Source organism: Lissotriton vulgaris, chromosome 1_1, assembly GCF_964263255.1.
Source record: "Lissotriton vulgaris chromosome 1_1, aLisVul1.2, whole genome shotgun sequence".
Taxonomy (NCBI): Eukaryota; Metazoa; Chordata; class Amphibia; order Caudata; family Salamandridae; genus Lissotriton; species Lissotriton vulgaris.
In genome coordinates, this window is record NC_141685.1 from 1,185,348,295 (window position 1) to 1,186,501,727 (window position 1,153,433).

Here is a 1,153,433-nt window from a genome sequence, read left to right on the forward strand (position 1 = left end):
CTGGCTATATGAAAATCAGTCTGTCCCTGGCCCAGTGCATCATGGGAACAGGGCAGACTAAACTACCAAGCCAATTCTTCACCAGAAAGGAGACAAGCTACCGGGGACCGGTTTCTGGCATTTCAGCCGTCTTCGGCCCGGCTTGCTTGAATCCTGATGGTGCAGTGAGAAAGGGACTCATGTCTGAGTATACCCTGCCACACCTATAGTGGCCAAAAACGATTCAGAAAAGGGGGTGGTGATGAACAGAGTGTCTGAATTAAGCAGACCACTCTTACCCAGTCCAAAGATCAGGGCTTGATCCATCAACGTTATTTATCTCACCGCACCATCCCAGCTCAGAACCTGGCTATATGCAAATCAGTCTGTCCCTGGCCCAGTGCATCATGGGAACAGGGCAGACTAAACTACCAAGCCAATTCTTCACCAGAAAGGAGACAAACTACCGGGGACCGGTTTCTGGCATTTCAGCCGTCTTCGGCCCGGCTTGCTTGAATCCTGATGGTGCAGTGAGAAAGGGACTCATGTCTGAGTATACCCTGCCACACCTATAGTGGCCAAAAACGATTCAGAAAAGGGGGTGGTGATGAACAGAGTGTCTGAATTAAGCAGACCACTCTTACCCAGTCCAAAGATCAGGGCTCTGAGAAGGAGCCTTGAAAACACCCTGCCAGTATTCACCACCACCGCCCCGGGATCGTCATTTCCAAGCCGCGCTCTGATTGGTCACAGCAATGAGGATTTCCCCCAGCAACGCGGAGGTTCATCAGGTGGAGTTACGTTGCGTCTGGAGAGGCGCGAGGCATCCCCTAGCAACCGGGTTCTCTCTTGCTCGTCATCGAGGAAAGGAGCTGCCTGAACCTGAGGCCGAGGCGCGTTCCATCGGCAAAAGTGGCTTCACCAGAGATCAGCGCAGACTGCAAAGCCCCCTTCACATCCTAAGGTAACCGGTAACCGGAGTTCGCACAGGGGGGGAGATTATGATCACACACGCTACCGGCGGGCCTGCCTTCTCTTTACAGGTCGCCCTGTTGCTACTTATGTGTCAGTGGTGTAACGAAACTTGAGGGGGCCCCCCTGCAAAGTACCTGTAGGGGGCTCCCTCTGACCACACAGGAGCTTGGGGAGCCCCGCATCGCGGCGGCTGTGTGGGGCCTTTGTTACACCACTGGGGGGAGATTCATATCCAAGACTTCTGGACTTTAGCCCAATAGCTAACATCTGGTTGGCAGCCCTCGCAGTTATTCATTGTCGCCCTCTCTATTTCTTGGGTCACGTTGGGTCACGTTGGCACCTCTCCTGCAATGCCTCAGGTTCAGGCAGCTCCTTTCCTCGACTCCTCATGACGCTGAAAGCCAGCTCCTGTCTGTGCAATGCCACATGGGAGGTGGCAAACAGTGCTTCCCGGGTCTGCCAGGTGTGTAATTTCCATTTTCAGCCTACGCTTAACCCTTTGCCTCCCCGCCCCGTGGCCTCTTCACTGGTCCACGCCGGTTTGATTAATGCTAGGTCATTGGTCAAACATGCAGCAGACATTTTTGAGCTGCTGAGTGATAATCAGCTGGATCTCCTTTTCATAACGGAAACCTGGCTCAATGATACCTGCGCCCCCTCTGTTGAACTGGCCACTCCACGCGGTTTTAAAATTGTTAGATCTGATCGCCCTCTAGGTAGAGGTGGTGGGATAGCAGTTGTCTTTAGAGAACAGTGGACCTTTTCTTACGACTCCCAACAACAATTGCCTGAAGCCGAGATGCTCCACTTTTCCCTAATCTTCAACGCCCATTCTTCCATAGGCGGCACGCTGGTCTACCGCCCTCCAGGCCACGTTGGTAACTTTGTGCAGGTCTTAGAAGAATTAATAGTCCCTCGGATTTTATGCCATTCCCGGTATCTTCTCCTAGGGGACTTTAATATCCATGTTGATAGCCCGGACCTACCAGAGGCAGCTCGCCTTGCAGAAGCTCTTTCTATGGCCCAGCTAAGGCAATGGGTAGCTGCTCCAACCCATCTAGGAGGTCATATTCTTGATCTGGTATGCTCTAATTTTGATATCACTATGACTCATCCTGAGCCAGTAACCTGGTCGGACCATAAGCTTATCAGATTCTCTTGGCCCCTGCTAACTGCTGCTGTGATCCACCCCCAAACTGCCCATACACAGAAGATTAATCTTAACACCCTCTCTGAGGGTCTTGCTGCTTCTCGTCCTTCGCTACCTTCTGATATCGAGGCTGCAGCCAACGCATTTAACTCATGGGTGGAATGCGCAACCGCTGCATCTATCATAGTAGCCGGGTCTGCAGACTCCGTTCTACTCCCTCCAAACCCTGGTTTTCCAATGCCCTCCGCGACCTCAAATCAGACTGTAAAAAGCTGGAGAGGCTGTGGAGACAAGCCTATCTTCCCGAGGCAAAAAAGGATCTGCGGGCTGCACAAAAAAAGTATTATGCAGCCATCAGATCGGCCAAACGCAGCTACTATGCAGGATGCATTAATAAAGCAAACAACAATAGTAAGGAAATCTTTACGATTGTAAAAAGTTTTGTGTCCCCCTGTGCATCACAACCTCTGTTACCTGCTTCGAAGGAATGGTGCGAAGAACTATCTGAGTTTTTTATTGAAAAAATTGCTAAAATTCAGGAGGACCTGCAAAATGTTTGTAATGGCCCCACATCGTCTCTAATCACTTTGCTTCCTTCAATGCCTCCACGTACTGAGCAACTGGCTACATTTACTCCCCAACTAAAATCTGACATCACTTCTATTGTGGCTGCTCTAAAATCAGGATCTCCCTCTGACCCCTGCCCGGCTAGAGTATTTGCGGGTTTAGCGGAAACATTGGGAAATGAGGTTACTCAGCTGATCAACCTTTCGCTCCTTACAGCTACTGTCCCCGCTTGCTGGAAGCAAGCCAAATTGCTCCCATTGCTAAAAAAAAATGGATTAGATCCGGCCACGCCGTCTAATTACCGGCCTATATCCCTGCTCCCAGCTCTCACAAAGATTTGTGAAAAGACTGTCTTTAAGCAGCTGGATAAATTTGTTGAGTCAACAGAGGCCCTACATCCAGCTCAATCCGGATTCCGGGCCTCCTATAGTACCGAGACGGCCTTGGTCGAAATCTCAGAAGCTATTCGGGAGTGTCTTGACGGAGGTGGCAGAGCGGCTCTGATTTTATTAGACCTCTCTGCTGCCTTCGATACGGTGCCTCACTCCCTATTACTCGCCAGATTAGCCGATATTGGTGTCACTGGCCCTGCATTTGACTGGCTGACCTCTTTTTTAAATAACCGTACTCAACAGATTTGGCTGCCTCCATTTGCCTCCACCCCTAAACAACTTTCCACAGGTGTTCCCCAGGGGTCCATTTTAAGCCCCTTACTTTTTAATATCTATCTCACCCCGTTGATTTACCTCGCTGAACAACTAGGGGCAAAAATTATGGCGTACGCCGACGACACGCAGCTTTTGTTTACTTGGCCTAAAGATAATTTAGATACGTCGGATGCCCAGCTTTGTTTGTCCTCTGTTTTTCAATGGCTAGCACACGCACAATTAAAATGCAATGAAAGTAAATCTGAGGTTCTGCTGTACGGCTCTTTTCCTGAGGATTTTAGTGAGCGTCTCTGGCCGGCTGACCTCCCCCCTCCAAAAGCCACATCTGGCCCAGTGAAAAACTTAGGAGTCTGGTTTGGTAAGAACCTTAAGTTCGAGGACCATATAAAGAAACTTACGGGGGTTTGTTTTGCCACCCTAAAAACCTTACGTAGGTTTTTTCCTTTTCTACCAAAAGAAGCAAAAGAGACAGTCATTCGCGCCTTAGTTCTCTCTAGGTTAGACTACTCGAACGGACTGTTCTGTGGATTGCCGGCATATCTGATTCACCGCCTTCAGGTCATTCAGAACGCCGCCGCCAGACTCTTGTTTAACGCACCTAGGCGCTCCAGTGCCCGTCCCCTGCTTTGTGCTCTCCACTGGCTTCCGGTCGCCCACAGGATTTTGTTTAAAATTCTAGTGTTGGCCTACCGAGCCATTTATCATACTGGCACCGCCAAAACTAACCTACACGAAGGAATGAAAGAAGTTGCCGAATGGATGAAACAAAGCCGTCTGAAACTTAACTCAGACAAAACAGAAGTCCTCATCTTAGGTACATCCCCCTCTGCATGGGACGACTCCTGGTGGCCGGAAGCCCTCGGAAAAGCACCCATCCCGACAGACCACGCACGGAACCTAGGCGTCATCCTGGATTCGTCACTCTCAATGAACAGACAAGTCAGCGCCGTATCCTCTTCCTGCTTCAACATTCTTCGCATGCTCAGAAAAACATTTCGCTGGATCCCCTCCGATACTAGGAAAACAGTCACCCACGCTCTGGTCACGAGCCGACTGGACTACGGAAACACCCTCTACGCGGGTACTACCGCAAAACTCCAGAAGAAACTCCAACGAATCCAAAACGCCTCAGCCAGGCTCATATTAGACCTCCCACGCAACGAACACATCTCTGGTCACCTTAAAGACCTCCACTGGCTACCCGTCAACAAGAGGATCACTTTCCGACTGCTTACCCACGCACACAAATCACTCTACGACATCGGACCAGACTGCCTCAACTCACGACTATCCTTCTACACCCCCTCCCGCCAACTACGTTCTTCCAACCAAGCCCTCGCCATTGTACCTCGCATCAACAAGACCACCATGGGAGGCAGATCCTTTTCATACCTGGCTGCTAAAACATGGAACTCACTCCCCGCTTACCTTCGCCTTACCCAGAACCACCTAGCGTTCAGAAAGCAACTTAAAACGTGGATATTTGACAAGTAATCATCCTCCCCTTCCTAAGCGCCTTGAAACCCTCTGGGTATGTAGTGCGCTATACAAATCCTATGACTTGACTTGACTTGACTATCTGAGAAAAAGGTTCTGTTTGTATGTCCCAAATCGCCCTCTGCGATCGGCCAACATGTGCCAGATGTCCGTCCCCAAATTTAAATATTGCAGACTTGGCGGCCAATCAATCTCAGTAAAAGCAGCAAAGTCCTGGAATGCCCTTCCCCTCCAGTTAAAAACTGCATCGTCTCTCAGTGCTTTTAAGAAAGGACTAAAAACTCACCTTTTTAATATTAAAGTCTAATTTTTCTTGTTATGTTCCTTAATATTTGTCCTCTCCCAGTCTGCTCCGCCTTTACCGCGCCAGGATACTATATTTTAGTAACAGAGCGCGCTATAAAAGCCTTTAATAATAATAATAATAGTGCTGCTTCTTGCCTACTTTGGTGGGTCTTACAAGTGTGTTTGCAGCAGTGCGCTGGGTACTTCAGTCAGATTCCTGGCACGCCCTCGGGTCACTGTTGTACCACTCACTGCTGAAACCAGTACGGCTTGTTTTATAAGGAATCTATTCCTTGTTATATGCCCAGTATTATCTGTACAGAACATGCCCTCAGTCCTACAGCCAGTCAGCTTTCCTCTCCTTGTAACACCAAGACAGGGGATGCTGTCTCTTGAAACAGAGCTGTGCAAAGGAGGTGGGCTCCAGTTCGCCATTGCTCTTCTGCTCCCATTCCCTCGTTCTCTAAAGACAGAGGGATTCTCTTTCTCACCTGATTTCTCGGCCTGTTGGCACTTTCCATCCTGTGTATTAGTGCAGAGATTGAGGGTTGGAATGGGCTTTCAGTGGATTCATGAGTCTGAAACCTGACAGCAATTCATGTTAGAATTATTCCCATCACCTTGTTGGTTGTTGCGGCTGACTCCGTAAATGCAGCGGCTATGCCCAGTTGTGGGTACCACGCTCAATTGTCATAGGAACCAAGCTATACCTCACTAATGAAACCTAAGTACGTTCTGCTGACCCTATCTCTAGTTACACATTAGTTGCCCCAACTAATCCATTGAAGTATAATAAGAAGGTGTTTTACAGTTGTGATATATGGGAAAATGCTACTTTGGGTAATTCTGTGACTGGATGCGACTTCATGATTTTCTTAAGCACACAATGCTAGTTATCTTGATTTAGACCACGCCCCTACTCGGATAGACCACACCCCTTTAAGACATTTGCCACGCCCCTTTAGAGCACCCCCTGTTTTTTTCCCACTTAAAGCCCTGGTTAGAGCTATTGGCATTTGTGAAAGTTAGAGCTATTGGCGTTTTAAATGACAACAGTTTTTACTAATGTATCTTGACTTGCAAGCATTTAATACTTCTGTTTCGTAACCTGATCAATGAAAGCAATTTTATAGAAGATGCATGTAGGTGTGCTATGACGACCTTGAACAGATAAGCCTTTTCCCTGACTGCTTCTACAGACTAAGAAAAAAGCTTACATCAGCACAACGATTAACCAGAGAGTTTTATTTTATCTTGAAGCGCCGTAGGCCAAGGACACGGCGCGCCTATACAGGACAGGGACCACGCTCCTTCTGACTCCTCCATCTGGGCGGCGCTGGTGCCTGCGGCTGGTGGGGCCGATCGGGGCTGGCGTAGGGGAGCGCTGCCGCTGGAGGGTGAATACAGTACCTACCAGGGCAGATGTAGTGCTGTGTCTGGCGCAGAAGCCCGATTGAGAGATATCAAGACAATTTGAGGCTTCGACAAATTCGGATAGATGTTTGTTATTTTGCTTTTCCAAAAGATTGCTCTGAAGGGGGAGCAGAGAAATGGGGCAATAGTTGGATACATCATCCATAGGAACCTTAATATTTTTCCGGATAGGAATGATCTGCGCTGCTTTCCATTCTATTTTGAGGGGTCGGCTGCATACTTTGGGAAGATTCAGCGCTCTATTGTCCCTTCAGACAATGTGTTCACAGAGGGGGTGATTGGGGGTTTTAAACTGAATCACTGTGGATTACTCGCTTACTTTCTGAAGTGCCCTCTGTGGTGCTTCGACACCCCAACCATCCATGTTATTTCCCCCCGTCCAGGCCCAGAACTGGATGCCTGACCCTAAGATGGCTGCCTTTGCCACCATGCAGTGCTTAGAGCAGAAAGAGGAATGCTTTGAAATCTTTGATGGCCATCTTGAGTTGGGCAACCCCCCTTTTGGTGTTTCCTCTTCCTCTATTAGAAACAAAAGAGGTATTCCCTCATGATTCAATACTGCTTCTCCCATGTACCTTTCTACCTGCTTCTAGCCTTGTCGGGTATCTACCGTTGATCCTGATTAGACCTCACTCCTATTGGTTTTATTCTCATTGATTTCCGGAATTTGCGCACCCCTCTTATTCTACCTCTTTGCGCCATCACTACCCTAGTGGCCCCTTTTTCTGTCCACCACACCACGTCTTCACCTCATCACCTTATCATGGCTTCTAGTCAAATTAAATCTGGAATCAATTGCTTCAAAGTAATGTATCCCCCTTATATGTCCAAAGCACAAGCTAAACGGTTCAAGCATAACATCATTGAACAATTTCCAGATTCCCTCTTTGTTGACCAATTCCATAATGGGCGCCTAGGGAAGATTAAAAATGACTTCATTTTCTTCACTAATGACATCCCTTCCTGGTCCTCCAGCTTCTTCAAATCCTTCAACGTCTCCTCCTCCTCTTCTTTCCCGCATGGGAAGCGGTTAAAAATTTCTCCCTCCACTCGCTTTAATGGCTATCTCACCATTACACTTTATAACAATGGCACTGTCATGATCCAAGCTTCTGACTCCTGTCCCTCTCAATTTGACCACATCTTCCACTCCCTTCGTCCCACCCCTGCAACTACTATCTCTCTAGATTCTTCCTCTTCTTCTTCTAGCTTGTCTACATTCTCCCTTTTTCCCCCCCTTGACTCCCACACATTCCTACAGACCGCTCTCCCGGGAGTCGCAGGTCGACCCTCTATCCCCCCTTCTCTCGTTCCCTCCCCTCCCATTCTGTCACCTTCCCAACTGGACCTCCCCCTTACCTCATCTGCCCTACTTCACCTCTACATCCTCATCTTACCCCACTTCACCTCTACATCCTGCATCTCCTCATTATTCCACTGCCTTCTCCCACCCCCTAACTCCCCTATACCTTCCCATTTCCCCCTATTTAATCCACCTTTCTTACAATCTGAACTACCGATCAATTCGCCTTACCCTCCCCCTTGCCTCTTCACCTCACCCCTCTCCGCTCTTCCCTTTTCCTCGTACCCTCAATTCTGTTCTTACATCTCCCATCTCTCTTCAACCTTCTCTCCCTCCTCCCATGCCTCACATCCCTGCCTCCCCTATTGGTAATCCCATCATCTTCCCTCCCACTGATCTCACACCTCCGATCTCTCCACATCTTACATTCCCCCCTATGCTTCACAACCCTGTTTCCCCTCTTGGTGATTCCTCCCTCTTCCCTCCCTTTGACTTCACAGTCCCTCACTCGTCCCACAACTTTCATTTTGTTCGACCCCCCCACTCTGCCTGGTGCCTTTACCCCTACATTCACCTTTCATTACCCATGATACCTGGCCTGCACCCTCTCTCTTCTCCCCAATCCTGTGGCCTCCCTTTGACTTCCCTCCCTCCTCTACTTGTTCAGCCCCTTCTCCTCTCATCTCACCGTATCCATGGCCTTCCATAACCCCACTCCTTACCCCCTCCTCCTCCAGCCATCCATTTCTACTACTCAACTTTCTCCTCCTATGTATGATCTCTATTCTTCACCTCTGCTCAATACCAGTAAAAATATCACAGTAACTCAATTCACTCCTTTCTATCACCTTCTTTCCCCCCTCAGACCCTTGCATCACATCTCTCTCTCCAGTCCCCCACAGCCCACTGTCCTCCTTCGCCTACTCCACTTCCTCCCCTACCTTCGACCCTTGCACCCCAACACTCTCCCCGGTCCCCCACTTCCTCCTGTCCTACTTCGCCTAGGCCACTCTCTCCCTTAACCATTGAGCCACCCTTCACTCCTTGTTCAGCATACCTCTCTCTGGAAACTAAACTTGATTCTCTCATCTCTTCCATTTCCCAGCTTGAAGTGTCCATTTCACTCTTATGTGCTAAGATATCCCCCTCCCCGAATAACCTCCAGAGGAGTTCCTTGCTCCAGCGCCCCAATAGAACCAACCACCATCTGTCCTCCACAGACATCACCAACCTATTGGCTACCTACAAGACCATCAATGTCAATTCCCCTCCACTCGCCTCTCCTAACAACTCTACTCAATTTGCCATTCAGACCATCTCTTCTGTCAGAACTCACCAGCCTCCCACTCAAGGGGCACCCTCATTCAAGAATCTAATCCTTATCCCCCTCATCAGTCCAGACACTCACATCACCAAAACAGTTGCGTCAGAGCTACACTGTATGCTCCATAACTGCAGATCTGCAACCAAACACAAACTGGAAATCTCTGACACTATCACTCACCTCAATCTCGACATGCTCTTTCTCATTGAGACCTGGTTTAATGACTCCTCTCATACTTCATTTGATCTTATGTTACCTACTGACTACTCTACCCTCAGAAACGACAGAACAGGCAAGATCGGGGGGGGGGGGGTGTTGCAATTATCTACAGAAACGCCCTCCAAATCAAAGCCTTTCCCACCACCCTCTTTCGCACCTTTGAATGCCTTTCCCTAGAACTCCAAGTTCATCATGGCTCTCCCTTCAGGTTCCATACCATCTACCACCCGCCTGGTAATTGCTCTTCCTACATGGAGGAATTCATCGACTTCATTAGTGACCAATATTCACAAAGCGAAAAGCAGATTTCCATAAGTTATTTCAATCTCCACTGGGGCTCTGTGGAAGACTCGGCTGCCAACAAGCTTGCAACCTTTCTCTCAGCTAACGATCTTGCCCAACACTGCTCAGAAATTACACACGCCAAGGGCTCAATTCTGGACCTTGTGATATCCAAATTAGACCCAATTACCACTGCTTCACCCATCCGTGTTGACTGGTCTGACCATTTCCTCATTCCCTTCTGTTTTCACCTCTCTCACATTTTAACTCTCGGCCAACCTAAAAGAGCCTCTATGTGGTTCCGCAACACAAAAAATTTGATCTTGAGACTCTGTGATTCTGCTATGCGTTCACTTCCTAGTCTAGACCCCAATACGGATGTCAACGATCTCACTCCCCATTGCCTCTCAATCCTTGCAGTCAAAATCGACAAGGTTGCTCGTAGCGCATAGAATCAGGAGTGAAATGGCCACTCCTGATTCTATGCGCTACGAGGCCTCCGGGTAGTATAGCCGCTATACAAATATTCTTTCTTTCTTTCTTTCTAAACAGAGACACAGCTGCAACATTGGCTAGAGAACTTAAAATGAAGAATTACCACTGGGAACAGAGCCATGGCTGCAGCACCACTTAGAAGACTTAGAATGAGGAATTACCATGGGGATCAGAGAAGCAGACGAAGCACAGTCTAGAGGACTTAGAATGAGGAATTACTGATGAGACCAAATAAGTAGGTTGCAGCACTATTTAGAGGACTCAGAATGAGAAATATCTACAGAAGCAGCTAGCAGCACTGTCTAGATGATATAGTGTGGGGGGCGTGGCCAAGATGGCGGGCTAGGTGGACGTGGTTAACCTCGGCTCCCCGGCCCAAGCCCTGATTTCACCTTTTTACAGCAGTGGTGACCTCCAGCACGGGCAATTTTCCGCTCCTGCAGAGCGGGCAGGTCATCGCCAGCGACGAGACCGGCCCCCGGCCCGGACCGGCGGGGTGAGAGAAGAGACGGCCGCTCCGGCCCGGAACGGGAGACGGCCGCCATTGAGGCGGGCCCCGAGGGCTGAGCGGGTTGGTGAGAGCGGCGGATCGGCCTGCACTCCGCAGTCGAGGCGGTGGACGCGAGGAGCTGCCGGCCCTGGCCGATAACCGGAATAGAGAGAACCCCCTGGAGCGGTGAGGAGCAACGGCTGCCCGATTCCCGGCTGGCGGGCTGATTCACCCGAGGCCCCGGCTCCGGGCCTGGGCGGCCGCGACTTGGCTTCACCGGCTGTGGCACCGGGGGTTCTGCAGGTGGCACAGCCACATTTACTCCTCACCCCGCGGAGCCTGACCGGCCGCTGGTTGGGGCCGTGCAATCCTCCTGGGACGCCGGCGACAACGAGGAGCGGTGGCCACCCGACACCCCACCGGCGGGCTATCCAAATCGAGGACCTGGCTTTGGGCCTAGGCGGACACAGCGGACCCCGGCAGTTGGGTGCGGCAGCGACGCTGGGCAGATCCGGAGGGGGCCCGCCAAGCGCAACGCGGACTCCAGGAGAGGAGGGGGTTCCCCACACGGCACCCGGTGACTCCACAATAGCGAGGCCAGGTCTACGCCAGGACAGGAGGTGAGATTGCGCGCTCCTGAGGGAAGCGCAACGCTGGTATCCAGAAGAGGCTGGGACTGCACGCCAAACTAGGGGACCGGTGGTTTTGGCAGAGCGTCGCGCCATTACCCTTGGAGGCCGGCCTGCGGCCTATGCTGCTGGACACGAGCTGAGTGGGGCCCCTGCTACCTAGCGAGCCAGAGTTTTGGCGGCAAGCAGAAGCTCCAAACCTGGGGGCAACGGCTGCGTAGACCAGACCTCTGAGGCAAAACGAGAGAGACAGACCCCCCGGAGCGAGGGGAACGAGGCCCGGCGCCTGCACACTTCCTTTGCTGCTAGGGGAGCCTAGGAGTGCAAGAGGGCCCATATCGAAGTGAGGGCTGGGCCGCATATCTCGGGGGACGGGGAGATCGAGTCCCAAAGGAGGAGTAGGAGACATTCATCGGGGCCGGACCGAGCGTGCAGAGCTTGTTAGAGGCGGGCGACGGTGAACCCCGCGGACAGGACCCAGATCGGAGGTCACAGCCGGGGAGGTCTGAAGGCTGCAGTGGTGCCACCGGGGGGACCGAGTAGCTCGCGGGTGGGTGAGAGCAGGCCCACTCCTGAGCCCGCGCGCGGCGCGGTTCCGCCCTAGGGGGCAAAATGGCCAACACGAATCGCAGGACTAACCGCACCATCACAGATATGCTCAACAAACCTACTACCAAGACGGGAAGACTCAGACGCCCCCCTCCACCCCGGCTGACACGGGGACGCAGCACCAGGAAGAGCACGAAGCTCCCATCACACGCACCTTTTTGGAAACGCTATTCAATACCCTCAGGGAAGACTTCCAGGCTCTCAGGCAAGACATCGCCGGAGAACAACGGGAACTCCGTCGAGACCTGGATGGTCTAGATGAAAGGGTGGCAGCGGTGGAAGAGACCGGTCACGCACGCAGTGAAGAACTAGTGCACCTGCAGCAGGAAGTCCTTCGTCTTCAGGAGCAACAGGTCGGCCTGCAGGCGCACGCTGAAGACCTGGAGAACCGCTCTCGGAGAAATAATATACGGGTCAGGAATGTACCACAGAGTGCCGAAGGGAACAGTGTCACTGGATACCTGCAGGACCTTTTCCGGGAGGTGCTAGGTGAAGCGGATGACTTCCCCATACGCATAGACTGTGCTCATAGGGTGGGCCTGCCGCGACGGGCCCCGGCCCCACCACCAGACATCCTAGCTTATCTCCCTGACTTTCCGTTGAAGGAGCGGATCCTCCAGGAGGCTCGGCGGAAGCAACCTCTGCAATCTCGAGGAGTGAACGTGGCATTGTTTCAGGACCCGTCGGCTATCACGCTGCAGAAGAGACGCGAATTTAAGGTCGTGACAGCTTTCTTGCGCGAGAAAGAGGTACCGTATTCCTGGGGCCATCCATTCCGGATCATTTTCAAATGGCAGGGGAAACCGCACCAACTCCGCTCTCTCAGAGACACCTGCGCCCTCTTGAACATCGACCTGCCAGACCTCTCAGACACGGAGGATGGATTGCCCCACGGTTCTCAGGACAGAGCGGCGCAGCGCAACCAGGACGACTGGCATAGGGTTGGCCGGCGGCGCAGGCGTGGAGCACGCCTAAAGCCAGACCCCGAGACTATACCCCAGGAGCAGGCAGCGGCTGTCCAGGAAGTGGTGCGAGATACCACTGTTGCCCCGTGAGCAGTATGTTAGAGGTCGCTCACCACACATTGCCTTAACGTGGGGAGGGACGGGGGGCCGGGGAGAAGCCGCCACTGTCACGTTTCCTACGAAGACCCTTCTACGGACCGGTGTTGCCCACCAGGACCGGGACTATGGTTTGTTCTTTTGGGTTCCAGGTTTGGATTCTGTTGGGGGGGGTGAAGAGGAGGGTGGATGGACACGGGCGGGATGGGTTTGGTGGGGCTTGCTAGTTGGGGTTAGGGTGGGTTTGTTCTTTGGAGGGAGGGGAGGGGGGAAGGGGGGGGCCTTTTTTTCCGCAGACACTGAGAGCCTTCACTGACCTTTTATCTCTCAGGCCACTAGCACGCACTGAACACGAGCGCGCCCACACTCCGCATCTGGAATGATGCCTCCACTGACTATTCTTTCCCTAAATGTCAGGGGACTTAATAGCCCCAACAAGCGCAGGGCGATCCTCTCCTTTCTAGAGCGCTCGCAGGCCGACATCTGCCTCCTACAGGAGACACACTTGCTGTCCAAGGACCATCACAGGCTTTGGTCCCGCGCCTTCCCTGAGCAGCTTTTCTCATCCGCGTCCAAGAAAGTAGCTGGAGTGGCCATACTGGTAGCGCGATCTTTTAAGGGGCGAGTGCTGCAGAAGGAGGCAGAAGGGAAAGGCAGGCTACTAATCCACCGCTTCCTTGTGGCAGGGCAGACACTACTCATAGGCTCCATGTAAGCCCCTAATGAAGGACAGGAAAGATACTTGCACTCTGGGCTTGAAGCGGCCACAGCCAACACGCACCAACACCTATTACTGGGGAGGGACTTAAACCTAGTGTTCCACAATGTCACCGATCGCTCCAACCAGAGGGTGGGCCAGGTGGGGGCATTATCGACAGAGGGCCACGCACATCTTGCAAACCTGGGTCTTATTGATCTGTGGAGACACTTTCATCCCCACGACACAGCCTACACGCACTACTAGGCAGCCCATAAGTCTTATGCGCGACTAGATTACCTGCTTTTCTCCGCCCAATTGGCAACGCGCGCGCAAGAGGTGGAGATCCATCCCACCTCGCTCTCGGATCACTCCCCGATCTCGGCATCCTTTCTAGTACCCGATTCACCCAGCCCGCAACGTCACTGGCGCCTGCGCGACGGCTTGCTGCAGAACCCCTCCTCAGTGGAGAAGATCAAGGCAGCCATCGGCCAATTCCTCACACATAATGCTAACGGAGACACCTCCAAAGCTACCCAATGGGCAACACTAAAAGCGGTCCTCCGAGGCGAGTTTATTTCCCTGGCGATAGCCAACAATAGGGAGCGCGCAGAAAAGGGTGGACCTCACACAGCGCTTAAAGGAACTTGAGCAACTGCATCAATGCACCGGGGCGGCCAGGGCGTGGCGCCAGCTCTGCACGGAGCGGAAGATGCTTGCCGCTCTTGATCAGGATGTCGCGGAATTCGCAGCAATACGCCTGAAACATGCCTACTACACAGGTGGGGACCGCTGCGGGAGACTGTTAGCGTGTAAGCTGCGGGAACAGTGGCAGCAACGGCGTATTCACGCCATCCGAACCACTCGAGGTGATACGCTCACCGAGGACGCTGCCATAGCGGCGTCATTCGGGTCCTTTTATGCCGACTTGTATGAGGCAGACAGGCTGGACGTGGGATGCGGTAGCAATTACCTCGATGGAACAGTTCTCCCATCGCTGACCAAAGCGCAGTCTCAGTTCCTCGACAGGCCCATTGGTCTGGAAGAGGTCATTTCCGCAATTTCCCGCCTCAAGCTGGGGAAATCCCCGGGCCCAGACGGATTCTCAGCAGCCTTTTATAAGACATTCTGCCAGCAAGTGGCCCCCCTACTGCGAGACCTCTTCAATACCTTTGATCAGGTCGGGTCTATCCCCCCGGACCTTCTGGAGGCGGCGATATCGGTGATACCCAAGGCCGGTAGGGACCCCACTCAGTGCGGATCCTACTGACCAATATCTCTATTGACCGTGGACCTCAAGCTATATACGGGTATCATCGCGAGCCGGTTGGCGCCGTACATGCAACAACTAGTCGAACCCGACCAGGCCGGCTTCATCCCCCAGCGGCAAACGAGTGACAACACCAGGCAGTCCTCCATCTTATTGAGGCCGGCTCGCGCACGAGGCCGGAATGTATGCTTTTCACTATTGATGCCGAGAAGGCATTCGATCGGGTGCACTGGCCCTACCTTGACCAGGCGCTCCAGAGATTCGGTCTAGGGGAGACTACCCGAAATCGGATATTTAATTGCTATAGACAGCCCACCGCGACGGTACGGGTTAATGGCCACACCTCACCGCATTTCCCGATAGGAAGGGGGACCAGGTAGGGTTGCCCACTCTCCCCTCTCCTGTTTGCGCGCTACATGGAGCCACTGGCGCAGAGGGTCAGGCATCACCAACGCATTAAGGGCATCCCCTTTGGGGGAGACACGCACAAGATCAGCCTGTATGCTGACGACATCCTGCTCTCCCTGATGGACCCTATGCAATCTCTGCGGGCACTCCTGGTCGAACTGCACTCCTTTGCGCAGGCCTCGGGCTTTAAAATTAACGTGGGGAAGTCGGTGGCCCTGAATGTGTCCTTGCCCCCCGACGTGTTAGCGGATGCCAAAGCTGAGTTTGATCTGCAGTGGTCCGGTTCCACAGTCCCCTATCTGGGGGTCCTACTGGCAACGACGGTGCGGGGTAAGGTAGAAGCCAACTACGCCAAATTGAGCGCGCAAATTAGTGAGACGCTGCGGAAGTGGAATCGCCTCACACTTTCCTGGCTCGGACATGTCGCAGCGGTCAAGATGACCCTTCTACCGCAAGTTCTGTACATCTTTCAGACCCTGCCTCTACGCCCACCGACGGGTTGGCACCAGAAGACACAAGCGGATTTAGCGCGCTATGTCTGGAACGGACGCCGCCCCCGCTTTAAGCAGCGGATAGCGACTCGTCACCCTGCACATGGAGGCGTGGGTATGCCGGACCTCACCCTGTACTTTCAGGCGGCACAGCTGCGTACTTTAGTGGAATGGTACCAACTTGAGTCTAGTAAACACTGGCTCTTTCAGGACCAAGCGGTCGCTGGTCGACCTCTCCAAGGTGTACCCTTTCTGCCGCGGCGCCACAGGCCCCCTAACCTCTATGCATCCTATATCACGAGCACAGTGATGAAAGTCTGGGATCAAGTGGCTGTCCAGAGAGAACTCACTTCGTTTCCCTCCCCGTTGACGCCCATATTCGGGAATCCCGACTTTACTCCGGGCCTAGACCCGCAGCTTTTTAAAACATGGAGGTCCACTCCCTGTAGAGAGGTGGGGCACATATTCAATCTGGAAGGCATCCTCTCCTTTCAGAAAGTGAAAGAGGAATATGGGATACAGACTCCCATACTTACAGGTCCGGCATTGGGTCCTTCAACCCTCCGTTTGGCAAGGGGCGCGGCGTTTCCGCACGCCATATGAGAAATGGCTCCTCACGCGCACGTCCGAGAAGAAACTACTCACCGATCTGTACCAACACCTACTTCTCCCTCACATATACACCTACCACCCGGGGAAAGCTAGGTGGGAGGAAGACCTGGGGAGGCAGCTCAAGTGGAAGGAGTGGGAAGGGATTTATCATAGAGCCAGACACTCGGCCTGCCACACCGGCCTCACGGAAACCCTGACTAAAGTAGCCATGTATTGGTACCATACCCCAGCGCGTATCCATCGTTGGGATCCCAAGGCAAGTGATCGATGTTGGAGGGGGTGTGGGGAACGGGGTACACTCGAACACCTGCTATGGAGCTGTGAGAGGCTGTGACAATACTGGGACACCATCCTAGACCTCGTGGATGCGCACTTAGACACCCAGCTCCCTAGGTTCCCTGCTTATGTACTTCTTGGCTTACCGAATGCACTAATGTATCCCTTGAAATCCATGAGAGGGAGGTTGATTGCCATAGCTCTGGGAGCCGCGGTACAGAACATTGTGGCATGCTGGAGAGACCCACAGCCCCCCGTACACCTGGGCTGGCTACATAGACTTTGGACAATTTTGGGGATGGAGAAGCTGTCCCTAATGGCGGCGGGGCGGAGCGAGGAGTTTGCAGACATCTGGCGGCCGTTCTTGAATTTCCTCACCGGGGAATTTCGGGAGCTGAGCTGCACCAGATACCTGCGACTGTTGCATCTCGCAGACACTCCGCTCCCTGAGCCTAAGACCAAGACCCGCAGTCGTAAAGCTCAGTGTGGAATGGTTCAGGAACGGTCCTTTTTGGATGGCTAGGCTAGATGGGGTTTGACGTGGATTACTCAGCGGACAAGAAGGGGGGCGGGGGGTGGGGGAAGGGGAGGGTCGTTTGGGGTTGTTTGGGATTTGGTTTTGTTGCATAGATCATTTCAGCTTCCGACATGCTACACTGCTTTTCGACGCAGCCGGCCCATCTGGGTTGTAGGCGGCTTGCCGTGTTTAATGAGCCCTTACTGTTAACTATGCCCACTATGATCTCACTTAAGCATTGTAATTGTGTGGCCGGTGCCTCCACAAGCACGGGTCGGTATACTTTTTTTGCTCTGAATAAACAGATTTAATACTAGATGATATAGTGTGAGGAATTACCACTGGGGAAAGGGACACAGATGCAGCAGTTCCTAGAGTACTAAGAAGGAGGAAGTACCACTGTGACCAGAGAAGCAGCTTCAGCACCTTTTAGAGGACTTAGAATGAAGAATTACCACGGTGAACAGAGAACACAGCTGCAGCACTGCCTACAGGACTTAGAATGGGGGCATTACTGACAGGACCAGGGAAGCAGCTAGCAGCAATGTCTCGTGGAATAAGAATGAGGAATTACCACTGGGATCAGAAAAGCAGATGAAGCACTGTCTGAAGGACTTAGAATGAGGAAATATTGATAAGGCCAAAGAAGCAGGTGGGAGTGCTGTTTAGAGGACTTAGAATGAGGAATTGCCACTGGGACCAGAGAAGCAGCTAGCAGCACTGTCTAGAGGCCAACGAATGATGAATTACCACTGGGAACAGAGACACAGCTGCAGCACTGCCTACAGGACTTAGAATGGGGGCATTACTGACAGGACCAGGGAAGCAGCTAGCAGCAATGTCTCGTGGAATAAGAATGAGGAATTACCACTGGGATCAGAAAAGCAGATGAAGCACTGTCTGAAGGACTTAGAATGAGGAACTATTGATAAGGCCAAAGAAGCAGGTGGGAGTGCTGTTTAGAGGACTTAGAATGAGGAATTGCCACTGAGACCAGAGAAGCAGCTAGCAGCACTGTCTAGAGGCCAACGAATGATGAATTGCCACTGGGAACAGAGACACAGCTGCAGCACTGCCTAGTGGGCCTAGAATGTGGGAGTTACTGATGGGACCAGAGAAGCAGTTAGCAGCAATGTCTAGAGAACTAATAATGAGGAATTACCACTGAGAGAAGGGAATCAGCTGCAGCACTCTCTAGAGTACTTAGAATGGGGGCGTTAATGATGGGACCAGAGAAGCAGCTAACATCACTCTCTGGATGGCATAGAATGAGGAATCACTGACAAGACAAAAGAAGTAGTTAGCAGCACTGTCTAGAGGAGTTTGAAAGGAGATGTACCAGCTGGACCAGAGAAGCAGCGGCTGCACTGCCTAGAGAACTTAGAATGAGGAATTACTGACGACACCCTGGAAGCAGCTAGGAGTGCTGTCCAGAAGACTTACCACAGATCCAGAGTAACAGCTAACAGCACTGCCTTAGGACTTAGAATGGGGAGCTCCTGATGGAACCAGGAAAGCAGCTGGCAAAACTGTCTAGGGGACAAATAATGAGGAATTACCAATGTAAACAGAGCCACCGCTGCAGCACTGTATAGAGGACTTAGAATGAGGAATTATTACTGGGAACAGAGAAACAGCAGCTGCACTGCCTAGAAGACTTAGAATTGGGGAGTTACTACTGGGACCAGAGAAGTAGCTGAAACACTGTCTAGTGGAATTAGAATGAGGAATTACCGATGGGACAAGGGAAGCAGTTAGCAGCACTGTCTAGATGACTGAGAGTGAGAAATTACCACTGGGAACGGAGACACAGCTTCAGCCCTGCATAGAGGACTAAGAATGTAGGGGTTACTCACTGGACAAGAAAAGCAGATAGCAACACTCTGTAGAGGACTACAAATGAAAAATTACCACTTGGAACAGAGAGTCAGCTGCAGCACTGCCTAGAGAACTAAGAATGGGGGAGTTACTTACAGGACCAGACAAGCAGCTAGCAGCACTGCCTAGAGGACTAGGAATGAGAAATTACCACTTTAACCAGAGACAGAGCTTCAGCACTGCCTACAGGACTTAGAATGTGGGCATTACAGACTGGAGCAAAGAAGCAGCTAGTATCACTGTGTAGTGAGGAGGGACGCAAGGCTCTTAAGCAAGTGTCTTTATTATCAAGTAAAACACAACACACTGCCGTCAGCTTGTCAACCTGGAAGCCCGGGTCACTGTGTCAACATTCCACAGCGAGCGCCCGGCAGTCCAGGGGAATGTACCAACATGGGATCAGAGGGAGGGGGGAAAACAGGGAACAGGGGAAAGGGTAAATCATTAGCTCCAGTTACAACACATCATCCCCCTTAAGGGAAAGAACAGGAAAAGGAACTAGGTATCTAGCCTATGGTGATTAGAGTGCTATGACTCTGGTGTATGTGTCTATCTCATTATGTACTGTTTGTGCCACTGAGGAGAGGTTCTAAATCTGTCACTCCTTCTGTCTCGTCTGATGGTTTCACTGAGGTCCTTACCTCCTGCTCTTCTCACTACTGTTCTACATTCTCGCCCTTCTGCTGGAACCACTCGATCATGACTCCATAGTCTCCCATCTTCCACGACCACGGAGTTTCTATTTTGCCGCTGGATGTTCTTGGAGGGATAGAACTTGTTGCCGCCTCTCCATAGTCTCTCGGGTTTCTTTACATAGACTCCTTGTCCTTCCTGAAATTCTCTCTCCTTCACTCCCCACTTCTTGTCATACCATTCCTTGTATTTCTGTTGATTGTCTTCAATTCTCCTCTTGACCTCTTTGTGCTCGATCTCCGTTGTTTGTTTTCTCCCCATCCAACCTGGTGTGAGTTTGGGGCCCGCTTTTCTTCCCCTCAACAACTCAAAGGGCGTGCATCCTGTGGTGGACTTAGGCGTGGTGTGGTATGCCCACAACATGTCCCTTATGGCTTCCTCTATGTTCTCCCCTGCCCGGTTGGCCAACTGTATGCACTCCTTCAGCATTCGGTTGACTCTCTCCACCTTGCTGTTTGCTTTAGGACAATACAGTGGTGTGCGAATGTGGGTCACTGAACAGTCTTTAAGGAAGTCCTTCATCTCTTCCGAGACCAGTTGCACGCCATTGTCGGTCACCAGTGTTGAGGGTATACCTTCTAGTGTGAACACCTCTTTCAGGAAATCTACTATCACCTTGGTGCTCACGCTGTGGACAGTTTTGCAGGTTATCCAGCTTGAGAAGTAGTCTACTAGGACCAATAAGTACCAGTCTTGGGGTCCTTTGCCATGGATGGGACCTGCTATATCAAAGCCTAACTTGCTCCACGGCTCCTCCGGTACTTCAACTGGTGACAGCGGTGCTCTTCTCGTGATCTTGGTTTTGTCACTCAGAGCGGACGCGTAGCAATCACGTACCTTGTCCTCCATTTCTCTGTCCATTGTAGGAAACCAGTAGTCTGCACGAAGTCTGGCTTTGCACAAGCTTCTTCCTAGATGTCCCTCGTGCGCCAGTTCCACTACTTTGTTTCTTAAGGCTTCTGGAGGGACTAATTTCCCTGACTTCAGAATGAAATCACCTTCCACCGATAGCTCCTCCCTCACATTCCAATATGGCTGGATCTCTGTCTCCATGTCTTTGCGTTTCTTGGGCCATCCGGATAGTATATGCCTCCTCACCTTTTTCAATACTTCGTCGAGTTCCATCTGTGTTTCCCATGACACCTTTTCCACTGCTCCTAGACGCACCTCCAGGATTGAGCTACCCTTCACCTCTTCTTCCTCTTCTCCTTCTGCGGGTGCTCTCGATAGGAAGTCTGCAACTCTATTTTGTTGCCCAGGTATGTAGGACACTCGGAAGTTATAGGCTTGTAGACCCACTGCCCATTTTGCTATCCTTGGCGTCATGCTTTCCATGTCCTTCTTGGTGAACAGGGAAACCAAAGGTTTGTGGTCCGTCTGTACTTCAAACGGAATTCCCCAAATGAAAAATTTGTAGTGACAAATGGCCCAATAGACAGCTAGTGCCTCCTTCTCTATGGTTGAGTAATTTTTTTCAGACAGTGTGAGTGTTCTTGATGCGAAGGCTATCACGTTTATCTTGCTGCCTTCTCTCTGCGCCAGAGTTGCCCCGATGCCTCTGTTGCTTGCATCTGTGGAGATGATGGTTGCACCGTTAGGATCAAACTTCCCTATAAACGGAGCCTCAATGATTGCCTTCTTTATGCATTTCATGGACATTTCTTGTTCCTTTCCCCACTCAAAAACACTGTCCTTCTTTATCAGGTCTCTTAGCGGCTGCGACACCATAGCAAAATCCTTAATAAATTTGGCCATATATTCCGCAAGGCGTAGGAACGAAAGTATGTCCTCTTTACTCTTGGGAGCGGGAGCATCCTCCACTGCCTTCACTAAGTCATGTTTTGGCTTGATGCCGTCCTCAGATAGGGTGTGTCCCAGGTAGTCCACCGAACTTACTCCCAGTTTGCATTTGGAGGGTTTAGTGGTGAAGCCTACCTCTTTCAGCTTTTCCAAGACCCTTCTAGCCATTTCATTGTGTTCTTCTTCGCAACCTCCAAAGATAAGTATATCATCTTGAAAACAGATGGTGTTCCTACAGTTTTTTAACACATGTTGCATGACTCTTTGGAAAGCAGCAGCTGCTTATGCCAAACCAAATGGCATTCTCTGAAACTTGAAATTTCCAAATGGGGTTGTGAACGCTGTCAGTAGTTGGAAATCCGGATGCAGCTTGATTTGATAATAGGCTGAAGATAGGTCCAGCACACTGAAATACTTGGCCCCCCTTATGGTGCTTAGCATCTCCCCTATTCTGGGAAGAGGAAACCTGTCCACAAGGATATTCGCATTCAGGTCCCTCAGGTCCACACAGAGTCTTATGCTGTTCCCTTTATCTTTGGCCATGATGACAATCGGGGCTAGCCAAGCTGAACTCTCAATTTCTGTAATGACCCCCTCACTGACTAGTCTCTGAAGTTCCTGCTGGAGGGGCTCCCTCATGCGCAATGGTATAGACCTAGTCTTGTGCACCACTGGTACAGGTCCCTCCTTCAACACTATCTTGTGCATGTAGTTCTTAAATACACCCAATCTATCACTGAACACTTCTTTGAACTCTTTGGTGAGATCCTCTGATATTCCTACAGGTTCAATTAACAACACCTGCTCTCTGTTGTTTGGATCAAGAGTGATCCCCAACTGCTTCTGATGTTTCCAGCTCAATAGGGTCGATCCTCTCGTGGACACATACACCTTTCCTACTGTGTGTCTATCCTTAAATGAGATTTTCATAGTCACCATGCCCTCAAGGGGGATTTTCCCTTCATTGTAACCCTTGAGACTGATGTCTGGTGGCAACAATTTTACAGGATGGTTGGCGAATTTATCATCAAACACTTTCTTGTCTACTAAAGTATATGGGGAGCATGAATCTGCATACATGCTAAACCTGACACCATCTAGTAAGACATCACATTTAGGGTAAACATCATCACTGTTATCTTCCTCCTCCCCCACTTGAAAAACATAAGACTTTTCCCTTTCCTCTTCCTGGTGTGACTCCTCAATAACATGCACTGCCTTTCCCGGGGCCTTACACACCTTAGAATAATGCCCCCACCTGTTGCACTTTCTGCACTGTACATTCCTTGCCGGACATTTCCAGCTATTGGCCAAGTGATTGGGACTACCACATTTATAACACACAGAGGAACTTGGCTTGCTGCGATTGACCTCTTTACTCTTGTCCCCTACTTTACAAACTGTTTCACTCTCTGTACTAGATTTGCCTTCAGCCCTCTCTCTGTTTGTCCCCTCTGGTGCTTTCATTTCCCTCATGCAACGTGCCGTGTGTTCTAGTCCTTTGGCTATGTTTATTGCTTCCTCAAGATTTGGGTTCTTGGTAAGTAACTCCTCTTGTGTCTTAGTGTCATTGGTGCACCTCACCAGTTGGTCTCTTATTAAAGAGTCTGTGAGTTGACCAAACTCGCATGTGGCTGACAACCCTCTCAACACTGCTATATAATTGCTCACTTTCTCCTCCCTCTTCTGCGCTCTCTTGAAGAACTTATGCCTTTCCATCACCACATTTATTTTCTCCTTAAAGTGAGCCGCTAATTCCCTCAGCGTGCTTTCATAAACGTTGACACCCTCCTCCACCACCTCATCCTCATCCTCGATCAATCTCCCTGTAACATCTTCGTATATTTTCCTCCCATGTGTGCCTAAATTGTGTAGCAATATATGGTGTTTGCGTATGTTAGTGTAGTTGCTACCCCCAATGGCAATTAAGTAAGATTTGAAGATGCCTTCCCACCTTCTCCAGGGAATAACTGGTTCTCCTAACTCATTGAGAAAGGGTGGAGGTTGGCTCATTCCTGCTCCTGCCATTGCCATAAAACTCCTGAGAACACTATAGGTCTATATTTATCTAATGGATGCCCAAAATGTCACCCGAAGCAAGATTACCCTCTGCCCCTAGCTGCAGTGGTTCTAATCTGAGAGATTACTCTTGTAAATACCATGAAACTTCACCTTTTCCAACTTTGTCACTTAATACTTGTAAATATAGGAAAATATCATTATCCCAGTGTTCGTGCAGTCCCCTTTCTACTTCTACAGGTTGAAGTTAGTTTGTTCCAATAGAACTGCTTGCTTTCCCACAAACTGGCGGGAACTTCCTGTGGGGAGAATTCCTCTCAGAGCAGTTCCTGTCAGGATAATGTCGACTTCAGGCGGAGCAGAGGCCTCCGGACGTGCACTTTAAGAAAAACAACCTCTTCCGACCCTTCTGCCCCGCTGAGCTAGAGCCCACACAGAAGCCAGAAGCGTACAACCACCACGGAGTCGCCGATTATTTCTTCAGGATGACTGACGGTGAGCGCGCTGCTTTCAGTTAAAGTTCAGTCAGAGCTCCGTCGGTAGAGCGCGCAGGGAGCTGGGTTCGGGAGAAGCCTCGCCGTTGGGTCAGAGCGCCTGTGACTGAACGCGCAGGGGCTTCGTGCCAGATGAGTGGTTAATGCACGACACACAGTGCCTCACCTCAGGAGAACGAAGGGATATTACGCTGACTGCCCCTTATCCTTTGACACTGTTAGAATGATCGAGCCGCCCTGATCGCGCTGACTGGGTTGCAGCGCATTTCCGCCCTCAAAACATCTTTGGTGCTAGCGGCTTAAACTCCTTTCCTCCACTCTATTAGAATACCCCAGTCGAAGCTGATGACACGATGCCCGACCCGGCACCCGAGTATAAGAGATGGCACCCCGACCCCTCACAGCTTTAACTCCGCTCCTGCACTCATGTTAAGCATGCCTTAGTCGAAACAAATCAAGCGATGCCCGACCAGGCACCCGAGCGAGTCGTCAACTTCCCAAGTGATGTTTATTTATTGTAATTAGTCTATGGCCCGAATTGCCGATGTCGCCGTTTCACCTACTTGTATGCTTCCACAGCTTTAATGTCAGCCCGTCTTGGTATCTCGCTCCTGTCTGTGATTTTCTCTCCGGCTCCGTATAATTTATTTTTCCCTCATTGACAAGCACTCAATGAATACCAGGGAAACGGCAGTCACTGTCCCTGGCCCAGTTTCCTCCTCCTCGTCGCCAGGAAATGTAGTGAGGAGGGACGCAAGGCTCTTAAGCAAGTGTCTTTATTATCAAGTAAAACACAACACACTGCCGTCAGCTTGTCAACCTGGAAGCCCGGGTCACTGTGTCAACATTCCACAGCGAGCGCCCGGCAGTCCAGGGGAATGTACCAACATGGGATCAGAGGGAGGGGGGAAAACAGGGAACAGGGGAAAGGGTAAATCATTAGCTCCAGTTACAACACACTGCTTAAAGATCTGATATTGAGAATTCCCACTGGGAGCAGAGACGCAGCTGCAGCACTGTCTGGAGGAGTTATAATGAGGAATTTCCATGGGGTTCTTAGAAAAAGCTAATAACACTATCTAGAGGACTTGGAATGAGTAATTACAGACAAGGCGGTAAAAAAGGGGGTGATGATGGACGGAGCATCTGAACCAATCAAACACTCACACTCAGTCAACAGATCTGGGTTTAATCCATCACCGTTCTTTAGCCCACTCTGCCACCCCAGTTCAGACATTTTGTACCGCACTGTTCAACATAAGTTGGCAGGGTATGCTCAGACGTGAGTCCCTTGCTCACTTTGCCACTGGATTCAAGCAAGCCTAGCTGAAGACGGCTGTAATGCCAGAAACCGGTCCTAGGAAGCTTGAATCCGGTCCAGGGAAGGAATGGCTTGGCAGTTCGGGCTGGACTGTTCCCATGAGTCACAGGGTCAGACTGACTTGCATATGGCCATGTCTGAACTGGGGTGGCAGAGTGGGCTAAAGAACGGTGATGGATGAAACCCAGATCTGTTGACTGGGTGTGAGTGTTTGATTGGTTCAGATGCTCCGTCCATTACCACTCCCTGTTGTACCGCAATTACAGACAAGACCAGAGAAGCAGTTTCCAGCACTGCGTAAAATACTAAGAATGAAGGAATTACCAACGTGACCACAGAAGACGCTAGCAGCACTGTCTACAGGACTTGGAGTGAGAAATTACAGAGAGGTCCAGAGTAGCAGATAGCATCACTGCCTAAGGACTTAGAATGGCAGAGTTCCTGATGGAAGCAGAAAAGCAGCTGACAAAACTGTCTAGGGGACAAATAATGAAGAATTACCAATGTGAACAGAGACACAGCGGCAGCACTGCCTAGAGGACCTAGAATTAGGGAGCTACTGATGGGACCTGTGAAGCAGCTGACCTGTGTAGCAGAATTTGAATGAGGAATTACCGAAGGGAGCAGAGAAGCAGCTAGGCCACTGTTGGAAGCTGGAGTCGCAGTCACGCACCACTGTCACAAATGCGCGACCCGTGACTCCTTACTCAACGTTAGGCCAAGTAAGGACACCGTTTGAGATAGCCCTGCTTACCCCCTTAGTAGCTTGGCACGAGCAGCCAGGCCTATTGCCAAGGCACAAGTGTACAGTATGTTCAACCACACCCATAGCAGCCCACTGGCGACACCACAAATGGACTTGAGTTTGATAAAAACGAGTATAACATTTATATAAAAAGATATACAATCAGACCACACAAAATAAAAGCCAAAATACAATAAAGGGTAATATTTGTTCAGGCTGGCTGGTAAGTTCAAATCCCAACCACCACTTTCAAAATGCTATGCTGGTCGCGATGCTAGAATCACACACGTTGCAATGGACAAACAATAGTGTGCTGCGTAATAATACAATCCTGTGCTGGGAAAAGGAGAAATAATACAATGCGTAACGATACACCCCGGTACCTTGCAATGGGAGAAATAATGCAATGCGTACCGCTACAAACATGTACTGCGCAATGAAGGAATAATGCAATGCCTCACACCCCAATCACGTACTTTGCAATGAAGAAATAATGCAATGCCTACCGCTACAATCATGTACTTTGCAATTGAGGAATAATGCAATGTGTAGCTTCAATCATGTACATTGCAATGAAGTAATAATGCAATGCTGGCCGCTACAATCCCTTACTTTGCAAATAATGCAATGCATAGCGCTACAATTGTGTACTTCATTATGCAGATATAATGTCAGGTGTCCTAAGAAAGTCTGGCAGTTCTTTAGCAGCAATATTGGCAATGTGTATTACAATGTGTATTACAACAGTCAGCCGCTTCGATAACAGTTGCCCCCAAACCTATCAACAATGGCGTAAAGTACAGTTTCTCACTCTGGCCCCAGTACTGCCACTCTTTTGGTTCCCAATCTGAGCTGAAGCAAAGACTCACGTCACCAGAAGGACTAAGAGGCCGAGAGAGTGTCGCTCCAAGCCCACACCTCGCCCAGGCAGTGATCCACATTTCTTGGGGGCGCGACCTCACTCTTCTCTCCTCCTTCAATGAACTTGGCCTTCCGTGCAGAACTTTCTCAATGGGCCTCAGCGGCTCTGCCTGGCAGCTCAGCTCCTCCGGGCTGCAGGTCCGGGCCGCGACAGTTAGGAATGTCTCAGGCTGCCTCTGGCCTTACGTACTCCACGCCTCTGAAATTACGTTACTCCGGGTGCACTTTCACCTCAGCACCCGCCAGGTCTCCTCTGGCACGAAGCCACACACACAACGCTGATGGGACTTCACGTCGACTCCGAGTGCACGTTCACCAGGCACTCCTTCCTGCGGTCTCAGTTGGAACCAAGACACGCACACCGCGCTGCAGAGACTCACTTTCTTCCGGTGCACACGATGATCAACCGATCACCTCCACAGTCCCAGGTTGCACCAAAGCACGCACACTGCTTCACTGAGACTTACTCCAACTCTGGTGCCCCGATATCCAGGCGCTCTTCACCAACGCCTTCGGCCGCACCCCAACACGCTCACTGTGTCTGAGCCTCACTTCTCCTCCTGTGCATTCTATGACCAGGTGCTCTTCCCCAGCACTTCCGGTGCACCCCAACACGCACCCTGCGCGTCCGAGACTCACTCCGATGCACGCGTTGACCAGGCGCTCTTCGCCAATGCCTCCTGTGCACCATGACAGGCACCCTGCGCGTCCGAGACTCTCTTCACCTCCAAAGCACCTGCTGACCAGGCGCTCTTCACCAGCGCCGGCGGTGCACCACGACACGCTCCCTGCGGGTCCGAGTCTCACTTCACCTCCTATGTGCAAGCTGACCAGGCGCTCTTCACCAACGCCTTCGGTGCACCCCTACACACACCCAGCGCGTCCGAGACTCACTTCACCTTCAATACACAAGGTAACCAGGTGCTCTTCACCAACGCCTCCTCTGCACCACGACACGCACCCAGCGCGTCTGAGTCTCACTTCTCCTTCGTGTGTCCAAGATCGCAGGGCACACCTTCCGAGGGTCTCAAGCTGCCACAACACGCGCCCATAGCGTCGCTTGAAACGTCTCCGGTCATCTTTTATGTTCCTGTGTTTACAAACATGAAGCCAGCTCACCTCGGGCCCTTGAGGTAACAAGACACAGCACAAAGCACAGTCTTCTTCAAGCAGGGGTACCCCGCGCACGAAGCACAGTCCCAACAGCCTCTCCTTTGGTTAAAACAGCAAACTGCAGACCATCCCCGGATCACAAAGCAAGGGTCGGTCCTTCCCTGCAGTCTCATCAGTTGTTCCTTCCTTAGCAGACCTTCCTCTTGACCACGAAATGGGTCCAAGCCTTTTCAGTCTCAATCCATTTCTATTCCAACGTTCAGGGGTTTCAGCTCTCATTCATAGTTATACCGCTAAATGTCTATGAAGTTTGTTGTGCTCAGGGGTCCCTGACCCCTGCCTAAATCAGTTCTAGATCTCTCCCTCCCAGTATTACCTTTCTCCTTTTGATACTGGGGGTCTGGATCCTTAATCACTCAGCAGGAGATGGGTCAGTTGTTTTATAGCCGCAACCCAGGCCTCTTCACCTCCCGGGATTTCTCCTTGCATACTCTCCAGATGCAGGTCAGCTTGGTGCCATCTCCACCCCTCACTTCTCAGATCCAGACAGTCAATCCACATTCAGCAGAGACATACAGAAATGCTTAAAGCACAAAACTCAGCCACTTTATAAAAGAGTGGTTTCTGAACACACAATGATAAAACCACCTTCATAGAAAGATGTGTTATGACACTGTGAGTTCATACATACTAAACTTCACCTCTCCATTTTAAACTTCAGAGAAACTAGGCTAACAAACCCAATACCCAGCCTCCCTCATTCTGTCCTATGGGCAGGATGGCCTTTCACCAGTGAAAAATGAAATGGACTGTTTTTTACTGTCAGGACATAACACACACCTCAGTATATGTCCTGCCTTTTACCTACACTGCACCCTGCCCAGGGGTTACCCGGGACCTACCACTGGGTTGCCCACTGTGTATGCAAAAGTGAAAGTAAGGCCTGACAAGTGGTTGCACTTGTCAGAACAACATGCTTACTTAGCAAACTGCGCACATGCCCTACACTGCAGGCCTGAGTTACCTTCTCCGCGCCCCTTTGCATTACTAGCCCTGGCACACACAGTGCACATCACTAGGGACTTTACTAGTAAGGCAAACAAACCAATGATGGCCAACCAATTACCATTACACTTTACACAGGGAACCTTTGCACTTTGACACTGATTAGCAGTGGCAAAGTACCACAAGCATCTAAATTGGGAACTCTATATTAGGAATTGGTCTACGGGGAAAGCAAAAAGTTTTAGGGAACTTTACCCAAAAAGGCCAAGTCCTACAAGCACTGTCTAGAGTACTAAGAATGAGCAATTACCACTGTGACCAGGGAAGCAGCTGCAGCACTGCCTATAGGAATTAGAATGGGCTAGTTAGCGATGGGACCAGAGAAGCAGCTAGCAGCACTGTCTAGAGGCCTGAGAATGAGGAATTACCACTGGAAACAAAGATACACCTGCAGCACTGCCTAGAGGGCTTAGAATGGATGTGTTACTAATGGGACCAGAGAAGCAGCTAGCTGCAGTGCCTAGAGGACTCATGGGACCAGAGAAGCAGCTGAAGCACTGTCTAGTGGAATTAGAATGAGGAATTTCTGACAAGGGAAGCAGTTAGCAGCACTGTCTAGAGGCCTAAGAGTGAGGAATTACCACTGGGAACAGAGAGACACTGCTGGATCACTTCATAGATTACTTAAAATGGGTCTGTTACTAAAGGGACCAGAGAATCAGCTATCAGCACTGCCTAGAGGACTAAGAATGAGGATTTACCACTGTGAGATCAAATTTGATGGGTCAGGTGCACAGCCTTATTTCTCCAATGCCTTCTTTTGCCAATGTACTGTGATATATTCACAAATTTTCAGGTGCTCTGCAGGTGGCGTACTCCGTCCGTGGGCGTCTCAAGTATAATTAAGTACGTGCTTCTAATGGTGCATTAGTTGCATCCCTGTAGGCACACTCATGCTCCTCTGTGAGAAATGAGGATTCCACACTAGTTCATGATGAAAAGTACTTCATTTTTTATTTTTTATTTCACGTAATTTCTTTGAATTTCTTTTTTTCATTCAAGATTATAAACGTGTGCAAAGAGGCATTACTGAAACAACCTCCAATGCATTTCGGGCATATAAAACGCCCTTCGTCAGGGAGAAATACTGGGGAATAAACAAAAAAACATAATATATTCTCATGCTGTCAACATCAACAATGTAATATATATGCCCATGTCCTTTTGGTGTTCTATGGTGCTCAACACACGCTTCAAAAGATAAAAAACTGGTGGTGTGTCATGTGCTGTAGATCCGTGACTCTACGGTGTCACCTTATAACCTTAATGCCCGTATGGTAATAAGTGAAACAGTCAAAAACACTCAAAAAGGAACTTACATGCCGTCTGTTGGCGGCAAACTAACAATCTGTGATAAAAATGATACACAAAGACGGATGAGTCCAATGATATCCAGCATATTAATCCTCGTATGTTAACCAAACTCCTACATCCCTGGTCTGTAGCCAAACTAACCTGCAGATGCCAACGTCCAAACTTGCAGCTCAACAAACATCCTGAGTGGTTTCTCAAGAATCGGCACGCCAAGCGCGTTTCCGTGTATACCACTGATCGCATTCTAATTGGTTAACGGTCCGATCATGTGACAAGAAACAGACAACAGACTATCCGACGCTAGATAACTATTCAGTCACTTTTACATGTCTCAATCCTTCGTAAAGATGCCCAAAGTAATGTTAGTGGTTTAAAGAGCAAAATGTAATATAGAGCAAAATGTAATAATCCGAGACTAACAGGCAATCCGGGACTAAAAATTAATGAAAAAATTATAACGTGAATTGAACCCTGTCCAATGCAGTGGTGATGTGTGTATGGGCACAGTGTGCTACCGAGCATTCATGAAGATCATAGCCTAGGTATAGTACATGTATGTTGAAACATTAAAAAGCAACAATAAATAAATAAATAAATAAATAAACAACAGGGGTCACATTAGTGACCAAGGAACACTCAATCCTTTCATGTTAAGTCGTTACAAATAGCAAGACAGTTCAATACGATCATTGAGACCGTTTGGTTTAAGTGAAGACAATTTTTGGATCCATACGTTTTCTCTCTGTAAAAGATACTTCGTATTGTCCCTTCCTTCCTTCTTCTCCACACATTCCAAAATCAAAAACTTTAATTGCGATACATTGTGATGTTCTTCACTGAAATGTGCAGCGATGGCGGACTTCATGTTCTTCGTGCGAATGTTGGACTTGTGCTCTGTCATTCTTATTTTGATTCTCCTCTCGGTCTTTCCGACATACACCTTTCCACAAGGACATTTAAGTAGATATATGACATTTGCCGTATCACATGTGGCTGTTACCTTAAGTTTTATTTCATGGCCCCTCATTGGATGGTTGATCGTGTTGCCCTTGATGATATTATTGCAACTTCCACAGTTTAAACAAGCTCTTGTTCCTTTGTACACTTCGACCACCGGTGGTTTTCGTTTCAGTATTTCTCCTATGTTTTGGCCTCATGTGTAAGCAAACAGGGGTGGTTTTGCGAAAGCAGTATTAAAATCTGGTTCCATATTGAGTATCTCCCAATGTCTCATGATAATCTTTCTGAATTTGTCACTCAAAGTTGAATATTTCGATACTGCCACAATTCTTGTCTCTTCCTTAGTTTTCCTAGTTTTCAGTAGATCTTTTCCCTCGATCTTCTCCACACGTTTTCTGGATTCTTCAATAATTTTTTCTGGATACCCTCTGTTTAAGAATCTCATTTCCATCTCTTTGATTCTGATTTCAGCTTTTGTGTCATCTGATGTGATTCTTTTGACTCTGGTCATTTGGGGAAAGGGGAGGTGTTGATTTAAACTTGTTTGGTGAAAGCTTGAGAAGTGCAGCATATTATTCCTATCCGTGGGCTTTCTGTATATGTCAGTTTCAATTGCTGTTTCTGTTAGTGAAACCTCTACATCCAGGAATGTGACATGTTTATCTGATATGTCCCGGGTTAATTGTATGCGTTCCTCCGTGTTATTGAGTTCAACTAACGCTGCTTCCAGTTTCTCTTTCGTATTCTTCCAGATAATGAAAATGTTATCAATGTATCTAACAATAAGTTTTAGATTATTGCGCCATTCAGTCTTCGTTAACATGTTCAATTCCTCATATTCTTTCATGAAGATATTTGCGTATGTCGGAGCCGCCAAATTTCCCATGGCAGTTCCTACCAATTGAGGAATTGAACATCTTAACGAAGACCGAATTGCGCAATAATCTAAAACGTATTGTTAGATACATTGATGACATTTTCATTATCTGGAATAATACGAAAGAGATAGAGGAGCATGAGTGTGCCTACAGGGATGCAACTAATGCACCATTAGAAGCACGTACTTGATTTACCACTGTGACCAGAGACAAAGCTGCAGCACTGCCTAGAGGACTTAGAATGTGGGAGTTACTAACTGGACCAGAGAAGTAGTAGCACTGTGTAGAGCACTAAGAATGAGGAATTATCACTGGGAGCAGAGGCGCAGCTGCACCACCGCCTGGATGACTTAGAATGAGGACTTACCACTGGGAACTTAGAAGCAACTGATAGCACTATCTAGAGGGCTTAGAATGAGGAATCACAGATGAGACCCAAAAAGTACCTAGCAGAACTGCCTAGAGGTCTTAGAATGAGGGAGTTACTGACAGAACCAGGAAATAGCTAGCAGCATGTGGATTCAGCTGCACCACTGTCTGGAGGACTTCTAATGTGGAATTACCAGTGGGACAAGAGAAGCAGCTGAAACACTGTCTAGAGAACTTAGAATGAGAAATTACTGATGAGACCAAAGAAGGTGGTAGCAGCACTGTCCAAAGACTCAGAGTGAGGAATTACCAACTGCACCAGAAAAGCAGCTAGCAGCACCTTCTAGAGAACTAAGAGTGAGGAATTTCCCTTAGGAGCTGAGACACAGCTGCAGCCCTGCCTAGAGGACTTAGAATGGACGTGTTACTGACCGGACCAGAAAAGTACCTAACAGCTCTGTGTAGAGGAGTAAGAATAAGGAATTACCACTGGGAGCAAAGAAGCAACTGCAGCGCTGTCTGGATAACTTAGAATGAGGATTTACCACTGGGACCACATAAGCAGCTAATAGCAATGAGGAATTGCGGACGGGACCAGAGAAGCAGCGAGTAGCACTGCCTAGAGTACTAAGAATGAGGAATTGCCACTGGTACCAGAGAAGCAGATGCATTACTGCCTAGATGAATTAGAATGGGGGAGTAACTGACGGTACCAGAGAAGCTGCTAGCAGCACTGTCTAGAGGACTAAGAATGAGGAATTTCCACTGGGAACAGAGATACAGCTGCAGCACTTCCTAGAGGACTTTTAATGTGGAAATTAAACAGGAGCATTGACATAGTGACAGAACTGTTTAGAGAACTTAGAACGAAGAATTACTGATGAGATCTGAGCAGCAGCTGTCACTCCTGTCTAACTGACTTAAAATGAAGAATTACTGGCGGGACCAAAGTAGCAGCTAGCAGCACTGCCTAGGGGTCTTAGAATGGGGCAGTTACTGATGGGACCAGAAAAGCAGCTGGCAGCACTGTCTAGAGGGCTAATAATCAGGAATTACCTATGTAAACAGAGACACAGCTGCAGCACCGGCTAGAGGACTTAGAATGAAGAATTACCACTGGTAACAGAGACACAGATGCAGCATTGCTTAGAGGACTTAGAATGAGGAATTACCATGGGGACCACAGAAACAAATGAAGCACAGTATAGAGGACTTAGAATGAGGAATTCCAGATGAAACCAAAGAAGCAGCTAGCAGCACTATTTAGAGGACTCAGAATGAGGAATAATGACAGGAACACAGAAGCAGCTAGCAGCACTGTCTAGAGGACAAAGTGTGAGGAATTGTGACTGGGAGCAGAGACACAGCTGCATCACTGTCTGGGGGACTTGGAATGAGGAATTTCCCCTGGTAGAACTGTGTGGGACTGGGTCGACCAGTCTCGAAGATTTGCACACTAGTTTCTTGAAACTCAATTGTTTCTTCACAATGTTATCCGTGAATTAATGGGATAGTTCACACTATTGTATTTTCATGGTGTTTATTCCATTTGTAATTTCATCATTACTTCATGATAAATTTAATTGCAAATCTTTTCTCATCACTTTGCAGGCAAGAAATATTTTTTACAACACCCAATGCATTTTGGGTCGTAAATGCGACCCTTCATCAGGCGGCTAAAAAGGAAAGATACAAGGCCAGTTCAATCACTACAATCAAATGCTTCTTGAATGTTCATCAAGTTTAAATCATAAACATTCCTGTAAAAATCATATATCCTGGTTTATAACAATGCATATGTTCGTGATACATACAGTCCATCAATCATTATGCAAGGTACATCATATTGCAGCCATGAAGACACATGTTGGAATGAAAACAATCTATGTATTGGGAGTTATGCATACAGTCAGTCGATCGTTGTTATGTGCAAAGTACATTTTGTAATAGCCATAAGGACGAGTACTGGAATAATCAATGGTTGGGGAGTTATACTATTGTTGCCAATAAAGCATTTCGTACTGTGGCGAATGTGGTTCCTACATGGAGCGTTAATGCAAGCACATTATATCTGAGTTATCGCATAATTCAAAACAAGTATTAACGCGTGATCTTGTCTCAGGCAAGTTAACGCTGTTACATATTGCTTATAGGATGCACCGTCATTAGGTGCGCTAACAGTGTACTCATGGGAATTATGTGATGAGATTTGTCCGTTCTGTTTGCATTAGTTCGTTACAGCGTTGCCGCTTGTCGTGCTGTTTAGCATTTCCTGGTTGGGAATTGTGGGAAAACATAAGAGCCAGAGTGTATTAAACTAACATTGACCATGTGATATGAGTATGCGGCTTCGACTCAAGTCTATGCCACGTGATTTTTTATTTTTATTTTTTTTTAAACTCATTTTTATTGACATTTCGTTATTTGAACAATACAGATCTTATGGGTAAGCGTATAGGCACGTACATGTAGGACAGTATACAAAAAAGTATAACCATGGTGAAAAGTGGATTATTACTGTAGAGTCCATTCATCTGTATCGCTGAAGAGTTGGGGGGGGTGGAACTCGGGGATGGAGCATGTAGGCGCAGAGCGTGGGCAAATAGGAAGAAAATGGGGTCGGGTGACTTATGGGTCAATGAACCGTGCTACCATATGTTAGGGTCGCTAGAGGGTGGGGGCTCTGTGTCAGGTTGTGCACGGGGACCAATCGGCATAGGGGCTGGGTGTCAGATTGCAACTCGTGGGCCGTCCAGGCATGTTAGTAGTGGATGTCCGGGGACTCTGGTCTTGCATGTGTGGGGGGGAGAGGGGGGGTGTTGGTGGGGGCAGGCGTAGGGGTGTCTCGGTCGTCATCGCGCCTCAGCTGTCTAAAGCGATGGAGTAGCATAGCCCATTCCATGGAAATAGGGTGTTTACGGGATCCCTTAGCCTCCTCCTCGCGCAGTGCGTCTTCCTCAGCCGCTACCCATTTACACACCGCTCCCACCAAGCTTCCATAGGGGGGCCCGTAGGTGACCGCCAGTGCATGGATATACATCTTTTGGTCAGTAATAACACTAGAGAGATGAAACGCTTGTGCGCTGTAAGCTGCTTCTGTATTTTGAAGATGCCCAGTGCGCTAGTTTCCCAGGTGGCAAGGGTCGTTAGCCCCGTAAGGTCTCTCAGTGCACTGTGCACTGCCTGCCACAGGGAGTGGAGGTCTGGGCAGCTCCAGAACATGTGGCGGAAGTCTACATCCGGGGAGTGGCACCTGGGACAGAGGAATTGAGTGTCGGGATAGAATTTCTGCAAACGTGCCGGTGTCAGATACGCCCTATGAAGTATGTTATATTGTATGTTTTTAAAACGGGCGTTCCTGGACGTCCGTTTTGGGGCCTCGAGCACCTTGACCCATTCCGAGTCGTGCAGTGGACGTCCGATGTCATCTTCCCACGTGGCACGCAGGGACACCAGGGGCGTATATGCGAGTTCGCGTAGCGCCTTGTATAACCAGGTGACTAAGTGTCGTCCCACTCCCATGTGTAGGATAGCGTGTATAACCGGATGCGTGTCTGGTTCCCCGGCGTGGAGATTGTGGTGGTGGCGAAAGCCCACAAGGAGCTGGTGGTACCGTAGGAACTGACCCGGGTAAAGATCATATTCGGCCACTAGTCGATGAAATGGTTTAAGCTGTCCCTCTTCAAAGAACGACTCCATATCTGTAATCCCGCACTCCGTCCATGCAGCTAGCATGGAGGCCTGGAAGTAGGATTCTAGTCTGGGCCAGTCGACCAATGGAAGTAAAGGGGAATATGGGGGTGCCCTGGGAGACATCCGGTGGACCTGGAGCATGCATCGACGCACCACTGTAACCTGCAGAGGGTATGTACGTCGTGGTTTGGTGCCCGGGAGAAGGAGACGGATGATTTCCGGTGTGGGGATCCTACCTGTTGTGGTACAAGATTCTTGTGTGTGTCAGTCCGCCATCCAGTAAGATAACCATTGAAGTTGTGCCGCGAGGAAGTAAGACTCAAAGGAAGGGGCGCCGAGGCCCCCCTGGGTGGTAGGGAGCTGGAGGGTCTTCATAGCTATTCTTTGTCTGCCCGATCCCCAAATGAGCGTACCAAGGATGGAGTTGAGGTCCGGGAAGAAAGACCTGGGTGGAATCGCTGGCAGGTTTGTAAAGTGATATAAGAGCTGGGGGAGCATTATCATTTTGGCGACTCAAGTCTATGCCACGTGATATGTGTAACCTATCAGAAGACGGGATGCTAAATCCGATGCTCTGCTATGTAAAAACATGCTGATAAGTACTATAAGTGGTTCACGCATTGTAAGATCGTATACATTTGAAATGGATTGGTAAAATCAAATCAGGAAAACTATAATAAAGAATGAGGTCCGATTTTTTAATCTGGGGAACTGAAATACAGATGAGGTCCGAATTTTAAATGGACGGTGCAAAGAAATATCCAGAGTGAAGTGGCAGTAATGGTCTTTGTGAGAAGTTGACCTGGTATATGATGTCCACTTTTCTAGTGGGCACCCTGTATCAGTCCAAACAACCTTTATGGTGATGGTTGTAAAGTCAACCTTATAGACCAGCTATCCTAGTGGTAGCATGGACGAAGCAGTCTTAGGCTAAAACTTCAGAGAGCATGTGAAGCCAGCTGTTTTACCAATAATAATCCCTTGAATATCAAATGAGAGGACACCACACAAGGTATATATCAAATATATATGTATTTATTACTAACACAACCCCTCTGCACTCTTTATGAGGTCAGAGTTTGAGATACATTACAAGTTACTCTATAGCATACTATAAGTTGCACAAATACAATTCTGCCCTAGGGGCCTCCCGAACCATATACTAAGTAAGTGGTATAAGAACCACTTCAGGAAAGGTGAATATTCCTAGGGCCTAGAGAATCGCTGGGGCTACACTGGACAACCAAAGGTTAGGAAGTAGGAGTCCCACAGGATGCGTGTGTCAGATTTTGCTCCATAGGATCCGGTTGTAGTATATAATGGTCCACCTCCCAAGGTCTCAAACACTCTAGATGTAATACACAGAGTATTTGAGCCATTAGGCAAGGGAAAAAGAAAAGGGAGGGAAAGGGAAGGGACAGCAGGGAAAGGGAGTAAACCTGTAACGACAAAACATACACTTAGAAACAGTCCATATACATCAGGCTACTCTCAAATGGTCTCACTAAAGGATCATTTGTACCTGCACAATAAAGGAAACAAACTTCTGTTGAAATCCTCCTCATTCACCACCAGCCTTGACTGAGTTGTGCCTAAATGAAACATAAACAATACTCAAGTTTCACACAGAAAAACATATGGCCTTCACATGGGTAATATCATAAACAACCATTCCGCCTACCATGACAATAGTGTGAGGATTGCGTTGCAATAATGGGTTCTGATGATGGAAATCAAATAACGACAACAAAAGCCAAGTATTCCTTATATGAGGCAAGGAAAAAAAAGGTAACTGAAATGGCGCCCAGGCCTTACAGATACGGTAGTGTGTAGGGAGCAAGAACCACAACACTCCGCTCTGTTGAGGAGTAGGAACAAGAGTACTTGTGAGGTAAACAGTAATTAAGCCAGAGGAAAGAACCACAGTACACAGGAAACTCAGGCACTAGTATTACTCCTCATTAGTCACCGTGTATTTAAGAAAAAGAAATACCACACGGTAGCGCGTAGTTGTGACCACTACCGCGCTCCGTTGGTAATCCGCCTGTACAGAGTTTGTCCCACAAAGCAAAAACACCAAATACCCCTAGAAGAATGAGCTCTCTTCTAAAACGGGATTGAAACGGTAACGCGTAGCCTAAAACTACTGCGCTCCGCTTCTGAAGTCACACTCAAGGGAATTGCTCCTTTTCGTACGGCAACGCGGCTGAAGGCAACGCGCTCCGCGAAAGATGAATCAAATAATAAGTTCCCGCTCCTACCTCGGGTCGGGAAACAAAAACAATGGCTTCTCCAATACTCCGAAGCCTGGAGTCAAAAGCGACGTGAAGGGGTGCTCCTCTGCCAGCCGGCAAGGAACAAGAATGCTACGAATTAGACGCAACAGGAAGCATGTCAGGATTGCAGTTATCACCTCCCCTACTGCAGGGGAGTCTGGGAGTTGTAGTTTTCTGGGCATGTCACTCCTTCACAGTGCGTGAATATGAGCTGGTTCACACAGCAGTGTAGGCGCATGACCTGGATCCTGACAGCGTGTGCAGTGTCTAAACACACACGCGAGTTACTATAGAGTTATAATGGGAACGTAAAAGTTACAAAGTAGTAGATTTCGGACACTTCTGGATGGACTACGGGAAAGCCCTGTTAAACTAGGACACTTGTGCGGGAGCACCGGAGTACTCAAGTTACCTCACCAGGGAAGCCATGGTGAAGCTTGTCTCTGCAGCCACGAGGACCAGGAGGTGTTGATGATGACCAGGAGCTGGAGTCGAACTGTCCCACGATGGATCTAGCTGTTGGCGGTGTCGGTATCCGGATTGGACCCAACAAACTTTGGCAAATGCAATCCACGCAGGATTGGAAGATTGGCTTCTGTTCAGACCAGCAAGGTCTGGGGAGCTTCTCCTTCGCAGGGAAGCTGGAGCAAGCCCGGAGCAACCAGGCAAGCGGTGTAGTTTCACAAAGAAGTCTTCAGAGGGGCCACTAGCCAGCGGGCTAGCAACCGCGAAGACGCATTGAGCTGAAATGCAGGCGCAGGCCCCACGCGGCACTCATGGAGTGTGGAGCAAATGCTGCTCGGGTCTGGGGGTTCTCAAACCCCAATGCACAGCTTCGAGGGTACCTCAGGAACTGCACAGGTAGCAAAAAGCAGGTAGTTCAGGATGTCCAGTCCCACATCTCTCGTGTCCGCCACGGGTCTCAGCTTTGCTGTGACTGTGGGTCGGAGTCAGAGAAGTCTGGAAGTCCAGTTCCTGCGTCGCTAAGTCTTCGGGTTCCGCCGGGAGCATCGACAAAGCAAACTGGCAAGTTACTGATGGTGCCTGTTTGCACAAGGTGGTCACTCCTTGACCACAAGGGAGATTTCTTCAGTCTTCCAGTCGAAATGGAACGTCGAAGGTCCAAGAGTTTGTTTCAGAGTTTCTTTCCAGGATAATCTAATGTCTCTGGACACAGATCCTAACTTTATACCAAACTAAGGGGCTGGATTACCTGCTAGGTCCCTCCTATGGGTGGAACCTGAGAATCGGGTGGTTACACCCCTTTCTCTTTGTCCAGTTTCGTGCCAGAGCTGGGGATGGAGTGCACCAGCAACTGGTTTTAACCGGGCTATGCATGGAGCACCTTGTGTGCCCCAGGCAGTCTCTGGAATAGCATCTTTCCATTGAACCCACCCTGCCCTAATCCACTACAGGCTGTCTGGGCTAGCACCTCCCTCGACAGGAAACCTATTCTCCAGGCCTTCCCATGCCAGAGTTTTCTCGAGCAGCAGGAGGTCAGACTCGTGTCTGTGGCAGCATTATCCATTTTGTGATGCTGAGGCTCTGTTTAACTTTAACCAGGTAGTATTCCAAAGTGTTTGACACCTTACATGACATGTTTTGATAAAGCCAAACCAAAGTTTTAACCGCATTAACCGCGAGGATTGTAATGCACTTAAGAGTATATGGTATGCCTATATCATAGAACAGCTATAAGGACATGGTTCTGAAAGCTGCAGCTAGGCTCAGCCCATGCTAGAGCACCACCTCGCATAAAACCAAGCACTCTGCCTTCAGGATTGTCAAGGCCTGCCATAGGAGTGACTTATAGGTATATATGTGTCTATATATATGGGTAGATATAGGAATACTATATCTAAGCAAGGGGTAATTACTCCACCTTTCCCAAGCTGAGTGATCAGCCTGTGCTGTCAGTTTGGATGGCCAGCCAGGGGTGGCATAATTCATGCTGCAGCCCCTGGTAGGCCTTGGATGCACCTATGCCCTGGGAACCTGTGGTACTCTATACAGAGCTCACAAGATGACCCAATACCCAATTGGATATGTACCTAAAGTACATGGAGTCCATTTTACAGATAGAGCAGATAGCCTGGGGCCCTGAATAGCAGGATCCCAGGCCAACTAGGTCAAAAACTAGCTAAACACTAGGCAAAAAGTTGGGGTAACCATATAGTCAGATATCCACCTTCCTACAGTCTTACAAAAAACATTCACTGCATGTGTCATCGATGTAAATGATCATAATATATACATAATATAAACATAAACACTGAGGGTTGACTTAGAGTTTATATGGGGATTTAGAGTGGAATGAAGCCAATGACATGACCAGTTCTACAGAAAACAGACATATTCAACGCAATCATTCATCCCAAATGGTTGTAGGGAGTTTAATTTTTTGATCCAATGGATTTCCGCTCGCAGGCGTGATTTATGTGGGTCCATGTCACAGCGTTGTTGCACTACTTCTAGTATGGTGAATTTGATTTACGCTATTTGGTGATTTGCCTCCTGCAAATGTACTGCTAGTGTCGACTTCATGTTCTTCATTCTTATGTTGCCTTTGTGCTCCGTCATTCTGATTTTAATTTTCCTTTCCGTTTGGCCTACATATATTTTGCCACATGGACATTTGATCGAATATATAACATTTTTAGTATCGCAGGTACGATAGAAACAACTAATAGAACTGTCAAGAGGCTAATAATGAGAAATTACCTATTGGACCAGTGAAGCAACTAGTGGCACTTCCTAGACTACTAAGAAAGAGGAAGTACCACTGTGAGCAGAGAATCTGCTACAGTACTCCCATGTGGACTTAGACTGGGGAAGCTAGTGGCAGGACCAGAGATGCAGCTAGCAGCACTGTCTGGAGAGCATAGAATGAGGAATTACTGACGAGAAGTTGATAGCGGCGCTGTCTAGAGGAGTTAGAAAGGAGAGTTACCGGTGAGACCAGAGAAGCAGCTGCTGCACTGCCTAGAGGACGTAGAATGAGGAATTACTGACGAGACCCGAGAAGCAGCTACCAGCACTGTTTAGAGGACTTCGAATGAGAAATTACCAACTGGTCCAGAGTTGCAACTAGCAGAATTGCCAAGAGGACTTAGAATGGGGGAGTTCCTGATGGAATCAAAGAGCAGCTGAAGCACTGTCTAGCGGAATTAGAATGAGGAATGACTAATGGGACCAGAGAAGCAGCTAGCAGCACTGCATAGAGGACTAAGAATGAGGAATTACCACTGTGACCTGAGACAAAGCTTCAGCACTGCCTAGAGGACTTACAATGTGGGAGTTACTGACAGGACCACAGAAGAAGATAGCAGCACTGTCTAGAGTACTAAGAATGAGGAAATACCAATTTGACAAGAGAAGCAGCTGCAGAACTGTATAGAGGACTTAGATTGGGGGAGTTAGTGTCAGTCAGTCAGTCACTTAGCTTTATTCGATTTTGATTTGAAAATCATAAAAGCATACAGATAAAAAAAAGACAATTTTAAAATAAAAACAGGGGAACATACATACAGTAATATATCTACAAGTTGTAAGAGGACGTGTGCCCAGCCTGTTAAAACATACCTTAGTTATATCTCACTGTACATAAAATTAAAATATATAGTCTGAGCTAATACGTAAGCTTTTCCCTTTATAATGGGGTCTTCAAAAATTACAATTTTTATACTGTAAATCAAATCTATTGGCGGCAGGAGAGCTTCTACCAGTAAAAGCACGAGGTCCCCTTCCCATCAGATATTTGTGCACTGCCTTTGATCTTGGTAGGGGGATATGTGGGGTACATGGATAAAAATCGTGCAAGTCCCAAATAGAAATGGGGCCATCTCCTTCTTGGGGCGGGGAGGAACGTAGATGGGGGACAATGTTACGATTTCTGAATTTGACTAGAATTAAGTCCCCAGGGATGTCTTTAGGTAGTGACCCTAACCAGCCCATCCTTCTAACGCTCAGGATTCCGCCATTTTGATTGGGTAACAGGGGTCTATTTTTATTTAGCCAAAATATGACCTTATTTAATAGGTCCTGATGTGTTTCGGGTTTCCCTAAAGTAGGTGCAGGTGTTCCTGAGAGAACAAGCACAAAGGGGGCTGCTTCCGGGGGTAAATGTATACATGCTACTCTATTTCGTTCCGCTCTGGCAAAAGTGTGGTTGGTTAACACAGATTTGGAGGCAATTTTATTAGCAGTTGGTGGTTTTGTGTTTGGAGTTTGACCATCTGCTGGGACAAATTTTCTGGTATTGGTTGGCATATGCACAGGCACTTCGGGTGCAATGGGTGGGTTGGAACAATTGGATATTACCGTATTTATAGAAGGTGAAGAGTTTACTTTAATGATTCTCTCTATGGTTGTCAGCCTATCCCCCAGGTTATTAATTTTTTCTACCAAGGGAGCTTTTATAGTTCTTAACATTTGCTCAAACTGAAACAGTAGTGGCAACTGGGATGATGATACTTGGTCATCCAGACTTTCAGCGTTCCCCTTAAAAAAGACAGAGTTAATTGCGGGCGATAAGGGACCAACACACAGATTTAGTACTTTAGGTTGATTTCCATAGTCATTAACCCCGTCAGGCTTCCTTTCAGCGCTTGGCCTCTGGGGCAGTACAGTAGCTTGGATGTTGGCCCCCTTAGATAATAGCGATTGTTCAGGCAGTCTGTCAACGGGGGTGTCGATACTGGAGCATTTTACAAGGGAAGGGGTTACAACTGGAATAAACTTCGTGCCACACAGAGCATTAAATTCCTCCCAGTAAGACAAGATTTGCGGACTATCCGGGATTAATGGGGGAGATTGCAGAGGTTGAGTAGTAACTGGGAGTTGGCGGGAATCATCAGTGTCAATTTCACTCAGGGTAGGCAGTATCATCTTACTCGGGATTAGTTTTTCCATCACCTGCCCCGTGCCCGCTGTTGGATAGATTTATAGTACGCCCCCGTTGCGTACAAGTATGATGAAATTTGAGCAATATTATAGTCTTTAGCTGGCAGATAGAGTGTCCATGGAGAGTCACAGTGTAGTATAGAGTAAATCACAGTATCTTCCCTTGCCAGGATGCCAAGGGAGGTGGCCCGTCCCGTCCTCCTCAGGCCTCTGAGGGCCTTAGAGGGCCCGCCCTTTGCCCGGGCTTAGCCCCGCGCTTTGACCCGCCCGCGTCCCGCGGGACAAAAACAAGGACTGTGTAAATAGGTCAGGTAGGCGGGGCCGGCTGGGGAAGAGTACCAGCTGTTGGTGATGAGAGGGAATGCTGGTACTCGCAGTCCCTGGCTGCCACACCCGCCGAATCCCCACAGGTAATCAAACAGCAAACAGTCCCCGAATGGACAGGGAAATCCTCCGGTCCCCCAGAGCGTCACAGTCCCGTCAAACCTCGAGCCGCGAGTCGGGGGAGTTAGTGACGGGACCAGAGAAGCAATTAACAGCACTGTTTAGAGGACTAAGAATGAGGACTTACCACTGGGAATGGAGACACAGCTGCAGCATTGACTAGAAGATTTACAATGGACTTGTTACTAATGGGACCAGAGAAGCAGCTTGCAGCACTGCATAGAGGACTAAGAATGAGGAATTGCCACTGTGACCTGAGACAAAGCTTCAGCACTGCCCAGGGGACTTAGAATGTGGGAGTTAGTGACGGGACCACAGAAGCAGTTAGTAGCATTGTGTAGAAACCTATGAATGAGGAATTACCACTGGGAATAGAGGCGCAGCTGCATCACTGTCTGGAGAAAGAATGAGGAAATACCACTGGGAAAATAGAAGCAGCTAAGCACTATCTAGAGCAGTGATAATCAAAGCCCCCCTGGTGAATAGCAGCAAGAGCCGCTGAGCACTAATATTCAGAAAGAAAATTCAAATAAACAAGCAAGCATTTATTAACTTGCAGAAAACTGCTTGCCTGTTTATTCAGTTTATTTAATTTTTGTAGACCTCCTTACACAATCCCTGACCCACCCACAACCCCCTACCATTACCATATTGACATCAGTGTGGCCCTCGGTCACACCACAGACTGTACTTTGTGGACCCTGGGAAATGTGTGCGAGTACCCATGATCTAGAGGGCTTAGAATGAGGAATTACAGATGAGATCTGAGAAGCAGCTAGCAGTACTGCCTAGAGGTCTTAGATTGAGGAAGTTACTGACAGGACCAGAGAAGCATCTAGCAACACTGTATAGAGGACTAAGAATGCAGAATTACCACTTGGAACAGACACACAGCTGCAGCACTGCCTAGAGGACGTATAATGTGGGGATCAACAACAGGACTGGAGACACAGCGATAGAACTGTCTAGAGGACTCAGAATGGAAAATACCACTTGGAACAGAGACACAGCTGCAGCACTGCCAAGAGGACATAGGATGAGGATTTACCACTGTGACCAGAAAGCAGCTGCAGAACTGCCTACAGCACTTAGAATGGAGGAATTACTTACGGGACCAGAGAAGCACATAGCAGCACTGCAGAGAGGACTTAAGAGTGAGGACTTACCACTGTGAGCAGAAGTACAGCTGCATCACTGACTAGAGGACTTGGAATGGAGAACCTACTGCCGGGACCAGAGAAGGAGCTAGCAGCAGTGCCTATAGGACTAAGAATGAGGAATTACCACTGTGATCATAGATACAGCTGCAGCACTGCCTATAGGCCTTAGAAGGGGGTAGTTGCTGATGGGACCAGAAAAGCAGCTAGCAGCACTCTCTGGTGGGCTAAGAATGAGAAATGACCACTGGGAACAGAGACACAACTGCAACACTGCCTAGAGGACGTATAATGTTGGAATTTACAACTGGGGATACCGACTGGACCACAGAAGTAGCTGCAGCAGTGCCTAGAGAACTCAGAATGGGAATTTACCAACGAGATGCGAGAAACGGCTAGCAGTACTGTCAAGAGAACTTAGAATGAGGAATTACAAACACGTCCCGAGTAGCAGCTAGAAGCATTGCCTAGGAATTGAGGATGGGGGTGTTCCTGATAGAAAAATACACAAAATGTCTGGGTTTACACTGGAATGACTAACAAAAAGGGACTCAGTTGTTCCTAAAGAAAAAAGAAGAGTGGTCTGGTCAGTGAGGGAAGAAAATTAATAAGAGGGTAGTGCTCAGTGGAGGGCTACCCTGGGCATCCCATTAGTTGGAATTAATGGCCTCACACACTCTTGCGAGTGCCATGCTTCATCATCGGCCGTTGCTCCTCGTTGGACAGGCGGTGCAATGTCCAACAGGCTCACCTCTATGAGAGGCTCTTTATCGGAGATCTTTTTTTCCAACAGCCTGTGGGTGAAGTGCAAGTGAGGGGCCAGGTGGAGGGTGGATAGTGTAGGTGGGTGCGTTAAAATATAGCACGAGGTACCGGAGATCAATTTATTCTGGTGGTTCCCATGCTATATGTTAAAACCAGTGGGTAGCCTATGATCGCCAGAAATTAAGGTTCCGTATCACGATCTAGGACTACAATACGTTCAGTGAGGTCGACATGTTTCTCGCTTTTGCAATTGTGCTGCGATTCTTCAGGACCTAATATAATTTTACATCTATCACAAAGGAAGACCTAGTAAAGTGTCAACCTATAATACATATATTGTCTGTTGTACTACCTGGTTTAGACTGCTCTTGCCTAGAGGAGACAAAAGAAAGAATTACCAAAATAAAGAGACAACAGTTTCCCATTCTTGACCGTGAACACACTGTGGTTGTGTGGAGAAAGTGACTTTGTGGCAGTGACATTCTGTGCACAGTGACCATTTAGTATCAGCTATAATCACATTTACCACATGTCACCTCTTTCACAATTCAAATTAAATTAAAGTTAAAATAAAATTAAAATAAAATTAAAACAGCAGCAGTTTCTTCATGGTGTCTGATTCGCAAACCTACTGTGGGATACTTAGTTACTCACCTAAAGGTCAAGGAGTACAGATGTCAACAGTACCCGGTAGGTGTGACTTCAAGGGGGAGAGCCAATAGGGGTTTAATGGCTATAAAGGAGACAAATGCACGCAATTCCGGTTTGTCAGTGGTCCCTAAAAGCCAAAACAACTCGAAGTTCTAAAAAGGGGGGTGTGTGCCTCATGATTCACACTCATAGTATTGGACATTCCGATATTAAAATACACTTCTCCCTTCATTCATCCATCCGGTATTGTGCAACCTGTATGGTAAAGGCATGCTATAAATGTTGGGGAGCACATCAGTAATGTTTAACCCAGTTCTATTAAGTTAATATATATCAAGTGCTCTCCAAGTCGCATTGTTAATGATTAACTAAGGTTATGGGTTACTAGTGGGAGTGTCCAAAATGCCGCATTTAGAGGTTACACACCAAGTATTAATGTATATGCCTGGGTCACGGATTGCTTGTATCAGCGTGAAAACGCATCCGTGTAGTAATTGTAATGATGCACGGCCCCTTCTATGACTAAGTCTAGAGATTTAGAGGCAGCCGTGCACGTGCGTGGTCAGCACGCCAAGGCAAACACCAAACAAAACAAACCAAACCCACAAGTACCCCGGTGTCGAGGCGGAAGTTTCAATCTCAAAGAGCCCCCAGCAGTTGGGAGTTCGCAAGCGCCGGTTTACTTACTTCTCGAGGCCTTGGTCAGGGCTATTTTGCCTACCCATCGCTACCGGGATCCGGATAGTAACGGGTTCCCGGCTCTCGGCTGATTATATTGAAAGTTAGGGGCGTTACCGAAACGTCTGGTATGTCACGTGGCTAGTAGCGCTAGCGTGGGTGCCATCTTGGAAATAGCAATTGACCAAGATGTATCAACAGACAGGGATGGATAATTGTAAAGGGTGTTTGTATATTTACACTGATAGAGATCATTATATATTGATCAACATGTAATGCAAAAGGCAATGTCAGTGAGTGTCCCTACGTTTATAGGGGCACTTCGTTATTATTGTAGTCTTGTGATGGTTGTTCCGGACTAGAGATTAAGTGGAATCATAAGGAAGTTTGGAAGCAAAAAATGGCAGGACATGGGGTTGTGGTAAAAACCCATTATATTGAAAGTTACCAAAGCGCCTGGTGTGTCGCATGATAAGTAGCGCTAACGTGGGGGCAATCTTGGAAAGGGCAATCGAACATATTGTTTCGATAGACAACGATGGATGAATGTAAAGGGCACATGTATGTTTACATTAATAGAGCTCATTGTGTATTGAACAACGTTTCCAGAAGCGTTGTCAGCAAGTGTCCCTACGCTAGGAGGGGCACATTGTTATAACAGTGGTCAAAATAGTCTGTTAGGGCTTGTTATAGACTAGAAAATGGTGGAGTCATAAGGAAGTCAGGATGCACCATGTAGGGCATGTGAATAGAATAAAAACCCATACCTTGGACATAGAGATAGAGTTTTGCATCAATGAAGTCATAGGCTGCTCCATGGGATGTCCTCATTGAGTCCCTGCTTATCTGAGGATAGCCTGTGTATCCACCGCTGTTCCTTGTGAAATAAATCCTGTTTAGATCTTTTATTAGGGATTTCGAGGATGAGCCACCTTATGGAGTCGGCAGTGTGGTTGTGTTCCAAAAAGTGCCGACACATCTTGGTGTTAGATTTCTTACATCGTAGGTTACTTCGATGTTCCGATATACGAATCTTGACAGGTCGAGTGGTCATGCCCACGTATTGTAATTCACAAGGGCACCTAAGTAAGTAGATGCAATTTGAGGAGTTACAATTGGTATGGTTTACACTGGAATGGCATGGCAAGAAAAAGAGATGGATTTAGGCCCATAAGGAATTAACAATGAGACCAGAGATATAGCTAGTAGCACTGCCTAGAGGACTAAGAATGAGAATGAGGAATTACCCCTGGGACCAGAGACACAGCGGCAGCCCTGCCTAGAGGACCTAGAATGTGGGAGTTTTTGGCAGGAGCAGAGACGCACCTAGCAGCACTGTCTGTAGGACTTAGAATGAGGAATTACCAACAGGTCCAGAGTAGCAGCTAGCAGCACTACCTAATGATTAGAATGGGGGTGTTCCTGATGGAAATAGAAAAGCAGCTATCAAAACTGTCTAGGGGATTAAGAATGGGGAATTAACAATGTAAACAGAGACATAGCTGCAGTACTGTATTGATAAATTTGAATGAGGAATTACCACTGGGAACAGAGACACAGCTGCAGCACTGTATAGAAGACTTAGAATTGGGGAGTTACTGGCGAGACCAAAGAAGCAGCTGAGGCACCGTCTAGTGGATTTAGATGAGGAATTGTCAACGGGCTCAGAGAAGCAGCTAGCAGCACTGTCTAGAGGGCTTAAAATAAGGAATTACTCACAGGACCAAAGAAGAAGCTAGCTGCACTGGCTAGAGTAGTTAGAAATGGGAGTTACCGTCGGGACCAGAGAAGCAGCTGCAGCACTGCATAGAGGACTTAGAATGGAGGAGCTACTGATGGGACCATAGTGGGACCTAGCAGCACTGCAGAGAGGACCAAGAATGAGGAATTACCACTGGGACCAGATTAACAGCTGAAGCACTGACGAGAGGACTTAGAATGGAGGAACTACTGATGTGACTAGAGAAATGAGCTAGCAGCAGTGCCTAGAGGACTGAGAATGAGGAAATACTAGTCTGATCAGAGATACAGCTGCATACTTCCTAGAGGACTGAGAATGGGCGGAGAGTTACTGATGGGACCAGAAAAGCAGCTAGCAGCACTGTCGGAGGGCTAAGAATGAGGAATGACCACTGGGAACAGAGACATAACTGCAGCACTGCTTAGAGGACCTATAATGTGGTAATTTACAATGGAAGTCACCGACGGGACCACAGAATAAGCTAGTAGCCCTTTCTGGAGGGTTTAGATTGAGGAATTACTGACAGGACCAAAGAAGAAGCTAGCAGCACTGTCTAGAGTAGTTAGAAAGGGGAGTTACCAGCGGGACCAGAGAAGTAGCTGCAGCACTGCCTGGAGAACTTAGAATGGGGATTTATCAACAAGACTTGAGAAGCAGCTAGCAGCATTGTCTAGAGGTCCTGGAATGAGGAATTACCGACATGCCCAAAGTAGCAGCTAGCAGCACTGCATAAGGACTTAGAATGTGTTTCTTCCTGATGGAACCAGAAAATCAGCTTACAAAACTGTCTAAGGGACTAAGAATCAGGAATTACCAATTTAAACAGAGACACAGCTGCAGCACTGTATAGAGGATTTAGAACAAGGAATTACCACTGGGAACAGAGACACAGTGGCAGCACTGCCTAGAGGATTTAGAATTGTGGAGTTACTAATAGGACCACAGAAGCAGCTGAAGCACTGTCTAGCGGAATTAGAATGAGGAATTACTGACAGGACCAGAGAAGCAGTTAGCAGCACTGCCTAGAGTACGAAGAATTAGGAGTTACCACTTCAACCAGAGAAGTAGCTGCAGTACTGCCTAGAGGTCTTAAAATGGGGAAGTTACTGATGGGACAGGAGAAGCAGCTAGCAGCACTGCCTAGAGGGCTAAAAATGAGGAACTACCACAGCTGTAGCACTGCCTAGAAGAGTTAGATTGTGGGAGTTACTGATGGGTCCAGAGAGCAGCTAACACCACTGTCTAAAGAACTAACAATGAGGAATTACCACTAGGAGCAGATATTCACCTGCAGCACTGCCTGGAGGAGTTAGAATGAGGAATTACCACTGGGACCATAGAAGCAGCTAATGGCATTGCCTAGAGGACTAAGAATGGAGGAACTACTGAACGGACTAGAGAAGCACCTCGTAGCACTGTTTAGAGTACTAAGAGTGAGTAATTACCACTGTAACCAGAGTAGCAGCTACAGTAGTATCCAGAGGATTTAGAATTAAGAATTACCAATGGGACCAAAGAAGCCGTTAGCAGCACTGCCTAGAGGACTAAAGATGAGGAATTACCACTGTGACGGGAAACACAGTTGCAGAACTTTCTAGAGGTTTTAAAATGGAGGAGCTAGGTCCACAGAAGCAGCTGGCAGGACTGTCTAGAGGGCTTCAAATGAGGAATTACTGACAGTACCAAAGAAGCAGCTAGCTGCACTCTCTAGAGGAGTTAGAAAGGAGATTTACCGTCAGGACCAGTGAATTAGATGCAGCACTGCCTAGAGGACATAGATTGGAAGAGCTATTGATAGGACCAGAGAAGCACCTAGCCGCACTGCCGAGAGGACTAAAAATGAGGAATTGTAACTGTGACCAGAAGTACAGATGCAGGACTGACTAGAGGACTTAGAATGGAGGAACTACTGATGGAACCAGAGAATGAGCTAGCAGGAGTGCCTAGGGGACTGAGAATGAGAAATTACCACTAGAAACAGAGACACAACTGCTGCACTGCTTGGAGGACATATAGTGTGGAAATTTACACTGGGAGTTACCGTCGGGATCACAGAAGGAGCTAGCAGCACTATCTAGAGAGCTTAGATTGAGAAATTAGTAAAAGGACCAAAGAAGCAGCTAGCGGCACTGTCTAGAGTAGTTATAAAGGGGTGTTACAAGCGGGACCAGAGAAGTAGCTGCAGCACTGCCTAGAGAACATAGAAGGGGAATTTATCCCAGAGACTCGAGAAGCAGCTAGCAGCACTGTGTAGAGGACTTAGATTGTGGAATTATTGACAGGTCCTGAGTAGCAGCTAGCAACACTGCCCAAGGACTTAGAATAGGGGTGTTCCTGATGGAACCAGAAAAACAGCTGATAAAACTGTCTAGGGGACTAAGAGTGAGGAGTTACCACTGGTAACAGAGATACAGCTGCAGCACTACCTAGAAGTCTGAGAATTGGGGAGTTACTGATGGGACCTGAGAAGCAGCTGAAACACTGTCTATCAGAATTAGAGTGAGGAATTATGGATGGGGCTAGAGTAGCAGCTAGCATCACTGTCTAGGGGGCTAAGAGTGAGGAATCACCAGTGGGAAAAGAGACACAGATGCAGCACTGCCTAGAGGACTTAGAATGGAGATGTTACCAAAGGGACCCGAGAGGCAGCCAGTAGCACTGCCTAGAAGACCAAGAATGAGGAATCACCACTGTGACCAGAGACACAGCTGCATAAATGCCTAGAGGACTAAGAATGTAGGATTCACACCATTGTGTAGAGGACTAAAAATTAGGAATTACCTCTTGGAACAGAGATGCAGCCGCATCACTGCCTAGAGGTCTTAGGATGAGGAATTACCACTGGGACCAGAGAAGCAGCTGCAGAACTGACTAGAGGACTTGGAATGAGGGAGTTACTGACATGAGCTAATAAGCAGCTAGCAGCACTACCTTAAGGACTAAGAATGAAGAATTACCTCTGTGAGGAGAGACTAAGCTTCAGCACTGCCTAGAGGACTTAGAATGTGGGTATTACTGGCAGGAGCAGAGAAGCAGCTGGCAGCACTGTCTAGAGGGCTTCAAATGAGGAATTACTGACAGTACCAAAGAAGCAGCTAGCTGCACTCTCTAGAGGAGTTAGAAAGGAGATTTACCGTCAGGACCAGTGAATTAGATGCAGCACTGCCTAGAGGACATAGATTGGAAGAGGTATTGATAGGACCAGAGAAGCACCTAGCCGCACTGCCGAGAGGACTAAAAATGAGGAATTGTAACTGTGACCAGAAGTACAGATGCAGGACTGACTAGAGGACTTAGAATGGAGAAACTACTGATGGAACCAGAGAATGAGCTAGCAGGAGTGCCTAGGGGACTGAGAATGAGAAATTACCACTAGAAACAGAGACACAAATGCTGCACTGCTTGGAGGACATATAGTGTGGAAATTTACACTGGGAGTTACCGTCGGGATCACAGAAGCAGCTAGCAGCACTATCTAGAGAGCTTAGATTGAGAAATTAGTGAAAGGACCAAAGAAGCAGCTAGCGGCACTGTCTAGAGTAGTTATAAAGGGGTGTTACAAGCGGGACCAGAGAAGTAGCTGCAGCACTGCCTAGAGAACATAGAAGGGGAATTTATCCCAGAGACTCGAGAAGCAGCTAGCAGCACTGTGTAGAGGACTTAGATTGTGGAATTATTGACAGGTCCTGAGTAGCAGCTAGCAACACTGCCCAAGGACTTAGAATAGGGGTGTTCCTGATGGAACCAGAAAAACAGCTGATAAAACTGTCTAGGGGGCTAAGAGTGAGGAGTTACCACTGGTAACAGAGATACAGCTGCAGCACTACCTAGAAGTCTGAGAATTGGGGAGTTACTGATGGGACCTGAGAAGCAGCTGAAACACTGTCTATCAGAATTAGAGTGAGGAATTATGGATGGGGCTAGAGTAGCAGCTAGCATCACTGTCTAGGGGGCTAAGAGTGAGGAATTACCAGTGGGAAAAGAGACACAGATGCAGCACTGCCTAGAGGACTTAGAATGGAGATGTTACCAAAGGGACCCGAGAGGCAGCCAGTAGCACTGCCTAGAAGACCAAGAATGAGGAATCACCACTGTGACCAGAGACACAGCTGCATAAATGCCTAGAGGACTAAGAATATAGGATTCACACCATTGTGTAGAGGACTAAAAATTAGGAATTACCTTTTGGAACAGAGATGCAGCCGCATCACTGCCTAGAGGTCTTAGGATGAGGAATTACCACTGGGACCAGAGAAGCAGCTGCAGAACTGACTAGAGGACTTGGAATGAGGGAGTTACTGACATGAGCTAATAAGCAGCTAGCAGCACTACCTTAAGGACTAAGAATGAAGAATTACCTCTGTGAGGAGAGACTAAGCTTCAGCACTGCCTAGAGGACTTAGAATGTGGGTATTACTGGCAGGAGCAGAGAAGCAGCTGGCAGCACTGTCTAGAGGGCTTCAAATGAGGAATTACTGACAGTACCAAAGAAGCAGCTAGCTGCACTCTCTAGAGGAGTTAGAAAGGAGATTTACCGTCAGGACCAGTGAATTAGATGCAGCACTGCCTAGAGGACATAGATTGGAAGAGGTATTGATAGGACCAGAGAAGCACCTAGCCGCACTGCCGAGAGGACTAAAAATGAGGAATTGTAACTGTGACCAGAAGTACAGATGCAGGACTGACTAGAGGACTTAGAATGGAGGAACTACTGATGGAACCAGAGAATGAGCTAGCAGGAGTGCCTAGGGGACTGAGAATGAGAAATTACCACTAGAAACAGAGACACAACTGCTGCACTGCTTGGAGGACATATAGTGTGGGAATTTACACTGGGAGTTACCGACGGGATCACAGAAGCAGCTAGCAGCACTATCTAGAGAGCTTTGATTGAGAAATTAGTGAAAGGACCAAAGAAGCAGCTAGCGGCACTGTCTAGAGTAGTTATAAAGGGGTGTTACAAGCGGGACCAGAGAAGTAGCTGCAGCACTGCCTAGAGAACATAGAAGGGGAATTTATCCCAGAGACTCGAGAAGCAGCTAGCAGCACTGTGTAGAGGACTTAGATTGTGGAATTATTGACAGGCCCTGAGTAGCAGCTAGCAACACTGCCCAAGGACTTAGAATAGGGGTGTTCCTGATGGAACCAGAAAAACAGCTGATAAAACTGTCTAGGGGACTACGAGTGAGGAGTTACCACTGGTAACAGAGATACAGCTGCAGCACTACCTAGACGTCTGAGAATTGGGGAGTTACTGATGGGACCTGAGAAGCAGCTGAAACACTGTCTATCAGAATTAGAGTGAGGAATTATGGATGGGGCCAGAGTAGAAGCTAGCATCACTGTCTAGAGGGCTAAGAGTGAGGAATCACCAGTGGGAAAAGAGACACAGATGCAGCACTGCCTAGAGGACTTAGAATGGAGGTGTTACCAAAGGGACCCGAGAGGCAGCCAGTAGCACTGCCTAGAAGACCAAGAATGAGGAATCACCACTGTGACCAGAGACACAGCTGAATAAATGCCTAGAGGACTAAGAATGTAGGATTCACACCATTGTGTAGAGGACTAAAAATTAGGAATTACCTCTTGGAACAGAGATGCAGCCGCATCACTGCCTAGAGGTCTTAGGATGAGGAATTACCACTGGGACCAGAGAAGCAGCTGCAGAACTGACTAGAGGACTTGGAATGAGGGAGTTACTGACATGAGCTAATAAGCAGCTAGCAGCACTACCTTAAGGACTAAGAATGAAGAATTACCTCTGTGAGGAGAGACTAAGCTTCAGCACTGCCTAGAGGACTTAGAATGTGGGTATTACTGGCAGGAGCAGAGAAGCAGCTAGCAGCACTGCCTAGAGGACTAAGAATGGGGATCTAAGGCAGTTGCAGCACTGCCTAGATGACTTAGAATGTGGGACTTACTGTTGAGCCCAGAGAGGCAACTAGCAACACTGTCTAAAGATCTAACAATAGAGAGTTACCACTGGGAGCAGAAGCTCAGCTGCAGCACTATCTGGATGAGTTAGAATGAGGAATTACCACTGGGACCATAGAAGCAGCTAATAAAACTGCCTAGAGGACTTAGAACGGAGGAACTACTGATGGGACCAGAGAAGGAGCTAGCAACAGTGCCTAGAGGACTGAGGATGAGGAATGACAACTGGGCACAGACACACAACTGCAGCACTGCTTAGAGGGCTTATAATATGGGAATTTACAGCCGGAGGTACCTAAGGGACCACAGAAGTAGCTGCAGCAGTGCCTAGAGAACTTAGAATAGGAATTTACCAACGAGATTCGAGAAGCAGCTAGCAGTACTGTCCAGAGGACTTAGAATGAGGAATTACCAACAGGTCCCGAGTAGCAGCTAGAAGCATCATCTAAGAACTTAGAATGGGGGTGCTCCTGATGGAAAAAGACACACAATGGCTGGGTTTAAACTGGAATGGCATGGCAAGCAATGAAACGATGGATTTAGGCCAGATCTCTGTACCAGGGTGAATGTATGACATTGTTCTGCATTCTGCCCAACAATTGTTCTTTTTGCATTTGTCACCCAGACTAGGACGGGTATGCCCAGACGTGGGCCCATTGCTCTCCATGCCACTGGAGTCAAGCTATCCTGGCTGATGTGGGGTGAAACCCCGACACCGATCCAAAGATGTTTGTTTCCAGTCCAGGGAGGATCTGGCCTGGCAGTTCAGGCTAGACTGTTCCCATGAGGCACAGAGTAAAGACTGATTTGCATATGCCTGGGTTCAAACTGGAATGGCTTGGTGAGCAAAAAAACAATGGATATAGGCCCAGATCTCTGAACTGGGGTGAATGTATGACATTGTTCTGCATTCTGTTCATCAGTTGTTCCTTTTGCAGGTATTCCTGATGGAACCAGAAAAGCAGCTGGCAAAACTGTCTAGGGGACTAAGAATGAGGAATTACCTATGTAAACACAGACACAGCTGCAATGCTGTATAGATGACGTAGAATGAGGAATTACCACTGGGGACAAAGACAGAGCTGCAGCACTGTCTAGAGGAGGTAGAAACGGGAGTTACTGGTGGGACCAGAGAAGTAGCTGCCGTACTGCCTAGAGAACTTAGAATGGGAATTTACTGACAAGACTTGAGAAGCATCTAGCAGCACTGTCTAGAGGACTTAGATAAGGAATTACCAACCAGAGTAGCAGCTAGCAGCACTGCCTAAGGACTTAGAATGGGGGTGTTCTTGATGGGACTAGAAACGCAGCTGTCAGAACTGTGCAGAGGATTAAGAATGAGGAATTACCAATGTAAACAAAGACACAGCTTCAGTACTGTATTGAGGAATTAGAATGATTAATTACCACTGGGAAAAGAGACATAGCTGCAGCACTGCTTAGAGGATTTAGAATGAGGAATTACCACTGGGACCAGATAAGCATATGTAGCACTGTCTAGAGTACTTAGAATGAGGAAGTGCCGAAGAGACCAAAGAAGCTGGTAGCAGCACTGTCTAGAGGACTTACAATGAGTAATTATTTATGGGACCAGAGAAGCAGCTAGCAGCACTGTCTAGAGGACAAAGGGTGAGGAATTACCACTGGGAACAGAGTCACAGCTGTAGCACTGCCTCGAGAACTTAGATTGGAGGTGTTACTAACGGGTCCAGAGAAGCAGACAGCAGCACTGCCTAAATTACTATGAGTGATGAAAAAACAGCCGGAACAGAGAAGCAGCTGCAGCACTGACTAGAGGACTTAGAATGGGTTAGTTACTGATGGTACCAGAGAACCAGCTAGCAGGACTGTCTAGAGGATTTAGAATGAGGAATTATCGCTGGGAGGAGAGACACTGCTGCAGTACTGCCTAGATCACTTAGAATGGAGGAGTTACTGTTGGGATCAGAGTGGCAGCCAGCAGCACTTCCTAGAGGTATTAGAATGAGGAATTACCACTGTGTCCAGAGACACAGCTGCAGCACTGCCTAGAGGACTTATTTTGGGGGAGTTACTGATGGGACCAGAGAAGCAGCTAGCAGCACTGTCTAGAAGACTTTTAATCTGACCACTCATGGTAGTCTACCTCTGACTGGATTATCCTTCAAGGTGAAGGTGAAGATTAGGGAACAGCTACAAGACTTTGACTCACGGTTTGATCCCCGGCGGCATGTCAGCCCAGTACCATTTGACTTTGGGAAATAGCTCGCTTAATCTTCCTGTCGGCCCCCAGCGCCTTGAGACCTTTAGGGGTGATTTGGTCGTGCTTTACAAATACTGGGTTATTCCTGAGAGTAGTTCTGTTGTGGATTGGCCGCAGCGCAAGCATACAATACGCCACTACCTTTGCTCAATATGTCCGGCAGAAACGATGTCTGAAGAGAGGTTCCCCAGTCCCTTCCAGCTACGATTCCCACAGCGAAAGTACCACTCACTGTGTGAAAGCGTACCCAGTCGGGAAAGGGTAAGTGGATAAAACAAAAAACAGGCAGTGATGATTCTCTGGGGGTCCCTCTGGGTCTGGTCAATATGTTGCGTAGGATCAGAAAGAGCGTCCCACCTGAGTTAAGAAAGAGCAAAGAATATGGTTACAACCACCCTTTGTAATGATCATCAAAGATATTCCGAAACCCCTATTCCACCACTCACCAGAATCACACACCACCCAGGCCGGGAAGGAACGGGCAAAGGAACCCTGGCCAACAAAACAGCTCTATAAATGAACACAGTCTTAGGAAGCTGGAGGATGGCTAATCCACTCGACACAAGAGTTCCTGGCTGTTGAATACAGTGGGAAAAGAACAAAAACAGCTATGGCTGTTTAGTATCACAAGCCAAGCGCTACCACTGTTCGAGTAATCCTGGGTTTGGATCAAAAAAGGAAGTGGAAATAAATGAGTCACTGTCTCTTTCAGGTTCGCAATCCAGTAAGGGATCACAAAGAAAAACAACGTATCCCAGAACGCATCTCTTGTTAGATGCGTACGAAGTATCTGCAAACACGTCTTTCACAGCAGACGCGTTCGCACACAGTTACTTTCATTCACGAGAAAAGTCCAATAAATGTCAATAGCAAGTGTACCAATAAATCACCGTCCCTATCTAACTATGGTACGAACAAAGGACACACGACTTCCGCAATGGAGGCGAGCCCGCTCTCCACTTGCCAATGTACTTATCGTAAGTCGTCAGGATTCAGGAGACAAGGTTCGGAACAATTTCCACTCTCTGCAAACTTCTTTCTTCCAGCTGAAATCCGGCGGGGATCACCATCCACCATTCCCACAACCTCCGGATTGATTGACAAGCAACTTCCTCTTGGGAGGGAGGTGCTTATATGTAATACGCCCTGTGACTCCGCTAGTCAGTCCCTTAGCATGCTGGTTAGTGTAGTTTTTTCTGCCAGCCCTATATATACTCCCGGGCACACAAAATCGACAGGGCTCTCTAGGATTATACGGCTCCCGCCTCCTTGACCATGAAATCGCTACAAGTACTTATACAAAGAGTTAATGTGTGTTTTCTTGTTCTTTGCAGATTTAAAATCCATGCTGTTCCTCTTCCCAATACCCTTTTCCCTCGCGTGCTCTCCCTTAGCTCCGTGTTAGATTATTCTCAGAGTTGGGGCTAACACGCGGTGGACCCCTTTGTGTATCATTCTGACTTTGAGGAGTTTTATTGAAGGTCCAACAGAATTACGCAACCAAGAATATATACTCTTCCCGATCGGGGTGTTGCACAGAGATGGCTCCCTTAGATGATGTAATGCAAGCATTAGCCCTGGTGCAGCAGGAGTTGATAGCTTCTAAAACAGAAACTGCTGGCCTTAATGAGAGACTAGATAGACAGACCAGAAATCCTTTGACATTACGTCCTTAGCGTCTGAGCTACAGGTGCATGTCCCCCTACCCAATACTGCTAGCTACGCTTAAAAGGTATTCTAGGGACCCGCATAAGATACAAGTGTTCTTGGCCCAAGTCATGTTACATTTCTCCTGTAAACCGGGTTCTTTCCCTAAAAATCACTCCAGGGTTGCTTTTGCTATTTCCTATCTTGCGGGAGATTCGGCCAATTAGGCAGTACCATTAGTAAAGAATCACAATCCGGTATTGTCTGATTGGAACGCCTGTTGGCGGGAGTTCAAAAGGGTTTTGATAGGAGAGCTACCACCTTCAGCGTAGATAAGGAGCTTTTGAAACTTAAGCAGGGAAAGAAAGATTTGGTAATATACTTAACCTCTTTCAATCGATTAGTGGTGAAGACTGCTCGGCCAGAGGAAAAAAGAATGCCTTTATACTATAAAGGGCTTAGAGAAGAAATGAAAGACATTTTGGCCCAGATAGAGCCCCAACCAACTACCTGTATTGATTTGATGAATCTTATGTTGCAATTAGATCAAAGATTAACCGAAAGAGCAGGGGATAAACACAAATATGACAGGACATACGTTAAATACGATAAAGGCTATAGAACAACTTTCTTACCTCCTGAAACTCGTATAGAGGCTATGGAAGTGGGAGCTATTAGGTCTCCTTTTTCTAAGGAGGAAAGAGAAGCCAGACAAGTTAATGGGCAATGTATGTATTGTGGAAGAAAGGGTCACTTTGTGAGAGAATGCCCTACAAAACCAAAAAGGTATACAGTCAAAATATCGAGTTTTTAATATCGAGTTACAATAATATTGAGTTAAAAATATAGAATGGACACAATATCGAATGGACAGAATATAGACTACAAAAATATCAAATAGAATAGCATAAATATCGAATCAAAAAATATAGAATGGACAAAATATCGAATGGACAGAATATAGACAACACAAATATAGAATGACAGAATATAGACAACAAAAATATAGAATGGCCAGAATATAGATAACAAAAATATAGAATGACAGAATATAGACAACACAAATATAGAATGGACAGAATATACACAACAAAAATATCGAATTTGAGGTAAGTAAGTTAATATTAATGTTTTAAAGTATTTTTTATGTTAGTATATGTGTGAAAAGTGTATATTTATTTTATAATTTATTTTAATGAATTAATTGTATGGTATTTAATTTTTGCGTAATATAATTTGGTAGCGGGTTGTGGGTTTATAGGGGAATAGGGTGGGAAGTAATTTAATTATAATTAATTAAATATGTTAAGTTATTTATTGGTATTTATTTAGAATTAATTGTTAATTGATAATTAATTGGTAATTAATTAAAATATAATTGTTCATTATTTTAATTAATTTTTTAATTGATAATTATGTTAATTTTATTAATGTATTTTCTGTAGCGGGTTGTGGGTTTATAGGGGAATAGGGTGGGAAGTAATTTAAATATAATTATTTAAATGTTTAAATGTATTTATTGGTATTTATTTTGAATTAATTGATATTTAAATTTTTAATTGGTAATTAATTAAAATATAATTGGTAATTAATTTTAATTAATTGATTAATTGATAATTATGTAAATTGTATTAATGTATTTTCTGTAGTGGGTTGTGGGTTTATAGGGGAATAGGGTGGGAAGTAATTTAAATATAATTATTTAAATGTTTACATGTATATATTGGTATTTATTTTGAATTAATTGATATTTAAATTTTTAATTGGAAATTCATTAAAATATAATTGGTAATTCATTTTAATTAATTGATTAATTGATAATTATGTAAATTGTATTAATGTATTTTCTGTAGCGGGTTGTGGATTTATAGGGGAATAGGGTGGGAAGTAATTTAATTATAATTAATTACATTTTTAATTATATTTATTGGTATTTATTTGGAATTAATTGATATATACATTTTTAATTGGTAATTAATTAAAATATAATTGGTAATGAATTTTAATTAATAGTTTAATTGTTAATGATGTTAATTTTATTAATTTATTTTCTGTAGCGGGTTGTGGGTTTATAGGGGAATAGGGTGGGAAGTAATTTAATTGTGAATAAATAAATATTGTTATTTATTTATTTGTTTAGTTTTGTTGTAATTTTTAATACATTTTTATTTGTTGATTAATTAATTGTTAATTGGTAAATAATTTGTATTAATAGGTAATTATTTGTAATAAATATTATTTTGTATTTTTAATTGATTAATTATTATATTATATCAAATTGTTAGTATCTTTTAATTAATTTGTATGTGCTATTAATATTTAATTTATTTTTATTCATATATGAAGTATTTACTTTCTATACTGTTGCACTCTCTGGAGTATGAATAGTAATTTTTACCCCTACGCTATCCAAAGCTTTCCCTACTGTTGCACTCTTTGGAGTGGGAATAGTAATTTTTACCCCTACGCTATCCAACGCTTTCCCCACTGTTGCATTCACTGGAGTGGGAATAGTAATTTTTACCCCTACGCTATCCAACACTTTCCCTACTGTTGCACTCTCTGGAGTGGGAATAGTAATTTTAACCCTCCCGCTATCCAACGCTTTCCCTACTGTTGCACTTTATGGAGTGGGAATAGTAATTTTTACCCCTACGCTATCCAATGCTTTCCCTACTGTTGCACTCTTTGGAGTGGGAATAGTAATTTGTACCCCTAGGCTATCCAACGCTTTCCCTACTGTTGCACCCACTGGAGTGGGAATAGTAATTTTTACCACTACGCTATCCAACGCTTTCCCTACTGTTGCACCCACTGGAGTGGGAATAGTAATTTTTACCCCTACGCTATCCAACGCTTTCCCTACTGTTGTACTCACTGGAGTGGGAATAGTAATTTTTATCCCTACGCTATCCAACGCTTTCCCTACTGTTGCATTCTCTGGAGTGGGAATAGTAATTTTTACACTTCCGCTATTGTACGGTAATAATATTGGATATTATTTAATTATATTATGTTACTATATATATATGTTTTAACAAATATGATATCATTTTTTTATATAACTTTCATTAATTATTTAATTATTATAAGTTAATTTAAGTATTTTTAAGTATATTTTAGTAATTCATTTTTAATATTAATTTAATTTAACACTGTTTTTAATAACTATATTTTAGTAAACGATATTTTTTACTCGATATTTTTGTACTTACCTGTTTGTAGATACAAACTCGATATTCTGTCTGTCGATATTTTGTCAACGATATTTTTGATAGTCGATATTATGTCCCTCGATATTATGTCAGTGATCCATTGTTTACATCCTGATGTTCCTTGATTAGGATTGCACCTGAAACTCCACCGTACCACGAGGGAAAGAGCGTCTTTGGCCTGTTCGTTGGTTCCTGTTTTTCCTGAGGTGGGAAGGGAAAACGAGAGAGGAGTGAACCGCTCTCCCGAGGCAGAGTGATTTCCACATGAGGGAACACCGGAACCCCGGAGGGCTTTTATTACTGAAGAGACAGCCTCGGTGGGCTGCTCTCTGTTGAGGTCTCGCCTGAGACAGAGCATGCTATCTCTTCCAGACATTTAGTAAGTGGCTTTTAAAAGTGCCACCAGAGGCTTTTGCTGGCCTCCAGCTTGCGTTCTCAAGCGTGTGCACGTGCACAGCTGCCATTATTGCTGTAATCAGACTCCTCTGCTCGCACTCCCCCCTCCCGTCTCCCTCCCTCTTCGTCAGTTTCATTTGTGTCTTCTATTGCTGTGACTCATGCTCCTCTGCTCGCACTCCCCCTTCCCTTCTCCCCCTCCCTCTTAGTCACTTTCATTTGTGTCTTCTATTGCTGTGAATGCTCCTGCTTCCACCAGGCACACACACCACCAGCCGTCAGTGCACGTTTCCACCAGGCACACTTCCACCAGGCATACACACCACCAGCCATCAGTGCACGCTTCCACCAGGCACACTTCCACCAGACACACACACCACCAGCCGTCAGTGCACGCTTTTCTACCAGGCACACACACCACCAGCTGTCAGTGCACGGTTCCACACCAGGCACACAGACCACCAGCCGTCAGTGCACGCTTCCCCACCAGGCACACACACCTCCAGCCGTCAGTGCACGCTTCTACCAGGCACACACACCACCAGCCATGAGTACAAGCTTTTCCAACAAGCACACACACCACCAGCTGTCAGTGCACGCTTCCACCAGGGACACACACCACCATCCATCAGTGCACGCTTCCACCAGGCATACAGACCACCAGCAGTCAGTGCACGCTTCCACCAGGCACACACACCACCAGCCGTCAGTGCACGCTTTCACCAGGCAAACACACCATCAGCCGTCGGTGCATGCTTCCACCAGGCACACACACTACCAGCCGTCGGTGCACGCTTCCACCAGGCACACACCACCAGCCGTCGGTGCACACTTTCACCAGGCACACACACACCACCAGCCATCAGTGTACGCTTCCACCAGGCACACACACCACCAGCCGTCGGTGCACGCTTCCACCAGGCACACACCACCAGCCGTCGGTGCACACTTTCACCAGGCACACACACACCACCAGCCATCAGTGTACGCTTCCACCAACAACACACACCACCAGCCGTCAGTGCAGCAGGCAGGCTCTTCTCAGAGTTTCTTGGTAAATATGTGTTCGATGCCTGGGAGGGAGTGGGTCGAGTTTCCTTAAACTATGCTGAGTATGCAGGTGCAGTGCATGAACTCCTGTGTGAGTGAGTCATACTGCCTGGGGCTCACTTACTCCACACTTGTAAATTGCGCCTGCACCAGGCTTTTTCTCATTTGCAAAATTCGGCGCATGGGCAGCCCCCACACCCCTGGGAATGACTGCTTCCTACAACCAGAATGGAAACAACATTCAGAGCAATGAAAACAAGTTAATTTGATACAAAGAACTGTTAACAAAAACTATTTCCAGCTATTGTAGATCTAGCAACTTAAACAAAACAGCAACAAAAAACAAACAAGCATTGGCATAACCAATAGGTCTCGCTTTTTGGACCCTATAAGTATTTAGTTATGCAGCAGAAAATCCTTGGTGCAACAACACCAACTGTTGCATGGCAAAACACTTATAAGGTCCCAAATGCGAGACCCATTGGCTATGCCATTGCTTGTTTTGGATATGGTTCTGCTTTGTTTCCTGCACAGAAGACTCAGAAACGAAAGCGGTGTGGCAATTTAGAAGAGCGGGAAGCTCTTCATACTTTGAGATCTGTGTCACGACCACCGAGAGATGTGATGTCCCTCTGAGCAAACCACTCAGAGGCAAGGGGGGTATTACTTACCAAGAATTGTGGTGAGGGGAACAAACCTCCAGGAAGGAAGCATTTGTTCACACAGCACTCTTTGTTTTCTTTTGGGGTTCTATTTTCCTTCAAACCAGTTATATGTTTGTTTCTTACTTTTGATCTGACCTCTCATGGGAGACAACCTCCTACTGGATTAGCGTTCAAAGTGAACATGAGTATTTGGGGAGAGCTACGAGACTCTGATATTTAACAAGGATTATCTTATGTTCACAAGAAGTTTCCTTACAAGACTTACCTAGACTAATGCACATTTCATTTGCTCTGTTTTATGTTGTGTGAGGTATGTATGATTATAGGTTAATCGTATGTCTATCATTATAGGTGGATTGCGGGTATCAGCCGGGAAGGATGGATATGATTCTTTCTGTTTTTACATCTACAGGCTTCAGCAGGCAAAAAGTTACTTAAGGTCTTGACGTATGTTGTGGAGTTCCTGGAAGTTAAGTCTGCCCTGTTTCTTAAGGTATATCTTATGTATAAGCGAGACATACCTGAGAGTGGTACTTATGTACAGAGTTAATGTGTGTTTTCTTGTTCTTTGCAGATTCAAAATCCCTGCTGTTCCTCTTCCCAATACCCTTTTCCCTCGACTGCTCTCACTTCACTCTCAGTTAGGTTATTCTCAGAGTTGGGGCTCACAGGAGGTGGACCTCTTTGTGCATCATTCCGATTCTGAGGAGTTTCATTTGAAGATTGTAACGGCGGGACCAGGTATAGGCAAGAGTCGTGTCTTGGTTTTGCAAGGGTTTATTCGATCATACAAAGTATCAGTACATGTTTTACGAGTTGCTCCTCGTCGGGGTGATCTGCTCCGTTCTCGTCGTGTCTTTCTGAGCACTCCCTCCTCCCTTCTCCTGACGGGGCTCCTCCTTCGTCGAGGCTCCGGAGGCTCCGTGCTGTCCACCCTCGCCGACACCACCAGGGGGAAAACAGAAGAGAGGCTGATGTTAGATGTCAGGAGTGAATACAACCACTGTCACAAGGTAGGGGCCGTGAGAGGGGGAAGACACCCAGTGCAGAGACATACAAGGGGGGGGGGACTTTAACTTAAGGTAACACGGAGGTTAAGTGGTGTGCTGGTAGCCCGGGTATCCACACAGTAGTAGATCACTATCTACGTTAGGCGACTTGTTCTCTTTTTAACCCAGCCCAGGAAACGATTACGCACCTCTATGAGCCGTAGCCCTCCTGGCGTACGGCTGGGCGGATCACGGTGTTGGCCTCCAGGCGGGTCCTCTTCATCCTCTGCTCTCTCAGCTTGACCTCTCGACTGCTCGTAGGTGTCAGATGTTTCCCCTGCAGTCTGCTCCGATCTCCTGTCCGGGGGCGGGGGTTCTTCCTCCTCCGCTAGGCTGACTTCGCTAATCCAGCATCCGCTGCTGTTCCACTCCGACCTCCCGACTACTCGCCCTCCGCTTCTCCACTCGTCCTTGCTGTTCTCCCGTCCTCGGCTTCTCCACTCGTCCTCGCTGTTCTCCCGTCCTCGGCTTCTCAACTCGTCCTCGCTGTTCTCCCGTCCTCGGCTTCTCCACTCGTCCTCGCTGCTTCCCGCCACTCCGCTCTGCTCCTCACTGACCGCTCCTCCGGTGTAATAACACACCTGTTGCTGATCGGATCCGCCTTTTATCCTCGAACCCGACTCCTCCTCCTCCATCATACCTTCGGTCCAGTTAAAGGGCCCGTCCTCCTCGTCGTCGCAGCTGTACTTTTCCTGGCCTGTCCACCTCGAGGAATGCGGGGTCTGTGGAAAAAAGAGGGGGGGGTCATACTTGGTTAGTTCGCGCCCAGGTGCGGGGCGCCCATGCGGGTCCTGGTTACATACCTCCCCCCCAGGACACTTCCGATCGGGAAGTGGGTTACGGGACAAATAGTCGGCCCCAGTGTTGTCCACCCCCTTCTTGTGGCAGACCCTGAAGGAATAAGGCTGCAATGCAAGAAACCAGCGCATGACCCTGGCGTTGGTGGATTTGTTGCGAGCCATCCACAGTAGAGGCGCATGGTCCGTGAATAGCGTGAAGGACCTGCCCTCCAAGTAATAGGCCAGCTTCTCCACTGCCCACCGAATAGCCAGGCACTCCTTCTCCACGGTGGAATATTTAAGTTCTCTCGGAAACAGTTTCCTGCTTACGAACAATATCGGATGGTCCACCCCATCACCACCTTCCTGCGACAGTACTGCACCGATACCGAAATCAGAAGCATCAGTATGCAGTGAAAAGGGGCGTGCGAAGTCCGGCGAATTGAGAATCGGTGCTGAAGTGATCAGCCGCTTCAATGCGGAAAAGGCATCTAACATGACCTGTGTAGGAGTTGTCAAAGCCGTTTGTTTGATCTTGGTCTGCAGGGCGTCTGTGAGAGGGGCTGCCAACTGTGCAAACTGGGGTATAAAATGTCTATAAAAACCAATGAGGCCTAGAAAAGCACGCAGTTCTTTTTTTGTTTTGGGAAACGTAGTCTCTGCTATAGCCCTCACCTTCTCCGTCTGGGGCTCGATTAGGCCGTGACCCAGGACGTATCCAAGATACTTCACTTTGTGGAATGCTATTCGGGATTTCTTAGCATTTATCCTCAAACCTGCGTAGTCGAGGGTCTCCAACACCTGACGTAAGTGTACCAGATGAGACTTCCAGTCGGGGCTGAATACAACGATGTCGTCCAGATAGGCGGACGTAAACTCGTAGAGGTTTTGTAACACATTGTTCATCAGCCTCTGAAAAGTGGCGGGGGCTCCGTGTAATCCAAACGGAAGCACAGTAAACTCGTAATGCCCCTCAGCAGTGGAAAACGCGGTTTTATGGCGGTCCTCTTCCCTCAGTGGGACCTGCCAGTACCCTTTTGTAAGGTCAATCGTGCTGATATATTTAGATTCTCCGAGTTTCTCAATCAGTTCATCAATTCGCGGGATGGGGTAGGCATCGAATGTTGATATTTCGTTTAGGGCGCGAAAGTCCATGCAAAAGCGTCTCGTCCCGTCTGGTTTTGGTATCAGAACTATCGGACTGGACCAGTTACTGTGGGAGGGGCGTATTACTCCGAGTTTCAGCATATCTGCTACCTCGCGTCGGATGTCCTGTCTTCTGGCCTCCGGGATTTGATAGGGGCGGATTTTAACGGTCTTTCCTGGACAGGTTTCAATACGATGCTCCGTCAAGGTGGTTTTCCCAGGAAGGTCGGAAAACACATGATCCTGTTTCATAAGGACTTCCATCAGTTCTTGTTTGTCTTCTTGCCTCAGGTCTTCGTTGATCACGAGTTGGGGTATAGTGCTAGACCCCGGAATAGTATCCTCTTCGACAAGGTGTATCACCGCAGGGGGTTTACCAATCCATTTTTTAAGCAAGTTAATGTGATACACCTGTGTTTTTCGTGCGTTCATCTGTAACCTGTAGCTGGTGTTACCAATCGTATCTACTACTTGGAATGGCCCGCTCCACTCGGCTTTGAACTTTTGCGTAGATGAGGGCATCAACACCAGCGCCCAATCCCCTTTCTCCATCTTTCGCCACTTCTTTCCTTTGTCGTATATACTCTTTTGTTTCACCTGACTTTTCTCCAGGTTGGCGAAGGCCTGGTCTCGTAATTTGCCCAGTTTCGAACGGAGGTTACGTGCATATTCCAAAGTGTTTGCTGTCTCTTCAGGGGTTTCGTTCTCCCATGCTTCTTTGGTCATGTCCAACAGCGTTCTCGGCTGTCTACCATAAAGCAGTTCAAAAGCAGAGAACCCTAGACTGCTTTGTCTCTGTCCTCTAATGACGTATAGGGCAAGGGGGAGGACCTGATCCCACTCGGTGCTGTCGACTTCTAACATTTTTCTCAAGGTGGTCTTCAGTGTGCGATTGTATCGTTCCACCAGTCCATCAGTTTGAGGGTGGTACACAGCGGTGCGTATTTGATGGATATGTAATACTTTACAGACCTCTCCCATGAGACGGGATACGAAGGGGGTCCCTTGGTCCGTTAGGATTTCCTTCGGGAATCCAACTCGAGAAAACAGTTCCAACATTTTGTCTGCGACATTTCTAGTGGTTGTAGAGGACAGGGGGAAGGCCTCTGGAAATCTAGTGGCGTAGTCCACGATCACGAGGACGTATTGGTTTCCTTTTCTTGTTTTCGGGAGAGGTCCAATAAGGTCCATCCCTATCCTTTCGAATGGAACCCCTATGATGGGAAGGGGTTGTAAAGGTACTGCCGGGGGTCGAGTCATGTTTCGTTTTTGGCAAATATCACATTCTTGGCAGTACGTCATCGAATCTTTATATATCCCCGGCCAATAGAAACATTTTAAGAGATTCTGAGTCGTTTTTTCGGCTCCAGTATGTCCGGCTACCAGGTGGGAATGGGAGAAAAAAAGAACCTGTTCCCTGAATGAAACGGGGACCAACAACTGCTCCGGGTCTTCCTCTTTCCCTTTTCGGTACAGTAGTCCGTTCTTGATAAACAGGTGAGGATAACGTATGGGTACCCGTCCCGGGTTTTGGTGCGCGCTTTCCCAGGCATTGAACAACGTGGCATAGTTAGCCTGAGCGAATTGAAAACTGCGGTCCAATGTCCAAGGATCGGAGGATGTCAAAGCTGGTGCCTCTGACTGGGTTCTGTTGTTCCTCCTCAGCCTGTTCGGGTTACCCATGCTCCGTTTAAACATCGTCAAAAAGGCTGCATTATCTGTCCCTATGATCAAATCTTCGGGAAGAGTAGGTAAGACGCCGACTCGTATTCGTGAGGGAGGGCCCTCCTGTGGTATCAAAGGTATTACGGCCTCGGGGTATGGTTTCACGTCCCCGTGGACGCACCTTCTGTACACCTGCTCCTTGGGTATGATCTGTTGGGGATACACATGGTGGGCCTGTACTACTGACTGGCGGCAGCCTGAATCGAGTAGGGCCTGTACATGATTTCCATTAATCCTCATACTTACTCGGTACGCGTTTCCCATTTCCGCTGAATAGAGGACGATCCGGGGCAAGTACCCCACCTCCATGGGCTCCTCGGCCGGTTTTCTCCTGGGACATAGTCTGGCAATGTGTCCCCAGGTCCCGCACTCAAAACACTGAGGCCCACTGTGAGGGAGAGGTTCGTTTCTCCAGGTTCGGGGTTTCGGGGGTTCTGGGAACCTCACAGTTTTTTTTTCGGTTCTGACGATGGCTTTCTGTCTATCGGTATCAGTGGTCAACAGTGGTCTCTGTTGTACTCGGGAGAAGGTGTTGGCCATCTCTACTGCCTGGGTAGTGGTTAGGTCATGGTGCTGTTTCAGCCAGCGTTCTGTAGAAAAGGGCAAAGCTTCTAGGAACTGTTCAAGGTAGATGAGGTCCATGATTTCCTCTTTAGTGCTTTCATTGGGAGTAAGCCATTTGTCCGCGTCCATCTTTAGCCGCACAAAGAAGGGTTTTCGGTGTCTCCCCAGATACTCCTCTTTCTCTCCTGAAACGGAGCCGATAGGCTTCTCGGTCGAGGCCCAGATGATCCAGGATAATCTTTTTGATCTCTGAGTACGGGGTATCTCCCCTCGGGTTCGCTACCTGATAGGCAGCCTGAGCCTCCCCAACCAACAACGGGGCTAGAAAGAACGGCCACTTCACTCCGGGCCAGCCACAGGCTCTGGCGGCCCGCTCGAAGTTCAGTAGAAAGGCGTCCGGGTCTTCGCCTGGTTGATATTTCTGTAAGGAGACACCGCCTATGTTGTGTGGTACATTGCTCACAGTGACGGAGCCTGAGGCAAGGGGGGGATCCAGCGCTCGGGCGGCCACTGCTGTCTTGATTAGCTCTCTGTCAGCTTCTGCAGCCCTTAGCTGCTGCTCAGCCAGCCTCTCTAGTCTTTCCTGCCCTTGCACCAGTGCTTGTACGACACCTTCCATCTTTTCGGTACAGATGGGGTCTATGCCCGCATTCTCCACCACTGTAACGGCGGGACCAGGTATAGGCAAGAGTCGTGTCTTGGTTATGCAAGGGTTTATTCGATCATACAAAGTATCAGTACATGTTTTACGAGTTGCTCCTCGTCGGGGTGATCTGCTCCGTTCTCGTCGTGTCTTTCTGAGCACCCCCTCCTCCCTTCTCCTGACGGGGCTCCTCCTTCGTCGAGGCTCCGGAGGCTCCGTGCTGTCCACCCTCGCCGACACCACCAGGGGAAAACAGAAGAGAGGCTGATGTTAGATGTCAGGATTGAATACAACCACTGTCACAAGGTAGGGGCCGTGAGAGGGGGAAGACACCCAGTGCAGAGACATACAAGGGGGGGAGACTTTAACTTAAGGTAACACGGAGGTTAAGTGGTGTGCTGGTAGCCCGGGTATCCACACAGTAGTAGATCACTATCTACGTTAGGCGACTTGTTCTCTTTTTAACCCAGCCCAGGAAACGATTACGCACCTCTATGAGCCGTACCCCTCCTGGCGTACGGCTGGGCGGATCACGGTGTTGGCCTCCAGGCGGGTCCTCTTCGTCCTCTGCTCTCTCAGCTTGACCTCTCGACTGCTTGTAGGTGTCAGATGTTTCCCGTGCAGTCTGCTCCGATCTCCTGTCCGGGGGCGGGGGTTCTTCCTCCTCCGCTAGGCTGACTTCGCTAATCCAGCGTCCGCTGCTGTTCCACTCCGACCTCCCGACTACTCGCCCTCCGCTTCTCCACTCGTCCTCGCTGTTCTCCGGTCCTCGGCTTCTCCACTCGTCCTCGCTGTTCTCCCGTCCTCGGCTTCTCCACTCGTCCTCGCTGTTCTCCCGTCCTCGGCTTCTCCACTCGTCCTCGCTGCTTCCCGCCACTCCGCTCTGCTCCTCACTGACCGCTCCTCCGGTGTAATAACACACCTGTTGCTGATCGGATCCGCCTTTTATCCTCGAACCCGACTCCTCCTCCTCTATCATACCTTCGGTCCAGTTAAAGGGCCCGTCCTCCTCGTCGTCGCAGCTGTACTTTTCCTGGCCTGTCCACCTCGAGGAATGCGGGGTCTGTGGAAAAAAGAGGGGGGGGTCATACTTGGTTAGTTCGCGCCCAGGTGCGGGGCGCCCATGCGGGTCCTGGTTACAAAGATCCAACAGACGGTACCAGAGAAGCAGCTGGAGCACTGTCTAGAGGATGTGGAATGAGGAATTACCAATGAGGCCAGAGAAGCAGCTATCAGCCCTGTATAGAGGATTTAGAATGAGGAACTACCGACTGGGACAGAGCAGCAGTTGGCAGCACTTTTTCTGGAAGTCTTAAAAAGAGGAATTTCCTTTGGGACCAGAGTGGTAGCTAACAGCATTGTCACGAAGACTTAGAATGAGGGATTACCAACAGGACCAGAGTAGCAGCTAGCAGCACTGTCTAGAGGACTTAGAATGAGGAATTGCAACTGGGACCAAAGAAGCAGCTGCAGCATTGTCTAGGAGACTTAGAAGGAGGAATTATCATCAGGACCAGAGAAGCAGATGTAGCACTGTCCAGAGGACCAAGAGTGAGGAATTACTAACAACCGTAAAAGTAGCTAGCAGCACTGTCTAGAGGACTTAGAATGGGATATTACGGACGGGACCAGACGAACAGCTAGCAACACTGCCAAGAAGACTTAGAAACTGTGAGTTACTGACAGGACCAGAGAAGCAGCTGGCGCACTGTCTAGGGTGCTAAGATTGAAGAATTATCAATGTAAACAGAGACACAATTGAGGCTATCTAGAGGACATAGAATGAGGAATTACTTCTTGGAACATAGGCACAGCTGCAGCACTGCCTTGAGGACTTAGACTGGAGTAGTTACTGATGGTAACAGAGAAGCAGCAAGCAGCATTGCCTAGAGGACTAAGAATGAGTTATTGCCACTATGAATCGAGACGTAGCTGCAGCAGTGCCAAGAGGACTTAGAATGGGAGAGTTACTGACAGGACTAGAGAAGCAGCTAGCAGCACTGTCTGAAGGACTAAGAATGAAGAATTACCACTTAGAACAGAGACAAAGCTGCAGCACTGCCTAGAGAATTTAGAATTTACTGACTGGACTAGAGAAGCATCACGGTCTAAAGATCTAAGAATGAGGAATTACCATTGGGAGTAGAGATACAGGTTCACCTTTGCCTAGAGGACCTTCAATGAGGGGGGTTACTGATGGGAGCAGAGGAGCAGTTAGCAACACTGCGTAGAAGACTAAGAATGAGGAATTGCCACTGGGAACAGAGACACAACTGTAGCATTGCCTAGAGGACTTAGATTGAGGAATTACCACTGGGACCAGGTAAGCAGCTGGAGCACTGTCTAGAGGACTTAGAATGAGGAATTACCAATGAGACCAGAGATGCAGGTAGCAGCACTTTCAAGAAACCTTAGAATAAGGAATTTCCAATGGGACCAGAGAAGCAGCATTGTCTAGAGGACTGAGATTGAGCTATTACCACTAGGAATAGAGACACAGCTGCAGCACTGCTTAGAGCATTTAGAATGGATGTGTTACTTACAAGACAAGAGAAGCAGCTAGTAGCACTGCCTAGAGGACTAAGACTGAAGAATTACCAATGAGACCACAAAAGCAGGTAGCAGCACTGTCTAGAGGACTTAGAATGGCTACTGATGGGAAAAGAGTAGCATCTAGCAGCACTGTCTGGAAGCCTTAGAATGAGGAACTACTGACAGGACCAGAATGGCAGGTAGCACCACTGTATAGAGGACTTAGAATGATGATTTGCGACTGGGACCAGAGAAACAGCTAACAGCACTGTCCAGAGTACTTACATAGAAGGAGTTACTGGTGGTACTACAGAAGCAGCTGCAGCACTGTGTAGAGGACTAAGAATATGGAAATCCTATTGGGAACAGAGACACACTTGCAGCACTGCCTAGAGGACTAAGAATATAGAATTACCACTAGTAACAGAGCCATAGCACTGCCTTGAGGACTTAGAATGGAGGAGTTACTGATGGTACCAGAGAAGCACCACTGTCTAGAGGGCTTAGGGTGAAGAATTACAGACTGGACCAAAGACATAGCTGTCAGCAGAGTCTAGGCGAGCTAGAAAGGGGAGTTACCTTCAGGACCAGAGAAGCAGCTGCATCACTACCTAAAGGATTTAGATTGGGGAATTACCATAGAGGCCAGACAAGTAGCTAGCAGCGCTGTCTAGAGGACTTAAAATGAGGAATTACCGATGGGACCAGAGTAATAGCTAGCAGCACTTCCAAGAGGACTTAAAATGGGGAGTTACTGACGGGATGAGAGAGGCAGTTGGCAGCACTGTCCAGTAGTCCAAGAATGAGGAATTCCCAATGTAAATAAAGACACACTTGCAGCACTGTCTGGAGGACATACAATGAGGAATGACCAATGGGAACAGAGGCTGCTTAGTGGACTTAAAATTAGGAGTCACCACTGGGACCAGGGAAGCAGCTGGAGCACTGTCTAGAGGACTTAGAGTGATTAATTACCAATGTGAACAGATAAGCAGCTAGCAGCACTGTCTAGAGAACTAAGAATGAGGAATTACTACTGGGAACAGAGACACAGCTGCACCACTGCCTAAAGGACTTAGAATGAGCATTCTACTAAGGTGAACAGAGAAGCAGGTCGCAGCACTGCCTAGACTATTATGAATGAGGAATTACCACTATGCTGTTGAACGCACTGTTTCTCTCAAGATCAGTGTCTCTCCAGAGCACTCTGTGCTAAGTTCAATGATTTATTCATAAAATGTGGACAAAGTTCGATTGTGTAATTAAATTCGTTCGAACGGGGTTCTCGTCTGACATCTGCTTGTCTCGGTGTTTGGTCACCGAGACAAGCAGATGTCAGACGAGAACCTCCGTTTACCGTAAAGCTGCATACAAGCAAAGACAATCTATTTTACTTACAGAAAAACAACTGCCCGCCATCAGACATATATCAGATTGAGAACTAATTAAGCGGATATTAGTCAAATAAAGAATGTTGACATAAACGAGCGAGTTCTCCGCTTTCAAAACAAGGCACCGTGAAAGGCTAACAAACACCTCTCAAATTCAGAAGTGTTCTTGCTGATTTTTCCCCGAACAAATATTGTCCAGTGCGCAGACGTCTACTAGCGGCAGTGACGTGAAAGACACTTTTAAAAGTAAAAATCAAGTGCTTTCTTGAAGAATAACAATAAAGGGGAATACTAAATAGAAGCACCGCTATATACCACACTTATTTATGTTGCACATTGTCATGTCTATAATTTGCGAATGACGTTCACCTGACGAAGGCTACTGGCCGAAACACGCGTAGTTCTATTCCACCGCATTGCCTCCTTCAAATTTTCCACCGACTGAATATGTCGTATAGCACTTTTCCTTTTTTTATGTGTTATGTGATTATATTGACGAAGCAGACATTTATATGATACCAAATACATATGTTTTCAGGCCTATAGTCTTCTTTGAACTACTAAAGAAAGACACCAGCAGAAATCCACAGAATGGTCGCACGCTCCATTTTTGTGTGTCAAGTCAGTCTCAGTCAGCTGCAACGTGCAAAGCAAACGCAAGGCTTCCGAGAACAAAACACGCCAGCTTCCAGCTTTTAGCTTGCTATTGCTAAGTGAGCTTTGCTGAGGTCTCCGTGTGCACGTATATTGCATTGTGATTACTTTCTAATTGGGCTCCCAATAAATCTTGCAAACTCAAACATGCTGAGAGCGAATTGTTTATTTTACTGTTGTCATTGATCTTTTTATTCTTGCAGTTAAATACTGAGCTTCAACATTTGGTGGAGAATGCGGACTCATTACAGCTGACTGGCTACACCGACGGAGCACTGGTGATCGGACCCTTCGGCACCCATCCGAGGGCGGGGATTTGAGGTGATAACGTTCTGTTTGTTTATCTCTCCCCGGCCTGGTTGGTTGCTGGAGGGGGTCGGATCCGGTGGATGATCTGTGTGTGGCCTCTCTGTTGTCTTTGGTGTTGTCCTGCTCTTTTCGCTCTTGGCACGCTTGTGTTGTGTTTCTGCTCCTGACTCTTCTTATTCTTGGCTCTCTATGTCTGACGAGGTGTGCCTGTGTCCTGGGGATATTTACAAGGCTTGTTCAGACTCCATGTCTTTCGTGGTTACTTTTCTGATCACTTTCTTCATTCTGCTGTTTCTGGCTCTGATGGTTTATGTGTGTTTTTGTCACCACACGGCCCGGGAGGTAGCTCCCGTCTAGCTCTCTTTCCTTTTCTCCAGCCCTCGGTGCTGTTGACCTTTCTTACGTTCTGTGCCACAGGCGTGTGTTCACCTCTGTCATTGCTGCCTGAAGTCCACTGCCTTTTCTCACATACATTTTTTTTTATCCTATAGGGTCTGGCCTTGGTCCCCTGCGTCCCTGGCTGGCTGGTGATGGCAAGCTTCTGCAGGATTCCTGACCGGCAGTAACTCTTTAGTGATTTCGTGTCAGTGGGCCCTTGGCCAGCCATTGAGGGCGAAGGTCTGCAACCCCCACCCCCGCCGCAGAGAGTCACCGGCAGCTGGGATGCGGGATACCATCGCCAGACCATTCCCATCGGGTGCAGTGGACGTCGGTATGTTCTAACAGACTGGACGAAGCCCGGTGAGTACACTTGGGAGGGGATTTTAACTCTCCGGTATTGGGTTGTAGCAGTTGGCCCCTCATTGTGAGCTGTAGCAGTTTGTGCTCCCCTGTGGGTGGTAGCAGGTAGCTCACCATTTTAGGGCGTGGCCGTTTCGCTCCCCAGATTGGCACATAGTGTTTGTGCCTGTTAAGTATCGCGATACGAGTGGCCAGGTTGGCTACTAGATTTAGTTTCTACTGTGTATTTGTTGATCGTGATTTTATTTGTTCTCATGAGCTCTGGCCTGGGTCCAGCACCATCGCCCACGCGCAGCTGGCCTAATATTTTGGCATTTATGAGGAACGCCCCGGGCGCTCCTGGCTCTTTGGCTGACGCCCGTCGCCCTGCCTGGGTTCCGCCTCCACCCCCCCCCCTGGAGACGTCCACCTAGGGGCCAGAGTGGTTCTAGGTTCGTGCCTAGGGGATATCCTCGGCACGAAGAGGGGGTGTGACGCCTGGTACAACAGTGTTTCTTTTCTCAATCATTATAGGTTTCATTGCATTTTTTTATTGTGTACTTGTGATGTGCTTGGCCTATGTAGTGGCCAAATATTGCTAGGAAGGTGGAGTATTTTTGCCAAGGGCTAGGTTCTAGGTTTCCTTTGCCGGCTTATTCATTCAATCTGTATACTAGAACGTTGCTGAAGGAGATCTGGTAGAAACCTCCATCTCTCACACACCCAGTTACCAACGTTGCCAAATAAGTACTCCCGCCCACAATACCCCCTGGCCTCTGGAAGGGACTGGCTGGAAAGACCGATTAAAGTGCACCTCTCTAAAAATTGAAAATTTGATAGAATTTCTAATATTCCCCTCACTTCTTTGGGACTAAGCACAGCAGACCCACACACATTCTCTGCACAGAAAGTTTTTTCTACAGCGCTGCTGCGTAGGATCCCCGTATTTGTCCTAGATGTTTTATGTGATTGACTGAACTGAACGAAACAATTCACCACTATCGCTCTATTGTTGAATGCCAGCACCCTGTGGCACAGCCTCAGACAGGGTCTGTTTTCCTACCTTACCTGTTTTCACAGGCCGTCAAGGCCCAAATAAACAAACTAGGATCTGGCTTCTTTTCTCCCTTGTGAAAATGCTTTGGTGAATTGGCATACATGACCTGTTGGGGTGATTGATGTATGGCTTTCTTGTTGCCCTCTTGCAAATACTGTGCGTCTGAAATATAAGTGAAGTATTTCTGTCAACCTATTGTGTCACATGTTACTCTATTGAAGTCTATTGAAGGGAGGAGTCTAAGTTGCAGGACACGCTTGAATATGCTATAGATAAATTACAACAATGGAAGCAGTTAATACACACATGTGCAGTAATTGACGTAGCTCACTCTCTGGCCCACTCCATCTCCACAGCCAACACAACAGGCAACTCCACGACAACAGAGGTCCCATCACTTATCATGCCCCTACGAGAGATACCGCCACCACCTGGCAGCGCGCCAAATGATTTAGCAAATGTTTATGTCCCATGGTCAAGGCAAGACATTAGCACCTTCAGCAGAGACTTTCCCCGTTTAAGAGAAGAACCCAGAAGATGGTACGAAGAGCTTAGCAGAATGACAGCATTGGGAGGTCTACTGTGGCGTGACCTCGACACGCTATTTAACATCATCATCCCAAAAGATCTGTGGGAAGATTGTAAAAGAAAGATTGAGTGGCCAGATGTTGAACCAAAGCGGGGGGAAAGGAGGGACGCCAGGCCCAGAAGTAGAGGAGTTATACAAAAAAAGTAGTGGAACACTTGAAGGAGAAGGTACCTGAAGATAGGGTTGATTGGAGCAAAATTACAAGTACCAAACAGGAGAAAGATGAAAGTGTGAATGCATACTTTGACCGCCTCCTGCAAGTATATGGGCAGAACAGTGGGTTGAAAGACCCCATGGGAGATGCAATGCCAGCCCTGGTAACTACATTTGTACAAGGCCTTGCACCACCCATCAGGACACACCTGCAAACTTCTTTTGTCTGCTGGCAGCAGGAGAAAATTGAAAAAGTGCTATCGGCTGCTAAATACTGCGCAGATTTCCAGGATAGCGCGCAGGCGACAGAAAAATTAAAGAAAGAAAAAGTGAGGTTAATGATAGCACAAGAACGGTTTTATAGCAATAACAGAGGTAGGGAAAGGAGCAGGGGGGGGGGGGGCGAGGCGTAGGAAGACAGCAGACCGGTAGGACACCTTCCTTACCCCGCAGATCAACCTCCCTGCCACCGCAAGGAACAGCATGCTTCTATTGCAAGGACCCTAATCATTGAAAGCAGATTGTCCAATATTAAAGAAAAGAAATGAGGACAGTAGGTACAAACAGAACAGCGGGCAAGAGGGCAGACACCAGCACGCCAACTACACTCGGCACACAGAGTACCGAGACAACACGCCACATGAAAATGAGTCCCAGCAGCAATGGGCAGGGGGGGAGGGATGGACTCCAGTAATGAATGACTGGCCCCCACCCCCAGCATCATTCTAGGGATGCCTGAAAGTGGGAAACTGCGTGATAACAGCACCAGCAATAGCAGTAGATCAATCCGGACCATATGTAGAGGGAGAGGTATTGGGCAGGGTTGTTCCATTTCTAATTGACACAGGGGCTCAAAGATCAATGCTGAAGGCACTAAGAACGCCTGAAGCTCCACTTTCTAGGACTACGATAACCGCAGTAGGCATGACTGGCCAACCTATTACAGAATACCTTACTGAGCCACTACAGTTTGTAGTAGGCGCGATAACAGTGCACCACCAATTTATTCTTAGCAGGTTCTGCCCTGTGAATTTGCTGGGGAGAGATCTGTTATGCAAATTACAATGCACCATACACTGCTCACCAACAGGGGTCTTTTTAGAGAGCAAGGCAAACGGTTTAATGATACAAGCCTTTATGAAATGCACTCCTTCCAGCACCGACCTCCAAATACCACTAGAATTACGCAATTGTGTGCCGCCGGAGGTCTGGGCAACAAGTGCCAATGATGTAGGGCGGGTATTGAACTACCCACCGGTACAGATAAAACTGAAGCCAAGGGCAGTTCTCCTAAGAGTGCCACAATACAAGATCTCAAAAGAAGGGGAGGAGGGCATCGCACCAGTAATAAAAGACCTTCTGAAGCAAGGAATTTTAAGAGAGATTCAATACAGTCAATGTAACACCCCTATACTTCCTGTGAAAAAGGGATCCAAGGGCCCGAACGGGGCCCCTGTCTATCGATTCACTCAGGACCTCAGAGAATTGAACAAAATAGTCCTGCCATCTTTCCCAGTTGTCCCAAACCCAGCAACAATATTATCTAATATACCTGTGTCGGCTACCACTTTCACCGTGATGGATCTTAGCTCCGCCTTCTTCACCATCCCCTTGCACCCTGACAGCCAACATTTCTTCTCCTTTAGTTTTAGACAAAAAAGATTTTGTTGGACAAGGCTGGTACAGGGCTATACAGAGTCACCATCCATTTTCACACATGCCTGAAAAACAAATTTAGACTCCCTGGTACTAAAGGAGGGGTCCACACTTATCCAGTATATTGACGATTTGCTATTGGCATCACCTTCAAAGGAGGCTTGTGTAAAGGACACCATCGCTGTCCTATGCCACTTAGCATTAAAGGGATACAAAGTCTCCCCTAAGAAGTTACAGTTTTGCCTCACCTCGGTGAAATACTTAGGCCATGAGTTAACAGAAGGAACAAGAAAACTGTTGCCAGACAGAATCTCGACAATAACACATTTTCCCAGACCCCGCACTCAGAAGGAAGTTAGAGCTTTCTTAGGAGTTGCAGGATATTGTCGTCACTGTTTACCAAACTTCTCTCTCATTGCAAAACCCCTGCAGGCACTGACACACAAAGGCATACCTGACACTGTACCCTGGTCACAAGAATGCGAGGCAGCCTTCAATGCGCTAAAAAGAGAATTGGAAGGAGCACCAGCATTAGGCATACCAGACTATGGAAAAGATTTTCATTTGTTTTGCCACGAGAAGGGGGGGGGGGGTGCTCAATGGGGGTCTTGGCTCAGAAACATGGAGCTTTTTACCGCCCGTGGCATACTATTCTGCCACGTTAGACCCAGTGGCTGCAGGGCTCCCGCCGTGTCTGAAAGCGGTAGCTGCTGCAGCACTCGCCGTGGAACAGTCAGACAACTTAGTGTTAGGACACACACTAGTGCTACATGTGCCCCACGCCGTGGACACACTTCTGACATCCACTAAGACACAGCACCTCACCAATGCACGCCTCACCAGGTATGAGTTGGTACTCCTGACACCACACATTATCATCAAGAGGTGTACCACTTTGAACCCTGCATGCCTGCTACCCACGGAGCATGAGCTGGAGGATTTTGATTCAGATGATTCCTTTCATGATTGTGCCTTGGCCATAGACAGGCATACTAAGATACGCCCAGACCTTAAAGACACATCACTCCCAGATGCTCAAGGAGATCTATTTGTAGATGGGTCATGTTTAAGGGATGACACAGGAGTACTACAAGCATCCTATGCGGTGGGCACAGCAACTAAATTGTTGGAAGGAGGGAGACTGACAGCAGCAAAAAGTGCACAAGCAGCCGAACTTGTGGCACTTACAAGAGCATGTGCATGGGCTGAAGGGAAGAAAGTAAATATATACACGGACAGTCAGTACGCCTTTGGGGTGGTCCACGATTTTGGCCAGTTATGGTCAATGAGGGGGTTCCTTACATCAGCAGGCCATCAAATACAGCATGCACAATTGATTTGTGACCTCCTCCAAGCACTGCTATTACCTTTCAAGGTGGCCATAATAAAATGTGCTGCCCACACTTCATCAAAAGACCCCATCTCCAGAGGCAATGCTTTCATTGACCAAGAAGCAAAGAGAATAGCGCTTACAGGCTGCGAGCGAGCTATGGTACAACTAGTAGGCAACAAGACAGACACAGAAGAGGGTAAGGGTTCACTGCATTTTGATCCAATACGTATTCAGAGGGAGGCCGCTGACAATGAAAGAGAGGAGTGAAAGCAACAGGGGTGCAAACAAACTGAAGAGGGACTATGGGTAGGACCTAATGGCAGGATATGCTTGCCTTCAACCATGCTCCCTTCAATGAGTAGGTTGTTCCATGGACCCTCACACGTGGGGCATGATGGTATGGTCAGGTTATTCTCCCAGTGTTGGTACAACACGAAATTCCGCCAGACAGCAGAAAGGCTGTGCAAGCATTGTGCTGTCTGTGCGCAGTACAACACTGGAAAAGGTATCCCAACTGCGCCTGGCCACTTCCCACCCCCCCATGGACCATTTGAAAGCCTTCAGCTTGATTTTATAGACATGCCCCCCACCCAATCATATAGATTTGTTTTGGTCATCGTTTGTATGTTTAGCAAATGGATAGAGGCCTACCCCACCAAACATTGTGATGCACAGAGCGTGGCCAAGTGTCTACTTAAGGAGCTATTGCCAAGATTTGGGGTACCTTCTCTTCTGGCATCCGACAATGGGCCTGCATTAATTTCCAACGTCATAAAGGGACTGTGCAAAGGATTAGCCATAAAGCAAAAGCTACATTGCGCCTATCACCCGCCGGCAGCAGGGGCTGTCGAACGAAAAAATGGGGTTCTGAAAAATAAAATTGCAAAGATCTGTGCGTCAACTGACCTCTCATGGGTAGATGCGCTGCCTCTAGCGCTTCTAGCAATGAGATGTACACCAGACAGAGTAAGAAAGTTAAGTCCCCACGAAATAGTATTTGGCAGACCCATGCAAATACCAGGCCATATGTCAACAGCCCCCCTGTCAGTAATGGACGACTTATTGTTGTGTTACTGTAAAGAGTTAACCCATGTCTTACGTTACCTTCACTGCCAGGTGCTGACATCCCTTCCAGAGGCCACGACGCCACCAGCCCACAACCTAAAAGCTGGTGACTGGATTTGGGTCAAGGCCCACACACGGAGGAATTGCTTGCAGCCGAGATGGAAGGGGCCAAGACAGGTCATCCTCACGACCGCCACAGCTGTGAAGTGTGATGGCATAGCTTCGTGGATCCACGCGTTACACACGAAGAAAGTAACGGACGGAGAAAGGACGCAACCGATTCAGATATCAGCCGCCGAGCCCAGCAAAGGATACCACCTTCGCTCCCACAGCAAACAGAAACATGACCAAGGAAGTTAATGATCAACGGACTGCTGGCTAAATGCAATGCTCCTGACAAATAGACTTCGATCTGTGTCAATACAAGCCTGCGGACTACGGTCCAGGATACAATTAACCATTTTATGCCCGGGAAAAGACATAACTTCAACTCTGACCCTACTGGTACCGAGGCCCCTATTGCTCAGTGAGCTAATACGATTCATTTTTAATGACATTGCCTTTCCCGCGGGCCAAGAGCAAATTCCTGAGCAAGAGTTAACAGACCTACGTTTTGACATTCTCAATAGTTCCATTTTTGCGATACAGAGTACTGGTTCTAGCATTATTCAAAACCTTGAACACCATCCATTGTGCCGCTTTTGCAACAGAAGTCACTGGTCCTAGACCTGTTCGAGACATTGAAAATTGAGAGAAGAGCAGTGGTTAAATGCTTGACTCTAAGGGCCAGCTAGCAAAGCGACAAGTGGACCAAGAATAAATTTAGAGCCTATTCACAAGCCCGAGTGGACCAAGAATAAATTTAGGGCCTATTCACAAGAAGATTGCATAGCATAGGGAAGGGAAAGATTTGTACAGAGTCATGCAGTCCACTGAGAGACACACATGTAACTGGAGAGCAGTGATTCTTGCAATATTGTTACCAGTTCCAGCGGTTATAGTAACAGCAATTATAATAGCATATTCTGCTGAGCTTTAAATACCACACCTCAATGGAAGGGTGGGGGATGGTAGTGATGGAACTGAGCCAACAAAAACACCAAGAGACTATGAACAAAATATAACAATGAACATTACTGGTGTGGGGGTGGATGTGAATAAAGGGGACCAAGAAGGATTGTGGAATACCTACGAAGGGAACCAATATGTGGAAATGTTGAAACTGTATGTGACAATTTTGAATATATCTGACTGCTATGTCTGCACACACCTGCCCACAGACACCACACATAGTTTAAAGTACAACGTCCTGCCATTATCCAAATATGTAGGCTGTGTCCTTTTGCGAGACATGTTACAAAGTCAACACGGCATGTCTGTGTCAGTATCGATAGGTACACCCTCATCTGAAATACTGACTGTTGATCCCAGCGGTAGCAATGGCTATAGCTATAGCAGAAGGACAACAGACCCCCCTCTCAGACCTAAGAGGATCCCTTTTATGCATATGCAGCCAACTAAGGGAGACTTAGAGACGCTGAAAGGATTTGACAGGGCTTCTAGAAATAAGGAATGGAGGGGCAGGGCAGGTTGGGATGACATAGAAACAGGCCACTTGAAAATACCAAGGTTCAGGGTAGGGGAAGTTCCAGCCCCCTCCTGCATCCTCAAGGAAGAAGTAGTAACACCCAAAAGAGTGCCGGTTCTTTCAAAGGGAGCTACCAGAACATGCACTCTTTCAGAACTGCTGTCCAAAGACAACTGGAAGGAGTGCATCTCATTTGGATGTACCTTCGAGGAGGTCGCTCAAGGAGAGCAGGGCCTATTTGATTGCGAGGACAGGATAAACAAGATAAAAGGCATACCACCCATAAAGGCAGTTCCCCAGATTTACATGGGAATGAGCAACTGTAACCACACAGCTAGACTAACTCGAGTTAGGAGTCGTGACGAGCCGTCACCAGGTCTGGTAGGTTACAAAGGCCTTTTCTTTGTTTGTGGTCCATGGGCATACTTCTACCTGCCCCCTGGATGGTATGGAAGTTGCTACTTAGCATCCATCATCCCACAGATGACCCACTTCACAAAATTAGTGCCAACAGAAAACACAAAGATGACACTGGTGAGGGCCAAGAGACCGGCCGCTTGGGTAGACCACGTGTTAACAGGTGTTGGGGCAATGGTTCCAATACTAGGCAATATCTATACTTCAGAATGGATACATCAGTTGTCCAGGATGATTGAAGATCTAGCGGACTCTACTACTGATGCCTTAGGAAATATAACAGAAGAGCTCACCTTGATGAGGGCTGTCGTAATTCAAAACCGGATTGCTCTCGATATGATTCTGGCCAAGGAGGGAGGAGTCTGTTCCATCCTCCATGAGGCATCTTTCCCAGCATCTTCCCTGGCTCAGAGCCAATGCTGTGTATTTATTCCGAATAACAGTGGGAATATAATAAAAGCCATTAAAAAAATTAAGGATATAAGTGATGAGGCCCACGGGATACACACAGGTAGTCTATGGGAAGAGGTGATGAAAGAGAGTGGGAAGAGGTGATGAAAGAGTGGAGAAGCGTGGCTCAGTGATTAGAGGCGGCAGACCCGGAAGCTGAGATCGGCCGTGGACCAGGGTTCGATTCCCCGCCTCGGCGGGTCTCGGGCTCAAAATTTCACGGAGTCGACAATTCTCGCTCCGGTGCCTATTCGACTCACGGGGTCACACTCTGCGACTCTGGGCAATAGCTTGCTTAATCTCCACTACGGCCCCTCGTGGCGGGATGCCAGGCTTTCACCTTGTGGATACCCGGCCGGGGTATCCCACAGGGGAATACCAGGACGGGTTCCCTAAGCAAGCGCCTTGAGACCCCTGGGTTAAAGCGCGCTATATAAATCGAAGCACACACACACACACACACACAAATGGTTAACAGGCTGGGGATCATGGATACTTGTGGCAGTTATAATAGTGGTAGCAGCCCTTTTGACACTGTGCTTCCTGATAAGAATATGCCCATCTTGTTGTGCAGCAATTTTCAGGTCCTGTGCCAACTGCATATTCAGGAAAGGTGGTTCACCACACCACACTCATAAGGATGAGGATGAGGATGAGGATGAGGGACAGGAGATGATAAAGATGAATGACTTCTGATTAACATATGATTTAGTATCATATTTGGGGATGACGAAGCAGACATTTATATGATACCAAATACATATGTTTTCAGGCCTATAGTCTTCTTTGAACTACTAAAGAAAGTCACCAGCAGTAATCCACAGAATGGTCGGTCGCACGCTTCATTTTTGTGTGTCAAGTCAGTCTCAGTCAGCTGCAACGTGCAAAGCAAACGCAAGGCTTCCGAGAACAAAACACGCCAGCTTCCAGCTTTTAGCTTGCTATTGCTAAACCTCAAATCTCCAGTAAAAGATGTCGGCATGACCTGCCCTAGCTGGTCAAGTACGTGCCAAAATCCACGTACACTAGAAACGCAGATTTCACCTTTAGGGAAAAACCCAAATCTGCTCTTGTAGATGACACGTGGGTAACAATATTAGGGTGTAGGCACACTTCGAGCCTTAAAAGGGTATCACACCATATGTGCACTTCACTGATTGGTCTAGCAGGTCATAGCCTGATCCAGATTACGTATGCTATGATGCCCATCCTGTGAGGGCTTATACCTATAAAATGTCTCTGCACTGTCATACCAATTGGGCACTCAGTGAGCTTTGCTGAGGTCTCATTGTGCACGTATATTGCATTGTGATTACTTTCTAATTGGGCTCCCAATAAATCTTGTAAACTCAAACATGCTGAGAGCGAATTGTTTATTTTACTGTTGTCATTGATCTTTTTATTCTTGCAGTTAAATAATGAGCTTCAACAATATGTGATATATGTAGCTGAATGTATTTTGTCAAATTAATTGGTATTAATGATGAAAAGATATTTAAAAATGATAAATAATATTTACAGCAAATAGAGAAAAAAATATAAATAAAATGGTCTCTGAATTTGGATATATATTTTTGTATCATTCATGAATTATATAAGGTCGCAAAATATTTTGATTTCATGTACCATTAGGGCGGTACAACAATAATTGGTTTGCTATACAGCCTCTTTTCCTAGAGTTACTGTCTGTTCCAGATAAGCAGCTAGCTGAATTGCCTAGAGGTCTTAGAATGAGGAATTACTGACAGAACCACACAAGCAACCAGCAGCACTTTCTAGAGGAGTTAGAGATTCCGGCGGGACCAGAGAAGTAGCTACAGCACTGCCTAGATTACTGAGAATGAGGAATTACTGATGAGATATGAGAAACATCTAGCAGCACTTTATTGAGGACTTAGAATGGGTGAGTTACTGATGGGAGCAGTGAAGCAGCTGACAGCACTATCTTGGGGACTAAGAATGAGGAATTATCAATGTAAACAGAGACACAGCTGCAGCACTGCCCTGAGCACTTAGAATGGAGAAGTTAATGATGGTATCAGAGAGGAATCTTTCAGCACTGCCTAGAGGACTTAGAATGAGGAATTACTGACAGAATCACACAAGCAACCAGCAGCACTTTCTAGAGGAGTTAGAGATTCCGGCGGGACCAGAGAAGTAGCTGCAGCACTGCCTAGATTACTGAGAATGAGGAATTACTGATGAGATATGAGAAACATCTAGCAGCACTTTATTGAGGACTTAGAATGGGTGAGTTACTGATGGGAGCAGTGAAGCAGCTGACAGCACTGTCTTGGGGACTAAGAATGAGGAATTATCAATGTAAACAGAGACACAGCTGCAGCACTGCCCTGGGCACTTAGAATGGAGGTGTTAATGATGGTATCAGAGAAGCATCTTTCAGCACTGCCTAGAGGACTTAGAATGAGGAATTACCATAGGGAACATGGACACAACCGCATCACTGCCTAGAGCACTTGTAATGGAGGAGTTACTGATGGGACCAGAGAAGCAGCTAGCAGCACTGCCTAGAGGATTTAGAGTGGGGAGTACCTGATGTGAGCAGAAAAGTAGCTGGCAGCACTGTCTAGAGGACATAGAATGAGGAATTGCCACTGGGAGCTCAGAAGCAGCTGCAGCACTATCTAGAGGACTTAGAATAAGGATTTACCACTGGGACCACATGAGCAGCTAATAGCAATGAGGAATTGCGACGGGACCAGAGAAGCAGCTAGCAGCACTGTCTAGAGGGCTTAGGGTGAGGAATTACAGACAGGACCAAAGACATAGCTGTCAGCAGAGTCTAGGCGAGCTAGAAAGGGGATTTACCTTCAGGGCCAGAGAAGCAGCTGCATCACTGCCTACAGGACTTAGATTGGAGAATTACAATAGAGGCCAGACAAGTAGCTAGCAGCGCTGTCTAGAAGACTTAGAATGAGTAATAACAGATGGGACCAGAGTAATAGCTAGCAGCACTTCCAAGAGGATTTAAAATGGGGAGTTACTGACGGGACGAGAGAGGCAGTTGGCAGCACTGTCTAGTAGTCCAAGAATGAGGAATTACCCATGTAAACAAAGATACAGCTGCAGCACTGTCCGGAGGACGTGCAATGAGGAATGACCAATGGGAACAGAGGCTGCCTAGTGGACTTAAAATTAGGAGTTACCACTGGGACCAGGGAAGCAGCTGGAGCACTGTCTAGAGGACTTAGAATGATGAATGACCAATATGAACAGATAAGCAGCTAGCAGCACTGTCTAGAGAACTAAGAATGAGGAATTACTACTGGGAACAGAGACACAGCTGCACCACTGCCTAAAGGACTTAGAATGGGCATTCCACTAACGTGAACAGAGAAGCAGGTCGCAGCACTGCCTAGACTACTATGAATGAGGAATTACCACTATGACCAGAGACACAGCTACAGCACTGCGTGGAGGACTTAGAATGAGGAATTACCACTGGCACCAGAGACACAGCTTCACTACTGCTTAGATGACTTAGAATGGGCAATTACCACTGTGACCAGAGAAGCAGCTAGCAGCACAGTCTAGAGGGCTAAGAATTAGGAATTACCACTGGGAGCAGAGAGGCAGCTACAGCACTGTCTAGGGGACTTAGAATGAGGAATTGTCACCTGGACCAGAGAAGCAGATGCAGCACTGTCTAGAGGACTAGGAATGAGGGATCACTACTCGGACCAGGGAAGCAGCTATCATTACTGTCTAGAGTTCTTAGAAAGAGGTCATTAATAATGGGACCAGAGAGGCATTGATAATGGGACCAGAGAGGCAGCTGCAGCACAGTCTATAGAACCAAGAATGATGAATTACCACTGGGAACAGAGAGCAGCTGAAGTTCTGGCTATAGGATTTAGAATGGGGAATTACTACTGGGAACAGAGACACAGCACTGCCTAGAGGACTTAGAATGGAGGAGTTACCAACGGTACCACATAAGCAGCTAGCAGAACTGTCTAGAGGGTTTAGCATGAGGAATCACTGACAGCGCCAACGTAGTAGCTGGCGGCACAGTGTAAGAGAGCTAGAAAGCGGAGTTCCCCCCAGGACCAGAGAAGCCTTAGATTGGCCTTAGATGACTTAGATTGGCCTTAGATGACTTAGATTGGGGATTTATGGACGAGATCCGAGAAGTAGCCAGCAGCACTGTCTAGAGGACTTTGAATGAGGTGATACAGAGGGAAGAGAGTAACCGCTAGCAGCACTGCCAAGAGGACTTAGAATGGGGGAGTTACTGAGGGACCAGAGAAGCAGCTAGCAGCCCTGTCTAGGGGAATAAGTATGAGGAATTACCAATGTAATCAGAAACACAGCTGCAGCACTGTCTAAAGGACAAATAATGAGGAATTACCACTGGGAACAGAGACACAGCTGCAGCACTACCTTGAGCACTTAGAATGGAGGAGATACTGATGGGACCAGAAAAGCCGCTAGCCGCACTGCCTAGATGAGTAAGAATGAGGAATTACCGCTGTGCATAGAGACACAGCTGCAGCACTGCCTAGAGGACTTAGAATCAGGAGTTACTGATGGGACCAGAGAAGCAGCTATCAGCACTATCTGGATTACTAAGAATGAGGAATTGACACTGGGAACAGACAAGATGCTGGACTGCCTAGTGGACTTAAAACGAGTAATTACCACTGGGACAAGGGTAGCAGCTCGAGAACTTTCTAGAGAACATAAAATTAGAAATTACTGATGTGAACAGAGAAACGGCTAGAAGCACTGTCTCGAGAACTAAGAATGATGAATTACCACTGGAAACAGGGACACAGCTGCAGCACTACCTAGAGGACTGAAAATGAGAAATTACCACTGTGACCAGAGACACAGCTGCAGCACTGCATGGAGGACTGAGTACGAGGGATTACCAATGGTAAAAAGACCCAACTGCACTACTGCTGAAAGGACTTACACAATGAGGAATTACCACTGGGAACAGAGACACAGCTGCAGCACTCCTTAACCCCTTCGATGCGTGTGACAAGGTCAGCTCGTCATGGGCGTTACCTGCGCTGTGCGTGTGACGAGTTGACCTTGTCACATAACGCGGGATTTTTAAAATCGCAGCGCTCAGCGGGAAAACCGCTAGTGCGCATGCGGTTAAAGGATTTAGAATGAGGAATTACTGACGGGACCATAAAAGCAGCGAGCAGCACTGCTTAGAGGACGTAGAATAAGGAATTTACACTGGGAACAGAAACACAGCTGCAGCACTGCTTGGAGGACATAGAATGGGGAATTATCAATCGCACCAGAGAAGCAGCTAGTAGCACTGCCCAGAGTACTAAGAATGAGGAATTACCACTGGGAATAGAGACGCAGCACTGCCTAGCAGACGTATAATGTGCGAATTAATGTTGGGAGCAGAGGAACAGCTGCTACACTGCCTAGAGGACTTAGAATGAGGAATTACCACTGGGAACAGAGACATAGATGCAGCACTGCCTAGAAGACTTAGAATGGGGTAGTTACTGATTGAACCAGAGAAGCAGCTGAAGTACTGTCTAGAGGAATTAGAATGAGGAAATACCGACAGGACCAGAGAAGCAGCTAGCAGCACTGTCAAGAGGATTTAGAATGGATGTGTTACTAATGGGACCAGAGAAGCAGCCAAGAGCTCTGATTAGAGGACTGAGAATGGGGAATTACCACTGTGACCAGAGACACAGCTACAGCACTCTCTAGTGGACTTAGAATGAGGAATTACCACTGGGAGCTCAGAAGTAGCTGCAACACTGTCTAGGGGACTTAGAATGAGGAATTGTCGCTGGGACCAGAGAAGTAGATGCCGCACAGTCTACAGGACTAAGAATGAGGAATCACTACTAGGACAAGAGATGCAGCTAGAAGCACTGCCTAGAGGACTTAGAAAGAAAGAATTACTAATGGGACCAGAGAAGCAGCTGCAACACAGTCTATAGAACTAAGAATGAGGAATTACCACTGGGACCAGAGACACAGCTGCAGGACTTTCTATAGGATTCAGAATGGGGACTTACCACTGGGAACAGAGACGCAGCACTGCCTAGTGGACTTAGAATGGCAGAGTTAATGTCTGTTCCAGATAAGCAACTAGCTGTATTGTCTTGAGGGCTTAGAATGAGGAATTACTGACAGAATCACACAAGCAGCCAGTTGCACTTTCTAGAGGAGTTAGAGATTCCGGCGGGACCAGAGAAGTAGCTGCAGCACTGCCTAGATTACTTTGAATGAGGAATTACTAATGAGATATGAGAAACATCTAGCAGCACTTTCTAGAGGACTTAGAATGGGTGAGTTACTTATGGGAGTAGTGAAGCAGCAGTCTTGGGGACTAAGAATGAGGAATTATCAATGTAAACAGAGACACAGCTGCAACACTGCCCTGAGCACTTAGAATGGAGGAGTTAATGATGGTATCAGAGAAGCATCTTTCAGCACTGCCTAGAGGACTTAGAATGAGGAATTACCACAGGCAAGATGGACACAGCTGCATCACTGCCTAGAGCACTTGTAATGGAGGAGTTACTGATGGGACCAGAGAAGCAGCTAGCAGCACTGCCTAGAGGATTTAGAGTGGGGAGTTACTGATGTGAGCAGAGAAGTAGCTGACAGCACTGTCTAGAGGACATAGAATGAGGAATTGCCACTGGGAGCTCAGAAGCAGCTGCAGCACTATCTAGAGGACTTAGAATGAGGAATTGTCACTGGGACCAGATAAACAGATACAGAACTGTCAAGAGGACTAAGAATAAGGAATTACAAAGGTCAACAGTGACACAGATGCAGCACTGTCTAGAGGACATAATATGAGGAATTACTACGGGAGCAGAGACACAGCTGCAGCACTTAATTGAGCACTTAGAATGGAGGAGTTACTGATGGGACCAGAAAAGTGATGGTGCTCTCCAATTTGTAGAGGTGTATTATAATCACAAGCAGTTGGCACCTACATATATTCTCTTATTGTGTTAACATTTGGTTATTAAAATGTGTAATGTAATAACATGGAAAGTGAAGTCATAGAGACATTTTGTGCAACCTGGAGAAAGTAACGTTGTAATTGTAAAGAGGGGTGGGGGTCGCACACTACTCACACACAGAGGAAGTTGCCCCTGAGGATGGCGAAGACAGCGAAGATAGCAAGATCGAAAGATGATGCATCGCAAACACTCTACTACAATGACCAGAGTCCTCAGGGGCAACTTCCGCCAGTGTGTGAGTAGTGTGTGACCCCACCCCTCTTTGTAACGTTGTAATTGTGTTATACATAATGAAGTTTATTGTTCGATTTTACATATTACTAAGGAGAAATGTACTTGCTGACATGTAACTCACTGATTTAAACGTGCACAGTAATAATGTTCATTTATGTGAGAAGGTGGCTTGGTATATGCTGTCCACTAGTAAAAGTGGGCACCTTGTACCAATCCACATGACCCTTATGAAGTATGAGGTCAAAGATAACCTTTATGAAAGCTATCCTAGTGGTAGCTATGGAGAGCAGCCTTCAGGCTTAATCTTGAAGGAATGTAAAGCAGCTTGTTTTACCAGAATGTCACCTCCTGAATGACTAAATGAAGGAGAACCACACAGTGGTTATATAAAAATATGTATTTAATAATATAACACTCTCTACTATCCTCTACACGAGGATAGAACACAAAGCACACAATAAAAGATTAATAGAACAGTTGTAAGTAGGACAATACACAGTGGGCTCCAGGGGGAGACCAAACCATATACTAAAATAGTGGTATAACAGTCACAACTGAGATCAAGACAAGGTCTGGAGCATGTAGATTCGCTGGGACCCCAAGGAACCACCCAAGGTGAGTAGACAGGACCCCGCAGAGGCCGGGTGTAGTGTGAGAACACGACCGCGGGCTCCGTACAATTCTAGGGAAAAGTCACAGTTACACTTTTAAAGTTTAAGGACCCTTCTAGGAGGACTTCGAGCGAACCTTTTGGAATGTAAGAGTTTGAAGAGTCACCCCACCCATGGATACCATAGTACCAGAGTTACCTATCCCAGGGGAGCCGGGTGCATAGGTCTGAAGTGGCATCATAAACTCTTGTTGCTCTCAATGGAAAGCTGTGAAGAAGTACTGCTTCTGTGGAGGTGAAAAGGATTGGGTGGAATACAGGCCTGTTTCTGGAAGGAAGGAACCTGAAAGCAGAGGGGACAGAGTCTGGGTCACTTCAGAGTGACCAGGGGCTCGATAGATGAATGCCCACCGATGTCGGGTGCTTCAGGTGCAAAGAAGGCATGCTTGACTCTGCAGCCACGAGGACCAGGAGGCATCGAGAATGACTGGGAGCTGGAGGTGTGCTGTCCCACGAAGGATGTTGAGTGCTGAGGGGTCGGTATCTGGCGGGAGCACCAACAAGCCTTGGCAAAAGCAACCCACGCTGTAAGATCAAACAGGTTACGGTGTGGACCAGCAAGGTCCAGGGTACTCACCAAGCAATGGGGAGTCAGGGCACATCTGGAGCAACTAGGAAAGCCCAACACCGAATGACCAGGAGTTGCGAGGTGACCTCGAAGCAAGATTGCAAAATACCAGCCCACAGAGCACACGATGCGAAGAGGCCAGAGTTCTTTGGTGCAAATACTGCTCAGAGTCAGCACTACTTGGAGTTTAATGCACAAGCTCGGGAATTGTCAACAAGTATAGGCACTTACAAATGGACGCGGTGCATAGGGGTTCAGGTTACGCAGTTTGGCCTCAAACTCGGTGAGAGGACAAATCAACCTCATGGACTTCCAGGAACCCACCTCCTGTGTTGCTGAAATCTTCATTGTCTGCAGGAGCTCAGGAGCAGCAGACTGGTCAGTTGCGCTTTAGGTGCCCGCGAAGTAAGGGAGTGACTCCTTCACTCCAAGGGAGATTCTTCAGTTGTCTTAAGTGCACCACAGGTCCTGCGCGGAGCCTGTATGGAGCAAAGGCACAAACTAATCTTCGGATGAAAAGGTGGATGGAGTCGAGCTCAGTTGAGGTACAGCTAAGTCCAAGGTGTCCAGACAGTTGAAAATCTGTGTTTTCTTCTTGTAGAATCTTGTCCATGTAAAATCTAAAGTCTTACAGCCAGGTGAGCCCTTTTGTACCCACGGAAGAGGGTTGGACAGATTCAGGGGACCCTCCTAGATGAGGGGTAGGGCAGAGGGGTGGCTGCACCCATGTCCTTTGTCCAGTTTCACCTCAGAGCTGGAGCCAATGGCTCCCAGAATTTGTTTGAGCAGGACTATGCACAGGGATACCACATGTGGCTTAAGTGCAGACTTTCAGGTACTCTCAGAGTGCACCCACCGAGCCACAATACACTAAATCCTGTCTGGGAGGTGGTCACACCTCCCTGTGACAGGATGCCTATTGTGCTGCCTTCCTCTGCTCGAGCTTGACACAGCAGCAGGGGGGCAGAAAGGTGCCTCTGGTCGGCATCATCCATTTTGCGCTGTCCGGGTCGAGAAGGCTGGCACCGATAAGTCCAGTGACCCCATGAAGCTCGCTTCAGAAGGGTGGATTCATACCTCCCACACCAGTTCCTGGTGTGGAGGTATAAATCCAAGGTGTTTGATACCAAACTTGATATGTTTCTATGCAGCCGTTTTCGAGATAGCATTTACCGCAAGGTTATAATGCACCTCTACCTATATGTCTGGCTGAGTCACAGACAACCCGTGAGAATGGTCTCCGAAGGCACCAGAGAGGCTCTGCTCATGCAGGGGCACCCTCTCACATAAAACCCAGCACCCTGCCATCAGGATTGTTAAGGCCTGCTATAGGTGTGACTTATAAGTTTTAAGTGTAGTGACAATTAAATACAGTGAACCCATTTCTAATGTAAGTGGTGCGAGCACCATCTTACACAGGCTGCAGTAGCAGACTTCGAGTTCCATTTTGTATGGCCTCTCATAGGTGGCATAATCCATGCTTCAGCCCATGGGAGGCCTCTGGGATACCCATGCCATGGGTACATGGTGTACCTTATACTAGGGACTTATAAGGGTACCCCAGTATCCAATCTGGAGTGTACCAAAGTACATGTATGTCAATTTAAGGGAGAAAGCAGATAGCGTGGTGTATTGATTAGCAGGAACCCAGTCAGACTAGTCAAAAACAGTGAGCCATCAAGCAAAAAGTAGGGGTAACCATAAGAAGTAGATACTACTTTGTAGTATCTTCATGTTGTGTTATAATGTTGTATGTTAACTTCTTCCTAGCTGCTTAGTCAGTGTGAGTGTTCTGTGTTGAATGTTGGTATGATTGACATGTGTGGAATACTTGGGTGCCTGGTGTGGGTGGTGACAGTTGGTGGATGGGCTAGGCAGCTGGCAGGCATCTCCTGGTTGGGCTGCTGTATTGAATCTACTCTACATTACGATCTACTTCAATAAACCTACTTATCAACATCTTAACAGCATGGACTACATTACAACATTATTTTTGGCGATAAGTTGGAGACTTGCTCACGCTCTACAGCTGGTTTGAGGGAAACTAAAGATGACATTTACAAATAGTCAACATGTTGGGAAGAAGCTTCATAGTCTACAAGCGCAGACAACCCACAAGAAAAAATGCAACACGTCTGGGTCGCAAGAGGCCATGCATACAGCGCAAGTTGTCTTTCAAGAGGTTTCTTTCAAACCTAAGAAGCCACAGGGGAAACACATGAAAATGGAACAGCATGCATTGCAGCCCCACCAGTGTCCAGTACATTGGATAGCCTCAGCCCAAGAGTGCTGTTTTTTGTTTCATCCGGACATATTTACAAGAACTGCTCCTTTAAGGAATGTGAGCAACATCATTTTAGACTTTCTTCATGTCATCTCTGTTAAAAACACTTCACAAGGACATTTGTTATGCAGAAGCAATTTTCTATACATTCACAGTAACCATTTCAACAGCTCATCAAAACTTGTCATTTTGCGAACTACATGAAGCCCTGGTGTGTTTTGGTGTGAAATAAGACACATCAGGTGAAGAGCATCAGCGTTTCTGAGTTTTAAAGGTCAGAGACTTACTATCTGAATGTGGATTCATCTGATTTCAAAGGTCAGATCCTCTATTTTCAAATGTGTGTTCACTGGATTGTGATATTGTCGGATGGACTACTGGTTAATAGTTGCTTCTATTTATGAGACTTCTATTTGGCATATTTTATGTAAATATCACAAAGTCTCACACCGGATACAGCAATTGCCAGTATAACCGGTGGCTCGTGTCTAGCTTCAGAGTCATAGTGTGGGACTTTCACCATGAGCATAGTAAGCTCTCATCATTAAGTTTGGAAAGTTTTTGATGGCGTTGGCTTGGCACGACTTGCTACATTGTGTGCTTTAGCCATGTTTAAAAATGTGCCCTGGTGTTGGCGCATTTATTGGGACATTAGAGGTGAGACATTTTTAGTCGCTTATTGCTTGTTATCACTTGAGTTATCCTTATGACAATGCCAGTTAACCGTTCTTAGTCTGTTTGTGCATCGGAGGCACGAGTCACAGGTAGTGCGCGCACACCTACTTCCATTTTCCTTTTCTACAGAGACTTGCCTTGAGATCTTTGTCGCTGCTGCTGGACGCTTTGCTGCATTAACGCCTTGGGAGCCACTCTGCATGCAGCATCATTACGTGCCGCTATCTTTTAATTTCCTGCCTCTGATGGAGCGAGGTGGCAAAAACCAAATTTTGTGTACCCCTCGTGAAATCAATGTTCCATAACGTTAACTTTTACTAATGGTGTGTAAATTAATCAACCGTAGAATAAGTTGCACACATAAACACACGTGGGTATACTAATTCTGCCTGCATGAAGCAATATAATTAACTAATATGTATTGTAATTGTGATGTGAACTAATGCATAGCTTAAATATAAATAAATGCAGTTTAAAATTGCTTATTGTATACGTTTTTTGTGCCAGAAAGTCGCCGGATATGTGAGTATAAAACTCATTTATGTGGCTTACCTGCTAGGTAATAACTAATGCGTAAACATTAGTATGGTGGGAGGTAAACAGAAGGGCTTTAGTTCCATATTTAACATGAATTTGTGTTTGTTTCTATGATAGTTCCAAAAAGTGGCCTCTGAGGCCTACGGAAATATGGCTGCTCGGGTAAACTGTGAACAAGTGTTAGACTGCGCATGCGCGCCAAAAGCCTGCAAGTGAGAGTGAACTGCCTGTGCTCGGATGGGAGGTTCAAGGCTACCTTGCCCTAGAAGACAGGATGGTTGCCAAAAACATGGACATTCGAATGTTCTGAACGTGGGAATAAACCCTAAAGTTACAAGTCAAGGAAGTGACTAGGCCAGAGACTGTCCTAAACAATGATTCTTTATGAAACTGCTGATTCACTGTGAACATGAAGCTGTAATGATGAGGTAAAGCTCATCCACCCCAAAATTGTCCAATCAGAACCCGAATTGGTGAGGTTTGATACTTTTTAGATAGATTAAGTTAGGAAATTACAGGTAGATTCATCAAGCAGTTTTGCGAGCGCAAACGGTGCGAATCGCAAAATTTGGCCGTTTGCGCCCGCAAAAATGGCATTTGGAATTCATCAGTGGGTCATGAACTCGCAATTTGAAAAATCGCAAATAATTGTGATTTCTCAAATTGCGATCGCATTTAAGGAATCTCAATTAGAGATTCCTTAAATGCTATTCATGAACCTATGAAAAATTGCGAATTCGCTATTTTTTAACGCTATTTACCCCGAAGTCTGACTTCGTGGTAAATAGAGAAAACTTAGAAAAATGCATATTTCTAAGTGGTATGTTACACACACACATGTCCTTTGGACATGTGTGTGCGCAACATTAGTCTACATTAACATTTCAGGGGTGCTACAGGGTGTCCTTTGGACACCCCTGGCACCCTTGAAATCGCATCCTTATTTGCGATTAGCAAATTGCTAATCGCAAATAAGGATTGACTCCCCATTCATTCCTATGGGTCTTTAGGCCCATAGGAATGAATGGGGAGTTATTCCTTATTTGCAATTAGCAATTTGCTAATTGCAAATAAGGAGGCTGTAGGAATCGCAATTTATTTTGCGATTTCTACATGAATCCCGATTTGCAAGTCCTTAATAGAGATTCCTTAATAATCGCTATTAAGGACTCGCAAATCGGGACATTGATGAATCTGTGTGATAGTGTATAAAAACCCCTGATTTTGTGTTGAAGTATCGCTCCTCACGATGTCCTCTCGAAGTGCTGTCGGATTGCAGATCGATTCCTAGATGTAAGAACTCTTTGATTTATTGCTTGTTTTCTTTGCAGGACTAAAGGATAAGAAGAGGGTTTAGTTAGGGATGTTAGAATAGAATGAGTTTGGAATTATCTGTTCTTTGTTAAACTTTACTTAATTCTGAAATAAATGTCTATTACCTAGCTTTTAAAATAAAACGATCATTTGAAATAAAGTTTAAGATTTTTACGGAATAAAGAATTATTAATACCTAAATGTCAGACATACTAAAAGTTTGCTTTAAATAAAATTAGGAGAAATGGAAGATTAAAATCTGGTCTTGTAATTTTTCCTACGCCTGATTTTCATTCTAGCAGATCCATTGCCACTATGGTGGTGTGTCTGAATAAAATTGGTGTTTGATTAAACCATGGTAAATCGTTTAAACTATAAGGTGTAAATAATAACTAGTTAAATAGATTTAGACCCTCCGCCAAATGTTATGGTAGGACTCCTTAGTTTCCTTTTACCAATCCCTGAAGTCGAGCTAAATGAACAAAGAAAGTGTGCAGTGTTATGGGCCCCACTGTAGCAGTATTAGCTTGGTAGCAGAGTTGTGGTTGCTAAGGAAATTAGCTAGGATTATGTATAAAGCACTATATAGAGTTTAAAATGTGCAGAATTATGAACTAACATCTGTTGAGTTCGTATTACATTATATGTAGTTCAGAAAAGGCTTCCAAGTGTTGCGTGAAGCTAGTGCCTCTGTCTGCAGGCAGAGGAAGTGTGGCAAGTAAAGTTGCACAAAGCATTGTTCTGTTTCAAAGAAGTAGTATCGTCGTATACTGCGGTGGTATTGTCCCATATCACTGTTTAGGGACATTAGGTGTGAAAGGATAAATCTATAGTGAGGACCGACTATAAAATCTTAGCCTTCAAGTATTAGGATCATTGCGTATCCTGACTAAAACTTATTGCTGGGAGAGTAGTAGGACTTAACCCGCGCTTGATAGAAGGGTAAAGGAGTTGTGCCTACTTTACTAATGAAAGAGGAATTCTGTGGTGGGCTAGAGGTAAGCGCTGCCTACTGGAAAGACAGAGTTCATGTGTATATGAGTAGGGATTTCTGTATAAATGCGTGTAAATGAAATTGCAATATGTGTTCTGGTGAAACTCTGGGATTGTCTCTAAGGAGGTGAAAAAGATCTCTGTATGTGCTTTCCTGGAGAAACGAGTTTGTTATTGCCTGGTAGAAGGGTAAGGTAGAGGGTAGTGCTACTTGATCGACGAGTCTAAAATTCTGGGGAGATAAGCGTTGTCCACTCCACATATAGAATACTAGAGTGATTGAGAAAATTGTATCACTTTATTAGCAAAACAGGCAAATGCTATTGTGTTCTGTAAGTTACTAACTGATTTTGTAAAATATTTTGTAAATAAGGCTTCTTGAAAAAACCCTGCAAAGGAGGGGTCAGTCGGCGCTGCAGAAGCGGGAGTGCTGGTGACGTCAAAAGTGTCGCGCTGGGATTGGTCCTCATGACTAAGACAGAGTAGGAGCTGGTAGGCTCATCACGAAAAAGCAGGAAAGTGATTGGTTAAGCACTAAGAAGACGTATCTTGTTCTAATTGGTACGCTAGTGTAAACCGTGCTGTGATAGGTTGGTGTTGCAAAACAGCAAACAGGGAAGTACGCGATCTTTTGAAAGACAGAGAAGAGAATTACTGGAAAAATTTCTTACTATTACAAAGAGGAAAAGAAGAAACTGTCATGGTTTAAGAAATTAAAGAATGTATTTGCAAAAGATAAGGAAATTGTGACAAGAGTGGGACAAATACTTCCTCCACCAAAAACGTCCGCTTCTTACATGTTGTCAAAATATGGTTACCATACATGCTTTTGGTTAGAAAATTGGCAATTTTAAGAAATTTGAGAGACAAAATAATGAAGCTTGAGCCAAGACCTAGACCGACTCAATTTGAAGCACTGGTTGATTGGGAAGATGAGATGCATGAGTTGGAAAGCGAGAGGTTGAGCAGGCATATCAGACCAAGAGGTAGAGGTCGAGATTTATGGGGAGAAACACATGCGAGTAGAATGCGTAGATGGAGAAATGGTAATATGTGTGATGGCATGTATCCAGTTAGATTAATGGATGAATATGAGGGTCGGAAATGTACAGAAAAGAAAAAGAATGTAGAGACAGGGAATCAAAGTTATGGTGAAAGTGAACCAGAGGATGCTGTATTAGAAGAAATATTAAATAGGAGACGACCCCCATATCAACCAGGTTCTTTATGGACTACTCCGAATGCTCCAATAGTAGATGAAAGAAATAATGAAACCCCAAGACAATATTCAAGTTTAAAAGCTGTACCAGATAAAGTAGAAACCAGATATATTCCAAGTACTCCACCTGTGGAAGCTAGAATTACAGGTACTCCTGTACAAATAAATGATTCGCACAAAACTGTGCAAAGTAATGAAACCCGAAGTGATGTGCAACCAGATATTTCTGACTAGGAATGTTCTGCACATGAACTGATTCAGAACCTTACTAAAAACATGGAAGGAGTAACTGTCCCTGTAACGATAGGGCCTGTAATACCAGTGTTCGAAAATCAAAGGATAAAAGAGCCAAGCTTGACAATTCCGTTACAATAAATTTTACAGAAAGTAAATGAAAATATTTATCCATATTTATCTGAGATAAGACGAAATATTAATGTGAATGCGCCTGAATTGACTTTTAATCAGAGTCCATCATACAGATATCCGATTGGGGCAGAATCTGATTCTACAACGCCAGAGAAAAGTGTAGATAAAATAGATTTAACGCAAACACCTGTAGGACCATCAGAAAAATAATTGAGTGACTTGATTAAAACTTTAAAATTAAAAGACCAGGAATCAAAAGTGCTAGATGTGGCAAAACTAAAAGTAGATATGGAAGAATTAAGTATTGGAACAGACAGACTAAAAACGTACCAGGATGATGAACTTATGTTTATGTGTAAAAGCATAACATGGAAAGCCAAAACGGTGTATGATCAGTTGGAAGCATTAGCAAGTGAATTAGGAGTGGAATTATCAAAATTTAAATCATTGCAGAAATCATATAGAGTGGATTTTGCAGAAAAAGATATTGAGAACATGAATACTGCTGGGAGATTAGCACAAATAAAAGAATTGATTGTGCTGCTGCGAAAATGGGGAGATGTGAGCAGATGGGGGATTAAGTGGGCAAAGAAGAGAGAAGAAAATAATGATAAATCCACATTAGCTTTTCCGATCAGGGAAAAAGAGACAGTGATAACTGAGTTCCCCATGAGAGAGATACCTGGAGGAGGATATGTACATGTTCCTTGGAGTAGACAAGACATATTGTCATTCACAAATGATTTCCCTAGGTTGAGAGAGAAACCAGTAGAATGGTATTCACAGGTAGACAGATTTGTAAAAGTGTCAAAAGTTTTATGGATCGATTTGGATGGATTGTTTGACATAGTGGTGCCAGCAGATTTATGGACAGAATGTAAAATAGCTGTAGACTGGCCAAGAGAAGAATTTGCTAGAGACAAAGTAACAGGAGCTCCATCACCAGATGTAACGCGGAAGTACGAACAAGTGATAGTATGACTGCAAAAATAAGATACCTCCAAAAGAAACCGATTGGGTAAAAATAGACAGGACCACACAAGAGCCAAAATAATCTGTACATTCATTTTATGAAAGATTGCTGTTAGTCTTTACACAGTTTAGTGGTTATGAGGAACATAGGGCCAGATGTAGGAGCCGAAATACCGGTCGGTAACGGCCGATTTTGGCCGTTACCGACCGGTATTTACAATTTGGCATGTAGGGGCCCGATTATACCGAATCGGTAAATTTACAGAATCGGTAAATTTACCGAATCGGTAAAATACCGAATCAGTATTTTTACCGATTCGGTAATTTTGAGATGTAGGTGGGACTCTTCTGAGTCCCACGGCCTTGCCGAACCGGTATTTTACCACCCAATCCAATTGGGTGGTAAAACACCGATTCCAGGTGTGCATGCACATGTGTGCATGCACACCTATGGCATGTGACAGACAGACATGGCCTTAGGGCATGTCTGTGTGCCACATGCCACACATGCCTGAATTCGGGGTGCTAGAGGGTGTCAAAGTGACACCCCCTGCACCCTTGCAACATTCGGTATTTACCGAATCGGTAAATACCGATTCGGTAATGCCCATTGATTCCTATAGGCTTCAATGCCCATAGGAATCAATGTACATTACCGAATCGGTATTTAACGATTCGGTAAATACCGATTCTTACAGAATCGGTAATTCAATTACCGATTCTATCTACATCTCCCCCCCTTCTATTTTACCGATTCATAAATACCGAATCGGTAAAATTCGGTATTTATGAATCAGTAAAATATACTTACCTACATCTGGCCCTAAATGAGAAGGATATGAGCCACTTCATATACAGATTTGTGTATGGTTTGAGACCAGAAATTTCAGACATGATTAAACACAGCATGATAGAATGGCAGTTGAGCTCAGTGGACAAAGTATTAAGACAGGCGAAATATTGCAGTGAAGAAATTGATGCAAAGCAGAAAAAGCTGAAAGAGAAAGCTATGTGGGCACAAGTAAAGGTAGCGGAACAACAAGTGGCGCAAATGGAAAGTAAGAATGCAGGGAATCAAGGACATTTTAAGGGTTAACCTAAGTTAGTCGGAAATATTGAATTTGCCTAGCTTTTGTAACGGTAAGTTTCAATTCTATTAAGGACACGGAGGCGAGGATTATGCTTTTCTTTCTTCGCATTTATTATAATATTGAAAACACAGCAGCCTTAGAAAAGCTCATAATGTTGAAAAAATGCTTAAATTACAACCATGAAGCATTTTAGTCACATAACCCAAGAAAAAAATGTCTCTGGGACTACAACTCCTATCTTGATAACATAACAGTCTGAACGGAGTCCTTCCTCTATGTCAACAGTCCATAGATAGGGAGTCCCTTCTCCATGTTCTTCCTCTTTCTTCGCGCAAATTACGCCCTCAGTTCATTGGTCTGGTTTGGAACCGTCATTTCCTAACAGAAGAAATAGAACAGCGTAAGCGTTGTAACGGAAAGTACAGGAGCTTACAACCGAAATAAACAATCACAGGACCAATATTCAACCATGAGGAAAACCTTGAAAACCTGGTTACTTACTGCCATACGGGCGGGGTGTCGCTCGACGATATTCCGGGTGGGATAATCCTCGCCTCCGTGTCCTTAATAGAATTGAAACTTACCGTTACAAAAGCTAGGCAAATTTCGATTCTATGGCAGGACCGGAGGCTCAGATTATGCTAGTTTAAAGCTTACTCACCACCAAATTTGCAATATCCACCACCGGCTTAAAGTAAAACCTCTTAAAGGTGGAATCGGAGGACCAGTCCGCGGCCCGCATCAAATCCTCTAAACGAGCTCCCACAGAAAAAGCCTTAGAGGCCATGGCCCCTCTGGCAGAGTGAGCTCCGAAACGTTTGGTATCAATACCTGCCTCTTGCATGACCCAACGCACCCACCTGGCTTTGGTGGGGGAAGAGACCGCATGGTGTGGTTTCCGCAAGGCAATTAACAATTGTCTCTCGCCCGGAGGGCGAATGTCCCAAGTCATATCTTCATAAGCTTTCAGACACTGAACAACACATAGCTTCGGAACATCCACGAAAGCCGGATACAAAATTGTTCTAGAAGCCGACTTTGTGCGGCGACCAATCGTGAAGGTGACACCATCTGGCGAAAACACGCGTGCCGAGACATCCAGAGCACGCACATCCGACACTCTCCGGCAGGACACCAAGCATAGAAGCATAGCCAGTTTCGCCGAGAGTTCCTTGACCGATAGGTACCTGTTAGGTTGCCAGGATAGGAAAAGATTCAAAACCAAATTGACGTCCCAAAGGACAGAGTACCGGGGCTCCGGCGGCAATGCCAACCGGACGCCCCGTAAAAGTCGGCACACAAAGGGGTGTACACCGATCGGAGAACCGTCAACTGGGTGGTGTGCCGCGGAAATAGCCGAACGCACAGCGTTAATGGTGCGGTAGGCAAAGCCACCCACGCCCAATTCCGCCAAATAATTCAACACGGGAACGAGTCCCGCGACCAAGGGATCCAAATTCCATCGAAGACACCCACGAACCCACTTAGACCAAGCGGACTTGTAGCACTTCGACATACTGACAGCCCAGGCCTTGGATAACAGACCTTCAGCTGATCTCGAAAGGCCCGGGAGCGACCAACGTCTCCTGAAAGCCTCCATGCCATGAGGTGGAGAGAGCCCTGAACGATGAGAGGATGCGGATCCCGATCCGGGCTGAGGAGCAGGTGAGGAAACCGGGGGAGTAGGATTGGAGAATCCCAGGAAAGTTCCAGAAGAACTGGAAACCAGACTTGGTATCTCCAGAGCGGCGTCACCAACACCAGCTCCACTTCCTGCCGGCGAACCTGCGCCGCCGTCCGCATCACCATCGAAAAAGGTGGAAACGCAAAGGGCTTCTCCGTGCTCCAGTCCTGGAGAAACGCGTCCGTGGCCTCTGCCAGCGGATCCGGTCTCCAACTGAAGAACCTCGGAAGTTGATGGTCCAAGCGAGACGCAAACAGGTCCACTGAGAAAGGACCCCACAGCCCGTTGAGCCAGCGAAAGACCTGGACATCCAACATCCACAGACTGGAGTCCCGGAGATACCTGGAGTGCCAGTCTGCAACCTGGTTGGCCTGACCCGGCAGGTACTCCGCCGTCACCGATACATGATGGTCTAGACAGTAATCCCAGAACTGCTTTGCCAAATTCGCCAGTGCACGGGACCTCGAGCCCCCTAGGTGGTTCACATACCGACACATTGTCCATTTTCAGTAGGACACACGACTTCACCGAGTCCCTGGTCCAGCAGCGTACTGCGAAGGAACCCGCCAGAAGTTCCAGACAGTTGATATGCAACTTCTGTTCTTCCAAGGACCAAGTGCCGCCTGTTGAAAAATCTCCACAGCGCGCTCCCCAACCGACTCTGCTGGCATCGGATTCGATGACGAGGTCCGGGGAAGACCCGAAAATTGCCCGACCATTCCAGGCCTCCATGTGGGTTAGCCACCACAACATCTCGTCCTTGACCTCTTCCGAGAGGGGAACCATTTGGTCGTATGACACGCCCCTGCGTAGGTGATAAGCCTTGAGGCGCTGGAGGGCCCTGTAGTGCAGAGGACCCGGGAAGATGGCCTGAATTGAGGACGATAGCAGACCCACCACTCTGGCAACTTGTCGTAATGACGTGTGAGACTTTGTAATTGTCTGTCGCAAGACGTGTTTGATCTTGGACAACTTCTGAGACGGAAGACTCAGGGAGGCGTCGACAGAGTCTATGACAAATCCCAAAAATTCTACTTTCTGAGAGGGTACAAGAAACGACTTGTCTCCATTGATGACAAACCCGAGCTCCTGAAGGAGGTCTACAGTCCGGCCCAGATGAGAAAGCAAGCTGTGTGGACATTGCGCCGTCAGCAAAATGTCGTCTAGATAGACGATCAGGCGAATCCCCTGCGCTCGCAAGAATTCCACCACGGGGTGTAACACTTTCGTGAAACACCACGGAGCCGAGGATAGACCGAACGGAAGAGCCGTGAATTCGAACACCTGTTCCCGCCAGAGAAACTGGAGGAAGCGACGGTGAGGAGGATAGATTTGAACCACAAGATAAGCATCCTTGAGATCCAACCGTACCAACCAATCCCGCGAAGGAGGATATCCCGAAGGAGATGAATTCCCTCCATTTTGAAATGATGATAGACCAACCATCCATTGAATTTCTTGAGGTTGATCACTGGACGACGGCCCCCCCGCCGGGTTTGTCCACTAAGAAGAGATTGCTGATGAAGCCTGACGGATGCCGAGTTGATTGGCGAACGGCCCTTTTGCGGAGGAGTTCCGCGACCTCTTCGTCTATCAGCTGGGCATCGGACACTGAAAAAGTAATGGGACGCGGGGCGCACACCTGGAAAGGTTGATCGTAGAATTCGATATGAAACCCGCGGATAGTTTGCAGCACCCAAGCATCCGCTGTAAGATCTACCCACGCCCTCCAAAAGGCCGCTAGTCGGCCGCCAATCTGAACCTGTTCTGCGGGGAAAACACTCACCGTTTGTGCTGGAAGCGTTGGAGCTCCTCCTGAAGCCTCGACCTCCGAAACGCTGCCCTCTTGTAGGGTAGAAGGAGTTGAAATTGGCCGAGGTGTTGTACTGCCCTCGCCCGGAGCCTTGCCCTCTGTTGCCGGCATTCTGCCCGCCATGGCCGGTCGCGCGGCCCCTACCGCGACCGGCCCCTTGGGAGAAACGCTGTTGGAACACGCGTTTGATACTGGTCTGAGCTCTATCAAGGGATGTGAAGGTAGATACGAACTTCCCTAGCTCTTTAATGAACGGTTCTCCGAAGAGACCGCCTTGGGCAACCGCTCCTGCCTCCGAAGAGGCTAAGTCTCCCAACTTAGGGTCTAGCTCAATCAGGAAAGACCTCCGCCGTTCGGTGGAGAGGGCGCAGTTGGCATTGCCTAAAAATACAATCACCCTCTGCGCCCAATTTGACAAGACGTCGGGGTCAATGGCGGATCCAGTAACTTTAGCCTCCTCCGCCATGTCTAGGATCTTAGTAATGGGCCCCACCGCGTCAAGCATCTTGTCCTGATACGACCGCCAGGATCGGTTAATGCCCCTACGCGGGTCCTTCATAAACTTTGCTAAAAACGTCGCCATCTTGGTATCTAAATCCGGTGTCATGGCAACTTTTCCCTCCAAGGTGGGCCTAGGGCATTCCCCATGGAGGCATCCCCTGGCCTCCTGCTCCAGAGGCTTACGCAACCGACTAGCCACGAACTTTGCCACCTTGTCACCCAGGGCCCAGGCTGCGGACCGCGGAGGCATGATCTCATCCGGGTCCAGCATACCTGAGCTGTCCCGCGGTAACTCAGTGGCCGAGCTCGAAGGTCGCCAGGAACGCACCGATTCCTCGTCCCCGTCCGAATCCGGGGAATCCCCCGGAGACGAAGGGGCAGTTCCAGAAGCTACCACCGAGGCGGGGGCCGCAGGCTGGTCAGGTGGGGACTCGGTCGCCTTAGCCAAAAATGCGTCACGCAGGCGCTCAAAGGCACCCTTGTCCACCCCCTGAGCACCCTCCGACAACCCCTCCTTGCAGGGTTTCTTAGGAGCAGGGGGGCCCTCACCTGATGTACCTGGAAGGGCATAAGGGATTCCTGACTGCGCCTGAGCTAACTTGGCGCATTCCTCCACTATGCCCGCAGAGAGACGCTCCTCCATAGGAGCTACCACCTCTGTCACGCAGCGGTAGATGGAGCTGTCTACTGCCTGGTAGAACTCCTCATCCTGCAGATAGGATTGAGAATCACCCCCATAATACTCGTCCTCCATGCTGCACAAAGCCAGCGCAAGGGTTCACACACTACCCAACAGCTTGGGTGTCACAAAGATTAGGGCAGACCGGAGGACTGCAACTGCTTTGGATGCCAGGGACTGACAAAATTGGGTGTACTCACACCCTCAGCGCGCAGACCCACCCCAGGGGGACCAGGTCAGCTGCTTCACAGTGCGCTGCCACACCAGACACAACACGAGTGCAGGCTTGCCAAATCGGCGTCAACGCGGTAGAACACCGCAATATAGACCCCCACCGGGGCGTTCAAATAAGGGGCAAAAGAGTACAGACCCGAGATACGGGCGTTCAATGAGGCAGACTTGAGGGCTCGGCTCCACGGCGGTTGGTCTCCTCAGCGCGGCTCCTCTGTGAGGAGAAACTTGCGCCGGAGACCAACGAGACGCGGCCGCGCCCTCTAGCGGATGATCGCGCACCGCAACAACAACACAGGAAAAGCCGCGAAGGAAGCGAGACGGCGCTTCCGCGACTTGAATGGGGCTCTGCAAAGAGAAAAACACATCAGAGACCCATAGCCCCAATAAATAGAAACAACACAGTGCATAAACACATCAGTAACCCCCTAAACAGCATCAACTGAGAGAGGGAGAAAAAAACACTTAACTGGCTGTGGAAGCAGCGAAGAAAGAGGAAGAACATGGAGAAGGGACTCCCTATCTATGGACTGTTGACATAGAGGAAGGACTCCGTTCAGACTGTTATGTTATCAAGATGGGAGTTGTAGTCCCAGAGACATTTTTTTCTTGGGTTATGTGACTAAAATGCTTCATGGTTGTAATTTAAGCATTTTTTCTACATTATGAGCTTTTCTAAGGCTGCTGTGTTTTCAATATTATAATAAATGCGAAGAAAGAAAAGCATAATCTGAGCCTCAGGTCCTGCCATAGAATTCAAGAAGTTCCCCTATTTTAATTGCGGCAAGTTAGGGCATTGGAAGAAAGAGTGTAAATGTCCGCCAAGAGTTAATGCGGAAAATACTTCATTGAATTCGCAGGTGCAGTTTGAGGTAAATCAACAACAGCAACAACAGCAGATAGCAAATCAGCAAAGTCAAACACCACAACCGCCATTGCCAAACAGTGTAAACCAGCAGAGATACAGTGCAGAGACAGGATTCAGCGGAGGTGAGCAGGTAAAAAGACCGCAAAGAGTGAATGAATGTCCTCAGTATTGTTACAAGAAGAAGGTGGCAGTGAGTTGGATGAAAGTTTATGACGGTGCCTGAGAGAGGAAGAAGAGTGTGTACTTGGAGCCACTCTTGAGGTAGATCAGACTGGTCCATTTGTGAACGGAAAGGTGAATGATGTGGAAATAACTTTCCTAGTGGACACTGGTGCTACCTGTTCTACTGTTAGATCAGTGGAAGTTCAAAATCTTCCTCTCTCGGGAGAGAGCATCCAAGTTGTAGGTGTAGCTAATAGACAGATACAAACTCCTCTGACAGAACCAGTTGCACCCAGAAAGTCAACCACTTTTTGTGTTCAGATTCCAGAACTGTATCCTAGCATGGTGTAGATTTCCACAAGGGTACACTGAGAGACCATTAATTTTTAATCAGCTGCTAAAGAAATCATTAGAAAGTTTGAGCATGCCTAAAGAGTCTGTGTTGGTACAATACATTGATGATCTTTTGATTGTGTCAAAAACAAAGGATTCATGTGTAACTGACACCATAGCATTGCTGAATCATTTGGCAGAAGAGGGACATAAAGTGTCTCCATCAAAATTACAGTTTTGTCAGAAATAAGTACAATATTTAGGACACAAGCTTGCTAAAGGAATCAGACAAGTCACCATAGAAAGAATCAAAATGATACAAGGAATGCAGCCACCTAAACCTCAAAGACAAGGGAGAATGTTCTTTGGAATGATAGGTTAATGTAGACAGTGGATTAGTGGATTTTCATTGATTGCAAAACCATTACAGAGATTGACAAGAGCAGACATCGGAGACCCCATAGTTTTGACCAAAACTGAAATGGAAGCATTTGAACAGCTGAAAACGAAACTGTGTGAAGCACCAGCTTTAGGAATGGCTGATTATGAAAAAGAGTTTGAACTGTATTGCAGTGAGTGAAAAGGATGTGCATTATCAGTGTTGATTCAGAGACATGGAAAAATGAGAAAACCAATTGCATATTTCTCAGCTGTTTTAGAACCTGTTGCGAAAGCTTTACCAGGATGTCTGAAAGCAGTAGCAGCTAGCAGTGTAAGTTTGGAGGAAAGTGAGGGAATTGTGATGGGATTTCCTGTGTGGGTGTATGTACCTCATTCTGTAGAAATTCTCCTCACCAGAGCCAAGACGCAGTCTATGACCAATAGCAGAATGACCCGATATGAGAAAATAATTTTGGGAGCTGAAAATGTGACAATCACCAGATGTGTAAACGTTAATCCTTCCACATTACTACCTGACACTATTGAAGCAGAAGTGAAACGTGAGCTTGAACACAAATGTTTGGATGTTCTTGATTACTGCACAAAACCCAGACCAGATATCAGAGATGAACCTTTACCTGAATCAGATTTTGTGATGTTTGTGGATGGATCATGCCTGAGAACTGAGAGTGGTATTTTAAGTGCTGCTTATGCCGTTTGTACTGTGGCAGAAGAGTTGGAAGCACCTTGTTTGACAGGAATTCATTCTGCTCAAGTAGCGGAGTTGATTGCTTTGATACGAGCATGCGAATTAGGAAAGGAGGTGAAGGTAACCATAGTGACTGACAGTCAATATGGCTACGGAGTTGTTCATGATTATGGACAGCATTGGTCCCAAAGAGGTTATTTAACTTCTGCAGGAACACCTATCCGGAATGCAGAATTTGTAAAAACACTGATAGATGTGATTCATCTACCTGAAGAAATAGCTGTAGTGAAATGTTCAGCGCACAAAAAGAGTGAGGATTACATTACCAGAGGAAATAATTATGTGGATGCAATTGCAAAGCATTGTGCAAAAAAAATCTAATTTCAATCAATCGACAAAAGCTAAAAGAACATGTTCCGAGTCCTTTAATGCTAACCACTGTAGTTGAGACATGGCAGGAAGTTAAACCGATACAGGAAGAGGCAGAAGCAGAGGAAAAAGATGTTTGGATAAAAGCAGGATGCAGACAGAGAGAAGAAGATGAAATTTGGGTTTACAAAGATGAAAGACCTGTAATGCCCGATAGCATGATCTCAGACATGGCCCGAATGTACCATGGTCAGGCCCACATTGGAAGGGATGCCATGATTAGTCTTTTTAGACAAACTTGGTATAACCCCACATTCAGGATGATTGCTGAAAGTCTGTGCCAAAGGTGTTTGGTATGTCAGCAATTCAATCCAAACAGAAGAACTATTGTAAGTTTGGGAACCATAGGACGGGAGGGTGGTCCATTTACAAGGGTTCAGATGGATTTTGTGGAGTTGCCCCCATGCAATAGGCTTAGTTATATCCTTGTGATAATCTGTTTGTTCTCCCGATGGGTGGAAGCTTTCCCCACGAGGAGGAATGATGGGATAACTGTTGCCAAACTGCTTTTACGAGAGATAATACCACGTTTTGGTTTCCCAGTATCAATTGAATCGGATCGCGGACCACATTTTCAAAACGAGCTAATGCAAATGACCTGTGAAGCTCTAGACATTCGCCAGAAGCTGCATTGTGCTTATAGACCTGAGGCTTCAGGGGTAGTGGAGCAGGTGAATGGAACCATTAAGAACAGAATTGCAAAATAGTGTTTGGCAACAGGGCTTAAGTGACCAGACGCCGTGCCGCTTGTCCTGATGACACTGAGAAGCATTCCTGACAGGAAAATTGGACTAAGTCCACATGAGATTTTGATGGGCAGCGTGACGAGGCAGGCATATGTACCTGTTGATAAGTTATTGACAATTAATGATGACATCATACTGGATTACTGCAAAAACCTGTCTGATGTAGTAACTTCTGTGCTCCACCAGGTGGGAACTGAGTCAAATTCCAAAGAAAAAAATCCAGCTCATGATCTAGTCCCTGGAAACTGGGTTCGAGTGAAGGTACATCGCAGGAGAAATTGTTTGGTACCTCGGTGGCAGAAACCACGCCAGGTGATCTTTGTCAGTACTACTGCAGTCAAGTGTGCTGGATTGAAGAGGTGGGTGCATGCAAGCCACACTATTCATGTGCCTGCACCTGAATACCCGTACAACGGTGAAAGTACAACTGACTCTGATTCTGAAGCTGAACCAGAAAGAACTCCAGATATTGAAGATCGACAGGAACGTCGACATCTGGAAGTATCAGAAGCCAGTTCTGCATCTGAAGGTGAAGGTGAAAGGGAGATTGTGGAGATACCAGATTCTGAAGATCGAGAATTGGTAAAGACAGACACCTGCAGAGAAGCAAAAGAAAGAGAAGACAACGTTGTAGAAGAGGAGAAAGCTGGAAATAAATCTGAAAACGCCGAAAGCAGGAACGGAAATCCTGAGACTGGGGAAGAGGAAGTAACTCACGATAAGGATGAGATTCCAAGTACCAGTTATGAAGGTGTTCCTAACAGAGTGACAGAAGAGAAAGCTGAACCTGATGAAGACAAAGACATTGTGAAAATCATAATCAATGATACAGTTGAGGATACTGAAAGTGAAACTGATGACAGTGCAGATGAAACTGCATTAAGAAAAAGTCCAAGGAAAAGAGATTGGAGAGTGGAGCATAACACGGTGGAGCCAAAGACTAAGAAAGTCTGTAATGGAGATAATTGGCCTAAAGAAACTGATTGTTTGAGATTTAAACTAGTGAATAAAGCCAAAGAGCCAGAAGAGCAAGTGAATGAGATCACTAGCCAGAAAGAAACACTAGGAAGGAAAATAGAAATTATTCAAAGGCCAAAAAGAGTAAGACGACCATACCAGAAGTATAAATCACTCGAGTGGGCATACATCATCTGGCCACCCATTGTTGAAGTCATAGCAGTCAAGAAAACCTGTACAACCCAAAGATGATTGGGAAAAGTGTGTAAAGAAGTCAACTTAGAGAAAAGAGATAGGTGCTCAAAGTATATGATAATAAATGAAAATTCTGAAGTCCTGTGAGACGGATATTGTAAATATAGAAAAGGTCAGAGTTGACATAAGGTCGAAGAAAATCTGTTAGAAAAATTAACAATAGTGTAATTTAGAATAGAATTGCCACAAGGTCGAAGAAATTTTGTTATTGAATTGTGTGTTATGGAATTTAAAGGTGACACTAGGTCGAAGAAACTGTGTTAGAGAAAAATGGCCATAAGTAATCACAAAACAAAATGTTCTATTTTTAGAAAATGGTGTAGATGATGTTCCCTAAGTATGGGATTATTGATAATATTATGGATAATTTTAGCTATTGTTATTCCTTTTCAAGATAATTTAACGAAATTAAAGCCAAATGTGAGTTCAAATAAGCCCAGTGAGAAAGTAGAAGTTCATGAGACTCATGTGTATAGACCAGAGATGCATCAGGATAGGTCCATCAGTGACTACACAAAGAATAAGTTTTCAAGGTTATTACTTGAGTATATTAAAACTATGAATGTTGATGATTGCTATGTTTGTGTAAAATTGCCAGCGTCAGTGTCAGAAGGGGTGACTTATCACCACCTTCCTCTTACATATGGTGTAACTTGTAGTGTAATTGCAAGTTTGTTTTATCAGACTGGGAAATTTGAGTATCATTATTCTAATGTGGATGACATTTTTGCTAAACTAAAAATTGATAGTGCATTGAACAAAAAGAAACCTGGAAAAGTAATGGGAGAGTATTTCTTAGAATTAGACAAGTTGACACATGAATACGCTTTTAATAATAATCTGACATGTAAATTGAGAATTGAAGAGAAGACGTTCTTGAATATGGTTGAGGAAAGACGGGTTGCTTATAAACGAAGTGAGAAAACAAAACATTCAAAATCTAAATACTGGACATTTAAAGATGAAAATCTTGATGATAAGATTGTGAATGTGGCTATAAACATAGATACTAAAATGTTAGGGAAATTTTGTATTAGAAGAGACAATACAATGTATGACAATTATTTTGTGGGTGAAAGTCAATGTAAAGAAACCTATAGCATTTTAGGGGGTTGGGGATTTAAAAGAGGAAATGATCCTGTTTTTCCGGTTGTTTATTTTATCTGTGGGTATAAAGCTTACTATAGGTTACCCGACCATTGGTATGGGACCTGTTATGTGGGCTTGGTCTTTCCTAAAATTTTTCATGTAGATAGAGGTACTAATGGAAAGCATGAGATAGGCAAAGTTTTAAGTCAAAAAAGAAGAGAGAGTGTGTTGGAAATAATAGGTGATGTTTTTGGAGCACTGATACCAGCAGTGGGAATTTCGTTTAACGCAAATAGAATCCAAAAATTGTCCACAATAGTTGATCGTTTGTCAACAGACACTGCAGGAGTTTTCCTGATGGTTGATACTGAAATGGCTGCTATGAGAGCTATGGTAATGCAAAATCGACTTGCCCTTGATATAATTTTAGCAAAAGAGGGAGGAGTCTGTGGAATATTGAAAGTGCAACATTGTTGTACTTATATTCCAGATAAAAGTCAAAATATGGAGAAGTATATTACAAATATTACAGATTTACATAAGGAAATTGAACCACTGGAGGTTGAAGGTGTTCTTGAAAAATTAGGTAGACGTTTTACAGCAGTTAAGCATTGGTTCCAGGAGATAGGTAGTTCAATTATAGGTAAAAGTACTAATTCCAATAACAGTCTTAGTGATAGTGATTTTTCTGATAAGATTATGCTGTATATGCAAAGGCAGAAGAGATTTTAGAAAAGCAATAAACAAGACAATTCAGGAACGAAAAGCAAGCGAAAGAGAAAAGAAAGAAATAGAACTGGAAGAAATTAGGGAAAAGATTTTTAAAGAATCAAAGGAGAAAGTTACTAGAGTATAGATTATATTAATATGAAGAATTCAAAACATGTTCTGCAAAATTTTCCAAAATTTTGAGAGATGTTTGGTGATAGGATCACCAGATGAGGGAATTGATGGAGCGAGGTGGCAAAAACAATTTTGTGTACCCCTCGTGAAATCAATGTTCCATAATGTTAACTTTTACTAATGGTGTGTTGTGGTAAATTAATCAATTGTAGAATAAGTTGCACACATAAACACACGTGGGAATACTAATTCTGCCTGCATGAAGCAATATAATTAGCTAATATGTATTGTAATTGTGATGTGAACTAATGCATAGTTTAAATATAAATAAATGCAGTTTAAATATGCTTATTGTATACGTTTTTGTGCCAGAAAGTCGCCGGATATGTGAGTATAAAACGCATTTATGTGGCTTACCTGCTAGGTAATAATTAATGGGGAAACATTAGTATGGTGGGAGGTAAACAGGGCTTTAGTTCCATATTTAACCACTTGGACGCTCATGACGAGCTGAGCTCGTCATGAGCCACGGCGCTCCGGTGCTCATGACGAGCTCAGCTCGTCATGGTCCGTGGAACGCTCAGGTGCGGGGAGAATTCCCCTGCTGTGCTGAGCGTTCCATGGGAGTCAATACACCTGTGACCACCAGAGCGCCGTAGCTCATGACGAGCTGAGCTCGTCATGAGCATGGGGGCGCTGTGCGTGCCTCCCTCCCCCCAGCACAGTAGGGGAATAACCCCCACAGCAAAGGGGCTAACATGAATTTGTGTTTGTTTCTATGATAGTTCCAAAAAGTGGCCTCTGAGGCCTTTGAAAATATGGCTGCTCGGGTAAAGAAGTGAACAAGTGTTGGACTGCGCATGCGCACCAAAAGCCTGCAAGTGAGAGTGAACTGCCTATGCTCGGATGGGAGGTTCAAGGCTACCTTGCCCTAGAAGACAGGATGGTTGCCAAAAACATGGACATTCAAATGTTCTGATCATGGGAATAAACCCTAAAGTTGCAAGTCAAGGAAGTGACTAGGCCAAAGACTGTCCTAAACAATGATTCTTTATGAAACTGCTGATTCACTGTGAACATGATGCTGTAATGATGAGGAAAAGCTCATCCACCCCAAAATTGTCCAATCAGAACCCAAATTGGTGATGTCAGATACTTTTTAGATAGATTAAGTTAGGAAATTAGTGTATAAAAACCCCTGATTTTGTGTTGAAGTATTGCTCCTTACGATTTCCTCTTGAAGTGCTGTCAGATTGCAGATCGAATCCTAGAAGTAAGGACTCTTTGATTTATTGCTTGTTTTCTTTGCAGGACTAAAGGATAAGATGAGGGTTTAGTTAGGGATGTTAGGATAGAATGAGTTTGGAATTATCTGTTCTTTGTTAAACTTTACTTAATTCTGAAATAAATGTCTATTTTCCTAGCTTTTAAAATAAAATGATCATTTTAAAATAAAGTTTAAGATTTTTACGGAATAAAGGGTTAATTCATGGCTAAATGTCAGACATACTAAAAGTTTCCTTTAAATAAAATTAGGAGAAATGGAAGATTAAAAACGGGTCTTGTAATTTTTCCTATGCCTGATTTTCATTCTAGCAGATCCATTGCCACTATGGTGGTGTGTCTGAATAAAATAAATTGTTTAAACTATAAGGTGTAAATAATAACTAGTTAAATAGGTTTAGACACTCCGCCAAATGTTATGGTAGGACTCCTTTGTTTCCTTTCACCAATCCCTGAAGTCGAGTTAAATGAACAAAGAAAGTGTGCAGTGTTTTAGGCCCTACTGGTGAATGAATGCGTGTTCGGAGGTTTCAGGGAAATGGCGATGTCGATTTAGAAAATATTTTTGGAGTCCCGCTGTAGCACCTCCACATAATCTTTGTGACTGGTTTCAGTGTGCCAAGGCTGAAGTGATGTTCGGTGTGCTATCAGCACTATTTGTTGTGACTTCTATTGTTGTCCCTGGATTTGTCAGGTTTTATGTGGGCTGATAAAACCGCCTATTTTCTTCTGTAGACATTTAGGCAAGAGACTTTTGCTGATCATTACGTTTGATGCACTTTTGCTACACAGAGTGTGATGTGCACCTGCCATCTACTGGTAGAAGCTTAAAATAATGGTTAGCGGACTATGCAGTTTTTAATGTTGTTAAAGCTACTGTGTTTGGAGCAATTTCGTTGTTCATAGCATGCTGGTTTTGAAAATGTTTATGTTTTAAAATTGATCTATTCTGATTTTCGCAAATGTATTTAACTATGCCCATTTTTATGTTTAAAGTATTTTATTGAAAGGGTACACAGAACAAAAGGAAAAACATTTAAGCAATGGCATTGTGCTGCAGTCCCGGGAGCCCATCTTCAAGTAAATGCTTCGTGTCCTGCAAGAGCAATAGAGGCTTTGTGGGCTCCTCGTCCATCAACATTACATTCGATAACACCCTGAGGTAGAAGAAAGTGTCCGTGCCCTTCCCTTTTAAAAGAAACAGTTCCCCCCAACTCCCCCCACCCCCCTCTTGTTCCCCAACCTCCTCCCAACACCTCCGAACAGTGTCCTGTCTTAGCAAAACCTACTGTGCTCAGCCCCCCCCACTACTTCCGAACACTATCCAACCCATGATTATTGTGTAGTGAAATCTAGCGGTGGTGTCAATCTCAAGAGCCTCAAGTACCTCGGACAGGTCAGTTCCCTAAATTCGGTAGCCAGCAATGTGTGGAAGGGCTGCCACAACTCCCCAAATTGCTCTACCTCCCCGGCCATCATCAGTGATAGTTTTTCCATACCCAGGACATGCCACAGCCTATGTAACCAGCTCGTGATAGATGGAACAGTGGTGGTCCGCCAATGGATTAGGATATTCTGAACGGCAGAGCCCAGTGCTATTGCAATTTGTGTGCCCCTACGGGATTTCAATGGATACATCAGCCCGTTGGGCAAGCCCAACAGGACATATGCCGGAAAGCGGGGCAACGCTATTTCAAATCGAGTATCAACCTCATCTAGCACCTCCTTCCAATAAAGGCTCAATACTGGGCACTCACACAGGACGTGTGTCAATGTGCCCGGATGCCCACATTCTCGCCAGCAAGTATTTTCGATATGTCTGTCCATCTCGTGTAACCGCTCCGGGGTGTAGTACCAATACGTAGACACCTTAGTGAAAGTTTCAGTAAGCCCTACATGATATGCAGAGTGTCATGCGCGGTATGAAATCTGGTCCCACTCTTTATGGCTCAACGTTCTTCCCAGCTCTCTGTTCCAGTGTTCCCTACCTGGATTATGAAAGTGTGAGGGGGAAGGCTGCAGTAATTTATAAAGATCCATGGTGAGTTTAGCGTCCGAAGAACGCGTCACTAGCCACTTCTCGTACGGCAATAGTTTCCTATCTGCCAGCTCACGTACCTGTGGTGGCAAGGCCCAGTGTCGCACCTGCCAGTAGCGCATCCTATCCGTCTCAGCCAAACCGTACTCCTCCTTAAGCGCTTGGAAAGGGAGAACTCCGTCCGGCCCGTACACATGGAAAAGTGACCTACAACCAGCAGCCCGCCAGTGTGCAAAAGCCCCCTGGGTAACCCCTGGTTTGAAATCCGGGTTGTCTGCAATAGGAGTAAACCAGGAGGGGAATGTGGTAAGCTTGTGTGCCGTGCTAGTAGTGTCCCACACCCTCAGCGGGACCCGTGTTACAAAAGACGCGTAAAGATTCGGAGGGCAGTGAGCCCTGCGCAAAAAGGGCACCTCTTGTAAAGGGCGACCCGCTACAGCCTGATCTTGAAATAACCAATGCTTGTCCGACTCCCATCGGCTCCATTCAACCAGATATCGGAGCTGCGCCGCTTGAAAATACTTGCGTAGGTCTGGGATTCCTAGCCCCCCAGACTCCGGTGCCAGCATGGAGAGAACTCTCCTCATCCGTGGCTTGCGGCCTTGCCAAATAAAACGGGATAGGATCGATTGTGTCTGCTGAAACCAGCCCTTAGGCGGGTGTAGCGGCAGGGCCCGGAATAGGTATAGTATCTGAGGGAGGACAGTCATTTTAACCGCTGCCACTCTCCCTAGCCACGATATCAACCCTTTGCTCCATCTCCCCAATTCCTCTTTAATCTTTCCAGTCAAAGCCGTATAGTTGGCTGTCACCATAGCCTGCAGCGTAGGTGCCAACAGGATGCCCAAATACTGGACTTGGTGTGCCGACCAATGCATGGGGAAGAGGCCCTGCAACTCTCGCCGTGTTGCAGGAGTCAGGGAGATATCCAGTGCTGTCAATTTGCCCATGTTTATTTTGAATCCAGCCACCCGTGAGAAAGCCTCCAATTCACCGATACATGCAGGCAGAGCGCGTCTCGGTTCCTCCAAGGTCAAGATCACATCATCCGCATAGAGGCTGACCGTGTGGACATATCCCCCCATCTTCACACCGGTAGCGTCCGGATTCTGTCGGAGCCTCCATATATAAAGCGAAAAGGAGCGGGGACAGGGGGCAGCCCTGTCTGGTACCGCGCTCAATGCCAAACCTCCGAGAGCCACGGCCATTCACCCGCACCACCGCCGACGGGAACCTGTAACAATTAAAAAACAGGGTTCGATATTTCTCACCTATGCCCATCCTCGTCATAACCCGTTCCAGATAGGGCCAGTGCACGCGATCAAACGCCTTTTCGGCATCCACCGAAAGGAGCATTCTCTCTCCAGGAATCCGGGAGGCCTTCTCCAGAACGTGCACCACTCTCTTGGTGTTGTCCACCGTCTGCCTTCCGGAGACAAAGCCAGCCTGGTCCGGCTCCACCAGGCCCTGCAAGTGAGGCGCTAATCGCGCCGCCAGAATACCCGTGTACAGTTTCAAGTCCACGTTCAAAAGGGAAATCGGGGGGTACGAGCTGCATTGGGTCCGGTCTTTCCCTGGTTTAGGGATAACCGAGATCGAGGCCTGTAGGAGGTCCGGAGGGATTGCCCCCGGCTCGGAGAAGGAATTAAACAATTTGGCTAGTATGGGGGCCAACGTGTCACTGAACGTCCTATAGAAGAGCGCTGTGTAGCCATCCGGGCCTGGGGCCTTCCCATGTTTAAGCCTGGAGATGGCAGCAATCACTTCCTTGACCCGTATCTCCCTTTCGAGATACTCCGTCTGTGATGGTTCTAGGGACGGGAGTGTGACTGAGTCCAGGTAGTCCTCAGACTCCTGATCCCGCAGATCCTCCCCGGGGTATAAGTCCGCATAAAACCGGCGGAAGGCCTCGGCTATCTGGTCGTCCCCCGTGACGAGTCCGCCATTCTCAGTCGCAATTTCCTTCACCCGATGACGTTCATTGGCCACCCTGAGTTTATTCGCCAGTAGGCGACCACACCTGTCCCCCCCGTGTAGTAAGCGTGTTTCAGTCGAAGTGCAGCGTATTCTGCCCTATCCATGTCCAGGGATGACAGGAGCTTTCTCGCTGCCTTCAGCTGTTTCCAAATCCTGGGGGACCCCGTACGGCAGTGCACTTCTTCCAATTCCCTTACTTTTTGGGTGAGCTCGTCCCGCTTCTGCCTCCGGTCCCTGTTTTCCGCCGAGGAGATCGCAATAAATTCCCCTCTGACCACTGCTTTAAGAGCGGCCCATTGCGTCGCCGCCGAGGTATCTGTGTTATCATTATGCGTCTGGAAGTCCCTGATCACCTCCGTAACCCTTTGCACAACAGATTTCTTGTGTAACAGAGCATCCCTGAGGCGCCAGACCCCCCGGGGGGCCCGGTCGACCGGCAGAGAGAAGCTCCCTGAGACCGGCGCGTGATCCGATAGAGCTAAGACCCCCACCTCCGATGTCGTAGCTAAGTCACGTACCGGGCCAGTAACTATGAGGTGATCCAGCCTCGCGTAGGTTTTGTGTGCGTGGGAGTAAAAGGAGTAATCTCGGTCTGTGGGATGCAGGCGGCGCCAAAGGTCATGAAGATCCAGGTCCACCAGTTGGGATTTAACTGCTTGTGACATTTCCCCTGTCTGTGGTGAGCGCTGTGCCGACCTATCTATAGTGGAGTCTGCCACCATATTTAAATCCCCACCCAAAATAATGTGCCTGTCCGGGGATGCTGTTATGTCCACCAATGCCGGCTGAAAGAAGCTATCCTGACGTTCATTCGGGCAGTAAATCGAACCGATGGTAAATGTCAGAGCCCCCAATTTGAATCTGTGCGCTAATAGTCTCCCTTTTTGTTCCGCAAACTTGTGGAGGACCTCCCCTCTAAAGGAGCTCGACACTAAGATCGCCACCCCCGCCGTCTTAGTGCTGGACGAAGAAAAAAGCTGTGTGGGAAATTTGCGGGATCTTAACCTACGGCAGTCTCGTGCAAGCAAATGAGTCTCCTGTAAAAGACAAATGTCAGCTTGTGTGTTCTCTAGTAGGGACAGAATCGCTCTTCTTTTGACAGGGTTATTAAGTCCCTTAACATTAAGGGTCACTACCTTAAGAGTTGCCATCCGGAATCAGGACAGAATGTAACATGCAATGAATCCTGTGTATCGGGGGGGGGCCTATGGGCCTCTACTGCCCGTGACTCCCCATCGGGCCATCGTGAAAAGCTCAAGAACACTGAACGGACTATACTCTCCCCTCCTCCACCCAACTCCTGACCCCCTCTGCCCCCAACTCCCCAACTCCCCCTCCTCCCACTCCCCGTTCGGTCCCCCCCAACTCCCCCCCCCCCCTCCCCACCCCCAGAACCCCCAACTTCTTCCAAAGAATTGTCCCAGCCATGTCCTATCCGGACAAGTCCGTGGTAACCTATCGTAGTGGACGTACAGCCACACCCTTCCCCCCTCTGCCCCGCCCCCCTCAGCCCCTCATGGCTCTAAGCCAGCAAAGACAGAAATGCAAAGTCGTTCTCCCCCCGGAGCAGTCTTACGCTGTTAGTGCGACTCCGTCGTGCACCACTATGTCTCTGGAGGCTTCCTGGATGGCACTCGCCATTTCAGCCCTGATGGTAGGCGAACTCGGACGTTGGGACGCCACTGATGTTCTGCGTCTCGAGACTCTGTGCCAGCCGTCCCCGGTAGTGCGTCTCCTGCGAGGTGTGGTGGAGGCCTCTTCCTCCGCAGTGATCCCCAACACCTCGCACGTGTCCTGTAGGGACCTCAATTGATCTAGCACACCGTTCCAACGGAAAATAAGTCGGAAAGGGTGACCCCAGGAGTACGGCGTTTCATGCTGTTTCAAGAAGTCCGTTGCGATTTTAAACGCCTTCCTTTTTTGGAGGGTGATGATGGACAGATCTTGATACAAGGCCACAGGGTGTCCTCTAAACGTCAGCGAGGGTTTTTTCCTGGCCTCCACCATGATTCTTTCTTTCAGTGGAAAGTCAGGGAGAAACGCGAGGATGTCCGGTGTTGGGCCTGAAGTACGTCTACAAGGCCCCACTCGATGAGCTCTGTCAATTCGCACCGGAAAGTCTGCTGCTTCGCCCAAGATGTCCCTGAAAAGCTCCCTCAGATATTCCGCCACATCTGTCCCCTCCTACGTGGATGGCACACCCCGGACCCTGATGTTATTCTGCCTAGAGCGGTTCTCCAAGTCTTCGTTGTGGGCCTGGAGGCCCATCTGTTGGTCCCTCAAATGCAGCACCTGCTGTTGTAGCTGCGTGATCTCCTCGTCTTGCCTCTGAGCGGAACTTTCCACCGTGACCACTCTCTCGCCAAGGCCGTCGACTTCTCTCCGAATCTCGCGGACTTCCCCGGCCACCTCCTGCTTCAGCGCCTGAAAGTCGTCTCTCAGCGTCCCAAAAAGCGACTCCAGAAAGGACCGAGTGACTGGGGGTTCGCCGCCGCCTGTTTCATTGGAGCCACTCGCTGCGTTCGGGGACGGTTGGCTCCTTTCACCCCTGGTCTGAGACCTGCCAAGCATCTCGGGGAGCCTACGGTCGTTTCGTTTATTGCCTTTCTGACTCGCCATCTTGTCCTCGGGGCCGCCCTGCCAAAAACTGGCACCTCGTCAGCCGGACACCGGGGCAGCGACTCCACTCGCCTCGTCTGGCTAGAAGGACTCCGTCCCGTGTCGCAGGATGCTTCTCTGGGACCCTCCGTGTCCAGGGGGCGACTTCAATGGCTGGCCGCCGTCACTCCCAGCCCCGCCACAACCAGGGCCCGCGCAAATCGGGTCCTCTGGCCTGGCTCGTTCTTCGGCTACTGCCAGAGTTAGCTGCGGTGAGCCGATTATCCACGACGGAGTTCTCAAGGGCTCAACACTTCGCCGTCCGACTCTTCACCATCACCGAAAGCCAAGATGGCACCTCTGAGTGCCCCTGTAAGCTATCTTTCCCCCTCCGGTGAAGGTTCCGGCTATGGGCGTCTCCCCGCCCGGCTCAGGGTCAGTTGCCAGCCGGCTAGAAGCGGACTCCTCCACAGCAGCTTGAGGGTCTCGGTTCCCGTCTCGTCGCTGCAACTCCTTCGCCGCTTATGCGTCCAGTGACCCCGCCCTTCCTGCTCGCAGGCCTCCTATCAGCTAGGCCGCAGCCGCGGCCTCAATTTCGATAGGGATCGGCAGCCAGGGGCGCGTCGTCTCCGCGGGCAGCCCGTCCCTTCTCCGGGTCGCAGGTCCTGTCACGGCACCCAGGCGTGGCACCCGCTGCCCTCTGCTGTACCGCCGCCGACTTCTACGTGCTTCGGGGAAAGAGCTCAGGACAGCCGCAGCTAGGACGCCATTTCTCTTTGCGCCTGGTCTCTGCGTTGCTCAGTGCCCCGGGACGGATTACAGTCACTCCGAGGTCAGATTACGACTCTGATACAGCCCAAACCGTTCCCGCACCGTCCCCACTCGGTTTCACGCCAATGGGGGGGAGAACTAGCTATACAAAAGGCTCAGGGCCCGGGCTGGGTCGGGAGCTCCGGGAGAAAGCGTCTCCTCACTCCGCCATCTTGGCCACGCCCCCCACTATGCCCATTTTTTATGATAGGTGTGTGTAACAAGCCTTACATGTGGGTGGTATGTTTGATGTGTTTTGGCTTGCCTTTTTTAATTTATGTATCCCTTACTTTGGGATGGGAATGGGTTTTAGTCGCATATCCACACTTTATGACACTGTACCCTTATAAGAAGGTTGGGTTAACGGTTTTGTTTCCTTTTCACGCAGGAATGGGTTTTAGCTCTATTTTCTCACTGTAAGCCATGGTACCCTTAAATGAGGGTTGGCTTAAGGGGGTTATTTTGCCTCTTCACAATAGGAATGGGTTTTAGTCCCATGTCCATACGGTAGCCATTTTCCCATTACAAGAGGGTTGGTTAAGGGGTTTTTGTTTCCCTTTCATGCTATGAATGGATTTTTTAGTTCCACTTGTTGCAAGGGTTTTTGTTCCTTGTGTGCGTAAGCCACCATGTGCTGCACATTCGTTTTTGATGTAGTGCTGTTTTTGCTACTTATCTATGTGATTTTGGTCCCTTTGATCCCTTATTTAGGGGTAGGAATTTGGATCCCAAGCCCTTTTTCCACATTTTTACATTGCTTCTCTCCTTTCATGGGGAGTATACACATTGTATTAGAATTTTCTTTTCTTTATTAAAGGAGAAGGATGTTTATTTCGTACATACTATTTCACTTTTCTTTCCTCCTTCTGTAGTCTTTTTTCCTCTTGTGATGTGGTTTCTACCGTACATCCCTGGGTTTTGGACTATTGACTTCTGTTGTACTTTGTTGTCTATAGTTTTTAACGTTTGGTTTCATTATTCTTCTATTTTATAGGAAGGAGACAATGTAGTATCTTCATGTTGTGTTGCAATGTTCTATGTTATCTTGTTCCTAGCTGCTCAGCCAGTGTGAGTGTTCTGTGTGGAATGTTGGTATTATTGACATGTGTGGAATGCTGGGTGCCTGGTGTGAGTGGTGACAGCTGGATGGGCTGAGCAGCTGGCAGGCTGCTCCTAGTGGGGCTGCTGTATTGGATCTATTCTACATTATGATCTACTTCAATAAACCTACTTATCAACATCTTAACAGCGTGGACTACGTTACTACATACTTTCATACACAACCCCCCCAAAAAAGGATATGAAACTAACCTTGACCAGTTGAGTCTTCATTTTCTAAGTGGAAATATCTGGAGAGTCCTTCTGCAGTGGCATGGTTACTCCCAGGTCTATGTTCCACGGTATAGTCCATCCCCGGTAGGGAAATGGACCACCTCAAAAGTTTGGGGTTTTCAACCTTCATCTGTTTAAGCCATAAGAAGGGCTTATGGTCTGTCTGAACAATGATGTGAATGTCAAACAAGTATGGCCGCAACTTCTTCAGAGCCCAAACAATAGCAAATGTTTCCCTCTCAATAGCTGACCAACGTTTTTCTCTGGGGTCAGCCTTCTGCTTATAAAAGCTACTGGCCGATCCTGACCCTCTTCATTCAGTTGTGATAACACAGCCCCTTCCCCCAAGCAGTTTGAACAATGAATTGTTTGGAATAGTCAGGACTTTGCAGAGTGGGAGAAGTGCACAGGGGTGTGGAATTTAATAAAATATCTAGTTGTTCATGGGACAAGTAGCTTCATAAATTTGCTTGTCCTTTAACAAAACCCACTTGTCCCTTTAGTGCCATATAGTTCACTCGTCATAAAAGAGCTTTGGCAATTGCCACTCTGGTTATGTCAGGCTCATAGTATAGACAGATTTGAATACTAGCAAATCCCTTATTTTGCATCCTTTCTGCAAGTCTACATGCTGGGTTTGGAGGTAGCAGTAAGCAATATTTACAGGGTTAGAATGCTCTTTCGAGTCTATGCAAACCTACTAACTCACATATTTTGAGGGCTTTCATCAGCTCTCTTTAATCCTTTCCAATATTGAGAAGGGTAGGAAATGTACTCCTGACAGTAGTAACATTTCTTTGAGGGCTGGGAAAAATGTGGTTCGAAGAAAAGTGAACTTGTAAACATTCAACAGATTTTGGCAGTGGCAAACTACACATTCATAGCTCATGTGAAAGTGCAAATCACAAATATTTCCTAGAGTATGATTTCCTGGCCTACTTAAGGAAATTCGTGTGAATTCATGAAAGATGTAAATCTGCATTAATGCAAGGACATCCATCATTGTGCACTTTTGTGGCTTTCTTTAACAATTGAGCTTTAACCAAGAACTTTTGTTTTAAATAAAATGCTATCTCTATCTATCGGCTGACTTCACTGTGTTTAACAGCATTCTGCTCTTTTACAAGAAGCATATCTGCACAAAAAGTAATTTTGTTCAGTACCAGGAACTACTGTGGCAATGTGGGCTTTTTGAGAACAAAAACAGTTGGCTGTCTAGGAAGAACGTGCTGGCAAACAGCACCACGCTCACCTGATAAGCCGAGATAGAGTAAGGAGCATAGTGCAGGCCAAGTGCGTGAGCAGAAAATTAAAATACACCCCACTTTGAACCAAAGTTCTTATGCTACCAAGCAAGCGATGAAAGCCATTGCAACCCTCTCTAGAAAAGCTCTCGTCTTTCCCATCCAAGCATCTACCCATTCATCTTTTCATTCGCCCACTGATTTCTACCATTTTACCTTTACATTGTCATCCATTCATTCTTTCATCCAATAGCCTTTCACCGTTGTTTTTCCATCCATCCATCCGCCCACCCATATCTAAACCTCCCCAACCATCCCCAAACTTATAGATCCATCTATTGCAGCCACCCACCCATCCTTTTTCTCACCCATCCACCACCCTTTCACTCCTTACATCCACCCTCCTTTTTATTCATCCATCCATTTATCCATCCTTCCGCCCACCCATCCATCCATCCTTTCTTCCTTCCACTCATCCATCTTTTCTCTCACTAATCCATCCACCCTATAACCCATGCATCCACTCGTTCCTTCATCACATCAGTCGTCCATCCACCATACCTGTCACTCATCCATCCTTGAACCTATCCTTTCACTCATTCATTCATCCATCCATCTAGCCAGACACACTTACACTCACTCATCCAACCACCCTTTCACCCACACATCCATCCATCCTTTCACTCAATCACCTGCTCTTTAACATTACTTATCAGCCTTTGTCTGCTGAGTTGTAGACCGAAGAGGCACATTAAGGGCTGCACCCCCACTGTAGCTGCTATAATGGGGGGGGGGGGGGGGGTTGGTGACACATCTTCTCCAATCCTATCCTTCCATCTCCAAATATATCCATCAAACTCATCCATTCCTCCTTCCATTCATTCATCCCTCCCTCCATCCATCCTTTCACTCATACATCCACGCGTTAACCCCATCATCCTCTTTTTAACTCAGATATCCATCCACAGTTGCACTCATCTTCCATCCATTCTTTCACTCACCCATCCATCCATCCATCCTTTCACCCCATCCATCCTCCTTTCAACTCATATATCCAGCCTCCCATTAGCCATCCCACCATCAATCTGTCCTTTTGCTCATCCATCCACCCTTTCAACCCCCTCCATCTACCCTTTCACTCATCAGCCTTTTCACTCCACTATCCACCCAACAATCTATCCATCCATCCATCCGCTTATCCATCCAGAAACCTTTCCACCGAGCCACCAACTTATCCATCCATCCACTCACCTATCCACCTATCCTCCACCCACCCACCTATCCACTTATCCTCCATCAACCCACTTATCCATCCATCCACACACCTATCCACCTATCCTCCATCCACCCACCTATCCACCTATCATCCATCCACCCACCCAACCATCCACCCATCCATCTTCTTTCAGTCGTCAATCCACCATTTCATTCAGCCATCCATCCTTTCACTCATCCATCCTCGTTCACCTCATCCATTCATTTACCCTTGCGTTAATCCTTCTATCCTTCCACTCACCCATTCTTACATCAATCCTTGCATCTATCCATCCACCCTTTAACCCACTCACCCGCCCTTTCACATTAATTAGCCTTTGTCTGTGAACCTGCAGATGAAAGACGCCTATCAAGAACCTCATAGCTGCAGTAGCTGCTACAGCTGTGGGTTTACGGTGCACCCTGGAGAAGGCAAAAAGTGAGATGAAGTGCACGTACAGAAATAGGTGTGGGCCTGAGGCCTGCATGAAAGCCCCATGGGGAAAGTAAGGAGATGTAATGTACGCGCAAGATATGAGAGGCCAAGAGAAGGGGGTCAGGGCTGTCAGAGATGGCGGTGGAGGGGGGTTAGCAGGTATAGGCACCGGGTAAAACATAAGGTGTATAGGAAATACAAAGGGGAGGGGGGGCACGAGCTTCATGAGAAGGGAAAACAAGGTGCTTTACAGTAGTTCCTGGAGGTGAGGATTTAGAGGAGTCTTGGGGCCGTAAGAGGCCCAAAGGTGAAGCACAGAATGAAAGGCAGGGATCACAAGTTCAAGTCAGAGCGGGGGCCAAGAGGCAGAAAAGGTAGTCTCTTACATGCCAATGCTGCGGATGTTCTGGAGCTGCAGAAGCTCTATGTTTGTCTCAGGCACAAAGTAAATGAAAGGACCAGGAGGGGGCCCACAAGCCACACGTGAGCCTGATACTGCTGTGGATGTACATGCTGGGGTCAGAGGTAGCTGCAACTTTGACCTTCGCTCCATCATGTTCTTCTGCTCAGGGGAAACTGAAAGTGCAACCCCCAGCTTTTGCATTCGTCCTTTCAGTGCTAATAAACTGCTCTGAGCGACTTATTAACTGGATGTAAACAACAGAGTTCAACAGCTGTGTATCAAATTACTTTAGGACTTTCTACTTGTCCTTCGGACAAAACAGAAATTAAAACCTCTTGCCCTTGTAGAAAATCTAGATGTCTCAGGCGTCGGGAGATATGAATCCCCACCCCTGAGTGCACATGGCCTGCTTCAGGTCATCAAATGCCTTTTGACAGCTAACTGTCAACTGAACTTTCTTAGGCATTCTTTTTGAGGTTATATCATTCAAAGGGGCCACTATGGATCCATATCCCTTGACAAAACTCCTGCAGTACCCAGTCAGGCCCAAGAAAGCTCTGACCTGAGTCTGGGTAGATGGTGCAACCCATTCCATTGTGGTCTGGAATTTGCTCTGCAAGGGTTGAAGCTGTCCTCCACCCACAAGGTGGCCTTGGCTCACAACCTTACTCTGCCCTATCTGGCACTTAGTGACCCTGATAGTGAGGCCTGCCTATTGCAGGGCCTCCAAAAGATTTCTCAGGTGGACCATGTGATCCTCCCAGGTGGAGCTAAAGACAGCAGAATCATAAAGATAAGCTGCACTATAGGCTTCCAAGCCTGTGTGAACTTTATTCACCAACCTATGAAAAGTGGCAGGTACATTCTTCAGACCAAAGGGCATCACAATAAATTCATAATTCCCACTAGGGGTTGAGAATGCTGTTTTGGGCTTAGCACCTTCAGCTAATCTGATTTGTCAGTAGTCAACTGTGAGATCAAATGTACTTAAAAATGTAGCTGAGGCCAAAGTATCAATAAGTTCGTCTGCCCTGGGAATAGGATGAGCATCAGTCCTAGTGACTGCATTGAGCCCCCTGTAGTCTACACAAAACCTCATCTTTCTCTTACCACCCTGGGTGTGAGGTTTGGGTACTAGGACTACTGGGCTAGCCCAAGGGCTATCTGAGGGTTGAATTACTCCTAATTCCTGCATCTTTTGGACCTCAGTCCTGATGCAGTCCCTGACATGGTCAGGCTATATGTAAATTGTGTTCTTTACAGGTAAGCTCTCCCCTGTGCCCACTTCATGGGTACACCAGGTGGTCTGACTGGGAGTCAGTGAGAAGAGTGTCTGTACTGATTGAGGACTTTCCTGCAATCAGTCTGTTGCTGCTCAGTGAGGCTGCCTGCCAAGGCTACATCATCTACTGAACCATCATCAGGGATCTGTGAGAGGAGGTCAGGGAGTGGGTCACTCTCTTCTTCCTGCCACTCATCAGTAGACATGAGCAAGCCCATGTCTGCCCAGTCAACATATGGCTTGAGCATGTTCACATGGAGCACACTGTGGGGGTTCCTGGGAGTTCCAAGGTCCACCAGGTAGGTAACCTCTTCCTACTGCTCAAGTATGGTATGTGGTCCTCTCCATTTGTCCTAGAAAGCTGCTGGGGCCACAGGCTCCAACACCTTTACCGTCTGTCGTGGCTGGTACACAGTCAGAACAGCCTTTTGGTCATGCCAAGCTTTCTGTAATTCTTGGATAGCCTCAAGGGTTTTGGATGCCTTCTTCATGTACTCAGCCATCCTGGAGCGGATACAAAGTACATAATCCACTATGTCTTGTTTAGGTGGGTTGAGAGGTAACTCCCATCCCTCTTTCACTAGACACAAGGGACCCCTAACTAGATGTCCAAACAGAAGTTCAAAAGGGCTGTAACCAACCCCCTTCTGAGGAACCGCTCTGTAGGCAAAGAGAAGGCAGGGCAACAGGACATTCCATTTTTGCCTAAGCTTTTCTGGGAGGCCCATGATCATGCCCTTCAGGGTTTTGTTGAATCTCTCAACAAACCAATTGCATTGCGGTTGATAGGGTGTGGTGAATTTGTAATTCACTCCACTCTTCTTCCACATTGCAGTTATGTAACTTTGCATCCCTGTCAGTTAAGACCTCCTTAGGGAAACCCACTCTGGAAGAAATTCCCAGGAAGGTGCTTTTTCCCCCACAGGAGCTGTGGTGGTTCTAAGGGGTATTGCTTCTGGATAACAAGTGGCATGCTCCACCACCACTAGTATGAATCTGTGCCCAGATGCAGTTGGAGGATCCATGGGACCAACAATGTCAATCCAACCCTCTCAAAGGGAACCCCTACCACAGGTAGTGATATCAAGGGGGCCTTTGTAGTACCACCTGCCTTATCACTGGCTTGACTGGTGGTACATGAGTGACAAAACTCCTTTGTGACCTCTGACATGTGAGGCCAGTGAAAGTGAGGAGCAAGCCTGTCCCAGGTCTTACTTTGGCCTAATTGTCCTGCTAAAGGTATGTCATGTGTCAGTGTTAGTAGGAAGCCCCTAAACTTCAGGGGTATAACCAACCTCCTGGTAGCACCAGGCTTTATGGTCTCTACCCTCTGAGTAAAGGAGTCCTTCATTCCAGTAGATCCTGTGGGACCCACCGGAACTCCAAACAGCCTCAGCAGCAGCTTGCTGTCTGAGGGGTTCAAGAGAGGGGCAGCTGTGCTGCTCCAGACTCAGTTCTGCCCTGGAAGGCCCCCTGTCTCCAAGAACCCAACCTGACCAGGCTCAAGTTGCTCTGAGACAGTTCCTTAACAGGGACTTGTATCATCTTCCTCAGGGGACTGATCCTCACTCTGAGTCTGAGGGGAAGACACTGCCTTACCCCTACTGCTCCTTCTCTTGGAAAGCACCTGGCCCATTTCTCTAGGATCCAGGGCCTGTTCAGTGAAAGACATGTTTGCCTGTGACCTAGTCACAGCAAACACATCTTCATAGATGCGCAACATTGCTGCATGTGTTTTGAGTTCCACCTCAGTCCAAGCTGAAGTTTCCAAATCATTGCCCAACAAGCATTCTACAGGGAGGTCTGAGCTAACCAGAACCTTCTTAGGGTAAGTTACCCCTCCCCAGCTGAAATTAATAACTGCCAAGGAATAGTCTGTCATGACATTGCCAGCATTGGTCACTTGGTACATCTCACCATGTATGATCTAGTTAGGGCTCACAAGGTCCTTGGTCACTTCCTGTCCATTGATTAATGGCTGTTGTCTGTATTTGCCCAGATTACTGGGGCTGACAAATAGGGAGGCAATACCCATGCCCCCATCACAGACTAACACAGCCTGAGCTGGAGTTCTGACTAGGCCAGAACCCATCTCAGAACCCAGGTTTAACCCTACTACACCCTTGTTCCATGTACCGTGTAGGAAGGTGACTACCTGACTATGGTTACTCCAGATTTTTTGCCTTGTGTTTAGCTGGTTTTCGACTTAGTTGGTCTGGTTCCCTGCTAATCAGGGCCCGAGGCTATCTGCTCTCTCTGTAAAATGGACTCCATGTACCCTAGGTGCATAACTAGATTGGCTTGGGTCACCTTATCAACCCCTGTACAGAGCACTATTGGTGCCCAGGGCATAGGTGCATCCAAGGCCTACCAGGGGCTGCAGCATATCTTTTGCCACCCCTGGCCTGGCTATCTAAAATTGACACAACTGGCTGATCACTCAGCTGGGGCAAGGTGGTGTAATCACCCCTTGCTTAGATATAGTATGCCTATATCTAAACCTATCTGGACACATATATACCTATCAGTCACTCCTATGGCAGGCCTTAACAATCCTGGAGGCAGAGTGCTTGGTTTTATGTGAGATGGTGCTCTAGCATGAGCTGAGCCTGTCTGCAACTGTCGGGACCAATTCCCTAAGCTGTTCCGGGATAATGCCATACCATATACTATTAAGTGCATTATAATCCTCGCGGTTATATAGCAACTTTGGTTTGGCTTTATCAAAACATGTCGTGTAAGGTGTCATACGATTTGGAATACTACCCCCTCGCCAGTCCTGGCAACGGGGGTAGCATTCCACCCCTCTAGAGGGAGACGACATGTTACCTTGCTAAAACGCGGTTGATTTTAAAAGGGCCTCAGATCCACAAAATGGATGCTTCTGCCACAGACACAAGTCTGACCTCCTGCAGCTGAGCGAAACTCAGCCAAGGAGGCCTGGACAAAGGATTTCCTGTCACAGGGAGGTGTCACACCACCCCAGACAGGAGATAGTGGATTGTAGCAGGGAGGTTTGAAAGAAACCAGATACTGCCTGGGGAGCACAAGGCTTCCCCTTGCATAATCCGGCCAAACCTTCCTGGGTCCCACCCATAGGAGGGGACCTAGCAGGTAATCCAGCCCCCTAGATTGGTATAAGAATGGGAGCAGTGCCAACGCACTCAGATTATCCTGATGAAACATAAGAAACGAAACTATGGACCCTTCGACATCCTACTCGACGTAGAAGACTGAAGAATCTCCCTTGTGGTCAAGGAGTGACCACCCTGTGCAATCAGGCACCATCTAGCACCTCGACGTCTACTTTGTTGCAGTTCCTGCCGGAACTCGAGCGACAGAGATCGACGAGATCAAGCTTGCCTGCCTTCTTACAGCCCGATCCACAGTCCCTGCAGAGCTGAGACCCGTGGAGGCGACCGGAAGTGTGGGGCACGCCATCTTGAAAAGACCACGAGACGCTGACCGTGCAGCCCACGAGTGACCCTCAAAGCTGTACACCGGGGTTTGAGAAGCCCCAACCCCGAGCCACTCTTGCACCGAAGCTCACCCCTCCACACTCGATGAGTGCTGCGTGGGGCCCTTCTGCTTTCTTTGGCTCGACGTGTTGGCCTGGTCACTTGCCAGCTGGCTTGTGGCCCCTGTGCCAACGAAAACCTAAATCCGACTTGCGATTCTGGTTGCTCCAGACTTGCACCAGCTCCTCTGAAAAGGAGCACCCGCTCTGACCCTCCTGGTCAGAGTGAGAAGCAATCTTCCAGTCCTGCGTGGATTGTTCTTGCCAAGTGTTGTTGACTCCGATCTTGAAGCCGACAGCGCCGATGGTGAGAGCCTGCGTGGGACAGCTCATGACCCACTCCTGGACGTCGCAGATGCCCCAGAGCCCACGTGGCACTGGAGAGAAGCTCCTCGACAACCACCTGATTGCGCCCAACATTGCCTGGTTCCGTCCTGGTTCCACCCTGGTCACTGCTGAGTGATCCAAACTCTGTCCCCTCTGATTTCAGGTACTTTTCTACTCTGATCCACCCTTGGAACACACCGGACACTTCTCCTTCCCATCACCTGCAGCATCTTCAGCTTCAAGCACCAAGAACCTGCGTGACGAAACCCGACGCCACTTCGACCCTATGCACCCGCTTCCTGTGGGTGAGGTAACTCAGCAACGCCGGTGTTCCCACACTGGTACACACCTTTAGTGCCTGTGTCTAAAGTTTTGTCCTTCTAGGTTCAGCGGAAGTGTCCTTGAACTCTCTTTGTGTAACTTTTACGCACCATTGACTTAACATTGGTGCATGCATGTGCTTTAAGCGCTGCACCCGAATCCCGCAGGCTTTTCCCGACTTCAGCATTGCTTGTCCCGACTGCTCGCAGCGATTCCCTAGGCCCTAGGCCTAACCACTGTTCGATTGGTATCTCTTATACCACTTTCTTAATATATGGTTTGAGTAGCCACCCGCCCTCATCCATAATTGTGCAACTTTGTATGTTATACTGTGCTTTTGATTTAACGCTTGTGCCCCTTTGCTCATAAAGAGTACTGGGGATTATTTTTAGTAATAAACACATATATTTTTATAATATATACTTGTGTGGTGTCCTTTCATTTGATAATACAGGATTGTGATTGGTAAAACAGCTCGCTTAACAAGACCTCTTGAGTTTAGCCTTTAAGGCTGCTTAGTCTATGCTACCATTAAGATAGCTTGTCTATAAGGTTGACTTACAACCAGACACCATAAGGGATTGTTTGGATTGATACAAGGTGGTTCCAGAATTGGAAACATCATATATCAGGCCAACTTCTCACATACCACCACTGCCTTAGGGGCAGTGGTGGTGGTAGGAGGATCCTTGGCTTTGGCACAGTTGGCATCCCTAGGCCAATGTGTCTTTTCCTTACACAGGAAACACCAAGGCTTCTTTCTGCTTTTTCCCTTGTTGGATTGTGACTCACCCTCAGATGCAGGTTTTTGGGGCCCTGAAGAAGACTTCCGGTCTTTTCCCTTCTCCCTAACCTTATCTGCTGGTTTAGCATCAGGCTTCGTTTGGTCACCACCTTTGTTCTGATTTTTCTGCTTCACCATGGTTCTAACCCACCTATCTGCTTTCTTTCTCAATTCTTGGGGAGAAGTCAGATCAGAGTCAACCAAGTACTGATGCAACAACTCGTTTGGGCAATTATTAAGGATCTGCTCCCTCATAATCAAATTGTACAATCCCTTGAAATCATTCACTTTGCTGCCAAGCAACCAGCCTTCCAGAGCCTTAGTAGCACAATCTACAAAGTCTAACCAGTCCCGAGTCTGTGCTCTCTGGGTGTCTCTGAACTTAATCCTGTATTGTTTAGTGGTTAAGCCAAACCCATCAATGAGAGCACTCTTCAAAACTGAATAATGGTCAGCATCCTCTTCTCTAACAGTGAGGAGCTTATCTCTACATTTGTCAGCAAAGGAGAGCCACAATATAGCTGCCCACTGCTCTTAGGGGACCTTCTGTACTTTACATGCCCTATCTAAAGTAGGTCTCCATTTGTGGATGTCATCCCTACCATGGCAGGGAGGGACTATCTTGCTCAGATTCCTATGGTCATAAGTGTATTCCTTAACCCTAGTGACACTGTTGCTGCCACCATGGGACTCTAGTCCCAATCTCTTTATAGCTTTCTGGCGCTCTAAGGTTTCCCTATCTAGTGCCGATAGCTCTTGCTTGAGCCTAAGCTTGACTTTCTCAAGCTCTATAAACTGGCACTGTCTATCATAAGAGTTATCTCTCTTACTGGATTTGGAGATCCCTATAGAAGTTCTTGAATGTTGAGATTCTACAGAGGAAGATCTAGATCTCCTAGGTAAACTCTGTACTCTTCCTGGTGGAGTGAAGAGAGGGCCACTGGGGCCTTCTATCCCATCTCCTGGAAGATCTAAGTTGTCCAGGTTCGAATCATTTTGATACCCCTGGTCAGGGTTTGATTCCAGATCAAAGAAGGTTTCACTTCCTGGCCTTTTTCCAATCCCTGCCCCACCCACTCTATCTACCTCATCAGACCCTGGGGTCTTCCTAAGGTCATCTAGGAGTAACACCTCAGTGAGGCGTTGGGTGTTTGCATTTAGCCCTGTCTTCAGCTTCCTAGAAGCACACATGGCTTTCAAATCCTGAAATGAGAGACCATTGTATCTAGAAGGCAGAGAGTAACTGCCTTCTCTTTTAGAAGACATACTAGTGTTATGTGGGGTGGGCACCTACCTAACCTAGTGGAGACTAAACTCTCTTAGTTTGGAGAAAGGGTGTGCTAGACCCTTAACTTACCCAACCCCAAGTTCAGTAGAACTTTCTTATTCTAATCTTGAAGTATTATATGTGCTTAATACCTTAGTTGTTTTCAGTTAATCACTCAATGAGAGTTATCTGGTAAAACAATAGCAAGCTTGAATCCTCCGAAACTCTTGTTGTTCTCAATGGAAGGCTGTGAAGAAGTTCTGCTGCCGTGAAGGTGAAAAGGGTCCGGTGGAATCCAAGCCTGGATTTTGGAAGGAAGGATCCTGAAAGCAGAGGGGACAGAGTCTGGGACATTTCAGAATGACCAGTGGCTCAACAGACAAATGCCAACCGATGGCGGGTGCTTCAGGTGCAAAGAAGGGATAATTGACTCCGCAGCCACAAGGACCAGGAGACGTTGAGGATGACCAGGATCCGGAGTTGAGCTGTCCCACAAAGGATGTCGAGTGCTGAGGGGTCAGTGTCTGGCGGGAGCACAAACAAGCCTTGGCAAAAGAAACACACACAGAACTGTCAAACAGGTTACGGTGTGGACCAGCAAGGTCCATGGGACTCACCAAGCAATGGGGAGTCAGGGCACGTCTAGAGCAACCAGGAAAACCCAAGAACAATCAAGATGACCCACAGGAGGACCCACAGGCTGATGACCAGGAGTCACGAGGGGATCTTGAGCAAGTTTGCCAAGCACCAGCCCACTGAGCACATGGTGCGAGGAGGGCGGAGTTCTTTGGTGCAAATACTGCTCAGGGTCAGGACTACACACATTCCAATGCACAAGCCTGGGAATCATCAACAAGCATATGCACTTGCAAATGGACGCGGTTCAAAAGGTTTGGGTTACGCAGCCCCCACAAGGGATACTGGCCTCAAACTGGATGAGAGGGCAGATCAACCTCAGGGACCTTCAGGAACCCACCTCCTGTGTTGCTGAAATCTTCAGTGTCCGCAGGAGCTCAGGATCAGCAGACGGGTCAGTTGTGCTTTAGGTGCCTGTGAAGCAGGGGAGTGACCTTTTCACACCAAGGGAGATTCTTTGGTTATCTTAAGTGCACCACAGGTCCTGCATGGAGTCTGCATAGAGCAAAGGCACACACTAAGCTTCAGATGGAAAGGGGGACGAAGTCAAGCCCAGTTGAGGTCCAGCGAAGTCCAAGGTGTCTAGACAGTCGAAGATCAGTGGTTTCTTCTTGTAGACTCTTGTCCACATAAAATCTAAAGTCTTACAGCCAGGTGAGCCCTTTTGTACCCACAGGAGAGGGTTGGACAGATTCAGGGGACCCTCCTAGGGGAGGGGCAGGACAGAGGGGTGGCTACACCCATGTCCTTGGTCCAGTTTCACATCAGAGTAGAAGCCAATGGCTCCCAAAACTGGTTTGAGCTGGACTACGCACAGGGACACCAAATGTGGCTTAAGTGCAGAATTTCAGGCATTCTCAGAGTGCCCCCACCCAGCCCCAATACACTAAATCCTGTCTGGGAGGTGGACACAGCTTCCTGTGACAGATTGCCTATGTGCTGCCTTCCTCTGCTCAAGCTTGGCTCAGTAGCAGGAGGGCAGAAAGGTGTCTCTGGTCGGTAGCATCCATTTTGTGCTGTCCTGGTCGAGAAGGCTGGCACTGATAAGTCCAGCGACCCCACGAAGCTCGCTTCAGAAGGGTGGATTCATACCTCCCACACCAGTTCCTGGTGTGGAGGTATAATTTCAAGGTATTTGATACCAAACTTGATATGTTTCTATGCAGCCGTTTTCGAGATAGCATTTACAGTGAGGTTATAATGCACCTCTACCTATATGTCTGGCTGAGTCACAGACAACCAGAGAGAATGGTCTATGAAGGCTGCAGAGAGGCTGTGCTCATGCAGGGGCACCCTCTCACATAACACCCAGCACCCTGCCTTCAGGATTGTTAAGGCCTGCTATAGGGGTGACTTGTCAGTTTTAACTGTAGTGACAATTAGATATAGTGAACCTATATCTAATGTAAGTGGTGCGAGCACCATCTTACAAGGGCTGCATTAGCGACTTCAAGATCCATTTTTTTATGGTCTCTCATGGGTGGCATAATACATGCTTCAGCTCATGGGAGGCCTCTGGGGTACCCATGCCCTGGGTACACGGTGTACTATATACTAGGGACTTATAAGGGTACCCCAGTATCCAATCTGGAGTGTACCAAAGTACATGTATGTCAATTTAAGGGAGAAAGCAGATAGACTGGGGTCCTGATTAGCAGGATCCCAGTCAGACTAGTCAAAAATAGTGAAACATCAAGCAAAAAGTGGGGGTAACCACAAGAAGCAGATACTACTTTCCCACAATGTATACGTGCGATTAATGTAGATTCATATTGATTCTTACTTTTATTTTTTTAGTTTTTGAATATGCTTATTGCATTTTTGTCATTGTATATCATTACACATATGCAAATGTAAACAATAAGCCATGCTGTAGTGCAGAATATTTGTCACAGATCACTCCAGTTGTTCATACACTTGAAAGGGCACAGTTGCAAAGGATCAAAATAAAAGCAACAGAGTTAAAACAGCATGTCAATTTCATTAATTACAGATGCATTAAAATGGGAAGGAGAAAGAAAGATCTGTTTCCTGATTGCACATCAGAGATTTGTTAAATGCGGAGCACAGGCTATGCCATGGTAGCAGAACTAGAGAAATTGGACACATCAGCAATGCAACACATATCCAAAGCTTCATTTCAAACCAATCAAATGTAAAGAACAATCTAAGGAATACAAAAAAACGAGAGACTGGGTGGTGGCTAACAACAATTTTGTGTGTATGTGTGTTGCTCTTGAGGCAGGTGGGGGGCAGGTATGCACTGCTCCACGTAAGTGGTGAGGTTCGAGTTGCGAGATCCGCTGTGTGCGCGCGCCAGGGGGAGGAAGGGGGGAAAGGGGGGCCCCCTGAGAACGGGGGCGGAGGGGAGGAGGGGAGGGTTAAAAACTCAGCTGGGATTGTGGAAAGAGAGGCACAAGTGTTCATACAATGCCCCCCTGCAGGCACACCTGGTGGTAAGTCGTCAAGGTGCTATCCCAGTCCAGTGCTATGGGGTACATGCAAAGCCCCGCTGTCTCCTCTCTATGCAGCGCCACACTTTCCGCCCTTGCCCAGTTGTCCATAGAATTACGCCAGTGTATCGGTTGGGAGGTGTACTATTTTTCCAACGCCTAGTAATGAGACGTTTCGCTGTGATCAGCCCCAGATCCCAGAATCTCGCCTGGACTTTTGTTTGTTTCGTCCTTTTAAACAAGCCCAACAGGCAAGCTTCCCATGTATAAGGCAAGCTGCCTCCTGTCGCTTTTGCCAAGGTATCTGATACTGCAGTCCAGTAGGTGTGCAGTGAAGGGCATGCCCAGAGGACATGTAGGAATTGTGCGTCCACAAGTCCACATCTGGGACACGCTGATGTATTAAGCCCAAAGTATCGATTGAGCTTATCTGGAGATAGATACGCACAATATAATATTGTATGATCTTGAAGCGTGCATTGCGCGGTATATTTAGTGTCCCAGCTAGTATCTGCACCCATTCTCTGTCAGTCCAGTCCCGGCCTCTGTCAGCTGTCCATTTGTCTCGCAGGCGATGAGGGGAGAACTGTGTGTGTGAGTGCAGCGCTTGAGCGAGCCAATGTACTATGTGAGAGTATGTAGGTATTGAATGAGCAGGTGTGTTGGCGGCTCCTCTGCTAGTGGTCCCCAGGCTTGCGTCAGTGTGTGCAGGAGCTTCGCATGAGTCAGGAATTGCCCAGTTGGTAGCCCTGTGCTGTCCACTAGAGCCGCTCCATCTGCAAACAAGTCGCCTAGACTTTCCAAATCGACGGCCGCCCATCTGCTTAACGCAGGTTCCGTGAGTGCACCGCCCTCCCAGGGTGTACACAGCAGAGGCAGATTGGGTGCATACGGTTTAGTAGCATCAGTAAGTTTCAAACTTCGCATGTAGCACTTCCTCGCCACCGCGAGATGTATCTGGTCAGGGCAGCGGGTCCTAGTTAAGGGATGAAATAATGCGTGTAACTGTGGGACCGTCATAACTGTATCGTCCGAAGCAGTATCTCTCAGATTCTTCCCACTCAGCCAGTAAGTAACCCACTGTAACTGCGCTGCCAGGTAGTAAAGCTCATGATTAGGAACCGACAGTCCACCACTCTCCGTTGCAGCATAAAGGGTTCTCAACGCAACTCTGAGACGTCCCGTATTCCAGATTAATTGCCTGGTTAGAGTTTCCAGTTCACGGAATATGCGAGTAGGGACATATACCGGTAGGTTCGCGTAAAAGTACAGTAACCTAGGTAGAGCAATCATCTTTGCCAGTGTAAGTGGAGTGGTGTGGCTCACTGGTTAGAGGTGGCAGACCCGGGAGCAGAGGACGGCCCGGGACCAGGGTTCAATTCCCGACGCGGCAGGGTCATGGACCAGGGTCAGCGGACTCGATAATTCTCAACTCGCTGCCTACTCTAACCAGGGATCACACTCGGCAACTCTGGGCATTAGCTTGCCTCATCTCCACAACGGCCCCCCACATACGCCGGGGATGCCTGGTTTCACCTTGGAGTTACCCATTAGGGACCATCTCACAGGGAAAGCCAGGAAGGGTTCCCCAGCGGTCTATTGCACAGAGATACTCCTTCGGGAGTCGATTCTAGCGCTTTAGAAACCCACAATTAAATGCGACTGGGGACATTTAACGGAAGAGAGCTCCAAAAGGATACTTGAGTTGTAAGCGACGAGATTGTTCTCGTGAGATTGCCTTCCAACAGGTCAGCGGAGTCACGATAAACCTGAATCCCCAGGTATCAAAAAACTGTTGGATACCAGAGGAGTCGCTCACCCATCATTGCAATCTCGCACTCCGGGGTGTCCGCAGCGAAAGAGTATACACCTGATTTCACTTAATTAACGCGAAGTCCCGACACATCTCCAAAATTGCTAAAAATGTCAGTGAGTGCGTCTGGAAAACGGGTTAGGTCTTTAACATAGATCAGTAGATCATCAGCATACAGTGATACTGAGTGCACCCCGTCAGCCAAGGAGATACCCAAATCTGCGCCAGAAGAACGCAGCTGCGCCGCTAGTGGTTCCATCATAAGTGCAAAAATAAGGGGGGAAAGGGGGCACCCTTGTCTTTTGCCTCGGCGAACACGGACCGGGTCAGAGTAAAATCTGCCTGTGCGCACGCGCACCACGGGATCAGAGTAAAGGAGTTCCCTCAGACCAAATTTTTCCAACACTAGTATGAGGTAGGGCCAATCTACCGAATCAAACGCTTTCTCGAGATCGAGAACCACGCATCCCGAGTGGAGCCACCGGGATACGGCCAGACTTTGCACACGAAATAGCCGTCTGATATTATAAGAGGTGCAGCGGGTGGGCACAAATCCGTTCTGGTCTGCATGTACTAGTGCAGGGACCAGAGGTGCTAATCTCTGGGCCAGTGCAGACGCTAGAATTTTTTTAAATCCGTGTTAAGAAGGGCAAGTGGCCGGTAGGATCCCATGTGTAGCACATCACTGCCTGGCTTCAAGATCGATATTACATTTGCCTCATTCAGGGTCAGAGGGAGGGCAGCACCCTGTATCGCTGCCGCGTACACCGGTAAAAGCTCGGGAATGAGGATGGTAGAGTAGGCCTTATAAAACTCTGCAGGCAGTCCATCTGGGCACGGGGTTTTACCGTTAGAGAGAGAGAATATAACAGTCCGAAGTTCCTCCGCCGTGAGTGGTTCGCCCAGTTCTTCGCACTGCGCAGTGGTGGCCGCCGGTACCGGTAGTTCTGACAGATTCCTGGAGATATCATCTCCAGTGGATCGCAAACGGGAACGGTATAGATTCTCATAATGACCCGTAAAGGCCTCGTGTATAGCCCTCTGTGTGTAGACCACAGAACCTTGAGTGGTGCGGATCGACAATACCGGTAATGTCTGGGTATCTCTCCTTATCAGCCAAGTCAATAACTTGCCAGGTTTATCCCCAGCGTGGTGTGTGCGCGCTGAATGCGCAGCATAGTTTAAGTTCTTCAGTCTATCCAGAAGTTATGCATGCTGCCCACGGGCATCTACTAATCTCGTATCGTCTCCCTCCGCTGCTTTCTGCTCGCCTGCCAGTAGCGCGGATTCCACCCGCGTCAAATCTCTGTCCACCTGGCGTCTCAGTCCCGCCTGCGTGCCTAGACAATGCCCTCATGCGACCACTTTAAATGCATTCCACTCAACTTGTGGGGTGGACGCAATATCAGTGTTATCCTCAAAATATTGTAAAATACGAGCCGAGAGTGATTTCCGGAATGGGGCATCTAATAAGACATCCGGTTGGAGTCGCCACGTGGGGATCGGCCGGTGCCGCCGGTCCCAAGCAAAGTCAAGAGTGTGAGGGTTGTGATCTGAGTGGGTGCGGCCTAAATAGCGGTAGTCGGTGTCTAGTAGCAGTAGGTCACTAGATAACATGAATCTGTCAAGTCGTACATGCAGTGCGTGGGCACCCGAGTAATACGAATAAGTCTTCGTATTGGGATTACGACTGGGGCAGGCGTTGCGGAGATCCCATTGTGTCGCCCAGTCAGCAAATGCTTTCGAAGCACCAAGCATCGTCGCGTTTGGCAGAGGGGGGAGTGTGCGGTCCAGCGTGACATCGAGAACCCAATTATAGTCACCCCCAAGCAAGAGTGGCACACCATGACGCTATAGCTGTCGACAGTCTTGTTAGGAAACGCACTTGATCAGTGTTGGGGGCATAAACAGAGGCTATGACTATGTGTTGCCCATCTAATCTTCCCTGAAGTAGTACATATCTGCCATCTTCATCTATGTTACTGTGTGTGAGAGCAAAGGGGACTCCCGGATGAATCCATATCAGAGCACTGCGTGCTTATGCCGAGAAACCAGTGGCATATAGTTGCCCCCTCCACTGGCGGCGCAGCGTGCGTGTCTCTAGTTCTGTCATGTGCATCTCTTGTAATAGCGCTACCTGTACCTGGTGTCACTTGAGATATGAATATACCTGATAACGGCGCGAGGGGGTATGCATACCTCGACATTGCTCTCCCACCTCCCAGCCCCACCACCCACCCACAGCACCCCGACCAGCAGCCCAACAGATCAGTTTGTCATGAGATGCACAGCGTTTGAACCACACAATCCCACCATCTCGTAAGCACACATCAAAGGGAAGGGAAATAAGCACCAGCCCCATAACCATGGAAAACAGAACCACAATGCCAAAAGGTCGACTGCGAAACATGCCGTCGTCCAAACGCTCTAGTGAGCACTAACTATTCGTAAGTTCAGGGGGTTCACTGAGTTTTTGTATTAATTGCACAAAGGGTTCATGCAGTTAGGGTGAGAGTATACTCCCCCCACCACAGGCAGCCATCGTTGTAGAGCCCACCATCAGCGAGAGTTCTCGGTGTCTGGGGCAGTTAAAGTTAATTCGAACAGGCCAAGAGTCAGGTAAGCGGCAATTGTGTTGGGCGGGTCGTAGGCAGTCACTCACCTCTGGGGGGGTATGTCCGTTCCCCTCATAGAAACCCGGGACTCACCAGTAGCGGGACCGTCCATAGCAGGGCACCAATGATAAGTTTGACACCCAGACCCACAGCATCCGGGTCCAGACCTCGCTGCAGCACTGGCAAAGCACCACCAGCAGCCCCCCTGTCATCTGTTAGTGCTGGAGCTCACAGTCCGCAGATGGATCTTTGTGTCTCCCCAGCTGCCCATTGATAATGAAGCAAAGTCAATGAAGCAGATCAGCTGTCTGTGGCGTATTATCCGGGAGATCCGCCGATATCTGGGAATCTGTGAAGCCATAAAGGTACTCATCATCACTCACCAGACCTTCAGGGTTGGCTCCCGAGGCAGGGACTTAGGTCAATGAGCCACTGATCTCTGCCACCCTACGGAGAGCCTCCTGTTGTTCGTTATGTCGGTGTTCAGGGGTAGGGCCCACATTCGCCTCTGCGCGCGTTGAATTCGCCGTCGAGGGTCTCCTGCGTCGGCGGCGTTGAGGTCCCCTGTCGCGGCGCGCCCTCGGGGGCATCCCACCAGGCTCCCTGTCAATGCCTGAGTCGAGCCAAGCCTCAGCGGCCTCTGGGGTGTTGAAAAAGTGTGTCTTGTCTTGGGCCACTACTCAAAGGCGAGCTGGGAACAGCAATGAATAATTGAGAGATAGGCGGTGGAGCTGTTACTTCACTTCCAAAAATGTGTGTCGCTGACGCTGCACCTGTATCGTGTAGCTCGGAAAGAACATAATTTTTGCATTGTCAACTCTGACTTCCGATAGTTGTCTAACCTCGCGCAGAATGGTGTCTTGATCGCGATAGTTCAATACGCGGATGAGCATGGGCCTCGGGTTTGAGCCCTCAGGGGGAGGTCAGGTTGGCACGCGGTCGGCGCGCTCTATGACAAAGTGCTGCGAGAGTGTACCTTCCGGAAGGATGTCTCTGAGCCACCGTTCCATATGGTCCAGTGCTTCTCTGGACTCCCATCTCTCCGGCAGGCCCACTATGCGGATGTTGTTCCTTCTCTCCCGCCCCTCCGCATCCTCTGCGCGGTCTTCCAGAAACTCCACCCTGTTAAGAAGGTCTTTAACATGTTTGTCCATCTGGGTGATCTTGGAAGAGAGTTCTGTCACTGCAGTCTCCAGGGTTGTCGTCCGCTCAGAGAGTTTTTTGTGGTCAGCTCGGAGGTGCGTCAGGTCTATAGCCACGCTGTCAATTTTAGTCTCTAAGGAGGAGCGGGTCAGTTGCATTGATTCCTCTAGTCTTTCCATTGCCGCCAACATCGTGTCCAGCTTGGAGGCAGTTTGGTCCGCTTCAGTCTGCCTCGACATTTTCCCCTTCACCCTTATGCTGCCAGTTACAGCTCTCGTTTTAGGTCCCACAGACATGGGAGGCTTCGAAGTGATTAGTCAAGGGTGTGTTCCAGAGAATCTCCCTGTGCCGCCCTCAAAGAAAGGCCCGCCGATGGGGCACCGCAGGTGAACTTCAAAGGAGCCCAACTTTAACTGTGGTTCGCGGGAGCCCCTCAGTTATGCCCACGGTGGCGTCAGCCGTTGCAGGAAGGTGCATCTATCTCAAGTCAAATGCGCCAGTTCCTAGGCTCAAGGAGGGGCCAGCGGTATAGTCAGTCTGCGAGCAAATGTCTGGTGCTGGGGTTTAGCGCGGCAAGGGGCGCAGACCAGGCAGAACGATCTTATCCGCAAGGTGCACACCTCGGCGCCGCTGCAGAAAGCTCCTTCGGCGCACTAGTTAGATCAGCTAGTGGATTTCTCTGACTCTCCTCCCTTGTCTTAGCTCATATGGTAGCCCCTCTGTGTAGCCCGCAGCTCCATCCGTATGTGGGTGTGTGTGCACCTCAGTCGTAAGGGGGTTCAAAGCATGCTAGCGCCACAGCTGCGTCACCGCAACACCAGGGTCCACCTCCGCCACCACGGGGCTACAGTGCAGCAGATGCGGTACCCAGATCGTGTCCACGTCCCACTGATAGGGCGGTTCTCCCAAGTGCGTCCGGGTCCAGGGCCGGCCCGTATAATGTAGTGCCCCAAAGGTGCGTCAGCAGCTGAGATAGGCAAGCGACAGGGCGAGGCCCAGAGAGAATTTCAACTTCTTCCCCCTAATTGCGTCACCGTCTATGACACCGGTGCAGGCGGAGGCCCAGGCGTAAATCCACTCGCCCATCAGCCATTCGCAGTTTCTCTCCCAGCCCGAAACACAGGCGGCTCGGGTCTCCGCCGCGGCAGGGGGGACAGCATGGGCACTCACCGCTGGGCGCCAGAATCAGCAGGTCCCTGGTCACTTCACCGCGGGGGTAGCGATCCCCACCGCGCTCCACCTCCGCAGGGCTCAGTAGCTAGGCCGCGTCCCCGGCTTCAGTTGGTCATTCTCGCTTACCGGAAGTAGCCCCAGGTGAGGGCGTCACATCCACGGCTCAGCGGAGCCGTCCAGGGCAAGCGGTCAATTACAGCTCCCACCAGGGAAGAGCGGTGCGCCTCAGATCCCTCCGCCGCAGACGGCAGGCAAAATCCAATGGCCACCACACCAGGTTAAGCCACAGCTGGGGGCCTCCGGTCACGATCTTTTCCACGCTGCAGTCAGCGGGGGGGTCGATGTCACCTCGCCTCCATCGGCTACACTGCCATCCCCCGATGCCGGCACAGGGGGTGTTCCGGTCCCGATGATATCTCCGGGTCACTGTTTTTTTTCCGCAGGGCCCAGTAGGCCAGCAGAGTCCCCGACCTCAGGTGCTTCTTCACGCCGGCCGGAAGCATCTGCTGGCGGGCCGCTCGGGACAGAGTCTGAGCATTTTGTCCGACGCCCGGTGGAGCTGCTCGGTTGAGTTATTGAGGAGATCGCCCCTGGTTCATCCCCTCGGCCGTCACCTACCAAGCCAGACATTGGGCACAGTTTCTCCCCATCTCCCTGTTTCTCCCATCCCTCCCCCTCCCATATGAATTTTCGGTAACTCTGCTCTTTTCTTTGTTTCCTATGTATTGATTGCTCTCAAACAAATGGAACATGTTAGCCTGTAACTCTGATCCTCATGTAAAGCGCTCTGATACCTCCGGGTCTAGCCAGTCCTATATAAAACTCAAATAAATAAATAAATAAAAAGTAGCTTGCAGCACTGTCTAGAGGACTTAGAAAGAGGTGATACCAAAGGGATGAGAGCAGCACTGCCAAGAGGACTTAGAATAGGGGAATCACTGAGGGACCAGAGAAGCAGCTGGCATCACTGTCTCTCACCTTTTTCCACCACAAAATTAAGAGCATCTACGCCAACTTCGACGAAGACAACCAACACACTGAACCCTCACCAACCACCCCCGACACCCGGAAACCAGCGATTGATGACTGGACAGCCCTCGCCACCAAAGACACACTGAAGACAAAGAAGTCAAACCACTCAGGGGCACCCACGGACCCCTGCCCCCACCACATCTTCAACTGAGCCGCTGACACCATCGCACCCATGCTCTGCCACACCATCAACCGCTCCCTGGTGACCGCCTCGTTCCCCGACGACTGGAAACACGCCGAAGTCAACCCCCTTCTGAAGAAACCCTCAGCGGACCCCACCGACCTCAAAAACTACAGACCCATCTCCCTGCTCCCTTTCCCAAAGAAAGTCATCGAGAAAGCCATCAACAGCCAACTCGCCACATTCATTGAAGAACACAACATCCTCGACTCCTCCCAATCCGGCTTCAGAAAAAAACACAGTACGGAAACCGCCCTCCTTGCCGCAACAGACGACATCCGCACCCTACTGGACAAAGGAGAAACAGTAGCCCTCATCCTCCTAGACCTATCAGCGGCGTTCGACACAGTCTCCCACCGCACCCTAATATGCAGACTCTACGACGCAGGAATCCAGGACAAGGCCCTCGACTGGATCTGCTCCTTCCTCTCCGGCAGGACGCAACGGGTCAGACTCCCCCCTTTCCTCTCAGACCCCACACCTACCACCTGCTGAGTCCCCCAGGGCTCCTCCCTCAGCCCGACGCTCTTCAACGTCTACATGGCTCCACTTGCCCCGATCGTCAGAACCTACGGACTCAACATCGTGTCATACGCAGACGACACCCAGCTCATTTCTCCCTATCCAATGAGCCCAACACCGCCAGATGCAACTTTCGAGAAGGCATGGAAGCCGTCGCCAAATGGATGGAAAACAGCTGCCTACAACTAAACACCAACAAAACAGAAGTACTCATCATGGGCCCAAACCCCGATGCCTGGAGCGATACCTGGTGGCCCACCGCCCTCGGAAACCCGCCAACCCCCACAGACCACGCACGCAACCTGGGAATCATCCTGGACTCCGAGCTCAAAATGGACCGCCAGATCAACTCTGTCTCATCTTCCTGCTTCCACACCCTCCGCCTCCTTCGTAAGACCTTCAAATGGATCCCCCTCGAACACCGAAAGACAGTCACTCACGCCCTGGTCACCAGCAGACTCGACTACGGCAACGCACTCTACGCCGGAATAAACAAAACCTCATCCGCAAGCTACAGAACATCCAGAACGCCGCCGCAAGACTGGTCCTCAACCTGCCAAAACACTGCCACATCTCCCAGCACCTGCGCACACTCCACTGGCTCCCTGTCGAGGCGAGAATCATCTTTAGGATGCTCACCCACGCACACAAGGCCCTCCACGGCACGGGACCAGCATACCTGAACAGCCGGCTCAAATTCCACGCACCCCAAAGGACCCTACGATCAACCCAGCTCTCCTACGCCGAGGTCCCCCGCACCAGAAAGACCAGATCGGGAGGCCGCTCCTTCTCCTTCCTCGCGGCCAAAGCATGGAACGCCCTTCCGCTCCACCTCAGACAGACAACATCGCTCCCCATCTTCGCAAGAAACCTCAAAACCTGGCTCTTCGACAGACCCCCTCCTTGATGGAATGGAACCTGCACCCCCCCCACCCCTAGCGCCTTGAGACCCTTACAGGTGAGTATTTGCGCTTTAACAAACTCCTGATTGATTGATTGACTGTCTAGGGGGACTAAAAATGAAGAATTACAAATGTAAACAGAGACACAGCTGCATCACTATTTAGAGGACTTAGAATGAGGAACTACCACTGTGACCAGAGAAGCACCTGCAGCACTGCCTAGAGAACTTAGAATATGCGTGTTACTAACGGGAACAGAGAAGCAGCTAGCACCACTGCCTAGAGTACTATGAGAATGAGAGAGTACGATGGTGCTATCCAATTTGCAGGGGGGCATTATAATCACAAGTAGTTGGCACCTGCATGTATTCTCTTATTGTGCTAACATTTGGTTATTAGAATGTGTAATGTAATAATGTGTAAAGTGAAGTCATAGAGACATTTTGTGCAACATGGAGAAAATAACGATGTAATTGTGTTCTGTTCTACATGATAAAGTTAATGTTCAATATTACTAATAAGAAATGTACTTGCTGACATGTAACGCACTGATTTAAAGTGCAGAATAATAATGTTCATGTATATGTGTGATTAATTAAGATTCATATTGATTCTTATGTTTTTGTAGGCCTCATGTGTATTTTTCCCTGGCTGAACCGTTGTTCGTAACAAGAGAAATACATCTTTGTTAGTTAGAATAACACTTTTTTCAGGAGTTAGGCTTAGGGAGGACAGGATACATTTGAACAAGTGTGGCTGATAATGTGGGACAGTGTTCTTTCAAACTGGAGAAGGCCTGGGAATCAAGGTAATCGAGCCAGAGGCTGGAAGTATTGAAACCTCATGGAACTATACCTGCGAGGAGGTGTCTAGCTGCAAAGGACGATCGTATGATGTGATGATGGGTGTGTCCTGAGATTTTGGGTTAGGCACAGTGCCTGAGATACAGCTGCAGCACAGCTTAAAGGACTTAGAATGAGGAATTATCAACCACACCAGAGAAGCAGCTAGTAGCACTGCCCAGAGAACTGAGAATGAGGAATTACCACTGTGACCAGAGAAGCAACTAGCAGAACTGCCTAAAAGACTTAGAATGCGGAATTACCACTGGGAACAGAGACATAGCTGCAGCACTGCCTAGAAGACTTAAAATGGGGGAGTAACTGATGGGACCAGAGATGCGGATAAAGCACTGTCTAGAGGAATTAGAATGAGGAATTACCGACACGACCAGAGAGGCAGCTAACAGCACTGTCTAGAGGATTTAGAATTAACGTGTTACTAATGGGACCAGAGAAGCAGCTAGCAGCTCTGCCCAGAGAACTAAGAATGAGGAATTACCACTGTGACCAGAGAAACAACGACAGCACTTTCTAGTGGAATTAGAATGTGGGAGTTACTGATAGGACCAGAAAAGATGGTAGCAGCACTGTGTAGATGACTAAAAATGAGGAATTACCATTGAGAGCAGACACAGCTGCAGCACTGTCTGGAGGATTTAGAATAAGGAATTACCACTGGGATCATAGACGCTGATAATTGCACTGCCTAGAGAATTTAGAATGAGGACTTACCAACATGATTAGAGTAGCAGCTGCAGCACTGCCTAGAGGATTTAAGTCAAGTCAAGTCAAGTCAAAGAATTTATATAGCGCACTACATACCCAGAGGGTCTCAAGGCGCTTAGAGAGGGGAGGAGGATTACTTGTCAAATATCCGCGTTTTAAGTTGCTTTCTGAATGCTAGGTGGTTCTGGGTAAGGCGAAGGTAAGCGGGGAGTGAGTTCCATGTTTTAGCAGCCAGGTATGAGAAGGATCTGCCTCCCATGGTGGTCTTGTTGATGCGAGGTACAGTGGCGAGGGCTTGGCTGGAAGAACGTAGTTGGCGGGAGGGGGTGTAGAAGGACAGTCGTGAGTTGAGGCATTCTGGTCCGATGTCGTAGAGTGACTTGTGTGCGTGGGTTAGCAGACGGAAAGTGATTCTCTTATTGACGGGTAGCTAGTGGAGGTCTTTCAGGTGACCAGAGATGTGTTCGTTGCGCGGGAGGTCCAATATGATCCTGGCTGAGGCGTTTTGGATTCGTTGGAGTTTTTTCTGGAGTTTAGCGGTAGTACCTGCGTAGAGGGTGTTTCCGTAGTCCAGTCGGCTCGTGACCAGAGCATGGGTGACTGTTTTCCTTGTTTCGGTGGGGATCCAGCGAAATGTTTTTTTGAGCATGCGAAGAATGTTGAAGCAGATGAGGATACGGCGCTGACTTGTCTGTTCATTGAGAGTGAAGAATCCAGGATGACGCCTAGGTTCCGTGCGTGGTCTGTCAGGATGGGTGCTTTTCCAAGGGCTTCCGGCCACCAAGAGTCGTCCCATGCGGAGGGGGATGTACCTAGGATGAGGACTTCTGTTTTGTCTGAGTTCAGTTTCAGACGGCTTTGTTTCATCCATTCGGCAACTTCTTTCATTCCTTCGTGTAGGTTATTTTTGGCGGTACTGGGGTCATTGGTGAGAGAAAGGATTAGTTGAGTGTCATCCGCGTAAGAGATGATGTTGAGGTTGTGTTGGCGGGCGATGGCCGCGAGGGGGCTCATGTATACGTTGAAGAGGGTGGGGCTGAGTGAGGATCCTTGTGGTACACCACAGATGACTTCAGTAGCCTCGAATATTGGAGTAAGTGACTGGACTAGAGAACCAGCTAGCGGCACTGTCAAGAGGACTAAGAATGAGGAATTACCACTGGGAACAGAGACACGGCTGCTACACTGCCTCGAGGACTTAGAATGGACGTATTACTAACAGGACCAGAAAAGCAGGTAGTAGCACTGTCTAGACTACTAAGAATGAGGAATTACCACTGTGAGCAGAGAAGCAGCTAGTAGCACTGCCCAGACTTCTAAGAATGTAGAATTAACACTGTGAACCGAAAAGGAGCTGCAGCACTGCCTAGAAGACTTACAATGGGGGTGTTAGTGACGGGACCAGAGAAGCAGCTAGCAGCACTGTCTAGAAGCCTAAAAATTAGGAATTACCATTGTGATCAGAGACAAAGCTGCAGGACTGGCTATAGCACTTAAGAATGTGGGGAGTTACTGCCGGGACCAGAGCAGCAGCTTGCAGCAATGTCTGGTGGAATTAGAATGAGGAATTACCACTGGGAACAGAGATACAGCTGCAACACTGCTAGAGAACTTGATATTGTTAAAGAGTTTCTAGATTTGTATTCAAACTTGTATAACAAACCTGATATCTGTGACAATTCGTTAATTGATACCTTTTCGAAAGCCTGTGATTTGCCACCGATTTCCCCCCTCGATAGAACTAAATTGGATCTGCCTATTACTACTGATGAAATTTTGAAAGCCATTCACTCACTTAAAAAGAATAAATCTCCAGGCCCTGATGGTATCCCTGTGGAATTTTATAAAGAATTTCAACCTCATCTTTTACCCTATTTATTCCAGCTTTTCTCCCACTTTAGCTCTTCTGGGACCATTTCCGGCTCTTTTACTGATGCTTTGATTGTTGTGCTACCCAAACCTGATAAAGATCCTACCCTAGTTTCCAATTACCGTCCTATATCTTTAATAAATCAAGATTGTAAATTATATGCTAAAATACTTGCCTCTAGGTTAGCTTCAATACTCCATTCTATTATTCACCCTGATCAATCTGAATTTATGAAAAATAGATATTCCGCTAATAACACTAGAACCCTGTTACATGTATAGAACAAAGTTCTACCCTACTGGAACCTGCTGGGGTCATGGCTTTAGACGCAGAAAAAGCCTTTGATAAAATTAATTGGCAATTCTTATTTCAAACCCTATTGTCATTTAATTTTGGTCCATCTTTTATTCGTATGATTTCTGCGTTATTATGCTCCCACTGCTCGTTTATTTATCAATGGCCAAATTTCTACTCAATTTTCCCTTTTCAGAGGAACTCGGCAGGGCTGTCCCCTTTCACCACTTTTATTTCTGTTAGGCATAGAACCTTTTCTTAATTATATACGTATTTGCAATGCTATTCAAGGTATTACAATTAATGATGTCACTATTAAAATTTTAGCGTATGCAGATGCTGTATTGTTATTTATTAGTAATCCCATTTCATCTGTTCCCTCATTATTAGATATTATAACTAAATATTCTGCTATTTCAGGTTACAAACTTAATGTTAATAAGACAGACTTTTTCCCTTTAAATGTTCTCTGTACGTCTGATATGTTACCTTTATCTGATATTGTTTGGCAAAAAGATAAGCTGAAATATTTGGGTATTTTATTTTCGACCTCCTTATCTTCAACGTTAAAGTTGAACAGTACTTTTACACTTGATTACGTTAAAAATAAAACTTCTAAATGGTCTTCTCTCCATCTTACATGGTGGGGAAGAATGGAATCTATCAAAATGAATATTGCTCCTAAAATATTTTATTCCCTTGCTATGATTCCCACCCAATTTCCATTAAAATTTTATAAAGATGATGATAAATTGTGGTCTACATTTTTATGGCTTCACAAGCCTCCTCGAATTGCTTATAGAAAATTAAAAATCCCTAAATGTAATGCAGGATTTGGCCTTCCTGACTTCTTTTACTATCATAAAGCATTCATATTAAAATAAAGTTCCTTGTGGTTCACTGTTTCTCCTCTAGTTAAACCTCCTATCTGGTTTGACATAGAAAAATCAATTGTTGCTCCTTTTCCATTGCCTTCCTTACTCACAATGTCTCATAAATCTACGGTTGTACATCGTTCATCTATACAACAAATTATCAAGGTTAATTTTTAATGATTTGGATGAGAACTTTGCTTCTCCTTTAAGCTCTAGTATGGATGCATCGTTATGGCATAGTCCTGTTATTAAGCTGAATAGAAATATCAATTTTTGGAATTCATGGGTTAAGGCAGGCATATTTTACCTTAAAGATATATTCTGCGATGATGCTTTTTTTCCTTTTGATAATTTACAGTCACAATTTAAGTTACCTCAGACGGATTTATTTAAATATCAATCTCTATGTAATTCCATTTTAGACTCTTATCCAAATGGTGTTCCTTCTACTGTTACGACTGATTTGATAATTTATTTTCCTGCTGTTTCGTCTTCATCAAACGCTGTATCTATTTTATATAAACGATTTGTTGCTTCATTAGGTACCAACATTAATATAATTTCCTTATTTTGGAACGCTGAACTTTCCATTTATCTGTCTGATGATTCTTGGAAATCTGTTTGGCTTAATAGTATTTCTGGGTGGTTACCGGTATCGCTTTATCAGACCAATGCACATATTTTGTTTAATTCCTTATGGACCCTAATACGCCTCCACCGGGCTAAATTACTCCCATCTGATGTTTGTTGGCACTGTAATTTACATCCTGGATCTTTGCGTCACATGTTATATGATTGCCATATCATTTCAAAGTTTTGGTCTGAAGTCTGGGATGTTTTACTGAAGATTTTACCTATTCACGATGCTCTTTCCTATAAATTGGTGGTTTGTAAATCAATTGTGCTCCTTCATCCCCTTCCAGATTCTGAAGCAAAATTGTTCAATTTCCTAATTTCAGCAGCGTTGAAATCCATTACTTTTTGCTGGAAAGACGCTTCTTCTCTTTCTGTTAATGCCTGGTGGTCTTGGATCATTATCACAAGAAGAGGTGCTCAATTGTCATTACATGGAATCAATCATAACCAGCCTTCTTATCAATCCTTTTGGTCACCTATTGATTCATATTTGTTAATAACGTAATAGTTTTTATTGTTTTTCTTCATCTGTTTATATTCATAATTTGCTGTTTTTCCTTTTCCCTTTATTTGACTATTTTACTTATTATGACTTCATGACCTATTTTGTTATTAATTATCCATTGTATTCATCAATTGATTGTTTTTTATTGATATGTAATATTTTTATGTATTGTCTTTCTTGTTTCTTTCTTGAAAAATTTCAATAAAATTATTTTGAACAAAAAAAAGAAAACTTTGGGCCTACCTGGAATTCAGTCCAAATGCGCTCTGCAGCTAGGCCCCAACTCCCCTTTTCCACCATGGATTTCCTGTAAAACAAATGCAATCAACATTAGACTGTGCCAGCAGTGCTCCCAGGCCCCAAAACCCACCAACAAAAACCTGGAAGCCCCCCAAAGACAGACAAGTGAGCAAAAATGCAAAATCTTTTTCACCATGGATTTGGTCCAAAACACTTGATTCTGATATTAGACCTTCTGAGCTATGCCCCCAGACCCCTGCAGCCACCCGCAAAAAAGCAGAATACCCCCAAACAGGCAAAAAGCAAAAATGGGCCTACCTTCAATTCAGTCCAAATACGCTGTGCAGCTAGGCCCTAACTCCCCTTTCCACGATGCATTTCCTGAAAAACAAATGCAATCAACATTAGACTGTGCCAGCAGTGCTCCCAGACCCCAAAACCCACCCACAAAAACCTGGAAGCCCACCAAAGACAGACAAGTGAGCAAAAACGCAAACACTTTTTCACCATGGATTTGGCCCAAAACACTTGATTCTGATATTAGACCTTCCGAGCTATGCCCCCAGACCCCTGCAGCCACCCGCAAAAAAGCAGAACACCCCCAAACAGGGAATAAGCAAAAATGGGCCTACCTTCAATTCAGTCCAAATACGCTGTGCAGCTAGGCCCTAACTCCCCTTTTCCACCATGGATTTCCCAAAAAACAAATGCAATCAACATTAGACTGTGCCAGCAGTGCTCCCAGACCCCAAAACCCATCCACAAAAACCTGGAAGCCCCCCAAAGACAGACAAGTTAGCAAAAACTCAAAATCTTTTTCACCATGGATTTGGTCCAAAACACTTGATTCCAATATTAGACCTTCCGAGCTATGCCCCCAGAGCCCTGCAGCCACCCGCAAAAAAGCAGAAAATACCCAAACAGGCAAAAAGCAAAAATGGGCCTACCTTCAATTCAGTCCAAATACGCTGTGCAGCTAGGCCCTAACTCCCCTTTTCCACCATGGATTTCCTGAAAAACAAATGCAATCAACATTAGACTGTGCCAGCAGTGCTCCCAGACTCCAAACCCCTCCCACAAAAATCTGGAAGACCCCCAAAGACAGACAAGTGAGCAAAAACGCAAAAACGTATTCACCATGGATTTGGTCCAAAACACTTGATTCCGATATTAGACCTCCGAGCTATGCCCCCAGACCCCTGCAGCCACCCGCAAAAAAGCAGAACACCCCCAAACAGGCAAAAAGCAAAAATGGGCCTACCTTCAATTCAGTCCAAATACGCTGTGCAGCTAGGCCCTAACTCCCCTTTTCCACCATGGATTTCCTGAAAAACAAAAGCAATCAACATTAGACTGTGCCAGCAGTGCTCCCAGACACCAAAACCCACCCACAAAAACCTGGAAGCCCCCAAAGACAGAAAAGTGAGCAAAAACGCAAAAACTTTTTCACCATGGATTTGGTCCAAAACACTTGATTCCGATATTAGACCTTCCGAGCTATGCCCCCAGACCCCTGCAGCCACCCGCGAAAAAAGCAGAACACCCCCAAACAGGCAAAAAGCAAAAATGGGCCTACCTTCAATTCAGTCCAAATACGCTGTGCAGCTAGGCCCTAACTCCCCTTTTCCACCATGGATTTCCTGAAAAACAAATGCAATCAACATTAGACTGTGCCAGCATGGTCCCAGACCCCAAAACCCACCCCCAACAACCTAAAAGCCCTCCAAACAGCACCCCAAAGACAGGCAAGTGATCAAAAGCGTAAAAACTTTTTCTGCTCCGATTTTCTCCAAACCACTTTTTTCCGGTATTAGACCTTCACAGCAATGCCCCAGACGCGTCAACTCACCCGCAAAGAAATAGAACATCCCCACAAGTGCAGAGTCTTTCTTCATTGAGCGCAATCCAGCCATCTGCTTTGAGGGAAATAGGAGCCTGGAGGAGGAGGATAGAGGAGCATGTTCTTGTGAACTTGTGAACATGAGGAATGCAGACTGCGGCACCTTCAAATCAATAAGCAAATAAGTGAAGACAGTCCTGCTGATGGGCTTGTTTTTGTGATTAGGTGATTAAAGTTTTTTTATATAGAATTTGCAAAACAAAGAAAGGCAGACACACAGGAATGAAAATGAATAAGGACGAAAAAGAAAGTTAGTGATTCATTGACTCATTTTCAGGGCTCGGTGTCAGGGAAGAAGAGCTCATCCTCAGACTCTGCGAATTCAGACGGGAGTAGGTCAGTTAACAGAGAAGAACTTCCCTCATCTAAGTTGGTGTTCTTCTCGTCTTCTTCCTGCGTGTATTCTCGTATTTTGTAATCTGGCGGTATGAGGTGCTGATTCATCTTGATCATTTTTAAACTCTCCACATTTTTGGGTGAGAGGCGGGTCCTTTTGGAAGTTACAATGCCACCAGCAGCACTGAAAACACGTTCAGAAGACACGCTTGTGAGTGGGCAAGACAAGTAATTTATAGCCAGGTTGGTGATCTCTGGCCACACATCTATTTTCCCATGCCAATACGCCAATGGGTCATCATGAACATAGACCTCTGTTGAGTCATTCAGATAGTCCTGCACCATCGACTCAAGGTTCTCCAGTGTTTCTCCACTTTGCTCACTTATTTCTGGGACCTTTTGAGAAGCAAACCCAAGCTGAGTTAGCCAATCCTCTTCTTCACACAATGTTACTGTTGTGTCTGGTGCAGATGATACGGTTGCTGGTGTCGTTAACGGCTGAGAGGGAAAATCACTCACTTCTACCACAGCCACAGATGCAGAAGTGGATTTTTCTGACGGATGGCCTGCTGATGGTGATGTACTGCCTTTTCCTTTAATTTCCTGTCGTTCTCTTTCAAACCGACTGGCTGACACAGCTAGCCAATGTTTGTACTTTGTAACATCTGCGTCATCAAAAGGAAAGAATTCTCTGCCTGCCACTGCCTTTTAGTACCGTGGATCCAGAATAGTAGCAGAAATGTAATGCTGTTCTGTGTGGATCTTTAGAAGACGTTCATCGCAAAGTAGGCGCTGTAATAACTTCTCTGCCAACTCAAATGCTTCTTGCTTTCCATCTTTTTGAAACGTAGAAGACACCGCCTTTAGTTGGTGCTCTAGCATGCGCAACAATGGGATAGCTTTTCCCGAATTACAGTCCTCCCTGCTGACTGGACGCATGAAGACCTCAAAAGGACTAAGCATGTCTGTCAGGCTTTTAACTAGCTGCCATTGCTCCACCTGTATCCTCAGGTCAATCATAGGTGTACCCAGTGTAAAGAAATACTGATCGACTACCGCATACTGCTCATACAGACGCTCAAGCATGTAGAAGGTTGAGTTCCAACGTGTTACCAACTCCTGGATGAGTGCTTTCACTGACACTTTACGTTCAAATTGCAGGCACCTCAGCTGCTTCCGGGCCTTAAAAGAATGGTTGAAATGTGTGCACATTCTTCGGCAGGTGGTCAGTAACTCGCACACTGGACTTTCTTCACTCAATAATTTTTTAACAACCAGGTTTATACAGTGCGCCAACACGGCACTCTGAAATAGTTACCCCTATCCATGGCCTTAACTACATTGGCGCCATTATCCATGGAAGCATAACCAATCATGCGTTTTCTTCGGGACAGCCGTTGAAAGACCTTTGTGTTAAACTCATGCAAAATGTTTTCTCCTGTATGATTTTTCTCCATGGCAAACATGGCTAGTGTTGCATGTTTCCGAGCAGCTTTATAAACTTTGTCCGTGTCAACACCTGCGTTTACCTTTGCTTTAACCCCTGAAAAAGAGACCCAGTGTGCAGTGATGCACATGTAATCAACGGCTTGGCAACTGGTCCACATGTCTGTTGTCAGATGTATAGTGTGAACAGCACTCTTCTGCAAAGCTGCCCCAATCACCTCCAGCACATCTTCATGTAGTGCTGGAACCGCAACTCTGGCAAAATAGAACCGGCTAGGAACCTTCCATTTAGGGCAGAGCGTTGCCACTAATTCAAGAAAACCCACCCCTTCCACAAAAGAAAAAGGGAGAAGGTCCAGCGCTAGCATTTTAGCCAGCTTAGTGTTATACAGACGCGCCGTTGGGTGGTTGCGTTCAAATGGCGCATCTGAAAACAACATGCTTCTAATGGTGGGCTGAACCATTTTACGGGATGATGATGACTTCTTTGACCCAGTTACGCTCGGTGATGATGAACTTTTTCACATTGGTGTCTCACTCTCTCCCACACTCTTAGTGTGGCTCATATATCTTGCAGGGCGTGTGCTGCTGACAGGGGTACTGGGTGTAAGTGAAGAAATGTTTGACGTTTCTTCCTCCTCATCATCATCAGATGAAACATCAACGGATACAATTTGTTGACTTGCAATTCGGGCTGCCTGCATCTCCCTTAGGTGCGCATGCCGTTTGACAGTGTGCTGTCTCTCAAGATGACCTCTCTAGCCTCCGTTACCATAGTTGGTACCAAGCTTACCACAACTAACTCGAGCCTTACAAATGGTACAAATGGCTATGTTTTCCCTTGTTGGGCTAACACTAAAGAAGTCCCAAACTGCGGACTTCAAATGTCGGAGGGGGGCGGAGGAGGCGATACTGGGAATGCTAATGCCAGATGAAGTGGAGGATGTGTGTTGCCGAAATTTACTACGTTGTGCACTTACAGGACCACTAATTGAGGAAATGGAGGTCGAGGTGGATGGAGGTACCTTCTGCCGAGAAAATATGGAAGCTGTAGGTGGTGGTGTACTAGTTAACTGCATTGGTGGTGGTCCCATTGACACGTCGCCAACATCACGCTCAGCAGCATTTCGGGATAGGGTAAAAATGTCTGTTTGCTGCATGCCCGCTGAGGCTGGAGTGACGTCTATGATGACTGCGTTGTCATAGTGAGAGTCTTCATCAGCAGGAGTATACGCCACTTCTTGTTCAGCGTCATCATCACACTCCATAACTATGAGACTTTCGGGGACCTTCCTTTTACGCTTAGCTACCTTTGTCAGATCATGGTGTGCCTCACTCTCAGACGGCGCTGGTGGTTCCCAATTTTCATCCATATCATCAGAAAGAAGGGGGCTTGAAGAAGATGTAGGCACCATCCTTGATCTTTTCCTTGCTGGGGATCTGGAAGACAATCAATCATCAGGAGGAGTGGCTTTCTCAAATGATACCTCGGCTTGAATGTCGATTTCCTGATGTGCCCCTACTTCGGGAGGAACAACTATTGTGGGCACTTGTGCCGCTCCATGCACCTCTGCTTGCGCCTCTCCTTGCGCCGCCTCTCCTTCCACATGTACTTGGGCTTGTACTTGCACTTGTGGTTGTTGTTGCGGCTGTGGTTGCTGAACACTCGTCAGATGAGTTACAACAACCTGTGTTGATTGAGGGATGCTGCTACTTTCTTGCGATGAGCCAACATCACTGGTCGATGGTGATTGAACAACTATATTGGCTGCCTCTGCAGCACTCAAGGGCTTGGACCTAAGTTGGCGTGGTGGTGGTGGCACTGAGTCCAATGGAGCGGAGGTGCTGCTCCCAGCTTGGTCCCCAGCAGACCCCGCTGCTGCTGCAGGCGTACTTTTTTTCCCCAAAAAGGCGGCGGTCGACACACCAGTCTCCTTGGTAAGTGGCACCACTTGCTTCTTTTGTTCCTTACTGGCAACTTTCTTGCTAGAGGAGCTACGGGCAACTTTTTTTGGGGCCCTCTTCTTCAGATGTCAGAACAGCAGGCCGCAGTTGCACAAGTTGCAGAGTTGTCTGTGGCCACACTGACTTTGTGCTGCACACACCGCAGCAGGACTTGTTCCTGGCACTGATGAGGAACGATGAGGCTGATGATTCGTCTTTCTGCACCTAAAAGCAAACGAAGCCAGAGGAACATCAGTTAAATAAATGTTGCAAATGTAGCGCTTCAATTAATAGTTTGCAAGTAAGCATTTTTATTATACCCACCCCCCAAAATGGAAAGACCAACAAAATGCACCACTGACAGAGTACCCCTGGGCATAATGGATGAAAGCATGGCAGACTGGGTGCAGACCTATGGCACAACAAAGCACACTGCCTGGCTTCAAAATGGCCCCCACCCAGATGGCCAGGCCCTGCCTGGACCAGGCCTCAAAATGGCCCCCACCCACATAGACAAGCCCCAACACCACCCCAAAAAATCCAAAAACACATAAAAATCACCACAATGCAATGCCATCCATGCCCTCAATGATATTTACATTCAAGACACCCCACAGAAAGACTAGGTCCATGCACCACTGAGTACCACTGGGCATAATGGATGAAAGCATGGCAGACTGGGTGTAGGCCTATGGCACATCAAAGCACACTGCCTGGCTTCAAAATGGCCCCTAGACCCCCACCCACATGGCCAGGCCCTGCCTGTACAAGGCCTCAAAATGGCCCCCACCCACATGGACAGGCCCCAACAACAGCCAGAAAATCGAGAAAACAAACAAAAATCACCACAATCCAATGCTCCCCATGCCCTCCTTGATGTTTACAATAAAGAGACCCCACAGAAAGACTCAGTCCATGCACCACTGAGTACCCCTGGGCAAAAGGCCCCAACAACTGCCAAAAAACCAAAAAACACACAAAAATCACCACAATCCAATGCCATTCATGCCCTCCATGATGTTTACATTCAAGAGACCCCACAGAAAGACTCAGTCCATGCACCACTGAGTACCCCTGGGCAAAAGGCCCCAACAACAGCCAAAAAATCGAAAAACACACAAAATCACCCCAATCCAATGCCATTCATGCCCTCCATGATGTTTACATTCAAGAGACCCCACAGAAAGACTCAGTCCTTGCACCACTGAGTACCCCTGGGCAAAAGGCCCCAACAACAGCCAAAAATCGAAAAACACACAAAAATCACCACAATCCAATGCCATCCATGCCCTCAATGATGTTTACATTCAAAACACCCCACAGAAGGACTAGGCCCATGCACCACTGAGTACCCCTGGGCATAATGGATGAAAGCATGGCAGACTGGGTGCAGGCCTATGGCACAACAAAGCACACTGTCTGGCTTCAAAATGGTCCCTGGACCCCCACCCGCATGGCCAGGCCCTGCCTGGACCAGGCTTAAAAATGGCCCCACCCACATGGACAGGCCACAACAACAGCCAAAAAATCGAAAAACACACAAAAATCACCACAATCCAATGCCATCCATGCCCTCCATGATGTTTACATTAAAGAGACCCCACAGAAAGACTCAGTCCATGCACCACTGAGTACCTCTGGGCAAAAGGCCCCAACAACAGCCAAAAAATCGAAAAACACACAAAAATCACCACAATCTAATGCCATCCATGCCCTCCATGATGTTTACATTAAAAAGACCCCACAGAAAGACTCAGTCCATGCACCACTGAGTACCCCTGGGCAAAAGGCCCCAACAACCGCCAAAAAATTGAAAAACACACAAAAATCACCACAATCCAATGCCATCCATGCCCTCCATGATGTTTACATTGAAGAGACCCCACAGAAAGACTCAGTCCGTGCACCACTGAGTACCCCTGGGAAAAAGGCCCCAACAACAGCCAAAAAATCGAAAAACACACAAAAATCACCACAATCCAATGCCATCTATGCCCTCAATCATGTTGAAATTCAAGACACCCCACAGAAAGACTCGGTCCATGCACCACTGAGTACCCCTGGGCACAATGGATGAAAGCATGGCAGACTGGGTGCAGGCCTATGGCACAACAAAGCACACTGCCTGGCTTCAAAATTGTCCCTAGACCCCCACCCACATGGCCAGGCCCTGCCTGGACCAGGCCTCAAAATGACCCCCACCCACATGGACAGGCCCCAACAACAGCCAAAAAATCAAAAAACACACAATAATCACCACAATCCAATGCCATCAATGCCCTCCATGATGTTTACATTAAAGAGACCCCACAGAAAGACTCAGTCCATGCACCACTGAGTACCTCTGGGCAAAAGGCCCCAACAACAGCCAAAAAATCAAAAAACACACAAAAATCACCACAATCCAATGCCATCCATGCCCTCCATGATGTTTACATTAACAAGACCCCACAGAAAGACTCAGTCCATGCACCACTGAGTACCCCTGGGCAAAAGGCCCCAAAAACCGCCAAAAAATTGAAAAACACACAAAAATCACTACTATCCAATGCCATCCATGCCCTCCATGATGTTTACATTGAACAGACCCCACAGAAAGACTCAGTCCGTGCACCACTGAGTACCCCTGGGAAAAAGGCCCCAACAACAGCCAAAAAATCGAAAAACACACAAAAATCACCACAATCCAATGCCATCTATGCCCTCAATCATGTTGAAATTCAAGACACCCCACAGAAAGACTCGGTCCATGCACCACTGAGTACCCCTGGGCATAATGGATGAAAGCATGGCAGACTGGGTGCAGGCCTATGGCACAACAAAGCACACTGCCTGGCTTCAAAATTGTCCCTAGACCCCCACCCACATGGCCAGGCCCTGCCTGGACCAGGCCTCAAAATGACCCCCACCCACATGGACAGGCCCCAACAACAGCCAAAAAATCGAAAAACACACAAAAATCACCACAATCTAATGCCATCCATGCCCTCCATGATGTTTACATTAAAGGGACCCCACAGAAAGACTCAGTCCATGCACCACTGAGTACCCCTGGGAAAAAGGCCCCAACAACAGCCAAAAAATCGAAAAATACACAAAAATCACCACAATCCAATGCCATCCATGCCCTCCATGATGTTTACATTAAAGAGACCCCACAGAAAGACTCAGTCCATGCACCACTGAGTACCCCTGGGCAAAAGGCCCCAACAACAGCCAAAAAATCGAAAAACACACATAAATCATCACAATCCAATGCCATCCATGCCCTCAATCATGTTGAAATTCAAGACACCCCACAGAAAGACTAGGCCCATGCACTACTGAGCACCCTTGGGCATAATGGATGAAAGCATGGCAGACTGGGTGCAGGCCTATGGCACAACAAAGCACACTGCCTGGCTTCAAAATGGCCCCTAGACCCCCACCCGCATGGCCAGGCCCTGCCTGGACCAGGCCTCAAAATGGCCCCCACCCACATGGACAGGCCCCAACAACAGCCAAAAAATCGAAAAACACACAAAAATCACCACAATCCAATGCCATCCATGCCCTCCATGATGTTTACATTGAAGAGACCCCACAGAAAGACTCAGTCCATGCACCACTGAGTACCCTGGGCAAAAGGCCCCAACTACAGCCAAAAAATCGAAAAACACACAAAAATCACCCCAATCCAATGCCATCCATGCCCCCAAACAAACAACATTAACTTACTTGTGAAATTTCTAATACAAAAGAGATACAAAGAAAGTCAAAAAGGCCTCAAATCCAAATATCCAGCAGCATCCACAAAAAGTAATCCTTCTAGGTCAAGATCCAAATCAAAGTGACCAGGACATGAACAAAGCACTGGGAGGAGCCTGTTGGACAGGAACAGGAAGTTGGAGACTGTGGGGCAGTTTCTTCCTCCCACCCCCCCCCCAAAATGGACTCCTTGCCAAACAAAGAACAGGCAAATGTCAACCTGAGGAGTTATTCTGATAAAAATCATCATTTTCAGAAGGTTTATCCTGCCTGCTGGTGGATTTCTTGTGCATAATTGCAAATTTTGCAATTTCGCGAGTGCGAGATTGTTGCTGCCCGCCGCATGTTTGAGTTCGCAATTGTTTACTCCCGCAATACGTGATCACGAGCCTTTATGACGTACTCGCAATGACAAACTCTCGCTGTGCAAGGTGGTGAGCCACGATAACGTAATTGCGGTCGACAAACTCCCGCGGGATCACGCAGCAAGATCCAAAATGGCGCAGCACAAGCAAACATGGAGAAAAACAACTCTTCAAACGCTTAATGACGGTAAGTGAACGCCGTGCGCCGCATTATTGTATTTGTCAAGCGCGACCAAGCAAAAAAATCTGCTGCGCGCGAATTTGCGAATTGGCAGTAAATTTGAGAGAATTCGCGGATTGCGAATTTGCCAAAAATCCGCAAAGTCCGCGAGCGGAACGGATTTTACGCTCATACTTAGTGCCAACGACAACCAGGAGCTGGATTCGAGCTGTCCCATAAAGGATCTAGTTGACTGCAGCATTGGTATCCGGATTGGACCCAACAAGCCTTGGCAAACGCAACCCACGCAGGAAGGGAAGATTGGCTTTGGTGTAGACTAGCAAGGTCTGGGTAAATTCTCCTTTGCAGGGAATCTGGAGCAAGCCTGGAGCAACCAGGAAAGCAGATTATTGTCAAAGGAAAGTCTTCAGAGGGCTAACTAGCCAGCGGGCTAGCAACCGTGAAGATGCATTGAGTTGAAATGCAGAAGCAGGCCCCATGTGGCAACCGTGGAGTGTGGGGGGCTGAGCTTTAGTGCAAATGGCGCTCAGGTCTGGGGCTTCTCATACCCCAATGCACAACTGCAAGTTACCTCAGGAGTCGATTCTGTTAGCAAAATGCAGGATGTCCAGGGTGTCTGTCCTACGTCTCTCGTGTCTGCCAAGGGTCTCAGCTTTGCTGTGGATGTGGATCGGAGTCAGAGAAGTCTAGAAGTCCAGTTCCTGTGTCGCTGAGTCTTCGGATTCTGGCAGGAGCATCGACAAAGCAGACTGGCAAGTTACTGGTGGTGCCTGTTTGCACAGGGTAGTCACTCCTTGACCACAAGGGAGATGTCTTCAGTCTTCTAGTCGAAATAGAACGCCGAAGGTCCAAGAGTTCTGTATAAAAGTTTCATTCCAGGATAATCTAAAGTCCTGGGGACACAGCTCCTATCTTTATACTGCTTTTAGGGGCTGGATTACCTGCTAGGTCCATCCTATGGGTGGACCTGCGAAGGGGGTGGTTACACCCCTTTCCCTTTATCCAGTTTTGCGCCAGAGTGGGGCTGGAGTGCCCCAGCAACTGGTTTGAATCGGGCTATGCATGGAGCACCTTGTGTGGCCCAGGCAGTGTCTCATAAAGCATTGCTGAATGCAGCCCTCTCTGCCCCAATACACAAAACCCTGTCTGGGGAGGTGCTGGCTGTGGCAGAAGCATCCATTTTGTGATGCTGAGGCTCTGTTTTACTTTAACCGGAGTTAACAGTAACTACATGTCTTCTCCCTCTAGGAGGGTGGAATGCTACCTCCGCCACCAGGACTGGCGGGGGGGGGGGTAGTATTCCAAAGTGTTTGACACCTTACAGGACATGTTTTGATAAAGCCAAACCAAAGTTAGCAATAACCGAGGGGATTATACTGCACTTAAGAGTATATGGTATGGCTATATCATAGATTAGCTATAAGGAGATGGTTATGAAAGCTGCAGAGGGGCTCAGTTCATGCTAGGGCACCCTCTCACATAAAACCAAGCGCTCTGCCTCCAGGATTGTCGAGGCCTACCATAGGAGTGACTTTTAGGTGCATATGTGTCTATATATATGGGTAGATATAGGTATACTATATCTAAGTAAGAAGTGATTACACCACCTTACCCAAGCTGAGTGATCAGCCTGTGGTGTCACGCGGAACGGGCAGCAGTCGACTTTCTAGTGTGCAGATCTGAGCTCATGCGCCTGCAGCTGGGACGGGAGATTCCGTACTCAGCACTGCGAGGGAGGAGAGTGCAGCAGCTGGGACCCGTCCATCTCAATCCGCGCTCATGGGCCAGACTCTGATGCCTTGACTACACCACCTGTACGTCCCAGCCTTCTTCAGTGTCACTTTTTTCTGAGGAGGAGGAGGAGCTACGAGACGAGCTGCGAGCTGCGAGGACGCTGTGAGGACGCGCTGAAAGGTTGCGCTGAAAGGGTGCGCTGGAAGCGGAGCCGAGCCGTGCTGAGCTCACCGGTTATCGGATATTAAGGCTATCAGTCCCTCCTCGGACCCCTTGGACTCCCCCCCCCATTGCTGTTACCGCTGTCACTACCTGACGCGCTGCCGGCTGCCTTTCCTGATGGCTGCTGCTCGGCTGACCGTCCCCCCCACCGCATCACGGCATCGTTGTTTCACCTGTGTTGCGGTTATGGGGCCGGCAGTTTTTGCAGGCTTACGGCTCTCCCCATGCTCTCGGGGGCCGAGCAGAGCTGAGCTGAGCAGACAGGCCGGCAGGCAGGACATTGTTGTGGGGTAGCGAGTGGTGACGGCGCAGAGGAGGTGGAGGTGAGGAGAAGGGGAGCACGTTCTCTGGAAAGGGGCAAAGGGGCTAAGTGGAAAAGAAGCAAAGGGGTAAAGGAGCAAAGGAACACCAGCGACAGGAGCTACAGCAGCTGGGCGGGATGAAGTGAGGTGAGGTGCGGAGAATGCTTCTCAGACTTGTCAGATTTATCACCCACGACTGACCCTGGGAGCTTTATTACGCTGCTCTACACTACTGAGGAAACCCAGTCTGTTGTTGTGTGTACGGAGCCCTATATATATATATTTTTTGAAGCTGGTTAAGGCAAGAAGGGGAGGAGCACCGTGCACTTTGCATGCAACTTTGCTTTGCGTGGGGCTACCAGAAGCGATCGGGCCATCAAGTGGCCTTGTGACTTTGTGTGGGGCTTTGTAACTTTGTCTGGGGCTAACTGGAGCTATAAAGCCATCAAGTCATCAAGCTACTGCTGTATTAGTTGCAGGTTCAAGTTCCCTGCCGGGCCTCATTACACTGGTCATTTACACACAAGGGAGTGGTGGGCCCAGTGGGAGAAGCAATTTTAAAAAACAGTTACAAAACATGTAAAACAAACTACAGGAGAGCGAAAACAGTGGATTGGGGGTCACAGGGGAGGCGCGATTGCCATACTTGAGAGGATACTGGACATTGATCTTGTTTTAATCCTTAGCAAAATTATCACAGCAAGTTGCGTGTGACAAAAAATAAAAAATAAAAACAAAAGCCAATACAGCTAAAAACAAGCAGAGGGCATTATGAGGTCAGGTCGCGTCCGGGGCAATACAATACTTAAAAGAGAAACAAAAAAACGGAAGCGAAAAACCATGATGCTGGAAGAGGAAAGGACTGATCTACCATTAGAAATAAGTCTGGCAACCCGGAAAAACTGCTCCCTCATAGAAATATCAGCAGTTGGAAACATCTCTGGGACAGGAAAGAATGGACAAACATCAATTTTGGAGACAAGCAATAAAATAACAAAAAAGCAGTTTTCTTACCAATCAAAAATGTTTTACAAAATGTTTCTTTTAAAAAAACGTGGGGGACACTCTACTCTCAAACACAAGAGATGTCCCAGGTCTTCAATCACCTCTTCAGCTTTACAATGAAATCAATCATCAATATTGAAGACCTGAAACCAATTTACGAAAGGAAAAGTCCAGACACTAAAAGAAATGCTAGCATAGTAGCTACTAGCCCTTTACAAATAACATCAACACCTCAATATAGCAAAATACGGATAACCTGCAAATCCGCAGGTAGAAAATTAACCGGTAATACAGAGTCAGTCCAAGTACACAAGCAAAATGAGGAAAACAAGATGCCCAATGACACCCAAGGAAAGAAACGTGACATACAAGAGACTAGCTACGATTTGAATGGCGACAGTAGACCAAAATACAGGAAAAACAGAATTGGCAACTGCGCCATAATAAATACACCAATGATCGACAGCCAATTAAGCCCAGGGGAAAAACTGCTGCGCATGAGAACTGACCCTAGCCAAATAAGAAAGGGTGAGGTACAGGAAGACACAGGTTTTAAACTGACACGGCCTAACCCATCATCAAATAAAGAAACACCAAAACATCAACCAGAGTTAAGCAGGGGGGGAGAAAATCAATGAGCCGATCACAGTAAAAAACTCAGTCGAGGATACGGAAGACATAGATATCTCCTCATACCTTGGAACAGAAGAATGGAAAGGTCTTATGGCCGCTTACAGCCATGATATAAGCAGGAATGGGCTTAATATCAAAACTCATGGCAATATAACTGAATATACACAGGATTTACTTGAGGGAGGAAAAATAAATGAAGATCGAAAAGACACGACAATTCCGGCCTGTGTAGAGGACTCACCAAAAAATGCTTGGCCCAGCTTGCTAAACACAATGCAACTATTGGTAGAAGCACTCCACTATCAGTCACATAAGATGGACGTCCAGCTGACTCTTTTAGATACTCTGGCTCTTTTTGTGGTCGATATCGATGGGAAGCTGGGTACACTAAATACACTGCTACAAAATAAGCAGGACCAAGCCCAAAATAAGAATGGGGGATGTGGATGTGGCCCCATTATTGACAAATTGGCCACACTACCATCAATGTTGAGTGACTTATGTACACAAATAAAAAAGCCCTTCCAAAGAAAAGACAGCTATTTGTGTAACAGACAAGCAGATGCTGAAGTGGACAAGCATTCCCTTGATAGCTGTATTGCAAATTCAACTGATAAAACAAAAAGCACAGGAACGCTAATTATTATGAAAAACGAGTGTCTGGGGGCAAAGGATACACAGATTTTCAAAAACCAAAATGAAGAAGCTAAAGATATAAAAACAGCAGAAGATCGACAGCCTGCAGTTTCAATGGAAAACCAGGCTGAGAAGCATCTTAACGCAAAACAAAGGCGGGCGAAAAAACGCAAAGGTAGAAATCAAAAAATAAACCTAACTCGAGAGGGATTCAGTCGTCTCTTCGGGTCAACGTCTCAATCGGACGAATGTGAACCCAATTTCTTAGACGACACTAGTAAAAATGAAGAAGGGGTGCCTAAAAAGGAAACAAATAAAATTATAAAATTAGATGTTCTGCTTCAAAGAGAGACTAATAGATCGTCTCCGTCAACAGTGAATGAAAATAAAATCAAAGAGTCAGCCCAGAACCAGCCAGTAAAGCAGAACTCCATGAATCGATCGATCACTGCCACTGCAATGAACTCTACTGAAACAAATGGAACAAAGCATAGGAGAAAAAGTGCACAGAAAATACAACCGAAAACAACGAAGGGGGAACCTAAAGTATCTGACAAAAATGGATTGGTACCAATCAGACGAACATCAAAATCTATTGACTCAAGAGCAAACCAGAGAAATGATACTAAGACACATGTAAGGGGTGCAGGAATTGAATCAGCATTCCACGACCAGGGAGATGTGAAACCAAAGTCAACCTTAGGAGGGCAACAAACTCTCCGCCAGGAACGATGTGATGATGTAACACTCCTTTCAGATCAATCATTAGTGAGAACCCCGCAAGGACATGAATTTGTACAAGGACGAAATGATGACAACAAAAGCAGCATGGAAACAATAATAGGTGCAACAAATATTATATGGTTTAACCCGGATTACACCTCAAAAGGAAAGCACGATATATTGAATAGAGGCAACATCTTACGGCTGCTAGCTCACATTCCATCCCTAGCAGGTGTGACAACTCAGGACTTGGCTTCTATTGAATTTATAAAAGAAGTCTCAATGAAGGCTGAGAAAAAAAGCAACATGGATAACACCTTTTTTTTTGTTGTAAACTTTGTTTATTAAGTTTTTGACACAAAGAACAACACAAACAGTATAAGGGGTGGTAATGTGGTACAAAGCTAAAACACCTGGGTCATACAACATAAGTAGATCACGACAAGTCAGCATCACTACACAAGGAGGAAAAAATGAGCAGTCATCAGGGGAAATACATTAGATGTCATTCAGGGATAACATTATCTTGCCATTATGCAGTATAGGAGCACCATGCAGCAGCTCATCGCAAGGATGTTCAGAAAACAATAAATTATCTTTTATACATAGAAATGGTGAACAACATTAAGTTGCGCCAGTCAGAAGGTCATATATTCACATGTGCCGCTAATGTTTATAACCTTCAGCCAAACGGTGATATTGCCGCACCTCAGTACAGACATCTCCCATCTGGCCTTCACCTCCAGTCCGAGCCCCGCTCCCATCCAGTTCCTCATCTCCATCTCCCGGAACTAGCAAATATGCAACTAGTGGGCCTCAGATGTCAGCAGGTCTGCTAGGAATCGGAAGTGTTTCATTGAAAATTGCGTGTTGTTCCTGACAGTGAGTCATGTCTGCAAGCCAGTCTTTGAACTTTGGAGCCCTGCCACGTCCCCATCTGCATGCAACGCAGCGCTTTGCGAGAAGCAGAGCAATATCTAAGAATTTCCTGCAGGTCTTAGGAATATGGGTTGAGTGTCCCATGAGCATTAGTAAAGGATCAAGATTTATGGACTCCCCAACCATTGATTCAAGGGCGCCGTGTACCTGTTGCCAGTAGGCATGAACGGGAGGACACTCCCAGGCGAGGTGCAGAAAACCGGCACATTCTGCACGGCAGCGCTCACATCATTAATTATTGGATAATTTGAACTTATATTTTTGGACCGGCGTGAAATACAACCGATGCAGGAACTTGAAGTGGATCATCTTGAGCCTACTGCTGGCCGATATCCGAGCCGTAAGGTTACAGCAGTATAGCCACTGTTCATCAGTGACCTCTGTTGCCAGGTCAGCAGTCCACTGCCTGCTGGCTGCAGCCTCTGGACCCGGACTGCATGTCCTGATGTCGCGATACATGCCCAACACCAGATGTGAACCGTCCTGTGAGCATAACATGAAGTGTAGTGGAGGCAGAACTTCGGGCTCAGTAGGAAAGCCATGCAGAATCTCCTTTATCCCCTGTCGTAACTGTATATAATAGAATCTATCGAGTGGAGAAGGGTTATAAGAGGTAAAAAACAAGTCTGCAGATTTGAACTGGCCATTGGAGAAGAGATCGCCCGAACAGTTGACTCGCAGGCGCCGACAAAGCAACCGAAAGCCATGTTCCTGTAGGAGGTCGAGCTTAGGGTGGTATGCCAGTGGCAACCTAGGAGAATATGATAATGCACTGTCCAGCCTCTTCGCCACACGGCGCCAGGCATCTATAGTGCATGTGACAGAAGTATGAGGCGTTTCGATGGACATCAATGGACAGTGTAGGAGCCCATTGAGGGGGAGGGGGCTCGCGATCCAGTCCTCGACCGCCAATTGAGGCATGAACGGAGTAGGGACCATCCAGTGATATGCGTAATGCGCCTGGGCACATAAATAATAAGCCTCGAAATCGGGTATATCGAAGCCTCCCTTATCGTATGGTTGAATCAGCATTGCCCATCGCAGCCGTGGCTGCCTACCTCCCCAGAACAGACGGCATAGCTCCGACTTTAAAGTTTTAGAGAAAAATGCGCCATGGTAATAATGGATATTGAGAAAAAGACACAGAAATCGGGGCAGCACCACCATTTTGATAAGCGATGCCCTCCCCGCCATGGAGAGGGGGAGGGAGATCCAACGATCTACAGAAGTGGTAAGTTTCGTAATCGCTACATCGTAGTTCAGCCGCAAAGTTTCGTCTTTATCACGTGAGATTTGGATACCCAGGGATCGCAAGTCTGTGCGACACCATTCTAAAGGGAAGTCGAGTGGAAAGTCAGTAACCACATCCGTAAGAGGGTAGAATTGCGACTTAGCCCAGTTGATGCACACTCCAGACATTCTACCGAAGACAACAAATTCCCTAAGCAGGGGATTTAAGTTTCGTGACGGATCTTTAACATAGAGCGTCATGTCGTCCGCATATAACGACACATCAATCTGATGCTGGAGGCAGCGAACCGCACCCTCTCGTTGCAACTGACGAAGCCTGCAGGCCAGCGGCTCAACGGCTATCGCAAATAAGAGAGGGGACAATGAACATCCCTGTCGGGTGCCCTTTGTGATGGCAATGGAGGGAGATAGGCGACCATTAACCAGGACTTTCGCTGTTGGTTGCGTATACAGCAACTGGACCCAGGTGATAAATAATTTAGGGAACCCCATACGCGCCAGGACGGTGAACAAGTATGGCCATTCGACAGAATCGAAGGCCTTAGTGGCATCTAGAAAAAACGCTGCGACTGGAAGATCAGGGTGTACTGTGCGAAGTAGTGAAAATAATGTGCGTAAGTTATGGGAGGTGGAGCGTCCAGGGACAAACCCAGCCTGATCAGGCAACACAATTCGGGTCATCAAAAGAGATAGTCTGGTGGCCAGTACTTTCGCCAGTATTTTACTATCGCAATTCAAGAGTGAAAGTGGGCGATAGGAGACGCAAACACTGGGTTCCTTGCCAGGTTTCAGTAGTGACGTGATAACGACTTCGCACATCGAGCAGGGAAGGACCCCGTCAGCCAGAGATTCCACGAAGACCTCGCGGAGGACAGGGGCCATAATGTCTATATATGTTTTATAGAACTCGGCCGGAATCCCGTCTAGGCCAGGTGCTTTTCCATTTTTGAGGGACATAATAGCATCTCTAATTTCGTCCAATTCAAAAGGGGCGGCCAGGAAGGCCCTATCTCCGTCACTGAGCCAGCAGAGAGCAATATCGCTGAGGAAGTCGTTACGATACATCAGTGGACGCGGTAGTGGTATACAGCGCGTGATAATGAGACATGAAAGCAGTCAATATGTCATCCGAGTCTCGGATTATCTGTCCCTGTCTTCCCACAACCTCTAGAATGGCATTATGATTGTGCAGGGTGCATGTCAACACTGCCAGGGCCTTGCCCGGCCTGTCTCCCTCACAGTATCTTCTCACCTGCCAATGTTTCCCTTTAAACCTGGCCTCTCTGTTCGCCTCCTCCTCGTATCGTGTCAGTTTATCTCTAAACTCTGCGTGTGTGTCAGTGTTGTCCCCCACTACCATCCGAGCCTCCAGGTCCTTCAGCTCGCTATCAAGTGTGCGAATTGTGTTTTGAATGTCACGCAACATCCCAAAACTTTTCGAAATGCAGTATCCACTGATCGTGACCTTGAATGTTTCCCAAATGTGTTCGACCGAGTCTATAGACCCCTTGTTTCAAGGGAAAAAAGCAGCAATCTCTTCGCCAAGTTCATCACAAAACACGGTTTCTAATAGAGCCGTTGGCTGCAACCTCCAGTGTGGTCTAGGGTCATCCCATCCGGGTACCTTTAGGTGTATCAGGAGCGGGCTGTGGTCAGAGTATGTCCTCGGGAGGTGCATCGCATGGAGCACTCCCGCGCTAATCTCTATAGACATAAGAAAGTAGTCAAGCCGTGCCCATGTACCTGTCAGTGATGTGAAATGTGTGCCCTCCTTAAGGGAAGGGTGTAAGTAGCGCCAGCTATCCACCAAATAGCCCTCAGAGATCACCACCAACAGAGCCTCCCTGGACCTAGGCTTGTAATGCATCGCTCCGTCTGCCCTATCCAAATGGGGCGCCAGTGCTAAGTTAAAATCGCCTCCCCATATGATGTGTCGGGACCCTACATCCAGAATTTTACCCCACAATGTAGTAAAAAAAGTTGGCATATCCACATTAGGTGCATAACAATTTGCTAATGTGATGGTGTCGCGGCCTAGGTGTCCCCACACCAGAGCATATCGGCCCTCCGAATCCGACAATTCCCCATACACCTGAAATGGCATGGTTCGTCTAATCAGGATAGCAACCCCTCTCGCATATGTGGAATAAGAGGAAAAAACACAGGTGCCCGCCTATTTGCTTGCGAATTTAATACGTGTTTGCGGAGATAGGTGTGTTTTCTGTAACATGACAATCTGAACGTGACGGTCCAAATATGCAATCACATTCCGATATTTCTTGGCATTATTAAGACTCCTGACATTCCATGACATGCAACTCAATTGTGCAGCAGACCCTGACCCTGCCATAATCCAAATAATAGCATAGTTTTGTAGCATGTCACAGTAGTCTCTGTAGTGACCTCTCTTATCATGCAATGTAGAATACCACAGATTATAAACAGCCATCTTTCCACCCCGTAAAACATAGTACGCACCTGAACAGTACCCATCCCCCCTCCCACCACTGCATCCCAATCATGCCAGTAGCCTCCTGTTCCCGCCTAGCCCCTCCCCCCCACTTCCCACAACTTCCACAACTTTTTTCCATGACTGGGGTATACCCGTAGGGGAAACATCAAAGAGGGCGCACAGCCACTTTTCCCTCCGTCAGCCTCCTGTTCTGTACTACCCTAGGAGGAGGCCACGGCAGAGATAGTGGTCCCTGGAGTACATTACCACTGGATGAGTTCAGCAGTGCCTCGCTGCAGCATGGTGCCTGATCATCGGACACAGTGTTCTCAGGCCCCAGCCTATCCAGACGGAGCCCAAGTGGTGTACTCTGTAGGTGGCGTTCCATTTCAGCTATCCCCATCCACCACCGGTGGGTCATCCTCGTGGTCTGCATTACCGCCCCGACCACCCTTCTGTGCTTTCCGGACCGCTTTCAAGTAGTCATCTGCTTTTTGCGGATTCGTGAAAAAGCGTTGTATTCCTTGATGCGTCACCCGCAGCCTCGCCGGGTACAGCAGTGCATAGTCTATCTGGGCGTCACACAGTTTTTTTTTTATATTTAGAAATTTACGTCTCTCCTCCTGCAGTAGGGGAGTGAAGTCAGGATAGATAGAGAAGGTGAGGCCATTGTAGTTCAGGTTTTGCTTGATTCGGGCTGCCCTCAGCACTATGTCTCTGTCACTGTAGTTTAGTAGACGAGCGATGATAGGCCTGGGCGGTGTTCCGGGCTTAGGGACAGGGGCAAGTGATCTATGCGCCCTCTTGACGATAAATTGAGGTGAGAAGGCATCCTCACCCACAGATGCTTTGAGGAGTTTCTCCACATATAGCTCCATCCTGCCTGTATCTGTGGACTCCGAAATGCCCGTAACGCGGATGTTATTGCGTCTATTTCGGGCTTCCAAATCCTCGTTTTTGGCAGCAATAACCCGCAATAGGTTATCCATGCAGGCTAGTTGAGATGTATGTGAAGCAGTGATGTCATCATTGTCCGATATCCGTTGTTCTGTCGTTGTTATCCGCTCCTCATGCTGGTCTACTTTATGCACAAGGGCGTCCATCCTGGAGGACATCCTGTCCACTTTCTCCACCACAGTGGCGAAACCTTGTCGCATTTCCTGTAGTAAATGGTGCATGTCTAGCTCTTTAGAAGGTGAGGTTACACCAGTATCAGCCGGTCCACTAGGCTCCGGATCAGCCGGCACCGTCTTCGGCCCTTTCTTCGCATTTTCAAAGTTTATTTTCGTTTGGCGATTTTCTGGACGCACCATCGTGCTTTTACGCCTCTCGTTACCCGCCACCTTGGGGTCCAATGATACTATGATGTGTCCTTTCCGGTCGAGTATGGAGTTACAATACCTGCTAGTACTTCATGAAGCAAAGCGCCTCCCCAGGTCCAAGTCTCGTGCCCCCTCGTGCAATGGGACCATCAGCAAATCGAAAGCCACACAGTGCCGTGCTCAGCCAGGACGCAGGCACCGAAGGATTCACTTATATCTAGGTTGTCCCACTGGCCTCTACCTTTAGTAATTATAGGCCTTGCACTAGTGCCTCAGGCACACCGAGCGAAAGCTCCAAATCTCAGTGTCTCACAGCACTCCGTGGTCACTCGCCAACGTAGCGTACAACCCTTTCTCGTCACGTCGTCCCAACGGATCTGACAAGTATAGTAAAGGAAAGAAAATGGCGGTCAATAGTCAGAGGAAGCAGCCACAGCCATTAGCAGGAACTGTATGTCGTCAGATCGCAGAAGTCCGATCAAGACAGAGCAAGCAAGTCAAAGTTTACTTAATGGGTCTTCAGCTATATTTGTATGTTAGTATCCTGACTATATGCAGTCGGCGTTCACAACTATCCACACCTTTAGTCGGTGTTTGCACCCCGGCTCCGGCATGCAGTGCTATGGTCCAGCGAGGCCTCGGTAACGGCGCCTAGCCCCAAGCAGTGCAGTACACTTCAGTCTCTCCCCATGCTATGCATGTATAGATCTACATGTGGTATCCGTGTGCCGCTGCACAATTCAGGCCCCTGCGGCACACCTCAGTGCGCAGTGGAGGAATGTCCAGTTGCACGAGTTGTGAAGCTCAGCGGCAATGATCACGGGTGTTAATGGGCCCTCCGCAGCCCCGCAACACATCTCCTCCCACAGCTCTCCCCTGTACCTGACTGTAAGCGTAGAGCCATTCGAGCCACTGGGTACGCCGCGTCTGGAGGCAGAGGCAGGCCGTCACGTCAATTTGAGGGCTTTGCAGAGGTCTCGTAAAATATCAGCACCGAGTACTTCACCCAGTGCGCACTGAAGGCCAGTTCTCCCACGCTTCCTCGCTGGCAGCAGAAAAGCCTGAGGTAACGGCTCTCTGCGTGTCCTCGCTGTTGGGTCAGTGCAGTGGGCAGCGAGGGGGGGCCTCCGCCGTTGGTTTCCTCTGCAGGTTCCGTGGAGCAGGGCACTCCGCCTCGTGGCGAGCCGCAGACTTTCCTGCCTGCGTCAGTCTGCCCTCAACGTCCCGCCGGATCCAGCAGTTCTCCCGAAGTGGAGTAAAGTTGCCTCAATCACAGGATTGACTGCTCAGACTGCCACCAAAATTGGATCGAGTCTGGAACACCACTAGTCGCACAGGAAAATCAGCTTTTGGGAATGATTAGCACCAAGTTAGGTAGGATAATTGTAGGATGTTTGCTCCAGGGAACAGGAGCCTCGCAGTTAGGCGGCCATTCTGTGTGCGCACCCTCTAGCGCCCCCCATGGATAACACCTTTAGTTGCACAAAACATATTGGCAGAAACTACAACCTTTAAAAATTGGGGAATAACAATTGCCCCCTACGTAAAACCAAAATATCCCGATCTACTAATTCCAGCAGCAATAGATGGGGAACAGAACTCCTCCAATAGGTCTGGATCAACAGTACTTAGAGGAGCCAAAGGGATAGACTGAGTAAGAAGCGTGGAAGATCTCAAAGTTAGGGGCCGCATTTCAGATGGTGTACCATTAGGTTCATTCAACCTAAGATGGATCTCGATAACAATAAATAATCAGTCAAATTGACAACGAAAAACCTCCCGAAAACAAGTAGGCAAAACCAATTTAGAATATGTTCCTGGAACATCAACGGTCTTGCCTCTAAAATATCTGATCCAGAATATGTTAGCTATCTACGATCCTTTGATATTGTGTCCCTGCAAAAAACATGGCAACTAGAGCCTCCGAACCTGCATGGAATTCTACGCTTCTTCACCAGTGTGGAAAGAACAGCAAAATATGGCCATCTACAAGGTGGCCTAGTAACTTACATTTCAACTGCAAGTGTCTATGATATCAAGGAACTAGGATCAATCACTCCAGATCTAAAGATAATAAATGTATCCACCTCTAAACTAGGCAAGAAGGGCACAAATCTTATACTGATCAACGTCTACATACACCCAAAAAGGAAAGGAAAGGTTGTAAAATAACTATGTACACGCCTGGAGGAAATTATAAACGATGCTCCGACAACGGACGTTATGATCACTGGGGACTTCAACCTTAATCTGATGGGAACCTCAACAAATGAGGCAAAACATAGCCTGGAACATACCGCATAGAGAGCCTCCACAAACATCCAAATATTCAAAGTTAGGAGAGGAGGTTTTAGAGAACCTTGAGTACTATAACCTCAGAGCATTAAATGGGAGATTTATCTGAGACACTCCACCAGCGTGTACATTTCATACAACAAGATTTAGCAAAATATTGGATTACACTCTTATGTCACTATCCTTATTCCGTCATGTTGCCTCATTCCAAATAGGGGAAAAAGCTGACAGCAACCACTGTCCTCAGGAATTCATACTTAACATCAGTAAACCTAAATTTGAGCAATCACTGGTACCGAATGATCTAATTTATACCATCAACTACAAAAGGATTAAATATTCGGTAGTCAAGGATGGAGACCTACAAGAAATGGCAAAGCTACACTTTGATGGGAGAATTGGAGCAAGTGAGGTTGAGAAATGGGAGAGTTTTACAACCACCATGGCTGGTTACACTACAACTCCAAAGCTCCAAAATGCACAGAAGGACAGCAATATGACCTCTTTCACAAAAGATCACAAAGTAAAGATAAAACATATAAAAAATATATCTTTCAAACAATGCGCCAACTTAGGCATCTCCCAAGAGATACGGCGAGACACACCCATCTGCAAGAATTAAAGACATCCCTGAAAAAAACAAAATGGGAAGCAAATAGAGCAATGGAGGACAATCTGTGGGCAAAATTATATGCAGACACCAAGCAGAATGACGGGGCAAAATTTTGGAAAATAATCAATTCCTTTATAAACCCTAGGCATGATGGAGTCTCCTCTAATATCTCCAAACAATCATGGGTAAACCATCTTAAAGATCATTTCACACAACACACAATCTACGATTTGGCGACAGAAAATGATGACAACAAATCAATACCACTGTGCGACACTCAATACAAACAAATAGGCCGAATTACGAGCACAGGTGTGACAAAACTACAAAAGATAATCGGGCGCCAAATCAAAAAAGGCAGGAGAGAGGGGGCGCCAGGCCCGAATGGAATCCCTCCCATTCTCTATAAACTGAACGAAAAGGAATGGGCTGAAGCCCTCGAGCCATTGTTTTTGGAAATTAAACATCTTAATGTACTACCTGTCTCTTGGAAGGACTCTATTATTTCCCCAATCTTCAAATCAGGGGACAAATCTCTACCACGCAACTACAGATTGGTTGCCCTTATGGACAACGAGGCAAAGTATTTTGCTGGGATCCTTTTGGAGGAATTGCAGGCCTGGGCCACAGAAAACTATCTAATTCCTGTAAACCAGACTGGTTTTGCTAAATCTGTAGGGACAAAAACAAATATTTTGGCTATGGGTCTGCTAATTGACAAAGCAAAAATAACAAAAATGCCAATCCACTTGCGCTTCATAGATTACAAGGCGGCTTTCGACCATAGCAATCGGAATCTTCTATGGTCAAAATTGAAGAGATGGGGAATACCAAAACCTTTGTTAGACCTGCTGATTAACTTGCACAGCGAAACATGGGTACAGGTGAAGCTGGGCGACGGCTCCCATCTGTCAAGAAGCATCCCAACAAACAAGGGTCTTAAACAAGGATGTGTCCTGGCCCCAACAATTTTTTTAACCTGTTCTTAGGATATATCATTCCGGTGCTTAACAATTGCAACTCTCATGCACCAAAACTAGGAGGTCAAATACTGCCCACGTATAAGCAGACAACTTGGTTTTAATCAGTCATACAAAAATAGGGATGCAAAATCTTGTGGATGCTACAAAAAGATACTCTGATGAGAATCATCTGACAATAAACCTGGAGAAGACCAAAACAATGTCAATCAACAAGAAAGGAAAAACATCACACAGGTGGTTTTGGAATAACATCCGTATAGAAGATACAACAGTGTACAAGTACTTAGGGGTCAAAATTGATAGCAGTGGCCAGTTTATCATCCAAAAAGAAAGCTTCAGAGGAAAAGGCATTGCTATAGCAATCTCGCTAAAAAAACTAAATGGCAGACCACCTCTTCTTCCCCTAGCACAAGTTATATGAGCCAAACTCTTGCCTACAATTACCTACGGTAGCGAAGAACAAAGAGGAAGAGATGCAGCAATTCTGGATAAAGCTGTGACAGCAGCATACAGGATCATCTTCGGCCTGCCAAATTATACCTCCCCGGCTCAACTTAGGCTAGAGTTTGGTGGCCAGAAACAGTCTCTTGCAAGACAGAGGGCGTACATAACCACGTGGGACAAAGTCAGGAAGGCCAAAAAGGGTACCTAAATAGCTTCTTATGGTCAGAACTACAGCGAAACCCGGTCTCGCCAACTGCCAAGTACTTGGAAAAAAGCCTGGCAAAGCTAGGCATACAGGAGCTTTTGAACACCTCTACTAATCATACCACGTTGAAAGGATTGGTAAAGAAAACAACAAAATATCTTTCATGGATTGAAGATAAGGTGACTGTTGCCAAGAGGTCACATGTATGGTTTATTTTAAATTCCTACTCTAAACAGGGTCAACAGAGTTACCTCGAACTGGGGTATTCAAGAACTACAAAATTGAAGTTTTTAAAATTCATGTTGGGCCTGTTACCTTGCATAATCCACCTCCCACATTGGCTGAGGGATAAAGGGGGCTTCTACTGCCGTTTATGTGGCAAGGCAATTGAGGACATGCCACATTTGTTGTTTTCCTGCGACAAATTGCTAGAGGAAAGAAAACGCATGTTGAAATTCCAGTTCAAACAACGAGGAATACGCACTGGAAGGCATGCAGCTCTTGCCTGCTTCGCACCCGACGACCCGCAGTTGAACTGCAGCTTGGTGAAGTTTATGAAGGAGGTGGAGAAAAAGATGCAGAAACTTGACCCTCAACTTAGTTTGTAGTTACTTGATCAAGCTGAACTATATTTAAAATGTTTGTTTAATATTATTAAATCTACGAAGGTTGCGGAAAGAGAATGCTGGAACTCGACCTTCTTTTTTAAGCTCACAAGGAAAATTGAAATCAAGTTAAATTTCATTTGTCAATTTGTATTTAATCCTCATGATTTAAAAAAGGAATTATTACCACAGCACCAAAAACCACGGTGCAGGAGAGACTTACCGGGCATACTCCGCCGCCTCTGGGGTCCACACGCTGTTAGTGCCGCACGCCGCCGTTGCCATCCACCTGCATGGCCACCGGCGGACTACAGCTCCCAGCAGGCCGAGCCGTACACTTCCGGTTTCTGCGCGCCCGGAGGCGCTGAAAACAGAGGAGGCTCCCACTGAGGAGCGGGGGACCACAGCACCAAACACCAGGGTGCAGGAGAGACTTACCGGGCATACTCCGCCGCCGCTGGGGTCCACACGCTGTTAGTGCCACACACCGCCATTGCCATCCACCTGCACGACCACCGGCGGACTACAGCTCCCAGCATGCCGAGCGGTACACTTCCGGTTTCTGCGCGCCCGGAGGCGCTGAAAACAGAGGAGGCTCCCACTGAGGAGCGGGGGACCACAGCACCAAACACCAGGGTGCAGGAGAGACTTACCGGGCATACTCCGCCGCCGCTGGGGTCCACACGCTGTTAGTGCCACACACCGCCATTGCCATCCACCTGCACGACCACCGGCGGACTACAGCTCCCAGCAGGCCGAGCGGTACACTTCCGGTTTCTGCATGCCCGGAGGCGCTGACAACAGAGGAGGCTCCCACTGAGGAGCGGGGGACCACAGCACCAAACACCAGGGTGTAGGAGAGACTTACCGGGCATACTCCACCGCCGCTGGGGTCCACACGCTGTTAGTGCTGCATGCCGCCGTTGCCATCCACCTGCATGGCCACCGGCGGACTACAGCTCCCAGCAGGACGAGCGGTACACATCCGGTTTCTGCGCGCCCGGAGGCACTGACAACAGAGGAGGCTCCCACTGAGGAGCGGGGGACCACAGCACCAAACACCAGGGTGCAAGAGAGACTTACCGGGCATACTCTGCCGCCGCTGGGGTCCACACGCTGTTAGTGCCGCACGCCGCCGTTGCCATCCACCTGCACGGCCACCAGCGAACTACAGCTTCCAGCAGGCCGAGCGGTACACTTCCGGTTTCTGCGTGCCCGGAGGCGCTGAAAAGAGAGGAGGCTCCCTCCGCGTCACGGGACCCACGTGGGACCGCGGCGGGCTAAGCCCGGGCAAAGGGCGGGCCGTCTGTGGCCATCAGGGGTCGAAGGAGGTCGGGTCGGGTGACCCCCCTAACATCCACTCCCTAAAATCCCTAATGGGCAAAAAGAAAAAGGTATGTGCCAACGAGGATGTGGGGACTAAAGCTAAATATCCTAGTAAGTCGGAATCGATTATTTCTTATTTAACCTCTGCTGTGGGGGTTTTGTCCAAAGAGATCGCTAATGCTGAAAAAGAGCTGGGTCTCAACGCTATTGAATCAATTGATCCCACACAAGAGCCCCTGACAGTTAACAGCTGGGCGATTCCTTTGGAGCCAAATGTCGTGATTACTACCCAGGGAGTGATTCCTACCCACACAGATTCTCCAACTCTTCAGGTAGTTTCCCCCGAGCTATTACCCTCCATACCTGCTGCTGCAGTATACAAGCCCCACCCGAAACAGAGGTGAAAGATCACAAATATGGCAGGCAGAAGAAAGTTATCTATGACTAAGACATCTGGAATAGATCCCGGCCTTAAAGAACAAATTGGAAAAATGGTGGAGGATTTATTTATTTCACATCTGGAACCAGCCCTCGTGTCTATAGCCAAAGACATTGTTGACACTTTAAATACATGTGTATCTGGCCTTTTGACCAAATGTGAGTAAATTGATGAAACACTTAAGCAATATAAGGGGACAATGGGGGGTTCCATTCAGCCAGCGGTCTCTATTGCTAATCAGACCATCGATGATACCCCGAAAATTAATTCTAGCTTAGAGGGCTCTAATAGATTGACAGGGACCCCCCATGTGGGGACGGTGGTGGGGGATTGCTCGCCTGGAGTAAATACTAGGCATAGCCAGCTATCGGATATGAATAGGGGTCAACAGCAGCGGGCCGCAACCTGGAACTGCCCCCAGAGGCAGCCCCACTGGTAGCCGTACTGGGGTACCCCCAATTAGGGGAGACACCATTGAAACGACCGCTGATTTAATGACAAAAGCTAGACAGTGGTGCCATCAGTTTAGCACAGGTGGCGAGGAAGTTGTTTGTGCTCTCACCATGGCAAGGAGGGTTCACTGGGTGGGGCACTGCCCTAAGAAAATCCCTGTAGACTGTGTAGTGGTTAACTTTAATAACAGGCATAGTGCTGAAAGGTTACTTTGGGACGGCTCGAACATTGATAATAAGGGGATTAGACCTCTCCCTCTGGGGTTTTTCTATCCCCCAGTCGGTGTCCACAATCACCATCAGCAACCAAAACAGCACTACACTCGTTATACCTCTCTTCCCACTCACAAATCTTTAACATCTTACCAGAGAAGAATGAGTGCGCGGGTGAGATCCACACAAGGGCTGCCAAGGGGAGGGGAGACTGACGCCCTACCAAGATCCACAGTAACATCTACACAATCAGACTCCCTGGTACACCTTTCTCATAGGGATGATATAGAGCTACATAATGCTTCTCACCTCTCTCTCAGATGGATTCAAATGATTGACTGGGAGATGAATCCATGGGTCTTGGAATGGGGATAAGTGACAACATCTATACGTAAAAACAAAATTAAAGAGGAGGCATGGGATAACCTGCAGTCAATTGATGTGCTAAAGGACAGCAGAAAGTTCTGGGCTACCATAAATCAGTCCTTTTTCTCGGAAAAGGACAACTTAGACACAGAATGCGTAATCCCTGATGATGCGTGGCTCAAACACTTTATGAGTATCTATAGTGACAAGGACCACCAAGATTTAAATTCTGGTGGCTCCACCCTGGGTCGCCCCCTACAACCTGTTAAATTCGAATTAGCGGATATAGAAAAGGCCATCCGAGAAACAACGAAACATAATCTTTATATATTGTACGCCACTTTTTGGGCAAAGATTTTAACTAATGTATTTAATGCAGCATCCTTAGTGGGCTTCCTCCCCTCTTGGGCCTCTTCAATAATTGTACCCATATTTAAAAAAGGGAGGAGAGGGGACCCCGCCTGTTACAGACCAATCTCCCTATTGGACTCTGCCGTTAAGATCATGGGCAGAGTTATTTTGCAGAAATTGGGAGACTGGATGTCTGACAGGATGGTGCTCTCGAATCTCCAGTATGGATTTAGGCAACATAGAAGCACCATGGACCAATGTCTGAATCTACATCTTTTGATTAATAAATATACTACAGCTAAAGAGGGTTATTTATACCTCGGGTTCATGGACCTATCTTCAGCATTCGATCTGGTGAACCGCTCCAAACTATGGAACATCCTCCTGGAAATGGGGATAGAGGCACCTTTAGTCTACTTCCTAAGTGACCTCCACCAGAATCTAACAGCAGCAGTTAGGGTTACACAGGAGGGCAGGTGCACGAGCCATTTTACCTCTAGGCGGGGTGTCAGACAAGGCTGTACTCTGGCACCCCTTCTATTTACAATCTACATTACTGGTTTGGAAAAATCCTTGTCTGGGGTTAAGGCAGATATTCCGCGAGCGGGGGGGGATCAGGCATCCCGGTCCTCCTGTACGCAGACGATGCCGTGCTGATTGCCCGGACAGGGGTGGGCCTTCAGAGGCTGCGGGATAACTTCGGCACCTTTATGGAGTCATTAGACCTAAAAGTTAACAGTAGCAAATCCCACGTAATGATTGCGGGGGTCGCAGGAAGATTAGCAAGGTCACCACATTTAGATGCCTGGGTAACCATCTCTCCAGGGTACCGGTGTTTAACTACCTAGGCGTCTTATTTGACGAAAAGGGTAATTGGTTCCCCCAGCAGAAACAGAAGAGTAATGCTGTCATAAGATCTACATCAGCCCTTCTTAGTTTTGCCAAAATGTTGGGAGCTAGACCCATGGAGGCCATGCTTAAAATATATAAGTCTAAATGCTGTGCAATCGCATATTATGGGGCTTTCTATATGGGGATGCGCCTCTGTCAGCAAAATCCAACTTGTGGAAAACAGATTTCTTAGATCCTTGTTGTCGGTTCCACAGTCAACCCCAACTCTTTCTATACATTCTGAATTAGGTGTAGGCTACATTACAGATCAATTAAAAGCAGCCCCCCTGATCTGCTGGTCAAATACGTGGCTTAATGAGGAAATCACCCTTAACCAGCTGATCGGCACCACCTTGACCATTCTCTCTGCTTCCCCCACCCCCAGCGCACTAGTACTTCTTAAAACCATCCCGCCCTTTGAACACAGTGAGATCTTTGGCATTATTGACTCTGCCCGTGAGGACGCGCGAAATTCCACCTACTTGGTTGAAGAACAACTGCTTGCCGGAACCGCTGCACGGGTCCCGCTTCGTTGGGAAGGACCTTGGCATCCACTGATTTGCTTCCACTAGCGAGGTTTGCTGGGTTGTGTGTGGGCCAAAGGCAGGGCTGCGAGTGGCGCTACAGGGACTCCAATTCCCAGGAGTCCCTGCACAGCTGATCGGCACCACCTGGACCGCTCTCCCTGCTTGCCCCGCCCCCAGCGCACTAGTACCTCTTAAAACCATCCCGCCCTTTGAACACAGTGGGATCTTTGGCCTTATTGACTCTGCCTGTGAGGACGCGTGAAATTCCCCCTACTTGGTTGAAGAACAACTGCCTGCCGGACCCGCTGCGCGGGTCCCGCTTCGTTGGGAAGGACCTTGGAATCCACTGATTTGCTTCCACTAGCGAGGTTTGCTGGGGTGTGTGTGGGCCAAAGGCAGGGCTGCGAGTGGCGCTACAGGGACTCCAATTCCCAGGAGTCCCTGCACAGCTGATCGGCACCACCTGGACCGCTCTCCCTGCTTGCCCCGCCCCCAGAGCACTAGTACCTCTTAAAACCATCCCGCCCTTTGAACACAGTGGGATCTTTGGCATTATTGACTCTGCCCGTGAGGACGCGTGAAATTCCACCTACTTGGTTGAAAAACAACTGCTTGCCGGACCCGCTGCGTGGGTCCCGCTTCGTTGGGAAGGTCCTTGGAATCCACTGATTTGCTTCCACTAGCGAGGTTTGCTGGGGTGTGTGTGGGCCTAAGGCAGGGCTGCGAGTGGCGCTACAGGGACTCCAATTCCCAGGAGTCCCTGCACAGCTGATCGGCACCACCTGGACCGCTCTCCCTGCTTGCCCCATCCCCAGCGCACTAGTACCTCTTAAAACCATCCCGCCCTTTGAACACAGTGGGATCTTTGGCATTATTGACTCTGCCCATGAAGACGCGTGAAATTCCACCTACTTGGTTGAAGAACAACGGCTTGCCGGACCCGCTGCACGGGTCCCGCTTCGTTGGGAAGGACCTTGGAATCCACTGATTTGCTTCCACTAGCGAGGTTTGCTGGGGTGTGTGTGGGCCAAAGGCAGGGCTGCGAGTGGCGCTACAGGGACTCCAATTCCCAGGAGTCCCTGCACAGCTGATCGGCACCACCTGGACCGCTCTCCCTGCTTGCCCCGTCCCAGCGCACTAGTACCTCTTAAAACCATCCCGCCCTTTGAACACAGTGGGATCTTTGGCATTATTGACTCTGCCCGTGAGGACGCGTGAAATTCCACCTACTTGGTTGAAGAACAACTGCTTGCCGGACCCGCTGCGCGGGTCCCGCTTCGTTGGGAAGGACCTTGGAATCCACTGATTTGCTTCCACTAGCGAGGTTTGCTGGGGTGTGTGTGGGCCAAAGGCAGGGCTGCAAGTGGCGCTACAGGGAGTCCAATTACCAGGAGTCCCTGCACGGCTGATCGGCACCACCTGGACCGCTCTCCCTGCTTGCCCCGCCCCCAGCGTGCATTTATTAGTCTTAGGTGGCCGCTGCGCGGGAGCACCCGGGCAAAGCCCGGGACAAGGGCGGGGCCATCTGTGGCCGTCAGGGGCTGTAGGAGGCTGGGCTGGGCCCGGTCCTTAACATTTATCTTTAGCGAAAATCGCCCATTTGTTGTCTAAAAGTTTGTTGTAATCTGGGGTGCTCAAAGTGTCTAGGATGCCTACAGACATGTCTAGGTCTCTACCTTCTAGTGTTGGGGTCTCTATTCTTGGTCCCCTTGACAAATATTTCGCAAGGGCGATCAAAGAAATAGATAAAGAACTTTTGTTAGCCGAGAGAGGTGCAGAGCGCCGTCGCTCCATAGAATTACTCAAAAAGAAACCACTGATTACTCCCCAAAACTCACCCATTACTCAAGATCCGGGTAGCACTTGTAGGATGGAAACAGATGCTGAGTTATTTAGCACCGACCATATTCCCCTTATTTTTCAAGACCGCAGTATAACCCCTGTACAATCTGATATCATCATAGATGGTAACCTAAATTGCCCTCCTATGGATTCCAACAGTCTTATAGATTTAAACTCTCCAGTTCTTTTAAATCTTGTCTCGCAACTCCACTCAACTTTTTCCACTCATTCAATTGACATTGTTGCACCTACAGAGACACTTCCACCAGCTACTGTTAGTACAACCAAAGACAACTCTAAGAATCCACGGAGGGCACTTCATTCTCCTCCAAGGAAAAGAAGGAGAAAAGGCGGGGTAAAAAGAAAAGGGGAAAAATCTTTGAGTGTCACATCTCCCCTGGTAGGCCCCAAAACTAAACCATCTGGCCCACCAGTGAGGGATGCCTTAATAGGTACCCAAGCACCACCAATCCCAGGAGAATTAACAACGACTAATAAAGAGTCAATAGAATTGTTTGAACGGCTCCTAAAATCCTATATGCTCCCACTTATAGAGAGAGTTAGAATCCTAGGGGAAAAAATGGACTGCCTATTGTCAGTTGTTTGCCCGAGTACAAATCCTGACCCTGTGAGATCCAAGGATCCGCCCCGATTAAAAGGCCAGTTAAGCACAAAAACACCGAATCTAAGTAGACCACAGAAAGAGAAAGAAAATTTAACTTTTAATATTAAAATTGCACCCCCAATCACTACCATGCCCTCGGCTGTACATGATCCACCTAAAGCGAAGCACATGCCGGCCCCAAAAAAATCGCCCCCTTCCACTAATGTGCCAACTATGATTCCGGGGGCAGCTAAAACCCAAAGAGCTAACTCAAATAATAGGAAAACAGTGGATTTATCCCCAGAGTCTGCTAACTATGTGGTCCTTCTAACAGGTGTCCCAACTATTTCTAAGGGAAATGTTGAATACAATGATAATCTTAAAAATAAAGTTATCTTTTGGTTGCAAAACAACAGACACCTCCCCTCTCATTTAAACGGAGATATAATCTCCGTAAGACGATACAAATGGGTGGGTCCCAGACCGAAAGATATTGAGGGGGATGTTGTGATCGTAAACTTTATGGACCACAGAGTAGTCACATATATTAGCGACTGGTTTCCAGGAAAAAGTGAAGGGGGAGTGTCAACCCGAAACTTGAGTTATTTTTATCCAGAGGCTTTGTTTATACCCCCTATTCACCCCAGAAATCCCAATCCTCTGAATTTGGCCTATTGCACACCACTTACTGGTCCCGCCAAAAACTTAAATAACCATTTTCCCCTTCCTCTACGCCAACGCCCCCCCCAGACTTTTCCCTCCATCTAATATCTTTACAAATCCGACTAATTGTAACGAGTATTGGAACATTCCGTTGTATAACCTATATGAACCCCTCTCGGGGCTGGACTCAAATGAATGACTTGACCTGCCACTTCTTGATACGGAGGCCACACAAGATTGTCGGGGTATTTTTGCTACACTAGACATAGATGATGAAGTACAGAATGTAATGACATGCCAGATTGGGAATGTGGAGCCTGATCTTTTTAGAGGGAATCGAGGCTCAACCTTGGAAGCAGATAAGGCTGAGGTCCAGGTTGTGATGGCATCTCAGGTTGGAAAGGAGGAGTTTGGTACATATAGAGGGATTCAAGGCAGAAGCTTCGAACCTGAGATGGCTGCCTGTGGAGATGGTGAATCTATTAACATCTGTCCCCAACTTAGGAGGGATGATGAACTTCTAGAGGTTATTCTAAGCCAGAGGGAGGGTGACCCCTTACCAACTAGCACGAATGCCCCCAGAGGGGTGACTTTGGCTAATCACCCAATACCTTGAAACTTATTTCGTGGAATCTAGCTGGTCTACGTAGTAAGCTTCAAATCGAGGAGTGGGCAGAGCTGGTGAATAACCAGGAAATCCTTATTTTTCAAGAGACCTGGGCAACTGACCCTATTTTCCACCATGGGTTTCTTAATTTTCACAAACCAGCTCTTAGGACAGGAGTGGGTAGACCGTCAGGGGGTCTATGTGTCTGGTTAAGACAGTCATTGGACTATCATATCAGAGAGGTGCCCACTACAAATCTCGATATCCTTGTGATCAAGCTTTAAAACCCTGGCTCACAGGTGATAGTTATTATAAATGTCTATGCACCGGGAATTCCGGGAGGACGTAGTCCTATTGGTATGTTTAATGATCTTGAACTTATTTTTAACCAAATTGGTAGGGAATCCTTTGTTATTCTGGCAGGCGACCTAAATTGCACCTTTGAGCCATATTTTGGAAGTGAGATGGACTTTCTGGTAGAAGAGGACAAACTTTGGAAGATTCCATCCTTAGAATTATTACCTATTAAGAAAGGGACAGAAGCAGCACTCTACTGGTTGGGGTTCTGCCTTGAATGGGGACTGAGAGCTGTGAATGGGTGAACCCCTTCAGACAAACAAAGGAAACATACTTTTGATAATGGCCATAGGTCGAGTAGGATTGACTACATTCTCATTAGGGCAGAGTGCTGGTCCTCTCTGGTTGATATGCTAGTGGTGGATCGCCCTGAGAGTGACCATAATCCTTTGGCACTCAGCTTAGCTCTTGATAGTAACCACCGGATGGGAGTCTCCCATAAATGTCAAGTCAAGTCAAGTCAAAAACCACTTTATTCGATTTTGTTAAAAATCATAAAAGCATACTACAGTATTTAAAAACAATCCAAATAAGGTAAAAATATTTCATACAGTGCATTACAGTTAAAAACAATAAAACAATCAGATTAAATGAACTCATCAAGTGCAAATAAGCTATCATCTTGTGCAAAAAAGCAGTATATACCACATTCTTCACTGACCCCACTACTGGGTTTGTGATTTCCTCTTCCTAATCCGCACCGAGGCAACGAGGTAATTTGCAACACTAAACATTACCAGAGGTGACTCAAGCATTTGTAAAAACAAAAGAGCAGGTTTTGCCTGCGTAAATGCTTTCGCTTTCAACAACGGTAACAAATACTTTTGCCTAGGTACATGATAAAAAGGGCAGAATAACATAAGGTGCATATTATCTTGTGGGCCACGGCTGATGTATTCTTGGAGAATGATAGAAGAAGGGTACAGTGGTGTAGGGTAGCGGAGGAGCCCGCCACCCTAAGTATAATCTCACGGAGAGTCGTGGAGGTTTCGCTCGCTATGGAGAAAACGACCGACCCTGTTGATATTTGTGGGCTACATGATAATCTTTTTAACTTTTTGAAATCGCTTTTTTTCATTTCTAAAAAAACTGGTAAAAAAACCCGACCATCATTGGGTGGGGGCAAATGGTATAATTGACGGTGTCGCCAAGCCCATACTGACCTTCTTGTAGCACTTAAGTCGCGCGACAGTGTAGCTATACGGAAGGGTAGGCAGGAATATAAAAAGTGCCAGAAAGAGGCCAAATCAGCATGGGACGACAAACACTGGCAGGATCTCTATGAGGCAAGTTTATCCTCTAACCAATCGAGGTTCTGGCATGTTCTTAAGTGGGGGAATTCCTATGAGTCTCAACTCCCCTCTAACCATGTAGCTGAAGAAGGATGGGTTGCATACTTTGGGGCACAGTTTAGCAACTCTGGTCCTCTAGTAGCCCCCGTAGCAAGTATGCGGGTGGCCCCCTTAAGAACTCCGGGCATAGATCCCCTCTTCGTTCGGATGTAGAGCTGGCCCTAAGCCAGACTAAAGGGGGGAAAGCTCCCGGCATAGATTGCATTCCCTCAGATCTTTTTAAATATGATCAAGCAGCCTGGGTCCCCTATATATTGAAAGTTGCCAATGCTGTGGCAGATGGAGCCCCGATACTCGACTCTTGGCAGGGGGCGGAAATCCTTCCAATATTTAAAAAAGGAGATCGCTCCCTGCCAGCAAACTATCATCCGATTAACCTTATTGACTCCATCCAAAAGATCATCTCTCGGATGGTGCTGTTTAAGATCTCAGCATGGATGGACGAAATGTCAATATTATCACCTTTGCAGGCTGGCTTCAGTCCCGGTGTAAGTACAATAGATCAGATTTTGAGATTTCTACTAATCTATTGGAAGGAGGTGATCTTAAGTGGAGGAGTGATGTATGCAGCCTATGTGGACCTAAAGTCCGCCTTCGATTTGGTCCCAAGAGCCAAATTGTGGGAGGCTCTGATACTAATGGGATTGCCGAAGGAACTGCTGGACATTATCATAAGACTTCATGAGAATAATTATGCCCAGGTTCGATGGGGTATGCAGGGCCAAGTCACCAAAAAGTTTCCAGTGACACGGGGAGTCCGTCAAGGATGTGTCCTTGCCCCTACCCTTTTTCTTCTATTCATCAATAGAGTTGTTGCATATTTTTCGGATACTCCGACTGACGCTCCTAGTTTGGGCAGTATGAAGGTTCCACTTCTCATCTTCGCGGATGACACGCTCATACTTTCAAAAACACAAAAGGGGCTACAACTGGCACTTAGCGAATTTGTAGAATTCTGTGATGCCAATGATTTGCAGGACAACACAAGTAAAACCAAGTTTATGGTTTTCACTAAAAACAGACCGAGATCAGGCCAAGTTAGTCTTAATGGCATAAATTTGGAACAGGTAAATGCGATGACTTACCTGGGGGTGCTTCTAGACCGTAGATTAAGATGGACTGCCCAGATGGATGTATTGTCATTAACATTTTCACAGTTGAGTGGGACATTGGTCAAGGAGCAGAGATCCTCCCTAACTAAGAGAGTGAGCCCAGCCCTCAAAATATATAACATCAACATTAGAACGGCCATTGTATACGGAGCAGATCTCTGGGGCTATGTTGACCTGTCCAAACTTGAGAAAATGCAAAATAAGTTTTTACGAAACTTGGTGGGTCTTCCTCAATCGACCCCTATGCTTCCTTTAATGTTGGACCTGGGTTGTTATCCAATAGAGGAATTGGCAAAACTGAGAATTATTCTACTATGAAGGAGAATTTGGGTAACCCCTGAATTGGCAATATTTGCTGTGGGAATAGAAGATCTTAGACGAATAGTGGGTAGTGGTAATCTCCCTTGGTTCAAAGCTGTTAAATCTATCCTGTCAGATATGGATCTTATCCAGCTATGGTGCGACCCTAGGACTAGTGTGTTCCCTTCAAAAAAGGATTTTAAGGACCAATTTTGGGCTGCATATAGAAATAAGTTGATTATGGAACATAGCTCGCTAACCCTTTCTGGTAGGTTTTTAAGCCATAAGGTGGACCCAGTTCTGGAAAGTTACTGGGACGCCATAACAATGAGCATTGATAGAAAACTCTTTCATCAATTTAGAATAGGAACGCTACCTCTGAGATCGTTCACACATAAATGGAGGGGTGGGTTAGGGAATTCATGTCCATGGTGCAAAGATCAGGAGGAAACTGTGGGTCACTTCTTTTTTGTTTGTCCTGCATATGTCGCCCCATGAAAACAAATGGCTAAAACCAATTTGTCGAAAGCTCAACACTAGAGGGGCCAAAGAGGCCCTAAGGTTGTATGGGATGGTAATATCACTCCCTGTGGTCATATCAGTAGCTACATTTTTAGGCTGGTCTTGGTTAATTAGAGTTAGATATCCACAGTGTTAGTCAGATTTTTATTGAATATCCTATGAGTGAAGTCCCATGTACTATGTAAACTATGTATTATGTTGGTTTTTAATGTTTTATTGTGTTTTATTTTGTGATGTCTTTTATGTTCAATTTTACCGAAATAAAGACTTATGAAACTGAACTGAAAAACCAGTGGGGGGTGACCATAGGAAGCAGACCCTACTCTCCTAGAACACCACCCCCCAAACTTAGGGACATTAAACTAACCTTGACCAGTTGAGTCTTCATGTTCTAAGTGGAAATATCTAGAGAGTCCATCCGCATTGGCATGGTCAGTCCCAGGTCTATGTTCCACTGTAAAGTCCATCCCCTGTAGGGAAATGGATCACCTAAGCAGTTTGGGATTTTCACCCTTCATCTGATTTAGCCACAAGAGGGGCTTATGGTCTGTCTGAATTTTGAAGTGAGTAGCAAACAAGTATGGCCTCAGCTTCTTCAGGGCCCAAACCACAGCAAAGGCCTCCCTCTCAATAACTGACCAACGTTTCTCTCTAGGGGTCAGCCTTCTGCTAATAAAAGCTATTGGCTGGTCTTGACCATCTTTATTCAGCTTATTTAGCTTACTGTCCACTGAACTTTCTTTGGCATTTTCTTGGAAGTTAAGTCATTAAGAGGTGTCACAATGGACCTATAGTTCCTAACAAACTTCCTGTAGTATCCAGACAGGCCCAAGAAAGCTCTGACCTGTGTCTGGGTGGTGGGAGCAGTCCAGTCCTTTATGGTCTGGATCTTGCTCTCCAATGGTTGAACCTGACCTCCACCTACAAGGTGGCCCAGGTACACAACCTTACTCTGCCCTATCTGGCACTTGGTAGCCTTGATAGTTAGGCCTGCCTTTTGCAGGGCCTCCAAAACATTCTTCAGGTGGATCAGGTGATCTTCCCAAGTGGAGCTAAAGACAGCAATATCATCAAGATAAGCTGCACAGTAGTCATCCATACCTGAGAGGACTTGGTTCATCAACCTTTGGAATGTGGCAGGTGCATTCTTCAGACCAAAGGGCATTACCACAAATTGATAATGACCTCCTGGGGTTGAAAATGCTGTTTTGGCTTTTGCATCATCAGCTAGTCTGATCTGCCAGTAGGCAGCTGTCAAGTCAAATGTATTCAAAAACATGGCAGAAGCCAATCTGTCAATGAGCTCATTTGCTCTTGGTATTGGGTGGGCATCTGTCCTAGTGACAGCATTGAGACCTCTGTAGTCCACGCAAAACCTCATCTCTCTCTAACCATCTTGGGTGTGAGGTTTAGGCACTAGGACTACAGGACTGGCCCAAGGGCTCTCTGAGGGCTCAATGACTCCCAATTCCAACATCTTTTGGACCTCTGTCCTGATACAGTCCCTGACATGATCAGGTTGCCTGTAAATCTTACCTTTAACAAGCAGACTGTCACCAGTGTCCACCTCATGGGTACACCAGCTATTCTGACTTGGAGTCAGAGAAAACATATGTCTGTAGGTCTGCAGAACGTGTCTGCAGTCCCTCTGCTGCTGATCAGTGAGGCTGCCTGCCAAGGCTACACCATCAATTGATCCATCATCAGGGTTCTGAAAGAGCAGGTCTGGGAGAGGGTCACTCGCTTCCTCCTGTCCTTCATCAGTAGCCATGAGTAAGCCCATGTCAGCCCTGTCAACATATGGTTTCAGTCTGCTGACATGAAGCACCCTGTGGGGGCTCCTGGGAGTTCCAAGATCAACCAAATAGGCTACCTCTCCCTTCTGTTCAACAATAGTGTGGGGTCTAGACCATTTGTCTTGAAGTGCTGCTGGGGCCACTGGCTCCACCACCCACACTTTCTGTCCTGGCTGGTAAATGGAAAGGGGAGACCTCTCAGTCACCCCGAACGTATGGCTGAGTGGCCCGACCGCCCGGGAAACCTTTCCAGGCGGGGGGCGTGTCCCCGGCTGGTATGCCCAAAATGGTGTGGTTAGAGCACGCCCCCGTCTCCTAAAAGGGTTGTCCTAACACCCGCCCGGAAGTCCGTGCACTTTTGGGCGGGAGGGGGATGCCGCCCGCCTCCCCGCTGCAAGATAAAAGGCGCGGGGGTCCAGGCAGGCATCCACTTGTTCACGCGCTCTGAAGGCTGCACTACTCGTCGCTCGTGAGCCCTCAAGGGAACAAGCAGCAGTTTTTTGAACGTGGCAATCGTTGTTCCTTCTTTTTCAGTCGCCGAGGCGCATCTGGGATCCGAGGAGCTGCTGGAAAACAGGCAGAAAGGAAACAGAACTTTGAAGATGCCTGGAAAGAAGAACGGGAAGAGCTCCGAGATGGAACGGATGCTTCGCACATTGGTAAACTAAGTGTCGGCAATGGACAGGAAATTTGGTAAGGTGGACCGATTGGGTCGCAGCTTAGCTGAACTCCAGAAGAAAGTGGAAGCTCAGGCAGGGCCCTCGGGGAGACCTAAAAGGGTTGTGGGGCCTGCTTTGCCACACGTTACACCAGGGGGGAACAAGGCGAAAAAGAAGACAGAGAAGAAGGGCCCTAGCGAGGTCCCGGTCCCAGTAACCCTGATGTCCAGCCCGGTGCCCACACCGGGTGGGGGATTGCCAATCCATGTGATTATCACACCACTGGATGAGGAACAGGTACCCCCGAACTGGCGATGCATCTAGCGGCGGTATTGCCTTGGTTGAAGAAGGGAGCTGGGGGATCCCCGGCGGCGGTAGATCCAGTCGAGGAGGCCCGGCAAATAATCGATCAGCTAAGGCAGGCAAGGGGCTCTGGGGCAGGGAATGTGCCTTCTATCCCTCTGCAGGTGACGAACACGGCCGCCGCCGGGAGCCAGAATAAGGCGTCGGACATGACTGGAGGTGCAACGGAAAATGGTACGAGGTCGCTCCCAATAATGGGGGAGGGCGCTGTGCCGTCGAGGCGGGAATGCCTGGCACAGCATGTTCCGATGGCCACGAAAGAGATGGTGTGGGCGAACAAATACATTAATATGTTTTCATTGTTGACGGACAATCTTGAATTAGAATATGCCAAAACCCAGAAAGATTTGTGGCACCCCAGTGAATGGAGGGCAAAAATGGCAGAATTCAAGGTGGAGGAGTCTATGATGAACTGGATCAGGGCTTTTTCTGTGTTTGTAGCAATTATGGGTGAGCGAACACCAGAATTGTTGGGAGACCTTGCTTGCTACCAGAGCATGATCATGTGCTTCCATGAGAAATATGGAGGGGACACATGGAAAGGGTACGATGTGTTGTTTAGAAAAGCGAAAGAGTTTAATGAATCGCTGACTTGGGATTGTTTGGACACTGTATCTTGGCATGCGCAGTTCACGCCGGGCTCGACGGGAGGAACAGGGTCGAGTGCGAATGGTTTCAGGGCTTTTCAGCAGAAACATCCACAGCCCTTTCGACCAGCCCACGGGGAGAGACTCAGTCTAGATCAGGCGGGAATGGGAATAAGCGAGGGGTATGTTGGGGTTTTAACAAGGGAACGTGTAGTAGGCCGCAGGGAACATGCAGGTTCAGGCATGCCTGCGCAGGTTGTGGTAACACCTCCCAGCCCGAAACGAGCTGCTGATCAAGAGGCAATGTTACCGGGGGAAAAGAGGGTACCAAGGAGGATTGAGACGGTGCCTCGGATGACTAAAAAATCGCCCGTGGATATTTTGGCTTTGACTCCCTGGCTGAACAAATACCCTGATCATGTGTCCGCCGGGATCCTGCAAGATGGCTTTTCGTATGGCTTCAGGATCCCGGCGGGTGATTTTCGGGGGGCCCCCTTATGCAGAAACCAACTGTCCGTTACGCACAACCCGACGGTGGTCGCCACAAAAATTGCAAAAGAGGTGCGCCTGGGGCGGGTTGCAGGACCGCTTGGTGAAATACCAGCGGCCAATTTTGTGTGTTCCCCATTAGGGGTAGTTCCCAAGAAGTGGCCGGGTGAATTCAGGTTCATTCATAATCTATCTGCACCAAAGGGGGCTTCCGTGAATGAGGCAATCAATGCAGGCATTTGCAGCATGAGGTATGCATCGTTCGATGACTCAGTGGTCATGTTGAATCGCCTAGGCCCTGGTGCATTGTTAGCAAAATCGGATATTGAATCCGCATTTAGGTTACTACCGGTGCATCCCCAGGATCAGCACTTGTTGGGTTTCGCATTTTAGGGGAAGTACTACATGGATATGTGCATGCCGATGGGTTGTTCAATTTCTTGTGCCTATTTTGAAATGTTTAGCTCATTCCTGGAGTGGGCATTCTCGAAGGCCTCAGGGCACCAACATGTGATGCATTATCTCGATGATTTCCTGTTTCTCGGCCCGGCGGGCTCTCGGGACTGTGCACGGGCATTGCAGGAATTCTGCGTGCTCATGCTGGGTTTCGGGGTTCCGTTGGCGCCAGGTAAAACAGTGGGTCCAACTACCTCCCTGGAGTTTCTGGGTATTGAACTAGACTGCGTGGAGGGTTGCTTACATCTGCCGGCAGAGAAGATCACCAAATTCAGGGCCTCCTTGCTACAATGTCTTCGAAAACGACAAGGTGACACTGCATCAACTACAGCAAACAGTGGGACAGCTGAATTTTGCACTGAGGGTTATACAGATGGCTCGCCCTTTCTCACGATCCATTGCCCAGGCCATGGTTGGCCTAAAAGAAGGGCACCATCGTACCAGACTGTCGGCAGAGGTTCGCCAGGACATGCTCATTTGGCTGGCATTCCTGGCGGATTTCAATGGACGGGTAGTCTGGAGCAAAGCCCCGGCCTCCTCAGCAGAGTTAGGTTTATGGACCGACTCTGCGGGCAGTGTGGGGTTTGGCGTGATCCTAGGTAACCGATGGTCGGCCCAGAAATGGCCAGCATGGTGGGAAGCAAGTGGCTTGACGAGCAACATTGGTTTCCTAGAGTTATTCCCCATCTGGGTAGCGTTGTCGGCCTAGCCGGAAGAGTTCTGAAACCGCTCAGTGATATTCTGGTCTAATAACATGACTGTGGTGGAGTGCATTAACCAGCAGGCAGCACGCTGCAAGTGGATATTGCGATTGTTGAAGGAAATTGTGTTGAAATGCTTGAAGCTAAATGTACAATTCAGGGCAAACAATGTGCCGGGAGTACTGAATAATGCAGCTGATGTGCTCTCTTGTTTCAAAATGCAGGCATTCAGGGATTGTTTACCCTCAGCGGAGCTAGTCGCAGCGCCATTTCCCGAAGCACTATGGCAAATCGGCGCCCCGGACTACAAAACCTTGTGGCAGCCAGTTTAGTGCCCAGGACAAGGAAAGCTTATGAAGGGGCGTTCCGCTCATACTGCGCTTTTTTGGGCCCAGATTGGGACCATAGATGGGGTCAGGAGGAATCCTTTACCCAATTTTTGGTGGCACTCCATGAGGAGGGCCGGGCAGCGGCAACCGCCAGTCGGTATAAGGCCGCCATATCATTCATGGCTCAGCTCCAAGGGATCAGGGACCCGACGGACTCCTTTATAGTCAGAAAGGCGCTGCGCGGCTGGCGGCGCTAGGAGGGGCGCAAAAGGGATACCAGGCACCCGATAGGATTCGACAGGTTGACCGCCTTACTGGCTACGCTGGGGGAGACGTGCTCCTCACCTAGTGAGGTTGTCCTATTCAGGGCAGCATTTGCACTGGCATTCTATGGGGCCCTGCGGGTAGGCGAACTAGTGGCTGCCAATAAAAGGGATACCGAGAGGGGCCTGAGCAGGGACCACACGCAAGTGAGGGGAGATTCACTGCTGATCACGATTGCCAGGTCAAAGACAGACCAGGAGGCCCTGGGGAGTAGCATTGTGTTACAGCGCGCTCCAGGTAGTCCCTGTTGTCCAGTGAAGCACGTTGAGGCCTACCTAAAGCAAAGGGCGACGACATGGGGGGGGGGCCTTCTGCGGCATGCTGATGGCACCCGTTAACAAAGTTTCAGTTCCAAAGGGTGTTGGCGGTCACGATTGCAGCTGCGGGCTTGAACCCGAGTGATTTTGGAACTCATTCATTCAGGATAGGGGCCGCTACAGAAGCGACGGCCGGAGGTCTGCAGGCAGACAAAGTGAAACAGATGGGCCGATGGTCCTCAGACTGTTTCAAACGTTATGTGCGGTTGCACATGTTGTAATTTGTTTATGAAGCACACTCACGCTTGTTGTCTTTTGTTTGGATTACAGTTTCACGAGCCTGTGACGCAGGGCGGAAATTGGGACCGGCCCAGTATCAGCGAATCACCACTTCAGAAGCGAGAAATGGAATGCGAGTGCTCTGAGTCGTGGGCCACTCATACGTGAGACGGGCCACGGACATGTTCAGGGCAGGTGATGCGATTCACACATCTGAGGAATATGGTTTCAGGGTGACCTTCCATGGGAAGGGCCGTTTGTGTATTGACCGGCTGCAAAGTTTTGTGGAAGAATTGCTAGGGCGGCAGAGGTCACCACCATCAATAATCATAGTGCACATTGGGGGCAATGACTTGGTGAGGTTGGGCAGACGGGCTTCAATAGAACACATACTTTCTGTAGTTAGTTGGTTAGCAAAGACACTCCCAGGGTGCACAATAGCTTGGTCACACATGATTCCGAGTAGGGTGTGGAGGGGTGGGTTGTCCACAACAGCGTTGAACCATTCGATAAAGAGGGTCAACAATAAAATGGAGAAGTTGTTTAGATCTAACCACCTTCAAAGTATACCTCACGGGTGCATCTGGGGGGACCACTGTTATTCAGACGATGGGGTACACCTGTCCAGGGTGGGGAATGACATATTGATAGGAGACATGATAGCTTGACTAGTGGGATTGAGGAGACATGACCTTTAGGAGTTGTGGGGGGGCCAGATAGTCGGTCAACTATCTGGCCTGTGGCGGTCAGGTCATGATCGGTGAGAAGTGATTTCAAGGTCCCTAGTAGGGGCGCCACCCATTATGGATGGGAGCGCCCGGGGGAAGGCGGCCATTGGCCCCTCCCACGGGGTGGGCGGCACCCATTACGGATGGGATCGCCTAGGGGGAGATGGCCATAGGCCCCTCCCAGTGGGAGACAGCTATAAGCCCCTCCCACGAATTTCCCGGGGGCCGGATATCCGCTGCGGCGGAAGAGAGTACGGGGAAAGGGGGGGAGTCCACGCTGTCCTTCTTACGGTTACCCCGCACGGGAACTCGGACGTCCTTAAGATGGCGCCGAGTTGAAGGGGGCCCCCATGACAAGGGAAGTTACGGTTGGCTACGAGGGTAAAGTCCTCTGCGCATGCGCCACTCACACGTGAGGGCGGAAATTGGGTGATAGGGATCTGACACCGGTTAAGACCTTGCCGTTGGCCCCTAAAGATAGGATGTACAAAATTCGTATGCAATGCATGATGTCATGATGTTAGACTCGGTTAGGAAAATCTTTGTATTAGAGATTTGTTAAGGTTAGCCTTGATACCTGTCTTTATCAAGTGTAATGAAAGTTGAATTTTGTACATGATAAATGAAACGTTTTAATTTAACGTTTTACATTTTGTTTCATATTTAGGCTGTTCGGAATTCGGTTTAAACCGAATGTAAACGATAATACCCTACCGATTGAAAATAAGGTGACCTGGTTTAAACCGAGTGTCACTGTTTTTTTTACATATTTCGAGTGTCACTGATTTTTTTTTACATATTTGTTGCTCCGCTTGGCCACTTGAGGGAGCCAAAGGAGCACAAAAAAGAACTATCCTTGAGGAATGTCCTCCCACTGCTGCGGATTTAAGCCAGCAGGGTCGCGGGACAGCAGAGAGAAGCCCATACCCCTCATTCGCTGGACAAAGGCAGCAGAGTGTCTCCTGTCACGCCTCTGTCTGAGAACAGCCCGAGGGGCGCCACCAACAAAAGGAGCTTTCACAGTTCATAAAGGGACACGGACTATCCTGGAACTTGCTTTGTGGAAGCAAACAGCGGGGAAACAATGAGTCACCCCCATTAAATTAGGGGCACCCAATTGGTTAGCAACTGCGTACTGAGCAACCCCTGTAAGTCTCAGTTTTATTTGCACTAGGTTTTGTGGTGTTCCACAGTGGGGTGCTCTGTGGGTAATGTATTCATTGTTAAAGTTGCTAAACTCCCTAATTAGGGTGGGCGCATAATAATTTGATTGCTTTCCTACCAAGAGCAAAGATGAAATACAAGGATGGGGGCGGGAGGGCAGTGTGGGAGGTAACCAGCTTCCAGGGAGGTCAATCCGGCACTCACCTCGAACAATAACAGAGTCACTCCCTCTAAAAAAAAAAGCACAGGCACACATGTATTACCATACAGATCGTATTTTAATTGATGTCATGATTATTTGTCCCCAAACATCTCTGCCCGCATTGAATATCAAGAGGAGAAGACGACTGCTGGTGCTCCAAGACTCAGCAGATAAATACTGCGAGGGAGCTGTTTCACAGGAAAGGTGGCAGGGCATCGTTCAGTGGTGCATTAATTGACCTGCCTTTGCGTTATTATCAATAATAAAATTAACGGAGTTAGTCAGTGAGCAGTAAGGAGGCTGTGTCAGAAGGTCAAGATGATGGCAGGCAGACCCACAACGCCGATGGAGCTCAAAGGGCTGCAGTCTCAAGTGCCAATGTCTTGAGGGCCTTTTCACAAATGAAAGTGTACATGGGAAGGAAAGAGAGAGCGCAAATGACCAAAGATTTACTGAAGAAATATTGTATGGTGTACTACAATAAATTTGACTTGTAAAAGTTTATTTGGACCTCATATACACTGTACATAGACTGGCTATATACCATGCACCAATTAAGAAAGCAAGCAATAATAAAAGCAAAGCGTACCATAAACACCGGTAAAACACCATTTCAGTTGTTTTTTATGGCACGAAAATGAGTAACCACTGAAAAGCACTGTTTTTTCGAGGTATTGAAATCACTGGAAAACACTGAGAAAACACCACCAGAATTTACCAAAAATAGAAACTGAAAACAGGAAAGCCTATTCATATTTTAATAAATACGGCCGGGGGGGTCGCGAGGCCCCCCTGCCTTCCAAAAGTTCAACATTTGTCTGTCTCCTACCATTGGGATTGGTGGTGGAAAGGGTGGCGGGCATCCCAGACCATACAGTCAGCACAGCCTTTTGGTCATGCAAGATTTTTGAAGTTCCTGGCTAGCCTCAAGGTTTTTGGATGCCTTTTATATATACTCAGCCATCTTGGAGCGGAGACCAAGTACATAATCCACAATGTCTTGCTTTGGAGCTTTGAGAGGTAACTCCCATCCTTCTTTCATCAGAAAAAGGGGTCCTCAAAAGGGCTGTAGCCAACCCCCTTCTGTGGAACCTCTCTGTAAGCAAATAAAAGGCAGAACAGTGGGATGTCCCATCTTCGCCTAAGCTTTGCACGTAGACCCTTAATCATGCCCTTTAAGGTCTTGTTGAATCTCTCAACTAGACCATTGCACTATGAATGGTAGGGTGTGGTGAACTTGTAGTTCACTCCACACTCTTTCTACATAGCAGTCAAATATCCAGACATAAGGTTTGCACCTCTGTCTGAGATTACGTCCTTCGGAAATCCCACTCTTGAGAAAACTCCCAGGAGGGCTCTTGCCACAACAGGTGCTGTTGTGGTCCTTAGGGGAATAGCTTCTGGGAATTTGGTGGCATGATCCACTACCACCTGACTAAACCTGTGCCTAGAGGCTGTTTGGTGATCCATTGGTTCAACAATGTCAATCCCTACTCTTTCAAAGGGAACCCCCACCACAGGTAGTGGTATTAGGGGTGCCTTTGGAGTGCCACCTGATTTGCTACTGGCTTGGCAGGTGACACAGGAGCCACAAAACTCCTTTGTATCTTCTGACATGTGGGGCCAGTGAAAGTGAGGGACAAGCCTGTCCCAAGTCTTGTTCTGGCCAAGATGTCCTGCAAGGGGAATATCATGGGCTAATGTGAGAAGGGAGCCCCTGAATGCCAAAGGTATGACCAACCTCCTGGAAGCACCAGGCTTGGGGTCTCTAGCCTCTGAATACAGGAGCCCTTCATCCCAATACACTTTATTGGTTCCATTAGCATTTCCAGCAGCCTCAGCAGCAGCTTGCTGTCTGAGGGGTTCAACTGCGCCTGCCTCAGATCTGCCCTTGAAGGTCCCCCGTCCCATGAAACTCAACCTGATCAGGCTCAAGCTCTTCTAGGACAGTTCCTTCTTGGGTCTCACAATCCGCTTCCTTGGAAGGCTGATCCTCATTCTGAGGCAAGGGGAAGGCACTGCCTTACCCCTACCGCTTTTCCTCCTGGTAGGCAACTGGTCTATAATTTCAGGATCCAGGGCCTGTTCAGTGTTGCAATTTTTGACCTGTGACCTGGTCACAGCAAGGACATGTGCTGATACACCTAACATCTCTGCATGAGTCCTATACTCCACTTCAGGCCAGACTGAATATTCTAGGTCATTGCCAAACAAACATTCTACATGGAGGTCTGAACTAACAACAACCCTTTTGAGGCCAGTTATCCCCCCCCCCCCCCCCCCCCCCCAGGAGAAATTCACAATTGCCATAGCATGGGTGGTAGTGACATTGCTTGCATTGGTCACTAGGTAATTGTCACCTAGCATGACCTGTCCAGGGTCCACAAAGCTGGGTGTCACCATTGTGACACTAGCACATGTGTCCCTGTAGGCTGAGCCACTTTGTTATTAATTATAGTAGTCTGTCTGTACTTGCCCAGGTTACTGGGGCTCAAAGTAGAGGACATAGCCATGTCCACATCACAGACAAGAACTGCTTGAGTTGGTATTCTGACTATGCCAGGATCCATCTCAGTTCCCAGGGTTAACCCTACTATACCCTTCTGTTGAGAACCACCACTTTTAGCTGTACTAGGGAGAACAGTTGCCTTAGGGGCAATGGTGGCTGGAGCTGCCTGCTTTTTGGTGCAATCACTGAGCATGTGAGTGTTAACCTTACAAAAGTTGCACCATGGTTTCTTTGGACCTTCTTTCTTTTTGGATTTCTTGGAACCCCCTCATTAGAAGCTTTTTGGGGACCTGGCGAAGACTTCTGGTCTTTTGCTTTCTCCCCACGCTTTTGGTCTTGCTTCTTCTGATGACCACCTTGGTTCTGTACCTTCTGCTTCACCCTGGTTCTGACCCCTTTGCCTGCCTTCTTACCCAATTCTTGGGGAGAGGTCAAATCAGAGACAATCAGGTGTTGATGCAGCTCTTGTCTCTGGGGTGAAGACATTCTTGCCAGAGCTGAGGCATGGGACCCTACCAAGACATTAGAGAGGTCAGATCCACCGGAGAGTGTCCTTATTCTTCTGTGCTCAGTGTTAGGCCTACTTGGGGGTGTGGTTTGGATTCTTCCATTCTCAGCCCCATGCATGTCTAAGTTAACCTGGTTCAGTACCCTGACTTCTACCTGGTTATCATCCACATCATCATCAGTGACCCCTTGATTTTCATCAATGGGGTCCTCTGTTGAGTGATGGGCTCCCTCTCTACTACCTAGGTTCGCTGGGTTGGATGCCTTTTCAGCATCATACTCCACTAAGGTATCCACCAGGTGGTTAAAGGTTGGTTGGAATCTGTCCTTGTCTCAGTCTTCTGACTGAACACAAACTTCTCAACTTATGAAAAGTGAATTTGTCATATTTAGAAGGGATCCTGGGAGGGTCCACTTCTGGCAGAGGCCCACTAGGCCCTGATTCCAAGGACATTTTCTAGTGAGGTGTGGTGTGTGCACCTACCTACACTAAATGTTATCTACTGGAACCCCTCTAGAGTTGTAGTCAGGGTGTGCTAAGCCCTTTTCTCTGTAACTGCTAAGTTCAGTAGAACTTAAAGTATTATAAGACTTGATTTATATGTACCTATAGGTACCTTAATGTGATCTTTCAAATGATATCTTAAGATTATATGGTAAAACAACAGCAAGCTCTTATACCATCCACTGCACACCAATGTGAGAAGTTAGCCTGGCACATGATGTCCACTATTCTAGTGGGCACCTTGCACCAGACTAATCGACCCTTATTGATGGTGGTTATAAAGTCAACCTTATAGACAAGCTATCCTAGTGGTAGCATGGACCAGCAGTCATAGGCTAAGACTTCAGAGAGCATGTGAAGCAATCTGTTTTACCAATTATATTCCCTTGAATACCAGATGAAAGGACACCACACAAGGTATATATTAAATATATATGTATTTATTTCTAACACAACCCCTCTGCACTCTTTATGAGGTCAGAGGTAAAAGTACATCACAAGTTACTCAATTAGCATACAATAAGTTGCACAAACACAGTTTTGCCCTCGGGCCTCACAAACCACATACTAAGAAAGTGGTATAAGAACCACGTCTGAAACAGTGAGTAGGTCTAGGGCCTGGGGAATCGCTGGGGCTACACTAAACAACCAAAGGTTGGGACGTAGGAGGCCCACGGAAGACACGTGCAGTGTCTAAACACAGTCACAAGTTACCATTGACTTATAATGGGAACGTACAAGTTACAAAGTTACAGTTTTAGGGCACTTACGGATGGACTACGACAAAACCCCTTTAGACTAGGACACTTTGAGAGTAAAGACCCACGGGAGCACCGGAGTACTCGTGTTACCTCACCCAGGGAAGCCGGGTGCATAGGTGTCTTTTAGTGTCGGGTTTTGTCGATGTTTTCTATGGAGATCTGCAAAGAAGTGCTGCAGGGGACCAGAGGAAAAGTGTCTGGGTGGATCCAAGGGTGGATCGAGGAACTGAAGAACCTGAAAGCAGAGGGCACAGAGTCTGGGTCACTAGCCAGTGACCAGGAAGGTACCAGGAAGGAACCAGGCGATGTTGAGATGATTTCAGGTGAAGAGGTGAAGCTTGTCTCTGCAGCCACGAGGACCAGGAGGTGTCGACGATGACCAGGAGCTGGATTTGAGCTGTCCCACAAAGGATCTAGTTGCCTGGAGTGTCAGTATCCGAATTGGACCCAACAAGCTTTGGCAAACGCAACCCACATAGGAAGTGAAGATTGGCTTTGGTGCAGACCAGCAAGATCTGGGTAACTTCTCCTTTGCAGGGAAGCTGGAGCAAGCCTGGAACAACCAGGAAAGCAGTTTAGTTGCAAAGGAAAGTCTTCACAGGGCTAACTAGCCAGCAGGCTAGCAACCGGGAAGATGCGTCGAGCTGAAATGCAGGAGCAGGCCCCACCCGGCACTCGTGGAGTGAGGGGGGCTGAGCTTTGGTGCAAATGGTGCTCATGTCTTGGGCTTCCCATAACTCAATGCACAACTGCGAGTTACCTCAGGAGTCGATGCAGTTAGCAAAATGCAGGATGTCCAGGGTGTCCGGTCCACGTCCCTCGTGTCTGCCATGGGTCTCAGCTTTGATGTGGATGTGGATCGGAGTCAGAGAAGTCTGGAAGTCCAGTTCCTGTGTTGCTGTGTCTTTGGGTTCCAGCAGGAGCATCGACAAAGCAGACCTTCAAGTTACTGGTGGCGCCTGTTTGCACAGGATGGTCACTCCTTGACCACAAGGGAGGTGTCTTCAGTCTTCTAGTCGAAATAGAATGTCGAAAGTCCAAGAGTTCTGTATCAAAAATTCAGTCCAGAATAATCTAAAGTCCTGGGGACACAGTTCCTATCTTTATACTGATTTTAGGGCCTGGATTACCTGATAGGTCCCTCCTATGGGTGGACCTGGGAAGGGGGTGGTTACACCTCTTTCCATTTGTCCAGTTTCGCGCCAGAGCGGGGCTGGAGTGCCCCAGCAACTGGTTTGAACCGGGCTATGCATGGAGCACCTTGTGTGCCCCAGGCAGTATCTCAAAAAGCATTGCTGAATGCAGCACTCCCTGCCCCAATACACAAAACCCTGTCTGGGGAGGTGCTGGCACACCCCTGGACAGGAAACCTATTGTCCAGTACGCCCTTGCTGGAGTTTCCCCCAGCAACAAGATGTCAGACTCGTGTCTGTGGCAGCAGCATCCATTTTGTGATGCTGAGGCTCTGTTTTACTTTAACCGGTGTTAACAGCAACTACATGTCTTAGCAATAACCGCGAGGATTATTATGACCTTAAGAGGTATATGGTATGGCTATATCATAGAACAGCTATAAGGAGATGGTTCTGAAAGCTGCAGAGGGGCTCAGCTCATGGTAGAGCACCCTCTCACATAAAACCAAGCACTCTGCCTCCAGGATTGTCGAGGCCTACCATAGGAGTGACTTATAGGTGCATATGTGTCTATATATATGGGTAGATATAGGTACACTATATCTAGGTAAGGGGTGATTACACCACTATACGCAAGCTGAGTGATCAGCCTGTGGTGTCAGTTTGGATGGCCAGCCAGGGGTGGCATAATACATGCCGCAGCCCTTAATAGGCCTTGGATGCACCTATGCCCTGGATAGCTATGGTACACTATACAGGGGCTCACAAAGGTGACTTAATACCCAATGAGGTATGTACCTAAAGTACATGGTATCAATTTAGAGAGAGAACAGCTGGGCTGTGGGTCTGATTAGCAGGCCCACAGCCACACTAAATTTGAAAAACCAGAAAATCACAGCAAAAAGTGGGGGGGAAGCAGACCCTACTCTCCTACATTTTGTATATTTAAAAAACACATTTTCTAATTGATGACATGATATGTAAATGAGAAAATCTATGTACCCTGTTTTATCACAACTAATGATGAGAGAGATGTTATATTGTGATATGGGAAATGTTTTGTATGGAATAACAGATAGAACAAGTGGATTTGGCCCTTATAATAATAAAAATCCACACTTGTAAAGCGCACAATCACCCATAAGGGTCTCTAGGCGCTGGGGGCCTTCGGGAAGATTAAGCAATCTATTGCCCGGAGGCACATGGTGCTGGGCTAATCTGCCTCCGGTTTCGGGGATCGAACCGTGATCCCCAGATTCCGGAGTCAGTCACCCTAGCTGCGGCGCCACACCTCTTCCAACTTACATTAAAGCTAGTTCAGTGATGAGTCACCGCATAAAGGCAAGTCTAGTGACTGATATATTTGTCATGTCCTGTCTCTAACTCGCATATCTATTGAAGCACTGTGAACAGGAACGCTTCAATCGATTATAACTGTGGCAGAGGGACCACTTTAAGATGTCGGCCTTTATCCAGTGAATCACATGTAACGCGCTAGCGCCACAGCAGTGATGATAAAATATGCGGTCATTTCTTGCGTATCCGAGGGTTTCTAAAGAAAAGGGGTTCATTAATGATATATATAAACCCCCTCATGTTGTCGGCTCACTAATGATTAAGTGTAAGATCGTTGTTAGAAATAGGATTATTAGGTGTCTTCGGGTTGTATAATAGGAACACACTTTAAGATGGCGGATCTGTAGATCCACTAGGTACATCTTTGCGCATGCGCAAGCTTAGGAGGTAGGATTTAAAAGCCCTCTGCTTTTTTGAACAAGGCTTGACGGTGTTATATTCAGACAGAGGAACATCTTGCCCGGGACGGATTTCATGGTGAGCTAATTACGGTTTAATGGACTAACTGTTGACACCATAAGGTTATGGCAGTATGGGTCCTTAACAACTTTATATATAATTAAAATAGGACATGACCTTTAGCGTCTGAGCGTACGCATTGATGAGCACACCGGTAAAGGTGCAGCTATTATGCGTATGACATCGGGTCTTTAGCGAGTGCGGGCTGACCAACTTTTCCCCGCAGGGGACCCTCATAAGAGGGCGGCCCCCTTAGTGCCACAAGATGGCACGCGAGACAGCCGAGGGCCTAGGTCGCCCCTTCCGTGAAGGCGCGTCACTTCCGGCCGGGTGGCGGGTGGGGCAGTAGTATTTAAGGCTCCCCTACTTACTGGCGGCCTCTTTGGTTTCTTCACCCTCTTCGATGTTTGATGTTCCCAGGAGCGCTGCTCAACTCGGTGAGTCCGTGATTCGCACCACCCTCGTGCCCGCTCCCCCCTTCTGGGGGTCGCAGCTGGGCTGGACGGCCTGCTTAGCGGGCCGCTGAGGCTGGGGCATGCCTGCGGGCAAGTTTGCAGGGGCTATCGATAGCCCGTGAATTGACCCCCCTCGTGCCCGCTCCCCCCCGCCTGGGGGTTGCAGCTGGGCCGGGCAGCCTGCTTTGCGGCCCGCTGAGGCTGGGGCATGCCTGCGGGCAAGATTACAGGGGCCACCAGTGATCTGTGAATTTTACCCCCCTCGTGCCCCCTCCCCCCCTTCTGGGGTTCCCAGCGGCCTGCAGCTGCGGGCCGCTGAGGCTGGGGCATACCTGTTGGCAAGCTGGCCGGGGTGTAGGGGTATCTTGTGTGGTCTTTTGCATGGTCCGCTTTGAGCAGCGGGGGGGGCGGCTACCTCCTCTGTGCCGGGTATCCTTTTTTGGAGGGCCTGGGGGGGCAGCTTTGTTGGCCGGAGATCTGCTCTCCCCCTCACAAGGGCGGGTGTTCCCCCGCAGTGCTGGCCTTCCTCTCGGCCCGCTGCCTCGTGTGGGTGTTCCCCAGGCACGCCTGCCTTGGGGGGTCACTGGTTGTTGACCTCTGGCTCCCTGCTGGCCCTCTTTGCATGGCGGAATGCCGCATTGGGCTGGGAGGTAGCGGACGTGCTGCTCCCCTCCTCCCCCTGTTCTGTTGTTCTTGGACAGGCGGGCACCCTTAGTCTGTATCGCTCGGTGCGGTGCCACGCACATGGGGGGCCGCATGGGTCTCCTTCCTCCACTGGACCTTTTGCTGCTTGGGTCCTTGCCTACAGTGCAATGCCCGATGGGTGTCCGGTGGGCCGGAGCGGACGGCGCCTGGTTGGCTTGGCTCGTGTGCGGGCTTGGCCTGGGGGAAATGGCGCCCATTTTCCCGGGATCGAGTGTACCCATAGCAAACGTGCGTGGTTCCAGGCCGCCGGGGACTTCGCAGGATCGTGGTGCCATCTCCCGGCGCAGTTGCAGAAGCTTTCTCATGGCGGCGTCTCTTCAAGGTTTCGCCCTGCGGGCCGTATTAGCCGGTTAGTCCGGCTTGTTTCGCTGTGCGTACTAATCCGGTTTGGGAAATGGCGCCCACACCCAGCGGCCATCTTCCCCCAATGCCCCCTCACACGGTGGTCATGTTGAGCCACGGGGCCTGGTACTCCTGCGTCTCCACCCGGGTCGGGCGCTTGGGGCATTTTCGACGCACTTAGAGGTTCCCGCTCAAGGGTGCCCGACTCGGGGGAGTTCCGTCCTCCTGGCATTCGCGCGCAGATTGTAGGGGGGATCAGCATCGCTAGGGTGCACCTCGTGTCCGCCACGCCTACCGGAAGTTCCCTTTCTCAGAGGTGGCTGGGGGTTCAGCATGCCCTTTGCCTCGCGGTGCTGTAAGTTTGGTGTGTGTTTTCCCATGCGTGTCTATTACTGAACTCGGTAGTTCCCTTGGTGTGAATTTTCGTTTGTAATGCCAGTAACAACCCAATAGACATACTACAATTACTGTGAATAGACATTCATTGGATTTTGTCACCATGTGCGAGGCTTAATTTACGTTGTATGTAAAGACGCTGGGCTAACATGTGTGTATTTACAGGAGGTGTTCCGCGCATTGTGACAATGGAGGACGGGCCAAAGCGAAGCCGGACTGGGGGCTTATGACACAAAAAATGAAGGAACATGTCACGGAGACACAGGGCCAAGCAGAAGGGAAGAAATACGTTGTTAAAATGTTCCTTTTTGTTTCAGGTGTCAGACACAACACCACATGTGGAAAACGAACGGCCGACTTTCCCAGTTGAACAGAGAATAGAATATTGATAACAGGTATAAGGCAGGGTACGGTGACACGGGGGGGAGCAGGGTGTGCGCTGGTCCGCCCGGGGTCTTGGAACCGGCAGAGGTTATGCCAGGAGGAGCATGCACATGCCAAGTTTACCACTAATATTGTCATTTTCCTCCTAGCCCCCTCTCATCCTCGCTCGCAGAGGATCGCCCGCATCGTCCGCATTTATCTCTTTTCATCACATACAACGCCTTTCGATATGTAAGTATGTAGTGGAGTGAGGGCACGTATCCTCATGGGAGAGGGGCGGTTGACAGGTCGCTATTTTGCACTTTTTACCCTGTGGCTGATCCAGCTTTTTATCCTCAGATTGACGTGCCGTGTGCCAACAGAAGTGAGCATGGACAGCCAGGGCTCCCCCCACCCCTTTTCCGGGAGATTTCTCCGGTGGAGGACTCATTGCCGGGTACCTCCCAGGATGCACAGTGGGCAGACTTTATTGAGATGGCCAAGCTTAAAGGCCTAGCATGGGCAAACAGCGTCCTGCATGCCCCTGAGCCAGAAGACTCTGGAATTGTGGGCGATTCGCCCCCGTCCCAACTTCAGCCCAGCGCTGATGCGGCCCCATCCAGACCCAATCGGGTTCACAAGCCCACCGTCAGGGATTTCCCTCAAGACCCTTTGCCGCCACCCAGAAGCAGAACTGTGACGACCCCCGGGAGGTGATATCCCAGGTGGCTGCTCCCCTGCCACCAGTGCCTGCTAACACGAAGGATAGCCTCGCTGCCCAAGGTAATTTTGCAACTAGGGATGACCTGGCCAAAATGATGGACACATTGAACTCTTTCATGGTACGTTTTCAAGCAGGGTCAGTAGTTGCAAGCCCGACACAGGTGGGATCCATTATCAATGATAAAGTAAGTGCTGCACCTGTAGCGTCTAATGTGTGGTCCACAGGTCAGCCAGCTAGTCTGGTCGGGGCGGCGCCGGCGGTGAGCATTCCGGTTGTCAACAGTGATGGGGTGTCGAGTGCGGTGCCTCCTCCGGTCGCTCCTCCTCTGGTGTCCAGCCCGGTCCCGCCCGTAGCTATCAGCTAAAATCAGTCCCGTCCAACCTGTGAACCTAGCACAGTTACATCCATTGTGTGCCATTAAGTACTGGATCCTGAAGAGACAATCACCAGTCCAGCTGGAGAAGAACCAGGACCCAGTGAGAGAGGGAACTCTGAGCCAAGGGCACAAGTTTGTGGGGGTAGGAGTCAAGGGAGGGGTACTGTGGGCCAGCTGAGTGAGACCACTGGGGCTACTCACACCCAGTCCAACATCGTCAAAGTCTTGGGAGCCTATCAGGACTCCCAAGGCGTGATGGCCAGGAACTAACTGAAATCCAGGAGATGAAGTAGCTATGGAAGGCTATACTCCATGGCATGCAGGCCTATGCCACCAACATGGGCTCCCTCGTTGGGGTGCTGCAGGAGATTCACACCTGTGCAGGGCTTTTCCAGCACCTATATCTCTTCCGGTGGTCATACAACATCCGGCCCAGCAACACATCTGCAAAATCCCCTGTCCCCGCAGCTGAGGATCCTCCCGGCACTGCCAAGTGGGGACGTCTAAGCATATTTCCAGGAGGTGCAGATGGCAATACCGCCACCATCCCCAGCAAGAAACCTTGCACATAATTTTCTCCAGTGTGTGTAACACAGTCACTCTGTGGAACATTTCTGGACACACTTACCTTTTTGTTGGGAGTAGTATTTTGGACATTTGACTTCAAACAATTTGGCATTTACAACTATAGTTTCATTCACCATGATTGACTTCTTCACTTTTGGTTTTCGGTGTTTGGTTTTGCACTATGTTTATTTTCTCCTTGTTCACTGCAATAAATACGCTAGTCTGAAACTCATTGCCTGCTGTAGTATATATCACACCTAGCAATGTTTTTTTTACGTAAACTTTATTAGCATTTGTAACAAATAGACATTTGGTTACATTCGGATGTCAAAGTATCCATGTAGCCCCCCCCCACCTTCCCCTCCAAATCATGTACAGCTGTTGAGTATATATGTTCCTTTTTTCTTCCTTATTCTCACATTTGTTTGATCTGCCCACCCAAATTTTGAAGGTACCTAAAACAGACCAAAACAAAGACATTAGGTATCAAACCACACACATAAGACAATTCACAGTCAACTTTTGGAGAACACAGTCCATGACAAAAAGTGAAAGATAAACAAAGCAACACAAACAAAATGACTACGTGTGAAAACCTTCCTAAACAAACACCTGTCAGCTGGATGTTTCAGAGCTTGATCTTCCTAATATTTTACCTTCACATACTCCTCACAAGAGTTGCTGTAACCGTTAAAGTCATGACATTTCAGAAAATACTTAAACTCATGAGAAGTTGCCGAGATTTTGACGCAAGTTAGCTCCTTCCGCTTCACTACTATCATTTAGCATTTCAGGATTCTCACCCAGTGGCACTTCATAGTCTCCATCCTCTGCGATATTGCAGGGCGATGTTGTGGCGCATGCAGCAGACCATGGTGATTTGACAGAGGAGAGGGGGGCTCCCCCAATATTGTCCAGACATCTAAATCTGGCCTTCAGGAACCCACTGGCCGTCTTGGCCTTTCATGGGCCTCATTGAAGCAGGCTTCCCCTGGCATTGTTGGATTCCTCAGTGGTGCCAACATCTATGAACAGTTGGGATGCGCTGAGTCTCCAAGATGGAAGACAGATAAAAGTGCAACAATAAGTTGCACACTTTCTGATAATACTACTTGACATTACCCACACAAAGTTAGGACAGATCATGCTTACCAACAATCAATCAATCAATCAATCCAAAATTTGTAAAGCGCACTACTTACCCATGAGGGTCTCAAGTCGCTAGGAGGGAGGGGGAGCTGCGCTACTGCGTGAAGAGCCAGGTCTTGAGGAGTCTTCTGAAGGTGAATAGGTCTTCGGTCTGCTGTAGGTAGGTAGGTAAGGTTTTCCGGGTCTTGGTGGTGAGGTAGGAGAAGGATCTACCGCCTGAGGTTGTTTGTTGGATGTGGGGGACGGCGGCGAGGGTGAGGCTGACGGAGCGGAGCTGGTGGGTGGGGGTGTGGAAGCTGAGTCTGCTGTTGAGGTAGGCTGGTCCGGCGTTGTGGAGTGCTTTGTGTGCGTGGGTGAGGAGTTTGAAGGTGATCCACTTGTCGATGGGGAGCCAGTATAGGTTTTTCAGGTGGGGTGATGTGGCTGCGGTGAGGGACGTTGACGATCAGTTGGGCGGAGGCATTTTGGATGCGCTGTAGTCGTCGTAGGTGTTTGGCTGGGATCCCGGCGTAGAGTGCGTTGCCGTAGTCCAGTCTGCTGCTGACGAGGGCCTGTGTCACCGATCTTCTTGTTTCGGGTGGAATCCACTTGTAGATCCTGCGGAGCATGCGGAGGGTGTTGTAGCAGGAGGAGGAGGCCGGCTTGAGGAATAAATCTTCCTTCTGTCCACCCAACCACAATGTCTCTAAAAACATCATAGCCTTTGAACGCTCAGTCATGTCCTCTTTGAATATGTTGGAGAAGAAACGTCCTTTCGTTCCTAGTAACATCACGAAAAAACACAGAGAAGCCATTCAAGAACTCAAGACTCAACAGGAAGCAGTCATCAGGCAAGCAGACAAGGGGGGTGCAGTGGTTCTTTGGTCCAAAGACTTGTATCGAACTAAAGGGCGGAATCACGTGTACAATCGGGAATGGTACCGCCGGATCACCCATGATCCAACCGCACAGATCCAGGATGAGATTAGAAGACTTGTCAATACCGCCAAAGAAGCAGGGATCCTTGGACCCAAAGAATCAGAATACCTTGTTAAGCGACACCCACGGACCCCCCATTTGTACTTTCTTCCTAAAGTACATAAGGACCCTCTAATACCTCCGGGACGCCCGATAGTGTCCGGTTGCGATTCAGTGTTCGAACCCATTTCTAAATTCGTGGATGTATTCTTGAAACCCCTTGTGGTGCAGGTGTCATCTTATCTCAGAGATACCATGGATTTTATAAACAAGGTTGAAGGTTTGTCATTTGATTCTACGCGCCAATTGTTAGCCACCATGGATGTGTCATCTTTATACACACAGATTCCCCAGCAAGATGGCCTGGATGTCATGGAATTATATCTGGAGAACCGACCACGTCCACATAGGGTTCCCACTGAACTCATAATTTCGTTTGCAACCTTGGCTTTGAAGAAGAATTTCTTCACCTTTGAGGATGAGATGTTCTTACAAATCAAAGGCTCGGCAATGGGCTGCCCTTTTGCCCCCGAAATGGCAATTCTGTATATGGGCCAATTCGAGGAGAAATACGTTCTGAATAACAACCCCTACAGAGGCCACATTGCACAATGGCTTCGTTTTCTAGACGACGTGTGGTGTGTGTGGAATGGAACGTCGACACAACTTGAAGAATTCCACGTGTGGTTAAACGACAGGAGCCCAGACATAAAATTCAGCCTGACTTACCATGACAAAACCTTACCATTTCTGGATGTGGAGATTTCAGTAAGAGATGACGTACTTGCATGTTTACTCTATCAGAAAAAAACTGACAAGAATAATGCCTTGCATTATAAGAGCTATCACCCGCGCAGTTTAAGGGATAACCTCCCTTACGGACAATATCTCCGGGTCAGACGGAATTGCACCTCTATCCAACAGTTTGAGTTGCATGGACTTGGATTGACTGCAAAATTACAAGAACGAGGATATCCTCATAAGCTTCTAAAACACTCCATGAAGAGAGCGAGATATACACCAAGAGAGCATCTCCTCGAGAAGAGACTTAGACCAGCGACGGAAAGGATGGTATGCGTATTCATGGTCATGCCAAAAATCGTAACGGACTTGTATCACCACTATTGCAATGTATCGAAGTTTCTGTGACAGTCCAGTCTGGGGATCTGTTAAAAAACATCTTTGTATCAGATTGTACAGTGAATCTAGATATATTACGTTGTGGGGATCATGACAACATGTGCTATATATATTTTGTTTGGTGAAAATGTTTCATACTCACTTTTATGCTAATGTTTACTTCATATTGGCTTTGTGAATATGCTCCTGTGCTGGGATGTTTTTAATCAATTTTTGTTTTAATTTTGAGAAATTGTTTGAGTATTATCCTTTCGCTGGGATCATTCTTAATGTCAATTGTGAAATCTCCCAACATGTTAAAACTTTTTTGGTCGATGAATGCCAGCAAACTACAGATACCAGCAGTCCATAGGGATCTGTTCCGTTTTTGACCACACCCCCTGACACTCTGACCCGGTTTTTTTAAATACTCTATGCTCCCTCGGCGCTTCTCCTACAGACTACATGTCATTTGGAGAGAGCGATTGATTCAGGACTAGACCGATTGAATTAAGGCTGGAATAATCCTTTCAAACAAGTGAGTGTCCTGCGCTCAGAGGTTTTCCATTAGCTCCCATATTGCCTTGTGAAAGTGGTATTGATACAAACACGTTTGTTTTGTAGCGAGCTAACTCCTCCGACCGGCCTGAATTGGGTTCAGTGTCCGAGTGCTCCCTGCTCTGCGCGTCTCAGACTCAGGTAGGAATCCTGTCCAGCGCCACATATTTTTGGTGAGCTGGGGGTGGCACATACCTTAGATGCACGCTGACATAAGCATTTCTTCATTTTTTATTCTTCCAGTCCTTCATTTCTGCGCCAATAATGTGAGCTGCCTCCCTATTTGAACGCTCTCCGAAGGCACACGCCCTCAGTTCTGTTCTGCATATACTGCAGGTATGATTTATACATAGTTCAGACCCGGCGCCACTCGAGTGTGACCCAATGACCATCATCCCCCCATTGAGCACTTCTTTATATGTCTTTTAGGGTTGACTGCGAACTACACTATACCTACACTACGGCAACCTTTGTGCCCCCGTGCAGGTAACCATTCTTTGTTTTTCACTGGAGTCTGAGTAGGCTCATTGCAGTACTATGAAGTACTCCTTTGACACCAATTCTGTATTCTCTTGCAGAATCTTTCCCCCAGTCCCTGTCCTGAAGAGAACCTAGAACATCCAGGTTCGAAACGCGTCAACACTACCACCCTGTGGCAACAATAAAGGGTGCCGCTAGGATATAAATTACATCACAATTGTGGACCCTAGTGCTGCAACCCCATAGAAACATCACACCACAGGCTTTTGTAGACAGGCAGGCTTGGTTTTTCGATCTCAAACCCACTTGTCTCTTGGTTTTTTAGTTCCTAGGACTGGTGTTTGTTCTTTGTTCATGTATTTTTTTGCACTGTATATAACTGCAATTCAATTGGACCATTATATATTCTAATGTTTTTTTTGGTGTGTTCAATCAATTCTGCTTAATTCACTGTTGCAAATTCGTAAATGTGTATGTTTGTAGATACTGTATATATGAACCTTTTGATCTGACAGTGGTTCTGTTTGTGCCTGTTTTTCTTAAATAGTGTGTGGAAATTATGTGAAAAAGAAAATAAATTTGTTTGGAATACAAATCCAGTGGTCACACGGTACAGATTGGCTGTGTGATTGGGGAATGGTTTTTTGAATAATCCTGTCCAGCCACCTTGCTCTGTTTTTCCTATTGTTGAGATCCGGGCTGGTCAGAAGTAGGATCCGATACCTTCACTGTTTCACAGACAGGAGGAGGAGAAGGCATTGACCTGTTTGGACATGGAGAGGGAGGAGTCGAGGATGAATCCTAGGTTGTGTGCGTGGTCGGTGGGTGTCGGTGCTGTTCCCAGAGTGGTCGGCCACCAGAAATCATCCCAGGCCGCGGGGTTGGCTCCGAGGATGAGGACCTCCGTCTTGTCCGAGTTCAACTTCAGACGACTGCTCCTCATCCAGTCGGCGATGGCCTTCATTCCGTCGGGGATGTTGGTTTTGGCGGTGTGTGGGTCCTTGGTGAGGGAGAGGATGAGCTGAGTGTCGTCGCCGTAGGTGATGATGTTGAGGTTGTGGTGGTGGGCCACTTGTGCGAGGGGGCCCATGTAGATGTTGAACAGCATCAGGCTGAGGGAGGAGCCCTGGGGGACGCCGCAGATGATGTTGGTGGCTTTGGATTGGAAAAGTTGGCGGACGGACGCTCTGGGATCTACCGGAGAGGAAGGATGTGGTCCAGTCGAGGGCCTTCTCTACATGGAGGTCTGAACTAACAACAACCCTTTTGGGGCCAGTTATCCCCCCCCCCCCCCCCCCCCCAGGAGAAATTCACAATTGCCATAGCATGGGTGGTAGTGACATTGCTTGCATTGGTCACTAGGTAATTGTCACCTAGCATGACCTGTCCAGGGTCCACAAAGCTGGGTGTCACCATTGTGACACTAGCACATGTGTCCCTGTAGGCTGAGCCACTTTGTTATTAATTATAGGAGTCTGTATGTACTTGCCCATGTTACTGGGGCTCAAAGTAGAGGATATAGCCATGTCCACATCACAGACAAGAACTGCTTGAGTTGGTATTCTGACTATGCCAGGATCCATCTCAGTTCCCAGGGTTAACCCTACTATACCCTTCTGTTGAGAACCACCACTTTTAGCTGTACTAGGGAGAACAGTTGCCTTAGGGGCAATGGTGGCTGGAGCTGCCTCCTTTTTGGTGCAATCACTGAGCATGTGAGTGTTAACCTTACAAAAGTTGCACCATGGTTTCTTTGGACCTTCTTTCTTTTTGGATTTCTTGGAACCCCCTCATTAGAAGCTTTTTGGGGACCTGGCGAAGACTTCTGGTCTTTTGCTTTCTCCCCACGCTTTTGGTCTTGCTTCTTCTGATGACCACCTTGGTTCTGTACCTTCTGCTTCACCCTGGTTCTGACCCCTTTGCCTGCCTTCTTACCCAATTCTTGGGGAGAGGTCAAATCAGAGTCAATCAGGTGTTGATGTAGCTCTTGTCTCTGGGGTGAAGACATTCTTGCCAGAGCTGAGGCATGGGACCCTACCAAGACATTAGAGAGGTCAGATCCACCGGAGAGTGTCCTTATTCTTCTGTGCTCAGTGTTAGGCCTACTTGGGGGTGTGGTTTGGATTCTTCCATTCTCAGCCCCATGCATGTCTAAGTTAACCTGGTTCAGTACCCTGACTTCTACCTGGTTATCATCCACATCATCATCAGTGACCCCTTGATTTTCATCAATGGGGTCTTCTGTTGAGTGATGGGCTCCCTCTCTACTACCTAGGTTCGCTGGGTTGGATGCCTTTTCAGCATCATACTCCACTAAGGTATCCACCAGGTGGTTAAAGGTTGGTTGGAATCTGTCCTTGTCTCAGTCTTCTAAACTGAACACAAACTTCTCAACTTATGAAAAGTGAATTTGTCATATTTAGAAGGGATCCTGGTAGGGTCCACTTCTGGCAGAGGCCCACTAGGCCCTGCTTCCAAGGACATTTTCTAGTGAGGTGTGGTGTGTGCACCTACCTACACTAAATGTTATCTACTAGAACCCCTCTAGAGTTGTAGTCAGGGTGTGCTAAGCCCTTTTCTCTATAACTGCTAAGTTCAGTAGAACTTAAAGTATTATAAGACTTGATTTATATGTACCTATAGGTACCTTAATGTGATCTTTCAAATGATATCTTAAGATTATATGGTAAAACAACAGCAAGCTCTTATACCATCCACTGCACACCAATGTGAGAAGTTAGCCTGGCATATGATGTCCACTATTCTAGTGGGCACCTTGCACCAGACTAATCGACCCTTATTGATGGTGGTTATAAAGTCAACCTTATAGACAAGCTATCCTAGTGGTAGCATGGACCAGCAGTCATAGGCTAAGACTTCAGAGAGCATGTGAAGCAATCTGTTTTACCAATTATATTCCCTTGAATACCAGATGAAAGGACACCACACAAGGTATATATTAAATATATATGTATTTATTTCTAACACAACCACTCTGCACTCTTTATGAGGTCAGAGGTAAAAGTACATCACAAGTTACTCAATTAGCATACAATAAGTTGCACAAACACAGTTTTGCCCTCGGGCCTCACAAACCACATACTAAGAAAGTGGTATAAGAACCACGTCTGAAACAGTGAGTAGGTCTAGGGCCTGGGGAATCGCTGGGGCTACACTAAACAACCAAAGGTTGGGACGTAGGAGGCCCACGGAAGACACGTGCAGTGTCTAAACACAGTCACAAGTTACCATTGACTTATAATGGGAACGTACAAGTTACAAAGTTACAGTTTTAGGGCACTTCCGGATGGACTACGACAAAACCCCTTTAGACTAGGACACTTTGAGAGTAAAGACCCACGGGAGCACCGGAGTACTCGTGTTACCTCACCCAGGGAAGCCGGGTGCATAGGTGTCTTTTAGTGTCGGGTTTTGTCGATGTTTTCTATGGAGATCTGCAAAGAAGTGCTGCAGGGGACCAGAGGAAAAGTCTCTGGGTGGATCCAAGGGTGGATCGAGGAACCGAAGAACCTGAAAGCAGAGGGCACAGAGTCTGGGTCACTAGCCAGTGACCAGGAAGGTACCAGGAAGGAACCAGGCGATGTTGAGATGATTTCAGGTGAAGAGGTGAAACTTGTCTCTGCAGCCACGAGGACCAGGAGGTGTCGACGATGACCAGGAGCTGGATTCGAGCTGTCCCACAAAGGATCTAGTTGCCTGGAGTGTCAGTATCCGAATTGGACCCAACAAGCTTTGGCAAACGCAACCCACATAGGAAGTGAAGATTGGCTTTGGTGCAGACCAGCAAGGTCTGGGTAACTTTTCCTTTGCAGGGAAGCTGGAGCAAGCCTGGAACAAAAAGGAAAGCAATTTAGTTGCAAAGGAAAGTCTTCACAGGGCTAACTAGCCAGCAGGCTAGCAACCGGGAAGATGCGTCGAGCTGAAATGCAGGAGCAGGCCCCACCCGGCACTCGTGGAGTGAGGGGGGCTGAGCTTTGGTGCAAATGGTGCTCATGTCTTGGGCTTCCCATAACTCAATGCACAACTGCGAGTTACCTCAGAAGTCGATGCAGTTAGCAAAATGCAGGATGTCCAGGGTGTCCGGTCCACGTCCCTCGTGTCTGCCATGGGTCTCAGCTTTGCTGTGGATGTGGATCGGAGTCAGAGAAGTCTGGAAGTCCAGTTCCTGTGTTGCTGTGTCTTTGGGTTCCAGCAGGAGCATCGACAAAGCAGACCTTCAAGTTACTGGTGGCGCCTGTTTGCACAGGGTGGTCACTCCTTGACCACAAGGGAGGTGTCTTCAGTCTTCTAGTCGAAATAGAATGTCGAAAGTCCAAGAGTTCTGTATCAAAAATTCGGTCCAGGATAATCTAAAGTCCTGGGGACACAGTTCCTATCTTTATACTGATTTTAGGGCCTGGATTACCTGATAGGTCCCTCCTATGGGTGGACCTGGGAAGGGGGTGGTTACACCTCTTTCCATTTGTCCAGTTTCGCGCCAGAGCGGGGCTGGAGTGCCCCAGCAACTGGTTTGAACCGGGCTATGCATGGAGCACCTTGTGTGCCCCAGGCAGTATCTCAAAAAGCATTGCTGAATGCAGCACTCCCTGCCCCAATACACAAAACCCTGTCTGGGGAGGTGCTGGCACACCCCTGGACAGGAAACCTATTGTCCAGTACGCCCTTGCTGGAGTTTCCCCCAGCAACAGGATGTCAGACTCGTGTCTGTGGCAGCAGCATCCATTTTGTGATGCTGAGGCTCTGTTTTACTTTAACCGGTGTTAACAGCAACTACATGTCTTAGCAATAACCGCGAGGATTATTATGACCTTAAGAGGTATATGGTATGGCTATATCATAGAACAGCTATAAGGAGATGGTTCCGAAAGCTGCAGAGGGGCTCAGCTCATGGTAGAGCACCCTCTCACATAAAACCAAGCACTCTGCCTCCAGGATTGTCGAGGCCTACCATAGGAGTGACTTATAGGTGCATATGTGTCTATATATATGGGTAGATATAGGTACACTATATCTAGGTAAGGGGTGATTACACCACTATACCCAAGCTGAGTGATCAGCCTATGGTGTCAGTTTGGATGGCCAGCCAGGGGTGGCATAATACATGCCGCAGCCCTTAGTAGGCCTTGGATGCACCTATGCCCTGGATACCTATGGTACACTATACAGGGGCTCACAAAGGTGACTTAATACCCAATGAGGTATGTACCTAAAGTACATGGTATCAATTTAGAGAGAGAACAGCTGGGCTGTGGGTCTGATTAGCAGGCCCACAGCCACACTAAATTTGAAAAACCAGAAAATCACAGCAAAAAGTGGGGGGGAAGCAGACCCTACTCTCCTACATTTTGTATATTTAAAAAACACATTTTCTAATTGATGACATGATATGTAAATGAGAAAATCTATGTACCCTGTTTTATCACAACTAATGATGAGAGAGATGTTATATTGTGATATGGGAAATGTTTTGTATGGAATAACAGATAGAACAAGTGGATTTGGCCCTTATAATAATAAAAATCCACACTTGTAAAGCGCACAATCACCCATAAGGGTCTCTAGGCGCCTTCGGGAAGATTAAGCAATCTATTGCCCGGAGTCACATGGTGCTGGGCTAATCTGCCTCCGGTTTCGTGGATCGAACCGTGATCCCCAGATTCCGGAGTCAGTCACCCTAGCTGCGGCGCCACACCTCTTCCAACTTACATTAAAGCTAGTTCAGTGATGAGTCACTACATAAAGGCAAGTCTAGTGACTGATATATTTGTCATATCCTGTCTCTAACTCGCATATCTATTGAAGCACTGTGAACAGGAACGCTTCAATCGATTATAACTGTGGCCGAGGGACCACTTTAAGATGTCGGCCTTTATCCAGTGAATCACATGTAACGCGCTAGCGCCACAGCAGTGATGATAAAATATGCGGTCATTTCTTGCGTATCCGAGGGTTTCTAAAGAAAAGGGGTTCATTAATGATATATATAAACCCCCTCATGTTGTCGGCTCACTAATGATTAAGTGTAAGATCGTTGTTAGAAATAGGATTATTAGGTGTCTTCGGGTTGTATAATAGGAACACACTTTAAGATGGCGGATCTGCAGGTCCGCTAGGTACATCTTTGCGCATGCGCAAGCTTAGGAGGTAGGATTTAAAAGCCCTCTGCTTTTTTGAACAAGGCTTGACGGTGTTATATTCAGACAGAGGAACATCTTGCCCGGGACGGATTTCATGGTAAGCTAATTACGGTTTAATGGACTAACTGTTGACACCATAAGGTTATGGCAGTATGGGTCCTTAACAACTTTATATATAATTAAAATAGGACATGACCTTTAGCGTCTGAGCGTACGCATTGATGAGCACACCGGTAAAGGTGCAGCTATTATGCGTATGACATCGGGTCTTTAGCGAGTGCGGGCTGACCAACTTTTCCCCGCAGGGGACCCTCATAAGAGGGCGGCCCCCTTAGTGCCACAAGATGGCACGCGAGACAGCCGAGGGCCTAGGTCGCCCCTTCCGTGAAGGCGCGTCACTTCCGGCCGGGTGGCGGGTGGGGCAGTAGTATTTAAGGCTCCCCTACTTACTGGCGGCCTCTTTGGTTTCTTCACCCTCTTCGATGTTTGATGTGCCCAGGAGCGCTGCTCAACTCGGTGAGTCCGTGATTCGCACCACCCTCGTGCCCGCTCCCCCCTTCTGGGGGTCGCAGCTGGGCTGGACGGCCTGCTTAGCGGGCCGCTGAGGCTGGGGCATGCCTGCGGGCAAGTTTGCAGGGGCTATCGATAGCCCGTGAATTGACCCCCCTCGTGCCCGCTCCCCCCCTTCTGGGGGTTGCAGCTGGGCCGGGCAGCCTGCTTTGCGGCCCGCTGAGGCTGGGGCATGCCTGCGGGCAAGATTACAGGGGCCACCAGTGATCTGTGAATTTTACCCCCCTCGTGCCCCCTCCCCCCCTTCTGGGGTTCCCAGCGGCCTGCAGCTGCGGGCCGCTGAGGCTGGGGCATACGTGTTGGCAAGCTGGCCGGGGTGTAGGGGTATCTTGTGTGGTCTTTTGCATGGTCCGCTTTGAGCAGCGGGGGGGGGCGGCTACCTCCTCTGTGCCGGGTATCCTTTTTTGGAGGGCCTGGGGGGGCAGCTTTGTTGGCCGGAGATCTGCTCTCCCCCTCACAAGGGCGGGTGTTCCCCCGCAGTGCTGGCCTTCCTCTCGGCCCGCTGCCTCATGTGGGTGTTCCCCAGGCACGCCTGCCTTTGGGGGGTCACTGGTTGTTGACCTCTGGCTCCCTGCTGGCCCTCTTTGCATGGCGGAATGCCGCATTGGGCTGGGAGGTAGCGTACGTGCTGCTCCCCTCCCCCCCCTGTTCTGTTGTTCTTGGACAGGCGGGCACCCTTAGTCTGTATCGCTCGGTGCGGTGCCACGCACATGGGGGGCCGCATGGGTCTCCTTCCTCCACTAGACCTTTTGCTGCTTGGGTCCTTGCCTACAGTGCAATGCCCGATGGGTGTCCGGTGGGCCGGAGCGGACGGCGCCTGGTTGGCTTGGCTCGTGTGCGGGCTTGGCCTGGGGGAAATGGCGCCCATTTACCCGGGATCGGGTGTAGCCATAGCAAACGTGCGTGGTTCCAGGCCGCCGGGGACTTCGCAGGATCATGGTGCCATCTCCCGGCGCAGTTGCAGAAGCTTTCTCATGGCGGCGTCTCTTCAAGGTTTCGCCCTGCGGGCCGTATTAGCCGGTTAGTCCGGCTTGTTTCGCTGTGCGTACTAATCCGGTTTGGGAAATGGCGCCCACACCCAGCGGCCATCTTCCCCCAATGCCCCCTCACACGGTGGTCATGTTGAGCCACGGGGCCTGGTACTCCTGCGTCTCCACCCGGGTCGGGCGCTCGGGGCATTTTCGACGCACTTAGAGGTTCCCGCTCAAGGGTGCCCGACTCGGGGGAGTTCCGTCCTCCTGGCATTTGCGCGCAGATTGTAGGGGGGAACAGCATCGCTAGGGTGCACCTCGTGTCCGCCACGCCTACCGGAAGTTCCCTTTTTCAGAGGTGGCTGGGGGTTCAGCATGCCCTTTGCCTCGCGGTGCTGTAAGTTTGGTGTGTGTTTTCCCATGCGTGTCTATTACTGAACTCGGTAGTTCCTTGGTGTGAATTTTCGTTTGTAATGCCAGTAACAACCCAATAGACATACTACAATTACTGTGAATAGACATTCATTGGATTTTGTCACCATGTGCGAGGCTTAATTTACGTTGTATGTAAAGACGCTGGGCTAACATGTGTGTATTTACAGGAGGTGTTCCGCACATTGTGACAATGGAGGACGGGTCAAAGCGAAGCCGGACTGGGGGCTTATGACACAAAAAATGAAGGAACATGTCACGGAGACACAGGGCCAAGCAGAAGGGAAGAAATACGTTGTTAAAATGTTCCTTTTTGTTTCAGGTGTCAGACACAACACCACGTGTGGAAAACGAACGGCCGACTTTCCCAGTTGAACAGAGAATAGAATATTGATAACAGGTATAAGGCAGGGTACGGTGACACGGGGGGGAGCAGGGTGTGCGCTGGTCCGCCCGGGGTCTTGGAACCGGCAGAGGTCATGCCAGGAGGAGCATGCACATGCCAAGTTTACCACTAATATTGTCATTTTCCTCCTAGCCCCCTCTCATCCTCGCTCGCAGAGGATCGCCCGCATCGTCCGCATTTATCTCTTTTCATCACATACAACGCCTTTCGATATGTAAGTATGTAGTGGAGTGAGGGCACGTATCCTCATGGGAGAGGGGCGGTTGACAGGTCGCTATTTTGCACTTTTTACCCTGTGGCTGATCCAGCTTTTTATCCTCAGATTGACGTGCCGTGTGCCAACAGAAGTGAGCATGGACAGCCAGGGCTCCCCCCACCCCTTTTCCGGGAGATTTCTCCGGTGGAGGGCTCATTGCCGGGTACCTCCCAGGATGCACAGTGGGCAGACTTTATTGAGATGGCCAAGCTTAAAGGCCTAGCATGGGCAAACAGCGTCCTGCTTGCCCCTGAGCCAGAAGACTCTGGAATTGTGGGCGATTCACCCCCGTCCCAACTTCAGCCCAGCGCTGATGCGGCCCCATCCAGACCCAATCGGGTTCACAAGCCCACCGTCAGGGATTTCCCTCAAGACCCTTTGCCGCCACCCAGAAGCAGAACTGTGATGACCCCCGGGAGGTGATATCCCAGGTGGCTTCTCCCCTGCCACCAGTGCCTGCTAACACGAAGGATAGCCTCGCTGCCCAAGGTAATTTTGCAACTAGGGATGACCTGGCCAAAATGATGGACACATTGAACTCTTTCATGGTACGTTTTCAAGCAGGGTCAGTAGTTGCAAGCCCGACACAGGTGGGATCCATTATCAATGATAAAGTGAGTGCTGCACCTGTAGCGTCTAATGTGTGGTCCACAGGTCAGCCAGCTAGTCTGGGCGGGGCGGCGCCGGCGGTGAGCATTCCGGTTGTCAACAGTGATGGGGTGTCGAGTGCGGTGCCTCCTCCGGTTGCTCCTCCTCTGGTGTCCAGCCCGGTCCCGCCCGTAGCTATCAGCTAAAATCAGTCCCGTCCAACCTGTGAACCTAGCACAGTTACATCCATTGTGTGCCATTAAGTACTGGATCCTGAAGAGACAATCACCAGTCCAGCTGGAGAAGAACCAGGACCCAGTGAGAGAGGTAACTCTGAGCCAAGGGCACAAGTTTGTGGGGGTAGGAGTCAAGGGAGGGGTACTGTGGGCCAGCTGATTGAGACCACTGGGGCTACTCACACCCAGTCCAACATCGTCAAAGTCTTGGGAGCCTATCAGGACTCCCAAGGCGTGATGGCCAGGAACTAACTGAAATCCAGGAGATGAAGTAGCTATGGAAGGCCATACTCCATGGCATGCAGGCCTATGCCACCAACATGGGCTCCCTCGTTGGGGTGCTGCAGAAGATTCACACCTGTGCAGGGCTTTTCCAGCACCTATATCTCTTCCGGTGGTCATACAACATCCGGCCCAGCAACACATCTGCAAAATCCCCTGTCCCCGCAGCTGAGGATCCTCCCGGCACTGCCAAGTGGGGACGTCTAAGCATATTTCCAGGAGGTGCAGATGGCAATACCGCCACCATCCCCAGCAAGAAACCTTGCACATAATTTTCTCCAGTGTGTGTAACACAGTCACTCTGTGGAACATTTCTGGACACACTTACCTTTTTGTTGGGAGTAGTATTTTGGACATTTGACTTCAAACAATTTGGCATTTACAACTATAGTTTCATTCACCATGATTGACTTCTTCACTTTTGGTTTTCGGTGTTTGGTTTTGCACAATGTTTATTTTCTCCTTGTTCACTGCAATAAATACGCTAGTCTGAAACTCATTGCCTGCTGTAGTATATATCACACCTAGCAATGTTTTTTTTTACGTAAACTTTATTAGCATTTGTAACAAATAGACATTTGGTTACATTCGGATGTCAAAGTATCCATGTAGCCCCCCCCCACCTTCCCCTCCAAATCATGTACAGCTGTTGAGTATATATGTTCCTTTTTTCTTCCTTATTCTCACATTTGTTTGATCTGCCCACCTAAATTTTGAAGGTACCTAAAACAGACCAAAACAAAGACATTAGCTATCAAACCACACACATAAGACAATTCACAGTCAACTTTTGGAGAACACAGTCCATGACAAAAAGTGAAAGATAAACAAAGCAACACAAACAAAATGACTACGTGTGAAAACCTTCCTAAACAAACACCTGTCAGCTGGATGTTTCAGAGCTTGATCTTCCTAATATTTTACCTTCACATACTCCTCATATCCTCACAAGAGTTGCTGTAACCGTTAAAGTCATGACATTTCACAAAATACTTAAACTCATGAGAAGTTGCCGAGATTTTGACGCAAGTTAGCACCTTCCGCTTCACTACTATCATTTAGCATTTCAGGATTCTCACCCAGTGGCACTTCATAGTCTCCATCCTCTGCGATATTGCAGGGCGATGTTGTGGCGCATGCAGCAGACCATGGTGATTTGACAGAGGAGAGGGGGGCTCCCCCAATATTGTCCAGACATCTAAATCTGGCCTTCAGGAACCCACTGGCCGTCTTGGCCTTTCATGGGCCTCATTGAAGCAGGCTTCCCCTGGCATTGTTGGATTCCTCAGTGGTGCCAACATCTATGAACAGTTGGGATGCGCTGAGTCTCCAAGATGGAAGACAGATAAAAGTGCAACAATAAGTTGCACACTTTCTGATTCTACTACCTGACATTACCCACACAAAGTTAGGACAGATCATGCTTACCAACAATCAATCAATCAATCCAAAATTTGTAAAGCGCACTACTTACCCATGAGGGTCTCAAGTCGCTAGGAGGGAGGGGGAGCTGCGCTACTGCGTGAAGAGCCAGGTCTTGAGGAGTCTTCTGAAGGTGAATAGGTCTTCGGTCTGCTGTAGGTAGGTAGGTAAGGTTTTCCGGGTCTTGGTGGTGAGGTAGGAGAAGGATCTACCGCCTGAGGTTGTTTGTTGGATGTGGGGGACGGCGGCGAGGGGGAGGCTGACGGAGCGGAGCTGGTGGGTGGGGGTGTGGAAGCTGAGTCTGCTGTTGAGGTAGGCTGGTCCGGCGTTGTGGAGTGCTTTGTGTGCGTGGGTGAGGAGTTTGAAGGTGATCCACTTGTCGATGGGGAGCCAGTATAGGTTTTTCAGGTGGGGTGATGTGGCTGCGGCGAGGGACGTTGACGATCAGTTGGGCGGAGGCATTTTGGATGCGCTGTAGTCGTCGTAGGTGTTTGGCTGGGATCCCGGCGTAGAGTGCGTTGCCGTAGTCCAGTCTGCTGCTGACGAGGGCCTGTGTCACCGATCTTCTTGTTTCGGGTGGAATCCACTTGTAGATCCTGCGGAGCATGCGGAGGGTGTTGTAGCAGGAGGAGGAGGCCGGCTTGAGGAATAAATCTTCCTTCTGTCCACCCAACCACAATGTCTCTAAAAACATCATAGCCTTTGAACGCTCAGTCATGTCCTCTTTGAATATGTTGGAGAAGAAACGTCCTTTCGTTCCTAGTAACATCACGAAAAAACACAGAGAAGCCATTCAAGAACTCAAGACTCAACAGGAAGCAGTCATCAGGCAAGCAGACAAGGGGGGTGCAGTGGTTCTTTGGTCCAAAGACTTGTATCGAACTAAAGGGCGGAATCACGTGTACAATCGGGAATGGTACCGCCGGATCACCCATGATCCAACCGCACAGATCCAGGATGAGATTAGAAGACTTGTCAATACCGCCAAAGAAGCAGGGATCCTTGGACCCAAAGAATCAGAATACCTTGTTAAGCGACACCCACGGACCCCCCATTTGTACTTTCTTCCTAAAGTACATAAGGACCCTCTAATACCTCCGGGACGCCCGATAGTGTACGGTTGCGATTCAGTGTTCGAACCCATTTCTAAATTCGTGGATGTATTCTTGAAACCCCTTGTGGTGCAGGTGTCATCTTATCTCAGAGATACCATGGATTTTATAAACAAGGTTGAAGGGTTGTCATTTGATTCCACGCGCCAATTGTTAGCCACCATGGATGTGTCATCTTTATACACACAGATTCCCCAGCAAAATGGCCTGGATGTCATGGAATTATATCTGGAGAACCGACCACGTCCACATAGGGTTCCCACTGAACTCATAATTTCGTTTGCAACCTTGGCTTTGAAGAAGAATTTCTTCACCTTTGAGGATGAGATGTTCTTACAAATCAAAGGCTCGGCAATGGGCTGCCCTTTTGCCCCCGAAATGGCAATTCTGTATATGGGCCAATTCGAGGAGAAATACGTTCTGAATAACAACCCCTACAGAGGCCACATTGCACAATGGCTTCGTTTTCTAGACGACGTGTGGTGTGTGTGGAATGGAACGTCGACACAACTTGAAGAATTCCACGTGTGGTTAAACGACAGGAGCCCAGACATAAAATTCAGCCTGACTTACCATGACAAAACCTTACCATTTCTGGATGTGGAGATTTCAGTAAGAGATGACGTACTTGCATGTTCACTCTATCAGAAAAAAACTGACAAGAATAATGCCTTGCATTATAAGAGCTATCACCCGTGCAGTTTAAGGGATAACCTCCCTTACGGACAATATCTCCGGGTCAGACGGAATTGCACCTCTATCCAACAGTTTGAGTTGCATGGACTTGGATTGACTGCAAAATTACAAGAAGGAGGATATCCTCATAAGCTTCTAAAACACTCCATGAAGAGAGCGAGATATACACCAAGAGAGCATCTCCTCGAGAAGAGACTTAGACCAGCGACGGAAAGGATGGTATGCGTATTCATGGTCATGCCAAAAATCGTAACGGACTTGTATCACCACTATTGCAATGTATCGGAGTTTCTGTGACAGTCCAGTCTGGGGATCTGTTAAAAAACATCTTTGTATCAGATTGTACAATGAATCTAGATATATTACGTTGTGGGGATCATGACAACATGTGCTATATATATTTTGTTTGGTGAAAATGTTTCATACTCACTTTTATGCTAATGTTTACTTCATATTGGCTTTGTGAATATGCTCCTGTGCTGGGATGTTTTTAATCAATTTTTGTTTTAATTTTGAGAAATTGTTTGAGTATTATCCTTTCGCTGGGATCATTCTTAATGTCAATTGTGAAATCTCCCAACATGTTAAAACTTTTTTGGTCGATGAATGCCAGCAAACTACAGATACCAGCATTCCATAGGGATCTGTTCCGTTTTTGACCACACCCCCTGACACTCTGACCCGGTTTTTTTAAATACTCTATGCTCCCTCGGCGCTTCTCCTACAGACTACATGTCATTTGGAGAGAGCGATTGATTCAGGACTAGACCGATTGAATTAAGGCTGGAATAATCCTTTCAAACAAGTGAGTGTCCTGCGCTCAGAGGTTTTCCATTAGCTCCCATATTGCCTTGTGAAAGTGGTATTGATACAAACACGTTTGTTTTGTAGCGAGCTAACTCCTCCGACCGGCCTGAATTGGGTTCAGTGTCCGAGTGCTCCCTGCTCTGCGCGTCTCAGACTCAGGTAGGAATCCTGTCCAGCGCCACATATTTTTGGTGAGCTGGGGGTGGCACATACCTTAGATGCACGCTGACATAAGCATTTCTTCATTTTTTATTCTTCCAGTCCTTCATTTCTGCGCCAATAATGTGAGCTGCCTCCCTATTTGAACGCTCTCCGAAGGCACACGCCCTCAGTTCTGTTCTGCATATACTGCAGGTATGATGTATACATAGTTCAGACCCGGCGCCACTCGAGTGTGACCCAATGACCCTCGAGCACTTCTTTATATGTCTTTTAGGGTTGACTGCGAACTACACTATACCTACACTACGGCAACCTTTGTGCCCCCGTGCAGGTAACCATTCTTTGTTTTTCACTGGAGTCTGAGTAGGCTCATTGCAGTACTATGAAGTACTCCTTTGACACCAATTCTGTATTCTCTTGCAGAATCTTTCCCCCAGTCCCTGTCCTGAAGAGAACCTAGAACATCCAGGTTCGAAACGCGTCGACACTACCACCCTATGGCAACAATAAAGGGTGCCGCTAGGATATAAATTACATCACAATTGTGGACCCTAGTGCTGCAACCCCATAGAAACATCACACCACAGGCTTTTGTAGACAGGCAGGCTTGGTTTTTCGATCTCAAACCCACTTGTCTCTTGGTTTTTTAGTTCCTAGGACTGGTGTTTGTTCTTTGTTCATGTATTTTTTTGCACTGTATATAACTGCAATTCAATTGGACCATTATATATTCTAATGTTTTTTTTGGTGTGTTCAATCAATTCTGCTTAATTCACTGTTGCAAATTCGTAAATGTGTATGTTTGTAGATACTGTATATATGAACCTTTTGATCTGACAGTGGTTCTGTTTGTGCCTGTTTTTCTTAAATAGTGTGTGGAAATTATGTGAAAAAGAAAATAAATTTGTTTGGAATACAAATCCAGTGGTCACACGGTACAGATTGGCTGTGTGATTGGGGAATGGTTTTTTGAATAATCCTGTCCAGCCACCTTGCTCTGTTTTTCCTATTGTTGAGATCCGGGCTGGTCAGATGTAGGATCCGATACCTTCACTGTTTCACAGACAGGAGGAGGAGAAGGCATTGACCTGTTTGGACATGGAGAGGGAGGAGTCGAGGATGAATCCTAGGTTGTGTGCGTGGTCGGTGGGTGTCGGTGCTGTTCCCAGAGTGGTCGGCCACCAGAAATCATCCCAGGCCGCAGGGTTGGCTCCGAGGATGAGGACCTCCGTCTTGTCCGAGTTCAACTTCAGACGACTGCTCCTCATCCAGTTGGCGATGGCCTTCATTCCGTCGGGGATGTTGGTTTTGGCGGTGTGTGGGTCCTTGGTGAGGGAGAGGATGAGCTGAGTGTCGTCACCGTAGGTGATGATGTTGAGGTTGTGGTGGTGGGCCACTTGTGCGAGGGGGCCCATGTAGATGTTGAACAGCATCAGGCTGAGGGAGGAGCCCTGGGGGACGCCGCAGATGATGTTGGTGGCTTTGGATTGGAAAAGTTGGCGGACGGACGCTCTGGGATCTACCGGAGAGGAAGGATGTGGTCCAGTCGAGGGCCTTCTCTACATGGAGGTCTGAACTAACAACAACCCTTTTGAGGCCAGTTATCCCCCCCCCCCCCCCCCCTCCCAGGAGAAATTCACAATTGCCATAGCATGGGTGGTAGTGACATTGCTTGCATTGGTCACTAGGTAATTGTCACCTAGCATGACCTGTCCAGGGTCCACAAAGCTGGGTGTCACCATTGTGACACTAGCACATGTGTCCCTGTAGGCTGAGCCACTTTGTTATTATTTATAGGAGTCGGTCTGTACTTGCCCATGTTACTGGGGCTCAAAGTAGAGGACATAGCCATGTCCATATCACAGACAAGAACTGCTTGAGTTGGTATTCTGACTATGCCAGGATCCATCTCAGTTCCCAGGGTTAACCCTACTATACCCTTCTGTTGAGAACCACCACTTTTAGCTGTACTAGGGAGAACAGTTGCCTTAGGGGCAATGGTGGCTGGAGCTGCCTCCTTTTTGGTGCAATCACTGAGCATGTGAGTGTTAACCTTACAAAAGTTGCACCATGGTTTCTTTGGACCTTCTTTCTTTTTGGATTTCTTGGAACCCCCTCATTAGAAGCTTTTTGGGGACCTGGCGAAGACTTCTGGTCTTTTGCTTTCTCCCCACGCTTTTGGTCTTGCTTCTTCTGATGACCACCTTGGTTCTGTACCTTCTGCTTCACCCTGGTTCTGACCCCTTTGCCTGCCTTCTTACCCAATTCTTGGGGAGAGGTCAAATCAGAGTCAATCAGGTGTTGATGTAGCTCTTGTCTCTGGGGTGAAGACATTCTTGCCAGAGCTGAGGCATGGGACCCTACCAAGACATTAGAGAGGTCAGATCCACCGGAGAGTGTCCTTATTCTTCTGTGCTCAGTGTTAGGCCTACTTGGGGGTGTGGTTTGGATTCTTCCATTCTCAGCCCCATGCATGTCTAAGTTAACCTGGTTCAGTACCCTGACTTCTACCTGGTTATCATCCACATCATCATCAGTGACCCCTTGATTTTCATCAATGGGGTCCTCTGTTGAGTGATGGGCTCCCTCTCTACTACCTAGGTTCGCTGGGTTGGATGCCTTTTCAGCATCATACTCCACTAAGGTATCCACCAGGTGGTTAAAGGTTGGTTGGAATCTGTCCTTGTCTCAGTCTTCTGACTGAACACAAACTTCTCAACTTATGAAAAGTGAATTTGTCATATTTAGAAGGGATCCTGGGAGGGTCCACTTCTGGCAGAGGCCCACTAGGCCCTGCTTCCAAGGACATTTTCTAGTGAGGTGTGGTGTGTGCACCTACCTACACTTAATGGTATCTACTAGAACCCCTCTAGAGTTGTAGTCAGGGTGTGCTAAGCCCTTTTCTCTATAACTGATAAGTTCAGTAGAACTTAAAGTATTATAAGACTTGATTTATATGTACCTATAGGTACCTTAATGTGATCTTTCAAATGATATCTTAAGATTATATGGTAAAACAACAGCAAGCTCTTATACCATCCACTGCACACCAATGTGAGAAGTTAGCCTGGCACATGATGTCCACTATTCTAGTGGGCACCTTGCACCAGACTAATCGACCCTTATTGATGGTGGTTATAAAGTCAACCTTATAGACAAGCTATCCTAGTGGTAGCATGGACCAGCAGTCATAGGCTAAGACTTCAGAGAGCATGTGAAGCAATCTGTTTTACCAATTATATTCCCTTGAATACCAGATGAAAGGACACCACACAAGGTATATATTAAATATATATGTATTTATTTCTAACACAACCCCTCTGCACTCTTTATGAGGTCAGAGGTAAAAGTACATCACAAGTTACTCAATTAGCATACAATAAGTTGCACAAACACAGTTTTGCCCTCGGGCCTCACAAACCACATACTAAGAAAGTGGTATAAGAACCACGTCTGAAACAGTGAGTAGGTCTAGGGCCTGGGGAATCGCTGGGGCTACACTAAACAACCAAAGGTTGGGACGTAGGAGGCCCACGGAAGACACGTGCAGTGTCTAAACACAGTCACAAGTTACCATTGACTTATAATGGGAACGTACAAGTTACAAAGTTACAGTTTTAGGGCACTTACGGATGAACTACGACAAAACCCCTTTAGACTAGGACACTTTGAGAGTAAAGACCCACGGGAGCACCGGAGTACTCGTGTTACCTCACCCAGGGAAGCCGGGTGCATAGGTGTCTTTTAGTGTCGGGTTTTGTCGATGTTTTCTATGGAGATCTGCAAAGAAGTGCTGCAGGGGACCAGAGGAAAAGTGTCTGGGTGGATCCAAGGGTGGATCGAGGAACTGAAGAACCTGAAAGCAGAGGGCACAGAGTCTGGGTCACTAGCCAGTGACCAGGAAGGTACCAGGAAGGAACCAGGCGATGTTGAGATGATTTCAGGTGAAGAGGTGAAGCTTGTCTCTGCAGCCACGAGGACCAGGAGGTGTCGACGATGACCAGGAGCTGGATTTGAGCTGTCCCACAAAGGATCTAGTTGCCTGGAGTGTCAGTATCCGAATTGGACCCAACAAGCTTTGGCAAACGCAACCCACATAGGAAGTGAAGATTGGCTTTGGTGCAGACCAGCAAGGTCTGGGTAACTTCTCCTTTGCAGGGAAGCTGGAGCAAGCCTGGAACAACCAGGAAAGCAGTTTAGTTGCAAAGGAAAGTCTTCACAGGGCTAACTAGCCAGCAGGCTAGCAACCGGGAAGATGCGTCGAGCTGAAATGCAGGAGCAGGCCCCACCCGGCACTCGTGGAGTGAGGGGGGCTGAGCTTTGGTGCAAATGGTGCTCATGTCTTGGGCTTCCCATAACTCAATGCACAACTGCGAGTTACCTCAGGAGTCGATGCAGTTAGCAAAATGCAGGATGTCCAGGGTGTCCGGTCCACGTCCCTCGTGTCTGCCATGGGTCTCAGCTTTGCTGTGGATGTGGATCGGAGTCAGAGAAGTCTGGAAGTCCAGTTCCTGTGTTGCTGTGTCTTTGGGTTCCAGCAGGAGCATCGACAAAGCAGACCTTCAAGTTACTGGTGGCGCCTGTTTGCACAGGGTGGTCACTCCTTGACCACAAGGGAGGTGTCTTCAGTCTTCTAGTCGAAATAGAATGTCGAAAGTCCAAGAGTTCTGTATCAAAAATTCGGTCCAGGATAATCTAAAGCCCTGGGGACACAGTTCCTATCTTTATACTGATTTTAGGGCCTGGATTACCTGATAGGTCCCTCCTATGGGTGGACCTGGGAAGGGGGTGGTTACACCTCTTTCCATTTGTCCAGTTTCGCGCCAGAGCGGGGCTGGAGTGCCCCAGCAACTGGTTTGAACCGGGCTATGCATGGAGCACCTTGTGTGCCCCAGGCAGTATCTCAAAAAGCATTGCTGAATGCAGCACTCCCTGCCCCAATACACAAAACCCTGTCTGGGGAGGTGCTGGCACACCCCTGGACAGGAAACCTATTGTCCAGTACGCCCTTGCTGGAGTTTCCCCCAGCAACAGGATGTCAGACTCGTGTCTGTGGCAGCAGCATCCATTTTGTGATGCTGAGGCTCTGTTTTACTTTAACCGGTGTTAACAGCAACTACATGTCTTAGCAATAACCGCGAGGATTATTATGACCTTAAGAGGTATATGGTATGGCTATATCTTAGAACAGCTATAAGGAGATGGTTCCGAAAGCTGCAGAGGGGCTCAGCTCATGGTAGAGCACCCTCTCACATAAAACCAAGCACTCTGCCTCCAGGATTGTCGAGGCCTACCATAGGAGTGACTTATAGGTGCATATGTGTCTATATATATGGGTAGATATAGGTACACTATATCTAGGTAAGGGGTGATTACACCACTATACCCAAGCTGAGTGATCAGCCTGTGGTGTCAGTTTGGATGGCCAGCCAGGGGTGGCATAATACATGCCGCAGCCCTTAGTAGGCCTTGGATGCACCTATGCCCTGGATACCTATGGTACACTATACAGGGGCTCACAAAGGTGACTTAATACCCAATGAGGTATGTACCTAAAGTACATGGTATCAATTTAGAGAGAGAACAGCTGGGCTGTGGGTCTGATTAGCAGGCCCACAGCCACACTAAATTTGAAAAACCAGAAAATCACAGCAAAAAGTGGGGGGGAAGCAGACCCTACTCTCCTACATTTTGTATATTTAAAAAACACATTTTCTAATTGATGACATGATATGTAAATGAGAAAATCTATGTACCCTGTTTTATCACAACTAATGATGAGAGAGATGTTATATTGTGATATGGGAAATGTTTTGTATGGAATAACAGATAGAACAAGTGGATTTGGCCCTTATAATAATAAAAATCCACACTTGTAAAGCGCACAATCACCCATAAGGGTCTCTAGGCGCCTTCGGGAAGATTAAGCAATCTATTGCCCGGAGTCACATGGTGCTGGGCTAATCTGCCTCCGGTTTCGGGGATCGAACCGTGATCCCCAGATTCCGGAGTCAGTCACCCTAGCTGCGGCGCCACACCTCTTCCAACTTACATTAAAGCTACTTCAGTGATGAGTCACTACATAAAGGCAAGTCTAGTGACTGATATATTTGTCATGTCCTGTCTCTGACTCGCATATCTATTGAAGCACTTTGAACAGGAACGCTTCAATCGATTATAACTGTGGCCGAGGGACCACTTTAAGATGTCGGCCTTTATCCAGTGAATCACATGTAACGCGCTAGCGCCACAGCAGTGATGATAAAATATGCGGTCATTTCTTGTGTATCCGAGGGTTTCTAAAGAAAAGGGGTTCATTAATGATATATATAAACCCCCTCATGTTGTCGGCTCACTAATGATTAAGTGTAAGATCATTGTTAGAAATAGGATTATTAGGTGTCTGCGGGTTGTATAATAGGAACACACTTTAAGATGGCGGATCTGCAGGTCCGCTAGGTACATCTTTGCGCATGCGCAAGCTTAGGAGGTAGGATTTAAAAGCCCTCTGCTTTTTTGAACAAGGCTTGACGGTGTTATATTCAGACAGAGGAACATCTTGCCCGGGACGGATTTCATGGTGAGCTAATTACGGTTTAATGGACTAACTGTTGACACCATAAGGTTATGGCAGTATGGGTCCTTAACAACTTTATATATAATTAAAATAGGACATGGCCTTTGGCGTCTGAGCGTACGCATTGATGAGCACACCGGTAAAGGTGCAGCTATTATGCGTATGACATCGGGTCTTTAGCGAGTGCGGGCTGACCAACTTTTCCCCGCAGGGGACCCTCATAAGAGGGCGGCCCCCTTAGTGCCACAAGATGGCACGCGAGACAGCCGAGGGCCTAGGTCGCCCCTTCCGTGAAGGCGCGTCACTTCCGGCCGGGTGGCGGGTGGGGCAGTAGTATTTAAGGCTCCCCTACTTACTGGCGGCCTCTTTGGTTTCTTCACCCTCTTCGATGTTTGATGTGCCCAGGAGCGCTGCTCAACTCGGTGAGTCTGTGATTCGCACCACCCTCGTGCCCGCTCCCCCCTTCTGGGGGTCGCAGCTGGGCTGGACGGCCTGCTTAGCGGGCCGCTGAGGCTGGGGCATGCCTGCGGGCAAGTTTGCAGGGGCTATCGATAGCCCGTGAATTGACCCCCCTCGTGCCCGCTCCCCCCCTTCTGGGGGTTGCAGCTGGGCCGGGCAGCCTGCTTTGCGGCCCGCTGAGGCTGGGGCATGCCTGCGGGCAAGATTACAGGGGCCACCAGTGATCTGTGAATTTTACCCCCCTCGTGCCCCCTCCCCCCCTTCTGGGGTTCCCAGCGGCCTGCAGCTGCGGGCCGCTGAGGCTGGGGCATACCTGTTGGCAAGCTGGCCGGGGTGTAGGGGTATCTTGTGTGGTCTTTTGCATGGTCCGCTTTGAGCAGCGGGGGGGGCGGCTACCTCCTCTGTGCCGGGTATCCTTTTTTGGAGGGCCTGGGGGGGCAGCTTTGTTGGCTGGAGATCTGCTCTCCCCCTCACAAGGGCGGGTGTTCCCCCGCAGTGCTGGCCTTCCTGTCGGCCCGCTGCCTCGTGTGGGTGTTCCCCAGGCACGCCTGCCTTGGGGGGTCACTGGTTGTTGACCTCTGGCTCCCTGCTGGCCCTCTTTGCATGGCGGAATGCCGCATTGGGCTGGGAGGTAGCGGACGTGCTGCTCCCCTCCTCCCCCTGTTCTGTTGTTCTTGGACAGGCGGGCACCCTTAGTCTGTATCGCTTGGTGCGGTGCCACGCACATGGGGGGCCGCATGGGTCTCCTTCCTCCACTGGACCTTTTGCTGCTTGGGTCCTTGCCTACAGTGCAATGCCCGATGGGTGTCCGGTGGGCCGGAGCGGACGGCGCCTGGTTGGCTTGGCTCGTGTGCGGGCTTGGCCTGGGGGAAATGGCGCCCATTTTCCCGGGATCGGGTGTAGCCATAGCAAACGTGCGTGGTTCCAGGCCGCCGGGGACTTCGCAGGATCGTGGCGCCGTCTCCCGGCGCAGTTGCTGAAGCTTTCTCATGGCGGCGTCTCTTCAAGGTTTCGCCCTGCGGGCCGTATTAGCCGGTTAGTCCGGCTTGTTTCGCTGTGCGTACTAATCCGGTTTGGGAAATGGCACCCACACCCAGCGGCCATCTTCCCCCAATGCCCCCTCACACGGTGGTCATGTTGAGCCACGGGGCCTGGTACTCCTACGTCTCCACCCGGGTCGGGCGCTCGGGGCATTTTCGACGCACTTAGAGGTTCCCGCTCAAGGGTGCCCGACTCGGGGGAGTTCCGTCCTCCTGGCATTCGCGCGCAGATTGTAGGGGGGAACAGCATCGCTAGGGTGCACCTCGTGTCCGCCACGCCTACCGGAAGTTCCCTTTCTCAGAGGTGACTGGGGGTTCAGCATGCCCTTTGCCTCGCGGTGCTGTAAGTTTGGTGTGTGTTTTCCCATGCGTGTCTATTACTGAACTCGGTAGTTCCCTTGGTGTCAATTTTCGTTTGTAATGCCAGTAACAACCCAATAGACATACTACAATTACTGTGAATAGACATTCATTGGATTTTGTCACCATGTGCGAGGCTTAATTTACGTTGTATTGGAAAGACGCTGGGCTAACATGTGTGTATTTACAGGAGGTGTTCCGCGCATTGTGACAATGGAGGACGGGCCAAAGCGAAGCCGGACTGGGGGCTTATGACACAAAAAATGAAGGAACATGTCACGGAGACACAGGGCCAAGCAGAAGGGAAGAAATGCGTTGTTAAAATGTTCCTTTTTGTTTCAGGTGTCAGACACAACACCACGTGTGGAAAACGAACGGCCGACTTTCCCAGTTGAACAGAGAATAGAATATTGATAACAGGTATAAGGCAGGGTACGGTGACACGGGGGGGAGCAGGGTGTGCGCTGGTCCGCCCGGGGTCTTGGAACCGGCAGAGGTTATGCCAGGAGGAGCATGCACATGCCAAGTTTACCACTAATATTGTCATTTTCCTCCTAGCCCCCTCTCATCCTCGCTCGCAGAGGATCGCCCGCATCGTCCGCATTTATCTCTTTTCATCACATACAACGCCTTTCGATATGTAAGTATGTAGTGGAGTGAGGGCACGTATCCTCATGGGAGAGGGGCGGTTGACAGGTCGCTATTTTGCACTTTTTACCCTGTGGCTGATCCAGCTTTTTATCCTCAGATTGACGTGCCGTGTGCCAACAGAAGTGAGCATGGACAGCCAGGGCTCCCCCCACCCCTTTTCCGGGAGATTTCTCCGGTGGAGGACTCATTGCCGGGTACCTCCCAGGATGCACAGTGGGCAGACTTTATTGAGATGGCCAAGCTTAAAGGCCTAGCATGGGCAAACAGCGTCCTGCATGCCCCTGAGCCAGAAGACTCTGGAATTGTGGGCGATTCGCCCCCGTCCCAACTTCAGCCCAGCGCTGATGCGGCCCCATCCAGACCCAATCGGGTTCACAAGCCCACCGTCAGGGATTTCCCTCAAGACCCTTTGCCGCCACCCAGAAGCAGAACTGTGACGACCCCCGGGAGGTGATATCCCAGGTGGCTGCTCCCCTGCCACCAGTGCCTGCTAACACGAAGGATAGCCTCGCTGCCCAAGGTAATTTTGCAACTAGGGATGACCTGGCCAAAATGATGGACACATTGAACTCTTTCATGGTACGTTTTCAAGCAGGGTCAGTAGTTGCAAGCCCGACACAGGTGGGATCCATTATCAATGATAAAGTGAGTGCTGCACCTGTAGCGTCTAATGTGTGGTCCACAGGTCAGCCAGCTAGTCTGGGCGGGGCGGCGCCGGCGGTGAGCATTTCGGTTGTCAACAGTGATGAGGTGTCGAGTGCGGTGCCTCCTCCGGTCGCTCCTCCTCTGGTGTCCAGCCCGGTCCCGCCCGTAGCTATCAGCTAAAATCAGTCCCGTCCAACCTGTGAACCTAGCACAGTTACATCCATTGTGTGCCATTAAGTACTGGATCCTGAAGAGACAATCACCAGTCCAGCTGGAGAAGAACCAGGACCCAGTGGGAGAGGGAACTCTGAGCCAAGGGCACAAGTTTGTGGGGGTAGGAGTCAAGGGAGGGGTACTGTGGGCCAGCTGAGTGAGACCACTGGGGCTACTCACACCCAGTCCAACATCGTCAAAGTCTTGGGAGCCTATCAGGACTCCCAAGGCGTGATGGCCAGGAACTAACTGAAATCCAGGAGATGAAGTAGCTATGGAAGGCTATACTCCATGGCATGCAGGCCTATGCCACCAACATGGGCTCCCTCGTTGGGGTGCTGCAGGAGATTCACACCTGTGCAGGGCTTTTCCAGCACCTATATCTCTTCCGGTGGTCATACAACATTCGGCCCAGCAACACATCTGCAAAATTCCCTGTCCCCGCAGCTGAGGATCCTCCCGGCACTGCCAAGTGGGGACGTCTAAGCATATTTCCAGGAGGTGCAGATGGCAATACCGCCACCATCCCCAGCAAGAAACCTTGCACATAATTTTCTCCAGTGTGTGTAACACAGTCACTCTGTGGAACATTTCTGGACACACTTACCTTTTTGTTGGGAGTAGTATTTTGGACATTTGACTTCAAACAATTTGGCATTTACAACTATAGTTTCATTCACCATGATTGACTTCTTCACTTTTGGTTTTCGGTGTTTGGTTTTGCACAATGTTTATTTTCTCCTTGTTCACTGCAATAAATACGCTAGTCTGAAACTCATTGCCTGCTGTAGTATATATCACACCTAGCAATGTTTTTTTTTACGTAAACTTTATTAGCATTTGTAACAAATAGACATTTGGTTACATTCGGATGTCAAAGTATCCATGTAGCCCCCCCCACCTTCCCCTCCAAATCATGTACAGCTGTTGAGTATATATGTTCCTTTTTTCTTCCTTATTCTCACATTTGTTTGATCTGCCCACCTAAATTTTGAAGGTACCTAAAACAGACCAAAACAAAGACATTAGCTATCAAACCACACACATAAGACAATTCACAGTCAACTTTTGGAGAACACAGTCCATGACAAAAAGTGAAAGATAAACAAAGCAACACAAACAAAATGACTACGTGTGAAAACCTTCCTAAACAAACACCTGTCAGCTGGATGTTTCAGAGCTTGATCTTCCTAATATTTTACCTTCACATACTCCTCATATCCTCACAAGAGTTGCTGTAACCGTTAAAGTCATGACATTTCACAAAATACTTAAACTCATGAGAAGTTGCCGAGATTTTGACGCAAGTTAGCTCCTTCCGCTTCACTACTATCATTTAGCATTTCAGGATTCTCACCCAGTGGCACTTCATAGTCTCCATCCTCTGCGATATTGCAGGGCGATGTTGTGGCGCATGCAGCAGACCATGGTGATTTGACAGAGGAGAGGGGGGCTCCCCCAATATTGTCCAGACATCTAAATCTGGCCTTCAGGAACCCACTGGCCGTCTTGGCCTTTCATGGGCCTCATTGAAGCAGGCTTCCCCTGGCATTGTTGGATTCCTCAGTGGTGCCAACATCTATGAACAGTTGGGATGCGCTGAGTCTCCAAGATGGAAGACAGATAAAAGTGCAACAATAAGTTGCACACTTTCTGATTCTACTACCTGACATTACCCACACAAAGTTAGGACAGATCATGCTTACCAACAATCAATCAATCAATCCAAAATTTGTAAAGCGCACTACTTACCCATGAGGGTCTCAAGTCGCTAGGAGGGAGGGGGAGCTGCGCTACTGCGTGAAGAGCCAGGTCTTGAGGAGTCTTCTGAAGGTGAATAGGTCTTCGGTCTGCTGTAGGTAGGTAGGTAAGGTTTTCCGGGTCTTGGTGGTGAGGTAGGAGAAGGATCTACCGCCTGAGGTTGTTTGTTGGATGTGGGGGACGGCGGCAAGGGTGAGGCTGACGGAGCGGAGCTGGTGGGTGGGGGTGTGGAAGCTGAGTCTGCTGTTGAGGTAGGCTGGTCCGGCGTTGTGGAGTGCTTTGTGTGCGTGGGTGAGGAGTTTGAAGGTGATCCACTTGCCGATGGGGAGCCAGTATAGGTTTTTCACGTGGGGTGATGTGGCTGCGGCGAGGGACGTTGACGATCAGTTGGGCGGAGGCATTTTGGATGCGCTGTAGTCGTCGTAGGTGTTTGGCTGGGATCCCGGCGTAGAGTGCGTTGCCGTAGTCCAGTCTGCTGCTGACGAGGGCCTGTGTCACCGATCTTCTTGTTTCGGGTGGAATCCACTTGTAGATCCTGCGGAGCATGCGGAGGGTGTTGTAGCAGGAGGAGGAGGCTGGCTTGAGGAATAAATCTTCCTTCTGCCCACCCAACCACAATGTCTCTAAAAACATCATAGCCTTTGAACGCTCTGTCATGTCCTCTTTGAATTTGTTGGAGAAGAAACGTCCTTTCGTTCCTAGTAACATCACGAAAAAACACAGAGAAGCCATTCAAGAACTCAAGACTCAACAGGAAGCAGTCATCAGGCAAGCAGACAAGGGGGGTGCAGTGGTTCTTTGGTCCAAAGACTTGTATCGAACTAAAGGGCGGAATCACGTGTACAATCGGGAATGGTACCGCCGGATCACCCATGATCCAACCGCACAGATCCAGGATGAGATTAGAAGACTTGTCAATACCGCCAAAGAAGCAGGGATCCTTGGACCCAAAGAATCAGAATACCTTGTTAAGCGACACCCACGGACCCCCCATTTGTACTTTCTTCCTAAAGTACATAAGGACCCTCTAATACCTTCGGGACGCCCGATAGTGTCCGGTTGCGATTCAGTGTTCGAACCCATTTCTAAATTCGTGGATGTATTCTTGAAACCCCTTGTGGTGCAGGTGTCATCTTATCTCAGAGATACCATGGATTTTATAAACAAGGTTGAAGGGTTGTCATTTGATTCCACGCGCCAATTGTTAGCCACCATGGATGTGTCATCTTTATACACACAGATTCCCCAGCAAGATGGCCTGGATGTCATGGAATTATATCTGGAGAACCGACCACGTCCACATAGGGTTCCCACTGAACTCATAATTTTGTTTGCAACCTTGGCTTTGAAGAAGAATTTCTTCACCTTTGAGGATGAGATGTTCTTACAAATCAAAGGCTCGGCAATGGGCTGCCCTTTTGCCCCCGAAATGGCAATTCTGTATATGGGCCAATTCGAGGAGAAATACGTTCTGAATAACAACCCCTACAGAGGCCACATTGCACAATGGCTTCGTTTTCTAGACGACGTGTGGTGTGTGTGGAATGGAACGTCGACACAACTTGAAGAATTCCACGTGTGGTTAAACGACAGTAGCCCAGACATAAAATTCAGCCTGACTTACCATGACAAAACCTTACCATTTCTGGATGTGGAGATTTCAGTAAGAGATGACGTATTTGCATGTTCACTCTATCAGAAAAAAACTGACAAGAATAATGCCTTGCATTATAAGAGCTATCACCCGCGCAGTTTAAGGGATAACCTCCCTTACGGACAATATCTCCGGGTCAGACGGAATTGCACCTCTATCCAACAGTTTGAGTTGCATGGACTTGGATTGACTGCAAAATTACAAGAACGAGGATATCCTCATAAGCTTCTAAAACACTCCATGAAGAGAGCGAGATATACACCAAGAGAGCATCTCCTCGAGAAGAGACTTAGACCAGCGACGGAAAGGATGGTATGCGTGTCCACTTTTGGTCCCCACACCAACCAGCTCCAAAAAAGTATCAAAAAAAGTTGGCACTTGGTCCAGGAAATACTCCCAGAGATAGGTGCACCACACTTTGCCCTAAAAAAGAACAGGAGCATTGGCCAAATGATCACATCCACCCGCCCTTCTCCAAAAAAGGACTCACAAGGTACGATCTTTGGAGCCAATCCAGTCAGGGGACATCGGAAATGTGGGACATGCTCCGTCTGTGACCTAACAATGGAAGGATCTTTGTTCACGGATGGCAACAAATTCTGGCGTCACAATGAACACACGAACTGTAAGACAAAATACACTGTGTACGCTATCCAATGCCCGTGACAAAAACTGTATATTGGCAAAACCACGCAGGAGGTCCGCCAAAGAATCATTCAACACCGTTCACAAATCAATAACAAGAACTTGACTGCTCCTCTTGTCTCCCATTTCTTGGAACAGAAACATTCATGTCAGGATATAAGATGGACTGTCTTGGCAGTTATCAGGGGTGGCAGTGGAGATCCTGACCTTCGCCTTTCTCAAAAAGAGGCGTATCTTATACTGAAGTTTGATACATCCAATTCTGGTTTGAACGAAATGTCCGAAACTGTCAACTTATGAACTTTCCTTTGATATATGACGTTGAGTTTGGCTGTGCTGCATTTTCATAATTTCGTTTGTTCACTCGCTCCGCACTTTTTTCTGCGCTCTTCTAACTCTAAAATACTGCTCCCTTTCCATTGGGCTCCACACGTTTAACACTCTGACTTTAAGCCATGGGGTCAAATATACATACCAAGGGATGGCATATTGACGATGGGCTTCACCAATGGACTGGTACCGTGATCAGCCCTGTGCACAGATTCATGGTCATGCCAAAAATCGTAACAGACTTGTATCACCACTATTGCAATGTATCGGAGTTTCTGTGACAGTCCAGTCTGGGCATCTGTTAAAAAACATCTTTGTATCAGATTGTACAATGAATCTAGATATATTACGTTGTGGGGATCATGACAACATGTGCTATATATATTTTGTTTGGTGAAAATGTTTCATACTCACTTTTATGCTAATGTTTACTTCATATTGGCTTTGTGAATATGCTCCTGTGCTGGGATGTTTTTAATCAATTTTTGTTTTAATTTTGAGAAATTGTTTGAGTATTATCCTTTCGCTGGGATCATTCTTAATGTCAATTGTGAAATCTCCCAACATGTTAAAACTTTTTTGGTCGATGAATGCCAGCAAACTACAGATACCAGCATTCCATAGGGATCTGTTCCGTTTTTGACCACACCCCCTGACACTCTGACCCGGTTTTTTTAAATACTCTATGCTCCCTCGGCGCTTCTCCTACAGACTACATGTCATTTGGAGAGAGCGATTGATTCAGGACTAGACCGATTGAATTAAGGCTGGAATAATCCTTTCAAACAAGTGATTGTCCTGCGCTCAGAGGTTTTCCATTAGCTCCCATATTGCCTTGTGAAAGTGGTATTGATACAAACACGTTTGTTTTGTAGCGAGCTAACTCCTCCGACCGGCCTGAATTGGGTTCAGTGTCCGAGTGCTCCCTGCTCTGCGCGTCTCAGACTCAGGTAGGAATCCTGTCCAGCGCCACATATTTTTGGTGAGCTGGGGGTGGCACATACCTTAGATGCACGCTGACATAAGCATTTCTTCATTTTTTATTCTTCCAGTCCTTCATTTCTGCGCCAATAATGTGAGCTGCCTCCCTATTTGAACGCTCTCCGAAGGCACACGCCCTCAGTTCTGTTCTGCATATACTGCAGGTATGATTTATACATAGTTCAGACCCGGCGCCACTCGAGTGTGACCCAATGACCATCATCCCCCCATTGAGCACTTCTTTATATGTCTTTTAGGGTTGACTGCGAACTACACTATACCTACACTACGGCAACCTTTGTGCCCCCGTGCAGGTAACCATTCTTTGTTTTTCACTGGAGTCTGAGTAGGCTCATTGCAGTACTATGAAGTACTCCTTTGACACCAATTCTGTATTCTCTTGCAGAATCTTTCCCCCAGTCCCTGTTCTGAAGAGAACCTAGAACATCCAGGTTCGAAATGCGTCGACACTACCACCCTGTGGCAACAATAAAGGGTGCCGCTAGGATATAAATTACATCACAATTGTGGACCCTAGTGCTGCAACCCCATAGAAACATCACACCACAGGCTTTTGTAGACAGGCAGCCTTGGTTTTTCGATCTCAAACCCGCTTGTCTCTTGGTTTTTTAGTTCCTAGGACTGGTGTTTGTTCTTTGTTCATGTATTTTTTTGCACTGTATATAACTGCAATTCAATTGGACCATTATATATTCTAATGTTTTTTTTGGTGTGTTCAATCAATTCTGCTTAATTCACTGTTGCAAATTCGTAAATGTGTATGTTTGTAGATACTGTATATATGAACCTTTTGATCTGACAGTGGTTCTGTTTGTGCCTGTTTTTCTTAAATAGTGTGTGGAAATTATGTGAAAAAGAAAATAAATTTGTTTGGAATACAAATCCAGTGGTCACACGGTACAGATTGGCTGTGTGATTGGGGAATGGTTTTTTGAATAATCCTGTCCAGCCACCTTGCTCTGTTTTTCCTATTGTTGAGATCCGGGCTGGTCAGATGTAGGATCCGATACCTTCACTGTTTCACAGACAGGAGGATGAGAAGGCATTGACCTGTTTGGACATGGAGAGGGAGGAGTCGAGGATGAATCCTAGGTTGTGTGCGTGGTCGGTGGGTGTCGGTGCTGTTCCCAGAGTGGTCGGCCACCAGAAATCATCCCAGGCCGCGGGGTTGGCTCCGAGGATGAGGACCTCCGTCTTGTCCGAGTTCAACTTCAGACGACTGCTCCTCATCCAGTCGGCGATGGCCTTCATTCCGTCGGGGATGTTGGTTTTGGCGGTGTGTGGGTCCTTGGTGAGGGAGAGGATGAGCTGAGTGTCGTCGCCGTAGGTGATGATGTTGAGGTTGTGGTGGTGGGCCACTTGTGCGAGGGAGCCCATGTAGATGTTGAACAGCATCAGGCTGAGGGATGAGCCCTGGGGGACGCCGCAGATGATGTTGGTGGCTTTGGATTGGAAAAGTTGGCGGACGGACGCTCTGGGATCTACCGGAGAGGAAGGATGTGGTCCAGTCGAGGGCCTTCTCTTGGATAGCAGCTTCTTGGAGGCGTGTTTTTAGAGTGTGATTGCAGACCATGTCAAAGGCGGCCGATAGGTCCAGGAGGATGAGCGCTGATGTCTCGCCGTTGTCTAGTTGGCGCCTGATGTTGTCTGTGGCGGCGATGAGGGCTGTTTCGGTGCTGTGGTTTCGTCTGAATCCAGATTGGGACGGGTCCAGGATGTTGTTGTCTTCGAGGTGGTGGGTCAGTTGTATGTTGACGATTTTCTCGATGAGCTTCACCGGGAACGGGAGCAGGGAGATGGGCCTGAAGTTCTTGAGGTCATTGGAGTCTGCCTTGGGGTTTTTGAGGAGGGCGTTGATTTTGGCGTTCTTCCAGCTTTGCGGGAATGTCGCTGTTTCGAAGGAGACGTTGATGACCTTCCGTAGTTGGGGTGCGATGGCTGCGTCTGCCTTCGTGAATATGTGGTGTGGGCACAGGTGTGTCTGAGAACCTGAGTGGATGGAGTTCATGACCTTGCGCGTCTCGTCGTCGCTAATGCTGGACCAGGAGGACAGGCGGTTGGCCCTGTGGTTCGGAGTAGGGGTGAAGTCTGGCGAGGTCGGGTTGGTCGTGGTGTTGAAGTTGGCGTTGATGTCAGCGATCTTGCGGTGGGAAGAAGATGGCCAGGGAGTCGCAGAGTTCCTGTGAGGGCGGGATGTCGTTGGCATTGGCGCTGGGGTTGGAGAGTTCTTTAACGATGCAGAAGAGCTCTTTGCTGTCGTGTGCGTTGTTATCCAGTTGGTCTTTGAAGGAGGACCTCTTGGCTGATCTGATGAGGTGGTGGTGTCTGCGGGTGGCGTCCTTGTGGGCTGCGTGGTTGTCCGTTGTACGTTCGTGGAGCCATTTCTTCTCCAGTTTCCGGCATGTACGCTTGGAGGCCAGGAGCTCATCAGTGAACCAGGTGTCGCTCTTGCTGGCGTGGCTGTTGGGGGGTTTCTTCAGAGGGGCGAGGGTGTTGGCACAATCATTGATCCACTGTCTGAGGTTGCGGGCTGTGGCGTCTGGATTGGTGGGATTGGTGGGTGGGTTCTGGGAGAGCGTGGCGATCAGCTGGTCTTCAGTGACTTTCCTCCAGCAGCGGCAAGGCAGGTGTTGGGTGCGGTGGTGCGTGGTTGGTCTTTTGAAGGTGAAGTGGATGCAGTGGGGTTCGGTGGTGTGGTCAAGGTGATGTGGGTGCTTGTGGAGAATACTGTGTCCAGCGTGTGGCCGGCGGCGTGGTTGGGTGTCGTGATGAGTTGTCTGAGACCGAGGTTTGCGAGGTTGTCGATCAGCGTGGTGGAGTTGGCGTTGTTGTTGTTCTCGAGGTGGAAGTTCAGATACCTGAGGAGGATGTAGTCCGTGGAGGCGAGTGCGTTGGTACCGGCGAGGTCGGCGATGGAGTCACTGAACTGGACCCAGGGTCCGGGGGGTCTGTAGATGAGTGTTACTCTGAGGGTGGTGTTGGGGTCGGTGTGGATCCGGAAGTGCATGTGTTCGGCGGTGTTGAGGGTGTTATCTGCGTGGGTGGTGACCTTGAGGGTGGACTTGTGGATGATGGCAATTCCTCCTCCGATGCCGTTGGCGCGGTCTCTGCGGGTGATCTTGTAGCTGTCTGGGATGGCAACGGCGATATCTGGTGCAGAGAAGTCGTTCTGTGGAAAGTGGATATTTTTCGTTACTTATGTCCCATTATACACCCTCTCTTTCACGTCCCGGGCTCATCGTAATGGTAACTAGAAAACTCGGACACATAAACATAAGATTGCGCGCGGTACATTTCTTCCCCTGGCTGCAACCACACATTCTTATGGTCAAGCCGATTCCGAGAAACCGGCTCCTTTTTGCCAAGACACGACACCAGACATCCTGTCACGACCGTTTTTCTGATCTAAGGAACCAGCCTAGGGTTATTTCCCAACACACCGCTTCTGCCATGACTTCTGTATGATTACAACACAGTAACCGAAATTTGCCAGAGGAGAGCTTCTTCCTGTGACCAGAAATTTATAAAATAATGCAGTTGTGATGATTAAAACAGAGACTATTCCCGAGCCTCCTTAGGTGACGGAGCTCTCCCTTAACTCGAGTTACTGAATAAAGATTCCTGAATTCTGATCGCCTCGGACTCTGCTCTTCATGCTTGACCTTATTGATATTATAGAAATTCTGATCAAGGTAAATTACTAAAATATTTACCACAGTAATTTTGGCGCCCGAACAGGCACTTCCCTTTCTCCCCACGCGCCGGTGATGCGGACCCGAACTTGTCTCTCCAGACACTGACGGACTTCAAAGTGCACACTGCAGGGTGTTCCTGCATGAACTCCTTCGTGTCAAGGAGAGGCTGTGACGCGGTCTGACCATCCACACGAGGCGGTGAGGACAACAGCGGAAGTCTCGACACAGAGCCCGAACCTTGTGAAATTGCCCAGTCCGAGGTCTTCAGAACCCCGACAAGTCCATGATCAAGAGCGCGGCACTACAAGTCCAGTGACCGGGTCTTCACGTTTTCTGCACCTCAGTGAGTACTGCTGGGGATGTATCAAGACGGGTTCTGATTTTCAGGATAAGGTTAAGACGGGTCTAGGTTTCTAGAAAACGGTATGTGTGTACTCTGATACGCAGGGTAAATTGAGTTATCAAGGGTAAATTTATTATATGCTGATGCAATGCCTTTACTCTCTAAATTGTGTAAACTGGGTACCCGGAATGGGTTACTGGAACAACCTGTACCAGTCCCCCCGAAGGATACCCCTGGTTACTTCATGTATATGAAATATGGAATTGGTGCCATCCTGCATTTGGATCTTTGGGAAGGTTACACAAAAGATTTAGAAAATGCGATTAGATGGCCAAAGAGTGGCACATGGGACTTAAATTGTATCATGGCAGTTGAAAAGAAATGTTGGGAAAAGAAAGCAAGACCCTCGATGTTAGAGAGCGTTGAAATATGGCGAAAGGAAGCACATCAAAGGGAACAGAAAGAGCAAGGGAAAGTGGAGAAAGCAAAGATAATGTCGGAAGAAAGTAGGATGAGAAAGTTACAGGATCAGAATGATGATATTGATTTTGAACAAAAGAAAAGGGAGGTCTCGGCCTCCGTGACGGGTACATATCCGGTCCTCTCTCAAAAGACAAGGTCCGATGGTAGTCCAGACCCTAACACCCCCACAGCCCCCCCACTTCCTAAGGTTCCTTCCGTGCCCGAAGACTTCATAACCACCTATTTAATGGAATCACCCCCTGCTTATACTAATCAAATAACGGCCAGACTGATTGGATGGATGACGAACCTCCACTCACGACACAGGAAGAAGAACTCGCTCGATCAAGCACCCATTGGGTATCTCAATATTCTATATACGGCCCTGATATAGTCGCTCAAATGTTCTTATCGCTCCCTATGACATCTCAAAGGCTGGCCAGCATATATATGATTCAACACCTCATTACATTGTATGAGGGCACTGGCTACCCGCCCAAAGTGTTACATCCTCTCTTACAAGATTGTCTAGAGGGGAGATGGGTGGCAAGGGGACAAGATTTCCTCAACATTTTCCTGGATCAGAGACAACGCTATGTCCAATACCTTTCTGATGTTTATGACTCAAATGCCCCACAGTGCGACCAAGGTCAATTTCCCCTCCGTGAAGTACATCCCGTTGTAGACTCCGCAGGAAAGTTACAAAAAACATTTGTCTATACTCCCTTAACAAAACTAGAGATATTAGAGATGAAGAAAATGGTCCCTTCTCATGAAAAAGATCCTACGAGATTCTATAGGGAACTCAAGGATATCCTTCAAATGGGCTCCTTTACTTATAAGGATCTCAATATTCTCCTCAAAGTCCTGCTGCCTCAAGGAACATACGACAAACTAAAGGGAAAGGATTGGGAGGTTGAAGGGAAAAAGGTAGTGATGGAGCGGGCTTTCAGAATTATTTCTGAATAGTTTGGGACAAATGAAACTCTCATGATTTTTATTTTTACTAATGAGTGTTGCATGATTTGCACGCTTACTGACTCAACCTAGAATAGTATACACCATCACCAACACGCAGGTTTAATCATTTGTGCTTTTGTCATGTTTGTCATTTTGCTTTAAATAATACATTTACTTTGTCTTTTGTTTAGTTATTTATTAACTGCGGCTGTTTTTAAAAAATAACAGCATGTGCATTCTTTTAAATGTGCTTCTGTTTATGTTTTGTCGTCTCATGTGTCTGTGTTTGTTTATTTGTTCGTATGCAAAACTAGGTAACATAGCTAATGGGTTAATTTTAGCAAAGGGGGTGGGTAACAGAATAATTATCATTTCTCGAATTAATTATTGCATTGTGTTTCCTTCCATACTAGACTCACGCTCACGCTAAAAGGCCTGTGGCCTACTTCTAAAATGGATGTCCGAAAAGCTGTACCAAAGTGGGCCTTGCGCAGCTACGTTGGAATGTGAAAATGTTTTTCTACATTAATTCTTGGAGAAAGGCTTGCAAACAAGGCTGTGTGGAAGCTTAGGACATTTGGTTCAGATTTATTCATGGTCAAGGCTGCACTTGACGTTCGGCAGCGGAAAAGCTAGAGTGGACAAAGGAAATGATATAAACTTTTGTCAAATGTAACCACCTTCGGAAACTGCTAGTGACATTAAATAATGGACAATGCCGCTCTTGAAAGAACGTGACTCTGGCTATGCGAGAGTCGGATGACCGCATTAGGAGACATCCTTTGACCAATAGAATTTTGCCCTGCTCGAATATTTATATTCTTTTAGTTAGTTTTAGATAGGAAAATACTATAAGAATTGCCCTCTTGCTAAGAGCACCGCTCGTTTGTTCCTGTGCTCCAGAGACGCTGCCAGATTTTCCTTTCACGTAAGACTTAGAGACTTTACTTTTTCCTTACAGGTTTTTTTTAACTAAGTTAGGGAAATAGGGAAATAGGCTCTGGAGAAATAAATAATCTAAGTGTTTGAGCATTTAACTCATGCTGATTTTGGTTCGAACTTGCTAAGACTGTTGTGCCTATAATGAATTAATCTGCTACAATAAAATTGCTAATAAAAGAGTTTTCTCGAAAATGCATTTGCTTTAAAATAAAGTTAATAAAATAGACTTTGAAATGACAAGCTGGTCTTGTTTGTTTCCTTGAGTTACCATTAGTTAATCCATTGACTATTTATGTGACTTAATTAAAATGTTTTGCTATGTTAGATTAATTAGATCATAAGATTCAGTAGGTCATAATTCATGTCTCAGTCGAAAATGGGCCTAGTGTTAATTTTATAAATAATGGTGAGTATTGTGGTGTAGAGTTATGCATATGAGACTGAATTTCTTTAGACCCGCTGGATCAAATTCCTGGTAGCAGAGGATGGTTACTATGGTAACATACATGTTACATGGTAATTACATAGGATACATGTTTAACACATGTTAAGTTTTGTCTAAGATGTTATATGTTGTTGTTAGGTCTTTTTCCAGCAGTGTGAAAAGCCTATGTGCCGGCAGAGTAGTGTGACAGGTGAAGTTACACAGTTCATTTGTTCCGTTTCAAATTAGTGGTGCAGAAATATCACTAAGTGTTGTGGTCGTACAACACAAGGTTAGGGATTTAGGTATGACAGTTTGCATGAATAGTGAGGATTGACTATGAAATTGTAACTTTGAGTATAGGGACTTGGAGCCCATTTTAAAACTCACTGTGAAAAGAGTAGTAGGATTTTTCCGAACTCGTGTGAAGGGTGAGATAGCTTTTGTCTATTCTTACTGGCGTAACAGGAATTCTACTGGTTGGTTAAAGTCCTACTGAAGAATTCCTGTATGAATGGATAGGTTTCTCTATTGTATGAAAGCTAAAAAATTGTTTTTGTGAAAATACCGTTGTCTATTTCATGCGAGTGAAATTCTTGAATGCTTGATAAAAACTATCACTTTATTTAGCGAAACGGACAAATGGTTTGTTTTTATGTAGTTATTAACTGAAATTCTTCGAAGAAAATTATTTAAAATGGCGCTGTGAAAATATTTTGTGAAGGAGGGGTCAGTTTACGGAGTGACACTGATACGCGCAGCTGCGCTGCAGCGGCAGTGTACGTCACAGGGTTCGCGCTGTATTTGGTTGACATACGTCACAGCAAGCGCGCTGATTGGTTCATGTGATCAAATTGAGCTGTTAGCTGATTGGTTATTTCTGAAAACTGGTTTCTCATTGGTTGAGCAAGGTGGTGACGTAGCTTAACCTGATTGGCTTGTTGGTGAGTTTCGCGCACGGATTGGTCAGAGCAGCGGAACAACAGAAAAATATTTACGATCTTTTCTAAGTTTTACGATTTGATTTTAAAACATGAGTTATTGGTATAAAGAAGAGAATAAGCCTTCATGGTTTCAGAAAATTAAAAATGTATTTAATCCTGACAAGAAAATTAAAGCGTGTGGTGGAAAATTGCTTCATAAGTATAAAACACCCGCAGCATATATGGAAGGAGAATACAGATATCATACCGTTCTCTGGTTTGAAAATTGGATGCAATACACTAGGGGAGATGGTGTTTTAGCCTGGCCGGAGGATGGGTCATTTAATGTTAAAGTTCTAAGAAACTTAAGAGATAAAATGATGACTCTTTCACCAAGACCCAGACCCACTCAATTTGAAGCCTTAGTTGAATGGGAAATTGAAATGATGGAGCTTGAGCGAGAAAATTGGGGAACACCGAGAAGTTTATATAAAGAAACTCATCAGGATAAAGTACGTCATTGGAGGAAAGGTGACATGCAGAAAGGATTATATCCAGTATTAGAAATGGTTATAGAAACAGGTTACAAGAATTCACAGGAGAAAGGTGAATTTGATCAAGAATTTGATGCAGTTTTAGAGGATATGTTAAACAGTCCTCCGCCGTATCAACCAGGTTGTTCACATTCTACTCCAAGAAGTTTTTCAGGTGTTTCTCCTTCTGCACCTAGGGAAGTTGAGGATTCACCCAGGTTTATGAGATTACCTGATAGAGAAAGGTCAAGAAGTAAAACAAAGTCCCCAAGAGAAAATTCTAATTCAAGAAATAATTTCCTGAAAAATGATAAAAAGACATTGCCTGATATTCCAATTATAACAGATTATTTTAAAGCGAAGGGAGAATTAATTCAACAATTGACAAAAGGCATGGAAGCAGTGACAGTTCCAGTTACAATTGGTCCTGTTGTACCAGTTTTTGACCAAAGTGAGAACAGGCAGTCAATGATAGCGAATCCTTTAAATGCAGAAATTCAGAAAGTGGCTGAAAATTTTTATTCTGAATTAACAGAGCCAAATTTAACTTTAAATCAAGGATTGTCAAATGTCACACCATCAGTTGCAGAATCAGATTCTGGCTCTGTAAATAAAACAGAGTTAATACAAATTCCTGAATCGAGACAGCTTGATGTTGCTAAATTAAAAGCAGATTTAGAGGAATTAATTATTGGCACAATTGGTACTGATTGTTTGAAACAATATCAGGATGATGAACTGCTTTTTATTTGCAAGAGTATTTAGTGGAAAACCAAGAATAAATATGAACAGTTTGAAGAGGTGGCTGCTGAATTGGAAATATATTTAACTCACCAGAAGCAATTACAAAAGCATTACAGAGTGGATTTTTCTGAAAAAGACATAGAAAATCTTAATACTACAGGCAGAATAACTCACATAAAATAATTGATTGTGTTCTTGAAAAGATTAGGTGATTTAAGCAAATGGAGAGTTAAATGGACAAAAAAGAGAGAAGAAGAAAAGAGAGACAGGGGAGAAGTTTATGGTGAACTTCCGATGAGGGAAATAGCTGGTGGGGGTTATGTTCATGTTCCCTGGACAAGACAGGATATATTACTGTTTACGTATGGTTTTCCTAGACTCAGAGAAAAGCCAGTGGAATGGTATCGACAGGTAGACAGGTTTATCAAAGTTTCTAAAGTTCTGTGAATTAGTCTTGATGGTTTCTTTGACATTGTTGTCCCGTCAGATCTTTGGACAGAATGCACAATTTCTGTGGGTTGGCCGAAGGAGGAACCACAACGGCATAGAGTAACAGGTGCTCCTTCAGATACTGTCATAGATTTCTATGACAAAGTAATTGTCTGGCTGAAGGACAAAATTCCTGCAAAAGAAGTAGATTGGGTTAAAGTTGACAGAACTAACCAGGAACCAAAAGAATCAGTTTATTCTTATTATGAAAGATTGCTCCTGGTGTTTAAACAATACAGTGTCTATGAAAAATTAAGTGAGAGTGACATGAGCCACTTCATTTACAGATTTGTTTATGGTTTAAGACCTGAAATAGGGGACATGATTAGGACAGGAATTGTAGGTTGGCAAGCACTTTCAGTTGATGACATCCTGAGAAAGGCACAATATTGCAGTGATGAGCTAGATGCTAAACAAAAGAAACTCAAGGAAAAGGCAATGTGGGCGCAAGTGAAGGTAGCTGAGCAAAAGATAGCAGCTTTAGAAAATAAAAAATTTCAGTAGAACCAGAATCCTGGCAAGTTTAAAGGAAATTTTACAAATAAGCCAACATTTAATATAAACATTGAAGAGTTAAAACAAAAGCTGCCCTGTTTTAATTGCGGGGAAATTGGACACTGGAAGCGAGAGTGTAAAAATCCGCCCAGAAATTTAAAGAATTCATCATTAAATCCACAGATGCAGAGTGAGATAAATCAGCAGCAACAGCAACAGCTTCAGCGACAGTTAAATGAAATAAGTCAGCAGAAACAGCTACAGCGACAATTAGCGAATCAGCAGAACCAATTGATTCAGCAAAACCAAATTCCACAGCCACCTTTGCCAAATTGCATGAATACACAAAGATATAAACCGGAGACAGGTTTCTGCTGAGCTGAACAGGTAAAAAGATCGCAAAATGTGTCAAATGTCTCTCAACAATTTTGGTTAAAGGAAAACGAGAGCAGTGATTCAGAGGATTGCTCATGACAGTGCCTGAGGGGGGAAGAAGAGTGCGTACTTGGAGCCACTCTTGAGGTAGATCAGTCAGGTCCATTTGTAAACGGTAAGGTGAATGACCAAGATATCACTTTTCTTGTGGACATTGGTGCTACCCGTTCTACTGTTAGGTCAGTAGAAATTGAAAATCTTCCTCTCTCGGGTGATTCAATCCAGGTTGTTGGTGTAGCTAATCAGCATATTAAAACAAATCTGACAAAACCTGTAGATGTAGAAATAGGAAATTATAAAGACAAACACAGATTTGTTGTCTGTAACAGCAGTCCTGTTAACCTATTAGGTCAGGATCTGTTGTGTAAAATGAACTGTAAAATTTACTGTTCACCTGAAGGTATTGAGCTTCAAACCTTAGAAGAAGATGGGTTGTAAAAATTGACATTGTTAATAGTTGATGAAGAAAACAAAATGTTTCCTGCTTTTGATAAAAACAATTTACCAGAAGAACTGAAAGAAACAGTGAATCCAAAAATGTGGGATTTGACAGGTGATGAAATGGGTTTAATGAAACATGTAGACCCAGTAAAAATTACTGTAAGGCAGGGAATAGATTTACCAAATGTTCCTAGTACAAAATGAAACCTGAAACAATTGAAGGTGTAATTCCTGTTATTGAAAAATTCATTAAGCAGGGAGTTTTGAAAGAAATTGAAAGCAGCCCATGTAATTCACCGATTATGGGTATTAAAAAGCTAAATGTACAGAATAGTGCAGGACCTGAGAAGGGTTAATAAGATAGTTGTTCCTTGTTGTCCAGTTGTACCAAATCCAGCGGTAATTTTATATCAGATTCCACATGATGCAGAATGGTACACCGTCATTGACCTGTGTAACGCCTTCTTTACAGTTCCATTACATCCAGATAGCCAGCAAATCTTTGCATTTCGGTTCCAGGATCGCATATTAGCATGGTGTCGTATCCCTCAAGGGTATACTGAGAGTCCATCTATCTTTAATCAGTTATTGAAAAAGTCCCTGGAAGATCTAAAGTTGCCTGGAGAGTCAACATTAGTCCAGTATATTGATGACCTTCTGGTTGCAGGAAAAACAAGAGAAAATTGTGTGACTGACACCATTACACTTCTGAATCGTTTGGCAGATGAAGGGCATAAAGTGTCGCCTGCAAAACTACCGTTTTGCAAACAAGAGGTTAAATACCTAGGTCACAGGATTGCAAAAGGAATTAGACAAGTGACAATTGAGAGAATAAAAATGATTCAAGCAATACAGCCACCAACAACTCAGAGACAGATCAGAATGTTTCTTGGAATGGTTGGTTATTGTCGCCAATGGATTTGTGGGTTTTCAGTTATTGCAAATCCTTTACAAAGATTAACAAAAGCAGACATTAAAGACCCGATTGTTTTGACAAAAACAGAATTGGAGGCTTTTGAAAAGCTAAAGAGAAGCCTCTGTGAAGCACCAGCATTGGGTATGCCAGATTACGATAAGGAATTTGAACTGTATTGCAGTGAAAGAGAAGGTTGTGCTTTGTCAGTTCTAATTCAGAAACATGGAAACATGAGAAAACCTATAGCTTACTTTTTCACTGTCCTTGATCCTGTTGCAAAAGCTTTGCCAGGTTGCTTAAAAGGAGTGGCTGTAACAAGTGTGAGTCTTGAGCAAAGTGAAGGAATCATAATGGGGTTTCCTGTAAAGGTATATGTACCTCATTCAGTTGAAACACTTCTTACTAGAAGTAAAACACAGCACCTGTCTAGCAATAGATTAACGAAATATGAGAAAGTTATTCTGGGATCAGATAATGTATCTATTGCAAGGTGTCTGAATCTCAATCCAGCTACACTTTTGCCAGGTAATGTAACTCCTGATGATGATGATGATGTGGAACATGAGTGTCTGGATGTTTTAGAATATTGCACCAAACCCAGGAAGGACATTAAAGATGTACCTTTACCAGAGTCAGATATTGTTTACTTTGTGGATGGCTCTTGTTTAAGAACAGATGAAGGCATTTTGAGAGCAGCATATGCAATCTGCACAGTTTGTGAAATAGCTGAAGGTTCAACTCTTGAAGGAATTCGTTCAGCACAAATCGCAGAATTGGTTGCTTTAATTTGTGCTTGTGAAAGAGCTGCAGGGAAAAAAGTTACCATAGTGACTGACAGTCAGTATGGATATGGAGTGGTCCATGATTATGGACAACTCTGCTCTCAAAGAGGTTATTTAACCTCTGCAGGGACTCCAATCAGAAACGCGAAATTGATCAAAAGAGAAAAAATAGCAGTAGTTAAATGTGGTGCACACAAAAAGGGTCAGGATTACATTTCTAAAGGAAATGATTTTGCAGATGAGACTGCACGTTACTGTGCAAATAACAATCTTTCACTTAATTGGGAGAGGGACAATGAACATGTAATGAACTCTCTCATGCTAATATCTGTGGTAGAAACATGGCAGGGAGTAAAAGATTTACAAGATGTGGCTGATGATGAAGAGAAAAACACATGGCTCAAGGAGGATTGTAGACAGCGAGAGGAAGATGGAATTTGGGTTTACAAAGATAGAAGACTTGTTATGCCTAATTGCATGATTGCTGACATGGCACGGATGTACCATGGACCAGGTCACTTAGCAAGGGACACAATGATCAGACAGTTCAGGGAGACTTGGTATAATCCAAAATTTATGGTTATTGCAGAGTTACTTTGCCAACGTTGTTTGATCTGCCAGCAAATCAATCCAAACAGAAAAACAGTGGTAAGCATGGGAACCATAGGTCGGGAGGATGGTCCTTTTACCAGGTTGCAAATGAATTTCATTGACATGCCACAACACAATAAGCTCAGATATGTTCTTGTAATTGTCTGTTTGTTTTCAAGATGGGTCAAAGCTTTCCCAACTCGTCACAATGATTAAATCATTGTGGCAAAATTGCTTTTAAGGGAGATCATACCTAGATATAGTTTTCCAGTGACTATCGAAAGTGATCGCGGCAGACATTTTGAAAACAGACTAATTGAATTAATTTGTGAAGCATTTGGAATCAAACAGAAACTGCACTGTGCATGTAGACCAGAAGCATCAGGTGTTGTAGAACAGATAAATGGGACAATCAAGAACAGAATTTCAAAAATGTGTCTAGCCACAGGAATAAAGTGGATAGATGCTCTTCCGCTTGTTTTGATGTCTTTGAGAAGTACTCCAGACAAGAAAACAGGCCTTGGCCCTCATGACATTCTTATGGGAAGAGTGATGAGACAGGCTCATATTCCAGTTGGAAAGTTGCTAGCAATAAATGACAGCGCAATTTTTGACTACTGTAAGCAACTCTCTGATGTAGTAACCTTTGTATTCCACCAGGTGGGAACAGATGTGATTTCAAAGGAAAAAGAGCAGGCTCATGATCTTTTGCCAGGAGACTGGGTCAGGACAAAGGTTCATCGGCGAAGGAACTGTTTGGTACCCAGGTGGCAGAAAGCAAGGCAAGTGATTTTAGTCACAACTAATGCTGTCAAGTGCAGGGGCTTGAAAAGGTGGGTGCATGCAAGTCATACCCGTCGTGTACCTGCACCAGATAACCCTGACGAAACTACAGCAGATTCAGATTCAGAGGAAGAAGAAGATCCTGAAAATCCAGATTCTGAAGATCGACAGAGAAGTCGACATCTGGAAAAACCAGAAGCAAATCAAGCATCAAATGAAAAAGAACTAGACATCGTTGTTGTTGATTCAGAAAATGATGAAGATGTTCTAGAGAAAAGAACTGAAAAAGAAACTGTGTCAGAAGGGATTCAAGATCAGGAGAGTATTGAAAAGCAGATTGGAAGCTCTGAAAGCAGGAACGGAAATTCTGAAACTGGGAAGTTAGAAGTAATTCCAGAAGAAGAAGACAAATTGCCAATTACCAGCTACAGAGATGTTGTTCCTAACGGAGTGAAACTGCTGAGTAAAGAAGTTCCTAGATACAGAATTGAAATCTCTGAAACTGATTCGGGTGACAGTGATGAAGAGTCAGAAATAAGAAAATTCAGAAAAAGAGCTTGGAAAGCTGAATGTAATGAAATTGAGCCTAAGAAGAAACTCTTAAGAAAAGGTGATGTCTGGCCTAAAGAAGATTTGAAATTCAAATTGGTTAACAAATCAAAAGAACAGATCAATGAGATAACTAGTCAGAAGGGTGAAGCAGACAAAAAAGGTCATATTGGAAAGAAAATTGAAGTTACAAACAGAAGCCATTGAAGCCTAATCAAAAGTATAAATCTCCAGAGTGGGCCTATTTAATAATCCCACCAATAGTTGAAGTGAGTAGCAGTAGCCAAGAAGATTTGGAAGAAAATAGTGACAATGATTGAGGTTTAGTTGCAGTTAGGGTTGGTTTCATTTTTGGCATAAGGCTGAAGAAATTGTGTTAGGTGTCACAAGGTCGAAGAAATTGTGTTAGCTGAATACTTTTATGGACGCAAGGTCGAAGAAAAGCTGTTAGAGGGTTATTAAAAAAAATTTAAAAGGGGAGGGTGTGTGTGTTACATACTAATTTTGTAAAATTTTAAAAATGTTTTGTTTGAGCAAAAATGCCTAATGCTGATAATTCTAGGTGTACAATTCTTAAAACATGTTGCAAAATGTCTTCTATTTGTGTTATTTTAATTATTTTAGTCTGGTTAGTTTTAGCAGTTATTTTCCCTTTTGGTATAGATAAGGAGCATTATAAAATAAATATGACAAGCAAAGCTGAGTCAAAACAAGCTGATCATGATGTTGTAGGCAAATCTAACAGAATTATTGAGCATAAACCAGATGTCCATCAGGACAGATCAGTGGGAGATGTTTCTACTAATTCATTTTCCAGACTCCTTTCGGAGTATGTTAGAGTCATCGATGTTAAGGATTGTTATGTATGTGTTAAGCTTCCTACTTCTGTTTCTGAAGGGGTCAAGTATAATATGCTTCCCCTTACTTATGGACTAACATGCAGTGTTATATCAAGCTTGTTCTATCAAACTGGTCGCCTGGAATACTACTATTCTGACTTTGACGAGATCTTTGCTAATCTGAAAGTTGTGAACAGTCTTAACAAAGTTAGGCCTGCCAAGCAGATGAGGGAATTTTTCCTGGTAATAAATGAACTAACATACGAGTACGCATACAAGAATAATTTAACTTGCAAAATGAGGGATGAATAAAGATCTTTCCTTGATCAGGTTGAGGAGAGAAGAGCAATTTATAACAGGAATGAAATGCTGAAACAAACTAAATCTAAGTTTTGGCAGATTGAAGATGAGAAACTTAATGTTGAAAACAGATTTGCTGCTATTCATATAGATGAACCAGTTAGTGGAAAGCTTTGTATTAGAAGAGATAATACGCTTTACGACAACTATTTTGTCGGTGCTAGCCAATGTGAGGACACTTACCGAATTATTGGGGGTTGGGGATTTAAAGGTGGCAAGGACCCAATATTCCCACGGATTTATTTTGTTTGTGGAAATAAAGCATATTTCAGTCTTCCTGACCTTTGGTATGGCACATGTTACCTTGGTCTTGTCTTTCCTAAAATTTTCCATGTTGACAGAAATGGAGAAGGATCTTTCGAAATTGGCAAACACCTGAATAGGTTGAAAAGAGAAAGTTTTTCAGAAATCATGGGAGATATGTTTGGTGCAATAATTCCTATGGTGGGAATTACCCTGAATGCAATTAAGATCAGAAAAGTTTCCACAATTGTTGACAGATTGTCCACTGATACTGCAGGTGGTTTCCAGTTGGTCAATACAGAGCTCATTGCTACCAGAAGCATGGTTATGCAAAACCGGCTTGCTTTAGACATCCTTTTAGCAAAAGAGGGAGGAGTCTGTGGGATTTTGCATGTTCAGCATTGCTGTACATATATCCCAGATAAAAGTCAGAACATTGAATCATTAATTAAGAATATTACAGAATTTCATACTGAAATAGAACCCATGGAAGATGACAGTTTTTCTAAACGTTTGGCAAAAAGATTTGGGGCAATCAAGGAATGGTTTGCTGACATTGGCAGTTCAATCATTGGCAAAGTGCTTTACCCTGTTATAGTTATTGTTATAGTGACACTCTTGTTAAAAATCAGTTGCATGATTCACAAAAGAAAGAAGCATGTGAGGGAAAAGAAGAGGATTTATAAACTCAGAAAAGCCCAGGAGAAAGAGATAGAAATGGATGAGTTCCGTAGGGCTCAACATGATAGTTCCAGACAGAGACAGACTGATGAAACAGGAGTTTAGATTTACAAATACTGAGAGAGATCATTACATGTCATTTCTAAAAGTAAAATTTAGTATAAATTTTTGGGTTTTGTTCGGTGATTTTTAAATCACCAGATGAGAGAGTTTATGGAGCGGACTTTCAGAATTATTTCTGAATAGTTCGTGACAAATGAAACTCTCATGATTTTTATTTTTACTAATGAGTGTTGCATGATTTGCACATTTACTGACTCAACCTAGAATAGTATACACCATCACCAACACGCGGTTTAATCATCTGTGCTTTTGTCATGTTTGTCATTTTGCTTTAAATAATACATTTACTTTGTCTTTTGTTTAGTTATTTATTAACTACGGCTGTTTTTAAAAAATAACAGCATGTGCATTCTTTTAAATGTGCTTCTGTTTATGTTTTGTCGTCTCATGTGTCTGTGTTTGTTTATTTGTTCGTATGCAAAACTAGGTAACATAGCTAATGGGTTACTTTTAGCAAAGGGGGTGGGTAACAGAATAATTATCATTTCTCGAATTAATTATTGTCTTGTGTTTCCTTGCATACTAGACTCACGCTCACGCTAAAAGGCCTGTGGCCTACTTCTAAAATGGATGTCCAAAAAGCTTTACCAAAGTGGGCCTTGCACAGCTACTTTGGAATGTGAAAATGTTTTTCGACATTAATTCTTGGAGAAAGGCTTGCAAACAAGGCTGTGTGGAAGCTTAGGACATTTGGTTCAGATTTATTCATGGTCAAGGCTGCACTTGACGTTCGGCAGCGGAAAAGCTAGAGCGGACAAAGGAAATGATATAAACTTTTGTCAAATGTAACCACCTTCGGAAACTGCTAGTGACATTAAATAATGGACAATGCCGCTCTTGAAAGAACGTGACTCTGGCTATGCGAGAGTCGGATGACCGCATCAGGAGACATCCTTTGACCAATAGAATTTTGCCCTGCACGAATATTTGTATTCTTTTAGTTAGTTTTAGATAGGAAAATACTATAAGAATTGCCCCCTTGCTAAGAGCACCGCTCGTTCGTTCCTGTGCTCCAGAGACGCTGCCAGATTTTCCTTTCACGTAAGACTTAGAGACTTTACTTTTTCCTTACAGGTTTTCTTTAGCTAAGTTAGGGAAATAGGCGTTTGAGCATTTAACTCATACTGATTTTGGTTCGAACTTGCTAAGACTGTTTTGCCTATAATTAATTAATCTGCTAAAATAAAATTGCTAATAAAAGAGTTTTTTCGAAAATGCATTTGCTTTAAAATAAAGTTAATAAAATAGATTTTGAAATGACAAGCCGGTCTTGTTTGTTTCCTTGAGTTACCATTAGTTAATCCATTGCCTATTTATGTGACTTAATTAAAATGTTTTGCTATGTTAGATTAATTAGGTCATAAGATTCAGTAGGTCATAATTCATGTCTCAGTCGAAAATGGGCCTAGTGTTAATTTTATAAATAATGGTGAGTATTGTGGTGTAGAGTTGTGCATATGAGACTAAATTTCTTTAGACCCGCTGGATCAGTAGGATGGGCAGCTTTGGAGGCAGAAGAAACTACTTGTGATCCTGGACAGGGCCTGGGACCTTTGGTCCTGGAACTCCCCCGCCTTCTCCCAAAAATACTGTCCCAGTTGTTGGCCACTAAAAAGGAAGATTGGGATGCTATCTCTGCATACAAACCAAAACCAGACGAGGACATAGGGGACTATTATACAAGATTTGAGAAATGTTTTCTTATCAATAGTGGTCTCTCCTCAGGTGGAGACGCCTATAGTCGATTGTTTGTCTCAAAATTTGTAGAGAATGCTTTACCTATATTTAAAAATAGAGTATTAAAGGTTGAAAGCACTTGGCAGGCTAGTTCCCCTTCACAAGCACTCCAGATGCTCCAGTACCATCAAAACAGAATTAGGGACGAACAAGAACAAGAGAAAAGAAGGGCAAAGGATACCAAAATGAAGGTATTGGTAGCACAAACCAATACAATTCCTCAGACCCATAAGCAACATCCAGTACCACAAGAAAGGGCCACCTGTAATTATTGTAAAAAACCTGGCCACTTCGTGCGCGACTGTCCAGTCTTACAACACAATATCGCTACTTGAAAGACACAACCTCACACCTATACCACTCGTCCTTCTGCTCCAACCTCAAGTGTCCCATCTGAAGCTAAAATAGCCACACAACTCTATCAATATCCAGTATCATTCTATCCTGAATTCCTCATGATTTTATGAGACAGCTGGGAGGAAAACGATAGTCGTCCTCTGATCCCGGTCCCGGTCAACCAAAAGGGTCCCTATGTACATGCTAAGCTCTTAGGTAAGGTAACAACATTTCTGATTGACACCGGGGCCAGTAGGATGACAGTACAACACAACGAAGTTCCCAAGGTACCCCTCTCTGGCTCAAATAGTATTTCCTTGGGCCTTTCAGGTACACCAGTCATCAAAAAAGTTTCTGAACCAGTGTCACTCCAGGTTGGCCCTCTTACAGCTTCTACCAATTTGGTACTCACTAAGTCCTGTCCCGAAAATTTACTTGGCATCCAGACATTAAAGGAACTGGGTGCTGTGATATGCTGCTCCCCGGAAGGGGTCCGACTATTCCTCCGAGATTTCAAAGTTCACTACACCACACGAGAATTAGATATCAGATTGAGGGATATTCCTGCTACATTATGGGCCACTGACCCGACTGACGTAGGATTCATGGATATTACACCACACATAGTCACGTTAAAAGAAGGTGTTGTCCTACCTCGTGTCCGCCAATACAAGTTACCTCCAGATGCGGACCAAGCCCTTATTCAGATTATCGAGGACTTGATACAAAAAGGAGTGGTCAGAGAGGTACCTTCCAATATATGTAATTCGCCAGTTCTACCAGTACGCAAGAAAACAGATGATGGCACACCCCCAGTTTACAGACTTGTGGTTGATTTACGTGTGCTTAATAAATGTGTGGTACCACAATAGCCTGTGGTTTCAGACATTAGTACTCTGCTGACAGCTATAGATCCTGATGCAACACATTTCACCGTCATTGATCTTAAGAACGCTTTCTTCAGTATACCCATTCATCCAGACAGTTAATTGATACTTGTATAGCGCACTACTCACCCACAGTCAGCACCTATTTGGATTCTCACTACAAGGTTGTAGTTTCTGTTTCAAAAGAGCTCCTCAAGGGTATACAGAAAGTCCCAGTATCTACAGCCAAGCACTTAAAAGACAGTTGGACGACATTGTTCTGCCCTCCACTACAACATTGTTACAATATGTCGATGACTTACTGATCACCGCACGTTCCGAACAGGAATGCGAACAAGCATCACAAATTGTCCTAATGTTTCTTACACAACATGGCCACAAAGTATTACCCTCTAAATTACAATTGTGTTTACAGCAGGTGGCATACTTAGGACACCTGCTGTCAAAGGAGGGTAGGGCACTCACACCTGAAAGAATCCCACTAATTTTTAACATTCCTGTCCCTAAGACACAGAAAGAAGTCCGTGCCTTTATTGGTCTTACTTCCTATTGTAGGCAGTGGATTCCCCAGTTCGCTTATTTGGCCAAACCCCTGATACAATTAAGAACCTCCGATTTTGCCACCTCTTCTCCATTGCCATGGACACCTGATCATACCTTTGCTTTTGACACTCTTAAACAAGCATTATGTTCTGCACCTGTCCTAGCTACACCAGATTATGCAAAACCTTTTGTCCTCTTCGTCACGGAACGGGAAGGTACAGCCTTATCAGTGCTCACACAAACACAGGCCAATAAACATCGACCCTGTGCTTATTTTTCCAGTACTCTCGACCCTGTTGCACAAGGCTTGCCTGCCTGCTTAAAATCCGTTGCAGCTACGGCTCTGGCAATTCGACAAAGTGACTCCATTGTGCTAGGACAACCTCTTGAAGTCCAGGTCCCACATGCAGTATAATTACTTTTGAATAGGACACAGACACAACATTTGACCATAGCTCGTCTCACAGGTTATGAAGCCACATTATCATCAAACGATGCAATGTTCTCAACCCAGCTACACTGCTGCCCACTGTTCCAGTAGACAACCAAACCCACGACTGCTTAGAGATAGTCGAACTAGTCACAAAACCCCGGTCTGAACTTGTAGATGTACCCTTAAATGCACCAGAACACACACTGTTCGTAGATGGTTCCTGTATGCGCCTTCAAACAGGCGAACTCTCAGCAGCTTATGCTGTCACTACAGAAAATACAGTCTTCCTGGCAGCCAGAATACTCGTACATTCAGCCCAAGCAGCAGAACTCATAGCTCTTACACAAGCATGCGAGTGGTCAATAGGAAAACGGGATAACATCTACACCGATTCGCAATATGCGTTCGGGGTAGTCCACAATTTTGGAATTCTGTGGAAGGAGAGAGGTTTTCTGACCTCCCATTGAACTAAGATACAGCATGGGGATCTCATTCTTCAGTTACTAGATTCAATACACAGGCCTGCAGAAGTAACCATATTGAAATGCAAAGCACACACAAAAATCATGGACTCTGTTACCAGAGGTAATGCTCTGGCGGATGCCACAGCTAAACACGCTGCTCAGGCAGGAACACTGAATACTGAAATTACCATTAAGACTGTTTATCCAGTTATCGATCCTACCAAAGATGTAATAGACGTCCAAAATCAAGCTACAGAGACCGAAAAGAGAAAATGGGAAGAAGAGGGAGGTTCCCACGCAGATCAGGGCTGGATAACAAAGGATAAATGCAAATGGTTTCTCCCTGACATAATGGTTCCTGTAATCATAGAAACTGCCCGCGGTCCTGCGCACCTCGGAGAAAAAGGGATGTTGGATGGTCTAAGTATGGTATGGCATAATAAACATCTGCGCTCAGCGACCAAACAAAAGGTACGCACCTGTATGATTTGCTGTCAGTTCAATCCAGGGAAAAGTGTCTCGGTTGAACAAGGAGGGTTCTTTCCCCCAAAGTACCCCTTTGAAGTCCTCCAAATGGACTACATACAAATGGAAAGATGTCGGGGACATAAGTATGTCCTCGTAGTAGTCTGTACCTTAACCCGATGGACTGAAGCATACCCCATTCCAGATTATGGTGCCCAGATAACAGCTAAAGAAATTGGTGAGGGAATTTTTCCCTCGATACGGGTTGTCGAGTACCTGATATCAGAATTCTGTATTTCCGCTGGAACCGATGCTATTCCTCTAACCCCCTACCTAGATACCTAAGTCTCAAGGACTCATGCATCCAAGAGGGGGGAAAGGGGATTTGGAATGAGAGAGAAACACACCACTTCTGCTTCTTTTTTCTCTTGACTTCGGCTTTTTCTTTCTTCTCTTAGCTATTTCTGGAAGGGAAACAATTATGCTCAAGAAAACTATTCCACAGTCTAAACTTTTCCCCAAATCCTTATTCTACAATATATACCTGTGTGTGCAGAGTGGCTAACTGTTTCTCTAGTACGGATAGTCTTGCATTGACGCTGTCACCAAGGTTTGGAACTTCTACAAGAAATATACAAACAATTACTGTATGCACAACATTGAACCTTTGCTGTGTGTACTTGTGTCTTTTAACAGCCCTAAAGGACTTCTATGTACCTTCTTATCTTTTCCTCTAGGAAAAACCAATGAAACTGCTGAAGTTGACACGAGGACGTCTTCTCTAAAGATGGTAAGTACATTATATATATATAATCACACATACATGAAGAATGGACAGACTCCTCCGGAAAACTTCAGATATGTCTTGATAGTTACGTATCTTTGAGCTTAGTGTACAGTTCAATATTGCTTCATATCTCTTGCTATACCACTAACTCAAATGTCTCTTTCAATCCTTTCTTCAGTTCTAATAGTCTTCACTGAATTTGAAGGAAGGTTCAGCCAAAGTCGCTATCTTATTTCCTGATAACTTTTACTGGAACTCAAATCTTCTCTACAAGAGTCTCTAAATTAACTTACCTCAGAGCGGCAGTGAAATGCGCTGACTTCGTTATACTCACGACAAAATTCCGAAGTTCTAACTCGAAAAGCGCTCGAGATATGGAACACGGGCAAGGAATGCGACCGTTTCCAACAAATTCGTCAGTTGAAGTGCATAGCTCAAATCAACGAGAGCCACGAACACAGCTGAGGAGGAGCGCGCTGCCCCCAACAACTAGAACGCTAATCGCCCTGATTTGGCGGCCATGTTTAATTCCGCCCGCAGCGAATGAGTGATACCTAAACTAACCAAGAGTAGATCTAGCCTTGTGATCGGTGCAAACTACAAACACTAGAACTAAATGAAAGTACTTGACTAACTAATGAACAAATGGACCCGGACCTGACAGGACCCCCCTCCAAAACTCCTCCTTACATCTCACTAGGCTTGTCTGGATGTCTCCTAGGAAATTCCCTCATTAATCTGGGGGCTGTTACGTTTGTCCTTGGTTCCCAAGTTCTATCTTCGGGACCGAAACCCTTCCAATCTATTAGATAGTAAAGCTTCCCATTCCTAAACTTAGAATCAATTATTTTCTTCACTTCAAATTCCTCTTCTGACTGAATAACCACTGGCTTAGGAACCCCTTTCTTTCGCAAATTTGGGGGGTTTTTCCGAACCAAGAAAACATGAAACACTGGATGCACCTTCAAAGTCTTAGGGAGTTGAAGTTGCACACTAACTGGATTTATCATCTTTTCCACCAAAAAGGGGCCAATGTATGTCGGTAAAAATGTTCGATTTCCTTTCATTCTTAAATTTCGTGTGGATAACCAAACCTTTTCTCCTGAATCATAAACGGGACTGGGACGCCTCCTTTTATCTGCCTGTTTCTTAAATGAAGCCTTAGCCTTGATCATATGATCTGTGGCCTGTTTATAAACCTTCTTGAGACTTTGAAAAACTTCCTCTGCAGCTGGTACGTCACTCTCCTGTCTGCCTACATCGGTATTTGGATGTCTACCAGCATTCAAATAAAATGGTGTGTAACCAGTACTTGAATGCAAAGCATTATTGTAGGTAAACTCCGCTGCCCAAATTATGTCTGGCCACTCTCCTTCATTATCCATCAAGAATAGATGCAGAAACTGTTCTAATTCTTGATTCACTCTTTCCGTTTGGCCGTCAGTCTCGGGGTGAAAACTGGAGGACAAACGAGAGTCAATATCCAATCTTTTTAAAAAGGACCTCCAGAAACGAGAAACAAATTGGGGACCCCGATCAGAGATGACCACCTTTGGAATTCCATGCATGCGTACTACATTTTGTGTGAATAATGAAGCTAGTTGTGTAGCATTTGGAAGGGATTTTAGCGGAACAAAATGATTCATCTTGGTAAAATGATCCACAACCACCCAAATTACAGAATAACCTTGGCTGGAAGGTAACTCAACAATGAAATCCATTGACACAGTATGCCAAGGATAAGGAGCTGGGGGTTAAGGATGAAGTAAGCCTTGGGGTGCCATTCTGACGGACTTCCCCTTGAAACATTGTTCACAAGAGGCCACATATCGTTCCACCTGAGCTTCCATGGACGGCCACCAAAAATCTTGTTGTATTAGTTCCAAAGTCTTCTTCACTCCCTTGTGTCCAGCCAACAGATCATCATGAGAATGCTTCATGATCATAGCTTGAATTTCTTCATTTGGAATAAAGAGTTTCCCTCAAAAGTACGGACGGCCATCCCTTACTTCCTTTTCTTCGTCTTGCTGGACCCATTCTTCCATATTAAAAGAAGCCAACACCTGATCCAGTCTTTCTTCTAATTCCGGGAATGAGATTACACAAATGATCCTCTCTTTTGGAATTATCAACTCTTCATTCGACACTGGAATTTCTTCTCTCGATACCAAACGTGATAAAGCATCAGCTTTACCATTGGTGGAGCATGGCTTATAGGTCAGAACAAAATTGTAATCTGCAAAAAATAAAGACCAACGCAATTGTCTAGGAGACAAAGTTCGAGCTGACTTGAGAAATTGTAGATTTCTATGATCTGTGAACACAGTAACTTCATGTCGAGCCCCCAACAGATAATGTCTCCATTCACGAAAAGCGTCCTTCACAGCCAATAACTCTTTGTCTGCAATTGAATAATTTATCTCCGCAGGGGTTAACTAATGGGAGCGATATGCCACTGGGTGAAGTTGTCCATTTGACTTGTCCCTTTGAGACAGAATTCCTCCTATAGCCAAATTTGAAGCATCTGCTTCCACATAAAAAGGTTCCCCTGGATCTGGATGCATCAACACTGGAGCCATGGAAAACGCTTCCTTTAATTCACTAAAGGATCTCTCTGCTTCCTTGGACCAGTCAAACTTGACTCCTTCCTTCAGTAATTGCGTATAAGGGGCCACCTTCTGAGAGAGGTTTTCAATGAAGCGGCAGTAAAAAATGGCGAATCCAATAAAACTTTGAACTTGCTTCACACTTTTTAAAGAGGGCCACTCCCTTATCGTCTTCACCTTGGAATCATCCATGGCCACTCCTTCGGCGGAGAGAACAAATCCTAAAAATTCCACTCGTTCCGAGTTGAAAACACACTTCTCCAGTTTGACAAATAGTTGATGTTCCAAGAGTTTCTTCAGGATCGTTCGAACATGGTGAATATGCTCCTGCATGGATTCCGAAAAAATGAGGATGTCGTCAATATAAACTACTGCATAACGGTCCAAACTTTCCCGAAGAACATTATTAACAAAATGCTGAAAAGCTGCTGGAGCGTTGCAGAGACCGAATGGCATTACTTGATATTCGAAAAGACCCATCCTCGTCCGAAAAGCTGTCTTCCATTTGTGACCTTCGGCAATCCGCACAAGATGATAAGCTCCTCTCAAATCCAACTTTGAAAAAACTTTTGTCCCCTTCACTTGATCCAATAGTTCAGATATGAGTGGCAACGGATATCTATTCTTTTTGGTAACGGAATTCAGGGCCCTGTAGTCGATACATGTTCTTAAACTTCCATCCTTCTTTGGAATAAAAAGGAGTGGGGATGAGACTGGAGACTGTGCCGGGTGGATAAAGCCATTTGCCAAAAATTGATCTAGATAATCCTTTAGATGTTCATTTTCCTTTCCCGAGAGAGCATAAATACGACTACAAGGAAGCGAGGCCCCTGGCTCCAATTCAATCTTGCAATCGTAGTCACGATGTGGGGGAAGTTTGTTTGCTTCCTTCTCATCAAACATCGCAGCCAAATCTGCATATTCTTCGGGAACTTCTTGTGTCTCCAAAACACAAATTGACTTCGCTTGACTAGCTAGAAATAAAGAAGAAGAAACAGGTTCTAACTCTGTCTGAGCATGGTGACAGTGATTCTTGCAATAATTTGAATTCATCCTTATAGTTCTTTTGGACCAATCGATGAGTGGATTATGTTCTGTGTACCAGGGTAGCCCTAAAATGAATTGAAATTGAGGAGCATCGATGAGACTGAATCTCAAATTGCTAACATGTTCTCCAGGACCAGTCAGTCTTATTGTTTCGGTATCATGAACTATTGGACCTGAAGACAAGTTGGTTCCATCAACTGCTCTCACTGCTTCTGGCTTTTCTTTCCTGATGAACTTGATTCCCAGAGATTTAGCAAAACCAATGTCACAAAAATTGCCAGTGGCTCCTGAATCAATCATTACGGAAATCCCGTCAAAATGAGTGGAACGAAATTCGATTACTCCATTAACTATCAAATGCGGTGCCACCGACTGTAGATTTGAAGTTGGCTCTTCTTCTGCTCCCACAAGGGCAACTCCCTTTACTGTTGGAGCCGATCTTTTACCTGCCTCTGTTTTTGGGCTTTTAGGAACAGTCCTTCAAAAAATGACGCGAATCTCCACAATACATACACAATTTGCCATTTCGCCTTCGCTCGCGTTCTTCCTTGGTTAACGGACCTCTCACTGAGCCGATCTGCATAGGTTCTTCATCAGGTGGCGTCTCTTTGGTTCTAGAACCTTCTGACTTGAATCGATCATACCGTGGGGGGTAGGACTTAAAGTCCTTTCTTCGTTCACATCTTCTCTCATTCAACCGCTGATCAATTTGTAAGACCAAATCAATTAATTCAGATAACTCAGTGGGTCGCTTAGGAACTTGAGCCAGGCCATCCTTAAGTTCATCCTTAAGGCCTTGATAAAAAATTGCTGCTCTTTTCGCTTCTGGCCAGTTGGTCTCCACGACAAGCTTGTTGAATTGAGCAAGGTATGCTACCAAATCCCGGTTGCCCTGTCGTAGATCCAACAATTCATTGTCTGTAATCTGAGATATAGTTCTTCGATCAAAAATTCTCAAAAATTCCTTCTTAAACTCTCCAAAATCATATAGTATCGGGTCATTATTATTTACAACTTGTAACGACCAGGCGGCTGCATCTCCACTCTGGTAGGACAACAAAAAGGCCACCTTGGCTTGATCCTCTTTAAATATTACAGGCTCACAAAGAAAATGTAAGGAACATTGTGTGAGGAAAGTCTAAGTCTTTTGTGGATCTCCGCTGAACCTCTCGGGGCTGCTAAAGGAATAGTTGGGGACATTGCATGAATAACCTGAGTGGTCATCTCTGAAGTGGAAGGAGCAGGAGAAAAGGATTGAGACTTAGCTTCCTTATTACCCACTACACTAGCCACTGATAACTCATCTAACCTCTTCCTAAGAAACTGAGTCTCCTGACTTGATCTCCTTACTTCTTCTCTGAGTGTCTTATTATCGGACAAAGCTTCACATAACTGCGACTGAATCCCATCTAAACCACTGCAAGGGTCGTTAAATCTAATCCCTCAGCCATCTTGTTCGAGCGGAATTCTTAATATTGCGGGCACTTCAATCTGTCGAGTACCTGATATCAGAATTCTGTATTTCCGCTGGAACCAATGCTATTCCTCTAACCCCCTACCTAGATACCTAAGTCTCAAGGACTCATGCATCCAAGAGGGGGGAAAGGGGATTTGGAATGAGAGAGAAACACACCACGTCTGCTTCTTTTTTCTCTTGACTTCGTCTTTTTCTTTCTTATCTTAGCTATTTCTGGAAGGGAAACAATTATGCTCAAGAAAACTATTCCACAGTCTAAACTTTTCCCCAAATCCTTATTCTACAATATATACCTGTGTGTGTAGAGTGGCTAACTGTTTCTCTAGTACGGATAGCCTTGCATTGACGCTGTCACCAAGGTTTGGAACTTCTTCAAGAAATATACAAACAATTACTGTATGCACAACATTGAACCTTTGCTGTGTGTACTTGTGTCTTTTACCAGCCCTAAAGGACTTCTTATCTTTTCCTCTTTTCCTCTAGGAAAAAACAATGAAACTGCTGAAGTTGATACGAGGACGTCTTCTCTAAAGATGGTAAGTATATTATATATATATAATCACACATACATGAAGAATTGGCAGACTCCTCCGGAAAACTTCAGATATGTCTTGATAGTTACGTATCTTTGAGCTTAGTGTACAGTTCAATATTGCTTCATATATCTTGCTATACCTCTAACTCAAATGTCTCTTTCAATCCTTTCTTCAGTTCTAAAAGTCTTCACTGAATTTGAAGGAAGGTTCAGCCAAAGTCGCTATCTTATTTCCTGATAACTTTTACTGGAACTCAAATCTTCTCTACAAGAGTCTCTAAATTAACTTACCGCAGAGCGGCAGAGGAATGCACTGACTTTGTTATACTCACGACAAAATTCAGAATTTCTAACTCGAAAAGCTCTCGAGATATGGAACACGGGCAAGGAATGCGACCGTTTCCAACAAATTCGTCAGTTGAAGTGCGTAGCTCAACTCGACGAGAGCCACAAACACAGCTGAGGAGGAGCGCGCTGCCTGCAACAACTAGAACGCTAATCGCCCTGATTTGGCGGCCATGTTGAATTCCGCCCGCAGCGAATGAGTGATACCTAAACTAACCAAGAGTAGATCTAGCCTTGTGATCGGTGCAAACTACAAACACTAGAACTAAATGAAAGTACTTGACTAACTAATGAACAAATGGACCCGGACCTGACACGGGTTGCCAAGAGTCATATACTCTGACAATGGACAGCCGTTCTCCTCCAAACTAATGGAGGCTGTCTCTTTACTGTTAGGATACACCTGGAGATTCTACTGTGTTCGACACCCCCAGGCAGCAGGCCTAGTCGAACGGCATAATCAGACTCTGAAGACCAAATTAGCTAAAATATGTGCTGACAAACAAATAGACTGGTTTACAGCTCTTCCGGTTGCTCTCTTCTACATGCGAATGGTGGCACATTCCTGGACGGGTCTGTCCCCCTTCGAAGTCACATATGGGAGGCCTCCGAATATCTGGGGCGTCCCATCCCCTAGAAAGTTAACTGATATTGATTCTAATGTTCTGACTGATTACCTAGCCTCCTTGATGTCTGCACTACGCTCTTGTCGTTCACAGGTGGCTGCAGCCTTTCCAGACAAAACAACGCCTGAGAAACACGCCATCCAGCCTGGGGACTGGATCCTTGTGAGGAATTTTGACCGTGTCAGTCACCTGGAAAGAAGGTGGACGTCTCCCAAATTGGTGCTACTCACGACGAGAACTGCGGTCAAGGTGGAAGGAAGAAAAGGATGGCTCGACGCTAGCCATTGCAAGAAATTCTTCGGACCAACACCTACTGACATTATCGCTGGTTCCGAAAAAATAGACACTGAGACAACAGACTCTATTTCACCCCTTCCTGAACTTTCCCCTCAAGAAGAATACAGATCGTGGCTGCGATCCCATCAGAAGCAAGCTAGAGACATTGCACCTGATCTCGACCTACTGGCAGCTAATTAAGTACAAGACGTAGTTTTTGGTGAAGCGGTTGCTGGAAGTGTCCGGTCACGTAAGCATAATTGACTTAGACTAGCAGCCAAACATGGAGAATATGTTTAAATGCGTAAAATTATTGCATAACCGGGTTTCGATCTTTTTATCTATGATGATTTTTATTTTTTATATCACGGCTTGCCTAGGTTGGTTCCTTCATCTAGCTTTCCCACCATCTTCCCCTGCGCTTTTGAACGACACAGCTATGCATTCACATGTAGATCTCCCGCCACATCTCGAAAATAGAAGAAAAGAATTTATCAATAAAACATTTATCTCCATGCTCCACCAACACCAAATGGTTATTAACAAAACCAACTGTTGGGTCTGTGGTTTAATGCCACATTCCGTACATGGGGGGATGCCTTTTCTCCCTCTACCTTTTGGCTATGCTGGATCTACCTATGCATTTTCTATGATATTCTCTGCTTCTGTTAGAAACATTCCCGAGACCAAGACCAAGACCACTAGCACATGGAAGGAAATAAAAACAAAGACAGTACGAGCTGTTGAAAAAATGGTGAGCTTCACCACGACATGGGGACGGGCAGATAATAATGAAAATACCAGTTATTCCTTTTTTATCGACACTACCTCCTTCAGGGAAACATTTTCGGTCCAAACGAGACAGACAGAACAGGGAGGATGGGCAGTGCCCCATAAGGGCCTATTCTGTGTAAGAAGAAAGGGCAAGGGTCAGAAAATGGGAAAAAGTGAGTGTAATAAGACATACACCCTACCTGACCTCAATTTCCCAATGATGGTCACTGCCCCCAACACCTATTTCATCTGTGGACCTCACGCACGTACTTGGTTACCCCAAGGCTGGTCGGGGAAATGCTACATTGCATTTCTCCTTCCCCCCACTTACACGGCCCCAGCAGATTATCATCTAAATGACCCCCTGACCGTAATTAAAAGATGGCGAAGGGGGGGCCATAGATGCCGAAGATACAGCGGGACAAGAGGCTGGCGATTTTTTTAAAGGTATCATCCCTTTCTGGGGGCCCATGATCAATAGCCACCACATAAGGCAACTGACTCGTGTAGTCCAAGCAGCCATAAACAAAATGCCTGGTGCATTAAACAATATCACAGCTGAGATGGCTGCCGACAGACTCATGACGTTACAATACCGCATGGTTCTATATATAATATTGGCCGACCATGGTGGCGTATGTGAATTGATCGGGTCCAGCTGTTGTATATACATTCCAGATAATGCACCCTCGTTATATTCCGCTATTTCCCGCCTTCACGTACTTTCCAGAAAAATAGATACAGACACTGATGCCTGGTCCCTGATGGGATGGCTCTGGGGCCTCCTGTCCACTTGGGGATGGAAGGCACTTACAATAATAGGCCTACCTCTAGCTATTCTCTTCACCTGTTGCCTTTGTATCCAGTGTGGCCCAGCACTCTGTAGTTTTTGTATCACTGCCTGTATTCCCAGACCCCAAACTAGAAAGAAAGAGAAGGAAAGGATCATGTTGCAGGAACAAGTGGACAACCTAATGAACATAGAGGTAGATTAAGGAAGACAATTTTAAAGGGTATATTATGGGACAAGGAGGGAATGTGGAAAGTGGATATTTTTCGTTACTTATGTCCCATTATACTCCCTCTCTTTCACGTCCCGGGCTCATCGTAATGGTAACTAGAAAACTCGGACACATAAACATAAGATTGTGCGCGGTACATTTCTTCCCCTGGCTGCAACCACACATTCTTATGGTCAAGCCGATTCCGAGAAACCGGCTCCTGTTTGCCAAGACACGACACCAGACATCCTGTCACGACCGTTTTTTCTTATCTAAGGAACCAGCCTAGGGTTATTTCCCCAACACACCGCTTCTGCCGTGACTTCTGTATGATTACAACACAGTAACTGAAATTTGCCCGCGGAGAGCTTCTTCCTTTTTCCTGTGACCAGAAATTTATAAATTGTTGCACTTATGATGATTAAAACAGAGACTATTCCCGAGCCTCCTTAGGTGACGGAGCTCTCCCTTAACTCGAGTTACTGAATAAAGATTCCTGAATTCTGATCGCCACAGACTCTGCTCTTCATGCTTGACCTTATTGATATTATTGAAATTCTGATCAAGGTAAATTACTAAAATATTTACCACAGTAACACCACGTCTCGGTCAGGAAGGCTACGTCCGGGGCAGTGGCGTCGAGCAGGTCCCAGAGTTCGACGGCGTGTCTGCGTGCGGAGCGGGTGTTGAGAAGTATGCAGCGGAGGTGGTTGGGTCTGATCCTTGATGGTTTGGTGGTTCTGTGCAGGTGAAATTGCAGCTGTGACAGGAGAAGGGGCCGTGGGTGAGTTTCGGGGCATCCTGGATGCAGCGTTGGTCTCGGCCGGTGTTGCGAGCGTGGAGGGAGTCGGCGTCGTAGTTGAGTCTGGGTCTGGTGCGATGGGGTGCGCAGGGTCCAGGGGTCCTGGTGCTGGGCGCGGTCCAGGCGCAGACGGGCGCAGATGGGCTTGCCTCTGGTGCGCCTCCGACGCGCCAGCGGCACGGCCGCGCAGCGTCCTGCATTAAGAAGGGGTGGAGGGAGGGAGGAGCAGCTGGGAGGCGGGAAGCGAATGGGAGAGGAGGGGGGCGGGCCGCAGGGGGCGCAGTGGCAGGAGAGGAATGCGAGGAGCGGGCGGGTAAAAATTAAGGAACAGCACAGATGGAAATTAAATAAAAACCCAGGCAACAGCAACTAGAGAAAATAGAGGCAGCAATAGACTGAGGCAGCGCACAAAGAAGCAGGCAACAGATAGGGGCAATAGTTAACAACGTACAGAGAAGGCCAGGCAACAAATACAGGCAGCAATTAACAATGCAGTGCACAGAGAAGACTGGCAACAAATACAGTACAAGTGCAAGTTAGCAAACAAGAAGCAGGGCACAATGAGACAGGCAGCAGAACAGACCGAATGCTTACCGCCCACCACTGGGCCACCAGGGATGAGGTGCAGGCGGGAGCCTTCGGGTGGAGGAGGGCCTCGAACTCCCAACAGCAGCGAGGGCAAGCAGGCAGAGGGCACAGCACCAGCAGGGAGTGCTGGAGCAGTGGGGGAGCGTCCTGGCCTGGGAACAAGCCAGGCCCTCTCCAGTAGTAGTCATGACATCAGCTGGGGTATGGTGCTGTTCTGCAGTATGAAAGAATCATGGGTCGATTCTAAGAACCGCGCACAGATGTTTGAGATATACAAATCCGGTAGGCAGACAACTTGCACATTGATAGAATGAAAGTACGTCCTCTTACAGCAAACTTGTTCCCTGGCTTGTAGTTGGTGCTAAGGCAAAATGAGTGCCATCAATGACTCAAACAAAATGTGGGAGGCGACCAAATCCATAGAAGTCAACCTTCACAGTAGCTAAATCCTCATGTGTGGGGAACTGGATGTAGCTATCGATGTGTCTCATCATTGCTGAAAGAACGTCTTGTAGTATGGCACTCAACACTGGTTGTGACGTACCACCAAATATAGGCACAGTGTATTGAAAGGAGCCTGTGGCCAGAAAATGCAATTCTGCCATAAGTTTCAGAATTGGTGGGATACATGTGGGATTAGTGTTTTGAGGAAGGAGATCAGGCTCCAACTGATGACATAAATCCAGTATGGTTTGCCTATTCAAATGAAATGTCTCAATGTACCCTTTCTTCCATGGTGTGAAGGTCTGGAAATGGACAGTACACTGGAGGATGTCATCTCTTCCCTCCAGCAAGCTAACTATGTGTGAAGTGAAACCAACTTTGAACATTAGTCACAGTGTCCAGAGTAACATATGTGAAGAGTAAGCCAAAGGTCATGTGACAAAACATAACTGGTTGTGAAAGAAGTACACATTTTTCACATAATAATTTGCTACTGTCCACCATCCACCTATAATTCTCATTGTGGTCTTCGCCTGTGTCTGTAACATAAATGTGCAAATTATACATACAAAAATGTACTATGAGCACCTTAATATTGGATTTTTTTAAATCTGCTCTACTGTCACTGGCAATGTGTAGTGCAAAACTATAACATAGCTTTTGTGCACAGTAAAGCACTACACAGATGTTTGTGTAATGGGAATTACATTGCAATTGAGAAGTACATATGTATGTATGTGGTGGGGGGAGAACATGGCGGCCGCAGGCTAGTGCGGTGCACGCGCTGATCACCTGAGCTCCTCTGGCATGGGGAAGCACTCCTCTCCGCTGTCTGGGACGATCGGGCATTTTTGAGTTCCCGCTGTTTTCACTCTGTTCCCCTTACCTTACTGACTCGGCGCGATGTCTAAAAACGTCCTAAAACCACCCGTCTGACTGCCATCGGTTTAGGATAGCGGAGCTAGGTCGGAGGCTGCCGGCCAGAATTCCCTCGCCAGACCGGGTCCGCTCCGGAGTCATTGGAGGTATTGCTGCCTTGCCCTGCCCCCCGCCCCCCTCTCACGGCACCCACGGATTGAAGCCGCAGGAGCGGGAAACGGGAAACGGGAGTTGCGGAGTGGCGGAGTAGCGGAAGTGTGCAGAGAGGGATTGCCGGATTGTTTTCCCCTCGCCTTGTCAGCCGGCACACCTCACCTCGGATGTGTTTCACTCTGCCCTCCGGCAGCTCTCCGCCCCCCTCGGAGTTCGTGGAGCAGAGCAGCCGTGGAGCTTCGCCGGGGTCGCTCGGCGCGAGGTCTGCTTAGAGGCAGACTTGAATGTGTGGGATCCGGAGGCACAGTGGTTCAGCTGCTACAGAAGCAGTCTGAGCCCACTAGCAAGCCCCAGGTGAGAGCAACACACAATACTTGTGACAGCAGGGCGTCACGGGTGGGGGACTCTCAGCAGTTGGAGGGATCAGGGAAATCAAGTCTTGGCAGCAGCAAGGGCATCTCATTAGGAGTGGCAAGTAACCTTAACGCTGTAGTCAATAATCTAAAGGAAATTAAAAGGGTCAGTCAATCTTTACTACAGCTACCAGAATCCCCCTGTTTAGAGACAGTGTCTCATACAATTGTAGCAATTGACTCCTCTGCCCCCGTTCCAGCCCTGCCTCCCGTCCCTGCTGCAAGCAACCCCCTAAGCGAGCCTGCCCCTTTTAGTCTTCCAGCTTCAACAAAAGAGACAGGGGCAGGGAAAAAGAAAATCAGCCAGAAACCCAAATTGACAGCTACAAAAACGAAAGCCAAAGGGAGGGGAAACAAAAGGATCAGTAAAAACAGCCAAGAAGGGGCTAAGACTCTAGCTTCAACCAACAGCGCGGTGAAAATTACCCCCTCTCTACGCTCTTTTTTTAAAGTCTTGCCTCAAGTTCTGGATCTAAGCCCAGTTAATAATCAGGAAAAGAGCCCTGTCACATCTCTGGGTATTGATATCCCCTCAGTGATTTCATCCCCACTAACGGAAATGGCTGACCCATCACTGTCCGCCCTGTCACAGTCGGTGGTGGTAAACACTCCACGTGATGATGAAGGCGAGGCTCTAAACAGGATACCAACAGGTCCCTCTAAGGCTTCAGGGGAGAGAGATGAGGAAGGGGGGGCTGGTGTTACAACTCATACTACGACCGAGTCGGCATTGGCAGCTTTGGCAGCTTCAATCGCTTCGATGAGAGAAGAAATTCGTAGTGATTTTTTGGTCTCCAAAGCAAACCAAAACGACATTCGCTCATCTTGTGAAACTTTGGAAAGGAAAGTAGATGGCTTGGGTGAAAGAACGGAGGCATTGGAGAACACAGTGGGAGCGGTAAAAGCTAATCTTGAAGCAGCTGTGTTAAAAATTCACAACTTACGCAAGGAGGGAGATGCAATGAAAGAAAGAATGGAAACTTTGTAGAATTTCTCACGCAGAAACAACCTGCGTCTTCTCAAAATACCGGAGGGGAAAGAAGGTGGGGACATCAAGAGTTTTGTTGTAAATCTTTTGAAGGAAGCTTTGGGTCTCGAGGAGACAGTTGAAGTGTTGGAGAAAGACATCCAAAGGATCCATCGTGACCCGTTCCGTCTTAACGCAGGCAGGTCTAAACCTCGGAAAATCCTTGTCAACTTCTTGACTTATACCTTAAAGGAGAAAATTCTTAACACTGCGCTTAAACTTAAAACTACAAAATGTTCTGAATTTCCTTTCGAGATCCGCTCTGATCTATCCAAGGCTACACTAGATAGGCAGTGGGAGTTGGGTCAGAAGATGGATAGTTTTAGAACGGCTGGTGCAACAGTCCAGATGAGATTCCCGGCCTATCTACGCATCATGTATAATAACAAGATGTATAACGTCAGAACGCCATTCGAGGCGGACGAGCTCCTGGAGTCCATTCAGAACCACTCACAGGGCAAATGTTGAGTGAATAGGCCTCCCCCCCCTCGTCTCAGTGTACTTGTTCTTACTCAATATGCTGAGTAACGTAATAACTAAGTAGGTACTCATGAGCTTTTGGGGAGAGGGAGGGGGGAACAATGAACAATGAAGAATGAAGAATAGAGGAAAATAAATATACAAATAACAAGAGGAGGAGGAAAAAAAAAAAAAAAAAGGGGATGCAATAAAATATATATAAAAAAAAATAAAAATAAAAAAAATATATATATATATATATATGGAGAACCAATGCTGATCTCTTTAGAAATCAGCGAGACACATGCTCCGGGCTCAAATGAAGGATTTATTTGGCAATTATGCAGTCGCTTCCTGAAGTTTGTGAAACGCCATGGCAGACGCGTTTCTGGCCCACATTGGCCGTCATCAGTGCCAGTTCCACAAGAAAACAAAATTTCAAGCGCTCCAGAGACCACTTCAATATCAGCAGTCCCTTGGCTCCTCCTCCTCCAGGTGAGTGTAGTAACAGCGTTGCACCTCCCAGGCGCACTGCCTGATGGAACCTGCAGTTCACGAGGTCCCGTATACCAGTGTATGGGACAACAGACTCACTTTCGTGCCCCCAATTGCTTGGCGCTTCCTGCATTCCACCACAGGGTTCCTGGGTATAATGTTCCGGCCATTACCTTCAAATGAGCCCTTATCAGGCAGCGCAATGCCGCCTCCTCTCTCCCCTTCGCGCAGACACACACCAGCTGGTTAGTACCTCTGCTAGGGGGGGCGCCGTGTTGTGCTTCTCACACTCCACCACAGTTTTTGCTGATCCACGGAGCTCCAGAACGAGAGGGCGTGCCCCTTGCCGGTATCAGCAGAGACCCGGCTACACAAGGAGAACCAATGCTGACCTCTTTAGAAATCAGCGAGACACATGCTCCGGGCTCAAATGAAGGATTTATTTGGCAATTATGCAGTCGCTTCCTGAAGTTTGTGAAACGCCATGGCAGACGCGTTTCTGGCCCACATTGGCCGTCATCAGTGCCAGTTCCACAAGAAAACAAAATTTTCAAGCGCTCCAGAGACCACTTCAATATCAGCAGTCCCTTGGCTCCTCCTCCTCCAGGTGAGTGTAGTAACAGCGTTGCACCTCCCAGGCGCACTGCCTGATGGAACCTGCAGTTCATATATATATATATATAAATAAATAAATAAATAATTTTGCACTATTTCATAAACAACCTTTTTCTATAGATAAACAAATGAATAATCTACACTATCTGCAGAATGCGAGTAACAAACCTACAGGGGGAAGGCGGGATGGTGATGGTGATGGTGAGGGTGAATGTGCACGATAATACAATGTTTCTTCACAGATATTCTTAAGGAGTGCAACTCCGTGTTGAGAGTAGAGCTCAGATCAGAGCAAACCGGCCCATCAACTGGCCGGAGTAAGTATGGAGGGGTTCTCCAAAGGGGTGGGGGGGGGGGGGGACAAAAGCAAAAAAATTCAAAATTATCCTCAGAAGCCTGGCCCTTTAAAACAGATTTTTCTTTTTCACTGTCCAACCGCCTTAAATAAAAGAAACAAAGCAATAAACATTAAACCAGGTGGAATGAAAGGGAGAAACGGGAAAGAGAAATGACATTGATATCTTTTTTATCTTGGAACGTGAATGGTCTGCGCGTGCAGGGGAGAAGAGAACGCATTTTTCAATATCTGCGTGACTCCCCGGCGCAGATCATCATTATCCAAGAATCACATCTCTTAAAAAACGAGGCAGACGCAATTTTAAAAAAGCAAAAATGGATTGACGTATTCTTAAGTACTGACCATAATGCAAATATAAGAGGGATTCTCTTAATCTGCAAAAAACCAGCTAACGTGCGGATTCTTGAATTCAGAGAGGACAAATCCGGAAGATGGCTCATAGTTAATCTTTCTATACATGGGCAGAAATACAATTTAGTCGGGTACTATGGTCCTAACTCTGATGACCCATCCTTTCTAGAAACAATAAGGAACGTCTTAATAACCACTTCTGACCCCATAATTTGGACAGGGGACTTTAATGTTATTTTGAATCCGAAACTTGATAAAACCACTAATAGCAGCAGGTACAGTTGTCAACCACCTTCTAAATCTAGACAGTCTCTAAAAGGGATTATGGAGGACCTGGGTTTGGCAGATTTATGGAGAGAGAGAGCCGGCACGAAACCAGGGGTATCTTATCGGAATCTAAAATACAAACACTCTTCACGAATAGATTTTGCCCTGTTTAGCTACTGTCTCCAAAACTCTATAGCTAGTATAAAGTATATACCCTCTCACCTATCCGACCATTCAGCTCTCTCTTTCACCTTAATACTTCAGACTCATAAAAAACATCCCTCCTGGTCATTCGATCGAACTATCCTATTGGTCCCGGAGGAAGTGACATATCTCAACTCCGAAACTGAGATGTTTTTAGATAGCAATTTGCACTCAACCTCCCTTGCCTTAGTATGGGAAACTCTTAAGGCATACCTGAGAGGCTGCATCACCAACAGAGCTTCCTTTAGGAGGAAAAATTATCTATCCAAAATCCAAAACCTAGAACAGGAGCTAGAGATAATTGAACAAAGGCTTAGGGGCACGACTGGCTCACTACAAGATCAAAAAAATATGTCAGACCTCAAAAGTCAGATAGAAGATATCCTACAAGAAAGGGTCTCAAAGAAATGGGAGGCGAGCAAATTGTCCAATTTTGAATTCGGAGAAACTGCAGGTAAGATTCTAGCCTGGAGGGTCAAAGCAGACCAAGCAAAAAGCCACATAAGAGGGATCATGGCAGAGGGGGAAAATCAGCTCAGGTCATCAGATGTAGGAATCAGTACTGCCTTTACGCAGTTTTTTGCCGAAATATATAGGGATGATATTATAGATGACCAACAGGCAAGGAAGACATGGCTAGATAAGATATCTCTTCCACAGTTATCACAAGCGCAAAGTGAGGCATTGGATTCGGACATCTCAGAGGCAGAGGTTAAAAAGGCCGTATCCGCACTAAAACATGGAAAAGCCACAGGTCCTGACGGACTCCCCGGAGAACTGTATAGAGCCTTGGCCGATACAATTGTCCCTACGCTGACGGCCCTTTTTAACAGTATTCTGAAGGACGGTAACGACCCACCTCAATCATGGAGTGAGGCAACTATAGTCTTGATCTTAAAACCTGGAAAAGACCCAACACTATGTGGGTCTTACCGCCCTATATCATTGTTAAATAATGACTACAAAATATATGCCTCTATTTTAGCAGCTAGATTGGGATCAGTAATGGGAGAAATAATCCATCAAGATCAAAAGGGATTCATTAAAGGGTGTCAGCTTTCTGACTTAACATATGATCTAGTGGGGGCAATCGATATCGCCTCAGCCTTTACTATCCCATTGGCAACCCTCACCCTAGACGCAGCTAAAGCTTTTGACAGGGTAAACTGGTCCTATTTAAACGACGTGTTAAAGAGGGTCAACTTAGGGGAGAAAATCTGTCGATCAATAAAACTTATATACAAATCGCCAACAGCACGGCTTCTAATAAATGGCAACCTGTCTGAATCGTTTAAGATCTCTAGAGGCACAAGACAGGGCTGCCCGCTTTCCCCCCTCCTCTTTAACCTATACATAGAACCGTTTGCAGAAGTTCTCAGACGAGATGACTCTATTCCATCTTTTAGGTTCGGGGAGTGGGAAAAGCGAGTAGCCTTGTATGCAGATGACATTTTGGTCTTTACCTCAGACCCGGAGATCGCTCTACCGGCAGTCATCGAGAGAGCCGAAGATTTCGGCCGCATCTCGGGCTATGAGATAAACGCCTCCAAAACAGACATTATGGCATGGAACATACCTGACCCAACGCTAAATACATCAAACTCAATGAGATACTTGGGAATTCGGATAGTGCAAGATATCGCACAAATTGCCCAAGTCAATCTTGAGAGAATTTTTAAGGAAATTAAAAAATCTTTAAAATCTTGGTCTAATCTCCCACTAACTATTCTAGGTAGAGTAAGTTTGCTAAAAATGTCAATTCTTCCCAAGTTCACCTTCTTATTCAACACGATCCCCCTTGCATTTGATAAAATAGCGCTAGAGAAATGCCAGAGAGAGCTTAACTCCTTCGTTTGGGGATACAAGTCAGCAAGAATATCGTGGAAAAAGCTGAGGAGGAGGAGGGAAAAGGGGGGCCTATCCCTACCAGATTTACAATACTATGCGTGGGCATTCCAACTTTCCCATTCGAGAATGCTCTTAAAAGTGCCATCCAATACATCAATAGGCCTCATGTTTATGGCAATGCTGATTGGTGCTGGCTTACCAACTAACGGCTACATGTTCAAGTTTGGAGAACAGAAATACTTCAAGAAAGTTAAATTAAAAACTCTTATGTCCCAAGCGAAGCTATGGTCACATATAAGGAGGAACCTGGGCTTGTCATACTACTCCAACCTTGCGCCCATTTGGGATTCCCCAGGGCTCCCTTCCTGCTGGGATGATCGGCTTACTATTCCGTTGAGAGTAGGAGGGATACTAACATGGGGCGATGTGTTGACAGGTGATTCTCTGAGGCCCTGGGAGGTTTTGCGGGAGCAGCGGGGGATAGAGCTCTCGAGGTTTAAGTATTTACAATTAAATAGTTGGGCTAAGGCAACAAATAGATCTGGGCCTCCTTTAGGGAAGCATAGTTCCACCGAAGAGAAATTGGTAGCGCAACTTGCAGGGGGTAAAGAGGTTTCGAAATGGTACTGGTGCCTGCTAGAAGAGATAGATGGAGATTTCATCCTCCCGGAACAACTATGGGGCTCAGATCTGGGGGCCCAGAGCATCGAAACCTGGCAGAATTCCTGTACCCTATTATATAAGTGTGTCAAACCTGCATGGCTAAGACGCAATCACTTTTTTACAATTCACCGTGCATATTTTACCCCGCTAAAACTTTCTAAATTGATCCCAGGGAAGAAATGCAATAAATGTGGCCATATCGCAGCCTCAGACGTCCACATGTTTAAAGAATGCCCCAACATATTACAATTTTGGAATGAAGTTAAAGCAACTCTAGACTCCATCCTTAATACTTCGATCTCCATCACACTTTCCTTGATTATATTTGGTTGGGACAACAATATAAAGGGCCATGCTAGGACATTTCTGTTCTTCGCCATACTGCTTGCAAGAAGAGAGATATGTAAGGTTTGGATTGAAAATTCAGCACCATCCCATGCAAGCTGGCTGTCGTCTCTCTACGCAACCTCTAAAACTGACATGAGGAGATCAGGCGGTGAGCGTAGTCGTATCTTTTGGGACGTTCTGGTTCGTTGGAGACAATAACCGGGTTTTTTTTTTTTTTTTTTGGTTTTTTTTCCCCCGGTCCTATGATTATGCCTTGAAACTCCAAGAACTAGGCCTCCCCCCAGTCGGCTCAGAATGGCTAGTTCAACTGAATAGAACTTCAAGTTTGGAGTCTTTTTCCACGATACTCTTCGGGCCATCTATTGCCAAATTCCACCTAACACAATACAAGATGCAGAGGAAACTCTGCACCTGGAAAGAGTGGTTGGCAGTTGGAGGCTAAATAAGAGGTGGCCAGGCAAATGAGGATTAAAAAAAAAAAAAAAAAAAAAAAGAGAAGTACATATGTAAACATGTAACACTTCATTTGGAGTGGTGGTGACTCACTTTTACCTGACCTTGCATATTGGACATTCAGAACATGCCGCCGGTGGTGGAAATCGACTGCACGTTGGGCGTTTTCATCCACAGCGGACACAACCATAGTCTAACATTGGTGATTGTGACGGTAGAGGGCCAATGGCTGTGTCTGTATGTGTTGATGAACTCATACTTACTTATTATAGTGCATATTGTGGCCTATAATTATTCAAAGCCTACACATCCTTACCTGTCAAGCACTGTTGTTGAATGATAATGATGAACTCATACGTGGCATACTTTTTTTCTGGTAAACCATCTTATTGATTTCAATGTTCAAAAGAAAAAAATAAATATTTTATGTAGTTTAGATATAGGTATACTATATCTAAGCAAGGGATGATTACACCACCTTGCCCCAGCTGAGTGATCAGCCAGTTGTGTCAGATTGGATAGCCAGCCAGGGGTGGCAAAAGATATGCTGCAGCCCCTGGTAGTCCTTGGATGCACCTATGCCCTGGGTACCTATGGTACACTGTACAGGGGCTGATAAGGTGACCCAATGTCCAATTGGTAATGTACCTAAAGTACATGGTTGTGAATTTAGAGAGAGAACAGCAGGCTGTGGGTCTGAACCTATGCCCTGGGTACCTATAGTACACTGTACATGGGCTGATAGGTTGGCCCAATGTCCAATTGGTAATGTACCTAAAGTACATGGTTGTGAATTTAGAGAGAGAACAGCAGGCTGAGGGTCTGATTATCAGGCCCACAGCCACATTAAGTCGAAAACCAGTGAAGCAAAAAGCAATAAAATGGGGTGACCATAGAAAAGCAGACCCTACTCTCCTACACCATTCTATTGATTTCAATGTTCAAAAGAAAAAAAAGAAATATTTCATGCATGTGCCATACTGAAGTACAAATAAAACATAATGGGTACATAAATGGTACTGAGGCAGCGTTACATACAATAATCACACAAACTGGATTTGCAGGATGTCAATGAAGCGCCTTGGGTGAGGGACTCACTCCCGAGGAAAGTGTACCCTCCTGTGTGGGTACCTGAGTAAAAAGGTAATAGGGGAGAACCAGCTGCTAACTACTTACTTTCTAAAAGTGGTCTTTTTAAACATAGAACATAAAAATCATCTTTACTAAAAGAAGCATTTTCACATTCTGAGCCCAGGCATATTGAACTCTATTTCCCTATTTTGTCCCAGTGGGAAGTTATGCTTCTAAGATGTTACAAGTAAAACGCCCATTCTATCCTATGGGACAGATAGCCTTTCCATAGTGAAAAATGAAATGCACTGTAATTCACTACCGGGATATGCCACACACACCAGTACATGCCCTACCTTTAACCTACACAGCACCCTTCCCACAGGGATACTATGGGCCTACCGTAGGAGTGACTTATATGTAAAAAAAAAAGGGAGGATTGGGGCCTGGCAAGTGGGTGCACTTTCGAGGTCGACATGGCAGTTGCAAACTGTCTACAGACTCTGCAGTGGCAGGTCTGAGATCCCTTTACTGGGCTACTTCTGTGGGTGGCACAATCAGTGCTGCAGGCCCAGTAGTAGCATTTGATTTACAGGCCCAGGCACTCTCAGTGTACTGCACGAGGGACTTACTAATAAATCAAATATTGCAATCATGGAAACACCAGTCCATAACACAATTTACAAAAGGAGCACTTGCACTTTAACACTGAACAGCAGTGAGACATTGGTCAGAGACACTAAACCAGCAACAACATAATCAAAACTGGGAGGTCAGAAAGCCAAAAATATGGGAAACACGCCAAATGATGCTAGGAATACCAGTCCCCTAACTCTATGCCTTTCAGTAAGACTATGGTCCAATATCACTACTACATCACTGCAGGATTGTGGGGGATCAACTACTTGGGCTAAAAGATCCTTCAATTAATCTGTTAACCCCTTATAAAACAAAGAACTGTGCTTGGCTTCATGCCAACCCATCTCTGCTACTAGTCTATTGAAATTGGATATGTACCTCATGATATCTCTGTTACCTTGCCTCAATTTAATAACTCAGTATCCACCAACTGCATGAAAGAGTGGCAATCAAATAATCTTTTTAACTCGATTTCGAAATGACTATCATTAACCAACAAAGGATAACTACGTTCTACAAATGGAATGTACCAGGTGGCTGCAATGCCCCCTAAATGTAATACAAAAACTACCTGTGACGGCTTTGTAGGAAAGCAGTTGCCTTGTACATAAAGTGCAGGTGACATTGGTTGATAAACGTAGAGAATTTCACTTGATCCCTGTGAATCTTTCAGGACAAGCCGACGGAATAGAGGAAGGGGAAGTAACATGTATTATTGGTGCCTCCGAACTCATATCAACTCCTGTGGTAGTGGATGTGGAAAACGTGCCAACAGAAGCCCTTGTGCTGGTCCCTGGTGTTGGATTAGCAGCCCCCCTACTCTGTAATGTGTCAACTCTGTTTAAGGGTCTGAGTTTTGTTTTGTAAGTTACCTGTTGAAATTTAGAACTGATGACCCTTGGCCGATAAACAATTGATGGGCGCTGCCCACGCAGGAGAAGAGAAACACCGAAAAAACCTCATCTCTTCTCAACATGGCACTCTTAAATTGTAGGTCCCTACCAAAACATTCCGTAAAAATTAATTCACTGATTCAGGACTCGAAACTGGACATACTGTTTTTTACGGAGACATGGCTGTCGCCAAACTCTGAACCAGATATTGTTACCGCACTCCCTAGGGGCATCTGTATGCAATCCCAACACAGGCCTCTCGGGAAAGGGGGCAGATTATCGATAATATATAGTGACAAACTCGTCTGCAGAATATCGGAGGGTGGTGTCAACGACTGTGAAAGTATTCACTTTAGTTTACAAATCACCCCAAACAAATCACTATCAGGCCTATTGCTATACCGCCCTCCGGGCAGTCCTGGTCAATTTACAGGATCACTTCTAGAGAACATCATCACCCTAGCCGCGGTTTCACCTAATTTTATCCTACTGGGGGATTTAAATTTTCACTTTAATGACCCAGGTGATAAGGGGGCAATGGATCTTAAGATCGAGCTGAAATCCCTAAAGCTGGACCTAAAAAATAAAGATGCCACCCATATCAAAGGGCATCTTCTCGATCCCATATTCACGAACATCTCACATCTGACATCAATGCCCCCACTCCCGTTACCCTGGTCCGATCACTTTCTGGTCCCATTTGAGTGGCAATTCAACCATGACCATCCACAGGCCATCCACATTCTCTCTAAAGTACCACGTACTTTAGAGAGAATGTGGTCCAAACTCCCCTTTGAAAGTTGGTCCCTCAAATTAGAGCAGACTGCTCCCCTTTCTGATCCTGACCCGGTAGAGGCGGATAAAAACTTCGCAAATTGGCTCAATAGCTCCCTTGATTCCATCCTTCCAAAAAGAATAATGGGAAAGAAGAGTAGGGTCTTTAAAACGCCATGGTACACTCCTGAGCTACGAGAACTAAGGAAAATATGCAAAAAAGCTGAACGTACCTGGAGGAAAGACTGGGCCTCTTACAACAAACTCGAGTACAGAGCAGCTATGAGGACCTACAAATTAGCCCGTAAATCGTCCCAAGCCGCATATTTTGAGGAGAAAATTAGAACTGCCTCTAATTCATCTAGAGAGACATTTAAGATCGTCAAAGACCTCCTTAAGGCACCGAGCCCCCCAATAGTGCAAGAGGCATCGGAAGCTAGGTGTAATCAACTTGCCACCTTCTTTGAATGTAAACTTCAAAATATACTAAAAACTTTGCCGCAGAACGATCAACTCCCGGATCTGGCCCACTCCTCGGCCTTTTCCTCCGGGCCCTGCCTCGACTCATTTGCACCGATTTCAAGTGATGATCTCCAAAAAATTCTGCCCACCGTGAAGAGTGGTTCTCCCAATGACCCGGCTCCTATGTATATTTTGAAACGGGTAACTACCACTATTGCCCCAATAATTACAGATCTTCTTAACGCCTCCTTTACCCAGGGAATTGTCCCGCCTAGCTGGAAACAGGCCACAGTCAAAGCACTCCTAAAAAAACCTGAGCTCGATCCTTCAGAGCTGGCTAACTTCCGACCAATCTCGCTGCTACCGGGTATCAGCAGGTTGGCGGAGAAAATAGCCAATCAGCAGCTTTCCTCCTTTTTAGAAAGTAATAACCTGCTTCGCAACTCCCAAACAGGTTTCCGCCCAAGGCAGGGAACAGAGTCTGCCCTGTTAGCAGTGGTGGAAGAGGCAAGATGTATCTTGGATTCAGGAGGATCAACAATAATGGTCCTCCTGGATCTAAGCGCAGCCTTCGACACGGTGGACCATAAGATCTTAATCCACCGGCTGAGCAGTCTGGGAGTGTCAGGCACAGCGTTGCGATGGCTCACATCTTTTTTAGAGAATCGAACCTTCCAGGTATGTGAAGGTGCAGTACGCTCCAAATTGACCCCCCTCCAGTGTGGGGTCCCACAGGGCTCATCATTGAGCCCCACCTTGTTCAATGCATACATGGCCCCCCTGGAGGATGTGGTAAATCCATTTGGGATTAAAGTAGTCACCTACGCCGACGACACCCAACTAGTCATCTCGCTCTCCCAAGAAAAACATTGAAAATGTTCACTCCTGCCTCTCAGAAATCCATTCTTGGATGAATAGCTCACGTCTCAAACTGAATGGAGCAAAAACAGAGCTCATGCTGCTAGGCCACCATATAACATCTCTACCTAATTCCATCTGGCCTGCCTGTCTGGGGCCCGTACCCACCCCAAAGACTGAATTAAAGAGTCTGGTGGTATGGTTGGAGCAGGATCTGACTTTTAGGACCCAAGCAAAAAAGACAGCAGGCATATGCATGGGGCTACTTCGCTCTGCTAGAAAGATTCTGCCCCTATTGCCAGAGCACTCAAGGAAACTACTCATTCAGGGACTAATCATGTCGAGATTGGACTACAGCAATGCCCTTTTTCTGGCCGCCCCCGAAACCACAATTAATACTCTTCAACAAGTCCAGAACTCGGCAACGAGGCTACTCACTGGCACCTCTTGCAGATTATCAGCCAGACCTGCACTCAGAGTCCTTCACTGGCTACCAATACATGAAAGGATTACATTTAATTCCTTATGTATTGTTCACAAGTCTTTACAGGGGAAGGGACCCCCTATTTTAGGAAATCGTGTCCGCCCATACAAGGCCATTAGATCACTTCGATCCGATCATGGCAATTTGCCATTGTTCAGAGAATGAAGCAGACTCAAACCGGGGGTAGCCGATTCTCAGTGAATGCAGCAACCTTGTGGAACGCCCTTCCGGCCAGGATTCGGAAGGAGCCAAATTACCTGAAATTCCGAAAGCTTCTTAAAACTTTTTTGTTCCCCCAGGACTCTTAGACTCTGGTACTCTTCTCGGGACTCCTTGTTCCATAGCGCTGGGACGCTCTTGGGCAGCCATGCGCTTTACAAACCCATTTTCATTTCATTTCATTTCACCTGCCATGTGGACTAGGTCTGCTAAGATAATATCTCGTGCTTCCTTCCATATTGCTCTGGCAGAAATTTGATGTGGTCTTGGTGTTCTGTCATAATCTCACCATATTTTCTGCAGGAGCTAGAGGATGCTAGATCCCAGCTTCCCTAACGGCCCAGGTAAGGTAACTCAACATTGTCAAAGCCAACGCAGGTCAAAGGGTAAAAGGGAAAAGGAAGAGAAAAGCAAGAATGTCCCACGAAGACTGTGCAGTTGCGCAAGAGTCTATCTAGGCCGTGTAAAACTCCTCCTGAGAAATTCCCCTCTTTTGTCTATCCAAAAGGAAAATGGCAGCTAGTGACTTTTTATATTTTACTGTAGTTAACACAAAGGCAGGCTCAAGGGGGTTGACTAGAAGGTCAAAAATAGAATGAAAGAAAAACAGTCTCAACAAAGATCATGCATTCCTACATGTATTTCATTACTAGTCATAAACCCAAAATCGAAAAGCAAAAATATATAGTGTTAACAGATAGTTGTAGGAAAAACAATGCTAGAATACATATGTGCGAATTTATTGTAGTCTTTAAAAAATGATACATATCATCAACTGTATTTTCTGTACATAAGGTTTTTCATCAGAGACAAGAGTCTTATGCTGAATCCAACAGCAAGATGCAAAATCAGATACGTTTCTAAATGTTCACATAAAACGTATGAGCGAACAGAGCACGTTACCCAGACTGGAACTTGAAGAGCATCGATTCTCGACTATGATTTTTCCCTCTTTTTAGTTGCAGGAATTCCAAATGTCACAGTGCAGGAGTGAATGAGCGTGGATCCGATGCGGGCGATGAAGAGAATTCGAGCACTGCAACCACTAGGAGGACCCAAAAGCAGGTAATGAAACCAACGGCAGGAAGCTGCAGGCAGGGAACAACTTAAGCGCCTGTCATCAGACTAGAGCTTCCAGTCTGTCACCTCTTGTTTGAACTCAAATTTGCCCCGCCCCTGCCACATCCTGAATGCATATCATAGCATGCATGACACCATCATCCTAAATATCCTTTTCTGTCTTCTCCTCTTTTCTGCCTGCCAGCCAGACTTCTCATCCTCCTCACCAAACTATAGAGGGCCTCCTTTCTGAAAGAGCCGGATGCATTTAGGAGCCTTTTTATAGTTTTCACCTGATTACCACCAGATTGATGGTAACTGCATTTCCTAAATGGCCATTTTGCGACTATTCTCAATTAGGAATTCCTTTGTTCATGCGGTTAGCGATTCGCTATTTGGAAAGCCCTATTCATGATTTCCTATTTAGCAATTTCCAAAATGTGATTTCTATTGATAGAAATTGCATTTTGCACCATCACAAATGCCTTTCGTACATACCAAAATGGCATTTTACATTTCCTAATGGCCCAAAATTATGATTTGCACCGTTAGGAAATGCAAAATGCCTTCATACAAATGAGGATAAACTTGCAGAGATTCAGAAAAATGAAAGCATCACACAACCAACAAGTTTCGTAAATGAGCCAAACCCATTCAGAAGTAAAGTGGGGGCTTATAACTCTCCTGCAGAAAGAATGATGCTCATTTGCGTAGCACGTGTTGCATTTATAAATACACTGTTACAAATATACTAATAAAGCATGATGTGGTAGCACACTGTTATTTATAGCCAGGACATTTTCCACTGAAATGACCAATACATCTGCACAGAACTACAGTTTTACTGATAGAACCATATAGCGTACAAATGATGATTTGTGGAAATTGCGTTTTCAGCTAATATTTCTCATTTGTACATTGCCGAGTACAGTTTCTTGATTTGTTTCGATCCTGTCATATGTTTGTTTCCGTCACACTTTAGAATTGGAAAAAACACTTTCAGCTAGATTCATGAACGTAAAATCGGCTCGCAAAGGGACAGATTCTGAGAATCTGGCCCTTTGCGAGCGCAATTTTTGCATTTGGGATTCATCATCCCAAATGCAAAAATCGCTATTATAGAATTCTCAAATTTGCGAGGAATTGCATTTAAGGAATCTCTATTTGAGATTCCTTAAATGCAATTCATGAAACATTTAAAAATTGCGAATTCGCAATTTTGGGCCGCTATTTACCGCGAAGTCAAACCTCGAGGTAAATAGCGGAAACTTAGAAAAATGCACTTAAGTGCATTTTTCTAAGTTGTATGTTACACACACACATGTCCTTGGACATGTGTGTGCGTAACACCAGCATCCAATATCATTTCAGGGGTGCAACAGGGTGTCCTTTGGACACCCCTGCACCCTTGAACTTGCAAACTCAACATGCGAATCGCTAATAGCGATTCGCACATTGATATGTCTTCCCTTTCATTCCTATGGGCCTTTAGGCCCATAGGAATGAATGGGGAGTTATTCCATATTTGCGATTAGCAATTAGCTAATCGCAAATAAGGAAGATGTAGAAATCGCTATAAATTTTGCGATTTCTACATGCATCCCGTTTTGCGAGTCTTTAATAGCGATTCCTTAATAATCGCTATTAAGGACTCGCAAAAGAGGAGCATGATGAATCTGGGGGTTTGTCACATAGTTCACCTTACAAATACCTCACAGTTTGCAATAAGAGAAAGACATGTAAATACTAGTCTCCGGGTAAATTTTTTAAGCAGCAATTATTTAGAAGGCTAGACTGACATTTGACATCTGTCTTTGAGTACATAGCAAATATGAAAAGAAAAAGAATCGTCATCGTTAATTCTCATTCACCCTTTGTTGGTGCTACAGCAGACCCCCCCCCCCCCCCCCCCCCCCCCCCCCCCCCCAGCCCGCGCATCTACTTCAGGCGCCCATATGTAAGGGCATGTCAGGGTTTCGTTTCCTCACTGCTTCTCCCTGCCACTATTACTTAAAATAGAGCAGTTTTCACAACATGAAATCTCCTCTGAGCAGATATACGTTTCCCCTTGCTAAGCAGTTCTCGGCGGCCTACGTTGTTATAGTTTGCATTCTCCCCCACAGCACGTGGTGCCTGAAAGATCATACTCCTGTGAATATTCTGAGCAAATGCCAGCAGCTTCCCTTGCGATTAGACTGCACGGTGCTCCCAACTCTTAAAATCTCACCGTCGGTCACCGCGCTCCCCCTCGAATCTCCTCTGTTGCCTGTAAAGCAGATTACGAAAATATGGAGTTTTGGGGTGCGCATTTGGCGTTCAGGTCTCGCTGGCAGAAAACCGACGAGAAGCTATGCCGGCACAGCATGTCCTTCATCCTGCACCAGGCACTCAGGAACGACTTCTTTGAGAGTTATCTATATCTTTTGGAACGGGAGCCATTAGGTGAGTGCTGCTTTTCTTCAAATATTATATACGCTAGATCATGGGTACTCGCAAACGTTTTCCCGGGCCGCAAAGTTTAGTCTACGGTGTGACCGAGGGCCGCACTGATGCCAGCGGGGGTGTAAAGAGGGAGTAGGGAAAACAAAGTATGTATATCTTGAAGCTGTCTTTTAAAAATGAAGTATTCCTAAAGTTAACGGCCTTGTTATTTCCTTTCCCTAGCTGCAATTGACCTTTACCTAAGCGTTTGCTGTATATTTAAATTATTTCCCCATATTAGTGCTGAGTCGAGTAAGCTGCTTCCCAGGGTGCCGCATGTAAAGCCAGGAGGGCCGCGTGCGGCCACTGGGCCCTACCTTGAGTATCACTTCACTAGATTTTGAACAGGTGCTAGAATTCCATTAATCATTCAGCCTTACCACACTACACTATTCTTTTTATACCTGTAATTTTGAGCATCTAGTATTATGATTTATAATAAAATATACCACGAGCATGCATTCCACTGTAAAAGCTGCGCCAGACTTACTTATTAAACAACAATAGTCACTTCTCACAAGTAATGCAAAACTAACATCACTGCTCTTTTGTACTATTTTGTTTAGGGGTGACCTCTACATCCCAATGCTTGCTGCCTGAGCCAGAAGACTTTGTGATATGAGCTCCTGACCTGTACACACTGCTTCACAAACACGGGTATAAATTATATCAAGGGCAGTCACACGTACACATTGTCATAATCTACAGAGATGTGTCTGATTCACGAACCTGACTTCTGTATAGCAACTCATGCAGCCATAAGATTAAGGTTCAAGTGAAGGTTATTCCTGGAAAAATGCTCTCTAGTGCCAGCTTGTGCTATTGTGTAGGCGCTTAGATTTCACATTTCTGTTCCCCTCACGTCTCTCCCGTTATTAAACCTCCATTCGGGCCCAGTGGCGAAAGGGGGGGGGGGGGGGGGGAGAAAGCACCAACCCGGGACTCAATGTAAGTGTGATAAAGGCCGCTTTATTGGAAGCAGGTGCGTTCTATGCAATAACATCCTTGGCCTGCGCCGCACAATCTAAACCTCATGAATATGTAAATTCCTGCCTCACCCCCACCCCCTCCCCTAACTGATTCCCACAATCCACAAACAGTACAATTAGCATAACGTCAATTTGCCTCTCCCCCTGGCTAAATACTTTATTGTGCTTGACCTACCCCCGATAATCCAAACAGTTCTCCTGCTCTTCCCCCCTATATTAGGAAGAACCGCCCCTACATACAGAATGCACCCCACACCTGCTCCAGCGACATGTGAAAACCCCCCCACCCAATCCATAACTCCCCGTTTGCACCAGCCTCCAACAAACACTGCCCCACTTTCCTGTCACCCCCAAAAACACCCGCAAAGGGGGGCTCCCCCGTAAGTGGTGATGCCTGCCCTCGGGCCCCCCCCTCACCCCCCCCCAAACATGACCCAGGGAGGGTGGGAGGGAATTTTTTTTGTCCAAAACACCACCCCCCGCCCGGCGGCCGAGACACCTCACTTAAAATGGTGTCTCTGCCGCGAGGCCGGGCGGATCCCACAGCCCAGCCCGCCGGAAGCCCAACCAAGCCCCGCCCCCCAGCCCAAACGCTACCAAACTCCACCTGTCCCCCGGGCGGCGCCATCTCACCCCCTTTTCCCCCCTTTCCCCGGCCCCCAAATTTCCCCGGGCGGGGAAGGCCTCCCTTCGGTCGGCCCCCCCCCCAGGACCCCATTGTAAAAACTGTAGCAAATAGTACAGTTGCCCACTTTTTTGTATCTTTTACTTCTTTTAAGGTGTAACGTGGATGTGCTGAAAAGTGTGAGAAGTGCCGTGACAAATGATTGCGAGTCATCACTAAGAGCAGATTAAGCGGGTGTTTAAGCACCGACCCGGGACTCAATGTAAGTGTGATAAAGGCCGCTTTATTGGAAGCAGGTGCGTTCTATGCAATAACATCCTTGGCCTGCGCCGCACAATCTAAACCTCATGAATATGTAATTTCCTGCCTCACCCCCACCCCCTCCCCTAACTGATTCCCACAATCCACAAACAGTACAATTAGCATAACGTCAATTTGCCGCTCCCCCTGGCTAAATACTTTATTGTGCTTGACCTACCCCCGATAATCCAAACAGTTCTCCTGCTCTTCCCCCCTATATTAGGAAGAACCGCCACTCGAGGGACGTGCTAACGGTCCTCGACCCCCCCCTAGGACTCCCCCTCCATTAACCCGGGACATGCCACATGACCCAGTCGGCAGAACCACCCCCCAACTATATGGCGTGCCGCGGACCCCCCCCTCAAGCCCTGTGCTGTCCGGTCCATGTCTTTGAACCGCCACCGGTCCTCCCCCTTAACCACAGGGCCATACCCTCCGTCCCAACGTATAGGGTCATGCTCTCCGTCCCCCCGTATAGGGCCATGCCCTCCGCCACCAGGTATAGGGCCAGGCCCTCCGTCACCATCGTATAGGGCCATGCCCTCCGTCACCATCGTATAGGGCCATGCCCTCCGTCACCAAGGTCTAGGGCCATGCCCTCCGTCACCAACGTATAGCGCCATGCCCTCCGTCACAGACGTACAGGGCCATGCCCTCCGTCACCAAGGTATAGGGGCCATGCCCTTCGACACCACTGTATAGGGACCATGCCCTCCGTCACCAATGCATAGGGCCATGCCCTTCGCCACCAATGAATAGGGCCATGCCCTCCGTCGCCACTGCATAGGGCCATGCCCTCCGTCACCCATGCATAGGGCCATGCCCTCCGTCACTAACTGTATAGGGCCATGCCCTCAGTCGACGTCACCCCCGGGGCGTGCTTCCTGGCCGCGGAATCGAGCTCCCAACAGGTATGCCGCACTAACGGGGCCGTGCCCCCTCTCTGGCGCCCAGGGCCCCCCCTGTCAACCAGCCCCGAGAAGCCGCCCGGCGCCTGCAGGCAGTCTGCCGAAGCCGGCCGTCCCACCAGAGAGAAGCCCTCCGGATGCGTGTCCCACACCTGCGCCCGTCCGCCCGGAAGAAACCCCTGCCGCAGTACCCAACCCCCCCCCCGTCACCTACCCTATCCCGTCGCCACCGACATGGCCGCGGCACCGTTCGGCGTCAGACCCCACCGCGCGTTGCGACACCCTGTCCTCCGGCGGGCGTGCTCCCTGACCACGGAGTCGAGCTCATTACGGAGAATGCCCACACCGACAAAGGACCGTGCTTCCTCTCTGGCACCCAGAAAGAAGTCCTCCACACAGTGCGTCACCCCCAGAGCCTGTCCGCCAGGGAAAAGCCCACTGCAAAGAACGCACCTCTCACCCCCGCGCGACTTGAAGCGCCCGCGGCCCATTGAACGTCAAATTTGTTCGCCGTATCCACCCGTGCGATTTCAGATATCTTGTAAAGTGTTGCACTCTAGGCTTCAACCGTGAAAATTGTCACTTATATAAAGTTTAAGAGCTGGCCTCCTTGTTCCCCACTAATAAAGTGGAAGAACGTACCTCTTACCCACGTGCGACTCGCAACGCCCTCGGCCCATTGAAACGTTAAGTTTTCATTTGCCGTATTCACAAGTGCCCTGCAGATATTTTGCAAGGCCGTTCACCCCAGGACTTCAACAGTGAAAACCGTCCCTTCCAAAAGTCGCACTTGCATCCCTCTTTCATACCAATAAAATGGTGCTACAGAAGACATCAGCGTGGTACTCCGCAATGCCCCTGCGCATAGAAAAGCTGAGCACTATGTAACTTTAAAGAAAGTATGTATATAATGTAGAGCTTGGAATTCTAACACAAAGCGCAAGACCCGTAACCTGGGCCCAGATTTAACATATGGCACTGAAACGAAGGTGCGAAGTGCCACTCCGCCTTGCTCAGTAGCCCACCGTGGAGCACCAAATTTACCAAGGGTTGCCTTCCAATTAGGTCTTCCATGGCACTCGTGCTAAAACAGACTGTACTTGCGCTACAGAAACACAAACCATTTTGTCCCGCTACTAGCCTTCTGCTGTCCCCCTGAAACCAAAGAACTTCCCAACCTATCCACCACTCAAAGGACCTTAATATTTCACACAAGTTTCCCAAACACTACAGATCAATTCCACCAGGTCATCTCTATGCGGCGTTTGTGCGCTGCACCATGCTCGAACCGAAAAAACACAAAAAGGGGGACAGAAGAGGAGAAAAAAACCGTAACAGTGACAAAAAAGGGATGCAGGTACGAAAAGAACCTGCAGGAGTAAAATTCAAAGTGCAGGGAGTGCCCGGTAGTTATGCTAGAGGGATGAAGCGAAATCATAACTATGCAGTCCTGCCATTCGACCCCCTGACATTTTGATAGTGCCAGTCGCCGGCATCCGAGCAAATGTGTGGGCACAGGCACTCTGCTCCATATGTATCAAACAACTTGGCGTTCCCCATGCTGTGAAGCAGTAGTTGCGCCCGCTTGCAAATAAAATTAGCCTTTCAACATGTACGAAAGGCATTGAGGTTGCAATATTAGGAATTACAAAACTGCGATTACCCGACATTCACCATTCAAGGAATGAAAACAGGGTTTTATGATAGATGTCCTTTTGCTTTACTAACTAAGCCCTGAATATGGACCTACTGAAACCCCAGTAAAAGCAGTGCATTAGCTTCCGGTGGAGTACTATATCAAACAAAAACCCGCTGCCTCTCACGCCTGGCTGCATGAAGTAGGATCCGGAGTATATGAGAAACTGTTTCTCACCAATGCTACGTACTCACCAGGCTGCTCCGTGTGGCAGCACATAACAACTCAGACAGCCAGGGCAAATGGGCAAATGCCGGCAGCAGCACCTGTGGTACCGAAACTATGGACGCTCTCAATTCAACCCTGGGAGCTGAGCAAATCCACCAGTGTGTGGAGGTCACGCAAAACTTCCACTGATGACAAGTACCAAGAAATGCAGGGCTGCTAACCACAGACCGTGTACACATTGCAGATGCCAGTAACTCTATCTGTCCGTGACCCATCGCATGAGCTTCACCCTTCCGCTTCCTTTCAATCAATGCTAAGAAGATGCAAGTCTTCCAACAATTTAAAAGCTGCCTCCAACAGGTCACAACTGCCCCGAAAACACAACTGTAGACCACTCCCCATAAGACGCAGACCCCCGACCTATCCCTACCTCATAGTTTGGGACTGCTAACCCTCTGTATATTTGTTCAAATGTGTTAAAAGTACGGGCACGGCACCCCAAACGTGTAGTCGATGTGTGCGACAATAATAGGAAAGACTCATGGGTTCTAGTCACGCGAAAGGCATGTAAGAAGCCGGTAGAAACTATTTTGCCTATTCGAAAGCAGCCCCATTTTACATGTTTTAAAAAACCCACTTTCAATATTGGCTAACTCACCCTTCACGAATGCCCTGAAACTCGCGTGGTCCGAGGGCAAAGAGCACTTTGGAAGAGTCTAATCATGTTTAATGTGTCCCTACATTAACAGGATACAAAAGCTCATTTCAATGTACAGCAGCCGGCCGGTGCATGTTGCGTGGTGGGGTGGGGCGGGGCGGGGGATGCGAAAGACGATGTTACAGGATTCAGTTATTTATTCAATTTCCCCTATTCTATTGACTGTCAACTCGCCTCAACCGCCTCACAGGCGATGCACCGCCATGATCGTGGGCAGTCCCGCAGGGCAGTGGCGCACGCCAGGCCGTGCCCGTGAGGAAAGGCGCGAACTGTGGCCATGTCAGCGTAGCGCCGCTCTCCCGCCTCTGGCAAGTGTCCGTCAAACCCCGGCCCCCACCTGGGCGGGCTGACAGCCCGGCGGCACTGCACTGCACGCCCTGCCACCAACTTGCCCCCCCCCGTGCGCAGCCCTAAACACACCAGCGCTGTGTTATCACACCTGCCCGCAACACTCCCCCACCCACTTTCAGGGATGGAAACCGCCTTTTCCGCCCTCAGAACACACCAAAGTCTTTAAGGGTGCCATCGAACTCCAAACTGGACTATGGGACTGCCACATTGGATGGATACGAAAATTCAGAGCTGCGGGCTGTTCAAAGTGCCGCCACTTGCTCGTGAAATTTGAAAAGGCATTTTTCCTCGTTTGAAAAGGCTGAGCTGACCATCTCGGGTGCTTCTGGCTATTAGAAGTGTTTTTTAAGCGAACGACGAAGGACGAACTGGCACCTTCACAAGTGACGCTCCCCGATCGTGAAGAGCAGGCAGGCCCCTCTGAAATCTGCAGCACCTCGCACCATGAACACCCCCCGAAACGCCTATTCCTCCCCCTCTAACACCACTAAGCAGTCCATACCCCCTGCGTACACTCCCCAACATGTACACCCCCACTAAGAACATCCTTAATACCCGAAGAACAATAACCACATTTCTTGAACCACAACAATATCTGTACAACCATAAACCACATTGGCAAACCGCCAACAATCCCACGAAGGTTCTCTACTCCCCCCCTGCCCCAAAGCAGAGACCCGGCGGCCGTCCGGACCCTTCGGGTAGGGGCAGAAGGGACTCACCTAGTCCCACGTTGTAGCCTGACCGCCCGCACTAGCCAGAACAGGCCCATCCGCTCGGTCGTGTGGAGCCGCAAGCTGCTCTCCGGAGCTCTTCCTACGTCCAGCGAAGTGTCCCGCGCCGAGAAGACCTCGTGTCAAGCAAACTGTCCCCTCGGAAAGACTGCAATGTCCCATTGTACACACGCAACCATGAAGTCCATTCCACTGCAGGCCGCGATGTGTCCCGCGCCGTGAAACTCTCCTTCAAGCCCGAAATGTCCCATCATACCGCCTGCCATGTCCGATCGTATGCTCGATTCATCATGTTGTCCAAAACCAAAATTTTTGTCCAAAACACCACCCCCCGCCCGGCGGCCGAGACACCTCACTTAAAATGGTGTCTCTGCCGCGAGGCCGGGCGGATCCCACAGCCCAGCCCGCCGGAAGCCCAACCAAGCCCCGCCCCCCAGCCCAAACGCTACCAAACTCCACCTGCCCCCCGGGCGGCGCCATCTCACCCCCTTTTCCCCCCTTTCCCCGGCCCCCAAATTTCCCCGGGCGGGGAAGGCCTCCCTTCGGTCGCCCCCCCCCCCCCCCAGGACCCCATTGTAAAAACTGTAGCAAATAGTACAGTTGCCCACTTTTTTGTATCTTTTACTTCTTTTAAGGTGTAACGTGGATGTGCTGAAAAGTGTGAGAAGTGCCGTGACAAATGATTGCGAGTCATCACTAAGAGCAGATTAAGCGGGTGTTTATCACATCTTCCCGGGTTTCCCTCTCCCCGACACAAACCCTGGGAGCTGAAAAGCACAACTACGTAGACCGTCATTGTAGCCCGGACAGCTTATAGTCACTGAAATCTCTAGATGAAACTAAACAGATCCACAGTGGCCACTCTTATTGCTGCCCATAGTCTAGATATGAGTGAGCAGGCTGTGGGTTCGTATGAATGACATGCTTTCGTACCTTTTCATATTTTGGGAAGAAGGTCCGCTTGTTTATTAGTGCTTGCAACGGTGTAATTCACATTTACTCCTCTGTGAATCCTCTGTTAAATTTTGCATACTTTGCGTTCAAAAAGACGCCTTAAGAGATTTAGCTTCACTTTTTGTTTTAACATGGCTATGCCGAATTATGAGTGTGATATCAGTAACTTAAGGACCAGCTCAACTCAACAGCTGGCTCATTAACATGTCATGCGAGAATCGGGTGTGCTTTCACGTATGATCACAACTCTCCCTTGCAGCAGCTATTTACAAAGTTGGACTGACTCCTGGTTAATTGTTGCTTTTTATAACTCACTTAGCACTTGAAAGCCTGCCTCTCACATTTGTACGAAGCAGATGAGGTTATGACACCGAACGTTATAATTGACACCTCATTAAAATTAAATCTCCGCACAAGGTAGCCGTTATGAGCTCATTCTAGATTTAGGGCGCTAGTGCTATCCCACTGCAGGCCCGATTCGATTCTAGGGGGGTGGGCGGTGCAGAAGGGCCAGGCCTACCCAAGCATGAGTCTGACCCACCCAAACATGAGCCTTGGCCCTCACAGTGACGGCGCAAACACCATTACAAAATGGCATCTTTAATTTAAAACGTTACTCCTAAAATTGTTTTCCTTCCTGTTCTTGGAGTAGAGTGATTTGGCCTGGGCTCTTTCTCAAATTCATCCTCAATCACACAACTCCTTTTAGAAAGGTGGGCTGTATCATGCAGGAACAATAGGCGAAGGGGACAAAATAAGTTTGTTTATTCCTATTCACCTTTCCTGACGCTGCAGCTGCATATCAGATAAGGCTGTGCCACAAACTTGACTATCAGAGTAGGTAAGAGAATGTGTTACTATTTGTGTTTATTTTTGATATCTGCACAGGCCCAGCAAAGCACATACTTTGTGTATGCTTCATTTAAACTGTTTAGATCGAGCCTCAACAGCGCTTGCGCTGTCTGAAAGACCTGTTGTATTGTATTTGTTTTAAAATTTTAAGTGGTTTCTGTTGGCTGTTGCTTTTGCCATTAAGAAATGTAGGCTTTTTATTGGTGTTGTTTAGCAACTGTGAACTGTCCCTCCCTTGTGTGCTTGTGGCGATTTCACTTAGTGACTATGTTGTTTGGCCATCACATTGTGTAGCGTGTGATGACCCGTGTTTATCTTTTCTTTCAGTCGATGGGGTCGTGCATCCGTTAACAATGATCCCGATCAGATCGCAACTACAGTGCGACTTGTACATTTTTCTCTCTTTTTTTAATGTTCACTTTGTCTGGCTTTGTTTGCCCATGTTAAAAAAAATCCTGTTTTTTGTTTTCAACTTAAGAACGCTAACAAACATTCCCGGAGCATTTTCTACGTAATAATTTTAAACATTGTGTGTTAGTTCAAAACCTGCAAACTCGCAAACCATTTCTTTTCTGTCTTCTTTGGCTTTGTCCGGGTTTTTTTTGCCTTTTTTATCAGAGGGACGTGCATGTGGTAACAGTTATCCCAAACATCCCGACTGAAGGAAGCCCTGAGCCTTTGTTTGTATTTGGTTTATTTTAATATTATGTATAAGGAGAAATAAAACGTGCACATTTATTTTTAATTAGTTTTAACACAGCGAGGGCCCCTCTTTTGTCTTTATTTTCTGTTTACAGGGACTAGTATCTGTTAACAATTACCCCGGTCGCAACTACATTGCGACTTCTACATTTTTGTTTCCTCTTATGTTTACCTCGTCAGGGTTTGTTTTCCCTTTCCAATTATAGTGATGTTTATTTGTTAAGTTGTTTAAATCGCAATTACAGTTCGACTTTTGCATTTTTTCCTGTAATTTTCTCTCCTGGACCTACCTCTGCTTCCGTGTTGGCCCGTGATTGCTGCTGGGGGTTGGCTCGTCAACTTTGGCCCTTTGTGGAGCTAGGGGAGGGCTCTGTGCCCACGGCTCCTTTTTCTTGCGTTGGCTGCCTGTGGGGTCGCCTTGTGTCTCGGGACTCCGTTTCCCAGGCTCCACTGCGTGGCGCACACCATCCACGTCATAATAAGCGCCCAGAGGTGCTTAAATTCAACCGGCGCCTCCCGCAGCGCTGCCCGGGCCAAGGGCGGGCCCGTCTGCGCCCGTCGGAGCCAGGAGGTGGTTGGGCTGGGTCATACCCTTAACATCTGCACCTGGACTACAAGTAAGTGGAACTTTTGGCTGAGACTCTGGACTAAGGGGACATTAACATCACCTTATTGCAAGTGGGGGGGGGGTACATTGTTGGCCAAATTGCAAGAGGACAAGCCTCCTATTTTAAGTGGGCAGTGAAAGCCTATTATAATCACTATAACAGGAGGGGGTTATGGCCACAAAACGAAAGCTTGGGGGCCAGAAAGTAGGGGGTGGGGTGACAGGTACATTGGATGCCTTTTTGTCCATTTGTCCAGGGCTGAATCGGTGCTCCAGCATGAGATACAGCTCACGGAAAAAAGGCTCTCATTAGGAGCTTACGCGGAACAAAAAAGATCATCCATGGGGCCCTAAGTGTGGCCAAGTCACCTGTGTTACTCGCAAATTCGGCCAGCCACTCAAATGAGACCCATCTGAGCATTCACAAGGAGGTACGGTGGACATGTCCCAGAGCTTACCTCTGGAACTTGGGCCGGAGACTTATCTAGAGAGTTTTTTATCTGTGTATAATCTATTCTGCCCGGAACAAGTAGAAACTTTGCCTTCATTCCGACCTATACTGGGCAGGGACATGGAAGCATTATTGATTATATTTTAGTCTCATGCCCGTTGATTGAATTATTGGGCACATTTTGAGTCACGCATAGTTGTTTGAGTGATCATAATCCCCTTACTCTGATCTTTTGCGTCCAGGCTCTGGAAACCGCTGACATTCATCTCTAATTCCAACATTGCTAGTAAAGATCAAGATCAGAGATTAAAATGGGAGGCAATTACCCCTGAAAACTTCCTTGAAAATCTATATAGAGGGCATTTAGAGGATTTTAGTATATGCTCAAATTTGGATTCTGACCCACTAACAATTTTAGGTGCTTATGACCGCATAATGAAGCAGGTAGTGGACAATTTGACGCTACGTTGCAAAGTAAGGCCCCAAAAATATAAAAATTGGTTTGACCTAGCGTGTGCTAGTGCGCACACTGCACTACTATGTGCCCTGAAGGAACCCATAAGGGATGTAAATATGGTCAAGCAGGCTAGAAGGGCGTATAAATCTGCAATTAAAACAAGAAAAACACAGTTAAAAGAAATGGCTTGGGGTGAACTCAGCCAAGCAAGCGTTTTGTCTAGCAGCACCAGATTCTGGAGAGTGGTTAATAGCCCAATGTTTGATGATTCAACCAACTCTGACAAAGATTGTCTTATCTCTCCAGAAAAGTGGGTTGAACATTTTAGTGGCATATATACCGACGTGAGCCAGGAGCTGCCTATCTTACAATGTAGTGTAGTTCCTATTTTCCCTATAGGCCCTGCGCATTGGAATAACATAAACAGCAGTGTAGACGTAGAAGTGCGGTCTTCCAGGTCTCTACTGACTATGCTAAACTTAATTGGGTTTGTACCAACTAGCTCAGAGGTCACTGGAAACTTTCTTGACTGAATGGGAAGTGATCAGCTTCCCAGGCACAGACAAGAAGGGATTCAGTTTTCCAACAACCGCATAAACATGACAACTTTGCTCCTTAGAATAAGAGTCAATCTCTAGAGTCGTGTGCAACAATAGACAGCTATTTCACTCAGTCAGTTGTGCAGATTACTTTCACCAAGATGCAGAGAATAGAGAGACGGGCGTTTTCAATAAAAGGTATTATTTATTGAACAGTCTTTCTTCTCATGCAAGAGAAATGAATTGCCACAATTTCAAGACTTGTTATTATAAAAAAGCGCGTAAAGTAAAAGGAGGATTGCGAAATAATACTGTAAAAGCATTGATATGGTTTCTTAGCCATATGATAGTTAAAATGAATAAAATATATACATTCATATATACATTTGGCTACCGTACTCAACTGGTGCTTCTAACTACGCCTACCCCAGTGTACCTGACCTAAGCCTAATACGTGGGAGGGAGTATGTAGCAGTTTAAGTTAAGTTGGTTTTGCCAAGGGTTTGCTTCAAGCATTCTCTCTAAGGGTTTAGTCAACACTGTACCTCTGGAATAGAATGTCGGAGGTCTTGTATCTCCTCTCAGGACTCGATATCCCAGTCACTCGCAAGAGTAGGCTGGAAATGCCGGAGCTGGATTTTCTCGGCAGGAGAAAAGACAGCATCTTTCTCAGCGCGTCAAGGAGGAGGAGGGGCAACGTCCGTGGGCTTCTCGCATCTGCTGGTCTCTGCAAGGGACAGCTGTTCAGCTCCTCTATTCATCACCACCGCTGTTGCGTTTGCTTAAGGCAACGTTGGTATTATTTATACCTGGAAGGTGCCTTGTTTGACGTAAGTTTTTGGACATAAGACGTCAATAAAGTTGTCACTAAGAACCGGTCGTTCTTACAGTGCTCATTAGAGTTCTATTACTAATCAAAACATAGCAAGCGGGGCTTTCCCAGGTTGCTGGGGGTTTTATCTGTTGAAAGAACTCGGAGTGTAATCTAGGAATCTAAGATAGTGGCTTCTGCTGTGTCATGTACGTTAATGAGCTGCAGAGACGAGTTTCTGAAATATAGCTGAAATATGGCTCTGATCGTTTATGCCATTATCGGGGCATGGATTGATTATAGCCGTATAGGGGCATAAGGTCACAATATTGATCGGGGTCCTAGATAGAACACGACACCCACTCCACGAATTTATGTCCATCAAATTACTAAAAACTAAAGCAATAAGATGCGTGTGTAATACTTCCCACCCCAAAATACATATGGCATTTGAAATGGCGTATTTGAAATACATGAAAATATAGGTGCTGTACATTTTTAAGCATAGAAATCATTCAAAAATCATAGCATATGTAAATAGTTGAACGATTTTGCGAAAAAATAACACATGAAATATCTCTTTATACAGAAAAGAAGGGCGAGATAATTTCATCACATATAAATGCATTTGCTAAAAAATGTGCTAGAGGCTGAGGTAAAGTTATTTTGTCTCTAGATTTACTAAAAATAGAAGTTCTGGTCTTTATGAATAGTTCTACTTTAAGCAAAGGTATTTGTGCCAGGAAAAAAAAGGTAAATATTTTGAAAAATGTTCAATTAAAAAAAAAATTTCATGGTGAACGGGGGAATAGAGTTCCAACGCTTTCAGTAGTTTTTGTTGATCAAAACTGAAGGCCGAATTCAGAGTTCATGGGAACGCTGTGCGCCGGTATGTTTTTTCCCAAAAATCATTGTTGTTGTTCAGGGGAGAACATTATATCAGACAGGCTCTTAAAGAACAGGTCTACATATTCAGGTGACAGTTCGACCAAGTTCGATAATGCTGTGACTTGGCAGGTGTGAGAATGATTGCTATCATCGATGTTTGGATCAGCAATGCTCACAGAAGGCCATACTTGGGTGATGTTGCTTTCATGTATCGCTTCACTGCCGCCACCTAGTCGTAGCACAGGAGTCTCAACGAATGCCGTCATCAGGATTGGTAGCCGCTGGGGACAACACGATGCGTGAGCCGTTACAGGACTTAGCAAAGTATCGATATCCATTGGTACTGCTGATGGTAGTGCAAGACAGGTGTCTAACACGCATTCTTCTCCGCATAGCATACATCGAAGCACAGGTAAGATGCAGGTCTGCCATATAGGTCTGAATGAAAGAAACCAGGTCATGTTCAGATCTCTCAGCCTGGCCAATCCAAGGACTCTAGTTTTGCGGTCCCGGTAGCGTACTGCTAGGATCGTATCTTCCATCCTTGCCGGTGTCATGTCTGTGTTTTGGCTTGCCATATCGGAGCAGGAGGGTCAAAAATAAAATGCCTGCTACAAGTCCCAAAATTAGGGGTATGCTGCCAAAGACTGAATGGACAAAATTGGGAATGATGCCCAGAATTGCTTTGAATCGTGTTAACAGTCCTGAAAAAATCGTCTTAAATACGCCTGAGATACCTACGGCATCTGACATATTTAGAATTTGGATAAGCATTTCTGTGAAATGCACGGGGCACTTTGTTGATAAAATGTCATGTATCTCCGAAGCTGTCCTTGCAACTTGGAGATCATACGTCTCTTTTGATGACGTTATGGGCACTGTTGTCTGTAAAAGCACAGACTTCATTCTGCTTAAAGTATCAATTCGTATAGAAGAGACATTCAAAGGAGGCCAAATCGGCATCTCGGAATCTCCAGGGCCGTTTGGAAACAATGCTTGCATACAGCAAGTGACCATGGAAGTTACGCTTACGAGATATGCTTTCCCTGGCATCAAGCCACAACAGCTGTGTTCCGTTATTAGAATGTAACACCCATTAGAGAGTTGCTTAAAGAAAGGCTCTATCTGTGTTGCAGGTGTGACATGCTGGTGGCATGAAAGGTTGTTTGAAGTTCCTTCACAGGCCCGTGTAAATTAATACCCTGGCACAAAAGTATCCCACTTAGTGAATGTTTGCAGTTTTCACCACTAAGAAATACATTTTTGTTGCTGTCACTATAGCATGTGTGTGTATATGGTAATTTCCATGCTGACTTAATGTACCCTTTACCCAATCGTTCATACTGGCCAGTCGGTATATAAGCAAGGCAATTTTTAAATCGGAAAGGTGTTATCTGAATTGTGATAATCCCATGTATTATCCATTCAATGACAGGACTTTCTGACATTGTCAATGGTAATCTCTCAAGTTTTTCGATGCTCAGGATTGTATAGTCTGCTCCTTTCTGTGCCAAGCTGATTTGTTTATCAGTAAGGTTAAAGATGGAAAACAATGACGTTGTGTTGATTAAACGCCATGGCACATAGCCTGAACGAAGATTTTGCAGCGTCCAGCCTAGCTGTACAATAGAACGCAATTGCGACTGGCCATGTTGTAACATTAGCAAGTCTTTATTTATTATATCGATGGCAGATGATACAATACTGTCCAGTGAATATATTCTGGAGGACAGAGTCATTAACCCATTGTCCACAACAGAAAGTGATTTTTCCAAATGAATACGGCCAATTTCTCGTATTTTTTCAGCTGTTTCAATTTGTGTTACTTTCCAAGCCTCGTTGTATGCCGCATATATACGTGCCGCTATGAAACGTTTTTGACGCTGTTTGTGTGGTCCCAGAATGAAATCGCGCAAATCAGCACCATCTTTAAGTAAAGATAAGTGTTGCTTAATTTCTGCCAGTGTGGATGATTCTAGCCATTCAAGACACAGCTTCCCTACACTGTATGTTGTAACTATCCCTGGATGTTGTCTCTGGGAGTATCTAGGGTCTGGTCTGGTCATTGTTAACCCCTGTGTTTTATTCAGGAATCTATCTTGACAGTTATTCGTGTCAATGGGCCAGATTAACCACTTTTTCCAATCAGGATGTGTTCCGTTTAGATGTAAAATTTTAGATACGTATATTTCAATATCTGTTGTTGCATTATCAGGTATTGGCTTTGGAATAGACGGTTTGTTAAGGTCTTTAATCTTAGCTAGGCCAAGACAGGTTGTTTGGTGAATTGTGTCATTTAAGAACATTATTTGTTCTGGGATCATGCAGGCTCGAAATAATGCTTCTAGGCCTTGTACCTGCCATTCTTTTGTACCCCAGATGGTTTTTGTTTCAATGTTGTTTTCCAAAAATCAAAACCAAATGTCATCATTTTTTCATAAAATGCTTATGAATATATCAATTTAGTATTTGTCAGCATGGTTTTCGTCCCTGTTTTATCCAACAGTTGTAATAAAACGTTTCTGCATCAATTGTGTTGAACCCTGAGAAGTGCTAGAATTTCTCATAGAATGTTTTAGAACTGCTTTTAGGGGGAGTAGCACAATGTTCCCATTGATTATATTTAAAAACATTTCTACGTTGTGCAGATTTATGTAAGTAATGGTCTCCGTAATGTGAGAAGCAGTACATCTGTTCATAATTAGACAAACCTTGTAAATAATCATGTTCTGTAAATCTAGCTGACAACACTAAATCTGACATCATATTATTTATACTTTCAAAATCCCAATCATCAGAAAATGTACTCGGTTTTACAAAGTCACTTAAGGAAGCCTTGAACTGGTGAGGATATTTCAAGATCTCGACCGGGCCATATGCTTCATAGTCAGTCTTATCCCATACTACCCCGCCGGGTTTTGGAATGGCTGTGACATTTACTGATGATAGTCCTCTTTTCTTCACGTGGGATGATCTGTGTGGTTTCAGGACTAAGTTGATGTTCTGACTTGCTGTGTCCATTGAACTGTATTTTCCCTCAATGAATTTTCCCAAACAAAGTACCACGATGAGCCAAAGCAGGAGGAAAAATATACCTAGCCCAAACCAAAAATCTAACCATGGAGAAATAAGGAAATTTCCTTGAGTTGATGAAAGAGTTCAGTTGTTTTTTCTTTAAAAGTCTTTGTTTCTGGTCTCACTTCAGGGTCGTCGTGATCTTCAGAAAAGGTATCGAAGTTGATGAAGTAGCCAGAGGCAGTTCTGTCAATAGTTGGAATTGTTTTCTCCATTTGTCTTTCGCTAGCACATTCTGATTCCACATCATTGTAGACTGGTGTTTCATGACAAACTGTTTCAATCTGTGTTTCAAGAGGCATAAGTTCCATGGCATTATTGCATAGTCCTTCTCTGTGTACTGCAGGTTTATCAAATGTGATTAGTCTTTCAGTTTGAACCTCTTGGATTGTTGCAAATTTGGGTATTCTGTTGTTTCTCGGGAATCCACTGGGCCTACTGTTGATTATAGGCCACATGCTTGTGGTTTTACCAGGTCGATTGATACAACTCGGTTCTCCTTTTTACCAGCAAGGGGCGGTAGTACTATTTATTTATTATTTATTTATTTATAGAGTTTTGTATAGCGCGGACAAGACCCGTGGGTATCAGAGCGCTTCACATGTGATATAAATTACAGACATTATGAAGGCAATTGTAACAACATATATATATGACGTATAAGACACTAAGATAAGTTGTAAGGGGTAGATTACAGACATTATGGAGGCAATTGTAACAACAGATATATATGACATATAAGACGCTAGGATAGTCTGTAAGGGAGATTATAAGTAAGAGTTCTTTCGCCCATCCAGTTAGTAGTAGGAGGTGGGTGAGGTATGGTTATATAGTATAACAGTGCAAATAACATGTGTAAATAGCATTAAGGAGTAAAGAGTGTTGCCATGTAACCAGGATCCTGGCAATAAAACATAATGAGGTAGAGCGTATATAGTATTATCTGAGAGATTATCGATATCGGGTCATATACGTTTGAGGTAGTAGTAAAGTGTGTGGCCAAGGTTTAAACATGAAATCAGTCAATTGGCAGATAATTGATCTTCAGGAAGTTTAGGTTGAGGCCTTCTCTCTTTGGTGTGGATGTTTCATCACTAATCTGTACGCTACTCTATGAGAGGTATTTGCTCATCAGGTGGTTCTTCAGTTCGCGTTTGAATGTTATCAAATTTTGAATCTTCCTGATGTTCGGAGGTATTGTGTTCCAGACTCTGGGGGCGGCTCCTGAGAACGCTCGGTCGTAAGTCTTTTTCTTCCGGAAAAAGGCTGGCCTCAGTAGCAGTTCGTTGACGCTTCTAGTTGGTCTGTTGCCTCCCGATAGCTTAATTTTCTTGGCCAGGTATCTCGGCGTGTTGCAGTGAACTGCTCGGTGGGTAATACAGGCCATCTTCATTTGGATTCTGGCCTCATAGGGTAGCCAGTTTAGTGTTTTCAGGTGAGGAGATATGTGATCGAATTTCCTCGATCCCGTGATCAGTCTTGCCGCTGCATTGAGACAGGCTTTTAGTGGTGCTGTGGATGTTTTCGGTAGTCCCGCTAACGTGGTGCAACCGTATTCGATCCTTGAAATAACTAGGGATTGTACAGCCAGTTTTAGGTCTGCCTTTGAGATGTACGGTTTCAGTTTTCTTAAATAGTTCAGATGGAAGCGGGCGGTCTTGGCCATTGAGTTTATGTGATCTTTCATGTTCAGATTCTCATCTAGGGTAATTCCCAGTGATTTTGCTGAATTGACTAGGGTCGGGGTGCAGTCCAACGCGGTCACCAGTTTCGTCAATTCCTTTACCTCAGGACGGTTCTTCGTCTGTGAAATTAACAGGAATTCAGTTTTATGGGCATTTAGTTTCAGATGGTTCGTAGTTAACCACTGTAGAGCTCTCTTTAGTGTCTTGTTCATTAGGTCAATGTCAGCAAGGGAGGCGATCTTTATGTATATTTGCGTGTCATCTGCATACATGTGATAGGGTATCTGTGATTCCCTAAGGATCTCCGTGAGGGGTTCAACATACAAGTTGAATAGATCTGGGGATAAGGTTGAGCCTTGTGGGACACCGACGGCAGTAGGACAAGGGGAAGAGGTTGCTTGATTGACCAGGAAACGTTGAGTCCTATTCTGCAGGAAAGATTTAAACCATTTCAGCACATTTCCCGACAAGCCCATCCTTTCTTGTAGCCTGGTCGTCAGCAATTCATGATTTACCTGATCTTGTTCCGTTGATTGCCACGACAGGTACTGCTTTTCTGTAAGAAGGCCCAAATTCCTTCTTCACCGCTTTTTTCTCTCTGACTAGATCCCCAATCTTTGGAATCCAGACAGGTCTTGCTGGGACAGGTGGTGTGTCTTCAGTGGTAGTTGGCTGTTGCTTTAACTTTATGTTGCTTAAGGATTTTCTTGATTCATTCAAGTCCTGTAAAACAGCCAAACGATCTTTGATGTCAAAGTCTTTATTCTTATCTTTTACCACTGAAGCCTGACTATCGAGGTCCTGAACATGCATTCTAGTTCCGAACAATAGTTCGTACGGGCTGAAACCTTTTAGAGAATTTCTTGGCAAATTATTTAGACTAAGTTGGACACTTATTAAATGTTTGACCCACCCATCACCCGAACCTAATACCTTCGCTGTTATAGATTGCTTTATGTCTCGATTTTTTCTTTCCACTACACTGTTCCCCTCAGGGTGTGATGGACAAGAGTATTGCAACCCAATGCCCATACTGGCCATGGCCTCCTTATAAGCTCGAGAGCTGAAAGCGGGACCCTGGTCAGAATGGAACATGGCAATTGCGTATGTGCCGATAAAGACTCGCAGATCTTTTATAACAGTTTTGGCGTCAGCCGAGCGCTGGGGTGACATTTTCAAAGTGAATATAGTCTAAAACAATTAATAGGACGCTGGATTGTATATAGACAGCATCATGCTACCTACATACCAGGCCATGGCATTACTCCGCTTGATTCGCTGCTGCGATCTCTGTCGCAGTCGGGACAGTTCTTTACAAATTTATAGTGGTGCAGGCTCATCCCCGGCCACCAGTACACTGATTGTAATTCAGTCAGAGATTCCTTCATCTGATTGTGCCTTGGACCTTCACCCATGTGTGTGTCTGCTATTAATAACTTTCTCCGATTCGTGTTTGGAATGACCCTATCCCCCACTCCAGGGATTCGAGCAAAAGGAACGGAGTTTGCATCTATTACGTATGCATAATTGAGTGGATAGTTCAGGGGTAGTGCTGCACAGTCGCCTTTTAAGGACGTCTTTACTGCCAGCCTGGTTTCCCCGTCTATGTATTTTTCTGAACGCTTTTTTGTGGCTACGGAAGCCGGTTTAGTTGCTTCCGCTATGGCTGTATTAGCCCAATGAATTCCCTGTAACGTGAACGCCATCACGTTGATGACTCAGAGTGTGTATCACGTGAGTCTTTTGTAGTTCTTTCTGTAAAAGAACTACCTGTTTCCAAAGTATTTTGTGCTTGATTGTGGCACCTGTGTCATCTTTGAAATCATTTTGAACCCAGCTCTGTAACTTATTATTGTAAGAGTTGACGCAAAAATGCGAATCGCACACGATTAGTGTCGGGAATTCACGTTCTGCATTTTCAAGCGCCATCTTTAAAGATCTGATTTCAGCTCTCTGAGCCGAACAGTTTCTTACGGATTCAGTTTTTGTTATTTTCGGTCTGAATTTACCGCACAGCCAGCGACCTTTAACAATCGCGCAGGCTGCATCGTAGGATTTACTTTCTACGTTGTAGTGCTGTACAAATCTGTCTGTATAAATTATACAGGAGTACTGTTGGAGAGGCAGAATTTCGATTGGCAGAGGATATTCTTGTTCATAAGTTAAATCATTCAGTTTTTTCATGTGCGGGGCGAAATAGTATTTCACGTCGTCCGCAGCAAGAGAATTTTCCCACTGTATCCATTTCGGATCCAGTGACACTGTGGGCAGGTTTACTGGGCTGAATAGCGCCTCGAAGGTGGATTCTGCTGTGAGGACAATGATCCTTTTGCCGTGTGCTAGTTCTCGTTCATTCGTAATTGCAGTTTGTACTGCTTTCACAGTATTTTCTGTGAGACTGAATATTTTTTCTCCTTGTGTGTACAAGTGAGATTTGTAAGCTATTGGTACAGTTTTTCATTCATTAGAGGTCAGGTACGTGAATCCGTATCTTCCTGGGATGACTCGGATTACAAGGTCGATTGTGTTGTCACGTGTATCTAATTTTGTTTTTGCTAACACGTCTGTTTGCAATGATCTCAACATTTCTGTGTGTTTTTGAGTCCAGTTGATTGGTTTAAAATCAGGGTTAATTAGTTCGTAGAGAGGTTTAACCCTCTCCGCATAATTTAGAATGTAAGTTCTTCCGAAATTCAGGAAGCCTAGAATCAATTGTAAGTTCTTCAGCGTTTTCGGTGCTTGGAGTACAGTGCACTTCTCTAAGAAGTTGTCCGCTAGGCTTTTTCCTTCACTTGATAATTCGTATCCTAAAAATAAGACTGTCAGATGGGCAATTCGAGACTTTTTAAAGTTGAATTTGTAACCCTCTGCAGCGAAACCAAGTATTATGGTGTTCACCCTTTTCAAGTGAGTATCCAAGTCGTCGTCTGTAAGATAGATGTCATCGACATAAGATAATGCCTCATCATCATATATTTGTAGTAACTCTGTTACTCTGGCTGAGAATAGTCCTGGGCTGTTCTTGAATCCCTGTGGGAGCCTACAGAAAGTTTTCTGAGACCCCATTACTGAGAAGGCTGTCAAGTATCTGCTTTCTGGTGCAATATTTTGACAAAAGAACCCATTAGATATGTATAGTGTCGTTTTATATTTTTTCTGAACTATGTTATTCATTAGTGCAGCACTATGCGAATTCTGTACTGCAAATGTTTTGCAACATGAGTTAAGGTGTCTGTAGTCCAAGACTAGACGATATGAATCGTCCGGTTTGGAGACAGGAAACAAAGGATTGTTCATTTGAGAGGTGCATGTTTCAATCACCCCTTGGTATTCAAGTTGATCTAAAATCTCCCTGACTTGTTTTTTAGCTTCTTGCCTAATTGGATACTGCCTTTGTGCAGTCGGTTGATTTTTTAACTGGATTTTGTGAGGAGGAGAGTCCTCATCCCATCCTAAATGGTTTTTATATAATGCTGGTGCCTGAGCTACTGCCCATTTCCTTGCATATATATATTTAGTGTGAATCGGGATGTGATTCGAGAAGGCAGGCATAATCATTTCTTCGCCACGAGGGCACTCCCTGACAAACTCCGGGGGCCAATCTTTCTCTGCTAACAGGATGTCATAGCCTTTTGAGAGATTATCCCAAAATAGACCCCTTATTTTTCTAGTCTTATCTCCCTCTATACGCAGTGTTATTTCGTATATCTTATGAGGTTCGCTAACTCTGGTGTCGGCAGTTTCTACTTGAATGTATTCATTCGTGTCCACTGTCTCCAGATGACTCATCAGGATCTTGCGAGCTATGCTGATTTCTGCTGCACTGTCTAGCATTGTCTATGCCCACTCCCCGTTTTTCAACTGTGTCCTCAGTATTCTCGGCATGTTCGATTACTCTAATACTGGCTACCTTCTTTCTTGGAAATTGTAACTTTTTACTTTGAGCAGGTTCCTTGTCTTTGGACTTGGTGTGCTCTCCTGGGTCTGACCGTCCTCTTCTTTCCGATTTCTGCGAAAAAGATCGAGAGGGACGTGTATCAATACTTTGATATCTATCAGGCTTCTTCAAGTTATCCCTATTTCTAAGGTTATATCTTTTCTCAGAGGGCTCCCTCTGGGGAGACTGGTGTTCTCGAGTCGGAGTTCTTTCCCTCCGTCGAGGAGACCTTCCTCTGGACTGGAAAACTTTTTCCTTGGGAGTGGATTGTTTATTTCCATCCCAGCTCTTTTTAGGAGTGTTTGAATTATTTTTAATAAATAATTTTTCAGGATTTTTGAGTAGTTGGGGTTTTACTGGTTTTCCACCCAAGCTGTCTCTACCTAATTCTTCATAGCATTTTTCTATAATTCTGGCAAGCTCAATTGGTTGATCTGTTATATCTGTTTCCTTCAACTTCTGGCGGATCACCACAGATGCTGCTTCTCCTTTTATATTGGCTAGTAATATAGCCGAGACCTGCTTGAAGTCTTTCAGTAATTTCATACCAAGAGTTAAAGCAGGTTCTGGACCGTATTCATTTTGAATCTGTTTTAGCACATCTGGTATTACCGCCATGGACGGAACACCATGTGTTTTTGTGTAAATGGAAGCAAAGACTGTACCCCAAGTGTCACAGTCCTCCACATGTGGTGCGACCCCCATTGGAAGGCAGATGATCAGAATTCTGTTTCTCAATAGGGGTAGTATTCGGAAATACTGCCTCTATTTGAGTAATTTTCTGCGCTAACCAGAAAGGAATTTGTTCCCGTTTTATGGGTGTTTTACCAAGACATGATTGTATGTTCTGTGGTGTAATTTTATTTGTGTTCCCCTGATGAGGGGTCAGCTGTGGGACATTAACAGCTGTTTGGACTGTTGCAGTCCGCATTACATATTGGAATAATTGTCTATGTATTTTAATTAATGTTTTTAGCTGTACTAACAGCTCTTCTTTAGACATTTTTTCAATGTCCGGGTGTGGTGTGTAGCTGGCTAGAACCGGCCACGTTGCTCCTGGTCTACCTAGTGGACCGAGCCTGGCAATATGATCGTTGTGTTTTAGGGCGCCTTTAAACCAGACTGAAACCAGAGAAGCAGGCAGTTCTCTTCGGCTGAATAGGGAAACAAAAAATGTTTTCCCGCCGGAAGGACAAGACGAAAGCGCCCCTGGTTTCCACTTCTTTTAAACAGAAAAAGAGCCTTCAGTGGACCCTTCAGTGGTCTCCAGTAACCGGACTGAAACCAGAGAAGCAGGCAGTTCTCTTCGGCCGAATAGGGAAACAATTGTTTTCGCCGGGAGGACAAGACGAAAGCGTCCCTGGTTTCCACTTCTTTTAAACAGAAAAAGACGCTCTTTAACGAGCAGTATTGCCAAGCGCATCACGTTTATCTGCAGGGTGATCGTTCTTGACCCCAGATACACGACAGACAAAAGATAGAGTCTTGATAAAGGTGGCCCAAAACTATTTCAACCACCGAAACGCGTCGATGCACTTTCAAGTACAATTCCTAGACTTGGATACCTGTGTTGATACAATATAAAAACTGTGCACAGCACATGGGTATCACATTGAGTTTGAATGTACACCTAGTACTGTAACAATTGGATGTCGTACTGTTGTCTGTTCCCCCTTTCTGGTATCAATATTGCTGGTCGATTTTGATCTCCATGTATGTCAAAAAACCGTTTTAACAATTTTTCATCCAATTTATTTGTTTTTATTTGTGTACAGTGGCGCTTTTGCCCACTTGTGTTTCTTAATATATTTTGTAATATTAATAAATTGTGTACAATTTTCTTAACTTTATTGTCCTAATTGATTTGTTAATTAAGTTGTTTTATTGAATATCTCATTCAAGGGAACTTCTTCTCAGTAATGGTCGCCTTTAAACCAGAGCAGGTGCTCTTGGTATTTTAATGGGATTTCAAATTCGTCGAAAGGAGCGTACTCTTCCGGTGGATCCTCTATTTTGTAATAGTGGAACTCGTGTGTTGCAGCGTTTGCCGCTGGAAATTTTATCCAAGAATAGAATACCTCTGTCTGCCGATATTCGTGAGCCTCTATCACGAAGACGACTGTGCCACCTTGTGTGGTCAGTCCGTTTTCTATAAGTTTTAACGTTATAGTTTTTCTTATGTTGAACGGGATGATTATTGCACCCGGTTCATTAACACCTGTACCATCGGGACCCTGCTGAGTCGCATTTACTGTGGCATCAGCGGTTCCGTTGTTCCCGCCTTCTGGCATTTTACTGTCAGGAAGGTCTTTTGTTGCAGATCAGGTTTCAAGGAGACAAAGATTAGGTGCACAATATTTTGGAACACTCTATCCTTCAACGTTGAATAAACCAGAAGCTTTACATAGGAATCTCTTCCTACTAAGTTCGGGCGGATTTTAGCTTTTCACCCACTCCAGACGTCTATTGGAGTATTTACGGGAGAAAGGGTCTGTGTGAAAAAGCACGACTGAGTTACTCTAACGTCTTGCGTTAGTTGGCGCCATGTAGTGTAGTTCCTATTTTCCCTATAGGCCCTGCGCATTGGAGTAACATAAACAGCAGTGTAGACGTAGAAGTGCGGTCTTCCAGGTCTCTACTGACTATGCTAAACCTAATTGGGTTTGTACCAACCAGCTCAGAGGTCACTGGAAACTTTCTTGACTGAATGGGAAGTGGTCAGCTTCCCAGGCACAGACCAGAAGGGATTCAGTTTTCCAACAACCGCATAAACATGACAACTTTGCTCCTTAGAATAAGAGTCAATCTCTAGAGTCATGTGAAACAATAGACAGCTATTTCACTCAGTCAGTTGTGCAGATTACTTTCACCAAGATGCAGAGAATAGAGAGACGGGCGTTTTCAATAAAAGGTATTATTTATTGAACAGTCTTTCTTCTCATGCAAGAGAAATGAATTGCCACAATTGCAAGACTTGTTATTATAAAAAAGCGCGTACAGTAAAAGGAGGATTGCGAAATAATACTGTAAAAGCATTGATATGGTTTCTTAGCCATATGATAGTTAAAATGAAAAAATATATACATTCATATATACATTTGGCTGCCATACTCAACTGGTGCTTCTAACTGCGCCTACCCCAGTGTACCTGACCTAAGCCTAATACGTGGGAGGGAGTAAGTAGCAGTTTAAGTTAAGTTGGTTTTGCCAAGGGTTTGCTTCAAGAATTCTCTCTAAGGGTTTAGTCAACACTGTACCTCTGGAATAGAATGTCGGAGGTCTTGTATCTCCTCTCAGGACTCGATATCCCAGTCACTTGCAAGAGTAGGCTGGAAACGCCGGAGCTGGATTTTCTCGGCAGGAGAAAAGACAGCGTCTTTCTCAGCGCGTCAAGGAGGAGGAGGGGCAGCGTCCGTGGGCTTCTCGCATCTGCTGGTCTCTGCAAGGGACAGCTGTTCAGCTCCTCTATTCACCACCACCGCTGTTGCGTTTGCTTAAGGCAACGTTGGTATTATTTATACCTGGAAGGTGCCTTGTTTGACGTAAGTTTTTGGACATAAGACGTCAATAAAGATGTCACTAAGAACCGGTCGTTCTTACAGTGCTCATTAGAGTTCTATTACTAATCAAAACATAGCAAACGGGGCTTTCCCAGGTTGCTGGGGGTTTTATCTGTTGAAAGAACTCGGAGTGTAATCTAGGAATCTAAGATAGTGGCTTCTGCTGTGTCATGTACGTTAATGAGCTGCAGAGATGAGTTTCTGAAATATAGCTGAAATATGGCTCTGATCGTTTATGCCATTATAGGGGTATGGATTGATTATAGCCGTATAGGGGCATAAGGTAAAATATTGATCGGGGTCCTAGATAGAACACGACAACAAGGGGATAACATCCATGCCTTAAACGTGCTATTTACGGAGGAGAAAGCGACTGAGGCCATTAGGGCGACATCAAAAGGTAAAGCGCCAGGCCCAGATGGCGTTCCGGCAGATCTTTATAGGGCAGATCCCATTGTATGGGCGAGAATTTTGACACGTGTTTTTAATGCCGCGACCAAGGTTGGCTTACCCAAGTCCTGGGCCAAAGCTGTTATAATTCCAATTTTTAAAAAGGGCGCAAAAGAGGATCCGGCTTGTTATAGACCGATTTCTCTCCTGGACTCTGAAGCTAAGATAATGGGGAAGGCTGTACTCACCCGTCTAACAGATTGGCTAGACAAAAATAGCATCATATCGGACCTGCAGTATGGGTTTAGGCAGGGAAAGGGCACGACAGGACAATGCCTTAATTTACATCTAGTAATAGGAAAGTACACGGTCGCTAAGCGTGGGGACATCCACTTAGCGTTTATGGATTTATCCACCGCTTTTGACCTTGTAAACAGGCAAAAACTTTGGGCTTCCCTACATTGCATTGGGCTAGAACCAGTTTTGATTTCCTACTTGGCAGCCATCCATGAAAATACAACGGCGGCTGTCCGCTACAATGAGAACTGCAGCCTAACTGAGGCATGGCCAGTCAAGCGAGGAGTGCGACAGGGGTGCATTCTTGCACCCCTGTTGTTTACACTCTACATTAACAAACTGGGTGATGCCCTGATCACTTCCTGTAAGGATGTCCCTAAGGCAGGTTCAAAAATGATCCCGGCATTATTGAACGCAGATTATGCGGTTTTGGTTGCTAGGACGTCGCGGGGGTTACAATCTCTTTTAGACTGTTTTATCGATTTCATGGACTCTTTAGATCTAATTACTAGCCTCAAAAAGTCACACTCTATGACTATCGGAAACGGACGGGCTAAAAAGACCAAATTTTACTGCAAGGGTACTGAACTTACGAAAGTCCCTGCTTTCCCATATCTAGGTGTACTTTTTGATGAAAGACGATCATGGGTTATGCAGCGTGCTCACAAAAAGAATACTTTAGCAAGAGCGACTGGGTCCTTACTAGGATTTGCAAGAAGGACAGGCTCTAAACCGCTCCTGGGCCTCATGAAGATTTATAAGGCTAAGGGTCTCCCGATGGTTACATATGTGAGTGATATATGGGGCTATACTGAGACTGGCGACATACAGACAGCAGAAAACGATTTATTTCGCAATGTGTTATCACTTCCAGCCTCTACTCTAATTTATAATCTTCATGAGGACCTACGTGCCGGATTTATTTCAGATCAGATTGCGGTTGCCCCATTATTATGTTGGTGAAGAATCTAGGCTCAGCTGCCACCTAGTCTGAATCAGTTGATTATCCAGGACTGTGTGTCTTTAGATAGGGGATCTGATATTCCCTGGATCCATTATGTTAAGACACAAATGGACTCATTGGGCTGTCCTGATCTATTTTTAAACCCTAGAGCCCTTGGAAAGGTGGCCATTGGAAATCTGAAGTCAAAGTTCCTGAATAGGATAATGTCAGCAAGGGAGGAAGCGGAACTAGCAAAACCTTCAGTGAGGAGCTTTGTTATGCTGAGTTCAGGTAGAGAGATACAGTCATACCTGACTTACATAAACAAACCCTTTCACTTGTTTATGTTAACAAGGTTTAAGTATAATATGCTCCCCTGGTTGCTGTCATTCCCAAAAGGCTTCTCAAAAGAGGGGTCGTTGGGTCCCTGCCCTTGTGATAATTTTTCAGAGCAGAATACTTTTCACATGGTTTTTTTCTGTGATTTGTATGTACCATTGCTCAGGAATGTTATTTTACCTTTGCTAAGAGGGGTTAACTTTGAGCAAGTTAGGCCTGCACTAGCCTATTTGCAAATGCTCAATTCCTCGGTTGTGTACTTTGGGGCAGCTAGTTATATTACTGGGGCAATTAGGCGAAGAAACAAACGTCAATTATAGCGTAGTTTCTCTTCTTTTTTTAAAAATATTTTATGTAAAATGAGATTTTTAATCTATGCATTTTGGTGTGTGACAAACTTTTAATGTATTTATTTGAATGCCAAGGGTGTTTTATGGTTGGGGGGCGTATGTATTTTAAAATTTGTATACATTAATGTCTGTCGTATTTATAATGTGTAATGTATAAGAGGTAGTTGTGATGTAGGAGTAGAAATTCTTTATTTAGATATAACACAGATATCTTTAAAAGAGGATTACATAGTTCACGTTGTATACAACTCATTAAAAATAAAAACTGCAAGACAGTCAATTAGCCAGCCATGATGAAAATAGGGGTCTTCCGCATCCTCAGCCTCCTAGGTCCATAAAAAACTTATTTTTTTTTAAAGGATAAAAACCAGAAGAAAAAATAGTACAAAAGTTAAAATCTAATATACAGGGAACTTCACCCCGTTTTCTTTACTCTCACTGAATTGGATATCAAACAACTAAAAAACGACCCAATTCTCCTAGGGGTACTACTCATATTTTTTTTGTTTCATCCCCCTAGAAATTTGGGATGTATCGTAAGGATCATTAAGTAATAAAAAGGAAAAAGGAAATAAGAGGGAGGATTTAGCAGGACCTCTTTAACTTAAAATTGCGATATGCTTGCTGGATGAACTTTGTAAGTCTGATATTTAAGTCAGTGTTTTCAGGGTTCAGAGCCACAATGATGGCTTGCCTGCAGGTTCAGGCGCCCAACCTATTCCATTCGGCTTTTAGTTTGCACCTGCGTTGGAGGTTAAAGGCTGGTCAGAGGCAAACCACGTGTAGCAATGTTTCGGCTGTTTTACCACACCCTCTGCAGGTTAGATCTTCCGCTGTCCGTCTCCAGGGAGGTAAATCTTGCAGAAAACGCCAATCACCCATTCTAATGGCTATAAGGGTGCGTTTTAGATACAGTGAATATGTGCAGGAAAAGTAAGCGGCAGGGAGTAGCCGACTGTAAGAATTTACAAGGGCCCAAGAATGGCTGCGTTTTGAGAAGAGCGCTTTGTCTGTGATAAGTGATCTCATTCTTACACATTTTTTTATTGCGATTTTAAACGCTGTCTGACTGGGGTTAAGAGCCCATAGGTCACCTGCTGACATTTGTTGAATGTAGTCCTTAAAAAGGCGACCAAACGTTCCACCTGGATTTTTGTGGGAGATTTCTAGCCAGACTAGAGATTCTAGTGAGCCTGGGTTAGCCTGCCTCAGCTTGTGACACAAGTTTAGGTATGCACCAATATTGAAAACCTCATAGTTTGGTAGCCCCATCTCCAGTCTTATCTGTGCAGCAGATGCAGAAGTTGGCAACTGGAGGACCTTTTTATAGATTTTGGTGGTATGTTGGTTTAGGGCCGTATTCAATTTACCCTTGAATGACTCTATCCCGTATGATAGGGTGGGGCCGATTTTCGCTCTCAGGACTTCCAGGAGGGGCGAAAGAGTTGGACCTGAGAGGTTTTTCGAAAGCTTGGTTAAAGATACTGCAAGAGTCGTGGCTTTAACTGCAATCTCATGGCGCTGTTTTAAAAGGTTGCCCCTTGAATCCAGGTGGACACCAAGATATTTATACGATTGACCTATCGCGAGGCTTATGTTGTTAAAAGTCCACCCACCGCAGACATGTTGTTTCTTCCCAAAGGGGACTACTTGGGTTTTCTTTAGATTGACTTCTAATTGATTCGCTATTGTGTAGCGAAGCAGTGTGTCAAGGAGCCTTTGCAGCCCGACCTTGGTAAGACTGAAAAGAACAAGGTCATCGGCATATAACAGATTACTGAGTGCCGTGCCGCCCACCTTTGGAGGATGACTATTAGTTTCATCCAGGGTCTGTGACAGATCTGCTATAAACAGGTTAAAGAGAAGGGGGGCCAGCACGCATCCCTGTTTTACACCTCTCGTTGTCATAATTTTCCGCGAGAGATGCGTGCCGGACCCTAACTTCACTCGTACCCAGGTACGGGAGTGAAGTTGAATCATGGCCGCCAGTAGTTTGTCAGGGATCCCCCACTTCCTTAGCTTTTCCCATAGAGCCTCCCTAGGAACCCTATCAAATGCTGCTTTGAAATCGACAAAGCAGCATAGCACTGTCCTGGATGTTAAGAGTGCTTTGTCGACGATGGTTGACACTGCTAGGAGATTGGTCATAGTCCTTGAGTTGGCAACGAACCCCGTTTGATTCATCGGAATCCGGTTGTGTTCCGTTGCCCATTGCTTCAGGTCCTCCAAGAGGAGGCCTGCATAGTGCTTAGCCTCAATGTCCAAAAGAGCTATGAGTCTGTAGTTGTTAGGGGCAGCGCGAGATCCTGATTTATAAATTGGATGTATTATTGCACCCCGCCATGAGTCTGGGATGGTTGCGGTTCTCAGGGCGTAGTTGAAAAGGTTTGTTAGAGTTCCTGACCAAAAAGCTACATCAGATTTGAAAAGGTTCTGTGGCAGGCCGTTTGGGCCCGGTGCTCCATCTGATCTTGCTTTAGTAACAACCGTCGCTACTCTTTCTTGGGACACCTGAAGATCCATATTGAGTGAGCTTGACGGCTCAATGGGTGTATTCCGCTGGGTGCTGGCCTCGATCACGGTCTCTCTCAACGGACCACATCCTATAGGTCCTAGATGTTCTGGGGTACTGAAATGGTCTGTGAGGAATGATGCCCATTCAGACTCTTGGATATTTGCTGATCCGAAGCTGGTGGTGCTCGGATTGGTGTGGTTTATTAGGGCCCAGAACTTTCTTGGGTTTTTGCTCTTACTCTCCCACACCAGTGTGCACCAAAATTGATTTTCGTGTTTCTGTTTGTCTTTGAAGGTCGCCAACCTAAATGACTTTTGGGCAGCTTGATAGAGATTTAAACATTCGCTGTTCCCAGGATATTTTGCAAGTGACCGCAGGGCCTTATTCCTGGCTTTCTTAAGTAACTTTGACTGTAATGAAAGTTTAAAATTGTGAGGCTGAGTTGTCCTTCGGGCCTGCTGTATTACTGGAAAACAGTTGGTCAGATGGGAGCACAGCGTTGTCCATATTACGATAGGGGAGGTATCTTGATCGTTTCCGCCTTTTATATGGTCCATGCATACCTGTAGGATAATTGGGCTGATATCATCGCTCCACTTAAGGCGCTTAAGATTTTCCATATATGTTCCCAGACACGCTGAGGGTGCGGGTTTGTGCTTCACTGTGTTTGTGTTAAGGGATATGACCTGGGGCCTGTGGTCGCTTTCAGAACGTGGAAGGATACAGAAGCTGGTCAGACAATGAAGCAGGTCCGCGTTACAGATGGTGTAATCCAGATAAGAGTGTTTGCTACCGTTAGTCCAGGACCAATTCGGGGGGATATCCCCCGAAGACCTGCCATTCATTACCAGGTAGCCGGCGCTGTAGAGTTTCATCACACAGATCTCACCCAGACCGCAATAGGCTTGATTGGTTGGTTTGATTTGTGTCAAGGCCTCAGTAATGGGGAATAAGAAGGGCCCGTCGGTGTCTGCTAAGTCCCCCTGAAATAAGTTGGTATTAAAATCCCCCGTGACAATGCAGTCTGAGTCGGGGTGTTGCGCAGCTATGTCGCTCATTATTTCCGTTAGGCGTGCCAAGTGATCTTTTTTTGTACGTGTTTGGGGTTGATATATACATTAAAAAGAAGAAGTGGGCGCTGTTTTCGCCACAAGTTAATTTTAACCCCGAGTAGCCAGTCTTCCTTGATACTTAATCGTGAGATTGGGCCTTTTAGGTTATTTGATATGTATATTGAAAGGCCACCTTTGGCATGGCCGTAGCGGCTGTCCCTGAGTGCGGGTTTCCATAATTCAATATAGCCAATGACAGGAAATCCTTCTGTAGCCCAGGTTTCCTGTAGGGCTATTACGGCATGTTCGCATAGGAAAGAAAAAGTGTCAGGGTGCGTAATTTTCTGATGAAGGCCGCTAATGTTCCAAGAACATATAAGAAAAATGGGATCAGCTTCTGGAATAGGAGCGGTTGTAGATGGAACTACTGGTGGAATTGGCATTGCTTGGAGTTTGTAGTTATTTACGAATTACTGGCGTCCTAGTCAAGCTATAGCAGTCTGTTCTTCCGGCAGGTTAGAACACGGTGAATTGCAGCTATGAGAAGACCGCGCTGAGCCCAGCGCGGTCAGAGCACTCGGCGTTGGGCGCTCGGCACTTGTCTCGCTCCTCCTCGCCGGCTCTCGCCCAGCTGTGTGCACTCTAATCAGCAAACAGCTCCAGCGTTGAGTACCGGCCGCCGCTGACCTCCGGAAAACCGTTTGGAAGAAGACGAGAAAGCACACCACAAGGAACTTTATCCAGCACAGTGTATCCAAAGACAGATGTCAGAAGCTCCGCTCCATCAAGGCTAGAAGCACAGGACCAGTATCGGAGGTAATCACCGCAGGCAGGGGCAGCCAATCGGAGTCATAGGCAGAGCACCTCACACGGCCACAGCAGCGGCCGCCATCTTGCCTCCACAATTTTTCATTATGCGCTCTGATGCCTCATACATATTGTATAAAATGCAGTAAACCTGCAACACCCATCTGACAGTTGTGGCCACATCATGTCATTGCCTCGCATCTCATTAGCTTGTCTAGACCGCCTGTCTTTTCATCGCGAGGAGAGTGGTCCTTCCTGGTGGAGGAGTCATATCCAAGCTGTCATGTGGCACCACCTGCGGGGCTAAATCGTCGCTTATGCGAGCACTGTCTGCATCTATTCATCAGATCAGAAATCAAAGAACACAACCCCCCCTCAACTCAATTCCCCCTCCCTGGCCCCCCACCATGACCCCACCTCCCTCCTCCCCTCAGACATGTTGCTTTCCCTGACAGCGCACTTGTTGCTCAGTATTTATTCTGCACACTACGTTCGATTCCTATGGCAGTGGTCCATGTCCCACCCGGGAGGATGCACCCACTTTAGTGATCTCCCCACCCACCCTCTCACCCTACGGCCTGCGGCTGTCGTCTCATGTAGCAAAGGGGGACCTCAAAGCTGGAAGGATCAGTCATCATCATCAGTCGGGTGTTTAAGCAGATCTTCCATCGCCACCCAGACTCTCGCCGTGTCCCACAATTTGTCATTGTCAGTTCTCTGAGCTAGTTGGAGCCAGAGGGTCCCCTCGCAGTCCGCCCACTTTATAAAGTGTTGTAGCGAGCGCGCAGCACTGGGGACTGTGACCGACTTCCAATGGCTAGTGATTTCGCGTTTGGCTAGGACTAACCCCAAATCCAGGAACTTACTGGTGGTTTTGTTGCGGGCATTGTGGGGGAACCAGTGTAACAGGCACACCCCTGGAGTATGCTGCAGGTCCCTTTCCATCACCTCTGTCAATTTGGCCAGTACCTCTCCCCAGTACCCCTGAAGCAATGGACAATCCCAGAACATGTGCATAAATGCTGCATTTTCCAGTCTGCATCGCGGGCAGAGACTGTGGGAGCTAAAGAATTCATTAATTTTGTAAGGAGTTAGGTACGCCCGATGAAACACATAGAATTGGATGAGTTGGAATCTCGCGTTTCGGGAACACTTCCATGCCCGTTCCATTAGCATTTCCCAGGGTTTTGCCTTTATAGGCGTTCCCAGGTCAGCCTCCCATTTAGTGCGCAATTCCTCTAGAGGAGCCCTCAAGTCCTGCGTCACTCTTCGATACAAACACGTAACCGCCTTGATCTTACCCGCCGAGGTGACCACATATTGGCAACGGAGGAAGACCTGTGGTTCCTCCAACCCTTTTTTCCAGTGTTTGAGCACAGCTGCCGTCACAGCCGCATGTAGAAGAAAGTCCTGAGCAGGCAGTTCGTGTCTTTCCATGAGATCTTGAAATGGTAGGAGTGTACCATCCTCGTATAGATCCCCAATGGAGGAGATCCCCAGCTCCTCCCATTCATGTAATCGCTGCCAGTCCCCTCCATGAGGCAGTTCCTCACAGAACCACACCGGAATCTCGGACGCATATGCCGGGCTCCCTTTGTTGTGTCGTAGAGCCCTATACCAACATTGCTGCAATACCCAGAACTCTCTGGACACCTCCCTTTCATGCATCGGAATCTGTAACAGAATCTGAATCAAGTGGCGAAGCACTAGGTCCCTGCCTCTCTGATCTACCTCGACTCCCAGTTTCCCCGCCATCCGCTGTGTGAACCATTGGAACTGAGCCGCATGGTAGTAAGCCTCGAAATCAGGAGCTGCAAAGCCCCCTTCTTGTCTTGGACGCATCATAGTAGGCAGTGCCACTCTTTGTCTCCCTGATCCCCATAAGAAGCTCGAAACCATGGAGTTGAGTTGGGCGAAGCACTTCCCAGGTACCCAAAGCGGCAGAGTAACAAAATAATGAAGCAAACGGGGCAGGGTTATCATTTTTAGTAATGCCACTCGTCCCGCAACCGACAAAGGCAGAGACCCCCAGAAGTCAAGGTTACTCTTGATAGTTTGCAGGGCTCGCCCTATGTTACCCTCAAATAAATCAGCTGCCTCATGATGAATTCTAACCCCCAAGTAAGGTAAGCAACTGCCTTCCCATCTTACATCAATCCCCTCAGGAGGATCGCTGCGCCCCCCCACGCATTGGGAACAGACAGGTCTTGGCCCAGGTAACTTAAGTCCTGCGACTCGCCCCAGTCTCTCCAGCAAGTCCCGGGCTCCACGGAGCTCATCAGTAGCATTGGCAAGGAACATCAACAGATCATCGGCTTATAAGGCAATATAGTGCATCTGACCCATCCCCTCTATGCCCCTGTAGTGTCCCCCTGTCGGCGCACGAGCCGCCAGCGGCTCCATTGCCAGGGCGAACAGAAGGGGAGACAGCGGGCAGCCCTGTCTCGTACTCCTGTCCACGTCCCAAGCAGCCGAAATCGCCCCCCGTCCAAACCCTGGCCGTCGAGCGAGAGTAGAGAATCTTCGTCCAGGCCACAAAACCCTTACCCAAGCCAAAGGCCCTCAAAACCCGAAACAGGTACGGCCATTCTAGGCTATCGAAGGCCTTTTCAATGTCTATGGATAGTACACATGCCTCATTGCCTCCTGCTGCCGCCTCATGCATCAGTTGACATAACCTCCGAATATTCAGGGATGAACCCAGACTGGTCCCCGTGCACCAGAGTTGTCATGTGCACCATCAGGCAACTGGCCAAGATACCGCTCAGGATCTTATAGTCAATGTTTAACATGGCCAGGGGCGATACGCTGTTCGATCCCACTCCGGCTTACCAGGTTTAAGGAGCGGTACGATCACTGCCTCCCTCGTCGAGGTGGGCAGGTAGCCTACCTGTTTTGAATGATTATAAAGACACACCAGCTACGGAGCCAGCAGGTCGATGTAAGTGACATAGAACTCCGATGGTAACCCGTCGGTGTCCGGGGTTTTGATCTTGGCCATACGCTTGAGAGCTCCCCGGACCTCACCCAATTCTACCGGTCGGCCCTGGTTCTCCGCCTCTTCTGCTTCAATCTGAGGTTACTCTGTCAAGGAAATCCCCTTCCTCTAGCTCTCTGTGGTCCAGTTTGCTACAATAAAGGGTGGAATAGTATTCCAGGAACTGCGTGTTAATGGCCTGCTGCCGTAGTGGATCGTCCCCCCTCTTCCTGTACTTCGAGAATCGGCGTGCCCCTTTACGCAAGTTTTGTCAACCAAGCTAGGAGCGCTCCTGACTTATCTCGATCTGCGTGCGCCCGTACCATGTAGGCTTTGTAATCAAAGCACCTCAGCCTCTCCACTTGCATTGCCAGCTCGTCCTTTGCCTTCAGTAGCCCTTCCTGAGTGTCCTCCCATCCTGGTCTCTCCCTTTCTTTCTCCATGAGCCGTTGTTCTGCCTGCTGTACCTCACTCAATAGAGTTCTACGAACTCCCACGGCTTCCCCAATGCACCGTCCGCGTATCAATGCCTTGAATGCATCCCACTCAGTGTACAGACTGGAAGAGGTGCCCATGTTGTGCTGGAAATAGTCCTCTATGGCAGTACCTACGGTGGTTCGGAAGTCCTGGTCCTCCAAGACCACCGGCCGGAGACGCCAATTAGGAATCGCAGTTCTAAATCAAACCCAGTTCAGGGCCACCAAGAGGGGGGTGTGAGCAGAGTTTGTCCTAGCCAGATAATCACTCATCGTGATCAATATATGAACATCAGGGGAACACAACACAGCATCCAGCCTGACATGCAACTCATGGACTGCAGAAAAATAAGAGTAGTCACGCTCCCTAGGGTGATGGGTCCTCCAAGTGTCTGTAAGCCCCCAGCTCCGCTGCCAGTCCCGCCTGACGTCTGATATTCTACGAGTAGGGGCGTCAGGGAGTGGTGGGTGGGAACGGTCCAGGTCAATGTCTGTCACACAATTAAAGTCCCCCCAGAAGATCAGGGCCCGTTAGTTCCCCCGCCGATTTCTGTGAGAACTGTGTAAAAAAGGTGGACTGTTCAACATTGGGGGCATATATGCTTTCTAGTGTAATGTCCCGCCCATCAAGTCGCCCCGTGACCACAGTAAACCTGCCCTCTGGGTCAATCACCTGCCTCACACATTGAAATGGTACGCCTGCCCGCACCCAAACCAATGTCCCCCTGGCATAAGCAGAGTAAGAGGTGTGAAACACCTGTCCTCTCCAGCGGCATTGTAATGCTACTCCCTCCGCCTTCGTCAAGTAAGTTTCTTGAAGCAGTGCGATTTGCACTCCCCGTCGATCTAAGTAAGCGTGTATTTTGTGTCGCTGACACATGGTGTGCATCCTCCGTACGTTCCAAGACATAACTTTAAGGCCTATGGAGGTGCCCATGGATCCAACGCATGCACACGCTCGCCTAAACCTCCCCTAGCGACATGTCTGACCCTCCCCCATCCCACCCAATTCTCAAACTTCCCCAACTCCCACACCCCATTATAATAATAATAATATAATAATATAATATAATATAATATAATAATATATATAATATAATAATAAGGGATGCTTATAAAGCGCTTGGTTACGCAGAAGCGTGTCCCCGCGCTACAACTGAAGAACAGTATTAAGGAGTGAGCCCAATTATCTGGAAAACAAGTATGTTTTTAAGTTCTTCCGAAAGCTGGTTTCAGATTGGTCTAGGCGGAGATAAAGAGGCAGGGAGTTCCAGCTTTTCGCTGCCAGATGGCGAAAGGAGCGTCCGCCCATGCGGGCCCTTTTAGCCCTATGAACTTTAAGTAGGCCTCCATTTGAGGAGCGCAAAGCACGTGATGGTGTATACCTGGTCACTAGGTTCTGAAGTGGAATTGGCGTTTTCCTAGCGAGGATGCGGTGACAGGTACAGAGGGCTTTGAATTCCACTCTGCTTTTTACTGGCAGCCAATGGAGGGTTTTAAGAGCGGCCTTGGTGTCTGATCTTTTTGGGATTTTTAGGATGAGACGGGCTGCTGCATTCTGTAATACCTGGAGGCGATTTATAGCCTTACAGGTGGCTCCCAGGTACAACAGGTTGCCGTAGTCTAGGCGTGATGTCACATGGGCATGTACCAGTGTTCTCCGTGCGGACATAGGAAGGAGGTCAAGGACCTTCCGTAGAGTTTTTAAAACGCTAAAGCAGACACCCGCCACTCGGTCTATTTGAGGTCCAAAAGACAGGTCAACATCGAGCCATACGCCGAGGTTTTTGACTCCCTGGCGGGGTATGGGAGCCTCACCCAGGCATGGAGGCCACCACGCCGATGACCACACAGATGGCCTCCCCCCCACAACAAGCACCTCGGTCTTGTTACCGTTTAATTTAAGGCAGTTGGAGGACATCCAGGTTGCAAGATCTTGCATGCAGGCCCTGAAACTGTCCATCGCAAGACCGGGTGCACGCGAGAGGGAGATAACCAGCTGCGTGTCATCGGCGTATGACACAATGTTCAATCCATGACTTACGGCAATTGAAGCCACTGGAGAGACATAGAGATTAAACAAGGTTGGGCTCAGGGACGAACCCTGGGGAACGCCCTGTCCCAAACCTATGTCTCTAGAGTAGTAATCACCCTGGCGGACTTGAAAGCTTCTCCCGGTCAGGAAGGATTGTATCCATTGGAGTGCAGCCTCGGATATTCCTCCGTTATTCAGACACTGCAGCAAGTTGACGTGTGCTACAGTGTTGAATGCTGCACTCAGGTCTAATAGGATGAGGGCCATGGTATGACCCTCATCCGCCCCCTGACGTAGGGTCTCCACCGCTGTTAGGAGTGCAGACTCCGTTGAATGGCGGGGACGGAAGCCGAATTGAGTGTCGTGTAATAAGGCAGCCTTTTCCACGAAGTCCATCAATTGCATATTGACCGTTTTTTCAGCTACTTTGGCCAGATAGGGTAGGAGTGAGATTGGACGGAGGTTCTCAAGTTTCTCAAAACTGATAGTTGGTTTCTTCCTTAGAGGTAGAACCACCGCCCTTTTCCAATCTCTAGGTACTGTCATGGTGCTAAAAGACACATCTAGTAGATGTCTGATGTAGGGTTCCAGTGCCTCCAGACTATCTGCCAGGCGTTTGGGTGTGGTAGGGTCCCGTGGGGAGCCCGACTTCACAGATCTACAGATTTTTAGAAGATCTTCTGGGGGCGGGGTGACAAAGTTGGTCAGTCTGTGTTTATCTCCCCATTCCCTTGGGCTTTCAACAAATTCTGCCCCGGTTATGGGTTGCATTGGGAATGTTGAGTAGATTTTTGTTATTTTTTCTGCAAAAAAGTCTGCGATTTTATCACCCAATTCGGGCGAACAGTCGTCAGGGACAGTGGCTGATTTTCCGCTCGAAAGAGTTTTGTAGAGCGAAAACAGCTCTTTCGCCGAATTACCAGCTTCGCTGATTCTGGACGTATAATATGCTGTTTTAGACTTTCTGATTAGGCCATGGTAGGATCGCCTCTCAGTCAAGTAGGTGATTCTAGTTTCTTTAGAGAAAGTCTTGCGCCATTCTCTTTCGGTTCTCTTCAGTGCGGTTTTCAGAACTCGTAGTTCATCGTTAAACCATGGGGCAGTTTTTTTTTCGCACGCCCCCAGATTTGGCTTTTAGGAGAGGAGCAGTGCAGTCTAGTGCCTCGTTAATGCGTATGCATAGGTTAGCATTGGCTGTATCAGCATCATCCCCTCCGGGGCTCCCCCCTTTAGTCAATGCTTCGCAGAATTTAGACTGGGAGACGGTAGCCCATTTCCGCTTGAGGTGATACAAGACTGTTAGCTGCGGGGGTCTACTTCCGGGAATTCGTATGGTAAAAGGAACTAGATAATGGTCCGACCAGGGAATTGGTATAGGGGCCATTGCTTCTACTTCCCCCCAATTGACAAATATGGGATCCAACAGATGACCCAACTGATGGGTCGGACCGCTAACAATTTGATTCAGTTGGAGGGCTCTTAATGCCTGACTAAAATTCTTACTGACGCTGTCGGAGGGATTATCAAGATGTAAATTCAGGTCAGCAAGTAGCAAAAACTTGTCTCTGCACAGTACGGTCACCATAATGCCTTCACCCAGACGCTCCTCAAACCTGGCTATAGGGCCAGGGGGTCTGTAAATTAGCATGCCCTTTAGCGTACAGGCATGCAAGATCAGGTTCCCATCCAAACCAAACTGCTCATATCTAGAACCGTAACTAGGAGGTAACTTGTGGCTCACGCACCATGCCCCCAGAATCCCCCAGGCCCCCCCTCCTTTGAGAATAACCTGCATAGCCAGCTGGGTCCCCGGCATTCCTGGAAAGTCACAACCTGCCGTGCTGCCCCACATCAAAGCGGCCCCCGGGTCCGGTAAGCGCAACAACCCTTGCAGCATGCGCCCCGCATACCCTTTGCAGCCTCATCACCCAAATATCCCATCAGCTGTCTGTGGGGTGACATTCGGCATCTCCATGTCCAAGAGTCCTTGGGCGCTACCAGATCTTGGGCTCTCTGTTCCGCTCTTCTCTGCGTCGGTATCAATACTCGCCGGGCTGACCACTCCTCGACTGATGGCTGCCACTGCTCGCACAGCACTGTCTTGCTCCTGACGCTGAACCACCGGGGAAGTGGGCCTCCCCCTCAGCGGAGTAGTCATCTGTGGTTCTCTAGGTGAGGCCGCCCGGGAGGTGCGCGCAGCCGCACCACCGCGACCCTCCAACCAGTCCCACGCCGACTGCGGGGTAAGAAAGAAGTGGGTCTCCTCGTCTGCCGTCACCCGCAGACGTGCCGGGAATAGCATGGCGTAGGGGAGGCTGAGATGACGCAGCTTTCTCCTGACAGCCAGAAAGGAGGACCGTTGTTGTTGGACCTCCCTGGTGTAATCCGGGAATATCAGCACCTTACTGTTTCCTATCTGCAAGTTCTGTTGTTCCGAGCCCTCTGCAGGATAAAGTCCCGGTCACATTAGTGTAACAGTCTCGCCACAATTGGCTGTGGTGGAGCTCCAGGTTTAGGCGGGTGAGCCGGGACCCTATGCGCCCACTCCAGCGCATAAAATGGGGAGAGTCCTTCCGGCGCTACCTCCGTTCGCGACCAGTTCTCCAGGAACCGGACCACATCTGCTCCCTCCTCGCGCTCCGGGAACCCCACTATACGGAGATTGTTGCACCGTGAGCGCCCCTCACTGTCCTCCACCCTTATTTCGAGGACTTTGTGTGTTACCTCATTTAAAGGGCTGTTACCGCATCCGGGATGTTCTTCATGGTGGTTTCATGGGCCTTCACTCTCTCCTTGAGTTTCCGATGGTCATCCTTCAGTAGAGTGAGATCTGATCTGATGGCGTCCATCCTTTTCTCAAGTGCCTCCCTTGAGGCCACAATGGCCTGCATTATTTCACCCAGGGCAGGGTCCTCAGGCCGTCCTGGTCTCTGTCTCTCAACATCGCCATCCTCGTCCTCTATGTGCAGCCCTTCTTTTGGACACACGGCCCATTGTAATGGTCAGGTACTGCCAATATTAGCAGCGCCGGGGGAGCCCATAGTCCCACTCCCACCAGCAAGGCACCGCCGTCCCTGGATTGAGGTTCCGTGACAATTGTAAGTGGTGTTTTCGACTCGCCCGAATATGGTCGAGTCTGGCATCTATGAACCGCAAATGACGAGCTTAGTGGGTGTACGCGTTTTCGCTGTGCTAACCTAAGCCGTTTGTCTGTTTCGTGGGTTTCTTTATCTGAACCCACGGGTTCCATTTTAGATACAGCATCCATTTTGTTTCTTGCCCTCAAGTAGCCAGCGAACGGACACTGTCCGCTTCGTGACCCTGGAATTCCCAAACTCTTGCGGAAGACACGTGTTCCTTTGAGGGTGTCTTTATGATGAGGGGGATGACACTGTAAGGCGGATGGCCCCGCTCGAGGCTCATCTTGCCGTGCCGGTCTATTGTCTCAGTTGTGTATTCATTAGGCATGTCTCCTTTGATCCTGCAATCGTGTTTCCTGATACCACCCCCTTTACACTCTTTTCGATCTGTTCGCTATCCTCGTCTTCCTCTGCACCTGTTTCTGACTCTTCCTTGATTCGTTTACAGCCAAACGGAATGCACTAATGGTGGGAAGATGTACTTTTACAGTTGGGAACCGACAAATGCTACTGTAATTATGTTCTGGGCCCTGAATACATGAAAGCGACCCCCTATGAAATTTATTGTGGGAACTAGGTTGTAACCTTTTGTTTGCCATGTTATCTTATGACGAAAAACTGTATAAAAGGAGCGATCCACAGATACAATTTGAAGCAGTCTCCGTGAACCTACATGTTATGTACTTCTCGTGACTTCTGTGTTCCCTGCAGTAAATAAACCTTGAATCTTTGACGCCGAAGGAAGTGTCCCGTGTCTCTGTCATTTGTACGCCGGAACAGGTAACCCACGAAGGTTTCAGGTGTTATCCCTGGCACCGCTGGGTCTTAGAAAAACCCAGTCCTTCAGTTGGCGCCCAACGTGGGGCTGCATCAGTGGTACCGGTCCAAAGCCCGACGATCGTGAGGAACTTCGTGTGAAATCTCCGAGGGAAGGTGCACCCCGCTTCATCGATCCTGTTGTCGAAACAAGTGGCCCGAAGACTTTTCCCGCGAAGATCCCTGCCTCCTGACGGCTGCGACGGACTGCTGCCCTGACTGTAGACCTGTTTTGGCGCCTGGCGTAGACCTTGGTACAGCGAGACGATTGACGGGCCTTCCTGGTGACGCCATTGTTCTTTGAGTTAAGTATTTGTGGGTCGCTCCCAAAATCCTTAGTCTTTGTGGGTGCTTAGTTGTTGCATGGTTCCATTGCATTTGTGGTTCTTCGTATTTTGCTCTTAGTTGTTCTATTTGACGTCTGCAGTCGCCAAAAACCGAGGGTTTTGCACTTTTGCTGGGACATTGTAATCCGATAACCCTTGACGTTTGTGAAACTCGGTTAGTGTGCACGATGCCTGGCCGTAGTACTTTGTTCAGTTGCTTTAGAGGTTGTGGTGCGGATTCCCGACTGGAGGACTCGTGTCCGATACCTCCAGTTGGAACTCCAATTTACGAATTATACAGTTGACATGGTATGGGTCCCATTACATTCAATGATTATTGGATTTGTTATACTAAAAATGACGGTGTCCTTAGTTGGCCACCTCATGGCAGTTTTGAGACCCCGATTTTAGATAATCTTGAAGCTAAATTGTTCCAAAGAAAAGCAAGGCCGGCCATGTTTGATTCCTTTCGGCTGTGGCGTAAAGAAACCAAGCAGAAAGAAATCAAACAGCTTAAACGTAATAAGAGAGAAGGTATCGTTACAACGATGAGAAATGCAGAGCAGTTTCAGCGAGACAAAGAAGAGAAGGAAAAGGACATTTTTGATAGATTACAACGTATGACTGTGGATAAATGTTATCCCGCTTTACCGACGGGTACAGAAAAGAAGGGAGAGGAAGCAGTAGAGGACCCTTTGTTGTCCTATCTATTGAAGTCGCCACCTCTGTATGCACAGGATACCACAGCTCCTGTGGTTCCTCCTGTTCCTCAACCTGCTGTTCCGGCAACTGCTAATCAGCCTGTCGTTAACCCTGCCGTTGCGAATCCTCTTGTTCCCATTCCTCTACCTGCTCCTGTTCCTACTGCTCCACCGTCTATACCTTCTCAAGCTGTTGTCCCCGCTACTTCTGCTCTTGTAGCTACTCCTACTGCTCCTGCTGCTCCTGTCTTTATCCCCCATGTTGTTGCTCCTGTACTTTACTCCTCTTCTCCGTCTGTTCGAAGACACATTCCTAACACTGTTGCTAATCTTTATTCTCCTCTTGGACCGATTCTTGGGTCTGCTGAACCTGATGCTCCCCAAAGACGAAGTCAGCTTCCTGGTGGTAGGGAACGTGACACGCTATATAATATGGCGAAAAATTGGATTAGGTATCCCCTTAAGAATCCTCCACGTATAGTTGTTGACACTTTCTCTCAATTCAATGAGCCGACACAAAGATTCGTGTTTGAAGAAATGTGCAAACTCTTACGGGATGAGATATCAGTTGATGCGGCAGATGATGTACTGGCTGCTCTGACTGAACTTCAGCTTCAGTTTGCGAGTGGTATACTTGTGGGTAGCAATGTTCGACGTGCAGTCGAACAGCTACTATCTTTTCATCCCACCATAATGCCTCGTGCATTGTTTAAGGACGAACATGAAGAATGGATGGCAACGCCTGGTCAGTATCCCATGCGTGAAGTTCCACCAGTGTGGATGCCAGGTGATGCGCAGGCCAATCCTATTATTCTACCACATTTCCAGAGAGTGTGGATACACCTTCCATGGAAACGATCGGAAGTCTTGCAGGTTAAGCAGACTTTGCCCGACCCTCGCAAAAATCCGGCAGGGTACTATAAAGAATTGTCTCAGCTAGTGGATGCTACGATCATGAACCTTGCCGACATCGATATGTTGTTCGGTAATGTCGTACCGCAACCGGTATGGGCGAAAATACGTCATGAAGACCATGCAGCTGAATTAGGTGGAGACTGGGCTGCGCTTACAGCGGCTGATGTACGACAAGTTGGTGGGGCTAAGCCTGAACAGCTCATTACCGATCTTCCTCAGAGAATAATTACCCTTATGAAAACGCTTATGCCAGCTATGAAAGTAAACTGGGACAAATTGTCTGCTTGCAAGCAAAAGAAGGACAAGAGTGTCTCCGATTTCTTTACAAGATTTGAGGAGGCATTCATCGATCATAGTGGTCAAGATATGGGCACTGAGGGAGGCCAGAGATTGTTTGTGGATAAATTTGTATCCAATTTGTTGCCTGACCTTAGCAATAAATTAAGAAATTCAGAAAGTGCGTGGGCTGTTTCTACTTCTGCCCAGATATTGGCTACGGCTCAATATTATGAAAATAGAGAGAAAGAGGAAAAAGATCGTGCAGACAAAAAGACGAAAGAGCTCAAAACGAAAGTTTTGTTGCAGCAAGCATATCCTCCGCGCTCGAATCAAAATGATTCTCAGCAGCGAAATAGATCGCAATCACAGCCTGCTAGGTCACAGTCGCGCAATGACTTTCCTTCGCAGAGATCTACGCTTGGGTACAATCAGTGCGCCTATTGTAGAGGTGAGGGTCATTTGAAATTTGATTGTCCGGTTTTGCGCGATCGAAATAGTGGCAATTCATCTAGAGGAGGCCGTAGTGGGCCTCAACAGGCTTCATGAGGTAGAGGTCGTGGTGTTACTCAGAATCAAAATGAGCGTTCTAATAATTCCTCTGATTCCAATAATTGTTTTGATCAGCGTGGGTCATCATCAGGTAGATCCACACAGTACAATGTGGATGATTATTACATCGATCAGGGTACTGACGACGGTAATTACTAGGACAGCCATAGACAAGGAGAGGGAGTAGTATCAGTTCCGGTTGATCAGAGAGGGCCTTACGGCGCAGTTGCCACCTCGGGCGTAGTTGAGCCTTTTCTGTTGGACACTGGTGCAGCGAAAAGTTCCATCATGCATTCGACACTCCCTGGCGCACCTTTGTCTGGCTTAACAAATGTTTCCGTTGGATTCTCCGGCGCCCCTGTTAGCAATCCGGTTTCTCGCCCTTTGCCCCTCACAATTGGGCCTCGTGAGCTGAAAGCTCCTTTGATTTTGACTACTGGTTGTGGTGAAAATCTTTTGGGCCTGGATTTGCTGAAACGTCTGTATGCGACTTTGTATTGTTCTCCTGCGGGAGTAAAGCTTACATTGGGTGAGAGAGTAATCTCTCCCATGTACTTGTCCATCGATAAGCTCCCACCGGAATTGAGTTCTCTTCCTGCATCTTTGTGGGCAACAGGTCCCAATGACGTGGGCCTGCTTGACATCTCCCCTTATGTTGTTCAACTGAAATCGAAGGTGCGATTACCACGTATTCCCCAGTATCGTATCTCCCTTGATGGTGAACGAGCGTTGTTAGCGATCATCTATGATTTGATTGAGAAAGATGTTATCGAGGAGACTCGGGGAAACGTGTGTAACAGCCCTGTGCTACCCATTCTGAAACGCACTGATCCATCTAAGCCTCCTGTTTATCGTTTTGTCATTGATTTACGGGAGGTGAACAAAATTGTTGTTCCTCAATTCCCCGTGGTGCCTGACATTACGGCTTTACTGACTCTGATTCCAGCATCTGCGTCCTGGTTCTCAGTGAGCGATGTGAAGAATGCTTTCTTTAGCATTCCGATTGCTGAAGAGAGCAGGGACCTTTTCGGTTTCTCTTTAGGTGGCCGCAGCTTTAGGTTTAAACGTGCTCCTCAGGGCTATTGTGAGAGTCCATCGATATATAGCCAAGCCCTTAAAAGTCAACTTGATGCGTTTGTGTTACCGACTGGTGCGGCCTTGATCCAATATGTTGATGACTTATTGGTGGCTGCGGACACACAAGACATTTGCAAAACTGCTACGGTGTCTTTGTTGCAACATCTCTGTGACTTACATCATAAGGTGTCACCTTCTAAACTGCAATATTGTTGCCAAGAAGTAACCTATCTAGGTCACTTATTGTCAAAGGAGGGAAGAAGGTTGACCCCAGAGAGAATTGCAGCGATCGCTCGGATGACTGTGCCAACAACTCAGAGAGATGTGCGTGCCTTTCTAGGTATCACGTCATACTGCAGGCAATGGATTCCAAATTTTTCATTGCTAGCGAAACCATTGGTAGCCCTTACGTGTAAGGATGTTCCAACTCCTTTGCCATGGACGGAAGAGTGTCAGAAAAGTTTTTCTGAACTGCGTGATGCGTTGTGTTCGGCCCCTGTGTTAGGTACTCCTGACTACAGTAAGCCGTTTACACTATACGTTCACGAGAGGGAAGGTTGTGCGTTGAGTGTTTTGACGCAACAATTTGGCGGTAAGCAACGTCCATGTGCATATTTTTCCTCGACCTTGGACCCGGTAGCTAGAGCATTGCTGAGTTGTTTAAGAGCGACAGCGGCAGCTGCGGTGTCTATCCGACAATCTGCAGGATTGGTCATGGATAATATGCTTACGGTGATGGTTCCGCATGCAGTTGACACTCTCTTGAATCGTACGAAAACCCAACACTTGACGAGTGCAAGGTTGTCTGGTTATGAGTTGACGCTCCTGGCAAGTCACATTCAAATAAAGCGCTGCAATGTCCTAAACCCGGCGACTTTGTTGCCAACCAATATGGAATCAGACGAGGTACCACCACACGATTGTTATTTACGAACTGAGGAGGAAACGAAGGGTCGTGTTGACCTGAAAAACACTCCATTGGAAGAACCCGATGGTACTTTGTATGTGGATGGTTCGTGTTTTAAGTTGCCGAATGGTGATGTGACGACTGCGTATGCTGTGGTAACGTTGAGTACGGTTGTGGAAACTGCGAGATTGAACCAGAATTCTGCACAGGTGGCAGAATTAATCGCCTTAACCAGAGCGTGTGTTTTGTCGAAAGGGAAACGGGTGAATGTGTTTACTGACAGCCAGTATGCTTTTGATGTTGCCCATAGTTTTGGACGATTGTGGAGAGAGAGAGGTTTCATGACATCGCATGGTACGAAGATTCAGCATGGACAGCTTGTGAATGATCTTTTAGATGCACTTACATTGCCCAAGCAGGTGGCGATTATTAAATGCAGTGCGCACCGTAAGGTGACGGATGATGTTGGTCGTGGCAACGCGTTTGCTGATGAGATTGCTAAGGAGACTGCGCGAAACCTTACAACTAGAATGTATGTGACGAGTTTGGTAAGGTGGCCTGCAGAAACTGGTATGTGTGAGGATACTATTGAAAGTGTGAAAGCGATTCAGAATGAGGCCACCGAGACTGAAAAAACCAAGTGGAAGGAGAGTACGGGAAAGTTGGATGCGAATGGCTGCTGGATTGATTTGTCGGAGAATAAAAGATGGATGTTGCCGGATGCATATGTGCTAGCTGTTGTGACTATGGCACACGGTTTGTAACACATTAGTGCGAAAGGTATTTGTAAATTGTTGTCCCCCGTATGGAAGAATGATGGGATCGCTAAGTGTGCTGAGAGATTGGTCAAGAATTGTATGATATGTATGATGTACAATCCTGGCAAGGGCACTCCTACACCCCCTGGCCATTTTGCTCCTCCTTCATGTCCCTTTGAAGTAATTCAGTTGGACTTCATCCATATGCAGCGATGCAATAACCTAAAATATGTTTTAGTTGTGGTTTGCGCATTCTCCCGATGGATTGAAGCTTACCCTCTCAAAGACAATACTGCCCTGTCCACAGCGAAAGTCCTACTGAAGGAATACTTTCCTCGGTATGGAATGCCACAGATTGTATGGCCTGATAACGGAAGTGAGTTTGTGGGGAGTGTGATGAAAAGTGTGTGTAAGGGCCTTGGAATTACACAAAAATTCCATAGCGCCAACCATCCCCAGTCAGCAGGTTTGGTTGAAGGGTACAATGGTACTCTCAAACTAAAACTTGCAAAGATTCAGGCTACGACTGGTCTCTCGTGGCCTGACGCTTTGCCTTTGGCTCTTCTGTCAACCAGGGCGACTGTACACTCTCGAGTAGGGCTCAGCCCATATGAGATTGTGTTCGGCCGTCCTGCGAATATTTGGGGGGTCCCTAGACCCAGTGCATTCACTGATCTTGAATATCCAATGCTGATTGATTACCTTCATGATCTGACTGCTAAACTGAGGTTAATTCATCAACAGTTCTTTGAAGCACTACCGGCGCAGACGGAGGGTCCAGGCCATCAGCTCCAACCCGGAGACTGGGTGGTTACGAGGAACTTTGGCCGGAAACGAAACCTTGAGCCGAGGTTCATCGGACCCTTTCAGGTGCTCCTTGCCACGAGAACTGCTGTTCATTTGGAGGGCCGCAAACATTGGGTGCATGCCACCCACACCAAAAAGGTACCAATACCTTTGCCAGTGGACTCGTGGGTGAGGACGGGCATCGCCTCATCTGAAACGGAGGCTTTGCCGAATTTTGTGCCATTCAGTGATGCTCAGCCTGTGGGAGAGACTTCAGTGCAGCCAGACAATACTGTTGAACCTTTGTCATTGGAGAATCCAAGATCTGAACTATTGCCCGACTCTGTTTCATCATCCGACCAATTGTTTGAAGAGCAGACTCGTCCTGGAAGAAGCAGATATTTTCTTCGTTCCAATACTAGAGACTAATAAAGATTATTTTTGCTTTTCCCTTGGAAATCCACGTTACCCCCATTATCACTCTGAACATTTCAAAGTTCTGTTTGAATTTTGAGTTCTTTTCCACATATGTGCGTTTGTTTCCACAGCTAGGAGATTTTGTGTACATTGTTTAATTAAAAGAACCTTACATCCGGGTGGACCGTAGGGCCGTGCGGGTACTTCCTTCTGTTTAGTAGGTCCTAACACTAGGTCGGAGGCCGTAGATTCCTAGGAACTCCTGGGAATTGACTATTGCTACACAGAACAAAGTGCGTCAAGAACGTTGCGGACGGTTTTAGAGGATGGCTTTCTCGAAGCTGTCGGAATTGGAGAAGACTCAATCACAAAGATTCGAATTGCATAGGATTGTACGTACTAAATGCTTTATGTTTCAGGTGTTCCTTCTGTTCCTAACTGTTTCCTCATTATTGGTGGGTGGGGTGTATTATGCGATACAGTCATTATTGCCTTCTGCTTCACCTACCCCTTCTTCTGAACCTAAACCTACTTCCACTGTTTCTCCTCATTCCTTCCACATCTTACCCCAACACGAGCAGGTTAGACGTGCGGAATTTATGAACAATTCCTTCGTTCAGCTCCTTCATCAGCATCAGTTGGTGATGAACACTACCAACTGTTGGGTGTGTGGGTTAATGCCACATACCACCGATAGGGGAATTCCGTACTTGGTCCTTCCTTACAGTTCCCAGGGTTCAGCTCGAGCATTCCAAACAATGTTTCGTAGCGCACTAGATTCTTACCCCCATCGAGAGCCACGCACTGCAGATCATGGTCCTGGCCCGTACCATAAGCCTTTGGCAAGAGCGATTGCCGATTTAGATAGGGATATCTTCGACGCATCGCTTATCCCAGAGGAAGAGGTGCGAGCATACAGAGATCTGAGTGAGGCTGAGTATAGCATGTCAGTGGGTGATCGGCAGCTTAAAAGCTCGTCTCCGATATGGATCGTACCCCATCTCGGTAATTTCTGTCTGAAAGGCATAGGCCGAAGCCCGCGAGCTCAGCTTGGGAGAAGTGCTTGTACCGAAACGTACGTTTTGCCGATGCTCTCCTCCCCGATTCTTTTGACTGCCAAGGGTACTTACTTGGTTTGTTATGACCGCGCATATACATGGTTGCCTCGTGACTTCTCAGGCACATGTTATATTGCGAATTTGTTGCCGCCGACCTTTACTGTTGGGTCGGATTATCACAAGACCAGAGTTGTGAGAGGCGTAATTAGCGAAGAGGACACTGCCGGTCAAGAGGCAGGAGACTTCTTTAAGGGTTTCTTGCCGTTTTGGGGACCTATGATCAATAGTAGGAACCTGAGACAGTTGACTCGAGTGGTGGAATCGACTGCTAATATCACTGCGAGCGCCCTTGGCAACATTACAGCAGAGCTTCAGGCTGACAGGCTTATGACTTTACAAAACTGTATGGTTTTAGACGTTGTTCTTGCAGATATAGGTGGAGTATGTAAGGTGATCCATTCAAGTTGCTGCATTTTCATTCCTGACAACGCTCCAACTGTCTATCAAGCCATCTCGAAGTTGCATAAGATCTCCGAGTCCATACTCGTGGACGTAGGGGATTGGATGCTACTAGGGTGGTTTTGGGGCCTGATGTCGACGTGGGGTTGGAAAATTCTGATGATCATCGGGGTTGTTGTAGCATTTCTGTTCACGTGTTGTCTTTGTGTGCAGTGTGGTCCTGCCTTATGTGGCCTCTGTGCTACGATGTGTATAAGACGGCCACCTGTTACCAAGGAGGCACTGATGGATAGAATAATGTTGCAACAACATCTGGATGGTCTGATGAATATCGAGATTGATTCCGATTATGACTAGTGCTTGCCTACATGAGGGCAAAAGAAGCGTCTGAGGTTCCGTGACAATTGTAAGTGGTGTTTTCGACTCGCCCGAATATGTTCGAGTCTGGTATCTATGAACCGCAAATGACGAGCTTAGTGGGTGTACGCGTTTTCGCTGTGCTAACCTAAGCCGTTTGTCTGTTTCGTGGGTTTCTTTATCTGAACCCACGGGTTCCATTTTAGATACAGCATCCATTTTGTTTCTTGCCCTCAAGTAGCCAGCGAACGGACACTGTCCGCTTCGTGACCCTGGGATTCCCAAACTCTTGCGGAAGACACGTGTTCCTTTGAGGGTGTCTTTATGATGAGGGGGATGACACTGTAAGGCGGATGGCCCCGCTCGAGGCTCATCTTGCAGTGCCGGTCTATTGTCTCAGTTGTGTATTCATTAGGCATGTCTCCTTTGATCCTGCAATCGTGTTTCCTGATACCACCCCCTTTACACTCTTTTCGATCTGTTCGCTATCCTCGTCTTCCTCTGCACCTGTTTCTGACTCTTCCTTGATTCGTTTACAGCCGAACGGAATGCACTAATGGTGGGAAGATGTACTTTTACAGTTGGGAACCGACAAATGCTACTGTAATTATGTTCCGGGCCCTGAATACATGAAAGCGACCCCCTATGAAATTTATTGTGGGAACCAGGTTGTAACCTTTTGTTTGCCATGTTATCTTATGACGAAAAACTGTATAAAAGGAGCGATCCACAGATACAATTTGAAGCAGTCTCCGTGAACCTACATGTTATGTACTTCTCGTGACTTCTGTGTTCCTTGCAGTAAATAAACCTTGAATCTTTGACGCCGAAGGAAGTGTCCCGTGTCTCTGTCATTTGTACGCCGGAACAGGTAACCCACGAAGGTTTCAGGTGTTATCCCTGGCACCGCTGGGTCTTAGAAAAACCCAGTCCTTCAGTATGTCCGCTCCGGGAATCTTAGCCCTAATCTCCACTCCGAACTTGTGCAGGACCGATGTCGTGCGGTGGCGCCCCTCAGAGGAGATTCACGACGTCGGGCTGTCTGGCAATAATTAGGAATTGTCCATGTGGTGCCGCCGTTACCCCGCCTGCTACGAGGTCGCCCAGCATGCCACCCGTCTGAGTCCACCACCAGCGCAGTGTCACCGTGACACACCACCAGTGCTGTAGCAGTCCCATTCTCTCGTAGGTCGCAGGCGTCCCACAGATTCGTCGTCTAGGACCGCCGACCAGTGGATCCCCCAGCCTGGAGTGCCATTCTCTCCCCCATTGCCATAGTCCGCCCACCAGACAGCCCGTGGAAGCTCACCCTCGTTTCTTGCGGCCTTCTACAGCGCCGGTCTCAGTCGCTCTGGTGAGTCCCCTCCGCCGCAGGCAGGCACAGGGTGGACGCGCAGCCACCGCCACAGCGGCAAGAAACAGCACCCCCAGAGTTTTTCATAGAGCCAACCGGCAGTAGGGCCGATGCAGCTTCAAGGCAAGGTGAGGGCCCAGGGCACACCCCACCCGCCACTCCAGGGGAGCCCACAGCAGAGGCCCAGGCTGCAGAGGCAACAAGAACAGCACAGGCAAGGTAGCAGTCCTGGGTCACGTGTTCCGACCCTCCTCTTTAGTTCCGGGCCACTCCACAGTCCGCTCCAGGGCACCACGGCCTGTCGGTCCTTAAATGGCACTCTCCGGGTCAGTCCTAGGGCCTCTGTGACCCAGAACGAGTGGTTTTCAGGGCAGGTGGCAGTTGACTAGCCCGCGCAGACCCCCAAATGGCGCCAATCATGTCCCGGGCGCTGCCATTTTAAGGACAGGCAACCGCGTCGGACCAGCCGGGGTGTTTCTGCCCTCACCCACCGGTGCGCAAAGCCTCCTCACCGCCAGTGTCCAGGGAAGCAGCAACCACCCCTCCGGCTCCGTTAGTAGGGCCGCAACCCCCTCGAGGCTTCTGCCGGTCGCGATCTCCGCCACTCCAGTCAGTCGCCAGATCCTCAGCGCGTGGCCGCCATCTTGTCGTCCGAGGCAGCGGCCTACAGCAAAGGAGGGAATAAACACTCTCCTTTCTCTTAGCGCCCCAGCGCCGTCGGAATCTTAGTTCAGGAGGGGCACCGGTCATTTAGCCATGAAATGTGGTGCCGGGGCCCGAGTTTGATGGCCAGGATCATTTATTTTGGAGGGCAGCCGCGGAGGAGCTCCAGATCCCGCTGCTGCTTACATTGGCGTTCAAGCCACGCCCCCTGCACTCTCCTCCAATGAGAGGCAACCTCAGCACACAATTCACCCACCAGTTCAGGACCTCTCTCCAGCAACTGGTGTACCAACCTGGGATCTAAACCCTCAGGCTGCACCAGGGTTAGAGGTGAGGACTCCCTCCCTCTGTACCCCCTTCCAGAATACTGCACCCTCCCCTCAGGAGTGGTAACTCTAGAAGACAAACCAGTCAGGACACTGTTTACAGTTGTCCTTCCCTCCAGGTCAGACAACACCTGAACCTGGCCTCCCAACCCAGGGATGGAATGCTGTAGCGGAGCACGCGCCTGGTGCGCCAGGTCTTCCCTGGGAGCAGGCATGCCCCCTTGAAGGTGACACATAACTCATGTGTCGTATGACAGTCTGCCTGGCGCATTTCTCCCAACACCTGTCCATCTGACAGTACGTGAAGACCCCCCAGGACAGAAGTGGTGTCTCCGTGGTCACTGCTAGGAGACTCAGCCCTTCTAGCTGGCCCCTCACCCACTGGTCTTTCCACTGGGGACTCTTTCCCCCTCTCACCCCTCAGCCTGGACGTCTGCACCCTCCCTTCAGTAGTGGCACCGCCAGACACCAGAACCACTGGAGCTCTGTTTACAGATGCTCCAGGTTCTCTAGACACTGGGAGGTCCCCCTCAAATGGCCTACCAGTACGGTCTAGGCCCTCAACCTTGTGTTCCCTGAAGGAACAATCCAGGCCCTGAGACTGGGTTTCGGGCACCCTGGGACACGCAGCCCCATACTCACTCCTCCTCCGCAGACACAGGACGTGAGCCCCTACACCCTTCCCACTACACCAGGACCTAGCTGGCCTACTCTGAACCTCTTCCACCATGCAGGTCCGAAAGATACCTAAGCCACTCCTTTTAAGATCACTCCCAAATGCCTCTTCAGATCCTTTAACACGCAGCCAGAGGTTTGCCTCCCGTGCAGGTTCCCTGGATCAGAGAATTCACATCCAATCGTCCAGTGCAATACAACACTCATTCACCAACTCCCCCCAAAACTGGTGAGACAGTTTCTTACTGCCCCTGAATCTCAACCTGTACCCCTAAAACTAGGTACCATCTTCCGGGCTCTGGGAGTGGGACTTCCTGCACTGGACTCCATATTGCTGCCACTACTGGATCCCACCCTTACTGGGGAATCCAGAAAACGAAAACTGCTCTTAGGGGATAATACACCCTCCCAAACTAGTGTCTCCTTGCCAACTAATTGACAACTGCAGGCCAACCCCAACAACCCTTCAAACTCTCTGCTTTCTGTCCTTGGCAAGATACACAACCCATAGTGCAACAAGAGAACACATTTCCAAAAAAGAACACTTTTGAGGAGAAAAAACAAATCAGCAAAAAATAATCCCCAAGGGGGGCGTGGCTTGGCGGGCGAAGATGGCGGTCGCAGCCTTGTAGAGCTCCCGCCGGCCCGGATATAATCTGTTCATTTATCCTGGCCCCCGAGCCCGCAGCTGGTACCTTGTGAGTGGCATCGGTTCAGGAGAGTGTTCTGCTTTCTCCGGTGTCTTGATCCCGCGATTCCATCTCTTCTAGGACCCTGAGGCGACGGCGGCGACATGCGGCCTAGTGACTGGCCGTGAACCGGGAACCTCGATTTTCAGGACGTCGGGTGGCGGTTGCGGGCACGCTGCTGGAGGTGACATCGGCGGCGCGGATTTCGGCCCGGCCTTGCAGCTTCAGTTGCCCACGGATTGCGGAGGTGCCCTGTATTTCTGTGCTGTGCCTTGGGAGGACCCTTGCAGGTGACACGGCGTGGTGAGGCCTGCCCCGCCCTTGTGAAGCCGGGGCCTTGAGTTTCGCGACACCGGGACTGCTCTGGCCTGGAGGCTGCCCCGGTCCCTCTTCCCTTTGAGGACACCAGTGCCGACGTTCCAACCCGGGGCCTAAGGCCTCCTGCGCCCATAGCTGTGGTTTGCTCCTGAGGGTCTGCTGTGAATCGTCGCAGGTGGTGTCCACCCCGCCCAAGGAGAGGACCCGCTGAGCCTGAGAGCGGCCATGACCAGGGCTGGTGGCGGAGGCCCGCCTAAAACATGGCCCTATTGATAAATTTACGGGGCCAAGTAGTGTCTCCGGGGCACCTGGCGGCGGCGGCGGGTCAGGGCCGGACAATGCAACAATCCTTGCTGCCATCACCCAATCCCGGGACATGCTTGATGCTAAAATCGGGGCAGTGGGAGCGGACGTTACGCTGCTACGCCAGGACCTCCGCAATGCAGTGGAACGGATCACTGAGACCGAATCTCGAATCTCAGTGACCGAAACAGACATTGGCGCACTTAAGAAAAGAATGGCGGAGGTGGAGTGCATCCAAAAGACTCTTGCGGCCCGAGTGGAGGATGCCGAAGGGCGCGCGCGGAGGAACAACCTCCGCTTTATTGGTTTTCCGGAGCGGTGTGAGAAGGATGGCATGGAGCGGTTTCTGACCCGATGGCTGGAGAGCTGGCTCCCCGAAGGGGCACTATCCGCGTGCTTCGTGATTGAGCGAGCGCACAGAGCCTTGACTCAGCAGCCGCCGGAGGGTGAGCGTCCTCGGCCTGTTATAGCTCGGCTTTTGAACTACCACGACCGCGATGTCATACTGGGGGAGGCAAGGAACAAGGGTTCGCTCACTTATGAAAACCACAACATTATGATTTTCCCGGACTATACGAAAATGGTGCAGCAGCAGAGACAGTCTTTTGTGGCCGCCAAAGCCAAGTTGCGGGGCCTGAAGCTCCAGTACTCTCTTCTGTACCCGGCTCGCCTGCGGGTGGTGTACCAGTCCCGGACGCATTTCTTTGATACGCCCGAGGAGGTATTTCGTTGAACGGACGAAGCAGTGAGACTCAGGCCGCACGCCCAACCGGGGCTGGACCCGGGCGGTTCCCAGGGATCGTCGCCGGAGCGGACCAACCGCCCAAACCGAAAAGGACGACATCGGAGGTCCAGATCGCGCAAACGGTCAGCCTCCGCTAGTGCAACGCAGATCAGTGGCACGAGGGACTCTGAACATTCCGATGCTGGCAGTTGAACTCTGGTGGGGCCTGGACCCTAGTTCTGTCTGGTAATGTGTTGCCCTACTTTGTGATGGATCGACTGGTGAGACTATTGTATTGGGACTTCGTCCATGCCAGTCTGTATACACCTGAGACACTCTAAGGCTACGGGTGGGAATGCTGTGGGGCTCGGGAGGCGGCTTCTATGGGCCTTAGACCCTCACGAGTTGTGGGAGTTGTTGGGGGGGTGGTGAGTGCGTGATGACCGGGGTGTTGGGATCCTTTGGTATGGCGGGCCCTTGGTCCTCTGTTTTGGACCTGGGTCCCTCCATGCCGCGACAGATACTTCAATGTTCTATGGAGTATAGGGGTGGGGGGAGCGGGGCGAGGGGGGGTGTTGCTCTGTTGTTGATGTTTGGGGGGGTTCGGGCCAGGGGTGGACTGGTGGGTGTTGGGGCTGGGGGGATGGGACCACACGTGTATATTGTTGCTGGATCGAGTGGATGGTGGGGTGCACCGGGGTGGCGCGGAGGGCCTGATGGAGGGGACTGCTTTGATGATGGCTGATCGTACGACTGTGTCTCCTAATAAGGCCATTCGTATTGTAACGTGGAATGTGAGGGGGATACTTGATAAAATCAAACGTGGTGCTGTGTTACGCTGGGGGAAAAGGGAGGCTGTAGATGTGCTGTTGCTTCAGGAGACCCATATGTTGGGCTCCAAGGTCCTTAGCCTCCAGAGATTTGGCTTCCAGCAAGTGTACCATGCAGGCTTCGCGAGGGGCTCGCGAGGGGTGGCTATTTTGGTTCATCGCAGGGTGGCGTATGTGCATGAAAAGCAATGAATCGACCCTCAGGGTCGCTATGTTTTCATTAAGGGGCTGATGGGTGCCGAGCCGGTGGTCTTTGGTAGCGTCTATGCCCCCCCTCCCATGCAGTGGGCCCTGTCTGAGAGACTGTTTGCGTTATGGGATGAAATCCCAGATGTGTTAACTGTGGTTGGGGGCGATTGGAACGAGGTTATGGATGTGGGCTCGGACCGCCAGAGACGGGTGCCTGTTGTTGTGGATCCCTCCCCTGCAGCCGCGCACACTAGGCTGCGTGCAACGGCGGATAGCTTGGGCTGGGTCGATGTGTGGCGCCACTTTCATCCTGCTGCGCGTGAATTCACGTATGTGTCGGCGGTGCATGGTTCCTTCTCGAGACTTGACTACCTCTTTGTGCCTGGTGCCTGTTTGAGCCGTGTGAGGGACGCTGCGATACTCCCCAGAGGTCTGTCTGATCACTCCCCAGTCGTGGCTACTATAGACCTCCCCTCGAAGCGACAGCGGTTTCGTTGGCGGATGTCTTCGTGGCATCTACAGCAGCCCGAGTATGTGCATCACTTGCGTGAAGCGATTGATAACTATTGGCGAGATAACCTTGTGGGTGATGTGGATGCAATGGTGGTGTGGGAGGCGCTGAAGCCCACGATACGGGGCGTTGATATCGCTTGGTGTGCAGCGGCACGGCGGAAGCATCGGGAGGCCATTACGGCCGCTGCCACCCGAGTGGAGGAGTTGGAACAGCGTGGCCGGGATGGGGGTGGCGAGGACGCGGTACGGCAGCTCTTGCAGGCGCAGCAATCCTACGCCTCGGTCCTATATGACGAGGCCAGGCAGGCGTGGCTCGCCACGCGTAGCAGGATTTATCAATGGGGCGACAAGTCCTGTACTATGCTTCACAGGTTGTGTCAGGCGACCATCCAGCCTCTCACTTTGCCGGGTCTCACGGCGGAAGACGGTTCGGTAGTGACGGACCCGGCCATACTTGCCGCTAGCTTTGCCCATTATTATGAGACGCAGTACGCCTTCCGTGATCACCTAGAGACGGAGGAGATTTCCGCTTATCTTGATGACCTGCTGCCGCAGGCCGTCTCCGATGAAGCTAGAACTGCGCTGGACGTCCCGCTCACCGCTGAGGAGCTCGGGGAGGCTCTGGGACAGCTGAATACAGGGAAGGCACCGGGCCCGAGCGGCTACCCGTGCGAATTCTACAAAAAGTTCCACCTCCAGCTAGGGCCTCAGTACAGGCGCGCGCTAGAGGCGGCACGGGCCCAGGGGGAACTACCGCCCGACTGGCGCCATGCCGAGATCGTAGTCTTCCTGAAACCGGGCAGGGCGCCGGACAGGCACGACTCGTACCGACCCATTTCTCTTTTAAATATCGAGGCCAAAATTCTGGCTAAGGCCTTGGCGAACCGACTACTGCCCCTTATTCCTGACCTGGTCCATCCTGACCAGGCCGGATTCATGCCCCGTAGGGCCACTCGCCATAATATTCGGCGGGCGCAGGTGGCGGTTGACGCCATGGGCGCTCAGGATGAGCAGGCGGCGCTCCTACTGGCGGATATAGACAGGGCCTTCGACTCTGTGAGTTGGGCATACCTGTTTACACTATTGGCCCGCCTTAACCTTGGCCCGGTGTTCCTGTCGTACTTGCGACTGCTATACACCAACGTCACGGCCTCAGTCCGAGTGGCCGGGGCCACTTCCGGGCGTTTTCGAATTGGCCGGGGCACTCGGCAGGGTTGCCCATTGTCCCCGTACCTGTTCGCCCTTGCAATGGAACCCCTGGCGTCCCGAGTGCGGGCTGATGCCCTGCTACGCGGGTTTGTCTGGAATGACAACCTGGTGGATAGGATCGCACTCTATGCGGACGATGTCCTTTTCTTTCTCACCGACCTACAGCGCTCGGGTCCCCGGGTTCTGGAGGTCATGCGCGTCTTTGGCGAGATCTCCGGCCTTCGACTCAACCTTCATAAATCGACTCTATGGGTGCTGGGCGGCGGAGTCGTGACTGACCCCTGGGCTGCGGGACTGCGGGTGGCGACGGATGGTCTGAAGTACCTTGGCATATTTCTATCGGAGTCGCGCGTTGTGGCTTGGGGTCGTGGCGTCCTGCCAGTGTGGGAACGGGTCCAGGCCGATGTCAAGACTTGGTCCAGAATGCCACTTACCATCTTTGGAAGATCGGCCATCTTCAAAATGGTGGCGCTTCCGCGTCTGCTATATCAACTTCAGAATTTCCCGTACCCTATCGGCCCGCAGTGGTTTCGTCAGGTCAATTCTGTGCTGGGTCGATTCCTGTGGGCTGGCGGTGCGGCCAGGGTGGCGTTGAGAACGTGCTTCTTATCTACTTATTGTGGTGGCCTGGCCACCTCTGACCTCCTCTCCTACTACCAGGCTTCCCAACTGCTTATTCTCAATGAATGGTGGTACAGTGATAGGGGGGACCCGGCGTATGCCTTGGAACGGTCGCTTATGGGCGACAATACACTCCACACCATTCTGTATTCAGCTCGCCTGCGTCGCGCACTGCCGTCGGTTACCAGAGTGGTCTTTGCTGTGTGGAGGCAGGCCCTACGTCGCATGGGCTGGTGGGGCAAGTTAACGGCCGAGACGTCGCTCTGGCACAATGGTCTGCTCCCGGAACTGGCGGCCTTGGCCGGATTTGAAGGTTGGGAAGCAATAGGTATCACGTTACTAGGCCAAGTCATGTCCGGCACTACCCTTAAATCGTTCGAGGAACTTCGCACAGAGTTCCAGATGCCTAAGTCCCAGTTTTTCCGCTACTTGCAGCTGCGCCATGCCCTCACCCGAGCATTGCTAACCTAGACTCTTTGCCGGAGTTCAGCCCGGTCGAGGCGAAAGTATTTATGGGGGATCTGGGGGACAGAAAGGTTTCCCGGATATACCAGACGCTGGTCATTCATTGCTCCTCTACCCTACACTCTCTTCGGACGGCATGGGAGGTGGACGTTGGCCCTCTTGATGAGGACGATTGGAGGGAGGCGCTAGAATCCCCACGTGGAACTGCCATTGCTGTACGGCTCCGACTCATTCAATTTAAATACTTGCATCGGGCCTACTATACCCGTGAACGATTGTGGAGAGCTGGGTTGATTGCATCCTCGGAATGTTTGCGCTGTGGGGCGGTGCCTGGGTCCCTGATACATACTGTGTGGTCGTGTGGTCGGCTGTCTGGTTTCTGGAGGGGTGTGTGGAGTTGTCTGTCCGAGGTCTTGGGCTGGGACCTTCCCCGCACCCATCGACTGGGACTATTGCACGTCATGGATGGCATAGGTGGGAACGTATATAAGCGCCATCTGCTGCTTTTGGGGCTGGTTGTCGCCAAACGGGACCTGGCCCGAGCGTGGAAGGCGGTGAGGGCCCCCCCCCTGTCTGCGTGGAAAGCTGGGCTGGACTACTTCATGGGCCTGGAAAGGCCGATCTTTGAGGCGAGGGGCTGCCCGCGCAAACACTACAAAATTTGGAAGCGATGGGCCGACTACCGGGGTCTGTCACTGGATCCCCCAGCGGAGCGAGAGGAGGACATTTGATGGCAAAGACATTGTTGGCCCGAGTCTGCGACGCTCCAGTCGCGCTGCACCCGCACCTTTTATTCTATTGCTGTGTGTACACGTGTGGATGGGGGGTGGGGGGGGGAGTTTGGGAGTTGGGGGGGGTCGGGTTGGGGGTAGGGTGGGTTGGGGTTTTTTTTTTCATACTGAGCCTATTCTTAAGACCTACTCGGACATTTGCTACCTATGTGATATATTGTACTGATATCGTAGTGGTGAGCTCCGGTCTTGGGGGTGCCACTTTCTTATTGCTCATTTGCTCAATAAAATTGGTTGTGAAAAAATAAATAATCCCCAAACTTGTGATTATCTAAATGTAGAGTGTGTAGGGCAAACAGTTGTCGCTGTGGTACTGCACAAACGCAAGTCCTATCCTCACTGCTGACCACCAATGTTAGAAATGGGATTTCTGGTTGGCTAGGGCTTGCGCCTAACCCAGGCAGAAACCACCACTCTAGTCAGGGCAAGGGAGTTACACGCTGAAGATAACGTCTGCTCACCCCCTGGGTAGCTTGGCACAAGCAGTTAGGCTTATCTCAGAGGCAATGTGTAAAGCGCTTGTGCAACACACACACACACACACACACGCATACACGTGTTACCATCCTTGTGGGGACTATGTGTGAACACCTGCCTTGTGGGGACTAACCTTTCCCAATGTTTTAAAAATATACCAATAACAGAAAAATGTTAAGAAAAAATTCATTATATAGGATCCTGCTTCAAATCTGCAAATATGTTATTATTTAATCACGTGCACAGAACCATCTTTGTGGTGACTTGAACGTGTGTTACCATCCTTGTGGGGACCTACTCAATAATTATCATTTGTCATTTAATACCTTCTCAAACAAATGGCTAAATGTTATTTTTCAGTGTTTTACCTATATTACATCATAGTTTAGACATATATGAAAAGCTTTGTGTCCTAGAAGCGTCCAGCAAATGGATTTTGATATTCTCAGTAGAAAACTATGGTATATAAAGTCTATGAAAAGGGATTCACAGATATCTAGTGTATTGATGAGTACTCACTAACATTAAGGGATAAGGAAAAGAAAAATAGTTAAAATAATGTAGAGGCCAAAGAGAATGCAATGTGATCAGATGGGAAAGCCAAGTCACACACAGAGCCCAACACACACACACACAGAGCCTAATTCACACACACACACAGAGCCCAACACACACATGCAGAGCCCAACACACACACACAGAGCCCAACACACACACACAGAGCCCAACACACACACACACAGCCCAACGCACACACAGAGCCCAACACACACACACACAGAGCCCAACACACACACAGACGCCCAACATATACACACAGAGCCCATAACACACACACAAAGAGCCCAAAACACACACACACAGAGCCCAATACACACACACACGCAGAGCCCAACACACACACACACGCAGAGCCCAACACACACACACACACACAACCAGCCCAACACACACACACACGGAGCCCAACACACACACACACAGCCCAACACACACACACACACACACACACACAGAGCCCAACACACACACACACAGAGCCCAACACACACACAAACAGAGCCCAACACACACACACACAGAGCCCAACACACACACACACACACACACACACAGAGCCCAACACACACAGAGCCCAATACACACACACAGAGCCCAACACACACACATACAGAGCCCAACACACACACACAGAGCCCAAAACACACACAGAGCCCAAAACACACACACAGAGCCCAACACACACACACACAGAGCCCAACACACACACACACAGAGCCCAAAACACACACACACAGAGCCCAAAACACACACAGAGCCCAAAACACACATAGACAGAGCCCAACACACACACAGACAGAGTCCAACACACACACAGAGATCCCAACACACACACACGCAGAGAGAGCCACACACACAATCGAGCACAACCAGGGAACAGAGGCAAGAAAAGACGAGCACAGCCAGGGAACAGAGGCAAGAAAACTTACCGGCTCTGGGGGGGGGGGGAGTCTCTGTCTGTTGCGGGGCCGGTCTCCCTTCCTCGATGGTCGGCTCCCTCTTCAGAAGCGGCGAATACAAAGAACCAATGCGAACCAATACAAATACACCGATGACTAATGCTTTCTCAAGGGCTGCCCAATATCCCTATCTGTAGGCTTGACAGCTGAGTGCAAGATTACAGGAACGCCGCCCTATTAAAGCCTATTCTGCCATATTTCTGGATGAGGACAAAGCCCGGACACACACAATGGGCAGCTTTTGCAGGCAGGCAGTGCTGCGGGATTTACCTTGGCAGGCTCTCCGCCCAGCTCTCAAGTTGGGAGTGCGGGAAGTAGGCTATCGTAGGAGGGGAGGTTCCTCTGGTCTGCCCGCGGGCTGGAGAAGGAGGAGGGCAGCCTTACCTCGGAGGTTGTTGTCGTCGATGTACGGCGGGGTGGTGGGAAGCACGTTGCCCGAGCTGGCTGCGGACAGCAGCGACGAGCGCTCGTCCACCCCGTCGGCAGCCATGACTGCTGCAGCAGCAGCTGAGCCTGCTCTGTCGAAGGGGGAGGGGCGAGGCAGGACCGGGAGACAGCCTCAGTCTTTAAGGTATTCTCACAAGGGCAGCGAGAGATTTTGGGGGAGGCCTGGCCGGAGGGAGACTCCCTGGACAGCCCTGGTGGAGGAAACCTGAGAAGGATCACACGCTCCGCCCGTGTGTCACAAGGTCATAGAGTGAGACGTAAATACAGAGGGCAGGCGACAGGCATGGATCCCTATCCCTGTTGGCACTGTGTGGTGCCGGTACCTGAACAAGCCGGGCCCGAGGGACAGACACTCAGAGAGCCCCAAGAACAGTGCAAGGGGGAAAGGACCATCATGTTTCTCCGAGGTCAAGCAGAAATGCCTCGGAGAAATGCACTGTCATTTTCGGATTCGGGGCGTGTTTTTCTTTCTCTCCTCTTCCCATTGGCTGGAATGTAAAATTCTAGCCAATGGGAAGAGGAGAGAAATAAACTAAAAAACACACCTCCGAATCCCAAAAAGACGGGGCTTAAATGGAAAGACGCCCCTCTCCTCCAATGGCTGGCCTCCGTTTAGAAAGCCAGCCAATGGAGAAGAGAGACAGGTTCAAGCCCCACTCTGAAAAACATAAGATCTCCCCAGCGAGACTATGCAAGCGCAGCCTACGCATTATGAGACCTAAAAAATTAATGTTCTTGTGTAACGTACCTGGTGCTCATGTAAAGCACTTACGATTGAGTTTGCGCTATATAAACCCGCAAAAAAAATTGTTTATTGCAGCTGCAAGCAATTTTAAATTCTCTATATAATGCTTTTCTTTAAATCAATTAACACTTAAGCCTAAATACGGAAAACCTGTGTTACCCCCAGAGGTTTTACCACCTAAACACACCTTATCTGTAATTAAACAATAACATTTTTAGAGAATTTTACTTTTAATTTTAAGACCTACACATGCAAGCAGTGTTTGCCTTTCTCCTGACACTCGAATATGAATTTTATAGTGCCACACTGACACTTACCCTCGTTAAACAACAATTTCAAAGTGGCTCGCTGGGTGCATATATTTCCATATAAAGGAATATACATAATTATATACAGCATGTCAAAGAAACCGGGTTCCATTTTAATCATGAAGGCCTGAAAGAGATATAGAAAACCCAGAGGTATATTAATTTTAACAATTTTACAAAGTCTATCCTACCTATCCAAGAAGTAACCATTGAAAACAATCTCTTGTGGTCAGTATGAATCTCTGAGAGCAGGGGAAAGTAATTTGCATTAAAAAGGTCTGATAAATATGATGTGATTTTTAGCCCTGAGGTATTTAATTTAGCGCAGGTTTTGAAGTCCTTGGAGGGGAGGTACACTTGACTCTTTCATTGCACAACGTGTCTCATATTGAATCTCTGCTTCGCTGTCAGTTTAAGGATCAGCATCACAATGATTTCCAGACATCTCTTGCCTTCCTCCATTGTAAGATCATTTCATTCATTTCCCTGAGGTGGGGAGGGAGTTCAGCAATAACAACAATATTTCAAGTCCCATCTCTCTGCTTTATCTCGCAGTGTACCATCCCTGCATCACTCCTGCTGAGTGGGATCTTGCGAGTCAGCAGTGCAGTGTGCTGAGGGGCTGTGCTGACAGGTGTTGGTGGGGGATAGAGAATCAAGTACTAGAGAAACTACACTGAACAGTCTTGAAAGAGTACTGTTGACTGTCCGGACGAGATTTAAAGTGCCACGGCTCACGTTCACTTGAGCTGGAAAGCAATCGCCTCCCCATCTGTTAGTCTCCACTGTCGGCGAGTCTCCGTTTATCATGGGGCCATTCCCCAGGCAGAGAACATACAGAGCTCACTTGTGCCGCCTCTCTTCATCTTGGTACAATGTCTAGCCACTTCCTTAATCGCCACTTAAAAAATCTTAGGATTTGAAATCAGTTCAATGCCTGCACACTTTTACTATTGATGGGCATACTTTTTGAAAATACATCACTCAGCCTCCTTTCTCTTGGGTGCTTTGTTTATGTTTAATTCAGTTGTCTTCTTTTGATTTTATTACTTACTTCCACTATTGTAATACTTAAAAGTATTTTGGTCTCCATGCTATGATTGGTTCACTTGTGTCCTTTATTACTTACATTTCTTGCATTCAGCGAAAAATATGTTTTAAATTTAATTTATTCACTTCAAGGGAGTGATTATGTTTTCTTTTTCACTCCGCTCTTTGCTGCCCCCTTTGCTTAACTCCCATAACGCCATTCCCTGTCCTAGTTCTTGTGTTGCTTTTCCTGCCTCAACTTTCCCTTCCTTGCTCCCATGACCCTCTACAACTGTTTTCATGTTTTGCCTAGTCTAATACAGTCAGACATATATCTTAACATGGGAATTTACCCATTTAAAATTGGGTGCCTGTGAATGCGCAACTGGTGCCAAGATATGCATTTGTAATATCTGAACATACCCATTCACTGATGGCCACTGTCAATGCACACACATCATCCTCAGCCATCTTTGAATAGGGTTGTTGCTCGCTCGACCTACATCATTTCTATGCTGCCCAGGCCATGAACCAAACCCGCTCCCAGGGGAAGTCTGTGTTTAAAGGGACCAGGGTTTTTTAAAGGGCCTGACGTATCTCTTCCATTAGGCTGCTCAGCGTTTTATCTTAATCTGTTAAAACTATAAAGGCAGGGGCCCGGAGCCATTCTCAAGAGCCTGGCGCTGGTTCTACTAAATGTCCGCATTCACTTACACTGAGACAGCCTCGTCTTAATCCCAACTCAGGGCTCTTTCTTCCACCTGCCTCTTCTGTCTCTTTATCTTACTCACTGCTGGTTCTTTTTCATCCATACTTTCTCCCTTTCTCCAATATTTCTCTTCCTCCTTCTTTCTCCCTTTGCTTCCTTTCTCAATCTTGTTCTGGGTCAAAATCTGAGGGTTAAACATAAATGCGGGTCACCAAACGTCAGTGCATGCACCTAACCACCGGCACAAATTAAGCAGTGTTTTAATGAACGGACAGCCCACTTCATGCAGATTCTCACAGCACTTCTTATTAAAGGGTATGCAACGTAAGTGATCTGATTGGCTGCTGAATCCCACCATCCATCCCCCGCCCGTTCCACATTCAGCAAGATGATGAATGCTCCCTTTCTTGGATAGCGCTGCTGGGTCCGCGCTTTGTTATAGAAGTAGTACAAACATGCATACCCGAGTGCCCTCCCCAAAATCTGGCACAATAATGATAACAAAATAACAATAGGAACAACAAACGTAATAATAATGACAAATATAACGATAATGGCAATCATAATTGCGATTTAGATAGCGTGCTATGCTTAAAGTTTAACGTGACAATTAAGGTGTGGTGATTGATGCAAAGACATTGAAAGGCAATGCCAACGGGCAAGGACACAATCCCACAGAAAATAACTGTTTTAGCAACCAGGCTAATGTGCTGCATAGCTAAATACATATACGGTCCCAAAGGCGAGACTGATTGCATTGCAAATGCTTGTTTGCCTTTGCCTCCTGTGTTTTTGCTGCATGTTGAACTTCATTTTGCTGGTCTAGATGCTTTGGACACTTTGCCACTGATTTTCAGTGCAAAGTGCAAGTGCTCCCTTTGTAAATTACTGTTATGTATTGGTGTTTCCATGATTGGCAGTTTGATTTAGTTATTATAGTGCACTGTGTCTGCCCAGGGCCTATAAATCAAATGCTGCTGGTGGGCAGCAGCACTGATTGTGCTACCCACAGAAGGAGCCTGTAAAATGTAACTCTGGCCCGTCATTGAAGAGCCTGTGTGTGGGCTGGGAATGCCATGTTGACTTGGCAAGTGCACACACTTGCCAGTCCCTAAACCTTCCCTTTTCTGCATATCAGCCACCCCTAAGATAGGCCCAAGGTACCCCTGTGGGCAGGGTGCATTGTATGTGAAAGGTAGGACATGCCCTGATGTGTGTGGCATGTCCTGATAGTGAAATACTGCCAATTTTGTTTTTCACTATTGCAAGGCTATCTGTTCCCATAGGACAGAATGGGGAGTCTGTTTATAACATCTTATAAACATAACTGACCGTGGAAACCAGATGGAACAGTAACGCTTATTATGCCTGAACTCAGAATGTTAAAGTGCAACTTTTAGTGAGGGTGATTTTCACATTCTGTGTTTGAAAATACCACTTTTTAGACAATAGGTATTTTCTTGACTAACCATCCAGTGTGCCTCTACTAGGTTTGCCTTTTGCATGTCTGGCTTTTGGATGACAGGGGCTGGAGAGGGGCAGCAGCTCCAGAAGTCTGATGAGTCAGGGCTGCGCTTAATAGGCCTGGTCTGCATTTGGAGTGCTGAGAGGAGTAGCACCTGCACAATGAGGGCTCTGCCCCCCTGGGGTGTGTCTGGAGCCAGTGTTTACACTGACAGTGGAGGTTGTTATGCACTTGCAAAGTGCCCCACAAAACTCGTTTTGGCTGGGTACAGAAACTCTCTGCCTTTTTGGGTATAGAAAAAGGGGCCCGACCCCAGACTTTTAGATCACTTCTGAGAAATCAAGAGGAACCTTTGCCAGGGAGAAGTGCCGGATAAGCTGAGGGGGAACACTGCGTCTGTGATGTTTGTTGTCTGGTGTTGACCTGCAGTGTTTATTTGCTGCATAGGAAAGGAGAAAAGGACTTTTCTGTTTGCTTTGCTCACTGCTTGGAGAAGATCTCCAAGGGTTTGAAACTAAGCTTGTCTCCTGTTCTGAAGTCTCAGGGACACAAAGACGTCATCCCTTCTGTCTCTCTGCATCTGGAACTGCTGTTTCAGGTGCTACAGAAGGAAATTGCAACATTGACACCAGCGAGAGATGCCTTTACCTGCACCAAAGCCATGGGCACCGCTCGTGAAGAGAACGGTGCACCGCCACAACTTGCAACATAGGCCTGACGCCTCCTGACACCGGACTGCATCGACTCCGAAGCCGTCATTGAGGCCACTGCTTGCACCGGAGCCGAGGACAATGCTCGTGACATCCACGACGCACCGACCCGACTGGCACCACAGCCCCAACTTCATTTACATCGGTGCTTGATCAACGCGAAGCTGATCCTCGACGTGGGTGACTTCTGAATCCATCAACATCACACCGTCATAAGGAACCGACGCCTCACCGCATTCTGTGACCTCACCTCCCCGACACAGTAAGGAACCAACGTCTCACCTCCCCTGCGCTGCAGTAAAGAACAGAGGCATCACTTCCCCTGGGGTTGTAAGGAACCGACGCCACATGTGCCAACAGAGCATCACCTCCCTGACGCAGTGTACTGTCTTTGCTTTCATCGATTCCAAGGTACTGTTCTTTGTGGGTCTGCTTGACTCCAGATGCGATGCTGTGCACCTCATGGTTGGTGCCGTTCCATGGGATTTTCGACTGTCACAACATCGTAATGACTCCAGGTGGAGTTATTTGTTGCTAGAAGCTTGATTTAAGTGAATAACCTATTTTTCAGGATATTTTTGAAACTGGATTGTGGATTTTTGTCGTTTGGTCCTGTTTTGGTTTAGCTAAAGATTACTTATTTTTCTAAACTGGTGTGGTGTCCATTTGTAGTGTTTTCACTGTCTTACTGTATGTGTTCACAAATGCTTTACACACTGTGTCTGATCGTGCCCAACTACCAAGGAGTTGAGCAAGGGTTATTTTAGGAGTGTATCCCCTTACCCTGACTAGAAGCAGGGGTTCCCTATTTGGACAAAGGTACCTACCTCTGCCAACTAGAGACCTCCATTTCTAACAGAACCATTTCCCCATACCATAAATGATGTGGGAGGTATGATTCCAACTACTGGAAAGTCCCTCTGTTAGGCCCTTAGTACCAGTCTTCCAGACCCAGACAGCAAGCCAGGGCTGCTGCCGGCCAGAGACAAGTTTCTGCCCTCCTGCTGCTCAGCCAAGCTCGGGCAGGGTAAGGTAGAATGATAGGTATCCTGTCACAGGGAGGTGTGACCAGCTCTCAGGCAGGATTTAGTGTATTGGGGCAGAGTGGGAGCACTTGCCAGTGCCACATAGTCTGTGTGCAGGGCACACTTGTTGCCCTCCATGCATAGTCCAGTTCAAACCAGTTCAGGGAGCTGTTGGCTCCTGATCTGGTGTGAAACAAAAGACAGGGAAGTATCCTTCCCATTGTCCAGCTCCTCCATTGGGAGGGACCACTGAATCGTCCCAACCCTTTCCTTAGGGTATTTAAGGGCTTTCCTGTGGGTGGGTCCCTAGATTTATCATAGGACAAGATTAATTTCTGACACTACTTTTTCTTTGACCATCTGGGCTCTCTGGACTTTGCTGGACTTCGCTCTGGGCAGGACTTTGCTATGGGCATCAAGGTTGCAATCGGGAAGACTCCTGCTGCTCCTAATCTCCTCGCCCTGCTCATCTGCTGCAAAGTCTGTGCCTGTGTACCATATAGGAACCTTCCCAGGCCTGTGGGCATCCACGGCACCTGAAAGAAACTCCCTTGAAGTGAAGGAGTCACTTCCTTGCTTCTGCAGGAATCGTAACTAAGCTGAGCGGTCTGCTGATCCTGAGCTCCCACAGACTCCAAAAGGCTGAGGAACACAGGTAGTGGTTCTTCACATCCCTCGAGGCCTTACCTGTCCTCTCACCAAGCTTGAGGCCAATATCCCTCGTCGGAGCCACAGGAACCAATCCCCTGTGCACCCCATTGACTTGCAGTTGTAAAGGCTTGTTGGCTTCCTTCTTCCAAGATCTTCAGGATCCAAGTAGCCCCAACATCAAGCATTTCCACTGACCAAGTTCTTTGTCCTCACCGCAACACTTGCAACCCGGGCCTGCATCTTTGGTGAGCTGCTCGATGTCTTCTCGCGATTCAAGTGCCATCGAACTGTGTGTCCTCTTGGTGGTCATATTCATATTCTTTGAGCTCCCCTGATTGCTCAGGGTCAACCCTGACCCTCCTCCTCGTGGTGAGTCACTGGGATCTTGCTGGTCCCGACGTTCTTTGCTTTCCATGTTGTTTTCAGTTGCCAAGGCTTGTTGGTGCTCCCGACGGACACTGACCCCTCCACTCTTGACATCCGATATGGGACAGCGCATGAACAGTTCTTAGTCTTCCACAGCATTGCCTGGTCCTCAAAGCTACAGCTCCAAGGTCATCGTCAACTCTCCTGCAGCACCCAACATGGGTAGGCATTCGTCTTCTGTGCCTCCTGTTCACTTTCAAGTGGCAAATACTCTGTCCCCTCTGCTTTCAGGTACTTCTCAACTTGAATCCACCTTTGGGTTCCACCGGACACTTTCTCCTTTTCCAGCAGCGGCTTCTTCCTGAAGTCCTCCATTGAGTTTGATGGCGGTTCCCAACACCACCTCACACCTATGCATCCGGCTTCCATTGGGGAGGTATCCTTGTTCCTAAGGTATCGATGGGTAGGGTGACTCTCTAACCTTCTGTCTTCCACAGGGTTTCTTCAGGGTCCACTGGGAAGGGTCCTTCTTCTTAAAAATTGCAAGTGCAACTTACCCATTGACTTGCATTGATTCAAGGCTAGAAGATACCTGTATGTGTTAGTGAGTGTTATATTATAAATATACTGTGTGGTTCTTTTTCACTTAATCTAAGTCAATTAGATCATGTTCTGGTAAATCAAGCTGCTTTACACTCCTTCTTGACTAAGCTTGAAGGCTGTTCTCCACAGCTACCACTTAGAGAGCTTTGTAAGGTTGTCTAAGACCACTAACATCCCCATAAGGGATGTCTGGATTGGCACAGGGTACCCACTTAAATAAGTGTAAACCATTTACCAAGCCAGCTTCTCACATACACTTTTTTAGAGACAGACCTATAGGACCTATAGCCACCAATGATCATGCCATAGTTCTGTTTGAGATGTTACAGATCTGTTTAGAAAACAACTTTTTTCTCTTTGGTAATCAATGATACAAGCAGCTTACTGGTACCGTTATGGGAAGCTGCTTTGCGCCGAGTTATGCCTGTTATGTTCATGTAGTGGTGGGAATCTGAGTACATCTGGTCAGAAAATTACGAGGAACATACACAAACTGTAGTTTTATGGATATGCTACATAGACAACATTTTTCTGATTTGGGGATGGTCCACAGAGATCGTTAGGCACATTCTTTAAAAGGATGGGTGACAACGCTCTTAATCTGAACTTTACAAGTAAAACACACAAAAGTAGAATACATTTTTTGGACGTCATGGTGGAGATCCAAGGTGAGAATATACAGGCCAGACTACACAGAAAGGACACAGCAGGAAACAGTATACTGCATGCCCACAGCCATCATCCTCATAAACTAAAACGGAGTGTCCCCTATGGGGAGCTTCTAAGGGCAAAAAGAAATTGTAGCACAGCAGAAGTGTAGATTTAAAATGAGAGGATATGCAGCCAAAGTCATCAAAACATTCAAAGTGGAAAGATGTGATCTCCCAAAACCCAAACCATAAGGGAAAAAGAAACAAGAAGTAAGGTTTATTACCACCTTTAATTCTAAATCCTCAGCAGTTCAAAACATTGTCAAACAACACTGGCATTTAGTGAGATGTGATATGACCATTGGAAGTACTACTAACGGTTCTTAGTTGAGGCAACTCCTAAGGTTTCACAAATGTGGAAGATGCAAAGCATGAACTCATAGTACCAACATAAAAGTGGTTACATTGCCAATGGGCAGAAAACACAAGATAAGACAATTCCTTAATTGTAATAGTGATTATGTGGTATATGTTTTAGTGTGCATTTGTGGTCTACGTTATGTGGGTTGTACTATTTTTCCAGTCAAAAGGAGAATACTGGAGCATTTAAGTGCTATCAAGAACAAGTATGCAAATTACCCGATAGCTAGACACTGTAATGCGTTTCATGTACAGAGTATTGCTGAAGGTTTAAAGATCTCATTCTCCGGTATTGACAGGGTTCCAGCACTCAAGCGAGGGGGAGACAGAGAAAGCTTGAGGAGATTAGAACAAGAATAGATCTGTGCAGATCATTCGACTGCACAGCAAACAGCCAGGCGACCTCAATCAGGACAAGGAGCGTCAATGGTTTCAAATATGGTACTCCATATTTTATAATGAGTGTTGAAAGGCTATACTAGTGTATGATGAGATGTATAAGATTGTCATGTGGATGATGTCATCAGTGATGTCATTTGAGATGTCATCAGTGATGTCACTGACCATGTCATGAATGATGTAATATGTGACATCATCAGCAGTGGATTGCGGGCGCGCGAGTTATAGTTAGCACAAACAACTGTAACGGAGGAATTTCAATGGTTTTGTACGAGTAAAATGTCCAGCTAACTATAACATCCCTAAAACCTATGGTTTTTTCCAGTGAATTTCTAAGGTTTTTTAAATGCTAATCCCTAACTATAACATATCTGAAACCTATGTTTTTTTCAGTGAATTTCAAAGGTTTTTTAAATGATAATTCCTAACTATATCAGGCCTCAAACCTATGTTTTTTTCAGTGAATTTTAAAGGTTTTTTTAAGTGATAATTTTTAAATGTATTAATTGTTATATTTATTTTATATTTTATATTATATTTATTTTTTTCATATTATTTTAATACATTTTTTAATCTATTTATTTTAGATATCTTATTTTTTAAATTAAATTACACATTTTTTATATATATATATATTTTTTAATTAAAAAAAAATATATATTTTTTTTAAGTATAATATATATTTTTTTTGTGGGGAGTCGCGCACCCAAAGTGCACCCTTCTTGATTACTGCGCGGAACCTGTCCACCATTTTAGGATTGTTGTGTAGGATCCACGTAGGGTGTGCGACAAGTACGACTTTCCCTAAGCGAACGCTATGCAACTGGTACGCGACTTGTGGCGCTTACGCGACATGTACTTATTACATGACAGTGGCGCAGTTCCACGTGACGTCATATGCGTGTTGTGCGCAGTGGGTGCGCGACACCCGCAAAATATTTTAATGTCCAAAAACATAGATATATATTTTTAATATAAATATTAAGAGAAGAGATTATCTGAGCTAATCATACAAATACAATTCTTTAACTTTTAATAAAGTTACATTACTTTCAAATGCAATTTCGGCAAGTCATGTTGGGTGCGTGCTGCCTGTGCGCACGGTCCGGGGACCCCATATGACTTCAAAAAAAGACATTTTATTGGTTCATAACTAAGTATGGGCGGAAAATCCGTTCCGCTCGCGGATTTTGCGGATTTTCGGTAAATTCGCAATCCGCGAGATTCGCGAATTTCCCGCAAAATCCGCAAATCCGTGAGCAGCGGATTTTATGGCTTGCTCGCACTGTTCGCGTGAGTTCGCGGCTTCCCAGTTCAACTTCGCGCCCCGCGAATAAGCGCTAAATTGCAGAAATACGATCTTAGCAAAACTGAAACTACTTACCAGGTTCAAAAGTTCAAGCTCATCATTAGTAGCCATTTCCTGTAGTGCTTCCTGAGGGGCCCCTCCAGAGTTCAGTTGCCTACTTGCAACTATTATGTGACCCTGCTCTGACCCTCAGAATAGTTACACATATGCCACAAAGGTCCTGAATTACAGCTAAGGGAGACAAGCAGGAGCCAGGCTGGAAGTTCAAATCCAGTGACACATTAATCAGCCCCTAATTCATTATTGTCAGTTGGGGCAGGGCAGGTGTTGTAACTAATTTTGCAACAATGAAAGCACTTAGCAAGTGCAAAAGATCACTAATCAGCAAGCACTAAGGAAGCAGGTGCCAGCTAAAAAAATATTCTGTGACACATTAATCAGCCCCAAATTAATTCAGGTCACTTGAGGCAGGGAAGGTGTGCTTTGCTTTGCCACAATAATGTACACTGGACAACCAGAGGGTGCTGTGATGAAACAGAGGGTGGCATGGGTGGGCCAGAGGGTGGCATGAGTAGTCAGAGAGTGGCAGTGGTGACAGAGGGTGGCAGTGATGAAGAAGAGTGTCCCAAACAGGCTGGACACGTAGAAACAACAAGTTCGCAAAACTTGCGACCCGACAGGTAAGTTCGCGTTTGCGAAATTGTACAAAAACCCCCGCGAACTGGCAGAAACCCGCGCGAACACACAAAAAAAAAAAATCCGCAAATTCGCGAGAATTCGCGGATTTTGCGGATTGCGAGTTCGCAAATCCGCAAAATTCGCGAACGCGAGATTCGCAAAATTCGCCCATGCTTATTCATAACACTTCCTATTCTAACTATTGAAGGACCCCACCCATTTCAATCATTCTTTTCAGACTTTCTTGGGAGGAACGTCTCTCTGCTGAGAAGAACCTTTTTGGCAAATTGGACAACTATTATTAGTTACAATGGCTTCAGGACAGCAGTTACCATCTGATTCGGACAAGTCTTCAGATGAGGAATTTATGCCTGAACCTCCACCTCCTGAGAGGTACACCTCAGTGGTGTGGAGGTTTTTTTCTATACCGGAGGGACAGAAGAAAGTCAATGCAGTGAAGATGACATGAAAAATCTGCAAAAGGGTGTTGATTGTATTTTGTTTATTGTTTCAATTAATTAAAATTGTTACAAAAAGAAACTGGTTGGGTTCGATCATAAATAAGCCTGGTCATTTCATTTAACAAGACTGTTAAACATATCTAAAACATAATAATTTCTGAGCCATTCTCATAATTACAGCAATGAAACGTGGGTTAAAACTACTGTTTCTAGTCTTTGACTGAGTCATTGTGTAGTAGTTCTTTCACCTTATGTGCAAATTTCGCTAATCTTGCTAATTCCATTCAGGTCTCCATCTTGAAGAGGAGTTTCATAGCGTCTGTGCAGGTGCGTATCCCATATTTTAAAAAGAGGGGTTTCAGTAGAGTGCTACGTGCATAATACAAGCGATGGCATGAGCAGATCATATGGGTCATGTAAGTAGTAACCGACTCTAGTGTTTTCCAACGCCTGTTGATGTCTTTTATCGGTAATACCATCAATCTCCCAAACAGAATTTGCTTTAACCCCTTAAGTGCTGCGTCGGGGCGTTGGCCGACGGCAGCACTACCTCCCCAGTGCTGATCACGACCATTGGACGTCCATTCAGCACTAGTTCCAATGGACAGCGCAGCACTGGGGAGGGATGTTTACGAGCATCTATGAGGTTAAAATAGATTTGTTCAAGGTGGAGTCAAGGTATGGCTGACTCAGTTTATCATGAAAGGAACTGGCTAGTAGACTGATGTTGCTACTAGAGGACTCTAGTTCCTTCATGTTGCTACTAGAGGACTCTAGTTCCTTCAAAAGGGTGTTGTCAAGAGGTGACCCCATGAAGAAATACTCTTGCGGGACCACAAGTATGATGAAACATCTAAAAACACAGCATCCTGTGAACTTGGCAAGGGAGGAATGTAGAAGATTGATTTAAACCCCTCCATAGCACCTCTGCTGCTGCTATGTCTTCTGAACGTCTGGACATTCGTTCTCAATTTTCCAACGCAAAAATACACTGCATTAAGTGTAATAGATTGCTCTGTTATGGAGAGCAGTCTGTTGATTGGGTTTGTCGAGCACTAGACAATCATCAGTGCTAGATTATTTATTTCTTTTCCCCCTGAAGTTCATTGTTTTGTTCCTCCAGTTGTCCTTTTTTCCTTTTAAAAAAAACCAAAAAAATCAAAAAATCGTTCAAAAAAGTTTAAAAATAAGTTCAGAACTAACTTCTCTAGTTAAAAAAAGAGCTATATTTGTATGATAGTGTGTGAAAGTTTAGATGAATATATGTGTAGTGCATAATTGACTGAAAGAATGCATTTGTGGTGTTTGGTGAATCTATAAGTGCGGAACTATAAGGAAGTGCTGCAGCATGACACTGTAAGCTCTTTAGCTGCAGTGTGCTGTGGTACTTCCGAAGCACAGGGATGCAACATATGTACATAAATATGTTGCAAATCTATGCTTCTCTCTGCACCCCCGCTTAAACTGCAGCCATATGGTGACACAGGCACCCTTGCACCATGGTGCAAGGATATCTGCGTCATGTGCAGTTTGTTTTTGTGCAAGAAGACACACCTTCCTGTACAAAAACAATCAGCGAATGCATTTTTCTCCTTCAATGTTTTCTGTGCAATGTAGCATATATTGAAAGAGAAAATATGAGGAGAAATAAAAAAAATTCTCCTTGTTGTGCCTTGCTATACCAATTGGAGGATGGTGCAGCATTCACAAACATGTCCAGATTTATGATTTCTGATAAATTTGGACATGTTTCTTCTTCTATGAGTGTTCTGTGCAAACACGCACAGCAACACCCATAGAACGCACTTTCAACACAAAGTGGTATGTATGATGAGGTGGTATTTAAATGGAGAAGAAAAAGTACACAGACTGCCTTTTCCTCTCTTTGTAAATATGAAAGAGGGTCTTGTGCTATAAGTATAAATTCATGCATAGTATATAAAGAAATTAATTTATGCTAGGGTTAATGGCTAGTCTAATCGTTAACTATATGAGTAATAAGTAGAGTAATTTCAGTACTGCAAACAGAGAACAAGATAAAATGCATAAGATACATTTATAAGTACATATGTTTTGGCAACCTGATAGGACATGTTTATAGATTAGTAAAAGGAAGGGTTGGGGGCCTGATGTGACATGGGCAAATACATTATAATGTGTTTTAAGTTAAGGAATTTTGTCTGTTTTAATCTTGAATTTCCCTGGGCCGTACTAGTCTACCATATCTCTTTATTGAATACCAAACAGATGTGTTGCAGAGAGATGCTCTGAAGCTGTGTCCTATTTTATACCTGTCTGCAATGCAATTCTCCGGCACTTTTTGCACATATGTGGTGGGTTAGTTGGCCCCCATTGACAGTCAGTTTTCATGTTAACTTTATCCTGTAACTTAAAATGCCCACAGAGTATCTTTTCACAAATATCTACTCCATCCATCTCCCCTTTCTTCACCTGTGTGCAAACACAGGCCATTGTCCATTTTAATACTTAGTTAAACTTACCTTCACAGTAATAGACATAGAAAACGCTACACATTTTATTCTGATTTTGAACTGTGTTTCCATTACCCCAAAAAACATCACAAAAATTAGTTCTATTAATTACTCTTTTCCAATTACTTTTTCATTTCATTAAATGGATTGGTTTATCTAGTGATCAAATTCTGTTTAAAACTAAAATAAATAATTTCCTCTTTAATTCAAAAGCATTTTCAACAATAGATTCAATATGCTTCTTCTTTTTATAAAACAGTGCTCTCTTTTTATATTTCTTCATATCTTTCAGCAAATGATGTACTACTCTATTATAAAACTAGCTGTACCTGGCCGCACGTTGCTGTGGCTCAGTCTGGTTAAATGGAAGAGAAAGAAAAGAGTAAGCGGACATTTCTAATATGTTTAATTTCACAATTCTTGTGGGTATACAATATGTTTTTGTCCATCCTAATATATGTAGACTATTGTCTACATGCGTCCCTTGTATTTGTTGCGCAGCAACCAAATCAATATGGTCTTTTTGGGTTGCAAAGTGAACCAACTCCTCCTTCCTCCCTCCACCCACTACCTGGTCTGCCATCCTGACACCAACTGTCCATCCTAATATATGTAGACTATTATCTCTATGCGTCCTTTCTTAATGTTGCCAAGTGAACCAACTCCTCCCCCCTCCCTCCACCCACTTCCCGGGCTGACGCGCTAATGTTGCAAAGTGAACCAACTCCTCCCCCTTCCCTCCACCCACTTCCCAGTCTGCCATCCTGACTCCAACTGTCCATCCTAATCTACTTAGATTATTGTCTCTATGCGTCCTTTCTTAATGTTGCAAAGTGAACCAACTCCTCCCCCCTCCCTCCACCCACTTCCCGGTCTGCCACCCTGACACCAACTGTCCATCCTAATATATGTAGACTATTGTCTACATGCGTCACTTGTATTTGTTGCGCAGCAAACAAATCAATAGGGTCTGTTCGGCCTTAAGATTAAAAACACACGCGTATTGGACACGCGCGTATTCGAATCCAACTTTGCGTATATATAAACATGCGCTAATGTTGCAAAGTGAACCAACTCCTCCCCCTCCCTCCACCCACTTCCCGGTCAGCCATCCTGACACCAACTGTCTATCCTAATGTATGTAGACTATTGTCTCTATGCGTCCTTTCTTAATGTTGCCAAGTGAACCAACTCTCCCCCCCTCCCTCCACCCACTTCCCGGGCTGACGCGCTAATGTTGCAAAGTGAACCAACTCCTCCCCCCTCCCTCCACCCACTTCCCAGTCAGCCATCCTGACACCAACTGTCCATCCTAATATATGTAGACTATTGTCTCTATGCGTCCTTTCTTAATGTTGCTAAGTGAACCAACTCCTCCCCCCTCCCTCCACCCACTTCCCGGGCTGACGCGCTAATGTTGCAAAGTGAACCAACTCCTCCCCCTTCTGTCCACCCACTTCCCGGTCTGCCATCCTGACTCCCAACTGTCCATCCCAATCTACTTAGACTATTGTCTCTATGCGTCCTTTCTTAATGTTGCAAAGTGAACCAACTCCTCCCCCCTCCCTCCCCCCAATTCCCGGTCTGCCACCCTGACACCAACTGTCCATCCTAATATATGTAGACTATTGTCTATATGCGTCCCTTGTATTTGTTGCGCAGCAACCAAATCAATAGGGTCTGTTCGGCCTTTCGATTAAAAATGCGCGCGTATTGGACACACATGTATTCGAAACCAAGGTTGTGTAAACATGCGCTAATGTTGCAAAGTGAATCAACTCCTCTCCTCTCCCTCCACCCACTTCCTGGTCTGCCATCCTGACACCAACTGTCCATCCTAATATATGTAGACTATTGTCTCTATGCGTCTATTGTAGTTGTTACGCAGCAACCCAATTGATAGGGTCTGTTCGTCCTTTAGATTAAAAACACGTGCGTATTTGACACGCGCCTATTCGAATCCAACGTTGTGTATTTATAAACATGCGCTTATTCGGATCCAACGTTGTGTCAAAATTTCAAATCAATCGGTGAAGTACTTTCGTAGATTTAAGATTTTTATCAAAAGCACATTGACATTTTTATCGCGTATTCGACACGCACGTATTCGAATCCAACGTTGTGTATATAAAAACACGCATGTATTCGAATGCAACGTTGTGTCAAAATTTCAACGCTATCGGTGAAGAACTTTCGGAGATTTGAGATTTTGAACAATTGAACATTTTTTTACGTATTACTTTATATTGATTTTATCTTCTTTTGCCATAAGTTGTATCCTTTAAATGTACATTGCCTTTTTTTCCTTTCCTATTTTTTTTAACTTTTTTCGTGTGTTAGAACTGGGATTTCTGGTTGGCTAGGCTTACGCCAAAGCCAGGCAGAAACCACCATTCTAGTCAGGGCAAGGGAGTCACAGGCCAAGATAACCCCTGCTCACCCGCTTGTTAGCTTGGCACGAGCAGACAGGCTTATCCAGGAGGCAATGTGTAAAGCATGTACGCACGCACACAACAGCAACAACATCCTAGGCACACCACAAAAGGAACTCTACACAAGGTTGTATAAAAATAACTTTTGTATTGTCAAAACACATCAGATAGTAATCACACAATATACATTGTGCCAACTGGCACGGGCAATATTCCCAAGGGATTATTTACACCAGGACAGAGCCACGTGGGACACTGTCAGAATCAGCACTTAGTAAAACTAGCACTTAGAATAACTGTCACACCAAATAACAATTATAGATCACAACCAGTAACCCCTGGTAACAGGTAGGTACACACTACGCAATACTAATAACCATAGGCATAGCCACACATGGACACATAACCTCTCTAGTATAACATACTAGGCAAAGCAAACTTCTAAGCATGAGCACCTTTAGAAGTATAACACAACCATAAAGGCAAAGCGCATTACGCAGCAATCACTTTTAGGCCTAAACAGTATAACTACAGTAGGCAATCTCTCACTAGTCTAAATACATTAGACCCTGCCTCCTAAGAATAAATCACATTTAGGGGCGTAAATCATAGTGAAACACAATTTCACTAACACAAACCTCCACAGGAAAAAACATCTCTAGAGGTATAAGGGTTCCACTTCCAGATCGTTCCGAACTCAACATGATATCCACTGAGTTCAAGACAGATCAGGCAGGGGATATAGGACAGGAAGGGATAGCAGGGACAAAGGATCTGAAAGAATCAAGCAGACAATATTAGCACTCTCATTCCCCCCCCCAATGCTACTCTCATGTGGTCTCGCTAGGAAATAAGTACCTTCAATGCAGATCCTCTGCCAAATCAAAAATGACCAATCAGTACCCAGATCCAAGACAAGTTCAAAGAATATAGTCCTGCACCAAATGACTCCTGATTACTTCATCAGAAGGAATTGTTAAGCAAAATGACCCTTCAAGAATGTCCTCTTGTAAATACAAGTTTATGTTGTTTTTATTTTGAGACACTAAACAGTGTACCATAGGCTTCCACTGTGTAAACAACCAACGCCTTTACAGTAAAACGGTGTCGCGCTCCTCCTCTCAGGGGAATCAACACCCTTCCTCAGAAATGCACCACAGATGTCTTTTTTCCCCCAGCCGCAATCCGCTACGACGGTGGAAGCAGCGCTATTCAAACACCTCACCACAGCCTCTACTGCTGAAGTCACTATTTACTGCATTACTTATTCCGCCCTCTTTGCATCAAGAGGCGGCAAACAAACGTTCGCGGAGTCCGTTAACTTCACGGCTTCGCTTGTTAGGTCTTTAACTAGCTTTGAGAGACAGAGTATTGACTCCTCTCTCCCTACCTGACGGTGACTTGCCAAGAGACTTGCCAAGAGAGAACCTCGGGTCCCGAATGAGCGGATGCTCGCTCCGTAGCACTCCACTGTAACAAACAGTAACAAACAGTCTCCCGGCTTAGACAGCTTCTTCCACCTTCTGACGATTCTCCACAATGATACGAATTACGCACGCGCCAAAATGCGCGCTTCTTCCTTTTAATGACTCCTCCTCCCCCTGAGCTTTCTGGGACTCGTAGTTCCTTTTCTTCCTTCTCGGCAGGCGCATTAGCTAGATCCTGACATAGACAACTCAGAACATGGACTTAGAACACCTCAGGTAACGTGGAACATATGAACACTTTTTCGTTATACTAACATACCAATCCAGAACGAGGAGTAAATGAGGACACGTGCAAGTTTGAAAAGTTTATTTCGAATGCAGTGTTCTCAAGCCCAGTATTTTGGCTAATACAAGCAAACATATTATAAGGAACAAGGTTAGCAGCATAAGTGCCAAGAAATCTTGCGCCGCTGCGAACACATTCCAACGACCCAGTAATCCATGCATCTCTGCAAAGCCATAATCCTCCCATCAGAACAAAGAAATTCATGAGCAACTAAGGGGTTCATAAGTTAGTTATAATCCGCATCGGCAGACACCGTATTGCAGAGACACAAATCCAGGGCCCATTCGAAGTCGCAACTCAGGCAATGGAAGACAGGCTGGACGCATGTAAAGTAGGAAAATCGAAACGATAATCCATAAGCTGCACTCAATGTAGCAAGAGGAAGCGCTCCATAGGCCCGAAGCAGCCCTAGCCGAGACAGCTCGTCTTGTAACACAGGACGTGCATCGATTTTGAAACAAACAAAACAGCAATAGCACGCCAGCAGCAAGAGCCACTAGTAAGGGAAATCCACCGAACAGGCTGGAAAAAATAGAATGGAAGAAAGCTGGAAAAACTCCGAAAATCTTTTGAAAGGAAGTCACCAAGCCACTGCTTACAACTTTAAAAAAAGTGAGCCAGCCCCGATGTAGAGGATGCATTGAAGATTGTGTGAATTAATTCACCAAAATGCTAGGGCAAATCAGTATTTAATAATGCATGCACCTCTGTGCGGGTGTTAGCCATGTGAAGGATAAATGTTTCACTAGCAGATGGGAGGGTAACTTCTTTTTGGGACAATAGAGCTCTTATGCGACTCATCTTATTGAACTCTGCTTTCAAGGTCGGAATCTTAGGCCAGATGGAAACATCAAGTTTTCCAGTCGGGGCTGGATACAGTACATTCTTGCAACAAACCACACGCTCACTGACAGTAACAACATAAGCAATCCCTTTTATTAACCCACAGCAATCTTAATTGTTTAAAAGTAAATAACTCCCATTTGCCAGTAATGTGAATGTGGGAACGATTGCAGGCACCGGGGTACCTTTCAAAATACAGGCTAAATTAGGCTCGTTTTGATTACAGGAGCCATGTAATTGGATATTTCTACACATTAAGGAATGATCCGGTGTTTCAGTGCATTCTTCACCATTCAAATAAACGTCCTTTCCCCCCCTAAGGCATCTATATGTAAAAGGAAGCGACCAAGCTTCATGGAGATAAGAACTTCCAAGAGGCTCGTATCTACCAATTGCAAAGTACTTCACACAGTTCTTAAACTCGAACAAAGGGAACGGGAGAGTTATTAAGCCGTGAATAAGCCACGTTGCAGTATTGGCCTCTGCCACAGAAAACGGTAAAAGATCAAACCTCTCAATGTGTAACATCGAAAAAGAAGCATCTTTCATCGACAGTAAGCGCTGCTTGTCAGTCAAATTAAACGGGGCAAACAATGATGATGTATTCATGTAATGCAATGGCACCTTTCCGGCCTTAAGGGTCTGCAATGTCCATGCAAACTGCATACTAGAACACAATTGATTCTGACCTTGGTACAAAACAGACAATTCATCTTGCACAATATCTACAACACATGACACAATATTGACTAACGTGTAAATGCGGGAAGAGAGTGTGTTAATGCTGTTATCTACAACAGCTAGCACTTTTTCTAAATTAGCTTGATCTATAGCTCTAAGGCGGGTAGCCGCCTCAATCTGGGATGTTTTTCAAATATTTTTATAAACAGCATATATTCATCTTTTAGATCTACCTTTAGCCGGGCCTTTTATGAAATCATTCAGATCAACATCATCAGTCAGCTTAGATAAATGCTGTTTAACTGACGCCAAGGTAGAATGTCTGAGCCAATTCTGACATAATTTGCCTAGAGAATAGGTAGTCACAGAATGGTCACTTTCAAAACTGGGATCTATCCGGACCTGTGTAAAGCCATGAGCTAAACCCAGAAAACTATGCTGGCATGAGTCAGCACTTCTGTGCCAGAGCAATCAGCCTTCGGGATCCAAACTGGATATGTTAAAGGAGGAATTCAATAACAGAGTTTGCAACTCTCTCATGGAAAATTTTGCAGTATTACTCCAACCGGAAAAGTCCTCTAAATCAGGAAATGAAGGAGCATTTAATCTTTTAGAAGTAGCCAATCCAAAGCATATTGTCTGCAAAATAGTAGAATTAAAAAACAACATATGGTTCAGGATGAGGCATGCACGATGCAAAGCCTCAGTGCCGTGCACTTGCCAGCTTTTAGAACCCCAAACTGATTTAAGGTCAATGGTATCCTTCCACAACTCGTAGCCCCCAACAGCTAACTGGTCCAGAAAGGACTTCGAATACAATAATGTAGTATCGGTAAGTCTAACTTTGTATGTGGACTTTTCAGTCATTTAAAAAAAAAATGCATTGGGATTAGACTGATTAAAATCTGTAAAGAAAGTGAACTTTTTCAAAAAGGTAGCAGAACTTCCTAGTATAGGAGCCGGACAGTGTTCCCACTGGGTGTACATTACAGTGAGCCTCCTGGTATTAGCTTTATGCAGGCAGTGATTGCCAAAATGTTGATAACAATACAAATCACCGTAATTAGCAGACTCCAAGTATAAATCTTCAGCATCAAAGGCAGCTTAATATTTCAAATCAGAAAACAATGATTCTATGGCCTGAACATCCCAATCATCAGAACGTATATTTGTTTAACTACATCCCCCATAGACACTCTAAGCACATAAGGGACATTTATAACCTCAGTGGGCCCATGGATTTGAAATCGAACAGCATCCCATACAATCCCATCGAAAAACAGGCCAAGCAGGATTATTAACAAAAGCCAAGTCTCATCTCAATCTGTGTGATGAGGAATGGGGAGCTAATGTTCGATTGATATGTCGAATGCATGTTCTATCCTCGACATAGTGTCCATTGACGAGACGGAAAAAATAAAACACAAAACCAATTGACATAAAAAGGTAAATTGAAAAAAGCACAATCCAAATATAAGTCGAAAGGGGAATCAAAAAATGTTTTTTAAACAGTCTTGCCAGAACAGATATCTTCGAAGGCTTTTTAGACGTGTGGGAAACAGTGTCAAATAAAAATCTGGATTCTGTAGCTAAGCGAGTTTGCAAATCAGGCATCGATAAGTCAGTTGGGTAAGTGTAGTCAGTTTCATCATGTTGAGTACCAGGTAGTATACTCAATAAAGGACTGGAAATAACAGGCATCTTGAGAGAAACATCAGGCACAGGATTGGAAAGCGGGGCCAAAACAGAATTTCTCAAAATCGAAGGACATGAGACCGCCGGTGTCATACTAAGAAGAATCGGCCACTCTGTGTATCTTGACATGGTCAATGGAGATATACCTGTTCTCCTTACGACCTGGAAGTGGTGGTAAAATGACTGTTCTTGTGCCCTTCACAACAAGCACTCGAACCAGAGCTCGATAAGAGAGACCAAATTCTTTCTTGTTTTCGATCTTCTCACGAACCAGTTCTCCAACTTGGGGTAGCCAGCCAACTACCAGGATCTGCAACGCATCATCCGAGGTGGAGGGCAAATGTTCCTTCGCAAGACTGTCTCTTGTCTTTTGTAGATCCTGTAAAACATTGCAATGTTCAATTACGTCAAAGGAGGCAGCTAGAGCCACCGAGTCTAGACAGTCAAGGTCCGGGACATACATCTTGATACCAAAGAGCATCTCGTATGGGGTCCGCCCACCCAGAGACCTTCTAAGGAGATTATTAAGAGCACTCTGCACGCTATTGAGGTGGGCCAGCTACCAAACCACATGACAAGCTCACTGCATGAGTACATGCATACTGACTGAATGATTACAGTATTATGAGGAGAGAGTGGGTGAATTCATAATTGATTGAGTTTTATTTTAGTGAATGGATACTAACTGAGAAATTGTAGGCCTGAAAGACAAGTGTGAAGGTGGGTTCACCACTACATGCATAGTGCAAAGGAGTTTGAAACCGTCCGTGCCTAAATCTTGGCTCACTGCATGAGTACATGTATACTGACTGAATGATTACAGTACTATAAGGAGAGACAGTGGGTGAATTCATAATTCATTGAGTTTTAGTTTAATGAATGGATTAGAACATAGTACTGAAAGAGTCAATTTGCGATTGGAACAGCACTCACAGGGTGTTTGCTGGAGTGTATAAATACTAACTGAGAAAATGTAGGCCTGAAAGACAAGTGTAAAGGTGGTTACACCACTACATGCATAGTGCATTGGAGTTTAAAACAGTCTGTGCCCTAAACCAGGCTCACTGCATAAGTACATGCATACTGACTGAATGATTACAGTATTATAAGGAGAGACAGTGGGTGAATTAATAATTTATTGAGTTTTAGTTTAATGAATGGATTAGTACATGCTACTGAAAAAGTCATTATTGGATAGGAACAGCACTCACAGGCTTATTGCTGGAGTGTAAGGATACTGACTGAGAAATTGTAGGCCTGAAAGACAAGTGTGAAGGTGGTTAGACCAATACATGCATACTGCAGAGGAGTTTGAAACAGTCCGTGCCCTAAATCTTGGCTCACTGCATGAGTACTTGTATACTGACTGAATGATTACAATACTATAAGGAGAGACAGAGGGTGAATTTATAATTAATTGAGTTTTACTTTAGTGAATGGATTAGTACATGGTACTGAAAGAGCACTATGGGATTGCGACAGTACTCACAGGGTGTTTGCTGCAGTGTATGGATACTAACTGAGAAATTGTAGGCCTGAAAGACAAGTGCGAAGGTGGTTAGACCAATACATGCATAGTACAGAGGAGTTTGAAACAGTCCGTGCCCTAAATCCTGTTTCACTGCATGAGTACATGTATACTGACTGAATGATTACAGTACTATAAGGAGAGACAGTGGGTGAATTAATAATTTATTGAGTTTTAGTTTAGTGAATGGATTAGTACATGGTACTGAAAGAGTCACTATGGGATTGCGACAGTACTCACAGGGTGTTTGCTGGAGTGCATGGATACTAACTGGGGAATTGTAGGCCTGAAACACAAGTGTGAAGGTGGTTAGACCACTACATGCATAGTGCAAATGAGTTTGAAACCGTCAGCGACCTAAATCTTGGCTCACTGCATGAGTACATGTATACTGACTGAATGATTACAGTACTATAAGTAGAGACAGTGGGTGAATTCAGAATTCATTGAGTTTTAGTTGAATGAATGTGTTAAAATCAATCAAGGTAGACTGAAGAATGTAGGTTGAACTTTTAATGCAGCACGAAAATACAAGACCAAGCAGAGCAGTGGCAAGGGTTCAACTGACTATCTTAGCACAGTGAAGGACCTAACCAACTCCACTGGAATGTGGAACCTATTTAATCAATAACATGTCTCATGCCATGGCTCATGCAGGAGCTCATGCAGGTGCATGCGACAGGTCTGATAGTTAAAGGAAAACACCATGAATAAATGAGAATGTAACACATCTCCCTATTAACAAAACAAAGATGATGGAATAAAAAAACATAGATAACAATATATACAGAAAAACAAAAATACAACGTTGTGCATGAATTCAAACAGCTGTAAGTTACATATCATCCGTAAACCTTGTAGGAGCTTTAATAATCCTTTTAGAAACTTTAACTCTATGAGCAATGGAATCACTTAGACCATTTTGTATAAACCTTCCTACAACCCTCCTGTCAGAATCATGGGCTTGATGGCATTTAGCCAATCTACAAAAATTCCAAATTCTACCATCTTGTGTCATGGCACTGTTATCAAACACTTTTTATAATTGAATAGGCTCACTGTATTTATCAAACCCTTTTCTCATCAAACCAGGTTTTAGAACTCTAACCCAATCTCCTATATGGAATGTTTGTGTCTTGACTTTCCATTTATTGTCATACCACTTCTTAGTTTTGAGTTGTTTGTTCTCCACACATTTAGCAACATCATCAACACAAACACCATCACCTGTAAAGTGAGAAGATTTTACCTTTAGCCACCATGGTAAAACTTTAGACGCAGGATTCCTTCCCTTAAATAACTTAAAAGGACTTACTTGAGTAGTTGAATGTGGCATAATACGATAATTTCATAACCGTTCTCTCAAAGCACTTACCCAACTCACACCATACTTAACCGAATCCACAATGAAGTTTTTCAGCACCCGATTGAACCTCTCATCCTGTCCATTTTCGTGAGGTTCGTACACAGATGTAAGCCTGTGAACAATATTACACTCTTTAAGAAGGTCTTTCATTTGTAATGAAGTCAACTGCACTCCATTATCAGCTACTAGGCACAATGGACAACCTTCTCTTGAAAATATATCTTTGAAAAAGTTAATGACTGCCTCAGTGGTAGCTTTAGACACAAACTTAACCTCAGGCCACTTAGAGTGGTAATCGATGATAACTAGAGCATAGCGTGATGCTTCAGGCAACATGTGAAAGAGACCTGATATGTCAAATGCTATCTTCTCCCAAGGTTGAGATGGCCATTTCACTACTTTCAAAGGTGGAGTGTGAACTTTAAGCATTCTCTCACTCGAGCAACACTCTGTGCATTCCCTAACAGTTTTATCAATGAACCTATCAACACCTGGCCACCAAAAATAATCTCTCACCAATCTTTTCATTGAAGAAATGCCGGGATGAGTCTTATGTGCAATATTCAAGATAACCTCATACATGCCCTCAGCAGGGATACATTTCCCAGACTTGAAGATAAAACCACTATCCAACTCTAAATCTTCTTGCACATTGTAAAATGGTAACATTTCAGGCCTTACTCTATCCTTCCTAGGCCAACCTTTTTCAACAAATTCTCTTTCCTCTTTCCAACAATCATCTTTCTGTACACATTCTTCCCAAAACAATTCAGAAATCTCTTGAAATTTTTCACTAACAACATCTCCAATAGTTAAAACAAATTACAAATCACACACTGCGCTGACTTCATCTTGTTTACAAGGTAACAGCGATAAGCAATCCGCTGTGACATTTTTTTTCCCAGGTACATATATTGTAACAAAATTATACTCTTGCAATTTAGATGTTAATCTTGCAATTCTAGCTGTAGAATTCCATCCGCCACCTACAGAAAAAATGTTTACCAAAGGTTTATGGTCGGTCCTAAGCGTAAACTTGGTACCCCACACATACAACCTAAAATGCTCTATCGCCCAAACACAAGCAAGAAGTTCTCTTTCGATGACAGCATATTTGCGCTCGCATTCACTGAGAGTCCTTGAAGCAAAAGCAACATTCCACTCATCATCCCCTTTTCTTTGAGAAAGGACACTTCCCAAACCATAAAGACTAGCATCAACTGTTATTATACATTCCTTGTTCATTCGAAATGGCTTAAGTGTGGGAGCATTTATGATGTAATGTTTGATCTCTTCAAATGCACGTTGTTGTACATCTAACCACTCATACTTTTCACCTTGTCTGAGTAATTTTCTTAACGGCTCCATTTTAGTAGCAAAATTGATCACAAATTTGCTGTAATATTCACATAAACCTGCAAACGATAGTAACTGGTCTTTATTCTCAGGTGCTCGGGCCTTGATAATAGCCTCAACATTCGATTTTTTAGGAATCACACCTTCACCAGAAAGAGTATGTCCTAGATACTCTACTGATTCTTTAAAGAGGTTACACTTGTGTGTCTTTAGAGTTAACCCACTTTGTTCTAACCTCGTACACACAATGTGTAAATGTTGCTCATACTCAACAATATTTTTTGAGAACACTAAAATGTCATCCTGGAAACATTTTACAAAATTATCAACATCCCTGAAAATTTGGAACATAATTCTCTGAAAAACAGAGGCAGCGGAAGCGAGTCCAAATGGCATACGTTTATATTGGAATAAACCCTGTGGCGTTATAAACGCTGTGAGTTTCTTGGACTCTTCTGTTAATCTGATCTGATGATAAGCAGACCGAAGATCCAGAGTTGAGAAAATGTGTGCACCATCAAATAAAGAGACTAACTCATTAATATTCGGTAAAGGATGACAGTCAATAACAATATTTATATTCAAAGCTCTTAAATCCACACACACTCTCAACTTTTGATCAGGTTTTCTCACCAAAACTATGGGAGAAACCCATTCCAAGGACTCAATTGGCTCTATGATATCATCTTTTAAAAGTTCATCTAACATGTTTTTAAGTTCCTCTCTAATGTTAATGGGGACACCTCTAAGTTTTTGCACTACAGGTGTATGGTTACTGTGGTGTCTTCCACAAGTATAAATGAGAGAAAATGAAGATAGCTTTCAAGGGTAATTTATTCGCCTCATCCACGAACAGCCAAATGTACAACTGACCAGAATTCACATAACATTCTCGATTCTAAGAATATTAACTAGGAGAAGATCTAAATTCTAAAAGGAAGCAAGAGCTTGCATGCAAAGTATGACATTACACATCTCCCTACTTTACAATAGCAATAAACAAAATAAAAAGAATAAAGAAAAAGAAAATAAATGAAAGAACAACTTAACATGACTAATAGCGAAAACAAGTGAGTTTATACATAATCTTTCATATAAGACGGAGCTCTGCGTAGCCTTTGACTTCTCACACGACCAGCAGTTGGATTGCTAGAACAGCATAGAGGAAGATTAACAGTGCCAGAGGATTCACAGACAGGATCAAAATTATCTTGGAAAACATTCCTTGATCTAACAACAACTACTCGACTTCTATTCCAAATCCTCCCATCTTGTGTCTTAATAGCATTACCAAAAACTTTAATGACAGGTCTAACATTGGTATATTTAGACCAAGATCTTCTTCCAACAGGTGCTTTTATTTTGACGAGATCACCTACTTTAACCTCCTGGAATTGAACACATTTTATTTTATCAAAATACATTTTCCTACAAGCTTGTTTTTCTAATTCCCTCTCCCTCCAAGCACCAACATGATTGTCAAATTGTTAAATTTTAGGCCTGAAACACAAGTGTGAAGGTGGTTAGACCACTATATACATAGTGCAAAGGAGTTTGAAACAGTCTGTGGCCTAAATCTTGGCTCACTGCATGAGTACATGTATACTGACTGAATGATTACAGTACTATAAGGAGAGACAGTGGGTGAATTCATAATTTATTGAGTTTTATTTTAGTGAATGGATTAGTACATGCTACTGAAAGAATCACTATGGGATAGGAACAGCACTCACATGCTTTTTGCTGAGTTACTCTTTAAGACAATCTTGTGTGAGAAATTTCTTAGTGTGCCTAACTTATCACAAAATACTCCTTTAAAGTGATTTATCAGATTACATGCCCTTTCAGAATTGGTTGAATTACATTCAGAAATGTTTCCAACTTATGAAGTTGATTCCATCAAACTTTCATCACATAAAGAAACTTGTTCCTTTGAACGAGGATTCAGAGTAATACCCAATTTCCATTGGTCTAACCATCCCAAAACATTCACTCCTTTTTGTGAAATATATAATTTTATGTTGGTTTTTCTGTGTCTGAAACGCAAAATTATGTGGAAAAAAACAATAAAATCAAACCTATTTTCACTAAAACGTTTAGCATCAATATCAGGCTGTTTGAGATCCACCATAGAAAGACTATTAGATAAAGTTACATTAAAATAGTCAAGTGAAACGATGGTCCAAGGTGAACCTGAATCTACCATCAAACATAAATCAATTTCAAACACTTAATCCATTTTGGGGATTTGAGAACAATATTTGCATGGTAATCTATAATTGAATTGAACACCATGAATAAATGAGAATGTAACAGAATGGATTAGTACATGGTACTGAAAGAGTCACTATGGGATTGGAACAACACTCACAGGGTGTTTGCTGGAGTGTATGGATAATAACTGAGAAATTGTAGGCCTGAAAGACAAGTGTGAAGGTGGTTAGACCACTACATGCATAGTGCATAGGAGTTTAAAACAGTCCGTGCCCTAAACCAGCCTCACTGCATGAGTACATACATACTGACTGAATGATTACAATACTATATGGAGAAACAATGGGTGAATTCATAATTGATTGAGTTTTATTTTAGTGAATGGATTCGTACATATTACTGAAAGAGTGACTATGGGATTGCAAGAGCACTCACAGGCTGATTGCTGGAGTGCATGGATACTAACTGGGGAATTATAGGCCTGAAACGCAAGTGTGAAGAAGGTTAGACTACTACATGCATAGTGCATAGTAGTTTGAAGCAGTCTGTGCCCTAAATCCTAGCTCATTGCATGAGTACATGCATACTGACTGAATGATTACAGTTTTTCTCGTACTCTTCCTCGCCCGCCTTAATAGTTGGCCCCACGTTGTGTCAGGGATCTCCATCTGGAGGTCTAGTTCCCATTTGGCCTTCAGCGTTGTCAGAGGTTTTAGAGGTTCTCGCACCATTCTAGAATAAAGACACGTCACTGCCTTGAATGTGCCGGCTGCCATCATGGTGTATTGACATGCCATGGAAGTGGCGGGCTCTAGTAGTCCCTCTCCCCAGTGTACCTGTATAGCCCTGGTCACAGCAGCGTGCATCAAGTAGTCTCCTCTCGGGAGGTCGAAACGGTCCTGCAAGGTCTGGTATGAGAGTAACGTCCCGTCTTCGTACAGGTCCCACAGCATCTGTAGCCCCGCATCTTCCCATCCCTGCAACTGCGACCTGTCGCCGCCATGAGGGAGTGCCGTCACCATTACCAGCGGTATCTCAGGTGCGTACATACGTCGCACTCCCGCTCTACGCCGTGCACGGTTCAAGCAGAGCCTGAACGTCTGCTCTTCTAGGGACAAGTCTTTGAGGATGAGCTTTTGCTGCAGCGTAATGTACGCGAGCACGTGTCGGGGGGTGCCCCTGTTCCTCTCCTGTTCCGGGCCTCGATACACCCTTGCTACCTCCTGCATGAAGATCTGTAATTGTGCCGCTAGGTAGTAAAGCTCAAAGTCTGGAACCGCCATACTCCTCTCATCCTTAGGTCGGATCAGCGTATCTAGCGCGATCCTGCGTCTGCCCGTGCCCCATAGGAACAATATTAACAATGATCGCAACTGCTGGAAAATAAAACCAGGAATCCACACCGGTAGCGTTCGGAAGTAGTAGAGGAGGCGCAGTAAAACTATCATTTTCACCAAGGAGATATGGCCGGTCACCGATAACGGGAGAGTGGCCCAGAAGGACATGTTCCCTTTCAATGCTCGGATGCAACGGCCTACATTGCCCTCTAGCATATCGGACACCGTATGGTACACATACACCCCAAAATATTTCAAACAGGTGGGTTCCCAGGTGAGCGATGGGCTATCGGCAGGTCGCCTCTCCCCCTGCCTCAATGGGAATAGGCAGGTTTTGGACCAGTTTACTTTTAAGCCTGATAGCTGTCCGAACAGTTCAAGAAGCCTTATCGCCCCTTCCAGCGCCTCATTGGCATCCTCTAGAAATAACAAGAGGTCGTCCGCTTACAGCGAAATGGCTTGCGGTTCTCCTCTATAGACTAAGCCCTTGTAGTAGCCTCCCATTCGCGCCACTGCCGCAAATGGCTCCATCGCCAAAGCAAATAGCAGGGGGGATAACGAACATCCCTGTCTATTGCCACGGCATACCTGGTACTGGTGCGATACGAGAGAGCCTATCCAGACTCGTGCCGTTGCAGATGTGTACAGTACTTTGGTCCAACCTATATAACTATCGCCAAGGCCGAAGTGCTTCATGACCTTGTAAAGGTAACCCCATTCCAAGCTGTCAAACGCCTTTTCAATATCTACTGATATTACCAAGGGCAGTCGAGTCTCAGGCATCGGGTCCCCCATTAATCGTATCAGTCGGCGTATATTGATGGTCGTATTCCGCGTGGGGATGAAGCCGGATTGATCACTATGGATCAGCTCCGTCATGTGCCTCAGCAGTCTAGTAGCTAATATGGTACTCAGGATTTTGTAGTCCGTTGTCAACATGGACAGCGGGCGATAAGAGGCTGACTTTGTCTTCTCTCTCCCTGGCTTCAGTAATGGTATAATCAAGGCTTCCCGCATGGATTGTGGGAGCTTACCTCTAGATTTAGCTTCATTATAAACTACCTGGAGCCGCGGAGCTAATTGTTCCAAATATTTGCTATAAAATTCTATGGGCAATCCGTCCAACCCCGGAGTTTTGTTTAGAGCCATTTGCTTCAGAGCGTTTCCTATTTCCCCCTGCGTAATATCCCTGCCCAGGTCATCTGACTGTTCCTGATCTAACTGTGGCAATGGCAGTCCCTCCAAAAATCCACGCTTTCTGTTTAGCAGGTCACCATGCCGGTCTCGAGTCATTCCTGAATATCCATAGGACATGACAGATTCTACAAGTTTCTTGTGAATACCAAGAATTCTCCAGCCCATACCGCTTAGCATAAAGACAGGTGTTTTGAGCCCTGAAGAAGTCTCATCAAAAGAGACGAAACGCGTTGGCTAGAAAAGAGAAAAAAGAAAAATTCATTGTGATTTGATCATTTGTCTACAAAAAATAAAGGATTGAAAATACACGTCTATCCAGCTCGGTCCTGTTCATTTGATACGGATGTTTCCTATTATCTTAAAGGACATTACTTGTATTTTACAAGAACTACTTTGTTGATGGGTGCTGATTCCAAAGTGTTTGCTGTTTTGTTTAGGACCTTTGTCCTTGAGAGGAACTTATAGGGTTGTGTTCCTAGGTCTCTCAAGCTCCATCATATTATTCTAAGTCACGGACTACGACAGGTGCAGGTACTTTGCTCCAACCCTTCCTCTTTTAGCTTCCTCCAAAAAGGTGTTAATCTCACCTTCACGGCCTTCCATTTTGCTTTCGTAAAGCTTTTCATAGTAAGACCAAAATGTGTCTAAGATCCCCATTTGGGTATTACATATGCGGCCCCCTTCTTCTTCAATTGCCAAAATCGGGTGGCTACACCTGGTTGGGTTAGCCAGCCATGCAAGCATCGTCCCCGCCTTTTCCCCCTCGGCGTGCGCCCTGATCAAATAATTTTTATGGTCGAAGCTCCGGAGTCGCTCCATTTCCACCGCTACTGCTTCCTTGGCCTTACTAACAGCTTCCTGGAGCTCAGGATGATTAGGGCGCGCCAGCTCAGCATTCCGAAATACCTTCTCTGCCTTTTCCTAATCGTCCAACAGTGTTTTATGGGCTCCTGCATATTTCCCAATACAGTGGCCCCTGACCACAACCTTGAAGGCGTTCCATTGCATTCCACCTGGTTGTTGTGGTGCCATCGTTTACCTCGAAGTATTGTGTAATTCGCTCCCCTAGCGCTTCCCTAAACAGAGGGTGGTCTAAGGTGTCCGGGCGTAATTGCCATGTCGGGATTTGCGAGGTCTCAGTCACCCAGTTTAATGTCAGTAAGAGAGGATTATGGTCGGACAGCGTGCGAGTTAAATACTCACCGTTTGCCACAGTGGAGATCAGTAGCGGGGAGCACAAGAACGCGTCTAATCGGACATGGAGGTCGTGCAGGCCAGAGTAATATGAGTAATCCCGCAGGGCAGGGTGTCGCGCTCTCCAGGCATCTACCAGCTCCCAGCTCTCCTGCCATTCGAGCCTGCGCTTCGCTAATCGATGCACTGGCGACGTTCTCAGCGGCGGGTGAGATCTATCTAAAGTAGTGTCCGCTACTGAGTTAAAGTCTCCTCCCACAATTATAGGGCCTGCTAAGTAACTCGCCAGCGCCCCAGAGAGCTTCGTAAAGAAGGCCGATTGGTCAACGTTGGGTGCATATACACTGCAAAGCACTATATCCCTGCCTCTAAGTTTCCCCTCTATGGCCACATATCTTTCCTCTGGGTCTATAACCTGCCTAGTCACCTGGAGAGGAACCCCCGCTCGGATCCAGATCAATGGCCCCCTTGTGATTGCAGAGTATGTGGTGTTGAATAGTTGCCCCCTCCATCTCCTCTGTAGTGCAATGCCCTCTTGTTTCGTTAGGTGTGTTTCCTGTAGCAGCGCAATCTGGACCCCTCTACGAACTTAATAAGCATGCACCTTGTGCCTCCTAGCATAGTGTGTAGGGCCCGCACATTCCAGGTCACACATTTCGTCACTCCAGAGTTAGCCATTGTCCCACAACAATCTGCATTTGGTAGTACAAGTCCTCCTCCAGGCATACGTAGTGGCACCCTCCCCCCAAACCCCGCCTCAAAACAATTGTCGCCCCCCTCCCATAATCTTTGCAGTGAGCCACCCCAACTACTCCCGGTTTCCTCCCCCCAGAACAGGACCTAACTTTGAGAAAGTAGCTCCCATCTAAACTTTAAACAGTGGCTAACTAATCCCCCGCTACCAGCCAACTAAACCGCAGTCTGCACTACGGTGGCCTTATGGGCCTATGGGGCGCTACTCGACCCCGAGGGTGGCTATAACGGACCCATCCCCCGCCTCACAATCCCCCAAAGTCACTCACTGGTACCCCAGCTGCTCCGGTCTTTGCTGCTGCGTCAGGCACTTCTGGTTTCCCCGGTAGTCGCTCACCGAAATGGCTCAGCCATTAGGCCTCAATAATTTGTTCCGAGGTCTGCGGTGTCACCACCGGACCCTTTGCCCCATCAAGTTCTGACAAGTCCGTTTCCGATCCCGTGCGATGATCCTCCGATTCCGACCCTCTGCGTGAGCGGGTGCTCCCCGTACCCGACAGGTCCACCACCGCCTGCAGCGCCGCTATCCTCTCCTCTTCTGTTTGCGATTCTGTCGGTTTCCTTGATCTCTGTCGGCGCTTCCGGATTCTCTGCGATTTCCGCACCGGTTGCTGGCGCTTCGCCTCTTCAGCCCTATATTTCGCCCCGTCCGTTCCAGCCTTGTAAGTGTCCCACCACGCCCAGGCATCTGCTGATGTCATGAAGAAAAGCGCCTTGCCATCCACTTCAACTCTAAGCTTGGCCGGGAAAAGAAGCGAATACTTTATTCCTTCTGCATGTAGTTCTCCTTTGAGCGAAAGGAAGGAGGCTCGTAGTTTCTGAGTCTCATATGTGAAATCAGGGAACAGCGTCACGTTGCTATTGTCCACTTGAAATGGGTCTACATCTCGGGCTCTTTGTAGCAGCCAGTCTCTGTCTTTATAATGCAACAGTTTTATCACCACCGGTCGGGGTGGTTGGCCTGGCCTGGGAGGCCTAGTTGGGACTCGGTGAGCTCTTTCCAGAGTGAAGAAGGATGAAAGGCCCTCCGGCGCTACTTCCGTCCGCACTCAGTGGTCAAGGTATCCCACCATGTCTTCTCCTTCCGTTTTCTCTGGCAGACCCACTAAGCGCACATTATTGCGTCTACTGCGATTTTCAGCGTCCTCCGCTCTTCGTTCCAGAGCTTGTATGCGGTCGAGTGCATCCACCAATTGCCCCTCCATGGACTTATGCTCCGGTATCATTTCTTGCAGGGTGCCCTCCGCGCTTTTGACTCTGTCTTTCAGTTTGTCGTGGTCCGCACGGAGGAGCCCCAGCCCCGACGCCACCTGGGCTATATCCTGTCGCAAAGCGTCTTTCGTAGCCGTTATGGTGTCTAGGATGCGGTTTTGTAATTGTTGCAGATCCGTTGGGCTCTGCGTTGCTCCGTCCGGGACATCAGAACCGGTCGCACCATCCACTCGTCCCTTAGGTTTCCCCATCCCGTACTATTCTCAAGCCAGCAGCGCACTTCTTGTGGCGCTCGTGGGGCTCCGGAAGAATCTCACCGCGCTCGCCTCGAGCGGCACTCGCTAGTAGAAGCGCTCTCCGCGCTCGAGTCCGGTACCCTCTGAGGGTGGGTCGAGAGCCGATCTGATGGCCCTCCGTGGCCCAGCGCTTCGTCGCTGCTGTCGCAGGGGGTGGCAGCTAGTTCGGAGGGGGCACTCCCGTCCAAAATGCGGTTCGTTCCTTGCCCACTTGCTCCTGACTTCAGTGTACCATTCCACCATCTAGTGGTCCGCCTGGTAGGGTAATCGTCAAAGTCCTGTAGTTCTTCCCCACCGAACGTCCTCATAGAGCCTTTGTTCCAGTATCTTTCTGCTCTACCAGTCCCTCTGCAGCATGGGATGGGGCTGTCCTCTGTTTGGGCTGCTTTATAATGCTCTAGAGCCCTGCCGCTAACAGTGCTTGTTCCAGGACCCCCTGGTCAGGGCGGGTGCACACAAGAAGCGCTCCGGTGATCCTCGGCTTCTATGCCTCTTCTTATAGTGTCACACTTGCTGATCAGCAGCCCTCGTATTTTCCCCTGTTACTTTACTTCTCCGGGGTCCGGTAGCAGCGCCAATCGGGTCACCCGTCCAATCCCCCTGCTCCAGCGGAGCCGCCGATCTCAGCGCCGTGCTGGTGTCACTCTTGCCTAGTGAAGGGTGTCTCCCGCCCGCTTACCGCTCTGCTTTCTTCGTTCACCCGTGGTGTCATCGGGCACGCCTTGTACCTTGTTCCGGGGGCTTGTCAGGCGGCGTCTCGGTGGGGCGCCCGCGGTGTCTCCCCTGTCGGCGATTCTCCAGGGCAAGGAGTCCAGCTCGTTCCGGTCCCCCGTAGTCCGCGGGTTCCTTTGTTGCCGATGTTGGGGGCGGCCACCATTTTGACGATCTACTTCTTATCGTCTTTCAGTTACCGGTCGAAGCATTACTCGCCGGCGAAGGTTAGCTCCTCAGTCGCTGTCGGGGAACTTAGTTGTCGGGCTCAGGCGTCCTCCTGCTTATGTGGTGCCCCAGAGGGAGCCGCCGATCCTTTTCCGATTTCGATAAGTTGTTGCCGAGCCCCGTCCGCCATTTTGGGCTAACTCATCGCGGCAGCTTCTGGTCCCAGTGGCAAGGCGCAGAGCCCTCTGAGCGTTGATCTGCACCGCTCCCTGGGTGCCCGTGGCCCTCCGACGTCTGGTGTTGTTGGGGAACGTTCGGAATCAGCGGGTTCCATGCCTCTGTTCAGGATTTCGTTGGGGATCTGGCGCGGAGTTCCGGGCTCATGCAGCCATTTCCCTCAGCGTCCAAGCCCCGCCCCCCCTGCCCTGAAACCTACCTGACCCCTGGGCCTTAAAAACTAGCTCAACAGCCCATTCCCCAAGGCCTAAAGCTCTGCACCCTAACTTACACTCTCCCAAACCCCCAATACCCTGCACTGTCCCTTAAACTCCCCCAACCCCTTCCACTGCCCTAAAACCTAGCCCAACCCCAGCCCCAAAAACGACCCCAACTACCCATTTCCATATGGCCTGACACCCTACACTACCCCGCCCCCCACGCTGTCTCTTAAACTACCGCAACCCCCTCCACTGTCCCAAAACCTACCAACCGCCCTAAAAACGAACCCAACTACCCATTCCCCTCTAACTGCCTTAAGGCCTAAAAGCCTGCACCCTAACTTATACTACCCGACCCTCTGTGCCCTCACTACACTGTCGCCTAAACTAACCAAACCCCTTCCACTGCTTCCACTGCCCTAAAACATACCTGACCTCCTTCCTAAAAATTAACCCAACGTCCCATTCCCCTTCCACTGCCTCAAGGTCTATAACCCTGCACCCTACCTTACACTACCCCAACCTCCCTGCTCCTCCCACTGTGCTTTTAACTTCTCCAACCCCTTCTAGTGCCATGAAACCTATACTGACCCCCTCGCAGCCCTAAAAAAAACAGCCCCACTTTCCTCACCACAGCGTCTTCCTGCTTCAGTCTTCCAGCAGCTAGACCATGCACTACCTTAACCATGCATATGCGTGGTTATGGCACATGTGTTTAAGGCAAGCATGGTAGAGCTTGCATAGTCGGAACACGCGTGCTTTAGACCGCAGTGTTCCGATTGTTTCCCAGAAAACCTGCGTGCTTCCCATGACCTCCATATGCCTGGTCCGGACCGCGGTGATGATTGCGGGATGTCACCCTTGTGCATTGCTCTATCAAGAATAGGGCCTTCACCCTGTGCAATGCTGTGACTTGAAGGGGTTGTTTTCCTGTGTGCACTGTCACAAACCCTGTATGCCAGGAGGGGGACCATGGTGAAGTGAGATGGCTGTTGCCCTGGAGCAGCGTGCCACAATGAGAAGAAGCAAGTCATTACTCATGGAGGAAGAGCAATGATTCACGTACTCAACAATCTAGGAGGGCCCAAGACCTGATGCCGGATTCAAGGAAGCTTACTAAATAGATGTAGGAGCCTGCGAGCGCCTGCCGCCTCTACCATAGCATCCAGTGTTCTGCTCACCACCTGGCCACAGATTGGAGACAGGGCACTCCTACTCTCCACTCCAGCGTAAGCGGGTAAGATTGAATACAGTACCACCAATACATGGTTTGCACTACATGTTTCATTTTTTGTTCCATAAATCTACACTGCGGTCAGCAGAGCTCACAATTTAAATTGAAACATGATTTATCTATTGCAGAGACAATTGTACTCTAAGTCCTCGAATTTTGTCAAGAGGAAGCGACTAAAGGCATTCCTCGATGTCTGTACTGACTACTGCCTTCGATCTACACTGCGGATAGTAGTGCTTGCAATTCATATCAAGTCACGATTGCAGATGATGCAGTCCAGTAGGCAACAGACATTGCTCCCAGTGCGGCTCGCCTGCACCACGCATCATCGCTGGCTGCGCACACACTAAATGCTTCTGATGCCCCTATCTCAGTGCAGCACAACTCATGGACCCTTTATGATACAATGTTTTGTGTATAATTTCACATCTGCTGCCCCTACCAGAGTCTACCACAAGTCATGGACCCTTTATGATGGAGTCTTTTGTGTATGATTTCACATCTGCTGATCCTACCTTAGTGCAGCACAAATCATTGACCCTTTATGATTGAATCTCTGTCTGATCCAATAATTACTGTTGTACTTGTTGCCAGCGCCAACCATTTCCAGAGGGCTGGCTTACACTCATCCCACATGCATCCAGCACAGACGTCACTGGACTTGTGACGCTGGTAATAAAAAGGAGTTGAGCGCACGTGCCCGTACCAAGTTCCACTATCTATCTGTGCCTGTGTTTTTATTATGTATGCAAGGTGCTGCCCCTGAGCCCTACCACATTACATTGTGCTGTGAACAGCGTATGCCACCATGTTACCTCTGGCAGTGGGGAAAACTTTGGTTATGTAACTTTGTCTCCGTCATTGTACAAGTACTTACATAGAGACTGGATCATTAGAGTCCTGCAAGGAGAGTGTATAGTGAATTTATAAGTGCTTAGGGATTGGCATAGTGATTGTATAAGTACCTATGTTGGCGCAGCCTAACCCCGAACACGAGCTTGGCTCTAATTGGCTGCCCTCCATGTGCCAAAAACTGAAACTTGAACTTTGCTACAGCTGCAATACTCCACTGAATGTGCAATAAACATTCATATCCACAAAGATGTGTCATGTCCAACATCTTTCATGTGTGGAACTATGGATGAACGTAGGGTCAGTGATTTCCCATACCTTCCATGTTGGCCATGTTGTGGGACTTGGCTCACAGAGTGACACATTGGCGCTTGCAACCCTGGTGACGGCAGCACTACAACATGGACACCTGCATCAGTTGATTCTTCCTACAGCCCAGGACAAAGCCAAGCCCATAGCTCCAGAGTCATTCTTCACAGCCTCACGCAGGACTGGCATACACCAGGCCAATCCACTCGGCTTACGCTTACAAGGAAGGACAACAACGCTACATGGCCCAGGTTTTCGTTGCATTGATCTGCTGGTCACAGCCTAGTTGTCAGTACGCCACAGCCACTCTCTCACGGCTGGTATACACCCACACTACACCCATCCAGCACAGGCATCACCGGACACATGGCCCTGCCACTTGACACAGTGTTTGCTCCCCTTCCCACACACCTATACATAGAAAAACAACAGGAGCCAACCTCCACCATGCTTAGCCTATCTCTCCATGCCAGCCCAAGGGGATCACCCTATGGTATTAAAAGGGCTCTCACCAATTGGCATGCTAAGTGGCATGCTTCATCATAGAGTACTCATCCAAATAGCAGGTGTATCAGGGTGGGCTCAACCTTGGTAGCCATGAAAGCTCTTTGGTTATTGGGTGGAATCCTAATAGTCTAGGGTATCCTGAGGGTTAATTTTATGTTTAACAGGCACCCTGACGGAGTCAAAAATAGGTGGGGATGCACTAAGGAAACTAGTATCCTCTGTAACCCTGGGTCAACATGTTTTAGCAATCACGCCAATGTCTCACAGGCTATTTGGCTTTCATTAGGACCTCACAAGGATCCCATTAGTATCCTATTTGTTTGCATTCAGTTGTGAAACTTCCATTCACCATACTCATACATACAATACATACTGACCTATTTGGTCACTATGTTAATATTTCTTTAGTAGCGTCTTATTGAGAGCTCGATTAGGGTAGGGAAGCAGGTGGACCTTGTAGTCAAACTTTTATCAAATGTCTCTTGCCAGCTGTGAGCCAATTTGGTTCCTCCTTTCCCCGCATCCAGTGCTTAATTTGAGGTGGTATTTTCCTGTGCTCATAACTGACCCTTAATTGGTTTCCGGTGCTCGCCACCGGCACCTAATTGTCATTTCCATTTCCATACTTATAACAGTCTACCACATGGTGGCGCTGCTCATCTAATTTAGAGATGAGCAGAGCAACAGTCGTTTAGGAATACAATATACATTAAAATAGTGCTAATAACCTGCCTCCCCAGCCATTCCTTTAGCTTTGGGCTCCTGGAATAATCTGAGCGGTCACATTTACATGCAAGAGAGATAGTTAGTAGTTGTTTTGGCAGCGATGACAAGAGCGATGGGTGGTGCAGCTGCAGTGGCCTCCAGGTCAGAACCCAGGCTCTTAATATTTTACAAATTAAGCACTGCCCGCATCCTTGATTCCTATTATACATGGTACAACTTTACAGCCTATTAAATAAAACACAAGAGAGATTTGCCTAGGATCACAGAATTTGGTCAAGCTGGGATTGATCCCAGGTTTTCTGCTTTCACATTGTTCATTTCAGAAATTTGATGGACATATCTTTATTTCTCCTGATTTACATGAAAGGTTAATGCTTTGTCTTTAACGCCAAAAAACTCGGGTAGACCAAACGCCAGAGCAGCGAGGCAGAGAGACTTGAACTGCGGACCGCGGTGATCCACTCCCCACGGGACCGTGTACTATTAATTGATCTATCCTGCCAAAACTATGAATTACCTTAACTGTTTGAAATAATACCACAATACTATGGACTGTGATGAAAACGCCAAACCTAGACGAAATTGAAAGCTAAAACCTAGATTAATTTGGTCTAGCCTTGATAATACACCTATCCTCTGGATTTATTTACTGAGCCTGTGAATTTCGAATCCTTAAACTTGATGGAAACTAAATTCAGCTATTTAGGAAAGCTCACCACGTCCTGATGATGATCTAAAATTGTTTAGATCGAAACGCCGTCGACTCAATCAAGGAAACTCCCCTACCATACTGTATATATTTTTGCGGGGAATACCCTTGTTTGTGACAATTTGTATATAGTTTTACCCTAATTTTTCACTCAGTCACTCTAAGCACTTTGTCACTCGTGTGAGCACCTGAAAAATACATTTGTACTACAAAACATAATAAAGTATACGATATGTATGTTACCCTACAAAAAACTCTCTCCCAGGATTGATTCAAGTAACATAGTCATATCCTACTCTATCAGGACCTTTTGAGGTCACTAGAAACCATTGTTTTTTCTTATTAAAAAAAATTGTCTTTAATTCTTGGCAAATTAAGTTGAAGCATAGGTGGCAGGCAGATGGTGTAATTGTGCACTTTTCACTCTAAATAAGGACTGCCCTGCATAATCCTGCTAGCTCCTCTATGACCCAAATATTTCAGTTTTGTGCAGAAGTATCTAAATCTGTCACACCACAACAAAAAATTATTTCCATACATTTCAAACTGTGTGCTTTATTTACCAGCTCCAATCACTACATGATGAAGAGCTGTTTTCCTTCAAAGGAAGACAAGTTGCATTTTTTTAAGTCTGGAAATATGGGTGAGTTAAATTTTGACAAGTAGTCATGCAGCCAAGGTATGGGTAGTATTGTTTTCTGCCCTACTCACACCTACCTACTGCAGCGATTTTGCAAGGTAGTGTATTAAAACACAATAACACATTTGCTTTTTTTGTTATGATGCTCTTAGGTCTGGGAGACTAGCTTAATTCAGAGTTATGCTATCTATGAAATGAAAGATCATGTGTGCTTACCTGGGGCTGGCTTCTTCAGGATGAGGCCACAGTTAATTGGGGAGTCCACGTCAGGGTTTCTGTACACAAGGAGGTCAATTAGGCCAACTCTGGTGAACCACGTTGGAAGTGTAACATGGTTAGAATATGCAAAGGTCTTATTAGTGGTAATAGTCTACTACAGATTCTGATTATTGGCAATAGTTTGTGGTGTCTCTTGCTGTTCCTACATCTAGTAGCTTTCTATACAAACTTGTCATGATTCCTTCGGAAGTCCAATATTTTCTTGAAATTGCTGGCTGGGACTGGAATTGCATGTGCACTTTTCTTGTGAGTTACCTTTATCACCATTACCATTTTATCCTTGGATACTGTGCAGCTTCCACTTTTTTTTGATGTGGAGCTGATACCTCTTATTTTGAAATTTATAGATCATTCTCGATGTGGTCATTCTGGTGGTACTGATTCCCGGTGAGCCGTCTGGTAAATGTGAGGGTGGTTTAGATACAGTTATGCCAACAATAAGAACATTAGAGATGTCTGTTGCTAATTGAGATGACATTTTGGGGGGCAGTGTTTATTTTGTAAAAACATAAATGCAGAACCCCAAATGTTTTCTTAGGGTCCTATTGCTGAATGCCAAGGTAGCCATAACCTATTTCTTTCACTGCCCTAAAATTGCTTAATCTTGCAGGTTGTTTTTTTCATCCCCTTTTCTGCCTTCGTCATTGTTTTCTTATCTCTCTCTTTTTTTCCCTGTCTGTCTTTCTCTTTTGGTTTGGGTCATGATCTGGTGGCAAAAAGTGAGCCCCAGTCTCCTAAAATTAGTGCAGATGGATAAGGCTGTGTAAGAATACTTCACAATGGAGAGTGGTCTCACTTCCAGAAAGCACAGGCAGCTAAAGCAATCACATCTACATGGAAATGTGTTGCATATGGAATATTATGCCTTGTTGAATAGGCTGGCAGTAGAGTTAGTTTGTTCAGTCCTCGGGTAAAGGATGCTTTACTCCGACAAAAGGCAACATTGCTTTATGTGCAACTTACAAAAGTGTGAATCTTCTGCCTAAATCAGGAGGGTTTGCATGTACACCCGAAATGCCCTCAAATGTACTCATGATAGACCTTTTAAACATATATGTGAGGGCTTAAGCTCTGATGTTACTTCTTGTGATGCCACGTCTTCTGTTGTCAATAGATGTGATGTCATGTGCAATGTCACATGTCCTGATGTCACGTGCCATGATGTCACGCTCGTTGAACTCACTTGCATACTGCCTAACTAGGTTAATCACCCCACTGCTTCTTTTATGCCTTGTAACCTGCATAGAAGTATTAAGGCTTGATGTCGGTTTTTAGGCCTGGGAGAGTTTCATGTTAGTTGAGCCTGCTTAGCAAGTAGTCATCGCAAAAGGAAGGAGTCATTGATGGACTCCAAGTTGAACGAGGTACAACCTGCATCTGATAGAGGTTTTATTTTCCTAACAAGTGGTGTTAAACTCTTGGAAGCTGGAGTATTGGCCTGTGCATACAGAAAGTAGAGATGGAGGTTTGCCTGCTTGTGTCAAATCACGGAGTGAACATGGTGTGGCGATATTCAATTTGAACTGTATTGAGGAATACTCAGGTGAAGAAGACCTAAGCTCCACTGTTATCAATCCATCCACCATCCATTTTAGGGCTCTCAGAGTGAGTCTGGCATTACCAAATACTCCTGTGTCACTTAAAATGTGCTCAGCTTGTACTATGGCAGAACACAGTAATGACAAACAGTGAAGTTTATGCCTAATCCAGTGCTCACCATCCTGCAGACCATGTTTGCTAAATTTAGGGTCACTTATCATGTACACTATGTTATTGGTCGGTTTATGACTACCTATTTTGGTAAATACATTAGATCGTTGCAAAGGCATAACATCCAGGTCCACTGCACAGTGAGGAGTTTGTTGGAAAATTCTTTCCAATGTTCCCATTAAGGGTGGACCACAAGGTGGACTTTGAATGGGGGGGATAAGATGATGGCTAGGATTATTATTTATCCATGGGACAGATTTAGCGTAAGGAACAGTATTGTTCTCAACCCAATTCCTGAAGCCTCCCCACCCAGGCCTGTAGGATCCTTTGCTTTTATTGTTCAGGCAACTGGGTGTTTCTCAAGATACACTGGGGATCGACACCATTCCAATGGCCTTTGGTTTTGAATCTTGCCAGTGTGTTTAGAAGGTTCATCTGTCGCTAGGTGTTTTTTGGTTGTACGCTACTGCAGGCCCGGTTCTAGAGGGTGGGCCGGAAGGGCCAGGCCCATCCAAACATGAGCCTGGCCCACCCAAACATGAGCCTTGGACCGAGGCTTGATGTGAGCCGTTTTTTGCCCCAATCGGTGTTCGGGCTGGCTCTCCTGATCGGAATTTAAGAGGCTGCAGCAGCCTCTGCGCAGCCCAGCACAGATTATCGCGCCCCATTGTCACATATAGAATGACAATGGGCCAAACCCAGCATTCACATCATGCAGTGGGAGCTTCCGCCCTGGCCTTAGGGCACAGGTATTCAAACGGTGCTGCGCGCCTCCCTGGGAGTCCATGACTGCATTCCAAGGGGGGCACAACTGCGCCTTTCACAGGCTGTCTTCTTTTATATGCAGAAGTTAAACAGCATACAAAGTTTGCACCTGTAATCCTGAGTGTTTCCTGGGGCACTGTCAGTGAGTAGGGAGACGGGGCTCAAGGGTAAACACAAAATGCTAATAACGATATAATTTTTTCATTTTCATCATATATAAAAAACGCGCACACACAGTAAATGAAAAAACAAAGCAAATGAAACGATTTTTGGGGAAATATACTCTTCTACATTATAAACCTCCTTTATCTAAAGCAATCACTGCAGATTTCTGTGTGACCAGAGAGTCGCCGATTTGAAACCGGGTTTTCACAGTGGGAAATAGTAACTAGTGTATTTATAGAGCTACACGTTCCATGCCTGTGGTAAAAGTACTCTGCTGACATCAGATAAAGCATATATTAGCTCCTCGGCTGCTTTTATGTGTGTTGCTTCACCAGTTGCATACGGTTCAGCGTCATTAGAGGCCTATTAAAGCCAGGGTCACTGGAATTAGGCAGCAGGAAAGGACCAAATCATGTGGCAGGGTGTACTAAATTATGTGGCATGAAAAGGAAAATTATGTGGGGTTATACAGAACATATTGTAATACATTTGCTTTGTTACATTGTCATTTTTACATTTGGTAAAAACTATCTGGGCATTGGTTTCACCTCATTAAGGCTGGTATAATACCCAAATATAGCAAAAAGCAAAAGAAAGGTGACCAGTCAAGCTTTGCGAAGGGCGTTTCACAGAGAGATGAGAGCACCTTTACTGCAAAAAGGTGGGGGCAGCACTTTGGAGCTCATTATTTCTAAAAGGGAGGAGTTGTGTCCTAATGCCAAGAGCTTCCTACGATGGAACCTAGTTCAGGTCCTCCTGTCAGCTCAACTCAAATCACTTAATAGTCCAGTGCCTACAATAAAAAAATATATATAATAAATTAATATGAACTTGTGTTTTTGTAATGTAAATGGTGCTTATTTAAAGTTTTCCAATGCCCTTGGGCCGGGTCCTCCCTACATAACACCAAAAAAGGGATGGATAACCTGTTTCCAGATTGAAGTGATAGCAATGATTGGTAAATTGTGAAAGAGGCAGAGGAGGTAGAGGGCTACTTAGGGCCTCAGCTTTCATTAGTGCAGAAAGTGCAATTCCATTGAGGCCCAGGAGTGCGAGGGGCTTACAAGAACCAAATTATGGAGAGAACAGTTTTTTTGTCAATTTCTGTTATTGTTTGATGATTTTCCCTATCATATGTTTCACATGTACTGTGGATTATGAGCTACAAAAAAGTATCCATTATATGATCTCAAAAGCTCTGCCTTTGCGCTCAGCCCTGCCTCTCCTGTTTCCCGATCCTTGGAATAAAGTTTTGCAGGGGTTCCCGACTTCAAAACATTTTGCTTTGGGGGGCTCCATGCAAAAAAGCTTGAACACCTCTGTCTTAGGGTATGACAGTGAGACCTCACTCGGGAGATGCTGCTGTCTTGGGCCAGAGTTTTCACTCCTCTTGGAACAGGAAGTGATGGGAGCAATAAACAGGGTTTTGCTCCCTCCCTCCTCGCAGTGGATGGCTGGCCCGACTTCAATTCATGCTGGCCAGGCAAGGCAAACTCACTGCTCTACCAACCTCCCATCTCAAACTCAGAATTGAACCAGAAACCAACCCCGCCTTACCTGTCTCTTTGAGATGTGGCATTTAATGTATAGGCTTTGACAGCAGATGCCCTTGGCAGCGAGTTTCCTGGGCCCTAGTGCCACCACTGTGCAATTTTTAAGTTATCTCAGTCAAAGGAGGCTCACCACAGAAACTGTTATGGTTTTTTTGAGAGACCAAATGTTTGATCATGTACTCCTTCCTTGTTAAAAACATAAAGCCCTTTCAATCAAAACCAGCGAAACTGAAAATGTTTACGCCTGTAGGTTATTTTTTCAGATAGCACACCCATTAACTGCTTCCTGATGGGGTGTATGGATATAACCAGGGCCGCTGGAATTATGCAGCATTGGGAGGGAGCCTGGCTGCTTGCATCCTGGGCAGGAGCCGAGAAGACATGGGGACCGGTAAGCTACATTTAAAAAAAATATATATTATTAAATTAACCCCCGCGTGACCCCCTGTCCCCTCTGCCTCCCCCCGCGAGTCATGCCGGCCGCGATTAACTCAGTGGCCCACCCAAATAAAAATTCCTAGAGCCGGGCCTGCGCTACTGCCGGATTCTGCCGCCCTGGCCTTCAATATGTGACATCAAAGTTCTCACTAATTCTTTTAATTCTTCTAGCTCTTTTGTCAGGGAATCAATTCTTAAACTAAGCTCCCTCAAAGAGGGCTCTTTCTGGGTTTACCGTCCTAATTTGCCAATTCCACTTCACTCAGGGGATGCCAGAGGAGAGTACCTATTGGTGCATGGAATGGAGGGGCCTACTTCAGCAAATACAGTCTCTTTAGATGAGTTAGTAAATACCTGAACGTTGTAGGAGAGGGTGGGGCTCAACACTATGCTTAGGGGGGGGGGGGGCGGGGGTTTCATCTTGAAACTCCTTCTGGCTAGGGGAAGGTATTATGCTTATGGGAGAGTGGAGATCGTCATTATATTTCTTATAGAACTGTGTTATTTTCGGGTGCTTTGCGCCCTCTGGTTTTCAAACATCCCCCAGCATGTTCTCAACCTCTTCTGTTAAATGTTCAGTCTCCATGATAGTGAAGTTGCCGTCAGAACTCCTCCTCATTTTAGGAGTTTTGCCTTTACGAAATGCTGCTTCCGTTGCTTTGCACTTAACCATTCTCACGGAGTGGCCAGGGTCATAACAAAAGTTCAACAAAATCGTTCGCTCCAACAACTCCAACTGTAATGTCAATTGAACACCAAGATGGTAATATTATTGCACAATCCCCTTAATCAATAGCAGAATGTAATTAGCAACTGGTTAGTTCACACTAATGTTACATGCACAATCATAAGCAAACTCCGGAGTGAAAGGGCTCACATTTATTTAAAGTGTGAGGCTCAGGCAAAAATTTCGACAATGTAGCAAAATGCAGCTGCAAAGATTGAAGAGTTGTTTACGAATCCTAGTGTTCTTTCGTTGCTATCACATTCGAGGGACGATGACAAGGGGAAATCATGTATTTATTTAATTTGGCTCTCCACCGTCCCTCGAAATACCACCAACCCCCACCCACTCCACACACGGTCTCACCGCTTTTACTCGGCTGAAATCTTCACTGAAACCTTGTAATGATTTATCGTATGTATGGTACCAAATTACCCCCTCAGATAGGGATTTGTTCAACTCTGACATATAAGAAGATCCCTGTATACAAGTTTGTCTACTTTACGCATTAAAGGTCAATATCTTTAATGTGCGTTTAATAGACAAGGACATAGCTGCTGAACTGTAATAAATTCAGCTTCGTTCCTCTATAGGGTCACAGAACTCCTCCGTGGCTCGCAATACCTTATGAAAGTAGGAAACGTGCAAGGAAAAGGCCGCTCCAGCACGTTTTTTGTAAGTCATGGTTTTGGAGAGGAGCTGATGAATGGCTATGCTGGAGCTTAGAGGAGTGTCGTGTAAAATGAGAACATACCCTTATTTTGGATTTGGCAACTGGTATGTTATTAGATATATTGTAAAGATATTTATGGAATGGGAAGGTCAAACCCGGACGGAGAGGGTCAAGCGGTGACTGGTGAGTAAGGAACACTAAATTAACGTTCTATGCCAGTTGTTGCAGCAGCTTAAATGTGAAGGGGATACAAAGGCGGAGTGTTACCCGAAGCAGCAGCGACGAACGCACGTGGTTTAGTGTCATTAACAGGATCAGAAACTTATTGCTGTGTTTCACCACTTCTATTTTCACCTTTATTTAGTTGAAATACTTAATACAACCAATTTAACAGTTATGGCTCCTTTTCAGTTAGACATCAGCCTTCGGTATGAACAAAACGCGAGTACCAAGATGAAACACAAACAACATTGCATTCGTTGCAATTGGAAATAACCAAATAAAATTGTAGAAAGCCGCTCTGGTGAACAACTTTTCCACAAAAAGACAAACTGAGGAGTATTTGAAAGGGACAGTATTCCAAGTGTTCCACCAAAACCTGGGTAGATACAGCCTTGACATATTTTAATTGGTAATTTTGAAACTGAGATTTGTCGAAGAAGGTTTGGAAGAGCAATCTGAACTTCAAAAATTGGTTTAGTGTTTTCATGAGCCTATTTGAGAGCTAAATGCACACGGCCTCATTTATGAGAAGTGACGCATCGCTGCGTGAAAGCAGCGATGCGTCACTTCTCAGTGAGCCCTCCTTGCGACATGATTGATGCCTCATATTTACTGTATGACGCATCATGTCGCAAGGAGTTACAGGTAAATCAGTATTTCTGACGTATCTGTATGACGCAAAAGTGACGCATTGCTGGAGTGTTTCACAAAAGTGACGCAACTCCAGCAATGTGTGAAGCCCCATGTGAAAGGGCCTGCATTCAGTCTTACGCCTTCTGTGAGCGAGGTGTAGGATATTGACGCATTTGCACCCTTGAAGTGGCGCAGTGAAATCTGGTAGATTTCACTGTGTCACTTCTACGAGACTTACTTACGTGGGAATGCCCACCCTGCATACATTGGGGCAGATTTACAATAACTGGCGCATCTCTGCATATCAGCAGGGTTGCACCAGTTATTGTGCGCCATGCCTCCGCCACCATGGATGTGCTGCATTTACAATGCGTCGCACCATGGGGCAAAAACAGCACAGATACGTGACACATCTGTTCTGTAAAGGCGGCGCATTGCTGGAGTTGCATCGCAAGCGTGGGGGCCCTATTCTTATAATGCGGCATCAATCCTTACGCCTACTTCAAGCCCAAAAGTGACTGAGTGAAATCTTGTATATTTCACTCAGTCACTTTTCGGAGGCGTTCCTGCGCCGGAACGCCCCTCCCCCCCTGCACAGGAACGCCTCCTTCTGGCGTAGGGCTTTACAACGTGACGCATCTCCCAGATGCGTCACATTGTAAATACCCCACAGCATGGCGCATCTTTTGCGCCGACGCTGTGTCACAAAAGTGACGCAACAGCGGTGTAAAAGTGGAGCAAGGGGCTTGTAAAACTGCCCCATTATACCTGACACAGATATAATGTAGCGCAGGGGTGTACAAAGTGACGCATCTGCTTAGATGCGTCACTTTGTAACTAGCGGTACAAAAGGGGGTGGTGATGGACGGAGCATCTGAACTAATCAAACACTCACACCCAGTCAAGAGATTTGGGTTTAATCCATCACCGTTCTTTAGCCCACTCTGCCACCCCAGTTCAGTCATGGCCATATGCAAATCAATCTGACCCTGTGCCTCATGGGAACAGTGTGTATACAAAAAGGTTTTGGGTCCGACAAACTGACCAGCCTGGACCTCAACAGTTGCGAAACAGAAAAACAGTGGCTAGCCAGACTACCTTGATTTACAATTAGAACCCACACAGCCCATGAGTACTGAGTGACCAGGGCATTTGTTTAGCAAAGCATTTATTTTGGTTCAAAATCAAGTTTTCAAAGTTCATAAAAACATGACATCAAAAAAGAAGACACTGTCAAAAACAGTCAAGTTGTGTGCACCATAAATACAAAATATACAGACATGAATACTAAATATTCAGACATTTACAAGACACCAAAGTACAGCTTAGAATCTAATACATACGATCCGAATCAATTGCAATTAAAGAACATAAAGCATGAAAGGACAAAACAAAACCAGTCCTTAGACTAAAACACCAGTGGACAGGCGGAATTAGGGGTGGAAAGCAACTGCCTGCCTGTCACACAAGACCTGTGACTAAATATTCAGTCTGGTTGCACGCAAGGGCGCACACCAGTGGGGTAAGTTGATCCCTAGCTGCACCCTTCTTTCTTGTCACAGGCTGGGGGTCAACGCGTTTCGAACCAACATAATTCAAGGTTCTCCTCAAGACAGGGACTGGGTACAATATTCACTGTGAAAAGAATTTAAAAAGGGAGGTGTCAAACTGATAGTGTCACAATTTAGGGAACCTCTGTCTTATCATAAATACATAAACAAAAAAAGTTACCTGCACCTCGTGCAAAATGGGTTGCAGGGGTGGAGGAAAACTGTGAAGCAGGACAGTTAATCTTTAGAAAGAATGAGAGGAGTGGCTGTCAGGGCGGAAGAATTATAAACTTGGGCACACTCACCGAGTTTGTGTGTAAGTGATGGAGCTCAATTACCTGAATGGAGTTATAAGGTGTCAAAAACACGGGGCGCCCGCCTAGCAGTGCGCTATTCGGAAGTACCAAAATTCACATTCTTTGTATGAGCTGGAGAAAGGAAAGTAATGAAAATCATAAGAGCCCGCATCAACCAGCGAACACCAGTTTGGTGGACAAGGATCGATGCACTGATGGGCGGCGCTTATCCTACCTGCACGCCGTATGACAGAGTGAACGGCTTCGGGTATTCGTTATCGAATGAGGCAGGAATTAATCTGCCGCACGGGGCCGCTGCAAAAGGCAGAAAAAAGGCACATGAAATATTGCCTGAAAAGGCAAATGCTTACTCTGCTGGGGTCGGCTAAGGGTCTCAAAAAAGAAACTTACATGAGCAGTAAGGATTGGATCCGAGCGGCGGCTGAAGGCGTTCAGAGAGTCCTTGACGCGGGCTAAATGCTAGCTCAATGACACCAACGAAAGCGAGAAAGGACACTGCGGGGGTTACAAGGATGCTGGTACTTGGAGTCCGGCCGGTCAGGCTCTTGGATCTGAACCACGATATGTCATGATCCAACACAATCTACGGGCATGACCTCAGTGTGATAAACATTGAGCAATGTGTTTTGTACAGTGGAACATGATTGAAATATTTTAACATTACGTTAGCATTGAGTTTGAACCTTGATTTATCATTATCCAGCACATACTGCGGGCATTACCTCAGTGTGTTAACCATTGAACAATGTATTCTTTACAATGCGACATGATTTACATATTCTGACATTTTGTTTGCGTAAGTTAGAGCTACAGTCTCAAATACATAGATATTTCAACCATTATAAGTAATGTTTGTATGCAGACTGTGACACCGCATCTGTGCACATTTATGGTATCAATTCACAAATCTGGACAGTAGTTTGTCATTGTCCAGTAGAATCTGCTGGCATTGCCTCAGTGTGTAAGACATAGACCAGTGTGTTTTGTACAATAGACAATGATTTAGATATTCTGACATTTCATTTACATAAATCGGATACTAACATTAGCTGCAGTTGCAGATTCATAGATGCATCTACCATTCTAGATAGTATATGTGTGCGAACTGGGACACTGCATCTAGACGCTTACATGGTTTTATATGTACTGAGACATCATCGGAATAATGAACACAAGTAAGACTAACCATCGCCACTGATAAAGGAGAAGCCACTTCCCAAAACCGGAAGTTAGTGGCATGATAGGATTTTTTTACAAAAGTAAGTAGCAAAGTTTTGGCAGTAGAACAGTTCTTAATCATAATACAAGCAGCACGGCTAGAGCTGGACGCAGAAAGATTATAGAATTAGAGATTGCCAAGTTCAGACATTTCGTTCAGGCCGGAGTTTGAAGTATCAAATTTCAGAATGAGATAAGCCTCTTTCTGAGAGAGACGTACATCAGGGTCCCCACTACCACCTCTGATGACCGCAAGCACGGTCCATCTTATATAATTGGCTGAGTGTTTGTATTGTATGAAGTGGGAAACCAAGGGAGCTGTTAGAGTCTTATTATTTATTCTGGATCGATTTTGAATGATTCGTTGACGAACCTCCTCAGTGGTCTTCCCAATGTACACCTTTTTACAAGGACATTGGATGGCGCACACTGTGTTTTTGGTTTTACAGTTCGTGTGTTCGTCGCGTCTCCAAAATTTATTGCCGTCTGTAAAGAGGGACCCCTCCATAGTGAGGTCACAGACTGTGCATATCCCACATTTCCGGTGCCTCTTAACGGGGTTGGACCCGAAGATGGTACTTTCAGTATCTCTTTTAGCAGGAGGCCGTGTCGATGTAATCATCTGGCCGATGCTCCGGCTCTTTTTGAGAGCAAACAGCGGAGCTCCCACGTCTGGTAACACTTCCTCCACCAAGTGCCAACACCTCTTGATGATTTTTTGGAGCTGGTTGGTATGGGGGCCAAACGTGGATACACACACCATCCTTTGGGTTGCGGGTTTAGATCTTTTTTCTAAGAGGAACTCCCTGGGCGTCCATCTTGCTCTTTTCATCGAATGCTTCAACAGCTTGTGAGGATAGCCTCTTTCCTGTAGTTTGTCTGTGAGTGCTTGACCATGGAGATCATACTGCTGGGTAGACGAACAATTTTGTCTAACACGGAGAAATTGTCTGCATGGGAGGTTATCCCGCAGACTCCTGGGATGGTAGCTCCTGTTATGAAGTGCGTTGTTCTTATCAGTTTTCTTTTGATACAGGGAGCACATGAGTCCATCTGTCCTAGCTGACATCTCCACATCAAGGAAAGGTAATGACTTAGAATCATAGCTCAGACTGAATTTGATGTCAGGGCTTTATTGTTCAGCCAGGCGTGAAATTCTTCCAGTAGAGCAGGGGACCCATTCCAGACACACCAGACATCGTCTATATATCTGAGCCATTGCTCAATATGATCTCTATAGGGGTTGTTGGTGTACACATATCTCTCCTCATATTGACCCATGTAGAGGATCGCCATTTCAGGCGCAAAGGGACAGCCCATAGCTGAGCCTTTGTGGATGGGGTCTGGTCTCCAGGTAGAGTTCAATGACATCGAGGCCATCTTGCTGCGGAATCTGCGTATACAAAGAAGATACGTCCATGGTGACAAGCAGTTGAGATTTGGGGTCAAAATTAAGGCCTTCGACCATGTTGATGAAGTCCATAGTGTCTCTCAAGTACGATGGAACTTGGACAACAAGAGGTTTAAGAAATATGTCCACAAATTGAGAGATTGGTTAAAAAACCGAGTCGCACCCCGACACAATGGGGCGTCCCGGGGGTGTTTTGGAGTCTTTGTGCACTTTCGGAAGAATGTAGAGATGAGGAGTTTGTGGATATTTTTTCACCAGGTATTCGGACTCCTTTGGACCTAGTATCCCTGCTTCTTTGGCCCCGTTCACAAGTTTGGTAACCTCATCCAGTGTCTGGGCTGTAGGGTCATGTGTGATCCGGCGATACCAATCTTGATTGTAGACATGGCTTCGTCCCTCAGTTCTATACAGGTCCTTGGACCAGAGGACCACAGCTCCTCCTTTATCTGCAGGCTTTATGATAGCCTCCTGCTGATTCTTCAATCCACATATGGCTTCTCTTTGTTTCTTGGTGACATTCCCAGGTACAAATGGGCGTCTCTTCTCAAGTATGTTCAACGATGACATGACGGAGCACTCAAAAGCGATGATGTTCTTCGAGGTGTTGTGGTTGGGAGGGTAAAATGTTGATTTATTGCGAAGCCCTGAGGCTTCTGTTAGAACCTGATCCGGCGACTTTCTGAAGAACCACCTCAATCTTATTTTTCGAAAGAATTCCATGACCTCCAGTTTCATTTTTGTGAAATCCATAGCTATTCCAGGGACGAAAGAAAGGCCCAGTTCCAAGACTTCTTTTTCAGCTTGAGTTAGATTTTTTTCGGAAATATTGATGATGGCGGTTGATTTTACGACTTGTAATGCTGTTTGCATGTCGCCATCTCCCACTGTGGTTTGAATCATGTCCATTTCTGCTGTTGGCCCTGGCCTAAAAAAGGCCTCTTGGGGGTGTTTCTGTTTTGTTGGTTCCTATTGGATGGGCCATCACCCGCATCAGAATCTTCCATTGACTCGGAAGAGGATGTCTCGGAAAACGTCGTGAATCTTTTCTTTGATCTTCCTTGATTGGTGTTAAGGTATCTAATGGAGTCTGACCTGGTATAAAACTCATCCTTGAGGTATGGGTATACCGTCTCAATGTTGAAGTTTTTTTGATCTTTCTCAAATTTAGTAGTTTTGAAGTTGATAGTGTTGTCCCTAAATATGGTCAATTCTTTATCAATCTTTTCAAGGAGAGTCTTGGCCTCAAGCTCAGTATGATTGTCTTTTATGGCTCGTAGTTGTTCCTCAATTTCCTCTTCCTCTTTCTTTAAGATTCTTTGGGCGGTTTCCACAGTGTGCACCATCAGATCTCTGCTGCACTTTGTGCTAATGAAACTGAATCCTTTACGATACACTGGATCATCTGTAAATATGACAGGTACATTTTTAATCTGGAGCCCCCAAGGTATCGTTCCGGCTCTAAGATTCGCAAGTAGGAAGTGATCATGAAGCTCTGTCCTGACATGTTTTTTGCGAAGTCTGATAAGTTTTTCTGCAAAATTGAGCTGTTTAGCCATGCTGCTTAGTTTAACTGAGGAAAAAAGGGTAGAATCAGAGAGGAGTTTTTGGATGTGATCCTCACTGAAAGACAGGGTGTCTTTTTCCGCCATGTTGAAATTACCAGGCGAAACCGCCTGACTGCAATTAATGCACAGACCAGCCCGAACTGCCAAGCCATGCCTTCCCTGGACCGGAAACAAGCTTCCGAGGACCGGTTTCTGGCATTTCAGCTGTCTTCAGCCCGGCTTGCTTGAATCCAGTGGCAAAGTGAGCAAAGGACTCACGTCGGAGCATACCCTGCCAACTTATGGCGAACAAAGAGATACAAAAGTGGGTGGTGATGGACGGAGCATCTGAACCAATCAAACACTCACACCCAGTCAAGAGAGCTGGGTTTAATCCATCACTGTTCTTTAGCCCACTCTGCCACCCCAGTTCAGTCATGGCCATATGCAAATCAGTCTGACCCTATGCTTGGCAGTTCGGGCTGGACTGTTCCCATAAGGCACAGGGTCAGACTGATTTGCATATGGCCATGTCTGAACTGGCAGAGTGGGCTAAAGAACGGTGATGGATTAAACCCAGATCAGTTGACTGGGGGTGAGTGCTTGTATTGTCAACGCTCCGTCCATCATTTCCTTTGGTTTTACTTTGTAAATAGGGCGCAACAGAAGGCTCGTTTTACGCCACCGATGCTTCACAAAAAGTGATGCAACGGAAGCGCAAAACGGTTGCAAGTCCTCATAAATAAGGTCCACAGTTTGCAATTTTCACAAAAGATGTTCCCAGTATGCGTGATTTATACAGACACAGCATACAGGCCTGAGTGGTATAGGAACAATAATTCGCGCTCAGAGATAGATGCCAGTATGCACATCATTGGTATACACTCATAATAGGCAGTGTGGCGGATGGTGAGTTTGGAATGCGGCGATGCGTAAATGTTGTTGTTGAGTATGATTGAGTGAAGTGTGCCAGGCCACCTGCCAATCAAGGGGTTATGGGGGCTCTCCCTGAGAAACGTTCGAAAAATAGAGGGCAAAATGGTGCATTTTGCAGCAAATGATTGCGAGGAATTTGTTAAAAGCAATATATTACAAATGCTAACTCTGAAGGGGCAGTCTTGAAATATTTACAAACCTGAAAGAGTAAAACGATAGGGCAGCTGTCATTAGAATACATTACAAGGATACTATAAAGAAATCATCAAGCAAAAGCAAAACCAAAGTCACAGTGTGCAAAGTCGCAGTGTGTCACAACTCTGCTCTACGGTAAGTAAACTAAAGCAGATACCAGGGGCACCTATTTTTAGGTCTCGTGTTAGTCAAGACCTTTTTATTTTACTAAAATGGTATGGATAATATACTCACTTACAGCGGCTGTCATCCCTCTTCATTGGTCCGTTATTGTGTAATTCACATGTTCTTCAAACCCCCTCAGCATAGAGCAGTGGGTTCACAAACAGCATATCCACTCACAAAGTTAATTCCTTCAGTGTCTTGGACCACTTTTTGCTACAGGTCTCTTTTCATTCAGAATGACGAGAGCCCAGCAGCTTCCGCAGCAATAACGTTTTGAAAAACCCACAAACAAACCAAACACTGACAAAACCAAAAGGCTGGAAGCCAATACCAGACCTATTGACCTTGCTAATGCTTGTTATTATTTATTGGCTAAAATATAATAAGCAATTAGCTCCAATACCTGTTTGTTACTGCAGTCACTCACGGGTTGTCTATTTTTCTTTGAAACCTCCATTTGTACAATCAGGCAGCAGATCTAAAGAAGTAGGGCCCTCATTTATGAGGCCTTGCGTCAGTTTTGCGCTGCGGATGCGTCACTTTTTGTGACGCATCTGCGGCGTAAAACATGCGCCTTGTTGCGCCATATTTAAAAAGTGACGCATCTAGGTAGATGCGTCACTTTTTAAACCCCTCCGCCACATTATACCTGCGTCAGGTATAATGTATGCAGAGGGGGCGTTCCCCCGCAAAAAGCCTCGTAATAGTGACGCAGTGAAATCTATGAGATTTCACTGCGTCACTTTTAGGATGCGGTTGCGTCAAAATCTTGCGCCTGCCTCACAGCAGGCGCAAGACTGACGCAAGCCCTTTCACATGGGGCTTTCCCCATGTGAAAGGACGCATTGCTGGAGATGCGTCACTTTTGTGACACACTCCAGCAATGCGTCACTTTTGCGCTTACAGATGCGTCAGAAATACTGACGTATCTGTAAGTCCTTGCGACATGATGCGTCATACATTAAATATGACGCATCATTGGTGTCGCAAGGAGTGCGCAGTGAAAAGTGACGCATCGCTGTTTTCACGCAGCGATGCGTCACTTTTCATAAATGAGGGCCTAGGTATACAGGCCTGATCCCTTTCTCCTCAGCAGTGTGAAAGACGGATACACTTCTTTCGTGAATATTATTTAATCAAGTACTTAATCTAGTAAGCATGTCTCTAAAAATATGAAAGCATGTGTCTTTATTTTTCTTAATAGGTCTAATGCGAGAAAAAAACTAGAGTAAAGCTGCAGTGCCATTGTAAAATACAGTCATACAGAGAAAGAAAGAAATGCTATTTGTCCGACTAATTACAACTTACCTTAGAAACTGTCAAACTTTGGCAGCCTACAACATTTATTATAATGCATGCACTGTGCTATAATTTGTTTTATCGTTGTGCGCAATCTCTTGGATGCAATCAGTATAGGTGGACCAGCCAACAAATTACAGAAAGAGCTGAGTCAGAAACAAGTCAGTGGTCTGGCTTGGCTCGAAGAGCACACACACAAGCTGAGTCCTGAAAATGTTTGTCATGTAACTCGCTGAAGAAACATTATGTAATCACGACAAAAAGGGTTTTCAATTTCCTCCATATTTGTTTCCTTACAATTAAAAACTCACCACAACTACAGTTAACAGACCAGGTGAGTTGCATTTTTCAAATTAACAAACAGATTTACTCACCTAAATGAATCCATATCTAATTTTGAACATATTTTTGGAAACGACTAAAACGTTGGTATATTTCTAAATAATGTACTTAAATGTTGTCTGAATGTGAATTTACATTGAAATAACGAAATACTACTGGTGTTTGACAAAATAAGAACAGTTAGTTTAATCAGACTCTTCGGTGAAGAGAACAGTTACTGAGTTGGGGGTCTGAGGGCTTTCTCAAAGTAAAATCAATCTGAGGGCCATTATATACATTTCGTGGAGCATCATAAAACAATTCATAGATCCTTTTTAGGAGGAGGATTGCATGCCTAGACATGTAGTCAAAAGTTTCTCCCACCTGATAACAAATGCAGATGGGTCTCGAGCTTGCGGGGACACAATGAGGAACAGTGGGTAATGTGTCCAGATATCCGGCATGGGGAGCACATGATCACTACTTGTGTGCTGTGCCCTGATTGACTGGGTGTTGCTACCTTATGTGGCATCTATTTTTATGGTGTTTTGGGAACGCACACCCCTCCGGCCATGTGTTCTTTACTTGGGCCAATCTCCCCGGAAAATCTGGTGTTGCTGCCTATCTGTGATATTGATCTGGTTTTTTCCTATCCATGTGCTTGTGCTGCTGGCTTTGTGCCACCCCACCTGTGACTCGGCAATCAGTTGGCTCAGGCCTACATCGCAAAGCATGCCTGACCACGTATTTCTAACTCGGTATTAATGGAAAGGTCATATTAGGTGATTTCGACAACAAGAATGCAATCTCATTTTTATATACAGATGCATCATTGTGTGCATGAACAGCAACTTGTTCATTATTAACATTTCCCACTTCAGTTGAATTTTCAACTACAACATTCACTCCACACTACATGACTGCCACATTATTAGGGGCTTGTCATGGTTCAGTACTAACTGTTACTTCCTCCCTAGTTACTTGCATCCTACCCAATTTGACAACTGTGTGTTTACAGCAGGAAACCCCCATTTGGAGGAAACCATGCAAAAACATTATGAAGAAGAGAATGGGAAGAAATGACGTACACAGACCAGTCAACCACCAAGGGGGCCAGAAAAACTAGTAAGGGTACCGTTTCTGCTCAAGGGCTCCTCCCTCCTTACGCATGTATGTTAATAAATGGTGCAGGGCTTGGACGGCAAGAGTCAGAGTCCTATTGTCCATGGCATTGCCTGGGACAAATGTGCATGAAGGACCCATCGATCTTGGCACACACAAACCCCGCTCTGCTGCGGTCTTTAAGTCCAAGACATATGGATGTTGCATCACCATGAGGCGGATGGCTCTTAGTTCTTCCTTGTTCTCAATAACTACTGCACATCATCTTCAACAATTCCCATCTGGTTATTTGCAACCAGCGGGCGTTCACTTTTGTCTGCACGGTGAAGAAGGGTACATACCTCCAGCTTTTGCGTTTGTGTCAGAAAGCAGTCTAAATTCTTCTGGAATGCCCTTGTACTGGGCCCAGTCAAAATAATCAGCAGTTCTTTTCTCTGAAGCCTAATGCAACAGAGTTTTATTCTTCTGTAGCGGATGTTGGTAAAACTCTGACAGAACTTCTCCAGGATTTACCAGGGTTGGGGATGTATGGTGACAAGGGAGCATAGGCCCCGCCATCCGGAAATGAGCTAGGTGTAGGCAAATTCACAGCATTGCCAGTAGGTATCCATTAGAGTGGAGGGGCCCAATTGCATGTCTGGTTTATGTAGTATTGCGCCACATTTGTCATTTGTGCCAAGTGGAATCTTTCCTTTACCTCTGAAACACAAGGAATACAGTGTAAGTTTCTGTACAGTTAGGGGTTGCCCCTTCACTTCCAACCACATGTATCTTAGAATCCCATATTTCCTGACATGGTTTATCCATGCTGATGTTCAACCCTCCTCTACAAGACTAATTTCCCTTCGTATCATTAAGGTGATTGGTCCAGTATTGGAACTCCATGCCTGGGGTCCATTTGTTGTTTAAGAATACTACCCCACACATGCTAAGGGCCACCTTGGGACCACAGACAGGAGCAGTAGTGAATGTGTTTGTTAATTGGTGCAGTGGCTCTGCTACGTCCATAAATCTCTTTTCTGGAAAGTCTCAAGGCCAAACAGTATCCTCCACAATGGTGCCCCCCCCTGTGCATCCTACCTAGCTCAGTTTGGATCTTGCTAGGTTCAGTGAAAAGGTACAGTGCTGTAGGAGTGGTCTAATAATGGACCACATTCACTACTGCTCTATGGGGTGCGACTCTGTTGGGTTGTATCTTGGCCCTAATCCTACATAGGTACAGGCAGAGTAGGCATTTTGCTTTTTCTGCAGCAATCTGTTGGAACAAATAAAGCGTGTCTGTGCATACTGCATGTGGTATCAGCGAACAGTCAGAACATGCCCTGGCTGATTTCTGGGCGCCCACGTCCATCATGTGCTGATACCATGTGTTGTGTTACAGTGTGCTGTGTTGTGTGTGGGATGCTTGTTGGATTCAGTGTAATTAGAAGTGACATGGGAGAGGCCTCTATGCAAGTGCAGTGAAAATGTCAGGGTGGACTCCAATTACTATTAGGCAGATCTTTGGCAACATATTGATGCTTTAACACCCATAGCAAACAGAAGATATACAATTGTACAATAATACATAACTTATTCAACATTGTAGGTCTTGGGAGGACTTCTAGGGGAGATGACTGTAGTCGTGTGGTGGTCAGAGGTTTCTTTACTTTTGAAACAGTTCAAAAGAATTTGTGGAAAAAGTTTGTGGTCTTTGACTCGCTCACTTGGGTCTTGTTGGTTTTATTTATGGAAATGGTTGCTACAGAGGTGGTGGTGGTGAACTTTGGTGGTTTGAGTGAAGACCTGTTGGATAAGAGCTGTTGTTTGTTGTTTTAGTTAAAAAACATTTGAATGCTTACTTATGTCATCATCAGTCATTCTTGGGGATTCCTGTACCTTTATAGATCTCGCCTACGCAGTGCGCATGCGCTGCATATGAGACCTTTAGCCGATGTACAGCTCTTTTCCAAGCACATACTCGAGCTTGTGGCGGCACACAGCTTGCGGGAGTGCGCAGCGGCGCACCACAAGCACAAGTGTGTTCTTTGAAAAAGAGTAGACTGTGCACACACTAACTCGCGCACGCGGGCGGCCAATGCTTGTTATCAAATGGAGTCTCTTACTGTGCTGCTCCCTGTTCAGTGGCAACATCCATGTCTTCATGCATCTCAGGTTGGCACCTGCGACATAGGCAGGTGTTTAAGTAAAACACCAGGAAAGTCAACCGAGATGTGTTTCTTGAATGGTGACCGTTTCAACTAGGAGGGTAGTTGGGAGCAATCCTGCAATAACGAGAAGAAACATTACAAATGGGATCCTCTCAATGTGGCCATGGTTCCACACTGGCAAACATAATCATCACTGAAGAACAAGATCATCCCTCCCCAATGACCACTGGCCACTGGCCAGGAGAACCTTAATAGCCCAGAAAATAAATCTGTATCCGACACGTACTTTTTACCATTCCAGATTGCAATTCTGTTTCTTGCTGTCTATTGGAACCCACAAATTCCCCAACAAGGCAAACTTTCTGCCCCTTCTGATTCTTACTGATTTAGGGTTCATTCAGTATCCACACTCTACCACATTAAAGCCGATTTTCCTTTTTCTATCCATTTGAGCTCTTCCAGTGCCTTAGTACCAAGTCTCTTTCTCCCGACTAACTGACCCCTGTCTCTCACACATATTTCTTTTATATCTTCGTAGGCCGTCCTACCTTCACACCTTCAAAGCACTACAACCTGTGGAACTTCGTCTTGGTTTGCAGTCATACACAAATATGCCATCACTTACACATACTGCTCCCCAGTTAAACGCATAGTGCTGTTTGCCTCCACAAACTCTATAAATCGAATACAAAATACCAAAGACGAAAGACTGCCCGTACTTCACCTCAAAGGCACATAACTTCAGGTAAAAATACTGTACCTCAATCCAGCCCAGATGGAATGCCCACATAGTCCAGCACGTATTGGGACATTAATACGCACACTCTCCCAAACACCACCAAACGAAACTACTCACAGGAAAAGACACTTTCCCATCCCCACTTGATCCAAGCATGGCACCCGCCTCTGCCTAACACCGCCTGCCCACAGACTGCACGCCAACTCTATGCTGTGCTTTCTTTACAATGCCTTACAGCAAAGCCATTCTAAATATATCACAGCAACACATGACACATTGCATCGGGCCAGTTTGTTTTGACAGCTTTCCATGAGAGTTACATCAATGCTAATAGCTGCCTGCTACTTATGTCGACCGCCCGGGCATTTGGTCTCCTGCCCGCCGCACGTTGTTGATCTTCAAACCGATGTCATTAGCCTGCAATTGTAGCACTTCCGAGTCGAATGGGAGGTAATACCACAGCGTAAGATTACCTCGAATTGGAGCACTGGAATGACTTTAGCCAATCCTAGTACATCGCACAAAATTCCAAAGTGCCGATTGGCTATGGAATCCACACTTGCTTCTGTCTGGGCCTCACTACACCAGTGGGCGGGTGCAGCTTGCCAGGTTGGAGCAAACTGAGCTTGGTTGGTGTGGATCACCTGAGGAGTTAGTCACGACCTGGGCAGTGACGGCTTTGATTTGGCAGTGTTGGCACATGTCGTCCTGCATGGGTGCGAAGGGAGGGCAAGAAGGGTTCAGTGGCGAGTAGAGCTCTAGGGTGATCGATGCTGCTGACCGAGTTCCCCGATTTCTGGTTTTCCTGTTCATACCAGCTCTGTCTTTTCCAGCCTCCTTACTCTCCTGTTGCCTGTGTTTCTATCCAGAGTCTGTCTCCTGCCACCCATTGCCGTTCAGTCTATTTCGTTCTCAGCCGCTCTTAAGAAAGTGCTTAAATATGTGAAATTGATCTTAACTTTTTTACTTTTTAAAAGGTCGTCCTTTCAGTTTACTTTTAAAGCACCACAGCTGTGGAACGTCGTCCCGCAATGTACCAAAGTAGTTAAAGGCACAGAGTACCTATTTTTCCCCTTCCACACAGCCATCAACTGACTACGATCACTGCATCATAGCCAAATTATTAAAATATAAGACTGCAGCCCTTTACCAAATCCGACTGCCAAACTGCCAACATTATATCATAATTATTAGAACGTCAACACACCCAAAGCCGACAAGCGAGACTCCCCACGAATAAATCCATTTATCCACCCCTACTTAAAACGATGATCCAAACACTGACTTCCTCCTTTATCAAACACAAAAACACCGCCAGTCAACCCCAGGTTGTTCGACAACTCTAAGCTCTGTTTTCTTTGTCTTTCCTTTACAGCCAATAAACCCTAAACATATTGTTGTAGGCGGTGATTAATGAGCGGAGACACCTTTAGGTTCAAGGTAGTTTATTAAGCACAACACAACACCAGCGCGCCTGTTTCCTTCCGTCAGCGAAGCCTCACTCACTCGAGGACCGACGGCGCTCACCGTCGAACGTTCAGCCCTGGGCATTCCACTGTGGCGCGGGGGTGCGACCACAGTGAAGTCACAACACATATTACAGAAGAGAATAGGAAATTGTCTATTTTTGGCAAGCATTTTCTTACATACTTGAACACTCTCTTCACTGCTGCTTTGTTTAAAGATCTCTGCGTTTTTTCTCTGCCATCTGGCATGCATGACCTTTCATTGCTGCTATCTCAGTTTCTATGCAGAAACTTCCTCCTAAGTTCGCCTATGTCAGGAGTTTCCTCCCTGGTCATGAATCTCTCATCTTGAAGCAAGTAGTTTCAGAGTTTCCATCCGGTTTGGTGGGGTCTTCTCTGGGATCTTCCTTCCTCTTTTTAAAATTATTTTCTCCATTGCCTGTCTGGGTGTACCAGTTGAACCAAAGTTCACAAATAGCTTCCCGCCTGTTACACTCCTCGCCCTGTCAAACTCTGGATGTAGCTTCCTTCCCTCCTGACCTCGTAGGCTTGATAGTCTTAGGTTTCTCTTCCCTTCCTAGAATGCCTCTGTCTCCTCCCCCGTTAACCCTTCTTTTCCTTGGCCACATTAATGAACACATTGTCCAGCGGTGTGCGCCACCTTATACACTTACATACCTCTTCACTAGTCAGCCTCTGACTGGCCTGCCAGAATCATGGGCAGAGTGTGAATCTAGCTGCCCAGTGCCCATACCAGACAAGAACTCCATACCCTCGCCTATGCCATTCCTCTGAGGCAACAATTAACCACACCTCCAACTTCTTTTTTTAATTTAAAGGTTGAGTTTATTTAAAATAGGTAAACAGCAAAAGAAGAAGGGGGACAATACTATGGTGGGGACACTGTTTACAGATTGGATAATATGAAGATATATTACGAATTACAATTTTGATGGTAGAAATTTGGTGGAAAGAGAGGGAAAGGGAAGGAGGGAAAAAGCAATGCATACATATTAACTGACATTCATGTAGACATTTCATGGTTCTTACTTTAGAATAATAAGCATGGAATTAAACAAGCATTAGCACAGCCAATAGCTCTCGCTTTTGGGATCTTATAAGTATTTAGTTATGCAGCACAATATCCTTGGTGCAACAACATCAACTGTTGCATGGCTAAATGCTTATAAGGTCCCAAAGGCGAGACCTACTGGCTATGCCAATGCTTGTTTTGTTAGGGTTGCTTTTACTTTAATATGTGCTATTTGAGTGGGGCACTGTAAGGTGGCTCCAATCGGGGTAACCCTCTTTTTTAGGTCTCGCCTATGCAGCGCTCATGCGCTGCTTAGGAGAGAGACCTTTAGCCATCGGCACGCTTTGGGGGCAGAAAACGTGAACGCTTTGCCATTGCAAGCAATGGCAACGCGTGCATGTCTGGAGCTTCCCTTGCGGGAGCGCGTGGCGAAATATGGTCGCAATCATCGCGCCTTGCTGCACGTTCCCCCAAAGGGAATCACGTAGTCCCCCTCCCCCTGCTGCTGTGCGAGGCATTTGTTTGTATTTGAAGCAGGTACAGCACTGGCCTTGTTAGCATTAATGCTGTGTGGACTCCCCAGCCTGGTTCCAGAGGTGCTGTACATCAAAAGACAAACAGGAGCAGTGGTTGCCAATATAATGTGCACACAGATGACACGGCTGGGATTAAGCCACTTAAGAAAGCTTAAGGTTACTCAAAGCTTAAATTGCCTTAATGGAGGTTTTGAGCATGTTTCTGCTTGTATACACGATAATATATTTTCTTCAATTAGCCTAATTAGCCTAATTTGTCCAGCAGAAATTTGCAGTTCTTTGACTTAGTTTAATTTCGTACCAGAAGGTGCATGGCTTCATTTCAATACTGCTGTTTGAATATACATGGAAGCACAAATATATGCTATGCATATTTTATTATTAATCTCGATCATCGTTACATGCTGGTGTTCTGGGCTTACCTGCTCATCCCCATAAGTGTTATGAAAGATAACAACCCCACAAGAAGGCCGAGTAGCAATTTCAACAGGACGTCTTTATTACTAATGTCCGATATGTATTTTTGTACAAATCGCACAGATCATAACTGTTTCATTTTAAAAAAGTATCTTCCTTAAGTCTTTGATCTTTTCTGAATATTTCCTGAAGTAAAGGGTGATATTCTGAGATTGCTAAACACTTTCTTGAGATGAAAGACCTTTCGGCAAAAAAAGAGCATGACAATATATCAGTCTGCATGAAAACAAAGAATCCACTCTATTGAGTTGTGCCTGATAACTTGCAAAGTGTAGTTAAAAATTGCCTCTGTGTCAGTTGGGTGCTGGTGCTGCCCAGGCTTGTTAAAGTCAAACTGCCTTGTATCCAAACTTTATTCTTTCCTCAGCATCTGCAAACCTAATTTTGCACCAGACGTTCTTTCGTCCAGAGGAGGGTGGGTGACATCCTGGTTCCGAGGGTATTGAGACTGCTGAACAAATAGCATCTGCTTCCTGCCAACTTATGTTTGTAAGTCAGCACAAAGACACTGGAAGACACAAAGCAAGAACTCAGGTTAGGAGAAGAACGAGGTGGTCGCTGTGCTCAAGGTTGGTCCCCATTTGCAAATCAGATAGCTAAACAAGCATTGGCATAGCCAATAGGTCTCGCCTTTGGGACCTTATAAGTGTTTAGCCATGCAAAACTTGAGGTTGTTGCACCAAGGATATTGTGCTGGATAACTAACCACTTATAAGGTCCCAAAGGCGATACCTATTGGCTATGTCATGCTTGTTTTTCCTTTTTAAACAGTGGGTGTTTATTCATGGGTCACCTTAATTCTTACTTATGGGTCATGGGTTCTCCCCATTCACCATGACAGAAACATGATATTTTTTAAGGGCTGGTGCTCATGAGGATGTGGACGATCTTGGTTATTAAATGAGCATTTTATCAGTGTCTCCAGACTTCCAATATCCTACTAGTGTGGGGGATGTATAAAAGAGGGGGTGTACCGTAATTGGGTGTTGTTGGTGATCGCAACATGTCCTGAGGTCACGTGTATACCACCCCTTGTCCCGGCACTCAGTGTGCTGTGGGACTCTCCCTAATGGCACCAGATGTCTTGGCTAGGCCCTTTTTCTAGGGGGTCTTTTTTTTGCTAGCTTTGGGCTTTTATTTTCACAGGTCTTTTGGGTGTTTCCCTAGGTTCTCATGTCATTTGCTGTCTCTACTGTCATGTACCAGTGGAGGTGGAGTGCTGTCCTGCGGCCCTGTTTCTCATGTGGCAGTGTCCAAGACTGGGCTTATTGCTTCCCTGGACGGTGTGTCTAAGGCCTTGTGTGTTAGCTGATTGCAAGGCCGGATACGGCAGTGAGCATAGTCCGGTCCGGGTGTCCGGCATAGGGAGCGCATGATCACTGTATGTGTGCTGTGCCCTGATTGGCTGGGTGTTCCTAACTCATGTGACATCTATTTTTTGGTGTTTTGGGAATGCGCACCCCTCTGGCCATGTGTTCTTTACTTGGGCCAATCTTCCCGGACCATGTGGTGTTGCTGCCTATCTGTGGTATTGATCTGGGTTTTTCCTATTCATGCCTTTGTGCTGCTGGTTATGTGCCAATCCCCCTGTGACCCAGAAATCAGTTGCCTCAGGCCTACATTACAAAACCTGCCTGACCATGTATTTCTAACTGAGGATTGATGGAGGGGTCATATTATGTGATTTCGACAATAGGGATGCAATCACGTTTTTATATATAGATGTATCATTCTGTGCATGAAAATCGACCTGTTCATTATTAACATTCCCCCACTAGTTGAATGTCCAACTACATCATTAACTCCACATTACATGACCGTCACATTATTAGGGGCTGCCATGCTCCAGTTTAAACTGTTACTTCCTCCCTAGTTACTTGCATACTACCCAATTTGACGTGTTTACAGCAGGTAACCTTCATTTAGAGGAAACCATGCAAAAACATTATCAAGAAGAGAATGGGCAGCAATGACGTACACAGACCAGTCAACCACTGAGGGGGCCAGAAAAATCAGTGAGCATACCATTTCTGTGCAGGTCCCCCGTGAAGCGGGGGCCACGAGCAGTTATGTAGCGGCGGGAGGAGCACAGCTGGTGGCAGTAGCGGGGCTGCTGGTCCTCGTAGTCCCGCTGTAAGCTCCCCAATTGCGGCTGATTGAAGCAAAGGTCCAAGCACCGCTCTGAGCGAGGGACATAACCCCGTGAACAGGCTTTGGGATGTTTGAAAAACTTTGAGGGAAAGGAGGAGGCAGAATATTACTAAATAGGAGAGTGCTTTGTGAGGCCAGAACTAATTGAAATTAGTCTAACCAGAGGTTATGGGCTGTGACAGTTGTTTGCTCGGGTGTACCTCGCCTCCCGACTGACTCGTGCTGACTCTTTGCCACTTGTTGGATCTTGTGCTTTGGAGGTCATTCAGTCCTCGATATCCTGAGTGTGCGTGAAACCTGACTCCCGACACTGGAGGACAGCTTCATTTTGCAACCAAAAGGGGACCTCCATTGGCTGGGTGCTTCTGCTTTTTGGGGCGTCTGCAGTTGGAACCACAAGGCACAAAGGAATTCTGGTCCCGTGCAGGAGGCCTGAGAATGGGGTCCTTTGGATCTGGTAATTGGAACCCGTCCCAATTTGACATGGATGAGGGGACCTAAGTGTCTATTTTTATGCACTAGATGGTTGCTGCCATGCCCCCCTTATCAGACTGCCCTCCCCCTTGGGTGTGGTCAGCAAGCCCCACCCCAAGAGCTCAGCAGCAGAGTGGGATCTAGGTTCCCACAGCAATTCTGAATAGTGAATCTAGTGCGGATTCCGGATCATCAAAACGTGCAGCAACCTTGTGTTTCCCGAATGCAAGTAAAGGCTTGAATACCTAATGTTGTCTTCATTTTGTAAATTAATTTTGAAGTGTACGTGAAGTGGATGTATCGCATTGGGGGTTTTAATGGTATTGCTGATTTGGATTTGCATTTGAGTGAAGGCATTACCCCAGACAGTTACCTGTTTTTGCTGTTGTGGTGGTCCTGGTCCTTGTTGGGCTGAGTTCCCTGTCTATTGCTTTATGTTTGATCAACCACCTGATCTCTATTGAGGTGGTGCAGTAGCTGTCTGATTTCCCTGTGGCTGAGTGAAAGGTGTATTCGGGTTCACCTGGGCTAGGTTTTGAGGGTTGGGTTTTTGCGGGGACTGGCCAGGTTTATTGATCTCTGTTCATGATATGCAAATGGTAGGATTGGTCGGTCATACTGCACATTCGGAGGTAGTCGTAACACTCTTAAAAATACAGATGCACCCAACTTCCGTTATAACTCGGTTGAGACTTTCTGGGGTTTTGCAGTGGATCCCCTTTCAATACTGGTGCTATTTGCATGCTTGAGGCAAAAGCAGCCCCTTGCGGATAGTCTTTTTCAATTTGTGTTGGACCAACTTGGTGTTGTCTGTTTGGGCTTGCTCCTGCTTCTGACACTTCCAAATGGGATGCTGTGTGGGGGGCACATGTGGTTGCCTTCTCCCATCCTCTGCCCAAGGTCCCTTGCCATTTAGTCAGTGGGGAGTCTTCCATGGGATATTTTTCTGTTTGATATATGTGCTGAATTTCCTATGATGGTTACACGCTTGGGTACCGTATCCGGTATCAGGAAGGGGGCTTCAGGTGTGTGGAACACACCATATAGTGTGAGGCAACATTGTCTGTACTACTTCCTTATGTGTGGAGGTGCCATGGTGGTGGTAGAGGCGGAGCCTGGTGATCTCAGACCTTTGTCTTTGTGTGCTCTGGCTGATACTGCCATTGTCCCTATGCACCTTGGCTTTGCTTCCGGCCCAGTCTCGGGGGACCCAATAGGCATGTGCGTGCCACAGTCCCAACTCTCTTCCTCCTTGCATACCCTGCTGGTTATCAAGGTTCTTATTCTTTTGGCTGCTTCAACTAAGCGGTGGTGTTCGTGACATGCCCACTAATGAGCTAATTCGCAAAGTTCAAATAAATGTCCTGTATATTCCAGGACTGCAACAACAAAGGGGATCTGTTTGGCTGGAACTGTCATTGCTTATATGCATGCAATGTGGTAGTGTTTAGCTGACCAAGGCAGGCTTTAGCTCCGCTGTCAGCAAACTAGATGGGCACTTTTAGCTTGTTTGTTAAGTCACGCTCTAATATATTTATCAGAAAAGAGGGGAAATATAATAGCTGTTCCGTTAACTAATTCCCTCTATCTCCAGATTGAGGGGTTCTGTAAATGGATCCTGGTCACTGTACCTGAGAATCCTTGTATGCTTGCAGTGCTTTTTGATAAAGGGAATATCCCTCCCCTCAGGCATGATCTTGTTGCCCCTGTGTCAGGAAATAGTAAGGTGTACTGTTAACAAGCACTGTGACCATGGGTTGTCCCTCCGATCTGCCTGGGAAGGACAGTAGAGGTTATGTGGTTTTGATTGTTTCTTCGGCATCTGACATATATTCCCTATTTTTCCCCTTTGTCTGCTGGGTCCACTCTCACTGTCAGATCCAGGGGGACTGGAGCCATCCTTCTCACTCTTTGCTCCCACTAGTTGTGTCTCTGTCCAGACCAACTATGAATCTCCTCCTCACCGAATGTGTTCACCTGGGCGGGTGGGAATGCACATTCTCCATGCTGCTTACATTCCATGAGCTGAACGTGACAGACAGGGGTCAAAATTTGAGCCGCTCTTGCACTGGACTGGGCAATGTTAGGATGGCCTGGGCCTGCTAGCTTGTTAGCCTTGCATGCCTGGATACAGTAGGGGGCCCTCTGGTTCCCTCAACTAGCAGATTGGTATAACCTAATGTGGGGCTGGCAGGCATCGGAGAGAGCACCTCCATTCCTATATACGTGGTTCTGGGCTAGGATTGTCAGTCTGGCCCTCCTAGAAGATTTCCCATAGTTCTAATAGTGTCTCTCTTCTGGCCTTTTACCCTACATATTTGATCCAAATGTGCGTCCTCTTGTGTTCGATTATGTTAGTGTTTGGGGCCTCTCTCCGGCCAGGGGAACACATGTGCAATAGTTTATGCGTTCTATGCGTGGCAATCCTTTCTATGTTTTTAATCCTGTGTGGGGAATCTAGTTTGCATGTGCTTTAGAGGCTACTCCATGATAAGATGGGGACATTTTTAAGGGAGTGATATCCTCTGGCTTCTATGGATTAAGTGATCTTAAATTCTACTCCGATTGTGGGGAAATAAATATTGTGGATTACTGGTAACAACTACTTTACTATGAGCTCAACGTTATGTACAGCTGCATCAGAATAAACCTGTCACAAACAGAAATAACAATGAATATGAATGTTCATAACCTGAAAGAAAGTTCAATTGTCAGCTCAAACGTGGAATTTAGCAGCAAAATAGCAGACTCTATTTATCTATGGAATAACGATTTTGAGAAATTGCGATCCCTTCATAGGTACGATGAGTAATTGACAAAACACGACATCAAAGACAAACATATAGTTGCAATAATTTACCAGCACCACAACATCACAAGTGCATCAATCAAAAAACAAAACGAAGAGAAACAGAAAAAATGACAGAGAAAAAATGATGACTTTGCCAAAAAAATTAACTAAGCCCACTCCTAGAGCATGCTACTCAATGACGAGGAGAGGCTCTGCGCAGTACACAGGACTAAGCGAGCCCAATAGTCTGTAAATACCAGCTCTGGCACAAATATAACAACAATTTAATGTCGAAAAGAAGAACAACTCGACAACCACTGGCTCTTCTTGGTCAAGCATAAGCTATACCTAATTTTCAAGATCCAAATTTTCCCTAATTTCTGCATTACACCTTATTTCACACCCAGGGGTCATGTGTACCATCTGTGCCATGCCCAGCAGTCCAAGGGAACAACACCTCTTACTTCTTTCAGATACAAACAGTGTTAAGAAACCAGAAGCACTTGAAAAACCCTTTTAGACTAAAAAATAAGATCAATGTGCTGGCCCTGTATCACACCCAGGGCCAACGCGTAACTTCTGTGTCAGTCCCAGAGGTCCAAGCGGTGAGGCCTCGCCCCTGTATCACACCCAGAACAACTGTACTGACTGTACATTGAGACCCAGGCCTGAGGTCACAGATTGACAGGTCACAAGTGAGGCGGTAGGTAGCTGACAGACAAACATATGAAAAGGAAAGCCCACAGATAGGTTGGCCACAATAAAGCACACAGGGCCAGAGGGGTACTGTGTTCCCAAAACACCATAAAGTCAAATGCCACATGAAGCTAGGAACACATAGCTAACCAGAACACAGCACACACAGTATATGCAAAGGTCATGTGCTCCCCATGCCGGACATCTGGATACGTTACCCACTGGCCACAATCTGTCCATGCAAGGTCGAGGCCCACCTGGATTCTTAATCCAATACATACATTTATGGCTCTAAAGCCAGAAGTTCACATTCCTTACCAAAAATGGATCACCAGAGCTATTTTATGTACTCTATAAAAATGCATGTTTGTTAGACCAATTGTAAATTGAGGCAGTACTCAGATCCTATGCCCATGACTGTGCTACCTGCCTCATTGTTTAATTAAACAAATTGTTCCTGTTTTACGAAATGCCTCTTGTCTCTTGTTTTTTCAAGGTATTTTATATTCAAGCAACATTTTGGCAAGCCAGATAGGAGCTGATTGGTACCTCGAACCTGACTACAGGCAAAGGATGAGGTCCCCGCATGGAAGGATTCAAATTTGTGCAACAGGGCGGTGAGCAGACACCCCAATTGATTGGAAGTTCTGCTTAATCCACGGGGCGTAGGTCTGTCCTGAAGAAGGCATCACAGAGAGTACAAGACTACATCAGAACCGTAGTAAAACATGTGGCATGTGGCAAACTATGTAGCAGTGTAAAAAGATAACCTGAGCTCCTGCCACTGACAAAATTCCCACATGTTACCTATTTTATATGTCCTAGCTGAGTAGTCGCAGGTTTCCGCGGAGGCTATCCTGTAGAAGTCATGCCTCAGGAAAGGTGAATATTTATTGTATTTATTGTCGGAGTTGGTACCTGATCTTATTTTCTTATCTAAAAGGATTTCTCAGTGCCACAGGTTTATCAACAATGTTGGTATCTGAAAGAAGTGAGATGTGTTGGTCGCTTGGACCACTAAGCATAATGCAGATGGCACGTTTTTTCCACTGAGCATGACACAACTTGGACCTCTGGGCATGACACAGATGGTATGCATGACCCCTGGGTGTGATATAGGGTGAGATTCGGACATTTAGAAAAAATTATTTCGACCTGTGAGATTAGGTGTAACTTGTGATTGGCCAAGAAGGGCCTGTGGTTGTCGAGGTATTAGCCTTTTTCCTGATGAACTATTGTTAAAATCTTTATCCTGGAGACAATATTGACAGAGTATCAGGCTCACTTAGTACCGTGTACCACGCAGAGCTTTCCCTGGTCACAAGATAGCACGTGCTAGGATTGGGCTAAGAGATTTTTGACAAAGTCACAATTTTTCTTAGTCAGTTTTCTGTTGAGATTTATGTAAGGTATATGCATGATGTTGTGATGCCGTTAATTAGTGCAAATTGTGTTTTGTCTTAAGTATTGTGTTTTCCAATGACCCAATTTTTCATATGAAGGTGCTGCTATTTCTCTCAAACTGCATTTGATGCCAAGAGTCAATATCATTCAGATACTGTTTCTTTGGACAAAATGTATTTTATCTGTTGTTATGAAATGTTCTTGTTGAATTGTTGATGCATCTGTAAATAGCACTGAGCTCATAGTTACCTAATTAGAAGCAGTAACCCTCATGTATATTTTCCCCACAATTTGATCAAAACCAAAGATTCCCTAAAAAAAGCTGAGGCATCTTGTACTCTAAAACTATCAACCTGATCATGGATTCACAGTTAAAACAAATGCAAACCAAGTTCTCCACACAGGCCAAAAAATGTAATAAGGTTTTTAAAGAATGGCACACACACACAGGAAGGCACACATATTTCCCTGGCCAAAGGAGGGAACTTTTGACACTAACTCAAATGAACACAGGAGAACACACATACAACCACTTACATAGGTCAAAAGAAAGACGAGAGAGGGATTATTAGAGATTTGGGTCATCTTAGTGGGATCCCAGATCGAAAGTTCTATACTCCAGATTGCAAACAAGGTGTCAGCAACTCCCCCACCATATGCAGGTATGGAGGTGCTCTTGCCTGCTCTCCCCATCTAGGATACGCCAAACCCCCAGTTGAAGAAGCCGTCTGGCCCCCTACCGAACAATAAACGGTTAGGCCCAGGCATGAGAAACTAAGAGGCCAGCAGGCCCAGGCAGTCCCAGCTAGAGTGGCTGACCTCCGAGCTGGAGAACTGGGTTCATGTCTCAGCAGGGGCGCTCAACATTCTGTAATTTTGGCAAAATCACATAATATCCCTGTGCCTAACAAAAATGAATGTGTCCATGTGTATCGCAACTGGTGGTCGTGAAAAGTGCTCTGACATATTTGGGTCGAGTTTGCACTATATAAAATTCCCCCAAAAAACAACACAGAGTCTGATTTGATGGCTCCCAAAAGTTTTAACCCCCCTTCTGTTGCTCCCAACACATAAAACCTGATCAGCGTGGAGAACATGCACTTCCACCTGTCGAGGTGAACACACATGAGTGACAGAGAGGTTAGTAGCAGTTCTAAACAGTGACACAGCTAGCAGGACTGAGAAAGGGGGCCCGAGTCCTTTGGGATCTGATGACAAGGGTGGAGCAACAGAATTTGCTCAGGTAGCTGATCTAGCGATAGGCAATATCAAAATTCTGCTATGTAGTTTGATTGGAGAGTATACTAACAGTGTTTGCCCAAACTCACATCCCAGCAATTAGACTGACAAATACTGAGCAATATTACTATTTCCAAAGGATAGGCCACCTGGCAGACAGATGCTGGTTAAAAGCATACTATGAACAGAAACCAATGGTCCGGGACCACCATAAAATCCTAATCCTCAAAACCAAGCCCAGGGTGGGGTTAATTGACCACACTACGAGGTGAGGGCAGTCTGATGAGAGGGTGGGGTGGCACCCAGACAAAGGACTTAAAATACAGGCAGCCAGGCCCCCGCATCCAAAGTCAACAGGGACAGGTTCCAATGACCAAGTCAAAAGGTAACCATTCTCGGGCATTCAACCAGGGCCCATGTCTCCTCCATGGTGTGATGTTCCAAAAGTGTCACTAAAGACTAGAAGCCTCCAGCCAAATGGAGGACCCCTTTTAGTGCTGAAACAAAGCTGGCCTCAAGTGACGGGAGCCAGGATTTCTGTACGCCTGGTATAGTGAAGGTCCCATGACCCCCACAGCACATACACAAGAGCCAGTAGTCTAGTCAAGTCAAGTCAAGTTTATTTATTTATGTTTTGGAACTCATAACAGAGGTCCACATAAAATCACCAAACAAATGAAATTTATACAATTTTCAGCAAATTTGGCAAAAAGAAAAAATAATACAGAAAAGGAAACTAATATATGTCTAAAAAACTTTTTAAAAAGTTAAAAATTGTACAACAAAACCTCTCATTTGGCGGATTACAAATAGCATCTAGGAAAGCAGGGGCAGACAAGATACTTAGTCTTAAACAAGTAGGTCTCAACCATTTAAGACGGTGTTGTTTTAAAGCCGGACATACAAATAATAAATGTTTAACATCCTGTTTAGAGTTATTACAAAAATTGCACATTACCGATGAGCCATACCATCTTGACAATAAATTATTTAAAGGAAGTAGATCCTGCCTCAGAAGGAACAAAAAACGACGTACCCCATGGGAAAGATTCCAGGAAACATAAAGTTGAATAATCTTAATTTGATAGGAATTAATAACTGGTAGTGGACCTCTCTTTACAATGAGAGCCTCCCTATCCATTACAAAGCTTAGTTTCCATGAAGCCAGTTTTAAGGTCGATTTTAACTGGTATGCAGATAGAGAAAAAAGAGTCGATTCATCTAATTTCAAGAGATCAACTGCTAATCTAAAATTCTTTATAATTAAGGAGTACTCTTTTAGGGTTCCAAGAAGTTCTTTTTGGATCAAATATCTTAAGGTGCCTGGTTCACCCTTTGCCAAACAGAAAACCCACTGTACTACCCCAACAAGGCCCTGGACCCAAGCACTTCGTACGCCGAATTCCAGCCTAAGAGCCGCTATATTACAGGCGGTATTAACCATGCACAAGTTCCGTAGAATTTTTCCTTCTGTGGTTTTCAGGAAACCCCATTTCCCCACTTCAAGTAATTCTATACCATATAGTAGGGAGTCCGGGACTTTAGCTCTAAAGACCTCCAACAAATAAGCAAAATGTCTCTGGTCAGTAGATCTATAAAGGGTATTTAGGCCCTTCCCATGAGCCATTGCCTTCCGAATGTTATTAGCTATATGGGCCTTGTCACTTAACGTACTAGAAATTATTTTCCCCAGAAAAACATAGGATTGAACCACTTCTAATCCATGACCCCCTATATTCCAGGAAAAACTCCCATATTTTGAGCCAGTAAATTACAAGGTGCACGCACTGGGTCATGTCAGTCAAGTGGCTTGCTAGGTTAGCCATATGTCCCAGAATTGCGAGTTAATCCTAGTCCAATCAATATCCCTAGGCAAAGTTTGGCAAGGGTTGTTGGCCTTGGCCCCAGGTTCCCCACTTTCATATGACCTTGGCAATGTTTTTTTTTTCCTTCAAGTTTTTTGAATTTTCAAATTCTGGTCACTGTGCCATACCCCTCCATAACAGTGACAGGAGCATAACCACTAGTTAGAAATCCTTAGCCACAAGCCAGGAACCGCAGTTCCAAACACACTGAAAAAACATTGACTGAGTGAGAGGGGGGTTGCCTGTGAGAGGGGAGGCCGCAAAGTCTATCAGCTCCAGGTGGGAGTAGAACACAGAATGCGCTCACCCTGTATCAGGCCTAGCAATTAACCAAAGCGGACACCCTAAGGCAGCAAGATCAGGGGTACATGGGGGTTAAAGAACAACTTTACTACACTCTTGCCTCATGAGTGAGATAGCAGATCACACAAGATCTAGGGAAGTGCCCAAAAACCAACAAAAGTAGCCCAAAAATAAGTCTCTAGAGAAATGGTAGAGCAGAGATGTCTGGTGCCACGAGGGAAGGGGTAAGTTGCACACTGCATGCCAAGAACAGAGAAGAATATACACACATGATCTTAGAACACGTTGCAACCACTAACAACACTCAACAGTGACATGTACCCTCCTCACACAGTCCAGTACATGTGTAGGTTAAAAACATCCTGCATTGAAAGCACCCCCATGCACACACCAGGGGAGATAGGGTCTCAGAAACTGGCAGCACCCATAAAATCTTCAATAAAATAATGATACAATCTATCCCTATGATCACAAGACCACTCCATAAACATCTAGCACTAATACAAACACTTAATTTGGTAGGAAGGATCATAAAATTGATTAATTCGCCTGATTGCCCATAAGCCACCTTTAATTTTTAACTACCAAATAGATACCAGAATCGGGGCCACCTGCCGATGTGTCACAAAAACGTTGGCAAGTGAAGTTTGGAGAATACATCCCTGAGGGAAATACAGAAACCCAGAAGAAAATATCAATATACAGAGGGCCACAGACATCTCCCCTGGATCTACACTAAGACCTGCAATGTTCAATTACAAGTTATATATTATTGCACTTTTATGTATCCTCCATCTAGTTTGGGTGCTGCCTTACCTATTTACTGCTAAAGAACCATCTGCCCAAATGGAGTCTGTTCTAAAACTATCACAGCGCTTGCATAGGTATCTCTTGCATGTCACTTATAATAACACTAACCCAAACACTAGCATTTCACATGTACTACACAGCGCCCTTTTACACAGCATGTGGTATCAGCACATGACAGCTGTCGGCTCCACAACATTAGCCAGGTCGTGTTAAGTCTATTCACTGATACCGAATGCAGTATGTGCAGAAAGACTTTACTTTTCCCAAGAGATAGGTCCTGAAAAAAGAAAAATGTCTTCTTCACTAATACCTATGCATAATCAGGGACAAAATACAGCCCAACAAGGTAGAACCCCACAGAGTAGTAATGAATCCGACCCGCTATGAGACCAACCCTCTATACCTGTTCACCAAGCCTAGCAATAGCCAAACAGAGCTAGACACGATGTGTAAAAGGAGCATCAAAGGGGAGGATACTGTTTGGGCCTGAGACTTCACAAAGAAGAGATTCTTGGAGGTAGCAAACCCCCAACTCAATGCACAAATACATCATCTTCTGTCCAAAGGTGACCCACAGTGTTTCTTGAAAAAGAACAATTGATGGACAGAATGCTGCACAATGTCAAACATTCACCCCGGTACAGAGATCAGGGCCTAAATCCATTGTTTTTTTTCATAGAATACCTGGGGCAGTCTTCTTCAACAACAAGTGAACCCTAGAATAGATATGGAGTTCCTGTATAGGGCCGTCCAGCTTCATGATACAAAGGGAAATGGGTCTCATAGGGGAGGGTCAATTGAAAGCATGGACACCCCATCTCAGGAAATCTGTGATACCGAGGTGGGTAGATACACTTGGTTAGAAGGGACGGGGCAACCCCTAATTTTATGAAAACTTACACTGTATTCTTTATGTTTCAGAGGTAAAGAATGCTTCCACTGGGCAACAATGAAAACTGTAGAATTATCCGTACATTAAGGATATGCAACGGGGCACCGCCAAGGTGGTGGATATGTACTGGCAATAGAAGAGTCTGCCTACACTCAGCTCATGCCATGGATGTTCCGTCATAACCATTCACCCTGACCATCGTCATTCCCAGAGCAGAACCATCAGATTTGTACCAGAACCCGCTAATAAAAAAAGACAACCTTTCCGCATTAGGCTTGAGAAAAAAGAACTGCAGATTATTTTGTCTGGGCTCAGTACAAGGATATTCAAAAATAATTCAGACTGTTCTTGGACTCACATGTATTGGTGGGAGGGTCAATACCCTTCTTCATCATGCAGACAAAAGCCAATGCCTGTTGGCTCCCAACAACCAGGTGGGAAATGCTTAAAATTATGACCAGTACTGAGCTTGGCTTAATTTGATCAAGGAAGAACTGAGAGCAGTCTGTTTCATGCTGATGCAGCATTGATAGGTGTTAGACTTAATGACCGTGATGGAGGGAGGGGTGTGTGCCAAGATTTTTGCTGCCAATTTTCATTATTCTCTTGTTTTTTGTGTGGTTCCTCTTATATCCTGAATATTTACCACTGGTATCATATGCTAGGAAATGTAAGGAGGTTGAAGTCCTTGTCATTTAGGAGTGCCAATGTACGCATAATATTCTTAGAGAGAGAGTTCTGGCACTGGGGCTTGGGTCAGATGCTCCAGTGCACTCACAGAGGCATACCTATCATCATTATAGCAACAACTGGGGGATGACCATCCAAAAGGGTTCTTTCTTACATGACCTGCCCAGAAAAATGGTGATGAGCAGCTACCCTATACCCTGATAGTTCTCATCGTCTAAGTGAAAAAACCTGGAAAGGCCATTTGAATTGGCATGGCCAATCCCTGGTCTGTGTTCCAATGTAAAGTCCCTCCCCTTTAGGAAAATTGACCAATTCAACTGTTTGTGGTTGTTCCCTCTCATCTGCACCAGCCATCTGAGAGGCCTGTAGTCAGTTTGAAAATTGAAGTGAGTCCCAAAAAAGCATGGTTTCAGGTTCTTCAGGGACCAAACCACAGCAAAGGCTTCCCTTTCAAAGGCACTCCAATGCTGATCTTTAGAGAAGAGTTGGCTGTTGATATAGGCAACTGGTTGAACCTAGCTCGCATAATTTGTTTGTGACATATCTGCCCCAAGCCCATGTTCAGAAGCATCTGTTCGGACAATGGCCTTCTTTCCAAAGTCAGGTGTCTTCAGGACAGATGCTGAGCACAGAACCTCTTTCAGGGTGTCAAAGGCCTTTTAGCATCCTGTAAGGGGGATGACCTTCTTAGACCTGCTTTTTGGAGATATGTTCTTTGAGTGGGGCAAAAATGGTCCCATATCTCTTTACAACCCCCCTGTAGTACCCAGTCAAGCCAAGGTAGGCCTTGACTTGAGTCTTGGTTGTGGGTGCTTCACACTCCAGAATAGTCCAGATCTTGAGTTGGAGAGGTTGACTTTGCCTCCACCTACGAGGTGGCCCAAGTACACAACAGAACTTTGCCCTCTCTGGCACATACTGGCCTTGATAGTCAGGCCTGCCTGATGCAGGGCCTGTACAACCTCCTTCAGGTGGACCAGGTGATCCTTCCATGAGGAACTAAAATCAGCTACTTCATCTATATATGCTGCACTAAGAACTTAATCTACCAACCTTTGGGAGGTGCATATTTCTTTTTTATCTAAAAGGCATCACAATAAATTGAAAGTGGCCTTCTGGGGTCCAAAACGCTGACCTCTACTTTTGTCTCTGGGTGAGTTCAATCTGCCAGTACCCTGATGTTAAATCAAAAGTACTTAAGAATTTGGCTGCATCCAGCTTGTCTATCAATCCATCCGCTCTGGGATTGGGGTATGTATTAGTTTTAGAGACTAGCTGTCTGCTAGTTCAGGCTGATGCTGCCCACAGACAGCTTCCCAGGGCCTCACAAATGCTATTGACTACAGAGCCCAGCAACGGAGGACTGCCTATAGTGGGCTATCACTGTTACGAGCTACATGCGGACAGATGCCTCCCTTGGGTTTCCAGCCACAGTCTATCAGGGTGATGCACAATCAACGCACAACACTCCTCACCTGGGACTCTTAGGAATGGGCTGAGATGTCAATGGGTTTGCCACAAACAGCCCTCCAGTTTACAGACTTGAATAAGAAAGTTTTATCTGAGTTTCTTTTCATGACACACTTAACTTGCTGTCACCCCTCACTCAGCATACACAATACATCATTATCATTACAGCATGTGGCCACATCACTTGAGGGTGCTATGGATGTGATCGCAACCTGCCCCTGCCTGGATGAACATCAGGGAATCTTATGGTACACCCCCACAACTGAAGTCTGACAGCAATACTTGTATCATAGCACATTGGGCACTGCTCAGCAGGGATGATGGCAGCCTGAGAAGAGTGGATGAGATTTGGTATTTTTGCACACATTTCCAATGACAATTATTTTGTCTGTACAAGCTAGGATTATACAATTTTACTCACACATCATTTTTAGGTGAGCATATGATATGTGTGTATGTTGTCATTTGTGTATAGATGACAATGGAGTACTTTTGAGATATGCTTGATGCTGGCCAAGATCACACAGAGATGAACTTGGAGTGTTGTTATGTCTAGTGGATTGCCCTGTGCTATATGTGGTAAGGCAAGTGGACTTTGAGTGCACAGAAGTGTTGTGTGCCTGTCTCTTGTGCGTGTGCTACAGGAGCCTGTGTTACACCCATGCACTAAATTGACAGACAGGGAGGAGGTGGATGTTGGGATGTGAGGCCTAGCTGCACATGTGGTTTCAAATGTTGATGTTGGATGGGCTGAGCTAGCTAAACAAGGGTAGAGGTGAGAGAGACTTGTGTTTCCATTTTGGAAATGGAGTAGAGACTCTGACGTAATAGGGGCAGTACAAGTAACACTTTTTATGAGAGTGGAAGGGAGGAGTTAAGGTCAAAAGCAGTTCTTGGATAGGATAAGTGAAGTATTCTAATTATTACAATGTGAATCTTTCTAAATGCTGGGGTGTGTGAATCAGAGTGTGGGACCTTGTAAAACTGGTTAAAGCCTGAGCGAGGTATGCTAGGAATAGGTAGATGTGATTGAGGTAGAACCAGCTAAAAAAGGTGAGCGGCTGACAGGATGTAAGAACTGTAGTCTGTGGCACTACGGTGAGAGATGACTGTGATAGCGCAGTATCATTGAGAAAGGTAGTTGTTAATGTGCAAAAGTAAATAGCGGTATGAAGTATGCAACTGAGATGTGGATGTGACAGAGCCATAGTGAAACAAGGTTAAAGTTTTCATTTGAAACAAGGTGTATGTCAAGGGTATAAACCAGTTGTGTAAGTTAGGGTGCCAGATGGGGAGATATGAGGTGTTGGCCAGTAGATGGATGTGGTGTTTGTATCTGTGGATGAACTAGTTTGTCAAGTGACTATTAGTAGTCCTTAAGCAGAGTAGGGTGAGTAAATGGTGAGAGGTGAATGGATGAGGACAGATTAATTGAGCAATGTAAGTGACTGGATGAGAGTTGTCGTAAGATTTTAAGTGTGAATGTCAGAGTTGGAAATGATGCTGCACTTTATGAAAAATTGCTGTCCAAGCCATTAGTGTGGGCAAAAAGGGGATGAGAGGTGTACATTTGACATGATACGTTTAACGTCTGCTGAGGAGGTGATGAGTACAGTACATTGTGTACATAGTATGAATGGGAGAGGTGCTGTGTACATAGTATTGAAGAGTAGTGCTGTGAAAGTAGGTGTGGATGTAAGAGATGCAGCCCCAGAATGAGAATGTGGGAGTCTGGGTGGAAGAGTTAGTGTACAAGGGTGGAGCTTGGAGGCAGAAATGGTTTAAAGGATGGCAGTACCAGAGGGTGATTGTGAAGAGCTTGTGAATGATGGATAGGTTGAGAGGTGAGCATGTACTATGAGGTGGATGTGATAGTGGTCAGACCAGCGTAAGTAGACATTATGCAGGCAAAGAGGTAATGTTGAAATGTACACATGGAGAAGATAGGCGGATGTAAGTATGCAAAAACAGTTAACAGATGAAAGTTTATGGTGTAGTATGTGTTAGCTGCAGCTTGCTCTCTGCCATTGTTTGTTTAAGAAGGATTGTTGACATGGCCTCTAAGAGAACACTGGCAAATGCAAAACCTATTGGCATCACAAGACACGTTCCCTCCATCTAAACTTGCCTTGGCTGAATTAAGTGTGGGCATAACTGCCAAGTTACCCTTTGTACGTAGATTTTGTAACTAATTGCTCAGCCTTCCCCTTGGATACTGTCCTGGGATGGAGATGTTGAGGGTTCATGTTTACTTTCATGAGGCAAAAACATTGAATGGTAGTCCATTGATTGGAGGGCCATAACCCCCCAAGTGAAAACTATAGGATGTGTGTTGGTGGCCCACCTGGGAGTAGACTACTCCTGAAATGCATCCCCACACTTCCCAGTACACTACACACCACACACATGGGTACTCATGGCATTCTGACTTTGAATGTCAGAGGTTTTGGGACACCAAGGAAGAGACACACATTGTGATGATATATCTGGATACACTGGGAAAAAACATTCCACCCTGAACCCAATTACCGCGGCGGCAATTCCGCCGTGGTGCGGGCGTCCTCTTGCGTGAGCGGGGCCGCGTCGGCCAACGGACGGGGGCAGCACTACCAAGGTATTGCTCGCGACGGGCAGTGTCCGACGGCAGCACTTAATGGCTTACAAGAGGAATTATGTGACATTGGAACATTAGATCCAGTTCCAAAAGTGTTTGCACAGCAAATATTTTTGCATAATCTACTCTGGTTTGGCAAGAGTAGCCCTTGCATGGGTCCATACAGGGGCCCCATGTAGCCCATCAGACACTGCCATGGAGCTGTAGGGCAATATGTCTTTGCAGAGTGTCTCCTTGATGTTTTCCAAGATTAGGGGGCAGTGTTTCAGTGCCGAATGTGGACTTCATTCTGCACCTATCCCTCATCCGCACAAGGTGTACCAATATCCCCTGGTTTGAGGATGGCAATGTCAATTGTGTCCAAGAGCCACAGATTAACCGTCACCCAACCAGGTATCTTCTCCAGTGCTCTCAGGGTGCCTACCACAACGGGCTGCACACTGGTCCCCCGAACACTATAGATAATTCCCACGCCCTGAGACTCATGAGTACTTCTACTCTGCAGTACACAATCTGCACATTCTGAATGGAAGTTCAACTCTGCCACCTTTCCAGAAAGCTGGAAACACGTTGAACTCAGCGCCCTTTTGAAGAAACCCACAGCAGACCCCTCGGAACTTAAAAACTACTGACCCATATCCCTCCTCCCATTCCCGGCCAAAGTCATCGAGAAAGTCGTCAACAGCCAGCTCGCCGCCTTCCTTGAATCCAACAACTCCCTTGATCCATCTCAATCCGGATTTCGAGCCAAACACAGCACCGAAACTGCCCTCATTGCAGCTACTGACGACATCCGAACACTACTGGACAACGGTGAAACAGTGGCCCTCATTCTACTCGACCTCTCCGCCGCTTTCGACACAGTCTGCCACAGTACCCTTATACATCGCCTCAGCAACATCGGAATACAAGGAAAAGCCTTGGACTGGATCACCTCATTCCTCGCTGGGAGAACTCAAAGAGTCCGACTTCCCCCATTCAACTCTGAGGCCATCGAAGTCATCTGTGGCGTACCACAAGGATCTTCACTCAGTCCAACCCTCTTCAACGTTTACATGAGTCCACTTGCCTCCATCGCGCGTCAACACAACCTCAACATCATCTCTTACGCCGATGACACCCAGTTAATCCTTTCCCTCACCAAAGACCCTAACACCGCCAAAACCAATCTGCTCGAAGGCATGAAAGAAGTAGCCGAATGGATGAAACATAGCCGCTTAAAACTCAACTCAGACAAAACGGAGGTGCTCATCCTAGGATCTTCCTCCTCTGCTTGGGACGACTCTTGGTGGCCTTCCGCTCTGGGCACAGCACCCACACCCACAGACCATGCACGTAACCTTGGCTTCATCCTAGACTCCTCTCTCTCGATGTCCAGACAAGTCAACGCGGTCTCATCCTCTTGCTTCAACGTACTTCGCATTCTCAAAAAGATCTTTAGTTGGATCCCCCTCGAATCTAGAAAGACTGTCACCCACGCACTGGTCACGAGTCGGCTGGATAATGGTAACACACTATACGCCAGAATCACAGCAAAATTACAGAAAAAACTCCAACGCATCCAAAACGCATCAGCGAGACTCATATTAGACATCCCTCGCCAAGATCACATCACCGGACACCTAAAGGACCTCCACTGGCTTCCCGTCAACAAAAGAATTACATTCCGCCTTCTCACCCACGCACACAAAGCCCTCTACAATCTAGGACCCGAATGCCTCAACACTCGCCTGTCCTTCTACAAACCCACCCGCCAACTAAGATCGTCCAATCAAGCCCTTGCCGCTGTCCCGCGCATCCGAAAATCCACCATGGGTGGCAGATCCTTCTCCTTCCTTGCCGCCAAGACCTGGAACTCACTCCCCACTCACCTCCGCCTTACTCAAAACCACATCTCCTTCAGAAAAGATCTTAAAACCTGGCTATTCGACAAATAATGTACCCCTTCCCCAAGCGCCTTGAGACCCTCTGGGTGAGCAGTGCGCTATACAAATACCTGAACTTGAACTTGAACAGTACAGCCTGAGGAGCTAGACGCTGAATAGTTGTGAATAACATTCCCAGAACATAACCCAATACACATACACATTGGGTATAGTGTGCAGCATCCCCCAGTCCACATATGCTGACTGCATTTTCTGTTTTTGTTGGCCCATGCATTTTGCTCATTACTGAGGGATTCCGTCCCCAAATATTTCACTGACAACTGGGACACAACCACTTCTAGATGAAAGGGGTTCCCTGATCCGTTAAGATCTCTCTGGGGAATCCTACACCTGAAAAGATCGAGATGAGTGCTTTGGCAATGTTCTGAGTGGTGGGTTGTCGCAGAGGAACAGCTTCAGGGAAGCGGGTGGCATAGTCGACCAGGACTAGCGCATACCTACACCCGCTTCTGGAGGGCAACATGGGGCCTATGAAGTCCATCCCTAATCTGCTGAAGGGGACGTTGATGAGGGGTAGCGGTTGAAGAGGCACTCTAGGGGGGCGGTAATGGCTGTTTTTCTGTCAAACAGGGCATGTGCGGCAGTATTGTTTTATCTGTTGATGCACACCCGGCCAATAAAACTTGTCTAGGATGTCTTGTCCCGTTTTTTCACCACCGAAGTGGCCCCCTAATAGGTGGCTATGGGCCAGGAATAGCACTTTGTTGTGAAAAGGGCCGGTGTTATCAACTGGGGGGATTGCTGTGGTCCGCCCTTTCTGCATAACAGGCCTTTCTTTTAAAAAAAATAAGGACCTACTTGTAGTGGGTCTTCATTATCCAGGGCGCGACCCCATGCGTCCTGTAGGATGGGATCTTCTTGTTGGGCGGCGCAGAATTTCCTATCCGTTTCCCAGGGATGGTTGTCCAGCTGTACGGGATAGGCAGTGGTGTGGTTCCTTTTCTCCTCCTTCTTTTGGGCTTTCGACTTATGGTGTTTGGTTGGTGTCTCCCAAGACGGACGGGTCTGGGAGAAAGGTGCTTCTGCCCACCATTTTTCTAGGGAGTCGGTCGTTTCATGGAGGAGGTGGGGCAATCCAATGTAATCGCTACCCAGGATCACTTACTCTGGTAGATTTGGTACCAGACCCACTGTCAGTAAGCTTCCTTGGTCTGTAGGGTGCTGAACATGCACCCTGGCTGTAGGATAACATTTGGTATCGCCATGCACGCACTGTATAGCTACGGTACCAGTCACTGGTCCTACTGTGGTCGGCAGCTCCTGGAGTCGCAGGACGCTCTGTCGGCACCCCATGTCGGCAAGGGCCAGTACCATGTGTCCGTCGATCCATACTGGACAATGGAAGGGAGGAGGGGCTGCTTCGGGGTTGACACAAACGAAGTTCCTGGCCAGTCCCACCTCCATTTGCTCTTCCTTCTGAGAGCATACTCGGGCGATGTGGCCATACCCTCCACAGTGGTAGCAGTGAGGTCCGGGAGGGGTTGGTTTGGGCATGACAAGGTAGGGCAAAAGAGGAACGGGGTCCGGTTTCCTGGCTAGGGAAGGACTTTGTGGCCGGACGTGGCTGGCATGCTGTGATCGGGGAATGTGTTCTTCCTTCGCCTTTTGGTAGTCTTGGGCTCGACTATAGGCGCTGGCAATCTCCACTGTGCTTTCCAGTGTCAGTCGGGCATGTTGCCGTACCCATTTCTGTGTGGAGGGGTGTAGGGAAGCCAAGAACTGCTCTAAGTAAATCTTCGAAAGGATGTCATCCTTTGAGGCTGTGGCAGGCTTCAGCCAGCGGTTAGCCAGGTCTTTGATGCGGAAGGACAGAGCCCGGGGTGTCTCCTGTGCCCCTTCTCGGGCTTGTCTAAGTTGCATCCTGTAGGTCTCATCATCTATCCCCATACGCTCGAGTATACAGGCCTTAATGTCTTTGTACGGTGTTTGACCTTGAATGTTGGCTTGTTGATAGGCCGCCTGCAATTCTCCGGTCAGTAGAGGGCCCAGATAGTGACCCCATTGCTCAGGGGGCCAGGTAGCGGATTGGGCTAGCCGCTCAAAATTCGTGAAGAAGAAGTCCGGGTCTTCTCCTGGGACATACTTCTGTAGGACCACCGAGGGGAGGGAGGCTACCGGTCTTTGTTGTCCCAAGACATCCGTAAGCCTCCCCATAGCCTGGTCTTGCGCAGTGCCTTGGCCCTCAAGGACGTCATGCAATTGGCCCCGATAGTCCTCAGCCGACTTGAGGAATTGTTCCATCAGTCTTCCCAGTTGCTCCTGGGTTTCCGCCAATTTCTTAACCGCGGCCTCCATGCTTCCGGGAGATCCCACTTCTGACACCACCTGGGGGCTTGGGGTTTTGGCAGACCGGAATAACAGGCGTGGAGGCTGGATATAGTGTGCTATGACTTAGCGTAGTTTATTGTTTTACACAGTTAGTGGTTGGAGGGCAAGAATGTAGAGTGGTGAAATGAAGGAAAAGGATCTTTGTTTTGAGTCATCGGGTGTCGGGCAGACGATAATCCGCGTCGTCTGGTATGCAGGACGTCTCTGGGTTGTATCTGTTCGTGGGCTGGTCCCGGTGGTGTCCTCGGAGGTATGAGGAAGAAAAAACAACAGGGTGGTTAGTCCTCGAGCATAGGACCGATTGAGTCCTGTCACCAACATGCGGGGCGTGTGGAGGGTAAAGGGAGCGTGAGGAGCGGGGCGGTAAGGAAAGGGGGATAGGAGATGGGATACGAAGAGCTGGAGGGAAGAGGGTGATAGCGGTGAGGGGTAGGTGCAAAGGTTCTCTATACAACAGTGCTCGTGACGTGATTCGGCTGTAGCGTATATACAGTGATTCGGCTATAAATACAGTGAAGTTTGCAACGTGAGGGGGCACTCTATATACACCTATGTACACCAATATACGAGTCAGCCTGGGGACCAGGAGACAAGATACTCACATGCCCCGCCGCAACTCTCCCGTGAGTTGCGGCCGCTCTCCAGCCACCTCCTGGGGACTCCACCAGTCTTCGGTCCAGACGTCCTCCTCTTCTCCGGTCTTCCGTTCCTCGGTTTCTCCTTCGATCACGCTCCCTCCGATCTCCGGCTCAGGTTCTCCGCACACTGTCTCCTGCCACGAGTCCGCCGCATTGAAAGCTTCTCCCTCGCTTCTGCCGGCTTTTCCGGGTTCTGGCTCTGGTTGGAGGGAGGGACTTCCGGGGTCACGGGAAGGTGCTTCCGGTCTTCCGTTTGCTGCCATAGGTTCCTGTAAGGGAGGACAGAGGGGTGGAGTCCAGGTTGCCAGGGACGCCGTAGGATCGGGTTCTGGGACCCGGGATTGCATGCTATGGCGCCTCGGTGTTGAGGTAGGGGATGATTCCGTTCCACAAGACTACAAGGACCTTTTGTGGCAGCACACCGCCTACGTGACATGCCAGGAAGGATGTGCACGAGCAGAGCCTGGGTCAAGGGCGGGCCCATCTTGCCCGTCATTGCAAGGAAGAGGCAGGGCAGGGCCAACCCCTTTATGCCTAGCTGCTCACATCTTCTTGCTTTTTGGCCCTCCACATTTGAGTTACTGTGTCTTTTCCCCTTTTTTCCATCTGTTGGCCCCAGCCATGGTTTGGGCTTGCATCATCTTGATGGCAAGCAAGTTGGGACTGCTTACTGCCTATTGACTTATTTTATAACACTGTTACACATTGTTGACACTGGCTGTTTGTCATTCTTTTTAAGACCCGGGCCCCACTTTGCTAAACTTGCTATGCTCTTGAGGCAGCCTTCCTTGGGATCCTGTATCTGCTTTTTCTGCTGCTGGTGGGAGATCAATCTAGGCATTCCCTGCTTCGTGCTGCTGGAGAGTGTTTCCCCTTGCCTTGCTTTAAATACTAACTACTTTGAGGGTTTGGCCAAAGCCCTCAGACTGTGCAGGCCATCTGTTGGGTTAGGTGCCCTAATCATTGCTGTTCTGCTTTAATATAGAATTATTTTTTGTTGGAAAAGGTCTAGATTGCTGTTGGTGTCTACCACATTGGGCTGTGCTCCTTGAGGATTGAGGGATGGGAAATAGAAAAGCTATGGAGGGTTCTGGTGGCGGGCAGTGAAGTAGTGTGGCTCACTGGTTAGAGGCGGCAGACCCGAGAGCAGAGGACGGCCCGGGACCAGGGTTCGATTCCCGACGCGGCAGGTTTCTGGACCAGGGTCAGCGGACTCGATAATTCTCTCGCCTCGGTGCCCACTCTGATCAGTGATCACACTCGGCAACTCTGGGCATTAGCTTGCCTCATCTTCACTAACGGCCCCACCAGACCGCCGGGGATGCCTGGTCTCACCCTGGAGATACCCATTAAGGGACCATCTCTCAGGGAAGCCAGGAAGGGTTTCGCAGCGGTCGAAGCGCGGAGGTACCCCTTCTGGAGTGATTCCAGTGCTATATAAGCACACAATTAATTAATTAATTAATTGTTACATTATGGCAGGAACCAATTAATCCAACCAGCTCATCTACGCCTGCCATCCGGCTAGAAAATCTTTATGATACCAAAGGGGATGATGGACGGAGCGTTTAAGCAAATCAAGCACTCACCCCCAGTCAACTGATCTGCGTTTAATCCATCACCATTCTTTAGCTCACTCCACCACCTCAGTTCAGACATGGCCATATGCAAATCAGTCTGACCCTGTGCCTCATGGGAACAGTCCAACCCGAACTGCCTAGCCATGTCTTCCCTGGACCGGAAACAAGCATCCTGGGACCGGTTTTGGATTCATAATCTTCATCGTCCAGGCTATCTTGAATCCAGTGGTAGAGTGAGCAAGGGACCCACTTCTGGGCAAACCCTGCCAACTTAGGGCAAACAAAGCGCTACGAAAGGGGATGATGGACAGAGCGTTTGAGCAAATCAAACACTCACCCCCAGTCAACTGATCTGGGTTTAATTCATCATCATTCTTTAGCTCACTCCACAGTGGTTAACATCCCTAAACTTGGTAAAAGGAAAGACAATGAGGGGGAAGAATCCTAGATCAATAAAGTGGTTCCCCCGGATTTGTCAGGTTAGGTGTTGCCGCTCAGTGATTCGCAATGACATCATAAAGGCTCGAAGATGCACTGTCCCTGCACAACCATATGATTGCATCAAATTCACTTTTAAAAGGATAGATTTGGCGGTAAACTTCCTTGCCCTTAAATACCGAACCTACTCCTCCGATGCCTACTCAATTCAGTTCCAGGGCTTTATACCCCTTGACCAGAGCAGACCACTTTCACCCTTAGCCCTGGGTGGAACATCTAGTGGTTCCAACCTAGACCTTAATGATTGACTCTTGAATGAAGACCCTCAGCACCCTAGGCCACTTTTAATTCTGCCTACCCACGTAGATAACCACCCAAGTGTTGAGGCTCCACAGAAGGAGTTTTACCCAAGGGAGGATGGACCTCTGCTGGAAGCAGGTATGAGCAGTGCCTCTATCAACCTTAGTGGGCTGGAGGATGCTGATTCCTAAACAAACAACAATCTTCAAGTACAACCCAGGCCCCTATTACCTAATGCCATATCAAGACAAATGCTGTATCATCCCTTAGCCTAGATTCCTATCGACAGGTTAGGGTAATATCTTGGAATGTGGCTGGGCTAAACAACAAAATGTCACTCCCTCACTGGAATGAACTAATTGAGGGATGCAACATTTGCATCTTCCAGGAGACCTGGAACTTGGTTCCCCTATTTAAATCAGGCAACGCATGTTACTGTTCACCAGCAATGAAAATAGGGAGAGGGCGCCCAGTAGGGGGGTTGATTATTTGGGTGTGCATTGCTTTGGGTTGTAAGATTACCCTCCATCCAAGTTATAGTTCACATATTCTTGGGATTGGCATCAAGGGACCTATCGGAGGAGATCTCATTGATTTGTTCAATGTTTATGTGAGAGAAGCTGAAGTGGTTATTCCTTCACCCACCCTTACCCTATTGGAAGAGAGCGCAGCTAGATGTTCATCTCACTCAAGAGTAATAGTAGCGGGTGACTTTAATAGCCCTTTTGAACCCTCAAATAAAGAAGAACTGCTAGGTTCTGAGGACCAAGACCTCAAATGGGCTGCCCCCCTTTAAACTTATTTCCAGTTCAAATATGAACACAGACGGCGCTCCAGCTCAACACCCTTAATGCTGAGTTTGGCTTGAGGCAGTAAATGGTAAATGATATAACCCATTCAGACAGGCATTGGGCGAACATGTATAATAGAGTTGGTTGTCCATCACGCATCAATTACATTCTTTTAGATTTGAGGCTCTGGAGAGATCTGGTAGACAAGAGTGTGGAAACAGCAACAGAGAGTGACCATAATCCTCTTCTCCTTAAATATGAACCCCCTATGGGAAGCTTCTTATTATCCTAAGAACAAATCTCCATTGTTCAATACCAGGGAGATTCTCCCCTCTAACAACTGTAGATCCTTAAAATGGCAAAACGTGGTTTTGAATGAAAATAAAATCAAAGGCATACAGCATGACTTGTTAGTCAGCACATTGGAGCTCCCGTTCTTAGTTGCTAGTGAAAACTGAGTAATCGATGTAGCCGTGGCTCACTCAAAAACATTTGACTGACTTAGTTCATACTTCTTTGCTCCTAGGCCAAACTGAAAGCCCAGCAATTCATCAGGAGGAGCTTATTTGTGGTACACAAAGGATTGCAGACACCAGTGACCCCTCTTAGCTTCAGCAATCAAAGCTAAGAATCACATTTTGATTAAAGCTTCTAGGAAGTTCTCTAAGGATACTTTGCGCGCAGCTAAAATGCCATGGGACGAATCCCGTTGGCAAGAACTTAAGTAAGCAAGCATAGCAAAGAATGCTAATTCATTCTGGTACATAGTCACCTGGGGTAGTAACTCAGGAGCCTAACCACATCACCGGTCTGAAACTGTATGACCACTTCAGGAAGCTCTATACAATTTCTGGGGACTCGTCCATAGCGGAGATGGCGGATTTTTTTAGCCAACCTCAGGATGACGAACATTTTGCCTTGGCCAAAATAGAGGCCACAATAGGATGAAAAGTGACGTCCAAAGCGGCAGGCTCAGGTCGCATTCCAGGTGATTTATTTTTAACTGATATTTCAAATTGGATCCGCTATATTTGACTCTTGTCAAATGCAGTAGCTAGCGGCGCCCCAATGCCTGAGTCTTGAAAGGGAGCACAGGTGGTCCCAATTTATAAAAAGGCACCAGAGACAAACCCACAAACAACAGGCCTATTAGCCTGATAGTCACACTACAGAAGGTCTTCTGCAGAGCTGTGCTGCAGAGGATCCAGATATGGGACGACGACTACAGAATCTTATTGCAGTATCAGGCTGGCTTTAGGGCAAAGACAGGGACCATCGAACAGGCATTTCAGCTCTTCCTCCTTTACTGGAAAGTTGTAGTGATTGGCAATTTCAGTCTTTACTTAGCTTTTATCGATCTGAAGACTGCCTTTGATCTGGTCCCCCGGTGCAAGTTATGGTTTGTGCTTGAAGACATGGGCATCCCGCTACCCATCCTTAACCTGGTAGTTCAGTTACACAAAGTGAACTATGCACACAATAGATAGGGTTTCAGGGGCGACTGACCAATCGCATCCCGGTAAGCAGGGGAGTTCGACAAGGTTGCATCCTGGCTCCAACTCTATTCTCCCTCTACATGAATGGAGTAGTTAGTTTCTTGCAAAAAGAACCAGCAGATGTGCCAACTTTGGGGGGTGATAAGGTACCAAGCCTTTTGTTTGCAGATGACACTCTGCTAGTGTCAAAGACCCCAGCACGGTTGCAGCGGTGACTTAACAGATTCCATATCTTCTGCGACATGATGGGATTGGTTATTAACACCTCAAAAAACACATTCATGGCCTTTAACCCCCACAAGTCCTACAAAGACAACCCCTTGGTAGGTGGAACTCCCTTGGAAAAAGTTGGTACCTTTGACTATCTTGGTGACCGACTCTCAGACAAAATGTCGTGGAAGCCTCACCTAACTAAGATGCTGATGGGAAAGGAACACCGCTCATCACACAGCAGACCGATAGCTCCAGCCTCTAAGTCTACGAATCAAAAGCAGTTAGCACAGCTCTGTATGGAGCAGAGCTGTGGGTATTGGAAATGGTTCGCGATCTCTGTAGATCTGAGCATACGTTTTTAAGGGATCTATTGATGCTGCCTCAAAACACCCCACTTCCTCCCCTAAGGCTTGAGATAGGCAGGCGCTCTATTGGTGATATAGTGAGGCTTTTTCCACTGCTCTTTTGGGCTCATATTAGGAAGATCCCAGAGCTCCTACCCTGTGTGGATGCTTTATCTGAGGTTAGCCGGATAGACACAAGTAACAAGGTAGGCTGGATCACAAATGTTGGAATGGAAATGGAAATTGTTGTCTGCACTTGGGCTTCAAACCCACTGGGCCAAGCGGGATCCACCCTGGAAAGAAGAGCTCAAACAACATTATAGGAGGTAAACGTCATTTACAACGCGGTGTTTACACCGCACAACCTTTACCATGCTGCCATTACAACGCAAGTCGTTACTACGACTTGCGCTGGATGGCGCTGTTAGTTAAGGAATGTTGTAATTTTATATTCCAACACCTTCCCTACTGTAACGTGGACTGGTGTTGGAATATAAAATTATAATATTCCTCAATCCGCGCCCTCCAATGCAAGTTGTTGTAATGACTTGCTTTGTAATAACCGCGTTGTAAAGTACTGCGATCTAAAATATCGTGTTGTACTGACATACATCCTTATAGGAAATGGGTAGAACAGCAAGAATCCAGCAAAACAAATTTAGGGAGACTAACTGTAGGATTTTATCTTCACAAACAGACTAGATATTTGGAGCCCTACCTAGACATAATTCAGGCGCCTCGGGACCGGATGTTATACATCCAGTTTAGGTTTGGTACACTCCCCATTTGTGAGGCAACAGCTAACAGGCGTCCATGCAAACCTACATCAAAGGATTGCCCTTGTGTAAGGACCCAGTGGAAAGTATACCCCATGTGCTATTTGCCTGCCAGGTCTACGCTAAGCCGAAGATGAAATGGCTAAACCGATCTGTTGGCAACTGGGCACACAGAACCACCATGTTGCCTTGTGCATCTTAAGAACAGCTCCCAGACCACTCTTTGCTTGTGGAGTGGCTAAGTTTTAAAGTCATGCATGGCTTATAAGAAGGAAGCCCAGATAGGAATGAAATAGCACCCAGCAGGTTGAGGATTATACATAGTTGCCCAAGGCCTCATAGGATAGCAATTGCTGGGTATTGCAAACTGGGTCTATTAGAAGAAACGGCAAAGGTAAAAATGCTATGATGCTCCTTTTCCCTCTCTATATTGTTTTAATGTATGTTTTATTATTCCATTGTTGTATCAGTTGCTTTTAGCTACTGATCTGCTGTATCTCATATTGTCCTTTTTGTTTTAGCACTCTCTCAGTTGCAGGCCAAGGATATCTTTCTCTTGCCAAAATGGTTATGCTCTCCTGCATCTTGTAATTTTCCCATCACCATTGGTGGCTGTGACTTATGCCACCTCCAGAGAGTTGGACACCATGCTGCAAGAGCTGATCTGCAATGGTGGCAGGATAAGTGTAGCTCTGTGGAGGCTGCATCTGCCTGTGTGAAGGGTGTGAATTTTTTTATGGGATGTTATGTGTCAGCCCCGCTGTAATAGCCAGTGTGCTGTTTGGCTGAGAGGCAGTTGCCTGAAGTGGGCATGCTCCCAACATGCAGGGCACAAGAGCTGGCAGGATCATTGCAGCTCCCTGGAGCTTAGCTTGCCTTTGGAACTGACAGCCTGGTTAAAGTTGCTTTTTTGAGCTAAATAGACCTGAGGTTACAGAGGGATGTTATCCTCCACTCTCCGTCTTTTATTCTGCATTTCCTAGTACTTTTCCGTAGAAGCATTCTTGGGAAGGACTGATAACATGGCGAGACACAGGATTGAGCTCAGAGGCCAGGAGCACTTTACCTTTGGCCAGTTGTAGGAAGATCCTGACATTCCAGGGGGCCATTTCTTTGCACATGGCACCCTGATGGCTAAGATCGGACACATGTTGAGAGTTACAGATACTCAATCAACACATGGCCCCCTAACCCATGCCCTGCACATCATGGGTGGAGTTTGGAGACTGGTAACCTTATTTGTTGATGTCTTTGAACACATGAAGAATGACCCATGTCACCTGCTTGCTGGCTATGGGACACTGATATGTTCTGAGCCCTCACAGGCGTGGAGTGGGAAAACAGTAGGCACTACTGTTGTACAGTATCTCGTGATGCTAAACACCAGTCCATTCAATTTGACATCTCGCACAAGGCATGTCTCACCTCAGCTGTCTGACCCTGAAATGTTGTGTCCTGCCCTTTAGGCAAATGATGTAATGCACCTATTTTGTATTTGATACATATGTTCTGGGCATGGCTGTATGCTGCAAACCTATGGTCCAGAGTTACAGATGTACTTAGCCCAGTGAGGGGTTGGTTCAACCTCTTTCCATTGGAGGAGATGCAGAGAGGAATATTCATGCAGATAATGTTTTTAAAGGTTTCCAATGGTTCTAAATGCTCAGCATACACCAGACCATTTGCATGCATTGTTAGGCCACTGCTGTCCCAACACTGCAACACTTGGGCGCAGAAACTCACTAATTGTGTAGAAATGAGGCTACTGTGTAGCGCATGTAGTGGGTTGTGTGTCTCCACAGTATTGCAATAGCTAATCTGTAGGACAACTTGTTACAGGACTTACAAGATGCACAGGAAGAGCCACTGGATGAGTGAAGGACTTGGAAGGGTCAGGGTCATAGACATGTGGTCATGGACCTTTCAGCGGTGGGCCAGACAAGTCTAGATGAGGCACTTGCTCTGTCATGTGAGGAAGACTGGCTGCCTGAACTTTCCTCCTTTGTTCATGTGTAGGGGTGTCTCTTAGAATTTGCATATGCTACAATGTCTACTATTGACAATGGCTATTGTACTAGAGGTCATGGTCTCCTCCCCTTGTGTGGACTGTGAGGTAGGTGGGAGGCTGCCCTAAATCCCCATCATCCCTCTTTGCTCTTCTATCTTGTTGTGGTTATCTTGTTGTACAATTTTGTACCATATGCTCCTGTTGTAGTATGCCTGACTTAATTATGAATGTTTGTTATGCCCATCTGACCAGATCTGCATTGCCTGGTTAATGTAAGGTGATTTACATCCATCCCCATTTGTGCCCAGGACATGATAATGAGCTGATAGTAAAGGATTTGTTTGCATGTTGAAATGTCTTGTCACTCGTGCGCAGGTACATGCATTGAGTCGTATGCCGGCAAACACAATTCCCTGTCTCTTTCTTTTGTATGTAAGAAATTGGCTCAGGTTTGAGACGTGTGTCTTCCTTCACCAAGGTTTTGGATCATGGATCATCCTTTATGTACCTGCAGATTTAAAGCCTGCTCCATGTGGGCTCGTATCACTTTAGACCTTTTTGAGTGCTGTAACTCCAAGTGGAACATTTTGATACCGTGCCCTGACCAGTGTTCCCTTTAATGTTGCTGACGTGCATGCACCTCGGTGCCCCAGAGCGCGCAGTGCCATTTTTGTGGTGCGCACACATATCCCCAAGGGCATTTGTGCCACCACTTTTAAATAGTGAGTGGCGTGAAAAACAGGCATTTCAGGTTGCAGAGGAGGCAGCCTGTCGGATCAAGGAGGGAGCACTTGCTAAATTTCTTTTGTCTTTTAGAGTGTGACTGTGGGGCTCATTGTGTGATTTGTTTAAGTATTCGTGTTAATAGCCGCACCCGTCATGAGCTATGAATAACATGAATACTTTAAACAAACCACACAATCTGCCCTGCAGCCGCACTATATAAAACAAAAGAAATGCAGTACCAAACACAGCACGTGCTTTCAAAATCACCTGAAAGCACACACTGGGTTTGTAGACTTGCTGTATTTTTTCTCTTAATAGAGCTGTGCTGCAGTGTGATTGTGTGCCTTTTTTAAAGTTTTCATTTTAATTGCAGCTCATGACTGGTGTTGCGATTAACATGAAAACATTAACAAAGGCACACAATCACCCCCTAGCTGTGCTCTATTAAGGGAAGAAATGCAGCAAGCCTACAAACATGGCATGTGCTTTCAGGTGAAATATGCTTAACAGTTGAAGCACAAACTATTTGTCTTCGAGCGATGCAGCTTCTGTCATCAGCACTTCTCCTCCCTTTTTCCACAAGAGCAGTTCAAGCATGAATGGCAAAATATCCTAGTTTGCAAATGTTTTCTATAACCTTTCTGGTTCTGTAATATTTGCAGCATACTGTATTATCTGCTGCATAATTTGACAATTTTAAATAATACATTGTTTGTAGCTCAAGTTACTAAAAATGTGACTTGTGTTTCTGCAAAGTGGACGACCCTTTGCAAAGTTTGAGTGATCACCTTTCGCACTGCTGGATTTGTATGTTACACTGGTACTAATAAAGCAAAATCTTTCTAGAGACTGTTAGTATGTGTAAAAATAATAAAGGATTTAAAAATATACTGCATTATGTTGCAGGCTTTTTTTGGCTGCATAATGTAGTAAACACTGATGCATAATTTCAGTGGCCCCAAAGCAGGCATCACATGTTAAAAGTATTTGTGCATGAAGCAGAGAGACTGTGAAGTTTGTGAACTTAGTTTGGCATGCTTGCAAATCCTGCATTGCCAACTCCTGGTGAGTTACAGCTACTCCTGCTGAAACAAGGCCAACAGAGGGACCAATGGGTGAGGCGGCCAGGCCTCAAGGGCAGGGGCGGCTTTAGCACTGGTGGAGTCAGTCAGTCAATTTTCTTTATTCGATTATTTAAAATCATAAAAGAGCAAGCATTTTGCATATCCTAATTACAGTACATTTCATTGAAGCACAGAAACAATTTATCAAATTTGAAACATTCAATCAATATTATAAAACAAATAAGCCACGATGCGACATACATAAATATCTAAAAAGCTAAAAAAAGAAGGGTTTATTAAGCACAATTCATTTAAGAAATGAGGAAGAGAGGAAATTCATTTATCAAAGATAAAGTGCCTGTGCCTTGTGCGGTGCTTATTTTTACGTGCGCCTGCAACCAAAAAACTAGCCACTGAAAAAGCTACATTTACATTGGGGAGGAGCTGCAAGAACAACAGGGCTGGTTTAACCTGGATGAAGCCCTGGTGGCGTAAGATAGGGAGCAGATAACTTTTCCTGAGCTCAGTGTAATGTCCGCAGAACATAATAAAGTGCATCGTATCCTGTGTCGAGAAGTGATCACAGTCGCATGGATCGGCATCCTCGGGTCGCGACCAAGATTTGAAGTTGCCCAGTACAAAATGAATTAAATCGAAGCGAAATCTCGTTAAGAGAAAGCGGTGATAGGAATTTGTGGTAAAGAGGAGATAAGGTTCCATTCCTGGGGCTAAGGAGAGCGTGCAATGTTTCCTTACCATAGTCTTTTTTAACTCTGCTTCTTCCCTTTCCATGGCGTATAAATTTGTCAGGGTGTTTTTAACTAGTTTTATATCGCCATAAGTTATTCCTTCTGGAGAACAAAAAAGCTCCGGACGACCTGCCAGGGTAAGCTGCATTTTAACATATCTCAACCAGGGAATGTGGAGGGCTCTATCCAGGGCTAAGCAATCTTTTAGTATGGTATGATTTAAAGTTAGCTCCTGATTGAGCCATGTTTTTATCCAACCAATCACTGGCGCTAGTTTTAGTAAGTCTGAGATATAGCCCACACCTAGCTCTGTGTGTATTGCAAAGGTCGAAGTTGATTGGGGGACAGAGAGCAAGGATCTCAAAAATTTATTCTCTACGATCTGTATTTTAGCTGGGCTGGTGTATCCCCAGATTACCGAGCCATACTGGGCAACTGACAAACATTTGGAATTGTAAACTTTAATGATGCTTTCCATTGGGCGAGCACCCAGCTTTTTGGCAAAACCCAGCAGCCCTGCGGCCGCTCTAGCGACAGCGCTACTTTTGGCCAAAAGCTGAGGGCCCCAAGTCCCCCTATCGTCAAAAGTGACACCTAAGTATGGGAAGGAGGATACTCTCTTTACCTCCTTTCCTGCACAGGAGAAAGTTAGTGACTTTTTTTTCCTTCCTGCGGGGCCAGCAATCATTACATGTGATTTGTCTGTGTTAATTTTCATGTCCAAAGATGACATGAAAGTCCCGAAGGATGCAAGAAGTTTATTTAGCGCGACTCCGGAGCGTGCCAGGAGGACAGCGTCATCCGCGTACAGGAGTACAGGAATCTTTGTCTCCCCCGCACGCGGAATATCGCTGTGGGCTGTAATCATTACTGCCTCTAGGTCGTTAATATATAAGGTGAAGAGGAGGGGAGCAAGTATACACCCTTGCCTAACCCCCCTCTCCGACTTAAAGTGACACGTGCATCTTCCGTCCTGAGTAACTCTGACCGAGGTCAGAAGGTCCTTATGTAACTCGGCCAGGTATTCGACCAAAGGGGGGTCGACACCCATGGCCAGGAGGATCCGCCACAGCTTTGCCCTGTTGACCAGGTCAAAAGCCGATGACAGATCCATAAAGGCCATGTATAAAGACCCCTCCCTGCCGACAACATACTTATTTAGAATTAATTCTAAATTTAGGCACTGATCTAACGTTCCTCTCTTGGATCTAAAACCATATTGTGCATTAGATAAAATGCCCCTACTTTCTAAAATAAGGGTCAGTCTAGATAATAGGACTCTGCCCATAATCTTTACACTAGAATCAATAAGGGAAATTGGCCTGTAACAGGCCGGGTCTGTCCTCTGACCCTTCTTAAAAATTGGCACTATAGTTGAGTTTGCCCAACTAGAGGGGAAAATAAAATCCCGTGTTGCATTAAAAACATTTGTTAAAATTTTCGAGCTAAAATCGGGGACACTCTTAAAAAAGTCTGCCGGAACCCCATCTGGTCCTGGTGCCTTTTTACAGAGTGTATCGTTGATAGCTTTTTTCACCTCATCCTGAGTAAAAGGGGAGATGGGATTTGGCGCTAAGGAAAGAGGAAGTTCCTGGTCTATACTCGTATCAATGTGACGATAAATGTTACTAAAATGTGTCACCCATTGCTCGTCTGGTATGATACAGTCCGCTCTTTGATGATCTAACCCTACAAAGTATGGGTGATTTATTACTGCCCAAAATTTGGCACTATCTTTCTGTGTCTCAGGCAGTAACAGGTTATTCCATGCTTCATCTTTTATCTCGGATTTCCTCTTTCTAATAGCCAAATTATATTTTTTCCTTAGAGATGCTACCATTACTCTGTTTCTAGGTTTGTTTTTTAAGGCTTTAAGTAGAGTTGAATGAGCCTTAGAGCAATTTGTATCGAACCATTTGGGGCCCATGGTCTTATTGCATTTAGCCTTCACGGTCAGATCTAATTTGACTTGTTGACAAATAGTGCTAAAGGCCTCGACCAGGGTATTACTAGAATTTTTGTTATCTAGACATATGGCGACTTCACCTTCTACCTTGGCTAGTGTATCTTGTAAGAAGGTTATAGGGGTAACTTTGTCCCATTTGAGCCTTCGATTTTGGTCACTCAGCGCAAGGTTTGTTGCACAAGAATTTCCAGAAGTTCTATTACCCAAAGCTCCTGGTGGAGTCCTGTACAACATTGTTTGTTGGTGACCCCCCAATGACTCCCTCCACCACTGATTCGCTCACTATCACCCTTTAACAGTACCCCTCAAGTCTTCATAACCACACTCTCGCTCCAGTGTAGGGTGTCAGAGCACTGTACATCGCACTCCTTACAAATATACAATTAAACATATGTGTGTAAATCTCTGTATAGGAAATGTTACATAAGACAAAGGACTACAAGGTATAGGAGTCACATGACATCCATACTAGTAGGCAGTATAGTTTATTAGTGATTGGTCTGGAGAAACACAAAGTCTGAATTTAATATGTAATACCATGATTGGGGGTTCCCCTTAATAACCGTAATTGATTTCTATTCAAATGAACCCTTTTTGCATCATTAGGATAATCAGACTGGGGAAAAAACATGCCGCTCTTAGATGACAGTTAATAGCTCACTGTTCTGTGTTAGGATTTTGACTTATAAACTGTAAGTAACAAAAGGATCTCACTGACAAAAGCAGTAACCCACTGACCCATTTATATTATGTGCACTTTGTGATCTGGCAGGTACATGTTTTTTGCAGTAGGCAAATTAGCTCTCTGTGCTACCTTTTCATGAGTCAAAACTTCCATTTAACGAAACTCCATCTCTCCAGGAAGAACATTAATCACCAGAGTTATCATGACATTTTTATTGTTGCCTAAAATTGCTGGAGGCCAGGAAGGAGGGAGCAAGTGCTTTTAGAAATATAATATACTTGAAAGCATGACACCCCACCCAAAGTCAATGCCCCGGTGCGATCGCATCACCCTAGAGCCACCCTGCTCAAGGGTTCTGTGACCTTAGTGACAGTCAATGTCACACTAGGGTGTGCTGCTTCATAGGTCTGCCCGCAAAACTCGAGGTGAACTTCAGTATGGCTTGTTGTTGACAGGCCTTCAAGGACAGCCCACAATTGCCGCCGTTAGGGTCCACATGCTTGTGTTAAGACACCAGGGCTTCTAAGGTCTAGCGGGGTCTTCTAAGGTCAAGCAAGGGAATGTGCTCCCTCAGGAGAGTGGTCTGGTGGAGTGGTCATGAAGGCTGAACCTGGTTCTCCACTTCCAAATTGACAGCTCTGAGCATAGTGCCACATCCTCTCCTCCACTGAACACCATACTGCCCCACTGAGAGAAACTTGCACTGCCTTCAGCTACAACCCAATTGTGCCCCACTATAAACACCTGGATGTGACACAATTCAAATTACGCATTAGACGAGAGTAATGTGCGGCCTAATAAAAGCTACAACATCCTGGAAAAAGCAAACTCTCATAGGGAATGCAAGTTTAAGTAAAGCATGTGAAATGTAAGCAGGAACAACATGATCACCTTAATGCTTTTACGCTCATTATTCAGAAATTAGTGAGTGCTTTTGCCAGCGGCAGAGCAGAAGTGGACACTGTCCTTGTCTTCTCTTGGCTAGAAGAAAGAGACAGAGTCCTTTGCCTTCTCTACCCGCCCTGCCCCGAACTGCCATGCACGCCAAGCCTTATCTGTGGGCCTTGGCTATTTCTGCTTTCCTGGGAAGCTGGGGAACAGAATCTATTTAATTAAAGTTGTAGGGGTACTTCGTGCCCTGCTGATCCTTCCCATTTCTACTACTGCATGTGTGGAGCTTTTAGTAAGCAATCAGACTACTTTGATGGTTAATGATCGTTTTGCTACTAGAATGGCTGAGCTAGAGTGCATGATGTGAATGATTGGACAGAGTCACTACAAATGATGTTTTTTTGCTTGGAGCCGGAAAAGAAAGGGAATCTGATGGACATAGTTTGTTTGGCAGTGAGGGGAGAAAACCTGAGAGAACTGCATTTTCATTCTATTGCTGAAGGATCTTTAATTTCCTTCTCTGTGCAGCATGCATAGTATTCTAATGAAAGCTCTACTATTTTTTACTCTTGGGGTCCTGAATCACTTACACTTGGAATTACCATTCCCATTTCCTTTCCCTGAAAACATAATTCTTGACTCCTGAAATGATGTGCCCTCAGCAGCAGCTACTGTGTGACAAGCTTGTTTTTAAAAACACCCCCTACCTCTGCTGGTCACACTTAAACACTTGTGTGCCACTCTGACGACAATCAAGTCCCGGTATCAAGTCACGACCTGTACTGTGCCTCTGGTTCACAAAAGTACACATGTTCAGAGGGCACAGCAGGGGCTAAGAAGGTGACAGTTTTGTCAACAATCTCTGTCCAGGCTGACGTGGGGGCTTAGGAGGGAGTGGGCCCAGCAGTTTGTAAAACTATAATATTCTGTGAAAGAGGCTCAGGTAATATGACTTCTATGCTGGCAGGTGCTGGAAAGAATATAAAAGCTACCAACCGCCAGGGTGTCCAATCTTCTAAGCATGTGTGTGCTTCTGGTAACCAAAAGAGTGGTGTGATTGTGGCAAATCAGCAGGCTAGGCACGCCCCATGGATGACCCATGTGATGGCTGGTACACCCAGAGTAGACTCACAGGAAGGCTGGTTGGGGCATGGCTAATTGATCTCTTAAACTCTAACCTGCCAACTCAGCACTGCTCATGAATATTCTATCTCTGACGCATAGCATTTTAAATTTGAAGATCCAGTTGCATGCTCATATATGTTAGACAATTTTAGCGGGCTGGTGCTGCCTCAATGGCAGTGTGCCTCAATTGCAGTATTGTCAGAGGGGCGCTAGAATGTGTGACTAATGCATTTTAATGTGGTGTTGTGACACTAGCACTAAAATGTGTTAGCCCAATGTCTGATGCAGCCCTACCATAACTCAGGCGTGAAACTGCGAAAAATACAATTATAATAACTAAGGTGTTATAAAAAAAAATCTTCTCAAAGAGAGCATTTGTTAAAGTGCCCATGTTAAACACGGCACCTGTCACTGTCTTTTCACTTTTTTAAGCAAAAGTTTGAAGTGATATTTGAAGCTGCACTCACAAGAGCGGTCTCGTTACTGGCACACATAGCCTTGGTTGCAGCGCACATAGCTCTTACACTGCCTCACACAGAGGAAAAAAATTAGAGGGAACATTGGTCCTGACTGTACAAGTATGTATCCTAGCTCATGCCCGGCAGGCTGGCCTCAGTGAACAGTGGTGGAGGAATGGCACAGGTCCACTGGGGGCATGTAAACCAGGCCTGGCAAAGCATATGGGGCCCCAAAATAGTTTTGTCCCAATATATTTGAGTGAAGTGCACGTGCAAACAGACCTGGGTGCATGCTAGGGATTGTATGTAAAGGATTCATCTGTCTGAGTCCTGCTCTGGATCTGGGCTGGATCCTTCGCTTGTTGTTATTCCTGACACATCCAAAATACCATGATTGTTGTGACTCTCTATGATGACTTGGCTACTTGCTGTGCGGTGAGGGTGAGACAATGGAGAGTGGATGCTTTGGTGGATGCCTGCTTGGACACTGTTGTACTCATCAGGACTCAGGATGTGGGACTGCACAATTGGGCTGATGGGTGAGTGGCAGTGGAGGAGTGGAAGGCCAGGTTGGACTGTATTAGTCAATTTGGTGTTTCGAGTCATGTGATGATCTGCCAACAATTGGTGCATCGGGTTTAGTATGATGTGAGTTTGTAAACGATCTAGACCTTGCTTTTCCATCTGATTGGTTAGATGCATTGTATTGCTACATGGTAGATCGGCCTCATATGTTGACATAATATTCATGTGGGTTTCTTACTAGTTGTTGGCCAATTTCAAGCTATACAGACTAGATAAGGTGCTTCTTGCTGTGACGTTTGAAAAATGGCAAGATGATTATTGTAAATTGTGTGGCACTTCCTGCAATGTGACTTTCTATGACATGAGATCTTGTGGTATTTATATGCTTATCATATATTCAGGTTCTTCCCTTGGAAATGATGAATGTAGGGGTGGCCCTGGTGCCAGTGCATGATTCTGTGGACATACTTTTGTGAGTGCATTGATGTTCTGTTGCTCTGTAATGTTTCGTTGTGTGCTGCGGTGTACTCATCCATTCATTTCAGTATACATACATATATATATTTGTGTATTTTATAAAGCGCGCAGCTACCTCAACGGGGCGTCCCGGCGCTAATATATATATATATATATATGTAGCTAAGGGCGTTCCTGTTCAAAATTAAAACATTTGTTTCCCCCTGTATTTGCCAGTCAGACTGTAGATCCCTCATGATGATATTCCCTCATTTGCCATGCTCAACATGCAATGGAACACTTTCTACTCTATTAACATTCACAGGGTAGCTACGTTAATCTGTAGGGGTAGGTGTCTTACTTACCGGCGGCGATGACCGCGTCGGTTTGGGTTGTAATACTCATCGTAGATGTTTAGTAGAGGGATGACATATGTAATGGACTCCATAGCTGCACAGCAGAGGTTAAAGGAAGCATGTTGTGATGATATTTGTAGTTGAAATACGCCCCTTCTGCCTGCTCTGACGAGGTGGTTGATCCAACTGATTTGGTGTATAGGAAATACGCATCAAATTGGAGTGGTTCTGCGGTCAGAAGTCTCTCCAAACTGTTCTATTTGGTATTACTGAAGGCTTCATGGTCGGAATTTCCAGTCGGAATTGGAGACACCGAGTCGGTAGGTAAGCAATTTGATTTGGGTATCATTATGCAGGGGTCGGAGGGACAGCATCCAAAGCATATTGGATCGAGCCGATCGCCTCCGACAGGACCATGGAGGCACTTCTGACCATTATCGTAACCGCCCCTAATTAGTTTTTAACTAATAATATTTGTTTAATTGTTCATTAATTAAGAAAATGGTGCAATATATTTTTTTTAGGATTTTAGATGTGGGTTGTAGGGCTTTTAGTGGTATGTGGGGGGAAGTAAATTGATTGTAGGTAATTAATAAATAATGTTTTAATTAATAGTAATTATAACATTGATAATTAATTATGTTGAATGTGCAAATAATTTTCTGATAAATGTTATGAGTGTTGTGTGTTTTGTGGGGGTATACTGTGGGAAGGTAATTAGTTATAATTAATGAATGATTAATATCTCATTAATGATACTTATTTTGTTAATAAATATTTATATTAATAGTGTAAATATTTAGCTTTTTAAGGTTAAGTTTTAGGTCTAGGTTATATGTTTTGTGGGGTTATAGGGGTGGGAAGTAACTAAATAAAATGTATGTATTACATATTTTTTTGTTAATAAATAATTTCTAAATCAAATAATTTATTTGTATGAAAGCTATTTTTGTATTTTATTTATAATAACATTTGTAGTTATTTGTGATATGTATTTAACATTGTAATATCTTTTTATTTTAAATATTAAATATACTTGCAGTTTTTTTGCACATATTTCTAGTTTTCTTTATTTAATTTGTTCTTAAAATAATTTAATTTTGTTCAAGCTATTTTGTTTGCTTTTAATGTTGCACTGAGTGGGAATAGGATTTTTTTCCAGTGTGCAATACAACACTTTACCTACCGTTGTCCAAACTGGACAGAAAATACTACATTTAACCCCTCTGCAACCCAACACGTTCCCTTCTGTTGTAGTGACTGGATTAGAAATAGTAAATTGTACCACTCAGTTATCCTACACTTCCCTACTGTTGCACTGACTGGAGTGGGAAAAGTGCGTTGTACCCCTCTGCTATCCAATACTTCCCTACTGTTGTACTTACTGGAGTGAGAATGGTACATATTATCCCTCCACTATCCTACACTTTCCCTACTGTTGTACTGACTGGAGTGAGAATAGTACATTTTAACCCATAGCAATCTAACACTTTCTCTGTTGTTGAATGCATGGAGTCGGAATAGTAAATTGCAACCCTCTGCAATCCAAAACTTTCCCCACTGTTGTCCTTACTGGAAACGGAATAATAAATGTTACCTATCATCAATCCAACACTTTTCCTAGTGTTGCATTTACTGGAGGGAGATGTGTACATTTTACCCAGTTTTATTATCTATAAATTATATGAAGTGGGATTAGTACATTTTTTATATATTTAATATAATAGTTTGCCTAGTTTTGTATAACTTGGAGTGGCATTAGTATATGTACTAAATTGGAACTTTTATATTTATTTTATATTGTTATAATTAACTTCATTATGTTTTTGTTTATTTATTTGTCATTATTAATGTTTTAAAGCTTAAACTAGTTTTACTAAATTGAAGTTTTTGCATTTTATGATTTCATTAGAGAGGCTTGTTTTTTAAAAGATTTTATTTTATTGGTGTGTATATATAGATATATTCACTGAAGAAAACACAGGTTTCAGGGACGTTATAGTTAGGGTGACATTCCACTTACATAAAACCAGAGAAATTTTGCCATTATAGTTAGCTGAGCTAACTATAACTTGCTCCCCCTCAATGCACTGCTGATGATGTCACATATTACATCACTCATGACATGGCCAGTGACATCACTGATGACATCTCAAATGACATCACTGATGACGTACATTCCCTCACAGATGCACTCATGAACCCATACACCCAGGGATTCATCCACTCATACATCCATGCATGCAGGGAGTCACACATACCCTCACCCACTCACACAGACACACAGACACCCATACAGGTAAGCAGACAACTAATCAATAACCCATATAGACACTCCTGTACCTACTCAACAACCCATGCAGCCACTTACACACCAACCTACAGACTGATACATACACTCACACAGATTTGTAACTCCCCCATACATTCACTAAGACACATTTAATCATTCACATATACAGTAAGTCATGCACTCATCAAATCACCCATACACATCCTCATTCACCCACTCATTCTTCAATTCACCTTGGCATATATAACGCTGCCTCTTCTTTGAAAATAAAGTCGCCTTAACAACTTCATAACTTCCGAGTGAGTGCGTGCGTCTTTCATATGCAACCATCACTGCCTGACAGTGGGGTTGTATTTTCAGAAAATTTAAACTGGAGTGGTCCTGCCGGAAAAGACGCACCGTTTGAATGAAAAAGAGCGCCAGCGTCGAACCTTTAGGACTGGTTTGTATTAATATATATATATATATATTCAATGAAAAAACCATTGGTTTTAGGCCATATATAGTTAGGGATTTGCATTTAGAAAACCTTATTTTACTCGCATAAAACCATTGAAATTCCATATATAGTTATAAGCGCTAACTATATATCGCGCACCCGCAATCCACTGCTGATGATGTCACATATTACATCATTCATGACATGGTTAGTGACATCACTGATGACATCACTGATGACATCTCAAATGACATCACTGATGACATCACTGATTACAACATCCAGTGACTGTATGTTTCTGTAAAGTTAAAATATGTTTTACATATTGAAGAATGAGTAGATATATAAGTGTCTGGATGAAGGATTTAGTAGGTGCATGACTGACTGTATGAGTGAGTGATTAAATGTGTCTCACTGAGGGCATGAGTTAGTGACTAAACTGTCTTAATTTGTACATCATTATATCTGTTGTTCTACAAACTGCTGCATATGTTGATCAGTAGCTATATGAGTAACTGTATGGGTTATTGATTGGTTGTCCAAGTATTTGTATGGGAAACTGAGTGTGTGTGTATGGGTGGCTGGGAGGTGTGTGACTCTGTACATAGATGTGTGAGTAGTTGATTCACTATATGTATAGATTCAAAACTGCATGTGGAAACAGCTGTATGGGCGGTTGACTGTGCATGAGTGTATTAGTGAATGAATGGATATCTCAGTGCTACATGTCAAATTAAGTACATATGTAAAACACAGTACATGTGAGAGTTGACATCTATAAATAACTGTGCATAAGAGCTAGTGAATGTGTGAGTGGCTGTATGGATCATTGTGAACATGTATCAGAGATTGTATAAGAGAGTAAAGTAAATATGTGTTAGTATATGTTTGAATAAGTAAGGTGTGTATAACTGTATAGTTGAGAAAATGGAGGTGTGATTGATTTTTGGCATAACTGACTAGGTGTGTGAGTAACTCCATGGATGAGTGACTGTCTGTTTACACTGATTGTATCTAAGGTTATATTAGAGTCTGAAGAGGTTCATGGTATTATCACATGAATGATATCATCAGTGATGTGATCAGTCATGTCAAATGAGATGTTATCAGTGATGTCATCAGTGATGTCATTTGAGATGTCATCAGTGATGTCATCAGTGATGTCACTAACCATGTCATGAATGATGTAATATGTGACATCATCAGCAGTGGATTGCGGGTGCGCGATATATAGTTAGCGCTTATAACTATATATGGAATTTCAATGGTTTTATGCGAGTAAAATAAGGTTTTCTAAATGCAAATCCCTAACTATATATGGCCTAAAACCAATGGTTTTTTCATTGAATTTTCAAGGTTTTGTAAATGCAAATTCCTAACTATATATGGAGTATAACCTATGGTTTTTTCTGTGAATTTCAATGGTTTTTTAATAGCAAACATCAAAAGCTGTCAAATGTCAAGTACGTGATAGGTAAAAACGTTTTCGTGTTTATGCACGCTGATGTGCTTTGAACGCTGCCCCCCCTCCCCACTCCCCTCTTTTCTCTTAGTAGTACTCTCTCTTTGCAGATAGTGAACGGTAGTTAACGCAGACCTTTACCCCTGTTGTAATCCGTCGTACCTGCTTGTCTCTCCATTTGATTGATTATTATCCAAGCATTTACTGTTTTACAATTGGTTCTCTTTGGATCATTCTCTATTTACAAACAAGCACAAAGTCGCAATACTCTGTTTAGTCTTTGCAGATAGTGAAAAATCGTGTAAAAAAATAAAAGTAATCGAGCAAAATCAGTAGACCACTAATTCGATCTCTTTTTAACCTCGGTAAAATACAAACATTAGGAATAACCCTTCATGAGAAATACGAAAATAGTGAAATGAATTGAGCTCCACACCATGAGGGCTGCAAAACAGCTCGACTCCGCCACCCACACCGCCCAAAATAACGGCAAACCCTATGCAAATATTATAAATATACACAACACACCACCAAAGAAACAGAATAAAACATTTTATTAAATAACTATTTACATAACTATTTTATACTTTTTATTGCCCGATCCGGCTAGCTCAATCGATCGAGCATGAAACTCATGCACTGATAACAAGCGTTGAGAGTTTGTAGAATGATGGCTTCAGATTTTCCACATACGGTGTAGTGGCGCGAACTGGCAGGGGGCGTTTGGATTCTACCCCTTCTCCAAATAAGATTTTCATACGTGAATGTTCGTTCATGCTTTTTGTCCCTGAGTTGCTTCCATGTCACTGCCTTACATAAATGGCATAAGTCTTGGTTATTGAGTGCCATACTTCAGAATTCTAAGCAGTTCTTGTAACACTGTTTAAACCTTATTTGCACCTGCTGCAGCTTCACTATTCAAAGTAAGTGGGGTCCATTTGTGGACCTGACTGCATTGGAAAACAATGTGATACGGTGCCTCCCTAAACCACTTGACGGAGGCCCCCGAGGGGCGGTGAGATGGCGCGGACTGAGAAGGGGCGCTTGGCTCCTGCCCCCTCCCCAAGTCGTGTTGCCCTGATGAGGCCTGAGATCGCCCCCGGCATAGGCGGCCGGCTCCCGGGGTCCGGTGGAATTTTTTCCCTTTTGAAGAATCTTTCATTCTGGACCTTGTCCCACAATCCGTTTCACCTGAAGACACGCTGTCGTAGGGCGCCCCTTTACCGTTTTAGTTGCCATTCCGCCCATTTTTGGTACTCTGTGCCTCTTCCGCCATTCAGCTGTTTACCGCTCGCTCTTGCGACTACAACGTCTCGCTCACCATGTAGTTGAGTTGCTCCCGCTCTTAAGATTTGACCGAACTTTTTGGACTGCTGAAAGCGGTGGAATTCCGACCGCTGGTTGGTGGAGACATTTTGACTATATCGTCTGTTTATAAAGCAGTTATCATCTTGACAGAATTGACAAAGAAGTGTACAGACACCAATGCATCAGCATTCTCGGAGATAACATCTTAAGGAACAAAGAAAGACCTGTTCACTCTTGACACCCCAGGTGCTGTGTATATTGCACTATAGTGCTGCATCGAGAAAACGGGCAACCCTATTGATGTGGATTTTTCTTATTGATTATTGTAAAGAAATGGCGACTCCCCCCTTTAGCAGATTAGCTAAATGTTTGCGTAATTTAGGCATAAAAGTTATATTATTGTTGTTGTTGTTGTTATCGTTATAGTTCTGGTTAATTTCAAAAAATGGTTAAATATATTTACAGTTTTTGTTGCGTTCGTTATATTTAAATATTAATAAAGTTTTAAAATGTAACTGTCTTGGAGTACTATATTTTTTTAAAAAATCGGGTGAATGGGGCCTTGAATCGGGTTATTGTCATGTGTGGGCTTTGCAAGTGTACTGCTACAAGATCGGACATTTCAAACTCAAATGCACGTTCTTTTTCTTACCTTTCCGAAGCATGGAGCGCAATAGCAGGCAGAGAAAAGGTGATGCACGTGTTGAACACTGCCTGGCCTGCAAATTGCTGCCAGTGCCCCCCCGCCCGCTCCTGAAAGAGGACACACACACACCGCCGCCCCGAGTACTTCACAAATCTTTAAAAGACCATGCGCTTGTTCAATGGGAAGTGGATAACATGGCTAAGAGCATTTGCTGACTAATGCATGAATATCGCTGACTTTTCAGCGATATTCATGCATTGCGGCCGTTTTTTATCGCATTTGCGATAAACCTTGCTAATAGCAAGGTTTATGTGCGATAAAATTCGCCGAAGTGCGGCGATAATTATTGTCTCTAAACAAGTTAGAGACAAAAATTACCGCTAGTTGTTGGAAATATGCCCCCGGGTTTTTCCTTGCAGGAATCGGGAAGCGAAAGACTAGCACTGAAATCAGTAGTCTCACACCTGAATCGGGAGGGTTGGCATGTCTGGATACTCTACAGCTGGAGCCATAAACTACATCCGCAGGGCTAGGTGATAGCCTAGGTCCGGCCTGGACAATCGGACACAGAGGAAGAGAAGTGTCAGAGGGTGCGGTAGTGAATAGGGTGAAAGGGAGGTGTCGAACGGGCACAGGGTGTGATTCTCAGAGAAGAGCAGCGCAGATGGGGGAAGTATATGGCCCATGCATGAGAGAGAGAGCGGGGGTGACCATTGCGTGGGGGAGATGCGTGCGAGGGTGGGGAGCCATGCTGAGAATCGACGGCGTGCAGAGAGTGGCCCTGGTCAAGGCATCTAAAATGGCTGCCGTGCACGACAAAATTGTGGCATTGGACAAAAACGCAAGATGGCGCAGACAATGTTTATCAATAAGGATTCATTTATAACAAAATATTTACTCGCAGTGACAAAATGGGGTTCAACACTTCCTGATTTCCATCGAATCGAACGTTAACAAACGTCACGCAGCAAAAAAAAAAAAAAAAAAAAGCTCACGCACAGAGCGGTTTTTAGCCATGTTATCCAATGGAAGGTGGATAACATGGCTAAGAGCATTTGCTGGATAATGCATGAATATCGCTGACTTTTCAGCGATATTCATGCATTGTGGCCGATGTGCGGCGATAATTTTTGTCTCTAAACAATTAAAACGAAGCACAAAATGGCGAATTCCCGTTTCGCTACCAGTTTGCGGCCCAGTTCGCGGCCCGTGAAGCGCTTCTACCGTGAAAAATCAATTTTTTTTTATTTTCCCCACGGGACCCTTTAATAACCCCAACAACATTCCTAGGGGGTCAAGAGGGGTATACCTTGCCCCCTTTCAATAAATTCCCCCTTCGTTTTTCACCTCTTCTTCTCTCTCGATCCTACCGAGAGATAAGATGGCGGCCGCTCCGGACTATTTAGAATGTTGACAGACACCGGAGAGCCAATCAGCTTTCTGTTATCCAATGGAAGGTGGATAACATGGCTAAGAGCATTTGCTGGATAATGCATGAATATCGCTGACTTTTCAACGATATTCATGCATTGTGGCCGATGTGCGGCGATAATTTTTGTCTCTAAACAATTAAAACGAAGCACAAAATGGCGAATTCCCGTTTCGCTACCAGTTTGCGGCCCAGTTCGCGGCCCGGGAAACGCTTCTACCGTGAAAAATAATTTTTTTTATTTTCCCCACGGGACCCTTTAATAACCCCAACAACAATCCTAGGGGGTCAAGAGGGGTATACCTTGCCCCCTTTCAATAAATTCCCCCTTCGTTTTTCACCTCTTCTTCTCTCTCGATCCTACCGAGAGATAAGATGGCGGCCGCTCCGGACTATTTAGAATGTTGACAGACACCGGAGAGCCAATCAGCTTTCTGTTATCCAATGGAAGGTGGATAACATGGCTAAGAACATTTGCTGGATAATGCATGAATATCGCTGACTTTTCAACGATATTCATGCATTTTGGCCGATGTGCGGCGATAATTTTTGTCTCTAAACAATTAAAACGAAGCACAAAATGGCGAATTCCCGTTTCGCTACCAGTTTGCGGCCCAGTTCGCGGCCCGGGAAACGCTTCTACCGTGAAAAATAATTTTTTTTTTATTTTCCCCACGGGACCCTTTAATAACCCCAACAACAATCCTAGGGGGTCAAGAGGGGTATACCTTGCACCCTTTCAATAAATTCCCCCTTCGTTTTTCACCTCTTCTCTCTCGATCCTACCGAGAGATAAGATGGCGGCCGCTCCGGACTGTTTAGAATGTTGACAGACACCGGAGAGCCAATCAGCTTTCTGCGCGCAAAGTTCCGTTTCGCGAAAAGTAAGCGGACCGGATCGCTGCCCGGAGCGCTGTTACAGATATATATCTTGTTTTGAACGTTAATTTCTCAAAAACTACTGGAGCACATATATTGAGACCTAGCAAAGGCACATCGGACTAACAGTCCCTACAATTTTGCCAAGTTTCGTGCAAATCCATTCAGCCGTTCGAGCTAAAAGTGAGTCCAACCGCCCTATGGAAAAATGAATGGGAAAAACGCGTTTTGGGACCCCCCTTTTTTCTCAGGCCCCCCTTGACGAAACCCCCCCAAATTTTTAGGGGCTGCTCAGAAACAAAATGTGCCATTATCCTGAAAATTTCAGCCGATTCCGTCCACAAACGCCAAAGTTATTAGGCATAGAATTTTCAGAAATCCCATAGGGAAAAAATCCTAACTATATATACCTACTGGCGATAGCCAGTAGGTAATATATATATATATATATATATATATATATATATATATATATATATATATATATATATATATATATATATATATATATATATATTACCTACTGGCGGTCGCCAGTAGGTATATATAGTTAGGATTTTTTCCCTATGGCATTTCTGAAAATTCTATGTCTAATAACTTTAGTGTTTGTGGACGGAATCGGCTGAAATTTTCAGGAAAATGGCACATTTTGTTTCTGAGCAGCCCCTGAAAATTTGGGGTGGGGTCGTCAAGGGGGGGCCGAGAAAAAAGGGGGTCCCAAAACGCGTTTTTCCCATGTTAATTTCCATAGGGCGGTTGGACTCACTTTTAGGCCAAACGGCTGAATGGATTTTCACGAAACTTGGCAAAATTGTAGGGAATGTTAGCCCGATGTGCCTTTGCTAGGTCTCAATATATGTGCTTCAGTGGATTTTGAGAAATTACCGTTTAAATCAAGATATATATCTGTAACAGCGCTCTGGGCAGCGATCCGGTTAGCGAACTTTTCGCGTATCGGAACTTTGCGAAGCGAAGCTGATTGGCCCTTCGGTGTCTGTCAACATTCTAAACAGTCCGGAGCGGCCGCCATCTTGTCTCTCGGTAGGATCGAGAGACAAGAGGAGGCAAAAACAAAGGGGGTAGTTACCATAAGGGGGCATAGTAGATCCTCGTTGAACCCCTAGGTTTTATGTGGAGGTTTTAAAAGGGCCTAGGAGGGTTAAAAAAAAATATATATATATATATATTTTTTTTGCGTGGTAAGCGCCAAGTTCGCGAACCGGAAAGCGTTCTGGGCAGCGTACTTTAAGGATGAAAGAATGATAGACTTTTCTAATACTGTATGTTAATTATTTGTTGTTTTTGTTCGTTTTTTTATTTATTTATTTATTTTGATTTTAAAAAAAATTATTTATTATTTTCATAGTTTATTAAAACTTCCAGCATTATATCATCTGGTATCTCGTCGAACATGGATGTTTCTGTCTCTTGTAAGGTTTGAATAAATTGTTCGTCAAAAGATTGATCCATAAAATCTTCATCCACATTTTCTTCAGTTACAATGTCTTCGGATGTAATCTCGAAGGAAACATTAGTTTCTTCTTGCTCCCCTTCCATTTTTTTGCTGTAAATTGCCTAAAAAAAAAAATTATATTAGAAGACTTAGGGCACTGTTGGGTTTAAGTTCAGACATGTTGTTCTGTTTTTTTAACAGTGAAGTTAAAGTAAGTAAATTCATAATTATAGCAGAGAAGTTTAAGTCAATCAATAAATGTAACAGAGGAGGTTATCTGTATCTATAACTATAGCAGGGGGTCAGTAAATAATTATCAATAAACATTTTTACAAATTAATTTAAAGTGCCACTTACAAATTATCAAATAACTTTACAGGGAGGTGAAAAGGCTCTTTAAATGTAGTTCAGGAAGTAGCAGTGAAAATGGCTGTGTTTCCTTCTCTTCCTTTATATATATTCAGGTATATAACCAATCAAATGTCAGGTAATAAAAATTGTAAATGAAAGTAAAGTTTTCATTGGTTGTCAATTCCAATATTTTATATGTGTTTTGTGAAGTAATTAACCTCAGGGTATTTAGATAGGTCTACAGGCTAAATGGCTAAATGAAATTTCAATCAAATTTGTGAGAATGAAAGGGATTGTTATGTAGTATGAGGTAATCTATATTTGGTGAGAGTGTCTCTGGTCGTTTTTCTGCTAATTACTTTCCCACCTTTTTTTAGGACCGCTTTCTGGAAAGCGGCCCGGTTAGCGAACCTTAAGCGTCACGGGAGTCCACCATTTTGTGTTTCGGTCGCATTAAGATACAAGATGGAGGGCAAATAATGTTCAGAATGTGTAGAAGGGGGCACGGTAGACTTATCTTGACCCCCTAGGTTTTCTGAGGGTGGCTGACGAGGTTTAAATGTGCGGAAAAAAACATTTTTTTTAAAAATTCCGCGAGGTTAGCTTTCGGTTAGCGAACCGGGGAGCGTATTTTGTGGAAAATTAGCGAAAAAAGTTAGAAAAAAATAATAATTGTGAGTGATTAGATGAAGGGTAGCTCTGAGAAGAGCTTTTGGGTTTATGGTACATTTAGATACTTATAAGTAGGTACCAATGCACATTCTTAAATTCAGAATGAAAATTCTGTTGCCCTCATCTGAGAAGTGAACTCCATCTCCTCTGTAGATATCTTGCATGTAGTAACGCAAGTTATTGTTGTACAGGGAGCCCATTCCATGGTCTCTCATGAAAGCTGAAACAGATTTGTTTACATGCTTCCTCGACTTCTCAATTTGTGGACAAAATTGGTTGGACCACCTCCATTTCTGTCTTTGGCATATATTGGAATATACCAAGGCAGTTTGAGGAAAAAGTGCCATTAATTGCTCAAAGGTGTCCTTTAATAGCATTTCCAGACCTACTCCTGTCAAAGTGCCCAAATCATTACCTCCACAGTGCACAATTAACAGGTCAGGTTTTGGCAAATGCATAAAGGTTTTCACCAATGGTATCAATTGGTGACATTTTAATCCTCTTTGGCCCAACCACTTAATTTCCACATCTTGTAAATTGAGGTTGTGTAAATTTCTGTTCTCGGCATACCTTTGAGCCCAGTGGATGTAACTATGTCCAACAATCCAGACGTTAAACATGGTGGGAGAAGGTTGTGCTGCAGTCAGATGAAGTATGGTAATGAAAGGGCAGTTGAAACAGTAGGAGTTTGTAAAGAAAAAAAACTGTGGATTTCCAATGCTAATGATTCATTAGCAGTGATTGGTGTATTTCCATTTCTGAAAACAGAAAGTTAGGGTGCATGGATGTGTTCTTTGAAAGATGTAATTTGAATGGTCAAGGAAGAAACTTTTAATGAAAGATTGCACTGGATACGCAGGTGCACTGAGAGTTCAGAGTTAAATTGAAACATTGTTGTGTGAATTTGCAAACGTGAGAGGTCTTCCAGGAGGTCGTTGCTATGGAAAAAAGGTAGAGAGGGCAGAGAGGGGAAGGGTTTTGGTTTGAAAAAAGTGAGGGAAGAGTTATGATTGGCTAATATGAGAGATATGTGAAATGAATATCTGTATTTCTGTGCTTTCAATAGCTGCAGCCTCTGGAGTGCATCCTCTTTCTTCTGCTGAAGACAATTTGGTGTATTTCTGAGACTGTTTTCAAAACTCAAAAAGTATTTGCTAAGGTGAGAAAAGATTTATTTATTTTAGATAGAGAATAGTATGAATTAAGGAGAAAATGATGAAGAAAGCAGTGTTTTTAAACTGTGGCTTTGTCTGTAGTGATATAGAAAAAGATTTTGTTACTTAGAGAAATTGTAATTGCATATTCGGTGTAGCATTCTGGAATGCAGTTATACAAGTTATTGTTGTATATGAAGCCCAGTCCATGGTCTCTTATGTAAGCTGAAACAGATATGCTGTTTATAAAAATAGTTTTTGAAATCAATTACATTTCTGCATATGTACTGCTAGAGCTTCATAGGTTGTTTTGGGTCATATTTAAAAGGCATTTGAGTGTCTTTGATGTTATTTTTCCTTTTTAAATGGAAAGCGTTCCTCATGGGGCCCTGAGCAGTTCTTAGCCATGTTATTTAATGGGAAGTGGATAACATGGCTCAGAGCATTTGCTGGACAATGCATGAATATCGCGGACTTTTCAACGATATTCATGCATTGCGGCCGTTTTTTTTGCATTTGCGAGCAGTTCTTCGCCATGTTATCCAATGGGAGGTGGATAACATGGCTAAGAGCATCTGTTGGATAATGCATGAATATCGTTCACTTTTCAGCGATATTTATGCATTGCGGCCGTTTTTTTCGCATTTGCGATAAACCTTGCTAAGGAGAAAATGATGAAGAAAGATGTGTTTTTAAACTGTGGCTTTGTCTGTAGTGGTATAGAAATAGATTTTGTTACTTTGAGAAATTGTAATTGCATATTCGGTGTAGCATTCTGGCATGCAGTAACACAAGTTATTGTTGTATAGGAAGCCCATTCCATGGTCTCTTATGAAAGCTGAAACAGATATGTTGTTTTTAAAAACCATTTTTGAAATTAATTACATTTCTGGATATGTACTGCTAGAGCTTTGGGTCATATTTATAAGGCATTTGAGTGTAATTGATGTTATTTTTTTCCTTTTTAAATGGAAAGCATTCCTCATGGGGCAAGTGTCTTGTAAATACGTTGCCACCTGCGCTAGGCAAATTTAGATTTTGATTATGGGAGTTACATAGCCATGTTAATAATGTCCAAAAAATGGTGCTAGGGCATTCCAGAAAACGCTTTCATGTGTCTCAAGGATATTTTCAGTCATTTCCTCTTGAATGCAGGTATACAATTGCTTTATATGTTGTGTTTAAAAACGATTCTTTTCTATAATGTTATTTTTTCGTTTTTAAATGGGAAGCGTTCCTCATGGGACCATGAGCAGTTCTTAGCCATGTTATCCAATGGGAGGTGGATAACATGGCTAAAAGCATATGCTGGATAATGCATGAATATCGCTGACTTTTCAGCAATATTGATGCATTGCGGCCGCTTCTTATCGCATTTGCGAGCAGTTCTTAGCCATGTTATCTAATGAGAGGTGGATAACATGGCTAAGAGCATTTGCTGGATAATGCATGAATATTGCTGACTTTTCAGCGATATTCATGCATTGCGGCCGTTTTTTATCGCATTTGCGATAAACCTTGCTAATAGCAAGGTTTATCTGCGATAAAAATCGCCGATGTGCGGCGATAATTTTTGTCTCTAAAGAAGTTATCGCTAGTGGTTGGTAATATACCCCCGCGTTTTTGGTTGCAGGAATCGGGAGGCGGGAGAGTAGCACTGAAATCAGTAGTCTGACGCTTGAATCGGGAGGGTTGGTATGTGTGGATTCTCTACAGCTGGGGCCATAAACTACATCCGCAGGGCTAGGTGATAGCCTGGGACCGGCCTAGCATCTAAAATGGCTACCGTGTACGACAAAATTGTGGCATTGTAAAAAAGTCAAGATGGCGCAGACAATGTTTATCAATAAGGATTCATTTATAACGAAATATTTTATCGCACTGACAAAATGGTTGTCAACACTTCCCGATTTCCTTTGAATCGAACGTTAACAAACGTGACGCAGCAAAGAAAAAAAAAAGCTCACACAGAGCCGCTGGAACACATGTATCAACATATATGAGCCTTCTCAGCCACCCTCAGAAAATATAAGGGATTAGGATACGTCTCCCGCACCCCCTTATACTTAGTAATTTAATTAAAACGAAGCACAAAATGGTCTCCCGCACCCCCTTATACCTATTCCCGTTTTGCCAGCAGTTTGCGGCCCAGTTCGGTGTTCGGAAAGCGCTTCTACCGTGAAAAATATATTTTTTTTATTTTCCCCACGGGACCCTTTAAAAACCCCAACAACATTCCTAGGGGGTCAAGAGGGGTATACCTTGCCCCCTTTCATTAAATTCCCCCTTCGTTTTTCACCTCTTCTTCTCTCTCGATCCTACCGAGAGATAAGATGGCGGCCGCTCCGGTCTGTTTAGAATGTTGACAGACACCGGAGAGCCAATCAGCTTTCTGCGCGCAAAGTTCCGTTTCGCAGGTGGAAGCGTATTTATAAGAAACTTGCACCATGAACAACGCTTTCCATTTAAAAAGGAAAAATAACATTATAGACACTCATATGCCTTATAAATATGACCCAAAGTAACCTATAAAGCTCTAGCAGTACATATCCAGAAATGTAATTGATTTCAAAAAATCGTTTATAAACACGGCACATAAATCAATTGTATATCTGCATTCAAGAGGAAATGACTGAAAATGTCCTTGTGATGCAGTGCTGGTGCAAAAGATTTTCTATGTTAAATAATAAGTAGGACGTTAAGTTTTTGATGACTGTTATTCATTTACTGTTTGGTAATAGTGCTTAATAACATTTTTCATTATATTTTTCCACAGATTCAACTGCAGATCTTTTTTAAATTTGAAAAATGCCTACGAAAAATAGAATTCGAAAGGCTAGAAAACGTCAAAGACAGCAGGATGATGTTTTATTGCAGCAGTCCTCTTCCCCAAATACTTATCAAAACACCAAGAAAGCTCCGGGTAAGAGCACAAAATCATTCTTAAAAAGTATTTTTAGAAAAAAAAGTATTTTTCGCCAAAATGTTTCAGTTCAGAAAAAGAAGAGTAATTTAAATGGAAAGGAAAGAGCCATCAAAAATGTTATTGGTAGAGGAAGAGATAACTCTGTGCATGATAGTAGAAGGAAACAACAGTTTAGGGACATTCGACATCGAATGTTCCGTAACAGGATAATAGTTAATTTATTAAGAAATATTAAAAAAGGCCAACAGAAAGCGGCATTTTATAAGAAGAAGAAAAATGTAGAGAAAATTATTGATCATGCTTTTGAAATTAAGCGGAAGTTGTTTATTTTGGTAATCAATAGAATTAGGAAACTAAGCAAGGTAATTTCTGATTTAAAAACAAACAGTAGATGGAAGAGAGTAGTAAATCGTAGTAACTTTTGTGAAGTTTTTTCCGGAGAATGGATGCATAGTTCAAGTTCTGAGGCATTTTTTAATGAGGAGAGTTATTTTCAGGATAATGATTTGGTGTTTGCAGTTGACACCAGTGGTCGAGCTTATGAAGTGAAGGATGGTTGTCCTGTTGAAAAAGAAAAACTTGTGACAACAGAGACAGATGAGGTGTTAGGTCATGAGGTTTTAGGAAGACGTCCTAAGGGTCCTGTGTACATTTGGAAGTGTAGTTCTATTTGCAGTGTGCGACAGGTTTCCATCAATTTGCTTTGTGATTTTATACGGACATTTAATAAGAAAAGTTTGAAGCAGAAAATGAAGTTGTTGCAAAATTTAGATCCTTGCAGAGTGAGACAAATGACAGGTTTGCGTGGTCATTCACTGGCTTGTCTTTCCAGGAGAGTATGCCAGAGTGTTTTTCATCATTTCAGGATGGTAGCAGTGCATCATAATAAAGTGAGAAAATTAGTGAGAATGTTGTATTATGCTAAGAGTCCAGCAATTATGCTTAAACAATTATGTGCTGCTCTTTTGCATGGTTCAGAAATAGATGTGAAGAATATTTGTGAAGAAATTGAGTTTTGTTACTTTAGTAGTAAAGATGAGAATGTTCAAATTGACCCTGAAGTAGAGGGTAATGTTGAAGATAATGTACAGGTTTCCAGTACAGATAATTTTCAGAAGGAAATTGCCACTTTTCAGATGAAATCAAGTGAGAGGCCTAATTTCACTTGTGTATGTTGTCGACGCACTTATTATAAGAATCAGACTAAAGTAGTGGATTTATATGGAAAAAGTGAAAGGGAAAATAATAGTGAATGGAAGGATTTTGCCACATACTTGATGGTAGAAAATTATTTTGATTTAGGATCGGATCAACGTGTGTGTACTTATTGTTGTAATAAATTAAACCAAAACCAGATGCCTGCTAGGGCAGTACATAATAATCTGGAATTGGTTGAGATTCCTTCTGAATTGAAGGATTTAAATACTTATGAATGTATTTTGATTCAAAGTATCCATCCCTTTCAGGCTATTGTAAGAATGGAGCCAAAGACAGGGAAGTTGCCTCCAGCAGATTTACAGCGAGGATTAAAGGGAAGAGTTGTTTATTTGCCTCTAGATTTGAACAAAAACATTAACACAATTGGAATAGAAAAAGTGGAAGAGGAACCTCTGGTTATCTTAGTTAATGGGGTTCCGACAAAGAATAAGAAAATATGGCAAGATTTAGTGGATGTTAGGAAAGTCAAAAAAGCAACAGTGTATTTGAAGACAAATAATAAGTACTATAAGAATGTATATGTTGCAGAAGAGGAAGTAAGTGATGAAGAGGATAGCGATTTGTGTGTTGGCCAAATTGAGAAAGTAGAGGATTCTAAAAGTGAAGAAATATATGAACATTATAGTGTTCATCCTTTGCATTCCAAGGAAGTCATGGGGAATGCTATTGAGTTGTTTCAAATGAAACAAGCTAAAGGGAGTCCCATTAGTGTTTGGGAGGAAAGTTTGGAAGCTCGGTGTTTCCCACAGCTATTTCCAACAGGTCGAGGAGGAAGATATGATGAGCGACCTCATCAAATTCCTGCGTCTGAATACCGGACTTTACGATTGTATGCAGGCGATCCTAGGTTTCGTCAATGCATTCCATATTTGTTTCATCTCCTGTTTGAAAGCGATCTGTCTGGACTGTCATATGCAGTTAACCACATCTTAAAAAGTGGTATACAGATGCGAAATATCTCGGCAAGGGACTTTATGCATAAAGTCAATGTCCAAGACAGTATTTTGGATTCTCACTTAATTAATCTCATGGCGTGTCAGCGTGGTACTAATGAGTACTGGTACCGTCGTCATGGTGATTTAAAATGTATGCTGAGGAACTTAGGAACTCCGACATGGTTCCTCACTCTGAGCTGTGCCGAGTATGGCTGGGAAGACTTACTTGAATTTCTACGGGAGGCAAATGGAAATATTGAAAACATTGGATTCAAGACACCTGGAGAACTGTGTTCTTTGGATCCTGTGAATGTATGCAGGTACTTCAATCATAGATTTGAAGCTATGATGTCTTTCATCACAAATAAGAAGAATCCACCTCTTGGAGAGGTGTTGGATTTCTTCTGGAGAAAGGAGTACCAAGCAAGAGGTGCTCCTCATATACATATGTTGTTGTGGATCAAGGATGCACCTAAATTTGGAACAGATCCGGATGACTTAGTGATGAATTTCATAGAACAGTATTCTACGTGTGCTGTTCCAAATGCAACGGAGAAGAAAAGCCTAAGAGAACAAGTTTTACTTTTCCAAAGCCATCATTGTGGAAAGTACTGTCGTCGTAAATTCAGAAACAAGGACAAGTTCTACACCAAATGTCGTTTCAACTTTCCACGACCGGTGATTTCTAAAGGAAAAGTGAACAGTTTGATGTCTTCACTGCGACATAATGTGACGAGGAAATCACCCAAAAATACATACAATTTGAAAAGGAACGAAGAGTCCAAGTACATCAACGACTACAACCCAGTGATTTTGTCCATGTGGAATGCTAACATGGATATACAGTTTGTGGGTGACAACTGTATGGCTGTGGCTCGGTATGTGACATCTTACATCACCAAAAAAGAAAAGACAGAACTGAAGGATATGTGGGAGGACATTTCCCATGAAAAGAGCCTCAGCAAGAAGTTGTACAGTTTCAGTCTGAAGATGTTGTCGCATCGAGAAATCGGAGCTTTCGAATGTTCTGACCGGTTGTCTTCAGCAAGTCTCTATGCCAAATCCAGGAGTATTGTTTGGGCGAGTCTTGGTCTTGCTGCAACGCGAAATCGGGTTCTAAAACCTGTCCGGGAAATTGAATATTTGGCAGAAAAGGAACCAAACAGTACTGACATTTTGAAGACCAACATGTTGGATACATATTATCCAAATCGAAGCAGTCACCTTGAGAATGTTTGTCTATATGAGGTTCTACAAAATTATATATTCAAGAGGAACATCAAAGAAGATATTGAGAAAGGAGTGTATGCTGTAATTGGAAGTGAGGGATGCCTGGTCAAGCAAAGAAAATGCCAATTAGTAAACCATCGAAAATTGAGTGGCGAATCTTCAGAAACAAAGGAGTTTTTCTATTTAGCACTTTTGCAACTTTTCAAGCCTTGGCGTGCAGAAGAGGAACTGCTTGGAGATTTCCTCTGTTACGAAGACTCTTTCACTGCTGCTAAGGATAGCATAGAATGTCCTGCTTTTCTCAAATATCAAGAAATGCTAACTTTGGAAATTGAGCAGGAAGCAACGATTGCAGCCGAGATTGCCAGAGACAGTTCTCAGGACAGTCAGAGTTCTGTTTCATTGAGTCAAGATCCACTTGGAGGACCTATTATCGAAAATGAAGCTGCCACTGCTATGAATGAAGTGGAAAGAGCCATGGCACATGCTCAGGAGGATTCAGTTAACTTAGAAGACTTGGAAAAACAACTCAATGTTGAGCAGAGGAAAATATATGAAGAAGTTACCAAGCAAATTGAGCATGGATTAAGTCATGAGAAGAAAGAGTGCTCATGTACATCGTTGAAGCCTGTCCGACTGTATGTGAGTGGAGAAGCGGGAACTGGAAAAAGTTTCCTTATTAAAGCAATTTCATGCTATTTGCAGGAAAGGACTGAGTCATCGCTGTCTTGTATTGTCACCGCTCCTACTGGACTTGCAGCACATAACATTAAAGGTATTACTTTGCATCGTCTACTGATGCTGCCGGTGGAGCATGACAACAAATTACAATATCACAAGTTAACTGGGGATGCTTGCTTTGAAGTTTCAAGAGTCTTGAGGAAAATGAAACTACTTATCATTGACGAAGTAAGCATGGTTTCCAATATCATGCTTGCCTTTGTGCATTTGAGAATGCAAGAAGTACTTAAAACTGAATATGATGTGTTATTTGGTGGCAAACACATCATTGTTTTCGGAGATCTTCTGCAGCTGACACCAGTAAAAGGAGAACCTGTGTTCAAAATACTCACGCATGAAGATACCAGGAAGTGCCTAGGGAGCATTGGCAACGTCAATATATGGTTAAACTTCAATTATGCTGAACTGCATGAAAATATGCGTCAGGCAAAAGATGAAGATTACAAGAATATTCTACAAGATATTAGAATTGGAAAAGTGACCGAGCATGGAAAAGAAGCTTTGAATGCACGATTACTTTCAAATTTATATCCCGAACAAGAGATTGTGGCTGAGAATATTTTTCAGAAAATTACTGAGAAGAAATCCGGAATATGTTTGATGCCAACTCTTGCAGAATGTGCCATCTTCAACAACAAAATGTTGAATTTAGAAAAGCAAGAGATTGTGAAACTTGAAGCTATTGACAAAATAGAGCACATGGGATCAACAATTATTTTGTCAGAAAATTTGAAATCAAAATTGGATTCATTAGAGAAGACTATATCTAAAACAGCGGGTTTTGAAAAGACTTTGAATGTGTGTTTAAATTGCCGAATCATTTTGAGAAGAAATTTACATGTTGAAAGAGGTCTGGTAAATGGATCAATGGGTAATGTTGTTGATTTTCAGAAGTACAGAAGTAGAGATGGAATAGAATTTTTAAAAATTAAATTTGATGGCATTGAGGAAGTACAGCTAATTAGTCGTTGTTCTGCTAGGTTTTTGCTTGTTAAAGACTTATATGTTCGCCGTAAACAGTTTCCTGTTTGCTTGGCATATGCGGTAACAATTCATAAATCGCAAGGTTTAAGTGTAGACAGTGCATTGGTGAATATTGGCAGTTCTGTGTTCAAGGAGGGTATGGCATATGTGGCATTGTCACGAGTAAGAACTTTATCAGGATTGTACTTGATTGACTGTGATGTCACAAACATTTGTGCGGATCTAGATTGTGTTAAGGAATACAATAGGTTAAGAAGAGAGTATGCGCCACATTTGCCTCAATATCCTTTGTTTGAGAAACGTGTGGTAGGCCGGAAACGTAGAAATATCAGTAATAGTAGGGAGGTTGTTGCAAAAAGACTAAAAGTTAATGAACCGAAAATTGTTAGCAGAAAGAAAGTGGATTCTGTTGAAGATGTTGTCGGTTTTCAATTTGAAAACAGTTCTGGTGTCAACTGCTATGCAAATGTAGTGGTTAATGTTCTCTTTTCACTAGAGAGTTTAAAAGAACAGATTCTGTTGAATTCAGAACAAATTTTATGCTGTTTATTGAATTCTGTTTTCGAGAAATGTAGCAGTGATCGAACAAAAGTAGAAAGTGTGTCTGAAGTTCGTTATCTGTTAGATGAATGTTCAGGGCAAACAGACTTCTCTGAAAATAATCAGCAAGATTGTCAGGAGTTTTTAATGTATATGCTTGATGTATTGCAAGATGAGGGTGTAGATGTAGATCACCTGTTTGGGCTTTCTTATCAATGGCAGCATGACTGCGAGAATTGTAGGGTATCAAGTACTACAAGTGTAGACTCAGAAAGATTTATATATTTAACTTTGCCAGACAGTAAATCAGTCTCCTTTAATAAGCTAGTAAATGCAGCGGATCACAACATGGAGTGTAGCCAATGTAAATCTGAAATGATGTCAACATTATTTATGCGTAGATATGGACAGTATGTCATTTTAATGATTCAACGATGTAGGCCTGATGGATCAAAATTGTCAACTTTAATAAAAAATGTTGTGGCTTCTCAGCTTTCAATATCAGGAAGGACTTTTGTAACTGTAGCAATTATCTATCACGATGGTCCTTCAACAACATCAGGACATTATACAGCTTATTTAAAGTCTGGAAACGGCTGGTCATTCTGCAATGATTCCGTTGTAACTTTCAAAAAAAAATTGCCGTTTGACCTTAAAAATTCTTACCTGGTGTTTTTAAAACCAAAATTTTAATGAAAGAATCTCGGGATTTTTTGTGAAGAATTGCAAAAGGTTCATGAAGTAGAGGGAATGTAAGTCTGCAATGCTGTCTAGATTATTGGTCCAAAACTTTTAATTATAATGTCAATTTAAAAATCCAACTATATAAACCTGATGCAAGTAAGTCTGCTTCATAGTAAGCAGTATCAGTGTCATAGGAAAAGGAGAACATGAGTGACAAAGAAGGGTAAGATATTAGTAGTCCAGGATTGTGAATATAATCTCAAATGTTTTTTTTTAGAAAGTTGCGAAAATAGAAAATGTCGGGATTTGATTGGAAGAATTACAAGAGTAGCGAATCGCGGCAACATGATTTGGCCTAGTGGAAACATGTGATAGAATGAGAGAACTGTTTTCTTCTATGTAACATATTTTTCGTATCGATGGAGGTTTTATTTCAGAAAGTGGCGGGCTGAAAATATTTATAGCACAACAGAGTGAATGCTGTTCATAGGAGATCCTTCGACGTCATTGAAAGTAAGTTAATTTTAAGGAGTTTTGAAATCAGATTTCTTAGGTTGTATGGGTTTTTTAAACACAGTCATTTTGATTGTGTTTTTTTTCCCCGCTGTTACATGATGAATACGTTCAAGTCACTGATTTAAGTGAAATTTGATACATTCTGAGAACAGCAAAAATAAACCATAAAACATGTATAATTAATGTTCTTCTGTTTGTACTTATGATAGACATTTAGAAATGTGAGGTAGATATGGAAAAACTGAGTCTTCTGTAAGTGTCAATTTTAATGCTTATAGTGCTGTATTTCCGGGTACTGTTTTTTTAAAAAAAAGGAATAGGCCTCACCTCAAAGAAAGCTCTTCAAAGCACACATCTTATTTGCATCCTGAAACTATCATTTAAAATATTAGAGACAATTTTATGATGGCTTTACATCTTTTTTGCGCTGCTATTGCATCACTATTGTGAGACATCAGCAGTGCAAAAGAAGTACCATGTTGAAAAATAGGTCTCAGTTCATCAGCATGAAGATACTGTTTATTTAAAATATATATCTTTAGGATTGTGTAGGGGACGTAGAGAAGCAGAGGCTTCTGTAAATGTCAAAATTGTTGAAAAAGTGTTTCTTCTTGAACCTTTTCCCTTTTCTTTTGTAATTTTTAAATACATGTAGTAATATTTTTGGAAATGTATGTTTTCTCTTTTACAGATTGAAAGTATGAAAAAATATTTAAAAAAGGTAACAAGAATTATAAGGTAAATGTTTTCTACTCTTTTTACCCGCAATGCACTGCTGATGATGTCACTGACACTATCTCTGATTTACTCTCTATAGCTGTCTTTCTTTTTACATTATTCTCTGTTTACTTCCCTTATACTAACTCTTCTTTTTTTTAAAAAAATATTTTTTTGGTTCGCTTCAAGTTCGCGAACCGGTCAGCGAACTTGAAGCGAACCAAAAGAAATAGAGCTTGCTAGAGTGTTAAACATTCTAGCAATTTTATTTGAAAGGGGAGGTAGTTCTGAAAAGAACTTTTTTTAAATGTTTTTGATGTTTTTTAATTTTTTTTTATTTTCTGAACATTTTTTGTTTTTTTTGTATTTTTAGAACAGTTTTATGTTTTTTTTGTGTTTTTCATGGAGGGGAAACAACAAAAAAACAGGCATCGAAAAGGGCTCAACAGGAGCAAAGAAAAAATTACTGCTTGGGTGGGTTAGGGCAGTTATGGTTATCATACACCAAGTTTATTAAGTTTACGCTCATGTTGCCACATGAGAGCATAGCACCACAATGTATGCACGTAAACTTCATGTGCTTGAAGTTTGGCTGTATGTTTGGCACAGTTTCCTGTGCCTCTCTTACAGTCAAATTTATATTAGAAGTTGATTTGGCCACAGGAGTTGTCGGGGGATTATCTTGCAGATCCCTTAACTCTGCCCGGCTGTAATTTAATGGATGCCACCTGACCATATGGCGATGCATAGTATAGTTGCCTATACTATACTTTTTCTCTGTGCCTTGAGATAATCTTTTTTTGCAAATTAGGCAGGTGGCATATTTTGCATTAACTTTCTTCTCCCCTCGAGGAATTGAGAAAAATTGCCAAATGAAACTTGTTTTCCTTCTGGAAACACGGGGCAACTCCGGAATAAATTCAGGTTCATCAGTGTCCTCTTCTTCTAAGTCGTCTTCTTCTTCCTCTCTGTTTGAGATGAATTGAGATGGTGGTCCTCTCTTGTCAGGAGGAGGTTGAGGTGGTGGTGGGGGTCCACCAGCTGAAGCAAAGATAGAAGCCATTGTAATCAAAATGGAAAATGGTCTTTCTCTCACCAAGATGAAAGTCAGAGTGAGGAAAGAAGAAGGGGTTTACGTGATTTTGGAAAAGCAAAAGTTCGGAACCAATGAAAAGTGTTATTTTTAGATCACATGACCTAGTCATACATCATTTGGAAACCAAAAGTGAAATGAACCAATGAAAACTTCGATAAACAATTCACATGACTTGTTCCGCTCACGTTACGCGGTGCGCGCCGCGTCCCGCATCGTTTCCGGTTCGCGGTCCCGAGCATTTTCGGGAGCGCTAAAGCGGCGCGTCATAAGACGCATTCGCGACAATTATACGTCGCGCTTCCGCGACGCGTCACAGTTCCGCTAACGTAAGGTTTACCGGTTCGCGTACTAGATCGCGGCATCAAGATGAGCTAACGGAAAGCTTCCCGGTTCGCTTACCGGAAGCGAAGAAAAAAAAATATTTCAATTAAAATTATCAATAAACATCTGAAATATATTTTGGGTTTTAAAGTAGAATACATTTTACAGCTACAGATGTTAGCTTTTAAAAAAACAATGAAATTCACAGAAAAAACCATAGGTTATAGTCCATATATAGTTAGGAATTTGCATTTACAAAACCTTGAAAATTCAATGAAAAAACCATTGGTTATAGAAGATATATAGTTAGGAATTTGCATTTACAAAACCTTGAAAATTCAATGAAAAAACCATTGGTTATAGAACATATATAGTTAGGAATTTGCATTTACAAAACCTTATTTTACTCGCATAAAACCATTGAAATTCCATATATAGTTAGATGCGCTAACTATATATCGCGCACCCGCAGTCCACTGCTGATGATGTCACATATTACATCATTCATGACATGGTCAGTGACATCACTGATGACATCACTGATGACATTATCCAGTGACTGTATGTTTCTGTAAAGTTAAAATATGTCTTACATATTGAAGAATGAGTGGATGTATAAGTGTCTGGATAAAGGATTTAGTAGGTGCATGACTGACTGTATGAGAGAGTGATTAAATGTGTCTCACTGAGTGCATTGGTTAGTGACTAAACTGTCTGAATGTGTGCATCAGTATGTCTGTTGTTGTATAAGATGCTGCATGTGTTATTCTGTACCTATATGAGTAACTATATGGGTTATTGATTGGTTGCCCAAGTATTTGTATGGGAGAGCGAGTGTGTGTGTGTGGGTGTCTGGGGGGTGTGTGACTCTGTGCATAGATGTGTGAGCAGTGGATTCACTAGATGTATGGGTTCAAAAGTGCATGTGGAAACAGCTGTATGGGCGGTTGACTGTGTGCATGAGTGTATTGGTGAGTGAATGGATATCTCAGTGCTACATGTCAAAGTAAGTACATATGTAAAACACAGTACATGTGAGAGTTGACATATATAAATAACTGTGCATAAGAGCCAGTGAATGTGTGAGTGGCTGTATGGATCATTGTGAACTTGTATCAGGGATTGTATAAGCGAGTAAATATGTGTTAGTATATGTTTGAATAAGTAAAGTTTGTATAACTGTATAGTTGAGGAAATGGAGGTGTGATTGATTCTTTGCATGACTGACTAGGTGTGTGAGTAACTCCATGGATGAGTGACAGTCTGTGAGTGTCTGTTTACACTGATTGTATCTAAGGTTATATTAGAGTCTGAAGAGGTTCATCGTATTATCACATGAATGATGTCATCAGTGATGTGATCAGTAATGTCAAATGAGATGTCATCAGTGATGTCATCAGTGATGTCATTTGAGATGTTGTCAGTGATGTCATTTGAGATGTCATCAGTGATGTCATCAGTGATGTCACTGACCATGTCATGAATGATGTAATATGTGACATCATCAGCAGTGGATTGCGGGTGCGCGATATATAGTTAGCGCATCTAACTATATATGGAATTTCAATGGTTTTATGCGAGTAAAATAAGGTTTTGTAAATGCAAATTCCTAACTATATATGTTCTATAACCAATGGTTTTTTCATTGAATTTTCAAGGTTTTGTAAATGCAAATTCCTAACTATATATCTTCTATAACCAATGTTTTTTTCATTGAATATATATATATATATATTACCTACTGGCGGTCGCCAGTAGGTATATATAGTTAGGATTTTTTCTCTATGGGATTTTTGAAAATTCTATGTCTAATAACTTTGGCGTTTGTGGACGGAATTGGCTGAAATTTTCAGGAAAATGGAAAATTTTGTTTCTGAGCAGCCCCTGACAATTTGGGGGGGCTTCATCAAGGGGGGGCCGAGAAAAAAGGGGGGTCCCAAAACGCGTTTTTCCCATGTTAATTTCCATAGGGCGGTTGGCCTCACTTTTAGCTCGAACGGCTGAATGGATTTGCACGAAACTTGGCAAAATTGTAGGGACTGTTAGCCCGATGTGCCTTTGCTAGGTCTCAATATATGTGCTCCAGTGGATTTTGAGTAATTTAGGTTCAAAAAAAGATATATATCTGGGCGGAGCCTAACCATACATCTGATCTGATTGGCTGTCAGCACTTCATCCAAGAAGTGTTGGCAGCCATCTTGGGACCAATATATATGATAGCACCTCATTAAAAAGCATTGTAGTTAATAGAGGGTTTTAGGACTTTAGTTACATTATAAATCATTTGTTGATGGTACCATACTCGTTTTAGGAATTGTGGTGGGTTCTAAGGTGATTTTACCATGTGAAAAAACCTTCTGCTGTGATATCATGAATATTGTTTGAAAGAAAACTAATATCTCATGATTTTCCCACAGTGGTTTGGAAGGGGATCTATAAGCTAAACTGAAAGCATATTTTCTGTAAATTCACATTATCTTTCTCAGTCATGTGAAAATGAAGTCTGACATTCTCAGTAAAACATGTACATCCAACAAGGACAGAGACTGTCAGTTGATTCCTTTGTGTTCTACTGCAGCCTCCTAGAGTGTTCTAAAGAACAACTAGAGCGCTAACAGTCCTACTTATTACAAAGGTATGGCACACCTGAAGCCATCTTGATTGGAATAAAGTGGTAACTCTTAAAACATTTAATTTAAAAAGAAACAACATGAGGGGGTATATTTTGCCATAGAAAGTATGATTAGTGCTGCAGAATGAAAAATTAGGGCACATTTTGAGTGACTTCTCAAATCCTTTTCTATTTCATTAAAACATTCTGACATGCAGTCTCCCAAAATGGCCACCAGAGACAAAAGAGCCCAAATGTAGCCCAAATATCACCCAGATGTAGCCCAAGTATAGCCCAATGATAGAATGTCCCAGAGTGTTCTAAAGAACAACTAGAGCGCTAACAGTCCTACTTATTACAAAGGTATGGCACACCTGAAGCCATCTTGATTGGAATAAAGTGGTAACTCTTAAAACATTTAATTTAAAAAGAAACAACATGAGGGGGTATATTTTGCCATAGAAAGTATGATTAGTGCTGCAGAATGAAAAATTAGGGCACATTTTGAGTGACTTCTCAAACCCTTTTCTATTTCATTAAAACATTCTGACATGCAGTCTCCCAAAATGGCCACCAGACAAAAGAGCCCAAATGTAGCCCAAATATCACCCAGATGTAGCCCAAGTATAGCCCAATGACAGAATGTCCCAGAGTGTTCTAAAGAACAACTAGAGCGCTAACAGTCCTACTTATTACAAAGGTATGGCACACCTGAAGCCATCTTGATTGGAATAAAGTGGTAACTCTTAAAACATTTAATTTAAAAAGAAACAACATGAGGGGGTATATTTTGCCATAGAAAGTATGATTAGTGCTGCAGAATGAAAAATTAGGGCACATTTTGAGTGACTTCTCAAATCCTTTTCTATTTCATTAAAACATTCTGACATGCAGTCTCCCAAAATGGCCACCAGAGACAAAAGAGCCCAAATGTAGCCCAAATATCACCCAGATGTAGCCCAAGTATAGCCCAATGACAGAATGTCCCAGATTGTTCTAAAGAACAACTAGAGCGCTAACAGTCCTACTTATTACAAAGGTATAGCACACCTGGAGCCATCGTGATGGGAATAAAGTGGTAACTCTTAAAACATTTAATTTAAAAAGGAACAAAATGAGGGGGTATATTATGCAATAGAAGGTATTATTAGTGCTGCAGAAAGAAAAATTAGGGCACATTTTGAGTGACTTTTCAAATCCTCTTCTATTTCATTAAAAAATTCTGACATGCAGTCTCCCAAAATGGCCACCAGAGACAAAAGAGCCCAAATGTAGCCCAAATATCACCCAGATGTAGCCCAAGTATCGCCCAATGACAGAATGTCCCAGAGTGTTCTAAAGAACAACTAGAGCGCTAACAGTCCTACTTATTACAAAGGTATGGCACACCAGAAGCCATCTTGATTGGAATGAAGTGGTAAGTCTGAAAACACTCAATTTAAAAAGGAACAACATGAGGGGGTTAATTTTGCCATAGAAAGTATGATTAGTGCTTCAGAAAGAAAAATTAGGGATCATTTTGAGTGACTTCTCAAATCCTCTTCTATTTCATTTAAAAAATTCTGACATGCAGACTGAAACATGCACTTTGAATACCAGCAGCAGACGTCCCTGGTGAGCAGTAGCTTTACTACAGTGATCTAATGTGCAACTAGAGTGCTAACATTCAGAATTTATGGCAAATGTGTGACACATCTGAATGCCTTCTTGATGGAACCAAAGTAAACAAGCATTGAAAATGCAATAGATCTCGCCCTCGTTTAAGTTAAAGCCATTCTGTTTGTAATGAGGTGGCTTTTTAGCTTTGCTTTTATTAGTGTTTTTTCAACTTTCATGTAAACAACATGCATCTGTATGCACATAAGTATATGTATGCATGCATTTATGTTTGTATTTATATAGATATACAGATGATATATGTATATATATATATTCACTGAAAAAACCATAGGCTATAGACCATATATAGTTAGGAATTAGCATTTACAAAACCTTGAAAATTCACTGAAAAAACCACAGGTTATAGACCATATATAGTTAGGAATTAGCATTTACAAAACCTTGAAAATTCACTGAAAAAACCATAGGTTATAGACCATATATAGTTAGGAATTAGCATTTACAAAACCTTGAAAATTCACTGAAAAAAACATAGGTTATAGACCATATATAGTTAGGAATTCGCATTTACAAAACCTTATTTTACTCACACAAAACCATTGAAATTCCATATATAGTTAGTTGCACTAACTATATATCGCGCACCCGCAATCCACTGCTGATGATGTCACATATTACATCATTCATGACATGGTCAGTGACATCACTGATGACATCACTGGTGACATCTCAAATGACATCACTGATGACATCACTGATGACAACATCCAGTGACTGTATGTTTCTGTAAAGTTAAAATATGTCTTACATATTAAAGAATGAGTGTATGTATAAGTGTCTGGATGAAGGATTTAGTAGGTGCATGACTGACTGTATGAGTGAGTAATTAAATGTGTCTCACTGAGTGCATGGGTTAGTGACTAAACTGTCTTAATTTGTGCATCATTATGTCTGTTGTTCTGTAAACTGTTGCATGTGTTGATAAGTAGCTATATGAGTAACTATATGGGTTATTGATTGGTTGCCCAAGTATTTGTATGGGAGACTGTGTGTGTGTGTGGGTGGCTGGGAGGTGTATGACTCTGTGCATAGATGTGTGAGCAGTTGATTCACTAGATGTATGGTTTCAAAAGTGCATGTGGAAACAGCTGTATGGGCGGTTGACTGTGTGCATGAGTGTATTGGTGAGTGAATGGATATCTCAGTGCTACATGTCAAAGTAAGTACATATGTAAAACACAGTACATGTGAGAGTTGACATATATAAATAACTGTGCATAAGAGCCAGTGAATGTGTGAGTGGCTGTATGGATCATTGTGAACTTGTATCAGGGATTGTATAAAAGAGTAAATATGTGTTAGTATATGTTTGAATAAGTAAAGTTTGTATAACTGTATAGTTGAGGAAATGGAGGTGTGATTGATTCTTTGCATGACTGACTAGGTGTGTGAGTAACTCCATGGATGAGTGACAGTTTGTGAGTGTCTGTTTACACTGATTGTATCTAAGGTTATATTAGAGTCTGAAGAGGTTCATCGTATTATCACATGAATGATATCATCAGTGATGTGATCAGTAATGTCAAATGAGATGTCATCAGTGATGTCATCAGTGATGTCATTTGAGATGTCATCAGTGATGTCATTTGAGATGTCATCAGTGATGTCATTTGAGATGTCATCAGTGATGTCATCAGTGATGTCACTGACCAGGTCATGAATGATGTAATATGTGACATCATCAGCAGTGGATTGCGGGTGCGCGATATATAGTTAGTGCAACTAACTATATATGGAATTTCAATGGTTTTGTGTGAGTAAAATAAGGTTTTGTAAATGCGAATTCCTAACTATATATGGTCTATAACCTATGGTTTTTTCAGTGAATATATATATATATATATATATATATATATATATATATATATATATATATATATATATATATATATATATATATATATATATATTCACTGAAAAAACCATAGGTTTCACACCAGTTATAGTTAGGAATTAGCATTTAAAAAACCAATGAAATTCACAGAAAAAACCATAGGTTATAGTCCATATATAGTTAGGAATTTGCATTTACAAAACCTTGAAAATTCAATGAAAAAACCATTGGTTATAGAAGATATATAGTTAGGAATTTGCATTTACAAAACCTTGAAAATTCAATGAAAAAACCATTGGTTATAGAACATATATAGTTAGGAATTTGCATTTACAAAACCTTATTTTACTCGCATAAAACCATTGAAATTCCATATATAGTTAGATGCGCTAACTATATATCGCGCACCCGCAGTCCACTGCTGATGATGTCACATATTACATCATTCATGACATGGTCAGTGACATCACTGATGACATCACTGATGACATTATCCAGTGACTGTATGTTTCTGTAAAGTTAAAATATGTCTTACATATTGAAGAATGAGTGGATGTATAAGTGTCTGGATAAAGGATTTAGTAGGTGCATGACTGACTGTATGAGAGAGTGATTAAATGTGTCTCACTGAGTGCATTGGTTAGTGACTAAACTGTCTGAATGTGTGCATCAGTATGTCTGTTGTTGTATAAGATGCTGCATGTGTTATTCTGTACCTATATGAGTAACTATATGGGTTATTGATTGGTTGCCCAAGTATTTGTATGGGAGAGCGAGTGTGTGTGTGTGGGTGTCTGGGGGGTGTGTGACTCTGTGCATAGATGTGTGAGCAGTGGATTCACTAGATGTATGGGTTCAAAAGTGCATGTGGAAACAGCTGTATGGGCGGTTGACTGTGTGCATGAGTGTATTGGTGAGTGAATGGATATCTGAGTGCTACATGTCAAAGTAAGTACATATGTAAAACACAGTACATGTGAGAGTTGACATATATAAATAACTGTGCATAAGAGCCAGTGAATGTGTGAGTGGCTGTATGGATCATTGTGAACTTGTATCAGGGATTGTATAAGCGAGTAAATATGTGTTAGTATATGTTTGAATAAGTAAAGTTTGTATAACTGTATAGTTGAGGAAATGGAGGTGTGATTGATTCTTTGCATGACTGACTAGGTGTGTGAGTAACTCCATGGATGAGTGACAGTCTGTGAGTGTCTGTTTACACTGATTGTATCTAAGGTTATATTAGAGTCTGAAGAGGTTCATCGTATTATCACATGAATGATGTCATCAGTGATGTGATCAGTAATGTCAAATGAGATGTCATCAGTGATGTCATCAGTGATGTCATTTGAGATGTTGTCAGTGATGTCATTTGAGATGTCATCAGTGATGTCATCAGTGATGTCACTGACCATGTCATGAATGATGTAATATGTGACATCATCAGCAGTGGATTGCGGGTGCGCGATATATAGTTAGCGCATCTAACTATATATGGAATTTCAATGGTTTTATGCGAGTAAAATAAGGTTTTGTAAATGCAAATTCCTAACTATATATCTTCTATAACCAATGTTTTTTTCATTGAATATATATATATATATATTACCTACTGGCGGTCGCCAGTAGGTATATATAGTTAGGATTTTTTCTCTATGGGATTTTTGAAAATTCTATGTCTAATAACTTTGGCGTTTGTGGACGGAATTGGCTGAAATTTTCAGGAAAATGGAAAATTTTGTTTCTGAGCAGCCCCTGACAATTTGGGGGGGCTTCATCAAGGGGGGGCCGAGAAAAAAGGGGGGTCCCAAAACGCGTTTTTCCCATGTTAATTTCCATAGGGCGGTTGGCCTCACTTTTAGCTCGAACGGCTGAATGGATTTGCACGAAACTTGGCAAAATTGTAGGGACTGTTAGCCCGATGTGCCTTTGCTAGGTCTCAATATATGTGCTCCAGTGGATTTTGAGTAATTTAGGTTCAAAAAAAGATATATATCTGGGCGGAGCCTAACCACACATCTGATCTGATTGGCTGTCAGCACTTCATCCAAGAAGTGTTGGCAGCCATCTTGGGACCAATATATATGATAGCACCTCATTAAAAAGCATTGTAGTTAATAGAGGGTTTTAGGACTTTAGTTACATTATAAATCATTTGTTGATGGTACCATACTCGTTTTAGGAATTGTGGTGGGTTCTAAGGTGATTTTACCATGTGAAAAAACCTTCTGCTGTGATATCATGAATATTGTTTGAAAGAAAACTAATATCTCATGATTTTCCCACAGTGGTTTGGAAGGGGATCTATAAGCTAAACTGAAAGCATATTTTCTGTAAATTCACATTATCTTTCTCAGTCATGTGAAAATGAAGTCTGACATTCTCAGTAAAACATGTACATCCAACAAGGACAGAGACTGTCAGTTGATTCCTTTGTGTTCTACTGCAGCCTCCTAGAGTGTTCTAAAGAACAACTAGAGCGCTAACAGTCCTACTTATTACAAAGGTATGGCACACCTGAAGCCATCTTGATTGGAATAAAGTGGTAACTCTTAAAACATTTAATTTAAAAAGAAACAACATGAGGGGTATATTTTGCCATAGAAAGTATGATTAGTGCTGCAGAATGAAAAATTAGGGCACATTTTGAGTGACTTCTCAAATCCTTTTCTATTTCATTAAAACATTCTGACATGCAGTCTCCCAAAATGGCCACCAGAGACAAAAGAGCCCAAATGTAGCCCAAATATCACCCAGATGTAGCCCAAGTATAGCCCAATGATAGAATGTCCCAGAGTGTTCTAAAGAACAACTAGAGCGCTAACAGTCCTACTTATTACAAAGGTATGGCACACCTGAAGCCATCTTGATTGGAATAAAGTGGTAACTCTTAAAACATTTAATTTAAAAAGAAACAACATGAGGGGGTATATTTTGCCATAGAAAGTATGATTAGTGCTGCAGAATGAAAAATTAGGGCACATTTTGAGTGACTTCTCAAATCCTTTTCTATTTCATTAAAACATTCTGACATGCAGTCTCCCAAAATGGCCACCAGAGACAAAAGAGCCCAAATGTAGCCCAAATATCACCCAGATGTAGCCCAAGTATAGCCCAATGACAGAATGTCCCAGAGTGTTCTAAAGAACAACTAGAGCGCTAACAGTCCTACTTATTACAAAGGTATGGCACACCTGAAGCCATCTTGATTGGAATAAAGTGGTAACTCTTAAAACATTTAATTTAAAAAGAAACAACATGAGGGGGTATATTTTGCCATAGAAAGTATGATTAGTGCTGCAGAATGAAAAATTAGGGCACATTTTGAGTGACTTCTCAAATCCTTTTCTATTTCATTAAAACATTCTGACATGCAGTCTCCCAAAATGGCCACCAGAGACAAAAGAGCCCAAATGTAGCCCAAATATCACCCAGATGTAGCCCAAGTATAGCCCAATGACAGAATGTCCCAGATTGTTCTAAAGAACAACTAGAGCGCTAACAGTCCTACTTATTACAAAGGTATAGCACACCTGGAGCCATCGTGATGGGAATAAAGTGGTAACTCTTAAAACATTTAATTTAAAAAGGAACAAAATGAGGGGGTATATTATGCAATAGAAGGTATTATTAGTGCTGCAGAAAGAAAAATTAGGGCACATTTTGAGTGACTTTTCAAATCCTCTTCTATTTCATTAAAAAATTCTGACATGCAGTCTCCCAAAATGGCCACCAGAGACAAAAGAGTCCAAATGTAGCCCAAATATCACCCAGATGTAGCCCAAGTATAGCCCAATGACAGAATGTCCCAGAGTGTTCTAAAGAACAACTAGAGCGCTAACAGTCCTACTTATTACAAAGGTATGGCACACCAGAAGCCATCTTGATTGGAATGAAGTGGTAAGTCTGAAAACACTCAATTTAAAAAGGAACAACATGAGGGGGTTAATTTTGCCATAGAAAGTATGATTAGTGCTTCAGAAAGAAAAATTAGGGATCATTTTGAGTGACTTCTCAAATCCTCTTCTATTTCATTTAAAAAATTCTGACATGCAGACTGAAACATGCACTTTGAATACCAGCAGCAGACGTCCCTGGTGAGCAGTAGCTTTACTACAGTGATCTAATGTGCAACTAGAGTGCTAACATTCAGAATTTATGGCAAATGTGTGACACATCTGAATGCCTTCTTGATGGAACCAAAGTAAACAAGCATTGAAAATGCAATAGATCTCGCCCTCGTTTAAGTTAAAGCCATTCTGTTTGTAATGAGGTGGCTTTTTAGCTTTGCTTTTATTAGTGTTTTTTCAACTTTCATGTAAACAACATGCATCTGTATGCACATAAGTATATGTATGCATGCATTTATGTTTGTATTTATATAGATATACAGATGATATATGTTTATATATGTATGTATATATATATATTCACTGAAAAAACCATAGGCTATAGACCATATATAGTTAGGAATTAGCATTTACAAAACCTTGAAAATTCACTGAAAAAACCACAGGTTATAGACCATATATAGTTAGGAATTAGCATTTACAAAACCTTGAAAATTCACTGAAAAAACCATAGGTTATAGACCATATATAGTTAGGAATTAGCATTTACAAAACCTTGAAAATTCACTGAAAAAACCATAGGTTATAGACCATATATAGTTAGGAATTCGCATTTACAAAACCTTATTTTACTCACACAAAACCATTGAAATTCCATATATAGTTAGTTGCACTAACTATATATCGCGCACCCGCAATCCACTGCTGATGATGTCACATATTACATCATTCATGACATGGTCAGTGACATCACTGATGACATCACTGGTGACATCTCAAATGACATCACTGATGACATCACTGATGACAACATCCAGTGACTGTATGTTTCTGTAAAGTTAAAATATGTCTTACATATTAAAGAATGAGTGTATGTATAAGTGTCTGGATGAAGGATTTAGTAGGTGCATGACTGACTGTATGAGTGAGTAATTAAATGTGTCTCACTGAGTGCATGGGTTAGTGACTAAACTGTCTTAATTTGTGCATCATTATGTCTGTTGTTCTGTAAACTGTTGCATGTGTTGATAAGTAGCTATATGAGTAACTATATAGGTTATTGATTGGTTGCCCAAGTATTTGTATGGGAGACTGTGTGTGTGTGTGGGTGGCAGGGAGGTGTATGACTCTGTGCATAGATGTGTGAGCAGTTGATTCACTAGATGTATGGTTTCAAAAGTGCATGTGGAAACAGCTGTATGGGCGGTTGACTGTGTGCATGAGTGTATTGGTGAGTGAATGGATATCTCAGTGCTACATGTCAAAGTAAGTACATATGTAAAACACAGTACATGTGAGAGTTGACATATATAAATAACTGTGCATAAGAGCCAGTGAATGTGTGAGTGGCTGTATGGATCATTGTGAACTTGTATCAGGGATTGTATAAAAGAGTAAATATGTGTTAGTATATGTTTGAATAAGTAAAGTTTGTATAACTGTATAGTTGAGGAAATGGAGGTGTGATTGATTCTTTGCATGACTGACTAGGTGTGTGAGTAACTCCATGGATGAGTGACAGTTTGTGAGTGTCTGTTTACACTGATTGTATCTAAGGTTATATTAGAGTCTGAAGAGGTTCATCGTATTATCACATGAATGATATCATCAGTGATGTGATCAGTAATGTCAAATGAGATGTCATCAGTGATGTCATCAGTGATGTCATTTGAGATGTCATCAGTGATGTCATTTGAGATGTCATCAGTGATGTCATTTGAGATGTCATCAGTGATGTCATCAGTGATGTCACTGACCAGGTCATGAATGATGTAATATGTGACATCATCAGCAGTGGATTGCGGGTGCGCGATATATAGTTAGTGCAACTAACTATATATGGAATTTCAATGGTTTTGAGTGAGTAAAATAAGGTTTTGTAAATGCGAATTCCTAACTATATATGGTCTATAACCTATGGTTTTTTCAGTGAATATATATATATATATATATATATATATATATATATATATATATATATATATATATTCACTGAAAAAACCATAGGTTTCACACCAGTTATAGTTAGGAATTAGCATTTAAAAAACCTATTAAATTCACTGAAAAAACCATAGGTTTCACACCAGTTATAGTTAGCTGGAAATTTTACTGATATAAAACCATTGAAATTCCCACGTTATAGTTAGATGGACTCACTATAACTTGCGCGTGCAATGCACTGCTGATGACATCACATATTATATCACTCACGACATGGTCAGTGACATCACTCATGACATCACTGATGACACCATCCAGTGAATGTGTGTCTTTCTGAAAAATAAATATATTTTATATATGTATATGTAAAAGTTGATGGAAGAATAAATGTTTAAATAAGTGTCTAAATGGATGGTTTTTAAAAATTGATTGGTTAACTGGCTTAATAAGACATCATCAGCAGTGCATTGCACGCGCAAGTTATAGTGAGTCCATCTAACTATAACGTGGGAATTTCAATGGTTTTATATCAGTAAAATTTCCAGCTAACTATAACTGGTGTGAAACCTATGGTTTTTTCAGTGAATTTAATAGGTTTTTTAAATGCTAATTCCTAACTATAACTGGTGTGAAACCTATGGTTTTTTCAGTGAATTTCATAGGTTTTTTAAATGCTAATTCCTTTGTATATCGAGTTTCTAACCTTTTTTTTTTTTACAATTTGCTGTTTTTTTTTAAGTATTCATTTTTTTTATATAATTTTTTTCTTTTGCGCTCTGGGTGCGCGCTCCGGGAAGCTTTCAGATAAGCTCTCCGGTAAGCTTTTCCGAGAGCTCATCTGAAAGCGCACCCAGAGCGCAACTGTCGTTCGTGAAAAAAAATATGAATGAAAAGTTAATAATAATGCAAAACATTTCGTACCATACAAATAAAATTAGTTTTTTTTAATAAGGAAAATGATTATGCATTTCTATAAAAGATTGATGACGTCACTTCGGCGCGCAACGTAAGTGCCCTCGGAAGCGCCTACGTTCGCGGCGCATAAACGCACGCAAAAGCGCCTACGATCGCGCCACGTTTGCGCCCCGGAAGCGCCTACGATCGCGCTGCGTAAACGCACCGGAAGTGCTCCGGAGCGCGCAGCGTAAACGCGTCGGGTCATGTGACCCTAAAATAACACTTTTCATTGGTTGCTAACAGTTTTTTTTTACAATGAATGAAATCCCCACCCATTTCCTTCACTTCTTCTTTCACTTTTGTGACTGAAAGACCTGCCTTTTTTGCTGCTCCATATTCCTGGATTAATCATGGCTGCCAGACCATCCAGCAGTGAAGATGACTCCAATGATTTCATTGATGAAGAGCCTCCTCAGCCGAAGGTCAAAGAACATTTCATCTGGAAATTTTTTAAGTTTCCAGCAGACCAGAAGAAGGTGAATGCACCAAAAGTAGAGTGCAGGATCTGCAAACAGGTCCTGTCACGGGGTAACCCCCCAAAAAAATACTCTTTTGGCAACTTCACCATGATTCGCCATGTGGAGAGGAGGCACCCCCAGAATTTTGCCCGGGAAAGTGTCAGGGCTCTGGCACAAGAGGTTCCCAGAGATGGGGCCTCTACATCAACAGGAGGAGCAACTTCTTCTGGAAGAGAACAATCACAGGAGCAGGTAGCAAACATACAACCTGCATTTAACCATGGGGTCGTCAAATGCAGATACTGCAATCAACTCCTCACCTATGGGGAGCAAAGTGTCCTGCTCATGGTTCGAGCATTGGAGAACCATCGCTGCCCTTCCCACCCCTAATTTTTTTCTTTTCTTTTTGCTCCTGTTGAGCAGTTTCCATTCCATGTTTTTGTTCCTGTTCAGTTAAAAGAAGAAAACCAAAAGTTCTTTTCAGAACTACCTCCAATTCTCATCAAAGAGCTATATTCTTAAAAAATGAAGAGTAAGTGAAATATAGTGCATTGATAATTGAAAGGAGAATGAGTAAGAAAGAACAGAAAGGTATGAGAGGTGAAAGGAAGTGAAGTAGGAGGAATGAAAGAAGGTGAGTGTTAGAAAAGAAAGTTATGACACAGTGAATAAACTGGAGGCCTCATTTCTGAAAAGTGACGCATCGCTACGTGAAAACAGCGATGCGTCACTTTTCTGGACGCACTCCTTATGACATTCCAGATATGTCATATTTAATATATGACTAATCAATTCGCAAGGAGTTACAGATATGTCAGTATTTCTGACGTATCTGTAAACACAAAAGTAACGCATTGCAGGAGTGCGTCACAAAAGTGACGCAACTCCAGTAATGTGTCCTTTCACATGGAAAAAGCACCATGTGAAAGGTTTGCTGTGAAGCAGGCGCAAGATTTTGGCGCAACAGCATCCTAAAAGTGACGCACTGCGTCATTATTACCAAGCTTTTTGCAAGGAACACCCCCTCTGCATGCATTATACCTGACACTATTTTTTAAAAAGTGACGCATCTAGGTACATGGGTCACTTTTTAAAACTCTGCGCCACATTGTATCTGCATCAGGTATAATGTATGCAGAGGGGGCAATCCCTCGCAAAAAGCTTGGTAATAACGACGTACTGAAATCTATGAGATTTCTCTGCGTCACTTTTAGGATGCTGTTGCGTCAAAATCTTGCGCCTGCCTCGCGTCACTTTCATGTTTACAGATATGTGAGAAATACTGACGTATCTGTAACTCCTTGCAACATGATTCGTCATACATTAAATATGACACATCTGGAATGTCATAAGGACTGTGGACAGAAAAGTGACGCATCACACCAGCAGTGTAATAAAATGTGCCTCGTTGCACTATATTTAAAGGATGCAACAGCATCCTAAAAGTGACGCAGTGAAATCTCAAACATTTCACTGCGTCGCTATTACAAAGCTTTTTGTGGGGGAACACCCCCTCTGCATGCATTATACCTCACGCAGATATAATGTGGCGCTTGATTTTAAAAAGTGACCCATCTACCTAGATACGTCCCTTTTTAAATATAACGCAACGAGGCACATTTTTTTACACCACTGGTGCGATGCGTCACTTTTCTGTGCGCACTCCTTATGACATTCCAAGTAACGCATTGCTGGAGTGCGTCACAAAAGTGACGCAACTCCAGTAATGTGTCCTTTCAAATGGGGAAAGCAGCATGTGAAAGGTCTTGCCTCAGTCTAACACCTGCTGTAAAGCAGGCACAAGATTTTGATGCAACAGCATCCTAAAACTGACGCAGTGAAATCTCAAAGATTTCACTGCGTCGCTATTACAAAGCTTTTTGCGGGAGAACACCCCCTCTGCATGCATTATACCTGACGCTATTTTTAAAAAGTGACGCATCTAGGTACATGGGTCACTTTTTTAAACTTTGCGCCACATTATATCTGCGTCAGGTATAATGTATGCAAAGGGGGCATTCCCCCGCAAAAAGCTTGGTAATAACAACGTACTGAAATCTATAAGATTTCTCTGCGTCACTTTTAGGATGCTGTTGCGTCAAAATCTTGCACCTGCCTCGCATCACTTTTATGTTTACAGATATGTCAGAAATACTGACGTATCTGTAACTCCTTGCAACATGATTCGTCATACATTAAATATGACACATCTGGAATGTCATAAGGAGTGCGCACAGAAAAGTGACGCATAACACCAGCAGTGTAATAAAATGTGCCTCGTTGCACTATATTTAAAAAGTGACGCATCTAGATAGATGCGTCACTTTTTAAATATTGCATAACAATGCGCATTTTTTTACACCGCTGGTGCGTACCATGCGCTTCCCCCGCGCAAAACGAAAAAAAATTTTTAATGCCCTGCAGGACCCTATTTTAGTCCCTACATCAAACCTAGGGGGTCAGAGGGGGTCTACTCTTCCCCCTTATGGTCATTTGCCCCTTTTTTTTTCAAACCCCTTGTGTCTCGATTTTACCGAGACTGTTTAGAATGTTTACAGACACCCAAGAGCCAATCAGCTTTCTGCGCGCAAGTCGCGTGTCGCGCCTGGAGCGCACTCCGGTGCGCGCACCGGAGAGCGCCTATAGATATATATATTTTTTTGAACCTAAATTACTCAAAATCCACTGCAGCACATATCTTGAGACATAGCAAAGGCACATCGGGCTACCAGTCCCTACAATTTTGCCGAGTTTGGTGTAAATCCATTCAGCCGTTCGGGCTAAAAGTGAAATTGACCGCCCTATGGAAATTAACATGGGGAAAATGCGTTTTGGGACCCCCCTTTTATCTCGGCCCCCGCTTGACGTATCCCCCCCAAACTTTCAGGGAAGGACCGGAGCTCGACGAGGCCATTTTCAGGAAATTTTTTGGCAGATTCGTCAACCGGTGCCAAAGTTATTCCAAATAGAATTTTGAGATTTAACATTGAAAAAAATCCTAACTATAACTACCTACTGGCGACCGCCAGTAGGTAATATATATATATATATATATATATATATATATATATATATATATATTACCTACTGGCGGTCGCCAGTAGGTATATATAGTTAGGATTTTTTCCCTATGGGATTTCTGAAAATTCTATGCCTAATAACTTTTGCGTTTGTGGACGGAATTGGCTGAAATTTTCAGGAAAATGGCACATTTTGTTTCTGAGCAGCCCTTGAAAATTTGGGGGGGTTTTGTGGAGGGGGGGCCGAGAAAAAAGGGGGGTCCCAAAACGCCTTTTTCCCATGTTAATTTCCATAGGGCGGTTGGACTCACTTTTAGCCCGAACGGCTGAATGGATTTTCACGAAAATTGGCAAAATTGTAGGGACTGTTAGCCCGATGTGCCTTTGCTAGGTCTCAATATATGTGCTTCAGTGGATTTTGAGAAATTAACGTTTGAATCAAGATATATATCTGTAACAGCGCTCCGGGCAGCGATCCGGTTAGCGAACCTTTCGCGTATCGGAACTTTGCGATGCGAAGCTGATTGGCCCTCCGGTGTCTGTCAACATTCTAAACAGTCCGGAGCGGCCGCCATCTTGTCTCTCGGTAGGATCGAGAGACAAGAGGAGGCCAAAACAAAGGGGGAAATTACCATAAGGGGGCATAGTAGATCCTCGTTGTCCCCCTAGGTTTTATGTGGAGGTTTTAAAAGGGCCTAGGAGGGTCCAAAAAAAAAAAAAAAAAATTTTTTTTTTGCGTGGTAAGCGCCAAGTTCGCGAACCGGAAAGCGTTCTGGGCAGCGAACTTTATGGATAAAAGAATGAAAGACTTTTCTAATACTGTATGTTAATTGTTTGTTGTTTTTCTTGTTTTTTTTTGTTTTCTTTTTTTAAAGTGTTTTTTTTATTTTGATTCTTTTTCATAATTTATTAAACTTTCTAACATTTCAGTGTCTGAAATGTCATTATTTTCTTGAAATATTGTTTGCAATCTGTGAGGTTGCAAAATGTCCTCATTTGCAAGGAGGACATCTACTGCTTGGACACATTGCAGCAGTTCATTATCCAAGCTTTCATCCATAAATTCCATGTCAATTTGTTCAATTAATTCCTGGCTGCTCTCTTGCAGGTCCATCTCAAAAGAAACTTGCTGCTCGCCTTCCATTTTGCCTGAAATTTGGATTAAAAAAATATATATTAGTAGAGATAGGGCACTGTTGGGATTAATTTTAGATAGGCAGTTTTTATCAGTGAATTTATCTTTTGGCAGTGTATAGTATGAGAGTGGAAATAGGACTATAAAAAAGTGTATGTGATTTAACCAAGACAAGCCTTACTCCATTCATAACTATAACAGAGAAGTCTATCTAAATACATTACTACTACAGAGGGATAGTGTATATCTAGCAGAAAAAGTCTACTATATTAAGTTATAGTGCACAATATATTATATTAAATTATAACTTACCTTCACAAAGAAGTTGAAGTTTTTTGAAGCTATTGAAATAGGAGGTACAACAAGAAGTAGTAGTCAAAATGGCTGTGTTTCCTTCTCTCCCTTTATATATATACAGGTATATAACCAATCAAATGTCAGGTAATAAAAGTAGAAAATGAAAGTAACATTTTCATTGGTTGTCAATTCCAACAATTCAGATGTGTTTTGTGAAGTAATTTACCTCACGGTACTTGGAGAGGTCTACAGGCTAAATGGCTAAATGAAATTTCAATGAAATTTGTGAGAATGGAAGGGATTGTTATGTAGTATGAGCTAATCTATATTTGGTGAGAGTGTCTCTAGTCGTTTTTCTGTAAATTACTTTCCCACCTTTTTTTAGGACCGCTTTCCGGAAAGCGGCCCGGTTAGCGAACCTTAAGCGTCACGGGAGTCCACCATTTTGTGTTTCGGTCGCATTAAGATACAAGATGGAGGGCAAATAATGTTTAGAATGGGTAGAAGGGGTCATGGTAGACTTATCTTGACCCCCTAGGTTTTCTGAGCGTGGCTGAGGAGGCTTATATGTGTGGAAAAAAAACATTTTTTAAAAAAATCCGCGAGGTTAGCTTTCGGTTAGCGAACCGGGTAGCGCTCCGGGGAGCGAATTTTGTGGAAAATTAGTGAAAAAAGTTAGAAAAAAATAATAATTGTGAGTGATCAGATGAAGGGTAGCTCTGAGAAGAGCTTTTGGGTTTATGGTACATTTAGGTACTTATAAGTAGGTACCAATGCACAGTCTTAAATTCAGAATGAAAATTCTGTTGCCCTCATCTGAGAAGTGAACTCCATCTCCTCTGTAGATATCTTGCATGTAGTAACGCAAGTTATTGTTGTACAGAGAGCCCATTCCATGGTCTCTCATGAAAGCTGAAACAGATTTGTTTACATGCTTCCTCGCTTTCTCAATTTGTGGACAAAATTGGTTGGACCACTTCCATTTCTGTCTTTGGCATATATTGGAATATACCAAGGCAGTTTGAGGAAAAAGTGCCATTAATTGCTCAAAGGTGTCCTTTAAAAGCATTTCTAGACCTACCCCTGTCAAAGTGCCCAAATCATTACCTCCACAGTGCACAATTAACAGGTCAGGTTTTGGCAAATGCATAAAGGTTTTCACCAATGGTATCAATTGGTGACATTTTAATCCTCTTTGGCCCAACCACTTAATTTCCACATCTTGTAAATTGAGGTTAGGTAAATTTCTGTTCTCAGCATACCTTTGAGCCCAGTGGATGTAACTATGTCCAACAATCCAGACCTTAAACATGGTGGGAGAAGGTTGTTCTGCAGTCAGATGAAGTGTGGTAATGAAAGGGCAGTTGAAACAGTAGGAGTTTCTAAAGAAAAAAAACTGTGGATTTACAATGCTAATGATTCATTAGCAGTGATTGGTGCATTTCCATTTCTGAAAACAGAAAGTTAGGGTGCATGGATGTGTTCTTTGAAACATGTAATTTGAATGGTCAAGGAAGAAACATTTAATGAAAGATTGCACTTTGATACGCAGGTGCACTGAGAGTTCAGAGTTCAATTGAAAAATTGTTGTGTGAATTTGCAAACATGAGAGGTCTTCCAGGAGGTGGTTGCTATGGAAACAAGGCAGACAGGGTAGAGGGGGGAAGGGTTTTGATTTGAAAAAAGTGAGGGAAGAGGTATGATTGGCTAATATGAGACATATGTGAAATGAATATCTGTATTTCTGTGCTTTCAATAGCTGCAGCCTTTGGAGTGCATCCTTTTTCTTCTGCTGAAGACAATTTGGTGTATTTCTTAGACTGTTTTCAAAACTCAAAAAATATTTGCTAAGGTGAGAAAAGATTTATTTAATTTAGATAGAGAATAGTATGATTTAAGGAGAAAATGATGAAGAAAGCTGTGTTTTTAAAATGTGGTTTTGTCTCTAGTGATATAGTAATAGAATTAGTTTCATAGAGAAATTGTAATTGCATATTTGGTGTAACATTCTGGCATGCAGTAACACAAGTTATTGTGGTACATGGAGCCCATTCCATGGTTTGTTATGTAAGCTGAAACAGATATGTTGTTTTTAAAAACGATTTAAGAAATCAATTACATTTCTGGATATGTACTGCTAGAGCTTCATAGGTTGTTTTGAGCCATATTTATAAGGTATTTGAGTGTCTAAGATGTTATGTTTTCCTTTTAAAATGTAAAGTGTTCCTCATGGGGCAAGTGTTTTGTAAATACGCTCCCACTTGTGCTTGGCAAATTTAGATTTTGATTATGGGAGTTACCTAGCCATGTTAATAGTGTCCCAAAAATGGTGCTAGGGAATTGCAGAAAACACTTTCATGTGTCTCAAGGACATTTTTAGTCATTTCTTCATGAATGCAGGTATACAATTGATTTATATGCTGTGTTTAAAAACGAATTTTGAAATCAATTAAATTTCAGGATATGTACTGTTAGAGCTTCATAGGTTGTTTGGGGTCATATTTAGAAGGCATTTTAGTGTCTTTGATGTTATTTTTCCCTTTTTAAATGGAAAGCGTTCCTCATGGGGCCCTGAGCAGTTCTTAGCCATGTTATTTAATAGGAAGTGGATAACATGGCTAAGAGCATTTGCTGGAAAATGCATGAATATTGCTGACTTTTCTGCGATGTTATGTTTACCTTTTTAAATGGAAAGTGTTCCTCTTGGGGCAAGTGTCTTGTAAATACGCTCCCACTTGCGCTTGGCAAATTTAGATTTTGATTATGGGAGTTACCTAGCCATGTTAATAGTGTCCCAAAAATGGTGCTAGGGCATTCCAGAAAACACTTTCATGTGTCTCAAGGACATTTTTAGTCATTTCTTCATGAATGCAGGTATACAATTGATTTATATGCTGTGTTTAAAAACGAATTTTGAAATCAATTAAATTTCAGGATATGTACTGTTAGAGCTTCATAGGTTGTTTGGGGTCATATTTAAAAGGCATTTTAGTGTCTTTGATGTTATTTTTCCCTTTTTAAATGGAAAGCGTTCCTCATGGGGCCCTGAGCAGTTCTTAGCCATGTTATTTAATAGGAAGTGGATAACATGGCTAAGAGCATTTGCTGGAAAATGCATGAATATCGCTGACTTTTCTGCGATATTCATGCATTGCGGCCGTTTTTTTTCGCATTTGCGAGCAGTTCTTAGCCATGTTATCCAATGGGAGGTGGATAACATGGCTAAGAGCATTTGCTGGATAATGCATGAATATCGTTGACTTTTCAGCGATATACATGCATTGCGGCTGTTTTTAATCGCATTTGTGATAAACAATTACATTTCTTGATATGTACTTTTAGAGCTTCATTGGTTGTTTGGGGCTATATTTAGAAGGCATTTTAGTGTCTTTGATGTTATGTTTACCTTTTTAAATGGAAAGCGTTCCTCTTGGGGCAAGTGTCTTGTAAATACGCTCCCACTTGCGCTTGGCAAATTTAAATTTTGATTATGGGAGTTACCTAGCCATGTTAATAGTGTCTCAAAAATGGTGCTAGGGCATTCCAGAAAACACAATCATGTGTCTCAAGGACATTTTTAGTCATTTCTTCACGAATGCAGGTATACAATTGATTTATATGCTGTGTTTAAAAACGAATTTTGAAATCAATTAAATTTCAGGATATGTACTGTTAGAGCTTCATAGGTTGTTTGGGGTCATATTTAGAAGGCATTTTAGTGTTTTTGATGTTATTTTTCCCTTTTTAAATGGAAAGCGTTCCTCATGGGGCCCTGAGCAGTTCTTAGCCATGTTATTTAATAGGAAGTGGATAACATGGCTAAGAGCATTTGCTGGAAAATGCATGAATATCGCTGATTTTTCTGCGATATTCATGCATTGCGGCCGTTTTTTTTCACATTTGCAAGCACTTCTTAGCCATGTTATCCAATGGGAGGTGGATAACATGGCTAAGGGCATTTGCTTCAAAGGTTGTTTGGGGTTATACACCATTTTTGGGAAATTATTAACATGCCTATCTAACTCCCATAATCAAAATCTAAATTTGCCAACCGCAGGTGGGAGCGTATTTACAATAAATTTGCACCATGAACAACGTAAAATAGCATACTAGACACTCAAATGCCTTATAAATATGACCCAAAACATCTTATGAAGCACTAGTAGTGCATATTTCCAGAAATGTATTGGTTTTCATTTAATGATTTACTTCATTGGTAGGCCTTCACATGTTTTTTTACCTTGGTTTTTTTCAGTGATAATCTTATCTGCAACCATGTGTTGGCCTCACCTCAAATAAACAAAACAGGTGATGGACTGAATGTGGATCAATGACACACATTCACCCCAGTCTAAAGATCTGGGCCTAAACAAATCTTTAGATAGGCTACATCTTATCGTCATCCTGAATTAATGATTTAAAATATTAGGGAGTGATTTATGAGTGTTGTATGCCTGTTTTGTACCATTGAGTGTCATTTTTGTGATGCAGTGCTGGTGGAAAATATTTGGTATGTTAAATAATTAGTACGGCATTAAGTTTTAGATGACTGTTATTCATTTACTGTTTGGTAATAGTGGTTAATAACATTTTATATTATATTTTTCCACAGATTCAACTGCAGATTCTTTCATAGTTTGTAAAATGCCTTCCAAAAGTAGAATAAGAAAGGCTAGAAAACGTCAAAGACAGCAGGATGATGTTTTATTGCAGCAGTCCTCTTCCCCAAATACTTGTCAAAACACCAAGAAAGGTCCGGGTAAGAGCACGAAATCATTCTTAAGAAATATTTGTAGTAAAAAAAGTTTTGCTCAAAAAAATGTTTCAGTTCACAAAAAGAAAAGTAATTTAAATGGAAAGGAGAGACCCATCACAAATGTTACTGGTAGAGGAAGAGATAACTCTGTGCATGATAGTAGAAGGAAACAACAGTTTAGGGACATTCGAAATCGAATGTTCCGTAATAGGATATTAGTTAATTTATTGAAAAATATTAAAAAGAAAGGCCAACAGAAAGCGGCATTTTATAAGAAGAAGAAAAATGTAGAGAAAAGTATTGATCATGCTTTTGAAATTAAGCGAAAGTTGTTTATTTTGGTAATCAATAGAATTAGGAAACTAAGCAAGGTAATTTCTGATTTCAAAACAAAAAGTAGATGGAAGAGAGTAGTAAATCGTACTAACTTTTGTGAAGTTTTTTCCGGAGAATGGATGCATAGTTCAAGTTCTGAGGCATTTTTTAATGAGGAGACTTATTTTCAGGATAATGATTTGGTGCATGCAGTTGACATCAGTGGTCGAGCTTATGAAGTGAAGGATGGTTGTCCAGTTGAAAAAGAACAACTTGTGACAACAGAGACAGAAGAGGCGCTAAGTGATGAGGTTTTAGGAAGACGTCCTAAGGGTCCTGTGTACATTTGGAAGTGTAGTTCTATTTGCAGTGTGCGACAGGTTTCCATCAATTTGCTTTGTGATTTTATACGGACATTTAATAAGAAAAGTTTGAAGCAGAAAATGAAGTTGTTGCAAGATTTAGATCCTTGCAGAGTGAGACAAATGACAGGTTTGCGTGGTCATTCACTGGCTTGTCTTTCCAGGAGAGTATGCCAGAGTGTTTTTCATCATTTCAGGATGCTAGCAGTGCATCATAATAAAGTGAGAAAATTAGTGAGAATGTTGTATTATGCTAAGAGTCCAGCAATTATGCTTAAACAATTATGTGCTGCTCTTTTGCATGGTTCTGAAATAGATGTGAAGAATATTTGTGAAGAAATTGAGTTTTGTTACTTTGGTAGTAAAGATGAGAATGTTCAAATTGACCCTGAAGTAGAGGGTAATGTGGAAGATAATGTACAGGTTTCCAGTACAGATAATTTTCAGAAGGAAATTGCCACGTTTCAGATGAAATCAAGTGAGAGGCCTAATTTCACTTGTGTATGTTGTCGACGCACTTATTATAAGAATCAGACTAAGGTAGTGGATTTTTATGCAAAAAGTTAAAGGGAAAATAATAGTGAATGGAAGGATTTTGCCACATACTTGATGGTAGAAAATTATTTTGATTTGGGATCGGATCAATGTGTGTGTACTTATTGTTGTAATAAATTAAACCAAAACCAGATGCCTGCTAGGGCAGTTCATAATAATCTGGAATTGGTTGAGATTCCTTCTGAATTGAAGGATTTAAATACTTATGAATCTATTTTGATTCAAAGTATCCATCCCTTTCAGGCTATTGTAAGAATGGAGCCAAAGACAGGGAAGTTGCCTCCAGCAGATTTACAGAGAGGATTAAAGGGAAGAGTTGTTTATTTGCCTCTAGATTTGAACAAAAACATTAACACAATTGGAATAGAAAAAGTGGAAGAGGAACCTCTGGTTATCTTGGTTAATGGGGTTCCGACAAAGAATAAGAAAATATGGCAAGATTTAGTGGATGTTAGGAAAGTCAAAAAGGCAACAGTGTATTTGAAGAAAAGTAATAAGTACTATAAGAATGTATATGTTGCAGAAGAGGAAGTAAGTGATGAAGAGGATAGCGATTTGTGTGCTGGCCAAATTGAGAAAGTAGAGGCCTCTAAAAGTGAAGAAATATATGAACATTATAGTGTTCATCCTTTGCATTCCAAGGAAGTCATGGGGAATGCTATTGAGTTGTTTCAAATGAAACAAGCCAAAGGGAGTCCCATTAGTGTTTGGGAGGAAAGTTTGGAAGCTCGGTGTTTCCCACAGCTATTTCCCACAGGTCAAGGAGGAAGATATGATGAGCGACCTCATCAAATTCCTGCGTCTGAATACCGGACTTTACGATTGTATGCAGCAGATCCTAGGTTTCGGCAATGCATTCCCTATTTGTTTCATCTCCTGTTTGAAAGCGATCTGTCTGGACTGTCATATGCAGTGAACCACATCTTAAAAAGTGGTATACAGATGCGAAACATCTCGGCAAGTGACTTTATGCATAAAGTCAATGTCCAAGACAGTATTTTGGATTCTCACCTAATTAATCTCATGGCGTGTCAGCGTGGTACTAATGAGTACTGGTACCGTCGTCATGGTGATTTAAAATGTATGCTGAGGAACTTAGGAACTCCAACATGGTTCCTCACTCTGAGCTGTGCCGAGTATGGCTGGGAAGACTTACTTGAATTTCTACGAGAGGCAAATGGAAATATTGAAAACATTGAATTCAAGACACCTGGAGAACTGTGTTCTTTGGATCCAGTGAATGTATGCAGGTACTTCAATCATAGATTTGAAGCTATGATGTCTTTCATCACAAATAAAAAGAATCCACCTCTTGGAGAGGTGTTGGATTTCTTCTGGAGAAAGGAGTACCAAGCAAGAGGTGCCCCTCATATACATATGTTGTTGTGGATCAAGGATGCACCTAAATTTGGAACAGATCCGGATGACTTAGTGATGAATTTCATCGAACAGTATTCTACGTGTGCTGTTCCAAACGCAACGGAGAAGAAAAGTCTAAGAGAACAAGTTCTACGTTTCCAAAGCCATCGTTGTGGAAAGTACTGTCGTCGTAAATTCAGAAACAAGGACAAGTTCTACACCAAATGTCGTTTCAACTTTCCACGACCGGTGATTTCTAAAGGAAGAGTGAACAGTTTGATGTCTTCGCTGCGACATAATGTGACGAGGAAATCACCCAAGAATACATACAATTTGAAAAGGAACGAAGAGTCCAAGTACATCAATGACTACAACCCAGTGATTTTGTCCATGTGGAATGCTAACATGGATATACAGTTTGTGGCTGACAACTGTATGGCTGTGGCTCGGTATGTGACATCTTACATCACCAAAAAAGAAAAGACCGAACTGAAGGATATGTGGGAGGACATTTCCCATGAAAAGAGCCTCAGCAAGAAGTTGTACAGTTTCAGTCTGAAGATGTTGTCGCATCGAGAAATCGGAGCTTACGAATGTTCTGACCGGTTGTCTTCAGCAAGTCTCTATGCCAAATCCAGGAGTCTCGTTTGGGCGAGTCTTGGTCTTGCTGCAACGCGAAATCGAGTTCTAAAACTTGTCCGGGAAATTGAGTATTTGGCAGAAAAGGAACCAAACAGTACTGACATTTTGAAGACCAACATGTTGGATACATATTATCCAAATCGAAGCAGTCACCTTGAGAATGTTTGTCTATATGAGGTTCTCCAAAATTATACATTCAAGAGGAACATCAAAGAAGATATTGAGAAAGGAGTGTATGCTGTAATTGGAAGTGAGGGATGCCTGGTCAAGCAAAGAAAATGCCAATTAGTAAACGATCGAAAATTGAGTGGTGAATCTCCAGAAAAAAAGGAGTTTTTTTATTTAGCACTTTTGCAACTTTTCAAGCCTTGGCGTGCAGAAGAGGAACTGCTTGGAGATTTCCTCTGTTACGAAGACTCTTTCAATGCAGCCAAGGAGTCCATAGAATGTCCTGCTTTTTCTAAATATCAAGAAATGCTAACTTTGGAAATTGAGCAGGAAGCAACGATTGCAGCTGAGATTGCCAGAGACAGTTCTCAGGACAGTCAGAGTTCTGTTTCATTGAGTCAAGATCCACTTGGAGGACCTATTATCGAAAATGAAGCTGCCACTGCTATGAATGAAGTAGAAAGAGCCATGGCACATGCTCAGGAGGATTCAGTTAACTTAGAAGACTTGGAAAAACAACTCAACGTTGAGCAGAGGAAAATATATGATGAAGTTACCAAGGAAATTGAGCACGGATTAAGTCATGAGAAGAACAAGTGCTCATGTACATCGTTGAAGCCTGTCCGACTGTACGTGAGTGGAGAAGCGGGAACTGGAAAAAGTTTCCTCATTAAAGCAATCTCTTGTTATTTGCAGGAAAGGACTGAGTCATCGCTGTCTTGTGTTGTCACCGCTCCTACTGGACTGGCAGCACATAACATTAAAGGTATTACTTTGCATCGTCTACTGATGCTGCCGGTGGAGCATGACAACAAATTACAATACAACAAGTTATCTGGAGATGCTTGCTGTGAAGTTTCAAGAGTCTTGAGGAAAATGAAACTACTTATCATTGACGAAGTAAGCATGGTTTCCAATGTCATGCTTGCCTTTGTGCATTTGAGAATGCAAGAAGTACTTAAAACTGAATATGATGTGTTATTTGGTGGGAAACACATCATTGTTTTCGGAGATCTTCTGCAGCTGACACCAGTAAAAGGTCAACCTGTGTTCAAAATACTCACGCATGAAGATACCAGGAAGTGCCTAGGGAGCATTGGCAACGTCAATATATGGTTAAACTTCAATTATGCAGAACTGCATCAAAATATGCGTCAGGCAAAGGATGAAGATTACAAGAATATTCTACAAGATATTAGAATTGGAAAAGTGACTGAGCATAGGAAAGAAGCTTTAAATGCACGATTACTGTCAAATTTATATCCCACACAAGAGATTGTGCCTGAGAATATTTTTCAGAAAATTACTGAGAAGAAATCCGGGATATGTCTCATGCCAACTCTTGCAGAATGTGCCATCTTCAACAACAAAATGTTGAATTTAGAAAAGCAAGAGATTGTGAAACTTGAAGCTATCGACAAATTAGAGCATATGGGATCAACAATTATTTTGTCAGACAATTTGAAATCAAAATTGGATTCATTAGAGAAGACTATATCTAAAACAGCGGGTTTTGAAAAGACTTTGAATGTGTGTTTAAATTGCCGAATCATTTTGAGAAGGAATTTACATGTAGAAAGAGGTCTGGTAAATGGATCAATGGGTAATGTTGTTGATTTTGAGAAATACAGAAATAGAGATGGTATAGAATTTTTAAGAATTAAATTTGATGGCATTGAGGAAGTACAGCAAATTGGTCGTTGTTCTGCTAGGTTTTTGCTTGTTAAAGACTTATATGTTCGCCGTAAACAGTTTCCTGTTTGCTTGGCATATGCGGTGACAATCCATAAATCGCAAGGTTTAAGTGTAGACTGTGCATTGGTGAATATTGGCAGTTCTGTGTTCAAGGAGGGTATGGCATATGTGGCATTGTCACGAGTTAGAACTTTATCGGGATTGTACTTGATTGACTGTGATGTCAGAAACATTTGTGCGGATCTAGATTGTGTTAAGGAATACAATAGGTTAAGAAAAGAGTATGCGCCACATTTGCCTCAATATCCTTTGTTTGAGAAACGTGTGGTAGGCCGGAAACGTAGAAATAGCAGTAATAGTAGGGAGGTTGTTGCAAAAAGACTAAAAGTCAATCAACCGAAAATTGTTAGCAGAAAGAAAGTGGATTCTGTTGAAGATGTTGTTGGTTTTCAATTTGAAAACAGTTCTGGTGTCAACTGCTATGCAAATGTAGTGGTTAATGTTCTCTTTTCACTAGAGAGTTTAAAAGAACAGATTCTGTTGAATTCAGAACAAATTTTATGCAGTTTGTTGAATTCTGTTTTCGAGAAATGTAGCACTGATCGAACAAAAGTAGAAAGTGTGTCTGAAGTTCGTTATCTGTTAGATGAATGTTCAGGTCAAACAGACTTCTCTGAAAATAATCAGCAAGATTGTCAGGAGTTTTTAATGTATATGCTTGATATATTGCAAGATGAGGGTGTAAATGTAGATCAACTGTTTGGGCTTTCTTATCAATGGCAGCATGACTGCGAGAATTGTAGGGTATCAAGTACTACTATATATTTAACTTTGCCAGACAGTAAATCAGTCTCCTTTAATAAGCTAGTAAATGCAGCTGATCACAACATGGAGTGTAGCCAATGTAAATCTGAAATGATGTCAGCATTACTTATACGTAGATATGGCCAGTATGTCATTTTAATGATGCAACGATGTAGGCCTGATGGATCAAAATTGTCAACTTTAATAAAAAATTTTGTGGCTTCTCAGCTTTCAATATCAGGAAGGACTTTTGTAACTGTAGCAATTATCTATCACGATGGTCCTTCAACTACTTCAGGACATTATACAGCTTATTTAAAGTCTCGAAACGGCTGGTCATTCTGCAATGATTCCGTTGTAAGTTTCAAAAAAAAATTGCCGTTTGACCTTAAAAATTCTTACCTGGTGTTTTTAAAACCAAAATTTTAAAGAAAGAATCTCGAGATTTCCTATGAAGAATTGGAAAAGGTTCATCAAGTTGAGGGAATGTAAGTCTGCAATGCTGTCTAGATTATTGGTCCAAAACTTTTAATTGTAATGTTATTTTGTAAAATCCGACTATATAAACCTGATGCAAGTAAGTCTGCTTCATAGTAAGCAGTATCAGTGTCATAGGAAAAGGAGAACATGAGTGACAAAGAAGGGTAAGATATTAGTAGTCCAGGATTGTGAAAATTATCTTAAATGTTTTCTTTTTGAAAGTTGCGAATATAGAAAATGACGGGATTTGATTGGAAGAATTACAAGACTTGTGAATAGCTGCATCATGATTTGGCCAAGTGGAAACATGTGGTAGAATGTGAGAAGTCTTTTCTTGTATGTAGCATATTTTTCGAATCGTTGGAGGTTTTCTTTCAGAAAGTGGCGGGCTGACAATATTTATAGCACAACACAGTGGACGCTGTTCATAGGACATCCTTCGACGTCATTGAAAGTAAGTTAATTTTAAGGAGTTTTGAATTCAGATTTCTTATGTTGAATGGGTTTTTTAAACACAATCATTTTTACATCATTCATCACCATGTCATGAATGATGTAATATGTGACATCATCAGCAGTGGATTGCGGGTGCGCGATATATAGTTAGCGCAACTAACTATATATGGAATTTCAATGGTTTTATGCGAGTAAAATAAGGTTTTGTAAATGCAATACCCTAACTATATATGTTCTATAACCTATGGTTTTTTCAGTGAATTTTCAAGGTTTTGTAAATGCAAATTCCTAACTATATATGGTCTATAACCTATGGTTTTTTCTGTGAATATATATATATATATTACCTACTGGCGGTCGCCAGTAGGTAGTTATAGTTAGGATTTTTTTCAGTGTTAAATCTCAAAATTCTATTTGGAATAACTTTGGCACCGGTTGACGAATCATCCTGAAAATTTCCTGAAAATGGCCTCGTCGAGCTCCGGTCCTTCTATGAAAGTTTGGGGGGTATACGTCAAGCGGGGGCCGAGATAAAAGGGGGGTCCCAAAACGCGTTTTCCCCATGTTAATTTCCATAAGGCGGTCAATTTCACTTTTAGCCCGAACGGCTAAATGGATTTACACCAAACTTGGCAAAATTGTAGGGACTGGTAGCCCGATGTGGCTTTGCTATGTCTCAAGATATGTGCTCCAGTGGATTTTGAGTAATTTAGGTTCAAAAAAATATATAGATCTATAGGCGCTCTCCGGTGCGCGCACCGGAGAGCGCTCCAGGCGCGACACGCGACTTGCGCGCAGAAAGCTGATTGGCTCTTGGGTGTCTGTAAACATTCTAAACAGTCTGGAGCGGCCGCCATCTTGTGTCTCGGTAAAATCGAGACACAAGGGGTTTGAAAAAAAAGGGGCAAATGACCATAAGGGGGAAGAGTAGACCCCCTCTGACCCCCTAGGTTTGATGTGGGGGCTAAAATAGGGTCCTGCGGGGCATTACATTTTTTTTTTTTTTCGTTTTGCGCGGGGGAAGCGCATGGTACGCGCACCGGGGAGCGAAGCACGGGGAAAATCCAGGACCATATTTATGAAGGCCTTGCGCTGCCAGTTTTGCGCCGCCTGTGCGTCAATTTTTGTGACGCACCAGCGGTGTAAAAAAATGCGCATTGTTACGCTATATTAAAAAAGTGACGCATCTATCTAGATGCGTCACTTTTTAAATATAGTGCAACGAGGCACATTTTTTTACACTGCTGGTGCGATGCGTCACTTTTCTGTGCGCACTCCTTATGACATTCCAGATGTGTCATATTTAATGTATGATGAATCATGTTGCAAGGAGTTACAGATACGTCAGTATTTCTGATATATCTGTAAACATAAAAGTGACGCGAGGCAGGCGCAAGATTTTGACGCAACAGCATCCTAAAAGTGACGCAGAGAAATCACATAGATTTCAGTACATCGTTATTACCTAGCTTTTTGCGGGGGAATGCCCCCTCTGCATACATTATACCTGACGCAGATATAATGTGGCGCGGAGTTTTAAAAAGTGACCCATGTACCTAGATGCATCACTTTTTAAAAATAGCGTCAGGTATAATGCATGCAGAGGGGGTGTTCCCCCGCAAAAAGCTTTGTAATAGCGACGCAGTGAAATCTTTGAGATTTCACGGCGTCACTTTTAGGATGCTGTTGCGTCAAAATCTTGCGCCTGCTTCACAGCAGGTGTTAGACTGACGCAAGACCTTTCACATGGCGCTTTTTCCATGTGAAAGGACACATTACTGGAGTTGTGTCACTTTTGTGACGCACTCCAGCAATGCGTTACTTTTGTGTTTACAGATACGTCAGAAATACTGACATATCTGTAACTCCTTGCGACATGATTCCTCATACATTAAATATGACATATCTGGAATGTCATAAGGAGTGCGCACAGAAAAGTGATGCATCGCACCAGTGGTGTAAAAAAATGCGCCTCGTTGCGCTATATTTAAAAAGTGACGCATCTAGGTAGATGGGTCACTTTTTAAAATCCTGCGCCACAATATATCTGCGTCAGGTATAATGCATGCAGAGGGGGTGTTCCCCCGCAAAAAGCTTTGTAATAGCGACGCAGTGAAATCTTTGAGATTTCACTGCGTCACTTTTAGGATGCTGTTGCGTCAAAATCTTGCGCCTGCTTCACAGCAGACCTTTCACATGGTGCTTTTTCCATGTGAAAGGACACATTACTGGAGTTGCGTCACTTTTGTGACGCACTCCAGCAATGCGTTACTTTTGTGTTTACAGATACGTCAGAAATACTGACATATCTGTAACTCCTTGCGAATTGATAAGTCATAAATTAAATATGACATATCTGGAATGTCATAAGGAGTGCGCACAGAAAAGTGACGCATCGTACCAGTGGTGTAAAAAAATGCGCCTCGTTGCGCTATATTTAAAAAGTGACGCATCTAGGTAGATGGGTCACTTTTTAAAATCCTGCGCCACATTATATCTGCGTCAGGTATAATGCATGCAGAGGGGGTGTTCCCCCGCAAAAAGCTTTGTAATAGCAACGCAGTGAAATCTTTGAGATTTCAGTGCGTCACTTTTAGGATGCTGTTGCGTCAAAATCTTGCGCCTGCTTCACAGCAGACCTTTCACATGGTGCTTTTTCCATGTGAAAGGACACATTACTGGAGTTGCGTCACTTTTGTGACGCACTCCAGCAATGCGTTACTTTTGTGTTTACAGATCCGTCAGAATTACTGACATATCTGTAACTCCTTGCGAATTGATAAGTCATAAATTAAATATGACATATCTGGAATGTCATAAGGAGTGCGCACAGAAAAGTGACGCATCGTACCAGTGGTGTAAAAAAATGCGCCTCGTTGCGCTATATTTAAAAAGTGACGCATCTAGGTAGATGGGTCACTTTTTAAAATCCTGCGCCACATTATATCTGCATCAGGTATAATGCATGCAGAGGGGGTGTTCCCCCGCAAAAAGCTTTGTAATAGCGATGCAGTGAAATCTTTGAGATTTCAGTGCGTCACTTTTAGGATGCTGTTGCGTCAAAATCTTGCGCCTGCTTCACAGCAGACCTTTCACATGGTGCTTTTTCCATGTGAAAGGACACATTACTGGAGTTGCGTCACTTTTGTGACGCACTCCAGCAATGCGTTACTTTTGTGTTTACAGATACGTCAGAATTACTGACATATCTGTAACTCCTTGCGAATTGATAAGTCATAAATTAAATATGACATATCTGGAATGTCATAAGGAGTGCGCACAGAAAAGTGACGCATCGTACCAGTGGTGTAAAAAAATGCGCCTCGTTGCGCTATATTTAAAAAGTGACGCATCTAGGTAGATGGGTCACTTTTTAAAATCCTGCGCCACATTATATCTGCGTCAGGTATAATGCATGCAGAGGGGGTGTTCCCCCGCAAAAAGCTTTGTAATAGCGACGCAGTGAAATCTTTGAGATTTCAGTGCGTCACTTTTAGGATGCTGTTGCGTCAAAATCTTGCGCCTGCTTCACAGCAGACCTTTCACATGGTGCTTTTTCCATGTGAAAGGACACATTACTGGAGTTGCGTCACTTTTGTGACGCACTCCAGCAATGCGTTACTTTTGTGTTTACAGATACGTCAGAAATACTGACATATCTGTAACTCCTTGCGAATTGATTAGTCATATATTAAATATGACATATCTGGAATGTCATAAGGAGTGCGTCCAGAAAAGTGACGCATCGCTGTTTTCACGTAGCGATGCGTCACTTTTCAGAAATGAGGCCTCCAGTTTATTCACTGTGTCACCTCTACAACCCTTTCTTGCGTCAATACGTCCCTTTTGCATACATTACACCTGACGTAGGATTAATGTGGCACAGGGGTTTACAAAGTGATGTATTTACAAAGAAACACCACTTTGTAAATATGAATAAATAAGGTGCATTTTTTATTGGAATGTTGTGTCACAAAAAGTGATGCTTTGGTGGCGTTAAAGTGACGCTTGGCTTCATAAATGAGGCCTTCTACCTTCAACTACAGCAATGCATCTTTTCTTACCCTTCCACACCCCTCCTTTTCAACATTTTCTTTGAATATCAACATTCCCCATATTCATTCTTCTTCTCATAACTTTCTTTTCTAACACTCACCTTCTTTCAGTCCTCCTACTTCACTTCTTTTTTCCTCTCATACCTTTCTGTTCTTTCTTACTCATTCTCCTTTCAATTATCAATGCACTATATTTCACTTACTCTTCATTTTTTTAAGAATATAGCTCTTTGATGAGAATTGGAGGTAGTTCTGAAAATAACTTTTGGTTTTCTTCTTTTAACTGAACAGGAACAAAAACAGGGAATGGAAACTGCTCAACAGGAGCAAAAAGAACAAAAAAAATTAGGGGTGGAAAGGGCAGCGATGGTTTTCTAATGCTCGAACCATGAGCTGGACACTTTGTTCTCCAAAGGTAAGCAGTTGATTGCAGTATCTGCATCTGAGGACACCATGGTTAAAAGCAGGTTGTATGTTTGGCACCTGCTCCTGCGATTGCCCTCTCCCAGAAGAAGTTGCTCCTCCGGTTGATGTAGAGGCCCCATCTCTGGGAACCTCTTGTGCCAGAGCCCTGACACTTTCCCGGGCAAAATTCTGGGGGTGCCTCCTCTTCACATGTCGGATCATCGTAAAGTTCCCAAAAGAGTACTTTTTTTTGGGGTCACCCCGTGACAGGACCTGTTTGCAGATCCTGCACTCCACTTTTGGTGCATTCACCTTCTTCTGGTCAGCTGGAATCTTAAAAAATTTCCATATGAAATGTTCCTTCACCTTTGGGGTAGGAGGCTCTGCATTGATGAACTCAGGTTCATCCTCACTGCTGGATTCTCTGGCAGCCATGGTAAATCACGAAAGATCCAGGTGCAAAAAACAGGTCTTTCAGTCACAAAAGTGAAAGAAGAAGTGAAGGAAATGGGTGGGGATTTCATTCTTTGTAAAAAAAACTGTTAGCAACCAATGAAAAGTGTTATTTTAGGGTCACATGACCCGATGCGTTTACGCTGCGCGCTCCGGAGCACTTCCGGGTGCGTTTACGCAGCGCGATCGTAGGCGCTTCCGGGGCGCAAACGTGGCGCGATCGTAGGCGCTTCTGGGTGCTTTTACGCGGCGCGAACGTAGGCGCTTCCGAGGGCACTTACGTTGTGCGCCGAAGTGACGTCATCAAACTTTTACAGAAATGCATAATCATTTTCCTTATAAAAAAAACTGATTTTATTTGTATGGTACGAAATGTTTTGCTTATTATTAACTTTTCATTCATATTTTTTTTCACGAACGACAGTAGCGCTCTGGGTGCGCTTTCAGGTGAGCTCACCGGAAAGCTTACCGGAGAGCTTAGCTGAAAGCTTCCCGGAGCGCGCACCCAGAGCGCAAAAGAAAAAAATTATAAAAAAAAAATGAATACTTACAAAAAAACAGCAAATTGTAAAAAAAAAAAAAGGTTAGAAACTCGATATAGAAAGGAATTAGCATTTAAAAAACCAATGAAATTCACTGAAAAAACCATAGGTTTCACACCAGTTATAGTTAGGAATTAGCATTTAAAAAACCTATTAAATTCACTGAAAAAACCATAGGTTTCACACCAGTTATAGTTAGCTGGAAATTTTACTGATATAAAACCATTGAAATTCCCACGTTATAGTTAGTCGGACTCACTATAACTTGCGCGCCTGCAATGCACTGCTGATGACGTCACATATTACATCACTCATGACATGGTCAGTGACATCACTCATGACATCACTGATGACACCATCCAGTGTCCAATTCCTAACTATAACTGGTGTGAAACCTATGGTTTTTTCAGTGAATATATATATATATATATATATATATGCTAATCCCTAACTACATATGGTCTATAACCTATGGTTTTTTCAGTGAATTTTCAAGGTTTTGTAAATGCTAATCCCTAACTATATATGGTCTATAACCTATGGTTTTTTCAGTGAATTTCATTGGTTTTTTAAAAGCTAATATCTATAGCTGTAAAATATATTCTTATTCTAATTCACAAATATATTTTATATATTTTTGTATTATATTTTTTTAATTCAATTTATATTATAGTTTAAATTATATTTTCTTGTTTCACTGCCGGTCCGCGAACCGGTAAACCTTCCATTAGTGCAAGTACCGCGTTAGAAAGCCACATCGTGACGTGTCGCGTAAACGCAACGTATCGCGTTACTACGTAATGCCCCTTATGACGTGCTGCGTTAGCGCACCCGGAAGCGTTCTGGAACGCGAACCAAGGCACGAAACGCAAAGCCCCGGAAACGATCCGAGGCGCGGCGCGGAACGCGTAACGTAAGCATAACAGGTCATGTGACTAGTTCATAAAACTTTTCATTGGTTCATTTTACTTTTAGTTTCCTAATGATGAAACGCTTGATCACATGACGTAAAATAAATACTTTTCATTGGTTTAGAACATTTTTTTTTCCCCAAATGATGAAAGTCCCACCTTTTTTCCTCACTCCAACTTTCATATTTATGAGAGAAAGACCTGTTTTTGCTTGCTTAGACATGGCATTTGTATTAGCTGCAGCTGGTGGATCCCCACCACCTCCACCACCACCAAAGAAGAGAGGACCAACTAGCCAGGTTATCTTCCAACAAGAGGAAGAAGAAGAGGAAGACGAGGAACAGGAACAAGGGACAAGGCGGTTTTTGAAAAAAAATGCGAAGGACGTCCCATGTTAAAGTAAATTTTATCTGGCAATTTTTTTCTTTTCCTCCTCATGAAAAGAAAGTAAATGCCAGGTACGTTACCTGCCTCATCTGCCACGATAAACTCTCCAGAGGGACCGAAAAAAATATAGCTATGGTAATTATACCATGCATCGACACATGGAGAGGTGGCACCCTCTTAATTATAGTGCTGCACAACTTAGAGATTTGGTGGATAACCCCCGACCGGCCAAAACATTCACCAATGACCTAGCAATAACTGAATCAGAGGCAAGGGAAACGGTCCCAAATCTCCAAAAGAACTTTGGGCAGATGAGATTGACATGTGTAGCTTGTGGAAAATTAATTTCATGTGGAGAGAGGAGTATTACTCTAATAAATAGAGCATATGAAAATCATCAATGTCCAAAACGTCCAAGAAAATATATATATTTTTTTGTTGCTCCTGTTGAGCCCTTTGAAGTGAATCATTTTTGTTTCCCCTTCCTCCAAAAAAACACAAAAAAATATAAAACATCAAAAATAATTTAAAAAAAGTTCTTTTCAGAACTACCTTCCCTTTTAAAAAAAATTGCTAGAATGTTTAGCACTCTACCATCCTCTATTTCTTTTGATACGCTTCCCGGTTAGCGTTCCGGTATGCGAACCGGAAGCGAACAAAACATTTTTTTTTTTTTAAAAAGACGAGTAAATAAACAGAGAGTAATGTGAAAAGAAAGACAAATAGAGGGAGTAACACACAGTTACTGTTGAAAGAGGGACTGATAAAAGAAGTGAAAAGAGTAGTATAAATAAGTAATAGAAAAAGAAATGAAGGAAGTAGCAAAGGCAGGAAACTAAGGGTTAAAGAAATGAAGCAGTGGAACTAATAAAACTTAAATCTGATAGACATGTAACGTAAAGAGTACTAAACACTTACCTTATAATTGTCATTACCGTACTGAATTATCATTTTTATACTTTTAATCTGTGTAAGAAAGAACAAAATTTTTTTAATTAATACAAGGTGGTAAACAAAGAGTGAGCATGAGACAAAATGAATACATATTATAAATCACAATTCAAAGTAGAAAATTAATTAAACATATTTAATAGTTTATTTTTGCTGTTATCCGAAAATATCAAATTTCACTGAAAACAGTGAGTTGAAGGTATTCATCATATAACAGCGGGGAAAAAAAAACACAATCAAAATGATTGTGTTTAAAAAACCCAAATAATATAACTAAGCAGAAATAAGAACTCCTCCGAAGTAACTTACTTTCTATGACGTCAAAGGATGTCCTATGAACAGCTTATACTCTGTTGTGCTGTTACTATTTTCTGCCCGCCACTTTCTGAAAGATAAACTCCATTGTTTTAAGAAAACTGAGACATACAAAGCAATTTAAAACAGCACACTAAGTTACAGCAACACCAAGAATCATTATAGTCCAATTACCTACCCTAAATTCTGACTTCAAAAATCAAGTCAAAAGGCAACATTGCTTCATACTCAATTAGTAATGTTTGCTGAAAGACTAGCCTTTTTTAAATTTCAAATAAGCTGTGTAATATCCAGATGTTGTCAAAGGACCAGCATATTATATAATAGCTGCAGTTGCAAATGTTCTTCCTGAAATCGATGACTGTGTAGCCCAAACATTTTTAATTAGACTTAACAACTTTTTTTCATCCAGTTTATGTAGTTCAAATTGTAAAATGACATTTCACCCATGAGTTTCTATAGAAAATATGGACAGCATTGCAGACTTACATTTCCTCTACTCCTTATTTTGATCTGCTGCTTGACTTAGCTTATAAAAACAAACAGTTTTCGCTCTGTACTACAATTATCCACAAGGCCATATAGAGTAGGAGCCATTAGAACCCCTGGAAATTCCTCTAAACAAATCCCAAGCTACCTTTCCTAAAATTTTGATTGTAAGAACACCAGGTAAGAATTTTGAAGGTGGAAAGGCAATCTTTTTTTGAAAGTTAAAACAGAATCATTGCAGAATGACCAACCGTTTCCAGATTTTAAATAAGCTGTATAATGTCCTGAATTAGTTGAAAGACCGTTATGATATATAATTGCAGTAGTTATAAAAGTCCTTCCTGATATTGACAACTGCGAAGCCACAAAATTATGAATTAAAGTTGTCAATTTAGTTCCATCAGGCGTACATCGTTGAAACATTAAAATGACATACTGGCCATAACTTCGTAAAATTAACGTGGACAGCATTCCAGACTTACATTGGCTGCACTCCATGTTTTGATCGGCTGCCTTTACTAGCTTATTGAAGGATACTGATTTACTGTCAGGCAAAGTTAAATATATAAATCTTTCTGACTCTACACTAGTAGTACTTGATAGCCTACAGTTTTCGCAGTCATGCTGCCATAGATATGAAAGGCCAAATAGATAATCTACATCTACACCCTCATCTTGCAATACATCAAGCATATACATTAAAAACTCCTGACAATCCTGCTGAATATTTTCAGAGAATTCTGTTTGACCTGAACATTCGTCTAACAGAAAACGAATTTCAGACACACTTTCTACTCTCGTTCTATCAGCACTACATTTCTCTAACACAGAATTCAATAAACAGCATAAACTTTGTTCTGAATTGATCACAATCTGTTCTTTGAAAGTCTCTAGTGAAAAGAGAACATTAACAACTACATTAGCATAGCAATTGACACCAGAACTATTTTCAAATTTAAAACCAACAACATTTTCAACAGAATTCATTTTATTCCTGCTTACAATTTTTGGATCATCGACTTTTGGTCTTTTTGCTTCAACCTCCCTACTATTACTGATATTTCTTCGTTTCCGGCCTACCACACGTTTCTCAAACAAAGGATATTGATGCAAATGTGGCGCACACTCTCTTCTTAACCTATTGTATTCCTTAACACAATCTAGATCCGCACAAATGTTTGTGACATCACAGTAAATCAAGTACAATCCCGATAAAGTTCTGACTCGTGACAATGCTACATAAGCCATACCCTCTTTGAATACAGAACTGCCAATATTCACTAAAGCAGTGTCTACACTTAAACCTTGCGATTTATGAAGTGTCACCGCATATGCCAAGCAAACAGGAAACTGCTTACGGCGAACATATTAGTCTTTTACAAGCAAAAGTCCTTGCTGTGCAACGACCAATTAGCTGTACTTCCTCAATGCCATCAAATTTAATTTTTAAAAATTCAATTCCATTTCTACTTCTGTATTTCTCAAAATCAACAACATTACCCATTGATCCATTTACCAGACCTCTTTCAACATGTAAATTCCTTCTCAAAATGATTCGGCAATTTAAGCACACATTCAAAGTCTTTTCAAAACCCGCAGTTTTAGATATAGTCTTCTCTAATGAATCCAATTTAGATTTCAAATTCTCAGACAAAATAATTGTTGCTCCCATATGCTCTATTTTGTCAATAGCTTCCAGTTTCACAATCTCTTGTTTTTCTAAATTCAACATTTTGTTGTTGAAGATGGAACATTCTGCAAGAGTTGGCATCAAACATATTCCAGATTTCTTCACAGTAATTTTCTGAAAAATATCCTCTGGCAAAACGTCTTCTTCTGGATATAAATTTGACAGTAAGCGTGCATGTAAAGCTTCTTTACCACGCTCAGTCACTTTCCCGATTCTAACATCTTGCAGAATATTCTTGTAATCTTCGTCCTTCGCCTGACGCATATTTTCACGCAGCTCAGCATAACTGAAGTTTAACCATATGTTAACGTTGCCAATGCTCCCTAGGCACTTCTTGGTATCTTCATGTGTAAGCAGTTTAAACACTGGTTGTCCTTTCACTGGTGTCAGCTGCAGAAGATCACCAAAAACAATGATGTGTTTGCCACCGAATAACACATCATACTCTGTTTTAAGAACTTCCTGCATTCTCAAATGCACAAAAGGAAGCATAACATTGGAAACCATGCTTACTTCGTCAATGATAAGAAGTTTCATCTTCTTCAACACTCTAGATACTTCACAACAAGCATCCCCAGATAATTTGTGATATTGTAATTTGTTATCATGCTCCACTGGCAGCATCAGTAACCGATGCAAAGTAATCCCTTTAATGTTATGAGCTGCCAGTCCAGTTGGAGCGGTCACAACACAAGACAGCGATGACTCAGTCCTTTTCTGCAGATAACATGAAATTGCTTTAATAAGAAAACTTTTTCCAGTTCCTGCTTCTCCACTCACGTATAGTCGGACAGGCGTCAACGACGTACAAGAGCACTCTTTCTTCTCATGACTTAATCCATGCTCAATTTGGTTGGTAACTTCGTCATATATTTTCCTCTGCTCAACATTAAGTTGTCTTTCCAAATCTTCTAAGTTAACCGCATCCTTCTGAGCATGTGCCATGGCTCTTTCCACTTCAATCATGGCAGTGGCAGCTTCATTTTCACTAACTGGTTCTCCTAGTGAATCCTGACTCAATCAAACAGAACTCTGACTGTCCTGAGAACTGTCTCTAGCAATCTCGGCTGCAATTGCTTCCTGCTCAATTTCTGCATTCAACATTTGTAGATATTTTGGAAAAACAGGACCTTCTATGGACTCCTTGGCTACATTGAAAGAGTCTTCGTAACAGAGGAAATCCCCAAGCAGTTCCTCTTCTGCACGCCAAGGCTTGAAAAGTTGCAAAAGAGCTAAATAGAAAAACTCTTTTCTTTCGGGAGATTCGCAATCCAATTTTCGATGATTTATCAATTGACATTTTTTTTGCTTGACCAGACATCCCTCACTTCCAATTACAGCATACACTCCTTTATCAATATCTTCTTTGATGTTCCTCTTGAAAACGTAATTTTGAAGAACATCATACCGACAAGCATTCTCCAGGTGACTGCTTCTATTTGGATAATATGTAGCCAACATGTTGGTCTTCAAAATATCTGTACTGTTTGGCTCCTTCTCTGCCAAATACTCAATTTCCCGTACAGGTTTCAGAACTCGATTACGCGTTGCAGCAAGACCAAGACTCGCCCAAATGATACTCCTAGATTTGGCATAGAGACTTGCTAAAGATAACCGGTCAGAACATTCATACGCTCCGATTTCTCGATGCGACAACATCTTCAGACTGAAACTGTACAACTTCTCACTGAGGCTCTTTTCATGGGAAATATCCTCCCACATATCCTTCAGTTCTGTCTTTTCTTTTTTGGTGATGTAAGACGTCACATACCGAGCCACAGCCATACAGTTGTCAGCCACAAACTGTATATCCATGTTAGCATTCCACATGGACAAAATCACTGGGTTGTAGTCGTTGATGTACTTGGACTCTTAGTTTCTTTTCCAATTGTATGTGTTTTTGGGTGATTTCCTCGTCACATTATGTCGCAGCGAAGACATCAAATTGTTAACTCTTCCTTTTGATATCACCGACCGTGGAAATGGAAAACGACATTTGGTGTAGTACTTGTCCTTGTTTCTGAATTTACGACGACAGTACTTTCCACAACGATGGCTTTGAAACCGTAAAACTTGTTCTTTTAGACTTTTGTCTTCGTTTGTCTTTGGAACAGCGCATGTAGCATACTGTTCTATGAAACTCATCACTAAGTCATCCGGATCTGTTCCAAATTTGGGTGCATCTTTGATCCATAGCAGCATATGTATATGAGGAGCACCTCTTGCTTGATACTCCTTTCTCCATAAGAAATCCAACACCTCTCCAAGAGGTGGATTTTTCTTATTCGTGATGAAAGACATCATAGCTTCAAATCTATGATGAAATTACCTGCATACATTCACTGGATCCAAAGAGCACAGTTCTCTGGGTGTCTTGAATTCAATATTTTCAATGTTTCCATTTACCTCTCGTAGAAATTCAAGTAAGTCTTCCCAGCCATACTCAGCACAGCTGAGAGTGAGGAACCATGTGGGAGTTCCTAAATTCCTCAGCATACATTTTAAGTCACCATGACGGCAGTACCAATACTCATTAGTACCACGCTGACAAGCCATGAGATTAATCAGGTGAGAATCCAAAATACTGTCTTGCACATTGACTTTATCCATAAAGTCCCTTGCCGAGATATTTCGCAGTTGTACACCACTTTTCAAGATGTGGTTCACTGCATAAGACAATCCAGAGAGATCACTTTCAAACAGTAGATGAAATAAATAGGGAATGCATTGACAAAACCTAGGATCTTCTACATACAATCGTAAAGTCCGGTATTCTGAAGCAGGAATTTGAACAGGTCGCTCATCATATCGTGCTCCTCGACCTGTGGGAAATAACTGTGGGAAACATCGAGCTTCCAAACTTTCCTCCCAAACACTAATGGGACTCCCTTTGGCTTGTTTCATTTGAAACAACTCAAAAGCATTCCCCATGACTTCCTTGAAATGCAAAGGATGAACACTATAATGTTCATATATTTCTTCCTTTTTAGAGGCTTCTACTTTCTCAATTTGTCCAGGACACAAATCGCTGTGCTCTTCTTCACTTACTTCCTCTTCTGCAACACATACATTCTTGTAGTACTCATTATTTTTTATCAAATACAATCTTGCCTTTTTGACTTTCCTAACATCCACTAAATCTTGCCAGATTTTCTTACTCTTTGTCGGAACACCATTAACTATGATAACCAGAGGTTCCTCTTCCACTTTCTCTACTCCAATTGTATTAATGTTTTTCTTCAAATCCAAAGGCAAATAAACAACCCTTCCCTTTAATCCTCTCTGTAAATCTGATGGAGGCAACTTCCCTGTCTTTGGCTCCATTCGTACAATAGCCTGAAAGGGATGGACACTTTGAATCAAAATAGATTCATAAGTATTTAAATCCTTCAATTCAGAAGGAATGTCAACTAATTCCAGATTATTATAAACCGCTCTAGCAGGCATCTGGTTTTGGTTTAATTTGTTATAGCAATAAGTACACATACGTTGGTCCGCTCCCAAATCAAAACAATTTTCTACCATCAAGTATGTGGCAAAATCCTTCCATTCACTATTGTTTTCCATATCACTTTTTGCATATAAATCCACTAACTTAGTCTGATTCTTATAATACGTCCGTCGACAACACACACAAGTGAAATTAGGCATCTCACTTGATTTCACCATAAACGTGGAAATTTCCTTGTGAAACTTATCTGTACTGAAAATCTGTACACTGTCTTCCACATTACCTTCTTCTAGTGGTTCAATATCAACATTGTTCTCTTTACCAGCAAAGTAACAGAACTCAATTTCTTGACAAATATTCTTCACATCTACTTCAGAACCATGCAAAAGAGCTCTGCTTAATTGTTTAAGCATAATTGCTGGACTCTTAGCATAATACAACATTCTAACTAATTTCCTCACTTTATTATGATGCACTGCTAGCATCCTGAAATGATGAAATACACTCTGGCATACTCTCCTAGAAAGACAAGCCAGTGAATGACCATGCAAACCTGTCACTTGTCTCACTCTGCAAGGATCTAATTCTTGCAACAACTTTATTTTTTGCTTTACACTTTTCTTATTAAATGTCCGTATAAAATCACAAAGCAAATTGATGGAATCCTGTCGCACACTGCAAATAGAACTACACTTCCAGGTGTACACTGGTCCCTTAGGACGTCTCCCTAAAACCTCATCACTTAACACCTCTTCTGCATCTGCAGACACAAGTATTTCTTTTTCAACCGGACGACCATCTTTTACCTCATATGCTCGACCACTGCTGTCAACTGCATGCTCCAAATCATTGTCCTGAAAATAACTCTCCTCATTAAAAAATGCCTCACTATTTGAACTATGCATCCATTCTCCTAAGAAAACTTCACAAAAATTACTTTGATTAACTTCTCTCTTCCATCTACTATTAGATTTGAAAACATATATTACCTTGTTTAGTTTCCTAATTCTATTAATTACCAAAATAAATAACTTTCGCTTAATTTCGAAAGCCTGATCAATAATTTTCTCTACATTTTTCTTTTTCTTATAAAATGACACTTTCTGTTGACCTTTCTTAAATTGTTTTAGCAAATTGACAATTACCCTATTGCGGAATATTCGCCTACGAATGTCCCTGAATATATTTTCCCTTCTACTGCCATGCACAGAGTTATCTCCTGCTCTAGCACACACTTTTTTGACGGGCCTTTCCTTTCCATTTAAATTGGCTCTCTTTTTCTGGACTAAAACTTGTTCTGTAGTTATACTTTTGTTTCTACAAATGTTTCTAAGGAATGATTTCATTCTCTTACCGGAGCTCTCTTCGTGCGTTGAGGTAATTTTAATGTAGAGGACTGATGCAAGCTTTTAGTAAACTGCTGTCTTTGACGTTTCGTAGCCTTTCGAATTCTATCCTTAGACGGCATTGTCTAATTTCCAAATAATCTGCAGTTGAATCTGTGGTAAAATATAATAAAAAATGTTATTAACCACTATTACAAAACAGTAAATCAATAACAGTAAGAATTAGATTCAACAATGCTATAAAAATGATTCAATAAAATATTTTTAATTTAACTGTGATAGTGATAATATTACAGGGCTTTCATGCAAATGACTGCCCACCCTGCAACGAAAAGCCCACATTAAACTTTGCGCACATTAAATTGTGTACTTACCTGCAATAATCCATATGCCAGTGTTTACGTCCCTCCACCCTGCCCCTCCCCGCCTACCTGCCCCACCGTAACTCCCTCCACGACCCGCGGCTGCTGTTTTGCAACATGGTTCATCTTGTAAATCTCTCCTGCATTATAAAAGTGACGCAACAGCAACACAAAAGAGGCGCACAACCATCATAAATCTTTCCCTAAAACTTTAAGGGACAGATGTAGGTCGGTCGGTATCGGCCGAAAAACGGTATTTTCGGCCGTTACCGACCAGTTTACAAAATTTGTTATGTAGGGGGCAATATATTACAGAATCAGTAAAATTACCGAATCGGTAATTTTACCGATTCGGTAAAATAAAACATCGGTAAATATACCGATTTCAAGCCACCCATATGTAGGTGGAACTCTTCAAAGTGCCAGGAGCCTTTACGAATCGGTATTTTACCATCAAAAACAATTTCACCGATTCTGTAAATGTAGATTTACCTACATGTGGCCTTGGATTTAGGCCCCTACATACCGATTGGCCATTTACCGGTCGGAAACGGCCGAAATCGGCCGTAACCGGTCGGTAAATGGCCTGAAACGACCACCTACATCGGGCCCTAAGTGTGCATGCATTTGATTTCAAAAAAAGTTTTTAAACCTTTTATGTAAAACAATTATACACCTACATTCATGGGGAACTGACTTAAAATGCCCTAATACACATCAAAACGTTTTTTTAACCCCTTCCATGCTAATGACAAGGTCAGCTCGTCATGGGTGTTACCTGCGCTGTGCTTATGACGAGCTGACCTTGTCATGAACAATGGGAATGAAGGATCTGCAGCACAGGAGGGGAAAACCCCCTAGCAGCCAAGGTGTTAAGATACTTGCACCTTTTTTTCAATAACTTTTAACATGGCTATGTAACTCAAACAATCAAAATGAAAATTTTACAGGCACACATAGGGGCGTATTTACAAGGGCCTTGCACCACGGGGAAAGTGACTTCAAATGACCAGACACACATAGGGACGTATTTACAAGGCCCTTGAACCCGGGGGAAGTGACTTGAAATTGCTAAGCACACATAGGAGAGTATTTACAATGCCCGTGCAACACTTATGCATCATTTTCTTTTAACATGGCTATGTAACTCAAACAATCAATCATTCCTATGGGCTTTGAAGCCCATAGGAATGATTAGGCATTACCGATTCGGTATTTACCGAATCGGTTTTTAAAGAATTCACAAGGGTGCAGGGGGTGTCACTTTGACACCCTCTGGCACCCTCAAAACAGGCACAGGTACCATGTGGCAGACATACCTGCCCTAAGGGCAGGTCTGCCTTTCACATGACATAGGTGTGCATGCACACATGTGCATGCACACCGGAATCAGTATTTTACCATGAAGTTGGATTTCATGCTAAAATACCGATTCGTTAAGGCCTTTGGGACTCAGAAGAGTCCCCCCTACATAGGAAATTTACAGAATCTGTAAAATTACCGATTCGGTATTTTACCGAATCGGTAATTTTACTGATTCTGTAAATGTAGATTTACCTACATGTGGCCTTGGATTTAGGCCCCTACATACCGATTGGCCATTTACCGGTCGGAAACGGCCGAAATCGGCCGTAACCGGTTGGTAAATGGCTTGAAAGGACCACCTACATCGGGCCCTAAGTGTGCATGCATTTGATTTCAAAAAAAGTTTTTAAACCTTTTATGTAAAACAATTATACACCTACATTCATGGGGAACTGACTTAAAATGCCCTAATACACATGAAAACGTTTTTTTAAGGTACTTGCACCTTTTTTTCAATAACTTTTTACATGGCTATGTAACTCAAACAATCAAAAACAAAATTTTTCAAGCACACATCGGGGCGTATTTACAAGGGCCTTGCACCACGGGGAAAGTGACTACAAATGACCAGATACACATGGGGACCTATTTACAAGGCCCTTGAACCAGGGGGAGTGACTTGAAATGGCTAAGGACACATAGGAGAGTATTTACAATGCCCGTGCAACACTTATGCATCATTTTTTACATATACACTGTTGAACAGCATGGGGCAATAACAACACAGATGCATCATGCATCTGTTCTGCAAAAGCGAAGCATTGCAGGAATCACATCACAAGTAAATAAATTCTCATATTTTTTTAAAGCATGCCTTTTCCTTAAAAACTATTTTCTGATCATAATTTCAAAAAACACAGCACAGCTCCTATGTACATACACACCTTATCAGTACTAATACTTTACATTAACTACAATTACAATTGGGAAAAGAATGCAACATCGCCTTTGAAAGCATAATGCAAACACTTGACGCAAAACATCATTTTAAATACACAGCTGACTTTCTTATTTACTCAAAAAAGCATACTAGTCTTTATCTAAAACATAGAAATGATAACTCACATTTACAAATTCTTTTTGAATTTCAAAACAGTCTCAGAAACACACCAATTATTCTTTAGCAGAATTAAAGGTATGCACTCCAGAGGCTGGAACCAACAAAGGCACTGAAACGCTGATATTCATCACACATATCTCTCATGTCAACCAATCAAAACTCTTCCCTCACTATTTTCAAATCAACACCCTTCCCCCCTCTGCCCTTTCTGACCTTTTTCCATAGCAACTACCGCCTGCCAGACCTCTCATGTTTACAAGTTCACACAACAATGTTTCAAATGAACTCTGAACTCTCAGTACACCTGCTAATCCACTGCAATCTTTCATAACATCATTTTTTATTAACCATTCAAATTACATCTTTCAAAGAACACATCCATGCACCCTAACTTTCTGTTTTCAGCAATGGAAATACACCAATCACTGCTAATGAATCATTTGCACATAAACTCCACATTTTTTTTTCATTACAAACTTCACTATTTCAACTGCCATTTCATTCCCACACTTCATCTGACTGCAGCGAAAACTCCTCTAGCCATGTTTTCAGTCTGGATTCTTGGACATAGCTACATCCACTGGGCTCACAGGTATGCTGATAACAGAAATTTACACAACCTCAATTTACAAAATGTGGAAGTCAAATGGATTGGCCGAAGAGGATTGAAATGTCACCAATTGATACCATTGGTGAAAACCTTTTTACATTTGCCAAACACTGACCTCATAATAGTGCACTGTGGAGGAAACGATTTGGGCACTTTGACTGGGGTAGGTCTGGAAATGCTCCTAAAAGACACCATTGAGCAATTGAAGACACTTTTTCCTCAAACTGCCTTGGTGTATTCCAATATATGCCAAAGACAAAAATGGAGGTGGTCCAATCAATTTTGTCCACAAATTGAGAAATCGAGGAAGCATGTAAATAAGTCTGTTTCAGCTTACATGAGAGACCATGGAATGGGCTGCATCTACAACAATAACTTGCGTTACTATATGCAAGATATCTACAGAGAAGATGGCGTACATTTCTCAGATGAGGGGAACAGAGTTTTCATACTAAATTTAAGAATGTGTATTGGTTCCTACTTATAAGTATCTAGAACTTACACAGAACCCAAAAGCTCTTTTCAGAGCTACCTTAACTTTATTTACTCTTTTGAAATTTCGAATGTACCTTTTCTCACTAATTTTCACTTATGTTCGCTTTCCGGTTCACTACCCAGTTCGCGTACCGGCAGCTAACCACGCGAAAAATTAAATTTATTTTCTCGACATATATGAGCCTCCTCAGCCACCCTCAGAAAACTTAGGGGTCAGGATACGTCTAAAGTACCCCCTTCTACCCATTCTGAACATTATTTACCCTCCATCTTGTATCTCAATTCTACCGAAACACAAAATGGAGGACTCCCGTAACGCTGCAGGTTCGTGTACCGGGACACGCACTAACAAGCACTCGCTCAAAAAAGGTGGGAAAGTAATTTACAGAAAGACCATTGGAGACACTTTCACCAATTAAACATTAGCTCATACTACATACCAATCCCTACCATTTTTACAAATTTCGTTGGAATACCATTTAGCCATTTAGCATGTAGAACTCTCTAAAATCCCTAGGGTAAATTACTTCAAAAAACACATCGGAAGTGTTGGAATTGACCACCAATTAAAATATTACTTTCAATTTCTACTATTATATCATGACATTTGATTGGTTATGTACCTGAATATATATAAAGAAAGAGAGAGAAACACAGCCATTTTGACTACTACTTCTTAAAGTGCATATCCACTAAATTTCAACTGATAACTTCAAGTTGTATTTAAAAGGTAACATATTATTTAAAAAACTGAAGTATGTTCTGTACTGTAAGCTAATTAGGAAAACATTTTCTGATAGTTATATTCTATCACTCTGTAATACTTATAGAATAAAATAGACTTCTCTGTTTTAGTTATGGATGGAGTTAGACTTGTCTTGTATAATGCAGAATTGACTAAGAGTTCATTTGATAATTTTCTTCATATTTCTACTTCCAGTTTGATACCATACAGTGCCCAACGAAAAAATCACTGTTTAAATAACCAAACTGCCTGTCTGTACTGAAACCCAACAGTGCCCTATCTGTACTGATATATTTTTAAAAAATTCTTTTTTCAGCATACAAAATGGAAGGACAACAGGAAAATAACTTAGAAATTGAAACAGGAACAAAAAACGAGTCGGAAATTGACCATCAATTCTATGACGATTCACTGAACAATGAACTTCTGCAATGTGTGGAAGCAGTAGATTTTCTACTGGAAAATGAAAAAAAAAATGATAATGATTTTTTAGAATTTCTTTTAAATTTTGAGAAAGAATCAGAATAATAAATATTTATTTCAAAATTCAAAAATTGTTTGACACATTATTCATTTTTATATGTATATTGTAAACTAGTAGCAAATTGATTATAACGTGAAATCAGACTTTAAATATACTGTGCAACTTTTTTGTGTTACATACTAAGTTTGCTCATAGTTACTTCCTTTCTTCCACTATATTATCTCCAATGTGTATTTAACATCTCTTTATCATCTCCTGCCTCCATGTTGTTTCGGCTTTCCTGACAGACTATGGTATGAATTCCATATACCACAATAACTTCTGTAACAACATGCAAGATATCTACAAAGGAAACGGCGTTTATTGATTTTTAGACTCTGCATTGGTACCTACATGTTGCTACGTAAATAAAAAAAAACAAAAAAACAACAAAACGAACAATCAATAAACATACAATAAGTTAAAAGTCAATCATTCTTGTTTCCTTATAGGACGCTCCCCAGACCGCTTTCCGGTACGCGTACCGGGTGCACCCCACGAAAAAAAAACGATATATTTTTTTTGCCCCGCGGGGCCCTTTAAAAACCTCCACATCAAACCTAGGGGGTCAGGGAGGATCTACTATGCCCCCTTATGGTCATTTGCCCCTTTGCTTTGGCCTCCTCTTGTCTCTCGATCCTACCGAGAGACAAGATGGCGGCCGCACCGGACTGTTTAGAATGTTGACAGACACCGGAGAGCCAATCAGCTTCGCTTCGCAAAGCTCCGTTACGCGAAAAGTACGCGAACTGGGACGCTGTCACAGATATATCTGTTTTTTAAAACGTTAATTTCTCAAAATCCACTGGAGCACATATATTGAGACCCAGCAAAGGCACATCGGGCTAACAGTCCCTACAATTTTGCCAAGTTTCGTGTAAATCCATTCAGCCGTTTGAGCTAAAAGTGAGGCCAAACGCCCTATGGAAAAATGAATGGGAAAAACGCGTTTTGGGACCCCCCTTTTTTCTCGGCCCCCCCTTGACGAACACCCCAAATTTTCAGTGCCATTTTCCTGAAAATTTCAGCCGATTCCGTCCACAAACGCCAAAGTTATTAGACATAGAATTTTCAAAAGTTCCATAGAGAAAAAATCCTAACTATATATACCTACTGGCGACCGCCAGTAGGTAATATATATATATATATATATATATATATATATATATATATATATATATATATATATATATATATATATATATATATATATATATATATATATATATATATATATATATATATCCACAATTCTAAAGTGCTGTTAAAGAAGATGCGCACTCAGAGGCAGGTTTTCTGAAAATATTGTTTTATTCCCAATCTCACCCATAATATCAGCAGTGAATATGTGAAATTCCTGGACACTGAAGTAAGAGTCAAAAATGGTACCCTAGTTTCGAGCCTACATAGAAAGGAAACTGCGGCCAATAGTCTGCTGCATGCCCTCAGTGCTCATCCAGAACCTTTAAAATGGAGTATACCGTTTGGTGAGTTACTGAGGGCAAGAAGAAATTGCAGTAACCTTGATGGGTTCATTTCAGAACAAGAGACTATGTTATCCAGATTCCGAGAAAGAGGCTACCCTGAGTGGGTTTTGAAAAAGGCAGTCTTAAAAGTTTCTGAAATAGAGAGATCAGATACCCTTAAACCTAAAGATAAGACTGAGAACGAGGATGTAAGTACTAGAATCATTACCACTTACCATCAGGGATCGGATAAAATTTGCAAAATTCTAACAGATAATTGGCCAATCCTTAAAGCAGACAACATCATAGGACCACGCATAGGGAAAGACCACTCATCACCTACAGGAGAGGGAGGAACCCACGGGATATCTTGGTTAGAGGAGACATTAGTGATAACAAAAAACAACACATACAAGGTCTGAAAGGTTGTTACCCCTGTGGTCACTGTCGAGCGTGTAAACAAAGTTATATGGTAAAACAAGTCGATATTCCAGGAAACCCACAACCTAGAAAGATCAAACAGTTTCTTACATGTAATTCTACTTACGTTGTGTATGTCTTGGGATGTCCGTGTCTTAAGAGATACGTGAGGAGCACGATCTGTATGACTAAGAAAAGAGTATAGGAGCACCTCAGAGCTATTACTCATGTAGATGCACGATACCCCATTGCAAGACATTTCCAAGAATGCCATCAATCGAGTACTTCCCTATTGAGATTCTTTGTGGTAGAACAAATAAACATCGGGAGGAGAGCGGGTAATCCGTTGTTGGCATTGAGAAAACGTGAATCTATATGGATTATGGACCTCGAGACGAGATTCCCGGGGAGCCATAATCTTGATGAGGAACTGGCAACACACTTACATGAATAAATGATGAGTGAGAATTGGGCATCGTCATAATGAGACATTGGCATATGTATATAATGATTTCAAATATGTTGTTGGATCCTGGAATTAACTGCATAATATGATCACACAATAATTTTAATGTATGAGGTTTTTAACATTTATTTATATGTTTTTTTCAGGGAAAAGAAAGGGATAATCAATTCACTTTACTGTGCACTTCACTGTTTCCCTCTCCCTTTTCCTTCATGTGGATCGAAGACACCATCGTAGGATAAAATAATTCACTTTTTTATGCACTAGTCTTCGTACTCACTCCGGCATGGGAATAGCTCTACACAAACTTTTGTTAGTGGCTACTAATGACTATTAGACATGATCTTTAAGACGCTCACAGCTAAGTGCTGTTAAGAATTTGCACTTTTTCGTTTAGTCACTTTTTCTTCCTGGAGGTCGGGAGATACTTCTTCAGATTCCACATTGAGGGTCAATTTGCCCGTGGCAGGGGTAGTAATAAGGATCTCCAGGGGCGAGGCCTTATATCAAGAGGTAAAGGTACTCTTTGAACAGACACACCCCGCGCCAGTCATTGTGTATGACTTTCAATATACTCAGGTACAGCACTAGACTGCACAGTAGTTACTCTGGGTACTATACCGAGTGGAATGCAAATACATGTGAATGCTAATGCTTGATTTCCTGCATTAAAAAATGAAAAATAACAGGCTGGTTACAAAAGTTTGGCATTGCCAATAAAGTACTAAAACTGGTAATAGTTATTCAAGATACTTATGACATGAATAAGTTGATTGATAATGGAGGAAATGTGTATATATTCATTTAACAGCAGATATGCATGCACCTTTAAATATGAATTTATGAGCGCAAGCCGTTTGGATACACAGTATCATGTCCTTTTACCACTTAGTAATGGCGGATCATAGAATGCACTAAATCATGTGACCTGTAAGCATTGTAGCCACCCTTTGTTTGTGTTTACTTAAACATGCCGGCAATGTCGGAGCATTTCGTGTGACCAAGACACAAGTTAGTGTCGAAACGCGTAGCGTTATTTGGGAATAAAACAATAATTTCAGCAAACCTGCCTCCGAGTGCACATCCGCTTTAACAGCACTTTTGAATTGTGGATTTAACTTCATGGCTTTGGGTTCGCCGTGTCTGTGCGCCACCTGACTACGGGAGCAAGATCTCAGATGACCCTGATATTGCCTGGATATATGTTTTCCTGTATTTGAGGCTTTGGACGTTTGGGGACATAAGGGAGACTCGAAACACACAAATCTACGGGGCCACCAGCCGCTACACGGCCCCCCCTTTGCAAGGCATTAATCAGCACTTGCTCGAACTGCATCGGATCTGGTTGCCATTCTGACTCCATCAGATGAATGCTGGCAACTGTAGTTGCATATTCGACTGCAGAGGTCCCAGGCTGCCAGGTCAGCTGATCTCCCGCCAATGGGAGTGCCCGAGCATATTCAAAGGAGGGAGAAGGTGACTCCAGAGGTCACACCAGCATCCGAAGAAGGCGACAGAGCCGAAATGCATCATGCTGTAACCTGTGATTAAAAATCTCCCGTTTTGAACCCCGCTGTGTCTGTGGATTACTTGGAGAAGGTGATCGTGTGGCAATATTTTTTCGCGTCAGCCAGGAGCGCGATACACGGACCCGTCCACACAAGTGACCAGGAACGCTGCTGGCAATGTGGCAACAAAGAATCAAGGTATTGATAGTTCCATAGGCCGCCTCAGGAACGGGTCAGGCAAATGGCCGCATCATGCTGTGACTTCACAGGGAGGTGGTTGGATTTCCTCCCACATCCCGGCCCGGTCTGTTTTCCTGTATTTGAGGCTTTGGACGTTTGGGGACATAAGGGAGACTCGAAACACACAAATCTACGGGGCCACCAGCCGCTACACGGCCCCCCCAGGCTGCCAGGTCAGCTGATCTCCGGCCAATGGGAGTGCCCGAGCATATTCAAAGGAGGGAGGAGGTGACTCCAGAGGTTACACCAGCATCCGAAGAAGGCGAGAGAGCCGAAATGCATCATGCTGTAACCTGTGATTAAAAATCTCCCGTTTTGAACCCCGCTGTGTCTGTGGATTACTTGGAGAAGGTGATCGTGTGGATATATATATATATATATATATATATATATATATATTATATATATATATATATATATATATATATATATATATATATATATATATATATATATATATGTATATATATATATATACATATATATATATTCACTGAAAAAACCATAGGTTTGACACCAGTTATAGTTAGCTGGAAATTTTACTGACATAAAACCAATGAAATTCCACGTTATAGTTAGTTGGACTCACTATAACTTGCGCGTGTAATGCACTGCTGATGACATTACATATTACATCACTCATGACATGGTCAGTGACATCCCTTATGATATCACTGATGACAGACCTCCTTTAAGTGTAATGTAACCCTTAAAACACATATTGGAAAAAGAAATTAACATTTTCAACAAAATGGACATACCCATACCAGTTACAACAACCAATTCAGTAATTCCACCATCTATATACACATTCTCTCATTCACCAACAGTTCTATATAGTCACTCATACATATACTCACTCATCATATGTAGTGATACACCTATACATCCTGTTACACACCGACAATCATCCAAAAGTTACTCACACACATATTCACACATGCAAATAAACTATTGAACATCCATTTATTTGCATATAAAACTATACACACTCAACCACCCATACAGTCCTGCACATATGGTGTCTTCTAAACACATACAAAGAGAGAGTTAGTCATTCATGCATCTATGTGATTAGTAATACCCCCATGAAACCATAGAAACACTCATACTGATACTAAAAAAACATCTAAGAACCCAAATACCTACACATGTAGGTACTCATCAACCCATGCAGCCAGTTATTCACAAAGTGAAACACTGATACATATATTTAAATATTCAAACATTACTCGCTAATATATTTATTCACTAAGGTACACTTAATAAGCCAGTTATCCAATCATTTCTTTTTGAAAAAAACATTCATTAAGACAATAATTTAAACATTTATTCTTTCCTCGACCTTTACATATACATATATAAAACATATTTATTTTTTAGAAAGACACACATTCACTGGATGGTGTCATAAGTGATGTCACTGACCATGTCATGAGTGATGTAATATGTAATGTCATCAGCAGTGCATTACACGCGCAAGTTATAGTGAGTCCAACTAACTATAACATGGAATTTCATTGGTTTTATGTCAGTAAAATTTCCAGCTAACTATAACTGGTGTCAAACCTATGGTTTTTTTCAGTGAATTTCATAGGTTTTTCAAATGCTACATCCTAACTATAACGTGTGTAAAACCTATGGTTTTTTCAGTGAATTTTATAGTTTTTTTGAATGCTAGTTCCTAAGTATGTAATCACGTTCGTAACTACATAGTGTCACCGCCTACACGTCCTGAGAAGCGCATGTAAAGTCACGTGACTTGAAAACAAAACTTCCAATTGGTTATTAGTAGTTTCTGTTCTGGAATATACACGAAGCACTCCACCCACTTTCCTCTCAATCTTTTCTACTCTCAAGAGACAACAACGTCGAGCATCTTCCGGAAGTCTTTGCTGAAATGGCTTCCCTACCAGATTCATCTTCCGAATCTGAAGGAAATGAGCGACCACCGTTAAGAAGAAAAAAGGAATCTTTAATTTGGCAATTTTTCACTTATCCTGAAGATCAAAAGAAAGTGAATGCGCCAAAAGTAACCTGCACGATATGCAATTCGGAGCTCTCAAGGGGAAATCCAAATAAAAAATATTCCTTTTCTGCACACACCATGCAGCGGCATGTTAAACAAAGGCATCCTGAGCATTATGCAAAAGCATCGACAAGAGCCCTGGCCACGCTATTACCATCAGAGGTGGCCAGCACATCTTCTGGTGTACGACCTGTATCTCCATCGAGTGCTGAAATGGACTTGAGACCATATCTTGCGAAGGTGCATATGAAATGCAACAAGTGTGGAGAAATTCTTTTATATGGAGAGCAGAGCCTCGTTCTTATTAAACTCAAAATTGACAGTCACAAATGCCCCAAGAAAAGATAAATTTCTTCACTTCATTTTCAAACTATTACATACTGAAAAATGTAGTAGCAACTTTAAGAAATCGAAAGCATTATAACACTTCTTTCCCCCCCCCCCAAAAAAAAAAAAGTTCTTTTCAGAACTAACTCTTTCTACCAAAACGTGCTCCAAGAGCAAATTATGAGATATTTTTTCGCCGCTTTATTTTTGTGCGAGACCGGGTGCGCGCACCCTCCTATCGCGTACAGGACCTGACACTTGCATATGAAGTCATGTGACTTCAAAACAACACTTCCAATTGGTTCTTGGTAGTTTCTATTCTGGAATTTACACGCAGCACTCCACCCACTTCCATCACTTTCTTTTCTACTCTCAAGAGACAACAACGTCGAACATCTTCCCGAAGACTTCGGTACAATGACTACCGTTCCGCATTCATCTTCCGAATCTGATGAAAATGAGCGACCACCTTTGACAAGAAAAACGGAGGCCATGCTATTACCATCGGAAGTAATCAGCATATCTTCCGGTGGACGACCTGTATCTCCATCGAGTGCTAAAATGGACTTGAAACCATGTCTGGCGAAGGTGCACATAAAATGCAACAACTGTGGAGAACTTCTAGTATACGGAGAGCAAAGCTTTACTCTAATTAAACACAAAATTGAGAGTCATAAATGCTGCAAGAAAAGTTAAATTTCTTCACTTTATTTGGATAGTATGACATACTGAAAAATATCATAGCAACTTTAAGAAATCAAATGCATCAAAACACTTGTTTCCAAAAAAAAAAAAAAAAAAAGTTATTTTCAGAACTAACTCTTCCACCAAAACATGCTCGAAGAGCATATTATAAGATGTTTTTTCGCCGCTTTAGTTTAGTGCGAGACCGAGTCCGCGCACCCTTCTATCGCGTACAGGACCTGACACTCCCATGTGAAGTCATGTGACTTCTAAACAACACTTCTAATTGGTTCTTGGTAGTTTCTATTCTGCAATTTACACGCAGCACTCCACCCACTACCATCACTTTCTTTTCTACTCTCAAGAGACAACAACGTCGAACATCTTCCCGAAGACTTCGATACAATGGCTACCGTTCCGCATTCATCTTCCGAATCTGATGAAAATGAGCGACCACCTTTCACAAGAAAAACGGAGGCCACGCTATTACCATCAGAAGTAATCAACACATCTTCCGGTGGACGACCTGTATCTCCATCGAGTGCTGAGATGGACTTGAGACCATATCTGGCGAACGTGCACATGAAATGCACGAACTGTGGAGAACTTCTTGTATACGGAGAGCAAAGCTTTACTCTAATTAAACAAATAATTGAGAGTCATAAATGCTCCAAGAAAAGTTAAATTTCTTCACTTTATTTGGATAGTATGACATACTGAAAAATGTCGTCACAACTTTAAGAAATAAAAAGCATCATAACACTTGTTTCCAAAAAAAAAAAAAAAAAAAAGTTCTTTTCAGAACTAACTCTTTGTACCAAAACAAGCTTGAAGAGCATATTAGCTGATATTTTCTCGCCGCTTTCTTATAGTGCGCGACCGGGTGCGCGCACCCACCTATCGAGTACAGGCGTCGAGACACGCATGTGCAGTCATGTGACTTTAAAACAACCCTTCCAATTGGTTCTGACTAGTTTCTATTCTGCAATTTACATGGAACACTCCACCCACTTCCCTAGAAAACCAGTTTATCGTAAATCTTTTAAAGCCTCCTCTTATGAAATATTCGACATCAATCACATAGCAGAGTACTAAATAGCACTATATACACTCCATCCCTTAATTATAAGAGACTTATTGCTATGTAAAATCAACTTTTGCTCTCCAAGATAATGTAAAATGCTGAGCCTATTACATAATTTTATTACACATATATGTTACTAGTCTCCTTCAAGTACTAACACCGTAGAAAATACCACCAATAGCGGTGATATTTTTTACACCGAGAACGGGCGATTTCTATCGCTTACAGCCCTTACAATTATAAAGTTTTATTTCCTAAGTCTCTGATCGCCAACTGTGCAACGTAAATCCCCTGTGTGTCGCAATAAGGTCCATAAACAAAAACTACAGAGCCAGCATTATAAACATACACAAAACAACAAAACGACAAGAGCCACCATGCTAATATATATCCTCTGAGAATAAATACATATTTCCGTGGCAGCCCATAACACAAATGTGGCGTCCTCTGACTCTGCTCCATTACCAAACACCGTAACTCCCCGCCCCCCTCACTTTTCACTAAACTCCACACTCCACCCCAGCCAAACCCCCTATTACAAACCCCCAACCTACCCTCCCTGCCCAAACCCACCATGAACCTCAAACCGCCCCTAGAAAACTTATAAGACACAGGATTACTAAAACTCAAAGAATACGCAACAGGCACATAATGTAAATAGTACATAAAGACACATATTTTTTCCAAAATACTATTTAAAAACATGTTCTATTTTTAATAAATCTATCATGCATCTGACCCTCTAGAACTGCTTTCAAAACGTGAACTATAAACCTCTACTTTTCATTTTCAAACCATACACTTTCTTCTGACCCTCTAGAACTGCTTTCAAAACATGAACTATAAACCTCTACTTTTCATTTTCAAACCATACACTTTCAATTACATTATTTTTTTTCCACAATTCATGTAATGTTACAAACCTTTTCTAAAATACACCACTCCGTATCATTTATAAGGATTTATTTTCAGTCTTCATCACTGACACTTTCTTCACATACAATAGAAATCACTATAACTTTTTAAACGACAATGCTAACGCGGTAAAAATAACCCTTCATTTACTTTCCTTTAAGAATGCACACTATGTACCCCACGCATGCGTTTCTTAATCTTTGTATTTGGCAGCGAATACCGACCTTGAATCGGAAGACATGAACAAGAGCGCCATTGTCACATTTAAAACTGAACGTTGCATCTGCTCACACACATATCTTTCACTAAGCTAACATTCACAGAAAACAGCATTGATGTAAAAAAAAATTGACCTTGCTTTACAACTCCCTCAAATCACTCCCTTATTTTTTAACGCATCCTCCAGTTAAAAAAAGCTACTTTTATAATAACCACTAAGCAATATATAAGTGACTAGACTCCAAGAAAATGTATCAAGTCATTCTGCTCCTCTCCACTGCATAGCCGGCGACCTAATTCTGTGGAGTTGCTATACAACCAGCGGTGCTGCGCCGTTTCCTGTACCATCTTGGGAAATTCAAAATGGATGTCCCTCCTGCCTTCGCAAACGAGCCGGGCCACTTAGAACTATTTCGCCAGAGGATGCTTGACTACTACGGCATCTTACCACTCTCGACTTTGAATACTTCATATCGATTATCATTTCGATATTCGCATTTCACCTGTGTGCAGCCTGTATTTCATTGCCTGAGCTGTGATTTCACGTGGGCCCTGGATTTATGTCTCTGCAATTTGGTACCTCCTGAACCGAATTACAATCACCTCATGAATCCGTTACTTGATCATGAACAGCTTTGTTACAACGGAGGGTTTATGGCCTTTGCAGCGATACAAGGAGTTCTGGGTCATTGGAATATATTCGCAGCGGCACAAGATTTCCTAACAGAGAGCTACATCGAAAACCCACCGAGCTGCCCAAAGATGGTAAAAGACACTCCAATAATGACAGATCATGAATGCTCCTTTCATCTTCTCAATTGGATGGCTGACATGTTTTCAGATGATAACAATGATTTCATGTTAGAGGCACTTGCTGCATACTTTGCCTACACAATGGACACTTAACTCTTTCCTAACAGCGAGCTACATCGAAAACCCACCAAGCTCCCTCTGATGGTAAAAGACGCTCCGATTATAACAGATCATCAGTACTGCTTTACTCTTTTCCATTGGATAGCTGACATACTTTCCGGAGGGTTTATGGCCTTTGCAGCGATACAAGGAGTTCTGGGTCATTGGAATATATTCGCAGCGGCGCAAGATTTCCTAACAGAGAGCTACATCGAAAACCCACTGAGCTGCCCTATGATGGTAAAAGACGCTCCAATAATGACAGATCATGAATGCTCCTTTCATCTTCTCAATTGGATGGCTGACATGTTTTCAAATAATAAAACTGATTTTCTGTTACAAGCAGAAGCTACCTATTTTCCCTAAACAATGCTTCAATAACTCTCAAACAAGCCATTGACGTCCTCATTTCCTTTTGGTTTTCTATATTCTTCACGTTCTTTTCCATATTTTCTTTTGAAGAACAGACCTATTTGCTTTACTAACAGTGGACATTATAATTTTGTGTTTGTTTGACAGCTGATTCATAAAGTAATGATGTATAACCACTTGCATTTTCATATATCGTTCCCAAACTGAAAGGCCAGAGACCTACATTTAGGTAGGCCACGCATTGTAGGAGTATACCAATGCGATTGTTTTATAAAATCTGCTTTTATTCTTTCTATTAGCACTATGGTAGAAATGTATCTGCTATTTACGATATTGGATTAGCGATCACATTTGTCTGCTCCTGTCTTTTTATTGTCGCAGCTAATATGTTTCACATTAGACTGACGCTTGACCAATAAATAACTATTGAAATCATTCCAATCTTCATTCTATGTGTATTCTGAGGAAAGCAAGCACGAGTGACTGAGGGAAATATACCATATTGTTTCCACGATACCTGAGGAATCAGGATTGTCATGTTCAGTGGTTGCCCGAAACTACACACACCACTGTAGAATACAGTGGGGGTGGTAGTGGTATCATAGAGCTAGCTGGTCTAACAGCTGAATCAGCCTGTGGTGGTTTCCAGAGTATGACTGCACATCAAGCCCTCAGTTTAGGTCATCAAAAATGCACAGGTCCTGAGGGGTCCTAGGAACTACACGACACATGATTTGGCTGCTCTTTATACTCGGGCTCCACCCTGCCATGGCTGGCTCTTGCTGTAAGCCCTCATGATCATGAGACATGTAGTCCCTGCAGCATTGCGCTACCTTCACAATCTAATTCCTGCATACTAAAGAACCAGTTAAAATTAGACAAGCGAGGAAAAGCTATAACCAGATTTTAATGCTAGAACGTAAAAATTGGGAGGATGCAGGCTGGGTAGATGTGTTAGCCGCAGCAAGGGCAATAGATCACTCACTATTCTGGCTGATCATTGCAAATGGCAACAAGTCTAGTAAGCCAGTCCAGGATTACTATCTGGGACCTACTACTTGGTATAATAATTTTGCACACTTCTACGCACCCTCGGGTTCCACATCTAGCCAGTACCTACATATAATTAATGAGCTGATAAATTCTGATGTGATTGACCCACTACATTATAGAAACCAAGCAGGCTATAGTAACCAGGCCCAGATAACATTCCGGGGGACCTTTTTAGACATGATCCAGATGTATGGGCACCGTACATGAATTTACTGTGTAATGCAATAAGCAGTGGACAGCCCAATCCATGCATCATGGAAGGGCTTGGAGATTGTCCCTATATATAAGAAGGGCTGCAGGGACAATCCCGCCAACTACAGGCCCATCAGCTGGATAGATATTACCCAGAAAATATACTCAAAACAGTTCCTGGAAAAGTTAAACAATTGGTTAACAGATAATGTTATACTGTCCCCTTACCAGGCAGGGTTCAGAAAAAGAACTAGCACCATAGACCAGGTGTTCAGGTTGCTAACCATTTCCGGGAAATACACTAAACTAAGATCGGGTAACTTGTATGTGGCCTTTATTGATTTTAAAGCCGCTTTCGACTTCATTCCAAGATATCTGCTGTGGGTAAACCTGTTAAAACAAGGAGTCCCCAAAAACATCTTGGTACAATTGATAAGACTTCATGAAAATAACTTTGCAAAAGTCCACTGGGGACTAGGTGGTGAACTTGCGGAGGAGATCCCGGTGAGAAGAGGAGTGCACCAGGGATGTGTCCTGGCGCCAACCCTGTTCCTCCTTTATATCAACGATATGGTGGACTTCTTACTAAACTCAAATCATGACTCTCCCAAGCTAGGTGGTTCCCACCTATGTGCCCTGATATTTCTGGATGATACTATCTTGCTTTCACAAACCCCTAGGGGATTGCAGAACCTCCTTAATAAGCTTGATGAGTACTGTACAGAAAAAGGACTGGAAATAAACCCCCTAAAAACCAAATACCAGTGTATCAGGCCCCTCAAAAGCTTTAAAAATAATATTACACTAAAGGGTGCAGTAATATAGAGGGTTCACAGATTTGTTTATTTAGGAGTGACCCTAGATTCCAAGCTTTCATGGTGCCACCATATTAGAAAATCAGGGTCAATTTTGATGCAAAACTCAGTGCCCATCCTGAAAAAAACTCCATGCTACTCATTCGAAATCTATTACTCCGGCACTGTCTATGAAGGAAAATATAGCCCATGTCATTTTATTTTGCCCTATCTACATGAAAGCCAGACAGAAATGGATTGCATCGTTGGGAAGGAAAATGAGTGTGAGAAGATATATGGACATGTTAAGTATTTTAAAAACCAACAACACTCAGCTTGTTGTTTTTGGAGTTTTGAGATTCTTACTGGCTGCTCACTATATAAGAATGAAGATGGGTTTGAAATTTTAACCAGGATGTTGTAATAGTGGACTTAAGAATATTAAGCATGTATTCTTTTTGTCACGTAGTTGACCATTTTTAGTGTATATAGTATTTAATAATTTATCTGAAATGCATGCTAAGTAATTCTGGGGAAAACTATTGCGATAACAAAGGATTGCACTTTATATATCTAATTGCACGTTATATTTTATATTTTAACTGCGATCTCACTTTAGACTAGAACTGCGTATTTGCGCAAATGCTATGTTGTACGAATCGGTAACCCAAAATTGTGAATATCACTATAATTGACTCAAAGGAAGTGACGATTAAACGACTTTTCTTGTACATAGAACTCAATGAGCGTGTTCCTTCCTGTACTGATTTGATCGCGTAGTTGCACAAATGTAATGTTTTATAAACTGGTAATCTATATTTGTGAAGATATTATATGAACTGGAAGTATCTGAACACTGTATGATTTTGTTTTTTCTCTTTACGATTCTATGATTAGAATAAAGATGTTTCTGACTGACCTGCATACTAGGGTATAAAGGAATATCAAAGGTTATTCAATTGTATGATATACATAATGTACTATAGGCAAACTAATTTATGCACCATGATACCTCCCGCCTTTGTAACCACCAGCCCATATGGCCTAATACAGTGGTATTAACTGGGATCGCCAAATATCTGAGGGTTTGATTTGTGTCACCATAGTGTTCTTGTGCTATTTTTGATTGAACTGAACTTAGTATTGCACTTATTGTCATTCTCTGTTTTGGGGCTGACCTGGCAGCTTTCTTGGTGGGATTGACAGAGCATTCCTGAAGATAAATACCTCGTGCATTTGATAGAGACTTGTAACTGCAGATTCCTCACCCTTGAATAGATGCTAAAGCAGAAGGCGCTGGCAGTTCAGGTAAGAGTAGTGGGTCAGGGCAGGAGTGGCGAGGGGATTCGACAGACAATGGAATGGAGAAATAAAATAAATAAATAAAACCACTTACCTTGCACACATCCCATGGCCGAGTCTGCAATGCGACGAGTGCAAGGTAAGTAGTTTTCTTTTTTTAATTTTATTTTCCCCAGTCTGTCATCTGTTGACTTCTCTCCCGCCCCACCACTCTTACTTGACCCTAAAGAAGTACATCCCAGGTGGTGGGTCTGTAAGCTGGCTCAAACCAGAGTCCTGCAGTGTCTAGGGGCAAAGAGCCCCTCACACTGCGCCTGGCTATACAACAGTAGTGCTTCTTGAATGTATCGACCTTCGCACATGCAGCCACCTGGCAAATGTCTAGGGCAGGCATCCTATGTGCCAATGCAATAGCATTTGCACTTTTGGCTCTGGTACAGTGAGCCTGCAAGACTTCTAGGACCTGCTTCTAGAAAAATGCATTGCAGGTCTTAATGCAGAGCATGTTTCAGTGAGAGGTAGTCCTCTTCTGCACTGTCTTTCTTTACTCCGGCGAAACAGATAAAGAGCTGATTGTCCACCCGGTGTTCTTTGGTATGAATATCATGGAAACTAAGAAGCCTTTTTCGATCCAACTGATTGAGTCTCTGCTCCTCCTTATAGGGGTGCGTGAAGCAAAGAATGCTGGAACTGTGATGTTCTGACTGACATGAAATTGAGTCCCCAATTTTGGAAGATAGGAGGCTCGAGTCCATAGAACTAACGTGTCCAGGTAGAAAGTGGTGTATGGTGGGTTGATAGAGAGAGCTTAAAAGACAGTCTTGAGGGTAAACAGCTAGAGATAACAGCTCTGCAGAGGTTCGAAGGTTGCACACATGAGGACCCTAAGAATCAAATTCAAATCCCATTGTGGCATCATGAACAGAGAAGAGGGAAAATGTATTGTAAACACTTGAGAAAGTCCACCACTACAGGCGACTTAAACAATGAAGACTGGTATGGCTACTTTATAAAGGGTTAAAGAGTTGACGGATACCCCTAACAGTGCCCACAGCAAGCCCTTTCAGGACTTGAACGAACACAAACAACAACCCTTTGTACAGCTTGGAATAAAGTGGGCCAATCTCCCTGGTGGTAAACCAAGCCACAAACGTTTCCCAAACCTGTCTCAATGGCAGAACATATACAGAATTAGTTGAGGGGCGCCTGGCGGTCACAATCCGATCAACAACCTCAGAGGGAAGATCAAAAGCCCTCAACTGTTGCAGCTCAGTCCCCAATTTGGAGCTGGAACTTGTGCAAGTTTGTATGCAGGACCCTGCCTGAACACTGCAACAAGAGGTTCTCCTGAAGGGGCAGCCTGATCTGAGGACAGATGATCATAGTACGGGATACCAATGTCTCCATGCCAAATTTGGAGCCACTAAGATGACTTAGGTGCACAAAAGTGCTGACATTAGACATCCTGAGCAGTGGCAAAAAGATCAAACAAAGGTGGTCTCCATTGTCCTTGTCCTTGTGTCACCTTCAGATTTAGTTGCCATTAGTGATCTGCGACGTGTCAACGTCTGAGTCCGTCTATCCTGGCAATCAGAGATCCTGCCAGGTTGCATACCGCTACAGTATCTCCTTGTGTTCCAGCCATGTCCAGACGTGCAGGGCCTCCTGTCACAGGGCCCATGACCCCACCCCACCCTGATTGTTACAGTAGCCCATGGATGTTGTGTTGTCCATGAGCACATGCACAAGTTTCCCTTTGATGGCAGGAAAGGAAGCTGTCAATGATAAGTGGATGGTTTGGAGGTCAATTAAAATGATGTGGAGTTACGCCTCTGCCAGAGACCAGAGGCTCTGATCTCCAATTTTCGTAGGTTGCCAGCGCAACCCAGAAGCAATGCATAGGTTATCACTGTTAACTCTGGATGGGGTAGGAAGAGGGGTCTGCCATTGACCAAATGGAAGTCCATCTAGTGTGCTTGACAATCTGGATAAAGGAGTCCATCAGTTCCAGCAATCTCAGAGTCATCCTTACTGAGATCCAGGACCAAAGCTGAAACACTAGAATCATAGACCAAATGCCTGCATCCAGAATGGTCTCTAAGATCTTCAGGACTCCATCTGGTCACAGTCCCGCACTTCAAGAGGGCTAGGGCCGGTGGCCGCTCCTTCAGAGTGCTTGCTGCCAGGCTATGGAACTCTCTTCCTGTCCATATCCGCGCTATTGACGAACTTCTGGTCTTTAGGAAGGCCGTAAAAACCTTCCTTTTTCCTTCGGATTCCTAGAGTTGTTATGGTTGTGTCTTTGGTACTGCTTGTGTCCGGCTTTTTGTCCATTATAGCACCGGGATGCCCCTTTGCTGGGGCAGCTGCGCGCTCTACAAATCCTAAAAAAAAAAAAAAAAAGGGAGCATCTGCAAAGGAGTAAGGTGTAACTTCGGCATGTTGATTGTGAACCTCAACTATGTCAGGATGTTCTCTGTAATCTGGAGGTGGGTGATGAATGCCTGGGACAAGTCACACTCAGCAGCAAACCGTCAAGGTAGGTGAAGACTGGGACCTCTTAAGATGTGCTGTTACCACCGCCATTACTTTCATGAATACCCAAGGGCACTGGTAAGGCCACAGGGGAGCACCGTGAACTGAAAATGCTCCTGACCCACCACAAATGGTAGCTTACGTCTGTGGGCCTGCAGAATAGGGATGTGGAAATAAGCATCCTACAGGTCAAATGCTACAATCCATGGGGGCAGATGTATGTACACCGGGACACGCTATCGAGGAGGCATCTGCTCTCATTAGCAGCCGTTCTTAAAATCAATACTCCCTCTTCCCAAAGTGATGTGACCATCCCAAATCCCATCTGCGAGGGTAGACGTACCCCCAAACCTGTGGGAAAGAGGGAGGCAGTGTAAAATAACCACTCCGCTGAACAACCTCTCCAACCCTGTACTCTTGTTTTATTCGTCAGGATGGGGTAAGATTAAAAACAGTGTGTGGTGCTTGGGTGGATGTGTGAATGGTTCACTGCACCTATATGTGATGATTTCAATGGTTGACCATGTTTCAGTCCATGGGTGTCTCTAAAGATTGGTGGACTTTCATCAGGTCCTTAGTCATAGCGATAACGTGATAGATCGCTTTGGCACATTGGGTAAGTTAATGTCACTTACCCAGCTTCGTCATTATTTCAGGGAATCAACGGGTTTATAGGTTATGGTTCTACCTATAACTTGGGAAAGAAAAAGAAAAAGGGGGAAAGGAAAATCATGTATATTGTTGCTTTATATAGATTTCATATAGTGTTGCCCAATTAGGTGCTTGGATGTGTAATGCTACTTTGCATATGTGTCACAATTTATGTGCTGTACTCATATATTTTCTCGTTACCTATGACAGTGTAGCGTTATTAATCAGGGATCAATATCAAGAAAGCACTCAAGAAGGCATTCAGTTATGTTTGTTGGCATCAAAGGCTTACAAAAGGACGTAATAATTCAGTGAGTTGTGGTCAGTTGGTGAGAAAAAAACAATATGGCTGTTATGTCATATCAAGTTAGTGTAAAGCATATCAATAATTTTACTCCTACTCTACACCACAAGAGCCTGCGTTGAGGATGTGTGATAATTTCTTTGCTCACATTACCTTGGGTTGTTGGTGTAATTTCTTCCTCAGTTACCTCAAGAATGCTGCTTTCATGTCCTTGTGGTAGCTTCTTACTGCGACCCGGAAGTTATCACCTGCGGTCCGGGAGGAAGTACACCTTTATAGTGATGATACGGTATGGAAACTGAAAAAAGACTATTCTAATGCCGTCTCTCAGTTTTTTTCTGCCCACACATCTTTCTGCTTTTCCCCCTCCCCTCTTTCTTAATTCTCCCCTATCCTACTTCCATACCCTCTTTTCCTCACTAAGCTGAGGTAAGATCTTTGACCCTTGTCTCTCTGACCTGACCTCTCCCCGCTATTCTTCTGTAAGCTTCCCCCCCTCGCCCTACAGCCACACCATTTAATTTCTTCCTTTCCCCTTCTCTTTCAACCTCAATTTCCCTTTTTCCCATTTTATTCCGCCCCCTCACAAGTTTCCCCCACCCATCTTTAGTCTCAACTATCACACTTCCTGCCCTTACTATTTGAGCTATATCACACTAATTCTGATATCATTAGTCTTTGATTTTCTTATGTTTTGTTGTTTTCCACTATCCTATTGGCACTTATAGTTTACATTGTTACTAAAGTTTCCTCACCTCTCTTGTATTTATACTCTGGAAGTGCTGTTATCTAATGCTCATCTTGATGTTACCTTGTAAAGCGCTCTGATACCCTAGGGTCCAGCCAGCGCTATATAAAAGCTTTTAAATAAATAAATAATGCCAATTTTGAGATGAAGACAGACTTGAAAATTCTCTAGGGGCGTGAAGGTGTAAATGTGCTTTCATGTGCCCCCTATATTAAGTGCTGTTATAAATTACTGTTAAAAGGGCGAGGTTAGGGACAAAAGGCGAGTCTCAATGTTGCTCTTCATGTGGTAAATGCAAACCTCTATGAAGGGATAAGACAGGTTTACCACGGCAATGTACAGTATTGTGTAAATGCAATGGCATTATCTTCAGTGCCCATTATAATGAAGTTGTCATTGTTCCTGTATTGTCATTCACCCATAATGTACGGGTTAAGAAACGTGTTTACTGGTGATAATTTGTTTCGTGTACACAAGGGTCGCTGTTTTAGCATTCATTGTTCAGTGTTTTAATGACAACCAAGAATTATTGCAATTTAATCCTTTGTCATATGTCCGTAAATGGTATTCCCAATGTTGTTCCTTCTCCAAGAGGATTCTTTCTGCGTTTGGGTCTCCTTTGTTATCTGGAGTTTCAATGACGACCCATTCCATGTCCTTCATGGTGTGGTTCCTGTTCAGAAAATGGTTGCTCATGCGTGTGGTTGATTTTTTACACTTTATGTTACTGCAGTGCTCACAAATTCAATGTTTCAATTTACGACACATGATTTCAATTGGGAAGGGAATGTGATCATGTATATCACATGTGTCGTATTGCAATTTGTGTGCCCTCTGAGTGACCAAACAATATCATCAGTCAACTCTAAAGTGTCGTTTTTTGGGTCAAGCGGCACGCGAACAGTGGCCACAAGGATGGTGTCCTATTATAGCTTGAGACATCCATGGTATCAGGTTAGACTCCCTCTGATTTCGTTTTGGTCTTGTGTGGACTAGGATGTCTCACATGTTCTTTTATTGTCAAATCTAGGTATGGGCCATTGTAGGTTTCCTGACGTGATGAACTTTTTGAACTAATGGAGAAGTATTTTGAATATGAGGGTACCATATAACTCCAAACACATGGGACCTCTATGGGTAGTACATTCGCCCCAGTCTTGCGGGCCTCTATGTGAGCACATTTGAAGAAAATTACATGCTGAATTAAAAAAATCCCTTTGAGACCAAGATCCTTTTCTGGAAAAGTTCAATAGATGATGTTCTTAGGATCTAGGGAGAGAAACCAGAAACCTTACCAGAATTCCATACATGGATCAATTCCAGAGATGACTTTCTCAATCTCACTTACACCACAGATGAGAATACATTGGATTTCCTAGACATTAACATCTACACGGAAAACACAAAATTATCCACCAAGACCTACTATAAACCCACTGGCTTCTTGATATTGAACCCTGATTATTAACTCTTCACGGTCATATGTAACGAGAAATTACATGAGTACAGCACACAAATTGTGTCACATATGCAAGTAGCATTACACATCCAAGCACCTTATTGGGCAACACTATATGAAATCTATATAAAGCAACAATACGCTACGACTACAGTCTTGATAAACTTCCACCGATCTTTAGAGACACCCATGGACTGAAACATGTCGACTACTGAAATCATCATTATATAGGTGCGGTGGACCATTCACACATCCACCATAGCATCACACACTGTTGAATATTACCCCATCCTGACAAATAAAACAATAGTACAGGATAGGTATTTTTTATTCATACCTTTTTTCTGCTAACACTATCGAAATCACGACAGTCAAAGTACCAGATAGTCTCTCTCCAGGTGGAGAAAGGTTGACTGCCTGGAAAACGGGAAGCACAGGCAGAAAAGGACCCAATGATAAAAACCAATCACCTGAAGAAATGTAGGCATCCTGCCTTCGACAGGGTGGCGGAGTGCAAACAAGGGCATGACAAAAAGGATTAGGGGCTGCAGCAACAGGAGTGGCTGAAGACTGAGCTGCATACTGCCCCTGTTGTCCACATGGTCTTTCGGTATAGCACCATGGCCACAAATGGACTGGGAGTATTGCACTGGTTGTATCTGCTGGCAGTATTGGAAACCCATTATTATTATTATAAACGACTTATAAAGCGTCTGGTGACCCAAGGGCATCCCCGCGCTATAAAGATTTGTTATCCAGATGAGGGCGAGGAAAGGAGGGGGATGACGTTATTTAGGGAATAGCCAAGCCAAGGAGGAGTCAAACCTGCTCAGGAAGCTTATGTGGAGGTGAATACATGGCATAGTGAGTATGCTGTGGCCCTGTATCTTGAAAGAATCCCAGGGCCGAGTTGGCATTATCTCCAAAAAAACAGGTACAGTTGAAGGGCATGTCCATGATACTGGCCTGAATATCACCCAAAAAACCAGTGGCCAATATCAAAGAACACCTGTGAATGGCCACACTGGTGCCTATTTTTCTACCAGTAGAGTCTGTGGTATGCAGCCCACAACAGAGGGTAAATTCAGCCACAACTTGACTGTCCTGTAAGGGAATATGACTATCAGTTCTTCAGGTAGAACAGGCAACACCTCGGCCACTAAGTTCCACCAAGCGTGAGTGTAGCATCCTAAAATACAGCTGATATTGACAGAGTGAAGGGCCAAACTTGTAGATGAGAAAACACGCCTTTTAAAAGTCTTGATTCTCTTTGATTCTGTTGGAGGGAGTAGAAGGGAACTAATTCTGGTTGACCTTGCTAGCCAAAGCATGTACCACAAGGATCTCAGGTGTGGGGAGCCTGGTGAGGAAATCTGGGTTAACCGGAGCAGGGCAATGGTGCCTGGCGACCTGCCGATTGATAGTGGGGCCTGAAAAGGGTTTAGCCTAGGTCCCCAAAGGCTTGTCTGTAGGAGTCTTGTTGATAGAAAGTAGGGGATCAGAGCTTATTTGACCAAGCTGAAGCACCTCAGTCATAGCAATGGTCTTATTTTCCTGAGTAGGGAAATGAAGATTAAGGACTTCTCCCACCTGCTACACAACCATTAGAGAGAAGGCGCTTTCCTCTGTGACAAGGCTCAGAGGTGAAACCAATAAAGTACCTAGGGAAGTATCCTCACCACCGGTATCCTGGAAGTCTTCATACCATTTGTCCTCCTAATAAAGTTGGGCAAATTCAACCACGGCATCATATCCACCATTATTTGAAACTGTGCCAAACACTTCATGTAGGACATAAGCTCTCCTGAGAGGCATGGGCACCATATCAGATTCAGATAGGTGGTCAGTAGATTGTGGCTCCAAGAGAGATGCCTGCGATCATGGTTGAGGTGCTGCCATCTCGCCATTTGACAGCAAAATGTGATGGCCGCTGTGGGTTCATTGAACGTGACGAGAAAGGGCCAAGTCTTCTCTGACTTACCCAAACATTTGGACCACAACAATAATCTGTTAAGTAATGGAGCTCAGAAGCACTCCCAGAACCTCCCCTTGGACCTCAACTAGACAAGACGCAGAATCTTGCAGTGATTCTAAACATACAGCTCTGTTTTCTGATCCCAGAGGATCTTGGGGTGTATCAGGGCACAGTCACTGCATGCCTTGGAGTTGTAGTCTGACCCTAAGAACCATAGACATACCGCTTGCTAATCTGTCACAGACCTTTTTCTTTTTGTCATTTGCCACAGGGAATGAACGCTGTAGATGTGGGGGATGACATAGTCCCTTGAACACTTTAGAATTTTCCCACATTTGTTTTGAGAAATTGTCTCATGAGATGAGGGTTTGCTCCGGGTCTGTGGCTGTTAGCACAGATAGAAAGCAACTGATGCCAGCATAAATGAGTGATGCCTAAATGGGGCCTTGCGTGCTCCTTTCAGAGTGGAGTGATATCATTGTGGAGCTGTGTGGCGCTACCTGTCGGGCGCAGGGGTGTTGTTTAAAATGTTCTGGGTACAGCCTGAGGCGTATTCAAAGGGTGAGGAATCTGGAGTTAAAGTCTCTAATAAGAAGCCAAAAATAAAATTCGCACTTCAACAAAAGGTCAGTAATTAGAAATACCCACACATCACCAAATACTTCCCTTAGAGATTTGCCTGTTTAGTGAATTTTAAAGAACATGTATTCATCTTATTACGCATTAAGATTGTATATATTATTAGTATTAGTATTATTAATAGTAGTATAGTAGTACTACTGGTGATATTTGGATTGTTGTTAAAACAACAAAATAATGACTCTGTATTCATCTTTTTCAGTTAAGCTTTATGCCTTGACGAGCCAAGTTATTGATGGCGAGATACAGTTTTATGCCAGATCAAGAAACTTCTATAAGGATGTGCCAGCGACAGAGGAGGGTATGATGGGTGACTTTCTTGAGCTATCAGATACTGATATTGCATCGTCCCGGCAATTTCTAAGAAAGTTTATTGGGGTAAGAAAAAAACATTCTTGTCCTATTGAATTGGTATGTTGGGTGGGCACACATACAGCAGTCGCATTATAAGTTCACTTGAAACTGGACAATGTCTTGCGTGGCATTATAAGATGTTGGTGTTCACAATTCCGTTGTTATCAACAACAGTGAAAGTAACCAGATTTTTGACTCACACAGAGGGGCATATTTACAATAAAGTGGCAAAGTGTGTCATTAAGCCCAAGAAGGCTAACAACACGCTTCGTCACTTTAGAAACACAGGGCTGCACCATATTTACTAGAATATGGTCTAGCCCTGCGCTGGCGCTAAATTTATGTTGTTCACATAGAAAGAACAGGTTTGCGACATAGTGCAAGGGTGCCTGTGTTAACTTCAATGATTGTTTATGTGCAGGAAGGTACCACATAAACAATCTTTAAATGCCATTTTGTAACTTCTATGTGTGCTGCTTAATGCAGCACACATAGAAGTTGCAAAATGGCATTTTTTTCAAAATGATTGTTTATATGCACGAAGGGGGACCTTCCTGCATATAAACAATCATTGTCATTAACACTGACACCCTTGCACTATGTAGCAAACCTGTTGTTTCTCTGTGTGCTGCACACATGGCAACAACAAAAACAAAGAGAAATATAGCATTTATCCTCTTTTCGCCAGTTTAAGACCAGGTTTTTCCTGGTCTTAATTTTGGGGCTGCCTCCTATTTACGTGACTTTTGTAAATAGGGGGCAGCGTCAAAATCAATGGGTGTTGGGGTGGAAAGCTCACTACAACACCCATTGCCTGCTTCTTTCACGCTAAGTGTAGAGTGAAAGGGGCCTTATTTACAAGGCACCATTAAGCCATGTTAAGTGGCTTAACGGTGCCTTGTAAATATGGCGAAGCTCCTATGGCCACCACAATGTCACTTTTAGTGACGGTGTGGTTGCAAAAGGGTCTTGCAAATATGAACCAAAATTCTTTGCGTATCAATAAAAAGTAAGTTACTGAAAGCTTGCAAACATTTTCCTAGGATCAGCAGAAGCTAATACACAATTTACTTTTCCAGAAATGTCAACACTGAGGTACTGGATCTGTTCATGTCCTTTACAATGTGTAAAACTTGCTGACTTTTTTCAGTTCTGTCCTAATTTAGGAAATGTTTAATAAACTGACAGCAATGTCGTGGAAAACAGAGGGGTAATATTTCAAAATTTGCCACTAAGCAAAGTTAGCGTTGCTTAGCGGCAAATTTCTTACCGCTGTGTATCGTCGAAAACTATTGCCTTGGCACTGACATATTTACAGTACGTCGCTACATGGCGATAGGAACAGCTCGCTGTGGCAATTGTTGCAGTAAACAGTAGCGTTGCAGCAATACAAATCTTGCCGCTAATGTTTAAAAAGTAACTGCCTAGCTATTAGCAGCTGGAAAACTCACGCCAGTCAGCGTCACATCACTTTTTCATGTTTCATTGGAAAAATAAAATAACAATTAACAGGAGTAGGGCCCGTTAACCCAGGTGAGATCGGGCGTAGTGTGCATCAAAAACAAAGTCTCAACTGGAGAATACTAGGATAGGACAATTCAAAAACAGTGAAATTAATCCCAATTTGGTGGGGGGGGACAAATGAAGAGAGAAAACAACATACAGGTAGGGTGTGGAAAAACGAGTTATAATTCCGTAAGTAGTTAGGCAGCACTAAAGTACATAATTATACAATGACCATTACACACAGGGTGGGCACTGGGCGTGCTAATGAAGGTGGACGGCACAGTGAGAAGGGTGCGAAAAACAGCGTGAACGGCGAGGTAAGATTAAATAAAGGTGGTCAAAAAAATATGCAGTTTATATACAAAAATGGGGAGTTGGAAAGGGGAGAATGCAGCATGCGTTAGTGGGTTCGAGGCGCCACTGGGGATGCAGTTTGTAAGGAGCGAGATCCATAGAATTGTGAAAAAAGAATTAGAATTAAAGAGATGTGGGCAGGGACTTCCTGATTAATTTGGAAGAGCCAACAAAGTTAAAAAACTAAGCAATAGAATAATAATTACATTCTAGTCAAGGAAATACTCTTATGGCTGCCGGTGCAGTGGGCAGACCAAAGGTGAACTGAGGAACGCATATAGTGACATTCAGGTAATTAATACAACATACTTGTTATGAAGATAACTAGGAAGGTATGACCCAGTATGCTGGCAGTAAATGAGTCAAAGGAGTAAAAAAAACATACTGAAGGTAAAAATACAATAGTTACATTGAATCAATTGATCTGGTGAATAGTTACACGTCAATACATACACCAACCAAGGATTTTACAGTGGGAACAATAAGTTTCAAGAATAGCCAAGATAATGGGCAGAATCATTAGGTGTTGGTGAAAGCGAACAGATGATGAAACCAGGCAACGACCTGAGAGCTAAAGATGGTGGGTCCTAAGGGAATAGGTTACCTAAGGGTGGAAAAGGGGTGCTTTATGTGGCTGTAATTACTGTATTCCATTCATCAAGGGTGTTCAACCCATTCTGTTATGTTATGTTATGTTAAAATAGTCTTAGAGAGCGCACAGCTACTCAAAGAGTGTCCCGGCACTAAGACAGAAAAAACCTAAAAGCACAGAAGAGAAGCGAAAGGAGAAAACAGAAAAGGAAGAAGAGACAGTTAGGTTGTTTACTGAAACAGCCAAGTCTTCAGTTGCATCCGGAAAGTCAACAGATCTGCGGTTTGCCTAAGTGAAAGGGGAAGCTTATTCCAAAGTTCTGACACTTGCACTTGAAAAGAGCGGCCTCCTTTGCGGACCCTGCAATACCTCGGAATGACCATAAGATGTTGCTGGGCGGATCTATGAGATCTGGCCGGTACATAACCAGCGACTCTTCTGCAGATGTACTTTGCTCCGAGGCCATGCAAAGCCATGAAGTCCATAACCATCGCCTTAAAACGAATTCTACTGCGAACGGGCAGCCAGTGCAAGTTTCTGATGTGATGGGAAATCCGGTCTCTAAGCCAAAGACTCAGAATAGCCCGGGCTGCTGCGTTCTGTGCCACCTGCGTTCTCTTTAATAAGTAACCCGGAAGGACCAAACTAATGACCGTTGTCCTGATGATGACCTTCAATAATTAAGGTTGAAACGCCGTCGGCTACCCAGCTTAGAACTCAGGCGCCATTGTGGTCAAACTAATTACTTGACTATTTTTGTATATAAACACTGTATATAAACTGCATATTTTTTTGACCACCTTTATTTAATCTTATCTTGCCATTCACGCTGTTTTTTGCACCCTTGTCACTGCACCGTCCACCCTCACTAGCACGCCCAGTGCCCACCCTGTGTGTAATGGTCATTGTATAATTATGTACTGTAGTGCTGCCTAACTACTTACGGAATTATAACTCGTTTTTCCCCACCCTACCTGTATGTTGTGGTCTCTCTTCATTTCCCCCTCCTCAATTGTGATTAATTTCACTGTTTTTGAATTGTCTTATCCTAGTATTCTCCAGTTCAGATTTTGTTTTTCATGCTACAAATAAGCACAAAAAGCTCACAGAATAAAAAAATTAAAATTAAACTACCTGTAAGCAAAATGGAGCAAGCTGAACACCAGTTTAGAAGGACAAAACAACCCCTCAAACCCCCCTAACACTGGGATGACCAGCCAGAGTCTCAGGGGAAGAGGAAAACAAGATTCAGTCAGGAGGAGAATTAGATCCTGATTGCTGAGGTGTCGGAGAACCAACACAAGCTCTTCATAAGCTCCAGGGTGTCATTGGGAATCAAAGATGCCATATATCAGTCCATTGTGACCAAGGTGAATGCAGTAACAGAAATCAAGAGAATGGGTGACTGACTGTAGGAAGCGCTATCATGATGCCAGGCTTAAGACTAAGCATAGACAGGCAATCAACAGGCAGCACTGCAGACCAGAGGTGGGAGTTAATGCCGCAGGAGCAGCTCGTGCATTGGAGGAACAGGGGTACGCGGTCTGATGCGAGGAGTCAGTGGTTGGAGTCGAGGGACAGGACAGTACTGATTATGACCAGCTACTTCAGCAACAGGGTAAGTAACAGCCAGGGACATGGGGCGTGGGGGTGGGGGAGTAATGTTGCATGCATACATCAACTATGTTTCAGTGCCCACCCACACTGTGTGCAAATCAAATTCCATATACATAGGTACTTGGAGGTACATTCACATGTCCCTTGAGCCGTTGCATCATTAACAAATACATAGAAAGAGACATGTTGGTGCGTAAAAGGGACTTGTAATCCAGCAAAAATGCATATATATAATGACAATTGACCAACCATGTGGCTTCTAACTCTGGGTAATATTCACAAGCAAAGGGGCATATTCACTAAAGAAGTGACAGCAGAGCATGGCGTTAGCCTCCTTGGCCTAAAACCACGCTCTGCCACTTCGGAAACCACAAATGCACCATATTTACAACAATATTAAGCGCCCCTGGGACCTTGCACTGGTCCAAAAATTAGCAGCAGAGTCACAACGCAGGCACCCTTGGACCATAGTGAAAGGGTGTCTGCGTTGAGGGGGAGATTGTCATGTGCAGGAAGGTCTCCCTTCTTGTACATAAACAAACAATGACCTTTTGCTCTACCTATGTGTTCTGCAGAACGCAGCACTCATGGAAACAGCAAAAACAAGGAGAAATTATGAAATTATACCTGATTAGCCTGTTTAAACCCCTGAATTCACAATCCCTAATTTTGTGTTTACTCCCATTTACACTGCCCTTGTAAATAGGAGACATTGTAAAAAAAAGGGTTCTGAGGTGGAACACCCACTGCCAAACCCATTGCCTTCCCCTTCCACGCTCAATAAAGTATGAAATGATGTCTCATATACAAGGCAGTGTTAAGCTACATACAGTGGCTTAATGCTGCATTGTAAATAAGGCGAAATACATGTTGCCACAAGAAAGCCACTCAAAGTGACACTCCTGAGGTGATATGGGCCCAAAAGCCACTGAGCATTGGGTCAGCCCACTTGGCTCAACACAGCCCTCAGCCGATTTCCAAACACAGCACTGCACTGCATATACAAGTATATGGCTAAGTCCTGTGCCATAACATGCACTGCTGATCAATGTAGTTGCCTAGCGCAAAAGTAGGTAGTCATGCACAATGGTGCTAGAGTGTCTGCATTGGGACTAGCCAGCTACATTTATTGCATGTTGTAGGAGAGTAGGGTCTGCTATCCTATGGTCACCCCAATTTTTGCTTTTTGCTTCACTGGTTTTTGACTTAATGAGGCTGTGGGCCTGCTAATCAGACCCCCAGCCTGCTGTTCTCTATCTAAATTCACATACATGTACTATAGGTACATAACCCAATTGGAACTGGACTCCTTGTCAGCCCCTGTACCATGCACTATAGGTGCTCAGGGCATAGGTGCCACCAAGGCCTACCAGGGGCTGCAGCATAGCTTTTGCCACCCCTGGCTGGTTCTTAAATTGACACAACTGGCTGATCACTCAGCTGGGGCAAGTTGGTGTAATCACCTCTTGCTTAGATTTAGTATACCTATATCTAAACTTATATCTGGACACATATAAACCTGCGAGTCACTCCTATGGAAGGCCTTATCAATCCTGGAGGCAGAGTGCGTGGTTTAATGTGAGATGGTGCTCTAGCATGAGCTGAGCCTGTCTGCAGCTGTCGGGAACAACTCCCTAAGCTGTTCCGGGATAATGCCTTACCATATACTATTAAGTGCATTATAATCCATCGCGGTTATATGTTAACTTTGGTTTGGCTTTATCAAAACATGTCGTGTAAGGTGTCATACGGTTTGGAATACTATCCCCTCGACAGTCCTGTCGACGGGGATAGCATTCCACCCCTCTAGAGGGAGAAGACATGTTACTTTACGTGGTTGATTTTAAAAGAGCCTCAGCATCACAAAATGGACGCTTCTGCCACAGACACGAGTCTGACCTCCTGCTGCTGACCGAAACTCAGCTGAGGAGGCCTGGACAAAGGCTTTCCTGTCGCGGGGAGGTGTCACACCACCCCAGACAGGAGATAGTGGATTGTAGCAGGGAGGTTTGAAAGAAACCAGACAGTGTCTGGGGTGCACAAGGCTTCCCCTTGCATAATCCGGTCAAACCGTTTCTGGGGCACACCAGCCCCAGTCCCAGCATGACCCTGGACAAAGGGAAAGGGGAGTAACCACCCCCTTCCTGGGTCCCACCCATAGGAGGGACCTAGCAGGTAATCCAGCCCCCTAGATTGGAATAAGAATGGGAGCAGTGCCAAAGCACTCAGATTATCCTGACTGAAACTTAGGAAATGAAACTCTGGACCCTTCGACATCCTACTCGACGTAGAAGACTGAAGAATCTCCCTTGTGGTCAAGGAGTGACCACCCTGTGCAAACAGGCACAATCCAGCACCTCAATGTTTGCTTTGTTGCAGTTCCCGCTGGAACTCGAGCGACAGAGTTCAACAAGACCAAGCGTGCCTGCCTTCTAACAGCCCGATCCACAGTCCCTGCAGAGCTGAGACCTGTGGAGGCGACCTGAAGCGTGGGGCCTGCCATCTTGGTAAGCTCATGAGACGCTGACTGTGCAGCCCCCGAGTGACCCTCGAAGCTGTGCATTGGGGTTTGAGAAGCTCCAGCCCTGAGCCTCTCTTGCACGGAAGCTCACCCCTCCACACTCACCGAGTGCTGCGTGGGGCCCTTCTGCATCTTTTGGCTCAAGGCTTTGGCCCGGTCACTTGCCCATTGGCTTGTGGCCCCTGTGCCGACAAACCTTGAAAACTAACTTGCGATTCTAATTGCTTCAGACTTGCCCTCGCTTCCCTGAAATGGAGCGCTCCGACCCTCCTGGTCCGAGTGCAACGCCATCTTTGAATCCTGCGTGGGTTGCCCTTGCCAAGGGTTGTTTGCTCCAATCCGGAAGCCGACACCACCGACAGCGAGAACCTGCGTGGGACAGCTTGTGATCCACTCCTGGACATCCTCGGTGCCCCAGAGTCCACGTGGCAGCGGAGAGAAGCAACCCGTTAGCGACCTGAAAGCGCCCGACATTGCCTGGTTTCTTCTGGTTCCACCCTGGTCACTGCTAAGTGACCAAGACTCTGTCCCCTCTGCTTTCAGATCATCTTTATCTTTGATCCACCCTTGGATCACACCGGACACTTCTCGTCTCGGCGCCTGCAGCATCTTCAGCTCCAAGCACCAGCAACCTGCGTGACAAAACCAGACACTACTTCGCACCTGTGCACCCGCTTCCTGTGGGTGAGGTAACTCAGCAACGCCAGTGTTCCCACACTGGTACACACCTCTAGTGTATGTGTCTTAAGTTTCGTCCTTCTAGGTTAAGCTGAAGTATCTTTAAACTATAACTTTATAACTTTTACGCATCATTGACTTTACATTGGTGCATGCCTGTGCTTTAAGCGCTGCACCCGAATCCCGCTGGCTTTTCCCGACTTCAGCATTGCTAGTCCCGACTGCTCCCAGCGATTCCCTAGGCCCTAGGCCTAACCACTGTTCGATTGGTATCTCTTATACCACTTTCTTAATATATGGTTTTAGTGGCCACCCGCCCTCATCCATAATTGTGCAACTTTCATATGTTTAACTGTGCTTTTATTTAAACGCTTGTGCCTCTGCACTCAAAGAGTACAGAGGATTATTTTAGTAATAAATACATATATTTTTATAATATATACTTGTGTGGTGTCCTCTCATTTGATATTACAGGATTGTGATTGGTAAAACAGCTTGCTTAACACGACCTCTTAAGTTAAGCCTTTAAGGCTGCTTAGTCCATGCTACCATTAGGATAGCTTGTCTATAAGGTTGACTTACAACCAGACACCGTAAGGGATTGTTTGGACTGATACAAGGTGGTTCCACATTTGGAAACATCATATATCAGGCCAACTTCTCACACATGTGCATGCCGAAAATCCATGCCTCAAAGTAATGGAGTGAATTAGTCTGAGCACCGCTTCACAGAAGTGGCTGAGCCCTGTGTCGGTGCAAGAAGACCAGAGCTGCGTAACGTTACAGGTTAGTACATACGACTCCAGGTACATACATAATGAAAGTGTGCCTCCTTAACAAGGTTTGACCAATCCACATCAAGTAGGTCAATACTGCCTTGTATATATTGTGAATCATGCTTTTCCGAATTAAACCTAAATTGATGATGGGGCTGTTGCAACAGCACCTTGGAAATATGCCACAAGCAATTGTAAAGGCTTACCTGCTACTTTCATCTTGGCAGCTAAATGAAGTACACATGATCACATCTAAAACAGTTTGAGAGAACCTATTAAAGTAGACTCATCCATGTTGCCCACATCAAAAGCTGCACTGCCATTGAAAATACCTTGTGCCAATGATGTGCTCATTCCAGATTGTAAAACATTATTATACTGGAGTGCCAAGGTGCTGTATACCTTTAAGTAAAAGGGATATGCATGTCAAAGTACAGTGCAAGGCCTCAGCATTATAGGAATATGTACCCTAAAATCACAACATACCTGTTCTGTCTAAAATCCTACAACTACACATTCCCTGTCACGTGCATGGTAAGTGTAGTTTGATAATGACCTCATTCACAATCTGGCAATAATGCATGTCATTTGGCTACATGTTGCCTTTACATTATTCCTCAAAATGCAGTCATCCACATCAAAGTATCTTCTTGTTTTGTTTAGTTTGCAGTATGTCATTGTCATCATGATCCTAGGTTTGGAGGTCCTAGACACATTGACCTGCGTGGAAACTGGCTCTTAGGAAAAGTAAACAGTGACAGTGAATGAATGCATAGCTACGCTATGCATCAATAAATTTAAACTGGAGTCCATGAACTAAGTACGGCAGACAAACAGGAAACAACAACCTACATTTAAAAATACCTCCACGCTAGACTACATCTTCCTGAGCAAGAATCTACTGAAGAGGTGCGAAGAATATAATGTGCTACACACTTCGGCAAGCGATCACCAAGTGATCACCATCCAATATCCATCCTCATCAATATAAGCACCATGATGCATGAGGAACATCTAACTGCTGGTAAAATGCTCCATCTAAACAATGAAACAGCCCGATAAAACTAATTAAATGGGGACCCATAAGTCAAGCTAGATACAGCGAGTCAAAACAGGTTATAAGCACGATTGGCCCTCAGAAAAGTTGGCCAGAAATCATGGCCTCGCTATCTAATGCTCTGATTGCAGGAGGGTAACCCACATATAAAGGCAAACACACTTTAAATGGGCTATCAATCTCATCAACATCAAAGCATTCAGAGAGAGCAAAAAGAGGTGTCATCTGGCAGTCCAGTACAGGATAGAAAAGTGCCCACGGATGAAACATGTTTTAAAACAACTAGAAAACTGAATTAAAAAACTGTCTGTCAGTTGAAACACATCAACACAGAAGAAAAATGGAAACACATCTATGCTCTGCCAGAACCACCCAATAAGAACAGGGAGTTTTGGAGCTAAGTTAATGGTCTAAATCAGAGGTCTTCAAACTACTTTGCTCTGAGCCCCCCTAAGCAAAATATTTTGAATTGGGGCCCCCTCCAAAACTATATGGCAAGGATCTGGGGAGTGGGAGGAGTAGGGATGACCACAGAGGGCGAGGATCATGAGATAATTTCAGGGCTGCGATTCCGTAGCTCAGTATCCACACTAAATGTGGGACTTATAAAAAAGCAACAGCATTAAACAAGAAAATAATTCACCAAAAACACTACTTCACATAATTGGGGTTCTGTGGGCCCAAATGCACTCCACCTGCTGCACCATTGATGGCTGTAGCCCTGAGTAGCAGGCTATCACTTCTTCTTTCACACTTTCCCTGCCTTTTGGCTGACCATCACTTCAAACTTGAAACAAGTCTTGTCTCTTTTGGAAAAAAAATAAGCTACTGCATGCTGCCTCCCATTTTTGTGCCAAGGACCCCATCTGCTCTAACACTAGCAAAGAAAATGAGCCCCCATGTCCACTTTGTATTACAAAACATTCATAATTATGATGCAGTGGGAACCTGGGCAAAAGTGTCACTGCACCAGTTTTACTAAGGATAGCTACTGCCTTGCTGTCGTCTCTGACGTTTGTTAAAGCGAGCTCCCATCTCACACCATTCCTCTCCCTCCCATGTCTCATCATCCATCTCCCTCCCATCTCTGTGTCCCTCTCCCTCTTTGATGCCAAAACCAAGGTGAGGGTCTCCTCTGCCAAAGTGTTTCCCCTCCCTTAGACCATTGTTTAGAAGATCAAGAACACTGGCACAGCAATTATGGCCTGCAACTGCAGCACCAATGAAGCCTACAGTTCTGCGAAGCAGGCTGTCAACTCTGCCCAATAAATAGGGCTATTATTTCTAGGCTAGATGACCAAAGAAGGATTTCTGCTGCTTTGTGTGTAAAACACCATTATCAAAAAGTCTATTTATCCCTCTGCCTCCCTCTCTTGTTGCTTGGGCCATGTTGCGTGCATATATAACTCCGACATGCACACACGCACACACACATGCATGCAAATACTTCATATGTTTTACACTCTTACAGGCACACAGGAAATAACACTTATAAATATATAGCTTTCTCTGAGACACCCATGAGCACAAATATTTTAAATAACCCAGTTGTTTCCTACACAGAAACACCTACCCACAGAAAGAATCTGAACCAAAACCAGAAAAAAGTTATTGTATGATTAATTAAAATTACAACAGAATATCTTTCAACAGTAAAAAGCAAGTAAAATGCAAAGAAAAAACCCCACACGATTTTCCACTGGAATACAGAGGAAAGCAATCCAATCCTCACTCTTTTCAATGGGCTTTAACTGCTGCATGTAACAGAAGACAGCCTGGAAACGTGCTTTTCGGCTTCCAGGCTATCTTTTTTACATGTAATGGCAGACTCATTGCCCCCCCCTGGGAACACATTCACAACCCCCCAGGCCGGGGAGGCCCACAGTTTGAAGACCTCTGGTCTAAATGGTCGAAGCCACATCCATAATGCTCTACCTGCCAACAAATCGGCAGGCAACACAACAAGGCTATATGTCGACCAAGACAACCTGTAGCAAAAACCATGGAGTTAGAAAGAAATTACCCAAAAGAGAATGAGGCAGAGGACCTTGCCCCAACAGAAAAGAAATTCTAACCACCCTCAAGGGAATCAGGAAGGATGGGGCTCCCTGGCCTAATGGAATACCAGGCAGCATCTTCAACGAAGATCAATATTTTTGGGCCCCTCACATGCATAGCATATTTCACCAATGGTACAATACCTCAGTAATTCCAGACTCATGGAAAGGTTCGATCTTGCAGCCCATTTATAAAAGGAGGGGATGCTTCATAGCCGGAGAACTACAGACTGATTGCATTATTGGACGTTGATGGGAAGGCATTTGCAAAAGTGCTCTTGAAAGAGTAGAGGTATGGATAACAAAAAATCTAAATTATACCGCAATACCAGACAGGATTTCAGCCGAACTCATTGACACTGGACAATACCATCACACTATTATATCTGGCAACGAAGGCCACATAAGTTGCCACCCCTCTACTATACGATGTTTTGACGACTACTGTGCGGCCTTCAATGGCATCGACCGCAACATACTGAGGGCAAAACTCGCAAAGTGGCGTATTCCCAGTAAACTCCTCGCAGCTATCATGTCACTTCATACTGGCACTTGGGTCTGCACCAAGCTCACACAGACATGTGCAACTGCCAAGATCCACATGAACAAAGAGATAAAACAGGGTTTTGTGATTGTACCCTGTTATAAATGGAGGTCTCTAGTTGGCAGTGGCTGGCCACAGTCCAAGTAGGGACCCTTCTTCCTAAGTCAGAGTAAGGGGGCTACACCCTTTGATAACCCCTGCTCAAGCCTGTGGTAACGTAGCACGCGCAGTTAGGATTATCTCAGAGGCAGTGTGTAAAGCATTTATGATCATACACAGTAACACAGTGAAGGACACTACAAAGGGACACCACACAAGTAGTTATACAAAATAAGTATCTTTATATATAGACTTAACACAAGACCAATAACGGTAAAAAGCCACAATATTTGAAAATGGGGGTACTCTTGAAAAGCTGGAAAAAGAGCTCAAAGGGTTCAAATAGGGGTTCAGTTCAAAGCAGTGGTCTCTGCGAACCTCTTACTTACAAAGTACCTAGATTTCGTAGCAAAACCAACAAAATGTCGCAAAGGAGCTGTAGCGATTATTTTCCCCACGCTAGGCCGGCGATGCGTTGAATCCTTGCCGCAAGGAAGGATGATGCGCCGGGCTGCGGGTGCGTGCGGGACACAGCGACACATTTCCTCACGCTAGGCCAGCGATGCGTTGAATCCTTGCTGCGAGGGAGGATGATGCGCTAATCCTGTTGCGTGTAAGATCTTGTTGCGATGAAAGCAAATGGCACCCCGCGAGGAAGCGACGATCCGGGTGCGATGTGGGGAAAATGGCGGACGCATGGCGTCCGCGCTGCGATGATCTCGATGCGATGATCCGGGGTCAGCGAGCTTTCGAAAAGCCCGCAAACGTGCAATGTGATGATCTCTGGGGTTAACGAGCACTTTGGGGCCCGCAAGCGTGGGATACCATGATCTTTGGTTTGCGAGCTCTCGGCGGCAGCAGCGTGTGGATTTTTCTTACGCTCATCAGCTGCAACGGCTCGCAAACGGTGTAAGCGACGATTTTCAGCTCTCTCTTCTCTGTAGTAGAACTAGAGGCCCTGAGACTCACAGGGGTCTCACATGCAGATAGAACTCCTCACTGGGAGGAATCAGGAGGCTGCTGGGGGAGTCAGATGTGCCTGTGACTCCAGCAGGAGGCTAGCTCTCTTCTAGCCCTTGGGCGATTGCTTAGCAAAAATTAAAGTCCATCAAAAGTCCTTTTCCCTCTTCTTCCAAGTCCAAGCGGAATTACTGTAGGCTAATCCAAGAAACAGCACACAAGCACAAGGACAGTCCTCTCCTGCAGATTCCTTCAGTAACATGGACAGAGGTTTCTCTTGACATCCAGGAGCAATACCAAACATCAGGGGTTTGGGCACAGATATTTATACCCCAAAAGTCTTTGTTCTCAAAAGTCTCTAGTCACTGGACCCAGCCAGAACCAGTTATGCTCAGGCCTGGAGCACTTTGTTTACCAGGCTGCATCCTTCCTTTCAGAAAGAGGGGGTCTGCCATCAGACACACAGTAGGAGGTGGAGCCAGCATTCACCTTGCCAGGCACAGCCATACTCAGGACAAGGAGCTACCCCTCCCCCAGTACTCAATGCAGATTTCTCTATTCAACTCAGGTCTTAATCAGCCTGCCTTGCACCTCTAAACCCAGACAGCCAATACACATAACAGCAGAGCACACTGGAGGCTTAGGCAAGAAAATATATACTTTCTAAAAGTGGTATTTTCAAACACAGAATATTAAAACCAACTTCACTAAAAGATGCATTTTATTATTCTGAGCTCAGGCATACTACACTTGAATTTCTACCATGTTCCCTGAGTCAGATAGGATTATAAGATGTAATAGCCAGTCTGCCCATTCTAGCCTATGGAGAACAGGTAGCCTTGCAGCAGTGAAAACAAAATGGAGGGTGATTCACTACCAGGACATGCTACACATATCAAGCCATGTCCTACCTTACACACACAATGCACCTACCATAGGGGTGACTGACATGATGCTGAGGGAAGGGTCAGGGGCTGGGAAGTGTGGGCACTTTGCAACCAAGATGGCAGTTATGGACTGCATGCAGACACTGCAGTGGCAGGTCTGAGGTACATTTTACAGCTACTTCTGTGGGTGGCGCAAACCAGCGCTGCAGGCCTACCAGCAGCATTTGGGTTACCAGCCCTGGGCACACACAGGCCACACTACTAGGGACTAACAGGTAAACCAAATAATCCAATCAGGGATTTACCAATTCACAGTCATATTTTCACAGGGAGCATTTGCGCTGTGGCACTGGATGGCAGTGGCACAGCGCCCAGAGCATCTAATACCAGCAAAAACAGAGGAGAAAACAGCGAAAAATGGAAGGGAGACCCACGCCAATGGTGCCAGGTCTACAACACCCACACTGTTTAACTTATACACTGCAGATCTGGGGGAGGCACTTTTAAAAGCCAATATCTATCCGCCCAAACTAGGCCATCTTAGACTTCTGATCATGCAGTATGCGGATGACCTTGTTTTATTGGACCAAACCAAAATAGTCATGAAAAGGGCATTGAAGACATCACATCTTTACAATATGGAAAACAAATTCCAAACCAATGCAACAAAAACTAAGGTGCTGGTCTTTGGCCACAAACCAAAAAAATCAGTACTGGGTTGGCATCTTGGCCCGTTAAGAATTGCTACTGCCAACAAGCATACTTATCTGGGAATACCATTCTCGGACACTGCCAGACCATCACTGCAGCCCAAAGCACTTGAGGCTAAAGCGGCTATGGTTACAAATGCCTTATGTAAATTAAATCATAAGCTTGTAATCCACTCAACGGAGGGCATTCGACGAGTAATGCAAGCAAAGCTAATTCAACGCTGAGCTTTGGCCATCTTGCTTTCCCTGGCCTGTTGACCAACAAATTGGAGCTCCTGCACATCATGGCTTTCGGAAATGTTTTTAAGCTTCCATACTCAACAAGGCGCACACTGATTCGCTTAGAGTTCAATAGTCCAGCAATGGATGTAGAATGAAAAAAAGTAATTGTTAAATTCTATCATCAAGTGTCTAAAGCTGGCCCTGGTACAATCAGGGCAGCATTACAAATAGTTTTCACCAATAACACTAGTCGCTGGGCAAGGTATCTCTTGACGGCCAATGTTAGACGGGACCTGGAGGGTCGGCCGAGGACAAGGGGAGAGGTCTCCGGGGAGAGCCGTCTCCAGCGATCGTACAGACAAGTAACTTCCCCCCCACAGAATAGGCACCACACAAGGATAAGATTTAACGTTCTGTATAAGTAATCTTGAAGTACGGTAGGATGGTACAAGGAGGTCTGGACTCAGGGGTCCCCTCGATTCTAGTCTCTTGGATAGGAAAGGGGTAGCGGGACAGTCTTATTACCAATCTGGTAGTTACGATGAGATGGTGGATAGCTCTCAATCCTCGAGCTCGGCGTTCTTGAAGGACGGGTTGCGGCAGCGCCAGCAGATCCCGGGGTGGTCGAAGGTGGTAACGGTCTGCGGCAGCGCCAGCAGGTCCCGACGAAGATGGTAGTTACAACGGATCGCGGCAGTGCCAGCAGGTCCCAACGAAGATGGTAGTTACAACGGATCGCGGCAGCGCCAGCAGGTCCCAACGAAGACGGTAGATTGCAGAGGTCCGCGGCAGCGCCAGCGGCAGGACGACAGTTCACAAGGTAGGGCTGCGGCAGCGCCAGCAGTCCGTCAAGGATGAGTTCTTCAAGGCGTCTCTCGACTCCAGGATACAACTGCCTTCCTGCTCTGGAGCTGCCCCAGTTATAGGTCTGGCGCCCTTTGATGTCCGGACCCTCGCACTTGGAGGTCGGGAGGTCCGGGATGAGGGAGTCCAGACACCCAGCAGGGGGGTGGAGCCAGCGCCCGGGGAGGCTGGGGGCGATCGGCACCTGGCGGGGGAGAGCCATCGACACTCCTTTCTCCCATTGACTTGCCAAGTGGTCCGTTCACCTCCTGGGTGGATGGTGGTGCCGGGCTGTCGGGGCCTGGCCAGGCCCAGGGTTGGGGTCGAGCTGAGGCCACGCGGCCTCGTGGTGCAGTGTCTAAGATGGCGTCCGGGCCGGGCAAGGGTGCTGACGGTGGCCTGGGCCGGTAATATAGAGATGTCCGGGAGCAGGGGTCCTGTGGGGGACGGTTTGTGAGTTGCTTCTGTGGGTAGAACCTGGAGAGCCGGTGCCCGAGCCCTGTCGTGCGGGGAGGGAGCGAGCCCTTCATGTGGCCTGTCCAACATGCGTCCCCCCCAGCTGAAGGCGAGGAGAGTCACCCATCTTCTTGGGGACTTTCCTCGTCGAGGCGGAAAAAGCGTGACAGGCCATCCGCGTTGGCGTGATCCTGGCCAGGGCGGTGCTCCACAGTGAAGTCCATCCCCTGTAGGGAGATGGACCATCGCAACAGCTTGGGCTTCTCCCCCGCATCTGCATTAACCATTGCAGGGGGCGATGATCTGTTTGCACCCGGAAGTGGGTACCGAAGAGGTAGGGCCGGAGCTTCTTGAGGGCCCACACTACTGCGAAGGCCTCCCTCTCGATGGTGCTCCAGCGCTGTTCCCGGTCCAGTAGGCGTCTGCTGATGAAGGCCACTGGTTGGGCGACTCCCTCGGGGTTCAGTTGGGAGAGGACGGCCCCAATGCCATGGTCGGAGGCATCAGTCTGGACGATGAACTCTCGGCTGTAGTCGGGAGCCTGGAGCACAGGGGCGGTGCACATGGCGGCCTTCAGCTTCTCGAAGGCCGCCTGACAGTCAGGAGTCCAGTTGACTCTTTTCGGCTGGTTCTTGGATGTAAGTGCCGTGAGGGGCCCCACAATGCTGCCATAGTCCTTCACAAACCGCCGGTAGTATCCTGTGAGCCCCAAGAAGGCTCGGACCTCGGTTTGGGTGATGGGTGGTTGCCAGGACTGGATGGCAGCGATCTTGAGCTGGAGGGGGGCCACCAGACCGCTCCCCACTTGGTGTCCGAGGTAGGTCACGGACCCCTGGCCAATCTGGCATTTTCTGGCCTTGATTGTGAGGCTGGCCTGTTGGAGGGCCTGCAGGACCTCTCGGAGGTGGTTGAGGTGGTCTGACCAGTGGCGGCTGTACACTGCGATATCGTCCAGGTAGGCAGCGCTGAAGTCTTCGAGGCCCGCCAATACCTGGTTCACCAGTCGCTGGAAAGTGGCTGGAGCATTTTTCATGCCGAATGGCATCACTTTGAATTGGTAGTGGCCATCCGGGGTGGAGAAAGCGGATCGTTCTTGGGCCCTGGGGGTGAGGCCGATCTGCCAGTAGCCCGCTGTCAGGTCGAAGATGCTGAGGTAGCGGGCAGCCCCCATGCGGTCGACCAGTTCATCTGCTCGGGGAATGGGGTGAGCGTCGGTTCGGGTGACAGCGTTCAGGCCCCGATAGTCGACGCAGAATCGGAGCTCAGGGGTGGTGCCGGGGGCAGCCGCTTTGGGGACCAGTACGACTGGGCTGGCCCAGGGGCTGTCCGAGGGTTTGATGACTCCAAGGGTGAGCATCTTGGAGACTTCTTCTTGGATGCAGGCACGTACCCGATCTGGCACGCGGTACGCCCGATGTCTGATGGGGGGACTGTTCCCCATGTCCACGTCGTGTAGGCACCAGGGGGTGACCCCTGGGGTGAGGGAAAAGAGAGCTGCGAACTGCAGCAGGAGCGCCCGACAGTCTTGGCGCTGCTCTGCGGTCAGGGCATCTGACAGCCGGACCCCGTCTACCCAACCATCCTTTTCACGGGTCCTCAGTAGGTCAGGGAGGGGCTCGGAGTCTTCTTCTGTCCCACTGTCTGTAGCCATCAATAGGCTGAGCTCCGAGCGCACAAAGTGAGGCTTCAGTCTGTTGGCGTGGAGGACCCGGAGGGGGTTCCGGGAAGATTCTATGTCGATGAGATAGGTGACGGGGCTCTTGCGCTCGACCACCTTGAAGGGCCCCGTCCACTTATCTTGCAGGGCACAAGGTTCGGTGGGGGACATCACCCATACTTGCTGGCCAGGTACGAACTCTATGGAGGAGGCGTTCTGATCGTACCATTTCTTCATGTCCTCCTGACAGGCTTAAAGATTGGTTTTGGCGATTTCTCGGAACCGCCTGGTCTGATTGCGGAGGGTCAGGAGGTACTTGTAGACGTCTGGAGGGGTTTTCAGGGGGGCCATCTCCCAACCTTCTTTGAGTAGGCTGAGGGGCCCTCGAACAGGGTGCCCGTACAAGAGCTCGAAGGGGCTGAAGCCGAGGGACTTTTGAGGGACTTCTCGGTAGGCGAAGAGGAGGCACGGGAGAAGCACATCCCACTGGCGGCGGAGGGGCTCTTCTAACCCCATAATCATTCCCTTGAGGGTACGGTTGAACCGCTCAACCAGTCCGTTCCCTAGTGGGTGATAGGGGGTTTTGAATCGGTAGGTGACCCCGCACTGCTGCCAGAGGGATTTCATGTATTTCGAAATGAAGTTCGTGCCTCTGTCGCTGATGACTTCCCGGGGGAAGCCCACTCGGGAGAAGATCCCCATTAAGGCTCGGCCGACCACCGGGGCGGTTACAGTTCGAAGGGGGATGGCCTCGGGATAGCGGGTGGCATGGTCCACCAGTACCAGGATAAAACGATGTCCTTGGGCTGTTCGGGGGTCTAGGGGCCCCACAATGTCTATTCCCACTTTTTCAAACGGGGTGGTAACCACTGGAAAGGGCTGCAGGGGTGCCTTGAGTTTGCGGCCGCTCTTCCCGCTGGCCTGACAAGTGGGACAGGACTGGCAGTGGTTGAGCACGTCATTTCTCATTTTGGGCCAGTAAAAATGGGTCACCAGGCGGTTGTAGGTTTTGTCCTGACCCAGGTGGCCGGCTAGGGGGACATTGTGGGCCAAGTTCAGCAGGAAGTCTCTAAAACGGAGGGGCACCACTAACACTCGACTGGCCCCCAACTCGGCGATTCTTTGTTCACTGTACAACAAATCATTGTCCCAATAGATCCAGTGGGCCCCGGCGGTATCTCCCGCGCTCTGGGCGAGGGCTTGTTGTCGTAGTCCCTCGAGGGAGGGACATGTCTTCTGTTCTTGACGGAATTGCTCCTGTGTGGGTCCCCCTTCTTGACGCCACTGAGCCAGGTCTGGGAGATCCTGGGGCTGAACGAGTTCTTCTTGGGTTTGTTCTGGGGGGTCGACGGTGTCGGTGTCCCCCTCTGGAGCGATCGGGGGAGGAGGTGCTGGCCATTCGGGGTCTTCTGGTCGGGGGATGGTGCGGGCCGCCATGGACCGGGTGGTTACGCATGCCCAGTCCGGCAGGCCCAACATCCCCAGGTGTTCTCTTCTTTCTACAGCGGCCCATGGAGAACTCTCGAGATCGTTCCCCAGGAGACAGTCCACGGGGGCATCATTGCGAACCGTCACCTTCAGCATGCCGGATACTCCTCCCCACTCGAAGGGGACGCAGGCCATCCGACACATGCTCTCTGAATTGTCGGCCGATCGGACGGGGCAGAGAATGTTCGGTATTATTTGCTCGGGGGTCACCAGGTGACAGCGGACGGCCGTCACACTGGCCCCGGTGTCACGTAGGGCTTCGGCCTTGCGCCCATTGATACTCACCCACTGACTATACTTTCTGGTGTTGGCGGGTAGGGGAGCCCGCGGAACCATGTCTCTTCCCCCCAGGCACGCCAGGACCATGGCGGCCGGCTCCCACTCTTGCTGCTCGTGTTCGTACTCTTCCTGGTCCTCGGAGACTTGCTCTTCTCCGAGGGCGGCGGACGCTACCTGGCGTGGCCTCGGAGTCTGGTTCTGTGGACAGTTCGGGTCACTGGCGTAGTGACCGACTCGCTGGCATCGGTGACACGTGACATTGGCTCTGAACCCCGGGCGCATCGGGGGGTTGCCCCTGTTGGCCGGGGGCGGGGTGCTGGTGGCGGGAGCGGCCGGGACGGTGTCTTACCCCCGGCCCTGGCCTCCTCCTCCTCCTCGGGGGCGGTGATGGCCTTGGTTGTTCCTGTTCTGCTCATTCGGGCCACCCCGGCCCACTCGGGTGCTCTCCCATCGGTCAGCCTCGGCGGCGAGCTGCCGTGGATCAGTCATTTTACTGTCGAGGAGGTGCTGCCTGAGCTCGACAAAGCAGTTATTGGAGAGGTGCTCCCACACAACAAGGTTAAAAAGCTGCTCGTAGGTCGTTACGTTGCTCCCCTTTATCCACCCCTCGAGGGCTCGGCTGAAATAGTTCACATATTCCACCCAAGTTGTACCCGGGATTCGGGTGCAGTCGCGGAACCTCTGGCGGTACATTTCGGGTGTCAGCCCATATCGAGTGAGGAGGGCGGCCTTCATGTGATCATAGGACGTCATTTGGTGATCCGGTAGCTGTAACAGGGCATCACGGCCTTCGTTGACGAACCTCCCCCATAGACCGGCTCCCCAGTCGCTTCGATCGATCCGGTGAGAGGACATGGCGATCTCATAGGCCTTGAACCACTGCTGTATGTCGTCGTTTCGGTAGAACTCTCGGACGACATCTTTGGGAATGTGGACCTTTGATTCTGAAGTTCCTGGGGTGCATGGTCGCTCGGGCACCCCCAGGTCCTTGCCCTGCTTACGTAGTTCTATTTCGGCTAGTTTGCGCTCGTGTTCATATGCCAGTCTTTTTTCTTCAAGCTCTCTTTGTCTTTGTTTTTCCTCCCGCTCTTCTCGGAGCCGTAAGTGTTCTAGGTTCAGTTTTTGTTCCGCTAGTTTTAGTTCTCCATCCATTTTGAGCCGTGCCAACTCTAATTCATGCAGTCTGGTTTTCTCTCGCTCTTGGATCTCTTCCCGGGAGAGACCTGCTCTCCTTTCCTCGGGAGGAGCGGGGTCAGTTTCCGGGGCTTCGCTGTGTTGGTCCCGGGGACCAGCGGGGTTTACCTCCGCCCATGCTTCTAGGGCGTGTTTAAAGTCATCTTTTGTGCTCAGACCGGTGGTAGCAATGCCCAGTTCTAGACAAAATTGTTTTAATTCTCGATGGTTGTACTCCTCCAGCTTGTCCATTTGGAATTTCTCTGTCGATCCGCTCTCTTGGGCCGGCATTGTGGTTTAGTCGTGGGGTGAGTTGCTTTCTGTACGATTACGCGTTGGTTCGGATCGCGCCGCTGGCCACCAATGTTAGACGGGACCTCGAGGGTCGGCCGAGGACAAGGGGAGAGGTCTCCGGGGAGGGCCGTCTCCAGCGATCGTACAGACAAGTAACTTCCCCCCCACAGAATAGGCACCACACAAGGATAAGATTTAACGTTCTTTATAAGTAATCTTGAAGTACGGTAGGATGGTACAAGGAGGTCTGGACTCAGGGGTCCCCTCGATTCTAGTCTCTTGGATAGGAAAGGGGTAGCGGGACAGTCTTATTACCAATCTGGTAGTTACGATGAGATGGTGGATAGCTCTCAATCCTCGAGCTCGGCGTTCTCGAAGGACGGGTTGCGGCAGCGCCAGCAATTCCCGGGGTGGTCGAAGGTGGTAACGGTCCGCGGCAGCGCCAGCAGGTCCCGACGAAGATGGTAGTTACAACAGATCGCGGCAGCGCCAGCAGGTCCCAACGAAGATGGTAGTTACAACGGATCGCGGCAGCGCCAGCAGGTCCCAACGAAGACGGTAGATTGCAGAGGGCCGCGGCAGCGCCAGCGGCAGGATGACAGTTCACAAGGTAGGGCTGCGGCAGCGCCAGCAGTCCGTCAAGGATGAGTTCTTCAAGGCGTCTCTCGACTCCAGGATACAACTGCCTTCCTGCTCTGGAGCTGCCCCAGTTATAGGTCTGGTGCCCTTTGATGTCCGGACCCTCGCACTTGGAGGTCGGGAGGTCCAGGATGAGGGAGTCCAGACACCCAGCAGGGGGGTGGAGCCAGCGCCCGGGGAGGCTGGGGGCGATCGGCACCTGGCGGGGGAGAACCATCGACACTCCTTTCTCCCATTGACCTGCCAAGTGGTCCGTTCACCTCCTGGGTGGATGGTGGTGCCGGGCTGTCGGGCCTGGCCAGGCCCAGGGTTGGGGTCGAGCTGAGGCCACGCGGCCTCGTGGTGCAGTGTCTAAGATGGCGGCCGGGCCGGGCAACGGTGCTGACGGTGGCCCGGGCCGGTAATATAGAGATGTCCGGGAGCAGGGGTCCCGTGGGGGACGGTTTGTGAGTTGCTTCTGTGGGTAGAACCTGGAGAGCCGGTGCCCGGGCCCTGTCGTGCGGGGAGGGAGCGAGCCCTTCATGTGGCCTGTTTAACAGCCAACAAGACATTGGGTCTGCCAGCTGATATCCTAAAGGGCATACCACTAACAATGGGCGGTCTAAAAAGCCTGATAAAAAAGCAGGGAAAGATCACTTCAAGGCAACAGGATATCAAACAGATCAGATCTATCTGTGGTGCAGAGGGCCTTGTCCACTCCCATGAAGCTGCCTCATGTCAATCATACCTGAAACAGGATTGGGAAGGCAAAAAAAAAACAACAAAAAAAAAACCTATATTTGAGACCTATGTTTATTCAAAATGGCGTACGATCATGCAAGGAGGCTCTAATGTTCATCTACACCACTGCAGTGATGATGAAGCTTGCCCTATTTGGAAAGTTCTATGCAGTAACCGGAATGGCTCTACGATTAACGCCAGAACTGATAATGATAGCAAACTAATACATGAGCCACAGATCATCAACTGTGGTAGTAACTTTGGCATCATGATTTTGCATTTCACTCACTCGCACTATTATCCATCATTTAACAATGTATAGCTTGCTTTGAGAGGCGCACTGTCCCTCAATTTATCCCACATGCCTATGAACATAAAAATCACATGCATGCCTCTACAACACTTTCCCGCATGCTCTCACACCCTTGCCTCTTAGTCCTATTTCGATGACGTTGCTCCATCTTATTTTTACGGTCTTTCATCGTTCTTTCATGGCTCACATATGTTCCAATCCATCCACCTGCCTATGCACCAAACAATTACCCTTATGCCTGCATGATATCTTATCGCACTTCCACACCCCCATGCTTTTTAGTCTCGCTCATCTTCTCTGCTGCATTTTATTTTCTTTTAGACATTCTTAATTTTTTTTAGACCTTTTAATTAATCAAATGTATTTATTTATGATGTGACATGTATTGTATTTGTAAATGATTTTAGGTAATCATACAATAAAGAATTACTTACTTACAATGCACAGCTATTGATGTCTTTAAACACCCTTCTAGTAACAAATGCACCCAATTACCCTGAGCACAAAAGTATGTGTCATCCATGTGTATGTGTCATCCATGTGCCCATCCCTGTGAGGTCCAAAAAAGGTCTACAATGCAATAATGTCAATCTTAGAAGCCTGCCTCAAAGTCCTATGTCCTACTGATTGCATAATTGTACCATTCTAACCGCACCAAAGTGCAAGGGTGTCTGGATAGAGGGAATTCTATTCACTGAACAGTAAGGTGGTCCTCTCTGCACATTAACATCCATGAATGGTACTGACCTGTGCCAATGTGAGTAGACCATCTTAAAACACATAGCTACTCCTCAGAGTAGAAGAAATCAAGCCCACTTACTTCCCACCTCAACATGGAGATCAAGTGCATGAGTGTCCTCCTCATCATGCCACACTACAAAATAGGTGGCAGTGCAAACATCAATGGGTGGTGCAGTCAAATCTCTGCCTCTAAACCTAGTGACTAACCCATAAGCAAACTTGATTGAGTAGGTTTGACTTATCCAAAATGCAGTGTCAAGAAGCATGAATTATATCAAATCTGCATTACTAAAGTGCATCTACCAGCACCACAACAACTTTTGAACAGATGATGTAACAGGTGCAGCAGGGGCCTGGAAATATACCCCTCGCTGTTGGCATGAAGGGACACTGTCTAGAACTATGATCAACCTAAATGTTACATAAGTGACATTGTAAAATGAATCACAAAGCTGCATGAAATAGGTGTAGCATGTAAGAATAGAGAATGGAAATTGTCATGCACTCTGATTGTCAACTGCTAAAATCCTTGCCCAAAGTGGACATACACATACAACATTATCTGCTGTTTACATTGCAGAGGAAGAAACATCACCTCCTGGTCAGCAGCATGTCCCACTCTTCAGTGATGAAGTTGAAGAAGATCTCCAAACCATCGACCAGGATATTCTCCAAGAGCTGCTCAACTCCATAGGCAGCCCATCTCCGGGAGCAGGGCCATCCAGCAGCCTTGTTGCCTCTCCACCTGTCGCCCAAAACATCCAGCAGGCACCACGTAGCACCACAGCTGTCAACCTGGACCCTGAGGACACACTGTTACATTTCTAACAGAGTGCGGTAGAACTCCAGTGTAAGATGGCTGGTCAGGTACAGGTGGGGTTGGACGGCCTGGTGGCCAAACCGGACGGGATCCGTGGGTGCCTCAGTCCGCTCCATGCTCTACAGCATTCCATGAGCGATATCGCTGGTGTCTTTACTTAGAGACAAGAACAGCTGTCCTGTCGAAGTGCACCAGTGTTGTTGCCAAACAGTTGGGGGAAATGTGTAAGATCATGGAGAATATGGAGGGGAAGTAGGATTCCCACTTGGCTGCTAAGGCTGCCTACCACAGAGACGTTGCTGGAGTCGTATAAGCCCATGAGCTCATCATCACTGCAGTGATGCCTCATTTGTTGGTACAGATGAATGCTTCGCCACCTTCAGAATCCACTTCTTCCCCCCGATGTGCATCTGCCTCCCAGTGCTGCCCGCCAATCCACCATCACCCTTAAGGTAGGCACAGGACATATCAGAGGAGGAAGATGTGGATGAAACATCAGCCATAAGGAGAAGGTAGCATTCATCTGTGTCAAATGGCTAGTTTCTGCTTGACCTTGTGCTCACCATCATGCCTCAGAACATCATCTGTCAATGCCCTCAGATTGAGTTTGCTACATTCACCTTGGACTTTTAATGGACTGTCAATGTGCTATTGATCCCCAATGACTCCACAATCAGCCTCCTGACTGAAGTTTACTAATTCCTCAATATGTCTCTGGACATGTTCCCCCCAAAGGACTTTGCCTGGCCCTCCACTGGCCCTGTAAACAATGTGTGGGTTGTTGTCCAAAGAACTGGGCCAGTCTGTTAACTCCTGAAACTCACTTGTAAATAAAAGCACTAAAGTTAAAATGATGTGTGCTCCCTGTTGCCATTCAAGTATTGATGTGTCAAAAATGCATGAGCAGTTTAGGCAGCACAACTAATCCAGAGGGCATTTGAAAAAGGGATTCTGCTGAGTCTGTGTCTCTGATAGGCAGTGAGAGGACAGGATATGTGTGAATCATCCAATCCTTCAAATCTCAAAGACAACATTTTTGCTGGGAATTTACATTACCCTACGTTCAGGATGGGGATAGGGACTTGGTTCAATATTCAAGTCAGTGTCCTGCCACAAGATGTGGCTTTACCTTGCATTACTAACAAGTCATACTTGGCAGATTAACTCATAGTCAATAGTATGTACAATGGTTGTTGTGATGGGTGTCATTCCATGCCATGCCACATCTCAAAAAAGATCCCTCACCATATTCACAAAGATGATGAAGCATAATGTGTTTTACAACTCCGTCAGTTCCTCATAAGATGCAAATTTAATCAGCAGACTGCCCAATGCAACGTCAGAAGTTAACTTTGCTGGCTTAAATATTATGCATGTTTTCTAATCACAATCAAACAGCTGTATGACAGTAGTTTTTCCAGAAAAGGGGACATCATGCCCATACTTAGACATTCAAAAGATTATTTTGTGAATTCATCTGTTGTATCCAACTTCCAAATCACCAGTTCATCGAATCACTTTAAACATAAGTCACACCACAGAACACAAACAAATAACAATTTGTTCCATATAAAAATACTACCTAAACTGAAAATACTATTAATTACCTATCCTAACATACTCTAAACTAACGTATGCTGATAAAATTATACACTAAACTAACTATGTTACCTAATAATTGTAAGAGGCTGCCTTAGTATATTATGCTCACTTATGCAAGTATTTTAGATAGCGAAGGAGTTAGGCCCATTGGGACATGGAGTAGGCTGGGCCTTATATATATCAATAAACACAAAAATTGCCTAAACCATTCTTGATTTCAAAATATCAACTTCTAGGTCAAACACAAGTTCCTTTGGTTTGAACTACTACTTTTATTTATACCTTTTGAATTTTAGTTCTTTTTTATTCTCTCTTTATCACATTTCTGTATGAAAAGGAACAACTGTACATTCTATATAACATTTGCACCAATATACAACAAAAATTACAAACACTTATTTACATTCCACATAATTACTAAAGAAAATTAAACATCATACATCCTACATGCAAAACTTTGTACAAACAGGCAATGTATATTTATGCCTTTAAATCTAAGTGAATGAACCTATATCCAAAATAAAAGACAGAGTAAAAAAAAGAGCAAAGCCACCAAAAGGTGACCAATTTCAAAAATAGCAAAAGATAGTTTGCACTATCAATGGCGTTACTCGCTTCTTCAGTTGTGCCGAAGCGTTTCAAATCCAGGGAAACCAGTTCCCAGATTCTCAGCAGGGCTTTGTCACTTTTCTGTATAAGATGTAAAAAAACAATAACGTTTTATTTACAAACTTGAAGCTACTTCTCTCTCTTATTTTACACTATTTAGGTATGAAAATCTATTTATATACCTGAGTGAATAGGGCAAACGGAGCCTTCTTGATTTTGGGTGTAGAATCGGGATGCGGTGTCTCTGTCCATATTTTGGGAAGGAAGGTTCGTTTTATTCAATTGGAATGTTGGTTCCCTAAGGGGGAGGAATATTAATGTATCTGTAAGGCTTGTTGTTATGTCACAAAATAAATAATCAAAACACTCTTAGATCGTACCTCTGTTTATACAGTCAAGGTCACTGTTTCGAAAGAGTGGCACCAATCTTTATTTCTGGTCGAAATGTACCAAAATATAAAATCCTATTAGAATCGCTTTTAGTCACAGTCTTGAGTTTCAACCGTTTATGGTAAGCAGCGCGTCTCACGTACCTTTTTAAGTGCTGTGTGAAGCTGACAGTTTTTTAGGGCTCGGCCTACGTCACCACGAAGTGGGGCGGAGCTCCAAGCTCCTATTGTTAAAAAAAAAAAAGTTTCTTTAGGGCTCGGGCCAGAAACATTCCTTAGTGCGCGAGCTTTTTTTATGGCATCTGCCTAGTCATTCGTCTTCGCTGTGCTGTGTTTTTAGTAGCCTTGACGCGATAGGCTATATGTAATTTGCGTCCACCATTTTTGGCATTTTCTGTGCGGTTTCGCGCACGGCAGTCCATTAATTTTAATTAGGAGCTGTCAGGGTGCCCTTCTAATGCAATGCAGATGGTGGGAGCGCGTTCACCATTCTGCATTGCATGTATCGGGCGCGCGTTCGTCTGCAGCGTGTAACTAGATAGCAGCTCTTATAGAAAAGCTATTTGATCAACATGCAAGCTACTGGGTTTAAAAGTTGCATTTAATGCACTCCCTTAGTACCTTGCAGACTGTGTTTCTATGTTGATGAGCACTCTCATCTAAGTCCTTCTGTGCCCCTGGGCTGTAAAATTGTAGTTCTTTTTTTTTTGCCAAATGTCCTGGTTTTTGGTTTTCAAAGTCTGCTCACTCTGCACATTGTTTTTCTGCTGGCCTAAAAGGCAGATGGTAAGCACGTTTGATCCGCAAGTTCATGTGGAGTTTTTTTTAATACCGCTCCACCTTGCGCCTAGAAACTGTTCAGGCTGTGGGGGAGCACTGGAAGCAATGTTGCTAGAAGGACACTACATGATGGGTGCTGAGGCGATGTTTACAGCAGTTTCTTCGCGGGTGTGATCCAAATCGGTCATACAATTGAATGAAAGTAATTATTTTAAGCAAGTCGGGCTTGTAGAGCCGCAAATGGTGCTTGTTTGGACATGCAACACCCAGAAGAAACATGCTAAGTCACGCACATTGGAGGGAAGGAGCGCGCTGTCGGAGGCTGCTCCGGACATCCTACCTGAATGTAGGGGCTGGAGGAAGGCAGGGCCACAACACTAAAGAGGGGAAAGCACACGTCTGCTCTCTAACTTTCAACACGTAACCGCGGTTGTCGCTTAGTGATTTCTACGTGTTTTACTAATGGGCGAGTTGAAGTCTCTCCCCCCCCCCCCCCCCCCATTCCGGGCATTCTCTGTGCAACCGCTAGTTTCATTTTCTGTGCATTAAAGCACCTAAAAGCCACAAGGGCGGTTCAGTGCGGCGCTCTACACATCGGATGTGGTTTTTCTATCGAATATATGCGTGACGGCCCCTGAATGTGTCAGTATCGCCTCCTCCCGTATTTGTCCGCCACCCAATCACTTTCTTTACCGCACTAGCGTGCACCTGGCTCCACGTCAGAAGAGAGGCCCCGCCTTTCCAGTCAGCAGCACTAAGCATGGCAGGACTCACTCCCGGTACGTGCATGCATCTCACTGCCCCGATCTGGAGACAGTGAGCGATGCTGCATGAAGTACTAGGACTGGCTGTCGCCCTTCCGTCCTGTGGGTAGTTTTTGGATCTCCTAAAAGCAGTCTCAGCAGAGAGCTCAAGGACTGAATGAGCATGAACTAATGAGCTTGTCGCTCCCTCTAGCTGCACTTATAGGTGCTCAAAGGGCCGTCGAGGGGCGGGGGTTCTTCACTGGACTCTTTGGGTGGAGTTCTGCACCTTTCCGGAGTACTAAGATCAACCAGGCGCCTCGAGTTGCCATTAGCGTGTGACATACAAAAAAAAAAAAGCACGTAAACTTCATGAACAAAATCATACCGGTTCTGTAAATCACCATCGTAATAGGTGCAAATGCTAGGTGGAGTTAGGGAATGGCACAAAAAAAACGAGTGGGAATGGCACAAAAAAAATGAGTGGGCGTGGTATCTCTCCACCCACCCTTGCGGCTACCTCCGAGTTCCCACGCGCTAAAGTAAACACTGGGCAGTACAACCAAGCAATGACCACCATTTCATGTTCAAGTCCAAAGACAACCACCTCATTTTTTTTACATGAATTCATAACTTTGTTGTACCTGGAGTTTCCTTTTCTCTTTGACTACAAGGGCCTGAATGCAGTGGCGAAAAAACGGGATTAAGTACCGTTTCAGAGTCTATAGTTTCTTTGAAATATTTTTTTTCCTCTATAAACAATTTTTTGTGTGGACTGATATTCCGTAGCTATAGTGTTCACTAGAATAAGACAGCAAATGGGAGGCTGCGGGCAAAAGGGCTCTCATCAAATAGTGTAAATTAAATGTAGGAAAAAACGGAAACCTACAGCCGCTGGCTGTGAGTTTCCTGCACGTGCAGTGAGTGAGTGCAGAGTGACAGTGAGTGCAGAGTGACAGTGAGTGCAGAGTGAGTGCAGAGTGACAGTGAGTGCAGAGTGACAGCAAGTGACAGTGAGTGCAGATTGAGTGCAGAGTGACAGTGAGTGCAGAGTAAGTGCAGAGTGACAGTGAGTGCAGAGTGAGTGCAGAGTGACAGTGAGTGCAGAGTGACAGTGAGTGACAGTGAGTGCAGAGTGACAGTGAGTGCAGAGTGACAGTGAGTGCAGAGTGAGTGCAGAGTGACAGTGAGTGACAGTGAGTGCAGAGTGACAGTTAGTGACATTGAGTGCAGAGTGACAGTGAGTGCAGAGTGACAGCAAGTGACAGTGAGTGCAGAGTAACCGTGAGTGCAGAGTGACAGCAAGTGACAGTGAGTGCAAAGTGACAGCAAGTGACAGTGAGTGCAGAGTGAGTGCAGAGTGACAGTGAGTGCAGAGTGAGTGCAGAGTGACAGTGAGTGCAGAGTGACAGTGAGTGCAGAGTGACAGTGAGTGCAGAGTGACAGCAAGTGACAGTGAGTGCAGAGTGACAGCAAGTGACAGTGAGTGCAGAGTGACAGCAAGTGACAGTGAGTGCAGAGTGACAGCGAGTGACAGTGAGTGCAGAGTGACAGCGAGTGCAGAGTGACAGTGAGTGCAGAGTGAGTGCAGAGTGACAGTGAGTGCAGAGTGAGTGCAGAGTGACAGTGAGTGCAGAGTGACAGTGAGTGCAGTGACAGTGAGTGACAGTGAGTGTAGAGTGACAGTGAGTGCAGAGTGACAGTGAGTGCAGAGTGACAGCAAGTGACAGTGAGTGCAGAGTAACAGTGAGTGCAGAGTGATAGCAAGTGACACTGAGTGCAGAGTGATAGCAAGTGACAGTGAGTGCAGAGTGACAGCAAGTGACAGTGAGAGCAGAGTGACAGCAAGTGACAGTGAGTGCAGAGTGAGTGCAGAGTGACAGTGAGTTCAGACTGACAGTGAGTGCAGAGTGAGTGCAGAGTGACAGTGAGTGCAGAGTGACACTGAGTGCAGAGTGACAGTGAGTACAGAGTGACAGTGAGTGCAGAGTGACAGTGAGTGCAGAGTGACAGTGTGTGCAGAGTGACAATGTGTGCAGAGTGACAGCGAGTGCAGAGTGACAGTGAGTGCAAAGTGACAGTGAGTGTAGAGTGACAGTGAGTGTAGAGTGACAGTGAGTGCAGAGTGAGTGCAGAGTGACATTGAGTGCAGAGTGACATTGAGTGCAGAGTGACAGTGAGTGCAGAGTGACAGTGAGTGCAGAGTGACAGTGAGTGCAGCGTGACAGTGAGTGCAGTGTGACAGTGAGTGCAGAGTGACAGTGTGTGCAGAGTGACAGTGAGTGCAGAGTGACAGTGTGTGCAGAGTGACAGCAAGTGACAGTGAGTGCAGAGTAACAGTGAGTGCAGAGTGACAGCAAGTGACAGTGAGTGCAGAGTGACAGTGAGTGCAGAGTGACAGTGAGTGCAGAGTGACAGCAAGTGACAGTGAGTGCAGAGTGACAGCAAGTGACAGTGAGTGCAGAGTAACAGTGAGTGCAGAGTGACATCAAGTGACAGTGAGTGCAGAGTGACAGTGAGTGCAGAGTGACAGTGAGTGCAGAGTGACAGCAAGTGACAGTGAGTGCAGAGTGACAGCAAGTGACAGTGAGTGCAGAGTGACAGCAAGTGACAGTGAGTGTAGAGTGACAGCGAGTGCAGAGTGACAGCGAGTGACAGTGAGTGCAGAGTGACAGCAAGTGACAGTGAGTGCAGAGTGACAGTGAGTGCAGAGTGACAGCAAGTGACAGTGAGTGCAGAGTGACAGCAAGTGACAGTGAGTGCAGAGTGACAGCGAGTGACAGTGAGTGCAGAGTGACAGCGAGTGCAGAGTGACAGTGAGTGCAGAGTGAGTGCTGTGTGACAGTGAGTGCAGAGTGAGTGCAGAGTGACAGTGAGTGCAGAGTGAGTGCAGAGTGACAGTGAGTGCAGAGTGACAGTGAGTGCAGAGTGACAGTGAGTGACAGTGAGTGTAGAGTGACAGTGAGTGCAGAGTGAGTGCAGAGTGACAGTGAGTGTAGAGTGACAGTGAGTGCAGAGTGAGTGCAGAGTGAGTGCAGAGTGACAGTGAGTGTAGAGTGACAGTGAGTGCAGAGTGAGTGCAGAGTGACAGCGAGTGTAGAGTGACAGTGAGTGCAGAGTGAGTGCAAAGTGACATTGAGTGCAAAGTGACAGTGAGTGCAGAGTGACAGTGAGTGCAGAGTGACAGTGAGTGCAGAGTGACAGTGTGTGCAGAGTGACAGTGTGTGCAGAGTGACAGTGTGTGCAGAGTGACAGTGAGTGCAGAGTGACAGTGAGTGCAGAGTGACAGTGAGTGCAGAGTGACAGTGAGTGCAGAGTGACAGTGAGTGTAGAGTGACAGTGAGTGCAGAGTGAGTGCAGAGTGACATTAAGTGCAGAGTGACATTGAGTGCAGAGTGACAGTGAGTGCAGAGTGACAGTGAGTGCAGCGTGACAGTGAGTGCAGCGTGACAGTGAGTGCAGAGTGACAGTGAGTGCAGAGTGACAGTGAGTGACAGTGAGTCACACACCACCAGCCATCAGTGCACGCATCAATTGTTAACGCATCCACAATTAACTATTGTAGCAATCGCAGTATGGTACACTTTACTTTTAAACATATTCATCTAAAGCACAGCATGCCACCATTAGTAAAATTACAATCCAACCCACATAATTCCACTACACACCACATGCACACACTCCATAACACATGGCGAAAAGACATTGCCATTTACAATGCCATTAGCTCAAACTCAAATAAATCCGAGCCCGATTGCATTTCTAATGCTTGTCTTTTTATGCAAGCCCCTCAATTGAATACTGCTTAGTTCTGACGGCAACTTCTGTAAATGAAGCTGCTCGCGGTTAGCAACCGATTCTTGATGCGGTGCCCTGCTCGTTGTCATACCCAGACGGTTCCTAGAGCGCAACTGTATTTGTTTAACTGTTTGTTCAAAATGCAGAGTGCCTGGATATCAGAAGCATTTGTTATACTGTCAAGTACCACCCCCTCTCCTTTCCTTCTCTTGCCCTGACGAAGGTGCGGCCAGTCCACAGGCCTGGCACCGAAACGCGCGTCGGCGTTGAAACAACTTGCCCTGAACCTATAATCACTAATCCCCGGCCTATGGCTGAGAGGACTGTTCAGGATGTTCTCAGAGCATTATTTCTTAAATCTTATCTGAGTTGAATGAATGAATGAATCTTGTACGAGAATGACTGCTTGTGATTTATGAATGTGTTGAAGTTTGAATGCTGGAAGATTGGTTGTTGATGGGGTGTGTGTTTTTTACCTTGTTATATTGAAATGTTCAAATAAATGATTATGTCTATATGTACTCTAAAAACATGTAGAAAATAAGAATAAAAATGATATATTTTTGATAAATTTGCTCCTGTCTGAATCTAATGTGGCACTGACTCTTTGGTGAGCGCTAAAATGGGTGACTATTGAAAGAAACTGGACTCTATAAGAGCCTATCTTTGATTAAAAACGGGGCAGATCTATCCTTTTCTCTATTTATTTTGACTATTTCCCCCGCAGATCTGCCTCACATCCTACCCGGGGGTCCCCTCACTTTGTGATTTATTGGATGCCCTGCTCGTTGTCATACCCAGACGGTTCCTAGAGCGCAACTGTATTTGTTTAACTGTTTGTTCAAAATGCGCGATCTATTTGCAGTTATTCAAAAGACGGGGAATCAAAAAGGGAACATTACCTTTCTCACCTACTACAAGGCAGCAAAATTTCACTCAACCGCAGCCGCGGCCATCTTAGAAACAGTGGATTTAATTCTTCATGCTGCACTGGGGGATTATGGGACACGTAGTGCCTTCGTGTCACGTTATTACCCAAAATTCATAATGTTCACTGGAACTGCTCATTATATTATATGTGTAGATAAAACGATCTCATAACGTTTACTGAAACTACTCATTATATTGTATGTGTAGATCAAACAATCTCATTATTATTTGTCTTATCGAGCATAGGCATTTATGTAAGGAGCACAGAATTTACTAGTGCCCCTTACTGATTCAACTGAATCAAAAATGCTGAGATTCAATGTGTATCTTTCTGCTATGCGTGGTTAGCCCTCCCGAGGGCATAGGTACCAAGCTATGTATTACAATCGAGATATTTCCGACAAATTGTTAAGTCCTGTCTGTGTGCTGTTAAATTTCAAAATGAGGTATGCTTCTTTTTTCATAAATACTCTGTCTACATCAGCAGGGCGCTTTGCTGGAATCATTGTGAATAAAATGGACCATTTAAAGTCCTTTTCACCATGTGCTTTTTTAACAAAATGTTCGCCCATTAGAGCTGTCATAACTTTCTTTTTGATCCGGGACCTGAGTTGGGTAATCCTCATGTTAATTTGCTGGTTGAACTTTCCTATGTAGATCTTCATACATGGGCATATTATTACATAGACAACATTTTTTGTTTTACAGTTTGAAAAACCCAAATGTTTCCATTTTACACCTAAGTTATTAAACTCATTTCCTTCAATAGTGTTTATGCAAGCCACGCAATTCCCACACTTGTGGTGGCCCTCCACAGGTTTCAAATTCCATTGGGATAGTAAATCCCTTTTTACTTTTGGTCTTGTGACATCTGCTCGGACAATCTGTTGTCCTATACTTTGGTTCTTTTTGTAAGCAAAATAGGTTGTGGAAAAGGACATTCCAGATCCTCAAGGATGTGCCAATTTTTAAGTACCACCTGTCTCATTCTGTGTGTATATGGTCCTTAAGTTGTTACACATATCAGCCTATCTAATTCTTGCTTCTCTTTGACCTGAAGGAGGCATTCACGCGGTGTAAATCGTGCCCTTTTAAATGATTGTTTAAGGAGTTTTTTAGGATACCCTCTCTGCATCATTTCTCCGCAGAAGGTTTGAGCATGTTCTACGTAATCGCTTACTTCCGTGCAGTTTCTCCTAATTCGTACGAGCTGCCAATCTGGAAGATTTGCTTTTAAATTCCTAGGATGGGCACTTCTATGATGCAAAATTGTATTTTTGTCAGTGTCCTTCTTGTAGAAGGACGTTTTCAGCTTCCTTTCAACACATGTTAACTCCACATCCAAGAATGTCATCCTTGTTGTACTATACTCAAGTGAAAATTGTATGTCTTCATGTCTGGCATTAAGCCATTCATGGAATACTAATAACTCAACCTGGCCCCCCTGCCACAGGAGCCAGATGGCGTCAATATAGCGTAGCCATTGATTGATATGATCTTCAAATGGGTTGTTAGTCTCCACAAATCTTTTCTCATATTGGGCCATATAGAGTACTGCCATTTCTGAGGCATAAGGACACCCCATGGCAGTGCCTTTCACCTGCATAAAGAATTGATCATTAAAGGTGAAGTAATTCTTTTTTAGAGCAATTTCAGCCAATTTTAGGATAAATGATGATGGCACTCTATGTGGTCTCTCCCTACTTTCTAGATATAGTTCCATCACCTCCAACGCCTCGTCCTGAGGGATCCGCGTGTAGAGGAATGTAACATCCATCGTCACCATTATTTGGGTTTGTTGGTCAAAAGAGGTTCCTTCTACCTTCGTCAAGAAATCTGTAGTATCTCTTGAATACGATTTCACCTCTTTAAGAAATGGCTTTAAAAAGAAATCTACGTATTTTGAGATAGGCTCGAGGCAAGAATCACAACCCGAGACTATTGGCTGTCCCGGGGGTTCACTGAGGTTTTTATGAAACTTTGGCAAAAGATATAAGACAGGGGTTCTGGGGAATTTTTTTCACTAGAAAATCTTATTCTTTTGGACCCAGAAAACCTCAGTCTTTACCTATTTGAAAGATTTCTGAAATCACTCCTTGTATCTGTTTGATCGGATCTTCTGGCAATTGTTGATACCATGTGCTGTTATTGACCTGTTTCAATCCCTCACTCAAATACATATGGCGGGGCCAAATAACTACTGCCCCGCCTTTGTCGGCTTGTTTTATCACCACTGAAGAATCTTCTTTCAGACTTTTTAGAGCTGCTCGTTGCCTAAGACTGATGTTTTGTTGTACATATTTCTTAGTCTTTTCTAAATTTTTAACAGATGACAACAATACCTGCTCAAATGCATATACTTGTTTGGGAATATTCTGACTGGGAACAAATTTAAATGTATTTTTCATTCCTGTTACCTTGGTATTCATTACTGATGGTTGATTGGCAAAAAAAGCCTTGAGTCTTATTTTTCTACAAAACTCTATTGTTTCCAATTTGAGCTTTGTAAAGTCAGTTTGTTTGCATGGTACAAATTTCAGCCTAAGGTTCAATACAGCTTCCTCATCACTAGAGAGCACCTTTGTGGATAAATTGACTACAGTTGTCGACCCCCCTACGATTTGTGGAAGCGGTTCCGAGTTTTCATCTCCCATGGCGCTTTGTACCTGTTTTTTTGTTGTTGTCCTTTCTCTAAAAAAGAAACCTGTTTCTTAGAGTTATTACTTCTTGTGTCTGACCCGGACAACTCAGAAGAGGACGTTTCTGAGAAGGTGGCGAACCGGTTTCCTGATCTACCTTGATAGTTAGATAGGGCTCTGCGTGAATCTGCCAAAGTGTAATAATCCTCCTTCAGAAAGGGATACACCTGTTCAATGTTAAAAGATTTTGAATCTCTCTCAAATTTGGCACTTTTATCGTTGATCGTGTTGTCCTTGAAGACCTGGATGTCCTTTTCTATTTTCTCTAAAAGTGTCTTAGCCTCAGTGACCGCCTGATTATTTTTAATTGCTTGGGTCAGTTCTTCTATTTTTTCCAATTCCTTGCGACAAAGTCTCTGTGCCGTTTCAATCGTATGGACCATAAGGTCCCGGCTGCATTTGGTGTTAATGTAGCTGAAACCTTTTTTGTACTCAGGGTCTTCAATAAATTTAACAGGAGTATTTTTTACCTGAAGGCCCCAAGGAATGGTGCCTCCCTTGAGGTGTTTCAGGAGAAAATATCCATGGAGCTCTGTCCTGATATCTTTTTATGTAACCTAATTAGTTTATCTGCTTCATTCTGCTGTTTGGCAGAAGAGCTTAGTGTAATTGTCGAGAAAGGAGAAGAAGAAGTTAAGTTATGGATATGACTTTCAATGAAAGATAGTGTATCGTTTTCAGACATAATTTGAAAGGAAAAATTGTCCCTTCACACTTTTACTTTTTCTTATTTGAGCAAAAAAGAAGGCAGGGTAAATCCTGCACCCTTCCAACTCTCGCGAATTACAATACGCACTAAACTTTAGATAGCTAAAGAGTTAGGCCACTTGGGACATGGAGTAGGCTGGGCCTTATATATATATCAAAAAACACAAAAATTGTCTAAACCATTCTTGATTTCAAAATATGAACTTCTAGGTCAAAGACAAGTTCCTTTGGTTTGAACCTGGACTTTTATTTATACCTTTTCAATTTTAGTTCTTTTTTATTCTCTTTTCATCACTTTTCTGTATGAAAAGGAAAAACTGTACATTCTATATAACATTTGCACCAATATACAACAAAATTTACAAACACTTCCTTGAGTCATGACATGTGAGACCTGATTGACTTTAGGACACCATTATATTTCACTATGCATCTGCCTCCTATAGTGGCCTTAAGGCCTCCCACATAGTGAACACAGTGTACATTATACCTAGTAAATGCTCAAAGTAATCAACAATTTCTATCCAGTGTGCCTCCACAAAGACTTAGTCCAGAACTGTTTCTAGAAGCATTCTCCAGTTGTAGCATGAGGGGGAAACACCTGGAAATGATAGGGCCGACAGCACTGACGAAAGATCTGAGAGTGTGTGAGATCACAAAAATATGGACTAAAATCTCTCGATATCAGCCAATAGATAACCGTTAGTTCTTTCGTTTTGGTGTGATTTTAAATGTGTTTTGAATTTGGATATCATAAATATTTGAGTTTTGTGGGGGAAAACCTGATCTTTTACGGTGGTGCTGTGGGGGGAACTTCTTGCGCCGATCAGGCTACGTACTGTGATTTGAGTTGTTGCACTCTGGCATAATCTGTGGGAGGGGGTCACATACTAACTGCTGACTAGCTGATAATAATACCTTCTGCTAAAATATAGTTTTTTCTTTGTTCCTAAAGTGCACTCGTTGTTTTAAAAGCGCTTAGCGCACTTGCCAATCATTTCCTGACTAGTGTGTGGCGTCTTGAGCTGCCATTTTGTGAGGGTCACGGTCAGTTGCTTCTTGACCCTAGCCCATAAATTGACAGCGATGCCATGTATACTGAGCGGATGTGTGCAATGGTCGTGATGCTGGCACCCCTAAGGCAAGCACATCTGTGACCGTCCACGTGCGGTCTGGATCAAGTCCAGTGCCAGCATGCTGCCTGTGAGCTTATCAAATTTGTTCTTCTCTATGTTTCCTCTGAAAATGAATTACTTAATATCAGGAAGCAGTCTAACTCACCCTTGATTCAGAAGCTTTAATGAGCTTGGCTCCTAATAATGTCTGCCCCTCTTGTGGCTTCATTTTGAAAACTGCAACAGTGTCACCGTTGCCTATTTTTAATACTCCCCAGGTAAAGAACCTTTTTTCCAACAACTTCTTGCAGGGAATCTCACTTTCAGCCGCTCTAATTAATTTTTTCTCCCAAACTAAACATTTGTTTGAAATTAGTAGCTATTTATAGGGAATAGTTGTGATCTTTTCCTGACAGAAACATGACTTTCTTACTGCTTCGCACCAGACATAGCCTTATCTATCCTGGCAGGCTTTAGAATTTAACATATCGATAGAAGGGAAAAACATGGCAGGAGAGTGGCAATAGTTTACATAGAGGCCTACCAATCCTCTATATCACAGTCTTCTAACATAGGGAATATTGAGGGCCTGTCTTTTCTAATCACCCCTATTCCCCCCTTCATGGTGGCAGAGCTACAAGTCTATAAACCACGCAACGGGGCGTCGGAATCACTGATTTTGCTTACAGACCTAATTGTCAACTTGTATCACATGCATTAATTTTTTGCTGTTGGGTGACTTTGATTTACATTTTGATGATCGAAATTGTTTGGTGGCAAAACATTTTCTCAAGGGTTTTAACGTTATTCAACATGTCACAGGGCCAACCTATAACATGGGTCACACACTCAACCTTGTTTTTTCACACTCTTTGAATATGCAGATGGGTCCAATTCTTTAACTTGGTCTGATCATTCTACTTCCTTTTAAATTAGTTAGGATCTGCCCTAAGAAACAGCAACTCCAAGTGCAGAAAGTTTTTAGGCTATGGAAGCAAGTATCTGAACCTCTATCAGGCTATTCCACTTGAATTTTCAGGTGCAGTATGTTCTGATTTGACTAATGTCAACAATTGGTTAACTCTAGCACTGGATAGCATCACACATTTAAAAGGGGTATTCAAACGGACATAAACTCCATTGACCCCATGTTCACTGATGCATTAAAAAAGGAGAGGTCAAACTGGGAACTCCTGGAGCTTAGGTGGAGTAAATCGTACAACCTGGTTGCAAAAGTGACTTACAGAAAAGTGTGAAATACTTCACAGAGTGCAGTGCGTAAGGTACATAAAGAGTTAATTTAATCTTTTATTGCCTCAGCCGCGAATAAACTGTAGTGTAGTTCCTATATTCCCAATAGGCTCTGCGCATTGGAATAATATACACTATAGATTTGACATAGGACTGCGGTCAATATGTCTCTATCGAGTATATTAAAGTTAATTGTGTGTGCCGACTAACTCAGAGGTCACTAGAAACTTTCTCGAATAAACAAGAAGGAATTAGTTTCCAACAACCGCATACACATGACAACTTTGTTTCACTAGGACTGGAACAAATATCTTCAGAGCTGTGGAAACAATAGAAAACTGTTTAATTCAGTCAATCGTGCATGCTTCATTTCTACAGAGTTGCACAGAAATAGAGAGACGGGAGTTTCAATAAAAGGGATTATTGAACACTCTTCTTTCTCATGAACTGCTACAATCGTTAGACAGAATGCAAAGTATAATGCGTACAGCGAGAGCAGTAGTATGAAATAATACTGTAATAGCATTGTCTGTTGCTATGACATATATAAAAATACATACTTAAATAACACAGGCTAAAAATACTCAACTGGCGCTTCTAAAATACGCCTACCCCAATGTACCTAACCTAGGTCTAGTACCAGGGAAGGAGTAAGTGCTGCTTAGCATTAGTTTTAGTTCTGCCAAGAATTGCCAAAGGTTTCTCTAGGGTCTAATCAGTTTCATACCTTTAGAATGAAAGAGGTTGGTATCTCTGTCTCAGGACTCGTTTTCCCAACACCCTGCAAGGGGAGTCAGGAACACAGGAGCTGGATTCTTTGCAGGAGGATGACAGCTTCTTTGCCAGTGCATAAGCTGGAGAGTCGGCTTCCTTCTGTACTTGCTGTAGTGAACTGCGTCGGGCAAGTAGATAGTCGAACTGCTCCAAACCACACCGTGCTTTGCTATAGCAAGTGAAGGTATATTTATACCTTGAAGGTGTTTAGGAATGCCAGCTTTGACGTAAAAGTGGGCATATGAACGCCATGGATGAACATCTAAGGAATAGTTATTCATGCATAATAATGAGTTTCTTGGAGAAATCAATATCCAGGCTGCGGGAAGTCCCTTCTGCTTAAGAGTCAGGTGTTCCAAGAAATCGTTGTGACGTAGATGAACGGATGGAAGTAGCCATGCCTGTATTTGGGTAGCATGGGCTATGCCTAAATAAGGACTGGATTTCTATGCCTATATAAGTGCAGCGCAAATTGTACCTATTTAAGGGCATGAAACAGGAAATTCATTCGGAATCTATAATCGAACACAACACCCACTCCACTTTCTTATGTACGACGTTACTAAATTCTAAACATGTTTAAACATATCTAACACATATCTACACATGAAGTGTGAAAACCCACCCGAAAAACACAAAAATGCATTTGAACTGGTTGTACACATAAAAGATGCATTGGTGCTGTACGCATTAAAGCAAAGTTTCATTTGAAGCATATTTTCACATTTTGAATGCTAAATGAATAAATTATGAAAATATACATTTATGAAATGCCCCGTAAATACAGAAGAAAAAAGGCTGACACCATTTCATGTCAGATTACATAAATCTGTTTGTATGTGGACAAGGTCAAATATTGTCTCTTGGAAGTGTTCAAAGAATTCTTGATCTCTATGAATAGTTCTACTTTAAGCAGATTACTTGTGCCAAAAATGAAAAATACAAATTTGGAAGAAAAAAAATTAATCATAGAAAAAAGTTCTTTGATTTGTGAAAATGAAGGTCAAATTCAAAGTCTCTCAGAACACTGTGTGCCAAATTCAAAAGTCAGTGTTAGCGCTTGGAGAAAACATGAAATCTTATAAATCTGTAAAAAAGTAATCTGTCATTGTAGGTGAGAGCTGGATTACCTCGTTTAGAAGATTAACCACACATAGGTGTGAAGCATTGCCTTCAGTATTGGTTGGATGGTACCTGTGCGCCTGAAGTTTCCTCTCGTACCTCAGCAATTTGCCTCTGTGAGATCTCAATGAATGCCGTCATCAGAATTGGTAGCCGATGGGAACAACACTGCGCATGGGCCGTTACCGGGTCCAGCAAAGTATCAACATCCATTGGCATGACTGATAGAAGTGTTAGACAGATGTCTAGCACGCATTCTTCTCCACATAGCAGGCAGCGTAGAACAGGTAAGATGCAATCTTGCCAGATTGGTCTGAATGACAGAAACCATGTGGTAACAAATTCTCGAAACATACGTTCTTAAATACATGTACAATACCGCTCGTATCAGACATGTTTAAGATACGAGTAAACATTTCTGAGAAATGTATAGAGCAGGTTGTAGTTAAGAGGGCATGTATCTCAGCAGAAGTCCTTGCGACTTGCAGATCATAGGTCTCTTTGGCCGAGGTCAGTGGCACAGTTTTTTGCAAAAGAATGGCTTTCATTCTGCTTAAAGTGTCAATTCGTATAGAAGAGATGTTCAGTGAAGGCCATAACGGCGACTCCCTGTCTGTCTTAGTTTTAGGAAACAATACTTGCATACAGCAAGTGACCCTGGCTGACACAGTTACTAGATATGGTATGCCTGGCAACATGCCACAGCAGCTTTGATCGTTCAAAATGAGGTAACTTCCATTTGAAAGTTGTCCAAATATTGGATCAATCACGGCAGCCGGTGAACCTTACAGGTGGCAGGATAAGTTGTTAGAAGAACAATCGCAGGCCCCATGTATGTTTATACCCTGACAATGGAGAGAACCGCTTAGCGTGTGTTTTCACAGTTTGTACCACTAAGAAACACTTCCCTTCCCCCACTCCAACATCTGTGTGTATATGGTAATTCCCAGGATGTCTTGATGTATTCTTTACCCAACCTTTCATATGTGCCTGCTGGTACGTGTTTTAGGCAATACTGAAAATGGAAAATTGTAACAGGCAGAGTGATTGTTCCATCTATAATCCATTCAGTAGCCAGCATTTCTGCTACCGTAAATGGCAATCTTTCCAGTTGTTCAATGTTCAGCACCGTATAGTCTGCTCCTCTTTGTGCCAGTCTGATCTGTTTATCAGTGAGATTGAATTCTGAAAACAGTGAAGTTGTATTGATTAAACGCCAAGACACATATCCTGAACGAAGGTTTTGCAACGTCCAGCCTAATAGCATGATAGAACGTAATTGCGACTGACCATGTTGCAACATGACCAAGTCATGTTCCATGATGTCTATGGCAGGAGACACTATGCTGTCCAATGAATATATCCTGGACGACAGTGTTGTTAACCAATTGTCAACCACAGAGAGAGTTTTCTCTAATTTAATACAATCAATTTCTCGTATTCGTTTTGCAGTCTCTGTTTGTGTAATCTTCCATGCTTCATTAAAAGCAGTATAGATACTGGCAAATATAAAACGTTTATGACACAGTTTTCTTGGTTCTAGCAAGAATTCCCTAAGATCATTGCCATCTTTAAGTAAAGATAAGTGTTGCTTTACATCCTTAAGTGTAGATCTATGTAGCCAATCAAGGCAGAGCTTCCATACACTGTATGTTGTTACTATTCCTGAATGCTGTCTTTGAACATATCTTGGGTCTGACCTATTGAATGTGAAACCCTGTGTTTTGTTCAGGAGTCTATCTTGACAGTTGTTTGTGTCTGTGGGCCAGATCAACCATTTTTTCCAATCTGTTCTGTTGTGAAGCAAACTAGTATGTACGTCGACCTCCACCTCCGATGTGTTATTACTGTCAGGTGTAGGTATGGACGGATTGTTCAGGTCTTTTATCATGGCTAACCCAAGGCAAACCGTCTTTGTTGGACAGTGTCATTCAAAACATAATTTGCTCAGGGATAATGCAGGCTCTAAATAAAGATGCTATACCTTGTACTTGGCAATCTTTTGTACCCCAGACAGTTTTTGTCTCAATGTTGTCTTTCAAAAAGTCGTAACCTAGTTTAGAAACTTGAGCATAAAAGATCTGCAGAATAAATCTGTTTTGTATTGGTCAACATACTTTTCATTCCTGTTTTGTTCACATTTCTAAAGTAAAATGACTCTGGATTGGATACATTGAACCCTGAAAAGTACGGAAATTTCATTGCAAATGTTTTTGAGCTACCCTTTGGTGGCATAGGACAATGTCCCCATTGGTTATATATTAATACATTTCTAGGATTTGCATATTTGTGCAAGAAATGATTACCATAATGATTATAACAATACATATGTCCATAGTCTTATGAACCTTCTAAGTATTCATAATTTGTGAATAATGCAGACATTTCTAAGTCTGACATCATATTATTAATAGTCTCGAAGTCCCAATCCTCAGAAAAGGTACTAGACAAAACAAAGTCACTTAATGAAATCTTGAATGAGTTTGGAATCTTCAACAGTTCCGACGGGCCAAAAATGTCCTATTCAGTCTTGTCCCAAGCATTATTCAAAGATTCTGGTTAAGAATTTCTGGTGAGTGTGACTGACACTGTTCTGTATAGGAACGGCTGTGATGTTCACTGATGACAAGTCTCTCTGTCTATGATGTGATGATTTGTGTGGTTTGAGGAGTAAGTTGATGTTCTTACTTGCTGTGTCCATTTTGATTCATCTTCCATTTATCAGCATACCCAGAGTTATTACCAGAGCTAACCAAAGTAGAAGAAATAGTACACCCAACACAATCCAAAGTTCAATCCATGGTGAAACCAGATAAGTCGTTTCCAGGTGATGAAAAAGGTCTGTTGCTTGTTCTTTGAAAGTTCTTTTTTCTGGCGTTGTTTCAGGATGGCTGGGAACCTCAGAAAATGAATCAAAGTTAATGAAATAGCCAGAGGCAGATCTGTCAATTGTTGGGATTGCATCAGGATTCGTTGAAATCGCTGGAACCACTTGATCACTTGTGACTTCATTGTAGACAGGTGTTTCTTGACGAACTGCTATTTGGGTTTCAAGAAGTACAAGTTCCATGGCTGTGCTGCATAGTCCTTCATTTAAAATGGCAGATTGCATAAAGGTGATGAGTCTCTCAGTTTGAACCTCTTGGATAGTAGCTAGATTAGGGTGTCTGCTACTTGGTCGGAGTCCACTTGGCCTACTGCTTAGTATCGGCCACATGATGTGGTTTGACCAGGTCGATTGACACAAACCTGTTCTCCTTTTTACCAGCAAGGGGCGGCAGTAATACTGTTCTTGATCCATGGATTGCTAGGACAGGTACTGGTTGTCTGTAAGAAGGCCCAAATTCCTTCGTGTCCGTGATCTTTTCTCTGGCTAGATCACCAAGCTTTGGGATCCAGACAGGCCTTGCTGGGACAATCGTATTTTCTTCAGTGGTGGTTGGCTCCAGGAACACTTTGCTTTTTTTCATTCTTATTCCATTTAAGTCCTGTAAAACAGCCAAACGGTCTTTGATATCAAATGTTTTTTGGTCTACCACTGAAGTCTGACAATCGAGGTCCACTACTAACATTCTGGTCCCAAAAAGGACTTCATATGGAGTGATTCCCCCTAGAGAACTTCTTGGAAAATTGTTAGGACTACGTTGGGCACTTATTAGATGTTTGAACCACCCGTCACCCGAGCCTAATACCTTAGCTGTTATAGATTGCTTTATGTCCCATTTTTATTTCTCCACAACTGAATTTCCCTCAGGATGGAATGGACTAGAGTACCGCAATACAAAGCCCAAACTGACCATGGCCTCCTTGTAAGCTCGAGAGCTAAATGAAGGACCCTGGTCCGAATATAGCGTGGCAAGTTCGTATGTGCCGATAAAGACTCGCAAATCTTTTATGACAGTTCGAGCGTCAGCTGAGCGCTGAGGCCATATTCAAATGAACTTTTTATTTTTTTTTACATTTCAAAAACATTTATTGTCTTTATGTATAGCATTACAGTGCAAGGAAGAAAGATATCACAATCCAAGTACAAACATTATTAATAGATGTAGTTCAATTGTACATGCGATTATATATATGAACCAAACTTGTTCCCACCCCTTCATCCTGTAAAGATGCGTGAATCTGAAAAAGAAAAGCAGAACCTTCCAGTCTCTGGCATCACTATCCACATATGCAAATATTAGCGTAGCAATTCGTTATGTCTTGCACAAGGTCACCCCAGACTTTTGGAACTCAGCATTATAAATACATAGCCTACAGCATCTCAACACCCCCTCCTTTTCATGCTAATTCCAGCAAGTAGGAGCCCATCGTTTCCAGCATTACATCAAATAATGCTGCAGTACTTCCTTGTGTTTAATCATGACTCTGATGGATGTTCCCGCAAAGTTTGGGGGCTGACTCCCGGTCTGCCTCCTCCTCTTGAGCTGCCTCCTGTGCATTTAGATACGCGGTGAGCGGGTCCCAAATATTCTTTGGCCGTGACTTGATGGGAAGCATGTCTACGTAGTGCTGCATGTGATCTTGCCATGTGGACATGGTATGAATCCAGTCCTTAAATTTAGGAGCTCGTCCCCACCCCCAACTACATGCCACCTGGCATTTCGCTATCAGTAATCCCATTGCTAGGAACTTTTTTGTGCACTGTTTGGATTCCCTGGATCAAGCCCAGCAGGGCCACAAGAGGGCATGGCTCAATCTGGATACCTAACATGTCCTATATCCCCTGAAACGTTTGTGCCCAGGAGGCCAGCACCTGGGGACAGTCCCACGCCAGGTGGAGGAACCCCGCACCCTCTCTGTCTCATCGTGTACAAGCCTCACTGTCCCGAAGGCGGAACCTATAAAGCCTGGCTGGGGTATGGTGTAGGCGGAGTAAAAACTTAAAATGGATGAGGTGTAGCCTATTGTTACTGTTCACTTCCTCCTTTTGTGCACAGCCAAACTCCCATTGGTCATCGGTCAAAGTAATGTTTAGGTCAGTATCCCACTCTTGCCTAGCATGTATTGAGCCGGGAGACGACAAAGTATGTGCATGCTGATAAAGGAGAGATATGATGTGCTGAGGATTATATGCCTGCAATAAGGCATGCAGTGGGGCTAATATATCTGTTTCAATCGGAAAATCTTGAGTTACAGCCTTCACACTCTGCCGTAGGTGGGTATACATGAATGTGTCCATTGTCGTTGGTTCACAAGTATCAAAAAATTGTTCCTTGGTGTGGAACTGCCCTCCCACATAAAGATCCCCCCAAAAACTGTATTTAAGTGTCTCTAGCATCTTCCGGCAGACCCCTTCATAAGTGACTTGCAATAATGGATTGCGGAGTAGGGGCATCTTGGGGGAGTACAACATGGGTGCTCCCATCCTGCGAGCTATATGTTGCCATGCCATTATGGTACAGTCAACGGTGGACGGGTCGCGTTTTCGCTTCTTTTCTGCCGTGAAGAGATTGCACGCTGTGGGTGTTGGAGCCATATAACCATCCTCCACTGCTAGGTATGGCATAAAGGGTGGTGGGTGAAACCAATGTGTGGCAAAATGTGCTTGTGCGCAGTAGTAATAGAGCTCAAAATTAGGAACATCATACCCTCCCCGATGGTAAGGTAGCATCAAGGTGGTCAAGCTGAGCCTCGCCTGTCTCCCGCCCCATATGAGTCTCACAAGTTGCGAGTTGAGTGTTTTAAAAAAAAAAGCTCAGGGATGATAAGGTATGTTAATGAAGAGATACAATAATTTGGGTAGTATTACCATTTTTATTAAGGAGATCCTCCCTGCCATGGAAAGTGAAAGGTGCAGCCACTTTGTGATGGTATCCGTAAGTTTGTCTACCGCTGTGCCATAATTTAACCGCATGATTCGTATGCCCAGGTATTTTACCTCATCTGTTTCCCAAACCAGAGGATAGTCCAGCTGGTGCTTGGGGAGTATTGTCGGTGAGGGGGAAGATTGCAGATTTAGACCAGTTGATTTGTACCCTAGATATGGCTCAGAATTTAGTTATCTCTCAAAGTATAGGGTTTAGGTTGTCTTGGGGTTTATGTATATATAGCGTCATATCATCTGCATAGAGGGAGATGAGTAGTTGGCGAGACGGGTAGATTAGCGCTCTTTTATTATGGTGTTGCCAAAGCTTAGCGGCAAGGGGCTCAATGGCCAGGGAAAATAGGATGAGTGACAGGGGGCAGCCCTGTCGCATGCCCCTGGATACAGGGAAAGGTGAGGATTTGGTCCCGTTCAGGAGTTCTGAGGCCACCGGGTGAGTATATAATAATTAGATCCGTTGGAGGAAGGCAGCAGGCATCCCCATATAAATCCCAGAGTGCCCAGCAGGTAGTCTCACTCTAGGGAGTCGAACGCCTTGGTTGCATCAAGAAACACAGCTACCGATGAGCACTTCGGGTCAATGTCTTGTAATACCGCAGCCCAGGATTGGAGATTATGCGAAGGGGCCCTGCTCGGAATAAAGCCAGCTTGGTCGGGTAGTGCCAGGCATTGCATTAGTAGGTTGAGCCGGGTCGCCAGGAACTTAGCAAGTATTTTAGTATCGCAATTTAAGAGAGATAGGAGGTGATATGAATCACAGCACTGTAAAGGCTTCCCCGGTTTCTATAAGGATGTTATAAGTGCCTCCTGCATCGTCATAGGCATACCACCCTCCTCCAGTGCTGCATACTATACTTCCTTCAAAATCGGGGCTAACACAGAGACGTAAGTTTTGTAAAATTCTATTGGAAGACCGTCAGACCCCGGGGCCCGTCCAGACCTCATCTGCATGATAGCCTCTGTTATTTCATCAAGTTCCAAATACAGGCTAGGAAATTTCCATTGGGTGTCCCCTAACCAGGCAAGGGCAGTGTCTTCAAAGTAGTCGGGCCAGTCAAGATGGGCACCTCTATGGGAGGAGTACAGGGCACTATAATAGTTTCTAAGCGTACGCAACTGGTCAGGGAGATTTTTATGCACAACGCCCTGTGCGTCCTGCAGTTCCATCACGTAATTGGAAATTCTGAGTGGTTTGAGCGCAGCAGCCAGTGTCTTCCCCGGGTGATCTCCCTCACCATAAACCCTCGCTACATGATGTTTCCCCCCAAATTTACATTCTCTGTCAGCTAGTTCTTCATACTCCGTAAGTTTACATTGCATGGTGGCTTTGATGTCATTCTCTGTGGGATCAGAACTCAGTCTACTTTCCAATTGTTTAAGTTCTCTCTCTAAGGTAGACAAGCTAGTGCGTAGCGACTTAAGTATACCTCCATCCTTAGATATGCACCGGCTCCTAAACGTAACTTTGAATGCTTCCCAAACAGTTGTGATAACTGGGAACAGAGTCTAGGTTGCGGTCAAAAAAATCACGTACGTCCTGTTCTAACTCAGTTTTAAACACCGTGTCTTGAAGGTGCAGCGGGTTGAGGCGCCAGCTATTGTATGGTGAATGGTTGAAGGGGGCATGCAACTCAGCGACGACCAGGGAATGATCAGAGTGAGTACGAGCCAAATGAGTCACACACCCTAACCAGTGTGCCATACCCTTGGATACAAATAAATAGTCTAGTCTGGCCCAAGTTGAATGGAATGCCGAAAAGTGTGTTCCCTCTCGCTGTGTGGGATGCATATGTCTCCAGGAGTCAAGTAAGTAGTTCTCATCAACAATATTACGCAGCTCTCTCTGGGTAGTTGTGTAATGTGCTGGGGATTCTCAGGATCTATCCATGCTCGGGTACAGGGCAGTGTTAAAATCCCCACCCCAGATAATGTAGGTGGAACCTATCTCCTGAATTCTGCTCCATAATTGAAGGAGGGCCTGTGAGTTATCAGTATTGGGTTCATAGTAATTAGCAAAGGTCACATCACAGTGGGATCCGGCCGGACGGGCCCAGGGGCCAGGTATGCTGCCTCTGTAATCTCTTACACCCCCTCTGCTCTTAAAAGCCTACAACCCTCCCCATGTTCTCTACCCCCTGCTATCAGGGCCCGCATTTCTACACTTGGTATCGCGGGGAATATCCCTCCCCATCCGGGGTCGGATGCGTCACATGTTCTACCAACCCCTACTGAGTCACACCTCCGAATACTATACCTAAACACCCGCTCTCTTACTAGACACCAAACCGACATCTTTCTCCTACTCACGGCCCAGAGCCCAGACGTTCTTTTATTATCAGAAACTTGGCTCACTGACGACTCCCTCCCAGATATCCTGGCGGCATTACCCCCAGATTACTATCTGCTGAATGCTAATCTCCCTGGGGGCCGTCCCGGTGGCGGGGTGGCAGCGGTAATACGCAAGAACTTAAAAATCATAGCTACCGCTTCCATGATTCTCCCCGAAGTGGATAACTTGGTCCTCAGCCTGGGAACTGAGGTGGGTGCAGTTACCTTTATAATACTCTACCGCCCCCCCCACCCTATGCCCTCATTCCCCTCATCCCTCACTGAGCAGCTTGCCAATCTCACCACATCCTCCTCTCGTGTCGCCATTTTCGGCGATTTTAACTATTGGTTCAAACACAAGGATGCCGGGCCTCACGCCACTGAGCTATTCGAAGCCCTCTCGAGTTTAAATTTCACACAACTTGTCAAGTCCCCCACCCACAGTGGTGGCCATATTCTCGACCACATCTGGATTCATGGGGTTAAGTCCTCTCGCCCGCTGATCACTCCCTGTGTGTGGTCTGACCACTCCTTGATTGAGACTGTAATCACTTTCGATGGTCAAATCAGGGTCCCCCCGCTGGAGGGCGGCGCCGCCCGCAAGTGGAGGGCTGCTGACTCTTCTAAACTGCTCTCCCATCTGTCAGAGACCCGTCCCTCCTTCCCTATCGATATCTGCATCAATGAGCTAGATGGCAACATCTCTCACTGGCTCACGTCAGCTAGCGGTATCTTTGCCCCATTAACCAAGTTTCCCCGCTCTCGGCATAGTAATTCCCATAAGTGGTTTGACTCCCAACTAAAAACCCAACATCTGGAGCTACGCCAATTGGAGCGTAAGTGGCGGAGAGATTATTGTCCCACAAGTAGAGACACTTATGTGGCCGCACGTAACAAATACAAAAAAACCATCATTGCGGCCAAAACAGCATATGCCTCCAAGAGAATCCTATCAGCCCCTTGTAAATCGAAGGAGATTTTTAAAGTACTCGATGAATTCACCTCTGACTCTAGGACGCTCCTGAACCAGGCTCCTACTCAGGAATCATGCAACGCTCTCAGCACGTTCTTCTTAGAGAAAATTGTCATGATTAAGGACACTATCCCGGTCACCTCCCCTGGCGCTGATTCTGTCTGTCCCCCTCATAATACACTTTCTCTCACACATTTCCCCTCCCTTGACCCAGAATCCCTGGCCACACTGGCCGTTCGTGTCAAGTCTAGCTCACCGGACGACTGCTGTCCACCATCCATACTACGGGACATCTGCCTCATTTTACCTGACTGTATCCTCCCTCTCTTGAATTCTTCTCTCTCCTCTGGCACGGTGCCCAGCTCCTTCAAGGAGGCCGTCCTGGTACCTCTACTGAAGAAGCTTGGAGCCGACCCCGCAGTCCTGGCGAACTACCGGCCTATCTCTCTTCTGCCCTATTTCTCCAAAATTCTGGAAGCCCACGTCACCGCCTGCCTCTCACAGTTCATCGAGAGCTCCAACTTTCTTGAAGCCAACCAGGCCGGCTTCAGACCCGGCCACTCCACGGAGGCAGTGATCTTGGCCGTGTTGGATGCTCTGAGAGACGGCGCGGACAGGGGTACCCCCCAGGCCCTGGTTCTCTTAGATCTGTCAGCCGTGTTCGACACGGTGGACCATGACATCCTCCTCCACCGTGTCGAGCAGGCCGGCATCCAGGGCCTGGCGTTGGCATGGGTCAAATCCTTTCTGACCGGGAGGTCTCAGACAGTCAGTCTGGGCACCTTCAGGGCACCTAGGGAGCGTTCACTCTGCGGGGTCCCCCAGGGCTCCTCTTTATCCCCTCTCCTCTTCAATCTGTATCTTCGACCTCTTCTCTTTTCTCTGAGGCAGTGGGACGTCACCGTCTTTAACTACGCTGACGACCTGCAACTCATCTTTCCTCTTAACTCTTCTTCTGCTATTCCCAATTTTCAGGCGGTTATGTCCCACATTCTTCAGTGGATGAGCCAGAACCAACTCAAACTGAACCCCGGGAAGACGGAGCTCCTTCTCCCTGGTAAGAGTTCCTTCCACTGGGGTCCGCACTTCTGGCCGGCAGAGCTCGGCCCTCCTCCCACCCCTGTGGCCTCGGTGAAGAGTCTCGGGGTCATTATCGACTCCGAGCTATCCCTTAAGCCCCAGATAGGGACGGTGGTCTCCTCCTGCATGTATCAGCTGCGCAGGATCAGGAAGGTGGCTTATCTCCTGACTCCCGAGGCCCTGATTCAAGTCATCATGGCTCTCGTCCTCTCCCACTTGGATTTCTCGAACTCTATCTACCACGGCCTGCCTAAGGCCCTTCTTTTTAGATTACAGATCGTTCAGAACCAAGCGGCGAAATTGGCCTTCGGGATCCCGAAATGGCAATCTGCTAAACCTTTTCTCACCAACCTGCACTGGCTTCCTGTCACTTCGAGGGTAACCATTAAGATCGGCTGCCTCACCTTCAAATCTCTAACTGGTCCCTGCCCTGCCTTCCTGAAATCCCTCATCAGTCCCTATTGCCCTTCACGTAACCTCAGATCTTCTCACCTCCGCCTCCTGGTTGTCCCCTCTTTCAAACGCTGCAGAATCGGAGGTCGGAGATTTGCACATCTGGCCCCCAAATTCCGGAACTCTCTTCCACCCTCGCTTAAAACCTCTAATTCGCTCATCCAATTTTGCAGATCTTTGAAAACATGGCTCTTCCCACAACTGACTAATTTCCCCTGCCTCCCTCAGCACCAGATCAGCGCCAGGAAACCCACGGTGACAGAGCGCTCTATAAGCTCACCTTAACATAACATAACATAACATAACATAACAAAGGAGGCAGAATCTGCCATACGCATCAGCTTCCGATCCACTGGGGACAAATGCAACCCCTCTCTTAACCAATATAATCATTCCCCGGGAATACGTGGAGTACAATGCAAAACTACGGTGTGAGGCCCACCTCGAGGCGAACTGGGGGGTAAGTGTTTCTCTTGCAGCATAGCCACCGTAATACGGTGCCTATCAAAATAACTCAGAATCTGGCACTTCTTCCTAGGGTTGTTTAGACCTCGTATATTCCACGATGCGACAATTATGCTATTCATGTTTTGTGTGCCATCATCCATTGCACCATGCGTGATATGCAGCATAAACCCATATAGTGATGACCCCAACGGACTGGACAACCTGTAATGCAAACAAAAACAAGTATCCCCCTCCACCCACACCAGCTTTCCCAACTTGCCGGTTACAGGATCCCCGACTCCCAATGCCCCAACATAATAGGACTACTTATATGCCCCATAAACGTAGCTTGTCGGGGTTTGCCCTCTCGGGAACACGCTAGGGGCTCACGACCTGCCCATTCCCCTCCATACTCTCACCCACCTACTACACCTCCCGGAGGAGGGAAGTTACTGCGGGACGGAGGTGAGTAGCCGAGCCAGATATCACACCAAATAGAAAATATGTTAATACATCACCAACGTAGTTCAGTTCGCCCTGTCTAAAGCAGTAATGAGAGTTCCAACGAATGTCACTGTCCATTATAAGATTCAGCTGGGGTACGACCCAGGTGACGGCGACCTGTGATCTCTCGCTTCCGATTCAGCGGTAGCCGAGCGGCAGTAGCGGCGGAGGTAATCTTCAGCCTGTTGTGGATTAGTGAAGAAATCCTGCGAGCCATGATGGGTTATCTTCAGCTTCGCCGGGTACAACATGGCATAGGGGATTTGCTCCGACTGCAGTTTCTTCTTGACTGATGCAAACTTTCGCCTGGCGTCTTGTACCATTTGCGTAAAGTTCAGGAAGAAGGACAATGTTGCGTTCTTGTATAGTACCTGCTTCTTTTACCGGGTAAGGCGTAGCAGCATATCTCTGTTGCAGTAGTTTAAATAGCTCGCTATCACTGGGCGCGGCACAGCCCCCGGAGGCGGGCGGGCTGCTTGTGACCTGTGGGCCCTCTCAACTATGAGATGCGTCGAGAAAGCCTCTCTGCCAAAAAGTTCCACAACCAGTCTCTCAATAAAGGTCTCCATGCGCCCCGTGTTCGTGGATTCCACCACGCCAAGAATTAGAACGTTAGTCTTTCGGGAACGCGCTTCCAAGTCCTCATTTTTGTCGGCAATTATCTTTAGTAATCTGTCAATCTGTGACAGTTGGTTTTTGCTTGCTGTGGCGCCATCCTCTAGGTCAGACACTCTAGTCTTTGTCTCTTTGAGGCGCTGTTCATGTTGCCCCAGCTTAGTGACCACTGAGTCCATCAGGGCATTCATCGTATCAATTTTAGCATCAATAGATGTAGAACTCCATTGCATGCCAAGGAGAATCACTTTCCAATCTTCCTCAGGCGGGTCCGCAGCTTCTGTGTCTTCGTGGTCTTCTGAGCGCGACTTAGGGGTCTTGCGCGATTCGAACGGGATTTTAGTCTGTTTGGCATCGGTGCGCCCCATGGTGTCAGCCAGCGAGCAGGACAGTGGAGGGTGGTGCAGTGTCTAGTAGTACCTTTCAATCTTAGTAAAGTGGTAGGAAGGTCAGATTATGGGACTCAGGGGGATGCAGTGCAATGTATACCTATGAGGAAGCCAAAAAAACGTTATCATCAATGACGTGGGTCGTAGCAGCACAATGGGGGCTGTGTGGTATGAAGTAGCGCTTAGGCAGGGCTCAACAGTATTGCAGCCTTCGGCTCCACTTCGCGCGTCTGTCTGGGCATAAAATGACAGCAGGATCCCAATTCCAAGTGCACTGGCGGCCTGCGGTGAGGTAAGGAGGGTGCAGACACAGTCCAGGGGATATACCTACACCACCACACTCTTCACATGTGGTTCTGGTTTGCCACTATGCCGGGATGCACACACGTTTGCTACAGCAGTCTACAGCATTCCCCCCTGCTTATTCAAAATGGCTGCTCCAGACAGTGCACAGGCAGCCCCAGAAACTGCCAGGGCAGGAGGCTAGCAGTATGCCCCCTAATAGGCTGGGGGAGTTGGAGCAAATGGTGGCGGGGTAGGAAACGCCACAGGCAGTACTTGGTGCAGTCGGCAGTTGAAGGCGCCCCTCCGCATCAATATTCAAAATGGCGGCCGTTGCTGACACCTGGTCATTGGCAGCACATCATCCACACATCAGGCCCACCTCTGCGTGACAGTCGCGGGGGAGGGAGCCAGGCAATATCCCAGGGTCAGCGAGGCACAAGAATGTACTCTTTCGTGGCCCCCGAGCACCTCCAGTCTCCGGGCGGCCGCGCGATCCAGTATTGGCGGATCGCAGTGCTCTCTCACCCCGCTGTACAGCCAATACGTCAAACCAGTGGGACCCGGCACAAGCGATTTCCGCACCAGCGCACTCACCACAGGAGCCGCCAGTCTCTGCCAGGCTCCGCCGGCACTTCAAAGCGGCAGCCTCCCTCAGTCAGCAATCTCTCGCTCCTCCGGCCCAGCGGCCCGTACAGCCACAGTGTTTCCCAATCAGACGACCCGCAGCAGGGCACCAGGGACAGCTCAGTGCTCACCGCCTCCAGCAACCGGTCGCTCCCCTGCCGCCACACTCCGAGCATTGTGCACAAATTCAGCACCATTGGCATCAGCAGGGCAGCCTGCTTCACATGGTGAGTTGCAAAGTACTTATTGGTGATGTAGGATCGGTATAATGTATAGTTTCCAGCTCGGCTGGGATGGAGCCTCATAGGCGTGCGGCCATCCTGGTCGTGCGCCACCTAGCGCCCCATCCAAATGAACCGTGTCTTAATATTTGTTGGACCGCATTTGTCCACAGGGACGTCTACGTGTAGAAAGTCTAATGCTGTCATACAATGGTGTCTGTACTGTGTTGGCTATGCTATAGTCAGGAATCTGGTGGCGTTCTGTGCTGCGATCTCTATTGCAGTCATTGCAGTTAATTACAAATGTGTGAATGTGTGCATTCATTCCTGGCCAGCAGTACATCTCCTTTAATTCTAGAATAGTCTTAGAGATCCCATGATGTATCAGACCCTCTACCAGATGTGCTTCGTGAATCAATGCTACGCTGCGTTTCCTGTTTGGAATTACTCTGTCCCCAACTCCAGGGATTCGAGCAAAAGGAAAGCTGTTTGCGTCAATTATATATGAGTATTTGAGTGAAAAGCTTTGAGGTAATGTTCCACCGCTGCCTTTGCATGGCGCATTGACAGCCAGCATTATTTCATTGTCTATTTTTGTTTTTGAACGAGTGATTGCAGCTACGGAACCCATTTGCACAGCTGCCTTCGCCGCTTCATCAGCCAATGAATTCCCTTCAACGTGAAAGCCATCACGTTGATGACTTAGCGTATGTATCAAGTGAGTGTTTTGTAGTCCTTGTCGTAACTGAACTACTTGTTCCCAAAGCAGTTTATGCTTGATTGTGCCATCTTTTGCATCTTTGTAACTGTTTTGAATCCAGTTTTGCAAGTATTCATTGTAAGATTGAACACAATAATACAAATCGCACACAATGAGTGTGGGGAATTCATGATCCGTGTTTTCAAGTGCCATCTTGAATGCTTGTAGTTCAGCTTGCTGAGCTGCACAATCTCCTAGCAATTGAGTTTTTGTGACCATTTGTCGGAATTTTCCATCGCGCCGGGGACCTTTAACGATTGCGCACGCCGCACCATAGGCTTGTTTACCCACCCGTAGAGGGTTGAGCTGATCCGAGAAAGCCTGGCGCAGAGACCCGACACCAGACAACATGACCACCCTCAAGCTCGCCACTCAAAAACATCACCAGCTGATCCACACCACCAAGAAAACCGTATTTAAGGAACAACTAGAAAACAACGCCCACAACAGCAAAGAACTCTTCATCATCGTCAAAGAGCTCTCGAACCCTAGCGCCGGAAACAACGACATCACCTCATCACAAGAACTCTGCAACTCGCTTGCCTCGTTCTTCCACAACAAGATCGCAGACATCCACAACAGTTTCAGCACACAGCCGACGCACTCCACGAATGCACCAACGCCCCCCACCACCACCCTTCGCACCTGGACTCCGGTCAACACCGAAGACATCATCCGCACGATGAACTCCATCCACTCCGGATCACCAACCGACCCCTGCCCTCACCACGTCTTCAACAAGGCCGACTCCATCATCGCACCCCATCTCCGGGACATCATCAATGCCTCCTTCAACACCGCCACCTTCCCAGAGAGTTGGAAGCACGCTGAACTCAGCGCCCTACTAAAGAAACCATCAGCGGACCCCACTGACCTCAAAAACTACCGCCCCATCTTGCTCCTTCCTTTTCCTGCCAAAGTCATCGAGAAGACAGTCAACAGACAGCTGGCCGCCTTCCTCGAGACGAATGGATCCCTCAACCACTCACAGTCCGGATTCCGGGCCAACCACAGCACCGAGACCGCCCTCATCGCAGCCACCGACGACATCCGAGCCCTGCTCGACAATGGGGAAACGGCAGCCCTCATCCTCCTAGACCTCTCCGCGGCGTTCGACATGGTCTGCCACCGCACCCTAGTACACCGCATGCACAACATCGGAATCCAGGAGAAGGCACTGGAGTGGATCATCTCCTTCCTCGCCGGAAGAACCCAAAGAGTCCACCTCCCCCCGTTCAGATCAGAGGCCACCGAAGTCATCTGCGGTGTACCACAAGGATCATCACTCAACCCCACGCTGTTCAATATCTACATGAGCCCCCTTGCGGCCATCGCACGCCAACACAACCTCAACATCATCTCCTACGCCGACAACACCCAGTTAATCCTCTCCCTCACCAACGACCCAGACACCACCAGAACCAACCCACACAAAGGGATGAAAGACGTAGCCGAGTGGATGTCGAACAGCCGCCTGAAACTGAACTCAGATAAGACGGAAGTCCTCATCCTGGGATCATCACCCTCCGCCTGGGACGACTCCTGGTGGCCCCCTGCCCTTGGCAGCGCACCCAAACCAACGGACCACGCACGAAACCTGGGCTTCATCCTGGACTTCTCCCTCTCGATGACCAGACAAGTCAACGCCGTCTCCTCGTCATGCTTCAACATCTACGCATGCTACAGAAGATCTTCCGGTGGATCCCCACCGAAACCAGGAAGACGGTCACCCAGGCCCTCGTCACCAGCCGACTGGACTACAGGAACACCCTTTACGCCGGTACAACTACCAAACTCCAGAAAAGACTCCAGCGCATTCAGAACGCCTCAGCACGACTCATCATGGACATCCCCCGACACAGCCACATCTCCAGACACCTGAGAGACCTGCACTGGCTCCCCGTCAGCAAGAGAATCACGTTCCGACTCCTCACCCACGCACACAAAGCTCTCCACAACCAAGGCCCCAGATACCTCAACGACCGCATGACCTTCTACACTCCCACCCGCCAACTACGATCGACCAGCCACGCCCTCGCCGACGTCCCCCGAATCCGAAGAGCCACAACGGGAGGAAGATCCTTCTCCTACCTGGCTGCCAAGACGTGGAACTCCCTCCCCATCCACCTCCGCCTGACCCAGGACCACCTCTCCTTCAGTAAGCAACTCAAGACCTGGCTGTTCGAGCAGTAGAGGACCCCCCCCCCCCCCCCCAAGCGCCTTGAGACCCTCCGGGTGAGTAGAGCGCTATATAAATGCTTTGATTGATTGATTGATTGATTATAAATCATACATTCATACTGGTCAAGAGGCAGAATTTCAGTAGGCAGAGGACATTCATGTTCGTATTGTAGAAATGCTTGTGCTTTTAAATATGAATTTAAAACATATTCAACATCAGTTGCGGCAAGAGAATTAACCCATTGTATCCATCTTGAATATAAAGCGTTAGCATTTGGAATGCTCGCTTTTGTCACTGCTTCTAAGGCAGGTACAGGAGTTATGACCATAATGCGTTTCCCCTGTGCTAGGGCTCTTTCTTTTGCTACAGCAGTCTGAACCGCTGTCAGAATTATTTCTGTTGAATTGAATTTCATTTCTGATTGTTTGTACAAGTGTGATTTGTAAGCTATTTGTACTTTTTCACCTTCGTTAAAAGTTAAGTACGTGAATCCTCATTGACCAGGAATGACTTGGATCACTAAGTTGCGTACGCTTACGTGTGCTATCAAATGTTTAGTTGCTAACATGTCTGTTTGAAGTGAACGCAACATTTCTGTGTGTTTTTGTGTCCAATTGACTGTTTTAAAATCAGGTTTTATTAATTCGCAGAGAGTTTTAACCCTTTCTGCATAGTTCAGAATGTAAGTTCATCCGAAGTTTAAGAATCCTTGAATCAACTGTAGGTTTTTCAGTGTTTTTGGAGGTTGGAGCAGCACACATTTCTCTAGAAAGTTCGCTGCCAGGCTTTTGCCTTCACTCGATAGTGCGTATCCTAGAAAAAGGACGTTTAAATGGGCAATTCTAGATTTTGTGAAATTGAATTTATAACCATCAGAGGCGAATCCAAGTATAACTGTATTCACTCTGTTCAAGTGCCTATCCAAGTCGTCATCTGTCAGATAGATGTCATCCACATATGATAATGCTTCATCATCATAAGTTTGTAGTAACTCTGTTACCCTTGCTGAAAATAACTGAGGACTATTCTTGAATCATTGAAGTGACGGTGTGTCCCCATAATTGAGAAAGCAGTAAAATTCCTACTTTCTGGTGCAATGTTTTGACAGAAGAAATCGTTAGAAATATCTAATGTGGTTTTATATTTTTTACACACAATGCTATTCATTAATGCTGTACTGTGTGCATTTTGCACAGCAAATGTTTTGCAACAAGAGTTTAGACGTCTGTAATCCAATACTAGACAATATATATTGTCTGGTTTGGAGACAGGAAGCAAAGGAATGTTCATTGAGGTGGTGCGTGTTTCAATCCCCCCCTTGGTATTCAAGTTGATCTAAGATCTCCCTGACCTGTTTTTTTGCTTCTTGCTTAACTGGGTACTGCCTTTGTGCAGTTGGTTGATTTTTTAATTGGATTTTATAGTGAGGCGAGTTCTCATCCCATCCTACATGATTTTTGTATAATGCTGGAGCTCAGGCCACTGCCCATTTTCTGGCATATGTATACTTTAAATGAATTGGAACATGGTTAGAGAAGGCTGGCATAATGATGTCTTCAAACAAATAACAGCAGGGGGGCCCGCTGGTACCATGCACTATTCACTGGGTTCTTTGCCAGAAAACCCTTGCTTGTTAAATAAAGTAATCAAACATTAAATTTGTGTCGTCTATGTGTTTATATGAAATTTTTCAAAAATAAACATGCATATTAATCAGTAACATTCAAAGTATATTTTATGATAAACATAAATACCTGTTTTCAACAGTGCATAACATCAATCAATCTTAATGCTGCATAACATGATAATATGAAACAAAAACGTTATGTTTCAATCTTCGAGGATGTTGCCTGATGCATTTCGGGACAGGAAAGTCCCTTCCTCAGGGACAAACCTACAACAAATATTCCCTCATTATTCTCCATATTAATAGTTCAACGGTGTGATCTATACACACAACAGCTAATAATTGACAGAAGTATAGTATTATAGATGTAATGAACACACCTAAAGACAAAACCCTAGAAAAAAGGAAATGAATTGAAAAGTCACCCAAGTGCAGTGATACGAAAATAAAATACAATGAAAGTTGTATGTGTCAAACTATAAAGTGAAAAACGTGTGACTATAAGCTCCAATTGAATGTAAACGTCATCCACTCACCATTGCAATGAAGATATACACTGAAAAAAAGAATGAAACAGGGACGCTGTAGAAAAAACAACTGGGTTAAACAACTAGAGAAAAAAAGTAGAGGCAAAATGCGGTAGATGCCAAGTAAATAATGAGTCACCTCAATGTTAAAATGAGCCCGTTGTTGCCCTATTACAAAATTTCCTGAATATGTCCAGGTCAAACCTGAAAACAATTGTACACGCTCAGTCAGCTGAGTCGAGTATACAAAACGCAGTGAATTGTGATAGGCATAAACAATGCTACAACTATGGATCAGTGAACTATTCAAAAGAGAAGGGACAATAAGGAAGCAACCAAAATTCTAACAGAATGCCTACGAATACTAGTGGGCTCGCCTGCTTTAAATGACTAGTTGACACGTAGATGCTGGATGGCAAAAAGACGGCAATGTACTCGCCAGCCTAAAGGATGATAAATTACGACAAATGTAATAAACTGCATGAGCCATTTGGCGGTGCCCACTATACAATCGAAAGAACCACAGCCATCGACTTACCAGCTACAAGATTGCAAATGCGCCAAAATAATCCCAATGCGAACTGCAAATAAATGCGGCTAAGGTCAGAACACCAGTACGAGCGCGAATACTTTTAAAAATGGAACAAGCTGTGTGACATCTGTGTCACATGACGGTAATCGAAATAGAGGGTGGACAATATGTAGTTCCAATAAGAGACTACGTAAACCTCAGCCTGGTGGGCTAATGTGATACGTGCTATAGATCAGACAGATGCCATGTATGACACCCGAATAGAGGTTGCTCCATGAGGAGCTGTTACATTCTCAATGGAAACATCCCGATCATATGGTTATAGCACGGAACAATAATCACAGACTCAAGAAACAGGTTCAAAAGGTAGCTACTAAGTAGTAATGACTGCTATGTCCTAAGACCAAGAGAACTAGATATATAGTGAGGAAATCCAGCGGGGCAGATGTCACTGTGAGACCACTAAGGGACCCGCTGAATACATGATCCTTATTAAAAAATCGTGGGATCAAAAGACCATTATGTATTGTCAAGAAAACAAAGAATCAAAGAGAGGAGCCACTCAGAGGCAAGGTACTTAACCAATGAATAACTGTGTGCTCTTCAATAATAATGAAGGAAAGATCAAGAGTACAGCAAACCACCAACGTGACGATAAAATAAAAAAATATTAATAACAAAATAGGTGTATTCCCAAATAAGTATAACATTATAGTTTACTAAACAGTTTACATACATTAATGTTAATCAAGAAACATTAACCTGTAATCCTTAGATATGTCACAATTACAAACAGTTTTGTAAATGTATGATTATACAATAATAATACTTCACAGAAAACAACTCATGTCGAGCCAATCATTGAGCCCTGAGGGCATCATTGTGTTAAGGTGTTTGTTCCAATATATCTCCCTTTGGAGAAGTTTTTTAGTAATGTCTAACCCCTGGTATGTTTTTACAGATTCTATTACCTGAAACCTAAGTTGAGAGATAGTGTGCCTGAACTCTTACCAGTGTTTTGCTAATGGAGATGTAATACTGTGATTTCTGATCTTACTTTTATGTTTGGTTATTCTAATCTTAATTTTTGTTTCTGTTTTCCCGACGTATGCCTTACCACATGGGCACTTAATACAGTATATAACATTTTTTGAATTACAATCGCTTGAATGTTTCAGGCTGATGTTTTTGCCAGTCAGTGGATGTGTGAGATTATTGCCAATGATTACATTGTTACAGTGAATGCAATTGTTGCATTTAGTGGTTCTCTTGTGACCAATACCAGATGCGGTTGATGAAGGAGAAGATAATAATGTCCGTAAATTATGCACTCTTGTGTATGCATACAGGGTTTTTTGGAGAAAATACTGTTAAAGTCGATTTCATGCTCTAGCATTTCCCATCTAGAATTAACTATTTTTTTGACGGTTTTAGAAGCTGTAGAGTAATTAGAGACAAAGACCAGTCTAGCACCATTGTTAGAAACATAGACAATTTTAAAACACAGAGTAATTTAAATTAGGAGTGCACCTTTATCTGTCTCTTCATAATGATGTCTTCGCCATGTGGGCACTCCCTGACAAATTGTGGTGGCCAGTCTTTTTCAGCTAGAAGAACGTCATAGCCAATGTTCCCTCTAAGTTTTTTCCTCTGTGTGCGTCACTGTGAGGTCTCTGTGCGCTCCAGCCACGGCAATGTGCACCAAGAACCTGACTGCATGTGTGGGTGTAGCAACAGGGGTTCTGACACTGGGGTTCCTGCTTGATTGTGCAGATAAATAACCTAAGTACTGAGAGTGAGGAGGCCTGTTTGATGGGGCAGACAGGGCCGGACTGGGAACCCAAAGTAGCCCTGGCAATTTTGCCTGATCGGCTCCCACCCACCATGGATGGGATGGAAGGAGGGGTGGCAAGTGTCAAGCACTACTGCTTAAAACCGGTCCCCCAACTGGTGCTTTTGTTACTGAGGGCCCATATTGCAGCATCATTGCAAAACTGCCCTCAGTAACAAAACTGGCCCCCACTGCTCCAAAACTGAACCCACCGTTCTAGCCTACCAGGCAAACGCCCGATGCCTGCTAAGGCCAGTCCAGCTGGGGGGGTTGTGTCATGTTCAAAATGAGAAAGTGCAGCAAAGCTATGCTAATATATGTTAGGAAACCAATGCAACCGGCCTCCTTCCACAGTGCCAGTAATTTGGTGGTGGATATGTTATTCAGTTATTTGTCTAGAGAAGGGTAGGCGGTGGGATAGAAGAAGGAAAGAGGTTTGTATTTATATAGCGCCTGATACCACTGATGGGGTTTTGAAGGGCTTTTTTTGGCAAGTACCACGCTACTTGGGAACCCATAAGGATTAGCGTTGAATTAGTATAGTGAAATCTTAAAGTAGTTTGAGTGGTGGGTATGTTAGTCAGTTATTTGGATTGAGAAGGGTTGGGAGGGGGTGAAAGGGAATAAGGTTTGCATTTATATAGCACTTGTAACCCTGATGGGGTGTTGATACGCTTTATTGGCGAGTAGCATGCTACCCTGGAACCCATAAAGGATTAGTGGTGAATTAATATAGTTGAATAGGAAATTTGAATGGATGAAGAGGCCGGATTAATGAGGCCCCTACAACTAAATACATTATCTATCTTGTTGTGCATTATATACAGAGTATTAAAAACAAATGGCCTTGGAAAACAGCAGACACAAAAATAATTATTTCATGGTAAATCTTCTAGGGCTGTAACTGAGAAACCCATGGCTTCCTACCATCAGTGTTTTTTCCAGGTGTGGCATTAACAGTTAAAATAGTGGAACACTCACAATGAGGCCCTAAATGTGTGAATGCTATTACAAGCCTCTCTCCTATCCTTTTGCCAACAGCCCACATGTTGAAGCTCCACAGCAAGAGACTGGAAGGAAGCGCCATACCCAGAGATCAATAACACAACTTAGACTAATGTCTCTCTAGTAATTGATGCTTGCTTCCTTTATAGTACGTACTGGGAGGAACATCCTGCCATCCTTCGTCTATGGTGGCAGCATTATGCACCCTTTGTCAAGTGACAAATCAGAAAACCCCCTCCCCCTTAACTTTGAGTTTGGCTTTATAACGAAGGGTTCTTACAATATCGTAAATGCTCATTTTTGTGGAAGCCTAATAACTCTTGCTGTGGTTATCTACTGTCCTCTTCACTTCTTCTGTCCACCAAACCTCCTCCATACACCCTCACCTCACTTCCTTACCTATTCCTCTTCGGAACTCTCTCTCCACTCTCCAAAACCTATACCATCTGTAATGCCCCTGGTAAGTCTACCTCTCCCCTTATCACTCATTTATTTATCCTCCACTTTGCGCCCCCGTCTTCATCCCAGTGTCAAACGCTTAACACAATCCGCTCACCATCCCCACTAAGGCCACTAGGGCTTTATGCTCAAATCTCCGCTTTCTCGTAAATCAACTTTCTTGCTGACAACCATTTTTTCAGACGCCTGCCGTCGACACTGTTCCACCTATTAGCCCGGCTTTTATGATTTCTTCTTGAGTTTCCTCCTCATGATCATCTTTACCCACCTGCTATACGCTTTCAGTGCTTCCTTTAAGGGCCGCCCCTGCCACCCTTCTGGCTCACACCCCACTGTACACTTTTCTTCCACTCTGAGCTACCTTACGTCTTTCCCTACATACCACTGAGCTCATACCCCTCCAATGCCCATTGTCCAGCTCCCCAGCCATAACATGTTAACGTGTCCCTTTATGATCATGCCGCTTAAGAGTTTCTCTACTGTCCCCTCTATTCTATGTTTCTACATCCAAAGCATCACCAACTAAGTCATCCAAAGCGAGTTCCAATGAGGTGACCTAGAACTACAGCTCCCAGAAACCACCGGGCGGTGAAAAGAAATGCCCACTGCGGGGACACAGCTGCCCTAGAGAACAAGCATTGGCATAGTCAATAGGTCTCGCCTTTGGGACCTTATAAGTGTTTACCCATGCAACAGTTGATGTTGTTGCACCAAGGATATTGTACTGCATAACTAAATACTTATAAGGTTCCAAAGGCGAGACCTTTTAGCTATTCCAATGCTTGTTTTATTTTCTGTATTTTACTTAATCTTGCATTCCGTAAGAGTGCTATTTAATTGCAGGGTGTTGCTTTTTTGTATTTTTTCAGTGTAGCAGATTACTCTTCTATAGTTCATACATTAAACAGAGTTCTCCGTGTGCTCATAATAGGCAGCAATTGATAAGTCTGGATTGGAGGCTGATGGTGCTCGTCAGTGGGTTAAACAGGTGTTCAGAATGCGTGGTCATCCAATCCTTGGCCCCTCTGCAAGGCACACAGACAATGGTCACTTATTTTAGTTGCAATTGTGATTCAGTCCAACTGTGTATGATGGAGGTATACAGTTGTTAAAATATTGCATATGGTGAAAGTAAAAGAAATTGCAGTGTTTCCAGGTGAGTGGTTGAGTTGTGTTTGGGGTGGTGAAGTGAAGAAGATGCGAGGGAGTGCCTTTAGTAAAGAGTAAAAAGAAGGTGGTGAAGAGGAAATAGATGGGGAGTAAGAAATGCAGATGAATGAGATGTCGTGGAAAAAGGGCATACACCTCCAACACACAGTGAACAGAACAGAAGAGACTGAGTCATTCTGAAGACCACTACCCCTTCCATAGTCCTCAGTAATGTTTAATTCAGTCTCATAATGTCAGGATTGAAATATTTCAATATTAATTATTGATAACAAAATAATTTCTATTACTAATTTATCTTAAACCAGCCAGAAGTCTTGGCTGGTTTTAGGTGTATGTCAGTCATGTGACGTCCCATACACTTCCCTTGGGTCTCTTTTGCCCTCCTTCCATGTCCCATTCCATTGCTCTCTAGCATTCATCCTCAAAATGTTCCTAAAATAGCCCCTAGGCCTATACGGTCCCAATCCTGTTTGTCATTATTCCAATACACCAGATACGTTTACGCTCTCAGACCTATCATATGAAAGAACAGAAGTGAAGGTTGGCAACTCTAATGTTTTTTGGAAACTTATACAAGACTCAGTACTGTACATGCTGTGCGCACTTCTCTAAAGTGGAAAAGACAGGCTTTATTTTTCCAGTGCAGGCGGGGGTGGGGTGAAAAGGTTCACTGATTTCGTAAGGCACCTCCTATCTTTCATGAGTGCACAACTGCAGCAGCAGCAGCCTAAAGGAGTGGGGAAGGGGGGGGTGGGGTGTGTGCTTTCTGGGTGTGAATTAAAACACTGCCTCAATATGTCAGACCTGCCCTGTGTAGTGCTGCACTGATAAGGACATCTCTGGTATATGGAGTGGCCTTAAATGTCCGTTTCATAACCACCATGAGTCATCGCATTTTACCTCAGCTGCTTGTCATACCAGCTACCTCCCAGCGAATACAAGATTTAAAGGCTGGTGAAACGATCTGAGCATAGACCGTTCAATGTGGCCCAATAAAGTGTTCCACTCTCCAGAAACCCAGTCCGGAAGCTGAAAGACATTGCTTTATCTCTCTCAAATTACAACATGGCGTGCACCTGGTCAAATTTCAATGCACGTACTTCACTGCGCAGAATCAATCGATGATTAAAAGTGGAACAATGCATATTTTTGGGCTGCCTACCAATGTGACGCTGAAAGCTAGCAACCAAAACTGTGCCTGTTTAAAGTGTACAAAGAAAGTTGGTTCACCCTAATGAGGTTCCGTGAGGTTCCGTGACGGTTTCGTGACGACTTGAACCCGTGTTTTTAAGTTCGTCGGAAATACATGAAATTGGTATCAGTGAACCGCAAATGATCCATTTAGTATATCCTAGTGTTTTCGCTACGCTACGAGCAAGAGCACTCCTTTTATTAACACATTTCTGATCTACCCATGGCATCCATCTTAGATCGTGTCCGCCATTTTGTGTTTCCTTGCCCTCACATATGCAATAGCCTCTGATCACTTCATTCACTCCACTTTGATTAAGGACACGTAGCCTTAGCCGGAGATTCACCTCTTACATGACACGTGCACCTTAAACCAGATCACGCTGTAGCTGCATGACTCGACAAAGGCTGCCTCCGCTGCCCGAGGCCAGTCCTGCCAAACTGGTCTTCGTGTCCATTGTACCTGATCATGATTAGGCGGCCGAAGCCGGTAGCCTTGCCCATTTACAACCCACAAACATCCCTTATCCCGCTTTTCTATCTTCCACACCTGGCTCTGTTTCTTTCTTTCTGAATCTTTATTAGGGGGAGGTAACGAACTTTACGATGAGGCGGTCCGGGTCCTGAATACAATATTGACAGGGAATTGTGACAAACTAGTGGGAACCCCTCTCTTCGCAATGTTTGGCCTCAGATATTATCGACGGTTCCTGTGTAACACCAAATATTTATTGTTTTTAGACACAAAGGTTTTGGGAATGTATTACATGTAAAGAATTCGCCCCCAGCATAAAATTTCGTATATAAGGAGCAACCCACTTTGTACAAATCGAACAGGCTCCTGGTTTCTGCCCGTGTGTAGATTCTGTGACTTCTGTGTCCCTGCAGTAATAAACCTTTGGTCTTTGACGCCACCATCGAGAAGCCCGTGTTTCTGTTCATTTGTGCACCAAGGCAGGTGGAACTCCGGGGTCTTCGGGTGTTGTACCCTGACACCTCTGGACGGAACCAAAAAGTCCAGAACTCCAATTGGCGCCCAACGTGGGGCGACGTCATTCGGTACCGGTCCAAAAGCCTGAAGAGTTCGAGAAGCTTCGTGTGAAGATTCCTGAGGGAGGCGCCCCACTTCATCGATCCCGGCATATCGCAAAAGTGGCCCGAAGTTCTCTTCCACGAGGGTTTCCCGTTCAGGACGGCTGCAGTGGGCCGTTGCCTTGACCGTCGCCCTGTCTTGGACCCGAAGTGGTGCAGTCCTTAGTACGGCGAAACGTGACGGGTTTCTCCTTGGTGACGTCTTCAGTGACTCAGTTAAGTATTTAGTGATAGCTAGCTGGTTACTTTTGTGAGGATTGTTAAAAATCCTTGATCGGTTCTTGGTTTGGTTTGGTTTGGTCAGATTATCACTGGTTGTTCTATTTACGATAATCTATTTGGTTTAGTTTTGGGTATCGATACATCAGTTCGTTTGGTAGGCCTAAGTTCTTGGTTCGAGTGCACATATTTGTTCCGTGTTTTGTTTGTTTTTGTGTTCAGGACTGAAAATGGTAAGTCGGAAAATGTTGTCTTGTTTTAGTTGCAACAGTGACTCACGATTGGAGGACTCCTGTCTGGTTCCTCCGATTGGGACTCCCCTATACGATCTATATTGTAAGTATGGCGTGGGTCCTATAGCTTATAATGAGATATGGGTCCGCTATTGTAAGAAGGATGGTGTCCTTAGTTGGCCACTACATGGTAGTTTTGAGCAAGAGATTCTCGACAACTTAGAAGCGAAATTGTTCAAGAAGAAAGCCCGGCCGGCAATGTTTGATTCCTTCCGTTATTGGCGGAAAGAATCCAAACAGAGAGAAATGAAAAGGTTGAAGAAAGAGCAGAAAGAACAAGAAGAGTTAACTCTAGAGCAAGCGACTAAACAGTTGCAAGCTAACGAGTGTGAGAAGGCCATAGATGTAGCCATTAGAGAGCATAACTTAGCGATTGACAAGTGCTATCCCGCCTTGCCATCGAAAATGACTAAGATACTGGAGGACTCCGAAAACGATCCTCTGCTATCTTATCTGTTACGGTCACCTCCACCGTATGCACAAGGTGCTACGGCTCCGCCTGTCCTGAATGTTCAATTGCCGGTTGCTGGACAACCTGGTGCTCCTGTTCTTATCCCTCAGAACGAAGTTCCTATACTTCCTGTGATGAATGTGAATGTTCCTACAGCTCCACCTCTTCCTACACTGCCAGTCCCTATACCTACCTCTGTGCCTACTGCTCCTCAAACTATTTTCCTCGATACTCCTACTGCTTCCTCATCTATTCCTACCTCTACTGCATTCTCTATGTCTGCGAGTGTACTAACTCCACTTTCTGTTCGTCGAAGAATCACTGATTCGGTTACTAATATGCTGTCTCCTATATATAAAACTTTGATTAAGACTCCTACTCCTGACTCTGTACAGAGACGTAGTCAGCTTCCGAGTACTGAGGAACGGGGAGTTTTAGACTCCACGGCTCTCAGATGGATTTCGAAGAGTAGAAGATATAGTACGAGAGATGTGTTAGACACATTTATGCAGTGGGGAGAACCAACGCAGCGATACGTCTTTGATGAGATGTGCTCGTTGTTACGTGAGGAGATAGAAGAAGATGATGTCGAATCAGATTTAGAAGATTTAATTAGGGTTCAAAAGGAGTTTGCTGCTGGAATGATAGTAGGTGAGAAAATAAAACAAGCGATGGAACTCATTTTAAGTTTTAGGAATGATCCATCTCTTCGTTCACCGAGAGATTTAGAAAAAGGTAAAATGAAGCTAAGCCGCCAATATCCTATGAGGGAAGTTCCTCCAATCTGGCGCGAAGCAGTGCCACGTGATGATAATGCTGGTATTGCAGGTGCTCCAGCGCAGTTCCAACGAGTGTGGATACACATTCCATGGAAGCGAGCAGAAGTGTTAGCAGTGAAACAGGCCTTGCCAGATCCGCGTAAGAATCCAGCCGGATATTACAAGGAATTAACACAGACAGTTGAGGCTTGTATAATGAACTTAGCCGACATTGATATGTTGTTTGGAAATGTAGTTCCGCAACCAGTGTGGGCTAAAATTCGTAGAGAGGATCATCAGGCTGCTTTAGGTGGTGATTGGGCAGCTATCACTGCAGCAGATGGTCAACAAATAGGTGGTGCGAAACCTGAACCTTTGATCGCTAATCTGCCAGGTAGAATAATTGATCTAATGAAGACTCTGATGCCAGCATTACGTGTTAATTGGGACAAGTTGTCAGCATGTAGACAGAAGAAAGACGAAAGTGTCTCAGACTTCTTCACGAGGTTCGAAGAGACTTTTGTGGATCATAGTGGTCAGGACATGAGTACAGAAGGAGGACAGAGATTGTTTGTCGATAAATTTGTGCATAATTTGTTACCTGAATTATGCAATAAATTGAAAGACTCAGAAAGTGCGTGGGCTGTATCTACGACAGCGCAAATACTTGCGACTGCGCAGTACTACGAAAACAGAGATAAAGAGGAAAAGGAAAAATCAGAAAAGAAAACGAAAGATTTGAAAACTAAAGTTCTTTTGCAGCAGGCGTATCCGCCTCGCACGAATCAAACTAATGCGCAGCAAAACTCATACCAAAGGGCAGACTATAGTACATCAAGACCTCAATATCAATGGAATCAATGCGCGTACTGCAAGAAAGAGGGTCACTATAAAAATGAATGTCCGATCTTAGCGCAAAATAATGCAGCAGCAGCTCAAAGAGGTCGTGGTGGTTTTGTGCAAAATTCTAGAGGACGAGGACGAGGTGCTATGCCTCCACAAACAAATGATCGTCCCTCCAATCACTTCGATCAGAGGAATGGACAATCTGTTCAGCAAAATAGATCTCAGCAATACCTTGTTGAAGATTATTGTGAAGTAGAAGAGGGTTTTCAACAAAATGGGTACTAGGACAGCCATGGACAGAGAGAGGGAGTAGTATCAGTTCCAGTGGATCAGAGTGGGCCTTATGTCGCAGTAGCAACATCAGGTGTAGTCGAACCGTTTCTGTTGGATACTGGTGCCGCAAAAAGTTCTATCATGCATGCGAAACTCCCTGGCGCACCTTTGTCTGGCTCAACAAATGTTTCCGTAGGATTTTCAGGCGCCCCTGTGTACAACCCGATATCTGGTCCTTTGTCTATTTCTGTTGGACCGTGCCAATTGAAAGCACCCCTGATTTTGACGACAGGTTGTAATGAAAATCTGCTTGGTTTAGATTTGTTAAAACGACTATATGCGACATTGTACTGTTCTCCGGAAGGAGTACAGCTTACACTGGGTAAAAATATCATCTCTCCGATGTACTTGTCAATGGACGCACTCCCGCCGGAGCTACGTTCACTCCCTGATTCTCTTTGGGCGACTGGTCCTAATGATGTAGGTCTCCTAGAAATTCCACCGTATGTAGTAACTTTGAAAGCGAATGTAAAGTTTCCAAGAATTCCCCAGTATAAAATATCGAGCGAAGGTGAGCGTGCACTTTTATTGATCGTGCAAGATTTGATTAAGAAGGGTGTAGTTGAAGAAACTAGAGGAAATGTCTGTAACAGTCCTGTCTTACCGATTCTGAAGCGAACTGACCCTACAAAACCTCCAGTTTATAGGTTTGTCATAGACCTTAGAGAAGTTAATAAGATTGTAATTCCGCAGTTTCCTGTAGTGCCAGACATTACTGCTTTGTTAACATTGATTCCTGCTACAGCTACTTGGTTCTCAGTCATCGACTTGAAGAATGCTTTCTTCAGCATTCCGATAGCCGAAGAAAGTAGGGATATTTTCGGCTTCTGTCTAGGAGGTCGAAGTTTCAGATTTAAACGCGCTCCACAAGGCTATTGTGAAAGTCCATCCATTTATAGTCAAGCTTTAAAAAGTCAGCTAGATTCTTTTGTCCTTCCTCCAGGTTCGGCCCTTGTACAGTACGTAGACGATCTTTTAGTGGCTGCCGATGACAAGGAAACTTGCAAAGCAGCTACAATTTCCCTATTGCATCATTTGTCTAATCTGAATCATAAGGTATCTCCTTCCAAGATGCAATACTGCTGCCAAGAAGTGACCTACCTAGGTCATCTCTTGTCAAAGGAGGGAAGGAAGTTGACCCCAGAAAGAATAAAAGCAATTACGCAGATGAGTGTTCCACGCACACAGAGAGAAGTACGTGCCTTCCTAGGTATTACCTCTTACTGTAGGCAGTGGATTCCAAATTTTTCTCTTTTAGCGAAACCATTGGTAGCTTTGACTGGGAAAAATGTTCCGAGTCCAGTGCCATGGTCTGATGAATGTCAAGAGAGTTTTACTGAATTACGAAAAGCATTGTGTTCAGCTCCTGTATTGGGTACACCTGATTACAGCAAGCCATTCACGCTCTACGTTCACGAAAGAGAAGGTTGCGCGTTGAGTGTTCTGACACAGAAATTTGGTGATAAACAACGCCCTTGTGCGTATTTTTCATCAACATTAGATCCGGTAGCCAGAGCGTTACCTAGTTGTTTGAGGGCTACAGCGGCAGCTGCGGCTTCCATTCGACAATCTGCTGGTTTGGTGATGAATAATATGCTAGTGGTCATGGTTCCTCATGCAGTGGATACACTCATGAACCGAACGAAGACACAACATCTTACTAGTGCGAGATTATCTGGTTACGAGCTGACATTATTAGCGAGTCATATTCAGATCAAAAGATGCAATGTATTGAATCCAGCAACATTGTTGCCGACTGATCAAGAGTCGAGTGATTCTGAGCCACATGACTGTTATTTCAAAACGGAGGAAGAGACAAAAGGACGTATCGATTTAAAAGATACTCCCCTGTCTGACCCAGATGGTACGCTGTATGTGGACGGGTCATGTTTTAAATTGGAGAATGGTGATGTGACTGCTGCTTATGCGGTAACGACTTTGAAGACGATTGTGGAGACTGCAAGAGTGAGTCAGAATTCTGCCCAAGCTGCAGAATTAATAGCTCTAACAAGAGCGTGTGTTTTAGCTAAGGGAAAGAGAGTGAATGTGTTTACAGATAGTCAGTACGCATTTGGCGTGGCCCATAGTTTTGGCCGGTTGTGGAGAGAAAGAGGTTTCATTACGTCCCATGGGACTAAGATCCAACATGGTCAGCTAGTTAACGACTTGTTGGAATCTCTAACCTTGCCGACTGAAGTTGCGATTGTAAAGTGTAGTGCTCATAAGGCAATCACGGATGATGTTGGTCGTGGGAATGCCTTTGCTGATGAAACTGCTAAACAGACAGCTAGAGACACGATGAGTAGAATGTATGTTGCTACGTCTGCAAGATGGATTGCTGAATCTGGAATGTGTGAGGACACTATGGAAAGTGTGAAAGAGATTCAGAAAGAAGCGACTGAGGAAGAGAAACGTGTATGGAGAGAAAGTACGGGCAAATTGGACTCGAATGGATGTTGGATTGATTTGACAGAACAGCAGCGTTGGATGTTGCCTGATGCGTATGTGCTTGCAGTAGTGACGATGGCACATGGAGTTGCACATATAAGTTCTAAAGGGATATTTAAGATGTTAGCTCCGGTCTGGAAGAATGAGGGAATCAGTAAGTGTGCAGAGAGAGTGGTGAAAAACTGCATGGTGTGTTTGATGCATAATCCTGGCAAGGGAACTCCAACTCCAGCTGGACATTTCGCTCCTCCTTCCTGCCCCTTTGAAGTGATTCAGTTAGACTTCATTCACATGGAACGCTGTAACAATTTAAAGTACGTCCTGGTGGTAGTTTGTGCTTTTTCCAGGTGGATAGAAGCATACCCACTAAAGGACAACACTGCCCTATCAACTGCCAAAATTCTTCTCAAGGAATTTTTCCCTAGGTTTGGAATGCCACGGATTGTATGGTCAGATAACGGAAGTGAGTTTATAGGGAAAGTTATGCAGAGTGTGTGTGTTGGTCTAGGATTGAAACAAAAATTCCATAGTGCAAACCATCCCCAGTCTGCTGGTTTAGTCGAGGGTTACAATGGCACTCTGAAGCTTAAGATAGCCAAAATACAAGCATCCACAGGTTTAGCTTGGCCAGACGCACTTCCTTTGGCCTTGTTATCAACGAGAGCAACAGTGCATTCTAGAATAGGGCTTTCTCCATATGAAATTGTGTTTGGCCGTCCGGCAAATATCTGGGGTGTGCCGAGGCCTAAACAGTTCTGCTCCATTGAATATCCTATGTTGATAGACTACCTTTACGACTTGACTGCTAAATTAAGTCTTATTCATCAACAGGTCTTCGATGCTTTGCCAAAACCTCCGGAGAGTCCAGGGCATCAGCTGAAACCCGGCGACCACGTGGTGGTCAGAAATTTTGCGAGGACAAAGAATCTTCAACCTCGCTACATCGGCCCCTTCCAGGTCCTACTTGCTACGAGGACAGCCGTACGTGTCGCTGGCCGTAAGCATTGGATTCACGCCTCCCACGTAAAGCGTGTTCCTTTGCCGCTGCCTTACGACGACTGGGTGAAGAAGGGAATTGGTGCCTCCGAATCTGAAAACACTCCGAAATTTATCCCTTTCAGCGATGCCGATTTGATTACTGACACTTTGAAACCTGACTCTCCCCCTGAAAAGACTCCTTTGAACACTGAACATTTGTCTCCAGCATCAGAAGAAACTTTGCTATCTGCGAACTTAAACTCTGCAACAGCTGCTAGTAACATACTATTTTCCGATCAGACAGTACCAGCGAAGAAAAGATACAACCTTAGAAGCCATAAAAAGGACAAATAAAGCAGGCAACTGCATATTGTGATTTTGATATATTGGACCTTTTGCCTTCAGCCAGGAAGTTTGCTATTGTTTATTGTTTTTTAAAATTGCCTTGCCGTCTGGGTAGCCGTAGGGTCGTGGCTGTGTGCCTAGTTTGAATTTGCAGGGGTCTGACACAAGGTCGATCTTTCTGTTAGTTCTGGGAACTCCCAGGGCTGACAGAGGCATTTTCATCTACGTACACATCATCAGTGGTCGCGAGCGGATTGTAGAAGATGGAGCTTCCTGCGCTGCAACGAGAAAATGTGATTTACGTTCGCAGAAACAGACTTAGTAGAATTCTTCACAGCAAATGTTTCTTGATGCAATGTGCCGTTACATTTTTGATTGTTTTAGCAACATTGGTGGGTGGAATCGTTTTTGGTGTAAATTTGATTCTTGTGCCAGTTTCTACAGTACCTCCCCTTGATCCTGCTATTTCTACTGTTTCTTCTATACACTCATTTCACTCGTTTCCGGAACATGAGCAAGCCAGACGCTCAGAGTTCACCAACAACACTTTTGTACAGCTCTTGCACCAACACCAACTGGTAGTTAACACGACAGACTGCTGGGTGTGTGGCTTGATACCTCACACTATGGATAAAGGTATTCCATATCTGGTTTTGCCTTACAGCTATAATGGATCATTTCAGGCCTTCCAAACCATCTTTGCTTATGCCCTTGAAACCTATCCTCCACGTCCACCGCGTTCCACTAAATATAACTCTGCTCCTTAGTCCAGGGAATTATTGACATGGTCAAAGACGTCAATAATACTCCATCATACCCTAGAGACGAATTGCGAGTATATATAAGTTGGAATACTTCAGAGTATCGCCTTAGTTTAGGAGAAAGCAAGCGTAAAAGCTCAACTCCAATCTGGGTCGTACCTCACCGAGGTCAGGTCTGTTTGCAAGGTAATGGGAGAAATCCGAGAGCTCAGCTAGGGAGGAGTGAGTGCGTAGAGACTTATGTGTTTCCGGCCAACTCTTCCCCTGCCTTTCTTACTGCTAGGGGTACCTATTTCATTTGTCGAGACAGAGCTTATACATGGTTGCCTGCCGACTTCTCAGGATCATGTTATATTGCTCGATTATTGCCTCCGACATACACTGCTTCACCTGATTACCACAGAACAAGAGTAGCGAGAGGTGTCTTCAGCAAGGAAGATACCGCTGGTCAGGAAGCCGGAGACTTCTTCAAAGGCTTCCTTCCGTTCTGGGGACCTATGGCCAATAGTAGAAACATACGTCAACTAACACGGGTAGTTGAATCTACTATTACTGAAACTGCTGGTGCCCTTAGCAATCTGACAGCTGAGCTTCAGGCGGATAGGCTCATGACGTTGCAGAACCGTATGGTTCTAGACGTTATACTTGCAGATCGAGGTGGGGTATGCAGAATGATCCAATCGAGCTGCTGTGTCTTTATTCCTAATAATGCTCCAACAGTCTATGAGGCGATCTCTAAGTTACACAAGATTTCAGACTCCATACATGTAGACAAGGGAAACTGGTCCTTCATGGAGTGGTTTTGGACTCTGATCTCAGCGTGGGGATGGAAGGTTCTAATGGTCATTGGTGTCATCCTAGTACTCCTATTCTCATGTTGTCTGATTATCCAGTGTGGTCCTGCTCTGTGTAGTCTTTGTGCTGCGACTTGTCTCAGAAAACCACCTGCGTTTGGAGAAAAGACACGAGAAAGGATGATGATACAACAACATGTCACTGACCTGATGAGCATAGAACTAGACTCTGACATAAACTGAGTAATTGCCTATGTAAGGGCAAAAGGAGGGTCTGAGGTTCCGTGAGGTTCCGTGACGGTTTCGTGACGACTTGAACCCGTGTTTTTAAGTTCGTCGGAAATACATGAAATTGGTATCAGTGAACCGCAAATGATCCATTTAGTATATCCTAGTGTTTTCGCTACGCTACGAGCAAGAGCACTCCTTTTATTAACACATTTCTGATCTACCCATGGCATCCATCTTAGATCGTGTCCGCCATTTTGTGTTTCCTTGCCCTCACATATGCAATAGCCTCTGATCACTTCATTCACTCCACTTTGATTAAGGACACGTAGCCTTAGCCGGAGATTCACCTCTTACATGACACGTGCACCTTAAACCAGATCACGCTGTAGCTGCATGACTCGACAAAGGCTGCCTCCGCTGCCCGAGGCCAGTCCTGCCAAACTGGTCTTCGTGTCCATTGTACCTGATCATGATTAGGCGGCCGAAGCCGGTAGCCTTGCCCATTTACAACCCACAAACATCCCTTATCCCGCTTTTCTATCTTCCACACCTGGCTCTGTTTCTTTCTTTCTGAATCTTTATTAGGGGGAGGTAACGAACTTTACGATGAGGCGGTCCGGGTCCTGAATACAATATTGACAGGGAATTGTGACGAACTAGTGGGAACCCCTCTCTTCGCAATGTTTGGCCTCAGATATTATCGACGGTTCCTGTGTAACACCAAATATTTATTGTTTTTAGACACAAAGGTTTTGGGAATGTATTACATGTAAAGAATTCGCCCCCAGCATAAAATTTCGTATATAAGGAGCAACCCACTTTGTACAAATCGAACAGGCTCCTGGTTTCTGCCCGTGTGTAGATTCTGTGACTTCTGTGTCCCTGCAGTAATAAACCTTTGGTCTTTGACGCCACCATCGAGAAGCCCGTGTTTCTGTTCATTTGTGCACCAAGGCAGGTGGAACTCCGGGGTCTTCGGGTGTTGTACCCTGACACCTCTGGACGGAACCAAAAAGTCCAGAACTCCACTAAGAATCGAACCATCTTGATTTGGCCACCTTTTATGGGGCTAAATGAAAACAATATGCAAAGATGGTAAAAAAAAACCAATATTTGTTACAGTAACAAAACTCTTCCTTAAGACATTAGTCTAAAATATTCACCCCAGTTTCCTTACTCTCAAAAAAACAATAGCATTCTTTCTATAGCGCTCATATATTTCCGCTTTTCTTTGGAAAAACTGCAAACTCAATTTTCTCTCTGAAGCCAAGCAGTCACAGGTGATCCATTAGAATATGGATGAGAAGCAACAGAGTAGACGTACACATCAGTACAATAAAGCATGCATCACGTAGTGCTGTGTGACAGTGAAACTTTCCATTCAAGGTTAAAAGCTTACCCAGTACCTTATTAGCGGGCTGATTGCGGGCCATTGTGAAAATATTTTTTAATGGGAGCACCGTAATGCACTGCAATTAACATCAATATTTTCACAATTGCCCGCAATCAGCCTGCAGCTGTGCTCCTTTCAGAGAAGAAATGCATCACACGTCGTGCTTTTGGACTTGCTGCATTTCTTCTCTTAAAGGAGCATGGCTGCGGGCTGATTGCGGGCCATTGTGAAAATAGTGATGTTAATTGCAGCATATTACGGTGCTGCAATTACCAAATATTTTCACAATGCCCCATAAACAGCTCCCAGCTGCACTGCATTAAGGAGGAAATACAGCAAGTGCAGGAGCACCACAACCAGGAAATTATTCTTTTCCGTGCAGCGCACGTTATAAAAATGGCGGAGCGAATGATCTTCCGGGATGTGTTGTGGGTGCGCCCTCCACATGAAGCACCTCGCGCTTGGAGTAACAGACGCGCACGCGCGGTCGGCCGCGCACCTTGCTGGGAACACTGGTCATAACCCTTATAAAGTCGCTCCGAAAAGAGTGCTCTCACTTTTCTTGCTATGTCTCCCTCCATCCGGGGTGTTATTTCATATAACCTATGTGGAGAGCTAACCCTGGTATCTGCAGTTTCAACTTGAACGAATTCATTTAAGTCCACTGTCTCCAGATGAGCCTTCAGATTCTGGCGAGCTATGGTGACTTCTGCTGCGCTGTCCAACATTGAGCCTATTCTCTGTTCTTGAGTTGTGTCCTCAAGATCCTCGGCATGTCTGATTTTTAGACCTGCTACCTTCTTTTTGGTGAAGTGAGTTTCTTGTTTTTCTGAACGTGTTGATCATCTTTGGACTTCACACGTTCTTCTTTGTTTCCTGACCGTCCTCTTCTTTCGTATTTCTGTGATGAAGTCTGAAAGGTACAAAAGGAACGTATATCAGTGTCTTGATATCTATCAGGTTTTCTCAAATTGTCCCTATTCCTGAGCTTATACCTCCTTTCAGAAGGCTCCTTTTGAGGAGACCTACCTCTGTATTGAGAACACTTCTCTTTTGAAGTTTGTTTGCTATTTTCCTACTTCTTTTTAAAAAATGTAGGAGTGTTTTTATTAAAGACCTTTTCAGGACTTTCAAACAGTTGTGATTTCACTGGTTTCCCACCTAGACTGTCTCTGCCTAATTCTTCATAGGATTTTTCAAATTTTCTGGCCAGTTCTTGTGGTTGCTCAGTTACATCAAATTCCCTTAATTTTTTTGGATCGCCACTGATGATGCTTCTCCTTTAATAATAGCTAATATTATTGTTGAGACCTGTTTGAAATCTTTCAGTAGTTTCATACCCAAATTTAAAGCAGGCTCTGCCCCGTATTCATTTTGAATCTGTTTCAGGACATCAGGTATTACCGCCATGGACAGTACACCACGTGTTTTAGTGTAGATTGCAGCGAAGACTGTACCCCAAGTGTGGCAGTCCTTCCAGATGTGGTGCAATCCCCATTGGTAAACAGATTGTTAAAATTCTGTGTTTCTAATGAGGGTTAGTATTAGGAAATACTGCTTCGATGTGAGCCATTTTTTGAGCTACCCAGAATGGAATTTGTTCCCTTTTTGCAGGTAACTTACCAATGACTGATTGTAAAGCCTGTGGTGTAATTTTTAGTGTATTCCCCTGGTGAGATGTATGTTGTGGAATCACTATTGCAGGTTGGACTATGAGAGTCCGCATGACATATTGAACTAATTGTCTGTAGATTTTGAATAACTCTTTGTGTTGAGCTAGTAATGCCACATCTGTCATATTATTAATGTCAGGATGTGGTATATAGCCAGCTAAAACTGGCCATGTGGCTCCTGGTCTACCTAGTGGACCGAGCCTGTTAATGTGATTTAAATGTTTTAGGGTGCCTTTAAACCAGAGCTCATGCTCCTGGTATGTGAGTGGAATTTCTATGTCCTCGAAAGGAATGTATTCCTCCGGTGGTTCATCTTCTTTGTAGAAGTGAAACACATGTGTTACTGGATTTGCTTCAGGGAAGACTATCCAAGAATAGAATACCTCTTACTGGTGATATTCATGTGCCTCTATCACAAAAACTGCCCTACCACCTCTCGGTGTTAGGCTATGTTTTATAGGTTTTAAAGTGATGGCTTTCCTTACATTTAGAGGAATGCATATAGCATCCTCGTCGGTTTCTTGGAAACATGTGATGTTAAAAGCTGCATCGGCTGGAAGCTGCAGCTCCACAGGTTTCGGTGTTGTTGCCGGTATTCGACATTTTGTTGACTGAAAATTTGCAGAGCAAGTTTCAAGGAAACAAAGATAAGGTGCACAATATTTTGGAACACTGCATCCTTCAACGTTGAACAAATCAAAAAGCTGATACTTAGGATTTTCGTCCTACTCAGCTATAGAGGATATCATACTTTTATACACTCCAGACGTCTATTGGAGTATTTACGGGAAAAAAGGGTCTCTGAGAAAAGCACAACTGAGTTACTTTAGTATGTAGCGTTAGATTAGTGCCATACCAAACCATTGGGCACCCTGTAGTGTAGTTCCTATATTCCCGAAAGGCTCTGCGCATTGAAATAATATACACTATAGATTTGACATAGGACTGTGGTCAGTATGTCTCTATTGAGTATATTAAACTTTGCCACTGCATTCAAGCAAGCCTGGCTGAAGACGGCTGAAATGCCAGAAACCGGTCCTCGGTAGCTTGTTTCCTGTCCAGGGAAGGCATGGCTTGGCAGTTCGGGCTGGACCGTTCCCATGAGGCACAGGGTCAGACTGATTTGCATATGGCCATGTCCGAACTGGGGTGGCAGAGTGGGCTAAAGAACGGGGATGGATTAAACCCAGATCAGTTGACTTCGGGTGAGTGCTTGTATTGTCAACGCTCCGTCCATCATTTCCTTTGCTTTTACCAAACCGTTGGGCGCCATGTAGTGTAGTTCCTATATTCCCGAAAGGCTCTGCGTATTGAAATATTATACACTATAGATTTGACATAGGACTGTGGTCAGTATGTCTCTATCGAGTATATTAAACTTAATTGTGTGTGCTGATTAACTCAGAGGTCACTTGAAACTTTCTAGAATAAACAAGAAGGGACTAATTTCCGACAACCGCATAAACATGGCAACTTTGTTTCACTAGGACTGGAAAAAATATCTTCAGAGTTGTGGAAACAATAGATAACTATTTTACTCATTCAATGGTGCATGCTTAGTTTCTACAGAGTTACACAGAAATAGAGAGACGGGCATTTCAATAAAAGGGATTTATTGAACAGTCTTTTTTCTCATGCAAGAGAGGTGAACTGCTACAATCGTTAGACAGAATGCAAAGTATAATGCGTACAGCGAGAACAGTAGTATAAAATAATACTGTAATATCATTGTCTGTTGCTATTATATATGTAAAAATACATACATAAATAACACTGGCTAAAAACACTCAACTGGTGCTTCTAAAATACGCCTACCCCAATGTACCTAACCTAGGTCTAGTACCAGGGAAGAAGTATGTGCTGCTTAGCATAAGTTTTAGTTCTGCCAGGAATTGCCAAATGTTTCTCTAGGTTCTAATCAGCTCCATACCTTTAGAATGAAAGAGGTTGGTTTCTCTGTCTCGGGACTCGATTTCCCAACACCCCTCAAGGGAAGTCAGAAACACTGAAGCTGGATTCTCCGCAGGAGGATGGCAGCTTCTTTGTCAGTGAGTCAGCTGGAGAGTCGGCTTCCTTCGGCACTTGCTGTAGCGAGGTGCGTCGGGCAAGTAGGTAGTCAAACTGCACCGAACCACATCGTGCTTTGCTATAGCAAGTGAAGGTTTATTTATACCTTGAAGGTGTTTAGGAATACTGGCTTTGACCTAATGTTGGGCATATTAACCCTTAAGGAATAGTTGTTCATGCATAATAATGAGTTTCTTGGAGAAATCAATATCCAGGCTAAGGGAAGTCCCTTCTACTTAAGAGTCTGGTTTCCCAAGAAATCGTTGTGACGTAGATGAACGGGTGGAAGCAGCCATGCCTGTATTTGGGTAGGAAGGGCTATGCCTAATTAAGGTCTGGATTTTTATGCCTATATATGGGCAATGCAAATTGTACCTATATGAGGGTCTGGAACGGGAAATTCATTCGGATTCTATATTCAAACACAACAAAACCTTGCAAACATTTTAATGTGGTGAACTCCTTTCTGACTCCCACTGGTTCGCAAAACACTATGATTCCATCAGTCATAATGTGTGAAGAACTTGTGGACATCTTTCATCACAAAATCCAAATGATTTACAAAACTTTTCCTTCACAAGAAGTCCCAACTGCCATTGTCAACAGGAACATCCATCTGGAACCCTAATTAGACAAACTTTGATTCCACTTTTCATTTGAACCTCAGGCCAAATCTATGTTTGCCAGCTGTGTCTTGATGTTAAAATCATACTAGAAAATACTAAAGGGGTTCTGCCCACATCACCCTCCCATACCGGAGCAAGGGTCATCAAAGATGAAAAAAGTAGAAAGAAAGGTATTGAGGAATTAATTCAACATTTAATGATAAGACACAAGAAATAATTAGTTATCTTGTTCAGTACACATTAATGTAAACAGGGCTAAATCACAAATTTATACAGACATATAAACGTATCACAAGAAAGTGGCACACAAATAAACCAAAACTAGCACAGACAATTTATACAAACCTAATCTGTACAATACAAACATTATTTACAATACACTTATACCATATATACAATACATATACAACAGTGTACCCAAAGAAAGATAATAAAAACCTTTCTAAACTAATCACTCCCACTTCTGAGTGATATCAAACTAAAAGGAAATCCTCCGAGCACCTGAGATCTAAGTTCTCTCACACACTGTTTTAGCAAGGGGCGTAAGAAAATGAAACAAACACAACTAAAGATCAGGGGACTCCTTCAACACAAGAGTGTCGACGCAGTCGCGGTCATGTTTCAGCCAGTAGACTCTTTTAAGGCATCATCAGGACAGGGGTACTTCCAAACAAAGAATCGATTAACCAGCCACTCCCACACAGGGGGCGAGGCACGAGGAAAGAATACTCTCAAACTGGTTCCCAAACACCTTATGGGCAGCCAAAATGTGCAGTGTCCACTTTTCTAAACAAACGGGAGGATCCAAACTGGTGGCGGGCGTGTAGAGGAACACTATGCAGGGTGGAAGAATTAATACGCTCCTACAGCTACTTCAAATCAGGTCTGAAGTGTTCCGAGCAACGGGAATCCAAAATCCACCGGCAACCGGCATCCAGTTCGCCTGGCTCCTGTTAAAATCAGGCAGGAAGATGATTAATTTGTTCCTGGAGGGGAAATGCAAATCTTTTATCCATTCTCTGGTAACTTCAAAACTTGACTATGCAAAGAACCTGTATCTGGGTTTTCCAGCTTACCTGCTCCACTGCTTAAAGATGATTCAGAATGCAGCAGCCGGTTCATCTTGAAGCTACTTGCCAGTGCCTCAGCCTCTCTGCGCAACCGTAATTGGTTTCCTATTGATAGCTGCATTAAATTTAAATCCCTAACACTCGCCTATAGTGTATATGAACATAAAGGGCCTGTGTATTTGAGGAAAATATTAATTCCCTATCATCATGCGCAAGCAATCCGGTCCAACAAGCAAACATTTTTAATTTTTCTGAGGATCAACAAGACTAAAAGAGGTGGATGCTCCTTTTCCTACCTGACTACCAAATTCTGGAACTCCTTACAGACAACGTTTCAGTTTGCAGCCTTTGAAAAAACCTACTGCAAATTGTTGAAAACATACCTGTTTGAAAAGTAGGCTTCCTGTTACTAATTGCTCAGCACACCTCATAACCGCTAGTGCTGTGACACCTATTGGGAGGCAGTAAAGCGCATTTTACATTTTACTGTACTTTTTTTGTAATAGTCTAGCCAGGTCCAGACACCATGTACAGTGGAGGAGTGTGTGCCTCCTTTGCTTGTTTGGTCCCTATCCCTCCAAATATCTAGCAGGTCATGGTCTGCCATTGTCTCCCTGATATTTGAGGCCACAGCAGAGTTTCTATGCGTGTTCAGTATATACTGCTTGAAATCTCCCCAGATCAGAAAGTGTGGAGATTGTTGTGTGAGGTTGGTTACTTGTAGCAGTGCAACTCTGACTTGTTGTCTTTCTGGATATGCAAGGACAAGCCTAATTTTATAAAGATTGTTGAGTCCTCACACATTCCATGGCACGCATTGTAGAGGGCGACCCTGTGTAACAGATCACCCCAGATCAGAAAGTGTGGATCAGTTTCAAGCGCACCCCCCCATAGCCTGTTTTAAAGATCATATCATCAATGTTTGGCCTAGAACAAGTGACTCTAGTGAACCTAATCTTGGCAAAATGGCCCCAAAGAATAATGTTTAATTAGAACAGTCCCTCAATGAGCATACAAAAAAATAGGATCAGGACTGACAATGCTTTGCCCATCTTTTCGCGAATGTGTGAGCAGTTTGTTGTGTGAGGTGGGTTACTTGTAGCAGTGCAACTCTGACTTGGTGTCTCTCTAGATATGTAAGGACGAATCTAGTTTTATGAAGATTGTCGAGTCCTCACACATTCCATGTCATGAATTGTAAAGGGTGCCCTGTGTAACCCTAATTGCAAAAGACATGTTTTAACAGGGAGTATGTGTGAATGTTGTGGTGTTTCCTAGCAGATGCCTCATCCTGTTACTGCCATCTATATTGCATGTAGATAGCCATCAGGGAATATTGGAACCATTGTAGTATAGTTCCTATATTCCCAATAGGCTCTGCGCATTGGAATAATATATACTGTAGTTTAGACTTAGGACTGAGGTCTACTAGGTCTCTACCGAATATATTAAACTTAATAGTGAGTGCCAGCAAGCTCAGAGGTCACTAGAAACTTTCTCGAATTCACAAGAAGGGATTAGTTTCTGACAAAAGCATGAACATGACAACTTTGTTTCCCAAGAATAAGAAAACAAATCTCTAGACTCGCGGAAACAATAGATAACTATTTTATTCAGTCAATCTTGCATGCTTAGTTTCAACAGAGATGCAGAGAAATAGAGAGACGGGCGTTTTCAATAAAAGTATTTATTGAACAGTCTTCTTTCTCAAGCATTGGAAATGAACTGCTACAATTGTAATACTGGTTATAAAGTACAAGGCATATAATACACACAGTATTATAAAGTAGTACTGTAAAAGCATGATATGGTTTCTGAGCCATAAAAGTGCATAAAATGTATAGAATACATCCAGTAATAAATAATGACTAAAAGTACTCAACTGGTGCTTCTAAAATACGCCTACCCCGGTGTACCTAACCTAAGTCTAGTACGAGGGAAGAAGTAAGTGAGGAGTAGTCTAAGTTTAGTAGTTCTCTGCCAGGAATCTATTCCAAGAATTCTCTAAGAGGTCTAGTCAGCTCCGTGCCTTGGTTTTAGAATGAAGGAGGTCTTGTATCTCTCTCTCAGAACTCGATTTCCCAGATACCTGCAAGGGTAAGCCGGAAACACTGGAGCTGGATTTCTCGGCAAGAGAAAAGACAGCGTCTCTCTCAGTGCGTCAGCTGGAGAGTCGGCTTCCTTCGGCACTTGCTGCTGCAGGGTGTCGGGCAAGTATATAGTCGATCTGCTCCAAACCACCGCGTGTTTGACTGGGCAAACCTGAGCCTATTTATATTTTGAAGGTGCCGAGTTTGACGCATGTTTGGACTTAATATCGTCACTCAAAGGCTAAATTCTTGAAAAACACCAGGAGTTCTTGGAGAACTTAATATTCAATCAGGGGAAAGTTCCTAGCTGCTGAAGGCGGGTTTTTCCAAGAAATTGTTGTTAATTCTCGGAACCTAGTGGAAGTAGTCATGCCGCATTTGGGCTGTGTGGCTTAGACCAAATAGGGTAGTGATTTCCATGCCTATATAAGGATATGATAAAGTATAGGTTTAGGGCGCCATCTTTTCTTTGTCTCCCTCCTGTGCGCCATCTTATCAACTTGTCTTTTTCCTCAGGTACTGTTCCAACTAAATGGAAACAGGCTTTTGTCACCCCGATTCTAAAGAAACCCATGTTGGACCCCCTCAAACTGGAGAATTACCGACCAATCTCTTTGCTCCCGTGGGTCGCGAAGGTTGCCGAGGCCCATGTCAATGGTATTCTGAACATCTACAGAGGGCTAAAATCTTAGATCCCTCCCAGAATGGTTTTCGTGCTGGCCACAGCACTGAGACAGCTTTACTCTCGATAACGAAACATCTGCGGTCCATGCTTGATTCTGGTCAGACTGCGGCACTGGTGTTACTTGACCTCAGTGCCACATTTGATACGGTTTCACACACGATTCTGCTGCAACGTCTGGAAGAGGCTGGTGTCTCTGGCATAGCATTGGATTGGTTTCGGTCTTTTTTAGCCGATCGCTCATTCAGGGTTGCAACCCCACCCTTTGAGTCTAAATCCTACCCGCTCGAACTGGGAGTGCCTCAGTGATCGGCACTGAGCCCCACATTGTTTAATCTTTATGTGCTGGTTTGCCAAGCATTGGGACATGACTATGGTCTCTTATGCTGACGACACGCAGCTGGCGGTGACAATGAGTGGGAGGTCCGACCTTGATGCCCCCAGGTTTCGGGACGGTCTCTTAGCAGTAGCGGGCTGGATGACAGCTAACTGTCTTCAGCTCAATGCTAAGAAGACGGAGGTCCTGATCGTGGGCAAACATAGTAACCTTTGGGGTGAAAAGTGGTGGCCTTCAGAGCTAGGTGTCACTCCAACTCCGGTTTCGGAGGTTAAAAACTTAGGTGTCTGGCTAGACTCTGCCCTCAGCTTCTGCAGCCACATAAAAAAAGTGGCAGCTACTTGTTTCGGGAGGGAAACAACCATTACATCGCAGCTTTTACAACGCACATCTATTACAACGCAACTTTTACAACGCTGGATCCATTACATCGCATGCCTTTACAACGCATGACATTACATAGCAGATGCTATTACAACGCATGCCATTACAACGTAAGTATAGGTAAGTATATTATTTTTTTATATTTTATTTATTATTATTTAATTAATTTAATTAATATTAATTATAAATAAATATATTAATTTATGTTTTTTTATATTATAAATTATATATATTAATTTAAGTAATTTAAAAAATAAGTATGAGTATAGGAGTATATGTTTTGGGGTACTGAGGTATATGTTTTGGGGTGTTTGGGTATTTTTAGGTTTCAGGGTTGGGTTTGGGTTTTGGGGTATAGGGGTATTTTTAGGTTTTAGGGCTCGGTTTGGGTTTTGGGGTACAGGGGTATTTGTAGGTTTCAGGGCTGTGTTTGGGTTTTGGGGTACAGGGGTATTTTTAGGTTTCAGGGCTGGGTTTGGGTTTTGGGGTACAGGGGTATTTTTATGTTTCAGGGCTGGGTTTGGGTTTTGGGGTACAGGGGTATTTTTAGGTTTCAGTTTTTTTTTAAAAACGACTTTAAATAAATTAAATGAATTAAATTAATTATTAAATTAAATTAATTAAATTAAATTAATTAAAATAAATTCATTCCAATTTTAAAATTATATTAATTAAATTAAATTAAATTAATTAAATTATATTAATTACAATTTATAAATTAATTAAATTAAATTAATTAAATCAAATTAATTAAAATTAATTAATTACAATTTTAAAATTAATTAAATTAAATTAATTAAATTAAATTAATTAAATTAAAATAATTACATTTTTAAATTAATTAAATTAAATTGATAGAATTAAATTTATAAAATTAAATAATTAAATTATATTAATTAAATTAACTTAATTACATTTTTTTTAAAAAGATACACTTACCTATACTTACGTTGTAATGGCATGCGTTGTAGTAGCATCTGCTATGTAATGACATGCGTTGTAAAGGCATGCAATGTAATGGATCCAGAGTTGTAAAAATTGCGTTGTAATGGTATGCGATGTATAATTATGCGTTGTAACGCCATACATCCGTTTTGGGATTTTGCGAGGGCTTAGGCCCATCCTCAATTTTTTTGATGCCCCTACTAGGCAGCTGATTATGCAGGCGACTATTTTATCACGGCTTGACTACGCCAGTTCGCTCCTGTTGGGGGCCAATCAGGCGGAAGTTGCCCGGATGCAGCGTGTTCAAAATGCTGCTGCCAGAGCCCTGGTGGGTCTACCGAGGTTCTGCTCCGTGAAAGAAACTATCCGGACGCTACACTGGCTGCCCATAGCGCAACGGATTGACTTTAAGACCTTATGTCTGTCTTTTAAGATCCTCAAATTGTCCTCCCCCCAGATTCTTGAGAATCTTCTCATTCCCTATGTTCCTTCTCGTTCCCTGAGGTCTTTGGGTCAAAACCTGGTTGTGGTCCTGCGGTTCAAGCTCTGCCGAGCCGGAGGACGATCCTTCCGTGTTTTAGCTGCTAAATTATGGAACTCACTTCCATCCCAAATTCGTGCATTGGATGAGTTGCTTGACTTCAGGAGGGCTATTAAAACCCATCTGTTCCCTTCTGTACTTTAGCATTCCGCTTTCCTGCTCTCTGATTCTCTGATGTCTTTTGTGTTATGTCTTTTATGCCTGTCCAAAGTGCCGGGACCCCCCTTTGCTGGGGCAGCTGTGCGCTATAAAAGTGCTGATAACATAACATAACATAACATAACATTATCCCCATTGGTACAATTCTGTGTTTCTAATGAGGTGTACTATCAGGGAATACTGCCTCTATCTGAGTAATTTTGTGAGCTAACCAGAACGGAATTTGTTCCCTCTTTGCAGGTAATTTACCAATGACTGATTGTATAGTCTGTGGTGTAATTTTGTTTGTGTTCCCCTGGTGAGGGGTGTGCTGTGTAATCCTTATAGCAGGTTGGACTGTTAAAGTCCTCATGACATATTGAAACAATTGTCTGTGTATTTTAATTAACTGTTTCAGCTGAGCTAACAGTTCTGGACCTGTCATTCCGTTAATGTCAGGATGAGGTGTATAGCTGCCTAGTAACGGCCATGTAGCTCCTGGTCTACCTAGTGGACCGAGCTTGGTAATGTGATTTTGATGTTGTAGGGCGCCATTAAACCAGAGCTGATGCTCTTGGTAAGTTAGTGCAATTTCAACGTCCTCAAAAGGAACGTATTCCGCTGGAGGTTCCTCTGCTTTGTCGTAGTGGAACTTCTGTGTTACTGGATTTGCTTTTGGAAAAGTAATCCATGAATAGAATACCTCTGTCTGCCGATATTCATGTGCCTCTATTACAAATATAACTTTACCACCTCTCGATGATACCCCATTTTCTATAAGTTTTATAGTTATGGTTTTCCTTATATTTGCAGGGATGATTACAGCTTCATCGTCGTTTTCATTAAACCCTGTAACGTATGAACCCGGTTGGTTCGCATTTACTGCAGCTCCACCGGTTGCGTTGTTGTCGCCGTTAATCAACATTGTTTATTGAAAGTTTGCAGAACAAGTTTCAAGGAAACAAAGATTAGGTTACAATATTTTGGAAGACTGTATGCTTCAACGTTGAATAAACCAAAAACTAATACATAGGATTTTCGTCCTACTCAGTTTGGGCGGATATTATCCTTTTACCCACTCCAGACATCTTTTGGAGTTTTTACGGGAAAAAGGGGTCTGTGTGAAAAGCACGACTGAGTTACTATAGTATCTAGTGTTAAATTATCGCCTTACCAAACGTTGGGCGCCATGTAGTGTAGTTCCTATATTCCCAATAGGCTCTGCGCATTGGAATAATATATCTGTAGTTTAGACGTAGGACTGAGGTCTACTAGGTCTCTACCGAATATATTAAACTTAATAGTGAGTGCCAGCTAGCTCAGAGGTCACTAGAAACTTTCTCGAATTCACAAGAAGGGATTAGTTTCTGACAACCGCATAAACATGACAACTTTGTTTCCCAAGAATAAGAAATCAAATCTCTAGAGTCGCGGAAACAATAGATAACTATTTTACTCAGTCAATCGTGCATGCTTCGTTTCAACAGAGATACAGAGAAATAGAGAGACGGGCGTTTTCAATAAAAGTATTTATTGAACAGTCTTCTTTCTCAAGCATTGGAAATGAACTGCTACAATTGTAATACTGGTTATGAAGTACAAGGCATATAATACACACAGTATTATAAAGTAGTACTGTAACAGCATGATATGGTTCCTGAGCCATAAAAGTGCATAAAATGTGTAGAATACATACAGTAATAAATAATGACTAAAAGTACTCAACTGGTGCTTCTAAAATACGCCTACCCCAGTGTACCTAACCTAAGTCTAGTACAAGGGAAGAAGTAAGTGAGGAGTAGTCTAAGTTTAGTAGTTCTCTGCTAGGAATCTATTCCAAGAATTCTCTAAGAGGTCTAATCAGCTCCGTACCTTGGTTTTAGAATGAAGGAGGTCTTGTAACTCTCTCTCAGAACTCGATTTCCCAGATACCCGCAAGGGTAAGCCGGAAACACTGGAGATGGATTTCTCGGTAAGAGAAAAGACAGCGTCTCTCTCAGTGCGCCAGCTGGAGGGTCGGCTTCCTTCGGCACTTGCTGCTGCAGGGCGTCGGACAAGTAAATAGTCGATCTGCTCCAAACCCTCGCGTGTTTGACTGGGCAAACCTGAGCATATTTATACTTTGAAGGTGCCGAGTTTGACGCATGTTTGGACTTAATATCGTCACTCAAAGTCTAAATTCTTGGAAAATACCAGGAGTCCTTGGAGAACTTAATATTCAAGCAGGTGGAAGTTCCTAGCTGCTGAAGGCGGGTTTTTCCAAGAAATCGTTGTTAATTATCGGAACCTAGTGGAAGTAGCCATGCTGTATTTGGGCTGTGTGGCTTAGACCAAATAGGGGAGTGATTTACATGCTTATATAAGGATATGATAAAGTATACCTATATAAGGGCATGAATCAGGAAAATTACACTAGGGGCCAACTTCAACCTCCCCTCCTATAGTGGCTTCCCAATCCCAGAAAAGCGAACCCTCCCTCTTGCCCCAGAACCCAATACAAACATGAAAACCAACCTATAGGATTTGAAAAGAAAATATAACAGTGGGATTAATCCCTGGGGTAAACCAGAAGAGACTACTGCAAAACCTCAAACCAGGAAGTCGATGGTGTTGGTGGACCAGTTGATAATGCTTGCACTTTTAACCTAGCTGTGCTTTAGTAGGGCGGGACTCCCCTCAAATACCATAAATTACAACAAAACAGTAATATATATTAAGAGGACTCATCCTCAAATCTCAATCAACCCCATTCCAGATGCAGGGGCGAGCAGACAATACCTGAATGATCGTGCACCTACCTACTCTGAGTCATCATGTTACGAGGGAAAGGGTGCCACCAGTGGTATATACCACTGCTTTTATTTAAATTTTGCATTTTTTCGAAGGTAGTTCTCAGAGTTATGCGGCGTCTGAAAAGGATGTTGTGTAACCTGGTGTGTGATCGACATTCAGGCTGGGTATAACATGGCATATGGTATATTAGCTTGGAGTTGCTGCTGCTTCAGTGATCTAAATTTGTGCCTAGTGTCATGGACAGTGAAAGTAAAGTTCGGAAAGAGTGAAAAGTGGCTGCCATCAAACTGCAGGTGACCCTTTGCTTACGTCAGTCAAAGGACTGTGTCACAGCCCCTGAAATTGGGCAGACTGGCCACAATAGGTCAAGAAGGCACTCCTGGCGGCGGCCAACTCATGAATGATCTATGAGCTCTTTCCACTAATGGGAGTCAGGAGAACAATTAATCCTCAAACAGTGTATGCAGCATGTGCACAATGTAATCCTTCATTTTGTCTGTATTGGCGGATTCTGTTTTCCCCAGAATTCTTATGTTGCTCCGAGAGCGCATCTCCAGATCTCGTTTTGCTGCAATAATGTGTAGGACCTTCTCTATATTGTATGTAGTCTCACTCTATGAGGCAAGAATGTTCTCCGTTGTAGAAATGTGTTGCTCCACGTCAGTAATTCTAGTGTCATGTCATCCCAGCTTCTGTGTTAGAGCGTCCATTTGTGCTTTCAAGGAGTCCATTTTGACGTCAACCGACCTTAGACTTCCTACATGGACCTAAGTAATGATTTTATATCATCCTCTTCTCCAGTATCTTGTGAGGAGCCGGAGGCATCCAGAGGGCCACCCTCTACCATAATTGTTTTTTATCCCTTCCTGGCATCAAAGTGAAGCTTCCATTGCCTACTGTCTGGTCTCCCCTTGCTTTAGATTCAGCCGCATGTTAGCAACAGTAACCTCAAGCAAGTCCAGCCACATCCTCTGCCCATCACCCGGCAGGGGGGCCATGAGCAGGCCAGGATGGTCAGTATAGCCCCTAAGTAGACCAGCATTTAACTTCCCTGTTCCCAAGGTGCTAAAAATTCACAGAAATTATGCGGTCAGGTAGTAGAGCAAAGAGGGGACCACGCCGTCATATGCACCTGGCTGGCCTTGTGGGCGCGACCCACATTTGCATAGGCTTCCACCTGATCCCACATTATGTGGCCTGCCACACCCCCTGCCCTCCATGTGGGTGGGTGGGGGACACAAGCAGACCAGCTCAGCACACAGGCTGCATTCAGATGCCCATTGGAGGATAACCAGTCATGTGGCTCAAGCATGCACTGGCACTAATCAGCACGGAGGCAGCCCACTCTGCACACATTTGATCTTCGGCAGCAGTAGCCCCACTAAGGTGCAACCATCTTGCTAGCTGACTCTCTGGCACCCCATTTTTTATTTTGATCATTCTATCCCAAAGTAAACAGTACACATGAACTCAGTGTTACTGAATTTCTGAGCTTTTCCCTAGGGACAAGGATACTGTGGAAGAGTAGGATTGACACTTTAGAAGAAGATATGATAGGGTTAGGATAACAAAGAAAACTGTGTGAATACATTCATTTGAAACAACAAATTTTTTGCATTTTGCACAAGTAGAAACAACAAGCAGAAATAATTTTAGCTTTACGCTTTGTATTGTATAGAAACAATGTTGATCCTTTTGAAAAATCCATTTAGAGCAATGGTGGCCATAGTGTGGGTTGTCATTATCATTCTTCTGATTAGTTTATTATTAGGTCTAAGTTCGCCTGAGGAAGTAGCTGCTGTTAAGTCCAAACCCACGCCTAGCAGGCCAGAATATTTTTTATCTCAAGTTTTTACATACGGATGCTTCAGAGGGGAATTTTACAATTAATGTATTTTTCGGCATACATATGGCATTTTTTTCAGCAAAATCCTTAGTCAGTTGTATTATCACGGTCACTTTGAATATTATTTCTCAAATTATGATTTTGTTTTAAAATTCCTATGTATAAACATTTGGTGAATCCTTATTTTAATGCCAAGTACATGGGTACTGTGTGGTACTTTTTCAGATCCCCAGTTAAGCTTGATACGGCCTGGGCCCATAGACAGAATATAACTTACAAGTTGAGTTAATTCAATGTTATTGATGATTTAGAGGATAGGAGAGAAGAGTTTGATTGATTTGAATGTGAAAGGTTTGAAAACTGATTTAAATGGTGCATGGGGGGGCGTGGCCAAGATGGCGGGGTGAGCGGACGCTTCCTCCCGCAGCTCCTCCAGCCCGACTAGGCTCGAGCCCTTTTCTTCAGCTTTTCTCCCCCCGCTGATGCTCAGCGTGTGAGAGGAGTGTGGCGGAGTACCTGGTGCACCCGTTGAGGTCGCTTTGACCATAATCGCTCCGGCGGAAGCACCTCAAAAGACCGATTGAAGATCGAGGGGCGACGGGGCGCCCGGGAGGCGGAGCAAATCGGAGTGCTGTCCAGGCGCCTCGGCTGGGCCTGGTGCTGAAAGTTGGCGATCCGGGTGGAGACCGTCCCGGCACTCGACGGAGGTCGAAAGAGAGCTACAGGCTGAGGGCCGGCTACACGGAGGACTTTGGGCATGTGCTTTGGCGCCCGGACTTGAGGCGGTGACACCCTGTATGGTGAGAGCCCCGGTCCCGTGAACGGAGGGCGATTGGCTTGAAGCCGGGGACAGATCAGTCGACTCTTCTACGTAACAGTGTGGTGTCGGCTGTGGAACTTTTCAGTTTGCCTGGTTTCTGGGGTGCCCCGGTGGTGTCGCCGGGCTCGGACGCTCTGCTTGGCCCCAACCAGCCGCCATTTTGTCCCCGAGGGGTCGGTGTCGTTGGCCTCCCCCGGAGTCCTTTGCTGGCGGGTTTCTGCGCCCTTCGCCTTTGCACAGCTAACTCCCTGTGGAGCGTACTGACCGGGGCCCCCCCAGTGTAGTTTTCAGCTGTCGTCTCGACTGGGCGCCCACGGCTGGCAGGGCCCGGACTGACCCGCTATTTTGTCGTCTGTGACGCAGCACCCCGGTTCTGCTGGGAGCTCTCCACATCGAGTGCTCGCTGGTGGTTGGACATTTCCCGGGGCGGTTGGGCCTGTGCCTGCTCATAAACTACAGCGCCTGCGATGACTGGAAGAGGTGGTTCGAGGAAGGGGGACCGCACCCTGCCGGATATGCTTGGCAGGGCCCAGCAACTACGGGACAGAGCACAGCCGTCGCCGGGGTCTTCTCGGGCCTCGGCGGACGCGTCTGGGGGAGAACCCCCGGTCACGAGATCCTTCATGGAGGAGCTGTTCAACTCCCTTAAAGAGGACTTCCAGACACTGAAGCGGGAAGTGGCCAGCGAGGTCCGTGAGGTCCGCAGGGAGGTGGAGGGCCTCGGTGAACGGGTTGAGACGGTGGAGACGGCGGCCCAGCGCCGGGACGATGAGATTGTCCACTTACAACAAGACGTTCTCCGTCTCCAGGAGCAGTGTGTTGAGCTCCAGGCCCACTCCGAGGACCTTGAGAACAGGTCACGGAGAAATAACATCCGAGTGCGTGGTGTGCCGTCTGCGGACGAAGGGGCTGACTTAGTGGGCTATCTGCAGGACCTGTTCCGGGAGATCCTGGGGGAAGCCGCAGACTTCCCTATCCGCATTGATAGAGCACACAGAGTTGGTCGACAGCGCCCGTCATCGGCGCCCCCACCGGACATCTTAGCTTTCCTGCCCGACTTCCCGCTGAAGGAGCGCATCATGTCTGAGGCCCGTAGGAAACAGCCCCTGACTTTCCGGGAGCGGCCTGTCGCGCTCTATCAGGACCTGTCCGCCATCACGCTGCAGAAGCGCAGGTCCTTCAGGATTGCCACCGACTTCTTGCGCGAACAGGAGACGCTGTACTCCTGGGGGCATCCCTTCCGCCTGATCTTTCGATGGAACGGAGTGCTGCATCAACTACGCTCCTTGCAAGTCATTTGCGGGGTTCTAGGGCTCACAGCAACGGAGGAGGAAGGAGCCACACCGTCATGGAGGCGATCAGAGAGAAGGGGCCGGCGAAGGTCGGCGAGGAGACGATCGACGGCGATCGCTGGGCGTCCTGACTCCCCTACTATCAGGGCGGACATGGCCGGCGCTTTGAGGGCGGCAGCCAGGGACTTGGCCGACTCCAACGGCGTGGCCTTGACGGCCTAGACTCACTCCGGGGGGAGATGCACTTAGCTTCTTCGATGCCAGGTTTGGGGCTGGGGGGGTTCGGGGGGGAGCGGGTGGAGGTGAGTGGCTGGACGTCCACTTTTTTATTTTCTACGGACTTGCCCGTTTTGGGGCTTGACTGAGACAATGGGGTGTTTGAGTTGGCATTTGGCTAGTTGCCATGGGTGTGTTTTGGGTGGGTTTGGGTGTTGTTCTAGAGTTAGGGAAGTCCTGTCCGATGTTGTCCGTGTCCACGCTTGGCCTACTCTGGCCTGCCCCGCGCTGCCGCCCCGCGCGCCCCACCCGCTGGTTCCTTGCCCGCAACATAGCGTTCCTGATCCCTGGGAGGCATGTCGTCCCTGAAGGTGGTGACCCTTAACGTTAAGGGACTGAATAATCCTGTTAAGCGCAGGGCGATTTTGTCTCTGGTTGAGGGGACACAGGCTGACATCTGCCTTTTGCAGGAGACCCACTTGTTATCCCAAGACTGCCATAGATTGCGCTCTGCTAAGTTCCCCACCCAGTTTTTCTCCTCTGCAGCGACCAAGACCGCGGGGGTGGCCATTCTCATAGCGAGCTCCTTTAAGGGGGAGGTACTGTATAAGTATGCTGAGCAGAAGGGGAGGCTTCTTGCATATCGCCTACGCCTGGGGGGCATAGCGTTCACAGTTGGCTCCGTCTATAGCCCAAATGACCACCAGGAACGCTTCTTGGACTCGGTGCTGGTGGACGTCACTGCCTCTCCCGACCGACATGTCATCTTAGGGGGGGACCTTAATATTGTCTTTGATTCCGTATTGGATAGATCGGCGCAGCGGTCTCCGCAGACGGGAGAACTTTCCCAGGCTGCGAAGGCCCGGATTGCGGACATGGACTTACACGATCTTTGGCGTTCCATGCACCCCACGGATAGGGACTACTCCTACTTTTCGCACGCGCACCGAACCTACGCTCGGCTGGACTATCTCCTGGTTAGTGGGCCGATGCGCGCGGCCGCCACGGCGGCGGACATTGGGGTCCTGACCCTGTCTGACCATGCGCCGGTTGCTGGCGCGTTTGCGTGGCCGGTGTCCTACCCCCCTCGGGGGGTGTGGCGCCTTAGGGACACTCTTTTACACAAAAAGACAGTAGTGAAACGTATTGAGGAGGTCATACAGGATTATCAGACACACAATAGTAATACCGACACTTCCCTAGCGACACAGTGGGCAGCATTGAAGGCGGTTCTCCGGGAGGAGTTCATATCCATCTCCTCTGCCGAAAATAAGGAGCGGCAGCGGAAGAGGGATGAACTGACTGTTCAGGTTCGGGAGCTTGAGCAGGTCCACCGCCGTACGGGGGCTCCGAGGGTGTGGAGGCAGCTGAAGGCTGCAAGGAAACTCCTGTCGGCGCTGGATCTGGATAGAGCGGAATACGCAGCCTTGTGCTTGAAACATGCCTACTACACGGGGGGGACAGATGCGGCAGGCTCCTGGCACATCGGCTCCGGGTCGCGCAACAGCGTAGCGTGGTGAAGGAACTTGTGAGTACGGACGGGGTGGTCGTTTCCGGGGACGCAGAGGTGGCGGAAACTTTCCGCAGCTTCTATGAGGCGCTGTACGCTGAGGAGCCCTCCTCGCCGCGAGACACCGAAGACTATTTGGAGTCGGTGGCCCTTCCGGCGCTGGATCCCGCTCAAGCGGAATATCTGGAGCGGGAAATTCACGTTGAGGAGGTGATTTCCGCTATAGCTCGGTTGAAGCATGGGAAGGCCCCGGGCCCGGACGGATACACGTCCCTGTTCTATAAGACTTTTTGCCCAGTTGTGGCCCCTGTCTTAACTCGACTATTTAATTCCTTCTCCGACCCGGGAGCCATTCCACCGGATCTCCTGAGTGCGACGGTCTCGGTGATCCCGAAGCCCGGGAAGGACCGGGCCTTATGCGGCTCGTATAGACCCATTTTGCTCCTAAATGTTGACCTCAAGCTGTATACGGGGATTCTGGCGTCCAGGCTGGCCCTGCACCTCCCCGGTCTGGTGGAGGCGGACCAGGCTGGCTTTGTACCCGGCAGGCAGACGGTTGACAATACCAAGCGGGTGGCGCATGTCCTAGAGAAGGCCTCGCGGATCCCGGGGGAGCGGATGCTGCTGTCAGTTGATGCGGAGAAGGCCTTTGATAGGGTTCATTGGCCGTATCTCGAGCTGGTTCTCAGGAAACTGGGAATTGGTGATAAGTTCCGCGCTATGGTATTCAACTGCTATAAACATTCTTCAGCGTTGGTGCGAGTCAACGGGTGTAGCTCCCGTGGCTTCGCTATCGAACGCGGCACGAGGCAGGGCTGCCCCCTCTCTCCGCTTCTGTTTGCTCTCTACATGGAGCCGTTTGCCCAAAGGATCCGCCACAATCCGGATGCTATTGGGGTCAAGATGGGCCAGTATGTCCACACGGTTAGCCTCTATGCGGACGATGTCCTGCTGACCCTGGACAACCCTAGGAGGTCCTTACCCGCTTGCATCCAAGAGTTGGATGCCTTTGCACGTGTGGCCGGCTTCAAAATGAATATGAGCAAGTCGGTGGCTTTAGATGTGTCTTTGGCTGCGGACACTAGGAGGGACCTTCAGCGACTCTTCCCCATGCAGTGGTCTTCGTCCCTGGTGCCATACCTAGGGATTCTACTGGCGCCTACATTGCCGGAGATGGTGGCGGCCAATTACACCTCTCTCAGTAAGAAGATCAGGGAGGAGCTTGGCCGCTGGAGTAAGGGCCTGCTGTCCTGGCTGGGACGGATCACGGCGGTTAAGATGACGGTGTTGCCCCAGATATTATATCTTTTTCGTGCCCTGCCTCTCCAGCCTCCAGTGGGCTGGATTCGACAAACGCAGGCCGACATCTCCCGCTTTGTCTGGCAAGGCCGCAAGCCGCGGATGAAGAGGGTCCTCTCCACGCTTGCCCCGGAAGCAGGGGGCCTTGGTATCCCGGACCTCCGTAAGTACTTTCAGGCGGCGCAGCTACGATACCTGGTGGATTGGAGCAGATGGGAGTCCGACAAACATTGGCTTTTTCAAGACCAGGCGGTGGCGGGCCGCACCTTACAGGAGGTTCCATTCTTACGCCGCGCTCACCGCCCCCCCAACCTTTACGCTTCTTTCGTTACGCGGGTCCCCTTGAGGGTGTGGGATGCAGTCTGCGAGGTTCGGGGCTTTACCACCTTCCCTTCACCGTTCACACCCATAGTGGGTAATCCGGACTTCTCCCCGGGGATGGAGCCGGGCGCTTTTTCCCCGTTGGAGGACCCCGGGCTGCAGGGCGCTCTTCCAGGTCTACGGGCCGGAAGGCGTGGTTCCCTTTCAGCAGCTTCGTCAGGAATTCGGCCTGACGGAGCTGGATAGATTACGCTACATGCAGGTTCGGCATTGGGCCCTCCAACCCCAGGTGCGAGACACCGCTGCTCGTCAAATTACACCGTATGAGCGGTGGCTGGTGACCCGAACCTACGATGCTAAATTGATTACTGATCTTTACAAGCATCTACAACCCCCGCCGTTCCACTATTATAACCCGGGGAGGGAGCGATGGCACAGGGAATTAGGTAGGACACTCAGCCACAAGGAATGGGACAAGATTGCACGACACTCTGCGTACCATGCTGGCCTTACGGAGACCTTCACTAAGGTGTCCACGTACTGGTACTACACCCCGGAGAGACTGTATGAGATGCATGGGCACACTGACAGGGGGTGCTGGCGAGGTTGCGGGCAGGTGGGTACCCTCTCACACATTCTTTGGGATTGCCCCGTGCTGACCGCCTATTGGAAGGAGGTTTTGGATGAGGTGGATAAGCACTTTGAAATCGAGCTGCCGCGCTTTCCGGCGTATGTCTTGCTGGGCCTCCCTAATGACCTAATGTACCCACTGAAGTCCCGCAGGGGTAGGCAGATCGCCATTGCGCTGGGGTCTGCGGTCCAGAATATCCTTATCCACTGGCGCACCACCACTGTCCCCTCCATTACGGGTTGGTTGCAAAGACTCTGGCACGTGTTGGGAATGGAGAAGCTGTCGCTCACGGTGGCGGGGGAGATAGACCAATTTGAGGAGCTGTGGCAACCCTTCCTTGCGCTGCTAACCACCGAATTCAGGGAGCTCACCTGCCCGAGGTACCTCAGACTTCTAAGGCTGATGCCACCGGTGAACCCGGCGGAATAGGATGAGCGGGGGGCGGGCTTCTGGGGGGGGGGTGCGGTTTTGGGGCGGGTAGTAATTGTAATGGGCCATTGGACGGGGGAGTTGGGGGGAGTTGGGGAGCTGTTTCTTTCTTCTTGGGGGGGGGTTCTGGGAGGGGTTGGGTTGTGCTTTGTTGGGTTGCTATTTGCTTTCTCTGCTTAGACTTGGGGTGTTGGATATGCGCACAGGGGAGACACAGGTTACATTTTATTTTTCCATTTGTCAATGCTTCTCCTCTGGACCAATGAACTGTTCCTCGTCAACGCTCCTGACGTTACGCCTTTTTTCTTTTATTGTACTGTATGTAACCCTAACCTCCTACTCCCTCCCCCGTGTTTTTTGTCTTAATAAAAATGCTTTAAACCTAAATGGTGCATGGGAAAAGGAAAAGGAATAAGACAGGACACTTTGAATACAGCCCAAGTTGAGCTAAGACTGGCAGCAGCAAGGGAAAGTGTGTTTTACCAGGAACGAGGAAAATGAGTATAATTCTCAAATAATGGGTTTGAGTGAATGTCCTTATAGATTTGAGGTCTTAGGTTACATGGATCAGATATTTGCAGGAAATTACCCTTTTATTCCTGGAGTTTATTATGTGTGTGGAAAGAATGCTTCAAGCGTCCTGCAAATTGAGTAGAATTTGCGATTTCACTTTAGTGTTTCTATAAGGTGTACCATGAAACTCATTTAGATACGCAGGAACTTATACTCCCAGGAAGAGCCAAACTTTGTACTGCTTCACAGATAGTAGGAGATATTTTGGGTGCTATGATACCTTCTGTAGGACCAGTTTTGAAGGATCTGAAGATTTGAAAGGTATGCCACATACACTGACAGAACTTTGTTATATATTCAAAGTGAATTAATAACTATTACGTCTACAGTTTAAAAGAAAAACAGCTTGCTTTAGATATCTTGCTCACAAAAGATGGTGGAGTCTGCAGGATGCTAGCAGTTCAACAATGCTGCTTTTACATCCCCAACAAAGGTAAGGCGGTTAAGAAGTATGTGAGAAATATCACTTGGGTGTTGAACGAATCGAACAAATTGAATGAATTGGTACCTGGAAAGCAAGTGGAATTTTTTTTCTGCAATAGGAAGTTGACTTAGTAGCATTGGTAGTGGTCTTCTAGATGCCATATTAAGGCCTTTTATGATTATTGGTGTTTGTGTGATTTGTTTGTTTGCAATGGTGAAGGGATTCAGAATGATGAAGACAAAGGAGACAAAAGAGGAGAGCAAGGGTGCAAAGAAGAAGAGGTAAGGGGAAGAAGTAGAGTTGGAAGATGACCAATGTAAGATTTATGACGAGTTAAGAGCCTTTGAGAAATCCAAGCGTAGGCATTAGTGGACACCAACAAAGTTGGGATGCAAATACGGGGATGATTTGATGCATTATGTGATGGCTATTCCAGCCATCAGAGAGGGGACTGTTGTGTCAAAAACGATATGCTTATAATTCAGACTAATCGTGTGTTAATGTGTGGCTATTAATGTACACTAAAGCTGCAGTTTATATGACCAAAGGATATGAATTATTTTTAAAGTGCATTTACATAAACAAATGCATTTACTTAAACTTATCTTGAGTGAGAGGAGGCCTTAAATGCCTTTTACTGTTAAATAAATCAATGTCTCTTGCAGAATGTTTTCAAGTTGTCCTTCATGTTACAGGTGCAATATAACGTGTGCTTGTTAGAACAGTAGTTCATTGTTTAATTTTAGAAAATGGTAGTGCAGATAGTACTAATTGACAGCTGGTTGTCATTTATACTGTTCGCGGTAATGAGAAGATGCCTCCTGTGCCAGATTGTTCGGACCGATGATGCATCAAAGGTTGTGCAGCTCTTTGTACCCTTGTTCGCCGATGAGAAAGAGGGGAGTTTAACTATGCAGCTATGTTGGGTCTGTTGCCCAGCTGTATTTGATTGTCATTAGTAGATCGGAGTCCACCTTTCATAAGGGCAGAGAGGTTCTTGACCAGCCTTCCACTAAGCACACTCTTTTCACTGCCTCTAGCACTCTACTCCTGCTGATTGCCCCCACCTTCTGCCTACAACGAATTTCACACAGCAACCAGGGAATCCATTCTTTCAAGTCCCGGCTCATCTCAGCAAGCTTCATCACTTTCACCTTCCAACACTTGAAGGTAATGAGGCCTCCAAGTCCTGGGGAGAACAGCATTCCAGATGTTAGGGCCAAATCAAAAAGAAGTGTTCCAAATAGGGACATACACTATTTGCGAGCTTACTAATTATTCTTTTTTCGCAAATAACCTTATAATACATGGGATTCTGTAATTCCTGTATCAATGCATATCTCACATTTTTCTAATAATTGGGGAGTAGAAAACTCACTCAGTCACCCGTGTTAACTGGACTATTACAGGTTATTACAGTAGAGTTCAGGTCAGGTCACTGAGCTAATTGGAATAGCTATTTCAAGCAACAAAAACTGAAAATTGCTTTTCTTTCTTCCGCTCTATTTCAATAGCTTATAATGAATGACAAGCAGAGAGAATGCTTACATGTTGCCCTCCTTAAAGAGTTAGCAGAACGGCGACTGTCCACATTTTTCTACACATTCTGAGCTACTGCAGCATTAATTATTTTTTTTAAACTGACTTGAGTTGAACTGTTTCTAATATCTGTTTGTAACAAATTTCTAACATGTTTTTTATGTGTTTCAATTCAATTGATCTTTATTTCGGCACTACATGGCCATAAAAGATTTACACAGCAAACACATTTCATTTATGAAATACATGTCAAACCCCATTTTTAAAACAACTGACAAGTATGGCTAGTAAAATCAATACAGTTTTTTTTAAAAAAAGACAAGTATAAAACGTAGTAGCATACCTAGCTAGTGGAACATTTGAACAAGGAGCTGAAAAAATTACCATAAAAATACACACAATCAAACCACTAAACAAATAAAACCAAGTGAACAAGTGGTATACAACTTTATCCTTATAGCTTTAGGCCTTTTTTCCTGCGCAAAAAGTGGGTAGAAAGCAAAAATCTGCTGACACTAAATACTATTGTTCGGGTTGTATCAGATTTGATCATTCTTAGTGCCATCTTGCATGACCTTATTCCCAAAAGATTGCATAAAGGTTTGATCCACTTTCTTCTGGCCGACACATAGACTGGGCAGAAGAAAAGGATGTGCTGGTCATCCTCCTTGAGATTACCCGCGCACATAGTACATATTTCGCTGGTCGTTGGATCATCAACAACATTGCCCCTTCTAGACCAGCGTGTTAGGGTTGAGTTGGTCAAAAGGCTACCATATCTTAGTTTCATAAAAAGGGTTTTCCGGATTCTCCCAAAATTGAGATAAACCTATCTTGGTTAACCACAATCTAACATGTTTTAGCCAAACATTGGAATTCGATACATCCATACCCATTACCTCTTTTATCCCATTCCTATAGTCAAGCAATTCTGGTGTTTGCCAAAGTCTCACCCAGAACATTAGTGGCCGAACAATAGTGTGATGGTCGGTTCTTTTGACGTTTAGGTCCAACTGTAGTGGTACTAAAGGAGTGCCTTTTGGGGCCCTTACAAGGCTTCTCATGAATTTGTTCTCCAAAATTGTAAAAGCATCCTTTGACATTGGCCCCCAAATCTGAGCACCATTAAGAGCTGCCGATTGAACTTTGAATTTAAATAGCTCTAATGCTGGTGACACAGCTTTGCTAATGCTTGCACCCTGCTTCCTTAGGATGGGTATAGTGTTCTGTGTAAATATTAGCTTACTTTTCTCAATTTGGGGCCTCCACGTGAAATTAGAGTCAAGGGTAACCCCCAAGTAGGAAAAGTTTTGGACCGATTCCAATTTTTGTCCGTTTAATGTTAGGTAACCTTTTTGTGGTTTGATAGGGTTTAGGGCCATACATTTAGTTTTTTTGGAATTAATTTCCAAACCTTTCCTGTTACAATAGTCACTAAATGAATGAAGTGGTGCCAGTAGGCCTTTCTTAGTTTGAGAAATTAAGATGGTATCGACCGCGAATAATAACGCGGGTACCCTTTCCCCATTTAATTTTGGGGAGTCATTTTTACAACCCTCTAAGTGTGCAGGAATATCGTTCACAAAAAGGGAAAATAAAGTGGGGGCCGGGACGCAGCCTTGGCGAACACCACACTCAATAGGTATATTCTGGGTTAATTCAATTCCCCATTTGGGCCCCATCTCACTTTGGCAAAATTCTTGGCATGCAGCCCAATTATCTGAACCAACAGGCAGCTGGGTAACCCTGCCATATGGAGGGACCTCCATAAAAGATCTTGTGGCACTAGATCGAAAGCTGCTCTAAGATCTACGAAAGCAAAGTATAAATGTCCCTTTTTAATGTGAACATATTTCCAATAAAGGCAACAAAATCTAAAAACTTGGTCAATGGTGCTCACTTTGTTCCTAAACCCAGCTTGAAACTTAGTGAGGACCGAGTTATCTTCCAACCACAACTTTACACGAATTAAAATATGCCTTGAATAAATTTTCTGGAGAATATCCATTAGGCTAATTGGTCGGTAATTTGAGGGTTCCGACCGATCACCCTTTTTAAAAATTAAAACAATCTCAGCTCCCCGCCAACTTTCTGGAAAATCTACACTACAAGACAGCATATTGCACAAATAATTTATATAAGGTGCCCATACCTTTAGATCATGCTTGTAGAGGTCCCCAGGAATTTTATCTAAGCCAGGTGCTTTACCATTTTTCACTGCATTAATGGCTGCTTCAGTTTCCTCTATTGTAAATTCCAGGTTAGCATTGGAAGGTTTGAACCATGGAGCCTCCTCACTAGTAACGTTAGTGGCTTCATCATATTTTTTATATAAGGTAGTAAAGTGATTAACCCACGTGAGTTCGTCAAGGTAAACATCTTTGACAACTCTCCCTTCGTGGTTCCCATTGGCAACTAACCTCCAGAAGCCTATATTGTCCTTAGCCTTTGCAGCTACCAGCATATCCGCCCAATTATCTTCCTCCCAAGCTTTCCTTGAAACAGCCTGCACCTGTTTATAAACTTTTCTTGCCAACCTAACATCGTCCGGAGATTTAGTTTTAATCGCCAACAAGAGGCTTTCCTTGCACTGCCTGCATGTCTTGCCATACCATGGCTTGCTATGAGACAGATTTTGCAATTTCGGATGGTTCTTTTTTGGCATTTTTGTGACTAGGAGTTTCAGGGTTTTAAAAAGCTCATTGTGAAGTGCAATGAAGCGTCCAGGATTATCAGCCTCAGGTGGGGAATCTATGAAGGCCGAGAATGAACTTGCGAATTGTCGATACATTTCTACAAGGATATCGCCATGCTCCAGTATATGAGACCACTTTAGGGCTTGTCTGTTGTTGCTAACGAAAATCTCGTCACGTAAACCGCTATGTGCAGCAGTTATCTTTGCACTCCCAGCCCCCTTGACCTAGCATGCTTCTAGCTGTAAGTCCAAGGTACGATGATCGCTCTCCATCCTGTCCTTCACCTCTAAGTCGATCATGTGCTGCCAGATAGTCAAAGAAACTATTACAAAATCTAAATTGCTTTTGCAATTGTTCCTGAGGAATGTTGGTTTTTTGGACGTATCCGACGGGAGACGTCCGTTACAAGCCCTAAGACCATGTTCCGCGGACAACTTCACTAATTGAACTGCCAGAACTGAACAATGTACAGGATCATTATTGTCCAACAAGGGAATGTTATTTGCCTGGTCTTCTTCATCAAAAACATCGCTCAGCCCTAGGATTGGTTCATAGTTGCAATTTAAGTCGCCAGCTATAATAACAGCTTCTTTGTCAACTATTCTACTTAAGGAGTCGAGTTTTGCCAAAGTTAATGATTCCTTGGATACTGAAGCGGGTCTATTATAGACATTAATTAAATAGAGTATTTTCCCTTCTCTACTTGTAATTTTTAATGCCAGTATGTCCAACAAGCTTGTGTCTATAACTTCTACCTGGATCCTCAAAGTTACTTTGACCCAGGTGATTAAACCGCCTGATGGCCTTCCCCTTACAGAGGGGATGGCACCAATTCCAAAAGACGTATAGCCTACCCTATGAGGCGTATTGAGTGCCCATGATTCTTGAAGAAGGCAAAAATCACAGGAATCAATGTACTTTGCCCAATCGGGATCCCTCAGGTTCTTTATTACACCAGCTATATTCCATGATATGAATTTCAGGATCTTATCATTACTGCTACTCGTGGGTGGTAGCTCCAAGATTGGGGACCTGATATTTAAAGTGATAGCTCCCATAGATAACTCTCCCATAGAGTTCTGTCCTTCCAGGGGTTCAGTTCGCTCTCCCTGTATGGTGACACTATTTATATACCCTGGTTTATGTGTTGATGGGTCCTGTGGTCCGTCCCAATGGGCACAAGCTGCCACAGCTACTCCTTCGCTGCTAGTAATACTAAGGACTTCTGTAAGTCCTTTCCTATGGTCGTGATTGAGCATAGGACGCAACATACATGGTCTGTCTTTGGTGCTAGTTGTACAACCCACAATTGGCTTCAGTCAATTTACTGCTTCTAAGCAGCTAAATCTGTTAAAAGTTGGTGCCCCTACCCATTGGTTTGGATTGCCCATGACCCTATCACGGATCCCACTCCGAGCATTATAATTGACCCTAGTCCAACTTCCGCCACCTTCAGGACGCGTCCTGGGTGGGTAAAAAAACAAAAGTGGTCTGGTTTCAATTGTGGAGTTCCCTCCTTGAGAGTTCCATGAACATATATGATGCACAGTTCTTGGGTCTTCAAAGTTAACTACCACACAATCACCAGTGGTTGATTTTCTTGAGGGGCCTATCCAAGGGACCCTTCGAACCATTAGGATTTTACTCTTTATGTGAGTAGGCAAGGGCCTATTTTCATTTAGCCAATAAGATAATTTATTTTTGAGTGTCCAAAAGGATTCTTCGTATTAGTTGCCTAGCTCAGGGACCCCTGTCAGGACAATTACATAGGGACTAACATCTGGTGGTAGATTGATATAACCTCCCCTCGGTTTTCTCTCTATTTGATACCCTTTCTGATCCTGCTGGTTGGACTTAATAACATTAGTGCCCTCTACTGTTTTTTTTAACTGTTGCAACAAAACTTACTGAGTTCACCATAGTTGCATTTTTATTGTTCTCACTCATTCCCTGGGTCAAAGGCTGGGGTGTGTTCGTATCTAGTGCTGGTGCTAATAAGGCAGCACCCCCGGTTAGTTTAGATGGTAATCCAACTATACTGAGACTTGCCAGTGTTATAACACTTTTTTCAACCTCTAGTAACTGGTTTTCTATACGTGTCAATCTGGTTTCCAGTGGGGTTAGAAGTTTTTAAAACATTTCCCCCATGTTCTTTAGCAGGATTGCAGTCCCCTCATCAGCCGTCCCTGCTCTATTATCTCCCATCTCGTCTCTAAGTAAAGAATCCTGTGATTCCTCTGGTATATCTAGATTAACAACGATTTGAGCATCATCCTCATCCTGCCCAATCTGTACTGCCTGTGGAACAAACCCTATTTTCTCCCCCTCTTTGTTCGCTATGTCCCTATTCCCCTGTGCTTTTGTAACTTTTACTTTTTTCTAGCGTGAGCAGGAGCAGTCGGGCGTTTCCGTTTCGATATGGCACCCTCCCGCCTCCCACGTAGTTGTCTTGTGTTAGCCTCGTCTTCCTCGACCTCCAACTCTATTGTTTCGTTTGTAATATTGTCCACTGCAACTGGCCCTAAAAGGACTATGGGATCATTAAGCAAATGCGTTGACACTTGTGTAAGGGTAGGTACCTGAGGATGTGAGCTAGGAGTGTGGTGCACGTCTGCTTGTGACACAATAAGAGTAGAACATTCAATGTGTTCTGGGGTTCTAGCAGATGCTATGTGACTCAAGGACGATTTTTTGGCCATCACAGGGTCCTGTGACATTCTTCTGGCCACTGCTAGATCCAGTGACACTCTTTGCTCCATTAAACGTATACCCTGATCTATTACCGAGTTAGCTCTGGTAATAAAGTTGTCAAGGGTACCTGTTAGCTGTCCCCCCCCTTTGCAGCCTTGCTCCTACTTTCACGAGTGGCCATCCTGAAAAACGCGTAATCTATAATAGTACACAGGCACTCGTAATCAATAGTTTAGTATAGAGTACATACAGTTTTTAGTCCCAAGAGAATTTAAACACAAGTGGCGTGGCCCGGTCCGGTCTAGTTCGGTCTGGAACGGGCTAGAACGGGCCCGCCCTTGGCCCGGGCTTCGTCCGGCGCACGCCCGCTCGCGTCCCGCGTACGCGGGTAAGTCAGAGACTAAATAGGAGGAGGTGAAGGTGGAGGCGGGAAGAGGACCAGCTGCGGCAGATCCAAGCTGCACTGCACGCTGGTCCTCGCAGTCCCGCTGGCCGTCTGTTGGTCGGTCTCAAGGCGAGGTTCGGCACTGCCTCAGGTGTAGCAGGTAGAAACAGCACTCCCTCGTTGATGACTGCACGAGCGGCGCCCGCGAAGCGGGGGCCGCAAGAAGTGGAATTAATTACAATAGGAATGCTCCGCGGATAAGGGTCCAGAGATTCACAAACACTCCCTCACCGCACAAAGCAAAATGCACCACAATGTGTTTCATTTTGCACTAGAAGTTTTATTTGTATTCTTCATGTTTGCAAACATGCTTGCTTTTCCATATCTTTCAAACCTGGCTCTTTTCCAATTAACATGATTTCCACACTACTCCGGCAACCTTATTTAACCCACCTGTCCACAGTGCAAGACGCCCCTGGGCATTTGTGCGCTTTACAAATGCACTAATCAAATGAAATGAAATCATATAAAAAAGAGCTATGCAGCAAAGTTTTTAGTGGTTTGTGGGAAAGGTGATGGTGTGACTATGTATTAAATGGATAAAGTACCCTATGTCGAACACAATAGGTATATTCCAAAACACCTCGGAGTTCCATAACCTTACAAAGGAACTCTACCTTAATTTATAATTGGTGGTTAGTGATGCGCTCAGTCGCAGATTATAAAGAAAGACGTCAGAACTCGGCTATTGTAAGTTCTGATGTCACAATGCCTGCTTCCAGAGCAGCAGCCAAGATGAAAGACATTTCAGGTAACGGAGCATAAATGAAGCAGCTGTTGAAAGGAATGTAAACAGAACGTGGCTTTGCATTCTTCTGCTCTATTTTTCTAGCTTATAACGACAGGCAGGGAGAACATGTTTATTTTTTGCACTTCTTAGATAGTTAGAGAAAAGCTCGACTCTCTATGCATGTTTCTATACATTCCGAGGTACTTCAGCTTTTATTTTTTTAAATTGACTTACATTGAACTGTTTCTAATATCTGAGACATTTAAAATGTTTTCAATGTGTTTAATTTGGCATTTGAGGTTTTATTTGTATTCTTTATGTTTAAAAAAACATGCTCACTCTATAATATGATTCAGCTATGCAGCAAGGTTTTAAGTGGTTTGTGAGAAAGGTGATGGTGTAGCCACGTAATATAAGTGATAAAGTACCCATTGGCGTACAAGATAAGGATATTGCAAGTCCCAAAGGAGTTCTATAACTTATAAATGAACTCGGCCTTTGGGCTTGTTCCTCCATATGGTTATGGAACTCCTTTGTGACTTGCAATATCCTTATAATGTATGGCAGGGTACTTTATCCAGAATATAGAAAATGGTATTCTATAATTCTTGTATAAATGCACATCTCTAATTTCTTTGTAATCATTGACTAGTGATGCACTCAGCCGGTGATTATAAAGAAGAGATGTAAGAACTTGACTATTATAAGTTATTACAGTCAAGTTCTGCCATCACAGTATCTGCTGCCGGAGCCAGCAGCTGAGCTGTAAGACAGGTTAGGTCACAGAGCATAATTGAAGCAGCTGTTTAAAGCAACAAAAACAAAAGTTTGCTTTTCTTTCTTCCGCTCTATTTTAATGGCTATAATAGCAAGCAAAAAGAGTATGTTTATTTTTGCAATCCTTTATTAGAGAAAAGCTATTCTTTCTGAACGTTTCTACACATTTCGAGCAACTGCTGATTTAAAAAAAAAATGACTTGTATTGAATTGTGTCTAATATCTGTCTGCAACAAATATTTAACAGGTTTTTGATGTGTTTAATTTTGAAATAGAGGTTTTATTTTTTATTATTTATGTTTGCAAACATGCTTTATATAAAAGAGCTAGGCACCAAGGTTTTAAGTAATTTGTGGTAAAGGTATTTGGCGTGGCCATGCATTATATGGGATAAAGTAACCCCTGGCATACATGATAAGGATACAAGTCACCTTGGTGCTCTATAACCTTAAAAAAAGTAACTCTGCCTCCGGCCTCGTTCCTCTATTTGGTTATGGAACTCCTTGATGGCTTGCAATATCCATGTAAATTACTGTTGTGTAGTTCCTACTAATCCATTGGATCTGCGCATAGTTTGGACAACATTAACTAGGGACTTGGTGCCAAGACTGATTCCGGACAATCCCGCACGATATGTTGGCCCATAAACCAGCTAGCTCACAATGCCACCATAAACCAGTCTAACCTACCAAATGGTTTTCTGGCAACCAGTGAACATGACAACCCTTACCCCTCAGGGATCGTGGAAATAGTACAAAACCTTTTGCTTAGTCACTCGTGCTCACTTATTCTCAGAGAAATATACAGAGAATACACAGTGGGACATTTTCAATAATATTTATTGAACCAAAGTTATTCTTGCATAAAATATATGTGCTGTGATGATTAGTAGAGAGGATCAGATAAACTTGATTAGAAGCACCTAAAGTGTAAATAGTAGATATAGTTCTACCTTGGTACTGAAACAATGCATAAATGCAGGCATATAAAACAAGGCAGTAATCTTGGCTAATCCTACTATGTGAACTCTACTTTAAGTGTGAAGGTGTAGAGTCAAGAATTCCCCTAAGGGACGATCCAAGCCCTTTACCTGTCAGGATGCTCATCTTTTATAACAGAAAGTATCCTTGCGATGTGTGAAGGTTTGTGATGTTATCGATATATGGATGAAGATAGTGATGACATTTTTACGTAGTGCGAAGGGAGACCTTATAAATGATGTTCAGGGTGTGTGACAATGTTGTGCGAAGCTAGATGCGAAAGCAAGTTTAGTTTCAGAGAAACTAATCCAACATTGTTGTGCATGCAAATATGTGTAAAAGGTCACAGCTAAAAACTGTATTTGTGAGGTCAATTTAAGAAATAAGCTGCCTGACTACATGGGCCTAACCCAGTAATATAACACCCACTCCTCATACTCAGGGTTGATATCTAGAAAGCTGTCTAAAAAAGCCAACATACCAGCTGCAGTAGCTGTAGGTAAGAGCGGTGGGGTGGTGGGTCTGGCTGAGGGGTTATTTTGAGGGATGATCACAAGGGAAAATTAAAAATATAATACATTTTACCTCGTGGTCGTCTCTCGAAATACCCCCCACCGCTCTTACCTGCGGCAGCCTCTGCTGCAAAAGGCAATTCAATAGTGTTAAAACTGCTCTTATAATCATCTAAAAGAGGGCTTCTCATTAAAATATATATTGAAAAGTCTTTAAGTCATTCTATCATTTAATATCTCAAGAACTTAGAAATCCATGGTGCCTAGAAAAAGAAAAAGCTGTTTTGGTTCATATTCTTATTTAAAAGAGGCTAACTTGTTCCCACACAGAAAAGTCCAATTGTTTATGCGTTCCGAGTGGTAGACCCAGCATTGCTGTTGCCCACATCAGCAGACGTTCCCAGAGGTGAACCTCGTAGCATATTTATGGAGCAAAGGTGGTTCCATCCGGCTCCCACAGCACCGCTGATGGAGGGGTCGTATCCCACAAGTTTTCTGCAGTGCCGGTGTTCCCATCACTTTGCTGAGTTGTGATAATATTGTGAGAAGCTAGATGTGAAAACAAGTTAGTTTCAGAGAAACTAATCCAACATTGCAGTGCGTGCGAATATTTGCAAAAGATCCCAGCTGAAACTGTTATGTGTGAGTACAATGTAAGAAATAAGCTACTTCGACACATGGGCCTAACTCGAGAATATAATAGTACGTAAAGTGTTACTTTATCCCTTATATAGTTGTCCAAGTTAATGCAGTCCAGCATTATTTGCTAATAGGTTTTGCGCAGTTGTAGAAATTAGGGTACAAACTAAGCTCGATACAACTAAATCCTTACCATCCCTTATTTAGCTACTGCATGTAACTACTTCCAAATTCATCTACATTTAGGTCAGTATGTGCTGATTTAATCTATAACAAAGCGATCTTAATCTCCTTTCTCAACCTCAAGAGGGTGATTATCTTCATGACATTCATCACTATTGCTCCCTAGCTGGAAAATGTCTTCGGCTCCCAAATTCTCTAAAACATGTGCATTTCGAACATATTTGGGAGAGTATCATCTATTTTATGATCTGTGGTAGATGTGCCAATGAGTTAAGTTTGCCAAAGAGATCCTGTATTTATTTTGAGTTTAACAAGCATCTTCTGCCTTTTTTAATAATTTGTTGGACAGGGCCCAGGAAAGGCTTGCACTGGATATGCTCTGGACTGTGGATCAGGGATTGGAAGGGTTAGCAAGAATGTTCTCTTGCCAATATTCGACAATATTGAACTAGTGGACATGATGGAGCCCTTTCTTGAAGAGGCCCAAAACTACCTTGAAGAGGGATTGGATAAAGTTGAAGCTCTCTATTGCTATAACCTGCAAGAATTTACTCCGGTTATGAAAAAGTATGATGTCATCTGGATTCAATGGGTTTCAGGTCAGTGCTGAATTGGTATCTTGCATGTAACATAGCAGTTTCATAAATTCACCACATGTACATTTATGCAGCCATTATATTTCCTCGTTTTATTAGATGTATTTCTTTTGGTAAATAGAAATGCTAAGAAAATGTTTGTGTATTTTCTTCTTCTGTAATCAGTTTAACAATTTTAAACGTAGAGCAGTATTTTATTGTTTTTTTCAGCATGTCATTGCCGTTTCTGATTAACAAAATGTGGCATGTTTAAATCTGTCTAATCCTGACTACGAAGGGGGGGTGTTCTTTCCAAACTTCTATGAAAACTCTTCTCTGCACTGGATAGTAAACAAATCCAAAGACTAGCTTGAGTCTTAGGCATAGCCAGTAAGGTTACCATGTTTGAACATATCTATTGGAATGTCCATATTTCAGAAAAAGAAGGCTAGGGGTATTAAACGATTTGTACCATAAGTTTAGTTTTTGGACTAATTATCATTGTAGAATAATAGATATTAAGAGCATGATTATGAGTTTGGTGGTCCAACAGACCGCTGAACCTGTGGTGGTGGACTCTGGACCGCCAGACTGGTGGTCCGTCAACCGTATTACGAATATGGCAGTGGAACTGCCACAGGATGGCAGCAACTTCTGGGGATCATGGATTTCGTATTGGTGGCGTGGCAGTCAGAGACCCAAATATGCTTGGTGGGGCGGTGTGGCACCCACAAGCATATTAGGAGTTTCCTGACTGCCTCCCTTTCAATGGCGGTGAGCTCACCATTAAAAGTGTGGGGGTTAGTAAACTTATGGGGCCCTATAGGACCATGGATTGGGGCGCTGGCGTGGTGACCCGTTCCAAGACTGCCAAACTCGTAATCAGGCTCTTAGTATCCCATACTTCTTTTGCCTAAGGTTGCATTTATTTCTTCAAAAAGGTTTTTCTTTATTTATAATAGAAAGGCAAAACAACATTCAGCATTGGAACGCACGTCAAATATAATTCCGGAATTCATTCCATTATATTGTAGCATTGCACAGTAGCGGTAACGTCTAAACTGTTTGGTACAATTAAATAAGGGATGTAACATAACATGTGAGAGAAGGTTGGTGATATAGAATAGCAAATGTGCTGATGTTGCTAAGAGGGATAGAAGAGAGAAAGAAGAGGGCGAGAAGAAAAAAAGGAGAGAGAAGAATTGAAGAAAGAATTAGGAAGAGAGACAAGGAATATAGAAAGGAGAAGACAGAGGAGAAGAACAATCAAGGGATAGGGGATAAAAAGTCAGGAATGAAGGAAGGAAAGAGGCTAGGGGGCCCAACTCTACAGAAGCTGTATGCACTCAGGTGTGTAACTGTTCAGTTCTCAATATGGGAGTAAGTAAGTAAGTAAAAAATTTGATTGCACAATTATTTAAAATCATTGCAATATGCACATACAGAAAATGACCTTTTAAGTAAAAAAGATGTATTCAAGTCTGTTAAAAAAGACAATAACATTGATGGGTAGGGTAAAGGGAAGGGAAAGCAGAAAAGACAAGGGAATGTCACTTAGGGGGGGTTAAAATTCAAGCTTGCTCGAATGGTAGAGTCAAGGAGTTAATTTCTGTGATGAATTTTACAAAGCGAATCGCCAACTGTGTTGAGTCCCCCTTCATACATGCCTCGAGCGCTTCTTGACATGTCCTGATGCCTAGAAGAAGCCAAATTGGTCTCAGCCAGAATATTCTTTGCGCCCGAAGGCGATGGCAAATGCACAGAATGTGGATTAGGCTTTCCTCTCCCTGGTTGCAGAAACGGCACTGAGAGGAGGCTTCTTTCTTGTATGCTTGGCCAAACTTGTATGCCTTCAACGGAATTAAGCCGAAACGAAATCTCATTAATTGATGTTTGATATACGGCTTCATTGCTGATGCGAGATAAGATGGTAGTGTTTTCGGGGCATATAGTTTGGCAGCCCAGGTGCCATGAAAAAGCTGGAGAACCTGTTGCATATCCGATTGATTTGATAGAATTTTAGCTTGCTTGGTTAAAAGCTTCGATTTCATTTCATCGGGCAAGGAAGTGGACCATATGTCCCCCGCTTCGAGGGAATTGAGGCAGAATGTCAAATATTTATTCCACGATGTAGTTGGGTTACTAAGCAGGAGCCATATGCAGCTCTTCAGCGTATGGGGGTTAGCTTGTTTCGCTTTCAGACAGTATGAGAAGTATCTTGCACCCATAATCCAGCGCATAGAGGATAAAGAAAATTCTTTCCGGATTTGGGCATGGGAAATCGAGTTAGTCAATCGGAAGACCCGACGATAGCATGATGATTGTGCTCTATCTAGCCAGTTGTTTATTTTGTCTTTGAAAATTATTGCACCAAAGGAGATTGTGGGGAGGAATTTTGCGTTGATCAGTTTTATCAGAGGGACAAAGTCCTGGGAATGCAGAGCTCTCTTCGTTCTCATGAAGGCCCCCTCTAGACTACGAGCCACTGCCTGCATCTCGGTTGTATGCACCGAGCATCTCCCTTTATGATCCATCCAGACGCCCAGATATTTTTATGCGCTGACAGTCTCCAGTGGTTTCCCTTCTATAAACCACATGATCTTTTTTCCATTCGCAGGTGAAATTGCCATCGTTTTGGTTTTACTGACGTTTATTTCTAGCATATTGTTGTTACAATACTGGGCGAGGAAATTGAACAATCTTTGGTGGCCCACCTGGGTTTGATCTAGAAGAATGGTATCGTCTGCGTATTGCAGAATTTGGATTTTACTTTGACCGATTCCTGGGGGGAAGGCTCTTGATCGGGACAACCATTCAGGTAGGTCGGCAAGGTACAGATTGAAAAGTAATGGTGCAAGAGTGCATCCTTGTTTTAGGCCTCTATTTGTAAAAATTTTATTGGAGGTAGACCATTTCGATGTTACTCTGACTTTAACCCAGGTGTCCGTGTGTAGGGCTATTAGTGCATTTAGTAGCGCCCGTGGGATGCCCCATCTTGCCAGTTTTTCCCACAATTTGGTCCGACTAACGCTATCGAAGGCTTTACTGAAATCGATGAATCCCATGTACATTGATTTGCCTTTTGCAGCTAGGGTTGTTTCCATCAGGTGGGCTATGGAAATCAAGTTGTCCTCGATGTGGCAGCCTTTTCGGAAGCCAGTTTGGCTACAATTTTTTTATTTTTTTTTATTTTAGCGATTTCTAAAGCACCTGGTGACCCAAGGGCATCCCCGCGCTATGTGACTTGAAATCCTGTTGAGGGGAAGAAAGGGAGGGGAGAGCAACAGAAGGGTATTATTTAGGGAACAGGTGAGTCTTTAGTTTTTTGCGGAAAATCAGGTAGTTGGGTTCTAGTCTGAGGGAGCGAGGGAGTGCGCTCCAGCCCTTAGCCGCTTGAACGGAGAATTGTCGACCTCCTGTACGGGTTCTTTTGAATCTGGGGGTGCAGACAAGGTTCTCATTCTGAGATCGTAGGGATCTGGTTGCTGTGTAAGGAGTGATCATTTTACTAAGAATCGCTGGACCAGATCCGTTGTAAAGCTTGTGTGTTGTACACATTGCTTTGAATTGCACCCTTTGGTGCACTGGGAGCCAGTGCAGGGCTTTGAGGGCTGGCTTGGCGGATGTTCTGGAAGGGGTGTTGGTAAGCATGCGTGCCGCCGCGTTCTGTGTCCGCTGGAGTTTCGTGATGGTGGATTAGGGGGCTCCCAGATAGACCAGGTTGCTGTAGTCCAGGCGGGATAGCACCAGTCCCTGGATGAGAAGCTTCCTGGAGGTAGGTGGCAATAGGGGCAAGATTTTACGGGTCGTGCGCATGAGCCCGAAGCAGGTGCCCGAGGTTTTAGTTGCTTGAGTTTTCATCGTGAGCTGTGGTTCGAGCCACACCCCGAGTGTCTTGATTTCACGTTTTGGGGGGGGGATTTCTCCGAACACATCGGGCCATAGTGTTGGAGGGATGGTCGTCCATTGCTTTCCAAGTAGCATCACTTCTGTTTTTGTCCCATTCAGTTTTAGTGATGAGTTATTCATCCAATTGTGGATTCCTGTGAGGCAGTTGGTCAGATTTTCTGGGTGGTCAATCAACTGGGACAGGGAGACGACTAGTTGGGTGTCGTCAGCGTAACTCACCATTTTTATGTTAAATGGTGTTATCACGTCCTCAAGGGGGGCCATATAGACATTAAAAAGCGTCGGGCTCAAGGAGGAGCCCTGGGGGACGCCGCTGGTGAGTGGGAGGGTGGATGAATGATGATTATCGTCCCACACTTGGAAAGTGCGCCCTGTAAGAAAGGACTCAATCCATTTTATTGCTGTCCCGGTAAGTCCTGCGTCCGCCAATCTATGCAGGAGGATACGGTGGTTGACCGTGTCAAAGGCAGCGCTTAGATCCAGGAGGATCACTGCCACTGATCCTCCTGAATCCAGTATGCCCCTTGCCTCCTCGATGACTGCGAGGAGTGCAGTGTCTGTTCCCTGGCCCGGGCGAAATCCGGTTTGGGATTGTCGGAGTAGGTTGTTGGTTTCGAGGAACTGGGATAGTTGAGTGTTTACCAGTTTCTCAGTGACTTTGCTGATCCCAGGGAGTAGAGATATTGGTCTGTAGTTAGACAGGTCCGATGGGTCTAGCTGGGTTTTTTTTAAGAGAGCTTTGACCACAGCATTCTTCCAGCTGTCGGGGACAGTTCCATGGGCGAAAGAGCAGTTGATGAGATCCGTGACAGTGGGTACGATTACTGAGGCAACGGTCTTGAGGAACCTGATTGGTGCTGGGTCCAAGGGTGACCCACTTTTCATTTTTGTTAGGGTTCGCTCAACCTCTAGGGGGGTGACTGGTCGGAATGTAGGAAGAGTGGGGCGTCGGTTACTTTCAGTCTGGTCAAGGAGTGTACGGCTTTCTGTGAGGCTGGGGGGATTGGGGGGTGGGAGGGAGACCAGGATGCGGGTGATTTTATCGTTGAAGAAGTTCGCTAGTTCATTGCTTCTATCAACTTTCGGGGTATTGGAGGGGGAGGTGGTGGGGACCTTGATCAGCTCCTTAACGATTAAAAAGGATTCTCGGGCTGAGTTAGATGCTTCTTGTATCCGCGTATCATAGTATGAGGCTTTGGCTGATTTAATGGCCTCTTTATAGAGTTTGACCGTAGACTGGTAGGCTTCTTTATTGGCGTGTTGCCAGTTTTTTCTCCAGAGTCGTTCGGCTTTTTTGCAATTTTTGCGATGTATTCTGAGGTCCGCGGTATACCATGGTGCTGAGCCAGGTTTCCCGTTTTTGTCTTCCCTGTTTCTAAGTGGGAGTATTAGGTCTAGGGAGGAGGTGATCCAGTCCCTGAATCTTCTGTCTGCCGTGGTCGGGTCCTCTGCGTGAGCAGGGATGTATTTTTCAAGGGTCTTAGCCCATTCTTCCGTGGGGAGTCTGGACCAGGTCCTATCCTTGCTATAGGTGGGGGGCATTCGGTTTTTCCTGGAGATACTAGGTAGTTGGAAGGGGACTAGGAAGTGGTGTGTCCAAGGGAGGGGAAGGGCCTCCTTCGCTAGCATCGAGGGAGAGCTGGTAAACACCGGGTCCAATAGATGGCCCTTGATGTGGGTGGTTCCGGAGTTTATTAGGCGGATGTCGAGGGCCGCTAGGTCTTGGATCAGATCATTGGCTACCGAGTCGGCCGGGTCTTCTAGGTGGATATTCAGGTCCCCGACTATCATAAAGTTTGATAGGGAGTAGGCCTGGGTTGTAACTAAGTCTAGAAGAGAGCAGACAAAGGGACCTGGGAGGCCGGGGGGGCGGTAAACAAGAAGTCCTGTAAGTGAAGTGGTTGGGTTAAGTTTAACGGTGAAATGCAGGCTTTCTGCGTCGGTGATCTGCGCGTCGTGGGTATTGCAGTGGAAATGTTCTCGGTGGATGATGGCTACACCGCCACCCCTACCTAGAGGGCGAGGTAGGGACTGAATACAGTAGCCCAGTGGTGTTGCTAGTACCATGTCGGATTGAGAGTGTGGACCGAGCCACGTTTCCGTGAGGAAGAGTATATCTATCTCCTGATCTTCCAGGATATGGGCAATCTGTGTCGCATGTTTCGGAAGTGAGCGACAGTTCAGAGAGGCAAGTTTGAGGGTGGCGGGTTTGATAGGTTTTGTAGGGAGCGTAAGCTGGGCTGGTTTGCATAGGGCGCAGCGAGTGAAAGGTCCATTAGAGTCATGGATGTAATCACAGGAGGGGGGGGGGGTCTAAGGCTTAATAGTTCTCTACGTGAGTAGCTTATATTTGGGTAGGATGTTTCGGGCAGGGGTTCTGGCCCTGGGCCCGGTCGTGCGCGGACGGGCGCAGACGGGCTTGCCTTAGGCGCGCCTTCGGCGCGCAAACGGCGCTCCCGCTGCGCTCGTCCGCTGCGCTGGGGAGGTCGGCACATTTGTGCTGGTTGTAGAGGGCGTGGCCTTGCAGTGGGCGTGGCTACACCTTTGCCGCGCTGGCGGTGAGGGCGTTGCTCGTGTCTGAGGGTCTGGCTGGCGCTAGGAGGCAGCGCTTTAACACAGGTGAGCCTGGATAAGTTTTGTGAATTTAAAAACAGCTAAAGTGAAAGTTTTTAAAAGCAGAGCGTAAGCAGTTACAAAAACCTCCGGCTTTCCGCCTCAGAGGGAGTTCAGGACAATGAGGATTCGTTGCACTATCAAGCGTTTTTGTACTCGTTCGGTTGGTGGGCGTGGCCTTGCAGTGGGCGTGGCTACACCTTTGCCGCGCTGGCGGTGAGGGCGTTGCTCGTGTCTGAGGGTCTGGCTGGCGCTAGGAGGCAGCGCTTTAACACAGGTGAGCCTGGATAAGTTTTGTGAATTTAAAAACAGCTAAAGTGAAAGTTTTTAAAAGCAGAGCGTAAGCAGTTACAAAAACCTCCGGCTTTCCGCCTCAGAGGGAGTTCAGGACAATGAGGATTTGTTGCGCTATCAAGCGTTTTTGTACTCGTTCGGTTGGTTGGTGGGCGTGGCCTCGCAGTGGGCGTGGCTACACCTTTGCCGCGCTGGCGGTGAGGGCGTTGCTCGTGTCTGAGGGTCTGGCTGGCGCTAGGAGGCAGCGCTTTAACACAGGTGAGCCTGGATAAGTTTTGTGAATTTAAAAACAGCTAAAGTGAAAGTTTTTAAAAGCAGAGCGTAAGCAGTTACAAAAACCTCCGGCTTTCCGCCTCAGAGGGAGTTCAGGACAACGAGGATTCGTTGCGCTATCAAGCGTTTTTGTACTCGTTCGGTTGGTGGGCGTGGCCTCGCAGTGGGCGTGGCTACACCTTTGCCGCGCTGGCGGTGAGGGCGTTGCTCGTGTCTGAGGGTCTGGCTGGCGCTAGGAGGCAGCGCTTTAACACAGGTGAGCCTGGATAAGTTTTGTGAATTTAAAAACAGCTAAAGTGAAAGTTTTTAAAAGCAGAGCGTAAGCAGTTACAAAAACCTCCGGCTTTCCGCCTCAGAGGGAGTTCAGGACAATGAGGATTCGTTGCGCTATCAAGCGTTTTTGTACTCGTTCAGTTGGTGGCGTGGCCTCGCAGTGGGCGTGGCTACACCTTTGCCGCGCTGGCGGTGAGGGCGTTGCTCGTGTCTGAGGGTCTGGCTGGCGCTAGGAGGCAGCGCTTTAACACAGGTGAGCCTGAATAAGTTTTGTGAATTTAAAAACAGCTAAAGTTAAAGTTTTTAAAAGCAGAGCGTAAGCAGTTACAAAAACCTCCGGCTTTCCGCCTCAGAGGGAGTTCAGGACAATGAGGATTTGTTGCGCTATCAAGCGTTTTTGTACTCGTTCGGTTGGTTGGTGGGCGTGGCCTCGCAGTGGGCGTGGCTACACCTTTGCCGCGCTGGCGGTGAGGGCGTTGCTCGTGTCTGAGGGTCTGGCTGGCGCTAGGAGGCAGCGCTTTAACACAGGTGAGCCTGGATAAGTTTTGTGAATTTAAAAACAGCTAAAGTGAAAGTTTTTAAAAGCAGAGCGTAAGCAGTTACAAAAACCTCCGGCTTTCCGCCTCAGAGGGAGTTCAGGACAATGAGGATTCGTTGCGCTATCAAGCGTTTTTGTACTCGTTCGGTTGGTGGGCGTGGCCTCGCAGTGGGCGTGGCTACACCTTTGCCGCGCTGGCGGTGAGGGCGTTGCTCGTGTCTGAGGGTCTGGCTGGTGCTAGGAGGCAGCGCTTTAACACAGGTGAGCCTGGATAAGTTTTGTGAATTTAAAAACAGCTAAAGTGAAAGTTTTTAAAAGCAGAGCGTAAGCAGTTACAAAAACCTCCGGCTTTCCGCCTCAGAGGGAGTTCAGGACAATGAGGATTCATTGCGCTATCAAGCGTTTTTGTACTCGTTCGGTTGGTTGGTGGGCGTGGCCTCGCAGTGGGCGTGGCTACACCTTTGCCGCGCTGGCGGTGAGGGCGTTGCTCGTGTCTGAGGGTCTGGCTGGCGCTAGGAGGCAGCGCTTTAACACAGGTGAGCCTGGATAAGTTTTGTGAATTTAAAAACAGCTAAAGTGAAAGTTTTTAAAAGCAGAGCGTAAGCAGTTACAAAAACCTCCGGCTTTCCGCCTCAGAGGGAGTTCAGGACAATGAGGATTCGTTGCGCTATCAAGCGTTTTTGTACTCGTTCGGTTGGTTGGTGGGCGTGGCCTCGCAGTGGGCGTGGCTACACCTTTGCCACGCTGGCGGTGAGGGCGTTGCTCGTGTCTGAGGGTCTGGCTGGCGCTAGGAGGCAGCGCTTTAACACAGGTGTGAGCCTGGATAAGTTTTGTGAATTTAAAAACAGCTAAAGTGAAAGTTTTTAAAAGCAGAGCGTAAGCAGTTACAAAAAACCTCCGGCTTTCCGCCTCAGAGGGAGTTCAGGACAATGAGGATTCGTTGCGCTATCAAGCGTTTTTGTACTCGTTCGGTTGGTGGGCGTGGCCTCGCAGTGGGCGTGGCTACACCTTTGCCGCGCTGGCGGTGAGGGCGTTGCTCGTGTCTGAGGGTCTGGCTGGCGCTAGGAGGCAGCGCTTTAACACAGGTGAGCCTGGATAAGTTTTGTGAATTTAAAAACAGCTAAAGTGAAAGTTTTTAAAAGCAGAGCGTAAGCAGTTACAAAAACCTCCGGCTTTCCGCCTCAGAGGGAGTTCAGGACAATGCGGATTCGTTGCGCTATCAAGCGTTTTTGTACTCGTTCGGTTGGTTGGTGGGCGTGGCCTCGCAGTGGGCGTGGCTACACCTTTGCCGCGCTGGCGGTGAGGGCGTTGCTCGTGTCTGAGGGTCTGGCTGGCGCTAGGAGGCAGCGCTTTAACACAGGTGAGCCTGGATAAGTTTTGTGAATTTAAAAACAGCTAAAGTGAAAGTTTTTAAAAGCAGAGCGTAAGCAGTTACAAAAACCTCCGGCTTTCCGCCTCAGAGGGAGTTCAGGACAATGAGGATTCATTGCGCTATCAAGCGTTTTTGTACTCGTTCGGTTGGTGGGCGTGGCCTCGCAGTGGGCGTGGCTACACCTTTGCCGCGCTGGCGGTGAGGGCGTTGCTCGTGTCTGAGGGTCTGGCTGGCGCTAGGAGGCAGCGCTTTAACACAGGTGAGCCTGGATAAGTTTTGTGAATTTAAAAACAGCTAAAGTGAAAGTTTTTAAAAGCAGAGCGTAAGCAGTTACAAAAACCTCCGGCTTTCCGCCTCAGAGGGAGTTCAGGACAATGAGGATTCGTTGCGCTATCAAGCGTTTTTGTACTCGTTCCGTTGGTTGGTGGGCGTGGCCTCGCAGTGGGCGTGGCTACACCTTTGCCGCGCTGGCGGTGAGGGCGTTGCTCGTGTCTGAGGGTCTGGCTGGCGCTAGGAGGCAGCGCTTTAACACAGGTGAGCCTGGATAAGTTTTGTGAATTTAAAAACAGCTAAAGTGAAAGTTTTTAAAAGCAGAGCGTAAGCAGTTACAAAAAACCTCCGGCTTTCCGCCTCAGAGGGAGTTCAGGACAAATCAAGGGATTACGTTTTTTTTCGTTTCCACCCATTTTGTAAGTTCTTTTAAAAGTACACTTGCGTAAGATTTCCCATCGACATCAAGTAGGGCTATCATCCGATAGTTATCGGGGTTGGAGTGTGAGCCTTTTTTATGGAAGGGTACAAGGAATTATCCTTGCCAGGAGGGCGGGATAGTGTGCCCCAGTATTGCATCCTCAGAGAGAGGGGTCAGTATCGCAACCCATTTTTGTGCGGAGGCTTTGAGTACTTGCGTAGGGATCCCAGTGGGTCCGGGGGCACCACTGGAGCGCATTGTCTTTATGACTCCTACTTTTTCTTCTGTTGTTATCTTGACGGTGGAGGTTGTGCCATCCTCAGTGATGAGCTGATCGAGCGTAGGTTGGGTACTACTGCTGTTATTTGATGTGTACGGTGCTGTGTACAATATTTTAACGTAGTTCTCCCAATCAACGGGGGAGATATTAGCTGCAGTGGGTGGTTTAGTGGCTTTGGATGCCTCATTTACCCAATTCCAAAATTTCCTTTGGTCCTTAGTTTTGATTATCTCAAAGACTGTCGCCCAACGAAGCTCTTCTTCCTGTCTTTTTAGGGCAAATCTGGCCTTCCTGTAATCTTTTCTGGCAGCAGATATGTCACTCTTCAGGGATTTATATTCACTTTCGTTGTTCGCATGCACTCGTTGCAACTTATTTAATTTACTCTTTGTGGAAATTATAAGTTGTTTTTGCTCTAACAAAGTAGTGGGGCCCAAAGGTCCTTCGGAGGGCTATTTGTTAGTTTTAATGCTAATTGGTCTCTGAATTCGCTTAGTCTTGTCTCCCAGGAGGATCCTGTCAAGTAATCAGTGCCATCCAGACGCTGTTCAGAGAGAAGATTGTCAACTTCCGCTTCTATTGCTTCACGATTCCATTCAGACCATCCTAATTTTCTTACATTCTATTTTGATTCCCTTCCAATCAGGGGAGTTGTCGGGCGATGTTGCTGCCTAAGGGCAATCTTGCATACTGGAATGGCATGATCGCTGTCTAAGGATGGTATTATCAGGAGCTGACGTGCCAGGTGGAAGGCAGTAAGAGATATCCATATGCAATGTAAAGTGGCCATACGGGATGAAGATATATGGGTATATGCAGCTGGTTGATCAGAGGCTAACCTTCCGTTAAGAGTGCGCAGGCCGGATCGGTTTAATTTTGTTGCTAATTTTAATCCATTGGCTTCCTTCCGTTGGTATTGGGACTTTATCTCCGGGATTGCCCACTCTTTATTTACTGATGATATTTGAGAGGTTTGGGTGGGGTCAATGTCCATTAGGTTGGAGTTAAAGTCGCCCATTATCAGCCACAGATCCTTTGGGAATAAAGCTTCAAGATTATTTATTATAGGAAGAAAGTTACTTAAAGTAGTCTCCCGACGAATTTTTACAGGATGTAGGTAGACACAGCCGAGGATGATTTTTTGCTTTATTTTTCCCTTAACATGGCTCTTAATCTCAATGCTGAGGAAAATGTAGTCGCCTTCGCCGTTATAAAGTGTCTCTAATTTTGCCACCAATGTGTTCTTTACGGCGATCAGCACGCCTCCAGATGCATGGCCTCCTGCTGTGGATGGAATAGCAAAGGATTCGGCTACAGTGAAATCTTCCCAGATGGTATTCTCCAGGGCCCAGGTCTCTTGAATGGCGAAGATATCGTTTGACTTCCGGAGGTCCGTGGTTAATCGGACCATTTTCTCTTTTGTTAGGCCCCGGATGTTCCAGGAGCAAATATTTAAGCAACAGGCTGTGTCATACTTTGATTCGTTTTCATGCTGAATTGTCTGTGCACTACCTTAAGGCCTTGGAAAGCCAGGACCAGTCTTCGGATTTGTTGGATTTAAATACACATTTACGTGGGTCACCTGCTGTTGTGGATATTACTTGGAGCGGAGTATCAATCCAGGGTGCTGCTTTTGATTCCTGTCTGTGGACGCGTAAAAGAGGGGGTAGCTGTTGTTTGCTCCCTTCCAAATTTAAGTCGGGACTAATGTTGTTGGTCAATAGGAGTTCAGGGGTGTTTTTTAGAAAGGTCGGATAGTTAATGGTGGTATAAAGGCTAGCTTGAATGCCCCATTCGCTCAGTTGCTTTACGTTCTTAGATAGTGTTGCAGCCAGTTCTGGGTTGAAAAAAGTTAGCAAGGTTGACTCATTTTTCTGGCCCATAACAGGATCTATAAAGGCCACTGTTTCAATGTCCGATGAGTGGACACTTTCTAAGCCTGGAAGATGCTGGCATAGCTTTAGAAAATTTCCCCTGTTTAGGATATCCCATTGACCCCGGGATTCATATTCCGGGTATAATAGTACTTTTTTGTGCTGTAACTGTGTGGGTCGAGGCTCTTGGTTATTGGTATTGACTTTGTGCAGTTGTGCCCAGTTGGGGCTACATGTTAAACAATCTGTTTTGGGCTTTTCATTGCCTAGGTGCTCTGGATTTTCTCAATATGGGAATACAAATTCAGAAATTTTGCAAGATCACGTTAATTTTCAAGGTGATTTTATGTATTGGAGATAAACATTTAGTAGGTGTTAGAAATGGGATTTCTGGTTGGCTAAGGCTTTCGCCAAAGCCAGGCAGAAACCACCACTCTAGTCAGGGCAAGGGAGTTACACGCCAAGATAACCCCTGCTCACCCCCTTGGTAGCTTGGCACGAGCAGTCAGGCGTATCCCGGAGGCAATGTGTAAAGCGTTTGCGCAACACACAGCAGCAGCAACACACTAGGCACACCACAAAAAGGAGCTCCACACATGGTTTTATATAAAAATAGCCTTTGTATTACCATAAACACATTAGATCATAATCACACAGATACACTGTGCCAACTGGCACTGGGCAGTATTTACAGGGGATTATATACACATGACAGGGCCAAGTGGGCCACTGTCAGAATCAGCACTTACTAGACATAGCACTCAGTAGAATTAGCACTTAGTAGAAACAGCACTTAGTGGAAATAGCACTTCTAGAACATGGAATAATTGTAGCACAAAATAAAAATTGTAGAACATTACCAGTAACCACTGGTGAAAGGTAGGTACACTCTACACAATACTAATCACCTTAGGCATAGATCACGCAGTGAAACATAAATTTACTAGCATAACCATACCAGATAAGAACAACCTCCTAATCATAAACACATTTAGAGGTATAGGACAGGCATAAAGGCATTGCACATTACGCAAAAACACACATTAGGAAGAACCATGTACCCTAAGTGAGGGCACAACACATAAAAACTGTCCCCAGGCCAACTTGGATTCTCAGGGGCTCAAATACCCTTTGTCCAACAATGTCAGGGCTATCAGCTGCAAATGCAGCAATGCACAGATCGCAGGGCACCACCTAAACGTTGCAGCTGCCCACTAAGTCCTGGGCAGCTGGTGAAATTGAGCTTGGCACCAGCGTGCCTCCTGGCTCTCCTATGGGGCTCCTAAAGAAACAATAGTGCCCCCAAAACAACATGGGAGCCTTGCAGGCTTTAATTCACAACATGCGCAATACATTGGAGCCTCGTGGGCTCTGAACACAACAATGTCCCTGGGTGTGTGGGAGCCTCGTGGGCTCTAACTACCACACTGCCCCCGCAATCGTTGGAGTCCCGCCCTGGGACTCGGAATCCCCAGATGACCAGGCATAGCAGCTGCTGTGCAGCTGTGAGGAAGGGGACGGGCAGCAACTGGGTGAAAATTAGTGGTGGCACCGCGGTGCCTGTGGAACCCCCACTGGGGATCCTAAACAAAAAGTGCCCCTAAGTGGCAGCTGCCCGTAGCAGGGTGGTGCAGCTGTAGACGCCCCCAGGCACTTCAGGCGCCTTGAGGGCCCTGCTCACTTGATCTCCGTTGGCCGTGCAATCGGCCCCTGCAGGCACTCACTGCCTATCCAGTCCCCACTCACCGGGTCTGTCGGGTGCGAGATGAAGCATCCGCTGGACTCACTTGGGTTCTCCTCCGGTCTTGCGGCGTCTGTGGAAGCGGCACACGGGGCTCTTGGGCGGCTGCATGCGGGGCTCTCTCCTCCACACGGGAGCCCCGCCAGCCACCGCAGCACTTTTTCGCGCCACTCGGCACCACGGGCATATACAGGAGCGCATGGTGGGCTCCCGTCTGCTTCCTGCTTTCTCTGCAGCACTTCCGGGACAGGCCACGCCCACGTCACGACGAGGGTTGCCTGACTTCCGGGGTTTCCCGGATGGCGGCGGCGTTTCCCATTGATCTCGGGCTGTGGCGGTGATGCGGGGCAGATGAGGGGAAGGCTCCCTCAGGGATTGTAATATAAAGTGGGGTGGGCACCCGCTAGGGGCAAAAACAATCGGCACAATGTCCCCGGCAGGGTTGGCACCCGCTAGGGATCTCAAATGCCGAGTGGGCTCCCGTGCTAAAATCAGCAACTGCAGGGGAATCCCTACGTTGGGAGTCCCTCGAAAAGGATCGTTCTTCAGCGCTGCACACGCCAGCTCTTTCCCTGCTGCCCAGAGCAAAGCGCTCTTTCTAACACAAGTAAAGCACTCTCCACAATTAAATTAAAGCTCTCCTAGGCGCTTGAAGTCCCAACTGCAGAAAGTGAAGCGCTCCCCAGGGGCATAAAGCGCTTTCATGCACTGCAGTCACCAGATCCAGGGAAAGTCCTTTAGGAAGGCAGGGGGGGGGCAAAGGCTGGCCCCAGGGCCCAGCTCACAGGGCCCTCCAGCAGGGAGGCAGTCCCCAGTGGCGGACCCTCCTGGCGCCCAGCAGCAGCAGCATGCCCCCCTCAAGATAGGATCCAAAGAGAGAACAACTAGCACGGGCTCACAGCCCCTTTTTATACACATATTTCCTTTGTCTGGAGGGTGCAGGGTAGGGGGAAAACCAGGCGCAGCTGGTTCTGGAGCACTTTGTTGTGCTCAGCCCCTCTCCCCATTCAGAGGACAGGCTAGGGACATCAGTCGCACCACAGGGGGCGGAGCAAGCATTGTGTAGGGAAGGCCCAGCCCTATTCAGGTCCCAGGTGCACTCCTCCCTCCCATTTCCCTACTGCATTCAAATGCAAAAGAAAGCTGATCCCTAGGTACATTTTCAAGAACATTCATTCACCGACTGAATACCTTTGCTTACACAGTCTTCCCAGATAACTTTCTTCCCATCTATACGTATGTTAGAGCTAAACTAGAAGGAAGTAAGAACTGACCTCTAGAATTGGCTTGAAAATCAGTCAATCAATCATAGCATTTGTAAAGCGCACTACTTACCCGTGAGGGTCTCAAGGCACTGGGGGGAGGGAAGGAGTGCTGCTACTGCTCGAAGAGCCAGGTCTTGAGGAGTCTTCTGAAGGTCAGCAGGTCTTGGGTCTGCCTTAGGTAGATGGGGAATGTGTTCTAGGTCTTGGTGGCATGGTGGGAGAATGATCTGCCACCGGAGGTCGCTCTTCAGATGCGGGGAACTGTGGCGAAGGTGAGGCAGTGTCGGGGTCAGTGGGGTCGTCGGGTGGGGTCCGGGTGAGGGTGATGGTTACCTGGTCTTAGGTGACTTTGCTGTGGTGTGGCTGAAGGTAGTATGAAAAGGCCTATAACTAGACAATGAAGTCAAAAGGATATATATATCTGTTAACCCATTATAGATAAACTGTCACCAACCACAGAAGTGCATTCTTTTCAATATTTATTATTTATGAAAATATATATTTTTCTTTTTTTCTGGTTATTATAGATATACCTTTTTTAAATACATTTCAGTACATTTCATAATGAATTGATATTTTTTATGAAATTTCTGATTTAAGTCTAAAAAAACACACCAAGTTGAGCATAAAAAGAGGTAAAAAGACATGATTCAGGCAAAGCGGTAGATAACACTACACGCGTTTCGGCTTTGGAGCCTTCATCAGGTAATCCGTCTTTGGCAATAGGTGGCTCATGATATGAGGAAGAGCTGGTTAAAAAGCCTGAATTTCTTCGGAGCTTGTTATTCCAAACGTCATTGTGTGTCAGGGATAAATATAGGTATATAGCAGAAAATTGAGTCCTTCAGCAGCGGACCAAACGTCGTTGTGTTCCGGGGTAAATACAGGTATATAGTAGAAAATTGAGTCCTTCAGCAACGAATAGTGATGAGCCTATTATGCTTCTAAATGATACGAAGGATATATATAAAAGGAAGTTCGACGATGTGATTACCCACATACCTGTATTTACCCCGGACACACAACAACGTTTGGTCCGCTGTCTTTTTCCCTCTTTTTTTATGCTAAACTATGTGTGTTTTTTTAGACTTAAATCAGAAATTTCACAAAATATATCTAGCGTGATAGTTCACAGAAAAATCTGTGACTCCTTAGACACAGAATAAAGAGCGAATGTGGAGTGTATGAGAGTGTATGTATGAGGCACTGGTGAGAGTGATTTAGATGTGTTCTCTGTAAGGTGTTTTTATTATTCAATATGCATTGTTAAATAAATATATGTACTACTTTTTATGAGATATGAATACAATGAATTAAGAGAAAAAGTATAAAAATAATTTTGTAAGAAAAAGTAAAAAAGAATAAATAAAAGGTATAAATACGAAAAAATGTATGTTTGCCATGTTTTGAAGGACTTTCTTGAAAGTAGAAATTATGACATTTGTAAAGTAATTAAGGCCACGAGGGAATTATTCTTTGCTCTATTCCTTTATGTGTGCCCAGCCGTGTATGTGTATGGTCATCTTGTGTTGCCCCTTAGTCCTGGTCCCATGGCCTACATGAGATGTGTGCTCTTGGGTAGTCAAGAGGTGTGCAGTGTGAAGGGTGTGACTTTGTAGGGGGTGTGGATGTGTGGGTGCCCCTGGATTGTGATAGACACACATGTGGCACCCAGGAGTCGTGTGCCTGTTGTTTAATTGTCCTGCCCTGTGGATGGTTATATGCACATGCGTGAGTTGTCTGTTGTGCACTGTGCAGTGTGTTGGTGTGTCCATGCTATTCTGTCTGACTCCCCCTTGTTGTTTTGCTCGCTTATGAGTGTGCAAAGTGTGTGACTTGCGCATCAGTGTTGTGTTTGTTTGATCATCAATGTGTCTTGAGTGTGTTTGTGTAGACTGTATAGCCCTGCTGCTCCACACTGCCATTGTGGTTGTGCTTCTCATACATTGCAGGCACATGGTGCCTTTTATCCTCCTGTATGGCATGGGGTGTGTGGTGTAATGCCATCCCCTATGTGTGCCACTTATGCCTACGCATTGTGGGTCTGCACTCACTCAATTTGTGTATGGTACACCCCTTACATGTCTACTACTGACATGCAGGTCAGTTTACTTTGATGACAGCTGTCCCCTTGGTTTACATGTGTGTGTGTGCCTCCACATCACTTCATTTGTCAGACTGTGCTTTGTGGTGCAGTTCATGGGCCAAAAATGATGTTACACTCTGGACATTGCCCCAATGGTTTATGTGTGATGTTCTTGTACTATTAGTCAGTGAGGATTGTCCATGTTCACTTCAGCTGTGTGTGCTGCCCAGTACTCTGGTCAAGATGGTTGTGCTCTTGTTTCCCTTAGTGGTGCATCTGTTGCTGTTGTGTTGGATGTATGTGTGTTGGCTGTGGTTTTGCTTCACTTCTTGGGTGTGCTGTTGTGTTTGTGCTGTGCTGATTGGTGTTGTGTTTGTTGATGCTGTGTCAGTCATGTCTGTGTGTGACTGCTGTGCTTGTTGTGCACACACTGCTTGTTTTGCATACAGTGCTGTGTGTATGTGGCCTTGGCACTGCCTGATGTGCATCCCCTGATGTCCTGTGGTGTTAATTCATTTTTTATTTCATGTGCATCTGTGGTTGGTTTGATGTGGCAGTGTAGTTCTGTGCTGGTGCACTTCTTGTGTGATTTGTGGTATGTTGTGTTGGTTTTGTTCCTGAGTGATGAGGTTGTGCACTCATGTTTAAGTATGGGCCGAAAATTCGTTCCGCTCGTGGAATTTGCAGATTTGCCGCAAGTTCGCGATCCGCGAATCTCGCAAACTTGCGGAAAAATCTGCGAATTCGCGAGCGGGACACATTTTTTCCAGAATGCACTTATAGGGTTACAGCAGGTGCCCCAGTTGAAGCTAATTTCTTTGTAACCATTTACAAAATGGTTACAAAGAAATGAACTTCAACTTGGGCACCTGCTGTAACGCTGTAAGTGCTTCCTGAGTGGCACCTCGTTTTCTACTTGCAACTATTCTCTGACCCTGCTCTGCCACTCGAAGCAGGGTCAGAGAATAGTTACAAGTATGGCACGAGACTCCTGTCACAAAAATTAAACCTCAACAGAAACACTTACAGATAAATAAAGCAGGTGCCCAAGTTGAAGCTCAAATTCAGTAACGTTTTAATCAGCCCATAACATTAGTGAGCACGGTCAAAGCTGGGCAAGAGTGCTTTAACCCCATCCCTGCCGTCGGAAATTAGCTGTAAAACTCGAGGGAGGTCTTTGCATCCATGAGTTTCTCGAGCGCGATCCCCTTGTAGTTCCTGTGGCCAGGAGGCTGCTTTCTCCTCACTTGCTGCCCTGCTCGCTCTCTGACCCTTTACACAAGAGGCATGTGCACACACATAGAGGCCCCGCACCACACACTAGCAGTATCAAACGTTCTTCCCGCCCTTTCCCATCTATGATGGACAGCTCACTCAAGGGACCTCGGCGCCTTTTGGCGCGGTGGCAAACTTACAGGCGCACATGGTCACTGGGGACAAATCATTTGTCCCTTCACGCAGCTGCAGTGTAAGAAAATCACTATACATTTACCCAACGAGGTAGCACTTACTGATTAGCCAGTACTCCAGTTGAGTAGAGGTATTGCACAAAACGGTAGCATCTTTGTGGATAACTATGCAGGGCAGGATTCATTCTGGCACGAGGCTACTGTCACAAAAATGAAACCTCAACAGGAAGCACTTACAGATATAGCTGGTGCCTGAGTTGAAGTTCAAATTCAGTTACGTTTTTAATCAGCCCAAAACATTAATGAGCAGGGTCGAAGCTGGGCAAGTTTGCTTTAATCCCATATCTGCTGTTGAAAATTAGCTGTAATAATCGAGGGAGGTCTTTGCATCCATGAGTTTCTCGAGCTCGATCCCCTTGTAGTTCCTGTGGCCAGGAGGCTGCTTTCTCCTCACCTGCTTCCCTGCTCGCTCTCTGACCCCTTACACAAGAGGCATGTGCACACGCATAGAAGCCCTGCACCACACACTAGCAGTATCAAACGTTTTTCCTGCCCTTTCCCAACTATGATGGACAGCTCACTCAAGGGACCTCAGCGCCTTTTGGAGCAGTGGCAAACTTACAGGCACACATGGTCACTGGGGACAAATTATCTGGCCCTTTACACAGCTGCAGTGTAGGAAAAGCACTATATGTTTACCCAACGAGGTAGCACTTACTGATTAGCCAGTATAAAGTACTCCATTTAAGTATGGTGCAAATTGTAAAACAATCCACGATTTCGTGGGAAATTCCGCAAATTCGCGGATTTATTTGCGATTTCGCGTGAATACGCGGACCGCATATCTGCAAAATCTCAGGAGGTTGGCACACCATCCCTGGACCACTTCACCAGAGTCATCCGGCCTACGAACAGGTCCAGGGACAAAGTGGCCGGTCTGACTAACTATTACGTGAGCTCATACTGCTGATGAGGTCCATCAACACCCACCTTGTACAAATGGTGGACCTCATGGGCCAGCAAGTGGCGTTACTGAGGGACAGGCCTGCGTCCCAAACAACACCTCCGCCTCCTCTGTTGTGCTGCAGGATGACAGTACACCATCCTCCCCTGGGGCCACAGATAGGGGTGAGTCCTCAGATTCCCCAGCAGCAGGGGCCCCCCCGGCCAAGCGGGCAAGGGGGCGTCCAAAGAAGAGCATGGGAGTCTCTGGTGGCAAAGCACCAGCCAAACACCAGTCACGGAGCCAGCCGTGATAGCAACCCTCTTCCCCACTGCATTGACTGTTTGGACTGTCCTTCCCCACACTGCCTTGTCAATGGCACCTGTCTGTTGGACTGTGTCACCACATCCATGTGGTGTCTACTCTTACATCTCATTTACCATGACTGTCAACTCACTGCTCCATCACCACCTTCATGTAAATCTGCCTGCATCCCTCACATGTCAACTTTGTAAATAAACAACTTATCACACTTAAATTGGTGTAGATTTGTCTTTAGTGTAATATTTCCACTGTTCAAAATGTCCATAATGTATGCCAAAAGATGTACAGTATGTAGGCCTGGAAAATTTCGAGGCACCTAGGGAGACACAACAGAACAATCGTCACTGGTGTGAGTGTGGCATCACAGACATTTCACTACACCAACCATCTAAACAAGTCAACAGGCAGACAACACAATGTGCAACACATGCCAACAAACGGAGTTGCGTTTACATTCACAGGTGTAATATCACTGCCACATTTCCACACACAGGTGACTCCACATGTGCCTGTCTGTACCATCCGCACATAGCCCTTCACGACAACAGCAATCACAGCAGACAATGTACTAGTTGTAGCTAGTCACACACCTTCAAGTGAAATAGCTGGTGATGAGCTGTTGACACATGTCAACTCCTTCCTCCGTTCCACTGTCCTCATCACTGGACTCAGGTCCTTGAGCAGGCAATGGTCTTGGGTCCTCACCATCATCCTGGAGCAGGGGAATCCCCTTGTGAATGGCCATGTTGTGGAGCATACAGCATGCCACAATGATCTTGCAGACCTTCCCAGGCGAGTATGACAGTGCGCCGAATCAAAGGAGAGAGTGAGGACTAGGTAAGCTAGTCCGAATCCCCAGGATTATATGTCAAAATCAAAAAGGACTAGCTATATTAGGGGGGGAAAGACTCAATGAAGTACGCGTGCCGGCAAACCCATTGGTTTGTTCATGAAGCCCTCATCCACCAACCTAGTTGGTGGCATGCTTCATCATCGGGCCCACCACAGTAACACCTAGTGTGCCCAGGGTGTGCTTCGACGCCAGTTTACTGCGGAGCTGGTATGTTCGCTGAGTGTGCAGTGTAGTGAGTGAGAAAGTGAAGGTTAAAAAGCTATACAGTGGGTCCCAGTACCCGAGAGTAAATGAATAAACTTTAATTACTGGGCCCCTGTTAGCTACTAAAAAGGCAAACGGACGTGTTGGAGTACGAATTATGACCTCCTGCGTCCTGTGTGGTCTACATGTTTCAGCCAGGCCTTTTTTAATTTAAAACTGGCTTTTCTCAGGACTAAGTGAGTATGTGAAAAAGGTGCAGATAATTGAAATTACTAAATTATAGTGATTGTGTTATTTCTTTGCTATGTGTCGCACTCCCTAAGGTGCGTTATATGTTAGAGGGGGATTCCCTCTTGCTTTACTACACATAACATATAAGACGTAGGCAGACATACATGGTAGAGTCATATTAGCATGATATGATAATTTACACATCATTAGCCGACTTATAAGGTGGGTGTTCGACCTATATTTGGCTAGGGTTTGGTCATGTCAGAGACATAACCTGCGTGGGTTTTATCTGAAAACCGATTGTAGTGGTGGTCAGCTAAAACAGCGGATATTAGCATGGTGAGGTACAGGTAAGTAAAGTACATTATCCTCACACAGGCTATTTGCTGTAAAAAGCTTCCTTGGGTCACCTGGCAGAGAAAGAGACCCTGAAAGAAGGTTGTGAGAGTATTTGGTTACATTCGACCTGTAGGGAGAAAGATATCAACAGTTTACCCCAGTTGTTGCAGTAGTGCGCTGGATTTACTCACGGAATTGCCGGTCTAGATCCTCCTAGGACCTGTCGTCCTTCTGCGGTGCCGAAATGAGAAGCGGTGGCCTGCCGGTCGTGTTTAAGTAGCCCCGTTTATTGTTTTCACCTGGGTAAGTATGGAAATAGAAGAAGGGATGCGCTCGCGCTAGATGCCTTGTCATTCTGCCGTGGAGCGCATGCCCAAGTGAACAGTGTTTCTCACGCATGCGCATCGCAGTGTCGGAAGGACAAGGAGTGCCAAGTCCGGGTCTGCGCATGCGCACAGACATATTAGAAGTCTATTGCAGGCAAGGCTGAGGGGAGAAGGCTCAGAAGGTAGCGCTGTTTAGCACCAGCAGCAAGAATGGCTTGCTCGAAAAAACTGTGGCATACCAAAAAACATCTATGTGTATACAGCGATTTAAATAGTATGCTGTATACAGAAGTGCCTACATGTAGGCTTGGGCACTGATATTATGCATGAGGGTATGAATAGCTATGCTGGGTTACACTGTGAGAAGAGAAAAAGGAAAGGCAGGTTGGGACACATGGCATGGTGTTCACATTTGTGGGCCTCCGTAGGTATGTCTAGCGGAAGGCTGTACAAGGGTGGATTGCTCAGGGGGTTAGTGAATTCCACGGGATTGAGTCATTCAAGCCCACTGTGTGGGTAGAGAGTCTGTATATCCAGCGTTGTTCTTTCTGGAGGAGGTACTTTCCATTGTTTTCTGTTACATCAGACTGCTCAATGTCAGTCCATGTGAAGTCATTAGGGGTGTGGTTGTGGGACAAGAAATGGTCCGTCAGTTTACTTATGTTCTTGCCACACCGTATGGTGCTCCTGTGTTCTGTCATTCTAGTTCTGACTTTTTGGGTAGTCATCCCTGTGAGAAGTTGGCCCGATATGCAACGTTCGCTATTCTAGCGACCGCTATGTATCGTTCCAACGACCCTTATGGTGTTTGGTTGTAAGTCAACCTATAGACCAGCTATCCTAGTAGCGTGGATACGAGCAGTCTAAGGCTAAAGACTCGAGAGGGCGTGTTAAGCCAGCTGTTTACCACACATGTACCCCTTGAACACCCCGTGAAAGGACACCACACAAGTGTTATGAAAATAAACAGTATATTTATTAAGAATCACAACAGCCCTGTACTCTTTATGAGGACAGGGTACTAAGCACAAACCAAATCTCTTAGGAAAATACTTCAAGTGCACAATTAAAACAAGTGTCCGAGGACACGGAAAGTTTAAGGTCTCGGGCGGACCCGATAAGGCAAGTCGGAAGCGAGGGACTCGGGACCCTAGAGTAAAGAGGCTATGCAGGCACCGAAATGCCGAGTTACCTAGCCACGAGGGCTGCGGCTGCACAAGTCTTACAGGCGTCGGGGTCTTCGCTGACGAGCCAGGAGCCGGAAGAAAAGGAGTTGCTGGCCGGCGACCAGTGATGAGTAGTTCGTAGAGATCCAAGCCTGGATCAGAGATCGTTGACACCTGAAAGCAGAGGGGACCAAGTTCGTACTACTAGCCAGTAGTCAGAGGGTACCAGGAGGGCACCGGTTGGCCGTCACCTCGACTAGGTGAGTGGGCGACGCTAGGCTCTGCAGTCTCACGGACCAGGAGGCGTTGTCGGCGACCACGGTGGAGGTGCGAGCTGTCCCACGAAGGATGATGCTGTCGGCGTCGCTGGGCCCAGGATGGGGCAACAAGCCTTGGCAAATCTCAGGGCCACGTGGAGGCCTAAGATGGCGTCTTGAGTGGACCAGGAGGGTCCGGGGTGCTTCTCGCAAAGATGGAAGCAAGGGCCAGTCTGGAGCAACCAGACCAGCAGAGTGGTTTGTCGGTCGTCGTCAAGGACGGGCACAAGCCCGCGGCTAGTGACCAGACAACGTGCTGAGCGGCGAGCAGAAGGGCCCCACGCAGATCGTGGAGATGCTGGTAGACTGTACTTCGGTGCTGGAGCGGCTCAGGGTCGGGGCTTCTCGGACCCCAGAGCACTCACCAGAGAGTTACCTCGATGGTCGTGCTGGTTTAAGAGCGTGCAGGTTCTGATGATGGCCGGTCCCTCGAGGTCTCGTCGCACCCACAGATCACAGCTGAGCTGATGACGTGGGTAGAGGTCAGAGGTGCCAGGGAAGCCGGTTCTCGTCGAGCTGGGCCGTCGGATCCTTGAGGAAGGACTTGCAGCAAACCGCAGAGTTCTTAGATGGTGCCCGCTGATGCAGGGTGACTACTCCTTAGTCACAAGGGAGAAATCTTGAGAAGAGTCTTGAAGTCCTTTCGTAGAAAGTATTCTTGATTCAAAGATGATCTAATTTGGAAGGGTCCCCGCTCCGGCCTTTATTCTAAAGAAAGGGGTGGGTACATGACTAGGTCCTGCCCTAAGGGTGGGACCAGGAAGGGAGGTAGTTACACCCCTCTCCCCTGCCGGACTTTCCCCAGGCCAGGGCTGGCGCCCCTGGAACTGGTTCTGACCGGCAGATGCGTAGTGAGCACCGGGGTGCCACTCCGCAGTCACCTTCTCGCAAAAGCCCTACCTACCCAGAATACACAAACCCTGTCTGGGACGGTGCGAACACCGCCCTCGACAGGAAACCCTTTGTCCAAGCTCTCCCCGCTGGAAGGACTCCCAGCAGCAGGAGGTCAGACTCGTGTCTGTGGTGGCAGCATCCATTTTGTGGAGCTGAGGCTTTAGTTAACTTTAACCGGGGTTCACAGTTACGTACATGTCGTGTCCCTCTAGAAGGGCGGAATGCTAACCTCGTCGCCAGAATTGGTGAGGGGGCAGCATCCCGATTCGTATGACACCTTACTCGACATGCCTTGATAACGCGACACCGAAGTTACCGAGGGGGTACGCGTTATCATGGAACAGCCATTGGGTCTTGATTCCGCAAGCTGCAACCGGGCTCGGCTCGGGCCAGAACCTTAGTTCACACGAGCCCACGCACTCTGCCTTCAGGATTGTCAAGGCCTGCCATAGGAGTGACTGATAGGAACTCGGGTGTCCATTGTATGGTTAGATATAGAGCTACTATACCTAAAGCAAAGGGTGATTACACGACTTTGCCCCAGCTGTCATGCAGCCAGTTGTGTCAAATTTAGGCGGCCAGCCAGGGGTGGCATAATACATGCTGCAGCCCCTGGCGGCCCTCGGTACACCTATGCCCTGAGTTACAGGGTCTGATAAGGTGGCCCAGTACCAATTGGAAATGTACCTAGGGTACATGGAATCCATTTTAAAGAGAGAGCAGTAGGCCTGGGGTCCTGATTGGCAGGGTCCCAGGCCGACTGTGTCCAAAACCAGCTAAAACACAGGGCAAAAAGTTGGGGGCAATCATATTCAGGATGTACCTTCCTACACAACCCCCCCCCAAACGAAAGGAGATAAGGCTATCCTTGTCCAGGTAAGCCTCTATTACCTAAGTGGCCATATAAGGAAGGACCAGCTCTGGCTTGGTTTCCCCCTGTGTCATGGTCCACTAGGCAACCCCTCACCCTAAGGGTATCTGAGGGTCTCCACCATAGGGAATCTCTGTCTCTGGTGTGTCTTGGGAAAGAAGAAGGCTGATGCTGGGATGGAGTACTGAAGTGAGGCCCCTCTACCTTTGGGCTCAACTTCCTCCAATCACCATTCATCATGTGTGCCTTTCTTTCTTTAGCTGAGATGCACTGAGCTCTCAGGGTCAGCCTCTGACTACCTAACGCTGGAGGCTGAGTCCCTCTGTTTGGCTTACTGGAGGGACAGGTCAGGTCTGGGGTTTTTAGGCCCCATGTTTGGCTGTGCCCAACAGTGTCCAGCTGTGGGAGTTCCCTAACTACTTTTAAGGGGGATCCCTCAGGAGTCTGTTTTATTCTCACTTGGCTAGGTTTACCAGCTTCAGTGATCCTAATCTGCTGATTAAGGGGTTCTTTTGGACAGGGGGCCCTTTGGGGTCCACCACTGGCCTCCCTGATCTCTTCAGCCCTGGGCTGACTGAGGCAGGGTAGAGAGGCGCAGGTTACCTGCTCCAGACTGGGTCCCACCTGGGAAGGGTCCACTGCCATCAGGGGCTCTGCCAGGCTAGGCCTGACCACCTCTGGGGCAGTTCCTTCAACAGGGGTAGAGTCAGTTCCCTGAGGAGGCTGGCTCTCACCTAGTGTCTGGGAGGGGGAAGACTCTTCTTCCTCCTCAATGCTCTCTGTTTGAGTGGAGTGATCCATTGTTTCAGGCTTCACAACCTCACTATCTGTTTGAGTAGAGGCTGAGACCATTTCAACCTTGCCAACCTTTTCAGGAGGGCACTCAGTTTGTGTTTGGGCTGTGACTGTCACAGCCCTCCTATCCTGTTCTGGAAAGTCTGTCTGAGCCTGGGCAGTGGCTACCACTGCCCTTCCAACCTTTTCAGGGAGGAATGGTGCTTGGACTGGGGCTGTAGCTATTACTGCCCCCCTAACCTGTCTGGATAGGCCTATCATTCTGGAGTGAGTTTCTTGCTCCACCTCAGCCCATGCTGAGAGTTCCAGGTCATTCCCCAGTAAGCAATCTACAGGTAGGTTATCTGTCACTGCCACTCTCATGGGCCCTGTGACATTACCCCAACTGAGCTTGACTACTGCCATGGGATGCCTTCTCTTCACTCCATGAATGTCTGTCACCTGATAAGTAAAACCAGGGGTCAGTTGAGCAGAGGGGACCAGATGGTCACTCACCATGGTGAGGCTGGCCCCTGTGTCTCTGAATGCCTCAACTTTCTGACCATTCACTAAAACTTCTTGTCTATACTTTCCCAAAATGTGGGGTCCAGTAGTGAAGTTGGCAAACCCCATGCCAGTCTCACAGACAAGAGTGTGGTCAGGGAACCTGGCTAGGCCATAGTCCTCCTGCTGGCCCAAAGTAATGCCCACCACATTCTTGGGGGCACTCCCACCACCTGGGGGATTACCACTAGTGGTAACAGGAGGTCTGGGAGTGTTACTTGGGGGTATGTTTTCCTTATTGCTATTTTTAGGGCACTTGGCATCACTTTTGTAATGGCCCACCTGTTTACAGGTATGGCAATAAGGTTTCTTCTGTTCTGAAGGAGTGTTCTGGGACCCACCACCCTTGTTGGAGTTTTGGGGCCCTTGGGAAGTCTTCTCTGTGGATTTATCCCCACCCTTCTCTTGAGGCTTGGTTGATTCCTTTTTCTGGTCACCACCCTGGTTTTTAGGCCTAACCCTGGTTCTGACCCATTTGTCTGCCCTCTTACCCAATTCCTGTGGAGAGGTCAGATCAGAGTCTACCAGGTGCTGGTGTAATAACTGGTTCTGACAATTATTTAAGATTTGCTCCCTTATAATTAGATTATACAATCCTTTAAAATCAGTAACCTTACTGCCCAGCAACCAGCCCTCAAAAGCCTTAGTGGCACAATCGACAAAGTCAGACCAATCTTGAGACTGCGTTTTCTGGGTATCCCTGAACAGCACCCTGTACTGCTCAGTGGTTAGGCCGAACCCTTCAACGAGTGTATTTTTCAAGACTTGGTAATCGTTCGCATCCTCCACCCTTGTGGTGAGGAGCTTGTCTCTTCCTTTACCTTCAAAGGAGAGCCACAAGATAGCTGCCCACTGACTCTGGGGAACACCTTGCACAGTGCAGGCCCTCTCCAAAGCAGTAATCCATTTGTGGATGTCGTCCCCTTGTTTAAAGCGGGGCACTATCTTACCAAGGTGTTTCGTATCGAAACTCTTTTCCCTATTGCTAGGTACATTGCTGCCACCAGTGGGGACTACCCCACTTAACTGTTGCTCTCTCGCAAAGGCAAGCCTTTCTTTGGCCAGGGCAAGTTCTTCCCTTTCAATCCTCAGATTAGCTGCCCTTTCCTTAGCTTCGTACACTCTCCTCTGAGGGGACGTCATCCCTCTTTGAGAAGAGTTGTGAGAGCCATTGGTTTGAAGGGATCTGCCAGAGTCTCTTGACAGAGATCGGGCTCGTCCATTCCCAATGTTAAGCTGACCTGATAGTGGCCCCAGGGGTCCCCCAGTACCGCTATCATGTTTGCTTAAGTTGGACCTGCTTAGTCTGACGACTTCTACCTGTCCCTTATCTGCCTCATCCCCAGAGGGATCCTCATCCTCATCATCCTCCACATCTTCGTTCTCAGTTGCGAGGTGGATGAGGTCAGGATCGTCTCTGGTTCCCTCGAGGGGAGGCATGTCTCCTTCTGGATTAGAAGAGCTAAGAAGTTTCTCAGCCCTTCTGGCATCATAAGTCTCCAAGAGACCAATCAGAAAGGACGTTGTGGGGTTAGACCCCTGCTTGATCTTCCTGGAGTGACACAGCTGTCGTAACTCCTTGAAGTTCAGCACAGTATATCCTGAAGGGATGACCTGTGGAGGGTCAACTGACACAAGGGGAGACCCAGAGTTTCCTCCTTTGTCCGACATACTGCTTCTAGTGTGGTGTAAGTGATGCACCTACCTACACTACGTGTTTACCTACTGTTCCCTTGCTAAGAGTTGTAGCCAAGGTGTGCTAAGCCTTGAGGAGCTACAACAGCTGGTTCAGTAGAACTCAGAGTATTCTAAGCTTTAGTTATATGTACTAACAGTACTTATGTGATCTTTCAGCAAGATAGTCTTAGGATACGTGTGGTAAAACAACAGCAAGCTCAAATCCCAACCGCTGCTCACCAATGTGAGAAGTTGGCCCGATATGCAACGTTCGCTATTCTAGCGACCGCTATGTATCGTTCCAACGACCCTTATGGTGTTTGGTTGTAAGTCAACCTATAGACCAGCTATCCTAGTAGCGTGGATACGAGCAGTCTAAGGCTAAAGACTCGAGAGGGCGTGTTAAGCCAGCTGTTTACCACACATGTACCCCTTGAACACCCCGTGAAAGGACACCACACAAGTGTTATGAAAATAAACAGTATATTTATTAAGAATCACAACAGCCCTGTACTCTTTATGAGGACAGGGTACTAAGCACAAACCAAATCTCTTAGGAAAATACTTCAAGTGCACAATTAAAACAAGTGTCCGAGGACACGGAAAGTTTAAGGTCTCGGGCGGACCCGATAAGGCAAGTCGGAAGCGAGGGACTCGGGACCCTAGAGTAAAGAGGCTATGCAGGCACCGAAATGCCGAGTTACCTAGCCACGAGGGCTGCGGCTGCACAAGTCTTACAGGCGTCGGGGTCTTCGCTGACGAGCCAGGAGCCGGAAGAAAAGGAGTTGCTGGCCGGCGACCAGTGATGAGTAGTTCGTAGAGATCCAAGCCTGGATCAGAGATCGTTGACACCTGAAAGCAGAGGGGACCAAGTTCGTACTACTAGCCAGTAGTCAGAGGGTACCAGGAGGGCACCGGTTGGCCGTCACCTCGACTAGGTGAGTGGGCGACGCTAGGCTCTGCAGTCTCACGGACCAGGAGGCGTTGTCGGCGACCACGGTGGAGGTGCGAGCTGTCCCACGAAGAATGATGCTGTCGGCGTCGCTGGGCCCAGGATGGGGCAACAAGCCTTGGCAAGTCTCAGGGCCACGTGGAGGCCTAAGATGGCGTCTTGAGTGGACCAGGAGGGTCCGGGGTGCTTCTCGCAAAGATGGAAGCAAGGGCCAGTCTGGAGCAACCAGACCCGCAGAGTGGTCTGTCGGTCGTCGTCAAGGACGGGCACAAGCCCGCGGCTAGTGACCAGACAACGTGCTGAGCGGCGAGCAGAAGGGCCCCACGCAGATCGTGGAGATGCTGGTAGACTGTACTTCGGTGCTGGAGCGGCTCAGGGTCGGGGCTTCTCGGACCCCAGAGCACTCACCAGAGAGTTACCTCGATGGTCGTGCTGGTTTAAGAGCGTGCAGGTTCTGATGATGGCCGGTCCCTCGAGGTCTCGTCGCACCCACAGATCACAGCTGAGCTGATGACGTGGGTAGAGGTCAGAGGTGCCAGGGAAGCCGGTTCTCGTCGAGCTGGGCCGTCGGATCCTTGAGGAAGGACTTGCAGCAAACCGCAGAGTTCTTAGATGGTGCCCGCTGATGCAGGGTGACTACTCCTTAGTCACAAGGGAGAAATCTTGAGAAGAGTCTTGAAGTCCTTTCGTAGAAAGTATTCTTGATTCAAAGATGATCTAATTTGGAAGGGTCCCCGCTCCGGCCTTTATTCTAAAGAAAGGGGTGGGTACATGACTAGGTCCTGCCCTAAGGGTGGGACCAGGAAGGGAGGTAGTTACACCCCTCTCCCCTGCCGGACTTTCCCCAGGCCAGGGCTGGCGCCCCTGGAACTGGTTCTGACCGGCAGATGCGTAGTGAGCACCGGGGTGCCACTCCGCAGTCACCTTCTCGCAAAAGCCCTACCTACCCAGAATACACAAACCCTGTCTGGGACGGTGCGAACACCGCCCTCGACAGGAAACCCTTTGTCCAAGCTCTCCCCGCTGGAAGGACTCCCAGCAGCAGGAGGTCAGACTCGTGTCTGTGGTGGCAGCATCCATTTTGTGGAGCTGAGGCTTTAGTTAACTTTAACCGGGGTTCACAGTTACCTACATGTCGTGTCCCTCTAGAAGGGCGGAATGCTAACCTCGTCGCCAGAATTGGTGAGGGGGCAGCATCCCGATTCGTATGACACCTTACTCGACATGCCTTGTTAACGCGACACCGAAGTTACCGAGGGGGTACGCGTTATCATGGAACAGCCATTGGGTCTTGATTCCGCAAGCTGCAACCGGGCTCGGCTCGGGCCAGAACCTTAGTTCACACGAGCCCACGCACTCTGCCTTCAGGATTGTCAAGGCCTGCCATAGGAGTGACTGATAGGAACTCGGGTGTCCATTGTATGGTTAGATATAGAGCTACTATACCTAAAGCAAAGGGTGATTACACGACTTTGCCCCAGCTGTCATGCAGCCAGTTGTGTCAAATTTAGGCGGCCAGCCAGGGGTGGCATAATACATGCTGCAGCCCCTGGCGGCCCTGGGTACACCTATGCCCTGAGTTACAGGGTCTGATAAGGTGGCCCAGTACCAATTGGAAATGTACCTAGGGTACATGGAATCCATTTTAAAGAGAGAGCAGTAGGCCTGGGGTCCTGATTGGCAGGGTCCCAGGTCGACTATGTCCAAAACCAGCTAAAACACAGGGCAAAAAGTTGGGGGCAACCATAGTCAGGATGTACCTTCCTACAATCCCGATGTACCGTAGGCCACATCTGCAGGTTATCAGGTATACCAGATTGGATGAGTTGCAGTTTGTGAACTGACGTTGTGTCCATGTTTTGCCCGGTTCCAAATTGAGGGTTTTGGATGATGATGTCAAGTGGCATACGCTACAGTTGTTACATGGCTGGTGGCCTGTGAGTTTCGGTAGGCCCTAGGCGTGGAGGATTGTGTTGTCGGCCGGGGCGGGGTTGGACCTGGGCCTTGTGTTGACAAGCTGATCTTTAAGGTTTTTTGCTCTTTTGTATGCAAACCGTGGTTTTTCCCAGTTTCTAGTGCCTGAGTTAATGATCCTCCAGTTTCTTTGGATAATGTTGGAAACCTGGTTGGATGCAGTATTGTATGTTGTCACACAGGTGAGAGTGGGCTCCTCAGGTGGTTTGACAGTAGTTTCAAGCAGTGCCTCCCTATTTTGGTTTTGTGCTCTTTTACAGGTGGTTCTAATGATCCTGGCGGGGTACCCTCTGTCTTCCAGTTTGTGGACTAGGGCGGCGGATTGTTTCTTGTAGTCCTGGATGTTACTGCAGTTGCGTCTGAGGTGCAACAATTGCCCATAGGGAAGGTTTTCCCGCAGGGGTCTTGGGTGGAAGCTATCAAATCTAAGGAGGGAGTTCCTTGCTGTGGGTTTGTAGAGGTGGTGGTTGTTAAGCCGTCTTGGTCTGCATTGATGTTAAGGTCCAAAAAGGCCAGTTCAGTTGGGCTGCTAGTGCTTGTGAATCGTAAGTAGTTGTCCCGACTGTTGATCCAAAGTAGGAAATTGTCCAACGTCTCCTGGTTGCCTTCCCAGATGATGAAGATATCGTCGATGTAGCGACGCCATGTTTTTATATTGGTTGAGTATGGGTTGGTTGGAGGTTGTATGTGGGTCTGTTCGAAGTGGGCGACATAGAGACCCGCCACACTTGGGGCAAAAACACTGCCCATGGAAGTTCCGTTGGTCTGCAGATAGAATTTGCCCTCATATTCAAAGTAGTTTTCTTTTAGCGCGAGGGTGGCGCAGTCAATGATAAAGCTTCGGGGGGTTTGGTAGTCCCAGGTGTTTTCCATCAGGACATCATGTAGTACTTTCAGTGTGGCGTCTTGTGGCAGGCTGGTGTATAAGCTCTCTATGTCAAGCCCGACAAGGAGTTGAGTTGCCGGGTCGAAGCTTGTGTCCTTACTGATGTGGAAGTGGTGTTTGGTGTCTTTGATGTATGATGGTGTCTTTTGAATCAGGGGGTTGAGAAAGAAATCACAGAATCGTGACAATGGTTCTAGGAGCGATTGGATCCCTGACACGATGGGCCTCCCCGGTGGAGGAGTGACTCCTTTGTGCAGCTTGGGGACTGTGTAGAAGTACTGGGTTCTGGCATTTTCAGTACACAGGTAATCAGCTTCTTGTTTTGAGATTTGCTCTGCATCGCTGGCATTTTTAACCAGGATGTTGATGGTGTTGCGTAGCTCCTCAGTGGGGTCTTTTTTGAGGCATTTGTAATTCCTGGTGTCGCTCCGGAGTCTGTGGCACTCTTTGTCATAGTCCGTTCTGTCCATCAGGACAATGCCACCACCTTTATCCGCAGGCTTGATAATGAGGGATGCGTCATTCTGTAAGCGTTTGATCGTTTCACGTTCTCGGTGGGACAGGTTATTGAAGGTGTTCCTGTGTTGCAGTTTTTCTACATCTGTGTATACTGCCTGTTCAAAGGTAAATATTTCTACTGGAATGCTGTCTGGTGGTGGGATGGAATTGGACTTTAGTCTGAGGCCTGTCTCATTGGGGGTCTCATCGTGATTGTTGCCTGTGTTTTCTTTCTTTTCAAAGAAAGCTTTAAGCTTTACCATCCGCACATAGCCTTTCACGACAACAGCAATCACACCAGACAATGTACTAGTTGTAGCTAGTCACACGCCTTCAAGTGAAATAGCTGGTGATGAGCTGTTGACACATGTCAACTCCTTCCTCCTCTCTACTGTCCTCATCACTGGACTCAGGTCCTTGAGCAGGCAATGGCCTTGGGTCCTCACCATCATCCAGGAGCAGGGGAATCCCCTTGTGAATGGCCATGTTGTGGAGCATACAGCATGCCACAATGATCTTGCAGACCTTCCCAGGCGAGTATGACAGTGCATCTCCAGTCCTGTTAAGGCAGCAGAATCTTGACTTGAGCAGACTAAAAGTCAGTTCAATGACACTAAGGGTCAGCCGGGGTCCTGGGATTCCGTAGTGGGCTTAGCAGCAATGGCTGGCTGGGATATGCAGAGTCACCTATGAATGACAAACTCACATTGCAATGTTGCACAGGTAGAGGGCAGCAGGTCACACACACAGCATGCCATATCACTAGGCATACTCACCCACAATCCAAGCACGCTCTGGAAGCAGATGTGCCATCATCCAGATAACAATGCTCTTCCTCAGGATGTACGAGTCATGGGCTGAGCCGGGGAATCTTGCACATACATGCGATATGGTCATGTCTGCAAGGCACACCACCTGCACATTGATTGAGTGATAATGTTTACGGTTCCTAAAAATTTGCTCACTCGCCTGGGTGCAATCGATGGCACCCACTACATGGGGGATGTGACCAAGGGGATAGAAGTCACCCTTCACACCATCCACTTCTGCACCCCTGGGGAAATGTATGTATCCATATATATAAACATGGTTGCAAGAACATCCCTCAGCACCAGGCTGAACATGGGTTGCGACATCCCGGCAGCGATGGCCACAGTCTCCTGGAAGGAACCAGTTGCAAAAAAATGGAGGGCTGCCATCACTTTGTACGTTGATGTGAATGCTGTTAGGTAGTGGCGATGAGGCTGGAGGTGGGGCTCCAACAGATCACAAAGGGTCTTCAGCGTCGGTCTGTCGAGGCAGAATTTGCAAATGATCGCACCATCCTCCATGTCCTCCAGCAGTGTCAGGTGACGTATGAGATTAGGCCTCTTCCTAGTTGAGATGTAAATGGACACATGTCAAGGACAACCATCATGAGAGGGCCACAGCACATCCTGTTAAGGATGTCACGGAAAAACAAAGACTGCCATGAGAAATGCGTGGCGCACCCAGTTCCATGGGTGGACATTTGAGACACACAGAGGGCACACCACTCCATTTACCATACACAAGTCCCGCAAACAACACATAGGCCAATGTGAATGCACACATACTGAACACCACATTTCACATGTGCATGCCTTGTAGCGTAACATCCACCAATGTGTGTAAAAAGAACATTACTGTCTCATACCCATCTGCTGTACCTGTCACACCTTAATGCATCATGTAAGCTTGGCACACACCAACAACACAATGACCACAGTAGGCAGCAAACTGTCAGTTGTGTGCATGAGCAGATATAAAAGCACAAGTAAGTAACAACACCATACAGTGAGACAAGCCTTGCCAAGGTCAGCACTGACCCACAACACATTGATTGATTACACATTGTTGAGTCCACCTTAACATTTTCAAGCATCTTCAACCATCAAATGCATAAGTGACATGGCAGGGAATACAGACCAATGTATGTCAGACAAAGCCAACCACGGCACATGCGTCCTCCTCTGGATCATATCGAATAATGGCATTGTGTCAACAATGATGTGCCCTTAACCATGTTGCTGCTGTGTATTGATGCAGTGTTCACGATGGACATTGCCATTGCATGTGCCCCAAATCGCGGAAACTACCGCCTGGCCCTGGCGGAGTGACACCAGCACTACCCCCTTCACAAGTGCTATAGCCATTGGCATGGAGACATGGGTAGATGGTGGTGGGCATGCTCTGCCACCAAAATCATGGTAGCTACTGCCTGGCCCTGGCGGTGTGACACCAGCACCACCCCCTTCACAAGTGCGGTAGTCATTGGCATGGAGACATGGGTAGATGGCGGTGGGCATGCTCCGCCACCTAAATCGCGGTAGCTACCGCCTGGCCATGGCGGTGTGACTCCAACACCACCCCCTTCACAAGTGCGGTAGCCATTGTCATGGAGATATGGGTAGATGGCGGTGGGCATGCTCCGCTACCCAAATCGCGGTAGCTACCGCCTGACCCCGGTGGTGTGACACCAGCACCACCCCCTTCACAAGTGCGGGAGCCAATGGCATGGAGACATGGGTAGATGGCGGTGGGTATGCTCCGTCACCCAAATTGCGGTATCTACTGCCTGGCCGCCGTGGTGTGATACCGCCATGGGGCATTGCCTACAGCCAATGGGAGCGATGATTGCAGTGGCATGATGCAGTTTTGAAAATCACGGAAGGCGTGCTCCGCCACCACGGAGGCGGTCATTGGATGCTTTTGAAAGATGCACCATCACAGCAGCACACCCCGGGCCCCTGCGGTGCATCACCGCCATGGAGCATTGCCTACAGCCAATGGGAGCGATGATTGCGGTGGCATGATGCAGTTTTGAAAATCGCGGAAGGCGTGCTCCGCTACCGCAGAGGGGGTCATTGGATGCTTTTCAAAGGTGCACTATCGCAGTAGCACATACCGGGCCCCAGCGGTGCATCACCGCCATGGAGCATGCCCTAGAGTCAATGGGAGCGATGATTGCAGTGGCATGATGCAGTTTTGAAAATCTCAGAAGGCGTGCTCTGGCACCGCGGAGGCGGTCATTGGATGCTTTTGAAAGAGGCAGACCTGGACAACCAATTGTTGCAGCATGGCACCTAAGAAATGACCCCAGGGGGCAATAAATCAGTGGGAGTGAGCCTCACATTTCCACTGCTCACAGAGACTGCTGCCTGGGACCCTCTCCAGCTGCAGCCTCAAGAGACTGCTGCCTGGGACCCTCTCCTGCTGCTGCCTCAAGAGACTGCTGCCTGGGACCCTCTCCTGCTGCTGCCTCAAGTGACTGCTGCCTGGGACCCTCTACTGCTGCTGCCTCAAGTGACTGCTGCCTGGGACCCTCTCCTGCTGCTGCCTCAATAGACTGCTGCCTGGGACCCCTCACCACTCACTTCCACCACAGGTGTTCCATGTCAACAGGGATGGCAAGGACAGAAAGGATCTGTGCCAGTCCATTCACAAGCGAGGAGCTGGAGGTCCTTGTGGGCGAGGTGCTGGCACAGTACCCAAGGCTGTATGGTGGCCCCAATGTAGTGGTAAGTCATCGTAGAGGGAGATGTAGGGCAGGGGGCAGACATGTAGTTGTGCTGCTGCAGGAAATGCCTGAGGGTGTGGGTTGTGTCATACACTGACAAACAGGCTGTCTCCAGGGTGAGGGAGTGTGTGTGTCCCAATGTCACGGTTTTACCTGCCTGCAGTAGTATGCCTGAGTGGAGTGTGTTACATTGTCAGCCATACAGAGCCACATGATGTTGGACATGCAGGTGCCAGGACAGTACTTACTTGGGTGATTGTCTCAGTGTGCCCCTGTTGTCCGACTCACTGTGAACCTAGTGACTATGCCCAGTGCACGCCCTCCAAGATGAAATCACATCACTGCACTTACTGGGGCATTGCTCTTGTTCATTCACACCGAAATGAAGATATGGACCATCTCAGGCCTGTGTAATTGCACATGACCACACTTGTGCTTATGGCTATTTTGTTGGTGAGTCCATATGCCCCGAGGACACACACATTACAAACACATATGTTCACAGGACATGCTCATTGAATGCTGCCCAGTCATGTACACAGTGATTCTACACACAGACACAGGTAGATATGTGATGTATGTAGTGGCCAGACATGCATGGGACAGGAGATGTGTTCAAGCCACTGAGGGGGTTCAGTGCAGTCATCCTGAATGTGTGTGAGATTATCAGGGACCCTGTTCGCCCTCATGAATGCATGCAATCACATCTGTTTGGCCCATGCAGGGTGCCCTTGTGAGGTGTCCCCCAGTTTGGGATGGATGGAGATTACAATTGGGCATGAGTCTGTGTCTTGCTACTGTACTGATAGATGTTGGTACTTGACACTGTGTCACTGATCATTTCCCCTTCTTTTCTCCCATACCTGCAGCTCAAGGTACACCAGCGTAAGGCCGTGTGGAGTGCCATTGCATCAAAGGTGCGAGCCCTGGGGGAATCCAACCGACGATGCACCCACTGCCACAAGAGATGGGACGACATAAGCTGGCTGGCAAAGAACATGGCAGAGATGACATTGGGGCTGCTACCAAGCACTGGGCATTTGGCACGGAGCAACATGACACCACTGATGGGCCGCATATTGGGAGTGACTCATCCTGAGCTGGATGCACGTCTGAAGGAGCGTCGTCAGCAAGGCAGGGGTGAGTATTTGGGGAGGGTGACTTTGGCTGGGAGCGGATGCATGTGTACAGGGCCTGTGGCAGCGGTGGGCCATGTGATGTTCGTGGGTGGTGCTGTGCTTTGTCATGTGAGTGGGTGCTGGGATGAGTGCCAGTGTCATGCATTGTTCCAAAGTGGCCTTACAAAGGTGATCGCCCCTGCTGTGCTTTCCCATAGCCAGATGTGTTAGGATCTACATGTTCATTCAGCATTGGGATAGAGTGGGGAATATTTTAGGGGGTGAACAGCAGTGTCCACTATCTGAGCGTGACATCATGTTTACCTACTTTGCATGCACCATGATCGGTGAGATCCTCACATCAGACTACAAGGTGCCCCAGAGTACCACATGGTGCTTGGTATGGCCAACTTGCCATTGTGGACTGTAATGTCCTAATGGGGATGTGTGCTGTCCCCTCCTGTTCCCTCAAGGTCTGTCAGTGGTCATAAGTGTTGTCCCCACATCATTTCCCTAGGTGTGGGCATGGCAAATTGTGTGTCCGTTACACTTCATGCACGGGCAGGGTGTTGTGCTGTGTGGCCTCAACATGGCTCCGTAATGGCAGAGATTCAGGTTTTCAGGCACTGTTGTGGTCTATGTAGTGTGTTGCTGCAATGTGATAGCAGGGTGTGGTGATCACCATGTTGATTTGGGCATCTCCTGTACTGCATTGATTTGATTGCTTTGTTCTGCTGATGACACAGACACAACCCTGCATCTCTCTCATGCAGAATCACCAGTGGACACGGAGGAACAGGAGCCAGAAACCAGTTGCGGCGAGAGTAGCACTGCAGCTGCACCGGAGGCCAGTGACACAGAGCTCACCAGCGCATCTGAGGGGGACCGAAGTATGCTGGAGGAATCTGTGCCTGAGACACAGAGTACAACATCATCTGATGCCAGCGGTGATGCATCCATGTTGGCACAGGGAATGGGGATTCTGCATCATCGTCTACCATACAGCGGCCAGTGGCCACTCTCCCATCCACTTCCTCTTGTGCTGCCTGTGTCTGTGCCAGTAAGAGGGGATGTTACATTCATACCTGGCACCGCTGAGCCTGCACCTGTCCCCCCTGCTGCCCTCAGTGCTGAGTCTGTAGAGCTCTTGTGCCAGCTTTGTGTGGGCCAGACAGCCCTGCTCAATGCCTTCAGTGACCATGATAAAAAATTAGGCAGGTGGGCATACACTCCGACGTGCGTGGGCTACACCGTACCGTCCAGGCTTTGTCATCCACAGTGACGTCTGCCCTTCAACAAGCACATACTCTCATTTCTGACAACAAAAGCACACAGTGGATTTGCTACGTTTGGTCTGCACATCTGTGAACACTTGTTCCCCTTAGTAATAGTTGCAATACAATGTATTTAGTACACTCTATTGGAGTGCTCTTTGGTATCGTGCTTATCCACCTAGAAGCAACAATCCACGATCTCCTACTCACTCCTGGTGAGACGGAATCTCGTACACAAATTAGAAAAAGTACCAAGCACATCCCTCTCAGTTGCTATTCTCCAAATATCATTTTCGCCATTACAACTCCAAAGACAAATGATTTCACCAACTCCTGTATTCCTCAAGAAGACATGTACAATGTTAAATGTTATTCCAAGTCCATTTATTAACAATTCCTTTCTTTTGCCACACCGTCACAGCAGTGAGATAAATAACGGTGATGGATCAAGCCCTGATCTTTGGACTGGGTAAGAGTGGTCTGCTCAATTCAGACACTCTGTTCATCACCACCCCCTTTTGTAAATCGATTTTGGCCACTATAGGTGTGGCAGGGTATACTCAGACATGAGTCCCTTTCTCACTGCTCCATCAGGATTCAAGCAAGCCGGGCCGAAGAGGCTGAAATGCCAGAAACCGGTCCCCGGTAGCTTGTCTCCTTTCTGGTAAAGAATTGGCTTGGTAGTTTAGTCTGCCCTGTTCCCATGATGCACTGGGCCAGGGACAGACTGATTTGCATATAGCCAGATTCTGAGCTGGGATGGGGCAGTGAGATAAATAACGGTGATGGATCAAGCCCTGATCTTTGGACTGGGTAAGAGTGGTCTGCTCAATTCAGACACTCTGTTCATCACCACCCCCTTTTGTAAATCGATTTTGGCCACTATAGGTGTGGCAGGGTATACTCAGACATGAGTCCCTTTCTCACTGCTCCATCAGGATTCAAGCAAGCCGGGCCGAAGAGGCTGAAATGCCAGAAACCGGTCCCCGGTAGCTTGTCTCCTTTCTGGTAAAGAATTGGCTTGGTAGTTTAGTCTGCCCTGTTCCCATGATGCACTGGGCCAGGGACAGACTGATTTGCATATAGCCAGATTCTGAGCTGGGATGGGGCAGTGAGATAAATAACGGTGATGGATCAAGCCCTGATCTTTGGACTGGGTAAGAGTGGTCTGCTCAATTCAGACACTCTGTTCATCACCACCCCCTTTTGTAAATCGATTTTGGCCACTATAGGTGTGGCAGGGTATACTCAGACATGAGTCCCTTTCTCACTGCTCCATCAGGATTCAAGCAAGCCGGGCCGAAGAGGCTGAAATGCCAGAAACCGGTCCCCGGTAGCTTGTCTCCTTTCTGGTAAAGAATTGGCTTGGTAGTTTAGTCTGCCCTGTTCCCATGATGCACTGGGCCAGGGACAGACTGATTTGCATATAGCCAGATTCTGAGCTGGGATGGGGCAGTGAGATAAATAACGGTGATGGATCAAGCCCTGATCTTTGGACTGGGTAAGAGTGGTCTGCTCAATTCAGACACTCTGTTCATCACCACCCCCTTTTGTAAATCGATTTTGGCCACTATAGGTGTGGCAGGGTATACTCAGACATGAGTCCCTTTCTCACTGCTCCATCAGGATTCAAGCAAGCCGGGCCGAAGAGGCTGAAATGCCAGAAACCGGTCCCCGGTAGCTTGTCTCCTTTCTGGTAAAGAATTGGCTTGGTAGTTTAGTCTGCCCTGTTCCCATGATGCACTGGGCCAGGGACAGACTGATTTGCATATAGCCAGATTCTGAGCTGGGATGGGGCAGTGAGATAAATAACGGTGATGGATCAAGCCCTGATCTTTGGACTGGGTAAGAGTGGTCTGCTCAATTCAGACACTCTGTTCATCACCACCCCCTTTTGTAAATCGATTTTGGCCACTATAGGTGTGGCAGGGTATACTCAGACATGAGTCCCTTTCTCACTGCTCCATCAGGATTCAAGCAAGCCGGGCCGAAGAGGCTGAAATGCCAGAAACCGGTCCCCGGTAGCTTGTCTCCTTTCTGGTAAAGAATTGGCTTGGTAGTTTAGTCTGCCCTGTTCCCATGATGCACTGGGCCAGGGACAGACTGATTTGCATATAGCCAGATTCTGAGCTGGGATGGGGCAGTGAGATAAATAACGGTGATGGATCAAGCCCTGATCTTTGGACTGGGTAAGAGTGGTCTGCTCAATTCAGACACTCTGTTCATCACCACCCCCTTTTGTAAATCGATTTTGGCCACTATAGGTGTGGCAGGGTATACTCAGACATGAGTCCCTTTCTCACTGCTCCATCAGGATTCAAGCAAGCCGAGCCGAAGAGGCTGAAATGCCAGAAACCGGTCCCCGGTAGCTTGTCTCCTTTCTGGTAAAGAATTGGCTTGGTAGTTTAGTCTGCCCTGTTCCCATGATGCACTGGGCCAGGGACAGACTGATTTGCATATAGCCAGATTCTGAGCTGGGATGGGGCAGTGAGATAAATAACGGTGATGGATCAAGCCCTGATCTTTGGACTGGGTAAGAGTGGTCTGCTCAATTCAGACACTCTGTTCATCACCACCCCCTTTTGTAAATCGATTTTGGCCACTATAGGTGTGGCAGGGTATACTCAGACATGAGTCCCTTTCTCACTGCTCCATCAGGATTCAAGCAAGCCGGGCCGAAGAGGCTGAAATGCCAGAAACCGGTCCCCGGTAGCTTGTCTCCTTTCTGGTAAAGAATTGGCTTGGTAGTTTAGTCTGCCCTGTTCCCATGATGCACTGGGCCAGGGACAGACTGATTTGCATATAGCCAGATTCTGAGCTGGGATGGGGCAGTGAGATAAATAACGGTGATGGATCAAGCCCTGATCTTTGGACTGGGTAAGAGTGGTCTGCTCAATTCAGACACTCTGTTCATCACCACCCCCTTTTGTAAATCGATTTTGGCCACTATAGGTGTGGCAGGGTATACTCAGACATGAGTCCCTTTCTCACTGCTCCATCAGGATTCAAGCAAGCCGGGCCGAAGAGGCTGAAATGCCAGAAACCGGTCCCCGGTAGCTTGTCTCCTTTCTGGTAAAGAATTGGCTTGGTAGTTTAGTCTGCCCTGTTCCCATGATGCACTGGGCCAGGGACAGACTGATTTGCATATAGCCAGATTCTGAGCTGGGATGGGGCAGTGAGATAAATAACGGTGATGGATCAAGCCCTGATCTTTGGACTGGGTAAGAGTGGTCTGCTCAATTCAGACACTCTGTTCATCACCACCCCCTTTTGTAAATCGATTTTGGCCACTATAGGTGTGGCAGGGTATACTCAGACATGAGTCCCTTTCTCACTGCTCCATCAGGATTCAAGCAAGCCGGGCCGAAGAGGCTGAAATGCCAGAAACCGGTCCCCGGTAGCTTGTCTCCTTTCTGGTAAAGAATTGGCTTGGTAGTTTAGTCTGCCCTGTTCCCATGATGCACTGGGCCAGGGACAGACTGATTTGCATATAGCCAGATTCTGAGCTGGGATGGGGCAGTGAGATAAATAACGGTGATGGATCAAGCCCTGATCTTTGGACTGGGTAAGAGTGGTCTGCTCAATTCAGACACTCTGTTCATCACCACCCCCTTTTGTAAATCGATTTTGGCCACTATAGGTGTGGCAGGGTATACTCAGACATGAGTCCCTTTCTCACTGCTCCATCAGGATTCAAGCAAGCCGGGCCGAAGAGGCTGAAATGCCAGAAACCGGTCCCCGGTAGCTTGTCTCCTTTCTGGTAAAGAATTGGCTTGGTAGTTTAGTCTGCCCTGTTCCCATGATGCACTGGGCCAGGGACAGACTGATTTGCATATAGCCAGATTCTGAGCTGGGATGGGGCAGTGAGATAAATAACGGTGATGGATCAAGCCCTGATCTTTGGACTGGGTAAGAGTGGTCTGCTCAATTCAGACACTCTGTTCATCACCACCCCCTTTTGTAAATCGATTTTGGCCACTATAGGTGTGGCAGGGTATACTCAGACATGAGTCCCTTTCTCACTGCTCCATCAGGATTCAAGCAAGCCGGGCCGAAGAGGCTGAAATGCCAGAAACCGGTCCCCGGTAGCTTGTCTCCTTTCTGGTAAAGAATTGGCTTGGTAGTTTAGTCTGCCCTGTTCCCATGATGCACTGGGCCAGGGACAGACTGATTTGCATATAGCCAGATTCTGAGCTGGGATGGGGCAGTGAGATAAATAACGGTGATGGATCAAGCCCTGATCTTTGGACTGGGTAAGAGTGGTCTGCTCAATTCAGACACTCTGTTCATCACCACCCCCTTTTGTAAATCGATACGTGGTCAGGCAGCATTCAAATAGAAGCCCGGACAGGCAGCACTTAACACTTTGGGAACAGAAAAGATTTGAGTTCCCTCCGGAACACCATCTCAGAAGTCTCCGTACGGAGTCTGACTGGAAGGGTGTTCCATCCACGGGCAGCCAGGGAGCGGAAACATCTTCCACCCATTCTAGCCCTATTAAACCTGGGGACATGCATCAGACCCGCACCCTGAGACTGCAGAAGCCGAGCAGGTGTGTACGGTGTCAACAGGTTGCGCAATAAGCCAGGGCCCTTCCCCTGAATGATCCTATGGCTGACACAGAGAGCCTTAAACTGGATACGTTCCTTAATGGGGAGCCAATGCAATGCCTCCAAGGCCCTTTTAGAGGAAGCTCTCCGTGGCAACCGCAGCACCAGACGTGCAGCCGCATTCTGGATGTGCTGCAGTCTCCGGAGACACCTAGTATTTGCTCCCAGGTAGAGGACATTCCCATAGTCCAGCCTTGAAGTAACCAGGGCATGGACCAGGGCCCTCCTAGCTGACATGGGGAGCAAATCCAGTGTCTTCCTCAGGCAGCGAAGAATACCAAAACACACCCCAGTGACACGCTGGGTGTGATAATCAAAGGAGATTTTGTCATCCATCCATATGCCAAGGTTCTTAACCTGATCCTTAGGATTGGGTAGGGGGCCCAACGTACGAGGCCACCACGCAGAGGTCCAAACTGACGGGGACTTACCCACAATTAACACCTCGGTTTTGTCCCCATTCAGTCTGAGGCAGTTGCTGGCCATCCATCCCGCCAAATCCTGAAGGCAAGACGCAAAGCTTCTGGCTACGTGCTCAGCTGGCTGTGTCGGGCCACAACCAGTTGAGTATCGTCGGCGTAAGTTACTACCTCTACCCCATACTGTTCAGCTATTAAGGCTACTGGTGCCACATAAAGATTGAACAAGGTGGGGCTGAGGCTAGAACCCTGGGGAACTCCCTGCTTGAGGTCAAAAGCCTCTGACCTGTGAGAGCCCTGCGCGACATAGAAGGTGCAGTCATGAAGGAAGGATTCCAACCAAGTCCAAGCCTTCCCAGTCACTCCACCCCTCCGCAGACACTACAGCAAGGTGTGATGTGCCACAGTGTTGAATGCGGCACTAAGATCAAGAAGAATCAGTGCTGCTGTCTGGCCCTCATCTACATGCTTCCGCAAAGCCTCTGTTGAAAAGAGAAGGGCAGATTCAGTAGAGTGGTAAGTGTGAAAACCCGCCTGGGAGGGGTGTAGTAGCCCATGTGCCTCAATGTGTGCAGAGAGCTGAAGACTAACCAGTTTCTCTGCAATTTTGGAAAAATAAGGGAGGAGAGAAATCGGCCGCAGATTGTTCAGCTGTGTTATACTAATTTGCGGCTTTTTCTTGAGAGGAAGTACCACTGCTTGTTTCCAAATTGTCGGCACCCTGCTGGTGTCAAAGGATAGAGTCAGTAGGTGCTTGACATAAGGAACTAACACGCCAATATTACCTCTCAAGATTTTTGCAGGAGCTGGATCTCTAGGGGAGCCCGATTTCACCCCCTTACCAACCTTAATTAACAACTCCTGTTCTGGAATCTGGAAGGCCCTAAGGCCATCCTTTCCCAAACTTTCCTCCTACAGCTGCCATTAACCACTGGAGCCGACTCTGGCTTCCATGGGAAAAGTGGAGTAAATGTCCTGCACTTTTTTATAAAAATATTCCGCTATCTGGTTGCAGGATTGCACAGAGGAGACCACCTGCTCTCCAACTGATGCCAATGTGGACAATGTTCCCATTAACCCCAGTACAGGGAAGCCATTTCAAATTCCCAAAAAGTGGAAGGGAACCCCTCAAACCTCTTCCACACACACTGTGTCACAGGTCTGCATGACTCCACCTCCACGTGCCACTACACCACCTGTTCCAAACAGCCTTCCAGCTTGCCAAGCCACTGATAGCCCTACATCACCTGGGACTCTGGCTCCCCAGTCAAGTGGGCCTGCTGTCCCCCCACACAACCAGCTCCCAGTCCATCTGACAGCCAAATGTGAGTGGCAGTCCCCCTCTCACACCTGTCTCTCATACAGGTGTGCTAGTCCTGGCCATTGTTTGCCACCTGGGTGTGTTGCTGGCCATGGAAGGGTACAGTCATACACACTCACTGTGCAGCTTCTCATGTCCTGACTCTGCACTTCTCCCTGGCCACTGGCCGTGTCATTCACTGCTGTTCTGTCCTTGCCTGTGCAGCTTCTCATGTCCTGGCTTTGCACTTTGCCATGCCCGCTGGCCTTACTGTTCTGCCCTTGCCTGTGCAGCTTCTCATGTCCTGACTCCTACTTTGCCATGCCCACTGGCATTGTCATTTACTGCTGTTCTGCCCTTGCCTGTGCAGCTTCTCATGTCCTGACTCCGCATTTTACCATGCCCACTGCCTTACTGTTCTGCCCTTGCCTGTGCAGCTTCTCATGCACTGACTCTGCACTTTGCCATGCACACTGTCCTTGTCGTTCACTGCTGCTCTCCCCTTGCCTGTGCAGCCTCTCATGTACTTGGTGTGCCACCTGCCATGGACACTGGCCCTGTTGCTCTGCTGTGTTGGACTCTCCCCTGTGCCATGGACACTGGTCCTGTTCCTCTGCTGTATTGGGCTCTCTCCTGTGCCATGGACACTGGCCCTGTTGCTCTGCTGTGTTGGCCTATTTCCAGTGCAGCCTCTCATGTACTTGGTGTGCCACCTGCCATGGACACTGTCCCTGTTGCTCTGCTGTGTTGGCCTATTTCCAGTACAGCCTCTCATGTACTTGGTGTGCCACCTGTCATGGACACTGGCCCTGTTGCTCTGCTGTGTTGGGCTCTCCCCTGTAATCAAAAAGGGAGAAGTCCCAATGCTTCCCTAAGGAAAAACCTATTTTATATAACCCTTCATAACTCAACGTACCAACAAATTAGCAACCACGTTTAAAAAATAAGAGCAAATATATTAAGGATACAGCAGCCATTATTCAAAAAGTCGAAAATGTACCTTTTAACCCCGACAATCAATTTTTAGTAACTCTTGATATCGAGGCTCTTTATACAAATATACCCAAGGACAGTACGATTGAGATGATAAGAACACTCCTGGGGCAAAGTGATAGAGACCTAAATGCTCAGGAAATATTAATTATTGATTGTGTCACAATAGTTTTGAAAAATAATATATTCACTTTTAACAAAGATCTTTATAAACAAGTAAAGGGCACGAGCATGGGAGCTACCTGTGCTCCTAATCTAGCATGTTTATATGTGGCACAGTTTGCGGAAACCCATATATTTAATCCCATGGCCCCCTTTTTTGAAAATATATTGGAATGGTCCGATATATTGATGAGGTCTTTTTCATCTGGACCGGACCATTGAATACATTAGAGGAATTTATTTCGTGGTTGAACCTAGGTGACTCTAACCTCAGATTTACGGTACACCACGATAATAACCAATTTGAGTTCCTTGATATAATAATTAAACATGACGAAGGAAGACTACAAGTAGAATTATTTATGAAAAGTACAGACAGGAATACCATGCTTCACTACAAGAGTTACCATCCACCTAGTCAGAAAGATAACATCCCTTTTGGGCAGTTTTTAAGGTTAAAACGTAACTGCTCACAAATTAAAGATTTTGAAAAACATGCTACGGTTTTAACTGACAAATTTTTAAGCAGAGGTTATCCAAGGCACATGGTAAAACATGCTTACAAGAGAGCTAAATACTTAAATAGAGACACCCTTTTCCAAAAAAAACCAGAAGCAAGATCAAAAAGAAAAACCTCTAATTTTTGTGACTAATTAAGTACAATTAGTAATAAAGTAAACAACATAGTTAATTGGAACTGGCATCTTGTCATGAATAAAAATAAAGAGAAATTACCTAAACCAATATTTGCCTTCAGGCGCAATCAAACTATTAGAAATAGTTTAGTTCATACGTATAGAGAGGCAACCATAGAAAGTAAACAGAGTATAAACAATGCTCCTCTCCCAACAGGAACTTTCCCATGTGAAAATTGCTCCAACTGCGAGAATGCCCTTAAGGCGAACTGTGTTGAACATAACAATGCGAAACACAGAGTGAAAAAATATATTAACTGTAGGTCTAAAAACTTATTATATTTCATAAAATGCCTGTGCAACCTAGCGTACGTAGGGGAAACATCCCGTGAGATTCGCCTGAGAATCAATGAACATAAATCCGCGATTCAGACAAAGAAAAAAGGTGCACCACTAACAGACCATTGGCAGGAAGCCGGCCACACCATTAATGATCTTTCATGGTGTGGATTAGAAAGCATACAGATGAATAACAGGGGCGGAGACATAGATTTAAAAAGAAAGAAACGCGAACAATTCTTTATGTCCCGATTTAACACAGTCAGAAATGGTCTTAATAATAAAGAAGACTGGGAACGGATCTTGTAAAAACACCCATCATTAACTTAGGTCTGATGACACCATATTCTGGAGAAAGTTCAGAAAACCTTGAATGCCCCCCATAATAATGTAATAAAAGAAGCTGCTTTTAAGGCAAGCATTATGTAGCTGCTTTTAAGGCAAGAATTATGTAAAAAATGTTCTTTATATATCAGGATAAAAGAAAGAATATATAAAAAAAACATTTAAAGGTGCCAGAGAATACGCCCCAATGTATACCTCGGAATCTGATTAACTAACCCAGTACATAGCCATCGTAAGATAACACAGGCATAGTTTGCAAAACGATTAAGAATACATATCAGCTTGAAATTGATGAGCAAACATAGATAGAAATGTAATAAACAAGAGGGCATAACAAACATAATTTAGAGTTTTTTTTATAAATAGAACATACAATAATATTACATTTACTCAAAATTTCGATTAACACACAATTGCATATGTAGAACAACATGAAAATCTCCATCAAATAACTAGGTTGACACCCCTATTGATACATGAAATCACGAAAAACTACCGGGGTAGTCCGTCGTCTCACAAAACATCGCGAGAATTCGCCTGACTCTCGGGTTTACTTCCCACTAGAGCTGGTTATATTTGGTTTAACATAACTCTCAATAAAATTAAGGCAACTAGACCACCTGATATTATGCTTCTTAGTAATGATCGATACTCAACAATGTATGTGTCAAGAATTAATATAGACCTGAATGTGGTCCAAGTTGATAAACTACTTCAGCAACAAACTACTCCAGTAGTTCTAGAATGTTAGTTGCATTCAGAAACACGTCATTCATTTCCGTAATGTTATCCCGTATACCAAATCTCGCAGTATTATAACAAACAGGGAGCCCGCTTAAATATCGTATATAAATACACTGCTGAATGAGAGTTCATTTATCAGGAGAAAACGAGGGACAAGCGGAGCAGGGAGGCCGACAAGATTAGTAAAGTTAAGACTGGCCCCGTGATGCGTGTTTGAAAGTTAGTACTTTTTTTATAGTTTTCGGACGTCAGCTTTTCAATACTTGCTAAAACGTCTCGCGGCTTTAAGGACTTCTAATTCAAGGCTCTCCCCGAGCCTTTGTAGATAACAATATCGTAATATTTGCTAAAAGTCCAGCATGAATATTGAATGTGGAGGAAGATTTTTGAATGCAAAGCAATGTACTTCCCCGAAATGGCAGACCAACAGGGTAATGCCTAAAAGAAGTAGTAACTTAGCGATTCATCACCTTAATGGGCAGTAAACAGCGGTGCATTTTTTAACCAATCGACCAATTGGGTAATTCTTAAATGAAATAGCAACCTAGTGGTCTATTAGACTAATGTTTCAGTTACCAGCGGTACATTTATAAAATGGTAAACCATCAACCCGCGTTTTTGGGTGATAATCCCTTAAACACTTTGATAACACGGCAAAGCGCTTGTATGTGGAACAAGCAGAGGGTAACGTAGGTTATTGATTGTGCCATGATAGCCCTTAAAACAGACCATTAATATTTATGTCACCTGATTTTTAGGTAAGAACAATGAATCGAAATTAAAACAGAACAGCAAACTGAAATCGAATTTGTTGTTGCTCGATCAAACACATATTAATGGACATATATTACATTCCAGAGCCGGTCAATTGTATAAAAAGACCGCCAAAATAGAATTGATGAGGAGGACGGTGCTGGAATTATTGAAGGGATCCAGTCACACAAAGCTCCATAATCCCTGACTTAGGGGTAAGTGTGGTTTATATTTGGAAGATAGTAAATAGATAAAAATACCATACACACGTTCCTAAGGTCCCTTGCATTCTTTTTATACAGTAACCTGCCCATAAAATTCGGTGGCTCCCTTGACCTCGGACATACCACAGAATATAAGAAACTTGAAGGTAATTAAATAATAGGATATAACACCCAGAAAAAGAATGGAAATAGACACAATATTTATAATACTCATTATCTATTCCCACTAAGGAATCTGTGTTGAAATACGAAACCAGTATTGGATCATACCAGAAGGACCCAAGCATAATAAAGTGACTTGGTGAAGAATACCCTCTAATTGATTACAGAGTTGGAATTCATTCCCCATTTTTAATTAACAAGGTATGTGAGCTTACAATATGTAGTAAGCATTCTTCTCAGATATACAGAGGTGGAATTCATTCCCCATTTTTAATTAACAAGGCATGTGAGCTTACAATATATAGTAAGCATTCTTCTCAGATATAATCTCCCAAGAATAAGTATGACCCCCCATTACTCAAAAATCAGAACCTTATGCAAATATAAGTCAAAGTGCATGCAAGTATTGTTTTGACTTACCTGTATTGCAATTATGCCCTAGACAAGTGACAGCCTAATGTTACTAGTTAGAGGAATAAAATGTAAAAAGAATGATATATTATAAGATATATGTATCTAATTGTATGTTTCTCTTTAAATAGAACATTGTCCTGATGAAGGTGTTATCACACAAACCGAAACGCTGCGTCGACAACCTGTATTTTATTTCCTCTTTAAGTGAATTGACACATTTTTAATCTTATTGTATGGCACTGTAATTTTGTATTTATTAATGCATTATATGTAATAAATTGTACAATTTTTATATTGTTTTTTTTTATATTTGCTCTTATTTTTTAAACGTGGTTTCTAATTTGTTGGTACTTTGAGTTATGAAGGGTTATATAAAATAGGTTTTTCTCTTAGGGAAGCATTGGGACTTCTCCCTTTTTGATTACATATCACTCCTTGTCCTAGATTGAACCTGCAAGGAGACCTCCCTTCTTTTTGACAATTGGGCTCTCCCATGTGCCATGGACACTGGCCCTGTTGCTCTGCTGTGTTGGCGTTTTCCCAGTGCAGCCTCTCATGTACTTGGTGTGCCACCTACCATGGACACTGGCCCTGTTGCTCTGCTGTGTTGGGCTCTCCCCTGTGTCATGGACACTGGCCCTGTTGCTCTGCTGTGTTGGACTCTCCACTGTGCAGCCTCTCATGTACTTGATGTGCACCCTGAACTGGACACTGGCCCTGTTGCTCTGCTGTATTGGACTCTCCCCTGTGAAGCCTCTCATGTATCTTGCATATGATCAGCATTGTGTGCCTTTCTCTTGTCTACTGTTGTTCTACTGTCACATTTGTGCAATATGTCAATAAAGACAGTTACTCCTGTGGTGTGTTTTGTCAGTGTCCTTGCTGATTAAAGTTCTTTTGGTGTGTGCATTTGGTTGCCTGTGCACCATGCTCTATGTGTCACTTCAACATTGCCAAGCTCTTTGCCCACATCCCATTTTTTAACAGGGGTGACAGTGTCTTCAGTCCATTCAGACACTGATACTAGTGTTATCTGTGATGGCTCTTTTGCCTGTCATGCAGTTCTCTTTTAAGTGGTTTGCCATTGTTGGCTACATTGTTGCCATGTCAGGTAGGTTGGGGGACACTGCCAGCACAGGGTGTGATTGTTTGCACAGGTTTGCATGCAGGCTGGGCAATGTCGTGATTTATGTGTGTTATTCCTTTATGTGTGCCCAGCTGTGTATGTGTATGGTCATCTTGTGTTGGCCCTTAGTCCTGGTCCCATGGCCTACATGAGGTGTGTGCTCTTGGGTATTCAAGAGGTGTGCAGTGTGTGACTTTGTAGTGGGTGTGGATGTGTGTGTGCCCCTGGATTGTGATAGACACACATGTGTCACCCAGGTGTCGTGTGCCTGTTGTTTAGATTCTCCTGCCCTGTGGATATGGTTATATGCACATGTGTGAGTTGTCTGTTGTGCACTGTGCAGTGTGTTTGTGTGTCCATGCTATTCTGTCTGACTCCCCCTTGTTGTTTTGCTCGCTTATGAGTGTGTAAAGTGTGTGACTTGCGCATCAGTGTTGTGTTTGTTTGATCATCAATGTGTCTTGAGTGTGTTTGTGTAGACTGTGTAGCCCTGCTGCTCCACACTGCCATTGTGTTTGTGTTTCTCATGCATTGCAGGCACATGGTGCCTTTTATCGTCCTGTATGGCATGGGGTGTGTGGTTTAATGCCATCCCCTATGTATGCCACTTATGCCTATGAATTGTGGGTCTGCACTCACTCAATGTGTGTATGGTACACCCCTTACATGTATACTACTGACATGCAGGTCAGTTCACTTTGATGACAGCTGTCCCCTTGGTTTACATGTGTGTGTATGCCTCCACATCACTTCATTTGTCAGACTGTGCTTTGTGGTGCCGTTCATGGGCCAAGAGTGATGTTACACTCTGGACATTGCCCCAATGGTTTATGTGTGATGTTCTTGTACTATTAGTCAGTGAGGATTGTGCATGTTCACTTCAGCTGTGTGTGCTGCCCAGTGCTCTGGTCAAGATGGTTGTGCTCTTGTTTCCTTTAGTGGTGTATCTGTTTTTGTTGTGTTGGATGTATGCGCGTTGGCTGTGGTTTTGCTTCACTTCTTGGGTGTGCTGTTGTGTTTGTGCTGAGCTGATTGGTGTTGTGTGTGTTGATGTTGTGTCAGTCATGTCTGTGTGTGACTGTTGTGCTTGTTGTGCACACACTGCTTGTTGTGCATACAGTGCTGTGTGTATGTGGCCTTGGCACTGGCTGATGTGCATCCCCTGATGTCCTGTGGTGTTAGTTCATTTTTGATTTCATGTGCATCTGTGGTTGGTTTGATGTGGCAGTGTAGTTCTGTGCTGGTGCACTTCTTGTGTGATTTGTGGTATGTTGTGTATGTTTTGTTCCTGAGTGATGAGGTTGTGCACTCCTGTTTAAGTATGGGCCGAAAATTTGTTCCGCTCGCGGAATTTGCGGATTTGCCGCAATTTGGCGATCCGCGAATCTCGCAAAATTGCGGAAAAATCTGCGAATCCGCGAGCGGGCACATTTTTTCCAGCAAGCACTTACAGGGTTACAGCAGGTGCCCAAGTTGAAGCTAATTTCTTTGTAACCATTTACAAAATGGTTACAAAGAAATTAACTTCAACTTGGGCACCTGCTGAAACGCTGTAAGTGCTTCCTGAGTGGCACCTCGTTTCCTACTTGCACCTATTCTCTGAACCTGCTCTGACCCTCGAAGCAGGGTCAGAGAACAGTTACAAGTATGGCACAAGGCTCCTGTCACAAAAATTAAACCTCAACAGGAAGCACTTACAGATAAATAAAGCAGGTGCCCGAGTTAAAGCTCAAATTCAGTAACGTTTTAATCAGCCCATAACATTAGTGAGTACGGTCGAAGCTGGGCAAGTGTGCTTTAACCCCATCCCTGCTGTCGGAAATTAGCTGTAATATTCGAGGGAGGTCTTTGCATCCATGAGTTTCTTGAGCGCGATCCCCTTGTAGTTCCTGTGACCAGGAGGCTGCTTTCTCCTCACTTGCTGCCCTGCTCGCTCTCTGACCCTTTACACAAGAGGCATGTGCACACGCATAGAAGCCCCGCACCACACACTAGCAGTATCAAACGTTTTTCCTGCCCTTTCCCAACTATGATGGACAGCTCACTCAAGGGACCTCGGCGCCTTTTGGAGCAGTGGCAAACTTACAGGCACACATGGTCACTGGGGACAAATCATCTGGCTGCCGATTCCTTTACGCAGCTGCAGTGTAAGGAAAGTACTATACATTTACCCAACGAGGTAGCACTTACCGATTAGCCAGTACTCCAATTGTGTAGAGGTATTGCACAAAACGGTGGCATCTTCGTGGATAACTATGCAGGGCAGGATTCATTCTGGCACGAGGCTCCTGTCACAAAAATGAAACCTCAACAGGAAGAACTTACAGATATAGCTGGTGCCTGAGTTGAAGTTCAAATTCAGTAACGTTTTTAATCAGCCTAAAACATTAGTGAGCAGGGTCAAGGCTCAGCAAGTGTGCTTTAACCCCATATCTGCCGTTGAAAATTAGCTGTAATAATCGAGGGAGGTCTTTGCATCCATGAGTTTCTCGAGCGCGATCCCCTTGTAATTCCTGTGGCCAGGAGGCTGCTTTCTCCTCACCTGCTGCCCTGCTCGCTCTCTGACCCTTTACACAAGAGGCATGTGCACACGCATAGAAGCCCCGCACCACACACTAGCAGTATCAAACGTTTTTCCTGCCCTTTCCCAACTATGATGGACAGCTCACTCAAGGGACCTCGGCGTTTTTTGGAGCAGTGGCAAACTTACAGGCACACGTGGTCACTGGGGACCAATCATCTGGCTGCCGATTCAAGAGAGAATCACGTTCAAAATCATGTGTATGGCACATAAGTCCATCTGGAATGACAGTCCGACTATCCTGCACCCTCTGTTCCATTGTCATCACTCTTGCAGATCGTTAAGATCTAATCAGCGCAATCTGCTTGTAGTACCTAGGGTGAAGCGAGCCCGTATGGGAGGACGTCAGCTCTCCTTCCTGACTGCCAAATGCTTGAACAAATTACCAGACAACATCAGGCATGTAGGTGACCACCTCGCTTTCAGTAAGCAATTGAAGACACTTTTACTCAACTGAGTGTCTTTGGTCAGTACTCTGGTCTTATAGCGCTAGGATGCCTAAGGGTAGCCATGCGCTCTACAAAAGAGTATTCATTCATTCATTCATCTGGCCCTTTACGCAGCTGCAATGTAGGAAAAGCACTATACATTTACTCAACGAGGTAGCACTTACTGATTAGCCAGTAGAAAGTACTCCATTTAAGTATGGTGCAAATCGCAAAACAATCAGCGATTTCTAGGGAAAATCCGCAAATTTGCGGATTTGTTTGCGATTTTGCGTGAATACGCGGACCGCAGATCCGCAAAATTCGCCCATGCTTACTCCTGTTGTGTGTGTGCTCCCATTGCCTTTCCCCAGTTTGGCTGACAGGGTATGTGTGTTTTTGATGGGGTTCTCTGTGTGTTCCTGTGGTGTTTGTGTGTTGTTTTTGTGCAGGCATCTGTTCAGGCATCCCTGTGTGTTCTGTTTTTGGCTACACCGAAAGTGTGTGTTTGTTTGTGTGTGTATGTGCTGGTAAGTATTGGCAGCCTTCAGTGTGTGGGGCACTGGTGTTGTGTGCTCCTTGTTAGCCATTCCTGCAGTGGCTGTATCCCTGGTTCGTTGTTGTGTGTTGCAGGGGGTGGATTTGGCTTGCTTGTTGGTGTGCTTGTTGCTTGTTGCTATGCATGGGGGTGCAGAGGATGGGCACTTGGCCTGTGACTTGATGGGGTGTGTTGATGTGTGGTTGGGGGTGGTGTGGTCTTTCTTAAGTATGGGCGAATTTTGTGAATCAGCGGTTCGCGAATTTGCGCATAATAGCAAAAGAATTTGTGAATTTGCGGATTTCCCCGCAAAATCGCAGATGTTTTTGTGATTTTGCACCACTGCTAGTGTGTGTGGGGGGGCAAACTGGGGGCTTCTATGCGAGTTCACATGCCTCTTGTTTGTATAAAAGGACAGGCACCGATCAGACCAGCAGATCCGGGGAGAAAGAAGCTTGTGGTCACATGAACTGCACAGGGATAGAGCTTGTGAAAGTCAAGGATGCAAAGGCCTCCATCAAGCATCATAGCTAATTTTCGACGGTAGATATGGGGAGAACACACACCTGCCTAGCCTGGACAAAACGCACACTTTTGGAGGGCTGATTAACTTTGCCATCGTGCTCAAGGGTGCCGGTGTCCCTCGAGTGAGCTGTCCATCATAGTGGCTAAAGGGCAGGAAGACGGTGCACACCACTAATGTGTGTGTGGGGGGGGCAAACGGGTGGGCTTCTATGCGAGTTCACATGCCTCTTGTGTGTATAAAAGGACAGGCACCGATCAGAGCAGCAGATCCGGGGAGAAAGAAGCTCGTGGTCACAGGAACTGCACGGAGATAGAGCTTGTGAAAGTGAAGGATGCAAAGGGCTCCAACAAGCATCATAGCTAATTTTCGACGGTAGATATGGGGAAAACACACACCTGCCCAGCCTGGACAAAACGCACGCTTTTGGGGGGCTGATTAACTTTGCCATTGCGTTGAAGGGCGCCGGGGTCCCTCGAGTGAGCTGTCCTTCATAGTAGCTAAAGGGCGCAAAGACGGTGTACACCACTAGTGTGTGTGGGGGGGGCAAACGAGCGGGCTTCTATGCGAGTTCACATGCCTCTTGTGTGTATAAAAGGACAGGCACCGATCAGAGCAGCAGATATGGGGAGAAAGAAGCTCGTGGTCACAGGAACTTGCCGGGGATAGAGCTCATAAAAGTCAAGGATGCAAAGGGCTCCATCAAGCATCATAGCTAATTTTCGACGGTAGATATGGGGAGAACACACACCTGCCCAGCCTGGACAAAACGCACACTTTTGGGGGGCTGATTAACTTTACCATCGCGCCGAAGGGTGCCGGGGTCCTTCGAGTGAGCTGTCCATCATAGTGGCTAAAGGGCGGGAAGACGGTGCACACCACTAGTGTGTGTGTGTGTGGGGGGGCAAACGGGCGGGCTTCTATGTGAGTTCACATGCCTCTTGTGTGTATAAAAGGACAGGCACCGAACAGAGCAGCAGATCCGGGGAGAAAGAAGCTCGTGGTTACAGGAACTGCACGGGGATAGAGCTCGTGAAAGTCCGGGATGCAAAATCCTCCATCAAGCATCATAGCTAATTTTCGAAGGTAGATATGGGGAGAACACACACCTGCCCCGCCTGGACAAAACACATATTTTTGGGAGCTGATTAACTTTGCCATCACGCCGAAGGGTGCCGGGGTCCCTCGAGTGAGCTGTCCATCATAGTGGCTAAAGGGCGGGAAGACGGTACACACCACTAGTGTGTGTGTGGGGAGGCAAACGGGCGGGCTTCTATGCGAGTTCACATGCCTCTTGTGTGTATAAAAGGACAGGCACCGATCAGAGCAGCAGATCCGGGGAGAAAGAAGCTCATGGTCACAGGAACTGCACGGGGATAGAGCTCGTGAAAGTCAAGGATGCAAAGGCCTCCATCAAGCATCATAGCTAATTTTCGACTGTAGATATGGGGAGAACACACACCTGCCCAGCCATGACAAAGCACACATTTTTTATGGGCTGATTAACTTTGCCATCGCGCTGAAGGGTGCCGGGGTCCCTCGAGTGAACGGTCCATCATAGTGGCTAAAGGGCGGGAAGACGGTGCACAACACTAGTGTGTGTGGGGGGGCAAACGGGCGGGCTTCTATGCGAGTTCACATGCCTCTTGTGTGTATAAAAGGACAGGCACCGATCAGAGCAGCAGATCGGGGGAGTAAGAAGCTCGTGGTCACAGGAACTGCACGGGGATAGAGCTCGTGAAAGTCAAGGATGCAAAGGCCTCCATGAAGCATCACAGCTAATTTTCGACGGTAGATATGGGGAGAAAACACCTGCCCAGCCTCGACAGAGTGCACATTTTTTTGGGGCTCATTAACTTTGCCATTGCACTGAAGGGTGCCGGGGTCCCTCGAGTGAGCTGTCCATCATAGTGGCTAAAGGGCGGGAAGACGGTGCACACCACTAGTGTGTGTGGGGGGGTAAACAGGCGGGCTTCTATGCGAGTTCACATGCCTCTTGTGTGTATAAAAGGACAGGCACTGATCAGAACAGCAGATCCGGGGAGAAAGAAGCTCGTGGTCACATGAACTGCACAGGGATAGAGCTCGTGAAAGTCAAGGATGCAAAGGCCTCCATCAAGCATCATAGCTAATTTTCGACGGTAGATATGGGGAGAACACACACCTGTCCAGCCTTGATAAAGCGCACATTTTTTTGGGGCTGATTAACTTTGGCATCGCGCTGAAGGGCGCCGGGGTCCCTCGAGTGAGCTGTCCTTCATAGTGGCTAAAGGGCGGGAAGATGGTGTACACCACTAGTGTGTGTGTGGGGGGGAAAACGGGCGGGCTTCTATGCGAGTTCACATGCCTCTTGTGTGTATAAAAGGACAGGCACCGATCAGAGCAGCAGATCGGGGGAGTAAGAAGCTCGTGGTCACAGGAACTACACGGGGATAGAGCTTGTGAAAGTCAAGAATGCAAAGGCCTCCATCAAGCATCATAGATATTTTCGACAGTAGATATGGGGAGAACACAAACCTGCCCAGCCTCGACAAAACGCAATTTTTTTGGGGGCTGATTAAGGAGTTACTGAATTTGACCTTTGACTCAGGCACCTGCTCTATCTATATCTGTAAGTGCTTCCTGCAGGAGCCTTGTTGTCTACTTGTAACTATTCTCTGACCCTGCTTCAAGGGTCAGAGCAGGGTCAGAGAATAGTTGCAAGTAGGCAAGGAGGCGCCGCTCAGGAAGCACTTACAGGGTTACAGCAGGTGCCCAAGTTGAAGTTAATTTCTTTGTAACCATTTTGTAAATGGTTACAAAGAAATTAGCTTCAACTTGGGCACCTGCTGTAACCCTGTAAGTGCTTCCTGAGCAAAATTAGTCCTGCTCGTGATTTAGTGGATTTTTCCGTGATTTCGCGTGATTCGCAGATCGCGAAATCGCGGAAAATCCGCAAATTCAGGAGCGGAACGAATTTTCTGCTCATACTTAGTCTTTGTGCCTTGCCCATGCCTTGGAGTGGCCCCGCCTTCTCCATTGTGCGCATGTGTTGAACACTGCGGTGACGTGACTGGGACGTTGCTGCAAGTTCGCGGTCGATGTGTGTCCCGGCTGCAGTGGGGTGACTTGGTAGCAGGTCGGTCATGTGAGGGTGCCCTTGTGGATGTGTTGTGCAGCAGGGTGTCTGTAGTGGGATTTGACCCTGTGTCAGCCTGTGTGTTGTGTGTTGTTTTTGTGTAGTTGCGTACCTGCGGCGGCATCCGCAGAAGCCCATTTGATGATAGTGATGTAGCAGGTATAGCACAGGAAACACATGTAGAGCTGGGTACATGGCTGTCATGACCGTGTGGTGTGGACCGGGTCTCTGCTATTGCGCTCCGCTGTTGAGTTTCCGCCGTCTCTGGTTGGACGGTGTCTCCGCTGCGGTGCGTCTGCCTGTTTGGGCCATCCTATTTTTGGAGCGGGCGGACGTCATTCCGCACGGCAGTGAGTCTCCATTGGCTCCTTCCGCCGTGGTGGCGAGAACACTTTGATGGCGGTGCGCGTCGCTCCGCGGTGGATGGGGTTTGACCTATGTTTTCCTATACTAATATGGCGGACGTGTTTCCTGCTGCTCGCGGGCGGAAAAAGGTGTTTTTTCCCACCCCGCCAGCACCGTGGTAGTGCCACCGCCCGACATCCTAATGGACCCCTAAGTGTCTAAAGATCAGTGAGCGTAATCTTATCTGCTGTGCCTTTGTGGAATCATACATGACGCTGTCTCTACTTCATAGTCTGTGCTGCTTATGGATGTCTGCATGCACTGACGCGCTTTGAGCCATCCGGTTCGGAGTCATATGCGTGCAGCCATCTTGTGTTTGTATGCAGCATTCCACATCGGTGTTGGAGCGTGATTCCTGTTTATGTTGCCAACCACGTGTATTTTTTTTTTACATCGTTGGTCAGTCATAGAGGACCTGCCGGTTGATTATGAAAAATCAGGCATCACGAGCATCCAGTGTTCATGCTGGTAAATTCAGGTAATGTGAGGGGTTAACAAAACTAGATGGAGTCGGGGAACAAGATGAGGAAAAGTCAATGTCATTCGGGGTCAGTTTCTTTTAGCTACGTTACATTATATTGGAGGATGACTCCGAGTGTATGTCCTCAATAATAAATTTACACAATTGAGGATCAAGGGTGACAGTCTGTCGAAGCATGGTGAGTTACAACGGATTGTTGATGACAAAAATGTTTATTCATCAGACTATTTTTATGGAGGCATATTGCTGTAGCGTTGTCTGTGAGCCGGAAAGCTTCATCTCTGCTCTATTCTTCAGTATGGAACAGATTATTTTTTTGTGGGCATATCGAAAGAAATTCTACCTTAAATGTCTGTGATCTAAACCTCTACAGTCAAGTTTGTACGCGTAATAGACACAATTTGTGTAGCATTTTTTCTAAAGATGACATAGGTGAAGTGCCTTGTTTTCCTAATTTTGTGTCTGTACTTTTAGGCATGTCTACAATTTGATTCCCTTAGGCAAGGGTGTTTATTGCCTAGTTGTTCTCGGGTGAGAGGTCACTCACCGGCGTGGGGCACAGTTTTACAGTTTCACAGTTAATGGATTTGTATTAGTATTAGTACTATGCTATTTTTTCGTATGTCGTGATGCCACAGTTTTACACGTATCAAAGTATGGGTGGTCCATGAGTTTTATGGGTGGATATCACAGTCAGTTTTATCCCTTACATGAGGGATGGGTTTGGGGCTATGGCAATAGTCCCATCACAGTTGTATCACTTACATCAGGGATGGGGTTGGGTTGAGGTAGGCATATGGGTGTGTTGCTATACACACAGTTTTTATTTTTTACCTTACACAAGGTTGGGTGATGGGATTTTCGCCCATGTACATGTACAAAGATATACCCCTTCAGGTGGTAAGTGACCTCTACATGAGGGTTGGGCCATGGGTTAGTTCCCATACATAATTGTTATTGAGTATAACCCTTACACAGGGTTAGGACATGGGTTTTGACCCTTTTTACATGTTGCGCGCAGTGCAAAGGTACAACCCTACATAGGGAGGGTGCATGTTATGGGTGCTATCCCCATACACAGTTTCCAATGGTCACTGTCCTATACACATGTTAGTTCCCTTGAATTTGGAAGCGGTATCGCGGGGTGCTGCCCTTTACGTTACTCTACATATGTTAGTTGGGTTTGGTGTTGTAGGGTGTTTTACCTTTTTGCGTCACTCTACTTTATGTTACAATTTGTTACACTGCAAAATTTTACAATCGGTTTTCACTACAAATTGTTATAATGTGTTTGGAGGATGGGGGATATTGATACTTATGTATGTTGTATTTTATCCATCCCTTCTTGTTTTTTATTGTTTACTCTTTAGTGATGTTTTGTTATTTGTTGCAACCATGAGTTTAGAACACTACTGATTTATTGTGCATAGTTCTTCTCTTTAAGTTTTGTTATTTTCGTTTTTTATTTAAAGGAAAAGGATAATATTAAATACTCAGTATTACATTTACATGTTGAACAGTCTAGGTCCTCCTAGCTGCTCAGCCAGAGTGTGAGTTGGTTACGGAATGTTGGTGTTACTGTGATGCGTTGACTACCTGGGTGCCTGAGTGGATGAGGGGTGACAGTTAGAGATGCCTAATCCAGCAGTAATTTTATATCAGATACCATGGAACGCAGGATGGCTCAGAGTAATTGATTTATGTCATACGTTTTTCTCTATCCCATTACATTCAGATAGATATTACCTATTTTCATTTAAATTTGAAAATCAAATTTATGTGTGGAATCGTGTTCCTCAAGGGTACACTGAAAGTCCTTAAATTTTTTATCAGATTCTAAAAAAGGGCCTTGAATCATTGGTAAGGACCAGGAATTTAGTTTTGGTCCAATACATAGACGATTTGTTAGTGGCTTCAAAAACACAAAAAGATTGTGTCTTGGATTCTATTGCATTGTTAAATCATCTGGCAGATGGTGGGCACAAAGTGTCACCAGAGAAATTACAGTTTTGTCAAAACAATGTAAAATATTTGGTACATCAACTAGAAAGAGGAACAAGGAGGGTCACACCTGAAAGAATCAGAATAATGAAACAGATGCAGTTACCCCAGATCCAGATGGAAAGTAGAATGTTTCTTGGTGTGGTAGGATACTGTAGGCAGTGGATTGCAGGGTTTTCCGTACTGGCCAAGCCTCTGAAACAGCTAACAAAGAAACGAGTAAAGGATCCTGCAGAGTGGGATGATGAAAGCATGAGAGCTTTTGTAAAATTAAGACAATGCCAGATCATATAAAAGAGTTTGCATTATTTTGTTGTGAGCGATATAATTGTGCCTTGTCAGTATTGACCCAAAGACATGGTTTGATGAGACGTCCAGTGGCGTACTTTTCTGACACCTTGGACACAGTAGCTGCTGCATTACCTTGTTGTTTGAAAGTGGTAGCTGCTACTTTCACAAGTCTTGATCAGAGTGAACAAATTGTGATGAGACATCCTGTATATGTATATGTTCCACATTATATATATATATGTATTATATATATATATATATATATATATATATATATATATATATATATATATATATATATATATATATATATATATTACCTACTGGTGGTCGCCAGTAGGTAGTTATAGTTAGGATTTTTTTCAATGTTAAATCTCAAAATTCTATTTGGAATAACTTTGGAGCCGGTTGACGAATCTGCCTGAAAATTTCCACAAAATGGCCTGGTCGAGCTCCGGTCCTTCCCAGAAAGTTTGGGGGGGATTCGTCAAGTGGGGGCCGAGATAAAAGGGGGGTCCCAAAACGCGTTTTCCCCATGTTAATTTCCATAGGGCGGTCGATTTCACTTTTAGCCCGAACGGATGAATGGATTTCCACCAAACTTGGCAAAATTGTAGGGACTGGTAGCCCGATGTGCCTTTGCTATGTCTCAAGATATGTGCTCCAGTAGAATTTGAGTAATTTAAGTTTTAAAAAATATATATATCTATAGCTGGGCACCGGTGCGCGCACCAGGGAGCGCTCCAGGCGCGACACGCGACTTGCGCGCAGAAAGCTGATTGGCTCTCGGGTGTCTGTAAACATTCGAAACAGTCCAGAGCGGCCGCCATCTTGTGTCTCGGTAAAATCGAGACATAAGAGGTGGCTAAAACAAAGGGGGGAATTGACCATAAGGGGGCAGGGTAGACCCCCCCTGACCCCCTAGGTTTAATGTGGGGGCCATAAAAGGGCCCCGCGGGGTCAAAAAAAATATATATTTTTTTTGATTATCGCGGGGGGCGCGCATGGTACGCGCACCGGGAAGCGCTCCTGGGAGAAAACAGAATGGCAGAATTTTAAAATTTAAGTCATTTTATATAAATGGGAGGTAGTTCTGAAAAGAACTGTTTTTTTATTCTTTTTGTTGTTTTATATTTTTTTTGGGAGTTTTTAAACTTTTTTTGCTTTTTTTGGTTTTTCTGAACATTTTTTGTTTTTTTTGTATTTTTTAAGGAGAGAAACAAAAACCAAGCATTTCAAACGGGCTCAACAGGAGAAAAAAAAAAGGGCAACAAATTAATATTTCCTTTGGCACTTGTGGTTTTCCCAAGCACGATTAATAAGAGTGATGCATTGCTCACCATAGCAAATCATTTGACCACAAAATTTACAAACCATTTTAAAATTTAAAAAGTTGGTTTGTATGATGGAGCATGTCTCCCTAACTTCCAGTCCTGATGGGGTGGGAACAGTAGTTTTGGAGGTGCTGGCAGAAGATTGTACAGGGTTTTTGGCCAGTTCCCTGACCTCTGCCCTAGAATAGTTGTTGGGATGTTTTCTTAGCATATGCCTAATCATTGTGTGGTTGCCGAAGGAGTACTTCTTGTTGGGATTCCCCCTTGACATCTCCTGATGACAGATAAGGCAGGTTGCTTTAGGTGCATTCACTTTTTTTTTGTCACTCGGGATAGAAAAAAATTGCCAAATGATGTGCTCTTTTGGTTTGTATGTTATGTTGTCCTCTGGGACGAATCTACTGTCCTCTTCATCCTCATCTTCCTCCTGTTCTGGATCTGCACCACTGTGAAGTTGAGGAGGTCCTTGTGGTGGTGGTGGTGGTGGTCCAGAAGATCCAGCAGCTGCAGCTAATGTAGCCATTTTCTATAGATAAAAGTAAAGGTCTTCCTCTCTCAAAGCAAAAAGGTAGAATAAGGAAAAAAGGAGGGGGCTTTCCTCATTTTGAAAAAAAAATATCCTGAACCAATGAGAAGTGTTAATTTTAGGTCACATGACTAGGGGTTTTATCATTATGAAACCAAAACTGTTATGAACCAACCAAAAGTGTTATTTTTAGGGCACATGACCCGACGCGCTTACGCTACGCGCCCAGGGGCGTGCCCGGGGGCGTGCCCCGGGTCACGTAGCGTAAGCGCGTCGGTGCGCTTACGTCGTGCGTTTCACGCCTACGCGGCTACGCGATACGTCACGATCATGTTTTCGTTTGCGATATTGGCGCTCACGGGACGCTCCCCGGAGCGCGCCAGGGGGCGCTTTTCAGAAATACGCTTTTCGGGGCGCACTCCGGGGCGCGCTCTGGGAGCGCTCCCCCCAAAAATTAAAAAAAAAAAATGGGATAATTGTAGGGACAGGTAGCCCTATTCTGAAGTGGTTTGTAAAAAAATTAACTTTATAAAAATATGTATTGTGCTACATTGGGCTTAATATATGTTAGAGCCAAAATGTAGCCCAAATGTAGCCCAAAGTAGCCCAATGTAGCCCAAAGATGGCCACCAGAGACCAAAAATTGTAAATGTAGCCCAAATTTCAACTAGATGTAGCCCAACTGTAGCCCAATGACAGAATGTACCAGAGTGTTAAAAAGAACAACTAGAGTGCTAACAGTCTTATTTATAAAGTGAAACTTATAGTTAGGAATTAGCATTAACAAAACCTATGAAATTCACTGAAAAAACCATAGGTTTCACACCAGTTATAGTTAGGAATTAGCATTTAAAAAACCTATGAAATTCACTGAAAAAACCATAGGTTTCACACCGGTTATAGTTAGGAATTAGCATTTAAAAAACCTATTAAATTCACTGAAAAAACCATAGGTTTCACACCAGTTATAGTTAGCTGGAAATTTTACTGATATAAAACCATTGAAATTCCCACGTTATAGTTAGTCGGACTCACTATAACTTGCGCGTGCAATGCACTGCTGATGACATCACATATTACATCACTCATGACATGGTGAGTGACATCACTCATGACATCACTGATGACACCATACTTGTGACACAGTGACAGACCTCCTCTCAGTGTAAAGTAACCCTTGAGACACATATTCAAAAATAGAAACTGAAATTTTAAAAAAATGGACATACCTATATCAGTTACAACAAGCAATTCTGTACTTCCACTATCTATATACACATCCACTCATTCACCAACATTTCTATATAGTCACTCAAACATATACTCACTCATCATATGAAGAGATACACCTATACATCCTGTTACACACCGACATTCATCCAAAAGTTATTCACACACATATTCACACGTGCAAATAAACTATTGAACAACCATTTATTTGAATATAGAGTTATACACACACTTCCACCTTACTTCTATTGAAAATTACACATATTTATTCTCTTAAACAATCACTTATAGAAACACATACTTATTTAAACAGGAACTCTTACAATCTCTTACTCTCACATATACTCACTTATATACATCAATCTTCATATATACTAGATTAAAACATATGTAGTTACTGATAAAGACACTAGTGAGACAGTCATTCACTCACTAACAAACACATATAGACACTCATCCACCCATACAGTCCTGTACATATGCTGTCTTCAAAACACATACAAACAAAGAGTCAGTCACTCATGCATCTATGTGCTAAGTAATACCCCCACCAAACCATATAGACACTCAAACTGATACTAATAAAAATATCAAATAACCCATATACATACGCATGTAGCTACTTATCAACACATGTAGCCACTTCTACACAATGTGAAACACTAATATATGTATTTAAATATTTAAACATAACTCACTAATATTTATTTTTCAGAAAGACACATATTCACTGGATGGTGTCATCAGTGATGTCATGAGTGATGTCACTCACCATGTCATGAGTGATGTAATATGTGATGTCATCAGCAGTGCATTGCACGCGCAAGTTATAGTGAGTCCGACTAACTATAACGTGGGAATTTCAATGGTTTTATATCAGTAAAATTTCCAGCTAACTATAACTGGTGTGAAACCTATGGTTTTTTCAGTGAATATATATATATATATATATATATATATATATATATATTCACAGAAAAAACCATAGGTTTTACACACGTTATAGTTAGGAAGTAGCATTTAAAAAACCTATGAAATTCACTGAAAAAACCATAGGTTTGACACATGTTATAGTTAGCTGGAAATTTTACTGACATAAAACCAATGAAATTCCACGTTATAGTTAGTTGGACTCACTATAACTTGCGCGTGCAATGCCCTGCTGATGACGTCACATATTACATCACTCATGACATGGTCAGTGACATCACTCATGACATCACTGATGACACCATCCAGTAAACATGTGTCTTTCTGAAAAATAAATATTAGTGAGTAATGTTTAAATATTTAAATATATATATTAGTGTTTCACTTTGTGTATAAGTGGCTACATGTGTTGGTAAGTAGCTACATGCGTATGTATATGGGTTATTAGATGTTTCTCTTAGTATCAGTATGAGTGTCTATATGGTTTGGTGGGGGTATTACTTAGCACATAGATGCATGAGTGACTGACTCTCTGTTTGTATGTGTTTTGAAGACAGCATATGTGCAGGACTGTATGGGTGGATGAGTGTGTATATGTGTTTGTTAGTGAGTGAATGACTGTCTCACTAGTGTCTTTATCAGTAACGACATATGTTTTAATCTAATATATGTGAATATTGATGTATATAATGAGTATATGTGAGAGTAAGAGATGATGTATATAAGTGAGTATATGTGAGAGTAAGAGATTGAAAGAGTTCCTGTTTAAATAAGTATGTGTTTCTATAAGTGATTGTTTCAGAGAATAAATATGTGTAATTTTCAATAGAAGTAAGGTGGAAGTGTGTGTATAACTCTATATTCAAATAAATGGATGTTCAATAGTTTATTTGCACGTGTGAGTATGTCTGTGAGTAACTTTTCGATGATTGTCGGTGTGTAACAGGATGTATAGGTGTATCATTTCATATGATGAGTGAGTATATATATGAGTGGATGTGTATATAGATGGTGGAATTACTGAATTACTTGTTGTAACTGATATGGGTATCTGCATTTTTTTTTAAATTTCAGTTTCTATTTTTGAATATGTGTTTCAAGGATTACATTACAGTGAAAGGAGGTCTGTCACTATGTCACAAGGATGGTGTCATCAGTGATGTCACTGACCATGTCATGAGTGATGTAATATGTGACGTCATCAGCAGTGCATTGCACGCGCAAGTTATAGTGAGTCCAACTAACTATAACGAGGAATTTCATTGGTTTTATGTCAGTAAAACTTCCAGCTAACTATAACATGTGTCAAACCTATGGTTTTTTCAGTGAATTTCATAGGTTTTTTAAATGCTACTTCCTAACTATAACGTGTGTAAAACCTATGGTTTTTTCTGTGAATTTCATTGGTTTTTAAAATGCTAATTCAGAAAAATGTCGTGTATGCAACCTATACTTTTGGCAATAAAGTTCTGGCAATATTTTTTTCGAAAACAAGCCGTTTCCTTCACTGTTCAAGTTGCATAGAGACTCCTTGTAAAGCAATACAGAATTCGAAAGTCTGTACCTTGCCTTTTTTTAAACACATTAAAATTTGTCTGTAAATAAAAATAGCCTTACTAAACTTTCGTGCGCGACCCCGTGTGCGCACTCTCGGCAACAGTTGTCAATAAAATGGATATCGCATTTCCAGGCTTTCGTGCGCGACCGAGTGTGCGCACAGGCCTATATATTTCGTAAAAACCTTGTGATTTGAACTTATTGAATTTCTTCATACACCCCTCAAAGAACTTATAGTACGTCAAAGAGACTGTACCTAGACTTCTTTTTTATTCTTATGAAACTTTTCAGTAAATGGAGCCGAATGTCTTTTTAAACTTTCGTGCGTTACCGGATGTACACACCTTGGTATTTTTTTAGAAATATAAAACGTTTCATACTTTAACAATTGTGCGCTTAAATCCAGCTCAGAAGATATACAAAATCATGATGGTAGTTGGTTCAACCCGGACCGTTTATTAGAGGTAGATCGTCCGACCCCACCGGAAGACACCCCTAATAAAAAGGACATATATATAAAATGCGGACTAGCCGCTGTATCGTGCTAGCAAACTATAACATATAAATCGTTAGAAAAAAGAAAAGGAATCGAGCAAAATCAGTAGGCCACTGATGAGATCTTTTTTTGACCTCGCTAAAATAGAAAAATTAGGAACAACCCCTCATGAGAAATATGAAACTAGTGAGAGAAACCGAGCTCGACGCCATGATGGCTGCAAGACAGCTCGGCTCCGCCGCCCACCTCACCCAAAATAACGACAAATATTATAAAGATACACAACACACCAGCAAAGTAACAGGGTAAAACGTTTTATTAAATAACTATTTACATGGCAGCCTACTGCAACATGAAAACAACACTTTCAATTGGTTCTTAATAGTTTCAATTCTGGAATTTACACGCAGCACTCCACCCACTTCCCTCACTATCTTTTCTACTCTCAAGAGACAACAACGTCCTACATCTTTCGGAAGACTTTGGTGAAATGGCTACCGTATCTCATTCATCTTCCGAATCTGACCAAAATGATCGACTACCTTTAATAAGAAAAAATAAATCTTTCATCTGGCAATTTTTCACTTATCCTGAAGATCAAAAGAAAGTGAATGCACCAAAAGTAACCTGCACGATATGTGACTTGGTTCTCTCAAGAAGAAATCCAGCAAAAAAATATTTCTTTTCCATACATACCATGGTGCGGCATGTCAAACAAGTGCACCCTCTGCAATTTGCAGAGGCAACGACAAGAGCCCTGGCCACGCTATTACCATTAGAGGTGGCCAGCACATCTTCTGATCGACGACCTGTATCTCCATGCAGTGCAGGGATGGACTTCAGATATTTAACTATATATGGTCTATAACCTATGGTTTTTTCAGTGTTTTTCTTTGGTTTTTTAATAGCAAATATCAAAAGCTTTTTTGTGGAAAATGACTACAATTAGGTATACATAAGCGGCGTTCATTTATGTTCACCACAGCCATTGTTAAAAGTAAAGTGAAAGTCGCGAAACAGTGGCCACGCCATCTAGTCCCTTTTAGGCCCCATCATGCACGTAAGTAACAGCCATTTTCTGTGTCATGGCCTCTCTGCCCACTGCCAATAGCCTATGATTGTTCAAAATTGGTTCTCTTTGGGTCATTCTCTGTTCACAAATAAGCATAAAGTCGCAATACTCTATTTAGTTTTTGCAGATAGTGAAGGATAGGTAGTGCACACTTTTGTCCCCTTTGTAACCCGTCATGCCTATCTCTGCCCCGTTTGTTGGTAGTTGGTTCAACCCGGACCGTTTATTAGAGGTAGATCGTCCGACTCCACCGGAGGACCCCCCTAATAAAAAGGACATATATATAAAATGCGGACTATCCGCTGTATCGTGCTAGCAAACTATAACATATAAATCGTTAGAAAAAACATGAAACTAGAGAGAGGAACCGAGCTCGACGCCATGATGGCTGCAAGACAGCTCGGCTCCGCCACCCACCCCGCCCAAAATAACGACAAACACTATGCAAATATTATAAATATATACAACACACCAGCAAAGTAACAGGATAAAACGTTTTATTAAATAACTATTTACATGGAACCTACTGCAACATGAAAACAACACTTCTAATTGCTTCTTAGTAGTTTCAATTCTGAAATTGAACACCCAGTACATCCAGAGGTCATGTCCGACAAGTTGTGTGGGGGGATGCCTTGCTAATGCCGCCACCCCCACCACCTTCTGTAGGAAGGACTCTGGATATCCTTGGTCCCTGAGAGGCTTCGATGTCCCTGCCTTGCACGAATGTCATACGTTCTGGATGTTGAGAGCCATACTTCAGGGTCCGACAAGTTGTGTGGGGGGATGCCTTGCTAATGCCGCCACCCCCACCACCTTCTTAGGAAGGACTCTGGATATACTTGGTCCCTGAGAGGCTTCAATGTCCCTGCCTTGCACAAATGTCATAAGTTCTGAATGTTGAGTGCCATACTTCAGGGTCCAAGAAACGCGGACTCGGAGGGGGCGCTTGGCTCCTGCCCCCTCCCCAAGTCTTGTTCCCCTGGTATGGCCTGAGATCGCCCACGACATAGGCGGCTGGCTCCCGGGGTAAGGCGGAACTTCTTGCCTTTTGATGCCTCTTCCATTCTGGACCTTGTCCCACAATCCGTTTGACCCGAAGACACGTCCTGCGGTGCCCTGGTCCAACCATCACATTTACACCGTCTTACCCGCCATCCGGCTGAATTGCACCCACTCTTCCAATACAGCGACAGGCGGCTGCCATGGAGCTCAGGAAATGGAGGTCGGCTCCACAGACTTGGGCCTGGCCTGCAAGGATGGCTCTGGGCAACCCTGGAACTCGGACGCTTGACTGCTAGGGCATGAGCCCCATTCCCAAAAGCGTCCCGTCAGCCTTGAAGATTCTACAAGAGTCACCGAGGCCCCCGACTCCTGCAGTGTTCCGGTGGGGAGCGACTGCCATGATTGCTCGCGGAATGGCCACGACGTAGCCACGAGGTGCTCTCATGCTGACGCCAGCTTCAGTCTGAAACATCCAGAAACACTGTAGACTACCAATTCGATCAGTTCCGGTGGAGCCCCAACGACGTATCGTGTTCTTGCGTAATCCGTCATATGACGCGCCGCGTTAGCGCACCCGGAAGTGCTCCGGTGCGCGAGGCGCGAAGCGCAGCTTCCCGGAAGCAATGCGGAGCGCGTAACGTAAGCAATTACATTTCAGTTGGTTCTCCCTCACAATATTTTCAATGTCACATAAAAGTCACCCATCACCCACTGCCATCTCTGGCTGTTTCCATGGTAACACCTCATTCTGCACCTGGCTGAAGGCACAGGTCAAAAGTTCATATCTCAACGTTCTACAGCAAAGTAACAACACTGTTTTCCCTCCAGAAACACCTGCCAATCCACAGCTCTGTTACATGTCTTTTTTTTTCACACCCAATAGTACTTTTCGTTTAACATAAACATTAACATGCAACGTACTGTTCAATCTCCACTTCTTACAATCAACCAATCATTTTTATTTTTTAAACCACACCCAGCCTCTTCCTTTTTCTTTATTTAGAATTTCAACTTCTAACTACCATTCCACTTCCAGAACCGATCGGAGGACGACTACAAATCCCTTGAAAATGAAGGTCTGGCTAATAGGACACAGTTATATTCACTGGAGTGAAAAATATGCAGTAAGCAGACGAATTTGCAACCTCAGCTTACCAAATGTACACATAACATGGATTTCCAAAAGAGGATTGAAATGTCACCAATTGATTCCATTGGTGAAAACTTTTATGCATCTCCCAGAACCAGACCTTATAATTGTGCACTGTGGTGGAAACGATCTAGGCACAATCACTGGGGTAGGTCTGGAAATGCTTCTAAAAGACACCTTTCGACAATTGATGACACTTTTTCCTCGATCTGCCTTGGTATATTCCAATATATGCCAAAGACAGAAATGGAATTGGTCCAATCACCATTGTGCACAATTTGAGAAAGCAAGGAGACATGTAAATAAATCTGTTTCTGCGTTCCTCAGAGATTATAGCATGGGTTCTATTTACCACAACAACTTGCGATACCACATGCAAGACGTCTATAGGAGAGACGGTGTTCATTTCACGAATGAGGGAAACAGAATCTTCCTCTGCAACATCAGGCTCTGCATCGGTACTTACTTATAAATGCAGAAAACACTTAATTAACACAATGGCTCTTTTCAGAGCCACCTTATATCTAAGCACTCAAACTTCTGATTTATCTCCATTTTCACACTCTTGTAAAAAGGTGTGCGCGACCGAGTGCGCGCACCACGCAACTTTAAAAAATATATATATATATATATATTTTCGCCTTTAACGGCCTTACTGCACACCATGAGAAAACCTACGCAGCAAAACAATCTCTACCTTCTCCCCTTTCCATATTCCAACGCTTTGAAATCAACAATATATTTACTCGCAATGACAAAATGGCGGTCAACACTTCCTGATTTCCTTCGAATCGAACGTTAACAGACGTCACGCAACAAAATTCTGCTCGCGCGCGCAGCCGTTTGGGTGCGCGCACGTGTGCGCGCGTATAGATATATAATTGACTTTAACTTTAATTTCCTCAGCAACTACTGAACGGATTTACACCATTCCAAAAAAAGCGTAATCTGCGAGCCGGACTGTACAGTTTTGCCAAATTTCGTATAAATCCATTCACCCGTTCGACCTGTAGCCGAGTCTAAAGGTCCTATGGAAAATAACATGGGGAAAACACGTTTTGGGACCCCCCTTTTATCTCAGCCCCCACTTGACCAATCCCCCACAAACTTTTAGAGAAGGAGCGCAGCGGACCGAGCCATCTTCTTTGAGAAATTCGCTAAGATTCTTCAACCAGGGCCAAAGTTATTCCAAATAGAATGTTGAGGATTTCCTACGGAAACTAGGTCCTAACTATAACTACCTACTGGCGACCGCCAGTAGGTAATATATATATATATATATATATATATATATATATATATATATATATATATATATATATATATATATATATATATATATATATTCAGTGAAAAAAACATAGGTTATAGACCATATATAGTTAGGGATTTGCATTTACAAAACCTTATTTTACTCGCATAAAACCATTGAAATTCCATATATAGTTAGTTGCGCTAACTATATATCGCGCACCCGCAATCCACTGCTGATGATGTCACATATTACATCATTCATGACATGGTCAGTGACATCACTGATGACATCACTGATGACATCTCAAATGACATCACTGATGACATCACTGATGACATCTCATTTGACATTACTGATCACATCACTGATGATATCATTCATGTGATAATACGATGAACCTCTTCAGAATCTAATATAACCTTAGATACAATCAGTGTAAACAGACACTCACAGACTGTCACTCCTCCATGGAGTTACTCACACACCTAGTCAGTCATGCAAAGAATCAATCACACCTCCATTTCCTCAACTATACAGTTATACAAACTTTACTTATTCAAACATATACTACCACATATTTACTCTCTTATACAATCCCTGATACAAGTTCACAATGATCCATACAGCCACTCACACATTCACTGGCTCTTATGCACAGTTATTTATATATGTCAACTCTCACATGTACTGTGTTTTACATATGTACTTACTTTGACATGTAGCACTGAGATATCCATTCACTCACCAATACACTCATGCACACAGTCAACCGCCCATACAGCTGTTTCCACATGCACTTTTGAAACCATACACCTAGGGAATCAACTGCTCACACATCTATGCACAGAGTCATACACCTCCCAGCCACCCACACACACACTCACTCTCCCATACAAATACCTGGGCTACCAATCAATAACCCATATAGTTACTCATATAGCTACTTATCAACACATGCAGCAGTTTACAGAACAACAGACATAATAATGCACAAATTAAGACAGTTTAGTCACTAACCCATGCACTCAGTGAGACATATTTAATCACTCACTCATACAGTCAGTCATGCACCTACTAAATCCTTCATCCAGACTCTTATACATCCACTCATTCTTCAATATGTAAGACATATTTACACTTTACAGAAACATACAGTCACTGGATGTTGTCATCAGTGATGTCATCAGTGATGTCACTGACCATGTCATGAATGATGTAATATGTGACATCATCAGCAGTGGATTGCGGGTGCGCGATATATAGTTAGCGCAACTAACTATATATGGAATTTCAATGGTTTTATGCGAGTAAAATAAGGTTTTGTAAATGCAAATCCCTAACTATATATGGTCTATAACCTATGGTTTTTTCACTGAATTTTCAAGGTTTTGTAAATGCAAATTCCTAACTATATATGGTCTATAACCTATGGTTTTTTCTGTGAATTTCATTGGTTTTTTAAAAGCTAACATCTGTAACTGTAAAATGTATTCTTCTTTAAATCTTAAAATATATTTTAGATGTTTATTAATAATTTTTTTTAAAATATTTTTTTTCTTCGCTTCCAGTTCGCGAACCGGGAAGCTTTCCGTTAGCTCATCTTGATGCCGCGATCTAGTACGCGAACCGGTAAACGTTACGTTAGCGGAACTGTGACGCGTCGCGGAAGCGCGACGTATCACGTTGTCGCGTAATGCGTCTAATGACGCGCCGCGTTAGCGCTCCCGGAAGTGCTCCGGACCGCGAACCGGAAGCGATCCGAGACGCGGCGCGCACCGCGTAACGTAAGCGGAACAGGTCATGTGACTTGTTTATCATAGTTTTCATTGGTTCATTTCACTTTTGGTTTCCAAATGATGTATGACTAGGTCATGTGACCTAAAAATAACACTTTTCATTGGTTCAGAACTTTTGCTTTTCCCAAATCATGTAAACCCCTCCTTCTTTCCTCACTCTGACTTTCATCTTGGTGAGAGAAAGACCATTTTCCTGGAGTTCAGCAATGGCTTCTATACTTGCTGCAGCTGGTGCACCCCCACCACCACCTCCACCTCCTCATAAGAAGAGAGGACCTCCAAGTCAATTTATCTCCAACAGAGAGGAGGAAGAGGAGGAAGAAGAAGAAGAGGATAGAGATCAACCAGAATTTATCCCGGAGTTGCCCCGTGTTTCTAAGAGGAAAACAAGTTTCATCTGGCAGTTTTTTTCCATCCCTCCAGGGGACAAGAAGGTCAATGCTAAATATGCCACCTGCCTCATCTGTAAATACAGATTGTCTAGAGGCACAGAGAAAAAATATAGTATGGGCAACTATACTATGCATCGCCATATGGCCAGGTGGCATCCCTTAAACTACAGCCGGGCAGAGTTGAGGGACCTACAAGACAATCCCCCGACAACTCCTGTGGCCAGATCTACGTCAACAATGTCTTTGACAGGAAGAGAGGCACAGGAAACTGTGCCAAACATTCAGCCAAACTTTAAACATATGAGGTTTACCTGTATGTATTGTGGTGCTATGCTCTCGTATGGGAACATGAGCGTGAACTTGATTAATATGGTGTTCGAAAACCATAAGTGCCCTAACGCACCCAAGCAGTAATTTCTTTTTTTGCTCCTGTTGAGCCCTTTTCAATACCTGTTTTTTTGTTGTTTCCCCTCCATAAAAAACACAAAAAAACCATAAAACTGTTCTAAAAATACAAAAAAATCAAAAAATGTTCAGAAAAAAAAAAAAAACATAATAAAACAACAAAAACAAAAAAAAAAGTTCTTTTCAGAACTACCTCCCCTTTCAAATAAAATTGCTAGAATGTTTATCACTCTGGCAAGCTCTATTTCTTTTGGTTCGCTTCAAGTTCGCTGACCGGTTCGCGAACTTGAAGCGAACCAAAAAAATATTTTTTAAAAAAAAAGAAGAGTTAGTATAAGGGAAGTAAACAGAGAATAATGTAAAAAGAAAGACAGCTATAGAGAGTAAATCAGAGATAGTGTCAGTGACATCATCAGCAGTGCATTGCGGGTAAAAAGAGTAGAAAACATTTACCTTATAATTCTTGTTACCTTTTTAAAATATTTTTTCATACTTTCAATCTGTAAAAGAGAGAACAAACATTTCCAAAAATATTAAAACATGTATTTAAAAATTAGAAAAGACAAGGGAAAAGGTTCAAGAACAAACAGTTTTTCAACAACTTTGACATTTACAGAAGCCTCTGCTTCTCTACGTCCCCTACACAATCCTAAACATATATATTTTAAACAAACTGTATCTTGATGTTGATGAACTGAGGCCTATTTTGGAACATGGTGCTTCTTTTGCACTGCTAATGTCTCACAATAGTGATGCAATAGCAGCGCAAAAAAGATGTAAAGCCATCATAAAATTGAGTCTAACATTTTAAATGATTGTTTCAGGATGCAAATGGAAAGGGGCGACCACTCGATCCCCCCGAACGTATGGCGGAGTACCACGATCCCCCCGGGAAGCCATCTTGGGCGGGAGGCGAGTCTCGGCTGGTATGCCCGAAGCGGCGTAGCCGGGGCGCGCCTTTTCCCGCCCTGGAGTGGGTTGGCCTAGACACTGACGCGGCTGGCCACGCCCTTGGGGCAGGCCGGGGCGGGTTTACGCCCGCCCTGAAGACGGATAAAAGGAGAAGCAAGACCAGAAGGCATCCTCTTGTTCCTGTGCTCTGAAGCTGCACCTCCTCGCTGCACGTGAGCTCGAGACGGAACGAAGAGCCAATTTTGAGCGTTGTAATCTTTCTTGTTTGTTTTCCAGAGACCCTGTTGGAGAATGCCGAAGAAGGCGGGAAAGCGCATGACTACTGACCAGATGCTGCGCGTGCTTATGAAAGAGATGACCGAGTTAAAGAGGCGAATGGATGAAAACGAGGAAGGGGGACCGAAACGTCCGTTGGCGGGAGCAGCCCCGGGAGGGAAAAACAAGAGGCCCAGGAGAGGGAGAGCTGTGGAAGACATCCCGGGTCCCAGTACCCCGCTAGAGGCACCCACCCCCGTGCCGGAGGGAGGGAATCCGATTCCCGTTGTGGTCACCCCCGTGTCTGGGGACGATATGCTGCCCGAGCTGGCAGCACAATTAGCAGCGTGGTTGGGTAAAGATAGTGAGGGCGCCACGGCTGTCGACGCGCAGGTGCTGATGAAGCAATTGCGTGAGTCACGGGAAGCAGCGAAGGTATCCACGCCGGCTGCGGCAGTAGAGAAGCCACAGGGGACAGGTTCAGTCGCAGAGACACCGTCCGGTTCAGGTAAGCGGCCATTGCCGATTGCGAGGGATGAGTCAGCACCTTCTCGTAGGGAAAGGGTGGGTCAGCATGTTCCTTTGGCTATTAAAGAGAAGATATGGGCGGGGGAATATGTAAACATCTTCTCGTTGCTTACTGATCACTATGAGATGGAGCATGTTAAGGGCCAGAAGGATCTCATGCATCCGAGTGTTTGGCGCGCAAAAATGGCCGCCTTTAAGGTAAATGAAAACATTGGCAATTGGGGAAAAGCGTGGGGGGTTTTTACATCGATCTTGGGGGAACGAAGGCCCGATCTGCTACACGAATTGCCGATTTATCAGTCACGAATCATGGGGTACTCGGTATCACATGAGGGTAATCATTGGTTCTGCTATGATAATCTGTTTAGAAAGGCTAAAGAACATGATAAAGACTTAACTTGGGATTGTTATGATTCTGTGTCATGGTCCAAAATGGAGGAGACTGGTATGTTAAAAGTGCCATTAGTAGGGAGTAACGTTGGCGAATCCTCCCGCCAGTATGCGGGGACGCCCTTTCGATCAGGTGCGGGTACCGACAATTACTCGAGGCCTGCCGGAAATACAGGAAAAAGGGGGGTGTGTTGGAACTTCAACAGGGGAAAATGTACCAGGCCCCAGGGATCGTGCAAATTTAGACACGAATGTAGTGGGTGTGGGCAATCATCCCATCCTGAGTCCACGTGCAGAGCCAAAACGGGTGATAATGGGGGGAGGGGAGGCGCCAAACAGGTCTGACATAGTCCGAGGGGCGCCTTTACCTACCCCGATTGATACTCTGGCAATGATTCCCTGGCTCAGTGACTACCCGGATCGTACTTCTGCTGGGGTGTTGCGGAACGGGTTTTCTTATGGTTTCCGCATCCCAGTGGGGGACTTTCAAGGTGTAGAGAAATGTAAAAATCAGCTGTCGGTCTTGCAGCATACGACCGTGGTACAGGATAAAATCCGGAAGGAGGTTACTCGAGGTCGAGTCGCCGGTCCGTTTACTGTACCCCCGGTTCTTAACTTTGTTTGTTCCCCTTTAGGTGTGGTCCCAAAGAAGGACCCGGGTGAGTTTCGGCTGATACATAATTTATCAGCCCCACGTGGTCTTTCCGTGAACGAAGCGATAGACCCGGAAGTGTGTTCGGTGCGGTACGCATCCTTCGATGAGGCCGTAGCCATTTTGAATCGCCTGGGGCCCGGGGCACTGATGGCAAAATCTGATATCGAGTCAGCGTTCCGGTTGCTCCCGGTACATCCAGCCGATCAGCGGCTCCTAGGTTTCATGTTTCAGGGTCATTATTACATGGATAGGTGTATGCCGATGGGGTGCTCCATATCTTGTGCCTATTTCGAAAAATTCAGTAGTTTTCTACAATGGGTCTTCACAAGGAAGACGGGTTTCCAACATGTGATGCATTACCTTGATGATTTTTTGTTCCTGGGGCCAGCTGGGGATCCGGAATGTGGGCAGGCTTTGGCTCAATTTTGTGTTTTAATGAATCAGTTTGGCGTGCCATTGGCACCAGGTAAGACTGTGGGGCCTTCCACTTGCCTCGAGTTTCTGGGGATCGAGTTAGACTCCGAAGAAGGTTGTTTTCGTTTACCAGCTGAAAAAGTGTCAAAGTTCAGGACATCCCTGCAAATGTGTATAAATGGATCTAAGGTCAAGCTACATCAGTTACAGCAGCTAGTTGGCCAGTTGAATTTTGCCCTGAGGGTTATACCAATGGCCCGCCCCTTTTCTCGTTCGATTGCCCAAGCCATGGTCGGCCTGAAGGAGGGCCATCATCGCACAAGGCTCTCGGCTGAGGTCCGCCAGGACATGCGCATTTGGTTGGCATTTCTGGCGGATTTCAATGGTCGAGTCGTCTGGAACAAGCCAGCCGTGTCCTCTGAGGAGCTGGGGCTGTGGACAGATTCGGCAGGGAGCATAGGTGTTGGTGCTATCTTCGGCACAAGATGGTCGGCACAAAAGTGGCCGACATGGTGGCATGACAGTGGACTGACAAGTAACATTGCTTTCCTGGAACTTTTCCCCATTTTAGTGACCCTGAGAACTTGGCCCGAAGGGTTCAAAGATCACTCTGTGGTATTCTGGTCTGACAATATGACCGTGGTCGAGTGTATCAATAGCCAGGCAGTACGATGCAAAAGGATTTTGAGACTGCTCAAGGAAATTGTTTTACTGTGTATGCAATTGAATGTGTTATTCAAAGCAAGACATGTCCCAGGGGTAATGAACCAGGCAGCTGATGCACTGTCTCGTTTTCGTATGCAGACTTTCTGGGGTTTTCTTCCCACAGCGGACCCGGAGCCGGCACCCTTTCCCGAAGCTCTCTGGTCTCTCGGTGCCCCGAACTTCGTAACCTCGTGGGAGAGAGTTTAGCACCCAGGACGAGGAAGGCATATGAAGGGGCGTTCCGGTCCTATTTAGCCTTTTTGGGGACTGATAGAGAGGAGCTTTGGGTACAGGAGGAGTGGGTGGTAAATTTTCTGATGTCTTTACACCTGGTTGGGAAATCGGTGGCCACGGCTCAGAGGCATCGGGCTGCCATTTCCTTTGTTGCTAGGGCTCATGGGATCCAGGACCCGACAGCGTCTTTCGTAGTACAGAAAGCGCTACGGGGGTGGCAACGCCTTGAGGGTCGCAGAGTAGACGAGAGGCGCCCGATAGGTTTGGATAGGCTGGCCCAGTTATTATCCAGCCTCCCTGCTACATGCTCATCTCAGTTTGAGACAGTGTTATTCCGAGCCGCTTTTACGCTGGCATTCCATGGGGCTATGCGAGTAAGCGAACTAGTGGCAAGGAACAAGCAGGATGTGACAGGAGGTTTGTGCCAAGAGCACGTCCAGATCAGAGGGGAGACAATGACTGTCTCATTTGTCAGGTCCAAGACCGATCAAAGTGGGATGGGTGACTGCGTAATCATACGCAGGATTCCCGGGTCCTCCATGTGCCCGGTAAAATGTTTAGAAGAGTATTTAGCACGAAGGGTGGCATCATGGGGGGGGACCTTGTTAAGACACGCTGACGCCACCCCACTGACGAAGTTTCAGTTTCAGCGGGTGCTTGCGATGTCAATTGCCGCTGCGGGCTTAAACCCGGGCGAGTTTGGGACCCATTCCTTTCGGATAGGGGCGGCTACAGAAGCTACAGCCAGGGGTCTGAATGTGGAACAAGTTAAAAGGGTGGGGCGTTGGTCCTCCAATTGTTATAAAAGGTATGTGCGGTTGCACATGTTGTGAAGCTGTAACGATGTACTCACGCTTCTTGTTTTTCTTTGGTTTCAGTTGCGCAAGCCTACGAGGCGGGGCGGACTTTGCAGTCGACCCAACACCGGGCCAGCGGTCAGATATCACCGGCTGTGAGAAAGGAGGTGTGGGTCGTGGGCCACTCATACGTGAGACGTGCCGCGGACGTATTCAAGGCAGGTGACATGATTCACGTGGCTGGGGAATACGGGTACAGTGTGTCCTTCTACGGAAGAGGCGGTCTCTGTATTGACCAGTTTCAATCATTTTTTGAGGGTTTGCTAGGGCGGACGAGGTCACCGCCGGCTGTAGTCATAGTACATCTTGGGGGTAATGATTTGGTCACCACTGGTAGACGACTTCTTCTTGAGGCAATGCTTTCCACTGTAAGTTGGTTAGCTAGGAGAGTTCCAGGGTGCACAATTGCATGGTCCCATATGATCCCACGAAAAGTGTGGCGGGGGGCTATTTCGGTTCCTGCTTTAAATCATTCTGTTAGAAAGCTTAATAACAAAGTGAGTAGGTTATTCCGTTCCAAGACACTGCATTCTATTTCGCATGGGTGTATTAATGATGACAGTATGTATTTGGGGGATGGTGTGCATTTGTCTCGGGTGGGGAATGAGTTACTCATAGGAGACTTCTTAGCATGGCTAAAACGTTATAACATGACCTTTAGGTAGGAGTTGTGTGGGGGGTCCGGATAGCCGGTCAACTATCCGGCCTGTGGCGGTAAGGTCATGATCGGTGAGCACTAATTGGAAGATCCCTATGAGTGGGCGTCACCCAACACGGATGGGAGCGCTCGGGGGAGGTGGCCATTGGCCCCTCAACGGGGAGGCGGTCCCTTCTAAGGATGGGTCGCCGAAAGAAAAGGAAAGGCGGTCAAGGCCCCTTCCTGGGTAGGAGGGGTTACAGCCCCCTCCTGGGGAATTTCCCGGGGCCAGGACGTCTGCGACGGCAGATGTGGTAAGTTGTGTGGTGTTTGGGGGGGGGTCTACGCTACCTTCTAGATACCTCACACGAGTCCTCGTACGACCTTTAAGTGGCGTCGAGTTTTATTGGGGCCCCCGTCAAGTCAAGGGAAATTGGTAATTTGCACTTGAGGTACGCCTCTGGGCCGCCCCTCACAAGTGAGGGCGATATTTCTGGGTTAGGGATCTTGACACCGGTTACGACCTTGCCGTTGGCCCTTAAACGTTAGGATGTACAATTTCAAGATTTCAAGTAAATGTTTTGTAGGATGTTAGTTCGGCTAGGAGAACCTTTGTATTAGAGAATCTGTTAAGGTTAGCCAAACATCGCAATGTGGTAATGAAATTGTACATAATATGAAACTGTTGATTTAATGTTTTAATTTTGTTTCATATTTTAATAAATACGGCCGGGAGGGTCACTCCCTCCCGTCTTCCAAAAACTTCAGAACTGTTTCCGGTTTCCCATCCTTGGGGATTGTGTTGAGAGGGGGTGGCGGGTATCTCAGCCATATGGAAAGGGGCGACCACTCGGTCCCCCCGAACGTATGGCGGAGTACCACGATCCCCCTGGGAAGCCATCTTGGGCGGGAGGCGAGTCTCGGCTGGTATGCCCGAAGCGGCGTAGCCGGGGCGCGCCTTTTCCCGCCCTGGAGTGGGTTGGCCTAGACACTGACGCGGCTGGCCACGCCCTTCAATCAATCAATCAATCAGTGACACTTATAAAGCGCGCTACATACCCGTGGGGTCTCAAGGCGCTGGGGGGGGGGGGAGCCGCTACTGCTCGAACAGCCAGGTCTTCAGCTTCTTCCTGAAGGAGAGGTGGTCTTGGGTCAGGCGCAGGTCGGTCGGGAGGGAGTTCCAGGTCTTGGCGGCCAGGTGGGAGAAGGACCTTCCTCCTGTAGTCGCTCTTCGGATGCGGGGGACGGCGGCGAGGGCGTGGTTGGCTGATCGGAGGTGGCGTTTGGGAGCGTAGAAGTTGACTCGGCTGTTGAGGTAGCTCGGGCCTTGGTCGTGTAGGGCTTTGTGTGCGTGGGTGAGGAGGCGGAAGGTGATTCTTTTGTTGACGGGGAGCCAGTGAAGGTCTCGCAGATGTCCGGAGATGTGGCTGGTTCGTGGGATGTCGAGGATGAGTCTGGCTGAGGCGTTCTGGATCCGCTGGAGTCTCTTCTGGAGCTTGGCGGTGGTCCCGGCGTAGAGGGCGTTGCCGTAGTCCAGTCGGCTGGTGACGAGGGCCTGGGTGACGGTCTTCCTGGTCTCGGTGGGGATCCACCAGAAGATCTTCCGTAGCATGCGTAGGATGTTGAAGCATGCCGAGGAGACGTTGTTGACTTGCCTGGTCATGGAGAGGGAGGAGTCCAGGATGAAGCCCAGGTTGCGTGCATGGTCCTTCGGTTTGGGTGCGGTGCCCAGGGCGGGAGGCCACCAGGAGTCGTCCCAGGCGGAGGGAGAGGAGCCCAGGATGAGGACCTCCGTCTTGTCCGAGTTCAGTTTCAGGCGGCTGGTCGTCATCCACTCGGCTACCTCTTTCATCCCTTCGTGCAGGTTGGCTCTGGCGGCGGCGGGGTCGTTGGTCAGGGAGAGGATCAGCTGGGTGTCGTCGGCGTAGGAGATTATGCTGAGGTTGTGTTTGCGTACGATGGCCGCGAGGGGGCTCATGTAGACGTTGAAGAGGGTGGGGCTCAGAGATGATCCTTGGGGGACGCCGCAGATGACTTCGGTGGCCTCTGACTTGTACGGTGGTAGGCGGACTCTCTGTGTTCTCCCGTCGAGGAAGGAGGTGATCCACTCCAGCGCCTTGTCCTGGATTCCGACGTTGCTGAGGCGCCGTACTAGGGTGCGGTGGCAGACCGTGTCGAATGCCGCGGAGAGGTCTAGGAGGATGAGGGCCGCTGTTTCTCCATTGTCCATCAGGGCTCGGATGTCGTCGGTGGCGGCGATGAGGGCGGTCTCGGTGCTGTGGTTGGCTCGGAAGCCGGACTGTGAGGGGTCGAGGGATCCGTTCGTCTCGAGGAAAGCGGCCATCTGCTTGTTGACGGTCTTCTCGATGACTTTGGCTGGAAACGGGAGGAGCGAGATGGGGCGGTAATTCTTGAGGTCGGTGGGGTCCGCTGTTGGTTTCTTGAGTAGGGCGCTGAGTTCGGCGTGTTTCCAGCTCTCGGGGAAGATGGTGGTGTCGAGGGATGTGTTGATGATGTCTCGCAGGTGGGGTGCGATGACAGCGTCGGCTTTGTTGAAGACGTGGTGAGGGCAGGGGTCGGTCGGTGATCCGGAGTGGATGGAGTTCATCGTGCGGATGGTGTCTTCGGTGCTGATCGGGGTCCAGGCGCGGAGGGTGGTGGTGGGGGGTGGTTGTTCGGTCATGGTGTGCGTTGGTTGGTTGTTGAAGCTGTTGTGTATGTCCGCGATCTTGTTGTGGAAGTATGAAGCCAGGGAGTTGCAGAGGTATTGCGATGGGGTGATGTCGTTGTTTCCTGCGCTGGGGTTGGAAAGCTCTTTCACGATGTTGAAGAGTTCCTTGCAGTTGTGTGCGTTGTTGTCCAACCGGTCCTTGAATGCTGTTTTCTTGGCGGCGCGGATCAGCTGGTGGTGTTTCCGGGTGGCAAGTTTGAAGGAGGTCCTGTTGTCCGGTGTCGGTTCCCTTCTCCAGACTTTCTCGAGGGCTCGGCAGTTCTTCTTGGAGCTCTTGAGTTCGTCGGTGAACCATGGGGCTTTCTTGCTGCCGGGTCTGCTGGGCGGGGTCCTCAGTGGGGCGAGTTCGTCCGCGCAGTTGCTGATCCACTTCGTGAGGTTGTCGGCGGCCTGGCTGGGGTTCGCTGAGCTGGCAGGAGGGTGCTGGCTCAGGGAGGTGGCGAGCTGGTCTGCTGTGATCTTGTTCCAGCTTCTGCGGGCGGTCTGTTGCTGGTGGTGGTGGGTCGTTGTTTTCTTGAAGGTGAAGTGGACGCAGCTGTGGTCCGTCCATTGAAGCTCTGTGGTGTGGCTGAAGTTGATGTCCTTGCTGGATGAGAAGACAGCGTCGAGTGTGTGTCCGGCGAGGTGGGTGGGGGTGGCCACCAGTTGCTTGAGTCCCAGGTTGGTGAGGTTGTCGAGCAGGGTGCTGGTGTTGCGGTCGTTGTTGTTCTCCAGATGGAAGTTGAGGTCTCCCAGGAGGATGTAGTCAGCGGAGGGGAGGGCATGTGGGCTGACGAAGTCGGCGATGTCCTCGCTGAATTGTGTGCGTGGTCCAGGGGGTCGGTAGATCAGGGTGCCTCTGAGGGTGGTGTTCGGGTTGGTGTGGATCTGGAAATGCAGGTGTTCGGCGGTGGTCAGGGAGTTGTCGGTGCTGGTCGTGAGACGGATGGTGCTCCTGTGGATGATGGCGATGCCTCCTCCCATCTGGTTGGCGTTTCGGTCCCTCCGGACGATCTTGTAGCCCTCTGGGATGGCGATGGCGATGTCGGGAGCTGAAGAGGCGTTCATCCAGGTCTCCGTGAGGAAGGCAACGTCTGGAGCTGTGGTGTCGAGGAGGTTCCAGAGTTCGATGGCAGGGGCAGGCCGGGGCGGGTTTACGCCCGCCCTGAAGACGGATAAAAGGAGAAGCAAGACCAGAAGGCATCCTCTTGTTCCTGTGCTCTGAAGCTGCACCTCCTCGCTGCACGTGAGCTCGAGACGGAACGAAGAGCCAATTTTGACCCACCCACCAGCCCCTGAGGACAGCACGAGGTTTTGAATAAAGTCTGATGGATAACTCTGATTTTGTTTACAGGTTGTGGTTTATTATCGTGATGACTTTTGAGTATGCAATAAAGAATGGTCAATTTGTGTTATGTTTTGCATAATAAAGTAATTCTGCTTTAGTGTTATCAGTGAGCATGCTTTTAATAAAATTTTGGTGCTACTGTCTTTTCATGATTTAGTCATTTAGTAATTTAGTTAGCATTGTCGTATTTATTTTGGTCGGGCGGTAAGGTCATGATCGGTGAGCACTAATTGGAAGATCCCTATGAGTGGGCGTCACCCAACACGGATGGGAGCGCTCGGGGGAGGTGGCCATTGGCCCCTCAACGGGGAGGCGGTCCCTTCTAAGGATGGGTCGCCGAAAGAAAAGGAAAGGCGGTCAAGGCCCCTTCCTGGGTAGGAGGGGTTACAGCCCCCTCCTGGGGAATTTCCCGGGGCCAGGACGTCTGCGACGGCAGATGTGGTAAGTTGTGTGGGGTTTGGGGGGGGGTCTACGCTACCTTCTAGATACCTCACACGAGTCCTCGTACGACCTTTAAGTGGCGTCGAGTTTTATTGGGGCCCCCGTCAAGTCAAGGGAAATTGGTAATTTGCACTTGAGGTACGCCTCTGGGCCGCCCCTCACAAATGAGGGCGATATTTCTGGGTTAGGGATCATTCATGACATGGTCAGTGACATCACTGATGACATCACTGATGACATCTCAAATGACATCACTGATGACATCACTGATGACATCTCATTTGACATTACTGATCACATCACTGATGATATCATTCATGTGATAATACGATGAACCTCTTCAGAATCTAATATAACCTTAGATACAATCAGTGTAAACAGACACTCACAGACTGTCACTCCTCCATGGAGTTACTCACACACCTAGTCAGTCATGCAAAGAATCAATCACACCTCCATTTCCTCAACTATACAGTTATACAAACTTTACTTATTCAAACATATACTACCACATATTTACTCTCTTATACAATCCCTGATACAAGTTCACAATGATCCATACAGCCACTCACACATTCACTGGCTCTTATGCACAGTTATTTATATATGTCAACTCTCACATGTACTGTGTTTTACATATGTACTTACTTTGACATGTAGCACTGAGATATCCATTCACTCACCAATACACTCATGCACACAGTCAACCGCCCATACAGCTGTTTCCACATGCACTTTTGAAACCATACACCTAGGGAATCAACTGCTCACACATCTATGCACAGAGTCATACACCTCCCAGCCACCCACACACACACTCACTCTCCCATACAAATACCTGGGCTACCAATCAATAACCCATATAGTTACTCATATAGCTACTTATCAACACATGCAGCAGTTTACAGAACAACAGACATAATAATGCACAAATTAAGACAGTTTAGTCACTAACCCATGCACTCAGTGAGACATATTTAATCACTCACTCATACAGTCAGTCATGCACCTACTAAATCCTTCATCCAGACTCTTATACATCCACTCATTCTTCAATATGTAAGACATATTTACACTTTACAGAAACATACAGTCACTGGATGTTGTCATCAGTGATGTCATCAGTGATGTCACTGACCATGTCATGAATGATGTAATATGTGACATCATCAGCAGTGGATTGCGGGTGCGCGATATATAGTTAGCGCAACTAACTATATATGGAATTTCAATGGTTTTATGCGAGTAAAATAAGGTTTTGTAAATGCAAATCCCTAACTATATATGGTCTATAACCTATGGTTTTTTCACTGAATTTTCAAGGTTTTGTAAATGCAAATTCCTAACTATATATGGTCTATAACCTATGGTTTTTTCTGTGAATTTCATTGGTTTTTTAAAAGCTAACATCTGTAACTGTAAAATGTATTCTTCTTTAAATCTTAAAATATATTTTAGATGTTTATTAATAATTTTTTTTTAAATATTTTTTTTCTTCGCTTCCAGTTCGCGAACCGGGAAGCTTTCCGTTAGCTCATCTTGATGCCGCGATCTAGTACGCGAACCGGTAAACGTTACGTTAGCGGAACTGTGACGCGTCGCGGAAGCGCGACGTATCACGTTGTCGCGTAATGCGTCTAATGACGCGCCGCGTTAGCGCTCCCGGAAGTGCTCCGGACCGCGAACCGGAAGCGATCCGAGACGCGGCGCGCACCGCGTAACGTAAGCGGAACAGGTCATGTGACTTGTTTATCAAAGTTTTCATTGGTTCATTTCACTTTTGGTTTCCAAATGATGTATGACTAGGTCATGTGACCTAAAAATAACACTTTTCATTGGTTCAGAACTTTTGCTTTTCCCAAATCATGTAAACCCCTCCTTCTTTCCTCACTCTGACTTTCATCTTGGTGAGAGAAAGACCATTTTCCTGGAGTTCAGCAATGGCTTCTATACTTGCTGCAGCTGGTGCACCCCCACCACCACCTCCACCTCCTCATAAGAAGAGAGGACCTCCAAGTCAATTTATCTCCAACAGAGAGGAGGAAGAGGAGGAAGAAGAAGAAGAGGATAGAGATCAACCAGAATTTATCCCGGAGTTGCCCCGTGTTTCTAAGAGGAAAACAAGTTTCATCTGGCAGTTTTTTTCCATCCCTCCAGGGGACAAGAAGGTCAATGCTAAATATGCCACCTGCCTCATCTGTAAATACAGATTGTCTAGAGGCACAGAGAAAAAATATAGTATGGGCAACTATACTATGCATCGCCATATGGCCAGGTGGCATCCCTTAAACTACAGCCGGGCAGAGTTGAGGGACCTACAAGACAATCCCCCGACAACTCCTGTGGCCAGATCTACGTCAACAATGTCTTTGACAGGAAGAGAGGCACAGGAAACTGTGCCAAACATTCAGCCAAACTTTAAACATATGAGGTTTACCTGTATGTATTGTGGTGCTATGCTCTCGTATGGGAACATGAGCGTGAACTTGATTAATATGGTGTTCGAAAACCATAAGTGCCCTAACGCACCCAAGCAGTAATTTTTTTTTTGCTCCTGTTGAGCCCTTTTCAATACCTGTTTTTTTGTTGTTTCCCCTCCATAAAAAACACAAAAAAAACATAAAACTGTTCTAAAAATACAAAAAAATCAAAAAATGTTCAGAAAAAAAAAAAAATAATAAAACAACAAAAACAAAAAAAAAAGTTCTTTTCAGAACTACCTCCCCTTTCAAATAAAATTGCTAGAATGTTTATCACTCTGGCAAGCTCTATTTCTTTTGGTTCACTTCAAGTTCGCTGACCGGTTCGCGAACTTGAAGCGAACCAAAAAAATATTTTTTTTTAAAAAAGAAGAGTTAGTATAAGGGAAGTAAACATAGAATAATGTAAAAAGAAAGACAGCTATAGAGAGTAAATCAGAGATAGTGTCAGTGACATCATCAGCAGTGCATTGCGGGTAAAAAGAGTAGAAAACATTTACCTTATAATTCTTGTTACCTTTTTAAAATATTTTTTCATACTTTCAATCTGTAAAAGAGAGAACAAACATTTCCAAAAATATTAAAACATGTATTTAAAAATTAGAAAAGACAAGGGAAAAGGTTCAAGAACAAACAGTTTTTCAACAACTTTGACATTTACAGAAGCCTCTGCTTCTCTACGTCCCCTACACAATCCTAAACATATATATTTTAAACAAACTGTATCTTGATGTTGATGAACTGAGGCCTATTTTGGAACATGGTGCTTCTTTTGCACTGCTAATGTCTCACAATAGTGATGCAATAGCAGCGCAAAAAAGATGTAAAGCCATCATAAAATTGAGTCTAACATTTTAAATGATTGTTTCAGGATGCAAATAAGATGTGTGCTTTCAAGAGCTTTCTTTGAGGTGAGGCCTATTCATTTTTTTTTTAAAAAAACAGTACCCAGAAGTACAGCTCTGTAAGCATTAACATTGACACTTACAGAAGACTCAGTTTCTCCATATCTACCTCACATTTCTAAATGTATATCATAAGTACAAAAAGCAGAACATTAATTATACATGTTAAATGGTTTATTTTTGCTGTTCTCAGAATGTATCAAATTTCACTTAAATCAGTGACTTGAAGGTATTCATCATGTAACAGCGGGGAAAAAAAAACACAATCAAAATGATTGTGTTTAAAAAACCCATACAACCTAAGAAATCTGAATTCAAAACTCCTTAAAATTAACTTACTTTCCATAACGTCGAAGGATGTCCTATGAACAGCGTCCACTCTGTTGTGCTATAAAATAACATGGCTAAGAACTGCTCAGGGCCCCATGAGGAACGCTTTCCATTTAAAAAGGGAAAAATAACATCAAAGACACTAAAATGCCTTCTAAATATGACCCCAAACAACCTATGAAGCTCTAACAGTACATATCCAGAAATTTAATTGATTTCAAAATTCGTTTTTAAACACAGCATATAAATCAATTGTATACCTGCATTCATGAAGAAATGACTAAAAATGTCCTTGAGACACATGAAAGTGTTTTCTGGAATGTCCTAGCACCATTTTTGGGACACTATTAACATGGCTAGGTAACTCCCATAATCAAAATCTAAATTTGCCAAGCGCAAGTGGGAGCGTATTTACAAGACACTTGCCCCATGAGGAACGCTTTCCATTTAAAAAGGTAAACATAACATCAAAGACACTGAAATGCCTTCTAAATATGACCCCAAACAACCTATGAAGCTCTAACAGTACATATCAAGAAATGTAATTGTTTATCACAAATGCGATTAAAAACGGCCGCAATGCATGAATATCACTGAAAAGTCAACGATATTCATGCATTATCCAGCAAATGCTCTTAGCCATGTAATCCACCTCCCATTGGATAACATGGCTAAGAACTGCTCGCAAATGCGAAAAAAAACGGCCGCAATGCATGAATATCGCAGAAAAGTCAGCGATATTCATGCATTTTCCAGCAAATGCTCTTAGCCATGTTATCCACTTCCCATTAAATAACATGGCTAAGAACTGCTCAGGGCCCCATGAGGAACACTTTCCATTTTAAAAGGAAAACATAACATCAAAGACACTCAAATGCCTTATAAATATGGCTCAAAACAACCTATGAAGCTCTAGCAGTACATATCCAGAAATGTAATTGATTTCTTAAATCGTTTTTAAAAACAACATATCTGTTTCAGCTTACATAACAGACCATGGAATGGGCTCCATGTACCACAATAACTTGTGTTACTGCATGCCAGAATGCTACACCGAATATGCAATTACAATTTCTCAAAGAAACTAATTCTATTAGTATATCACTAGAGACAAAACCACATTTTAAAAACACAGCTTTCTTCATCATTTTCTCCTTAAATCATACTATTCTCTATCTAAATTAAATAAATCTTTTCTCACCTTAGCAAATATTTTTTGAGTTTTGAAAACAGTCTCAGAAATACACCAAATTGTCTTCAGCAGAAGAAAAAGGATGCACTCCAAAGGCTGCAGCTATTGAAAGCACAGAAATACAGATATTCATTTCACATATCTCTCATATTAGCCAATCATACCTCTTCCCTCACTTTTTTCAAATCAAAACCCTTCCCCCCTCTGCCCTCTCTGCCTTGTTTCCATAGCAACCACCTCCTGGAAGACCTCTCATGTTTGCAAATTCACACAACAATGTTTCAATTGAACTCTGAACTCTCAGTGCACCTGCGTATCCAGAGCAATCTTTCATTAAATGTTTCTTCCTTGACCATTCAAATTACATGTTTCAAAGAACACATCCATGCACCCTAACTTTCTGTTTTCAGAAATGGAAATGCACCAATCACTGCTAATGAATCATTAGCATTGGAAATCCACAGTTTTTTTTCTTTAGAAACTCCTACTGTTTCAACTGCCCTTTCATTACCACACTTCATCTGACTGCAGAACAACCTTCTCCCACCATGTTTATGGTCTGGATTGTTGGACATAGTTACATCCACTGGGCTCAAAGGTATGCTGAGAACAGAAATTTACCTAACCTCAATTTACAAGATGTGGAAATTAAGTGGTTGGGCCAAAGAGGATTAAAATGTCACCAATTGATACCATTGGTGAAAACCTTTATGCATTTGCCAAAACCTGACCTGTTAATAGTGCACTGTGGAGGTAATGATTTGGGCACTTTGACATGGGTAGGTCTGGAAATGCTTTTAAAGGACACCTTTGAGCAATTAATGACACTTTTTCCTCAAACTGCCTTGGTATATTCCAATATATGCCAAAGACAGAAATGGAGGTGGTCCAACCAATTTTGTCCACAAATTGAGAAAGCGAGGAAGCATGTAAACAAATCTGTTTCAGCTTACATGAGAGACCATGGAATGGGCTCTCTATACAACAATAACTTGCGTTACTACATGCAAGATATCTACAGAGGAGATGGAGTTCACTTCTCAGATGAGGGCAACAGAATTTTCATTCTGAATTTAAGACTGTGCATTGGTACCTACTTATAAGTACCTAAATGTACCATAAACCCAAAAGCTCTTCTCAGAGCTACCCTACATCTGATCACTCACAATTATTATTTTTCTCTAACTTTTTTCACTAATTTTCCACAAAATTCGCTCCCCGGAGCGCTACCCGGTTCGCTAACCGAAAGCTAACCTCGCGGATTTTTAAAAAAAATGTTTTTTTTCCGCACATATAAGCCTCCTCAGCCACGCTCAGAAAACCTAGGGGGTCAAGATAAGTCTACCATGACCCCTTCTACCCATTCTAAACATTATTTGCCCTCCATCTTGTATCTTAATGCGACTGAAACACAAAATGGTGGACTCCCTTGACGCTTAAGGTTCGCTAACCGGGCCGCTTTCCGGAAAGCGGTCCTAAAAAAAGGTGGGAAAGTAATTTACAGAAAAACGACTAGAGACACTCTCACCAAATATAGATTAGCTCATACTACATAACAATCCCTTTCATTTTCACAAATTTGATTGAAATTCCATTTAGCCATTAAGCCTGTAGACCTCTCTAAGTACCGTGAGGTAAATTACTTCACAAAACACATCTGAAGTGTTGGAATTGACAACCAATGAAAATGTTACTTTCATTTTCAATTTTTTTTTCCTGACATTTGATTGGTTATGTACCTGAATATATATAAAGGAAGAGAAGGAAACACAGCCATTTTGACTACTACTTCCTGAACTACATTTCAAGAGCCTTTTCACCTCCCAGAAAATTAAATTGATAATTTGTAAGTGGCACTTTAAATTAATTTGTAAAAACGTTTTTGATAATTATTTACTGTCCCCCTGCTATAGTTATAGATACAGATAGACTCCTCTGTTATATTTATTAATTGACTTACACTTCTCTGCTATAATTATGAATTAACTTACTTTAAGTTCACTGTTAAAAAAACAGAACTACCTGTCTGAACTTAAACCCAACAGTGCCCTAACTCTTCTAATTTAATTATTTTGTATGCAATTTACAGCAAAAAAATGGAAGGGGAGCAAGAAAAAAGTAATGTTTCCTTCGAGATTACATCCGAAGACATTGTAAATGAAGAAAATGTGGATGAAGATTTTATGGATCAATCTTTTGACGAACAATTTATTCAAACCTTACAAGAGACAGAAACATCCATGTTCGACGAGATACCAGATGATATAATGCTGGAAGTTTTAATGAACTATGAAAATAATAAATAATTTTTTTTTAAATCAAAATAAATAAATAAATAAAAAAACGAACGAACAAAAACAACAAATAATTAACATACAGTATTACAAAAGTCTATCATTCTTTTATCCTTAAAGTTCGCTGCCCAGAACGCTTTCCGGTTCGCGAACTTGGCGCTTACCACGCAAAAAAAAAATTTTTTTTTTTGGACCCTCCTAGGCCCTTTTAAAACCTCCACATAAAACCTAGGGGGTCAACGAGGATCTACTATGCCCCCTTATGGTAATTTCCCCCTTTGTTTTGGCCTCCTCTTGTCTCTCGATCCTACCGAGAGACAAGATGGCGGCCGCTCCGGACTGTTTAGAATGTTGACAGACACCGAAGAGCCAATCAGCTTCGCATCGCAAAGTTCCGATACGCGAAAGGTTCGCTAACCGGATCGCTGCCCGGAGCGCTGTTACAGATATATATCTTGATTTAAACGTTAATTTCTCAAAATCCACTGAAGCACATATATTGAGACCTAGCAAAGGCACATCGGGCTAACAGTCCCTACAATTTTGCAAAGTTTCGTGCAAATCCATTCAGCCGTTCGGGCTAAAAGTGAGTCCAACCGCCCTATGGAAATTAACATGGAAAAAACGCGTTTTGGGACCCCCCTTTTTTCTCGGCCCCCCCTCCACAAAACCCCCCCAAATTTTCAAGTGCTGCACAGAAACAAAATGTGCCATTTTCCAGAAAATTTCAGCCAATTCCGTCCACAAACGCCAAAGTTATTAGGCATAGAATTTTCAGAAATCCCATAGGGAAAAAATCCTAACTATATATACCTACTGGCGACCGCCAGTAGGTAATATATATATATATATATATTCACTGAAAAAACCATAGGTTTCACACCGGTTATAGTTAGGAATTAGCATTTAAAAAACCTATTAAATTCACTGAAAAAACCATAGGTTTCACACCAGTTATAGTTAGCTGGAAATTTTACTGATATAAAACCATTGAAATTCCCACGTTATAGTTAGTCGGACTCACTATAACTTGCGCGTGCAATGCACTGCTGATGACATCACATATTACATCACTCATGACATGGTGAGTGACATCACTCATGACATCACTGATGACACCATCCTTGTGACACAGTGACAGACCTCCTCTCAGTGTAAAGTAACCCTTGAGACACATATTCAAAAATAGAAACTGAAATTTTAAAAAAATGGACATACCTATATCAGTTACAAAAAGCAATTCTGTACTTCCACTATCTATATACACATCCACTCATTCACCAACAGTTCTATATAGTCACTCATACATATACTCACTCATCATATGAAGAGATACACCTATACATCCTGTTACACACCGACATTCATCCAAAAGTTACTCACACACATATTCACACGTGCAAATAAACTATTGAACAACCATTTATTTGAATATAGAGTTATACACACACTTCCACCTTACTTCTATTGAAAATTACACATATTTATTCTCTTAAACAATCACTTATAGAAACACATACTTATTTAAACAGGAACTCTTACAATCTCTTACTCTCACATATACTCACTTATATACATCAATATTCATATATACTAGATTAAAACATATGTAGGTACTGATAAAGACACTAGTGAGACAGTCATTCACTCACTAACAAACACATATAGACACTCATCCACCCATACAGTCCTGTACATATGCTGTCTTCAAAACACATACAAACAAAGAGTCAGTCACTCATGCATCTATGTGCTAAGTAATACCCCCACCAAACCATATAGACACTCAAACTGATACTAATAAAAATATCAAATAACCCATATACATACGCATGTAGCTACTTATCAACACATGTAGCCACTTATACACAAAGTGAAACACTAATATATGTATTTAAATATTTAAACATAACTCACTAATATTTATTTTTCAGAAAGACACATATTCACTGGATGGTGTCATCGGTGATGTCATGAGTGATGTCACTCACCATGTCATGAGTGATGTAATATGTGATGTCATCAGCAGTGCATTGCACGCGCAAGTTATAGTGAGTCCGACTAACTATAACGTGGGAATTTCAATGGTTTTATATCAGTAAAATTTCCAGCTAACTATAACTGGTGTGAAACCTATGGTTTTTTCAGTGAATTTAATAGGTTTTTTAAATGCTAATTCCTAACTATAACCGGTGTGAAACCTATGGTTTTTTCAGTGAATTTCATAGGTTTTTTAAATGCTAATTCCTAACTATAACTGGTGTGAAACCTATGGTTTTTTCAGTGAATTTCATAGGTTTTTTAAATGCTAATTCCTAACTATAACTGGTGTGAAACCTTTGGTTTTTTCAGTGAATTTCATAGGTTTTTTTAATGCTAATTCCTAACTTTTTATACAGACTCATTCCTATGTGTTTTTTAGTGAATTGCTAAAGTATGTTTTTCTAAAAATGAACACTATAATGTATATTGAGATAATATTTTTAATTTAAAATAGTTTTTTTTTTTATATTTCACCCTGGTGCGCTTTCGGTACGCGCACCGGTGCGCGTACCGTCAGCGCACTAACAAAAAAAAATAAAAAAAAATAATGAAGGAGTAACCATAAGGAATGGTAACAGAAAGAGTGGTGTTAAGAGAAAGAGAGCTAAAGGGAGGAACACAGAGAGACTGAGTAATAGATAGTAAGACAGAGAAAAAATGTAAGAGGAAGTAACTGAGAAAAAGAAAAATGAATAAGGGAGCAAAAGAAAGAAGAAATAGGAAGAAGACTAAAGCAGAGGTTAAGGGAGAATGTAAATGGATGTTGAAAGTAAAAAGAAGGACAGTTAAGTATGGGAATGACAGGTAGTGACGGAATCAGAGGAAAAGAATAGCAGTGATGAAGGGAAAGTAAATAGCAGTGAATATAAGTAAAGAGGGGTGAAAGAGGGTACATGTAAGTGAATAAGGGTAACACATGGGGAGTAATAGAGAGAAAGAAGAGAGAGAGTAAAAGAAGGACTGTCACAAAGGGACTAAGTGAACCAGTAAAAAAGGTAAGTGAAGGAGTGTGCATAGGCAGAAGTACTGAAAGAAATTGAATGTGGTAGGAAGTAAACATGGAAGAAAAGAATAAGTGAGGGAAGCAAAGTAAGGAAATAGGTGTGCGGTAGGGTGACAGAAAAATAGTGAAAATAAAACAAAAGGTGATAACAAAAAACATTTTACAAACACACTTACCATATAATCTATGCAAATTTGTATCTGTGAAAGATAAAGGAAAAAACATGTTATAATTACATAAAAATGTATAATAAAATAGAAGAAACAGTTCATGAGGTTTAAAAATCTACAAAAGTTTACTAAGAAATGAAGCAATAGTGAAGGATACAAAAACAGAAAGAAAGTAATGTAGAAAGAAAAAATAAGGAAAAAGAAATAGTTAGAGAACAAATTCCTAAAGGTAAATAAGATACTAAAAGAATGTAAAATATCAAAACAAAATGAGTAAAGATAAGAAAGTAAAAGAAAAATGAGTGAAAAGGAGAGAAGTCAGATTGATAAACTATAAATAAAATAGAGGAATAGAAGATGATTGAGAGTGAGTGAAGTGAAGTCACAGAGTGAAGGGATGAAAGAAATGAAGTTATTATAGAACGATGGATAAAACAGGAGTGAGAGAGTAAGTACAAAGAAAGACAAAATGAAGAACTAACTGAACTACAGTACAATGAGTGTGAAAGAAAAAAAAATGGAGAAAGAGAAAGAGGGTTAGGAAACTAAAGCAGTGGTACTAAGAGAATATGAAAAAGATAAAAAGTGGTGGAAGGAACAGAGGAAATGCAGATAGTTCCTATTAGATTAAGAAGTTGTGAATGAAGTGCAGTAAAGAAACAGCAATGAAAAAAGAGTGTAAATTAGTAAAGAGAGGTAAATAAGGGTGAAAAAGAAAATGAGTGTATAACAATGTGAACACAATATAAATTACACAATGCAAACTACACAATAACTTCTACAATATGTTACATTATTTATTTTTGCTGTTCTCAGAATATATTGAATTCCACTTAAATTAGTGAGTTCAAAGTCTTCATCATATAACAGCAGGAAAAAAAAAACACAATCTAAAAGATTGTGTTTAAAAAAAACCATTCAAACATACATCTCATATATGTACACTAATCTTTGATTCACTTACTTTTCCATGAGGCCAAATAGAAGATAGTGAAGGTCCTTTTGGTGGAAAAAAGTCTGCTGTGCCTTATAAGTTCCATTTCATCAACTTCCTATGAAAAAAGATCTAAAAACATCATACCATACACAATCCTCACGGCCAATTTGTGTCTGATATATCAGTATTTTTTACTTTGAGATCCACTTAAAGTATCTACATGAGATAAATAATTTAAAATATTAGATTAACTAACTAACTAACTAACTTTTATTAACTATTCCCGTCTTCAAAGGCCAATTCCCTTTACTAAAACTTTGGTTTTAAAAACACTAGATAAGAATTTGTAGAGTCATAAGGCAAACGTTGTTTATAAGTTAAATGAGAATCATTGCAGTAACTCCATCCATTTTCAGATTTTAAGTAGCATGTATAATGTCCTGAGGTGGTCGAAGATCCATCATGATAAATAATAGCTTCAGTTGTAAAGGTCCTTCCAGAAATTGATAACTGAGAAGCCACAAAATTTTTGATAGAAGTTGTCAATTTAGTTCCATCAGGTCTACATCGTTGGAAAACTAAAATGATATACTGCCCATACCTTAGTATAAATAATGTGGACAGCATTGTACAGTTACATTGGGTACACACCATATTATGATCTGCTGCTTTAACTAGATTTTTAAAAGACACTGATTTACAGTCTGGTAAAGTCAAATATATAAATCTTTCAGTGTCTATTCTAGTAGTACTTGATAAACTACAATTGTGGCAGTCATGCTGCCATTGATAAGAAAGACTGAAAAGATTATCTACATCTACACCTTCATCTTCCAAAACACCAAACATATACATTAAAAATTCCTGACAATCCTGCTGAATGTTCTGTGAAAATTTATCTTGACCAGAACACAAATCTAAAATATTTCGAATTTCTGTTACACTTTCTATTTGTGCTGTACCACTGCTACATTTCTGAAACACAGAATTCAATAAACCACACAATCTTTGATCCCGATTTTCAACAATCTGTTCTTGTAAACTTTTAAGAAAAAAAACAACATTAACCACTACATTAGCATAGCAGTTGACACCAGAACTATTTTCAAACTGAAATCCAACAACATTTTCTCCACAATTCTTTTTCTTCCTGTTTTCAATTACAGTTTTCTCTACTTTTTGTCTTTTTGCAACTACCTCACTACAATTATCCTCATTTCTTCTTTTTCGGCCTACCACACGTTTTTCAAACAGAGGATATTGAGGCAAATGTGGAGCATACTCTCTTCTTAACCTATTGTATTCTTTAACACAATCTAGATCTGCAGAAATCTTTGTCTCATCACACGCAATCAAGTACAATCCTGATAAAGTTCTGACTCGAGATAATGCCACATATGCCATACCCTCTTTAAACACAGATCTTCCAATGTTCACCAAAGCACTATCTACACTTAAACCTTGAGATTTATGAATTGTCACCGCATACGCCAAACAAACAGGAAACTGTTTTCGGCGAACATATAAGTCTTTTACAAGTAAAAATCTAGCAGAACAACGACTTATTTGTTGTACTTGTTCAATGCCATCAAATTTTATTTTTAAAAATTCAATTCCATCTCTATTTCTGTAATTCACAAAATCAACAACATAACCCATTGCTCCATTTACCAGACCGCTTTCAACATTTAAATTCCTTCTCAAAATGATACGACAATTTAAACACACATTCAGAGTCTTTTCAAAACCAGCTGTTTTTGAAATACTTTTCTCCAATGAATCCAATTTAGTTTTCAAATTTTCTGACAAAACAATTGTTGCACCCATATGCTCTATTTTATCTATTGCTTCCAGTTTCACAATCTCTTCATTTTCTAAGTCTAACATTTTTTGGTTGAAGATGGAACATTCTTGCAGAGTTGGCATCAAACATATCCCAGATTTCTTCTCAGTCATTTTTTTAAAAATATTCTCTGGAAGAATGTTTTCATTTGGATACAAATTTGAAATTAATCGACTATGCAAAGCTTTTTTCCCTTTCTCAGTCACTTTTCCAATTCTTACATCTTGTAGAATATTTTTATAATCTTCATCCTTGGCCTGTCGCATATTTTGAAGCAGTTCAGCATATTTAAAATTTAGCCATATATTAACATTTCCAATGCTTCCAAGGGACTTCCTGGTATCTTCATGCGTGAGCATTTTAAACACTGGTTGTCCTTTTACTGGAGTCAACTGCAATAGATCTCCAAAAACAATAATGTGTTTTCCTCCAAATAACACATCATAGTCTGTTTTAAGAATTTCTTGCATTCTCAAATGCACAAAAGCAAGCATTAGATTTGAGACCATGCTTACTTCATCTATGATAAGAAGTTTCATTTTCTTCAAGACTCTTGAAACTTCAGAACACGCATCTCCAGATAGCTTGTTGTAATGCAATTTATTATCATGTTCAACTGGCAGCATCAATAAACGATGTAGAGTAATCCCTTTAATGTTATGTGCTGCCAGACCAGTTGGAGCAGTTACAACACAAGACAGTGGTGAATCAGTCCTTTTCTGCAGATAACTTGCAACGGCTTTAATTAGAAAACTTTTTCCTGTCCCCGCTTCTCCACTTACGTACAATCGGACAGGGTCAAATAATATACATGAGCACTCTTTTTTCTCATGTCTGAATCCATGTTCAATCTGCTCTGTGACTTCATCATATATCTTTTTCTGCCCAATGTTTAGTTGCTTTACCAAATCTTCAAAGTTAACTCCATCCTCTTGAGCTTGTTCCATAGCTCTTTCCACCTCATCCATGACAGTGGCAGCTTCATTTTGGATAATTGGTCCTCCTAGTGGATCCTGGCTCAATGAAGTAGAACTCTGACTATCTTGAGAACTGTTTCTAGCTATCTCTTCAGCAATTGTAGTTTCTTGCTCCATTTCTTCATTCAACATTTGCAGATAATTTAGAAAAATAGGACATTCTATGGTATCCTTAGTTGCATTAAAAGAGTCTTCATAACAGAGAAAATCTCCAAGTAGTTCCTCTTCTGTACGCCATGGCTTAAAGAGTTGCAAAAGAGCTAAATAGTAAAATTCTCTTTTGTCTGGAACTTCCCAACTCAATTTTCGATGATTAATCAAATGGCCTTTTTTCTGCTTCACTAGACATCCTTCATAGCCAATGAGTGCATATTTTCCATTATTGATATCTTCTGTGATGTTCCTCTTATAACTGTAGTTTTGAAGAACTTCATACAAACATGTGTTCTCAAGGTGAGTACTTCTATTTGGATAGTATGTATCCAACATATTTGTCTTCAAAATATCTGTACTGTTCGGTTCTTTTTCCGCCAAATATTCAATTTCTTGTACAGATTTCAAAACTCGGTTTCGTGTTGCAGCAAGACCAAGACTCACCCAAATGATTGTTCTTGATTTGGCATAGAGACTTGCTGATGATAACCGATCAGAACATTCATATGCTCCAATTTCTCGATGCGACAACATCTTCAGACTGAAACTGTATAATTTCTTGCTTAGACTCTTTTCATGTGAAATGTCCTCCCACATTTCCTTCAATTCTGTCTTTTCTTTTTTCGTGATGTAAGATGTCACATATCGAGCCACAGCAATAGAGTTGTCAGCAACGAACTGAATATCCATGTTAGCATTCCACATGGACAAAATCACTGGGTTGTAATCGTTGATGTACTTAGATTCTTCATTTCTTTTCAAATTATATGTATTTTTGGGAGATTTCCTCGTCACAGTATGTCGTAGAGATGACATCAAATTATTTACTCTTCCCTTAGAAATCACTGGTCGAGGAAATGCAAAACGACATTTCGTGTAGTACTTTTCCTTGTTTTTACATTTTCGACGACAGTACTTTCCACAACGATGAGATTGAAAACGTAAAACTTGTTGCCTTAAATTGTTTTCTTCAGTAGATTTTGGAACAGCACATGTTGAATACTCTTCAATGAAACTCATCACTGTTTCATCTGAATCTGATCCAAATTTGGGTGCATCTTTAATCCACAACAACATATGTATATGAGGAGCACCTCTCGCTTGATATTCCTTCCTCCAAAAGAAATCCAAAATCTCTCCAAGGGGAGGATTTTTTTTGTTGGGAATAAAAGACATCATAGCTTCAAATCTATGATTAAAATATCTGCAAACATTCACTGGATCTAAAGAACACAGTTCTCCTGGTGTTTTCAATTCTATATTTGGTATGTTTTCATTTGCCTCTCGTAGAAATTGAAGTAAATCGTCCCATGCATACTCAGCACAGCTAAGAGTGAGGAACCATGTAGGAGTTCCTAAGTTTCTTAGCATACATTTCAATTCTCCATGACGACGAAACCAATACTCGTTGGTTCCACGTTGACATGCCATGAGATTGATTAGCTGAGATTCCAAAATACTGTCTTGCAGATTAACTTTCTCCATAAAGTCCCTTGCACAAACATTCTGCAAATGAGGTCCACTTTTTAATATATGATTAACTGCATAAGAAAGCCCAGACAAATCACTTTCAAACAGTAGATGAAATAAATATGGAATGCATTGACGAAACCTTGGATCTTCTGCATATAATCTTAGAGTCCGGTATTCAGCTGCAGGAATTTGAACTGGTCGATCATCATATCGTCCACTACAACCTGTTGGAAATACTTGTGGAAAACAACGAGCTTCCAAACTTTCTTCCCATACACTAATGGGACTTCCTTTTGCTGCTTTCATTTGAAACAAGTCAATTGCATTTCCCATTACTTCTTTGGAATGCAAAGGATGAACAGTATAATGTTCATATATTTCTTCAGTTCTAGACACATCACTTTTTCAATTTGACCAACTGAAGAATCACTATCTTCTTCTATAGCTGTTTCCTCTGCTCCAACACTTACATCTTTGTAGTACTCATTGTTTTTGACCAAATACAACGTTGCCTTCTTGACTTTTTTAACATCCACTAAATCTTGCCAAATTTTCTTACTCTTTGTTGGAACCCCATTAACTAGAATAACTAAAGGATCTTCTTCTACTCTTTCTACACCAATTGTATTAATATTTTTCTTTACATCTAGAGGCAAATAAACAACTCTTCCCTTTAATCCTCTCAGTAAATCTGATGGAGGCAATTTCCCTGTCTTAGGCTCCATGCGTACAATAGCCTGAAAAGGATGGACACATTGAATCAAAATAGATTCATAAGTATTTAGATCCATCAATTCAGAAGGAATATCTATCAACTGAAGATTATTATAAACTGCTCTAGCAGGCATTCTATTTTCATTTAATTTTTTCATACAATAATTACAAATACGCTGATCCAAACTCAAATCAAAAGAATTCTCCACCAACAAATAACTTACAAAATCCTCCCATTCACTATTATTTTCCAATTCACTTTTTGCATATAAATCAACTAACCTAGTCTGAATTTTATAATGAGTCCGTCGACAACACACACAAGTTAAATTAGGCCTCTCACTTGATTTCACCTTAAACTTGATAATTTCCTCATCAAACTTTTCAATACTTGAAATTTGTCCATTATCTTCTGCATTACCATCCATTACTATATCTATTTCTACACTGTCCTCTTTGTTCCCAAAATAACAAAACTCAATTTCTTCACAAATAGTCTTCACATCCACTTCAGATCCATGCAAAAGAGCACTATTTAACTGTTTAAGCTTAAGTGCAGGACTTTTTGCATAATACAACTTTCTCACTAATTTCCTTACGTTATTATGATGCACTGCTAACATCCTAAAATGATGAAAAACACTCCGACAAACTTTTCTAGAAAGACAAGCTAGTGAATGCCCTTGCAAACCTGTGCTTTCTCTCACTCTGCAAGGATCTAACTCTTGCAGGATCTTCATTTTTTGTTTGAGACTATTTTTACTATATGTACGTAAGAAATTTCGAAGCAAATCGATTGATTCCTGTCGCACACTACAAATACTACTGCATTTCCATGTGTACACTGGACCCTTAGTACGTCTCCCTAAAACTTCATCAGCTAACACCTCTTCTGCATCTCTAGATACAAGTTTCTCTTTTTCCATCACACAACTATCTTTCACCTCATATGCACGACCACTGGTGTCAACTGCATGCACCAAATCATTTTCCTGAAAGTAACTCTCCTCATTGAAAAAAGGCTCAGAACTTGAACTATGCATCCATTCACCAGAAAATACTTCACAAAAATTACTCCGATTAATAATTCTTTTCCATCTACTGTTCGATTTGAAAACATCAATTGCCTTATTAAGTATCCTAATTCTATTGATTATTAAAATAAATAATTTTTTCTTAACTTCAAAAGCCTGATCAACAATCTTTTCTACACTTCTCTTTTTTTTTTGTAAAAAGCAGCTTTTAGTTTACTTTTCTTATCATTTTTTAGCAAATTTAAAACTACCCTATTGCGAAACATTCGCCTACGAATGTCCCTAAAAACATTTACCCTTCTATTGCTATCCATTCTCTTCTCTCCTGCTCCAATGGAAACATTTTTTGTGGGCTTCTCTTTCCTTTTTAGATTTGTTGACTTTTTCTGTATATTCACATTAGCAATATAATTTTTTTTTCTACGACATATGTTGCGAAGAAAAGACTTAATTGGCTTACCAGAAGCTTTTCTGGTGTTTTTTGAAGTACTTGTTGAAGAGGATTCCATAAACTCTGTTGTTGATGTTCTCCTTTTCCGTATGTTATTTTTGATATTTCTTTGCTTTGAAGGCATTTTTGCTTCCTTTTCAGAAGTTGATTTGAATCTGTTGTTCTGTTAAAAAAACACATGAAAGACCACTATTAGCAAACAACAAAGTAATGTTAAAAAGCAAACAATATATACAATAAATTGCAACATATTTAAGTTTATACAATAGCAACTCATGGCTTTATTTATAAAGGCCTTGCGCCACCAGTGCGTCACTTATTACCCATGTTTAAAGTAATGCACCAGCTGCACATGGCAATCATAAATAAGGGCCAAATGCAAATACCAATCAATTGCACCCAAAAATCGATTTTTGAATAACATGTAAGAAACACTGCGCAGAACATATGTACAACCACTCAATATCATCAAACAAACTCAGGGCCTTATTTATGAAGGCCTTGCGCCACCAGTGCGTCACTTATTACCCATGTTTAAAATGATGCAGTAGCTGCACAAGGCAATCTGGAAAGGGGCGACCATTCGGTCCCCCCGAACGTATGGCGGAGTACCACGATCCCCCCGGGAAGCCATCTTGGGCGGGAGGCGAGTCTCGGCTGGTATGCCCGAAGCGGCGTAGCCGTGGCGCGCTGTTTACCGCCCTGGAGTGGGCTGGCCTAGACACTGACACGGCCGGCCACGCCCTTTGAGGCAGGCAGGGGCGGGTTTACGCCCGCCCTGAAGACGGATAAAAGGAGCAACAAGCCAAGAAAGCATCCTCTTGTTCCTGTGCTCTGAAGCTGCACCTCCTCGCTACACGTGAGCTCGAGACGGAACGAAGAGCCAATTTTGAGCGTGGTAATCTTTCTTTTTTGTCTTACAGATACTCTGTCTAAGAATGCCTAAGAAAGTCGGAAAGCGAGTTACTACCGACCAGATGCTCCGTATGCTCATGAAAGAGGTAGCCGATATAAAGAAGCAGATGGCGGCTAGAGACGGGGAAGGGGGACCGAAACGACCTTTGGCAGGAGCCGCTCCAGGAGGGAAGGGCAAGAGGCCCAGACGGGGGGCAGCTGGGGGAGACATCCCGGTTCCCGATACCCCACTCGAAGGGCCAACTCCGGTGCCGACAGAGGGGAATCCGATTCCCGTGGTGGTCACCCCCGTGTCCGGGGAGGATATGCCGCCCGAGTTGGCAGCACAATTGGCAGCGTGGTTGGGGAAAAATGGCGAGGGCGCCACGGCTGACGACGCACGGGTGTTGATGAAGCAACTGCGTGAAAATAGGGAGGTGGCGAAGGCACCATCGCCAGTTATCACGCCGTCTCCGGCGGGTGGAAAATCGACAGGAGCAGGTCCAGCGGCAGACGCAGCTTCCGGTTCAGGTAAGCGGCCATTGCCGATTGCGAGGGATGAGTCTGCACCCTCACGAAGGGAAAAGTTGGGTCAGCATGTCCCTCTGGCTATTAAGGAAAAGATGTGGGCGGATGAGTATGTAAATATTTTCTCATTGCTTACAGATCATTATGAGATGGAGCATGTTAAGAGCCAAAAGGAGCTCATGCATCCGAGTGTTTGGCGCGCAAAGATGGCCGCCTTTAAGGTTGACGAAAACATTGGCACTTGGGGCAGGGCATGGGGAATTTTTACCTCCATCATGGGTGAACGTAGGCCCGAGTTGCTGTCCGAATTGCCTATTTACCAGTCACGGATCATGGAATATTCTGTATCATATGGGGGCAATCAGTGGTTCTGTTACGATAATATTTTTAGAAAAGCGAAAGAACACGACAAGAACTTGACTTGGGATTGTTACGATTCTGTTTCGTGGTCGAAAATGGAGAGTACTGGTATGTTGAAGTTACCATTGGTAGGGAGTAGCGGGGGTGAGTCCTCACGCCAATATGTTGGGACACCCTTTCGATCAGGTACAGGTAACGACCACCACTCGAGGCCGAACGGCAACACAGGTAAAAAGGGGATTTGTTGGAACTTTAACAGGGGTAAATGTACGAGGCCCCAGGGGTCGTGCAAATTTAGACACGAATGTGGAGGGTGTGGGCAGTCATCCCATCCTGAGTCCATGTGCAGAGCCAAAACGGGTGATAACGGTGGTAGAGGAGGCACCAAACAGGTCTGAAATAGTCCGAGGGGTGCCTTTACCTACTCCGATTGATACCATGGCAATGATTCCTTGGCTCAGCGAATACCCGGATCATGCTTCCGCTGGGGTGTTGCGGAATGGGTTTTCATATGGTTTCCGCATCCCAGTGGGGGAGTTTCAGGGTTTAGCAAAATGTAAAAACCAAATGTCGGTCCTGCAACATACGACCGTGGTACAGGAAAAGATTGGGAAGGAGGTTACTCGAGGTCGAGTCGCCGGTCCATTTGATGAGCCACCGTGTGCTAACTTTGTTTGTTCTCCTTTGGGGGTGGTCCCGAAGAAGGACCCGGGTGAGTTCCGACTGATACATAATTTATCAGCCCCACGTGGTCTTTCCGTGAATGATGCGATAGACCCGGAAGTGTGTTCGGTGCGGTACGCATCTTTCGATGAGGCCGTCGCCATGTTGAATCGCCTAGGGCCCGGGGCGCTGATGGCGAAGTCCGATATTGAGTCAGCGTTCCGGTTGCTCCCGGTACACCCAGACGATCAGCGTCTCCTTGGTTTCATGTTTCAGGGTCACTATTACATGGATAGATGTATGCCGATGGGATGCTCTATATCTTGTGCCTATTTTGAAAAATTCAGTTGTTTTCTGCAATGGGTCTTCACAAAGAGGACGGGTTTTCAACATGTCATGCATTATCTCGATGACTTTTTGTTTCTGGGGGCGGCCGGGGATCCGGAATGTGGACAGGCTTTGAATGAATTTTGTGTCTTAATGAAGCATTTTGGTGTGCCACTGGCACCAGGTAAGACTGTGGGTCCCTCGACCTGCCTCGAGTTCCTGGGAATCGAGCTCGATTCAGGGGAAGGTTGTTTTCGATTACCAAGGGAAAAGGTGTTAAGATTCAGGGCTTTCCTGAAAACGTGTATTAGTGAGTCTAAAGTCAGACTGCATCAATTACAACAATTGGTGGGCCAGCTGAATTTTGCCCTGAGAGTAATGCCGATGGCCCGCCCCTTTTCCCGCTCGATCGCTCAAGCCATGGTCGGACTGAAGGAGGGTCATCATCGCACGAGGCTATCGGCAGAGGTTCGCCAGGACATGCGCATTTGGTTGGCATTTCTGGCGGAGTTCAATGGTCGAATTGTCTGGAATAAACCGGCGGTGTCCTCCGAAGAGCTGGGGCTGTGGACAGATTCGGCTGGGAGCATTGGTTTTGGTGCCATATTCGGCACACAATGGTCGGCTCAAAAATGGCCGTTATGGTGGCATGAGTGTGGGTTGACAAGTAACATTGCCTTTCTTGAACTTTTTCCCATTCTGGTGGCCCTAAAAACTTGGCCTGAGGGATTCAGAGATCACACTGTGGTGTTTTGGTCTGATAACATGACCGTGGTTGAGTGTATCAATAGCCAGGCAGCACGATGCAGATGGATTCTGAGATTGCTCAAAGAAATTGTGTTATTGTGTATGCAATTGAACGTGCTATTTAGGGCAAGACATGTGCCGGGGGTAATGAATCAAGCGGCTGATGCGCTTTCTCGTTTTCGTATGCAGGCCTTCTGGGGTTTTCTGCCCACAGCGGACCCGGTGGCGGCACCCTTTCCCGAAGCTCTCTGGTCTCTCGGTGCCCCGAACTACAGAACCTCGTGGGAGAGAGTTTAGCACCCAGGACAAGGAAGGCATATGAAGGGGCGTTCCGAGCATATTGTGCCTTTTTGGGGACTGCTAGGGGGGAGCTTTGGGGCCAGGAAGAGCTAGTAGTAAAATTTCTGCTGTCTTTACATCAGGCAGGCAAATCAGTGGCTACGGCCCAGAGGCATCGGGCCGCCATTTCCTTCATGGCAAGGGCTCATGGGATCCAGGACCCGACTGCGTCTTTTGTTGTGCAAAAAGCGCTACGTGGGTGGCAACGCCTTGAGGGTCGCAGAGTAGATGAGAGGCACCCGATAGGTTTAGATAGGTTGGCTCTTTTGTTCTCTGTACTTCCCTCAACATGTTCATCCTGGTACGAAACGGGGTTATTCTGAGCCGCTTTTGTGCTAGCATTCCATGGGGCTATGCGGGTAAGCGAACTAGTGGCAAAGAACAAGCAGGATACCTTAGGGGGACTGTGCCGAGAGCACGTTCAGGTCAGGGGGGAGACAATGACTGTCTCGTTTGTCAGGTCCAAGACCGATCAGGGTGCGATTGGGGACTGCATAATCATACGAAGGATTCCCGGGTCTCCCATGTGCCCCGTGGTGTGCGTGGAGGAATATTTAGCACAAAGGGTGGCATCATGGGGGGGGACCTTGTTGAGACACGCTGACGCCACCCCACTGACGAGGTTTCAGTTTCAGCGGGTGCTTGCGATGTCAATTTCGGCCGCGGGCTTGAACCTCGGCGAGTTTGGGACCCATTCCTTTCGGATAGGGGCTGCTACAGAGGCTACAGCCAGGGGTCTGAATGTTGAACAAATAAAACGTGTGGGGCGTTGGTCCTCGAACTGTTATAAGAGGTATGTGCGGTTGCACATGTTGTGAAGCTGTAATGATGTACTCACGCTTCTTGTTTTGTTTGGTTTTCAGTTGCGCAAGCCTACGAGGCGGGGCGGACTGTGCAGTCGACCCAACACCGGGGGGCCAGCGGTCAGACATCACCGGCTGTGAAAAAGGAGGTGTGGGTCGTGGGCCACTCATACGTGAGGCGTGCCGCGGACGTATTCAAAGCAGGTGACATGTTTCACGTGACTGGGGAATACGGGTACAGTGTGTCCTTCTACGGAAAGGGCGGGCTCTGTATTGACCAGTTTCGATCATTTTTTGAGGGTTTGTTAGGGCGGACGAGGTCACCGCCGTCTGTACTCATAGTACATCTTGGGGGCAATGATTTGGTGACCACTGGTAGATGACTTCTTCTTGAGGCAATGCTTTCCACGGTAAGTTGGTTGGCGAGAAGAGTTCCAGGGTGCACAATTGCATGGTCCCATATGATCCCACGGAAAGTGTGGCGGGGGGCTATTTCGGTTTCTGCTCTGAATCATTCAGTAAGGAAAATTAATAATAAAATGAGTAGATTGTTCCGTTCAAGTACACTGCATTCTATTTCGCATGGTTGTATTACAGGGGACAGTATGTATTTGGGGGATGGTGTTCATTTGTCCCGGATGGGGAACGAATTACTCATAGGAGACCTGATAGCTTGGCTAAAGACTTTATGACATGACCTTTAGGCAGGAGTGTTGTGGGGGGTCCGGATAGCCGGTCAACTATCCGGCCTATGGCGGTAAGGTCATGATCGGTGAGCAGTAATTGGAAGATCCCTATGGGTGGGCGTCACCCATTACGGATGGGAGCGCTCGAGGGAGGTGGCCATTGGCCCCTCAACGGGGAGGCGGTCCCTTCTAAGGATGGGCCGCCGAAAGGAAAGGAAAGGCGGTCAAGGCCCCTTCCTGGGTAGGAGGGGCTACAGCCCCCTCCTGGGGAATTTCCCGGGGCCTGGACATCTGCGACGGCAGATGTGGTAAGTTGTGTGGGGTTTGGGAGGGGGTCTACGCTACCTTCTAGATACCTCACACGAGTCCTCGGACGACCTTTAAATGGCGTCGAGTTTATTGGGGCCCCCGTCAAGTCAAGGGAAATTGGTAAATGCACTTGAGGTACACCTCTGTGCGGTCGCCCCTCACAAGTGAGGGGGATATGTCTGGTTTAGGGATCTTGACACCGGTTACGACCTTGCCGTTGGCCCTTAAACGTTAGGATGTACAATTTCAAGTTAAACGTTTTGTAGGATGTTAGTTCGGCTAGGAGAACCTTTGTATTAGAGAATATGTTAAGGTTAGCCAAACATCGCAATGTGGAAATGAAATTGTACATTAATATGAAACTGTTATTTTAATGTTTTAATTTTGTTTCATATTTTTAATAAATACGGCCGGGAGGGTCACTCCCTCCCGTCTTCCAAAAGTTCAGAACCGTTTCCGGTTTCCCATTCTGGGGGATTGTGTTGAGAGGGGGTGGCGGGTATCTCAGCCATATGGAAAGGGGCGACCATTCGGTCCCCCCGAACGTATGGCGGAGTACCACGATCCCCCCGGGAAGCCATCTTGGGCGGGAGGCGAGTCTCGGCTGGTATGCCCGAAGCGGCGTAGCCGGGGCGCGCTGTTTCCCGCCCTGGAGTGGGCTGGCCTAGACACTGACACGGCCGGCCACGCCCTTTGAGGCAGGCAGGGGCGGGTTTACGCCCACCCTGAAGACGGATAAAAGGAGCAACAAGCCAAGAAAGCATCCTCTTGTTCCTGTGCTCTGAAGCTGCACCTCCTCGCTACACGTGAGCTCGAGACGGAACGAAGAGCCAATTTTGACCCACCCACCAGCCCCTGAGGACAGCAAGTGGTTTTGAATAAAGTTTGATGTGGTAACACTAATTTTTTTTTTTTTTGCAGGTTGTGATGACTATCGTGATAACTTTGAATATGCAATAAAGAATGGTCGAATTATAATATGTTTTGCAAATAAAGTAATTATGCACTAGTGTTGACCAGTAATCATGCCTTTTAATAAAGTTGTAAATTGTTACTGTCTTTTAGTAATTTAGTCATTTAGTAATGTAGTTAGAATTGTCGTATTTATTTTGGTCGGGCGGTAAGGTCATGATCGGTGAGCAGTAATTGGAAGATCCCTATGGGTGGGCGTCACCCATTACGGATGGGAGCGCTCGAGGGAGGTGGCCATTGGCCCCTCAACGGGGAGGCGGTCCCTTCTAAGGATGGGCCGCCGAAAGGAAAGGAAAGGCGGTCAAGGCCCCTTCCTGGGTAGGAGGGGCTACAGCCCCCTCCTGGGGAATTTCCCGGGGCCTGGACATCTGCGACGGCAGATGTGGTAAGTTGTGTGGGGTTTGGGAGGGGGTCTACGCTACCTTCTAGATACCTCACACGAGTCCTCGGACGACCTTTAAATGGCGTCGAGTTTATTGGGGCCCCCGTCAAGTCAAGGGAAATTGGTAAATGCACTTGAGGTACACCTCTGTGCGGTCGCCCCTCACAAGTGAGGGGGATATGTCTGGTTTAGGGATCTTGACACCGGTTACGACCTTGCCGTTGGCCCTTAAACGTTAGGATGTACAATTTCAAGTTAAACGTTTTGTAGGATGTTAGTTCGGCTAGGAGAACCTTTGTATTAGAGAATATGTTAAGGTTAGCCAAACATCGCAATGTGGAAATGAAATTGTACATTAATATGAAACTGTTATTTTAATGTTTTAATTTTGTTTCATATTTTTAATAAATACGGCCGGGAGGGTCACTCCCTCCCGTCTTCCAAAAGTTCAGAACCGTTTCCGGTTTCCCATTCTGGGGGATTGTGTTGAGAGGGGGTGGCGGGTATCTCAGCCATAATAAAAAAGGGCCAAATGCAAATACCAATCAATTGCACCCAAAAATCGATTTTTGAATAACATGTAAGAAACACTGCGCAGAACATATGTACAACCACTCAATATCATCAAACAAAGTCAGGGCCTGATTTATAAAGGCCTTGCACCACCAGTGCATCACTTATTACCCATGTTTAAAGTGATGCATCAGCTGCACATGGCAATCATAAATAAGGGCCAAATGCAAATACAAATCAATTGCACCCAAAAATCGATTTTTGAATAACATGTAAGAAACACTGCGCAGAACCTAAGTACAACCACTCAATATCATCAAACAAAGTCAGGGCCTGATTTATAAAGGCCTTGCGCCACCAGTGCGTCACTTATTACCCATGTTTAAAGTGATGCACTAGCTGCAAAAGGTAATCATAAAAAAGGGCCAAATGCAAATACCAATCAATTGCACCCAAAAATCGATTTTTGAATAACATGTAAGAAACACTGCGCAGAACCTAAGTACAACCACTCAATATCATCAAACAAAGTCAGGGCCTGATTGATAAAGGCCTTGCACCACCAGTGCATCACTTATTACCCATGTTTAAAGTGATGCACTAGCTGCACAAGGCAATCATAAAAAAGGGCCAAATGCAAATACCAATCAATTGCACCCAAAAATCGATTTTTGAATAACATGTAAGAAACACTGCGCAGAACCTAAGTACAACCACTCAATATCATCAAACAAAGTCAGGGCCTGATTTATAAAGGCCTTGCGCCACCAGTGCGTCACTTATTACCCATGTTTAAAGTGATGCACTAGCTGCACAAGGCAATCATAAAAAAGGGCCAAATGCAAATACCAATCAATTACACCCAAAAATCGATTTTTGAATAACATGTAAGAAACACTGCGCAGAACCTAAGTACAACCACTCAATATCATCAAACAAAGTCAGGGCCTGATTTATAAAGACCTTGCGCCACCAGTGCGTCACTTATTACCCATGTTTAAAGTGATGCACTAGCTGCAAAAGGTAATCATAAAAAAGAGCCAAATGCAAATACCAATCAATTGCACCCAAAAATCGATTTTTGAATAACATGTAAGAAACACTGCGCAGAACCTAAGTACAACAACTCAATATCATCAAACAAAGTCAGGGCCTGATTTATAAAGGCCTTGCACCACCAGTGCATCACTTATTACCCATGTTTAAAGTGATGCATCAGCTGCACATGGCAATCATAAATAAGGGCCAAATGCAAATACCAATCAATTGCACCCAAAAATCGATTTTTGAATAACATGTAAGAAACACTGCGCAGAACCTAAGTACAACCACTCAATATCATCAAACAAAGTCAGGGCCTGATTTATAAAGGCCTTGCGCCACCAGTGCGTCACTTATTACCCATGTTTAAAGTGATGCACTAGCTGCACAAGGCAATCATAAAAAAGGGCCAAATGCAAATACCAATCAATTACACCCAAAAATCGATTTTTGAATAACATGTAAGAAACACTGCGCAGAACCTAAGTACAACCACTCAATATCATCAAACAAAGTCAGGGCCTGATTTATAAAGACCTTGCGCCACCAGTGCGTCACTTATTACCCATGTTTAAAGTGATGCACTAGCTGCAAAAGGTAATCATAAAAAAGAGCCAAATGCAAATACCAATCAATTGCACCCAAAAATCGATTTTTGAATAACATGTAAGAAACACTGCGCAGAACCTAAGTACAACCACTCAATATCATCAAACAAAGTCAGGGCCTGATTTATAAAGGCCTTGCACCACCAGTGCATCACTTATTACCCATGTTTAAAGTGATGCATCAGCTGCACATGGCAATCATAAATAAGGGCCAAATGCAAATACCAATCAATTGCACCCAAAAATCGATTTTTGAATAACATGTAAGAAACACTGCGCAGAACCTAAGTACAACCACTCAATATCATCAAACAAAGTCAGGGCCTGATTTATAAAGACCTTGCGCCACCAGTGCGTCACTTATTACCCATGTTTAAAGTGATGCACTAGCTGCAAAAGGTAATCATAAAAAAGAGCCAAATGCAAATACCAATCAATTGCACCCAAAAATCGATTTTTGAATAACATGTAAGAAACACTGCGCAGAACCTAAGTACAACCACTCAATATCATCAAACAAAGTCAGGGCCTGATTTATAAAGGCCTTGCACCACCAGTGCATCACTTATTACCCATGTTTAAAGTGATGCATCAGCTGCACATGGCAATCATAAATAAGGGCCAAATGCAAATACCAATCAATTGCACCCAAAAATCGATTTTTGAATAACATGTAAGAAACACTGCGCAGAACCTAAGTACAACCACTCAATATCATCAAACAAAGTCAGGGCCTCATTTATAAAGGCCTTGCCCCACCAGTGCATCACTTATTACCCATGTTTAAAGTGATGCACCACCTGCACAAGGTAATCATAAAAAAGAGCCAAATACAAATACCAATCAATTGCACCCAAAAATCGATTTTTGAATAACATGTAAGAAACACTGCGCAGAACCTAAGTACAACCACTGAATATCATCAAACAAAGTCAAGGCCTGATTTATAAAGGCCTTGCGCCACCAGTGCATCACTTATTACCCATGTTTAAAGTGATGCATCAGCTGCACATGGCATTCATAAATAAGGGCCAAATGCAAATACCAATCAATTGCACCCAAAAATCGATTTTTGAATAACATGTAAGAAACACTGCGCAGAACCTAAGTACAACCACTCAATATCATCAAACAAAGTCAGGGTCTGATTTATAAAGGCCTTGCGCCACCAGTGCATCACTTATTACCCATGTTTAAAGTGATGCATCAGCTGCACGTGGCATTCATAAATAAGGGCCAAATGCAAATACCAATCAATTGCACCCAAAAATCGATTTTTGAATAACATGTAAGAAACACTGCGCAGAACCTATGTACAACCACTCAATATCATCAAACAAAGTCAGGGCCTTATTTATGAAAGCCTTGCGCCACCAGTGCGTCACTTATTACCCATGTTTAAAGTCATGCATCAGCTGCACATGGCAATCATAAATAAGGGCCAAATACATATACCAATCAATTGCACCCAAAAATCGATTTTTGAATAACATGTAAGAAACACTGCGCAGAACCTATGTACAACCACTCAATATCATCAAACAAAGTCAGGGCCTGATTTATAAAGGCCTTGCGCCACCAGTGCGTCACTTATTACCCAAGTTTAAAATGATGCACCAGTTGCATAAGGCAATCAAAAAAAAAGGGCCAAATGCAAATACCAATCAATTGCACCCAAAAATCGAATTTAAAATAACATGTAAGAAACACTGCGCAGAACCTAAGTACAACCACTCAATATCATCAAACAAAGTCAGGGCCTGATTTATAAAGGCCTTGCGCCACCAGTGCGTCACTTATTACCCATGTTTAAAGTGATGCACTAGCTGCACAAGTCAATCATAAAAAAGGGCCAAATGCAAATACCAATCAATTGCACCCAAAAATCGATTTTTGAATAACATGTAAGAAACACTGCACAGAACCTAAGTACAACCACTCAATATCATCAAACAAAGTCAGGGTCTCATTTATAAAGGCCTTGCGCCACCAGTGCATCACTTATTACCCATGTTTAAAGTGATGCATCAGCTGCACATGGCATTCATAAATAAGGGCCAAATGCAAATACCAATCAATTGCACCCAAAAATCGATTTTTGAATAACATGTAAGAAACACTGCGCAGAACCTATGTACAACCACTCAATATCATCAAACAAAGTCAGGGCCTTATTTATGAAAGCCTTGCGCCACCAGTGCGTCACTTATTACCCATGTTTAAAGTCATGCATCAGCTGCACATGGCAATCATAAATAAGGGCCAAATACATATACCAATCAATTGCACCCAAAAATCGATTTTTGAATAACATGTAAGAAACACTGCGCAGAACCTATGTACAACCACTCAATATCATCAAACAAAGTCAGGGCCTGATTTATAAAGGCCTTGCGCCACCAGTGCGTCACTTATTACCCATGTTTAAAGTGATGCACTAGCTGCACAAGTCAATCTTTAAAAAGGGCCAAATGCAAATACCAATCAATTGCACCCAAAAATCGATTTTTGAATAACATGTAAGAAACACTGCGCAGAACCTAAGTACAACCACTCAATATCATCAAACAAAGTCAGGGTCTGATTTATAAAGGCCTTGCGCCACCAGTGCATCACTTATTACCCATGTTTAAAGTGATGCATCAGCTGCACATGGCATTCATAAATAAGGGCCAAATGCAAATACCAATCAATTGCACCCAAAAATCGATTTTTGAATAACATGTAAGAAACACTGCGCAGAACCTATGTACAACCACTCAATATCATAAAACAACGTCAGAGCCTTATTTATGAAAGCCTTGCGCCACCACTGCATCACTTATTACCCATGTTTAAAGTGATGCATCAGCTGCACATGGCAATCATAAAAAAAGGGCAAATAAAAATACCATTCATTTGCACCCAAAATCGATTTTTGAATAACATGTAAGAAACACTGCGCAGGACTTATATACTAACATACAATTTCACTTCTAAAACATAACTATCTGCTTCCAAATATTCTCCATAGAGCAAATAAGTCTCTATCTAAATTAAATAAATCATTACTTACCTTTACAAATGCTTTTGGAGATTGAGAACAGTGTCAGACACACACACCAATTTTTCTTTAGCAGAGCAAAAGGTGTGCTCTCAATACACTGAAACCAAGACTGGCATAGAAAATCTCTATCTTTGTACACATATGCCTTAATTCAACCAATCAAAAGTCTTCCCTCACTATTTTCAAACCAACACCCATCCCCCTCTCAGACCTTTCTATCTGTTACCATAGCAACTCCCTCCTAACTGAACTCTAAGGTTCAAAAGTTTATCTTACAATGTTGCAAATTAACTCAGCAAGGATGTTTGACCTCTCAATACAGCAGCCTATACAGGGTATTTTTGCTTTTGGTGACTTTTTTTAAACCATTCAAATTGCTTCTTTCACACAACATAACCATGCACCCTAACTTTCAGTTTTCAACTATCTGAATCCACCAATCATTGCTTGTGATTCAAGAGCAGAGAAACTCCACAATTATTTTTTTGTAAACTCCTACTGTTCCAACTGCCATTTCATTCCCACACTTCATCTGACTGGACCAGAACCTTCTCACATCATGTACTCTGTTTGGATTATTGGACATAGCTACATCCACTGGGCTCAAAGGTATGCAGCTAGCAGAAATTTTCATAACCTTGATTTATCAAATGTGGAAATCAAGTGGATTGGCCACAGAGGATTAAAATGTCACCAATTGATACCATTGGTGAAAACCTTTTTGCATCTGCCAGAACCTGACCTTATAATTGTGCACTGTGGTGGAAACGATCTAGGCACATTGACTGGGGTAGGTCTGGAAATGCTTTTAAAGGACACCTTTCATCAATTGATGATACTTTTTCCCCACACTGCCTTGGTATATTCCAATATATGCCAAAGACAGAAATGGAACTGGTCCAACCAATTTTGTCCACAATTTGAGAAAGCACGGAAACATGTGAATAAATCTGTTTCTGCTTACATGAGAGACTATGGAATGGGTTCAATATACAATAATAACTTGCGTTACAACATGCAAGACATCTACAGAGGAGATGGAGTGCACTTCTCAGATGAGGGGAATAGAATATTCCTCCTGAATTTAAGAATGTGTATTGGAACCTACTTGTAGGTACCTAAATCAACCACAGAACCCAAAAGCTCTTTTCAGAGCTACCCTACCTCTGATCATTCAAAGCGTTTATTTTTTTCTAACTTTTTTCACTATTTTTCACCAAAGTACGCTTTCGGGTACGCTTAACGGTGCGCGCACCAGGCGCTCCCCCCGTGGAAAATTAAAGAATTTTTTTTTTTTTTACGTTTATGAGCCTCCTAAGCCCCCCTCAGAAAACCTAGAGGGTCAAGAAGTCTCTACCGTGCCCCCTTCTACCCATACCGAACATTGTTTACCCTCCATCTTGTGTCTCGATTGTACCGAAACACAAAATGGAGGACTCCCGTAACGCTGCCGGTGCGCGTAAAGGAGCGCGCACCGGTAAGCGCTCGATAAAAAAAGGTGGGAAAGCAATTTACAAAAAAACCACTGGAGACACTTTCATCAAATATAGAATAGGCCCTACTACATAGCAGTCCCTACCATTTGCCCAAATTTGGTGAAATTCCATTGAGACATTTAGGCTACAGGCCTGTCTAAATATCCTGAGGTAAATTACATGACAAAAACACACTTGTAATGTTAGAATTTACAACCAATTAAAAAGTATCTTTCATTTTCTACGATTATTTCCTGACGTTTGATTGGTTAAGTACAAGAATATATATAAAAGAAGAGAGGGAAACACAGCCATTTTGACTACTGCTTCCAGAAGTACATTTGAAAACAAATATCACTGACAACTTCAACTGATTTCTCTAAGGTAAGTTCTAATTATGGAAGTATATTGTACACTTTAAGTTAATTTCTGAAAAAATATTCTGTTAGTGATATGCTATCCCTCTTTAATAGTTAGAGATAGAGATAGACTTCTCTGTAATAGTTATGGATTGAGTTAGGCTTCTCTGGTATACAGTACCCTAACTCTACTAATATAGTTAATTTGTATGCAATTTTCAGAAAGAAAATGGAAGGAGAAAATCAGGCAAATGATACTTCTATCAAAGTAAAGGTGGAAAAACCAGAAGATCAAAAAAAAGAAGTTGATTTCATGGATGACTCTTTGGATGAACAGTTTATAGAATGTTTGGAAGAAATGGAATCATGTACTTATAATTATGAGGAAATTCCGGACAATATTATGTTAGAAATTTTATTAAATTATGAAAAAGAATCAGAGGAATAAATGTATCTTTAATAATTTCAAATTGTTTCAGACAATATTCATTTTTATATGTAATTCATAAAGTATTACCAAAAATGTTTAAAATATAAAGTGAGACTTATAGTATACTGTTCAACTATTTTTCTGTTACATAGTAAGTTTACTCATAGTTACTACCTTTCTCCCACTATATTATCTCATATGAATATTTTACACCTCATTTTCATAAGGGAGCAGGATAGACTACTCATGATCCCCTAGAAATTCTCAGGGAGTGCTTAAAAGATCTGTTTCTCCTTTCCAGACAGACTATGTTATGAATTCCATATACCACAAAAAATACAATAACAACATGCAAGATGTCTACAAAGAAGATGGTGAACATTAAATTTAAGTCTCTTCATTAGTACCTACATGTAGGTACTTACATAAAATAAAAAAATTAAAAAAAAACAATTAATAAACATACAATTTTTTGAAGTGATTATTTTTCCATAGTACCCTCCTCGATACGCTCCCCCGTGCGCGTACCAGGCGCTTCCCCCGCGAAAATCGAAAAAAAAAAAAAAAGGTGAGACCCCGCGGGGCCCTTTAATGGCCCCCACATCAAACCTAGGGGTACAGGGGGTGTCTACTCTGCCCCCTTATGGTCATTTCCCCCTTTGTTTTGGCCACCTCTCGTGTCTCGATCCTACCGAGACACAAGATGGCGGCCGCTCCGAACTGTTTAGAATGTTTACAGACAACTGAGAGCCAATCAGCTTCCTGCGCGCAAGTCGCGTGTCGCGCCTGGAGCGCTCACCGGTGCGCGCACCGGAGAGCGCCTATAGATATATATATTTTTTTGAACCTAAATTACTCAAAATCCACTGCAGCACATATCTTGAGACATAGCAAAGGCACATCGGGCTACCAGTCCCTTCAATTTTACCAAGTTTGGTGGAAATCCATTCAGCCGTTCGGGCTAAAAGTGAAATCGACCGCCCTATGGAAATTAACATGGGGAAAACGCGTTTTGGGACCCCCCTTTTATCTCGGCCCCCGCTTGACGAATCCCCCCCAAACTTTCAAGGAAGGACCGGAGCTCGACGAGGCCATTTTCAGGAAATTTTCAGGCAGATTCGTCAACCGGCGCCAAATTTTGAGATTTAACATTGAAAAAAATCCTAACTATAACTACCTACTGGCAACCGCCAGTAGGTAATATATATATATATATATATATATATATTACCTACTGGCGGTCGCTAGTAGGTATATATAGTTAGGATTTTTTTCCTATGGGACTTTTGAAAATTCTATGTCTAATAACTTTGGCGTTTGTGGACGGAATGGGCTGAAATTGTCAGGAAAATGGCACATTTTGTTTCTGAGCAGCCCTCGAAAATTTGGGGGGTTTTCGTCAAGGGGGGGCCGAGAAAAAAGGGGGGTCCCAAAACGCGTTTTTCCCATGTTAATTTCCATAGGGCGTTTGGCCTCACTTTTAGCTCGAACGGCAGAATGGATTTGCACGAAACTTGGCAAAATTGTAGGGACTGTTAGCCCGATGTGCCTTTGCTGGGTCTCAATATATGTGCTCCAGTGGATTTTGTGAAATTAACGTTTAGAAAAATTTATATATCTGTGACAGCGTCCTGGATAGCGCTCCAGTTCGCGTACTTTTCGCGTAACGGAGCTTTGCGAAGCGAAGCTGATTGGCTCTCCGGTGTCTGTCAACATTCCAAACAGTCCGTAGCGGCCACCATTTTGTCTCTCGGTAGGATCGAGAGACAAGAGGAGGCCAAAACGAAGGGGGAAATGAAGAAAAGGGTGCAAGGTAGACCCCTTCTGACCCCCTAGGATTGATGAGGGGGATATTAAAGTGCCCCGCGGGTCCCCAAAAAAAAAAAAATTGTTTTTTTTCGTGGGGTGCGCCCGGTTCGCGTACCGGAAAGCGGTCTGGGGAGCGTACTATAAGGAAACAAGAATGATCGACTTTTAACTTATTGTATGTTTATTGATTGTTCGTTTTGTTTTTTTTTTGTTTTTTTTATTTACGTAGCTACATGTAGGTACCAATGCAGAGTCTATAATTTAATAAACGCCGTCTCCTTTGTAAATATCTTGCCTGTTGTTATAGAAGTTATTGTGGTATATGGAATTCATACCATAGTCTGTCTGGAAAGCCGAAACAACATGGTGGCAGGAGATGATAAAGAGATGTTAAATACACATTGGGGATTATATAGTGGGAGAAAGGAAGTAACTATGAACAAAGCTAGTATGTAACACCCAAAAGTTGCACAGTATATTTTAAGTCTGACTTCACGTAATAATACATTTGCTACTAGTTTTCAATATACATATAAAAATAAATAATGTGTCAAACAATTTTTGAATTAAGAAATTAAAATTTATTTTTCATTTTGTTTTTCAAAATTTAAAAGAAAATCTAAAAAATCGTGATCATTTTTTTCTTCATTTTTCAGTAGAAAATCTACTGCATCCACACATTGCAGAAGTTCAGTGTTTATTGAATCGTCATAGAAATCATGGTCAATTTCTGTCTCATTTTGTGTTCCTGCTTCAATTTGCAAGTTATTTTCTTGTTGTCCTTCCATTTTGTATTCTGAAAAATGAATTTTTAAAAAATATATCAGTACAGATAGGGCACTGTTGGGTTTCAGTACAGACAGGCAGTTTGGTTATTAAAACAGTGATTTTTTCGTTGGGCTGTGTATGGTATCAAATTGGAAGTAGAAATATGAAGAAAATTATCAAATAAACTCTTAGTCAATTCTGAATTATACTAGACAAGTCTAACTTCATCCATAACTCAGGGCCGGCGCTAGGCATGGGCAGCGTGGGCTGCCGCTCAGGGCCTCGCACTCAGCCCACCAGCCTGACGCCACGCACTGGTGATGTGTCCTTTTGTTTTCCTGGAGATCTATCATAAAGAAAGGTGTGCCTGCAATTAAGGTCTATTGCAGGGGGCCCCCTCCTTGGGCCTCTCATGGATGGTGTCAAGAGGTATAGGGGAGGGAGAAGGAGACGCTCCCTCAATTGCAAGGAGACCATTCACAGACACTGTGGGGGCCCATTGTCCAGCATTTTGGCGCACCCTCAGTTTTAACTTTTAGACCACAATCAATTTTCACACCTATGAAGGTGTGAGAAATGCGTGTGGAGTAAAAGTTAAAACTGTGGGGTCGTCAAAATGCTGGACAATGGGGCCCCCTCAGTGTCTGTGATTGTTCTCCTTGCAAGGGGCCACTTATGTAAATTGGAGGGGGCCTCGCGCACGTTCCCTTTTAGCCCATGGTCTTGCAAATCCTAGGACTGGCCCTGCCATAACTAAAACAGAGAAGTCTATTTTTTTCTATAAGTATTATAGAGTGATAGAATATAATTGTCAGAAAATGTTTTTCTAATTAGCTTTCAGTACAGAACATACTTCAGTTTTATAAATAATATCTTACCTTTTAAATATAAGTTGAAGTTATCAGTTGATTTTTTGTTATGCACTTCACGAAGTAGTAGTCAAAATGGGTGTGTTTCTCTCTCTTTGTATATATATATTCAGGTACATAACCAATGAAATGTCATGATATAATAGTAGAAATTGAAAGTAATCTTTTAATTGGTTGTCATTTCCAACACTTCCGATATGTTTTGTGAAGTAATTTACCTCAGGGATTTTAGAGAGTTCTACATGCTAAATGGCTAAATGGTATTCCAACAATATTTGTGAAAATGGTAGGGATTGGTATGTAGTATGAGCTAATGTTTAATTGGTGAAAGTGTCTCCAGTTGTTTTTCTGTAAATTACTTTCCCACCTTTTTTGAGCGAGTGCTTGTCAGTGCGTGTCCCGGTACGCGAACTTGCAGCATTACGGGAGTCCTCCATTTTGTGTTTCGGTAGAATTGAGATACAAGATGGAGGGTAAATAATGTTCAGAATGGGTAGATGGGGGTACTTTAGACGTATGCTGTTTCCCTAAGTTTTCTGAGGGTGGCTGAGGAGGCTCATATATGTCGATTAAAAAAAATTGTTTTTTTCCGCGTGGTTAGCTGCCGGTACGCGAACTAGTTAGCGTACCGGGAAGCGAAGATAGGTGAAAATAAGTGAAAAAAGGAACATTCGAAATTTCAAAAGAGTACACTAAGTTAAGGTAGCTCTGAAAAGAGCTTTTGGGTTTTGTGTATGTTCTAGAAACTTATAAGTAGGAACCAATACACATTCTTAAATTTAGTATGAAAACTCAGTTCCCCTCATCTGAGAAGTGCACGCCATCTTCTCTGTAGATATCTTGCATGTAGTAACGGAAGTTATTGTTGTAGATAGCACCCATTCCATGGTCTCTCATGTAAGCTGAAACAGACTTATTTACATGCTTCCTCGATTTCTCAATTTGTGGACAAAATTGATTGGACCATCTCCATTTTTGTCTTTGGCATATATTGGAATATACCAAGGCAGTTTGAGGAAAAAGTGTCATCAAATGCTCAAAGGTGTCCTTTAGGAGCATTTCCAGACCTACCCCAGTCAAAGTGCCCAAATCGTTTCCGCCACAGTGCACTATTATGAGGTCAGGGTTTGGCAAATGTAAAAAGGTTTTCACCAATGGTATCAATTGGTGACATTTCAATCCTCTTCGGCCAATCCATTTTATTTCCACATTTTGTAAATTGAGGTTGTGTAAATTTCTGTTATCAGCATACCTGTGAGCCCAGTGGATGTAGCTATGTCCAAGAATCCAGACTGAAAACATGGCTAGAGGAGTTTTTGGTGCAGTCAGATGAAGTGTGGGAATGAAATGGCAGTTGAAATAGTGAAGTTTGTAATGAAAAAAAACTGTGGAGTTTAAGTGCAAATGATTCATTAGCAGTGATTGGTGTATTTCTATTGCTGAAAACAGAAAGTTAGGGTGCATGGATGTGTTCTTTGAAAGATGTAATTTGAATGGTTAATAAAAAATGATGTTATGAAAGATTTCAGTGGATTAGCAGGTGTACTGAGAGTTCAGAGTTCATTTGAAACATTGTTGTGTGAACTTGTAAACCTGAGAGGTCTGCAGGCGGTATTTGCTATGGAAAAGAGGTAGAAAGGGCAGAGGGGGGAAGGGTGTTGATTTGAAAATAGTGAGGGAAGAGTTTTGATTGGCTGATATGAGAGATATGTGTGATGAATATCAGCGTTTCAGTGCCTTTGTTGGTTCCAGCCTCTGGAGTGCATACCTTGAATTCTGCTAAAGAATAATTGGTGTGTTTCTGAGTCTGTTTTGAATTTCAAAAAGAATTTGTAAAGGTGAGTTATCGTTTATATATTTTAGATAAAGACTAGTATGCTTTTTTGCGTAAATAAGAAAGTTAGCTGTGTATTTAAAATGATGTTTTGCGTCAAGTGTTTTGCATTCTGCTTTCAAAGGATTTTGGATTCTTTTACCAATTGTAATTGTAGATAATGTAAATTATTAGTACTGACAAGGTGTGTATGTACATAGGAGCTGTGCTGTGTTTTCAAATTATGATAGGAAAATCGTTTTTAAGGAAAAGGCATGCTTTAAAAAATTATGAGAAACTATGTACTTGTGATGTGACTCCTGCAATGCGTCTCTTTTGCGGAACAGATATATGATGCTTTTGTGTTGGTATTGTTTCGGTGTATATGTAAAAAATGATGCATAAGTGTTGCACAGGCATTGTAAATACTCTCCTATGTGTGCTTAGCAATTTCAAGTCACTTCCCCCGGGTTCAAGGGCCTTGTGAATACGTCCCCATGTGTGTCTGGTCATTTGAAGTCACTTTCCTCGTAGTGCAAGGTTTCTTGTAAATACGTCCCCATGTGTGCCTGAAAAATTTTCATTTTGATTGTTTGAGTTACATAGCCATGTTAAAAGTTATTGAAAAAAAGGTGCAAGTTCCTTTAAAAAACTTTTTGATGTGTATTAGGGCATCTTAAGTCTGTTCCGCATGAATGTAGGTGTATTATTGTTTTACATAAAAGGTTTAAAAACGTTGTTTGAAATCAAATGCATGCATACTTAGGGCCCGATATAGGTGTTTGTTTCAGGCCATTTACCGACCGGTTACGGCCGATTTCGGTCGTTTCCGACCGGTAAATGGCCAATCGGTATGTAGGGGCCTAAATCCAAGGCCACATGTATATTTTAAATGATGTTTTGCGTCAAGTGTTTGCATTATGCTTTGAAAGGCGATTTTGCATTTTTTTACCAATTGTAATTGTAGTTAATGTAAAGTATTAGTACTGATAAAGTGTGTATGTACATAGGAGCTGTGCTGTGTTTTCAAATTATGACCAGAAGAGTCCTACCTACATATGGGTGGCTTTAAATCGGTATATTTATCGATGTTTTATTTTTCCGAATCGGTAAAATTACCGATTCAGTAATTTTACCGATTCGGTAATATATTGCCCCTTACATGACAAATTTTGTTATCTGGTCGGTAACGGCCGAAAATACCGTTTTTCAGTCGTTACCGACCGACCTACATCTGGCCCTTAAAGTCTTAGAGACAGATTTATGATGGTTGTGCGCCTCTTTTGTGCTGTTGGTGCGTCACTTTTGTAATGCAGGAGAGATTTACAAGAAGCACCATGTTGCAAAACAGCAGCCGCGGGTCGTGGAGGGAGTTACGGTGGGGCAGGCATGCGGGGAGGGTGAGGGGCAGGGTGGAGGGACATAAACACTGGCATATGGATTATTGCAGGTAAGTACACACTTTAATGTGTGTAAAGTTTCATGTGGGCTTTATTTTGCATGGTGGGTAGTCATTTGCATGAAAGCCCTGTAATACTATCACTATCACAGTAAAATTAAAATAAAATTAATGAATCATCTTTATAGCGTTGCTGAATCAAATTCTTACTGTTGATTTACTGTTTGGTATTAGTGGTTAATAGCATTTTTTATTATATTTTACCACAGATTCAACTGCACATTATTGAGAAATTAGACAATGCCATCTAAAGATAGAATCCGAAAGTCTACGAAACGTCAAAGACAGCAGATTACTACATTTTTGCAGCAGTCCTCTACATTTAAATCATCTCAACGCACGAAGAAAACTTCGGGTAAGCGAACGAAATCATTTCTTAGAAACAAAAGTAGAAACAAAAGTATAACTACAGAACATGTTTTAGTGCCGAAAAAGAGAGCCAATTTAAATGGAAAGGAAAGGCCCGTCAAAAAAGTTTCTGCTACAGCTGGAGATAACTTTGTGCATGGCAGTAGAAGGGAAAATGTATTCAGGGACATTCGTAGGCGAATGTTTCGCAACAGGGTAATTGTTAATTTGCTAAAACAATTCAAGAAAGGCCAACAGAAAGCGGCATTTTATAAGAAAAAGAAAAATGTAGAGAAAATTATTGATCAGGCTTTCGAAATTAAGCGAAAGTTATTTATTTTGGTAATTAATAGAATTAGGAAACTAAACAAGGTAATCTATGTTTTCAAATCTAATAGAAGATGGAAGAGAGAAGTAAATCGAACTAATTTTTGTGATGTTTTCTCAGGAGAATGGATGCATGGTTCAAATAGTGAGGCATTTTTTAATGAGGAGAGTTATTTTCAGGACAATGATTTGGTGCATGCAGTTGACACCAGTGGTCGAGCTTATGAGGTGAAAGACGGTCAACCGGTTGAAAAAGAAATACTTGTGTCTGCAGATGCAGAAGAGGCGTTAAGTGATGAGGTTTTAGGGAGACGTCCTAAGGGACCAGTGTACATCTGGAAGTGTAGTTCTATTTGCAGTGTGCGACAGGATTCCATCAATTTGCTTTGTGATTTTATACGGACATTTCATAAGAAAAGTGTAAAGCAAAAAATAAAAGATGTTGCAAGAATTAGATCCTTGCAGAGTGAGACAAGTGACAGGTTTGCGTGGTCATTCACTGGCTTGTCTTTCCAGGAGAGTATGCCAGAGTGTATTTCATCATTTCAGGATGCTAGCAGTGCATCATAATAAAGTGAGGAAATTAGTGAGAATGTTGTATTATGCTAAGAGTCCAGCAATTATGCTTAAACAATTAAGCAGTGCTCTTTTGCATGGTTCTGAAGTAGATGTGAAGAATATTTGTCAAGAAATTGAGTTCTGTTACTTTGCTGGTAAAGAGAACAATGTTGATATTGAACCACTAGAAGAAGGTAATGTGGAAGACAGTGTACAGATTTTCAGTACAGATAAATTTCATAAGGAAATTTCCATGTTTATGGTGAAATCAAGTGAGAGGCCTAATTTCACTTGTGTGTGTTGTCGACGGACTTATTATAAGAATCAGACTAAGTTAGTGGATATATATGCAAAAAGTGATATGGAAAACAATAGTGAATGGAAGGATTTTGCCACATACTTGATGGTAGAAAATTGTTTTGATTTGGGAGCGGACCAACGTATGTGTATTTATTGTTTTAACAAATTAAACCAAAACCAGATGCCTGCTAGAGCGGTTCATAATAATCTGGAATTAGATGACATTCCTTCTGAATTGAAGGATTTAAATACTTATGAATCTATTTTGATTCAAAGTGTTCATCCCTTCCAGGCTATTGTACGAATGGAGCCAAAGACAGGGAAGTTGCCTCCATCAGATTTACAGAGAGGATTAAAGGGAAGGGTTGTTTATTTGCCTTTGGATTTGAAGAAAATCAATAATACAATAGGAGTAGAGAAAGTGGAAGAGGAACCTCTGGTTATCATAGTCAATGGAGTTCCGACAAAGAGTAAGAAAATCTGGCAAGATTTTGTGGATGTTAGGAAAGTCAAAAAGGCAACATTGTATTTGATAAAAAACAATAAGTACTACAAGAATGTATGTGTTGCAGAAGAGGAAGTAAGTGATGAAGAGGACAGCGATTTGTGTCCTGGACAAATTGAGAAAGTAGAAGCCTCTAAAAAGGAAGAAATATATGAACATTATAGTGTTCATCCTTTGCATTCCAAGGAAGTCATGGGGAATGCTATTGAGTTGTTTCAAATGAAACAAGCCAAAGGGAGTCCCATTAGTGTTTGGGAGGAAAGTTTGGAAGCTCGATGTTTTCCACAGTTATTTCCCACAGGTCGAGGAGGACGATATGATGAGCGATCTGTTCAAGTTCCTGCTTCAGAATACCGGACTTTATGATTGTATGCAGAAGATGCTAGGTTTCGACAATGCATTCCCTATTTGTTTCATCTCCTGTTTGAAAGCGATCTGTCAGGACTGTCATATGCAGTGAACCACATCTTGAAAAGTGGTATACAGATGCGAAACATCTCGGCAAGGGACTTTATGGATAAAGTCAATGTCCAAGACAGTATTTTGGATTCTCACCTAATTAATCTCATGGCGTGTCAGCGTGGTACTAATGAGTACTGGTACCATCGTCATGGTGATTTAAAATGTATGCTGAGGAACTTAGGAACTCCGACATGGTTCCTCACTCTCAGCTGTGCCGAGTATGGCTGGGAAGACTTACTTGAATTTCTATGAGAGGCGAATGGAAACTTTGAAAATATTGAATTCAAGACACCCGGAGAACTGTGCTCTTTAGATCCAGTGAATGTATGCAGGTACTTTAATCATAGATTTGAAGCTATGATGTCTTTCATCATGAATAAGAAGAATCCTCCTCTTGGAGAGGTGTTGTATTTTTTCTGGAGAAAGGAGTACCAAGCAAGAGGTGCTCCTCATATACATATGCTGCTATGGATCAAGGATGCACCTAAATTTGGAACAGATCCGGATGACTTAGTGATGAGTTTCATAGAACAGTATTCTACGTGTGCTCTTCCAAACGCAAAAGAGAAGAAAAGCCTAAGAGAACAAGTTCTACGTTTCCAAAGCCATCGTTGTGGAAAGTACTGTCGTCGTAAATTCAGAAACAAGGACAAGTTCTACACCAAATGTCGTTTCAACTTTCCACGACCGGTGATTTCTAAAGGAAGAGTAAACAGTTTGATGTCTTCACTGCGACATAATGTGACGAGGAAATCACCCAAAAACACATACAATTTGAAAAGAAACGAAGAGTCCAAGTACATCAACGACTACAGCCCTGTGATTTTGTCTATGTGGAATGCTAACATGGATATACAGTTTGTGGCTGACAACTGTATGGCTGTGGCTTGGTATGTGACATCTTACATCACCAAAAAAGAAAAGACAGAATTGAAGGATATGTGGGAGGATATTTCCCATGAAAAGAGCCTCAGTAAGAAGTTGTACAGTTTCAGTTTGAAGATGTTGTCGCATCGAGAAATCGGAGCTTACGAATGTTCTGACCGCTTGTCTTCAGCAAGTCTCTATGCCAAATCCAGGAGTATCGTTTGGGCGAGTCTTGGTCTTGCTGCAACGCGAAATCGAGTTCTAAATCCTGTCCGGGAAATTGAGTATTTGGCGGAAAAGGAGCCAAACAGTACCGACATTTTGAAGACCAACATGTTGGATACATATTATCCAAATCGAAGCAGTCACCTGGAGAATGCTTGTCTGTATGATGTTCTTCAAAATTACGTTTTCAAAAGGAACATCAAAGAAGATATCGATAAAGGAGTGTATTCTGTAATTCGAAGTGAAGGATGTCTGGTCAAGCAAAAAAAATGTCAATTGATAAATCATCGAAAATTGGATTGTGAATCTTCCGAAAGAAAAGAGTTTTTCTATTTAGCTCTTTTGCAACTTTTCAAGCCTTGGCGTGCAGAAGAGGAACTGCTTGGGTATTTTCTCTGTTACTAAGACTCCTTCAATGCAGCCAAGGAGTCCATAGAATGTCCTGTTTTTCCCAAATATCTACAAATGTTGAATGCAGAAATTGAGCAGGAAGCAACAATTGCAGCCGAGATTGCTAGAGACAGTTCTCAGGACAGTCAGAGTTCTGTTTCATTGAGTCAGGATCCACTAGGAGAACCAGTTATCGAAAATGAAGCTGCCGCTGCCATGATTGAAGTGGAAAGAGCCATGGCACATGCTCAGAAGGATGCAGTTAACTTAGAAGAATTGGAAAGACAACTCAACGTTGAGCAGAGGAAAATATATGATGAAGTTACCAGCCAAATTGATCATGGATTAAGTCATGAGAAGGAAGAGTGCTCATGTACGTCGTTGAAGCCTGTCCGACTGTACGTGAGTGGAGAAGCAGGAACTGGAAAAAGTTTCCTCATTAAAGCAATTTCATGTTATCTGCAGAAAAGGACTGAATCATCGCTGTCTTGCGTTGTGACCGCTCCAACTGGACTGGCAGCTCATAACATTAAAGGGATTACTTTGCATCGGTTACTGATGCTGCCAGTGGAGCATGATAACAAATTACAATACCACAAGTTATCTGGAGATGCTTGCTGTGAAGTATCTAGAGTCCTGAAGAAGATGAAACTTCTTATCATTGACGAAGTAAGCATGGTTTCAAATGTCATGCTTGCTTTTGTGCATTTGAGAATGCAGGAAGTTCTTAAAACAGAGTATGATGTGTTATTCGGTGGCAAACACATCATTGTTTTTGGTGATCTTCTGCAGCTGACACCAGTGAAAGGACAACCAGTGTTTAAACTGCTTACACATGAAGATACCAAGAAGTGCCTAGGGAGCATTGGCAACGTTAACATATGGTTAAACTTCAGTTATGCTGAGCTGCGTGAAAATATGCGTCAGGCGAAGGACGAAGATTACAAGAATATTCTGCAAGATGTTAGAATCGGGAAAGTGACTGAGCGTGGTAAAGAAGCTTTACATGCACGCTTACTGTCAAATTTATATCCAGAAAAAGACGTTTTGCCAGAGGATATTTTTCAGAAAATTACTGAGAAGAAATCTGGAATATGTTTGATGCCAACTCTTGCAGAATGTTACATCTTCAACAACAAAATGTTGAATTTAGAAAAACAAGACATTGTAAAACTTGAAGCTATTGACAAAATAGAGCATATGGGAGCAACAATTATTTTGTCAGAGAATTTGAAATCTAAATTGGATTCATTAGAGAAGACTATATCTAAAACTGCGGGTTTTGAAAAGACTTTGAATGTATGCTTAAATTGCCGAATCATTTTGAGAAGGAATTTACATGTTGAAAGAGGTCTGGTAAATGGATCAATGGGTAATGTTGTTGATTTTGAGAGATATAGAAGTAGAGATGGAATTGAATTTTTAAAAATTAAATTTGATGGCATTGAGGAAGTACAGCTAATTGGTCGTTGCTCTGCTAGGTTTTTGCTTGTTAAAGACTTATATGTTCGCCGTAAGCAGTTTCCTGTTTGCTTGGCATATGCGGTGACAATCCATAAATCGCAAGGTTTAAGTGTAGACACTGCTTTGGTGAATATTGGCAGTTCTGTGTTCAAGGAGGGTATGGCTTATGTAGCATTGTCACGAGTCAGAACTTTATCAGGATTGTACTTGATTGACTGTGATGTCACAAACATTTGTGCGGATCTAGATTGTGTTAAGGAATACAATAGGTTAAGAAGAGAGTATGCGCCACATTTGCCTCAATATCCTTTGTTTGAGAAACGTGTGGTAGGCCGGAAACGAAGAAATATCAGTAATAGTAGGGAGGTTGATGCAAAAAGACCAAAAGTCGATGAACCCAAAAGTGGAAGCAGCAATAAAATGAATTCTGTTGAAAATGTTGTTGGTTTTAAATTTGAAAATAGTTCTGGTGTCAACTGCTATGCTAATGTAGTTGTTAATGTTCTCTTTTCACTAGAGACTTTCAAAGAACAGATTGTGATCAATTCGGAACAAAGTTTATGCTGTTTGTTGAATTCTGTGTTAGAGAAATGTAGTGCTGATAAAACGAGAGTAGAAAGTGTGTCTGAAATTCGTTTTCTGTTAGACGAATGTTCAGGTCAAACAGAATTCTCTGAAAATATTCAGCAGGATTGTCAGGAGTTTTTAATGTATATGCTTGATGTATTGCAAGATGAAGGTGTAGATGTAGATTATCTGTTTGGCCTTTCTTATCAATGGCAACATGACTGTGAGAACTGTAGGCTATCAAGTACTAATAGTGTAGACTCAGAAAGATTTATATATTTAACTTTGCCTGACAGTAAATCAGTATCCTTCAATAAGCTAGTAAAGGCAGCCGATCAAAATATGGAGTGCAGCCAATGTAAGTCTGGAATGCTGTCCACGTTAATTTTACTAAGTTATGGCCAGTATGTCATTTTAATGTTCCAACGATGTAGGCCTGATGGAACTAAATTGACAACTTTAATTAATAATTTTGTAGCTTCGCAGTTGTCAATATCAGGAAGGACTTTTAAAACTACTGCAATTATATATCATAATGGTCCTTCAACTAATTCAGGACATTATACAGCCTATTTGAAATCTGGAAACGGCTGGTCATTCTGCAATGATTCTGTTTTAACTTTCCAAAAAAGATTGCCTTTCCACCTTCAAAATTCTTACCTGGTGTTCCTACAACCAAAATTTTAGGAAAAAAAGCTTGGGATTTGTTCGGTGGATTTTCAAGATGTTCTAATGGCTCCTACTCTATATGGCCTTGTGGATAATTGTAGTACAGAGCGAAAACTGTTTGTTTTTATAAGCAAAGTCAAGTAACAGATCAAAATAAGGAGTAGAGGAAATGTAAGTCTGCAATGCTGTCCACTTTATTTATGGAAACTTATGGATGAAATGTCATTTTACAATTTCAACTACATAAACTGGAAGAAAATAAGTTGTCCAGTCTAATTAAAAATGTTTTGGCTACATAATCATCGATTTCAGGAAGAACATTTGCAACTGCAGCTATTATATAATATACTGGTCATTTGACAACATCTGGATATTACACAACTTATTTAAAATTTATAAAATGGCTAGTCTTTCAGCAAACATTACTAATTGACTATGAAGCAATGTTGCCTTTTGACTTGTTTTTTGAAGTCAGAATTTAGGGTAGGTAATTGGACTATAATGATTCTAGGTGTTGCTGTAACTTAGTCTGCTGTTTCAAATTGCTTTGTATGTCTCAGTTTTCTTAAAACAATTGAGTTTATCTTTCAGAAAGTGGCGGACAGAAAATAGTAACAGCACAACAGAGTATAAGCTGTTCATAGGATATCCTTTGACGTCATAGAAAGTAAGTTACTTTGGAGGAGTTCTTATTTCTGCTTAGTTATATTATTTGTTTTTTTTAAACACAATCATTTTGATTGTGTTTTTTTTCCCCGCTGTTATATGATGAATACTTTCAACTCACTGTTTTCAGTGAAATTTGATATTTTCTGATAACAGCAAAAATAAACCATTAAATATGTTTAATTAATTTTCTACTTTGAATTGTGATTTCTAATATATATATGGATTGGTGTGGCTCACTGGTTAGAGGTGGCAGACCCGGAAGCAGAGGTCAACCGGGGACCAGGGTTCGATTCCTGACGTGGCAGGGTCTTGGGCCATGGTCAGCGGTCTCGATAATTCTCGCCTCAGTGCCTACTCCAACCATGGGTCCCACTCAGCAATTCTGGGCAATAGCTTGCTTAATCTCTACTAACGGCTCCATCAGCACCGGGGATGCCTGGCTTCACCTTGGGGATGCCCAGGAGGGATCATCTCTCAGGGAAAGCCAGGATGGGTTCCCCAGTGGTATACAGCGCTGGGACGCCTCTTTGCTGGGGCAGCTGTGCGCTTTACAAGTATACCACATTTAACATTTAACATTCATTTTGTCTCATGCTCACACTTTTTTTACCACCTTCTATTAATTAAAATTTTTTTGTTCTTTCTTACACAGATTAAAAGTATAAAAAAGATAATTTAGTACGGTAATGACAATTAAAAGGTAAGTGTTTAGTACTCTTTACGTTACATGTCTATCAGATTTAACTTTTATTAGTTCCACTGCTTCTTTTCTTTAACCCTTAGTTTCCTGTCTTTGCTACTTCCTTCATTTTTTTCTTTTACTTACTTATACTACTCTTTTCACTTCTTCTATCAGTCCCTCTTTCAACAGTAACTGTGTATTACTCCCTCTATTTGTCTTTCTTTTCACATTACTCTCTGTTTATGTCTTTGTCTTTTTTTAAAAAATATTTTTTTAGTTCGCTCCCGGTTCGCGTACCGGAACGCTAACCGGGAAGCGAATCAAAAGAAATAGAGGATGCTAGAGTGCTAAACATTCTAGCAATTTTTAAAAAAAGGGAAGGTAGTTCTGAAAAGAACTTTTTTTTATTCTTTTTGATGTTTTATATTTTTTTTGTGTTTTTTTGGAGGAAGGGGAAACAAAAATGATTCACTTCAAAGGGCTCAACAGGAGCAACCAAAAAAAATTACTTTCTTGGACGGTTTGGATATTGATGATTTTCAGATGATGTATTTATTAAAGTAATACTCATCTCTCCGCATGAAATTAATTTTCCACATGCTAGACATGTAAATCTCATCTGCCCAAAGTTCTTTTGGAGATTTGGGACCGTTTCTCTTGCCGCTGACTCACTTATTGCTAAGTCATTGGTGCATATTTTAGCCGGTCGGGGGTTATCCATCAGATCTCGAAGTTGTGCTTTAGAATAATTAAGAGGGTGCCACCTCTCCATGTGCCGATGCATGGTATGATTACCATAGCTATATTTTTTCTCGGTCCCTCTGGAGAGTTTTTTTTTGCAGATGAGGCAGGTAACGTATCTGGCATTAACTTTCTTTTCATGAGAAGGATGAGAAAAAAATTGCCAGATAAAATTCACTTTGATATGGGACGTTCTTGGCATTTCTTTTAGAAAGCCACTTGTCCCTTGCTCCTGTTCCTCGTCTTCCTCTTCTTCTTCTTCTTCCTGGTTGAAGATGACTTGGCTAGTCGATCCTCTCTTCTTTGGTGGTGGTGGAGGTGGTGGAGATCCACCAGCTGCAGCTAATACAAATGCCATGTCTTAGCAAACAAAAACAGGTCTTTCTCTCATAAAAATGAAAGTCGGGGTGAGGAAAAAAGGTGGGACTTTCATCATTTGAGAAAAGAAAATGTTCTAAACCAATGAAAAGTGTTTATTTTACGTCATATGCTCAAGCGTTCCATCATTAGGAAACTAAAAGTAAAATGAACCAATGAAAAGTTTTATAAACAAGTTACATGACCTGTTATGCTTACGTTACGCGCTGCGCGCTGCGCCCCGGATCGATTCCGAGCCTTTACGTTTCGCGCCTTGGTTCGCGTTCTAGAACGCTTCCGGGTGCGCTAATGCAGAACGTCTTAAGGGACATTACGTAGTAACGCGATATATTGCGTTTACGGGGCGCATCGCGATGTGCCTTTCTAACGCGGTATTTGCACTAACGGAACGTTTACCGTTTCGCGGATCGGCAGCGAAACAAGAAAAAATAATTTAAACTATAATATAAATTGAATTTAAAAAATATAATACAAATATATATAAAATATATTTATGAATTAGAATAAGAACATATGTAACAGCTATAGATATTAGCTTTTAAAAAAACAATGAAATTCACTGAAAAAACCATAGGTTATAGACCATATATAGTTAGGAATTAGCATTTACAAAACCTTGAAAATTCACTGAAAAAACCGTAGGTTATAGACCATATATAGTTAGGGATTAGCATTTACAAAACCTTGAAAATTCACTGAAAAAACCGTAGGTTATAGGCCATATATAGTTAGGGATTTGCATTTACAAAACCTTATTTTACTCGCATAAAACCATTGAAATTCGCATATATAGTTAGTTGCGCTAACTATATATCGCGCACCCGCAATCCACTGCTGATGATGTCACATATTACATCATTCATGACATGGTCAGTGACATCACTGATGACATCACTGATGACATCTCAAATGACATCACTGATGACATCTCAAATGACATCACTGATGACATCAATGATGACATCTTAAATGACATCACTGATGACATCTCATTTGACATCTCATTTGACATTACTGAGTACATCACTAATGACATCATTCATGTGATAATACGATGAACCTCTTCAGACTCTAATATAACCTTAGATACACTCAGTGTAAACAAAAACTCACAGACTGTCACTCATCCATGGAGTTACTCACACACCTAGTCAGTCATGCAAAGAATCAATCACACCTCCATTTCCTCAACTATACAGTTATACACACCTTACTTATTCAAACATATACTAACACATATTTACTCTCTTATACAATCCCTGATACAAGCTCACAATGATCCATACAGCCACTCACACATTCACTGGCTCTTATCCACAGTTATTTATATATGTCAACTCTCACATGTACTGTGTTTTACATATATACTTACTTTGACATGTAGCACTGAGATATCCATTCACTCACCAATACACTCATGCACACAGTCAAGCGCCCATACAGCTGTTTCAACATGCACTTTTGAACCCATACATCTAGTGAATCAACTGCTCACACATCTATGCACAGAGTCATACACTTCCCAGCCACCCACACACACACTCAGTCTCCCATACAAATACTTGGGCAACCAATCAATAACCCATATAGTTACTCATATAGCTACGATCAACACATGCAGCAGTTTACAGAACAACAGACATAATGATGAACAAATTAAGATAGTTTAGTCACTAACCCATGCACTCAGTGAGACACATTTAATCACTCACTCATACAGTCAGTCATGCACCTACTAAATCCTTCATCCAGACACTTATACATCCACTCATTCTTCAATATGTAAGACATATTTTAACTTTACAGAAACAGACAGCCACTGGATGATGTCATCAGTGATGTCACTGACCATGTCATGAATGATGTAATATGTGACATCATCAGCAGTGGATTGCGGGTGCGCGATATATAGTTAGCGCAACTAACTATATATGCGAATTTCAATGGTTTTATGCGAGTAAAATAAGGTTTTGTAAATGCAAATCCCTAACTATATATGGCCTATAACCTACGTTTTTTTCAGTGAATTTTCAAGGTTTTGTAAATGCTAATCCCTAACTATATATGGTCTATAACCTACGGTTTTTTCAGTGAATTTTCAAGGTTTTGTAAATGCTAATTCCTAACTATATATGGTCTATAACCTATGGTTTTTTCAGTGAATATATATATATATGAGAAGAAGTTGCGGCCCATTTACGGTGTCGGCGCTCTGTTATTGGCGCGTGGTGCGTGTTTTCTACGACTGGACCAGTCGTTGAATTATGCTCAGAGTTCCCCCAGGGAAATGAAAACGCACTCTCTCGTCTTGTTAAGTATTACAGCGGTTTATTCATCAACCTTAACCCAACGCGTTTCGCTTCTTGCAAAGCTTGTTCACAGGATGTTGAGCCAGTTTCTAAGTCCTTCTTTTAACACTGTAGCACATGTGACTTCCTGTGTTACAAGTTGGTGCATGCTGGTTGATGTAGTCTCCACTGCATCCTCTACACCAGGATGCTCAATTTGGTGTCCTTATAATTATTAAAAAAAAGGGGGAGAGAGCATATTTTGGTTTGCAGATAATGTTTAGCTCTTTGGTGAGTGCTATTTTCAATGTATCTCTCTAGTGAGATAATTAATTTGGTTGTGTGGCGTCATCCAGTGCAATTTGCAATTTTCATCGTTGTTCTTCTGCAATTTTTTCACAGATTCTTTTTTTATTTTTCCGGTATTTCTGTGCTTTGATTCTTGCCCTCAGGTGGGCAAAATGTCTTGCTGAATTTCGGGGTGCCAATTCTAGTTGTTATTGCATCTTAGTTAAAGGTGTACATAAAGTTCTTCCGTAAGGTTCAGGCCTCTGGGTTCAAGAGTCCTGAAGTTGATGATATGTTTCGACTCTTTTCTTCTCAGGTTTTTCTGGCGGTCACCACCCCTCTCTGTCTGTGGTATCTGTTTTATGGCGCAAAATTTGAGTGATTCCCAGTTGCTGTCATGGAATTGTTCCATGTGTTTCGCCACTGCATTGAAGCGATCTCTGTTGGTCGTGGCCCTTGTGTGCTCCAATATTCTCTTTTTTGCTTCAAAGGTTGTGCTGCCTATATATCTTTTGTGGCACGGACACTCAATTAAGTACACCACGTATGAACTTTTACAGGTAAGGTGCTGGGGTATTGTCCATTTTGTTCCTTTTCTGATTTCTATTTCCTTAGTGGTTTTTGCGATTTTACACACTTTACAGTGTCTGCACGGGAAGAAACCTTTTCGTTGTAGCCAGTCATTCTTTGGCGTCTCCTTGTAATGGCTATTTACTAATTGTTCTCCCAGGTTTCTCGCCCTTCTGTATGTTATATTCGGGTGATCACCTATGATTTGCGCCAGTGTTGAATCAGTTTTCAAAATTGGCCAATGCTTCTGTATAATTTTGGATAGTTTGTTATTTTCGGCACTGTGGGTTGTTATTAGCCGGATTACATCTGTGTTTCCTTGTGGTTCCTTTGCTTTGTGTAAGATTTCTTGGCGGTCCTGTGTGAGTACTCTGCTCAAACTTTGTTCTACCACTTTGGTTGGGTAACCCCTTGCTCTGAATCTCTTGATTGCGTTTCTGCTGTGTCATTGGAATTCATCATTATCCGAACAATTTCGTCTGAAACGTAGAAATTCTCTGTAAGGAATACTCCATTTGAGTTTTTTGTTGTGGAAACTGTCTCAATGGAGAATGGCATTCGTGGCTGTTTGTTTGCGGTGCAAGGTGGTTTGTAGGGTTCCATTTGCGACGTAGATTTCAGTGTCCAAAAATGTCACCCTTTCTGAACTAATTTCCCATGTGAACTTCAAGTTCGTAGTGGTATTGTTTAATTTTTCAAAGTACATTGAGAATTCTTCCGTAGTGCCATCCCAAATTATTAGCAGGTCATCGATAAAACGCAGCCATAAATTGACTTTCTCATGCCATCGATAGTTGGTAGTGTGCCACGCCAGATGTTGTTCGAACCATCCCATGGTCAGGTTGGCGTACTTCGGCGAGAATGAGAAGCCCATGGCACAGCCATTTATTTGTTTGTAGACTTTTTTGTCAAACAGAAAGATGTTTTGGTTCAAACATAAGGAGATCATTTCATTTAACATCTCATTATGGTCTCTGTATTTGATGTTCCATTTGGCGAGATAGAATTTACATGCTTGTGTCCCTACCTGGTGTTCTATGTTAGTGTACAATGACACTACGTCCATTGTGATCAGTTTATAATTAGGCGCCCACGTGACAGTTTCAAGTTTTATGAGTAGGTCTGTCGTGTCCTTTAAGTACGAAGGCAACTTTTTTACTAGATGACATCTCAAATGACATCATTGTTGACATCACTGATGACATCTCAAATGACATCACTGATGACATCACTGATGACATCATCCAGTCACTGTGTGTTTCTGTAAAGTTTAAATATGTTTTACATATTGAAGAATGAGTGGATGTATAAGTGTCCGGATGAAGGATTTAGTAGGTGCGTGACTGACTGTATGAGTGAGTGATTAAATGTTTCTTACTGAATGCATGGGTTAGTGACTAAACTGTCTGAATGTGTGCATCAGTATGTCTGTTGTTGTGTAAGCTGCTGCATGTGTTGATCAGTAGCTATATGAGTGGCTATATGGGTTATTGATTGGTTGCCCAAGTATTTGTATGTGAGGCTGAGTGTGTGTGGGGGTGGCTGGGAGGTGTGTGACTCTGTGCATAGATGTGTGAGCAGTTGATTCACTAGGTGTATGGGTTCAAGAGTGCACATGGAAACAGCTGTATGGGCGGTTGACTGTGTGTATGTGTGTGTTGGTGAGTGAATGGATATCTCAGTGCTACATGTCCAAGTAAGTACATATGTAAAATACAGTGCATATGAGAGTTGACATATATAAATGACTATACATGAGAGCCTGTCAATGCATATTTGACTGTATGGATCAATGTGTACTTGTATCAGTGATTGTAAAAGAGAGTAAGTATGTGTTAGTCTATGCTTGAATAAGTAAGGTTTTGTGTGTATAACTGTATAAATGAGGAAATGGGAGTGTGATTGATTCTTTTCATGACTGACTAGGTGTGTGAGTAACTCCATGGATGAGTGGCAGTGTGTGAGTGTCTGTATAGGTGTATGAGTGCATATGATAGTGTTGTATTGATGAGTGACTGTATGTATGAGTGATTGTATGGGTGAATGAGTGGATGTGTGTGTAGACTTAGGAATCAGTGAGCGCGTATGTAGTAACTGAAATTGGTGTGTCAATGGTTTCAGGAATGGTAGTCTGTATTCAACACTGGATGTTTCAAAGGTTAGATTAGAGTGTGAGGAGGTGCATCATATTATCACATGAATGATGTCATCAGTGATGTCATTTGAGATGTCATCAGTGATGTCATCAGTGATGTCATTTGAGATGTCATCAGTGATGTCATCAGTGATGTCACTGACCATGTCATGAATGATGTAATATGTGACATCATCAGCAGTGGATTGCGGGCGCGCAACTTATTGTGAGTCCAACTAACTATAACGTGGGAATTTCAATGGTTTTGTATGAGTAAAATGTTCAGCTAACTATAACTGGAGTGAAACCTATGTTTTTTTCAGTGAATTTCAAAGGTTATTAAAATGCTAATTCCTAATTATAACGAGTATTAAACCTATGGTTTTTTCAGTGAATTTCAAAGGTTTTTTAAAAGCTAATTCCTTACTTTAACGAGCTTTTAACCTACGATTTTTAAAGTGAATTATCACGTTTTTTTAATAGCTGTTTTTTATAACTATTAATTATTATATTTTTTATAAAATTATTTAAATAATGTATTTTTTTCTAAAATTAATTTTTCAATGTATTTTTCCTGTGTTTTTTTTGTAATCATTTTACCTCTGAGCGCTCAGGGTACGCGCACCCGTAAACGCACCCGTAAACATAGCATAAGCGCTATTCCCGCGTGCAAAAAAATATATAAGTATGTATTTAAAGTAAATAATAATGCAAGACATTCAGTGGCATACTTATAAAAGTAGTATTTTCTATTTTAAATAACGATTTTTTAACTTTAAACGCATTTCCGAAAATATAGCAAAACGTCATTCAGACGCGCCGCGTAAGCGCCCCCGGAAGCGCCTACGTACTTGCCGCGTAAGCACCCCCGGAAGCGCTCCGGAGCGCGTAGCATAAGCGCGTCAAGTCATGTGACCTTAAAATAACACTTTTCATTGGTTGTTAACAGTTTTTTTACAACTAATGAAAACCCCACCCATTTCCTTCACTACCTCTTTCAATTTGGAGAGAGCAAGACCTGTTCCCTGTTTCTCCTCTTGAATTCTTTGAAAAGAATGGCTGGAAGAGCACCAAGCAGCAGTGACTCTGATGAGTTTCTACATGAGGACCCTCCTCAGCCAAAAATTAAGGAGCACTTAATCTGGAAGTTTTTCACCATTCCAGACGGTGAGAAAAAACTCAATGCAGCAAAGGTGGAATGCAAAATATGTCACACAATTCTATCACGTGGTGACCCAAAAAAGAAATACAGTTTTGGCAACGCCACTATGATTCGACATGTACAAAGAAGGCACCCCCAGAACTATGCCGGGGAAAGTGTCAAGGACCTGGCACGCAATCCCCCAAGAGATGGCGGCAGTACCTCGGCTGGAGGACCAACACCTTCTGGAAGTCAAGGTGCAAGATTAATACCTGTTGTGCAGCTAGACTTTGCAGACCTGAAATTTGTGTGCAAGTACTGAGATGAATTACTTTGGTATGGGGAGCAAAGCATAGAATTAATTATTAGGAAGAAAAAGGATCACCGCTGCTCCCCTCATCCCTAATTTTTCCCTTTTTTTGCTCCTGTTGAGCAATTTTGCATTCCCTAGTTTTGTTTTTGTTCTGTAAAAAAAAATATATATAAAAACGTTAAGAAAATTTCCCAAAAAAATTAAAAACTAAAAATGAAGAAAAAAGAGTTCTTTTCAGAACCACCTCCAATTCTCCAAAAAGACCTATATTCCTTATATATTGTGTCGTTCTTTTTTTAAATGAATGTGTACTGCATAATTGTTTGGATGAAATGACTAAATGAAGGGGAGAAAGTGACTCATGGAACAAATGATAGAAGGGGAGTGAGGAAAGGTGAGTTGATGACAGTGAGGAATGCCAGGTGAGTGAGGGTGAGAGAAGGGGGAGTGACAGAGTGAGGGGATGGAGAGAGTGAGGGTAAGACAGAGGGAGTGAGGGAAGGGGAGTGAGGAAGTGAAAGGACAGAGAGAGTGAGAGAATGAGTGAGTGAAGTGGAGTAAGGTGAGTGAGGGAAGGGGAATTACTGAGGGAGCAAAAGATAGAAAGAAGGGAAAGGGGACTGAAGTCGAGTGACTGAGAGCTGGTAAGACCCCCGAGAGGCAAGGAATATCCATTACTCTCTCCCATTTAACACAATCACTTATAATTTCTCTGGATAGGGATGCTGATTGGTTCCTCAAACTGAAAACCAAAAGAGGGCAGGGCGAGCATTGATAAAATCGCTAATAAAATTTAGGTTGAACTCCCTATGGCAGATGTATTGGGAGGTAGAAATTGGGACACCCAGCAGCTTTCTACAAAACCTGTTTTCTTTCTGCTGGATGCAGTGGCTGTTCGCGATCCCCCAGATCTCTGCCCCATACGTAGCTACTGGGACGTATTGCAGTTGACATTTTTTTTAAATGGCTAAAATAGCACCTGTTTTCTTTGGTTGGGGGAGACTGAGGATAGAATTGATGGCCTTAGAGAACTTGCTCGTGGAGTGAGCCAAATGCTCAGTCCACGAGCCGTTCGCAGCAAAGACCATCCCAAGATAGGTAAAAGTGCCAGTGGACTCAATTTGTCATTGTCTACAGATATAGAATTGGCTGGCGCTTTCCTGGCCCGCAAAACATAATAAAAGTTTTTTTAAATTAACATGTAAGTCCAGACAGTCCATGTAATTAACAAAAGTCTTACTAAGATACGCAGGGAGTTTGGTGTGCGGCCTATGAGGACTGCACCATCTGCGTATAATAGTACCGGTAACAATTTACCATTAATTACGGGGACTTCTGGTGTCGACGGTTTCAGGGAATTGCTCAGACCGTTAATATAGATAATAAAAAGCAGGGGTGTCAAAACACACCCCTGTCTGACTCCCCTGCCCACCCCGATAACTCCCGAAACCTCACCCCCTCTGCTGATCCTAATCTGGGCCTTAAGATCTTTGTGGAGATGTGCGAAAAAGTGTACCAAAGGCTCATCCAATACGTAGGCCAATAAAATAGACCAGAGCTTGGACCTATTAACTAAATCAAAAGCAGATGATAGGTCCTTAATGGCCAAATAAACTGGGGAAGATCGGGCGATAGTATATTTACCAATGACCAGATTAAGATTTAAACACTGTTCAATGGTCCCAACCTTACTACGAAAACCCAATTGGCAGGGCTCTAAGATACAGCTTTCTTCTGACCACTTTAATATCCTATTGTATATAACTCTGCCCAATATCTTTAAGGTGTTATCGAGCAGGGAAATGGGTCTATAGTTAATAGGCTCCGATCTGACCCCTTTTTAAAAATTGGGACTATGATGCTCATGGCCCAGGTGCTCGGCAGCGGGGCAAAGGGTAAATTATTAAAAACATTCAAAAGGAGTGGGGCCCAGAACTCAGGTTTCCATTTAATTAGATCTATGGGCAGCCCATAAGGGCCAGGAGCCTTATTACCAAGGCTCTGTTCAATTGCCTCTTCCACCTCTGGCAAGATAATTTGCAGGCTAGATAATTGGCCAGGTTCATACTGATCTGATCCCTGTAAGGGAGTGGCATACATTTTAGAAAAGTGACTATCCCATGACTGGCTTGAAATGGTACAGCTAACAGGTGTTAGAAGCTGACCCATAGTACGCAGATCCCTAACAGCGGACCAACATATATTGCCCTTTTTTATACCGGCTTACTCAGAGAAGGCTTCCCAGCGATTATTGAGGAGGGCACCCTTCCGCTCACTTATCGCTATGTTGTACCTCCTCCTAGCTATTCTCACATCTGCGATGAACCTTTGATTAGAAGTTAAAACCTTGCGTAAGTTCCTATTGGCCTCTGAGCACTCGTGGTTAAACCACCTCAGATATTTTTCTACCTGGCAGATTGGTACTGACAGAAGGGTTTTAATTGCCAAACAAAGTTTGGTAAAATCCTCAATCACCCTTCAATGTGGTTCATCAGTTGATCGTCACGACGTGATTAGGTGCATGTTCCCCTCTGCTAATGTCTGAAACAGTTTGCCACTATCAACACCCCTCCATTTTAATCTTAGATTATCAGTTGAGGGTATTATATCCCTTGCCCCCCATTCATTATTATACACGGGCGGGATGCTAATCTCAAGGCTATTTTAAGGGGATTATGATCCCCATAATCTTTAGCACTAACCTTAGCAGCCAGTAAGCAGTCTGCGAGGCAAGGAGAGACAAAGATGAAATCAATAGTTGAGGAGCAATTCCGTCCTCTAAATGTGGGTGCTTGTTGATTTATAACAGAAGCACCAGATGTGATACCCGCAACGTCCATGACGCTAGTAATGTTATGTTTATATCTAGGACCCTAATTCAATATTCCCAATTTATGCCCTTGTGAGGTTATAATCAATAATATCCTGATAAAGGCATAAGAATCAGATCCATATTCAGTAATAACCCATGCAGTCCAAAGCACAGCATGGCTACTCCCATCAAATCCTAGAAAGCACAACGCGTTCTTTAAACAAACCAAGCCTCCAGCAGCCCGGGAAATCCCCCCCTGCTTTTGTTTTGATTTGAACAAGAACTCCTGAAGTCCAGAAAGAACTGTTAGTTCTTAGTGACGTCTTATGTCCAACCTTACGTTACACCCGGCACCTTCCAGGTATAAAATACCAACAGTTGCCTTAAGAGAACACACGGTGGTTTGGAAAAGAGCGGCCGTCTACTTGCCCGAGAGCCCAGCTGATGCGAGAGCCCACGGAAAGCCGCCCCTCCCGTTTGACGCACTGAGAGAGACGCTGTCTTTTTCTCCAGCCGAGAAAATCCAGCTCCAGTGTTTCCAGCCTACTCTTGGGGGTGGCTGGGATATCGAGTCCTGAGGAAAGAGATACCAGACCTCCCACATTCTATTACCAAGGTACGGAGCTGACTAAACCCTTAAGAGAATTCTTGATGCAGATTCTTGGCAAAGCTATCTTAACCTACTTAACTTAAACTGCTACTTACTTACTCCTTCCCAAGTATTAAGCTTAGGTCAGGTACACTGGGGTAGGCGTAGTTAGAAGCACCAGTTGAGTACGTTAGTCAATGTTTTTATATACGTATATATTTTATCCATTTTAACCCCTTAAGTGCTGCGTCGGGGCGCTGGCCGACGGCAGCACTACCTCCCCAGTGCTGCGCACGACCATTGGACGTCCATTCAGCACTAGTTCCAATGGACAGCGCAGCACTGGGGAGGGATGTGTACAAGCATCTATGAGGTTAAAGTACCATATGGCTAAGAAACCATATCAATGCTTTTACAGTATTATTTCGTAATACTACTTTTACTGTACGCACTTTACTTTATGATAAGTATTGCAATTGTGGCAATTCATTTCTCTTGCATGAGAAAGAAGACTGCTCAATAAATAACACCTTTTATTGAAAACGCCTGTCTCTCTATTTCTCTGCACTCTGGTGAAACTAAGTACGCATGATTGACTGAGTGAAATAGCTGCCTATTGTTTTCACACGACTCTAGAGATACACTCTTATTCTGAGGGAGCAAAGTTGTCATGTTCATGCGGTTGTCAGAAACTGAATCCCTTCTTGTCTGAGTCAGGGAAGTTCACCCCTCACTATTCATTCAAGAAAGTTTCTAGTGACCTCTGAGCTAGCTGGCGCAAACCTGATTTAAGTTTAACATAGTCAGTAGAGACCTAGAAGACCTCAATCCTATGTCTACACTGCATTTATGTTATTCCAATGCGCAGAGCCTATTGGGAAAATAGGAACTACACTACAGTAAGGATGTGTTGGCTCAGGAAAGTATCCAGCTCCACGCTCCTGCGAAGAGCAGGGTCCGCGGGTGGAGTATCTACACCATACAGTTTGGGTGGGAGTTTAGCATTAAAATCTCCTCCTAAGAGGATCCCAATAGCCCCATCTGAACCTTGCTGTCTGTCTAAGTTAGAGATATGGGTAAAAAGCTCAATAAAATTCCTATTAGGAATAGAATAAAAATCATTATTATAAAAATTAATCAAATAAAGAGGGACTCTCCGTTTGTATCTAAATATTTGAATGTTACAGCTATTGGTCGGTATAACCTTGATACTCCCTCCAGAGGCTATACTAATCCCAATAAACAAACCCCCAAGATGCACGCCAAAGTTGGGCTTGGGTGCGATTAAGCTAAAGCAGTCAAAACCTTCTATGTATAATTCATGTGTAGCCCATGTTTCCTGGAGCATTACTACATCTTTGTCAGATATCGTACGCAGCCAGTTCTCATCACCTAGGCTTAACTCTAGACCTGCTACGTTCCAACTCAAGACATTCAAGTCAGGGTCAGCTTTGCTCTTATTGGGGTTTGCACGATGTTAGGCATATCAGTGAGGACTGGTGATACTAGTCCTGTGTAATTTCGCACCTGTTGTGGATGATTAATTGGTACCCGTGTTTGGGTATTATTTGATTGCCGGGCATCCAGCTGCTCCATATGGGTAGCTGATGTAGGACCTGATGTATTCTTTGATATGTTCTCCACACATTCAGAAACACCAACCGACCTAGGTGGTTGTCAATCTTGGGCATTTAGGTTGGAAAGAGCCTGAAACAAGTTACTTCCCAAAGGGAGAACATGAGTATTCGTGGCAGGAGTGTTTTGGAGTTTATAAAAATAACCTAGCGGTAATGCTCTAATGCTGGTATTTAGCGTTAAAAATTGCTCTTGGGCGCTTAGTAATCGACAGACTATTTGAGGTTTACAAAAATTAATAACAATACAATCACCAATGATCATTTTAGGCGAATGGCCAACCCACCCTACTCGTCTGACCATGAGGATTTCATTCATGTCTGAAGCATGGAATCTTTTATGTTAAACCAACCAGTCTACAGATGTATTGCGTAGGTCTACCCCGGACTCCCTCCGATCCCCGGTGAGATAAGGGACGCCAGCTAACACCAGCACATATGGGCAGGCATTTGGGGGTAGACTCAAAACATCATCATTAGGTCTCATACAATTAATTTTGAAGTGGTCAGTAGCAGTTGCGCCCCAGCTTGGGTTAATTACCTCAAGACCAGGAAGGTAACCAGAAGGCGCGTGCCTAGAATAGCTATTACCTGAATTTATGTTATTGACATCAGGGACTCTGGGTATATATTGTGTCATCCTTGCGTCAGGATTGGACTGTAGGGAAAGAAGGTTAATATGATCCTCACATGCACTACATAAATTAATTGCTATGGCATCATTATACACAGCAGATCTTGTTGGTAACGTATCAGGCCTATGGTTTATAGGGGTTGGTACTGTCAGGCTGCCCCTCCCCCCATTATCAGGGGTGCACTTCTCTTTAGTAACACTAAAATTGTCCATGATAGAATCCATCCTTTGAAGCCTTCCCCAGAGTAGGTCAAAGTTCTTATCGATCGCCTCATTAAGTTGAGTCAAAACAGAGTCCAAGATTTTCTCTACAACATTTATGAGCGTGGTTTCCACAATAGTATTAGTATGACTTAAATTCACATGTTGATTTGAAATAATATCAGTCTGCGAGCCCCTAGAGTCCAAATTAACATTAAAAAGGGTAACTGCAGAGTCAACTGGGGGATTGATGGTAACAGGGCACTTAGCTGTTGTAGTTTTCTGAATCCCCCCAGGTCACTTCCGTTTGTTAGTTGATACTTTCACCTTAACATTCCCGCTAGATTTGGTCACCTGCGCTCTAGTGTTAATACGAGGCACTGCTGTAACAGTCGTGACAGGTATGTCCTGGGTAGGAGAGACAGGCTCTAAAAATAATGGATGGCTCACAATATCCTTTTCATTGGGTGCATGAGGTATACAGGCTGGGTTAGAATCGTGCAATGGCATACAAGCTTGTAACAGTGCCGGGTCCAAGGACAGGCGGCGTTCAGTAATCTGGATTTCATGAGCCAACAGGGATTCTGCCCTCAGAATAAAAGCGTCTAAAGTTCCCGCAGCTCCTTTCTTCTTATTCATGATGAGATGGCGACTACACTGACCAAATCTCCAGGAAAGAGATGGGAGATAGGGCAGAGGGAGATTAATTGCAGATCACCAAATAATAATCTCTTTCACAGTACCTTAGTGTTCCTTGGGGCGAATGGCCAGTGCCAGGGCGGTGGCCCAGCCTGACCTCCTCCGGTCTCCGACAGGCACGGGACGGGCCCGCCCTTGGCCTGGGCTTCGCCCGGACAGCACCTGTGTGCATCCCACGCTGCGGGAGGGCCGGGCCAATTAAGAGGGCCTCTGGCGCCCTCCAGCAGCGTCACGAGCCTACGCCTGGCTGGGCCCCCTGGGCAATGTAGGCAGGGCCAAGCCGTTCGCCTCACGGCTGTTCCGGCGATGCGGTAGGAGTTCTTGCTGGCCCACGAGAGGGGGATGGAGCAGGTAGATAAACGATGGCCGTTCCCCACACGGCAGGTTCTGTCTCTATAATAGCACGTTCTGCGCTGCGGGAGGGCCGGGCCGATTGAAAGGGCCTCTGGTGCCCTACAGCAGCATCACAAGCCTGCGCCTCGCAGGGCCCCCTGGGCAATGTAGGCAGGGCCAAGCCGTTCCCCTCACGGCTGTTCCGGAGCTGCCGCAGGAGTTCTTGCTGGCCCACGAGAGCGGAATGGAGCAGGTAGATAAATGATGGCCGTTCCCCTCACGGCAGGTTCTGTCTCTATAATAGCGCGTCCCCAGTCATGGCCATTTTAGAATTTCATGTTGGAGTCTGTATCTGCGTTGTCCTCTCCTGCTCCATCCAGATCTGACAGTGGCAACATGTTGTAGGGTTCATCCTTGCCGCCATCAGGGCCCGAGATGTGCTATGAGCTATTTGTGTGTCTGGTTGAATGGAGCCACCGGCAGAATGTTGTGTTGTGTGGTCATCACATGGGTGACTTATGCCTGGTTTTCTTGTTTACACACACTGTTTGAGTTAAGAAGTTGAGGTTGCACAATGTTGTTGCACTAGTTGGTGTGCAACATGTAGATTTCTTCATCTTCAGTGATGCTTCGCTTGCATATGTTTGTTCTGTTGCTGCCACTGAACTGACCCTACATCTCTCTCTGTCATGCAGCGTCTCCCATGGGCACGGAGGGACAGGGCCAGTGGTGAGGCATCAAGGACAACAGCTGCACAGGAGCACAGGGACACAGATGTGATCAGTGCCTCGGAGGGGGACAGGAGTCTGCTGGAGGAATCACATCCAGAGACACTGTAACCCGGTGGAGTGTAACCCGGTGACTGATAAACAGGGCAGCGACAAGGAAATGGACTGGTGGTCTTTTAATGCTGAAGAGTTACTTAATCCTTCCTCACAGGACGAGCCGTGTTCGTGGCGAATACCATCAGACGAATTGCAAGCAGGCCCCTTTAACTGGCAGTCTGACCTGGATGCAAGGACAGCCCACCGTGACGTCTCCTTCCTTACATTGGATAAAGAGCCGGAACATTGGAAGTCGGCGTGTGACGTCACCGAACCTGGAGTGTGCCGAGGAGAGGAAGACGCGGAGGAGAAACGCCGGGAAGGAGAAGAGGAGAACGCCAAGCCAGGACGAGAAGTAGACGAAGCTGGGGAAGGCGAAGCGCTGCTTGCCGAAGAAGACGAGCCAGGAGGCCAACGAGACCGCGCTGCGCCGTGCCACACTCCCGAGGGAGGAGTGTGGCTACGACAGGTACGGGACAAGTTCTCGAGCTGGGTGGGACGACGGGGCTATCTACCCACAGTAAAAAGAACCTCTTCCTCTTAGTTTCCCTGCACACCCCTTTCCCAGTAAAATTCCTTCCTCACGTCACAGCACTAGAAAGCGGTAAAACCTGAACACTAGAAGGTGTCCCTCACTCCCTGGTACCCCTGGAGTTTAAAAAGTAGAGGACGTGAAAGTAATTGGTCCTTTGCTTTTGTTTATTTGTCTCCCGGTAAACACTGCGAGAGAGGCCGTTGGGAGAAGCGCCATCCAGACCAGAACAGCACTAGAGGAGAGAATTCACCCCCAGCCGGCACCACGGATCCTGCAGAATTTGCCAAAGAGAGACTAACATTTCGTAAAAAGAAGTTGTATCTAAAAATAAAACCCGCTTTACCTAAACCTCGCGTACAGCCCGTTCCTGACCCACCCTTACAAGTGGTGTCAGAAGTGGGATTGCCTGACCCCCAACAGCAATCTCTGATGGATCAAGTAATCCAGCATCTCATTGAAGGACAAGATAATCTGGAATGGGCTATAAAAAACCAAATTACGGTAGCTGATGCCGACCGAGAACTGTTTAAAAACGCTATAAGCGCCCAGATAGCGAGTCTGTAGAAAGTTGCACAGATTCCAGGACTCAGCAACGACCGTAGAGCTGGAAGTCCCCATCCCTCAGGAGTCTCCCTACAAAAATATGTCACTGGGGAGGACCCTGACGCGTTCCTCTCCAATTTCGAGAGAGCAGCCCAAGCATGTGGATGGCCCCCAGAAAAATGGCTGTTTTTCTTAGCTCCCTTGTTATCCGGTGAAGCTCAGGCGGCGTATCAGGTGGCCAACCATGCAGGCAATACACCATATGCAGACATTAAAGAAGTCATACTTGACCACCTAGGGTTAGACCCTGAGGCATACCGCGTTCGATTTAGAAAAGAAAGAGGAGTTACAGGGGAAAATCCTAAAACCCTTTATTTGAGACTGAAGATGGCCGCAGAAAAATGGTTAAAACCAAATCAAAGAAGTAAAGAGGATGTTATAGACAGCATAGTTTTAGAACAATTCATGGAGGCTTTACCCTATGGAACCCAAAGATGGCTACGCCAACACTCCGGCCTAACAGTAGCCCAAGCAATAGAAATGGCCACGAATTATTCTCGAGCCCAACCCAGAACATTTGCTTGGGACTCGGAGAAGAGCAGCAAGCCGATTGCAACACTAAAAGGAGACAAAAAGAAACCGGAGCTACCACCCCCTGTCAGGCAAAAACCGTTGAGGGTGGATAGTGTACAGTTTAAGGGACCCCAGTGTTTCGACTGTGGGGATTGGGGACACATCGCATGGATGTGTCCAAAAAGAAAACCAGCCGAAGAACCAATGGAGGTTGGCTATATCCCCAGAGCTGTCATGTACACCGCTGAGATGGGATCATAGTTCTATGTACGTATCCGAATTAATGATAAATACATAAGGGGTTTGTTGGACTCGGGGTGTCGCCAGTCTGTAATACAGGAGAAGTTAGTTTTGCCTACGCAAATTATTCCCAATGAACAGGTGCACATTAGGTGTGTACATGGTGATGTAAGACCCTATCCTGTAGCACAGTTGGTCATTGAACCTCAAAATAGAACCCCTGTGAAAGTCAAAGTAGGAGTCATATCAACCTTGCCGGAAGATATCATTCTGGGCATTGACAATCCCGACTTTATGTCCATGTTCCGAGAAAAGTTTCCCGCTCATCCCAAATCAGAAGCTGCGTACTTAGCAAAGGAACCCTGGGTACTGGATAGGAATTTTAGGTTCGCACAGGCCAATGACACTACTCTTTTGAATGCCTGGGAAGCTGCTCACTCTACCCAAACCAACACCACCCAAACTTACCCCAGATTCCTCATCCAAAATGATTTACTATACAGGGAAGGTAGGGCCGGAGATGATCCTCAGTTAGTAGTACCGTCAGCTTTCAGGGAACAGATCCTTTATTATGCCCACTCACATCTCACAGCGGGACATTCAGGGACAGAGAAGACTACTCAGAATATAACCAGACATTTCTTTTGGCCTGGCATATACAAAGAGGCAGAGTTGTACTGCAAGAAATGTGCCGTCTGTCAAAAGAAAAATATGACTCGTCCTCAAGCTGTCCCTATGCAACCCATGCCCCTCATAGGAAAACCCTTTGAAAGGGTTGGGATGGACCTGATAGGACCCTTACCCCGGTCCACAAGCGGGAATACATATGCCTTGGTCATAGTGGACTATCATACTAGGTTTCCTGAGGCCTTTGCCTTAAAGGCTCCCACTACGAAGAACATATCAGACAAAATGGTTGAACTGTTTGCGAGAGTAGGATTCCCAAAAGAGATCCTTACTGATCAAGGTACCCCTTTTGTCTCAAAGTTGATGAGGGAAGTATGCAAGATGTTAGACTTACACCAGATAAAAACCTCGGCATATCATCCTGTGAGAAGTTGGTCTGGTATATAATGCTCACTAATTCTAGTGATCACTTTGTACCATGCCAAGCAACCCTTATGATGATGGTTGTAATTCAACCTTGTAGACCAGTTATCCTAGTGGTAACGTGGACAAAGCAGTCTTAGGCTAAACTCTGAAAGGCATGTGAAGCCAGCTGTTATACCATACACAACCCCCTTGAATACCAAATGAAAGGGACACCACACAGATATATATTGAAAATATATATTGATTTATTAACTATTAAAATCCCCTGGACTCTTTATGAGCACAGAAGCACAAGCGTTAAATCACAAGACAGTTTAAAATACACCAAAGTTGCACAATATGGATGAGCCCTAGGGGCCACCTAAACCATATACTAAATAAGTGGTATAAGAGATACCTAAAGGAAAGTGAAGAGGCCTAGGGCCTTGGGAATCGCTGGAGCTATTCGAGACTGGAGTTAACTAAGTCGGGAAAGGCCCACGGGACTCGGGTGCAGTGTTCAAAGTGCACGCACTTCTCAATACAAAGTCTATGGTGCGTAAAAAGCACAAAGTTAGAAAGTTAGGAACCTTCCGAGTGACCTACGGAGCTGAAACTTAAAACACAGGCCCTTGGGATGTGTACCAGTGCAGGAGCACCGGCGGAGCTGAGTTACCTCACCCACAGGAAGCGGGTGCACAGGGTCGAAGATGTGTCGGGTTTCGTCACGCTGGTCGATGGTGCTTGGAGCTAAAGATGCTGCAGGCGGCTCGATGAGAAGAGTTCCGGTGGATCCAAGGGTGGATCTGAAGAGTTGAAGACCTGAAAGCAGAGGGGACAGTGTTCAAAGTCACTAGCCAGTGACTACCGTGGAACCAGAGTGGAACCAGGCAATGTCGGGTGCAAACAGGCGTTGTCGGGTAGCTTCTTTCTGCAGCCACGTGGATACCCGGGGTCGAGGACGTCCAGGAGTCGGTCACGAGCTGTCCCACGTAGGCTTCTCGCTGTTGGCGGTGTCGGCGACCTGATCGGAGCAAACAGGCCTTGGCAAATGCAAGCCACGCAGGAGTTGAAAGATGCTGTTCACTCGGACCAGCAAGGTCAGAGCGAGTGCTCCTTTTCACAGGAGCTTGGGTAGGTCTGGAGCAACCAGACCTGCTGTTTAAATCTTCGGGTTCGTCGCCAAGATGGCCGCTGGCCGCGTGGCTAGTGGCCGGGATGGCGCGTCGAGTGGCACAATGCAAAAGGGCCCCACGCAGATCGTGGAGATGCTGGAGGGCTGATCTTCGGTGCAAGGGCTGCTCGGTGGTGGGGGTTCTCAATCCCCAAAGCACAACGTCGAGGATGCCTCAGAAGCTGCGCAGTCAGCTTGTCGGGTGTCTTTCAAGAGGTCCGGTCCCACGTCGCTCGGTGCCTCCACGGGTCCCTTCTTCGCAGGGACTGTGGATCGGGCTCTGAGAGGTCTGGGAGTCTGGTTCTTGTCGGGCTCTGGGCTCGGTCTCCGGCGGGAGGCGGCGGCAAAGCAGACGTCGAGTCGCTGGTTGGTACCTGTGTTCACAGGGTGGTCACTCCTTGGCCACAAGGGAGATTCTTCTTCAGTCTTCTGTGCAGCAGAATGTCGAAGTCCAGTCTTCTTCTTAGTTTTAAGTTGATTTCGGGATGATCTGCTGTGCAATGGCACTGCTCCCCCTCTTATTCCCAAACTGGGGGTGGATCACCTACTAGGTCCCTCCTCTGGGAGGAACCAGGAAGGGGGGCGGTTACACCCCCTTTCCTTTGTCCAGCTCCGCGCCAGGACTGGGGCTGGAAGGCCCCAGAACCGGTTTGGACTGGCCTATGCACGGGGACACCTTGTGTGCCCCGGGCATGTCTGATTCTTTTCAGCCCTGTCCTACCTAATACACAAAATCCTGTCTGGGGTGGTGCTCGCACCTCCCAAGGCAGGAAACCCTTTGTCCAGGCCACCATCTGCCGAGTTTCGGTCAGCAGCAGGAGGCCAGACTTGTGTCTGTGGTGGCAGCGTCCATTTTGTGAAGCTGAGGCTCTGTTTAACTTTAACCGGGGTTAAGGCTACGCACATGTCGTGTCCCTCTAGAAGGGTGGAATGCTATCCCCGTCGCCAGAATTGGCGAGGGGATAGTATTCCAATTCGTATGACACCTTACTCGACATGTTTTGATAAAGCCAAACCAAAGTTAGCATTTAACCGCGAGGATTATAATGCACTTAAGAGTATATGGTATGGCAATATCCCGGAACAGCTTAGGGAGTTGTTCCCGACAGCTGCAGACAGGCTCAGCTCATGCCAGAGCACCATCTCACATATTTCCAAGCACTCTGCCTCCAGGATTGATGAGGCCTTCCATAGGAGTGGCTGATAGGAACATATGTGTCCAGTTTAGGGTTAGGCACAGACATACTGTACCTAAGTAAGAGGTGGTTACACCGACTTACCCCAGCTGAGTGATCAGCCAGTTGTGTCAAAGATGGAGGCCAGGCCAGGGGTGGCACAATACGTGCTGCAGCCCCTGGTAGGCCTTGGATACACCTATGCCCTGGGCACCTAGGGTGCACTATTACAGGGGCTCATAAGGTGAACCAGTTCCAATTCGTAATGCACCTAAAGTGCATTGGCATCAATTTAGAGAGAGAACAGCAGGCTGTGGGTCTGATTAGCAGGCCCACAGCCACATTAAGTCAGAAACCAGTGAAGCAAAAAGCAAAAATTTGGGGTGACCATAGGATAGCAGACCCTACTCTCCTACATAACCCCCCCCCAAACGCAGGGACATTAGACTAACCTTGACCAGTTGTGTCTTCATGTTCTAAGTGGAAGTACCTGGAGAGACCATCTGCGTTGCCATGGTCAGTCCCTGGGCGGTGCTCCACTGTAAAGTCCATCCCCTGTAGGGAAATGGACCACCTGAGTAGTTTGGGGTTTTCACCCTTCATCTGATTAAGCCATAGGAGGGGCTTATGGTCGGTCTGAATCTTGAAGTGAGTGCCAAATAAGTATGGTCTCAACTTCTTCAGGGCCCACACCACAGCAAAGGCCTCCCTCTCTATAGCTGACCAACGTTTCTCTCTGGGGGTCAGCCTTCTGCTAATGAAAGCAATGGGCTGGTCCTGGCCATCTACATTAAGCTGTGAAAGCACTGCTCCCACTCCCAACTCAGAAGCATCTGTTTGGACAATGAACTCTCTTGAGTAGTCAGGACTCTTCAGGATAGGTGCAGAGCACATGGCCTTCTTCAGGTCATCAAATGCCTTTTGACAGATTTCTGTCCACTGAACCTTTTTGGGCATCTTCTTGGATGTCAGATCATTAAGAGGAGTCACAATGGACCCATAGTTCTTAACAAACTTCCTGTAGTACCCAGTCAGGCCCAAGAAAGCTCTGACCTGAGTCTGGGTAGTTGGAGGGGACCAGTCCTTGATGGTCTGGATCTTACTCTCCAGTGGTTGAACTTGGCCTCCACCTACAAGGTGGCCCAGGTATACAACCTTGCTCTGCCCTATCTGGCACTTTGTTGCCTTGATAGTGAGGCCTGCCTTCTGCAGAGCCTCAAGCACTTCCTTCAGGTGGATCAGGTGATCCTCCCAGGTGGAGCTAAAGACAGCAATATCGTCCAGATAAGCTGCACAAAAGTCATCCAACCCAGTGAGGACTTGGTTCACCAACCTTTGGAAGGTGGCAGGTGCATTTTTCAAACCAAAGGGCATCACCACAAACTGATAATGCCCACTAGGGGTAGAAAATGCTGTCTTGGCTCTAGACTCCTCAGCTAACCTGATTTGCCAGTAGCCAGCTGTCAAGTCAAATGTGCTCAAATATTTGGCAGAAGCCAACTTGTCAATGAGCTCATCTGCCCTTGGAATAGGGTGTGCATCTGTCCTGGTGACAGCATTGAGTCCTCTGTAATCCACACAGAACCTCATCTCTCTCTTGCCATCTTTGGTGTGAGGTTTGGGGACCAGAACCACTGGGCTAGCCCAGGGGCTCTCTGAAGGCTCAATGACACCTAATTCCAGCATCTTTTGCACCTCAGTCTTTATACAGTCCCTGACGTGGTCAGGTTGCCTGTAAATTTTGCTCTTTACAGGAAGACTGTCACCAGTGTCCACCACATGTGTACACCAGTTAGTCTGACTGGGTGTCAATGAGAACATATGCCTGTATGCCTGTAGAACTTGTCTGCAGTCATGTTGCTGATGTTCAGTGAGGCTGCCACCTAAGGCCACACCATCAACTGAGCCATCCTCAGGGTTCTGAGTGAGCAGGTCTGGGAGAGGGTCACTCTCTTCCTCCTGTCCCTCATCTGTAGCCATGAGCAAGCCCATGTCTGCCCTGCTGACATATGCCTTCAATCTGTTCACATGGAGCACCCTGTGGGGGCTCCTGGGAGTTCCTAGGTCCACCAAGTAGGTAACCTCTCCCTTCTTTTCCAGAATTGTATGGGGTCCAGACCATTTGTCTTGGAGTGCTGCTGGGGCCACTGGCTCCAACACCCATACCTTCTGTCCAGGCTGAAACTCAACAAGGACAGCCTTTTGGTCATGCCAAGCTTTTTGTAATTCTTGGCTAGCCTCAAGGTTTTTGGATGCCTTTTCCATGTACTCTGCCATCCTGGAGCGGAGACCAAGTACATAGTCCACTATGTCCTGTTTAGGCTTTTTGAGAGGTAACTCCCATCCTTCCTTCACAAGACACAGGGGTCCTCTTACAGGGTGCCCAAACAACAATTCAAAGGGGCTGAAGCCAACCCCCTTTTGAGGGACCTCTCTGTAAGCGAACAAAAGGCAGGGCAGAAGGATGTCCCATCTTCGCCTGAGCTTTTCAGGTAATCCTTTAATCATGCCCTTTAGGGTCTTGTTAAATCTCTCAACAAGCCCATTGCATTGTGGGTGATAAGGAGTGGTGAACTTGTAGTTTACACCACATTCCTTCCACATAGCTGTCAAATATCCAGACATGAAGTTAGTACCTCTATCGGATATTACCTCCTTAGGAAACCCCACTCTGGAGAAAACTCCAAGTAAGGCCCTGGCCACAACAGGAGCTGTTGTGGTCCTAAGGGGAATTGCCTCTGGGTACCTGGTGGCATGATCCACTACCACCAGTATGAATCTGTGCCCAGATGCTGTAGGGGGATCCATTGGACCAACAATATCAATCCCCACTCTCTCAAAGGGAACCCCCACCACAGGTAGTGGTATCAGGGGGGCCTTTGTTGTTCCACCTGCTTTACCACTGGCTTGGCAGGTTTCACAGGAGCGACAAAACTCCTTGGTGTCTTCAGACATGTGAGGCCAGTGAAAGTGAGGGACAAGCCTGTCCCAAGTCTTGTTCTGGCCTAGGTGTCCTGCTAAAGGAATATCATGGGCCAAGGTGAGTAGGAAGCCCCTAAATTGCAGAGGTATAACCAACCTCCTGGTAGCACCAGGCTTGGGGTCTCTAGCCTCTGAATAAAGGAGTCCATCGTCCCAATATACTTTATGGGCACCTTGAGCATTCCCAGCAGCCTCAGCAGCAGCCTGCTGTCTGAGGGGTTCAAGAGAAGGACAGGTTAACTGAGCCTGCCCCAAGTCTGCCCTAGAAGGTCCCCCTGTCCCCAGAAACTCAACCTGATCAGGTTCAAGTTCTTCAGGGACAGTTCCTTCAGAGGTCTCAAGATCAGTTTCCTGTGAAGCCTGATCCTCACTTGTAGGCAGTTGGGAAGGCGCAGCCTTAACCCTCCTGTTCTTCTTCTTGGGAGGTACTTGGTCCATTGTTCCAGGATCCAAGACCTGAGGTTCAGAGAGGCACTTTTTGGCCTGTGACCTGGTCACAGCAAGGACATGTGATGATATCCCTAACATCTCTGCATGAGTCCTGTACTCAACTTCTGACCATAGAGAGTTCTCCAGGTCATTGCCCAACAAACATTCTACTGGGAGATCAGCACTAACCACAACTTTCTTTAGGCCAGTTACCCCTCCCCAGGAAAAGTTAACAAGTGCCACACTATGCGTAGTAGTGACATTGCTGGCATTGGTCACCAGGTAATCATCGCCTGGCATGTATTGTCCAGGGTCCACAAAGTTAGGTGTCACCATAGTGACACTGGCACATGTGTCCCTGTAAGCTTGAGCCACTTTGTTGTTAATCAAAGGTGTCTGTCTGTATTTGCCCAGGTTACTGGGACTTATGTCAGGGGTCAAATCTATGTCCCCTTCACAAACCAGAACAGCCTGTGTAAGGGTTCTGACTAGGTCAGAATCTCCTTCAGTTCCCAAAGTGATTCCCACTAAACCCTTGGCTTGAGGACCAACACTGCTAACTGTACTAGTGGGTGCAGGTGCCTTAGGGGCTGCAGTGCTGGGGGCTCCACCCTTTTTACACTCACTTGTCCAGTGAGAGGTGTTCTTACAAGTTTTACACCAGGGTTTCTTCTGACCTTCTTTCTTCTTCTTCTTGGAAGTTTGGGACCCACCCTCTGTCTCAGTTTGGGGCCCTGTTGAAGACTTCTGGTCTTTAGCTTTCTGCTCCCCACCCTTCTGGTCTGTTTTCTTCTGGTCACCACCCTGGTTCTGGTTCTGGTTCTTTTGCTTAACTCTGGTTCTTACCCATTTATCTGCCCTCTTTCCCAATTCTTGGGGAGAGGTCAAATCTGAGTCAACCAAATGTTGATGCAACTGCTGGTTCTGACAATTATTTAAAATTTGTTCTCTCATCAGCAAATTGTACAATCCTTCATAGTCTGTAACCTTGCTTCCCAGCAACCATCCCTCCAGAGCCTTAGTGGCACACTCAACAAATTCAGACCAGTCCTGAGTCTGTGTCTTCTGGGTATCTCTGAACATTAACCTGTACTGTTCAGTGGTTAAGCCTAACCCATCAATCAGAGCACTCTTCAGGACCAGGTAGTTTCTAGAATCCCCATCACTAACTGTGAGGAGTCTGTCTCGGCCTCTACCTTCAAAGGAGAGCCACAAGATTGCTGCCCACTGCTCCTGAGGGATCTGCTGTACTCTGCAGGCTCTCTCCATTGCAGTAATCCATTTATGGATGTCATCCCCAGCTTTGTAGGGGGGCACAATCTTACTCAGGTTTCTATTATCAAAAGCCCTGTCTTTATCCTTGTGGATATTGCTGCCACCAGTGGGTTCTATTACCCCACTCTCTCTAGGCTGTCTTGCTCTAGCAAGTTTCTCCTTAGCCAGGGCAACCTCTAACTCTTGCCTCTGGATCCTAAGCTCAGCCTCTCTCATCTTGGCCTCATGTTCCCTTCTCTGAGGGCTAGTCATCTCCTTTCTGGAGTGACCATGAGAGCCTCTAGAGACATGGGAGGTATTGGATTCACCTGAGTGATGCCTTCTCCTCCTATGGCCCTGGTTAAGTCCACCTGGGGGTCTGAATGGGTTGTTACCTGATTCATTCCCAAGTTGACTTAAGTTAGCCTGGTTCAGTCTACTGACCAGCACCTGACTATCTCTGTCATCATCTGACTCACTGCTTTCCACCTCCTCCTCCTCTTCTTCTTCTTCCTCTTCATCTACCTGAGGAGCTCCAGTGGTGGAGGCTTCCTCATCTACTAGGATGATAGGGGTAGGGGTGTCTACAGTGTCATCCTCTGAAGGATGGCCTCCTTCAGCATCCCCTGTGGGGTTTGCTTTAGAGGTCTTTAGAGCCTCAGACTGATCCAAGAGCTCTCTTAGGTGGTCTGTAGTAGGGGAAGGCCCTGTCTTCAGACCCCTTAAGACACAAAGCTGTCTTAATTCCTTAAAGGGAAAAATAGCAAACTGGGATGGTGCCCTTGGAGGGTCACTCTCAACAGGAGTAAGTCCACTGGACCCCTCTGTTCCAGACATTGCTCTAGTGTGGGTGGATGTGTTGCAATCTACCTACACTGGTGTTTACCTACTAAACCTATCTAGTAGTTGTAGCTAGGGTGTGCTACTCCCTTTGCTCTACAACAACTAAGTTCAGTAGAACTTAAGTATACTAGTCTTGTTTTATATGTACCTAGCAGGTACCTGTATGATCTTTCAAATGATAATCTCAAAGATTGTAATGGTAAAACAACAGCAAGCTCAGATCCCAATCCGCTGCTCACCAATGTGAGAAGTTGGTCTGGTATATAATGCTCACTAATTCTAGTGATCACTTTGTACCATGCCAAGCAACCCTTATGATGATGGTTGTAATTCAACCTTGTAGACCAGTTATCCTAGTGGTAACGTGGACAAAGCAGTCTTAGGCTAAACTCTGAAAGGCATGTGAAGCCAGCTGTTATACCATACACAACCCCCTTGAATACCAAATGAAAGGGACACCACACAGATATATATTGAAAATATATATTGATTTATTAACTATTAAAATCCCCTGGACTCTTTATGAGCACAGAAGCACAAGCGTTAAATCACAAGACAGTTTAAAATACACCAAAGTTGCACAATATGGATGAGCCCTAGGGGCCACCTAAACCATATACTAAATAAGTGGTATAAGAGATACCTAAAGGAAAGTGAAGAGGCCTAGGGCCTTGGGAATCGCTGGAGCTATTCGAGACTGGAGTTAACTAAGTCGGGAAAGGCCCACGGGACTCGGGTGCAGTGTTCAAAGTGCACGCACTTCTCAATACAAAGTCTATGGTGCGTAAAAAGCACAAAGTTAGAAAGTTAGGAACCTTCCGAGTGACCTACGGAGCTGAAACTTAAAACACAGGCCCTTGGGATGTGTACCAGTGCAGGAGCACCGGCGGAGCTGAGTTACCTCACCCACAGGAAGCGGGTGCACAGGGTCGAAGATGTGTCGGGTTTCGTCACGCTGGTCGATGGTGCTTGGAGCTAAAGATGCTGCAGGCGGCTCGATGAGAAGAGTTCCGGTGGATCCAAGGGTGGATCTGAAGAGTTGAAGACCTGAAAGCAGAGGGGACAGTGTTCAAAGTCACTAGCCAGTGACTACCGTGGAACCAGAGTGGAACCAGGCGATGTCGGGTGCAAACAGGCGTTGTCGGGTAGCTTCTTTCTGCAGCCACGTGGATACCCGGGGTCGAGGACGTCCAGGAGTCGGTCACGAGCTGTCCCACGTAGGCTTCTCGCTGTTGGCGGTGTCGGCGACCTGATCGGAGCAAACAGGCCTTGGCAAATGCAAGCCACGCAGGAGTTGAAAGATGCTGTTCACTCGGACCAGCAAGGTCAGAGCGAGTGCTCCTTTTCACAGGAGCTTGGGTAGGTCTGGAGCAACCAGACCTGCTGTTTAAATCTTCGGGTTCGTCGCCAAGATGGCCGCTGGCCGCGTGGCTAGTGGCCGGGATGGCGCGTCGAGTGGCACAATGCAAAAGGGCCCCACGCAGATCGTGGAGATGCTGGAGGGCTGATCTTCGGTGCAAGGGCTGCTCGGTGGTGGGGGTTCTCAATCCCCAAAGCACAACGTCGAGGATGCCTCAGAAGCTGCGCAGTCAGCTTGTCGGGTGTCTTTCAAGAGGTCCGGTCCCACGTCGCTCGGTGCCTCCACGGGTCCCTTCTTCGCAGGGACTGTGGATCGGGCTCTGAGAGGTCTGGGAGTCTGGTTCTTGTCGGGCTCTGGGCTCGGTCTCCGGCGGGAGGCGGCGGCAAAGCAGACGTCGAGTCGCTGGTTGGTACCTGTGTTCACAGGGTGGTCACTCCTTGGCCACAAGGGAGATTCTTCTTCAGTCTTCTGTGCAGCAGAATGTCGAAGTCCAGTCTTCTTCTTAGTTTTAAGTTGATTTCGGGATGATCTGCTGTGCAATGGCACTGCTCCCCCTCTTATTCCCAAACTGGGGGTGGATCACCTACTAGGTCCCTCCTCTGGGAGGAACCAGGAAGGGGGGCGGTTACACCCCCTTTCCTTTGTCCAGCTCCGCGCCAGGACTGGGGCTGGAAGGCCCCAGAACCGGTTTGGACTGGCCTATGCACGGGGACACCTTGTGTGCCCCGGGCATGTCTGATTCTTTTCAGCCCTGTCCTACCTAATACACAAAATCCTGTCTGGGGTGGTGCTCGCACCTCCCAAGGCAGGAAACCCTTTGTCCAGGCCACCATCTGCCGAGTTTCGGTCAGCAGCAGGAGGCCAGACTTGTGTCTGTGGTGGCAGCGTCCATTTTGTGAAGCTGAGGCTCTGTTTAACTTTAACCGGGGTTAAGGCTACGCACATGTCGTGTCCCTCTAGAAGGGTGGAATGCTATCCCCGTCGCCAGAATTGGCGAGGGGATAGTATTCCAATTCGTATGACACCTTACTCGACATGTTTTGATAAAGCCAAACCAAAGTTAGCATTTAACCGCGAGGATTATAATGCACTTAAGAGTATATGGTATGGCAATATCCCGGAACAGCTTAGGGAGTTGTTCCCGACAGCTGCAGACAGGCTCAGCTCATGCCAGAGCACCATCTCACATATTTCCAAGCACTCTGCCTCCAGGATTGATGAGGCCTTCCATAGGAGTGGCTGATAGGAACATATGTGTCCAGTTTAGGGTTAGGCACAGACATACTGTACCTAAGTAAGAGGTGGTTACACCGACTTACCCCAGCTGAGTGATCAGCCAGTTGTGTCAAAGATGGAGGCCAGGCCAGGGGTGGCACAATACGTGCTGCAGCCCCTGGTAGGCCTTGGATACACCTATGCCCTGGGCACCTAGGGTGCACTATTACAGGGGCTCATAAGGTGAACCAGTTCCAATTCGTAATGCACCTAAAGTGCATTGGCATCAATTTAGAGAGAGAACAGCAGGCTGTGGGTCTGATTAGCAGGCCCACAGCCACATTAAGTCAGAAACCAGTGAAGCAAAAAGCAAAAATTTGGGGTGACCATAGGATAGCAGACCCTACTCTCCTACACATCCCCAGACGGATGGCCTCGTTGAGAGGTATAACCGCTCACTGAAAACAACCCTGAAAAAGATGCTAACAGTAGAAAGCAAAGATTGGGATAAGGTGTTACCCCTCGCTCTGTATGTGTTGAGGGCTCAAGTACAGAGTAGTTTGGGATGTTCCTCTTTTGAGTTATTGTACGGTAGACAACCTAGGTCTCTACTAGAGATAACCAAAGAAGCCTGGGAACAAGAAGGCTTGGAGGAACAAAGGTCACTATTAGAGTATACTCAACATCTAAAATCCAAGTTGGGTAAACTCCGAGATCTGGCATATTCCCATGTAGAACAAAGCCAACGTAAACAAAAGTACTACTATGACAAAGGGAAAAGGTGGCGAACTCTAGACAAAGGAGACTGGGTATTGGTACTACTTCCTTCGTCTACTCAGAAGTTCAAGAGTGAGTGGTTAGGAACATATCCAGTAATAGAAACGATAGGACACACTACCTACCGAATACAACTAACTCCCTCCAGACGCCAGACCTTTCACAAAAACTTACTGAAGAAATGGATAGGTCCCCCTCCCAAAGCAGCCCACTTTGGTCTGCCTGTAAATAGACACCAAAGTACCCTAGAGCAGTTACCTATCAACCCCGAACTAACGGAACAAGAGAAAGACGATCTACAAAAGACCCTCAGACCTTTTTCTCCTATATTCTCAGATACCCCCGGTCTTACTCATCTGACAGAACACCAAATACAGACAGAGGAAGGAAACATAGTCAAACAAAGACCTTATAGGATTCCAGCCGCTAGGCGAGGGGATGTCAAAAGAGAAGTAGAAGACATGCTCAAGCTAGGAGTTATCAGGCCCTCTCACAGCAACTGGTCATCCCCGATAGTAATGATCCCAAAGCCTGACGGGTCCACTCGTTTTTGTATGGATTTCAGGGCCTTGAATGCCATTTCAGCCTTTGATGCCTATCCTATACCACGGGTTGATGAGTTAGTCGAAAGGATAGGAGAGGCTAAATATATAACAACGCTAGACCTCACTAAAGGTTATTGGCAAGTGCCCCTGAGAGAAGAGGACAGAAAAAAACAGCATTTTCTACAGACGACAGCCTCTTTGAATTCAATGTACTACCATTTGGATTACATGGGGCGCCAGCCACATTTCAAAGATTAATGAACAAAGTCCTCTCTGTACATAACCAGTATTGTTCCGTCTACCTAGACGATATTGTTATCTTTAGTAGGACCTGGGGAGAACATTTGAACCATGTCCAGAATGTCCTACAGGCCCTTGAAAAAGCTGGTTTGCATGTCAATGCAAAAAAATCAAGAGCTGCATTTCCCCGAGTGAAGTATCTAGGTTTTTTACTAGGGGAGGGAGTCATAGCGCCTCAAGAGGAGAAAGTCAAGGCAATTGTGCAGACCCCTTTTCCATCCACCAAAAGAGACCTGAGGGGATTCCTAGGTCTAATAGGATACTAAAGACGCTTTATCGAGAACTTTGCCGCCACGGCCAGTCCCTTGACAGACTTACTAAGTAAAGCATCTAAGCCCTCGCAGCTGAATCATCCAACAAGGGAGGCTAGGGAGGCGTTTGATACACTAAAACGAGCTATCACTACGAATCCAGGGCTGATACCTCCTGATTACAACAAAACATTTTCTTTAGCCACCGATGCCTCTGAGGTAGGAATTGGGGCAGTTTTGTCTCAAGAGGGTGAGGATGGGAATGAACACCCTATACTGTTCCTCAGCCGCAAGTTACACCCGCGGGAAAGGAAATATCCGACTATTGAACGTGAATGCCTAGCTATTAGGTGGGCCGTGGATAAACTTCGGTATTATCTGGAAGGCCGTCCCTTTGTACTCTATACGGACCACGCTCCTTTACAATGGATGCAAAGGAACACCTCACAAAACCCGAGAGTTCTCAGATGGTCCTTGTTTCTTCAGCCATTTTCCTTTGTGATTAAACATCGCAAGGGAAGAGACAATGCTAATGCTGACTTTTTGTATAGGTTGCCTGTTCTCCCCGAACGGGAGAAACAAGGGGGGGAGGAGTGTAACCCGGTGGAGTGTAACCCGGTGACTGATAAACAGGGCAGCGACAAGGAAATGGACTGGTGGTCTTTTAATGCTGAAGAGTTACTTAATCCTTCCTCACAGGACGAGCCGTGTTCGTGGCGAATACCATCAGACGAATTGCAAGCAGGCCCTTTTAACTGGCAGTCCGACCTGGATGCAAGGACAGCCCACCGTGACGTCTCCTTCCTTACATTGGATAAAGAGCCGGAACATTGGAAGTCGGCGTGTGACGTCACCGAACCTGGAGTGTGCCGAGGAGAGGAAGACGCAGAGGAGAAACGCCGGGAAGGAGAAGAGGAGAACGCCAAGCCAGGACGCAAGTAGACGAAGCTGGGGAAGGCGAAGCGCTGCTTGCCGAAGAAGACGAGCCAGGAGGACAACGAGACCGCGCTGCGCCGTGCCACACTACCGAGGGAGGAGTGTGGCTACGACAGGTACGGGACAGGTTCTCGAGCTGGGTGGGACGACGGGGCTATCTACCCGCAGTAAAAAGAACCTCTTCCTCTTAGTTTCCCTGCACACCCCTTTCCCGGTAAAATTCCTTCCTCACGTCACAGCACTAGAAAGCGGTAAAACCTGAACACTAGAAGGTGTCCCTCACTCCCTGGTACCCCTAGGAGTTTAAAAAGTAGAGGACGTGAAAGTAATTGGTCCTTTTCTTTTGTTTATTTGTCTCCCGGTAAACACTGCGAGAGAGGCCGTTGGGAGAAGCGCCATCCAGACCAGAACAGCACTAGGAGAGAGAATTCACCCCCAGCCGGCACCACGGATCCTGCAGAATTTGCCAAAGAGAGACTAACTTTTCGTAAAAAGAAGTTGTATGTAAAAATAAAACCCGCTTTACCTAAACCTCGCGTACAGCCCGTTCCTGACCCACCCTTACAGACACAAATCTCAACGTCATCTGATGCCAGAGGTGACGCATCCATGTTGGCAGGCACTGGGCATGGGGACTCTGCCTCCTCTTCCACCACACAGCGTACAGTGCCGGCCCTCCCAGCCACTTCCTCTAGTGCTGCTGGTGTTTTAACCAGTAAGTAGGGAAGAGTGTCCTTCACCCCAGGCACCACTGTCCCTGCCCTTGTCACCCCTGCTGCCAACACTGCTGAGTTTGTGGACCTTTTGCACCAGCTGTGTGTGGGCCAGACAGCTCTCCTAGACCACGACAAAAAGTTGGCACAGGTGGTTGCTTTCATGGAGGGCATACATTCAGAGGTGGGTGGGCTACACCGGACTGTCCAGTCTTTGTCTTCGGCAGTGACGGCAGTGGTGTTTGCCACTAGCCTGTGCAGCTTCTCATGGACTTACTCTGCACATAGGACAGGCCACTGGTGTTGTAGTTCACTGCTGTTTGTCACTTGCCAATGCAACTTCTCATGTAACTACTCTGCACTTTGTGGGGGCCACTGGCCTTGTCGTTAACTGCTGTTTGCCACTTGCCTGTGCAGCTGCTCATGGACTTACTCTGCACGAAAGGACTGGCCACTGGCCTTGTAGTTCACTGCTGTTTGCCACTTGCCTGTGCAGCTTCTCATGTAACTACTCTGCACTTTGTGATGGCCACTGCTGTTTGCCACTTGCCTATGCAGCTTTCTGATAGCCACTGCTGTTTGTCACTTGCCTATGCAGCTTTTCATGGACTTACTCTGAACAAAGGACTGGCCACTGCTGTTTGCTACTTGCCTGTGCATCTTCTCATGTAACTGCTCTGCACTTTTTGATGGCCACTAGCCTTGTCGTTCATTGCTGTTTGTCACTTGTCTGTGCAGCTTCTCATGTAACTGCTCTGCACTTTTTGATGGCCACTGGCCTTGTCGTTGTTTGCTGTTTGCCACTTGTCTGTGCAGCTTCTCGTGTAACTACTCTGCACTTTGTGATGGCCACTGGCCTTGTTGCTCACTGCTGTTTGCCACTTGCCTGTGCAGCTTCTCATGGACTTATTCTGCACATAGGACTGGCCACTGGCCTTGTCGTTCACTGCTGTTTGCCACTTGCCTGTGCAGCATCTCATGTAACTACTCTGCACTTTGTGATGGTCACTGGCCTTGTCGCTCACTGCTGTTTGCCACTTGCCTGTGCAGCTTCTCATGTAACTACTCTGCACTTTGTGATGGCCACTGGCCTTGTCGTTCACTGCTGTTTGCCACTTGCCTGTGCAACTTTTCATGTAACTACTCTGCACTTTGTGGGGGCCACTGGCCTTGCAGTTCACTGCTGTTTGCCACTTGCCTGTGCAGCTTCTCATGTAACTACTCTGCACTTTGTGATGGCCACTGCTGTTTGCCACTTGCCTATGCAGCTTTCTGATGGCCACTGCTGTTTGTCACTTGCCTATGCAGCTTTTCATGGACTTACTCTGAACAAAGGACTGGCCACTGGCCTTGTCGTTCACTGCTGTTTGCCACTTGCCTGTGCATCGTCTCATGTAACTGCTCTGCACTTTTTGATGGCCACTAGCCTTGTCGTTCATTGCTGTTTGCCACTTGTCTGTGCAGCTTCTCATGTAACTGCTCTGCACTTTTTGATGGCCACTGGCCTTGTCGTTGTTTGCTGTTTGCTGTTTGCCACTTGTCTGTGCAGCTTCTCCTGTAACTACTCTGCACTTTGTGATGGCCACTGGCCTTGTTGCTCACTGCTGTTTGCCACTTGACTGTGCAGCTTCTCATGGACTTATTCTGCACATAGGACTGGCCACTGGCCTTGTCGTTCACTGCTGTTTGCCACTTGCCTGTGCAGCATCTCATGTAACTACTCTGCACTTTGTGATGGTCACTGGCCTTGTCGCTCACTGCTGTTTGCCACTTGCCTGTGCAGCTTCTCATGTAACTACTCTGCACTTTGTGATGGCCACTGGCCTTGTCGTTCACTGCTGTTTGCCACTTGCCTGTGCAGCTTCTCATGGACCTATTCTGCACATAGGACTGGCCACTGGCCTTGTCGTTCACTTCTGTTTGCCACTTGCCTGTGCAGCTTCTCATGTAACTAATCTGCACTTTATGATGCTCACTGACCTTGTCGTTCACTGCTGTTTGCCACTTGCCTGTGCAGTTTCCCATGTAACTACACTGCACGTTGTAATGGCCACTGGCCTTGTAGTTCACTGCTGTTTGACACTTGCCTGTGCAGCTTCTCATGTAACTACTCTGCACTTTGTGATGGCCACTGGCCTTGTCGTTCACTGCTGTTTGCCACTTGCCTGTGTAGCTTCTCATGTGCTTATTCTGCACATAGGACTGGACACTGGCCTTGTCGTTCACTGCTGTTTGCCACTTGCCTATGCAGCTTTTCATGGACTTACTCTGCACAAAGGACTGGCCACTGGCCTTGTCATTCACTGCTGTTTGCCACTTGCCTGTGCAGCTTCTCATGTAACTGCTCTGTACTTTTTGATGTCTACTGACCTTGTCGTTCATTGCTGTTTGCCACTTGCCTGTGCAGCTTCTCATGGACCTATTCTGCACATAGGACTGGCCACTGGCCTTGTAGTTCACTTCTGTTTGCCACTTGCCTGTGCAGCTTCTCATGTAACTAATCTGCACTTTATGATGCTCACTGACCTTGTCGCTCACTGCTGTTTGCCACTTGCCTGTGCAGCTCCTCATGTAACTACTCTGCACTTTGTAATGGCCACTGGCCTTGTCGTTCACTTCTGTTTGCCACTTGCCTGTGCAGCTTCTCATGTAACTAATCTGCACTTTATGATGCTCACTGACCTTGTCGTTGTTTGCTGTTTGCCACTTGTCTGTGCAGCTTCTCGTGTAACTACTCTGCACTTTGGGATGGCCACTGGCCTTGTTGCTCACTGATGTTTGCCACTTGACTGTGCAGCTTCTCATGGACTTATTCTGCACATAGGACTGGCCACTGGCCTTGTCGTTCACTTCTGTTTGCCACTTGCCTGTGCAGCTTCTCATGTAACTAATCTGCACTTTATGATGCTCACTGACCTTGTCGTTCACTGCTGTTTGCCACTTGCCTGTGCAGTTTCCCATGTAACTACACTGCACGTTGTAATGGCCACTGGCCTTGTAGTTCACTGCTGTTTGACACTTGCCTGTGCAGCTTCTCATGTAACTACTCTGCACTTTGTGATGGCCACTGGCCTTGTCGTTCACTGCTGTTTGCCACTTGCCTGTGTAGCTTCTCATGTGCTTATTCTGCACATAGGACTGGACACTGGCCTTGTCGTTCACTGCTGTTTGCCACTTGCTTATGCAGCTTTTCATGGACTTACTCTGCACAAAGGACTGGCCACTGGCCTTGTCATTCACTGCTGTTTGCCACTTGCCTGTGCAGCTTCTCATGTAACTGCTCTGTACTTTTTGATGTCTACTGACCTTGTCGTTCATTGCTGTTTGCCACTTGCCTGTGCAGCTTCTCATGGACCTATTCTGCACATAGGACTGGCCACTGGCCTTGTAGTTCACTTCTGTTTGCCACTTGCCTGTGCAGCTTCTCATGTAACTAATCTGCACTTTATGATGCTCACTGACCTTGTCGCTCACTGCTGTTTGCCACTTGCCTGTGCAGCTCCTCATGTAACTACTCTGCACTTTGTAATGGCCACTGGCCTTGTCGTTCACTTCTGTTTGCCACTTGCCTGTGCAGCTTCTCATGTAACTAATCTGCACTTTATGATGCTCACTGACCTTGTCGCTCACTGCTGTTTGCCACTTGCCTGTGCAGCTCCTCATGTAACTACTCTGCACTTTGTAATGGCCACTGGCCTTGTAGTTCACTGCTGTTTGACACTTGCCTGTGTAGCTTCTCATGTACTTATTCTGCACATAGGACTGGACACTGGCCTGTGTAGCTTCTCATGTGCTTATTCTGCACATAGGACTGGACACTGGACACTGCTGTTTGCCACCTGCCTATGCAGCTTTTCATGGACTTACTCTGCACAAAGGACTGGCCACTGGCCTTGTCATTCACTGCTGTTTGCCACTTGCCTGTGCAGCTTCTCATGTAACTGCTCTGTACTTTTTGATCGCCACTGACCTTGTCGTTCATTGCTGTTTGCCACTTGTCTGTGCAGCTTCTCATGTAACTACTCTGCACTTTGTGACGGCCACTGGCCTTGTCGCTCACTGCTGTTTGCCACTTGCCTGTGCAGCTTCTCGTGGACTTATTCTGCACATAGAACTGGCCACTGGCCTAGTCATTCACTGCTGTTTGCACTTCCCTGTGCAGCTTTTCATGGACTTACTCTGCACAAAGGACTGGCCACTGGCATTGTCGTTCACTGCTGTTTGCCACTTGCCTATGCAGCTTCTCATGGACCTACTCTGAACATAGGACTGGCCACTGACCTTGTAGTTCACTGCTGTTTGCCACTTGCCTGTGCAGCTTCTCATGTAACTACTCTGCACTTTGTGATGGCAACTGGCCTTGTTGCTCACTGCTTTTTGCCACTTCCTTGTGCAGCTTCTCATGTAACTACTCTGCACTTTGTGATGGCCACTGGCCTTGTCGCTCACTGCTGTGTGCCACTTGTCTGTGCATCTTCTTGTGGACTTATTCTGCACATAGGACTGGCCACTGGCCTTGTCATTCACTGCTGTTTGCCACTTCCCTTTGCAGCTTTTCATGGCCTTACTCTGCACAAAGGACTGGCCACTGGCATTGTAGTTCACTGCTGTTTGCCACTTGCCTGTGCAGCTTCTCATGTAACTACTCTGCACTTTGTGATGGCAACTGGCCTTGTTGCTCACTGCTTTTTGCCACTTGCCTGTGCAGCTTCTCATGTAGCTACTCTGCACTTTGTGATGGACACTGGCCTTGTCGCTCACTGCTGTGTGCCACTTGCCTGTGCATCTTCTTGTGGACTTATTCTGCACATAGGACTGGCCACTGGCCTTGTCATTCACTGCTGTTTGCCACTTCCCTTTGCAGCTTTTCATGGCCTTACTCTGCACAAAGGACTGGCCACTGGCATTGTCGTTCACTGCTGTTTGCCACCTGCCTATGCAGCTTCTCATGTAACTACTCTGCACTTTGTGATGGCCACTGGCCTTGCCGTTCACTGCTGTTTGCCACTTGCCTGTGTAGCTTCTCATGTGCTTATTCTGCACATAGGACTGGACACTGGCCTTGTCGTTCACTGCTGTTTGCCACTTGCCTATGCAGCTTTTCATGGACTTACTCTGCACAAAGGACTGGCCACTGGCCTTGTCATTCACTGCTGTTTGCCACTTGCTTGTGCAGCTTCTCTTGTAACTGCTTTGTACTTTGTGATGGCCACTGGCCTTGTCGTTCATTGCTGTTTGCCACTTGCCTATGCAGCTTCTCGTGTAACTACTCTGCACTTTGTGATGGCCACTGGCCTTGTCGTTCACTGCTGTTTGCCACTTGCCTGTGCAGCTTCTCATGGACTTATTCTGCACATAGGACTGGCCACTGGCCTTGTCGTTTACTGCTGTTTGCCACTTGCCTATGCAGCTTCTCGTGGACTTATTCTGCACATAGGACTGGCCACTGGCCTTGTCATTCACTGCTGTTTGCCACTTCCCTGTGCAGCTTTTCATGGCTTTACTCTGCACAAAGGACTGGCCACTGGCATTGTCGTTCACTGCTGTTTGCCACTTGCCTATGCAGCTTCTCATGGACTTACTCTGAACATGGGACTGGCCACTGGCCTTGTAGTTCACTGCTGTTTGCCACTTGCCTGTGCAGCTTCTCATGTAACTACTCTGCACTTTGTGATGGCAACTGGCCTTGTTGCTCACTGCTTTTTGTCACTTGCCTGTGCAGCTTCTCATGTAACTACTCTGCACTTTGTGATGGCCACTGGCCTTATCGCTCACTGCTGTGTGCCACTTGCCTGTGCAGCTTCTCGTGGACTTATTCTGCACATAGGACTGGCCACTGGCCTCGTCATTCACTGCTGTTTGCCACTTCCCTGTGCAGCTTTTCATGGACTTACTCTGCACAAAGGACTGGCCACTGGCATTGTCGTTCACTGCTGTTTGCCACTTGCCTGTGCAGCTTCTCATGGAATTATTCTGCACATAGGACTGGCCACTGGCCTTGTTATTCACTTCTGTTTGCCACTTGCCTGTGCAGCTTCTCATGTAACCACACTGCACATTGTGATGGCCACTGGCCTTGTAGTTCACTGCTGTTTGCCACTTACCTGTGCAGCTTCTCATGGACTTATTCTGCACATAGGACTGACCACTGGCCTTGTCATTCACCGCTGTTTGCTACTTGCCTGTGCAGCTTCTCATGTAACTACACTGCCCTTTGTGCTGGCCACTGGCCTTGCTCTTGTCTAATATTGGTGCCTATCTGTGCAATATGTGAATAAAGACAGTTGCTCCTGTTGTCTGTTTTGTCAGTGTCCTTACTTAATAAATGTTTTTCTGTGTGTATATGGTTTACTGTGCCACATGCTCTGTATGCCACTTCAACATTGCAAATGGCTTGTCTCACTTTTTCTAGTTTCTACAGAGGTGACAGGTACTTCAGTTCTTCCTGACTCTGATACTTGTAGGTGCAATGATGGTGGTTTTAGATGAAATACTGTTGTCATGATCATTCTTTGTTCATGTTCGCTATATTGCACACATGTCAGGATTAGGGGCACTCCCAACATAGAGTGGGAGTCTATCCACAGGATTGCAGGCAGGCTGGCCAGGGTCATCATGTATTTGTGTTCTTACTTTATTTGTGCCCAGCAGTGTAAGTGTATAATCATCTTGTGATGGTCAGTCATCCTAGTCACTTGGCTTGCTTTCAATGTGTGCACTTGGGTGGTCAAGAAGTGTGCAGTGTGAAGGAGTTAATTTGTCGGGGTGTGTATGTATGTGAGCCCCTGCAATGTCAACTACTCACATGTGTCACCCAGGAGTAGAGTGCCTATTTGTGTGATTATTCAGCCCTGCGCTTGTGATTGTGTACACATGTGTGTGTTATATGTTGTGCACCGGGCAGGGTGTTGGTGTATCCTTGCAGTTCTGGCTGACTCCTACTTGTTGTTTTGGGCAATTGTTAGTATGCAGAGTGTGTCACTGTCAACTCTGTGTTGTGTTTTGTTGATCAGCCATGTGTCATGATACTGTTTCTGGTGACTGTGCAGACATGCCCAGCCACACTGACATTGTGGATGTGTTTTCTCAAGCATTGCTGTCACATGGAGCTTTATTGCCTCCAGTATTGCATGTGGTGTGTGGTGTCATACCATCACCATATCTGTGCTTCAGATTGTGAGAAGTTGGCCTGGTATATGATGCTCACTAGTTCTAGTGATCACCTTGTACCATGCCAAGCAACCCTTATGATGATTGGTTGTAAGTCAACCTTATAGTCTCTAATAAAAGAGAGAGGGACCCTCTACCAAAGGGATGGGGTACCAACTGTTGACTTTGTCAAAAAAGTAATTCCCTTTGGCCACACTTATCAACACAACATAAAAAACAACTGACAATGCAGACAAACTAAAGAGCAGTGCAGTAAAAACCCAATTTCTGAAACAGCAAATAAATTACCAGATGTACAAGTTTATTAAAATATCATTAAAAACCAAGTAAAATTAGATATAGTCAAAATCAAGGGAAAACAGACAATAAAGGGAACATACAATATTCACAGTTCATCATATAAGTACCTACAGTTCCAAACGGAGGAGGAATTCAATAAGGTTATATTCAGTAACAATCAGAATAGTCCTTAGCTAGTCATATGAATTCTCTCCCCCAATTCTCAACGCGTTTCGACGGGCAGGTAGAATTGCAGCCGTCTTCTTCAGGAGAGTTTATTAGCTGTATTCCCCAGAGATACTATGGTTCAAAAGAGAAATAGATGTCATCATCGATTTCTAAACTTTTTAAACAAGAAAATTTATACATGAGGATACAATCCATCTGCTACCCAGAACATTGAAAGTCTAAACCACCGCTCAATACAATATAACACCTTACATCGACATTTACATAGTAAACATTACAACACATATATAAATCATATTATTGCAGTTCATCACATTTTCCATAATATACAGTTCATCATGTAATAAATTAAAAACTGTGATCACGACATAGTGTATGTTTTCAGCCACCTTTACGTTTGATCATTAGCCACACATGAGTGGCCAAAGAGCACATTTCTATATATAATTCATTATTAATACTCTCCGTTGCCACATCAGGCACAATTATTAGTGATGGTGATTGCGATTCCAAATTGGCTTAGGTTGTTTATCTCCTGGATTTTATATTTGACCAGGCTAGCCCCCAAGTGCTCGGTTAGTACTGACCTTTAGAATAGGCGAAGAAGAACAGATAGCTTCCGCTTGATATAAAACAGGCAATTTTCTTTTCTGAGCCAAGTATGCGTATAGACTGAAAGAAATGTATAGAGAGTACATCTTAGAAGCCCTCCTTGTTTTCAGATGGCTGATGACTGACAGCGAGCTGGAGTATTCGCTTGCTCACTAAATGGTCGTCTCCTACGCACCTGACGTATCAAACACAGTTGCTAAAGCAATCAGTTACGGCCGCCTATAGAGTTCAATTTTTCAGAAAAACTCTAGAAAATACACACATCCAATACTTACAACTAGTATTTCCTATATGTTCCTCTCATGAGTTCTTTAAGTTTGAACCCAACTCCCATTCTTCATAGGGTTATGCCTCCTAGAATAAAGCGAATATCTCACTATACATTTTCTTACGTAGCAGGACAACATAAAGAAGAGATAGACCAACTATTCTACTTACGAATGAAATCTTGCAGTGTTATGTGCACGCAATAGTTGGGATAAATCGATTAAAACATCCCTCAATTGGGAACTCTGTGGATAAATAGATGGGATATGTTCAGTTCCCATGTTTTATACACATTGGCTGATATGACCTTCCACTGAGCCTCCACTTACTTTAAAATAATGTTAGCGTCAGCTATTAAGTGATGTGGGGCTGCTTTCGTCCTCCCAATAGATCCTAAAATAGAACGGAAGCCTCACTATGCATATTCGTATAGAAAAACATATTTTAAATATGAAAAAAACTGACTGTTCTACTTACACTTTGAGTAATACAGTCTAGTGTGCACGCGGTACTGCCGATGTATAGATAAAAACGTCCCAAAAAATGGAAGCACTATGGAAAGAATAAGATCAGATATTTTCAGTGCCCATGCTGCGTACACGTAGCACGAAAACAAAATAAAGTCGGAATGTTACTCACATAAAATAGTTTTGTCGCCAACTCGTAAATGATATGGGGCTGCTAGAGTCTTCCCATTCAGTGGTGGCTGCTATTCCTACAAAAATTACAAAACGTAGACCCGTCTAAGTATCCGAGTATTTTCACCCAGGGGTTGGTAACACAGCAGGTTTACACCCTACGGGATAACACATACCTCTTCATAAAATCCGGTAAGCTTTCCGCGTGCCTTCTCCATGGAGTACCGACCCTCCGAGAACGCCGTTTAAATACTATATCTCGGTGTCCAAATGCGGAAGTAAAGAAAAGACCGCCTATGACGATCATAGACATCGAAAGAGGCCTGCCGATCGGAGGTCGAAATAGATTACCATAGCTGATCTTTTTTAGGTTATCTAAATTACTCACAGTTGCTTGTTGCAGGCGCAATGGGCCTTTTAAATTTCCAATATTTCCATTAGTGTGTTTAAACGGAAGAAAAAGGAGAATAAAAAGAAAAATAAAAAGGATTGGAATTAATGGACCACGCATGCGCATACCAACGTGGTTTTTCCCTAACGTACGTCTCCATGTATATCTATACGGAATGCTAAGAGCCTTACAATCGATTGTTATAGACATTCCTGCCGAGTTCAGTATATTAAGTACTACAGAAATTAAATAAAATAAAATATAAGGAACAGATCTGTACCAGACCTAAAACTATAGTGGCAGTATCATTAGTGGTAAACAACCACTAATAATCACCCAATCAGCCTGTCCCACTCTTCCCGGGAATTAAGTCCATTTCTTACCGTATCAAAGTAAGAGATGTACCATTGTTCTCTTTGTTTGCGTATATTTGTAATATTCCCTCCTCTCTTTCCTATTTTAACTCGTTCCAAGATAAACCACTTGAATTCGCATTCACCATGATTTTTCTCTAGAAAATGTGAAACAATTGGTGCAGTCAACTTTTTAGTCCTAATGGCAGATCTGTGTTCCTGCAATCTAATCCTAGCTTCTCTCCCTGTTTCTCCCACATAGAAAAGCTCACAAGGACATTTTATTATGTATATTATGTTTTTGCTTTTGCAGTTATTGTGAGTTCTGCATCTAATAGTTTTGTTATTGCATGTGTTTTCAGTGGCTGCCATGCACTGGTCACAGATGTTGCAGCTACCACACCTAGAGGTACCAACAACAGTGGTGTTGTCAAGAGTTCTTTGATTTTCTTTTCCCTCATCTTTGTATGTGTGGACTAGCAGATCTCGTAAGTTTTTATTCTTCTTGAAGGCAAAGAGAGGTTTGGCCAATGCTGTGTCTTCCTCATGGTTAAGAATGTGCCAATGTTTATTGACCACATTCTTGATCTGGTTACTGATGTGGGAAAATTTTGTCGCAAAGACAATTCTGTTAAGAGGGCTTTCTTGGGTGTCAGATTTGTTGATTAAGGCTTCACGATCATAAAATCTGGCCCTCTTCATAGAGTTAGATAAGAGTTTTTTTGGATAGCCTCGATCCCTAAACTTTTTCTTTAAAACTGCAGCATGTTTGTAATAGTCGTTGACATCTGAACAGTTCCTCCTGAGACGGAGGAATTGACTAAAGGGAATACTTTCCCTCTGTGATTTAGGGTGGAAGCTAGTAAAGTGAAGGAGCGTGTTTTTAGCCATAGGCTTTGTGAACAGCTCCACAGCTAGAGAACCTTCCACATTCTTGATAGAGATGTCTAAGAAATCAACCTTAGTCGTACTGTGGGTAGAGGTAAACCTCAGATTGGGGTCACCAAGATTAATCCATAGAAGGAATTCTTCCAGAACCGCAGTGGTACCTTCCCAGATAAAGAAGATGTCGTCGATGTAGCGGTACCAGCCCGCTACATTCTCGAAAAAAGGTGCCAGTTCATTGTAGATGTGTTTACTTTCAAAATTGCCTACATAAAGACAGGCCAGACTAGGGGCACAGGTGGCCCCCATGCTGGTCCCCTTCAACTGTTTAAAATATTCGTTCTTAAACAGAAAAACATTGTTGGTTAGGATTAGGCGGACACAATCCACTAGGAATTCTTTGCTGGCTCCATTTAAATCCTGATCGGACAAAAGTTCTTCGATGACTGTAATTGTGTCATCTTGAGGGATGTTAGTATAAAGAGACTCAATGTCCAGGGTAACTAGACACTGAGTCTCTTCACAAAAGGGCAGTCCCTCAACTAAGGAGATGATGTGTGCGGAATCTCGCACATATGATCTCAGTTCGCATACTAATGGCCTCAGGAAGTGATCCACATATTTACTAATAGGTTCAAGAAGAGAGTTTATACTACTAACGATAGGCCGCATAGGAGGATCCAATTTATGCTTGTGAACCTTAGGTAGGCCATATATAGCTGGGGTTTTGGGTTCAGTGTTGTTTAGAAACTTGAATTCCTCCTCACTAATATGGCCCTCATCTCTAGCATTTGTTAGTAACTGAAGACAAGCCCTGGAGATTCCCAGAAGGCAGGAAGCATTTGTAGGAGCATAATGTTCCTTCACTTCAAGCATCTTTCTGATTCTATTTTCGTAGTCAGTGGTCTCAAAGATAACAACTCCACCGCCTTTATCGGCAGGTTTCACCGTTATCGAGTTGTCATTCTTAAGCTTATCTAATGCCTCCTTCTCCGCCTTCGATATATTGTATGCGGGTACTTTCTTTTCTTTATCAAGAATTTTAAAAACTCCACTCTCTACTACTATCTCGAAGGCTTCGACATTCTTTCCTATCATCCCTACGGTAGGGGTAAAAGTGGATTTGGGCTTAAATCCCGTGATGTTCTCAGTAATTCTACTCTCTCTGTTCTCAAAAAAGCGCTTGATTTTGACTATATCTAATTTTACTTGGTTTTTAATGATATTTTAATAAACTTGTACATCTGGTAATTTATTTGCTGTTTCAGAAATTGGGTTTTTACTGCACTGCTCTTTAGTTTGTCTGCATTGTCAGTCAACCTTATAGACCAGCTATCCTAGTGGTAGCATGGACAAAGCAGTCTTAGGCTAAACTCTGAAAGGCATGTGAAGCAAGCTGTTTTACCATACACAATCCCCTTGAATACCAAATGAAAGGACACCACACAGATATATATTGAAAATATATATATTTATTAACTACAAATATCCCCTATACTCTTTATGAGCACAGAAGCACAAACGTTAAAACAAAACACAGTTTAAAAACACAAAAGTTGCACAATTATGGATGAGGGCGGGTGGCCACTCAAACCATACACTAAGAAAGTGGTATAAGAGATACCAATCAAAAAGGAAGTAGGCCTAGGGCCTTGGGAATCGCTGGAGCTGATCGGGACTAGCAGTGACTAAGTCGGGAAAGGCCCGCGGGACTCGGGTGCAGTGTTTAAAGTGCACGCATTCACCAATGTTAAGTCTATGGCGCGTAAAAAGTTACAAAGTTAGTGTTTTAGGAACCTTCCGAGTGACCTAGAGGGATGAAACTTTAGACACAGACACTAGAGGTGTGTACCAGGGTGGGAACACCAGCGTTGCTGAGTTACCTCACCCACAGGAAGCGGGTGCATAGGTGCGTAGTAGTGTCGGGTTTCGTCACGCAGGTCGATGGTGCTTGGAGCTGAAGATGCTGCAGGCGGCTCGATGTGAAGAGTTCCGGTGGATCCAAGGGTGGATCTGAAGTGGTGAAGACCTGAAAGCAGAGGGGACAATGTTCAAAGTCACTAGCCAGTGACTACCATGGAACCAGATTGGAACCAGGCGATGTTGGGTGCAAACAGGCGATGAGGTGTAGCTTCTCTCAGCAGCCACGTGGACACGAAGGGGTCGAGGACGTCCAGGAGTCGATCACGAGCTGTCCCATAAAGGTTCTAGCTGATGGCAGTGTTGGCAACTTGATCAGAGCAAACAGGCCTTGGCTAATGCAAGCCCCTCAGGAAGTAAAAAAGGCTTATCACTCGGACCAGCAAGGTCAGAGCGGGTGCTCCTTTTTACAGGAGCGAGGACAAGTCTGGAGCAACCAGATCCGCAGTGTAGATTGTAGGTTTCGTCGCCAAGATGGCCGCTGACCACATGGCAAGTGGCCGGGATGGCACGTCGAGTGGCACAATGCAAAAGGGCCCCACGCAGATCGTGGAGGTGCTGGGGGACTGATCTTTGGTACAAAGGCTGCTCGGTTGTGGGGCTTTTCAAACCCTAAAGCACAGCCTTGAGGGTGCCTTGAGTGCTGCGCAGTCAGCTTCTCGGGGGTCTTTCAAGATGTCCGGTCCCACATCTCTCGGTGCCTCCACGGGTCCCTTCTTTGCAGGCACTGTGGATCGGGCTGTGCGAAGTCTGGGAGTCTAAATCTCGTCAGGCTCTGGGCTCGGGCTCCGGCGGGAGGTGGCGGCAAAGCAGACATCAAGTTGCTGGATGGTGCCTGTGTTCACAGGGTGGCCACTCCTAGGCCACAAGGGAGATGCTCTTCAGTCTTCTGTGCAGCAGAATGTCGAAGTCCAGTCGTCTTCTTAGTTACAAGTTGATTAAGGATGATCTGCGGTGCTTTGGCACTGCTCCCACTCTTATTCCCAATCTTAGGGGTGGATCACCTGCTAGGTCCCTCCTCTGGGTGGGACCAGGAAGGGGGGCGGTTACACCCCCTTTCCTTTGTCCAGCTCCTCGCCAGGACTGGGGCTGGAAAGTCCCAGGACCGGTTTGGACTGGCTTATGCACGAGGACACCTTGTGTGCCCCGGGCATGTCTGATTCTATTCAGCCCTGTCCTACCCAATACACAAAATCCTGTCTGGGGTGGTGCTCGCACCTCCCAAGGCAGGAAACCCTTTGTCCAAGCCTCCCTTGCTGGAAGGACTCCCAGCAGCAGGAGGTCAGACTTGTGTCTGTGGTGGCAGGATCCATTTTGTGATGCTGAGGCTCGAGTTTAACTTTAACCGGGGTAAAGGCTATGTACATGTCGTGCCCCTCTAGAAGGGTGGAATGCTATCCCCGTTGACAAAACTGTCGAGGGGATAGTATTCCAAATCGTATGACACCTTACTCGACATGTTTTGATAAAGCCAAACCAAAGTTAGCATATAACCGAGAGGATTATAATGCACTTAAGAGTATATGGTATGGCAATATCCCGGAACAGCTGAGGGAATTGTTCCCGACAGCTGCAGACAGGCTCAACTCATGCTAGAGCACCATCTCACATGTAACCACGCACTCTGCCTCCAGAATTGTTAAGGTCTGCCATAGGAGTGGCTTATAGGTTACCATGTGTCCAGTTAGGTTAGATATAGATATACTATATCTAAGTAAGAGGTGATTACACCAACTTACCCCAGATGAGTGATCAGCCAGTTGTGTGAAATATGGAGGCCAGGCCAGGGGTGGCACAATACATGCTGCAGCCCCTGGTAGGTCTTGGCTACACCTATGCCCTGGGTACCTGTGGTACACTGTTACAGGGGCCTATAAGGTGAACCAGTTCCAACTGTGTTATGCACCTAGGGTACATGGAGTCCATTTTAAGGAGAGAGCAATCAGCCTGGGGCCCTGAATAGCAGTATCCCAGGCCAACTAAGTCGAAAACCAGCTAAACACCAGGCAAGAAGTTTGGGGGTAAACATAGTCAGATATCCACCTTCCTACACAGATGCCTACCCATTGTGAGTCTGCACTCCATCTATTTGTGTATGGTACACTCCTGCCATGACCACTACTGAGATGCACACCACTTCATATTCGTGTCATCTGTCTCCTTGGGTTGCCTGTGCATGTGCCTCCCCCTCACTTCATTTGTAACCCAGTGCTTTGTGGTGCAGATCTGTGCACAGGACCAATGTGCCACTGCGGACAGTATAACAATTGGTTATATGTGAATTTCTTGTACTGTTTTGCAGTCATGGTTGCTCATATGCAGTTCAGCTGTTTGTGCTGTACAATCCTCTGATCATGTTGTTTCCACTTTGGGGTCCCAGTCTTGTGCATCTGTGGGTGTTGGGTTAGCTGTATGTGTTTGCTAAAGGACTACTTAACTTCCTGGGTATGGTGTTGCCTGTGTGCTGTTTTGATTGTTGTTGTGAATGTTCATGGTGTGTCACTCATATCTGTGTTGAACTGGTATGTTTGGTGTGTACACACTGCTTGGTGTGCATGCAGTGGTGTGGGTGTATGTTGCCTTGTCCTTGCCTGGTGTTCATCCCCTGATGTCCTGCTGTGTTTGCAATATGATTTATTGGCATGTGCATCTGCTGTGTGTTTGATGTGGCTGTGTGCAGTGTTTGGGCTATGTTGTCTCTTGCAGATGACAGATGCTCTGTGTGTGGTGTTCTATTTGCATGTCAGTGTGTGTGTTTTGTTGGTGTGGTGTGTTTCATTCAGATGTGTGTTAGCAGTGTGATGTGCCTTACTTGTGTGTCTGTCACATGAATGTAGGTCTATTCTAGTTCCTGTGCTTGTGTTAGGTGCGTCCATGGTATTTTCTCCTCTCATATTTGGGCTGTCTCTTGTCATTCTTGTGCATGTACAGGCATGTGGTACACTGTGACGTCATGTTGACTTGATGGGTGGTGTGGTTCATCCGTCTGTGTATCATTGTAGGCCCATTTCTCCCAGTTTGTGTCCATGATTATTTTGTGATGGTGCACTTCTTGTCTGTGTTGTGCTATGTTGTCTGTGCATTGTTCCTGACTCATGAGGTTGTGCCCTCCTGTTTTTTCTGAGCTCCCATTGCCTTTCCACAGTTCTGCTGCACAGGTCATGTCTGGTCTTGCTGTGCTTCTGTGTGTGTTTTTGTCGTGTTATGTGTTTGGCTGTTGTTTTTGTGCAGACATTGGTTCTGGTATCCCTGTGTGTATGTGTGTGTGTGATGTTTGTGGACACCCCCAGGGAGTGTGATTGTTTGTCTGTTTATTGACTGTACATTATTGATACCCTTCTGTGTGTCTGACATTGGTGCTGTGTGATGCAGGTGTGAGGGGGTATGTGTGAAGATTCCTACTTGTGTTTGACAGTCATGGAGTGTGTCAATGGGCACTGTGTGTTGTGCTGCTGACATACTCCTGTGAAGTAGTTGTATACACATGTGTGGCTGTTCACTGTTTGTCTTCATACCCTTCCTTTCATCCCTGTGCCTGTACATGGGTTGCCTTGCTGTCTCCCTGAGTTGTTGCACTGAGGCGACTTTGGTTTGACTTCACTCACTGTGCCAGCCATGTGTGCTCTGTAAGGCTGAGGGTGTTGTTATATGTTCTTTGTCTTGCATGTGATGTATACATGCTTGGTGGTTAGCTCCTTGGCCTTCCATTTGTGTGCACCTCACTTTAGCTTTCCTAAAAGATTTGCTCCATTGCTGCTGGCATGTGGTCTGTGTATGTGGCTGTGTGTCAGTGTGAGGTATGTCTGTGTGACTTGGCAGGCTGTGTGTCCAGTGGAGTGATTGTTAATTATCTGTGTGTGTGTGTTCATTTTGTGCTTGGACTCAGATTTCTTGCCATGTCTGAGTTAACCTGGCCCTGTTCTTCTGTGCTGTGTGTTCCTCTGCAGCCACTCCTGATGTGGCTGTCTCGCTAGTTGTTTGGTGTGTGGTGCAGGGTGTGGGTTCACCTGGCTTGTTGTTGTGCATGGGGAGCACAGGAGGGGCACATGACATGTCCCTTCATGGGGGGCTAGTGTGCGGAGGGTAGAGGTGTGGCCCTGTGGCCCTATGGCCGTCGCAAGCCCTATGAGACTCCCTCGCCACCGTCTTCCACTGCAAGATCATGACATCCACTACAGCTTCAACTCCCGGATGACCCTAACAGGCCCCAACACGCCGGACCCACCACACCCCACCGACCACGACCCACTGACAACCTGGGCCAATGTGAGCATCAAGGTCACAATCAAGACCATGGGCGCAATCCACTCCGGCTCGCTGTCTGACCCTTTTCCATACCACATCTTCAACAAAGCCGGCAGCTCCATCGCACCCCACCTGCGCAACATCATCAACCTCTCCTTCAAGACAGCAACTTTCCCTGAGAGCTGGAAACACGCCGAGATCAACAACCTACTGAAGAAACCCAAGGCGGAACCGAGCGTACGCAAAAACTTCCAGCCCATCTCCCTGCTTCCGTTCCCAGCTAAAGTAATCAAGAAGATAGTCAACATCCAGCTCACCCACTACCCCGAAGACAACAGCATCCTGGACCCCCCCCCCCAGTTAGGATTCCGCAGCAACCACAGCACCGAGACAGCCCTCATTGCCGCCACAGATGACATCAAGATCCTACTGGACAACGGCGAGACGGTGGCACTCATCCTTCTGGACCTCTCCGCCGCCTTCGACACCGTCTGCCACCGCCCCTATGCACACGTCTCCACGACGCAGGGATCCGAGACAAGGCCCTTGACTGGACTTCCTCCTTCCTCTCCAGCAGAACCCAGAGAGTCAGCCTCCCCCATTCTGATCCGAAGCCTCCGGGATCATCTGCGGCGTCCCGCAGGGATCCTCCCTCAGCCCGATACTGTTCAACGTCTACATGGTGCCCCTGGCACGCATTGCCCGACATCACGACCTCAACATAATCTCCTACGCCGATGACACGCAACTGATCCTCTCCCTCACCAAGGACCCCCTCACCGTCAACTTTAACCTCCACCAGGGAATAAAGGCCGTCGCCGAATGGATGGAGGATAGCCGCCATAAGCTGAACACAGGCAAGACGGAGATCCTCTTCTTCGTCCCAACCCGTCAGCATGGGACGACTCCTGGTGGCCCGCATCACTAGCGACACCACCCACAAACCACACACGCAACCTGGGAGTCATCCTCGACTCGAAACTCACCATGACCAAACAAGTCAGCGCTGTCTCCTCCACCTGCTTCAACACCCTCCGCATGCTCCGCAAAATCTACAGATGGATCCCGACAGACACAAGGAAAACAGTCGCCCAGGCCCTAGTCAGCAGCAGACTCGACTACGCAAACACCCTTTACGCCGACGCCCGACCAAGCTCATCAGCAGACTGAAAAGAATCCAGAATGCCTCTGCACGCCTGATCATCAATGTCCCGCGACCACATCACCCCCCACCTGAGGAACCTGCACTGGCTCCCTTTCGAAAAAAGAATCTCCTTCAAGCTCCTGATCCACGCACACAAGGCACTCCAAAAGACAGGCCCAGCCTACCTCAACAGTCGACTCTCCTTCTATGTACCCAACAGAAAACTTCGCTCCGCAGACCTATCCCTGGTTACTGTCACACGCATCCGTAGAACCACAGCCGGAGGCAGATCCTTCTCCCACCGCGCCGCCAAGACCTGGAACACTCTCACCCTATGACAAAATGAAGACCTTCTAACCTTCAGGAGACAACTCAAGACCTAGCTGTTCGACCAGTAGCAACAGCCCCACCCCCTCTCCCCTCCCTCAGCACCTTGGAACCCTTGCGGGTAGGTAGTGCGCTCTACAAGTAATTTGATTGATTGATTGATTGTGCACTGCCATTCTTGGCCCAGGCCCTGACTTCTGCATTGTGCACATGTTTTCCTGTGTCTTCACTACTGCGGTGACGTGACAGGGGCATTACTTCATGATCGTGGTAGACGGGTGACTAGGATGCGTAGGCGTGCTTTTGTGACAGGTAGGACATGTGTGGGTACACTTGTGGATGTGTTTCCCTTTCCCCACCAGGGTGACTGGTGTGGACAGGAACCCTATATCAGCCCATGAGTTGTGTGTTGTGTGTTGTGGTTGTGTGCGGGATTGTGTTATTGCGTACCTGCGGCGGCGTCTGCAACGGTCCATGAGTTGCTGGTAATGTATCAGGTACAGCACCGGAAAGACGCGTAGAGCTGGATCCATTGCAGTCGGGACTGGGTAGAAGGGACTGGGACTCTGGTTTTGCGCTCCGCTGTCGAGCTTCCACAGTCTCTGTTTGGGCGGTTTCTCCGCTGCGGTGCGACTGGCTGTTTGGGGCATCCTGATTTGTACAGCAGACGGGTCGTCATTCCGCATGGGGTTGAGTCTCCATTGGCTCCCACCGCAGGGGTGGTGGGCACATTTTGATGGCGGTTCACTTTGCACCGCAGCGGATAGGAAATGGGCTATGTTTGGCCATACTAATATGGCGGACGTGAGGACCACTGCTGGGGTGCGGAATAAATCATTTTCCGCCAGCACCGCGGTGGTGCCTCCGCCCACCATACTGATAGACCTCTTGGTTTTTGTGAATACCGGCCTGACCATAGTTCTTTACATATTTGGCCATTGCGAATACTGGCCTGGCTGCGGTCTATATTTACATGTTGAATCAGCATGGATACAGGGCTTGCTGTTATACATTAAGAACCACAGCATTATGGATAATGGTACGGTTGTGTTGCTTTTTAATGCATCAGTGTGGATATGGGCTTGGCTATGGTGCTGTATTTATGTCAAATATGGACATTGTACATAGTTATTTATGCATCAGGGCAACATAAATACTGGACTGGCTACGATACTTTACATTGTGGGCCATTGTGAATATTGGCCTGGATAGGATGGCTTAAGGTGTCGGGAACTGTGGTTACTGCTGACTTTGGTGCTTTATGTATTGTGTCAATGTGTAGACACTGGCACAAACTTAGCATCTGTAGCCCTCTTCCAAGTTTAAAATTTAATCATGAACACACAATCCAAATAGATAACAAAGGGTCCCTTAGAGAGATTTTACCATCCTCTGTTCATGAAAGTCTGGGCCAATGTATTGTTAAGGTTCTGTAAACACAGCATCAAATCTTTATCCAGTTTTTCATCTACCTCTAGCTAGCAACTCTCACAAACAAAAATAAGTTAGATTGCTGACAGATGAATGTTCCCTACTCCGTTGATGCATTCATTGTCATTTGAATGAGTGAAGTGGTGTGGCTCACTGGGTAGAGGCGGCATACCCGTAAGCAGAGGACAGCCCGGGACCAGGGTTCGATTCCGGACGCGGCAGGGTCGTGGACCATGGTCAGCGGGCTCGATAATTCTCGCCTCGGTGCCTACTCCAGTCAGGGACCACACTCTGCAACTCTGGGAATTAGCTTGCCTCATCTTCACAACGGCCCCCCCAGACCGCCGGGGATGCTTGGTCGCACCTTAGAGATACCCATTAGGGACCATCTCTCAGGGTGAGCCAGGACGGGTTCCCCAGCGGTCGAAGCGCGGAGATACTCCTCCGGGAGTCGATTCCTAGCGCTATATATAAAACCCACAATGAGACAAGTACTGTTTGATTTGTGCCAGTAATAAATACTTATTTCCTAAATGTATTTAAGTTGACATTTCATATAGCTCTGCAGGACGAGGAGGTATCAGCTCGCTTTACATCAGACAAACAAACAATTAGAGAGGAACTTTTTTTACGCTAGGCATTATCTGCAGAAAGAAATCAGAGTTCATGAATTAGTGCAGAACCAAAAAGTACTGAGGAAATATAATCTTGATCTCATCTGAGATAACTTAGGCATGTGTTATAATCATATAGTCAGCACTAATGTAATTATTAATACTAACAGGAGTGGGATATTGCATTTTTAAAGTATCCCACAAATAATTATTAGTGCATAGAATGTTATTAATAAAATTATGTAACCCTTATATGTTTTGATATGACTGGAGGGATTATAACGAAATGTCATTTTGTGAGGTTATTAACTAGGATGTGTGCAACTATTATTTGACATTTATATGTATAACACAAATCAATCATGTGTAGGCATAATTCCAATATATAGATACCATCTTGCGACCCTTCATCTCTAAAATTCCATCTTATATCTCAGATACACAAGATATTATCACTAAGGTAGAAAATCTTCCATTCAATGCCTCAAGTCAAACCTTAGTATCAATGGACATAGAGGCTCTATATTCCAATATACCTCAAATTGGAGCCATTGAAGCGGTTAACTGGTTTATGGATATTTTTAACATCGATTGTCCCAGACTGTTTGTCATTGAATGCCTACGCATAGTCCTCACGGAAAATACGTTCGAATTTAAAGGATCCCTTTTTTAACTAACAAAGGAAGTGAGCATGGGGGCTTCCTGTGCGCCGACAGTAGCCAATATTTATATGGCTCTATATGAGAACCATTACATCCATAATGACGTTGCCCCATTCAGTGAGTCTGTGTATCTGAGGTCCAGATACATAGATGATGTCTTCTTTATTTGGACAGCTGACCCTGAAACTGTTATATTCTAGGCACACTGTTTTATGTTATTGAAGCTCTATGTTTGTAAACAATGTTACTAGTGGGTTGGTGTAGTGCTGATGTTAATGGGATTGTGATGTCATTGCATCTGGAATGTTATGATTTCAATGCTGGGAAGTTAACTGTGTACTGAGAGGATTGCTGGCAGATGATGAGGGCCATACCCTGTTTTACGCTTGACAGTACTAGGTAAGTCGAGCCATTAAACCCGCGGTATCCTTAGTTAGACATAGACCGTATGTTCGCATTCCGCAATAGGATGAAACGCGCATGAGATACAGATGGCTAAGATAGATTTATCCATATTTCTTGCCCCGAGTATATGCACAACCGAAATGTATGTAACAATATCAGCATCTATACGTGCAATTCTATACCCTTAAGCACGGAGTGATCTTTCGAATCTGTAACAGTTAGATATTCGAGCGAAATATGTATAGGAGCCATTCTTTTACTCATATATATTTTTTGACCTTATTTACACATTACCTGTATGTATTATCGCTAGCAGTGACACGTATAGGATACAAACAATAGTTATGCCATGTTATCGTATTAGGCAAACAGTGGATATGTAGTAGACATTTTACTTAGAGGGGCTGTTTTAGGATGTGAGTAATTTATATTTTCAACTATAGCCTTGCTGGATAAAAGATTCCAGCCCTTTTGTGTTTGGTAACCGCCCCACGCTGCCCTCGATTCGATCGCCTAAGTACATGGTAGCTGGTAGTTAATAGATACTAATGTTTGCGCTAATGCCTGTAAAGGTATATGTAATATGTATTAGGAATACCTAATTTATAGACCTCTTAGATGTTATAGTTCTTTATTAAAATCATCTTAGTTTTCATCTTATATTGTATTTTATGTCCCTAAAGCTATCGGTTTGGGTATTTGTAGAATTCTCGCCAAACTACACGTGAACACTATTCTGGCCCTCGGTCATCATAAAGCGATCCTATCTTCAGGTAATTATTTTATCTGTAATAAATGTGCCTTCATTTCTGTTCAACATAACAGCAGTACACTATTACTATCCATGTTCTTTACGTTATAGATTGACTGTCTGCATCCTATATTATTCTCTTGGCTGTCTACACAAGAATTACTATATGCACCATGGGGCTCTCCATATATCTTAGAAGCAGTTTCTGCTAATCGTCATCCCATATTTGAAGGTACACGAGAAGTTTTTAATGTAGAGATTTAGTATACTCTAGACATCTTCACCAGTCCTGTAGATATTCAATCGTTAAAGTACATGTTTATTATTATTTCTCTTCCATTAGGACGCCTATCTCCCAAATATTTTACTTTATCTGTGATAATTATCAACTTCTGGTAAGTATCAATAGCGTTTCTGAGATAATCACTATCACTTTATGTAGTCTACTAATGCACTTTATTGTATATGGCTATACTATTCACTATCTTTCTTTCACTCATTAGCCACTAAGCTACGGTTAACCTCTATCAAATAGGTCGGCCTATCTATTCGACATCACATTCCTATGCTTTTCTATCTTCCTGTGGAGTTACTGCCAGTCTGCCGTTCTCCACAATTTTTATCCTCCTCTTATCATACACAGGAATACAAGGCTCTGACGATCTACATGTTTTTAAGCCAGCAATTTCTTCCATCTTGAGGTACCTATGTAAGTACTATGGGGCGTATATGTATACACCGACCTTTAAGACCAGATTCATGAAACAGGGAACTAGGTGGTATCTATGTGCTTTCATTCAAGTAGAGCTTTATAAATTAGGTTACTGTGACTTACATGTATCGCTTCTCTATGTATAGTGTTCATTAACTATTATCAATGAAATTATTTTGACAACATCTGAACATGATTAACTTAAATGTAATATATACCGAAGGGAATATATGTAACAGAGTGTTGGTTCAAGATTTACAAATGAAAGTTTCTATTTCTCTTCTCCTCTGTAGCATATTTGCGGATAGGACTTATTAATCCAAAGTTGTTTTTGATAGGGTCCAAAATCCTTGAGCTAATGTTCATCTCATTCTTTGACGGTGTTGCAATGAATATGCAATGTATATCAATCAGATGTGGCTATAGAAATACCAGACCATAGGACATGTACAAGTTATACTACTATGTTTTTATTTGTATATAAAGTAAATAATACTTGTTTGTATTCAATACCTATAAATGGATTTAAGAAATATATATGCCCACTACAGCAATTTTCCATTGTCTGTATGTTTGACTGTCACCTATGTGTTTTTTTAAATTGTAGTGCCAAAGACGGGTCACCTGATGAAGGCTCCCAAGCCGAAACGCGCGTAGTGTGTTACTTACTGCTTTGCCTGTTTGTTACCTAACGCTTTGCCTCCATAATTTCTTGTCTTATCCTCATTTATGTGTGTGTTATGTAATTTTTAAGAGTTGTACGAGAAATTCCATAGAAATATCAATTTACTATGAAATATATTGGAATGTATCCATAAAATGTATATTTATCCCCCAAAAAAACAACAAAAAAATATATATATTTGAATAATAAAATTGAAAAAACGCACTTATGTAGTTGGTGACAAGTCTGTATGTAGTGGGTTATAAGATATAGATGTATTAAATCTTAAATCAGTAAGCAGCGCTGCCTCGCTGACTCAACTGATGTCTTTCCCCTGAGGCGGAAGCCGGGGGCGCTGTGCTCTGTATTTTAACTATTGCACCTCGCACTTTCGAAATTTGTATTTTACTGTGTTTGTAATCTGATTTTATGAGATTTGCTGCACATGCTAGAATATTTTAAAATTTACTTGTATTTGGCAGATAGTTGATTACTTACTATCACGGGTCCCTGCCCTCTCGAACCGACTCCGAGAGCGCATTGACATTCGGGGCGCTCGGAGAGAAGGGTTCGGCCATCTTGGGTGAGGGAGGGGTAGCGCTGTAGTTGCAGGACGCTTCACGCCCTCCTCACACCGGATATAAGGAGATGGTTTTCCGTCCGCGCAGCGGGCGGGCGCAGCGGGCGCGCCGGCGGCGCGCCGAAGGCGCGCCAAAGGCAAGCCCGTCTGCGCCTGTCCGCGCCAGGACCGGGCCCAGGGCCACGACCCCTGCTCGGCCCATCCTGTACAAACGGAGTACTCTGCTGAGGCTTCGCCCAACCCATACCTCCCGCTGTACTAAATTTGACCTGACACTAACTTCCACGGGCGCCAATGTAAAGTGCTCTCATTGTGATACCATTGTTCCCTTTTACAACTGCATTACCCACACTCAGGTCTCTAAGCAGGTTAAGGAGAAGCACATCACCATGGCCCTAATCAATGCGCGTTCTCTGGGCAAACACTGCCAAGAGATAGCGGACCTCATCATCGACTACAAATTAGATGCCCTGTATATTACGGAAACGTGGATGGACGAGGCATCTGCCCCCGACTTGGTCACGGCAGTTCCACCTGGCTATAATGTTTATAGGCAGGACAGAGAGAGAAACAGAGGCGGTGGCCTGGCTATCATAGTAAGAGACCAATTTGAGGTCCGCATATCCCCTATTCCTGCCATGTCATGCGAAGCTCTACATTTTAATATAAAATTCACACCTTCTTTTAGCTTCAAGGAAGTGCTCCTCTATCGACCTCCCGGGGCTAGAGCAGCGTTCCTAACGAACTTAAGCACCTTAATAGAATCAATAGCCACAGATGAGTCCATTACTGTAATGGGCGATTTTAATTTTTATCTTGAACAAAATAATGATAAAGATACCATCACCCTTACATCAGACTTAGAAACTATAGGTCTTAAGCAATTGGTCACGGCCCCAACCCATCAGGCAGGACATGCGCTAGATGGCATGTTTACGAACGTGGAAGACCTACAGTTGACCGAAATCCTCCCTATGACGTGGACCGACCACTCGGCCATTTTCAGTAGGCTGACCATTAAAGATCCGTTCAGGAAGAAGACCTCCCACCCCAAGCCAGGCACTTTCAAGGCGTGGAAGGACATAAATTACAACAACCTAAATATACTTTTAAATAACACTAAACCTGAACTATCTAACGATCCCTGTACTTCTCCTCACCAATTTCATGAATGGCTGAGTGACGCCACGTCTCAACTGGCACCCACTAAGTCCCACTCAAGAAACAGAAGTACGCCGACTGCTCAGTGGTACACAGAAGAGCTAAAAATACAGAAAGGTACTGGCGACGAACTTATGACAGTGAAAGTAAGAATAAATATAAAGAAGCTCTAGCCACCTATAAAATTATGATCACAGCATCAAAGAAGCGCTTTTTCTCTCTGCACATAGAACAAGCCAAAAATTCCAGCAAACAGCTGTATAACATAGCTAAAACCCTATCGGGTAACACACCAGACTTAAACCCCCCCCCCCATCACAATCACTATGCGATGCCCTGTCTGAGTTCTTCTTCACGAAGGTGAATAATATATACCAAGCTTTCACCTTGGAACCTAATACTAATGCTGCCCCCCCCCTCTCAGACAGTCCTGAGTAATACCATGACGAGTTTCAAACCTTTAACGACCGATCAAACAAAAACCATACTGAGGTCCATTAAATCAGGCTCTCCCTTGGACCCTTGCCCCACATCGGTGTTAGCCATGGTTTCAGACACAATTATTCCCATTATCACTCACGTCTGCAATATAATATTGAGCTCTGGGACTTATCCAGACTCCTTAAAAAACACGTTGATTAAGCCTTTGCTTAAAAAACCAAATCTTGACAGAAAAGATCTGAAAAACTACCGGCCTATAGCAAGTCTCCCTTTTTTAGCCAAAGTGACAGAGAAAACCATGAACCAGCAGCTGTCGGAACACATAGAGAGAAACAATCTGCTTGATGATACCCAGTTTGGGTTCCGTAAATACCATGGAACCGAAACTGCTCTCATCAAAGCAGCGGATGATATTAGACTCATCCGGGACCAAGGAGGGACAGCCTTGCTGGTACTCTTAGACCTCTCTGCAGCATTCGACACGGTTGACCATAAGACCTTGGTCGACCGTGTCGAAAAAATGGGTATCCAGTCCACTGCGAGAAACCTGCTTGCCTCCTTCTTGGCTAATAGAACTCAGGCGGTCACTCTTGGACCATTCCAATCTGCCAAATTGTCGTTACCGTGTGGGGTTCCTCAAGGCTCATCCCTTAGTCCGACACTATTTAACATCTATGTGTCGGACCTTGCTAGTGTCATCAAAGCACATGGGATGAGCCTAACCTCATACGCAGATGCACACAGTTGGTGTTGGCCATTAAGGGTGACGGACAGGAGGTGGCAGAATGGTTCCAAAGAGGCATGACAGCTATCGGTGAGTGGATGGCAGGAAACTGCCTGAAGCTCTATTCCGAGAAAACGGAGGTTGTCATTTTTGGCAATCTCTCGCCATCCTGGCCGACAACTTGGTGGCATCAGCATTTGGCACTCCACCTTGTCCTACCCCCAAGGTGAGAAATCTAGGAGTTACCTTTGACAACCAGCTCAACTGTATGGCTCATGCCAATAAGGTAGCGTCCACGGCCCATTTTAAACTCAGAATGATAAGGAAAATCCTGCCTTTTCTGCCTGACACGGCCGCTAAGACCCTGGTCACGTCATTGGTTTTAAGTACACTGGATTACTGCAACGGACTCTTCCTGAATGCACAATCCAGAGTCACAAAAAAGTTGCAGACGGTACAGAATGCGGCCGCACGCCTGCTGTCCAAAAAAACAAAATTCGCACCCATCTCAGATACTCTGAGGACCTACCACTGGCTGTCTATCCAAAACAGGATAAAGTTTAAAGCTATGTGTACAGTCTATAAGGTAATGCAGGATTAGGGGCCTCGTTTCCTTAAAGATCATCTAATACCTTACAGTCCAGCCAGAAAGCTACGATCCTCATCACTTAATCAATTAGTGGTCCCACGTAGCAGAACAGTCACATGGGGTGACCGCCGCTTCCTAGTTGCGGCCCCCAAAATCTGGAATACCCTACCATACCACGTCAAAGCCAGTCCATCACTCTTACAGTTTAGAAAAAACTTGAAGACGTGGTTATTCAACCAATAATATAGTACACCCACCTTATACCTCACCTCTAAGGAATGACATTACTGCAGTCTAGCGCCGAGACACCCAAGGGTAATCGTTCGCGCTCTATAAGTGTCAGTAAATAAATAAATAAATAAAATAAATATCTATCCATTTAGGTTCATTCTCTAGTTATAGACCTTTTCAAACTAGATCTACTTCTCTACAATAAACTCAGCTGAAACTCTTCAAGTATCCAGGAGTTATTGATATTATAACATAATTTTGGCGACGAGGACTCTACACAGTGGAACCCACGTTCAAGATTCAAAGATTTTTTTTAAAAAAAGTTCAAGATTTCATCCATATTATCTGCTGCAACAATACCTCATGATTATCAAAATTGATTCTATTTCTTCTGTCATCCACTGTCCTCAACAGACAACTCGGCGCTTGACCAGATAAGTTCTTTTACTTTTCTTGGGAAGACTATTTGGCAACTTATTTTCTTTAAATGTAAAATTGTAATGTGGTTGGTTAACACTTTTGGCCCTTTTCTGGTAACGCTATTTTGGGTCTCAGTTTGTGATTTTATCGACTCTTCGTGACTGCTTGGTCAAGCATTAATGCTGGTTGGCACTTTTACGTGACTTTGGCATTTTTGTTCAAGGAAGGTAAAGGCTTCTTGTGGAACAATCTTTTCAAAACTGTATTTGGCAAATGTTATCTTTCGACTAACCTACGCTCCCAAGTGTTTACTTTTGAAATGTCTACCTGACTGTTCATCTTGCGACTCGTGCAGTGTAGATACCTCGCGCTTTCTGCGATGTTCTCTTCTTTGTATTGCGCTTTACCGCGAGAGTAACCAGCAGTCTCGCACATGCGCAAACGGAGTTTCCCTGCATTGTGTTGTACCGCGAGACTCATGAGAGTAACCAGCATTCTCGCACATGCGCATATGGTTCATTTATTTGCCAACCGCTTTCTGCCAACCAGAGTTTTCCCCGCATTGCGTTGTACCGCGAGACTTGTACACGACAGTCTCGCGCATGCGCAAAGGGAACGTTAATTTTGCCAACCACATCGTTGCCAACAACGCACTTTTACAATGTCTCCCTCCATGCTGCCAACCTTTTCTTTTGCTGAGTTTTTGCCAACTATGATGTTATAGTGATTTAACTAGAAAGTTAGTTTCAAAGACATTCAAGGATATTTTTTGTTTTGTTCTATCAACATTCTACATTCTGACTATGGATTGTTTTACTCCTTTTTAACTTTAAGTCTATGAGGTCATAATACTCGAGACTTTTTTCTTCAAGTTTCAACTCCAGAACCTCTCTGTTTCTGAGCCGATTGCTACGCACTCGCAGATCCTCCCATCCTCCCTTTCGATTACCACTAGGAAACGCCCCTAACTTCCGGTTTCCGGGTTGCCGCGGGCGCGTTTGCCGGCTGATTCACGGCCGATCTATTGCTTGTGACCACTGTCGCCGCCGCGGCTGGTGCCGGAGTGGTGCTGAGTTTATTTGGAGCTCAGCGGGAGCTTTCACGGACTGTCGGCTTCCTTGGGAGGCCGCAAGTATTGGAGCCGTGAAAGGTTTTTGCCGAGGGTCTGAGGGAGTGCGGCGCTGCACCTCCAGCGGCTGTCTTGGAGCTGGACGTAGCCCAAGAGTCGAGCCCCAGATCAGCACGAGCTGAAGGAACTGTTGTGGTAGACGTGGTGAGCCCAGGAGAGTGCCCAGAATTGCATCCAGGATAGTGGAATCAGGTGCTTCCATCAAGAAGGGCCAACGTCTGGACCTGTATTGAGAGGGGAGCAGAGAGGAACATATGATATAAAGCTGCTTCTGCAAACTGGCTACATCGATGGAGTAACCAATAGGAGCTTAAATGGGGAGGAGGAGGAAAGAGTGCAGGCTCATAGAAACAGAGGTAAGTGAAGTTATAATTCTTCTTCCCCTCTATACGTATATATAGATCACTACATTCAATAGAGAGGAACGTCAGATCAGGTCTATTATAAACAAACATTGGCCTGTGGTACTGACAGATAACATCTTACAAAATAGGATAGCTGCTAAACCCGTGATCACTTTTAGAAGAAGCAGCACCATGGGCACTAGATTGGATAGAGTATCCCCTGAAATTAAGAAAGTCACTACCTGGATGCCTACTAAGAAAGGCTTCACAAAATGCTCTACGTGCAGAGCGTGCAATTTTGGTTGCAACATGACTTCATATCATACTCCTTTCAAAACTACTTCCAACCCGATAAGAGGCAATTTCAATTGCAAGACTGAATATGCTGTATACGTCCTGACGTGCACCTGTGGACTACGCTACGTGGGTAGCACGAAGCTACAGGTGCACGTCAGGATTTTGCAGCATATTAGGGCCATCCTGCACAGCGATGCAACATATCCTGTTGCCAGACATTTTAAGAAAGTGCATGCCAATAACATCAACTGCCTTTCTTACTATGTAATAGACGCTGTTAACAGAAAGAGGAGAGGGGGCAATAGAGAACGCCAACTCCGGCAATTAGAGACCAAGTATATCTTGGACTTAGATTGCAAATGGCCCAATGGGTTGAACACGACGGAAGACATGCAGAGTTTTCTGTAGTACTAGCTAGATACAGCATGGTCTTAACACGTTGGTTCAAACATTTCAGTCTTGTAAATATATGAACTTGTCCTTGTAAATAGAATATGTATATAGTATGTACATATATAAGTTTCCCTCACTAAGAATTTCTCATTCTCATAAACAATGAAATTTAAATAATTGTTTTTTACATTCAAATGTTTTTGGGATTTTTTAGATATTACTAATACCTGTATTATCCAGGAATTAATAAATATTTATTCTTGTGGGTAATGGTAAATTAGACCCTACAATTACATTTGAATTATTTTGAGAAATTTACACCACTTTTGCACTAGCACTTTACTACTTTGTATGGGATGCACTTCTAAGCACTTTTTTGAAACCTCTCCATTACTATAGACTATGCAATGTGTACAAACTAAAGAAACTGTTTCATAGTTGTACTAACATCTCATAACTGATTATCCTTTATAGGGTGTTTTGATAAAACGGATTTAACCGGTTATTTATTTCCCCTGTATTACTGCTTTTAAATATGGCGATTGAAAAGGGATTTTGCCTTTTGTAAAGAAGATATTTTAAATAACATGAACTGTATTTATTATTTTATAAGTTCAGTGGCACATTTAAACAAATGAAATCCAAGTTATATATTACTTGTATAAATATGTTAAATGGGCCAAATGAAATATGCCTCTTTATCAGCGGTAATATGGATATAATAGAAGAAAGCTGTAATACACAGTATTTTTTCTATGTCTTTACACATGTGGTCTGTGATGCAAACAGTGGGAGGGGCGCTTTGTGCACTTTAAATTGAAATCATGGTGTATTCAAACTGTGACACGTGATCAAGGGCTTACGGGCTTGAAACGCGTTGTGTTGGGTCACTGAATAAAAATACTGCCCACTTGTAAACTCCGGAGGTCTGTGTCTCTTTCCTCGCCTGACTGCCGCTGGGAGAATTCAGGAAGTGGTTTGAGGGTTTCCAGGTATATATATATATATAAATAAATAATAATTAACTAGGGGAAGCATACGTGGAGTGGGGATTGCTGTGCACCAAACAAGTGGTGAAAGTCCTAAGGCAAAGGAAATCCCTCCGTAACCTGTGGGAAGCAGAGAAGAAGAACGCAAAGTAAGGACACAGGAAAAGCAATGGCCCTAGGAAAAACTAAACCACGCAGAGTGTTAAGAAATAGCAAAAAAACTGCAAATAAATCGGGTACAGCGGACGCGACCGGCTCACCCAAAGGCTTGGTTGACGTAAATAATGGGATGGTAACACCAACCGCTGGCAGAACAATATCCATTAGAGCAACCCTCCCCTCAAGCACAACCCCGCAGCCAGCGCCGGCATCTGCCAGGTCAACAGGCGCGAAAGGGGGGTCGCTGGTATCAAAAAACATTAAGGATTTTATTGGCAAACATTTCAAAGGGAAAGAGAGAGCAGAAAAGGAGACAATTTAAATTGAGACCACGCAAACTATCGAGGATCCGGCTGAATCAAGCATTGAGGCCTTGAATCATAATGACTTTAACATCGCTGAGATACCAATGGAACCGCGTTTATCATCTTCGCCAAGGATGTTTCAGTCGATTTGCACCCAGGACGTAGGAGCAGATATGGTGAACGAAGAACGAGTAGACTGTAGTGACTCCTTGGGAGAAGGGAACATTACTGGGGAGGCTCCCTGCCATAAGGGTCATGAAAGTCTAGGGTCCCCAAAAATAGTTGGACTAGATGTATCTGGCATATCTTTATGTAGCCTGGAGGTGACGGGTTCTAACGGCCAATCCATGCTCAAAGTTATGCTAATGCTCCAGAAGACTCTGCAGGGTATTTTAGAGGTTACAGTACTAAACAATGATATTCTAAAAAGACATGGTGATCAATTCAAGGGCATAAATGGGGAATTAGCACAGATTAAAAACTTGATGCCCTCAGTTGTAAGACCTGTAGAAACCCAGGAGGAAAATAAAGTGGCCAGGGGGGAAGAAGTTGAAGAGGAGACTGGCCCCCCAGAGAATGAACCAACAGAATATCTATCCTACCGCCCCATGCTTATAAAGAGGTATGGGGATGAGAGGTATAGAAGGTCTAATATACTAAGGAGAAGGAAAGGGATTAAGGCCCGACCCAGTTGCTACCCCAAAAAGTACCAGGATCATAGGGGGGGGAGGGTAACGCCGGTATATAAGTCAATAGATAAGGTAGCAAGGCAAGGATCTAAAAAGTTAGATTTCGTAGAGAAAGGTGCAAATAGCAGCAGACCTGAAGAACAATTCAGGGGGATAACGAGGAAGGATATGGGAGAGAACAAAAAGGTTATCAGGAGAAATCCCCTAGGGGTAAAAAAGAGTGTAAGAGTAGAGTGTGAGAGGGAGATGGCCCCATGTGCGGAGGGACCCCACCCAAGTAACTGGAAGGGGGCCTAAAAAAGGGGGAGGAGAAGAAGTTAGTAGGCACTTAAGGGGAGTAATGTTAGGAGGGAATCGTCAACATCAGCAGACAGTACCACCCACTGACACTTGGATATTTGTAGAGCCAATAGGACAGGTAAAAGGGGGGAAAAGAATCAAGAAATTAAACCCCTTGAATCGTTCCCAGCTACTATCCTCATTTGGAAAGTGCCCCAGCCTAAGATATGTTAGCACTGATGATCTAAAAGAAGTGGGGTTCACGGTAAACAGTAAGGGGGAGGAAATAACTAAGGTTTTACTCCACTCAGCCCTAATAAAGGATGCTATAGAAAAGGCAGAGACCGAGATGCTACGGGAAGGCATTAGAATACTAAAAAGGAAGGAAGTATTATCGGATAAGTTAGGGAACTCATTCCTTAGAAATCACGCAGCTTTAGGCGAGAGACAAATAAAAATGATCAATCTGGGGAGAGGTATTAAAGACGCCCTAGAAATCACGATAAGACCCAACGACCAAAGGTGGGATATGGAAGATGTACTTGCTGGGAATAGATACAGAGAGCTGGCATATATGAGTGGTGAGGAAGATGGTTTTACGAGTGAGATCGACTAGGAAGTAGGAGCACCGCACAGCCTATCTATAATGACCTGGAACGTAAATGGGTACAATAGAATAGTGGCACAGGAGGATTTTAAAAATATCTTGAGGAAAAACGATATTGTTTGCCTCCAGGAAACTTGGCTGTGTGGCGAAATCCCTGCTACTGTAGGCTTTACTCATTATGTAAAAGCCGCTAAAAGGAACACGGTGGGTAGACCTTCAGGGGGTTTGATGACGTTGATTTCTACAAGGATTGCCAAGGATATTGAACCCCTGGAACTAAAGTGCAACTGGGCACTGGGCAATAGAGTGCGAACAATAAACAATATGTTGGGGGGTGAAAGCATATGCATTATAAATGTATATATTCAGAAAGGGAAAGCAAATGAATATAAGGCAGATTTGGAACGCTTAAAAACTGACCTGGATGAGGTGTGTAACCGATTCCCAAGGGATGTGCTCGTAATATTGGGAGACTTTAACCATAAATTGAACCCTAAAACAATGGACTCTTGGTTGAAGGACTTGTTGGATGCATATAAAATAGAGCGGGCGCAATTTCCCTGCTGCGAGACTTCAACTAAAGATGATGAGCTTGGGCAACTGTTGGGGGTTATGGGATTTGTATGTACCAACGGTAGAAAGAAAGCAGACAGGCCTGCGAAGCGTACCTTTAAGGTAGGGCAACAATTGTGCCCCATAGATTACGTATTCATACAGGCATGGCATTTCCATCTTATTAAACAGTTTGAAATCCTGGGGGTGGAGGGTAGTGACCACTACCCACTGCAGGTTGAACTTCAGGTAAATGGCCCCCCGCAAAGACAAAAAGTGCTATTAGTAGATGTAGAATACCCCAAGCGGTTAACAACACGAATCACCGAGGAATATATACAGAAACTAAGTGCATATCAGCTAACTGTGAATTTGGGTAACCTTGTACCAGAAGAGAGCATAGCCTGGTACGAGGGATTAAGGCAATAAGGCAATTGGTGGAATGCCTCCGGATTAAGTTAAAGTGTAACAACAATAAACCAGTAAACAATGCAACATTACACCCTAATAATTCCAAACACTGGTTTGATGCCGAATGCCGGAAACTAAAGGCCGGTATTAAGAAACAAGAAAGACGCCACAGAGGTAACTACAGTGAGGAAGTGGTATCAGAACTCAAAAAAATAAAGTTAAAATATAAGACAGTTATTAGAGATAAAAAAAGGTGTTTTAAGGACAAATGTTGGGATAATTTGCTCGTGGTATTTGAAGGCAAAAATGTGAAAGGCTTTTGGAGGTTAATGCAGGACTGTATGGGAAAAGCACAAGGGACCATGCAGTGCTCAGTGCCAGAGGACAAGTGGCTGACCTACCTAGAGGAAATTTATGGGAAATGGCCAATGAGGGAGGGAATAATGGTAAATGCTTGGCCAGGAATAAGTGAAGAATTAAAAACCCACTTTTTCCCAGATCGAATTAGAACCATAATATCTAGGTTAAACCTAACACGGGCAGCAGGCCCAGACAACTTGCCAGCTGTCATAATAAAAACAAACATAGAATGGTGGGCAGAGTTCCTTTCAAACATGTTTTTATGGATCCTAAATACAGGTGAATTCCCTGCAAATTGGAAAGGGGCTATTATTAGGCCAATCCACAAAAAAGGTGATGTAAATTCCCCCAAAAATTACCGCTTAATAAACCTTTTGGATATAGGTGAAAAGGTCTTTTCCAAGGTAATCCTAGGGATACTAAAGGAGTGGGTGGAAGACAAACAGATAATACCCCCAGAGCAGGGGGGGTTCAAAGAAGGCCACTCAACGATTGACCATTGTTTTGCTCTGTGGTCCATCGCACGGAAGTCAATTGATCAGAGGAGTAATTTATTCTGCTGTTTCGTTGACTTCCGTGCAGCCTTTGATCTTGTGGACAGGGAACAGCTGTGGTCAACACTAGTAGGGTATGAACTACAGCATGACCTGCTGGTCCTTGTCCAAGCATTACATACAGAAAATTGGGCACACATAATATTGGACACAAATGGAGGACTGACTGGGAGAATCCCTATTGGGAACTGCTTAAGGCAGGGGTACGTCCTAGCCCCCCTGCTGTTCGCCCTGTTTTTAGTTGACCTACCCCAAGTATTAAGAGATGTCAGAGGGGCGAACCCGAAATTGGGAGGAAAGCACATATCGTGCCTCCTTTATGCCGATGATCTAGTAATTATGGATCAAACGGAGAGAGGCCTCCAGAGAAAACTAAATGTGTTTAAAGAATACTGTACGAGTAAAAAATTAGTGGTAAATATGGATAAGACCAAAATTGTATGTTTTGGGAGAAGGAAAGTGAAGTACTCGTGGTATCTTGGTACAATTTTGCTTGAGAGGGTGACCAATTACAGATATTTGGGAATGTGTTTCTCACATAACTTGAAATGGCACACACACCTGTAAGCATTAAAAATAAGGGCATTGGCGTCGGTCAAAGGCCTAAAAAGCTTTATTAACACCTATGGTGAAAGGTCAGATAGACCGGTCTTAAAAGCCTATCAAGCAATGGTCCCCCCACAATTTCTGTATGGAGCCGAGGTTATTTATCTCAGTGGCAAGACCTCCTGGGATAGTGAGGAGGGAAATATATTAAAAAGCTTATTCGCTCTGCCAAAATCCTCTATGGTGCAGGCAGCACGACTGGAGCTGGGAATAACCTCCTGGGCTATAACAGCTTGTATGAGCCTTGTACGCTTCTGGCAGCGGTTGGGAGTAGGGGAAATCGCTAAAATCTCCCAATGGGCTAAGGAGGAAATTACCATTAGTGAGCTCCCCTGGGCAAAAGAGGTGAGAGCCTCAATAAGCAAGGCTTATGGGTTGTTAGATTTGAAGGTATGCTTGCCGCAAGACCCCATAATGTTTGGGAAAAAAGAATTAAAGATTCAAGGGGTCAATATGTCCCGTAGTTATGATCGGGAATACCTTGCTCAAAAGACCTCGGTAGCACACATGAAAGTGGCTTGGGAGAGCAGTCAACACTTCCCCTACGTGGATCGGCTACCCAGCCATAATCTGAGGCGAGAAGTCGTGAAAATGCGAATTGGCATAAACCCAGGCTATGGGAATAACGGGGTTCGAAACCTAATGATAGGATGTAATGGGAAATGCACTTGCACTTTAGGAACCACCTGCGATATTTTACATATTTTATTAGATTGTACAAGATTTTTAGACTTTCGAAAGGAGTTTTTATGTCCGATTTTGAAAAAATATAAGATTACGCACAGAATGCAAGCTGCCACTCTTTTGGTGGAAATGGAGAATTTAGATATAGCCTGTGCGTTGGGGAAATATATGAATAACGTTAAGTTGTTCATCAAATGCGCAGAAGAACAGGTATAGTGCAGCCCTTATCTTTGAATAAAGGTAGAGATATTAAGGGACAACAGTAGTAAAAATTGCATTCTGAAGAAGTTATATATAGGCAACATTTTAGCGATTTTAACAAATAAACGCTATAATACTCCGCTTTAAAAGGAACAAGAGAAGTTAAATCACATGTATCTTGAGGTGTAATTGTGGTTTTAATATTATCATGTTATGCTGCTGCTCTTTCTCTTTGTTGAATATTGTCATGTTTTGCTGCTGTCCTTTTTCTTATCCCGGAATGTGGAATGTACTTTTAAGGTTTTAACAAATCAAATAAAGTTTTGTTTGACTGACAACTCCAGAACATTATTTTTTTTCAAGTCAATTGTGCAACTTTATCTTCTCAAGAAACTAGTGCTGAACACAAGAATTTATTTTAAATACTCTACGGTGATTCGCACACCTCATGGTCAACAAGTTGGGAATTACTACACAAACTACAGTGATTCACACACTACTGTGTTTTGCACACTTACTCTCTGCAAACACTGATTCTCTAAAAAAAATCTTTCTCAAATTGTTTTATATTTGTGGTGTCTGCAATGTCTTCTATACAATCAATTATTGCTCCTCCCTCTTTCCTTGATACTCCTGGCGAGCCCCCGGTGAAGTGCGACATATGGTTTGATGCCCTTGAGACATACTTGGGTGCTTTTGGTGCTTCAAGATATCGTCCGGAAAGGAAGAAATGTCTGCTATTACATTCCCTAGGGTTTGAAGGGAGATCGATTTTTAAGCATTTACCTGATCTACCTGATGGGGGTGAAATCTTAGATGAATATCTTTGCACTGTGACTAAACTTAAAACACGTTTTGATAAGCAACCCAATTTAATTGTATTGAGACATAAGATTTTCAAACATCATTGAGGGCATGGATGGCATTGGATTGTGGTGATTTTTGTGTGTTTTTTGACTTTTTGTGGTGTTGTTGGGGCCTGGCCATGTGGGTGGGGGGAATTTTGAGGCCTGGTACAGGCAGGGCCTGGCCATGTGTTGGGGGTCAAGGGGCCATTTTGAAGCCAGGCAGTGTGCTCAGGCCTGCACCCAGTTTGCCTTGCTTTCATCCATTATGCCCAGGGGTAGGTACTCAGTGGTGCATGGACCTAGTCTTTCTGTGGGGTGTCTTGAATTTAAACATCATTGAGGGCATGGATGGCATTGGATTGTGGTGATTTTTGTGTGTTTTTCGACTTTTTGGGGTGTTGTTGGGGCCTGGCCATGTGGGTAGGGGCCATTTTGAGGCCTGGTACAGGCAGGGCCTCGCCATGTGGTGGGGGTCAAGGGGCCATTTTGAAGCCAGGCAGTGATCTCAGCCCTGCACCTAGTCTGCCTTGCTTTCACCCATTATGTCCAGGGGTAGTCAGTGGTGCATGGACCTAGTCTTTCTGTGGGGTGTCTTGAATTTAAACATCATTGAGGGCATGGATGGCATCGGATTGTGTTGATTTTTGTGTGTTTTTCGACTTTTTGGGGGTGGTGTTAGGGACTGGCCATGTGGGTGGGGGCCATTTTGAGGCCTGGTCCAGGCAGGGCCTGCCCATGTGGCTGGGGGTCAAGAGGCCATTTTGAAGCCAGGCAGGGTGCTCAGGCCTGCACCCAGTTTGCCTTGCTTTCTTCCATTAGGCCCAGGGGTAGTGAGTGGCGCATGGACCAAGTCTTTCTGTGGGGTGTCTTGAATTTAAACATCATTGAGGGCATGGATGGCATTGGATTGTGGTGCTTTTTGTGTGTTTTTTTACTTTTAGGGGGTGATGTTGGGGCCTGGCCATGTGGGTGGGGGCCATTTTGAGGCCTGGTCCAGGCAGGGCCTGGCCATGTGGCTGGGGGTCAAGGGGCCATTTTGAAGCCAGGCAGTGTGCTCAGGCCTGCACCCATTTTGCCTTGCTTTCTTCCATTAGGCCCAGGGGTAGTGAGTAGTGAATGGACCGAGTCTTTCTGTGGGGTGTCTTGAATTTAAACATCATTGAGGGCATGGATGGCATTGGATTGTGGTGATTTTTGTGTGTTTTTGTTGACTTTTTGGGTTGTTTAACTGATGTTCCGCTGGCTTCCGTTGCTTTTAGGTGCACAAGAGAACTACCAGTGCCAGGAAGAAGTCCTGCAGCAGTGTGTGCAGCACAACCTCACGTAACATCACGTGTAGCCACAGACAAGACAACTCTGTAGCTTGTGCAACTACGGCCTGCTGTTATGACATCTGAAGAGGATGGGCCCAAAGAAAGGTGGCCGTAGTGCCTCAGCGAAAAAAGTAGCCAGTGCCACTGCCAGTAAGAAAGAGCAGAAGAAGCAAGTGGCACCACCTACCAAGGAGACTGGTGTACCCACTGACACCTTTTTTGGGAAAAAAAACTATGCCAGCAGCAGCAGCGGTGTCCGCCGGGGACCAAGCTGGAGGCAGCACCTCCGCTTCATTGGGCTCAGTGCCACCACGCCAAGTTAGGTCAAAGACCATGAGTGGTGCTGCGGCAGCCACTTTGATTGTTTAATCACCATCGACCAGTGAAGTTGGCTCATCACAAGAAAGTACCATCCAATCAACGCCGGGTGTAACTCAGCTGACGAGTGTTCAACAACCACAGACCCAACGACAACCTCAGGTGCAACTAGTACAAGCGCAAGTACATGGGCAAGGAGAGGTGCAAGGAGAGGTGCAAGGAGAGGCGCAAGGAGAGGCGAAAGGAGAGGCGCATGGAGAGGCGCATGGAGAGGTGCATGGGGAGGTGCAACTAGAGGTTCATGGAGCGGCACAACTGCCTACAACGCTTGTTCCTCCAGAAGTAGGGGCACATCAGGAAATTGATATTCAAGTGGAGGTACTATCATCCGAGGAAGCCACTCCTCCTGAGGATGATCCATTGTCTTCCAGATCCCCAGCAAGAAAAAGGTCAAGAAGGGCTACTACTACTACAAGTTCTTCTTCAAGCCCCCTTAATTCTGATGACCTTGATCCTGATTGGAACCCACAAATGCAGTCTGAGAGTGAGACTTATGTGTGATGACGATCGATAAACAAGAAGTGGTGTCTTCTGCTGCTGATGAACAGTCTGACGATGACCCAATCATCACAGACATCACTCCAGCCCCAGCGGGCATGGAGTAGACAGACATTTTCACCCTATCCCGAAAGGCTGCTGAGCGGGATGTGGGCAGCGTGGCACTGGTACCACCACCAACGCAGTTAACTACAACACCAACACGACCTACAGCTTCCATCTTTTTTAGTCAGAAGTGCCGGCAGGGACCTCCATCCAGCTCGACCTCCATTACCTCAAGTAGTGGTGCTGTAAGTGAACAACAGAAACAAATTCAGCCACACCCATCCTCCACTTCATCTGGCATTGAAAGTCAAAGTAGCACCTCCACCACCAGCAGACATCTCCAGTCCCCAGTTTGGGACTTCTTTACTGTTAGTGAAAAGGCAGAAAACATGGTAGTTTGTTCGATTTGTAAAGTATTTGTTAGTCGGGGTAAGCTTGGTACCAACTATGGTACCGGAGGCCAGAGAGGTCATCTCAAAAAACACCACCCTATCCAGTGGTATGCGCACCTAAGTAAGATCCAGGAAGTCCAAAGTAGAACTGATCCAAATGTATCCATTCACATTGCATCTGATGCTGACGAGGGGCTGATTGTGCAGGGGGAAAGTCAAGAACCGACCGACATTTTTTCTGGTACACCCAGTACCCCTGGCAGCAGCACTGCAGTGGTAGCGCCCACACCCTCTACCCCTGCAACATGTATGAGGCACACTAAGAGTCTGGGACAGACACCAATGCAAAAAAGTACATCAATGAGCCTAACTGGTTTGAAGTCTGCATCATCATCATCATCATTATGTAAAATGGTCCAGACCACCATTAGAAGCATGTTTTGGTCGGAGGCGCCATTTGAACACAACCACCCAACGGTACGTCTGGATAACGCAAAGCCAGCTAAAATGCTAGCGCTGGACCTTCTCCCTTTTTCTTTCGTGGAAGGGGTGGGTTTTCTAGAATTTGTGGCAACAGTCGGCCCTAAATGGAAGGTTCCTAGTCGGTCCTATTTTGCCAGAGTTGCGGTTCCAGCACTACATCACGATGTGCTGGAGGTGATTGGGGCAGCTTTGCAGAAGATTGCTGTTCACACTATCCACTTGACAACAGACATGTGGACCAGTTGCCAAGCCCTTGCTTACATGTGCATCACGGCAGACTGGGTCTCTTTTGCAGGGGTTAGAGACAAGTCAAGTGCAGGTGTTGACCCGGACACAGTTTTTCAAGCTACTCGGAAACATGCAACATTAGCCATGTTTGCCATGGAGAAAACTCATACTGTACCTAACCTTTTGGACGAGTTTGATAGGAAGGTCCCTGAACGGCTGCATCCAAGAAATCGCATAGTTAGTTATGTTTCCACGGATAATGGCAGTAATATAGTTAAGGCCATGCAGGATGGTAACTACTTATTATTTATTATTATTTGTGTGTTTTGTAAAGCGCAACAGCTGCCCCAACGGGGCGTCCCGGCGCTGATAAATCATGGAACTGAGAGGCTAGGAACCACGGGGCATTATGTGGGGAAAAGATGAGTCTTTAAAGACTTTTGGAATGCTGATTCAGTTTGGCAAGCACGTAAAGCGACCGGAAGGTTATTCCAACACCGAGTGGCGCAGACCTCGAATGTTTTCCCTCCGGCGCAAGTACGTTTGAATCTTGGGGTTTCCAGCAGAAGTAGGGAGTTTGAGCGTAATGTCCTGGTGTTGACATACGGTCTCAGAGTACTTTTCAGATGGGCCGAGCCTTTGCCCTTGGAGGCACGAAAAGCCAGGGTCATGGCCTTAAAAATACATCTCTTGGCAATGGGTAGCCAATGAAGTTTACGGAGGTGAGGGGAAATGTGATGTCTGGCAGGAATTCTCTCCACCAGCCGAGCAGCAGCATTCTGGACAGTCTGTAGTTTGTGACATAGGCCTGCTGTTATGCCGAGGTATAGTGCGTTGGCGTAATCAAGATGAGATATTATCAGAGCTTGTACCACAGTCTTACGGCAGTCCATCGGCAGGTAGTTGATGAGCCGTTTGATTGTCTTAATCTTAGCAAAACAGGATGCTGCTACTGTTTGAACCTGGGCCTTAAAACTGAGATGATTATCCCAGCGCACTCCCAGATTTCTCACCGAGTCTTTAGGCGTGGGGGCATGGCTTAGATCATCTGGCCACCATAAATTAGAATCAAGAGGGGATGATGAATTAAAAAACAGAATCTCTGTCTTTCCAGCATTAAGTCGGAGGGAGTTGGAGTCCATCCAGCTGGAGATGTCTCTTAGACAGGATTTCAGTGGGTCAAAAGCAGAAGCAGTGGGGGTGTCAAAGGTAAAGAGTAACTGAATGTCGTCGGCGTAGGAGGTGGATTTAATCCCAGTTTGCGCAATCAGTTTAGCCAAGGGGGTAAAGTAAACATTGAACAAGAGCGGGCTCAGGGATGAGCCCTGTGGAACTCCCCATTCAAGTGGTCTAGCGGTAGAGGCGTAGGGAGGGGTGTATACCTGGTGAGTTCGGTCACCCAGGTAAGAAGAGAGCCATCTCAACACAGTTCCGCCAATACCCAGGTCTCCCAGCCTTCTCAGCAAGATCTTATGAGAGACGGTGTCAAATGCTGCTGAAATATCCAGCAGCACTAACACCGCCCTCGACCCTCGGTCCAGCGTCCATCTCACCGAGTCAGCCATTTCGACAAGGGCCGACTCCGTGCTGTGGCCTGACCGAAAGCCGTGCTGAGAGTCATGCAGGAGCCCATGGGTTTCGATGTAATTGGCAAGCTGGGAGTGTACCAGTTTTTCCAGGATCTTAGCTGGGGCAGGCAGGAGAGAGATAGGCCTGTAGTTACTGGGGTTATCCGGGTCAAGATCAGGTTTCTTAAGGATGGGGACCAGGGAAGCATGCTTCCATTTAGCATGAAAACTGCCCGTTCTCAAGGATTCGTTCCAGATTTGGTTGAGGTATGGGTTAAGCAGGGGTGCCAGTTTTTTATATTGTTTGGCTGGCAGAGGGTCCTTAGGGGAGCCAGATTTACAGTTGAGTAATTCTACCATTGTGTCGGCCTCAGAGACATCTACGAATTCTAACAATGTGGGTGACTGAGGCGGGTACGTAGTAGATTCCTCTACCGACCCTTCACTGGTGGTGATGGGAAAGGAGGAGTAAATAGCCTTAATTTTATCCTCAAAGAATTGTGAAAGTTTATCGCACAGAGACTGAGAGGCAGGTTGAGTTCCAGTCCGTGAAGGATCTGACTATGTTGAAAATCTCCCTGGCGCCATTACTGGCATGTTTGATTCTAGAAGCCAGGAAGTCCCTTTTATGATCCTCAATCATTCTGCAGTATTCTTTGAGGGCTATCTTATAGGTGATTTTACTGTCGAGGGAGTAGTTCTGTCTCCAGGAACGTTCAAGAGATTTGCAAGAGGCCTTTTTCTGGCGAAGCTCATCGGAGTACCAGGGTGCTGATGGTGTGGCCCTGTAGGTTTGGATGGGTTTGAGAGGGGCCATGGCCTCTAGGGCTTGGCCAATCCAGGCATCGAAATGGTCAATACCACTATCAGGATCAGATGACGGGGAAGGTTGAAAGTTATTTTGGTATTCCTGCAGCGTTTCGAGGGTGATGCGACTCCAGTTTCTGCCCGATGCTTTGGGGGCGATAGTGGGTCTGATAGAACGGAAGATACCGATCTCAAAAGGGATGAGAAAGTGATCTGACCAGATAACCGGGATGGGAGAGGCTGCCAGAATACTAGGTAGGTTGGAACAAATCAGGCCTAGGGTATGTCCCGCTTTATGTGTGGGAGAAGCTATTTTTTGCTCTCGATTGCAGGTCGCCAGCGTAGAAATGAAATTATTACTGTGCGGGCATGATTCATCGTTTACGTGAAGGTTGAAATCTCCTAAAGCAGTGAAGTTGGCATAGCGAGTGCTAAGCTGGATGATGTAATCCGTCAAAGCCGGCAGGTAAGAGAGGTTGGAATGGGGAGGGCGGTAAATAAGTATTCCAGAGCAGGAAGTGGAAGGGGAAATTTGAATACTAAAAGGCAGACCCTCTATGCAGTCGATAGGGTCATATGGAGGGAAGGAAGCCGTCCATTTGGATTTATGGATTAAGGCAACGCCACCCCCCTGTTTACCGTTTGGTCTATTGGCGCAAGCGATACTGTAGCCATCCGGTAAGGCAAGGGTAATGATGGGGTTCGTGGTCTCATTTAACCAGGTTTCGGTTAAAAAAAGCAAATCCCAGTTGTTGTCCCGGAGGGACTGCCAGATTTCGATAGCATGTTTGTTCAGAGACCTGCAGTTAATGAGTGTAGCTATGAGGGTGAAAGAAGGGCAGGCACCATGAGTGGAGGCAGAGCTCCGAGTGTGGGCAGGACTAAGTGTAGAGTCCAGAGAGGGTAAGGAGAACTGGCAAGTTTTACATACGTAAACGTGGCTTTGGGCGCCAGGGATAGACCAGAGGCAGGTTGGGCAGGGAGGTGGCCTCAAGGAGAGCAACATGGTGCGAGAATAGATTGTGGGGATAGTGCTGGTGAGTCGGGCAGGGGAACCGGCCCGGTCGCGTCATGATCGCGGACGAGCGCAGACGAGCTTGCCTTAAGCGCGCCTTCGGCGCGCTTTCGTCGCGCCCGCTGGGCTCGTCCGCTGTGCTTCCGGTAAATACACATGTATATAGTGAGGGGGCGGTTACAGGGGGCGTGGCCTAAAAGTGGGCGTGTCCCTGTCCCAACGAGGACAATGGCGGGAGAGGTGGGTCGGCGATTTCGCCCTTTTTTAGCGCTCGTTTCGCTATGTGAGAGGTGCCTGCACACTGTACTCGTGTGTCAGGAAGGGAAGGTGAGTGCAGTTTAAAAACACCAAATTACAATTTTAAAACAAGAGTTGCGCTAAATTCAGTCTGCTCCCGGCTGTGCCTCAGGAGGTTCCGTAAGTAATCTGCAGCGCTAGTGATCAGCGCGCTTTTGTAGGACTTGCAGGGGGCGTGGCCTCAAAGTGGGCGTGTCCCTGTCCCAACGAGGACAATGGCGGGAGAGGTGGGTCGGCGATTTCGCCCTTTTTTAGCGCTCGTTTCGCTATGTGAGAGGTGCCTGCACACTGTACTCGTGTGTCAGGAAGGGAAGGAGAGTGCAGTTTAAAAACACCAAATTACAATTTTAAAACAAGAGTTGCGCTAAATTCAGTCTGCTCCCGGCTGTGCCTCAGGAGGTTCCGTAAGTAATCTGCAGCGCTAGTGATCAGCGCGCTTTTGTAGGACTTGCAGGGGGCGTGGCCTCGAAGTGGGCGTGTCCCTGTCCCAACGAGGACAATGGCGGGAGAGGTGGGTCGGCGATTTCGCCCCTTTTTTAGCGCTCGTTTTGCTATGTGAGAGGTGCCTGCACACTGTACTCGTGTGTCAGGAAGGAAAGGTGAGTGCAGTTTAAAAACACCAAATTACAATTTTAAAACAAGAGTTGCGCTAAATTCAGTCTGCTCCCGGCTGTGCCTCAGGAGGTTCCGTAAGTAATCTGCAGCGCTAGTGATCAGCGCGCTTTTGTAGGACTTGCAGGGGGCATGGCCTCGAAGTGGGCGTGTCCCTGTCCCAACGAGGACAATGGCGGGAGAGGTGGGTCGGCATTTTCGCCCGTTTTTAGCGCTCGTTTCACTATGTGAGAGGTGCCTGCACACTGTACTCGTACATCAGAGTGCCGTGTTTGGCGCACAGTATTAACATTGTGGTGCAAGATTTCTTGAAAAACGAAAACACAATCAGCAAGTTACTGACCACCTGCCGAAGAATCTGCACACATTTCAGCCATTCTTTTAAGGCCCGGAAGCAGCTGAGGAGCATTCAACATGAAAGTAGACGGCCAGTCAAAGGACTCATCCAGGAGGTGGCAACACGTTGGAACTCAACCTTTTACATGCTTGAGCGTCTGTCTGAGCAGTGGGGGGTAATATATGATTATGTCTATAAACTGGGTTCTACTATAGAAGACATGAGGCTAGCTTTGGAGGAATGGAAGCTAGTTGCAAGCCTGACAGACATGCTTCATCCTTTTGAGGTCTTCACGCGTGAATTCAGCAGGGAGGACTGTTCTTTGGGCAAAGCTATCCCATTGTTGGTCATGCTAGAGCACCAACTGAAGGCGGTGTCTTCAATGTTCCGAGATGATGCTGAAAAGCAAGACGCATATCATTTGGTTATTAAGCCGCCTAGTTGACAATCAAAGGCTTAAAAACATACATACAGAACAACATTACATTTGTGCCACTATTCTGGATCCACGGTATAAAAAGGCAGTGGCCAGCAAAGCATTCATTCTTTTTGATGAAGCAGATGTTTCAAAGTACAATCATTGGCTAGCTGTGTCAGCCAATCGGTTCGAAAAAGAGCGGCAGTACAACTGAATCAGCAGGCCATCCGGCGCCAAGTTCCAATTCTGAATCTGTCACCGAAGGGAGTCACTTTCCCTCACAGCCGTTAACGACACCAGCAGCAACCGTATCATCGCCATCACCTGCACCAGGCCGAGCCATAATATTGTCGGAAGAGGATTGGCTAACTCATCAAGGGTTTGCTCGTTACAGTGCTGCAAAGGCCACAGATGGTACGCAAAGTGGAGCAACTGTGGAGAACCTTGAGTCCATGGTGCAGGCCTATCTGGATGACCCAACAGAGGTCTTTGTTAATAAGAACCCATTGCTGTATTGGTACAGGAAAATGCCTCTATGGCCACTGATCACCAACCTGACTGTAAATTATTTGTCTTGCCCACTCGCAAGCGTGTCTTCTGAACGTGTTTTCAGTGCTGCTGGTGCCATTATAACTTCAAAAGGACCCGCCTCTCGCCCAAAAATGTGGAAAGGTTAACACTGATCAAGATGAATCAGCACTTTATACCACCAGATTACAAAATACGTGAATGCACGCAGGAAGAAGAGGACACCGACTTAGGTGACGTGAGGAAATATAAATTTTATGGTCAAGTAATGTTCCCTAACGTGTACCCCACCGTCTCCATGTACTAGCTTAAAGTGCATGTAACTTCCCTCCTGTGCCAGCTATGAAGACGCAAATACATTTGCGTCCAACGTTAACATGTCCTCTTTCAGACCCACCCTGAATGGGTTGAATATTCCGTTTCTAAGTATGCTATGCCAACGTCTTTTTGTGGTGTACTTTACACGTTTTTCAACTCTGGCGAAGTAGGCCCTGAATTCTGCCATCGAGCCTTTTCCTGCTTTCTGACTCCGAAAGCCTCAGCCCAGGCTGTCTCTGTACCCGTGACCTCTGCCTTACTCCCTGTGCGGCTCACTGCGCTTAGCTCAGCCTGCTGCCTGCCAAGACTGTTTTCAACCTTCGAATTATCTGTTCCGCTCCTCGAAAATGCATTCCTGCCTACTAGTTTAAGTAAACATCCCCCCAGCTGCAGAGCAAAGGGCCCGACCTCACTGTCTCGTGCAAGTAATTCATAGCCTCTGTACCATGGTAGGCCCATGCCCCTCGCATTCTCATGCAGACACTTAGGCGCTTATACACGCACTCACAGTCAGTATAGAATAGCTTCTGCCCCAGAGACCTTTTCCGTTTAGATAATATGGTTCCCAAACATCAGATATCAGATATGATAGAGGTACGAGTTGTTCTGACATGCCAGACTTCTGTCTCTTTCCGCCAGTGTAAATGTCAAGTCCCCTGCACCCTCCAGTTTCACGTCAATCACACGTCATGCAGCTGCGCGCGCATCCAGGCCTCAGATTTCTGCTGACATTACAAGATTCTGCTTTGTGCCACCCACTTGTGACACCTACCTGTGACGTTTCTAGCACACACCTCTATGTTCACGCCTAGTTCACGCCTTCTAATTACGTATCACTACCACGTGTGTGTTTTATCTTGTTTCTCTCAGCTGTTACGCCTACTGTATTGGTTTCTACTGTACGATTTAAGTATATAAGCTATGTATTGTCAATAAAATATTGCTCTATCCCTTCCTACACCCCAGTGGTGGTAGGAACATGATATCCGGTCTGACCATTCCTTTTTAAGGAATAAAACCCCTAAGAACTCTAACACCACGGACTCTGCCTCTTTCTTTCCGATTGAGTTATTATTGATTAAGTACTTACCTGCATAGAAATTAGGACGGTAAATCAAATATTTACCACATTATTCTGGCGCCCGAACAGGGACCCCTCCCCCACCCCACGCGCCGGTTGGTGCGTTGCAAGCTCTGTCCCCTGCCATCAGTTAGACGGAACTACGCGTACTGGCAGGATTTCCTGTATCTCCCTCTGGCCCACGGTGGTGACGAAGACTGCGATCAGCACCCAGACGAGGCGGTGAGGAGTGCGGAGGATCCCGACCAGAGCCTAGCCGAAAGAAGCGAGGTCCGAGGTGTCAAGAGGCCCACCAGTTTCCGAAGTATCCATGTGTCGAGTCGAGTCGAGTCCGGTCCAGTCCAGTCGAGTTTTCCGAGGCCTTCTGTTTCCGTGCTTCCCGGTGAGTACCATTGCTGGGACGTATCTAGACGGGTGCATTATTATGTATCCGGTAAAGACGGGTTTGGGTACACAAATTCGGTCTGCACTGTTTTAGACAGTGTATCTGTACTGTTTAGCAGTATATCAGTTATTCTAGTTCTTGCACTGTTCTTAGCAGTGTATCTGTGCTGTTTAGCAGTACATCCAGTATAGGGGGGTAGTCATATATGTCTCAAATGTCTTTCATGTGATTAACGTCGTGGTATGAGTGACTGTTTTTAATGTGCATTATTGTGTTTTTGTGTAACTAGCGGTGTTCAGAATTAAGTAGCAAGGATTGAGCATTCAGTACTAAGTAAACAAGATGCCGTTTTTCAATAAGTTAAAGCAGATAGGAACTAGGAAAGGGATACTAGAGGAAGAAATTCCTATCCCCCCTAGGGACACTCCTGGAAATTTCATGTATCAGAAGCATGGCTTAGATGCCATATTGTATCTAGATTTATGGGCCGATTATACTAAGCATCTAGACGAGAGACACAGATGGCCCGTTACCGGAACATGGGATGCCGAGTGCATCATGAAGGTAGAAGAAGCACTATGGAAAAAGAAAGCCAGACAATCTCAGAAAGACGCCATAGAATTTTGGCGTAAGGAATCACATAAACGTGCTGAAAAAGCACTCCGTAGAGAAGACAGACATAGAGAAGAGTCAGATAAAGCCCGAGAAAACGAATTAGTTACTGAAGGGATCCGAGTAAAATCAGAACAAGTAGACCACGCACGAAACAATCTTGTAAATGGCATGTATCTTGTGGCCGAAGGTTCGCCTGAAGCCACTTAAGAAATACCGAAAAATCTGCCGCCACCATTGGTTCCAACTAAAGTAAATCACAGGACTACTAAGGACATATTTCTGAATTCCTATCTAAACGATGTAGCACCCGCTTATACCAATCCACATGCCCACGTCCCGCCTACTGACGGTGACGGAGATGGCAACCCGCCTCCAGACCATATCCCGCCATTACCGCAACCAGGTTTCCCCGTTCGACAGCCCATCGTTCCTCCACCTCCACCACTTCCCGCACTTAAAGTTAATATACCAAATCCGTTTCTACCTGATCCTACTAAAAGACAAGTTCAAGTACACATACAGACTCCACAGAGGGATAATGCCCAAGGCTCTGCCTCAGGAGGTGCGACCGGGGGTTACCAGACCCCGCCAGCAACACACAGATTACACCTTAGGGACATGCAGAACCACCTTACGCCCCAATCACCCCGTCTCGACAGACTCAAAGGACCGCTTTCAGTTTGCAGATATGATCCAGTACCCGGCAAAGACGATAGAATGTTGATAGCATCGCTACGCTTACGACAAGCTACAGATTACCTAATATTATTCTCAGGAATGAAAGAGCACCTAGATAGAATATATCATTTTGTCCAGACTGGGGAAGACCCTGAAAGTATTAAGGAGGCCATGGCACATCAGAAAGTTGACACTCAAGCATATATACTACGTTTTTTCATAAATTGTTTAATAAGAGAACAAGACAGGCCTGAGACAGAACAGGATGAATTAGAGGGACTCAACAAGTGGGGTCAAAATATATCCGAAGGAAAACATGATAAAGGGGGTTGCATAGCCAGTATGTACAGGAAAATAAGAAAAGCAGTGATAGAAATACACGAAAAAGAGAAAGAAAAAGCTTCCTCGGAGGAGGAGGAAGAACCTGAAGAACCAGAAAAGACTACAGATACGATAGCGTATGTAGGTAAGGGAACTTACCTTAGGAAAGGCATTCGTCCAGAAAGCAAGAGAGTTTTTCTCTCTGGCATATCAAAACCGAATTCTCCTGAACATCAGTTCCAAGAGACTGATAAAATGCTTCGAGAACGAATGGGGCACCATGTACTCAATTCTATGGATGAACAAGAACTAGCCCGGTCAGCAGTACTATGGGCTGACAATCCGAACATATACAATGATGACACAGTAGCGCAGACATTCCTGAACCTATCCCCAGACAAACAGAAATTAGCAGGTGTATACATGATTTAGCACCTCCTCACGTTATACAGAAACCAACATTCTGATCCAGGTCCCTTACACGATACATTAGAAGCAATACTCATGGATAGATGGAGAGGTCTAAGTACCAAGTTAATACAAATAATTCTAGAACAACGGCACAGATACAACACTTTCTTAAGCTCCGAATATGTTCCCGCTCCGCCCCCAGAAAGAAAAATGTACCATATGGAGCATCTGCATGGCATTGAAAGTCAGAACCCCTTACGAGAAGTACATCCAGTTATGGGTACCGATAATACCTTGAAACATGTGTATGTACACACACCTCTGACCAAGTTAGAACTATTGGAAATGAAGAAACTAGTACCCTGTCATGATAAAGACCCTGCGGGTTTTCATAGAGAACTTAAAGACATGTTACTGATGGGAGATTACACATATGCAGATATCATGAAAATGTTAAAGGTATTGTTGCCTACCGGCATCTACGAGAAACTAAAGGAAAGAGAATGGGAGGTGGGAGACAAAAAGATTGTATGGGCAGAAATAGAAGACGAGGAAAAACTTCGTACCCCAGGGCTAGGCCTTGGGGAGAAAACTAAAGCATTACCAGGTTTGATAGTACAGGTTCTGCCAAGATTACTGACAACTAGAAAGGAAGACTGGGACGCTATCTCAGCATGTAAACAGAAACACGATGAAGATACTAGTGACTTCTATTCAAGATTCGAGAAATGTTTCCTTATTAATAGCGGCCTTAAACCAAGTAGCGAATCGTACCCGCACCTTTTTGTATCAAAGTTAGTCGAGAATTCCCTGGCAGCAGTTAAAACTCGTGTATACAAGGTTGAGAGTACATGGCAAGCAAATACGCCATCCCAGATGTTACAAATGTTACAATACCATCAGAACAGAATTAGAGAAGAACAGGATCATGAACAGAAACGTATGAAAGACACGAAAATGAAAATGTTAGTGGCCCAGTCGGTTCCAGCCGACGGCCAGAGAAAGGGTACGACCCAGACCCAGAATTCAGCAGCTCCCGTTAAAGGAACATGCAACTATTGCAAGCAGCCAGGCCACTACGTACATGAATGCCCAGTCTTGAAACATAATATATCAACAGGTAAAACTAAAGAAAGACCGCGTCCACCTAGACAAGACCAGGTCCAGCAACAAACTTCACAGAATATACCGCCTATGCAGAATACACAGCCTATGCATGTTTCATCACATACAGCACAGACGGTAGCGGTACCACAGCCACAGCCCATTGCCGCGACTCAGCAAGTTTCACAACAGATGTACCAGTATGCCCAATCTGATTACCCCGATTATCCACGATACACATGAAACAGCCTAGAGAGGGAGTTTGGCTTGCCTCTTATTGAGATTCCTGTAGATCAAGAGGGTCCTTATGTACACAGTCAAGTATTGGGAAAAGACAGAAAGTTTTTAATCGACACAGGGGCAAGCCGCACAACAATCAGCCATGACGAAGTCCCAGGGGCACCCCTCTCAGGCTCACAGAATGTTTCCCTTGGTTTTTCAGGACAGCCTATTGTAAATGAGGTATCAGAACCAATCCCCCTGGCTGTGGGTCCGTTATCACGTGTTACAGACTTGTTACTTACAAAATCATGTCCAGAAAATCTGTTAGGTATCAAAACATTGAAGGCTCTAGGAGCAGTGATATGTTGTTCCCCGGAAGGAGTTAGACTCTTTTTGCGAGATTTCAAGGGTCACTATGTATTACGAGAGTTTGATGTCAGATTGAAAAATGTACCAGATCACTTGTGGGCTCAAGGCCCAACTGATGTAGGCTGCATGCACATTACACCATACCGTGTTACACTGAAACCAGGTGTTGTTTTACCACGAATCAGACAATACAAGTTACCACCCGATGCTGTAGTGGCTTTACTGGAAATCATTGAAGAGCTCATTGCCCAAGGAGTGGTCGTAGAGACCGACTCCAATATCTGTAATTCCCCTATCATTCCGATTCTTAAACGTACTGATTCCAATGCACCGCCAGTATATCGGCTGGTGATTGATTTACGAGAACTGAATAAATGCATTGTACCACAGTACCCTGTGGTTCCCGACATCTCATCCCTATTGACTGCTATTGATTCTGAAGCCACGTTCTTTACTGTAATTGACCTCGAGAACGCCTTCTTCAGTGTGCCTATTGATCCAGAGAGCCAATACCTCTTCGGATTCAGTTTAAACGGACGAAGTTTCAAATTTTCACGCGCACCTCAAGGATTCACAGAAAGCCCCAGCATCTATAGTCAAGCACTGAAAAGACAACTAGATTGTATTCAAATGCCAGTTAACACCGCCTTACTGCAATACGTCGATGATCTGTTGATCACCGCACGAAGTGAACCCGAATGTGAACAAGCATCACTGACAGTTTTACATTTTCTGGCCGACAAGGGACACAAGGTGTCCCCTTCGAAGCTACAATTCTGTGTTCAGCAAGTTGTGTACTTGGGTCACTTGCTGTCCAAAGTGGGGAGACAGCTCACTCCTGATCGCATCCAGTTAATTGTAAATATGCCACAACCCCAGACACAAAAGAAAGTGCGGGCCTTTATAGGCCTCACCTCGTACTGCAGACAATGGATTCCTCAGTATGCATTTCTAGCTAAACCACTCATTCAGTTGACAACACAGGAGGCAGCGACTTCGACTGTCCTCCCTTGGACTCAGGAACATACACAAGCCTTTGAGGAATTAAAGAAAGCTTTATGCCAAGCACCAGTTTTAGCGACACCATGTTACAGCAAACCTTTTACACTTTTTGTTACAGAACGTGATGGCACAGCGTTGTCTGTCCTCACTCAAGACCAAGCAGGTTCACATAAGCCTTGCGCTTATTTTTCAAGTACATTGGATTCAGTAGCCCAGGCACTCCCTGCGTGCTTGAAGTCAGTAGCAGCAACAGCACTAGCAATCAGACAGAGCGACTCAATTGTTTTAGGACATCAATTAACAGTACAAGTTCCACATTCTGTAGAAGTTCTTTTAAACAGAACTCAGACTCGGCACTTGACCATAGCACGACTGACAGGTTATGAATTAACGCTATTCCAGCCACACATAGAAATCAGACGCTGCAGCATTCTAAACCCCGCAACATTGTTACCTTCAATTATGACAGATCCAGCCCTGCATGATTGTATAGAGATCATTAATGCAGTAACAAAGCCCCGACGAGACTTAACAGATGTTCCATTGACAAATCCAGACCTGACACTTTACGTGGATGGTTCATGTATGAGAACAAGTACAGGAGAATTAGTGGCCGCGTATGCAGTGACCACTGAAACTGAAGTTAAAGAAACATATCGTATTGACACGCTGTCCGCTCAAGCGGCAGAGCTTATTGCTCTGACCCGAGCCTGTATACTAGCCAAGAACAGAAATGTTAACATATACACTGATTCCCGTTATGCGTTCGGAGTCGTACACGACTTCGGAATGTTATGGCAAGAACGAGGTTTCTTGACCTCTCACGGTGCCAAGATCCAACACGGTCCCCTCATTCAAGCACTGTTAGAAGCAATACATCTGCCTTCAGGCATATCCGTCATGAAGTGTAAAGCACATACTAAAGTTACAGATTCTGTTTCCCAGGGTAACGACCTGGCAGACCAGACAGCAAAACATACAGCATTGACTCACACCCAGACAACTGACGTGACAAAGACAATAGTACCGACACATTGTATGACAGTCAGGGATCCCACACTAGATGTAATCGATATTCAGACACATGCTACTACAGATGAAATAAAGAAATGGACTGAACTAGGAGGGATCCAGACAGATCAAGGTTGGGTGACGAAGGGAAAATCTACATGGTTCCTCCCCGACTCTATGGTTCAAGTCATAATCAATACAGCACATAGTCCAGCACATCTAGGAGAGAAAGCGATGTTAGACAGTTTACAGAATCTCTGGTACAACAAACACTTACGAGCAGCAGCAAAACAGAAAGTGCGTACTTGCATGATCTGTTGTCAGTTCAATCCAGGTAAAAGCGTCCCTGTAGAGCAAGGTGGATTTCATCCTCCCGATCACCCTTTTGAAGTCCTCCAGATGGATTATATCCAGATGGACCGTTGTCGAGGATTCAAATATGTCCTCGTAATTGTTTGTGCACTTTCCCGTTGGACCGAAGCATATCCAGTCCCAGATTACACTGCTCCGACCACTGCCAGGCAGCTGGTTCGAGAATTCTTCCCACGATACGGCTTGCCTCGTGTCGTATACTCAGATAACGGACAGCCATTCTCATCCGAACTCATGAAACAGGTTTCCTTGCTGCTAGGATATCAGTGGAGATTCCATTGTGTCCGACATCCCGAAGCCGCTGGCCTTGTAGAAAGGCATAACCAGACACTAAAGACCCGCCTTGCTAAAGTTTGTAAAGAGAAAGGGGTCGACTGGATAGTCGCCCTGCCAGTTGCATTGTTCTATATGAGAATGGTCGCCCATTCGAGAACAGGACTATCCCCGTATGAAGTGGTCTTTGGCAGACCACCGAATATGTGGGGGACGCCCATACCTAAGAAAATTACCGATGTTGATTGTAATATGCTGACAGATTACCTTGCCTCCTTGATGTCTGCACTCCAATCACGTCGTTCACAGGTTGCCGCAGCCTTCCCTGACTACACTGACGTAAAGCCGCATGATGTCCGTCCCGGTGACACAGTCCTAATTAGGAACTTCGACAGGAAAAGTCCGCTGGAGCCCCGCTGGAAAGAGCCGAAGACCGTCCTTCTTACAACACGGACCGCTATCAAGGTGGAAGGCAGAAAGGGGTGGATCCATACGAGTCATATAAAAAAATGCAATGAACTGATGCCAGAAACAGACTCGTCCACCCCCTCCAAAGACTGCATCGAACCTAGTGACTTTAAAGTTCCGAAACAAGAGAAAACTCCCCAAGAGGAGTACCGCATGAAACTTCGATCTAGCAAGTCAGACAGTTTAATTGTTTAAGTCCTCCCCTAGGTGAATCGGTTAAATAGTTTCTGACATGTATCCCCTAGATTGAGATAGAGAGAGAGAGAGACAACTCAAGAAACGTACATATTGCAAATCACTGCGCAGTCACTGTATAGTGACGTTATTGATTATGTTTTTTCTAAGTCTTCTGATTATTGTTGCGAGTATATTGCTTCCCATATACTACCCTATTTTCAAGCGTGAACAATCTGCTTACAATGTCACTGCCGAACATTCTTTTAGTGAATTACCTCCCCACGAACTTTCTTACAGACTTGCGCTGCGCAACAACACATTCATTAGTATGTTACATCACTCCCATCAGACTAACAACGCTACAAACTGCTGGATATGTGGCCGACTCCCCCCCTACCAGAAATACAAGGGAGTTCTGCCCCTCTTTCCGTACCCGTTCACTCACAATGGCTCCTGTGGTGCATGGTTTAGAATAATTAATTCCGTAGATCCTGATGTCGCTGTTTTCAAGGGGAGCTGGGTTTGGGGAAACTTGAACTTAGTTCTGCTTAATGCCTGTTACCCTGACAAGAAGGGACTCCCCACTAGAATAGGAACTGATCTAGAAAATGAAGTATATGGATTAGGTAATTATACAATTAACCTTATGATTCTTACTGTTGAATCTGAAGCTGCACCAGTTCTCCCTGCTATGTCAGTATTACCAGTCACTGGTGATTTATGTGTCAGTAAGAAGGGTTCAGTACACTTAGGTCATAGTAAATGTACTACTGTGGTCGAATTCAGTGATCAAGGCAAATCTTCCTTTAGAGCTACCCGTCATTCCTACTTTGTGTGTGGCCATACCGCACATATCCGCTTGCCTCCAGATTGGGATGGTACCTGTTATATTGCATTCCTTCTGCCACCTGTTTTTCTAGCCCCTCCTGATTATCACAGAAATACAAATCTAGTAAAGAATAGACTCCGAAGAGATCTCCCGATTGTCGACTACACTGAAACGGCATGGGAGCAATACACAGATTTCAATAAAGGATTCTTTTTCTTCACAGGCCCCGTCCAAAATAGTAAACTAATACGCAGATTAACTAGAACACTTGAAGCAGTAGTGAATGAAACTGCCTCCGCCCTAGGTAACTTAACAGAGGAGCAGTCCGCCATGCGGGTTGTTGTTCTTCAGAATCGTCTTGTTATTGACGTCATCTTGGCAGATAGAGGCGGAGCTTGTAAGGTCATCGGGTCAAGTTGCTGTGTTTTCATTCCAGAAAACGCGCCAACGGTATACCAAGCTATTACACGTCTTCATAAAATTGCAAGTCAGATACATCAGAATCCAGGCACCTGGACTTGGTCCGGTTGGTTCTGGACAACGTTAACCGCTTGGGGATGGAAGATCCTATCCTTCCTAGGCATTGCCCTTGTCATAGTATTCAGTTGCTGCCTGTGCCTACAGTGTGGGCCAGCGATTTGTGGACTGTGTGCCACATCGTGCATTGAACATTCCAGTTTTCTCTCAAAACGTGAAAGGAAGAAAGAAGAACAAATGATGTTACAAGAACAGACTGATCGATTCATGAGGATCGATATATCATGAAGGGTCCGTAGGGAACAAGGAGGGAATGAGGAAATATAAATTTTATGGTTAAGTAATGTTCCCTAACGTGTACCCCACCGTCTCCATGTACCAGCTTAAAGTGCATGTAACTTCCCTCCTGTGCCAGCTATGAAGACGCAAATACATTTGCGTCCAACGTTAACATGTCCTCTTTCAGACCCACCCTGAATGGGTTGAATATTCCGTTTCTAAGTATGCTATGCCAACGTCTTTTTGTGGTGTACTTTACACGTTTTTCAACTCTGGCGAAGTAGGCCCTGAATTCTGCCATCGAGCCTTTTCCTGCTTTCTGACTCCGAAAGCCTCAGCCCAGGCTGTCTCTGTACCCGTGACCTCTGCCTTACTCCCTGTGCGGCTCACTGCGCTTAGCTCAGCCTGCTGCCTGCCAAGACTGTATTCAACCTTCGAATTATCTGTTCCGCTCCTCGAAAATGCATTCCTGCCTACTAGTTTAAGTAAACATCCCCCCAGCTGCAGAGCAAAGGGCACGGCCTCACTGTCTCCGTGCAAGTAATTTATAGCCTCTGTTACCATGGTAGGCCCATGCCCCTCGCATTCTCATGCAGACACTTAGGCGCTTATACACGCACTCACAGTCAGTATAGAATAGCTTCTGCCCCAGAGACCTTTTCCGTTTAGATAATATGGTTCCCAAACATCAGATATCAGATATGATAGAGGTACGAGTTGATCTGACATGCCAGACTTCTGTCTCTTTCCGCCAGTGTAAATGTCAAGTCCCCTGCACCCTCCAGTTTCACGTCAATCACACGTCATGCAGCTGCGCGCGCATCCAGGCCTCAGATTTCTGCTGACATTACAAGATTCTGCTTTGTGCCACCCACTTGTGACACCTACCTGTGACGTTTCTAGCACACACCTCTATGTTCACGCCTAGTTCACGCCTTCTAATTACGTATCACTACCACGTGTGTGTTTTATCTTGTTTCTCTCAGCTGTTACGCCTACTGTATTGGTTTCTACTGTACGATTTAAGTATATAAGCTATGTATTGTCAAAAAAATATTGCTCTATCCCTTCCTACACCCCAGTGGTGGTAGGAACATGATATCCGGTCTGACCATTCCTTTTTAAGGAATAAAACCCCTAAGAACTCTAACACCACGGACTCTGCCTCTTTCTTTCCGATTGAGTTATTATTGATTAAGTACTTACCTGCATAGAAATTAGGACGGTAAATCAAATATTTACCACAGACGGAAGTTCTTCTCTGTTAGCTGACCTACTCCCGTCTCAATTCATAGAGTTTGAGGACGAGCTCTACTTCCCTGACATGAGGCCTGAAAATGACTTCCTTTTTTTCGTCCTTATTCACTTTTATTCCTGTGTGTCTTTCTTTGTTTTGCAACTTTTACCACAACAAAACTCTAATCACCTAACCACAACAAGTCCATCAGCAGCACTGTCTTCATCTTATTTTCCTTATTGATTTGAAGGTGCCGCAGTCTGCATTCCTGAGGTTCACAAGTTCACAACTCAATCATGCTCCTCTATACTCCTCCTCCAGACTTCCCCTATCCATTTCCCTCAAGGCAGATGGATGGATTACGACGAGTCCCCTCAGGTGGGACTGAAATTACTGACTGACTACATGCTTGCTGATTGCTGACAGAGTTACTTCTGATATTGACAGGAGAGGCTGCCCTGTGGGCCCTCACTTTCCGAAGAAGATGCGGACAAAAAGTAGAACAGGTAATGAATAATTGAGAAGATGGCATGCAGTGGACAGCAATGGCTGTCTGGCTCTGACAAAACCAATTGCTGTTTGTTTTTTGTGCATGAAATGATGAATCATATGTCTTGTCTTAGTTATTATCTTTTACACAGTAATTGTAACTCATGTCAACAACTCTGTTTTTTTTACCTTGTTTAATTCAAATTGTAATTCAAATTCAGGGGCCACTATGTTGCATTTTACAATATGCAAAATGTCATTGGAGTGGACTCACCTGCCAATATACCATGATGATTGATTAAATAATATATCTTTTTTCTTTACAGTCACTCACTGGTAAGCATGGGCGAATTTTGCGAATTCGCAATTCGCGAATTTGCAGATTTGCGAATTTGCGATCCGCAAAATCCGCAAATTTGCGGATTCGCGGATTTTGCGGATTGTGTGGGTAAAGGCCGGGCGGGAAAATGGTGCACATCGCTAGTGTGAGGGGCAGGGCCAAACGGGCGAGCCTTATATACGAGTTCACATGCCTCTTGTGTTCATAAAAGGACAGGCACGGATCAGAGAAGCTCGTGGTCACAGGAACTGCACAGGGATTGAGCTCGTGAAAGTCAATAATGCAAAGGCCTCCATCAAGCATCATATCTAATTTTCGACGATAGATATGGGGAGAACGCACACCTGCCCAGCCTCGACAAAACTCACATTTTTGGGGGGCTGATTAACTTTGCCATCACACCGAAGAGCACCGGGTTCCCTCGAGTGAGTTGTCCTTCATAGTGGGTAAAGGGTGGGAAAACGGTGCACATCGCTAGTGTGAGGGGCAGGGCCAAACGGGCGAGCCTTATATGCGAGTTCACATGCCTCTTATGTGTATAAAAGGACAGGCACGGATCAGAGAAGCTCGTGGTCACAGGAACTGCACAGGGATTGAGCTCGTGAAAGTCAATAATGCAAAGGCCTCCATCAAGCATCATAGCTAATTTTCGACGATAGATATGGGGAGAACGCACACCTGCCCTGCCTCGACAAAACTCACATTTTTGGGGGGCTGATTAACTTTGCCATCACACCGAAGAGCACTGGGGTCCCTCGAGTAAGCTGTGCACATCGCTAGTGTGAGGGGCAGGGCCAAATGGGCGAGGCTTATATGCGAGTTCACATGCCTCTTGTGTGTATAAAAGGACAGGCACGGATCAGAGAAGCTTGTGGTCACAGGAACTGCACAGGGATTGAGCTCGTGAAAGTCAATAATGCAAAGGCCTCCATCAAGCATCATAGCTAATTTTCGACGATAGATATGGGGAGAACGCACACCTGCCCAACCTCGACAAAACTCACATTTTTGGGGGGCTGATTAACTTTGCCATCACACCAAAGAGCACCGGGGTCCCTCGAGTGAGCTGTCCTTCATAGTGGGTAAAGGGCGGGAAAACGGTGCACATCGCTAGTGTGAGGGGCAGGGCCAAACGGGCGAGACTTATATGCGAGTTCACATGCCTCTTGTGTGCATAAAAGGACAGGCACGGATCAGAGAAGCTCGTGGTCACAGGAACTGCAGAGGGGTTGAGCTCGTGAAAGTCAATAATGCAAAGGCCTCCATCAAGCATCATAGCTAATTTTCGACGATAGATATGTAGAGAACTCACACCTGCCCAACCTCGACAAAACTCACATTTTTGTCCTGTAACTATTTTAGGATGGCGCCGGCAAGCTGCCAGCGCCATCCTAAAATAGTTACTAAATTAGCTTCACCAGGAAGCACTAATAGATAAAATAAAACAGGTGCTCGACACCTGCTTTATTTTATCTATTAGTGCTTCCTGTTGAAGCTAACTTAGTAACTATTTTAGGATGGCGCTGGCAGCTTGCCGGCGCCATCCTAAAATAGTTACAAGTTCAACAGGCTTGAACTTTTGCCCCCCAAATCCGCCGCTCGCGGATTTCGCGGATTTTCAGTAAATTCGCGGGAGTTCACGGATCGCGGATTTACCGAAAATCCGCGAAATCCGCGAGCGGAACGGATTTTGTGCACATGCTTACTCACAGGGATGGATGGATCATCAGCGTCATTTTTACGGAAGAACTATGGCCAATTCGTGAGTGGCAAACAGGTAAACCAGTCTACAACAACTACTACAGCAGAACTACATGTGTGTCTATTCGTGGTATGTAGTGGTCGAGGGCGAGGCAGTGTACTGTTGTTTTTATGCCAGGCAGAGTCCACTCCAGACAGCAGTTCATGTAAAATTGGGGCTATGTGGCTTGCTGCATACAATTAGATATGCGTTGTCTGTCTGACAAAGAGCCTAGGTATGCTATATCAGATTGCTTCACTCAGTGGTGCCTGCCTTGACCGTCTGCATGGCACTGCCTCAAGCTTGGGCCAAACATCTGTTATGTTTGCGAAATTTGCTATTTTCCGGTTTTTCGCTAATCTCGCGAAATTAACGAAAAAATGCAAATTCTTGAGCGGAACGAATTTTTGGTCCATGCTTGTGGAAGGGCCATGCAGACGGTCAAGGCAGGCACCACTGAGTTTAGCATCCTCCTGATGTAGCATACCTAGGCTCTTTGACACAGACAGACAAAGCATATCTAGAGTTTAGGGTTCAGTGCGATTTACTAGGGTTTTTGGGTTTAAGTTGGTAGGGTTCCCACTGAGTCTAGGGCTCAGGGCCCGATGCAGGCTCGTTCATAATGATGTTGGCAAGGTTTTAGGGGGGTTTGGTGTTCTTTGGTCCAGAATTGGCAGAATTGTGGCCTTTTTTGGTGTTTTGCGACGTGTGTGTTTGGGTGAAAACCAAGTGAAAACTAGTCGTAGACCTTCTTCTTCTTCTTTTTCTTCTTCTTCAAAGATCGCAGTGGTTCGATTTTTTTATGCCTTACTGAGATTCTTCGGAATTGCTGGAACAAGTGTCCAGGTAAGTTTCAAGAGGATCGAAGTAGTGGAAGTGCTGAAAACAGCAATTTTTTGTGAACAGCGCAATTTTCCATGTTTTGAATATACCAGTATTGCATGTTTTTGGGGGGCTGTTTGGGGGTGTTTTAGATTTGTGGGGGTGGGTCGGGGGGTCTGGGAGCACTGCTGGGATAGTCTAATTTTGATTGCGAGTGGTTTGCAGAAAATCTATGGTGGAAAAGGGGGGTTTGGGCCTAGTTGCAGACAGCGTTTTGGCACAATTTAAACTGAGGCCTTGCAGTATTGCGTGTTTTTGGGGGGCTGTTAGGGGGGTTCTAGATTTGTGGGGGGGGTCTGGGGGTCTGGGAGCACTGCTGGGATAGTCTAATTTTGATTGCGAGTGGTTTGAAGAAAATCTATGGTGGAAAAGGGGGGTTTGGGCCTAGTTGCAGACAGCGTTTTGGCACAATTTAAACTGAGGCCTAGCATTATTAGCGTGTTTTTGGGGGGCTGTTTGGGGGTGTTCTAGATTTGTGGGGGGGGGTCTGGGAGCACTGCTGGGATAGTCTAATTTTGATTGCATTTGTTTTTAAGAAAATCCATGGTGGAAAAGGGGAGTTAGGGCCTAGCTGCAGAGTGTGTTTGTACTGAATTGAAGGTAGGCCGAAGATTTTCTGTCACATTTTTCCTTTTTGCTTTTTGCCTGTTTGGGGGTATTCTACTTTTTTGCGGGTGGGTTGACAGGTCTGGGGGCATAGCTGGGAAGGTCTAATATCGGGCGCAAGTGGTTTGGATAAAATCCGTGGTGACAAAGTTTTTCCGTTTTTGCTCACTTGCCTGTTTTTGGGGGGCTGTTTGGGGGCTTCCAGGTTTTTGGGGGTAGGTTTTGGGGTCTGGGAGCACTGCTGGCACAGTCTAATTTTGATTGCATCTGTTTTTAAGAAAATCCATGGTGGAAAAGGGGAGTTAGGACCTAGCTGCAGAGTGCATTTTGGCACGATTTGGAGTTAGGGTTCAACCTGGTAGCAGTATCGCATGTTTTTAGGGGGCTACTTTGGGGTGTTCTAGATTTCTGCGAATGGGTTCAGGGTCTGGGAGCACTACTGGTAATGTCTAATTTTGAATGCAAGTGTTTTTAAGAAAATCCATGGTGGAAAAGGGGGGTTTGGGCCTAGTTGCAGAGTGCGTTTTGGCACGATTTGGAGTTAGGGTTAGCACTTTTGCATTTTTTCTTGGGGCTACTTGGGGGTGTTCTACATTTTTGCGACTGGGTTTAGTGGTCTGGGAGCACTCCTTGAAATGTGTAATTGTGATTGGAAGTGGTTTGAAGAAAATCCGAGGTGAATTATTTTTTTTTTACCAAAATTGCTTTTCTGCGGATGGCTACTTGGGGGGGTTCTAGATTTTTGCGACTGGGTTTAGTCTAATAATCATTGCAAGTATTTTGAAGAAAATCCACGGTGGAAAAGGGGTCTTTTGGGCGTAATTTCAAAGTGCGCTTTCTGCTTGATTTTCAAGTAGGCCTAATCCCCGTCACAGTATTGTATGTTTTTGGTGGGCTACTTGGGGGGGTTCTACAGTTTTGCGCCTGGGTTACGGAGTCTAGGGGCACTCCTGGGAATGTCTAATTTTATTGCAAGTGTTTTGAAGGAAATCCACGGTGGAAAAGAGGGGTTTGGGCCTACTTGCAGAGTGCATTTTGGCACGTTTTGAAGTTAGGGTTCAACCTGGTAGTAGTATCGTATGTTTTTAGGGGGCTACCTGGGGGTGTTCTACATTTTGATGACTGGGTTCACGGTTCTGGGAGCACTCCTGGGAATGTCTAATTTTGTTTGCAATTTTCTTTAAGGAAATCCATGGTGGATCAGCAGAATTCAACCATAGTTACTATTACTATCCTTGTAAAGGAGAACCAGGTTACGCACTTTTGAAGTGATGATTGTATATAATAATAATGTCAGCTCTGAAAACTGAAAGTGTTATTTTTGCACTACACAGCGTACCTTAGATTTTTTTAACTGGTTCGCTTCCTGTTTTTTCCCATCAAAAATTACAGGACGGCTTTTATCATGTGCCATGGAACAAACTCTGAACTCAGACGCAATCCGCAATTACTCTTCAGACAGCCAGTGGACAGTGTGTCTGGTCACCAATATTGATCGACGGAGCGTAAGATGGAATGGAGGAGTATATCGCGAATAAGAGGAATGGCTGGATGCATGCAACTTCACCAATTCAACAGGACAACTACAACATAAAGTTACAATATTCTCTCTTAACTTCTCCTTATCTTTTAAAGGTTATTGTTGTAAAAACTTGAACTTCTACGAATGTGACTAGGTGCGTTTCTTTGTTCTCTGCTTCAAAGTCATCTCTCCAGCTATTTCATACATGTCTTTGCTATTTTTATAACTAACTTAATGTACTAATAATAAATGTTTATTGTCTATGAGGGCAGAAAGGCAAGTGAAATTGTGTAATTAATGCAGCCCTGTACTAGTGTCAATGTCAAATTGTTTCCTCATACTTACTAATAAGATGTAGTAAGTACAACTTTTCAGTAACCTAACCATCCGTTTAGCAAACAACTTCATGCATGCAGTAGTGCACTACCTTTATGTCCCTTAAAAGATTTATGGATATCTTTGAATCCAAAAATGTGTTTCTCTTCATTTGTTGTTTGCGCATGCAGTGTTTTTTTTTCTTCTCTCCACAAAACTTTTCCCAAAAAACCTCATTCCCATCCAATCTTCAAAAACCCTAATCCTCTTCCCCCGGGCTATGTGGTTTTTCATTGAGGTATGACTATGACAACAAGAAACTCCACACACTTGCAGGGGAGGATAAGATCTAAGCAACATAAAAATGTTGGAAAATGGAATTTCATGTGCGACATCGTGAATTGAGCATCAAACATCATGCTCCTACACATGACAAATCAAATGGTTAATTCTTATGTTTAAGTATCCTTTGCCTTCATAATATTTCTTATAGTAGCCATAGTCCATGAAACTAATACTTATATTTAGAATACTTTAGCACTGCTTAGGGTACAATTTATGGCACTGTTCTGTAGCGTACTATCTATCCTACTGTTTCTAATGCTACGCTCAGGCCACTCAATGTTTCATTTCCTTTTTTTCATATGCTGCTACTGCCAGTGTGTACTACCACTACTACCAGCACAACAATGATATTTCATCTGTCGAGGATTCATGTCAACAACCAACCATTTGCCATGCAGGCAGCCCTGTGGCTACCCCTATTCTCAAACACGAATCACAGGTAAGATAAGCATTTTGGAGAGGTAGAATAATGGGCTAGGACTGGGAGGATAGCCGAGACTGCCAGTAATACTAGTAAAGTACTAGTAGGGCTACTTAATTCACTAACTCGGTTACTGGCACTTTGGTACATTTCAGGACTAGATGTTTCATTCATGCTGGTAGGTTGGAAGAAACCAAACATCCAGTAATCATCGCCCACCCCCACACAAAATAATATGAACGTGTATACTATGTTTTGGTATGAAAAATAATTATTAAGAAATATATTCATGTAGTCCAAAAATAAAATAAATTAACCCAACTCACCCCCCTACCTAACCCCAACCAAAGTCCAAAAGTCCCCTTTCCCAAACACCCAATTCCCACCCCCAACAGTCTTTAAAATAGGGGCAAGGGACAGTCACTTCCTCCGGTGGCGTAGTGTGGATAGCTGTTGCTGCACGTCCCGCAGCTCTTTGCGGAGGTCCCGGAGCTGGCGCTGATGTTTTTTGGCCAACCACTCCAGGTACTCCACTCTTTTACAGAGGCGGCGCTGACGTACCATCCAGGCTCTGGGGAGGGCAGCTGATTGTGTTGCTACTGTGCTGCGGCGGCGGGAGGCTGTCAGGCCACGGCTCCATTTGGCTGGAGGCTTCTGGCTGGTAGACACGGGGCACTGGAAGAGGATGCAGTGGTTGCTGTCTCCTCCTCCTGCTCCCGAGCTCACAGCCACCAATACTCGGCACAAATAGCCTGCAGCTTACAGGCCCTGGCCTGGACAGCCATCTCCTTTCGGGTGAGCTTTTTCGGAGTAGCATCTATATGAAGAAAGAAAGAAAAATACTGTAGCCAATATTCTTTAACATAAAGTCAAAATAATTCAAAGGAAAGATGAACTCTCAGTAACACCAGCAAGTAGCAAACACAGTATAACATTTTGGCATGTATCTTTCCGCTGTCTTTGTAGGCCTGTGACATTACTGGGAGTTTCAGGAATTCCACTAGCAGGACTAGGGATGAACTCACTAATACATACATAGTCAGAGAGTACTAAAAAAAGTCTTCTGTTGTTTTTCTCTTGTTTTGCCAAAGAAATTACTGGTACGTGAACTTGTGGTAGCCGGCATGGCAGCTCACCCAGCTTGCACCCAAGAAAAACAGACGCAAGCCATGATGATGCAGACTCGCAGTACTTTAAGCAGTACATGCAGGTGGGGATAGGAAGCTCTTACTTTTCTATAGGGGTTGCTCTGCTACTGGCCATACTCGGTTACATCAAGGGCTACTGCTCAATATAATGATATCTTTCGCACTGCCCCCCTGGGCCTTTACAACAAAAGAAGAATAAAGATTATTCAATTCTGATCATATATCATTATCCTGCCGATCACATGATCTTTGGTTATATCATGGATGCCTTTAGGTGCTTTGTTTTGATAGATTGAGTGAACTACAGCAATAGTCCACCCATGACACAGCTGAAATAAAAATGTTAACATAGGGAGTGAGTGTGGAACCCATAATTGGAGGAGGCAGGGACTTGACTTGATATAATGTTGTCAACTATACAATCCATACACAATAGATGCTGGGCTTGCAAAGTAAAGTACTGTACTGTTAGTCAAGGCAGGGAGTATTTGTGAACAATCACAAATTCTAGTATTTGGATTTCTTCAACTTTGCTACTCTGGCACGGACATGCGGTTCAAAGTAACAATCTTCATCCACTCAGCGTCTGCTCTACTACATCATACACCTCTGCTATCGATGAGGAAAAAGAATATAACATCCAGGCTTCCAAAGTACGTCTATCATTCTTCTTAATGTCTCAAATGTACCAAGTTTTCTTTTTCTCAACAACCAACTAACACTCTTTTCATTATATTTTGGAAACCACCGTCTTCTTCTCTTGACTTGCATTCAAAAACACCATTCTTTACAGTCATAAATGTTAAGACTCGCTCGTCCTTCGTTTCACCCTTCTTTTACTTTTCGTTTGTCACATCCCTAAAGTACATCTGATATGACTTGGCTTCACGATAAAAGTTTGCCAGCTGATTTGAAGTCAAATAGAGGAGGCCATTGCTTACCCGAGAAGTACCGCCGCTAATGCTATTACAAGTCAAGGTTGACTGTCTTATCCGTGATAGCCAAAAAAGTAGTTCTAAATTAGTAATTTTTCTTAACAGTACAGTGTACTTGTACTAGTGTACTGTGTATGTACAGTACATCATACACTCCTTTGCGAGCCTACTCAAAAATGTCAATAAGTAAGGAGTATAATAACTTACCACCATCCGCTGCTGCTGAGCCTTCCCCCCAGCTCCTCCTGGTGGCGCCGCCGCATCCACCCTTAGAGTGGAGCCCTCCGCACTGCTGGCCCCGGCACTGGTGGTCATCTGTGCCGCATCACATGTTGTGACGTCTAGAAAAAACATGTCATATTTTCAGATGCCATACACAACCCCCTATTTCATCTCGTAATGGAAGGAAGTGTTACATAAAACATTTTTTATTACTGGATTGAAAAAAAGGAACGGTTTTGGGAAGGGTGTTAATTTTTGATATGCTTATTCCATTAAATGCTACACTTCTTAGGACAACTGATGAACGCTTGCTTAACGTGCACCATTTTTCTAATTACAGAAAGAAGATTACATTGCCCTTCTACCAACAGGACGATTCACAACTACTAGTAAGTCATCACCAGCAGTACTTTAAGTACTTTAAAGAAGGTGGTGGCTCCCGCAGTTATTCTAATAATTTCATGTGTCTGTTAACTATTATGTTAAAGTAATTTGATTTATGGGAATGTTGTTTAAAGTTTAACGTCATCTATCAGCAGTGCGCGCTCCGAATAGTACGCTACTAAAAATAAAGAAATCATTTTTTAATTTCCTAATTGAAAATAAAACTTTAAAGCTAACAAACACTGTGTGATTTTTGTTCACGAGTGAGTGAGCGGAAGGGTTTGAACTACTGCACTTGACAGTCATGTTTCTGTGACTCAGATAGGCCGGAACTCGGCGGTAGTCTTCTTCTGTTCTTCTGGGTTGTAAAATCATTGGTCAGCCACACTAGATAGTCGGTCAGGGGATTGGGGGTTCAACTTCTGTTCGGACTGAGGTATGTGGAAAGTCGAACTGCACCTATCATCAATAATGTCCGATTTCTCTTGTCCATACTTCTTTATGTGCAGAATAGTCCCTGAAACACTAGCAGTATGGTATGTGCTCCTAGCAAATCAAAAAGGCAACGGCTACCTTTTTCTTGGTGTAAACATTGACATTTTGTTGTTGGAAATTGTCAAAGCACTTACATTAAGAAGACTGAAATAGACAGCAAGGGCAACCCAGATGACTGCACTCAGTGTCTAGAGCTATTGCTGGATCAGAGTTTTGTTTAACACCGTTTGAAGACTGGGCAAGCTTAGCTACCTACACAGACCGACTCATAATCGTAAATAGTAGTAGCACAGATAGTGATGGTAGAGGCAGGATAAGAATGTAGAAAGTAGTCTAGATTAGAAGAAGATCAAAGACTATTTTGAAAATATTGAATTAGGAAACATTTTGTAATGAATAGGAGCTGTAAATGTTAGGGAAGTATAAGTATTAATATAACAATAGAACAACTTACTGAGGCTAGCAGAAGAGCCTGTAAGGGACTGATACTGTGACTGCCCACCTTCTTCCACCGGAGTCTCAATGGTGCTGCTAGTCACACAAAATGGATGATTGTTTTTTTGAAATATTTGATTTCTTTGACCACAATCTAAAATTATCTCGGGTAAACAAATTAGCAACAATTGCACTACATGTATTAACCTATCTGATCTGGTCAACTAGGAGGATACTACTAGTACAGTATTGCTGGATTCGCAGACCGTCTACTTGGAAAGTTATGTAAATCACTAACTAAACCAACAACAAAAAGGTTCTACTACGACTGCCAGCACTCAGCAGCACGCGACGTGACAGACACAGTCTGTCATCATGATTGCAGAGCACTAAAAAATGTCCTACTACTACTAATAACAAGTCATACCATACTCAACCTATCAATCCATCACTATCTCTTCTTCTTAGTGGCAGCAGGAGTACAAAGGAAGGACTAGACTTGAGTCTCTATTCTCTCTAGCATTACGCAGTTCTGTAAAGTACTACACTCATACATATTCTCAGGCCAAATGAGCAAACAAGTAAGCATAGTAGCAACGCCACTGAGGAGGCGAGCACCTGCAGTCACAGAAGCTATTTAAACACTATTTTACCTGCAATGTAATCGAATAGCCAGCATTCTTGCTCTTCGGGAAAAAATTATATTAGCAATATAACACAGAGCAGAAGAATACAGAGTAGTTGTTAAATAGCTACTCACCAAGGCCAGGGATCTCCACACCTAGCAGGTGGAGCAGGTCCTTCTCCCGGTCGAGGACGTTGGCCCACTGGTGCGTCGCTTGGTCGTAGGTGTGCCGAACCCCCGACTCCCTCCGCATGGCCCGGCACACCTTAACCCACCGCTGGCGACGCTCCCGAGGCCATACCCTTGACCGGGCCTGCCCCCTGCTGCCATGGTCTTAGGGAGGTGGCGCAGAACAAAAAATATCAGGGCGGCCACCTCCACCGCGGTAAAAACCTCCCTGGCCACTACCAACTCGCCTCAATCGCCCGCAAGGGAGCCGGCTACGGGGTGCCGGACCCTTCCCCTTTGATTTGCCGGCTCCCTTTGCCATAGTCCTGGCCGAAAGATGAAAAGAATAGGGGGAAGAAAAAAAGTGAAAGAGAGAACTAAACCAAAAAAGTAGTTATAAAGTAACAAAAAGTTGAAAAAACACAAAATATAGATCTAGACAAATAGAGATAGATAATGAGCAAAAAAGAGCAAAATAAAGTTCAAAGAAAGAAAGGATGGCAAAGATTCAAGCTGGATACAAAAAGCATGCCCAGGACCATAGCAATGAATAAAAAACAAGATGGCCGTGCCCATTGAGGACCGCGTGGGTAAGTTCGCGCGATATTTCCCCCGCAAGCACACAAAAACACGCGCAAACTCATAATAGCGCGCCGCACACAACGCGAGATTGCCAATAGCGGCCGGAAACGGAAATACACAACGCGCACAAGATGGCCGGGCCCATGTACGACCGTATGGGCAACTTCGCGGTCGGTGCGCTACAAGCGGGACGCGAATACGCAAAAAAACCTGCGAACACACAAAACAAATCTGCAAATTCGCATGAATTCGCGGATTATGCGGATCGCGAATTCGTTTTTGCACGAATTCATGGACCGCGTATTCGCAAATTTCGCCCATACTTTGGTACAACACAACTTAAATTAAATGTTAATGCTAGGAGGTCACAGTATGATTATTAAGCTTTATAAATATTTAAAAACGAATTTAGAAGCACTTATTTTTTAATAATTTTTTTTTCCATAATACATTTTTTTTAATAAAACTAATCATTTTGATAATTCTACATAGGAAAAAGCAAGCTTAATTCCTTGCCTATCATATTTAGACGCATTCCGTCATAAGCCTAAGCACAGAAGCCTAACTTGAAACATGAAAAAATGTTGTGCCACTTTTTAAAAGAACAATCATTATTAAACATCAGAACCAAGAATGTGCTTATGTAAAAAGGCATTAAGAAAGGAAATCCCTACTTTAAATGTTTTACTGTTATCCAAAATAATTAACCTGATTTTTTGTAACTTTTTAAAACAGCAGTCTGAAATACAGGGTTTTACACCATGTTTGCACTGAAAAAATCCTAGCTGAGTCAACATTCCTGTCTCTCCGTGGCCTACAATCAAAATGACAGCTGTTGCTCAGCGGCAGTAAAAACACAGCTGTTGGAAAGCTTTTTTTAGTGTTGAAATGTAAGCACGGTGACAGTCTATTAAAAACTGAGGCGTTTCAATGCATGTTCTATAATATGTGTTTAGTTCAGCAACAACCAATTTACTCAGATGATGTTTTTGCCTGTTTATATCTAACACAATGTTTCTAAGAAAAATGTTGTAACATTTTATAATTGTTAATTTATTGCAAAACACACAATTTCGTTTTTTTTTTAGGCCTATTTCATTCCTATTCAATGTGAATTCTAATTTTATCTTTTAAGCATTAGCAGTTTGTACATGTGTATAGTTGCTTACACCCCCGCGCCGCACGGCCACCAGCTGCTGCGTGTGCCCCTTTGCCCTCCCTAACTGCCTCGCTGCCTGCCTCGCTGCCGCTGACCACGCCCCCTCCGCTGAGCAGCGTGGTCCGTGCTCGCCTGCCGGTGTTGCGCTTACTGTTTGTTTATTTCTGCCTTGGTCTTGTTTTTCTCCCCTTTGTACCTGCTGTTATTGTAAATTTGTAATTCTGTGCCCGTTTTTGCGTTTTCCTTCCTGTTTGCCCGCCTACCTCGCCGACCTCCACTCTCCCTCCCCGCTTCCCGCCACCGCCGCTTACCACGCCCCTTTTCCCTTCTGTACCCTCCCCGCTCCCGCCTCCCAGCTGCCCCGCCCACCCGCGCACTTCGCCTTATATGGCGACCGTGCGAACGCGCAGCGGTCACGCCGATTGTGCGCCGAAGGCGCGCCAAAGGTAAGCCCGTCTACGCCCGTCCGCGCCTGGACCGCGCCCAGTGCCAGGACCCCTGGCCCTCGAGGACCCCGACCGACTCGCCTGACGTACACCGCCGCCACCCTCATCGCACTCAACACCGGCCGAGTCCCGGGATGCTACCGAGCCACCCCACGACGCGTCCACGGACCCTTCAGCTGCAACACCTGCAAGTTCACCTGCATCCGGACCCGCCCGACACCAGCACCCGCCAAGCCGAACACCAGCAGCAACCACCTCAAGTGCATCCTGCTCAACACCCGCTCCGTCCACAGACACGCCATTGAACTCTGGAACCTCCTAGACGCCACAGCCCCTGACGTTGCCTTCATCACGGAGACCTGGATGAACGCCTCCTCAGCGCCCGACATCGCCATCGCCATCCCAGAAGGCTACAAGATCATCCGGAGGGACCGCAACGCCAACCAGGTGGGAGGAGGCATCGCCATCATCCACAGGGACACCATCCACATCACGACCAGCACCGACAACACCCCACCCTCCGCCGAACACCTGCATTTCCAGATCCACACCGACCCGAATACCACCCTCAGAGGCACCCTGATCTACCGACCTCCGGGACCACGCACTCAATTCAGCGAGGACATCGCCGACTTCGTCAGCCCGCACGCCCTCCCCTCCGCTGACTACATCCTCCTGGGAGACTTCAACTTCCACCTGGGAACAACAACGACTGCAACACCAGCACCCTGCTCGACAACCTCGCCAACCTGGGACTCAAGCAGCTGGTGTCCACCCCCACCCACCTCGCCGGACACACACTCGACGCCATCTTCTCATCCAGCAAAGACATCGCCTTCAGCCACACCACAGAACTCCACTGGACGGACCACAGATGCCTCCACTTCACCTTCAGAAGAACGACGATCCACCACCACCAGCAACAGGTTGCCCGAAGAAGCTGGAACAAGATCACAGCCGACCAGCCCGCCGCTTCCCTGAGCCAGCACCCTCCGGCCAGCTCAGCGAACCCCAGCCAGGCCGCCGACAACCTCTCGAAGTGGATCAGCAAATGCGCAGATGAACTCGCCCCTCTGAGGACCCCGCCCAGCAGACCCGGCAGTAAGAGGGCCCCATGGTTCACCGACGAACTCAAGAGCTCCAAGAAGAACTGCCGAGCCCTCGAGAAAGCCTGGAGAAAGGAACCCACGCCGGACAAAAGGACCAACCTCAAGCTTGCCACCCGGAAACACCACCAACTGATCCGCACCACCAAGAAAACGGCTTTCAAGAACCGACTGGACAACAACGCACACAACTGCAAGGAACTCTTCAACATCGTGAAAGAGCTCTCCAACCCCAACGCCGGAAACAACGACGTCACCCCATCGCAAGACCTCTGCAACTCCCTCGCCTCCTACTTCCACAACAGGATCGCGGACATACACAACAGCTTCAGCACGCAACCGACGCACGCCACGACCGCAGCAACGCCACCCACCACCACCCTCCGCGCCTGGACCCCGGTCAACACCGAAGACACTGTCCACATGATGAACTCCATCCACTCCGGATCTCCGACCGACCCCTGCCCTCACCACGTCTTCAACAAAGCCGACACTGTCATCGCACCCCACCTGCGGGACATCATCAACACCTCATTTGACACCGCCACCTTCCCCGAGAGCTGGAAGCACGCCGAACTCAGCGCTCTACTAAAGAAACCTACAGCAGACCCCAGCGAACTCAAGAATTACCGCCCCATCTCTCTTCTCCCGTTCCCAGCCAAAGTCATCGAGAAGACCGTCAACAAGCAGCTGGCCGCATTCCTCGAGACAAATGAATCCCTCGACCCATCGCAGTCCGGATTCCGTGCCAACCACAGCACCGAGACCGCCCTCATTGCCGCCACCGACGACATCCGAGCCCTGATGGACAACGGAGAAACAGCGGCCCTCATCCTCCTAGACCTCTCCGCGGCTTTCGACACGGTCTGCCACCGCACCCTAGTGCAGCGCCTCAGCAACGTCGGAATCCAGGAGAAGGCACTGGAATGGATCATCTCCTTCCTCGACGGAAGAACACAGAGAGTCCGCCTACCACCGTACAAGTCAGAGGCCACCAAAGTCATCTGCGGCGTCCCGCAAGGATCCTCGCTGAGCCCTACTCTCTTCAACGTCTACATGAGCCCCCTCGCGGCCAACGCACGCCAACACAGCCTCAACATAATCTCCTACGCCGACGACACCCAGTTGATCCTCTCCCTGACCAACGACCCCGCCGCCGCCAGAGCCAACCTGCACGAAGGGATGAAAGAGGTAGCCGAGTGGATGACGACGAGCCGCCTGAAACTGAACTCAGATAAGACGGAGGTCCTCATTCTGGGCTCCTCGCCCTCCGCCTGGGACGACTCCTGGTGGCCCCCCGCCCTGGGCACCGCACCCAAACCAACGAACCACGCACGCAACCTGGGCTTCATCCTGGACTCCTCCCTCTCCATGACCAGGCAAGTCAACGTCGTCTCCTCGTCGTGCTTCAACATCCTGCGCATGCTTCGGAAGATCTTCTGGTGGATCCCCACGGAGACCAGGAAGACCGTCACCCAGGCCCTCGTCACCAGCCGACTGGACTACGGCAACGCACTCTACGCCGGAACCACCGCCAAGATCCAGAAGAGACTCCAGCGCATCCAGAACGCCTCAGCCAGACTCATCCTCGACATCCCATGACACAGCCACATCTCCTGACACCTAAGAGACCTGCACTGGCTCCCGGTCAACAAGAGAATCACCTTCCGCCTCCTCACCCACGCACACAAAGCTCTCCACGACCAAGGCCCGAGCTACCTCAACAACCGCATCAACTTCCACGCTCCCAAACGCCACCTCCGTTCTGCCAGCCACGCCCTCGCCACCATCCCACGCATCCGTAAAGCCACCGCAGGAGGTAGGTCCTTCTCCTACCTGGCCGCCAAGACCTGGAACTCCCTCCCGGCCGACCTGCGCCTGACCCAAGACCACCTCTCCTTCAGGAAGAAGCTCAGTAGCGGCACCCCCCCCCCCCCCCCCAAGCGCCTTGAGACCCTACGGGTAGGTAGCGCGCTCTATAAATGTTTTGATTGATTGATTGATTGACTCTTATCCATTCAATAGTAACATGTAGTTATTTAGCATATCATATGGTTCATTTCTGGATGTTTATTATTTTTATTTATTATTAATTAAATTACATTTTGCATAACAGACTGATGACAGCAAGAAAACACAAACAAATACATTGAGCTCATTCCAGACATATACCGAAAGGGTCATACACTCAGAACACATAATACAGCACGCTTAAGGCTAGCCATTATTTCACAAAGAGCACAATTGCTATTTACTCACAGAAGTACCACTGATGGGAAACTACGAACCACATAGACATTTAAACACACATTTAACCCACAGATCAACACTTAGGACAGAAACAAAGGACAGCCCCCAGACTGTACTTAAACCAAACCATTTGTAAATACTAGTTGTAAGTCATATTTACAAGAAGAGCTTCTCAATAGTATTCCAAAAGACTGTAAAAAAACAGCCCAAAATACACTCAATTCACTAGATTTGGCTGGCAGAACACCAAAAAATCGCTCTGCATATTTCCATTTATAAAAGTGTGCAGAAAAGGATCCTTGTTTGTATTATTGTCATATTTTAATTCCATTTGGGTACAGAGTCACCAAGGAAGAAAAATGTTTTTGATACCTAAACCTATTTAGGTATTCCCTCAGGGGAGCCGGCTAATTTAATTCACATCTCACTATGGTACTTCCAAAAAGCAACACATTCTTTGATGTGTGCTTGAAACAGGCATGCAAAAAATAGTGCAGAATATGCAGTCTTATAACCAAAGTAGCACTTAAGGTACTCTTGTACTGTGTGCCGTTCAAATCAATTCAAAACAGAGAAAAGCCTCCTCATTATCTGCCTACATAAATTGCAATTGATATATTACAAATTCCAAATACAAATATTGGCCTATCATACAAATCCAAAGCCACAGTAAGCGTTACTAAACTACCTTACCAATCCCAAGCATCAAAAACCAACAGCAAGTGTTGCATCAAAACGACCCTTACCAATCACTTGGTGTCCAAATTCTAACTGCCAAGTTCTGATTGACCTAATGGTCGTTTTTTTTTTTAGAATACTCACGCCAAAAAGGTTCTCAGTCAGGAGTGGTAAATATTATGTGGAGGATCAAAATCAGGAAGATCAGAAATATACTGGGCTGCAGAGACAGAGAATCCCCAGAATCTCCGTGCACAGAGTACCTCCTTAGTAGAATCCTGTCCTGTCCTCCTTAGTAGATTTCTGTCTCCTGACAAGATCACTCCCTTAGATAGCCACTTATCCGACAAGGTCCATGTTGGAGCGCCATTTGAAGAAAATAGAAACCTTCCCAGGGGTCTCACTGATACTTGGTCCTTTTAAACCAAAAAAGAAGAAATTGGCACAGAAGCTGTAATATAAAAGTAACATCGTTAATAACCCCAAATGAGGGAGACTACGTCACACAGAAGCCTTAGCAACTGAATGAGGCAGTCTAAGGAGTACAGAAAACCGAGGCCTTATATATGCTTAGGGTTACATAGTCAGCATAAGACCAAGGGGAGGTCCTGACACATGTATGTATGCAAAATGCCTAATGTGGGCATGCAAGATCTGCTTGCTCAACAAAGTGGGAGGAGAGTTACTTCTCCATAGAGCAGCAAAAATAGCCTGACAGTTCCATACTAGGAGCAGGTGCATTCTACTAGCTAGGCCTCTCTGAGCATGTGCAAGGCTCTGAAGAGGGAAACAGCACATGGCGAGCACATGGCTACCTAAAATTGCAGCCAAAATACAAAATGACTTTCCGCTCATGCTAACAAATCCCTGCAATCTTTAACACTCCTGTACTACAGAATGGATTTAGACCCAGAAAGTCTTTTCTTGGACTAGCAGGCATGGATTCCCCTGTATGGGAAACAATTCCAAATGCATGAAATAGTAAGCCGCAGGACAGCACTGCACAAAAAGGAACCTCTGAGAGTCCACTTCTATTTGATGTTCAGGGGTTGAGAGTGTGGAGTGTGCTGGCATCGTAGCGGAGGCGGTCGTCATGGCGGGAGCAGGGGCCAGGGGTTCTGGCATTGGACATGGTCCAGGCATAGATGGGTGCAGACTGGCTTGCCTCAGGTGCGCCTTCGGCATATATGGGGAGGTGGGATTGAGGAGTAGCTGGGAGGCGGGGGCAGCGAATAGGCAGTCAGGGGGGGCGGGCCCAGGAGACATAGCGACGGGGAAGAGAGAGATGCCAAAGGGAACAGAGGGAAGGGCACAAAATTGAGATGAAAAACGTGTGTTACAGAAGGCAAAGGGCACAGAAAACAAGGGGGAAGTGAGTGGCACAGAAGGCAAAGGGCTAAAAAAATGGGTGTTACAGAAGGCAAAAGGGCTCAAAACAAGGGGGACACGAGTGGAACAGAAGGCAAGAGGGCACAGAACTACAGGGGCTGCTAGGAGACAGAAGGCAAAAATGGGCCAAGAGGCACGGGGCAGCGGGGGGAACAGAGGGAAAAAACGGCACAGATCAAGTACAGTCAGCGGGGAAAGACGGGGAACAGCAGTCACAGTAATGAAGACAAAGGCAATACAGGAAATACAGTGAAAGCAATAAAAACAGTATACTACAATACAATAACTGGCGGAAAAAAAAGAGGAGATGAACAAACCTGTGGCTTACCACTGGCCACCAGGGATGAGACGCAGGTGGTAGCCTGCGGGTGGAGAAGAGCCTCGAACTTCCTCTGTAGCGGCAACTGGGGCAGGGACACACCGGCGGTGCTGTGCAGAGGGGGAGCGACCTACCAGGTTGGCCCCAGTTGTAGCAGCATGCAAACCCAATGGGGATTTGCGGATCTGAATTGATTTGAGACGGTTTAACAAAAGTGTAATGGTTGATAGATACCTGTTACCAAACATAAATGAGTTATTGGTTTTATGGGGTGGGCCCAAAGTTTTCAGTACAATCGACCATACTTCAGCTTACCACCAGATAGAATTGGAGGAGTCATGTAGGGACTTTACTTTGTTTATTACACCTTTTGGTACTTACAGATTTATACAAATGCCTTTTGACTTAGTGTCAGCTTCATCGGTGTTTTAGAGAGTAATGGAACATGTACTTCATGGCCTCACTAGTGTCTATGTTTATCAAGAGGATATCCTGTTTTTTCGGGATGATGTAAGTCAGCTTGATGCACGCTTAAAATTGGTTTTAGAGAAGCTGTGTGGCCACAATCTCGCCATCAAAGCAGAAAAATGCAAGTTTAGAACAAACTCCATAAATTATTTAGGACACAACATTACTGGTGAGAGGGTCAAACCAAAGACTAATTTAATCAATACCTTTCAAGAAATGAGTTTCCCTTCTAACAAGAGTGAGCGTATGAAATTTTTACGAGTGGTTGAATATTATGCGAAATTTGATAAAAACGTTGCTGACTGTGCTGTCAACATGAGGTATTTATTGAAAAAAGGTGTTGATTTTGCATTGACATATCTTTGTGAGAAAGAGTTTATTAGCATAAAGAGAAGCACAAAGCAGCGCCTTCACTTGGAAGTTTTAATCCGAAGATTAAACCTATTCTCATCACTGATACTAGTTAAAAGGGCCTGGGGGCAGTGTTGCAACAGCAAGGCCGCGAGGGTATGCAAACCATAACGTTTTTATGGTGTAGTCTTAAAGATACTGAAACTAGGTATTCAGTGGTAGACAGAATCTCTTGCCGTCTTTTGGGCCATTAAAAAGTTTAAAAAAATTCTTTGGGGCATCTATTTTGAGGTACGCACCGATCACAAGCCTTTGGTTGAGATATTTAACAAGAAGGGTCTTCATTCAATTTTTAGTAAGATAACTAAATGGGTTATAGGTTTACAAGAATACAATTTAACACTAAAGTACAATCCTGGTGTAAATAACAATGTAGCTGATGTGTTGTCTCGCCTTACACCCAAAGTATTATCTGAAGAGGAAGAATTGAAGGATGTTGATGAATGGGTTTGTGTGGTTGATCAATAAATAATTTCTGAAAAGAGGTGGTGTGATGAAATGGCTCAAGATTCTACTTCAAATGAAGTCATAAGCCTCATTCAATAGGGTTGAATCAGCAATAAGGAGGGCTCTGATGCCACTAAACAATTTTGGAGTATGCGCAATGAGTTGTCTGTGGACAATGGGTTGTTGTTTCATGGCACAAGATTAGTTTCTCCTAACAGCCTTAGGAAGGAGCTCATTGTTTTAGTTAATTCCTCTCATGCTGGACTAACTGAAAGGAAAGAGATTGCGCATGTCGTATTGGTGGCCAGGCATGGATAGAGAGGTTGAACGCATAATACAAGATTGCATTTCGTGCACATTGAGTGACAAATCCAAGTGTGCCCATGTTCAACCTATGGTTCTAAGGAGGCGTCCTTCAAACCCTTGGCAAGATATCGCCTTAGATATTCTTGGTTCGATACATAATAATGATTCACAAACCTTTGTGTTAGTTGTAATAGACATGTTTTCATGGTGGTCTGAGCTTTTCTTTTCACTAGTTATTGATTCTGCTCACGTGATTAGATGTTTAAAGAATTTGTTTTCAACAGAAGTCCTGAATCCATATTAACTGATAATGGGGTTCAGTTAGTCTCTAAGGAGATTGAAGATTTTCTTTCCTCTAAGGGATTTGTACATAAAACCTGTTCTCTCTATTATCCCAAGGCTAATGTAATGGTAGAGAGATTTAACAGAGTGATTAAAGATACTATTGTTTTAGCAAAGTCTTTGTATTTAGATTGGAAATGTGAAGTTATAAAGAAAATTGAGGAATATAGATTGTCTCCTCATACTACCACTGGAAAGACACCTTTCTTACTGTTCTGAGGTAGAGTTCCTAATACATGTGTGGTGCCTGCATGGGTCAAGTATGAATTAGGTAAAGGTAAGGAAAACAAGTGTGATCATTTTATTATTCAGAAGAGAGAAGAAGAGAAGGCAAAGGAAAATATATTTTGATTTGAAAAAGGCTGTAGTGAAAACCAAAGTTGAAGTGGGTGATTTGGTAATGATTAAACGTTCAGGTTTAGGAGGGAATTCTGTTTCCAAATTCATGAAACCCATCAAAGTGATAAAAGTGTTGAAAAATGAAATAAAAACACAAAATCATCATATTTGGAATCTGAATAGAGTTGTGATAGTCAAGGGGAATGTAGGTGATGACTTTAATGAAAGCTCTGATAGCTCTTGTGTTCATCCACAGATTGGTGTAAGATGTTAAATTTGTAGTTCATCCAGGAAGTGCAAATGTCCATCTTATCTTTCTGATTATGTTTAAGCTATTTTGCTCTATTGTTTTGTTTTAGGTAAAGAGGGGAGGTGTGTGGTATACTGCCTTCTGTCTCACTTGTTGTATTGTATTAGTAGTAGAATTGTAATATGTCATCAACAGAATCTTACTTATGTCATGTATCCATGTCACTTGGTTCTATAACCCGATTTATGTTTAAAGTATGTTTATTGTGCTGCACACATAGATGAAAGACAGTATCATGCATTATCCACTGGTTCGGCGTCAACATTCGGCCTACCCAGTACTGAGACAGCTTTCCAATACAAAATACAACGTAAAGTCCTCAAACTGCGGACCCCGTCCCCCGCCTCCCCCCCCATAACCCACCCCAGTTTCAGGTCCAAACAATACGCACTATAGACGCTATTGACTACTCTGTCGACTCTGTGGCAAGATCATGCGGCAGCCGAGAAGGGGCAGGAACCTGGGACAGGTCACTTCCCTGAATTCTGTGGCCAGGAGAGGTAAAAAGGGACGCCACAGGTCCGGGTATTTATCTCCTTCTCCCCTAGCCACCAAAGACAGCTTTTCCATCCCCAGAACATTCCAGAGACGGTGCAGCCAGGCCTGAAAAGTGGTGATGTGAGCAGAGCGCCAGTAAGTGAGAATATTTTGCAATGCAGATCCCAGGGCTATAGCTATCAGTCTGCCCCGGTGAGAGCGCAATGGATAGGTAAGAGGGTTGGGGGAGCCCAGCAATACATATGCGGGGAATCTCGGAAGTATAGTGTCCAGGTGTAGGTCCACCTCATCCAGCACCTAGTTCCAGTAGCCCAGTAGGTGCGGAGAGTCCCATAGCAGATGAACCAGCGTACCCCTCCCTCCGCAGCCTCTCCAGCACAACGCCTCTCGTGTGTGATCAATCTCATGGAGTTTTTCTGGGGTGTAGTACCAATAGGAGGTGATTTATGTGAGGGTGTCGGTTAGACCCATGTGATGTGCGGAATGGCGGGCTCTATAGCAAATTCCCTCCCATTCCTTGTTACCCAACTCACGGCCCAGCTCCCTCTCCCATCTTGCTCTCCCCGGGTTGTGGATGTGAGTGTATCGCCCAAGGAGCATACGATAGAGATCAGAGATGAGTTTACGGTCCGACTTCCTCGAGAGCAGCCAATATTCATACGCGCTAAGTTTGCGATCTGCCCCTTCCCTTGTAGTCGCGGGAAGGGCCCAGTGTCGCACCTGGAGGTAACGTAGGCGCTCTTCCTCCGGCATATCGTATTCGCGACGAAAGGCATCAAAGGGAATGACCCCGTCTGCTGCATACACATGTGCGAGCACTCTGCATCCCGCCAGAGCTCATCTCGCGTATGCAGCTGCGTCCATACCAGAGCCGAAGTCCGGGTTATTTAGCAAGGGTGTTAGTGGGGAAGGGAAGGATGTCAGCTCGTGTGCCACATTTACCCGGTCCCACACCTCCAGAGGCGTCCTCGTTATGAACGAGGCGTAGAGGTTGGGTGGGCGATGCCTCCGCTGCATAAAAGGAATCTCCTGCAACGTGCGGCCCGCTACCACCTGGTCCTGGAAGAGCCAAAGTTTTTCCGACTTCCATTTACTCCACTCTACCAGCGTTCGTAACTGTGTGGCTTGGTAGTACAACAACAGGTCAGGGAGGCCTAAACCCCCACTCTCAGGAGGCAGCATCGCCAGGCGGAGTTTCATCCGCGGGCGGCGCCCATTCCAGATGAATTGCGCCAATTCAGATTGAGTCTGGCGGATCCACCTCTCCGGGGGCCGCATGGGGATGGCCCTGTACACATAGAGGATCTGTGGCAGGATGGTCATTTTATCGCCGCCACCCTGCCCAACCAGGACAGCGGAAGGTGCTTCCACCTGCCCAATTCGGACCTGATGGTTTGCCTCGTGTAGTTGAGGCTAACTGTGGCCTGCAAGGTGGTCGCCAGTTGGATACCCAGATACGGTACGGCCTCTGACGCCCACGGGAACGGGAAAAGCCCCTGCAAGTGCGCCCTCGTGGACTCCTCCAGGGAGAGGTCGAGCGCCACTGACTTGCTAAGATTTATCTTAAAGCCTGCCACTTTTGCGAAGTCCTCCAGAATGGTCATACAGGCCGGGAGCGAGACTCGGGGGGAAGACAATGATAGTAGAACGTCATCCGCGTAAAGGCTGATGGTGTGTTCGAAGGCACCCATTTTGATCCCATGAATCTCGGGTGTGAGACGTATCGCCTGAGCCAAGGGTTCCATGTACAAGGCGAATAACAGAGGCGACAGTGGACACCCCTGTCTCGTGCCTCGCTCTATGGAGAAGCGGGGTGAGGAGCACCCATTGACGCGGACCGTCGCCGAGGGCCGTGAGTAACAATTCAGAACCCAATTGCGGAATCGGTCCCCCAGCCCCGCCTTCACTAAAACCTGCTCCAGATAGGGCCAATGGACACGATCAAACTCCTTTTCCGCGTCAATAGCAAGCAGCATGTATTCCCCCTCCGTGCGTGTGGCCTTTTCGATAAGGTGGAGCGCCCTCTTCGTGTTGTCTACCGTTTGCCGCTCCGAGATCAATCCAGCCTGGTCTGGAACTATCAGTTCCAGCATCAGTAGAGCCAGACGCGCGGCCAGTATACCCGTGTACAGCTTCAAGTCAATGTTGAGCAGTGAGATGGGTCGATAGGCTGCACAACTTGACGGGTCCTTACCCGGCCTGGGAATTACAGATATGGTGGCGTCCAGGAGATCTTCCTTTATCACTCCTGGTTCCGAGAAGGAATTAAAGAGGGTGGTCAGGAGCGGCGCCACCTGAGTACAGAAGGTCTTATAAAAAATGGCTGTGAAACCGTCCGGCCCTGGGGCCTTTCCCAGCTTAAGCCTGGAAATGGCCGAGATGACTTCCTCGGGTCTAATCGCACTCTCTAGGGCCGCCGCTTGGTCCGATGTGAGGACCGGTAGCTGGATGGAGTCCAGGAACGATACGCTCCTGGCATGGTCCAGTGTCTCCCCCGTATACAGGGATGCGTAGAAATCGCCAAAGGCAGCCGCGATCTCCCGGTCTCCCGTAGCAAGGTGTCCCACTGATGTCCTAACGCCCCGTACTAAGTGTTGTTGCCTCTTTTCTCTAAGCGTGCGCCCCAATAGGCGTCCGCATCTGTCCCCCCCAGTGTAGTACATGTGACGCGTTCTCAATGCCGCAAATTCTGCCCTATCCTGGTCTAGTGCGCTCAACTGTTTCCGCGCCAGAGTCAGCTGCCGCCAGATGCTAGGCGCGCATGTCCTCTGGTGCATTCCCTCCAACTCCCTGACCTTCTGTGTCAGCTCATCCCTTTTCTCCGCTCTTACCTTGTTTTCAGCCGAGGATAACGCTATAAATTCCCCTCTAAGTACCACCTTCAGGGCCACCCAGTGAGTCGTCGGGGAAGTGTCGGAAGTGATATTGTGCAGTAGATACTCCTCGATCGTGCGCGCGATTTTCTCGGGCGTTCCCTTGCGCTGCACAAGCGTGTCTCTGAGTCGCCAGCATCTGGAGAGGCGCTGCGCCGGAGGAAAAAGAAAGGTCACTGAGATGGGGGCGTGATCAGAAAGAGTAGCAACCCCTATGTCCGTAGTGGACGTCAAGGCCTGGAGGGAAGTGGATGCCAGAAAATAGTCCAATCTGGCGTATGTGCGGAGTGCGTTGGAAAAATATGAATAAGCTCTAGAAGTAGGGTGGAGGCTCCGCCAGAGGTCTACCATACCCAATTCTTCCAACCTCCTATGACCTCCCTCTGACAAAGTCCAAGCCTGGGTGGTACGCTGCGCCGATCTGTCCAATGTGGAGTCTAGCACCAGATTAAGGTCACCCCCTAAAAGGACGTGCCTGTCTTTGGACGCTGCTACTACGCTGAGCGCGTTCTGGAGGAATTTCTCCTGACCCTCGTTGGGGGCATAAACCGAGCAGACTGTGAAGTCCAACCCCCCCAGTGAGAAATGGTACGACAGTAACCTCCCCTTTATCTCTGCACCTTTACGCAACACTTTTCCGCGAAACCTCTGAGCCACTAGAATCGCCACCCCCGCTTTCTTATTTGGGCCGGAGGAGAAAAACTGCTGTGGGAAACCACGCGCTTTCATCCTGGAGCAATCTTTCTGCAGCAAATGCGTCTCCTGCAGGAGACAGATGTCAGCCTGCGCGTGCTCCAGACAGGATAACACTGCCCGCCTTTTGATTGGGTTGTTAAGCCCCCGTACATTCAGGGAGAGAATGCGCACCTCAGTGTGGGCCATAGATCTGACTCCATCCCTCCTGCCCCATGTTCCGGATGTCTACCCCTGGGTCTATGTCTGCGTCCCTGCAATGAGCCCTCCCAGCATTGAGTTCCGGGCGGGTTCAGACCCGCACCTAGTAGTGAAGTCTCGTGCCAATGAGTTGTGACGAACCCCCTAGGACCTGGAACCCCACCCAACCCCTTCCACAGAACAAGAAATAGGAAAGATGCAAGCCCCAACATGTGCCTCCCCACCGTCTCCCGCCACCCCACATCCCACCCTGTCCCTTCCCCTGCCAACACCCCAAAACTAGTAATCAAAAAAGGAAAAAGTCAAAAGGTCCATCATTGTCCTTCATCTTTCGCAGATGACCGGTCAAACTACGTCTCGGGCAAAGAGGGTCCGACCCCTCCCCCCCCCCCTTGACCCTCACAAGGGCATAAGTGACCCCTAGAAATGCCACCAGGAGAAGCTTCAGCCTCCCGGCTGTTGTGATAGGTCAGCAGACACCACCTCCACCGCCGCCCGACGGCCACTCTCGATCTCTGTCTTCGGGGGTCTTTTGACGCGCCTCCGATTCCGCTGCTGGCGCCATTGTGACGATGGTTCTCCCTTCCCGGTCTGTGAGGTCGGCAGTTCCTCCCCATCTGGCGGTACGTCGATACCCAGCAGTTGGTAAGCCTCCTTAAGGGAGCGGAACTGGTGAAGCTTATTGTCCAGCTTAAAGATAATCCTGAAAGGATGCCCCCAGCTGTATGGTATAGCCTGCTGCTGAAGATAGGATGTCACGGGCTTGAAGCAGCGGCGCTTCTGGAGTGTAAGCGCCGAGAGGTCCTGGTATAGCGTCAGGGAGTGGCCTCAAAATGAGACGGGTTGCTTCTGTCTCGCTTTTAGTAGAATGTCTTCCTTAGTGCGAAAGTCTTGCACGCAGACCAAGATGTCTGCTGGAAAGGATGATCCAGAACGCTGCGTTCCGACCCTATGCGCCCTGTCAATCGGGAGGGCGGCATCCTCCGGCCGTTCTAGGATATGGTTGAAGAGCTCCCTGGTGAATTTGAAGAGGTCTTTGTCCACCTCCGAGTGAGCCACACCCCGAATGCGCACGTTGTGTCTCCTGGAGTGATTTTCAAGATCCTCGAGGTACAAAGTAGACAGCATAATAAATCACCTTGCGCTGCTAGACAAAAAGTCAGTCACTACGTTTCCTTTGGTGACAGACTAAATTTAAGACAGTACGTTGGCAACATTTTGAGCAAGTTCCCTTCTTGTGGAAAAGCATAGACGTCTTAACATCTTGTAAAATGCCTCACTCGTGAACTTCTTTATCTTTTAATTTTATCATTCTCAGTTGGAGGCAAAAACTATGAAAGAGAATGTTCTTTAGCTCAGGTGGGTTAAAGTACCTGAGCTCACACAAGTTGATACAGTAGCAAGGCTCAGTGACTTCCAAAAGCACCAAAACATCACCTCTATGTGTCGTTCACGCAGAGATTGCACTTTGCACTATGTTAAGCCCCTTGACAGGTCAATTTGCATCTTTTTTAACCAAATTGCTTTGAATTTCCGTTGTAGTAAGCGTACACCAGGCTGGTGTAGTTTTCCTTGATAACCAAACGTCCAAATAATGTTCATAAGCACAGCACGCCTAGGCAGGGGCCGTCCAATGGAAGGACAATGATGGGGCTGCTACACCAACACTCCAGGCAGTACACAGAACATTCACACGGGGCTGAACAGGTAGGGAGATAATGACAGGAAATTAACCTGAACAAGATACTACACAGTTGTGGAGTGGATTCCAGTGTGGCCATTCTGGTTGCCCTGAAATGATATGTTAATAGGGAATAGTATCGCCCTCCTCCTCTCTTGCTACCAAAAGACTGTTGCTCTGGGGGCAACGGAAGGTTTGGGCCCAAGCTCTGGCAGCAGCAACTTTTAGAATCCAATGAGCGAACAGCGTTTCATTTGAAAAGTAAAGGATTCGCAGAAGAGAATAAACGGATGTATGACGGTACAATGTGTGGTATTACCACACGTACCGTTACAATGCAGGTTTTACAACGCAAGTCGTTACAACGACTTGCGTTGGGGGGCGCTGGATAGTGAATAGTTTAATTTACTATTCCAACTCCAGTCCCCGTGGATAGTAGGGAAGGTGTTGGATAGTACATTAAACTATTTCCTATCCTAGACCGCCCTCCAGCGAAAGTCGTTGTAACGACTTCGTTGTAAAACCTGCGTTGTAATGGTACAGCGTTGTAATAGTTTCGTTGTAAAGGATGTTCCCCGAATAAAAGCAACAGTTAATTGGAATATAGGTAGGACGACATCAGAGTAAATAAAAAAGTTAATGTGTGAAAATTAGAAGTTATAGGACATTAGCAGCAGTATTGATGTTCAGCAGTGGCGAATAAAGAGAATTGGCCGATTGTGTTGTAATGTTCTATTTTTGATTTTTCAGTTTTTTGACATGTTAATATAGGTAAAGCTGCAATTTGTGAGTTTTCAGCCTTTTCCTAAAGAAAAACAGGTCGTTGGTGCACATTATGTTTTTTGGTAATGAGTTCCACAGTTCCAACTGTTGATAAAATACCTTGAAATTCCTCCGGTTTCATTAGCGCCGTGAACCCCTTTTGCACGTTCACACACTCAACAAAAACCCTGTAGCATAACTGGCGTTTTTAAAGTACGGTTTTCTGTGCTCTAATTCCACACCTATTACTGTATATTTAAATTTCTAACTGACACATCTGTCATGTAGCTGTTTTATTTTATCAAATGCAGGTGCCCTTTCACTGGCCTTGTAAAATATATTTTAAGTGGAATACAATGTGTGTACAGAATTGCATAAACCAAATTTGAAACCTTGATCTTTGCAAAATGCTGATGAAATGCATTTCGTTTCCTCCAGGCTACTTGACGGATAAGGACTTTCTGGAGTTCCTTCGCAGATGCAAAAGCGGCTTAAGACAGAATGGAGTAATCATCCTCAAAGACAACGTGGCCCGGGATGGCTGCAGACTGGACCCCATAGACAACTGCCTGATTAGAGACATATTCATTCTCCGAAGCATCATATACAAGGCTGACTTCACCATTCTCAGTGAGCAGAAACAAGATGGCTTCCCTGAGACCCTTACCCCTATCTGGATGATCGCCATGCAATAACAGACTGGGCACTTAATGCTTTTTAAACCAAATAAATCTGAAAGACATTACAGCGTATAATGAGGTCTATCAAATAATCATCTTTACAATTTCTCCCCTTAAAGAAACATGCATTTCATGTGTGTAAATGAGAATACAGCAGGCTACACAATTCTGCTGAAGCTTTTTTAAATAATTTGACATGGAATATACTAAACTTCAAGCAGCTGCAGAATGCTTTATAAAGAACAATAAAAACCAAGATGTGATTTGAAAGTATACTTTATTGTTAGTTTCACTTATTGACAATATACCATTTTTGTAATTAGAGACATTGTAGGATAAACCGATTTTCTAGAAGCGTAAATCTTTTATGGTACATACCGAATGGGGCATTAGAAACCCTAGTCTCCAGGTCCTCAACATAGCTAATGGGCCGTAACCCTTCCCTAGTCTTTTGAATACAGAGCATAAGGAAGCTTTTTGAAACCAGAAGGTTGCACCGTATCCCAAATGCTTGCTATTGTGGCCCTCCTTTCCATTTGCCCACCAACTAGTCTAATCTCCTTGAATGATGTGTAGTCTCAATATAAAACGATGACATAAAATGATTTGGGTATGTGCCTGGTTTCTATCCAGGATGATATCTGTTTGTGCTGGCTTCTGATAACCCAAATGACAAAAACAGCTTGGATACCAATTGGCTCAAGTTCAACATTCTAAAGTATGTCACCATAAAACTTTATTTAAATTTGATGCTGTGAGATACATCAGGGTTGACAATATTATATGGTAAACTGCCATGAGGTTTTATACATTTCAATGCTGTTCAGAATTTACACGCTTATAGATAAAATCAATATATATGTCGTCAGAGGTGTTGTGCAAGTCTGCCGTACTCAGGAGACAGAAGTGACAGTAAAATAATATTATTTGAATTGGGGAATGTAAGAAAGTGGATTATTGGAGGAAATGTGAGTATTCGCCAAGTGATAATGTCACAATTCTGCACGAGGTCTAGTTAGGGCTCAATAATTTAAACTTGAGCTCAACCCTTGGTAGTGGAAGAACACAGCTGGCAGGCCTAGCTTAGAGGAAATTTGTAAAGCACTTACCAGTGCCAAAACAGTGAAGTAGAAAACATTGTACCATAAAAAACTCACTCTAGTTTATAAAAGTAGAGTAACATTTAATGAACAAATAGATGCCAAACAAAAAAATCAGATGTAGGGAACCGGAGATATCATTTTTAGAAGTCGAAATAGAGCCTAAAACGACAAACTGTAAAATGCAGCTGACAGGTTGCACTAGACTGGGTTTCAAGTCAAAAGGTAATGTTGACCGTTGACCCCTTGGGTACAGGGACCAGGCTGTCCCAGTAGAAAGTTTACCTTCCGAATGAGGGCTGAACAAGAGTGGACTAGTGAAGTGTGGGCCTTCAGTTTGAGTCTCTGCTCTGGCGGGAGACTAGGTGCAGTCGTCACCAAAGGTGTGAAGCTCCTAGTGGGTGAAGTCCAGAATCTGTAACAAGAGAGTTCTAGCCAGCAGTCAGATGGTGCTCAACATTAACCTTAGTAAAATCCTTCCACGTTTGTACTTAGAACATTTTCTGCAATTTAAAGTTCTTTCAGCAGGTGAAACCAAGGAGTGGAATCTGATCGGATCAGAATCTGATCGGATATTCCATGTCACTGGCTGCTTCTTCGGCGTTGGTCCCAGTCTCCACTGGCTCTCTGGAGGAGAAGTTCTGAAAAAGTATTAAAGTGTCCAGTTTTGCAGGTGTTAGGGTCAGAGAAGGACACTGTAACACCAGCCAAGAGTCCAGGACCTTGTGAGCACCACTTGGAGTTAGTACGTACTCTCCCAGAAGCCACCAGCAGGTGCCAAGGCAAATCCAGTTGGAGCTAGTCAGCTGGGCTCTTGGAAAACATAGGCTTCCTGCAGCATTTGTAGCCCAGAAGCTTAACAGGAGGTCAGCCAACTGATCTTTGGAGTCCCCTTCTTTGTCCTGTGTGCCAGTGGGAGCAAGCCAAACCCTTGGGGTCTCTCTCTGCTGATTCAATAGCAGGTGCAGTTCTTCTTCTGTCTTCCACAGGTCCAAACATGTTCTGCAAAAGGTATCCAGTGGTGCCTCATTTCTGCCTGGCATTAGCTGGTGGGAAAAGGAGATTCCATGACCAATAAGTAAAAAGTTCCCCAGTGTAACCCAGTCCATTTTGACATCATTTCCTGGGAATGTTACCCTAAACAGTAGCACAGTCCACTATTCTGCCCAAGTCCACCATGCCAGAACCTTTCTTCCCCTAGGCACAGATCCGGGCGGAACCCTGAGGTGAATCTAGGGAAATAAGAAACTTCACTTGTTGACCCGTTCGGAAAGAGGTTTCCATCCCCACTTGGATTAGTGCCATCCTGACTACCTGGGCTACGGAAGCGCTAGGAGTGAGTTACATCTTCCTTCGACCGGGAATGCACCTATGAACCTTGTGCAGTTGGTGGGCACATCCCCCAGGCCATCTCTTGTCGATAAGAGGTTACATCTCCGTCCACCAAATTCCCTTTTTGTTCCCTTTCCTGGGTGCCATTCGCACCTCCTAGCAGGGGGTCAGCAGGCTGTTCGGTTAAAGTCGGGAATTAACTCTAAAAAGGCTACTAGAGGTTTTAAACAGAAAAATAATGACTTTCAAAAGTTATTATTTAATAAATGGTTAGACAAAATTCGACTTTAGAATTAAATTGGACTTTATTTACCTAGGAAAATAAGTGTTTGAAGTATTTTTCGAGCTAGTGCCAATTTGAAGTTAGCTCAATTAAGTGTAATAAAATAACCCTTCCTATGGCAGTCAGCTATGCTACAGTAAAAATATGTTTGGGGCCTATTTAACTGTAAGGACATTACAAAATTAAATACATTTGTCCTACTTTTAAATACTATGCACCCTGCCTTAGAGCTGGTAAGGCTTCCTTTACAGGTGATTTACTACTATTTAAAAGGAAAGTTTAGGTCTGGTTCACTAGAGCCATTTAAATCAGATGATGATCTGGGTGCATGAGTCCCCTGTCTTCCTTTTCCTCACGCTTGCAGTTTCGCCTGAGCTTCTTGTCCTCCCTGAACTGCGGCCGGGTTTGGCTCCACCATTCTTGAACAGCAACCGACCGGCCGGGCTTGGCTCCGCCGGCCGGGCCACAACCCCCAGCAGCCTTTGGTGCCAGTAACGACGCCTGTAACGACCGCGCCAGGAGGCGCATAAAGCACCGGCAGGGGCTGAGTCCCCTGTCATTCTTTTCCTCACGCTTGCAGTTTCGCCTGAGCTTCTTGTCCTCCCTGAACTGCGGCCGGGCTTGGCTCCACCATTCTTGAACAGCAACCGACCGGCCGGGCTTGGCTCCGCCGGCCGGACCACAACCCAGACCACAACCCCCAGCAGCCTTTGGGGCCAGTGACGACGCCTGTAACGAGCGCGCCAGGAGGCGCATAAAGCACCGGACTAAGGGCGGACAGTCTAAGACAGTCTGAGACAGGTAGAGACTGGACTGGGCCAGTTACTCTGTTCGTTATTTTTAGGTGAGAGCGTTCCATTGCTCGAGGAGGATCCTGGACATTATCAGGCATTGACATTATATGCATTGTGCCTAATCTGATTTGAGAGACTGAGGTACACACTTCCAGCGTATTTACACTGTGTTTCTGGGAGGTTTCTGTTTTCTGTCTTATTGATGTGCTATGCCTAGTAAAAAACTTTCCCCGGTAAAAAATACTATGGACAACTACTTAGTGCAGGTAGTTGCTAAAATTAATAGTGAGAGGAGATCCTCACTTTGTTGGGTGCATCTCCCAAGTCCCCTACATCAATTCTTTCAGTACCTGACCCTGTTCAATCCCCTAACATAGCTAATAGTAGTTGTCCGGTTGTAATACCTGATTCTGACGACAATGCTCTCCTAGACTAGACTAATTGTGCACTTGAGGTCAGTGATAGTGAAAATGAGGCTGATTTACACCCCAAGAGGTAAAAGCCCCTACCCCAGTACCTGCGCCACGCACTACCAGAGGAGCAAAAAAGGGACAGCAAAAGCGGGGAGGGCTCCGTTCAAGTCGTAAGAAGCCTGCCTCCCCACCTAGCAACACGGTGGTGGAGGAAGAAGGGTTACTTGATGAAGTCGGTGTGTCTCTAACAAATGAGCAGTTTAGGAAGTTGCTGGCTATGATAGACACCAAGATCCAGGGAATTGTAAAGCCGCTGGTGGGAAAGATAGATAAGCTCACTAATGAAGTTAAACGATTAGGGGGCCTTCTGAGTAAAACTTTGGAGGAAGTAGAAAAATTGCCTGCAGAAATGATAAATAAGATTGAGTTAAAGAATGGAACAACAAGCTCTGAGGGTGAGGGAGGAGAATTCCCCTTGTCCAATCATCCTGTGGTTCCACAGGTAGTGTTAGGGGAGGGTGTGCAAGGGGTAGTTGTCCCTCCTGTTGTACTTCCAGAACAGGAACATGTGAAAGGCTCGGTTGAGCTCATAGTTGAGGCTTCCCCCTTAGTCCTTGTTCTAGCTAACGTTCCTAAAATGGCTCCAGGACAGGATGTAACTACATCTTCATTGCTGTCTAAAGCCTTACACTGGCTAACCAACAATATGGTAATAACCCCCTGGGGTAAGCAACAACTGGCAGAGGAACTAGTTATGGCTAGGAGGGTGGAGTGGATAGGTAGCAGCCCAAAAAGATTCAGGGGTGACTGTGTTGTTTTGAATTTTTCAGACCCTGAGGTGTTAATCAACATCTTGCCCAATCTTCTACCACCACAGCAAAGGTCCACTGATATTATCCCTCTTACCTTAGACTTTTTCTACTACCGGAAAGGGAGGGTTTCTAATTGGTGTACATTAAGAACAAAATGGAATGTGGTTACTGCAAAGGGTAAGAATGCGGCTAAATCCTCTGAGTGGGGAATAAATCTTGAGAATAGATTCTCAGCCCTCTCCAATTTGAACGACTGTGATTGACTTCCAGGGGGTAAATGTTCAGTACCATCAGCTGTAAAAGCACAGAGAATATGCTCCCTGAATGTCCACAAAGGTAATGAGGTTGCCCATTTGAATCCTATAAGCACTTTAGCGCAGACAAGTTCAGCGATATCAGTGGCGGGTGTGCCCTCTTCTTTGAATATAACTCCTGATGTTCAACTTGATTGTCCAACCGGGGTGGGGAATCTAATCTCTTGGAACTTGGCTGGGCTATGCTCCAAACTAGATTGTGGGGACTGGCTTGGCTTTGTTAATTCATATGATGTATGTATGTTTCAAGAGACTTGGGCATGTGAACCTGTATTTGTGCTAGGATATTTAAATTTTTCAGTGCCAGCAGTAAAGGGCCCGAAAAGGAGACCGATGGGGGGTCTTACAATCTGGGTCCGACAAACCCTCAAACTTAAAATAAAAAATATTGAGATTAGTCATAATGACATTCAGTTAATTAGGGTACCCAGTGATGAAATAGGGTCATTAGATATATATAACATATACGCTAGGAATGTTAAGGGTGCTAGATCTGATGTTTTAATCGCACTCGGTAACCTCCTTGATAAATGTTCCCCTGATAATAAGGTGGTGATAGCAGGCGATTTTAATAGGACGTTTGAGCCCCTGGTGTTATGTGAGGTCTCCATTGGAGCAGAAGAGGACTCCCAATGGGGCATTCCTGCGTTAGATCAGTTACCCGTTGGACTGAGGAAATTATAGATCTGAATGCACTGTGCTTAGAAAAAGGTCTGAGAGCTTTGAACGGACATACAGCTTTGGATAGAAAAGGCTCCATGACCTTTGATAATGGAAGACATAAAAGTAGGATAGATTATGTTATTTGCAGCTTATTGCTGTGGTCATCTGTCCGTGATATGGAGGTCGTTATGAGACCTGAGACTGAGAGCGATCACAATCCTTTATGTGTGGAGCACAAATGGTGGGCCGTTGGGATAAATCCTACTTGTTTAAATACTCTTGCTCCGCCCTTGCTCATCCTAGAAAATAACATGCGTAGGCTTAAATGGGCCAGTGTTGTGACCAATCAACAGGCTATTGATAATATTAATTATGAAACTGACCAAGCCATAGCTGCTTTGGAAACAACCAGTGTTTCCCCCTCAGGCCTGAAGGAAGTGGTTAATATTCATGATACCCTGTTCGCCAAGATTAAAAAACATTTCCTGAAACCTGTTAGGCGAAATGGGGCTAGAGCTAGTAAAGATGCTAAATGGTATAACGCTGAATGTAGGGTGGCACGTCTGGCTCTAGGGCAGGCAATTAAAAGGAGGGTGGCCGAAAACACTTGTCTAGCCAGAAAGAATTATAAAGCCTGCATAGTGAAAGCTAAAAGAGCCTGGGATGAGCTACACTGGTGTAAATTGAAAAAAGTAAGTGACAGAAAGGATTCCAGAGCGTTCTGGAATATCGTTAAATGGGGTAGTGAGAGAGTAGAGGAATCCCCTAATAATAATGTACCTTAGGAAGCTTGGGTAGAATATTTTAGCTCGCAGTATGCTCTTAAAACACAGATTACAGGGGAGGACAGTATTACTATGTCTTTTTCTCATGGTAATCTTTTTAATGATAAAGAGATTTTGACTGCTATAAATGCTGTGAATAGAGGACGCGCCCCTGGATCAGATGGCGTTCCCGCAGATATCTTTTTAAATGATAAAGAGCGGTGGTGTAAATATATTTATTTACTTATCAATTTTATTGCTGAGGGTGCTGAGGTCCTAGCCTCTTGGAGAGGAGCTGTGATTATCCCTGTGTTTAAAAAGGGAGACCGTGCACAGCCGGGTAACTATAGGCCAATAAGCCTTATCGATACTGTACAAAAAATAGTCGGCCGTGTGGTGGTAAATAGGCTCCTAGATTGGGCAGAGGACAACAATATCCTATCACCGTACCAAGCAGGATTTCGAAGGGCAACTAGCACGGTTGACCAAGTGTTCCATTTTCAACTGCTTCAATGGAAGACTGTGGTGCTGGGAGGAGGCAGCCTTTATGCGGCATTTGTAGATTTGAGGGCTGCCTTCGACCTGGTTCCACGGGCAAAATTGTGGCAAGTTCTACAGAGTTTGGGGGTCCCTGAGGAATTACTGACCTTGGTAATGCGATTACACAAGCTCACTTTTGCCAAAATACAGTGGGGAGGGCATGACATGGTCACAGATGAATTTCCAGTTGAAAGGGGGGTTCGACAGGGGTGTTCAATGGCCCCAACCTTGTTCACTCTGTACATAAACGGCGTTGTCCCCCGTATGGTAACAGCCCCTGTAGACGCTCCATCTCTCTCAGGGTTAAAAATCCCTATATTAATGTTTGTGGACGATACGCTTATTATGTCGAAAACGCCTAGTGGTTTGCAGCGTGCTCTGTATATTTTTGAGAATTTCTGTGAGGAGCATGGGTTAGAGGTGAACGCCACTAAAACCAAACTCATGGCTTTTAAACCACATCGTAGCTGTAAGTCTAACATCATCATGAGTGGGCGGCCTCTTGAGGTGGTAAACTCATTCACATACCTAGGAATTCTCATCGCAGATAATAATAGATGGAGCCAGCATATAAATATTGCCACTCTGCGACATAAGCAATTGTCGGGTGCCATTAATATGGAACATAGGAAATCTTTGACCAAACCTGTTAAGCCAGCTTTACTGGTTTATGAAGCGAAGGCTATAGGGTCGGCACTCTATGGTGCGGAGATGTAGGGCTTTGAAAATTTGAATTCTTTACAGGGGTCGGAGAATAAATTCTTAAGATTACTTACTGGTACCCCGAAAAGCACTCCTCTCCTTCCTTTAAGATATGAGCTTGGTAGGAAACAAATCAAGGATCTAGCCAGACTACGTCCAATCCTATATTGGCGAAGACTTTGGACTAATCCCGAGCTTGCGCATTATGCCGAAGGTTTTATTGATGTCATAAAGGCGGACTGTTTTCATAGAATTAGTTGGCTCGATTCACTGAAGGCAATACTGTTCGTGCTTGGGTTAAGTTCTATATGGCTTGGTCCAACAGGTGCATCATTCCCTACCAAGTCTGCCTTAAAAATTATATTCTGGGAACATGTTGCTAATAAGAGTTTGAGTAATTTGAGTAATGGGTCTATGTCCGCTGGATTCCTTGAGGTAAAACTGTACCCGGTTTTGGAGTCGTACTGGGATATTATTTCAAAACCGGGCGACAGGACACTCCTATTCCAACTGAGAGTTGGAGCCCTCCTCATAAGATCATTGACAGCCAAATGGGGCCCAGGGAGGAGTGACATCTGCCCAGCCTGTGGAACGGGGAAGGAAACTCTTGGACATTTTCTGTTCTCTTGTAGAGCATATTGTGTCCCTAGACGCGCTTGGCTAGCACCTATGTGTAGGAACCTTGGTACCACTTGCAGTTCCGTTGCTCTCCGCATTATATGTACAAGCCCATTAACATGGATATTAATAGCGACAGCAAAATATACTGGCTGGGCATGGGCGATACGTCAGAGACTGCTAGTCAATTAACTATTCTCTGGGTGATCAGGCAGAGACTGCTAGTTATTTAACTATTCTCTGCCTGTAAAATCTGTTTTTATAAAATCACCTTTAGTTTCTAGAATAATAATGAACTTGGTAGATATTCAGAGACTGCTAGTTATTTGACTATTCTCTGTATGTAAAATTTGTTTCAATGAAATTGACATCGCTCGCTCTTTAAATTGTATATACTTTTTTTAAAGTATAAATCAAACCTCTTATGAATTCTTTTTAAATCTTTTGTAAATACTGCGAGACTTCGTTCTAACCAAATGTATTGTATGTATTTAGTAGTGCTTTGTAAATGTGTCTGATTGTAAATTTAATTCTATTTTAATACTGTCAATATTTTGTGTATGTTTGCTTTTATGAGTATACGCTCGAATAAAGCACTTTTTGAATTTGAATTTGCATGTGGTACCATCTAAGAGGGGCTAATAGGTAAGTTAAATGGGTCAATCAGGTATCTTAAAAACTTCAACAAGATTTTATGGACTTTCTTACAGGGAATCAAAGTGTGAGTTATTTACTCTTTGTTAGAATATATCAATAGAAATGCAGGAAATGTAGAATCAGGAACTCTTCCTTTGTCCCCAATTCACTTGTATGTTATATCTTTAGTACATCATAATGCATTGTTGTCATCACTGTTAAGAAATATATTCTGGGCTAACAAGTTAGCTAGGACAGAGGAACATGGAGCATGTGTAGATGTAAGGAGGTAGTTAAGGTGAGGAGTTGCCAGGGTGGTGAGAGTAGGCGCATAGTTCTCCCAGAGGTGGTGAGCGAACATGGAAGTTAAGCACTCAAGTTCAAGACAACTTAGCACTTTACAGAATAAGCATAACAGCAACTTCGACTTCACTTGTTGCCTGTGGCCAGGCTAATTCAATTCAAGGCTCTCTGCATCACTCCACTTTCAAAGCCCTGAAATTTACCACCCCTAGTTTCCTGGCTAACCTGCTTTCGCCTTATGTTCCCTCACGACATCTTCGCCTACTGGGTCAACACCTGGTTCCCCGTACATGGAGAGTCTATGCTGGAGGCCGCTCCTTTCGCAGTAGGATGGCTCTCCTCTGGAACTCACTTCCTGCTCACATCCGTGGCCTTAACAACCACCTAGAATTCAGGAAGGCCTTTTTCCTGCACCGTAGCCCTTCTATCTGCTCCACCCGAACGCGTCAGTTTCTCAGCTGTCAGTGCCGGGACGCCCCTTTGCTGGGGCGCTTTACAAGTTGTGGTAACATAACATAAGAGGAGTTACATAAGGAGTAAATAAAAATATATAATAATGGTAAAAAGGAGTAACTGACCTAAGGTGAGCTATGTAAACAAAGTAGTAGCCAGAACCCAAGTTACATAAGGGGTAGATAAAAATACATATCAACAATAAATAAAGAAGGACTAAAGATATTTTCCAAAGAGTCCTGAGGTAGTTGTGGTTGGTGTTAGAACTGGGGATCTCTAGTTGGCAGAGGTAGGTACCTTTGACCAAATAGGGACCCTTGCTTCTAGTCAGGGAAAGGGGATTACACTCCTTGATAAACCCTGCTCACCCCCTTGGTAGCTTGGCACGAGCAGACAAGCTTATCTCAGAGGCCGTGTGTTAAGCATTTGTGAACACATACAGTAATACAGTGAAAACACTACAGATGGACACTACACAGGTTTTATAAAAATAAGTATTCTTTATGTAGACTTAACACAAGACCAAAACGACAAAAAACCACAATAGTGTAATCAAAAAATAATACTTCAAGATTGTAGAAATAGCTCAAAAATAGGCTATTCTCTTAAAAGCAGTCTTTGGCAACAGATGACCCCAACTGGAGTTATCACGCCGTCGAGGTCAAAGAAATCCCAAAGTAAAGCGCCGACCGCAAGGTGCGCAGCGTCGGGCCCAGAGTCAAGATAGACCCACAAAGAACAGTACCTTGGAAAAGCAAAAATCCAAGCCAACTCATGGCGTTGGGGAGATGCGGTGCCGTTGGCGCCGTGCGGCGTTGGTTCCTTGCTTCGGGGGAGGCGATGCGCCAGGTCCTCGATGCTTGCGCAAAGCATGGGAGGCATCTGTTCCTTACCCGAGAGGAGGTGACGGCACGATGGTGCCGAAACCACAGTTCCATTTGATGTCACGATGTCGATGGATTCTTTTTTTTTCTTGACTACCCACGTCTTGGGACTTGTACCTGCATACAACTGGGAGAGGAACTCTGTTAGGACGCCGTTGGAAAAGCGGACCCACCTTACTCCTTGCCGCACCCGCTTCGCGGGTGCCGCTTCGCGGGTGCCGCTTCGCCGGTGCCGCTTCGCGGGTGCCGCTTCTTGCGGACATCGTAACGGGCGTTCCACAGCTGGGTTGCGGATTGCTGAGTGACCTAGTGCCGTGATTGCGCTGTGATTGGTGAGAGGCACAGCAGGGACTCAGTCTACCAGGAGTCCCTGCATGAGTAACTACACCTGGATACGCCTCCCTTTCCAGCTCCGCCCAAAGGACGCCACGAGGATTTAGGCAGCTTGCCCCAGCTATCAGCGGGACTTGTACCTGCATACAACTGGGAGAGGAACTCTGTTAGCATGCCGTTGGAAAAGCGGACCCACCTTACTCCTTGCCGCACCCGCTTCGCGGGTGCCGCTTCGCGGGTGCCGCTTCGCGGGTGCCGCTTCTTGCGGACATCGCAACGGGCGTTCCACAGTTGGGTTGCGGATTGCTGAGTGACCTAGCGCCGTGAGTGGGCTGTGATTGGTGAGAGGCACAGCAGGGACTCAGTCTACCAGGAGCCCCAGCATGAGTAACTACACCTGGATACGCCTCCCTTTCCAGATCCGCCCACAGGATGCCACGAGCCCTACATAAAGGACCGGGGATACCGCTGCGCGGGAGCGCGCGGGAGCAAGGCCGGGCTAAGCCCGGGCAAAGGGCGGGCCGTCTGTGGGAGTCCGGGGAAGGCCGTGGCTGGGCTGGGCCACCCCCCTTACCATTGGCATAAGGAACTGGACGATCCTACGATTTACCAGGTACTGATGTTCCCCTGCGGGTATTAAAGAAATCTACTGACTGAGAAAGTCGAAAAATGGGTAAGAATACCCCTATGGCTACCCGTTCAAGTACTAGGGATAAAAAATGTATTAACACACCTTTGCCAACTTTGACCGCCATAGACCGTATGCTACAAAAGACTATCGGAATCGTTGTTAACCCCTTCCACGCTGATGACGAGCTGGGCTCGTCATGGCGTAGCCTCCTCGCACGCTGATGACTAGCCCAGCTCGTCACGTAACATGCGATTTTAGAAATCTCAGCGCACGAGCGGAATTCCGCTAGCGCGCATGAGGTTAATGCTTTAGAGAGCATGGAGAGACGGCTCTCGTTGCCCCCTAATATGTGTCTACCATCAATGGTTACTAATGAAATGGAAATGCTCGTGAACATTTCGGACTCTTTACTCATGGACTCCAATGCTGAGTTTCCAAGGCCAGTGGTAAACTCTGGTTCCCCGTTATCACAGACTGTGGCTCTTGTACCATCACCTTTGGGAAATAGGTTGTCAACAACGCCCATACTACAGCCATCAGGCCTGTCAGAGGTGCCATCTAATCCTATTACCGATGTAATTAACCTTGAGGGCTCAGATGCCTCATCGATCACTAATTGTGAAATTTTTGTTAGTATGGACAATGAGACCCTCCCCCAAAAAACAAAAGGGCGAAAACGTAACCAGGGAAAAAGTGCATTTAGTAAGGAAAAAAGTACAAATAAACAGATGGGGAAAAGGAATGGCAGATGTAAAAAACACATGTTAGCACAAACTGTACAAGAACAACAGGGGGAGGCATCAGTGGGCCATTTAAATGTGCCCGAAATTAACAACCCCGGTGAAAGTGATGTAACCAGTGCAGATATGTTACCACCAAATCCTGTAGGTTTTATGCTCTATATGGAGCAGATGTTGAGATCCTTAACTTTACCATTGTTGGAGCGAATAAAAAGCCTCACTAATAAAATAGGTGATCTAGAAAAGCTGGCCCTAGGTAATTCTGAAATACTGAAAAAGCTTCAGACTAATGGTTTAGCTGGGGAGACCACAGGCGTAGGTAAAACCCTTAATGTAGCTGCTATAGCTAGGGGCCCCTCAAAAACCCGAAATAATACACACACTCAGGAAACAGAGGGTAGTAAGCAAGCCAAACAGCTACCTATAGCCGCAGTAAATACTGGGCAGAAGCCAAAAAATAGTGTTAATGAAGGGGTGGACACAGAGATCATGACGAATAAATCAGGGGGACTACAAATTAAGGCAAATCCCCCAACAGACGCAGCAAAAACTGGCTCTGTTATTCAGAAGTCTAAACAGCCACGCATAGATTTATCACCCGAGTCCATGCCTTACACAGTAGTATTGGTGGGGGTCCCGGAGCTTTTAAGCGAAAGAGGCGAAACTTACCATGAGCTACGAAATAAGGTAGTATTTTGGTTGAATTCTCATAGACCACTCCCACGGCACATACAAACAGAAATCACCTTCGTGCGTAGAGTGGGATGGGTTGGGCATACACAAAAAGATTTATCAGGAGATTGTATAATCGTCAATTTTAGAGACAGGCGTGCTGTTAAACACATTTGTGGGTGGAACTCATTTGAAGGGACTACAGGGATCCAAACCTGGGATCTGTCTAGATTTTATCCTTCTATGAGTTTAAAAACAAGCACACAAAACCCTTACTGGCATGGAGAATATTGGGAAAATCAGTATGAAAGGTTTAATATCCCAACATATAATCATTTTTCTACTTTACAAGGGATGGAGGGTATTGATTGACTTGAAATAGATTCATATCTATCTTCCCCTGGAATATTGCTGAGCAGATGTGGTACTAGTCCTGTTTTAGTTAAGAAAGTTGTAAACCAGATAGAGGGTGGGGATTGTGGAGGTTGTATAGACCCTGGGACAAGTAAGTAGAGTTTAAGTGACATAAAACATGTAGGTCAAAATAGAGGGGATATATTGGATGTGGAGTGTGACCTGGGGACTGGGGCTAGTTCAGGGCAGGAGAATTCACTGGCTTTGGTGAGCTGGAATATTGCTAGTCTGAGTCCAAAGTTGGAAAACGAGAATTGGATTAATCTTGTGAACAGTCAGGAGGTCATATGTCTACAAGAAACATGGACTATAGTACCAGACCATGTTATTGGGTTCAGAACATATTTCTCCCCAGCTATTAGTTCATCTCATGGGAGGGCAAAGGGGGGTTTATGCACCTATGTGTCTAATATGCTCTCTTATGTTAAGATTGAGTTTGTTATAAACAATAGGTACTATCATATCTTGAGGATTTCTTTTAATACAGAGTGTTCTCTGTGCATAGTTAATCTCTATAATAATGTTCCGCCAGAGGAATTGGATAATACTTTCAAAATTCTAGGAAGGGATATAAAAGTGCTGCTAACACGAAGTTATCGGGACGTCTGTGTTATTTGGGCTGGAGATTTCAATTGCTCAATATGCTCTAGGGCTGAAAAGGGCACCTGTGGTGTCATGCTTGATAGCGAAACTGCTCTGTCCCATTTTGAACATACCAGGCTTGGAGATATTCTAAACGAGATCCTTTTTGAGAACGATATGGGCTTTGTAAATAGGTTGGTGAGTCCGGAATGCCCCTTCGTTCCTACTTTTTGTGGTAGAGGTGCTACATCTACTATTGGTTATATAACTATGACCAGGAGACATAGGGGTATGCTTCAGTCATTTACTACCCTTGATAACTCACTGAGTGACCACTATCCCCTGAGATTAATATTGCGTAGGCATCAGACCACTTCAGGTAGAATAAGAGCGTCTAATGTACGTGTGGAAAATATCATTATGACCAGGAAAAATGGCTATTCCTTAAAATGGTCAAATATAGTACCTGCAGATTTTCTTAATAAGTTAGTGAGGATTACTAAGCCACAGTTTCAGGCTTGTACAGATCCAAATATGGATGATGGCAAGGTTGTAAACAACTTTTGCCTGATCATTGAGCAAATTAAAAAATTGCTCGGGTTGAAACAAAAGGACCCAAAAAGACCAAAGTCAGCTGGTTTGACGCAGCCTGAACAAAGGCATATTCAAACCTGAAGCATGCACTACACGCTCCAGAGAAAGAAAGGATGTTGGTTAAGGAGTGTAGATACATTTATAAGCAGGCACTAAGAAAGAGGAAAGAGGCCATAAAACAAGAGCTTTGGAATTCCCTGTGTGAGGCCTCGTTGAGTCGAGATATAGCGGCCTTTTGGAAAGTTGTAAACTCCCCTTTTCTGAATGATAAAACCACTGGTACAATAGAGGTGGCAATAACAGAAGCTGAATGGGTGAAACACTTCAGTGAATTATACTCTGAGGAAAGTTTAGTAGCGGACTGTACATCTTATGAATCGCCAAAAGGAGAACAACCCCTCTATAAGAACACTCTGGTACATGATTTCACGGTAGAAGAAATCAGTGCCAGCATAAATGCAAGCTTGGGGGGGGAAGCACCTGGCCCTGACGGGGTACCGGTGGACCTCTATAAAAATAACATTGAGCTATGGGCCCCAATTCTCGTAAGGGTTTTTAACTTTACGTTCCAGTATGCTTCTTTTTCATCTTGGCAGGAATCATTGATTTTTTTTTTTTTTTAAATATATTTTTATTGCAGGAATTAGTGAAAATTACATATCGAACCAGCAATATAGGCACAATCAGAAAACTGGACATATCCCATCTCCCTTTGGCAAGCGACATGTGTACACAGCCATTCAGCCCACAACCCAAGGGTCGGGCGGCGAACACCAGAGGGGATCCGATATAAGGTCGAAGCTGGTCCGGATAATCCAAAGGTCTTCATCTGCTTTTCTAAATCATCCTACAAAAGAGCAAAAGAAACCCCCCAACAACCCAATGATTCAACTAGTTCCGCCCCCAACCCCGCCATCAGTGTGTGTTGTAGTGCGTGTAGGAAAATCTATGGGAAATACACCAGAGAATGCTATAGGTATCTGAAGTATAGTTGGCTATCGGGACTCGGGATGTGTCGCATCTTCACTCTCGGAATTGCTGGAAGCGCAATAATCCCTGAGGGCTTGCACTAACGTCTCCCATTCTAGTGATGATTCTAGCGCTCTCTCGTTGTGCTGCCGCCTAGCTAATTGGTATCGCAGTGTGCTCTCCCCCGCCGCCAATTTCAAAAGTTCGCTGTGCCACCTAACCTCTGTTGGACCAACTCTTGCCTTCCAATTCCTGGTCACCTCCCGTTTAGCGAGGAGAAGCCCCAGATCAATAAATTTACTTGAGATTTTATTCTTGGGGGTATGCGGGAACCAGTGTAGGAGCCCCACCGCCGCGTCGACCGATAAGGACCTCCCCGTTACCCTATTCAGGGTGTCTCCTACTCCAAGCCAATAGGAGGACAGCGCCGGGCAAGACCACAACATATGGAGGAGGTCCGCCTCAGGCGTCCGGCACCTGGGGCACTCTGCAGAATCTGCGGCAAAGTACTGTTGGATCTTCGCCGGGGTCAAATAGGCCCTGTGGAGTACGTAGAAGTGGACCAGTTGGAAGTGGGCGTGGCGCGCGCCCTTCCAGGCTCGTCTCATGAGTTGTGACCAGGTCGTCTCCGGTATCTCCTTCCCTTTGTCTGCCTCCCAACGGGTTCGTAAAGTGGTGAGGGGGGTCAGCCCCTCGTTAACCAATCTGCTATACAGGCACGTGACCGTTTTGACCGTCCCCGCGGACATCATAACATACTGGCACACCAGGGACGTAGGCGGTTCCTCCAGCCCGCATTTCCAGTGCGCCTGAATCGCTCGGACCAGAGCCGTGTGCAAAAGGAAATCGCCTCGAGGAACGTCGAAGCGGTCTATGATCTCTTGAAAGGGCATTAACGCCCCTTCCTCATAAAGGTCCCCCACCAGCTGCAGTCCCGCGTCCTCCCAGTGTCCTAGATGTGACCAATCTCCCCCGTGAGGCAGGGCCGTCAGCATACCCAGCGGTATTTCAGGTGCATATGGTAACCTCAACTGTCCCCGGGCGTGGGCGCGATTCCAACATAATCAAATGGTCTTTTCTTCGAGCGTCAGGTCCTGTAAGGCCAGACGTTGTCGCAATGTGATGAAGGAGATAACATGCCTAGGCATCCCCGTGCCCCTCCCGGTCTCCGGGCCGCGAAACTCCCTCGCGACCTCCTGGGTGAAGGTCTGTAGTTGCGCCGCCAAATAGTACTTCTCAAAATCCGGCACCGCAAGGCCACCCTCAGATTTCGGCCTCATCAGGGTCTTGAGGGCCACTCTCCGGCGGCCCGAACCCCAGAGGAATCCCACTACCATGGATTGCAATAGCGAAAAGGTGGCCGGCGGGATCCAAATCGGCAGCGCACGAAAGTAGTAGAGCAGCCGGGGGAGTGCCACCATTTTCAACAGAGCGATCCGCCCTGCCACCGAGAGCGGCAAGGTAGCCCAAAAGTCCATGCTACCACGCAACGCGCGAGTACAGCGGGCTATGTTCCCATCCAGGAGGTCAGTTGGGTCGTGGTATATATAAACCCCCAGGTACTTGAAGCAGTCAGGTTCCCACCTAATCCCCCAACTGATGTCAGGTCTGGGCGTTCCCCTGCGAACCGGGAACAGACAAGTTTTGGCCCAATTTACCCGAAGGCCCGAGACCTCCCCAAAAGCCGTTAGCGCCGACGCGGCCCCATTCAAGGCAGCAACCGGGTCCTCAAGGAAGAGCAACAGATCATCAGCGTACAGCGAGACATGATGCGGGCCAGATGGTGACCGCAAACCGTTAAAGTAGACCCCGGACCGGAGCAGCAGCGCCAGTGGCTCCACCGCTAGCGCGAAGAGTAGCGGGGATAGTGAGCAACCCTGTCTCGTGCCTCTCTCCACCGGGTATTGTGAGGAGATCAGCGGGCCTGCCCTTACCCTGGCCGACGCCGAGGCATATAATACCGTAGTCCACCTGACAAAGCCCTCTCCCAGTCCGAATCGCAGCAATACACTGCGCAAGTAGTCCCATTCCAGACTATCAAAGTCCTTTTCCAAGTCCACCGAGAGAACCACCGGGCATGGGGCTTCTAAGTGCGGTTCCCCCAACAAGCGAAACAGCCTGCGAATGTTCATGGTTGTGTTTCGCTTGGGAATGAATCCAGCCTGGTCCTCGTGTACCAAAGAGCGCATGTGCCCCAGTAGCCTTGATGCCAAAATGCTGCTCAGGATCTTATAATCGACCGTCAGCATTGATAAAGGTCGGTAGGACGCCGGGTCGGTCGATTCCCTTCCAGGCTTGAGGAGGGGAACCACTAAGGCCTCACACATCGAGCCGGGGAGTCGACCCAACCGCTTCGCCTCTCTGTAAACTATCAGCAGCCGAGGCGCCAAGAGGTCAGCGTAGGCGGAGTAGAATTCAACCGGGAGGCCATCCAGGCCCGGGGTCTTATTCCTCGCCATCCCTTTAATGGCACTACGAATTTCACCTAGTTCGATGTCGGAGCCCAGAGCCTTCGCTACTTCCGGCTCCAGCGTTGGCAACTCTAGGGGTTGCAGGTATTCCTCAATCAGGTCGGGGTCCCTGGCAGAGCTACTGCGGTACAATTGTTCATAGTAGCGCAGGTAGCAGCCCAAAATCTCCGGCTGAGTGTGCACTTCAGCCCCCTCCGCCGTGTGCATGGACGTCGTCAGAGAGGTCCGGCGCGTAGGATTGGCTAGCCACGCTAATAACGCGCCCGACCTATCCCCCTCCGTGAGCGACCTGGTAGTGTAGGCCTTATAGTCGAAGCAGCGCAGCCGTTCGACCTCCGTCGCCACTGTCTCCCTCGCCGCCGCCGTGCGCTCCTGGAGTTCAGGATGACCGGGGCGGCGAAGTTCCATCTCGCGGAGCTTCCGATCAGCCGCAGCCAAGTCATCAAGGATGACTCGCCGAATGCCCACTTTTTTAGAAATGCAGTAGCCCCTGACCACCACCTTAAAGGCGTCCCACTCCAACGCTCTCGATCCCGCAGTACCCCCATTGGACGCGAAATACTCCGAGATTTTGTCCTCCAGGTCCGCCCTAAAGACTATGTCCTCTAAGATCTCCGGGCGCATTTTCCAGGTGGGCACATTAGGAACCCCGGGAAACCAACGAAGGTCCATCAGGAGGGGGTTGTGGTCTGAGATGGTCCTGGTCAAATATTCAGAGCGGACCGCTGCGGAAACTAATTCCGCCGATCCCAGAAACCCATCCAGTCGCACGTGCAACTCATGTAGGCCAGAGAAATAGGAGTAATCTCTAGTGTCGGGGTGCTGTGCCCTCCAGATATCCGTGAGCCCCCAGTGCGTCTGCCATTCCTTCCTCCCTTTTGCCACCCGGCGAACTGGGGAGTCTGGGAGGGGGGGGTGCGAGCGGTCGGCCTCTACGTCCACTACCAAATTAAAATCACCACCGAGTAGAAGGGTTTCCGAGAAGAAGTGGGCCAACGAACCCGATAACCCGGAGAGGAAGGCAAGCTGGTCCACATTAGGCGCGTAAATACAGCAAATGTTCAAGTCCCTACCACCCAGCGTGCCTGAGAGAGCCACGTAGCGACCCTCCGGATCCACCACTGATTTCGTAACCTGAAAGGGAACCCCAGCCCTGATCCATATTAGTGCTCCCCTTGCATACGCTGAGTACGAGGTATAGAAGACCTGCCCTCTCCACCTACGCTGTAGCGCCGCCCCTTCCGCCTTGTTGAGATGAGTCTCCTGTAGCAGCGCTATCTGCACCCCTCTACGCACTAGATAAGCGTGAACTTTGTGTCGTCTAGACATAGTGTGAAGCCCCCGTACATTCCAAGTGATGCATTTCACATTAGCAATATCAACCATTGTCCCATACTGTCCGTTCCGGGTCTCCCCACCAAGGTCCCAACAAAGAACGAGCGACAGTCAATTCAACACTGATGGCGGCCATTTTCCCCAACAACTCTAGTTTGAAACAAACCCCTACCCACCCTCCCCAGAACAGGACCCAAATAGTGCCATCTAGTTCCCATCCAAACCATACCCCCAACAATCCCACAATCCCCGACTAATCCTGCGGTCGCCACCGCAGGAAGGCCTTAAGGGCTAGGTGCGGGCTGGGCGCCGGTAATGGGCCCCCGATTCTCGGACTGCCGAGACTAAAGTGAGCCCAAAACAAAAAGCTACCGCACGATCGGGCCCCCCCCTCTACCGGAGTCTACAATCAATCGCCTCCCCTTACCACATCCGCCTCCAACCCCCACCCAAATGGAAGTAGCTCACCCCGTCATCCCTGTCCATCCAGCATGCCCTCAGCCGAGTCCGGAGTAACCACCGGCAAGTGGACACTATCGGTCTCCGAGTCCTCCGTGTCTGTTTGTGCCCCCTCGCCTCCAGTTTCCGATTCCTCGATAATGGGGCCACTGTGTGAACCAGATAGAGTAGACACCATCTCCAGCACTCCCCTCCGCTCCGCCAATGTCTCCACAGTCGAAGGCCTGCCTGGCTTGCCGCGGCGGCTGCGAAGTCTTTTGGAACGACGTTGTTGCCCAGGTTCCACGGCCAGCTGAGACGACGAGCCGAAACCATCTTTGCCAGCCCTATAGAGTTTGAGCCAGTTGCAGACCTCCTCCGGGGAATCGAAGAACTGGGTCTTGTCGTCAATGATAATGCGGAGCCTTGCAGGAAAAAGGAGCGAATATTGGATGCCCTCGCTCCGGAGTTCACGCTTGATTGCCAGGAAAGAAGCCCGTTTGCGCTGGGTCTCATATGTGTAGTCCGGGAAAATGTTCACCTGGCTGTTCTCCACCTGATAAGGGCCGTTGTGCCTGGCGGCATTGAGGATGAGGTCTCTGTCCCGAAAGTGCAGCAAACGCTCCACCACCGGTCGCGGGGCGCGGCCCTGTTGCGGCGGCCTCGCCGGCACTCTGTGTGCCCGTTCCAGGGTGTAGAAGGAGGACAGACCCTCTGGGGCTACTGTGTCCCGGAGCCAAGCTTCCAAGTAGGCCACCATGTCGCCATCTTCAATCTTTTCCGGCAGGCCCACCACCCGAATATTGTTCCGCCTATTGCGTCCTTCAGCATCCTCCGCCCGTCTCTCCAAGGCCTCAATCCGGGACAGGGCATCCTTCACTGTTGCGGCCAGAGTCTTCTGTGCCGGCTCCAAGACCTTCACTGAGCTCTCCACCTCCTTAACTCTATCCGAGAGGTCTGCCCTGAGGAGGCCCAAGCTTGTCGCAACCTGGGCTATGTCTTGCTGTAGGGCCGAGCGCGTGGTTGCGATCGCCTCCAGGACCCGGTCAAATTGTTGTTGTAAGTGGGGACCACCAGAGCTCTCTGGGTCTCCTTGTTCATCCTTATCCGGCGCCTCCGTATCCGAGGCGGCTGGGGTGGTCCCTTTGGGCCCCCTCGGTTTTCCCATGGCGGTTGAGTCCCGTGGAGGAAAGTTCGTCAGAGGCACCACAGAGTGCGGGCGCCGACTATGTCGCTCCTGGCACGAAGTCGTTGCGCCGAGGGTCGCCGATCGCCGTCTCCAGGGCCCGCTGCTCTTCCGAAACCTCGGGCCGTGCCACCGCCGTGTCGTCTGAGGCCAATGAGGAGGAGGCGGGGACGACCGGCGCCAGGTCGGGTAGGCCCGCCTGGCCGATGAGGATCTGGAATGAGAGTCACCAGTGCCGCCGGAGACTCTATGGCGCCAAGGCGCTGTGCTGCCCATGAAGTTCAGTCACTCGGTGGGGGGCAGCCGGGTGCGGCTCGTGGGACCGTCTTCACACACAGGGCCGCCGGTCGTCCGTGTTCTGAGTTCAACGAGAATTCGGCCAACAGTCCGTCTGGGGACGGCCACCGTGCTCGGACCCTTCCAAATCGTCACCCAGACTAACGTGTCACGGGGAGATAGGATGTAGAGAGGATGCGCTGTGCCCTGCTATGCTCCCTCGGGTCTAGGGTCCCGGCCAAGGAATCGAGAAGGTCCGAGCGCTATCTTGGGTCCCACTCTGCGGACCCCTGAACTTCGGTTTTTCGTCGGAACAACCGGTTTTCGAGTATCACCGGGTGTCCCAGCAGGTCCCCACTGGTCCGATCATCGGTTTGCGGGGGCCGGGGTGCCCCGCGGACTCCGATCTGCAGGATCAAAGTGGGCTCAGTCCCGGAGCCGAGCTCTCAGGCGACCATCGCCATCGGCGTCCAAGCCACGCCCCCCGGCAGGAATCATTGATAGTCCCTATTTTTAAAAAAGGTGACAGACTCAGCTGTCAATGTTATCGTCCGATTTCGCTCTTGGACTCCACCATTAAAGTTTTTGGTAGAGTCATTTTAAATAGGCTACAACTATGGGCAGATGAAAACAGGATAATAAGTGATCTGCAATATGGATTCAGGAAGGGGCTTGGGACAATTGAGCAGTGTCTGAATTTATATATTTTAAAAGAGAAGTACACAAAAGTTAAGGGGGGTTGTCTGTTTTTAACTTTTGTAGATTTAACCTCCGCATTTGATTGCGTATCACATAGTAAGCTTTGGATGGTTATGAAAAAGATGGGAAAATAACAATTATTAATTTTTTAAGGGAACTATATCAGGGCGCATCTGCAAGAGTTAGATTTGGAATAGGGGGGAATGTACTGCACCCTTTGCTATTTCTAGAGGTATGCGACAAGGTTGTGTGATGGGCCCATTCCTTTTTACACTTTACATAAATAACCTGGAGGAAACTTTGATAAAGGAATGTAGGGATTTGCCGATGGTGAGAGAAAGACCAGTGCTTGCATTTTTGTATGCCGACGATGCGGTTTTAATGGCTCGAACCCCACGGGCCCTGCAAGCCTTGGTTTCCTCTTTTGCAGACTTTATGAACGGCTTAAATTTAAAGATAAATTATGCAAAAACCTTTACTATGACTTGCGGTGTAGGTGCAAATAAGAAGAAGAAAGCTGTTCTTATTGGCCAGACCCCAGTTGAGTTTACCCCAACTTTCTCCTATCTAGGAGTTTTATTTGATTATTCTGGAAACTGGAACACTACTATCAAGACTAGAAAGTTGTTATTTTGTAAATCCATAGCGGCTCTTAAAAATTTTAGTCATAAATTGGGCAAAAAACCCATGGGGGAAATGTTAAATGTGTATAGGACTACTTGCGTAGCTATAGTGACCTAGGGAGCGGGACTATGGGGGTATGCCAAAGTGACATCGCTGCAGGTGGTGGAGAATCTTTTTATGAAACAACTTTTGGCTCTCCCTAAAAGTGCCTCCACGTATGCTTGCCATACAGAACTTGGGGAGCCATATCTAGAAGATATCATAAAGACAGCCCCAATACTGGTATGGCATAGAGTTTGGACAACTGATGAATGCCGGCTTAACCGTCTTATTTTGAATAATGTGTTAGGCTTGGAAAAGAAAGACAAAATTTCTTGGTTGTCGTATGTGAAGCAATTTTTTGTGGATTTAGAAATGGTACATTATTTTATTGACCCATTATTTTTAAATAACATTTCAAGGAAATCCTTGCAGAAAATGTGTATGGTATTCCTCCAAGACCGGAGAGCATTAAAAGAGTTAGAAAAGATAACTGTGGCTGCTCATCAACAAACGGTGATCTCAAGTAAAATGCAGCCATATCTAAAGCTGACATTGAGCGAACATGAGAGGTTTTTATTAACCCGTCTTAGATTTAATTTACTGTTTCACTTATTTAGTTACCCCAAAATGAATGCTTGGTCGAAACAGCTGTCAAAGTGCCCTTGTGATGATGTATCAGAGCAATCAGATATGCATATTCTTTTCTTTTGTACATTTTATATGGATTCTAGACGCAGACTAGTTATTCCCCTACTGAAGATCATGTGTGTTAATCGTTGTCGCTCTGCCTTTTTAGCTGTACAGCAATTGGATAATATTTTAACTGTCGTATTTATTTCCTCATTTTTAAAAAGTGCTCTTAAACTTCGCAAATTAATGGGGTTATGAACTTTGATGAATTATTTATTGGGTAGCGGAAAAAGAAAATAATGAATTGTATATGGACTTATGATAACATGTGTATGAACTACCCTTATTATTGTACTTTTGAGAAGGTGTGTACTTGCTAAATTGTTTATTCTGGATTGTGATTTTATCTGTACTTTCATGGTTATTAAGTTTTTAATAGCCGAATAAATAAATTTTGATTTGATTTGACTACCCACGTCGAAGGATTGGCTCCGCGATGATGTCGGCTCCGGAGTCGATGCGGCACAGCCGGCATCGGGTCTACGTTGTAAATCAGAGCAGCACTCACGGCTTCGATGCAGAGTACGGCGTCGCTCGCCAGCGTTGGTTTTGCAATTTCCTTCTGAAGCAACTAGAACAGCAAGTTCCAGGTGCAGGCAAGCAGAAAGGGTGAAGTCTTGTATCCCTGAGACTTCAGGCAGGAGGCAAGCTCAAATTCAAGCCCTTAGAGAAATATCCTGCAAGATGATGGTAGTTCCTTCTCCTTTCTTTGGCAATAAAGAAACCACTGCAGGCTAACACAGCAACACAGCACACTGGCAGAGGGGAAGTCCAAACTCCTGCAGCTTCCCTGGTTCTTCTCCTTGGCAAAGGTTTGTCTTGTTTTCCCAGAAGTGATCTAAAGTTCTGGTGTCTGGGCCCCACTATTTATACCAGTAAATCCTTTGTCCTCTGAAGGCAGAGGGTCCTGTACCTAGCCCAAACCATTTCTGGGTGTATTCTGCTAGTGAACAACTTCTTCCTTTGTCAGTGTGGGCCAGGGTCCTCAAACACACCACAGGAGGTGGAGCCAGCATTGTGGAAGGCAGGCACAGCCCTGTTCAGGCCCAGGTGCTACTCCTCCCACCACTCTACATGCATATAGGACTATTCAGCACTGTGCTGACTCACCCTGTCTGCTGGAGCCCCCTCAGCCCATGTCACTCACAAACCAGACATGGAATAAACAAGCTAGCAGGGGCAAGCTGGATGGTTAAGTAAGAAAATACCCACTTTCTAAAAGTGATATTTTCACACACAGAATGTTAAAACCAACTTCACTAACAGATGTTCCCTGGGTCAGTTAGGATTATAAGATGTTATAATCAAAAATGCCCATTCTGGCCTATGGGGACAGGTAGCCCTGCAACATCGAAAATGAAAATGGCTGTAATTCACTATCAGGACATGCCACACACATCAGGGTATGTCCTTCCTTTTACATACAATGCACCCTACCCTTGGGCCTACTTTAGGGGTATCTAATATGTAGAAAAGGGAAGGTTTAGGGACTGGAAAGTGGGAGCATTTCACAAGTCGACATGGCAGTACTAGACTGCACACAGGCTCTGCAATGGCATGCCTGAGACACACTTTACAAGGTGCTTCTGTGGGTGTCACACTCAGGGCTGCAAGCCCAACAGGTAGCGCTCTAGCAGTCAGGCTGACAGGTAGCGCTCTAGCAGTCAGGCTGACTAGCTAGAGGCATTCAGAGCATAACGCTACTTATGGGGCAGGTGAAGGTGGGTCTGCCTGTTAAGGCTCTCCTTTGCTGCGCGCTGCGCTGTGGCAATTAGGCGCTGTGTGATGCTTTTAAATTCCCCCGTTTTGTCTGTTAATTTAAAATCATTTAAAACTATTTCCCCTGTTTTTATAATTATCGGCCTCTTACTTGCACCATAATTGTGCCTTCACCGCGGCTTCAGCGGGTCCTTTCCAGCGCGTTTTCGCGCTTTCTTGGAACATCGACGCCATCTTGGGGGTAGGTAGGGGACGCTGATAGGACGCCAGGCCAGGTAGCGCTCTAGCAGTCAGGCTGACTCGCTAGAGCCCTATTTAGGCTCAACATGCAGGCACGCAGCGTGTGCGCGCGGCGTGTGTGCCGCAGTAACGCCGGCGTCACGCCAGAGTCCAGCCTGTCTGCGCCCGTCCGCGCTAAGGACGGGCTGGATGGCTGGGAGACAGGATGTGCCGATGGTGAGTATGCAGGGATCAGCTATTCTTGGCAGGACTTGATCACTCTTAAGCCCTTAAAGCTGCCTTGCCATCATAGGCTTGTCCCGGAGTCGCTTCTGACCTCCCCAGGCTGTCACTGTTTTCATTCTACCTCTACAGTGCCGCCTCCTGTGTCGGTGGTTACACCTGCAGGTCCTAACGTTAAATTAGGAACCTCTATGAGGAGCGATAAGGGGTTTCTCCTGAATGCGAGGTCTCTGATTAAGAACAATCTCGCTTTTAAGGATTTTGTACTGACCAGAAAGCCCGCCTGGGTCTTCATCACGGAAACGTGGGCCAAGGACTCCTCGGGACCAGACTTGGTTGAGGCGGTACCAGAAGGTTATACGCTACTGAGGGAGGACAGAGTGGGACGTGTTGGGGGGGGGGGGGCTGGGCATCCTTTATAGAGATTGCCTTTCCTGCCATATTATCCCACTCTCCGATTCTACAGACGCCTTCCAAGCCCTTCAGTTTTCTATTAACGGAGCATATGTAGTTCCGTTTAAGGGCTTTCTCATCTATAGACCCCCAGGGACCAGAACAGATTTTGGCCATCATATGCTCAATATCTTAGAGCCACACTTTGGCTGTGAGCACTTCACTGTTTTGGGGGACCTGAATTTCCATTTGGATAATCTGGAGTCAAAGGAAACTCTATCCCTACTGGATATTTTTTCTGACTGTGGGATGAAACAGCTGGTCAAAGGTCCTACCCACCAGGCAGGCCATACGCTTGATGGGGTCTTTTCGAATGACCCCCGGCTGACCATTGAGACTCCCATCCCTCTCTCTTGGTCGGATCACTATGCGATCCCCATAGAATTTACGACCGTCATTGGGAATAGCAAGGTAAGTGAGCCTAGTAAAAGGGAATGGAGGCGTAATCTCAAAAGCATTACCAATGACATGCTCGCTCCCAGATTGCCCAGTTGACCTTGCCCCAGTCTCACTGTGTTACTCTGCGAGGAAAAGTCCATCGGCACCGTGGTTTTGTGAATCATTAAGACTTCTCAGGCAGGGAGTACGAAGACAGGAACGTCTTTGGAGGACCAGTTGGGACTTGCGAGATAGGGATAGTCACAAAACCCTCCTAAAGAATTACAAGATTGAGGTGATAAGGATAAAACAGGAGTATTTTACCTCTCTTACCACCTCACTCTCTTCGCCGAAAGAGCTGTTTAAGATAGTAGACACGCTCACATCATTGAAGGTGCCAGACCCTGTTGTTAGCTCACAGCAGCTCTGCAATGATGTTGCACAATTTTTCCAATCTAAAATAGTGGATATATTCGGCCTTAGAGCTTCAGAGGTCGGCCCTATCTACCTCACTGTGTCCATCTGTCCCTTCGATAACACCCTCCAAGGAGTTGCTGCCAGGGTGTTTGTCCAGCTTTCCACCCCTTTCCCTCCAGGAACTTGAAGTCCTTCTGCTAAAAACCAGATCAGGGTCTCCTTTAGACCCTTGCCCCTTGAAGCTCCTTAAACAATGCAAGGAGTCTCTCCTGCCTGTGTATCTAGAGATTATGAACAGGGCAATGAGGGATGGTACTTTTCCCTCACAATGGAAAAGAGCGGTGGTTAAACCACTGTTAAGAAAGCCCACATTAGACCCAGGGGTTCTCAAAACTTTTCGCCCCATTTCACTGCTCCCAGCCCCCGCAAAGATGCTGGAAACCCATCTCAACCAGCATCTTGCAGCCTTTCTGGAAACCTCTGGCCTCTTAGATCATCAGCAGCATGGATTTTGGAGAGAGCATAGTACTGAGTCGGCCCTAACCATTGTGCTTGATAACATCCGCACTAGAGTGGGCAAGGGCCAGACTACCCTCCTCATCCTGTTAGATCTCACGGCTGCGTTTGATACCCTGTCTCCCTCAGTGTTAACATCTCGACTGAGGGAGATAGGGGTTGAGGGGCCAGCACTTAGTTTGCTGGCCTCTTTTCTCGGCCAGAGGGAACAGAGAGTCAAGCTGGGGGAGTTCCTATCTCCATCCCTCCCGGTGCATTGTGGGGTGCCTCAGGGGTCGGCATTAAGTCCGACCCTCTTCAACATCTATGTGACCCCACTTGCCAGGCTTATTAGATCTTATGGGATGGAGGTAGTCTCCTATGCCGACGACACGCAGATTTTGATGTCTCTCGCCCAACCTGTCATCTCGGCTGCCTCCAATTTTAGACACTGTATGGAGGCAGTGGCTCAATGGATGATTTGCAATTCTTTGAAGCTCAATGGTGAGAAGACAGAGATTCTGGTGTTCGGAGGTAAGGAGGACATCTGGTCGGCGGAATGGTGGCCCCCATCCCTGGGCCTGTGTCCTACTCCCACTGCCCTGGCCAGGAATTTAGGAGTCATGATTGACCCCACTCTGGGGATGGGTCATCAAGTAAACAGGACCATCTCTACATGCTGGGGTATAATAAACATCTTGAGGAAGATAAAACACTATCTGTCCCCTCTAGCCAGAAAGCAAATTGCAATAGCATTAATAGGCTCAAGACTTGATTATTGTAATGCCTTATATTTAGGCATTAACAAGGGCCTTATTATGCGACTTCAAATGGTACAGAATGCTGCTGCGAAGTTTGTACTAGATCTACCTAAGCGGGCTTCCGCTACTGCTGCCAGAAAAAAGTTGCATTGGCTCCTGATAGAGGCCAGGAACTCTTTTAAGTCCCTATGCCTTATCTATGGGACCTTGGCTACAAATAGATCTAGAGGCCTGAGGGACCTGTTGGTTCCCTATTCCCCCTCCACAACTCTGCGCTCAGCCAACAAATCCTTGCTAGCAGTCCCCCGAGTCCGTAGAGCCAAGTGGGGTGGCAGAGCCTTCTCAACCCTGGCTCCAAGGCTGTGGAATGCTCTGCCAATTGAGATCAAATCCCTTCCCTCAAAGCAAGCCATTAGGAAGGTGCTTAAAACGTGGCTATTTGCCAAAGCCTACCCTTAGCTCTGGATTTGCCTTTTTTCAGATTTTTTTGGTTAGGTGCCTTGATGCCTTCGGGCTTAGTTGCACGTTTATAAATTTCATTTCATTCATTCATTCACCAACAGCATTGGATTTACAGGCCCTGGGCACACATGGTGCACTGTACTAGGGTCTGACAAGTTAATCAAATAAGCCAATCATGGAGTCACTAATCCATAACAACAGTTTACAATACAGAGCATATGCACTTCAGCACTGATCAGCAGTGGTAAAGTGCCCAGAGTCATAAAACAGCCAACAACAGGTCAGAAAAAATACAGGAGGAAGGCAAAAAGTTTGAGGATGACCCTGCAAAAAGGGCCAAGTCCAACAGTGGGGATGCAAGGTTGGGGAGAGTCTATGCACAGTTTTCCCAGAGGCAGTGATGCAAAGATTTATGCAAGGGGTGTAAAGTACTGTAGGTCTATGAAGACTCAAGCAAGTTATGGTGTGACTGGGGGCAGTGGACAGATGATGGGCAGGGTCTAAACAGGAAGAAGGGGCAAGGCCAGGTCCCCAGGAAAGAAAGAGTTTGTAGGAAAGAAAAGTATTGATTACTTTCCAGAAGATGGATGTGGATGGGTTTCATCTTATCTCAAAAGACAGTTCCTGATATTGCTGGCTATACCACAGAAGTATTGGTAGTAGGTTTTTTATATTTTGTTCCTTCATACGTAAAGTGCTTGTACTTTTGGAGGATCCGTTTCCACCTGAAAGGGTCAGTTTCTGGGTTAGGTAGGATGGGCTATTCTAAAAATGACTATTTGAATGTGGGAAAATGATACCTTTGGCATATGCAAATAGAATTCCAGCACCATTGTTCATGTGGAAGGTTTAATATTTATGCTATGTCTGTTCTAACCGGATTCATCAATTAATCAATCAATCAATCAATCAATCAATCAATCAATCAATTCATCAATCAATCAGCAGCATTTGTAAAGGGCAACACTGTCACCCCTAGGGGTATCTAGGCAGCATGTCTCCATCAAAGAGCCAGGTCTGGTGTGTTTCTGAAGTCTACCAGCAAGGAGGGTGTACGGAGCTGGAAGAGAAGGTTGTTCCAGGTTAAGGCAGCGATGTAGGAGAAGGAGCGGCTACAAACAGATGAGGTGGGTGTGAGTGAGGAAGAGCCCAGGTGTCTAGAGGTTTGGTGGATGTTCAGTCGATGTTTTATGTGGTCAGGTTCTAGGCCATGAAGGTCTTGAATGCATGGGTGTGAATCTTGAACAGGCATCTCTTCTGGATGGGGAGACAGTAGTAGTCTCTAAAGTGGGGGCGATGTGGGTTCATTAAGGGAGGTCCAGTCTGCAGCATTCTGTATGGTCTGGAGTCTTCTGAACAGCTGGGTGGAGATGCCAGCTTAGAGAGCGCTGCCGTAGTTGAGGCGACTGATGACGGGACCTGAGTGATGTCCTTTCTGGTGTTGGTTGGGATCCATCTGAAGATTCTGTGCAGCATGCAAAGTGTGCGAAGCCTGAGAAGGCATCTGCGTTGACCTGTTGCTTCATAGTCAGTTGGCTGTTAAGGATAATGCTGAGGTTTCACCCATAGTCTATCAGTGTGGGTGAAGGTATGAGTTCTGCAGGCCACCAGCTGTGGTCCCTTGTGGAGGTGTTTTTCCCGAAAATCAATACTTCAGTTTTGTCATAGTTGAGTTGGAGGCAGTTATCTCTCATCCATTTGGCTATGTTGGTCATGGCGTTGCAAAAGTTGGTTTTGGTCTTGGATTGGTCCTTGGTGAGTGAGAGAATCAGTTGAGTGCCATCTGCATAGAAGATTATGTTGAGTCCGTAGGATCTGTCGAAGTCTGCAAGGGGGAGTCATGTAGATGTTAACCAGGGTGGGGCTGAGGGATGATCCTTGAGGTACACCGCATATTATGTCTTTTGGGTGTAGGTGAAGGGAGGCTGGTAAAAATTATGGCAGAGGTGGTTAGGGAGGCGAGCGGAGACAAAGTGGTAATGGTTTGGCTGATATTCATTAGTTTGTTGAGGTCATTGGGGTTGAGGGTGGCAGGTTGGAGGGTGAAATTATTATATATGTTGGTGATCTTCCTGTGGAAGTAGTCTGACAGGTTGTCGCAGAGTTGTTGGTAGGAATGGATGGTGTTCTCTGTGGCTGTTGGCAACTTCTTTGACTATTTTGAAGAGTTCCTTTGTGTGGTTGGGCTTAGAATTGATGTGGATGGTGATGGCTGCTTTCTTGGCTTCCTTGATTTGGAAGTGATATTTGCTGAGGGCTGTTTTGTGAGCTTCCCTGTCAATGGGGTTTTTAGTGACATCCCATTGTTTCTCCAGTTCGTGGCAATTGCGCTTGGTGGTCCTGAGTTCTGGGGTGTTCCCGCTGCTGTGTTTGGAGGTCTTGTTGGATTTTGAAGTTTCAAAGGGATGACTCTGTCGGCACTTTTGGTTATCAAGGCTGTGAAGTTCTAGACGGCCTGGTCTAGGTCTGTTGAGGCCTCAGGTTGGGAGGTGGTGAAGGCCTGTGACCACTGGGTTTCAGTGTCCTTGCTACAGCTGTGGTAGAGGGGATCAAACACAGGTGATGTGCTGGGCGTTGGTGATGGTGAAGAGTACGATGCTGTGGTCTGTCCAGGTGTGTTCTGGGGTGTGGCTGAATTAGATTTTGTGGAGGTGAAAATGGGGCCCCTTTTGTGTCTGGCTTTTGCGCGTGTTCAGTTACCTGGTTGGGTGAGGCTCTCCAGGAGGGCGACTGAGTTGGCATCATTGGAGTCGTCGATCGTCGATGTGGGAATTGAAGTCACCGAGTAGAACATAGTGGTGAGAGTCGATTGCTAGATGGGGGATAAGATTAGGTATGGTGTCGCAAAATGTAGTTTGGGGTCCTGGGGGTCTGTAGTTGAGGGTGCCTCTTATTGTGGTGTTCACATCAGTTTGTAGTAGGAATTTGAGGTGTTCCTTGAGAGGCAAGGTGTCGTCATTGGTGATGGTTGATGCTTTCCTAGAAGATGATGGCAATGCCTCTAGCTCCTTTGTTGGCTTGGTCTCGGAGTATCATTGTGTAGCCTTCAGGAGAGGCCATGTTTTGGTGATGGAGTTAAAGTCTATGGAGAGGGTGGTGATAGTGTTCCATATTTCGGTGATGGGTTTGCAGAGGGAGCGGGAGATGAGCCAGATACAGTGGAGTGGTTGTGGTTGTGGGGAGTTCTGGATCATGTGGGCAGGAGTGGTGCAGCATCTTTCATAGGTTGTGTCGCAGGAGAAGTGGCAGCGTCGAAGGTGAAAGGTCCTTAGGTGGATCTTGGGGAGGAGGAGATGCAGCTGTTGTTTTTGAATCCGGGGTCCAGGTCCAGGAGTTCGTTGGCAGTGTACCATTGGGTAGCAGGAGGGCTGGGGGTCCTGGCGGTGGGTCTTGTCCAACTGGCAGTGAGTTGGCGGTGTGTCCGCTTCATGGACATGCAGCAGCCTTGTTGGTGGTCCTGGTGGGTAGTCCTAGTGGTCCTAGTCAAGGATGTTGGATAGACAGCACAGGGTCAGGAGCAGCAGGCAGTCCAAGGAAAGGGGCAGCAGGCAGTGCAGTGACAGGGACCACAGGCAGTGCAGGGAAACCACATGGACAGCAGGCAGCGCTGGGTAAGCTGGCAACCCTGGGAGAGCAGGGAGCACAGGGACTGCAGGTAGCACAGGGACAGCAGGCAGTGCAGGGACAGGGACAGCAGGCAGCGCAAGGAAGAAACTGCAGGAAGCAAAGGCACAGGGACTGCAGGCAGTGCAGGGACAGCAGGAAGCAGAGGGATAGGGACTGCAAGCAATGCAGGGACAGCAGGCAGGGCAGAGACAGGGACTGCAGGCAGTGCAAGGACAGTGGCTGCAGGCAGCATAAGCACAGAGACTGCAGGCAGCACCGGGACACAAGGCAGTGCAGGGACAAGGACTGCAGGCAGCGCATGCAAAAGGACTGCAGGCAGCGCAGGCACAAGGACTGCAGGCAGCATAGGTAAAGGGATTGCAGGCAGCACAGCGACAAGGACTGCAGGCAGCGCAGGGGCAGGGACTGCAAGCAGCACAGGGAAAGGGGAGCGGGTACAATACCTTAAGCTGGGATAAGTCAAAAGAGGGGTAGCTCAGCCTCCTTTGGAACTAAACTTTCATGCATACTGTGATGTGGGAGCTGCAGGGGCCTTGTATTGGCACTGGAAAACATGAAGATCAGATCAACCAGCTGGCCAGCCTCTGGGGAGGGGGTTAGGATAGAGAGTCAAAGACGCAGTGGCTCGTCTACTCAACAGCAACACTGATGCAGGCATTCATACCAGTCTTATTAATGGTACCGGCAGATATTGTACTTATAAACAAACACATAATAAGGCTTTAGTCTAGTATTATCTCTATCTCTTAAGGTATCAGCTCACAAAAGCTTTTCAAATCTCAACCAACCTTTAGTTTTGTTGTTGTTTTGTTTTCTTTTAGGTCATCCGCGAAAGGCTCCTTTATCAACAATTTTGAAACTGTAGTGAGCATGATTGCAGCATCAAATTAATTTGATGAAGCGGTCTTATACACGGTGTTTTAGAATAATCACAAAGATCAAATTCTAATTGCTTATAGCAAGAAACAGGTGCAGGGAATTATATTGATAAGGGCTGTCTTCCGGATGATTCATGTTGAGGTCATCTATGCCGGTTGCTTATTGCTTTTCTGATGGATTTTATGGATGATTCTGGGCACCTCTAACCTGTCTTGCATATGCATGGTATAACATTTGTAGAAGCTATTACGCCTTTTCAAACAAACCAGGGAACAGCAGCTGCAGCTAGCTATTACCAACAGCATATAATATGGTCAAACATGAGTGTACAAGCTGTTTGTTTATTCATAAGTGTTGGGAAGAATGACATGAGTCATGATGGTATATTTTGATAGTCAAGAGGGGTGAGCTGTGGCAGGAATCTTGACAGTCATCCCTCCCAAAGGCAGTATTATATGTCGTGGTTTGGTGGTGATCCAGCAGTAATTTCCCGGTAATTTCTCAATGCACAACATAATTTACCTCTAGTTTAACGCTTTAAAGGTGATGGACCTTTGCCACTGTGTTATCACTTCCAGGAGACTTTACATAAACACGGAAAATCTAAATGTAATTAATATTTGAGCCCATAGAGAGAATTGTGAGTATCTTGAAGGGTTTTATTTTGCAGTGAAAATGTATGGTTCTCTGAACCTTTATTCTTTAGTCAAATATCAATCAGGTACAGAATTGAAAATAGGAAAAATAGAATTAATACAGAACATATTATAGGTTGCATACAAAGCACTCTGAAAAGGAAGGGAATGAGGCATCAAATGTCAGTCAGAATTCTTTAAGGAGTTCATGAAAATATAATTCAAGAGTGAGTTTTGCAAGGCTAATCAATAATTAATAATTGTCAAAAATCTTCCATAAAGAGAAATAAATGCATAAGACAAATACACATTTGCAAAACTAATTAGTCAAAGCATAAACTTAGAGTTGTAGCATCTAAATCTAAACCTGTTCCATCAGCTGCTTTGTCTGCCTTGGTCTGCTCATCTGTCCTTCTCCCTCTCCATTGTCTGACAGAAAGGCTGCTCCTTGAAAATACCCCTCCTTCACAAGACCACAGAGGAGTGTGATCTGCCTTGCCAAAAATATGACATACAAGGACTCTCTGAAAAAAACATGAGCAAGGCCCCCCTCCTCCCTCTGTCTCTCCTCGGACACAATCTCCTCCCAGGCTGCACCCACGACGTTCATGTACCTAACCCATATGATGTCTGTGTCAGATCTGCTTCTTCTCCTCTCTTCCCTCAAAGACTTTTAAGGCTTAAGGCTGACAGGCCCCTATGGGGTAATTTTTTATACTCTAATTCTTGGCTGACTATACTAATAATGTTGCAGTTTTAGTAGAAACTTGCACTGTGATTGGTTAGCATAGATGACATGGGGGGCTCACCATCCTGTTTTCATTGCAAATCCTACCCATACCAGTTCTGACAATAGGGGCTTAATGCTAAGAACAATATACATAACATGTATCAGTAAGAACATTTCTTGCAACAAAATGTATCACTCAATTTCCTGTCTCTCTTTCACATAGCACACAGGAATGTCAATTTCCCGCAAAAATTGGCATATTGGCATGATGACAAGATTGTACAGTTCATTGTGGCCTTGACCCATGTGTCTTCACTTGAGGCACTTGGCAGTTCATGAAAGTGGAAGAATCTACTGAGCATGCATCTCTCATTCAGCACACTGCTAACAATTCTCAACCATGCTGTATTCCTAGGCAGCCATTTTATAGTGGGCCCAAAACAAAACAAACACAAAAGAATATTCATTTATGAAATTAAATCCATTATGTTTACCTCCCCCATACTAGTACCCTGTAGTAGTTATTACCTAGCAGAAGCTATTAATTTTAGCAGCATTTCTATCATTTGTGCACAACATGCAAAAATGTGCACCAGTGCAAATTTTCAAAGCGCAAACAGTTAATACATACTCATAGCAACATGCTCTAATGTTTTAGATAGATTTTCATGCAACGTTTGTTTTGCCCCAAATGGAGTGTTGGTGCATGCTTGCTTAAGACTTTCAAGATAAGTCGTGCACTGCGTGGCTTCTATTCGATTAAATAATTCTCTGCTGTGCTCCTGGGAATCACTCCCCACCAGGAGTGTGGATACGAATGCTTAGGTTGCAGTTCTACTGCATGTAGGACTGTCTCCCTGGGCACTATTTCATTGCCGTGGTAAACTAGCTCAATATCAATCAAACAAAAGTTTCTTCACTTAAATTTCTTTGAATTCAATTAAGTCTTTATTAACTTATTTCATCCTTGATGTTGTATTCACATCTGATTTAATTCAATCATTCGAATTTCTTATGAATTTAATCATCGATATTCATGTTGCATATCACAAATGCATTGGGTACAATTGACAAAACCAAACAAGAGTTGGACAAATTGGTCACACCTGAAGAGATGTCAAAAATATTGGAAGACATAGACAACCAACTACAAAGGCACATACAAGAAGTAAACAAGAGAAAAATTAGAAAATATAGAAGAGACACGCTTGACTACAAGTTAGAAGTGGTATACACCTGGGCGGATATATATGCAAGAAGGAGACAAACTAAAACGTACACATCACAAACAGATACATCATCAACCGACAGTGATAGAACATCCACAGATAGAGCACGTCCACCCAAGACAACAAACACAGGGGAAGTGGCTGGAACATCATTCACCGGGCCTTTTTTAGAGAGAGGCCACAAAGAAAGGGAAGACCCCGGAGGGGACAAGGGAAAAGGAAAAGAAAAGGGACCGCCACAGACGAGAAACGTAACAGCCAAAAAGGAAAAAACCAAGAAAAAACCCACGTAGAGGTGGACATTGATAATCTGGTTTTTAATATATCCGATTGGCATTTCAATCCCCAACAATTGAGAACTTTACAGAAAGGAACATCGTATGTCCCAACAGCACATACTAATACACTGGAACTTGAAGTCAGTCTCTTTAAGTTAACAAGAAAAATGAGATTAAGACATTTTTTTGACAATGTAATTACAGAAGCCAGACAAGAGAAAAAAGACACCCTAAGAGGTTTAAGATCACCCAGCACCTATATGGCACCGATAAGCCACAACACCATTGACCTATTTGAACAACTATGCAAACAGGACATAACTAAATTGAACACCTGAAAGAAGAGTAAACTCAGCAACATGACTGCGAAGGAATATGGAGTCCTCACTTCTATAGCACTAAATGAACAAATTGTATGTCAGAAAGCAGATAAAGGGGGTGCCCTTGTAATCTTACACAAAGAATACTATGAGTCTCAAGTCTTAACTCACCTACAGGATAAGAACATATACATGCAATTAGACTTCAACCCTACTAATGAAATTAAGAAAACCTTGCAACAAATCTTACAAAGAGCCATTGACAAAGGTACCATCAACGAGAAAGTCAGAAAATACCTATTTCAGGACAATCCGGTGAGCCCTAGCTTTTATATGGTACCTAAGGTACATAAAGATCCACACAAACCACCTTGCCGCCCAATCGTATCCACTAAAAGGAGCCTGCACAAACCTGTTGGAAAATTTTGGGATAAGTACCTACAGCCACAAGTAACCAACACCAGATCATACATAAAGGACACCACTGATTTTCTTTATAAGCTTATGTCGACCAGCATCACAGAAGAACAAACTATTCTATTAGCCACCATCGACGTAAAAGCGCTATACACCTCAATCCCGCACCATCAAGGCCTAGAAGCCGTAGAGAAAGCATTATTGCATAGTGAATACGCAGAGGATCTACAAATCTTTTTGATGGAACTAATGGAATTTACATTGATGCACAGTTATATTCACATACAATGGAAAGTGGTATTTACAAAAAAGTGGAACCTCAATGGGAAATTGTGCAGCCCCATCGTATGCGAACCTGTACATGACAGCCTTTGAAGAAGAAAACATACATACAAAGAGGAATGGAAAAATAACATGGAGCTGTATGTCCGTTTCATAGACGACATATTTGTGATATGGAAAGGTTAGAGAGAAACATTGCAGAATCAATTAGTAACGTTGAACTCAATTGATGAAATAATCCAATTCACGTGGGAAATACAAGATTAAGTGAACCATTTCCTGGATGTGGAAATTGTAAGGAAACCTACGCGCTTTATCAATAACCTCTATAAAAAACCAACAGACAGAAATAACATTTTGAGATATGAGAGTCACCACCCCCGTCATTAAAACAGCATCCCCCCTACTCACAACTGCTTAGGGTAAAATGAGTGGTCTCGGAACCGGAACTCCAAGAAAGACAAACTACAATCATGATACAGCGCTTTAAAAAGAGAGGTTACCCTCACCAAGCATTACAACAGGCAATTTCTAGAAGCAACAACAAAACTAGAGAAGAGTTAATGAGACCCACTTCACGGAAAACCGGCAATCGGATAACATGAGTCAGTAAATATTCCAATATGAGCACTCAGTTCAAAACCATCATAAAGAGACATTGGGCTATATTGAAAGTGGAACCAGATTTCAACAATATATTCGCTGCCGAACCCCTATTCGCATACACTAGAGCTAAGAACTTAGGTGAAATCCTGAAACAACCTATTGATAACACACCGTCTGCAACATACAAAGGCACAGTACCATGCACAAATTGCAGTAATTGCCATAATATTATCAGGGGTAATCAAATCACACACCAGATGAAAGGCCATAAGATTTGTTTGAAAGTAAATGCAACATGTGATACAACTAACATTATTTACATGTTAAAGTGCCCGTGTGGCTCAGTATATGTGCGACAAACAGAAAGGAAGTTGAAAACGAGACTGAATGAGCATAAAAGTAACATAAGGACAAAGATGATGAAATATACTATTACAGCTTACTTTTTAGATGCCAAACATCATATAAGCCAACTGAGACCATGCATATTGGAAGTGGTACAGAAAAAAGAAGGGTCTGATAATAGAAAAAACCTCCTCAAAAGAGAAAATCATTGGATATATTATTTGAACTCATTAAAGCCATATGGGTTAAATGAAAGAGTGGAATTCACATGTTACCTGAAATGAACTTTTCGCAATTTTTTACAAGTTTGAAACTGACCTGTTGTAAATACCTCTCAGATCATGGTCATGCTAGGCATTTGATCGAATGTATGTACTTATTAGATAAGGTTATCTCATTTCACCACAGACTAGCCACAACCTCATGACACCTTTAGATGCATACATATTCTTTTTCTTTGAATATTGATTTCGTATATCCCTACACACTAGCCCGACAACAGGAGAACAATAAAGTTTCTTTTTTTGCATCGAAGTGCTTAATAGAACACTGTCCCTTTAACATTGAGAGAATAGCACCGCGCATGCGCGCAGGATAGATTCAGAAGCAGAAACGCGAGACGTGATTTACTAAGGAAGAAACACAAGAAGTTGGCTATCTAAAGAGGTAATTTGATAGGTTAGAGATAACATAGACGTACACACAAAGATAAGCATTTTCAAAGCAGTGTGAAAAACGTTAACATAGGTATAGGTATGCGAACACGGATTACACCATGAAGTAAACAATGTATATTGCTTGTTTTTTAGATAATCCCCTGATGAAGGCATTGTACGCCGAATACGCCGAAATGCATTGGGTACAATTGTGATATGCAACATGAATATCAATGATTAAATTCATAAGAAATTCAAATGATTGAATTAAATCAGATGTGACTACAACATCAAGGATGAAATAAGTTAATAAAGACTTAATTGAATTCAAAGAAATTTTAGTGAAGAAACTTTTGTTTGATTAATCTTGAGCTGGTTTAACGCAGCAATGAACTAGTGCCCAGAGAGACAGTCCTACATGCAGTAGAACTGCAACCTAAGCATGCTTGATTAAGTAATACATATAAGGAAGATGTGTTATGAACCAAATATGTATTGTCTAAATATGCAACAAAGCCAAAGTCTCTTGAGACGGGAATAGGAAGTGTAGATTACAAGTAAAAGGATCTGGGAGGAGAGAACACACATTCCATACTTATCTTCAAAGCTGAAATCACAAGTTTTTCTACACTTCAAAAACACATGTTAATTCAGCACAATTATGTGCTACTTTAAAAGTTCAAACAAAACATTCTCTAAATTAAATGTACATTCTATAGTGAGGTTATATCTAAACTAAACCTATAAATCCATGATAAATTAATTAAACATGGTTTTAAAGGAAAGCATTTCATACTGAAAATTTTTTGACCAGGCCTCATTTGATGTCCATCACTCTGCACGCACCAAAAGTGCCACTTTTAAAAAGCATTTGACTAGGCCTCATTTCATGTTTCATGTGGCATGTGTTTTCCCTTTCACCAAAATCTGCGTACCATGTTAAATGGAGTCTTTCTGAAACACAAAACAGAGCGATGCTTAATCTTGATAAAATATAGCTCTATCAGTGGGTTGGAGGGCATGAAATCATCTTTCTAGAGGGAGGCATGAACCAAGGAGACCGATTCTCAGGAACGCTCAGAATGGATAATAACCCTTCCAATCTATAAGGTAATATAGTTTTCCCTGAAATAATTTAGAGCCCATGATACAGTGAACTTTATACTCTTGTTAGCCATTAAACAGAATGGGTGGGGTATCTTTTTGTGTGGCGGTGGTATGGCTTGATCAGTGAAATGTGAAACACTGGGTAGATAGTGTATTTAGGGGTAATCTGTAGCTTGACAATGACTAGATTAAAATCTTTACATTTCATAATTACCTATAAATTGTGGTTGTAGTTCCCTTGGGCCTTCTAGTCGTAGGTATTTTGTTATTACCCATACCCTGTCTCCTTCCTTGTGTGTAGGTGCTGAGGTTCTATGCTTGCCAGCTTGTGCCTTCCTGACCAATGTTGCTGTTGCTAAACTTGTCTGGCCATGTTTTTGAATCTCATGCAGTTGTTCTAATCTTTCTGTGACTGAAGGTAGTGTAGTAGATGGTCCTGATATATCAATGGGAAGGGCCCAAGGATATTGCCCTGACAAGAAGAAGAATGGTGTGTAGTTTATTGCTCAGTGGGTGTTGTTATTATAAGGTAATCCACTTAGGGGTAAGGCCTGATCCCATTATCCTGTGTAAGTGGATAGTAAGCATCTTAGTGTAGTTTCTTGGGATTGGATGACTCATGCAGTTTGCCCATCGTTGTGTTGGTGAAAAGCAGATGAAAAGATGACCTCTATTTCTTACTTATCATAGAGTGTTCTCCAAAATCTAGATGCGAACTGAACTCTGTGTTCTGAGATGATTTAGTCGGTAGAACATGCAGTCTTATGATATACTCAATTAATATTTAACTGAAGTCTCCTGTGGTGGGTATCTTTTGAGGGGGGTGAAATGTTAGTAAAGTTGTTGCTTGCTGGTTAGTAATAAAATCCAGACTAATGGTTTGCCAAGGAACTGGAGGTATAGGCACAGGTTGTAATAAGCATGTAGGCTCAGTGTGAGTGTTCTTGTTTCGTGCACAAGTTGGGTAACCAGGTACGTATTCTTGTATATCCTTCCACATGTTGTTCCACCAGAAGATTTTTTGACAATTTCTTGGGGGTTTCATTATACATGGGTGCCCTGCTAATGCTGTGTCATGATTCCATTGAATTACCTAATGTCCTAATTTTATAATAGGGATGTACAGTTTCTGAGCGTAAAGGAACAACTTGTCTGTGATAGTATGGTTAGATGTTTTGATCCATTCTTTGGCCTTTAGTTTGATATATTCTTCATGTAAGGCCACCATAAGGGTGTCACCCTCGCTGACTGTGGCTATCTTTTCCGGTGGAATGAAAGTAGGGGAACCTGTAGTGGAATGGGAAGAGTGAACATACCCCAGTCTAGAAATACCATCAGACTGTAACTGCTTGGTCCCTGGGCAATAGGTGATGATGAGATCCAACTCACTGATGTAATGCAGCCATTGCATTTGACAGGAAGTAAGAGCCCTAATTGAGCTAAGGAATTGCAAATTTGTATGATCTGAGAATATTGTGACTGTATGTTTAGCCCCCTGTAGGTTATGCCTCCATTCAGTGAACACGAGTTTAATGGCCAGAAGTTCTCTTTCAGCCCCTGTATAGTTTTGATCAGCTGGTAGACCTTTTTTGGTATAAAAGGCTATGGGATGCATGTGGCCAGTTCTTGGGTTCTTTTGAAATAAAATTCTTCCTAAGACTACCTGCGAATCATTTGCTTTGACGTTATAAGGATGGTCTGGATTGGGATGCTGAAGAATGGGTGCAGTGGTGAATTTCGTTTTAACAGTTACAATGCCTGATTGGCTTCTGGAGAACATGCAAATGAGCTCCCCTTTTTTAGCCGCTGTGTCATGGGCGGTTAGCGCTCTAGTAGCTCCACACAGGGCTATATAGCCCTCACGCCTCCCCGAGCGCGCAGCGATCGCGCGCAGCCCCGCCTAAGACCCGCCAAAGAGCTGCCCGTCTGCGCCCGTCCGCGACAGGACGGGTCCGGGGGCCCTCCACTCTGCCCCTCACATCATGGACATGTCTACGACCGCTCCCGCTACGACCGCTCCCATTATAAGGTATTCAGCACATGCCCTCCTTGCCCTACAACCCCAGGTCACACACAGATGCACCAACAGACTGTCAGTCTGCCCGAAGGGCCTTTTTCATGTTTAAAATGCGGTTTTCAAGCTACTCACAGTAACATTATAGTTGGGAACCAAAACAATGATAAAGTCACTCCAAAAGGCTGGAAAAGCTTTTTACTTAATGTAAGGTCGCTCCCAAAGCATTATATGCAACCTTGGGACTCTATACACAGTATTCAGCCTGAGATCTGTTTTATAACTGAAACATGGCTTAAACCCCACACTATCCCAACTATCTCCTTGGGAATACCTATGGGGTACAAAATTCTCCGCTAAGATCGGCTGGAGAAAATAGGAGGCGGGATCGCCATTGTTTATAAAGATAGCCTGAATATTAGGGTTTTAGAACAGGCAATGCTACCCACTATGGAAATAATTATTTTTCATCTAAAAGTTAGCCCTAAGGTACACTGGAAAGGAGCACTAGTGTATCGCCCGCCCGGACCAAATGCTGGGTTTTCCCTAGCTTTGACTGAACTTCTAGCTCCCCATATGAAAACGAATGAAAATGTTATCCTACTTGGAGACTTTAATTTTCACACTGATGTTGCAGACCACCCTGATACTATTGCACTTCTAACAGATCTTGCCCTGTTGGGCCTTCATCTCCGTAATAATGGCCCCACCCATACAGGTGGCCATACTCTGGACTTAATTTTTACCACCCTTCCTAATGTCTACTGCCATCCCCCTAAATACATCTACTGGTCGGACCACAAAATGTTAGATTTTTCCTTCCTCCATTTACCCGAACCCACCAATCACTCCATCACGCAAATTATCAAACGCAGAGCATGGCACAAAGTTACTCCTGATAGGTTCACTCAAGTCTGGAAACAGCCAGTCCTTACAAGCTCGGATGACATTGAGACAGCTCTCTCAAAATTTGACTCCTCACTGATGGAAGCCATTAACATTCTGGCTCCTCAGAAAGTAGTCAAGCAACCTACCATAGCTAAAAGGGAAGCATGGTACACTGAGGCCCTTAAAATAGAAAAACAGGGGTGCAGGAAATTGGAGAAACTATGGAGACGGTCACATAAGGGGGAAGACAAAGATCAATACTTAACAGCTATGACTACTTATTATAAAAATATAAAAAGAGCAAGGAAAGTCAGTCTTACCTCCCAAATAACAGAGGCAGGTAATTCCACCCGAGAGCTATTTAAAATCATACAGACTTTTACCAACCCTGTAATATGTGAGAGCCTGGATGTTTTTACTCAAGATCTCTGCAATAACATCTCCCAGTTCTTCGAAGAAAAAATTGAGGGGATATATAAGAAAATTACGAAAGTCACAGGTCCTTTAGAGACTATGGCCCCTGAGACTCTCCCCACAATGACCCCTGACAAAACGCTCCATGCAATCCCAGAAGTTACCTTAAAAGACCTGACCACCCTTATTGGTAATATGAAGACTGGTTCCCCCACTGATCTGATCCCTGCAAAAATGATCTCCCCCTTGGTGGAATCATTAGGCCCCACTATTCAGAAGCTTATGAATCTTTCCTTTGCCGAGGGACAACTTCCACAACCCTGGAAATAAGCGGTAGTGAACCCCATACGGAAAAACACCACCCTTCCCTGGTCAGAACTCTCCAACCTCCGCCCTATCTCCCTTCTCCCTTTTATTAGCAAGCTGGCTGAGAAACACGTTAATACCATCCTCTCCAAATTTATCGAGGCGACAGGGGGCCTGGACCAATCACAGTCAGGGTTCAGGCCCAACCACAGCACTGAATCGGCACTCCTCTCTGTGACTGATAAGATCAAAATGTCACAGGACAGAGGAGGTTCCATGATATTATAGTTGTTGGACCTGTCTGCGGCCATTGATACCGTGTCCCATAACATCCTTCTCAGCCGCTTGCAGGGAGTAGGGATCGGAGGCTCAGCACTATCTTGGCTGGAGAGTTTCCTCTCCGGAAGATCGCAATCTGTCAGCCTGGGCCCCTATCGCTTCACCTCAAAGGCGCTCACAAAGGGGGTGCCACAAGGCTCATGTCTCAGCCCTACATTGTTTAATGTATATGTGGCCCCCCTTGCTGATATTGTGCGGAAGTATGGGTTCATACCGGTTTCCTACGCTGACGACACCCAGCTCCTCTACCCTTTCAGCTCCCTTGGCCCTACGGTCAAGGAAAATTTTGCTGAGGGTATGAGGGCAGTGTCACATTGGATGGCCGCAAATTGCCTCCAATGTAACGTTGCAAAAACGGAGGTTATGCTCTTCGGCAGGGCGAGCCTCCTCTGGTCTCCTGAATGGTGGCCGCTGGACTTGGGCCCAGTTCCCACATCTAAGCCTCATGTTAAAAATCTAGGGGTTAAGATTGACCAAACATTGACCCTTAAGGAGCATACCAATCACATTGCAGGACTATGCTTTTACACCATTGGCCTCCTAAGACGAGTATTCCCGTATCTTCCTGATACTTACAGGAAGACACTCGTGCAGGCTCTGGTTACTAGCCGCCTGGACTACTGCAACGGCCTGCTGACGCTAGCAAACGCTGATGCAGTGGGTCGTTTTCAGGTGGTCCAGAATACGGCGGCTAGGCTGGTCATGGGTGCGCCGGCTAGGACTCCCTCTAAGCCTTTGTTGGTAGAGCTACACTGGCTCCCTATACGGCAGCGCATCAGTTTCAAAATATGCTGCACGGTCCACAAATGCTTATATGGGGACAGTCCTAAATATCTCTCTCAATCTCTTGAACTGTACCAACCCAGCCGTTCACTTCGTTCAAGTAACCAAGCACTCTTGAAACCCCCTGCAACAAAAAGAGCTAGGCAGGGAGACCGAGCATTTTCATCGGTTGGTCCTGCCTTATGGAATAAACTTCCCATAGGAATGAGGATGAACACCAACCACCTATCATTTAGAAAGGCCCTAAAAACACTCCTCTTCCAGGAAGTATTTCAGTCCCTTTAATGCACCTTGAAGACTACGATAACTTTTTGGCTGGCAAAGCGCGGCGATACCCTTATGGGATTGAGTCCAGCGCGATACAAGAAATTAAAATAAAATAAAATAAAAGAAATACCTTAAATGTGCAGGATGAAATTATGATGAAATTGATGAAGCCAAGTATCTGTTGAATTTCTTTGAAATTTGTTGGAGCTGGACAATAGGTAATTGCTTCTACCTTTTTGGAGACCATAATGATTCCTGTTGGAGAAAAGTAATACCACAGAAACTCTACTGACTGTACATGGAAGGAACATTTGTCTAATTTAGTAAAAAGAGTATTTTCTGTAAGTCACTTCAAAATGGCACGTACATGCTGTACATGTTCTTGTTCTGAGTTTGAGTAAATGTAGACTATGTAGACAATTGCATAAACATCCAAACACTCCCTCAAGACCTCCTTAATGAAATTTTGAAATTATGCCAGAGCATTACATATCCCGAAGGGCATAACAGTATACTCAGAGAGCCCGAACTTAGTCCTAAAGGCGATTTTCCATTCATCACCTTCTCATACATGGATTAAGTGGTAAGCTACCCGTAAATCCAGTTTTGTGAAAAAGGTGGAAGTTCTGACCTGATCAAGTAGTACTAGAATTAATGGGATTGAAAAGAGGTTCTTAATAGTCACCCTATTGACTGCCCTAAACTCCACAGTAGCCCCCAACTCCCCATTCCTCATGGATACAAAGAAAAAGAAGAGTGGGAAAGACACAGGCAACGTGGAGTGGCGTGTAAAACCTAACTCTAGTAGTTCATCTAGATAGTTGCGTAGATATTGAGATTCAGGTTCTCTCAACACGTAATCCCTGCTGCAGGGCAGCATTGCTTCAGGGAGGAGGTCTATGCAGCAATCAAAGGCTCAGTATGGAGTCAGTTGGGTGGCTTTCATGGGGTCAAATACATTGGTCAGATATTGTAAGACCTGTATGGCTTCTCTTGGCAAGGCGATTTCCCTTCTGGTCGAGAGCCTTTGCTTTTCCTGTTCTAGATCAACCTCTACACTAGCCCCAGACTTAAACTTTTTTAGTTTTGCAGAACATTCCTTCGTGAAATGACCAGACATAGGCTTTATTTGCGGTACCATTCCTTTTCCTCATTAGATAGCGGACCCATTATTCCTCCTATTGGCATAGGTTCAGTATCAAGAATCTTACTGTCTGATTCCTTCTTCTCAGTTTTGAGAATAATTACTCTGGTGTCACTCCAAGATTGGTCACCCATCCGCTCACCCAATCAGTGATCTAGCTTAACCAGAAGATCAAAAAACGCTGCACAATCATCAGGCAGATAAACGATGTGTGAGAGGAAATCTTTAAGGTCATCTCTTAACCCTCAATTGAATAAGAATGTTCTTTTCTCTTCCAGCCAGCGCTTTTCCGTCATCAGTCTATTGAAAGTAGTGATATGAGCCAGCAACTCCTTAAAACTTTGTTGTAGATTTAATCACTCATTGTCACTTTCTTGGATAAAAACATGTTTCAAAATAACTTAGTCATGGCATCATTAAAAGCAGGCTAGTTCTACAAAAAGGGATCATTTGTTTCTAATAAAGGAACTGCTCAGTTAGCGGATACACTTCCCAAGTAAGCCATTGCAAATGCTAATTTAGCAAAGTGATTGGGTAACGCCTGAGGTTTGCATAGGAAATGTAATTGGCATTGACTTATAAAGGCTGTAAATTTAGTACTGTTGCCATGAAAGCATTCTGGACCTGCTAAGGGCACAGGACTGGGTGTAGAGACGGATATATGCAGATTTTGGTCAGTAGATGTAAACGCCCCTCTATGAAATTGTTCTCCAAACACAGGCTGGGTCAAAACTGGGGGACTGTCCTTGGGTTAGTATTCCTCCATTGTGTGAAATATGTTCACACTTGTTGCAACGCTTAAGTGTTGCATTTTCTGCTTTTAAACAATTCAGCTCTAGTTGCTACTGCTGAATTAACTCTGACAGATTGTTAGTGTCATTAAGGCAGGTCCTAGATCGTCTGTCAATATTTGGTCTTGATTTGTCACGGTGCCCCCGAAAGTAATGTTCGATGTGTGGCAGATCCTTCTGTTATAAGCCATCTACCTGGATCCCAGGTAATTTCAATTTCAATGGGATGGGCATGCTAGTTCCCAAATCCTCACAAGACTTGCCCTTGGTTTACAGGAGAAGACACTGCTCCGGTGGCAAATACTAGGGGGAATGGGTTTGGGATGGAGAGAGCATGTAGAGTCAAAGATGCTGTGGTTCGTCTACTCAACAGCAGCACTGCAGCAGGCATTCACACCAGTCTGATGAATGTTCACACCAGATATGATACCTATAAACAAACAAATAATAAGGATTTGGTCTAGTATTAACTCTATCTCTTAAGGTATCACCTCACAAACGCTTTTCAAATCTCAACCAACCTTTAGTTTTGTTGCTATTTTGTTTTCATTTATAGTGTCCGTAGAGGCTCCTTTATCAACATTTTGAAACTGTAGTGAGTATGATTTTAGCATCAAACTCACAAGCAAATTTGGATGGGGTTAGCTTCACCCATGTCCTCTCTGGCAGAGCCCTGCCAACAGTATGTACAAGTTGAACAAAAGCACTGGTTCCGGGTTGTGGGGTCATGTCTTCATGGTGGCTGGGCCGGATGGAAGATGCGCTGAGGAGGCTAGATGGCGACTCAGTGTGTGCTGGAGACGCCCCTGGAATGCCTGGCTGCCGGTGTGGTTGTTTGACTGCTTCCAAGGTGCTGTGGGTGGTGGTGCATGCCTGAGCTGGCTGGAGGGGGCATTTTTGAGGCAGACATGTGGTCAAGAGTCTGCCGACCCCTGGGGGTGAGTACCGCATAGTAATTTTTCTCTGTCTTTTATCGGAGCATTTTATCGGTGTGCCCTTTATCTTCTCATAGAATGTGCACTGCCCCAACCCTGGACTTGCTTTTCAGATGCCCTTTTGTGGCTATGATGTAATCGGACTTCTGTCCGCTTCATGTGCAATCAGCTGTTTGATTTCCATTGCAGCCTGAAGTACATATGTTGCTTGCACCATATTTTCTTGCTCCTTTGCCTCGCTTCTTATTTGTCTGTGGGTCAGTTTTCATGCTGGTTTTCCAGCAGGGCAGGATTGTCTTTTGGTTGTGTGCTGGTTGTCAGTCTCTGCTTGGAGTCCTGACTTGGTTGTGGCATCTGTGTGCTGGTACTGCTGGGGTCTGGCAGCATGGTGCTCTTCCCAGGTGTTTCATTGCCCTGCTGTGGTTGTGTTTGTGTGGGTTCAGTTTGTGTGCTATGCCTCTTCCGGCCTCTGTTTGCTCTGTGGGTTGTGCGGCCTTGGTCTTCCTTGGGCAGCCCTTCTGGTCTGTTTTTGTGGGGCTTTGGATATGGCATCTGTTTTCCGGGGCCTTGCTGTCTTGTTGAGGCTCTAAGTGTCTCCTGGTTTGGGTGCTCCCTGGTTTCAGGGGGCTGGCCTCAGGGGGGTCCGATCGTGGCCTATGAGGGCCACCATTTGGGTGTCTGCCTGCGGGCTGTTCTGACTTGCCATCCTCTTCTTGGTGTCTTGTGCGTGACTGGGTGCTTTGGCCCCCCTTGGGGTCCAGAGCCTGTGCCAGGCAATTCTGGGGTCCGGGTTGGCCTCCACATCCACATCCTTCCCACATGTAAATGTAAATGTAAATGTACATGTATTTATATAGCGCAAATCACCGACACGGTATCTAAGCGCTTGCTTAGGGAACCCGTCCTGGTATTCCCCTGTGAGATAGCCCCGGCAGGGTATCCACAAGGTGAAAGCCAGGCATCCCACCGCGAGGGGCCGTTGTGGAGATTAAGCAAGCTATTGCCCAGAGTCACAGAGTGTGAACCCATGAATCGAGTAGGCACCGGAGCGAGAATTGTCGAGTCCGTGGAATTTTGAGCCCAAGACCCGCCGAGGCGGGGAATTGAACCCTGGTCCCGGGCTGACCTCTGCTTCCAGGTCTGCCTCCTCTATCCAGTGAGCCTCACTTCTCCACCTCCTTCCCTATGCGCCTGCCATCCGTGTCTTCCCTCCCCGGGATGGACAAGGTCATGGGGGTGGCATCCCTTCACATGTTTGTTCACTTCTGCCCTGGCTTCCTGGCCTCTTCTTGCAGTGTGTTGCAGCGGTGGCCTTGGTTGGGACTGGTTTCGATGGGCGTTTTTTTTTTTTTTTTTTTTTTTTACATTTGTAAAGCGCTGCGATTACGCACACCGGCGTGTCCACGCGCTGAAAAGTAGAAGTGGGTGTTCCCACTGCCCTCGGGGTGAAGTGGTTCTGGGGATGGCTATTTGGTTCCCTGTGTCTCTCATTTCGGGCCTGTGGGAGTGCCGTGTGGGTGGCCTCCTTGCTCCTGTCCTGGGGTGGTTTTGTCTGGAATTTTGGTGGCAGTTCTTCTACTGTCGCATTTTGGCCTTTGCCGGGGCCTTCTACATTGGGTCCTTGTTTACTGGGACAGGTTTTGGTGACCTGGGTGATCGGTTGGGGGGTGCCGGGCCCCTTTGGTGGCTGGTGAGGGGTTCCTCCTGATGTCTCTACTGGCTGGTCAGTGTTTCTGTCCGCTGGCTTGTCTGATGCCTCTGTGGCCATCGGCGATGTTGCTCTGTTGGCCACCTACTTGTCTGGTTTTCTTTCTGGCTTCCTGGTTCCTGTGGTAGTGAGCTGGGGGATTTTCGTTTAACTGTATATGTGTTGACCTGGGACTCTGGGGCTTGTGGCTGTCTGTGTCTCCGGTTTCTCTGGGGCCGTCCAGGGCTTTGTCTTGGCCCTTCGGCAGGTGGTGTTGGGGCTTGCTTGGGGTTTTTCCTGGTTGTTGTCTTTTGCCCTCGGGGACGGTTGTTCAGCTGGTTGTTTAGTTGGGGGTTTCCTCCTTCCCGGTTTGTTCTGGTTGGCCCAGTTTTTGTTGCCCTTGTCCCAGCTGTTGGGTCTGGAGTGTGCAGTGGCTGATCGCTGTTTGTGTTGTTCAGAGTGTGTCTCATCTCTGACGGGTTTGTTTTCTCCAGAGCTTTTTTGTCCATCTTGGGTCAGCCCCCAGGTTTATGGTTGGGGGTGTCATCCTTGTGTGTGTTGTTTGGGGTGAGGTCTTTCCTGGAGTGCCTGTTTGGTCTTTGGTTCCCCTGGTCTCATGGCCTTGGGGGTTTACCTCGCTTCACCCTTGGTCCTCTCTGGTTTTTGGGTCCTGGTCTGGTTCGGTTTAGGTCCAGGTCTTGGGTTGTCCCGCACTTAGGGGTGTCTTTCCTTGGCTTAGTTGGGTCCCTGTTGTTGGCCTCTTTTCCTGGTGGGGTGTTGTGCTTCACTGGGTTATGGCCTCTGGCTCTCCCTCTGTACTTTCCTGTCCTGGTGGGGTGTGAGTGTGTGGCTGCCTGGTCCTCCTGGTTGGTTTTCAGGCTGCTGGAGTTGGCGCTCAAAGGTATGTGGTTTTGGCTGTGGCTTTATTGTGCAGAGTTCCAGTTCTTGTGTCCCAGTTTCTACTGTATTCTTTGTATGTGCCTCGGTCTTGGCCTGTTGGCCAGTCCCTTTGACACAGCTCCAGCTTTTGCTTGCAGCCTGGGTGCTTTGGTGGTCGTCCTGTGTTGGCGCTGGTGGTTGGTGCTGGATGTTCTTGCAATGGTACCCGGTCCTCCTCTGAGGTTTTTGAGGGTGGTTGTGTCCTCTGCACTCTCAGGTGGCCGGCTCCAACAGGTTGGTAGGGGCTTGCTTCTTGGTCGGTGATTCTTTCCTTCCAGGTTTGGTCCTTTCAGGCTTTGTTTTGCCTCCTCATGAAATTGCTTCCTGATTTTCTGTCTGGTGTTGAGGTACAGGTGTCTGGCCTGTGGCTGTGTGGTCCTGTCCTTGGCTGGTCCTATGGGGGTGTGCCTTGGTGTGGAAAAAGGTAGGGCTAGGACCTTTCTCAAGATTTGCCCGGCGCTAACCGCCCTTGTACCATTCAAATTTACCAAGCAATGAGGCAGGCGCCGGAGACCAGAAGGCAGGAAACAGAAGTTTTATTCCGACGGAGCAGAACACATCAGATCAGACAACAAGGTATCGTCTCGAGGTGCTCTAACAGCCTCTCGGAGGCCTGGCCTCTTATACACTGGTTTATGGCATGTGATCTCTCTTTATTACAATCAGAACATTGTGAAATAAGAAAAAAAAGACATCCCCGTAATCCTCGTGTCAATCCCACCCCCATATACCTTTACAATAGAGGTCCTCAACCCGCTGATAAGAGGAGGGGGTCATCACGCAGCTGAGTGTTTCGCCAAGTCTTAGGATGTGTGTGCCTGATCATATCCCAGGGGGTGGGGAGGCCCTGATCAACAGCGTGTCCTTTGAAGAGGGGTGACTCCATACAATGAGGGGCAGTAAATGGTATCTCCTGGTTTAGGCGATGGCCTCGGACCTGTGTGGACAGTCGGACACGGGGTAAGGGGTCATCAATGGAGTGGTATTCATGCCGCGTGGACAATTGAGCGCGGAGGGAAGGTTTATCAACAGAGGGGCATTCATGGGAGGAGAGGAGGTGCTGGTCAGGCGCTGGTGTGACTCCCAAGGACAGGGTCATGCAGAAGGGTTATGCTCATAAGGGGGAGGGAGGGGGAGCCAGGGTGCGCGGAGGATGCTTGCTGGGTCAGAGGGCGCGCTGGCGGTCGATCGTGGACAGAGAGACCATGTTACCTAAAATGGCTGTTATGCATGTTGTACGTGGGTAACAAGCTGGCGCAGACGATGTTTAGCCCGCAAACTAAAATTCCACAGTCCTCCCTTTTAACATGTCTCGCCAACTTGTCAGTTTGGATTTATCCCCATAAGGCCACGTATTTCGACTTCGTAGAGGGGACTCATGCGCTCAGTTCGGAAGTCCAAAGTCTTTGGGCACATACAGTTAGAAATGAAGCTGCACAAGGAGGGTAGACACTGAATACCCAAGCAACACCCACATAATATCGCAACATGTATCAGCACGAAGGAAAACAACCTCCAACCCCAGTTCCTCAAAGTGTCCCAAAACCAGCTCCCAAGCGACCATCCTTCCTGCTCTTGGTGAACCTCCGAGGAAAGTCTGTGGAGGTGTTCAATGGCTTTGTAGACTGAAGGCGAGTTATCTGGCACGTATGTGCAGCAGCTGGATCCGATGATGCGGCATGCTCCTCCTCGGTCGGCTAGGACCACGTCTAGGACAAGGCGGTTTTGAAGGGTCACAAGGCGGACCGCCTGAAGTTCCGCCGTGTTGTTGGCGAGGATGCCAGCCGTGATGTTGATCGTTGTTTCTACTGCCTGGGTCAGGTGTCGGATAGCGCGGCTGTTTGCCATGGGGCCCCACAGAGGAACAAGTCCCTTAGCTGCATCTAGGAACTGTGCTCCGGTGGAGTCGGCTTGTCCAATGTCATCTGCACGCCTCTGCCAGTGATGGTTGGCAGGGGCTATATATGTGGGTGGAAGAACGAAGGCAATGTAGCAGGTACCCTTCCAACCTTTCGGGAGCCAGGTGTAAGCTTTGGTGCCACACACAAAGTACATATTCGGAGAAGCAACAAAGGAAGGGGGGTCAACTGAGTCCAATGTTCTGGTGATTCGGCAGGAACTGTGACCCACCAGTTGCGTTCCCTGGCCTTCTAGGCACACAAGACCGGTGACATTGATAACAGACAGAGCCACAGTCAGAGTGGCGGTGGTTTGTTTTTGCAGATGAGAGAAGGTGGATCTAGCTGGATTGTGGAGTACCTGTACTTCAACACGTTCTTTGGCTGGAATGTCTTTAAGGAAGGTGGCGCCTGTGAGCGCAGGACACAGGGGAGCAGAAGTCTTTCCGGTTTTGTTCAGCCAGAACCCAGAGTAGAAGTGCGACACTGTCTGGCTGGAAGTGGCGTTGTCCTTGTGGCTCTCTTGCATGAGGATCAACCAGGCGAGGCAGGAGCCGTGAACTGAGAAAGGAGAAGGGATGAAGGGGATGGAGTGTCCAGTGGCATGCGGGAGCAACCCGCAGATCCAGCAGTTCGTAACATTTGCAGCAAGGTTGTGTTGGTGCAACAGTTGCACGAAGGAATTCTTCCAGAATTCCCTGCGCCTTTCTCGCAGCTGAGGCGACAGAGAGATTAGGTGATGTTCTTTCAGGGGTGTTGGTTGTGCAGTAGGTAGCAATGCCTCGTGAGCCGGAGTGCTTTCCTCCAGAATCCAGAAGGAGGTCATGAGGAGGAGGCAGAAGAGGAGGACAATAAAAGAGGGCGATTGTCTTTGATTTGTGCAAATTGTCAGTCTTTGGGTTTCTATAGTGGGTATTTCCTGTTGCTTCCATCATCTTCCTATCTGGCGCTTCCATCATCTTCTTATCTGGCGCTTCCATCACCTTCAAAGGGGCTCGGTAGTGGGCAGAACCACAGACTTCGTTTAGCTTCTCTCCCGGTAACCCTTGATTGTGCTTAGGTCACCGTTCTGAGATTCAACTTGGTCCGTGGCCTACTTAGCTGAAACTCCCTCCTTTCGACGCAGGAAATACCCTTCCCTGGACGGCACAGTGGGATCAGAGAATTTCGCAAGTTCGAGTGCCTCAGTGTCGGGATAACAGTCCAATATCGGTCGGTCCTTGTTCAGGAGCTCTTCTTGGGTGTTGACGTTTTCTGTCGTGGCCAGGTTCGCAGAGACCTTCCGGCAATGATGTGCGTGCAGCCAGTGCTTCTTCCCCTCCACTCGAAGCGCCGTTCGGGTGGTAATCAGCACCTGCCAGGGGCCCGTCCACCGAGGCTCCAGACTCTTGGTCCGCTGGAAATTTCGTATTAGGACGAAATCTCCTGGTTGGATGTCGTGGCCGGGGCCCCTGGAAGCATCGGGGATGGCCTGCTGCACCTGTTGATGAATGACAGACAATGTCTTAGTTAATTTGCACAAATAATCAGACAGTAGAACGTCCGGGACGTCATGAATGGAGGTCGGTTTGGGAGCAGTCCAGAGATTCATCGGTCGCCCAAACACGACCTCGTAGGGGGTCAAATGGTGCTTGGTGGGAGTGGAACGCATCGATAATAAGGCCAGTGGGAGGGCATCCGGCCAGTTAAGTCCAGTGGTGGCCACTATTTTTGACAATTTCAGCTTCAGAGTGGCATTATGGCGTTCCACCAGACCGGCGGATTGGGGGTGGAAGACCGCATGAAACCTTTGCTTCACCCCCAACCCCTTTAGGATTAGTTGGATAACCTCAGCTATGAAGTGGGGGCCATTGTCGCTCCATAAAATTCGACAAAGGCCATAGCGAGGGAAGAATTCCTTCAGTAGTACTTTGGCAGTAGTCATGGCAGTGTTGTCACGGGTTGGATAGGCCTCTACCCATTTGCTGAAGGCACATACGATGACTAATACATACTTCAGGCTTTGGCATCTCTCTAGTTGGATGTAGTCCATCTGAAGGACCTCAAAGGGGTGATTGGGGGTCCCGAACCCTCCCCGGGGTACCACAGTTCCTTTCCCGGGGTTGTGTTGCAGACAGATAAGGCACTGCTGAACTAGGCGTCTGGCTGAGTCAGGGATTTTGTCGTTGTGCCAGACTTTGGAAATGAGTTCGATCATGGGTGCAGATCCTATGTGTGCGGGGGAGTGTGCCATCGTCAGTATGGGGATCAGATATGAGTCGGGCAGCAACCACTTGTTTGCATCCTTCGTTCGCCAGCAGCCCTCTTCATCCTTCAAACCCACCCTTGCCCACTTAGTCAGCTCGTGAGGGGTGCTGGCCGACTGTATGTCTCTGATCATTACCCTTGTGCCACTCCATGTTTCTGCTTGTGACCTGGTCACATACATGGGTGTAACCATCCTATTCTTAGCTGTGGTTCGTGCAGTGATGTCGGCCAATGCATTCCCTTGTCCGACTAAGTCTGTCACCCTTTTGTGTGCCTGACATTTGATCACCGCTAATCGTTTGGGGAGGAGAACTGCTTCAATCAGAGCGGAGACTAGATCTCCGTGGAGGATCGGGGTGCCGTGGGACGTCAGGAATCCCCTCTCCCTCCACAGGAGTCCAAAATGGTGGACCACCCCGAAGGCATACTGGCTGTCTGTGTATATGTTCGCGGTGGTTCCCGTGGCTATGATGCAGGCTCGAGTAAGGGCTATCAGCTCTGCTGCCTGGGCAGATCGTTGTGTGATGCGGGCTGCCTCAACTACTGTTCGGGCTGTCGTTACTGCATAGGCAGCTGAAGTGGTGCCATCTGGGAGTTTGATGCATGAGCCGTCTACCCATAGCTCTCCATCGGGGTCAGTAAAAGCAGTGTCTCGGAGGTCAACCCTACTTCTTGTCTGTTCGTCCGTGAGGGTCACACAGTCGTGGATGGGAGGAACGTCAGGGTCATTTTCAGGCAAGGGCAACAATGTGGCAGGATTCAAAGTCGTGCATCTCTTCAGTGTAATGTGGGGTGCAAGTAGAGTCAACTCGTACCCTGTCAGTCGTGCGCTAGTCAGGTGTTGAGTCTTGGTTTGGTTCAGGAGGGTGTCGACAGCATGGGGTACTAGCACGATGAGGGAGTTGGAAAGTACGATTCCCTCGCTCTGACGGATAGAGACGGCAGCGGCAGCTACCGCTCGAAGGCAGGCAGGTAAGGCTCTGGCTACAGGATCAAGAGTGGCGGAGAAGTAGGCACAAGGGCGCTGCTTAGGACCAATTGATTGAGTTAGGACAGACAATGCACACCCTTCCCTTTCGTGGGTGAAGAGGGAGAAGGGTTTGGAGTAATCCGGTGTTCCTAGGACAGGCGCTGAACAGAGGGTATCTCGTAGTTCCTTAAAGGATGCTTGACACTCAGGGGTCCAAGGGAGCGGGAAGGAGGCATCTTTGGTTAATAGGGCAAGTAGAGGTTTTATAATGAGACTGAAGTTAGGTAACCACTGTCTACAGAAAGAGGTTAGGCCAACCAAAGAGCGGACTTGCTTTTGTGTTTTTGGGATGGGGGTGTCTAGGATGGTTTGGATTCGGTCGGGTGTAAGTTTCCTTCCTTCTTTGGACAGGAGATGGCCTAGGTAAGTCACTTGTGGCTGGCAGAACTGCAACTTCTTTTTGGAGACCTTATGGCCATTTTCTGCAAGAAAGTGTATGAGTTGGACAGTGGCTGTCGTGGCAAGTGGGGTGGTGTCGGCCGCCAAAAGGATATCGTCAACATATTGGATCAACACCACTCCATCTGGTAGCTGAAAGGCATCCAGCTGCCTTTTGAGGGCCTGGCTGTAAATGCTGGGACTTTCAGTGTACCCCTGGGGAGCTCTACAAAATCGGTATGAGCGGGATTTTAAAGTGAAGCCGAAGAGATAACGGCTGTCTGGATGGATGGGGATAGAGAAAAACGCGTTCTTAAGGTCGATAACAGTGAAGGTGGTGGCAGTGGACGGGATGAGGGTCAGAATGGTGGTGATATCGGAGACTACAGGATATTGGGGTACAACCACTTTGTTAATCTCTCGTAAGTCGATGATGAAGCGGTACGCTTTCTCATCTCCTTCACCTTGCTTCTTAACAATAGGTAGGATTGGGCTGTTGCAGACGTTGCTAACCACCTCTTCAACCACTCCTGCATCTACCAGAGACTGAATGATCGCTACCAGTGCCTTCTCACCCTCTGGCGATATCCGATATTGCGGGAGTTTCGGGAGCATAGCGTCCTGTCGTACAGTTATGTGAATAGGATCAATCATCATTCGGCCCACATCAGAGTCATTTTTGGCCCATAGGTACGGAGGCAGGGTGTCAAGCAGGGACAGATCAGCATCAGTTATGGAGCACATGTGTCGTGGGGGACGGGATCTGGGCATGTCTGGGTTGTCGTACAGGATGACTCGTATTCCATCTGGGGAACACCTAATGGTAGCTCGAAAATGTTTCAGTAAGTCAATGCCCATAATGGCGTCAGGGGAGTTGGAGGAGAGCAGAAATGTCGCGTCAGTGGTGTTGTTTTCTAGGTCAAAGGTAATAGGTACGGACAGGGGGTTAGTGGAGGGCGTTCCATCGAAACCTATCGACGTTATGTGTGAGCCAGACAAGGGTGCCCTTGGAATCAGTCGTTTTGATAACACACTACGTGTCGCCCCAGTGTCTACCAAGAATGGAGACTCTGTACCCAGGACCTTAGCGGTGACATAAGGACCTTGCTGGTCAACACAGAGCTCGACTGGATCCCTCCCTTGCCCCTGGCAGTCCTATGCAAAGTCGGGGGCATTTTCACCTTCGGACAGCTGATATTGGTTCTGCCGAGGACGGTCAAATGTGTTCAATCTCCCTGATCTGTCATTGTTGGTGTCGTTAGTGTGCCCTCGTCCTTGTACTCTATTTCTCGGCCCTCCTGCCACATCCCTGGAGTCCCTATTTCTATTCATCTCTAGTAGGACCGGACACTGGGATTTCCAATGGCCGAACCCTTTGCAGAAGGCGCATTGGTCATTGCTAATGTCTCTACGTCCAGTGTGAGGTGTTGGGGTGTGATCTTTAGAAAGTAGATCTCTGGGGGTGGTTGATTGGTAGTTCCCCCTTTGGTGTTCTCGTCCTACCGTTATACCTTGTATCTGGGCTATCATTACCCTTTCTTTTAAATCTTTCTTCTTTTTCTCGGACGCCCTATCACTCTCATTCTTTTGGTGTTCGTAATACTGAGCCATCTGAAGGATAGCTGCGGGTTTGGAGGCCCCCCAACTACTCTCGCTCGTCTTCAGCTTTTGGGAGACTTCTTGTGTTAGGCCTTTTACGTAATTTTGTACAAACAGGTGCTGTCCGGTTGCGGTGGTCATGTCTTGGCCACTGTAGTCGGAGAACACTGTCTCGAATCGGGAGAAGTATTCTGACACATCTTCTTGCGGTTTCTGTCGACAGGCCGTGACTATCGACCAATCTACCTTTCTTTCTGGGATCAGTGTCTTTAATTTCTGGACTAGTTTGTCTGGGAGTTCCAGTATGTCTTTCACTGGTTTCCTTCCAGGCTCTCGTTGTCTATCGAGTTTACCGAGTTGGTCCCAGGTATGTCCAAAACAGATCCGTGTGGTCAGCCTTCCGGATTTGCTTCCACACGTCAGCTGGCAGGCATAACCCAAAGAACAAGTCAATGTCCGCTAAAGTCATTATTGTCGAACCCAAGGCTGTGCCTAATTCGGTATAAAATGCTGTCGGGTTCTTTCTTAAATCGGGCAGGGTTTGTTTGAAGGTTAGGATATCTTGTCGGTCCCATGGTTGGTAAACCCAATTGTACACAACCCTCCTTTTTGCATCTGCATCATTAATATCATCGCTCGTTCCCTTGCCACGTGGCGGGATCCAGTAAGGGGCCGCTTCTCTGATAGGCATCATAGTATTGGCTACTTCTACCGAGGTCGTTTCAGGGACTGTAACCTTGGCTTCTGGTTTCTGTTCCGTGAGATGGCGGAGGACCTCAAGTATCTGCATGAAGAGTTCCGCCGCCTCACATTCAGTCCCATCTCCAACATCAATCTTCCTATACAGCGTTGTTAGTCTAGCGGGACCCTTACTTTGATACCTATCTTCATATGCGTTCAGGGTGTGGTAGCTGAATCGCAAAATGAAATGCCGTCTGTGGCTGTCGGCATGTGAATTATATACGCTCATTGTGTAATCTTCGCTCTCCCTTCGTTCTACTGATGTCTTTGCTATTTTATCGATCCCATCCCGCTCATTTTTGCTCAACCTATTTGGTCTGGCTGGTGGTTGTTTGCTAGCCTCGGGGTCGTCTGACGATGTTGTTAATGTGACTGGTGCAGAGGCCGCGAGGGCTGGTGCACTAGCGCTAAGGTCACTTTCGCTCGCACTCGGGCTTGCAAGCTTTGTTGGCAGGGGGCATATGGAGGGGGCATGTAGATGATTGGGGGGCCTAGCAGTAACTCATCGTTCGCCCGTTGTTTGGAGGGCAATTCAGGGTAGAGCGCAGAGGGGGTCCTAACAGGACATTGGCCTGTCGACCCTGATTCTTGGTTTTGTGTAGCTTCCTTTCTTTCTTTTATTTCCTCTTCTAGTTGCTTTGCGGCCAGGTGGGCTGCCTTTCGTAATTCTTTCCCTATTTTTGCTTCTTCTCTTTTCTTTCGTTGTTCCGTTTCTTTGCGCCACATGCCGATACTGTCGAGCATAGTGGGCGTAGTTTTATTTTTCTGGAGCGCTATTTCTAATGCTTTTATTTTATGATCATCAAAGGAACCTATCAGTGGCCACTGACTTTCAGGGTTCTTTTTTGTATATTTATGCCATAGTTTAGTGTAAGCTATAGCGACTAGTCCATACTTAGTGAACATGTCCTTATTAGGGGTGCCCTCCAGTGGAGCCGGATGGTTCATCTCTAATAAGCGGTCCGGGCTAAACAGGCTACCAACCAGTGGGGAGAAGATAGGCATGACGGATTACAACGGGGACAAAAGTCTGCACTACCTATCTTATCACGGCGGGCAAAGACTAGACAGAATATTTCTATTCTCCGTTGTTTGCCGGCGGTGAATACCTCAAACGAACCAATACCGAACAATCGGTCAATCAAACAATCAGTGGGGAGAATAAGTGGGCACGAAAAGTTATCGTTACCCACTCTTTCTCTGCCTGCAAAGAGAGACCTTGTTCTTCCCTGTTTGCAGACAAAGAATCTCCAGACAATAATCCACGAACGACAGTTCGGGAAACAGTGGGGGAGGAAGATAGGCACGACGGATTACAACGGGGACAAAAGTCTGCGTTACCTATCCTTCACTGTTTGCAAAGAGAGAGCCTGTTGTTTTCTCCGTTTGCAGACAGCGAATCTCCAGAGGTTTCAACAAAGCGTAATACTAGTATTATCCAAACAAAACAATCTTTTCTCAATTCGTCGCGTTTACACGACCTTACCCGGACCGCATGGACGGTTTCCTGTCCTCTGGATCCAGCGCCCGATCGTCCTCTCTCCTTCGTGATGTTCGTGGCACTCCTGATGGTTCCCAGTCAGGACCGTAGATCACTCGAGAGAGGTCTGTTCAGAACGAGTGAAGGTCGGATGATCGGCTGTTCGACGAGGGTCTATCGGACACGAGCTCTTCCCGATCGTTGCAGTCGTTCACTCTGTCGTCGGGACCTCTCCCACTGGATCCACGTGTCGCTGATGGGCCCCACGCTTTGGGACGCCAATTGTGGAAAAAGGTAGGGCTAGGACCTTTCTCAAGATTTGCCCGGCGCTAACCGCCCTTGTACCATTCAAATTTACCAAGCAATGAGGCAGGCGCCGGAGACCAGAAGGCAGGAAACAGAAGTTTTATTCCGACGGAGCAGAACACATCAGATCAGACAACAAGGTATCGTCTCGAGGTGCTCTAACAGCCTCTCGGAGGCCTGGCCTCTTATACACTGGTTTATGGCATGTGATCTCTCTTTATTACAATCAGAACATTGTGAAATAAGAAAAAAAGACATCCCCGTAATCCTCGTGTCAATCCCACCCCCATATACCTTTACAATAGAGGTCCTCAACCTGCTGATAAGAGGAGGGGGTCATCACGCAGCTGAGTGTTTCGCCAAGTCTTAGGATGTGTGCGCCTGATCATATCCCAGGGGGTGGGGAGGCCCTGATCAACAGCGTGTCCTTTGAAGAGGGGCGACTCCATACAATGAGGGGCAGTAAATGGTATCTCCTGGTTTAGGCGATGGCCTCGGACCTGTGTGGACAGTCGGACACGGGGTAAGGGGTCATCAATGGAGTGGTATTCATGCCGCGTGGACAATTGAGCGCGGAGGGAAGGTTTATCAAAAGAGGGGCATTCATGGGAGGAGAGGAGGTGCTGGTCAGGCGCTGGTGTGACTCCCAAGGACAGGGTCATGCAGAAGGGTTATGCTCATAAGGGGGAGGGAGGGGGAGCCAGGGTGCGCGGAGGATGCTTGCTGGGTCAGAGGGCGCGCTGGCGGTCGATCGTGGACAGAGAGACCATGTTACCTAAAATGGCTGTTATGCATGTTGTACGTGGGTAACAAGCTGGCGCAGACGATGTTTAGCCCGCAAACTAAAATTCCACATTGGCCCCAGTGGCAGACCCTTCCTGCCTTTTATTAGGTTGGTTTGCAGTGGGTCTCCCCGGTTGTGGTGGGTTTGGTCCCGTTATAGACCCTGTTGCTCTTCATTCCCTGCTTGAGGCAGATGAATTTTGGTGCTCCACTGGCTCCCCTCGCCTCTCTTCTGGGTTTGGTCGTGTGTGATTTTGCCTTTGTTGGGCGTTCCTTCACTTGTCTGCTTTTGATCGCTCTCTGTTGGTTCTGCTACTGTGTCTCTTGGTCGGTGCTTGACACTAGCTGGCTTGTGACCCTGTGAGAGCCCTTTCGGGTCTTTCATGTACTGTGAGGTGCTTGGTCTGTTCTGGTACTCCTTGTGCCTGTGGTTCTGGTGATGTGGGTGCTTTGACCACCGTTTCCCTTCTAGGGTTTGGCCTTTGGGCCCGGGGTCTTTGTGGTGTGCCTCCTTTTTGGCCTTGGTGTGGTTGTCCTTGCCTGGTCACCTTTGTGGTGATTTTCTGGGCTGGCCTGCTTCTGCTCTGTGGTTTTGGGGGTTGGGGGCTCTGGGGACTGGGGTGCCCTGCTTAGCTTTTTTCTGTGTTGGGATTCCTCCTTTGTGCCTGTAGTAGCTTCTCCATTCGGTTAGTCTCTGGGGCTGGTGTTACTGACTGTGGTGTTGGGTACTGGTTCTTCCGGGCCTTGGTTGTTCCCTGTTGGTCTGTCCCTGGGTTTGCTGGCGTGTCTGGCCTCTTTGGGTCTTCTTCCATCTGTGACCTCATCGCTGCCCTTCTGTTGACGGCTGTATCTGGTGCTTCCTTAGTAGGGACTACTATCAGGTGATGGTTCTGGGGTGTTCCCTGTGTGGATTGACTGCCCTCTGGCTTGTGTGGCATTGGTTGTCCTTTGCTGGGGTTGTGTGGCAACACCATTGGCTTGCTGGTCTGCTTTTTGTTCACCTGTGTGGTCTTGTGCTTGTTCTGGGTGACGCAGTCCTTTATTGGTTAGGAGCACTGCAGGATGTGTGCTCCTACCTTTATTTTCTATGGGTCTCCCATTGTTTTGCTTGGGATGCTGCTTTCAGTGAGGTGTCCTGGTGTTATTTGAGGGTTTGGGAGGCTGGGTTCCTGGCTTTGGTATGCTCCATATGTCAGGAATGGGACGAGGACTGAAAGGTGCCCTATTACTTACCGGTAACCTTCATTGCTCCTGGTCCTGTTGTCCTCGTCCCATTCATAACTCCAATCCCTCCCTCAGTTCCTACTGGTGGCTTGGTAATTCAGGAAAAATGCTGGGCAAGTACTGGATTTGTACTCCCAGTCGGAGGTGATAGGGTAGGGGTCTCAGCATTCTTCTGTTCTTTTTTCTGTCTGGGAGATGGTTATCTCCATATTTCATGAATTGGACGAGAACAACGGGACCAGGAGTAATGAAGATTGCAGGTAAGTAATAGGGCATTAATCATAGCTATATTACCTGTGGTTATTCATGTATAATGACCTCAACACCCATTGTAGATTACTGCGATAAAAGAAAAAAAACTCTCTGAGGAGTTTGTAAAATGATGTGGAACTGTCCACCATCTGTTGTTTGTTGTAAAAAGATATAGTGCAATCACAGCTACAAGGTTGTTTGCTTCATCCTAGGGCCGTTCATGGTAAAGAACAAAAAACTCCTTCATGCTCTTGTGGCCTGTCAAAATGTGATAGATAGTCTTCTGTGTCTACCCGAAGACATCCCAATGGTGCCTGTATTTAAAACTATTTAGTGGGCTGTTAAAGTCTTAATTTATTTATACCCCCATATTCCATACATTTAAAAAGAAATCTACATGGCTGTTTATAACCCTGCCTGTTTTTTTCCAACACGTTATTGCCATTTTAGCCTGGTTGCATGTACAAAGCACTCGCAAGGGCAGTATGTTCAAATACAAAAATAAAATCCTCGTAATTGTATGTTGAAGCGTTGGTGTTAACGGAAATTAAAAGGCACGTTATGTAAAGTAAATGTTACAACTTAAGTTAATTGTACAGTAACCCATCCGGAAGTCAAGTTCTTTTTACCTAGGGATCAAAGATATACAAACAGAATTCTCTTGGTATAAAGAAACATAAATTAAGTTATATCCCAGCCTCCGCTGGTAATTGATCTGTATAAATTGAGTCATGTTCTCTTCTTAGCCCAACTTCTGGTTGATGTGCTTTGCCTACATGGGTATTGGTGCACCTGACCACAAAAACCTCCTCATCAGTTTAGCACACCAGTTAAATTGATTGTGTCACAGAGGTGTGGCTAGGGAATACTGAGACAGAAAAACGAGTTTACCATCTCCCTCTCGCTGTTTCTGTCACTCTATATCACTAACACACTCCCTTTCTATTTCGCTGTCTCTCTGGGGGTGGATTTAATATTATGAATTCACTTGTTATTGCCACTAGGATTGTGGACATAGATTTGCAAAATTTTGTCGGTCAATGTGTTTTGGTTTTCCACAGTAGGCACACGCTGGATGATTAGCAAAGCACAAATAAAACCTAATAAACTGAAAAAAGGCAGGGATGGCAGAAAGTGATTTATTACTTCAAATTTATCATCAACATCTTTAGGAAACGGTACACCTCTCTTCTACACAATTGTTTGTGTCTGTTAGGAATGATCTGGGCCCATTTTGAGCCATTTTGAAACAGTGAAACACTTGAGGCCAGATTCATAGCGGTAAACGTAACGTGTCTATAAGCTTACACTTGTTCAGTATTCACAAAACTGAATTTTAACATTTTAATAATTCGTTTACAAGTGCTGAGAATCAGCAATTTGGGCAGAGACTTCCGCACATAAAAAGATAGGACAGGCACATCTTTTTAGGTGCAGAATTCTCTGCCCCGCCTGTAGTTTCTCCACACTCATAAACTGTAGTGTAGTTCCTATTTTCCCAATAGGCTCTGTGCATTGGAATAACATAAACAGCAGTGTAGACGTAGGACTGAGGTCATCTAGGTCTCTACTGACTATGTTAAACTTAATTCAGGTTTGCGCCAGCTAGCTCAGAGGTCACTGGAAACTTTCTTGAATTAATAGGGAGGGGTGAACTTCCCTGACTCAGACAAGAAGGGATTCAGTTTCTGACAACCGCATAAACATGACAACTTTGCTCCCTCAGAATAAGAGTGTATCTCTAGAGTCGTGTGAAAACAATAGGCAGCTATTTCACTCAGTCAATCGTGCATACTTAGTTTCGCCAGAGTGCAGAGAATTAGAGAGACGGGCGTTTTCAATAAAAAGGTGTTATTTATTGAGCAGTCTTCTTTCTCATGCAAGAGAAATGAATTGCCACACTTGCAATACTTATCATAAAGTAAAGTGCGTACAGTCAAAGTAGTATTACGAAATAATACTGTAAAAGCATTGATATGGTTTCTTAGCCTTATGGTACTTTAAAATGGATAAAATATATACATACATAAAAACATTGACTAACGTACTCAACTGGTGCTTCTAACTACGCCTACCCCGGTGTACCTGACCTAAGCCTAATACTTGGGAAGGAGTAAGTAAGTAGCAGTTCAAGTTAAGTTGGTTAAGATAGTTTTGCCAAGAATCTGCATCAAGAATTCTCTTAAGGGTTTAGTCAGCTCCGTACCTTGGTAATAGAATGTGGGAGGTCTGGTATCTCTTTCCTCAGGACTCGATCCCCAGCAACCCTCAAGGGAGGCTGGAAACACCGGAGCTGGATTTTCTCGGCTGGAGAAAAAGTCAGTGTCTCTCTCAGTGCGTCAAAATGGGAGGGGCGGCTTCCAGGGGGGTTTTGCATCTGCTGGGCTCTCGGGCAAGTAGATAGCTGCTCAGCTCAAAACCACTGTGTGTTTGCTTAAGGCAACTGTTGGTATATTTATACCTGAAAGGTGCAGAGTTTGACGTAAGTTTGGACATAAGACCTCATTAGGAACTAACAGTTCTTTCTGGACTTCAGGAGTTCTTGTTCAAATCAAAACAAAAGCAGGGGGGCAATTTCCCAGGCTGCTGGAGGCTTGGTTTGTTTAAAGAACGCGTTGTGCTTTCTAGGAGTCAATGGGAGTAGCCAGGGATGTGCTTTGGACTGCATGGGCTATCGCTGAATATGGATATGATTCTTACGCCTTTATGAGGATATTATTGATTATAACCACATAGGGGCATGAATCGGGAATATCGAATTAGGGTCCTAGATAGAAACATAACACCCACTCCACGGATTAATGTCCATCAATACTAAAAAACTAAGCAATAGTAAACATATAACGATGCATGTGTGTTTTCTAACCCACCCCAAAATACATTATTTCGTAGTTGAAATGGTATATGGTAAATACACGAAAATGAGTGTCAGTACTGTACGCTTTTCAAGCAATGTCATCATGAAATGGCTCTGAATACAGAAAAGAAGGTTGAGACCATTCCATCACATATTTATACAAAATACTGTATATGTGCTAGAGGCTGAGGTAAAATATTGTCTCTAGTATCTTAAAAATAGAAGCTCTGTTCTCTAAGAATAGCTCTACTTTAAGCAGAGTGCCATGTGCCAAAAAGGAAATATAAATATTTTGGAAAATGGACAAAATAATTTCGCTTTCAGGGGAAAAAATAGTTCCAAGTATTTTCGGTTGCTTTGTTTATCAAAAAATGAAGGCCGAATTCAGAGTTCAGGGAACGCTGTGTGCTTGTTAAAAAAGTTTTTTATTCTCGTTGCTAGGGGAGAACATCATTTCAGACAGACTCGCAAAGAATTGGTCTACCACATCAGGTGAAAGTTCGACCAAGTTCGAAAATACCGCAATTGTGCAGTTTTCTGCGTGATTGCTATTATCGATGTTAGGACCAGCAATGCTCACAGAAGGTTGTACCTGTTTGGTGCTGCTTTCCTCTCGTACCTCACTGCCACCTACTCGTAGTGGTGAAGTCTCAATGAATGCCATCATCAGAATGGGTAGCCGCTGGGGACAACACGATGCATGAGTCGTTACAGACAGCAAAGTATTGATATCCATTGGTCTTGCTGATGGTAGTGTAAGACAGACCTCCAACACGCATTCTTCTCCGCATAGCAGACATCGAAGCACAGGTAAGATGCAATTCTGCCAGATCAGTCTGAATGAAAGAAACCAGGTTGTACTCAGATCTCGTAGCCGGGCCAATCCGAGGACCTTAGTGATACGGTCTCGGTATCGTATTGCTAGGATCGTTTCTTCCATCGTTGCTGGAGTCTTGTCTGTGGATTGGCTTGCCATATCGGAGCAGAAGGAACAAAAATAAAATTCCTGCCACGAGTCCCAAGATCAAGGGTAGGCCGCCAAAGACCGAATGGACAAAATTCGGGAAGATGCCCAGAACTGTTTCAAAGGGTGCTAACAGTCCCAAAAAACTGTCTTAAATACATGTGCGATGCCACTGGTATCAGACATGTTTAAGATTTGACTTAAAATTTCTACAAAATGCACGGGGCAATTTGTCGATAAAAGGGAATGTATCTCTGCCGATGTCCTTGCCATTTGCAGAACATAAGTTTCTTTGGATGACGTTAAAGGCACAGTTGTCTGTAAAAGAATAGACTTCATTCTGCTTAAAGTATCAATTCGAATAGAAGAGATATTCAAGGAAGGCCATAACGCTGCCCTCATATCTGGATTGCTGTGTGGATACAATACTAGCATACAGCAAACGACCCTGGAAGTTACGCTCAAGAGATAGGCTTTTCCTGGCACCATGCCACAACAGCTGTGGTCACTTAGTAAAAGGTAACTGCCGTTAGCAAGTTGTCTAAAAAATGGCTCTATCTGTTTTGCAGGCGTGCCATGCAGGTGACACGAAAGGTTATTCGAAGACCCTTCGCACGCACCATGCAAATTAATACCTTGACACAGAAGTGTACCGCTTAGTGATTTTTTACAATTGTTACCACTAAGGAATACCTCCTTTTTTCCTTCACTATAACATCTGTGTGTGTAAGGTAAATTCCAGGTTGATTTGATGTATCCTTTACCCAACCTTTCATACTGGCCTGCTGGTATATATTCTTGGCAATATTTAAACTGGAAAGTTGTTATTGGAATTGTAATTGTTCCGTGTATTATCCATTCAATGACAGGTCTCTCTGACATTGTCAATGGTAATCTCTCAAGTTTCTCAATGCTCAGAATCGTATAATCTGCTCCTTTTTGTGCCAAACTGATTTGTTTATCAGTAAGGTTAAAGATACTGAATAATGACGTTGTGTTGATTAAACGCCATGGTACATACCCTGAACGCAGGTTTTGCAACGCCCAACCAAGCTGTACAATAGAACGTAATTGAGACTGGCCATGTTGTAACATTAGCAAGTCTTGCTCTATTATATCAAAGGAAGATGATACAATACTGTCCAATGAATATATTCTGGAAAACAGAGTTGTTAACCCATTTTCCACAACAGAAAGTGATTTTTCCAAATTTATGCGATCAATTTCTCGTATTTTCTCTGCAGTTTCAATTTGCATTACTTTCCAAGCTTCGTTGTACACAGCGTATATACCAGCCGCTACGAAACGTTTTTGACGCTGTTTGCGTGGTCCCAATATTAAATCACGCAAGTCAGCAGCGTCTTTAAGTAAAGTCAAGTGTTGCTTAATTTCAGCCAGTGTGGATTTCCCTAGCCACTCAAGGCATAGTTTCCCTACACTGTATGTTGTAACTATCCCTGGATGTTGTCTCTGGGAGTATCTTGGGTCTGGTCTGGTCATTTTGAACCCCTGTGTTTTGTTCAGGAATCTATCTTGACAGTTGTTTGTGTCTGTTGGCCAGATCAACCAGTTTTTCCAATCAGGATGTGTTCTGTTTTGGTGTAAAATATGGGATACGTCTTTCTCCACATCTGTAGTGCTGTCACTATCAGTTATGGGTTTCGGAATAGACGGTGTATTTAAGTCTTTTATCTTAGCTAGGCCAAGACAAGTAGTTTGTTGAATTGTGTCATTCAAGAATATCATTTGTTCTGGGATCATACAGGCCCTAAATAATGCTTCTAGGCCTTGTACTTGCCAATCTTTGGTACCCCAGATCGTTTTTGTTTCAATGGTGTTTTTCCAAAATGCTAAACCAAATGTAGACATTTTGTCATAAAATTTTTCATAATAAATCAATTTAGTATTTGTCAACATTGTTTTCATTCCTGTCCTACTTAACATTTTAAAGTAAAACGTTTCTGGATCACTGTTATTAAACCCTGAGAAGTACTGGAATTTATCATAATATGTGTTCGAGCTGCCTTTTGGCGGAGTTGGACAGTGTTCCCATTGGTTATAAGATAAAACATTTCTAGGCTGAGCAGTTTTATGCAAATAGTGATCACCAAAATGATTATAACAGTATAAATCTTCATAATTCGATGAACCCTGTAAGTAATCCTGTTCTGTAAATTTGGCTGACATTACTAAATCTGACATCATATTATTAATGTTTTCAAAGTCCCAATCATCAGAGAAGGTACTTGGTGTCACAAAGTCACTTAATGAAACCTTGAACTGGTGTGGATATTTCAAGAGTTCCACCGGGCCAAAAATGTCATAATCAGTTCTGTCCCATGCTACCCCACCGGGTATTGGATTTGCAGAGCTGTTTACTGATGACAGTTCTCTTTTCGCGATGTGGGAGGATTTGTGAGGCTTTAGGACCAAGTTGATGTGCCATTGTACTATACTTTCCATATATGAATTTTCCCAAACATAGAACCATGATGAGCCAAAGCAGGAGAGTAAGTACCCCTAACAAAATCCAAAATTCAATCCATGGTGAAATCAGATATGTTTCTTTTAGTTGGTGCGAAAGTTCAATTACCTTGTCTTTGAAAGTTTTTGTTGCAGGCGCTTCTTCATGTTCGCTTGGATCTTCAGAAAAGTCGTCGAAGTTGATGAAGTAGCCAGATGCAGTTCTGTAAATTTTTGGAATTATTTCCGGATTTTCACTTGCTTTTGCATTTTTATTTGTTTCATCAGCATATTCAGAGGCTACATCATTGTAGACTGGTGTTTCTTGACAAACTGTTGCGATTTGGGTTTCAAGAGGCACAAGTTCCATGGCATTATTGCATAGTCCTTTGTTATTCACTGCAGGTTTCTCAAATGTGATTAGTCTCTCAGTATGAGCCTCTTGGATTGTAGCAAATTTTGGTATTCTGATATTTCTTGGGAGTCCACTGGGCCTAATTCTTATTATTGGCCACATGATTTTGTCAGGTCGATGGATACAACTCTGTTCTCCCTTTTACCAGCAAGGGGCGGTAGTACAACTGAACTTTATCCGTTGACAGCTAAGACAGGTACTGCTTTTCTGTAAGGAGGCCCAACTTCCTTCTTTACCGCGATCTTCTCTCTGACCAGATCCCCAATCTTTGGAATCCAGACAGGTCTTGCTGGGACAGGTGGTTTTTCTCAAGTGGCTGTCGACTGTTGTTTCAACTTTATGTTACTCAGGTTTTTTCTTGTTTCATTTAAATCCTGTAAAACAGCCAAACGGTCTTTGATATCAAAGGATTTTTCTTCTACCACTGAAGTGTGACAATCAAGATCCTGAATGTGCATTCTAGTCCCGAACAATAGTTCGTATGGAGTGAGACCTTTTAGAGAATTTCTTGGCAGATTATTAAGACTACGTTGGACACTTGTTAAATGTTTGACCCACCCAACACCTGAACCTAATACCCTCGCCGTTATAGATTGATTTATGTCCCGTTTTTTTTCTTCCCACTACCGCATTTCCCTCAAGATCGAAGGGAGAAGAATACCGCAATGCAATGCCCATGCTGTTCATGGCCTCTGATGAGAATGTAGCATGCCAATTGCGTATTTTCCGATAAAGACTCGCAAATCTTTTATAGCAGTTCTGGCATCAGCCAAGCGCTGGTGTCTACATATTTAAGTGAATCAAGTCTTAATAAGTTACTGGGACACATTTTTACGGCTGGATTTCGGCTCTATAGGTAGCCTGATGCTCTCTAATAGTGGTATCTGGGCTGTTGCCTGTTCCGGTTCACAACTGCGATCTCTGTTGCAGTCCTCATAATTTTTTGCAAATTTGTAAATGTCTACGCTCCTTCCCGGCCACCAGTATTGTGATTGTAATTCTATCAGAGATTTCAATATACTTGGTGCCTCAGACCCAATCCCATGTGTGCGTCTTCAATCAAGAAGACTCTCCGGTTCGAGTTTGGAATTACTCTATCCCCCACTCCAGGGATTCGAGCAAACGGAACAGAGTTTGCATCAATTATGTATTTATTACTGAGTGGATAGTTGAGAGGTAATGCTGCAAAATTGCCTTTTAATGACGCTTTTACCGCCAGCATGGTTTCTCCATCTATGTGTTTTTCTGAACGCTTTTTTGTGGCTACGGAAGCCGGTTGAACCGCTGCCGCTATGGCTGTGTTAGCCAATGAATTCCCTGCAACATGAACGCCATCACGTTGATGACTCAGTGCGTGTATCACGTGAGTCTTTTGTAGTTCTTTCTAGAAAATAACTATTTGTTCCCAAAGCGATTTATGCTTTATTGTGGCACCTGTGTCATCTTTGTAACCGTTTTTACTCCATGTCTGCATGTCACTGTTGTAAGATTTGACGCAGAAATACGAAATACACATTATTAGTGTGGGGAATTCGTGATCGGCATTTTCAAGCGCCATCTTTAAAGATCTTATTTCAGCTCACTGAGCTGAACAGTTTCAGAGTGATTCAGTTTTGGTAATCATCGGTTTGAATTTACTAGAGCGCCAGCGACCTTTAACAATCGCGCACGCTGCATTGTGGGATTTGTTATCTACATCTTAGTATTGTGGGAAACTGTCAGGATCCTTCCTAGCACAAGGTCAGCCGGGGTTCTAAGATTGAGAAAACAGAGCTGGAGATCGATCACTTCCTGGTCCCGAGCATGGAATTCGCGGAATTCCAAGATGGCGGTTGAAACAGGGAGGTTATCTGTCTAGATTCTTTAGGCATTCCAGAGCGGAGTCCAGGTGAGGCGCGCGCTCTATCAGAGCTGCGCACTTCACCGAGAATCTTCGCCGAGTCAGTTGAGAGAAAACCGTTAGGTATAGAAAACGTTTGAAGAACGTTAGTTTAGAGTTTATAGTGTCCGTTTAGGTTTTAGGAACAAGAAGACTGTTACGAAGCTGTTTCCCCGATACTTACTACTCGACTGTTGGGAACGAAAGACGCTGTTGACAGGGAAGAGGCTTCAGAGAGATTCCGTAGCTGAGAAGCCTCCGAGTCGCTGAGACAGCAGGAAGAATTCGAGTTGAAAAGAGCAGTAACTACGAGGAGCTAAGTGAAAACTAATTTTGGACTGTACAGTAATAATTAGTAACGTGCTCTTTCAAGACTGTGCCTGATTATAAAGAGACAGTAGAGAAATGTTACATTGTTAAATTAGTCTTTAGTTCGAGCAGCAACAGAAAGGAAGAAATAAATACCTGAGTAGTAGTGATAAGTCATCACTTCAGCAGGAAGCCAACATCCCACCAGAAGAATAAGACAATTTAAAAAGACTCCATTACAGAAGAAAAAACTGTTAAACACTCTGGTAGGTCAAAAGAGAGAAAGATATTAACCCAGAAATAGTGAGAGACAATAAGAAACTAACTATCTACTGTTTTACAGATGAGGTTCATACAGACAAGTCACAAAAAATAAGAAAAAAGAAATAAAGACACAGAGCTGTAAATAGTGGTAGGTTTCCTTAATACAAGCCCTTACTAAGCCAAGAGAGTAACTAGAATGAAGCATTAAGTAGAGTCTGTTATTCTTTTCAGTGAGAACCCAACACAAGTAGACAGCTCAAAATAGAGAACCTCACAGAAGAATAAGAAGAGTAGCAGGTCAACACAATCCCTGGGGTATGTTAAGTAGACATCTAAAGAAATAGGTAGAGCAGGGTATTACATAGGACTCATTGTTTTTTCTGTATGTTCTTAGTATTCACAGGAATCTTGGTAGGCTGACTAAAAGCCAGTAGAAGATTCGCTGGAGTATCGAGGGATCAGGACCAGTCTCTTCTGTGCTTTTCTTTTCTTATGGCTATTTTCTCCACTTTTCCCCTTCCCTTTTTCTAATTGCTTGGAGTTCTGATTTCACTCTGACTCCGACTGGTTGGAGAGAGGGAGTCGGAAAGTAAGCAACATCTGTTCCTGTGCAAGTCGACAAGAGACAAGAATTGGTAACTCGTGGACTCTGACAGAGTGAAGTGCCCACGTTGTAAACTTGCACCCGAACAGAATGGTTGAGGGGGTTAATTTGCAGACCTTAGGGGCGGTATTTGATGCCATACAAAAGGAGTTAGTTGCAGTTAAGGAAGAGAATCAAGGCCTGAGACAAGAGGTGATAAACGCTAGAAAAGAGACCGCAGAGTTAGCGCAGAGGATTAGGCAACCACTTTCATGGAAATAGAGAAATTCCCACTACATCCACTGGGGAAGCGAATAGGTTAACTACACCGGTGATACACTCTTTGTCCCCAGTCATTCCCTTAGCAGCACCAGAGAGATTTAGTGGGGACCCGCAAAAGGCACAGGTGTTTATCTCACAATGCTCGTTACACTTCATGTGTCGTCCTTCTGTCTTTCCCGATGCACAATCTAAAGTGGCATTCGTCTTATCTTATTTAAGCGGAGACGCAGCCGCCTGGTCTATGCCCATCGTGTCTCGAGACGACCGTCTCCTACAGAATTATGATGAATTCAAAAAAGAATTTTTACGTATATTTGATCGAAGGCGAATATCACAGGCTGTGGATAATGAGCTTCTGGAACTAAAACAGGGAAATTGAGACTTGGTGGCGTACCTGGCCCAATTTAATAAGTTGGTAATGGAAACAGATTGGCCGGAAAATAAAAGGGCAGCAATTTTTTATCGAGGTCTACAAGATGAATTAAAGGATGGACTTGCGCAAATCTCCAACCGACCTACTGAGATATCAGCCCTCGTAGACTTGGTTCTTGAGTTAGATTTCCGGCAAGGGGAAAGACGTGGTGAGAGGAAGCGAGAATTTCGAAGTACTGGGCCTCGTTTTGACAGAGCCAAGACCGAAGTAGGAAAGGTTGCAGAAGGGTCCAACGGCCTAGAACCAATGCAGATAGGGGCTATAAGAGGTCCGCTTACTAGAGAAGAGAAAAGATGAACCAATAATTTGTGTATGTATTGTGGTTCGAGCGGGCATTTTGTGAGGAACTGTCCAAAGAAGCCCAAAGGATTATACAAGCCGAAGGAAAACTAGTTGCACCACCTTTAGAAGGAGTTGTACAGGTGGATGCGAGGCAAGATTCAACTCCACAAGAACATCAACTGGCCAATACTCTGCAATCCTCTTCTCCACACCTTGTGTTATCAATGACAATTAAATTCCGTCAGGAGGTTCGGAAAGGAGTGATGGTAATGGTGGATTCAGGGGCGACAGGAAACTTTTGTGACCAAAAGTTTGCGGCCAAGATAGGTTTGAAAGCAATACCCAAGGATAAGAGTGAACCAGTTAGAGCCATCGATGGAACAAACCTATCCTCAGGACCCATAGTTAGTCATACCGAATTGGTGCAGATGATGAGAGAAGATGGACATCAAGAAGAAATCCAGTTTAATTTAATAGACGCTCCTCAATTCCAGCTAATCTTAGGGCTTCCTTGGCTCACAGAGCATAATCCGACCATCGATTGGGCAGCTAGAACAATAGAGATGACTTCAGACTATTGCAAGAATCATTGCTTTGGAAACCAAAAGAAAGATGACCAGGAAAATCCAGCTCAAGCCTTGTGTTCAGCGAATGCAGTAGTGTGCGTGATCAGTACGCAGTCCTTACCATCACAATATGAAGATTTTGAAGATGTGTTTGATGAGCAGGAAGCAGAGCAACTGCCACCCCATCGAGTGTACGATTGTAAAATAGACTTTGAACCGGGAGCCAATGTGCCATGTAGCAGAGTGTATGCCTTAACGGATAAGGAGCATGATCATTTAAAAGAATACATCAACAAGTACCTGGCTAATGGATTTATCCGCCCCTCCCAATCCCCAGTATCCTCGCCTTTGTTTTTCGTGCCCAAAAAGGAAAAAGGTGAGTTAAGAACCTGCATAGACTACTGTGCAATCAATCGGATAACTAAAAAGAACAGGTATCCACTTCCCCTCATCTCAGTTTTGTTAGATCAGGGGAAAGGGGCCCAAATATTTACCAAATTGGACTTGAGGGGGGCCTATCACCTCATTCGAGTAAGGGCCGGCGATGAATGGAAAACCGCTTTTAGGACTCGCTTTGGATTATTTGAATACCAAGTGATGCCCTATGGGCTGTGCAATGCCCCAGCAGCCTTCCAGCATTTTATCAATGATGTTCTCAGTGAGTTCATAGACCAATGTGCTATCGTGTATATAGACGATATTCTGATCTACTCTGCCAACACACAGGAACATCAGGGTCAAGTGTGAAGAATATTACAGAGGCTGAGAGAAAATAAGCTGTTCGTCAAGTTGGAGAAATGTGCCTTTGATGTCACTGAAGTGGAATTCTTGGGGTTCGTGATCTCACCAGCCGGAATACTCATGGATCAGCGGAAGATTCAGGCTGTTTTGGAGTGGAAGTCCCCAACCAGTGTGAAGGAAGTACAAGCATTTATTGGTTTCGCCAATTTTTATCGAAGATTTATCAGCGAATTCTCTCGGCGAATTCTTCCTCTCACACGACTCCTGAGAAAGGGGGTGCAGTTTCAGTGGGCAGGAGAAGCAGAGTCAGCGTTCAAGGCCCTGAAGGAAAAATTCACATCAGCTCCAATCCTTCTTCATGCAGACCCATCAGAGCCCTTTTATGTGGAAACAGACGCCTCTGATCTGGCGGTGGGTGGAGTACTTTCTCAGAGAAACAAGGAGACAGGCCAATTACATCCGGTTGCCTATAGATTGAGAAAATTGTCACCAGCAGAAATCAATTACATGATTATGGAAAAAGAGCTGTTGGCAATAAAAGACGCTTTCAAAGAATGGAGACATTATTTGATGGGTGCTCATCATGTTGTTACAGTTTACACAGACCATCAAAATCTAAAGTTTTTAAAGTCAGCTCGGACCTTAACTCCGAGAGAACTTCGCTGGTCATTATACTTTGCTGACTATGATTTTGTCATCACATACAGGCCAGGAGCACAGAATGGCAAGGCGGACGCCTTGTCCCGTATGGGAACAGGAGAAGAAAAGAACTCAATTAAGACACAAGCAATCATCCCTAGTACCAAGATCATAGGCGTCGTTGAAACTCAAAGTGTGAAGGAACAGATATCTCAAGCCTTGTCATCAGAGAAAATGTTGGAGTGGTCTCAACAGGACGAGGGCAGAGAAATAATAGATGGTTTACCTTACCACTCGGGAGCCTTGTATGTACCAACGTCCACTTTGCAGAATCTAGTCATGAAAGGAATGTCATGATCCTTTGCTGGCCGGACATAAGGGAGAGTTGAAGACTATGGATTTGGTGAAAAGAAATTACTGGTGGCCACACATGAATAAAGACATAGAGCAGTATGTAAAAACGTGTGAGATATGTGCGCAGGGAAAGTCAGAACGACAAGCACCCAAAGGATTGTTGCAACCCTTGCCGACTCCTCCTTACCCTTGGCACACAATCACCTTAGATTTAATTACAGATCTTCCTTCCTGTCAAGGTTAAAATACCATCCTCGGAGTAGTTGATGCATACACCAAAATGACACATTTTGTAGCAATGAAAGGAGTTCCAACAGCAAAACAGCTAGCAACTCATTTTAGTGTACAGGTGGTGCGGCTACATGGAATTCCTAAGGTTATCATTTCAGATCGTGGGACCCAATTTGTGTCCCATTTCTGGAGAGTCTTCATGAAGGCACTTGGGGTTGAGACACGATTTTCCACTAGTCTTCACCCGGAAACGGATGGACAAACAGAATGAGTGAACCAAGAAGTTGAACAGTACTTGCGATTGTTCACCTTAAAACAGGGTCGAGAATGGCTGGACTATTTGTGGGCTGCAGAGTTTGCTCATAACAACGCCACAAATGTGTCCACTGGTTATTCACCGTTTTATTTGAACTATGGTAAACACCCACATTTCACCATGCTGGATGTTTCACTTCCAGTTCCAGCAGTTCAGGATTTGGTGACTCATTTGTGCCAGATACATGAGTCTGCATCAAAAAATTTGGAACAGGCAAAGAATAAGTATAAAGGGTATGCAGATAGGAAGAGGAGGGATTCTCCACACTTGGAAATAGGTAGCGAGGTCTGGTTAAATACCAAGAACATGCGATTGAAGGGAAATCGGAAGTTCCAGCCTCGATTCATTGGTCCTTATCCTATTGAAGAACAGATTAATCCAGTAACCTATAAATTGACACTACCCTCGAAACTCAAGATTCACCCAGTCTTCCATGTTTCTTTGTTAAAGAAAGCTGTTCCAGGATTGAGACGAGAAGGTCCTCCACCACCTGTTCAGTTGGAAACTGGTGTGGAATTTGAGTTGAAAGAAATTCTAGATTCCAAAATTGTGAAGGGTAAACTGTATTATTTAGTGGATTGGAAGGGCTATGGTCCAGAGGAACGCTCATGGGAGTTAGAGTGAATGAATGAATGGTTACCCTAAGGCATCCCAGCGCTTACGTGGACCAGTCATCTCCATTGGTTTTAGCAGTATAGGAAGGTTTTCAGCATTTTTCTAAACCTGAGATGGTTCTCCTCCAAGCGGATAGAGTCTGGAGTCAGAGTCAGATGTACATGCACCTAGGTTAGTAAGGCTTTTTCATTTGAGGAATCCAACCAAACCCAGACTGGGAGGGCCTTCCTTGGTGGGGGGTACTGTCAGGATCCTTCCTAGCACAGGGTCAGCCGGGGATCTAAGAACGAGAAAACAGAGCTGGAGATCGATCACTTCCTGGTCCCGAGCATGGAATTCGCGGAATTCCAAGATGGCGGTTGAAACAGGGAGGTTATCTGTCTAGATTCTTTAGGCATTCCAGAGCGGAGTCCAGGTGAGGCGCGCGCTCTATCAGAGCTGCGCACTTCACCGAGAATCTTCGCCGAGTCAGTTGAGAGAAAACCGTTAGGTATAGAAAACGTTTGAAGAACGTTAGTTTAGAGTTTATAGTGTCCGTTTAGGTTTTAGGAACAAGAAGACTGTTACGAAGCTGTTTCCCCGATACTTACTACTCGACTGTTGGGAACGAAAGACGCTGTTGACAGGGAAGAGGCTTCAGAGAGATTCCGTAGCAGATAAGCCTCCGAGTCGCTGAGAGAGCAGGAAGAATTCGAGTTGAAAAGAGCAGTAACTACGAGGAGCTAAGTGAAAAATAATTTTGGACTGTACAGTAATAATTAGTAACGTGCTCTTTCAAGACTGTGCCTGATTGTAAAGAGACAGTAGAGAAATGTTACATTGTTAAATTAGTCTTTAGTTCGAGCAGCAACAGAATGGAAGAAATAGGCTCTTACCTGAGTAGTAGTGAGAAGTCATCACTTCAGCAGGAAGCCAACATCCCACCAGAAGAATAAGACAATTTAAAAAGACTCCATTACAGAAGAAAAAACTGTTAAACACTCTGGTAGGTCAAAAGAGAGAAAGAGATTAACCCAGATATAGTGAGAGTTAATAAGAAACTAACTATCTACTGTTTTACAGATGAGGTTCATACAGACAAGTCACAAAAAATAAGAAAAAAGAAATAAAGACACAGAGCTGTAAATAGTGGTAGGTGTCCTTAATACAAGCCCTTACTAAGCCAAGAGAGTAACTAGAATGAAGCATTAAGTAGAGTGTGTTATTCTTTTCAGTGAGAACCCAACACAAGTAGACAGCTCAAAATAGAGAACCTCACAGAATAATAAGAAGAGTAGCAGGTCAACACAATCCCTGGGGTATGTTAAGTAGACATCTAAAGAAATAGGTAGAGCAGGGTATTACATAGGACTCATTGTTTTTTCTGTATGTTCTTAGTATTCACAGGAATCTTGGTAGGCTGACTAAAAGCCAATAGAAGATTCGCTGGAGTATCGAGGGATCAGGACCAGACTCTTCTGTGCTTTTCTTTTATTATGGTTATTTACTCCACTTTTCCCCTTCCCTTTTTCTAATTGCTTGGAGTTATGATTTCACTCTGACTCCGACTGGTTGGAGAGAGGGAGTCAGAAAGTAAGCATCATCTGTTCCTGTGCAAGTCGACAAGAGACAAGAATTGGTAACTCGTGGACTCTGACAGAATCTGTCCATATAGATTACGCAGGTATATTGTTCCAGAGGCAGAATTTCAATTGGCAGAGGATATTCTTTTTCATACTCTAGATCATCTAATTTTTTCAGTTTCGGGTCAAAATAGTATTTCACGTCTTCTGCAGCAAAACATTTTTCCCATTGTATCGATTTTGGATCTAATGCCACTGTATTCAGATTGCGTGGACTTGTTAATGCTTCAAGGGCTGATTCCGCTGTAAAAACAGATATTCTCTTGCCTTGGGCTAGGGCTCTTTATTTTGCTACAGCAGTTTGAACCGCTGTCAGAATTTTTTTTGTAGAGCTGAATTTCATTTCAGCCTGAGTGTACAAATGTGATTTGTAAGCTATAGGTACCGTTTCTCCCTCATTAGAGGTCAGGTATATGAATCCGCATCTTCCTGGGATGACTCGGATTACAAGGTTGCGTACGTTGTCGCGAGTTTGCAATTTTGTTTTAGTTAACATGTCTGTTTGCAATGATCTCAAAATCTCTGTGTGTTTTTGAGTCCAATTGATTGGTTTGAAATCTGGTTTTATCAAATCATAGAGAGTTTTAACCCTCTCCGTATAATTTAGAATGTATGTTCTTCCGAAATTCAGGAAACCTAGTATTGATTGTAAATTCTTCAGCGTTTTTGGTGCTTGGAGTACAGCACATTTCTCTAAGAAATTGTCTGCCAGGCTTCTGCCTTCACTTGATAATTCATATCCTAAAAATAGGACTGTTTGATGGGCAATTCTTGACTTTTTAAAGTTGAATGTTTAACCCTCTGATGCGAACCCAAGAATTATGGTGTTCACTCTTTTTAAGTGAGTCTCCAGGTCATCATCTGTAAGATAGATGCCATCGACATATGATAATGCCTCATCGTCATATATTTGTAGTTACTCTGTTGATGGGTCATCTTGATTGGGTCCGTAGTACCCTACAATAGTCAGTTGAGTGCCCAAAATTAATAAAGAGGCAATAACCCATCTTCCTAATGGATCCACCATCAAATCCAAAACTCTAACCCTAAGTTGCTTCTTAAACAGGAGAGAAACTCCTCTAGAGGTCAGAGACTGCGAGGTTGATATTGCAAAGTCGATCCATGCATTCCCCTTCAGTAAAACATCAATCTCAGCTTGGATCAAATGGGTCTCTTGTAATATAATAACATGTGCATCTAAATCTCGAAGATACTGTAACAGCGTTCTGGCCCTAGACTTAGTACGGAGGCCATTAACATTCCAAGACAGTATCTTTAATCTAGTCATAGCCCTTATCCCAAATCCCACACCATCCTAATTTGATATCGGAGGTGACACAATACCGCCCATATGAAGAAGAGAGTGGCATTACAATATGTAAGCACCAATAGCTAACCATAGTTGCTAAAGTTCGGCAAATGAGGAATTTTACATATATTTTTTCCCCCACCCTAAACCCGTGGAACCCCACCACCCCCCTCTCCCACCCATGGAGAACCCTTGGTGTATCTAACCGGATAAGTCCAGTTGATGGCACCCCTACCTCAGGCTCCCGCTACCCCACCCTTCCTGTGAACCTTAATAAGTAAGAAGTTTTCCCTATCATTCCATCCCAAATGTGAGTGAACCTAAGAAAAAAAAAAAAAAAGAAATAATGTAGGTAAAAAAGTTTGAGCTGTGTATTCTGTGGATAAATTGTATATTTTCTTACCTATTTTGGTAATTTTTATGTTTTAGTGGAACATTTCTATTTTCCCTTTTTTTTCCTTTCTCTCAAATCATCAATCCCTTTGTATTACTTACTTATATTCTAAGATTTGGGATAAGAAGGAACTACCTAGGGGAATGATAACAAATGTACAATGTATTTAGCCCAGATTTATACAAAAAGCCAAAGCCTATTTGCCCTTAGATCTACTACCCAGATCTAAAAGGAGCTCATCTGCCGCTTGGACTGATCTAATATTCATCATCTTGTTGTTATACATGACTTTTAGAGAAGCTGGAAACATCAATTGAGCAGTTGCCCCCAGCTTCCTGAATGCTTTCAATCGTTTCCCGAACTCCCACTGCTTCTCTAATGTAACTCTCGATAACTCCGACCTAATAAGAAAAGTGAAACCCTTGCCAGGTAGGAACTTTTGCTTCAGAGCTAGGTTTAAGATCTGTTCATTAAGGGCATATGTGTGAAGGTTAACAAGGATCTTACGTGGCTTGGTCCTCTGTGGGTTATGTCTAAATGGGTCCCTATGGACTCTCTGGATATCGGTTGCCAGCTCGTCCAAAGTCTTATCCAAACATAATGTTTCCTTCAACAGATTCACGACATATTACTTGATATCAGCACCTTCCGATCCTTCCGGAATATTAAGGATGCGGATGTTCCCCCTTCTGGCATTGTTTTCCAGCACTTCCATCCTATCTAACAGGGCCGAGTCCTCCTTCTTAAGCCTATTAATGTCCTCCTCTGCTTTATCTAAGTGAAGAGACATAGCAGCCAATGATTCTTCTAGTACCCCCGTCCTAGATGACAACCCATCGATCTTACTATCAAGGGATTTGCAGTAACTCCTAATTTACAACTGAATAGCAGTGGATTCCTCAAAGCCCCTCTTGATATCTTGAGATAGGGTTGTAAACATTACCAGTAGGGAGGCTGCTGAGATGCTAGCCCCTGACTCACTCAGCAAGTTTGAAGATACATCCACAGATGTTGCTGACACTGCGGCTGGGGCCAAGGCAAAGGGTAAAGCAGGCACGATGATCTGCTGCCGTGAGTGGGGTACTTGATCTAATTTTTCAACTTCCGACCCCCCCTTCTCTGGATAACTGGATCCCACAGTGTCAGAAGCCTTGGGGAGACTCCTGCCATCCTGTGCTAAATCCTGTGCTAAATCATGAGTGGTACAAGCATTACCATCACCCTCTTGCAGCCTCACACAACTAGTGGCCTGTTTAGAAGTAGAATGGTCAACAATACGTGTAGCTACAGGATTAGTAGCTAAATTAGATGCAATTAAGTTCTTTGAAATAGAGGCATCAGCCGCCTGCCCGACTGTCAGAGCACCATCTAAGAGCCCATCAACGCCTTCCTCATAGTTCTCAAAGTCTGTAGATGGTAAAAGTAAAGGTAAACCAGTGTCTAATGAAGATAAGCCAATAGCTGATAGAGACAGCACGCCCTCAAGGGTACCAACTTCTGGGACTGGAGGAACCGATGTAGCTGCCGGGGCGGAAGCCAGGTGCGTTAAAGTGCTTTGGGTCTGTATATGAGAATGAGCATTTGGGGGGGACTAATGGTTCCTGCTCTAGCTCCATCTCCGAAGATATAGTTGTGGGTCCCCCTATAAAGGTAGTCTGACTCTCAGCTAGGAGAAGCACCTGCGGTACCACTTTAAAATAAGCTTGTAGGGATGGAGTAACTTTTGATCCTACATCAGCCGCAGGAGTAGGATTGCGTTAAGTATTAGGTTTCCCTCTAGCACTTTTAGATTTCACCTCAGTCGATAAGTAAGAAGAAGCTCTCTCACCTGAGGGTGGCAATAAATGGGAGCCACTTGCTGATTTTGCAGTCGGGTAGGGATCTCTCAGCCGTGCTTTAGCCAGCACTTTGCCCTTGCCCCTTTTACGACTGCCTCTCCCCTTACCTTTTGGATGCTGGAACTGCTAGGCAAACAAACCTTTCCCTTCCGAGGCTGCCGAATCCTCAGATTTTAAGCAGGACGCATTTCCTTCTTTCACCTCTTTCTCTTCTCCAGTGCTACAGAGCGCCACCACGTCCACGTTAGAGTCTTCACCCCCTCCACAATGCCTGGAAGATTAGACTCGCAAGATCGAGCCTTCGTGGCAGCAATTGAAGTTTTATGCAGCAAGCTGCAAGCTTTTCTCCCACGCCGCAGCTCCAGGGCGGCCGTCAACCACCGCCAATGTATTAACCGGGCAGCGGCTACTGTAATCAAAACTTCAGAACACGAAGGGGCACACACAGCTTTAGCAGCGGTAACTGACGGATCTTAACTTCTCAAAAGTGGCAAAGGAATGCCGCAAGCTGCTTCAATCATGGGCTCATTTGCCACTTTCTTTACTGGGTAGAGTTAACCTTGTCAAAATGTCAATTTTGCCAAAAATTTCATTTTTGTTTAATACTATCCCGCTATATTTTGATACTTCCCTCATTAAAAAACTTCAGTCTGATATTAGTATCTTATTTGGAACAAACGTCTCCCAAGAATTTCCTGGAAGAAACTCAGGAGATGTAGGTAAAAGGGAGGTCTTGCTGCCCCCGATCTTTAGGCTTATGCCTGGGCTTTTCAGCTATCTCACGCCAGGGTGTTATTAAAAAAACCAGCAGGTTATGGAGTAGGGTCCCTTTATCCAATGTTGCTGAAGGCAGAAGGTGTGGCTCAGTCCGGCTTTCTTTTTAAATTTGGGGATCCCAAGTTCTTTAAAAAACTTAAACTGAAAATCTTGCGAGGTATGGCTAGAACTTGGGGCCAGATAGCTAAGGCAATCAAATTAGGGTATTATGGCAGTAGAACACCTCTTTGGGACCTCCCAGTTGGCCCTTCCTGGCAAGATGATGCCCTTGCAATACCAATAAGAGAGGCAGGCTTGGTGGTCTGGGGCGAATTATTCCATGAAGGCAATCTGCTTCCCTGGGACAGTTTAAGCAATAGAATTGGCTCGAATTTCTCCAGGCTTAAATACTTGCAAATTTCCAACTGGTCTCGTGCATATTCTGCTCTGAATCAGCGGAGAAATAAACCCCCTTTGGGAGCATATAGTTATCTTGTAACACTATTAGTTGATAAACCTCCAGTCAAAAAGGAGATCTCAGTCTGGTATAATTTAATTCTGGAAGAAATAGACGGTGAATTCATACTGCCGGATACACTTTGGTCCCCGTTTCTGCTCAGCGTTAACTTGCAAGATCTTTGGAGCATGTCATGTAGAATGATGTGGGACATTGTGAAACCTGCATGGCTTCGCAGGAACCATCTTTTTACCATTCTTCCAGCTTACTATTCACCACTTAGGTTGTCAAAATTTTCATCTGGAAGTACAGTGGCTTGTGCGAGGTGTGGGCTATTGTCCACCTCGGACACTCATATGTTTTTCGACTGCCCTCATCTGTCTCTTTTTTGGAATGATATAAGCAGCTGTCTTTCTGCATCAGTTGGCTCCAATATTGCCCTGAGTCTTGTATCAGTAATTTTTGGTCTTGTCGAAGGAGTTCCCCCTGCTGAGAGGAAGTTAATTTTTTACTCTATTTTGCTTGCTAGGAGGGAGATATGCAAGAAATGGAAAGACCCTTCTCCCCCTACTATCACTGACTGGTATAATGCCACCTTGCAGGTCTCTAAGTTGGACTTGGCCAGAGCATGTAACCCAGAGAAAGCATCCTTCTGGCTTTGTTGAAATGGGATCATTGAGTATCTGGTTGTTTTTTTCCCCAGGTCCAATGATTAAGCCACTAAGCCCAGAAATATGGCAAAGCTGTATATAAATGCTTACAAGAACATTCTGGCTGTACTACGGTTACCTCTGTATGGCTCTTATCCTGGTGATCGTTGAGGTTGAGGCTTAGTTGCTAAGGGACTAGGTTCAGGTTCCACTATTGTCCCCTCCAGTTGATATAACTGTGGCAGCACAAAGCTTTTTAAACTCAACAGATTGCTTGTTTAGAATTTGGGTGGCAAATGAGGACAAAAAAAAAAAGTAGTTACTCTGTTACCCTTGCTGAGAATAATCCTGGGCTATTCTTGAATCCCTGTGGGAGTCGGCAAAATTGTTTTTGAGATCCCATTATTGAGAAAGCGGTCAAATACCTGCAATGTTTTGACAAAAGAATCCATTAGAGATGTCTAATGTCGTTTTATATTTTTTGCGCACAATGTTATTCATTAGTGCTGCACTATGTGAGTTTTGTACTGCAAATGTTTTACAACAGGAGTTTAGGTGTCTGTAGTCCAAAACTAGACAATATGAATCGTCTGGCTTGGAGACAGGAAGCAAAGGATTGTTCATATGTGGGGTGCATGTTTCAATCACCCCTTGATATTCAAGTTGATCTAATCCTGGAACGCGGAGACGCTGTGGGAGAATACTTGCCCCGTTTGTAGAACTCTGCTGATTGCACTCTGCTGCTCGCCGCTCCCGCTGCGCGGGAGCCGCTTCGCTGTGGGAGGACGCCTGTGACCCACCAACGCTGCTGCACTCGCCTGACTGACGTGCCGCCGAGAGGAGGAACATCTGTGGAGGCTGCAGGGGTAGCGCGGCAGGGACTCACTATCCCAGGAGTCCCTGCTTGACCACGAGACATCCGGTCAGCGCACCCCTGCGTGCCCCGCCCCCACCGCCAGTCCTATAACAACAGAGGAGTACCCATCTTGCGGGACGCAAGCGGGACGCCGGGCGAAGCCCGGGCAAAGGGCGGGCCGTCTGTGGCCGTCCGGGGCCAGCAGGGGCCGGCACGGGCCACCCCCCCTAACAATCAAGGTAAAACCCATTGTCCTGCTGCTGTGGACGTCACAATATTACCCTTGTAACCACGTATGTCTTCATATTCTCCAATGACTACTCGTTCAGATAGAAGTTCTAGACGAGGGGGGAACTCAACAATATGTACGATGGATAACTTTATCACCCGCGCAGTGTCTGTTGTAGAAAAGGAAATTATTTTGGCAGAACGCAGACTATCACGCGAATACCTGGCACACAAACGTTCTTCTTTAGGATCACTAGTACATGCCACATCCCCAGTGAATATTACTCCAGCTGAACCCTTAATCCCTGCATCAACTGGCCATTTGCAACCTTGTGCTGTTGATACGAGGCAAGACAAAGGCGCTTTTGAGATTGTCCCAGACTCTGTACCCACAAACAGAACCCAAGGTGGTACTAATACAAACACTCGTCTGGACAACATATCAGTTGATCCGCCGGCCCTACCTGTAATTTTAGTTCATGATACGCCCCCAGGGCTAGCCCTAACACCCCCGACGCCAAAAGTAAGCCGAGTTGCTGCCAAAAGGAAGAGAGTGGTTACCCCGAGAAAAGCTTATAGACTAAAAACACTCAAGAGAATTCGCAGGAACTATATGAATGGAGGCACCTATTGTAAATCTCTAGAGCCAGAAGCTATGAACATGAGGCCAGAAATAAGCAATTTGCAAGTGGGGGATGACCATAATGCAACACTTGGTCAAGCGCAGGACGCGGAACCAACAAATTGCCCAAAAAACTTATCAGCCGCGAACCCGTTGCTTGACCAGATCCAAATACTCATGTCAACTTTGCTCTCACCAGTCATTGAAAAATTAAAAGGGCTAACGGAGCGATTAGACAAATTTGAACAAACCTCATTGGATAATTTTTTCGCCGTGAAATCCTTGGTAAAATTACACTCCAAGACTGGAGGAGACAACACTAGGGTTGAACCTAGTCCCATAGTTCCAAAACCAATACACCAATCCGGACGACCTAGAAGAGACAACGTGACAGATCAGAATAAATCCAACAATGCTCCAAGGGGAAGCCAATCTGAGTCTGCCAAGGCACATCCAATAAATGGAGGTATTCAGCTGACTGTCCCCCCAAAACCTGCGCCACGCAAAGTAAATTTGGTGAACAAAACTACTACCTCACATGACCTGGTACCATCTAAAACTGTCAATGGGACTGAAACCACTACTCGATCTACCAATTGCGGTTTGGACAACACTGCTCAAGTAGCTGATCATAATAGAGACAAACCAGTATTGAAAAAGATCCCAAATGCACACCTCCCACCGGGATGCCAACCATATGTAGTTGTGCTTACTGGGGTCCCTCCATTGAAACCTAATAAAAGGGAGTCTTACGATGAGCTGAAAAACAAGACCTTATACTGGCTTAGAGAAAACAGACCATTGCCATACTCTGTTAATTGCCAGGTTATACAAGTCCGAAGAATCAGTTGGTTAGGTACTAGACCGAAAGATATAGCAGGTGATTGTATTTTGGTTAATTTCAAGGACCCCTCTGTTGCTCAGATTGTGTATGGCCAGAATCAACGAGGAGGACATTTGGGAATTGGTACCTGTGACCTTAGCTATTTTTATCCTATGCAGCGACCCCAAGATACTAGAGATCTATCTCGGTCAGTCCCGATGAATAATAGGTATTCGTTTTTTGACCCACCAACCCCTGTAGGAAGAATGTTCCCAGGAAACATAGATGGGGATAAAAATTGGTCATGGTGGGGTAATTGACAAGAAGGAAAAAGTGGCCCATATGGGTCTTCACCCTCCATGTCCAACAGTCATACAGGGAACCCTTGTGTAAAGTCAACTGCAAATACTTGTGTAATGCTTCCTATATCTGTTAACCTTGAAACCACACAGGTTAGAGCTTTGCCCATTAGCCCCCTCGAAGTCCATCAAGGAGGGGATACAGTGAATAGTAGCCATGTACAAGTTACAGACAGGTTATTAGCTGTATACAATGAGCCACAGGATGTGACATCTCCCCACGAGTCTTTAGATGATTCCAATAAAGGGGTAATATTAAGCACACCTAGTGTAGGTAGTATTTGCCCCAGTATGCCAGCACCATGCAACTTAAATCGTGATATAAAAATCTTGTCATGGAATATTGCAGGGTTGTCTAGGAACTTGTGTGATAGGAATTGGAGTACCTTTATAGAAGAGCATGACATCATTCTCCTACAAGAAACATGGGCAATTAACATGGTGCATAGACTTGGATAATAAAGCATTTTACTGTGGGGCTATTGCGTCTGTAAGAGGTAGACCTTCTGGGGGCTTGTTAATTTGGATAAAAGTTTGTCTGAATGTTGTTGTATCACCTTGTAATATTGGTTCTAAGGATTTGCTCGGGCTGAAGATCTCTACGAAGGATTGTGGGGATATCTATTTGATAAACATCTATAATAGACCAAATCCACAAAAAAAGGAATCAGTGGTTGTGGAACAGCTAAATTTGTACTTGAGCTCTCTAGAGCAGAACGCCAAAATAATTATAGGCGGGGATTTTAACTGTCAATTCGAGCCTGTGCTGGGGCTAAAAAATCTGCTAGAAAATGAGGATAGGGCCCACGATATACCTCGCCTAGACAGTGTAAAAGCAGTTAAAAGCTCAGTGGCAGCTATGCAGATTTATGAGTTGACGGTATCTTACAATTTAAGGGCTTGCAATGGTAGATTGGTCCCGGATAAGCCATCTAACTATACTTATAGTAAAGGAAACTCTAAATCACTTATTGATTTTGTATTGATCACTAGTAACTTGTGGCATTTGTTGTTGACCTTTTCCGTTGTGAACAGACCAGAAAGCGATCACTTCCCCCTACAGGTAGGGCTACTTCCTAAACCGTTCCTATCATTAGATAGTGGAACGGAATTAAACAATGAGGTGGGGGAGGTTGAGGTTTCTAATAATAGGAAAGCCATTAAATGGCCACACATCCTGGCAAAAGAGGATATACTTACAGGTATTTATAATATCTTCTCAAACACTGTTTCTTCTTATACAAACCTGACTATGGGATCCCATGAAGTCCTCAAAATGTACTATCATTTAGTAGAGGAATTAATCCCCCTTCTGAGTAAAACTTGCAGTAAAAGTAAAGGCAATATAAAACGGCAATTGGAACTAGAGACACTGTGGTACAATAAACAGTGTCGTCTAGCCAAAGGTAACCTAATTAAAGCCGTAAAATCTAAAGATCAGAAGAGGGTAAGAGAGTGTAGAATCGAATATAAAAACCTCCTCTCTAGAGCGAAAAAAGAGTGGGATGACTCAATCTGGGAAGACCTCTTAAACGCTGCCAGGAAGCATGACCAATGCACCTTTTGGAGCCTAATATCAAAAAATAATAAATCAGGGTGCTCCAACAGAGATTTCTTTTTAGATGAAAAAATCTGGTATGACCACTTTTCAAAACTATATGATGCAATCGAGGTGCCTTCAGAAGACACCTGCATCGGATCCCTTCCCTCTTGCCCTAATCTAGAAAAATTCACCACTAAAGAGACATTGTGTGCAATAAAGGCAGTTAAGGGGGGTAAGGCGCCAGGCCCTGATAAATTACCAGGCGACCTGTTCACTCATAACATTGAAGTATGGTGCTCCTACATAAATTTTTTGTGCAATTCTATTTTACTTGGTACTCCGATCCCCGAATCATGGAAGGGGCGGAAATAGTAACCATTTATAAAAAAGGAGATCGTTACAACCCCGGTAATTACAGACCGATAAGTTTAATAGATATATTACAAAAAATCTTTGCCAGACACATTTTAAACCGCCTTTTAGACTGGGTTGAGGAAACCAAAATCCTCTCAAAATATCAAGCAGGTTTTAGAATTAGGACAAGTACTGTAGATCAGGTACATAGGTTTATGTGTATTTGTTGGAAATATGTCCAAATAAAGAAGTGCAGTATATATGTAGCATTCATGGATTTACGCTCAGCGTTCGATCTTGTCCCTCGTTCCCTGCTATGGAATACCTTAAGGAATATGGGTGTCCCGGAAGAACTGCTGTCTAACCTTATAAAACTACATACTGATAATTTTGCGAAAATAAGATGGGGAAGAAATGGTGAACTCACCCAAGCAATTCCAGTTAGACGGGGGGTACGACAAGGGTGCGTGCTGGCCCCGACCCTCTTTTCCTTATTCGTAAACGACATCCCCCCCTACCTGGCACAATGCAACCATGACTCCCCCAAATTATGCAATGAGGCAATTACAGCGCTGCTTTTTGCAGACGACACCATCTTAATATCACAAACGCCCAAAGGATTACAAAACTTAATAAATCAATTCAAAAGTTACTGCGACACGAAGGGGTTAGAAATCAATTCAACTAAAACTAAATATATGGCTATCAATCCCCCAAAATCTTTTAAGAAAAATCTGGCTCTAAACAACACAAAACTTGAGTACGTGGAATCCTTTGATTACCTGGGCATCAGGTTTGATAGCAAATTGGCCTGGGTAAATCAGCTAGAAAAAAGTAGACTGACACTTAAACACAACTCCCTCCCTATTCTAAAAATCCGTGGAGGGAGTACTTCAAAAGCTATAACACCTGCGATTGAAGTGTTTAAAGCTAAAGCACAATCTGCGGCCTTGTACGGTGCCGAGATTTGGGGGCCTTATTCAAATCAAACATTCCATACCGAGGAAAATGTGTTTTGTAGACGTTTGTTAAGGTTACCTACAAGAACACCTTTAGTCCCTGTTTTTCTAGACATTAACCTAAAACGTACAGATTATCTGTGTTGGCTGAGGCCATTAATTTATTGGGTAAGAATATGGTCCACCCCGTAACTCGCAGACTACAGAGCGGGATTGTTGGAAATCATGGAACTGGACACTTACAACTCAATCAAGTGGCTGAGACATATATCTGCATGGCTTACCAAAATAGGTCTCTCACACTTCTGGAAAAACCCAGCATCTATGCAACCAAACTGTAAAGACCAGGTAAAATCTGCTTTCTGGTATTATATGAACACTAATATACATGAACGTGAGACTGGATCACTAACAATTAAGTTTTTGCAATTTAAGGATATCCCCATATTCGAGCAATTTATGGACGAAGTGGAACCACCTCTGGCCAAAACTATGTATCTTCAATTTAGGTACGGGGTTCTACAAATAAACGCTAATACTTGCCGGTGGGGAAATCCTAATTCCAACAGGAATGATTCATATTGCAAACTGTGTGACCTGAAACAAACGGAAGATGAGGCACATATCCTCTTCTTTTGCCCATTGTATAAATGTCAACGTACAAAATGGATTAAACCCCTATGTAAAAATTTGGGCACACGTTCATATAAAGAGGCAGAAAGATTACTTAGATCTTCGACTATGCGCCTGATAATTTTTGGAGTCAGTCGGTTCCTTCATAGTATCTACTTGATAAGAAAAAAGCATGGTTTTAAAACATAGATATAAAGTTTCTTTTTAATACTGGCTTTTTAATTATTTATAGATTGTATATAGCTGTTTTTATTATTAGGTCTGTAAATCTCCCTGAAGGTGAAAATGTAATGTATCCTAGTATGAATTGCAATTAACTTAGTATGAATTGTAAATAACTTGATTTTGTAGGGGGACTGTACGTTTGTTCATACTGTATTTTTCTAAAAGATGTAATTTTGTTTTTAATAACCATGTTTAAATGTATTTTATATGTGTTGGCTTTATGGCAAATTGTCCAATAAAAGCTTTACAACAACAAGTTGATCTAAGATCTTCCTGACTTGCTTTTTAGCTTCTTGTTTGACTGGGTACTGCCTTTGTGCAGTGGGCTGATTTTTTAACTGGATTTTGTGGTGAGGAGAGTCCTCATTCCATCCTGCATGATTTTTGTATAAAGCAGGAGCTTGGGCCACTGCCCATTTTCTTGCCAATGTGTATTTTTTATGAATCGGAATATGATTTGAGAAGGCAGGCATAATCATTTCTTCGCCATGAGGGCACTCCCTGACAAACTCTGGTGGCCAGTCTTTTTCAGCTAACAGGATGTCATAACCTTTAGAAAGTTTTTCCCAAAAGAGACCTTTTCTTTTCCTAGTTTTATCTCTCTCTATACGTAATGTTATTTCATACAGTTTATGGGGCACACTAACTCGTTTGTCTGCAGTTTCCACCTGAATGTATTCATTCGTGTCCACTCTCTCCAGAAGATTCATTAGGATCTTGCAAGCTATGCTCACTTCGGCTGCGCTGTCTAGCATTGTCTGGGCCCACTCTCCGTTTTTCAGTTGTGTCCTCAGAATTCTCGGCAAGTTTAATTGTAATACTTGCTACCTTCTTTCTGGGAAATTGTGATTTCTTACTTTGATGAGCAGGTTCTTTGTCTTTGGACTTGACGTGCTCTTCTCTGTGTTCTGACCGTCCTCTTCTTTCCGATTTCTGTGAGGAAGTCTGAAAAGATCGAGAGGGACGTGTATCAACATCTTGATATCTATCAGGTTTTTTTTAAATTATCCCTATTTCTGAGGTTATATCTTTTCTCAGAGGGTTCCCTTTGGGGAGACTTGCCTCCTCGGCCAGGAGATCTTTCTCTCCGTTGAGGAGACCTTCCTCTGTACTGGAAACGTTTTTCTTAGGGACTGGATTGTTTATTACCATCCCAGCTCTTTTTTGGAGTATTTAGATTATTTTTAATATAGGTTTTTTCAGGATTTTCAATTAGTTGGGGTTTTACTGGTTTCCCACCCAAACTATCTCTTCCTAGTTATTCATAGGATTTTTCTATGATTTTAGCAAGCTCAAATGGTTGGTCTGTTATATCTGTCTCCTTCAATTTCTGGCGGATTGCCACACATGCTGCTTCTCCTTTTATGTTGGCTAATAATATAGCCGAGACCTGCTTAAAGTCCTTCAGTAATTTCATACCCAGAGTTAAAGCAGGTTCTGGACCGTATTCATTTTGAATCTGTCTTAGGACATCTGGTATAACCGCCATAGACGGAACACCGTGTGTTTTTGTGTAGATAGAAGCAAAGACTGTGCCCCAAGTGTCACAGTCCTCCACATGTGGTGCGATCCCCATTGGGAGGCAGATAGTCAGAATTCTGTGTTTCTCAGTAGGAGTAGTATCTGGAAATACTGCCTCTCTTTGAGTAATTTTTTGTGCTAACCAGAATGGAATTTGTTCCCGTTTTGTGAGCACTTTACCAAGACATGATTGTATGTTCTGTGGTGTAATTTTGTTTATGTTCCCCTGATGAGGGGTCAGCTGTGGAATGTTAATTGTCGGTTGGACTGTTGAAGTCCGCATGACATATTGGACAAATTGTCTATGTATTTTAATTAAGAGTTTTAGCTGAGCTAAAAGTTCCCAGTTCGACTTTTTTTCAATGTCGGGTGTGGTGTGTAGCTGGCTAGAACCGGCCACGTGGCTCCTGGTCTACCTAGTGGACCATGCCTGGTGATGTGATTTTGATGTTTTAGGGCGCCTTTAAACCAGAGCAGGTGCTCTTGGTAATTTAGTGGGATTTCGATCTCCTCGAAAGGAGTGTAATCTCCCGGAGGTTCCTCTATTTTGTAATAGTGGAAGTCTTTTGTCACAGCTTGTGCTGCTGGAAAATGTATCCAGGTATAGAATACCTCTGTCTGCCGAACTTCATGTGCCTCTACCATGAATATGACTGTACCACCTCGTGATGTCAGTCCATTTTCTATAAGTTTAAGAGTTATAGCTCTTCTTACGTTGACTGGAATGAGTATAGCATTCGGGTCGTTTTCCCGGAGACTTGTGTCTTCCTCTATTAGTTGAGCTGTTAATCTAGCTCTTTCCCTTTCGTCTTCACTTTCGGACATTTTTATTGACTGAAAGTTTTTTGTTGCAGATCGAGTTTCCAAGGAAACAAAGATTAGGTGCACAATATTTTTGGAACACTGTATCCTTCAACGTTGACTAAACCAAAAACTAATACATAGGATTCTCATCCTACTAAGTTCCGGCGGATATTAACCTTTCACCCACTCCAGATGTCTATTGGAGTTTTTACGGGAGAAAGGGGTCTGTGTAAACAAGCACGACTGAGTTACTCTAGTGTCTTGCGTTAGATTATCGCCTTACCAAACGTTGGGCGCCATGTAGTGTAGTTCCTATTTTCCCAATAGGCTCTGTGCATTGGAATAACATAAACAGCAGTGTAGACGTAGGACTGAGGTCATCTAGGTCTCTACTGACTATGTTAAACTTAATTCAGGTTTGCGCCAGCTAGCTCAGAGGTCACTAGAAACTTTCTTGAATGAATAGGGAGGGGTGAACTTCCCTGACTCAGACAAGAAGGGATTCAGTTTCTGACAACCGCATAAAACTGACAACTTTGCTCCCTCAGAATAAGAGTGTATCTCTAGAGTCGTATGAAAACAATAGGCAGCTATTTCAATCAGTCAATCATGCATACTTAGTTTCACCAGAGTGCAGAGAAATAGAGAGACAGGCGTTTTCAATAAAAAGGTGTTATTTATTGAGCAGTCTTCTTTCTCATGCAAGAGAAATGAATTGCCACAATTGCAATACTTATCATAAAGTAAAGTGCGTACAGTATAAGTAGTATTAAGAAATAATACTGTAAAAGCATTGATATGGTTTCTTAGCCATATGGTACTTTAAAATGGATAAAATATATACATACATAAAAACATTGACTAACTTACTCAACTGGTGCTTCTAACTACGCCTACCCCGGTGTACCTGACCTAAGCCTAATACTTGGGAAGGAGTATGTAAGTAGCAGTTTAAGTTAAGTTGGTTAAGATATTTTTGCCAAGAATCTGCATCAAGAATTCTCTTAAGGGTTTAGTCAGCTCCGTACCTTGGTAATAGAATGTGGGAGGTCTGGAATCTCTTTCCTCAGGACTCGATCCCCCAGCAACCCTCAAGGGAGGCTGGAAACACCGGAGCTGGATTTTCTCGGCTGGAGAAAAAGACAGCGCCTCTCTCAGTGCGTCAAAATGGGAGGGGCGGCTTCCGTGGGCTCTCGCATCAGCTGGGCTCTCGGGCAAGTACATAGCCGCTCTGCTTCAAACCACTGTGTGTTTGCTTAAGGCAACTGTTGGTATATTTATAACTGAAAGGTGCCGAGTTTGACGTAAGGTTGGACATAAGACGTCATTAGGAACTAACAGTTCTTTCTGGACTTCAGGAGTTCTTGTTCAAATCAAAACAAAAGCAGGGGGGGAATTTCCCGGGCTGCTGGAGGCTTAGTTTGTTTAAAGAACGCGTTGTGCTTTCTAGGAGTCGATGGGAGTAGCCGGGGCTGTGCTTTGGACTGAATGGGCTATCGCTGAATATCGATATGATTCTTATGCCTTTATGAGGATATTATTGATTATAACCACATAGGGGCATGAATCGGGAATATCGAATTAGGGTCCTAGATAGAAACATAACAAAACTTAGTATAAAATTGCTGTTCTGCAGTGGCGTCTCCCCATTGGGGTGTAGGGGCATTGCCCCACTGCTTTCTCGCAGTGCGAGAAGGCAGAAACATAAATGGTAATAACTACCAATTTATGTTTCTGCCTTCTCGCATGGCAAAAAAGGAGAAGTGCCTGGTTGCGGGTGGGTGGTTCTGCTCAAGGGCAGGGGGAGAGTGACTTGCCCACTGTTGTGCATACTGACTGTTTGGTCTGACTGGGGTTGACCAAACAGTCAGTATGCGCAACAGTGGGCAAGCCACTCCTCCCTGCCCTCGAGCAGGACCGCCCACTCTCCCTTTTTCTCTATGTAGGCTCCACTGCGCCTCACCAATCACAACGTTGCAATTGCAGCATTGTGATTGACGGAGGGTAGGGAGGGAGGCTGCCTTTCCAGTGGCTGATAACGATGCAAGATTTCAATTCGAAAAAGGCAGGACGGCGGGAGTCAGACCGTGGACCCATCCAGATGCTGAGGTGGCAGTGGCGCAGGACGGTAAGTTAAGTTTTAAAATATTTTATATATGTTTTTTAATTAAACAAACAACCCCCTCCCACCTCCCCCCTCCCCCCATCCCTCCTGGGATGACACCATTTCCACCCCCTTCCCCCACACACCCATCATGCTGCCCGCGACTGGGTAAAGGAGATGGGACAATATATCAGGTGGCCTAGTAGTCTATGTTGACCCCTCACCCCCCTCTGCCAGCAGAGAGGAGAACCTCCCTCCTCTCTGCTGGCGTAGAGGGAACCTCAGTACTTGGTCCCAAGCATTTCCCCGAAGCCAGCCCCAAGATTTAGCATTCAGAGCCATTGATCGCCCCCTGCTCCATCTGGATATATCTCATCACTGTGCCATCATGCGGAGTGTGCTACCAGGTAATGGATGAGAGGGGACTTGGACAATATATCACACGGCCTGATAGCTGCCAGTGAAAATAACCAATACCCTGTCAGCTGGTCCTGGCACATAACCTATTAATTAGCATGTCACCGGTAAACCCAGATTCCAGTTAAGCTCTTCAGTGTTGTGTTATCCTGACAGTGAAATGCCTACTTTTTCTTGGACAGTAAAATACGGTTCTTAGGAAGCAGGAAAGTGCCTTCTGCAGATCCACATATGGCTTTCAGCATCAGACTTTGTGGCAATATCAGGAAACGCTATTTGTGTCTGAGAACAGGAACAACCCCAAATGTAGAAGTCATGTGAGTGACATAAGATTTTCCTGGCAGGTAACGCAGTTTAGAGTGCACATTGTGCTATGCCTCATGTTTCACTGTCATGTTTTAACAGCTACAAATAAACTGGAGCTTCTGCCATCTTTGCCAGGGGCACGAATTATTAGCTAAAATACGCTGAAAAAGAAAACATGGTTTCTCGTGGAATCTAGTTGTGTGTCTAGGCAAGCGGCTTCATTATTAATGACCCTCTGGTTGCTTTAAATTAAGTATCTATGCAGAAATATTGCTGTTGGAGAACACTGCCTAAGGCATATTGCCCTCACTGCCTGGTCCTTGAGTTGGTCTGTTGGCACCTGTCGTGTCCCCGGACACGCAATCACGACCGGAGCCAGTCTGGTGGTCAAATACTTTATTCCTTCTTGCAGTGTCAGTCAGGTACGTCTTGCTTCTTCCATGGGTCTAAGGAATGTGTCTCCTGCCCCGCTGACCGGAACTAGTGTCCAGTGTCAGCCCCACCTCTTGTTCCTGCTGCTGGGTCTTAGTGCCCACCACTCAGGGCACGACACTTGTTGTAAACAAACATTTTCTTGTCATTGTCTCCCACCCCTGACATGTGTTAGAATGAGATGTCAATAGATAGTTAGAGAGGTAGTGAGAGAGAGGGAGAGGGAGAGCGAGAGAGAGAGAGAGAGAGAGAGAGAGAGAGAGAGAGAGAGAGAGAGAGAGAGAGAGAGAGAGAGAGATCCTCTTGCTGACCCATTCCCCTTACATCTCTTTAATCAGTCTCGTTGGTCCCTTGCATTCTCTTCTCTGCCTTGTTTCTGCTTCTTCCATTCTTGTTTCTTCGTCTCGCCCGCTTCTGCTGTTGTTGTTGCGGGCTCATCTTCTTCTTCAGTCTTCACTTCCTTGACGTGCAAACTGTTTCTCGTGATCTGATAACGCCCTGCTGACGCTGTTATCATTGGCTGTTTTACTCCAGTCACTGTCAGTGGGTCTTTTGAGAAAGGGCTGTCTGACTTCCTCATCTGTTTATGTCGCACTACAACTGTGTCTCCCTCTTGTAATTTTGTCGGAATGGCATGTCTTCTTGCGTCAGCATACGCCTTCATTTTTGCCTTGGCTTCCTTGTCTTTGACAGCCATGTCCTTTTGCTCTCTTCCTGGTGTCTCTTCTAGTTGTGGTATCCTCGTTCTGCTTAGACGGCCCAGTACAAGTTCGGCAGGACACCGCCCTGTGGGGCTGTGAGGGATGTTTCTGTAGTCCCTCAGTGTTTGGCACTATCTTTCCGCTATCCCATTTGCCTGTGGCCACAGTGTCGTTATTTTCAGATGCCGTATTCCTAGGAAGTCCATGAACTTTCTGAATTCTTCTCCGGAGAACGGTGGGCCATTGTCAGTCTTTAGTGTCTGTGGGGAGTCCCATGCTGCAAATTTGTCATCCATGATTGGCAATGTCTCATTTGCTGACATTGACGCTACTTGCCTCACAATGGGAAACCTCGAGAACTCATCTATGATCACTAGCAAGTACCTCCCTGTTTCCAGAGGGTCATAGAAGTCAGCTGTCAGTTCGGTCCACACTTTCTCTCGTAGCATTTTTTTTGTCACTACCATGCCTCTGTGCGATTCATGGGCAAGGTCTATTGTCTGCTTTCTTAGTGCCCTGAGCCTCACTATTCTTGTTCCCCTCATGATTTTGCCATTTTTGGTCTCTGAAAGTACTTCGTGGACTTTCTTGAACGCCCTCATTTCTTCTTTCATTACTCCTTCTTCCATGATGCTGTTGTTATTGACATGCCTCCACCTTTGTTGTCCTGTCACCTTTTTAATTGCTTGCATAGTGCGATCCTGCTTTGTTTCTTTTTTAAGATCCTCCATCTTTATTGATGCCAGAGTGTTGTGCTTCAGTATGAAGTTTAAGTGTTCTTCCGCAATTGACGTGACCTCCGGTGTGCTTGGTAGAGGGTGTCTTGACGTGTAGTCCGCCGGATTCTGTTCCTTTCCTTGTTTGTGTACGATCTTGAAATCGTAATCCATTGGTCATATTCCCCACCTTTCGTGGCAGTATCTTTGCGTTTCGGTTCACATGGATAGTTACTAATGCCTGGTGATCCATTATTATCGTGAAAGACTTTCCGTATATGAACATGTGGAAGTGTTCACATGCCCACACTATCGCTAGACTCTCTTTTTCGGGCTGATAGTAGGCCTTTTCAATGTCTGACAGACTCTTGCTTCCGTATGCCACAACACATCTTTGTGACTCCTTGCCCTGTGTGTGTTGTGCTAGGATGGTGCCTAGACCCACTGGGCTGGCATCCACTGTCAGTTCAGTGCACAGCAACGGATCAAAATAGGCACGGTGATCTACTGCTGTCACTGCCAGTTCCGACGATAACCTTACAACCTCCGAACACCTCCACTTCCAGGTCCACACCGACCCTAGAACCACACTCAGAGGCACCCTCATCTACAGGCCTCCAGGAACCCGTAAACAATTCAGCGAAGACATCACTGGCTTCATCAGTCCACATGCCCTCGCCTTCGAAAACTACATTCTACTAGGAGACCTCAACTTCCACCTGGAAAAGAAAAACGACAACAACACCACCACCCTTCTGGACAACCTGGCCAATCTCGGCCTCAAACAACTTGTTGACACCCCGACCCATGTAGCCGGACATACGCTCGACCCAATCTTTACCTCCAGCAAACACATCTCCTATGATCACACCACAGCTCTCCACTGGACGGACCACTGCTGTGTTCACTTCAGCTACAAAACAACCTCGACCCACAACCCCCCACAACCTATTCCCCGGAGAAAATGGAACACAATCACCACCGACCAACTCCTCACATCGCTGAACCAGAATCCACCCGCCCTCTCATCGGACCCAAACCAAGCTGCCATCAATTTCAAACAATGGCTCACTCACAGCGCTGACGAATGAGCACCCTTGAAAAACCATCACACCAAACAAGTCAAAACAAAAAGCCCCCCTGGTTCAACGATGACCTCAAGAAATCCAAGAAGCTATGCCGCACTCTCGAGAAAACATGGAGAAAAAACCCAACCACCGACAACATGTTCACCTTCAAGGCAGCCACCCGCAAACACCACCAACTGATTCGATCCACCAAGAAATCAGCATTCAAGGATCGACTCGACAACAACGCCCACAACAGCAAGGAACTCTTCAACATCGTCAAAGAATTCACCATCCCCACCGCAGCTTCAAACGACATCACTCCTTCCCAAGACCTCTGCGACTCATTATCCTCCTTCTTCTACAACAAAATTGCCGACATACATAATAGCTTTGGAAACAATTCTAACGAACAATCCTCGCCACCGCCCTCAGAACCTAAACCGCCCTACAACCACCTCAACGCCTGGAACCCAATCACCACCGAAGACACCATCCGCCTAATGAACTCCATAAATTCTGGCTCGCCAACCTACCCATGCCCCCACCACATCTACAACAAAGCAGACTCCACCATCGCACCCCATCTCCGTGACATTATCAACTGCTCCTTCAACTCTGCTACCTTCCCAGAAAGTTGGAAACATGCCGAAGTCAGCGCCCTCCTGAAAAAACCCACAGCAGACCCCTCTGAACTTAAAAACTACCGCCCCATATCCCTCCTCCCATTCCCGGCCAAAGTCATTGAGAAAGCCGTCAATAGCCAACTTGCCACGTTCCTGGAATCCAACAACTCCCTCGATCCATCACAATCCGGCTTTCGAGCCAAACACAGCACCGAAACCGCCCTCATCGCAGCAACAGACAACATCCGAACATTACTGGACAACGGAGAAACAGTTGCCCTCATTCTACTCGACCTCTCCGCTGCCTTCGACACTGTATGTCACAGCACCCTCATACAACGCCTCAACAACATTGGCATAAAAGGTAAAGCCCTAGAATGGATCATCTCGTTCCTCGCCGGAAGGACCCAGAGAGTACGCATCCCCCCCATTCAAATCAGAGGCCACTGAAGTCATCTGTGGCGTACCACAAGGTTCATCACTTAGTCCCGCCCTCTTCAACGTCTACATGAGTCCATTGCGCGCCAACACAACCTCGACATCATCTCCTACGCTGACGACACCCAGCTGATCCTTTCCCTCACCAGAGACCCCAACACCGCCAAAACCAATCTTCACGAAGGCATGAAAGAAGTAGCCATATGGATGAAAAACAGCCGCCTAAAATTTAACTCGGACGGAAGTACTCATCCTAGGATCATCCCCCTCTGCCTGGGACGACTCTTGGTGGCCTTCGGACCTGGGCTCCGCACCCATACCCACAGACCACGCACGCAACCTAGGCTTCATCCTAGACTCCTCCCTCTCAATGACCAGACAAGTCAACGCCGTCTCATCCTCCTGCTTCAACATACTTCGTATGCTCAAAAAATCTTCCATTGGATCCCCACCGAGACAAGAAAAACTGTCACCGACGCACTGGTCACGAGTCGACTGGACTACGGAAACACCCTCTATGCCGGAATCACAGCCAAACTACAGAAAAAACTCCAACGCATCCAAAACGCATCGGCAAGACTCATCTTAGACATCCCTCGCCAAGATCACATTACCGGCCACCTGAAAGACCTCCACTGGCTTCACATCAACAAGAGAATAACATTCCGCCTCCTCACCCACGCACACAAGGCCCTCTACAAACTAGGACCCGAATGCCTCAACACTCGACTATCCTTCTATACACCCAATCGCCAACTACGATCCTCCAATCAAGGTCTCGCCGCAGTCCCGCGTATCCAAAAGTCCACCATGGGAGGTAGATCCTTCTCCTACTTAGCGGCCAAGTCCTGGAACTCACTCCCCACTCACCTCCGCCTCACACAGAACCACATCTCCTTCAGAAAAGAACTTAAAACCTGGCTATTCGATAAATAATGAACCCCCTCCCCAAGCGCCTTGAGACCCTCTGGGTGAGTAGCGCGCTATACAAATTCTTGAACTTGAACTTGAACTTGAACTGCATGCCTGATTGCTTCGAATACTTTTCCGCAATCTTCTCTCCATACAAAGGTGTGGCCCTGTCTTGTTAATTCTCTCAGTAGCCCCAGCTCACACTTGTCCTCATTTGGCGTCAAACCTGCTTTTTCCAGGTGAGAGCATACCTCATCAGTGGTCGTGTCTACATTGTCGGTCATGAGGTATAATCGTTCGACTTTTTCTTCTATTTCATCTTCTCCCGACTCGGCTGACGAGCTTCTGTTTGTCGCTTCCACGTGTCTGTTTGCTGTTACTCTCTGTTTTCCCGGTCTTCCTCTTTCGCTTCGGAACTGTTGTCCCAGACAAACACTGGCAAAGTGATTGTTCCTATTGCATTTTCTGCAAATCTGGCCTATCGCCGGGCATGCCCCTTTGTACGGGAACTCGAGACCACATCGGTAGCAGGTCGACTCGTGTGGTCTCTTTGCTGCTTGTTCATTCTGACCCTTTTTCCATCCATTCGTGCAATTGTTCTCTGTCATTCGGTGTTCCTGTTCCACTTGCCGTTCCTACCCCCACTCCATTTGCTTTGCCCTCGCTTCAGCTCTCGCCAGTGACAGTATTTTTTTCATTGATGTCGGTTCCATCAAGATTCTTGTCCCGAAGTCTGTGTCACGACATCCTTCGATGATGCGCAGGCGAATCGCTTGTTCATTATCGAACTTGTCAACCTCGCAGTGTGTTACTGACTTGCTCAGTCTCGTTGCGAACTCATCTAGTGATTCATCCGTGTGTTGGAATGCTATTGCAAGCGTGCACCTCTCAAAGTCAATATTCCACTGGGGGTCGAATGTGTTTGACAGGCTCTGTGTTGGCCCTTTGTAGATTGCTGTCTCTTCTGCAGGTAGTGTTACTAGCCGGTCATCTATGTCATCACCAGTCAGATTTAGCAATAGATCCATTTGCTTGGCCTCGATTACATCCGTTACTCGCATATACCTCTAAAATTCTTTCATCCATTTTTCCCATCGTATCCCCACTTGTGGTTCCGACAAATTGAAAGGAAAAGGTCTGCGATATTGGGCGCTTTGCTTTTCACTCTTTTGTTCTGCCATTTCTTCTGCTACCTTTGTGCGTTCCTTTGTGCTTGTTCTTTTGCTTTGTTTCTTTTCTCTTTTCTTTGTTCTCTGTACATTCACTGTTCAGTGCTCTTTCTCTGCACTCTCTGTTTATGCTTAATGATTGTCTCTTGACTGTGCTCTTGTCGGCACTTTGTGATTCTCTCTTGATTGTGCTCTTTGCGGCACTTTCCTCTTGACTGTGCCCTTATGTGCTCTTTGCGGCACTTTCCTCTTGACTGTGCTCTTATCAGCACTTTTCTTATTAAGTTATCCTCTTCTATTTTTTTCTTGCACTTTCTTGTGCTTATTTAATTCTCTTGTGTTCTTTTCCTTGCGCTTCCCTTTCTTTATTTCACTCTCCTGTGCTCTTATCGGCACTTTGTGCTTCTTTTTTCACTTTCTATGCTGTTTCCTCTTTTTGCCTGACTTCAAAATGGCCGCCGCTGCTCAGACCGCTCCTATTGGTCCTTTTTGCCTGATTCCGAAATGGCCGCCGAAATGTCGCGCGATTTCGGAGCCAATCTCGCTCTTGCCTTACTTCAAAATGTTTATTTAAAGGAAAAGTTGCCGGCAAGGGATTTGTTTGGTGCTTTGAGTTTCACAGTGTCATGAAGTCTATATTAATTAGATCAATCAGCTGAGTAAAACAGCAACTGTGCAACGTTTTGTTACTTCAAAATGGCCGCCGCGCTGTTCTCTTCTTCTATTGGCTCAATTTGCCTGGCCCCAAGATGGCCGCTCTCATTCTCACGAGAGTGCGCCCTACTTTGAAAAACAAGCGCGCTTCACTGCCGATTCCTTACCGGAGCTGTTCTCTTCATCAGACGCTTGTTTTCCTCCTTGGGCCAGATTTTCTTTGTTGTGGTGCCTCAAATTCTTCTTCTTGGTCGTGAATCAGGGTGGGCTCCTGGTCACGATCTCTTCATTCAGTCCTGGACGCGATTGTTTCTCTTCAGCAGGACACGCGTGATGTGAATCCCACCTTCGTCGCCCACCTTCGTCGCCAGTTGTCGTGTCCCCGGACCCGTAATCACGACAGGAGTCAGTCTGGTTGTCAAATACTTTATTCCTTCGTGCAGTGTCAGTCAGGTACGTCTTGCCTCTTCCATGGGTCTAAGGAATGTGTGTCCTGCCCCGCTGACCGGAACTAGTGTCCAGTGTCAGCCCCACCTCTTGTTCCTGCTTCTGGGTCTTAGTGCCCACCACTCAGGGCAAGACAGCACCCCTGAGTGTTCGCTTCAAACTCCTCTTTGCAATGGTTGCATCACTTGGCCGTTTGGCAGCTGAGGACAGCTGTCCGAGTCAACAGTTTAAAAACTGAGAGTCCACACACAGATGTGAATCACAAGTGGTATTGGTTACAAGCTATGTTGAATATTCTTGATTATTATGTACCAGTGGTGGTGGTTGTCAACATTATAAATAGTGGGTTGCATAATATGAGCTTCCTTGCTCAAAGTGTAAAAAAAAGGGGGGCATGTGCGCATTTTCAGGCAGACGTGTAGTATTTGTTTATCTGTCTGGGTGTAGTTAACTAGGTGTCAGTGCTGCTTTAAAAGAGACTACTTACCATACATAGGTTATGTGGCCTGATCACCTAAAGTGTGTATGTGGGGCACCATTTTAAGGCTTGGTCTTAGACACAGCTGTCTTAGCCATCAGATATGCAGAATGGCGATGACCAAAATGTTTTGTGACTTGGCCTATAATTGAGTAACACAGCGGCTACTCAGCCCACTTTATTCCCAAACAGAAAACAATGTAAAATAGCTTTGAGGGTTAACGGGCCTGATGCAGAGATCTATGTGTATTTTGTTGGCCCCAGCCTATAATACTGCAGCGATCTGTGTGCTAGTGATAGGTTTGCATCATCGAAAAATAACTTGGAGGGTTAATGCATTAACTCATTGCTTGTAACCAGCAAGTCACAATTCCTAGTAAGAAAAATGCATTTGCAGACAACCTCCTTGTGCAACCTGCAGGGCACAACTTCAAATTCTAGTACGGTCCTGATGTAATTTCTGATGCAGTTTCGGTGCGATTCTGAGACTCTTAGCGGTGTGGCATGCTTCATGGATTTGTAGTTACAATTACTGTGTAAATTTAGGCACTTTGCTGTTTTTGGTTGGAACTGCACTGTGCACCATTGTTAGGGATATGTCCTCGATTATATGGTTGCATGTGTGTCTGAGTATTTGCATTTGTGCGAATATGTGTATGCAATTGTATGTGTGTGATTCTGCATTTATGTGTGTTATGTGCTTGTGTGAGTGCGCTTCTGTGTATGTTTCTGCCTGTAAGTGCATGTTGTCTGTTCTTTGCCCTTCATCATATCTGAGAGCATGTGTGCACTAATTTGACATTATACAAGAATTGTGGAGTTATAGAAGAGTTGTGGTATATGTCCCCATCTCTAAACATACGAAAAGTAAGTTACACCTTGAAAATGGCAGAGAATTAACTATTTCTACAGAAGGGCATCTGCTTAGCTATGTTACACAACTAAAATTTTTAAACGGATGTCTCAGTATTTTTAGGTGTTCATTCTCTTTACACCCTTCTTTCCTCTAGATACCCTGATACAAACAGACAAAATCACCCCTAAGTGCCCGGCCCCGGTACCAATTGCAGCACCTCTCTATCTACATCATTATCATATGAAATGTCTTTATTAATGTCAAACCAAATTTCACAACTGATTTATGAACCTTCTTGCTTTCTCAATTTTACTTGAAAATGCACCATTATCCACTCTTTTTCAAAATTTTCATGGCCAGAGAACCTCCCCCGAACTCCCCTTATGGCGTTCCAGCTTGCACGCTACGCTCGCTCGCCACAGGACACTTATGACGAACTTTTACGCCCACCACTTTCAAATCTCACCAGCCACCACTGCCGTTCTGTGAATACTGAAAAAGCATAAACTAACACAAACATGTAAGATAACTTTTTTAGGCCCTTAAACACTGTGCCTTGAGAAAAGTGCCAAACGAAAATATTGTGTTAATGAAAAAGACACAAGACGTTCTCTCGTACCAGATGTATACTGCCATCAGAATTGCTGTCCACTTATTACAAATAATACGAGCATGCATTAAGATACATGGCAGGTTTCAAACTGCCATTGTGTGCTATATGCCTAGGGTTGCCAAGTTGACAGTCAACAGGGTGTCTAATCTACAGTTATTTCCTTCTGCAAACCTTTGTTGTCAGATGCAGTCATTATTCCAACTGGTTCCATTGAACGTAATTGAAGAAAGTGAAGAATAAAAGTCACAGAATGAAGAGATTTGGTAGGAGATGGAATGGAGTGACCTGACATGTGGGCAAATCTGTCTTCAGGCAAAGCCTTTTGAGTGTAAAGTCTCTTCTGAGCTGACTACCACGTCCCCACATAACATTATCCAGTTGAATACCTGCAAATGTCTGAATTATTTTATAGGTAGTGCAATTAATAAAATTCCAACATAACATGGTGCAGTATTTCTTTGTCCTCAGTTAGATGGACAAAGCAGACACGTTGGACTCGTACTTACAACAGAAACAAAGCACCAGCACTAACCCTTGTACAAAACAACTATCCAAGAATGCTCTGATCAAGCCTCTCTGTTCCTTCCAACACATCTCACATGATAAATTTATGGACCTGGTCAAAGCAAGCAGGCCTGCTGGCAGCCCTTCTGACCCCTGTCCGCCACAAACTTTCAAGACAATTCTTTTAACAACCTCTGCTGCCATTCCAGTAAGAAGAATCATCAATGATTCCTTAACTACTGGAATATTTCCAGAAGAACTCAAAAAGTCATACATACGCCCTTTACTGAAGAAAACAAACCTGGACCGGCTGATCCACGACAACTATAGATCCATTACAAATCGACCTTTCCTGGGCAAACTGATAGAAAGAGCAGCGTTCGCCCAGATGTCACAATTCATTAAGGAGAATGACATACTTTCAGATTTCCAAACAGGATTCCATCTGGGAAGAAGCACTGAATCTGCCCTCCTTGCCATCTGGGATGACCTAAAGAATACAGTTGACCGCAACTGGGTTGCTGCACTACTCCTCTTGGACCTCTCAGCTGCCGTTGACACGGTTGACCATGACACTCTGAAACAAAGACTTTATGAAGGAAACTGCTCTAGACTGGATCACGTCCTACATTCGAAACAGAACTAATGTCATCCACACCCCACCTTTCTCGTCCAAATCGTACTCCACAAAAGCAGGGGTCCCTCAAGGTTCTATCATCTCGCCCATGCTTTTCAACATCTACATGAAGTCTTTACCAGTACCGATCAATACATTTTACCTCACGTGCTACAACTATGCGGATGACACGCAAATACTCCTTCAACTGGAATGCCCCAAAGACATTGGAAAATCACCAATTTTCAGCTGTCTCAGAGCCGTGGATCAGTGGATGACTTGGAGCCATCTCAAATTGAATGCTTCAAAAACTGAAATACTCACGTGTGGCGATTGGAAAAATTACAACCCGCTTGCCGCATGGCCTGATGAACTGGGATCACTGCCTAAAGTATCGAAGGAAGTAAGAAACCTCGGAATGACCATGGACTCCAAGCTGTCGATGAATGTCCAAGTGAATAAACTAGCAAGATCAAGCTTTGCTACTATAAAAACGCTGCGACAAATTTTCCCTCATCTGGGATTTCCACACAAGGTCCAAGTTACCATCTCCCTTGTTCTATCCAAACTCGATTACGCCAATAGCCTCTACCACGGATCACCTTTAACGACAATGAAAAGACTACAACGGATTCAGAACTCGGCTGCCAGACTACTCTTGCATATCAAACCACGAGACCACATCTCCCCTGCCTTGAAAGCCCTGCATTGGTTACCGGTTGCCAGAAGATCCATGTTCAAGCTGCTTTGTATTACCCACAAAGCAATACTTGGAATAGGACCACTCTTCATCAGGAATAAAATCACCAAACACATTCAACAAAGGAACCTACGCTTTAAAGGAGCATCTCGCCTCAAAATCCCACCATACAAGAAAATAAAATGGGTGGCACATCCTTCTCTGTTCAAGCAGCCAAACTATAGAACTCTTTACCCCCCAACATAAGATCCACCGACAACCACTTTATCTTCAGAAAACTACTCAAGATCTGGCTCTTCCCCACATAAGCACCATACGGAAATAGAAATTTACAGCATATCCCTCTGTACATAAGCATTTGTTTTCACTATAGATATGTACCTATCTTTGTGTATTACTTTATAAAACATGTAAAACAATTATGTTGTTAAGAGAAGAAAAAAAATAATAAAAAAATAAAATAAAATAATAATAATAATAATAATAATAATAATAATAATAATAATAATAATAATAATAATATTCATAAATAAATAAAATCATTTTTGGTCTACATGTACATACTTCTATTGTACATCTATGTACCTTCCATGTACTTGGATCTGTGTGTCTGTTAATTTACTCCTGAAAAAGCATATCCAATGCACTACCCTATTTCTCATCCTGTGCCTCTATCAATATATTTAATCTAAATATGCTTACTTCTTTTATGTATCTATATACTTTCAATGTACTTATGGATCTATATGTTTATCACTTTCTTCTAATTTAGCATTTCCAATGCACTAGCCTATTTCTCAGCCTATACTTCGCTCAATATATCTTCTAGCCCAACCTTTCTGACTCATCTCAAACTTCTTTCTACTACTCCTTCTAATGCACTACCTTATCTCTCATCCTATATATCTATCAATATATCCTCTACATCTACTCTCTCATTTATCCCAAACCCCATACCACTACTATGATCGCCAAAATAACCTTTTCTAGACTCTCTCCTGCTCTACCCCTCCTTGCATCATCTGACACCTCTTCCCACTACACCGATCCCCTAAAACAAACATTTCTAAACTCTCCCCTCTGACTCCTTCCCTCCAAAACACCTTTTTACTCATCCAAAAACCTCTCCCTACTGCTAAGACCTAAAAAAAAATCCTTCACTCTTTTATCCCTCCACTATCCTTTTTTCAATCAAAATTAACAGACTAATATGTTTCACTTCTCAAATTCCATATTCCATATTCAACTATACTAATATACTGCCCAAATAACTGAATAACATATCTACTACTCAAATTACTTCATATTTATACTATACTATTTTCAACACTAATCCTTTATGGGTTCCGGAGTGGCGTGCTACTCGCCAGAAAAGCGCTTCAACACCCATCAGGGGTAACAAGTGTTATATGAATGCAAATCTTTCTTCCCCTATTATCCATCCGCTATCCTTCTCACTCCAAGTAACAGACTAATATCCACCACTGAAATTACCTCATATTTCACCATATTAATTCACCACTAATCCTTTATAGGCTCCCTGAATAGCATGCGTCAACAAGCGAGCGATAAATAAATACAAACCTTTGTCCTACTCTATCCTTCTGCTATCATTCCAAATCCAAATAACTGACTAACCTATCCACCACTTAAAATGTACTTGCATGTTTCACTATACTAATTCAACACTAATCCTCTGTGGGTCCCGGAGTAGCGTGCTACCCGCCGAAAAAGCGCTTCGACGCCTGTCAAGGGGTAGTAAGCGCTATATAAATGCAATTACCATACAATACAATACAGCAGGGCATGCTCCCTGCAGTTCAGCTATCAGAAGGTCTGTTGGGCTTGATTTTTACATGAGAGACAAAGCAGCAGTTGGACGTTGTGAACCTTGCAGGAGTGATTAAACTGTACTTGAACGTTTTTCACAATGAGTAAACTTGTGAGTTGACAGCTCAGCTGTGCTTTATTTAAGATCATCAGTATGACAGTCCTGTCACATCACAATGGTGATGGAAATTTTTTCAGACCAAGGGCTATATTTTTTCAAAGGGTTTTGTTACTTTTTCACCACACAACAGGGGGTTAGTGTGACGCAACCCGTAAGTGTGATTTATCACCTTGGTGGCCCTCAGTCGCTTGAGAAATCCCGAGTAACAAAACAAATCACTGATTTGCATTGCTCTGTTCCAGAGAGGCTTTCAATGGGTGGTGCGTGGGTGTTTCCACACAACACCCATGGGTTTTAACACATCCCAGATTTATCATAAGTGGTAGCCTGGGAATGCTATCATCCTCCGCTGTTGAAGTGGCAGTTACCATTCTCACAATTCAGACATGTGAAACAGATTCCGTCTGATGATGATGTCAGCACACAAACACTCACCCAGTTTCAAAACCAATTTAGCAAACGTGGGTACTCTGAATACATGTTAAAGTCTACACTACATTGCACGTTCACCTTGGCTCGTTCAACACTTTTACCGAAGAAACATATCGTGAAACCAGTACAGGAGGTTTTTTATCTAGATTCTCCATCCAATCTAATAGCATCAAACAGTCTATTTCTCACTGTTGGGAAGTCCAGCACACAGAATCAGACTTTAGGTGTCTTATTTTGAACAAACCCCTATTTGAGTACACAAGCACCCGGAATCTGAAAGAAATGCTGTCATCATCGCCACAAAAGCAAGACACTCCACCCAAGGGAATGAAGAGGTGCCATAATTGCTTACACTGTGGTAATGTAATGGTGGTTAACACAATTTCTCACCTAAAAACTGGAAAACTGATCCAACTCAGACACGATGCAGACTGTAATTCCTAACTAGTAGTTTATGCCTTTAAGTGTCCGTGCAGATTCATTTATGTGGGCAAAGCAGAAAGGTATGTCAAGGTTCCCATCACTGATAAAGTATGATTAGACATACGTACAGACATTAATCTCTTATTGTTCATTGGATGGATAACAATCACAACATTCCACAACTCAGATTCACAGTGCTGGAAACCATAGTGGAGAATGCAGAAGTAAATACCCAGAAACATTTATCGCAACGTGAGAGGCACCGGATCAAGCATCTGAATAGTCGCAGCCGTATGGTCATTGCCTGTTTCCTCTAAACTGTTTCTTCGTGTCGACATCTCTGCCAGACTTCTTCAAGGTTTTTTTTACCTTGTACAACACATGCATTTGTTACATCCACATAATTTCCAGCTGCCAGATAAAAATTACTGTTAGATATCCTATACACTTAGCACTGTACAATACTTTTTGCACACAGTACACATGCTGTGTATTCTTCATGTTTTTTTTCCTTGCATAGTATTGACCGGACACCAATTGTGGGTGCCACATATATTCTTCTCATTCAGTAAATGCAACTACTATTACTGTGCATGATATGTTACACACATGCTATTGTAAACCTATTGTCACCTATCCTATGCATTTGATAAGGAGCATTTTTTGTTTTGAATACCTTATGTACACACTGAAAATTTTGCATATTTTTCATACTATTTTCTGTTCATGTTATTGATTGGACAGACATATATGGCAGACATACACTTACTGTCTAGCAAGTGTACCTACCTTCATTGTGGACAACAACATGTCACTTAATCGTATTGGATGTGCCATTTATACTGTTTCAGGGGCAATATGCCCGTTATTGACTAAGATGAATCAACAGCACAGGCTTTTTGCATCTAGAAAATGTTTCTTTCAATCATTGTACTATGGGCCCTATTGCGTGCATGACGGTCCGAGGACTGACAGACTCATGGTGGCGCAACAGTGGCAGATCCAGCCACCACCACACCAGGCGTCTCACCGCCCTATTACGACTCTGGTAGTCAGACCGCTCTAGGGAACCATTCCCTGGCATAGGAGTGGGAGTCAGAGGCCGCAATATGCTTGGTGGAAACGCCATGGTCTGCCAAGCATATTACGAGTTTCCTCTTAGCCAGGCTGTTCATGGCGGTGCCACCCTAGCAGAGAGGAAACAAAGGGGCCCCATAGGGCCCCGCCTGTGCCTCAAACATATGTGGATGCACACGGGGGGCATAACATGTGACTCCCTGTGGGCATGCACATAGGATTCTGCACGGTAGGGACATTCAAGTCATTGCTATTCAGGAACCTTGTGAGGCGTTCCCATTGCGGTGCCTTTTTAAAAGTGCACCGCAGGGGGGACCGCCACACTGCCTACCTGCCAGACCACTGAAAATTAGTAGCCTGGTATGTGGGCGGTGGCAACCTTCAACTGAGCAGTTGCATGGCCGTACAACTCTCTGCTGAAAGGTGTTAATGAGGCCCTATTTGTGTTATTGTCATTGCAGATTTGTTACCGACTTTTTTTATGAGGAGATTTTTAGCCTGTTATTACCACTGCGTATATAAAACTAATGCATGATTCATGTAGCAACGTGCACTTTATGGTTGTTGGGTCAATGTTATTATTTCTTCACTTTCGAGTATTCGGTATGTCGTCCATTTCGGGGCACGCTGAGCTTAAGCTAACGTCACTGCCCATTAGCTTCAAACCCATGTTCACTCATTTCCTCTAGGCACACGTTCCTGTTTCAGCGTCATGTTGGTGCAGGCGGCTCAGGAGTCTTGTTGAATGGTATGCTCAGATCTTTTCTGTTTACACATTCATTCCAGAGTCATGGTTAATTCATTTAAAATTACTTTTCTTTGATTTCAGAGCCATTGTTTTGGGACCATTTGGTTATTTGGGGGCTTCAGCCAATTACATATTCTTTCAGGTACATGCTTTTTGTGTTTTCACCTGGGTGCTAGTATTTTGTAACTGTCACTTCTTAGTCACTGCAATTTTTACAGCATGTTTTTTTTAACTGGTAGGGATTCCACTTGTTTGGTCCTCATCTTCAAGCGCTGGACGCTGTTCCTGCGCCACGAGCGAGATCGAGGCCACGCCCCCTTTGGAGGCCACGCCCACCGCCCTGACTATAAGTGCGACGCTGATCACTAGCGCCTGCACTTGACAACCCGCTACTCCTGAGGCGGAAAGCCGGGAGAGTGTATCTTTTGAAAATTGTATTCTTTGTGTGCTTTTAATTCTCACTCACCCCCCAGTCACTTAGGCTCCGTTCACGGGCCATTTCCACTCGACATCTTCAAGCGCTGGAAGCTGTTCCTGCGCCACGAGCGAGATCGAGGCCACGCCCCCTTTGGAGGCCACGCCCACCGCCCTGACTATAAGTGCGACGCTGATCACTAGCGCCTGCACTTGACAACGCGCTACTCCTGAGGCGGAAAGCCGGGAGAGTGTATCTTTTTAAAATTGTATTCTTTGTGTGCTTTTAATTCTCACTCACCCCCCAGTCACTTAGGCTCCGTTCACGGGCCATTTCCACTCGACATCTTCAAGCGCTGGACGCTGTTCCTGCGCCACTAGCGAGATCGAGGCCACGCCCCCTTTGGAGGCCACGCCCACCGCCCTGACTATAAGTGCGACGCTGATCACTAGCGCCTGCACTTGACAACGCGCTACTCCTGAGGCGGAAAGCCGGGAGAGTGTATCTTTTTAAAATTGTATTCTTTGTGTGCTTTTAATTCTCACTCACCCCCCAGTCACTTAGGCTCCGTTCACGGGCCATTTCCACTCGACATCTTCAAGCGCTGGACGCTGTTCCTGCGCCACGAGCGAGATCGACTCCACGCCCCCTTTGGAGGCCACGCCCACCGCCCTGACTATAAGTGCGACGCTGATCACTAGCGCCTGCACTTGACAATGCGCTACTCCTGAGGTGGAAAGCCGGGAGAGTGTATCTTTTTAAAATTGTATTCTTTGTGTGCTTTTAATTCTCACTCACCCCCCAGTCACTTAGGCTCCGTTCACGGGCCATTTCCACTCGACATCTTCAAGCGCTGGACGCTGTTCCTGCGCCACGAGCGAGATCGAGGCCACGCCCCCTTTGGAGGCCACGCCCACCGACTCCTCCCCTTTAAAAATGTGCCTCCCCCAGAAGCGCAGCGGACGAGCGCAGCGGGCGCGCCGTTTGCGCGCCGAAGGCGCGCCTAAGGAAAGCCCGTCTGCGCCCGTCCGCGACCGACCGAGACCAGAGGCCACTCACCCTGCCTCTCCTAATCAATATTCCCACTTGCAACTCACCGCTCTTCAAGGCAAGTGGTCACTACCTGCTACCACCATAGCTCGTATTTCCAATCTTGCACTATTAACTTCACTCAATCAAGTCCATACCAACACCTTGTCCACGCCTCCAACTAACTGCTCTTCATACCTGCCTCCAGCTGCCCCCCCCGCCCCCCACAGCAATAACTGCCATGTACCTTAATACTAGATCGGCAGTCAAACATCAGCTCGACCTTTTCACTTTACTCGAATCTCATAAACCCCACTTATTATTTCTCACCGAGACTTGGTTCTCGGACAGCTCTCTTCCCTCCCTATTGGCAATACTCCCCCCGGCCTATTACGCTATTCGAGCCGACCGCTCCTCCGGCAGGCCTAGCGGAGGGGTCGCCCTGATCGCCCGTAAGGAACTCACATTCTACCCTCTGGCCTCCCCCTCCATGAGAACTTCAGACTGTTTAGTGGTTCGCTCTCCTTCCCTCACTCCCCCTCTTACTTGTGTCCTTGTCTACCGACCCCCGTCCTCCCCTCAAACGTTCCTCCCCAGCTTCCAAGACCTAATGGCGACTCTGGTTGTTAACCATTCTTCCATCATAGTCCTGGGAGAGTTCAACTTCTGGCCCTCCGACCCCGCGGAATGTGCAACTTCCAAAGAGTTCTCAGACTCCCTTCAGTCGCTCAACTTTACATCAGTCGTCAATGCTCCCACGCACAGGCTGGGACACATCCTTGACCAAATCTGGCAACGTGATTGCCCGGTCACTTCTCTTTCTATTTCCCCTTGTCTATGGTCAGATCACTCACTGATCACCTTCTCCCTATCCCCTTTCTCATCACCTAAGCCCACTCCTGCCAGAAATGTCTGGGCGCGATCATGGAACCGCGTGGATGTCGAAGCTCTATCTACCTCCCTTTCCTCTTCTAGCCCCGACCTTACCGGGCTGCCTTCCTCTGGTCAAGTAGAAGCTATCAGCAACTGGCTGCGGGCTGGTTGCGATACCATCGCTCCTCTAAAACGCATCGCAACCAAACGCCCCAAAGATGCAAACCGCTGGTTCTCGGACGATCTAAAGACCCAAAAACTCACTCTCCGCCAAGCGGAACGGCAGTGGAGACGGAACTATTGCCCTGTTGCTAAAACCCGGTATACTGATCTTCTTGCACAATATAAGAAAGCCATACTGGACACTAAGAAAACCTACTTCTCATCCAAAATCCAACTCGCGGAGAACCGGCCAAGAGAAATTTTCTCCATCATCCAAGACCTCGCCTATTCCGACAGAGCCTCACTCAAACCTTCCCCCTCACAACCACTATGCGACTCCCTCAATCACTTCTTCCTAGATAAAATCAGTAAAATCAAAGCAAAAATTCCCCCCCCTTCCCCGGCCTTCACTGACCCCTGCCGTCCTCCGGCTACAGCACATCTGGCTTCAATTCCTCCCCTCTCGACCGATTCATTTTTCTCCATCCTCCCGCTGGTCAAATCCGGCTCCCCGATGGACCCCTGCCCTGCCTACATCTTAAAGCAGATGTACACCCACTGCTCTTCACCACCCTTAGCGCTTCTTAACAGCTCGCTGGCCCAGGGCATTGTTACCCCAGCACTCAAATCGGCAGTGATCGTTCCGATCTTAAAAAAACCTGGGGCGGATCCCTCGGATCCAGTCAACTACCGCCCCATCTCCCTTTTGCCTTTCTTGGCAAAGGTATTGGAACGACACGTAGTAAAAACCTTGAATGAGTTAGTGAAGAGACATGGTGTTTTGGCCCCGAGACAGGCCGGTTTCCGCCCAGCCCACTCAACTGAGTCCGTAATAATATCTGTACTGGACAACCTACGACAAGGAATGGATACTAATCAACCTCAGGCCTTGATCCTCTTGGATCTTTCCGCCGCATTCGACACGGTGGACCATACCATCTTACTTTCACGTGTCGAAGCGGCGGGAATCGGAGGAACAGCCATGTTATGGCTATCCTCCTTCTTGAGTGGCCGGACTCAGGCGGTTCGCCTGGGAGAAATCTCAGCTGAATTTCAACCCATCCAGTGCGGGGTCCCCCAAGGTTCCTCTCTGTCCCCCCTATTATTTAACCTTTACATTGCCCCCCTCATCTTTGCTTTACAGCAACTGGAGGTCTCTGTGTACAACTACGCAGACGATCTCCAGCTCATTTTTTCCCTTTCCTCTTCCCCCGAGTCTATGTCTAATGTCCAGTCCATCATGACTTTCATCCAGGACTGGATGAATTTCAACCACCTGAAACTCAATCCCGATAAAACGGAGTTGGTGTTGACAGGTGGTTGCTCCAGTCCCTGGTCCTCTTCCTTTTGGCCCCCTTCTTTAGGTTCCCCACCCACTCCTGTTTCTTCCGTCAAAACCCTTGGGTTCAAAATCAACAACCAACTCTCCCTACACTCTCAAGTCTCTGCTGTGGTATCCTCAGCCTTCCTCTCCCTCAGGACAATTCGCAGAGTCTCACGATTCTTCGCCCCCGACGCGCTCAAGTTAATACTCCTAGCCATGGTAACATCTCGCCTAGATTACGGCAATGCCCTCTACCATGGCATGCCCGACTATCTCATGAGGCGTCTTCAACTGGTTCAAAACCAGGCCGCTTGGCTGGTTTTTAACTTACCTAAATCACACCATGTAACTCCACTCCTCTTCTCCCTACACTGGCTGCCTGTCCGGCAGCGCGCCTTATTCAAGCTCGGCTGCACCATCTTTAAAGCCCTGACAGGCTCTGCCCCCTCCTTCATTAATTTTGCCATTCAAAACTATATTCCCTCACGAGATCTCCAATCCTCTTCTCACCACCTCCTCGTGGTCCCCCGCTTCAAACGGAAGAAGTGGGGGGGCTCCAAGTTTGCAACTGCGGGCCCAGCTTTTTGGAACTCCCTCCCATCTTCTCTAAGAAGCTGCACCCATTACCCTCTTTTTCGCAGAGACCTCAAGACCTTCCTCTTCACCCAAGCATTCCCATCTTGAACGGTCACTTCCCCCACCTCTCCTACTCCCCGAGTAGCAGTTGCCAGTTAGCGCCAAGAAACCGCCAGGTGTACGAGCGCTATACAAATCCTTTCAAATCCAATTCAATTCAATCCACACAGCTTTGTTTGTATGACTATGAGCGTTACGTACCATTTATGGCACATTTCAGGTATATTTACTTTGTACTTGAAAAAAGGAGATAAAAAGGGTCTCAAGGGGTTCAATTTAACGACCCCGACATCTCAACGCCCCAACTCAAATGTAATAACAAAGAAAAGATATGTCTGGTCAAAGAAATGTGTGCTGTACTAGAAACCAAAGACAAAATGGGATCGTATAGCAACAAAATGAAATAACACAGGGCTGAGAACTCCCATCAGCCCACCCTTATGGCGGAATATCATCATGTGGGATACAGATATTAAATCCAAACCTTGCCCAACCCATCAATTGATGGTGCAGAAATGGATTTCTGAGGGGGAATCTCTAGCCACAGTGTAATTCAGAAGATGCTGATGATGTGCAGTGCTGTGAAAATGTGAGTGAATTATAAAATTGGCTACTAGGGCAAAAAGTGAAGTTTAATAAGTATTGTCCTAGTGTCAAAGTTAAAATGACGCCAAATAGTTTGAAAGTATGACTATGTTGTGGCGCTGTGCAGTGAGGTCAACATGTTTCAGCCGTATAGAACAAACTGTCTGGCCTTCTTCAGGACCCAGATTGAATAGCTACTGCAAAAAAGTGCAAGTGAGACACATATGTAAGAAATTTAGATAATGTGCAATATTAATTCAATTTCTCCTACCAGGAACTTGGATCCCCAATGTAAACTGGTGGGATTGAGTTAGTTGTCCTTTCCTAAACAGAAGGAAAACAGTAAACAAGGTATATAGTAGAGTTGCATACAAAACATCCCAAAATGAAAAAAAGAGACAGTACAGACAACACATAAGTAACTAAAAGATGTCTCTTCGTTTAGCAGATGTCTATAGTCCTTCTGAATATCTTATCTTATTGGAATGATAGTTTCCATAATATCGTACTCACCCAGCATTGTGTGGGAAATAACCTCACCTCGCCCGACAACCGCTTGGGAAAATGAGGCCCGCTCTGTTATATAGAAAAGAGAAATGAGGCCACAATCAATGTTACATTTGCTGTGTCCAGCTAAATTGCTCTATCTTTTCTATGTAGAAGAAACCCAGTTGTTACAAAAAGACACTCCCTCCATGCACCAATGGCTTAGACTCGACTTGTGGCATAAGATGATCAGTCTCTTAAACAATCAGAAATTCACTCATGGAAAGGGCCATTTAAGTGAAGCATAATAAAGAATAAGTAAAACATATTGAGCATCCCAGGTCTCAATTCTTGTAAAATAAGGTAAGGATTGTCCAAGGCGTAGCCAGTATAAGAAGCTCAAAGCTTGCTAGACACCAATCCGCCCCTTCGAAGAAACATCAGCGACCTACCTGACCGTCAGTACCCCTCTCCTGCGTCCGAGAGGAAGTGGAGGTACCGGAAAGTACGTCAGTGCGCTTTTTATAGCGTGCCTAATTGAATAATGACCCAATTTAAGCATTCAATTGTTGTCAAATGACGGCCGCCAGATACTGACAGCGGTCGTGTAGAAGACGGACCGCTATTCTGCCTACGAATGCGCCGTCTACCGAGTCTGACGGCGCATGTGCGATGGTAAAGTAGGCTTGAATAGCGCTATTCAATGGCGCATGCGCAAGGGCATAGTAGATTGGTAACGCATCTTGCGGTAGTGGCCATGCAATGATTTAGAACAAGTAGTTTTTAGGCGCGTCATCCTGCAATTTAGAATGTCTAAACCTATTGTGTGTTGATGACTCAAGAGTAAATGAGCCTCGTATGTAACAACAAGGCCCTATTCCCGTATTACATATAACGGAAAACCGCAGAACACAGCAAGGCGATGGATAAATACGTCATTGCTCAATGTGTTGGAACGTGGCCAAAATATTGTTCTGGTTCTAGCGTATATCACAAATATTAAAAGTGGTTGTGGAAAAAGTCAAACCTGTGATGTAGAATTATAGACAGGCATGACTTGCACAATGATTTTATGACTGTATGAATCAGATATATTGAGTATCAGGCAGAAATGTACAGATGTCTTCATACCAACCAGATATTAATAGTGTAGTATAAAGACACTCATATAGATGGAATGTGGCTACAATGATATCCAAGGTATGTCATCGTTCAGTCCCTTGCTGTCACTTCTAAGCTTAAAAATCCATTTTTACTCCTTAACAAATAAGAATCTGGATACATCGCTGATATCAGGTGGCATAAAAGGATGTTCAAGAATCACCCACCTCATGTCTTCTGCCGTATGTTTGAGGGACAGAAAGTGATTGGTCAGTCGTGTAGATTGCTTATGGCATTGGATAGTGCTTTTATGTTCACCAATACTCAGTTTAATTTTACGGGTGGTGTATCCGATATACCTGAGTGAGCAGGGGCAAGTTATCATGTAAATAACTCTTTCCGAATTACAATTTGTCTGCTTTTTGAGGAGCCAAGTTTTTCCTGTTCCTAAGTCAACCCTGTCTGTCTTGTACGTTTGTGGGCAGACACTGCAAGAGCCAAAAGGATAGTGGCCCTGGATCGGTGGCAGATCCCAAAGTGCTGTCCATGATTTTTGCTATTGGTCTTGTATGGACCAGGCTATCACGTAAGCTGGGTGCTCTTTTGAAAGAGAATAGGGGAAAAAGAACATTGGTGTCTGCTATGTTCAATATACCCCAATGTCTCTGAACAGTTTTTTGAATCTTGTTGGAGAGCACACTAAATGTACTAAGAAAAAGTAAGCCTATCCAGCGGTGGTTTTTCAGGCCGCCTGTCCAGCAGCGCCTCCCGATTATTGTTGGATGCGCGTTTCCATGCCTTTCTGACACAATGTTTTGGAAATTGTCGTGCCTGTAGTTGTGGAGAGAGATTTGTCGCATGTTTATCAAACAGTCCTATAGAAGAGCAGTTTCGTCTAAGCCGAAGGTACTGACCCACGGGGAGATTCTCGCGTAGCGCTCGTGAGTGGTGACTGTTAAAGGCAAGTAAAGAGTTTCTTGCCATTGGTTTGGTATACAGTTCACATTGTAGTCTACCTTCTCCTGGAAAGATTAAAACATCCAGGAAGGGGAGTTGCTCATGAGTGAAATCAACAGTAAACTTCAGATATTGGTTTTGGTCATTGAGCCATTTGTGGAATGATTGAATCTCCACGGGGGAGCCTCGCCAAACCCCCAGGATATCGTCAATGTATCTCTTCCATAGCACCACTTGATGGAAATAAGGGTTGCTATGGTTGAGAACATGATCCTGTTCAAATTGATGAACATAAAGGTTGGCGAGGCTAGGGGCAAAAATACTCCCCATAGATGTACCGGAGATTTGGAGAAAAAACTAATCTTCAAATTTGATTTTTTTTTCCATCATAGCAAGTTTCGCACATTCCATAATGAAACTGACAGGGATGATACTCTCCAGATTGTGCAAGGAAAGGAGATGTCGAATAGTCTCGAGGGTCTCCTCCTGCGGAATACAAGTATAGAGAGATTCTACGTCAAAACTGACCAGTAGGTCAGTTTCGACGTTGAACTCTATGTCAGGTAGGAGTCTGAGGACATCTGCTGTATCCTGTGAATAGGTAGGCATTTCTTTGACAAAGGATGTAAGGAAAAAGTCCACAAATGTGGAGAGTGGTTCAAAAAGGGAACCAATCCCAGAGATAATCGGGCATCCCGGTGGTGGTCTAGTGGCTTTGTGTATTTTGGGAAGGCAGTAGAAGCCAGGTGTGACCAGATTGGGTGTCATCAAAAATCTAGCCTCTTGAGGTGTTATCCATCCTTCTGTTCTCCCCTCATCTACCAGAGCCTGAATTTCTGCAATCAACCGTTGTGTTGGATCGCTGAGTAGCCGTCGATAAGCTTGAGGATTGTTCAATTGTCTAAGGCACTCTTCACCATACCTGACCATATCTAAAATCACTGTTGCACCTCCCTTATCCGCCGGTTTTATAATTATAGATGAATCTTTGGATAGACTCAGGAGGGCATTTCTTTCTCTAGTAGAGAGATTCTGGAAACTTGGAAATAATTGGATCCATATCGTCTTCCTTTGCTGTTGTATTCAGGAGCCACAAAATTATCACTAGTGTAGGGATAAATTTTGACCAGCGAGAAGCGAGCCAAATCTTTCTTAAATTTGTCAATCTTATTAATAAGGATGTTATCCTTATAATCTTTATTGGTCTTATTAGTTTCATCCATACGTTTTTTAAATAGTGTACTACAGGTGGCTTTAATTTGTCCTTCTAATGTCTGAATCTCTATTAAGATGGTATCTGCCATTCTCTTTGCAGAGCTGATAATCAAGATGATCCAGTCTCGCATGGATCCAATTATTCGACCTCAGGATCCGATTCAAATTCTAGTGACTCAGACACCACCAACCAAGCTGATGCACAATCCAGAGGGGGTGGTCAACAGCGACGATTCTATAAGAGAGGGGGGAGGCCGAGAGGCAGGATGCAAGGCAATTACCAGGGCAATTATCAAAATCCTGGCCCATGGTGGCCCCCAGGACCCTGGGGTTTTCAACCACCACCCTTTGCACAACAAATGCACCCATACTCACAACACCCTCAGTTTTTTGCAGATCTGTCTTTTTTAGGGCGGGGCCGAGGCCAGAATCACGGAAGAAAAAGAGGACAACAAACTGTCCAGTGGGAGACAGATCCCACGTTTCCCAACACACGGAGCAGGAGAGCAGCGCAACAGAGTACCAGCACAGAAGCGACGGGAACCTAACGGTCAATCTGAGCTCCCGTATCCTGACACCAGGCAAGCAAGCTGTTTTAGAAAAAGGACTAGGGTTTGTTCCTACAAACAAAGGCAACCCCTTTGAGACCAGAATAGAGCTAGAAAGATTTTTCAGGAAGGTACGTCTCCATTTCTTTTTTAAGAACAAGGATGGAAATGAAAAGACGACAGACAAGAGCCCTACCAACACAGGGCTACGTCCGAAATCTACCTTCACCCCTCTTAGTCATCAAGTTCCATCACAGGTGACTACTTTTGAGCAAGCTAACACACATGACATCATGGCCCTATACGATACTAACTTTCCAAGTTTCCAGAATCTCTCTACTAGAGAAAGAAATGCCCTCCTGAGTCTATCCAAAGATCCATCTATAATTATAAAACCAGAGGTGCAACAGTGATTTTAGATATGGTCAGGTATCGTGAAGAGTGCCTTAGACAATTGAACAATCCTCAAGCTTATCGACGGCTACTCAGCGATCCAACACAATGGTTCATTGCAGAAATTCAGGCTCTGGTAGATGAGGGGAGAACAGATGGATGGACAACACCTCAAGAGGCTAGATTTTTGGTGACACCCAATCCGGTCACACCTGGCTTCTACTGCCTTCCCAAAATACACAAAGCCACTAGACCACCACCGGGACGCCCAATTATCTCTGGGATTGGTTCCCTTTTGGAAACACTCTCCACATTTGTGGACTTTTTCCTTAGACCCCTTGTCAAAGAAATGCCTACCTATTTACAGGATACAGCAGATGTCCTCAGTCTCCTACCTGACATAGAGTTCAAAGTCGAAACTGAACTACTGGTCAGTTTTGACGTAAAATCTCTCTATACTTGTATTCTGCAGGAGGAGACCCTCAAGACTATTCGTCATCTCATTTCCTTGCGCAATCTGGAGAGTATCACCCGTGTCGATTTCATTATGGAATGTGCGAAACTTGCCATGATGGAAAAAAAAAATCAAATTTGAAGATCAGTTTTTTCTCCAAAACTCTGGTACATCTATGGGGAGTATTTTTGCCCCTAGCCTCACCAACCTTTATGTTCATCAATTTGAACAGGATCATGTTCTCACCCATAGCAACCCTTATTTCCATCAAGTGGTGCTATGGAAGAGATACATTGACGATATCCTGGTGGTTTGGCGAGGCTCCCCCGTGGAGATTCAATCATTCCACAAATGGCTCAATGACCAAAATCAATATCTGAAGTTTACTGTTGAATTCAGTCATGAGCAACTCCCCTTCCTGGATGTTTTAATCTTTCCAGAAGAAGGTAGACTACAATGTGAACTGTATACCAAACCAATGGCAAGAAACTCTTTACTTGCCTTTAACTGTCACCACCCACGAGCGCTACGCAAGAATCTCCCCGTGGGTCAGTTCCTTCGGCTTAGAAGAAACTGCTCTTCTATGAGACTGTTTGATACACATGCGACAAATCTCTCTTCACAACTACAGGCACGACAATATCCAAAACATCTTGTCAGAAAGGCATGGAAACACGCATCCAACAATAATCGGGAGGCACTGCGGGACAGGCGGCCTGAAAAACCACCACTGGATAGGCTTACTTTTGTTAGTACATTTAGTGTGCTCTCCAACACGATTCAAAAAACTGTTCGGAGACATTGGGGTATTTAAAACATAGCAGACACCAATGTTCCTTTTCCCCTATTCTCTTTCAAAAGAGCACCAAGCTTACGTTATAGCCTGGTCCATACAAGACCAAGAGCACAAATCATGGACAGGACCACCGCACTTTGGGATCTGCCACCGATCCAGGGCCACTATCCCTGTGGCTCTTGCAGTGTCTGCCCACAAACGTACAAGACAGACAGGGTTGACTTAGAAACAGGAAAAACTTGGCTCCTCAAAAAGCATACAAATTGTAATTCGGAAAGAGTTATTTACATGACAACTTGCCCCTGCTCACTCAGGTATATCGGATACACCACCCGCAAAATTAAACTGAGGATTGGTGAGCATAAAAGCACTATTCGATGCCATAAGCAATCTACACGACTGACCAATCACTTTCTGTCCCTCAAACATACGGCAGAAGACATGAGGTGGGTGATTCTTGAACATCCTTTTATCCCACCTCATATAAGCGATGTATCCAGATTCTTATTTGTTAAGGAGCAAAAAATGGATTTTTAAGCTTAGAAGTGACAGCAAGGGACTGAACGATGACATACCTTGGATATCATTGTAGCCACATTCCATCTATATGAGTGCCTTTATACTACACTATTAATATCTGGTTGGTATGAAGACACCTGTTCATTTCTGCCTGATACTCAATAATTCTGAATCATACAGTCATAAAATCATTGTGCAAGTCATGCCTGTCTATAATTCTAAATCACAGGTTTGACTTTTTCCACAACCACTTTTAATATTTGTGATATACGCCAGAACCAGAACAATATTTTGGCCAAGTTCCAAAACATTAAGCAATGACGTATTTATCCATCGCCTTGCTGTGTTCTGCGGTTTTCCGTTATATGTAATACGGGAATAGGGCCTTGTTGTTACATACGAGGCTCATTTACTCTCGAGTCATCAACACACCATAGGTTTAGACATTCTAAATTGCAGGATGAAGCGCCTAAAAACCACTTGTTCTAAATCATTGCACGGCCACTACCGCAAGATGCGTGAACAATCTACTATGCCCTTGTGCATGCGCCATTGAATAGCGCTATTCAAGCCTACTATACCATCGCGCATGCGCCGTCAGAATCGGTAGACGGCGCATGCGTAGGCAGAATAGCGGTCCGTCTTCTACACGACCGCTGTCAGTATCTGGCGGCCGTCATTTTCCAACAATTGAGTGCTTAAATTGGGTCATTATTCAATTAGGCACGCTATAAAAAGCGCACTGACGTACTTTCCGGTACCTCCACTTCCTCTCGGACGCAGGAGAGGGGTACCGACGGTCAGGTAGGTCGCTGATGTTTCTTCAAAGGGGCGGATTGGCGTCTAGCAAGCTTTGAGCTTCTTATACCTGTTACGCCTTGGACAATCCTTACCTCATTTTACAAGAATTGAGACCTGGGATGCTCAATATTTTTAACTTATTCTTTATTATGCTTCACTTAAATGGCCCTTTCTATGAGTGAATTTCTTATTGTTTAAGAGAATGATCATCTTATGCCACAAGTCGAGTCTAAGCCATTGGTGCATGGAGGGAGTGTCTTTTTGTATCAACTGAGTTTCTTCTACATAGAAAAGATAGAGCAATTTAGCTGGACACAGCAAATGTAACATTGATTGTGGCCTCATTTCTCTTTTCGATATAACAGAGCGGGGCCTCATTTTCCAGAGCGGTTGCCTGGCGAGGTGAGGTTATTTCCCACACAATGCTGGGTGAGTACGATTTTAGAGAAACTATCATTCCAATAAGATAAGATATTCAGAAGGACTATAGACTTCTGCTAAACGAAGATACATCTCTTTGTTACTTATGTGTTGTCTGTACTGTCTCTTTTTTTCATTTTGGGATGTTTTGTACACAACTCTACTATATACCTTGTGCACTGTTTTCCTTCTGTTTAGGAAAGGACAACTAACTCCATCCCACCAGTTTACATTGGGGATCCAAGTTCCTGGTAGGAGAAATTGAATTGATATTGCACATTATCTAAATTTCTTACATATGTATCTCACTTGCACTTTTTTGCAGTAGCTATTCAATCTGGGTCATGAAGAAGGCCGGACAGTTTGTTCTATACGGCTGAAACATGTTGACCTCACTGCACAGCGCCACAACATAGTCATACTTTCAGACTATTTGGCGTCATTTTAACTTTGACACTAGGACAATACTTATTAAACTTCACTTTTTGCCCTAGTAGCCAATTTTATAATTCACTCACATTTTCACAGCACTGCACATCAACAGCATCATCTGAATTACACTGTGGCTAGAGATTCCACCTCAGAAATCCATCTCTGCACCATCAATTGATGGGTTGGGCGAGGTTTGGATTTAATATCTGTATTCCACATGATGGTATTCCGCCGTAAGGGTGGGCTGATGGGAGTTCTCAGCCCTGTGTTATTTCATTTTGTTGCTATACGATCCCATTTTGTCTTTAGTTTCTAGCACAGCACACATTTCTTTGACCAGACATCTCTTTTCTTTGTTATTATAGTTACTTTGTACACCTGCCACTGTGTACCCTCAACTTTTCAATTGCATGTTTCTTCGGGTCTGTATATTTTAATGAACATGCTTGGTAAATGACTATTTAAACACATCAGAATAAGTGCATTCTAGGACTTGATGTTTAATTTTTTTGCTCATGACTCATGGAGCACATTGGTCACTTACTCGTTGAATCACGAGTTGCTCTGAATGTTCGCACATCAGCCTTCAATCAATCACTTAATCAGGATTTATAAAGCATGGCTAATCACCAATAGGGTATCCATGGGCTTGCAGGTCCCGTAGGCTTATTTGAACAGCCAGGTCTTGAGGCCTCGGCACTCTGAACGTCTGACCACACGGACAGGCTTATAAAGGCCGCGGGAACTCTTCCCTCCAAAGACTCCAGAGGTACTTCCTGGAGACTATACTATACCTAATGGTTCTACAGTTTATTTACAGAAACTAGGGTCCTCGCCGACAAGTGTGAGATTATACAAACTGCTGTAAAATCCTGATATGGGAGTTCAACAGCACAGTTTGAATCCTTATTGTTTATGGACGTATATGCAGTCCAGAACACAGGAGTTATATAGATCTGTCACGGGAACATACAGCAATAATTTTTTGTCTCTATAAGAGTGGGAGTCGCTATTCGGAATTTCTGCCTTGAATTCACGTGCAGTCGTCACTAACCCAGACATCCTTGCCGGGGATATATTCAGGTAGAGCTCAGAACATCTTATAGACACAAGGATTCTCTGCACCCAGCTGGGTTTCCCACACATAAGTTCAAATAACCGTAGGAGCCCTGATGAAGTTCTCCCAGTGAGAACAAAATGAGTTGCCTGGAATCTAAAGCTTTGATATTGACTGAACAATAAAGACATTTTGTAAATCTTACATTTCGCTATTTTGACTTTATCTTTCTGTGCACGCCCATCAAATCGCATCTTAAGGATCTGGAGCACAGAGGCACCCATGGACTATTGATGCCAGGGCTTGTTGTGAGGGAGCTGTACATATATCAAAAGTGGCAGGAGGTGCAGAAATCTTAGTCAACCATCTGTTCTTGTTTTCACTTGAGGGCCATTTGGAATTGCGGAAGTGAGTTGGTGGACGGGGATTCATGGAGAAGCTGTTCCATGTCTTTGCTGCGATGTGAGAGAAGGAGCGTCCTCCACTTCTGCTTCAGTAGATGCAGGAGCATGGGAAAGTGAGAGGAAGTTGGAGACTAGTCTTCTCAACAGTTGGTGGTTAATGTATGCAGGTCCTTGTAGAGTAGAGCCTTGTGTGCATGGATCAGCAGCTCCACTTGGCATTTCTTCTTTGCGGGGGGCCTGTGAAGTTGGGGTGTGATGTGGGTTCATCGACAAAGGTGTTTTGTATGGTTTGATGTCTCTGCAGGAGGTGTATGGCAATTCCTGCGTAGAGGGTGTTGCCATAGTTCAGTCAGCTGGTGTTGAAGGTCTGTATCACGATGCGTATCATGTGTAGGGGAAGCCACTTGAAAAATCTTACCTAGCATGTGCAGGTTGAGGAAGCAGGTTGAGGAGATGGCGTTGATCTGTGATTTCATGGTGAGGTTGTTGTCAGTGATGATTCTGAGGTTTCTGGCATGGTCGGAGTAAATGGGTGCCGGTCCGAGGTCTGATGGCCACCGAGACTTGTTCCATGTGTTGCTGCCAAAGTTGATTATTTTTGTCTTGTCTGTGTTCAGCTGCAGGAACTTGTTCTTCATCCAGTTTGCAACGTTTGTCATGCATCTCTGGAAGTTGGTTCTGGTGGTGGTGGGATCGTCAAGAGTGTGAGAATAGGTTGGGTGTCATCTGCATAGGAAATTGTGTTGAGACCACGGGATCCGATAATGTTGGCCAGGGGGTCATAGATGCATTGAAGAGCGTGGGGCTGAGGGATGAGCTCTGGGTGACACCACAGGTGATTCCTTGGGTTCAGAGGTGAAAGATGGGAGGTGTATCCTCTTGGTTCTTCCGGTGAGGAAGAAGGTGATCCTTCTAAGTGATTCCCCTTGGGTGCCGATCTGGTGGAGTCTTTTGATCAGCATGTATGTATGTATGCATGTGATTATGCATGTATGTATGTAAGGTATTTCCAGAGCGCAACTGTTCCTCCAAGGAGTGTCCTGGCGTTAATGCAGAGGAAGGTCAACCAAAGGAAATATGAAGGTGAGGACTTAGGAACTGGAAAAGAGCCAAGTCTTGAGCTTTTTCCGAAACAAGGGGGAAGCCTTGATGCATCTGATTTCCAGAGGAATTTTATTTCACAGAGAGGAGTCCAGGCGTGAGAAGGATCTTCCCCCGGATATTGCCTTCTTAGCCCGTGGATCTGCTTCAGGACCTTGCGTTCTTAACCTGTGGAGATCTGGCAAGACAGAGGTTGGCAGAGCTCAGATTTCTCTGGGGAGAGTAATTATAACTCGTAAGTAGCCCAGGCCAGTTCTGTATAAAACTTTCTGGGTAAGAAGCAATATCTTAAAACTGATTCTTTTCCTGACCGGGAGCCAGTGAAGATCAATAAGATGTTGTGATACGTGGGAATTACATGGTATCCCGAATATTGGTCTAGTAGCTGTGCTCTGAACCAGCTGCGACCTATCAATCAGGTATTAGGGTAGGCCCAGGTAGAGTCCATACCCATTGTCCAAAAGATCTATGATCAGGGCTTGGATCACTTGTTGTCTAGCCGCAAAGGACAAAAGATACAAAACCATATGCAACATATGTAGTAGGGCAAAGCGAGTGCCCACCACTGAATTGACTTGGGTGAAAAACAACAGTTGTCTATCAAATGTAATGCCTAGTTTTTCACCGATAAATTTTGATGTGGTTGGCTACAGTGTTGAAGGCTGCTGAGATGTTAAATAGGATTAAAGCTGCTGTTTCTACTTGGTCGAGAAGGGTTCAGATGCATATAAACTATTGTATTTTCTGATGCAGAACTGTATGATAAAAAGGAGTATACAGCAGTGGTGTTGAAATAATTTTCATAGCGGGTATGCTTGGCTGTCAATGTCATCCCACAAGTCATAGAAGCTGGGAAAAATGCAAGTTTTATTCATAGTGACTGTACCCAATTAGCTTATTATATACTTTAGTAAGGGAAGGAGCAAATCATGGTCTTTTTGTTTATTTTGGAGCACACATTCACAAATACATGTTCAACCCTATTGTGATATGTTATTGCCATTCAACATTGAAAACACCTGAACAACTGGACTCGTGGTGGACTTTCAATTGTTTGGACTTTACAGAGTCACATTCATTAAACCTGACTAATTTAGTACATGCAGAAAATTAACTAATTGTGCCTCAGAGGAGTGGCATTGGAACTACGACTGGTGAATACCTTTTTTCTATTTTTTTATAAGAAGACTCTTGCATTACTGAAGCTCAGAGGCACATGCTATTACAACCTGAGATATTATGTTGGTGGATGTGGAAATGTCCTCACTATTCGATTTCCTCTCTAACAAGCATAGAAGCACTTGACAAACTGGAAAAATACATATCTAATATTGCCCTTAATAAATTATCTAATAATTCATAATTTCCAATTTTCAGAAACTGGAGATACTCTAATATTGTGCATTTAGATTGGGTCTGTAAACTGCATTTATTAATAAGCATTAGAAAATCCAATAGGGCTTGCCTATGCGAAGTATTGACTTTGTCAGTGTTTTCTTTTAGCCTCGCTGTGCAGCTTGGCTAAAAAAATTGACAAAGCCAAAAACTTGTGCAGGCACAACCTATTGATTTTGTCAGTGTTTGTTGTTTATTTGTTTTTCTGTAGCACTAACATAGTTTGCCTGGATATAGAAGACTTTTACAAAAAACGAGAACAGAATACCCTGTGCAAGGATGTAGTATGCAGTATTTATATTCAGAAATATTTTCTCAGAGTTACCAATCAATAATTTCCAGCCTGCTCCAGTAGCCACTGTTTGACAAGTGATATTGCTGCTGCCTGAGCTCTCACGCTCACCATTCTTCATGCCAACAGAAGGCCTGCCCTAGGACCTACTTAGCACATGCTGCAGAGCATTCATGCAGCGGGTGCACTGCTGGTGTGCTGAACATACCTCAAACGCAAGCCTGTCTGCGCCTGAGCTTGGACCACACCCAGTGCCACAGCCTCTGACCCTCCAGCCCCCACAGATATACCATTGAACTCTACATACTCAACCCTGGATGTCGCAAAAAACACTTTTCACTTCCACCCACTTCCACTTCACCTACCACAGCACACACCAGCCTACCAAACACCTTTTTTTTTTGTTTACCCTGAACACACGGCAGATACCACTTGAACAAAAAAGGCCAACTCGCATGCAACATTTTCAACACACACTCACTATGGATCACTGACATAACATAGACCCTCAAAATATCGATCTACAAAATTATCGACACATAAATATCGATAAAATAAATATTGATATTCTATACTTATTCAAAAAAATACACAAATATTGACACAAAATTATTGACAAACATTAACATCGCTATAACTAATATCACTAAAACATTTTTTTAAAACAAATTTTAACATCATTAAATAAACATTCAAAATGACACAAATATCAAAAACAAAAAATGTAGATCATGCTAATATCGCCCAATAACAAATATTGATACCTTAAAAATATTTTTTATAACATCAAATATAACAAAAATTATATAAGCAATATCACAAAGACACACAACTCATGAAATAAATAAACTTAACACTAAGATGCATTTAAATTAAAAAAAAATAATGTTAACATATTTAAACTCAACAAATATATTAAACTTACACAGAATATATATACAATAAATATGTATTAATATACATGAATGTAAAATAAAATAAAAATATTGTACTATTACACTTTTAAATGAACTAAAAATAAAAAAGTTCAACTAAACATTAATTAGCATTTCCCATATAAGGAAAAACTGCCAAATTAATTGAAAACATTAGTAACAACCAATGCAAAATACCTACAACTAAAATAATCCAATAAGATTGAAAGTACAATTGAACAAACACTATGTAAACAAAAGAAAATGCAACATTATTTTATGCTCCCAAAAAAAAACAAGAATAAGGGGAATCTTTGCTGGATTGCTGCTGCAACACTGGACTTCATCACTGAAAGCTCTGCATGCAACTTCAAAAAGTAAGTAAAATATCTATTTAATGTTGCAACTGCATAAAATAATCGTAAAGCACTTTTTATAATAACTAAATAATGAATGTATATTTTTTCTTAATTTTATCTCCTCTATAGAAACTTCAACACATACTCCTCTACCTTCAAACATCATCCAAAACCCACCTTGCCAGAAAAGTAAGTATACATCTCAATTAAACTATTAAAACAAGTAAAATTCCCAACCCAAAATGACCACTAACCACACAAACCCCAAAATGAAATAAATGCTGTTAAACACATGTATTAACATTTACATTTTTCATCTGCAGAAAAATCAAAATAAACACTAAAAGCAAGCACCAACAGAAACACCTCAGCGTCATAAAAAGGTCAACATATTCAAACATGTATGTATAATGTTGTATATAAAAACCTGAAAACAATTAAAATACATGTAGTATTTGTATATACATTTCTCATAGAATTTCAGACATCAGAATGACTGAAGGTGCCAAATTCATAACTTCCCAGAAAGGAAAAATGTTATTATGTTATATGGGATATGTCTACACCCAGGAGAAACATACAGGGGACAAAGTTAATTGGAAATGCAGCAAATATTATTCAAATGCATATTATGGGAAGGCTACAACTAAAGACCTACTGTGTCACATGTTAAGGAACATAACCACCCCCCTAACATAACTGAAACAGAAGTGAAAGACACTTTAGACACTATGAACGAAACCAGCACTAGCTCTCAAAGACCTACTACTGAATTATTAAAAGATGTACTCCCCAGAATTCCAGAACATGTAACTGGCCAATTACCCTCTGTCTCAAAGTTAAAAAGGCTAATTAGCTAGAACAAAAAAAGAAACAGCTGCCACCCCACCTAACTCTGAAACTTTCAGTGAAATACAAATACCACCTGAACTCCCCATCGAGAAGATAGTAACCTTCAAGCTACTCACCCATGCCTACAAACTCTTCCACAACATCGGACCCAAATATCTCAATGAAAGAGTCTTGTGACGAGGAGCTGCCTGCCGACTCCTCCTTCACTGTAGGGACAGACCAATTACCCCCTTACCTGTTGCCTTCTTCCCTTTTCTGTTTCCAGCCTTCCTCCGGACTGAGCGAGATACACTGGCCCTTTAACTATCCTTCACCCTCGGCTTCCGTATCGCATCACGTGTTCTCATCAGCTGATCGCAACTCCTTCAAAGAGCTGGAAGAGAGCAGAGGAAGTGTTCCACCATCAACCCCTGCTCTTGGAGTAGCGGCGTCCTGGAGAGCAGAGAGAGGAGCGGAAACCTTCTCTGTTGCACCGAGACTCGAGGACCCAGGAACCTGCATCGGGACGGAGCCGGGAGCCCAGCGGGACGAGGAGGCATCCCACCCGACGGAGCAAAAGAGGGAGCCAGACCCTTTCCTGCAAAACGCCAGAGCCAGCCACGGCCCAGGAGGGTTGTGGGTTCTTAAGGTACGGGAGCACCTGGGGGCCGTGTGGGATAAAGGGAAGGTGGGAGAGAGGGGTGGGCCATCTGACTAGAGAAGTTTGGGCACACGTTTGCACTTTGAGGAAGTAGTGTGTCTCGGTTATGGTCGGATACCAGTCCTTTACTCCTTTTCCCCTTTATACTTTGGTAAAGAGAACGCCCCCCCTTACCAGGTCTTTCTTTTCTTTTGTTTATGGCCCTGCATTCATCAACACGGAGCGAGGAATAAAAGCCTGTCCCCAGGAAGCGGAACCTCATGAGTTGGCTCCCAAATCTATGAAGGAAGAGAACTGAGATCTCTTAAAAGGATATTCTTCTTTTTTGTTGTGATCCTCATTTATATCTCGGCCAATAAACCCACTTTTTGTCTTTGAACTACAATACTGTCTCCCTGTCTCCTTCTCCGCCGCGCAACAAGTCTCCTTCCACGTACCCAAAAAGGAACCTCTGCTCCACTGACCTCGCTCTGGCAGAGACCCTACGCATCCACTGAACCAGAGAAAGACAGAGATCCTTCTTCTACGTCGCAGCAAAGACCTGGAATGAGCTCCCAGTCAACATCAGACGCTCCCCCACTCTGCACACCTTCAGGAAGAGTCTCAAGACCTGGCTCTTTGACTGACCCGGAGCTGCACCTCCCCACAGTGTCTCGAGACCCTCACAGGTGAGTAGCATGCTTTATAAACCCCTGATTGATTGATTGATTGATTGATTGAACTCACTGTAAGTCATAATGAAGAGCAATTTCTACTTTATGACAATAAATCTAATGACAAAAGAACTGATATATGCAACTCCCACAAACTTACTGAAACTGCAGAATTGTAAGACATGAATGAAGGACGGAACATTTAAAATATGTCCCAAAACATTTTACCAATTATATACAATCCATGGACTGTATCACAATACCAATATCCCCTTTATATATGCCCTGTTACCAAACAAGCAAACCACTTCCTATGTCAAACTCCTAAAAAGCAATAAACTACCCTCCAAAAATTATCATAGACTTTGAACAGTCAATGATACAAGCCATCATGAAAAATTACCCTCACACAGCAATCCAAGGTTGCTATTGCCACTTTAACAAATGCATTTGGAGACACCTTCAAAAATCTACTCTCAGTGTAGAATATGCAACTAATAGCAATTTTGCATATGAAATAAAAAAACTAATTGCACTAGCACTTGTCCCAATAACTGATGTAGCAGAACACTACAATCTCTTCCTAGAAAGCCCCTACTACCAAACAAATGAACAAAATCTCCCCTGTTCAACTATTTCGGGGACACCATGGTGGGAAGGATACACAGATCGGGACACAGGAGACAGCCCATAAAATCACAGACCATGATGGAATGCATATATCAGTATCCTAAACAAAGAAGCCAAAACTAATAACGCTGTGAAAGGATGACATAATGCTTTCCAAGCCACAACAGGCATTACCCAAACAATCCTACATAAATAACTACAATCTTCCCAAAAGGAACAAAGCTACCAACTACTAAGACATGAACAATCTGTAACACAGCTAGGTAAAAAATGAACTAAACAGACTAAAACAATGTTCAAGGACCTACAATACAAAGTAGGACTCTACCCAAACACTACAGGGATCGAATACCTAGAAACAATAGCTAAATCGCTACATTAGAACAGCACTACAAAAACATAGCAATATCGTAATTGTGCATTAAATTCCTAAATAAACATTTCTTTACAAACATATAAAATATAACATTATGTTAATTAACTTTAACTTACTTTGAAAAATTATTTCACATAATAAATATATATTTTTTATATTTACAAACATCAATAAAATGTACAAAAATGACATTTCCTTCCCATTATAAATAATTTAACTCACTTACTTTTTTGTCGCTGAAGTATTGAATTCAAACTGCCATTAATAGATCCAAACATGTGAGGATCCTAAAACCTATTTACAGCTCCCCAAAAAATGGAGAAATATAACTGTAAAAAATATAATACAGCGACAACATATCCATAAACTCCAATCCATCATAAACCCGAAAAATGAAATTTAAAAAAGAAATGCTCCAGGAAAACCTGAAAAATAAAGGACCTGTAGAATAATTATTAGTTAACTAGAAACTAATACACAGTTCCTTAAAAAAAAAAAGTATGCTTCCCCAAACGGCAACTTCAAAATGACAAAAACCTGTAAAAAAACAACACAATCCCTCCGCACATATACACAATAAAATCATTAAAAACACACATAAACACACTAATAACACCATATTCTAAACATTTTTAAACATATAATACATACCCGATCACCTACCTATCAACAAACTAACTGCATTTCAAACGCAAAACAACTAACCAAACCGCACAAAAACCACAATATCCAAACTACACATACACTATACATTACTTAACTACCTTCAAAACATGTAAATTAAGCCTAAAAGTAATACAATTAAACTTACCTTGACCAATGCGACACAGCTTCCAACCACCAGCATCTCCTCTCAGAAATGACCTAAAACAACATAGACAGCCTATAAAATACAACTTAGTATAGACAATGGCTACCTAAATGAAATAACAAAAATCCTTTTGTTCATTAAAATCAGTGTACATTACAAATGCAATACTAAAACATGTTGAAAACATTATAACTAATATTACTAATGTACTATATGTTTTTCTTTACTGTTTATAAATGTTAAACTATAATAATAAATATTAGAACACAAATATTATTTATTATGATACATTAAAATAAAATATGTAAACTTACCAATGTGATTCATAAAAATTATAATGGTTGCTAAAAATATGAAAAAATGTGTGTGTTAAAAAATATTTTTCTTTTTCAAAAATGTTTTCTTACCTTAATAATTGTATTTATATTTACAACCTAAATAGTAGTAGTTTAGTCGATCAAAAACATGATCATATACATATAAAAATATCACAGGACATATATATTTCATATTTCCATAGATAAAAAGTAAATAACCATCAACTCTTACTCCTTCACATCATTCTAGGTTGAAATATGATTAAGTTACTTAAAACAGACACTTTAAAATTTAGATTATATTAAAATTAATTAAGATTTTAAATCTTGCTGCCTCATTTGTATCAGACTCTTACTTCATGGTCTTGTTTCAGATTTGGACCTTTGTCACCACGCATAGAGCAAATATTTTGATAATGTAAAAACAAAACATTTTGGCGAATCTGTTATAAAAACACATAATGCATCTTAGGGGCGTGAAAAGGACAGCACCCGAAAGGCTGGAATAATTCTATTTTTCCTCAAATTGACATAAAAGGGGCAGAAAAACATAAAATGCTATAAGGTTTCCAGACAGGTGCTGCACAGAGGGCACAGTGAGGTTACAATCAAGTTCATCCAACTGCTTTTCAAAGCATTCAATGGGAGAACCCCTATTCTGAACTGTATGTAAAGTGCTTTTGCTTGGGGGGTTTAACATCATCCATATATGGTTCAAACTTAAAACAATATTTAATATCTAAAAATAGAGTAGTTAAAGTGCAGAGTGTCCTTGTTTCAGTGCAAGATTGGTCAAGAACATTCCAATACCTTTTTTTGAGATGGGAACCCATTCTTTTAGTGATAAACTGTGGGTCAACCCATGTGAACCCCAGCCCCAGTTTATAAAACCATTGTCTTACATTTTTAAACTAAACTAATCATCCTGTTAGCCTATGGAATATTAATAGTTCCCCCACTGCCTCCGTTACTGGTATCCGGTATCCTTATGAACAAATTCTTACCCTAAGAGGGATATGCTCACTTGCTTGGATGTTGATATTGCATTTATGTTATTCCTCCCATCACATTGTAAAGCGCTCTGATATCCTTCGGGATCTTGTTCGCACTATATGATATAAAACTTTATAAATAAATAAATAACATTTTTTTTTAAACTGAGTGTTACTGGTCCAGAGTATTATCCAAAACATTAGCACCTTTAAAACAGCTGAATGGATAAGAGACATTAGCCCAAGATCAAGATGAAGTGGTATTAAAGGCGTAATCATTGGAGGGTTTAGATTTGCTCTTAAGAAATTGTTTTCTGCTACTTCTAACTGATACAGGTTCTCCAATCCCCACAATTCCACCCCATATAAGGCTGCACTTTGCCCTCTGGCCCTGTGATATTGTAAGAATGAAAAAATTGGGTGATAGGGAGATTTTTTGACTTTCTTTACTATTGCACAGTCCACGTGTTGCAATGAAAGGACACTTCTGAATTTTGGGAGTCCAGGTCAAGTTCTCACTAATTCTGACTCTTAGATAGTCAAACACCTTAACTTGATCTAGGTCAATCAATCAATCAATCAAAGGCATTTATAGAGCGCACTACCTACCCGTAGGGTCTCAAGGCGCTTAAGGGGGGGGGGGTGCCGTTACTGCTCGAACAGCCAGGTCTTGAGCTTCTTCCTGAAGGAGAGGTGGTCTTGGGTCAGGCGCAGGTCGGCCGGGAGGGAGTTCCAGGTCTTGGCGGCCAGGTAGGAGAAGGACCTTCCTCCTGTTGTGGTTCTACGGATGCGTGGGACGGCGGCGAGGGCATGGCTGGCCGATCGGAGGTGGCGTTTGGGAGCGTAGAAGTTGATTCGGTTGTTGAGGTAGCTCGGGCCTTGATCGTGTAGGGCTTTGTGTGCGTGGGTGAGGAGCCGGAAGGTGATTCTTTTGTTGACGGGGAGCCAGTGCAGGTCTTTCAGGTGTCCGGAGATGTGGCTGTTCCGTGGGATGTCGAGGATGAGTCTGGCTGAGGCGTTCTGGATCCGCTGGAGTCTCTTCTGGAGCTTGGCGGTGGTTCCGGCGTAGAGTGCGTTGCCGTAGTCCAGTCGGCTGGTGACGAGGGCCTGGGTGATGGTCTTCCTGGTCTCCGTGGGGATCCACCAGAAGATCTTCCGAAGCATGCGCAGGATGTTGAAGCATGACGAGGAGACGGCGTTGACTTGCCTGGTCATGGAGAGGGAGGAGTCCAGGATGAAGCCCAGGTTGCGTGCGTGGTCTGTCGGTTTGGGTGCGGTGCCCAGGGCGGGGGGCCACCAGGAGTCATCCCAGGCGGAGGGCGAGGAGCCCAGGATGAGGACCTCCGTCTTGTCTGAGTTCAGTTTCAGGCGGCTCGTCGTCATCCACTCGGCTACCTCTTTCATCCCTTCCTGCAGGTTGGCTCTGGCGGCGGCGGGGTCGTTGGTCAGGGAGAGGATCAGCTGGGTGTCGTCGGCGTAGGAGATTATGTTGAGGTTGTGTTGGCGTGCGATGGCCGCGAGGGGGCTCATGTAGACGTTGAAGAGGGTAGGGCTCAGCGAGGATCCTTGAGGGACGCCACAGATGACTTTGGTGGCCTCTGACTTGTACAGTGGTAGGCGGACTCTCTGTGTTCTTCCGTCGAGGAAGGAGACGATCCATTCTAGTGCCTTCTCCTGGATTCCGACGTTGCTGAGGCGCTGCACTAGGGTGCGGTGGCAGACCGTGTCGAAAGCCGCGGAGAGGTCTAGGAGGATGAGGGCCGCTGTTTCTCCGTTGTCCATCAGGGCTCGGATGTCGTCGGTGGCGGCGATGAGGGCGGTCTCGGTGCTGTGGTTGGCACGGAAGCCGGACTGCGAGGGGTCGAGGGAACCGTTCGTCTCGAGGAAGGCAGCCAGCTGTTTGTTGACGGTCTTCTCGATGACTTTGGCTGGAAACGGGAGTAGTGAGATGGGGCGGTAATTCTTGAGTTCGGTGGGGTCTGCCGTAGGTTTCTTGAGTAGAGCGCTGAGTTCGGCGTGCTTCCAGCTCTCGGGGAAGGTGGCGGTGTCGAATGAGGTGTTGATAACGTCCCGCAGGTGGGGTGCGATGGCAGCGTCGGCTTTGTTGAAGACGTGGTGAGGGCAGGGGTCGGTCGGAGATCCGGAGTGGACGGAGTTCATCATGCGGATGGTGTCTTCGGTGCTGATTGGGGTCCAGGTTCGGAGGGTGGTGGTGGGCGGCGTTGCTGTGGACGTGGCGAGGGTCGGATGGGTGCTGAAGCTGTTGTGAATGTCCGCGATCTTGTTGTGGAAGTAGGAGGCGAGGGAGTTGCAGAGGTCTTGCGATGGGGTGATGTCGTTGTTTCCGGCGTTGGGGTTGGAGAGCTCTTTCACGATGTTGAAGAGTTCCTTGCAGTTGTGTGCGTTGTTGTCCAGTCGGTTCTTGAAAGCTGTTTTCTTGGCGGTGCGGATCAGTTGGTGGTGTTTCCGGGTTGCGAGCTTGAGGGTGGTCCTGTTGTCCAGTGTGGGTTCCTTTCTCCAGACATTCTCGAGGGCTCGGCAGTTCTTCTTGGAGCTCTTGAGTTCGTCGGTGAACCATGGGGCTTTCAGATCCCAGTCTTTGCAGGCTGCTGCAAACTTAGGGGCTCATTAGGATGGCGGTCGTAGGCACATCAGCGGTGCTGGTGGTGGCGGAAAATTTCATGTGTCCGCCATTTTACATTTGGCAAACATAGCCCATTTTCTGTCCGCTGCGGAGTTATGTGAACCGCCACAAAATTTCCTTACACAACGGTGGTGGAGGCAGCCAATAGAGAAACACCACTGCGTGGAATGACGTCCCGACCGCCGGACAAATCACAATGTCTCAAACAGCCCATCAAACCGCAGCTGAGAATCCAGCCACCCGGAGAGGGCAGAAACACTACTCTGGAGAGCGAAACTCGAATCCCAGTCACCTCCACGCGGTCCTGAAAGCTATGGATCCAGCTCTTCAAGCCCTTCTGCTGCTGTACCTCATCCACTACCAGCAAATAAGACATCACCACAGACAACACCGCAGGTATGCAAAAACACAACTCCGCATACAACCACAACACACAACTCTTGTGCTGACATACGGTTCCAGTCCACATCACACACTCTGGTGAGGACAGGAACATATCCCCCAGTTCTCTCCCACATGTCCTACCTGATAGAAAACCCACACCTCGGAATCCAGGTCACCTATCAACCACGAAAGCAACGTCCCCGGCATGTCACCACATCCATGAAGATGCGGGAAAACCTCACACTATGTAATAGGCAGGGCCAGTGCCAGGCATGGGCAGTCCAGCAAGATTCACAGGGCTCCACCTTCACCCTACCCACAGTACGCTCCCCACACCATTTTGGGTACATGCTGTGTGCCCCTCCTATGCCCCCCTGCACAATTTATCCGCCAAGTGTAGCCAGACCTCGCACCACACACATCAAAGAACAAGGTAGATTGACTGGGAAGGTGGGGTTGAAGATGAACACCTTGCACAGTGTGGAGAATCTACACACCGTGCTGTTGTACTTCTAGGACGCTTGTTACTTGGTTGCAGCCAATAAAACTGGATCTTTGACTTCACCTAGAAGACTCTGTGTTTCTGTGGTCCAGAACAGGAAGAACTCAAGAGGTCTTCGGGTGTTTTCCCCTGGCACCACCGGGTTCCTAAAAACCCGGCACCTCAGTTGGCGCCCAACGTCGGGCGGGATCAAGCGGTGACGGTCCAAGCCAGATGTTCGCGAGGAGCTTCGTGTGAAAATTCCAAAGGACGGCCAGCCACTCCAGCGACCCCTGTATGTCGACGTGGTTCCGAAGGTCTTTGCTGCGAGGTTCCCCGCGTCCCGACAGCTACGAAGGACTGCTGCCCTGACTATCGCCCTGTTTTGGACCCAGTGATCCTTGGTAGAGTGAAACGATAGACGAGTCTTCTAGTGACGTCATCGATCATCAATACTTCAGTTAAGTATAAGTGGAGCGTCTCCCAGTCCTTAGTTCGATTCTTAGTTTTGGTATCCTTTAGATACACCTTGTTTGGAACTTGCAAGCGCCAAAACCAAGGGATTCGTGTATTCACAAAAATATCATATTCGATAATCCTTTGAAGTTTGAAGCTAGACTAGTGAGCAAAGATGCCTGGTCTTAGCAGACTTGGAAACTTGTTTTGTCTTGGTTGTAGTAAGGACTCCCGGTTAGAGGATTCGTGTCCGGTTCCTCCGATTGGAACTCCAACATATGAGCTCTATATAAAGCACGGAGTAGGCCCTATCACGTATAATGAAGTGTGGATAAAATACACCAGAAAAGATGGTGTTTTAAAATGGCCCCAATATGGTAGCTTTGACACAGAAATCTTAGATAATCTCAAGGTCAAATTGTTCAAGAAGAAAGCCCGGCCGGCGATGTTTGACTCTTTCCGCTTATGGCGCAAAGAAGCCAAACAGAAAGAAATGAAATTAGCAAAGAAAAATAAAAAAGGTATGTCAATGGTACAAGCTGCCGTTGCATACAGGGACAATGAGGAAGAGCAGGAGAGTGAACAAATGCTCAGAAGCAAGAAGTTAGCAGTAGATAAATGCTACCCAATGTTGCCACATGAAGGACAAGGTTCAAAAGGGACATCAGAGAAGGATCCATTAATGTCCCATTTACTGAGTTCACCACCCCCATGTGCACTAAATGCTACTGCACCCCCGAAGCGTTTTGTTATACCGCGCCCCGGCGCACGAACTCCAGTTCTTACACAAGCACCAGCTCCTCTTCAGCTGGTTCCTACTTCTCCGGCGCAGACCTCTCAAGGGCCGCCGCCTTTGCTACATACTCCATCTGCTTTTTCTGCGGCTTTGCCCACTGCTCCAACTGTTTATCATGATACTACTTCTGCCACTGCCTCGACTTCCTCTGTCACTGCCTTGACTTCCTCCTTACATCAGCCTGTCTTTTCTGGCACATCTGCCTCTCCGCAAGCTTCACCGTCTGTTCTCACCTTTCTTTGGGTCGCCTAAAACGACCCCTAACACGGGACGTAGACAGTTGCGTAGTCAACTGCCTGATTATCAGGAAAGAGAAGTGCTGAATGAGTTAGCACGCAAATGGGTTACTGATACTGTAAAGTATGATGTTCAGTCTGTTACGGAAGACTATGGTTCCAGCTTCTGCCACTTGGTTCTCGGTGATTGACTTGAAGAATGCTTTCTTCAGCATCCCGATTGCCGAGGAGAGCAGAGATATTTTTAGTTTCAATTTAGGAGGACAAAGCTTCCGCTTCAAACGCTCTCCTCAGGGCTACTATGAAAGCCCATCTATATTCAGTCAAGCTCTGAAATCACAACTTGACACGATTGTCCTACCCGATGGTGCGACTCTCATTCAGTATGTAGACGATTTGCTGGTCGCTGCAGATACTGAAGAGATTTGCAGGGAAGCCACATTGTCGTTATTGCGTCATTTATGTGACATGAAGCACAAAGTCTCTCTTTCGAAATTGCAGTTTTGTCGACAAGAAGTGACCTACTTAGGTCACATCTTATCGAAGGAGGGAAGGAAACTGACCCCAGAGAGAATACAGGCAATTACAAGATTGAGTGTCCCAAGGACACAGAGAGAAGTGCGTGCTTTCTTGGGCATTACATCATATTGCAGACAATGGATACCGAACTTCTCATTGTTGGCCAAACCTTTGCTGGCACTAATCTGTAAAGACACACCCAATCCTGTGCCTTGGTCTGAAGATTGTCAGGAAAGTTTTCACGAGTTGCTTGATGCATTGTGTTCGGCTCCTCTGTTGGGCAACCCCGACTACAGTAAGCCTTTCACATTATACGTCCATGAGAAGGAAGGTTGCGCATTATCAGTCCTGACACAATCCTTTGGGGACAAACAGCGCCCATGCGTGTACTTTTCGGCGACTCTAGACCCTGTAGCTAAGGCATTACCAAGTTGCTTGAGGGCCACTGCTGCAGCAGCTGTCTGTATTCAGCAGTCTGCTGGATTAGTAATGAATAACACTCTGATCGTTAGGGCCCCACATGCAGTAGACATTTTGCTAAACAGAACAAGGACACAGCACTTAACTAGTGCCCGACTGTCAAGTTATGAGCTGACACTGTTAGCTAGTCACATACACATAAAGAGGTGCGATACACTCAACCCAGCCACGTTATTGCCCATTCCAACAGAGACAGATGAAGTCGAAAAACATGATTGCTGTTTTAGGACAGAAGAAGAGACAAAAGGGAGAGTAGACTTACAGGACACTCCCCTTCCTGAATGTAATGATGCTTTATGGGTTGATGGTTCATGCTTCAAGTTGCCAAATGGTGATACGACTGCAGCATATGCTGTGACAACATTGCACACGATTGTAGAAACTGCACGGATCCCGCACAATTCTGCGCAAGCAGCAGAGTTAATTGCACTTACAAGAGCGTGTGTGTTGGCAAAAGGAAAACGAGTGAATGTGTATACAGACAGCCAGTACGCTTTGGCGTGGCTCACAGTTTTGGACGATTGTGGCGTGAACGTGGGTTCCTGACATCGCATGGTGCAAAAATACAACATGGTCAGCTAGTTAACGAGCTTCTCGAGTCACTGACCTTGCCACTACAAGTTGCGATTTGAAATGCAGTGCACACAGAAAGATTCAAGATGATGTTGGTCGTGGGAATGCATTTGCAGATGAAGTTGCGAAAGAGACTGCAAGGAACACAATGAGTCGAATGTATGTTGTTGGTCCTGCGAGATGGATCGCTGATGTGGGTATGTGTGAGGACACTATTGAAAGTGTGAAGTCTATACAGTCCGAGGCCACTGAGAAAGAGGTGAATGAATGGAGAGAAAGCAAGGGTAGATTGGATGCGAATGGTTGTTGGGTCGAATTGTCAGAGCATCAGAGATGGCTGTTACCCGATGCGTATGTACTTGCAGTGGTGACAATGGCTCATGGGATGGCTCACATCAGTGCGAAAGGAATCTGTAAGTTGTTGGCCCCAGTATGGCAGAATAGTGGCATCCCAAAATGTGCAGAGAACTTGGTCAAGAACTGTATGGTGTGTTTGAAGTACAATCCCGGTAGGGGAACTCCAACTCCAGCTGGTCATTTTGCGCCTCCAACGTACCCGTTCGAGGTTTTGCAGCCCGATTTCATCCACATGGAGAGGTGCAACAATCTGAAGCACGTGCTTGTTGTTGTTTGTGCCTTCTCCAGGTGGGTGGAAGCGTATCCCCTTAAGGACAATACTGCCTTGTCCACAGCCAAACCCCTTGTCAAAGAATTCTTCCCTAGGTTCGGTATGCCTAGAATTGTCTGGAGTGATAATGGAAGTGAATTCGTGGGATGAGTGATGAAGAGAGTGTGTGAGTGTCTAGGCATACAACAGAAGTTCCACGCTGCAAATCACCCCCAATCAGCTGGATTAGTAGAATGCTACAACGGCACATTAAAATTGAAATTGGCCAAGATCCAAGCCTGCACAGGTCTTAAATGGCCTGACGCCCTGCCTCTAGCACTCCTATCTACCAGAATGACTGTCCATTCTAGACTGGGACTTAGTCCGCACGAGATAGTGTTCGGTCGCCCAGCTAATATATGGGGAGTACCAAGGCCCAAGAAACTCTGCGAGATAGAACACCCTGTACTGCTTGACTATTTGCACGAATTGACAACTAAATTGCGTGTTTTACACCAACAGGTCCACAGTTCCTCTCCACCAGCGTCCGATGATCCAGGCCACACGATCGAACCTGGCACCTGGATCCTAGTGCGGAATTTTCAACGAACAAAGAACGAGCAGCCTCGCTGGTCCGGACCCTTTCAGGTGTTACTGGCTACCCGCTCTGCAGTACGTGTCCACGGCAAGAAAAATTGGGTGCACGGCGCCCATTGCAAACGGGTCCCTCTGCCCCTTCCATATGACCGGTGGGTCCAGGAGGGAATTGCTGACTCTGAGACCGAGTCCGTGCCACGCTTTGCACCCTTCAGTGATGCCCGATTGAAAGGAACTGGTACGGAAAAGGAGAGCGACCGTGTTCTGCAAGGATTTGTGCCACCGTCAATGCAGTTGGACACTACCGAACCTGAAATCTTGTTTGAAGACCACACCGTACCAGGGAAACAACGATATAATCTGAGGCCAAGAGTGACGAACTAATAAAAGTAAACTAATAAGGTTTTTCTTTCCCCCAAGAACTATTGTTGATTGTGCAGCTCTCTCGCCCAGGGAACTTGCTCATTTTTGATTTTTGAACTGCCATCCGGTTCTGCTGCTAGGGTCGCGGTTGCCACAGTCTTAGGAGTACAGCTGGAGACGGTTAGGTCAACAGTTCTGGTTGGTCTAAGGGAATTACCCTGGACTGAACAGAAGCACTCCTGAGCAGAATCAATCTCCCACCGCGGGCAGCAACATAGAGGATGGAGTTTCAGAGGGTAGAGAGACCTGCTATATCTATGAACTTCGAAAGGAAAATATGCATTGTAATGGCGAGAAAACAATTTTTAATAATATGCATTTTAATGTTGTGTAGCATAATGATGTTTTTGATTGGCTATACTCTATTCACATTTCGAGTTACCTTTGTACACAACACTCAGCCCACACCTCCTCCTACTGCTTCCCCGCATTCTTTTCACCCTCTACCTAAACACGAGTCTGCCAGAAGATTAGAATTTGTAAATAATTCATTCGTCCAACTCCTACACCAGCACCAATCTGTAATGAACACCACGAACTGTTGGGTATGTGGACTTATGCCACACACAACAGATAAGGGTATTCCGTATTTTGTCCTGCCCTTTGGCTACCATGGTTCTCTGTGGGAATTTCGAGCAATGTTCCTGTTTGCCCTCGAACCATATGTCCTGGGGAAAAACTCAAGCAACAAGGCACTAGTGGCGGGAATTAGAAATATGAGAGGGATGTCGACACATACAGAACGATTCCCAGAGATGAGTTGACGCCTTATAGTCGATGGAATGTAACTCAGTATGGGATTTCCTTGACTGAGAGTCAGAAAGCAAAGAAATCCTCCCCCATCTGGATAGTACCCCACCAAGGTCACCTATGTCTGCAGGGAAATGGCAAAAACACTAGAGCTCAGCTAGGGCAGAGTGTCTGTACTGAGACTTACGTTTTCTCATCTCAGACCTCCCCTTCAATCTTAGCGGCTAAGGGTACCTACTTCGTCTGCCACGACAGAGCGTATACATGGTTGCCCTCTGACTTCTCGGGCACATGTTTTGTCTCGTTTCTGCTGCCACCCACTTACACGGCCGAGGCAGATTACCATCGGACAAGGACAGTTAGGGGTGTCGTGAGTAAAGACGACACTGCGGAGCAGGAGTTTGGAGACTTCGCAAAGGGTTTTCTGCCGTTTTGGGGGCCTATGGTGAACAGCAGGAACATTCGCCAATTGACGAGGGTAGTTGAATCCGCCGTGACCGAAACGGCCGGTGCCCTTAGTAACTTGACTGCTGAGCTCCAGTCGGACCGGCTTATGACTCTTCAAAATAGGATTGCCCTAGATGTCATACTTGCAGACCGTGGCGGGGTATGTAGAGTGATCCAATCCAGTTGCTGCATTTTCATCCCTGATAATGCTCCGACAGTGTACCAGGCCATCTCCAAACTGCACCAAATCTCTGATTCCATTCACGTGGATAAAGGGGAATGGTCCTTGCTAGGGTGGTTCTGGGAACTGATATCTGCCTGGGGATGGAAAATTCTGATATTCATTGGGATGATCTTAGCCATTCTGTTCCTGTTCTGCCTATGTGTGCAGTGCGCTCCTGAAATATGTGGCCTCTGTGCTACATCATGTGTAAGGAAGCCTGTGTCAAGAGACGAATTGAGCAACAGGATGATGCTACAGCAGCATCTCCATGACTTCATGAATACAGATTTGGACTCAGATTAGCATGAGTTATTGCCTATATAAGGGCAAAAGGAGGGTCTGTGGTTCTGAAAATTCTGGGCCCTGCTATAATATGGTACCGAGGCCCAACACTCGTGTCACAAAATATCATTGTACCCTGACGAATTTGGTGTCTGTAGACCGGTAATGATTAGGACATTATCCCTATGCATTTGCGTCGTGATTAAGTGATGCTATCACCCTTAAATCATGGTTTCCATCTCGAACCCTCGGGTTCCATTTTGTGAACGGCATCCATCTTGTGGCTTGCCCTCATATAGTCAATTGATTAAAGCAGAGTTTGATTTGAAAGGACACGTCCACCTTAGCTGACTTCCCCATGACCCGGCCGAGCTGACTCCACTGCCTCCAGCCAAACATGTTTGGGCAGTTCCTCGCCCAGTGGCCGAGTAAGATAGCATCAAGGCACAACATGCCATAAACCATTCACTACATACAAACCATGTTATCCACACACATACACCTGTCCATGTTTCTTGTTTATGGCTGGTTTTACGATGAGGAGGTGCCCGATTTTATTGGGGTTTCATCGATATCTGATGGTAGTTCTGGGCCGAGCTGGGTCATCTATCACAAACTGGACATCGAAAATGTGGGTTTGCCATCATGACTTTGCTTTTTTAGTGTTTTGAAAATATGTATATGACCGTATTGTAAACTAAAGAATTCTTGCCTGCAGCTGTTATTTTTGTATAAAAAGAGAAGGCTGGTTCTGTAAAAACGAACAGTTTCCTGAGAATCTACACACCGTGCTGTTGTACTTCTAGGACGCTTGTTACTTGGTTGCAGCCAATAAAACTGGATCTTTGACTTCACCTAGAAGACTCTGTGTTTCTGTGGTCCAGAACAGGAAGAACTCAAGAGGTCTTCGGGTGTTTTCCCCTGGCACCACCGGGTTCCTAAAAACCCGGCACCTCAACAGAAGGTCAGAGGCTGGACAACCCTCCTCCTCGCACCTAACTTCCACTCTTGTGAATCAAAGAAAGTATAATTAAAATTTGAAGATTCACACTCCCTATGAACATCCACTGAACTGTTCACACTGCTTGTCAAGTCCCTCAGAAAGATCCCACACTGACACTCTGCCACATACACATACCATAGGTCAGCAACAATGGAGGGCAATAAATGGACTTGCCCATAGTGAAGTGGACAGTGCTGGAAAGCCATGGAGCAAGCCACATAGCATGTGAACATCACATGCAAGAGGAGGGACATATCACACCACCCTTAGGTGCTCAAATCAGACATGGGTGACAGTGAGTAAAATTAAACCACAGTGACCTCTGTGCAACATCTCAGGGATACACCAATGCAAGCCATGCATAGGCACATGAATGATAGGAAGTGTCAGAAGTCATACAGTGACCAGCCACACATCTGTGTCAACTTACTTGAAATGTGTATGCCATCAGCACAATACACACAGCTCATTGTCACACTCCCTGACTGACAAAACCAAGTAGGACCTTCACACATGCCCCTCATCTACCCACCTCACATCTGCAACACACAACACCTGTGAGAAGCACACATAATGGTGCAAATTATATCCTGCGAGCTCACTGACAACCAATCACACACCCTGTGGTGCATCCACAAAAATCAGATTCAATTCAAGAAAGCTTTCTTCGACTGTTATGAATTTACAATCATAAAAGCACAGGAGAAAAAAATATACATCGCATTACAATCAAAAGAGAATTAAGGAACAGCAGCAGTTTTATAAAACAAACTTGTACACAAGTGAAAACATATGAAGAAAGGCTCTTTTTTAAAAAAGATTTAAAAACAATTAAAATTCATCTGTAATAGGTAGGCTTTTCCTTAAACGGAGTACACTCTTTAAAAACATAGCAAGCCTCCATACTACATGTTCATTATCCATCAGCTTAAGTTTTAAAAAAGCAGGGTGACATTGCCTTAACCCCTGTTTTTTTTAAGAATGGGATTAGCCACACTTTCCTGGCCTCAGAAAAAAATTTGCAGAAAAGGACAGAATGAATGGTAGACTGACATGATTGGTTGTCACAAGGACACAAAGGAATCCGCCTCGACCAATCCTTCATTTTGGGCCAAGTCACCAGTCTATGAAACATACTAAGACTAAATCTGGCCAATAGCATTCTATTATAAGTTAAAGTGACAAATGACAAGTATGGTTCCATGCTGAATGTAGTTAGTATAGATTGATGTTGGTTAACAGTGGGCTTCAAAAGTTCACCAGACAGTCTGACCTCTTCCAGCATGTGAAGCCCCTCCTTTTTTAGTGCATCCTTTGAAGTCATCTGTAAGGAACTGGGGTCGGTAAAATATTCTGGATGCCCTAAGTCGTTCATAAAATCACAAACTAATTTAATCCATGGTATTTTTAAGGTTCCATCTAATGTAGGACAGTCATCTAGAATGTCCCTGTTTAACTGTGTCTGTTCCTTAGACCAGATACTTTGCCACAACAGTATCGGTTCTATTTTAATTAAATCAGAAATAAAAGAGAGACCCAATTCTTCATGGCAAACGAAAGATTAAGTACTACGGGGTACTGATAAGAAAAATCTTAAAAAAGAATTCTCAACTTATAGCTGCGTGTCATATGCTAGGCCGCGCACTCCGGCTCCATACATTGCTGATGTAATGCACTTTGCTTTATAAATTTGTATCAACTCCCCAGGGGGTTTCTGACCCAATTTCTTAGAAAAGGATGCCAGGGCATTGGATGCCCGGATAAGCAACAATTTTTTTGCAGTTATTGTTTGAACCCATGATTCGTTTTGATTGAACAATAAACCCAAACATGAGAAGTTCTTAGTTGTAATTAGCTTCTGTCCCTCTACGAAAATATATTTTGCTCTCATGGTCCCTTGACCACATCTCATTACACAGGTTTTAGAAATGTTAATGCTAAGGCCTAAATCCTTCATAAAAACAATAAATCCATTAAGGACCCTTTGGAGAGCAATTTGGGTTCTTGCCAACAAAACTGCGTCATCCGCATAAAGGAGTGCCGGGATGGGTCGGCCAGCAACTTGGGGGAGGTCATGTGTATTTCTTACTAATTCTACCCTTAAACCATTAGTATACAAATTAAAATGAAAGGGGGCCAGCACACAACCCTGTCTCACCCCCTTCTGACAGGAAAGGTAGCCATACGTTCCCCTCCTCGTCCAAAGCGCACACTAACTGACGCCCTACTATAAAGATTCCTTAGAAAAGCAATAATTTTGGGGTCTACTCTCAGACCCTCGAGGACCTCTCACAGTCTTGCATGCTTTACAGAATCAAAGGCTGCGGTTAAGTCTATGAAAACCATATACAATATGTCCTTTTTTGCCTTGGTGTACTTTCCTATAAACAGGGCCAGGTTTAAACACTGTCCCGTTCAAGCCATATCGTAAGTCTGATAAAATATGTTTTTTGTCAGCCTAATCCTGCAGGCGCTCCAAAATCACGGGGCCCACCACTTTAACCATGGAATCTAATAAGGAGATTGGTCTATAGCAACCTGGATTATGGCGGTCCCCTTTTTTAAAAATAGGAACTAGTATTGACACTCCCTAAGTCTCGGGTAATTGAGTTTGGCAGCTAGCATTGATGACCGGTGTTATAATGGGCCTCCATAATGGAGTGTTTGATTTAAACAAGTCAACAAGGATACCGTCAGGCCCAGGTTCTTTTCCGATGTTACTCAAATGTAAAGCTCTATTCACTTCATCTAGAGTGAAACTTAAGTTGGCGTTAGGATAATTACTCTCTGAATTATCGTCAGGTACAGTACAGGAAATATCAGTGCCATTATATACCTGTGAGAAATACCCAATCCCTTTGTCTTCCGAGATAGCAATTGTTATTGATGGGCCATCCTGAGTGGGTAGGAATGGTGTCTTCACGGCAGAAGCTGCACTATCTTTCAATATTGCTGCTGTATGTAGGGCTTCCCATGCTTCATCTCTCAAGCTAGTCTCTCTTTTCTTTATTGCCTGTCTATATTCCATTCTTGCCAATCTAATGTTACTCGTTATGCTAGGTTGCTTATGTAATTCAGCTTTCAAATTAGAGTATGCTTGGGTGCATCTTGAATTAAACCAGCCGGAGTCCTTATTTGTCTTAGGGTGTTGTGTTAATAATAATTTCCTAAGCGTGTTTGATATTTCAAGGTAGGATGTTATAATACTTGCACTAGGGGCCTATTCAGACTGGCAGACCTCAATGGCTGATTTGCAATTTATAACAAGAAATCTAGTTATGACTATGGGGTCCACTTTTTATCACTTTAGTGTATACCCATTAGTTTTATCTAGTTTAATTGTGCCCGTGGCCTCTCTATCCTTACTTTTCCTGTTAGCCTTATTTAAGGGCAAAGTAACCGTCAGGAGTAGTGGAAAATGATCGCTCAACGGATTCTCGCCAACCTCGAAACAAAGTAGTCAAGAAGCATAATTGTATGAAACTAAAATGTAGTCAGTTGTGTAAAAACCCCTTCCGTTGTAGGTATAGGGCATTATTACTGGGGGCTCCAAAAGCTCATTTACAAAACCTAATTCATTTGTAGCAAAAAATTCATTCCGACTCCCCCGCCGCTGAATGCCAAAAATGGGTCATATGGGTGTCTTCTTCATACACAGGGACACACAATCTACTATCCTCAACGGGGCACGTTGCGCAGTTAAAGTCGCCGATCATTATTATCATTACTGGGGTTCCAGTTTATAGGTGAAGACACCTCATTTCCGGGATCTGGACCCCTCATTTGTTCACCCCTACTCTTTGCTACAAACTAACATCACATCCCGGGTCGCTAGACTCCGATTGACTCTCCACTGCTAAAATATCCACACCATTGGCCGTTACTGTCCCATCATTCTTGGGCAAACAGTGGGCACCAAGAGTCAATCAGTCAATATCACCCAAGGAGCTAAGAACAGCAAATAGATCGCTAGTCAGGATGGAGAATCTTTGCTGAACCCCCCCAAATGGGTGCTCTATCTCTGTGGGGTATTGTGGGCACCAGGGTGGTTGGCGAAAAAAGACCAGAGGTAGAATATTTATCCCCCTGGGAGTGATAGGTCTAGAACCAGCTCTCTCCAATATAGTTTGGATCGTATTAGGTGATCTAAATGTTAAGACTATTCAATCTCCAGGCATGGATTTGCTAGATCTACCTACCCACGCAATTCTTCCAGCCATCTTGAACTCTGCAAATAATGTATTAGTAAGTCCCATCCTTATCCGGAAAAAGTGAAGGGACATCAATCCTATAGAAAACCAAAGTCTATATTTTAACGAATAACAGATTCCCAGTATTGGTGCCTCTCAAGGTCACAAAAACATCCCACTACCAAAATATGTCACTACTCAGTAGTTTGTCAGAGCTTCTGTGTTCTTAATATAGGAAAACACTGTGCCTGTGTCCAAAAAAAGTTTGTTGTCTGAACATTATTTTGAGGACTTTTGCTTACTGGCTAAGACTAAAATAAGGACATTACGAGTGTCGAGGCACTGCAAATGTTTTTATGTCTGTACTCTGATGGCTTTTATTTTAGAATGCAGTTTTTATTACTGACTGACTGACTAGAGTAGCATTGGCACATTCTAAGTTTTGTTTGTTTCTTCAAATACTTTAATGTGGTCATAAGACCGTACAAGAGCAAGTGCAAAAATCTAACAGTACATAAAAGCAACCATCAGTAAGTTTTGTAATTAGGTTCTTTGTATGATTTTGACAATTGTTGACATGTGCTATTTGGATGGTCTCTGTTTTTATTGTCATTTGTTGATTTAAATAAATTGCTTTGAAAATTTATGGAATTTAAAATGAATATATTTTGCTTCTCTGTAATTATCACTTCCTGGCTTGTAAAATTTAGGGAAACTATACATGGCAACGGAATATTAAGAAATTGGTAAATTCGGTTTAGAGGGAGATTAGGGCAATTAATCCTTTAGATCATAAGATTAAGTTAATGTTTGCAAGATGGTTCTCTGACAATAATTGTATTCTATCATTTCAAACGCAGTGCCAATAGGATGAAGGCAGCCACACTAACTCTGCACCAGTATGAAGCAGCTCACAGTTTGTTTGAATCCCAAGACCATTTGGGAGAGGGGCATACGCGTCCCAATAACCCCCTTATCATTCACCTGCAGGCATGTGAAATGTACATGTAACTCGCCTGTGGGGCGAACCGTGTTCTCTCAACTTGCTTTGTGGAGTGCCAGTGTAAGTTTGATAGAAGGACATTTTGCATGTAATATAGCACACCGTTTCTGTCACTGGGTTAAAGCAGGCACAAAGCACCATTTTAGATAATACTGTCTGAGATGCTCATGGTGCGGGCCTTGAAAATTGTGATGTTTGCAGCAGCAGCGCAAACTTGTCAAGTTTATGACTTTCTTGTAAGGGTGTTTTCATTATTGAATGGGAGTACGGCACTGATCTGTGCCATGTATAACCATATATTGGGAGGAGACAGTAGTCTTGATAATTAAATTGCTTTATTTAATTCTGCAGCTGAAAGTATTTTGTGTCACCTGGCAATAACATCACAGCGCAGATGTATGCAAATTGAAAAATTAATAGCAATCTGACTCAATTAAATTGCCTTACTGGTGTGATGGCTAATACTTAAACATGGTTGACTCTTTTCCATGGGATTCTGTGTAACTTGCGTATTAATTCGTGACTGTGAAGAGTTCGGACGCCTTGGCAGTGTTCTAGAAAAAGGCAACATAAAATAATAATAAAAGTAAAATAGACTAATAACATGAAAACTCAAATATGAGCGCTACAAAACCGGTACCGTGACCTCGCATTCATTTTTCTACTCTCTAGAAAGTTTAGCTTTTGCAGTCTGAAAAATATTCATTGATCATAAAATTTGGAAACAAAATGTCAAAGACACAGTCCAAATGATTGACTCTTTTTACAGTGTATAATGAACATTTAAATTGCTATGGAATGGTTGGTGTAATAGTTCACAGCTGTTGAGTTGTACTTTACCCACTTTAATAGAGCAAGGTCAAACACTTAAGTACTGCAAAAAAAGCCAATTATATGGAGATCGAAGTCTTTTTCTGCCATGATGTCAGTTTTGTTCCTCAATTTGAAATAGCAACAGTTATTTTAAGTTGGGAACGCATTAAGGTCCATTAGAGGGAGCAGGGAAGTATTGCTGGGCTCATGCACTCACCCAGCAGTGAACTACATTTAAGTCTACACGACATTCCTAATTAATTTGTACGAGTCACATTTAAAAATAATGAAAAATTGCTTCATTATTCTGAAAAGCCCTTGGATACTTTGTTACCCAGTGGACTGACAACCTCGGTCTTCTGAGAAGTACATATAAATGTGTTCCGCTGCTAACAGAGAAATGCAGATCAGGCAAGAAGGGCTGTGTAATGAGGATCTGATGATATAGGTGTTATTTGTATTTATTATATGCCATTAAAGCAGGTTATAAGAGCAACACAGCATAAAACACAAGCCTTAGACAATGGCTATAGATCTTTCTTAAAACTGAAAGTGCCTCTTTAGTCACTGAGGAGATTAGGCACTCGAAATGTCATCATACATGCACTATGGAATTCATCCTTGCTTCCAACCATCCATCCCCTGAATCATTCCTGAATTCACCCAGTTATCCAGCTGGAAAAAACAGCCACTCAAACTCAACAAGCATATGGACTATACATTAAAAGAAGAAACGTTGAAACAAAGAAAATATTGCACCATCTAAAATTGGCGGACATATGCTTGCAAAAACAGCAGCTGGCAGTCGCCCCGGCAATATTATTGTACATAGTGTATTGTTGCTTCATTTAGAAGCAATGAGTTGCCCACCTTGGAATGGTAAAACAAGGATGCAGTAGACCACAGATTACATGTGCAGGCGAAAAGTGGAGAAGTGTGGCTCAATGATTAGAGCGGCAGACCCTGATGCAGAGGTCTAGCCCGGGACCAGGGTCAATTCCCTGCCTCGGCTGGGTTTGGGCTCAAAATTCCACGGACCTGATAATTCTCGCCTCAGTGCCTATTCCAATCATGGAGTCCCACTCTGTAACTCTGGGCAATAGCTTGCTTAATCTCCACAACGGCCCGCACAACGCTAAGGATGCCTGGCCTCCACCTTGGGGGTGCCCAGGAGTGGACGCCTCACAGGAAAAGCCAGGATGGGTTCCACAGCGGTTTTCGTACAAGCGCCTTGAGAACCTTGCAGGTGAGTAGTGCGCTATACAAGTATCAATTTACAAGCAAGAGGCCTAGTAGGAAATAAATTAAATGGATAACCATTTAAATTACTTTTGTAAATCACATACTGACACCTCAAAGGTATTCTGGTACTGGCCTAATAGAGAACCAGTCTAAGAAGAACAAATCATGACATGAATTATGACGGAGCAGGTTTTGAATGCTTTCATGAATGGTAACAAGACCTGATTGATAATCACAATGGGGAAACCCTGTCAAGGGCAGAACCTGGGGATAGGTACGTTATACAAGCAGTGGTTCTGCCACCATAAGATTCAATACATATCTTACTTGGGCCTCACAGTGGTAGGACTACAATTAATGATTCATTGATTCACAACACTGATTGTATAAACCAAGAAACAAACAACTGCATTGAATAGCGTTAATTAATATATTGGAACAATCATATATTTTAGAGATTAAGTAATACAGAATTTGATACATACTCAATATACACAACAAACAAAAGTAGTTTTTTTACAAAGGTGACAAAAGAAAAAGTGACGGTTGTGATCTTTATACATGCATCAACAATACAAACAATACATAACAAATATAACACATAGACCACAAATTCATTGTATAGCATTGTATTAACAGTGAGAAGCCCTAGCATGACCTATAATTTATTTTCTTTATAAGGGTCTAGTTGGGCAACAACGCTTGTTAAGAACATCGATGTTTCGATCAGTGTTGTGAATCATTAATTATAGGCCTACCACTGTGAGGACTGAGTAAGATATGTATTGATTCTTATTGAGGCAGAACCTCTGCTCGTATAACGTACCTAGGATATGGTAACAAGTCCTGGCACACTCTTAAATATGGCAGCAAACTGTTCCTGAGTTGTGCTGCTCTAACTGGAAAGGCCCAGCTACCGGCCCTTAGTTTGTGGAATTTAGGAATATGCGGAGATTATGTGGTCTCAAAGCTAGACTGCCGACTTTGGAGCTGGGAAACCAAGGTTTGAGTCTTGGGGTCGACTTCACATCCCATGATTCTAGGCAAATAACTTAATCTCCCTGTACCTACCAAAAAATGAATGTGTCATTGTGCAATGTAACTAACTGGTGCTCATGTAAAGCGCTCCAATACCTTCGGGAAGAGTTTTGCTATATAAAAAAACCTGGAAAAACATACAGAAAAGGTTGGCCTTAGAGGAATGCAACATTCTGGTGGCGAGTAGGGCTTAAACTTTCTGTAGTGTTTTCTCCTTGCGCGCCCCTCGCGCGAGGTTATTGTATTGTATGCTGTCTCGCACTGCCTGTTGGCGCACAAGCCCTTTTCCCTGGGCGACAGTTGGCTCATTGGTGACAGTTGCTGGGGACAGTTGGCGATTGGCCTGGGAAGTGCTTGCACGCACACTGCGGCCATCTTTGGGAACTTGATATTTACAATAAATCTTACCTCTACGACTACAAGCGTCCTTCGTTATCACATTCTTTGTGGCGACAAGCTACATGATAAAGTGCCCACACAACACCCACGCAGATCGTTTTGGAAGGGAGGGGAATCACCACAAGAGGAGGGCTAAATCATATTTAAAAGAAGTATCATGTATTCAGTTGAAACCCTCCATGAATAACTACGCTCTTGAGTAAAGCAGGAAGCAAAACGGAATTTGAAGGAGAAGCTCTGCTCAACGTCAGGAAGGAATTATCCAGGAAGAGGTGTCCTAGTGCTCCGCCCCCAACTGACGCAGCTCAAGCTGGTAGGAGAGCGGACCACCATGGGGAGGCGGAGGGGCATGACTCATTTGGTCTGCGAGGACCGCACTCTTCCACCCACTGCTGGGGGATGCACGTTCAAGGTTGACAACAAGTTTTGTCAGAGCGCCACCTCTTCTGCATGCCTGTCAGCTTCTTCAGCTTTCGCGAGTGAGCTTCAACAGCGACCCGTTCTTTCTCTGGTAACGTCTTGGCTGCATTCTAAAAAAAGTTTTCTGACACAAGGATATTAAAGGTACTTCTTCCAATTATTTGTCTTGCTTCACTCTCCGCTGTGCACGCATACCAGCTCGGTGACACGCCCACCTCCGACTTTTCTGATAAGAAAATAAGCGTGCACTGGCTTACACACAGACACGCACAACAGGTCAGTTAAAAATGTGAGCATTACTTCCAGTCTTTTCGGTGACACGCACACCCTTGTTTGTCCTCCTTACAATGATTACCTTGCACTGACATACCCGGTGACAGGCACACCTAGCCATTCACTAATTCACACATGGTATACCCAGTTCCTGGTGTTATTCGAAGATTCATATTCATTATTTTATTGTTGCTTGTGATGCTTTCAAAAATCTTCCTTAAATCATTTTCATTAGTCTTCCTAGTCTCATTTTTTCAAATATTCTTCATCTTCACCATGCAGGGAGTCCGGCTTCCACCTCCATTTTTAGACTCACCTGGAGAACCACCTGTAAAATAGCGACAATGGCTCTATGCATTTGAGACCTTTTTAGTGGAAATTGGGGCTCACAGGTTCAGACCAGTAAGAAAACATCTTTTACTCTTACACTGTTTAGGATTTGAAGGGAGGACTACCCTAAAGTATTTGCCTGAATCAGAAGCTATAGAGGGTGAAGAACCAGATGAATATCAGAGAACCATTAGGAAATTAGCTAAAAGTTATGATGTTCAGCCTAGCGTAGTCATGTTAAGACATACATTCTTCAAACGTGTACAAAAGAATGATGAAGATGTGGACACATGCATTACAGCTCTAAGGAAAATGTTTGCTGATTGCGAATTCGGAAATTTCAGTGAGCAGTTGGTTCACGATCAGTTTATAAGCCAATGCTCTGACAGAACCATTAGACAAAAGCTATTGTCATTAGAAAACCCCTCTTTGGAAGAGCCCATTCACATTGCTAAGAGTATCGAAACTTCCCACGCTTCAGTGAAGGAACTTGAGAGCAAGACTACAGAAGTTGTCACTCCAGTACGTCTTCCAAATTACAAGTACAAAAAAAGGTACCCCACAGAGCAGTTTTTTCAGAACTACTGACATTTGTTTTAGGTGTGGTAATTCTGTTCATACAAAAAATGGTAGACCATGTTCAGCTAAAAACGTAGTGTGTCGGTCTTGTGGTAAAGAGGGACATTTTGACAAAGTATGCCAGAGTAACAAAAGAGAAAATGTGCAGATAGGGTGCGTCAAAGACAACAGTGACAGTGAAATGATGATCCCCTGGAAGAATTAAAAGACATGATTCTGGTAGTAAAGGACAGCGATATCAGAACAGGTGATCCCAATGACTGTGTTGAGCCCTATGTTGACATAACTGTTGGAGAAAAGAAGATACGCCTTCTTGTGGATTCAGGTGCCTGTATTACCATGATTACAAAGTCACTTTTTAAAGCAAATTGGGGAGACAGGCCGTTATTTCCCCCGAATTATGCCCCTGTGTCCTACGAAGGACGTAAAATCGACCTTCATGGATACTTTGAAGTCATCATGGAGTTCAAAAACAGGCACATTCATGGTAAAATATATGTAGCCATACATGGGTTGAATATCCAAGAGTTGTTTGACATGATGTTATACCCAGGTGCAAAGGATTAGGTCATGGCCACGATTCTACTCAATTGGAAAAACTCCTGAACAAATAACCCAAATTCTTCTCTTGAGAATTAGGAAAAATAAAAGGTTGGAAACATAGAATAAAGGTCAAAGAAGACGCTATTCCCGTAAGACATAAACTGAGAAGTGTACCATTTAGCATAAGGTAAGATTTGGAAAAAGAGCTTGTGTCACTGGTCAAGAGAGGAGTGATTGAGCCTGTCGAATCATCAGATTGGTCATCTCCATCGGTCGTAGCATGAAAATAAAACAATGAGTTGAGGATTTGCATTGAATTGCGCAGTCTGAACAAAGTAACTTGGGTTGACTCGCACCCTCTACCCAACATCTCTGAAATGATGGGAATGGTAGCAGGAGTCAAAGCATTTTCTAAACTCGACATGGTGTTGGCATATCACCAGGTTGAACTGGACAAGGAATCTCATCATCTCACAGTGTTTAATTCTCCCACAGGCATGTTTCAATTCTGTCGTATGCCATTTGGCCTGGCCTCGGCATCTTCAGTTTTTCAGCGGCTCATGGTCAATCTCCTCAAAGGCATCAAAAACGTGGCAATTTTCCAGGACAATGTCCTCATTTACGCAGCTAACCAGACAGAACATAATGAAACTCTGGGATAGGTACTTTCCACATTTCAAGAGCGTGGGGTCATGCTCCAACATGAGACAAATGTGTTCTCTAAAGACTCTGTAGAATACCTGGGTTACACCATCTCTAGTGCCGGTGTCACGCCTAAACCCAGTCTTGTCCAAGCCATAGTGGATGCCACTGTGCCAAAGGACAAAACAGGCTTAAAATCACTGCTGGGTCTGACTGAGTTGTATTCACGGTTCGTACCCAATTATGCCACCACAGTACGCCCCATATTAAATTTGCTCAAACATCAGACTGAGTTTGTGTGGGATGAAGAATGTAAGCATGCATTTAAATGGCTCAAAAATCTACTCAGCGCGATCAAAGCTTTAAAACCATTTGATCCCTAGTTACATTGCACTTTGACTGTAGACGCCAGCTGTTATGGTCTGGGTGCTGTTCTGACCAGGATGTAGGTAATCAGGAGCACACTATTAGTTTTGCATCTAGAGTGCTGAAGGACTCTAAATCACACTATTCGGTCATAGAAAAGGAACTTCTTGCTTGTTGGTGGGCTATTGAAAAGTTCAAGTGCTACCTATGGGGCAGGAAGTTTACTCTACAAACAGACCGCAAACCATTAGTAGCCATTTTGGGGAACACCAACCATCACAAACCCACGCCACGAATAGCCTGTCTTGCATCTAAACTGCTCCAATTCAACTTCGATGTGGTACACATCTCTGGTGGAAAGAACGTTCGAGCTGATGCACTTTCACGTTCACCACCTATTCCCAACAAGTCAGTCGCTTGCGAGAAGCATATTGACGATGATGAGCACGAAGACTGCATAGTTGCAAGGGTAGAACTACTAAATGTGCATTCAGTTGGGTGAAAGCAGCTGGTATGCTGCCAAGGATTCAGATGAAATATTAAAAGATGTAAAACAATACATTGTTAATGGGTGGCCTAAAGTGAAATGTTAATGTTGATATTCAACCATTTGTAAAAGTCTGTGATGAGTTATCACTGGAAGATGGTCTTGTTTTCAGACTAGATAAAAAAGTTCCCCCGTTCAGTATTAGGAAAACACTATTAACCAAGGCCCACGAGGGACACCTTGGTGCTACACTTACCAAACGTAGGGTCCGTGAATATTTCTGGTGGCCCAAAATGGACAGAGACATTAATGCTTTGGTCTTAGAGTGTACCATTTGTCCGGGTTGTGATAAGACTACGCTCATCTAATCCTCCTTGCACTCCTATACCTCTTCCTGAGAATCCCTGTGAAACATTGGGTATTGATGTTCTGGGTCCATTCCACACTCTACCACATCACCCTCGGTTTGCCATAGTTTTCATTGACCACTACTCAAAATGTCCTGAAGTCAAGTTTGTACCCAAAGCTGACTCAAAAAAGATTCTTGAGTTTATGAAAGAGATCTTCATGAGGGAGAGCTTTCCCAAGACTGTCATCTCAGACAACGGGGTACAGTTAGTCTCAGCTGATGTTGAAGAACTCCGAATAGAATCCTCCATCATACACCTTAAAAGCTCACTTTATCATCCCCAAATCAATGGGGTTGTGGAGAGAAAAGGGTGAATCTAAATTCAGCGAACCTGTTTCCATTGATAAAATATGTGGCAGTGCTGTACGTGTGAATAAGTGTAATTGGTGGAACATGAACAAAATCGTAAACGTCAATGACAAGGTTGGTGAGAGGCCTAGTGTAAGTTCAGATGTGGCCCTGTCACACTTTTTTGTTCCTAGATACCGTGATTTTTGTCAATTACCCTCTTGCTTCCCCCAGGAGGAGTTCCAGAGTTGTCAGTTTACCTACAAGGTACAGGTAATTTCTCCTCCTTTCTCTCTCTCTCTCTCTCTTTTTATTTCTCTTACTCTCACTCTATTCCACTTCCCTTCTTCCTCTTTCCACTTTTAAGGAAAAGATATATATATAGTGTTTTCTCCTCACATGCCCTTCACGCAAGGTTATTGTATTGTATGATGTCTCGCGCTGCCCTTTGGCGCGAGAGCCTTTTTTCCTGGGTGACAGTTAGCTCGTTGGTGAGAGTTGCTGGGGACAGTTGGTGACTGGCCTGAGAAGTGCTTGCATGCATACTGCGGCCGTCTGTGGGAACTTGATATTTACAAGAAATCTTACCTCTTCAACTTCAAGCGTCATTTGTTATCACACTTTCTTTGCAAGAAAAGAGGACCATTCTTGTGTTCTGCCCAGTATGTGATGCAAAGTGATTACATAAGACTCCCTAAGTCACGGGGAGCTAATTAAGCTCTGCAGGGGCTCGAGATGAAGATGAATGTCTGGGCAAATTCAGGGCCCGTTTTTGGAGGCAGTAATTTTTATGTGTTGCCATCTCTTGAATAGATAACTACAGAACTCAAATAAAAAGTGTTACAAGATTTAATTTTACCAAAAACTGTGCTTTGAACCGAAAGTGCTCTTGTAGGGGGAGGAAGATAGGGCAAAAAAATGTGGAGCGTACAAAATAAGGCAAAGCATGTACCAGAGGTCTTGTTGATATGGACCTCAAGGGAGAGATCATTGTCAAGGTGGGCACCTAGAATGCACACCATAGGTACACTTCTAGCCTAGCACTATCCGTCCACGTCCAGAACTTGGTTGGCAAACCAAATGATGGATTCTCTGTAGTACAACAGAGAATATCCATTTTGTCTCCGTTGAATGTTACGGAGTTGCGTTTCAACCAGACAGAGAAATCTCTGCAACAGTTGTTGAACTCGTCTAACATATCTGGCTGCAAAATATCCAATGCTACTTTCAACTTTGTTTCTTCAGCATAATTAATAAAGTTAATACTTTGAGATCGAATGAGGCATTGAGAGGGCAATGATAGGCATTAAACAGGTTTGCACTCAGAGCTGAACCCTGCAGCATCCATGTTCCACTCTTTTGAAGGGAGAGCAAAAAGGAAGCATTTTTATGGCCTGTGGTCTATTTACTAATTACAGTCGGATCCAGTTAGTGCTCGTGCACTAATCCCATTCTTACATAATTTGGATGCCAGGATTTAGTGATTTACAGTGTCAAAAATGGCAGACAGATCAAATTATACTAGGGTTGCAGTTTGACCACCATCCACTGCTATCCTCAGATCATCCAAAGCTGACTCCAGTGCTGAATCTGTACCATGTAAGGGCCTAAAGTCAGTTTCTACCTCATCAAGGCAAAAGTGAATTTCCAATCACCCTGCTGATGAACATTTCTAGAATTGTAATGGGAAAAGGCAGCTGGGAGATGAAAACTAACGAATCTGCCAATGTTTTTATTTTTTATCAGTGAGAGTCCTAATGCCACTTTTCATGCATGAGGAACCTGGCCCTCATCCACGGACATATTGTAAACAGATAGGAGAGTATGGGGCAAATAATCAGCCAGTGTCTTCCATGCTCTAGGTGGTAGCAGGTCTAATAGAGAGCTCAAAGAAATTAACATGGCCACCACACTAAAGCAATCCTTGGACATCGTCCCAAAGGATACTAGATTGTTGGGGAGTGCAGATGGTGTCTTAGACTGCAAACTGCTGTCATTTGGTGACACAGTAAACAAGGGTGAAGACAACTTTAGAGCCGAAATAACGGCGTGAATTGATAAGAATTAAAAACACATGCCAAAATGTCAAATAAAGACTGGGAAGGCATGATTGCTTACTTGACACAATTTGGTTTAGATAGCTTGTGCACGTTGGTACAAACAGGATTTGACACCTTGTATACAACTGTGCTATTTGAAGCCTCCAGGATGACTTTTATTCTTTTGCACTGCAAGCACTGTTTTTATAGACATGCAATGCTAACTTTAGCCATTCCTTGTCCTCCACTAGGTAATTCCCACGCCACTTTCTCTCTAATGTTTATTTACAAGCCAATTTGCCTTGTTTCAAAGTGTTTGAATACCACGGCACAGAGTAACTTTTGCAGTTACTTGAATTTTTCAAGGGCAGTAGCTTAATTAAGACACCAGTAACTCATAGCGGTACCTTATTTAAGGCACCGTAAAGCCCATGTATTCTAATTATCATTGACTGAAAGTTTGGCATCCAGGTGTATCGATGAGTTAAAGGCATTAATACTGGTTAGATGTGTTAGCTTGGAGCAGGCTGTCTGAGGCACTTACATTATTGCATCTGGTCCTAGAAGTATATTGTCCAACTATCTATGTAAATATACACCAATGCATGATCTGTCCGATCTAGGGACTGAATTAACTGTGGGCAATGAACTCAGATCCGCTAGCGGAAGTTGCAGAGATTTGTTACCTACGCATTACATTGAAAACACAGAATACATGCAAAAATTCAGACTCCACCACGTAGCGGAGTTAGTTACTGCACCCACAACTCTTTGCTAAGACAACTTAACCTTTACATGCTAACAAGCATATAACCAATTAACAAAAGTGAACTTTGAAAAATATTAGGCAATGAGAGAAGTGATGATTTTGGGGTCACCCCTAACCTAGGGGGAGCACCTAGCAGATGCCTTGAACACAAAGAGCAAATCATGCCTATGATTCAGTGGTGGTCCCATCCTCCTAGGACCACCTAAAGCAAAGGTTTGGGCAAAAATACAATGCCAACCAAAGGCCCAGCAAAGCATTATGGGACGAAATTCTAGAGTGCAGTGAATTTTATAGTATTAGCTCTCAGCTAAGCTGGGAGTGCCTGCTTCTTAAGGAATGTTTTGATATTGGATACTATAATATTCACTGCACTCTAGAATCTCATCCCATAATGCTTTGCAGGGCCTTTGGTTGCGATTGTATTTTTGCCCATAACTGACTGTGCTTGGGGTGGTCCTAGGAGGATGGGACCACCACTGAATCGTTCAGCATGATGTGCTCTTGGTGTTCAAGGGATCTGCTTGGTTCTCTCCCTAGGTTAAGGAGGACCGCAAATCATCACCTCTCTCACTGCTTGATTTATTTTCATTTTCACTTTCGTGAGATAACTATGTGCATTTTAGCATGTAAATATAGAATTATTTGTTGTTTAACTGAAGGTACTATTTGCTATATTTTCATTTTACCTTTTGTGAGATGACTATATGCATTTTACCATGTAAAGATAGTTATTTGTTGTTTTACTGAAAATATGTGAAATTTCTGTTTTCTTAATTGGGATGAGATGAGGGGAGTTTCATGAACATGGACTTCATGCTAAAACTCTGGAGTAAGCAACTGCACCCACAACCCTATGATAAAGCAATTATACCGTTACATGCTAAAAAGCATATAACAAAATTCACAAAAGTGAACCTTGCAAAATATCAGGCAATGAAAGAGTGGTGATTTTGGGCCCTCCTAACCTAGAGGGTGGACCAAACAGATGCCTTGAACACAAAGAGCATATCATGCTCCACGATTGTGGTGGTCCCATCCTCCTAGGGCTACTCCGAGCAAAGTTATGGGCAAAAATACAATGCCAACCAAAGGCCCATCAAAGCATTCTAGAGTATAGTGAAAATCATAGTATTAGCTCCGGAGAGCCTTCCCTTTCGAGGAATGTTTTGATATTGGATACTATAATATTCACTGCACTATAGAATCTCATCCTATAATGCTTTGCAGGGCCTTTGGTTGGGATTGTATTTTTGCCCACAACTGACTGTGCTCGGGGTGGTCCTAGGAGGATGGGACCACCACTGAATTGTTCAGCATCATGTGCTCTTTGTGTTCAAGGCATCTGCTTCTTTCTCTCCCTAGGTTAGGGAGGACCCCAAAATCATCACCTCTCCCACTGCTTGCTGTATGTTCATTTTCACTTTTGTGAGGTGACTATATTATCAGAGGTATGTGAGATTTCTATTTAATTAATTGGCATGAGACTTAACAGAGTTGCGGAGTGGATTTCACTGAGTTTTTGTTCAACTTTGTAGAATTCCGTGTAGCGGTACTTCGACAATTATGCCCACTCTAAGGCTGAATACCTCCTGGGAAAACCAGACCCTTCAGGGCAAAAATAAGGTCCAGGGTGCCTCCAAACATGTGTTGACCCTGAGACAAGTTGCTGTAGGCCTAAGGCTTCTAATGACCCCAGTAGCTCCATAGTGTGTGTTGCCACCTCATTCTCTGCCCAGACATTGAAGTCATTCAGGATATAAAAAAAATGAGTGCAAAAGGGCTGGAGAGGAAATACAATCTGTGAATAGCTGCATAAAGGATTACTAGGGACCTGGGGGTTGGTAACACAAAACTATAAAAAAACGCAGGGGTTGGATATCAGCCCGGACACTGAAACATTCTCATCTGCAGGCAGATATACATGTGATTAAGCAAAATGTCATTAATCATAGACCAATAATCAGACCAATAGATTCGTTGACAGAAATAGGGTTACTCCAATTAGTATGCTACCATTAATTGAAGAAGAATGTGAATGGAATTCAAAAAGGGTTGACAGAAGGGCTCTGTGTAGTTATAGTTAGACCTGAGTTTCTAAAGGAAGACCCGTTTTTGTTTCTTTAATATCTTTGGTGCAGTATGATAAATATGCATGAAACATTCCCACAAATGTGTCCATCCACGTTGGTTCCATAATGGAAAGCTTCATGGCAATCCACCAATGAGAGGCCAAGAAAAAGGGATTTCCAATAAATGTGATTTCCCATGTTAATTTCCATAGTTAACTTTGATCTCCAAAACAGAGAAATTGACTAAAACAGAAATTAGATAAAAAAAAGTCAAAAAGTTAGAACTGTACTCTGAAAGAACGCTTTTTATGATTTGGTAAAAATCCATTCAGGTGTTTAAATAGTGGTTCACATTGCACATTGATGGGGTAGCTCTCAGAAGTTAGGTATATCTGTACGGTTTGTCCCCTGTTAACAAAACATTCAAATACTAGATCATTCTGACTGGCTGACTGAGCTTTTTATCCCCTATGTCATTTCAGTACTGTGGTACTTATAGTGGTACCACAGCACTGTATTATGCTTTTGGCTGGTGGTAATACTGCAGAAAATATTGTGGCTGTCATCACAGGACTCATAATAAATCATGAATAATGGTGTCACTTGAGATGTCCTGAATGATGTCACCAATGATTCAATGTAGTATTGTGATGTGATATTTGAGATCACAAGCAGTTCATGGTGTGGACACAAGTTATAGTTAATTTACTAAACTATATATAACTAGCACATTTCAGGGGGGTTTCAGTTTTTAAATGTGAGTTCTTATCTCATTTCAACTCTCAGTATAACACCACTATAACCTTTGTTTTTTTCAGTTTTTTTTAACGTATGCTAATATCTTATTACCATACATAACTAAAATATCACTTTACCCTTTGTGTTTTTCAGTGAAAGAGAGAGCATTTTTATTTTGTTTTTGCAAGGCAAGTGGACCTTCACAGCTCTTCCAAGAGTGTCTAAAAATATTATCACAGTGCATATCTTCTATCGCCCTGGGTTGTCAAAGGAAGTAAACAAAACCAAAATCCTACCTTACTACAGTATCCTGTGAGATTCTGTTTAACAAAATGTTTAATGTTTAAACAGTGTAATGAAAATCCACTCTGAAATACATTCATCAGCTCCAAGTATTTGTCAGAGAGGGTAACCAACACAAAATCCCTTCCCTACTATGGTAATGTGTGAAATTCCATGTAACTAAATGCCTTAACAGTGTAATAATAGTCCACCCTTAAAGGTCTACTGGCCTTAACAAAAGCTTTACACAGTAGCCTTTTCCTTTCTCATAACATAACTGAGCTATGGCACCTGAACATTTTCCAAATAAACATTCAGGCTTACAGTGTTTATCATGAGCTTGTCACCATAACCTGCTTAGGCCAACTGTATTCTTGATAAGATTTCCCGCAAATCAACTATTGTCATACAGTCATAAAGCACTTCCTAAAATGGTCATAGCAAGGATTTTCAAAGTGCAAATCTTCTACACAGAGGGTCTATCAAAGGCTGTAAGAACCAACACCAAAACCGTGCGTACTACGGCAATCTGTGAGGTTCCATGGAACAAAATACCTGTCTAGAATATTTAACACAGTGTAAGGACAACTCACCCTTATAGGTCTGTTGACTTTAAAATATGCTTTACACAGTCCAGGCTTACTACATTATTGTAGCTTTTCATACAAACCAAATCAGGCCTGTAGCCATGTCCAAGTGCTTTTCACCATAATTAACATAGTCCTGCTGTGATAAGCATAAGCTTTCCCACAAAGCAAAAAAAGGAAGTCGAATCACTCTATTCAGTGGAATCACACAAAGTCTGTCCAATCAAAATCTACATTCAAAACTCAAGCAAAAGCCCCTCTCTCAGTAATGCTTCAGGAAGCTTTTTTCTGTTGATCACATACAGTCAGGTGACAGCTATGCTGTCAAGCCTGACCTAATGCCAAGAAGAACTGAAAGGATAGAAGCTCAGGACTGAAGCAGGTTGCAACACATAGTGATCAGGAAATGCATACTGTTAAAGCCCACAAAAGAAAATCTAGGAAGACAATTGAACTACTGTAGTGTAGTTCCTATATTCCCAATAGGCTCTGCGCATTGGAATAATATACACTATAGATTTGACATAGGACTGAGGTCTATATGTCTCTATCGAGCATACTAAACTTAATTATGTTTGCCAGCTAGCTCAGAGGTCACTAGAAACTTTCTTGAATAAACACGAAGAAATTAGTTTCTGACAACCGCATAAACATGACAACTTTGTTTCCCTAAGAATCGAAACGTATCTTCAGAGTTGTAGAAACAATAGATAACCTTTTCTCTCAGTCAATCATGCATGCTTCGTTTCTACAGAGTTTTGCACAGAAATACGGAGATGGGCGTTTCAGTAAAAGGGTTTTATTGAACAGTCTTCTTTCTCATGCAAGAGAGGTGAACTGCTAAAATCGTTAGACAGAATGCGAAGTATAATGCGTACAGCGTAAACAGTAATATAAAATAAGATTGTAATAGCATTGTCTGTTGCTATGACGTGTAAAAATACATACATAAATAACACAGGCTAAAATACTCAACTGGTGCTTCTAAAATAAACCTACCCAGTTGTAGGAAGGTGGCTACCTGACTATGGTTACCCCAGATTTTTTGCCTTGTGTTTAGCTGGTTTTCGACTTAGTTGGCCTGGTTCCCTGCTAATCAGGGCCCCAGGCTATCTGCTCTCTCTGTAAAATGGATTCCATGTACCCAAGGTGCATAACTAGATTGGCTTGGGTCACCTTATCAGCCCCTGTACAGAGCACTATAGGTGCCCAGGGCATAGGTGCATCCAAGGCCTACCAGGGGCTGCAGCATATCTTTTGCCACCCCTGGCTGGCTATCTAAAATTGACACAACTGGCTGATCACTCAGCTGGGGCAAGGTGGTGTAATCACCCCTTGCTTAGATATAGTATGCCTATATCTAAACCTATCTGGACACATATAAACCTGTGAGCCACTCCTATGGCAGGCCTTAACAATCCTGAAGGCAGAGTGCGTGGTTTAATGTGAGATGGTGCTCTAGCATGAGCTGAGCCTGTCTGCAGCTGTCGGGACCAATTCCCTTAGCTGTTCCGGGATAATGCCAAACCATATACTATTAAGTGCATTATAATCCTCGCGGTTATATGTCAACTTTGGTTTGGCTTTATCAAAACATGTCGTGTAAGGTGTCATACGATTTGGAATACTACCCCCTCACCAGTCCTGGCAACGGGGGTAGCATTCCACCCCTCTAGAGGGGACGACATGTTACTTTTGCTAAAACGCGGTTGATTTTTAAAAGAGCCTCAGATCCACAAAATGGATGCTTCTGCCACAGACACATGTCTGACCTCCTGCTGCTGACCGAAACTCAGCAGAGGAGGCCTGGACAAAGGATTTCCTGTCACAGGGAGGTGTGACACCACCCCAGACAGGGGATAGTGGATTGTAGCAGGGAGGTTTGAATGAAACCAGACAGTGCCTGGGGAGCACAAGGCTTCCCCTTGCATAATCCGGTCAAACCGGTTCTGGGGCAGCCCAGCCCCAGCTCCAGTGAGACCTGGACAAAGGAAAGGGGGTGTAACCACCCCCCTTCCTGGTCCCACCCATAGGGGAGGGACCTAGCAGGAGATCCACCCCTCAGATTGGAATAAGAGGGGGAGCAGTGCCAATGCAACTTAGATCATCCTGAACTCAACTTTAAACTAAGAAGACGACTGGACTTCGACATTCTGATGATAGAAGACTGAAGAGCATCTCCCTTGTGGCCTAGGAGGGGCCACCCTGTGAACACAGGCACCACCCAGCACCTCGACGTCTGCTTTGCCGCCGCCTCCCGCCGGAGCCCGAGTGCAGAGCCTGACAAGACACAACTTCCCAGACTTCTCCCAGCCCGATCCACAGTCCCTGCGAAGAAGGGACCCGTGGAGGCACCGAGAGACGTGGGAGCGGCCATCTTGAAAGACCCCCGAGACGCTGACTGCGCAGCACCCGAGGCACCCTCGACTCTGTGCTTTGGGGTTTGAGAAGCCCCATAACCGAGCAGCATTTGCACCAAAGATCAGCCCTCCAGCATCTTCACGATCTGCGTGGGGCCCTTTTGTTTTGTGCCACTTGACTCGCCATCCCGTCCGCTTGTCACGTGATCAGCGGCCATCTTGGCAACGAAACCTACGATTTACACTGTGGGTCTGGTTGCTCCAGACCTGCCCTCGCTCCTGTAGAAAGGAGTACCCGCTCTGACCTTGCTGGTCCGAGTAATAAGCCTTTTTCACTTTCCCCGTGGCTTGCATTAGCCAAGGCTTGTTTGCTTCAATCGAGTTGCCGACACCGCCATCCGCTAGAGCCTTCAAGGGACAGCTCGTGATTGACTCCTGGACGTCCTTGACCTCTTCGTGTCTACGCAGCTGCAGAGAGAAGCAACCCCTGATCACCTGTTTGCACCCGACTTTGCCTGGTTCCAATCTGGTTCCACGGTGGTCACTGGTCAGTGACTTTGAACATTGTCCCCTCTGCTTTCAGGTCTTCACCACTTCAGATCCACCCTTGGATCCACCGGACACTTCTGTTTCACAGCGCCTGCAGCTGCAACAGCTTCAAGCACCAAGAACCTGCGTGACAGAACCCGACGCCACTTCGACCCTGTGCCCCCACGGCCTGTGGGTGAGGTAACTTTGCAACGCCGGTGTTCTTACACTGGTACACACCTCTAGGGTCTGTGTCTAAAGTTTTGTGTTCCTAGGTTCAGCGGAAGTATCTTTTAATTCACTTTAACTGACTTTTACGCACCATTGACATTGCATTGGTGCGAGCCGCACTTTCCGTGCTGCACCCGTCTCCTGTGGGCTACTCCCGACTTCAACTTTGCTAGTCCTGACTGCTCCCAGCGAATCTCTAGGCCCTAGGCCTAACCACTGCTCGAGAAGTGTTACTTATACCACTTTTTTAGTATATGGTTTGAGTGGCCACCCGCCCTCATCCATAATTGTGCGACTTTATATGTTTAACAGTGCTTTTGATTTAACGCTTGTGCCCCTTTCCTCATAAAGAGTACTGGGGAGTAATTTAGAAATAAATACATATATTTTTACAATATATACTTGTGTGGTGTCCTTTCATTTGATTACAGGATTGTATGTGGTAAAACAGCTCGCTTAACACGACCTCTTAAGTTAAGCCTTTAAGGCTGCTTAGTCCATGCTACCACTAGGATAGCTTGTCTAACAAGGTTGACTTACAACCTGACATCTTTGGGGTTTGTTTGGACTGATACCAAGTGGTTCCAGAATTGGAAACACTACATATCAGGCCAACTTCTCACATTGGTGTGCAGCGGTGCGGATTTGAGCTTGCTGTTTGTTTTACCATTGCAATCTTTACATCAAATTGAAAGATCACATCAAGTACCTCTAGGTACATATAAATCAAAAGCTTAGCATATTAAGTTCTACTGAACTTAGTAGTTGTAGATTAAAGGGATTAGCACACCCTGACTACAACTCACTAGCAAGGTACAGTAGGAAAACACTCAGTGTAGGTAAGTGCATCACTTACACCTCACTAGCAGTCATGTCTGATACAGGTAGAGCCTCAGGCTCTGCTCCTGTAATAGTTGATCCTATAGGGACAACATCCAGATATGACAACCTTAGCCACAAAGACCTGAGTGCCTTGTGCACAGCCAGGGGGCTAAAAAAGGGCAGAGGCCCTACCATTCCTTCCCTAGTAGCTCTCCTAGAAAAGGATGACCTAGATAAGGTGAGTCAGGCTCCCTTAGAATCAGGTGAAGGGATACACTCCCCTGAGAATGAGGATCTTCCTGAAGATGAAGTAGAGGAGGAGGAAGAGGAAGAGGAAGGCTCTGATTTAGAAGAGCCTGAAGATCAGGATCAGAGGGGAAACCAGGTACAGGTTGCCAGGCTTAACCAGGCCAACCTGGACCTACATGAGAATGGAGAGGGCCAGCACCACTCCAGATCTCATAACCAAATTCTCCCAGGCAACAGGAGGGTGAGATCTCCATCAGGGGACTCTCATCTTTCTAGTGCCTCAAGAGAATCTCAAAGAGGGATGACTTCCTCCCAGAGAAAAGAGCATAGGGCCAGGATGAGGGCTGTCCAACTCCAAATAGAAAGGGAAGAGGTAGCCTTGGCTCAAGCTAAACTTGCTTTAGCAAGAGAAAGAAAATTGTGTGGCTTAGATGCCACTGGTGGCAGCAAAGTTCCTAAAGAGAAACCCAGGTCCTATGATAGTAGAAACCTGACGAAGATTGTGCCCCCCTATCAGGAAGGGGATGACATCCACAAATGGATGACTGCTCTGGAGAGAGCCTGCATGGTACAGCAGGTTCCTGAGGAACAGTGGGCAGCAATCTTATGGTACTCCTTTTCAGAGAAAGGGAGAGATAGGCTCCTCACTGTCAGACATGAGGATGCCAGCAATTACAAAGTCCTGAAGAGTGTTCTAATAGATGGGTTTGGCTTAACCACTGAACAGTACAGGTTAAAGTTCAGAGACACCCAGAAGACACAGACTCAGGACTGGACTGATTTTGTTGATTGTGCAACTAAGGCTCTGGAGGGTTGGCTAAATGGCAGCAAAGTACATGACTTCACAGGATTGTATAATTTGATTATGAGGGAGCAGATCCTAAGTAATTGTCAGAACCAGCTCTTACACCAGCACCTGGTGGACTCAGATTTGACCTCTCCCCAAGAATTGGGAAAGAGGGCAGATAAATGGGTCAGAACCAGGATTAGGCCTAAGAATCAGGACAATAACCAGAAGAAGGAGTCTATCAAGCCTCAAGATAAGGGTGGGGATAAAAGTAAAGAAAAGACTTCCCCAGGGCCCCAAAATTCCAAGGAAATGGGTGGGCCCCGCGACACTTCTTCAACAGAGAAAAGGCCTTATTGTCATGCCTGTAAACAGGTTGGGCATTACAAAACAGACAACTGTTGTCCCAAGAATGGCAATAAAGAGAACATACCTCCAAAGCCAGCTCCAACACCTCCTGTTACTGTCAGCAGTAATCCCCCAGGAAGTGGGAGCACACCCAGGAGTCTGGGTGGGTTTACTTTTGGAGCCCAAGGGGACCCTGGCCTATCCAGGTCCCCATCCCCAAATGATCTTGTTTATCAGACTGGCATGGGGTTTGCCAACTTCTCTGTTTGCCCAAATACCTTGAGCAAATATAAACAAGAACCCATCATCAATGGTTTGAAAGTTGAAGCTTTTAGAGACACAGGGGCTAGCATCACCATGGTGGCTGACTGTATAGTCCCCTCTAAGCAACTTTTACCTGGTGCCACATACCAGGTAACAAACATTGATGGCATCCAAACAAATCATCCCATGGCAGTAGTAAGTCTCAGCTGGGGAGGTGTCATTGGCCCAAAGAGAGTGGCAGTGTCACCAAACTTGCCTGTAGACTGTCTACTGGGTAATGATTTGGAAATCTCAGCCTGGGCTGAGGTTGAACAGGAAATCCATTCTAGAATGGTAAATTCCAATGGAAAGGTTAGTGGGGCTGTACTGGCTATAGCCCCAATTCAAGATGTCCTTCCTGAAAGGGTTGGTAGGGCTGAGCAACTCTCTGCCCCATCTTTACCAGAAGCTCTTCCAAAACAGAATAGCAAAGCTGTTATGATAACAGCAGAAACCCAAACTGAGTCTCCTCCTGAAAAGGTTGGTGGGGCTGTGATGGCCACAGCCCAAACTCAAACAGATATGTGTGTTGTGAAGCCTGAAATGATGGATCACTCCACCCAAACTGAGAGCATGGAGGAGGAAGAGAAATCTCCCCCTCACCAGACAGTAGGACAGGATCAGCCTCCTCAGGGAACTGATCTTACCCCTGATGAAGGAACTGCCCCAGAGGTTGTTAGGCCTGGCCTGACAGAGCCTCTGATGGCAGTGGACCCTTCTCAGGTGGGATCCAGTCTGGAGCAGGTAACCTGCCCCTCTCTACCTTGCCTCAGTCAGCCCAGGGCTGCAGAGGACAAGAAGGACAGTGAGACCCAGAGGGCCCCCTGTCAAATAAAGCACCCCCGTCAACAGATTAGGGGCACCAAAACTAGTAGCCCTAGTAAGGTGAAAACTTTAAAAACTCCTGAGGGAGCCCCCTTAAAAGTAGTTAGGGACCTCCCACAGATGGATTCTGTTGGGCACAGCCAAACCTGGGACCCAAAGGGCCCAAACCTGAACTGTCCCTCCAGCAAACCAAACAGAGGGACCCAGCCTCCAGCTTTAGGTAGCCAGAGGTTGACCCTGAGAGCTCAGTGCAACTCAGTTGAAGAAAGAAAGGCACACATGGTGGAAGATAATTGGAGGAAGTTGAGCCCAAAATTAGTGGAGCCTCACTTCAATACTCCATATCCAAACCAGCCTTTAACTTTGCATAAACACACCCAAGGTAGTGATTCCCTATGGTGGAGACCCTCTAATACCCCTAGGGTGAGGGACTGCTTAGTGGACCATGAGACAGGGGGTACCCATGCTAGTGCAGGTACTTCCTTATATGGCCACTCAGGCAATAAAGGCTTACCTGGCCAAGGATAGCCTTATCTCCTTTCGTTTGGGGGGGGGTTATGTAGGAAGGTGGCTACCTGACTATGGTTACCCCAGATTTTTTGCCTTGTGTTTAGCTGGTTTTCGACTTAGTTGGCCTGGTTCCCTGCTAATCAGGGCCCCAGGCTATCTGCTCTCTCTGTAAAATGGATTCCATGTACCCAAGGTGCATAACTAGATTGGCTTGGGTCACCTTATCAGCCCCTGTACAGAGCACTATAGGTGCCCAGGGCATAGGTGCATCCAAGGCCTACCAGGGGCTGCAGCATATCTTTTGCCACCCCTGGCTGGCTATCTAAAATTGACACAACTGGCTGATCACTCAGCTGGGGCAAGGTGGTGTAATCACCCCTTGCTTAGATATAGTATGCCTATATCTAAACCTATCTGGACACATATAAACCTGTGAGCCACTCCTATGGCAGGCCTTAACAATCCTGAAGGCAGAGTGCGTGGTTTAATGTGAGATGGTGCTCTAGCATGAGCTGAGCCTGTCTGCAGCTGTCGGGACCAATTCCCTTAGCTGTTCCGGGATAATGCCAAACCATATACTATTAAGTGCATTATAATCCTCGCGGTTATATGTCAACTTTGGTTTGGCTTTATCAAAACATGTCGTGTAAGGTGTCATACGATTTGGAATACTACCCCCTCACCAGTCCTGGCAACGGGGGTAGCATTCCACCCCTCTAGAGGGGACGACATGTTACTTTTGCTAAAACGCGGTTGATTTTTAAAAGAGCCTCAGATCCACAAAATGGATGCTTCTGCCACAGACACATGTCTGACCTCCTGCTGCTGACCGAAACTCAGCAGAGGAGGCCTGGACAAAGGATTTCCTGTCACAGGGAGGTGTGACACCACCCCAGACAGGGGATAGTGGATTGTAGCAGGGAGGTTTGAATGAAACCAGACAGTGCCTGGGGAGCACAAGGCTTCCCCTTGCATAATCCGGTCAAACCGGTTCTGGGGCAGCCCAGCCCCAGCTCCAGTGAGACCTGGACAAAGGAAAGGGGGTGTAACCACCCCCCTTCCTGGTCCCACCCATAGGGGAGGGACCTAGCAGGAGATCCACCCCTCAGATTGGAATAAGAGGGGGAGCAGTGCCAATGCAACTTAGATCATCCTGAACTCAACTTTAAACTAAGAAGACGACTGGACTTCGACATTCTGATGATAGAAGACTGAAGAGCATCTCCCTTGTGGCCTAGGAGGGGCCACCCTGTGAACACAGGCACCACCCAGCACCTCGACGTCTGCTTTGCCGCCGCCTCCCGCCGGAGCCCGAGTGCAGAGCCTGACAAGACACAGCTTCCCAGACTTCTCCCAGCCCGATCCACAGTCCCTGCGAAGAAGGGACCCGTGGAGGCACCGAGAGACGTGGGAGCGGCCATCTTGAAAGACCCCCGAGACGCTGACTGCGCAGCACCCGAGGCACCCTCGACTCTGTGCTTTGGGGTTTGAGAAGCCCCATAACCGAGCAGCATTTGCACCAAAGATCAGCCCTCCAGCATCTTCACGATCTGCGTGGGGCCCTTTTGTTTTGTGCCACTTGACTCGCCATCCCGTCCGCTTGTCACGTGATCAGCGGCCATCTTGGCAACGAAACCTACGATTTACACTGTGGGTCTGGTTGCTCCAGACCTGCCCTCGCTCCTGTAGAAAGGAGTACCCGCTCTGACCTTGCTGGTCCGAGTAATAAGCCTTTTTCACTTTCCCCGTGGCTTGCATTAGCCAAGGCTTGTTTGCTTCAATCGAGTTGCCGACACCGCCATCCGCTAGAGCCTTCAAGGGACAGCTCGTGATTGACTCCTGGACGTCCTTGACCTCTTCGTGTCTACGCAGCTGCAGAGAGAAGCAACCCCTGATCACCTGTTTGCACCCGACTTTGCCTGGTTCCAATCTGGTTCCACGGTGGTCACTGGTCAGTGACTTTGAACATTGTCCCCTCTGCTTTCAGGTCTTCACCACTTCAGATCCACCCTTGGATCCACCGGACACTTCTGTTTCACAGCGCCTGCAGCTGCAACAGCTTCAAGCACCAAGAACCTGCGTGACAGAACCCGACGCCACTTCGACCCTGTGCCCCCACGGCCTGTGGGTGAGGTAACTTTGCAACGCCGGTGTTCTTACACTGGTACACACCTCTAGGGTCTGTGTCTAAAGTTTTGTGTTCCTAGGTTCAGCGGAAGTATCTTTTAATTCACTTTAACTGACTTTTACGCACCATTGACATTGCATTGGTGCGAGCCGCACTTTCCGTGCTGCACCCGTCTCCTGTGGGCTACTCCCGACTTCAACTTTGCTAGTCCTGACTGCTCCCAGCGAATCTCTAGGCCCTAGGCCTAACCACTGCTCGAGAAGTGTTACTTATACCACTTTTTTAGTATATGGTTTGAGTGGCCACCCGCCCTCATCCATAATTGTGCGACTTTATATGTTTAACAGTGCTTTTGATTTAACGCTTGTGCCCCTTTCCTCATAAAGAGTACTGGGGAGTAATTTAGAAATAAATACATATATTTTTACAATATATACTTGTGTGGTGTCCTTTCATTTGATTACAGGATTGTATGTGGTAAAACAGCTCGCTTAACACGACCTCTTAAGTTAAGCCTTTAAGGCTGCTTAGTCCATGCTACCACTAGGATAGCTTGTCTAACAAGGTTGACTTACAACCTGACATCTTTGGGGTTTGTTTGGACTGATACCAAGTGGTTCCAGAATTGGAAACACTACATATCAGGCCAACTTCTCACACCAGTGTACTAAACCTAGGTCTAGTACAAGGGAAGAAGTAGATGTTTGTCTTTTAGCATAGGTTGAGTTTTGCCAAGAATTGCCAAAGGTTTCTCTAGGTTCTAATCAGCTCCATACCTTAGAATGAGAAAGGTTAGTATCTGTGTCTCGGGTCTCGATTTCCCAACACCCCGCAAGGGGAGTCGGAAGCACTGGAGCTGGATTTCTCGGCAGGAGGATGACAGCTTCTGGTCAGTGCGTCAGCTGGAGTGTTGGCTTCCTTCGGCACTTGCTGTAGCGAGCTGCGTCGTGCAAGTAGGCAGTTGAACTGCACCGAGACACACTGTGCTTTGCCATAGCACGTGAAGGTATATTTATACCTTGAAGGTGTTTAGGAATGCCAGCTTTGACGTAAAGTTGGGCATATGAACGTCATGAATTAAACCCTAAGGAAAAGATGTTCATGCATAATAAATGAGTTCTTGGAGAAATCAATATTCAAGCAAGGGGAAGTGCCTAATGGCTTAAGAATCGGGTTTTCCAAGAAATCGTTGTGACGTAGATGAACAGATGGAAGTAGCCATGCCTGTATTTGGGCAGCATGTGATATGTCTAAATAAGGACTTTATATCTATGCCTATATAGATAGCTAGATAGATAGCTAGATTGATAGATAGCTAGATTGATAGATTGATAGATAGCTAGATAGCTAGATAGCTAGATAGCTAGATAGATAGCAAGATAGCTAGATAGCTAGATTGATAGATTGATAGATAGCTAGATAGATAGAGTCAATAGATCTTATCTAATAATTCATTTAAAATGAATGCTCATTAGTACAGATTCACAGTGCAAACTCCATCAACTTTCGTCGGAGAGAAAAAATATTTTATCATAACATTTACATTAGGAGTAATAGATGAAGAGACACAAGAAACAGCAACTCAGCCTTTGCAAAGGATATGCAAATTCAAGACTGCAATATAATTACAGATTTGTGAACCGGGAAAACCCAACTCCTGGCCAAAAGATTGGTGGTGGTCACCTGATAAAGAAGTCAGGATTATACTTACTACACTTCTCTAGAACCCAACGCACCGGAGCACATCCCTCTCTTACACTCTCTCCCTCCTCGATATTCTTCCACAAATCTTCAATCTAATCAGGCTTTCTTTCAGTATTGAATCTTCCCAATCTGTTCATCTCCAGCAGCAGCTCTTTAATTCTGCATGCTCCACCCTCAAAAGTTGCAAGTATTCGTGAATCATGGACTGTGATTGGGCAAGGGCAGGGGAGTTGTCATCACCTCATGCTGTCATTCTTGATTTCTTAACGAATTCTTTGTCTAGCAAACCCTTCCTATTTAATTGATTCATATTTCAGAAAAACTTTCACACACATTCATAAAACAGATTAGATACAAATTGCACATAATTCTATAGTGGAGAAACGTTCCCAGGCACCGGTGATTGGTTCTTGCCAGCCTTCCAATGATTCGGTCACCAGGTCACTTATTTATTACTTATTATTTATTTTGGAAGCTTGTAAAGCGCACGGCTACCCCCAACGGGGGTGTTCGGCGCTACGGACGAAGAGCAACAGGAGAGTTCAGGCGCGGCTAGAGGTTGGAAATCAGGCAGGTTTTTAATTTGCTTCGAAACAGTGCTTCAGATGTAATCAGCCGTAGGCCCAGTGGAAGGCTGTTCGATAGTTTTGCGGTCACCGCAGCAAAGGCTCTACCCCTGTTCTAGAATGGTGAAAATGAGGGCAACAGAGGAGGCGAAGATGATTAGAGGAGGCGAAGATGATTAGATCTGAGAGCTCGGTCGGCTGAACGGGCTTTAGCCTATTTCTCAGATAGGCCGGGCCAAGGCCATTAAGGGCCCTGAAGGCCAAGACCAGCGCTTTGAATTGAATGCGATAGGTAACTGGCAGCCAGTGTAATTTCAACAAGTATGGGGTGATAGAATGGCGATAAGGGATGTTGCATATCAGCCTAGCTGCGGCATTCTGCACAATCTGCAGCCGCCTGATCAGATAAGTTGGAGCTCCCACATACATGCTATTGGAATAATCTAGATGAGAGGTGATTAAAGCATGTATGACAATCCTGCGAGAGTTCAGGGGAAGAAAAGGTAGAATTTTCCTAATCATGCGGAATTTATCGAAGCAAGCTGCAGTGACTTTATTAATTTGAGTTTTACAAGACAGGTCGTTGTCAAATTGAAAGCCCAAATTACGAGCTGATTTGACTGGTACCAGAGGGGGGTTTAGCTCCGATGGCCACCACAATATAGAAGGAAGTGGAGGGCTTTGATTGAAGAATAAGACCTCGGTCTTATCCGTATTGAGTTTGAGGGTGTTAGAAGTCATCCAAGACGAGATGTTAATAAGGCAGTGTCTAAAGTTGGCCAGGATTCAACCACTTACGCCAGAGGAGTAAGATCAATATTAATGTAAAGAGGGCTAAGTGCTGAGTCCTGTGGAACACTGCAGAGAAGAGGTTTTTCTTTGGAGACAAAAGGCCGGAGGAAGACCTGCTGTGATCTACCTATCAGAAAAGATCTGAAGCAGGCCAGAGGAGTACCAAGCCCGCATCCACGCATTCCCAAATGGTCTCAGATACCTCAAGTAGTGCGGTCTCTGTGCTAAAGCCTGGTCTAAAACTGGACTGAGAGTCATGAAGGAGTTGTTTAGATTCAAGATAGTCGGCTAGTTGCTCCTGCACCACTTTCTCAAGGATTTTCGCTGGCTTATGGAGGAGAGAAACGGGCCGATAATTGCTGAACAATGAAGGGTCAGCGTCAACCTTCTTCAGGATTGGAATCAGCATGGCCTGCTTCCATGAGGTGGGGAACTGACCTGAGAGTAGGGATGTATTCCAGATTGAAAGAAGCGGGCTAATCACAAGGGGGGCTCAGACTGCTCAGCACCTGTGCCAGAGCAGGGTCAAGAGGAGACCCTGATTTGTACCACTGCAGTATTATCAGAGCAGATTCTATAGATAGACTTTTAAATTAGACAAACGCCTCCTCTTGAGAGGCTTTAGGGTCAAGCGAAGGGAATACACAATCCTGATTGAATGCGGACGAAATATTAGTGATTTTATCATGAAAAAAATGTGAAAGACCGTCACAGAGATTTTGACTGCGGGAGATCGGACAGGCCAAGGCTGGAGGATTAGAGAATTCCTTAATAATATTAAACTGAGTTTTTGATGAATTTTCAGCAGCATTGATTTTCTCAATAAAGTAATCCCTCATAGTGGCACGCTTAAGTTTTGTGGAAGTTCTTTAGGGCGGTTCTATAGATAGCCTTAGCGACCGAATTGTACGTCAGTCACCAACTGCGTTTCAATTTTTTACATTTGCTCCTTTCCTCATGTAACGCCACAGAGAACAAAGGCGCTGACGTCTTTGATCTTGAGGAAGCTAGCGGTAGCATCGGGGCAATAAGGTCAATAGAGGAGGAAAGATAGGTGTTAAAATTGGATACGTCTGTGTTCAGATTATTAGAGGACTGCCCTATCAATTTAGTAAAGATGGGTTCCAGGGCATTGCAAGTAACCTTGTGCCACTTTCTACCCTGGTCCCTGACTTTTGATGGAAGGTCATATGGCTGGAACCCAGTCAGCCTAAACGGGATCAAGTAATGATCAGACCAGGTAAGGGGTAAAGAAGGAAGAGTAGTTAGCAAGCATGGGCGAATTTTGCGAATTCGCAATTCGCAAATTTGCGGATTTGTGAATTCGCGATCCGCAAAATTTGCGCATTTGTGTGAATTTGCGGATTTTTTTTACGTGTTCGCCAGGCGATTTGCGTGTTCGCGGGGCGCTTTGCGTGTTCACGGGGCGCTTTGCGTATTCGCTGGGTTTTTTTGTGCTCGTTGTTGTGCCCTTCTGTCCTCTGCACCACTCGTTTTTGTGCCATTCTGCCCTCTGCCCCACTCGTTTTCGTGCCCTTCTGCCCTCTGCCCCACTCGTTTTTGTGCCCTTCTGCCCTCTGCCCCACTCGTTTTTGTGCCCTTCTGCCCTCTGCCACACTGGTCGTTGTGCCCTTCTGCCCTCTGCCCATCTCCTGTTTTATTTTAGAATGGCGCCGGCAAGCTGCCAGCACCATTCTAAAATAGTTACTAAGTTAGCATCATCAGGAAGCACTAATAGATAAAATAAAGCAGGTGCTCGAATTCAGTTAAACTCGAGCACCTGCTTCTATTAGTGCTTCCTGTTGAAGCTAACTTAGTAACTATTTTAGAATGGCACTGGCAGCTTGCCGGTGCCATTCTAAAATAGTTGCAAGCTTGAAGCTTGAACTTTTGCCCCCCAGATCCGTTCCGCTCGCGGATTCGCAGATTTTCGGCAAATGCGCAGGAGTTTGCGGATTGCGAATTTGCCGAAAATCCGCAAAATCCGCGAGCGGTTCGGATTTTGCGTCCATGCTTAGTAGTTAGACCAGGATGATTAGAGAATAGAAGATCGAGAGTGTGGCCAGCTAAATGTGTAGAGCCCTGTACCTGCTGAGTCAGGTTCAGGCCAAGCATAGAATCCAGAAGATTTCTAGCCCGTGTGCATGCAGCAACATCAACATGAAGATTGAAGTCTCCAAGGACAATGAAATGGGGATGCTTCAGTGAAAGGTCCGCAATCGTAGCAAGGAGAGCAGAGAGCGAGGAAGGTGAAGCGCCAGGGGGGTTATATACCAAGAGGCCTGCTAAAATGAGGGAGGAGACATCCGAGATAGTAAAATACATCGCATCAATGGGGCCAAGATTGGCGATTTTCCTGGTTGTAATCTTCAAATAGGATCATAAAATAACAGCGATCCCTCCACCCGCCTTTGTACCTGCACAATTTATTTCAACAAAACGTTAGCCTGTGGAGGGTAGCCAGGTTGATGTCAGGATTGGAAGAATCTTTAATCCATGTCTATGTCAGAAACAGGAGATCCCAAGCATGGGTTGAGAGAGAGAGCCAGATATCAACGGCATGGCGAGGAAGAGATCTGCAATTAAGCAGGCTAGCCTTGATGGCCACTGGGGGAATAGACGGCATGGAATTCCTTAGCTACACGATGGAACATTTTCTAGAGCATTTTAAAGTGAATGGGCAATGAGTAAAACTAAAATGCTGCGTTACAAGCCCCGAAGGACTGCACCGTGATGAAGGGGTGCATACACCATTTCTCAGCATCAATAGCTGAGACCTGGTCCAGCAAAGCCTGGTAGTCGGGGGGCAACCAGCAGCATGGCTGGCGCTGGTCGTGGCTGATTTGCATATAGCCATTGTCTGACCTAGGGTGGTGTGGAGTGCAAAAAAACGATGGATTTAGGCCCAGATCTTTGTACTGGGGTGAATGTAAGACATTGTTCTGCATTCTGTCCATCAACTGTGTTTTTTGCAATTTTCACCCCGAGTGGGCTGGGTATGCTCAGACGTGAGTCCCAGGCTCTCCACATCACTGGAGTCAAGCTATCCAGGCTGAAGAGGGCTGATAGCCAGAAACCGGTCCTTGGATCCTTGATTCCGGTCTAGGAAAGACATGGCTTGGTAGTTTGGGCTGGACTGTTCCCATAAGGCACAGGGTCAAGGCTGATTTGCATATAGCCATTGTCTGACCTAGGGTGGTGTGGAGTGCAAAAAAATGATGGATTTAGGCCCAGAGCTTTGTACTGGGGTGAATGTAAGACATTGTTCTGCATTCTGTCCATCAACTGTGTTTTTTACAATTTTCACCCGAGTGGGCTGGGTATGCTCAGACGTGAGTCCCAGGCTTTCCACATCACTGGAGTCAAGCTATCCAGGCTGAAGAAGGCTGATAGCCAGAAACCGGTCCTTGGATGCTTGATTCCGGTCTAGGAAAGACATGGCTTGGTAGTTCGGGCTGGACTGTTCCCATGAGGCACAGGGTCAAGGCTGATTTGCATATAGCCATTGTCTGACCTAGGGTGGTGTGGAGTGCAAAAAAATTATGGATTTAGGCCCAGATCTTTGTACTGGGGTGAATGTAAGACATTGTTCTGCATTCTGTCCATCAACTGTGTTTTTTGCAATTTTCACCCGAGTGGGCTGGGTATGCTCAGACGTGAGTCCCAGGCTTTCCACATCACTGGAGTCAAGCTATCCAGGCTGAAGAAGGCTGATAGCCAGAAACCGGTCCTTGGATGCTTGATTCCGGTCTAGGAAAGACATGGCTTGGTAGTTCGGGCTGGACTGTTCCCATGAGGCACAGGGTCAAGGCTGATTTGCATATAGCCATTGTCTGACCTAGGGTGGTGTGGAGTGCAAAAAAATTATGGATTTAGGCCCAGATCTTTGTACTGGGGTGAATGTAAGACATTGTTCTGCATTCTGTCCATCAACTGTGTTTTTTGCAATTTTCACCCGAGTGTCCTGGGTATGGTCAGACGTGAGTCCCAGGCTCTCCACATCACTGGAGTCAAGCTATCCAGGCTGAAGAAGGCTGATAGCCAGAAACCGGTCCTTGGATGCTTGATTCCGGTCTAGGAAAGACATGGCTTGGTAGTTCAGGCTGGACTGTTCCCATGAGGCACAGGCTCATGGCTGATTTGCATATAGCCATTATCTGACCTAGGGGGGTGTGGAGTGCAAAAAAACGATGGATTTAGGCCCAGATCTTTGTACTGGGGTGAATGTAAGACATTGTTCTGCATTCTGTCCATCAACTGTGTTTTTTGCAATTTTCAACCCGAGTGGGCTGGGTATGCTCAGACAAGAGTCCCGGGCTCTCCACATCACTGGAGTCAAGCCATGCAGGCTGAAGAAGGCTGCTAGCCAGAAACCGGTCCTTGGATGCTTGATTCCGGTCTAGGAAAGACATGGCTTGGTAGTTCCGGCTGGACTGTTCCCATGAGGCACAGGGTCAAGGCTGATTTGCATATAGCAATTGTCTGACCTAGGTTGATGTGGAGTGCAAAAAAACGATGGATTTAATCCCAGATCTTTGTACTGTGGTGAATGTAAGACATTGTTCTGCATTCTGTCCATCAACTGTGTTTTTTGCAATTTTCACCCCGAGTGTCCTGGGTATGCTCAGACGTGAGTCCCAGGCTCTCCACATCACTGGAGTCAAGCTATTCAGGCTGAAGAAGGCTGATAGCCAGAAACCGGTCCTTGGATGCTTGATTCCGGTCTAGGAAAGACATGGCTTGGTAGTTCGGGCTGGATGTTCCCATAAGGCACAGGGTCAAGGCTGATTTGCATATAGCCATTGTCTGACCTAGGGTGGTGTGGAGTGCAAAAAAAAACGATGGATTTAGGCCCAGATCTTTGTACTGGGGTGAAGTAAGACATAGTTCTGCATTCTGCCCATCAACTGTGTTTTTTGCAATTTTCACCCCGAGTGGGCTGGGTATGCTCAGACGTGAGTCCCAGGCTCTCCACATCACTGGAGTCAAGCTATCCAGTCTGAAGAAGGATGATAGCCAGAAACCGGTCCTTGGATGCTTGATTCCGGTCTAGGAAAGACATGGCTTGGTAGTTCGGGCTGGACTGTTCCCATGAGGCACAGGGACAAGGCTGATTTGCATATAGCCATTGTCTGACCTAGGGTGGTTTGGAGTGCAAAAAAACGATGGATTTAGGCCCAGATCTTTGTACTGGGGTGAATGTAAGACATTGTTCTGCATTCTGTCCATCAACTGTGTTTTTTGCAATTTTCACCCCGAGTGGGCTGGGTATGCTCAGACGTGAGTCCGAGGCTCTCCACATCACTGGAGTCAAGCTATTCAGGCTGAAGAAGGCTGATAGCCAGAAACCGGTCCTTGGATGCTTGATTCCTGTCAAGGAAAGACATGGCTTGGTAGTTCGGGCTGGACTGTTTCCATGAGGCACAGGGTCAAGGCTGATTTGCATATAGCCATTGTCTGACCTAGGGTGGTGTGGAGTGCAAAAAAACGATGGATTTAGGCCTAGATCTTTGTACTGGGGTGAATGTAAGACATTGTTCTGCATTTTGTCCATCAACTGTGTTTTTTGCAATTTTCAACCCGAGTGGGCTGGGTATGCTCAGACGTGAGTCCCGGGCTCTCCACATCACTGGAGTCAAGCCATGCAGGCTGAAGAAGGCTGCTAGCCAGAAACCGGTCCTTGGAGGCTTGATTCCGGTCTAGGAAAGACATGGCTTGGTAGTTCCGGCTGGACTGTTCCCATGAGGCACAGGGTCAAGGCTGATTTGCATATAGCAATTGTCTGACCTAGGTTGATGTGGAGTGCAAAAAAACGATGGATTTAATCCCAGATCTTTGTACTGTGGTGAATGTAAGACATTGTTCTGCATTCTGTCCATCAACTGTGTTTTTTGCAATTTTCACCCCGAGTGTCCTGGGTATGCTCAGACGTGAGTCCCAGGCTCTCCACATCACTGGAGTCAAGCTATTCAGGCTGAAGAAGGCTGATAGCCAGAAACCGGTCCTTGGATGCTTGATTCCGGTCTAGGAAAGACATGGCTTGGTAGTTCGGGCTGGATGTTCCCATAAGGCACAGGGTCAAGGCTGATTTGCATATAGCCATTGTCTGACCTAGGGTGGTGTGGAGTGCAAAAAAATGATTGATTTAGGCCCAGATCTTTGTACTGGGGTGAATGTAAGACATTGTTCTGCATTCTGTCCATCAACTGTGTTTTTTGCAATTTTCACCCGAGTGGGCTGGGTATGCTCAGACGTGAGTCCCAGGTTCTCCACATCACTGGAGTCAAGCTATCCAGGCTGAAGAAGGCTGATAGCCAGAAACCGGTCCTTGGATGCTTGATTCCGGTCTAGGAAAGACATGGCTTGGTAGTTCGGGCTGGACTGTTCCCATGAGGCACAGGGTCAAGGCTGATTTGCATATAGCCATTGTCTGACCTAGGGTGGTATGGAGTGCAAAAAAAACGATGGATTTAGGCCCAGATCTTTGTACTGGGGTGAAGTAAGACATAGTTCTGCATTCTGCCCATCAACTGTGTTTTTTGCAATTTTCACCCCGAGTGGGCTGGGTATGCTCAGACGTGAGTCCCAGGCTCTCCACATCACTGGAGTCAAGCTATCCAGGCTGAAGAAGGATGATAGCCAGAAACCGGTCCTTGGATGCTTGATTCCGGTCTAGGAAAGACATGGCTTGGTAGTTCGGGCTGGACTGTTCCCATGAGGCACAGGGACAAGGCTGATTTGCATATAGCCATTGTCTGACCTAGGGTGGTGTGGAGTGCAAAAAAACGATGGATTTAGGCCCAGATCTTTGTACTGGGGTGAATGTAAGACATTGTTCTGCATTCTGTCCATCAACTGTGTTTTTTGCAATTTTCACCCCGAGTGGGCTGGGTATGCTCAGACTTGAGTCCCAGGCTCTCCACATCACTGGAGTCAAGCTATTCAGGCTGAAGAAGGCTGATAGCCAGAAACCGGTCCTTGGATGCTTGATTCCAGTCTAGGAAAGACATGACTTGGTAGTTCGGGCTGGACTGTTCCCATGAGGCACAGGGTCAGGCTGATTTGCATATAGCCATTGTCTGACCTAGGGTGGTGTGGAGTGTAAAAAAACGATGGATTTAGGCCTAGATCTTTGTACTGGGGAGAATGTAAGACATTGTTCTGCATTCTGTCCATCAACTGTGTTTTTTGCATTTTTCAACCCGAGTGGGCTGGGTATCCTCAGACGTGAGTCCCAGGCTCTCCACATCACTGGAGTCAAGCCATCAAGGCTGAAGAAGGCTGCTAGCCAGAAAGCGGTCCTTGGATGCTTGATTCCGGTCTAGGAAAGACATGGCTTGGTAGTTCGGGCTGGACTGTTCCCATGAGGCACAGGGACAAGGCTGATTTGCATATAGCCATTGTCTGACCTAGGGTGGTGTGGAGTGCAAAAAAACGATGGATTTAGGCCCAGATCTTTGTACTGGGGTGAATGTAAGACATTGTTCTGCATTCTGTCCATCAACTGTGTTTTTTGCAATTTTCAACGCGAGTGGGCTGGGTATGCTCAGACGTGAGTCCAAGGCTCTCCACATCACTGGAGTCAAGCCATCCAGGCTGAAGAAGGCTGCTAGCCAGAAAGCGGTCCTTGGATGCTTGATTCCGGTCTAGGAAAGACATGGCTTGGCAGTTCCGGCTGGACTGTTCCCATGAGGCACAGGGTCAAGGCTTATTTGCATATAGCCATTGTCTGACCTAGGGTGGTGTGGAGTGCAAAAAAAACGATGGATTTAGGCCCAGATCTTTGTACCCTGGTGAATGTAAGACATTGTTCTACATTCTGTCCATCAACTGTGTTTTTTGCAATTTTCACCCCGAGTGGGCTGGGTATGCTCAGACGTGAGTCCCAGGCTCTCCACATCACTGGAGTCAAGCTATCCAGGCTGAAGAAGGCTGATAGCCAGAAACCAGTCCTTGGATGCTTGATTCCGGTCTAGGAAAGACATGGCTTTGTAGTTCGGGCTGGACTGTTCCCATGAGGCACAGGGTCAAGGCTGATTTGCATATAGCCATTGTCTGACCTAGGGTGGTATGGAGTGCAAAAAAAAACGATGGATTTAGGCCCAGATCTTTGTACTGGGGTGAATGTAAGACATAGTTCTGCATTCTGCCCATCAACTGTGTTTTTTGCAATTTTCACCCCAAGTGGGCTGGGTATGCTCAGACGTGAGTCCCAGGCTCTCCACATCACTGGAGTCAAGCTATCCAGGCTGAAGAAGGCTGATAGCCAAAAACCAGCCCTTGGATGCTTGATTCCGGTCTAGGAAAGACATGGCTTGGTAAGTCGGGCTGGACTGTTCCCATGAGGCACAGGGACAAGGCTGATTTGCATATAGCCATTGTCTGACCTAGGGTGGTGTGGAGTGCAAAAAAACGATGGATTTAGGCCTAGATCTTTGTACTGGGGTGAATGTAAGACATTGTTCTGCATTCTGTCCATCAACTGTGTTTTTTGCATTTTTCAACCCGAGTGGGCTCGGTATCCTCAGACGTGAGTCCCAGGCTCTCCACATCACTGGAGTCAAGCCATCCAGGCTGAAGAAGGCTGCTAGCCAGAAAGCGGTCCTTGGATGCTTGATTCCGGTCTAGGAAAGACATGGCTTGGTAGTTCGGGCTGGACTGTTCCCATGAGGCACAGGGACAAGGCTGATTTGCATATAGCCATTGTCTGACCTAGGGTGGTGTGGAGTGCAAAAAAACGATGGATTTAGGCCCAGATCTTTGTACTGGGGTGAATGTAAGACATTGTTCTGCATTCTGTCCATCAACTGTGTTTTTTGCAATTTTCACCCCGAGTGGGCTGGGTATGCTCAGACGTGAGTCCCAGGCTCTCCACATCACTGGAGTCAAGCTATTCAGGCTGAAGAAGGCTGATAGCCAGAAACCGGTCCTTGGATGCTTGATTCCGGTCTAGGAAAGACATGACTTGGTAGTTCGGGCTGGACTGTTCCCATGAGGCACAGGGTCAAGGCTGATTTGCATATAGCCATTGTCTGACCTAGGGTGGTGTGGAGTGTAAAAAAACGATGGATTTAGGCCTAGATCTTTGTACTGGGGTGAATGTAAGACATTGTTCTGCATTCTGTCCATCAACTGTGTTTTTTGCAATTTTCAACCCGAGTGGGCTGGGTATGCTCAGACGTGAGTCCAAGGCTCTCCACATCACTGGAGTCAAGCCATCCAGGCTGAAGAAGGCTGCTAGCCAGAAAGCGGTCCTTGGATGCTTGATTCCGGTCTAGGAAAGACATGGCTTGGCAGTTCCGGCTGGACTGTTCCCATGAGGCACAGGGTCAAGGCTTATTTGCATATAGCCATTGTCTGACCTAGGGTGGTGTGGAGTGCAAAAAAACGATGGATTTAGGCCCAGATCTTTGTACCCTGGTGAATGTAAGACATTGTTCTGCATTCTGTCCATCAACTGTGTTTTTTGCAATTTTCACCCCGAGTGGGCTGGGTATGCTCAGACGTGAGTCCCAGGCTCTCCACATCACTGGAGTCAAGCTATCCAGGCTGAAGAAGGCTGATAGCCAGAAACCAGTCCTTGGATGCTTGATTCCGGTCTAGGAAAGACATGGCTTGGTAGTTCGGGCTGGACTGTTCCCATGTGGCACAGGGTCAAGGCTGATTTGCATATAGCCATTGTCTGACCTAGGGTGGTGTGGAGTGCAAAAAAACAATGGATTTAGGCCCAGATCTTTGTATGGGGTGAATGTAAGACATTGTTGTGCATTCTGTCCATCAACTGTGTTTTTTGCAATTTTCACCCCGAGTGGGCTGGGTATACTCAGACGTGAGTCCCAGGCTCTCCACATCACTGGAGTCAAGCTATCCAGGCTGAAGAAGGCTGATAGTCAGAAACCGGTCCTTGGATGCTTGATTCCGGTCTAGGAAAGACATGGCTTGGTAGTTCGGGCTGGACTGTTCCCATAAGGCACAGGATCAAGGCTGATTTGCATATAGCCATTGTCTGACCTAGGGTGGTGTGGAGTGCAAAAAAATGATGGATTTAGGCCCAGATCTTTGTACTGGGGTGAATGTAAGACATTGTTCTGCATTCTGTCCATCAACTGTGTTTTTTGCAATTTTCACCCGAGTGGGCTGGGTATGCTCAGACGTGAGTCCCAGGCTTTCCACATCACTGGAGTCAAGCTATCCAGGCTGAAGAAGGCTGATAGCCAGAAACCGGTCCTTGGATGCTTGATTCCGGTCTAGGAAAGACATGGCTTGGTAGTTCGGGCTGGACTGTTCCCATGAGGCACAGGGTCAAGGCTGATTTGCATATAGCCATTGTCTGACCTAGGGTGGTGTGGAGTGCAAACAAATTATGGATTTAGGCCCAGATCTTTGTACTGGGGTGAATGTAAGACATTGTTCTGCATTCTGTCCATCAACTGTGTTTTTTGCAATTTTCACCCGAGTGGGCTGGGTATGGTCAGACGCGAGTCCCAGGCTCTCCACATCACTGGAGTCAAGCTATCCAGGCTGAAGAAGGCTGCTAGCCAGAAACCGGTCCTTGGATGCTTGATTCCGGTCTAGGAAAGACATGGCTTGGTAGTTCCGGCTGGACTGTTCCCATGAGGCACAGGGTCAAGCCTGATTTGCATATAGCAATTGTCTGACCTAGGTTGATGTGGAGTGCAAAAAAACGATGGATTTAATCCCAGATCTTTGTACTGTGGTGAATGTAAGACATTGTTCTGTATTCTGTCCATCAACTGTGTTTTTTGCAATTTTCACCCCGAGTGTCCTGGGTATACTCAGACGTGAGTCCCAGGCTCTCCACATCACTGGAGTCAAGCTATTCAGGCTGAAGAAGGCTGATAGCCAGAAACCGGTCCTTGGATGCTTGATTCCGGTCTAGGAAAGACATGGCTTGATAGTTCGGGCTGGATGTTCCCATAAGGCACAGGGTCAAGGCTGATTTGCATATAGCCATTGTCTGACCTAGGGTGGTGTGGAGTGCAAAAAAATGATGGATTTAGGCCCAGATCTTTGTACTGGGGTGAATGTAAGACATTGTTCTGCATTCTGTCCATCAACTGTGTTTTTTGCAATTTTCACCCGAGTGGGCTGGGTATGCTCAGACGTGAGTCCCAGGTTCTCCACATCACTGGAGTCAAGCTATCCAGGCTGAAGAAGGCTGATAGCCAGAAACCGGTCCTTGGATGCTTGATTCCGGTCTAGGAAAGACATGGCTTGGTAGTTCGGGCTGGACTGTTCCCATGAGGCACAGGGTCAAGGCTGATTTGCATATAGCCATTGTCTGACCTAGGGTGGTATGGAGTGCAAAAAAAACGATGGATTTAGGCCCAGATCTTTGTACTGGGGTGAAGTAAGACATAGTTCTGCATTCTGCCCATCAACTGTGTTTTTTGCAATTTTCACCCCGAGTGGGCTGGGTATGCTCAGACGTGAGTCCCAGGCTCTCCACATCACTGGAGTCAAGCCATCAAGGCTGAAGAAGGCTGCTAGCCAGAAAGCGGTCCTTGGATGCTTGATTCCGGTCTAGGAAAGACATGGCTTGGTAGTTCGGGCTGGACTGTTCCCATGAGGCACAGGGACAAGGCTGATTTGCATATAGCCATTGTCTGACCTAGGGTGGTGTGGAGTGCAAAAAAACGATGGATTTAGGCCCAGATCTTTGTACTGGGGTGAATGTAAGACATTGTTCTGCATTCTGTCCATCAACTGTGTTTTTTGCAATTTTCAACGCGAGTGGGCTGGGTATGCTCAGACGTGAGTCCAAGGCTCTCCACATCACTGGAGTCAAGCCATCCAGGCTGAAGAAGGCTGCTAGCCAGAAAGCGTTCCTTGGATGCTTGATTCCGGTCTAGGAAAGACATGGCTTGGCAGTTCCGGCTGGACTGTTCCCATGAGGCACAGGGTCAAGGCTTATTTGCATATAGCCATTGTCTGACCTAGGGTGGTGTGGAGTGCAAAAAAAACGATGGATTTAGGCCCAGATCTTTGTACCCTGGTGAATGTAAGACATTGTTCTACATTCTGTCCATCAACTGTGTTTTTTGCAATTTTCACCCCGAGTGGGCTGGGTATGCTCAGACGTGAGTCCCAGGCTCTCCACATCACTGGAGTCAAGCTATCCAGGCTGAAGAAGGCTGATAGCCAGAAACCAGTCCTTGGATGCTTTATTCCGGTCTAGGAAAGACATGGCTTTGTAGTTCGGGCTGGACTGTTCCCATGAGGCACAGGGTCAAGGCTGATTTGCATATAGCCATTGTCTGACCTAGGGTGGTATGGAGTGCAAAAAAAAACGATGGATTTAGGCCCAGATCTTTGTACTGGGGTGAATGTAAGACATAGTTCTGCATTCTGCCCATCAACTGTGTTTTTTGCAATTTTCACCCCAAGTGGGCTGGGTATGCTCAGACGTGAGTCCCAGGCTCTCCACATCACTGGAGTCAAGCTATCCAGGCTGAAGACGGATGATAGCCAGAAACCGGTCCTTGGATGCTTGATTCCGGTCTAGGAAAGACATGGCTTGGTAGTTCGGGCTGGACTGTTCCCATGAGGCACAGGGACAAGGCTGATTTGCATATAGCCATTGTCTGTCCTAGGGTGGTGTGGAGTGCAAAAAAACGATGGATTTAGGCCTAGATCTTTGTACTGGGGTGAATGTAAGACATTGTTCTGCATTCTGTCCATCAACTATGTTTTTTGCATTTTTCAACCCGAGTGGGCTCGGTATCCTCAGACGTGAGTCCCAGGCTCTCCACATCACTGGAGTCAAGCCATCCAGGCTGAAGAAGGCTGCTAGCCAGAAAGCGGTCCTTGGATGCTTGATTCCGGTCTAGGAAAGACATGGCTTGGTAGTTCGGGCTGGACTGTTCCCATGAGGCACAGGGACAAGGCTGATTTGCATATAGCCATTGTCTGACCTAGGGTGGTGTGGAGTGCAAAAAAACGATGGATTTAGGCCCAGATCTTTGTACTGGGGTGAATGTAAGACATTGTTCTGCATTCTGTCCATCAACTGTGTTTTTTGCAATTTTCAACGCGAGTGGGCTGGGTATGCTCAGACGTGAGTCCAAGGCTCTCCACATCACTGGAGTCAAGCCATCCAGGCTGAAGAAGGCTGCTAGCCAGAAAGCGTTCCTTGGATGCTTGATTCCGGTCTAGGAAAGACATGGCTTGGCAGTTCCGGCTGGACTGTTCCCATGAGGCACAGGGTCAAGGCTTATTTGCATATAGCCATTGTCTGACCTAGGGTGGTGTGGAGTGCAAAAAAAACGATGGATTTAGGCCCAGATCTTTGTACCCTGGTGAATGTAAGACATTGTTCTACATTCTGTCCATCAACTGTGTTTTTTGCAATTTTCACCCCGAGTGGGCTGGGTATGCTCAGACGTGAGTCCCAGGCTCTCCACATCACTGGAGTCAAGCTATCCAGGCTGACGAAGGCTGATAGCCAGAAACCAGTCCTTGGATGCTTGATTCCGGTCTAGGAAAGACATGGCTTTATAGTTCGGGCTGGACTGTTCCCATGAGGCACAGGGTCAAGGCTGATTTGCATATAGCCATTGTCTGACCTAGGGTGGTATGGAGTGCAAAAAAAAACGATGGATTTAGGCCCAGATCTTTGTACTGGGGTGAATGTAAGACATAGTTCTGCATTCTGCCCATCAACTGTGTTTTTTGCAATTTTCACCCCAAGTGGGCTGGGTATGCTCAGACGTGAGTCCCAGGCTCTCCACATCACTGGAGTCAAGCTATCCAGGCTGAAGACGGATGATAGCCAGAAACCGGTCCTTGGATGCTTGATTCCGGTCTAGGAAAGACATGGGTTGGTAGTTCGGGCTGGACTGTTCCCATGAGGCACAGGGACAAGGCTGATTTGCATATAGCCATTGTCTGTCCTAGGGTGGTGTGGAGTGCAAAAAAACGATGGATTTAGGCCTAGATCTTTGTACTGGGGTGAATGTAAGACATTGTTCTGCATTCTGTCCATCAACTATGTTTTTTGCATTTTTCAACCCGAGTGGGCTCGGTATCCTCAGACGTGAGTCCCAGGCTCTCCACATCACTGGAGTCAAGCCATCCAGGCTGAAGAAGGCTGCTAGCCAGAAAGCGGTCCTTGGATGCTTGATTCCGGTCTAGGAAAGACATGGCTTGGTAGTTCGGGCTGGACTGTTCCCATGAGGCACAGGGACAAGGCTGATTTGCATATAGCCATTGTCTGACCTAGGGTGGTGTGGAGTGCAAAAAAACGATGGATTTAGGCCCAGATCTTTGTACTGGGGTGAATGTAAGACATTGTTCTGCATTCTGTCCATCAACTGTGTTTTTTGCAATTTTCACCCCGAGTGGGCTGGGTATGCTCAGACGTGAGTCCCAGGCTCTCCACATCACTGGAGTCAAGCTATTCAGGCTGAAGAAGGCTGATAGCCAGAAACCGGTCCTTGGATGCTTGATTCCGGTCTAGGAAAGACATGACTTGGTAGTTCGGGCTGGACTGTTCCCATGAGGCACAGGGTCAAGGCTGATTTGCATATAGCCATTGTCTGACCTAGGGTGGTGTGGAGTGTAAAAAAACGATGGATTTAGGCCTAGATCTTTGTACTGGGGTGAATGTAAGACATTGTTCTGCATTCTGTCCATCAACTGTGTTTTTTGCAATTTTCAACCCGAGTGGGCTGGGTATGCTCAGACGTGAGTCCAAGGCTCTCCACATCACTGGAGTCAAGCCATCCAGGCTGAAGAAGGCTGCTAGCCAGAAAGCGGTCCTTGGATGCTTGATTCCGGTCTAGGAAAGACATGGCTTGGCAGTTCCGGCTGGACTGTTCCCATGAGGCACAGGGTCAAGGCTTATTTGCATATAGCCATTGTCTGACCTAGGGTGGTGTGGAGTGCAAAAAAACGATGGATTTAGGCCCAGATCTTTGTACCCTGGTGAATGTAAGACATTGTTCTGCATTCTGTCCATCAACTGTGTTTTTTGCAATTTTCACCCCGAGTGGGCTGGGTATGCTCAGACGTGAGTCCCAGGCTCTCCACATCACTGGAGTCAAGCTATCCAGGCTGAAGAAGGCTGATAGCCAGAAACCAGTCCTTGGATGCTTGATTCCGGTCTAGGAAAGACATGGCTTGGTAGTTCGGGCTGGACTGTTCCCATGTGGCACAGGGTCAAGGCTGATTTGCATATAGCCATTGTCTGACCTAGGGTGGTGTGGAGTGCAAAAAAACTATGGATTTAGGCCCAGATCTTTGTATGGGGTGAATGTAAGACATTGTTGTGCATTCTGTCCATCAACTGTGTTTTTTGCAATTTTCACCCCGAGTGGGCTGGGTATACTCAGACGTGAGTCCCAGGCTCTCCACATCACTGGAGTCAAGCTATCCAGGCTGAAGAAGGCTGATAGTCAGAAACCGGTCCTTGGATGCTTGATTCCGGTCTAGGAAAGACATGGCTTGGTAGTTCGGGCTGGACTGTTCCCATAAGGCACAGGATCAAGGCTGATTTGCATATAGCCATTGTCTGACCTAGGGTGGTGTGGAGTGCAAAAAAATGATGGATTTAGGCCCAGATCTTTGTACTGGGTTGAATGTAAGACATTGTTCTGCATTCTGTCCATCAACTGTGTTTTTTACAATTTTCATGCCGAGTGGGCTGGGTATGCTCAGACGTGAGTCCCAGGCTCTCCACATCACTGGAGTCAAGCTATCCAGGCTGAAGAAGGCTGATAGCCAGAAACCAGTCCTTGGATGCTTGATTCCGGTCTAGGAAAGACATGGCTTGGTAGTTCGGGCTGGACTGTTCCCATGAGGCACAGGGTCATGGCTGATTTGCATATAGCCATTATCTGACCTAGGTTGGTGTGGAGTGCAAAAAAACGATGGATTTAGGCCCAGATCTTTGTACTGGGGTGAATGTAAGACATTGTTCTGCATTCTGTCCATCAACTGTGTTTTTTGCAATTTTCACCCCGAGTGGGCTGGGTATGCTCAGACGTGAGTCCCAGGCTCTCCACATCACTGGAGTCAAGCTATCCAGGCTGAAGAAGGCTGATAGCCAGAATTTGGTCCTTGGATTCTTGATTCCGGTCCAGGAAAGACATGGCTTGGTAGTTCGGGCTGGACTGTTCCCATGAGGCACAGGGTCAAGGCTGATTTGCATATAGCCATTGTCTGACCTAGGGTAGTGTGGAGTGCAAAAAAACGATGGATTTAGGCACAGATCTTTGTACTGGGGTGAATGTAAGACATTGTTCTGCATTCTGTCCATCAACTGTGTTTTTTGCAATTTTTCCCGAGTGGGGTGGGTATGCTCAGACGTGAGTCCCAGGCTCTCCACATCACTGGAGTAGAGCTATCCAGGCTGAAGAAGGCTGATAGCCAGAAACCGGTCCTTGGATGCTTGATTCCGGTCTAGGAAAGACATGGCTTGGTAGTTCGGGCTGGACTGTTCCCATGAGGCACAGGCTCAAGGCTGATTTGCATATAGCCATTGTCTGACCTAGGGTGGTGTGGAGTGCAAAAAAATGATGGATTTAGGCCCAGATCTTTGTACTGGGGTGAATGTAAGACATTGTTCTGCATTCTGTCCATCAACTGTGTTTTTTGCAATTTTCACCCCGAGTGGGCTGGGTATGCTCAGACGTGAGTCCCAGGCTCTCCACATCACTGGAGTCAAGCTATCCAGGCTGAAGAAGGCTGATAGCCAGAAACCAGTCCTTGGATGCTTGATTCCGGTCTAGGAAAGACATGGCTTGGTAGTTCGGGCTGGACTGTTCCCATGTGGCACAGGGTCAAGGCTGATTTGCATATAGCCATTGTCTGACCTAGGGTGGTGTGGAGTGCAAAAAAACAATGGATTTAGGCCCAGATCTTTGTATGGGGTGAATGTAAGACATTGTTGTGCATTCTGTCCATCAACTGTGTTTTTTGCAATTTTCACCCCGAGTGGGCTGGGTATACTCAGACGTGAGTCCCAGGCTCTCCACATCACTGGAGTCAAGCTATCCAGGCTGAAGAAGGCTGATAGTCAGAAACCGGTCCTTGGATGCTTGATTCCGGTCTAGGAAAGACATGGCTTTGTAGTTCGGGCTGGACTGTTCCCATAAGGCACAGGATCAAGGCTGGTTTGCATATAGCCATTGTCTGACCTAGGGTGGTGTGGAGTGCAAAAAAATGATGGATTTAGGCCCAGATCTTTGTACTGGGGTGAATGTAAGACATTGTTCTGCATTCTGTCCATCAACTGTGTTTTTTGCAATTTTCACCCGAGTGGGCTGGGTATGCTCAGACGTGAGTCCCAGGCTTTCCACATCACTGGAGTCAAGCTATCCAGGCTGAAGAAGGCTGATAGCCAGAAACCGGTCCTTGGATGCTTGATTCCGGTCTAGGAAAGACATGGCTTGGTAGTTCGGGCTGGACTGTTCCCATGAGGCACAGGGTCAAGGCTGATTTGCATATAGCCATTGTCTGACCTAGGGTGGTGTGGAGTGCAAACAAATTATGGATTTAGGCCCAGATCTTTGTACTGGGGTGAATGTAAGACATTGTTCTGCATTCTGTCCATCAACTGTGTTTTTTGCAATTTTCACCCGAGTGGGCTGGGTATGGTCAGACGCGAGTCCCAGGCTCTCCACATCACTGGAGTCAAGCTATCCAGGCTGAAGAAGGCTGCTAGCCAGAAACCGGTCCTTGGATGCTTGATTCCGGTCTAGGAAAGACATGGCTTGGTAGTTCCGGCTGGACTGTTCCCATGAGGCACAGGGTCAAGCCTGATTTGCATATAGCAATTGTCTGACCTAGGTTGATGTGGAGTGCAAAAAAACGATGGATTTAATCCCAGATCTTTGTACTGTGGTGAATGTAAGACATTGTTCTGTATTCTGTCCATCAACTGTGTTTTTTGCAATTTTCACCCCGAGTGTCCTGGGTATGCTCAGACGTGAGTCCCAGGCTCTCCACATCACTGGAGTCAAGCTATTCAGGCTGAAGAAGGCTGATAGCCAGAAACCGGTCCTTGGATGCTTGATTCCGGTCTAGGAAAGACATGGCTTGGTAGTTCGGGCTGGATGTTCCCATAAGGCACAGGGTCAAGGCTGATTTGCATATAGCCATTGTCTGACCTAGGGTGGTGTGGAGTGCAAAAAAATGATGGATTTAGGCCCAGATCTTTGTACTGGGGTGAATGTAAGACATTGTTCTGCATTCTGTCCATCAACTGTGTTTTTTGCAATTTTCACCCGAGTGGGCTGGGTATGCTCAGACGTGAGTCCCAGGTTCTCCACATCACTGGAGTCAAGCTATCCAGGCTGAAGAAGGATGATAGCCAGAAACCGGTCCTTGGATGCTTGATTCCGGTCTAGGAAAGACATGGCTTGGTAGTTCGGGCTGGACTGTTCCCATGAGGCACAGGGTCAAGGCTGATTTGCATATAGCCATTGTCTGACCTAGGGTGGTATGGAGTGCAAAAAAAACGATGGATTTAGGCCCAGATCTTTGTACTGGGGTGAAGTAAGACATAGTTCTGCATTCTGCCCATCAACTGTGTTTTTTGCAATTTTCACCCCGAGTGGGCTGGGTATGCTCAGACGTGAGTCCCAGGCTCTCCACATCACTGGAGTCAAGCTATCCAGGCTGAAGAAGGATGATAGCCAGAAACCGGTCCTTGGATGCTTGATTCCGGTCTAGGAAAGACATGGCTTGGTAGTTCGGGCTGGATTGTTCCCATGAGGCACAGGGACAAGGCTGATTTGCATATAGCCATTGTCTGACCTAGGGTGGTGTGGAGTGCAAAAAAACTATGGATTTAGGCCCAGATCTTTGTACTGGGGTGAATGTAAGACATTGTTCTGCATTCTGTCCATCAACTGTGTTTTTTGCAATTTTCACCCCGAGTGGGCTGGGTATGCTCAGACGTGAGTCCCAGGCTCTCCACATCACTGGAGTCAAGCCATCAAGGCTGAAGAAGGCTGCTAGCCAGAAAGCGGTCCTTGGATGCTTGATTCCGGTCTAGGAAAGACATGGCTTGGTAGTTCGGGCTGGACTGTTCCCATGAGGCACAGGGACAAGGCTGATTTGCATATAGCCATTGTCTGACCTAGGGTGGTGTGGAGTGCAAAAAAACGATGGATTTAGGCCCAGATCTTTGTACTGGGGTGAATGTAAGACATTGTTCTGCATTCTGTCCATCAACTGTGTTTTTTGCAATTTTCAACGCGAGTGGGCTGGGTATGCTCAGACGTGAGTCCAAGGCTCTCCACATCACTGGAGTCAAGCCATCCAGGCTGAAGAAGGCTGCTAGCCAGAAAGCGGTCCTTGGATGCGTGATTCCGGTCTAGGAAAGACATGGCTTGGCAGTTCCGGCTGGACTGTTCCCATGAGGCACAGGGTCAAGGCTTATTTGCATATAGCCATTGTCTGACCTAGGGTGGTGTGGAGTGCAAAAAAAACGATGGATTTAGGCCCAGATCTTTGTACCCTGGTGAATGTAAGACATTGTTCTACATTCTGTCCATCAACTGTGTTTTTTGCAATTTTCACCCCGAGTGGGCTGGGTATGCTCAGACGTGAGTCCCAGGCTCTCCACATCACTGGAGTCAAGCTATCCAGGCTGAAGAAGGCTGATAGCCAGAAACCAGTCCTTGGATGCTTGATTCCGGTCTAGGAAAGACATGGCTTTGTAGTTCGGGCTGGACTGTTCCCATGAGGCACAGGGTCAAGGCTGATTTGCATATAGCCATTGTCTGACCTAGGGTGGTATGGAGTGCAAAAAAAAACGATGGATTTAGGCCCAGATCTTTGTACTGGGGTGAATGTAAGACACAGTTCTGCATTCTGCCCATCAACTGTGTTTTTTGCAATTTTCACCCCAAGTGGGCTGGGTATGCTCAGACGTGAGTCCCAGGCTCTCCACATCACTGGAGTCAAGCTATCCAGGCTGAAGAAGGATGATAGCCAGAAACCGGTCCTTGGATGCTTGATTCCGGTCTAGGAAAGACATGGCTTGGTAGTTCGGGCTGGACTGTTCCCATGAGGCACAGGGACAAGGCTGATTTGCATATAGCCATTGTCTGTCCTAGGGTGGTGTGGAGTGCAAAAAAACGATGGATTTAGGCCCAGATCTTTGTACTGGGGTGAATGTAAGACATTGTTCTGCATTCTGTCCATCAACTATGTTTTTTGCATTTTTCAACCCGAGTGGGCTCGGTATCCTCAGACGTGAGTCCCAGGCTCTCCACATCACTGGAGTCAAGCCATCCAGGCTGAAGAAGGCTGCTAGCCAGAAAGCGGTCCTTGGATGCTTGATTCCGGTCTAGGAAAGACATGGCTTGGTAGTTCGGGCTGGACTGTTCCCATGAGGCACAGGGACAAGGCTGATTTGCATATAGCCATTGTCTGACCTAGGGTGGTGTGGAGTGCAAAAAAACGATGGATTTAGGCCCAGATCTTTTTACTGGGGTGAATGTAAGACATTGTTCTGCATTCTGTCCATCAACTGTGTTTTTTGCAATTTTCACCCCGAGTGGGCTGGGTATGCTCAGACGTGAGTCCCAGGCTCTCCACATCACTGGAGTCAAGCTATTCAGGCTGAAGAAGGCTGATAGCCAGAAACCGGTCCTTGGATGCTTGATTCCGGTCTAGGAAAGACATGACTTGGTAGTTCGGGCTGGACTGTTCCCATGAGGCACAGGGTCAAGGCTGATTTGCATATAGCCATTGTCTGACCTAGGGTGGTGTGGAGTTTAAAAAAACGATGGATTTAGGCCTAGATCTTTGTACTGGGGTGAATGTAAGACATTGTTCTGCATTCTGTCCATCAACTGTGTTTTTTGCAATTTTCAACCCGAGTGGGCTGGGTATGCTCAGACGTGAGTCCAAGGCTCTCCACATCACTGGAGTCAAGCCATCCAGGCTGAAGAAGGCTGCTAGCCAGAAAGCGGTCCTTGGATGCTTGATTCCGGTCTAGGAAAGACATGGCTTGGCAGTTCCGGCTGGACTGTTCCCATGAGGCACAGGGTCAAGGCTTATTTGCATATAGCCATTGTCTGACCTAGGGTGGTGTGGAGTGCAAAAAAACGATGGATTTAGGCCCAGATCTTTGTACCCTGGTGAATGTAAGACATTGTTCTGCATTCTGTCCATCAACTGTGTTTTTTGCAATTTTCACCCCGAGTGGGCTGGGTATGCTCAGACGTGAGTCCCAGGCTCTCCACATCACTGGAGTCAAGCTATCCAGGCTGAAGAAGGCTGATAGCCAGAAACCAGTCCTTGGATGCTTGATTCCGGTCTAGGAAAGACATGGCTTGGTAGTTCGGGCTGGACTGTTCCCATGTGGCACAGGGTCAAGGCTGATTTGCATATAGCCATTGTCTGACCTAGGGTGGTGTGGAGTGCAAAAAAACAATGGATTTAGGCCCAGATCTTTGTATGGGGTGAATGTAAGACATTGTTCTGCATTCTGTCCATCAACTGTGTTTTTTACAATTTTCACGCCGAGTGGGCTGGGTATACTCAGACGTGAGTCCCAGGCTCTCCACATCACTGGAGTCAAGCTATCCAGGCTGAAGAAGGCTGATAGCCAGAAACCGGTCCTTGGATGCTTGATTCCGGTCTAGGAAAGACATGGCTTGTTAGTTTGGGCTGGACTGTTCCCATGAGGCACAGGGTCATGGCTGATTTGCATATAGCCATTATCTGACCTAGGTTGGTGTGGAGTGCAAAAAAACGATGGATTTAGGCCCAGATCTTTGTACTGGGGTGAATGTAAGACATTGTTCTGCATTCTGTCCATCAACTGTGTTTTTTTGCAATTTTCACCCCGAGTGGGCTGGGTATGCTCAGACGTGAGTCCCAGGCTCTCCACATCACTGGAGTCAAGCTATCCAGGCTGAAGAAGGCTGATAGCCAGAAACCGGTCCTTGGATTCTTGATTCCGGTCTAGGAAAGACATGGCTTGGTAGTTCGGGCTGGACTGTTCCCATGAGGCACAGGGTCAAGGCTGATTTGCATATAGCCATTGTCTGACCTAGGGTAGTGTGGAGTGCAAAAAAACGATGGATTGAGGCCCAGATCTTTGTACTGGGGTGAATGTAAGACATTGTTCTGCATTCTGTCCATCAACTGTGTTTTTTGCAATTTTCACCCCGAGTGGGCTGGGTATGCTCAGACATGAGTCCCAGGTTCTCCACATCACTGGAGTCAAGCTATCCAGGCTGAAGAAGGCTGATAGCCAGAAACCGGTCCTTGGATGCTTGATTCCGGTCTAGGAAAGACATGGCTTGGTAGTTCGGGTTGGACTGTTCCCATGAGGCACAGGGTCAAGGCTGATTTGCATATAGGAATTGTCTGACCTAGGGTGGTATGGAGTGCAAAAAAAACGATGGATTTAGGCCCAGATCTTTGTACTGGGGTGAATGTAAGACATAGTTCTGCATTCTGTCCATCAACTGTGTTTTTTGCAATTTTTCCCGAGTGGGGTGGGTATGCTCAGACGTGAGTCCCAGGCTCTCCACATCACTGGAGTAGAGCTATCCAGGCTGAAGAAGGCTGATAGCCAGAAACCGGTCCTTGGATGCTTGATTCCGGTCTAGGAAAGACATGGCTTGGTAGTTCGGGCTGGACTGTTCCCATGAGGCACAGGCTCAAGGCTGATTTGCATATAGCCATTGTCTGACCTAGGGTGGTGTGGAGTGCAAAAAAATGATGGATTTAGGCCCAGATCTTTGTACTGGGGTGAATGTAAGACATTGTTCTGCATTCTGTCCATCAACTGTGTTTTTTACAATTTTCACCCCGAGTGGGCTGGGTATGCTCAGATGTGAGTCCCAGGCTCTCCACATCACTGGAGTCAAGCTATCCAGGCTGAAGAAGGCTGATAGCCAGAAACCGGTCCTTCGATGCTTGATTCCAGTCTAGGAAAGACATGGCTTGGTAGTTCGGGCTGGACTGTTCCCATGAGGCACAGGGTCAAGGCTGATTTGCATATAGCCATTGTCTGACCTAGGGTGGTGTGGAGTGCAAAAAAATGATGGATTTAGGCCCAGATCTTTGTACTGGGGTGAATGTAAGACATTGTTCTGCATTCTGTCCATCAACTGTGTTTTTTGCAATTTTCACCCCGAGTGGGCTGGGTATGCTCAGACGTGAGTCCCAGGCTCTCCACATTACTGGAGTCAAGCTATCCAGGCTGAAGAAGGCTGATAGCCAGATACCGGTCTTGGATGCTTGATTCCGGTCTAGGAAAGACATGGCTTGGTAGTTCGGGCTGGACTGTTACCATGAGGCACAGGGTCAAGGCTGATTTGCATATTGACATTGTCTGACCTAGGGTGGTGTGGAGTGCAAACAAACAATGGATTTAGGCCCAGATCTTTGTACTGGGGTGAATGTAAGACATTGTTCTGCATTCTGTCCATCAACTGTGTTTTTTGCAATTTTCACCCCGAGTGGGATGGGTATGCTCAGATGTGAGTCCCAGGCTCTCCACATCACTGGAGTCAAGCTATCCAGGCTGAAGAAGGCTGATAGCCAGAAACCGGTCCTTGGATGCTTGATTCCGGTCTAGGAAAGACATGGCTTGGTAGTGCGGGCTGGACTGTTCCCATGAGGCACTGGGTCAAGGCTGATTTACATGTAGCCATTGTCTGACCTAGGGTGGTGTGGAGTGCAAAAAAACGATGGATTTAGGCCCAGATCTTTGTACTGGGGTGAATGTAAGACATTGTTCTGCATTCTGTCCATCAACTGTGTTTTTTGCAATTTTCACCCCGAGTGGGTTTGTATGCTCAGACGTGAGTCCGAGGCTCTCCACATCACTGGAGTCAAGCTATTCAGGCTGAAGAAGGCTGATAGCCAGAAACCGGTCCTTGGATGCTTGATTCCGGTCAAGGAAAGACATGGCTTGGTAGTTCGGGCTGGACTGTTTCCATGAGGCACAGGGTCAAGGCTGATTTGCATATAGCCATTGTCTGACCTAGGGTGGTGTGGAGTGCATAAAAACGATGGATTTAAGCCTAGATCTTTGTACTGGGGTGAATGTAAGACATTGTTCTGCATTCTGTCCATCAACTGTGTTTTTTGCAATTTTCAACCCGAGTGGGCTGGGTATGCTCAGATGTGAGTCCCAGGCTCTCCACATCACTTGAGTCAAGCCATCCAGGCTGAAGAAGGCTGCTAGCCAGAAAGCGGTCCTTGGATGCTTGATGCCGGTCAAGGAAAGACATGGCTTGGTAGTTCCGGCTTGACTGTTCCCATGAGGCACAGGGTTAAGGCTGATTTGCATATAGCAATTTTCTGACCTAGGGTGATGTGGAGTGCAAAGAAACGATGGATTTAAGCCCAGATCTTTGTACTTTGGTGAATGTAAGACATTGTTCTGCATTCTGTCCATCAACTGTGTTTTTTGCAATTTTCACCCCGAGTGTCCTGGGTCTGCTCAGACGAGAGTTCCAGGCTCTCCACATCACTGGAGTCAAGCTATTCAGGCTGAAGAAGGCTGATAGTCAGAAACCGGTCCTTGGATGCTTGATTCCGGTCTAGGAAAGACATGACTTGGTAGTTCGGGCTGGACTGTTCCCATGAGGCACAGGGTCAAGGCTGATTTGCATATAGCCATTGTCTGACCTAGGGTGGTGTGGAGTGCAAAAAAACGATGGATTTAGGCCCAGATCTTTGTACTGGGGTGAATGTAAGACATTGTTCTGCATTTTGTCCATCAACTGTGTTTTTTGCAATTTTCACCCGAGTGGGCTGGGTATGCTCAGACATGAGTCCCAGGTTCTCCACATCACTGGAGTCAAGCTATCCAGGCTGAAGAAGGCTGATAGCCAGAAACCGGTCCTTGGATGCTTGATTCCGGTCTAGGAAAGACATGGCTTGGTAGTTCGGGTTGGACTGTTCCCATGAGGCACAGGGTCAAGGCTGATTTGCATATAGGAATTGTCTGACCTAGGGTGGTATGGAGTGCAAAAAAAACAATGGATTTAGGCCCAGATCTTTGTACTGTGGTGAATGTAAGACATTGTTCTGCATTCTGTCCATCAACTGTGTTTTTTACAATTTTCACCCCGAGTGGGCTGGGTATGCTCAGACGTGAGTCCCAGGCTCTCCACATCACTGGAGTCAAGCTATCCAGGCTGAAGAAGGCTGATAGCCAGAAACCAGTCCTTGGATGCTTGATTCCGGTCTAGGAAAGACATGGCTTGGTTGTTCGGGCTGGACTGTTCCCATGAGGCACAGGGTCAAGGCTGATTTGCATATAGCCATTGTCTGACCTAGGGTGGTGTGGAGTGCAAAAAAACGATGGATTTAGGCCCAGATCTTTGTACTGGGGTGAATGTAAGACATTGTTCTGCATTCTGTCCATCAACTGTGTTTTTTGCAATTTTCACCTGAGTGGGCTGGGTATGCTCAGACGTGAGTCCCAGGCTCTCCACATCACTGGAGTCAGGCTATTCAGGATGAAGAAGGCTGATAGCCAGAAACCAGTCCTTGGACGCTTGATTCCGGTCTAGGAAAGACATGGCTTGGTAGTTTGGGCTGGACTGTTCCCATGAGGCACATGGTCAAGGCTGATTTGCATATAGCCTTTGTCTGACCTAGGGTGGTGTGGAGTGCAAAAAACTATGGATTTAGGCCCAGATCTTTGTACTGGGCTGAATGTAAGACATTGTTCTGCATTCTGTCCATCAACTGTGTTTTTTGCAATTTTCACCCCGAGTGGGCTGGGTATGCTCAGACGTGAGTCCCAGGCTCTCCACATCACTGGAGTCAAGCTATCCAGATTGAAGAAGGCTGATAGCCAGAAACCGGTCCTTGGATGCTTGATTCCGGTCTAGGAAAGACATGGCTTGGTTGTTCGGGCTGGAGTGTTCCCATGAGGCACAGTGAGGTTCCGTGACGGTTCCGTGACGACTTGAACCCGTGTTTTTAAGTTTGTCGGAAATACATAAAAATGGTATCAGTGAACCGCAAATGATCCATTTAGTATATCCTAGTGTTTTCGCTACGCTACGAGCAAGAGCACTCCTTCCACTGACACATTTCTGATATACACACGGCATCCATCTTAGATCGTGGCCGCCATTTTGTGTTTCCTTGCCCTCACATATGCAATAGCCTCTGATCATTTCATTCACTTCACTTTGATTAAAGACACGTAGCCTTAGCCAGAGATTCACCTCTTACGTGACACGTGCACCTTAAACCAGATCACGCTGTAGCTGCATGACTCGACAAAGGCTGCCTCCTCTGCCCGAGGCCAGTCCTGCCAAACTGGTCTTCGTGTCCATTGTACCTGATCATGATTAGGCGGCCGAAGCCGGTAGCCTTGCCCATTTACAACCCACAAACATCTCTTATCCCGCTTTTCTATCTCCTGCACCTGGCTCTACTCTTTTCCTTCTGGGCCTTTATTAGGGGGAGGTAACGAACTTTACGATGAGGCGGTCCGGGTCTTGAATGCAATATTGACAAGGGATTGTGATGGACTGGTGGGAACCCCTCTTCGTGATGTTTGGTATCAGATATTATCGACAGTTCCTGTGTAACGCCAAATATTTATTGTTTAGAGACACAAAGGTTTGGGAATGTACCGACATGTGAAATATTTGCCTAGAGCACAATTTTTAGTATATAAGGAGCAACCCACTTTGTACAAATCGAACAGTCTCCTAGATTCTGCCCGTGTGTAGATTCTGTGATTTCTGTGTCCCTGCAGTAATAAACCTTTGGTCTTTGACGCCACCATCGAGAAGCCCGTGTTTCTGTTCATTTGTGCACCAAGGCAGGTGGAACTCCGGGGTCTTCGGGTGTTGTACCCTGACACCTCTGGACGGAACCAAAAAGGTCCAGAACTCCAATTGGCGCCCAACGTGGGGCGACGTCATTCGGTACCGGTCCAAAAGCCTGAAGAGTTCGAGAAGCTTCGTGTGAAGATTCCTGAGGGAGGCGCCCCACTTCATCGATCCCGGCATATCGCAAAAGTGGCCCTGAAGTTCTCTTCCACGAGGGTTCCCGTTCAGGACGGCTGCAGTGGGCCGTTGCCTTGACCGTCGCCCTGTCTTGGACCCGAAGTGGTGCAGTCCTTAGTACGGCGAAACGTGACGGGTTTCTCCTTGGTGACGTCTTCAGTGCCTCAGTTAAGTATTTAGTGATAGCTAGCTGGTTACTTTTGTGAGGATTGTTAAAAATCCTTGATCGGTTCTTGGTTTGGTTTGGTTTCGTAAGATTATCACTAGTTGTTCTGGTTACGATAATCTATTTGGTTCAGTTTTGGGTATCGATACATCAGTTCGTTTTTTTGTAGGCCTAAGTTCTTGGTTCAAGTGCACAAATTTGTTTCGTGTTTGTTTGTTTTGTGTTCCGGACTGAAAATGGTAAGTCGGAAAATGTTGTCTTGTTTTAGTTGCAACAGTGACTCACAATTAGAGGACTCTTGTCTGGTTCCTCCGATTGGGACTCCCCTTTATGATTTATATTGCAAATATGGCGTGGGTCCTATAACTTATAATGAGATATGGGTCCGCTATTGTAAGAAGGATGGTGTCCTTAGTTGGCCACTGCATGGTAGTTTTGAACAAGAGATTCTCGACAATTTAGAAGAGAAATTGTTTAGGAAGAAAGCCCGGCCGGCAATGTTTGACTCTTTTCGTTATTGGCGGAAAGAATCCAAACAGAGAGAAATGAAAAGGTTGAAGAAAGAGCAAAAAGAACTAGAAGAGTTAACTCTAGAGCAAGCGACTAAGCAGTTGCAGGCTGACGAGTGTGAGAAAGCCATAGATGTAGCCATTAGAGAGCGTAACTTAGCGATTGACAAGTGCTATCCTGCCTTGCCATCGAAAATGGCTAAGATACTGGAGGATTCTGAAAACGATCCTCTGCTATCTTATCTGTTACGGTCGCCTCCACCGTATGCACAAGGTGCTACGGCTCCACTGATCCCGAATGTTCAATTGCCGGTTGCTGGACAACCTGGTGTTCTTGTTCCTCAGAATCAAGTTCCTATACCTCCTGTGGTGAATGTAAATGTTCCTACAGCTCCTCCTCTTCCTGCACTGCCCGCTCCTATACCTACCACTGTACCTATTGGTCCTCAAACTATTTTCCTCGATACTCCTACTGTTTCGTCATCTATTCCTACCTCTACTGCGTTCTCTATGTCTGCGAGTGTACTAACTCCACTTTCTGTTCGTCGAAGAATCACTGATTCTGTTACTAATATGCTGTCTCCTATATATAAAACCTTGATTAAGACTCCTACTCCTGACTCTGTTCAGAGACGGAGTCAGCTTCCAAGTACTGAGGAACGGGGAGTTTTAGACTCCACAGCTCTCAGATGGATTACAAAAGTTAGAAGATATAGTACGAAAGATGTGTTAGAGACATTTATGCAATGGGGAGAACCAACGCAACGATACGTCTTTGATGAGATGTGCTCGTTGTTACGTGAGGAAATAGAAGAAGACGATGTCGAATCAGATTTGGAAGATTTAATTAAAGTTCAAAAGGAGTTTGCGGCAGGAATGATAGTGGGCGATAATATAAAGGAAGCGATGGAATTCATTTTGAGTTTTAGGATTGATCCATCTCTTCGTTCACCGAGAGATTTAGAGAAAGGTAGAATGAAGCTAAGTCGCCAATATCCTATGAGGGAGGTTCCTCCAATTTGGCGCGAAGCCGTGCAAGCTGATGCAGTTGCGGGTATTGTAGCTGCTCCAGCACAGTTCCAAAGAGTATGGATACATATTCCGTGGAAGCGAGCAGAAGTGTTAGCAGTGAAACAGGCCTTGCCAGATCCACGTAAGAATCCAGCCGGATATTACAAGGAATTGACACAGACAGTTGAGGCTTGTATAATGAACTTAGCCGACATTGATATGTTGTTTGGTAATGTAGTTCCACAACCAGTGTGGGCTAAAATTCGTAGAGAGGATCATCAGGCTGCTTTAGGTGGTGATTGGGCAGCTATCACTGCAGCAGATGCTCAACAAATAGGTGGTGCGAAACCCGAACCCCTAATTGCTAATCTGCCAGGTAGAATAATAGATTTAATGAAGACTCTGATGCCAGCATTGCGTGTTAATTGGGATAAATTATCCGCATGCAAGCAGAAGAAAGACGAAAGTGTCTCCGACTTCTTCACGAGGTTCGAAGAGACTTTTGTAGACCATAGTGGTCAGGACATGAGCACTGAAGGAGGACAGAGATTGTTTGTCGATAAATTTGTGCATAATTTGTTACCTGAATTATGCAATAAATTGAAAGACTCAGAAAGTGCGTGGGCTGTATCTACGACAGCGCAAATACTTGCGACTGCACAGTACTATGAAAATAGGGATAAAGAGGAAAAGGAGAAATCAGAGAAGAAAACGAAAGATTTAAAGACTAAAGTTCTTTTACAGCAGGCGTATCCGCCTCGCACGAATCAGACTAATATGCAACAGAATTCGTATCAAAAGACAGATTATAATTCGACCAGGCCTCAATATCAGTGGAATCAGTGCGCGTACTGTAAGAAAGAGGGTCACTATAAAAATGATTGTCCGATCTTAGCGCAAAATAATGCGGCAGCAGCTCAGAGAGGTCGTGGTGGTTATGCGCAGAATTCTAGAGGACGAGGACGAGGTGCTATGCCTCCACAAACGAATGATCGTCCTTCCAATCACTTTGATCAGAGAAATGGACAATCTGTTCAGCAAAATAGATCTCAGCAATATCTTGTTGAGGATTATTGTGAAGTTGAAGAGGGTTTTCAACAAAATGGGTACTAGGACAGCCATGGACAGAGAGAGGGAGTAGTATCAGTTCCAGTGGATCAGAGTGGGCCTTATGTCGCAGTAGCAACATCAGGTGTAGTCGAACCATTTCTGTTGGATACTGGTGCCGCGAAAAGTTCTATCATGCATGCGAAACTCCCTGGCGCACCTTTGTCTGGCTCAACAAATGTTTCCGTAGGTTTTTCAGGCGCCCCTGTGTACAACCCGATATCTGGTCCTTTGTCTATTTCTGTCGGACCGTGTCAATTGAAAGCACCCTTAATTTTGACGACAGGTTGTAATGAAAATCTGCTTGGTTTAGATTTGTTAAAACGACTATATGCGACATTGTACTGTTCTCCGGAAGGAGTACAGCTTACTTTGGGTAAAAGACTCACCTCTCCGATGTACTTGTCAATGGACGCACTCCCGCCGGAGCTACGTTCACTCCCTGATTCTCTTTGGGCGACTGGTCCCAATGATGTAGGTCTACTAGAAATTCCACCGTATGTAGTAACTTTGAAAGCGAATGTAAAATTTCCAAGAATTCCCCAGTATAAAATATCGAGTGAAGGTGAGCGTGCACTCTTATTGATTGTGCAAGATTTGATTAAGAAAGATGTGGTTGAAGAAACGCGAGGAAATGTCTGTAACAGTCCTGTCTTACCGATTCTGAAGCGAACTGACCCTACAAAGCCTCCAGTTTATAGGTTTGTCATAGACCTTAGAGAAGTTAATAAGATTGTAATTCCGCAGTTTCCTGTAGTGCCAGACATTACTGCCTTATTAACATTGATTCCTGCTACAGCTATGTGGTTCTCAGTTATAGATCTCAAGAATGCATTTTTCAGCATTCCGATAGCTGAAGAAAGTAGGGATATTTTCGGCTTCTGTCTAGGAGGTCGCAGTTTTAGATTTAAACGCGCTCCACAAGGCTATTGTGAAAGTCCATCCATTTACAGTCAAGCTTTAAAAAGTCAGCTAGATTCTTTTGTCCTTCCTCCAGGCTCTGCCCTAGTACAGTACGTAGACGATCTTTTGGTGGCTGCCGATGACAAGGAAACTTGCAAAGCAGCTACAATTTCACTATTGCATCATTTGTCTAATTTGAATCATAAGGTGTCACCTTCCAAAATGCAATATTGCTGCCAAGAAGTAACCTACCTAGGTCACCTCTTATCAAAGGAGGGAAGGAAGTTGACCCCAGAAAGAATAAAAGCAATTATGCAAATGAGTGTTCCACGCACACAGAGGGAAGTACGTGCCTTTCTAGGTATTACCTCCTACTGTAGGCAGTGGATTCCAAATTTTTCACTTTTAGCAAAGCCATTGGTAGCTTTGACTGGGAAAAATGTTCCGAGTCCGGTGCCATGGTCTGATGAATGTCAAAAGAGTTTTGCTGAATTACGAAAAGCTTTGTGTTCAGCTCCTGTATTGGGCACACCTGATTACAGTAAGCCATTCACGCTCTACGTTCACGAAAGAGAAGGTTGCGCGTTGAGTGTCTTGACACAGAAGTTTGGTGATAAACAACGCCCTTGTGCGTATTTCTCATCAACATTAGATCCGGTAGCTAGAGCATTGCCTAGTTGTTTGAGGGCTACAGCGGCAGCTGCAGCTTCCATTCGACAATCTGCTGGTTTGGTGATGAACAATATGCTAGTGGTCATGGTTCCTCATGCAGTGGACACACTCATGAACCGAACGAAGACACAACACCTTACTAGTGCGAGATTATCTGGTTACGAGCTGACGTTATTAGCGAGTCATATTCAGATCAAAAGATGCAATGTATTGAATCCAGCAACATTGTTGCCGACTGATCAAGAGTCGAGTGATTCTGAGCCACATGACTGTTATTTCAAAACGGAGGAAGAGACAAAAGGTCGTATCGACTTGAGAGATACTCCTCTATCCGACCCGGATGGTACGCTGTATGTGGACGGGTCATGTTTTAAATTGGAGAATGGTGATGTGACTGCTGCCTACGCAGTAACGACTTTGAAGACGATTGTGGAGACTGCAAGAGTGAGTCAGAATTCTGCCCAAGCTGCAGAGTTAATAGCTCTTACGAGAGCGTGTGTTTTAGCTAAGGGAAAGAGAGTGAATGTGTTTACAGATAGTCAGTACGCATTTGGCGTGGCCCATAGTTTTGGCCGGTTGTGGAGAGAAAGGGGTTTCATTACGTCCCATGGGACTAAGATCCAACATGGTCAGCTAGTTAACGACTTGTTAGAATCTCTAACCTTGCCGATTGAAGTTGCGATTGTGAAGTGCAGTGCTCATAAAGCAATCACGGATGATGTTGGTCGGGGAAATGCCTTTGCTGATGAAACCGCTAAACAGACAGCTAGAGACATGATGAGTAGAATGTACATTGCTACGTCTGCAAGATGGATTGCTGAGTCTGGAATGTGTGAGGACACAATGGAAAGTGTGAAAGAGATTCAGAAAGAAGCGACTGAGGAAGAGAAACGCGTATGGAGAGAAAGTACGGGCAAATTGGACTCGAATGGATGTTGGATCGATTTGACAGAACAGCAGCGTTGGATGTTGCCTGATGCGTATGTGCTTGCAGTAGTGACGATGGCGCATGGAGTGGCGCACATAAGTTCTAAAGGGATATGTAAGATGTTAGCTCCGGTTTGGAAGAATGAGGGAATCAGTAAGTGTGCAGAGAGAGTGGTGAAAAATTGTATGGTGTGCTTGATGCATAATCCTGGCAAGGGAACTCCAACTCCAGCTGGTCATTTTGCTCCTCCTTCCTGTCCCTTTGAAGTAATACAGTTAGACTTCATTCACATGGAACGCTGCAACAATTTAAAATACGTCCTGGTGGTGGTTTGTGCTTTTTCCAGGTGGATAGAAGCATACCCACTAAAGGACAACACTGCTTTATCAACTGCCAAAATTCTTCTCAAAGAATTTTTTCCTAGGTTTGGAATGCCACGGATTGTATGGTCAGATAACGGAAGTGAGTTTATAGGGAAAGTTATGCAGAGTGTGTGTGCTGGTCTAGGATTGAAACAAAAATTTCATAGTGCAAACCATCCCCAGTCTGCTGGTTTAGTCGAGGGTTACAATGGCACCCTCAAGCTTAAAATAGCCAAAATTCAAGCATCCACAGGTTTGGCTTGGCCAGACGCACTTCCTTTGGCCTTGTTATCAACGAGAGCAACAGTGCATTCTAGAATAGGGCTTTCTCCATATGAGATTGTATTTGGCCGCCCGGCAAATGTCTGGGGTGTGCCAAGGCCTAAACAATTCTGCTCCATTGAATATCCTATGTTGATAGACTACCTTTACGACTTGACTGCTAAATTAAGTCTTATTCATCAACAGGTTTTTGATGCACTACCAAAACCTCCGGAGAGTCCAGGGCATCAACTGAAACCGGGTGACTTCATAGTGGTCCGGAACTTCGCGAGGACAAAGAATCTTCAGCCTCGCTACATCGGCCCCTTCCAAATCCTGCTGGCGACGAGGACAGCTGTACGTGTTGCTGGTCGCAAGCACTGGATCCACGCTTCTCACGTAAAGCGTGTTCCACTGCCGCTGCCCTACGACGACTGGGTGAAGAAGGGAATTGGTGCCTCCGAATCTGAAATAACTCCAAAATTTGTCCCTTTCAGCGATGCCGATTTGATTTCTGACGCTTTGAAACGTGACTCTCCTCCTGAAAAGACTACTTTGAACATTGAACATTTGTCTCCAGCATCAAAAGAAACTTTGCCATCTGCGAACTTAAACTCTGCAACAGCTGCTAGTGATACACTATTTTCCGATCAGACAGTACCAGCGAAGCAGAAATACAACCTTAGAAGCCATAAAAAGGACAAATAAAGCAGGCAACTGCATATTGTGATTTTGATATTTATATACATTGGACTTTTTTGCTTTTCAGCCAGGAAGTTTGCTATTGTTTATTGTTTTTTTAAAATTGCCTTGCCGTCTGGGTAGCCGTAGGGTCGTGGCTGTGTGCCTAGTTTGAATTTGCAGGGGTCTGACACAAGGTCGATCTTTCTGTTAGTACTGGGAACTCCCAGGGCTGACAGAGGCATTTTCATCTACGTACACATCATCAGTGGTCGCGAGCGGATTGTAGAAGATGGAGCTTCCTGCGCTGCAACGAAAGAATGTGATTTACGTTCGCAGAAACAGACTTAATAGAATTCTTCACAGCAAATGTTTCTTGATGCAATGTGCCATTACATTTTTGATTGTTTTAGCAACACTGGTGGGTGGAATTGTCTTTAGCATAAATTTGATTTTTGTGCCAGTATCTACAGTACCTCCCCTTGATCCTGCTATTTCTACTGTTTCTTCTATACACTCTTTTCACTCGTTTCCGGAACATGAGCAAGCTCGACGCTCAGAATTCATTAATAATACTTTTGTACAGCTCTTGCATCAACACCAACTGGTAGTTAACACGACAGACTGCTGGGTGTGTGGCTTGATACCTCACACTATGGATAAAGGTATTCCCTATCTGGTTTTGCCTTTCAGCTACAATGGATCATTTCAGGCCCTTCAAACCATCTTTGCTTATGCTCTTGAGACCTATCCTCCACGTCCACCACGTTCCACTAAATATAACTCTGCTAACAAAGCTTTAGTCCAGGGAATTATTGACATGATCAAAGACGTCAATAATACTCCATCATACCCTAGAGACGAATTGCGAGTATATTTAAGTTGGAATACTTCAGAGTATCGCCTTAGTTTAGGAGAAAGCAAGCGTAAAAGCTCAACTCCAATCTGGGTCGTACCTCACCGAGGTCAGGTCTGTCTGCAAGGTAATGGGAGAAATCCGAGAGCTCAGCTAGGGAGAAGTGAGTGCGTAGAGACTTATGTGTTTCCGGCTAACTCCTCCCCTGCCTTCCTCACTGCTAGGGGTACCTATTTCATTTGTCGAGACAGAGCTTATACATGGTTACCTGCCGACTTCTCAGGATCATGTTATATTGCTCGATTATTGCCTCCGACATACACTGCTTCACCTGATTACCACAGAACAAGAGTAGCGAGAGGTGTCTTCAGCAAGGAAGATACCGCTGGTCAGGAAGCTGGAGACTTCTTCAAAGGCTTCCTTCCGTTCTGGGGGCCTATGGCCAATAGTAGAAACATACGTCAGCTAACACGGGTAGTTGAATCTACTATTAACGAAACTGCTGGTGCCCTTAGCAATCTGACAGCTGAGCTTCAGGCGGATAGGCTCATGACATTGCAGAACCGTATGGTTCTAGATGTTATACTTGCAGATCGAGGTGGGGTATGCAGAATGATCCAATCGAGCTGCTGTGTCTTTATTCCTAATAATGCTCCAACAGTTTACGAGGCGATCTCTAAGTTGCACAAGATTTCGGACTCCATACATGTAGACAAGGGAAACTGGTCCTTCATGGAGTGGTTTTGGACTCTGATCTCAGCGTGGGGATGGAAGGTTCTAATGGTCATTGGTGTCATCCTAGTATTCCTATTCTCATGTTGTCTGATTATCCAGTGTGGTCCTGCTCTGTGTAGTCTTTGTGCTGCAACTTGTCTCAGAAAACCACCTGCGTTTGGAGAAAAGACACGAGAAAGGATGATGATACAACAACATGTCACTGACCTGATGAGCATAGAACTAGATTCTGACATAGACTGAGTAATTGCCTATGTAAGGGCAAAAGGAGGGTCTGAGGTTCCGTGACGGTTCCGTGACGACTTGAACCCGTGTTTTTAAGTTTGTCGGAAATACATAAAAATGGTATCAGTGAACCGCAAATGATCCATTTAGTATATCCTAGTGTTTTCGCTACGCTACGAGCAAGAGCACTCCTTCCACTGACACATTTCTGATATACACACGGCATCCATCTTAGATCGTGGCCGCCATTTTGTGTTTCCTTGCCCTCACATATGCAATAGCCTCTGATCATTTCATTCACTTCACTTTGATTAAAGACACGTAGCCTTAGCCAGAGATTCACCTCTTACGTGACACGTGCACCTTAAACCAGATCACGCTGTAGCTGCATGACTCGACAAAGGCTGCCTCCTCTGCCCGAGGCCAGTCCTGCCAAACTGGTCTTCGTGTCCATTGTACCTGATCATGATTAGGCGGCCGAAGCCGGTAGCCTTGCCCATTTACAACCCACAAACATCTCTTATCCCGCTTTTCTATCTCCTGCACCTGGCTCTACTCTTTTCCTTCTGGGCCTTTATTAGGGGGAGGTAACGAACTTTACGATGAGGCGGTCCGGGTCTTGAATGCAATATTGACAAGGGATTGTGATGGACTGGTGGGAACCCCTCTTCGTGATGTTTGGTATCAGATATTATCGACAGTTCCTGTGTAACGCCAAATATTTATTGTTTAGAGACACAAAGGTTTGGGAATGTACCGACATGTGAAATATTTGCCTAGAGCACAATTTTTAGTATATAAGGAGCAACCCACTTTGTACAAATCGAACAGTCTCCTAGATTCTGCCCGTGTGTAGATTCTGTGATTTCTGTGTCCCTGCAGTAATAAACCTTTGGTCTTTGACGCCACCATCGAGAAGCCCGTGTTTCTGTTCATTTGTGCACCAAGGCAGGTGGAACTCCGGGGTCTTCGGGTGTTGTACCCTGACACCTCTGGACGGAACCAAAAAGGTCCAGAACTCCAACAGGGTCAAGGCTGATTTGCATATAGCCATTGTCTGACCTAGGGTGGTGTGGAGTGCAAAAAAATTATGGATTTAGGCCCAGATCTTTGTACTGGGGTGAATGTAAGACATTGTTCTGCATTCTGTCCATCAACTGTGTTTTTTACAATTTTCACGCCGAGTGTGCTGGGTATGCTCAGACGTGAGTCCCAGGCTCTCCACATCACTGGAGTCAAGCTATCCAGGCTGAAGAAGGCTGATAGCCAGAAACCGGTCCTTGGATGCTTGATTCCGGTCTAGGAAAGACATGGCTTGTTAGTTTGGGCTGGACTGTTCCCATGAGGCACAGGGTCATGGCTGATTTGCATATAGCCATTATCTGACCTAGGTTGGTGTGGAGTGCAAAAAAACGATGGATTTAGGCCCAGATCTTTGTACTGGGGTGAATGTAAGACATTGTTCTGCATTCTGTCCATCAACTGTGTTTTTTTGCAATTTTCACCCCGAGTGGGCTGGGTATGCTCAGACGTGAGTCCCAGGCTCTCCACATCACTGGAGTCAAGCTATCCAGGCTGAAGAAGGCTGATAGCCAGAAACCGGTCCTTGGATTCTTGATTCCGGTCTAGGAAAGACATGGCTTGGTAGTTCGGGCTGGACTGTTCCCATGAGGCACAGGGTCAAGGCTGATTTGCATATAGCCATTGTCTGACCTAGGGTAGTGTGGAGTGCAAAAAAACGATGGATTGAGGCCCAGATCTTTGTACTGGGGTGAATGTAAGACATTGTTCTGCATTCTGTCCATCAACTGTGTTTTTTGCAATTTTCACCCCGAGTGGGCTGGGTATGCTCAGACATGAGTCCCAGGTTCTCCACATCACTGGAGTCAAGCTATCCAGGCTGAAGAAGGCTGATAGCCAGAAACCGGTCCTTGGATGCTTGATTCCGGTCTAGGAAAGACATGGCTTGGTAGTTCGGGTTGGACTGTTCCCATGAGGCACAGGGTCAAGGCTGATTTGCATATAGGAATTGTCTGACCTAGGGTTGTATGGAGTGCAAAAAAAACGATGGATTTAGGCCCAGATCTTTGTACTGGGGTGAATGTAAGACATAGTTCTGCATTCTGTCCATCAACTGGTTTTTTTGCAATTTTCACCTCGAGTGGGCTGGGTATGCTCAGACGTGAGTACCAGGCTCTCCACATCACTGGAGTCAAGCTATCCAGGCTGAAGAAGGATGATAGCCAGAAACCGGTCCTTGGATGCTTGATTCCGGTCTAGGAAAGACATGGCTTGGCAGTTCCAGCTGGACTGTTCCCATGAGGCACAGGGTCAAGGCTGATTCGCATATAGCCATTGTCTGACCTAGGGTGGTGTGGAGTGCAAAAAAAACAATGGATTTAGGCCCAGATCTTTGTACTGTGGTGAATGTAAGACATTGTTCTGCATTCTGTCCATCAACTGTGTTTTTTACAATTTTCACCCCGAGTGGGCTGGGTATGCTCAGACGTGAGTCCCAGGCTCTCCACATCACTGGAGTCAAGCTATCCAGGCTGAAGAAGGCTGATAGCCAGAAACCAGTCCTTGGATGCTTGATTCCGGTCTAGGAAAGACATGGCTTGGTTGTTCGGGCTGGACTGTTCCCATGAGGCACAGGGTCAAGGCTGATTTGCATATAGCCATTGTCTGACCTAGGGTGGTGTGGAGTGCAAAAAAACGATGGATTTAGGCCCAGATCTTTGTACTGGGGTGAATGTAAGACATTGTTCTGCATTCTGTCCATCAACTGTGTTTTTTGCAATTTTCACCCGAGTGGGCTGGGTATGCTCAGACGTGAGTCCCAGGCTCTCCACATCACTGGAGTCAGGCTATTCAGGCTGAAGAAGGCTGATAGCCAGAAACCGGTCCTTGGACGCTTGATTCCGGTCTAGGAAAGACATGGCTTGGTAGTTTGGGCTGGACTGTTCCCATGAGGCACATGGTCAAGGCTGATTTGCATATAGCCTTTGTCTGACCTAGGGTGGTGTGGAGTGCAAAAAAACTATGGATTTAGGCCCAGATCTTTGTACTGGGGTGAATGTAAGACATTGTTCTGCATTCTGTCCATCAACTGTGTTTTTTGCAATTTTCACCCCGAGTGGGCTGGGTATGCTCAGACGTGAGTCCCAGGCTCTCCACATCACTGGAGTCAAGCTATCCAGGCTGAAGAAGGCTGATAGCCAGAAACCAGTCCTTGGATGCTTGATTCCGGTCTAGGAAAGACATGGCTTTGTAGTTCGGGCTGGACTGTTCCCATGAGGCACAGGGTCAAGGCTGATTTGCATATAGCCATTGTCTGACCTAGGGTGGTGTGGAGTGCAAAAAAACGATGGATTTAGGCCCAGATCTTTTTACTGGGGTGAATGTAAGACATTGTTCTGCATTCTGTCCATCAACTGTGTTTTTTGCAATTTTCACCCCGAGTGGGCTGGGTATGCTCAGACGTGAGTCCCAGGCTCTCCACATCACTGGAGTCAAGCTATTCAGGCTGAAGAAGGCTGATAGCCAGAAACCGGTCCTTGGATGCTTGATTCCGGTCTAGGAAAGACATGACTTGGTAGTTCGGGCTGGACTGTTCCCATGAGGCACAGGGTCAAGGCTGATTTGCATATAGCCATTGTCTGACCTAGGGTGGTGTGGAGTGTAAAAAAACGATGGATTTAGGCCTAGATCTTTGTACTGGGGTGAATGTAAGACATTGTTCTGCATTCTGTCCATCAACTGTGTTTTTTGCAATTTTCAACCCGAGTGGGCTGGGTATGCTCAGACGTGAGTCCAAGGCTCTCCACATCACTGGAGTCAAGCCATCCAGGCTGAAGAAGGCTGCTAGCCAGAAAGCGGTCCTTGGATGCTTGATTCCGGTCTAGGAAAGACATGGCTTGGCAGTTCCGGCTGGACTGTTCCCATGAGGCACAGGGTCAAGGCTTATTTGCATATAGCCATTGTCTGACCTAGGGTGGTGTGGAGTGCAAAAAAACGATGGATTTAGGCCCAGATCTTTGTACCCTGGTGAATGTAAGACATTGTTCTGCATTCTGTCCATCAACTGTGTTTTTTGCAATTTTTACCCCGAGTGGGCTGGGTATGCTCAGACGTGAGTCCCAGGCTCTCCACATCACTGGAGTCAAGCTATCCAGGCTGAAGAAGGCTGATAGCCAGAAACCAGTCCTTGGATGCTTGATTCCGGTCTAGGAAAGACATGGCTTGGTAGTTCGGGCTGGACTGTTCCCATGTGGCACAGGGTCAAGGCTGATTTGCATATAGCCATTGTCTGACCTAGGGTGGTGTGGAGTGCAAAAAAACAATGGATTTAGGCCCAGATCTTTGTATGGGGTGAATGTAAGACATTGTTGTGCATTCTGTCCATCAACTGTGTTTTTTGCAATTTTCACCCCGAGTGGGCTGGGTATACTCAGACGTGAGTCCCAGGCTCTCCACATCACTGGAGTCAAGCTATCCAGGCTGAAGAAGGCTGATAGTCAGAAACCGGTCCTTGGATGCTTGATTCCGGTCTAGGAAAGACATGGCTTGGTAGTTCGGGCTGGACTGTTCCCATATGGCACAGGATCAAGGCTGATTTGCATATAGCCATTGTCTGACCTAGGGTGGTGTGGAGTGCAAAAAAATGATGGATTTAGGCCCAGATCTTTGTACTGGGGTGAATGTAAGACATTGTTCTGCATTCTGTCCATCAACTGTGTTTTTTACAATTTTCATGCCGAGTGGGCTGGGTATGCTCAGACGTGAGTCCCAGGCTCTCCACATCACTGGAGTCAAGCTATCCAGGCTGAAGAAGGCTGATAGCCAGAAACCAGTCCTTGGATGCTTGATTCCGGTCTAGGAAAGACATGGCTTGGTAGTTCGGGCTGGACTGTTCCCATGAGGCACAGGGTCATGGCTGATTTGCATATAGCCATTATCTGACCTAGGTTGGTGTGGAGTGCAAAAAAACGATGGATTTAGGCCCAGATCTTTGTACTGGGGTGAATGTAAGACATTGTTCTGCATTCTGTCCATCAACTGTGTTTTTTGCAATTTTCACCCCGAGTGGGCTGGGTATGCTCAGACGTGAGTCCCAGGCTCTCCACATCACTGGAGTCAAGCTATCCAGGCTGAAGAAGGCTGATAGCCAGAAACTGGTCCTTGGATTCTTGATTCCGGTCCAGGAAAGACATGGCTTGGTAGTTCGGGCTGGACTGTTCCCATGAGGCACAGGGTCAAGGCTGATTTGCATATAGCCATTGTCTGACCTAGGGTAGTGTGGAGTGCAAAAAAACGATGGATTTAGGCCCAGATCTTTGTACTGGGGTGAATGTAAGACATTGTTCTGCATTCTGTCCATCAACTGTGTTTTTTGCAATTTTTCCCGAGTGGGGTGGGTATGCTCAGACGTGAGTCCCAGGCTCTCCACATCACTGGAGTAGAGCTATCCAGGCTGAAGAAGGCTGATAGCCAGAAACCGGTCCTTGGATGCTTGATTCCGGTCTAGGAAAGACATGGCTTGGTAGTTCGGGCTGGACTGTTCCCATGAGGCACAGGCTCAAGGCTGATTTGCATATAGCCATTGTCTGACCTAGGGTGGTGTGGAGTGCAAAAAAATGATGGATTTAGGCCCAGATCTTTGTACTGGGGTGAATGTAAGACATTGTTCTGCATTCTGTCCATCAACTGTGTTTTTTACAATTTTCACCCCGAGTGGGCTGGGTATGCTCAGATGTGAGTCCCAGGCTCTCCACATCACTGGAGTCAAGCTATCCAGGCTGAAGAAGGCTGATAGCCAGAAACCGGTCCTTCGATGCTTGATTCCAGTCTAGGAAAGACATGGCTTGGTAGTTCGGGCTGGACTGTTCCAATGAGGCACAGGGTCAAGGCTGATTTGCATATAGCCATTGTCTGACCTAGGGTGGTGTGGAGGTCAAAAAAATGATGGATTTAGGCCCAGATCTTTGTACTGGGGTGAATGTAAGACATTGTTCTGCATTCTGTCCATCAACTGTGTTTTTTGCAATTTTCACCCCGAGTGGGCTGGGTATGCTCAGACGTGAGTCCCAGGCTCTCCACATTACTGGAGTCAAGCTATCCAGGCTGAAGAAGGCTGATAGCCAGATACCGGTCTTGGATGCTTGATTCCGGTCTAGGAAAGACATGGCTTGGTAGTTCGGGCTGGACTGTTACCATGAGGCACAGGGTCAAGGCTGATTTGCATATAGACATTGTCTGACCTAGGGTGGTGTGGAGTGCAAACAAACAATGGATTTAGGCCCAGATCTTTGTACTGGGGTGAATGTAAGACATTGTTCTGCATTCTGTCCATCAACTGTGTTTTTTGCAATTTTCACCCCGAGTGGGATGGGTATGCTCAGATGTGAGTCCCAGGCTCTCCACATCACTGGAGTCAAGCTATCCAGGCTGAAGAAGGCTGATAGCCAGAAACCGGTCCTTGGATGCTTGATTCCGGTCTAGGAAAGACATGGCTTGGTAGTGCGGGCTGGACTGTTCCCATGAGGCACTGGGTCAAGGCTGATTTACATGTAGCCATTGTCTGACCTAGGGTGGTGTGGAGTGCAAAAAAACGATGGATTTAGGCCCAGATCTTTGTACTGGGGTGAATGTAAGACATTGTTCTGCATTCTGTCCATCAACTGTGTTTTTTGCAATTTTCACCCCGAGTGGGTTTGTATGCTCAGACGTGAGTCCGAGGCTCTCCACATCACTGGAGTCAAGCTATTCAGGCTGAAGAAGGCTGATAGCCAGAAACCGGTCCTTGGATGCTTGATTCCGGTCAAGGAAAGACATGGCTTGGTAGTTCGGGCTGGACTGTTTCCATGAGGCACAGGGTCAAGGCTGATTTGCATATAGCCATTGTCTGACCTAGGGTGGTGTGGAGTGCATAAAAACGATGGATTTAGGCCTAGATCTTTGTACTGGGGTGAATGTAAGACATTGTTCTGCATTCTGTCCATCAACTGTGTTTTTTGCAATTTTCAACCCGAGTGGGCTGGGTATGCTCAGATGTGAGTCCCAGGCTCTCCACATCACTGGAGTCAAGCCATCCAGGCTGAAGAAGGCTGCTAGCCAGAAAGCGGTCCTTGGATGCTTGATGCCGGTCTAGGAAAGACATGGCTTGGTAGTTCCGGCTGGACTGTTCCCATGAGGCACAGGGTTAAGGCTGATTTGCATATAGCAATTTTCTGACCTAGGGTGATGTGGAGTGCAAAGAAACGATGGATTTAAGCCCAGATCTTTGTACTTTGGTGAATGTAAGACATTGTTCTGCATTCTGTCCATCAACTGTGTTTTTTGCAATTTTCACCCCGAGTGTCCTGGGTATGCTCAGACGAGAGTTCCAGGCTCTCCACATCACTGGAGTCAAGCTATTCAGGCTGAAGAAGGCTGATAGTCAGAAACCGGTCCTTGGATGCTTGATTCCGGTCTAGGAAAGACATGACTTGGTAGTTCGGGCTGGACTGTTCCCATGAGGCACAGGGTCAAGGCTGATTTGCATATAGCCATTGTCTGACCTAGGGTGGTGTGGAGTGCAAAAAAACGATGGATTTAGGCCCAGATCTTTGTACTGGGGTGAATGTAAGACATTGTTCTGCATTTTGTCCATCAACTGTGTTTTTTGCAATTTTCACCCGAGTGGGCTGGGTATGCTCAGACATGAGTCCCAGGTTCTCCACATCACTGGAGTCAAGCTATCCAGGCTGAAGAAGGCTGATAGCCAGAAACCGGTCCTTGGATGCTTGATTCCGGTCTAGGAAAGACATGGCTTGGTAGTTCGGGTTGGACTGTTCCCATGAGGCACAGGGTCAAGGCTGATTTGCATATAGGAATTGTCTGACCTAGGGTGGTATGGAGTGCAAAAAAAACGATGGATTTAGGCCCAGATCTTTGTACTGGGGTGAATGTAAGACATAGTTCTGCATTCTGTCCATCAACTGTGTTTTTTGCAATTTTCACCTCGAGTGGGCTGGGTATGCTCAGACGTGAGTACCAGGCTCTCCACATCACTGGAGTCAAGCTATCCAGGCTGAAGAAGGATGATAGCCAGAAACCGGTCCTTGGATGCTTGATTCCGGTCTAGGAAAGACATGGCTTGGCAGTTCCAGCTGGACTGTTCCCATGAGGCACAGGGTCAAGGCTGATTCGCATATAGCCATTGTCTGACCTAGGGTGGTGTGGAGTGCAAAAAAAACAATGGATTTAGGCCCAGATCTTTGTACTGTGGTGAATGTAAGACATTGTTCTGCATTCTGTCCATCAACTGTGTTTTTTACAATTTTCACCCCGAGTGGGCTGGGTATGCTCAGACGTGAGTCCCAGGCTCTCCACATCACTGGAGTCAAGCTATCCAGGCTGAAGAAGGCTGATAGCCAGAAACCAGTCCTTGGATGCTTGATTCCGGTCTAGGAAAGACATGGCTTGGTAGTTCGGGCTGGACTGTTCCCATGAGGCACAGGGTCAAGGCTGATTTGCATATAGCCATTGTCTGACCTAGGGTAGTGTGGAGTGCAAAAAAACGATGGATTTAGGCACAGATCTTTGTACTGGGGTGAATGTAAGACATTGTTCTGCATTCTGTCCATCAACTGTGTTTTTTGCAATTTTTCCCGAGTGGGGTGGGTATGCTCAGACGTGAGTCCCAGGCTCTCCACATCACTGGAGTAGAGCTATCCAGGCTGAAGAAGGCTGATAGCCAGAAACCGGTCCTTGGATGCTTGATTCCGGTCTAGGAAAGACATGGCTTGGTAGTTCGGGCTGGACTGTTCCCATGAGGCACAGGCTCAAGGCTGATTTGCATATAGCCATTGTCTGACCTAGGGTGGTGTGGAGTGCAAAAAAATGATGGATTTAGGCCCAGATCTTTGTACTGGGGTGAATGTAAGACATTGTTCTGCATTCTGTCCATCAACTGTGTTTTTTGCAATTTTCACCCCGAGTGGGCTGGGTATGCTCAGACGTGAGTCCCAGGCTCTCCACATCACTGGAGTCAAGCTATCCAGGCTGAAGAAGGCTGATAGCCAGAAACCAGTCCTTGGATGCTTGATTCCGGTCTAGGAAAGACATGGCTTGGTAGTTCGGGCTGGACTGTTCCCATGTGGCACAGGGTCAAGGCTGATTTGCATATAGCCATTGTCTGACCTAGGGTGGTGTGGAGTGCAAAAAAACAATGGATTTAGGCCCAGATCTTTGTATGGGGTGAATGTAAGACATTGTTGTGCATTCTGTCCATCAACTGTGTTTTTTGCAATTTTCACCCCGAGTGGGCTGGGTATACTCAGACGTGAGTCCCAGGCTCTCCACATCACTGGAGTCAAGCTATCCAGGCTGAAGAAGGCTGATAGTCAGAAACCGGTCCTTGGATGCTTGATTCCGGTCTAGGAAAGACATGGCTTTGTAGTTCGGGCTGGACTGTTCCCATAAGGCACAGGATCAAGGCTGGTTTGCATATAGCCATTGTCTGACCTAGGGTGGTGTGGAGTGCAAAAAAATGATGGATTTAGGCCCAGATCTTTGTACTGGGGTGAATGTAAGACATTGTTCTGCATTCTGTCCATCAACTGTGTTTTTTGCAATTTTCACCCGAGTGGGCTGGGTATGCTCAGACGTGAGTCCCAGGCTTTCCACATCACTGGAGTCAAGCTATCCAGGCTGAAGAAGGCTGATAGCCAGAAACCGGTCCTTGGATGCTTGATTCCGGTCTAGGAAAGACATGGCTTGGTAGTTCGGGCTGGACTGTTCCCATGAGGCACAGGGTCAAGGCTGATTTGCATATAGCCATTGTCTGACCTAGGGTGGTGTGGAGTGCAAACAAATTATGGATTTAGGCCCAGATCTTTGTACTGGGGTGAATGTAAGACATTGTTCTGCATTCTGTCCATCAACTGTGTTTTTTGCAATTTTCACCCGAGTGGGCTGGGTATGGTCAGACGCGAGTCCCAGGCTCTCCACATCACTGGAGTCAAGCTATCCAGGCTGAAGAAGGCTGCTAGCCAGAAACCGGTCCTTGGATGCTTGATTCCGGTCTAGGAAAGACATGGCTTGGTAGTTCCGGCTGGACTGTTCCCATGAGGCACAGGGTCAAGCCTGATTTGCATATAGCAATTGTCTGACCTAGGTTGATGTGGAGTGCAAAAAAACGATGGATTTAATCCCAGATCTTTGTACTGTGGTGAATGTAAGACATTGTTCTGTATTCTGTCCATCAACTGTGTTTTTTGCAATTTTCACCCCGAGTGTCCTGGGTATGCTCAGACGTGAGTCCCAGGCTCTCCACATCACTGGAGTCAAGCTATTCAGGCTGAAGAAGGCTGATAGCCAGAAACCGGTCCTTGGATGCTTGATTCCGGTCTAGAAAAGACATGGCTTGGTAGTTCGGGCTGGATGTTCCCATAAGGCACAGGGTCAAGGCTGATTTGCATATAGCCATTGTCTGACCTAGGGTGGTGTGGAGTGCAAAAAAATGATGGATTTAGGCCCAGATCTTTGTACTGGGGTGAATGTAAGACATTGTTCTGCATTCTGTCCATCAACTGTGTTTTTTGCAATTTTCACCCGAGTGGGCTGGGTATGCTCAGACGTGAGTCCCAGGTTCTCCACATCACTGGAGTCAAGCTATCCAGGCTGAAGAAGGATGATAGCCAGAAACCGGTCCTTGGATGCTTGATTCCGGTCTAGGAAAGACATGGCTTGGTAGTTCAGGCTGGACTGTTCCCATGAGGCACAGGGTCAAGGCTGATTTGCATATAGCCATTGTCTGACCTAGGGTGGTATGGAGTGCAAAAAAAACGATGGATTTAGGCCCAGATCTTTGTACTGGGGTGAAGTAAGACATAGTTCTGCATTCTGCCCATCAACTGTGTTTTTTGCAATTTTCACCCCGAGTGGGCTGGGTATGCTCAGACGTGAGTCCCAGGCTCTCCACATCACTGGAGTCAAGCTATCCAGGCTGAAGAAGGATGATAGCCAGAAACCGGTCCTTGGATGCTTGATTCCGGTCTAGGAAAGACATGGCTTGGTAGTTCGGGCTGGATTGTTCCCATGAGGCACAGGGACAAGGCTGATTTGCATATAGCCATTGTCTGACCTAGGGTGGTGTGGAGTGCAAAAAAACTATGGATTTAGGCCCAGATCTTTGTACTGGGGTGAATGTAAGACATTGTTCTGCATTCTGTCCATCAACTGTGTTTTTTGCAATTTTCACCCCGAGTGGGCTGGGTATGCTCAGACGTGAGTCCCAGGCTCTCCACATCACTGGAGTCAAGCCATCAAGGCTGAAGAAGGCTGCTAGCCAGAAAGCGGTCCTTGGATGCTTGATTCCGGTCTAGGAAAGACATGGCTTGGTAGTTCGGGCTGGACTGTTCCCATGAGGCACAGGGACAAGGCTGATTTGCATATAGCCATTGTCTGACCTAGGGTGGTGTGGAGTGCAAAAAAACGATGGATTTAGGCCCAGATCTTTGTACTGGGGTGAATGTAAGACATTGTTCTGCATTCTGTCCATCAACTGTGTTTTTTGCAATTTTCAACGCGAGTGGGCTGGGTATGCTCAGACGTGAGTCCAAGGCTCTCCACATCACTGGAGTCAAGCCATCCAGGCTGAAGAAGGCTGCTAGCCAGAAAGCGGTCCTTGGATGCGTGATTCCGGTCTAGGAAAGACATGGCTTGGCAGTTCCGGCTGGACTGTTCCCATGAGGCACAGGGTCAAGGCTTATTTGCATATAGCCATTGTCTGACCTAGGGTGGTGTGGAGTGCAAAAAAAACGATGGATTTAGGCCCAGATCTTTGTACCCTGGTGAATGTAAGACATTGTTCTACATTCTGTCCATCAACTGTGTTTTTTGCAATTTTCACCCCGAGTGGGCTGGGTATGCTCAGACGTGAGTCCCAGGCTCTCCACATCACTGGAGTCAAGCTATCCAGGCTGAAGAAGGCTGATAGCCAGAAACCAGTCCTTGGATGCTTGATTCCGGTCTAGGAAAGACATGGCTTTGTAGTTCGGGCTGGACTGTTCCCATGAGGCACAGGGTCAAGGCTGATTTGCATATAGCCATTGTCTGACCTAGGGTGGTATGGAGTGCAAAAAAAAACGATGGATTTAGGCCCAGATCTTTGTACTGGGGTGAATGTAAGACACAGTTCTGCATTCTGCCCATCAACTGTGTTTTTTGCAATTTTCACCCCAAGTGGGCTGGGTATGCTCAGACGTGAGTCCCAGGCTCTCCACATCACTGGAGTCAAGCTATCCAGGCTGAAGAAGGATGATAGCCAGAAACCGGTCCTTGGATGCTTGATTCCGGTCTAGGAAAGACATGGCTTGGTAGTTCGGGCTGGACTGTTCCCATGAGGCACAGGGACAAGGCTGATTTGCATATAGCCATTGTCTGTCCTAGGGTGGTGTGGAGTGCAAAAAAACGATGGATTTAGGCCCAGATCTTTGTACTGGGGTGAATGTAAGACATTGTTCTGCATTCTGTCCATCAACTATGTTTTTTGCATTTTTCAACCCGAGTGGGCTCGGTATCCTCAGACGTGAGTCCCAGGCTCTCCACATCACTGGAGTCAAGCCATCCAGGCTGAAGAAGGCTGCTAGCCAGAAAGCGGTCCTTGGATGCTTGATTCCGGTCTAGGAAAGACATGGCTTGGTAGTTCGGGCTGGACTGTTCCCATGAGGCACAGGGACAAGGCTGATTTGCATATAGCCATTGTCTGACCTAGGGTGGTGTGGAGTGCAAAAAAACGATGGATTTAGGCCCAGATCTTTTTACTGGGGTGAATGTAAGACATTGTTCTGCATTCTGTCCATCAACTGTGTTTTTTGCAATTTTCACCCCGAGTGGGCTGGGTATGCTCAGACGTGAGTCCCAGGCTCTCCACATCACTGGAGTCAAGCTATTCAGGCTGAAGAAGGCTGATAGCCAGAAACCGGTCCTTGGATGCTTGATTCCGGTCTAGGAAAGACATGACTTGGTAGTTCGGGCTGGACTGTTCCCATGAGGCACAGGGTCAAGGCTGATTTGCATATAGCCATTGTCTGACCTAGGGTGGTGTGGAGTTTAAAAAAACGATGGATTTAGGCCTAGATCTTTGTACTGGGGTGAATGTAAGACATTGTTCTGCATTCTGTCCATCAACTGTGTTTTTTGCAATTTTCAACCCGAGTGGGCTGGGTATGCTCAGACGTGAGTCCAAGGCTCTCCACATCACTGGAGTCAAGCCATCCAGGCTGAAGAAGGCTGCTAGCCAGAAAGCGGTCCTTGGATGCTTGATTCCGGTCTAGGAAAGACATGGCTTGGCAGTTCCGGCTGGACTGTTCCCATGAGGCACAGGGTCAAGGCTTATTTGCATATAGCCATTGTCTGACCTAGGGTGGTGTGGAGTGCAAAAAAACGATGGATTTAGGCCCAGATCTTTGTACCCTGGTGAATGTAAGACATTGTTCTGCATTCTGTCCATCAACTGTGTTTTTTGCAATTTTCACCCCGAGTGGGCTGGGTATGCTCAGACGTGAGTCCCAGGCTCTCCACATCACTGGAGTCAAGCTATCCAGGCTGAAGAAGGCTGATAGCCAGAAACCAGTCCTTGGATGCTTGATTCCGGTCTAGGAAAGACATGGCTTGGTAGTTCGGGCTGGACTGTTCCCATGTGGCACAGGGTCAAGGCTGATTTGCATATAGCCATTGTCTGACCTAGGGTGGTGTGGAGTGCAAAAAAACAATGGATTTAGGCCCAGATCTTTGTATGGGGTGAATGTAAGACATTGTTCTGCATTCTGTCCATCAACTGTGTTTTTTACAATTTTCACGCCGAGTGGGCTGGGTATACTCAGACGTGAGTCCCAGGCTCTCCACATCACTGGAGTCAAGCTATCCAGGCTGAAGAAGGCTGATAGCCAGAAACCGGTCCTTGGATGCTTGATTCCGGTCTAGGAAAGACATGGCTTGTTAGTTTGGGCTGGACTGTTCCCATGAGGCACAGGGTCATGGCTGATTTGCATATAGCCATTATCTGACCTAGGTTGGTGTGGAGTGCAAAAAAACGATGGATTTAGGCCCAGATCTTTGTACTGGGGTGAATGTAAGACATTGTTCTGCATTCTGTCCATCAACTGTGTTTTTTTGCAATTTTCACCCCGAGTGGGCTGGGTATGCTCAGACGTGAGTCCCAGGCTCTCCACATCACTGGAGTCAAGCTATCCAGGCTGAAGAAGGCTGATAGCCAGAAACCGGTCCTTGGATTCTTGATTCCGGTCTAGGAAAGACATGGCTTGGTAGTTCGGGCTGGACTGTTCCCATGAGGCACAGGGTCAAGGCTGATTTGCATATAGCCATTGTCTGACCTAGGGTAGTGTGGAGTGCAAAAAAACGATGGATTGAGGCCCAGATCTTTGTACTGGGGTGAATGTAAGACATTGTTCTGCATTCTGTCCATCAACTGTGTTTTTTGCAATTTTCACCCCGAGTGGGCTGGGTATGCTCAGACATGAGTCCCAGGTTCTCCACATCACTGGAGTCAAGCTATCCAGGCTGAAGAAGGCTGATAGCCAGAAACCGGTCCTTGGATGCTTGATTCCGGTCTAGGAAAGACATGGCTTGGTAGTTCGGGTTGGACTGTTCCCATGAGGCACAGGGTCAAGGCTGATTTGCATATAGGAATTGTCTGACCTAGGGTGGTATGGAGTGCAAAAAAAACGATGGATTTAGGCCCAGATCTTTGTACTGGGGTGAATGTAAGACATAGTTCTGCATTCTGTCCATCAACTGTGTTTTTTGCAATTTTTCCCGAGTGGGGTGGGTATGCTCAGACGTGAGTCCCAGGCTCTCCACATCACTGGAGTAGAGCTATCCAGGCTGAAGAAGGCTGATAGCCAGAAACCGGTCCTTGGATGCTTGATTCCGGTCTAGGAAAGACATGGCTTGGTAGTTCGGGCTGGACTGTTCCCATGAGGCACAGGCTCAAGGCTGATTTGCATATAGCCATTGTCTGACCTAGGGTGGTGTGGAGTGCAAAAAAATGATGGATTTAGGCCCAGATCTTTGTACTGGGGTGAATGTAAGACATTGTTCTGCATTCTGTCCATCAACTGTGTTTTTTACAATTTTCACCCCGAGTGGGCTGGGTATGCTCAGATGTGAGTCCCAGGCTCTCCACATCACTGGAGTCAAGCTATCCAGGCTGAAGAAGGCTGATAGCCAGAAACCGGTCCTTCGATGCTTGATTCCAGTCTAGGAAAGACATGGCTTGGTAGTTCGGGCTGGACTGTTCCCATGAGGCACAGGGTCAAGGCTGATTTGCATATAGCCATTGTCTGACCTAGGGTGGTGTGGAGTGCAAAAAAATGATGGATTTAGGCCCAGATCTTTGTACTGGGGTGAATGTAAGACATTGTTCTGCATTCTGTCCATCAACTGTGTTTTTTGCAATTTTCACCCCGAGTGGGCTGGGTATGCTCAGACGTGAGTCCCAGGCTCTCCACATTACTGGAGTCAAGCTATCCAGGCTGAAGAAGGCTGATAGCCAGATACCGGTCTTGGATGCTTGATTCCGGTCTAGGAAAGACATGGCTTGGTAGTTCGGGCTGGACTGTTACCATGAGGCACAGGGTCAAGGCTGATTTGCATATTGACATTGTCTGACCTAGGGTGGTGTGGAGTGCAAACAAACAATGGATTTAGGCCCAGATCTTTGTACTGGGGTGAATGTAAGACATTGTTCTGCATTCTGTCCATCAACTGTGTTTTTTGCAATTTTCACCCCGAGTGGGATGGGTATGCTCAGATGTGAGTCCCAGGCTCTCCACATCACTGGAGTCAAGCTATCCAGGCTGAAGAAGGCTGATAGCCAGAAACCGGTCCTTGGATGCTTGATTCCGGTCTAGGAAAGACATGGCTTGGTAGTGCGGGCTGGACTGTTCCCATGAGGCACTGGGTCAAGGCTGATTTACATGTAGCCATTGTCTGACCTAGGGTGGTGTGGAGTGCAAAAAAACGATGGATTTAGGCCCAGATCTTTGTACTGGGGTGAATGTAAGACATTGTTCTGCATTCTGTCCATCAACTGTGTTTTTTGCAATTTTCACCCCGAGTGGGTTTGTATGCTCAGACGTGAGTCCGAGGCTCTCCACATCACTGGAGTCAAGCTATTCAGGCTGAAGAAGGCTGATAGCCAGAAACCGGTCCTTGGATGCTTGATTCCGGTCAAGGAAAGACATGGCTTGGTAGTTCGGGCTGGACTGTTTCCATGAGGCACAGGGTCAAGGCTGATTTGCATATAGCCATTGTCTGACCTAGGGTGGTGTGGAGTGCATAAAAACGATGGATTTAAGCCTAGATCTTTGTACTGGGGTGAATGTAAGACATTGTTCTGCATTCTGTCCATCAACTGTGTTTTTTGCAATTTTCAACCCGAGTGGGCTGGGTATGCTCAGATGTGAGTCCCAGGCTCTCCACATCACTTGAGTCAAGCCATCCAGGCTGAAGAAGGCTGCTAGCCAGAAAGCGGTCCTTGGATGCTTGATGCCGGTCTAGGAAAGACATGGCTTGGTAGTTCCGGCTTGACTGTTCCCATGAGGCACAGGGTTAAGGCTGATTTGCATATAGCAATTTTCTGACCTAGGGTGATGTGGAGTGCAAAGAAACGATGGATTTAAGCCCAGATCTTTGTACTTTGGTGAATGTAAGACATTGTTCTGCATTCTGTCCATCAACTGTGTTTTTTGCAATTTTCACCCCGAGTGTCCTGGGTCTGCTCAGACGAGAGTTCCAGGCTCTCCACATCACTGGAGTCAAGCTATTCAGGCTGAAGAAGGCTGATAGTCAGAAACCGGTCCTTGGATGCTTGATTCCGGTCTAGGAAAGACATGACTTGGTAGTTCGGGCTGGACTGTTCCCATGAGGCACAGGGTCAAGGCTGATTTGCATATAGCCATTGTCTGACCTAGGGTGGTGTGGAGTGCAAAAAAACGATGGATTTAGGCCCAGATCTTTGTACTGGGGTGAATGTAAGACATTGTTCTGCATTTTGTCCATCAACTGTGTTTTTTGCAATTTTCACCCGAGTGGGCTGGGTATGCTCAGACATGAGTCCCAGGTTCTCCACATCACTGGAGTCAAGCTATCCAGGCTGAAGAAGGCTGATAGCCAGAAACCGGTCCTTGGATGCTTGATTCCGGTCTAGGAAAGACATGGCTTGGTAGTTCGGGTTGGACTGTTCCCATGAGGCACAGGGTCAAGGCTGATTTGCATATAGGAATTGTCTGACCTAGGGTGGTATGGAGTGCAAAAAAAACAATGGATTTAGGCCCAGATCTTTGTACTGTGGTGAATGTAAGACATTGTTCTGCATTCTGTCCATCAACTGTGTTTTTTACAATTTTCACCCCGAGTGGGCTGGGTATGCTCAGACGTGAGTCCCAGGCTCTCCACATCACTGGAGTCAAGCTATCCAGGCTGAAGAAGGCTGATAGCCAGAAACCAGTCCTTGGATGCTTGATTCCGGTCTAGGAAAGACATGGCTTGGTTGTTCGGGCTGGACTGTTCCCATGAGGCACAGGGTCAAGGCTGATTTGCATATAGCCATTGTCTGACCTAGGGTGGTGTGGAGTGCAAAAAAACGATGGATTTAGGCCCAGATCTTTGTACTGGGGTGAATGTAAGACATTGTTCTGCATTCTGTCCATCAACTGTGTTTTTTGCAATTTTCACCCGAGTGGGCTGGGTATGCTCAGACGTGAGTCCCAGGCTCTCCACATCACTGGAGTCAGGCTATTCAGGATGAAGAAGGCTGATAGCCAGAAACCAGTCCTTGGACGCTTGATTCCGGTCTAGGAAAGACATGGCTTGGTAGTTTGGGCTGGACTGTTCCCATGAGGCACATGGTCAAGGCTGATTTGCATATAGCCTTTGTCTGACCTAGGGTGGTGTGGAGTGCAAAAAACTATGGATTTAGGCCCAGATCTTTGTACTGGGCTGAATGTAAGACATTGTTCTGCATTCTGTCCATCAACTGTGTTTTTTGCAATTTTCACCCCGAGTGGGCTGGGTATGCTCAGACGTGAGTCCCAGGCTCTCCACATCACTGGAGTCAAGCTATCCAGATTGAAGAAGGCTGATAGCCAGAAACCGGTCCTTGGATGCTTGATTCCGGTCTAGGAAAGACATGGCTTGGTTGTTCGGGCTGGAGTGTTCCCATGAGGCACAGGGTCAAGGCTGATTTGCATATAGCCATTGTCTGACCTAGGGTGGTGTGGAGTGCAAAAAAATTATGGATTTAGGCCCAGATCTTTGTACTGGGGTGAATGTAAGACATTGTTCTGCATTCTGTCCATCAACTGTGTTTTTTACAATTTTCACGCCGAGTGTGCTGGGTATGCTCAGACGTGAGTCCCAGGCTCTCCACATCACTGGAGTCAAGCTATCCAGGCTGAAGAAGGCTGATAGCCAGAAACCGGTCCTTGGATGCTTGATTCCGGTCTAGGAAAGACATGGCTTGTTAGTTTGGGCTGGACTGTTCCCATGAGGCACAGGGTCATGGCTGATTTGCATATAGCCATTATCTGACCTAGGTTGGTGTGGAGTGCAAAAAAACGATGGATTTAGGCCCAGATCTTTGTACTGGGGTGAATGTAAGACATTGTTCTGCATTCTGTCCATCAACTGTGTTTTTTTGCAATTTTCACCCCGAGTGGGCTGGGTATGCTCAGACGTGAGTCCCAGGCTCTCCACATCACTGGAGTCAAGCTATCCAGGCTGAAGAAGGCTGATAGCCAGAAACCGGTCCTTGGATTCTTGATTCCGGTCTAGGAAAGACATGGCTTGGTAGTTCGGGCTGGACTGTTCCCATGAGGCACAGGGTCAAGGCTGATTTGCATATAGCCATTGTCTGACCTAGGGTAGTGTGGAGTGCAAAAAAACGATGGATTGAGGCCCAGATCTTTGTACTGGGGTGAATGTAAGACATTGTTCTGCATTCTGTCCATCAACTGTGTTTTTTGCAATTTTCACCCCGAGTGGGCTGGGTATGCTCAGACATGAGTCCCAGGTTCTCCACATCACTGGAGTCAAGCTATCCAGGCTGAAGAAGGCTGATAGCCAGAAACCGGTCCTTGGATGCTTGATTCCGGTCTAGGAAAGACATGGCTTGGTAGTTCGGGTTGGACTGTTCCCATGAGGCACAGGGTCAAGGCTGATTTGCATATAGGAATTGTCTGACCTAGGGTTGTATGGAGTGCAAAAAAAACGATGGATTTAGGCCCAGATCTTTGTACTGGGGTGAATGTAAGACATAGTTCTGCATTCTGTCCATCAACTGGTTTTTTTGCAATTTTCACCTCGAGTGGGCTGGGTATGCTCAGACGTGAGTACCAGGCTCTCCACATCACTGGAGTCAAGCTATCCAGGCTGAAGAAGGATGATAGCCAGAAACCGGTCCTTGGATGCTTGATTCCGGTCTAGGAAAGACATGGCTTGGCAGTTCCAGCTGGACTGTTCCCATGAGGCACAGGGTCAAGGCTGATTCGCATATAGCCATTGTCTGACCTAGGGTGGTGTGGAGTGCAAAAAAAACAATGGATTTAGGCCCAGATCTTTGTACTGTGGTGAATGTAAGACATTGTTCTGCATTCTGTCCATCAACTGTGTTTTTTACAATTTTCACCCCGAGTGGGCTGGGTATGCTCAGACGTGAGTCCCAGGCTCTCCACATCACTGGAGTCAAGCTATCCAGGCTGAAGAAGGCTGATAGCCAGAAACCAGTCCTTGGATGCTTGATTCCGGTCTAGGAAAGACATGGCTTGGTTGTTCGGGCTGGACTGTTCCCATGAGGCACAGGGTCAAGGCTGATTTGCATATAGCCATTGTCTGACCTAGGGTGGTGTGGAGTGCAAAAAAACGATGGATTTAGGCCCAGATCTTTGTACTGGGGTGAATGTAAGACATTGTTCTGCATTCTGTCCATCAACTGTGTTTTTTGCAATTTTCACCCGAGTGGGCTGGGTATGCTCAGACGTGAGTCCCAGGCTCTCCACATCACTGGAGTCAGGCTATTCAGGCTGAAGAAGGCTGATAGCCAGAAACCGGTCCTTGGACGCTTGATTCCGGTCTAGGAAAGACATGGCTTGGTAGTTTGGGCTGGACTGTTCCCATGAGGCACATGGTCAAGGCTGATTTGCATATAGCCTTTGTCTGACCTAGGGTGGTGTGGAGTGCAAAAAAACTATGGATTTAGGCCCAGATCTTTGTACTGGGGTGAATGTAAGACATTGTTCTGCATTCTGTCCATCAACTGTGTTTTTTGCAATTTTCACCCCGAGTGGGCTGGGTATGCTCAGACGTGAGTCCCAGGCTCTCCACATCACTGGAGTCAAGCTATCCAGGCTGAAGAAGGCTGATAGCCAGAAACCAGTCCTTGGATGCTTGATTCCGGTCTAGGAAAGACATGGCTTTGTAGTTCGGGCTGGACTGTTCCCATGAGGCACAGGGTCAAGGCTGATTTGCATATAGCCATTGTCTGACCTAGGGTGGTGTGGAGTGCAAAAAAACGATGGATTTAGGCCCAGATCTTTTTACTGGGGTGAATGTAAGACATTGTTCTGCATTCTGTCCATCAACTGTGTTTTTTGCAATTTTCACCCCGAGTGGGCTGGGTATGCTCAGACGTGAGTCCCAGGCTCTCCACATCACTGGAGTCAAGCTATTCAGGCTGAAGAAGGCTGATAGCCAGAAACCGGTCCTTGGATGCTTGATTCCGGTCTAGGAAAGACATGACTTGGTAGTTCGGGCTGGACTGTTCCCATGAGGCACAGGGTCAAGGCTGATTTGCATATAGCCATTGTCTGACCTAGGGTGGTGTGGAGTGTAAAAAAACGATGGATTTAGGCCTAGATCTTTGTACTGGGGTGAATGTAAGACATTGTTCTGCATTCTGTCCATCAACTGTGTTTTTTGCAATTTTCAACCCGAGTGGGCTGGGTATGCTCAGACGTGAGTCCAAGGCTCTCCACATCACTGGAGTCAAGCCATCCAGGCTGAAGAAGGCTGCTAGCCAGAAAGCGGTCCTTGGATGCTTGATTCCGGTCTAGGAAAGACATGGCTTGGCAGTTCCGGCTGGACTGTTCCCATGAGGCACAGGGTCAAGGCTTATTTGCATATAGCCATTGTCTGACCTAGGGTGGTGTGGAGTGCAAAAAAACGATGGATTTAGGCCCAGATCTTTGTACCCTGGTGAATGTAAGACATTGTTCTGCATTCTGTCCATCAACTGTGTTTTTTGCAATTTTTACCCCGAGTGGGCTGGGTATGCTCAGACGTGAGTCCCAGGCTCTCCACATCACTGGAGTCAAGCTATCCAGGCTGAAGAAGGCTGATAGCCAGAAACCAGTCCTTGGATGCTTGATTCCGGTCTAGGAAAGACATGGCTTGGTAGTTCGGGCTGGACTGTTCCCATGTGGCACAGGGTCAAGGCTGATTTGCATATAGCCATTGTCTGACCTAGGGTGGTGTGGAGTGCAAAAAAACAATGGATTTAGGCCCAGATCTTTGTATGGGGTGAATGTAAGACATTGTTGTGCATTCTGTCCATCAACTGTGTTTTTTGCAATTTTCACCCCGAGTGGGCTGGGTATACTCAGACGTGAGTCCCAGGCTCTCCACATCACTGGAGTCAAGCTATCCAGGCTGAAGAAGGCTGATAGTCAGAAACCGGTCCTTGGATGCTTGATTCCGGTCTAGGAAAGACATGGCTTGGTAGTTCGGGCTGGACTGTTCCCATATGGCACAGGATCAAGGCTGATTTGCATATAGCCATTGTCTGACCTAGGGTGGTGTGGAGTGCAAAAAAATGATGGATTTAGGCCCAGATCTTTGTACTGGGGTGAATGTAAGACATTGTTCTGCATTCTGTCCATCAACTGTGTTTTTTACAATTTTCATGCCGAGTGGGCTGGGTATGCTCAGACGTGAGTCCCAGGCTCTCCACATCACTGGAGTCAAGCTATCCAGGCTGAAGAAGGCTGATAGCCAGAAACCAGTCCTTGGATGCTTGATTCCGGTCTAGGAAAGACATGGCTTGGTAGTTCGGGCTGGACTGTTCCCATGAGGCACAGGGTCATGGCTGATTTGCATATAGCCATTATCTGACCTAGGTTGGTGTGGAGTGCAAAAAAACGATGGATTTAGGCCCAGATCTTTGTACTGGGGTGAATGTAAGACATTGTTCTGCATTCTGTCCATCAACTGTGTTTTTTGCAATTTTCACCCCGAGTGGGCTGGGTATGCTCAGACGTGAGTCCCAGGCTCTCCACATCACTGGAGTCAAGCTATCCAGGCTGAAGAAGGCTGATAGCCAGAAACTGGTCCTTGGATTCTTGATTCCGGTCCAGGAAAGACATGGCTTGGTAGTTCGGGCTGGACTGTTCCCATGAGGCACAGGGTCAAGGCTGATTTGCATATAGCCATTGTCTGACCTAGGGTAGTGTGGAGTGCAAAAAAACGATGGATTTAGGCCCAGATCTTTGTACTGGGGTGAATGTAAGACATTGTTCTGCATTCTGTCCATCAACTGTGTTTTTTGCAATTTTTCCCGAGTGGGGTGGGTATGCTCAGACGTGAGTCCCAGGCTCTCCACATCACTGGAGTAGAGCTATCCAGGCTGAAGAAGGCTGATAGCCAGAAACCGGTCCTTGGATGCTTGATTCCGGTCTAGGAAAGACATGGCTTGGTAGTTCGGGCTGGACTGTTCCCATGAGGCACAGGCTCAAGGCTGATTTGCATATAGCCATTGTCTGACCTAGGGTGGTGTGGAGTGCAAAAAAATGATGGATTTAGGCCCAGATCTTTGTACTGGGGTGAATGTAAGACATTGTTCTGCATTCTGTCCATCAACTGTGTTTTTTACAATTTTCACCCCGAGTGGGCTGGGTATGCTCAGATGTGAGTCCCAGGCTCTCCACATCACTGGAGTCAAGCTATCCAGGCTGAAGAAGGCTGATAGCCAGAAACCGGTCCTTCGATGCTTGATTCCAGTCTAGGAAAGACATGGCTTGGTAGTTCGGGCTGGACTGTTCCAATGAGGCACAGGGTCAAGGCTGATTTGCATATAGCCATTGTCTGACCTAGGGTGGTGTGGAGGTCAAAAAAATGATGGATTTAGGCCCAGATCTTTGTACTGGGGTGAATGTAAGACATTGTTCTGCATTCTGTCCATCAACTGTGTTTTTTGCAATT

At 45.4% G+C, this 1,153,433-nt stretch overlaps 1 protein-coding gene across 1 annotated transcript; it reads left to right on the plus strand.

The window, feature by feature from the left end:
* The first annotated feature begins 294,351 nt into the window (after positions 1–294,351).
* On the plus strand, positions 294,352–918,008 carry NTMT2 (N-terminal Xaa-Pro-Lys N-methyltransferase 2). The gene is made up of 4 exons (XM_086936491.1): positions 294,352–294,768; positions 555,987–556,162; positions 666,885–667,134; positions 917,494–918,008. Exons 1-4 carry the CDS (start codon positions 294,615–294,617, stop codon positions 917,748–917,750), a joined length of 837 nt encoding a protein of 278 aa, XP_086792617.1. The 5' UTR covers positions 294,352–294,614; the 3' UTR covers positions 917,751–918,008.
* The last annotated feature ends 235,425 nt before the right edge of the window (positions 918,009–1,153,433 follow it).

Coding starts and splice junctions, on each gene's coding strand:
- NTMT2 (XM_086936491.1), top strand. CDS start 294,615: ATGGAGTTTTGGGGTGCGCATTTGGCGTTCAGGTCTCGCTGGCAGAAA. Junction 294,769..555,986: donor TTTGGAACGGGAGCCATTAG/GTGAGTGCTGCT, acceptor CATCTTTTTCAG/TTAAGCTTTATGCCTTGACG. Junction 667,135..917,493: donor CTGGATTCAATGGGTTTCAG/GTCAGTGCTGAA, acceptor CGTTTCCTCCAG/GCTACTTGACGGATAAGGAC.